Below are 1,153,433 nucleotides of genomic sequence, written 5' to 3'. Positions count from 1 at the left end.
CTAGAACACATGCAGCTAGATGAATAGCCTATAAATATAGTCCATCAATATGCAGATCATAGATGGGGATTGCCAAGGAACAGTGAACTGAGTTCTGAATTGAGAAGGGAAGGTATAATTGTATTACATTTGAATAAGAGTACATGACTTTCAATGATTTCCAATTGTTTATTGTGACAAAAGACCATCTTTGTAACACTCACATGTCCCTGGTGCTCCTATTGCTTATTAATCACACATTATCATGACCTTGGATTAAAATTATAAACCAAAGGTCAAATGAAATATGGGAGCAAGATGTTTGCAGTATTTAACTAGTGATGTCTTGAATAAAAGACATGATTAGGGCACACATTGCTGGAAAAAGAATTGAGCTGCTCAAGAAGCAAGAATCAGAGAAAAGATGGACAACCTTAAGTGTGATACTGGTACTTGGAAGATCCTAAAAATAGAGGAAGGACCGTACTGCACTGGGTAGGTCCTCTAGGATGCATTTGGAAAATATGAACAAGAACCACATGAAATAAAGTGATGAAAAGATGGCACTATTTTATCACTTGCCCCTTTTAAGTTTATTCACTCTAAAGCTAAAAACTGGAAAAATGTTCTATTTTTTCATAGTTCATTTAAGCCATAAAAATATGATAGAATTTAAAGTTAGAATTATGTTCTACTTCCTAGGGTGAGATGTGCTTCTGAGCCTTGTAACCTAGAGAAATGGAGGAGGTAAAATAAAGAAAATTTCAATGAATGATACGGGTTTCTTCATATACACAAATACATAAAAAAGAAAATGGATTTGATTGTAAAATTACATAGTCTTTTCACTTTTTTGAAGCAACCACTTGAATAAATTCTGTGCCATAATCCACCCTTGTAAGTGAGTAACCATAAAAGAAATAGATTAATGTCTATTATGGCATAGGAATTGGACAGTTAAGATTTTAAAATCTTCTTTTAAGTTGGAGTTGACTTAAATGCTGGGTATATTCAGAGTGGAAACCTCTCCATCCAGTCTCTTGCCAACCTTTCTTCTTCTGACTGCATACTTAGTGACCTCCTCTCTCTAATTTCCATGTAGATATTTTACATTTTTATATACTCTCTTCTTTTCTCACCCCCACCACTATAATGAATCAATAAATGATCTGCTTTGCATTATATTTTGTGTAAATGCTATCTTTTTATTTTCCTATCCAAAATTACAAGCTTCATGAGGGCTGTAAAAATGGCAGCCTGATCTTTGTATCTCCTCCATTTTCTAGCTTAGTACATTGCCTGGTAGAATTAATTCATAAATGCTTGTTAAATGTTGAATGTTGCTAAGCCTGTCCTCAATGCAAGGGATGCTAACAGTGGTTGAGGTAGTGTCTGTTTGCTACAACTGCTATTAATTGCACCAACTCAGTTCAATTTCAAATGGATTTATAAAGCAGAGTACCAGGCTAGGCACTAGGGAGGACAAAAAGCCAGGGAAAAGTGTGTACAATCTACCAGGATGATAAGGCATTTCAGATCCTCACAAATCAACATGCATAAAATAAACTCATTTTCTTTCCTCTGATCACATCCCTCTTCCACACTTCTTCATTTTTCTTGAAGGTACTGCCATGCTTACAGTATACCAGGCCTATACCCTCAGAGTCAATTTTGGCTCTTCTCTCTCCTTTAACCCTCATTCATCCCATATATAATCAGATTCCAAGTTTTGTTGGCACAGTAATTAAAAAACCCCCATTAATAGTATAAGGTACTACAAGATGAAGTGAGGGTAGATTGGCAAGAATGAGGGTGGAAAGTTTTCTACTTCCTCCTCCCCCAAATCTGCCTATTTACATGACTGCCATGGAGACAGCTGGTGGTAAAATGGACAGAGTGCATAATAGACCTGGAGTCAGAAAGACCTGACTTCAAATCTATTCTCAGTACCCTTACTAGCTGTGTGACCCACACAGACTAGATGGTACCACTGACAGAAATGATGATGTCAGGAAGAGAAACCGATTTGGAGGGGTGACATAACTGCAGTTTTGAATATGTTTAATTTTAGATGCTGGCTGACAATTAGTCAATCAATTGACAAGCATTTATTAAGTGCTTACTGTATGTCAAACACTGTACTAAGAGCTGAGGATACAATGAAAGGCAAAAAATAGTTCCCGTCCTCGAGGTGTTCTCTCATTCCTATGGGGAATGTGATGTGTAAATAAGAATGCTTATTTAAGACATATGGATTAGTGACTCTGAAGGAAGGTACCAGCTGGAGGAGAGGGGCTGTCCAGATAAGACAGGACAGTAAGAAGCCTCTTACAGAAGGTGGGATTTGAGCTGAGTCTAGAAGAAATCATCACTTTGACAAACTCATGACTCTTCTTTGTTCTTACTCTTACCTTAAACACTACTGCTCTCTTCACCCTTGGATAGTGGTCCACACTTGTGTTTTCAATCACTTTCTTCCAAAGCAGTTTATAACCTGCTCTGCCACTTATGATCTTAACAAGTTACCTGATGCACAGAGAGGCTGCGTGACTTCTCCAGTGTACCACAGGGAGTGTATCTTGGAGGTGGGACTTCAACTTACATCTCTCTGACTGACTTTATCTAACATATGCTTCTGTATGTATGTGTGTATGTATGTATTTAGGGACATATACACACACACATAGACACACATATATAGTGTGCATGTATATATGTATACACACACATGTATGTATAAATATGTGTGTATATGCACACATGCATATATATGTGTATACATACATGCATAAACATATATATATAATATCACAGCCATTTCTTTCCAATTCAACCTCTTTTTAGGAGATAAATAGACAATACAAACCATTTTCTAAAAACCCATTATGATTGGTTACTTTCCCAGTGTAAGTAGACTAGTGGTCTCATCCCGAAAGGTAGCGTTATAGAGTACAGCTCTTAAGGTGACAGGTGCACAGGGAGATTAATGTCTTTCAACTTGCCTCTGAGTACAGACGATTGCTGTGAAATTATACAGGTGACTCAGTAATAAGGGGCAAGTTGACATTGATATGCAAGGATAGCTAACGATATATAATGACAGAAGTCATATCCAGGAATGATCTGGGGGACATGATGAAAACAAACTGGAAATGAGTCAGAAATAGGATACTGTTTGTAATAGCATAGGATATGGAGAAGAAATGGGATGAAAGTCCTCAGTATTAGTCAGACCATTTTCCAAGAACTGAGTCTATTTTCATCCTGGGATAAAGGGAAGATTTGAGAAGGCCCAAAGAAGAACAATAATAATGACAGAAGGGCAGGAAAAATTGCATTTGGAACGTCAAGATTTAGCCTCATTTATACCAGCAGTCAGCCAATAAATGTTTATTAACCCCCTAAGATAGGCTAGGCAGTGTTCTAAACACTAGAGATACAAAGAAAGGCAAAAGACAGTTCCTGTTCTCAAGCAGCTCACAGTCTATTTCAGGACACAACTTGTAAACAACAATGTACAAATAAGATATATACAAGATAATTAGAGGATAGTTGACAGAAGGAAGGCACTAACATCGTGGGGGATCAGGAAAGGCTTTTTGTAGGAAGCTAGGTGGTACATGGTAGTGTTGAACCTGGATTTTGAAAGACATGAGTTCAAATTCAGCCTCAGATACTCCCTAAGCTGTGTGATCCTGAGCAAGTTACTTGACCTCTCTGCCTCAGTTTCCTCATCTGAAAGACGAGGATGAAACTCATACCTGCCTTCCAGGATTGTTGTGAAATTAAAATGAGACAACATTTGCTTTGTTTGCACTTTGCAAACATTAAACTTTGCAAACAATGTAAATGCTAACTATAAATGATAGTTATCATGAGATTTTAGCTGTGATTTGAAGGAAGCCAGGGCAGCCAGGAGGTAGAAATGAAAAGGGAGAGTATTAGAAATTTATTCTCAAGTATATATTTAGAGTAGAGGAAAGGTAATGATCTGATCACCTATAATGAGCTATCTCCAAATTTTTACATAGATAAAACTGTTTGAAGAAATTCAAGGGTAATCACGGATTTTCATAAGACATTGAAAAAGAAGGGCAAGCTGCTATCCTCTGTAGGTATAAAGTACTTAACGGAAACATGTGATTTACAACATTGATGCTTTCAGTATTTGATAAGAGCAGATTTCCTGTCATCTGTTTTCAAAAATAAGCCATTACCCATAACTGATTGGAAAGTTAACAAGCACTTGAGAAGACAAATGAACATTTTTATCATTAATGTGGTGAGGTTTTTTTTTTCCTCTCCAGGATACAAAACTTCCAGATAACTTTTCACATTGTTCACATTGAAAATCATTTGGAATATTACTCCACAAAGGATTTCACACATGGTTAAAAAAAAGTACCATGGAAAAGGGAGTGTTGACAACAGCCTGGCTGGGAACATTTTTGTAACATTCTTTTTTCTCATAAACAAGAGGTTTCACAAATAACTAAAGAGCTCTAATGTTGGGTTTTTTCTCTTAACAGACTAAAGAAGATGGCCTTTAATATGAGGAAGCTGTATTGCTAAAAAAAAAAAAACTACTCTAGAAACCATTGAAATATATTATTTATCACTACAGACTATCAAATGGCATAGAGGGAGGGAATAAGTATTTACTTAGCAGTCACTATATGCAAAGCATTGCTCTAAGCTCTTTTGTAAGTATTATTTCATTTGAAACAACAACCCTACAATTAAGTGCTCTTATTATGCGCATTTTACAGTTGAGGAAAATGAGGCAAACATATTAAGTAACTTATCCAAGGTAACACTAGTTAAGTTTCTGAGGTTGGATTTGAACTCAAGTCTTTCTCACTCCAGACCTAGCATTCTATGCAATGGGTCACCAGTTGCCTTAGAACATTGAGAAACTTGTGTAGAAAGGGGCCATAATATAATCTTGGCTCTGCAGAGGTGAACAGATGGTTCAGGATGTTAGCCTTCAATATGTGCAGCCATGTGTATACTCATCGTAACTGAGCAAAAGACTATAAGCCTTATGTCCATAGCGGCAATATTATGGGTATAGGTTTATTTAGAGGTTCAGGCTCCCTAAAATGGTAAAGTTATGACTGTAAACATAATTTCAGAATTTCTTGACTTTGGTGTTAGTAGCAGCAAATGATTCTTGGTCAGTTTGCACTTAGTTCTGTTTTGTGGAATTAATGGCGCTGCTCTTGAACAGCAAGCAATTGGTGGTTTAAAGCCATCTGGCATTTGGGGGCCAATTTAATTCAATTCATTAAACATTTTTAGTAAGCTCTGCCAGTGTGCCAGGTACTATACTAGGAGTTGAGAATAAAAAGACAGAAATGAAACAATTCCTACCCTCAAGAAGCTTATTTTCTATGCATGAGTATCATCCTTCACAGGAGATCTAACACTGTATGCATACCAGTGGAGGCTGCAGGCAAATACATCTGGGTAATATCAACTTCTGCAAAGACCTCCAACAACATCAAGTTGTTGGTAGACTTTTGCTACTGGATATGGATACTGCTTAAGAGTTATAACATGCACAGTGGTCATAGCCTGGTAACGAAGTTTTGGCAAATGGGCTAAACCAGACTGAGAGTAACCATCAGGCCTCAAACCCATTGGTGAGGTAGAGGCGTGTCTATCCCAAGCATGTCAAGATGGAATGCGTGGATGAGAGCTATTTGTTCTAACGGCCCTGAAAGTGGCTGAAAAAGACTTTGTGGAGAGCTTACAACTTGGTCAGACATCAAAGAAACCAAGGTCAACCACTGCATCCTGGGCCATCATCAGTCATCTTGACTTTTGTCCTCCATTGAACTTTGATGACTCTGGAAGAGATTGAGACTGATGACTTTGTGTAACTCTGCCTAACTTAGATCCAGTTCCCACAAATCAAGACATCACCCTGTGATGTCACTGGTCCTCTTCGAAAACTAAGAACAAACAACTATTTGAGGGTATTTCCACATAATGGATACACTTTTGGTCTCTGCAAAAATCTTATTTTAGTACTTACACAATTGATATGGCCTACTAAATTTGTATAACTTAGTCTGAGAACACCTTAAATGATTGAATGCGTCCCTTAGGGTGTAATGTGCAAGTCTAGCTTTCAAGTGAGTTGATGCAATGGCTAGATTCATAGGAAATGATACTGAATCTCTTTTATAAGTTTCCACTTCATGGGAGAAGTTTTCTTAATTATTTCCTGTAGTTGGACTGTCTTTTTTGATGGATTTTAAATAGCATAATCTCATGAGAGGCAGTGGACACTGATCTTGAATACAGGCGAGACCTAGTTTTTCAATTCAGTTGAACAAGAAATTATTGAGTACCTATTGTGTATACTGTGCGAGGTGCCTTGGGTTTATGACAATGAAAGTAAAACAGTCCTTGCTTTCAAGGACATTACATTATGTGGAATCTTACCTCTATCGTTTACTTGTTGGATGATCAGGTAACCACTCTTGCTTTAGTTTCTGTCAACTAAGGATAATGATCACTGTAGTACTTGTCTCACACAGTTGTTAAGAAAATCGGCTGAGATAATTTCAGTAAATCTTTAGCAAACACTAAAGTGGGAGTTATTTTTAAGCTGGCTTTCTTACCAAATCTTCAGTCCACATTCTCAAATATTCTGCTAGAGCACTGATATAATTCTCTTCCACATAAACAGGGATTGATACATCTGAACTTGTTGAAGATATTGAAGAGCAGGCATTTCTAGTAGTCTCCTGAATGGCATTAAAATTATAAATACTCGTCTAATCTTCCTGTTTTATAGTTATGTAGTAGAACTGGTTATAACTTTGTCTTGGCCATCTTAAGTGTCAAATTTGGCTTATTTGAGCAACATGAAAAGGCTTTGTTGTGAACTTCACATTTTAAGAGGCCCTATAACATGTTGGGTAAGAAGCTTCATAAATTGTAGTGCTGAGATGGATACATGACTCTGTAATGTGCACCACAATGCATTGACATGGCCCTTGATACTATCTGCAAGATTTAAATCTCTGAATAATACTTAATGGGGTCACTGGGATGTTTTCAAAATCTGTAAATTTATCAATAGTCTTATCCTTTGAAAGAATAGGAATGGAGAGGAATCTTATGACATATCATGAAAGGTCATCAGAAATATAATAATAGCTAGTGACTGTACCTGGCCCAGTTCTAAATATTTTATAATTATCATCTCATTTGAGCCTCACAATTATTAACCAATTTTTTATAGTTGAAAAAAATGGGGCAAACAGATGTTATTGACTTGCCCAGGGCCACACAGCTAGTAAGTATCTGAAGTTGAATTTGATCTCAGACCCAGCACTTTATCCATTATATTACCTAATTCAATAATATGTAACATGCATCTAGTATGAACTCTGTTTTGTTTGCTTCAGGACAGAAATGAAATTGACTAATTGACATAAAACTCTTCAATCTATCTGGAAGCAGTCATTTGAAGGAATTTCTTTGCATCATATTTAATTGGTTAGTAGGAGTACCTGAGAATGGAGCTAAGTTGTCAGAAAATGCCTTTATCTTTAACAAGATCTCCCTTTCATCATCAGGAAATGTGTTGTATTGGATATCAGTAAACTGCAAGGGATGAACAGCTTGTAATATGACTGACTGACTGCTGTGAAATGACTGTAGAAATCAGTTTAGCATGTAACTAGGGGAGCATATAAAATACAAACTTTAAAGAATTCAAAGGGAATAAAATTACTATATTGACCCAGGGGCCTCCTTAGCCTATGTACAAAACATATACATAAAGTTATATGTGTGGTATATTTGTAGGGATTATTCAAGAGACATATATAAAACTTGAAATATTTTCAAAAGGCAAATATTTTTAAGTGCATGAATGGATTCAAGTGTTATCCAAAGGAATTATATGTAAATTTCAAAACAGAAAAACAATAATTAGACAACTCTCTTGAAATGGCTAGATACTAAAACCAGTGCTGTTTATAATGGGAAACTTTTGGCACTGAATCTCTAGCCAAATGGTGAAATTCACAACTCTTTTAATACCAGTGAATTCTAATTTCATTTCCATAGAAATGAATGTTGGTTTGGCTTTGTACTGCATGGAACAGACAGTGAAATATTGGTTTTCTAGCTATTACTTTGGGATTAAATGCTAAAAAAAATTTTTATTTATATGATTAAAATGGGCTATGGTAGTAGATCCTTACTCTATAAGTAGGAGAAATATCTTATAAATGTACTCTGTTCAATATTATTTTTGTGTTAGGCTGGGATTCAAGTGGACTGCTCCCCTGGAAAGGAGGAAGTGAATTATGAGTAGTATATTGAGAATAGTAAAACAATTGGAGTCAAAAATGGCATAGCCAACACAGATATCCATTGTCCATAGAGGAAGAAGTCTAGCATATTATTTAAACTAATGAGGAGGAAGCTAAGAACAGACCTTAAAAAGTTCACTATCAGAGCAAGATTGAAGATCAGTTTGGGTGATCCCCTCTAGCTAAAGACAACATGGAAATGACCAGTCTTAGAAGAGGCATGAGGTCGAGGGTCCTAGTTCATCATCCAAGTCCTTAGCACTCAGGGCTAGTCTGAGGCATTCAGTAGAGGGGGGCTCTTTTATAGTAGTCATGATCATCTAATTTATCTCATTCTGAGCTAGTTTTATGCACTGAAGGTATTATCTCCCTCATTAAACAGTAAGTTCTTCAAAATTGGGGATTGTATCCTAGAATTTTTTTGCAAACTTGAAAGCCCAATATTGTACCCAGTGCCATCTTTTGTCTTAGATCTGTAGCACCTCTACCACCCAACAACAAATCCTTGGGGAATAAGCCAATTAATCATCAATTGGCAGAATTGATTGTTACAATCTAAACAATATGTCTTTAATTCATTTTCTGCTTTTGATAAGTCCACCAGGAATAGAAAAAAAAAGCTAGAGAATGAAAGAGAAGACTTCTAAGAGTTAGGGAACACTGAAGTCACTTAAAGAGCAAAAGTAGTGTTAGGCTTAAAGCCCATGGAGAAAATATCTTGAAAGACCATAGAGAGAAGTCTTTCTTCATGAGACCCCATGGGGACAGTCTCCTAAAGTCTGTGGCCTCAACTAAAGTGAGGCATTGCATAGGGAGGCCAACCTGGGATGACTGTAGGAGTAAGGTTCCTGTCCCTGGCTCCCACACTTAGAGCTTAGAAAGTGGTATATATCCTTCTAGAAATGGTTTGCAGTGGTCTTGATAGACCAAATCCATTAGATCGAGAGCTAGAACCAAGATCTGATAGAACACTTCCTAGAAAGAAAGAAAATAAACCAAGGAACAGGATAAGACCAATATTTACATTTGGCATGTAAAGCCAGATTTTTCTTGTAAGGGTACTCCTACTTCCCCTTTGATGAGTTACAAGGTCAACTTAGACTTATCTAACAGTTTAACACAAGCAAAAAAAGTGTTAGATATTGTGACAGAGAAGATAGTTCTCAGTTTATAATCTGACCATCCAGGAGATGTGCTCTAAGTGAGAGAAGGGAGAGGCAGAAAGGAGTGGTTAATGCTGCTGCTTTCTTGTTCTTATCATTAGTTTTAGCTGCTCTGTTACCATCTAAGACATAGCTAGCAATTAGGCTTGACCTTAAATTCCAGTTTTCAACACTGGTACTTACTGACCCAGTTGCAGAGAGAAAAAAATGCAGGTTGGAATCAAGAATAAAATTAGGTCCTGGTTTTTTGTGATACTGACACAGATATTTTACCTTTTGTAGTTCTGGCAACTTTTGCACGGACACACTTTTGGATCAACAGCTTGCATATCAGGAATTGGCTTTGGTTCCAACACAATTGCTAATGACATTTTTCTTGTATATTTAAGCAGAATAATTATACATTCCAAAATTAATGTTCCCATAGCAATGCTCACTCAACTACACTGTACACATGTAGCTTTCCATTGACTATTGTTTATTTTCTTAATTTAATCCTCAACCTAGACTACTTAAATGTAACTGAAGTTAATACCATTAAGTTGGTCTTCAGATCCACCTATCTTTTGAAATGGCATTTTTTGCCTTGAAGGTTAGATCTGAGACCTTAGATCTAATAATTTTCAAAAACATAGTCAAAAATAGAAATGAGAAACAGCAATTGCAAACTGTTTCAAAGGTGCAGTTGTAGGCATTCCTGTATTTAAACTGAAGAGTTTGGACATGCTGAGTCATCAGATTATGATACATGAGAAGTTGTGAACTTCATAGACAGCAATGGTAACTGAAAGAGTGACTAGGTTTGCAACCAAAGTGGAGGCAGAACTTTTGACTTGTAAAAAATATAGCAGGAAATATTCCTGAATCACTGAGTTGAATACCACAGTCCTGTGAGTAATTGAATACAGCAGAGGTGTGTGTGCGTGTGTCCTGATGAATCTTGGTTCATAAATTTTGGTTCAAAAACGTGGCCTCTGCAATACTAGTCTCTGGTATGTGCATCAATAGCTGTACATGGAGTATGTGATAGCTTATAGTCAACAATGTCATTTTTAACTCTTGTGTCCACTAATACAGAAAGAAATCTATGCAATTACATGACAAAATCAATCAATACAAAATCCTTGTCAAGCCATATATGTCAGTTTGGGTTTAGGAGGATGTAGTAGCCATAAGTCTATCTGATTTATCTCATTCTGAGTTAGTTTTATGAACTGAAGATATAGTCTCCATCTCTAAACAGTAAATTTTTCAGCTTTGGAGATTGTGCCATAGAATTTGTTTGCAGACTTGAAACCAATATTTTACCCAAAGCCCCCTTTGTCCTAGAATCATATCCATAGCACCACCACCCAAAAACACATCCTTGGGGAATAAACCTGTCAGTTATCAAACACTTACTAAATACTTACTGTGTGCCAGATACTATTGCATAGAACCCAAAGGAAGTATGGAGTTCTTTTTCCACTTCTGATTAAGATACTTCAGACTGAGTTTAAATATCCCCACTGTCCTGAAACTGTTCATTACACATTTCTATATTTCTGCTCTACACAGCAGACTCATTAAATGTACTAAGAAATTAGAGATGAAATACATGTAAACCATCTGTGCTGTTTCATGGAAACTACTTTGTTGGGTGGACTGAAGACTGACTTGAGTGGGCTGGAAAGACTTCCTTGAAGTCAACTGCTGAAATTTAACAATGAAGAATCTGAAGCCAGGAGACATCAAGTGATTTGAACAGGGTCACACAGGCAGTCAGTGGCAGAATCTGGATTCGAATCCAGATCTTCTCTAACCCCAGACCCCAAACTCTTTCCACTCTATTATGCTTTCTCGTGTAAGAGTACTTTCTTCTTCCTTCCAAATATTTGCTGCTGCTTTCAGTTGGTGACATCTTCCCTGGGCATCTTCCATCTTGACCTCACCCCTCTTTGCTTTTGTGCAACTAGTGCACATTTCTGTTTCCCCAACTCAGTTTCAGTTTGGGCATCTGTTACACAGCTGTGTAAAAATCTCTTTGGGCTGTCAGGAGGAGTAACTTGGGTAATGTTTAGAAAGTGTTCTGAAGATGAAAGGTACTTCTATGAGTGTTTAAATGCTTGAGTTATAGAGATGAATTTGTGATTTCAAAGGGATCTCCCCAGTGTACTACGTCAAGCTGTGCAAGGTACACTTGTCTTAGGAAATCTCCAAGAACCACTTTGGGGAGATGTCAGGTGATGCAGCCAGGAAGGGAAAGTCCATTGGTTTCTTGTTAGTTTAGCTCATTGGTGACATCATAAGATCCCTGTCACCTAGGAAATGGGACCTGTTGCCATGGGAACCTCAAGGCTGCATTATTATACAGCTTCAAAATGTTGACATTTGAAAAAGGCCCCTTTCTGATATGGCAAACCAAAAGGTGTTCAGAGTGGGTTTTTTGTTGCATTTTGTTAAAAAATATTATTAGTTAGCATTAATATATCCAGGGGGAGGAGGAAAGATAATATTTCATATGTGAACTATTTAGAATATTATATCTTTTAGAAAATGCTCATCACCCAGTTGTTTCAGGGAAGATTATTTTCTTTGGGGATTCTTGTGAAGTTGAGGTTATTATGAGGAAATAGTGAAAAAATTGAAATGAAAAGTAAGAGTGGAATACAGAGTTAAAGTACTTAACTGTTTGCTGGAGAGTTTCTAGGGAGAAATTCAGGATAGGAAGGACCCTTGAATCCATGGCGTGGGAGTATAGGTGGAAGGAATTGGGCATGTTTAACTCTAAGAAGAGAACATTCAGGGACAACAGGAGAACTGCCTGTAAGGGCTTTAAAGACTTGTCATGAGGAAGAGAAACTAGATTTTTTTTCTGGCTCCAGAGGGCAGAACCAGCACCAGAGGGGTAGGAGTTGTAAGGAGGTAAGGTTTCTGTAAGGAAGTGTTACCTCATAGGTAGAGCTGCTCAGGGAGGTGACTAGGTGGCACTATAGTGTATAGAGACCTGGACTTGGAGTCAGGAAGATTCATCTCTGAGTTTAAATCTGGCCTCAGACCCTTACTAGCTGCGTGACCCTGGGCAAGTTACTTAATCCTCTTTGGCTCAGTTTCCTCATTTGTAAAATGAGCCAGGAAAGGAAATGGCAAACCATTCCAATATCTTTGCCAAGAAAATTCCCAGTGGGATCACAGAATGTTAGATATAACTGAAACAACTGAACAAGAGCTGCTCAAAAGTGGAATGAGTTAGCTTAGGAGGGAATAGATTTCTCCATTATTGGAGATCTTTAAGAAGCTGGAAAGATGCTTTTTACATGCCTTGGATTAGATGGCTATGCATGTTCATTTCAGCTCTAAAATGTTTTGCTTCTGTGATGATGTCAGCTAAGTGCTTTACCTTGAATCTGGGTTCCTGATTCTGCCACTAGTCAGTTGAGTGTTGGTCTATTCTGTATCTAGAGTCTGGTTGTTCTGCTTTTGGGTTTGTGTTTTCACCCACCGAAAAACTGACTGGCTAGTCACAGTGTAAGTGAGCTATCTGGAAAGCCAGACTTCCTATATGAAGTGCATCTCCTGTCATGTGCGTATTCTGTATTGTTTTTCAAACTTTCTTACTCATTCGGGTGACCTACAAAGTTCCCAAAAGAATTGTGTCCCAGCTCCTGGACTACTGGAAAATTCTTTTGTCTCTGTCTGTGTCTCTGTCTCTCTGTCTCTGTCTCTCTCTGTCTCTGTCTCTCTGTCTCTGTCTCTGTGTCTGTCTGTCTCTCTCTCTCTCTCTTTATCTATCTATCTATCTATCTATCTATCTATCTATCTATCTATCTATCTATCTATCTATCTCCTGCCACCTCTGGGTTTGTCCCTTAGAAATCCTGACTGCTAACCCAAGCCAGAAAAGTTCCCACCCTCACTGAACTCCTAATTCATTTACCACATCTTGTGCATCTTTAGATTCCTTTATAACACTTCCTATCATGCTTTGCACTGACTGCATGGCTTGTCGTTTGGATGAATTAAATGGGGGAAGAGACTGGCTTTTCGATTATAAAAAGGCACTTAGTGATAACAATAAATTGTTCACCCTTCTCTTCTGGATCATTAGAGTACAACCTACATGGTACAGTGGACAAGCAGTTTGAGAAACAAAACTTATAATCCCAACCAATCAATATAGTAATTACTACAGGTCTTTCTTCTTTCCTTTCTACTTGGTTAGAGATTTGACATTTTAGACTTAGGGGTGAAGTTAGGGAGCTTTGGGGAAGTTATTCTTTAGAGAACTTTCAAGAGCAATTAAAAGAAATAAGGATTTTTAACCTGGAGGGGAAAAAAGACATAGTGGGGGTGGAACATAACTTTTTCATGTATTTGGAGGATTGTGATAAGGGTAAATGGATTTCGTTTGTTCCAGTTGTGTTCAGATAGAATTAGGAGTAATGGGTATGAGTTGCAGAAAAATGTATTTATTTAGGCTTGATGTAAGGCCCATCTTCCTAATAACTATAGCTATTCAAAAGCAGGAAAAGCTGCCTTGAGAAGTGTTGGGTTCCATATCACCAAAAGTTCCATTCTACCAAAGGTTGGACACGACCGCTTGTTGGGATGTTCTGATTAAGGTCAGGATTGAGCCAGGGGGCAGCTGAGGTCCCTGTCAATTTGTGATGAGAAACAGCAGTGGTTTAGGAATCAGGAAAACTCATTTTTAATCCTGTCTCTACCACTAGTTAGATGAGACTTTGGGCAAATCATTTAATTTTAGGAAATTAATTTTAGGAAATTAACCTTAGTTTCTGAACTATTAATTATTAATTAATTAATAATAAAAAATAATAAGAAAATTCTTCATATAATAGGAGAAAGACAGCTCAGATCTTCTTTAAGGGTCTTCCCAATTCTGATTGTCATAGGATTTTAAGAAATTACCAACCAGAGTTCTCTACCAAATAACTCATTTGCTCTTTTCAGGTTATCCTCTGAAATATAAATGGATTAGATTTAAGGAATGCAACTTATTTACCTTCCACTAAGGTATAAGTGAGCCTCTCCTCCTCCTCCTAAAAAAAAAGATATTAGGGAATTATTAAATGGTGTATAGACTGTTGTGCCTAAAGTCAGGAAGACTCATCTCTGTGAGTTCAACTCAGGTCTCAGACTATTACTAGCTGTGTGACCCTGGGCCAGTCACTTAACCCTGTTTGCCTCAGTTTTCCCATCTTCAAAATGAGCTACAGAAGGAAATGACAAACTACTCCAGTACCTTTTAGAAGAAAACCCCAAAATGGGGTCACAAAGACTTGGACACAAGTGAATTACAGTGGCAACAAGATCCGTGACATAAAGGAGACCACAGAGGACATCTAGTACAACCTCTCATTTTATAGAGGAGGAAGCTGAGGTCTGGGGGAATTAAGTGACTTGGCCTATACAGGCAATAAACATCAAAGGCTAGGATTTAATGCAGGGCTTTTGACACCGCCCCCCCTCCCCCAGCTAGCACTCTTTCCATTGTACCAAGCTTATGAGTGGGAATGGTATCGGAATTCTTGAAAACTATATCATGCCAATAGGCTTGTCTTTGTATGTATTTATATGCTCTCTGTCTTTAAAGATCCTGTTGTAGCAATCAGTAGCATGTACTGGACATCTTATAGGAATAAAAGTTGGGAAATTAAATACCTTAATTAAGTAGCTTAGTTTCACTAGAGGAAATGCTTCTTTCCTAAACCAATTTAAACTACCCCCTCCTCAACAGTCTGCACTAACTACCCTTAGCTTTAACACTTCTAACTTGTCAAAAGGAAGCCTAAAATATGGGGTTTTTTGCCTTTAGAGTGTCTCTTAAGTTGTTACAGTCTATATAAATTTGTTGTCTTGTGACTCTCTTAAAAGATTCACTGTGCTTAGCAAATTTGTCAGCAATTTATTTAGATGCAATGTGACTGTCTGATGAGCAATCAAAACATTCCCATCTGTTCTTGGGTGGGTGGGGGTAGAGAGAAGGGTTTGAGGTTTGGATGTACGTAGGGAGCATTAGTCAATTGACTCTCAGAGCCTAGTCAAGAACTTTGTGAAGTTTCTGACCAGGCTATTCACCTTGTTCCTCAGTAGTAGTCCATTGCTTTAAGATTTTGTGAGTTTATTAACCATGCTCATCCTTGGTATCACTCATGTAGTACCCTTCTCTCCCTCTGGGAGTTATTCTAAAACTTTTGTGATATATCTTCCTAGTAAAACTATTTGAGCTTATGAATGATCATTCATGAGTGGGCAGTAACAGCACTAAAAAAAAAAATTAAAACCACAGGGTGGATTAGGCAAAGTGATATTTTCCTTCAATGAAATAACTCAATCAAAACTTATTTATTGAATACTGCTGTGTCCAACACTGGATCAGAGAAATAGGAAAGATTTGTAAGATATACACATAGATGTAATCACAGCATTGGAAGAGACCTTAGCAGCACAGTCTCCAGGTTTTATAAATAATGAAACTCACCCTTCCCCCATTCCCCTATGTCCTTTCCTGAAGAAACTACAAACTTTTGCACACAGCGGGTATCTTAAATTAAATCCATTTCAAAAATAAGCTTTGGTGATGATTAGCCTAATTGAAATCTGGCAGTAGATCCAAACAAATATACACTTACTTTTTCGTTGACATATTAGGCAAATTGAGTTTTCTGAGCATCTCTAGAGTTTGAAGATTGGACAATTGCATACTGTCTTATGCTCGTGAAAGGTTATAGACCCATGTGACTTCCCATAAGTCTTGGTAATAACTGATAGGATCAGTTATTGGTAACTGGCAAGATCAATCAGTCATTCAACAAGGTTCTATTACATGTCTACTATATGTCAGGTGCTATTGTTACATAACAAAGATGACATGAAACAGTTCATGGAATATGACTCTGGTACCAAACAAATCACAGTACCAACAGATGACAAGAAAAATTTTCTCCAAAACTGTATAATGATTTCCAAGACAATGGACACTTTTGGTCAGTACTGTGATCATCTATTGTCCCTGGAAAGATTAAATTTTGGATTGGCCATGATGAAATTTGCCAAGTACCTCTTAATTCAGAGGAAAACAGATTAGTATATGGAGAGCAAATGAGCTAATTTTATTTAAAGAATAAACAGGAGGGGTGAGGTCAGCAATTCCAGGGTGCAATCTTATCTTCACTGTTCTAGTGAATAACATAATGCCTGGAATATAGTACACACTTAGCAAATGATTGTTGGCTTGGTGCATGGGTAACACACTTAATCTCTTTATGGTTTAAATAAATGATCTGTATAAGAAAGCTGTCACCAGCCTTCTTGACGGTGGTGAAGCTTATTGAAAAAAGTAAAAACAATAAAGTACCCCAAAGTATTTTCAAAACTCCCAGAAATATGAGGACATAAGATCCTGAATGTGAAGATACCCCTAAAACATTTGTTTGGGTGTATGATTGCTACATTTTAAAAAATGAAATTTCATGTGTTATTGGATACAAGACTCAACTTCCCATCAGAAGAGGTTCATTGTTTCTAATGATGTTTTGCAGTTTTCTTTAATTTGGGGGACCATCACACTCAGAAGTTTTGTTTTTAATAGGTGTAATAGACCTAATAATTACAAGATATTTTATATTGATATGTGGTCTCATTCCCATACTTTGTCAATAATGGGATTTGCCAAAATTCCAAGTTTTATTCTGAAAATTTAGTGAAATTAAGCATTCCCCAGTCCTGAGAATCCACTGTCATTTAAACTAATGAGATATTTCCTATAAATATAACAATCCAACCACCCTTTCAGTCTAATGAGAAGAGTGGTAGCTTAATGAGGAGGGGAGGAATAAATGAAGGAAAAGGCATTGGCCAAGGGAGGACAGAAATGTAATTGGAAATCCTGGCACCTGAGACAAGCTTCATAAAATGTGCTTGATATAAGTAATATGAGATATAACCTCAAATAAACTTTTATAGATGGTCTCAATTCTATGGGCAGAAAATCTCCTGGAAAACACAAAACCATTAGTAAGAAGGTTATGGTGGGTCAAGGCATACATAGCTCACCTGGGTATGGACACTGGAATCATTTAATGGCTCATAGAATCCAGAACTAGAAGGGACTATAAAGATCATCCAGCTTACCTGGTAGCTTCATATTTTAACTAGTTATCTTTGCTAAGTAGGTGCTCAGCTCAGATGTTGTCAGGCTGCAGTTGTGTTGTAGGCTCCCTCTGAATTTCATTGCTCTGTGGTAAAGCCCCAACTAACCTCCCCTATTGACAGCTCTGAAATGAACTGAGAAAGGTCAGATCTGGACATAAATCTGGGAAAATGATTTATCTGCTTCAAAACTGTCTCTTGCTCTATAAGGACCTTGTGGATAGTTATATTTAAAATAAATTGAAGCATTACAGCTCCAGAAAGAAGTTATCATATTAACACAGATACTTTTCAGTAAAACTCACTTTCACCCATTTCAGCTCTCCAAGAGCAAGGAAATATGGACTAAGACAAATAAATTTGTTGAGTTAAGGGTAGGGAGGGAAAGTTAGTGAGTATCAGTGCACTGTCCCATCATCAATGGAACTCTGCAACGGGGGGAGTCCCCTTGGTATTCAAAAATTAGCAAAAGGATTCCTCTGGGGTGAAAGTGAGCTATTATAAATAGGATATTGGGGTTCTTAAAGAAAGAGTAAAGGTATTTTTGTTTACTTCACAACTCTGCCTTTCTGCTCTTGGTTACAAATAGGACCACAATGTAGAGGAAGCAAAGAGATGCAAAAATTGAAGTAGAAATAGGGAAAGAGAAGACATTCTCTGAGAAAGGGTACTCAGGAATAAGAATTGAAGAATGAATGAGAAAGAAGTTGACTCAGGTCATAGTATTTAGAACTGGATAAAACTTTAAACACCGTCTGTAGTAACGAAGGAAATGCAGGCTCAGAGATGAAATCACTAGTCCAACAGGTGAGAAAGAACACAGATGGCATTTGCAACTTAGCATTCTTTCTTTACTATCTTGAACAAAATAAATAGAATGGGAAGAGGGAAAACCAAGAAATTAGATGCATTAGAGAAAGAGGAATTAAAGTTACACAGGAAAGTTCAGTGTATAAAATGAGATGATATTGATCAGAAAGAAAATCATAGAATGTAAGTGGAATATTTTTTCTGATGTTATAGGGTTTTTTAAAGCTTTTTAATTTTCTCTTTGTACTAAAAGTGATTATGATGACCAAGGAAAAACAAGTGATAAAAATTTTGTGTGTCATTGTGTCTTTCACCTAGGACTTAGCTATCACTGCTTTACTACTGAAATATATCTCATTTTTTATGCTAAAAAGAAATGAAATTCATTTCGTAAAATGACATATTTATACATGAAAATTATTTGCTGCTTTTATAACCAGGGGAGCTTTTTTTTAACACTAAGTAGAGTATGCCTGGCTTAAGTTCAAATACCCTACTGACATCCTTTTTGGAAGTACACATGTGTGATGATTGATTACACAAAGTCTTTCCATTTCCAGAGCAAAAAGTTATTATTAATATTTGCCACTTGACTATCATTTTTATTTGCAAAGTACTTTATTGCTGGTTTTGTGTTCTTAACAGTTACTTGGTAAAGAAGGGTTTGCTACACAAATTGAAAGTTTGCACAAGATTGCTTATAGCATTTCATCTCCATAAAAGAACAGTTTTGTTAAAAAGGATTTGGGATGCTTTTCATAGTTTGCATGCAAGTTAGGCTGTCAGTCTCATTGAAATGTTGTCTATCCTTAAAGCAAGGCTTTTTCTTTGAAACAAGGAATTTATTTTGTTTACTTAGAAGTAATACAACTTTGCTGCCATACCAAATCATCATTTTCATATTCTTCCATCCTGTGGCACAGTTAACAACTCATTTTCACATCTTGTGCTGTGCCCCTTGATCATATACACAAATAAATTCTACACAGAGTTTTCCCTCAATCTGCTAGTGACCTTCCCCTTCATCTCTTGTCATTCATTACACAGATGCCTCTGAAGCACATGGGCTGCAAACATTGTATTATGAACATTTATAATTAAAAATTTTCACCAATTTAAATCATCTTTATCCTCAGTAAATATGAATGAGTGAAGTTTTATTGTGAACATATTATTGGCTTAATAAAGCACAAACAAGATTTTATTGGTTTAGTGTATGCATAGCACAGGGTTGTTGTTCAGTCATTTTTTAATCATGTCTCTCCACAACTCTCCATGATACCATTTGGGGTTTTCTTGCCAAAAGTACTCAAGTGGTTTGCTGGTTTCTTCTCCAGCTCATTTTACAGATAAGGAAACTGAGGTAGAGTTAAGTGACTCGCCCAGGGTCACATAACTTGTAAGTGTCTGAGTCCAGATTTAAACTCAGGAAGAGGAGTCTTCCAGATTTCAAGCCCCGTGCTCTATCCATTGTACTACTTAGCTGCCAAGGATGGGGTTAGTTGATGGGAAACGAAAGCAGAACATAGCCACAGCAAAACTAAACCAGATATGTTTACTTTCCCTGTCCATAATAATTGTTATTTTAAGACTGTAAAGATCTTAAGGATGGAAGTTATTGTCTTCTTTATATCTAGGTATGGTTTTTTAGATGATCAGAAATTTTTGATTGATTCATGTATATTTTTGACTCTTTAAATATTCATTGAATTAAAGTTGAATCTAGGTTTGAAAGAGTATAGTAATATGGAGCATATATTATCCTTCATTGTGAGGACCCCAATAGAAAATTCATGGGAGGACATGGACAAGAGGCAAACATGTTGAGAAAATATGAATTGTTTGCATTTGTGGAGAGAACACCCCAAAATGTGAAAGTGTGTATACATAAAAATATAAAAAATAACAAACTTTTTATACTCCTGACAGTGTGTTGATTAGTATTTATACCAATAAAATGTGCAATATATCTATGTCTAGAAAAACATGTAAAAGAACTTTAGGTATAGATTTCCTATCCGTGATATAAAACTGTTTTGAAACTATAAAACTGGCCATTATTAAAATGTTCTAATGATTTGGGGAAATTTCAGTTAAATTGTAGTGTTCAGCTATTTTGAGTTTAGAGGCTAAGGGAACAAAAAAGGAAAAAATGTCATTAGCATGACCTTGAGGCCTTTCCTACACCAACTTTCCATGACTATACTCCTACCACATGTACCATTAGGAGTTTCAACAGAGTACTTATGCTTCACTGGGTAAAAACCGGAAAGTGAAATTGACTAGAAATTGAGCAGTCTAGGTTATAGTGAAATGAAAAGTGTAAGAAGAAATCCTGATAAGTACTTTCACATTTCTTGGTCTTTGTTAGATAATCCAGAGTGAGTCTCTGTGATTCCTCATGCTTGTGGGCATAGTTGAACAATTTAAATTTGCCATAATTAAGTTGAATTTTATTTTTTAAAGTTAATATTCCTGTAGTGGTCAAGTCCTAAGAGATACAGTGGTAAACTGGCAGACCTTGGGATCCATAATGATGCAGCACAAGGTTTAGACCTTCTAGGATTTCACTTATTGTCCAACAGTTATGGTGGATATAACTATTACCCATAGATCATCAACACATGGTCCATCAACTTACCACCTAGCATGGTATATTGCACATGGCAAATATTTAATTGAGCTATTTAGTTTTTGTATTTTTTTGTTGAAGAGAACTGAACTAAAATGGCATTCGAGATTCGTAATGAGCATTCCAGAATCTTTAAAGAAACAGAACTCCTAAGGAGTGAGGTGGGGAGCCCAACTGGCATAGATAGAAAGAGGTGCATGGTCTGCTGTCAGAGTTAAGATATAAAATGATTGTAAAAGACTAGAAATTATTGGGAAGCAATGCAAACTCTGGAAAGATCAACCTGATTTTCCCTAAACTTTGGGTTACAGAAGGAAAAAAATGTTTCTTTCTGGGCTTCCCTTTGTAGATACAGCAAATTCTTTCCTAAAGAACTAAGCTGAGAAAAATATTTACGTAGAGACAATTGATGTCTAGACAATGTAGTGGATGGAGAGCTCACTTAAATTTAGAAAGACCTGGGATCAAAAAAGCCTTTGACGTATATGAGTTTTGGGTTCTAGGACAAATCATTTTCCATCTCTCAATGCTTTAGATAACTCTTTAAGACTATCAGATGCAGAAAAGGTGCAAACCTGAACTGATAGAGAGAGTTCTTCACTGGAAGTTCCTATACCAATGAAAATCACTAGTCCCAATCCCCATCCCATGAAGAAGAAGGAAAATAGAATTGATAACATTGCTAGGTAAGGATGAATGGCATATTCCAACTTGGCTATTGATGCTTTGGGGTATCTTTGGTGTGATAAATTACCTGAGTTTCTCGATGTGCAAGATGAGACATTCCCCCAAATCAGCCTTTGATTTCTGTCAGTTGTTAACAATGTGACTGCTCTGGTAATTAGCTTATCTCTTTTGTAAAATGAGAGGTTAGGACTAGATCAGAGTTTCTTATCTTGTTTTGTGTCACGAACTCCTTTGGAAGTTAGGAAAATGTGTGGATTCCTTTTCAAAGAACTTTTTTGAACACATAAAATAAAACCAATTTAGAGTTTTGCCCCCAAAGTTACTACATTGTGCATATTCTTTGATCCTGTGATGTTGTTATTAGACCTATATATATCTCAAAGACATTAAAGACATCAGGCCATATTTATAAAAGTATTTTTAGCAGCTCTTTTTTTTACATTAGCAAAGAACCAGAAATTAAGGAGGTGTCTATCAATTAGAGAGTAACTAAACACATGATAGTATATGAATGCAATACAATATTATTATGGCCATATGAAATGATGAAAGGGATGATTTCAGTGTATATATTTCAGTGTAAGAAGATATATGAACTGATGCATAGTGAAGTAAGTAGAACAAGGAGAACAGTTTATACAATGACAACAACTCTGAAAAATCAAATAATTTTGAAAGACTTAAGAATACTGATGAGCCTAATAGCCATTCTAGCTGATGTAAATGGTTTGGTATGCTGGCCCACTAACTTTTGTAGAATAATTTGCCAAAAGAACCAATAAGAAATTAGAGTATGAGGAAATTACAGAGAAGATAGAGGTTAACAACAACAAAAAGCAAAAACATTGCTGAGCAACCTCACTTCATGAGCATAATAAGCTGCTATTTTTACACCAGGAATGTCAAAGTGTTTTCATCAGTCTTCCTATCATACCCGAGTTGCCATTCTTAGGGGAGAGTAGGCAGTATGGTATAATGGTAGGAACAATTGGATCTAGTGTGAGAGAACATGGGTGACACTCCAGGCTTTGAACTTACCTGTCACCTATGTGACTCTGTGAAAGTCATTTAATCTCTCTGGGACTCAGTTTCTCCATCCAAAAACATTTAGAATGGGTGGGATTAAAAAAAACCTCTAAAGTTTCTTCCATAATCCAAACCATAAACAAAAAGAAAAGTAAATCCAACAACCTTTTAAAGTTCTAAAGATAGGTAAAGTAATTGCAAAGCTTTGCAGTTGATTCCTTCTCAACACTGAGATGTTCCAAGTAGAGTTGAGCTTTAGACTACCATGCAATATAGCAGAACACCATATGATACAGAGCTAATATTGGCTATAGAGTAGAGATTTGAAACATGGTGACCAGCAGTGAAATTCCTGTATTGTTTGTTGATGTTGCCTGATTTATTCACTTATCATAGAACCACTTGACATCATTAGCAAACTTGAGTTCTGGCAGCTACTTGCCAAAAAAAAAAACCCATGTGAGAATATGATTGCAAAATTTGTGAGTACTTTTATCTGATTTAAAAACATCACAAAGAGCTATCATAGAATCATAACATTATGGAAAGGTCCTTAGAGACTTGCAGACAGTCTGGGTACAAGTTTCTTCCTTAATCATGTCTCTAACTATTCACCATCATGAGATCTATCCAGCAATCATATTGGACAAGATGACACAGTGGATAGAGTGCTGGGTCTGGAGTTAAGAATACCTGAGTTCAAATCTGACCTTGGACAGTTAGTAGCTGTGTGACCCTAGGCAAGTCATTTAACCTCTGCTTCAGTTTCATCAACTATAACTTGGGAATCATCATAATGCTACCAACCATCCAGGATCAAATGAGGTAGTATTTGTAAAGCACTTAATTGAGTGCCAGTCACTCTTTAATTAATAATTAGTTAAATAATTAATTTAATAACAATATATTAGTTAGTATTAGTTATTAATAATCATTAATTGCCAATAATTAATAAATCATAATCAATAATTCATTATATAATAATCATTGTATATGCAATGATTATATATAATGTATGCATATAGTATTATAATTAATAATTTATTGTATATAATATATAATAATTAATAATAAATAAGTAAAAAATAAATAAATATTTGTTTCCTTCCTTCCCTCTAGAAACCTGTCCCACATTTTGCTCATATTATATCATATACCTAAAATGACCTTTTCCCAACATCTCCATCTGTTGAAAAATGTATCCATCCTTCATGGCCCAGTTTGAATGCTTCCTCCTCCATTTTGCTTTTTTTTTATACCTTCAGAACAGTGACGATGACCCCTTCCTCCTTTTAATTCTCACAGCACTTCAATACTGATGTTCTCATTCTGTTTATGTTGAAGGTCTTTGAATTTTCCTCTTCCTAAAGAGAGACTGACCCCTCCCCTATTTTACACTATTGCTCAATTTTTCAGTCTCTCCTCTTTGATGCTGGTTTCCTTGCGGGGTGGGTCACAAAATGTCTCAGTCTCCCCACCTCTCTGGGCAATTCATAAATCACCAGCCTGGGTCTTTGCCTCTAGTGACTTTTGAGCAGACAGAACTGACTCCAACTAGACACTGTACCCTTTCCCTTTGACCTAGTGGAGTACTTCCCCTCCACACATGCTAACCTGTCCCATTCCTTGTACTTATAGGTTCTTTGGACCATCACAGGCACTTTGGAGCTTTGCAGTGCCGGAGCATTAGGGCTGTTGCAGCCCTCAGAATGCTTTTGCACCTGAAACACAATCTGGCTATAACAGAGCAAGCTTCCACATCCTAGCACTGGAAAGAGGGAGGGGAGACTGGACCATGTGGTTCAGTTTTGTTATAAGCCCAGGTACTGAGTCGGTGGATCGGCTAGTGTAACCTTGCTGCTGGTAGCATGGGAAGGAGGGGAGGGATGGTGAGTGATCTCAGGGTAGGCTTCAGTTCATGTTTTTTAAAACTTATTTGGACTCTGCATGATCATGAAGACAATCATAGTCTGGAAGTTGAAAAAAACTTAGAGGTCATCCATCCTGTTCTCATATCCTGTAAAATAATCACTGCTAAAAAAAAAAATCTCGGATTGAGATCCTGTTTCTTCTGGAATACTTCCAGAAGTGGGGATTTCAGTACTTTGTAAAGCAGCCTATTCTGCTTTTAAAATAACGGATTCAATTCATTTCAATTTAGCAAACATTTATTAAGTACTTTTTTTTGTAAAAACAAATCTCAGTCACTGGTGATATAAAAACAGATATAGCACAAGCTCTGCTCTCAAGACTATCACAGACTATTATGAGAGAAGACGTATGCCCATATAACTGTGGTGCAAGGGAGAGTGAGGTAAAAGCTAGAGAGATGCAGGCAAGAAGCTATAAAAAATTTGTGGAGAGGTAAAAGATCACTTTCACTGGGAGAAGTCAGACAGGTTTCATGGAGCAAGAGAGACCTGAATTGGGCCTTAACAGAAATATAAGCTAAGATTGAAAAGTCTTTTCTCTTTCTCTATTCTCGATGGGTACAATCTACTGATCTACCCCTTGGTCCTACTTCTGCAACCAGAAAAATACCCAACAACTATACGACCATTTCTACATGACGGTTCTTCAAGTAGCTGAAAATAACCATCATGTCTTTCCTACCTCTCCTAGTCTTTGTTGTTTCCCAGGGCAAATATCTTTCATATTTTCAATGATTAGTCAGCAAATTTTCCCCATCCTGCATTTACTCCTGTGGAATCTCTCTAGTTTATTCCTCTTAAAATGTAGCATGCCAACTAATCTCAGCTTTTCATCTCTGGTTTGACCAGCACAGACTATAATGGGACTCAAACTCTTATAATATGAACATCATAACTCTACTAATGCTGTAGATTTTCCATACAATCATGCTCCATCTTCCCATGAAGATGTATGGATTAGGCTTGTGTTGAGTGGATGACAGTAGGACATTTAAGCAATGTGGAGAACTGAGCTACAAAGAGATGAAAAGAGATGAACAATTTCTCAAAGAAGGCACTGAAATATAATGTCCAACAATGTGTCTTGACGGGGAATTGCTGATGTTGACTGTAGATGGATCATGCTAATAGAAAGCAGTAGGGAGAGTTAACTGACTGTCTTTGAATAAAGACAGGGCAGATGGGGGTACCAGGTCCTGGAAAGGAATTTACAGCCACAAAGCAAAAGTCAACTGATAATTATGGGCACTATGGAAAAGCTTGTTCATTCCTCCTTAATCTTTTCACCCACACCCTTCAAACAGGCTGATCTGATTGCTGTTTGGCATTAAGGAGGAGAGCAGCTTAATATGTTATCTCCAGGAGTAGCCTGACCTCACTGTTTTGCCATGGTCATTTTTTGTACCATAAAACTTGACTGAATAAATGAAAAGATGGTGACCTGGGCATGCCAAATTATTGATGTCTCCTGTTGCACTATTCACGATTGTCCACCAAGCAAGTTGACAAAATCCATCACGTAGCCAAGACATCCTGCTTGCCACTTCTCTACCATTAACTCTGTGCCACCATCTAGATATTAATCATTTCTGATATCTAATGGGAAATGTCCATCATTGAGACCATATGTTACCCTCTACTAATGCTGTTTTTACTCTTAATAATCCCCTTCCCCACACACGTTTTAGGATAGGGATTTGGAGGGAGGATTATTTTATGACTTTGCTTCAACACAGGTAAATCCTGGCAATGTTGGAGTTATGAGTGTAACTTACTCAGCTAGGGATTCTAAGTACCAAAATTTTCTTTACAAAGGATTGATGGTGATTATCTGGGTCCACCAGAAAAGACATCGGTAGTCATGTGAAAAATTAGCATTACATTTTGTTGTCTAGAACTGAGAAACTTTCACCATAAACTGAGAAAGTAGAGGCATCCTGGTCTATTAGCTACAACAGGTATTAAGTGCAGAGTAGGTGCCAAACAACTAAGTTGGGAAGATGTGGGTTTGAGGTGCTGTTTACTAACAATGTGAGTGGGCAAGTCAACTAACCCATATGTGCCTCTGATAACTCCTTCGACTTCTCCAATAAGTCATAAGAGAGGTTACCATCTACCTTGGTGGAGAGCATTCCTATAAACAAAATTCCTCATGTGGAGGAAATTATACATGCTTAAAAATATCATACATCATAAATAAGAGAGGGAAAAAATTCTTACTAAATAGCAACAAATTACACATGCGTACTGACGACTCATCACACCTGTTCTCTTGCTTTAATTTTGTCTTATGAAAATACAAAAAAAGAAAAAAATAATGCTTCAGATATAACAGTTCCAGGACTTCAAATTGCCTCAGTAAAGCTGATAGAACAGAGATTGACCTTGGTGCATGCTGCAAAACTATACATCACTTTATTTGCAAATGCCATGTCAGGCATAGGACAATTTTTTATCCTCTGCTGCCCTATAAAAAAAGCAGCAGAGTGAATGAGAGATTTCTATATGTCAATAGGCAAGCAGTAACTTAATTAGTTATCATACGCTAAAGAGGTTAGCTGGAATTTTTAATCATTACTCATATGTATTTCTGAAGTCAAGATGCTATTGAAAAGGGTACCCCACCTGGAGGGAACTTAATGTAGGAAAGGAAGATGTTATATTTTCTCCTCAAAATTATAAAGGCAAACCATGGCCAAGAGGAGAGCATGTGAGTAAATTTGATGGCTGTATCCTAGAGTAATTACCACATTTTGGTCTCTTTGGCAGTGTCCATACACATAGATCATCTTGGTTATTATCCCTCTCTTAATCTAACCCTTCAAATAATTAATTTTTTCACAGGTACCTGTGTTTATGATATAAGGACCTAACATCAAGGTACTATGATTCCTTTTCTTTCCCTTTCCTTTTAAAATTTCTTATACTTTTTGCTTACAGTGCCCTGGTATCAATCTTTTGGCTTCAAATTGTTCTAATTCTTCCAGCAGCCAAAGAGAAGTTCTCCCTGGGAATGCCAGGGACCCACTGATAAATGTGGGAGCCCAGGAGTGGATGACCCCTACTTGACTCAAGGGAAAAACATGCCTCCCTGTAAGGAATGTCAGGGTAGCTAGGTGTTACTGTGGATAAAGTGCTAGGTGTGGAGTCAGGAAGACCCAAGTTCAAATTTGTGTGACTGGATGTGTGACCCTGGGCAAGTCACTTAGCCCTGTCCTCTTCTATAAAATGGGCTGGAGAAGAAAATAGCAACTCCAGCATCTTGGTCAAGAAAACCCCAAATGGGGTCATGAAGAGTCAGACACAACTGAGAATACGACTGCCTCATGTAAAGAGGTTTCAAGTTAGAACATCTGGAGGACCAGGGATTTAGCGTTCCAGGTTAAAACCAGCAACTCTAGACTGAAGGGATGTGTTCTCTGGGTTGTTTATTGAAAATAAAATGATTTCTGACAGATAGCCTTGGTCTCCCTATTTCCTTGAGTTCTCCTGGGACGTGCTGCCATCTAGTGGGAGAAAAAGAGATCTTCATTTCTTCACTGATGTAGCAAAAACAATCTTTTTATGAAGTCTGATACTCCCTACTGGCTGCTTAGAGGATCATTGCTACTTCTATTTCTGGGAAATTCAATAGCAAAGATTTTCAGGGCTAAGATCATATGTCTAGAATGGTCATCTAGTCTAATCTCTTTCGTTTTACCAATGAGGAAACTAAGGCTAGAGGGGTTATATATTTTTTTTAATCATCAAAAGTCCTTAAAACTTAGAAAATTTTTTTAAAAGCCTCTTCCTTCTACCTTTCTTCTCCCAGACCATAGGCAGCTACCCTACTAATGCTGGAAAAAGATAGAACCAGTCCTGTAGAATTTAGATATCTTACTGATTGCCACATAGTTTTGAGTGGGAAACACTGATCTAGACTGATGGTTCTCAAACTTCCTAGAGGAAGGAAACCTGATACATTAAATAAATCTGTGGTAGAACTGTTGAGGAAAACCTTTTAAAATGACTTTTTAAAATGTCTGCTACAATTTATTTACTTAATGGTTCAAAAATAAATGTTTAATTACCTACCTTAATTCAAAAAATATTTATTAATTACCTACTATATGCTTGGGCACTGTGCTTAGTGTGGGGAGCTCTTTTGAGGAGTATTTTTTCCTTACATTCTGCATTTTCTTTTCCATTTGATAAATGGAAATGCTCTGTCTCTCTGTCTCTGTCTGGCTCTCTAAGTGTTCATCAAATCTGAACAATTCTTAATTACTCATATACGTGTGAGCTATTGTTCCAGAGCCAGAGTTGTTGGTGCTTTTAAAGAGACCTAAGACACCCAAATAATCCACTAAACTTGTTCCTAAATTAAAGCAATTCAAAGGTAAGCAATATAATTGTTAATAAAATATTGAATGCTAATTATACCTACCATATTAGTTTTAGGTCAAAGAGATGGTATGAAAGTTGTATTGCTTATGTTTTTTATGTACTTTATGGTACATGAAACCTACTTGAACCATCCTCAATGTGCATGATAAATTTATATGAATTTTAGAGGGCTCTGCATAATTTTATCATTTCAAATTACTCTGACTTGTAATTACTGTATCTTTGCTTTTATGAGGGGTTATTGAACATGACCATGGTTTATTTGATGCTGATGACCTGGTCAGAAATAAAGCTCCCAATTGCTCCTGTGGGGAAGGTTTTTATGAGGTGGTTTTTTTAAAGGGATGATTGTGGGTGAAAAGTGAGGACTGTCTGTGTGACCACAAGAAGATAGTTGATAGGTAAGACTGTTGTGTTTGAAATGTAAGACTTTTGAGAAAATACTTATGGAAAGAATACACCTTTTACTTACCAAGTAATCAAAGTTACTCCTTACTGGAACAATTAATCTTGTGAATACAACTGATGGTTCACCATTTTTTAATTGTTCTCAATTATCTTATTGTAAATCATTAGGATTCTTTAGAAATTGAAGCTTTTTTAAATATCAAAATGTATCTGGTGTAAGTACAAAGTGCTGTTATTGCAAATGTTATCCTTTGTTTAGATCGGGATTCTAACTTCCATACACGGAGAAATGTACCAAAAATTTTAACTTAGTCATTTTTCAGTCACATCCAAATCTTTGTGACCCCATTTGGGGTTTTCTTTTCTTGGCAAAGCTACTGGAATGGTTGTCGTTTCCTTCTCCAGCTCATTTTAGAAATGAGGAAACTGAGGCAAACAGGGTGAAATGACTTGCCCAGGGTCATATAGCTAGTCAGTGTCTGAGGCTGGATTTGAACTCAGATCTTCCTGACTCCAGGCCTGGCACTCTGCCCACTGTGCCATGTATATAATCATATATTTAAAGCTGGAAGGAACATCATAAGTTGTCAGATCATCCAAACATCTCATTTCATAGATAAATAAAGAGAGGGATAGAGATAGAGAGGGATAAATTGTAGAAAGAAGAAAGAAGGAAGTGAGAAAGGAAGGAAGGAAGGAAGGAAGGAAAGAAGGAAGGAAGGAAGGAAGGAAGGAAGGAAGGAAGGAAGGAAGGAAGGAAGGAAGGAAGGAAGGAAGGAAGAAAAGGTATTTATTTAGTGCTTGTGGTGCGCCAGGCACTGTGCTAAACTCTGATATTAAAAACACAAGAAAAAACAAAGTCTCAGCCCTCAGGGAATTTCCACTTTAACAGAGGAAGACTGTTCAAAGAGTTTATATTCTAACGGGGAAAAGTGAAGTCCAGAGAATTTAAATGAGTAATCCAAAGTCACACAGGTTAGTAAGTAACTGAGCCAGACTTGTCTGACTCTAAATCTAGTTTTTTCCCTCCCAGTTGTCTGAGATCAGCAGGCAAGAACAGCCCAACGTATTTCTTTATAAGAAGGACTCACCCTGGATTTTTACTCCCATTTCTAAAAGTCTTGTTCAGATATTATCAGTCACTGGATGAGTCTCAGTCCTGGGTCTGACATACCAAACACATAAATAATAGCCAAGACCAATAGTAAGGGCAGTTACATGTTGTTTCTACATAAGAATATTGGATATTTGGTCAGATTATTTGTATTTTATCTGAAATTCAGGTCTGGAAAGAGGTTCCAAAAATGATAGAAGAAAAATGATTGGAATAGATACAAAGAGTCTATCTCCTCCCTACCTTCAGATATAAACATTTCAGTCTTGTTCTTAAGAACCTTCAGAACAGTTTCCACCGATGCTTTCAGTAACCCAGTTTGGTTTTTAATAACTCCGTCCAGCAGACTCTATACAGACAGATGGCTTCATCACTCCACTTGTCTCCTAGCTTGAATGAGGTTCAAAGCTGGACATGTTGGTTTGTGATGGGGCTAGCATTTCAATCCAGTTCAATAGCCCGTCAAGAAACAATTAGTAAGCGTATACTATGTTTCAGGCGCTGGGAATACAAAACAAAAAGGAAACAGTCTCAGTCCTTAAGGAATTTAAAGTGAAATGGAGAAGAAAACACACACACACACACACAGACATACACACACATACATACACACACGGAAGCTAAAAAGGAGGTGGGAAAGCAGGGATAGAAGGAACTTGTTTTTGGCTCCAAGAGGTGGGAAATAATCACCATCTTTTAAATTCCAATGTGCCGCTCTATGCTCTGGAGATACAAAGTCAATTTTTTTAAAAGTCACTTTTTTTTCACTTTCCATATTTAAAATCTTTCTTCCCATGCCCTGTTATTCCTGAAACACTTGGCACGAATAGCCCTAGGCAAATCATTTTGCAATCCTAGGCTTTGTCTACACAACCCCTTCAGGATTGGCAGTTTTTTCCAGCACTGATCATTCAGTTTGAATAACTAGTTGATTCATTCAAACAATTGTTTTTTTCATTTTGTTTTGTTTTTATCACATTTGTTTTGTTTTTAATGACATTTTGCTATTATTTGGATTTAACCAATGTATGTTTTCTCAAAATGTAAAATCTGAATTAATACAATACTGGATTCCATTTTATTGAGCAGGATTATTAAGTTTAATGGGCTTTTCTTTCTTATATTTTTAGAGATCCCTACAAGTAGAGTATTAAACATCATTATATGGTTAAATCTTCCATGTTTTAATAGGACCATGAAAATTGATCTTCCTAAATATGACTTGGGGGCATCCTGTATGATCCTGGGGCTCTCCAGCTTGGTAAGGTAAAGGGAGGAAAAGAGAGGCAATAGAATGGAAAGAGGTTGCATCATTTATCAGTCATAAGTGTTAGTCAAATTCCTTTCTCACTACCTTCTTTGTAAGAGAAGAGGGGAGGCAAAGGAAATAGAGAAGAGGTCAGGATAGAGGTAAATATATAATTAAATGTTATAATTGTTTATATAAACAAGATGAACTCACTCAGGAAATGGAAGGGGACAGCAGAATGGATTAGAAACAAACATCTAACAATATGATGAAATATGCTTGAAACATAAAGTTCAAATGAGCGGCTGCTGGAGCAGACTCTATCATGCACAAGTGAACTAAAATAATAGAGGTAACAATTCATTTAACGTAGGTTTGGTGAGGAGTGCTTACATGCTGCCCTGGGGTAGCATTGATCTGATTTTGGAGAAATGAAACAAAACTCACAAAATGGCAATCAAAAGAAAGAGCTAACACTTAGGCAGCACTTTAGGATTTCACAAAACTATCTGAATTATCTCATTTGCCTCACAAACACCCTGAGATGTATATAGTACAAGCATTATTATTTATTTTTTAAAATGGGGAAACTGAGGCTGGGGGGAATTAAATGACTTGTCCAAGGTCTCACAATTGTTCAGTGAGGGGTGGAGCCTCAAATCCAGATCTTTTGATCTTTTTCTACTATAGACAACATAGACTTGATTATTTTCATTTCGTTCTGTTTTATCTTTAAAATGAGGGAGTAAGATTAGATCAAACATTAAATAGTTTATTCACTTCTCAGAACTCAAAATAATTTCTAACACTTTGAGACTTTTCTCTTACTAGTTTGATAGAGAGAAAAAGAGATAGAGATATATAATAAACATAGCCTAGGATTCATGCACTTTTTAAAAGATATTTTGATAAGTGTATCTCAATATCTGATTTTTTCATTTCCTTTTCTATTTTTTTGGCAATCCTATGCATTTCATTTGATGTTTTTAAAACATTCCAAGAGTCCTTAGGTTTTATCAAAGTACCAAAAGAATCAGAGATACAAAAAAGGCTAAGAGCATTTGGATTAGATAGTTTCTAAGGTTTCTTAAAAATTACTTTAGTGGATAGAGTGCTGGCCCTAAAGTCAAGAAGAACTGAGTTCAAATTTGGCCTCAGACACTTACTAGCTGTGTGATCCTGGGCTAGTCACTTAATCCTGTTTGCCTTAGTTTCCTCATCTTTAAAATGGGCTGGAGAAGGACATGGCAAATCACTCCAGTATCTTTGCCCAGAAAACCCAAATGGGGTCACAAAGAGATGAACATGACTGAAATGAATGAATAACAAACAACAAAAGATTTCCTTCAGTTTCAATATTCTTCTGTAGGAATAGGGATTGGACCTGTGATTTTATGTCTTTTAGGGACCTCCCAAGTGAGAAAACTTTCTGTTGATCTGAGTCAGTCACTTCTCTGAAACTGAGTTTTTAAAAGTTCCCCAGTGCACTGAAAAAGCAAGTATCTTGCCCAAGGTAACAACCTGAGCTCAAGTCTCCCTAGCTTTGAAGCCAACTCTCTCTCCACTATGTCTTACAATCTTAATGTCATACAAATTTTATGCACATGCATGCACACAAATACACATGCACATACACATAAAACTTGTGTATGCATGTGTGCATATACATGCACACAGATAATTCACTATAAATTAATATGAGACTTACATTCGTTTCACACTCATGAAGGGAATCCTTTTCTTATACTTTTGAAGACATAGTGGAGTCAGGAAAATCATTAAAGAGGCAATTTCCTATTTCCTTTTATAGCTAGGCTATAAGCCCCTTGACAGCATAACTAGAATCTTGTCCCCTTTTTGCTTGCCTGTGCTATCCTTCCTCCAGTGTTTAGCATATGGCCAAAGTGCCTAGGAATTCAATAAATATTTATTTATTTGAATACATTATATTTTTTTTGTTGGTACCTAGGTTTTGTCTGTGTTGGCTCTTGTGATGTCTTACGTTTCTTTAAGGTAGGAGCAATACATTATTTCATGCACAACAGAAACGATGGAAAGAATACTAGATTTGTGGTTAAATGATCCACAACTGAATTCTGGCTCTGACACTTTCTACATGTAACTTTGGGAAAATCATGCAATTTTTCTGGCTCTCAATTTTCTCAAGTCAAGTCACATCACTAAGCATTTATGAAGTCTGTACTATGTGCCAGACATAGTGCTAAGAGTCGGGGAAACAAAGAAAGTTGTTGTAGTTTTGTTAGATCAGAGTACTATGGAGTTCCCTTCTAGGGCTAAAACTTTTTAAAGCTGTATCTACACATCTATGTATATATACACATACATATGTATACATATACATACGTACACACGTATAGCAATGTATATATAAATGCCAGGTATAATATACTGTATATATAGATATATGTATCTATAGAGATGTGTGGCATATATAGATATCTATAGTATCTTAATCTATATGTGTATCCGTATAGATTTGTATATATGCAGAAATAGGTATACATAGATAGTATCTTTTCATATTCTGCATTGTGTGTGTATGTATATACATATGTATACACACACAATATCTATGTAAAATAGAAAGCCCACATGTATATATTTGGGCCATATTTGTAATTTTATCAGTTTAGGAACTTCTAGAAGTAGAAACTCCCTCCAGCAATGTCAGAACTTTTGTGTAATATTGTTTTAAAGAGTTCTCTGAAATCCTGAAAATTGTCACACCATCAGTATAATGTCAGAGGTAAGACCTGACCCAAGTCTTCCTGGCTCCAATTCAGACCCCACACCTATAGCAATAGAGCATGCTGCCTCTTCATATCTCTCTCCCCTCTCTCATTCTCTCTCTCTGTCTCTCTGTCTCTGTCTCTGTCTCTCTCTGTCTCTGTCTCTCTCTCTCTCTCTCTCTCTCTCTCTTTCTCTCTGTCTCTGTCTCTGTCTCTGTCTCTGTCTCTCTCTCTCTCTCTCTCTCTCTGTGTGTGTGTGTGTCTCTCTTTCTCTCTGTCTCTCTCTCTCTCTCTCTCTTTCTCTCTCTCTGTCTTATGGGTAGACTCACGGGTCTGTGAGATAAGCTGATGAGTTTTCTACATATTTTCCTTCAAGAATGACAATATATAATTAAAAGAATTTATACAGACCTGGGTCAAGGACATTCCCTCTCTTTGCTTTGGTTTCCATATTATCATAATTATGTATCATGACATTTTCACTTGCTCCTGTTTCACAAGGTTATTGAGATGGTTAAAAAAAATGGAAAAGGATTTGAAATATGTCTGGCCCCTTTATGCATTTTTAAAAATGTTCACAGTAGCTGAATTTGAGGTTTTGGTTTTTCATTAGTACACACTTCCCTCTAGTGGAATGTAGCTGCAAAATCATGAAGATTATAGGCCCTGCTACATAAATACAGTTTGTTGTAAAATTCTCTAATTATGCCCACACAGTAACTACAGTCTAGATGAACCTTGTAATTATATGTGCCCTGTGCTGTCACGCATCTTTCCTCTGAGTGTGTTCATACCCTTCCCCTGTATTATTTCCTGCCTATCTTCCCAATTATTCTATAAGCCCCCTGGGTAGAGAATGTTGTTAGTACTGCGTTCTGGACAAAGCCTGGCATGTTGTCAGCGCTTAATAAGTATGACCTATTATTATTAATGATAGCGAAAGAAAGTAAGCAGTCATCAGTCAAGAAGTGCTTGGAAATTATGTCTTTCTAAGTGTCTGAAGTATGATTTTTAGACCAAATTCTTTTCTTTCCTTTGCTATGAATAACTTGCAAAATACCCACAACTGATTGATTTTAAAAATTGAAGCAAAGGCATGTAATCCAAATTTCTTGAAGTTGTGCATGTGAATTTGTACCATTCATGGGTAGTAATGCGGGGGTTTTAACCTTTGTATGTGTGTCATGGACCCTCTTAGCAGTTTGGATACCTTCTCAGTATACATGAGGTAGCTTTGTGACACAATAGATAAAGTGTTGGACCTGAAGTCAGGAAGACTTTAGTTCAGATCTAGCCTTAGGTACTTACTAAGTTGTGTGACACTTGACAAGAACCTAAACCTCGTTCTGCTTCAGTCTTCTTATTCACAAAAATGGGTATTATACTAGCATCTATCTCACAGGGTTGATGTGAAGAAAAAAATGACATGAAACTTGTAAAGCACTTTTCAGACCTTAAAGTACTTTATAAATCCTAGGTATTATTATTATAAAAATTCATTGAGTTAGAAAGGAAACCAAAGATTAGTGAAAATAAAGATATAATTCTTTCCCATACAAGTTCACATACCTGCTGAAATTGATCCTTAGCATGTCTGCTAAGTTAAGAACATCTGTTTCAGAAGCAAACACAAAGTATAAAAATAAAACAGTATTGAACTTGAATCTGGAGACCTACCGTTAGTAGACTGTGCCAGCTTAGACAATAATTCCTCTTCATTGGGCCTTAGTTCCTTCATTTGAAAAGTGATCATGTTGGTCTAAATGGCCTCCAAATCTCCTTCCAGCCCCTAAAGGAAATCCAGTACTCTGTAAGGACTGATCTATGATACCTGTTATCATATCACTGAATTCTTTATGGAAAATACATGAATGAAATATTGTCCAAGTATTCTACTACCATCTCTTTCAACTGACCCTTTTCTTACCTCTCCCCTTTTTCATGCTCCAGGAAAACAGATGTCACAGATGCACCATGAATTCTAGTACAGATTTCCTGGAAAACTTGCATTTCTTTAAATGGCAATTGGTTATTTTTCGTATAGTTCCCTTATGAAAATGATATCAGAGCATATTTCTGCTATCGAAGCACGTGTTGTGGTACATTCTTTCTCCATATCATACCCTGTTCTCCCTCCCTCTATTCATTTCTCTTCCCCTTGCTTTCCTATCCCTTTCTGTCTTTTATTCCTTTGCTAGGTTGATGACTATTCTGTGTGTGAAAGCAAGGATCCCCAGAAAGTTAGGGGTCAGTTCTTATGTGAAAGAAAAAAGAAAAAGAAAGAAAGAAAAAAAAAAGAAAGCTTCTTCTGGAAGAGTAATAGGGAAGAAACAAATGATGTATTGAACCAATGACCCATTGAGCAGAGTTGGGGAGCTGATTCTCTCTTTTAATTTAATGCTTCAAAATTTTGCTTCATTATTACTCTAGTTTACCATGACTTGTATGATACAGCGGCTATGGGGTGAGGCCTTATGTTGTTAGTTTCTTATTAAATGTCTCCCTTTTCACTTGTTGTTTACACCAAACATCTGCACAAATCTTTGGCAGTAGTTCTGATGATATTTTCCTCCAATGACCTGTAGATGAAGGGTGTCCCGTAGGTTGACCCCGGTGAAATTGTTCAGGGGTGGGGAACCTGAAGCCTCAAGGCTGCATGTGGCCCTCTAGGTCCTCAAATGTGACCCTTTGACAATCCAGACTTCACAGAACAAATTTGTTGTTAAATGCAAATAAAGCATTTTGTAATCTTTAAAGTCCTATGTCAGCTGTCATCTTTTACATAGCTTTTGAATTTCCAAGATGCTTTCCGTGCAGTCCTTCATCTGAGCTTTACAGTGCTCACATTGTACAATGTGCAGTTGCCACAAGCATATTATCTATCCTCATTTTTATGAATTTGGGCAATTTGCGGTTCAGAAAGACTATGTCCTATTAACACAGATGGCAATGGAAGAGGCTGAATTCAAAGCAAAGTCTTATTGAATTTAAGTCCATCACAATGCCATTCTATTTCCCCTCCACTGCCAGTATATTAAATTAGCTGCCAGAGATAGAGCTGTGACCATCAGGAGACAATGTCTGTAATTTTAGATGACATTTGAAAAACAGTAAATGTAAACTTTGTTCTGTGTACCCGCTTTCCAAGTTCTTTTCCAAACAGATCTTTAAGTAAGCATTGCTGATAATGGATTCCAAGATTACATTAAACCAGAATAAAAGCCTTCGTGGTATCCTCGGGGTGTGATCTTAGAATCTCAGAGCCAGAAGGGATCTCAGAAAACATCCAGTCCAACCCACAGATGAAGAGGAGTTGGTCCACCACAGTTTCCAAGAAGCGATTATCAACCTTTGCTTAAATACTTTCAGTTAAGGGTAGCTCACTGCCTCCTAAAATAATCCATTACATTTCAATATAGATCAGTTAGAAAATTTTTATTTCCACCAAGTCTAAATCTGTTTGTCTGTAACTTCTATGCATTGCTCCTAGTTTTTGTCTTGAACAGTATTCAAGGTTGTAAGAATTTGGATGAGTTTAGTGTTTGTTTCTTAAATTAAAATATTTTTTGTCCATACCTGTGATTTTCTTGTAGAGATCTCTTTGCTGAGGCAACTCTCACTACCAGTACAGATTGACTACTTCTGGGTAACTTGTAACCAGAGACTCAACTGGGATGACTGAGAGGTTAAGTGACTCACCTAGAGTCACACAGCCAATATTTTTCTTAAGGCAGAACTTGAACCTTGGTCCAGCTACTCAGAGGTTAACTCTACCTATACCCCAATGCTGCATTGCTCTCTCTCTCTCTCTCTCTCTCTCTCTCTCTCTCTCTCTCTCTCTCTCTCTCTCTCTCTCTCTCTGTCTCTCTGTCTCTTTCTCTCTCTCTCTCTCTCTTTCTCTCTCTCTGTGTCTCTCTCTCTGTCTCTCTGTCTCTTTCTCTCTCTCTCTCTCTCTCTCTCTGTCTCTCTGTCTCTCTCTCTCTCTTTCTCTCTCAATATTTTATTACTACTTTTCTTTTCTGGACTTATACTATAAGTTCCTTGAGGGGAGAGATTGTTTCATTTTGCTAACTGCATGCCCAGCATTCAACGCATGCCCTAACATCATTGCCATCAAACTGAAAGAGAAGCATCTCTAAAAGTGATACATGAGTTTTGTGGGGTCTCTGAGGTGCAATTTTAACACCTCTGCCTTACATTAAGTGAGTGCTCCTTAACTTTTTGATGAAATTAAATTAAATGGAATGAAATGGGATTCCTCTACACTAGGAAGGGGCTTGGTTGTGTTCATGCTCAAATCTATTTGTTAGCTGTAACACAACTAACACAATCACAAAATTGGAAGAGATTTCAAAAGTTGTCTAGTATAATCTATATCTAAAGAAGAGTAATTAATCTCTTCTATATAATGCCTAACAAGCATCTATTTAAGAATTAAATTAGCACTAAATTTAGTAACTTACAACTCCCACTCATCACTCCTAACTCTGTCCTCTGGGGCCAAGCAGAATAAAATTAATCCCCTTTCTATTTGACAGCTTTTCAAATACTCAGACAGTGACTAATGTACCCCTCTACCCCAAATCTTCTCTCCTCCATCTGAAGCATCTCTGGTACCTTTGAATGAACTTCACATAGCATGAATTCCAGGGCATTCACCATTGTGCTCCTTCTCTGTGTATTTACAAGGTTGTCAATGTCCTTCCTCAAATGTAGAAGTCTCAAAAGAACAGAATACTGCAGGATTGGTCTGATCTATTTTAAATGATATTTTTTTATGATTGGTGTAGGAAGAAGACCCAGTCATGCATTTCAGGCTACTTACTTTTTGCTTATGAGGAAGCACTTTTTAAACTTTAAAGTGCCACAGAAATAGGAAATATTGTTATCATAAACACAAGTTATTATCACTATTAATATTATGCATCAATTACCATGTATCACCAATATCAAGGCTACTTGTCTTGGTAGAGGTAAACCCATTGGTATTGGTAGAGGAGTTTCCTCACTTGGGAGCTCCCTGTAACAACAAAATCACAGGTACAGTCCTTGTCTTTGTTCTAGTCAATAAGAAATCTTTATCTTGGGGGAGAAGAATATAAGAGAGGGAAAAGAGGGTGTTTATTTCCAAACTATTTGGATTAATCTTTACATTGTTTTCCTTGTATCTATTTCATCAAATACTTTCTCACCAGTCTAGGTAAGGTGGACCTAAACAATCTCATCTGATAATCATTCTTCATGCAACAACGATAATGAGCACTTAATATCACATTTTCAGGTTTGCACATCACTTTCCAAATATTATCTCATTAGATGCTCACAGCTTTGGGTTGTAGTTGCTATTATTACACCCATTCTACAGATGAGAAAACTGAGGTAGAGATTAAGTGACTTGCCCAGAATCACATTCTTTATAAGTGTCTAAGGCTGGATTTGAACTCAGGTCTTTCTAACTCCAGGTCTAGTATTTTATCCATTGTCCCATCTAATTTCCTGTAGGAAATGCTTCATGAAAGATGAGTTGTTACTATCTCATGAATTTTAAACTGCCCAAATGCAAGAGGTTTAGAAGCCTATTTATTTAGGCAAGTGTGGCTTTGAAAGGATTATTTAGTATTCCATTGAAAATTTCCATCCCTGTTAGCCAGAACATTTCTCAATAACCTTTGTAAGGGAAAGATGGTAGATTGAATTTGAACAAAACTAGAACCAATTTGAATTTCCAAGAGAACCTGATATGCAAATGAACTTAAGAATTTTAAAACTCATGTTTTGTGAACTTCTTTTCTTTTAATTAAAAATTGTGGCTTTCTTAGTTTGAAAACCAAACAAAACAAATAAAAGGCTTATGAAAGTACATAGAAGGCTTGTTGGACATCAAAAGAGTATTACAAAACGACGCAATGATGAGTTAAGTGTGAATAAATGAGAAACATACGGATTAAATTTCCCTTAAAATGCACATGGGTTTAAGAATTAAGAGGAAAAAGGGCTTGGCTTACTATACTTTAGGTTTTCCTGGGCCCAAAAAGTTTGATACATAGCTTTTAGTATTTTGCTGAACCTGGCCAGATGCCAGGCATGTCTCTCCACACACGCACACACACACACACACACACACACACACACACACACACAAAACAACAAACAACAACAAAAAACCCCAGCATTTATTTCCAATTTCTCATTGTGATTTTGTAATTAGAAATTAATAACGTGAAAGAAAAATGCCATCAACATATAACAACATCCTTTGACGAAGGATTAAGGATCTGAATGGGCATGCAGATGTTCATATTAGACCCCACTGGTCTTAGAGGCTTATATAAGCATTTTTAAAAAATTAGATAAAAAAATGCAAATAGTTAGAAAAAGATGTTTCTGGGACATTCCCAGACTTCAAAATTTTCCCCTGCCTCCATACCTTTGCACAGGTCTTTCACATCTGGAATCTTTCTTCATCTCCATGGTGAGAAATTGTTGTTGTTTTTTCCCCATCATTAAAGTAAATGATGCCCAAATCTAGCAATTAAGTTTGGTTTATGAAAATATGTTGATAACTGGCAGTCTAATAGGTCAAAATGAACTGTGTGTTTTAATAATGAAGCTATCGGTGGACCATATAGCTTGCTGGTTATGTATTCTCATTAGGTGACCAAGCTGTCTTCTTCCCATATACATTTATTTGATTTTACAATTTATTCCAGATCTCCTTTGTAATTCCTTGCTTGTAAAATCTCGTAACCTAGTCATACCAAACTATGCTTCTCCGTTTTTCTCTGAGTCGTACTCATTTACAGTTGTCTGGAAACTATACTATTACAAGGCTATACAACTATATTGGTTGAATACTGGTAATAAAATCTTGGTCTTTTGCTTCAAGGAGAATCTTGAAGTCATTAAAAGAACTTCCAGATTTCCCTACAATCATAGAGCCAGGAAGGGGTGGTACTAGATCCAGAAGCTACTCTCAGAGGATTGTTCAATTTTCAATGTGAGCATAATATTAAGGAAACTGGCAAACAATAGAAATCAGGGCTTGATTTTTGGTTTTGTGGATTGTCTAGACTTAAAGTGATGGAGAAAATTTTAAAAATACAGGTTAAAGTTAAAAGTGTGTCTTATCTACTTTTTTCTTGCTTGGGGAGTTATTGTTAAACATTTACCAGGACACTCTTACAACCAACGCTCTTCCTTTTTTCGATCCTATGTACGTCTAATTCATTAGCTATGTAAACTGACTTTTCAAGATATATGTACATGTATGTAAGTTCTCACTATAACTGAATATCGTAATCTGAACAGTAGGCATTTGTCTACTTACAACTATTTTTATAATGGTAAAAACTTCTTTCCCAACTGAGATTTCATTGCCATAGGGAATTCCTGGTGAGGAAACTCCTTCTATCAAATCAACAACTGTTCTACAACTCAGAAAGTTTAGAGAGTTGCTTAGGGCCTGAGACTTAAATGAGATGCAGAGAATCACAAAGTTGATAGTACCAGAAAGTAGACTTAAAGACATAACTCAATCACTACTGACACCTTAGTGAAATGTAATATCTTCTTTATGCTCTGGGACCCGCTCTCTATTCATTTTATCATGACCATTTATACATTTCAGCCATATTTTAGTCATGTGCAACTCTTTGTGACCCCATTTGGGCTTTCTTGGGAAAGGTACTAGAGTGATTTGCCATTTTTCTCCAGCCCATTTTAGAGATAAGGAAACTGAGGCAAAAAAAAATTAACTGACTTGCCCAGGGTCACACAGTTATCTGGGGTCAGATTTGAACTCAGACAGATGAGTCTTCCTGAACCCAGGCTTAGTATTCTATGTACCTAGCCACCATTTAGTAGACACTAAATAAATACTTGTTAGATTGAATTGGAGCAAGATGATGACTTCATAATCCAGCTGGACCTTTCTAGGTAATGATCACGTACTGCTATAGGGGAAGCTAAGTGGCTACTGGATGTAGAGCACTGGTCCTGGCCTCAGGAAGATCTGAGATCAAATCTGGCCTCAGGTACTTGCTAGCTCTAGAATCCTGGGCAAGTTATTTAACCTCTGTTTACCTCAGTTTCCTACACTGTAAAATGAGGATAGTAACACCACCTACCTTGAAGAGTTGTGAAGATCAACTGAGATAATATCTGTATATTGCCGAGCACTGTGCCTGGCACATGGTAGGGTCTATGTAAATGTTTATTTTCTTCTTTTTTTGTCCTCCGAGTCTGAAGAGTGTTCTAGACATAACAGTGAACAGAGAGAAAAGTGGTCAATTTCCTTTTTTTGTCTCCATAAAAAATTTAAAGTTAGAGACATAAAAGCCTGGAGGTGAGGGAAGCAATAGTAAAATTCTAATGAGAGGAAGAAATCCAAAGAATTTTAAAAATGAAAAATAAAAGTTTCTCTGCCTGTAAAATGGAAATTAGAGTACAGGATTATTACAAGCTTTAAAATGGCATATATATGTTGCATCATCATCATCATTATTATTAAATACTCAAGGAAAGGGATAGGGCCTGACCCTGTTATTTCACTGGTTTTTAGAACTTCTAGGTTAGAAAAAAAAATCTCTTTTAACAATGTTGGAAGGCATCTTCTTTTACAGAATCATCTCAGGCACTGAGAAATCTTGCTCATGGTCACAAAGTCAGTATGTGTCAGAGACTGTGCTCAAATGCTCAAAATGATAATTAATATGATCACATATGTGGGCTTTAGATTCCTCCTCTGTGAAATGATCTCTTATGGTGGCATCCAGTTCTGTTAGCTTTTTCAATTTCCAAGGTTTCCCCTGCCTGCTTATCACATGTTCGATTCTTTGACATTAAATGATACGTAGCAATAACCTGTGTTTTAAAGTGAATTTCTGGCATCACTTTGTTTCTCTGTACTGTGCTTTGTTCTCTTTGGAAGACAAAAAAGAAGTTCCAGTTAACTGGGAACTCTGGTTAATGGAGGAATTCCTTCAGAGAATAGACACAGAAATGTAAAATATGAAAAGAAAATAGTCATGTGTTTGAATCTGGAAGTGGACCATTATCTGGCTATGCAGGAACTTAGACAAACTTTGAAGCTATGTAGAGAAAAAAATAAATTTCTGGGCAGATGTTAAGCAGCTGCTTCTTTTTGGGAGATACATAAATTTTGTGTCTGATTTGCTTTCCTAATGACAGATATGTGGGTTGTGCTATAGACAGTGGAGAAAGGCTATCTAAGAGATGGTTTATGAAGGAACTTTATTCTTTTGAACAGTTTAATAAATGTATTATTCATAATTCAGAAAATTCAATTCTTAGCCAAACCACCTCAATGCTGCCATGGGTCATTTCTTACAATGTGTATGAGTAAAGGTAGTATATGTTTCTCTTAATTTTTGCAATTAGAATAAAGCACATTTTTGGAACTCCCACTGAAGAATTTGACAGTGAGTGAGAGGAATATTTTGGAGACACTTGAATATGACAATCTACCTGTTGTGACCCCTGAGGTTTTTTCATGAAACAGTGACAAGATACTCATTCAGGGGTTGGGGAGGCAGGAAGGAGGGGAATGTGTGTAAAGTGTAAGAATATTAAAGAGAAGGGGAAGTACATGAGCACAATAGTGGCCTGAACACAAAGAGGACTTTGTTGGAGTATTTGAAAATCAAATGGTTGTAAAACATAGTCACAAAAGATGGAAGAAACACATGAATTTGGAAAGACAATAAAAGACAATAGTGGTATTGCTTAGTTTGAAGAATTCATATGAACCAGTTTGATGTTCCATTTTGAAAATAGAGTTTTCTTAATGGTTAAATCATGATTTACAAGATCTTATTGAAGAATCACAGAGTTAAAGCTACAAGAGACCGTACAGACCATCTGGTCCAATCCCCTGTTTTTGTAGATAAGGAACTAAGGTTCAGAGGGACATAGCAACTTTGCCAAAGATCTCATATGAAATAATTGGCAGAGCTGGGCTTTGAACCCACGCACTCTGACTCTCAAAATGGCACACTTCTCACTGTGTCACATCCTTTCCAACCTTTTGTATGTCAAACATGTCATGCCAAAGATTACCCACTACTAATATCATGCATGTCAAAGAGTACCCACTACATTTTGCAATTCTAAATGAAAAGCATGACAATGTTGTCATTTAGAACATAAAGGATCAGCATTAGAGGCATTCATTGCTCCTGGTCATGTATTAGTTATATGTTTTCTGTAGTAATTTATGCTCTAGCTTCGTTTTTCTAACCTTTGGTATATCCTCTTGCCTTCTTCTCTATCTTTGCTGGCCACCAAAGCAAAGTTGACAAGACACAACATTTCTGAAGGTTGAACAGACATATTATAGCTACATAGTTAAGACATAAAACCACTCTTATTAAGATGCTATTAATGACAGTCATTCTGCTCCAAGATGCAAAACGATTTGGCAAGATCTCTTAAAGGGAAGTGCAAAGTAGTTGGTTTTTAACTGGTGAGGAGCTCAAATAAGAAAGGCCATCATAGTTGTGAGATATACAGAGAAAATTTAATCACATCAAATATTTGGGAAATATTTTCTTTTTTAAATAACATTTTATTCCCCTCCAATTACATGTAAAATAATTTTTACATTTTTAAAAAAATTTTGAACTCTAAATTTTATTCCTCATTGCCTCTCTCTTACAAGATGGTAAGCAATGTGATAGAGATTATACGTGTGCAATCATGTAAAACATTTCCACATTAGTCCTTTTGTTCAAGAAAACTCAAAGAAAGCAAGAAAAAGAAAGGAAGGAAAGAAAGAAGGAAAAGAAAGAGAAAATGAAAAATAGGATGCTTCAATCTGTATTCAGACGGCATCAGTTCTTCTCTGGAGGTAGAAAGCACTTTTCTTCATGAGTCCTTTGGGATTGTCTTGGATTATTGTATTGCTGAGAATAGCTAAGTCATTCACAATTCTTCATTGTACAGTATTGTTGCTGTGTTCAATGTTCTCCTGGTTCTGCTTGCTTTACTTTGCATCAGTTCATATAAGTCTTTCCACGTTTTTCTGAAATCATCCTGCTTGTCATTTCTTACAGCATAATAATATTCAATTGTAATCATGTACCATAACTTGTTCAGCCATTCCCCAATTGATAGGAATCCCTTTAATTTCCAATTTTCTGCTAACACAAAGAATGCTGCTTTAAATATTTTTGTACAAATAGTTTCTCTTCCACCCACTTTTTAAATCTCTTTGGGATACAAATCAAGTTGTGGTACTGATGGATGAAAGGGTATGCACAGTTTTATAGCCCTTTGGGCATATAGGAAATAATTTAATTCATTGGTTTTGCATCTATCAATTTCTAATTTCTGTAGTTTTCACATCATAGATGAAAAAATGTAAGAACTTAAAGTCATTAGTAGTTTCTCTTTCCCTTTTAAAAAAATTTTCTTCTTAATTACCCAAGGGACAGAATTATTACCATTATTATAGGCTAATACTAAAGTCAATCATTTTAGGTCTCTTTCAAGAAAAAAAGATAGAAATGTTTCTCCCAGACTTTAAACTTGAACTTAAATGGCACATAAGACAGGCTTTTAATTTTTAAATATTAAGACCAATTCAATAAGAGATCTTGAATAGCATTTGAGATTTTTCTTCCTTATCAAGATGAATGGGATTTTTAAAATGCAAAAACTGCATTAGTTTTTTTGTTTATTTCTAATCTCTTCTCCAATATGCCAAAGTCATTTTAAATTGTGATTTTGTTTTCCTTAGGATTTGGTCCTAATAGTTGCTCCCTCTTACTTTTTCACCAACTCTGAAAATGTGGCTTTATCAAACCAATCATTTTTACATGAGCTAAATACCTGTTTGTTGAATTGAATTGTTTAATCCCATTCCCTTCTCCCTGGGAGGATAAAGTATTTGAGAGCAAGGACTGCATTAATTAATCCAGTTTCGAAGTCCCCCTAGTACCTAGCAGATACTCTTCTCTCAATGACAAGGTATAATTTACTACCATTAGCACATGGAAAACAGGTTGTTTTTGTGTATTTCCACTCATTATTTACATAGCTTCAAATAGGTTCCTTATATTTAATAGCCTCTTGTACTTTGCTTATTGGCAAAATGTGTTATGAAGTATAGCGCATACAGGCTCTAGGGGGTCTTTGTGCCAACTCCTCCTCTTGAAGGTAAGTGAGATTCTCAGAGCAAGACTATATCTTCCCTACCTGTCCATTTGGAAGGCTGGGGATAGCTTTCTAATACTCTCAGCTCAAGTCCTCATTGTTCTCTCTGATATCAATCACCAGTTAGGATCTCTCCTATGTCATAAATTGTCCTAGTGATTATTGGCCTAGTGTCATTTAACCCATTAAATAGTGGTGAAATTTTTACAAAAGGGATATTTCCTGAACAGCAGTTAGGTGGAGCAGTGGATAGAGCACGTTGCCCAGAGTCAGGAAGACCTGAATTCAAGTTCTACCTCAGACACTTAATAGATGTGTGAACCTGGGCAAGTCATTTACCCCTGTTTGCATCAGTTTCCTCCTATGTAAAATGGGCTGGAGAACGAAGTGGCAAACCACTCCAGTATCTTTCCCAAGAAAACCCCAAATGGGGTCATGAAGAGTTGGACAAGACTGACACAACAACAAAGCAAAAACACAAGCAATTTTCATTTATGGTTTCTTGAAATGTTATCTATACATTTTTTAAGTTGTGTTTTTCAGATAGTTATTTTTAGATTATCTCTGACATTTTTCCTGCCATAGGATTCTAGTGCTTCCCTTCCCGTAGACTTTGAGTGAGTCCTTGTGTGCTGCTGGGGTCCTACCACAGACTAGTCGGGTTGACTTTTGCCTGGGGCCTTTCTCCTGAAGCTTGGCTCAGGTAAACTTGTGCTACGCTGGACCTGACCTTGAACACCCAAAATCTGCCCTGTCAGACTGGGATCAATAGCTACACATTTTGTGACTGGGTTTAGGCACTGCTGCTCCCAGGCACTGCTGGACTCAGGCTCAGTGTGTTGGAATGGATCCCACCAAAAGCTTTGCCAGGCTCTACCTTCCACTTACTTTAACTTGTCTATCCCAGGATCACTTTAGGTCTCCAGAGATTCCTTTCTAGATTCCTAGGGGAAGTGGGGAAGTTTATAGGTCATTCTTATTTATTTTTCCCCAGAGTGGTACATTTCCAAACTTCACAATGGTGTTTGCACAGGGCTCTGGGTTACAATGAGTCCTAGTATGTTGTCATCTTCTCCCAGTTGTTCATGACTTCATTTTAACCTGGTATGGGATAGTAGGCTTCTGACACTATCCACATCAGAAGGCTTACAATAGTTATTGCTTCCTCACTTAAATGCAGCTTAGCTGGGAAAAAGACTTCAGTTGCCCTGGAGAGCAGGGTCCTCCATTATGGATCTTCCAGTTTTTTAATTATTCAGTGATGGAGTTTATGCTTGGTGACTTGAACTCATCAAAGGTATCTAGGTCATGTTTTACTATCTTCCTAGTATTCAGCTTTTTAATAACCATTTTTATTGCAGCCTTTACAGGCAGATCATTCTCCTTGGTGGGGAAAATAAGTACTGAGAAGTATAATCTCCTCTCAATTATCTATGAGCACTGTCCGTTATACCCTGAGCAAAGGTCCTGCTCCTTCTATGATCTTTCTCCTTTTCCCAGTGTTGCCAAACAAACAAAAACTGTACATGCATATGCTAAACCCTTTGTGTTATCCTCAGATATCCAATTATTGATCCTTCTTAGCTTTAACATTCTTAAAATTATTCTGCCTAGGACCATGCTTTCCTTTTACATTCATTCTCTATTACCTATTCTTCCTTCCATCTTCTGTACATGCATTTAAACAATCTAAATTGGTTGGTTACTTTCCAGGGCATGGACATTCATCTTTTAGACAAGTTTCTTTTCTTCCTAATCAGAATTGTTTGTCTTGATTTTCTCAGAATTTCACTTTGGGAGCTTTCCATCTCTGTTGGACTGACTTCCCTCCAGTTCATGGGATTGGAACCTGTATTTTCTCTGAACCCTTTGAAATATGTTCTCTATAAATCTAAGGCATATTTCAGACTATTCTTAGCTTTCCTATTTTCTTTCATACAAATTCTAAGATAGTGTGATCACATTCTTTTGAAGTATCTATTCTTCCTTCTTTAGCAACAAAATATTAATTATTGGCAAGAAGTGTGTTCTAGACTAGCTGTTGTTAGTTTTCCCCTACCTTTTGATAAGGTAAAACACCACCTTAATGACTCTCTGCTAACATGAGTCCTTCAGACACACAGGAAGTTATGTAATACTCCTTAATAAGCAATCAACAACTACAAACAAGAAGGAGAAGGAAGAGGAATGTAGCAATTATATAGTGTTTTAAGGTTTGCAAAATGCTTTACAAATGTTATCTCATGTTATCCTCACAATAATCTTGAGATGTTATTGTTCTATTATCATCCCCATTTTACAGATGAGAAAACTAAGGCAGACAGAGGTAAATGACTTGCCTAGTGTCCGAGGCTGGATTGGAGCTCAATTTTTTCTGACTCCAAGTCTACTACTTTATTTACTTTGCCACTTAGTAGAAATAATGAAACACTTACGCAAGAGGGGATTGCATTCTAATGACAGCAATAAGTACTAATATCTACACATATACATATATGCCTGTATTTGCATACATATGTATGTGTGTATATATAAACTTTTTGTATCCCCAACACTTATCTGGAATAAAGTGGGCACTTAAAGATGTTTACTGACTGACTAACTGATAACTTTCTGATACTAGATGGCATAAAAAAGAGTACTTACTGAAGGTCTTCACAACTCTTATGCAGGAGATCTAGAAGAATCCAAACTGAGGAGGGATTCTTATATGTGGTAATGTCCTCTACATGCTTGTGATTATACATGATATTATTTTCATTACGCTAATTCTAGGATAATAGCAGAGACTCCTGGGCAAAATCTATAATTATTCCAAAGAGTTTGACATCTCCATCTATACAGGAAATAGTAAGTGGATGAAGAATATGAATTGTCCAGATTACACCATGAAGTTATAAGGACAGCCTATAGAGTTTATTCTTCCATCAGTAGCTATCTCTGTATCTGTATCTAGGATCTAGGACAATCTATATACATATATACATATATACTATTACTATCAGATGTGCAATACATCTGTATGTATATCCACATATATACATATTCACATACATATATGTAGACATATATATGCACATAGTGGATAGTTACTACAAATTTAATTTATTTCAAGAATTAAACAGAAGGAAGAAATTGAAATAGCTTGCCTTGGTTCAATCATTTTTGTTTGTATCTGACTCTTTGTGATCCCACTTGGGAGTTTTCTTGCAAAGATACTGGAGTGCTTGAGGTAAACAGGGTAAAGTGATTTGCCCAAGATCACAAAGTCATTGTCTGAGGCCAGACTTGAACTCATGAAGATGTGTTTTCCTGACTACAAGTCTGGCACTCTATCCATTGCATTACCTCTCTGCCCTAGCTTGCCTTTGGGAAATTAGACATTTCATTCATATTTAAATTTCATGACCTAAAAATTCTCCCTAAAACAAAGACGTATCTTGGTTTTTTTTTGAAAAGTCCATAAAACTTTCATTCCACTTACATCAACTTGTACACATGTTCTTAACAATTATGCTCTCTCTCTTTCTTTCTTTCTCTCTCTGTCTCTCTCTCTCTCTCTCTCTCTTTCTCTGTTGCTCTTTCCCTTCTAGCTTGACTTACATATATATATGTATATATATATATATATATATATATATATATATATATATATAGTTCTTTTGAAAAATCAGGCCATTCTCTGATTACTTCTTAAAGAGGCCTATTCGATGAATGGGCATCATCACACTCTAAGTGAGTATCTGAATAGGCCTTAGGTGGAAAAGGTCAAGGTCTTCCATTGCATCTTGGGCCATCTCCAGTCATCCTGATGAATATCTGGTCACTGGATCTAGATGGCTCAGGAGGAGAAAGTGAGGCTGGTGACCTGCACAGCCCTCCCTCACTCAAAACAAAGTCAAGTGCAAGTCATGTCATCATTTCTCTGATGGCATGGTTTTCTTTGAAAACGAAGGAAGAACACAAAAGTTTATAGCCAGAATTTCTCTCCATAACTAGGAGTCATGCTCCCTAAAGCTTGAACTATTCTTTCTGACTGTATTTTTCACATTACTCTACAGTGACACTTCCATTGTCATCAACGATTACTGTTTTGGTGGCTACTGCTACTATTCAACTACCTGTGGGATGTCTGATGATATCTCTGGATCTCCTGAACTCACACAACTTTGCCCCCACACTCAGAATATTCATTTGCCCAAGATTAGGAAAGAACAAACATAAAAAAGCTAGGTTAAACAGATGCAGCACCTGCCATACCCTATTCTTGGAACCAATTCCAAGTTCTGCCTCCCCCACCTTCAGAAGAGAGCAACAAAGGTGGTCTGCCCTTAAGAATTAGTTCTGACTTAGAACTCTCTGAGTCATTAATTCTTCTGCCTCCAAAGCCAGCTAGATGACTTTCTATCATCATACAGTACAAGCTTGCCATGTTCTGGGCTTATATTGTATGATGATAGAAAGCTCATCCCAAGCTTCTACATGAACACTTGAACTGGATCCAGGCAGGGAGCACATACATACATACATACATACATACATACATACATACATATGTATATATACATATATGTGTATTCTTATACATTATTACCCTCCATACTCTTTACACATATACATACATATGTATATATACATATATGTGTATTCTTATACATTATTACCCTCCATACTCTTTACACATATACATACATATGTATATATACATATATGTGTATTCTTATACATTATTACCCTCCATACTCTTTACACATATACATACATATGTATATATACATATATGTGTATTCTTATACATTATTACCCTCCATACTCTTTACACATATACATACATATGTATATATACATATATGTGTATTCTTATACATTATTACCCTCCATACTCTTTACACATATACATACATATGTATATATACATATATGTGTATTCTTATACATTATTACCCTCCATACTCTTTACACATATACATACATATGTATATATACATATATGTGTATTCTTATACATTATTACCCTCCATACTCTTTACACATACTAACTTACTGCTCCATCTACATGAAATCCTATGTCCTGTCTTCATTCCCTTGCTCTGGCTGTCTGCTCCCTCCTCACTTGCAAATCTGAAAATTCTTGGTTTCCTTCAAGGCTCAGTTCAGGTACCACCTACTACATGAAGCTTTTCATGATCCTCCCATGTTCTAGTGTGCTCTCTCCTTAAACTGCCTTGCATTCATTTTGAATATATTATGTGTCTACTTGTTTGCCAAAAAGACTATTTTATGGAGAACTCACACAGGGCAAGCATTTACATGGTGGTCAGAAGAAGTGATACAAGGACACTCTCAAGATATCACTTAAGAACTCTGGAACTGATTGTGTGACATGGGACACATTGGCACAGAACCGCTCAGCATGGTGTGCCCATATCAGAGAAGACATTGTGCTCTATGAGCAGAGCAGAATTGAAACAGCTCAGAGGAAACACAGAATGTACAAATTCAGAGAATCCTCCCCAAATGTTCACACAGACTTATTTGTGCCTGACCTGTGGTAGAGCATTCTCAGCTCTGCTCAGCCATAGTCAGACACACTGAAACTTGACTCTAGCATAGTGATGTCATTTTGACCCTCTTCTAGAACAAAGAACAACAATGAGCCAATAGTATCCACCATTAGAACATCATCAACTCCTTGAGGGTTGGGACTATTTTCACTTTTGCCTGTGTCCCTAGTGCTTAGCACAGTACTTAATAAATGTTTATTGATTGAATTATTGATAATACTTATAAATTTCCTGTATAATAACAAATCATATCCATCAGATCACCATCTTGGGACTTGTTCACCATAGTGGCATTTGCCATGACACATTTCACAATGGCATATCAATCTAATTTAGTCTTTTAGCCATTTTCACCTTTTTCTATAGCAGTGCAATGTAGTCACTAAAATCACGATAATCAAGTGAACCATAATGTATTTAAATTGGATAATGTTAGTCTATGATTTTAAGGATGGAAAAAATAATACCTTTGCCCTTGGACAGCACATTTGTAATAATCTTTCAAAATCACATACCCATAGGCATCTACCAGGCCAATTATTCTGGGAGAAAATGGAGATTAAATGAAAAATGCTATGCTAGTTAATAACCCTAGTTTTAATTTAATAAAATGTATTATTATGAAAACAGCATTTAGTCAATAAAATAATAACTGATTCAATACCAAGCACAATTCTCTTTATGTTTATGATAGCTGTTAATTTTAGTGACATAATTTTTTCCCTACTTTAGTGAAGACCTACTGCAAATTATTATTTTTTCTCAACTGGGTGTAGGTTGGAGGGAGAGGGAGAGTAGAAGGGAACAAGCATTTATTGTGCACCTATTATGTACCAAGCACAGCCCCCTTTACAAATATCATCTTGTATGATCCTCATGCCAACCTTGGGAGACAGGTAATATTATTATTCCCATCGCAGAGTTGAGGAAATTGAGGAAAAGATAGTTTAAATGACTTGCCCAGGATCACATAGCTAATAAGTATTTGAGACTGGCTAGGTCCACTGCACCACCTAACTCAATTTTTAATTAAAAACTAAAATTCTAATAAAAATAATTAAATATTCATATAATAATGATAACAATAACAACTAAAATTTAGATAGCACACCAGGCACTTGCCATACCCCCTTTAGATTTGCAGATCATTTCCAATTTTTTTAATTTTAGAAATAATTTCATGGAAGATGATGTCTAGGCTCTTCTTTTGATCATGGTTTTCAGGTAGTCCCAGAATTTTTACATTGTCTCTCCTGATTCTATTTTCCAGGTCAGTTGTTTTTCCAATAAGATATTTCACATTATCTTCCATTTTTCGAATCTGCGCGGTATGTTCTGAGATATCTGTCTTTCTCATAAAGTCCTCAGCGTCCATCTGTACCATTCCAGTTTTGAAAGATCTGTTTTCTTCAGTGAGCTTTTGAATCTCCTTTTCCATTTGGTTAATTCTGCTTTTGAAAGCATTCTTCTCCTCATTGGCCCCTTGCACCTCCCTTGCCAACTGAGTTAGGCTAGTTCTCAAGGTGCCAATTTCTTCAAGATTTTTTTGGTTCTCCTTTAGCAGGGAGCTGATCTGCTTTTCATGCTTCTTCCTCATCCCTCTCATTTCCCTTCCCAGTCTTTCCTCCACCTCTCTAACTTGATTTTCAAAATTCCTCTTGAGCTCTTCCATGGCCCGAGCCCATTGGGTGGGCTGGGACACAGAATCCTCGATTTCTGTGTCTTTGCCTGATGGCAAGCATTGTTCCTCCCCATCAGAAAGGAAGGGAGGAAGTGTCTTTTCTCCAGTAAAGTACCCTTCAATAGTTTTATTTCTTTTCCCTTTTCTTGGCATTCTCCCCAACCAGTGACCTGACCTCTGATTGTTCTCCTCACACCCACCTCGCCTCCTGGTCCTCCCAGCCAGCATTTGGGGACTGAGATTCAAATGCTGCTTCCCGCCTTAAGGTTTTTGGCGGGGGCAGGGCTGCTATTCAGTGTGAGAATTAAGTTCAGGTGGTCAGGGGCAGGGCCGCCTCTCTGGCTCAGTTCCCTCAGGGGGTTTATGCACAGACCTTCCACAATGGATCCAGGCTCCCGCCCGTTTGGGGAGCCCCTGTCTGTAGCCACCTCTCAGCTTCTATCTCCTGGGGGGACCGAGCCATGGGGGCACCCCACTCCCCTCTCAACCCGCCAAAGAGACTCTCTCACCTACCCCTGTCAGTCACCTGTTGGTGGGGGGGCTTGTGCCGCCGCTGGAGATCCCGTCTCTGGAGCCCTCTCAGATCTGTGCCTCTTGGAGCCGCGGCCGCTGCAGGTCTGGGCTGGGCTCCGCGTCTGCAGCGCGACGGACCTTTTGCGAGAGGTTTGCAGGTCCTTCTGTGGGTGGGGGGACCCACGTGGCCGCTGGAGATCCCGTCCCGGTAGCCCTCTCGGATCTTTTCCTCACGGTGTCGTGGCCGCGGCAGGGCTGCCCTCTGCTCCCCGTCCCGGCGCCCCCGCGAGAGGTTTGCAGGTCTCTCCGGAACAGAAATCTCCCTCGCTCCAATATTCCGTGGCCTCTGGGTGCAGAATTCACCCTGGGTTGGTCCCCTCTAGCCGTTCTGTGGTTTGTGTGTTAATTTTAGAAATAAACTTTGTAGAGCATATCATTGTGGTCTTATTCCCGCAGATGACAAGGAAGTCTGGAGAGTTGTTTGTGGTCCTAAATAGTTGTAGTGAGGCTATGACTTTAAAGTTATTTTCCAGAGCTGTTATCTAGGATAGGAATGGTTTCTGGTGTATATTTTCAAAGTGACATGAGATTGAAATTCATGTTCAAGTTAAAAATAGTAGAACAGAACCTATCTCATTCACAAGGTGGGGGAGGTAATGGTTTGCAATAAGGCAACTAAGTCAACCTCTGAAATAACTTTCCTTTGGCTTCTGAAACCTAATCTGCCCATCTAACCAAACTTACTCTTTGAATGTGTTACCTCTTCATCCGAACGGCTCTCCCCCAACTTTTGATCCTGTGATACATTTCCCTCCCAAAAATAACTTGAAGAGATGATAAGTAAGATCATGAGATAATGGCTAAAGGAACCAAGATCAATGCATCCTCAAGAAAGAATATGATGTATGTAAGTACGTATGAGTTACTTACACAATGTAGTTGGAACTTAGCTCCCCCTTACCTCTACTGAAGACAATACAAGAGGAAAATGGCTTTAGCAAAGATGGATTCAGGTTAACTGCTACCCATCAATGAATCAAATAATCAATAAACAATTATTAAGAGCCTTCTGTTTGCTGTCACTGGACTAAGTGCTGGGGATAAAAGATTAAAAGTAAAAAAAGTCTCTGCCCTTGAGGTGCATGGACTTTATGTGTATGAGTATATATGAAACAAATGCAAAGTGATTTAGTCTGAGGCACTGGCTTTTGGGTGGTCATGTATCTTTTTTTTCATCACCTCATGACTTTATGCCTACTTTTTTTTTTTGTTCTTTCTATTACCTTTTTTCCAGACATGATTTTAAATGAAAGATACTTTCCTTGCTTCTGATTCCCCTCTTCCCTTCTCAGTAACTGGATTATCAATACAATCTGATGAGTTCTGTTTAGGAATAATGACCCTCTTGACTTGACTCTTGTCCAAGTCTGAGCCCTGAGGGCTGAGGAAATGAAAATAGTTATAATCTGCTTTTATTTTTTGTATTTGGACTATGTTACCAAAAGACTTTTGACATCTCTGTGTGAATTAAGTGTGTCATGTTGGATTTCTGAATATGCCACTGAGAATTTAATGGAATTTTTGAGTGGATTTGAAATGTGTTGAAAATAATTTTCCCCTCTACTTCCTAATTTTAATTATAAGTGCTTTGGACTGGGTAGACATTGGCAAAAGTTAATGAGAGAACATTAAACAATATGTGCTTTAAAAAAAATTTTGCCTGAAACTTTAAAATTGCTTTACAGATTTCAGATTATGATTCCTGATACTTTGGTAGGTCAAAAGTCATGATGTTATTATCATATTATAGAAGGAAGACACTGAGGTAGGAAGAGTCATATCTTGGCTATCATCTTTCAGGTCTGAGAAAAGAACTACAGGAGTCCAATGGGTATGGAATAGACCTTCCTTCTGAGCAATGCGTACTGTTCAAAATGAACACTGTTCCATGGACAATGGAATACCCCTCCCAAATATGCCAGTTTTTCAGAGGCAAATTGATAGTTACTTATAAATATTTTAGTAACTACCATTCATTTTCTCCTAGATATTGACCAATTCTGGGATTGTTTTAAAGCATAATAGATTGCATTTAACTATGGTTCTTCAATGACCTGTGAGGTATATAGTAGAAGTATCATCTCCCCCATTTTAAGGCTGAGGAAGCTGAGCCTTGGTGAGTTTCAGTGAGTTTCACTTAGCAGGTCACATTGCTAATAAAAGCCAGAACTAGCACTCAAGCTCATGCTTTCTGATTTGACATCCAATGTCCTTGCATACCAGATTGCCTCTCTTCTTACCTTACTCTGTGGTGGACTTTGCATGAATGTCATATGGTGGTTCATATTCTCACATGAACTTAGTTTTCTTGGCCTCAGAATTGTACTCTATGGGTAGCACCAAAATACTGTGGAAAAAAGAGATTAGAAGCTCTGTGACCACTTTTATGTCTCATTCGCTAAAGAAATATTGAAATCTTAAGAGGGTTTTTAAAATCCCAACACTAATGGAAGAAACTAATTTTTTTATTGAAATGGACACTAGGGCATTTCCTGATCCCATTAGTTCATACAGATTTTTAACCTGGGATCCATGAATCCTCTGCTCTGCCCCTAAGAGAGCCAGGGATAGATTTCAAAGGGTCTGTGAACTTACATAGGAAAATTTGACATCTTTATTTTCATTATCTTCTAAGTGAAATTTAGCATTCCTTTCATTTATTACATTATTATATTTTTATTTTATTTATCATATTATTCAATTTATTTTAAAACATTATTCCAAGAAGGGGTTCCCAGGCTTCACTAGAATACCAAATTGTGCATGCACAAAAGATTATGAAGCTCTGCCCTAGAAGGTGATAGTCCCCCTTCTCAAATTACCTTGTATTTACTTATTTGTATACATGTTGTATCTCTCCTGTACAATGTAAGCTCCTTGAGAGAAAAAAACGTACTTTCTTGTTTGTCTTTGTATCCTGAGTCTAGTATACAATACTGTGCACATAATAGACAATTAATAAATGCTCATTGAATTGAAAAAATATATATTTTGTGATTCATATCGGAAAGGCCTGACTTTTGTTTCACAAAACTCAAATTTTGGGCTGCTCAAAGATATCAGCAGACTTTTGCTGCCCTTTGGGGGAAAGTAGAAGTAAGGAAACCCATGCCTTCCATCCAGTGAGCTCATGATACAAAATGAGAAATTATCACAATTTTGCAGATGTAGAAATGCAAACATGGTGAGGTTAAGTGACTTCCCTGCAGAGCAAGTTAATGAAAGGGCCAGGAACAAAATACAAGTCTCTTCACTCCTTGTCAAGTTTTTGCTCTGCTTCCCAGAATTGCCTCAGAATGACTTTTGTTTCTGGATGTATAGGTTATTCACCATCCAAGTGGCTCAGAACACTGGTGGATGAGGTAAAGGGTTTTAAGCAGAAGGAATTACTTTGACAACCTTTTCTGAATACCTATTTCAAATGGAAGTTTTATTCTTCACTACAGGATATACAAATAAGTAGGACATTGTGAATGCATCCTAGAGGAGGATATTGTCCGCTCTTATGAATGTGTTCACATTCCAAATGAACAGGCCTGGAGCCAGAGAGTAAACCTTGCCAAAATACCAGTTGAAAAATCTCTGTTTTTCAATACGCTAAGAAGTTGAACTCAGTTTGCTTTACTCTACTGGGTGTTACATTCAGAAATGTTTCCTTCTTTCATGAATGAAACACAATTCTGCCTGAGAGACTTAAATGAAATGCTTTCAATCTCACAATTAAATTTCAAGGATGTCCAGTTGTAATATATTCAAAAGTAGTTACTGACGTGAAACTGACATGCGTTAACTATTGGCCAGCACTTTCCAAATAATGCTTTTAATATTTTTCTCTCTACTAGTTTTCTCAGAATTTTGGATATAACTTCTTATATAGCACAGGAGGATCAGACGTGCTATATCAGGGAATTTAAATTATTTTCCTCACTTTTCTAATGAAATCTTACTAACAGAAAGAGAAAGTTTCAGTAACACAGACTCTCTACATTCTTTGAATTGTAGAGATTTAGTATAGAGTGCTGGGCCCAGAGTCAGGAAAACCTGAGTTCAAATGTGATCTCAGGACTTACTAGTTGTGTGACCCTGGGAAAATTACTTAGTCTCTGTGTGCTATGGATTCCTCAAGTGTGAAATGGGGATAGTAATAGAACTTACCTCACAAGGTTGTTGTAAGTAACAAATGAGATAATATTTGTAAAGTATTTAGTACAATATCTATCCCCAGATGATAGTGGATAGGTGCCTCCCCTCAATTACTTTGTATTCATATTTTATTTTATTTTATTTTTTGGAGGGGAGAGGCAAGAAAATCGGGATTAAGTGACTTGCCCAAGGTCACACAGCTAGTAAGTGTCAAACGTCTGAGGTCATTTTTGAAAGCAGGTCTTCTCGACTCCAGGTTCAATGTTCTATTCACTGTACCACCTGGCTGTCCCATATATTCATATTTTACATATTTTATATTTACCTATCAGTTTACATGTGAAAAATATAAAGAATGGAAAGTCTTCCATGTAAAAGTCTTTAAGGACAAAGATTGGTTCTTTTTTTCCATTTGCATCCCCAGGAGATTTCCTGACACGTAGTATTAGACACAATAAATGCCTCTTGAATGAATGGATGAGTTAACAGAGGTTAATTACTGAATGAATGAATAATAACTGAATGAATGGAGTTCCTGTATAAAACTATTAGCCCATAAAATGCAATAGAGATCAATTTCACTAAAATGCTCAAACTGGGGGTGAGGGAAGCTTCTATGTGTGCTTTTCTTTATCTGGGCCAAAGGGGCTTGATTCAGATTTCTTCCAGGCCAGAGATTCAGTCCCTGTCTTCTGTTCATCTTTGACCAATAACTAATTGATGTATGGAGAAGTATCCTAATAATTAGAGATGTGGTAGAAGGGAATAGCTGCGTTATGAGGTAGTGAGTTCTCCATGGCTGGAATTGTCCAAACAGAAGCTGGATTTGTATTTGCCTGGGATAAAGTAGAGAGAATTCTTGATCTTGGGCAGTTTGGACTCCAAGGTCTCTGAACTCCCTTCCAAACTGGAGATTCCAAGATTCCAACTAATTCTTGAATTGTCTCTTCTATGGTATAAAGTCCAATCTAGAGTGTTCACAATCAGATTCCTACCTACTTTTCCAAACTCATCTCACACAATTCCCCTTGAATTTCTTTATACTTCTGACAAATCAGATGCTCACTAGCTCCTGAACTGGTCCTGACTTTCCTTGCCTCTGTCCTCATATAACCTACGTCTGGACTATAATTCCTGACTTCCTGCCTGTGTTGGTTGAAATCTCACCTATTCTTCCAAGGCCATCTTAATTAGCACCTTTTCCCTGAGCTTCTCCAGCATTTATTCTTCTTCCTCCCACCCCCAATCAGTGAAGTAATTGTTCCCTCTTTAGGGTAACTTTTTTTTTTTCCTTTTTATACTTTGTTGTTTCAGTTGTGTCTGACTCTTTGTCATTCCATTTGGGGTTTTCTTGGCAAAGATATCAGAACTGTTTGCCATTTCCTTTTTCAGCTCATCTTTACAGATGAGAAAACTGAGGCAAACAGGGTTAAGTGACTTGCTCAGGTTCACACAGCTAATAAGTGTCTGAGGTTGGATTTGAACTCAGGATGATGAGTCTTCCAGACTCTGAGCATTGTACTCTATCCACCTAGCTGCCTAGTCATAGCTCTCCTGGAAATATGCATTCTCTTTTGTATTCCTATTGTATACATATCATCTCTTCTAATAGATATGAAACTCTTTGAAGACATGACCATCATGACTCATTTTTCTTTGTATTTCCTACTCCAGGGGTGGAGAACCTGAGGCCTTAAGACCACACATGGTCTTCTTGGTCCTGGGGTACAGCTTTTTGACTGAATACAAGCTTTACAGAAAAAATTCTTTTATTAAGGGGATTTGTTCTGTGAAGTTTGGATTCAGTCAAAGGGTCACACTTGAGGACCTAGAGGGCCATATGTGACGGTGGGACTGCAGGTTTCCCACCCCTGTGTCCCTAGCACATCATTTTACACATGGTAGGTAGCTCTTAAAAATTTATTCAATTGTATATTATCCCATTCCATCTTTCTAGATGTGCCCCTAATCTTGCACTCAAATCTTATATCTCCAGTCAGTTAACAAATATTTCTACTTTGGCATCCATTAAACTCATTAGATTTTTAGCTAAACTCATAAGCTTCTCAAAATCAATTGTCACTTCTAAATGGTATAAGCACTCTTCCAGTCATGTAGATTTGAAACCTTGACATAATCTTTGATTCTTTTTGGTTTGTTGCCAACTCCCTGTTCAGTCAATCCTTCCTTCAGAACACCTTGCTAATCTTGTCACATTGACTTCTAAATAATATTTCTTGCATCTGTCCTCTCATCTCCACTCACATGGCCACCAGCCTAGTTTACACCCTCGTCACCTATCAGATGGTCTGTTTGTAGTCTAGCTGTTCTCCTTGCCTGAATCCATCATGCACATGGCTTCCAAAGTGATTTTCCTAAAACTCAGGTCTGAGATTCACATCACTCAATTCTTCCAATAAATTCTGGTGGCTCTCTGTTCATTCTATGTTCAAATATTATTTCATGTTTATCCTTTTGAAATACCCATTTTAATATAAATTTTGCAGCATACATAATTGTAAGTGCAGAAGAATATTGTGTTGTTTATAAATAAATAAATGAGCACCTAACTGGTAGTGGTGGAAGGAAAACCAAATTGATAGACTTGAATTTTGGTATCTTAGTATTGTTAATTATAATAAACTCTTAATATCTGGCAATGGGGACATATTTCATTGTGAAACTAAATGTATGGATTTTAGTTGATGAGATGGCAACAGCCTCTATGATTAAAGAAAGTGTGAATTTCTTGTCCCTCATTTGTATTACATTTTGAGGCCGAGGGGAAATTTAGTGGGTTCTTAAAACTATATAAGATGTTAAATTGGAACACAACTGGAATTTACCTATTTTCTAAGAAAAATGAAGCCATTCACCTAATTAAAGAAACCGGTGACTCTGAATCAGGCGTTAAATCATATTGCAGGTATGCAATATGACTGGAAAGAGCTGTGATAATTTTTTGGTCACTTATAAAAAGCTCTACTTTATAATGTCATGGCCTTCCTGAAAAGAAGAAAATTATTCAAATGGAAATTAAATGTTTTCTTCATTTAAATAGTAGCTGTTATTTTGACTAAGCAAAGGGGCCTTGTTTTCCATCAACCACATAAATTTATGGTCCTCGAATGGTCTACAATTCAATGTCCAAAAGTATTCCCTGTTAATTGTGAAATATACCACCCATTGATTGAGGGATTTCCTTCCTTCTTTCCTTCCTTCCTTCCTTCCTTCCTTCCTTCCTTCCTTCCTTCCTTCCTTCCTTCCTTCCTTCCTTCCTTCCTTTCTTCTTTTCTTTTTTTTACTATCAAAATATATTTTATTCTGGACCTTTTTCAGGTCTGATTCAAATTACAGTTGTCAGAACAATACAACACAAGTGGAAAGTACAACAGGGATGTGTGCCTCCTAGGGATGGGGCCATTGGGGTAAGCCATTGTGATGTAGAACTAAAATACATCCTAAGTATATGAATCTCTTCTCACACATCACAGGACCTACTTGGGAGGTCACTACGCCAACATTTCCAAACAAGTAGAAGCTAGTGTATCTTCATTTGTCACAAGTCCAGTAGATGTTGAAAAGAGTGGCTCTATTAAATAATCAAATAATATAACTAGACACAATCTAATGACTACAATAATAACTGCCATTTATTTAGTTGTTCAAAGCTTACAATGTTTTACATTCATGGTATCAAGTAAACCTCTCTGCAGCCCCAGAAGGTAGGTACTCCAGGGATTATGATCCTCTTTTTACAAATGAGGAAAGGAAGTAATTTGTCCATGATCACACAACTAGCAGCTGTCAGAGTTAAGTTTTTAGGTCTTTCTGACTACAGGTTTGATACTTTATCCACTGCCATGAAAATTATAAGTAGAAAGAATATCATAATATCTGATCCAACTTGTTTGCAGATGAAAATGTCACAACGCAACTCCAGTAACTTCAGAGCAACATCATCTGAATTACAGATTATAATATTTACTAATGTTGAAAAAGGCATTGAGCAAGATGTTTAAAACTGAGAATATTAGCATTTCTTTCCCCACACCCATTCCTTCTTTTTTAAAAAAATATTCTATTTTTCTCAATTCCATGTAAAAAAGAATTTTAACATTCATTTAAAAAATTTTGAGTTGCAAATTCTGTCCCTTCTTTCTTCCTCTCCTTCCTCATTGAGAATGCAGGCAATTTGATATAGGTTATACATGTGGTGTCATGCAAAACATATTTCACTATTAGTCATGTTGTGAAAGAAAAAGGATTAAACAAGAATAAGAAAAATAAAGTTAAAAATTGCTTCGATCTGCATTCAGACTCCATCTATTCATTCCTTTTTCTAAGAAAGTTATGACAACATTTGAGAATATGAATATGGGTGAAAAATGCGATGAGTTTAATCACTGACATGGTTGGCTGTGTCAATCCAACCCATTCCAATGATTTTACATATTTCAGTTGTTCTCCATGCTCTAAGTCCCATTCTGACTCCTGTTCCATTGAGACTTATCCTAAGTGAGTGGAACTCTCAAAGAGGTCACCATAAGGAATTGCTCTGATTTGGCTTTGTTGATCTGGCAAACACTGTCTTCAAGTATACAAAACCTTCTGTTTGAATTAGGATCCACAAGCTGGAGCACTACTGAAATAGGCTCTGGATTTCTTTGGCAATTCTCTGGCCTTGGCAACTTTCTTGGTGACTGTTCTTTCTCTTGTGTCACTCTCCTAAACAGTCCAAGAAGGGGTACTGTCCTCAGCTTGAGGCTACATGAACAATGGGGACTAGTTCTCGTTCACTGATTTCCCTTACCCTTACATCAGAATTCACTCAAGGAAGAAAAGAAAACCATAATTTAATATTACAAATATTGCAAGACCTTTCAAGAGACATCTGCTTTCTCCTCAACCCCAAATCAGAGGCAAAGTGCTTTAGAAGAATGGAAACTTGATGAGAAACATTGGTCAAGCTGATTGATGACTGAAAGACATTATTTATTCAATTATAAAGTCAGGATCCACTAGGGACCTATTTCCCTGCAGGAGTTTATACACCAAGCCACCATTGAAAAAGAAGGGCACAGGATAGTATGAACATGGGATAATATCAGAGACATGATTATCAAAAGAAGTCCATGTTTCATAAACCTTTTGATTCTTGGGATGGCAGAAAAGGTGCCATGCTTGGAGGAGTCAGACCTTGAGATAATGTGGTGGCACAATGGATGGAGTGATAAACTTGGAGTCAGAAAGCCCTGAGATCAAATCCTACATCCAACATTTATTGACTGACCTGAATCAACTCACTTAATATCTCTACCCTCTCATTTCCTCATTTGTAAAATAGGAAAGAGGGGGCATCTAACATCCTCTCTTCCTAGGTCCTCGTTAAAACCCTGCCAGTAATTTGTTGTGTGATGACCAGATCATAGTTTCTCTAAGATTCAGTCTCCTCATCTGTAAATTGGCAAGGTTTAGCTAGGTGGTTTCAAATCTAGCTAATTTATAGGCTCTATTGGAATAAATGTGCCTTGTGATCTTGGGATTTTCATACATACCTTGTCTCCTCAACATGATCATGTGCTGTCTGGGTAAAGGATCACATAATTTTCTGTTCACAACTAGGTCTTAATTAGTGTGAATAATTAAATAAATTAGAAAGTGAATTCTAATCCTGTGAAGTGGTCACATCTATTCAAATTCACTCTGTTCAAAGTTGTAATTATGTAAAAGATAATAATTGTTTCTATCCCAATGGAATATGCACTAAGAATTCAAATAGTGCTAAAAACTAACAGGATTCTTTATCTATATTAATCGGAACCTGATTTTATTACTATAATATACAATATAATAAATATTCATTAAATACTTGTCTAATTGCATTGCAACATGAAATAACTGAAAATTTTCATAGTGTGGGAAAAAGGTTCACATTTGATGAGCAGAATATTATAGTAAATAGGGCAACTGGACTTGTAGTCAGGAAAACCTGGGCTCAAATTCTGCATCAAATATTTACTAGGTATGTGACCTTAACCTCCTGGGGCTTTAGTTTCCTCATCTTATACTGAATTCAACTCAATGAGTTTGAAAATCCCTTTCAGTTCTAAATCTATAACCCTATGATCAAACTGATAGAAAGAATAGATGGAGGCTGTCATGAAGCATTTAATAATGACTGAAGTGAGAGACACTCTAGTGTAGTGAATTGAATGTTGGACTTGGGATTAGGAAGACCTAGGTTTGAGCTACCTGGTACTATAGTCTTAGAGATGTTACTGAACCTTTGTGCTTCTGTTTTCTCATCTGTAAAATAGGAATAACTGTATTTGTAGTATCTGTAAGGCTCAAAGGGAACAATTGGTGTAAAACATTTTGTAAAAGAGACATATAAACTGCAATTATGAATGTTGTATCATATTAGAGAGAAATGATGATTTACTAATATTCCCAACCCAGCAGTGGCCTTGGGGTTTCCATTTACATGACTTTGCTAGATTGCCAGGCACAACTCTCTAGTTTAGCTTGCTTACTTTAAAGAGGTTTGATGTACTTATAAGCACTTCCTGCAACTCAAAAGCTCATCCATTATCCTCAATGGATTCAATGTTTTTGTGATTTTGCCCAATCTTATGACCTTTGTTGCCATCTGTATGCCTGACATGTTAAACTCTTTTTTTTACTTTGACCCTGAGATATCCAAAGTTCCAGGTTCTGAGAGGTCTAGGTAATTGTTTCTTTCTAATTTTTTATTACTTAGTGGGAAAAGAAAAAAAAATTGAGTTTTGAAATGCAAGATGGATACCGGAGGCAGATCAAGGATAAAAGACAAATTGATACACAGATGAAGGATGGGTCACAGAGAAGAGTGCTTTACCAGTTCCTATTTGGGAAGGTGAAATGAAATACAATTTTAGGCAGAAATGATAGAAAAAATGGCAAACCTCTACTTTGAGCAGTCATGTCATTTTGTCTTGTATAACATTTCCCTAGCCAATATCTTTGCACAATAGCATTATTGATACATAATAACTGGATAGTCCACATTATGAAACTCCAATATAAAATGCGTGTGCTTGACTTTGAGTCAAGCTTTTACATCTCGAGCTCCAGCAAATACTAGCTCTCCTGGGTTGACTTTCCGTCATTCTATTGTTTATTGGATGTGCATAAACGTCATTCCTATGTAACCCATGGGTCCCCTGTGACTTATGTCTAATGAATGTTTATGGAAACCAACTAATGATGCTAGGCAGGGAGTTCTTATGTAGTTATTGATTGCTAGGATACGACGGCTCTGCAAGCATGGTGTATTATCAAAGGGATTACATAGCCTAAGGGAAGGAGAAGCAGCACAGCTACCAACAAACAGGGCACAGAATAACAGATTACCAGAAAACTGCGCATCAATTTAGTGAGCAAAGCAGAGGGGATATAGATATTAATATGGCTATAAGTATAGATATAGATATATAGATATGGTCACACTAAATCTGACTACAAAACCAGATTTGAGAGTCACTGTACTTTCAAAAACTTAAAATTGTACTAAGACTTTTGGGACACGATATATATACATATATGAAACATAATCATATTCTCCATATGTTACTACTAAATAGCTAGTATTTACACAATACATTAAAGTTTGCAAAGAACTTTACATCTCTTATTTTATCCTCATGACATCCCTATGAGGAAAGTGTTATTTTTGTTCCCATTTTACAGCTCAGGAAATTAAGACTGAGAGAGTTAAAGTCACTTGCCCAGAGTTATAGAGCTGGTTAATTGTCTTATCTTTCTGTCTTCAAGTATAATGCTGTATCCACTCTATCTCCTAGATGCCTCCTCATGGATGGATGCACCCATCTGGGAATAGACAACTGTGTCCTGGTCATGTCTGAAGAACCAATTGGGAGTTATTCAAGGTCATTAAAGTTGTTAACCTTAACTTAAGCCAGATAAACAAAACTCTGGTAAAATGAGATTATAGTTCAACTACTTTTCCTTGCTTTACTAACATCAAAGCAAAGTTTTCAAAATAGTATTTTACAAGGGGGCTCATTCTGCTTTCTTTTTAACCTCAAGGGAGAAGTAAGGTGACAATTACTTTGTGTCCTCTTTTAAAATGTCTCTCCACAGTTAAACTGACCTAAATAATTCTCTGTATTGGGATAGGGTCAGTTAATAGGTATTCCTCTTTTTACAGATATGTATGTATGCGTAACAGTCTAGCTACATATGCCTATGGGCCTCTAAAAATTTTAAGAATATATGCTCTTGCCCACACTCTTTCTTTCTGTCTCTATTTCTGTCTCTTTCTGTGTATATGTATGCATACATATATACACATACATACGTATATAAGGACACATGTATATGTACAAATATGTATATATTTATATATATATCAGCTAGGTGGCACCGTGAATAGGGTGCTGGCCCTAGAATCAGGAGGACCTGCATTCAAACCTGACTTCAGACGCAAGCTGCATGAGTGTGGGCAAGTCATTTACACCCGTTTGCCTCAGTTTCCTCATCTGTAAAATGAGCTACAGAAAGAATTGGCACCCACTCCAGTATCTCTGCCAAGAAAATCCCAAATAGGGTCACAAAGAGTTAGACATGATTGAAAATTAGTAAAATATATATTGATACAGATACACACACAGAGTATACTTGTATAGCAGAATTGCCCCCACCAACTTTTTGTTGGATTTGGAGACAATTTTTCAACTTGCTGAAAATGGAAAAAAGGAATCAGTGAGTAGAGGATAATCAAGGTAGAAAATCAGGCTTTTTCCGAGGAGGATCAAACATCTTGGGCTAGAATGTTGTAGCATCTGGTTTCTTGAGAAGTTAGTTTAGTTAACTCTGTTAGCTAGAAGTGACCACATATTCATCATGTCTAATTTTTTACATATAGATTCCACGAAAAGGGGTTTTTAATGCTTAAAACAAAATACATCTTTAAAAAATAATTAGTACTTCACTCTATTACTGCCTTTTAAGGAGATGCTTCTAAAGGTATAATCAATTCTCTAGTGGGGGCCATATTATCTTCTATTGGTAAACAAATGTATTTCATCTCTGAAGAATTGATTTATTTATGGGAAACAGTATACAACCAATTTTTATGAATTTTAACATGGCTTAGTAATGGTCAATTTCTGGGAGCTGCTAGCTTTCAAATTCTTAGTCTGAATCACTTCTATTATCCACCAGAGGGCACAAATTCTCCATTGGTTGGCACGTTGGCACTGGATAGCACTTAAATGAGCCTGCATAAGCAATACGCAACTACCTGTAGGAGCAAATGTATACATAAGCTTTTGAGAGCATCGTTTTACTTAGATAAAAGAGTAGATAACTAAACTTTATGAATTTTAATGCAGTTTTACTCTATATTAGGGACCATGACAAACTTCTTCAGAATTGTAAGATGATAATTTCTGTTCAAGGAATCCCCAAGGACTTAGGTCTCAAGTGTTTTAACTATTGTTTGATTCAATTTCAGAAAATAAGCTTCTATCTTGCAATATTTGGATTTTGAGTTATCATTACTGATGCAAACAGTAGTATTTTCTTGTTTCATTCTGTTTGCCTATTTTGTGTTGCCTTTATAAAATTTCAACCCAATCTCAGTGCATGTCTTCATTCTTAATTCTCCTCCACTCAGTGATTCCTTTTGCATCTTCAGTGAGCTGGAGAGCCGAGGAGCTAACAGTCTATTATGAAATAAACACCTTTTTCTTTTTCTCATACATAAGTTACTCATTTTTAAGAGAGAACAGCTACTTGCAGTATATATAGACTTCCCAATTCATAGTTGTAATTTGGGCCTTTGTATGTGATTCTGTTTTCCAAATGTTTTCTGTCTTGCTTGACTCATTTTGTTTTCAATTAAGCACTTAACTAGAAAAGGGATGAAAAACAACAATTCTTGCAAACTTATCAGAAAGTTTACTATCTACTCACATTGCGGTGGAAGGGGGAGAGAATTTTGTTCAACTTCTCTGCAGAGTGATGATGATAGCCAGTTTTCAATGGAATGAGAGAAATAAATCCAGTATTGGTAACTAGTGTCTAGATAATCTAGTAAAATAGACATCTCTTGCATAGGCAAGAATTTTAAGATATCCCAACGAAAAGGAAATTGAATACAACTTCCCTCAGATGGAATTTAATGTAAAAAGTAAGTCAAAAGCAAGAAAGAATATAAATAGTTACTAAAAAGCTGAAGTGGCCTTATGTCTATGGGATCTCGTACTCCCTCCACCAAGTGAACCCTCAGCTCACAACTTCTGAGACTGTGTCTTTCTATATGGATTTTTGAGTTTTATTCTTATTTGAGAAAATACTGCCTCCTCTAAGGATGAAACAGTAGAATACAGTTCTTTTCATTGTGGTGGTAGTGATTATTGTTTAATTTTTGACAATTTTTGTCAATTAAAAATTTATTTACCAATTCGCTTCTCATATTACGGGGAAAAGGAAGGAAATGAATACTCTTATAACAGATATGCATAGTCAAGCAAAACTTATTCTTGAATTGGTCATATCCACAGATATATGTCTTATTTTGCGCCTGAGTTTATCACTTCTCCGTCAGGAGGCAGTACTATTGTTCACCAATGGTTCTCCGGAATAGTGGTCCATCATTATATTGATCAGATCTTTTAAATCTTTAAAAGTAGCCAACAATGTTGTTATTGTGTATATAATGAGGGCTGATCTCCCACATGTAATATGTGGGTGTCACTTTTTGGATTAAAGGGAATCAACCACTCAGGAAATTGGCCTAGAAACTTTTCCACTCTACTCTCCTTAGAGAGGGAGGGTACTGGGCTAGAATTTTTTCTACCCTCTCCCTTAAATATTATTACTCTAAAGGATGTGGTTTTCAAGTTCAGGCTAAACTTCTGATAACTGTTCATTAGTTGGGGTAAAGGAGATGCTGGTTTTGCAACCAAGGCGTAGATGTCAGAATTAGAAATAACCTTACAAATCTCATAATTCAATCTCCTCATTTTATGTTGTTCAGTTGTTTCAGTCATGCCTAAATCTTTGTGACCTCATTTGGAGTTTTCCTGGCAAAGATACTGAAATGATTTGTCATTTCTTTCTCCAGGTCATTTACAGGTAAGAAAACTGAGTCAAACAGAGTTAAGTGATTTGGCCAGGGTGAGACAGCTAGGAAATGTCTGAGGCCAGACTTGAACCTGAGTCTTCCTGACTCCAAGTGGGGCATTCCACCCCTTGAGCCACTTAGTTGGGGCTCTCGTGTTGTAGATGAGGATAAAACCAGGCCCACAGAGGTTGTGATAAGAAAAGGAACTAGGTCTCAAATCTCCCAGGGTAATGTTCAGACATTTAATATGTGGATAAGCCAAAGACTTAACACTCGAGTCATAGAGAAATTTGTGTTTCCCTGTGTTATAGCCTCAATCACAAATCCCAGCGTGAAGATAGTAAGGTTAATAATAATAGTAAATCATGACAATAATACACATCCAGAAATCACTTGTAGCATTTCTCATATATAAGGTATGATTAATAATAATTAATAATCATAATTAACTAATAATTTTTATTAATTAATAATAGTAGCTAGCATTTCTATATCTTTACGGTTTACATTTTACAAATAGTAACTCATTTGATGCTCTTAAGAACCCTAGGAGGTAAAAGTTATTATTATCCTCATTTTACAGGTGAAGAAACTGAGGTAGACAGAGGCTAAGTGACTTTCTCAGGGTTGCCTGGCAAGCATGCTTGAGCTCAGGTTCTCCTGACTCCAACTCCAGTGGAAATCGACCTTCACCACCTAGTTAGCATTTATATAATTCTTTAAGATTTGTAAAGCACTTTACAAATAGAATCTAATTTTATTCCGGATTTGATCTCACATCTTTCTGACTCACAATGTCTTGAGCCACCCTGATGAGTAAGTCAGAACTCCCCTAAACCATTCTATCTAGCAGGCTCCAGACTATGTTTTATATCCCATTCAACTATTTACCCTGGACATCACGTAATATGCCTTTCTCTGTGTGAGTAGTAATCCTTTTCTCCCCTCCGCTTTCTAAACCCTCCCTGCCTCACATCTAATTCAATGCAAGTCATGTCATCACCTTCCTGATGTCATGGTCCTCTTTGAGGACGAAAGACAGACCACACAACCACAACTGCAAACAACCTCTATGCCTTGCAAAGAGTCATAATAACAGTATTGGCATTGCTTCTAAAAAAAGGGTGACACTGGCCGTGTGTGTGGCTCCCCTCATTATCTCTATGACTCATCTCCCTTCCCTGGCCACTGTTCCCCTGTTATGCATTGTTTCCTCCTTTTAGAATCTCAGCTTTTTGAAGGCAGATGCTGCCTTGCTTCTATACCATTGTTCCCAGCACCTAGCGCCATGACTGATACATAGTTGGTGCTTAATGAAAGATTTTTTTCATTAATTTATTGACCATATGGCATATGCACATTTTAACATACCTCATAAATAGTTGAGGCCTATAAAATTCCCATATGTGTCTTGAAACCAGAGAAAGAATATTAGCCTTCCAGTTGGATGTTTGTAAGGTCTACAATCAGAAGAATGAAATTGTTTTCTTCACCTAACACTTTAGATGTTCAGACGTGTTACAAGTAGGTCTCAATTAGGGCAAGTAAACAATTCGCTGAAGTAGTCACATTATTCAAATTTAAATTGCATATTTACATTGGACTGGAACAAATTATTAGTATTTTATATAATTATAACTTTGAATAGTCAGTTCAAATACACATGGTCACTTCAGCAGATTTTTTAAAATTTACACTAATTGGGTTCGTATTATGAATGTCAGGGAGTAAAATTATAGTTACATTGAAAGGAACAAATATATTAATATTTAAAAAAAATCAATAGCTATAAGAAAAAGGAAGCTATTTCAGAACTAGCAGGGAATAGGGGTCAATGACCTTTTAAAAGTTTTCACACATGCTCATATAAGAAAAAAAAAAGATGCCCAAAATAGAAGGAAATGTCTATTGACATTAGGACAGCATTTGTTATTATCTGGGTTCAGTGCTAGATACAGTTCATTTGGATTAGGCTTGAGGCAAGTTCAAACCTTCAACACAAGTAGTAACTCACAAACAGAGAGAGAGAGAGACAGAGACAGAGAGAGACAGAGACAGAGAGAGACATAGACAGACAGAGACAGAGACAGAATGAAAGACAGACAGAGACAGAATGAAAGACAGAGAGAGAGAAGAGCAAAGTAGATATCACATAGCAATTTGATGAAAGCCTCAGAGCCAACCTCAGAATGGTGACGTAGACTCAAGGATCCAGGATGCAAAGAAAAAGAAATCTTCTGAAAATTAATGTGACATGACTCTCTGGAAGTTGTTGTGAAGAAAAGTATGTCATACAATGATTTGCGTGACCTATTAAAATTTAAGTTAAGATGACCATTTTATTTTTTTTAACCAATAATGGCTCATGTTTAATTGGAAGTCCAGAAAACTGGGGTTCAAATCCAGTCTCTAAAACTACCTATGTGACCATGGACAAATCAGTTAACATCACCGAGCTCTTACTTTCTCATTTGTTAAGTGGTGGTAATAATAGTTATAGTTCCTGTGTTACAATATTCTTCTGAGATTCAAATGGAAGAATGTATGTAAAATTTAAAGGGTCATAAAACTATAATTATTGCTGAAAGTAATAATACAGTTATTGATCAATAAGATAAAACATTTAGATTCAGATTGCATAACAAATATTACAATTTAGGTTCCTCTTAATGCTTCAGATTTAATTCAACTCTCATCTTCCCCCTAGCAACCATAAAAACCAGCTGTTGTGTTTCCTTTTCCTAGAAACACTGGCTTCTGACCAATAACACCTTAGGAAATAGTAGAGTGTTCTACGTCAGCTCTGTGGCAGCTTGTTTGCTTCAGACCACAAGATACACTTATTTTCAGGAATGATCTTAATTATTTATGCATTTCTATTTAACCTTTCATTTGTATTTTACCGTATTGCCTTTCAATTATAACACAATATCCTTTTCCTAAGATTTTAATATGTTACACTATTAACTAGATTCATAGGAACTTAGAGTCAGAAGAAATCACAAAAGGAATCTAATTCTACTTATACAAGATGAGGAAAAAACCAAAGAATTAATGAATGAGACAGTGAATGAAAAAGCAGTTACTATATACCAAGCACCATACTAAGTGTTGAGTATACAAAAAGAAAAAAGAAGACAATCCCTTCTCCCAAGAAGCTCTTACTTTAATTGGGAAAGAAAGAGTAGGGGGAAAAGGGTATTCACATGACAAGTCTTCAGGGCAACAATATCTCCATTCTACATGTAAAGATCTGTAGTGATATCAAAGTCACTACTTCCCAAGAAAATTGAATCTACCTTTGTCCAGTTCAAAAATATTTTTAAACTAGATATATGGAAATTATATAAATATACACATACATGCATATTTATATTATGCACATATCTATGTGCACATATGGGTTATATATGTGTATACACACATACACATACATGTGTATATTATATAAACACATATACATGTATACTACATATATATGTGTATACACACTTATGAAGTAGAAGCAGAGAGGGAGTGGAAAAAAACCTCTTGAAAATGGTGGTATTTGAGCTGAATCTTGAAGGAAACCTAAGATGTTGAAGCGATGGGAGACAGAATTCCAGGCATATGGAAAAGGAACTCTGTAGGGAGAGAGGAAGTATCATGTGCAAGGAACAGTTAAGAAGCTCACTGTTATTGGGTCATAAGAATATGAGGTGAATAATTTAGAAGATTGGAAAGGTAGGAAGGAATTCAGTTGTAAAGGGCTTTAAATGTCAAACATAGCATTTTTATGTTTGATCTTACAGATGATAGGAAGTCATTGAAGTTTATCAAGTAGAAGGGTGATATGGTCAGACATACTAAATTTAGGAAGATCATTTTGGCAGCTGAGTAGGAGATGGATAGGAGGGAAGAAACATTTGAGGCAAGGAGACAAATCAGAAGGCTGTTTCAGTTGTCTAAGCATGAAGTAATGAAGGCCTGAATCAGAGGGGTAGCTGCATGAGTAGTGAGAAGACCTGTAAATAGATGTTGGAAAGACAGAAATGACAAGATTTGGCAGCAGATTGTATATATGGAATGAATGTAAACGCATATTCTAGTATGACACTGAGATTGTAAGCCTGGTGACTGAGAGAATGGTGGCATCCTCAACAGTAATAAAAGAACTAGAAAGATGGGAGAGTTTGGTAGAAAAAAAGTAAATTTTGTTTTGAAAATGTTGGGTTTGAAATGTCTACAGAATATCCAGTTCTAGATATCCAAGAGACAGTTGGTGATATGAGAGTGGAGCTCAAGGGAAAAACTAGGACTGGATATATAGATCTGGAAATTATGTAGATGATAACTAAACATATGGAAACTTATCAGATCACCAAGAGAGATAATACAGAAGGGGGAGGGAAGATAAGAGGGCCAGGACAGAATCTTCAGAGACAACTACAGTTAAGGGACATGATGCAGATGAACATTAAGAAAGGCAAACTGAGGAGACATCTTTTGATAGGAGAAAAAGAACCAAGAGGAAACAGTGTCAGGAAAACCTAAAGGGGAGAACTGAGCAGTAGAAGTAGAGGCACTGAACATAGATGGTTTCCTAAAAGAAAGGAAGGGGAGATATAAGATGACAGCTAGTGCATTTTGTCAGACAAAATCAGGGATTTTTAAAGAATGGAGGAGATGTGGGAGTGTTTGTATGTAGAAGCAGTCAGTAGATAAGAAAAGGTTACATATTACTAAGAGAGTGGGGATGGTAGAGGGGGAAGTCTACCAGAAAAAACAGGATGGAAGGGGATCATTTATACAGGTAGGTGGGGTTTGACCTGGCAAGAAAAAGAACCATGTGAAACAGGGATGAAGAAAATAATGCATATGAGATGTGGAGGAGAGAAGAGAGAGCTCTCAGCTAAAGGCTTAAAATTCTTTTAGTAAAGTATGAGGGAAAATGCTTAGCTGAAAGGATTGGGAGAGAGGGAGCTATGCGAGGGATAAAAAGGTTTGCGACAGCCATAGTGGGATAACGAATTTAAATGTCGAAAGATTGCCTTGCTGCAGGGAAGGCCTGGTTGTTATCAGGTGACATAAATTTATAGTGGACCCAGTTAGCATAGTTTCAGGATTTTCTCTAGCTACAGTCAGTCAGTAAGCATTTGTTAATCACCTACTATTTGACAGGACCTGGCCATGAACTGAGGAGACATAGAAAGGCAAAAGACAGTCCCTGCCTTCACAAACTCACCATCTAATAGGGGAAAACAAGGCATAAAAAGAAGCTGAGAAGGGGCAGGAGGAGGGTACTTGGTATTGGGCATGATGAAGACAAGATTAATGTAGCTGGGTGAGAAATAGTGCAATAGCTGCCTTGGGTACCCTCAGAGGATCAAGGAGGAGCTTTCCACTGTGCACTGTCCACTCTCTCCAATCAGAGGGAAGGAGAGACTGCAGGGGAAAGGGGCGCTGAAGAGTTTTAGAGTTGATTTGATCTTGAAGGATGATGAGATTCCAACGATGTCTAGAAGCGACGCCAGAAGCATACAAATAGCAGCATGAGAAAGACAATGTCTTTGCTAAATTATAGTGTCTGGAGAACATTGGAGTCTTCCATTTAATTGCTTCCAATGTGGGATTGAGGTTCTTTCCTTTCCATTGCAATATTCTCTCTCATGAAGTGGCTTGATGTTATGGTGACAGATATTACATAGCTGGCCTAAAGAAATAGAAATTTTTCATTTTTAAAAATGAGATTAGTACATTCTTTGGGTATATATAGCGTCTTTCAACTTTAAAAGCTATTCAGATCAATTTAAGGGAAAATTATTATTCCATTCTCATAAAAATGAAATTTTAATGATAGCATATTATAACATTTCTTGCTATAAAAGGTCTTTCCTAGTGCTTTCTGAATTTTATGCAGAAAGTTTCTTTTTAAACGAATGTTCCTGTTATCCTTTGTTTAATATCGTATTAATTTCCCAATTAGTCCCTCTTTGCCACCAAGAGAGTCATGCCAGTGCCTGGCACATAGTAGGCACTTAATAAGTATTTATTGATTAGTTGATTGGTAACAAAAAATAACAAAGAAAGTGTAGGTGGAATTAGTTCTTCAGAAGTAACCAAATAATCAGCCAGATTCAGGAATTTGTGTGCAGTGTTCCACAAGCCTAATCCCTACCAACGCAAATAAGGAAGAAGGTGTATTCCAATATCTCTGCCTCAGGACCAATTTTCTTTTTTGTTTTTCTTTCCCTTTAGTTATTATGAATATTGTTTTCTTGCTTCTTATATGTGCAGAATATTTCGCTTACCATTCACATACTATCTTTGCTGGGACATGTTTCGTGTCAACTTTGTACAGTCAGAGGAAACACTTTATAGCATGTAAAGAGCAAAAAATGAAATTAGTATACATGTTTGGATCTGCAAGGGTGATATTTATTTGAGGCAGGAAGAAAATAATTGTTCATTTTGCAATAACCAGCTAAAGTTCAAGAGGACTCCACTCAGCCAATGGGCCATGCAGTATTATCAAACAAGCTGACCACATACGGCTTAGAGGCTACAGATACACCTGAAAACACAGGAGTGCCCGAGGCGATATTCTCAACTTGTATGCAACTGGAGAATTATTCTGAGGGACAAAGGCTCCTACTGAATCTTGCAAGAATGTGCTTTAGTTAAAAAACAACAAAAAGTCCTAAAATGACAACTACAAAATTTTAAAAGATGCTTTAATAATAATAAAAAAAGAATGGGCTGCAGTATCTCAGATTAAGATGACAGGGTTTTTTTTGTTTGTTTGTTTGTTTTTTTGATTCTTGAGAATCTAATTCCCAAGGAGTGAAAGAAAAGAGCCCAGAAAGAATGGAATGCATAGCCCTGTTTCATTCTCACAGGGTTTCTGGTATTCATTTCTCAACTGTTTTTTTTCTTTCATTTGGTTTCCAAATCAGTTGATTCAATGACACATATTTCCCCTTCCCACAAACTGCTTCAAAAGGAATTGGGTCTTTTTTGCATGTGACTCTTTAGGAAAAGATCTCCCTAGCTCCTTCATTTTTAAGTCTAAATTTGTTATAGTAAAACTCTTAGGACTTGTCAGGTACACTTTAAATGAGAATTGTCAGTAAAGGGTTTAAGAGGAAAAAAGCTTCATGTTTTTAATGAGGAAAGCAGATCACTGGAACCAATATGCATCCTGTTTTCTGAATGCAGATTTAGCACCTGTCATGATATCAGCTGATGGGTTGGGCAACAGTGACAGACATTTGGAAAAAGGGAAATTTGTCTCTCAGGAGATTTTGTTGTTGTCCCTTGGCTTTCATTAAAATCCTATTCATGTTCCATCATAATGCAGAAGCGATGCTGGGTCCTTGAAGGCTGAGAATAGCAGAAATCTGCCCCTGGCAGGGCCAACTAAACAATGAGGGCTTTAAGTTGGACCCAATGATGGGCTATTTGTGTCTGTCACCTGAAAAGCAACCTGGTAAATTTTAGAAAGGTTCATTACAAAGTTGACTGTAGGATAATACATTTTTCATACATATTTGCTATCAAAGTGTTATTGGGGAGGGAGAGGGTATCATGCTGGCAGAATCAAAGCCTTGAAATAAGCACTTTTTAAAATGCCATCATGTAGTGCCCATGTCAGGGTTAACTTCTTAATATCTCCTGTGGAGGAGGATGAAATTATACTCCCCAACATGCTGCCCAAAGCAGATGATTATCAACCACAGACATGCACAATTTGAAGAATGGTTTAGAACCCCTCTTTCCACGGAGCATGGCTTTCTCCCATGAATTCTTGCTTCTGAAGGGGAATAGTAACATACTTTAAAAAGGCTAATTCTCCTGGAGAGAGGTTGAAGGCACACTTAGCCTACGAGGTACAAAGAGTCTATTTTCTGCTGAATTCCATGAGACCAGCCAGAACATGACAAAGATTAATCACAAGCCGTCTTGCAATCTGGAAATTGCTACGAGAAGCTGAAATCCTCCAAAATTATTCCTCTAATTCAGAATCTGCCACCTATTTCCCCTCTCAGCCTCTAGAACTGCAGCTTCTTTTAGACAACACCATTGTGGAATTTCAATTTGTTTGGTCAAGATATACATATTTAATAAGTAAATGAAAGTTTTCGAAAAACAGAATATGAGATGCTCTCATATCCAGTCGTTGGTTAAATTTACAGTCTTCTTATTAAGCAAACCAAAGAGAATGTAATAAATCATTTACATATTTAACAGATGCTGGCAGATTTATTCACCATAGGAAGTAATATATCAAGTGGTACAATTTAATGCTTGTTTCGTGTGCTCAGTGGATTCCAGATAGGTTTAATATTTTCCCTATGAGGTTTAACAGCACATAAATAATATCTAGCAAACAACCTTTAACTTTCAAAGAGAAACACAGCCCTTGTTGAACTGAACACGGCTGCTTGAGATGTATTTATTAAACTCTGACAGGGTTGATTAGTTCAAGCAATATTTCCCCCAAATAAATGGAATAAATGGCTACCTTACCCAAATATTGGTGAAACGATTTAAAGATGTGTCATTTCCAATAAGGCTTTCTGTTCTTAAACAGAGCCTTGCTGCCATTGGTGTAGGATAGAATTTTGTCTGTGCCTGGTCTCTGAACCCAGATTGGTTTCTCTTTATCTTGTTCCATGTTTTTCTCTCTTTCTCTTCTTCCTCTTTTCCTCCTTTTTTCAGTCTCTTTTCCTCCTTGTCCCATCTTTAAACCCCTCTCTCCTTGTCTCTCTCCCTCTCTCTTTTCTCTCTCCCTCCCCTTTTCTTTCCCTCCTTCTCCCTTTCTCCCTCCCTCCCTAATTCCATCCCCTCTTTTCTCCTTTCCATTATTTTCATCTCCAGACATTTTCTCAAATTATTAGAACAAAGGGAAAATATCTGTCAACAGATTTTGGGATCTAATATTTTTTAACAGAATAGCTTAGTGATTCAAAGTTGTCAGAGCCCTTTACTATTAATTCTAATATGTTTTAAAGAAATAAAAAAAAAACAAATTCTGATCATTTAAGAAGCATTCTGTAGGAACTGCTTTAATTGGTGTCCCTATGACAGAGAATTTGATTTTAAAATATTATAACTGGGCACAGACCAAATGGTCTCTTTAATTTTTTACACACGTGGCTCCCTTTCCTTTTGCAAATCCACAAGAGCGTTGTAGGTAAGATTGGATATTCTAATGTCTAAATCATCTATCATTACTAACCACAGGGAAAATTCTTTTACAGGTTCATACACTGTGTGTATTGAATCTAGGTGATACAGTAGATAGAACCCTAGGCCTGGAGTCAGGAAGAGCTCAGTTTAAATTCCATTTCAGACATTTACTAGCTGTGTGACCTTAGATGAGTCACTTCAAGTCTATTTATCTCAGTTTCCTCAACCATAAAATGACCATAATAATAATACTTGTCTCCCAGGGCTGTTGTGGGAATCAAGTGAAATAATATTTGTAAATTATTATACATAGTGGTTGCCTGGCACATAGCAGTTGTTATGTAAATACTAGCTATTAGCCCCACATGTAGCATGGGGGTATCATTGTGTGACATGTACACTAGACCTCTAGCCTCTTCTCCCTTCCCTTCCAGCTCTTCTCAAAGGGAAACTTTAATTCCTGCCAGAAGGGGAAGCAGGAAGCTCTGGTTGAAGGCCATTCTGCTCTCATCAGAGGATGTACTGGGCTACAATTATATCCATCTGCTGCCTTAGTATTGGTAGTTTAGGAGATATTAACAGGTTCAAGCTAACTTCTAATCACTACTTCATTGTCGGGGGGAGCAGGACCCCAAACTTTGTATCCAAGGCTTGACCACTTCAAATAACAGTTTCACAATGAACACACATAGCAATTATCAAAGAAAACCCCTTTATCCAAATTGTTAGCAAAACAAATCAGAGAAAGTACACATAGGCGTATAAGTACCAGGTGTACAGCCTGAGGAAGCTTTTCCATGGGGAGCAAGTAACTGAGCTGGGGCAAGAGAGAGTCCTAGATCTCACCCAAGGAGAAGTTACCTGAAGCCTCTAGTTTAGCAAGCTGAGGATAGGGACATGATAGAAACCACCTGCTTCTCTCATATCTTCCCAGAGTCTTTTTCTTCAGCAACTTGAAGTGCGATTAACATCATCCATCTTCTCTCTTAAAGCTGGAAACCAGAGGTGCCTGAAACAATCTGAAAAAAAACCCCAAGATTTAAGATCTCTCCTAATCTTGATAAGTCTTCCCCTATCCCTCACACAGATGTGGAAACTAATCCCTACCAATGCAGAGAGAGTCCCATACCAACGGGTTTTGGAACTGGGATTACATTATTTTGATGGTGGTGGTAGTAATAGTAGTAATAGTAGTAGTAGTAACAGTAGTAATAGCAGTAGTAGTAACAATAGTAGTAGTAGTAGTAGTAGTAGTAGTAGTAGTAGTAGTAGTAGTAGTAGTAGTATACATAGTGACTCTCAAATAGCTATTATGGAAAAAGTAACTAATTTTTCTCTAAACGTCCCTAAAGTACTTATATTCTGAAACTTATTTCCTATGACTCTCTCAAGAAGTTCCTACTTAAAATAAGAAAACATGAGATATATCGTGGGGCTGCTAAGTACGCGTGTCACCTTCACTCTATCTCCTCACTTACTAAGCAGCTCCCTCAAAGTCCACGTCTTCTGGCAAGCCAATGAATGTATGGAATTGACTTCCTGAGAATTGTGTTCATCTTCTCTGATAAGGGTGTAGTTACCTTAGCTACCTAAAATTCCCACAGATTTAGGTACCATGTGTTCCTTCTCAAAGACTGAAAAACAGTGGTACAGAAAGTTAAGTGACTGATTTTTAAATCTCCTCAATTACTCTCTGTTGAATTTTGTTAATTGAGTTGGGCAGTTTGTGAGCCATGGAATGTAATTTTTCTGCGGTCATAATAATCCTGTTCATAAGAATGACTTGAATTTAATCATTGGTCTGGAATTTAAACCTTTCTCCTCTGAAGGTCTGATTTTGGGGATTCCTTCACTCTTGTGCTCTTACTTTCTTCTTGACCCCAAGCTCTCAAATACCCATAATTATTTCAAGGTATAGCATAAAGGTACTTGCCCTCCATGATGCCTTCCTTGATCTCTTCTTTATAGAAGATAGTTCTACCACCTCTGTTCTCCCATAGGATTTTGTGCCACTCCTATAGGGCTTACCTTTTTGTACATTATATTAGTTATTTGTGTATATGTCTTAACTTCTCTAATGAAGTTAAGCCAATATTTATATCTTATGAGAGAAGTAGTGTGGCAGAGGGGAAAGAGTGTTAGTTCTGGAGTCAGAAGACCTGGATTTAAATCCAAACGGTTGCTTACTGTGTAATATTGGATAAGCCTCTCAGACTCTTTAGGCTTTTGGTCTCTATCTGAAAAATGAGGATCTGGGACTGACTTCCAAGGTCCCTTGTAGCTCTAGATCTATGAATTTATCATCCCAGTGAGTGAATATATGTAACTTGTCAGACAACCAAAATTCAGAGACTCATCGCTAAAATGAGCACCATATGACAGATATTTTAGACATAGCCATCCTTTTTTTAGTTAAAAAAATGATATCTATTGTTATTGCATCACCCACATTTCCCAATGCATCTCACTTTGCCATCCCTTATGGCAAAGAATTTTCAAAAGTGGTGAAAAGTTCAGCAAAATGAGGCAACATATTGAAAATCATTTATTGAATCATAAAGTGGCTGGTGGAGGGAGTACCATTTTGATGCCATCTTGGATCACTGAAGTTTTGGCACAAATACTTAAAAGGACTTTACCCCCTATAAGGTGCTTTCTTCCCAATAACCTTAGAAGTTAGACAGTGCAAGTATTATTTCTATTTTACAGATGAGGCAACGGAGACACTCAGAAGTTGTGTAGCTTTGACCACATTCCTACTATTAGTAAAAGTTGGAATCAAGATTTAAATCCTTCTTCTTACTCTAATGTAGTCCAATGTTTCTTCCACTAGACCACTCCATGTCTGGCAGATTGTATGTTCCACAAAGTATACAAACTCTATAATGTCTAGGACTAAACTCTAGCCTCAAATATTTATTGTGCGACCTCTGGCAAATTACCTAACTTTCTCACTCTCAGTTTCTTCACTTGTAAAATTGGGATAATAGCAGTACTACCTCCCAAGGTTCTAATGAGGATAAAATGAGATAATGTTTATAAAATGCTTGGTAAACCTTAAACTGCTTTATAAAAGCTGGTATAATCTTTAGAGTCCCCTCCCCCCTTCCAACACAAATGCCCTTAACAGAGTGCCTGGCAAGTGAAGGGCATTCACTAAATTAATATCAAATGGAATCAGATTCTTCTCTCTATTTTATCTCAGTTTAAACTTGTTATCTCTCCCTTTCTAACATCTCTAGTATCCTGGATTAGTGTAATAGCCTACTAACTGATTAGTTACAACATCCAGGAGGTGAAGGGGAAGAAGCCTGGTACTTTAGAAAAACATGCCAGATCTAGGTTCAGAGTCCAGATCTGCCACCTACTGCCTGAGGTCATAGCAGGCACTTAAATACTTACTGACTGACGGATTGATTGGACAAGCCTCTTTATCTCTGTCTGGGCCTTAGATGTTTCATCTGTAAAATGGATTTGGAACTAAAACGTCGACAGCTCTGCATTTTTAATCCTACTATTCCATGATTCCTGTTTTTAGTCTTTTATCAATCTAGTTTACATTCTGTTACCGGACAAATCTTTGTTATATACTGCCTCAATCGTCTCTTGCTCAAAAACGTGTAATCACTCTCCATTACCTGCAGGTTAAAATCTGAATTCCTCCATCTGGAATTAAAATCTTCCTACATTCTGAACCCTTTTAAATCATATCTCACACTTGTTCTTCTACTTGTCAGGTGTTTACTCACCATCCCCTGAATACGTTATATTATCTCTATCTTTTCTTAGGCTAATAGCGCCTTATAAAATGTTCCTGCTGTTCCTTTCTACTGTAATGAATCCCATTCCTCAAAGTTTCCCCTCCCTGTGAAGCCTTCTCTGACCAGTTCATTCCACAGTGATCCTCTCTTAGTCACCATTCAAAGAATCACAGACTTGCATAGAGGGTGGGACAAATGTTCTGGCACATCCTGGAAAACTTTTCCATTGGTCTTTCTCCTTCACCTTATGCCAAGGACCAAAGGGAATTCTTTTCCGAGATGTACAAGCACATCTGGACCATGGATACCTAGGGAGAACATCACAGATATCTAATTGATACAGTGGGTCAAAAAGCGAAACAGTGCAAGGAGAATCTGAGCTCAAATCCTGCCTCAGACACTTATGGTTATATTATCCTGAGCAAGGGTCTCTTTTAAAATTATTTTTTCTCAATTACATGTAAAAATAATTTTTCACATTCAATGTTTTAAAATTTTGAGCTCCAAATTTTCTCTTTTCCTCCTTCATCTCCCCCTTCCCTAAGAGGGTAAGCAATTTGATATAAGTTTTATACATCTATATCTTTATATGTATGTATGCACAATCATGTAAAACGTTTTCATATTGCTTTTCTTTGGCCTGTGTTCTCAAAGAGGACCATGACATCAGACAGGTGATGCCATGCCATGCAAGTAAGTTGGATTCAAGTGAGGAAGTCATTTCCATATTAGTCATGTTGTAAAAGAAGAAACAGCCAAAAGAAAAAAATGAGAAGTAGTATGCTTTGATCTACATTTAGACAACATTAGTTCTTTCTCTGGAGGTGGATAGCATTTTTTAGCATGAGTCTTTTGGAATTGTCTCAGATTGTGTTGCTGAGAATAGCTAAGTCATTTACAGTTGATTATAGTACAGTACTACTGTTACTGTCTACAATGTTCTCCTGGTTCCACTCACTTCACCTCGTATCAGTTCATGTAAATCTTTCCAGGTTTTTCTAAAGTCATTCTGTTTGTCATTTCTTATGCCACAACAGTAGTCCTTTACTATAGTGTATGCTGTAACTTCTTTAGCAGTTTCCCAATTGATGGTCATCCTGTCAATTTCCGATTCTTTGCTACCGCAAAAAGAGCCACTATAAATGTTTTTATACATATACCTCTCTCTCTTGTTCTCTCTCCTTCTCCTCTTCCTCTACCTCTCCCTCTCTCCTTCCCTCCCCCTGCCCTCCCCCCACTTTGGGATACAGACCTAGCAATGATGTTGCTAGATCAAAGGATATACACAACTTGATTGAAGGGCAAGGGTCTTAACCTCTCTGCCAGCTGAAGTTTCCCTATCTGTAAAATAATAATAAACTACCTCAGAGAGTTGCTGCCAAGATCAAATGAATTAACATATGTAAAATATTCTATAAATATTAACTATTGAGACCAAATTCCTCATTTTGTGGATGAAGAAATTGAGATTCAGAAAAATTAAGAACATATCAGAGCTGAAATTTGAATTCAGGTCCTCTGACTCCATATCAAACACTTTTTTCTTCTATGCCATACTGAGATATAAAGCTGGGGAAGGGCCTCTGGTAGTCTTGTGCTATGACATGGTGAATACTAGATTTTTCCAGTGGATGGGGTAGTCTTTTTCATTCCAAGCAGCTACTATGGAAAACCTTAAGGAAACTTTATCAAATCATACCCTTAGAGTTTAAGAAGATGTGTAAACCGCCTAGTCCAACCCACTCTTCGTATAATGAAGAAATCGATGCTTAGGGTTTGTGTGTAATTCACTCAAGCTCACACGTGGTGGTGGTTGTCCTTCGTTCTCCAAGAGGACCAAAATGATATCAGTATGCTAGAGTCAAGTTTCAGTGTATCCGACTGTGACTGATCAGACCAACATGAGCTTGGAATGCTCTAACACAGATTAGGCACGGATAGTCCTTGTGAATATTTGGGGTGGATTCTCTAAATTTGCGCATCCTGTGTTTCTTTTGAGCTGTTTCAATTCTGCTTTGCTCATAGAGCACAGTACCTTCTCTGATGTGGGCACGCTATGCTGAGCAGTCCTGTGCCAGTGTCTGCCACATCACACAATCAATTCCAGAGTTCTTAAGAGAGACCTTGAGAGTGTCCCTGCATGACTTCTTCTCTGAACTCTTGCCCTGTGTGAGTTTTCCATAAAATAGTCTTTTTGGCAAGCCTATAGAGTGTAGTGGCAGGTAGTGACAGAGGTGGGCTATGAGCCCAGTTCCTTTGATTCCAACTTCAGTTCTCTTTCCAGTGTATGGTACACCATGGCTTTTGAGTATATATTGTTAGTGGCTCAGGATGATATTCGATATTTGTTTTTGCCCAAATCACTTATATCATCCATTCTTCATTCACCTCCTGAACATCCAGGAGAGAACTTACCTCTGTTACCTTCTTCTCTGACTTCAGAAAAGCCAATTCCTTTATGCTTTGTTCATCAGGCAATCATATTTTAGGAGCAGGCAGACAAAGATGGTTTCTAGCATTTTTTCAGTATTGAGAATATTACAATGTATTACTGCTCCTTAGGATCATAACCACATGGGGACATTTGGAAGTGCTGTCCATTTGGGGATCTGACTCAACATGGAAGCCTCTCCTACCTCATTGAAATAATCTGCCCATTTATATGTCCCATAATATTTTTGGGGTCCCAAGTTAATAATATCATGTAGAAAGATTTAGATTTTTACAAAGCAGTTTTCTAACAATAACCCTGTGATGTAGGTAAGATGTCTATTATTGTTTCATTTTCAGTCATGTCCAACTCTTCATGACTCCAGTTGAGGTTTTCTTGGCAAATATATCATATTTTACAAATGAAGCAAACAAGGTTGAGTGACTTGTTCAGGGTCGCATAGCTAGTAAGCATCTGAGACTGGATTCGAATTCATGAATATGAGTCTTCCTGATTCCAAGCCCAGTGCTCTGTGTACTGTAACACCTAGCTAACTCAATTTAAAGATGAAATACACTTGGCATTTTTATCTAACTGTATAGTCTCCTGTTTGTATTTACATTTTATCTTCAGTTCCGTGAGGTATGGTCCCAAGTTGTATGCTTTTCATACAACTCTTCCAGAATACTTTGTGCTCACAATTAGCTCTTTAAATAAGTATTCCAAAAATTCACCAACCTGTCAAGAATGAACTTTTCTTCCCTCCATACAAGGAGTAATCCAGGATCTTAATAAGTTAAATGTACATTCCTTACTTGTTACTCAGCATAACTTCTGGTATTCATCTCGTGTGTTAAGATAGATTATTATTTCCAGTATTCTCTAATGTTCGGGAAGAGGAGTTGGGTTTAAAAAACTTAACTGCTGGTTCTTTAGAGCCATCAAACTTCGTGATAATTACTGAGCTACTGAGGATCTCTAATGGGTACATTCATAGTACTAAGTGGGCTCACTTCATAGAACTCATGCAGTTATATCACCATGCTGAGATGAAAAATATAGGGAAACACTGTCATCTTGGGAACTGAATTATCTGACTTTTGTCAGGCTGATTGATTGTGACAGTCTTAACATTTTAAATGTATGGGGTTAGCTTCCAAGCTTTTAATATGACAAAAGACAAGCTTGTTAAAATTCTGTTAGGTTAAAGTTATCAGCCACATATAACTCAAGGAAAAAAAGGAAGCCTTTGTTATCACATATAGTCACTTTTCACATATATGATTTCTCCCTCCAAATCTTGCATTTGGCTTTTATTTTCTCTATTTTTTTTCCAGATGAGGTGCTATTGGGATATATATATATAAAAATGAGGTTGTCATGTTGCAACATTTTTATTAGCTCATTAATTAATTAACTTTTGTCTGAGTATGTGATTTCATTTCTGTAGGGAATTCCTATTGAGTGAGCTAGGCCAAACAACAACTGTTTTGCAATTTTTGGTATTATAGGGACACTAGGGGTTTAGGTGAGTGGTCCAAAGTCACACAGTCAATTTGTGGCAGATATAGGACTCGAACCCAGGGCTTCCTGGCTCTGAGACCAGTCCTCTAAGCGCTCTACTATGCTGCTTCTCTTTTCTTTATGAATATATTATAAAGCAAAAATTGAAAAATAGTTGAAGATCATAACGCTATAATTGGCTTATATTTATAGTAAAATAAATTGATTTTTATGTTTCATAGGAATTTTAAATTTATGTATATGATTTATATATTTATATATGTATTTTTATGTTTTGTAGACCTTTTTATTTATATATTTATATCTATCATATAGAGCCTTTTAATTTTCATTCATACAATATGTATATATAATAGTGTATCCAGTCTGATTCTTCTAAACACATAAAATTATGCATTCTAAAGTACCAAGACACAGAATAGGATTTAGAATTGTACTGGACTTTCGCTTTCGTCTAGTCTATTTCTTTTTTATTTACAGATGAAGAAGCTGAGACATGCACTTGTTACACAATTTAGATTGCACAAATTACCAAGTCACAATTTGTCTTCATCCTCTGGCTTTGGACATGAGGCTCTTTCTATCCCTTCATGGTCTATTGCTCTCATGACCACTACATAACACTGACTTCTTTGGTGATCTTTCCCTACGAGGGAGTCCAACGTAAACTTTCTATAACTCTTCTCCAAGTAAGTTAGGATGAAAGTATTGTAGAGAAGAATTTGAATCATGGTTCCCTTATATTTCCAAGAGGAATTGGTAAGGGATTGGGGGAAAGGGTATCAAAATTATAACTCTGTTCCTTCTTTGACTCTTAGACCCAACAGGCTTGGGAGGTCCCAGCGTCTGCCTGTTTTGGAGGTTAGCTTTAAAGAAAATAATCTGACCAACTCTCCTTCCGAAGAAACTTTGAAGCAAACATGATAATTTTCACTGTACTTTTTTTAATTTTTGCACAGCTGGAGTAATTACAATATTTTCAGCTCCGAGGCTGAAAGGTACTATTTAAAGCACAAAGCACTTTATGAACATTAACTCATTAATTCTAACAACACCCTTGTGAGGAAGGTAGGTGGAAGAATGACTCATTCAAGGTTACATTACAAAGTCAGTGGCAGGGCCAGGTACATAGAAAGAGAGTTTCTCAACTCTTCGCTATGTTCCCTTCACAGAATAAGTTATGGCACCTGGCCTCATTTCCTTTTCTGACAGGGTTATACAACAGAAGAGTGTTTTTTTGATGTTAGCAAGATACTTGAAGATTTTTTTCCCTGATATCTATCCATAAGTATAAGATAGAGAAATGGGGAATGTATGAAACTGCACTCGGGTGGATTATAGATACTTTGGCTATTTGAATTATTTTCAAAGATCTCATGCAGAAGGTGATAGTGGGGCTATATCCACAGAGTATCAGCCTGGGTGGAAATCTGTAATTCTGTGCCCACAAAGTTCTATCCTGTTCAATAGACTGAGTAATCACTTAGATTCAGACATAAAAGACATCCATTTAAGATCTATAAATGACAAAAAACTGAGAGAAGAGGTGGTGAGACAGTTAATATGGCAGATAAAATCTGGACTTATAAAGAGCCCCAGACTAGAATTGTGGAAGGAAATAAGGTAAAAGAACTTAGAGAGAGGCTAATGATTAAAAGCCAAGATCAGTCACAGTGGGTCAAGATGGAGAAGACCAGGATCCACATATGGGTTTTAGTTGACTTCAGATTCAATGTCAGTTGGCAATATGACAAAGTTTCTATAATAAGTAATCAAGATTAGGCTAAATTAATAGATTTTTAGTGTCAGGTCAGGGGAGATGAAAAGTCTAATACTCTGTCCTGTTCAAACCACAGCAAGAGTATTGCACTCAGTTCATCTTAAAAGTAACATTAATAACTTGGTTGTCATCAAGAAAGAGAAATCAGAAGGAAGCAAAAAAGGTCAGTGGAGCATCATGCCATATGTTCAATATTTAAGGAAGGGGAGTTGTTTAGTATAGAGGAAAGAAGACTTAAGTTATACGTAATCATTATATTAAAATATTTGAAGGATTACGCTAGGGAAGAGGCATTAGAGATATTCTGCACATCTCCAGAGATACTAAAGAGTAGGATTCAGAATTTGATTTAACATAAAAAAGAACCATTGAACAATTAGAGCTTCAAAATAAAATGGGCAACTTAATAAGCTCTCACTAGCAGAAATGCCCAAGTTGAGATTGCGTGACCATTTGTCTGGTATGTTAGAGACGTTTTCTTCATTGGATGTAAGATTGGACTAGACTAGATCATTAACATCCCTTCTGATTCTAAAATGCTATGATGTCAAAATAGGAATGACAATCCCCAACACATTTTGTGATGTTCTGATGATATTTGGGAGAGAAGTTTATCCCAAACATAAACTGATCAAAGGCACAATAGTGAGAGTCTAAGATGAGTCTAAGTAGAGTAAGGAGGGGAAAGGGTCAGACAGCAACAATGTAATTTACATGATAACTAAAGCATGTGGAGGAGAGTACTGAAAAGTACATGGAAATATGTGAAAGGCAAATGATGGAGGTCCTGGAATGACAAAATTAGCAGTTAACGTGATTTGCTACACAGTGGCACTGGGTTTTGAGCAATAAGAAAGAATGACTTCTAAAAAATTATTTGATGGAAGGGTTACATGGGTAATTGTTGGAAAGTAGGATTGGAAAGAAGAGACTAAGCAGAAGAAAGTCCAGTTAGGAGACTGTTATGCTAAACTAAGAAGAGGTGATATGATGATACGATGGGATAAACTAGGGCAAGAGTGGGGAACTTATGGCCTGGAGGGCACAGGTGGTCTTCTAGGTCCTCAGGTGTGATTTTTCACTGAGTCCAAGTTTTATAGAACAAATCCTTTTATTAAGGGGATTTGTTCTGTGAAGTTTAGACCCAGTCAAAAGGCCACACCTGAGGACCTAGAGGGTCGCATGTGGCCATGAGGCAGCAGGTTCCCCACCCTTGAATTAGGGTGTTCTTTGTTTCTTAGCTTGTTCTGGTAGCTTCCAGGTCCTTTAAAAAGATCATAGGCATTATATGAAATCAATTTAGAATGGGACTGAAACAATCACCAACATTTATTAAGCACCTCCTCTGTGCTAGATATCATACTTCACTGATTGTCATCTTTTGTTCTTGAAGAGGATCAAAAGGGACATTGCTATGTTGAGGTCAGGGTACAGTCCAACTGTGACTGATCAGATGAATGTGAGCTCAGAAGGCTCTACCACAGGTGGGCAGAAATAATCCATATCAGGTATCATACAAAACACTGAGGATACAAAGCCAAAAACCAAATAGTCCCTTCCCTCAAGGAGAGATATATATATACCTAAAATAGGTATATAGATAGGTATATGCAAAGGTATACACAAAACACATACCAAGCAGATATAAGGAAACCTGGGGCAGAAGGCACTATCTGCTAGTGTCTTTTATTAAGGGGATTTGTTCAGTGAAGCTTGGATTCAGTCAAAGGGCCACACTTGAGCACCTAGAAGTTCATATGTGGCCTTGAGGCTGCAAGTTCCCCAATCCCTGCATGACTAGCCGCTTGAGGGCCCAGGAAGTTATTCTTGCAGAAGGTAACACTTGACCTAAATCCTGAAGGAATCAGGATGAGGTAAGGAGAGAACGCATTCATGGTGGGGCAGAGACAGAAGATGGAATGAGCTGTGAAATTGATAGTTGGTGATGATCAAAATCAAGACTAAGTCTAAATAAAAGTTTTATGTGTCATCTGCAACTATAGGAGCTAATTATGTCACCAAGTAAGAGAAGAAAATGTCCAAGACAGAGAATTGGGTACACCCACAGTAAGGAGAGGGGAGGAGTAGAGGGGAAAATACAAAAATGATTTAAGAAATATTGATGGATGGATTAGATGTGGTCTACAAGAGAGCAAAAGAGGACAAAGATGACTCAGAAATTCTGACCCTCAGTGGCTAGGAAAATGGTGATGCTATCAACAGAAATAGGAAAGATAGCAAGAAAGGGAGGCTTTTGGAAGGAGAGGAAATGTGTTCAGAATTGAAAAGCAAGTCTGGAAGAAATCCAGAAACTTACTTTTCCCAGGTTCTTTCTAATATCCCCCATAAACTCCAGTTCATTTCCCAATATTGGAGTTGCAGTCAGAGGACCTGGGTTAAAGGGGAAGTCTGACACCAGCTCCAGGCAAATCATTTAACTTCTCAAATTGCTATTGGATTATCTGTAAATTATAAACTGACTCTAATCTAATACTGGTCTTTGTTTGCTCATCTATAAAATTAGGGGGTTGAACTAAAAAGTGTTCACTGTCCTTTCTAGCTCAAAATCCTATAATCTGAAAGCCTGTTTCTGTCATTACTAGAAAGCCTTGAGGTCTATTTGAATAGATTTATTGTCCCTTCTGGATATGCATTATCTTTTATCCCCACCACCCAGTGATTTTCTAGGCTCTGTATTTGGGTGGCATGGACACTTTGGGGATGGACATAGAGGAAATATATAGGCATATAAATACCTATATGTATCAATATGTATCTCTAACCTATACCTATTTATAGGTATATAGACATATACCTATTTATAGGTACATAAATATCTATATATATCAATATGTATCTTTAACCTAAAATTAATATTTATCATAATATAAATGATGATATAAACCTACTATGTAAGTAAAACTTTTAAGAATTCAGCAGAAACAACAGAGAAAGCAAAAACTTAGAAATATAAGAAAGTATACTACTGCTCCTTAGCTTGACTGTGATCACTGGTTTTTACCTTCTTTCCTCAGCTAATCTTAAGCAGGCAAATCAATCTCAAGTTAATATTACTATTATCCTGACTAATTTACTAAGATGCACAATGTCCTGAATTTCCCTCATCTGGCTTTTCCTTGTTCTTAGGACAGCCAGTCCTTTCTTTCTTTGGCAGCTTCCCTTCTGGAACAACTGCTTCCTGAAGCAGCCCTTTTTTGTTTCTGAGTTCTCCTCAAGAATCTTCTATCATTTCTCCCCTTTCCCATATACATTTTAAAATACTAGAAGTATTGTCAGATCACAATTGTTTTCACTTTATTTTGGAATCACCCTATGCCCACGTGCCATATTTCACTAGCCTTTTCTTTTCCTTAATGGCCATACTATTTTGAATGTAACTAATCAAGACTATTCATCGAAGTAGTTAAAACTTAGTCACCTTTACAGATTATTTTTCTATGTAATATACATCAACCTTCAAAAGACAAATAGTGGTTTCATTTTTTTTAGATCTACCAATTTGGGAAATCTTAAGAGGAAAAAAATCATATGAGATAGCAACATCAGTCTAAGGTCAACAATAGTTTCATTTGTTGACAATCTAACAGTGTCAAGGTAACTACAAAGTACTTTGGGGAGTCTGGGTTCATTGTCAAGTCTTGTAGCATACATGTATACACACATAGGTAGAGTCATACTGTATTAGAGTTAGACAAGAGATTATCTTGTTCAATATCTTCAGTCTGTAGTTGAGACCTAGGGAAGAAAGGGGAAGGCTGTCCAAGGCTGCACAGTGAATTTATGGCCAACCCAGAATTCTAATACATAATCCCATACTTTCCACATGGAACATCTTCTACGATACCATACTACCTTTGTTGTCTTCAACCAGCTATTTTTTTCTGACTTCTCTTCTTACCTTCTTTTATCTAAGCTACTTTGAGTCCTTTCCTTTGAAATTCTGCGCCCAAATCCTTTAATCTTGCTAAAGACCAGGTCTTCTTTTAAACATGTTCCAATAATCAGACAATAAACATTTATTAAATGCCTACTGTATGCCAGGTACTGTACTAAACTCTAGGATAAGAGCCCCATGCACTTTGGTTAATAGTTTATCTGGAAAGATTGTGCCCAGTGACATACAGAGGCCCTTTGAAAACAGTCATGTAAACTTATTCAACATAAAGAATCAAAATGAACATTAATCAATTAGAGGATGTTATAGGTCAAAGTCACAAATCAAATCACTGACTATTAAAATGGGAATTAGCTCAATCAGATATTTTTTTTTTTTTGTATAAGGAACTTAGGTTTACCAGCTTCTAACAACAACCTATTTTTATCAGAGTCAGGAAAAATAGATACACACAAAGACAAGACATGAGCAGGGTGGAAGTTAATTAAAAAAGAAAATACACACAGATAGAAAATTTGGAAACAAAGTTTGGGGCAGCAACTTGCAAGGAAAGAACATTCAGAAAGGTAGAGCAGAGCAGTGAAGTTATCTTTCCCAGGGTCCTGTTGAACTAAGACCATTCTTGTTTAGATGTGTTCAAAGTTCTAGTTAAGCAGTGCAAGACTGTCCAAATTTCCTGTCCTCAGAAAGAGAACAAATGCCTCCTCAGTCTAAGTCATTCAGCAAGAGTAAGAAGACCCTTTGAGTTTACATGCAAACTTGTTTAGAGAAAGCCAGAAGACTCAAATGCCCTCAGATTTCCTCTTCAAAACAGACAAAAAGTACAACCTTGCCTCTGCTCTTTCATCAGTTTTGTTTTGTTTTTTTCTTTCAAAATGAAAATACACATGTCATTGCCACCCCTTAATTTTCCTTGGAGAAAATGTTTTAAAAGGGTTCTTCGTTCTGTCATAACTGTTTCTGGTCCAACTAATCCTTTCCAATATTTAACTCTTTTCAAGCATTATAAAAACGTTAGAGCTAGAAGGGACCTTAGCTTCTTTTGATTGAGCTCCTCCTACTCCCACTCCCACAGATGAGGAAACTGAGTCCATAAAGGTGAAATGACTCCTAAATAAACAATTCATCTAACTACAGAAAGTGAAAACAATAATAACCATCCAAAGGGAGTTATAATAACAGCACGCAAACCATTACATTATTGATATTCCAAAGGAATGTACCAGGGATATAAAAAATGACTTATTATCAAGCCACCCAAAAGCATCATAACATTTGCACAGCCTTCATCTATTATAAAAAAGTGTCTGGCTCCATTTATCACTTTCATTCATATATTGTAGCATAGTATAGATGAAATGGTACTCACTGGAGATAGAGGACATGGTATCAAGTCCCTGCTCTGATACATATTACTTGTGTAACCTAGAACAAATCACTTAATCTCTCTGGACCCCAATATTCTCATCTATAAAAAGAAGAGGTTGAATTAAATGACCCTGAGGTCCTATCCACCCCTAGGGCTATGGACCTACTTGCCAATATAGAGAATAGACCCATGAGCAATGAGGAACTGTGAATCTTGAGTTGATGACGTAGCCCAGAGAAGATGCAGCACTTGGGTACCAGAATCATGTCCTGCACATCCCCAACCTAATATTATTAGTACCTTGCACATAGAGCCATTCTGTAGATGTTTGCTGAATTAAATTGAATTATATTGGGTACAAATGGTAAGGGTCTTGAAAGCTAGAGTGTTGTATTTTATACTTGGCATTTCCCGAGTTAATTTTGCCTCAGACCAAAGACATCCTATTAATGAGTACTTTTCAGTGAAAATAGGAAATGATGAATGGGCTGCTGTAGTTTTAAGTGAAAATATATTCCTCCAAAAGACTTAAGTGGCATTATAAATTATGAAAGGGGAACTGAAATGTTTTATGGTGTTACTTGAATCCTACAATTAAACTAACTCCAGATCATTTTCACCAAGCCATTTGTTATTCTTTAGAATATGTGAGTAGAAAGAATCCTATAAAAGTTTAAGCACTTAAATCTGTTTTAGTTGTTTCCCCCCTAAATTCCTACCTCTATGCATACATGGAAAGAGATGTCACGTATACCAGAAGCTACCTTTGTACAAAAATAAAGTCCAGGATGGATAGCACCTAGCGTTGAAGAAAATCGATGCATATCATTTGTATTGTCTAAAACATCCTTGGGGGGAGTCTGCCAATACAGCTTTGGTTAAGTTTTCCAAACTCTGATAATTGCCTAAAGCAACAGAGCTGTCCTGAGAAAGAAATGAGGAACAACATAGTTTATGAAGCAGAAAGAGGGCGAAGATCTGAAAACAGATGAAATAAGGAAATTCAGTGCCAAGGAGGGAGGGAAACAAGAAAAATCAGGAAAGGATATGCTTCCTTGCAGTCTGAACAATGTAATCCAAACAAACTGTGAAACAACCAAGGCCTGTAATTTAAAAAAAAAAAAGATTTAAAAATCATTCCAAAATGTGCATTGGTTGGACAATTTATTAAACATTTACTCTGTATATTTCCTTAGAATACCGAATTCCTTTTGTTTTGTTCTTCTAATATAGAGTTTCCATTAATATTCTGCCCAGAAAGATTTCAAATGCACTCAAGAGGAAAGGGGATGGATATTGAAGGGTAGAGAACTTTCATGATTAGCCATTGAAAAATGAAATGAAAATGAGATTATGAGAAGATCTTGAAAATAATAGTGAAATCAAGAATGATTTTAAATATAAGAAAGGTTAAAGATATAAAATGATGGGAAATTTGAATAGATGGTAACAAGTAGGGAAGATATCATAGGCCGAGGAAATGATATTTTTGGAGGACAGAGGGCAGACCAATCTTATTGGAGCAGTAGGTTCCTATTGAGGGATAGTGGGACATAAGGTTTAGGAAGGGAGACTTGAGTAAGATTGTGGGTGATATTGAATTTATAGCTGAGGAATAATAATATTCATATAAGTAATAGCTAAAATGTATTTATCATTCTATAAAGTTTAGAAAGTGCTAAAAAGTTTTTAAAATGCTTTCCATATATCGCCACATTTAAGATTCATAACAGTCCTATGAGCTAGGTGCTAATTATTACCATTTTTCACATGAGGAGTTTGAGAGTCAGAGTGGTTATACAGGAGACAGCATCAGCTTGATGAAAGCATGAGGTGGCTGTTAGGAAGCAGCTGGAGGAAGTTTGGACCTGCTGGCAGGGGGCCTATGAATGGTTAACCAGGGAACCAAGTCTGCCACTTCTGGACACCCAGCTACAGAGCTGATATATAGAGTGATTTAACCTTTGCAAAACACTTTATATCTATCCTAGGCTAGCCTCACAAAAAAACCTGGTCAAAGTGACACCATATTACAGATGAGGAAATGGAGTCCCTGAAAGGCTAATTCATTTAACCATAGTGACATAACTAAAAAGTGTCAGAGATAAGATCTGAATGGGAGCCTACCTGATTGGAAGGTCAGTTTGAAGTTGTGGAACCAAGGAGGCTTATTATTAGTTGGTGCTGCTGAAAAATTCTCCTTCCTTAAAAAGTAATATTGAACTTGACCTTATTGGTCCAGTTCTTTCAACGTGTTTCCCCTCTCATTCCTGCTAGGACTGCTTTTGAAAGTTTAATCCCCCTCATTCTCTATACCTGTGTTTTTGAGCAAACAGTTCAATTCTCAGGAGGTTCTCTGATTCTCAGCTGAGATGATGATGTGTCTCGGTTGCTACAACTCTGCTTATCCCTTTGACACTATCTCTGATACTGGTGCAGAGTCCTAGGCAGTGGTAACATACTATTTGTGATCATTTACTTAAAGTGCTGTTTAGAAGAGACTATTGGCCTCTATCGTCAATGCTTCCAAGGAGTTTTGTCAGCACCAAAGGGAAGAGCCCAAGAAGGGAAGAGGGACCCTCACTGCAGCAAGGACCCATGGACTCTGGAGTCCCAGGTAATACTTTGGGTCCTGAGTCACATAAAACAAAAGGTGCATTTAGTGATGGACAGTTTGGGATGGAGGAGAGGAGGATGGTGGCAGAGAGGACAGAGAACCTCACAACCTATCTAGGTCTGCCAAAGACATCTCCTAATAAAGTGATTTCCTTAGCAGTATGGGGAAAGGAACTGGGGTAAGAAGTCAAAGGATGGGAGCAGGGGGTAGCAAAGCCTCAGCTTTTACAGTCAAAGGCATTTATTTTAATTGGTAAAACATTGCAAATTATAGGCCTCTGGGAATCATAGCCTGGAACTAGTGATCAGGCTCTATTTAATGGAGGAAGACAGGGGAACCTTTCAGCAGAAAAGCACTTCAGATTTTTTACTGGTCTTAAAGAGAATACTGATTGATGGAGAAAGTAAAAATACAAGGCAGGTGGTGGAATAGAACAGGGTATTGGCCAAAGATGGATTTCAAGGGGAGTAGAAAAGTGCTTATTACTTCTGCATCAGGTAAAATCTTGCTCTAGATTAACATTGCTTCCTCAGTTTCCTTTCAGAATATTCTGAGCCTGGCCTATAATACTTTAGCAGGAAGTTGAACTTAACTCATTACCAAGAAGGTCTATTTAGCACATCAGGAACTAAATAATGAAAAATAACTGTGTATTGCTGTTTGGGGGGCAGGGGGTGGTTGGCAGGCAGGCAGGGGAGTCCCTTTGGGTGAGAGAAACATATGGAAGGCTGGGCAACGAGTTTCCTTGTTATCAGGAAATACTGAGCCCAGAATAGAGGAGCTAATTCTTCTTTTATGTTATTTCCAAAGGTAACCTAGGAAGATTGGTTTAACATCCAGAGACCAGTGGGGGTGGTGAAGGAAACTCCAAAGAGAGGGGTTAGCTCATTTTGTTCATGCCAATTTGTTACTGGGTTGTTTTGTGGATTGAAAATCATATTATAGCTTCTGGGAGGAAAGGAAAAGGAAAAAAGTGAGAAAAGAATAGATGATGAAGGAAAATAGGGCAGGCTGGGGAGACTTTTTTTTTCTATTTTATTGCCTTTTTTTCTCTCAGGCTGGGAATATTCTGTGGCAATAATGGCTCATGACTGAACTCTACAATTTGAACACAGATAGAAGGCATTGAGCAAGGGGTCAGCAGGCTTTCAGAATGGGGTGCAGAGTTGCACCCTCATTTTTCTGACTTGATGTGGGAATTGAAGAGGAGATGGTGGCCCAGAGTACTTGAGGCTTCCTCTACATAATTATAAACTTCTCCTCCCGCTGCCGCATCCCTATACACAAGCCTACCCACATGTACTTCTACCAGTTAGAAATTAATTTGAGTTAATGAGACCCACATTAAAAATGTACTTATTCATTTCTTATTATAGTATATAACACATTGTAGGTTCTTAATAAATGTTTACTGATGAAGAGAGTTAAATTTATCTTTAATTAAAATTAATTTTAAAATATTGCTTTTGGGGGGGGGAGCTATATGCTATAGTGGACCTAGAGTCAAGAAGACCTGAGTTAAAATCTAGCCTCAGATATTTACTGGCAGTGTGACTCTGGGAAAGTCATTGAACCTCTGCCTGCCACAGTTTCCTCATCTGTCAAATGAGGATGATCATAATAATAGCGTCTACCTTCCACAATTATTGTGAAGATCAAATGAAATCCTATGTAAAACATATGATCCCTTTTAAAATTCTAGTCATCATTACTGTTAACACCTGGTAGAGATCCCCCACTCTGGGGAATAAGGGTTTTTGACTGGAGAAAGGAAAGAAAGAAGGTGATGTTTTAGCAGGGGATGTTGGAAGGTGTGAAAAGAGGTGAAGGACAGGCTTGGGGGAGGTTCTCCCTGGCTTAGTGACTGGAAGGAAGTGAGTAGAAGGAAAAAGAAGAAAATAGTAATATATAAAAGGAAATTTTGTTGTTCAGTCATTTTCAGTCATGGGGTTTGTGACCCCATTTGGGTTTAGAAAGGGAAATGTTATAGTTCTAAACATACTTTGCTTTGTAAATTTGCCTTGGGTCTTAGAGGCAGATACGACAATTGTAGCTCAGCCATTAAAAATCATCACCATCAGTGCTTGGAGGATGCGGGTTCAGATTCTTTCTCTGCTATTACTTCTTTTGTTACCTCGTTCAGATTAACTCCTCTGAGTTCACATTTCCAAATTAATAAAAATGAGAGCAAAGCATGGATTTGGTGATCTTTAAGATCCCTTTCAGATCTGAATTTATCACCCTGTGACTCTATGTTACGTATGTAGATTGCTAGTTTCTGGAATGAATGTTTTCAGTTTTATCTGTAAAAGCTTTTTAAAATTAAATATTTGTGTAAATCTCTTTTTATGTAAATGTTAAGACAATGTACTCATTTAAACTTTTCTCATGACCTTTTCTCTCCCTTTAAACTTTCTCATAACCTTATGAAATGGATTATTCAAATGTCATTATCCTACATTTACAGATGAGAAAACTGAGGCATGGTAAGGTGTTATTTTTTTTTTTATTTTGTTTTTTTTTAGGCTCAGGAGCACATAGCGAGGAAATCAGGATTTGAACTTAAGTTCCTCTAATTTTTAAGATCAAAGAGTGCTTTTCCCACTACAACCCAATACCTCTTTAAAAGCCATGTTTTTGTTGTTCAGTCATGTCTAACTCTTCATGACCCCATCTGAGGTTTTCCTGGCAAAGACGCTAGCATGGTTTGCCATTTCCTTGTCCAGTTTGTTTTACAGATGAGGAAACTGAGGCAAACAGACTTACTTATGGTCATACAGCTACTAAGTGTCTGGGGTCAGATTTGGACTCTTATCTTTCTGACTTTAGACCTAGAGCTTGATCTTCTAGTACCATCTAACTAGCTGCCTTGCTTAAAATATGAGGAAATGTAGTGTTCTTTAATAAAGGGAATATCCCCTTCAGATCTTTATATTTTCCTTTTTCTACTTGCACAAGGTATTTTTATTGTTTCCTTTAATGAACAAATAAAAAATTATTAGAGATATTCAGAGAGAGGACTGTATATATAATATGGCCATTAGACTGACCAAAAAACTCATTAAATTTTTTTAATCCCTTTGCTCAACTTTTAACATGCACAATGACATGCTGTGCCTTGAAGAATTTAGAAAGGTGAAATGTGCGTGTGAATTCACTTCCCATTCAATCATGTTTCACAGCAGAGGGGCTGACCTCTTCTTTTAAGGATACCAATCTGGTAAAAGAGTTGTGCTAAGCTATTTACAGTATCCCATCTGTTTACCAATTAGGCCAAATGCTGATGGAGAATTTCAATGAGAACAGAAGTCACTCTAACATTTACCATTTTATTCTTGTTCTAAGAATCTCAGATTTGTAAAGGACCTCAGAGGCTCTATAACCTAACCTATACAAGAATTCCTTCCCCAGCACCCCTGCATAGTGGTTATCCAAGCTTTAGCCCTAGGAAGCACAAGGGATAGAACACTGGACTTGGAGTTAGGAAGACCTGAGTTCAAATCTTACTTCAATTACTTACTAGCTTTGCCACCCTGGGCAAATCCCTTAACCTCTGATCTCAGACTCAGTTTCCCCACATGTAAAATGGGGATAATGTTATTACCTACCTCATAGAATTGTTGTGAGGACCAAATGAGATAAGTGCTTTGTAGACCTTAAAGGGTTATCTATATAAATGCTAGCATGAAGAGTTCCAGTGAAGGGATCCCACCATCTCCCAAAGTAGCTCAATCCAATTTTGGAGAGCTCTGGTTATTAGGAATATGCTCTTAACATTCAAAAAATCATTTTTTAAAAAAAATTTCACTTCTACTAGTATGTTTAATTCAGAGAATGAAACTTTCACAAAGCCGGGGAAACAATGAAAGCCTGGTGCGTTATAAATGTACTCTCCTGTTTCTTCTTATTAGTAACTTGTTACAGCACTTGGCTCTTGTGAGGACTATTAATTTGACCAATCAGCAGGTATTAGCCGGATACCTTTTTCTTCTTCTAAAGAATAAATAAATCAAGAGACAAGCCGAGTTCAGACCAGTGATTAGAACCCTTCTTTTATTCTTAGCGATTTTGGGGAAGTGATGTGTGTCCCAATTTCTCCCATGTTGAAAAGAGATTACGAAGAAACTGATTGCTATGTAATGATAATGACCAAGAAGCTTGGCAAGGGAGAAGAACTGAAAAAAATGGACCTCCCTTCTCACTTAGCAGAGGTGGGGGTTTATGGGCTTGAAATCATTCATAGACTTGTCAGGCTGGATTGAAGCGTTAGCTGTTTTGCTGAACTGTTTTTATTTCTGTTTCTTTTTAAGAAGTGTTACAAAGGTTGGCTCATTGTGTAGAGGAGTCCAAGAGTGAGGCATATTTGGAAATGAAGGATATGTAAAAGTACAAGATATAAATACAAATTTTAATGTGCAATTATTTTTATATATAAACATATTTTATATGTTATATAAAACATAATACTAAGAAAGAAAAGGGATTTTAAATATCTAAGTTTCCTTTTCAGTTCTCAAATGTAAAATATTTGAGGATAGGAAGCAAATTTTTCCTCAAAATAGTACTACTATGCTACCTTTGTAATAAATAATCTGTACTCAGTTTGGCAAAACTTGGTAATGGTCCTATTTGGAGAAATACATAGTGAGAGCTATAGGATATTTTTCAAAATATACCAAGTGTTCAGGGTTGAAGTATGTGATTACAATTATGCAAGATGATAGCATTCATTCGTTGTTCCTAGTTATTTTCATTTTGGAGTCCTCAGTTCTTAAAACCCAATAGCACAGCCATCAAAGGGACCCTATAGTGTTTGAGGCCGTGGCAACCAAGGGGCTTGTCAGCAAACAGCATACGGGTGTTTCTGGGAGCTGGTAGCAGGTAATGCGTAAGGAGCAGTGAGGCATGGTAGGAGAATATGTTTTGTATTCCATTGCATACTTTATATGCCATTTACCTTGAATTTACTTAAATGTGCATATGTTATTTTTGCTAATAGAATGTAAACTTTTTGATGTTGGGTATTATTTTATTTGATGATTCAGAATTTAAGCATTTCTACCTTGAAGAAATCTGATTATGTCTTTAAGTTCTTGTACACCATTAGCCTATAGATTGTGAGAAGTATCAATCAACAAACATGTCAGTCAACAATATACTTATTAAACACAGTCACTGTGTTTAGCACCCAGAATGTGAAGAACGTGAAAAACTCCCTGACCTCTTCTGAAGTATATATTCTAATGTGGGGAATTTACAAGATATGTGCAGAGTGGATGAAGGTAGTCTGAAAGGGAAGGTGTCAGAAGCTTGGGAAATTAGGATAGGTAGGCTCTCTCAGTTCAAAAGGAATTTGAAGTGAATCATGAAGGAAGCCAGAGAAACTAAGAGAAAAAGGTAAGTGGGACAGAGCCCTCTAGGTATGGGGGAATATTAGTGCAAAGTCATGGAGATAGGAGATGTGGAACTCATGGAGTTGTAAACTGGCTAATGTAGCTGGATCATAGAGTTCATGGAAGGGAGTAGGGTTTAAGTAGATGGAAATATAGAAAGAAACTAGGCAATGAAGAGCTTTACATACCAGACAGAAGAGTTTATATTTGATCCTGAAAGTAGGAGGTCCTTGGTGGGTGGGGGATGGGTGGAGTAATGACCTGGTCAGTCTTGCACTTTAGGAATATCCCTTTGACAACTTTTGAGAAAAGACTTGAGGGAAGATCAACCAGAAGGCTATTTCAGTAGTTCAGGTATGAGATGATGAGGGCCTTCCCCAAAATGCTGGTAGTTTCCAAGAGGAAACACTGTTAAGTAGGGAAATCAATTAGGAAACTCCTAAATTAGTTCATTCCGAAGGTAAGAGGGCCTGAACTAAGGTGGTAATTATGTGGGCAGGAGGTCTCAATCTCTGAGCCTGTGAATCCAAGGACTACACAGCCCTGAAGATAAATTTATTTCTTTTAGGATTTTTTGAAGGTAATGTAGAGTCAAAAGGAACTGTTCATAAACTCTCCCCTCCATACTAATTCTAATTTTCTTTAGGGAGAGTGACCAAAGCTGCTAGATTTCTAATTTGGATTGAATGAACCTGTGTCTTTTTGCCAAAAAATTCATCCAGGACCTAAAAAAACCTTCTTCTCTTACTAAATCTCTATTAAAATAGGCCTGTTGTTGTTCAGTCATTTCAGTTGTCTCTGACACTTCTTGATCCCATTTGGGGTTTTCTTGGCAAAAATACTGGAGTGGTTTGCCATTTCCTTCTCCAGCTCATTTTACATATGGGGAAACTGAGGCAAATAGGCAGCTCTTCTCCTCATAAACCTTCTCCCCCCAACTTCTTTGCTTCCACACAGTTCAGGTTTCTTATCCTCCTTTCTCTAACCTTAGCTTTCTCTTCTGCTCTCCACACCCTCTGTGGCAAAACTCCCAGATCTTTAATTGTGTTTTGTGATATGTCTGATGTTATTTGAGTTAATGTTTAATCATTTTTCATAGTCTCAATCCCCCCCTTATCTGGCTTTCAGGAACTCATCCCTATGCCATGGGTTATGGAGTTTATACTAAATAAGATCATGGGATTTAGATCTGGAAGAGGCCACAGTGGTTCATCCAGTTCAGTGCCTTCCATTTACAGATGAAGAAACTGAGGCTCTTTACATTTCCACATGCCTTGTAGTATTTAATTAGCAGAACCAGGATTCTCTGACACAAGATCCAGGACCCTTAGAAGTGTGACCTTTTTCCTTAATTGACCCTCAGTTGTTTGCCTCATAGCCCTGCTCTTCTCACAATAGTGAAAAAGCTTTGGAGTAACATCATGAGAATCTGTTGTAAATGCCATCTTGGTCTATTGTTGGTGACTCCACTTAGGGGATATTTCCTTCTCACTAATGTTAATACTTCCCAGTGTCGGCCATATTATCTACTTCAGGGGGATAGATATTTTTTATTGAACGTACTGCTAGAGAGCAGTTATATATGTTTCCAGTATTGGTGTTGTATGCTGCACAATATCGACAATATGCCTTTTGAATATTCACTTTAACGTGCACTTCTCTTCTTCTTGCAGTAAATAATTATAGCAAAATATATATCTCCACTATCAAGCCTAGTACCCAGTGAGGGAGGCTGAGGGATGGCCACAACACACTGCTGCTGGGGTGAGGAGAGCATTTAAGCTGTCCCCCAGGTCTATTTAGAGAGTGGCAATGTGTTCTCTTGATGCAGATGGTAGGAGATCCTGCTCATGTTTGTGAGCCTGGAGAGGTTATTGAGTGAGTTACATAGAAGGTGGTGCCAGAGAGAGAAGTGAAGTGAATTCAATGAATGTGGCAGAAAGGAGGAGTGCAACGCTACTGGGGAAGGGTTCTCCATTCAATTTATTGATTCTCAGAGCCTATTCTGTACTGAGTGAACGTGGAGAAGGTTCTAGGAGTCCTTCCGAGGCAGACAATGTCACCGTTTGGGGTCTTGGATTCTCAGCTGATCCCATGAAGCAAAGTAGGGTAATCAAGCTCTAGGAGATGAAAATATCTGATTATTCTGATTCCCAGGTGGTCTTCATCTAGGAAAAGAGAGTATTTAGAAGGAAGAGGAAGGTTCTAGAGTCCAAATGTGAATTAATTAATGGTAGGAGGTGAAATGCTTGAAAGTTTGGGAATCTACATATCCTTTTCATAGAAATGGGCTCTGAATTGAATTCCATCAATTCAGTGAGCATTTAGTGAGCGTTGATTAAGTGCTTACCACTGTGCTAAGTGATAGAAAAACAAAAATAAAAATGGAAAGAATCCCTGGCTTGGAGTAATTGACATTCTATTTGGGGAGGAGGGGTAAGGAAAAGAGATGGACAACATGTAAACAGATAAGTGAATACATACTACAAGCAAAATAAACACAAAGTTGTTTCAGGGATTGAGAAGAGCTCTCACAACTCAGGGTGTGGGGGAAACTGGGAAGGGCTTCGTGTTCCAGGCACACTTAAATAGAATTTTAAGGGGAGTTAGTGATTCCAAGAGGCTAAGGTGAAGAATATCCCTTAGAATCTGAATTCTTTGAGGGTAAGGACTATGTTTTTCCTTTCTTTATACCCCCATCACTTAGCATAGTGCCTGTCTCATAGTTGGCTTATTAAAAGCTAATTTTAATTTATTAGATTTTTGTTATTATTTACCGAGAGCAGGTTTAGGATACATCTTGTATAAAGACATAGGGGCAGAATGTCTTATACATGGATACATAAGTAGATCAATTCGACTGGAACTTAGAGCCTATGTGTGTTGGGGGGAGAAGGCATGGAGGAAGGGGGATAATATGAAATCAACCTAGTCTTAGAAAAGAATTTGGAACCAGAATGTGGAGAGTCATAAATGCCAAAGAGGAAGGTTTATATTTTATCACACAGACAATAGGGAGCCCTTGAGGTCTCTTGAGCAGAGGAGTGATATGGCCAGGCTTGTGCTTTGTGGATATCAATTTGATACCTATCAGAGGACAGATTATCAGGAAGACAGAATAGAGGTAGGTAGACCAATTAGAAAGCTACTTTAATTGGTCAGTCAAGAGATAATGAGGTCTAAATTCGAATGGTGGTTGTGTGAATAGAGAGAAGAATTTTATGGTAGATGTATTCAAAGGTAGGAGCCGTAATACTTGGCAACTGATTGGATATATGAAAGTGAGTGAATGGCACTGAGAAATCTAGGGGGCTGGGCAGATAGAGCACTGGGCCTAGAGTCAGGAAGACCTGAGCTCAAATTCAGCCTCAAATACTTCCGAGTTGTATGACTCTAGGCAAGTCACTTCATCTGTCTGCCTCGGTTTCTTTAATTGTAAAGTGAGGATAACAAAAGCAACTGTCTCTCCCCCCCCCCCCCCCCGCCCAGTTGTGGTGAAAATCCCATGAGATAATATTTGTAAAGAATTTAGTGCAAGGCCTGGTGCATAGTAGGCGCTAAATAAATGCTAGCTATTATCTTCTCCTTCCCCTCCCCCTCCTCCTTTCCCTTCTCTTCCTCCTCCTCCTCCTCATTCCTCCTCCTCCTTCACCTTTGTCTTCTTCTTCTTCTCCTTCTTATTCTTCTCCCTCTCCTTCTCCCCCTTCTTCTTCTTATTGAATTGTACATCTACTCTCTTTTTTGTTCCAGTACAAGCATGGTCAGCTTCACAGCCTTCATGGTGCATGATGCTAAAAATCTGCTTTCAAGCCTTGTTATTGGAAAGCATTAATAATAATAATAAGTAGCATTTGTATAGTGCTTTAAGGTTTGCAAATAATTTTATAAATATTACCTCATTTTATCCTCCACCAAGGTAGGTGCTAGTATTATCCTCATTTTATAGATTAGGAAACTGGGGCAGACAGAGGTTAAGTGGCTTGTCCAGAGGTTTCACAGCTGTTAAGTGTCTGAGGCTGGATTTGAATTCAGATTTTCTTGATTTAGGATCTAGCTCTCTCCCCATGGCACCATCTAACTGTCTCATAAATCACAAATGACCTCAAAGTCATGAGCTGGTACTGTTTAAGTCTGTTGGCATGTCATACGCAGGTTCATAGAATGACATAGTATTCAAGTAAGTGCTGAAAATCCACCAGCTTCTCAGCTATTTGTAGTGATCTACTCAAAGGAATTGCATGAGTTGTTAAATAAGTACAATCATATTTCCTTAATTTTCTTCTAAGACAAGCGACTATCTACAAATTGGTTTTATTATCTTCACTTAAAATGTTTCAGTGGGGTTAATGGTATGAATTAAAGGAGTTTTTCAATTAGAATTATATGGGAGAAATTATTTTAGGGGGGAAACCAAAATGAGAATTTGTCCTGTCACTGGAATATTTTAGGCTGCCAATTGGATGCCTGTCTTAGCAAACCAATTCATATGGTTCAGACCTTTGCATTCAGATTGAAATTGTGCACTTCATTATGTAAATTCATTAATTTCTCATGTTAGAAATTATGGAGATTGTCTCTGGGGATACTTTGCCAGATATGAATGCAATTTGACAGACAAACCAAGATTAAGTATTAGCCTTTTAATCCCTTCTTTCTCCCCCTCCCTACTCCCAACTAATAAAAGGGAGGGGAGAGTGGCATGCTGGTGCTAACCAAAAAAATGTACCAGAGCTCCATCACCTGAGTCTAGAAAGCAGCTACACAAAACGGAAAAAATAAAAAATAAAAATTTAAACAACTCCAACCCAACAACAACAAAAAACGCATATATTACATACGGTACTATGGTACTCAGAACAAGAGAACTGAGCCAAGGTAAGGCCCTTGAGAATCTCTTCCAGGGATCTGATGTATTTTTTTTCCACAGAGCCTCGAAATCCAAGAGCCAGAGTGGTACATTTAGCATTTCTACTTCTAGTTAGAGGAGGAGGAGGAGAGCCAGTCCCTTCTTTCTTCTCAGTAGCACTGACCACGTTGGCTACTGCTCTGACGCAAGCCCTCCTTCCTTGTTCCACCTCTTATCCCTCCTCTTCTGTCTCCTCTTCTGTCCCCTCTCCATCTCTCCTCCCCCCTCATTTGATTCTATGATGCTTGAGTGATTCACAAGCTTCTTTTTAGTTTGCTGCTGTGCTGATCTGAGTGACTCAGCCAATGGACTCGATGTAGGTTTCATTAGGTGACATTGACATCAGAACGAGCCTTGGACCACGCTGCTCCCCTATCCCCAGTTCCATAGATCATATTCCGTTAGCCAGAAAACGTCAGTTACGATACACAGGGGTGCTCTCAACCTTTGCCCTATCTATTACTCTGTGAATGATCCCCAAGTTTGCCGAGGTGTGTCCCTGAAACTTTGTGCACCTCTGATAAAATGACAGATGATGGCAGCATAGAGACAACTTACCATCTTTTCTAAGCAAAGCCTTGCTTTGGCTTCAATCCTGGGGTATGTGAAAGTCAGCTCAGTATATGCATAAAGTCCCTTTGCAAAGGGACATCCTAAGATGAAACCACTTTTTAACGAAAGAAAGACTTTCCTATGGGGAAAGCAGTGGGAGTAGGAGATAGAATTATGGACAAATTTCTGATCTAGACAGAGAGACAATGATAATGACTAATGTATTAAGGTTCTTTAAGGTTTGCAAAGCATTTTGCAAATATTATCTCCTTTGATCCTCACGGCACCCCCTGAGAGGCAGATGCTATTATTATCCCCATTTTTACAGATGAGGAGACTGAGACTGAGAGAAGTTAAATAATTTACCCAGGATCCCACACTCAATAAGTTTCTCAGTAGGATTTGAACTCAGCTCTTCTTGACTCTAAGTCAACATCCTTTCACTAAGCATTTGCAATTTCCTTACTAAAGAGTTTGAAAGAGATGTTTTTCAAGATTATTTTTCTCTTATAACTACATCATTGGTTTATATAATGAGTATAAAATTCTATGATTGTGTTATCCTGGTTTTGTAATCTTAAAAGTAAAGTATTATAGAGAAGAATGGGGATAAAAGAGGTGAGAAGAAAGTAGGGAGAAGAAAAGAATGAAATTAGTTGAATTCTTTGAAATTAAAGGAAGAGGAAGAATGGGTTAAAATGACTCATTTGATTCAAGGTCTGAAGTTTAATTTATATTTTGGAATTTTTTTGAAAGGCATTCCCTTCTGATGGTGGCTGGTGGCTCACTAGGAATGAATCAGGTCAATTCCATTCAATCTTAAAACTCCTTTGAGGGCAGATACCCCCATAGTAGATAACCACATTACAGAAGTCATCAATCATGATGGCTCTAATTGGCCTCCTTGAAAGCGGTCTCAGCAGAAAGGCCAGCAATTGAATTGACCCAGTGGTTGTCCTGTGGTCTCAGTAATTTCATAGTGGGCTCCAGGCCAAAATTTGGGGGAAGTACGTTTTCTGTGGCTACCCAGATGACTTAAGGAATGGACTTAAGGAAAGAACTCTTCTTTAACTATGATTCAAGGGGTGGAGCAGTGGAGGAGTCAGGATCATTTCCTCCTCTTGAAGTCAACAGCAAACAGGCCATTGAGGCTTCCTCTGCATGACTGTCAGCTGCTCTTAATTTAGAGTTTAGGGGCCAAATGACTTAGGCTTGATGAATGCACGATGGGTAAGTTATTGATATTATCAAATCATGTAGCCCTTTCTTCTGAATCTCCACATAGATGTCCCACTATCATCTCAAGTGGAATGTATCCCATGCCTATGTTATCTTTTTCTCTTAAGCTTTTCTTTTTGGCTTTACTATTTTTCCTATGGCATTGTTATTTGTATTTATAACATAGTGGATATCGTTGACTCTCATCTCTTTCACCTCACATATCTGACTCTTCTGCCATGGCTAATACTATTCCTGTGCTTTCAGTAACCTCCCTGTCCTTCACCTGTTGAATTCCTATACATCCTTAAAAGTTCATTTGAAATGCTACCTCCTCATTAAAGTTTTCTCTGATTGTTCCTACCCATTCAGTAATAATATTCCTTTTGTTTTGTACCTCTCTCATACGTTAATTAATATAGTAACCAAGTTATTTTATGCATTGTAGTTATCTGTATTATGTTTAATATCCTTGCTAGACTCTGAGCCCCATAAACGTGTAGACTATGTTTTATTTTTTATTTTGTATCTCCCCTAGAACCAAAGTACTCTACACATTGCAGTCAATTAATAAATATTTGTTGAATGAATGGATACAAATTTCATTTAATTTTTAGATATGAAAGACTTCCATCTAATCTGCCTTCATCAAAATCTCAAAATCATACATGACTAAATAATGATAAAGAAATCCAATGCAAAGCTATAGTAGGTGACTTCTACCATAAAACTATACTAAAATTCAATTATAAGGCCCCAGTAAATAAGAAAGATAGTTGCTAGCAAAACTAGAATCTGCAGAGGCAAAGAAGACTAGCCTTTCAATGTAAAAGGAGCAGAGATGGGTCAAAGACATATGTAATCATCTAAAGCTCTGTCTGGAGACAACAGGAGGGTAGGGCTTCCTGACAAAGCCCAAGGATGTTTGAAAACCCACCAAGGGAACCTTGGAAGCAACCAGGAGATGTGACAACACTAAGACTGGGGCACCTCAGGCTGCTGGTCTCACAAGTCTCTACTTCTGAGATGCTATGGAGGTCCCTGAAGATCTAGAATTCTGAACTTCAAAGATCCAAAAGAAGCAACCTCAGGGTGTAGAGAATGACCCCAGAACCCAGGAAACATGGATTGAAATGAAGCAGGACTAACCACCACATCCAAAAATGCATTAAGAGTTAGAACTCTGTCACAAAGATAGTACAGGAACTAAGGCTGGGAAGATCAATGTACTGAAGAATATACCAATCACTATAAAGGATTGTTGTAGGTCCAGAGCTCCATAAAATCTAACCCAGAAGGATAGAGCACCACTGCAGCAATTGAAAGTAGAGATCCCATCAAAAATATGTTTTCTGAAAGTCTGTTTAAAGACCTAGAAGAAATAAAGCAATGGATTTTTTAAAATGAAATAAAAGCTTTCAAGGAAAAGAAGAAGAATAAATAGCTTAGTAGAAAAAGCAGTAGACCTTATCCAAGAAAAGAGCTGCTTGACCATTAATATAGATGAAACAATAATCAATTACTCTATGAGAGCAAGAAATATCAAAATAAAATCAAATATTGGTGAAATAGAAGAAAATAAGAAAACTGATTATTTTTAAAAAACTAACCTGGAAAGAGATCAAGGAGAGATTATTTAAGAATCACTGAAATACCTAAAAACCATAATAAATAAAAGTCTCAGTAGTATATTTCAAGAAATCATAAATGGCAACTATCTACATCTATTAGAATCAGATTATTATTATTAGAACCAATCATAATCTGAAAGAACCACCTCCCCCCAAAACAAAGTCCAAGGAATGTATTTGTCAAAATCTGTGTCTGCATCAAAGAAAAAAAAACATAAAAGACATCTGGATAGAAGGAGTTTTAGCATCAGAAACTAGTCAAAATCACACAAGTCTTGACAGTCACCTCATAAATGAGAGGAGAGCTTGGAATCCAATATCCCAAAAGGCACAAAGCATGAGCAAGAATAATTTACTCTATAAAGTTGAGTATAATCTTTTGGGAAGAAAAAAATGAAACTTTAGTGGGGTAGAATACTTTCAAGTTGTCCTGATGAAAATACTAGAACTGAGTAGGAACTTGTAAATGAAAAACAAGAATCGGGGAAAACCTATAAAGCAAAATTTATTTGATCAGTCAGAGAAGATTGTTTCATGATGTATGCCAACATTCAAACAGGAGAAGAAGAAACAATTTTCCCTTAAGAAATTTAACCTTCAAAATACATTGAGAGAATTCAATAAGGAAAACAATAAGGAATATCTTGAGGGTAGATTGGTTGTGTTCTGTGGGTTTGAAGAGGGGAAAAACAAAGAGGGCTGTAGAAAGGAGATGGATATTATGAGGGCTACACCTCAAATTCGGTGCCTTTTAAGAAAGAAGCTATTACAGGCTAAGGTCTAAGAAACAGTGTTTTCAGAAGCTCCTTTCAGTAGATCTAAGGGGCTATCAGTGAAGAATTGGGATAAAATGAATGAGCTTTTGGTTGATCAATAAAAAGCAAGATGTAATTAAATAAAATGACTTGTGAAGAAAATCCAATTTGTTTGTTTGTTTGTTTTAACCTCTTCACTATCTTCTCAACAGCTGCCTAGCCATGAGCTTATACTCTCACATCCTACCATCCTACCCACATTCCTATACTGGAACTAAATTAAGCAGTGCTGGAAAGGGTGTGTTAATCTATTCCATTATGACTCCACTCACTATTACTACAACTTTCCAAATCAAGATTTATTCTTGACCACCTCTAGTTTATGTGCTATCTTCCTCTATAAGAATGTGAAGTCCATGTCTTTTCTTTTATCTTTGTATCCACAGAACTTAGCACAAAGTGCTAAGAAAGTGCATGTCATATTTTCTTTTTCTCTCTCTCTTTTTCTCTCCCTTTTCCTTCCTTCCTTTTTTCTTTTTCTCTCCCTTCCTCTCTTTTTTATTTCTTTCTTCCTTTCTTTTTTCTTCCTTCCTTCCTTTCTTTCCTGCTTTCTTCCTTTCTTTTTCTTTCTTTCTATTCTGCCACTCTGGTCCAGCTCCTCAGGCAACAGACACAAATCCTCACATTTAGTTGTTCCAACTATAAATATTGTTTTTAATAAATCAAGATTGTGGATAAAAGGATAATTAAGATGCATGTGTCCTGTCAGTCTCATGGTTTCATAGATTTAGAGACTTCAGACAATATGTAGTCTAAACTCCTAATATCACAGAATACAAGACTGAGGCCCAAACAGGTTAAATGAAAATGCCCAAGGTCATTTAGGCAGAAAGAAGGAAGACTGGTATTCAAACCTCGGTTTGTTAACTTGTAATTTAACTTTTACATTTCACTATATCGTGCTACCAACTGCCATCTCCTACTACATCAGTCCCCAGTTTCTGGTTCTGGGGTTATAAGGGAGGAAAACATATTGATAGGAGTGATGACAATACACATACACACACACACACATACACAAAAGAAACAAGTTCTGTGAACAACGGCAGGCTAGATTCAAGCGAAATTACAGGTATTGGTTTGCCCAGAGGACAAAGCACCCAAAACATTTTAAAAATTTACTAATCTGAAGTAAGCAAACTCTGGGTACCTTTGAATACACTAGTCATCTGTAGGCCAGATCAAGATAAACACAGGGGTTGGTGGAATTCCTTTAGTGTCAGAGGCTGTACTTATGTATTAATCAGTCATTCCAGCTGTTTCTGTCAACATGTCCCCTTACCTCCCTCTGGCATTAAGAGGCCCAGTCTAACCATTGTGCATTAACAAGGTTCTACACACAACTGATATTCCTGTGATATACTTGCGACAAAAATTAAAATCTATTAAATCTGTATCGTCAAGATCATAATCCTGAAATATGAACTCTCAGTTTTTGTGACTGAACTTTTAATGGTTGTATGGCTATTTAATTGCTAAATCTAATGATCTGCTCTTACTTCTCCTTGCCCTGTCTGCAGCACTTGACACCCTTGATCACTCCCTCCTCCTGGATACTCTTTCCTCTTTGGGATATCATGGCACTACTCTCTTCTGGATCTCTTCCTATCTGACAGTGCTCCTTCTCAGGCTGGTTTTTTGTTTTTTTGTTTTTTTTGGCTAGTGCTTCATCCATGTCAGGCCTTCTAGCAATGGAAGTATCCTAAGTCTCTGTATTAGATCCTCTTTTCCATTTTGCTTTTGTATGTACCTAATTATTTACATGTTTTCCCCCTTAGAACATACGTGTCTTGAGGGCAGTATTTATATTTGCTTTCTTTTATCCCTAGCACTTATTTGTGCCTGGCAGAGTTAATATGCCAGCATACTACTGGCACGTAGTAAATACTTATCAAGTGATGTGTGGTTTGATAGATAGATAGATGGAAATTATATGGTCTTCTTTGGCAAAGAAGGACGAACACAACAATGATGTGTGTGTGCGTTATGTATGTATATATATGTGTGTATATCTCAGGTTGGATTTCAAACTCAGGTGTTTCTGACTCCACCTCAATGCCTAGACAACTCAATAGAGCAATCAATCAACCAATCAATCAACAAGCCAGGTGTGAACCATGTAGTTAATCAAGTTGGGAAGGAATGAAGTACTTCAAACCACTGGATGAAATCAGATGGCAAAAAGTTTTAAAATTGCCTGAAAGAATGGGATGCATCCCGGGCCTGTGCCTAATCAGAGATGGTGATTTCTTTAACAGCTAAGCTCTGCAGAGCGCTTTAAGTAGTCCAGCCCTTGAAGTCCTAACCAGAAGGCAGCAAGGTGGGAGAGGCCAACAAATTTGCCCTGCTCCAGCTTTCCCACCATTGACTTTGTCTTCAGAGAGATGGGACCAATAACCAACAGGATCTGAGAGAAGACAAAGTAGATATTCCAAGGAAAGGCAGTTTTAGAAAACCAGGCATATTCAGGGTGAAAAAAAAGTTCAGTTTCAGGATTTGACAAGGACCAGGAACCTCAGGGCCCAGCAGAAAGCTATACATACACATATCTCAGGAGAACTGTAGGGCTCCAAGAAGGGAGAAAAGGATTTTCTGTCAGGCAGAAACCATAAGTTGTCTTTTGCCGCATGTATTCTCTAAATTTGAACCCACTTTCCCCTGAATTCTGTATGTGATTGTGGGAGAGCATTTCTCAGGTTTGATTTTGTTGTGGATTTTGGTGAGGGGGAGCTGTTTATATCAATTGTTTTTATTATACCACTTAAGTAAATATCCCTATTTAAAAGCTAATTGATCCTGACTAGTTAATTGACATCAGCTGGATAATCGCTGGGGCTTAAATTGATGGGAATTTGTGATCAACAGTAGGAAAAGCATATCCTTTTACCTCCTGAGGTTAACTTCTTGATTCCCAAAGGGAAAGATAGTTACTCTCAGGAGACCCAATTTGTCAGGGTGAGGGCTTGTTAAAGAACACTTAGAATTACCCAAAAGATGGGGGAAAAATGAAACATTCCCTGCCTTTAAAGAATTTATGTTCTTTGGGGGGAAATACAACAGGTGTACAGATAAGTGAATATGAAGGAAAAGAAAATGGATTTATGGTATCATTTTTGTGTGGAATTAACTCCCAGAGAGGAACTTCCTCTACAAGTGAAAATCAGCACCTTCTCTGCATTTCACCTTCTTAGAAAGCTGTCTTAGAAAGTGATTTGCCCTTCTCAGACTGCCTACCATTTTCAGAAGAGGAGAGAGGAGGGAGGGAGAAAAATTTGTAACTCAAAATCTTGTGAAAAAGGAATCCTAAAAATTTTTTTTGACATGTAACTAACTGGGGAAAAAATAACACACTATAAAAAAGAGGAGAAAAAGAAAATAACTTTCCAGGGCAGGTAGGTGGCACAGTAGACAGTGCATTAGCCCTAGAGTTAGGAGGACCTAAGTTCAAATCTGGCCTCAGACACTTACTAGCTGTGTGACCCTGAGCAAGTCACTTAAGCTTGATTGCCTTCCTCCCCCCCCAAAAAAAAACCCAAAAGGAAAAAGAAAGTGATTCCTCAGGATCAAATAATAAAGGAATTTTGGGGTTTAGGGAGTAGATCAGAAAAGACCAGGCCTTGTCGTGGAGGTGAAATCTAACTTGTTTCTAGAGAATAGCAAGATATTTCAAAAGGTAGAAGGGAGGAGAATGGTTACCTTCTTGAATAGAAAGAATCTTTTTCATTTTTTAATCCCCAGAGCCCGTTGTTTTTTTTTTGTCCCAACTTTTAGTCCCAATTGGCATAAAAGTTCCCTATGAAGGAAGTCCTTTTTGGACTGCATATTGCCAATTGTTCTGCAAGCTATTGCTATAAAAATTATTTGCTCAGGGTCATAGAGCTAGGATATGAACAGAGATAGTCTGGATTCTTAGGCCTGTTCTTTGTCTGTAACCCTAGATTCTCTTCCTCACTCATAGTAGTGCTTTCTTTAATGTTTGTTGAATTAAATTTATAATACATGTAACACCCACATGAATATGGCAAGAAGGGTTTCTTGTTGCCTACTTAAGTATATTCTTGCCATACTTAGAATGTCAAACCCAAAACATCATCAGGTTTGCCCAGAACACAGTCCTAGCTTGTCTCCTGTCATCACCTTTCTGGGTGATGAATGGCACAATTCTACTGTTCTTCATAATAAGAACAAATTTCTAATCAGAAGGCAAAGGAAAAGACCACCAATTCATCGTAATCAGGGGAGCCTTATAACCTAGCAGAAAGATATATTTGAATTTTTGGAAATGGTGTATTTAAGTTTTATCCTCAGCCTTTCAATCATGATTTATTTTGTGTTAATAAGCAGATTTTCTCAGTGACAGAATGCTCAGTAGTTTCTCATCAAGAAGAGTTCACTATCTTTTACTTTCATTGTAATTTTCATTGCCATTTCATGGCAGCTACCATGAGCTCATAAATTCTAACATGAGAAAAAGTTATGAATTACCCCTGGAAGTTGACAGAGTTAATACCGTATGATAGTATGTAGTGCAAAACTCAGAAATTATTTGTGTTAAAGGGATGAAAGGAGCACACCAGTAAAAAATACAAAAATATTTACAGAACTCTTTTTGTAGTGGCAAGAAGTAGAAACTAAGGGGATGTCTATCCTCTGGGGAATGGCTGAACCATTTTAACAATTTATGACAATATAATCATAATGAATTACTGTTGGTTTGTCAGAAATGACAAAAGGAAAAAAATGGAAAAACTTGGATAATGAAAGTAAATACAGCCTGGAGAACCATTTGTGCAATCACAAGAGCATCACAGAAATAAGCAACTTCAAAAGACTAATGCCAACAACCAAACATGATTCTAAAATGAAGAATGCTGTTCACTTAATATCCAGAATGAGACAGACATTTTTGTACATGGCCACATGGGAATTTAATTACACGTATTTATTGCAAGGGTTTTTCTTTTTCCTTCTTTTAAATGAGGTGGGGGGGGCGTGAGGAGAAAATATTTTCATGATAATTAAAAATTAAATTAAAAAGCATATATAGCTATGAGGTTAGGAGTGTGTTGTGTAAAGTGTATAGAAATGTTTAGGGTAAATTCAGCTTTATTTTACCTAAATTAATCTGACCTTGTTGTTGTTTCATCGTTTTCACTCATGTTCAAGTCTTTGTGAGCCCATTTGGGGATGTTCTTGGCAAAAATACTGAAGTGCTTTTCCATTTCCTTGTCCAGTTCATTTTATAGATGAGGAAACAGAGACAAATAGTGTTAAGTGACTTGCCCAGGGTCACACAGCCAGTAAGTGTCTGAGGCCACATTTGAACTCAGGTCTTCCTGACTCCATACCCAACAGTCTATCCACTGTACCACTTCACTATCTAGAAGTCCCTAATCAGTAGAGTGGAATACCAGGTCAGGAGATGGCAGGCCAGGAAAGATGTGTTGCAATGTAGAAAGCCATATGTTACTGGGTTTTACTAGTGGATTTTGAAATCTTACCTGGTATATCTCCAAGCTACTTGTCATCACCATAACTCATTCCTCTCCATATGCCAGGATTTCTAGTGGGGAGGGTAGCATAAACAGCCCAGATGTCCTATCTTTCTCTCAGGGACTTCACTCAGAGCTGCCCTTTGTGACTTAAAGACTTTGGAGAAAAAAAAAGGCTCTGTCACTTCTCATCTGGCTTAGTCTATTTACTAAAAACATCATAATTCTTTTTCAATCACCAGTCATTTATCCAATCTTCACTAGAAGCAAAACTCTATGCTGAAATTGCATTTATAGAGAAGGATCATGGGATCACAGAATTTAGAGCTTGAAGGAACCTTAGAAACCATCTAGTCTAAACTTATAATTTCTTTGAAAGTTTTCCGGATTTTTTTTGTTTTTGCATTATAATCATTTTTGAATATTACTCCTTCCTATCCCAACGGAGCCTTCTCTTGTAAGAAAAAAGAAAACAGTTAAGCAAAATGAACTCGAGTGCTTCCCTATCATCTCCAGAAACAAATATAAAATCCTCTGTTTCACTCAAAAGCAGGGACTCTCTTTGCCTTTCTCTGTATCATCAGTGCTAACATAGTGCCTGGCACATAGTAGATACTCAATAAATTCTAACTGACCCACTGAGCAGACAATGGTCATGTCTGATAGCACAGACAACATATCCTATTCATAGTCCCTTACCTCTCTAGTAAAAGGACAGAAATTCATTTTTTTAATCCCTTCTCAGAGGCCATACTTGGGTGTTATAATTATACAAGGTTCAGTTTTTTCTTACGATTCTTTCAATTTATATTATGGTCATTGCATATTTTGTTCTGTTTATTTATACTGTGCATCAATTCATACAACTCATCTAGTATTTTGCTGAATTCCTCGTATTATATTTCATAATTGCTGGACCAATGTACTGCTCTACCAATATTATATTAGTGTGCCTGTCTTTCTCAGTCTTTCCAACACTGACAATTTCTGGGACTGTAGTCCCAGTCAATTTGTTTTACTATGAGATAAGACTTCATAGTTTTATTTTGCAATTTGCTTATTACTTGTGATTTTGAGCAATCTTTGCAATTCTTCTGAGAGCTGTTTATATCATTGATTGCTTTTCTATTGAGGAATGGTTCTTTATCTTATATATTTGTATAATTCTCTCTCTGTGTATATATAATATATACATATATATATCTTAGATATCAAACTTTTTTCAGGAATATTTGATATAAAATATTTTCCCCAAATAGCAGTTTTGCCACCTATTTGCATTGATTTTGTTCATGCATGTGCTTCTCCACTTTATGTAACTGAAATTATCTATTTTACCCCTCTTTTGGTTAAGAATTCTGCTTCTATTTGTAGTCGTGAAAGGTACCCTTTTTTAACTTTTCTCCATTTTTAAAAAATAATATGAACTTTTATATTTAGGCAAGATATCCATTGGGAACTTATAGAAAAGGGTATAAAATACTGTTACAAAACAACTTTTTGTGAAAGTGCAAACATTCTTGCCAAACAGAGAGATCTTCCCCATGTAGTTTATATTCTTGAGTCTGTCAAAGACTAGGCTACTGGGGTTGATTTTTTCTGTCTTCTGCTAATCTGGCCTATTTTAAGTCTACTCTTCTATTTTTTTAACCCAAAGTAATTGATTTTTATGATTACTTTTTAATAATATAATGTGAGTTCTGGATGTACCATTTCATCTCTTTTTTTTTCATGATCTTCCTTGAGATGCTAGAGATGTTATTCATCAAAATAAATGACTTATTTTTATGTCTTTAAAGTAACATTTTGCTAGTCTGATTAGTATTGCACCAGGTCTGTTAATTAATATAAATAGTAGCATCATTTTTCTTGTACTGAGCTCAGCTGTTAATAATAAGTATCCTTATTATTTATTTATAGTTTCTTTTATTTCAGCAAAAATGATTTTATGATTTTATTTATGTAGATCTTGAGTAACACTTGGTAGGCTGACTGCCAGGTATTACATGCACTTTATAGTTACTTTTGGAAGGAATTTCTCTTCTCATTTCCTCCTGATTTTTGTTATTGCAACATAGAAATCCTGGTGATTTTGTGTATTTATTTTATATAACGCTAAATGAATGAAGCTGTCAATTTCTTCATTCAACTTCCTTACTAATTTTCTGGAATATCTGATCGATTTATTTTGATGTCTATAAAAAGGCATAATTTAATTTCCTTTTTGCCAATGGATATATTTTTAATTTTTCTTGTCCTATTGCAATCACTGTGATTTCTCCAACTAAAACAAATAGTGTAGAGAAGGAGCATCCTCAGTTTACCTTTATATTTATTAGGAAAGCTATTAGTATTTCCCCATTGCAAATAATGTAAGCATTGGTTTGAGAGATACTTTTTATTATAGTAAAGCTGCCTATGTCTACATGTTTTAGCATACAAAAGTGCTGCATTTTGTCAAAGGCTTTTTTAAAATCTGTTGACATATTCATGTGATTCGTGTTATCTCTGTTTTTAATATGGCTAATTATATTGCTTTACTAACATTGGAATATTTTTGTATTTCTGGTATTCCAATTTAGTCATTATTTATCATTCTTTGGATATATTGCTCTGATCTTTTTGCTAGGATTGTTTTAAAAATTATTTTATCAACATTCATTACTGGTATTGGTCTATAGTTCTGCTTATTGTCTTTATCCCTCCGTTGTTTAGATTTAGGACCATTATCTTATAAGAAAAATTTGGCAGAATGCCTACTTCTCAACCTTTGTGAATAAATTGTAAAGTACAGTCATTAAATGCTCTTTAAATATTTGAAAAAAATTCATCTGTAAATCCTTAAGAACCAAAGTTCTCCCCTGCCTCATTTACTAGTTATTTTATGGTTTATTTCATTTCTCTTTCTAATATTGGGTCATTTAAAATCTCCATTATTTGCTAATCTGAGTATTTTCTCGGACAATCATTCTTTTCCTTTAAATTCTCTATTTTTCTGGCATATAAATGTTTATAATAGGTATTGATAATTATGTTAATTTCCTCTCTGCTGGAAATTCACCTTGTTAGTTTTTTTTAACTTTAATAATTTGAATCTCCATTCTCCTTTTTATACTGTTACTTAAAGGTTATTGTGTAATGCTTTCAAAATGTCAGCTTATAGCTTGATTATTATTATTGTTTTCATTTTCCATTTTATCTACATTGCCTCCAAAACTCAGGATTCATTCTTTTGTACTTATTCTAAATTTGTTAATTTTCTGGTTTTCATAAACAGCTTGCTTAATTTATTGAGAAGTTCTTATGTTCTCTTTTATTAATGTTCATATTCAAAGAAATGATTTTTTATCTGAGGACCAATTTATCTGTGCCTCTTAAAATTTGGTATATTATGTTATTACTAGTATTCTCTTTTATACAGTTAGTTGTTAATCATTTCTTGGATTTGTTCTTTGACCTATTTATTTAGGATTATTCATTTTAATTGTATAGCCATATTGATTACTCTTCCTATTTGTGATACATAAATGATATGTTTAATATTTTTTTTTACATTTATCTATCAAATATCTGTACCTTAGCATAGATCCTATTTTTTCAAAGGTGTCATATGACATTGAAAAATATGTATGCTCTTTAATGGTTCCCTTTAGAATCTTTGATGTCCGTCAAATCTAATTTCTTCAACAGTTGAGTTCTATATTTTCCTTTTTTTTAATCTCTGTATTATATTTATCCAATACTAATAGAGGAACATTTGAGTCATCTGCAATTTTATTACTATCTATGACTTTTTGCAATTCACTTAATTTCTTCCTGAGTATAGATGCTTTGGAATTTTGCTAATACAGCTTTAGTAATGATATTGTTTCTTACAACTTAGCGTAATATAATTTCTCTGTTTTCTTTGTTAACATGAATTATTTATTTTTGCTATGTCTAATAACATGATTTCAAGTAGTGCCTTTAAAAAAATTGTTCCTGCCTAGTAAATTTTGTTCCAAGCTTTCGTTTTCCTTCTGTATGGGTTTTTATTTTCAGATGCATTTGTGTGTGTGTATGTGTGTGTGTGTGTGTGTGTGTGTGTGTGTGTGTGTGTAGCAAATTATTGAGAGTTGCTTTCTTATCCATTCTTCCACTTTCTTTTCTTATGTTTTCTTGCTTAATTCATTTATACCCAGTCTTACAATTGTTAGGTTTGTGTTTTCCCTAATTTCTTTTATGTTGATTTTCATTCCCTTCCTATGGGTAGTTAGGTACTGTGAAGCTAGGTACAGAGCAGTGGACTTGGAGTCAGGAAGACCTGAATTTAAATCTGGCCTCAGAGCCTTGCTAGCTATGTGACCCTGGGCAACTCACTTACCCTCTGTTTGCCTCACTTTTCTCAATTGTAAAATGGGGATAATAACAGTTATCTCACAGGATGGATGTGAGGATCAAATGAGTTTAATATTTGTAAAAAGCACTGAGTATGGTACCTGGCACATAGAAGGTGCTATGTAAATGTGTATTCCTTTCTCCTCCCTCTTGACTCAGCACTGTGTTTAGTTTTGCTTAATATAATTCGATGCTTATCTATTCCCAAATGCTCTTGTGACTTTCCCTGTTTTCCTCCATATGCCAAGTTCCTTGAGTTTTCTTAAACTGTTTATTTATCTTTCTGTTCATGTGTTCATTTTCTCCCCTTTTTGGCTCATTCCTTCTCTACCCAGAGAAGGAAGTAGCTCAAACTCATCCTTACCCTTTCTGACATCCTACCTCATAGTCACATCATTTTATGATGTGACTTTTCCAAAAGTTTTCATTTGCACACTCTTCCTTTATTCTCATAATGTGTACCTTGAGAAATAGAGCTTTGAAGTACTGGAAAATTTGGGTTTGCCCTTCTAACCCAGTAGATCTCTTTTCATTTCTCCCTTCTTATTTATTTATCTACTCATTCACTTATTTTATTTGTTTTGGGGACTTTTTCTTCAGTGAAACTCCAATAAATAGATATTCATGAAGAAAGCAATAAAATGTTATGGGAGTCAGTTTTGGAGTCTGTTTCAGGAGACTTAGATGGACCTATCAACTGCCTTTGTCATGATCATTTACCTCTTATGAGGTCATATTCTCCTCTCAGAAGATATAGCCAATCTCTGGATCTATGTCTCCAATACTGTTCTTGGAGGAAGGAAACTTAGGGACCCAAATGTCTCCTCTCCTGGACTGAAAGGCTTCCTGAACCCATCTGGTCCAAGTCCTTGCTAAGAGAAGGTGTTCCCTTATTGTGCTCATTAACTTCAGACAAAACTCATTATAAGGCTACTAATTTTCATCATAACTACATGTAACCGTACACCTACCCTTCACCAAATGTTTTGACCAACAGCTTCCCACAACTCTTCCGTTTCCCCCTTCTAAAGAGAAATCTGCTTTCCATTCTCCCCATCCCACTTCCTCTATCCCAGTTCTACCAGTTCTTAGTCTACTCTCCTATAACAACACCCCCACTTCCTCACACTGATAGAGATATTCCAGATGGCATGGGAATGCATCTCCAGCTTCCTTTTCTTTGTTTTTTAATTTTTTTTTATTTAACTTTTAACATTTATTTTCACAAAATTTTGGGTTACAAATTTTCTCCCCTTTTATCACCTCCCCCCACCAAACCCAAGCATTCTAATTGCCCCTGTGACCAATCTGCTCTCTCTTCTATCCTCCCTCTCTGCCCTTGTCTCCATCTTCTCTTTTGTCCTGTAGGGCCAGATAGCTTTCTTTACCCCTTAACCTGTATTTCTTATTTCCTAGTGGTAAGAACATTACAGTTGATCCTAACACTTTGAGTTCCAACTTCTTTAGCTCCCTCCCTCTCCACCCCTTCCCTTTGGAAGACAAGCAATTCAATATAGGCCAAATCTGTGTAGTTTTGCAAATGATTTCCATACTAGTTGTGTTGTATAGGACTAACTATATTTCCCTCCATCCTATCCTGTCCCCCATTACTTCTATTTTCTTATGGTCCTTTCCCTCCTCATGAGTGTCGACCTCGGATTGCATTCTCCTCCCCATGCCCTCCCCTCTATCCTCCCCCCCACCCTGCTTGTGCCCTTGTCCCCCACTCTCCTGTATTGTGAGATAGGTTTTCCTATCAAAATGAGTGTGCATTTTATTCTTTCCTTTAGTGGAATGTGATGAGAGTAGACCTCATGTTTTTCTCTCGCCTCCCCTCTTTATCCCTCCACTAATAAGTCTTTTGCTTGCCTCTTTTATGAGAGATAATTTGCCCCATTCCATTTCTCCCTTTCTCCTCCCAATATTTCTCTCTCACTGCTTGATTTTATTTTATTTTTTAAGATATGATCCCATCCTCTTCAATTCACTCTGTGCACTCTGTCTCTATGTATGTGTGCGTGTGTGCATGTGTGTGTGTGTACTCCCACCCAGTACCCAGATACTGAAATGTTTCAAGAGTTACAAAATATTGTCTTTTCCTGTAGGAATGTAAACAGTTCAACTTTAGTAAGTCCCTTATGACTTCTCATTGTTGTTCACCTTTTCATGGTTCTCTTCATTCTTGTGTTTGAAAGTCAAATTTTCTTTTCAGCTCTGGTCTTTTCATCAAGAAAATTTGAAAATCCTCTATTTCATTGAAAGACCATTTTTTCTCCTGAAGTATTATACTCAGTTTTGCTGGGTAGATGATTCTTGGTTTTAGTCCTAGTTCCTTTGACTTCTGGAATATCCTATTCCATTCCCTTCGATCCCTTAATGTAGAGGGTGCTAGATCTTGTGTTATCCTGATTGTATTTCCACAATACTTCAATTGTTTCTTTCTAGCTGCTTGCAATATTTTCTCTTTCACCTGGGAATTCTGGAATTTGGCCACAATGTTCCTAGGAGTTTCTCTTTTTGAATCTCTTTCATGTGGTGTTCTGTGGATTCCTTGAATATTTATTTTGCCCTCTGATTCTAGAATCTCAGGGCAGTTTTCCTTGATAATTTCATGGAAGATGATGTCTAGGCTCTTCTTTTGATCATGGTTTTCAGGTAGTCCCAGAATTTTTACATTGTCTCTCCTGAATCTATTTTCCAGGTCAGTTGTTTTTCCAATAAGATATTTCACATTATCTTCCATTTTTCCAATCTTCTCGCTATGTTCTGTGATATCTGTCTTTCTCACAAAGTCCTTAGCGTCCATCTGTGCCATTCTAGTTTTGAAAGAACTATTTTCTTCAGTGAGCTTTTGAATCTCCTTTTCCATTTGGCTAATTCTGCTTTTGAAAGCATTCTTCTCCTCATTGGCTTTTTGAACCTCTTTTGCCAATTGAGTTAGGCTAGTTTTCAAGGTGTTAATTTCTTCGACATTTTTTTGGTTCTCCTTTAGAAGGGAGCTGATCTGCTTTTCATGCTTCTCTTTCATCCCTCTCATTTCTCTTCCCAGTTTTTCCTCCACCTCTCTAACTTGATTTTCAAAATTCTTTTTGAGCTCTTCCATGGCCTGAGCCCATTGGGTGGGCTGGGACACAGAATCCTTGATTTCTGTGTCTTTGCCTGATGGTAAGCATTGTTCTTCCTCATCAGAAAGGAAGGGAGGAAATGTCTGTTCTCCAAGAAAGTAGCCTTCAATAGTTTTATTTCTTTTCCCTTTTCTGGGCATTCTCCCCAGCCAGTGACTTGACCTCTGAATATTCTCCTCACACCCACCTCGCCTCCTGGTCCTCCCAGCCAGCGTTTGGGGACTGAGATTCAAATGCTGCTTCCCGCCTTAGGGCTTTTGGCGGGGGCAGGGCTGCTATTCAGTGTGAGAATTAAGTTCAGGTGGTCAGGTCAGGGCAGGGCCGCCTCTCAGGCTCAGTTCCCTCAGGGGGTTTATGTACAGACCTTCCACAATGGATCCAGGCTCCCGCCCGCTTGGGGAGCCCCTGTCTGCAGCCGCCTCTCAGCTTCTATCTCCTGGGGGGGCCCGAGCCATGGGGGTACCCCACTCCCCTCTCGACCCGCCAAAGAGACTCTCTCACCGACCCCCGTCACCTGTGGGTGGAGGGGCTTGTGCCGCTGCTAGAGATCCCGTCTCTGAAGCGTGCTCAGATCTGTACCTCTCGGAGCCGCGGCCGCCGCAGGTCTGGGCTGGGCTCCGCGTCTGCAGCTCAACGGACCTTTTGCGAGAGGTTTGCAGGTCCCTCTGTGGGTGGAAGGACCCGCGTGGTCGCTGGAGATCCCGTCCCCGTAGCCCGCTCGGATCTTTTCCTCATGGTGTCGCGGCCGCTGCAGGGCTGCCCTCTGCTCCCAGTCCGGGCGCCCAGTCCGCAGTGCGAAGGACCCCCCGCGAGAGGTTTGCATGTCTCTCCAGAACAGAAATCTCCCTCGCTCCAATATTCCATGGCCTCTGGGTGCAGAATTCACCGTGAGTTGGTCCCCTCTAGCCGTTCTGTGGGTTGTGGGTTCAGAGCTATGCGTATGTGCATCTTTCTACTCCGCCATCTTGGCTCCGCCCCCTGTTTTTTAATTTTTTAAACTAATTTTTTCTAAGATTCTTTTATTATTATTTAAAATTAATTAATTTATTTGTTTTCAGTTTTCTACAATCACTTCTATAAATCTTAGATTTTCTCTCTCTTCCTCCCCTTCCTTCTCCCCTCCTTCCACCCCTCCCAGACATAGCGTGCAATCCTATATGGGTTCTACACATACATTCTTACTAAATACATTTTCACCTTAATCATGTTGCATGGAAGAATTAAAATGAATGGGAGGACCTTAAGAAAAAAACAAAACAAAACGCAAGAGAAAATAGTCTGCTTCATTTTGCGATCTAATTCCATAGTTCTTTCTCTGGATGTGGAAGGCATTTTGCCTCGAGTCCATTGGGAATTTTTTAAGTCCTTGCATTGCTGTGAAGGGTTAAGACTACCAGAAAAATTCCTTGCATACTGTGGTTGCTGCTGTGTACAAAGTTCTCCAGGTTCTGCTCCTTTCACTCAGCATCAGTTCATATAAGTTTTTCCAGGCCTCTCTGAAGTTTTCCTCTTAGTGTGCTATCCTCATCCAGAGTAAGAACTATGGAGTCTGAATACAGATAGAAGCACACTATTTTCTTTTCTTTTTCTTTCTCATGGTGTTTCCTTTTTGTTCTGATTCTTCTTTCACAACATGACTAATGCAAAAATATGTTTAATATGATTGTATATGTATAGTCAGGGGCAGTTAGGTGGTGCAGTAGATAGAACACCAGTGCAGGAGTCAGGAGGACCCGAGTTCAAATCTCACCTCAGACACTTGACACTTGACACTCACTAGCTATGTGACCTTGGGCAAGTCACTTAACCCCAATTGCCTCATCCTGGCTCATCTCCAGTCATCCTGATGAATATCTGGTCACTGGATTCAGATGGCTCTGGAGGAAAAGTGAGGCTGGTGACCTGCATGGTCTTCATTGGCAGCAAAGGACGAACACACATAGCACAATAGTATTCTATTCCATTCACATACCACAACTTGTTCAACCATTCCCCAATTGATGAACATCACCTTGATTTCCAGTTTTTGGCCACTACCAAGAGAGCTGCTATAAATATTTTTGCACATGTGGGACCCTTTCCCATTTTTATGATCTCTTTGGGATACCGTTCCAGAAGCAATGTTGCTGGGTCAAAGGGTATGCACATTTTTGTAACCTTTTGGATATAGTTCCAAATTGCTCTCCAGAATGGTTGGATCAGCTCACAGCTCCACCAGCAATGAATTAGTGTTCCAATTCTCCCACATCTCCAGTATCCTTTTCTTTCCTCTCTTCTCTTAGGTTGAGTTACCTTTCTTAATATTATCCACCACCCACTACCACTCACAATGTATTATTTTACTTAAAAGGGACATAGGATTTAGTCCATGAAATATTAATTCAGCAATTCCTCCTTCTCTTCTCCTGCCCTTTACAATTCAGCACTTTATTTTTACTGATGAAGAAACCGAGGCCCAGAGAATTTAAATGATTTTCACAATGGCATAGAACCAAGATTCACAATATCATGGAATTTTAGATCTATAATGGACCTTAAAGATGATCTAACTCATTATAATTTTATTCATGAGTAAACTGAGGCCAGAATTTCACACTCATCATAAAGGTAATAAATCACAGAGCCAAGATTCAAACTAAGGTCCTCTGACTCCCCATTTGGTGTTCCTTTCAATATACGGTACTGGCTTAGACTACCAACCAAGTTTGTTGGAAAGCTTGAAATTACGATTTGTTGTATTTTTTTAGAATAGAAGTGAATACTGCAGAAAGATTTCCACTATCAATCCTTGTAGTTTCTTTAATGCAAAATATAGGGAAGTTGTCCTGATTAACAGCTTCAGACAATTACATCAGTGAAGACATCTTCTTTCCCAAAAATTAGCATTTGAGATGATCATGCTGGGAAAAATGATGACCACATATCCCAGCTGGTTTAGAAATTCTCCACCTGCCTGGTGGAATCTAAACAGTATGGTGTCTCTAAGTCCTTTCTTGCCATATGATTCAACTAATCACATACAATGATGCTAACAGTAGAGCACTTGAATTTGGGGAAGAGGACTAATTCAAATTCAGTAATAATCAGTAAATTAGAAGAGCTATTTTCCCTCTTGATGATCTTATTTCAGATCATGATGACTACGAATTGCACAATCATGAAATAAGAAAATTTTGTTACCCTTTTGGGATCGTGATCCTTATCATCAACGTAAAGAATTTAATAAAAATAGAATGGCTAACTAATCTCCCAATTGGTAAAAGTTTTGCTGTCAGCTTGAGATTTTTTTCTATTGTGATGACAAATTTCAATCTAGTTCACAAACATGATTTTTAAAAACACGCTATTACATTAACATAGGGATATTTCAGGATAAAAAGTAGGCAGTAGATTACCCCCAAAACATAGTGATCTTTTACTTCTTACTGTGTATCGAACTTCGTAGTGTTTTCTAATTACTCTTCAAGAGTGCAACTTCCAAGGAGGATATTTACTAGTTGATCAATTTTCTTTAGAAAACATTTTAAAATGCTTTCTTTCAGATATAGACATTCTCATGTACTCTATATGAGTTTACTATTTTCTGCCTTACAAATAACTCCTTACTCTTTTAATTACATTACAGAGTTGTATTTGTGGTTTTTAAGATGTAAAATGATTGTATTCATTGCTATTGAATATGACACTAACTGCAGATTAGTAATGTAAGAAATAGGCTTCTTTAGCCAATTTTACTTAATGTTATAATGGCAGCTTAATATTCAGACACAGAAAAATCTCAGATTATATGATCCCATATCAATTTGCTTGTTCAGTCATGCTGATCACATTAATCATCTTTAAAAGTCTAGAATCCATTAACTGAGCTACTAATTTCATATTCATAGGTAGGTCAACCATATGTCTTGAATTTTGCAAGAGAGTACCAATTTCAAGAAAGCTGAGACTTTGCAAATGAAATATCCTTTGTCAGATCTTATGTCCTGATTTTTGATTCATAGATACTCTGATTAATATTAAAAGGCTAAAACAAAACAAAATCCAATAAAACATCCTAATCATTCCCAAAACAAACACAGTGCAAAACATTACAAACCACCCTTTCTTGAGAAGCTAAAATAAATTTAGAATTTGCCTCTTGGCTGAGTTCCTCATGGAACCTTTTGTCCCAAGATCTGAGGTCTCTCTTCATGGTCTCTCCCCTTCTCCTAATGGTTTGTCTGACCCCAGGCACTAAAATTATTGGATTACAGCTCTGCTTATATCCATATCAAAAAAACTATGTTTTCTAGGGAGAAATAGCCATTAAAATGTATTTGATTTTCACTGATATGCTTGAATTTCGCTTATCTTTCTTTTCAAATGGACCTAGTTCCAGGCAACATATTCACATATACCTCTAATATTGGCATAGTATCTTACAGGGAGGAATTGATTTACCTTTCCAAAGTGCAAATAAATTGATACTTCATAAATTTTCTAATTGTTCTTTCCTTCTACTGACAGCTTTTATGTGTCCTTTTTTTGTGACCTTTTTAACTATACCCTATTTCTATGGTTGAACTGGCCTTCTCTCATCACCGACGTAGTGGGAATGAAAGATGGGTTTAACTTGTCTATTTACAGTTTGATGTAATGCAGTTCTGTATCTATATCTGTTATTACTAATAATCACATTTGAGAGAAATGTGCAAAACATATTTGTTTGTATTATGATGGAGCAAATGAAAGCATGTGAAAATTAAAATTAGAACGAATATTGTGAGGGAAGGCAGGAAGTGGGGGGGGGGGATTGTATTAAAGAGTCATGCCTTCCCATTCAGTCTTTTTATATGACTTCCTCTTGAGATAATACCAGTACTTCAGAGAGAAGAGCTGTCATGTGGAAAATAGACTGAATAAGGTTTGAATAAAAAAGTTACAAGTTGAGGAAATCCTAGGATCATAGATTTAAAGTTAGAAGAGTCCATCCAACTCCTTCATTTTACAAGGAAGATAACTGGGTTCCATGGAGGTTATGACTTACAGTTGGTAAGTGTCTAAGGCAAGATTTGAACTTGGGTATCCTGACTCCAGGCCTTACAGTCAACAGTCAATGCTACCCCATGCTATTTTGACTTACTCTGGCACTTGAGTCTCCTATACACAATCCTAGGTGGAATTTTTATTTTTATCTTTCACCTTCACTATCCAATTAAACACGAGAGATGCTTTACAATCTAACATTTATCACATTGCCTATTTCTCCTCTAATGTTCATCCCTGTCTTCAAGCTTCTTCCTAATCTGTCCCCACTTTATCTATGCCTTGCCATCTCCTTCTGTTTCCCCATCATATCCTCTGTACTCTAATTTTTCTCTAGCCCTAAAATTAAGTCATTTTTAAATAATTCAATTAAGTTATTCTCATAACTACTACCTCAGTGCCTTCAAAGGATGGTGGTTTCAGAACTAGAAGAGACCTTAGGAGCAGCCATCCAGTCCAGCTGCCCCCTTTTTCTTTTACAGGTGATCCCCTTTCCTTCCTTCCTCTCCCCACATATATAAGTCTAATCCATCTTCCAAAGCTAGTCCTTCCTCACTAAAGTCTTTCATATTGACTTTTTTGGAGGCATGTATCAATATCCCCACCTTTTAACAGAGTGTCTAATAAATAATAGGCATTTAATACATGCGTGTTGACTCATCTTCCCTATTAGGATTGAACTTTTAAAGGTTCATACTCATTATATTGTCCATGCCTCATTCTATCCTCTTTCTGATTAGGACTGAATATATTGTCTATATAGCTAGGTCCTGTTTAGGGTGGATAATGAATCCACTAAAGTTCTGGTATTATTCTAATTCAAATTGTATACTTCCATTATGCTGAAACCAATCACCATAATTTATATGATTATAACTTCAAATGGTACAAATTCAGATACATGCATCCACTTCAGGGGATTCATTATTCATACTAATAGGGAACTAGTTGTACCTAGATCTCAGCATTTGTTTGTGTTCATTTTGACATTTGATTATATGTAGTTTTAATTGATGTTTCACCATTTCATGCGTATACCTGTCATTTCCTTATAGTACTATGATCAGGAGGGCAGTAATCAGTTTCTACTTTTTTATTCCCACAGTGTTTTCATGGAGTTGGGCACTTTTGGTAGTTCCTGGATAAATAAATACTTGTCTAAATGAATTGCTGATGCACTCTCAAGATGGCATTTAATGGGACAAGATGATTTAGAGTTAAAAGTCTTATATAACCTAGAGACATCAAAGTTCTTTATTGCTTGTAAAATAAAATATGGCATTCTTAGACCGGCACTTAAATGCCTCCACTTGCACCTTTCCAGCCTGATTCCACATTACTCCCCATCATGCACTCTGTGTTCTAGCCAAACTGGTCAGGAAGACCTGGGCTCATGTCCCGCCTCTGACATAAAATTGGCTTATGTGACCATGGTTGGATAAGTCATTTAACCTTTCTTTGTCCAAGGCAACTCTCTAAGATGATAAGTTTCAAAAGAGCTCTTGATCCACATGGGTGAATAAATTTCCTACCTGGGGAGTTCCACAAGTAAATGAAGTCACAGGGAAATCACATATATACATGAAATTCAAGTATATATATTCTAATCTTATTCTAACTGGGGCAATCTGATCTTTTAACTATGGTCACACCCCAGTACATCTGTAAGACACTAGAGGAGCTATTAGAAGAGATACAGAGATAAAGGAGAAATAATTCTTGCCCTCGTGGGATAAATAAAGGAATATTTGAATCACATATTGAAAGATGATAGAATTTCAATAGATAGAAAAAGAACAGGGCTGGGAGCCCAGGAAGATTTCAGGAATAGCTAGAACTTGGATACAGAAACTGGAATTTGCAGGTCTTCAAGGAACCACTAATAAGTTGTCCAGTTTGGTCATATCATAAAATATATAGGACTGGGCTTGTGATGTTGGGGAAAAGGGAGGGAAATGGAATCTGGACTGGTGTGTAGACAGAGGGAGAGACAAGGAGAAGTCCTGGAACTATTTCATAATTAATTCCCTAATTTTTGATCCTCTGGAGCTATTTAGATTAATTGCTTCAATAGATGTTTATTGAATTTCTCTCATATGTAAAGTATAGCACTAGAATTATATATGGAACATGGAGCCTTCGCACTCTATGTTTCTGTAATTAATCAGTTGACAAGCCAGACCAGCCCTAAATTTCAGTATATTCTTTGTATGAGCAGGTAATCAAGGAGCAGAGATCTGCATTCCCCTTCTCAGTCTCTTTTAGAGTCCCTCATGCATAAAAATCCCCTTTTAACATGTGATTCTTATGTTCTTTCAGTGCCAAGGATCATCTACATACAGAAACAGACTTGTGTGCTTAATGGTTTGATTAATTCGTTATCACATGGTGTCAGATGTACTGGAGTGAGACCATAGTTAAAAGAATTGATTGCTGTAGTTAGAATTAGATTAGAGTATATATTTATGGCTTTAGGGATGTGGATGAATAAAGCATCATTCTTTAGTTTCCATTTGTCATGTCTTTGGGTAGATAATAGTTTGTCCAATTACAATTGCTTTCCAGATGGATTCAGCACTAATTTCTTTTTTTATTATTCTGGAAAATAATAATGTTGACCTTAGGTTTCTAGAAGTGTTCATCTTAGACACTGATTTCAAACATAAATGTAGCTCTACCTTGAGCTGAAGTCAGGAATAAGGCAGACTTATTTTTATAATATGCAGAATATTAATATGTAGGGAGAATAACTCTTCCAGATAAAAACAGGCCACATTAAACTTTAGTAATCATGGATGGGACTCCTTGTCTTTTGTCAGTTGAAGTCACATATTTCCCCATTCCATCTACTCCAGTCAGTAATCCTCTTCCCCTTAGACTTGTCATAACACTTTGAGTCATACCTCTCTCACATGCTTATCATCTTATATGGAGCACCATGGTTGCAGCTTTGATGTCTCAGGGATTCAGGCACTTACCCTCTGGACTATCTATCTATAGTCACATGGCTAATAAGTATCGAAGATAGTTTTTGAACTTTGGGCTCCTGGCTCCAAGTTCAGTGTTTTAGCCACCACCCCACCATATTTTCTCAAAAACATTATCTACCACCCCCTTTTTTTGAGGGGGGGGGACTTTTGGAGTGATTTGCCTTTGAATTTTGAATCAGATTGGTCAAAATGATCTCTAGTGATCTTAAAAGTTTATCTCTGGGAGGGGGGTAAGATAAGGGAGGGGGAAGAAAGAGAGAAGAGAGAGAACTGAAACCTAAAGACAAATAAAATTAAATAAAAAAAAATATCCCTGGAAGAACATCAGAGAAGGCTTCCCAGATTATAGTGCAGTGGTTTAGCTGGAAATTGACATCAGAGTCAGGGTAAATGTGTTTCTGCGCTGTTGTTTTAGTTCTTTTTCCTTATTATCTTCCTTGTACAAGGGCATACGGTTGTGTAAAAGAAAAGTGTTGTAAACAAGAACGAAGCAGTGTACAATGCTGAGTATGTAGCTGGTGTGCAATAAATACTTCCTTAAGTGTTTCTCAGTCTGACCTCCACCTTTGCCTCATACAGTCCCTCAGAGGTGAATTCAGGTTATATTATTACCTCATCAACATGGGCCTTTGATTCTAGTACCTATAGTTCTTTCAGAGGCAGTTAAACGTAATGGACTCAATACTGGACTTGGAGTCAGAAAAATTTGGGTTCAAATCCTGCCGCTGACATTTTCTAGCTCCCTTGACCTGGGGAAATATCACTCAGTAGCAAAGTGCTTTAGGGAAATCCCTAAAACTTATCTGCAAAGTCATAGATCAGTTGAGGTCAGTACTGCTAAATGGAATTAGCATATCAGGAATTCCTCCACCTGAAGAAATAAGATTTTACTCCCTGCTTGGCAATCAGCAAGTCCCTTAGCCTCTCTGAGGTTCGCATTCCCCAGCTATCAAATGAGGGAGTTGAACTACGTTCTTCTTCAGTTCTAAATCTATGAACCTATGATCTTTCTCATATTTGTATAATAATTCCCTCGAGTTTGTAAACTGTGCCCTAGTAAATGAAAGACTGGGCCTGGCGATTATGGTTCTCTATATCATCAAAGAGTTCACTAAATCACAGGTCTACAGGAAAGAGCTCCAAACAAAGAGCGATCGTCCCACTCTGATGCTAACTTGCTAAAAAAAAAAAAAAGGAGAGAATGTGTCTGATGGGCCGTTCTGGCTCTAAAACCCTGTGATCACACGTCTTCATCTTTTTAGTACAGTCAGTTCTATGTGCACAGCACATTCACAGTCTGTGATTTTGTGGGTTTGGGGATTCCCTCCACCAATGTAGAATGCAATAAAGGAGCATTTAGTTAGCATTCCTAGGTGCCAGACAGTGTGCTACGATCTGGGGATACAAAGGCAAAAATAGTCTCAGTCCTCAAGAAGTTCACTTTCTTTTTTTTTTTTTAATAATTATTTTGTTTTCTGTGTTCTACAATCATTTCCATATACCTTTGATTTTCCCCTTCCTCCCCTTCCTTTCCCCTTCCCTTCCCACTTCCTTTCCAAGACAGCATACAATCTTATATAGGTTCTACACATACATTTCTATTAAATACAATTTCACCTTAGCCATGTTGAATTGAAGAATTACAATGAATGGGAGAAACCGTAAAAGAAAACAAAACATAACACAAAAGAAAATGGTCTGAAGAAGCTCACTTTCTAAAGGAAGAGAAAACATGTAAATAACTGGATACATAATAACACAATGAAGGTGATCTCAGAGGGGTCTGGAAAGACTTGCTGAAGAAGGTAGGATTTGAACTAAGACTTGGAAGAAGCTAGAGGAATTCTATTACTTAATAAACAAGTCCTGGGAAGTTCCCTGAAGCCCAGATTTGATGGTGGTGGAAAGCAAGTAGTCATGTTAGCCAGATCTCATGGTGAGATGCAGGAACCATAACCTTAAGATTAGAAGTGATGAGAGGTATAGGAATCCTAGACTGACTGATGGGGTGCAAGGTAGGACCCTAATTCTTATCCAGCTGAGGCATTTGACAGGGTAGCCCAGCATACTAGAGAACCAGGAAGACTGGAGTTCATCCCATCTCTGATACATAATACTGGCTGTATGACCCTCAGCAAGCTCCTTAACCTCTCAGTTAAGACTCTAAGTTGCAGAGAAGCTACCAATATGAACTAGAAGGAGTTTCCTCACATGAGAATTCCTATCCCATGACTTCATAGGTCTGATTCTTTTTCCTGTCCTATTTGACAGAGACCCAAAGGTGGGTCTGATGTACAAGGGGAAAAGATAGGGATTCTTGAAATGAAGTACAAGATTGGGGTTTGGTCACAAAGAGCAAATTACCAGCCCAATTATTGGCAAAAGAGCACCAGGTGAAAGCAGAATACACAGCAACAATGATGATGCCAAGTTTAGGTATCCAGGGTAACATGTTTCCCTCTTAGGTTTTGAACTGGGGCTCAAAACCTCTGGGGAAGTTGAAAATGTAAATGGGGATTAAGTAGACTCATGGAGACTAGAGGGACTTGTGGGTAGAGCCCATCTGGTCATTGCATATTAAAGTACTACCTCTTAAGAAATCTGAAGGGGCAGCTAGGTGGTGCAGAGAATGGAGTACCAGCTCTGGAGTCAGGAGGACCTGAATTCAAATCCAGTCTCAGACACTTGACACTTACTGTGTGACCTTGGGCAAGTCATTTCATCCAGACTACCTTTCCTCCCCCCTCCAAAAAAAATGAAATGAAATCAAAAGAATTCTGTTGGGTGAATTATAGCTCAAATATCAAAATCAGATAGATTAGTGGATTTCCCATCACTTCTTCCAAAAAAAAAAATCCTCAAAATACGAAATGCTTATCTGTATCTTTCCTATTTATTTAAATATATCAAGAGACAAGTATTTTCTGAAGTTTTCACAATATTGACAAAAGTGAGGACAAGCTACTGCCTGATTGTTCGTGAATACATAACATTCTAATTGAAGACCTAACTCATAAATGTATGGAAATGAAAAAGGCAAGAGCAATTCATTAGGAATCCTGAATAAGCTTATGCCGGGCCTCTAGATGCTGCTCCTATGGGGGTTGTTTGGGAAAAAAATACTGGAAAAGATCTAGGAAGACAAGAAAGTTGTTTTTCAATATTTGGAGGGTTGTCATAGGGAAGCAGGATTACACTTGCTCTGCCTGACCCTAGAAAGCAGGGCAAGGAGCGACGAGAGGGAGGTCTCAAGAGTTAGATTTGTCTCAATGTTAGGAAAATCTTTTAGTAAGTAGAACTGTCCCACAGTGGGACAGATTGCTTGGGGAGGTAGCAGGTTCCTTGTTGTTAGAACTCATCAAGCAAAGGCTTGCATGATCACTTGTTGGGGGATTTATATAGGGGATTCTTGGTCAGGTATAGGTTAGGCTAAATGACCTCTGACAGCCTCTCCAACTCCCAAAATTTAAAAGAAGAAAAAAACTCAGCTCAGATAACTTTAACTTTAAAATGATATAGATTGACAAAGTTAGATATGTACGTTATGATTCTTCAAGTAGTTGTAATTTTTATAATTTCTGGACAGTTATTTCATATTGAAGATATTACTATTTATCATGTATCAGTTTTCGAATTATATTCTAGCTGTTCTAAGATGAGGATGCAGTTTTGTTGGGATCTTTAAATTATGTTCTTTGATCTTTAACCTAGTTTTGTAGGAGGCAGCCATTTTACTTAGAAATTCCACATTTTCCAAGTGGGAAATTGAAATCTCTCTCTGTGGTTCAATAATATGTCCTCTTTTTCTAAAGAATATAGTATCTGAATACTCCAAAAGGGTCTATGGCATCAGTGAACTAGGTCAGGGGTGGGAAACCTGGTGTCTTGAGGCCACATATGGCCCTCTTAGTCCTCAAGGGCAGTCTTTTGACCTAGTCCAAACTTCAGAAAACAAATTTGCCTAACCCTTAAGGGGATTTGTTCTGTGAAGTTTGGATTTGGTCAAAAGGCTTCCCTTGAGGACCGAGAGGGCCACATCTGGCCTTGAAGTGGCAGGTTCCCCACCCCAATCTAGGTATTCTCATCAGTGATACAGATGACCATTCAACCATATCTGCACAAGTATGGTTGACATTTATTAAAGTCTTTCCCTTAGTATGCTACAACTGGTCAAGCCAACAGCACTTCGTTTTTCCATTGAATAAATGAGTCTGGAAAGTCATGGGATGGTTATTTATTGAGCACTGAACCTGTTTTAGAAGGTAGAAAATAAGTAGATAACATAATTCTTACCCTCATAGAACTTATATTGCAACTGGTGTAATAAGCTACAGAAACAGGAAAATGTGTGATACATTGAGTGCCAAAGAAGATGTAAGGATTTTCAGAGTTCAGAGACGCAACAGACCCCTGCAAGCTAGAATGGTTGGTGACAGCTTAATGGAGGGATTAGAACTTAAAATGAGACATAAAGACTAGGTAGGATTTGTATAGATGGAAACTGAGGCATAATATGGAAGTATGGAGGTAGGAATGAGTAAATTATTTGAGGGAAGCCTATATACTGCCAGAATAGCTGTATCAGAGAGTTTGTCCTACATAATGGTCTGAAATTAGTTTAGAAAGTGAAGTTTGGAGAGATATTGTGAAGGAGTTTTAGTTCCAGTGAGATTCCATGAAAGACTTTTGAATTAGGAACTTACTTGATCACTTTTTGTAAAGAAAGATTCATCTGGGTGTGATACATAGATGGAGAGTATTGGGGGTGGCAAAAGGGTGCATAGGGAGAATGGAGTCAGGGACACCAATTAAACCACAATTACTCTAATTCTAGTGTGAGGTAATTGGGCCTGGACTAGGGTGGAGGCCCTGGGAATGGGATGTCAGAGATGGTTGTAAGAAATATCAGAAAGGAAGAATTGCTAAAAATTTAGTGATTAAATGGATATGCAGACAGAGAGAAAAGGGATAGTCAAATGATTTTGAGCTTTTAAAACTCAATGACTGGGAACATTATGTAAAATGTTAGAATTAAGTAACACAAGAAGAAGAGCAAGGTTTGATGTTTGAAGGTAAGGAGGGGACATGAATAAGAAGATGATGAATTTAAATTTTTTATTAAAAAAAAAAGTCGATTTTGAAGTTGCCCTGGAACATCCAGTTGATAATGGCAGGAATGAAGCTTGGGGGAAAAATGTATATTTGGAAATTATCCTCAGAGATGATAGTTGTGAAATTCTGATGATGACACTGTCTAGCCCCCAAACTTCCAATGCTTATTGTTAAATGCCATGTCTCTGAATTCTGATTGTCAAAACCTTTTCCATCCTTCAAACCCTCACTCAAATATAACCTTTTCCATCAAGCCTTCCCTGAACTCTCCAATCAAAATTAATCTTCCCCTTATTTGTGTATTTTGTATCCCTTAATGTAGAGTTAACCCCACCTTGGCTTGTATTTTATTATGGTATTGCAACATTATTGTATAGTATAATATTACACTATGGCATAGTTCCCGTAAGTATACTGTAGCACAGTACCTGGCACATAATAAGCTCTTGATAAGAGCTCTTTTGATTGTTTGACTGACTATAGTTTTCTGTATACCTAATTACTCCTTCCCCAACCTTGATAGAGAGCAAGCAGAAGGCATTTCTTTATTCCCTTCCTTTTGTTTCCCTCACAGTGCTTTGCACATAGTAGGTGCCAAATAAATATTTAGTTGAGTTGTATGAACCTGCACTCTTATCCTGTTTGTCAAAGTTTCATGTGTTTAAGTAGATATTTTGTAGAGGAAAACAAAGCCAATTTATCTCCTCAGAGCCACCTGCCAAATTTTAGACAATTAACTTCTGTTGCTGTTGAGCTCCTCATCCTTAGGGCCAATGCTCCCCTAATCCAGGAGGGGAGGAGTAGGTGTCCTTATGAGAAGACTTTTGAGGTCCCATAGGAAGGATTGCCTGCCAAATATTTCAAATGTTCCGCCAACATGTTCTATCACTTTGTAAAAAGTGAATTTCTTTATCTTCTGAGAAGAAGAAAAACTCAAAGAAAGTCTGTGGAGAATTGGATTTTCTGGAGGAATGTAGTAGAGTTTTTGGTATCAGTTAAAGTTAAAGAATTCACTACTCAGGTTGAATCACTAGCTGCTGATATATTGGGGAGGCTGGGGAATATGATGAGAACACTCTCCATTGCCTCCATGTGATCCAAATGACCCTTTATAAACTTTGAGTTCTTTTTCTTTGGGGACCTTTTAAAGGGTAATTTCTGTAGGAAGTGAGGTTTCCAGTGTTGAGGTAAACCTTTCCAGTCCTGCAAATGCTAAATCAAATACTTCGGGCTGTATATTTGGGGCTGCACGTGTAAAAAGTGGGATAGATTTACAATACTTATTTAAACACTCTACGTAATAGAGAAAATCTGCTTTCTTTCCTTATAATCTTGATGTTATAGTTAAACCATTCAACTTTACTGTATCTGCTACCCTAGATTTACCCTGATCTGAACCCTAACTGGATTACTTTTATCGTTTACCTTTTCCACTCCTACTCCCATGCTACTGAAATGCTACCAGCATGACTCCTATAACCTTGATGACAGAGTCAAATAAAAATGTATACAATCTAACCTCAAGTGCACCCTCATTGTTACATGGCTTCCCATTTATTTTTCTTGATTGATTCCCTATTACAGTCCTGCAGCATCTGTTCAAAAATCTTCTATACTATCTTCAAGCCACTTAAAATAAATACCGCACCTTCCACTGACTTCTCAACCCCTAATTACCTCTTAATTGTTAAACTCAATGACCTTTACTCAATCATCTTCCCTCTTTGTCTCTCTCCTGTGTTTGATTATATTGATTACCATATCGTCCTGGAAAATTTCCCTGTGTTTTCCTGAAACTGCTCTCTCATTGTTCTTTTCCTATTTGCACTCTTTTTCAGTACCTCAGGGCACTGTTCTGGACCCTCTTCTCTCCTCTTTCAGTACTTTTTCTCCTCATGATTCCATCAATTTCATTGGGCTTAATTATCATAACTGTGAATATGACACCAAATCTATATATCCAACCTATCTCTTACTTCTGAATGCCAGTCCTATTTCCTTCATCAATTGTTGCATGTCTCCCCTTGGATGTCCTGATGGCAGATCAAATTCAGCATGTACAAAATTGAACTCACTATCTTTTCCTTTAAAAAGACCCCTTTAAGAATGCCCATCAATTGGGGAATGGATGAACAAATTGTGGCATATGATTGTAATGGGATATTATGTGCAATAAGAAATGATGAGCAGAGATCTTTCAGAAAAACCTGAAAAGACTTATGTGAACTGATGCAGAGTGAAATGAACAGAACCAGAGCATTGCCCACAGGAACAGCAGTATTGTACAACGATCAGCTGCGAATGAGTTAGCTATTCTCAGGAATACAATCATTGGAGACGATTCCAAAGGACTCATGATGAAAAAATGCTATCTATCTTTACTGAAAGAACTGATAGAGTCTGAATGCAGATTTTTCACTTGGTGTGTGTGTGTGTGTGTGTGTGTGTGTGTGTGTGTGTGTGTGTGTGTGTGTGTGTTTTGGTCTGTTTTCTTTCACTACATGACTAATATGAAAATAGATTTTGCATAATTGCTCATATATAACCTAAATCAGATTGTTTGCCATCTCAGGAAGAGGGGAGTGGAGGAAAGGGAAGGTGAAGAGGAGGGAGGGAGAGAGAGAGAGTTTAGAACTCAAAATTTTAAAACATGAATGTTAAAAATTGTTCCAACATGTAATTGGGGAAAGAAATATTATTTAAAAAACACTCCTCTAACTAACATCATATTTCTGACAAGTGTATTATCATTATTCTAGTCATTCAGCTTTTCTGCCTTTAAATTATCCTCAGTTCTCTAATCTTCCTTATTTCTTCTTTCCCATATATAAGCAGTTGCTAAATCTTACTGATTCCATACTCACATCATTATTTGTATCCATTTTATTCTCTTCATTCACATGGCTACCATTTTGGCTCAGGCCTCTTGGTTGCAATAGACTTTCAACTGGTCTCTCTGCCTTGTCTCTCTCCCTTCTCACCAAGTCAATTCTCTGCTCAAGAAACTTTTGTAGCTTCCTATTGCTTCTCAACTTAATTTCTAAAGTTTGATATTTAAAGCTCTTCACAATTCATCGCAAATCCATCTCTCTAGATTAATTTTATATTACAGTCCTTCGTATATTAAAATTCTAGTCAGACTAGCCTACTCACCATTCCCCATACATGACATTCTGTCTCCCAATTTCATGTGCAGTTTGCTCCCCATACCTGGAATTTTCTCCCTTGTCATTTCTTCTTGGAATTTAAACCTACCTTCAAGGCTCAAGTCAAATGTAATTTCTTTCGTTAGCCTTTTCTGATGGTAATGCTGCTTCTCTTTTCCCAAAATCACTTTGTATTTACTTTGCATAAATTATATGCATATATTTGTGTGTATGTTTTCTCCTAATACAATGTAAACCCTTGAGAGTATTTCTTTCATATGAATGTATGTATGTATGTAAGTATTTCCATTGGCTGGCACAGTGTTTGGCAGGTATTTGAATTTAATTGAGAGGTAGGTAGAAGAAGTTTGCTCTCTCTTTTCACTGTCCAGTCTTATGATCATATATGCTAATGTTTAAGAATGATAGTCTTTTGATATCTGAAATACATGCATCTCTACCTCGGTATATGAAAGCCAACAATTTGCAATGAAAATGGATTCAATTATACATATATATTGCCAGTATTCTATGGTGCATGGTGATTTATTGGCAGACATCATATTTGGCTCTGTAATTTTTCCTTAAGTTGGCAGGTTGGCTTGATACAGAACCTAAAGGTGTATGGTAATATTAGGAGAAAGAGGATAATGGTTTCATTATTTTCGGTATCTACATAGTCAAAAATGTGCCTGGTAGATTTAGTGAACTGCAATCTCTTGTCCTCCAGATTCATGCTATAATAGGATTATGAGTGGTACATGAAGGGAAAATTGCAACTTGCCAATGTTACACACAGTCTTAATTTAATTATTTGAGACTGAAGAATGTGATTTCAAATAAAAACTAAGAACACTTACCATTTGACCTCATGGAAATGCTATACTCTAAATCACTTGGCATACGTAATGAATATGCATATGTCAGATGCACAAGGCAACTTAATATAACACCTCTGTTCTGCCTGGAAAATTGATCGATAGTATAATTCCCTCCTCTGTGGTCTTTGCTTATAATGACACTCTTAAGAGAGAGAAGGAATCCTCTATGGTTAGTGCCTTTCCTCACACCCACACAAAAATATTTTGTATCTATTTGTATAAAATTTACATTTACTTATCTGTGTCTGTTTTATCCCTTCCACTCATATGGCCTAAACTGAGAGCATTTGGAGGGCAAGGATCTAATCTCATATTTGTCATATTCCCAGTGCCTTGCACGTAGTAGATTCTTCATTAAACTTTACTTAGTAAATGAATTCAAGGAGTATAGTGGGAAGACATCTGGAGGAGTGGGAGTCAGGAGTCCTGAGAGTGAATTATACATATGACGGTAGGTGTGTGACCATGGAAGGTAGATTCTGAACCTTACTTTCTTCATCTGTAAAATGGAGATAATTAATGTTCACATAGGGATATTGTGAGAACAGTGCTTAACCAAAGTCAAAGCATTATATGAATGAGTTATTATTGTTTTGTTTGGAATGCAACCTTCTCTCTAATTTCCACCTACGAGAATCATGCCAATTCTGCAAAATCTAAATGCTAACTCCTCCATAAAACAGTTTCTGATGTACTCTTGTTTTAGGGATGTGCTGGTAAATATTCCAACTAGCCCTCTGAAGAGAAAAATGTCTGCATAACACAAGTTTAATTTGCATTATTAACATTTTCTCCATCACTTTCTTAAGTTTTGATAATCATTAAACCAAGCTCAAAGTGCTCACACTGAAAAATTTGACAGTCTTCTCTCTAGAGCTATAAGAACTGGCTCCAGTATACCCTCTCCCCCTCTCCCACCCCCAGTTCACTCTCCCTCTTCACAAGTTTTGGAGACTTTCAAAGAATCTCAGATATGGAGGAGAACTCGAAGTGAATAGTCATCCATTTTCTACTTGGAGACTTCTTTAGAAAGGAATTTCACTCACCAGCAAAATGTCCATTTCACTTTCCAACAGCTCTAGTTGTTGAAAGTTGTTTTTTGGTTTTTTTTTAATATTGAGCCTCTGTAACTTCTACCTTCTAGCTCCTAGATCATGTGTGACAAGTCTAATCATTCTTTCACGTGACAGTCTTTGATATAGTTCACTGATTCATATTTTCACAAATTTAGAGCAGGGAGGAACCTAAGAGATCCAATGCCCTCCTTTACAGATGAGAAAGCTAAGGTTGAGAGAAGTTAAAAGACATGCCCAAGTTCACACAGCTGGTAAACAGCAGGTGGTAAATAGTGAAACTGGGATTCAAACTCTGGTCCTTTAACTCCACACCCAGTGTTTCCTTCCACTATAAAGAAGACAACTATCATGTCCCTCTCTTGCAGGCTAAATATTCCTATTTTCTATAGCCAATCCCTATATAAACTCACTATCAAGTATTTATTAGGCGCTTATTAAGTTCCAGGCACTGTGCCAACAGTTGGGAGATACAAAGAAGGACAAAAAATAGTTACTTCCCTCATAGAGCTCACATTGCAATAAAAAACACGTCATGTACATAACCAGATACATACCAGAGGGGTATATAGATGAGACGGAAGGTAATCTCAAAGAGGAAGGTATTAGCATCTGGGGTAACCTAGAAACTCCCTCTACCAATGCAGAGAAACAACTGGTTTGCCGTTTATATCTTTAAAGTTTTGCCTGAGGCACTGCAAGATTAAATGATTTACCTGGGGTAATACATCCTGTAATACCAGAGCCCAGACTAAAATTCAAGGCCAACTCTCTGTTATACCACATGACTTTTTCTAAAATTCCATGTCCAACTATTTAGTCATATGGAACCTGTAACTTCCTGAGAATCTCAGGTTTCTTCAATTCAAATAATCAGTCCTAGATTTTGTAAATTTTATCATTGCAAATCCACCTAGAACAATGTCTGCTACACAGTACAAACTTTAAAAATGTACCAATTTTGTGCTAGGCACTGGAATACAAAGACAAAAACTAAAATAATCCTTACCTGTAAGAATGTTACATTCTATGTACTTTTTAACATGGAATATTATCTAGCTATGTATCCTCTCTTGTATCCATGCACCTGCTGATTTTTTGTTTACATTTTTTTTACCAAAATGGGACATTAAAATGATCTTTATTAGTTCTGTACCTCTCCTATGCAAGTATCATATTTCATTATCATTATTTTGGTACTTATCTTAATTACTCTACCATAATAAAGCTACTGAAGGTCATGGAATGTGTGTCCATGCTATTCACCTTTGTATTACCCTACAACCAGCATCATTCTTTGGATACCTAATTAATGTTTGCTAAATCAAATTGAATTGTTGATTGTTTCTGTAAATATGACATTTGTTGTCCAATCACGTCTGACTCTACATGATCCTATTTGGGGTTTTCTCCACAAAAATACTAGAATGGTTTGCCATTTCTTTCTCCAGCTCATTTTACAGATGAGAAAACTGAGGCAAACAAGGATAAGTGACTTGCCCACAGTCATAGAGCTAATAAGTGCCTGAGGTCAGATCAGAACTCAGGTTTTCCTGACTCCAAGTCAGAGCACCACCTGGCTGCCCAAATATGACATACTACATGAATAATCATATGGGTAATTCATTATCTTCTTTCTAGGGTGATCCAAGAAGAGATAAAATACCTTTAGGATCATAGAATCGAAATGAACTATCTTATCCAGCTCTTTTTATTTCACAGATAAGGCATGAGGTAGTACAGAAGGGTCCCAATTACTGGAAATAATAAATCCCTGCAGAGTGGTTGTATTATTTGAATTTTCAATGCATATTTACATCTGGATGGAACCAATGACCATATTTTTCATAATTATAACTTCAAATAGTGCCAATCTGAATAAATGCAACCACTTCATAGAATTCACTGTTTGCCCTGATTGGGACCTTGCTATAAATGATTAACCCAATCGATATCACCCAAAGACTTATTGACAGAGCTGGGCCTGAAACCTAGGTCTCTTGTTTCCTCAACTATTCCAGTTACTTCTAGCACATGAGTCTTTGTTTTCATCTGGTGCTTATGTTACCCCATGACCTGCTGAACTCAGAGACTAAGGAGCCATTTCATTAAATATACGCAACTTCTGGGGAGAGTACAAGAACAATTGGCAGCCGATAATACCATAATCCATCTTATTAAAGTTAAATGCTCACAGACACTGTCCACTGCTCAGTAGCAATGTACAACAGATTGTACAGGGTGAGCCCAGACAAATGCTTTCTGACTGATTTCCCAGGGAGAGTGAGATCGAGAGGGAACTAGGGATGATTCAGCAAGTCAACAACAAAGCAAAAGAGAAAGGGGAGAGGGGTTTAAAAAACAGGTGGTGGACAATAAGAAAGGCAGAAGAAACTTGGCTGGATGTATCAGATTCTTTATGAATTTATCAAAAGTTTTCAGAAACGATTTTTGGAATACGAATCCTATCTCATCATAACATTGTCTCCTTAACCCCCACCTCTCATACCAGGAGAAACTTCTTCCAAACAAGATTTAGTGACCAGAAAATGGGAATGTGGCTATGCTGACACACATGGAAGTGACATTAGAAGTGCCTAACTCCAGAAAACATTAAACTGCACTGACAAATTTATTATCCTTGACTTCCTCAGTATGAGGGTGTTGACCTTCGTGTTCGGTGAACCATAGCTGCCAACAGCGTGATCTGCTTGTGTCGTATCTTCAGCTTGGTTTTGAATTCCTAAGTGGACTATGGGGAATTAAAGTATGTTCCTTTCCAATATTTCTAATGCCCTAAGTAAGAAAGGGTTTGACGTTGAATTTGCCCTTTTCCCTTTTCCAGTTAATGATCAACATTTCCATGAACTATACACATTCTCCTAAGTAATGCCATCTTCACAGAATTAGAAAATTTCAGAGATGGAAAAGACCTTAGAGATTGTCTAATCTAACTTCATCACTTTAGAGATGAGGAAGCTGAAGATAATAAGGATGATGGGACTTGTCCAAGGTCACTCAGCTGTAAACCCAGGTTTTCTACCACTGTATCACATACTCTTCCCTGCATGATTTTGCATCTTACTTTTTGTGACTCTAATTTCATAATACCATATATGCAGTCTTATGTTGTCTCTTTTTCCATAATTCCTGGTTGTTCTTGGCAATAAAACAAGTTATTGTTTGGGCTGTTAGTCTAGAGCACCAGCTCACAAAAGTTGATGTCAGGAAGGACCTCTTGAGTGTTCCATGTTCATTGAAGTAATTATCAATCAATCAGTATTTATTAAGCACCTATCATGTGCTAAGCTCTGTACTGAGTGCTAGGGATACACAAAGAGGAAAAAAATAGTTTCTTCCTATAAAGATTTAGCAGTTTGATTGGAGAGACAACATGCAAACAAATACATACAAAGTATATATAGGATAAATAGGGAGTAATTAACAGAGGGCAGGCACTAAAATTAAGAAGAGATGAGGAAGGCTTCCAGTAAAAGAAAGAATTTTAGTTGAGACTTAAGGAAGCTAGGGAGGTCAGTAAGTATAGAGGAGGAGGGAGAGAATTTCAGGCATGGGGCATGAAGGATGGCCAGAGAAAATAGCTGGAGCTGAGAAATGGGAGTCTTTTGTTTATGGAATGACCAGGAACGTTTCCAACCTCATATAAATGAGTGAGACAGGGAGGCAGAGTAGTGGCTATACAGCATTCATAATAATTATGGTCTGAGTGGATAAAGCAAATCCCCAAATGTCATAAAAAAAAGATGACGTGGGATAAAGGCAAAGAATGATAGATGGGCACATGCACACTGTCTTCATTAACTCAGTCCCTCTTGCCTATTCTTTAAAACCTTATCTCAGATATTACCTCTTCCATGAAGGCTTTCCTGATCTTCTTAGCTGGTAATGAAAGATCTTTCCTCCTCAGACCACACGTGATATTTGTGCACTCATATTATTTTTAAAGTAGATTTATTTTTAGCACATGAGGAGAAGCATGACAAAAATGGATTTGAAATAAGAAGTACTTGGGTTCAAATTCCATCTCCAACCTTTACTAGAGCTCGACAGCCATGAGCAAAATATTTCCTTATTCTCAGCCTCTTAGGCAATTCACTTAGGCAATTCAGGTACAGAGACAGTGTGAAATGTGAAGGAGGGTGGGGATCTACTGAAAAATTTACAGGTCTTTGTTATATTGTATGTAGGGGTTATATCTCTCTAATAGAATGTAAGTTCCGTGAGAGCTATCACATGTTCACTCTGTGTATTTCTCTGAAGCACCCAGCACAGTGGTTGGCACAAAATAGGAATTAAGCAAGTGAATAAATGGCTAAATTTATGTATACATTCACATATGTCATATAATTTATTTAACTATTTCTGTACTGATCTTGATCTGTGATTTCACTGATTTATGGAACTCCTGGTGGGGAAACAAATTCCATTGAAGCAGCCCAGCAACTTATCTGTAACTTAGAGCTAGAGGAAGCACTTGGAAATTAAGTTACATGTACATGTTCACACCTATATCATCGGAAGGACCTGAGACTTCCTGACTCAAAAGCCAGTCATCCATCCACTGATGGTTATTATACATGTTATATAACTACAAGATAAAGTCTTTATCATTGACTCCTTTCTGTCTTACACATGTAAAATAGAGAGTCTGTGTATTCATCATTGTCCATTACTAACATTAACAATTAGTCAATTTGCAGATGATACCACAACACCACTCTGATGGAAGAAAGTGAAGAATTAAAAGCCTCTTGATGAGAGTGAGAAAGGGAAGTGTAAAAACTGACTTACAGCTAAACATGAAAGAAAAAAACAATAAGATCTTGGCAACTGGTCCCATCACTTTCTGGCAAATAGAGGGAGAAGAAATGAAAGTAGTATAAGATTTTATATTCATGGGCTCAACGATCACTGCAGCCATGAAATTAAAGGATGCTTGCTCTTTGGAAGGAAAGCTATAGTATATTTAGATGGCATATTAAAAAGCAGACATTATCACCTAGCTGATAAAGGTCCATGTAGTCAAAGTTATGTTTTTCCCAGCAGTAGTGTATGACTTTGAAAGTTGGACTACAAGGAAAACTGAGTATTGATCTGAATCAATACTATCAAATTGTAGTGCTGGAGAAGACATTTCAGAGTCCCTTGGACAACAGAGAGATCAAATAAGTCAATACTTGAAGAAATTAATTCAGACTATTCATTGGAAGGACAACTACTGAAATTGAAGCTTAAATACTTTGGCCATATAATGGGAAGACAAGATTCATTCATCCATTTCCCAATGTTGGGAAAGATTGAAGGCAAAAAGAAGAAGGCAACAGAAGAGGATAAGATGGATAGAGAGAATCATGGAAGCAATGAATGTAAGCTTAGACAGATTTTGGGAGGTAATGAAGATTACTCAGACCTGGCATGCTATGATCCATGGAGTCATGAAGAGTCAGATATGACTGAACGACTAAACAACAACAAATTTTCTATGTCTCTACTGACAACACAGGTACTTCTGTTTTCATTCCAATATCTCATTTAGCTGAAAGCAACTAACTTGAGTATAGAATTTTCATATGAAAGGGGTGTTTTAAAGTAAGGGGACAAAAAAGTAAAACTTGACAGATCATTTTAGCAGATTCAGCAAAGAACACTCAAATGTTCCAACAGCATTGATTAAAGACTATAACCAGGAGTTAGGACACACACTTGTGTTGACAACAGAAGTGGTCACATGAACACATTTTAGCAGCAGAGGCTAAATGACAGACTGATGGGCATCACTTGCAGTATCACTTGTTACCATGAGATCAAATGAGATAGCAAAATATGACAGATATGTTGAAAGACTGATGTCCAAAGACATACCATAACTAGTGTGTTGTTAAGGCCTGTCAATTTTAACCTTGTAACATCTTCCTTCTCTCCTCTGATACTGTACCAGGTCCTTTATCACCTCATATCTGGTTTACTGCCATAGCAACCTGCTGGGTTGCCTGCCTCAAGTCTCCATTCAGTTGTCAAAATCATCTTCCCAGTGTACAGGTCTGATCATGTCAACCACTTATCCCATTTCAATCAACTCCAGTTGCTCCCAATCAATCACCTCCAGGATCAAATATAAAATCCTGTTAGGCTTTTAAAGTCCTTCATAGCCTAGATTCCCTCCCTTTACCTTCCCAGTCTTTTCATATCTTGTACCGCCCCCCCATGTATGTACTTTGAGATCTAATGATACCAGTGGTCTTATCCCTCACAAGAAAAAGCTTCATATTCCTACTCCAATCATTTTCACTGTCTATCCCTCATGCATGGAATGTTCTCCCTCCTCATCTCTGCCTCCTGACTTCTTTGGCTTCCTTCAAGTGCCAGCTGAAATTCTACTTTGTTCAGGAAGCCTTTTCCAATCTCCTTTCTCCTTTAATTTTAATGCCTTCTCTCTGTTAATTATTCCCAACTTATATTGTAGATACTTGTTGATTTTTTTAACAAAGCTATGCATTTTGTCTTCCCCATTAGACTATGAGATCTTTGAAGGGAGGAACTATCTTTTGCCTTTCTTCATATCTCCAGTACTTAGAGCAGCATCTGGCACATAGTAGATGCTTAGTAAATGTTTGTTGACTGACTAACATTTTGGGGGAGAAATCTAAACTGTATTTCTAAAATAAAGCTTAGCATGCTGTTAGCTATAACTCTGGAAAAGAATCAAGGAGTCATTTTCTATAGACTGTACTCTTAGGAAATTGACCTAATGTTTGGTTCCAGCTAAAATGACAAGAAAAACACCTGCCATCATTAGGAAGCCTTTTGGAAACAAAACAAAAGCATTATCTTAACATTATATAAAACTTGGGAAACTGTAAAGTTCTACATCAAGAAAGATATAGCCAATAGAAATGATCTAGAAAGCACAACTGAAATGATCAGGAAGATATATGTGTTTCCATATGTGTGGATAATCAAAACAATTTGAACTCACAAGACGAGAAAGCCCAAGGCTAAGCAGGGCTACGTTCAGAGCTGAGACTGTCATGAAAGGTCTAGCTTAGTTGGTTATAGTTTTCTATCAAATGCTAGCTTCTAAAACTTGGTCTAGGTGTGTGTGCGCACGCGTGAGTGTGTGTATGTGTTCGTCCTTTCTTGCCGAGGAAGACCATGCCATCAGAGACATGATGACATGACTTGCACTTGACTTTGTTTTGAGTGAGGGAGGGCTGTGCAGGTCACCAGCCTCACTTCTCCTCCAGAGCCATCTGAATCCAGTGACCAGATATTCATCACGATGATTGGAGATGACCCAGGATGAGGCAATGAGGGTTAAGTGACTTGCCCAAGATCACACAGCTAGTGAGTGTCAAGTGTCTGAGGTGAGATTGGAACTCAGGTCCTCCTGACTCCTGCATTGGTGCTCTATCCACTGCATCACCTAGCTGCCCCAACTTGGTCTAGGTGCTTTATACTTGAAAGCATACATTATACTCACAAATAATGAGGTTGTTTTTATCAGAGTACAAGCTAAAAAATTAAAATTGGTTAAAGAAGTTTTTAGATAAATTTATGGACGATCAATCTATACCATGGGAGGCAGCTAGGGTGCTGTGGAAAATAACCTGGCTCTTGGTCTCAATCTTTCACTGAAGACTGCTGCCAGTATGACCTTAGGCAAGCTATTTAATCTGCTTGAATTTTAATGAATTAGATAGCCTCTGAAGTCCTTTCTTCCTTTAGATCTATGATCCTATTCTATTGGGCCAGACCTGTCATATTCCCAGTGCAGGGAATTCCCAGTTGAAGAAACTCCCCCCACTAATGCAAATCAACAGCTATTCTGCAATTTATAATCTTGGAAAGTTGCCTAGGGAACTGAGAAATGAAGTCATTTGTACAGGGTCACAAGCTAGTATGTCTCAAAGGGAGGACTTGAACTCAGGTCTTCCTGACTCCAGACTTGGTGCTCTATCTACTGTGCAACGTAGCAGCTCTTCCTTAACTACCTTGTTTTTAAGTCCTTTGAATGTATCTGTGCCTATTCCCTTCATATTTGTTCTGTGTTTGCGTTTATTTTATACATACTTGTCTCCCCCATTAGAAATAAGCTTTGTGTGTATGGAGGTTTTGGCATTCTCTGTGTTTGTATCCTAAGCACTTAGCACAATGCCTGATGCATAATGGCCACTTAATGCATGTCTGTTGAGTGGTTAATTGATTTAAAGTGATGCATTCTGCCCCTTCAAGAAGTTTGAGAACGGCAAGAAGAATTTGGGGAATTAGAGGTTGTAGAAGGAATTTTGTTGATTTGAATGATGTAGCTAGGGAAGGAAAATACTGTTCTGAGTAAGGCTTTTGGAGTCTCATTGGTATACTCAGTTTCAAGTTTGTGCATATTTGGGAGCTCTTTCTCCTGCTTGTCCAAAAGGTTTCTTCTTCCTCAATACACATGGTGGAACCTTTGCTATTAAAAGCACGCCCCTACATTAAGAGAAAGTACTGTCTTTCTCTGCACATCACCCACTGCACACCAGCTCGTGACTCTTCTGTCAGCCATCTCCTGCATTCACTCTCACTTGCCCACCCACTCCTCTCAAGATGTCAATCATTCACCCACCCACTCCTCTCACACTCACCACTCTCACTCCCCCCATACTGTCAGCTCTCAGCCCCAAAGCCTCTGCCACCTGCCTTATCCTCTCCCTCAACTCTCCCTCAGCTCCTTCCCACTTTTAGCCATTTGTTTTTTTCTATATTTTTTTTCTCCTTTGACCTCACAGGTCTTCCACTCTGCCCAGCAGCTCTTTGCCCTCTCTTGGTCCTGTCTTCTTTTAAGGGTATTTGTCTGAAAGGTCTCTGTGCAGATGCTCATCAAACAGCTTAGTGACTCAGCTAAACTATCTCTTTAATTAGCTATTCCCAGGTGAATCTCACCTTCCTTGGGTGTTTCATGTAAAAGAATTGTGTATGCAATGGGGCTCAAATGTAGGGCCATTTTATTGCACTTGGCTTTAATGGGACTTATTCTCTTTGTTCAGATTCTATTACTTTCTAAATTCAAACATAAAACTTATTTTTTTCCTTTTCCTAAAGACTGCAAAAGGATTTTTTGTTTTGTTTTATTAACAAGTATTAAGATAACCATCTATAGGCAAGAAAGTTTCCTTTACTAGAATTCCATTTAGCTTAACAAGAGTCTTTGTATTATTTTATAATTATTTTGAAACTTTTACCATGTTTCAGTTCACTTTTTGTCCTAATATATCCATCCTCTTCTGCCACCAATAGAGCCAATGGCCTTTATAACAAAGAATAAAAAGAAATAGAAAAAAAAGATAGTTTAGCCAACTAACCAATGCATCAACCTAATCTGACATGGCATGCAGTATCTACATCCATAGACTCGCCCCACCCAGCACTGAAAAGAAGGGAGGGACTCCTATCCTCTTTTTTAGGGCCAAACATGGTAATTATAACCACATAGCATTCAGCTTTTTTTTTCCATTCTTTGCATCGTTATTATTATTGTCCATATTATTTTCCTTTATTTTTCCGGGGTCTGCTTTTTTCACTATCAATCAGTTCATATTAAAAACTTAAAATTAACAAAAGAACTTAAAGAGTGTTTTAAAATGGGAGAATGATAATAACAGGATGGAATTTGTAGCATAATCTTGTAACAGCTGTCAACATTTTAACATGGATTTGGAAAAGAATACAACAATTTGAGGACCTGTTAGTATAGAATGAATCATTGTTTTCATAAAATATTTTTCATTGAATCTTTCTTATCAGTCTGTCCTAATCATCCTACCCATCCCAACATACCTCTTTCATAGACTTCAGATGCTTTGGTTTCTTGTAAAGACTTTTTTTTTTCTACTTATAAGGTTGAGATGGATTCAAAGGGCAATCATTTAAAACTGCCATTCTTAGATCACATTGGGGTGTTTTAATTTATTATTTCCTCTCATTTTGTCTTTCTGTATGCCTTGCCCTCAGAAGCCTCCAAATCTTATCTGAGCCCAACATTCTCAGGTTTTTCAGCTAATCTTCATATGGCATAGTTTGGAGTTTCCTTAGCCTCCAGAGAGGCAGGAAGACATAATGTGTAGAGAACTGACAGTGAGGACCTGGGTTTAAGTTCTGCCCACGATATGTACAGTTAGATGGTGAGTGGATAACATGCCAGGCCTGGAGGTGAAAAAACTTACGTTCTTGAGTTCAAATCTGGCCTCAAGACATTTACTTGCTGTATGACCCTGGGCAAGTGACTAACCCTATTTGCCTCAGTTTCCTCATCTGTAAGATGAACTAGAGAAGAAAATGGCCAACCGCCTTAGTAGAATCTACATCAAGAGAATCCCAAATGAAATCACAAAGAGTTGGACATGGCTAAAAAAATAGCTGAACAAAAACAACTACTTGACATGTACTGACCGTGTGACCTTGGGCAAGTCACTTAACTTCTCAGTGTTCTACAGAACAGTCTAAGACAATAAGATGCAGAGAAGTAGAGGAAGTTTTCTCACCTGGGAGTTCTTTTTACCAAAGAAATCACAGATCTATCTCTATCCCCTATCCAAGACATCCTGGTCACCCCTTTGTGCTCCATCTTGAAAAATGGTCTTTCAAAAATATAGTTCCCATAACTGGATACAGTACTCTAGATGGAGTTTGAGTAGGGTAGAGTACCTTGAGGTTCTGACCTTCCTCATTCTAGAAAATACACATTTTTAAAATGTAGCTTTGGGAACTATTTATTGGAAAAATTAATTCATATTGAACAGAATCCACTAGAAGTTTTTCATACAAGTTATTATCTAGACATAATGACTGTAGTTTATGCTTATGAAGATGATTTTGGGGCCCTAGCCTTTATATCTGTGTCTATGAAATCTCATTATATTTGGTATGCCTTTATAATCTGTCAATATCTTTTAGATCACATTTCCATTATGTTAGACATCCTTGTTAGCTTTGGTTATCTGCATCCTTGATTTTCCTAAAGTCCAGGTCTAATCATGTCACTCCTCTACTCAATAAACTTCATTGGCTTCCTATCATGTCCAGGAGCAATACAAAATGCTCTGTGTGACATTCAAAGTCCTTCATAACCTTGCACTTCCTACCTTTCCTTTCTTCTTATACTTTATTCCCCAACATATAAACTTTGATCCAGTGACATAGGACTTCTTGCTATTGCATGAACAAAACTCTCCATGTCTTGACTCTGGGCTTTCTCTTTGACTGTCTCCTCATGCCTGGAAGATTCTCCCTTCTCTGCTCTGACCACTGATCTCCCTGCCTTCCTTCCAGTTAAAAACCCACATTCTGCAGAATGCTTTCTCTAACCCCTCTTAATTCCAGTGCCTTCTCTTTGTTAATGATTTTCTGTTTATCTTGTATATAGCTTGTTTTATCTGTATTTGTTATCATTTGATCTCCTCCATTAGATTATGAAGCCTTTGAGAGCAGGGAATGGTTTCTTTGCCACTTTTTGTATCCTCTGTGCTTAACACAGTGCCTGGCACATTGTAGGTGCTTAATAAATGTTTATTGATTGACTCATCTCTGTTTTCATCCAAGTGACTTAAAAAAGTATAGAACAGAACAGGGGCCATGCCCAGATCTTTGGGCTGTTTCACAAGAGAAGTATCATTAATTCTTTAATAAACCACTTTGGGTTATTTAAGGACTTTTGAGTCCACTTAAAAGTTGTACCATTTGGTGTGAGGATGTTATGAGAGACTTTAGATTGCAGCAAGGCATTTTAGAGGATATTGTGCCCATGGGTTTGATCCATCAGAAATCCTTTTAAAAATGAAATTAGTATGGCATTACCTATTCTTGATGAATCTGAGCTGATTGTAATTGTTTGCTGCTTCCCAAACGCAAAGTGCTTATTTAGATATTTTATTTTTTATATTTTTATTATTATTGTACATTTTATTATATATTCCATATATTCTGTTATATATTATATATATTATTATATTTTTTATTATCTTTCATACCATTTATTTTAAATGTTTTTCACCCTTACTTCTCCTTCAAATCCATTCGTCTTACATCTTTGCCAAGATTTAGTAGTAAATGTTATACTGGGGATCTATACTTTTGATAGAAGATAGATTAACTTTGAAGATTCCTTCCAACGCTAAATTCTCAGAATCCATAAAATTATCAGGATGGATTAAGGGAAAGTATTTGACCAAGAAGAGTTGATACAGGCATTTTTTAAAAATACTTTTCCTGGGTAATTCATTATAAGAAAATCAGCCATTGTTTTTCATCTCTCAAAATTCTATTTAACAAATAACTGGTCCAGGACATTAACAGTAAAAACAAAGGCATATAAACTATTATGGCAAGTGTATTGAGTAGGAAGGATACTGACCTAACTTGAGAGGAGATTCTATCCTATGGAGTAATGGGAACTAAAGTTAGATAGAGAGAGGCAAAGATGTGGCAAAAAGTTGTAGCACTCCACTGAGAGGATGAAGAGGACCATTGATCATACACACTCCAGGGTGTGCTATCATCCTTGTGAATGAGACCAAAGTATTAAAACCTTGGGAGCCGGTAGAAAAATCAGGGATCATAAAAGCAGAGAATGTTCAAAAAAGAAGGAAGGGATCTTTCAGGTCATTGAATCCAGCCCTTTTATTTTACAAATAAGGAAACCAAGGCCTTAAGAAGTAATGTGACTGCTTTAAGGACACACAGCTGCTAAATGGCAGAGCCAAAATTCAAACTCAGACCTTTTGAGCCTTTTAATTCCCAATCCTAAGCTCTTACTGTAAGGAATAAGGAGGCATAGGTTTTTTAGTGCCAGAACAAAAATTGTGTGTTTAATAAGGACACAGAATGCAGATGGTCAACAGAGCCAATAAGTTTTATTAAGCATTTACTATGTGCTAGGTACCTCATTAAGCATTAAGGACATCAAGAAAGGCAAAAACACAATTTCTGCCCTCCAGCAACTCACAACATGCAAACTTCTCTGTACATTCAAGATAAATAGAGTAAATGGAAGGTAATCTGAAAGGGCTAGATTAGAAAGGGAAGGGATGGAAAGCAGGGATACCACCAAGAGACTGCTGCTTTAATCATAGTGGCAGTAGAAATGGAATGGGAGGGAGGAATAATGGATATATATTTTAAGGGAAAAACCACTCTGATTAATTTTTAATGGAGAAGGGGAAATGAAATGATTTTAGGTTAGAATAAACCAAAGAAAAGTCTCCAACACCTTTAATTGTGTACCAAATAGACTGGAAAACTATGGCTTTGGATGAAGCTTTGGGATTACAACAATTACCACAGACTGATTGGAGTGATTCCTTTTGCTGAGTTGAGAAGAATGTGTGGAATGATGGAGATATGCTAATGGAAAAGATCTAGAGGTCTTGGTGGATGATAAGCTTCCAATGAACCAAATGTATTATATTTGCAAAAGCTGTAGTGATCATGGGCTTCACTAATAGAAATATAGGATTAGGGGCCTGAGAATTCCTGCATACTCTATTCTAGTCAGACCACATCATGATTATTGGAAAAACTTGGTAACATCATGTTTCAAAACAAACATCGGCAAGTTTAAGTGTATCAAGATCAGAGAAGTGAGAAAGTCACAGTAACTTGAGCCCATGCCTATGAGGGGTCATTTGAAGGATCTGTGGAAGAGAACCTTTGGAAGGACATGACAACTGTCTCCAAATACTTAAAGGATTGCTGTGAATTAGAGAGATTACATTTTTTGATGCCAGAGGCCAGAGTCCTTCCATCAAAACGTGAAACTGAAGAAAGACAATTTTCACATGTAAATGGCAAATATCCTAATATTGAGAATAATATAAAACTGGAGTGTGTTAGGGTAATGAGTTTTCAATCGTTAGAGGGCTTTAAGTAGAAGCTTGATGACTAATCAGGGATATTACAGATACCATTCATGACATAGGTAAAGACTGGATTGCATCATCTTTGAAATACTTTCAAAAACCATTTGGCATAACTAATGTATCCTTTAAACTTGCAAACTTTAATACTTAAATGGACCTGCGATCTAGAATGTGGGTGCTCTCTTCACCTGTATCAAACTCAATCCGTCAATGCCTTCCAGTGCTGCATGACTCTTAATCTATGTTCTGTAAGACCTCTGTAGGAGATGCACACAACATGCTACAGGCCATTGTCTTTTTCTTTTAATATCATCGGTGCAAGTTTGCTCAAGCATTTTCTAACACTCAGCTGTCCATCTTTATAACACATGAAGGACCTGTCTCCTTTGTGGATCATACATGTCTTAGATAATATCTTTTGTAACACTTCTCAGGCAAATTTCATTTCTGGTAATAAGCTTCAGTTAATTGACATCCATCAAGTTTTATCCATCTTCCTTTGGGTCATCTAAGGTGCTTCTGAGATCATGTTGTTCCATGAGTTGTTATTATGTAGCATCACCAGGAAAATATTGGTGCTAATGAGATGTACTTTTTGTAGCAGTGATGGCAGCAATCAGTTTAGGATCATTAAAAAAACTGCATAATTTCCTAAATGGGCTCCAGATCCCAGCTTCTCCTTCTATTCATTTTGGATCCATCTCATTGTAATGCCTTTCTGTGATATAAATAAATATCTGTTTTTGGATAGATGTGCATATGTACACACACATATACATATGTAGAGATGTACTACCTCAGTGGGCTATCTGACAATTATATGTCATAATCTGAGCAATATGTTTTTCATTCACTTTGTTTTTTGAATAAAATTGGATAAGTTAATCTTTTCAATAATTTTGAATTTCGCTGAATCAGTTTTTGTTATTCCAGGATTGTGTGATATTAATACAATATCATCTGGAAATAGTATCATTTAGAGAATCTCACCATCAATAAAGATTCTTTGTACTGTTTAGACTTTCCATAGGGCATCCTCCAAAACACTGGTGAACATCTTAGGTGAATATATCCATCTATGTATCCCTCTTTTATGTCTTTCTTTCTGTTAAGATTATGTAGGTGGTTTAATAGAAGTTGCAAGTGGGGAATGTTACCTCTAGAGAAGAAAATTCATCTACTTTAACCTGATCAGTTCTCTATCAGAGAGATCACCTATTGCACATGTATAACATATATCAGATTGCTTACTATCTCAGCAAGAAGGGAAGGGAGAGAGGGATAGAATTTGTAACTCAAAACTTCAAAAACAAAGCTACAATGTTAAAGATTACTTTTACATGTAATTGGGGGAAATATTATTTTAAAAAACCCAAAGAGATCACCTAAACAAAAATACTGCATACTAGAGTAAGAAGACCCCAAACTGGGAGTTAGAAGACCTAGAATTACCGAGACAAACTAGGTTTATGACTTTAGAAAGTAACTTCCCTTCCCTGGGCCTTGGTATCCTTATTAATGGGGTAATTGGACCAGGTGATCTGAGGTTCCTTCCAATTGTAAAATCCTATAATTCCATGATACTCTGAAGTGACTCCAAATTTCTAGTCCAGAACTAGAACATTGGAAACAGATCCCCATGGCACACTGTAAGGTTAGTAGAGTATAAGATCATCCCCATCCATTAATAGGCCTATGTGACCACATGTATCTCCTTTTCCTTTGGAACAAGAGTCATATTCCCAGTACTAAAGGTAAACAGGTATTTTAATCATGGAAGTCTTAATACTTTGAAATTCAGCTCAGTTCACAGCTGTGATACATTCATATAGAGCCCTGGCAGTTACTGAGCCAATTAGGTACTAAGCATGGGGGCTTTCAAGCTTTTCAGTCAATCAGAGGCCAAGTCTTTGTTATATATTCTGGGAGGTTGGCATTTTGCTTTGAAATTCACTCATGGGAAGAATGGTCTTGGTGGAAACTGAGGTTAAGTAATTTACCCAGGATTATGAAGATAGCAAGTATCTTGCAGGATTCAAATTCCCAAGTCCAGTGCTCTATCCATTAGGTTGTAGTTTTTGTAGCTGCATCCCAGGACCTCTTTAAGTATCTGTCACATAGAAAGCACTTAATAAATAGTTGTTGACTGATTGATTGATAGTGCTTATGGAATAGCTCATGAATGAAGTTTCATTTATGTTCCCCAACATCTCTTTCTAAGAGAGGAGTCTAACCAGACATCTGGTTCAATGTTTGTAGGGGGCCTCTCAGGAAGCACTGAAGCCACACTGGTGTCTGAAATGTATCTAAGCAGCCCAGATGGCAGTAGGAAATAAATGTCTGAAAAAATTATTGAATGGAAAAATGTAATGCCAGCCTTCCTTGTAAATGGAGGGACAGGAACAGAAAAACTCAAACTTCTCAGTGCAACATCTATGGGAGAGTCAACGGGGTATGTGCCAGAGGCTTTGATGGCCCTTCTGCCACAGTAACAAGTTTCTTCTATCTCTGCAGCTTCTGTACCCAGGCCAGTGCTCAGCCCTTCCTTCCCGGTTCCTGCAGCTGTGTATGCAGCTGGTCTTCAGTTATCCCTAATGGTCCCCAGCTCTCTAGCCTTCTGTCACCATTCAGTTCTTAATTTTCCTTCTGCACAGAAAGTGGGAACCATTTCCCACTCAGAGTGGCCAACCACCAATTGATCTCAGTACTGTAGTATCTCCCATTGTAAGAAGACAGATTCCAGGTTATTCATTCTCCAGACTTGACACATACCAGAAGAAGAAAAACAGAGCCTTTTTTTAAAATCCCTGCTCAAGTTCAAGGCTTAACAGAATGATGTTTCATTGCTTAAGGAATCATGTGAATTTATGTGTAGGTTCTTCTTCCTGATTTTATGAAACCGTTGACTGCCAAGTCCTCACATCCCTGACTACAAAGGAGACCAGGTGGCCACGCTGTGAACTAGGGGAATGAGCAAAGGGTGTCGACCAGGGGAATGAACAAAGGGTACTCCTAGCAAAGGTCAGGCTTCCGATGGCTCCAGGATCTGATGCCCAGGTGCTGCTGTCTGCAAGGATTCAAACAGCAGTGGCCCCAACAGATGTCACAGCTGCTCTGCAGCTGAAACTGCTCAGCCTAGCTGACATGATTAACAATTTAAAGAGTGATAAAAAATGAGACTGTAATGAAAAAGAAATGTTGCCCATGGTATCTATCCTTAAAAATTATAAACCTTCCCTGCTTTAATGTTGTTTCCTTACAGGGACAAGAACAGAATCATGGGGTAAAGGAAGTTTTCACACCAGAATGCCAATTTTCCAGGGAAATATTTCATCTAATATAAACATATAAATATGAAGAGTAAATTATTTTAGCAGAAGCCTTAATAATAAAAGAATGGCCAGTGTTATATCATGCTTTATAATTTTCAAAGTACTTTCACATAGATTATCTCACATACTCCAGGTTTCTGTCTTAGACCCTCCTCTCACTTGGTGACCTCGTCCATCCTTATCAGTTCTGTTATCTTTCTTGCGTCACATATTATAAAATCTATATGTCCAAGCCTATTCTCTCTCCTGAACTGTAGTCTTAAATGGTGAACTGCCCATTAGACATTTTGAACTGGATGTATATATGCACCTCAAACTCAACATATCCAAAACAGACTATATTAGCTTTACCACCCCGCCCCCCAAAATTCACCCCTTTTTCAAACTTCCCTGTTACTATTGATGGCACCCTCATTGTTCCAGTTACCTAGGTTTGAAACCTATTACTGGAGCAAGAGCAGTTCCCCCTCATTACACAGTCATCATTACTTTCACCCCACATATCCAGAAAATCTCCACATCTTGTCATTTCAGTCTTCATTTCTTTCACATATCCCACATAACCACCATCCAAGACCTGACTCTGTTCAGATGTTGTCTAGATTATCGCAACATATTCCTATTTAGTTTACCTGCCTCAAGTTTCTTTCCTCTCTAATCTGTCTTCAGTATACCCATGAAGGTGATTTTCCTAAGTCATAGACCTAGCCATGTCACCTCCCTCCTCAGTAAACTCCAATGGTCCACTATTACTTCTTTGTTTGATATTCAATGTGTTTTATAGTCTGAGTCATTACTTTTCTGGTGTATTCATCTATTACTTCCATCTATACTTTCTACAGTCCAGCCATTTGGCTTACTCATATGCAATTTCCTGTCTCTGTGCCTTTGAACCAACTGTGCCCCTGTCTCAAGTGCTCTCACTCCTCCCCTCTACCTCTTACAATCTCTGGTTTCCTTCAGGATTCAATTCAAGTGCCACCTACTATGTGATACTTCCTGCCTCACCCCTACTCCATGATGTGGGGCAGACTATGTGCTAGTACTTTCCCCTCTAAAGTTGCATTGATTTTGTTGTGAGATCAAGAGAGACAAGATTTGTAAAAACAAAACAAAAAGAATGTTTAGCATGCTTCTGTATAGCACTTATGTTTTTAGCACATGGTACTCCCTAAGAGTCTTGAGGCACCTTGAATATGTTGACTCCTCCATGAGGATAGAATAGAATAGAACAGAATAGAATGGAATGGAATAGAATGGAATGGAATGAGGGAAGGAAGGGAATAATGGAAGGGGGAAGGAATGGAAGGAGGCAGGGAGAGAAGGAAGGAAAGATGTAGTAAAAGGGAGGGAAGGAAGGAAGAAAGAAGTAAGCATTTATTGAGTGCTTACTTTGTGCCAGGCCTGGGACATGGTAAACATGTGCTAAGCTCTTTACAAAAATTATCACTTGATCTTCATAATAACCCTGGGAGATCGGTCTTATTGTTATAATTGGGGAAACTGAGGCAGACAGAAGTTAAGTGATTTGTTCAGGGTCATGCAGATTTTAAGTGTCTGAGATCAGATTTGAACTCATATCTTCCTTACTCCAGATCTGGTGGTCTATCCACTGGGCAGCTATATTTATATATACACCAAGAGAGGCAATATAGCATAGTGGATAGAGGGCTAGATTTGGAGTCAGGAAAACTGGATTCAAATTCTACCTTGGTACTTGCCTGCCATGTGATCATGGGCAAGTCACAGGTAAGTGAAACAACTCTCTATGACTATAGTAACAGAGAAGTTGTGATCTTTATCACTCAAAGGAGTGCCACAGCAACCAAATCACAGATACTTGCCCTATTCTAATGAAAAACTAGTGTCCTTAAAATCTTAATATACAAAGACTTTTGAAATACCTCAAATTTATCTATATAAGCATAGATGCAAATTATATATATATATATATCTGTATGTACACATGTATGATGCACTGAAATGATAATGTGACTATTAGAGGAGTAATTAAATCCACTTGGGTGGATGCTCCCTTCAGCAATGCAAAAAACAACCTATGCATACCAATCTCTTCTGTACCACTTTTGTAAGTATCTAGCCAGAAGTTTGCTGCAGGGTCCACCCAATATGCTTGGAGGTCAACTTTGCCTTCTCCCATGATTGAAAGGATGCTAGAGGCTGTCCAATAATTATCCCTATGACTATCCCATGGTTTTCAATCCTACATTTCGTTGATGATATTCTGTAATCCAATTCATTGTAGCTCCTTGTTATGTGTATCCAGCACACATCCATCATGTACCTACGTCTTCATTACTCAGAGTGAGATTCATTTTTGATTCTTCAGACTGTAGTGTTCCACGACTCACAACCAGATATCATCAGTAATATATTGCTATTTAAAAAGATGGGTCTTTGTTTCTGAAACAACCTTGGAGTCATTAAAGGAGCATCGCAATTCCCCAAATCATCCTAGCCTATTCTCCTCTTCACATGTATTTCTGGATCAAACTCATTGTCCATTTGCCCTGACTGGGCTTTTGTAGGTTTGACTTAAAATTTTATGTGATAATTTGGACAAGACATTCTTTATCCACTTTTTTTCCTATGTGGCTAGTTAGGCCAACCCTTTAGAGGGATGGAAAAATCTCTTCCAGAAGGCTGTGCACTGTTTTGGAGCTTGATGCAACCAGCATGATGGTGTCTTCAAATAGAAGCTTGTAGAGGACCTCACCATCCTGAGGAAATACCTTTGCAACTTGAACCCAGTCCTGGATATCCTTCTTAGTGATGGCAGATGTCTTAGGCAATCAAGTGTCTCCTCATGTTGCGTTCTGCCTGATGTTAGTTGTCAGAGGGTGATTGTATAAGATTTTTTCTGTGGTTTTATCTTTCAAGGGATCTGGAATAATTTTGATATATAGGCGAGGGAGGGGCCTTGTTGGAGAGAGCCTTCAAGGCAGCATTTTGTTTGATTGAATCAAATGCTTTTTTTAAAAATAAACAATATGCACAGTGGAACTGTGAATTATCTACATCTCTTGATCAGTTGAGTGACCAGTCAGCAAGCATCCATTAAGTGCTTTTTTTTTCCATCAGGCAGGTACTGGGTTCTGCATTAGGGATAAAAAGACAAGAAGTTCTTGCATTCTACTGCAGAGATATAGCCCATAGACAGAAAGATTAGACTTGTTATGCTTGCCCTTAGAGGGCACACCTAGGTTAAAAGCTGACAAGAGGCAAATATAAGCCGTTTAGAAGGAAGGAAGGAAATAAACATTTACTTGTTGAAGTTTATTTGTTTCGGTCATGTCTGACTCTTCATGAGTCTATTTGGGCTTTTCTTGGTGAGTGCCTATTATGTGCCTGGCACGTACTAAGTGTTACATATTGTTGTCACTGTTTGTTCTTCATTCTCAAAGTGTACCATAACATCATGGAGGTGATGCCATGACATGCAAGTGAATTGGATTTAAGTGAGGGAAAGCTGTGGTAAGTCACCAGTCTCAGGTTCTCCTCTGGAGCCACCATCTGATCCTCATAAAACCAAGGGAGGCAGATGTTATTCTAATTCTCTTTGCATTTACAGTTAAGAAAAGTGAGGCAGACAGAGGTCAAGTAACTTGCCTGTGGTTACATAGCTAGCAAATGTCTGAGACTAGATTTAAACTCAGATATTCCTAACTCCAGGACCAGCATCCTATTCACTGGGTCTCCTAGCTTCCTCTAGATATGAAGGGAAACTTTTTAATGAAGAGTTGTGGCCTTGGAAGGTAGCCTCACCAAAGATTTCAAAAGCATTTCTGTTCAGGTCTAGGTTGCTATACATATGGAAGAGGCAACAATATGGTAGCTACCAGGTGGGAATTTTAGGTTCCTGGATAAAAGATACTATTATAATCTTATATGTGTGTGATCTAACAGAATAAAAATTTGTTTTTTAGAAGTTGCAACTGTTAGAAATTTGCATTTTGAGAAACTTTCTACTGAATTTTGTTGAGGAAACCTTTAAAAATGATTAACAAAGGTTTAATTACCTATAAAAGTGATGTAAAATTTCAACAAGAAGGGTAGTCTATGAAGCTAGAGTTTAAAGTTTCCAGAAAACAAAAAAGATATTGATGAATTTAAGATGCAGAAAAGGAGAGCCCAATAAATACTACCAAATGTCACTCTAGTAAAATTGTAACATGTAAACAGGACTTGCAACAATATGTCAGACTTGGTGATTGCTAGGAAAAAAGTAATAGTTGACACACTAACCTACAGTGCCACAATTCCAAAAGGGGTGACTTTAATTTTGTTGAGTAGCGGTTTTTGAAACCCCAAAACTCTCCCTAATGCAAACTCTACAAATAGAACTCTATAAATACACTTCCTTGTTGTGTAACCCTGGGCAAGTAACTTAACTTCTATTTAACTCAGTTTCCTTCTCTGTAAAATGGGGATCATAATAGCACTCAAAGTTATTGTGGTAATCACATAAGATAATAATTGTAAAGTGTTTAGAAAAGTATGTGGAATGCAGTAAATACTACATAAATGTTGGATTATTGTTATTATTACAGGCTGGCATCACCAATCAAGGGACAGACTACACATGTGCAGTCAGCAGCTCTCTAAGACTAAAAGAGCAGAGCACTTGTTTTTCTGCATGGGTGGAAGGAGTTTACTTGCCTGGAAATGTACACTGACAAAATCAGTCCCTTTCAATCAATCAACAGATTGATGTATTAAGTACTTACGGGGGTCCAAGCACTGAGCTAAACCCTGGGGATACCAAAACAGTTCCTGACTTTAAGGAGGTTATATTCTCCTGGGGATATACAGCATCAGCACGGACGGAGTAAGGAGAGGTAAAGTGTCAGAGGTACTCTGAGCAGAGAGAATAAGAGAAAAACAAGGGAGAAAAAAATGAAAGACAAAAGTACAGGCAATTTATTCCACCAAAGATAGTTTCTTGTTTTAGTTTATAAAGAACCACCTTCAGAAAAGACACTTCAGGTACTTGGGAGTGACAGGAACAAGCTAGAGAGGGGGTGGGGGATTTAAGGCTGACTTGTATCTTAAAAAATTTTTTTTGACACTGATAGTTCTGTTTTGACATATCACTAAAAGAAGCCTGTGCCACATTACTTTTTTCCTTTATAATACTGTGGCTATATACTTTTAATTACCCCTAGAGTGTGTTACTTTTTCACCAAACAGTAGCTATATTCATGTTTATTCATGAAAGATTTGGTTTCCTTCACTACAGTTGGATCCTGGTCTACTTGCCACCTTTCTCCTAGATTTCTGGTAAAATCTATAGGTATAATAATATTCTCTTTCAAGTTAGATCTGATCTTTAAAGTGGATCTCTCAGTAGAGATTGTATGCAGAAGGTCAACAAACTGCCTTCAAGAGAATGTAATTTTTCAAATTGTAGACTTCCTTTGTTCTGTAGAGTAAAATAATTTCCAGTCAGTACAGAGATAGCAGGAGCCATGATGGAACTAAATGCAAACAACTCTGTGGATTTATGCTTGGGGATATTTTCATATTCAAAATAAAACATGATACTTTTTGCCTAATGGAGACCTAGCTGAATATATTTAAATGCAAGATAATAGTTCTTGTATGCATCTGCCAAAATGCATTCAATATAGTGACTGTATTCAGAGCATAAGTGGAAAAATAACTTGGTGGACCATGTATATATAGTTGCAGTATGAATGGGGTGTACCTTAACACTTAAATGGATACACAGGAATATGTGAAAATTTTAGTTCTAGCCTAGACACTAACTAGTTGCATGCGCCAGAGCACATCATTTAACTTGTGAGGTCTTGGAGAATCGTGGAGGGATGGGTTTAGGATGGGATCCTACCTTTTTGAGGTAGGATGCCCCAAGACCTGGAAAATAATTAGGTTTGGGGGATGAGAGAGTGAAGATGTAATGATTCTGAGTTTGCAAATGTAGATGAGTGGAAGGAAGGAATGAGGGAAAGAAAGAAAAGAAAGAAAGAGAGGAAGGAAAGAAGAGATCGAAAGAAAAGGAAGAAAAATGAAAGGAAGGAACTAATGAATGAAAATGCATTTATTAAGTACTTGCTATGTACCAAACAGTGCTCTGAGTGATGGCTATACAAACAGAAAAACAACAAGATAGCCCCTGTTCTTTGAAGCACATATTCTGATTGGAGGAAATAATGTATAAAAATGTTGAGGTGTAAGGCACATGAAAAGACTTAGAATTCCCAAAGATTCAATAGAAGGAAAGATGAGAAGGCCCAGGGGTCCCTGGATTATATCAGTAGGTTAGATGCTGCTACTAGGGGTCTGCTTGTTGTAAAGGCATGGCAAAGGGTAAGGCTTGGAGCACCTTAGGAAGCAGTGATAGGACAGATGATAAGATCAGGTGGTCCTAGATCTTACTGGAAGAAATTATGTCCCTCCCAACTCTTCCAAGATAAGTGAACAGGTTCTGAGAGGCCTGGTGTGGAAAGGGGACAAGAGAGGAAGACAAAGGAGGTAGGGTACCCTACTGGTGACAGAATTAAGAAAGTATGAAAGAAGGGTAGATTTGGGTGGGAATTAATAAGTTCTCTCTGAGACATATTAAGTTTACTACATCTACAAGATATGCAGTTGAGAATTTCCATTGAGCAATTAATGATGAAGGACTGGAGTTCAAGGCTAGTTATATAGATTTTGGAGTCATCTGCTTAGAGATGATAATTGATTCCATGGAAGCTAATGGTTTCATCAGGAGAGAAGAGGGACCAGCACAGAGAGCCTTGAAGGTACACTTAGAGTTAGGAGTTTTCATATGAATGAAAATGATTCAGCAAAGGACCCTAAGGAGTGACCACATAGGGAAGCAAAAAACTAAGAGAGAAGTGTCACATACACACATGCATACACACACGCACACACACAGGAGAAGTACTATCCCGGAGAAAAGAGTAGTCAGTAGTACCAAATGCTACAGAATGGTCAAGAATTTGCCATTTTAGATCATTGGAAATAGTGGTTCAGGTTGAGTGATGAGGTTGGAAATGAGTTTCCAAGGAGCTCAGAAACAAATGAGAGGAGAGAAGGTGGAGCCAACAAGTATAGATATATTTTTCTAGGAGTTTGCTTGTGAAAGGAAGGAGAGATAAATGAGTAAGTAGTATGATCAGAGGTCCATGATTCTGTGGTTTATTATTTTTAAGCAATTGTTAGGAAAAGAGTAGAATAATTAGGGAACTGTTGTTGTCTTTCAACCTTTAAACACCATATACCTCAGCCTCTGGGGACCATCTGTCTCTTTGGGGTTAGAGATGAGGGTGTATGCTGAAATAGGAATGCTGACATTCTGAATCTCTTTTAAAAACCGTCCTTGGCATCGGAACTAATGACTTCTAATCCTGACCCTTCAACCCAGAATAAACCTATCTTATGAGATTAGCTATACCAACATGGGGCACCAAATCTGTCCCCTACAAAAAGGGAGATGGGGTGAAATAAGGTTTCTTTCCTAACCAGAGCAGTACATAGAGCCAACCTAGAAAGCCTGAGATTCTGAAGATAAATTACCTTAGGCTGACTTCAGAAGTCTATGAGAACACTTCCTCTCAAATGGAGCTATCCAGGGGACTTGGACTGCTTTTGCTGAGCCCTCTTTGATCCAGTTCTCTTCATCTGTCCTCATGATGCCCACCACTCCTGATGCCAGCGGCTTATTCTACACTATGAGAGGAGAAGAATCTATTTTTAGCCTGGCTTTAGAAACAGCCTGTATTTTACTAACCGTGCCCCAAAATGGGAGCCTCGATCCAAAGCAAAGCTCCCCCTAAAAGTCATACAAAACATTTCTAATGATCCTACTGAAATTGTTAGATGACAAGCAAAGTTATTGATAATTAAGCACTCATTTTTATTATAAAGAATGTCCCATCTGAATACAGATCAAAGCATCTTTTTTGCTTTGGAGTTTTTTGCGTGTATTTTTTCTCTTTTGGTCTAGTTCTTTTACAAAATGACTCATATGGAAATGTTTTACAAGACTGCAGTATGTAACCTATATCAAATTGCTTACCGTCTTAAAGAAAGGGTAGGTGAGAGGGAAGGAGAAAATTTGGAACTCAAAAATTTTTTAAAAGAATGTCAAAAATTGTTTTATATATAATTAAGAAAAAAACATTATTTTGAAATTTGGAGTGTCCCAGAAGCCTTAGTGCAGTTATAAGCTATTAAAGAAAATTTAAAACTGCACTAAGACTTTTGGGACACCTTGTACTTAGCAATATCACATTATATATTTTCCATCAAATTTGTGATTCAGGGATGTTGTGTTTTTATATCCTACACGGATATTCACTTAATGGGGCCTCCCATCCCCAACCAGTATGCATTTACAGTTTGTCTTCTCTGCCAGGAATGCATTCTCTTTTCTCCTCTGACCTTTTTCAAGGCTCTGCTTAGTTGATACCTCCTTCAGGAAGCCTTCCTTGATTTTGCCTCTTGTTTCTGCTCTATTGTTACCTTGTATTATTTTCCATGTACATATTGGTGGTGGTGTTATTATTATTATCAATACTCTACATATTAGAAAGTGCTTTACAAGCATTAACTCATTCTATCCTCACAACAGGTCCATGAGATAGGCAGTGCAAATATTATTATGTGAACTTACAGATGAGTCCACTGAGTCACCAAGAGTTTCAGTGACTCCCCCAAATCAAGTAGTAAATTGTAAAGTTGAGATGCAAATTCATGCTTTTGAAGTGCAAGTCCAGGACTCTTTCCACTGCACTACTGTTGGTGTAGTAACTGGATGCTTGCCTTTTCCCTCTTCACCCTTTACCATCTCCCAAAGATGGATCCTTGACTGGTGTCACTATCCACCAGCCCAGAAGTTTACTGCCCCTACATTCCAGATTTCCTACTCTAAGCTTCTTCCTGTTCCAGATTTCCTACTCTAAGCTTCTTCCTGTCTGCTTGGGACCATCATAAGTTACCTTCAGTTGTGAACTCTGATATTCAGAAGGATCAATGATTACCTGCAATCGGGAACAATGATATTCCATTTGAGTCTCTTCAGATTGACTGTCCTGCTCATGATTGGATAGCTCTCCTGGATCTTGGACTTCCACTGGATCTTAGCTAGCAGTAAATATTTCCTGCCTATTCTTTTCTGAAGCTGGACTGTTTTCTTAGTCACAGATCAAATTTCTAGACTCTCATCTAAAAAATGTTCAGGAGCCAGCTTTAACCAGCTAATGAGAGCTGATTGTTAAATTCTCATAATGAGCATATATACCTCAACAGTTGGCAAATTTTACAAGTCAGGGTTTGATTTATTGTTCTGTTGAGTATTTAGAAATCAGAAAATGATGGAAAAACTTTTAATAATGCAGATTAAACTTCAAAGTGTCATGCATACCTTTTTCCCTAGAGAGCTGTGGTTTAGAACTAATATCTCAGAAGTGGAGATTTGATTCTAGACAGGGCTAAAGTACCAGGTTCAAAGACCAAGGATAACAGGTAGAGTCCCCATTTCCCATGAGGAGGAGATGAGAAAAAGACTGGAGTAGAAGAAGCATGATTTAGGCACCTAAATTAGTGGAACCAAGCAAGCCCCTTTTAGACTTTAAGTTGGTACAAGCAACTGAAAATGTATTGAAGAAAAGAAGAAATAGTCATTTCTCAGTAAAAAGAATATTCCCAAAGCCTTAGAGCAGTTTTAAGCTATAATAACTTCAGAAATATAGATGCTACACTTAAAAGCACAACATTTGAAAGGATAATTATTTAGATTTTCAAAATATTAGCAGTTTTCTTATTAAAATTCAACATAAGTATCTTGTGCTATACATCACTCTAGTCAAATTGAAAATTTTGTAAAAAAAGAAAAAAACTTTAATTAGATGCCATTTAGTAACTAAATAGATTGATTTCTAATCCTATCCGTAAGATCATCTAAAGAACCAGATTTTGATTCACACATGACTGTTTTGGTATGAAACCACAAAAAAGTCTAATAAAAATAGATTAGGTGACCAAGTTAGCCAATCAAGAAGACCTCCTCTGCCAGTCCACTGATCTGAGAAAGCATCATCCAAACAGTGACACGAGCAATTCATAGTGACAAAGTGCCCTGTTATTAAAATTAAGATTAAAAATTGATTATTTAAAATTCATAAAACTAAATGCAAAAGAAATAAAAATAATTAAACCTTTAAATGATATTTGTTAAGTTTGTAACTTGCATTTCTGAAGGTTTTAAAATTTTAAACAGCACTGAGACTTTTGGGACATGTGTATGACAAAAGAAAAAAGAGATGAGAGAAGTAATGGAGTGTAATTGTGAGAGAATAGATGGACAGCAGCTCCCCTGGCACAATGGTGCCCTCACAATACTCCAGGAACAAGAGGAAGACCCCCAGTATATAGGTAGTGAGGAAATATGGATGATAATCCCACAGTGTGAAAAAGCATGAAATGGTTTCTATCTAAGCTGGTGAATGAGACCCCCTTACTATGTTTGTAAAATCATGGAGCCTTTAAAATATTCAAATGTCTAAATGGAATTATTGGATGCATTATATAAGTTGTATGAATTGCTGAAGTGTGTTGTTGACATTCTCTCACCTCTCCTTTCCCTTCTTTCTGCATATTCCCATTCTTTACTCCTTCTCTACGTCCCCCTAGCACCCAGCACACAGACACCCCATGTTTGCTTCTCCAGTCATTCCCATAACATTTCATGAGATATAATGATAATGATTATCATCATTACAGCAATAGAAAGTATTTATATAGCACCTAATATGTGCTAAGCACTGTGCTATGTACTTGTCAAATATTATCTCATCTTTACTACAACACTGTGAAGTGGGTGCTATTTGTTGTTATAAAGTCATTTTTCAACTGTGTCTGACCCTTTGCAGTCCCTTTTAGAGTTTTCTTGGCAAAGATAGAGGAGTGATTTGTCATTTCCATCTCCAGCTCATTTTATAGATGAGGAAACTGAGGCAAACATGATTAAATGACCTACTCAGGGTCATGCAGCTAATGTGTCTGAGGCCAGATTTGAACTCAGGCAGATGAGTCACCTTGACTTCAGTTCTAGTGCTCTATCCACTGCACCACCTTGCTGCTACAATTGTCCCCATTTTACAGTTGGGGAAACTGAGGTAAACAGAGGTTAAGTGATTTGCCCAAATTGACACAGCTAGTACATCAGTGGCTTGATTTGAACTCAGGTCTTCTTGACTCCAGACCCAGCTCTCTATCCTCACCTCACTCTGTGATAGTTGTCACAAAACAAAGAAATGTCATAAGCTAGCTCACACTAAAAAAGGAGGCAGCATGGTATAGTGAGAAGAGTACTAGGGGCAGGGGGAGGTGAGCATAACCTCCAGGAATAGGGAAATGATAATCCCACTCTACTCTGCCTTCTTCAGACCTCATCTGAAGTATTTTGTTCAGATCTGTGCTCCGTGGTTCAAAGACATTGTTAAGCTGGAGACTGTTCAGAGGAGGAGAGCAAAATCAGGATGGTAAAATGTCTCAAGTCATGAAACATGAGGATCATCTGAAGGAACCCAGCCTAGAAAAGAGAAGTTTCAGGAGGGAACGTGATAGTGGTATTTAAGTGTTTAGGTTGCTATTGTATGGGCAAGGGATTAGATCTCCTATATGGCCACAGAAGACAGGATCAAGACCAATGCATAGAAGTTACCAAAGGGCAGATTGTGGATTGATTCCAGGAAACACTTCCTAACAATTTTAACTGACCCAAAGTGCACTGGGTCATGTAGAGAAGTGATGGATCCCCACCTCTTAGAGGTCTTCCAGCAGTTTGTCAGGTGTAGTGTAATGGGGATCAGACTTGATCACCACTAAGGTCCTTTTCACCTTTTAGATTCTGTTGTGAAGGGTGAGTTTGGGGTTATAGCACCTGGGTTCAAATCCGGACTCTGCCACTATTACCTATGGGTGATCTTGGACAAGTTAATTTACTTCTGTTGGTCTCAGTTTCTTCATCTGTAAAATGAGAGGGTTTAACTTGAAGTCCTTTAAATTCCTTTCCAAGCTTTAAATCTATGATCCTACACATTAATAACTGAGAGAAACTTAATGTATTATCCCTCCAAGGGGCACCTTCCTACATTTTGAAATTGCCTTGCCTCTAGGTCAGTTCTTTAAATCAAAGAAATAAATAGCTAATTGAGCAATTTCAGGCACTGGAATATTGATATTTTGGAATGGAGAACTTTCTCATACCTCTCTAGTCAAGCATGAAGTTGGCCTTATAGATTCATAGGTTCCAGAAAGGACATTGAAGATCAGCTTATCCAACTCTGTCATTTGTTGGTGAGAAAATGGTTGTCCAGAAAAGCTAAAAGACTAGCCCAGAATTTCAACCAATTATTATTTTTAATAATAATTTGATATTATCATTATTTATTAAGCACCTACTATGTGCCAAGCCCTGTGGATATAAAAGGAGGCAAAGGACATCGGTGTCAGGAAAAACTCCCTAATAAGAGATGTCCAAAAATAGAATGAGTGGCCTTAGTATGACACAATTGCCACTTCCTTGTAGACTCAGTTCTATCTAGGACCCTAGACAGAGGGCTGAAAGAGCTTAATAGGGGAGACAAAATGCAAACAAATATATACAAAGCAAGTGATTTATAGGATAAATAGAAAATGATTTAATGAGAGATTATGGCAGATGTAGACAAACTCAGTATGCAAGCAAACATTGAGAGGATGTTTTAGGGTAATTGAAGAGAAGGCGCCGGACATTTAAGCAGAGGGGGGTCAGAGTGATAAGCTTTATTTTCTAGTTTGTTAGAGAAGTTTGTGGAAAGAGATGGCTTGATTGTCACAACAAATGAAGATAAAAATGGTATTTTAACTGACCTAACTCATGGTAGGGTTAGAGGATTAGAATATGGATGTTTGTCACTGACGCACTGTTTCAGGGAACTGATGTTGCCTTTGCTTGGTTAAGAGCTAGGCCCGGATGAATTGTGTAATGTCAAATCAAATACTTGCTCAGAAATGAGTGGTGCACTCCTAAACCCCTGTGGGGAAAATGTTGTTGCATCAAAGCACCAGTCAGTGTCACCAGAGGCACTGGTCTCAGGGAGTTTCTAAAAGGAAGTGGGGATGATGGAAAGCACAGGGTATCATGCCAAAGAAAATACACACCAGAAATGTTAAAGGAGGTCATGCATATGAGCTTTATACCAGACATGCTGGGACACAGTGTATTAAAGCAACCCATATTTCCAGCTGAGAATGACATTGAGCTAAACAGCTAGGATGTGATGAATAGAGCAACAGAAAGAAGCACCCAGCCGAGCAGAATGGAATGCCAGATGCTATTGCAGCCATTTTGACCTATCTTGAATTTGGAAATGAATTTGGAAAATTTGTTCTATATAGAGGGCTCCCCCTCGACCCCAAATCCTTTTACTTTTATACTGACCTAAGGTGCCCATTGACCTTGATATTGCAAATACTGTTATATGTGAATGAATGTTCATGGGAAATGATTCAGTCTCAGATCCACAGAATACCAGAGCTGTAAAAGATTGTAGAGACTGTCTGATCCAAACAAGAGTCCCTCATAACATACCCAAGTGGTCATCTAGCCTTTACTTGAGAGAGACAGCATTATTCAGTGGAAATAAAGAATAATGGATTTGGAGTCAAAAGAGCTTGTTTCAAATCCTGCCTGTGGGACTCTGGTCAGATCAATTAATGTCTCCAGGCTTCAGCTTCCTCATCTGGAAAATCAAAAGGTTGGACTTGATGATTTTTCAGATCTCTTTTGGCCTGACATCCAGGATTCTATGAACTGAGTCTCCAATGGTAACTACTTCATGCTAAGACCACCCATTCTGTGTTTGGACAGCTCTAGTTAGGGACTCTTTCCTGATGCTAAGCCTTAGATACTTCCCTTCAACTTGAACTTATTAATCTTACTTGCACATTCTGGGACCAAGCAAAACTAGTCTAACTCTTTCACCTATCTTTGTGACGTCAAATTAATGGTTGAAAGCACCTGTTGTATCTTCTATTTCCAACGGATCCTCACAGAGTCTGATTGAGGTCCATAATCCTCATGTTTACCCTCTTCCAGACACTCTCCAACATATCATTGGCTTTTCTTCCTAACGTGTGGCATCTCAAAACTGAACCCAGTACTTCATCAGTGGTCTAACCAGGGAGAGCATTGCTAAGACAGGGTACCACATTCCTTTAGTGTACTACCTACCACTGCTATGCCATTCTTTTTTTTTTAATAATTCATTTATTTATTCTTAGTTTTCAACATTCATTTCCACAAAATTTTGAGTTCCAAATTGTCTCCTCAGCTCTCCCCTCCACCCACCCCAAGACAGCTTGCATTCTGATTACTCTTTCCCCCCAATCTGCCCTCCCTTCTATCACACCCCTCCCTTTTCTTATCCCTATTCCCTCTATTTTCTTAAAGGGCAAGATAGATTTCTATACCCTATTACCTGTATGTCTTATTTCCCAGTTGCATGTAAAAACAATTTTTAACATTCATTTTTAAAACTTTGGGTTCCAGCTACTCTCCTTTCCTTCCTCCCCACCCATTCCCACTGAGAAGGTAAGCAATTTGATATATGTTACATTTGTGTAGTTACGCAAAAGACTTCCATAAAAGTCATGTTGTGAAAGACAACTATATTTCCTTCCATCCTATGCTGCCCCCATTTATTTTATTCTCTTTTTTGAGCCTATCTCTCCTCAAAAGTATCTACTTCTAATTACACCCTCTTCTCATTTGCTCTCCCTTCTATCATCCCCTGCTTATCCCCTTCTCCCCTACTTTCCTGTAGTGTAAGATAGAGTTTCATAGCAAATTGAGTATGCATGTTATTCCCTCCACAAGCCAAATGTGATGAAAGTAAGGTTCACTTTTTCTCTCATCTCCCCTCTCTTCCTTTCCATTGAAAAAGCTTTTTCTTGCCTCTGTTATGTGAGAGATAATTTGTACCATTCTATTTTTCCCTTTCTCCTCCCAATATATTCCTCTCTTTTCCCTTAATTTTATTTTTTAAATATCATTCCTTCCTGTTAAACTCACCCTGTGCCCTCTGTCTATATGTATATAATCCCTCCAACTACTCTAGTACTGAGAAAAATCTCAAGAGTTATAAATGTTATCTTTCCATGTAGGAATGTAAACAGTTCAACTTTAGCAAGTTCTTTATGATTTCTCTTTCCTGTTTACCTTGTCATGTTTCTCTTGATTCTTGTGTTTGAAAGTCAGATTTTCTATTCAGCTCTGGTCTTTTCATCAAGAATGCTTGAAGGTCCTCTATTTCATTGAATTACCAATTTTTTTCCCTGAAATACTATACCCAGTTTTGCTGGGTAGGTGATTCTTGGTTTTAATCCTAGTTCCTTTGACTTCTGGAATATCATATTCCAAGACCTTCAATCCCTTAATGTAGAAGCTGCTAGATCTTGTGTTATCCTCATTGTATTCCCACAATACTCAAATTGTTTCTTTCTGGCTGCTAGCAATATTTTGCCATCCTGGGAGCTCTGGAATTTGGCTGCAATATTCCTAGGAGTTTTCCTTTTGGGATCTCTTTCAGGAGATGATCAGTAGATTCTTTCAATATTTGTTTTACACTCTGATTCTAGAATATCAGGGCAGTTTTCCTTGATAATTTCTTGAAAGATGATGTCTAGGCTCTTTTTTTGATCATGACTTTCAGGTAGTCCCATAATTTTTAAATTATCTCTCCTGGATCTATTTTCCAAGTCAGCTGTTTTTCCAATGAGATATTTCATGTTGTCTACCATTTTTTCATTGCTTTGGTTTTGTTTTATAATTTCTTGATTTTTCATAGTCATTAGCTTCCATCTGTTCCATTCTAATCTTTAAGGAATTATTTTCTTCAGTGAACTTGGGGACCTCCTTTTCCATCTGGCCAATTCGGCTTTTTAGGGCATTCTTCTCCTCATTGGTTTTTTGGATCTCTTTTGTCATTTGGATTAGTCTATTTTTTTACAGTGTTATTTTCTTCAATATTTTTGGGGTCTTCTTTAGCAAGGAGTTAACTCAGTTTTCATGATTTTCTTGCATCTCTCTTATTTCTCTTCCCAATTTTTCCTCTACCTTCTCTTACTTGATTTTCAAAATCCTTTTTGAACTCTTCCATGGCCCGAGACCAATTCATATTTGTCCTGGAGGCTTTGGATGTAGGAGCTTTGACTTTGTTGTCTTCTTCTGTTTGTATATTTTGGTCTTCCTTGTCACCAAAGTAAGATTCTACAGTCTGATTCTTTTTCTGATTTTTGCTCATTTCTCCAGTCATCTACTTGACTTTTGAGCTCTTTGTCAAGATAGTTCTCTGCTTCCAGTGGGAATAAGGGGATGTACTGTCAGCTGCTGTATCCCTACATAATCTGTGAGCCTAGAGCTCCAGAAACAGTGCCTGCAGTTGCCCCTGCTGATGCTGTGACTGCCCATGGGTTCCTCTGCCTCCCCCCTTAGCCCCTCTGGGGCTGGGGCTGGACCACTCCATTCTCCTGCACTGGTCCCACAGACTTTCCCCACTGACCTTCCAATTTATCCTTCACATTTTGGGGTCATGAAGTCTGGAAGCCACCACAGGTGTGAGACATTGAGTCTCCTCAATGCTTGCTCAGGTCCTGTCTGTGCTGGCATGATCCACAATGGACTGTGCTCTGCTCCCAGCGTGGCAAGATAGACACTTCCTGGTGACCTTCCTGGCTGTCTTCAGCTGGAGATTTGCTTTACCCTGTCATTCTGTGGGTTCTGCAGCTCCAGAATTTGTTTAGAGCCATTTTTTTTACAAGTATTTGGCTAGGCTTGGGGGCAGCACTCTAGAAAGTGTGTGCTGTTACTCTGCAATCTTGGCTCCACCCCCTGCTACACCATTCTTAATGTAGTTTATAATTATGATTGCTCTCTTGGCTGCCATGCCATACTTTTGGTCAAAAAAGGAAAAAATTTACATGATAATTTTGTTGAAATGAATAGTAAGTTGAAAATAGTAGATTTGCAGTTTGATGTGCAATCATCTTTTTATTGTACTATTATAGAGATGCTTGTTTAATTCCATAAATTAAAAATAACTTTTGAAAGATGATATTGGAATCCATTGAGAGTGTTTTCAGTGTGCTAGAAGTACAAGAATTAATGTCACTTACCTTAAGTCATAAACCATAAACATGTTTCTCTGAAATCCTATTGTATTTTGCTTAGAACTGATTAATTCTGTTATTGTTTCATGAATATTAGTTTGTTTTTCAAATATATTATAGTGTTATGAGGGCAAAGAACCTTCCTTTTCCCCATATAACTTCTGTTATGGTTCCTCATGAAGTGATATTTACAAAATAGTTAGCCAGTAAGTACTTGTTGACTAATGGTGGAAAAGTTTTCTTCTTATAAAGGGAGAGGTTTAGACCATATTTCATCCAGCTCTAAAAATGGCAGTGTGGTATTTGATGGCAGAAGCAGATTTGTGGATTAGAAAGAGTGTGGGATTATAAATTAGGAGATCAAAGATTAGGACTTCACTTACTATATAGTCCTGGGTATGTCTATTTCTCTCTTTGTGTCTGTAAAGAAAAGAGATGGTACTAGATAGTATCTGCTCATGAGGCCCTTAAACCTCCTTTTTACCCTCTTCTTGATGCTCTCCAAATGATGATTGCTTTTTCTTCCTAACACGTAGCACCCAAAACTGAACCCAGTACTTCATCAATGGTCTGACCAGGGAGAGCACAGCAAAGACAGTGTACCACCTTCCTTTGGTAGGTATGGTACTAGATAATAAAGGCCCTTCACCACTTTAGCATTCTACTATTAAGAATAAAAAATTCCAACTGTCTTCCCTGTCATCATTCTTCTGACCATGGAGTCCAAACTGCTGCCATGTCAATGTTGTGGTAGAATTTCTTGTTTGTTTTGGGAAACTTGAAACTGTTGGAATTTTTGTTTAAAACTCTGGTAAATCTTGGGAGTTGGGTACTTGTATGGGTAAGTGGAGGGGTGTTTTTTTTTTCTTCCTCATTTCAGTCCCTAGAGAGATGTCTGTGTTCATCCTTTGTTTTCAAAGAAGACCATGACATCAGAGAAATGATGACACGACTTGCGCTTGACTTTGTTTTGAGTGAGGGAGGAATGTGCAAGGTCACCAACCTCACTTTCTCCTCCTGAGCCAATTGGGTCCAGTGACCAGATATTCCTCAGGGTGACTGGAGATGGCCCAGGATGCGGTGGGGGACCTTGGCCCTTTTAGGCTAGCCTTTTCAGGTACTCACTTAGAGGGAGGTAATGCCCATTGAGTGAATAGGCCTCTTTAAGAAGTAGTCAGGGAATGGCCCTTTTAATGAACAAAAGAAAAAATAACTAAATCAACAGAAACTGTTACTAATGATAATCACTCTAACATAGCCAATAAGTGGAGCTTGGGCAGGGACCTATTGATGTCCAGTCGGTATGCTTCAGGGTGCATTAGGTTTAAGGTTTTGGGAATGAGAAGGAAAGAAGGAAGGAAGGAAGGAAGGAAGGAAGGAAGGAAGGAAGGAAGGAAGGAAGGAAGGAAGGAAGGAAGGAAGGAAGGAAGGAAGGAAAGAGGACATCTAGCTAGTAAACCCCAAAGCCCCAAAGGAAAGGGAGAGGAAGGCAGAAGGGAGAGGATGAGCAGGATTACCCAGTTAGCAGGGTCTCCACTCAGGCAGCTCAGTCTACTCACAATCTGTGTTCATCCTTTGTTTTCAAAGAAGACCATGACATCAGAGAAATGATGACATGACTTGCACTTGACTTTGTTTTGAGTGAGGGAGGGCTGTGCAAGGTCACCAACCTCACTTTCTCCTCTTGAGTCTTCTGGGTCCAGTGACCAGATATTCATCAGGATCAGAGAGAAGAAAGGTAAGGTATAGAGACACGAGGAAGTCAATGATATAGAAATGAGAGAAATTTATGAGCAAGAGGACTTAAGTTTTAAGAGCCTATTGCTACTAAATAGCATTTTCTTAGAGGATTTAGTAAAATGTCATCAAAATAAGAATTATGCAGATTAAAATCATTGGATCTCCCTTCCTATAACTTGTTTAATCATTGTTCACTTTGATAGGATCATAGACCTGAAAAGTACCTTAGAAGCAATCTAGTCCAATTTCTTCTTCTCGGAGATTAGGAAACTGAGTCCTAGAGAAATTAAATGGTTTCCCCAAGGTCACATAGGCATTCTCCAGAGGATTTTAGGAAATGTGTTCATCCTAGGCTTATCAAGAGTACAATTTAACATGCTAATGCTCTTTCGAGAGCATACAAGAGTGTGCATTTGCATGCAGAGAAACCCATCCCAAAAGTGGGGTACTTATTACCTGTGCGGCCAAAAACAAGCAAGTTGACCTCTCTGAGCCTCAGTTCTCTTATTTATAGAATGGGTATAATATTACTTGTGGTTCATACCTCCTAATGCAGCTAGGTGGCATAGTGAATAGAGCAATGGGCTTAAAGTTAGGAAGGTTCATCTCCATGAGTTCAAATCTGGCCTCAGACCCTTACTAGCTATATGACCCTAGGTGAGTCACTTAACCCTATTTGCCTTAGTTTCCTCATCTGTAAAATGAGCTGGAGAAGGAAATGGCCAACCACTCCAGTTTCTTTGTCAAGAAAACCCCACAATGGAATCACAAGAGTCAGGCACAACTGAAATGACCCAACAACAATGATATATCACGCAGGAGTGTTCTGAGGAATCATTGAGCCAATGCAAAATAATTTGTAAATATTAAAATGTAAATATCAAAAATTGTTATCTTATTCCCTATTGTCATACTAAAAACATTATATGTGTGTTGTTTTTGTTCAGTCATTCAGTTGTACCTGACTCTGCATGACCCCGTGGACATTTTCCATGGAGTTTTCTTGGTGAAGATACTGAAGTACTTTGTTGTTTTCTTCCCCAGCTCATTTTACAGATGAGAAACTGAGGCAATCAGAATTAAGTGACTTGCTCAGGGTCGCACAGCTAGTAAGGTGTGTCTGAGGCTGAATTTTAACTCAGTTCTTCCTGACTCCAGGCCTGATGCTCTATCCATTGTTTCACCCATGTGTATGCGTTTTTAAATCCATAGAATCATGAAATACTAAAAGTGACCTAAGGGAGCCATCTAGTTTAACTCCCAGCATGGTCTGATGATGATTGTAAAGGCTTGCAAGGAAGAGATGGAGAATGTGGTTAGGGAGTCAGTTGGTAAACATTTAATAAGTTCTTAGTATGTGCTAGGCACAGTGCTAAGTTCTGGAGATACAAAGAAAGACAAAAAAGACAGTCCCTGATTTCAAGGAGCTTAAAATTTAATGGTAAAGACAACATGTAAACAACTGTGTAAAAATGAGTTTAACAGGATAAATTGGCAATAATCAACAGAGGGAAATCACTAGCATTAAGTGGGATCAAGAAAGTCTTCTATAGAAAGTGGAATTTTAATTGGCACTTGAAGAAAACCAGGGAAGCCCATAGGTGGAGAGGAGGAGGGAGAACATTCCAGGCATAAGATAAAGCCAGTGAAAATGCTCAGGAGATAGAGTGCATTGCTCAAGGAATTGGAATGACACTAATGTCACTGAATCATAGAGTGCATGTAGGGAGATGAAATTGATTATAAATGTAATGGATTTCTTACTTATTTTTAAATGAATTGATAAATACATTTTAAAGACTCATTTTTGATTTCTAATATGATAAATATTGGTAGACATAAAACCAACATAAACAAAAGCTCTTTGGCATTCTTAATAATTTTTAAAAGCACAATGGGACACCAAAAAGTTTGAGAACTACTACTCTAAAATATTCTCTGGTATATGTCTAGCAATTGTATACAAAATGTAGTTGATCAGTCTGTAGTATCTGCACAGAGATGGTCTATATTCCCATTTAAGCTTTCAAATATTTAAAATTCACTTTTTAACTTTTATTTCTATTTTTATGGAAACATTGTTTCTAGTGTTTTCTGAAAATATACTCTTAAAAACTTCGACAGAAAATGTTTGAAAGGATGAAAGCTCTTTTAAAAGTACAACGGGAGGCAGTACAACATAGTCAGTAAAAGGGAAGACCCACCTTGGAGTTAGGAGTCCCTCTTTTGTTACTTGTCATATGATCAATGGACAAGTTAGTTAACCTTTCAGTATCCCAAGCAACTGAACTCTCTAAATGATAGGTAATTTGACCATATGGACCAGTAGAGGAAATTTCTGCCCTCCATGCGGATGAAATCACAGTTCCAGAGGGGAAAATATGGTTACAAAGATACTTCTTCAATCCTGAAATCTGCTTACATTTAAGATAGTAAGATGTTAGCATTTAGATTTGGAAGGATACTTGGAAATCATTTATTTTATCTCTCTTAAGTTATAAATGAGGAAGCCAATCCCCGAAGAGAGAGGAAGAGGCTTGCCCAAGGTCAATGACAGGCAAATAAATAAATAAATACAAAAAATTAAAGAATAAAATGTTCAGGAAATACTTCCTTCTTTCATATATATGATTTAATTATCTATTTCCTTAGAATGCATCAGCAGCATTTATGCAATGTAAGACTTAGGAAAGTATGTTTTTAAAATTGAGGATGGAGAAAGTAATGGGAAATGAGATTAGTTTGAGAAAAGCTGGCTGGAATGTACCCTGAAAGCATATGGAAATAAATAGCGTTCTTAGGAAAGGGATGTATTGCTGAAATGAAGTGATTTCTTGACAGTTGGCCCAAGATTTGGTATTGTTAACTAACACTTTGAACTTGCTGCATATTGTGGTGTTCTGTTAGAAATGCTTTTAAAGCAAATATTTTTCTTCCTATTTTGCAGATGGGGAAAACGAAACTTGGAAGGAGCCTAGGGCTTATCTCTAGTATTTCAGAATGAACTGGCAGTGGTGGGGAAGAAAGGCCCAGACCTTGAGGTCCTTTACTCTTTTCTTTGGCTTTTCTATACTTTTCTTTACTTTCCTTATATTAGAATACTTTACAGAATGTGGGGAAATGCAGATATGTAAGGGAATTAGTTATGCACAAAAGCAAATATTCAGTTTTTTAGAGATGAGAGACAGCATGGGACAGTAGAAAGAATACTGACTCTGGAGATTAGAAATCTAGGTTTACATCTCACTTGTGGTACTTACTGCTATGTGTGATCTTGGCCAAGTCACAGCCTCCCTGAGTGTTATTAGTTTTTTCAACTGCTAAACGAAGGGGTTAGATTAGATAGCTTCTAAGGTCCTTGTCAGTGCTAAATCTAAATTTTATTCTGCATTTATGTAAAATACCCAGGAGGGTTCCCTTTCAGTCATAAGAAAAGATGATTGAACAAAAAAAGTGTACTAGGAATTGGACTTACAAATATAAAAAATAACAGTATAGTTTAGGAAAATATGTTAGGATGGTATACCACTATACCAGTAGAGAATACTGCAACAGTAGATTGTGATCAGGACAAAGGAAAGCTAGAGGGGAAAAAGCTATAAGAAACTTGGAATAGCGATAGAGAGATTTAACTTGATCAAATGTTACAAAATACCATGAACAATGGAAAGTATGAAAAGCAAAAGTCCCATAGCAGGAGAGTTTATGTTTGAGACCATAGCTGAATCATTAGTGATATTCAATCTGTAGCTCTTAGTGCTGGTAAACATTATAATTTAATTTAATTTATTTAAAAATTTCTGCAAATATTGGCATTCCAAACCCTCTATTTTCTATCATTGGTGGTCTCTTGGTATTATCTGGGTTTAGTTCAATGTCTCTTTTAATTTTATGGTTGTACTGTCCTTTGTGCCAATAGACTGATTCTATTTCACCAATTAATCATTTCACTTTTGTCTTTGTATCTCCCAAGCCTAGCAAAGTTTCTGGCTCTTAATAAATGCGTATAGATTGAATATTAACAATTAGAACTATCAAGATAGATGTGTGGTTCGGATAGGAGTTGGACTCCATGGCCTCACAGGGTCATAGATTGGGAGCTGGAAGACCTTTTAGAGGCCAAGGAGTCCAAATCTCTCCATTTGCAAATGAGTTGAGGCACAGAAAGGTTAAAAACATGCTCAGAGCTCATACATGTCTGAACCTACCTCAGTGTCAAAGCCAGTTTCCTACCCATTCTGTTGCTGCTGAGGTCCTTCTGTCTCTACCCCTCACTATCACTGTGTCCCTGTTCTACAACCAAAAGTTATTATAGCTAATTAGTACACTAATTGAGGGTTGCATCCCTGACAAAGGGTCAGAGAGAAAAATTCGTCACTCCCCTTTCCTTTCTACTTCAGAGAAATCTGGTATCAGTTCCATAGAAAGTCAGTAAGGTCAAGGAATAGAAAAGAAGGTGCCATCTGGTTCGATTCATTAACTTCATTAATATAGAAAAGGTCCATTTGTTGTATTCATTTCATGGAGGCAGCCTGAAGGTACCCTGCCAGTTTTTCTACAGATATTCCACGTGGTTAAGATGTCTTTGCTATGTGAGTGAGGGGGAAAATATTTTAAGTATCTTTCTCTCACATCTTAATTTAAGTTATTCTAATACTCACTGAAACATTCGCTAATGGAAAAAAATCAAGCATTTTGAAAAATCACATTGCTGTGCAGAGAGAAAAAGATTGAAACTGGATCCTATAATTTTTTCATACACAATGTAATAGATTTTAAAGAAAATGATTAAAATATGTTAGACTGCATTTTGCCTTGCCTGAGATTAACTCTGCCATGGAATTTAGCCCTTAATAATTTTTTTATCCATACCTGTTATTTTTATTAGTGTGTGGAACTCCATGAAGTAAAAATATCCTCCATTGGTACAGAGGAACAACTTAAAATATTACAGATATACAAAAGCTCAGTGGCTTCTTCATGGACATAGAACTAGTGGGTATTAGAGATAGGAGATGAACACAAGTTCTTGATTTTTAAGGTGGCCTTCCATCCATTAGCTCACTCTATCTCTTTATAGTAAATCATTTGGGAGGAGATGGGGTCTACCTATTATCTTATTGGTTTCTGGTTCAAGTATGGAGGAAATTCCCTTTTCTAGTGCAGATTGGTGACAGTTCTACAATTTATGCTCTTAAAAGAGTTTCCTGGACATGAGGACATTGAACCCTTTGCCCAGGATCACAAAGTCAAAGTGCACCAGAGGTGAAATTTGACTCTGACTCTGATTCTATCTTCAATCCATTACTCTACACTGCCATACACTTAATCATGTTTTCTATTACACAGTTTTCTTTTTTCTATATATTTTGTCTCCCCAATGAAATATAAATCAACTCCTTGTAAACAAAAACCATGATCTGTGGGGTCTCAATCATTTTAGTTCAACAAACATGAAACTACTATTATATCAGGCACTATACTCATTGATTGGGGGGGATATGAAAGAATGACTTGAAAAAGAATCCCACCCCAGCCCACCTAAAAGAGCTAACCTTCTGAAATGAATCTTGCTTTGCACCTATCATGTCTTTCAAGGGTCACAAGGATAACTCAGGAGAGAGTTCGAGTTTATGAAGATCTTGCCATATGGACTGATGAATATGGGATAGTGTAGAACTCTCATCACTTGGTAGGTTACCACAAAACTGAGTGAGCACAAATGCCTCCCTGATTTTTTTGCTCTGCTCCTACTTCTTTCCCATAAGTCACAATATACCTGCAAAATCTCATTTGTGGTATAAGCATTTTACTGAAAGTACCATCAAATGTAGTTTTTCATTTAAACAGATTTTAATTTCAGAATTATTTCATGATGGGTATAATGTTAAAGGTAGACTTAGAGGGAAAGGGGATAAATTGCCAGGTTTGATGGGAAATATAGTAGAAATGATGAGTAACTGAATCCAGTTATTATCTCCTTGGGCGAAAAAGATAAGTAGGGTTAGTTAGATTAGATACAGTGATCTCCATATCCAGATATATAACTTAAATATGTCCAGTGTAGCATCAATCAAATTCTGTTTTTCACGAAACTAGAGATGCAATTTGGGGTATCACTGGCTGGAGTGCTGGGCTTGGAATCAGAAGGACTCATCTCTCTGCATTCAAAGCTGACCTTAGACACTGACTACCTGTGTGAGACTGGACAAGTCAGTTAACCCTGTATAATTCAGTTTCCTTATCTGTAAAACCAACTGGAGAAGAAAATGGCAAACCACTCCAGTATCTTTGCCAAGCAAATCCCAAATGGGGTCATGATGAATTAGACACAATTGAAACTATTGAACAACAAAAGTGACCATGCTTGTCTGGCTGAGGTCACCTGACAGAAATTAGGTATTTCTCCACTAAGATAGTCACAACGATCTTCTACAAGCTGAAAGAGGGTGGGGTGTCTGCATCAATGGATTCTTGTTCTCTGAAATCATTTCAGACTTTGTGAAGTGATTTGTCTTAGGCATTAAATCAAATTCATGAAGAGGATGACAGTTAGATCCCAGAGGACTATTAACTTGTCAGTGATTCACATGACTTAGTCCTTGCACTGGCAACTTTGGTGGTGAAATTTTGAGTTATTAAGAAACTGCTGCTTTTAAGAATTCAAGATAAAAGTTCTTATATTTGGAAATTGCACATTAAAGTTTGCTCCAGCAAACTTTTTTTCTGGAGGTACCAACCTGTGATTTCATAGGTATGAAGAAATTGTAAGTAAATTACAGTTTTTGAGAATTGTCTAGGGTCTTGAAAGGTTAAGTGATTTTCCCATGTTCACTCAGACAGTATACATCAGAAACAGGATTCGAACTCAGGTTTTCCTAACTCTGCAACTGACTTTCTAACCACTTCTCCATATTGTTTCTTCAAATAATAGCTAACTACCTTAAATGTGAAATCCCTAGATCGCTTGGCCTCCTCTGAAATACCATATGCTAACCTTGCCACTTACATGGATGCCCTATGTCATCTACTCCTCCCTCTCTCAGGAAACAATAATGAACTCATTGCTTCTAGAAATAGCCTGAAAATCTACATTTACTCCTCTCTGTCTCCATTCCTAATTCCCCTGCTACCACTCCTCAATACATGTAGCATCTTTCCACTAGTAAGCTCCCTGAGGGCAGAAACTGCTTCACTTTTGTCTTTGAATCACCAGTGTCTGTCACAGTGAGTGGCATATAGTAGGTACTTCAAAAATAATCTTTGATGGCCTATCATACCATTTTTTGTTCTGCAGTCATTTGCCATCTTCCTTTTCTAGATCAGGGGAACATAAATGATAGCCCTCTGACCAGAACAATCCCACCCTTGTTTTTGTATCTCTTGTGAGCTAAAAATAGTTTTGCATTTTGTTTGTTTTATTTGTCATTCTCAGCTCCAGGTAGACTGGATTTGACACCCCAGACCAGTGTCTGCCAATTCTTATCACTAGATTATAAATTCCCAAAGAACACAAACTACATTTTCTATGTTCTTGTATGTTCTATAGGAACTAGATGAGGACTTTTGCTCAAAGTAATAGCTTCATAAATATTTGTTTGAAAGAATGACTGTACTGTATGATCCTGTCACTCACATAGGTTCATGGTTAAAAAAAAAGCTACCTTCCTAGTTAATGCAATTTATGGTCAGTCCATCAATACACTTTTTAAAAGCATTTGCTATGTGCCTGGCACTGTGCTACAGAAAGTAAAAACATGGTCCATACAGTGAAGAAGCTCACATTCTAATGGAGACGACCTGGACATGACTACACACATTGGATACAGACTATGTAAATGGAAGATATTCTTGGAGGGAAGGCACTAACAGTGAGGCGAGAGAAAGAAATAGCCCTTTTACAGGAGGAGGGCTTTGAGCTGTCTAGAAGGAAGCCAAGGAATCCAGGAAGCAGAGACAGAAGTAAATACTAGAGACACCCAGAGCAAATGCATAGAGACATGAGATAGCCAGCCTTTGGAAAGGGAACTGCTATTCCTTAGGCCACTGTAGCTATACCAAAAACACAGGAAGAGGAGTTTTGAAGGTTTTTAAATGCCAAATAGAGGACTCTATCTTCAATTCTAGAGGTATGACACTGTGTGTCATTTATTGAACCGAAAGAGCCATGGTCAGACCTACCACTTAGAAAGTCACTCTGGCAGCTAGTTTAGAGCAGGAAGAGACTTGAGGCACAGAGACCAACTGGGATGCTTCAGTAGTCCAGGTAAGAGGTGATGAGGACCTTTATTGGGGAGTTGGCTGTGAAAACAGAGAGAAGGAAATGTACTTGAGAGACATTATTAAACTATAAATGAGAAGATTTGACAACAGATTGGATATGCAGGGTGAATGTGAGTTTTGACACTGAAATTATGAGCCTGGGAATTTGATGCTGTCTTCTAGAGTAAGAGGAAAGTTGAGAAGAGGGGAGAGTTTCAGGGGAAAGATAACATGTTCTGTTTCGGAAGTGTTAAATTTGAAATGCCTGTTGTTCAGTTGTTTCAGTCAGGTCCGACTCTCCCTGACCCCATCTGGAATTTTCTTGGCAGTGATGCTGGAGTGGTTTGCCATTTCCTTCTCCAGCTCATTTTACAGATGAGAAAACTGAGGCAAACAGGGTTAAAGGACTTACCCAGGATCATACAGCTAGTAAATGTCTGAAACTACATTTGGACTTAGGTCTTCCTGATTTTAGGCCCGGTGCTCTACTCACTGAACAACTTAGTTTCCAAAATGTCCACAGCACAACTAATTTAAGGTTCCTAAAAAGCAGTCGGTATGAGCCACTGGGACTCAGGAGAGCTACTGAAGCTGGATAGATAGGTGTGGACATCTTTCACATAGAGATGATAATTGAACCCATGGGATCTAAGAAGATACCCACAGGAGACCATAATATAGAAGGAAAAGTCAAAAGAGTTCAGGATGGAGCCTTGGGAGATGCTCATAGTAGATGAGAATCACCTGGCTTAAAGTCTAGAAAAAGAGACTGGGAACAACATCTTAGTTAATAATTACACTTGAAAAATAAAAACATTTAGGAGAAAGAGCTCTGGGTTTGTAGTCAGAGGATCTGGGATCAGATCGAAGCTCTGCCACTTTCTGGTTCCATGAATCTGAAAAGGTACGGGGAGCTTGTTTTGGTTTCAGGTCTTCGGTACTTAATTTTCTCATCTGTCAAACTGGGATAAATATGCCTGCGCTATCTACGTATTGAGATTGTCCTGAGGAAAGTGCTCAGTAAACCTTGAAGCTCAATGTAAATCTAAAGTTATTGTTACGATTTTGTTAAAGTGTATGTATTTTGTGAAGTACACGATCCATTGATTTATTTTCTCTCAAACTCCCATTTTGTTTATAGGAAGCAAATTCAAAGTTATCATTTTTACCACTACACTATATTGCATTCATTTCTGGACTTGTGGTTACTTGTGGTTTCTTGGGTTTGGGGAACTTCCAGGGTGGAGAATTCTATACCAATACAGATTAGCAACTCATCCGCATCTTAATCTTCTCTTGGCCCCAGCTCCTTATGATGCCACCTCTACCTCAGCCCTTATCTCTTCCCATGAGGAATGTGGACTCTACCCAGGAATTTCCCTGGATTCTCATGGGGGAGCTTTCCTTCTATCTTTCCAGACTCGTAGTCTGAGCCAGGCTACCTTTATCAGTCCCTTTCATGCATTATACTTCTCATATTCCTCTAATGCCCCTGGAGGACAGGAACCCTCTTACTTGTATTTGTATGCTCAGCACTTTATGTAGTGCATGGCACATGGTAAGCATTTAATAAATGTTCTCCCTACCTATCTATATTTATCTTTCTATCTGTCTCCTATGGTTATAGAGTCAGCATGTGTCAATGGTATCTGGTCTTTATGACTTTTATAGCCATAAAGTCTGGCTATCTGTCCACTATACCATGCTGCCTCTCGTGGCATAAGTATTTTTATTAATTTTGTATATTATTTTTATTTGGATGGTGCCTTCCATGGTGAGCAACAATTTTATCGGTGCCTTAGATGACAACATAGTTGGCATGTTTATCTAATTTAAAGGTGGTCTGACACTGGGAGAGATAGCTAACATGTATGACAGAGTTGGGATATCCTGAAGGATCTCAGTAGGTTGGAATAGTGGGCCAAGTCATAAGATGAAATTTAATAGGAGCAAATAGACAGTCCCTCTCTGGGTTCCAAGGAATTGATTGAATAAGTACAAAATGGGAAAGGCATGGCTGAATAACAGTTTGAAAATGATGTGGGGATTTTAGTGGCCTTCAAGTTTACTGTAGATCAACAGCATGACTCATCAGCCAATAAAAGCTATTAGGATCCTTGACTGCCTTAAAAGAAACTAATATTAATAATGGAAGAAAAAGGTGCTAATCCTGATAAACTCTGACCTGTTCAACTATATCTGGAGTGATGATGATGATGATGATGATGATGATGATGATGATGATTTATATAGAACTTTAAGGTCTTCAAAACACTTTATACATATTATCTCATTTTATTCTCATGATAATCCTGGGAGATTGGTGCTATTATTATCCACATTCTATAGTTGAGAAGATTGAGGTAGACAAGTTTAAGCGAGTTACCCAGAGTCACACTGCTAGTTTCTCAGCTAAATTTGAACTTGGTTCCTTCTGAATCCAGGTTCAGTACTCTGTGTCTATGACACCAGATGTCACATTTTAAGAAAAACATTGACAAGTGGAGAACATGCAGAGTAGAGTGAACAGGAAGTTTAACCTAGAGAGGAGAAAGATTAGAGCAGAGAAGTGAGGACATGCTACATATCTACAAGTATCATGTTATAGAATAAAGGTTAAAATTTTTTTTCTGATTGACTTCAGAGGGCAGAAAGAGGAATAAGGTAATATTAGTGTAAATAGTGCAATAGTCACCTTCTGAAGATATCAGAAGTCTTTCACATCTACCTTCCTCCCTAAAGTCATCAGCTTTGTATTTCCTTTTTGCTGTTGCTGTAATCCTAGCTCGCCTGGGTTCTAATGGGGGAGCTTTCTAGTAGAGACTGACTGGTGGATCTTTTGTGCACAGGAGTTCTGAGTTGCAGTGTGCTAAGTCACTGGGCCTCCACACTAACTCCAACATTAATATGGCAAGCCTTACAATCCATACTTCCTCCATATTTGATTTTTTTTTTTTGGTAGTTTGCAGTATTTTTTCTTGACCTGAGAGCTCTTGATTTTGGCTGTATGATTCCTTGGTGTTTTCATTTTGGGATTTCTTTCAGGGATGATTGGTGAATTATTTCTATTTTCACTTTTCCCTCTGGTTCTACTGGATCTGTGCAGTTTTCACTTAACGATTCCCTTTCTTTCAAATTAGTTATACCTTTGCTGGAACTTCAGCTCCTTGAGGATAGAGGATAGAGACTGCTTAGCTTTTGTCTTTGTATTCACAGCCTCAACTTTCACAGCAGAATGCCAAGTCTGCTTCCAAAATGGCTTATATTTCATACATGTGGGTTGATGTTTAATTAGGGGCTCAGAATAAAAGCCAAAACTTAGAAAATTAAAATGTGAATTACCTATGATCTATCCCTTTCCTAAAAGCTCATTCAAGATAGCTAGTTTTTGAAAGAGTTACCTAATGTGCATCTTCACTGTTGATTCAACTCTATCTCAAGATTTGGTTATTCAAGGTTTGGTTATTCATCATTTGCAGATCACTCTACTTCAGTTTTCTGCAAAATAAAAATGCCTTAATTGGTTTAAGATTTGTTGATTCTACTCGAACTCCACGTATGGAATTTCAACCCATCCCTCCCAGGCCCATTTCAATTGCCACATCTATAAGGGAAATCAAATCAGGATCTTATGTTATTTTTGTTTTAGTATAATCAAGAAGTATAATGCCTCCATTTGAATGTGATTAAAGAAGATCTTTCCCGCTCATTGATAGGCCTGCCCTTTTGGGAAGCTTGATTAGGGGAGTTATGTTGTAGGAGAGTCCCAAGTACCTTTTGTTTTTTCTGCTGAGGCACTGGGTCAGAGGATTATGCCCTCTGGCTCTAAAAAGTGTATAAATACTCTGAGGGTGAGGTTTTACTTTGGGAGCTTAGTTTTTGTAAGAAGATTTGAGTGCCAGATAAGGATTCTGGGAAGTTGCTTTAAGGAGCTTTGAAAACCCAGATGTCAGTGCTTCCCTTTCTGGTAACTATGATTAGACAGCTGTACCTGTCTCTTGAATTCTGGTCAGGCAGAGGAAGAAATACCTGTTGATTCCTTTGGGGCTTACTAACTGGAGGTGTTTGTTTGGCCAGGTGAGGACTCTGGGAAGCTGCTAAAGGAGATTCCTAGCTTTGAAAACACAGATATTGGTACTTCCCTCTCTGGTAACTATGGTCAGACAGTTGAGGTACAACTGTCTGTTGAATTCAGGCAAAGGAAGCCATGTCTGTTGGTCTTTAATTTCTCTGTATTTTCTTTGAAGTTCAGGGTGCTGACTCTCCTAAATTAGGTGAATGAGATATGTGCTTGGTTAAAGAAAGAATACATGTGCTTGATTAAAGTGATTGTTAATCCCTCAAAAGTTGCCTTTCCTTTTATGAATGAAGAACTAAGAACCTATGATAGCAGGCCCCCCTGTATGTGTTGGGATGATTACTGATACAACATCTTTGATAAAACCTTCCCTAATTTCTCTCAGTGGGAACCATCCTTCCTTCCTTAGTCCTTGAAGAGTACTTTATTAAGTATCTCTCCTATTCATATATTACATTTTATTTCGTTACTTGTATATACTACTTTGTCTGCCTTCCTTATTGTAAACTTCCTAAAAGGGGCAGATAATGCTACAGAATGTATTCTTGGAGTAGACAGAAAGTTGTGCCCCATGACTTTGAAAGTTCTTTCCAATTTGAAGGCTTTATGATTCATTTTAGACATCTGGGAGTTGCTTCATTAGTATTACATTTCAACACTGACTTACTTTTCTAGTGATTTCTGTGTAACTCTCAATGTATCACTATTCTTTAGAAAACAAAAGTGAGCCAAATAAGAGAAACATAAGAAATATAAATAATTACAATTATAAAGAAAAGACTTAGCAATTAAATAATTTCATGTTAATAGGCAGTTTTATTTGTTTAATTGGATTGAGGATTAGAAGAAAAAGGAAAGAGGGATCATAAGGGACAAACAAAAATCTAAGGGGCTAAAGATTTAGGAGGATCTTTAGAATTAGGATGAGGGAAAGAGGAAGAATTGGATCAACATTCTTTACACTAAATCCCATAGGTCTCTATAAATGGATCAATATGTCAAGAGTGGGATAGGAGATATAATAGTGTAAAACGTAGCATTACTATAATGAAGCAACGGAAATCAAAAGATCAAAAAAACAAACTAAAAGAACTGAAGATGATTCCCACTCTACCTCTAGTCTGAAAGTCTTTAGAGAAGAAATAATGCTTTCTTTAGACTCTTAAAAACAGTGGAGGATTTGGAATAGTATATAAAATATAATCAATGGGGGGGAAAGGGTCTGGGATGAAGAGATTAGAAGACATCTCCTATAAATGGAAAGAAGTTATTAAAGAGATTTCTTATAGTAGAAAACGTGTATATGTGCTGAGAGACAGGCATTTTTTAATATACATATAATCTATATCACTTTGGGGAAATGGGCCAATAAGAGATCAATTTCCCAAGTTCTTGGCCTCCAAGAGCTGTAATCTACCCCAGAAAAGTGAAGCTAGTACCAAGGGCAGTAGGAAAATAGATAAGAAGATAGGATAACTACACCTTAGGACCTGTGAATAATAATAGTAAGAGCATGAGGTAAGAGCTGAACTCAAGGCTTGGAATATTGACTTATATATAGAATGTGTGTGCGTGCATGTGTGCGTGTGTGCGTGCATGTGTGTGTGTGTGTGTGTGTGTGTGTGTGTGTGTGTGTGTGTGTGTGTGTGTGTGTGTAGACTTAACTCCCATTGGATGACAGTGTTTCCTTTATTAGAAAAAAAAAAGAATGCATAGTAGAATTAGGGTCCTCCCCCAAAATACAACCAAAAAACTCCCACATAAATTAATTTCCAAAGGGTAAGATGAAAGCTATAAATGTATAAATGAAGTAGATGAAGGAGCTCAACTTTTATACTCCAAAAGGTCTAAATCTCTTGAGTGATATTTGTTTCTCACAAAAGGAATAAAGAAGAAGGAAAAAGTAGTGATATAACCCAACTGGGTAAATGGAATTCAGAATAGACTAGAAGGGAATAGATGAGTATTAACAAAGAAAGTAATTGAGACAATTAATAGCTTCTGTAAAGTAGCAGGATATAAAATAAAACCTAAGTAATCTCCAGCATTTCTGCATAGCTTTAACAAAAAGTAGGAGAAAATGATAAAAAGAAAAATACTTTTTAAAATAGTTACAGAATGCATAAAATATTTGGAATCCAATCTATCAAGGTACACATATACATTAGTTTTATGAGTATAATTATAAAACTCTTTATAGAAATATTGGACGACTTAAAAAATTATAGGACTAATCAGTGATCATGTTTGTACCACATCAATATAATAAAAATTTTCAGTAATGCATTTATAAATCACAAAAACTGAAACTCTTAAGTTTTCAAATAATTCAAATTCTCTTAACGACTTTTCCTATCAGTGGTGTCATAAAGTACTTAGTATCATGTTCAGAAAAATATAGTTCATATGGAATATATCTTTATGTATTAATAAAACATTCATATAGGTAATTAAACTGTAAACTCCCTGAGGTAAGGGACCATTTCTTAATTCATTCACCCTACCTCCATGCCATTGTTTTTGTTATTTCACTTAGTTGGAATTCACTGCAATTGCAATCCACACCCTCCTCACCTTCTGTGCCTCCCTTCTTCAAAATCCACCTCAACCATGTTTTCTTTTTTTTAATTCAGTTTTATTTGCATTCCCAAATTCTCTCCTTGCAGTTCCCCTGCTCCCTCCCATTGAGATCACAAGTAAAACAAGTTATTACAAATATGTATAGTCATGCAAAATTAATTCTCACATTATTCAATTTAAAAAATGAAAGGAAAAGAAAGAAAAATCAAAAGAAAATATGGTTGAATCTGTATTCCTAGACCATCAGCTCTCTATCTGGAGGTGAATAGCATGCTTTATCATTAATTCTTTGTAATTATGGTTGGCCATTGTGTTGATCAGAGTTACTAAGTCTTTCAGAGATAATTACAATATTTTTACAATTTATCATATTATCATTATTGTATAAATTATCCTCCTGATTCTGCTCTCTTTATTTTGTATCATTTCATGCAAGTCTGCCCAGATTTCTCTGAAACTATCCCTTTCACTATTTCTTGAAGCACAGTAGTGCTCTGCCACATTTATATTCCATAACTTGTTGAGCAAATTCTCAATTGATCAGTATCCAGTCAGTTTTCAATTCCTTGCCACCATGAAAAAGAACAACTACAAATATTGTTGTATATATGGAACTTTTCCTCTTTCTTTGATCTCTCTGAGGTATGGACCTGGTACTGGTATTACTGAATCCAATAGTATGCACAGTTTAATAGTTTCAGGGCATAGTTTAAAACTCCTTTTCAGAATGGTTGGACTAATTCACCTGTGGCTCCACCAACAATACTTTTTGTGTGTCTGTTTTCTCACATCCCCTGCAGCATATGCCATTTTCCTTTCTTGTAATGTTAACCAAGAGTAGATACCTCAGTGTTCTTTTAATTTGAATTTCTCTAATCAATAGTGATTTAGAGTATTTTTTCATATGACTTGATAGCTTAAATATCTTCTGAAAGCTGCTAATTCATATTCTTTGACCATTTATCAATTAGGGAGAGTGGTTATCGTTTCCATAAATCTCCCTTAGGTTAACTTAACCTAAGGTTAAGACCCTTAGCTGAAAAATTTCTCTTTCTTCATATTTCTCATAGCATTTTGCTTGGACCTTTCCTTTGCAATTATCTTCTGTCATTATAGTTATACAGCACATATTAAAAATCTCAGTGCAGTTGCTATTAAAGATTAAATTTATGTAAAACTTTAAGCATTTAAGTGCACTTTAAGTGTTTAAGTTTTAATGATTTACAACTGCACCAAGACTTTTGGGACTCTGTATGTGTGTGTGTGTGTGTGTGTGTGTGTGTGTGTGTGTGTGTGTATTATCTATGTAGATTTGTATGCATATATGCTTTACTTCCAATATTAAACTCCAGGCTTTTTGAGAGTCAGAGCATGGTTATTTTGGTTTTTGTCCCCAGTGCCTAGCTCACTGCCACGCATGAGGTTGTTGCTTAATACATGTTTGAATTAAATTTTTGTATTTTTTCACAGTGTAAGACACTACAGTATCTTGAATAGAGGCAATCAGTAAAAACTTCAAATGAATTAATATAGAATAATAGATTTGGAGATACAAGGACATTTTAGAGGCCAAGCCAACTCCTTTATTTTATAGTTGAGAAAACTGAGTCACAGAACTTTTCAGTGATTTACCCAGAGTCATAAAACTAATAACTATCTGAGGCAGGATATGAACCCAAAAGTAGGGACTCACTTGAGTTCTTCCCCAAATTCCTTCAGATACCTCAAAAAAGTGAATCTGAGCAAATTTTAGAGTGGCAGAATCCACTGGGAGACAGAGGGTGGCAGATTTTCAGCCCAGGACAGCCCAAAGATCAACTGGAAGGATCTTTTATACTGGGTTAGGAGAGAAGAGAGTTCTGGTTATACCAGCACAGACTCAGCTATAGTGAGTGGGAATGGCCCCAGACAGTCTGAGTCACCAGCTACAATTCCCAAACTTCCCAGGACAGGACTGGAGTCAGGCAGAGCTGGGTGAGAGAGAAGCACTGGGCCTCAACAGTAACCAGAGGCTGCTCCTGGGGCTATCAACCCACAGACTGAATGTTTGAACTTCCAGGAACCAAAATGATTGAGTAAATTATAAGTGCTCTCATCCTTCATTGTTGACCTTGAAAAACCCCAGATAATATTGCTACAGGGATAATCTGGGAATAATGGAGTCAGCAGAAGGGGTATCACAGGCTTTTAGCTCAGGAGGTTAGTGAGATAGAAGGGGAGGGTACCACTTGTTGTGGCTGAAGGGGACCAGTGCAGGACTGGAGGCAAGCCCCACCTAAGTGGACCAGCAGGAGATCCTGAGCCTCAGGGGGGTGGAACTGGTAAGCGCCCACACCCAGACCCCAGAAATATCTTAACACAGCGATGGGAATTGGGTAGGCAGCAGCACAGACAGGGGTCCACCACCTACTGAGCCTGCCTGTACTCTAGCATAGCCCTAAGGGAGGAAGACATCTCCAGCAGTTAGAGCACTAATCCCCAATACCTCATGCTATGAGCTTCAGTGTAACCCCAGGGAAACTCAGATTTCACCTGGCCTCACCCTTGGCAAACATCAGTCAGCTTATCACCAGGTAAGCTGCAGCATTATAAAGCTCTAGCTGAAATAACCAGAAGCCACAGCACACAAAGCCAGTAACTGGGCACCTAATTCTGATTACAAGCAATGTGGAATAGAGCCCTCTGTGCCCCAGAAGCAGAGATACACTTTAAAAGCCAGGAAAAAGGCAGTCACCATGAGCAAGAAGCAAATTAAAAATGCAAAGACCATAAAATCTTATGGGGACAGGGAAGATCAAAATATAAATTCAGAAGATGACAGAATTGACTCTATACCCACATATAAAAGCTCAAAAGGGGATATGAACTGGTCTAAAGCACAAAAAGCATTCTTGGGAGAGCTAAAGAAGGATTTTAGAAGCCAAATTAAAGAGGTGGAAGAAAAATTGACCCATGATTTTAAAAATACAAAATGAAAAAAGAATTCACTGAAAAGAACAGCTTCTTAAAAAGTAAAATTGGCCACATGAGTAAAGAGATACAAAACCTAATTGGAGAAAATAATTCCTTAAAAGGAACAATGGAACAAATGGAAAATGAGATATAAAAGTTAACTGAAGAAAACAATTCATTAAAAATTAGAATTGGGCAAGTAGAAGCTAATGACTTTATGAGACATCAAGAATCAGTCAAACAAAATCTAAAGAAAGAAAAAATAGAAGAAAATGTAAAATATTTCACTGGAGAAACAACTGACCTGGAAATAGATTGAGGAGAGAAAATCTAAAAATTGTTGGTCTACTGGAAAGCTATGATTTAAAAAAAAAGAGCCTGGAAAGTATCTTCCAAGAAATCAGTAAGGAATGTGTGGTCTTAGATCCAAAAGGTAAAATAGTCATTGAAAGAATACACCAATCACCTTCTGAAAGAGATCCCAAATTGAAAATGCCAAGGAATAGTGCTGTCAGATTCCAGAATTGTCAGGTCAAGGAGAAAATACTGCAAGTAGTCAGAAAGATAGAATTAAAAATATCGAGGAAACTACAGTCAAGATCACACAGGATGTTGCAGCTTCTATATTAAAAGACCAGGGGGGTTGCAACATGATATTCCATAAGGGAAAGGAGTTTGGATGCAAAACAAGGATCAGTTATCCAGCAAATTTGAGCATAATCTTTCAGGCAAGGAGATGGACATTCAATAAATAAGGGATTTCCAGAACTTCCTGATGAAAAGGCTAGAGCTCAATAGAAAATTTGATCTTCAAATACAAGACTCAAGAGAGGCATAAAAAAGTAAACAGGGAAAAAGAGGGAAAAAAATGTTATTTAATATGGACAAACTGTATATATCCCTATACAGGAGGATGACATTTGTTAATCTTGAGAATTTTATAGTTATCATGACATTTAAAAGGGATATACATAGACAAAGGGTGTAGGTATAAATTAACTGATGTGATGATAAAAAACCTAATTAAAGGATGTGAAAGGAGAAGAGGAAAGGAGGAGGCAAAAGAGGGTAAATTACATCACATGAAGAAGCACAAAAACATATTATAGCAGAAGGAAAGAAGGGAGGGAGATGAACATTGTTTGTGCTTTACTCTCATCAGATATGGTTCAAGGAGGGAATAACATACTCAGTTAAGTATAGAAATCTAACTTGCCTTACAGGCAGTAGGAAGGGAAAGGAGAAAGAAAGAGAGAGGGATTTGTAAGGAAAGAGGGAAGATTGAGATCAAAAGTAAAATTATTTTGAGGAGTGGAATGGAAAAGGGAGAAACAAAAGCACAAACAGGGTTGGGAAGACAGGATAGAGAGAAGAAATACAGTAATCATAATTGTGAATGGGATGAACTCTCCCATAAAATGGAAGAGGATAGCTGAATGAATTAAAAACCGTAATCCATCAATATATTGTTTACAAGAAACGCATTTGAAATGTGGATACACACAGGATAAAAGTTAAAGGCTGGAGCAGAACATATTATGCTTCAGTTAAAGTAAAAAAAAAAAAAAAAGCAGGGATAGCAATCCTAATCCCAGACAAAGCAAAAGCAAAAATAGATCTAATCAAAAGAGATAAGGAAGGAAACTACATCCTACTAAAAGGCACCATAGACAATGAAGCAATATCATTACTAAACACATATGCACCAAGTGGAATACCATCCAAATTCTTAGAGGAGAACTTAAGGAAGTTACAGGAGGAAATGGACAGCCAAACTATATTAGTGGAGGACCTCAATCTCCTCCTCTCTGAACTTGATAAATCTAAAATCAGAATAAACAAGAAAGAAGTTAAGGAGGTGAATATAAATTTGGAAAAGTTAGATATGATAGAAATTTCGAGAAAACTGAATGGGGATAGAAAGGAATACATCTTTTTCTCGGCAGCACATGACACATACACAAAAATTGACCATGTAACAGGGCATTAAAACCTCATGATCCAGTGAAGAAAGGCAGAAATATTAAATTCATCCATTTCAGATCATGATGCAAGGAAAATTATATGTAGTAAAGGGCCATGGAAAGATAGACCAAAAATTAATTGGAAACTAAAGAATGAGTGGGTCAAACAACAAATGATAGAAACAATCAGTTTCATTCAAGAGAATGACAATAATGAGATAACCTACCAAAACTTATGGGATTCAGCAGAAGCAGTTCTTAGGGGAAGTTTTATATCTCTGAATGCTTACATGAATAAAATAGAGAAAGAGGAGGTCAATGAATTTTGCATGCAACTGAAAAAGCTAGAAAAAGAACAAGTTGAAATTCCCAATTTAAAAACCAAATTAGAAATACTGAAAACCAGAAGAGAAATTAATAAAATTGAAATCAAGAAAACTATTGAACTAATAAATAAAACTAAGAGCTGCTCTTATGAGAAAACCAATAAAATTTATAAACCTTTGGTCAATTTGATTTAAAAAAAGAAAGAAGAAAAGCAAATAACCAGTATCAAAAATAAAAAGGGTGAATTCACCTCCAATGAAGAAGAAATTAAAACAATAATTAGAAATTATTTTACCCAACTGTATGCCCATAAATTTGACAATCTTAGTGAAATGGATGAATATTTACAAAAATATAAATTGCCCAGATTAACAGAAAAGAAAGTAAAACACTTAAATAACCCCATCTCAGAAAAAGAAATTGAACAAGCCATCAATGACAGAGGGTTTTCTATATATTATATGTATTACTAACAAAGCTGAACAGCAAGAGATAGAAAGAGAAATCTCATTTAAAGTTACTGTAGACACTATGAAATGTTTGGGAGTTTACCTGCCAAAACAAATCCAAGAACTATATGAACACAATTACGAAACTTTTCGCACAAATAGAGTCCGATCTACATAAGTGGGAAAACATCAGTTGCTTGTGGTTAGGCTGAGCAAATATAATAAAAATGGCAATTCAACCTAAATTAATTTACTTATTCAGTGCCATACCAGTCAAACTGCCAAAAATTATTTTATAGAGCTAGAAAAATAATATCAAAATTCATCTGGAAGAACAGAAGTTTCTGAATATCAAGGGAAATAATGAAAAAAAAAACTGCTGGGAAAAATGGCCTAGTCATACCAGATCTTAAATTGTATTATAAAGCAGAAATCATTAAAACCACTTGGTACTGCCTAAGAAATAGAGAGGTAGACCAGTGGAATAGGTTAAGCACACAAGACACAGTACTCAATGGCTATAGTAGTCTACTGTTTGAGAAACCCAAGGACCCAAGCTTCTGGGATAAGAACTCACTTTTTGACCAAAATTGCTTGGAAAATTGGAAAATAGTGTGACAGAAACTATGCATAGACCAATGCTTATCACCATACACCAGAATAAAGTCCAAATGGGTATATAATATAGGTATAAGGCTGAGACTATAAACAAATGAGGGGAGCAAAGAATAGTTTATTTGTCAGATTTATGGAGAATGGAAGAAGTTATGATTAAACAAGTGATAGAGAACATTATGAAATGTAAAATGGATAACTTTACATTAAATTGAAAAGTTTTTACACAGAACCAATGCAACCAAGATTAGGAAGGAAAGCGAAAAACTGGGAAAGAATTTTTACAACTAGTGTCTGTGATCAAGGCCCCACTTCTAAAATATATAGAGAACTGAATCAAATTTATAAGAATACAAGTCATTCCCCAGTTGATAAATGGCCAAAGGATATGAACAGGCAGTTTTCAGAATAAGAAATTAAAGTTATCTATAGTTATTTGAAAAACTATTCTAAATCACTATTGATTAGAGAAACCCAAATCAGAACAACTCTGAGGTACCTTATCACACCTTTCAGACAAGCTAACATGACAGAACAGGAAAATGATAAATGTTGGAGAAGATGTGGGAGAGCTGGAACACTAATTCATTGCTGCTGGAGCTGTGAGCTGATCCAGCCATTCTGGAGAACAATTTGTAACTATGCCCAAAGAGCTATAAAAATGTGCATACCTTTTGACCCAGCAATACCTCTTTTAGGGCTGTATTCCAAAGAGATCATTAAAAGAGGAAAAGGACCCACATGTATAAAAATATTTATAGCAGCTCTTTTTGTAGTGGCCAAGAACTGGAAATCAAGGGAATGTCCATTAGTTGGGGAATGGCTGAACAAGTTGTGGTATATGAATGCAATGGAATATTATTGTGCTGTAAGAAATGATGACTAGATGGACTTAAGAAAAACCTGGAAAGACATATGAACTGGTGCTGAGTGAAGTGAGCAGAAGTAGGAAAACATTATACACAATAACAACCACAGTGTGCGAGGACTGCTTTTGACAGACTTAGCCTTTCCCAGCAGTGCAAAGATCTAAAACATTTCCAAAACTCATGAAGCAAAATGTCATCCACATCTAGATAAAGAACTGTGGAGCTGGAATGCAGAATGAAGCAGACTATTTTCTCCTTTGTTATATTTTGTTTTTCTCATGGTTTCTCCAATTTGTTTTAATTCTTCTATACAACATGATTAATGAGAAAATGTGTTTAATAGGAATGCATGTATAGAACCCATATAAGATTGCTTCATGGGGAGGGAAGGGAGAGGGGAAGAAAATTTGGAACTTCTGAAAGTTTTTGTTGAAAACTGAAACAAATAAATTAATAAATTTGGGGGGAAGAGGAGAAAAACTATAAGACCACTTACCCTACCCTGTATTCCTCTCTTTTATTAAAAGTGATTAGTAAAGTTTATTAGAGGAGATTTTATCAGTCTGTATTATAGACCTAATTATATTACTTTCACTCACTTCTCAAATCTGTTTTCAATTATGCTACCCTGTGCACTTTCTTTTCCCAGATAGAGTATTCTCAAGTCTCCTGTACTTTTTCTTCATTATTCCTATTATTTCTGTTTTGTAATGATGTCACCAAAATCCAGACCAAACAGTTCCTTAGTTACCCATGAGTACTTAGAATTGACTATAATCTATTTCAGCCTCAGTTTATCAACTATTCTGTATCAACTTAATCATGCTGTGCCCAAAACTTGTCCACATTCTACCCTCTGCAAACTGCATAGGCTCCCTCCTGCTAAACAATGACCACTATTACCACTGTAATATCTTTATAGTTCCTACAATAAACAATTAAGGGTAGCTGTGATTCACTACTGCCTTTTATGCACAGTTATGTGCCTTTTAAGTAAAACATTTTTGAAAACCAGAATGAGTCAATATATACATACATACATGTATGTATGTAAATATATATGTACTTATGATACAAATTTTGATGTCTCTGCATTTTGAAGGACAGATAAATAAGAAAGTAAATAAAATATTTTGATAGATTTTTTTCTATATTTAATCCCATTTCATTTATATTTTCTTATAGATATTACATATATAATTAGTATGATTATAAAAGCGGTGTAATTATTCACATTATTTGACCATTTATCAATTGGGGATAAAGGTCTTTTCCATACCTTCTCTGATAGTTTCTTTATGCTTAGCTAAAAGATATTTCTCCCTCTTTCTATTCCTCTCCTTCATATATTTAGTAGAATTAACCACTTGTACAATAGATTTAATTCCTATTTTAAAGAAATATTTTTTCTTAGTGTTTGAATAATATATTTTGAAAAGCTTATTACAATCCAAAATTGCCTAATTATTTTTTCTTATTTCTGCTCAAAGTTACCAATCAATTATAATTATTTGGATGGTGAAGGAATATGGTAGCTAATGAAATCTACTAGTCACAAACAGGTTCCAAAGGGATAGTGATGATGATAACGATGATAATGATGAAAAAGAAGAATAGTGTTTCTTTGGTGCACAAAGATTTACAAAGTGCATTCTAAATATTGTCTAATTTTATCCTCACAATGACCATGGGAGGTAGGTGCTATTATTATTATCCTCATTTTTAAGGATGAGGAAACTGAGGCAGACAAAAGTTAAATGGCTTACTCAGAGATACACTGTAAATAAGTGTCTGAGGCTAAATTTGAACTCTTCCTGATTCCAGGCCCAGGGCTCTATCTACTGCACCACATAAATTAACTAACAAAAGTAACACAATCATTGACTTTTATGTAAAGCTAGGTATAACTAGATGAATACCTAAACTGGAAGCCAGTATCACATTTGAAAATACAAGTTAGCTTAACATAATGCCAATTATTTGTTGCCAAATAGCCCTGAGGCTAGATGTTAAAAAACAACAATTATGTCTTCAAAATATAGTAAACCACGATGGCTTTTTCAACATATTTTCATTTTGTTGCATCTTTCTAGGTGACTTTCCCCCTTTTTTCTCAGAAATTAAGTGTTACGGTATCAAAAAACAACTATATACTGTGAATTATTTTTATAAATTATTTTTATTTATTTTGTTAAATATTTCTCAATTACATGGAAAACATAACAATCATTTTTTGAAATTCTGAGTTCCAAATTTTCTCCCTCTTTCCCTCACTTCACTCCTCCTTGAGTAGGCAAGCAGTTTGAAGTTGATTGCCTGAGTGAAGTCATGCAAAACATATTTCTGTATTATCCATGTTGCAAAAGAAAACACAAATAAAATAAAATAAAAATAAAGTGGGGGAAAAGTATGTTCTAATATGCATTCAGAGTTCATCAGTTCTCTCTTTGGAGGTGGATAGCATTTCTTTTATCATAGGGCCTTTGGAAATGCTTGGGATCATTATCTTGATCAGATTCGCTAAGTCTTTCACGGTTGATTCTCCTATAATATTGTCCTTGTGTCCTGAGTTCTCCCGATTCTGCCCACTTCACCTTGCATGAGTTCATATAAATCTTCCCATGTTTTTTCTAAAAATTATGCTACTCATCCTTTCTTATAGTAAAATAATATTCTATCTCAATCACATGCCACAAATTGTTCAGCCATTCCCCAACTGATGGGTATCCCCTCAATTTCTCTAATTCTTTGCCACCAGAAAAAGAGCTGCTATAAGTAACTTTTGTACAGTTAGGGCCTTTTCTCTTTCCTTTGACCTCTTTGGAATACAGATGTAGTAGTGGTTTTGCTGTGTTAAAGGAATATGCACAGTTTTATAGCCCTTTGGGAGCAGTTCTGAATTGTTCTCCAGAATGGTTGGACAGTGGTTCACAACTCCAAAGCAGTATATGTGTTCCAATTTTTCCACATACTTTCCAGAATTTACCATCTTCCTTTCCTGTCATGTTAGCCAATCTGATAGTGAGGTGGCATGTCAGAATTGTTTTAATTTGCATTTTTCTAATCAGTAGTGATTTAGAGCATTTTTTCATGTGACTATTGACAGCTTTGATTTCTTCTTCTGATAACTGCCTATTCATATCCTTTGAACTGGGAAATAACTTTTATTTTTATAAATTTGACTCAGTTCTCTATATATTTGAGAAATGAGGCCTTTATCAGAGAAATTTGGTATAAAATTTTTCAGTTTCCTGTTTTCCTTCTAATTTTGGCTACATTAGTTGTTTTGTGTGAAAGTTTTCTAATTTCATATAATCAAAATTATCTGTTTTACTTCCCATAATCCCATTGATCTACATGTCTATCATATACATACATATATACATATACACACACACACATATATACATACATATATATATTCTCTCCAACTATCCTATTACTGAGAAATGTCTCATGAATTACAGATATCACCTTCCCTGTAGGAATGTAAACAGTTCAACTTGAATAACTAGTCCCTCTTTCTTATTTACCTTTTCATGCTTCTCTTGATTCTTGCATTTAAAAGTCAGATTTTCTATTCAGATCTGGACTTTTCAAGAAGAATGCATGGAAATCCTGTATTTCATTGAAATCCTATTTTTTCCCCTGAAGTATTATACTCAGTTTTGCTGGGTAGGTGATTCTTGGTTTCAATACTATATCCTTTGACCTCTGGAAATCATATTCCAAGCCCTCTGATCCCTTAGTGTAGAAACTGCTAAACCTTGTGTTATTATAATTGTGTTTCCACAATACTTGAATATTTTCTTTCTGACTGCTTGCATTATTTTCTCCTGGACCTGGGAACTCTGGAATTTGGCTACAGTATTCCTAGGAGTTTTCCTTTTGGGTGGTCACTGATTTCCTGGTGCATATGCTGGTCCTTACCCATAGAAGGCCCATGTTGCCATAAAAATGCAATCAATACTACACCTCAGTGACACTGCCCTCCTTGGGAACTGGAAATAATGCTGTTCCTCATGGTCCCTGGGCCTTTGAAGCCAGAAGTGATACTGCCTCTCAGTGTTTCCACTCACTCTTGACTGAAAGTACACTTTTCTGCCCTTGAACTATGATCCAAAAGTGGGTGTAGGCAATGGAGTTGTCACATAGTTGCTCTTTCAGGTTCTTATTCCCTCTTGACTGGAAGTGTTCTTCTCTGCCCTTAAATTATGATCCAGAAGTGAGTATAGGCAACAGAGTTGCCAAATAGCGTAAGATTCCACACCCAGTGCTAGAGCCAGGGCTGCTTATAATCTCTCACCAATTGCCAAAGCCCCTTTTAACATCTCTGGTTTGAGAGCTCCCAAAGCTGCTGCTGTTTTGGTCACAATAACTTAGTGTTACAACTACTGTTTCATCCATGTGAGTTGTGGACCAGCCTCCTCCCCTTTGTCACAGATCTTGCTTTCCAACCTCCTATGTTGTATTGGGCTGGAAGAATGTCTCATTCTGACCTTTTGTTGGCTCTGCCTCTCCAGAATGTGATTTGAGGAATTATTTTAAAGTTATAGGGAAAAGTCATTAGAACTCACTATTCTGACATCATGGCTCTGCCCCCAAGAAAATTATTTTTAATATAAAAAATTCAGATCCATGAAAAATTGAAAGTGGACTTTTTTCCCAAAATAAATCAAGATTTATGTTAAACAGTGCAATAGGTGCATTATGGCAGAAGAAGGAAGAGATTCCCCTCCCCCATAATCTCATTTTCTTCTGATGACCTTTCTAAAGCCATAAACAGCAAATATGCAGCTTGTTGCCAAAATAGTGGATTATATCAGCCTCTGCTCTGTGAAAGTGGTTGCTAAGGAAGTGTTACACTGGTTACTCTTGTGACTTAATAATGCTTGCTTTAAAAAAAAAAAAGAGAGGAGAAGAAATTAATTACCCTGCAGAGGGTAATTAATTTTACCTACCATCCCCTCAACAATGGTGATTATGATTGTGGTCTTCTTGTTGGGTCAACAAGTCAAACCTCTGACATGTTTTTGAATAGTTTAATCTTGTTTTCTACATTGACATTTTTCTTGACAAAATTATTATGGTAAATTGTAAGGGTAGGGGGAAAAGGAATCCTCTGGATGACTGGAAATACTCAGTTGCTATAACTTAGCATTATCTTCAGTGGTCACTGGCTTTTCCACCAATGGTTCCCAGCATAAGAGCTGTTATGCTACACAAGGAGTTTTTGAATTTAGAGGTGCAGCAAAAAACTATCATTTTTTACCTTTGTTTAGCTCCAGCAAAACATGCAGAGTGAATAGTGGAGTGTGATAAAATGGAAAGAGGGATGGATTTAGAGTCAGAGGACTTTGGTTCAAATCCCACCTCTGCCACTTATTGCTTGTGTGACCTTGGACAGCTCAATCTCTTTTGACTTCAATATCCTCATCTAAAAAATGAAAGGGTTGTATTTTCATGACCCCAATGTCACTTCCAATTATAATCTATCATCTTATGATCCTATTTTATGATTAATATGTACCAATTGACATAAAATATTGCTGAATTTATAGTAGCTTTTTGTCATGTGTTTTTCACTCAACGAACACTAGTAAGATAACTATTGTCATGTGAGGGTCGCTTTTGGCATTAAAGGTGATGGGTTATGGGTGAGCAACATTGTATAGACTATAGGGTTTAGTTGATGCACAGGTTAATTTGGCTGAAATGATTTTTGTTATTGTTTCTTTATGAGGGGTTTGTTTGGGGAGAAGAAATGAAGGAGAGATATTTTGAGATGAAGGTACTGGAAAAACAAGGTAACTAATTTTTTTTAAAGAAAGAAATTTCTTGTCATTAAGAGATGGATACTCATTTTCTAAAAGGTTGAGAACTGCCAGTCTTTGCCATTAAGGCTGATTGGATTTCCCAGTACATCACTTGTAGAATTTTCATGTCTTTGGAGAGTTATTCTTCTGGTAAAAAGACATCCATCTCTGGGTGCCAAATGCAAACAGAGTACACAAGATGCCAATACCAGACACATAGTGTTCTTGCCTGCAAACCTTTTGTTCTCCTATTTGCCTTGACAATCTTTCCAGAAGGACAAGGCACCAGTAGAGCATACAGAGAAATGCCAACATGAACATTCTGTAGGATCCCCACACAAATTGTAGTTCACCTTTCTCTTTGCACTCAAGATTTACTTGGGTCACTTCTCTCTGCTGACAAATTACTTCTCTTAAAAGGTACCAGAACCACCACTTGTCATATCCACCAACAATAATAACCACCCTCACTTTTCCTTGAATACTCCAGGTAAATGCACGTTGGCATAATGGAATTCACTAGTTAGTCTGTTCTCTCTGGCTCCAGTGAGTTTCTTTAGCTATCATGCTAACATTTGCTTGCCTTGTTAAACAGAATATTCTGAACATAATTTAACCTGCTCTTTAGTGACTCAGTCATTATTATAAATAATACACAACTATTATGATATATCCTGCCATAGTAATACCTTCAGGGACTGTTAGGATCTTTGCACTTACAACAAATGACTCAATATAATCTGCTATAATCTCTGAGTTTTTATGTCTGTTTTTCATAGTTTACCAATCTCCTCATTTGCAGACTCTCGACCATTAGTTCTAGATTTCAGAACATCTTATTTTAGTACTTCTAATCTACTTTGAAATGAGAAACCAGTTAATAAAATTTCTTTGAAATGTATCTAAAATTAGAGTGATAGAGACATAGAAATGGGTCTCAAGGACTCTCCTTTAAGTAAAGGGTATGAAAAAAAGCATGGACTTTGAGGCATCTGTTTTGGCTTCTCAGAAGGACTTTCATCTTCCTTCCTGGTCTTTAGGTGAGTTCTAGACAGAGGTTACCAGATAACTGGAGAGGAGAGTAAGGAAATAATCATTTATTGAGTACCTACTATGTGCCAGGCACTGTGTGTTATGTTTACAAATATTATTTCATTCAATCCTCACAACAACTCTGAGAGTTAGATGTTGTTATCCCTATTTTACATAGCAAAAGACTATTAAATTTGAATTGGTAAATTTCAAGATGTGACATTTACAAAGGAAATGAAATCAGTGCTGATTATAATAATTTTATTTATAAATTAAAACTAATTGCTGCAAAAAGGAGGCCATAAAAGACCTCAAAGCACCTTATTCAGCAAACATTTAACTTACTTGCCACATAGAAAGAGGTGACTGCAAAAGACAATGTCAAGTGAGAATATACACTCTATAAAAGCTTGTGAACATGGAGTAAGGATGGCTATGAGCAGTGTCACCTCATAAAGCAGAGAAAGATAATAAAAGGGAAAATCAGTTCAAAGAAAGCTTGGCTAATGTCCAACTGAGTGGTCAGCCCCAGGGCATTCAAGGATGGAGATGGGAAGAAAAGTGGAGAAAATTCTAGAAATTATTATGACTGTTTTCTCCATCAAGAATAGTAGAACCACCACATTTAGACCTTAATGTCATAGTCCTGAGGTGTTTATATAGGAAGTAGAAATAATGTGGAAGAGAACAAAGACAGGAAAAGCATTCAGCCTTGGGAAGGGAAAAGAGAACAAATATGTAGTAAGCGCCTAGGATGGGCCAGATATTGTTAAGCATGTTACAAATATTATCTCATTTGATCCTCACAGCAAGCCTGAGTTGTCCCATTTTACATTTGAAGAAACTGAGGCAGATGGAGGTGCCCATAGGTCAGCTCATAAACATTTGAAGCAGTATTCAATTTCAGATTTTCCTGACTCCAGATCCAGTGCTACATTGACTGCACTACATGGTTCATTATAATTGAGATCAAATATACAGGAAGGAATTCTACGCTAGAGAGGACAAAATGGTGAGGGCACTGAGCGATTGATATAGAAGGCTACTGTCACTGTTGTTGTGTTTGCCCTTCATTCTCGAAGAGGATCATGACATCATGATGACATGACTTGCAGTTGACTTTGATTTGAGTGAGGTAGAGCTGTGCAAGGTCATCAGCCTCACTTTCTTCTCCAGAGCCATCTGGGTCCTGTAGGGAAAGATACCAACAGCAAGGAGGAAAAATCTGAAGTTATTAATAACAGGAAACAGTAACAAAGGGAACATCAGTATCTGTTGACCTACGCATTTCATCTATACAAACTCTTCATAATAGTCATCTAAACATGAATTGCAGTGTTCTCCATAAGAGCATTAGTTAGGAATAAACAAGTTTTGCAGGAAATATTCAGCAATGTACTACATCTTTATCACCTTACAATTAACTGAAAGATATTGAGAATATCAAGTTCCCATTGTGTTTATTGTTTGTTGAGTTGTTTTTTTTAATGTATTTGGCTGGGTGGAACAAAATACCAACTTAAGATTCTTTTACAGCTTTTGTCCTGTACATGTGTGTGTTTGTGTATACATTAAGATTACTAAGAATTCTTTGGAAAATATAGAAACAGAAATAATCCCATTCAATAACCCATTGAAAACAAACCTCAGGCAAAGACAGCATAAAACAGGGAGATTTACTTTTTTTGCAAAAGTTTCCGTGATATGGGTGAGGATGGAATCTCTATGGAAAGCAAGAGCTTACATTATGCTGATTTTCATCAAACTCTAAATCTTGAAGAAAGCTTCCTCAAAGAGGTCTGAAATCCCTTTGGACAATTTATGAGTGAATATGGATATTTTTATATATACATTATTATTATGTGTTGTCTCCTCCGTTAGAATGAAAGTTTGTTAAGGGTGAGGAATTGAGTTTTTGCCTTTCTTTGTCTTTACCCTATCACTTAGGACAGTGCCTGGCACATATTAAGTCCTTAGTAAAGGCTTGTTGATTTACTGAGAGGATATGCTATCTGAATCATTGGAGAGAGTATGCACATTGATGAGATCACATATCCAGTGAAGTAATAAAGTATAAAAATATAAAAAGGAAAATTCACATTTGTAAGACATCTAAAAACTTGAGCTGTCTGGGCAGATCACCAAAACAGCAAGTTGATGCAATATGGGGAAGAAAAAAATTGTTTAAATAAAATTCGTTTATCAGCAGTGTCAAAATGGTGAATGAACACCATAGATGCATGTTTTAGAATGCCTGAGAAATTCTATTGGTTGAAAGAAATATTGATTCTTTGGAAATTAGGAGTCATTTTTATCCTTTTATATAAATTTTATTTCAGATAATTATTTTTAAAATTGCAATATGGTATAGTCTTTATTTTGGAATGTTCTATATGTAGCACTAGATATTACAATGGGGTTTTTTATATAGTCCACAACAGTTTTGTATTGTTAGAAAGTAATGGTGGAGGGGGAAGAGAGGAAAGCTAATATCTGGGGGAATCAGAAGTGGTGCTTGCGTTTTACTGGTTATAAATTGGAAATTGCAAGTAGAGATGTAAGCAAAGTTTTGTTTTGCATATCTTTGGAGAAGGATTTTCCTAAGGAACTTAATAGCGTAAGCAATGCTGCAAAGAGAGTATTTTAGAAGAAAGCAGACTTTTCAAACATCTTAGAACAATGCATTTGCAAATAAACAAATCCTTATCATAAAAGCAAGACCAGCAGCCTCTCTACTTTATAATACATTCGTCTCTTTTACTTGAATTTATGATATGATTCTAATGTAATCAAATTGAATTTTAAAAATGTGTACTTGAAAAGAATAAAAATATACTTCTTCAGAAATAGTCTAATATCTTTCTGTTAAAGGAATCTTATGACTTGTTCAGTTAAAAAAAAAGCTTTTTTTTTAAGAATCCGCTATGCTTTTTACCCATGTTCAGATAATAAATAAGCAGAAGACAAAATTCTCACTCATAAGGAGCTTTCAATCTACTTAGAGGGGACAAGACTAATTAATGAAATAATTAGAAATTCAGCAATCAGTAAGTATTTATTAAGTGCTCGTCATGTGTCATACAATGTTAGGGGATGGGGTTATAAATACTGTGAAAAAACAATCATAAACGTACACACATATTCACAAATATCTATTTCTCTGATGTCATGGTCTTCTTTGAAAACAAAGGACGAATACAGATTAGATAGATACAATCTACCTACCTATCTGTCTGTCTGTCTATCTATCTATCTATAAAACACTGTCCACCCTGACCCCCACTGCCTGAAGACCAGGTGTATTAGATTTTACTCTTCCTCCAGGGTTCCCAAGTACCCTTAAAGGAATGGGGGTGAGATGTCTATATTGTCATATGTCATATGTCTATATGCAAATGAGTCTAACCCCCACAGATATTATTCTTTCAATTATAAGGGTGATCCCCTATGCTCCATTCCATTAAACATTAATCACATTAGCTTTGACTAAGAAACTTTACTTCAAAAAATATAATACAAATATACAAAATCGCTGCCCTCAAATATAATAGGTATAATCTTTATCCCCCTCTGTACCATTTTAGTCACTGGGGAGGAGAAGGCAATTTCGTTCATAGCTTAGTCCAGATCCCATAGACACAGTTTCCATTCCATGTCTAGAATTCCTTTTTGGACTTGAGTTCCAGGCCCTCTGGCTGGCTATAACATCCCACCTGCAGTCCTGGCTCCAGTGTCGCCATGGCTAGAACTCCCAGGTCTCATGAGAAATCACTTCCACCACCTGAAACTAAAGAGGATCAGCAATACAGAAGAGAAACAGGTGCTTTTCAGGATGAAGCAGATAAAAGGGGCCAAAAAAGAGAGTAGCAAGAAGACAGTGATCAGCTCAGGCTCCCCAATTTTAAAAAACACAGGGAGTCAATCATAGGAGGTTACCTGCACTCATCTGATAGGAGCTGCAAAGGCCTCCATGTTGGCAATCTGGACCTGCTAGAAGGGCACCTCCAGGTTAAGTGAATTGGGCATAATTCCAATCTACATAGGTTTTTTTTAAAATAGGTATATGGATCATAATATCCATATTCCACACCACAACTTTCCCCATTGTGGTTTCAATGTATCATGAGTTGTTATAAAAAATTAAATGGGCATTTAGGCAGGGTTTTGTGGAAGCTGCAGATGACATACAAAGGCCAGCAAATGACACAGGGTTTAGAAATTCTGAAATGGATTAAATATATGGATAGTATTGCATACTGTCAAGATATGTTATCTTTTGCTACCATAATAACTCAGATTTCTCTAGTACTAAGGGAAGGCCAAAGAATTTTACGTGGATTTTCCAGATTGGGGTGGAGGATTAATCCTCACAATGTATGGGGGATAACTGTATGTTGATATATGTTGCCAGAAATAAAGATACACATATAGCTAGTTGGTCAACAAGGATTTACTAAGTTCTATGGGCCAGGTTTTATGCTAAGTGGTGGAGATAAAAAAGAAAAGAAAATACAGGGAGCTTGCATTCTCATTGGACAATGATAAAGGAAAAAATAGAGATTGTTCTAGGAGACTAATAAGTTCCAGTCTAGCTTTAAAATTGCACTCCTATTGTTTTTAAGAGGCTCAAATCATGTTCATCTGTCTCTTCATGGATGGAAGGAAGGAATATGCATTTGTTTAGTGCCCATTGTGCACCAGGCACTGGGCTAATATTACAAATATTATCTCCTTTGATCCTCCCAACTACCCTAGGGAGAAGGTAAATTGATTCTCATTTCACAGTTGAAGAAACTGAGGTAGAGGTTAAGTGACTTGACCAGGGTCACAGAGCTAGTATGTTTTTGAGGCTGGATTTGAACTTGGATCTTCCTAACTCCAGGCCCAGTAGTTTATCCACAGGAAGGACTACATAATTTTTAAACCTTCCACAGGGCATAAAAAATGTTTCTTCTAGCTATATCACTGAACATATACATACTACAAGTTTAACGTTACAGTGTTTCCTTCCACTTCTGAGTTTGGTTTTTGTGAATACTGCTCTTTTCTGAGTTTCTTTAAGGTATACATGCCTGTACCCTTCCATACTTCTTTCTCCCCCTATATGTGTGTGTATTTGTTGTTAGAATTAAGTTTATCATGTTTTTATATTCTATTCTTTCATTTTAGTTTAACTTTGTGGAAATAGGAGTTTTTAATTTCCAAGTATTTATAAAATTATTTGATATTAAAGGTGGTGATAAAGCTTAGTCAGTTCTAAATTAGGGGTGATTGTAGCCCCCTAAAATTTCTGTCACTTCTGGCTTTGGAGGCCCTGGCTTCTTTTTCTATTACCAAATCATACAAAAGTCATCAATCCAATGCAAGAACATTTAATGCCAGAGCATTAAAGTAGGACAAAAATACAATGCACATAAAAAGAAGGAATCAAGTAGGGGAATCATTTTCTGCTTCTGAACCCCTCCTTCATTTACAAATGGGTAGAACTTCTTTACAAATTCCAGGGGGAGTGTAACTCAATCTTCCCTAATCTTTCTAGAACAATGGTAGAGGTGAGGGAGGAGGGAATGTCTTAGACACAGAGCATAGCTTTTAAGATCATCTGTCTCATGGAGTTTGGCAGCAATCTCTTTTGGAGGATGGAGATTTGTGAATATTCTTCCTTCAACTCAGGGAGACTCCTGGATTTGGAAAAAAACGTAGCAATACCCTTCTTGTACTCTTCTTACATTACAAATCACAAGTTAAACCGTATGTAGACCAAAAGGAATCTGCTTATACAGCAGAAAAATTCACAATCATAATTGATCCAGGATATTGTCATATTGATGATCTGGATTGTGCTGTTTTCTTTGTTTGGGAACAGATAACAGTATTGACTGCTTTCTGTTGTCCAGTTGCTATTGAGGGAGAAAGATTTTGTTTTGGGGTTAAGGGCTTTGTGTATGAGTGTGGGGTATATGTATGAGTGTGTATGTGTGTGTATGTGTGTGTGTGTTTTGTGAAGGACTGACAGAAACATGCATCAGACTTTTCTTTGAATTGTAATTTTAGCGATCATTAGCCTGCATAAGGAAAACTTTATCTTTAATGAAAGTTGATGATGTTGGTGAAGGGAAACAAGTATACTTTCAAAGTTTAATTTTGATTTGCTTTTGCTGTTTGTAAGTGTGTGTGTGTGTGTGTGTGTGTATGTGGTGTGTGTGTGTGGTATATGTGTGTGTGTGTGTGTGGTGTGTGTGTGTGTGGTGTGTGTGTGTGTGTGTTGAAAACAGGGCTGAGAACATCCAGTCCTCCCTTAAATTCATCATACCATAGCCAAACCTGCTTGCTCATTTAAAAAATAAATGTGAAAACGTTGGCCTGCTGACAAAGTGGCAGTGTTATAGATACTAGCTGATTTTAGAAATACAAAAAGGACATCAAGGCTAATGAAGGCAATGCGACAAAAAATTTGGAGAACTGTGAAAGGTTGCACATGTGGTGAAGAGGTCAGGATTGTATGTTATGGGTTGAGCTCTTAGCAGGGCTTTGATAACAGTGCTCCTAAAGCCCCACAGTACTAAATTAAACAAATGAAAACAAAACCAGTCAGCACTCAGTCTGTAAGGGCCTCTGAATCCTCAGACCTCAGGAGTACTTTGAGTAAAGAGCAGATTGCTCCCCAGCAGGATCCCTCTAGTCACAGGCGCCTAAGGACCCTCTTTCTCTGTTTTACTCTTGACGTATCTCCAGTGACAGTATTGATGCAGAACTGCTTAATTCAAAGGACATTCTCCTTCCCAGGCTTCCATTCTATCATATTGTAATAGCATGTGTACGTAATGCTTGATGCTATAAAGCACTCTGCCATGCGCCATCTTACTAGATTCTCACTAGGACCCAGTGGGGTAAGTATTCCATGGATTATTTCATTCCCTTTTTCCAGATAACAGAACCAAGACACAAAATGACTTGCCCAAGGGTGACACTACACTGCTAGTTAAAGCAGAGATAAGACTGAGTGACCTTTTCACAATCCAGTGTGCCTTTCATATAATTTTTATGTACTTAGAACTAAGGTCAGAATCAAATAACTTATTTCAAGTTCCAAAAGTAACCTTTCAGTGTTATCAGAACCCTTAAGAGGGGCAGTAGGATTTATTACACAGCACCAAAATTTAGGAGTACTGACAACACTTACAGCATAGAAACAACTGAGTATAGCACCTAGTTATAAGAATAATCAGTTAAAATAAACTTATAAAGTTTTATTTAATTAGAAATTTATCATAAAATAAACTTAGTAATAAACTCAGTTAAATTTCTAATCAAATAAAACTTACAAGAATTGGAAATTCCCCCTATTGCTCTGCCTGCTGGTTCTGCCCTCTGGGGCCAAAAAAAAGAATGTTTAATCAGTCCTCCACATGGCAACCCTTCAGATAGCTGAAGACAACTACTATGTCCACCATTAATCTTCTCTTCTCCAGCTAAACATACCTAATTCTTTCAGTGGATCCTCATATGACATTTACTCAAAACCTTTCACCATCCTGGTTACCTTCCTTTGAGTTCTTCAGCTAATCAATGTCTTTCAACTGTGATACCCAGTATTGAACGTAGTATTCTAGACAAGGTCTGAAGAGTATAGTGTGACTATCATCTTCTGGTGATATGCCCTCTTAACATAACCTAACATGCTATTAGCATTTTTTTTGTCCACAGTATCACATACGCTGGCTCATAAGTGAGTTTACAGTTCACTAAAACCCTCAGATCTTTTTCAGAATAATTTCTTCATGTTTACTGATGCTTCCTCCGTCTTAGACTTGTGCAGTTGTTTGTTTTTGTGAGGCTATTTGTATTTTTCTCTGCTGAATTTCATTTCATTAGATTTGGTCCAATGCTCTAACTTGTTAAGACACTATTAGATCCTGACTGTCATCCATTATGTTAGCCATCCAGCACAGCTTTGTGTCATCTGCAAACATGATGAGCCCATCTTCTATGCCTTTATCCAAATCACTGCTAAAAATGAAATACCACTTCGATCATCCCACTTACTTCCATTTAGCTTTCATTTTAAATCTCTCCAGGCTTCCTGGCTGCCTAACAGTCTTTCGGGAAGACTTTTAAGACTTTAGTCTTTAAACTCTCCTTTTTATTATAATCTTCTGAGCTATCAATAGTGTGGACCCAGCGTACCCTTTTATCCTTTTGTCTCACTGTTCCCTCTCATATGAACCCTCTAAACCTGACAAACTTCATTTTCCTCTGAACATGTTGTTCATTTTCTTCCTGTACTTGGCCTATATACTTTTCTCAGTCTAGGCTGGACTTCCTACTCCTTCTTCAGCTATGTCAGGAATATTTACAATGCAAAATACATCCCACTCTATGAAACCTTCCAGACCATTCAAATCAGAAGTGATTGCTACTGCCTCTGAATTCTCATCACTCTTAATATGTGTGCAAATCACACGTAAATTACTTAGAAACTACCACTTGACATTTACCTCTGATATTAAACCATTGTTTAAATCTTATGGTTTGACTTTTCTCCCCAGTAAGATTGAAGATTCCTTGAAGGAAGAGACTGTGTCTCAATTGTTTTTGCTTTCCCTGTTTCCCTATTCCCTATTCCTCAATAGATATTTGTGATTTGATTTGATTACAATTTTTATTCCTTTGGTGGTGACAGCAAAGAATGATCAAATACTATCAGGAGTCTGCTACACTGAGTCACTCAAAGATATCCCTTATAATATTTTTTGTTACTCTAACAATTTGCTTAACTAAGCTTTATCATAGAATATGAAAATAAACTTTAGCGTGACCTTTGTCAAAGAATCTCAAATTCCAAACTTGTAAACTCCAATTTAACAAGGGTTTATCTTAGTTTTATTAGTACTAGGGACATGGTGGATACTCATGAAATATTAGCTGATGCTGAGAGTTAATAAACTAAAATGAAGGGCAGTTTGTTTGCTGAGGAAAGGTCCCTAAGGCTCTTTTTCCACCCTATCTCCCTCATTATTTCTTGTTTCATTTTTGTTTATGTCTGAGATCTAAACAATTTAGTGTTAAATTAAGTGATACTTTTTCATTTAGTGTGAAATTAAGGAATTTTCTTATTACATACCGACACTTCCCTGATGGTGTATTCCTTCAAAGGTAGAGATGTATGTGTACAGATATGTATATGTACATATATACACATGTATATACGAACATATTGTATATATTATGTATATGTACACATATATGTACACACATTAACAATTTAATTGCTTAATTAATTTATTAAATCTCAATGGAGAGCATATTATAAAGGATAAAATGCCTTAGAATCAGGAATATATGGACTCAGATCCTGCCTCTTATATATATTAGCTAGATGACCATGGGCAAATTACTTAACCTTGCAATTCTCTAAGACTTCAAGTAACAGAAAAGTGGTTTCTTTCTTTAGTGGGGTGAGTTTTCATACCAGGAATCCCATGGGGTAAAATTGCAGGTCCAAAATAAACACCATGTATCAGATACATGTTTATTGTAGTTATAATAACGATAAGCACAAGCTATTACTATGCTGAAGTGTAAAGCACAAAAATGTGAAGAAAGGAAGCTTATGTGTTTTTATCTGTATATTTTCAATTTACTTGAAAGAATGGGGCACATTGTTAATGTATTAATCTCTATATAATCATAAGCACTTTAAGAAACTCAATTTTCCATTGTTATTAGTTATTTTGTATTGAGCCAAGGATGAGAGTAATAGAAATAGTTGTAAGCACACTGTTTCCTGAGCTGTGATGCACTATTTCACCGAATCTTGCATCTAATAACCATTTTTGGTCTTGATTGTGAAATACCCTTGATTGACTTTTGGGGAAAAAAGATTTAAGGAATAACCCTCCTCTCTCTTTAACTGTGTGACTTGGGTGTTCCTAAGCTTTGGTTCTGATCTCCTAATACTGTTTTTTATTATTATAAATAATTTCTTGAGCCTTAGAAATATTCTTCTGTTCCAGTAAAATGTTACAATTATAAGAATTCTTCCCCAAATTGTGTAGTAACTGACAATGTTTCTAGCCCCAGCTTTTCATCCTCTTATAAACATAAGACATTTCAAAAAAGCAAACATATTAATATTCATCTCTTTCCTTATCACAATTTGCAATAACCTAATCATTAAATAGCCTTTTGGTGTTTGTTTTGCCACTTTCCACAGTCCCACAAGGAAATGTGAGACAGGAGATTTCTGCCATTTGCTGAGGCCTATAAGCAAAGGTCAGAATAGAAAGTTCTGGAAGGGCTCAAAGAGATAATTTAATCCAACTTCCCTCATTTTATACATGAAGAAACTGAGGCCAAGAGAAGGTCACTTCTCTGTATATAAGCTAAAGGTTTTACAAGTAGTTAGTGGCAAAGGCAGGGCTGCATTTCATTTTTAGTGCTTTGGAATTGTGAAATGCTAGATACCAAATCTAGATATCTAGATATCGACATACATTGGGAAGGGAGGTTGAGGGGAGGGATAGGACAATGGGTAAAGATGTAGAGAAATTATGAAGAATCAATTTTTGTCATGGCTAAAAATGTCAGGAGTACAAGGTTTGTTTTCCAGTTTGAAAAATAAAAGAGATTATAAAAACAATGGAAAGTTTGAAAGACTAAACTAGTTAGCATCATTTTGAATCTAAATGACATGTTATATAATCTTCAATGACTATAAAAAAAGAATAGCTTAGAACCAGATAGGATTTTCCCACGACTCTAAAGTTTTAGATAAATGGAATGATTTTGAGTGCACTGACAAACTATTAAGCACATTTTATTTCAATTTATTTGTCACTGTCTTTACATTTTTGTCTCTCTGAAGTGCCTGCTTCTTGCAGGAAAGGGAGACTGAATCATTGGAATCAGCCCACAGGTCTGATGATTTCATTTCCTGGGTTATATAAAATCCAAACTTCTGAACTAACTGTCTACAGGAAGTGCTTTCTACGTAGTTAATACACACTTAAAGATGGGGGGGAGGGTTAGGGTGGGGGTGAAGAAAACACAAAAAAACCCTAACTAGGAATTATTTGTAAGTTTCATAGAACTTTGACATTCATTTACAAAACTTCATCCACATATTGAAATGTTCAGCAGATCTTAAAGCCCTATTTCTGATGCCAAATTAAGGGTGGAGACAAGAAAGATGAACTTGAACTTTAATAAGGAAATTCTTTCTGAGACATCTTAGACAATGGGTGTTAGATAAGATAGTTGCGTAAAAGAGTGAACTTTATCTTTAGACGGAAGAAAGTGAATTGTGTATCCCACTGACTCAAGTCTAAGCTTCCTCATTCAAATAAACTTTAGTGAATGGCATTTTATTTCTCTCAGGAGGAACAGTCAAAAGTCGTCTTCCCCTAGCCTTGACGTACTCATTCTGAGAGTGATAGAGTATTTTCACCTCTTTCCTCATGTAGTACTATAGTGTAGTCACTGCGAAAGAGACAGACAGAGAGAAGATAGATGAGGGAGATGATATTAATAGTTATGAAATATAATGGGAAGACTGGCTAATGAGGGTCCAATCCTTGGAGCACGCTCAGATTTGCCCTTCATGTAGGTTAATACAAGCATGCATAGATGTTCCCTGTCTTCATCCATAGTATGATGGACTTTGGAAGCCTGTTTCCACCGACGGGTGACTAAGAAGCAGGTACTGTGCAATGATGAAATATCTTCTAATTGGCTTTGGAGCCAAAAGAATCAATGCCTCAAATTGGCTGTTTACTACTCTAGGGTTCTAGAAGTAACCCTGAGGGGATGGTTTCTAGTATTATAAATCCTGAACCTCCTACCAGAGTGCTCCTCATTAACAAACTACCAGGTTAGAACCAAGAGAACACTGGCTACAGTAACGGCAATATTATTCCAAGAATAACTTTGAACGTTATATGAAGGAAGATGTTATCTATCTTCAGAGAAAGAAGTGATCAATACAAGTATGTACAGTACAATTTAACATATTTATTTATCTGTATCGAATGGCGGTCTTCTGCAGCATGAAGTGGGGAGAGAGAGAAACACCTTGGAGCTTAAAATGTAACAAAAAATAAATTTAAATTTTAAAAAATTGTCAGTTTAACTCCACTTGCTTTTACAAAAGGGATTTACTAATAAGGAATACCAAGGATAATTGGTACAAAAAATTCTTTGTTTCTCAATCTGGGGGCCCTTTTACATATAAGGTACCTGGGGAAAGTGAGCTCAGACTTAAAGTAAAGGTTGTGAGACATTCATATAGAATAGGTTGTGAGACACTGATATATGATCTATGTGACCAAGAAATACCTCCTAAATCCTAAACCCAAAAGTTTTTTTTTTCTCCCGTCATAAAGTCCTCCCAAAATTCTGCTTAGATGTAGCTCATTGGCAAGTGCCAAGAATGAGTGCCTTTATATAGCCCATATTTGGTCTCCCTCTCTCTTACAAGGGATCATCATCCCTAAATCCCTTGCCACCTTTGGGTAATTGCTGTTGCACCTGCAGGTACTTCTGTCACTGATCAATTTCACTCTGGTGGCTCTGGCTACTGCTTCCCATAGACTCTGGCTACCAACTTTGTTTGTCAGTGGGACCTTTGATATTTCTGATGCATCTTACATAATTGATAAACACTTATTAAATGTAACAAATTGCCAGCGGAATAACACAGATGATAAACTTTCCTAAGAAGTCAGCAGAGGGAAAGATCACTTTAATCTGGTTTTATAAGGGAAATAAAATTTTAGCGGAATCCAAAAGGATGGGCAGGATATGGATTTGTAGAGAGGAGGAGTCAGGAAGACATTTTAAGAGGGTGTGGTAAACAAGAAGCTAAATTATTAAATCAGAAGAAAATTCATATCCCTAACTGATCTATCAAATGATGCCACTGTTATGCAGTTTGCAAACAAAAACAATAAGAAGGTTGTTCCATCTGTTTCTTTCAATCAAAATGAAAAAAAAAATACCAGCTACCAAAAAGCATCTAATATACCTTATAATCTGTAATATTGTTATATAGATATTAATTTGTGATTTCAGTCTTTTTCAAACTGGAATATATACTTAACTGGAGCCCAGTTGTGCAATTTAGTATAGTTGTAACTGTGGTTTGGAAATTTATTCCCAAATGCATATGTCTATTGACTTTGGATAATTATAATAATGACTCATTTATCTGATATTTTAAAGTTTACAAAAGTGCTTTCCTGATCTTCCTACTTCTTGTTTTCCTCACTCATTCAACTACCAAATTGATATTTTGCTAAAGCAGATTATAACTTGTCTCTCCAGTATTCAATAGCCATCTTTAACTGCTAGTTGATTTTTGGATACAATATAGTATTTTCAGACTACCACTCAAAGCTTCCCATAATTTGATCCTACCTTTCCTGCAGTTGTTTTTGTTTTTGTATTAGTCCCCTATATATATTCTCTCTCTTCAAACTGTTCTATTAGCTGTTCCTTGTATGGGGCATTTAACCTTCTGCCTCCATGCCTTGTCTTTTCTCCCACCCCCATGTCTGGAATACATATTCTCCTCCCCTCAGGCCTGTTAGCCTTCCTAGAATCTTTCCTAGCTCCTTTAGGAGGTACCATTTCCTACAAGCTTTTCCTGTTCCCCCAAATTGCTAATGGTTCTCCCTCCAGAATGATCTTGAACTTAATTATTTGCATATAAATCATATCTTTCTAACGGAAAGTAATCTTTTTGAGGCAGAGACTATTTCATTTTTGTTCCTAGTGCCAGGCACATAGTAATCATTTAATAAATATTTGCTGAATTCAAACAAATGAAATTGAGACAAGAACTGAAAATATTATATCCATTTTACAAAGGAGGAAAACGATGTTTGAAAAACTGAAGTGATTTCATTTCAATGTTAAATACTGTTTGTACATAATTGTTTGCATCTTGTCTCCCCCTTTAGATTGTGAACTCCTTGAGGTCAGGGACTGTCTTTTACCTCCTTTTTTATCCCCAGAAGTTAGCACAGGGCCTGGGACACTGTACACACTTAATAAATGTTTATCAACTGATTAACCAAAATATTAGAGCTAAAACTCTACCTCACTAATGTCTATGCTACAAGTAAAGTACCTGTACAGAATAACTCAGATGTCTTCTGAATTGTTTTCTCCTGATGCTGTTAGCAAAATGAATAGATTGTTAGAAGTCATATTCTCATTTGGCAGTAACAGAGGTCATGTCCAGTTTGTTGGTAGGGAATTAATATGTGAAAAGATGTACTTTGAACATAGTAGAGGAATAAGGGAGATTATTGGTCCTCACTGTTCCCACCTTTTCTCTTTGTGGAGGTTTCTAATGTTACTTTGCTTTGGGGGGATGATTTGGGTGACAGAAGTCAAAAGATACTTTTTATTTTTGTTCAGGCTTATGGTTTTGTGGGTAAGGGGTAGTCCCCACCAAACTGATCAGAAATATGTCTAGCACTTACAGTCTTAGGAAGTTGTACAGGGTGTACTGAGAGATGCCCTATGGCCACCCAACTCATTTGCATAGACCAAGTCAGGGACAAAGCCACTTTCTGCTTTAGGTGCTCCTCCCAATAAGCAGAGTTGCCCTGGAGCATGACTAGCTTGGGACTGAGGCCAGTGGGGAGATGAGGATGATATATTAGTTAAATCCATTGCAAATTTTATGATATTTGACCCTTACAACAAGTCTCTAAGATAACAAGTGTCATTTTCTTTTCTATTCTGTAGATAAGGAAAAATGATTCTCAGAGAGGTGAAAAGACTTCCTTAAAGTCCAGTAGCTGTTTGGTGGCAAAGCAAAATCTAGACTTCAGGTCTTCTGACTTGCAGGCGTATGTTATTTCCACTAAACCAATCCACACATTTGCATTTTCTGATGTGCAAGGTGGAAGGAAAGGGAAGAGAAATCCTGAAAGTATATGCTTCAGTGGTATTATTTATGCTGCTTCTCGTTATTGTGGTTCATTTATTTCAGTTGTATCCAACTCTTCAAAACCTCATTTGGGGTTTTCTTGGCAAAGAAACAGTAGTGGTTTGCCATTTCCTTCTCTATTGCATTTTATAGATGAGGAAACTGAGGCAAACAAGATTAAATGGCTCACCCAGGGTCACTCACCTAAGTGTCTGTTCTGGGATTTGAACTTAGGTCTTCTTGCCTCCAGACCTAGTATTCTATCCACCATATCACCTAACTACCCAGTGGATGCTTCTAGCCCACTACCTAATCCAGAGTGAAATGATCCCATTAGGTTAGATGCTTCTTGAGAATAGGACCCATCTTTGTGTCTTTCTTTGTGTCTATAACCCAGCACTTAGCACAGTGCCTGGCTCATAATTAGCATTTAATAGATGTTTATTAATTTATTGATCTCTGTACTGTACTCTTCTGTTAGATCAACAATGGGACCTTTTGCTGGTAGTCTCTTTACATTTTTGATCATAAAACCAGATTTGCTTCTGTGATGTTCCTGGAATAATATCTGGAATTAATCCTCATGAGTCATCTTCAGATATGATACGTTAGAAAACCAAAGGTACTTCCAGAGCTATCCATTGTTCTCTCACCATGTATACATAACATAATGAAAAAGGGCTTCATCATAGAGATTTTTTTTCTTGAGTGGTAGTGAAATTGAAGTTTACATTCCCTGAAATTCCTCCAATTTTCTAGAAATAAGTGTTATTTAAAGGAAATGCCTGAAAGTAGAAAAGCAGACCTGACATCATCAGACAGTTTCCTAAGAGCTTGCATCACAGTCCCTGAAAGGAGGAAAAAATAAAAACAATTAAAAACATGATGCCAGGTACATTGACGACATGGATCTAGGAATTTATTTCCTTCTCACTTTCAAGCTAATTCTTACCCAAACATGACCTGGCTTCCTGGCAACCCTCAACATTAGAAAACAAATGAAACAGATAATTGTACTTTATTTTTTCTGGATGATCATTGGCCATAACCCTTCAGATTCTGATCTAGTCATACTATGCCTCTAATAATCCTCCAAGTTCTAAATCTCAGCACAGTGCCTGGCACATAGTAGGTACTTAGTAAACATTTATTGAAACGGATTATTGAATTTAATTGAATTAAATTTGTGATCTTAGGTATTATGAGCCCTGTAGCAAATCATAACATCTCTGAGCCTAAATGTCCACATCTGTAAAATGGAGATAATAATGCCTGCCTCAATGGATTATTGTGATAAGTGTGTTTTGTAAATTACAAGGTACAACATAAATATGAGCTGTTATTATTTTCTAAAAATGAACAAAAATTAAGACAAATCAACAAACAAAAAGCACAAGCTAAAAAGAATAAAATATCTCATTAATTAAAAATAGACCCCCTTGCAATAATTTATTTTGTTATAAAGATACTCAATAGCCACTGTAATAAAAACTGACACATATATGAATTTAAGTATGTCATCACATCTGAAAATCATAACATGGAGAGGTTGCTACTGCAAGTATTAGAATCTCGGTTTTGGGAGGGGATGGAGCCAAGATGGCAGAGTAGAAAGACATACTCTAACTTTTCCCCTATAGCCCATAAAATAACTGTAAAGAATGACTCTCAACAAATTCTAGAGCAGCAGAAGCCACAGAATGATGGAGTAGAGGAGATTTCCAGCCCAGGATGACCTGGAAGGCTGATGGGAAAGGTCTGTCGCACCAGAGGCCAAGCAAAGCACAGCCCAGCCTAGGCTGAATGGCATGGGGAAGAGCAGGATCAGAGCAGGCCTTGGGGGTAGAACCCCAGCAACAGTGGAGGTTCTCAGATCCCTCAACCCATAGGCGACAAAGGCAGCTTCAAAGGTCAGTGAGAGGGCTTTTTCACCTCCATGACAAGGGAGCAGGGTCCTTCCCAGCCCTGGCCCCAGGAGGTGGCTGCAGCAGTGACAGCAGCAGCAGGAGCAGCAGCAGCAGGAAGCAGCTGAGGCAGGCAGCAGCCAGCCTCCATTGTTGGAGCACTCAGCTTAAAGCCCCTGGGGAATTGAACAGCTGATCTGAATCACAGCCACAAGCCTGGCCAGGAAGTAAACTCCTCTCCCTTGATTATGTCACCTTGGAGGAACTGAGAAATTACAGGTCCCCAGAGTATACCCTACTCTTGACAAAGGACCCAAAAGTCAAGTAACTGGTGGGGAAAATGCCCAAAAGAGGAAAAAAAATAAGACTATAGAAGGTTACTTTCTTGGCAAACAGTTACTTTTTCCCATCTTTTCTGATGAGGAAGAACAATGCCTACCATCAGGGGAAGACATAAAAGTCAAGGCTTCTGCTTCCCAAACATCCAAAATAAATATACAATGGATTCAGGCCATGGAAGAGCTCAAAAGGATTTTGAAAATCAAGTAAGAGAGGTGATGGAAAAATTGGGAAGAGAAATGAGAGTGATGCAAGAAAATCATGAAAAGCAAATCAACAGCTTGCTCAAGGAGACCCAAAAAATACTGAAGAAAATAACACCTTTATAAATAGACTAACTCAATTGGCACAAGAAGTCCAAAAAGACAATGAGGAGAAGAATGCTTTAAAAAGCAGAATTAGCCAAATGGAAAAGGAGGTTCAAAAGATCACTGAAGAAAATAGTTCTTTAAAAATTAGAATGGAAAAGATGGAAGCTAATGGCTTTATGAGAAACCAAGAAATTATAAAAACAAAACCAAAAGAATGAAAAATAGAAGATAATGTAGAATATCTCTTTGGAAAAACAACTGACCTGGAAAACAGATCCAGGAGAGACAATTTAAAAATTATGGGGCTACCTGAAAGCCATGATCAAAAAAGAGCCTAGACATTATCTTTCATGAAATTATTAAGGAAAACTGTTCTGATATTCTAGAACCAGATAGTAAAATAAATATTGAAAGAATCCACAGATCACCTCCTGAAAGAGATCCAAAAAGCAAAACTCCTAGGAATATTGTACCCAAATTCCAGAGTTCCCAGGTCAAGGAGAAAATATTGCAAGGAGCTAGAAAGAAACAATTCAAGTATTGTGGAAATACAATCAGGATAACACAAGATCTAGCAGCTTCTAAATTAAGGGATTGAAGGGCATGGAATATGATATCCTATAAGTCAAAGGAACTAGGATTAAAACCAAGAATCACCTATCCTGCAAAACTGAGTATAATACTTCAGGGGAAAAAAGTGATCATTCAGTGAAATAGAGGACTTTCAAGCATTCTTGATGAAAAGACCAGAGCTGGAAAAAAAATTGACTTTCAAACACAAGAATCAAGAGAAGCATGAAAAGGTAAACAGGAAAGAGAAATCATAAGGGACTTACTAAAGTGGAACGGTGTATATTCCTATATGGAAAGATAATATTTGTAACTCTTGAAACTTTTCTCAGTAACTGGGTAGTTGGTGGGATTATACACACACACACACACACACACACACACACACACACACAGCACACAGGGTGAGTTGAACAAGAAGGGATCATATCTAAAAACATAAAATTAAGGGGCGAGAGGAACATATTGGAAGGAGAAAGGGAGAAATGGAATGGGGCAAATTATTTCTCATTAAAGAGGCAAGAAAAAGATTTTTCAGTGTAGGGGAAAGAGGGGAGATGAGAAGGAAAAAGTGAAGCTTACTCTCATCACATTTGGCTCAAGGAAGGAATAACATGCACACTCAATTTGGCATGAAAACCTATCTTACACTGCAGGAAAGTAGGCGAGAAGAGGAAAAGCAGGGTGGGGGGATGGTGGAAGGGAGGGCAAATGAGAGGAGGGAGCAATTAGAAGTAAACACTCTTGGGGAGGGACAAGGTCAAAAGAGAGAATAAAATAAATGGGAGGGCAGGGTAGGATGGAGGGAAATATAGTTTGTCTTACACAACATGACTATTATGGAAGTCATTTGCAAAACTACACATACATAGCCTATATTTAATTGCTTGCCTTTTCAGTGGGAATGGGTAGGGAGGGAGGAAGGAAGAGAAGTTGGAACTCAAAGTTTTAGGAACAAATATTGAGAATTGTTTTTTGTGTACAACTGGGAAATAAGAAATACAGGTAATGGGGTATAGAAATTTATCTTGCTCTACAGGACAAGAGAAAAGATGGGGATAAGGGAAGGGAGGGGTGTTGGAAGGGAGGGCAGACTGGTGGAAGGGGTAATCAGAATGCAAGGCTTTTTAGGGTAGGGAGAGGAGAGAGATGGGGAGAAAATCTGGAACTCAAATTTTGTGGAAATGAATGTTAAAAACTTTAAATAAAAAATAAGAATCCCTATTTTATGAATGAAAAAACTGAGGCTCAAAGAAATGAAGTAATTTATCTATAGTCACAAAGTTAATGAGTGTTCTTCTTTCTCTTTCTCATGGTAATGTGACTCTGTTTAGGGGGATGATTTTTCAAAGAAAATTATGGTATGTGTGGAATTAGAATCCTGGTATTTTTTAAACACAGAATTTATACAGTTATGATAATAATTACTCTTTGTCTCAGTTTCGTCACCTGTAAAATGAACTGGAGAAGAAATTGGCTAACCACAACCAATATCTTGGTTGGGGTCATAGATCTACAGCTGAAATGTTCCTCAAAATCCATCTAGTTCAACCCCCTTATTTTGCAAGTGAACCAACTGACACCTTGGGAAATTAAGTGACTTACCCAAGGTCACTTGATCCAAACACTGGTACCTTTAAGAGCAGTGTTACCTCGACAAAAGATAAATCTATTGTTGAAGCAATTACAACGAGAGTAATTTTCCTGAAACATTATGTTTTTAAGTTGCTATTTTTGTAATGTTGTGATTTAATTCAAAGGAATACCAATTTCATTTTCAATATACTGATTTCTAGGAATACTAAATGGGAAAGAAGTGGGTTATTGTGTGGTGTTATTAAGGCCAATGGCAGAGGTTGATAAAAGATTTTCGGGTAAAAGCTAGTCATCCTGCATGTCCAAGTGAATTTTCCTCCAATATATCTTCTTACATTCTTTCATTATAGAGATATTTATATGCTCTCTAGAATTGGAAAGTCATTCCTTTCAGATCTAGCAGTAACATTAAAGGTCATCAAGTACATCCTCCCTCATAGTCCTTCTTCCCTCATTTTTTAGAGGAAGAAACTGAGGCAAAGAGAATTAAAATGAATTGCTTAAGGTCACAGAGCTAGTTAAAGACAGAGTGATGACCAGAATTCAGTCCTTCTGAGTACCTGTTTAGGACTACATTGCCTTTCAAAAGAAATTTTAAAGCTTTTGATTTCCCAATTCAAAATGTGAGCAGAATATAGAATCAATTTAAAGGAACTAGAAGCAAAGAAACAATAAGATCTTATCAAGCAGCATGAATTAATCCTTTAGGTACCCCTGTAACTGTTCTACACCTGTAACTGTATGTATGTATGAAAGTTATGCCTATATATTAGAGTACATTTTATGTACTATGGAACTACAGAGAAAAAAATGAAACAAGGGCTTATTAGTATCAAACATAAATCATTCTGTCATATTCTTACATATCTTCCTCTAACAATAACCCTAGGAGAGAAAACAAACTACAAACAAAAAAGAGTTCTACTTTTCCTTACTCCAAAATGTGATCTACATTCCAGATGCCATCCCTTCCTTCATTAGCTAGATGGGAATGCAAGTCCTTGACAGAGTTGGCAATGCCTCACTTCTCTCTGAGAATATGATGCTTATTCCATTCTGTGGATGAATGGACCATTTTGGGCTCTTTTCTGCTGACTTTTCAAAGTTATGATGACACAATAATTGTATCATCCTATAGCCTCATTCTCATTGTCATCAGCATCATCATCAAAAGTCATATTCGATAGTCAATTATCACCAAAGACAAGGGACTAAAGTTTATGTGCCTCCCCAAATTAAATAGTACAAATAGATTTAGAGTTTTTCCTTTTTATTTCTTAAAAAATATGCTTTCTATCCATGCATTGGTTTACAACTTAGAGAATCTCATAGAAATCCTAATTGTGCTGTTAGAGGATTTCCACTGGACTCATGCATGAGTTTACATTTGTACACACTTCCATATTACTTATATTTAATAAACTTCCTTGGAAAGGTTCCCTGGGCTTGTTACAGTAAGAACCACTTAAAATTTAACTGTTTTTCACTATGATGTAAAGACGACAAGATCTACAGGTACACATCTTTGGAATTATATTACGAGAATTTAATGAGTGGGGATGTTTTTCAGCTTTGAGACATGCACATTGGCTTTCAGTTTGCCTAACGGATAAAATCACCCATGAATTCAGTACCATCCAGTTCCATTGTATAGAAATATAGTATTAGAATGGCTATTTCTCCTTATTCTTTATTTTCACTATTTTATTTCTTTCTAACTACATGTACAAACAATTTTAAACATTCATTTAAAACATTTTTGAATTCCAAATGATCTCTTTCCTTTCCCTTCCCCTTCCCTGAGATGGGAAGCTGCCAAGCCTAGAGGCCTGTATTAGGCTACCCGAGTCTTTCTTACCTGTCCCAGGTCTTTGGTTGGCCAAACCGGATAAACGTATGAGAGAAAGGACGTTCCAGAGTCGAACAGGGGTTGAGCTTTATTTCAGGGTTTCGGTTACAAGTGCAGGGGGGTCTTCCTTAGGAGGAAGAGGGGGAGATTTCCTAAGGAGGCTAAGCTTAAGGGATTGGAAGTAGAAGTACAAGTGGAGAGAGAGGGGGAGGGGAGAGAGGAAAGAAGAGGAGCGGAGCCTACTGTCCTCTTGGCTCCACACGTGCTAAGAGAGAGCTTTCTGGCTTCCTCAATCCTACTTAATCTTCAGCCACACAGTTTGCATCTCAATACCGTGCTGTTAGGTAACTAGGTGTGCTCCAATCCGGGATGACCTCGAGGGCAGGGAGACTCCACCCATCACGTATCTCCCGGGGAGAGGCAGAAATACCCGAGCTAGCCAAGCTAGCTCAGTCTGACCTTCTCGAACCCCCGCTGTTCATGGAGGGCCTCGTAAGACTCTAAGATTTAGAAGTCCCACTTTTACCCGCCCGAGACCGTCCACACGGAATTGAGCTTCCAGTCCCAACATATCCCCTTCTTTGTTATGCGCGGAGCGCACCTGGCTCTAGAGCAAACAGTGGCTGGAGGCTGAGTGGATTAGGAAGGCCTTTAGCATATGAGTACCCTACAACAAGACTTCATTCACACAGAAATCTGCAGCTAGCACAACTGACAAAGGGAGGCATCAAATAAAACAAAGATGAAACTAAATGGCTGAGTTACAACAGGGGAAGTGCAATCAACTAATCCCAAAGCATATTTTAAGAGAAGCAGGTGGTGTAGGCGCCTTACATCACCACTCCCTTAATCTTGCAAATGGATCTATACAGGTGGAAAATTGGTCACCTCCTCCCCACCCAAGTGTCCTGGGTTTGTGATATCAAAGTCCTCATTCAGCTGACGAAAAAAGGATGCCTAGATTGAAGCTGTCAGCAGCAGTGTCTGCGGTTGTGATGAGGGCTGCTTCCTCTCTGGGCAGCAAGGTTAAAGCTGTCAGCAGCAGGCTCAGGTGGTGTATGATCCTTCTCCGGGGTCTCTGGGCTCTCCGGGGTCTCCGCCGTCTCCGACATCGGTTCCCACTTACGGATCCTTCTAATGGGAATCCACGCATTCCCTTTTCCTGTGGAGACACAAACATACCCTCGACCCCCTATTAGTATCTTAAAATGTCTCATAGCTGGAGTAGTATGTGCGCTTTTTGAGACAGCTGTATCAAGCTCTGATTGTATTAGGCCTCTTGATCTTAGCTCTGATTGTATTAGGCCTCTTAATCTTAGCTCTGATTGTATTAGGCGACCTTTTCCCCTTCTTTGTTTAGCGAGGATCGCCTTTAAGGTAAAATTGATAAGAATGCATAGCAGCTCTTTACTTTGGTATAGCTGCTGCCAGGTGCTTACAAATGCTTCATTAACATCTGTAAGGAACCTGAATTTCCCGGATTTTTTCTTTATAACAAACACAGAAGCATTCCAGGGTGACTTTGATGGCTCTATATTTCCTTTTTCTAATTGCTCCTTAACCAATAGTTGTAGTGCCTGGAGTTTTTCTGGAGTCAGGGGCCATTGCTCCACCCAAATCGGGGTGTCTGACTTCCAATTCAAGGGTGGGGACTCCAGAGCAACAGCAATGGCCCTTACTAAAAATTTGATAACCTCATCCCGAGGCGGCTCATAGCCATTCCGGCAATCAAAACATAATCGGAGGCTGAGTACTGTAATTGATTTCCTGTAGCCTCAAACTGCCCTGTTCCTGTAAATTGCTGATAAGCCTGGGGGGCCTGAGCCCCTAGCCCACCGGTAGTGCTCTTTACCCTCTGAGAAAATTCTGATACCCAAATCACATTCTGCCCAGGGGTGAGGCAGGCTCTAGCTAAGCTCTTCCAGTCATTAGGAGTCAGAACGAACTGACCACTGAGAGTTTCAAGCATGGCTATGACAAAGGGTGAATTAGGGCCATGCTTGGTACAAGCCTCTTTAAGAGTCGCCACTCTCTTCCACTCTATAGGTATGTGGCTCACAGGAAATGTCCCTACATCTTCTCCATTCTCTATAGCCTTTGTTATTCCTTTTTCCAAACTGGACTGTGGCCCTGAACTGTCTGACCAATGGAGCAGGTTATAAGGAGGCGCGGAGGGAAGGCACGGCGTATTCTCCCCTGCCTCGCCTTTTCCATCCGCTAGATGGAGCTCCGAGTCTATTTTTTCTTTACGCTCCTTAACTTTCCGCTTAACTTTCTGCTTGCCTGGACTCTCCATCCCTCCTGTGTTCTCCCCTCCCCTCTCTCCGCTTCCACTCTCATTCCAATCCCGCCCTGGCCTCTCCGGCCCTTCCAGCAGGCTTTTAATTACACCGAATATCAGGAAATCTAAATCCTCCAGCTCCCCAGGGTATTGTTGCTCGTAAGCAGTCATTTGCTCTCCGACCGCTCCCCATTTTTCTCTTGATATTCCTGCCTGCTTGAGCCAAGGAGAAACTTTCCAAATCCTTTTACAAAATTCTCGGAGGTCATCTAACTCTATTGTGACCCCCGCCTTCCTGCATTCCCTGTGAAGTTTCTCAGCCCAGACCTCCTGTTCCTCTGGCTTTATTACTGGCAATAGATTCCCCATCTCCGCCTTTTTCCCAGGGGTTTGGGAAGCTTCTCTCCCCTTTCTCTCCTTCCGAATCTAGGATTCGGGACTCGCTTCTTTCACAGCCCCTTCCGGGTGTACCCCAAAAGCACCCAGGATTATCTACGCTCCCAATCCCTGTTGGGGCGCCAACTGCCAGACCTAGAGGCCTGTATTGGGCTACCCGAGTCTTTCTTACCTGTCCCAGGTCTTCGGTTGGCCAAACCGGATAAACGTATGAGAGAAAGGACGTTCCAGAGTCGAACAGGGGTTGAGCTTTATTTCAGGGTTTCGGTTACAAGTGCAGGGGGGTCTTCCTTAGGAGGAAGAGGGGGAGATTTCCTAAGGAGGCTAAGCTTAAGGGATTGGAAGTAGAAGTACAAGTGGAGAGAGAGGGGGAGGGGAGAGAGGAAAGAAGAGGAGCGGAGCCTACTGTCCTCTTGGCTCCACACGTGCTAAGAGAGAGCTTTCTGGCTTCCTCAATCCTACTTAATCTTCAGCCACACAGTTTGCATCTCAATACCGTGCTGTTAGGTAACTAGGTGTGCTCCAATCCGGGATGACCTCGAGGGCAGGGAGACTCCACCCATCACGTATCTCCCGGGGAGAGGCGGAAATACCCGAGCTAGCCGAGCTAGCTCAGTCTGACCTTCTCGAACCCCCGCTGTTCATGGAGGGCCTCGTAAGACTCTAAGATTTAGAAGTCCCACTTTTACCCGCCCGAGACCGTCCACACGGAATTGAGCTTCCAGTCCCAACAGGAAGCAATTTTACATGCATTGTACATGGGTAGTCATGCAAAACATATTTCCATATTTGAATTTTTTTGATATTTTATTTTTTCTTATTCTTTCTTTCAAAAAAATATTGTTCTATTTCTCTGTTTACCTCATGAATACATAGTACTTAGAACCAGAAGGATCATAATATTGAGTTAGAAAGGACTTCGACAGTTATCTAGTCAAATTCTCTCATTTTGTAGGTGAGGAAATTTAAAGCAAAGAGAGATGAGTGATTTGTCTAAAGTGACAGTCTGTTCAAATAAAAAACCTTTATTAAGGGTCCATCATGTTCCAGACACTGCTGTACTCTGAGAATACAAAGCTCATAGTCTAATGGAGGAGACAATCTGCAAACAACTATACGTAAGCAAGATACGTACAAGACAAAATAGAGAGAATCAATTGAGGGAAGGCATTATCTTTAAGGGGAATTGGAAAAGGCTTTCTTGAAGAAGGTGGGGTTTTAGATCAGACTTGAATAAAGCCAGAAAGATCCAGACAAGGAGATGAGGGAGCAGAAAATACCAGCATGGCAGTGAGGGTAGCCCATGAGAATACATGGAGTCAAGAGATGGAGAAGATCAGCCAGGAGGCCAGTGTTTCTGGATTACAAAGTATATAGAGGGGAGTGAGGTGTAAGATGACTGAAAATGTAGAAGACCAGGATGAGGGGAGAATAAACTCATTTAATTTCTTGGGTACAGTAGAAAAATAAAGTCATATTTTTTGTTTGGTTGTTCAGTTGTGTCCAAGCCCATTTGGACTTTTTTTCCACAAAGTATTAGAATGGTTTTCCAGCTCATTTTACAAATGAAGAAACTGAGGCAAACAGGGTTAAGCTACTTGCTTAGGGTGACACAAGTAGTAAGTGTCTGAGACCAGATCTGAACTCACAAAGATGAGTCTATCCACTGTATCACCTAGCCACAATGTTCTTTGTAGGATTTATTAAATTCTGTTTGATAATAAGAAGGCAGGTAGTGAATAGAGCTGGCCTCCAAGTCAGGGAGTCTTGGATACCAACCTTGCCTCTACTGTATGACCCTTAGCAAATCATCTAACTTCTTAGTGCCTCAGGAAGCTCATAGGTTGAAAAGCAGAGGCCAGTCTGCATTGATAGAGGGATTTTCTCACTATGAGTTCCCTATATCAATGAAATCACAGATCTAGTCAAATAATATCAATAATAAAAATAAGAAAGAAAAGTAAGAAGAAGAATGAGTGCTCAACAATAAAAGAATCAATTAGGATGTTTTCATTTATTTCATAGACCTTGTTTGTGTTTTAGGACAAATGAGCTAACATACTGAATGTTGTGTTTACTCAGAAATATTCGAAGTTGATCAAATATAGAATAAGCGAACATCTCACATTCATAGAATCATAGATCCAAACTCCAAAGGGACCTCAAAGGCCATCTAACGGTCATTTTACAGATGAGGAAACTGAGACCCAGAGAGAATAAGAGATTTTTCCAGGTCACACGTATGATCAGAGGTGTAATTTAAGGTCCTTTGACTGTGCTGTCTTCTCTTTCCCCACTGACTTTTCAAAGTTAATTTGTGGAGTCAGATAGCCTCATTCTCACTGTCATCAACACCAAAATCAAAAACCTATTAGATGATCTTAATTATCTCCAAAGGCAAGGCTCTGGAGTTTGTGTACCTCTTCAAATGCCTTGCTATCAGAGTAACATATTGTTACTAACGTAACGTAAAGAGAGCAACACTTGCCTGCATACTGATCTAAAACCAAACCTTGAAAGCTGATCCTGGCTTTGCTAGTAAAATTTTCTAACCAACATGTTCCTTGTGTCTATCCAGTATAGACTCTTCCATTCTGATTCTTTCTGGGGAAATCCCTTATCCCCTCTGCTTTCCCTCTCCTTGTCATCACTCTTCTGACCCTCCACTTCTAAACATAAATCACTGCTTGTCAACCAGTCTTTTAATTGATTTCTGGGAAAGATGTGTTGAGAAGTTTAGTTGATGAGTGAAAACAGGGACCCTTGCATTCTACAGTACTCTTTAACAGATAGGAATGGTTCCATTTGAGTTTCTAAGTAACTGGAGAATTGAAATTCTATAAGGAAGACTATAGACAGGGAAACAACATGTTTGAGTTATTTAAAGGGATACAGATAATAATAGCTAGCATTTATATAGTACAATGCACTTTACAAATATCTTCTCATTTTATCCTCACTACAACCCTGGGAAGTAGGTGTTATTATTATCCCCATTTTGCAAATGAGGAAATTGAGGCAAGTAGAGGTGCAATAATTTGTTGAGGGTCAATAACTGAGGCTAGATTGGAATTCAAAGCTTCCTGACTCCAGGCTTAGTGTCCTAGCCACTATACTACCTAGCTGACTCTACTTTTGATGCTTACTATGCAAATATTTAACATATTCTCCTTGGATATTGATTTAAAAGCATTTGCTAGGTGGGGGAGGGAGGGTAGGAGGGGAGAATTGGCTTGATTTGCCAGGGACAAATTTCTGTTTTTTCCTTGTATCTTGTAAATAACTATAGTTAAATCATTTCATTCACAGTTCTTTAAAGAGTGGTAAGTTGTAATAATTCTTTTAAAGTGTGGTGAGATCCTATTGGAATGAAATAACATTTTCCCACCAACCAATCTCACTGAATTTATTGATACGTTTGTAGCTGCCAACCTTCATTCAGCCAAACACTGGGGCAGGAAAGGGTTTTGATTTTTCTTCCCAATTACAACAGGTATCCAAGCCCACAGAATGACAAAACGTTTTGCTTTTCTTTGTATGGAGGATATAAGTATATTGAAAAAGAAACCTCCCTGGAAAATGAAAATATTTCCTTGCCTGGCCCTATTGAGAATGTACTTTTCTTTTCTGTTTCTGGTCCTTTCCCAAACTGGTCTGGATTTTTTTGTTTATTTGTTTCAGTGAGGCATGCAAGGCATTTCCTACAGATGGCAAAAAGATGGACATTTCATACGTAGCATCTTTTTTTGTATAACTCTTATAAAGAGATTCTGTTTCATAAAGACAATGTCCTTCATGTTTACTTAAAGGTTTATTAACATTAACAGCATACATTTAAGTACCAATCTGTAATTTACAAAGTACTCATCTCAGTGCAAATACTATTATTTCTATTTTAGAAACGAGGAAACCTAGGCTCAGAAAGTCCAAGTATTTTGTTCATGTCATATAGCTGATTAATAACAGAGCCAATACTTGAACATGAACTTTCATTGATCAAAAATCTTAACATGTAATTCCAAGGACACAGTCCTGAGATTCTGTACTCAGTACCTCTCACCAGGCTGACACTGACTGATTCATCACCACCTTCTGATCCAGTCATTTATCCAATTCTAATTGCACTGAAATATTCTGTCATCTAACTCATATCTAAATGTTGTGTCCATACAAAAGACTTTGTTAAATACTATCTAGTTAGGGATTAAATAATGACTGGACACATGATTTTATTGGTATAGGGAATTCCCAGGTGAGGGAATTTCCTCTCCTAATACAGGTGAGCACTTTTTCCTCAACTTCTACTCTTAAAGAGTGGCCTAGATCTCTGAAATGTTAGGTGACTTGCCCAGGGTGTTGGGGTGTTATTGGAGCACAGTTAAAATTTCAGTGTGAGTATTTATACCTTGGAAATTGGCAAATGCTATTAATTGGGGCCTAATTTTTTGCTGTTGTTGATTGACTGTAGACTTAAGAAAGTGATGGAGGAAAATGTTAATAATTCAGATTTAATTTAAAGAAGTGTCCTATATACATTTTTTCCTGAAGAGCTGACAGTTAAATATTTACCAGCATATCCCAGTCACACAGCTAACATGTATAAGAAGAAGGACTTGAACCAAGGTCTTCAAGCCCTAAAACACTTTACTTTATAAATGTGAGCTGTTTGTTCCTGTTCTCATTAAGTTTATTATTATTTATGGTTGCTGGTTAATAATGCTGATTCAAAATGATGCCCTGAAATTCAGATAGAGCATGGTTTGGTTTCACTAAAAGCCACAAGTTATTCAGAAATGTATAGAGTTCTGTCTTGCCACTTGATGTTCTAGATTGCTTCTAAATCCAAATTCTGATTAATTAGAAACATGGCATATGAGGACTGGTTGGAGGAACTGGCCCATGGAAGGAAGGAGTGAAAGAATATTAGAGGATGCCTGGCTATCTTCAAAAATACTTAAAGGGTGATCAAGTGGAAAAGGGATTATACTTCTATTGCTTGGCCCTGGAGGGCAGAGGTAGGGGAAATAAGTAGAAACTGGCAGAAAAGATAGGTTTCAGCTCAGGCTAAGGACAAGCTTCCTAACCAATAGAGATCTCCAGAAGTGAAAGGGGCTACCTCGGGAACCTGTGTGTTCATCATTTCTATAAGTATTTAAATTAAAGCTGGATGAAGAACTCTTGAGGTTATTTTGGAGGGGAGCCCCTGAACAGATAAGGATTGCATTAGATGATCTACCTTCTAAATTTGAAATCACACAAATCTATGAAATGCCTTTTGCAATATAGTTTTGTGCAATTCAAGATAAAGATCCACCCAATAGTTTCATTTATGTTTCATTTTGAGTATGTTGCTATCCCAGATGCTACAATGCCATATGGATTTAATATTATATAATCTACGTATTCTAGATGGAGTCTAAGGATGGTAATATATTTATTTCAATCCCATTTTGAGAGATTCTTAAGGCCTTGAAATTGATGCAGAAAAAAAGTTTTCAGGATGTATGTAAGTTTCTCAAGTGGACCTGAAACAACTCTATTACTGCCTGTACCCAGATAGGTTTGTCTGTCTTATATGAAAAATCATTCTTATAAAACCAACTCTTCTCCTAGTAGACTATGAGCTTCCTGAGGTCAGGGATTGTTTTTTTTCTTTGCATCCCCAGGATCTAACACATTAACTGACTCATGATTGGGGTATGCTTTTAAAAATGATTTTAATGAATTAATAAAATAACATTTGAAGGAACTCTTTAGAAATATAAAGTTTGCCGATATGAACATTTTGAAGATTTGATACCACTGTTAGCAGTCTCATCTGCTAAAAACAGAACACGATGATGTATCATCATGGACAGAAGACTATGATATATGTTGGTGTGTATGTGTATATGTATATGCTTCAGCTTCAGGCTTTCTTAAAGATATTTTCTTTTAGTTTTCTAGGAGAAGACTGTAGTCCATCTGTGAAACACATTTGGAGTTTTTGATAAATAAACCCTCTAGGGACAGATGATCATTAGAGAGGAATGATTTTCTTACCACCTCCTACCAATAACCAGTTAACCAGTTAACAATACATTAAGATGACAATATCACTCATTTCTTAGTTCTTATATACATTTGATGGTGTTTATTCTATAAGCACCAACCTCATCTTTCTTATGATTGACATATAGGTTTCCATAAATATTTCCCCACAGAAAAGTGTGCCAATAGTTTATTTTTAAAGAATATATCACTTGTGAAATTTTAAAAATATTTTATCCTACATTACTTTGGGACCAAGGAAATCAGAAGAATTAGCTGGCTTTATTGTTCACATAGTTAATTATGTGACACTAGATAAAATGGAAAACCAAACAAAACTTATAAACAAGATTTACAACATACATCACAATACTAAATTTGGATTGATGATTTGGGGCTGGAAAGAATGTAGAGAAGTTTTGTATGAAGGTCAAGAAGGGGTTTTTTGGGAGACATATGTTCTTTCTCACTTCTTTGTCTTTGACAATTTTATGAGTAAGTCTCAATTATTTTTCTTGTATGTGCTAACTTTCCATAGTTTTCAGAAATCAGGAGATGTTCAGGGAATATGTAAGCCTTATATAACATAGCAAAAACAATGACAGCAATTGAGAAAAAAGCTATAAATTATTATTTTCCTTGCTGATATGCTATACCTTAGTTTTTAAGGTTATGTGAAAACTGAGCAAGAAAAAGTTTAGAGAAGAATCAGTGTCTATTGTTCAGTAAATTATTTCAAATCAAATGTTATTAGCATTCATTTTTCCCCACATTAGAATCAGCTATCTACAAATAAACATCAGAAGTTCGAAGAGGGGAAAACGTCTTATGGATCAGGCATATATTCCTTCATGATTATGAATATAAATAAGACCTATAATAGTGGAAGTTGCCCACACTCTTTATGAAATGTTGAGAAATACTTTCTTGACATATAATTTAAATGCACCAAGTACTTTTTGTTAGAAAAAATAGATCATGAAATGAAGATGATTGGGAAATAAATCTATAGAGGTATTTATGCTTTTTTAAAAAAAATATGGTAGATATTTTAAATGGATGAAAATATGCTGGACACTTCCTATAATTCTGCCCTTGAGGTTCATATTAGGAGACCTTCTAGAGAGCATCTGCCATTTAGTAAGGACTAAATTAGTCATTAAAATTACATTAGTAATTAAACTCTACATATAGTGTGCCAAACTGATCTACTTCATACTGAATTAAGCATAGAACAGTGACAAGGAAGCAAGTTTTAATAATAATACTAACAACATTAATAGCTAACATTTATATAGCACCTACTATGTTCCAGGCATTGTGCTGGCTAGTTGGTTGGTTGTTGTACTTCATTCTTAGAGATCCAAAATGATAACACTATGTTAGAATCAAGGCACAAGGTGTCCAGCTATGACCAATGAGATCAATACAAGCTTGGGATGCTCTACCACAGATTGGACACAAATAGTCCCTGTGAACATTTTGGGTGGACTCTCCAAATTTGTGCATCTCACATATCTTTCGAGCTACTTGAATTCTGCTTTGCTCATAGAACACAGCACCTTCTCTGATGTGGGCACACCATGCTGGGGGGCAGGGAGGAGGTCCCTGTACCAGTGTCTTTCATGTCACACAATCAATTCTAGAGTTCTTCAGAGACACCTTGAGAGTGTCCTTGTATAGCTTCTTCTGACCACCATGCGAACACGTGCTCTGTGTGAGTTGTGCTAAGCATTTTACAAATACGTCATTTGATTCTCACAACCCTGGGAGATGGATGCTATTATTATCCCCATTTTACAATTGAGAAGGTTGAATCAAAGAGAGTTTAAATGACTTTCCCAGGGTCACACAGCTAGTACCTGAGGTAACATTGGAACTCATATCGTCCTGACTCCAAGGCTCCACGTTCTATCCTCTGTGCCAACCTAGCTAAAGTCAAAGAAGTTGGTCTCAAATCCCCACTTTCTTGTTTAACATCTGCTTTAGTTGTATCATCTGTACAACAAAGGAATTAGGCAGAATGATCTCTAAGTTTATTAATCTATGATGCTAAACCACATAATTCTATAATGAAGAATGTCACTGTAACAGCTGGATCTACAATAACTGTCCTTTGTCATTCTACCTGCAGTCCTCCAAAGCATTCAGCATGTGGCGTTACAAGCCACTTTCCCAAAGGAAAATTTTGCCCTTCTGTCCAGATCCTGAATAAAGAGTGGGGATGGGGAGGGAGGGTACAATGGGTAAATTTTACTAGTTCTTATCAGTTCAGTGTTACAGCTGAAATACCAAAATTGGCCAGGATGCCTTTACAGTTAGCTCTTCTAATTGGCAGGGGTTAGTGGTACAGTGCCCCTGTGATCTGGAAAATCTGCATAAAATTTTTTGGCCCTCCTTTGTTTCAGAGAAGAAGGCTGAATTATTATGGCATTAAAAGATAAAATATGTTGATATTATACATATACTTTACGCATTTCTGAGTTTTTAAATTCCCCAAATTCCCGTTTAATTTCTTATACTGACCTGCCATATATTGAAACTGTTATGGGAAAAGTTGTTATGTAGAAGAGATGACTGTACTCTGAAACCTCTTTGCTGAGTTCTATTTCTTGATACCAAAAAAACCAGTCTAAGGTAAACAACGTAAAGCACTTTTTTGCAAACCTTAAAATGGGAATGCTAGCTATTGTTTTTGTTTGTTGTAGTTAGTTTGAAATCTGCTTTGGTTGTAGAATAGACAGAACTAATCCACAGTCTGTTATCTCCTTTCCTCTACTATCACCCAAGAGGTATATTTCCTACCAATATCAGCATTTCTAAGATCACAAAAGATCTAGTTTTTTCCTTCCTCCTCCTAAATTTGTTCCTCCAGGCAGGCCCTGGAATCTGTACAAGTATGTATATGGAGAGAAAGGGGTCATGGGGATTCAAATTGTATAAGGCTGCTTGCCCCTACCTGTTGGATAGTATGGAAAAATCAAGCAAGCATTCTCTTTACAGAGAGAGAATAAATAGAAGTCCCCCTACAATGCTGCATGTTGAAATTCTAGTGTGTAACACCACAGATCCCCCAAATTTGTAGGAAGTGGGCAAAATTATTTAATTTGCAAGCAAATTCATTAAAGGGCATGCCTTTCTAGGTACGCAATATCCTCATTCAGTTCACCAGCTAGCAACGCGCCCCAATGAACACTGCATCTTTCTTTGTCCTCTCAAACACATTCAAAATTTACTTTTCCTGTATCCCATTCTATCAGAGCCCTGCTAGGAGACTGGTTAGTTAAGCAGAGGAATTTATTTTAATTAAGCTATTAATGAGGGATACTACAATCATGTTGTACTGCCCCCAGGTAGTATTTCTTTGTCTTTGCCAGGGATCTTTTAGACTTTAACTCAAAGGAATACCGTTGGCTGATACCTTTGAGGCTGTCATTAGGTTCATTCACCAACATAACATTTTATCTTATTAAGGGGCTTTTCTCCTCCACCCACAAATAAGGTTAGCTCATTCATCCTCTCAGCTTCTTTAGCCTTAGAAATTCCTGGAAACATCATTAATGGCACTTTTCCTTCCTTCTTGTATCCCGAGCTGACCCAAGACTCTGGTAGAAAACATTCTGGATTAGATGATGATTGAGGTGGCTGAGTTCACCTCACTTGCCCTCCCCTATGCTGGAAAGAGAACAAGGGCCTCTCTCTTCCAGTCCTTTCCACTTTCTGCTATGGCAGCTATCTTGACTGGTCCAGGGCCCCAGATGTCTCTTTTTTCCTAGCAGAGACCAGATCAAAGATGTTGTCTACTTACCTGCCAAAGTGACTTTCCTAAAGCCCAGGGTCTGACTGTTGTCACCCTCTTCCTCAATAAACAATATTGCCCCCCATCCCAAAGTTTGACTTTTAAGGCCCTTAACAACTTGATCCTTTCCTACATTTTAAGTCTCTATGTTACTCCCCTTCATGCACTCTATCATCCAGATACACTAACCTGTTTATTATTCCTCATGTAGTACATAATGTTTCCTAATTCCATGCTCCTAGTCCTCTCCTTCTTTACCTCCAACACCTTCCTTTTTCCTAGCCAGCTTCCTTCAAGACTCAGCTGAAATCCCACCTTCTTCAGGACTTCCTTTTCCCTCACCATACAGTCCCGTTAGTTTCTTTCCTCTAGATTACCTAGCCTTCCCCAACCCTTTTAAATTTTTTCTTCCTTTCCCTTTGTTAATTATTTCCTATTTGGCCTATACATAACTTGAGTTGTGAATGTTTGTTTATAACCTTCACCTCTTTTTGTATTTTTAGCACTCAGTAGTATTTGGCACATAATAGCTACTTAATAAATGTTTATTGAATGATTTAAAATACATTGTGTTTTATGTACATTTTTATTTAGCATATTATCTTTCGCATTAGAAGCTCCTTGAAATCAGGGATTTTTCCCTTCTTTCTCAGTGCTTAGCACAGTACCTGGCACATAGTAGGTACTCAATAAATGTTTATTGAATGATTTAAAATGCATTGTGTTTTATGTACATTTTTATTTAGCATGTTATCTTTCCTATTAGAAGCTCCTTGAAATCAGGGATTTTTCCCTTCTTTCTCAGTGCTTAGCACAGTACCTAGCACATAGTAGGTACTCAATAAATGTTTATTGAATGATTTAAAATGCATTGTGTTTTATGTACATTTTTATTTAGCATGTTATCTTTCCTATTAGAAGCTCCTTGAAATCAGGGATTTTTCCCTTCTTTCTGTCTCAGTGCTTAGCGCAGTGCCTGGCACATAGTAGGTACTCAATAAATGTTTATTGAATGATTTAATGTATACCATGTGTATCTTTTATGTACATATTTATTTAACCATTAGAAGCTACTTGAGAGCAGGGATTTTTTTTTTCCCTTTTCTATCTTCAGTGTTTAGCAGGGTACTTGGCATATAGTAAACTCTTAAATGTGGTCTGAGATGTCATTGCTTATACGGATATAAACCATTAAAACAAGAGTACCTTGTGGACAGGAAAGATGCTACTAGGTCAGTGGGAAAATATGCATTGGTGTGAGAATGAACACTATTTTCTGGGAAGGTACATGTATGAGAGCCTATGCACACATATGTACCCATATGTGCTTTCTGTGTATGACTGTTTCACTGTATGTATAAATAAGATGGAAAGAAATCAAAAATTCAGGAATTAAAATAGATTTGAAAGGTTTTCTTCAACAAGGGGACAGATCAAAGTAATGGCAACCAAAGAATTATAAGGTTAAAAAAAATGGCTGTATCAAACAGTGAGGAGAGCAAAGGAACCACACAACATGGCAGGAAGCCCTAAAATGAAAAAAAAAATCTGTACTTGACATACTTTTTATACCAAGATGCTTACTTATTAGTATTTTTGAAGAAAACAATATTTTGTGCTACTAATACTTTTTAAAGCAACTATGTATACAGGCATGAAATACATAACAGGGGTGTTACAGTCTTATAGTGTTTGTGAAACCGATTTCTCACAGTTTAAGAAACTTGAGGGTATTTTTTTAAACTTTTGCCAGAAGCACTTTATGTGTAAATATGTGTATTTAAAAATTGAACGGGAATTAGATGGATACAACTAAAAATGTCTGTGACTTAACTAATTTATATTTGCTTTAAAAATTATATTTTATATTTTTAATATTTTCAGTTCTGTATCATTTCTACTTTGTTTATCAAAGTAAATGCACCAAATATTATTTTTGAATGTTTAATATTTATATTTTAACATGTTCAGTTTGTTTAAAAAGAAGAACTAAGAGCCTTTCATATGAAAATTATCTAATTTGAAGACTATTAGAACTTGGTTTCTAGACAAAAGCATGCCTAATTCAATTTGCTAGACGTTTATTCTGTACCTACAATATGTAAAACACTGGGGGAGGTAGAAAAGTATAAATGGTATGTGATCTCTGCCCTTATGGAACTCCCAATTTAGTGGAGATACAGAACAGAAAAGCAACCGTAATATAAAATAATACACAGACAACATATTAAAGATTACGAGCAGAATGCTGTATGAAATTCAAGGAAGAAAAGTGGGGAGGTAAGGGATCATAGCGGGGCATTTGAATTAGGTGTTAAATATGGGCTGCTGGCTCTTTGGAAAGAACACAGGGTCAGAGGAACTGGGTTTAAATCCCAGTTTTGCCATTATCACCTGTGTAACCTTGGGCTTCACCAGATTGCCAAAAGTTGACACAGAAGGTTCAGAACTCCCGGTCTAGAAAAAGTAATAGGGACCTTAATGTAACCTACCCCCTTTCTATTGACCCTATAAATAGGAGAAACAGAAGTCAACTTTAGAAGAGAGGGTTTCAAGAGATCCTCAGGAGAAATCTAGGTTTCAGTTAAAGTGAAGAAATAGAATAGAAAATGAAAGAATTTTTTTGGGGGGGGAGGGGAGGTGGTATGTTTGTCATATGGAGGAGGAACATTACAACATGGTGACCATCTCTTTGTTGATGAGACCTAGGTTCAAATCCTACCTTGAATTTAAAAAGAAAAAAAAAACTTCCTACTTGTGTGATCATAAGCCACTTAATTTTCTTATGCCTTAGTTCCCTTGTCTGCAAAGTATATGAAATAAAAATGCCTACCTCACATAATTTTTGTAGGGTTCAGATAAGGACTTCAGAATCCTAAAGCACTGTATTAATGTTCTGGAGTTGGAGTTGAAGAAGACTTGGGTTAAAATCCTCCCTCTGATACTTACCAGCTGTGATTATTATTGTCGTTATTTCTGTTCTACTGATACAGTCTTTAAGAACTCAGCACTACTTCTGTACCATAATGATCACTTTGGTGGTTATTCTTTCCAGGCATAATTCAGGTGGCTGCCTTTTTAATGCAAGGCCATCTAAGAGTCTATCCCTGTCAATGGCATCACTGTTACCTCCCCCTACGCTTCTGTCAGCTCCCTTCACTCTAGTCAAACAAATGCCTGCTCAGTCTCCTGACTTCCCTCATCCCACTCCCACTTCCCCACCTTCTCCTGCGTTATTCCCTATACATGGAAAACCTCCCACTGCACATCTGTCAAGTCTCCTCCTTCTTCTTGTTCCCAGCTCACCTCAGGGTTCACTTCCAAGAAGTCTAACCTATGTCAGTAAAGGTCAGCAAGTTCAGTATTAATATGCCTGCCTCAGAAATACTTGACTAAAACATACCTTTACAGGCTTACTGTCTGTTCCTTTGTCATGAAGACTTTGAGACAGCAAGGTTGTTCCATGCACCACCTGACACCCACCATATACAGAAGGTGAAACATGCTAAGATAAAGTCTGGAGCTTAAGAATGTAAAGCCTCAGTGAAGAATTGATTGAAGTGCTCAGCTGCAAATAAGTGATGTTCCTCTTTGTTCAACTATGTGATGACTTTAAAAGCACAAATTTAAAACTTAGCAGGAAAAAAAAGCATTTTTCAAGTAATACAAAAATCAGACCATTTATTTCATGCCAACAAAAGGTCAGGAAAATTACTGTGATTGGATACTTATTTAAGAAATTAAGTATTTGGGGCCCGTAAGTGTCTGTAGATAAAACAATTGACATCCAGATGATAACATAATTAAACTATGTGTAGTATTCCAAGAACAAAACTATTCTGCTTCTAGCAATAGAGGATGGAATGTTCATGGTTATGAGAGGCACTTTTTAAAGGCAACTCCTTTCTTTGCTACTATTGTCTCAGGATATTGCTAGTTACTTCCTATAAGACTAGATAATATTCCCATACAAGTCATACAGATTAATATCTTGACTTTTAATACCTTCCATAAGCCAACTTCTTCCTACTTTTCCAGCTCTAGTTCATACTACTCCCTTTCCTAAGCTATAAATTCTAGTAAAATTGGACTATTGGGGGTTCCCTGAATTCAATGCGCCATCTCCCATCTCCACACATTTGCTTTAGCTGTTCCTCTATATGCCCAGAAGGTAATAATTTTGAATCCCTATTTCTAAGAATCTTTGTCTTCTTTCAAGGCTCCACCATGGTGCCACTGTCTCAGAGAAGACTTTCTCTATCCCCCAGTTGTTAGAGCTCACTTCTGTAGTGCAAATGTGATATTCACAGCACCTGCAGTGGCCATGAACATCCAGGCACAATTTGGAATCATGAAATACCACAGACTCTCCACATGGAAGACAGACCCAAAATATTTATTCAGACACCAGAAAGCCAAATCCATCATAGTAACAAAGAAATCTGTACACAATAACAGTACAGAGGACAATGCCATCCCCAAGCCTTCCCCCTGTTAGGCTTCCCACAAACCAGCTCCCTTACACAAATAACAAACAGGCTTCCCTTAAACAAAATGCCCTTCTCTCACTCACAGCCAGCTGCCTGTTTGCCTGCCTCCTTCAGTTCTCACTGCTCTCTGACCAATTTCCTCCCAGCTCTGCTCTAGTTCCACCACTTCCTGTTCCACCCATTCAGCAAACTCCTCCCACCACAGACTCCACGTAATCCAGGCAGGTCACATGGGTCTATTAATGAATGGGAAAGATCTTCCCATTTAAATTAACATTACAACTTCTTTCTCAATTTGGCTTGTACCATACCTATTTCTATATATATTGCATTCTCCCAGGAGAATGTAGGCTCCTTTGGGTGCAGGGACAGCTTTGTTTTGGTCTTTGTTGAATTGGTTGTTTGAAAAGCTTCCCAGGCAAAATGAGCCCTGCTGATTCTGGTGTTGTGATATAGTGGTAGAGAGAAACAGGGACTACCTTGGATGGTCTCACTATGAGCCAGCCCCATTCTCTTGCAAATAGAACATTGTCTAATTATGACCATCAGTACCTTCCCGATACACCTACCCACTGTCCTTTGTGACAACCAGCAAGTGGATCCACTTATGTGACTAAATGGATGGTGGCCATCATGCCTCTGGGGGAGACCTCCTCTGAGGATATTTCTGAAGGGCATGACATAACTTACCCTTGTGGAAAACCACCTCTCATTTTGTCATGGTTGATAGCTGTGTTCTTACTATAGTCCATTTATTTCCAAGTAAAGGCTTATATTTTAAACTGCTGCTGTAGCTGAAGATAAATATCTCTCTCATGCCCTTGGTATGAAAATAACCATTGTAACAATGGACTTTACTGGAGCCAGCATGATAAGTGTTTGGGGGCAGTTGAAAAGGGGATAAAAAAGTCAGTCGCCAGTCTTGTGCAGCCATTTACATCAGTCTTAGGACAAAGACAGTAAAACCAGACTGTTAATCAAAACCCAAGAGTTTGATAAAATGACATGTGGAACAGGAAGGAAAAGGAAAGGTCAGGGACAGTTCAAAGACTCCTTCCCCCCAAAAAACTTTTTCACAGGCCAATCTCTCCCGTCTGTGATTTCTTGCTGCAGTTGTACTTAATGCCAGCTAATTTAGCCCTTAGATGGTTTCACACACACACACACACACACACACACACACACACACACACACACACACACACACACTCCATCTAGTAGTAGAGGATTAGACATATAATTATTCAAGGTGATTTTCCAAGGCCATTCTGTCCCCTTTGCTGTGCTATTGTCTCAGATAAAATTAAGTCATCTTTTATCCTTGTATGTTTGTTTTGTTTTCACCGCTAATCAACAATCATTAAATATGAATTAAACACCTACTATGTGCCAAGAATTGTGTTAGGTGTTGGAGCTACAAATATAAAATTGAGACAGTCTTTGATGCAGAAGGAGACATGACATACTTATCAGACTGTTTGGGGCCTAGATTATAAACTCCTTGAAGACAGGGACCTGTACTCATACTTTGCATCCCTCATAGCATCATACATATGGTGGGCATACAATGAATGCTTGTTCATTGATTATGTGTCAACACTATCCACTAAAGTAAGTGTGAACTTGATGAGGAAGAGACCTAGGTTAGTTCTTTTTATTTGGAAGGGATTTAAGGGATTGAGGCACCATGCCTTTTTTAGCCTTGTATCAGACTACTTCTAGTCACCAACTCTGTATGGTTTCCACTAAAGATAATGAGGCATACTTTTCTCAGGGCTCATAGAATTATAGAATTTAGACCTGAAAATGTCCTTTAAAATCATTTCTCTTATTTACAGATAAGAAAACTGAGGCCCAGAAAGGGTGTTCCTACTATAAGACTACCTTCCTAGAGCCAAAATCTAACGAGGAAAAAAATTATTTTTAAGTGTCTTGCAGGTCTTATTTACTTCTCAAATGATTAGTATAGAAACATAGTTTTCTTGATCAAAAACCATCTGAAATTCTCTGAATATGTTTGTTAGTTTATGAATATATATTCTTAGTTTCTAAATGTATTTGTTAAGTCATTTTTCAGTTGTGTCTGACCCCATTTGAGGTTTTCTTTGCAAAGATACAGAAGTGGTTTGCTATTTCTTTCTCCAGTTCATTTTACAGATAAGGAAACTGAAGGAAACAGGATTAATTGACTTATCCAAGGTCAGAAACAGGATTAATTGACTTGTCCAAGGTCACACAGCTGGTAAATGTCTGAGGCCAGATTTGAATTCAGGAAGATGAGTCTTCCTGACTGCAGGTGTGGCACTCCATCCACTGCATTATCTAGCTGCCCCCCCCCCTCACAAATGTATATATGTGTGCATATATGTATATACAAATGGGTATGTTTGTGTATATATATACATCAATATATGTTGCTCTATAATTATTTTTTTTCCTGACTGTACCAAAATTAGGTTGGAAAGCCACCCTAAAAGGTAGGATCTCCATCCTCTGATCTTTTTCCTTTGTAGTTGCTTAAAGTGACTCCTAATGTAGGTGCTGGGCACTCAAGAAACACTTTTTATTGATTGTGTTTTCTTCAAAATTACATATATACATATATATTACATATATATTGTAATATACACACATAAAATTATAACCAATCAAATGAACCACACCTGAGAAAAGCTTTTCCTGAGTACCTAAATCTGTACCTCCTCACAGAATCATAGAACTTGAGTTGAAATTCTTAGCAATCATCTTTTTAATTCTATATTGAAAATCCCCACTATTCCATATCCCAAAGCCTCTGCTGGACAGCCTCTACTCTCAGGGAACTTAGTATTTCCAGAGCTAAACTATCCTACTTTTGTTGTTATTTGGGTGTTTCTATCATGTCTGATTCTTCATGACCCTATTTGGGGTTTTCTTGGCAAAGATGCCAGAGTAGTTTGCCATTTCCTTCTCCAGTTCATTTACAGATGAGGAAACTGAGGCAACAGGGTTACGTGACTTGCCCAAGGTCATATAGCTGGTAACTATGGGAGACCATATATGAACTCAGGAAGAGGAGTCTCCTGACTTTAAGCCCAATGCTCTATCCTCTGTGCCACCTAGACTATCCATTCTAGTCATAAGCAGCTCTAATTGTCAGTTGCTGTTTTTGTCCTTATTGCAAGTTACTTGGGGGCCAGGACCATGTCACACTTTTTTTATCCCATACAACATCTCAATTCTATTACTGGAGCTAACAGCAAAGAAGGTATAGACAAAGACATAGACTTTTATAATAGTCAGGGACCTTAAAGTTAACAAATATTATGTCATAATATTCCTTTAAGTTAGTAATATAAAATGGCATAATAAAATGCTCAGTTTTGCAGTATTGGCCATTAGAAAATAAAGAAAAAATATATACATACATACATACATGCATACATATATACATACATACATACATACATACATACATACATACATTGTGGTGTTCTTTATACAGAATATAAGCACAAAGAGATCTGGAGCAATGTGAGATGGGTCTGAGCTCTCTGTCACCGGGACAGTTTCATTAAGCTGTTTTTGAGTTCTGATATTATCAAGTTACTATTTACATTTGTATGAATCTTGTACTTTGGATGAACCAAGTTACGATATGCTGGAGGCACATGCTAGGTCATTTGTACAACTATTTCACAGGGAGAATCTATTTTTAAACAGATAAAATTATGAAAATATTACTTCAATTAATCATATGATGAATTACTAATGTATTTTGATTTAAAACTAACATTTTAGTTCCAAGTAAACTTGATATACATTTAGAAGTGTATATTAAATCCATCACTTTCATTCATCAATAAAATATTTTTCCTGTTTAAGAAGTTTTTTCTTGCTACAGCTTTGCACTGTCATTTAACCACATCAATCTATTTGTATTCTTACAAAGTAGGCCATCTGTCCACAAATATGTTTTAAAAACATACATTTATTTATTTAAATACATATTTATAATACGTTTAACTATATATGTAATATACTTGTCATATATAATATTTATATGATATAAAGTTTATTATATATTGTTAATTACATTAATGATATATGTTATAAATATGTAGTACATATTTATAATATATATTTAAACATATTTATAACATAAAACCATCTATTTATTTTAAAAACATTTTAAAATTCTACCAATATGTTTTTAAAAGAATTTAACATTAATTTGATACCTAGAAACTTTTTATTTTATTTTAATTTAATTTTAATTTTGTAATGCTTCCAGGAGCTATGATTTCATAAAAGCACACACTTCTCGGCTGAAACAGACTGCAATCTCCCAAATATGGCTAACATTTATATAGAATTTAAGGTATGCAAAGTGCCTTTCATATAATAATAATAATGATAGTTAGCATTTATATGACTTAAAGTTTTGCAAGGGATTGAGACATTATTTCATTGATCCTGACAACAACTCTGTGAGACAGGCACTATTTTCATCCCCTTTTTATAGATGAGGAAACCTAAAATCAGTGAGATTAAGTGATATATCCAATATCACTAAATAAGTATCAGAGGCAGGATTTGAACTCTGACCTTCCCAACTCCAAGTTCCAAAATCTATTCTATTGACTGTTCCAACTTGTTTGTTGCCTTAGGAGACAGTATTTCTGAGAGGTAAAATTCTATAATAGAGAATGGGGGAAGCATTCCATTGATAAGCTTTTCCATACTTATATTGGTTTTCAGGCAACTGACGTGCTATTTTGGGGGCACTTTTTCAAGACCTCTCAAGCTTGGTAGGACTCAGCAGAGTTTGTGTCCAACTGACACAATGGCTCTTCCAGTCACAATGAGGTGAAGGAGTAAGAGCTATATGGAATACTTAAGACAATAATAACAAAGAAACCTCTCTAGTCACTGAGCTTCTGTCATGAAAACAAGGCAAATATATTTCATTATAAACATGTTTTAAAGATGTTAAAGTAAGACTGTCACTTTGGACTCTCATCTCTTTTTCCACTTAGAAATCCAAATGATGATAATTATATTTTTATTATTAAATAGAATATAAGCTCCTTGAGGACAGGAACTATTTGATAGATAATAGATCTATCGATCAATAGATATTTTTTAGTTTCTAGCTCTAGGACAGTACCTAGTACCTACCCCATAGGCATGCAATACATTTGTTGTTTAATTAAATAATTATAATGCTACTTCTTTAAATATCAAAGTTTATTTACATCTTGAAAGATAGTCCTACATATTTCAGAAAAACTGGAAAGACTTATATGAACTAATGCAAAATGAAGTGGGTAGAACCAGGAGAATATTGTACAAAGTAACAGAAACATTGTGTGATGATCAATTATGACTCACCTCTTCCCAGAAATACAGTGATCTAAGATAATTCTAAAAGACACATGGTGGGAATTCTATCCACATCCAGAGAAAGAACTGATAGCTTCTAAAGACAGATTGAAACAGATATTTTTTATTTTTTGTGTGTTTTTCCTTTTGTTCTATTTTTTCTTTCATAACATGATTAATATGGAAATACATTCATATGTACATAGATAACCTATGTCAAAATGCTTACCATTTTAGGAAGGGGAGAAAGAAGAAGGGGAAAAGGGGGAGGAAAAAATTTGAAAGTGAGTTTTTTTAAATGAATGTTAAAATTGACTTTACATGTAACTGGAAAAAATATTATTTAAAAAGAAAGAAAGAAAGCCCTAGAGACAGTGCATGCTCTTTAACTTTACATATGAGTTTGTGGTGGCTGAGAATGCTTAGAATACATCTTTTCTGTGTGCCCAAGTTTCAGCATGCAAAGACTAGCAGCCTTGGAATTTCAATATTAATTTTGATTTCTTTTGGTGGTTACCTGAACTGGGATTTGGCAAACACTCAAGCACAGGGAGAGTTGTTTTCCTATGAATTCAGCTTTTAGATGGTGCTAACAGTCAATTCTGTGAGAGATCCTCTAGATGACATGGTAACAGTAATTGCATTTACAAAGTACTTCATCTGAAGCTATTAGCTGTGTAAATATGCCTGAGGATGCTATAGGTGTATGTGCCAAAATGTTGTCATAGATGATGTAAGCCTATAACAAGGACTTTGGAGGATATACCTTACCTCTCCATTTTCAGTCTTCATCATGAATTCCCATATCTTCCTTTTAACTGAAAATAACATGCAATGAACAGGATGACAAGGAAGGAAGGAAGGAAGGAAGGAAGGAAGGAAGGAAGGAAGGAAGGAAGGAAGGAAGGAAGGAAGGAAGGAAAGAAGGAAGGAAGGAAATCTAACCAATAAATGCAAAAGGAAGGGGAGGGGAAGACAGAAGGAAGAGTATGAGTTGGGTTATACAGCTAGCTGGGTCCCCACTCAGGCAGCTTGATCTACTCACAGATTGTGTTCATCCTTCATTTTTGAAGAAGACCATGACATCAGAGAAATAATGACATGACTTGCAGTTGACTTTGATTTGAGTAAGGGAAGGCTGTGCAATGTTACTAGCCTCACTTTCTCCTCTAAAACCATCTGGGTCTAGTGGCCAGATATTGATCAGGATGATTGGAGATGATCCAGAATGATGTGGAGACATATAGAAATGATAATGATTTATATGGGTTTTTTTATATCTTGCAACTTTGCTAAAGTTCTTAATTATTTTAACTAGTTTTTAATTTGATTCTCTAGAATTCTCTAAGCATACCATTATATGATCTGCATAGTTTTGTTTCCTCATTGCCTGTTCTAATTTTTTCAATTTCTTTTTTTCTCTTAGTGCTATAGCTAGCATTTCTTTTTCAATATTGAATAATAGTAGTGATAATGGACATCCTTCCTTCATCTCTTATTGGGAAGGCTATTAGCTTATCCCTATCACAGTCAATGCTTGGTGATGATTTTAGATAGATGTTACTTATCTTCTTCAGGAAAGTTCCATTTATTCTTATGCCCTTTGGTGTTTTTTAATAGCAATGGTGTATCAGTAAGCACCCCAACATACACAGAGGGTCCTGCTGTCACAGGTTCTTAGATCTGCATTCATAAAAGGAAAGGCAGCTTTTGAGGGGTTAACACTCACTTTAATCAAGCACAGGTATCAGAGAAAATAAAAATCAAAATTTCATAGGAATCAAAAATTAACATAGATGCATCTTTACCAAAGAAGGAACATCTGGGTTTCTCAAAGTTAGGGAGTTCCTTAGTGACTTTCCAGAGTCCTATTCTGGCCAAACAAACACTTTTAGTCAATAAGCCCCAAGGTAAAACCTCACCCTCAGAGTATTTATACACTTTTCAGAGCCAGAGTATTATACACTTTTCCCCTAAGTACTTCTTTGGTCATGTCCCATAAATTTTAGTACTTGTCTCATTTTTTCATCCTATTTAATGAAATTATTGATTGTCTCTTTGATTTGTTCTTTGATTCACTTATTCTTTAAGATTAGATGATTTGATTTTCAATAAATTTTTAATCTATCTTCCCATTAGTTTTGATTACATTATGGTCAGAAAAGTGTGCTTTTAATATTTCTCTTTTCTGCATTTGGTTGTGAGGTTTTTCTGCCCTAATAAAAGATCAATTTGTGTACACGCCATATGCCACTGAGAAAAAGGCATATCCTATGGCCATTCAGTTTTCTCCAGAGATTTATCATATCTAACTTTTCCAAAATTCTCTTCACCTCCTTAACTTCTCTCTTGTTTATTTTGTGGTTAGATTTATCTAGTTCTGAGAGGGAAAAGTTGAGGTCCCCACTAATAGTTTTACTATTTCTTCCTATAACTCATTTAACTTCTCTAAAAATTTAAATGCTAGAGGAGAGTAGCCAGAGATTGTTGCATTGTTCCCTGAGTCCAGCTTCCCCAAGAGCAGAGGATAGCCCTCCTCACACCTCCACCATGGCCAAGATTGACCAAGTCCAAACAGGTCATCTTAACAGTTCAGAGAAGAGAAGATGTGAAGACGTTCAATAAATGTGCTAATGGCCAAAGCAAACAATATTCTATCACAAAGAACACAAGACCAAGAGACTGAGGAACTTTACCATGACACAGTCACTCTAGAAATGGGCAAAGTGATCCAATGGACCAGCAGAGCAAGGGACTGACACAGAAGGATCTGCCTAGAAAAATCAATGAAAAACCCCAAGTTATTGCTCCCATCTATCAGTCCTCGTTCTCTTACTCCTGCCCCTAGAGGAAAAAATAGATTTCTGTATCCAAATAATTGTGTATGTTATTCCCTTTTTGAGACTTCTGATGAGAGTAAGGTTCAAATGTTGCCTACCTCTCCATCTTCCCCTTCACTGTAATACCTCTTTCATGCCTCTTTTCTGTAAGATAATTTCCCTCATTCTATCTTTCCCCTATTCTCTCACTGAAATCTTCTTTGTTACCCCTTAATTTTATTTTTTGGGTTATTATCTCATCATCTTTATCTCACTCTGTCTATGTATACCTAATATTGTATTGTATTGACCTAATAGCAATAATGTTCTGAAGAGTTACAAGTATCATCTTGCCATGTAGGAATAACTTTATTGAATCTCTTATATTTTCTCTTTCTTACTTATTTTTTTAAATTTTTTTCTTGAATCATACATCAATTTTTTTCATCCCTAATATTTTCATCAGAAACACTTGAAAGTCCTCTATTTCATTAAAAATACTTTTTTTTTCCCTGAAGGGTTACACTCAATTTTGGTGGGTAGGTGATTCTTGATTGTAATCTTAGCTCCTTTGCCTTTCAGAATATTCCAAGCCCTTTGGTCCTTTAATGTAGAAGCTGCTAAAACCCATGTAATCTTGAATGTGGTTCCATGATATTTGAATTGTTTCTTCAATTCAAGTGCTAGATCAGCACTTTTTCTAAATTCTCTATCATTAATGGCAATAAAGGAAAATAAAATGACTGTCCCATAACAAGGCTTCTAGTCTGTTATTCTAAGCACAAGACTTTTTCTTCCAAAAATAAATATGTTCTGTAACATCCAGATCACTTGAAATTGATTTACAATAAATTTTATTTTCCTCTTGAAGTGCATAATTCTCATATCAGATACCCTGAAAACTTTAACATATATATTTATCTTTTTTTATCAATTCAGCAACAATTTATTAAAAACCAACTATTTTCCAGGCACTATGTTAAACTCTGAGGATGTAGAGACAAAAACAAAGCAGTGTCTTCCCTCAAGAAACTTACAAACCACACAGTCAATTATTTAGCATCTACTTTATGTCAGGCACTGTTCTAGACTCCAAGGAATAAAAAGATAAAAGTGAAATAGTACTTGCCCTCAAGGAGCTTATATTCTATTGAAAGAAATACCATTTTATCTGAAAGCACATACAATAATTTACAGAGTAAATGCAAGATATTTGTGGGAGGAGGAGACACTGGTAAATGGGTGGAATGGAGCATTGACAGAAATTGAGGATTCTAAGGGGTGACTGGGAGGAAAAAATACATTCTGTACTTTTGTAGTTGACAGGACAGACCACAAAAGTTGGAAGGTGGAATATTATACATAGGGACATTAAGAAATTTAAAGGGAAGTAATTTATAAAATAAACCTGGAAAAGAATTTGCAGTTAAGTTTGTAAAGGGCTTTAAATTTCAAATAAGGGGGTTGGTAGTTGATTCTGAAAATAATGAGGAGCTGTGAGAGTTTATTGAGGAGGAAGGTTCATATTAACTGGATTACAGTTAAGATTGCTTTAGGAATGTTACTTTGGCAACTACGTGGAAGATTAGAGAGGAGAGTGACTTAAAGCAGGCGGAACAATTATGTGGATATTGAAATCATCTACATGAGAGAAAATGGGGGCCTAAACTAGAGTGGTGGCCATACGAATGAAGAGAAGAGGTTGGATAGGAGAAATATCATTGGAGACAGAAACAGTAATATTTGGCAATTATTTGGATATGAGAGATGTAGGAGAAGAGAAGTAAGTTCTGACTACAAAACTATAAACCCAAATGACTAGAAAGTAATGCCCTATTTAAAATAGGGAAACTCAGAAGAAGAATGGGTTTGTGTGAAAAGACAATTAATTCTGAGGGGAGATAATTAGTATGAGATGCTGAAAAGACATTTATTCTAAATGGATTCAAAACTGGAATTTAGGAGAAACTAGGGCTGGATATGTAGATCTAGGAGTCACCTATGTAGAGATGATAATTGACTCAATGGAACAGATGAGACAATCAAGAACGAGTATTGAGAGGACAAAAGAGATTCTGGGACAACCTTGGAGTAATCCACACTTGGATTGTACTTCATCCAAGTACAAGATTCATCTTCCTGAGTTCAAATCCATTCTCAGACACTTACTAGCTGTGTGACCCTAGGCAAGTCACTTAACTCTGCTTCAGTTTTCTCATCTGCAAAGTGAGCAGAAGAAGGAAACAGCAAATCACTCTAGTGTCTTTGCCAAGAAAACCCCAAATGGGGTCACAAAGAGTCAGACATGACTGAAAAAACAACTGCACAACAACATACATACACATACACACATGTATATATGTGGGTGTGTATACATACATATACACATATATACATATATGTATTTGTAATTATAGATTTTTATATCGGTCAAATCGATAGTTATTCAGCTGCCACACAAGATCATCTCACTGCATACTTTATAAGATGTTTCATTGCACATGGACCTCTCCTGACTTCAACACAAGTTCTCTACCTGGAAGAGATCTGTGGGGGTGCAGAAGGGGAATCAAAATTTCACATTATGTCTTTTGAAACAGGAGAACAATTTTAATTTTCCCTTGTCAAACAACTGGGGCATTTTAATAATCCCAGCTTTTTAAAGTCTCAGACTTTTAAGTTTCCTTAAATCTTTGACACGATTTCTCTTTGCAATTCCACCCACTCTTTATGAGAAGAATAATACAGTAATATTCTATTCTTCCACTGTGCCTTTTATTCAGAGAACTCTAAGCACTTTGCAGACATTGTCCTTTATCCTTACACCACCCTAGGAGGGGAGATAGCTTATGAGTGAAAAGGACTGTTGCCCCTGTTGTATGTCACTTGAGATGGAGTCCAAGGTCATCACAGCATCATAATGAAAAAGCTGAAAATGGATTTCAAGATTCTTGATTTTCTGATTGTACCTGTAACAATGAGGCCATTCCTATCCACAGCAAAGAAGAGTGGGGCTTTTCCCCTCCTTCTGTTCATGCTGTTCTAGGTTTGTGATACCAAAAGAGTAAAATCCTTTACTGGCTATTCTTCAGCTAAAGGATGTTAAAACAATAGCTATCTCTTCCTGCTTCCCTCTGCCAAGAGTATCCAGTGTGTGCATTCTGAAAATGTGTACCAATTGGAACTACTCACTTTCACCCTCACACTTTCCTATTTATTCATGTTAAGAAAAACGTGTGGTTTCTAATCAAGGTCAGCATGGGGATTGGGAATGGTGCTCCTATTACTGGTAGTGTGGTGGCTATAAGTTGAAAGTAAATAATAATCTATTTCATAGCTGTGGGTGGGGTTCCTAGGGATCAAAGGTATGTTAAGGAAGGCATCATTTCTGTCTCCTGCCTCTATTCCTTTGCATAGCCTGTCATTCATGCCTGGAATGTTGACTGCTCACCACTATCTCTTAAAATCCAAAGACCTACTCAAGGTTCAGCTCAAGTGCTTCCTCCTTTATAGACTTCTCTTGATTTCCCCCTGCACTCAAGTTCTAGCCATCCCTTCTTTCTCACCAAATTACTTTGTACTTACTTTGAATATTCTTTGTATTTGCTTCTATATGTGGTTTCCTCGCTCCTCCTCCTAGTAGCACGGAAGAGCCTTAAGGAAAAGCATTATTTTCGGTTTTATTTTTTTGTCCCCACTGCCTAGGACTGTGCCTAGCATATTTTGGTACTTGAAGTCAGAGTAGTATGTAGGAAAGATCAGTAGATTGGGAATCCAAAATTCTAGTTTAAGATCCTAGCTCTTCTACTGACTACCTTGATTACCTCAGTTAAAATCACCCAGTACTTCTGGCCCTCAATTTCTCATTTATAGAACAGCAGTGTTGAAAGAGATGCCATAAAAAGTCCCATCCTCTAAATCTATGATAAGTTGTATAATGGATATTCTATTGGTTGCCATCTCAATGAGTCGGGGAGGGGTAGAAAGAGGGAGAGAATTTAGGACTCACAAAAAATTTATAATTGCTTTTTCACTGAGCTCTTCATGAACAGGTAACATAACATCTATGCCCAGGTGATATCAGTTCATGATGGTGCGAAAAGGACTCATCTGTTCAACCAGCACAACCATCAACTCTGTTATTGGTTGTTTAGCCTTCACACCTCTGTATCATCATCATGTAAAAGATGAATTCTTTTGTCTGCCAATTCATAGTATGGACAGTATTTATTTCACCAAGAACATTCTAGATAAAATTTCTTTTGTTCAAAAAGCCCTACCACTTACAACATGGTGATCATGAGTCAGAATGCTTAATGCTACCATCTTTGTTTTAAAAGTAGATGGAAACTCAGTTTCATGGATTACTTGTCTTTGTATATAAACAAGCAAAAAAATTAATCCTAGTCCTTGAAAAGTCACTCAAAAATTGAATAGCTGTGAACCTTAGAAAAAGGTGGATTCTTCATCAGTCCACTAGAGACAGTTACTCTATGCTATCAAAAAATTCCCTTTATATAGCAGTCTCGTAGAGCAGAGCCCAAAGTCAGAGAGGATTTCTGATATACTGTTCTACAGTAGGTAGCTATGATTTCTGTACTGATTGATTTGTGTGATAACATTGTATTTCTTCTCTAAGAATACTGATTTTTTCCTCTTTGGATACTGTCATTAACTACAGCTATCTTTGAAATGATTTGTTTGTTTTGGGGATTTTCCTGGCTGTTAAAGGAGAAGCTTGGGGCAACAAGGTGGTGCAGGGAAATAGAGTGCTAGGTCTGGAGTCAGGAAGACTCATCTTTGTGAGCTCAACTCTGGCCTCAGACACTTATTAGCTTTGTGACTCCAAGCAAGTCGCTTAATCCTGTTTGCCTCAGTTTCCTCATCTGTAAAATGAGCTGAAGAAAAATAGCAAACCAATTCAGCATCTTTACTAAGAAAACCCCAAATGGGGCCATGAAAAGTCAGACATGACTGAAAACCAACTGAACTACAAAAAATTATGAGTTCATTATTTCTGTGATTACTTCTTCTTTGTTAAGACATTTAGCCTCTCTGGGCCTCAGCTTCCTCATGCATACAATGAGAAAATTGTACCAAATGGTTTCGGAGATCCGCTCCAACTTATACGCTTTGTATTACCCTGTGTTGTTATAGGTAATGTTCTTCAGATATCAGCAAGTCTAGTAGATTCTTTTGGTTTGGGACTGTGGTCTTTACATTCATCCATCACAGAAGGTTAGTCTAGGTCATGTTTATGTCATAATGTATGTCTGTGGGCATATAGAGGGGTACTGGTTGGTGCGTCAATCCCTGATTGCTCAAGATGATAATGACAAAAAATAAAAGTGATAATCGCTGACAATTTATGTAACACTTTAAGGTTTACAAAGTGCTTTACAAATATCCCATTTTCTCCTCACAAAAATGCTGGAAAGGATGTGCTTTAATTACCTCCATTTTAGGAATGAGAAAACTGAGGCAGGCAGGGGTTAAGTGGTTTATCCAGGGCCCCACAGCTAAGTATTTAAAGTCAAATTTGAACATTGTTCTTCCTGATTCCAAATCTAGTGCCCTATCCCCTGGCCCAGAGAGCTTCTATTTAATTTAGAAATAGTGCCATTCCAGTTTTCAAAATGGTTGTGGAAGGATCTATGAAAAAGCAGCTGGAAAACCAATTCTGAAAACCCCCAAGCTAAGACATTCTTTAGGTATACTCCCTTCTGTTTGTGTGTGTGTGTGTGTGTGTGTGTGTGTGTGTGTGTGTATGTGTTTAAGAATGTATGTGCAAGCACAGGTGCCTTGAGGAAAGGGAAAAGGAGAAAAAGGTTTGAGTTGCCAGCTAAAAAGAAGCAGAAATACTACCGAACACCATGAAGTCACTTCAAATGTAGGACCTGATGATTCTTTTTTCTGGTAGACTGCTGTCCTCATAGGCCAGAGATAGAACAGCTCAATCATTTCATCTGTGATAGGACCTGTGCTTTTCACCAGTGGAAGGATGCAGAGTGACTCTAGCAATTAGCCACTTTAAAACCATCATGTCTAAATAGAGAGTCACTTCTGTCACCCTTGAGAAAGGTGAGTATAAATATATACTATAAATATAGTGTGTGTATATACATATATGTATATATTCTGATCACTAATAATCCACAGGAGATCTTGCTATTTTATTTAATCTAGGTAACAGAAGGTTAGTTACCTGTTTCATCCTTAACTAATCAGCTAATGAACTGGGTTGCTAATTACTATTGATTTCTACATTAAGCTGAGCATTTAGCTGAAAATTAGCTCTTCCAGAGGTATGTTAAATCTTCCACTATATGGAATGGTAGAGATTTCAAATATATATAATTTGCTGATTCCATGACAAATAAATAAATAACCCCTTCTTTTCCCCATAGGGGAAACCACATGATATGTGAGTATTGTGTTGCTGCCCTCTAGTGACAGGAGTAGTAAAGGTCTAATTAATCTTCCCAAGCCTTGTAGCATCCTAGTGACTTTCATTTCATGGTTATTTGGGGTTACTTAAATTATCACAGCTATTCTCTGGGGTCATTTTAGCTCAATAATGCACAAGAAGATAAATGGCTGGAATTTTGATATTTCTCATTTGGATAAAAGCAAAGGGATAGAAACAGGGGTCAGGGGTAGAGAATGGAGAAAATCCAGTAGATTCCTTTCCTTTTCAGAGGATCATAGTTTGAGTTGTAAAGGACCTAAGAGACCAGTCTCTTCATTTTATAGATGAGTAAACTTAGGAACAAGATAAGTGGCTTGCCCAGAATCATAGGGCTAACAAATATCTTAGACAGGATTTGAATCCAACTGCCTAACTCCAAGTCCACTGCCCTATCTGTGACACCATGCTGCATCCTGCCTTTACATGTCATAAAAGGCTGTATTTCAATGCAAAGTTTCTCAAATGGGAAAAATCTCTTAAATTACTATTCAAAGACTCCCTTTACTTGAACAGATCGATAGGTATAAAATCTACTATTATATAAGAACACTTCCTTTTATTCATCATATCCATATGTGTGTGTGTGTGTGTGTACTTGAATAGTGTACTTTGCTCTGAAATTTTATTATTATAGAGCCCTTCTGTTTTAGTAATTTCATTGCCTTTAAAATTATTTAATTAGGTTTGCAATTATAGGGTTTTTTATATCTAAGGGATTTGGGATGTTGAGATTATAAAAGATGAGAACAAAGAACACATTTGATTACACAAGATGTCTGAAATTTTCAGGCTGCTTGAATGAAAGAATACTAATTGATGACTAATTGGGGTCAGTCCCATTAGCTCCAGGATAAGTGCCTAGGTAGAGTCATGAGCCACCTCCATGACAGGATTATAAACTAGTTTTACTCCCTTAGGTAATCCTGCCATCACTTTTGAAGGGAAAAATATGTGCATTTCCCTTTCTCTAAAGATACTTTGATTCATAGCTGACAAAGTTCTAAAGGCTTCCTCAGAACACTTAAAGAAATGTAACAGCATGCCTGTTGTAAATAAAAGGAAGAGTTATTAAATAACATTATAGTGGCTAACCATTCTGGCCAAATTTGCAGAGACTCTGCTCGGTAAAGTATGCTGCTGGCTACGAGGTAGTGGAGATAAACAGAGAAAATGTATAAGCATACTTCTCCCTTGTACCCCACATTCCATTTTACCATTAAAACACCTCCTTCAAATGGCTGGGAGGGGAGGTAGGCATGGATTGGGGGAGTTACATGATATTCTCAGTACCATTAGACTCTTAAGAGTTTTCCTCCAAGGGCCAAGTAAAAAGGATTACTAGATTTTTCGACCCTTCAATAATATCTTATAACACCTGTATTCCCATTTGCTTTTGCTCCCCTTGTAATTCTCCCTTACAATTTAGCTTCATAGTTTTATTTTTTAATATTTTCAAGCACAGAACCTCTAAATTAAATGAAATAAAATATTTTCATTTTTCAAAATTAAAACAAATAAGAAACCCATGAACAATTGAAGTTCTGATTTTTTTAAAAGGAATTTTTTGCTTAGATAGGAACTGGATCTATAATTTCCTCGCTATAGACAACTCCCCAATAAAGAAATTCCCTAGACTAGCACAGTTCAGAACCTTGTCTATAGCTTATACTCTTTTAGTTTTGTAGAGCACTGGGAGGGTTGTGACTTGTCCAAGGTCACACAATCAGTATGTGTCAGAGGGAGAACTTAACACCCAGTTCTTCTGGGTTTAGGGGACTTTCTATCTACTATACCTTGCTGTTTCCTTTTTTTTTTTCTTAGAATGAATCAAATTACTGAATAGGAAGTAACAGTTGAAATTATACAACCCTTTAAGGTTTAAAAAGAAGGCATCCAAAGCACAATCCCTTTGGAAGCTTAAAAAAAATTATCTCAGGTCAGTACTACAGGTATTGTTTCCATTTTACAGATGAGGAAACTGAGACTCATAGTCTAACTGTCCTGTTCATGGCCATATAGAATTATCAATGGTAATATTCAAACCCACATCTTGATGACTCCCAGATCTATACTGTTTGCTACCTCTACAAATGAATTAACTGGAAGGCAAATTCATAATTATAACCTATGATTCTCTAATAAATCTCTTTCTTTCCTAAATTTCCACAAAAAAAGTTAAAGTATCTCCAACCATTCTGGAGGACTGTTTGGAACTATGTCCAAAGGTCTATAAAAATGTACATACCCTTTGACAAAAGTAATACCACTTCTAGGGCTGTATCCCAAAGAGATCATAAAAATGGGAAAAGAACCCACATAAGCAAAAATATTTATAGCCACTCTTTTTGTGGTGGCCAAGAACTGGAAATAGAGGGGATGCCCTTCTATTGGGGAATGGCTGAAGAAGTTGTGCTATATGAATGTAATGGAATACTATTGTGCCATGATAAATGACCAACAGGCTGACCAGAAAAACCTGGAAAGACTTAGATGAACTGATGCTGAGTAAAGTGAGCAGAACCAGGAGAAGATTATACACAGTAACAGCCACAGTGTGCAAGGATTGATTTTGATAGAGTTAGTCCTTCTCAGTAATTCAAGGACCCAAAACATTTCCAAAAGACTCATGATGCAAAACGCCATCCACATCCAGAGAAAAAAACTATGGAGGCGGAATGCAGAATGAAGTAGATTACTTTCTCTTTTGTTACATTTTGTGTTATTTTTCTCATGGTTTCTCCTATTCACTATAATTCTCCTATGCAACATGACCAATGTGAAAATGTATTTAATAGGAATGTATGTGTAGAGCCCATATCAGATTGCATGTAACTTGGGGATGGAGGGGGAGAAAATTTAAAATTTGTGGAAGTGAATGTTGAAAACTAAAAACAAATTGATAAATTTTGGGAGAAAAAAGTTAATGTACCATAGTTTAATAGAATACATTCCATGGAAATACACACAGTAGTGAATCAATCATCTCTCCAAAAGTGTTTATTGGAAACATGGTATTTGTGGATTTCCATTTTACAGTGATAGGAGTTAGTTGGAGAAAAAGGGTTTCTAAATCTCTTTAGCAACTTTAGAAGTCTGCTGCTAATAGCTTTTAAAAAAATCTCTGAGATTTTTTAAAAGACTTCTTGCCCTTAGCACACATAGTATACAAATAATTTTGTGGCTTGCTACTTGATTCTTCTCACTCACTGTGACTCCCCATCGTGGACTTCGAGTACAAATTGAGTTGCATCGATAAGTGTAATCCAACAGAACTTTGTCTTAAATTTATCTACAGTAAACGTAGACATTTCTTGTGGAAGAAAGGGGAAAAGGATTCCTGAAACTTGTTTCATGCTTATTTTTAGGGAAATGAATTTTCTGTCCTTTTGAACTGTTTAGTGGAGGGTACATTCATCACAAATTAAATAGAATTCTCTTCATGATAGGAGCCCAAAACAAATAGTATGGACACTGGTACAAAGGAGCAGGATTGATTGAAAGACAGAAAATGGCTCTAGCCTGATTTCTCTCTATATATCCCCACATTACTTCACTTCTTCAGCATATTTATTGGCATCTCTGATGGTCGTGCTTTTTTTTTTTTTTTTTTAATTCTGGCAATCATTGCCTCAGCTGTCCTTTGAATGGTTTTCTGTTTTTTTGGTTTAGAGTGCATCTGGGCTTCTCTCTAATCCTTCGTTTTGGTAATGAATGAAGTAGAATATGTTTCTCTTTTGAAAAGGGAAAAGCAGTGCCTGTGCTCAAATGGTAGACAGCTGCTCTTTTATAATATTTTAATATGTGTTGAACTTGGATAGCCAGGACTACAAATTGTGTTATTAACAGGAATTATTCCTACTTCTCACATGGAAAGAGAAAGGTGCCTGCTACAGAAGAAGTCACTAGAAGAGACCAGAATGACACCTGGGATACTGGATTGCTTGATCCTGAGATCTAACTATAGAGCACCCCAGAGGACTTGGGTTTATGGGATCATTTTCCAGAGCTCTGGTGCTGGAAGGGAACTTAGAGGTCATTTAGTTCAAACCCCTCATTTTTAGAGGAGAAAACTGAGGCCCAGGGAGGATATATAGCTTCCCCATATCAAACAGGTACTAATTGTCACACAGAACAGGGTAGGAGCAGGGCACGATTCTTGTGGAAATGTGATGAGTTTTGTCTTTTCATCATCATTGAATTCTTTCTGATGCCACTCTGTCAAGATATGTAACTCCCAACAGTCCCCACCATTTTATAGTATGTACTTTGTTTATAGGTAAGAAAATTGCAATGTTTCCAAAGATTTGCTATTTCATCAGTATGAAAACTCTCCGAATTACAGCATCATAAAACTAGGACCAGGAGATTAAGAGATCATTCAGTCCTATTTCCTCATTTTATAGATGAAGAAACTGACAACCAAGCAGGTTATTTGCCCAAAGTCACAAAGCTACTAAGTATTTGGGAGGGGGTTGGGAAATTCTAGTTTTCTAAACTCCACATTCAGTGCTCTAAACCATTTACTAAGTTATGAACAAGTTGGGATTTGTGCTAGTGGAGAGAGTACTTGATTATCAGTGCTTCATGACAAAGTGTCATGAGTTTCTGTAACCAAAACAATGATCTCTTGGTGGCTAATCCTCTTAGTGGTTGATTTCATAGTTATGAATCTCTCTGAACTCAAATGAGACCCATGTTTTGTTTCCAGTCCCGTATTTTAAGCCTTCCCAGTTTTTTAGGACCTGTCAGAGCTTGGGCTCTGTTGGCATAGCCTTCAAAGACTCCAGTGTCCTTCCACACTACAAGGAGTCATCAGAATAGACCTTTAATGGAGGTGATATGATAATACATCCATGTAATTGTGTTCAGTCATTTTTCGGTCATGTCCAACTCTTTGTGACCTCATTTGAGGTTTTCTTGGCAGAGTTGCCGGCATGGCTTGCTATTTCCTTCTCCAGCTCATTTTACAGATGAGGAAACTGAAGCAAAGAGGGTTCAGTGACTTGCCCAGGGTTACACAGCAAGTACATGTCTGAACTCAACAAGATGAGTCTTCCTGACTCCAGGCATTGTGTACCTTGTCACTTAGCTGTCAATAGCATGTAGATTTTTATATTAGTGCAGGTATGGTTTAAGACTTGTGCATATATCTAGAGTTGTGTTCTCTACTTTACATTATGAATACTTAAATGAGAGAAGTAGAATTCACTACTTACTTTTGGAGAAGAACACCAGGAAAACAGAATCATGGAGTGTCAGAACTAATAGAAACCTTGAGGAGAATTCTGGGTGTGCAGTCAGAGTATCTGAAGTCCAAGCCCTGATTGTCCTGCTTTCTATCTGATGATTTTTAAGGATCCCTCCAGTTTTAAATCCAAGATCCTCTGAACTTTCAGTCCAACCTCATTCTGCAAGAGAAGAAACAGCTAACAAAAAAAAAAAAAACAAGTTTGATGATGAAGAACATAAGTTGGCAACTCTGAGATGTAAAGTAGGATGATAATTGAACTGGACCTGTGATTTCATTGGTACGGAGAACTCCCAGATTGGTATACAGAACTCTGAGAAATCTATTAGTGAGGACTGGTATCTTCTCTGAAACTTCATCTTTAAAAGACAAAACTTACCCATTATAATGCAGCTAATATGTGTCAGAGGCAAGAAATGCATCCAGATCATTCTGGGTCCAAGTTTTGCTTGTTATCCATTACACTAAGTACTCTCAACAGAAAAGTATGAAAATTTGAGCACCAATAAAACACTAATTTCATTGGTAGTTAAGAATGGGAAAGAACGGAATAATAAAACAGGAGCAGAGTGTGTGTTCGTCTTTCGTTGCCGAAGAAGACCATGCCATCAGAGAAGTAATGACATGACTTGCACTTGACTTTGTTTTGAGTGAAGAGAGCTGTGCAGGTCACCAGCCTCACTTCTCCTCCAGAGCCATCTGAATCCAGTGACCAGATATTCATCAGGATGACTGGAGATGACCCAGGATGAGGCAATTGGGGTTGAGTGACTTGCCCAAGGTCACACAACTAGTGAATGTCAAGTGTCTGAGGTGAGATTTGAACTCAGGTCCTCCTGACTCCTGCACTGGTGCTCTATCCACTGTACCACCTAGCTGCTTGCAGAAAACAGGAGTAATAATGTGTAATGAAAACAATGGATAAAGAGGCAAAGGATCTGGATTTAAATTCCACCAATGTAATCAATTATATATGTAACCTTGACCAAATTATTTAACTTCCCTGAGTCTTAGTTCTTCATCTCTAAAAAGGTGGGATTGGACTAGAGGATCTCTTGGGTGCCTTGTGGTTCTAACTCTACCATCCTGCATATTTTCAAAAGCAAATAATTCTCTGAGAAAGTGGTCAAAAATATAAAATGGCCATTTGTAAAAAAGGTGATGGGAAACATTAAGAATAATTAGCAAATAGCCACAATTCTTGCTTAGAAGTTATTAATTCTGAAGCAATAAAGTTACCTACAGAAGTGACTCCATTTATGTGAGTAAAAAATCTTAAGGGAGGAAAGACTTGAATTAATTGGCAATTAATCAAGTATAAGCAAGAGATCAATATTGTCATTATACTTATTATATTAGAGGCAGCTAGGTGGCTTAGTGGATAGAGCATCGGACCTGGAGTTAAGTAGAACTGACTTTGGATAAGTCACTTAGGCTCTGTTTGCCTTAATCCACTGGAGAAGGAAATGTCAAACCACTTCAGTATTTTTGCCAGGAAAACTCTAGGGACAGTGTTGATTTGCCGTGGTCCATGGGGTCACAAAGGTCAGACATGACTGAATGACTGAACAACAATAACACTTATTGTCATTTGTGTAAATAGTTGTTTAACCTTCCCCCATTGGATTATAGACTCCTGTACAGCAGAGAGTTTGTCCTACCTATCTTTGCATCCCCAGAACCCTGAATAGTAAGTACCCTCTTCCTGGCAAACACTAGGGACACAAATGTTAGCTGAATTGCCTTGAATGAAGAACATAGGTACCAAAGGCAGTTATATGCTGTAGAGAAATTGCATTGGTCTAAGTAAGATTAACTAAGTCAATTGCTTAAGTCAGTCATTTTGACATTAGCAAAAGTCTAAAAGTACTGTGTTTCTTTTAGTCTGAATTTCATTTTATCTAATTATTGGTCCTATAAATAAACTTCATTTAATTATAGTTACTTGCCAGTAAATGTAAGGATTTAGGTAAATTTTATATCTGAAAACGATGAGAACCTAGTTGTCTTGAAAAAAGATTCTTTAAATTGATGGTCCATTTAGTACAAGTAGGTGAATTCAGGGTGGCAATCAAAAATGGTGCTACTAATTTCAGCTCAGTCAAGAGAAGGACTAAACACTACTTTTTTTTGAAAGTCCCTTTTTTCTAGTTGTCTAGATTTCTTTCCAACTCTTAGAGCAAGTAATGCTAATGAGTTTACCATTTTGCGTCTATAGAACCTTCAAAGTTCTCCCAGCACTCTTTTCAGCTCTGTCATCTCCCTTTATTCCCACAGTGAAACTGTCAGCTAAGGAGGGTAGGTTCTACTACCCCATTTGACTGATGAGGAAATTGAGCCAGATGAGCACTAAGGGCCCATCTCACCCTAAGAATTCTATGATTCCATTAAGATTTAGTTACTTGCCAAGTTTGTACACCCAGTGAGTAGCCAAACTTCCTGACCCTGGACCTTGTGATTCCTGGTTTGGTGCTCTTTCCACTCCACCAGACACATGCCCATAGTACCCTCACAAATACATACTTTTACATGACTGATTGTATATGATCATTTCTCAAACCGAAACTCCACCTTGTGATGCTAATTTTGATGAACTATTTGCAGCTGCAACACCAACATTTAATGTTAAGCCTGCAGCAATGTGAACTTGAAAATTCCTGTTTCTGGAATTGCTTACATAACTTTTGACATGCCAGCAACACACTGTGCTACACAATGAAACAGAACTCTCCCTCCTCCCCCACCCCTACCCCCCAGGATTGCATCATTTGAATGGACTTCACAGGCTGGGCTTCTAGAGAAAATGAAGTAATCATCAGTATAACTCATTCCTTGAAATGCAAACCTACGTTCTCACTTTTTTTCAAAGATGTGCTCCCTTTTAATAGTTTTAAACTGTTTTTTAAGGTTAAGGAGTTTGGAATGCTCCTCAGAAATAGCATCTGTCCATACGTATGTGACCTTTAAACAAGTATGCTTCCAAAAAAGGTATTAGAAATTCATGCCCTACTTTACCTCTCTGTGAAGAGCTAGGTTAGAGGTTATTGATTTCCCTGTTGACTCCCTGGATGACTAGCAACTACTGTGATTCATTCCAATTTATTTTTGAAATACAGAACTCCATAGACTCCTATACTCAAGTCCTGGCAAGTGAAATGGATATATTTAATTATCCAGGTAAATTGATCAGTACATAACCAAATTCAATAGTTAACATCAAAGTTTCTCCAAATTATCTCAATTAGTTGTCTACATTGATCAAATGAACAGACATTTTCAAATTGCTTTTTGTAGACCTATTTTAAGTGATATGGAAGTTTTCTATTATTATCTGTTTTTCAAGAGATAGTCTGGTATAGTGGAAAGAGGAAGCCTTGGATTCCAGTTTTGCTATATTCATTCATTCGTTTGTTTGTTTATTTATTTACTTGTGACCATGGGCAAATTGCTGAAGCTCCCTGTGTCCCAAGCATTTCTTTCTCTAAGACTCTAAGTTACAGAGGAGCTGCCAATTTGTTTCAGTAAGAATTTCCATACCGGGAGTTCCTCATACTCATGATGAAATCACAGATTAAAATCCACCAGAATGCAAACGGCAAATTTTCTGTTTGACCTGCTATATCAAGATAGCTGCTGCAGCCATGACTGTCATGGTTCCCTAGCCCTTCTTAGCAGTTAGCTTGCATAGGTATAGCTTCCACACTGTCCTTCTTCCAGTTCTGAACAATAATGACACTTCCACTGCCACTGAATATAGCTTGTCACTATACCTCATTATGGTTCTGTTCACCATCCCTGCAACCTTCTAAACCAAAATATCCCTTCCAAGCCACCATTCCCTTGTAGTATGTAAGTTCCTTGAATGTAGGGATGATCTTTGTTTTTGTATCCCCAATTCTTGGAACATTGTTAGTACTTAACAATTCATTTGATCACTGTAATCAGGTAACTGATCAATATAATGAAAAATCTATATTTGTATTGTATAGATCAAAATAAGACTGTGATTTGGCTGATTTCTAGTTTACAACTGGCTATGCCAGTATTGTCTAGATATAGCCCATAGTCTTGAAAAGTGTTTCTGAAATGAATGTATTTTCACAATTTTCCAAAGTGGAAAAAGTTGTCATTTGGAAAATGCTAATATTTTCTAATAAATAGTGATTTAGTGAATTTGGTAGCTAGATAACTATAAAAATTAATCATGTGCTCAGTACACTAATAAAAACCACATAAAGGCATGTTATATGCATATTGTGGAGAAATTGGACATTGCAACTTTTCTATTTTAAAGCCAGGAAAGTAGTTTGTTTTTTCAACTTGAAACATGAAAAAAGAAAAAAAATGACCCAACAAAACCTTGCACTGTCCTTTCAGGCTAAGTGATAAATAGAACCTATCTTTTAAAAATATATTTTTTATGTTAGTTGTAAGCTAAAAAAATTGTTTGGAGTGCATAAAGACCTTTTATTTTTTTTAAAACTTGGCTTACTAATGTAGATCAGAAATTATTCTGCAACGTATAGTATCACAGATCCAGACCTCAGAGACCATTGAGTTCAACCTCTTCATTTAACTGAAGAGGAAACCAAGGCCCAGTGAGATGAAATGGTTTGCCCAAGGCCTTAAGGAATTTCCTACTGCACTGAGTCTAAATGGCTTGAAAGTATCATATATACAGTGTGTGTGTCAGAGGTGGGAGTCAGGTCTTCCTGACTCCAGAAAAGCTGACTCATTATGCCCAAATGCATAAAGAATGTTGTGTTGAGATTTTTTTTTAAAGAAGAGGACGCTTTGGAATAAGCTTTTTTTCAAAACAAGTATGTAGATCAGTATGTAAAATTGCCTGTGAAACACTGGCATAAGACTATGTTGTATTCACGTAGCACTTGTCACGTGAACATGCAATATATCTTCATAAGCATGTGGTGACAAGCACTGCCCTTATTTTACAAAGAAAAAAAGGCACAAAGAAAGAGAGGACTTAACTAGGAAGAAACATTAAATGTGTGGAGAATATCAGGAGCAAATTCCTTGCTTCTAATTCATATCAGGCTACAATTTTATTCCTTTTGGCCAAAAGCCATCTCAAGACTTACATAACAAAAACTAGGTACAGAATGATCTTTAAAATAAGTTATAAAGATCAAAGTGAAGCAAAGTTTGCATTGAGTTCCAAAATGTAAAAATGTCACATTTCTGAGTTAATTACATCAAAGGAGTCATGAGACCAATTCATCACTGGGCCATTTTCACTGAGTACGTAAAATAACTTTAGAGTTGAAGCAATGAATAAAAACAGTAAAATTCCAAAAGATACATACACATCAATTCCAGAGAGGGGCTTACTTATTCCAGTATCTTTATACAAATTTCTCATATGGTGACATAGGGCACCATAAAACGTAGAGTGAAAGGTTCTTTACTCCATAAGTTACTGTTTACTATGTTAGGTGAGTTCAACAGCATAATGGATGGAGCTGGCCATTATTTGTAAATGGATTTTCCTAAAGACTTTTCTAGAGTTTGAGAAATGTAAGATGAATTAAATAGGCATCTGTAAATGTGTGAGTGTGTGTGTGTGTGTGTGTGTGTGTGTGTGTATGAGAGAGAGAGAGAGAAAGAGAGAGAGAGAGAGAGAGAGAGAGAGAGAGAGAGAGAGAGAGAGAGAGAGAGAGTCCATTAAAGGATGTTAGTCAAAGATTCAGGCATACAACTTAAAGCCTTTTTGAGAATTAGTCCATCAGAACAGAGAAGAATTGTAACAATATCCAATATTTATAAACTTAGCCCTAATAATTTTGTAGTGAGACTTTTTTGGGGGACCTAGAATTCATCAGTAACCTTCTCTGCCACTTAGACTCTTAGCCTGGGGCTCTGACAGGTCATGCGACTTGTAAAAGTTCACACAGCCAAAACATGGTAGAGACAGGTCTACTTGACTCCAAAATCAGTTCTCTATCCATGCACCATAGTATATCCTGTTAGGGTTAGGGTTAGTGTGTACAATTATACATAGCAGTTTTTACAGATGATTCTCAGAGGAAACATTGAATAATTGATTAGGGACATACAAACTGAATTCATATCACACTGTTTTTTCAAACTCAGCTTCCCTCTATACCTTAAACATGACAATTAATGGAGGCAAGTTTTAATAATTGGACTAATAAGTGAATTATAATTTAATTTTAATATATAATAAGTTCAATTAATTAAAAGATGAACCAAAAGATATGTCCAGCAAACCCCTGAATTCTAAGATACCTGAGTTACCTGACAATCCAATCTAATATGATAAGCACTTAATTATTTCTTTTGTACAAGGCACTCTCCTAGATCATAGGGACATAAAGATGAGGGAAAAATCGTAGTCTCTGCCCTCAAGGAGTTCACATTATACTGTGGCCTTAGCAACTATTTTTCCCTGTATGAAAAATATGTCATATGTTAAGTGACTATGACACTTTCTGGACTCTGTTATTCTCCTTGTAATTTACTTGGGTAAAATTATTATATTTAGTATTAATGTTATTTTTATGTCCTTTGTTGGTTTATAAAATTTTCAGTTATGTGTTTGAATGCTTTGGAGTTAAATTATTTCAACTGTATACCATATATTTTTCTCATTATGATTCTTTTTTATATAATTTCTAATTGTACCTCTGGCAAGTTGATGGTCTGTATGCAGACAAATGACTCGAAGATAATTTCCAGATCAATAACAAGTCTTTTCCTGCCTGATAAAAACAAATCTATTTTGTTCTTTATTTGATATTATTTGGTGCTCACCATGTCTACTGCTTATAATTCTTCTCTCAAAGAAAGTATTCATGTTATAGTAGAATAAGGTTTTTTTTCTATCTCACAGTCCTCCTTTCTAAAGTATGTTTTCCCATTCATTTCTCCCCATCCATGACTTTTCTTGTCTTTGCATTAAAGTCAACAAATATCAGAGCATATGTTGATTTAATTTGGATCCTCTTCTTATCTGCTTCATTGAATTTTTCATCATTCTTATCATTCTAAGCAATTAGTGTTAGAGTATATGCTGCAGTTACTAGCATGGTGGTCTTTGTGTAAATACTCCTTTAGAACTACAATATTTTGAAGACAAAATATCTCATGAAATAATATTTCTCATAGCCTTTCGACATATATAATAAAGCCCATTCCACCCATTTCTTTCTTTGCCTCTCCAGGGAGTACTTATAAACCATCCCTCTATTTAGCAACAACTTCCTTCTTCTGGTTTTATTTATGGCAAAAATGTCAAAGAGATGACACAGTTTCTTCAGTAACATATCCACTCATTGGTCATCGGATCTGGAAAATGTGAAGCATTTCATGAATGTTCATGAGCAATGAATCAACATTCAATAATTATTTAATAAGTGCCTACTATGGGCAAAGACCTATTGCACTTTGCTCATGTTTAAATGAATATGTTAGAAACAAACTAATATCCCTTGGGTCCCGTTCATTTTTTGTAAGAAAAGAGTTTTTAACTCAAGCAGGCATCTGGATTTGATTACTTTTTAATGCATCATGGATTGCTGATGAGATCTGGAACCATTTATGATGTCATATCCTGCAAGTGGTACTTATACTAAGAAAGGGAAATAAAGAGAATGCCAAAATAAAAGTTGATTCCTGAGAATCTGAAAAAGTTCACTTTTTTTTTTTTTAAGGATCTTCCTTAGAAGGAAGTTCTCTTGGATTTTTACTCATATACTAAGAGAATTCTTGCTAAACTTACAAAGACAAAGAACTAGCAGGAAGCACTTTTCCTTTAAATTAAGGCTAGATTAAATGGGTTGGATAAAATAATAGCATACTCAATCCTTGCCAAAAACTCAAATCATGTCTTGTTTGAGATACAAAAAGTGTTGATATCTAACTTCATTGTCTATAACTAAAACCAACGTGAGAAATTACGACATTCATATAACCAGTGAATCTGAGTTGCAGGGGATTCTAGAAGTTAACTCATCCAACTTTTCATTCGGCCCAATGCAAAAATCCCATCACAGCATCCCTAATAGTTGTTCCCTTAACCTCTGCTTAAATATTTAGGGTGTAAATATTTATAGTGGCAGATTAATCACAAAAAATTACAAGGCAATCAGTTCCTTTTCTGAATAACTGTCACTTTTAGAAGGCTCTGACTATGTTGAGCAAATAAAAGCCTTCTTATTACTTCTACCTCTTTTTCTTTGTGTATGCTTTCAAGCTTTATAGATTGTTTGACCTCCCTTTCACATGACAAGACTTGAATATTTTAAAACAGCTGTAAAATTCCCCTACAGTCTACAAACCCTGTTTTTCTTTACCTTTTCCTCATAAAACATGATTTTTCAGATTCCTTTTAAAAATCCAGATTGTTATCCTTTAGGTACATTTCATCTTGTCAATGTTTATCTGGAAGTGTGGTACCCAGAATAATCAAGATAACCAAGATGACAGTGGAACAAAAAATGTTCTAAGCATACAAATCAGATAGTGGAAGAAAATTTAGAGGGAGCATGACTTTGTTTTCAAATATTTGAAGGTCTAATCTAGAAGAGAGATAAAAGATACCAGACTTATGTTGCTTAACTCCAAAAGGAAAATCTGGGAGCAATGAGTAGAAGTTTTATTTGGAATCAGAAAAACTTTATCCAAGAGCAACATTGTAAAAATAGACAACTTTTAAAGACTTAAATCCTTTGATCAATGCATAGAGACAAGCCATGATTCCAGAAGACCAATTATGAAAGATTCTTTCTATCCCCTGACAGAGAGGTGATGGACTAAGTACGCAGAAGGAGACACACAGTGTTCATCATGGCTGATGTAAGAATTTGTCATGGTTGACTATGCATATTTATTTCAAGTTTGGTGGCTTTTTTCCTTATGTAGGAGATGAGAGTGGAAGAAAATAAGTGCTTGTTAAACTGAAAAAAATAATTTTCAAAATAAAGAAAAACTTTACAATTAGAGCTTTTTGAAAATGGAAAACATTTTACTGTTACTATCAATCAGTCTGTTAACAAGCATTTATTAAGCACTTACCATGTGTGCTAGGTATTGGCTTAAGTGTTGGCCATACAAACACAAGCAGAAAAGAAGACAACCTTTGTCCTCTGGGAGCCTGTATTCCAACGGGGCAAGATATTACAAGAAGTAGTGGGAATGTCTCATCAATGGAAATCTTCAAGCAGGCATTTTGTAGAGGGAGTTCTTGTTCATGTACATGCTGGAGCTTTCTTCTAGTTCTGAAATTCTCTGACTCTTTGTACTATCCTGAGTATAGCACTCTAGATGCTGTAGGACCATAACAGAGCACAGTGGGATAGTAGATGTGCTAATGCAGCCTATAGTGACATTAAATTCTTTTGCAGCTGTGCTATCCTGGTGACTTCTTGGACTTGAAATCTAATAAAATGTCCCTGTGTCCTGGAATGTTTCCAATCCTACATTTGCACAACTGATTGACAAAGTATAGAGTGCCAAAGTACAGCATTCTGCAGTTATCCCTGTTGGTTTTTATCTATTCTTCCATCCTGAATGTAGCCTCAATTTTCTTTCAGAATCTCAAACTTCCTGGGAGAGTAGAGCCAAGATGGTAGAGTACAGGCAACAATCCAGCTAAACCTTCCCAACATTTTCCTCCAAACAACTTTAAAGTAACTCCTCAAATCTAATTTTGAAGCCACAGAGCCAACAAGAGTGAGACATTTTTTCAGCCTAAGACAACTTAGGAAGTTGGCAGGGGAGGTCTACGATACTCGAGTCAAGGCTGGCCTGTAGCTCACCTTGTAGTAGCAACAGTGGGCAGCTCTGACAGCGGCAGCAGCAGCTGCAACTTCAGGAGCAATAAGGATATCAGACAACTAGTCAAAAAGAGATTACTTTGCTGAGAACCTTTGCTGGCACTGGGTACAACTGGCGCTGACTGACAACTGTGTTGCAGTTTCAGGGTGGAAAGGAACACTAGCACTTGTGACTACAGGGAATCAGGAAAGCCCCTCCTAGATAAAGACCACAGAGTGAATCTGGAGAGCAGTGAACACACCTCTCCCTGGATCACACCACCTCTGAAGCATCAAAAACTTGTAGACCCCCAGAATTAGCTCTGAAAACAGCGCTACAAAAAAGCCTGAAGCTTGAGATAGTACAATCCCACCTCAGGGCAAGCAAAGCCCAATTTTAACATAAAGTTCAAGTCAAAAAATAGGCTGGGAAAATAAGCAAACAACCAAAAAAGAACTTGACCATAAAAAACTATTGCCGTGGCAGAGAAGACCAAGATATAGACTCAGAAACAGAATCCTAAAGCTTCCTTCAAGGCTTAGGTCAGATGTCAGTTCCTCCATGAATTCCCTAATTATTAATACTTTCTCCATATTCATTTTTCATTGTGCCATATTTATTCACATACATGTTATAATCTTTCCTCATCTCCTAGGAGATGAATAGAAAGTAAGCTCCTTGAGGACAGGGGCAGTTTTAGTTTAGACTTTTAATTCATATAGCATGTGCTTAACAAATGTCTGAACTGAATTCCCACCCTAACCAGAAATTGGAAAGCACTATACAGGATATTTTATGCTATGAAATTTGAATTTATGATAATTTCTAGCTAATTACTGAAATGAAGACTCAGTGATTTTGCCATGTTTTGTGTGGGTGTACTGAAGACCATAAGCGTCATGGGGACAAAGACCATATGTTACCTAAACTTTGTAATTTTCCAGTATTATCCCAGCTGCTGGTGCTTTCCTCTCCAAGGCTACCTTGGAATTTGAATTTTGTGTGTGCGTGTATACATACATAAATATATGTACTATGTACACATATGTATGTAGATATTGCATATACATATGTATGTAGATATTTTCTCCTCATTAGAATGCTCTTTCAGATCAGAGAAGGTTTCACGCTTGTTTTTGTATTTTAACACTAACACCAGACTTGGTACATAGTAGGTTCTTAATAAATGCTTATTGATTGGTTGGTTGGTTGCCTAGTGCAGTCCTTTTATTTTATAGGCATTTATGAACAAGTGAATAGAGCTACTTCACTTTTGGAGCATGATACAAATATTTTTCTTTCACTTTTTTCCCTCTATGTTGATCCCCCTGTTAGAAGAGGGAATATTTCTATAAAATGATATTATTATAGCAAAATTTATTTATAATAGTTACGTTTATTTTATAAATTGAGAAACTAAGGCCTTAGAGAAATAAAAGTTGATTGCCCATAACCCCAAAGCTTAAATGGCAGAGAGAAGAGTCAAACCTAGGGTTTTGGGGAGCCCAGTCTGACTGTCTTTCCACTATTCCACACTGCCTGTCACTTCACAAGGTCCATTTTGACATTTCATCATGGCACTTTGTTCTTAATGTCTATTTATTCCAGCAGAGTACAAATGCTAGTAGATTTTGCCATGCTGGAAAGACTTTGATCAACCAATCATCAATTATATCAACCAATTATAACTGCCTTCTGAGGTTTAATCTAGCTAAGTACAGAAAGGCTCATGACCAGTAGCTTGGTCACTGGTTAAGGAATTCTTTCACTGTGGCAACCCATGGATCAAAGAAAAATACAAAACATAGTCCTGTGAGGCTTTTTTCCACTTCTGCAGTATTTAGGGGACAGGGGTGGGTAAAGGTAAAGAACATGCTAAAAATAACAGGTTTTGTTGTTGTTCAACCATTCAGTCATGCCCTATTTTTCCTGACCCCATGCACTATAGCACGCCAGGTCCTTCTGTCCTCCACTATCTTCAGAAGTCTGTCCAAGCTTGTGTTCATTGTTTCCATGACGCTATCTCTCCATATCATCCTCTACGATCCACTTCTCTTTTTTGCCTTCAGTCTTTCTCAACATCAGCGTCTTTTTCAGTGAGTCCTGTCATTTCATGCTGTGGCCAAAGTATTTAAGCTCCAGTTTCAGTAACTGTCCTTCCAAAACACAGTTTTTAGATTTTCTATAAACATTACCTTAGTTATTGGTACTTTAAATGTGAAATCTTTGCCAAGTGGTCAACAAGTAGACATATCACTAGAATCAAAATCATATCAATCTTGATATTCTCAGTGTAAATAAAACTAAAAGGCCAAAGGGAGTTGCTGCTAAATGGAATGAAGGTTCATAAGTTCTCCTTGGAGAGGTAAATAAAGAGGTTGGCAGGGTAAGTTTTGTTGTTTGCCCAAAGGCAATAAGAGTCATCATTTCCTGGAACGCTTGGTTTTCTTTTATGGAAGTGTTCCACTAAATGTTCTGCAAAAAGAGCATCATGGAGCCAAGCAAAGCTTATGCACCAGCATCGGTTGAAGAGGATAAGGAAATTTTTAAATCTTTTCTGAAGAACTCAAAGAGACATACCAAATTAAATCAATGTACACTTAGAGACTTGAATGCGTGTGTAAGCATAGAAGATTACAATGAAATGTATGTTGAAAAACATGGTAGAGATGTTAAAAATAGGGAAAATAGAAAGACTGAAGGCAAAAAAGAGAAGTGGATGGCAGACGATGAGATGGAGAGAGAGTGTCATGGAAACAATGAATACAGAATCTTTATGTCTATTTGTCATATATACTTTCTACGAGGAGAATTGGGAGCTATTGAGTGTGTTCAGTATAGAATACATAAATAAATAAAAGATATGTGATTCTGGCAATGTTGAGAACTCTAGTTATGGGAATTTCCTCTCCTGATATATCATAACTGTTCTATAAATAAATGCTAAGGAATAAGCATAAATGCTAAAGAATTTCTTGAGGTCCATAGAGGTTAAGTGACTTGCCCAAGATCTTATAGCTAGTGTCAAAAATGGGATTTGAACCTAATTCTTTCTAACTTCAAATCCAACACTGGGTCTATTATGCCACACTGCCTATTCAGTGAGCACAAAATAACATCAAGAAAGAAAGATAGGAAGGAAGAAGTATGGGAGCAAGGGAGGAAGGGAGGAAGAAAGGAAGGGAGGAAGGGAGGAAGGAAGAAAGGGAGAAAGGAAAGGAAAGAGGAAGGAAGGAAAAATTTACTATATTGTCTTTAATAGATTTTATTGTACCTTTTGTTTTTGTGTAACCTATATTTCCCCTGAAATTCCTTCTGCTTCCCCCACCTCAGGCCATAATGTATAATTTTTTAAAAGAAAAAAAACAAGAAAGCCAAAAAAACCTTCAGCAAATTCAATCGATACACTGAAAAAACTAGGTATAATATGCAATGTTCTATGTCTGTGGATACTGCCTCCCACAACTCTGCAAAGAAATGAAGAGGTAATGATTTCTCATATCTGTTCTTTGGAATCAAGTTTGTTCTTTCTAATTTGAAAATATTCACTTTCAATTGATTTGTGACAGTTGTTTTCATTTATAATGTTGTAGTCATTTTTATATCATTTCCCTGGTTCTGCTTACTTTGCCTTGCATCAGGTCATGTAAGTCTTTCCATTTTTCTCTATGCTCATCACAGCCATCATTTCTTAGAGCAGAGTAATGTTCCTTTACATTCAGGTGCCATCGTTTAATCAGCCCATGGTTGATATGCATCTTCTTGATCCCCAGGCTTTTGCTTCCATAGATATTTTACTGTGTTTGTAGTCTTTCTTTTCATCAGTGGGATTTAGAGTCAGGAATTTGTAATTCCAATACATTCTTAGATACTTATTATCTATGTGTCCCTGAGAAAATTGCATATTTTAGCCTGTTTCATGACCTGTAATGTAAGGGTGATAGTAATAGTACCCACCTCACAGGGTTGTGAGAATCAAATGACATAGCATGGGATGAGTGTAAACTGTTAAGCACTATGAAAATACGAGTTATAATTAATATGAGTTTTAAATGATAATTATTGCAGTCTACATCTAGCAATGGAATCTTTAAATCAAAGTATGTGAACATCTTAACTGGTTGATCTGAAGAATTACAAATTGTTTTCCAATGGGATTATAATATAATTATGCTAACATGTTCCCAGTGGTGCATTATGGTCTTTCCACATTGTTGTCTTCCAATACTAACTATTTCCTCCATCTTTTGTGGTTTTTGCCAATATGCTGTATATGAGGTGAAACCTCAGTTGTTTTCATTTGCATTTATCTTATTAATAGTGATTTTGAGTATCTTTCATACAGTTTTTAATACTTTGCAATTCTTCTTTTGAGAAGTGATTGTTCATATCGTTTGACTATGTCACTATTAAGGAATGCCTTTTGGCCTTCTAAGTATATATTTCTGTTAATCGCCTTGAATATTAAACCCTTATCAGAGATATTTCATATGAAGTTATTTTTTCCCAATCAGCCACTTTCCTTCTTATCACAGACACATTGAATTTTGCTTGTATAAAATCATTTCAATTTCATTTAACAAAAATTATCTATTGTATCTTTTGTATTTACTTGTCCTTTGTTGAATTAAGAATACATCTCCTACACATACCTGTGAGTAGCTTCTCTTCTAACTTTTTATGATCTTTAATATTCAGGTCATGTATCCACTTGGAATTTATTATGTTATATGAACTAAAGTATTTGTCTAAATCTTATTTCTTCCAGATTACTTTCTCATTTTCCCAGCAGTTCTTGTTAAATATTCCTAAAACAATTTATGTTTGGGAGTTTATCAAACACTGGATTATTGAGTGCCATTAGCTCTGATTTCCTCTTGTCCGTTGTATTGTTCTATTTTTCTATTTTTGAATCAGTACCAAATAGTTTGATAATTACTATTTTATAATGTAGTTTGAAGTCTAGAAGTGGCATTATAACTTCATTCTTAATTTTTTTTCATTATTTCCCTTAATGATCTAAATCTCAAGTCAAATGAATTAATTTTATTTTCTCTAGCTCCATAAAGAACACCTTTGATAGTTTGATTGGTATAGTGTTAAATCAATAAATTAACTTTGGTAGTATTATCATTTTTATTATCATGGCATAGACTGCCCATGAGCTCTGAATATTCTTCTAATTATTAAAATTGATTTAAAAATTAAGCATTCATTCAGGAATATTTTGTAATTGAATCTGTGCAAGCATTGAGTGAATTTTGTTAGATTGACTCCCAAATATTTTTATGCATTTTATAGTTATTATGAATGGCATCTCCCTTTAAATTATTGCCACTTGAATTTTATTGTTATTCTATAGCAATGCTATTGATTTGCTGAAGCTATTATAATTATATATTAATTTCTTTCTCTTGTTTGATTACCACTGGTAGTATTTTTATAACTGCATCAAATAATAGCAAAGAGAATAGGCATCATTTTACTACTATATTTAATGAGAAAGCCTCTAATGTGTTAATGATGCTTACTTTTGATTTTAGATATTTTTTATAATATTAAAAAAGATACCTCTATACCATGATTTCTTGGGATTTGTAGCACAGATGAGTGTTCTACTTTTTCCAAGACTTTTTCTACATCTGTTGAGATAATCATGTGGTTGAGAATACTTTTGTTTTTAACATTATTAATCATACTGATTATCGTCAAATCCTGGTGTAAATTCTTTCATCCCTGACCAAATGCCTAAAGAGTCACAGCAGTTCTGCAGCTGCTCTTAACTCTAGAAAAAACAAACCCAAAAAATAGAGAGCTCACATAGATTATCAAAACCACAGTTAATTCTAAAAATAAGATAAAACAAAACCAAAGAGCTAACAGTGGTTATAAGGAAAAAGCTTTCTTTATTCCATTGGAGGAGGGAAACTACACACTTATGTGCTGAGGGCCCCCCCCATAAAAAAGGAGATCCACTTTAATGTGGACAAATCTCAATACTTATACCAGTGGTTATGCCGTACGCTATAGCCTGACAACGAGAGGTAACAGCAACAGTGAGACAAGTTTGAGTCATTGCAGGACTTCATGACCAGAGCATGGATAGGGCAGGTGCTTGTCTGAGCTCAGAGAACACCTGGTGCTGGTGAGAAACAATTCTGGGATTTTGGGGTGGCTGAGATCAGCCAGAGGGTGAACTGCAAAAGGGTGCTATTATGCCAAGCTCAGGGCACACAGCTTGCTTGCTGGGCCTTAGCTCTAGAAAACAGATTGTCTCCTAATAGTACAAAGAGAGAAGTAAAAAAAGGGGAGGGGGGGGGAACCTTGGCATGGGGATTCTGATAATCCAATTTGATTGTAAGGAACAATTTTTTGGATAAGTTTCTGTAGTGTGTTTGCTAGGATTTTATTTAATTTTTTCGTTGAAATTCATTAATGATATTTGTTTACAGTTACTCTTTGCTTTATCCTTCCCTTGTTTAGATATCAGGACTATATTGGTCTCACAAAATTAATCTGATAGGGTGCTTTTTTCTCAATTTTTGAAAAAAATTTATGTAGTATATTATTAATTATTTTTTAAACATTTGATAAAATTCTCCTTTAAATACATCAGGACCAGGAGTTTTGTCTTCTGTAACTCCTTTACAGTTAGTTATATTTCTTTTTCTGAGATTGGATTATTTAAAGTGTGTGTGTTTGGTGTTCTGTTAGTTTGGGTATGTTACATTTTTGAAGATAATCCTCTATGCGTAGAGGATTCATTCATTTCAGTCATGTCTGACTCTTCATGACTCCTTTGGGGGTTTACTTGGTAAAGATATTAGAGTGATTTGTCTCTTTCTTCTCTAGTTCATTTTACAGATGAGGAAACTGAGGCAAGCAGGGTTAAGTGATTTGCCAGAGGTTACACAGCTAATAAGTGTCTCAGGCCGAATTTGAACTCAGGTCTTTCTGATTTCAAGCCCAATATTCTATCCACTGCACCACCTAGCTGCCCTTTATGCATAGTAAGTTCTTATATTATTTTATTTTGTTCTATTTTTGATATAATTTTACCTTATTTATTTTTATTTTGTTGATTTTATTACGTATAATACTTTTTTCCCAAAGAAGCAACTTTTAATTTTATCATTTTAAAGGGTTTTTCAAATTTACTATTCATTTATTTATCTCCTAATTTTAAATTTTTCTTCTTTCATGCTTATTTTAGGTTTACTTATGTGCTGGGTTTCTAATTTTTAAATGGATATTCAGTTCATCATTCTCTCCCTTTCTACTTTGTGATTGCTTGTTTTTAAAGATGTAATTTTTCTTCTGTTGACTGTTTTTAGCATTCCAGAAATTGACTATATTCTTTTTTTTTTTTTGCACCAAAGATGCATTTATTTTTTTTTTGAAATTGACTATATTCTAACAGAAATGAAATGTTTATATTATATAGAAAATTGAAATTACTAGTTACTGATACAAGAGTTATTTCTAAATCATCTGTCCATATATTGGGTCAAACAAACTATTGACTTGTAAGAACAATGATCAATATCAAAATACATACCAAATTTGAAAAAGAATAAAAAATGAAAAGTTAACATGACATGCAATTGGGACCACTCCTATATGACACTTTTAAGTGATCAGATGTTACTGGAAAATGAGAAATTTACAAAAGATATTGATAGATTATTACCATTTCCTAAGGAAGTTTGATCTAGGTAAATCAATCACCATACAAGACTATTATAAAAATTGCCTTCACTAGCAAACACAATCTTCTGGCCAAGTAGAAATACATAGAAGCCAAGAGTAACACTGGTTTAGAATACAGATTTGTTTGTAAATTATCACAGAGGAGGATGAAGGTAAGTTATGAAGATTATTATCTATATAACAACAAGATAAAGTAGAGGGGAAAAACAAACTTTCAGAAAGTTCAACCAGGTACACAATTAAGAGAGATCAGCTTATGACCACTTAATAAAAATGTAAGGAAGACAAGGAAATGAAAAATGCAAAATATTTGTTAAGATTTCTTTCCTCTCCTCTTTCTCCTTCCCTCTTTCCCTCCTCCTCCTTCTTCTCCTTCTCTCCCTCTCCCTCTCCTCATCTCCCTCTTCCTCTCTCTCTCCCTCTCCTCCTTCTTTGTCTCCCTCTTTTTCTCCCTTTCCATCACTCTCTCTGTCTCTCTGTCTCTGTCTCTGTCTGTCTCTCTGTCTCTCTCTCTGTCTCTCTGTTTCTCTGTCTCTCTCTCTCCCCCACCTCCTCACCTCCCCCTCTCTCAAGACACCCAAGAGTGGAGCCATTACATCTGAGTTCTAACCCCAGGGTACTACATAAGGAAGTAGAAATGTCACAGAAGAAAACCAATAGAAAAGGTGGGACTGGACTCAACCAGTTACACACAGACTAAGGTTATGCTGGCCAAGATAGACATTTGAGGTGGTTAAAGGAAAAGATTCAAGCCCAGCTGTCTATATCACACTGGTAGCTTTGTACATGAGTCTCTGGTGGAATCCCCAACTTTCTACCTCTACATACAAAAAAATTTCCCCAGTGGCTTTATCACAGAGTCATAGACTAAAGGAACTTTAAAGATACAACCCCATCATTTTCAAAATAAGGAAACTGAGTTCTTGGGCACTTGTGACTTGCCAAAGGTATCACACAGATAATATGTAGTAGAACTGGAATTCAAATCCATATCCTCTGACTTTAAGTCCAGCATTCTTTTCACATCACCATTTTGGAAAGGTAGAAATCTACAATTACAATTCAGAACAGAACTTGCTTTCCAAGAGGGGAAAAGATGGAAAAAGAATCCCCTCTAGGGGCATTCCCCTTTTAACTCACTTCTGCCTACTATACAGAACATCCAAAGAAATGTTCCCCCTTTTTCAAATCTATGGGGATGTTAGAACAGGAAGTACTCATTTATGGACTATGAATAGTACAGCATAGAATAAAATATATAAAAATATAAACCTATATTTTGGAGGGGGGAAATGTTAAAAACTCCCTTTTTCTATTTTAGTAAATGAAAATCAGTGATTTCCATTATACAATGAGTTAATAGCTTAACCTAAATTTCAACCCCAGACCTGTGATCCAAATGCCATGCTCTTACCACTTCACCAGGGAGCTGGGGAAATAGTAAGAGATGATATCCATATTGAAGAGATAACTTTTTGCTCTGCTTTTGTATCAATGCAGAAAGATCAGGTCAACCTACAAAGAAAAGTAAGGGGGTTGAGGAGGATGAAAACTTACTCTGAACAAATTGTGGCTCCCACAGCACCAACATGGTGCTGTGAGGAAGGTTCCTAAATAAGGAGCTCCCTTCCCCATTTATTTCCTATCATCCCCAGAGAATTCAGAAGAGATATGCTAAGCAAATTGAAATCCATACACGAACAGAACACTCACATTATATTAAGTTATATTTTTAAGAACAATAGAAAGGAATGGTTCAGGCAGATATTTACCCTGAGGCCTTCAGAATAGTTTGTACTTTGGAGGGAAAGAAATCTGTGGTTCTCCACTCTGTCTTTTGCTTTGCAAAGTTTACATAAATAGTGTTATGTCTTGGTGTCCAAGTCTTCTAGGTCTTCAATGTATGAATGACAGGAACCACCCTACTGTTTTGGAGACTTCTTCTAGACCATGGAGGGGTTTTAGTGTGTTTTGGGTTTTGTTTTTCCCAACTAGCAAAGGCACACTACAGGTGATGCACCAAGGTTAGGATGAGAAGGAAGATGTGGCATGGCAAAGACTTCTATTATCAAGAGGCTTATATTTGATGTTCAATTAAACTCGTATTTCTGGTATGTAGAAGAAAGGGAAACTCAACCATCATAATAGAACAAAACAAGCCTTTGGGAGTAAATAATTTGTTTTAAGTAATCTGCGTGATTTCATCAGGGAGGATACTGACATGGAACTGATCCCCATCCTCTTCAAGATGCGGAGCCTGCTGAGAAAACAGCTGTCCTAAGGAGGAATGACCCCTCCTCCCCTTGTTCCACATGATAATTTAGAATACTTTCTTCTTGTGCTCTTTATTGGGGAAGTTCAAAGTTTATTTCTTTTCCCTGTGCCTTTTCTTCTCTCTTCCCTACATGCCTCCAGTCCGCCTTGTTTCTGGTAAAGAAATATGTCATCCTCTCTTCTCATTTCTTTTCCCTGTCTTCTTTTAATTTTCATCAGTCCATGATTGGTTGGGGGATTTGGGGGCATATTCCTTTCTGGCACGTTTCTTTGTTCTCCAGAGCAATTTTGCATTTCAAATAGCCAAAAACAAAGCATTTCTGGAATCTGCTGTATGGAAAAAAACGTCTTACTACAGCATTGGTCATATGTTCATTTGATGCACATGCAACTCAGGGGGCTGACTTTTTCTGTGCATGAAAAGTACATGATTCCGGGGTTAATATTTTTGTTAGCCCCTGTCAAAAGAAGGAAATACAAAGTCTTGATTTTTCTGATCCTTTTAAAGATATTTACTCTGGAAAATTGAATGTCTAGGTTTCAGTCTTTCTTTTCTTGAGCAGTCTTGAGTAGTGGACCATTTTGGTTTCATTGTTATAAATTCAGATCTTTGTATGTTTGCTCTCACACATACATACATGCTGCACATCCATTCTTTTGGGGTTGACAATGTTCCCATGCCATTGCAAAGTGGAGGACTAGAAAGCATTGTCAGAAAACTCTACTAGGATCTATGTTTATGGGGATTCTACCTTTTTCCCCTCTCATTTGCTTTTGCCAAACTTTCATCCACCATTTTCCCCCTCTCCCAATAGCTCGTTTATATCTTTTTCTGCCATATTACTCTGGTACCTGAGCTGGTCTCCAGAGTGCTGGATACCTAGACCTTGAACCCCAAATTATGCTGACAAACAGGTCTCCCACTGTGAAGCTCGTCAATCAATCATCATTTGCAGCAGCAGCAAATCTTCATTGAAGCACATTTATAATAGAGACTGTGTAGTAACTGAGCTAGCTAGATTCCATTTTTTGCATATTTGAGGTTTAAGTACCATTTCACTATCAAGGCTGTCCTGTATTTTCCCTTTTTCTCTCTCCAATAGCATTTATGCAGCCTTAGGACAGTTATCCCTTTTTTATATGGAGACAAGTACACTTTTAATGCTCAGTCAATAACTGTGTAAATTTTCAAAGCTGTCTTTAGAAATGCTGCACCAACAGTTTAAACACAATCCCTGGGCCTCTTGGGGAGTACAAAACATTCCTTGTGTAAATATAATTGACTTCTGCTAGAGAACAGACGACCCTGGGCCTGGAATCAGGAAGATCTGAGTTCAAATCCTGCCTCAGATACTTTCCAACTGAGTGACCCCAGGCCAATCATTTAACCTCTCTCTGCCTTAGTTTCTTTATATGAAATGTGGAAAATAATAGCACCTACCTCTCAGGGTTGTTGTAAGGATCAAATAAGATAATATTTGTAAAGCATCTAGCACATAGTAGGCACCTAAAAACTTGTTCCCCTCAGATACCCCTCAGATATGACTTGAATGTTACACTTCCCTGGGCTATACCTCAAGTGTCCTGTATAGAATACCAATTTGAGGTCAGGAAGATCTGACTTTCAGATATTTACTATCTGTTTGACCCTGACAAGTAAGTTAATCTCTCTCACCTCATCTAATAGTAGTATTTACCTCATAGAGTTGTTGTGAAGATCAAATGAAGTAGTGTATGTAAAGCACCTTGTAAACCCTAAAGCCCTACATTGACGCTAGCTAGTATTAGCTATTACAATTCTGGTTCAGCTCTACAAGAGCCAAGGTTGCTGGGGAGAGAACCAGTACTGTTGGGCAGTTGTCCTAAGAACCCTGCCCTAGAGCCATAGTGATGCTAGAAAACTTCCATTCAGGAACATTAGATGCAGATTCTATGTTCTTCCCTCTCCCTCCATGCTTATCCCATGGAGTTTTGATCCCCCTGAGAGGTATAGGCTGAACTGGAATCCCCCACTAGAAAAACCTCCTAAGTGATTTGGAACTCCCCAAAGGCCTTCTGCCAGACTCATTCTTTAGACCAGAAAACAAATAAATATATGCCTTAGTACCTATGCAAATTCCTGAAGTTTATTCGAGGCCAAGATAGGCTCAGATACAGCCTAAGATTTGAAAGTATAAATGTATATATATTTTTTAATTTCATAAGGTTCAACCTACGTCACAAGTTTATAATGAGGAAAGGATTTTATAAGGTATAAAGGGGTATACATCTAAGATGCTGCTGAGGATTGATGATTTCAAGGACAAAAATCTGAGAGCACCTTATCATATAGGACAGTATGAATCTAATAGAATTTACCCTTGGATGGAAGATTATATCAAAAGGCCAGTTTTGGCTTCTTTAGGATATCAATTAAGTAGAGTACCTTCTATGCCTATTAGCCATTTCTGGCTCATGAAGTGAATGGAAAATGCCTAGGAAGAGCTCTGCCCAATTTAAGTATCATTTGTGGTTTTATTTTTTCATCATGTTACCTTTTAAAAAACAAATGCTGGGCTACTCATTGTAGGCAACTGTCTGTCTCCCTTTCTTGACTAAAAGTGGGAAGCACAGAAAGGCCTGACTGATGGAAAGAAGCAGAACAACTTCATGGAATTAGATCAGTATTTCTTTGACAAAAGGAACTCAGAAATCTTGCAGTGTCACTGATGAAAGAAGAATCCTGTCCACTTATCACTTTAAGACTGATTCCCCCCACCCCATCTCTTCTTCTCTTCTTATTTTAAAAATATTTTTATGAACATCTTCTATTTTTAGATTACCTACACTTCCCAAGTTATGCTCACTCACAGAGAGTAATCTTTCATAGTAAAGAGAAATGAAAAGGATAAAAACACTTGAGTAAATCAACTAACACTATAAAAAAAAGCCTGATAGAAGACTTTTCACACCCATAATCCCCCATGTCTGCAAAGAAGCATAGAAGGAGGGTATTCTTTCCTTTTTCTAAATAAACTTTTACACAAGACATGGCAAAAGGAATTTCTCATGGTGGTACCGAGAACCCGACATATAGCTCTTTCCTAACATCTCAGTGTCCAAAAATATTTCTTTTGCCTTCAAACAAGAAGAAAGGCAGAGTTCTAGGAAGAAAGGATTAGCATTTAGTTTTGCATGAAGGTTTTTATTGTGTTAATTGCCCCCTCCTCTTAGAGAGTTTACTCTAAACTAATTTAGATTTAGTCAAAGGGCCATACTTGAGGACCTAGAGGGACATGTGTGGCCTCCAGGCCTAAGGTTCTTCATCAACCAACTCTTAAGGTTTTCTGTTTAAGTTTGAGGGGTTTTGTTGGGGTTTTTTTGCTTTGCTTTGTTTTGTTTTAAAGCCAAGTCAGGGGCATAGGAACCTTTGTTAACACTCCCCAACAGGAGTGTCAGATTAATGGCTCCAAATAAGATTAAGAGAAAGCAGGGACCCCTTTATACCAAGGAGCCCTGGAACTTTCAATGGTAGGGTAAATTACATTGTTTTCGCCTGAGGTTTAAACTGCAGCTAAGGTAGGTAATTAGTGCTAAATCTCTTTTATATTTTGCAATTTTATTAAAGAAGAGAATTTTATTTTATTTTATTTTTAGCCACAGTTTGCTTGTGAGAAGGCATTCAATTATGCCTTTCTGTCACTGGAAGAACATGACCATTTTCTCAATTGTGCTATATTATATTTTAAAGTTTAACTCACAGTAGGGAAGCACTGGTTACTAACTGTTTGTCAATCAGCAAGGTTACCTACTATGTGCCAAGCTCTGTGCCTCTGTGCTAGGTGATGTCTGTCTTTTCATGTGTGCAGATTACAGTAATTTCTGTTCTCTCTTTCTCTCTCTCTCTCTCTGTCTCTCTGTCTCAGTGTGTATGTGTGTCTCTGTATGTGTGTGTCTCTGTCTCTCTTTTTTTCTCTTTTTGTCTCTCTTTTTCTGTGTCTCTCTGTCTTTCTCTGTCTCTGTCAGTCTGTCTTTCTCTCTCTGCTCTCCCCACCCCTTAATTTTGGCCAGTCCTGTGATTTCATTGATCTAGGGAACTTCCATTGAGGCAAATCTAGCAGCGCAGATCAGTAATTAATCTGTCATTGCCTGGAGCATTTGAAAGTTTGAAAGACTTGCTCAGGGTTTGCCAGTATGTGTCAGAGACTGTCTGCAACTCAAAGAATGATTCTAATCATGATGCCACTCTGCTTTGATAACATCATGATGATGAAAATTCACATTTATGTAATTGTGTAAGTTCTCCAAAGCACTTTGCTATTAGTAATCCCATTTTACAGATGAGGAAACTGAGTTTCAGTGGTGTTAAGCAGCTTGCTCAGGGTAACACAACTAGTAAGTTACTAAAGTGGAATTCAAACACAGTTCTCCCATATCCCAAATCCAGTGCTCCATTTACTACACTATGTAGCCCCAATTCATATAGTACTTTTCATAGCACTTTTCTCACTTTCCTTACAAAGTACTTTTTCCTCACTTTTCTCAGGTAGCTTAAGTAATAAGTGTCTTACTTTTGGTCTAAAACATCAAAGCCAGAACTCAGCCCAGATTGTCCAATTCCAAATCTGATGAACCTTCCACCAAACCACAGCCCTTTGATAAGATATGATTTTCCTTCTCTTTTTTTGACCCAGCTTTCCTGGCCATCGATCCCTGGGGGTAGCCCCCTTCCTAGTCATTGTCATTAGCCAACTTGGGTTCTCTGAACCTGGCTCTTTCCAGATTCATCCCTTTTGGCAAGGCTTTACCTCCTCTAAACACTTTTTTTTCAGTAGCATGTGGGTATGAGTTACCTTGGGCACCTCTGTACTGACTTGGCCAGCTCTTCAGAGACTAGCAAATGTTTCAGTGTGAGCCAGGGTTGGGACTGTAGGCTCTGATACATGGTTCAAAGCACTTAGTAATAGTCTAGGCACATATTTTCTAGGTAAAATTCTCACCTCTTCCCTTCGGTTGTATCCACAGGAGAGAAGGCTTCCTGTCTTCAGAAACAGGGAAACTTTGGAAAATTGAGATATAATGAAACTGGAGAAATAACTTCAGAAGGATAAAACTGTAAGAAAAATAAATTCGTATGTCTATAATATGGAACAATCAACATAAGGGAACTATAATCCTAAAGCAAACAAAAAAAGTTTTTGCTTAAAGTGATTGGCATTAGGAAAAGGAAAGATGTCTGTGAGAGATGGGAACAAGTAAACTGATAGAAGATTTGCCAATTTGAGAAAAGAAAAGGGAAAGATGTAAAAGACAGAGTAGGCAACTGAGAAACCAAAAAATTAATGTTGAGTAACCAGAATCTGATGTAGAAAGAGTTAAGACTGAGTCAAAAATGTTGTAGAGAAAACCCACAACTTTTTAAAAGTGCTAATTCCCAAAAGTTCATTGGTGCAACAGTTGTTTACCAATGAGGGTTAGATTTCTAGACCAGCTCACAAAATCTTGTTTATCCCAAGTTATCTTGTCATGCTTCATTGGGGTATGAAAATGACTCTGGGTTCTCAAAGAGTCATCCTTAGAGGTCACTCTTGTAGGACTTACCCAGCCAGAAAGTAAAGTGTGAGCCTGGTGACCAAGGAGGGGCATAACCAAGTTTGGAAAGGCTCATCATCAGAAATCAGTTCATCAGTTAACAAATATTTTGGACAGTAACTTATAAAAATCAGAGAACTTGTGATCTATTAACAGTTAAAGGGAGCACCCACATTGCTGAAGTCACTGATTTTGAATGTTAAGAAAGAGTCAGTATGGAGCCATACAGAAAACTCTGAGCATGGAGTCAGGAGAGATCCCACCCCTGATAGTTATGTCTGTGCAACTGTTGCAAAGTCTCTATCTCTTAGATCTTCAATTTCTTCTTTGAATCATGAAAAAATAATATCAATAGCTACAGTACACACAGAATTGTTATTCAGATCAGATGAAATAATGCACATAAAAATTACTCTGAAAATCTTAAAGCAATGTGAAATATAAGCTATTAACTGAGCATAAAGGTAGAATAAGTCTTGGTCAATCCTGAACGGGACATGGGAGACAAGAGAGGAACTGAGGTTTCCTGGTAGTATTTGTACATATGTTACACCTCCAGTGGCAACCAGAGTGCTCCAGACAGTCCTTCAGTAAACATTATTTAAGCACCTGCTATGTATCAGGCACTGCTAAACGCTAGGGTCACAAAGAAAGTCAAAAGACAGTCACTGCTCTCAAAGTGTTCACAGTATAATGTGTGATCCAACATACAAACAACTATATAGATCAGATCATCAACTATATAGAATTCAGGGATGGGGAACCCGGGGTCTTCGGGTCATATGTGTCCCTCTAGGTTCTTAAGTATGCTCACTTGAGTACCTAGAGGGTCACATGTTGCCCTCAGGCCACAGGTTCCCCATCCCTGGTTAGATTATCTCCAATTTAACTTTATATAGCTCGTTTGAACATAATTGTCATGTTGCCTCTCCCATTAGATTGTGAAATTCCTGAGAACAAGGACGATTTTTACTTTCCTTTTTTTATCCTCAGCATTTAGCACAAAGCCTGGCACATTGTGGGCACTTAATAAATTCTTATTAACTTGTCTTGATTTCATTAAGGTAGATGACCTGTATATGAAAGCTAAGGATTTCTTTGACCTCAAAGATGACTGTGAGTGCTGAACCCTGGACCTTGTTTCATTGCTTTTAGAGCACTCTAAACTCAACTACCAAACTTGCTGGAAATATAAATAACCTACGTATTTTCTATATACTAAAGTTGCTTCTAGATATTTGGGGCCCAGAAGTCTTAGGAATCAAGATGATTTGAATCTATACCACGAGTTCCCTTCACCCTGTCTTTCAAGAACTTGAGGAATGGGCTATAAAATTCATATTCATAACTAGTAGATCATTAATAAAGAAGGATACCAGTATGGAGGGAACCTATAGGAACAGAATTACAGGAGAAAGAGTGATGAAAAAGAGGTTCTAGAGAAGTATAAAAAAGACAGAATATCACATGGAAGAGTTGACGGAAAACAAAAATAACTAATAGTGAGTGACATACTAAGACAATAATTGATGAGACTATACAGTGAAGGACTGATGATTGAATTAAGCAAGAAGGAATACGAAGGGTGAGAAAAGGAACAAAATAATAGAGAAGAGGAACAGAATAACAGAGAAAAGAAGGAAACTAGTGATGTGGATAGATAGATAGATAGATAGATAGATAGATAGATAGATAGATAAAATAATTGTTTAATTAGGACAAAGGCTTTTATTAAATCATGATTGAGTTATTTGGATCATTTTGGAACATTAGCAATAATATGCCCATTTTTCTTTAAGGATGGCATGCAATTATCTAGTAAATAATAGGAACATTTTTATTAGTTTCATTTTGTTTTGTTTTTGAAATCTGTCAGTCTTCAAATATAGACTGAAGAACAGTGGTATTTCTTGTTTAGTGAAAGCTGCTCATGGAACCCAGTAAATAGCCCTTCCTTAGGCAAACTATCCTTGGCTTTTCCCCGGGCATTTTTATGAGCAACTGGTATACTGGTATATGATGTACTTCAGGAAGCTAATGTGAGGAGAATAAATAAAATAATATATGTGAAAGCATTGTGAGCCTTTCTCAGAAAAACACCACATAAAGATCTTCCAAGATAAAGCTACTGCTTTTGCTGCTGTTGTGACTGTGAGTGATGCCCCTTGTAAGGATCTTTGCATTATGGTAACCCTTTTTTATGATAACAGGCACTAACCTTCTTTGGCTTCCAATGGAAGATGATTATCTTCTACTTTCTGACTTTCTTTTTTTTCTCCTCTGCCACTATCCTGTACAACCTTTCTTTGGAAGAAGCCCAAGTGGATCCTTCCAAGACTGATGCCATTGTACAATTCTGTTAATCTGGCTGTGGGTATTGTTCAAGGAAGGGAGCCAGCAACCACCCACAGTTTCTGCTGGCCCAGAGCCGGAGCAGTTGAGCTGGTTCTCAGGCTCCTGCAGAATCTCTGTTAGGAGCACAGCATATTGCCGTGCACGGCACTGCTACAGCTGAGTTTACTCTGTGACTCCAAATGTGTGTGAGCCTGTTTGCATATGTGTACAGCAGCCTTCTCAAAGTGCTAGTGGGGAAAAATGCCTGAAGCCACGTGTTCTTGGAGTTGAGTCCACTTGGGCTGATTAATCCTAGCCAACTATATTTTGCCATTTGATTTTTTCAGTTTAAGAATTCAATTTCTTACCGCTGAGCCTTTAAAGCCTTTTTATTATTTTTTTAAAGAAGAGACGCTGTACAGAGAAAGCCAAGATAGTAGTAATATATTTGTCATTACTATTCCTATTAAAGGCTGTCAGGTGGCAGAGTCTTTAGAGTGTTGGACATGGAATCAGGAAGACCTGAGTTCAAATCCAGTTTCAAACAATTCCGAGCTGTGACACCCTTGGCAAATCACTTTAATCTCTAAATTTTGTCAATTGTAAAATGAAGTTCATAATAGCACTTTGTGGATAAAATGAGATAATATCTACAAAAAACACTTTTCAGAGTACCTGACATATATGATGTCATCCATCTTCCCCACCTGATTCTTTGCTAGGTCATCACCTGTACACTGACTACAATCTCCTCATTTTCTAAACTCAACCTGTTGTTGAACTAGTCCAGCTCTACTCTCTCCTCTGCTTTTGAATTCCTTCACCTCTCCCCACCTGCCTCCTTCCTTGTCCTATTGCTGGTCATAATTTACCTAACCCCAACCCTGGATCATTCCTGTTGTCAACTCAGTCTTTTACTTCTATTTACATGCCACTAAAAAGAACTGGAGGAAATCATGAAACTTTTCTGATTTAATTCACTACAAATGTATATTATCTAATCTCAACTGGGCCCTCAGTGAAGCAAAGCAATCCTTTTATTCCTCCTTAACCAATTCCCTATCCCACTCACCACAACAGTGGCTATTCTAGACCTTCTTTTTTCTCATGCTTACCATGACACTTCTGCCCCTATCCTTTCACATGAATACCTTGCCTTTGATGAGGATGTCATTAAAAAAACTCAAACTTTATCAAAATTTCCTTCTTTTCCCTTACCTCACACTCGTACTATCTCCTTCTTTACTCCAGTCTTTGAAGAGGTGGCCCTTCTCCTTGTCCGAGTAAGCTACTCTAAACTCATTGTTGGTAAAAAACCAGCTCTCTATCCACTGTACCACCTAGGTACCTACTTCAGTCATCATGTTTATTGTGGACATTTTAAGTGTATATTTAAGAGGCCAGCAGGACATTTAGGTGGAAGAGTTCAACAGGCAGCTGGAGAACTAGGATTAAAATTCTGGAAGATTTTTATTTATATATTATATATGCGTGTAAAATATGCATATATATCCATTTATCCATATAATATATCTACATAGATATATTACAATGATATATCTATACTTTTATAATCTCTATATTATATAAGTACAATATATAGATATCAATATCTATCCTATAACATAAAGATATAATAGATATTAATCTTTCCCATAATATGGTATCGATGTAGATACTATATTAAATACTATATGTCAGATGGATTATTTCTGCCCAACCTGTGGTAGAGCCTTTCAAGCACATATTATTCTGCTCATCCATAGTCAGATATACTGTATTTTGACTCCAACAGTGATGTCATTTTGGTCCTCTTCGAGAATTAAGAACAACAACCAATTCAGGCTTTTCCAAAAGATTTACCCCACTGTTATCTCTAATTTTCAATTTCTCCCTATCTACTGCCTGCCTATAAGCATGTCCATTTCCCTTCCATCCTTAAAAACAATCCTCACTTGAACTGCTATCTACTATGCTGTATCTCCTCTCAGCTTCATGGCTAAATTCCTTGAGAAAGGAGCAACCAATACCTTGACTTTCTCTTTTATCAGTCTCTTACAAACTCTATCATCTGGCTTTTAGCATTATCATTTCATTGAAACTACCTTCTCCAAAGTTATCATTGATCTCTTTTCATAACCTGATCTAATGGACTTTTCTCAATTCTTACACATCTTGACTTCTCTGAAAAATTTGACACTTCTACATTTAGATATTTTCTTATTTCACAGGACACTTTTCAGTGTTTTCGAGACATTCTTCTCTCTTTGTTCTCCTACTAATTAGAATCTCCTCCTCAATTGCCTTTGCTGCATCTTAATCCAAGTCAAACCAATTAATTGTGGGTCTTCCTCCTGCCTCACCCCCCCACCCCAGGCTTTGCCCTAGTCCCTCTTCTCTTTCTTCCTTTCACTACTTTGATGAGTGACCTCATCAGATACTATAGGCTTAATCATTTCTATCCAAATGATTCACAGATCCATGTCTCTAGTCACTCTCTTGATCTCTTGTCTGACATCCAACTGCCTATTGGATATCGAAAATGGAACATCCCGTAGGCATCTGAAGAACAATGTTTAAAACAGAACTCATTATTCTTTTTTTCCCTAAATTCTCCCCTTTTTTGGAACTTTTCTATTCCTGTCAAGGGCACTTCTCAGTCACTCAGGTTTGCTACCTTGATGTCATCCTTGTCTACTTAACCACACATATCCAATCTGTTGATGAATCTTGTCGTTTGTGCCTTCACAACATCTATCATGTATGTTCCCTTCCTACCATTCCCTCAGCCCCTGTTAAGAAGCAACAAAATATGCATCAATTCTCTAATGCCTGTGCTAATTTTGGCCTAATAATTAACACCAAGAAAACACAGGTGCTCCATCAGCCACCACCACACCATTCATATGTGAACTCATTGGTTGTAACAAATGGAAAAGTTTTGAATGCTGTGGACAAGTTCACTTACCATGGTACTTTCCAAGGATGTACACATTGACAATGAAGTTGATGTACGCATTGCCAGAGTTAGCTCAGTGTTTGGGAGGCTCCAAAGAAAAGTTTGGGAGAGAAGAGGTATTAAATTGACTACCAAGTTGAAGGTCTACAGTGCCATTGTACTGACTTCATTGTTGTATGCCTATGAAACATGGACAGCCAACCAGTGCCATACCAGGAAACGGAATTGCTTCCATTTGAACTGTCTTAGGAAGATTCTGAGGATCACTTGGCAGGATAAGGTACCAGACACCGAAGTCCTTGCTCAAGCTGAACTGCCAAGCATTCAAACTATGCCTCAGAGACCACAACTCCAATGGGCTGGCCATGTTCAAATGCAAAATGTATGCTTGCCGAGAAGACTATGTTATGGAGAACTCACATGGGGCAAGTGATCACATGGTGGTCTGAAGAAGTGATACAAGGACACTCTCAAGGTCTCTCTCAAGAACTTTGGATTTGACTGTGTGACATGTGAGACACTGGCACAGGATCACTCAGCATGGCGTGCCCACATCAAAAAGGCACAGTTGCTCTATTAGCAAGGCAGAATTGAGACAACACAAAGTAAGATGAGCAAATTTGGAGTACCCACCCCGACCACCCCAAATATTCACAAGGACTATCTGTGGCCAATCTATGGTAGAGCATTTTGAACTTATGTTGGTCTGATCACCCACAATCGGACACATTGAAACTTCACTTTATCATGGTGATGTCATTTTGGTTCTCTTCAAGAACAAAGGACAACAACCAACCAACCAACGTTAGTTCAGGCCCTCTTCATCTCTTGCCCCTATGACCTCCCTGCCTCAAGTCTCTACCCACTATAATCCAGCCTTCACACCATTGCCAGTAACTATGTCAACCCCACTCAAAAAACTAAAATAAAAAAGCCAGTGGCTCCCTATTACTTTCAGCACCAAATGTTAAGTTCCTTGTTTGGTGTTAAGTTCTTCATAATCTGGTCTCTACTTACCTTTCCAGTCTTTTCCATCTTTACTCCCCTTCGCATTCTGGTCCACTTGATTCCATGAGCATAGATCGTCTTTGGTCTATGTGACTTTGCACCAGCTGCTCCCCATACATGGAATATTCTCCCTCTTCAGCTCACCTTTCAGAATTTCTGGCTTCTTTCAAGACTCAGTTCAAATGCCATAATGCCACCTTTTGCAGGAGGACTTTCCCAGTCTTTCCCACCTCCAAGGTGCTAATCTTCCCCTCTTACCTGTTTTGTAATATATCCTGTGTCTCCATTTATTTACATGTTTTCTTCCTCCTGAGATCATAATGTTCTCACATCAGAGGCTGCTTTTCTATTTCTTTGTATTCTCAAGGTTCAGCATACAGTGCCTGGCATGTAGTAGTAAAGTGCTTAATAAATGTTTGTTGATGGATTGAAATGATTTTGGTTTTGTATAACCTTTCTTGTGACATCAGGACCTGACCTTCTTTGAAATGAAATGGTTGAATTAAATGTAAAGTTCAGTAAAAAAAGAAAAAAAGAACCAGGTAAAAGGTTGACTGCCATTCTTGTGGCTAAATATCAACAAAATTCTCATTAGTGAATAAGGACAATATTAAATAATGATCTCTGAGAGGCCCTTGTTAGGTAACTTAAGACCTTTCCCCAAAGCTGTCCTGACCCTAAACCCTAGAATGATCCAATTCTTTCTTCATGTGGCTAAAAATGAATAAAACTGTTAGTGTCTGGACTCCAAAACCCTGGGGCAATAAACACTCCTTTGGTAACCCTGCATCAATGAAGAGATCTAGTGGAGTAAAAATGATGATTATAGCTAACATTTATATAGCACTTTGTGCCAGGCACTGTGCTGAGCACTTTACAAATGTTTTCTTATTGGATTCCCATGACAACTCTCACAACAATTTTTACAACAGCTATTATTATCCCCATTTTACAGATGAGGAAACTGAGGCAAAGAGTGGTTAGGTGACTTGCCCAGAGTCACATAGCTGGTAAGTACCTGAGGTTAGATTTGAACTCAGGAGGAGGCAAGACAGGTGTTTAGGAGTGACAGAAAGGAATATATTCAAAGACAGTGTAACAGGAAGACTAAACTAGGAGTCATTCAGGAGAGGAGAGATATGGTAAGATTTTTTTATTCTTAGCGAAAGGCCATTGCAAAATAAAGAGGCAAGAGAAAGTACAGTAACCAGAGGGAGTTACAGAGTTCTTGAATATGAAAATGTGTTATATTTCCAATGTAGCTTCAAAAAAGGAAGCATCAAATCAGTATATTACTGTCTAAGATCAACTAGTGGTCTAACTTCTGTCCTTACTTTTGAAGTAAACTAAAAAGAGGGAGGAGATCTAATATATGACTATTCCTAATAGGAACTTAACCTAATGGTAGGTAACTTACCTTTTTCATATCACTTGGAGTAACAGATGGAGGAGCATTGAAAAGGATTGAAGTGGTAGGCTTCTTAGTGATATAACCTGATGTCTATCTATGCCTTGACCCATGAAATATGGATATTTCACTAAGTTCTGATGAGATAATGTTGTCCAGCCCCCAATGGGAAACTTGAGGAAAGGAAGCACAACACATTATTATTATCCTATTGGTGCAACCAGTGTTTCCAAGTTTATTTATTTTATTAAAAAGGGATGGACAGTCAGGGAGGCAGAGGAGGAGAAAAGTGAAGAAAGGGAAGGAGAAAAAGAAAGTTCACCATTGTAGACCACACACCATGATTTACTACTACATTATTGCAGTTTGACGGTTACGGTATTTATGTTGGTAAGCTGGGTTTTTGTTCATTTGTTTTGCTTTGTTTATTTAAAAAATACTAGTTTGCAAGGTTGCAAAAGAGCCAAGTAATTAGCTTTTACAGCATTGCATAAGCTTTAATGCTCTCCTAAGGTCAGATGTTTTGTTTGCTAAATATATAGGCATGAACCTTTATCTTAAAAATCATCTTGAAATTTGTATTGAAAATTATTTAGATTGAATGATTGTTTTGAATAGCGCCAAGCTTCCCAATGTATTTTGGTTCCCAGGATTTTGGAATACCAGCAAAGGTGCTATCAATAATTAGCATCAATGCCTGACTTTTTAAATCAATGTTAGTCTTGGGGTGAGGAGTCAAACTCTGCCTGTTAAAGAAATCAGAGCCTTTGTATACATTTGGTTCTAAAGCAGATGAGATAAGGGGGAAATAATGTTGTAGTAGGGAGTAGGATAAACTTCAATGTTTATTTTTAAATAGACTGTGGGTAGGTAGTAAAGCTTGAGGCCAAAATAATTCATCTACTCAACAAGAATGCATTGTGCCCACCATGGGAATAGCTCTTTCAATGGGTGTCATTCTTCAGACCTGTATCTTTTTTACTTCCTTTATTTCTTAATTATTTTAATTAAAGGAATTTAAGTATTTATAAAGATAACCTCATGCTCCTAGTTTATTGCAATGAAAAGTGCATTAGATTAGAAATCATGAAGCCAATTTTAGTCCAGGCTTTGACCCTAATTAGCAGAATGACCTTGAGCAATTAATTTATCCATCTGGGTTTGAAATTCTTCATATACGTAAGGAAAGATGAGGAGATCTGGAGTAGGTGAGAGTCAGATCCTTTCCATCTCTGTGATTCAATTCTCAATTACTTTTGAGTTTATTTGAGGGGTCTATTTCTTGTCATTAAAATGGACAATTTTCTGAATAGTGTTGTGGGATTTAAAACTTCCTTTTTTTGGTTTTCTTTTTATCTTATCCATACAGGTATATGCATGTGTGTCAAGTAAGATTTTTTAAAAAATACATTGCTGCATTTGTATACGTAGCTGCCAGTTATTCAGGTTATAAAGAGATGCTGTGCGTCCACATGTCTGAGATTAGAATCAAGCCCTCAGGGCCTTTGTACAGTCCTTACTCAGGCAAAAAGCCCATTGACGTCAGTGACTATGGAACAGTCTGGTTTCATTGTAGGTTAAAAGTGGTCACTGTCAGAAGGAAATGGAGAAAAGACTGTGTTTTGAGAAGCTTAAGTAAAATAAAAAATCTGTTCTCTCTGTCTTTATGTGGTTTTCCTTTTTAGTAGATTTCACAAGGCGGGTGTGCCTCTTACTTATAATTTGTCAGCCTGGTTTGGGGCACTCAGGTTTGGAATTTGAGAGTGCATCGGGCCTTAAACTCATCATGCTGAGCAGGGGACCCTGCTGTAACAGCTGCATGGTTCAGGCAGAACGCAGACAAGACTGCTTGAGGCAGAGGACTATCCAAAGCCCTAGGACTGTCTAGCTAATGTTCCTCTCTTCCATACCCCAGCCCCCCTCATTTGGAGCACACTGCCGCCCTTTTTAGGAAAGAGAATGGAGCAGCAGAGGCCCTGGCAAACTACATAAATGACTTATGCACACCAGAACTCATTTGCTCATTATGAGGGCCTTGCAAGACGACTGAGGGAACCATAGGGAAACAAAGTCTAGACCCTGGACCAGAATCCCTAGCCCTGTATCATGTTTCAACTTGCAGACCCCAAGAAAGTTTTCAAGAGCTGGTGTCTGCCAGTTTTCAGAACTGTAGCTTTCCTAGACCCCAGATTTCTCACAGCCTTCCTTTGGTGTTCTCAGACTATAGAGGAATGAAATCTTTCGGTGGCTGATCAGCTTGTCTGTTTAATAACTAGTGTACACAAAATGAAAGTGCTTTATAATCCTTAATTTAGGAATATAGATTGAGAACTAGATGGACTTAGGAGGCCAGCCAGACTCCCTTATTTTACATATTAGGAAACTGAGGCATAGAGAGATAAGTAACTAATTCGAAGTCATATTGTTGAATTAGAACATAGAAAGCTATCTTGATACACAAAGCAGGTGAAATAGAGGATATAGGACTATAACTCTCCCTGCCTTGTCAAGTTACATTTTTACCTTAGAGGGTTTTTCATTGAAAAGAATGTGGACCTACAGTATAAATGAATACGTGAAATGATGAGATTCTTTATAAATGAATTTTTCAAGTGCATACAATATATAATGCATTATATATAATTAATGAAAATAAAAATAACTAGCATTTAAATAATCCTTGGAAGTTTATGAGAGCATCTGGGTGGCACAGTGGATAGAGTGCTGAGCTTGGAGTCAGGAAAACCTGAGTTCAAATCTGGCTTCAGACACTTTCCAATCACTTAACCCTTAACTCGGTTTCCTTGTGTGTAAGATAAGCTAGAGAAGAAAATGGCAAACCACTGTAGTATTTTTGTTAAGGAAACCCCAAATGGGGTCAAATGACTGAACAAACGTACGAGGTGGGTGCTATTATCATCTTCCTTGTGCTTCAAACTGAGCCTGAGAGGGGTTAGTTGACTTGCATAGGACCACTAGGTAGAATTTGAACTTGGGTTTTCCTGATTCCAAGTCCATCAGTGGTTCTAATCAATACACCACCAAATCATGTGCTATTTGTAAAAGGAACCTGGTCTCCTGAATTGCATATATGTTATTATTGTGTATATGTGTATATTAATTACATTAACTGAATGAATACAAGCATCAAAGCCAAATACTAAATGATTTTTGCAGCTATTGTAATCACTGTATATGAATAGACCCTTAAATATTTAAATTCTTACTCTGTCAATTCAGTAGAAACGTCTATATGTGAAATATTGAGTTTACTTATAATGAGGGATCCCAGCATTTTATCCTCAAAGAGAAGACATTTGTTCACAAACTAGCCTTTTGTTTTGCATCATTTTAAATTTATAGTCATCTACATTAGGTATTGCCTGACAGTACTGTATCATGAGAGTTTCCGCACTATGAATTGTCAGATGTATGATACTTCTTTCTGATTGCTACTCTGGAACCCAGATTACATTTTAGAGCAACCAAATTAACACATTGGTTTCTTGTAATTGTTTATTAAACTAGAAAGAATGTTAGAGAAAAACATGGGCATTTAGAGGAGCAACAAGCATAGTTACTGAAATATGAAAATAGGTTAAGTGAAGTCCTGTGAATTGGTGAGATGTTCTGTACCGCCTTGTCTGAAGTGAATTGGACCTGGAATGAGTTAGCTCCAGGGTGCAGTTGCTGCTCATCAGAAGAATTGGGGGAATATAATGCAGCCTGTTTAGCCTGGCTCTCATACAAATCTCATCCCCAAAACACATTACTAGGTTACTTTCATAATAGTTACAGACTCTAAAATTAAAGGGCAGAGAGAAAATATAATAATGCAGACTATATTACATTTACCTACTGTTTTATTGAAGGGATAGGAATAGGGACTGGACCTGTGATTGCTTTAATAAGGGAATGCCTTCTACCAACAGAGGACTGCACCCTCTTTGCATTTTATAGTCTTAGAGTTTCCTAGTATTAAAGTATTTTATTAAAATCATGAATCCCTAAAATATCCCTCTGAAACTTTATGAATGGCCAATGTATTGACCCATTTTTAAAATTGAAAAAAGTCCAAGTCTGTAGTATATATTTTTTAAAAATAGCAGCCAAATCATATCCTATATTACTTCTTTTTTTAAGCATCAAAAACATTTCATTTATTTATTTACCTATTTTTCATTTGTTTTATTCTGAATTTAAGAAAAAGCAAACATTTCTGTAACATAGTACATGAGAAAAAAAGATGATTGCACATGAAACTGTAACTCTGTTATGTACAACTTGCTATTCCTTTGACATATAATAAATATAAATATGATATAATAATACAAGGTACTATTACATATTGATTACATAATTATATGATAGTATAATATGATATATAATATAAATAAATATATATAATAAATATATACAAAATATACAAAAATATATAAAAATGTAACAAATATATAAAATAAAGTTAAATATGATACATTACATAAATGCAACTTTGTGTTTTTTCTTCCTCCTCTCTCCCCACTCTAGAGATGGTTACAATTACACATAAATATGTATGTATACGTAAAATCATTTTGCACATCTAGTTATCAGGTCTTTCTCTGGATGCAGATAGCATCTTCCTTCATAGATCCTTTGTAGTTAATTTGAGCGTTTATAATGGTCACAATGACTTAGTTGCTCAAAGTTGTCCTTAAAACAATATTACTGTTATGTATACAATGTTCTCTTAGTTCAGTTCATTTCATTCTTCATTATTTTGTCCAAGTCTATCCATGTTTTTCTAAAATCGTTGAGCTCATCATTCCTCAGAGCACAGTAGTATTCCCCCACGATCATATACCACAACTTGTTCCACCATTCCCTATTTGATGGGCTTCCCTCTCAATTTCCAGTTCTTTGTCACCAGAAAGAGAGCTGCTATAAATATTTTAGAGGACATAGGTTCTTCTCCTCTTTCCCTGATCATCTTTCTATAGCTTCTATGAAATTATTACAGAGTCACAATTAGTATGAGGCCACCAGGTTTTTGTTCCAAGGCTTTGAGATGGTCTGGGAGCTTCTTAAGACTTTCCTTCCCCACAGGGTGACAGGGCCTGCACTTTGCCTTCTGGTCCCACACGAAACCTGTGCCATGGTGCAGCCAGAGCATTGTTTGGCTTCTGCCCTCAGAATCGCCATGATGTTCTTTCCTGGATCTTGCCTTTCTCCCTCTCCCTTCATTCTTCTTAGTCGAACACTCTCTGGAGAACTAAGTTACATACAATGTTGTACTCTGATTGGCTTCTAATGTGGAAATAATACCCATTACTTATGCCTTGAGTTAAACAATTATCATCCTGCTGTACTCAATCATTCAACAGGAATTTATTAAGCACCCTGTGCCAGGCTCTGAGGATACAAAACATATTCTAGAAGGGGAAAGGGACAAAGAAGTTCATCTACAAAGATCCTTTAGTGATTTTCAGATAAGAATTTCTCTTCAGGAAACTTGTCATCTATGGTTGGCATAGTTTCTTTCTCACAAATGATGTTACAGCCAGGAAAATCCTTCTTGGCTAAGGAGATGGAAAGACACACTTCTTCTCCAGATGGTTAATGTAGCTCCTGAAGGTCATAGATCTAAGGCAGGCCGAGAATTCAGAGGAAAGAGGAAGTCTTTGAAATTCTTGACTGATGGAAATGAAGCATGTCAAATAGGAATAGGCAGGAATCCTCTGGACTGATGACCCATAAGACCTGGGCCTCTGAGGGGCTGAGCCTGCCAAAGAGAGTAGACTTTTCTTTAATGATTGAATTATCAGGATACTAGAGCTCACCAGATCGCCTCTCACAGTGTAATCCCCTCTCTCATTAACAGATGCCTCAATGATACAGGAATGCCTTTATTTCAATGTAGTGCACAATCGTTTCCTCAGAAGACTAATGCTTGAGTGCTGCCCTAGAATGCAAAGCCCTTCTTAACTTGTCCCATGACCTCCTCCAGCCTTTCCAGTCGTCTTATACCTTCCACATCCCTAAGTACCCTGAGATCCTGTAACACTGGCCTCCTTGCTGCTTCTTGAACAAGACTCTCCATTTCCTGACCCTAGGCATTTTCACTGGCTATCCCTCATGACTAGAACTCTTTCCTTTCCTCATCTCTGCCTCTTGGCTTGCCTGACTTCATTCAAGTTCCAACTAAAATCCTACCTGCTACTGGAAGCATTTCTTGATTGCCCTAAATTCTAGTCTTCCCTCTGTTCTCTCCAGCTTATTCTGTCCATAGCTTGTTTGTACATAGTTATTTACATGTTATATCCCCTCCTTGAGAGCAGAAACTGTCTTTTGCCTTTCTTTGCATCCTCAGCACTTAGCATAATGCCTGGCACATGCAAACACTTAATAAATGTTTATTTACTGACTGACCATTGATCCTCTCTGCCTTTTTGATATATTCAGGAGGTAATATGGTCAAGAGGAAAACAAACAAACAAAGAAAAACAATGGTCCAAGAGTTAGAAATCCTAGGCTGTATTTTTAAGATTCCATAAATTACGTTATTTTGAGCAAGTCTCTTAGTCGTTCTGCCTTAGTTTATTCATCTAGAAGATGAAAGTAATAACAATAATTCATTCTCTGATAGGATTATTGTGAGATTCAAATGAAGTTGTGCAAAGGAGGAAACTTGGGAAGCAATAAAATAGTGAGTGATGAATAGCAAATGCAACAAATTGAAGGGAACTCTGGCAGAAAAAAAGAGGCAAGTTAGATTTCAAGGGAATGGCTTTTAAGGTCTCTAGAGAAAGGAGGGCAGGTGGGAAGGAGACAACATCTAAAGGAATTTGTGAGAAGGAAAAGACAAAGAGGAAGACAATAACCAATCTAGAATAAAAGGTTTCCAAGAGTATTTATAAGACTTGAACTATAGGAGCAGAATAGATTCAGCAGTCAGAAATATTACATACAATGTGTAGAACCTATATAAGGTTGCAGGCTGTCTCGTGGAGAGAGGGGGGAGGAAGGGAGAGTGAGGAGAAAAAGTCTAAGATGTATGGAGTGACTGTAGAACACTGAAAACAAATAAAATAATTTAAAACAAATGAAGTCTGATCTAAATGAAAAAAAGAAATATTACATACAAGAATCTAATTTAAAGAAAGAATTGAAGTAAACATGAGAAAATTAGAATTCAAGTCCATTATTTTTAATAGTATTAGAATATGATTGAAGGATTTCAAAAATCTTTTGGCTTGCTTGATGAGTTGGGAAAGGACTACAAATATGTAGATGCATGGCATGAAAAAATTATAATAATTAGGAAGCCACATAAGGATATAATGAAATAGTGTATCCAAAATGCTTTAAAAAAATAGAGACAAAAGGTGTATTACAAAGATGTGATCACCCATATGGAAATGTAATAAATTGTTTGCACACAATTAGTACTTGAAACTTTACATTATATCATAATTTTATTTTCAGTAAAGTACTTAAGAAAAATTTCCTTGGGAGCTTTATTAGATTCAAGGAGACAATTGTTAAGTGGTATGGTTTCCTTCTTTGTTTCTAGTTTAGTTTGTTCGTATTTTTTAGTGTAAATTATTTTAATGTAAATTAAAAGTAGAGGATTTCTACCCCACACTCATATCTCCACTTGTTATCCCCAATATTAACTTCAAGCACCTTCCATCTTTGGAGGGAAACATTAAAAACACCCATACAAGCATGCATATGACCTCACACAAACAATGTATGTGTGTGCACATACACTGAAACATAACTCTTGAAATAATGAAGAGAGACCAAAAGAGTAGAGGAAGAAGAGGAGGAAAGGAGAGGAAAGGAGAATGGGTATAAGAAAAATGAGAAGAGTAGAAAAGCATTCTAGAGCTGAGATCCTATGAAATCCACATAAATATACCCCTCCTAAAATTCGGGAGGAGGAAATTACATTCTGTTCAATGGGATCCATGTTTGTATTTCCTTCCTTTTGACTTATTTAAGGCAATGTATGCTGAAGCAGTTCAGCTCTGCAGTTTTGTTTTGTTTTTTTAAATATGCGAACTCATGATAGTATAAGAGGATTAGATGAAGAAAGGGCCAGCAGAAGCAAATTGTGTCTAGTTGAAGGAACATTTCAGAAGAAGCAAAATTTGTCAACCAGAGTAATTGCTCAGTGAAATTGTTTTGTGTTTTCAGTCTTTCCAGTAAGGAAAGCTTCTATTTGTCCTTCCTTATACAAAGTTATACACTCATTTACTACCATTTGCAGCTTGGTGGCGCTATGGATAGAGTATTTGGGCCTGAAGTCAGAAAGTCTTGAGTTCAAATCTCACCTTATATACTTACTAGCTGTGTGAACTTGGACAAGCCACTTTATCTCTGTCTGCCTCAGTTTCTTCCACTGTAAAATGAAGATCATAACAGCACCTAACCTCACAGAGTTATTGTAAGGATCAAATGAGATATTTGTAAAGCATCTAGAATAGTTCTAGGAATATGGTATATATTTAATAACTGTTCATACTCTTTCCTTCTCCGTTCCCATACTGTTATAATCTAGGGAAATTAAGATATATACAATAATTGAGTCACTGGAATGGGGTCATCTTAGTTTCTGAGATGATTTCAGAATTTACAAATTGCTAATGGAAATCTTAACATATTTGAAGTGGATAGATCCTTTCATTTTACTGATCTGTAACAGCCAAGTCAAAGATGGTTCTATTGTATAACTGTGGAGTTCTTATGACACAGTGAACTTTGAGTCAATTATGTACCTGAACTTGAAGCCACAGATAGACTCTGATCCCTTTGATAACTTTACTTTCATAATTAAGAATGTTTCTTAGGTAATATGGCCATTAAACTTTCAACCAAAAAGTATGCCTCCCCTGCGTGGGTAGTAACTTGCCTTTGGGCATTGTTCTGTGTGCTCAAAAGCTGTAGTGATAGGTGCTTTAGAAATACGAGAAGATGGATCCTTCATGCCACAGTATATGTAATGACGTGGGTGGATATATGTGGGTGGATAGAAAGGAAGGCAAGAGAGATATAGAACAGCCACACTCAGAATTGTTTTTAGTGCACTAAAACTTATCATAGTTTAAAATGTCTTTATTCAACTGTTGCTTAGAACAGACTGAACAGAAATCAGATTCAGGGGGGAAAAGTCATTTGAATGAACTCCTATTTTAAACAGGGTTATTCACTTTAGCCTCTTTAGATTCTGACCATTTTTTACTTTTCAAAAAGTTTGCTAGGCGATAAGGATTAGTTCTAAATGCAAACAACATTTAAAAGAATAAGTAATGCTTCTGTGTATTAAGGTTGTGATTTCATCTATGTGGGTGTTTTTCTTTTTTATTCTGGCTAACTATCATTCTGATATATTCTGTGGATGGTATAGTCTAGTGGAGGGAACACTATTCCAGCAGTCAGTATTTGCTGTAGCAATTCCTAAACATAATAGACCCCAGCAGAAAAAATAGAAAGAGAAATTCCACTTAAAATAACTGGAAAAAAATACTTAGGAGTCTATCTGTCAAGACAAAACCAAGGATTATATGAACGCAATTACAAAACACTTCTCACACAAATAAAGTCAGATTTAAATAATTGGAGAAGTAGTTATTGCCCATGGGTAGGCTGAGCCAATATAAAAAAAAATGACAATTCTACCTAAATTAATTTACTTATTGAATGCCATACCAATCAAACTATCAAATAATTATTTTATAGAACTAGAAAAAAATAGTAACAAAATTGTTTTGGAAGAACAAAAAGTCAAGAATATTCATGGGAAAAAATATTAATGAAGGCAGCTTAGTAGTTCTAGATTTCAAACTATATTAGAAAGTATAATCGTGAAAACACTCTGGTACTGGTTAAGAAATAGAAGTGGGTCAGTGGAATAAATAAAGTACAAAATACATAGTAGCAGAATTTTTGCACAAAAAAAACTAATGGAGCCAAAATTAGAAGTCAACGGGGGGGGGGGGGGGAGGGAGAGGATTTGCAGCAAGTTTGTCTGATAAAGGTCTCATTTCTCAAATATCTAGGGAACTGAGCCAAATTTATAAAAATAAGAGCCATTCCCCAGTTGATAGTCAAAGGATATGAACAGACAGTTCTCAGAAAAAATCAGAGCTATCAATTGTCACATGAAAAAATGCTTTAAATTACTACTGATTAGAGAAATGCAAATTAAAACAACTCTTAGAAACTATCTCACAACTTAATAGGTTGGCTAACATGACAGTAAAGGAAAATGACAAATGCTGGAAGAGATGTAAAAAAATTGACCCAGCCATTCAGAAGAACAATTTGGAACTACTCCCAAAATTCTATAACAACTATACGTAACCTTTTGACCAGCAATACCATTACTAGGTCCATATCCCAAAAAATCAAAGAAAAGGAAAAATGACTTGTTTGCATAAAAATATTTATAACAGCTCTTTTTGTGGTGGCAAAAAATTAGAAATCAAGAGGATGCCCATCAATTAGGAATGGTTGAACAATTTGTGGTATATGATTGTGATGAGATACTATTGTGCTTTAAAAAATGACAAGCAAGGTGGTTTCAGAATACCCTGCAAAGACTTATATGAAATCATACAAAGTAAAATGACTAGAATCAGCAGAATATTGTACACAGAAACAGCAATATTGCAAAGGATGATCAGATGTGAGAGATCTAGCTGCCCTGATCAAGATAACAATCCAAGACATTTCCAAAGGACCCGTGATGAAAAATGCTATCCACCTCCAGAAAGAACGGATAAACTAAATGCAGATTGAAGCATAATTTTTAAGCTTCTTTATTTTTATTCATTTCTTTGTGTTTTCTTTTGCAGCATGGCTAATAGAAGGATATGTTCTGCATGACCTTATATGTATAATTGAAATCAAAGTGCTTGACTTCTCAAGAAGTAGAGAAAAGAGGTGGAGAGAATTTGGAACTCTAAAGTTTAAAAAATTATTATTAAAAACTTTTTACATATAATTGGGAAATATTTAATAAAATAAATAAAATAATTTTAAAAATAAGACAGTAGGGCTTCGTCTTCAAATGTTACTGCCACAAAGTCATTGTCTTCTGGTCAACTTGGTGAGGAGTTCTCACACTTAGCAAAGCTAGTTAAAAATAAGCAACCATATTTGTCACTGAGTCCATATATGAAGCTCATTCAGATTGATTAGATCCTCCAGGATTTGCACTCTGCTGCAGCAATCTTCATGATCCTATCTATGCTTCCTACCATGAGGAAGTTTCAAAGTGCATCTCTTGAAGGAGATAAATAGACATACATATATGTGTTTCAGCTAATTCCCCCACACTAGTTACCAACAATCTTCAAATTATTTGATTATGTTTTTGTTTGTACTTACATTTTTATTCTAATTAATAGAGCCTGTTGGCTGCAGTTAAAAAAAAAAGATGAAAACTTTATTATATTATACTAGAGTATACCCAGAAACTTTAAGAGATCCAAATAACCTTGGAAGCGAAACAATAAATATGTGTAGTTGGTTACTTAATTTGGCTCAAAACAGTATACATTTACCTTCAAAACCTCATAAGATCTATAGCTTAATTCATATAGGTTCTCTTTCTACCGTTGCAGATCTCAAAATTTCAAAATTTCCATGTATAGTGGACAATGTTCCAGAATTTCAGTGACCAAAATAATTCAACTCATGATGGCAATTCTTCTAACGATGATCCTCTCTGAAATTAGCCAGGCTGATATTTGAATAAAAATATATCACATGACCCAGACTTAAAACCTTTCTGTCTCATTATGACCAGTCAAAGCAAGTGCTATGCCAAATTTTATTTTTGGCTGTGGATACCACCATCCTCCTGCTCACCCAGGCTTATAACCCCTTCTCTATGATATCCATCTTATTCAGTCATTTGTCAAGTCTTGTCATTTTTAACCTCCAAAATATATCATTTATCTTCCACAAAGCCACCATGCTAGTTCAGGTTTTTGTCATCCTTGCCATCTGGGACTATTGCTTTCTCACTGAACTTTTCCACTCTGTTTTCTCTCCAAATTAGCCTCCACTTCGCTAGCAAAATAATCTTGTCATAGCCTAAATCTGACTACATCATTCCGTTGCTCATGAAATTTGAATGTCTTCTTATGGCCTCTAGGATAAAATATAAACTCAGATTGGCATTTAAAGCCTTTCATAAATTTGCTTTGGACAACCTTTCCAGGGTTATTGCATATGATTTCCTTTTGCTCAATCACTGTTTATAAAATCACTGAATTTTAGAGCTAGAATAAAATATCTAGTCCAACCCATACCTCCAAAGCACTCACTACTACAGTATACCAATAGATGGTCATCCAACTTCTGCTAGAAGACCACCAATAAAGGAAACCTCCTACCTCCCAAGGCAGACAGTTATACTTATGGAGAATTCTAATCCTCACTGGGAAATTTTTTTTAGCCAATCTATTTTCTGTTCCTGGAACCACAGAATTCCATCTATCATCCCTTAGCCTTGCACTCATAAATAGAAGATGCTCCATCCTTTCCTTTGCCCTTTAGAATTCATATCTTCCTTGGTTAAATTCAGGTGCCCTCTCTAAAATCAATCTTTCTTGAGCCTCTGAGTTGCTACACTGGCTCTTTTCTCCTAACATTTTCATAAACATACTTACCTTTTAACTTTTGTACCCTTTCAGTCTCCCCCAATTAAATATAAGCTCCTTAAGAGCAGGATCTATTGTTATTTTAATATTTATCTTCCCAGCACATAGTAGAGTGTTTAATAAATGCTGTTGGAATTGATTAGAAGGCAAATATTAAGAAGAATTTTGTGGTCTTGTGTTTGTCTATTGAATGAATGAATGAAAAAGCTGTTATTAAGTACTCATGTAACTGTGCTAAAGACTAGGGATCCACAGATATCAAAGTGAGACAATCTCTATCCTCAAAGAACTTATATTCTAACAGGGGAAAAATAGTATACATAGGTGAATAATGATCAGAGAAGGGAATTCTGGTCTGAGGAGTCACAGAAATGATGAGTTGATCCATAGGGCAGTCAATCGACTTTTCCAATGACAAAAAAATTAATAAATCTTCAAGGCAGCCTTCTCCCAAACAGCCTAGTACACTGACTAGAAGTGATAAGGGATGCTTTCTTCATACCCCAAAATAAAGAGAAAGTATTAACTGACAGGAAAGGAGCAGTGGCTTATTGTGCTAATATGGCAAAAGTTTTCCATAATGCTTTAAATGGTTCTGACAAGTCAAAGGACATCGATAATAACAGTGAAGATGACTTCCTAGAAACTGAGAAATAGAAAATGGTCTATGATAAGAAAGCTCATTTTGCTGAAATTCAGTCCTGCTTCCTCCCAGAGAAAGGTGCAAACAACCACCACAAAAGTAAGTTCACATAAGGAATCTTTTTGGGAAAGCAAGTAAAAAAGTTTTGAGGTATCTTGTGGGGTGAGTACCTGTGTAACCTTTTTCCCTACAGCTGTGGTCATTTACATCACAGTTCTATGACATTAATGAGAAAAACTCTGAGTTATTAAGTTAAAATTTCAATATTGATCTGCATCTAGCTTGTATGAACCTGAGTATGGCCTATAATTAGTGGTATTTTTTCATGGTGTTTTTTTTTCCTTTTCAAATAGATCTTATTTTAGGCGAGTAGTCAAATTTGGGGTTGGCCTATATTCAGACCAATATGGCATGCTCACTAGGCTTTATTTAAGAAGGCCCACTACTAGGTAATGTATTTCAGAAAGATTTCTGTTAAAACAAACAACAATTTAAAATTCTAGCACTTAGTTAAATTAATTTTCTGAGAAACTTGCATATTCAGAACAGCCCATCCACCCTTTTCTCCCCATTTAGGTTGACACTGAGTGACTGAAGTGTAACTGTATTAAGACTGATGGGAAACTTGCATGTGAGTTTTCCCCTGTCCTTTCAGTTTAACTTTGCAAATGTTTAAATGCCTTCTACCTAAGTGCAAGGCACAGCTAACTCTGGTCAGCTCTGTTTTTGTTTTGTTTCCCAATCAGTAACCACTTTTGTGTATATAAAATTATTGCCCCCAAATAAGCTATCCAAATTGTAAAGGCTACATATCCAGTGAAACTGTCTGCTGCCACTGTTTCTCAGAAGGATCTTTAAAGTTGTAACAAATTAGCATAAAATTATTTCTACTCATCCTATAAATGATCAGTACCCTTCTACCTGCCCTTTGATCCCTGGTTTGGTCTCTCATTCTTATTTTTTTCTCCTATGCATGAATATTTCAGTCCCCTGGACTGTCAATATTTCCAATGATGATGAACAGCCCCTCCACTAGGACTTAGACATTCACAGATAACAGAGCTTAAAAGGACTTTAGAGGTCATTTCTAAGAAAAAAAATTGAATTGTGAATGAGTCGTTTCTGGTGTGTCTGACTCTTTGAGAATACATTTGGGGTTTTCTTGGCAAATATACTGGAGTGGTTTGCCATTTCCTTCTCCAACTTATTTTTACAGATAAGGAAACTGAGGCAAACAGGGTTAAGTGATTTGCCCAGGGTCACACAACTATGTGGTGGCTAAGAATTGGAAATTGAATGACTAAACCAGCTGCAGTATATATCTGTAATGGAATATGATTGTGCTACAAGAAATGATAAAAATGATTTCAGAAGTACATATTAGTGTTTCCTATGTTGTCACAGTCATCTCTAAAGACACCACTGGTCCTCTACAAATTGTATTCTCCCATTTAATAAAAATAAATAATCAAACACACTCATTATAGTGACTTCATTTATACTGTATGCAACATAGCACTTTACTACCCTCCATCATTCAGAGAGAATTTTGCTTTACTACTCATTCTCTGGTCTTTCAGCTTTTCAGAGTTTGGTTTCCATCTAGTATTCTGATTTAAATTGTAATTATTATAATTATTGTATTAAATTGAAATTAAATTATTGTGGTATTATTTTAAATGAATTATTTATAATTTGCAATTAAATTGTAATTATTACTTATGCTTATTTTATATTGCACCAATTCATATAAATCTTCTCGTGTTTCTCTTGATGTCTCATATTTATCAGTTCTTACTGTGTAATAATGTTGTATTACATCATGTACCATGGTTATTTTCAGTCATTACATAATTCAGCTCAGTTTACCCATTTTAGTACTTTCCTACCTGCTAAGGGTGTTGCTGTGAACGTTTTTGTAGATATTGAAACTATTTCTGTCTTTGACTTTTGTAGTGCATGAGCCTAATAGTGGGATCACTGTCTCACTTTTTTTTTTGCATAATTCTGAATTGATACCAAAAATAGCTGGACCAATTCATAGCTCCACCTGCGTTGGCAAAATACCCCACAGTCATTCCAATATTGATTGTTCCTATTTGCTGTTTACCAATTTGCAGGGTGTGAGGTAAAACCTAAGTTGTATTAATTTGAGTTCTCTTACTGTTAGTGACTTGTATGTTTTCATATGATCGCTTCTAATTTGTTGGAAACATTTTATTTATATTTTTTGAAAACTTATCTATTGGAGAATAGCCGTTGGTGTTATAGATTTGTATCATTTCCTAGTATATCTATACAACTTTTGTCAATGGCGTATGATGCAAATATTTTCCCACTTTCTCTTCTTATTCTATTTCAACCGATTTTATTCAGCCCAACGTACTTTAGTTTTATATAATTAAAATTATCCATCTTATCTTTTATGTTCGATCTATTCTTTGAATAAGAATCCTGCCACTGCCGATAGTTTTGAAAGGTATCTCTTCCTTTTCTTTTCCTGATAACTTTTTTGTGTTTTTTGACATGAATCCATTTGAAACTTATTGTAATATGACATATTATGCTGATCTAAACCTAATTGCTGCATTCTAGTTTTCCTTGAAGCTTAACCAAAAAATAGTGTTTCCTCAGAAATTTAGGTTCTCAAATTTATCAAGCATTGGACTATTTTTAGTTGCTTAAGATTGTTGGTTCTATACGTTTACTTGTTTGTTGCTTTTCAAAAAAAAGTCAATACTAGATAGCTTTGATAACTACTGTCAGATATAATAGTTGAGGTTTGATAATACTATGCCCCTTTCTTTTCTACTTCTAATGATTATGCAAGGTCCTAGATCTTTTGCTTTGTCCTGCGAATTTTTGTAGTGTTTTGTACAGTCTGTAAAATATTGCTTAAATCTAAAAAATGATAATTTTATCATATTGGCACAACCGATCCATATGTCATAGATATCCCTCCAATTGTTTGTCTCCCTTTATTTCTGTGAAATGTTTTATAATTATATGTATGTTAGACATATATTTCAACCATTTACCAGTTGATAGTCACTCCTCTTTATTTCTAATTCTTTGATACAACAAAAGGACTACCACAAATGCTTCGAACATGTGGGTCTTCGATCTTTCATCTCTTTGGGGTAGAAGTGGCCAAGTAGTATTGCTAGATTAAAGGTTTTACACAATTTAGTGATTTGGGGCACACAGTTCAAATTGTTTTTGAGAATAACTGTCTCTATGCATAGCTTTAGTGAGCTCATTTATTTTTTACAGCCTCTTTTAATTAATTCCTTTTTGGGTCATCTTTGCCTATTGTGTGGTATGAGGTAGAATATCCAAGTTGATTTATTGTTTGTATTGTTATTGATTTGGAGATTTTTCTTCATATGGCTATTGATAAATTGGATTTCTTCCTTTGAAAATTACTCATTTATATTTTTGGACCATGACAGAAAGACCACAACAAAACATAATTGTTTGCATATATTTAAAAATCAATTTTTCATATGTCTTGCATACTAGAGAAACTTGCCACAGGGAAAAAAAAAATTCCCTCCCAGTAAACGGTTTCCTTTCAAACTTTAACTGCATTAAATGTTTTTGTAAAACTTTTCAGTTTCAGGTAATCCAGATTGTTAATTTTCTTTTCTTTATCTTTCCTATCCCTTGTTTATTCATAAACTCTAACTATAGTTATAATGGGTATTTCCTTCCTTGCTCTTCTAGTTTGCTTAAGATGTGAACTATTAAATCCAAGTCATGTCACATATCCAAGAATTTATCAGGGAATGTGGTATGAATTGTTAGTCTAAATCTCATTTTTATCAGTTTTCCAGTTTTTTCAGTCATTTTTGTCAAATAAGTCTTTTTTTCTAACAGTTGGTGCCTTCCAGTTTACTGTCCGCTAAGCTACTAATCTCTTCTACTGATCAACTTCCTTACTCTTTAACCAGTGCCAAATTATTCTGATGATTATTGCTCTGTAGTATAATTTGAGATCTGGTACTGCTAGGCTCACTTCCTTTGAATTCTTTTTCCATTATTTCCATTGAGATTGCTGATTGTTTTGTTTTCCAGGCAAATATTGTTTTTATTTTTTACAGACCTAAAATATAATCTTTTGGTAGTTTTATCATTTTTTGTTGCTGTTCTTGCTCTTCTTCAGTTATGTCTTGTAGCATGGCCAATACTGTCCATTGGATTTTCTTGGCAAAGATGCTAGAATGGTTTGCCATTTCCTTCTCCAGTGGATTAACGCAAACAGAGATTAAATAACTTGCCCAGGGTCACACAGCTAGTAAGAATCCGAAACTGGATTTGAACTCAGGCCTTCCTGATTCCTGGCCCAGTGCTCCATCCACTGAGCCAACTAACTTCCTTTGATTGTTATGGTACTGAAGATGTAAATTAATTTAGATAATATTTTTATTCTTCATGTATTTGTGCATCCCAACCATGAACAACTAATGTACCTACAATTACTCAGGTATGACTTTATTTCTAAAAAGTACTCTGCAGTTGTATTAGCATAGGTCCTACCATAGGCCTTATTAAATAACCTCCCAAATATTATATTTATTCTCTATTTATTTTTAATAGAATTTCTATCCCATGTCTTCTATCCTACTGGGGTTTGTTTGTAGTATGCAAAAAGCTGATGGCTTGTGTGGTTTTCTTTTATATCCTGCTACTTTGCCAAAGTTATTGTTTTGATTAATTTAAGTTTACATAAGGTTCTCTAAGTAGATAATTATGTAGTCTGCAATAAAGGATAGTCTTTTCATTTATGCTTCTCTCAATTTATTTTTCTTTTCATTGCTATAACTAATATTTCTAGCATTGTTATAACTAGAATTATTGCAAAAATACTACATATAATAACTGTCATTGTTTTACCTTTGATCAGGCTTCTAGTTTGTCCCCATTATATAGAATGCTGACTTTTGGTTTTTGGTAGATGATATTTGTCATATTAAAAAAAGATCTATTTATTCCTATGCTTTTTAGTAGTTTTATTTTTACTAGAAATGGGTGTTAAATATTGTCAAAAGTTTTTTTTCCTATCTACTAATATTATTATGTAGTTTTTATTGCTTATGTTAGTAATATGATCTACACTAGTGGTTATAGTGTGCTATCTGATCATAGTATATAATATTTTGATATGTTGCTATGACTTCTTTGCTAATATTTTAGTCAAGTTTTTTGCACCAGTATTTATCAAGGAATTGGTGAATATCTTTTTTTCTCTCTTCAACCTCTCCCTAGTTTAAGTATGAAAATCATATTTGTACCATAAAAGAAAATGAGTAGGATACTTCTTTCTATTTATACAAAAAGTTTATGTAATATTGACATTACTTAAATGTTGATAGAATTAACTTATAAATCCATTGGGTGGTATTTCTTTTTTCCTTTGTGTGTTAACTTAGCTTGTTCAGTTTCATTTTTGGAGACTAGGTCATTTAAATTTTTTATATTAATCTCTGCATTTATATTTTATAAATATTTATCAATATAGCTTAAGTTTTCAATTGTTAGTACATAATTAGCAAAAATAGATGAATAATTTCCTTCATTTTTTAATTTGTTTTGATGTCCTCTTCATCTTTGATATTGAAAAATTTTGTTTTTCTCTCTTTTCTTCAGTTTAATTGCTTATTTTATTGCTTTAAAAATTGCTCCAGTTTTGTTCATCAGTTGGTTTTTATGCTTTCAATTTTCTTCATCTTTTTCATTTTCAGATTTTTTCCTTTTAAAATAAATTTCTTTTTTTAGTATTTTAGTTACATATCTAATTCATTGATGTATTGTTTCTTTTGTTGATGAAAGTGTTTAGTTAGTCAGTCAATAAGCATTTATTAAATGACTACTGTGTGTAAGGCACTGTGCTAGGCACTGGGGATACAAAGAAAGGCGAAAGATAGTGCGCACACACAAATGCTGAAGAAAATAACACCTTAAAAAACAGAATTGGGGTGGAGTCAAGAAGGCAGAGGAGAAGCAGGGACTTCCAGAAATCTTCCCCGAAGCCTAGTCAAATATCTGTAAAAAATTACAATAAACAAATTCTGGAGCTGCAGAACCTAAAGAATGACAGAGTGAACCCAAGTTCCGGCCCAAGACAGCCTGGAAGGTCGAGGAGAAGTGTCTATCACACTGGCCTGGGAGCAGAGCACAGTCAAGCATGAGCTGGACTGGCACAGATGGGACCTGAGCAGGCCTTAAGGGCACTGAATCTCTGCTACCTGTGGCAGTTTCCAGACTTCACAACCCCAAAATGCCAAGGACAAATTGGAAGCTCAGTGGAAAAATCCTGTCATCCTGTGTGAGTGAGTAGAGTGGTCCAGCCCCAGCTCCAGGGTGGCAGAGGGGGCAAAGGAGCCTGCAGCAGCTGTGTCTGGAACTCTAGGCCCACAGATTGTGGGGGAATCCAGCAACTGACAGTACAGTCCCCAACCCCAATGGAAGCAGAGAACTACCCTGACAAAGAACTCAAAAGTCAAGTAAATGACTGGGGAAATGAGAAAGAAAAGGAAAAAGAAGTAGACTATAAAAAACAGAAATGGCCAAATGGAATAAGATATGCAAAATAAAGACTACCTTTAAAAGTAAAATTGACTGAATGGAAAAAGAGGTACAAAAAGCCCACTGAAGAAAAAAATTCCTTAAAAATTAGAATTAGACAAATGGAAGCTAATGACTGCATGAAATATCAAGAAACAATAAAAAAAACCCAAAAGAATGAAAAAAATAGAAGAAAATGTGAAATATTTCATTGGAAAAGCAACTGACCTGGAAAACAGATCAAGTAGAGATATTTTAAGGATAAGACTACCTCAAAGCTATGGTTAAAATAAAAGCCTAGACATCATCTTTCAAGAAATTATTAAGGAAAACTGCCCTGATAGCTATCCTAGAAACAGAGAGCAAAATGGAAATTGAAAGAATACACAGATCTCCTCCTGAAAGTGATCCCAAAATGAAAACTCCTAGGAATATTGTAGCCTGATTGGAACTCAGGAAGATGAGTCTTCACCACTTTGCCACCTACCTCCTTACAGAAATACCACTGTGAGGCCTGTATCCCAAAGAGATAAAAAAATCAAAAAGTAAAAGTATCAATTTGTACAAAAATATTTATAGTAGCTCTTTTTGTGGTGGCAAAAAATATATAAATTTAGGAGTTGCCCATCACTTGGGGGATGACTGAATAAGTTGTGGCATATTATTGTGATAGAATGTTATTATACTATAAGAAATGATGAGCAGAATGATTTCAGAAAAACCTGGAAAGACTTACATGAACTGATGCATGGTAACAACAATATTATGTGATGATCAACTGAGAATGACTTAGTTATTCTCAGCAATACAATGATCCAAGACAATTCCAAAGCACTTATGATGAAAACTGCTATCCATCTCCAGAGAATGACTTGATGGAGTCTGAATACAGATCAAAAAATACTTTTAAACATTCTTTATTTTTCCTGTTTTTTGTTTATGTTTTTTCACAACACAATTAACATAGCAATATGATTTGCATGACTGCACATGTATAACCTATATCAAATTGCTTGCCTACTCAATGGAGTTGGACATGAAGGAGGGAGGGAGAGAATTTGGAACTTAAAAATTTTTTAAAATGAATGTTAAAATTTGCTTTTACATGTAATTGGGAAAAAATAAAATATTAAAAAGGGAAAAAAATGAAAATCATTTTGGTGACTGCATAGAGGATGAACTAAAGTAGGAGAGACTTGTGGCAGGCTGACCAACCAATAGGCTATTGAAATGATCCGGACATGAGGTGATGAGATCCTGCCCCAGAGTGGTAGCAGTATCAAAGGAGGAAATAGGGCATATTTGAGCGATGCTGAGAAAGTGAAATTGACAGGTCTTGATAACAGATTCAATTTAGTAGAGGGTGGGGGGAGGAAGGGAAGGGACACGACACAGAGCCATGAGAGATAATGAGAAATCAAGGATGATACCTGGCTTTGGAACCTGGAAAGGGGAGAAGCTTTAGGGAAAAGATAATGAGTTCAGTTTTAGATCGTGTTGAGTTTAATATGTCTGCTGAACATCCATTTCAAGATGTCTGAAAGGCAGTTAGAGATGCAAGACTGGAGGTCATCACTAAGGAAGTTAGAGCAGGGGAGATGGATTTGATAATGGTCATTGTAGAGATACAATTGATTCTTTGGATGCTGATGAGATTACCAAGTAGCAAAGAGGGAGGAGAGTAGAGGACCCAGGACAGAGCCCTGTAAGACACCTTTGGTTAGTGAGCATGATCTGAATAAGACCCAATAAAGGAGATTGAGAAGTGCTTTAATAGATAGGAGGATAACCAGGAGAGAGCTATGTCCCAAAAACCTAGAGAAAACAGAGCATTAGTATCCTATCATGAAGGATGAAGATTAAGAAAAGGCAATCAGGAAGTCATTGGTAACTTTAGAAAGAAGAGTTTTAGTTGGATGATGAGGTCAGAAGCTGGTTTGTGGGGAGTAAAAAAGAGAGTGAGAGGAGAGTTACTGAGAGTATTTAATGTGGTAAAGTCACAAAAATAAGAGGAAATATGGGATGATAGTAGAGATGGCCTTCTTCCCCCTCCCCTTTAATCCTTTCCTGACTCCTCTCCTTTCCTCCTGTCCCCACCCTTCTCTTCTTTTCTCCACCCCCCTCTTCCTGTCCTGTTTCCATAGTTCTTATCCCTAGAAAAGGAGCCTTTAATTTCTACTCGGAAAAAATGGTTCCTTCCAGCAAACTTGAATAAGTATAATTTTCTCCTGTGTTTTTTCCAGGCAGTTTGCTAAAGCTGAACATTGATCCACAGGATATTTGGAACCAAGCCATTTTCTTTTTAATATACAGTATTTAGGCTTCCGGGTTTTTCTAATTTAGAGACCTTGTCATTTCCCATAATTACCTATTCCTTATATAACTCCCTAAAATCTTGAAGATCAAACCTTTAACCCAAGCCTTCTCTTTCATTTGGTTATACATTACTTAGCAGCAAAAATGAGGTATATTATCTTAACATCCTATAGTCTCCATTATGTTAGTTGTACCATAAAGGCAGACAGCAGAGTATAGAACAGTGGTTTCCATCCAAATTGTTTTTTAAGCTATGATCACAAATTGAACACCAATGTGGCATCATGATCCCAAGACCTAAAAGGAAGCAAAAAAAAAAAAAATCAGAACTTTTGATTGTCATAGTAGATAGAGAGCTGACTTTGAAATGAGGAAGAAAGGAAATAAACATATATTAAACACCGGCTATGTGCCAGGCACAGTGCTAACTAAGCCTTTTACAAACATCTCATTTAAGAGCAAGACCTAGATCCAGTTCTTGCCTGTGATATGTACTGCTTGAGAGACATTCAATAAGACTCTTAAGAACCTCACACTGCTCCCAGAAACTTGCTAAGACTGATTTCCAAAGCAGTTACTTTGGCTGACCATGTTTAAACTCCAATGTTAGCTCCCTATATCAATAAAATAGTAAGTCCGGTCAAAACAACATCTTAAAAGAATGAGATTGGCATTCAATGAACACATGTTTCACAGTACAGAAGCTGCTCTCTAATCTATGGGCTGCTCATTTTTCCTCCTCTAACTCACCTTTCCTAGGAGTTCAGGAAGAAAGTGAAGGAAGCAAGGCCCCCAGAGATATTACTGGGGGAGCGGTATTTTAGGGATCATAGATCTAAGTAGATCTGAAAGACCGCCTAATTCAACACCTTCATTTTATAGCTAACTTCCCTGGAACTCCATTTGTTTAGGAGACTTGCAGAGTCATAGACAGTATCACTACTGCTCTAGCTGGCCTTCTCTACTTTACCAAAAATTCTATCCATTTCTGAGTATTACCAAAATTAAAACACAAACAAACAAAAAGGCATGACACATTGGAAGCGGCTACTGGTTTTCGATTCTACTATTTCTTATACTGTTTAGGTGAGTTCTGAAGCTCCTACTCTATATCCCTCAAAACCCAGGGTTTTTCTAACAGAAGTTTTTGACTCAGGATCTGTGAAATTGTGTCTTTTTAATAACTCTGTTTTAATATAATTAGTTTCCTTGTAATCCTAGGTATTCTGTTTTATGCCTTTAAAAATATTATTCTAAGAAAGGGTTCATAGGAATCATCAAACTGCCATGCCACTAAAAAAGTTAAGAATTCCTTATTTAAATTAAAGGACATTGGCTGAGGCCCAACTGTGCCATAGCTGGAAAGGTCATTTCACCTCGTCTCTGCTTCTGTAAAATAGAGATAATGCCATATTATACTTACCTTCTGGGGAATTAAATATGGTCTTAAGCATGTATACTTCCTATACTCACCATTCCAGACAATATTCTCTGAGCAGATCAGTATTACATTGTTAATAATGAGGTTAATGTACATTATGTAATCTTGGCAATGGGATTAATGACACTTTTTAGAGAAGCAATGGATTTCTATAATCTTCCATATTTTTTTTCATACAGGCTCCCCACTTTCCTCTATTTCTTGGTATGTTTTCTAATGGACATTATAAGAACATATTGTTTTGAAAACAGAAGTATCTGTAAAAATATCTAACATTGCTTTAAGTCTCTCTTTAGAAGCACACACATGATCCAGCCATCCTTATTGGATGACAGTTGATCTAGGGACTGTTGCTAGGATAATTTTCCCTCTACAACTAGAAAAAAATGTGCATGCTAATTTATCAGTCAAAAGGATTTTTTTTTTTTTGGTGAGAGCTAATATGCAAATCCTTTTAGTACAAAGAGAGGGAGAGGGAGAGGCTAAGAGTGGGTGGATAAGGGCTATGATCTAGCATTGTGAGGTGCTCTGAGGCCCATAGTGCTAATGAAACTGCTTGGGCAAAGATTATGCAGGATAATGTGCAGCACCAAGCAAAAATGTATGTATTTTGGGAAAGGGGGTAGAAAATAAGGGAAAATCAAACGATTTAAATAAGTTAAAACTTCCAATCACACATACACATAGACACGCATACACATATGCGCACATGGACACACACACACACACACACACACACACACATACACACACACACACACACACCCTAAGAAACCATACTATACAGAATTTTCCAAGATCTTTATTAGAAAGCAAAAAGAAAAAGAACCCAACTTCTCTAATGTTAATATGACAGAAAATGCAAGGAAGAAATTTGATAATCTGAAAATGAGTTTGGAATTTCTTTATCTGAAGGTCTTTGATTTTGATTTTGCCTGAAATAATTTAGCACTATTTGCCTACTTCAAGTCAGAGAGTTGGCCTAGATTTAAGTTAATTAAATTCTACAAATATTTACGAAGTGCTTACTATGTGCTAGTGTCTGTGCTAGACAAAGACAAAAACAATTCTATTCCTGTCCTCAAGGCTCTTCCAGCCTCCTAGAGGGTATCACATGTATAGAAGGTGATTTGAGAAGTTAGAGAGGAACAACTCAGGGATGGGGGCATCTGACCTGTTCCTGAAAGTTGGACAAAAGGAGAGTGTGTGTTCTAGGCAAGAGCAGCAAGTATGGAGATGCCTGCAGGGATGTGGACAAGTACGAAATTCAGGGAACAGCTATTAATCCAGCTTGCCTGAAATACAGAGCCAGTACAGGAAAGCAATATGAAATAAGGCTGGAATGGTAGGTTGGAACCAAGTTATTTTCATTTGGAACCTTAAATGCCAAACCAAGTTTTATTTCATCTTAGAGGCAACAGGAGAAACAAGATTTTTTAGCACACAGTCATACCTGTGCCTTAGGAAGATCATTTTAACAGTAGTATATATCTGAGAAGGGAGAGCCTGAAGTAAGGCAGGTGAGTTGGGAGGCCATTACAATAGTTTAGGAAATTCTTGATGAAGGCCAGAACTGGTGAGGTAAAAAACAGGAAAGAGATTCAAGAGATGTGGAAGTGGAATGTATAGGACTTGGCTGAAAGTGATGACCCACTCCTCTGATCCTCAGAAAGCTGAGTCTGGTGGATCCCATGAGCTCAGATGTTTTGAGCTACAGTGGGCTAAGTCAATTGGATGTCCACACAAAGTTTGATTTCAATATGGTGACCACTGAGAGTAGAGTGAATGTGTGTGTGTGTGTGTGTGTGTGTGTGTGTGTGTGTGTGTGTGTGTTGGGGGCAGGGGTTGGTTGGGTTGGAGTTTACTAGGCTCCATAAGGAGGGGCAAACTGGCCCTATTTGGAAGCAGAACAGATCAAGGCCCTTTTGCCAATTAGTTTTGGTATTTGGCCCATAAATGACTATTCTACATCCTGCTTAGGAAAGATTGGGGCCTTAAGCAGATGCTCTCCCAGAATTCACCAGTTTGTTGACATCTTTTGGAATTTAGGAGATTTCTGCAATCAGTCAATCAATAATAAATATTTATTAAGCACCCACTATGTGTCAGGCACTGTTCTAAGCACACAGAGAAGAAACCAGAAGGAAATGTTTGGCTGCCACCGGTAGCATCAAGCCCACTCTGATTTCTAGACACTGCTTCCCTGTTTCTCTTTCCATCGTTCTGATGAGAATCAATAGACCTTGAAATGATGGAACCCTTCTATTGGCTCTTTTCTATTCCTGTCACTGTTTAAGGTGGAAGAGACAGAGCTTAACCTCTTCCCCTCCGCCATCTTCACTCCCTTCTATACCCACAGTGGCCAGTATTCTGGATACTATCTACTTTCCAGTCCAGTCCCTCTGAATTTGCCCATCTCCACTTACATAGTCACGTACTTCCTGTGTCTGATTCTCAACAAATAAAATGTGGCCAGCAACTCATTGTCTGGTATGATTAATGGTGGCAGCAGGTCAAGATTCAAGAAGTTTTGATCTCTTTAGAGAGATAGTTGACACATGCTAGCATATATTAGGCTGAAGAAACTGAAGAGGTAGGAAGTGGGAAGGAGTGGACACTGATCCCATATGGAAATCCTACGAGCAAAGGAAGACTAATTATATCACACTCCTGGGCACATATAAGATTTCAGAAAGAGAGAGATAAAGAGAGAGAAAGAGAGAGAGAGAGAGAGAGAGAGAGAGAGAGAGAGAGAGAGAGAGAGAAGGAGAGAGGAGAGAGAAAAGAGAAAGAAAAGAGAGAGGGAGAAAAAAGACAGGGAGAGAAGAGAGAGAGCCTATTAGGGAACGGGAAGGAAACAAGCATTTCCTAGGTATCTCCTACTTGCCTGGCAATGAGCTAAACATTTTATAAATACTATCTCATTTTATCCTTACTACAAACATTTGGGAGGTATGTGCTATTACTATCTCCATTTTAGAGTTGAAGAAACTAAGGCAGACAGAGGTTAAGTGACTTGCCCAGGGTCACACAACTAGTTTGTATCAGAGGCTAGATTTGAACTTCAGCCTTCCTGACTCTAGGTCCAGCATTCTATCCACTGTACCACCTAGTTGCCTAGGCGTTGAGACCCTAAATGTACCATAACCATATGCAAAGCATAGGGTGTATCCTTTACAAAAAAAAAAAAAATATGAGGGAAGTTGCCATTTCATAGAATGCAAGTACCCCATAGGAAAGTTGTATATCCAGGCTAGTATAAGACATCTAGCAGAGAGCTACAATTTTTATACATATACCATCAGAAGCCCGGTGCCTGGGAACGAATGAGAGTTGCAACCTAACCAGGAAAAGTAAGTGTTCACATTCCATGAAATGGGGGCTTCCCTCATATCTTTCATAACATGGTAAACCCTGTACTTTTGTCATATAGATAGATGGTCATGGTGCACTCAGAGTTCTCAAGACTTGCTTAAAATATTATATTTACAAAGTTTTCATCTTTGCACATATTTTTCCATTCAGTTCTGGCATTAATTTATGCAAATCTCCTAAGTTTCTCTAAATTCTTCATATTCATCTTTGCTTACAGAGCAATAACATTTCACTTCCTCATTGGAGAATGTGTTTTCCATACTGAGAGTTCTCTGACAAAATCACATGTCCAGGAATTGCTCATATCCTATCCCCTCTACCTAAATGCACAAAGTTTCATCTGTAATTTTAAAATTCCTAAAAGGAAAACCTATTCAAGTGAAGTAAAAATAAATCCATATGTATATATTTACATATGTTATGTATGTGTGTATATGGAGAGAGAAAGAAAGGCAGAAATAATAATATTATTAAAGTTTACCAGCGTAAACATCTCAATTTTAGTTTTAGATCCCTCACAGAAGTGTTTCCTTTCACACTTAGCATAACACAGAGCCCATCTTCCCAAGATTTTCTACGTGTGTAATTTGAACTTTTATGTGTATTCCTTCAAAAAAATGTAAAAATTCATGTTTTTAAAAATAAGGCATCATGTTGTATATAAAAATTTTCTTGTTTGCAGAACAGTGAGACCAAATTAGATTATCTTTCCTTCAGACAGTTTTGTTTCTGATTTTAGAGCAGCTGCAGGAGCAGACATAACCACTAACTTCCCTACATGGAAAGATCTTAATGGCTTCCCCTGACTCCTTCAAATTTTCTAAAACCTTCTTTCTTTTCTTTGTAAAATGAATTTTTTTTATTGATCTTTTGCTTTCATATGACCTTCATTTCTACATATATTCTCTCCTCTCCTACCCATCTAGCCACTCCTTGAAACTAAGAGTAGAAAAGCAAGAAGAAAGGAAGGAGAAATTCAGTGAAATCAACCAACCAACCAACACATCAACAATACAAATGCAACATTCCATACTCCATACCCCCATACCTGAAAAGAAGGCAGAGAAGTACATTAATCCTTCTCTGGGATCAGGCTCTGCCAAAAGAATGATATGCCATTCAATTTCAATGTAGAGTTTTGGCACTCTCCATTGAATATCATTGTGGTTGTGTACATTCCTTTCTTGTTTTTTTTGTCTTAATTTACTCTGCATCTGTTCATGTAAGTCTCCCAAGGCACCTCTGAATTCTACATACTTGTCATTTCCTTAGTACACTAATGTGTTCCATTACATCTATGCTTCACAATTTGTTTAGTCATCTCTCAACTGATGGGCATCTATACTGCTTCCTATTCTTTGATGTCACAAAAGTGTTATAAATATTTTGGTGTATTTCTCCCTGCCTTTAGTTTTATTAGGTAAGATGTCTATTAGTGGGCTGTCTTGGATCAAGAACATGGGCATTTAAAAAATCTTTTCCTAAAAAAAAGCCAATTTTTGATAGTGTACCTGTGAAAAAAAGATAAATGGGTTTTGGCGTACTTGTTGCCAAGGGTTTTTTGAGTGCTAGTGTTGGGAGTCATGTAGAACAGTCAAAGGACCACAGTGTTAGAACTAGAAAGGATGTTCAAGGTCATCTAGTCTATTAATTTCCCTTTTTACCCAAAAGGAAACTGAGGCCCCCTCAAAGGCAAAATGGTCTGTCCAAAATCACATAGATGGCAAGTGCATAATCTAGGATTTGAACCCAAGTTCTCTGCTTCCAAATCTTGCATTCTTTCCATTTTACCAGTCTGTTAATAGATGGTGGACAAAGTAGTTACCTTGAAAGTAAAATAAAAGAATTCTCATTGTCTTAATTTTCAAAAGACAAATATTTTAGAAAAAAAAATCTTAAGAAGTTAAATAATTGCTTATTTGTTTGTTTATTTAGAAGTGATAGAGTACAAAATCTACCATCACATTGTTTATCCTGAAGGAAGATGTTTTAGGCCAGAGGGAATCTCCTTCTACCATGAATCCACAAGCTTCTCTTGGGTCATGTAACTAGTCTTAAACCGACTCAGCTCCTGATTAAACATTAACTTTTGCAGGCCCATCAACAATCCTTATTGGTAGGATAAATCAAAAGCATTTAAACAATCTTGAATCTTTCTGCCAAAAAACTAATCAGAGATGATTGATTATTCCTCTTCAGTGTTTAATTCTTTGAGGGATGGTCTTAAAGCCAAAAGGATACAGATGGATTTCATTTCCATATGGTTCCTTAAAATTCCCAGGGGGTGAAAATTGAATTAAATTGAATTTGTATAAGTCAAAGCACATTTAAGTGCACCATGGAAGCTTTCTATAAGAAGTCTACAGGGAATCTTTTTATAATCTCCTAAGGGAAATTATATATATATTTATGTATAAAAAGCCTACTGGGCTTTTCTATCTGACTTGCAGCTGAAACTTCCACATGTTGTCTCCTTCATTAGAAAGTGAATCCCTTGAGAACAGGGACTATTTATATTTTTATTGTTATATTTTTTATATATTATTACATATTTTAAATTATATAATATAATATATTATAAATTATAATAAATATTATAATAAATGAAATTATAATGTAAATAAATAAATTATAATTTATGTAAAGCATATAATATATTTTATTATTATATTTATATATATTTTATATACTATATAAATATATAAAATATATGATAGATGCATTATAATAAATAGAATTATAAGATAAACAAATAAAAATTATAATATAAATAATTATATTATAATCATAATATAAATAAATTATATTATAGTCACAATATAGATAAATTATCTTTTAATTATAATATGAATAAAAATTATAATAAATAATAAATGAATTATAAATAAATTATATATGATAAAATATGTAATATATTATATTTTTATGTAATATATTTTTCTTTTTATATTTTCAGTGCTTAGCACAATGCTTCACATCCAGCGAATGCTTTAAAATGCTTTATTCATTCATTCATTTATAATACAAATAACTTCCCCCATTTACTTTATTTTTAGAGGGGAAAAAACACCAAAACAAGACAGTATACTAAGTGGAACAAAGAACTGACCTTAGAATCAGATGTATGTTTGGGTGTTAGCCATGTGACTTTGGGCAGTTCATTTAATGTCTTTCAACCTCATTTTCCTCAACTGGGTAATGGGGATAATAAAAGTTGTATCTCCTGCCTTATGGAATTGTGAGGAAACTATTTTGTGTAACTTAAAGTAATATACAAATGAGTGAGTTTGAACTTTCACAAGCTGAGACTTATTCAAAATGAAGGTATAAGCACACTAAGGTTCAGATTTGCTTTTTTGTCTCATTCTACCTTCGAAATGACAACCCCAAGAGATATGAAGTGATAAGCTTTGAATTTAGTAATTTTCCAGAATTTAGGGGTAATGTTGGATATAACATTACTACGCTTTGATTTATTCGGGGCTCTTTCTGTCTGGGAGAAGAACTATTCGTCAAGAAAGAGCGGGGAGTCAAGTGGTAGAGACACGATAGATTTAAGCAGGCCAAAGTGTGCTACATGGGCCCATTCAAAATAAATTTAGCTATATCATTTAAATTAAATAAATACATTTTAAATACAATAAAGAAATACATTTAAAATAAGTTTTGTTTATCCCAAGATTTTAAGCTTATACTATTCACTATTAACCAATGAATATTTTTAAGTGCCTACTATGTACAGGCAGTGTGCTAAGCTCTGGGAATATAAAAAAAAGTCAAAAGACAGTTCCTGCCTTCAAAAAGTTCCCAATCTGATGAAGACAATAACATGCGAATAAATATATGCAAATAAGTTATACAGAACAAGTAGGAAACAGTTAACAGAGAGAATTAAGAGGGGCTGGAAAAGGGTTTTTGTAAAAGATGGGATTTTAATTGGTTCTTGAAGGAAACCAGTAAAGTGAGTAGGTATAGTTGAGGCAGAAGAACATTGCAGGGATGGGAGACAGCAAGAGAAAATTCCAAGAGCTAAAGATGCTGCAAATCAGAAAAAAGAGTAAAGTTGTACCTTACTTCATGCAATAGATATGTTCCAAAAAAAATTTTGGAAACTCAGTTCCAGTGAATTAAATCATTCTTTAAACGTATCAGAAGATTTCAACTATTTCTTCAGTTCAATGCAAAAAAAAAAAAAATCTAACCAACATTTGCTAGGTTTCACGTTAGGTACTAGGGATAAAAAGATTAAAAATAACATAGTTACAGCCTTCTGGGAGTTTACAGTCAACAAGGAGGAAAATGAGGTACACACTGATAAGCACAAAAAAGAGCATGGTAGGGCAAAAGGAGAAACTCAAACAGAGTGCTTAGGGGAACAAAATGATAAGGGAGAGAACATTTTTCAAAACCATTAAAAGAAGGATTTCAATAGGTTTAAGATGTGGAAAGAGCCTGGTACAGATACAGAAATACATCAAGAGGACTGATGTAGAATAAGACTAGAAAGGTAGTACGGGACCAGGTTGTATTGGGACAAGGAGTTAGTATGTTATCTTATAGACCATGAAGAATCAAAGAGAATTTTTGGATCTGCAAGTGACAAGATCAGAACTGAAATTAGAAAAATCTTTTTATGAGCTATGTGAAGGACATATTGGAGAGCAAATAGACAGGCGGCAAAGAGGCTAGTTAGGAGGCTATTCCAGTAGTCCAGGAAAGAAAGGCATTTAGATTAGGATAAAAACATTATTAGTGGAAAGAAGGGCATAGGAGAAATTGTGGAGGTAAAATTGGCAGAATTTGGCAACTGATTGGATTTGGGAAGTGAGAGCGAGTAGGAACAGTTGCTCACATTCCTATAACGCTTTAAGGCAAGGCTTTCCTCAGGAAGTCCCTCAGAGGTAGCTAAATGCAATTATTATTTCCATTTGAGTCAAAGATAATTCTGTGGGAAAGTTGAAGTTGGGAGGAAAGGAAAATGACGAGCTCAGTACTGGCCCTGTTAAATTAGAGATGTGAGACTGGAGCTCAGGAGATACTCCCCTAGGGCTACATAGAGAATACCTGCATAGAAAAGCAGGAGTCAGGAAAACTTGAATTTAAATCTTGCCTCAACACCTACACTAAGCAAGTCCCTGTCTCATTTCCTCAACTGTAAAATGGGGATAATAATAGCACCTAATTCCCAGGATGTTATAAAGATTGAATGAGATAATATTTGTAAAAAAAAAGCACTTATCACAGTTCCTGGCACATAGTAGGTGCAATATAAATGCTTATTCTCTTCCCTCCAAAGCTGCTGCATTTGTAAATGAGAAGGGAATTTCTAAGTTCCCTTTTAATACCAAATATAATTTGTTTAAGAAACTCTTTTTTTTCCTTTCTCTAAATTATGTTGTTGAAAGAAGAAATTCTTATGAAAGGATATAAATAGTGGTACCTGGGTAATCTAACTGTCCCTAAAAGGGGAGAGATATAGCCTCTATGCCTTAGAAAGGCAGCTAGGTAGAATACTGGATAGAATCCCAGGCCTAGAGTTAAGAAGACTCATCTTCCTGAATTCAAATCAGGTCTCAGACCCTTACTAGCTGTGTGACCCTGGGCAAGTCATTCAACCCGGCTTGCCTCCATTTCCTTATTTGTAAAATGAGCTGGAGAAGGAAATGGCAAACCACTGCAGTATCTTTGCCAAGAAAACTCTGGATGGGGTCATAAAGAGCTGGAAGCAACTGAAAAATGACTGAAAAACAACAACATGCCTTGGAAAGTTTAGCTATTCATTTTCATGATAGAGGAAGAGAAGTTGGAATGGCTACTTTTTTGAAGTCCTTTGGCTCTGTGATTTGGTGATAAATTTATATGAGAAATTCAGGGGCCTTAATAGCCCCTGTGAAGGGTTAGTTTCCAGATAGTCTTATTTTCCAAATTTAACATGAAACAAAGTATAGAACAAGTAAAAACAAATGGGGAGGGGGATAGGGAGTTGCTGATAAGGAATGCCTCCCTACTTCTAACACTAGGTCTTGCATCTGCAATTTCCAGCTAAAGTTCAGAGCATTAGCAGTTTGCGTTGTCCTTGACAACTTGTCCTTTGTCTATTTACCACTTTGGCACCCAATAGTCCTAAAAGGTATATCAGTATAGGTCACCTTAAAAGCTGAATAGGTGAGAAGGTGAGAAAAACAGTTATTTAGTAGGTCCAAAGGAATTAGAGCCAGAAAGGACCTTTGAGGTATGTCTAATTCGGGAGAGGATTAAAACCTGAGGCCCAGGGTGTATAAGTGGCTCACCCAACCTCATACAAGTAGTAAGCAGCAGAGCCAGGAGTTAGAAAACAGAGAGAAAAGAAAGAGAATTAGAGAAAAAGGAAATATTTGAAAATTATTGAACTTTAAATGTCCATTTGAGAAAATTACTAGATAAAAAAGCATACCTTGAAATGTATTTTTCTTTAAATATTCTCTTCATCTTATGAAGTTTGGAACTGGAGAAGAGTTGAAAAAATCCACGTCTTACACAAGTTGGGGTGCACTCTTGTGGACTTTTCTATCATGCCACTGAATCTCTTTATCCGGAAGATTATATCAGCCCTGAAACTCACACCTAGTTAACACCCTCTGTTTTTGGAGGCCCTCCCACCCAGAGACTTCTCTTCCTAAAGTCTCCATTTAAGAATTGAGCCCAGGTCAACTATCTCTTCATTTCTCCCTTGACTATAGTCTTCTGGACTGCCACTGGGCACCATCTCCTCTCCTAACCCCCCCCAACCCCTTTCAGCTTCCTTTTATATATTGTCATCCCATATTTGATTCTAAGCTCTGAGGACAGGGGTTGTCTTTTGTCTTTCTTCGTGTCCCTAGTATTTAGCACAGGACCTACCTAGCACATAGGAGGCATGTAATAAATGTTTTATTTACTGACTGACTATGGCTATAAAATATTTTGTAAGTGTTGTCAGACACCACTGCTATGTAGGTTGGTTTTACTAAACTGTTTTCTTCTTAACCTGGAGGGGGAGAGATAAATAGGTAGATAGATACATACATACATACATTCATACATACATGCATGCAGGTATGCCTACATACCTTACATATTCATAGAAATGAAAGATATAAAAAGCAAAAGTTATTAATAAAATAAGATGCAAGGAAAGATACTTTTAGGAGAATCCATCTTTTTTCATCAAATAGAAGTATTAAGGTTGAAAAAGAATAAAGTTGGAATAGTCTACATTTTTTAAATGAACTGAGCATTTTATTATTTTTGTGCATATTAGATTCAGTTTTATGATTCCCCCATTAAGTATCTCAACCTGCCTACCTTGGATATGCAACCTTCATGTTACAAAAAAAAGGGGCATTAGTGGATGGGGGAACATGTTGCGATAAGTTTGTTCATTTTCCTATACATTATCCTCAGCCTTATTGTGTCTGGCATATATTATAACTGTAATACCTTTCAAAATGCATATCCAACAAACCAAATCCTCCCAAATCCTGCAATTTCCGCTGAGGTCTCTGAGCCCATCCTCACTCTCTGGGAAGGAAAATCTTCAAGTATCTGAGGCTGGACGTGAACTCAGGCTTTCCTGACTCCAGGTCCAGAACTCTTTCTATCCTCTTGCAACACCAGCTGCCTCTAAAAGACTTTGGAAACAGCAAGATTCTCTGTCCAGGTATACCAAGTGCTAAGCTCTAATCCAAGTAAAAAGAGCCAGTACTGAGCTTTTGATTTTCCCCTTCTCCCATCTTTAGCTTCTCTACACTTTCACACAGTGAATACAAAAATGAGACCTACCACAAAGAAAGGAAGGGGAGAGGAGGGTGGGATTAATGGGAAACAATATGGATATAAAAGACTAGAAGCATCAGAGAAACACATTTCTAAAAATCAGAATTGCACAAAGCCCTCCTGTCTGATTCCCCCAGAAGCTTCCTTGCCCAGCTGAGTACAGCAGTATTGTTATTTCTGGACTCCTGCCATGTGGGACACTTGTCTGAGTCAATCAGATAGCAAAGATATTTCATTCTAGTTCAGCGTGATTACCAAATAAATGTGGTTTGAGGCCAGTTAGGGCTTTTTTAAAAATCACAGAGGAGGCACGTAAGCATTCCCACCTTGCCTCAGATGGTGGTATCCTGTGACAGTATATTTCTTAGTCTGAGGCTATCCAAGCACAGCAAGTGAACTAGGCCGCGCAGTATGTGCAAAGTGTCATTGCTATTTATTGTGAATGTTTAAAATCAAGTCTCTATGACAGTAAACCAGGCTTTTAACTTATTTTTAACCTTGCAGTTAGCAGGAAGAATGAATAGAGGTCTATTTTTTCAGTGACTAATAGGGGAAATGGGCACATTATAATCAAATACAGGAATTCCTAGCCTTTTCCTGATGAGTTTATAATTTTGATCATTGATGGGATGAGAAAGAAGGGGTAATAATGGGAATGTATAAGCAGTGATTCCCTGCTGGGAATGCCCAGTAACAGAAAAGAGTAAGGTATGGTATCAGCAAGTTGCCTTCAAGATTAGTCATGTTGGATGATAATATAGCCTTAGTTGGGAAGCCTTGATGCAATGTGTCATGGAGCAGAAAGTGAGGGGGGGAGAAAAAAACAAACTCATTTATTAAGTGCCTACTGTGTGTCAAGCACTATGCTAAGCATTTTAAAAATAGCTATTTGATCCTCACAACAATCCTGTGAGATAGGTGCTATAATTATCTCCACTTTACAGGTAAGAAACTGAGGCAATCTAATCACGTTACTTTCCCAGAGTTACACAGCTAGTAAATAGCTAGGTTGGATTTGAGCTCAGGTCTTCCTGCGTCAAGGGCCAGTGCTCTAACAATTGTACCCCCTAGGCACTTACCTATTTAAGAGATGCCTAAAAATAAGAGGTCAACTTCTCTGCTTCATGATTCCTGTGGACCTGCCACTAACCTCGTTAGTGTAATTAATGGATAGGATACTGGGATTGAAGTCAGGAAGAAATGGGTTTAAATCCTACTTAGACACTTTTAACTGTGTGATCTTGGGTGCCTTTGCTTCCTCATAATGTAAAATAAGAGAACTGGACTTAGTGTCTGAGGCTTCCTCCACCTTTAAAACTATTATTCTATCATAGGAGAGGGGAGAAGTGGTAGAGTTAGCTTCAGTTCCACAGTCTTGAAAATAATAACAGTATATAATCCCTTGTTTAAGCATGAAAATGGTAAGGTGTCAATCAGAAGTTGGTTGTAAATATCCCATGAGTCTAGCTCACATACAATCTTTTTCATGAATCCTCCCTGGGTTCTTTCCTCCTTTCCCTCCACAAAAGTGATCTTTGTCTTAATGTTTTACTATTTCATTTGTACTGTTCTCATGTATTTATTATATTCTGTTTCTGATATAGGTGTTTTCATGTCTTATTTTACTACTTTATATGCCTTTTGAGGATAAGAGCTATACACACACGCATACATGTCTAAATAACCTCTGGAAAATATATACACACGTGTGTGTGTATCTGGAATGATGCCTTACATAATTAATACTTAATGGCAAGTACTTTTCAATTCATATTTTTAGAGATTTATTTAGGGACCCAAGAGATTAAGTGATTTTCCCCAGGGTTAGGGAACCAATGTGTATCAGAGGCAGCACATGAATGCAGGCTGTCTGGACTCCTGCAGCAGTTCTCGCTTCATTATGACATGCCGCCTTTCATAATATGAAGTGATGATACTGTTTATACCACTATTGCCTACCGCCTTCCACCCCAAAAGCAACACTGCTGAATTCAAGATGGGCTTGGCCATTTTGTGATTTTTAATATCAACCACATGGGTGAGTTGTGCAAGGGACCACATTCTAATTACTGTATTGTTTTCCCTGTATCTTTCAATTCAAAGTTTTGCAAATTCATTGCATGAAGTATCACCAAGACACAATCCTATCTGAGGGAGCAATCAGGTCTGTGGTCCAGTGCCTAAGAAAATTATTCTGTATCTTATGGATTAGTAATATTTCACCCTAAAAAATGTCATCTGTGTAGAATTCCATTCATCAGCTTGGGGGAAAATGCTCAGTCCTGTTGCTTCAGTGCATATTTTTTTTTCCTTCAGTGGAATCTGAGATCAGGGCAAAAATCAACATTAGTCTCATAGAAAAGGACTATGCCAGGTTTAATTACTACATGCACACACGCGCGCACACACACACACACACACACACACACACACATATTTCTTTCTCAAATGTAGGGAATTTGAGCTGGAAATTTAGACCACAAACTTCAATCTAAGGGACAATTTTTCCAGTTCCAATGGTTTTTCTTTTGTTTTATTTTCTTTTTAGTTCTTCCCATCTCAAGGGTAGGGGGATGTGGTGAGGAGTTGGATTAGAAAGGGGTGGGAGTCATTAACAGGAACGACAATGATCTGAGGAACCTAGTGTAAAACTATGAAAAATCCCTTTTTAATAATGCAGACCAGCAACCTAGGCAGCAATGTACAGTCTTGGAAAAGTTGACTAGAACACTGACAGAATAAGTGCATTAGATGCAATACTTCAGCTAGCTTTTTCTGAAACTAGGGCTAGTTCTTAAATCACTAGACCTCTACTACAAAGCACATTTAGTATAATGTGTATTGCCACCTATTGTGTGTAATTTTCTTACATATATAAAATTCAGTGTTTTTCTTGGGAGTTGTGGAAAAGTAATGTGAGGATACACTTAATCCTTTATCATACTTTAATCTATGTGAAATCAAAAGCACTAAAATATGCATTTTCTTTGCTTGGCAAAAATGGAATGCGCAGAGCAGGGGTGGGGAACCTGTGGCTCTGAGGCCACACTTGACTTTTTGGGTCCTTTCTAAGGTACGGCCTTTTTACTGAGTCTAAGTTTTATAGAACAAATCCTTTTATTAAGAGGATTTGTTCTGTGAAGTTTGGATTCAGTCAAAGGGCCACATTTGAGGACCTACAGGGCCTTGAGGCCACAGGTTCCCCACCTCTGGCATAGAAAAAGATCAACTTATTTTGTCTTGTCCTAGTAATGTTTGTAGCATTTTTAGTACTGTGTGAACAAAATAAATCAAATTAGTGAACTGCTTAAAAGGTCTTATATTATCATTACATTATATGATCTTACATCATCATACATTATATGGAGAAAATATAAATGGCTCTGTTAGACGGGTGGAGGAAATCCCTTTCTGTTGACAATATTGATAATGTAGCACACCAGCTCAAAATGATAAAACTACACTTTCTAAAACACACAAAATAAAAGCCCATCTAAAGCGTTATATTCTCCACCTTCCGCAGATGGGACTATAACCATAGAAGGACCAGGATATAATCCCAAGGTGATTATATTTACACCACCACACTGTGGTGTTAAGTTTAATTGTAACAGTGGTCTGCTCTTATCTCTTTCTGAAATGAGAATACTTCTCTGATTGAGAATAGAATAATGTTATTGGCTGAGTCAACAAATTAGTCCCTCCTCTGAGGACTTTAAATAACTCAGTCTTGTTGAGAGTAGGAATGGGCTATTTTGCAAACTGGGACCTATCTATCGATGAGATCCCTAGGAAACACAATTTCTCATTCTACTCTCCTCCACCCTACCCCTGTATTGGCTATCTTGCTTTGAAAGGGAACCAGTGAACCTGTAGGATATAGTGCATACAGTAGAGAACTTAGATACAGACTCCAGATAGATATGGATCATGTTTGTCCTTAGTTGCTGAAGAAGACCATGCCATCAGAGAAACGATGACATGACTTGCACTTGACTTTGTTTTGAGTGAGGGAGAGTTACACAGGTCACCAACCTCACTTCTCCTCCAGAGCCATCTGAATCCAGTGACCTGATATTCCTCAGGATGACTGGAGATGGCCCAGGATGCACTGGGAGACCTTGGGCCCTTTAGGCCTGTTTAAGAAGTAGTCAGGGCATGGCTCCTTTAATGAAGTCAAGAAAAGCAAGACATCAGGCTGGGTGGGAAACAGTAACAGTTACTCCTGATAATCACTGTAAAGGTAGGGGGGTCCAGGAGCCCTTGGCAAGGGCCCCTTGAAGTCCCAGTTTTTCAGAGTGTAGTAGATTTAAGGTTTTGGGAGAGGACAGATGACAAGAGAGAGGAGAGGAGGGGAAGAAGAGGAGAGGGGAAAGGGACAGGAAAGAGGAAAAGAAAGAGGAAAGGAAAGGAAAAGAAAGGAGGCAGTAAAACCCAGGTCAACTGGGCAACTTTTGGCCATCCAAATTTTCCTTCCTTTGGAGAGGAGAAGGAAGGGGAGGGAAAAGTAGACAGGAGAGAAGGAGGTGAGATACCCAGTTAGCATTCAGCCAGCTGCATCTACTCACAGGATAGTGTTCTAAATAGGCCTATTCAATGAATGGGCATTGCCTCACCCTAAGTGAGTACCGGCAAAGACCTTGGCCTAAAGGGCCCAAAGTCTCCCAGTGCATCCTGGGCCATCTCCAGTCATCCTGAGGAAGATCAAGTCACTGGATTCAGATGGCTCTGGAGGAGAAGTGAGACTGGTGACCTGCACAGCCCTCCCTCACTCAAAACAAAGTCAAGTGCAAGTCATGCCATCGTTTCTCTGATGGCATGGTCTTCTTTGGCAACGGAAGATAGATACGGATATAGAGAGACAAACACCCAAGAGTGGAAGCAGCTTCCAGGATTTTGAACTCTGGTAGCAAAGAGTCAGACTATGGATAGGAGTACACCCTGAGAATTTAGCTGAGCAACCTACTTAACAGAGATAGTTGTGTAATAGAGTCAGATAGATGGCACAGTGGATTGAGTATAAAATGCCATATCCTGCAACTGACAAAAAGATCATTGCCTCATGGCAAAATAATTCCACACTTCATACCTTCCTGTCCCTCATCCTCTGCCCCCTTTGCCCAGCTAGGTGGTATAGTAAGAGTACTGAGACTGGATTCAGAAAGACATGAGTTCAAATCCTATCTCAGTTACTAGCTGTGTGACCCTAGGCAATTCATTTAACTTCTGTTTGCCTCAGTTTCCTCAGCTGTAAAATGGGGATAATAATAGCACCCACTTTTAAGAGTTGTTGTGAAGATGGAATGGAATAATATTTTTAAAGTGCTTAGCACAGTGACTGGCATATAGCAGATACTAAATAAATGCTTAATCCTTTCCCTTCCCTTGTACTTAAGGAGAACTCCTTAAGAAAGAAAAGATTTTCAGGCTCTATAGTACCAGGAGCTGAGAGTTACCTTTGCCACATGGATATATTACACATATGCCTAACTACTATTGTATTCTATGTTTATGCCCACTCTTCCCAAGGAAACTCTGTGTATTTATGGAAAAGTGCACCTTAGGTTTTTGGGGAGGGGAATGTTTTCATAGCTTTGTTTTTGTACTTTGCCATTTGAATAAATTCCTTTGCTAAAAGCTAAGTAAATCTACTAGCTGATTTTTAATGGAGACTGTGCTCATGTCAGGAGTATAGACCCAAAGGGTAAGTCTAGAACCTGAGATAGTAGCTACCCTGTGGGGAGCAAACCTGCAAGTGAAGGCACTAAGTTGACTGCATATCCTAGAAGGGATAGTTACAAATGCATAGGTGTATACCTGTGTGGCCCTATTCCTTATTCGATGAGTCTCTTCCAGGACTGGATTAAGAAGGATTTTTGTAGATTTTATGTTATTCACTCTCAGATCATTTAGGTAACAAATGTTTCTGGGAACATCTGCTTGTTTTTTGGCTACTACTAGCTATTTTTTTAATATTGCTTTAATGTATTCTATATTCCTTTTCTCCTTCGATAGATTGTTTTCACTGAAGCAAAAGGTAGTTTTTGTCAACACACAGGGTTAACTACATTGTTTGGAGTCTTTTCTATCAGAAAATCCAAATTCGTATATATATATTATATATATATGTATATATGTATGTATGTATGTATGTATATGACATCAGCACTTGTGTCCATTTCAGTGTAATCACGTACGTCAGTAGCTGAGACAGCCTGATCATTGCAATGAGCTCAATTCTTTTCTTCCTTTTGGCTCCTTAATGAGAAAAGCTCAGGAAGAGAGGGAAAAAAAAACCATAAAACAAAAACATACACACAACAACCCAATTGTTTTCTCTTCTTTAAAACCTGTCATCTTAATAGGACTAAGTCTAACAGTGAGGGAGAATACATCTACGCAAATACACACAGCCTTGAGCTTAGCACTCCAGAATAAGTCAGCCAGTCAACAAGCATTTATTAGGTGATTACTACGTGTCAGGCACGGAGCTAAGTAGTGGGGGAATACAAGGAAAGACAAAAATAAGTCTCTGCACTCAAGGAGGTGCAGTCTAATAAGAGAGCCTGATGCCATGAAGTATTGCCCAACAGGTCCTGATCTAAATTGGAATAAGATCCAAGGGCCTGATTCTACTCGGGACAGTGCCTGAGGCCAACTTGAAGGGTCAGGTCCTCTTGAGTTGACCAAGCCCTGGAACCTTCCTAGCATAATCTGAAACTTTTGTTTCACACAACTAAATGAGTCCCCCAAGAGTTTTCTAGAATTGGATAATCTGGGAATAGATCAAGACTTTCAGGGACTTCTCTAAAGTAAAGCTGAGTCCTAGACCAAGACCCAGATTGAAGTCTGAGCTCAGGTGGGACCAGTCTCCAAGCTGGGTAAGAAGGTACGGAAGTATGCACTGACTTATTTGTCCAATTGAATCACCCTGGGTTTGGGATTTGTTTTGAAAAGCAGGATGTATTCTCATCGCCACAACACTCATCATTGCAGAGATTTGCAAAGTACTTCATTTCTGTAAGTTTTATTCATTTTCTTAGGAACAGTTTGAATCTTTGCATTTCCATTCACACAGCACCACATGGCAATGGAAAGTGTACTGGGTTTGGAATCAGAAGAGGTAGGTTCAAACCCTGAATCTGCTAATAATGGTAGCTGTGTAACTGGGCAGTTTTTTGAGCCTCATTTCCTCATCTGTTCAATGAAGATGATAATACTTAAACTATGTCACATTGTTATTACAAAAATGCTTTGTAACCTTATAGCATCATACAAATGTGAGGGCTAATATATTATTATTGTTGTCATTACTAAGATAACTAAGAAACAGCTAGGTGGGGTTATAGAGTCCTGGGCCAGGAGGCAGGAAGGGCTGAGTTCAAATCCAATCTTATACACATACTGTATGACCCTAGGCAAGTCACTTAACTTTTGTTTGTTTCATTTTCCTCAACTGTAAAAAGAGGATAATAATAGCACCTGCCTCCCAGGATTGTTATGAGGATGAAATAGATAATATGTATCAAGTACTTAGAACAGTGACCAGCACATAGTAGGTACTTAAGAAATGCTTGTTTCCTTCCTTCCTTCCTAACTTTCCTTCCTTCCTTCCTTGCTTACTTGCTTCCTTCCTTCCAAAGGCAAAGAAGCATGGGCTGGGGATGAGCAACACCATTATATTAGATATTCCCAAGTGCTTTGCAAATTGTAAAGTTTGATATCAATTAGATTTCTTTTCAGGTCCAACATTTCATCAGTAAACCATTACTAGCACAGTTCTCATCTAAATGAAGCACAAGAGGGAAAACTGATACGGAGGAATCAAGTGAGGGTGGAGACTGGTAGTGCTAGAACTCTACTCTCATCAAATCTGGGTTGAAGAGGGAACAACATATACATCTAGAAGGGTATAAGAGTCTCCTAATTTATAAAGAAATAAAGAGGGTATAAGGGTGGGGTATAGAGGGATGTGTAGATTAAGATTTAGGATGGTGGGAGCAAAAGAAAAGAGAGACTCTTAGAAGAGTAGATAGTACAAGATAAAGGAAGGTAAGGGGAGAGGGTAAGGGAGAGATTCTTTAAAAGGGTGTGAAATAGGGAGGTAGTGGTTAAAAGTAAACTAGAGAAATGATAGGGTAAAAAGAGAGGTTGAAACGGACAAGAGTAAGGAAAAATACACACATAGTAATTATAACTTTGAATGTAAATGGGATAAATTCACCCTTAAAACAGAAACAGAGAGCAGAATGGATTAAAAACCAGAGACAATATGCTGCTTACAAGTAACAGATTTAGAAATGAGAGATACACACAGTTAAAAATAAAGGGCTGGAGCAGAATGTATTCTACCTCAAACAATGCAAAAAAAAAAAAAAACCCAAATAAAAAAACAACAGCAGTAGCAATCATGATATCAAACAAAGCCAAAGCTAAAATAGATGTTATTTAAAGAGATATACAGAGAAATTACAGTATAAAAAAAAATACCACAGATAATGAAGCAATAACAGTACTAAACTTATATGCACCAAATACCATAGCATCAAAATTTTTAAAAGAAAAGTTAAATGAATTATAGGTAGAAATAGATAGCAGTACTATAATAGTGGGGGACTTCAATTTTTCCCCTCTTAGAATGAGTCAAATCTGACCAAAAATAGATAAGAAAGAAGGAAGGGAATAGAATTTTAAATAAGCTAGATATGATAGATTTCTGGAGAGAATGGAATGGAAATAGAAAGGAATGCACCTTTTTCTCAGTGGTATATGGTACCTTTACAAAGATTGACCATATATTGGGGCACAAAAATTTTATAGCTAAAAGCAGAAATATTAAATGCTCCATTTACAGACAATAGTACAGTAAAAAATTAATGAGGGCCCATGGAATCACAGGAAAAAGCTAATTGGAGATTAATCAATGTAATCTTAAAGAATTCATGGGTTAAAGAATGAATCATAGAAATAATCATTAATTTCATTAAAGAAAATGACAATAATGAAATGACATATCAAAACCTGTGGGATTCAGCAAAAGCAGTAATTAGAGGAAATTTTATATCTCTAAGTGCTTATATTAATAAAAAAGAGAGAACAGACCACTGGGTTTGCAGTATTAAAAAAAAAACTAAAAAAAAAAAACAAATTCAAAATCCCCAATTAAACACTAAAATTGGAAATCCTAAAAATTAAAAGTGAAATAAATAAAATTGAGTGTAAGAAAACCACTGAATTAATAAATAAAATGAGAAATTGGTATTATTAAAACTAAATAAAATAAACCATTGTTTAATATGATTTTTTTAAAAAAGGGAAGATAACCAAATTACTAGTATAAAAAATTAAAGGGTGAATATACCACCAAAGAAGATGAAATCAAAGCAATTATAAGGAGTTATTTTGCCCAATTATGTGCCAATAAATTTAGCAACTTGAGTGAAATGGAAGAATATTTACAAAAATAAAAACTACCCAGATTAGCAGAAGAGGAAATGGAATACAGAGAAAGTTATTGACCGGTTTCATTAATGAATATGGATGCAAAAATTCTAAATAAAATATTAACTAAAAGATTACAACAATATGATCCAAAGATTATACATTATGACCAAGCAGGAGTCATACCAGGAAGGCAAGAATGGTTTAACATAAGGAAAACTAGTAGTATAATTGATTATATTAATAATAAAAGTAACAAAAGTCATATGACAATATCAATAGATGCAGAAAAAGCATTTGACAAATTGTAACATTCATTTCTTTTTTTAAAAAATTCTAATTTATTTATTTATTTTTAGTTTTCAACATTCATTTCCACAAGATTTTGAGATCCAAATGTTCTCCCCATTTCTCCCCTCCATCCACCCCAAGACAGCATGCATTCTGATTACCCCTTCCCCCAATCTGCTCTCCCTTCTATCATACCCCTCCTTTCTCTTATCCCCATCCCCTCTATTTTCTTGGAGGACAAGATAGATTTCTACAACCCAGTGCTTGTATATCTTATTTCCCAGTTGCATGTAAAAACAATTTTTAACATTTATTTTTAAAACTTTGAGTTCCAAATTCTCTCCCTTCCTCCCTCCCCATACACACTGAGAAGGCAAGCAATTCGATATATATTATACATGTGTAGTTATGTAAAAGACTTCCATAAAAGTCATGTTGTGGACTACTAACTATATTTTCCTCCATCCTATCCTGCCCCCCCCATTTATTCTGTTCTGTCTTTTGACCTTATCCGTCCTCAAAAGTATTAACTTCTAATTATACCCTCCTTTCATTTAACCTCCCTTCTATCATCCCCCCAACCCCCGCTTATCACCTTTCCTCTTCTCCCCTACTTTCCTGTAGAGTAAGATAGCATTACATAGTAAATTGAGTATGCATGTTATTCCCTCCTTAAGCCAAATGTGCTGAGGGTAAGGTTTACTTTTTCCCTCTCCCCTCCCCTCTCTTCCCTTCCATTGAAAAAGCTTTTTCTTGCCTCTTTTATGTGAGAGATAATTTGCCCCATTCTATTTTTCCCTTTTTCCTCCCAATATATTCCTCTCTTATCCCTTAATTTTATTTTTTAGATTTCATCTCTTCCTATTCAATTCACCCTGTGCCCTCTGTCTATAAGTATATAATCCCTCCAACTTCCCTAGTACTGAGAAAAGTCTCGAGTTATAAATATTATCTTTCCATATAAGAATGTAAACAGTTCAACTTTAGTAAATCCCTTACGATTTCTCTTTCCTGTTTACCTTTTCATGCTTCTCTTGATTCTTGAATTTGAAAATCAAATTTTCTATTCAGCTCTGGTCTTTTCATCAAGAATGCTTGAAAGTCCTCTATTTCATTGAATGACTATTTTTTCCCCTGAAGTATTATACTCAATTTTGCTGGGTAAGTGATTCTTGGTTTTAATCCTAGTTCTTTTGACTTCTGGAATATCATATTCCAAGCCCTGTGATTCCTTAATGTAGAAGTTGCTAAATCTTGTGTTATCCTGATTGTATTTCCACAATACTTGAATTGTTTCTTTCTGGCTGCCTGGAATATTCTCTCTTTGACCTGGGAGCTCTGGAATTTGGCTACAATATTCCTAGGAGTTTTCCTTTTGGGATCGCTTTCAGGAGGCAATCAGTGGATTCTGTCAATATTATTTTACCCTCTAGTTCTAGAATATCAGGGCAATTTTCCTGGATAATTTCTTGAAAGATGATGTCTAGGCTCTTTTTTTTGATCATGGATTTCAGGTAGTCCCATAATTTTTAAATTGTCTCTTCTGGATCAATAGATCCAGGTCAGTTGTTTTTTCCAATGAGATATTTCACATTGTCTGCTATTTTTTCATTCCTTTGGTTTTGTTTTGTAATTTCTTGATTTTTCATAAATTCATTAGGTTCCATCTGCTCCATTCTAATCTTTAAAGAATTACTTTCTTCAGTGAGCTTTTGGCTCTCCTTTTACATCTGGCCAATTCTGCTTTTTAGTAAATTCTCCTCTTCTTTGGATTTTTGGATCTCTTTTGTCATTTTGGTTAGTCTATTTTTTTACAGTGTTACTTTAATCAGCATTTTTGGGGTCTCCTTTAGCAAGCAGTTGAGTCATTTTTCATAATTTTCTTGCATCATTCTCATTTCTCTACCTCCCTTACTTGATTTTCAAAATTCTTTTTGAGCTCTTCCATGGCCTGAGACCAATTTATATTTTTCTTGGAGGCTTTGGATGGAGGAGCTTTGACTTTCTTGTCTTCTGTTTGTATGTTTTGGTCTTCCTTGTCACCAAAATAGGATTCTATAGTCTGATTCTTTTTTTCAGTTTTTGCTCATTTCCCCAGCATTTACTTGACTTTTGAGTTCTTTGTAAAGGTAGATCTCTGCTTCCAGTGGGGATGGGGAGTGTATTGTCAGCGGCTCAACTCTCCCACAATCTGTGAGTTTAGAGCTCCAGATACAGTGGCTGTCTCTGCCCCTGTTGTAGCTGTGGCTGCTGTGGGTTCCTCCACCCCTTTGCCCCTCTGCTGCCCTGGGGCTGGGGCTGGAACACTTCACTCTCCCACACTGGTCCTACAGGCTTTTTCCACTGATCTTCCACTTTGTCCTGGGCATTTTGGAGTTCTGCAGTCTAGAAATTGTCACAGGTGTGAGAGATTCAGACTCCTCAAGGTCTGCTCAGGTCCTATCTGTGCTGGTGTGTCCCGTGATGGACTGCACCCTGCCCCCGAGGGGTGTGATAGACACTTCCAGGTGACCTTTCAGGCCATCTTGGGGTGGAGATTTGCTTCACTCTGTCATGCTGTGGGTTCCACAGCTGCAGAATTTTTCTAGAGACATTTTTACACATATTTTACTGGGCTTGGGAGCAGTGCTCTAGAAAGTGTGTGCTGTTACTCTGCCATCTTGGCTCCACCCCCCTGCAACATTCATTTCTATATAAAAAAACTACTTGAAAGTACAGTCATAAGTGAACTTCTCCTTCAATTGATAAGAAGCATTCATCTAAAACCACTAGCAAGAATTGTTTGTAATGGGTATAATCTAGAAGCCTTCCCAGTGAGATCAGATGTGATGCCCACTTTCACCAAAATTATGTAATATTACATTGGAAATCCCAGCAATAACAATAAGAAAAAAGAAATAGAAGAAATCAGAATAGGGAATGAAGTAATGAAACTATCTCTATTTATAGATGATGTGATAATATACTTAAAAAATCCTAAAGACTCAACTAAAAAGTAAATTGAAATAATTACTAATTTTGGCAAAGTAGCAGATATAAAGTAAACCCACATAAATAATCAGCATTACTATATATTGCTAACAGGATCCTGTAGGATGAGATAGCTAGAGATTCCCCATTTAGAAGAATTCTAGATAGTACAAAATACCTGTGATTATACCTACCAAAACAAACCCAGGATCTATATGAACACAACCATTAAAAATTTTGTATACAAATAAAATCTGATTTAAATAAATGGAGAAATATTAATTATTCATGGTTAGGTAGGGCCAACATAATAAAAATAACAATTTTACATATATATGTATATTTACATACATATATATTCAACATCCTCCCAATTAAATTACCAAAAAATTATTTTGTAGAACTGGAAAAAAACAATAACAAAATTCATTTGGAAGAACAAAAGTTCAAGAATATCAGAGGAACTGATGGAAAAAAATGTAAAAGAAGGAAGTTTCTTAATTTAACAGATCTTAAACTATATTATAAGGCAGTAATTATCAAAACTATCTGGTACTGGCTAAGAAATAGAAAGGTAGATCAGTGGAACAGAGTAGACATTATCTATAGCAGCAAATGAATATAGTTACCCAGTGTTTGCCAAGTATAAAGACTTAAGTTTTAGGGATAAGAATGCATTATTTGGTAAAAGTTGTTGGGAAAGCTGGAAAGCAGTCTGACAGAAATTGGGCATAGACCAAAATCTTACACCACTTACCTAGATAAGGTCAAAATGGATGCATAACCTAGATATAAAGGGAGATACTACAAGAAAATTTGAAGAACATGTATATTACCTATCAGATTTATGGATAGGTGAATAATTTATGAATGAACATGAGATAGTATTATGAGTTGTAAAATGGATAATTTTGATTACATTAAATTAAAAAGATTTTGTACAAATAAAACAAATATAGCCAAGATCAGAAAGAAAGTAGAAAACTGGGAGGGTGGGGGTGGGAATTTTATAGACTGTTCATTAGATGAAGGTCTCATATCTCAAATATGTAAAGAACTTTGTCAAATCTATAAGAATGTGAGTCATTTCTCAATTGATAAATGGTCAAAGGATATGAACAGACAGTTCTCCAATGAAGAAATCAAAACAAGTTGCAGTCATATGAAAAAATGCTCCAAACCATTATTGATTAGAGAAATTCAAATTGAAACAACCTTGAGATAGTATATTAAATCAATCAGATTGGCTAAAATGATAGAAGGGGAAAGTGAGAAATCTTGGAGGGGACCTGGAAAAATTGGGACCTTAACTCATTGTTAATGGATCAGTGAGCTGATCCAATCATTTTGGAGAGAATTTGGAATTATGCTCAAAGAGTTATTAAATTGCCTATACCTTTTGACCTAGCCATACTACTATTAGTTCCATTTCCTAAAAGGATTAACAAAAATGGAAAAGAACTTGCTATAATTATAGCACTCTCTTTGTGGTGGCAAAGAACTGCAAATGGTAGGGAAGTCCATCAACTGGGGAATGGGCTAACCAAACTGTGGCATATGTTCAAGATGAAATATTACTCTGGTATAAGAAGGGATGAGCTCGGTGATTTTAGAAAAGCACAGAGACACCTCCACACAAAATGAAGAGTGAAATGAATATAACCAAGAGAACACTGTGTACAGTAACAGCAATATTGTTTTAAGAACAGCTTTGAGCAACCAAGTCATTCTGACTATTATAAATACCCAAGTTAACTTCAAAGGTCCTATGAAGGAAGATGCAGTTTCAGTCCAGAAAGGAATATTGCTCTGGTGTAGGAAATGATGAGCTGGTTGATTTAGAAAACACATGGAAAAACTTGGACTTATAAGGAAGATGCTATCTACCTTTAGAGAAACAGATGATAGGAGAAAATAAGCATAGTACAGTCTTACATATATGTGTTTACTTGTATATGTTTATATATGTCTATGTTTATAAATATGTGTGTGTGTTTGTCATTCGTTGTCGAAGAAGACCATGCCATCAGAGAAATAATGACATGACTTGCACTTGACTTTGTTTTGAGTGAGGCAGGGTTGTGCAGGTCACCAGCCTCACTTCTCCTCCAGAGAAGAGCCATCTGAATCCAGTGACCAGATATTCGTCAGGATGACTGGAGATGACCCAGAATGAGGCAACTGGGGTTAAGTGACTTGCCCAAGGTCACACAGCTAGTGAGTGTCAAGTGTCTGAGGTGAGATTTGAACTCATGTCCTCCTGACTCTTGCACTGGTGCTCTATCCACTGCACCACCTAGCTGCCCCAAAATACCTATATGTATTAATTGTAGCCTTCTTTATGGTGGTGGGGGAGGGAGGGGAAAATTAAAGTAAAGAGTACACAGCAGAGAACAAAAGAAAATCAACAAGGAAGCAAAGGGAAGCTGGGCAGCTTTGTAAACAATGTGTACTAGTTATTATATAGGTTTTCTTGAAATGGAAATTTATTGCTTTATATTGAAACTCTCTTATGGTCTGCTATGTACATGGCAATGTTTTTTTTTTCTTTTCTCATTTTGTATTTAAGTGTAAAATTTAAAAATTTACAAAAAAATAAACAATATAGATGGGTCTTTAGATCAGATAATAATTAGAACTTTCATGCTAAACTGATATTTAGAAGGGAGTCTAAATTTGGGATCAGTGATCATGTCTATATTTTTATTTTAGAGAATAATCAAAGGGATGTTCTAGTAGCACTTGATGACAGTCGTCCTCTAGTGCTTGTTGATGTTATGATGATCAAAGAATTACTGCTTTGGTTTCTTGAAATTGGTGCTATTGTGGATATGGTAGCAGTCTAGAGTGCTCCTTATTAAAAATAGAACTGTATGCAGAATTGTCCCGTTAGGTTTTGAAGCAGGAGAGAAAGGACTTATAAAAACGCAGGAATGATATGACACACATCCCATTACAATAAGAGGCATTGCAACAAAGATGAAGTATATTAACATTTTAAAAGATCATAAGTCATAGCCAAAACCCCATTTATTTTAAAAACCTGATCAAAACAAAGGAATGAAAAAAGAAAGGAAAAAGAAGGAAGGATAGAAAGAAAGAAAAAGAAAGAAAAGAAGGAAGGAAGGAAGTCAAATCAAAATCAAATGCAATTCGTAGAAAAAGAGTTTGGACTGACAGGCCCATAAAGTTTGTCAAAAAGTGATCTGATCTATCCTATTGAACCTGCTAGCATGCTACATGTTATTTGTTGAGTTTAGCATTTAGTATTACCTTTTCATTGGGAATTAGAACATGCCAGGTTTTTTTTTTTTAATAAGTAACTTCAATATCCATTAATCAATTATTTTATCATAGATATCAAATTGTACCTTAACCTTGACCATTCTTCATATTTTCTTTGCATTTTAATCTAAACCCTTTACATTGGACACTGGGTCTCTTGCTAATTCACCTTTAAAGAAACTGCATATAAAAGTTGTAGCACATACCATGATATCCAAATATTCTGTAATTGAGGGCCTCTAACTTACTTTGTCAGAATTGACTTGATCATATCTGGGACATAAAAGTTTAACAAAAGCATTGATTATTTAAAGAAAATTCACAGTTTTCTTTTAATATATCTGTTGCTAAAGCAGGAAAGCTGCTTTGGGTATAAGTTTTCCTGAAGCAAATGATTTTTTTTTAAAAACATAACTATTTTTGAAACTTAGTACTTTGTCATAACATGAGAAACTTATATAAGAGTATTAATAATAGCATAGTTATACTAAGAATTTAGTATCAGTTATAAAACTTCCATGGCACTTTTTTCCACTAGTACAATTAAAGACACTCCACAATAGACTTCCGATTCCTCAAGGAAGGGAATCATGGTTTCTCAAAGGCCATTCCTGCTGAGCAAACATTTTACTGGGTCCTTGTGATTGTTGTTTAATCATGTCCAATTCTTTATCACCCCGTATGAGGTTTTCTTGGCAAAGATACTGAATTGGTTTTCCCTTTTCTTCTCCAGCTCATTTTATAGATGAGGAAACTAAGGCAAACAGAGTTAAGTGACTTGTCTAGGGTCACATAGCCAATAAATATCTGAGACCAGACTTGAACACATGAAGGTGTCTTTCTCATTCTAAGTACAGTCCTCTATCCACTGTGCAACCTAGCCACTTGTTGGGTCCAGCCAAGCATTAAATGGAGGCCTGGTGATGGACTCAAGAACCAGAATATCCAACTGTGGAAAGATTCAATCTCTAGGAGATCCACAAAGTAATAATTTTTTCTTTGAATATTAGAAACTTAAGAAATTATACACTAAGATATATGAAGAGGAAATGTGAAATCTCAGATCCTATGCAATTTTGTAATTTAGGAGTAAAGTTTTTGTTACCTTCCTGTTAGGGGAGAAAAACGTTCACTTAGGCCTCCACTTTGTCAGTCAAGCTGCACTTTTTTCCTTCAAAAATATTCAAAACCCTTCAACAAACGTTTATTAGTTGCCTGTGATATACAATGTGAAGGCTGCTAGATAGTGCTAGACTCTGGTCTAGAGTCAGGAAGATTCATTCTCCTGAGTTCAAATCTGGCCTCAGACACTAGCTGTGTGATCTTGGGCAAGTCACTTAACCCTGTTTGCCTTGGTTTCCTCATCTGTAAAGTGAGCTGGTAAGAGAAATGGCAAACTACTCCGGTATCTCTGCCAAGAAAACCCCAAATGGAGTCACAAAGAGGTGGACATGACTGAATTACATACAAGTATTCTTTTAGTGGCTGGAACAAGATACGTTAAAAATTTCCTTGTGAACACTATTATTTTATTTCCTATAAAAGATGGAACACAGTCATGCAGTAGCTTCAGGTAACATGAGAAACTGACAATTTTTTAAAGTTTTCTACAATTATCAAAATACAGCTTAATTGAAAAAATCAAAACCAATTTGATGTTTGTAGCATGGGACAAAGTACAAGAAAGTCATTGAAGTTATTTGTCAATGTTTAGTCACAAAACTGAGCAAGTTTTAGTTTTTTGGTTTTGTTTTGATTTCTTTTTCCTCCCTTCAAAATTTTTCCATAATGCTTCTTTTCTATTTAATAACATAGTAAGGCAAATACTGTCTTAATTTGTGATATAGTTAAAGAACTCATAGATTATTGAGATCTTTAACATGGAAGATTATTTCAAATGGACTATATTTGGAATTAATAAAAAAAATTAAATTTATATAACAATTTATATAACAAAAAAGATCTGGGAATATTGGGATAGTGGATATATAAAATATTCAGTGATATTTTCAATAGTGCTTTTCCCTAGTAATAATGGCTTTGTAGTATGACGCTCCTCTCTTCCCCTCTCCCCAATGTTTCTTGTTGTGTTTGAACAAGACAATACTATATTCATTTGATTTTCATTTTTAATCCAAAACCTTTCTGAAATTAAAACTGAATCCTTTCTGTTGCAGCTTTTCTCTTTCCCTGGCATTGCCCCTTCCCTTTCTTCCTTTCCTTTGGATTGTCCCTTTACCTTCTTCTCTTCAGAATTGGAGTCTGTGTTGCTTATGATTATTCCTGGGGATACAAAAAGGGGGCAAAAGACAATCCCTGCTCTCAAGAGCTTACAATTTAATGAGGGAAACACCATGCAAACAAATACATACAATCAAGATAATACAGGATAATAGGAAATGATTAACTGAGGGCAGGCACTAGAAATAAGGGGTTGGGAAAAACTTTCTATAAAACACGAGATTTTAGTTGGAATTTAAAGGAGGCCAGGGAGGTCAGTAGCTGGAGTTGAGGAGGAAGAGTAGTCCAGGTACAGGAAAAAAATTCAGAGAAAGAAAAATCTCCTTTTAATCCTATCATCCCTCTCAAACACCTCTCTACCCCTCCCTCTTCTCTCTCCCCTCTTATTTCCTTTTGAGTTTACCAAAATATGTCTGTGTATGTGTAATTGTGTTCAATTTTTCTTGATACAGTTCATATGAAAGTGAGCCTCATGAGATGTTCTCCCCACCCCTTCTTTCTTTATGACTATATAGTCTTTTATCTTCTGTACTTTTGTTATGTAATAGTTATTTCTTTCTGCTTCTTCCACCTTCCATTTTTGTCTTTTCCTAAGAAAGACAAAGTCACCCCCATCCTCTGTCATTTTCACCCTTTTTTATGACCCTTAAAAATATTAGGGTTCTGAGAATTTGATTCTTATCCTCTATTAACATAAAAAATTCATCCCCACATATTTAAGGGAATGATCAGTTAATTAAAAAAATATGAGAATGGCTCGTTAGGGGAGGGAGTCATACATGAGAGAGGACTTTTGGGTGATGTAAAAACAGAACATAGCAATAAAATTTTATTATAAAAATAGCATTGCAAATTTATAAGCATCTAAAATATAGATGCTGCCCAAGATTTTCTATTCTGTATGACTAGTCAGCTAATTAACAAGAATGTATCACTTGCAAATCACTATACAAACTGGGGTGGTGGTGTGTGGCTACAGAAGATATGGAAGCTGACCTTGAAGAACTTAGGTTGGTAGCACAGAACATCCACATATGAAAAAATGTGAAGACAGTTACAAAGAAACATGTAAACATATACAAATAGTATAGTAAGATGAAATTGATAATTTCTAAGAAGATGCTGAGCAAAGAAGTGATTGAAATGGCAAGGGACTTTTGGAAGAAAGGGCTGCTCATGGTGAGTTTGGCTTGTGGATAGGTATAGACAGATTAAATGGTTTTAGAAGAGGGCACTGGAGGATAAAAATTGGCACAAATCAATGATGTTCTGGTAGAAAACAATATTTTGCGCTTGAATGAGCTGTGGTTTCTTCACTTTGGGGAACTCCTAGTGTGGGCACCTAGGGTCACAGAGCCAGTAAGATCAGAATCAGAATTTGAACTCAGGCTTTCCTGACTCCAAGCTGAGAACTCTAACCACAATTCCACAAAGTGAGGGAGCAGTGTAGAAGATGATAATTATAAAGTAATTATTTTATCTCTGGTATAGTGGGTAGCACATTGGATTTGGAGTTATAAAGGACTTGGTCCAGAATGTTGCCTCTCACGTTTACCAACTGTCCAATGCTGGACAAATCATCTAACTCTGTTAGTTTCAGTTTCCTCACCTGTAAAATAGAGTTAGTAGCCACACTTCTCTCACAGAGTTGTGTGAAGATCAAATGAGATAGTGTATATAAAGTGCTTTGTAAATATTAGAGCACTAGATAAAGAACAGCTCTTATTATAAAGCCAACTGCCTCAGGCACCAAGTTGGCAGATGATAGTTCATTTGTTTATTAAGTAGTAGAATTTGACATTTGAAGATCCTCTTTTTTACTAAATATCAAATATCCCTAGACCTACTGGGCCTATGCTTTTGCATATATATATATATGTATATATATATATATATATATATATACATATATATATATATGCATATATGCGTGTGTATCTAATCTATTATATACATATGCATATATAAAGTCTATTATATATGCAAATAAGCTATTACATATGCATATAATAGAATTTTATATATGCATATGTATATAATAGACTACACTTTCTTTTGAAAAAGGTACAGAAAGCCTTTTTCTTTTGTCATAGACTATTCATCATTGTTAACCTTCTATACATCTTTTTTACTATATGGGGCCAGGGTGGGATTACTATTACAAAGAGGAACATAGTCATTAAAAATAAGTATGAAGGATGAAATGTACATCTACTGTACCCTTGAAAATGTGTAAAAGATACCATCATTCTGTAGATATGTATATTTATGAAATAGCTAATAAAATAAATATTGGTAAGTTAACAAGGAATGTGGCTGGTGAATCTCTTTTAGGGGCAAGCTGTGATGGGGACTATGCGGTTGTGAAACATGGAGGATCTTTTGCCTAACATTAAAAATGTTTTTTGAAATCAAGTTAAAAAATGTAAACGTCCTCACTCTAGTTGGACCTTAAGGATTTGGAGCACAGGAACTTTACAAGCAGTCAGTAAATGGTTTCTTCCATTTATAAACTTATGCATAACATAATAACATTTAAGTAGACGCTAAAATTTTATTAGTATTTGATATAAAAACCTAGCCAAGTACAAAACAGTGCTTAGTATTAAAAATGTTAGAAACCTGTGTTTAAATTGGTCTTAAACAATTAAATTAAGTGTTTTTTCTACTAGAGACATTTCTTGGCTTTTGTTATTGTGAAAAAATGACTTTCTTCGTGTGTGTGTGTGTGTATGTGTGTGTGTGTGTGTGTATAAAATATCAAACATCTAGGGGAGGAGTTGGAGGGGAAAGATGAGAAAATAATTTGGGTTATTTTTACTGGCATTCACAAACCTCTTAGAATTCTTTCGGTTTTTAAATTTATGATGTAGGCCAAGGTATTTTCTCAAATGACTATCATAGAGAATAAACCATTTATTTTAAGTGACCACTGAAACTCAGTGGACAATTTCTCTTTAAAATTTCCCCTTGTCTTTGAGGTTAAGATGCAGATCTAATCTGTAAATATTCATTCTTATACCCTGCCTAGCTCACAGGATTGTTGTGAAGAACGAAGTTGTCTCCCATAGTCTAGACAGAAGTGCTTTGAAATCTTCAAGGTACAAGTGTAAGTTCAATAGGTTATCAGTGACTGCTCAACCCAAACTTAAGTGTGAGCTGATGATATTATTTTGACGGGTCGGTTTCTATGAAAGCCTTCTTGTAAGAAGTTTTGTACTAACTTCCACTTAATTATTTACTAATGACTAGACTAATTAATGTAACTCAGGTTTGGAACCATCAGTGTGTTAGTGACAAAACTTTCTCTCCTTTCTTGATGTTATGTATCACTTTAGAAAAATCAAAAGAAAAGCAGTGGGCCCACGAGAAAACATTCGGAGGGTGTTGCAACAGCGGGACACATCGGGGTGAGTGAAAAAAGTACGCCTTTATGTTTGTGTGCATGTAAATTGGATCTTAAATATATCCTGATTTCATCCTCCACCCCTCATCTTATTTACACAAAGAAATTTGGTTTCTAACAAGAGACAAAACACTCAACAAAATCTTCCTGAGGGTTATTAAAACCGTCCCCAGAATTGTTTGTCTTGTCATGCTCTACAGTCACTTTTGATTCGGCTGGAAAACCCGGTCCATCTGGAGAAAAGAGAGATAATTTATCGCCAGTCAGTTGATTCAAAGAAAGGGTTAATTAGGATACTAAACGTTGCTGGTTAATTTACCAAGCTCTTCTGTGTAAGGGAGAACAAATATGTAATCTGCTGCCCCACCCCAGATTAAAAAGAAATCTGGTTTATATTCAGTTTGGTTCTGTATCTTCTTTCAGCTGGAAACCTCCTTTTTGACCCCAGGTGCCTTGAAAGATATTTCAAACCCATAGAGAAACTTTTAATGTAAAGAAGAAAGGCAGAGACCACCTGGGAGAAATACATATTTAAAAAATATTGTGACTCTCACCTTTTCCAGACACCGCCGGATACACCTCCTGCTCACCCCCAAGCTCCAGAGAAGCTTCAGGGTAGGATTCTTAATGATCAGAATAATTAAAAAGAATAAGTGGAAGGATTTGTTTAGAGTAGGATGCCAAAGCGCTGGAGGAAAAGCCAGGAGAAAGTAGGGAAGGGACCGTTTCCTGACAGGTACTAGTTTTTCCTTCTCGGAAACAAATGTAAATGTCACTGTAAAAAGAAATATAACGTAAAAAGGTCACTGGCACTGTTTTCTTTCCAGGAAGGTTTAGGAATTTGGACCTCACGATTGATGGGATTGACATCCGTTAAAGGATAAATTCTAAGGATCACTGAGAAGAAAAGAAAACCACGCCACTGGATCTTTCGTGGAAAGAAAACTAGCAAAAGACCTAGGATATCAAACTCGAGCCATTTAGAACAGATGCAGAAATTTAAAAAAAAAAATTCTACTCTAGAGAGTGGGTGGGAGTGGGAAAAGGACACACAGATTAGGACTCTGCATCATTTTTCAAATGAAAACATCGGAGACCTGGAGAAAAGCAAGTTTAGATCAGGACCAGGGGCAGCGGTTCGTCCGCCGGGGTAACAGTTTCAAGAGCATGGCTTACTTTTGGTGACTGGTTTGTATAGGTGCGAATACTGTAACGGGACCAAAAGGGGAGCTAAACCTCAGCCTGGCAGAGCGGACTGCCCCAGCTGAAAGGGGCAAGTCCGTCCAACCCTGTGTCTCAACTCTTTTCTAGTCTCGTCCTTCCCTGGCAGTTCACCGGACACTGATACCTGTCTACCTCGCAGTTCTCTCTAATAAACTCTCCCGGATCTTGCTGCGTTCTAAGCCCGCTCTGCGTTCACCTTCCGTCCCGTCTCGTTCCTTTGGCGGTTAGTCTGGCTTCGTTGCCAAGTTAGAAGAGGCGGGAGAAAGCTGGCTTTAACTCTGCTTGCCTTGTATTTTATGCCCCCAAACCCCTTGACTTTGTTTTGATGTTATCTGTCCAATGAGTACTCCATTTCGATTTCTCAAACCCGCAGGTAAGATGCGAAAGACCATTAGGGTTAAGCAAATAATTTTCTTTTTTAAGATGGGATTTGGAAGAAAAAAAAAGTGAAATGCAAATGCTTTTTTTTAAAGTTAGCAGTTGAAAAAATCATGTGATTTGAACTTGTGCGTATGTTTTAATCCCACAATATCCTACAAAGTTTTGGATTCCACCCGAGTCACAGTTATTTCGTGTTATCGGTTCTCATTGCTAGGCTTGCGGTGAAGGGGGCTGCTTTGAAACTGTAGGTTTGGGAGAGAGGATGCTCACAGCTGGAGTGGCTGCACATCTGTCTGGTTCAGAATGCAGAACAGACTCTGCATCTGTGTGTTGTTCCCGGTCTCTCCCCCCTCCCCTGGTCCACTGCCCCCCCAAGGATACACGTCACTTCTACGACTGAGCTCCACAGGTAATGGCTTGGCCTGCTTCTGAGAACCTTTTTTTCCCTCTTTTTTCCTTTGTATGTGTTTCTACTCTCTCTCTGCGTTCTCTGTGTGTGCTTGGGTACGTATAAAGAGAAGGGAGGAGGTAGCTGGAGAAGCAGTGGCTCCGCCAGTGGGCGTTCTCTGGCTGCTGCCGGAGCGTCCAGGGGAGGCACTGCAGTGATTTTATCCGCTGCTTCTGAGCATCCATCGAGCAACCTATACATCAGAGCGCACAGCAAACACACAGAGCCCATAGGTGTACCCGCCCCCATCCCCCCACCTCCCCAGCCGGAGGGGAAGACGAGTCCTAGCTCCACTCGGGAGCCACCGCTGGACCAGCCCCGACAGACATCAGCACGTCCCCTTCCCCCTAGAGAGGGGATGAAAATGTGAAGATTTTACAGGGCGGGGAACCGAGAACGGGAGAGGGGGGACAGGCCTCCCTCCCACCAGCCTTTCGCCGTGGTTAGCCTGGAAAGCTCCTAGCGGGAGGGGAGCCTAGACGGAGAGAGGCGCCTGGCCGCGTCTCCGGCTCTTCGCCGCCCCCCGCCCCCCACCTCGCGGCGCCTCTAGCCAACGTCCTGCCTCGAACTACCGCGAAAAAGGGAGGAGGGTCATGTCCAACCCCGAGGAGCCGCTTTTATCCCGCCCCCAGGCCCCTCCGTCTGCAGACGGGAAAAGGCTCAGATCCGGCCACTACCGACTGCACTCGGATCTCGGCGGCGGCGGCCAGGGCGGGGACGCTCCCCGCGCTCCCAAGGCTGGGCACGCCCGCAGCTTCCCTTTGCTGCTAGCCCGCGCAGCCCCGGGCACAGACGGTCCGGGCCCCGGCGCCGCTCGCTTCTCTCCGTGCGGAGCTCGCGGCGGCGGCGGCAGCGGCAGCGGGGTCGTCCTCCGAGCTCCTTTCTCCGTTCCCTCTTCCTCCTCCCCTTCTCCATCTTCCTTTTACTTCTTGCCGCCCCCGCCTCCCCCTCCTCCTCTTCTCCCCTCCTCGCCTTGCTTTCACCTCCCAGCGGGTCTCCAAGGAAGGGAAGCGGCGGCAGCAGCGGGAGGAGGAGGAGGACGTGGAGGAGGAGGAGGAGGAGGAGGAGATGTTGGAGGAGGAGGAGGAAGAGGAGAAGAAACAGCTCCCTTGATCGCCCGCCGGAGCAGTAGTAGTAGCAGCAGCAGCGGCGGCGGCAGCGGCGGCAGCAGCGGGATCTGCAGCGGCAGCCCCGGCAGCGGCAGCGGCAGCGGCGGGAGGCGGCGGCTCTTCTTCTCTCCTCCTTCGCTCCAGGGTTTGCTGCTCCCAGCCTCCGTCGGCCCCCGGCTGCAGCCGCCGCCGCCTCGGCTCCTCCTCTCCCGGGCCGCCTGCAGCCTGTGGTCCTCCCCTTTCTTCGGCGCTGCAGGCGCAGCCCGAGCCGGCCGTGGGGGCCCGGCTTACAGCGGCAGCAGCGGCGGCAAAATTCAGCAGCCCCAGCAGCAGCAGCAGCAGCCGCCTAGAGGCTCCTTCTCCTTCGCCGCCGCCTCCCCCTGGTCACTAGGGTCCGACATGGAAGATGGACCTTCTAGTAACACTAGCTGCTTTAGGAGGTTCACCGAGTGCTTCTTGAACACGAGTAAGTGGCCGTCTGCTTTCTTCTCCGCCTTGCCCTCGCCCACCCCCGAATTCTTGGGAGGGCTGGAGGAACGCAGGGGAGAGAGGAGAGCTCGTGCCAGTGTGCGTTTTAGAGGGGCATTCAGTTTGGCAAAGGGGCAGGGAGCTTTGGCTTGGCTTTTTAATCCAGTATGCTTTAGGGAGAGGAGATGAGAGCGGAAACATTATATAGAGTGTGAATGAAGCGGGCGCCGGGAACGTGTCGAAAAGGGTGTTTTTTAAATTTTATTTTATTTTACGTCTGTGTGTGTACGGTATGTGCATGCGTCTGAGAGGCGGCAGAACTGGAGGTAATTTGTCTAGGCAGAAAACCACCGTCCAGTCCCCGCGTCGAGGTCCAGACGAAGTCACCTGGCACGTACCCTTCTAGGTGTTCCAGCCAGAAAGCCCATTCTTCCTTCTCCGGGCGGGGGCTGACCCGTCCGGAGTCAAGGGCACTTTGGGGGGCCCCGGCCCTGGGCAGGCTGCAGCGACCCCGAGACGAACCTGCTGCCCCTGCGGCCGGCGGCCGGGGCTGGGACTTGGTTACAAACTCTGTTAGACCAGGAGGAAACAAGTGTCTGCACCTGGCTCGTGTTCCGGCCGTGAGGGAGTCGAAGTTTCAGGGTCATGGTCTGCCCTCTGGTCTCTGTGCCCTTTTCTGTTCAATTTAGGGAATTTAATGGGTGTCCGGGTTCTCGGTAGGGGGTAATCAGCCAAAGCACAAGAATCCCGGTGCCTCGGGGGTGCACGAAGACAATCGGCCGTCCTAGACCGCTGGACTTGCATCTCCTGACAGCTGGCATCTGCCTTCATCATCAGGTGCAAGCCGGCCTGGGCTGCGAAGAGGGCAGCCTCAGGAAGCTGGCAAAGGGAACTCGGCCGGGGCATCTCCTCGAAAGGCAAGGGGAAAAAAGTGGAGACTCTTCGAGAAGAGAGGAGGTGATGGGAGGGGAATGGAGGAGAGGCCTCCAAAGCGGGAGAAAAGAGGGGCTTTTGCTAACTGTCAGAAGAGTACATTGGAAGAAGGAAGGAATTATGGGAGGGCTTGGATTAGTGGGAGATGAAGTGGACTCGAGGAAAAGGGATAGTGCCCTACGTGGCCCAGACTTGCAGAGACCGCACGTTAGACTACCACTGCAGGGAAAGCTTGGGATGGGGAGAACGTGTCTCTTTGCAGAAGCTTTTCCAAGGAGTACCCCCCCTCCCCAATTCCATAGTTCTTTTGGGGCCTATAGATTTTGCAGTTTGGTCTCTTGGGGAATCACATCTCATGTTTACCAGTTTGGGAAACTTCCCTACTGGGTTTCCTGGCTTATTTGACCTCCTCTGAGAAGCTCCTTCAGGAGCCTAAGCAGTGTTCTGGAGTTCACTTTTCCAGTCCAGAAGTTTTCATTTTTCAGCATGCACTTTATGGTCCTGTTTAGCATTTGGTCTGCAGTTCCCAAGGGAATCAAAAGGAACTTTTAGGAAATTTTGTTCCTGGTGACTGAAAGCTAAACTAGGGATGTGGGGAAAAGTCACCTGCTTTCTGCCAAAATAAATTGCTTGCTAAAAGGCCAGCAGTTTCTCGCTAAAGGGCTTTCCTTTGCTGGGTTCCAAGTCTTCCAGGCACCCTCTTGGGTATTTTGGATTTGTATTGTCTGATAGCTGTCCATTGGCCATCGAGTTACAGCCCTGAAATAGTGCTTAATTCCTCTAACCCTTACCCCTAGTCTTGTTCCAGAATAGCCCCACACGTGGATCCTTCCTGTTACAGGTGTCGCTCTATTCCTATAGATCTCAAAAGGTGAGAGAGGAGGAAAGTGAGAGAGTGAGAAACATGGTTTCAATTCACTGTTCGTTCATTTCACTGAAGCTACAAAGTGGCAAAGATGCCCTACAGTGAGAAGTCGGAACTTATTTGGTCACTGCTTTTCTTGTGCTCCTTAAACTTGGCAGCCCACCCTCAGCATATAGGTCACAGGATTATAGGATCCCAGATTTAAAGCTGGAAGAGACCTTAGAGGTCATGGTCTAGCCCCTTCATTTTACACATAAAGGAAACTGAGGTCCAGACCAGAGTCACAAACTAGTTAGTACCTTCAGCAGGATTTGAATTCTGTTCTTACTGAATTCAACCTCAGTAAGTGTGATATTCCTTTTGCTTCACTGCTTCTCCTGAGGTGCTTGCTCTGAGTGCAAAGTGGAAAGTGCCCTTATTTCTTTGTCTGCAAATAGAAAGCATGGCTCAGTGTGTAGATTTAAATAATTCTTTTCTTTTGAGTTTACTTGTGAATTTTCTTGTTCCTTCTGCTTTTCTAGAAGGGGCTGAGAAATTCACTGAAAAAAGTTAGTTGGGGGAAATAATGTGTTATAATAAATAACAAGTACTGGTCGTTGAAGATACCTTTAACTATAAAAACAAGAAGAGAATGGAGAAAAATTGTGGGAAGGGGAGATGAGGACAAATCATTTAAAGTCAGGTGTCTTGAATTTCTAGAGGCAAACCTTAAGAAGAATTCCATTTCGAGAGGAAAAGGGAAGACTGTAGACAGTACCTGTGCTACCAGTTGCTCTTACAGGGGAAAAAGCTAGAGTTTAAGGTGGAGGAGGAGAGGCTCATCACTTTATATTTCCTAGGTCTTTGCCACCAATCATAATACCCTTAGATAGGGAAATTTTGGGTTCTGTGAAATGAAGGGGCTGAAAATTTTCCTTGGATTGCTATAAGAGCAGAAAGATTTTATTCTCATTCTTTTTTCATCATCTATGGAGGTCACAAGAGCTATAGCATCAAGTACTTTAGATTGATTTATCAATGCTAAAAGCATATAAACACAACTGATTTTTACCCTGGCTGTGTTTACCATGATGAAGGTCTTATTAGATTCATACATTGTCATGGCTTGATTTTTTCAAACACTAATTTTCTTATAATGAATTGCACAAGTTACAAAACAAAATAGTGAAAGCAGGAAATTTCCTGAATGAAAAAAAAAACCCAATTATATGAGAGTTCCATGAAAACCATAGTCCTAAGAAAGAATAGTACAATGGCATCATATGGATTTATCCACCACTTGTGATCAAGACAACAATTTATTGGAGTTTTAGATTATTGAGAATTACAATGAATAAAAAAATTGGTTCTATCAAGGGGAACTGAAGTTTACAAAAGGCACCATAGCTGGTTTTAGATGAGGCAGATTTCAAAGAAAACAAAGTATTGTTAAAGATACTTGTTCAGTCCTCTCTGAAAGGTTGCAGAATTAATCATCATTAAGGAATGGCCTATCACTTCAGAAAAAAGATCATAGATTTTGAACTGGAACGACCCTAAGAGGTCACCTGGTCCAAGTTTCTTATTGTATTTATAGGAAACCTGTCTTGATTATCACTCCACAAAATCATTACGAATGCACTTGGTACTTACTCATTTATGTTCATGTTGTTTTCCCAACACAGGTGAAAAACTCCTCCAAGGCCAGGGCAGTGTTGTCTTTGTATCTCTGCTTCCAGAGACATAATGCCAGTCCTTTAATAATACTTGTGAAATGAATTTTACCGATAAATTGAATCCCAGAAAGGTTAAGTGGTTTGTCCCGGAACACACTGGTATGTTGGAGAGCCAGCATTTGAACAATTAGGTGGTGCAGTGTATAGAGCCCTGGTCCTGGAGTTAGACACTTAATAGCTGCATAACCCTAGGCAAATCACTTAATTTCATCCTGCCTCAGTTTCCTCATCTGTAAATGGAGATAATAAAAGCATTCCACAAAACTACCTCCATACTCTAAGGATAAAATGAGATAATATTTTAAAAAGTACTTTGCAAAACTGAAAGTTATACACACACACATACACACACACATATACATATTAGCTATTATTTTTATTTAACAAAGGACTTCTGACTCCAGACTCAGCTGTACCATATTTCCCCCATTTTATAAATATTCATATAATTAGAAAACAGATGATTTATATATATACATATGTAAATATATGCTTATATTTACACATACTATAATCCATCCATTCTTTTATGTATATCTGAACACATGTTTTATATATGTAAATATATGTATATATACATACACACACATATATATGTATATATACATATATATGTATATATACATATATATATGTATGTGTATATAAGCAGATTTTGGATTATACTTGGTGTATCCTTGTCAAAACTCAAAGGAGTAAAGGGACTTTGTAGCTATTCATGGAAGTATTCTTCTGGGTTAAATGCAAAGTGCTGAATTTAGAATCTCTAAAGATCTGGATTGAATCTCATTTCTGACACTTAGTCTTAGTACCTGTGTGATCCTTTGTGGCCTCTCTGATGTTGTTCAATCAATTTTTCAGTTGTGTCCGATTCTTTTTGACCCCATTTTGTGCGTGTGCGCATGCATGTGTGGGTGCGTGCGTGCGTGCGTGTGTGTGTGTGTGTGTGTGTTTTGGCAAAGATCCTGGAGTGATTTGCCCTTTGCTTCCCCAGCTCATTTTATAGATGAGGAAACTGAGGCAAATAGGATTAGGTGACTTGCCTAGGGTCACACAGCTAGTATGTGTCTGAGATCTGATTTGAACATAGGCAGAAAAGTCTTCTTGACTCTAGGTCCAGCACTCTATCCACTTCACCACCTAACTGCCCTGACCACCAGTCTACTTAACTATAAAATGGAGATATTAAAGCTATAGGAGCTACCTAGAAGGATCATCTTCAGGCTTGAATGAGATAATATATGTAAAGTACTTTGTAAACCTTGAAGTTCTACATAAATGTCAGTGATTATGAATACATTAGAGATGTGCTCTTTTAAGTCCTCAGAAAGATTATTTTAAATTCTGTACCTTATCAAACAATTTACTTTTCTCTTCCTTTCATCATATCAAAATCCTAAACTATTCAACTCCACACTTGCTGGTTCACCTCTTTGGCTGTGATGCCCTAGAATGAACTCTACTAGTGATAACACATCTACAACAGAAAATTCTGAGAACATCCAGTAAACCAGTGAAGAGTTCACCAAGAATAATTTTCAGTATTTTCCTTCATAAATTGTTTCATGTCTTGAGATTTAAGGTGACAGTAAGTGCGTCAGTATTGAGTAATTGAAATTTTTGTTCTTCATTAGTATCATTGTCTCGTCACTTTTCATTAGTCTTCATTAGTCTCGTTCTCTCCTCCAGGAATGGGTAATTATCCTAATGACTTGAGGTTCTTTGTTTATTTTCTTCTGTTCACCAGGGTTTGTTGGATTACCAAAATGTGTTGGGAGCTTTTGTTAGGCTGGTTGGCATTTAATAGTGTCATGAAATATAGATAAGAATCATATCTTTTTGTGGGACTAATAAGAGGAAAATTATTTTAACTTTGTTTTTAAAAACATTTTCCATTGGACTTTTTTTCAACTCATTTTAAGCCAATGTCTTAATGCATTATTATTTTGATAATTTGAGTGATGTTTCAGTGACTTGGAATTATTTTTCTAATAGACTTTAAAAACATTTAGCTTTGAAAAAATTTGCAAACATGTTTATATTGATGTCAATATATTTGATTTGAGGAAAGCTAACTTCAATATTCCAGATGCTTAAATAAAATTTAGAAATATCAGAATAAAAAGGCAGCATTTGGTTTCATTTTTCTATGTGGAACTAAGCTCCTTGGTGGGATGAACTTTTTTTTTTTTAAATTGTGTTTTTAACACAGTGCCTGGCACATAGAAGGTGCTTAATAAATTCTTGCTGACTGGCTAAATCCTAATCCTTAAGTGTGCTTCTGACAATTGTTCTTTTCAGCTCCTTCATTTTAAGAAGCAGATAACTTTATCAGTTTCTTTCTCAGCTGCACTGTTAGGCACAGTTTTATCTAATACATTTATATTGTAGGTGTGTGTGTGCGTGTGTGCGTGTGTGTGTGTGTGTGTGTCTATTTTCTACTATATTCTGTCTAGATAATTAAGAGGATTAAAATGATACCTTTCTGGCTCAGGTGTGGCAAATCTTTTCTTCTCTGTCATTTAAAAAAGAAAGAGGAGAAGAAAGAGGGTGGTAGGAAGGAAGGACCTTTACTGAATGAATTCTGGATTCCAAAAGATCTTTTAAACTTATCACTGTAGATGGTCTGTTTGTTGAATCTTTTGTCAGTGTTAATTTTTCTCTCTGTTCCATCTCATTTCCTGCTTCACACTTGTCTAATTCTAGTAAGTTGTGATAAGAAGGCTACAGTGTCCAAATTATTGAATTTATTAATGGGAAGTAGTTAGATTTTTGTTTAGTTTTTAATTCTTTTGAAAATGTTCATTTTGTTTTCCATATTTTCAGCTGATTGTTATGGCTTTAAAGATTCATATGTCCTATAGAGACCAAACATTTTATCCTATAGGGACCAAGCATTTTATCTCTATGTTGAATCCTTTGGTCTACACATTCAAGGACCTGCCTCTCAAAAGGGTGGTTTGAAATTCACTGCTTATACTGAAGCAAGTGGTCTATGTTGATCATGCTGGTGGTATACTTTAGATTATTATGCCATCTCTGATTTTACCTAATTCCAGTGACTCACACTCAAACTTGTCCTCAGACTCTCATCTTCAGAACTCCCTTGCTGAGAAGGGCATCAGATGGAAAATGACGAAATTAGCGTTCCTTCATGCTTCTTGGAGCTCTTGGAGCAGAGCAGATCCTCTCAGAACTAATCTACACAGTTCAAGTCTTTGCTTGGCCTGTTCACGAACAACAATGGAAAGACAAAGAGCCCTTTTGTGTGCTTTACACCCCATCTCCTGGCAAAAACAACATGAGTTTGCCTATCTCCGGTTGTCACTGCTGCTGACATTCAAGCAGTGTTATGCCAAAGGGCAAATAAAAAAAAAAAATGAGTTATGTATTGGAGAAAGAACCTTTGGCTATTCTTGACTTTTCATTCTGAAAATCCCAAAGATAGACCACAGAAGATAGAGTATCTCTTCCTGTCCTAGATCCTTCCTTCTCCTGTGGATCAGTGATTTCAACAGAATTACAGAATCTCAGAAGTAGAAGCAAGCTCATTGGCCATTCTAGTTCAGTCTGAATCTGATCCCCTCCTATAATGTGCCTTGACAATGTGCCTCTACAGATCTCCAGAGGGGAAAAGCACTACTACCTGAGGCTGCCCATTCTCCTTTTGAAAAGCTTTAAATTTTTAGAAGCTTTCCCTTTATGCTAACTGCATTTTCTTCTTCCTTGTAAAAAAATTGATATTCTACCCATTGCTGCTGTTTCTGCCTGCTGGGACCTAAAGCACACAAATCTACATGATAGCCTTTCAGATACTCGAAGACAAATACCATGTCACTACTGTCTCTTCTCCAGTCTATGTGTATCTCTAGTTTTTTAGTTTTTTTTTAACCAATATTGATCAAGCATGTCCTTCTTAAAATATGGTACCTATAACTGAATATAGTAGTCTAGCTGTGGTTTTTTACCTCCTCTTTCAGAGTTTAAGCTATCAACTGTGAAAAAAAAAATGTTGTAAAGTTTGACAAGTAATGAACTGATTGAATACAGTAGAACCAGAGGAAAAAGTGGAGAGCAGAATCATAAATCCCTGTGAACAAGGACTGCAGGTATATTTGGAACACAGTCTATTACCAAGTCTTTAACATTTATAATTCAATATTTCTTGGTTTCATGAAAGATAAAGTTTTAATACCCTTTTATGTTTAAATTAAACATAATTACTTAGCAGTCATAACATATACATGTGTACACACATACACACACATACAAATGTGTGTGTGTGTGTGTATATATATATATATATATATATATATATATATATATATATATATATATATATATATACATATTTTAAGAATAACGTATAGTATTACTCGATATGTCTGTGATGTGAACTGTCCACCGCATACCTTGGATGAAATGAAAGTGTTAAGATAGAAATGTCAAGCCTTGTAATGCATACAAATTAAAACATCTTACACTTGATTAACTCATTTCTTATTTTTACAGGGATGATGAAACTGAGATAGCAGAGAGATACAGGACCAATAATAGTATTTCACATTTACATAGTCCTTTGTACTTAGAAAATGTTTTCATATAATCTAAAATGAACCTCCCACCACCCCATGAGGTGTTATTATTCTCTTTTACAGAAGAGAAAATTGAGGCCCAAAGAGGTTTTTCTGAAGACCACACAGCTTGTACCTGATTCCACAGATCAGAATCCTTCTAGTCTGACTCAAAGCTCATTGTCCACTTTTCAGCGTCCTACAATGCCAGTAGCAGTTTTGTCCTGATGGCGCTATTTAGATCTAATAGTTGCCCTTGGGAGTTAAAACGTTTCAATTAGCAGATTTTACTGAATGACCGTCTTGTAGGTGATGACTCTTGATTCTTTTCTAGATGACTCAATGAGATGTAAAGATATTTAACACTTGATCCCTTCTTTTAGGGAACTTTTGCTTTAAAAGAGAATTCGACTCTAGACCCATGAAAAGATAACTATTGAAGCAAAGTAGTAAATAAAATATAGTGTGGTACAGTAGAAAAATCAATGCTTTTAGAATCTCAGGACTTATATTTAAATCCTGTTTCAGATGGTAATTGTCTCTGTGACTTTGGACAAATCAATTAGACTCCATGGACCTCAGTTTCCTTAAGTGTAAAATGAAGAGGTTGAACTAGATGCCTTTGAGTTCCCTTCCCATTCTTGATCTGTGAGCCTATCATAAGTGCCAAATGGGTGAACTTTTAAGAGGAGAGGTGTGAAGCTTCTGACTAGTGGTGGCCAAGAAAGGCTTAGAAAGAAGAAGGGAAAGAAATTTCTCATCTCAGAAAAAAAACTTCTTTTCATTTCTAGAGCCATCATGATAACTTCCCAAAGTGTTTTGAACTTTTAATTTTTCCTCAAATTTATTAATTCTTTTGTTTTCAGTTTTCAACAATCACTTCTAAGTTCCAAATTTTCTCCCCCTCCTCCCTTCCCCAAGATGCCGTGGAATCTTATGTGGGTTCTACACATGCATTCCTGTTAAACACATTTTTACATTAGTCATGTAGCATAGAAGAAGTAAAACAAATGGGAGAAACCATGAGAAAAATAAAACATAACAAAGGGAAAATAATCTGCTTCATTCTGAATTCGGACTCCATAGCTGTTCTCTGGAATGGGACAGCATTTTGCATCATGAGTCCTTTGGAAATGTTTTAGGTCCTTGCATTGCTGTGAAGGACTAAGTCTATCAAAATCAATCCTTAAACCCTGTCACCGATACTGTGTATGATGTTCTCCTGGCTCTGCTCACTTCGCTCAGTAGCAGTTCATATAAGTCTTTCTAGGTTTTTCTGAAGTCTGCCTGTTCATCATTTCTTATAAGCACAGTATTTTTTCCATTACATTCATATACCACAACTTGTTCAGCCATTCCCCAATTGATGGGCATCCTTTTAATTTTTTTAAAAAATAAACAGGTAACTTACATAACTTACAACTTAGGTTTTTCGTGGTTATCATTGAAACACTCTCTTTAGGTTCCCTGCCATGAACTTCCTCATAGGTGTATATGAAGAAGTATATGAAAATGTAGGTATATAATATGTACTCATGCATATACATGTACACACACATATATATGTATATAACTCATTTACATATAAAAGGAAAACCTCATAGTTGTTTAAAATAGAGGTTCACCAGCTTTCTTGGTTCCCAGCCCTTTTATTGTATTCTACACTGACTTAAATCCAGTCCTTGCTTTTTATCACAACTATCATAAAAAATCCAGCTTCACAAAAATAGGATATCGCAAACAAGACAGTTCAAAAAGATATCGGCATAGCCAAAATAAGAATAAACACAAATACACCTCCAGCACTTGAGAATGTCATCGAAAGGAAAGTAGCGCAGGGTGATGTTAAAGCTGTGACCCACCTCATGCTGCTGACAAATGTCGAGGACATCTGTGTTTCCCTCGAAAAATTTAAAATACTGTGTGGCACACTCCAGGTGCCACAGGAAACAGTGTGGAACACGTTCAGAGTAATTCTCCAAATACTTAGGTTACAATTTAATTCTTCTCAAAAAAAAAAAAATACTTGGAACTATGGATTTTGTGAGAGGAAGAAGGTGGTTTTATTCCCTTTATACCTTTCAGTGGTGATTAGTGTCTTTTTGCTGTATTCTCTGACATGTTGAAGGAATGAAATATGAAGAACTTGTTTAAATGATAAGCATCATCACACTTCTTTATATGTCAGTATGTTAGTAACTTAGATCAGAGTCTGTGTAATGTTCCTACATATACTAATTTCATCAGAGAAGAAAACATAGTATAAAGTGAATCCCATTTATACTCCACTTAAGGAATTTAATTATAGATTCAGCCAAATCAGGAACCACCCTTGGGAAAATTGCGAAGCAGATGAAATAGGTCTTTTGCCTATTTTTTCCTCAAGATTTCTGTGTGACATCTGGGCTTCAACTGGATGAACTTCAGATTTCTTCTGGAGAGAAGCAATGTAAACCAAATGTAGTTCCTGAGACAAAGGGATATCATTAAATATAGAAATTTGTGCATCAAAAACAGATCAACAGTTTTCGTGCTGTTCCTCAAATCACCTTGTACAGCCATAAAGCCAGACTTGGCCAAAAGAATTTTTTTTTTTTACTTACCTTTGAAGAAGTTCATGGCAGGAATCTCAAGGAGAGAATTTATCACTGTAATAATCACTGTAGTAAAAATAGTATAATTATTTACGTTTTTAATCTATGAAGAAACTATTTAAGATTTCATTGAATTCTGTGTATTTTTTGATGCCCAGAATATTCTCTTGCAGGTATATATGCTGTTTTTTGTTTTTTATAAATGAAGTTAATTAAATATTTGTGGTGGGCTAGAATATTCAGTATGGGGTGCTGTAGAAAAGGGTGATTTCTGCCCTCAAGGACCATGTTTATTTAGAAAAGTAAAACCTATTAATATGAAAAAATAAAAAATAGCACAAGGCAGAAAATATCAACCATACGGTCCACTACAAAATGGAAGGTGATGAAGTGAAGTGAAAAGAGCCCTGAATGTACAGTTAGAGGGTTTGGGTTAGAAGTTTCACTTCTCTGTTCACAACCTCTTTGGGTCTTTCTTTAACTGTAAAATGAACGAGTTGAAGTAGGCAGTTAGAGGCACTGTGGTGAGACCCTATAACTTGGAGTCAGACCTCAGATATTTATTAACTGTGTGAACCTGGGTAAATCACTTGACTTCTATCTGCCTCAGGTTCCTCATCCTTAAAATGGGAGTGATGATAGCACCAACCAGGATACTTGTGAAGATCAAATGAGATGATATTTATAAAGTGCTTATCACACTTAGCACTATGACTGGCACATCGTAGGTATTTAATAAATGCTTTTTTTTTTCTTTGAAGACTAAATGTTTTCTCATGTCCTTTCCTTTTCTCAGTCCTTGGATCAGAAAAAGAAGAGGTCACTTTCACCTGATATGGTCAGGGAAAGATACAGTGGATAGAGAGCCAGACCTGGAGTCAGAAAACCTGAGTTCAAATCCAGGCTTAGATACTCACTAGCTGTATGACCTTAGGCAAGTCATTTAATCCTATTTGCCTCGGTCTTCTTATCTGTAAAATGAACTGAAAATGACAAAGCACTCCAGTGTCTTTGCCAAGAGAACCTTAAATAGGGTCACAAAGAGTTGGACATGATGGAACAACAACAAAACAAGAGGGAGAAGGACAGTGTAGATAGGAGAAGCATGAGCAAAAGTCAAGAATTTGGGCAGCACAAGGTCTGTTGTATGGTTTGGAGAGGATTGAGTGGATAATAGGGGACTGAGTAGGTAACAGGACTGGAATGACTTGGAGAAGGCTTTGGGGATCCTTGAATAATAGACTATGGAGTTCTGACTTTATTCTGTGAGCAGCAGGGAGCAATCGAAGGGATTGATGAGAGGACTGCCAAGGATCCAAGTGTATGTTTGATAATAGTTAGCATTCCATAGTGCTTTCAGTTTTACAAATTGCTTTACATCTATTAAACTCATTTGGTCTTAAACTAAATAAACCATCCTCTTCCTCAGAATTCTCCCAGTCCTTTTTTTAGCTTGAAGGTACAGTAGAGACAGGTACAGTGGAGGCAGGAAGTTATTGTCATTGCTGTTTGGTCATTTTGGTTGTGTCCTACTCTTCAGGAAGGCCTGAGTTCAAATCCTTCCTCAGACTCTCACTGGCTCTGTGACTCTGGACAAGGCACTTGCTTCCTTCAGCCAATTTCCCCATCCAGAAAGTGGGGATGACAGTATCACTCATCTCACCAGGCTGTTGTGTGAATCACATGAAATAACCTATGTGAAGCTCTTTGCAGAAGTTTAAGTACCATACGAGTGATGATCATTCTGTGACTGTCATGCCTGTCTTTGCTTGCCCCGTTTTCTAACCCTGGGATGTGCTCTCTTCACCACCTTAGGTTCTTGATTTCCTACCCATTCTTTAAAGTTCGTTTCAAATGCTTCCACAAAGCCTCCCACCATTAATGACCATTTTATCCGTGGAATTCATACAACACATTCTTTTTTAACTACAGTGCATTTCTTATGTTGTATAATAGTGCTTTCATCACAAAAATTACGTGATAGAGGTTGTCTCCATGTTACAGATGAAGGTAAATCTCTTGTGTACAGTAACTAGGAATTATCAAAATCAATATTCAAAACCAGGTCTTTCTGACTCCCAAGTCCAGTCCCCTTTGTACTGTAACACCTTACCTGATAAGTTTATATTCTACCCTCCTAATAGACTATAAACTCCATGAGGGAAGGGGATCCTATGCAATCCAAACTTTATATCTCCGCAAGGGTCTAGCACTGAGCTCTCCACATAGTAAACATTTAATAAATACTTGTCTATGAACTGGTTTTACAAAGAGACAGGAAGGGGTTAAGTAGTAGATGTGAAAATAGCAGGGAAGACTGTGGATTAGGATTTAGGAGTTCAAACTTCTAGTTTTATTCAGAGATTATGAGGTCATGTGGCATAGTTCCCAAACCAGTTATAGAAAGGTTGCTGCATTATTTGTATGGAAGTATAGTCAGTCGCATTTTGCAAATTCATTGGCCTGTCAGTTTGTGTCACATAACCTGAGGGCAGCATGTGGCCCATCGGTGTGCTGAGTGGGTGAGTTAACATTTTGACAGTGTAATCATAAACCCAAGATGCTTGAGTTGTAAAATCAGTATAATAAAATTCACCACTAACCTCCTACTAGAGGCTTATGTGAAGGTTAAAGATAAGTGTGTAAATCGTTTTGAATTTTGCTGAGGTTTTGTTTTATTTTTGCCCTTGATTTAAAAATAAAAAAGTTGTTGACTCTCATGAGGATGGTTCCTTCACCAGCAAAGAGAATAAATATACTATTAGTGAGGTATTGGATGAATGCCATCACGATTCCCACGTGTTGGATTACCTACAAAAATGAAAGCCTTTCAGGGGGATGTTTGTACATGTGAGAAGTACGATGCAGGCACCATAGTGTCACTGAAATTTTACAAATAGCACAATCCAGGGTGCCCGTACAGAAAGCCATACTTGTTTCCAGAACTGCAGGTGGGAAAGCAGCAAAATGGGCGTTGGCATAATGCCATTTAAATTGTGCATGTTTACCTTTAGGATAATTTCTGTAGCATTTCGTGTCTTGCTGTTTCCAGAGTCAGGATAAAAATTTAACCCCCAGAGACCTTACTGTGTGCATTTTATACCAAAGACGCACACAAAGCAACTTTTTCTGATGATAATTAATAGTAACTACAAATTAAAATTTACATAAGGGTACAAAGTTTCAAAAACATATTACATGCATCTCAGCGGATCTTCACAACATTCCTATGAGGTAGGTGGTATTATCATCTCCTTTTCACAAACAGGAAAAATGGGTCTTACTGAGATTAAGTGACTTGTTCAGGGTCACACAGTTACAGGTCAACAATCACTCAATCAAAAAACATTTAAAAGGGGCAGCCAGGCACTATACTAAGCACTCTGGATACACAGAAAAGCAAAAATACAGTTCTTGCTCTCAAAGAGTTCCCAGTCTAATGAAGGAGACAACTATGGCCAAGAAGTTACATATAGGGCAAATTGGAGGTAATCCCAGAGGGGAACTATTATTAGAAGTGGGAGAGACAAAGAAAAACCTCTTGTAGAAAGTGAGATTTGGGTTGAATTTTTCAGGGAAGCCAGGAGAAGGAGGGAAAGCATTTACTTACACAGGTGTGGGAGCCAGTGAAAAGGCATGAAAGGGAGATGGGGGAAACACGGAAAGCAGACCAGTGATTTGAGATCAAGTATGTGAATAAACTATAAGTACAGTCATCCCTTCCACATTACAACTTTCCCCATTTTGGTTTCCATAAATCATGAGTGGGCATAAGAAATTAAATGGGAATTTTTGAGGAATTTACGGAAGCTGCAGACAAGTGAAGACTGAGTGAGCAGATGACAAAAAAAAAAAAAAAGTTTAGAAGCTCAGGAATGCCTAAAATATTTGTACAGTATTTTATAACATCAACTCAAATTTTGCAATAAAGTACTGTAAACACTCCATAAAAGAAAAAGAAAAAAAAAACAAATTTCTTCTCCAGTATGAAGTGAGGGCTAAAAATTTTACTTGAATTTTCCAGGTCTTGCGGACATCACGCCACGCCACGCCACTCCACGCCACTCCCTCCCACCCCCTGCCCCACCAATGTGGCAGGTAGACCGGAAAGGTAGGAAGAGGTCAGGTTGTGAAAGGGCAAATACAAGCCAAATAGAAGATTTTGTATCTAATCTTGGAGGTGATAGGGAACCAATGGAGTTTATGGATTTTGAGGGGAGGGAGGTGGTCATATACTTTGACAGCTGAGTGAAGAATAAATGGGAGTGGGGGAAAGAGTTGCAGGAGGACTGGTCAGAAAGCTCTTGCAACATTACAGGTGCTGGGTGATGAGAGCCTCTACCTGGAGTGGCTATATGAATGAACAGAATGGAATGTATGTGAGAGATGTTGTAAAGGTGAAGGTAAACACAATAGGATTTGGTGACATTAGGTATAAGGAATGAGTGCAAGTGATGAATTGAGTATTACTTTAAGGTTAGGAACTTGGATAACTGGGAAGATGAACGTGCCCTAGATTGGAAGAAGGGAAGGTTTTGGAGGAAAGATTACATTTTTGACATGCTGAGTTTGAGATATTTATGGGATACTACGATATTTGTCCCAAAAGCAATTGTTGATGCAAGACTGGAGTTCAGGAGAGAGTTTAGGAATTGATCTGAGATTTGAACTCAGGGTTTGAATTTATGTCTTCCTAATTCCAACTATCCTAATTCCAAACTATCCATTGTACCACATATGTCATTATCTAGCAAACGTATTTCAAGACCACGCTTTTTCCTGAATACTTATTTATACCCGATTGGGCTTTGTGCTCTTGTTTCCCATTAGATATGTATATTTTTTTCATTTTTCTCTGATGAATTAAAATCATAGGCGGTGATAAAGAAAATAATGTTTGGTCCCCAGTTTTAATATGTTTTCTTATCCTAGTCCTTTCGTATTTTGGTTGTTTTCTTTTTTTACAATTGATGTAAATCAATAAACGGTACTTAGTATTTGAGGTGCTGTTCAGACCAGAGTTCAAATGCATAGCCAGATGGGATGAATGAGACCTAAATGCTTACTTGGTTGGTACAATTTGCATGAAATTTTCTTAGCGATTAGTAAACAGGATGGGTGATATTTCTGGATCCTTTCTATATGGTAGGATGATTCAGATAGAAAGTAAGAAGAATTGGGAGTTTTAGTGTCCACTTGGGCCAGATTCAAATCAATAGTCTCACTACTTGTCTCTTAATCACAAAATTCAGAATGGGAATATTTTCAGCCAATGTGGGCATCAGGCTTGTTAACAAGAAACAGGGACCTTTTTGGGTGAAGAGAGGAACTGAGAGGTGGGGTTATTGCAACAACCTGTTTGGTAATGTTATGTCTTATCTTTTCTTGTTTCAGTGATGGGCTTTCAAAAGTAGAGGGAACTCCCGGGTGAGAGAAGTCTCTCCATCACCACAATCTATAATCTTAGAGTTGTCTGGGGCACAGAGAGATTGGGATTTGCTCAGTCGGGGGTTATGCATATCAGATATGGAACTTGAGCCCACATCCTTCTGGCTTTAAGAACTTTCTGTCCACTATGCCGTGTTGGGTCTGCAACTAGTAATCTTGGATCCTTAAGAAACCTGAATCTTATTTAGAATCTCCCAGTCATCATGATAAATAAGTTACCTGCTGGGTTGGAGTGCAGTATTTTAGAAGAGCCATAATTTAATCAGCGCAGGTGCTATAGTGCAACATACCTTAATAGGTAATTTTCTTTAGCTTCTGTGCCTCCCCAAAATTCATCTCCTTTGAGATGCCAGCTTTAGGGTGAGGTTTTATAGAAATTTAGCTACTCATGTTTTTGAATGACAGACTTTAGGTTTTAATCCCACCTTTGATGCTGACTACTTGTGTTGCCTTGGTCAAGTCCTTATCCAATCTGGGCCAACCTGCTTCAACTCTAAGATGAAGCTCTGGTTCTGTGAATCTATGACAGACTCTTCCAGCTGGGTAAGACCTGCCCAGAACATTCATTTATTCTGTTGTTATAGCCTTTGAGATTATTCTTACTAGTAGTAATTGTAGTAGTAATATAATGCTTGAAGGTGTATGAAAAATGCCATCTTCACCTATTCCCACATTCTTGGACGTAGTAGTACAGATATTAACTCTTTGACATTTGAAGTAATTGAGGCTTATACAAACTGACTTGTCTGTAGATACATAGCCAGTAAATGACTGGGCTGGTACTTGATCTAAATGTTCTGGCTCTATGAACCCAGGTCTGTGTCATTGCACTTAGATCTGTGCTCTGGATTACTTCCACATCAGGGTAAACTTTCACTAACAATTTTTAAAATTTTACCTTTTTTATTCCCTTCTAACCATTGTATGTATATTGAGTCTAGGTACAGAATGAATTTGGGTTTTTAAAAAATTTTTTTTGAAGAATTTGTATGCCCAGTCTGCCACAATCCCTTTTTATAAGTATACAGTTAATTTATATTCATATGATCATAGAAAGGACTTCAGAGATCATTTAGTCCAACATCTTCATTTTACATATGAGGAAACTGAGGCCTGATAAAATAAAACTACTTGCCCAAAGTCACTAAGGATCTGACCTCAGGTACTTTGACTCCATATCCTATTCTCTTTCCTCTGTACCGTTGGCTTTCCTGGTTGGTGACTCAAGCTGGCAACATCCTTTTGTTAATTTTGGGATTTATATTGTCCAGCTTTTCACAGCAGGATTTGGCTTTTCATCCTTTTATATTTTTGTATATTATAGATATTAAAACACATATTTAAGAGGAAATTCAATACAACTTGCATTATCTTTGCTGTTAGCTCCTTCTGGTGGGGTTCAAGCTAGGCCTTCTTAGTATGATAAGCAGTTTTTTAAAACTATGGCATATATCAACAAAGAATTCTATTTTCACTTTGTGACTGACTCACGTGGAGGTTACAGAGAAAGTGAACTCTTGTTTAAATGACTTGGATGTCTGCCCAGACTTCTTCAGCCAATGGGAACTGCCAGACTTTAGCACAAAAAAGAGCAGTCTTCCCTATGGAAATATGACTTTTGCTATTGGACATATTTTCAATGAACCAAGAGTTAGGACTTGTGTGCTCCATGCCTTTGGCATAGCTCCTTTTAGCTGAGTACTGGATCCTGCAGAGCAAAGTTTTGTGCGCTGACCATGTGAAAAAACAAAACTCACAGAGACGCACAAACACACACACACACACACACACACACACACACACACATCCCCCAAACCCCCAAGTTTTTGAAGCTCTTCAAGTCAGTGGTCATGACATTACATCAGCACTTCATTATTGAATTACAAGGTGATGATCTGGAATTGGAAAGACTTTTGAAGATTGTAGACCAATTTAAATGATGCAGTGAACTTGTGGCAGTCAGAATCAGCTTGGATCTCCTAAATCCCAGAGAACAGCACTTTAGAGCAGCTGTTGTTTACATAGGTACTTTAACGATTATAAAGCACTTTGTATGTATTATGTACACATATACCTATACGTGTATGTGTAAGTATACATGCATAGACATATATATGTGATATACATACATACACAGGCACATATGTACATATAATCTCAGCTGATCCTTACAACAACCCTGTGTGGAAGGCGCTATTATAGTCTCCATTTTACAGATGGGGAAATTGGGGCTCGGGGAAGTTAGGGGCCTTGCTGAAGAGCACATAACTAGTAAATGTCTGAGGCAGGATTTGAACCTCTGTCTTTGTATTCCATCCACTCTGTTGCCTGTGTCACAGCTTTGGTGCTTGGCGAGTTGGACTGCATATCCATTAGCTAGAGTACATCAGTTGGCTAGAAAGCCCTTCTGCTTTTACTTGTAGTCATGTTACACCATTATTGGTGTGCTTTAATTTATTAGTTCCTAGAAAAACCAACATTAATTCTCTGTAATTTCTTTGGATTGGGACATAATATTCCCTGTTCCTGTTGTCGTATTTCCCAAAGCTTTTAATTTCCCTCAGTGCTTATGCAGATTCTCACTTCTTTGCACTCTATTTGGATTTCCTTTGTTGTTCTGTTTACGACGTTGACTTTTTCCCCTTATGTCTCATTTCTTAATATTATTTCCTTCTTGTCCACCCATTAGTTTATTTTAGCTGCTATTTCCTTCCTGATTACTGGATTCAGGGAATACTCTTGCCCAACCTTAACTGTGTCTAATTATTCTTTTACCCTTACACATTTGCAGTCCGTGCTTATATTTCTTCAACCAGTTCATTCACACTTAGCTAAGTTGAATCAAATTAACTTTCATTATATTAAATTTTCCATGAAAAAACTTCTCAGTCCCCACAAACTTAATTCCTGTCTTTGCCCACAATGTATTTTTCATAATATATTTTGGGAGCAGATTCAGGGAAGACTAAAATCCCGCATTTATAGTAAACTTAAAGCTATCATTTAAGGAAGATACAAACCCCTGGGAATCCCTCAGATTTTTCACTATGGCTCTTTGTATTAAAGGCTATTTTTACTAATAATAACACCCTTATGGTTTTTTTCTTTCTGCTTGATTGCTACTGACACCTTTATCGTTTGGGTCTCTTCTTGAAATATATTGCCACTTTAATTTTTTGTTTAACAGAAGTCTTTAAAAGTCTGTATTTCTTCCTAAATGGTGTAGTGTATTTTTTTTAATCATTTCATTTTGCCTTAGATTGTCACTTTGAAAAATGAATCCTGGTCAAGTTTTTTGAGATTTTAAGTGATTATGTCTCTATCCCTCTCGGTGTAGTAGGTACCATGGTACCGGCATGCCTGAATCCCTTTTGGAGCATGACTATTAAGAATGTTTCTTCCTTGTAGTTGATAGCCATGAAATTAAATTAATTAAATTAGTCTTATCAGTTCAGGGATCTGACTGTGGGTTAGGTTATAAGATGTTAGTTGACCTCTAATCTCTGCCCAACTTCCAGTTTTCCTGTCAGTCTTGTCACAGTGGCAGTGCTAGCCAAGGCTTTGGGAGTTTTTCAGACACTGAGCTACTACTTCTGATTCCTTCTGGTCTTTGCTTTCTAGTCTGGTTCTCAATTTTTTAGTTGGTGCCAAATGATGGTCTGGACGAATGTTGCTTTATATTATACTTTGAGATCTGCTAATGCTCTGCCACTTTCATTTGGACTTTATTATTTTTTCATTATTTTACTAGTCAACCTTTGCTTTTCTGACTTTATTCTACAAAATATTTCCCTTCATAATTTGATAGTTGTTCTTGTTCAGTGGTGTCTGGCTCTTGGTGACCCAATTTTTGAGGGTTTTCTTGGCAAAGATGCTGGAGTACTTTGTCCTTTCCTTCCCTAGCTCTTTTTTACAGATCAGGAACAGAGGTAAACAGGACTAAGTGACTTGCCCAAGGTCACATGGTAGTAAATGTTTGAGGTCAGATTTGAACTCAGGAAGATGAATTTTTATCTATTATACCACCTAAGTTGCCAAGTATGCTTTCTCTAAAATGCTCCTACATGTCACTTAGGGGTTTTCTTTTTAAACCATTGCTCAGTGTATTTCATGATGTAATTGTTAAGCTTAAAACTGTATTAAGATTTTTGGGACACCCTAGTCAATGGAAAAACTTGAATTTTTTTTTCCTTATGCTTTTACCTTCTCCATTAATTGCTGTTTAATGGCTTCCCAGTTTGTAAGCTGTTGGCCCACTTTCCCATTGGCTGTACATGGAACTAATGAATTTAAAAGTGATATACTCAGTGTCAGTCTTAGCAGGTGACAACAGGGAAACACCTTGAGGTTTGGTTGTGAAGACATCCGTCAGAAAGTAAACAAAGCCACGTGTACTTGGCAAAAGTCACGCTCACCACAAAATAACAAGGAGCCAGGTTCCAAGTCTGGGAGAGCTCAAGGACATAGGTGCTCTGCAGGAGGGCAGGGAGAGAAGGAGCAAGGCTGTGGAGTGTGTTCTCTCTAGCTGCTAGTCTCTTTGGAGATAGTTAATCTCTCTTATAAGAACCAGGATCTGAGATGCCACTCAAATTGGTGACATATTCTGGCCACCTTCCTCAGTTCTGCTGAGGGATTTTAGCAAAACAGGATTTCTTTTTTGGTGATTTGATAGGTAGGGTGTTCATATACCTGTATAAGACTGTGTGCATTAAGAACTCGAGAACCTGGGATCCTTTCCTTACCTGACCTGTTGTGTGAGTTTCTTATGTTTCTCCTAATGCCCTGTATAGTCTGGCAAAGTGACTCATTTAAAGATGTGACGTTACAATTTCCTCTGCAGATGTTGTGGCCCCTGCCTCTCCAGCAACCACAACTAATGAAGATGCAGGAAATAAAGTTCTCAATGCCAAAATCCTTGCTTCTGGCAAATGGTTAAGCATCAGAAGCTGATACTGTTTTATTAATGCAATGACATTAAAGAAGATAGATTACTGTTTGCTTTGTGACTGCACCCTGGAGACCATAGAGCCTTTCCATCTGACTTGCAGCTAAAACCTCCTCTGTGTACTGTCTTTCCCAATAAAATGTGACTGAGAGAGAAGAGACTGCTTACTTCTTGTAGTTTGTGAGAGTTTGGGGTGGAGGGGGGAAGGGGAACAGTGCAGTCCCTTTTCAGTCCATTGATCATGAATCAGCAAAGAATTCTGTTCCAGCCAGCAAAACCACATCTTCAGCATGTGTTATTCCTTGGCAGAGAGGTGCCACAATGTGTTATCTTACACAAAGAACAGAAAAAGTAGGTTACATATGAAACTTTGAACTTCTATTACATGCAGTTTTTTTAGCATGTTAAATGTAACATCATAGTAGCAGGACTGGATAATCTGAACATCCTTTTGAACTTCCTTTCACTTTCTTCTTTTTAATCTCTTTAAATATTTTGGAGACACTAGATGTCGGAGTGGATGGAGCGTAGGGCTTGGAGTCAGGAAGACCTGAGACTCGAGTTCAAATTTGATCTCAGATGTTTACTAGCTCCGTGACTCTGGGCATGTCATTTAACCTCTGTTTTCTCAGTTTCCTCATGTGTAAAACAGGTATAAAAATAGCACCTACCTCCCAGGGTTGTGAGGATCAAATGAGAAAATAAAGTGTAAAGTGCTTAGTATTGTACCTGGCATATAGTAAGTATTATATAAATGTTGGCTGTATTATTAGTTATTATTAAATAAAACTTAATTTTTTTAAAAAATAATTTTATTCTCATATTAAGCACCAAATAAATTAAGCATTTTCCATTTACAAAATAGACTAGGTAAGAAGGTTGTGCATGAAATCATAAATGTCTATTATGTTTCTCTTTTCCTTTTAGGTATACAATAGTTGTTGACTAGATTCTTCAAACTTATCTCAGAGCTTTTAGGCCTTCCTTCTTTCTCTCTCTCTCTCTCTCTCTCTCTCTCTCTCTCTCTCTCTCTCTCTCTTCTCTCTCTCTCCCTTTCTTTTTTCAGTTGGGTTGTGCTACTTTTTAATTCCCCCCTTTGAACATGGTACTCAGACATAGGCTAGTTGCCTTTGCCTCTTGAATATATATTTTTTCCCATTGTCTGTCTCTCTGAAGATGGAGGCCAGGGTTCGAAGGTCCTGTCTCCTGGGATGCTATCCTTTTCATTATGTGCAAGGTCCCTCACCAGACTCTTCAAAGGAGGAAGGATGCTTGCCTTCCTGCCTTGGGACCTCCTCATCTTGGCACCTTGCAACCCTTTCCCTAAGAGATCCTCCAACTGGACTTCTGCTATGGTGTCACTGATGTACTCCTGCGTGCCTCTTGTGCTCGCACCACATGCTATAGTCACGTACAAACTGGCCCAATTGATCATTCAGACTGTGTGGCTGCCCTAACATCCTGGTGGGTCTCCTGTGTAGTTGGTTCACTTATAATAGCAGGGGTCTCTGTCATGCGTAGTATAAGGTCTCACCTCTACCCCCTTCAGCTCTTGCTCTACCTGCCTACTTTGCCCTCTTCAATCCATTCTTCAGATGGCTGCCAGATTAATTGTCCTCATTCCAGGGTCTTTGTGTTTCCCTGTCCAGCCCTCCCCCGTTCAAAAACCTTAAGGGATTCTCCATTGCCTTAAAAAGGAAATTATGCAGACTTCTTAACCTGGCATTCAGAGCTCTCCACACTTTGTCTCTAACTTAGCTTTTACAGATTGGTTTTGCTGTATTCTCCCCTTCCTTTTCCTCCTTTAATATACTCCTAATGGATTACTAGTTTTTTTTATCTTGTTCTTCTTCTCTTGCCTCTATTGCTAAGCTATCCCTTATTCCTAGAGTGGACTGCCTTCACTTTTCCACCCAGTGAAATCCTTCTTTTCCTTAAAGGCCCACATCAGGTGCTACCTGATGCTAGTTAGAAAAGAATTGAATTCCTTCCTTGAATCTCTCATTCCCTCTCTTTTGAATCTCTTCTATTCCCTTAACCCTTTCCATTATGTTTATTTGTTTACATGTCACAATCCCCTACTAGAGTGTAATGGACTTTTTGGAGTGTGGGGTGTGGGTGTGGATGTGGGAGGTGGTTTTGTTAAAATGTTTATTGCTTAGCCCAATGCCCTGTATGTATGAGACACTTAGAAAATGTTGGTGTTTGGAATTTCAATGAAAAGACAGAGTAATATTTTAAAATCTTAGTAATATTTTAAAAATGATGTCTCTAGTTAGAGCAATTTTTAAATTGTTTCTCTATGTTACTTTCTCCGAAGCCTCACCTTTAGTGACCTCACAGCTTTATCCTGGGCTCTTAAAAAGTGATCAGTCTAATCAATCCACAAGGACTTATATTAAGGACTTACAGTATACCTGGGCACTAGGTTAGGCTCTGGGGGAGGAAAGAAAGGAAACAGTCCTTGCCTTACAGTCTAGCTGGAAGGGGACAGCAAGTGCTTATTTTGTCACAGAGTGATAATGGCTTGTATTTATATAGCCCTTTAAGGTTTGCAAAACATTTGACATTTTATCTGGTTTGATCTTCACCATAGTTGTGTGACAAAGGTGCTCATGTTATCCCTATTTTACAGATGAGGAAATTAAGGCCAATAGAGACTAAATAAGTTGCTCATGACCTTGGACATCACCAGCAGAATTTGAGCCAGTATACCCTGACTCCAGAGTCATTGTTCTTTTCCTTTCTCAAATACTCGGAGAAGTTAGGATTACTTTCCCCTTAAGCAAGGAAAACAGTTGAGAAAGAGGCAAATTATTTTCTGTAAAGACAGATCATCCTTGATTAAAGTGTTGATCATTTTTGAAGGTAGATATTGATTGATTCCAGTGTGAATTTGAACTCACTAGTCACATGACTTTGAAAGCAGGTTCAAACTTGGTCTTCTTGTTTGTAAGTTTAGTGTTCTTTATCAGCTATACCACTCACCTGGCTGCTTCTCAGATATTTACAATTTGGGTTTATGCCCATGGAACACAAGATTTGGCAGTTCCTATCAAGCCAGGGGAAAAAAAATCCAAAACTTTACAAGGAGGTGAGAGCTATTGTCCCAGTATCAGCCTATCCCAGGCAGCTGTGGGGTGATGAACTTTATAGCCAAAGGACCTCTCAGACTCTCCATATTTTTTAACAGCAGGGAGAAGTGTCAGTGGGTACAGTGCCAACACTAATGAAATCACTGCTCCTTGAAGCATTGAAATACTATGTTGTTCCTAGAATGTCAAATCTCATAGAGCAAATTATAATAAATAAAATGTGATTTATCCTAGCATGAGAAGTAGAAAGTTAACTAAATACAGCTTTGCCATCCCATCTTGCCCCTGCTGCTGATTCTGTTTCTGAGGTGCATAGAAGGTTGTCCAGATTGATCAGATACATCACCATGCATCAACTGCAGGTTCTGATTTGAGGAATGGATTTGTTGTTATGCCCGCTGAACTTTAATAGGGTCCTGTCTCATTGAGATGCTAGGTTCATATATCTGTCATAATCTGAGAATCTCAAATAGGAAAATCTTTGTCATCGTGGTAAAGAGCTGAATTTTTTTCTCCCCACCTTTGCTGTCACTTTTCCCTATGCCTGGCATTTTGGGAGAGGATTTTATTAAAGATATTCAGTGGCTTCATTACCTAAAAATGTAGTTTTTTTGTGTGTGTAATAAAGTTTATGACCCCAGATTCTCCTCCTCTTCTAGGGTGCTTGTAAGAAATATAGCAAATATAGCAAACCTTCAGTTGACTAGTACATGAAAAAACTATGTGACAACAACATTAAGGTTTTTCCTAGTGACTCTTCACAAGCAGCCTTATCTCATCTACCTTCTAGACTCCCTTTATCTTTCAAGAATTTGTTATTAGGAAATCCACTCATGATTATTTTAAAAAAAAGATTTAATTATGTTCACTTGAAGGTATGTACTATTGCAGGAAAGGGAACAAACATTAATTTCAACAAAAGAGGTTGAAGTAAGTAGAATTTTCTAATTAATCCCCAATTAATCAGGAAATTAAGTTCTAGTTAATCAGGGTTTCATATTATATTCCTAATCTGCAGCCTTTAAATTTTCTTACTCTGGATAATTCTTTTTAGAAATGAAAAAAAAAATGGAATTTTATCTTTCAGTTTGGCCCAGATGGAATTTTATGGTTTAGTAGAACTGTTTAATAATGCATTATCCTGAATCAGAGAATTAGCTAATGTAATTGATTAAATTATAAATTTGATAACTGTGTAAAACTGGAATAGTTTGATATATAGAGCAAACATCTAAGGATAGGTGCTAAAGGAATAAATGTTTTCAAAGCATGCTTCCATTTGAAATGATTAATTTTTAAAAAATTTAAGCCAAATGCTCCCTTTTAGGCCTTTCCTGACAAGTCTCTTTCTCTTAACGGAAACCAAGCTCTTTGGATAGAAATAATTTCTGTTAGATCTTAATAGAAAGTATGAGAAGTTGGACATATATACCAGAAAAGTTTGATGTATTAGCTTTTTGCTCCATTGTGAAACAAGGACACACCAACCCCTTTAATTCAGTTCCTCTAGAAAGTTCCAAGAACTAATTTAGGATTGGGAACCTAGCTAGTAGTTGAAATGCTTATCTTTAGATGTTCAGTGACCCATGTTACACTGAAAAAAGTGAGCCATGGATAGCTAACATGAGTAAAGATATACCCATCCCTAGAAGAGCTCATGGGGTCATGGTGCTTTTTCAACTGTTAAGTAACGTATTGTTTTTGTAGGACTTCATGGTATTTTGCTATTTTGGTGACCCCTGTGGGGTGAGTGGTATTACGTTCATTTTATAGATTATTGAATTGAAACACTGAAAAATAAAGTCACTGGCCTTTTGTGGGTACACCAACTTAGAAAACTTTTAAAGAAGCCCTGCAGGGTCTCACCAAATCTCCATAATTTGTTTGGATTATAGTTACTGCTCTTCTAAGGAACTTGATGACTCAATTCATGGAATGATTTTTTATTACAGTAATATTTTCCATGTGCATAATAATACAGCAGCATGGTAATATTTGATATGTAAATGTTCAGATCTTCTTATCTGCGTGGATAGTTTGTGTTCATCCTTCATTGCCAAAGAACACCGTGCCATCAGAGAAATGATGACGTGACTTGCACTTGACTTTGTTTTGAGTGAGGGAGGGCTGTGATAGTTTAGTACTTGAGTAAATTACATCAAAGGGAGGAAATCTAGCAGAGATTTAGTAGTATTACTTGGTGAGCTTGGTGCTCAGAGATGAAAAAGAAAGAACAGTTTCCACTTTGCTTTTTCTTGTGCTAGTGAAGGCTTTGGAGGCTAGTATCGTTCAGAATTGTTCCTTAAAATGGACAGGTGGGAGTTGTTACATTCCCAAACTGTTCAACAAATAAAAGGGAGATAAAGCCTGAAGGGTGAGCAAAGCCTCCTTAGAATTTTGAAGAAACTGAGGTGTAAAGTTGCATACCTCTCTAACAAAATGCAGAAACTTGCATTTTAAATGATCGTTCTGCTGGACACCTAGGTCATGGCCACTGTCAACACCACCTTCTCTCCCCATCCCTTGACCCCAACCACTTTTTCATTATGAAGGGTGGGAGGCAGAGAATTTAACAACTATTATTCAGCGAGTATCTGTCATCTTGGACTATCTACAGTTAGAGAGGACCTCAGAGGCCATCTTGTCCAGCACCTTAATTTTTCAGATGAGAAAACAGAGGCCCAGGGACATTTCATGATTTTCTCATTACCTGTCTGACCTTGGACATCACCAGCAGGATTTGAGCCCAGATGCTCTTGACTCCAGATTCAGTCATTGTTTTTTCTCCCACTTGAGATCTAGGGTAGGTTAGGATTATTTCCCACCTAAGCAAGCCTAACAGTTGAAGAAAAAGCAATTGATTTTCTATTTAAAAAACCATGCTTGATTGTTTGATATTTTTTGAAGAAGTAAATGTACTCATGAACAAAGGACAGCTGATGAATTTAATCTGCATTTTTTAAAAAAAACCTTTGACAGATTTGAGCACCAAAGATTCTTTTAAAGATGTGTAATATTAATAACCTAATATTTTTGAATGTATTTCTAATTTCAATGGTATATGGAGCTTCTGATGAGGAAACCCCTGCTCCTACACAGATGGAAAATGCTCCCTAGTTTATAGTGTTAGTGATTTGCTTGAACACTGAGAGATTAAGTGGTTTATCTGAAATCACATAGCTAATAAGGGTCAAATATGGAGCTTAAGGCCAGACTTCTTCTCTCAGAAGTAGGTTCTTTTATCTACTATACTACATTGAGTCTCTAAATTAAAATGATGTTAACAACAATAATAATGTTTATATAGGGCTTCAAGGTTTGAAAGTGCCCTCCATGTTATTTGAGTCTTCCAAAAAAGTTAAGAGAAGTAAGGACTTGAGGCATCAACATCCCCATTTTACAGATGAGGAAACTGAAGTTATATGATTTGCTCCTTTGAGTCCTCGTCTTTAAGTCCTCTTGAAGAGGGCACTTTGTTTAGGAATAATAGGCAATGATTAGGGATAAATTGATACTTCCATAGTGCAATGATTGAAATTGTAGACTCTTAGCATTTCATTCTGAGACTTATATTATTTAACATTTTTATAAAACCTTTGAAAAAGGGGGTGCACAATGAAATCTTTAATTTCATGTGTGATACAGATGCTTCTGGTTGATGAGATACCAAGTCTTTGAGAATGAACTTACATGAATGTCTCATGTAGTTACATAGCTATGCAAAAAAGTAAGAAATAAGCTTTAATGTGTTCAAGAAAAAGAAGGTAGGTCTTGAGAAATAGATAACCCAAAAAACTCTCACAGGAAGATGATGGACCTTGAACTAATAAATATAACTCAGGAAGGGGACTTGAGAGTCATTTCAGGACCATTCCCTAAAGACATAAGCCCTATGTAAATACTAGAGCAAAAGAACTCAACAAAAGGAGATACTGAAAACAAAATAGAAAGCATTATTTATTTATATAAAAAAAATCATGAGCTAAAATATCATAATGTCAGTTTTTGTTGTTGTTGAGTCATTTTAGTCCCGACTCTTTGTGACCCCATTTGGGATTTTCTTGGCAAAGATACTGGAAAGGTTTGCTATTTCCATCTCCAGCTCATTTTACAGATAAGGAAACTGAGGCAAACAGATAAGTGACTTGTTCAGGGTTACACAGCTTGTCAATGTATGAGGCCAGATTTGAACTTAGGAAGATGAATCTTCCTGACCCCAGGTCTGGCACTCTATGTGCTGTGCACTTAGCTGCCCCCCCTCTGTATGTCAGTCTCAGCTTCAGAGGCTGCATTGTTACTTCTCACCTTACTTCTGATGAAATGCCACTGTAGAGGTACAATTGAAATAATTGCTATTATGATCAGAAGTAGGGTAGAACTGCCCTCTGAAAACAGACAAAAAAAGATTAGGATTCCAGGAAGACATACACTATTATGTCTTAAGATATAATCAAATGGGATATAAGAAATAGAGTGAATGTAGACTCAACCCAAATTCTATAATACTGAAGTAGGACCTAGACTTGAAATCTGATTGGATGTAACATTACAAAGCAGATACTGAATTTATGTGATTATTTTCCCACATGAGGAAAGAGGTAGAAAACATAGGTACACTCTTAACCAATTAGCACTCTCTCTCTCTCTCTCTCTCTCTCTCTCTCTCTCTCTCTCTCTCTCTCTCTCTCTCCTTTCTTTCTTTCCCTCTCCCTGTTTCTCCCCCTGTCTTGGCTCTTCCCCCATCTCTCCCTTTCCCTGTCTGTCTCTCTCTGCTCCCCTTACCTCTCCTCTCTTCTATCTCTCCCTTCCGTCCTCTTTGCTCCTCTCCTTTCTCTCTCCTCTCCTTTCCCTATTGTCTTTCTCTCTTTCTTTTTACATACAAAGCTGTCATTTACAAAAATAGTATTTTGGAGTAAGAAGGATGCTGCCAACTTTTGAGTATAATTATGCCCTTGCATAATTTCTGGGCATTTTTTTCTTCATCTTTTAAGTAAAGTCATTGAAGTAGATACTCTCTAAGTTCCTTTTCATTTCTAAATCTTATGATCCTAAGACTTTTGCTCAATCCCAGTCTAACAATTCTTTTGTCATTAACGTTCTCCATCTGTCTTTTGTTTTTTGTGTTTTTGTGTGTGAAGTATTAATGAATCAATAATCTCTATTAAGTAACCATAACCAAGTATGCATTGAATCCTTCTGTCTAAATTGCAGTTCTTCTTTCTCTTCCCTTGCTGTCAGTGTGTTGTCTATCGTATCTTTTTCCTTAATATGCTTGCTTAAAACAGCCTCTTGATCCTTCGGATTTATTGTTTCTGATCTGTAGTCTGGGAAGCCAGGCAGCAAGGGTGTTAGAACTTTTAAAGTAAGAGAAAGTAAGCTCTGAGTGAGAGCCTTAGGAGCTGCTCACAGAATAAAGAGCTTATTAAACATTAGTGTGGATACTTTTCAACTTTTATTTTGGTTAAAGGACTCGTTTTTTCCCTCCCTTACTCTGGTTCTCAGCTATATCTTTGGTAGTTAAGATTATTAAAAAGTAACCTCTGGATAGATGGGATATTTTGTGCTCCCTGAATTTTTCCCAGTGTCAGGAACATAGTAGCACTCAAATGCTCATTGTCCTAATTATACTGTACTTAATCAGTTGCATAGATATTTATTGTTTATGCTATTTATAATATTCTGTTAACCAGAATTCATAATCCAGAGGCTCAACATGGCTACCATTTATCAAAATTTTATTTGACATATTGATAGGCTTTTTTAAAGGATATGTTGTAGTTTTAGATTCTTGTCTTGGAAAAATTAGGAAGTAAAAAGAGAAGGAAGTAGAGTAGCAATTTCATTAGTGAATGTTGTCACTCAGGTGGCAAAAGCAATATTATTTTCCTTCCCTGCTCCATTTTCATTTATCTGTAGTGCTCATACATTGTTTTTTGGAGTTGAAATTGATATTTTGAATTGTATGAACTTGTTTTAATTTGGTAAAGGAGAAGTTGATAGCAAGTAAATTAAAATTTTTATGTTCAACTATTCCGATCCATGGTGACTGGTCTATTAAGGGCAGTAAATAAAAATGTTGTTAGTTTAAAGGTCAGCATACGGAAGTACAGTGTTTATTTATAAGACTTGTTTTGCGACTTAAATCTTAATGGTGAATTAAATATGTAACAGTAGTTGTTGTGACTCTTTTTTTAAAGCAAAAGGGTAAAGGTGAACATTTAAAAAAAATCTTTTGTGCTTTTATTGGGAAAATGACACAACCTTATTAAATTTGACATATCTAATGTGAGATTGTTAGGTGATTTTTAAAGAGTCTTACTTGACTGTTTTGCTTCAACAAACATTATTCGTAAACAGTAGAGTGTGGTGCTTGACCCTGGGGAAGATACTGAGAGAAATCAAAATTAGTCCAATCTCGAATGACACTACAGTGTAGTATTTATTTGATTATTTGCATTAAAATATTTTGATACTTTTGATCTTAGCTACAAGACTAGTTCCCAAGAAATTAGGAAAGAAGAAAAACTTTGGAGATAAAGTACAAATGTTTTCATGTGAAAAAGAAATAAGAAGAAGGACATACCAATCTGTAGAGAGCCATCCAGTCACTGACAAGACGGTTGGTCTTTTGCCTAAAATCAGGTATATCCAGAAATGATTGAATAAGTAAGATAAGTGGGATAACTCAATGAAGGCATGAACTCAGGAATAAATAACTATTTACATTTTGTCAATCCCATTTAACATAAGTTTTAAAGGCAGCTATTCTCAGAAACAGAGTAGTAATGGTTCACTGAGTAATTGTATTGGGACCCAGAAATGTGGCTGGATTAGGGCAATTGTTTTACTTTAACAATTTGGTCTTTCTGGCTTTAATTTTGGCTGTCATGTCTTTTATTTAAATTTTTTCTTACCAATCCCATTACTTTTCCTTTCCTACCAGATTAAGGGACAACAATCTAAGTAGTCCATTTATTATTCTAGTTATATAATTTCGATTGAGAAGATGTTGGGGAAAAACATCATTCTAAACCAATAATGACTAGCCAAAAAGGTCAAAAGTTTCATTTTACGAAAAATTGATTAAAACTTTTTGAACTCATTCTGCTGATCACCTTTAAGGATCTTCTTTTAAATGAAAATATATTTTGGTCAGATAATTTTACAGCCTACATTCACAGTACTTGCTGGATGTATGGTACATATCAAGTTATTCTGACATAGGCTACTCTTGATATAAACTTATCTCCAAAAAATAAAACACTAAAAAGTAAAACAATTTCTAAATGTACGTACATATAGAATAAATATGTTTTAAATTGTAAATGATTGAATAACATAATCATTTTTGCTCTTTATGGATTTGTAGTCATAGGACCTATATTTGAATCCTGGCTGTGCTGTTTACACGTGTGACCCTGATGAACAAGTCACTTAGCCTTTCAGAGTTTCACTTTCCTCATCTGTAAAAAGAGAAGCCTTTAGAGAATAGGTCAGTGGTTCTCAAACTTTTTGGTCTGAGGACCGAATTACTCTCTTAGAAATTGATGACCCCAGAAGGTATTGTTTATATGACTTCAACAGCTATCTATATTTACTGTATTAGATATTAAAATGGTTTAGTGCTATTAGGAAAATAGTTTTGACAAGGATCTCTGGATGCTTGACAACCACTAGACTAGATAAACTTCTGAAGTCCAATCCAGCTTTCATTCTTTGATACAGAGAAGTCTCCCAATTAGAGCACAGAAGAGGCGAACAATATAAGAAATAATTTAAGATAATAATAGTAACATTCTTTGTTGTAATTATATCAAATTTGAGGACAAGTAATTTATTAGGCACTGTACAACCTGTATTTCCCCTTAAATATAATGGTTAATTTGCCCTCATTATTCCCATGTACTATTTTAGATTGCTAGGTAGGTCTCTAAATGCATATCTTATTATGCAGCGTGGGTGACATGTGGGTGCAGTAACCTTGGAATGAGAAACTTCACTTTCATTCTTTTTGACTGGTGAATGTCTAAATTAGCAAGTTTAAGATTTCATTAGTATGTATAATGTTTTGCAATTTCAACTGTGCATTTGTGTGTTGCTCACATAATGTACAATATGGGACATTCTATCTTTAAGTGCAAGCTGGGGGATTTCAGTACTTAATTGAAACATGCTTTTGTAGTTCAGTAAAACATTAATAATGACTTTTAAGATAAAAATGGTGACTGGAGTAATTTTCCTTAAGAATTTAGATTTTATTAAAAGAGCTCTTCTTTGTATGAACCTTTGCCAGTCCCTTATAATTTGCCTTCCCTCTGAGGTTATCTCTAATTTATCATATTGCATGTGACATATGCATATATGTCTTGTTTATACACAGTTGTTTGTATGTTGTTTCCCCTCTGCTCTTGTTAAAATGATAATTCTGACAATCAAAATGAGAGAATATTTATAAAGCTCTTAGCAGAGTACCTGTTACATAATTGGCCCTATATAAAAAATGCACCTTCCCTTCCCTTTCCTTCCATTCCCATGCCATGACTTAGACTGTGCTCTCTTTGAGGACAGGGACAATTTTTGCCTTTCTTTGTATCCCCAGCAATTGACACAGTGTTTAGCATATAGGTTGCATTTCCCAAGTGCTTGTTTGCATTTTCCCCACATACACGCTTAACCATCTAAAGAACTAGATTGCACATTTAGGTTTTAATCATGATGAAATAACCCTCAGTAAATTGGCTTCAGTGCAGCAATGACCTCACTTGTACCTCAAGTGATTGGATTTATAAAATAGGGAAAGGGCTTCCATTGCATGCGTAGAGGGACCATTTAGGACACTGGACAAAAATATTTAAGAAGCAGTGATGAGGAAGGAAAAAAAAAGAAGTTTGTCCATATTACTTCTGGTGCAGGTTATACAAAAGATATAATAGAATCAACAAACATAGGCAAAGATGGGAGAATAAGGGAATGGTGAATGGGATAGAAATATATGGGGGGCAAGAGTAAAACAAATACAAATGATGGACTTTTCTCCTTTTGAAACAAGGGTTAAGGAATGGGTTTTGGTTTGAGAGGTATTCTGTCCAGGCTTTGCTTTTTGCTTTGGTGTTTTCATCCTGATTCTCAGTATCCTATCCCACAGTATTGTCCTCTCCTCCCCATCCTCCACTGCCCGGCCCCAATATGCTTCCAGATTGCAAGCAGGAAACATTTTTCTGATAACTTCTTTTGGTAAGAGATCGAAAGCAGCATGAAACCTTGTAATAAGATCATTTCCTTGACAGGTATGGACTGCTCATGTGTTGCAAGTATTTCTAGGTCTCCAGCTAAAATGCTTGAAAGAGAGGATTGCACTCTGTAAGCTAGCATGTTATGATTTATGACTTTCATGGGGTCTTGTGTGTTGGGGGGAGGTGGAGCATAGTGAAGCGGGGAGAGAGGGAGGCAGCTGGGTTGTTCAGTGGACAGAGCACTGGATTTAGGGTCAAGACTGGAGGCCAAATCTAGCCTTGTGTGACCTCTGTCTGCCTCGGTTTACCTATCTGTAAATAGTCATATTTACAGATATGTGGTTGTTGTGAGAGACTAGAAAAGCCTTTTCAAACCTTAAAGCACTCTGTAAATGATGGCTACTACTGCTTTCCTGGCCCTCTTTACCTACAACATTATATCATTACGGGCCTCTCGTAACTGGAGTGAACCTGAGTTCTAGGAATCTGATTTTTTTCCAGTATTAGGACTTTCTCTCTGGCCAGCATAGCTAGAACACTGTTCTGTAGGTAGAAGGACACCTTTCTTTCTTTTTTTGCTTTCACCAGTTATTTGTATAGATGGACAAAGGAGCTTCTTCCTCTTGAAATTCCAAGATGAACTGTATTTAAGAGGCATCATGATAGGATAGAATGCCCCTGGGATTTGGAATCACATAAACATTTAATAAGCTCCTACTCTGTGCCAGGCACCGTACTAAGCACGAGGGATACAAAAAGAAGCAAAAGAGAGTCCTTTCCCTCAAGGAGCTTCTGTTGTTGTGTGACCTTGGGCAAGTCATCTAACTTCTCTAGGTCATGATTCTTCATCGTCCTAAGAAGCAGGTGGACTTGGACTAGTTCCCATCTAGTTCTAAATTCTTAAATAAAGTGTAACATGAATAAGAGGTGCTTCTGTCTTCCTTCCAAATTTATCTGTTAAAATTACCCATGTGAACGGGTAATCCCTCTATCCAGTTTTCCCGCAGAATAATTACATGTGGAGTGAATTTAACCTTCTGGATCGTGATTATTGCATTTACTGTGGGAAACTGAAAGGAAACGGACAGCTGTTCTTTCTGTGGATTCACTTAAGGCCTTTGGGATGGAATGCCTGGAATGTGAGGTTTCCTGTATGGGCTCATTTTGCCTACATACTTCCCTGTGAAGACTACGAAAAGTTGTAGATCATAGCAACATCCAAGTGGGCTTTTTAGAATAATTGGTATTTAGTCCTCAAAACTGGATTTTAAGTATAATAGGAAAAAATGTGCTTCATTATAGGTCTTTGTAAACCAGTGTTCATTTTACCTTAGTGCTTATTGGGCTGATTTCACAGCTGGACTTTGGGGTGCATGGAGCTAAATTGGGAATGAAAACGTCCACTTGCAGTTTTGCTTTTAGGATAGCCAGTTGAAGTGGCACAGTTGGCTTTTTTGATCCACTTTATGAATTTGCATAATATTGGTGGAGATAAATATGCAGATAATAATAGCTATCGTTTACATAGCACTTGAAGGATTACACAGTGCTTTACAAATACCATTTCATTTTACACTCCCAGCAACCCTGGGAGGCAGGTGCTATTACCATCTCTATTTACAGATAAGGAAACTGAGGCAGGCAGAGGTTAAGGGACTCGCTCAGGGTCACACATCTAGTTAAGTGTCTGAGGCTACATTTGAATTCAGGTCTTCTTGAATTAAGTCTGTTACTATCTATCTGGCCACTTATTTGCAGACATATTTTGTATATAAGGATATATGAATATATTGGGCATTTAGGTGGCACAGTGGATAGAGTGCTGGGCCTAAAGTCAGCAAGTCTTGAATTCGAATCCAGTGTCATACACTAACTGTGTAACCACAGACAAGTCACTTTGTCCTATTTTCCTTAGTTTGCTCATCTGTAAAATGAGCCAGAGAAGGAAATGGCAAACCACTCCAGTATCTTTGCCAAGAAAACCACAAATGGCACCACAAAGAGTTGGACGTGACTGAAGTGATTGAACAATATATATAGGTATATGAATGTATACGTATATGAATATATATGTATTCCTCCAGGTACACAGTGCATTTGTGTTTTTCTCCCTACCCTCCACCCCACCTTCAAAACCTTCCTTCATGGAAAACTCTGTTGTAAATAAGTGATTTAATTTTCAGTATGACTACCTCCCATTTGTCATTTCATAAGTGATTGTGTTCTTTGGGTACCAAAAATATTTGCATTTCTTCTTTTTTTTTCATTAAAAAATTCACAGAAGTAATTTTTTGTTATTTTTTCATTTATTTGCTTTGGTCTGGATTTCAGTGATACAGGGTAGAGGCATCAACTTTGAATAGAGAAGAGGATGACTAAATTGTATATAAAGATCTCTTCTGGCCAAATATTGATTCAGATAGCCATGTACTAACATTGCTTATGTTTAATTTTATCTTCATTTTTGTTAAATTTTCCCAATTACATTTTAATATGGTTTGGGCTGCATTTTAGAAGCCTGTGGACTGAATGCAGCAAGCAGCCAAGTGTTTGTTGTTTCCGGTGTAGGGAATTCCCAAGGAGGATCAATAATTGTTCAGCTGCAACTTGCAGTCTTAGAGAGAGAGGCCTACAGCAGGCACTAAGAAGTCAATGACATGTTTGGATTCACAAGGTCAGTATGGTACAGAGGTGAGACTCAGAAGGCTGGCTTCAAGGTCAGGAAGACACGTCTCTCTCCTGTATACTGTGCCCTGCTATCTCTTATATTATTAATTTTATCAGTACGTCCTCTTCAAACATTATACTTTGACAGCTCTTTGTAGCATGGCATGGAGATGACCCTGAGCTGCTGAAGACCATGTCACTGGAACAGAAGTTCTGGCCAGGTCTATGAAGCTGGAAACACTTCAAGTACAATTCCAGAGACAGACTTCTCTACAAAGACTAGCCTAGATGCTTCCCTTGGAGTCTGGTCTCGTTGTGATGAGTTTTTTAACTGTGGCAATTCAGAAAAAAAGATAAAAATTCAAAATGACCCTTTAGCGTGAAGCCGTTTTACGTTTGCAGTGATTGTGGCGTGACGTTAGAAGAAGAGTAGAGAATATATCAGATTGCTAACTGACTCAGGGAAGGGGGAAGAGGGAGGGAGGGATAGAGGGAGAGAATTTGGAACTCAAAACTTTTGAAAAATGTTTAAAAAATTGTTTTAACATGTAGTTGAGGGAAGGATAAAATATTATTTTAGAAGAAAAAATAATAACTTTTAAAAATAAGAATGTGCTAACAGCAATTATACTGTACTCCTTGATTCAGTATTTCACATGCACACATGTACACATGCATACATACATATACTTATCTATGCATATGCAGTATGTATGCTTATTAGCAAAGGAAGGCACAGACATTAAGAGACTTGCCAGAGGTTATAGGGAATGGCAAACATTCTGACTTAGTACTTATGCAATGATATGTTGAGCTTGTGATGTTTGGATTTTTTAATGGTTACAAGTACCATCGTACAAGGCCAACATGAGACAATTTCATTTTAAAGTCTGGAACTCAGAAACTGGCGGCTTGAATTGGCCTTTGGTTGTAAGGAGACATTTCTGGCCTGCTATCTCTTCCCTTGCTCTGCATTCCTGTGCCCTGGCATTGGTCATCTTCCATTTCCAATTCACTCCTTCCCTAGAATCTGTAACTTTAAAGCACACAACTTAGGTGCTGCCTCCTACTGGAGGTCTTGCTCCCCGCCCACCAGAGTTATTAGCACCCTTTCCCTTAAAAATAAGTTATATTACTTCATATTTATTTGTAAACATATGGACTCTCCCTGTAGGTAGGGACTGTTTTTGTCTTTAGGGCTTAAGGCAATTTCTTGTATATAGCAACTGAATTGGGTTCTCTCCCTCTTACATTATTTTTTATACAGTATTTTATACAGTATTTTCACAGATGATGAGTGAGTATATTTTCCTCTATTAAAATGTCATACCCAGTTGTGTACAATGCATCATCAAAAATGCATTTTTGTTCATCTTTTTACTTAGCATTACAGCTAGTACTCAGTTTAACTGTCTTTAGTCATCTCAAGGGCAGTGTTTTGTGACAGGGCAGCTAACACACCTCTCTTGAATAGCCCCCCTTCAGTTACATCCATGTAATGAAACTAAGCTCTCTCCAGAGTGATCCTGAGTCTGATTTTACAGAGCAATCAGAATGGAAATAGAAGCTTTGGATGGTGAATCTGTAGTGTGTACAGCTGATAATGGTGACGTTAAATGAACACTTCCCATTGTTCATGAGATGTTATTCCGTGTCTGAAATGCTCATTCACTATGTCATATTTTTAGTAAAACTATTTTCCCACAAAGATGTTAAGAAGCCTATAACTTTTCCCCCACCGGCTTACTTACTTGTTAGCAGATTTCGTGGATTGTTCTCAATGATGTAATAAAGGACAGCATACTTATAGCATATTAATTATCAGGGCTCTCCCCTCTTTGGTGAAAACAGAAGTATGTTTCATCTCTTTTATGACTGTATCCTCTGGAAATCCTACTAACCCGAACCTTATCGTTCCAGAATTTTCAAACGTCTGTGTCTGCGCCTGTATTTTGGACTGCATTCTAGGAACAACAAAAAGCCTCAGTAATTTCTTTCTTTATAGAATTATTCTCAGATACACTGAAATGTTTCTTTATGCCTAATAAATAAAGCTGAATTTCTGGCATTGCTACAAAAATAATAGGTATACCTGAAGCTTTCAAGAAGATTCCTAGGTAAAAACATGCAGAATTATGAAACAAATCAGAGGATTATTATTCACTGCACAAAATGATTTTATGGAAGCATTTTCCATATGCTTTTCATAAATAGCAGACCTCAGTACATTTAAATTACTATTCTGTTTATAGAAATTAAGTGCATGCAATTTTTCAGGAATACAGATATTATATAAATTCAGGGGCATCGTTATTTTTTAAAATTTATTTATTTGTTTATTTATTTACTGTTTTCAACATTCATTTCCACGAAATTTTGAGTTTCAAATTTCTTCCCCATCTTTTCCCTCCCCCTCCAACCCTGAGATGGCATGCATTCTGGTTACCCCTTCCCCCAGTCTGTTCTCCCTTTTATCAGGCCCCCCCCCCATCCCCTTTCCCTTTACTTTCTTGAAGGGCAAGATAGATTATTATACTCCATTGCCTGTGTATCTCATTTCCCAGTTGCATGTGAAAACAAATTTTTAGCATTTGTTTTTAAAACTTTTGAGTTCCAAGTTCTCTCCCTTCTTCCCTCCCCATTTATCCCCATTGAGAATGCAAGCAATTCAACACAGGCTATACATGTGTAGTTATGCAGAACACCTCCATAATAGTCATGTTGTGAAAGACTAATTATATTTACCTCTGTCCCATCTCTCCCCCTCCAATAGTTCTATTTTCTCAGGGGCATCTTTTTAAAAAATGTTCAGCCCTGTTGACATCTCTATTTGATATAAAAAAATATTAAGGAGTATTATAGAGGAACATTGACCTCAGAGTCAGAATTCAGAATTATTTCATATCCTACCTCTGATCTTTATTAGTTGTGTGATCTTGAATGAGTCACTTGATTTGTCCAACCAAGACTCAGGTTCCTCGTCTGTGATATGTTACCAATTTTGTGGTACTAAATGAGATAGTGCATGTAAAATACTTCATAACTTTTAAGGATGTGATTACTGTTGTGATTTCTAAGAAAGAACACTCGTTTCCAGTAGTAAATCAGGTGTGATTCGATCAAGTATAAATTTTTGTGTGTGTGTGTGTTCTCCAGGGAAGTTTTACAGTTGTCTAAAGCAACTTGGCAATTTTTTATTAGTGGCTAGTGGGTTAATGATGCTAATTTAGGGGCAAAGAAGGGGAGGGGATTTCAGTGTGTGTGTGTGTGTGTGTGTGTGTGTGTGTGTGTGTGTGTCTATCCTACAAAACTTAAAAGTTCCTTAAATACTTTGTGTTGGATTGTAATTTTAATGGACACTTCTAACTGCTGTTGTATGCTGTCCAAGTGAGGGATGTGACAATTTCATTGCTCCCACTGCATGATGAAAGTGTTTGGCCTGCATAAGAATGTGACTCTTGCTTTCCTACTGCTTAATTATTTCTGTAGCCGCATTGTCATGTTGTCACCACCAGGGTAAGGGCTCAGTGACATGAAAATATTTGCTAATTTTTTTTCTCCTTAATTTTAATCTTTCCATTTCATTCTTGTGGATTTAAGTTTTAAAAGGACAAAGCAGTAGTGAATGGAGGCTTTGCTTCCACACTGGCAGGTGGGTTTTGCAAAGTAATTTGTTTTGACTTTGTAATAGAGAAGTCAATCAAGGTAAAAAGTGGTACATTTATCCTCAGTAAATGTTTTCAAGAATGAATGCAGTTTGGTCTAGTTAAAGGTTGCAAACTATTCTTGTCCAGAATTTGTTGCTAATGTCCAGAAAAGCATTTTTATTCATCACCATTCCCCATACATACTCTGTGATGAATCAATGTGATGATAGTACTTCAGATGGGAGGGATTCTAGGCATATTTATAGCAAGAGCTATGACTACCATGGCAAAATTGAAGTCTTCAGGAAACATTATGAAAGTACAAAAACTATATCTTATAGAAACACCTTCAGACTAATATGGAGATTACCTGCTGTAGGTCCGAAAATGTGTATCTTTTTTGAAAATGTAATGCATAAAGCATATATTTTAATGTACGCTTTAGAGTTGTCCAACACTTGGTCATCTAATATTTAAGATAACTGATTTGTTACTTAAGCGCTTTCTACCTCCTGGTACTCTAATGAAGTAGACAACAGTCTACTTATAATTCTATTTATCTCTCTCTCTCTCTCTCTCTCTCTCTCTCTCTCTCTCTCTCCATCCATCCATCCATCCATCCATCCATCCATCCATCCATCTATCTCCCCACTCCTTTAATCCTTTATTCATTGGAGCTTATGCTTCTTTATTTTGCCCAGGCTAGAAGTGCAGAGGCTACCCAGGGGCCCAATTCCAATGCTGTTAATCTTCATGAGAGATGTAACTCACTCCATTTTTCTGATCTGATCGGATTCCCCCTTCCGTAGGCATTCTGGTGGCCTTCTGTTCCTGGTTGGTGACCAACTTAATGGGATAATCGGTAGTTCAGAATTATTGAACTTAGACCAGCCCAGCAACCTCAGCCACCCCAGCAGCAGGGACGAGAAGTATGTGTCACTCCTATCAGATAACTGAAATGTGATTTATATGTTTAGAGTCACGTATACTATTAGTCTTTTTCTTGTTTACTTTCATTCTTTTATTCCTGTTTAATTGCAAGCTTATTTTAAGGAAAAGTGATTTAAAACATTGCTTCATTCACTTCAGTTTTCATTATTATTTTTTCATTTTCTTTCATTATAGTTGTTTTTTATTGAGATTCTGCAGGGCAAAGAATTTGCTGAAATCAAATTACACACACACACACACACACACACACACACTCACACACACACACATACATATTGAGGGAGCTTGATGGTGCAGTGAATAGAACCTTGGCTTTGGAGTCAGGAGGACCTGAGTTCAAATTAGGCTTCAGCCACATGCCAGCTGTGTGACCTAGGCAAGACACTTAACCTCCATTGTCCCCCAAACAAAAATAAAAAACCTCATATACTATATGTAGGTCATTCATAATAATTTGCATGTACACCCTTTAGTCTTATATTTCCAATCATTTCCTTAATTTCAAATGACAATTTCACTGCCTTAATTGGTGGCCACTATAGAGAACTGTGCCTTCCTACTTACTCTAAGTGTTTATCATTCACATCATCGTTTGGAATCTCATCATCCTTATTTCTCTTCTTTTTTATTTCTCGGACTTCCTTCTGCTTTATCATGATCATCACTTTGCTCACTAAGTTCTTTAAGTTGGTGGATATATCTAGTTCCTAGTTGTTAAGTGGAAATTCTTTCTAATAATATGAGTTTTCTGTATAGTAGTATGGTAACATCTCATAAAGAAGCTCATAATTCCTCTTTCAATTTAACCCAATTGAACAAAATTAATTACATACATAACTTATGCAAAGCACTTTATAATGACAGTTAAGAATTGTATAGAATTTTAATGGGGTGGGTACTTTCCTCTCTACATAATTTAAAATTTTTCTTAATTATTTATTTTAAACACTTTTTAAATTTTGAGTTCCAAATTTTCTCCTTCCCTCCCACCACCTCCTCCACTCACTGAGAAGGCAAGCAATATCATACATAATCTTAATATTTTATGGTTGTTCTTACTTTGTAATTATCTGCTTAGTAGTTTGTAAATTGCGAGTTTAATCAACACAATTATTTAAAATTATGAGGCATGATTGCAATTGATATATTAATGAGAGTAATAAAGACAGCGAGGAATTAGTCTTATCATGGAGTAGATCGGTTAAACATCTTTTTCTAGCCAGGAAATGACTGAATGAAAATTCACCTTTACAAATGGGGTATGCCTTACTTTTTCTTATGTCCAAAGCAATGGAATTTTATTTCGCACAGATGTTACAGCAATATGTCTTTTATTTTAATATGGTACTCTGAGCTGTATTTTCTCAAAGAGATATTTATCTCTGTGGCATCTTTCAGGTTTAATTCTCCTCCACTTTTCTTCAGCCTTCGACTCTATGGATCACCCTTTTCTCCTTGATCCTCCCATTTTAGGGAGGCCACTCTCTCCTGGCTCCCCTCCTCTCTGACTACTTCTCAGTTTCCTTTGCTGGATCCCCATCCAGATCATTCCCTCTAACACGTGTTCTCACAAGGTTCTGAACTGGGCCCTCTTTTCTCTTTCCTCTATATTCCTTGGTGATCTCATCAGCTCCCATGGATGTAATTACCATCTTTATGTCAGTGATTCTCACATCTACCGATCCTGCCCCAACCTCTCTGCTGACATCCATTCTGCCTTTCAGACATCTCATACTGAATGTTCAGTAGACATCTTAAATTCAGCATAACTAAAACTTAACTCATTATCTTTTCCCCTAAACCCTCCTCCTTTCCTAATTTCCATGTTTCCAAATGCTACTAGATCTGTATGTCTTATTGGCATTTCAAATTCAACATTCTCAAAGCTGAATTAATCATCTACCATCCTCTCAAGCATTCTCTTCCTTCCAGATATACTGTTTCTGTTGTTTCTACCAATTAAATGATTCTTTCTTATCCCTAACTTCTATCAAATCAATTGCCAGATCTTAGGAATTCCATTTCTGCAGTATCTCTATCCCATTCCTCCCCTCTACTCACGTTCCTATCACCCTGGAAACCCTTATTCTTTCTCACCTGTATTATTATGACAGCATTTGCATTCTTTTACTACTTTTACTTAGTGAAAAGACATCCTGTGTCCTCATATTATCTTGTCTTCACCCTCCTCTTTACATTTGTGTAGACTACCTTCCAGGCCTCAAAAGTATTCCCTCCAAATTGTATTATTGAAATACTTTGTGTCCTTCAAGGCCCAGCTAAGGTGCCACCCCTTCCATCACATCTGGCTTCTCTCTGCCTAGAAATAATCACCCTACCCTGAAATTCTTAGTCCTTATCACATTCTAACTTGCATTATGCCCTTCTGTACATGTCTTAAACCCCTCCTGCTAGACTATAATCTCCTTGAGGGTAGGGATTGTGTCCTTCATCTTAAAGTAACTTCACCTTAGTAACTTTGTTAACATGAATTTAATGAAGCTAATTTGGGAGGAGCATTATGCATCTGTTCTTCTATCATCACCCTTGCAGTACCAGGCATGTGTTATGTAATATTGTGAGCATGGAGGAGGGATGAGAGGCCTTTTTGTTCTCTCTTACCCACTGTGATAGGGAAATGTGGTCAGGGCCTTTTTCTTTCCAAGGTCCTCTGCTTCCAAATAATTCTTATAATATTCACCTGCTGAGCTACTATCATCCCATTATCCTGGGTTTGTAACCTCTGGTTCACCTTTTCCTCTCTCTAATGCATAGAGTCTAATGAATTGGTAAAGTATTAATTTTGTCTCCTCAACACCTCTTATGTCAAACCCCTTTCCATCACTCACAAAACCAGAACCCTAATTTGAGTCCTCATAATTCCTCACCTAGCCCATTGTAACGGTCTTTCTCCGATCTGTCCTCTACTCATCTGCCAAGTAATTTTGCTAAATCTTACTAAAATGTGAGGCAGAGTATTGCAGTGGTAAGAAAACTGAACTTGGCATCATTGGACTCAAGTTTGAATTCTGACCCTGCCACTTACTATCTGTGTGACCTCACCTCTCTGGGCCTCAGTTTGCTCATCTGAAAAATGGGTGGATTGTACTAGATCTAGGATCTTACAATCAATGATTCTAAGATAGCTCTAACCATGTTATTGCCTTGCTCAAAAAATGTCATTAACTCCTTATTGCCTATGGGATAAAATGAAAACTCCTTTGCCTGACATTTTAAACTCCCCAGAGTCTGGCTGCCACACATATTTTTAGACTTATTTTATATTACTTCCCTTTTGTGAATTCTACATTGTAGCCAAATGGACTATTAATTGTTCCTGAAGTTGAACATTTTATTTTCTTCTTCATGTACATTTATACAAACCATCTCTGATATGTGGAATGCCCTGTCTCTTTATCACCACCTGTAGGTCACATTTCGCTCAGGTGTCATGAAGTTTTCCCTTATTGCCTCAGTTGTCATTGCTTTCTAGTTCCCCCAATTCTCCTCACTCTACACTTAGTTGGACACATGTGCCTCTTCCCCCAAGTAGACTATAAGCTCTTTGAGGGGAGGGACTGTTTAAGTTTTCTGTGTTCCCAGACCATTCAGTAAGTGATTTTTTGATCCCCATTAAACAAAAGCTATTGGGACAGCTGGAAAGAAGTTTGCCAGAGATGAGTTGGAGACCAACATCTTAACCACATACCACAATTAGCTGAAAGTGGATATGTGACTTAAATATGAGAGGTCTTGAAAAAATTGAAGAGTAGAAGATGAGATACCTTTCTGAGTTATGATTCAAGGGAGAGCCTTAATCCACAAAAGAGAGGTAATCTCAAAAGAAAATAATTTCATTAAATTAATTTTAAAAACTTTAGCACTAACTAAATGAATACAACAAGGATAAGAAGGGAAACTATTGATTAGGAAAAAGTATTTGTGGCAGCTAAGGACCTGACACCCTAGATACATAAGGGAACTGACACAATATGCCCTGCTCAAATGTATAAGTAATCAAAAGAAATAAACAGTTATCAAAAGTACATCCATATGAAACAATGCCTTAAAATACTAGGCAGAAGAGAATTGCAAGTCAAAACTCCGAAGTTTACCTTATGCCTAGAAAATCAGAGATGGTGACAAAAGATAGAAATGTTGGAGAAACTCTAGAAGAACAAAAACTATTGGTAGATTTGGAATTGACTCATTCTGGAGAGTTAGGTAAAATAAAGGACCAAAATGTCTATATTCTTTTGCCTAGCGATCCTACTGCTGACCATATATTCCACAAAATTCAAAGATAGAAAGGAACATCCCATGAAGACCAAAATATTGACTGAAACAATTTTTGTATTAACAAAGACTTAGAAACAAAATAGATGTCTATTCATTGAGAAATGGCCAATCAAGTTGTGGAAAAAGAATCCAATGGAATTATACTGTGATATGAGAAAATGAATGTGAAGATATTAGAAAAGCATGAAAATACTGATGTGAACTGATGCAGACCAAAGGGAAACTGAGTGTCCGAGAAGTTATGACTTGCCCACAATCCTAGAACTTTAAGCCCAGGACTTCTGATCTCAGATCCATTGCCCTTTCTGCCGGGTCATGCTCTATTTCTATGAGGTTCATGTTGCTAACTTTATAGACTATTAAAGTATCTAGTGTCCTTACAGCACTGACCAAGATGGTTGATTGGACATTTGAAAAAACGCTAGATCTCATTGCACTGAAAGATGAGTACCAGGACCATGTTTTATTTTACAGTCTTTGATCCACTTTTTAAAGGCTGGCAACTTTGCCTTTTTTCTACCATCCTCTCTTCTCTTGTACTCAAAAGGAATGTGACTATCTCAAGATTGTAGTTAGAATTAGTTTGTTTCCAAAATCTGCTCTGTCACTCTTTCTCCAAAGTACCTGGTGTACAGGTCAGACTATAAGTATATAATTTAATATGAGAAAAGAACAAAGGTGGAAGAATGAAAATCTTTGAAAACAAATGATTTAAAATTTTAGAAATACTTGGATGTGTAGCCAGGAACCCCAGCCAGTAAAGAAAATGACTAATATCTTAATGTTAATCAGGAAAAGCTTCCAGATTCCCCTAACAGCTCTCTTGTTCTTGCCTGCTCAGGCACAACCCTGCCTCCCATGCAGTGTGGCCGGTGGGAGACCTGGGCTAATGTAGACTGAGACAGATAAAGGGCTTTAGAGCTTTGGATCTACCTGGGGGAGTTTCAGTTTCATTCCTATCTACCTCCCTTGATAATTTATTGAACAGAGAAAGCAGATCACTCCCTCCCCCAACTTTAAACAGCACAAAATTCCTTTATGTCAGTTTTTCAGGTAAATACAACCGTAATTACATTTTGCATCAGTATTGAAATAGCTGTGTTTCTTTTTGGATTAGCATGGCACTGTAGGCTTGAATGATTCTTTCAGATTTATGCATGAACATGGACACTTAGACCCTGGGTACTGGATCTGTGCTTTTCATAGGCTTTTGTTGTTGTTTATTGAGGGATAGATTTCTGTAGTGATGTTGGTGTTCAATTTAAACTAAAATGAAATTGGCACAATAAAAACTATTTTGGCAGGCATCAATTTATTCAAAATAGCATTCAATTCCAAAGAAATGCTCTATGTTTGTTTGTTTTTAAATCATATAATTCTAATTTGGTTGAATGTTAAAAGTATGTTTTTTGTTTATTTGTTTTTTGTCAGGAGTGGGGGTTAGTTAAGTGTTTCCTTGGGATTCACTTGAACAATTAGTAAGTTATTCCATCTACATCCACTTGACAAGTTGTTAGACTTGAAAACATGGTTGAGATCCTACTGTGACTTTTGAGATTTTAACATTGTAGTTGGTTGATACTTAAGGCATCCACACAATAAATTGGTGACGATAATCACTTATACTTAGATTACAAAAATAAAATTTACTTAGAAATATTTACAGTGTACTTTCTCCACAACTCTATGGCCATTGTTGTTTTTTTCAAATCATTATTTTGTAGGTAATCAGCAAATGTTTACTAACTTACTAATATGTTCCAAGCATTGTGGGTGTCAGAGCAGTGAAATTATTTGCTCAAGGTCACATGGATAGTAAATATTAGATATGGGCCATGAACCCAGGCCATTATTTGCTTTAGGAACTTTGGCTAAGTTAGTGTTGCCATTTTCTTTAAATATGGCTATCATATTACTTTTTACTCTATTTTCCAGAAATCTTCTTTTCCCATTCCAGTCACTGTATGTAAGAAGAGAAAAAAAGATGTAATTCAGAGAGACCTCTTAGATTAGGCTGTTACTCCAAATCAAATGAGGTGCTCATTTTTGCTTCTTCTCCTTCATTTTGTCATCTTTATTGCCTTCCTGTGCAGGGGAAGGCTTAACCTTCTGTAGCTTTCAAGAACCCTTAACAGAGTTTAACTCTTAATCATCACATCCACCTACTGTCCACCTACTCACACATCAGAAATCCTGAAATAATGTCAAGTCATGTATTACTTCTCTCAAGAAACCGAATACATCAGGATGAAACAAAAAAATGTAACAAGATGAAATAATAGTGCATCAGAGATTCTGCCAAGAGTGGCAAAAGCCTATTTGTTTCCTGAGTTTAAATCTACTGCTTGTCAGTTAATCACAAGGTCTTTATCATGGATTCTTCTCTTTTGTTGCAGTACTTGATTCATCCAAAGCCCAAGAACATATGCTTTACATTAGGTGTAAACGAGTACAAACCCACTTTGCAATACTTGGGAAATAAGTTGTTCAGGATAGTTGTTTTCCAGATAATAGATGGGTTATCCTTTAAGGTCCTATCTATCTATCATCTATCTATCTATCTATCTATCTATCTATCTATCTATCTATCTATCTATCTATCTATCTATCTATTTTAATTTTAACTATTATGGGTGAAGATAGTCCTAAAATATATCCCAGGTTTCCCTTTAAAAAAAAGAAAGGGGGTAATTGAACCATTTCTAGATGTCCTAGGGTCATCATTTTCTTATCAACGATTATACTGTGATGCATTGATCCCTTCATGACCTACACTAGGGTTGGTTTTCTTTTTTTTAACGTGTACTTAGCCCTTATTACTATTCAGCCTTGCTTTTGTGGGTCTCAGTTTAGTTGTCTATAAAATGAAGAGCTTGGCTTTGATGACTTGTTCCTTTCAGCTCTAAATCAAGGTACTCTTTCCTATTTTCCAGAGTTATTCAGTATCACTCTTACCGTTGGCTGTGGTTTCTTGTTGTTCTCAGAATGCCAACATGTAGAACTCTCTCTTTTCTAATCTGCTGCTTTGAAACTATTGTGGTCTTAAAGGCTAAATAATTGTTAACGGTATGTAAAATGAGAAAATATATGTTTTAAATGAGAGTTTTGAAACTATCAGATGGAAAAAGTATGTGAATTTTTGAGCAGTCATTCATTCAAGAGACATTAAGTGCCTAATGTGTACAATCATAGTGGAAGCTAGATATAAAATATAGGCCCAGCTGTCAATGAATATAGAATCTCGTTGTCAATGATTAGACATACACATGGGTAAATAGAATAAATATTGGAATATGGCAAACACATGGGAGTACCATAAAGTGCCAGGGGATTCGGTGAGGAAAAGAACCTTAGGGAACTTGTGATATCTTTTTTTGCCTATCACAAGACCCTTTTCTCATTGTTTACTTCATTGTTCTAGGCTGAGCTCCGGACAGATGAGATGGTCACCATGTGTTAGCTTGGTAATGGGCCAGATGATGAGTGCTCTGGTTTGAATCACAAGGTGCAGGAGAATGACTATATAAAATCACTCTTCTGTTTCTTTGGTCCAGTACTCAAATACTTCAAAACTTACAGACCTGTGTTACGGGGCATTTTTAGGGAAAGAAGAGAGTTTTATTGTAGCAATAGGTAGGAATATTGGTCAACCAGGAGCCCTCTCACGGGCAAGAACAGCATTACTGCTAGCCCTGAAACAGTAGTCTGGATAGCCCTTTAATTTCCTTGGTCCTAGAATTCCTGATTACTGGGAGTGTAGTAAGGCCTGCCAGTAAACAGCTGAGAGTGAACAGTGGTAGCAATAGAAAGGATTCAGATGATAAGTGACTTGAACCTCCTTCTCCAGGGAGAGAAATATTTGTACCCCTCAAAAGCTAGGTGGAAAAATACAGATATTGCTGTTTGTTTATTTTTTTTCCCCCTAATGAGGCAAGTTCCCACAGTGAGCTGAGCCTGTGACTCCCAGTTTGGGGTTTGACCAGTGTTCAAAGAGGAAATCAAGATGAACCTTTGTAAGGGGAAGCAGTTGCTGGACGGAGCTGTGCATACCAGCTTTCTCTCTGGTGGGAAAGCCAGAGGCTGAGTGATGAGAATTCCTGGGAAATGAAGCTTAAGTAGAAAAGTAAAACTACAGGCACGGACATAAGTTATATGTGTGTGGTTAGTATAGTACTTAGGCCAGGGAGAGAAATGACCTCCACTACACTCTGCTTAAAAATTATGATTTTGATTTGGTCCATCTTATTTAAATTTACTTGTTAAAGACCTCTTACCAAAAACTAGTATTGATAATATTGATTATAACCTGTGTAAAATGGAAATTCCATTTTAAAGGACTATAAAGATACTTCTGTTTTATTTTTGGGGGCTGCAGATTGACTTTGGCTTTTGTTTGTTTTTATCTGAATCGTTATGGTGCACTTCTAAGAATTCTCGATCAGAGTTTTGAGTCATAGGATATTAGGGCTGGAAGGAACCTTACATGTCATGTTGTCCAACCCCTTCATGTTAAGTTAGATGGCTTTCCCAAGAGCCAGGATGAGATCCTACTCCCAGGCTTTTTCTATGGCCTGCCACATTGTTGCCCTGGATGGACCAAGGCCACAGCAACTTTCTCTTAGCTCTAGGATGCAATATAATGGTCTTTGTGAGGCATTTAAAGCCTTTTACAGCCTGTACTCTTTTTCTCCCTTTTCGGTTTTCTTATTCTTTACTCCCTTTCATATCCTTTATAATCTAGCTAGCTGGCCCATATACTGTCCCTTCCACGTGACGTGCCAGTTCCTTATTTGGTGCCATTGTACTCTCTGTTCCTGGTGTTAGGAATGCTCTCTTACCTTATTCCTGGCTCTTAGTTTTACTGACTTCCTTCAAGATTCAACTCATCCTACCTTCCACCAGCTAGTTAGTGCCTTCCTCAGAGATTAACTTCTTTCTATTTTGTTTGTTTTGTTAGAAGTTCTTTATTTATATGTTGCTTCCCCCATTAGGAGGTGAAATTTTTGCCTTTATCTCTCCAGTGTCTTTTAATTGCTTAGCATATAGGGATGTCTCTGAGGATCTTCTCTGTTTTGTTTTTTTTTGGAGGGACAGTAAGTGAGGATTTATTGCCACCCATAGATTTAACTGTCTTCTCTATGCAGATGATTTCCAAATCAATATAAGCAGCTATTCTTTCTTTCTTGATCTCTAACCCTACATCACTTACTTCCTGTTAGTCTCATTTTCATTTTAAATCAGTATGCTGAAAACAGAACTTCTTGTCTTTATGCCCCCTCTGCCCCAAGTTACCCTTCCTGGTAACGTTCTTATTTCTTTAGGGGTACCACCATTGTTCCATTTGCTCAGGTTGGTAACCTCAGAGTTGTCTTTAACTTTTCAGTCTCTCACTCCTGACATCCAATCAATGGCCAAGTTTTGTTTCCGCTATCTTGGCATTCTTCACTTATACCACAACCACCCTAGTTGAAGCCTTCATTGTCTCTTACTTGGATTATGTCAGTAGCCACCTAATTGGCTTTCCTGAATTCAGCCATTGCTTGCTATATAGCTGCCAAAGTTACATTCCTAAAGCACATATCTGGTGATGCCATCCTCATGTGTAAGGAACTCTAGTGGCCCGTTTTTCCCTCTATATTGGCATTTGAAACCATTTATCAATTAGTTATTCTCCCTCACATACTTCTATACTCCCACCAAACCAGCCTAATTTTAGATCCCAGTACTCATGAAATTCTATTTTCCTTCTCTTTGCTGAGGCTATCCACCATATCTGAAATTCTTGTTCTGTTCACTTTCATTCCTTGTTATCTTTAGTTCCATTAGGTATCCCTGCCTGCATAAGGCCTTTAATGAGCTCCCCATTGTTAATACTGCCCATTATTTTGTATTTACTTATATGTATCCTATTTTTACTTATATCTTAACACATTGTATTTCACCCACCCCCAATAGAAAGTAAGCTTATTGCAGGCAAACACTATCTAGCTTTTGTGCTTGTGCTTGCCCACAGATTGGCACAAAATTTTGTGGTTGTTATTAATTAGTCCATAAAAAGGAAGATTAGCTCAAAAACTGTATTTGTTTTGAAGTGAAGGAATAGTCTGTATATTTTCTACAATGGAGCTGTCTATGTTGAAACTCTAGAGATTGGCTCTTCTTGAAGAGAGAAGTTTAATTCTTCGATCCAGAAATGAAACATCTGGGAGTAGCAGCAACTTAAAGACTAATTCAAAGTTCATTTTAGGCTTTGTTGGATTTGTCCCAATTCTGATTCCCTGATCCAGTCACTTGTTATTACAGCGGCCCAGGGAGAGCCCTGTGGATTCCTATTTGGGCTAACTGCATTACATGAGTGATAGCTCCACTTACGTAAGGTACTGGGAGTACTTGTAGTGTCCAGGGCCAGTGATGGATAATTCTTGCTGCTAGTAATTCTTTTGCATTTCTGACTCTACATTCTTTTGGCACTAATTCACTTATTAGTTGTTTGTAATCTCTTGTCTTTGGCTGTAAGAGAATTTGGGAGAATGATAGTTTTATTTCTCCACTTATAAATTATAATAACTTTATAGGCTATGATAAAAAAAAGCTATTCTTTTCAAGTAAAGACTTATGTTGTGAAGAATGAAGGGAAGATTCTAGAAAGTAATATAGGACCTAGGGACTGTATGAACACAATTACAAAGCACTTTTCACACCCAAAAAAGTCAGATCTAAATAATTGGGAAAACATCAGTTGCTTGTGGGTAGTCTGAGCTAATATAATAAAAATGACAATTCTACCTAAGTTAATTTACTTATTCAGTGCCGTACAGTCAAACTATCAAAAATTATTTTATAGGGCTAGAAAAAAATATCAAATTATTCATCTAGAAGAACAAAAGGTCCAGAATTTCAAGGGAATTAATTAAAAGACATGCTAGGGAAGCCATACTATATCTTAAATTGTATTATGAAGCAGCAATCATCAAAACCACTTGGTACTGGCTAAGAAACAGAGGGGTAGATCAGTGGAATAGGTTAGATACACAAGACACAGTAGTCAATGACTATAGCAGTCTACTGTTTGATAATCCCAAGGACCCCAGCTTCTGGAAAGAACTCACTGTTTGACAAAAACTGCTGGGAAAACTGGAAAATAGTGTGGCAGAAACTGGGCACAGACCAGTGCCTGATATGGTATGCCAAAATTAAGTCCAAATGGGCACACGATCTAGGTATAAAGGCTGATAGTATAAACAAATTAGAGGGAGCAAAAAAATAGTTTATTTGTCAGATTTATGGAGAATGGAGAAATTTATGACCAAATAAGTGATAGAAAACATTATGAAATGTAACATGGATAATTTTGATTACATTAAATTGAAAAGTTTTTGTACAAACAAACCCAATGCAACCAAGGTTAGGAGGGAAACACAAAACTGGAAAAGAATTTTTACAACTAGTGTCTGATAAAGGCCTCATTTTTAAAATAGAGAAGTGAGTCAAATTTATAAGAATGCAAGTCATTCCCCAGTTAATAAATATCATATCAAAGTAGATGTTTATATCAAAGGATATGAACAGGCAGTTTTCAGAGGAAGAAATTGAAGCTTTTTATAGTGATAAGAAAAAAAAAATGCTTGAAATCCCTATCAGTTACAGAGGTGCAAATCAAAATAACTCTGAGGTACCACATCACACCTATCAGATTGACTAACATGACAAAACAGAAAAATGATAAATGTTGGAGAAACTGTGGGAGAATTGGAACACTAATTCATTGTTGGTGGAACTGTGAGCTAGTCCAACCATTCTGAAGTGCAGTTTGGAACTATGTCCAAAGGTCTATAAATATGTGCATACTCCTTGACCCAGCAATATGACTTCTAGGGCTGTATCCCAAAGAGATCATACAAATGAGGGAGGACTCACATGTACAAAATATTTATAGCAGCTCTTTTTGTGGTGGCCAAGAACTGGAAATTGATGAGATGCCCATCATTTGGGGAATGGTTGAACAAGTTGTGGTATATGAATGTAATGGAATACTATTGTGCCATAAGAAATGATGAACAGACAGACTTCAGAAAAATCTAGAAAGACTTATTTGAACTGATGCTGAGTGAAGTGAGCAGAACCAGGAGAACATTATACACAGTAACAGCCACAGTGTATGAGAACTGATTTTGATAGACTTAGCCCTTCTCAGCAATACAAGGACTTAAAATAAGTCCAAAGGACTCATGATGCAAAATGCCATCCACTTCCAGGGAAAGAACTACAGTCTGAACACAGAATGAAGCAGACTATTTTCTCTTTTGTTATGTTTTGCTTTTCTCATAGTTTCTCCCATTCATTATAATTCTTCTATGCAACAACTAATGTGAAAATGTGTTTGATAGGAATGTATGTGTAGAGTCCATATCAGTTTGCATACCATCTTGGGAAGGAAGTGGGGAGAGAAGGGAGAAAATTTAAAACTTATGGAAGTAAATGTTGAAAAAAATAATGGTAAAAATTAAAAGGAAGTAACATAGGAATGATATGTAATATCATATAGGAAAAATAAAAGCTTTAGGAATATTTCCATCCCTCAGTCAATCATAAGTGTCTACTGTGTGCCAGGTACTGCTCTGAGTGCTGCACGTTGGATCAGGAAGTATGTAGTAGTGAAAAGAGTCCTGGATTTGGAATGACCTTGGGCAAGTGAGTTAACCATTTGGGGACTTAGTTGTCTTAGCTGTAAAAATAAAAGGTTTGGATTAGATGGTCTTTAAAGATCTTTCAGGTCTAGATCTTATAAATAGTTTAATGAGATGATTTTCAGTGAGGGAACTTTAATTGCCCCAATCTCTCAATTATTCAAAGTCTCAGTTCTTGAAGTAAGGTTACATGATGTCAGAATTTGAAGTTTGAAGAGTACTGCTGAGAATGGAAGAGATGTTTTGAGATAAAGTAAAATGGAGGAGAGCCAAAGCTAAATGAGCAAATAAAGAAAAAGAGGGTTATGGTTCTCAAGAGCAGGGTAAAACAAGACAATTTTTGTTGTTTGGGTTTGTAGTTTATTGCTGCCTCTTGTATAACAAATGCATCCTGTCCAATTAAGCCAGAGCATCTGTCCAACAAGAAGACCATTTTGTGTCACAGTATAACTTCATTTGTTCAGGAGAGAAAGAGACACTGATTCATTGCAGAAAGTCAACTGAGGCAGGAATTTCAGGATAAAAAAGATACATACACATTAGGCCCTAACTGTCCACCTTCCTCCTTTTCTTTGTTCCCTTATACAGCCTCTTATTTGACTGAGCATTTGGAAGTCATTAATTCATGATCTATTGGATAGAGCCTCAGAGTTAGAAAGGACTTCAGAGGCCATCTAATTCAATCTGTGCCCGAATCGGCATCCCTTCTACCACATACCCAACACCTTAGGTCCCTCTTCAAGCCTTCCACTGCATTACTGAACACTTCCCAGAGAACAATGGAAGTAAAAATAGAATCATTGCCCTCATCTTCTCATCATCTGGGTAAAAAAGCCAAATTTGGTGATTATAAAATGAGAATGAGTCATTCAAGCCTGCATCTGAGAAATGCAGAATGAGTGAGAGGCGTTCGGAGGTCGGGCTGGTAGAGTGGTTGAGGCTTAAAGAGCCATACAATAGGGATTCCAGGATAGCTCCTGATGTGAGGAAGTTACTGAGCCTCTTTGTGCCTCAATTTCCTCATCCATTAAATGGAGAGGTTAAACTAGAGGACCTCTGTGTTCTTATAGGCAAGGGAGAGTCTGACATTTTTGAGTAAAGGAGTAGTATAGTGAACTCAGTGTCTGAGGACCATTTGTTTATTGGCTGTGAGTGGGGCAATGGAATGGAAGCAATCAGAAGGGGCATTAAGGTGTATTAGTAGAAGATCAGGTGAATAGGGGTGTCCTTTACAGAAATAAAGAAGTGAAAAGGTAGAAGGTATTTTGTTTTTTCAATGAGAAAAGATGATGAGGACATGCTAAGATTTTTGGTAACATTAGGAAGGCCAGGTAAAATGTTCATCAGGCAGTTAGAGATAGGACATGTTAACTCAACAGAGAGGATGGAGGTAAGGATGGGATGAAGGCATACATTATGGATGTATCGATGAAAAGGTAATAGTGGGAGGGAATAAGATCTCCAAAAGAATGCAAAAAACCATAAGGCTGAGTGAGCTAGAGGGGAAGGTGCAGAAGAAAGAAGAAAAATGAAAAAAGGAGATAGTGGAGAAGGTCAGTGATATGGGATAAAAATTCCATGTCGAAGGAGAATAAGATTTTAAAATAGTTGCTTATGTCAGATGACTTAGAGAGATCAAGGAGGATGAGGACAGAAAAAAAGCCACTGAGTTTAGTGATTAGGAGGTCCCTGGTGACCCTGGAGGAAGCAAAAATGAAATCTAACTGTGAGAGGATCTAGAAGACTTCATCCGCTAAGGTTTTACTTCTCTATGCTATGATTCCTTTATTAGATGAACTGAAAGTAGACTAATTTTTTTTTACTTAAAAAAAGTTTTTAAACTTATGTGATTAACATTCTCTTGTTGCAAATAGAGCTTAGTTTCTGGTCCATGCCTTTTATGGTTTATTTAGGTTTTGATGCTTCCGTAGGCATTTCCTTTTCTGTAGCTTAAAATGGCAGAAGGGCATTGTAGAGACTCTGGGCAGCTATGTTGATTGCTTAATTTTTTAAGAGAATTTATTTCTGTATTTCTCTTCCTCAGGTGCAAAATTAAAGCAAAACAGATTTGTAATAATTCTAGTCTTCCTTTCCACTTTCCCTCATTTCTTCCCACTGCTGCTGTGGGAACATATGAGACTGTCTATGTGTCCTTAGAGAACATAAACCATGAGTGACCAACTTACTGTGGCTTGTGTTGAGGATCTTCCAGAGAGCTGTTTCTGTGGGATGTCAGGAGGGTTGTGTTAAGGGAGGGAAAAGAGAGGAGGTAGAGAATTTGAACTTGGCATTTTAGTTATTCATTTTCTTAGCTGTTAAAATCCTCCGAAATAGCTATTTAAAAATGAATTCTATGAACCAAAGGTACTGAAGAAGAAACAAAAAATTGGGGGAAAGTTTTTTAAACATTGCATCCAAAAACGAAGTAAAAGATGTCTTTGGAGTGGTTACCTTTCTGATTATATCTTTCCTTTAGTCATTATTAGGCGGTGCAGGGAAGTATTTAGTGGGATAACTGGGATCCTGGCCTCTAAGGAAAGAACTGCAGCCCATCTGAGTAATGAGGAAGCAGCCATGGCAGGTGGAGCTTTGGCCCCTCCTGCAAGCCTTCTTTTCCTGTGTCCTTTCTGCTTCTCTGTCTTTCTGATCATAGAAATGTGTTTTCTCAGAGAATGGATTCAGAATCCTTTAAGGCAGTGAGACTGCTAGTGACCAGTGGGGAAGACAGACTTTTACCTGGCAATTTGGAGTGGTCATCTGAACTGTGTTAGAGCTATGCCTTTTCTCTTTGGTCCATTTTCTCTGGCAATATCTAGGCTGTAGGAGCCCTGCTAAAACTATTTGAACCCATCTCCAAGATGAGTCTCTAGCCCTGAGACCCTTATCCAAAGTAGCTGTGCCACTTAAGGTCCACATCATGAATTCAGCAAGAAAAATATAAAGAGAAGACTTTAGGATGAAAATTTCAAAAAAGGTCAGAGAAGGGATACTCTGGGTATGTGAATTTCTTGGGGGAAGTTATCTTTGACCTCTTATTTTTCCATATGTGTGTAAACATTTTGAGTCACTGAACATGAAAAACTTTATAAGAAAAAAAATAGAATGTTTCTGGAGTTTGGGAAAGTTAAATTTTAAAATAAGAGATGAATTTGAAAAAAATGGATAGAATAATACTAGTGGAGTTTCATGTATTTCAAAGACTGTTAAGACTTGCATTTAGGGGGGGCGGAGCCAAGATGGCGAAGTAGAAAGACGCACATACACATAGCTCCGAACACACAAACCACAGAACGGCTAGAGGGGACCAAGCCAGGGCGAATTTTGCACCCAGAGACCACGGAGTATTGGAGCGAGGGAGATTCCTGCTCCAGAGAGACCTGCGGACCTCTCGCGGGGGGTCCTTCGCGCCGCGGACTGGGAGCTGGGACGGGGAGCGGAGTGCGGCCCTGCCGTAGCCACGACACTGAGGGGAGGAGATTCGAGAGGGCTACGGGGACGGGATCTCCAGCGGGATCTCCAGTGGCCACGCGGGTCCCCCCACCCACAGAGGGACCTGCAAACCTCTCGCAAAAGGTCCGTTGCGCTGCAGACGCGGAGCCCATCCCGGACTTGCGGCGGCGGTGGCGGCCACAGCTCCGAGAGGCACAGACCTGAGAGGGCTCCGGAGGCGGGATCTTCAGCGGTGGCATGGCCCCCCCACCAACAGGTGACTGACGGGGGTGGGTGAGAGAGTCTCTTTGGCGGGTTGAGAGGGGAGTGGGGTGCCCCCAAGGCTCGGGCCCCCCCCAGGAGGTGGGGGCTGAGAGGTGGCTGCGGACGGGGGCTCCCCAAACGGGCAGGAGCCTGGATCCATTGTGGAAGGTCTGTGCATAAACCCCCAGAGGGAACTATGTCTGAGAGGCGGCCCTGCCCCTGACCACCTGAACTTAATTCTCACACTGAATAGCAGCCCTGCCCCCGCCAAAAATCCTAAGGCGGGAAGCAGCATTTGAATCTCAGTCCCCAAACGCTGGCTGGGAGGACCAGGAGGCGAGGTGGGTGTGAGGAGAACATTCAGAGGTCAGGCCACTGGTTGGAGAAAATGCCAAGAAAAGGGAAAAGAAATAAAACTATTGAAGGGTACTTTACCGGAGAAAAGACACTTCCTCCCTTCCTTTCTGATGGGGAGGAACAATGCTTGCCATCAGGCAAAGACACAGAAATCGAGGATTCTGTGTCCCAGCCCACCCAATGGGCTCGGGCCATGGAAGAGCTCAAGAGGAATTTTGAAAATCAAGTTAGAGAGGTGGAGGAAAGACTGGGAAGAGAAATGAGAGGGATGAAAGAGAAGCATGAAAAGCAGATCAGCTCCCTGCTAAAGGAGAACCAAAAAAATCTTGAAGAAATTGGCACCTTGAGAACTAGCCTAACTCAGCTGGCAAGGGAGGTGCAAGGGGCCAATGAGGAGAAGAATGCTTTCAAAAGCAGAATTAACCAAATGGAAAAGGAGATTCAAAAGCTCACTGAAGAAAATAGATCTTTCAAAACTGGAATGATACGGATGGACGCTAAGGACTTTTCGAGAAAGACAGATATCTCAGAACATACCGCGCAGATTCGAAAAATGGAAGATAATGTGAAATATCTTATTGGAAAAACAACTGACCTGGAAAATAGAATCAGGAGAGACAATGTAAAAATTCTGGGACTACCTGAAAACCATGATCAAAAGAAGAGCCTAGACATCATCTTCCATGAAATTATCAAGGAAAACTGCCCTGAGATTCTAGAACCAGAAGGCAAAATAAATATTCAAGGAATCCGCAGAACACCGCATGAAAGAGATCCAAAAAGAGAAACTCCTAGGAGCATTGTGGTCAAATTCCAGAATTCCCAGGTGAAAGAGAGAATATTGCAAGCAGCTAGAAAGAAACAATTTAAGTATTGTGGAAATACAATCAGGATAGCACAAGATCTGGCACCCTCTACATTGAGGGATAGAAGGGAATGGAATAGGATATTCCAGAAGTCAAAGGAACTAGGACTGAAGCCAAGAATCACCTACCCAGCAAAACTGAGTATAATACTTCAGGAGAAAAAATGGTCTTTCAATGAAATAGAAGACTTTCAAATTTTCCTGATGAAAAGACCAGAGCTGGAAAGAAAATTTGACTTTCTAACACAAGAATGAAGAGAACCATGAAAAGGCGAACAGCAAAGAGAAATCATAAGGGACTTACTAAAGTTGAACTGTTTACATTCCTACATGGAAAGACAATATTTATAACTCTTGAAACATTTCAGTATCTGGGCACTGGGTGGGAGTACACACACACACACACATGCACGCACGCACACATACATAGAGACAGAGTGCACAGAGTGAATTGAAGAGGATGGGATCATATATTAAAAAAAAAGATAAAATCAAGCAGTGAGAGAGAAATATTGGGAGGAGAAAGGGAGAAGTTATATGGGGCAAATTATCTCTCATAAAAGAGGCAAGCAAAAGACTTATTAGTGGTGGGATAAAGAGGGGAGGCAAGAGAAAAACATGAGGTCTACTCTCATCACATTCCACTAAAGGAAAGAATATAATGCACACTCATTTTGATAGGAAAACCTATCTCATAATACAGGAGAGTGGGGAACAGGGGCACAAGCAGGGTGGGGGGGGAGGATGGAGGGGAGGGCATGGGGAGGAGAATGCAATACGAGGTCGAAACTCATGGGGAAGGAAAGGACCATAAGAAAATAGAAGTAAAGGGGGACAGGATAGGATGGAGGGAAATACAATTAGTCCTATACAACACAACTAGTATGGAAATCATTTGCAAAACTAAACAGATATGGCCTATATTGAATTGCCTGTCTTTCAAGGGGAGGGATGGAGAGGGAGGGAGCTAAGGCGGTTAGAACTCAAAATGTTAGGACCAAATGTAATGTTCTTACCACTGGGTAACAAGAAATACAGGTTACGGGGTCAAGAAAGCTATCTGGTCCTACAGGACAAAAGAGAAGACGGAGACAAGGGCAGGGAGGGAGGATAGAGGAGAGAGCAGATAGGTCACAGGGGCAATTAGAAAGCTTGGGTCTGGGGGGGGAGGGGATAAAAGGGGAGAAAATTTGTAACCCAAAATTGTGTGAAAATAAATGTTAAAAATTAATAAAAAAAAATTAAAAAAAAAATAAAAAAAAAGACTTGCATTTATACTGCAGTTATTTCAAATGCAGGAGCATGAATATAAAAGTTGTTTAAACATTTTTGTTTAGCTTTTGTAAACCTTAAAGAAAATCAGAATTGACCCTGGCCCTGATGATACCTTACAATCAATTGATTTTAAAGATGAGATCCCATCTAGAAGGGAATTTGCATCTCAAACTTAAGAAAGCACTTGTGACGTGAACTCTCAGTGATGTCATTTTAGTTAGTGTAATAAAAGTGTATCTTTAAATGTTCACCACAGTACACAGCTGGGATGAACTTGAGACAGATGATTCAAAGAGACTTGAAGACAGTCTTCTAATTCTCAATATTTCCACAGTTAATAATAATAATAAAGGCAAAACAAAACTGAAAACAGTTCTTTTAATGTTGTATTTCTCTCTCCTCACAAAATAGGTTGTGTGATTTAGTTGAGGAGCTAAAAATTTAATTGGCTGCCTTGCTTAATGAATAACCAGTGCACACAATTTGGCACATATGTATTGTTGTCTTACATATGTTGTGTACCATGTGTGCTAGCTGATACCCTAAACATGGAATCAACCCAGGTAAATGAGAGCCAGAGTGATTTGGGCCCACTTGGTCATCGTTTGTACCCTGGTTGGCTCCAAGTGAATGTAAATAGAAATCCTGAGAGTCTTCGCCTCCTACATTGATTTTTTTTTGACGAGGTAAAAAAGACCATTCTCTATCTCAATTTTTACCTAGTCTTAATCACTGAATGGGCATTACTTCAGTCAAAATGAGACCTGTGAAAAGATAGTAGCCTAAAAAGGCCAAGGTCTGCTACTGCATCTAGGGTCATGGACCCAGATGGCTTGGGAGGAGAAAGTGAGGCTGCTGACTTGGCACAGCCCTGTCTCACTTAAGTCCAATTCACTTGCATGTCCTGGTGTCACCTCCCTGATCATGGTCCTCTTCAAGAACCAAGGACGAGCAGCGGCCCTGGTAATGCTCTTCTCTTTGGCTTGTCTGATAAAAAGGTTGAAAGAGAGAGCATTGCTGCCCTCTGAATTTTGTGTTTCTATACACTTCTACTGTTCTGTCTTTCCATTGAGATACTAATATGCCAAATGTTGGCCCAGTATTAGTGCCCACATCAAACATGTGAGCTGGGTAGGAGATCAAATAGTGTGTTTTCCAGGAGTCTCTGAAATGTGTGGTGCTCTACATAAACCTTATTTTACTCAACATAAGATAGATGTGGTTTGAACCTCTAACATTTTCAGTCCAGTTTTTTCCACTAGGATTTTTATTTTTACCAGGAAGGTTATGCCTTTGATTTTCTGATTTAATGAGCAATTAACACATTGAATGATGTGGTAGGAAAGCTGAATTGCTAAGTTATTATTTTTTGCAGTTAATATTTGCTTTGTGAGATTTTATTGTGTAGCAGTACCAATATTTTGTTTCCTCAGTTCACCAAATTATCATTTTTGCACAGAGTCTTAAAATGTTTATCATTTGCTCATCAGTTAAATACTCCCACAGAAGGAGAGGTAGTGTGGAGCAGTAGCAAGAGGGTGAGACATAGAATTAGGAAGATTTGCATTCAGATGTTACTGCAGGTAACTGGATAAGTCACTTAAACTTTCTAAGCCTCAGTTTCCTTCTTTGTAAGATGGGGATAATACCTGTAGTGTCCATCTCCTAGGGTTGTTGAGAGCCTCATATGAAGATTATTAAGTATTTAAGATGTTTGTTATTGTATAGTCCTGTCTGACTTTTTGTGACCCCACTTGGGGTTTTCTTGGCAAAGGTAATGGAATGGTTTGCCATTTCCTTCTCCAGCTCATTTTACAGAGGAGGAAACTGAGGCAAACAGGGTGGAGTGACTTGCCCAGACTCACACAGCTAGTAAGTATCTAAGGCCACATTTGTCCTCAGGTCTTCCTGACTCCAGCCTCTGCACTCTATCCACTGTGCCACCTAGCTTCAAACTGAACTGAATTTTGGGAGACCCTATGTGTAAAATTATTCTGTGATACTTAAAAGTGCTGTGAAAATAGTTATGCCAAGGGAGAGCCAGTTTTTCTGCCAGGTTAAGCTTTGATAGCTGGCTGCTGTAGCATTGTAAGGTAGTTCACTTTGAACACTTACCTGCCAGGAAGATCATTGTCTATTCTACAATCTACTGTCATATAACATATATCTGGACCTTTGCCCCTGGGCAAGGTCTAGCATAAGTGATTTCTTTCTCTAGACACACTCAGTATATACTGGAAAAGAAGGAAACACATGTAGGGTAATAAATGTAAGGGAATGAAGTAAGCCTTCTTGGTCTGTATGACCTTGACATAGTCTAGGCTTCAGTTTGGTGATATAAATTGAGAACATGAATGACATGCTTGATGATCATGGAAAAAAATCACATTGACTCTTTGGTCTCATACCAATCACTATACTAGAGGCAACTAGGTGATGCAGTAGATAGGCTGAACCTGGAGTCAGGAAATTGTTCAGTCATATCCAATTCTTTATGACCTTGTGGACCAATACTGTCCATGGGGTTTTCTTGGCAAAGTTACCATTTCCTTCTCTAGTGGATTGAGGTGAACTTAATAGGTTAAATAACTTGCCCTGGGTCACAAGCTAAGTGTCTGAGGGCGAATTTGAAGTTAGGTCTTCCTGGCTCCAGGCCCAGCATTCTATCACTGAACCACTTAGCTGCCTCTAGAGTCAGGAAGACTAGAATTCAAATGCTTCCTTTGACACTAACTGTGTGACTCTGGGCAAGTCACCTAAACTCAGTCTGCCTCAGTCTTCTCGTTTATAAAATGGGACTAATAGTGTATCTCTCTCCCAGGGTTGTTGTGAAGATCAAATGAGATTTATAATATTATCATATTATTTCATAGCATAAAATAATACAACATTGTTTATAATAGTACATAAATGCTAGCTATTCTTGCCAAACTCCCAAATACCATGCCCCACCTCTGTCAGTACAGTGGCATTTTCTCACAAGTGACTCTCCTTTATCTTCTACAGTTTTCCTCCCCTACCCCATTTGTTTTCTTTTTTATCCAATTTTCAACCTCATCGGTTTTAAGAGGTCTGTCTGCAGTGGAGATCAGCACCTACTCTGTCATTTAGTTTTAGGGAATTGCAGGGTTCAGTCTCAAATCTTCCTGATACCACAGCCAGCTTCCTCTGCCCTCTGAAAATCCACAGATCCTCTCTTTTCACTCACATTTGAGGAATTTTTTTTCTTCCTTTTGCCCTCCCAGGCCAGAAACCAGGAGAGGGGTGGCTGGACAGTATTTCTTCCTGGTCCTATGGCCAAAGTAACCTTTTCTTTTATTGTGAGGCTCCTCTTTCATGTGGTTTCCGGGATGGTTGGTGACAGTTTGTGGTTGGAGGACATGGGTGGGTCTGTGCTTTCATCTCATGGGTGGTTGTGTCTAATCTATTGAAACAACGACCCTGTTGGGTTGGAGTAGAACGTTTTTATAGGTGGATTGATCCATGGCTGTCTGTCTGAAAATTTCCCAAGTCTGTTTGCTTAACTTTGTGGAAGGGTGAGGATCTTGGGGGTTTAGGCAGACACTCAGTCTTGGTCTTTATGTCAGAAAGTTGCTCCTTTTCTGGTCTTTCTTAATATTCATGCCTTCCCTCTGAGATTATCCTGTATCTATCTTGTATGTACACAGCTGTTTGCATGTTATTTTCCCCATTATAATGTAAGCTCCTTAGACTTACATGAACTGATGCAAAGTGAAATGAGCAGAACCAGAACGTTGTACATAGCAACACTGTACAGAGATTGACTGTGAATGACAGCCATTCTCAGCAATATGATGATCCAAGACAATTCCAAAGGACTTGTGGTGAAAAATTCTATTCACATACAGAAAAGAACTGATGAAGTTTGAATGCAGATCGAAGCATACTTTTTTAAACTTTCTTTTTCTTTTGGTATTGATTTTCTTTTGCAACATGGCTAATATTCAAATTTTTTTTGCATGATGGCCAAATTGCTTTCCTCCTCAAGGAGAGAGGTAGGGAGGAGGGAGAGAACTTGAAAGTTAAAATTTTAATAAATGAATTCAAAAAATTTGTTTATATGTAATTAAGGAAAAAATAAAACTTAAAAAAATCAGCTCCTTGAGAGCAAGGCCTTTTTTTGTTTGTTTGTTTGTTTGTTGTGGGGTTTTTTTTTTGCCTTTGTGTCCTTAGCATCTATCACAAACTCTGGCACATAGTAAAGAAGTTAATATGTGCTTGTTGACTATTATTACACACACTGCAAAAATTACTTCTTTACTCACTGGTAGACATTATAGTTTTGATCTCCATCTGTCTTGGAGGTTTGAAAGGAAGTTAGGTTTACCCAACGAAAAGAACCTCAGGTAGGTTTTTATAGCTAAAAGTTCTTCTGAAGCTTTTAATGAAAATGCTGACAGTCCATGCCACTTGTATGTCCTTTGTTTTGTTTAACAACTTACTTATTTTTCTTTGGTCTTGAACAAGGATTTGTGGAATTGATGAAGAGTTACAGAGTTTAATGCAGTAGACTGTATCTGTGATTAGTAACCTTAGACTAAAAATGTGCCATTATTTAAAGGACTTATCCATTCAAATTCAAAAAGTACGTAATATGCAAAATGCAATATTGGCTGGGAGTCAGGGAAAACCCTGGATTTAATTCTTGTCTTTAAGCCTTATTTGTATAACCAAGGGGAAGTCATGGAACCTTGACTTCTTTATCCCTACCCTGTGGTGGGGCTAACAGTGCCTGCTTCAGAGGGTTGCTAAGGATTGAAAGAGATAATCCATATAAGTAGGTTGTTGTGGTTGTGTTCATCCTTTGTTTTCCAAGAGGACCATGACACCAGAGAAATGATAACAAGACTTGCACTTGACTTTTGTTTTGAGTGAGGGGGACTGTGCAAGGTCACCAGCCTCACTTTTTCCTCCTCAGCCATCTGGATCCAATGACCAGATATTCATCAGGATGACTGGAGACAGCCCAGGATGCAGTAAGAGAACTTGGCCTTTTAGGCCAAGGCCTTTTCAGGTACTCACTTAAAGTTAAGTAATACCCATTCAGTGAATAGGCCTCTTTAAAAAGTAGTCAAGGGATTGTCCCTTTAAATAGAAAAGAAAAAATAAATCAAGCTGGGAGGGACCTCAGGACCCTCAGGAATGTTGTTTCAAAGAGAAACAATTATTATTGACATTCAGTGTAAGACAGGAGGGTTCAAAAAACAGCCATTGAGGGGAGCTTGGGCAGGGACCCATTGTTGTTCAATCTATGAGCTTCAGAGTGCGCTGGGTATAAGGTTTTAGGAAAGATAAGAAAGAAAGAAAGAAAGAAAGAAAGAAAGAGGGAAAGAGAGAAGGAAAGAAAGAAAGAAAAAAGGAAGAAAAAGAAAGAAAGAAAAAGAAAGAGAAAGCCAAGAAAGAAATCTAGCCATTCAGGCAGTTCGGTCTACTCACAGGTTGTGTTTATCCTTCATTTTTGAAGAGGACCATGACATCAGAGAAATGATGACATAACTTACACTTGACTTTGTTTTGAGTGAGGGAGGGCTGTGCAAGATAATTCATATAAGTAAAGCACTAGTTGAATGACTAAAAAAAATACAGCTGACATGATTTTTTTCTTTTTTAAAAAAAATTAAGCTTTTTATTTAGTATTTTATTTTTCCCCAGTTACATGTAAAGACAGTTTTTAACATTTGTTTTGAAAACTTACAAAAAGTTCCAAATTCTTTCCCTTCCTCCCTCCCTGCCCCTCTTCATTGAGAAAGCAAGCAGTTCCATATGGGATATATGTGTATAGTCCTACAAAATATATCCGCAATAGTCATGTTGTAAAAGAAAACAGGAAAAAAAACTCCAAGAAAAAAAGGAAAAAAAAAAGTTTTTCAATCTCTATTCAGACATCATCAGTTCTTTCTCTGGGGATGGATACCATTTTTCATCCTAAGTCACTCAGAATTGTCATGGATCACTGCATTGCTGAGAATAGCTAAGTCATTTATAGCTATCATTTTATCATATTGCCTTTACTTTGTACACAGTATAGTTCACTTGCAAGTCTTTCCAGGTTCTCCTGAGAGCATTCTGTTCATTATTTCTTATACAACAATAGCATTCCATCATAATAACATACCACAACTTGTTCAGCCATTCCCCAATTGATAGGCATCCCCTCAATTTCTAATTCTTCTCTCCTAGAAGAGAGCTGCTATGAATGTTTTTTTATGCATGTAGGTCCTTTTCCATTTTACTTTTTAACTCTTTTGGGGTACAGACCTAGTAGTGGTATTGTTAGGTGAAAGGGTATGTATGCACAGTTTTATAGCCCTTTGGGTATAGTTCCAAATTGCTCTACAGAAAGGTTGAATCAGTTTACAGCTTTACCAACGCGCTTTAAAGTCTCAGTTTCCTCACATGAACTGTTCTTTTCAGTTCTAATATTTTGTTTATGCATCCCCTTAGATTGTCTTGTGTAGTCTTTTTTTTTTACATTAAAACTTTTTTTATTTTTAAAAATTGTTTGTTGTCACTTTTCTACAATCACTTCCATATATCTTAGATTTTTTCCCCCTCCTTTCCCTCCCTTCTCCTCTCCTTTTCCCCTGCCCTGAGACATCTTGCAATCTTATATAAGTTCTACACATACATTTGTATTAAATGCATTTTCACCTTAGTCATGTTGCATAGAAGAATTAAAATGAATGGAAGATACCATGAAAACCAAACCAAACCAAACAAAACATAACACAGGAGAAAATGGTCTGCTTCATTCTGCGATCCAGTTCTGTAGTTCTTTCTCTGCATGTGGAAGGCATTTTGCCTCAAGAGTCCATTGGGAATTTTTTAGGTCCTTGCATTGCTGTGAAAGACTAGGTCTACCAGAAAATTACTCACACACTACAGTTGTTGCTGTGTACAAGGTTCTCCTGGTTCTGTTCCTTTCACTCAGCATCAGTTCACATAAGTCTTTATAGGCCACTCTGAAGGCTTCCTGTTCATCATTTCTTATAGCACAGTAGCATTCCATTATGTTCATATACCACAACTTATTCAACCATTCCCCAAATAATGGGCATCCATGCTCCCGATTTCCAGTTCTTGGCCACCACAAAGAGAGCTGCTATAAATACTTTTGTACATGTGGGGCCCTATCCCATTTTTATGATCTCTTTGGAATACAGTCTGAGAAGGGATATTGCTGGGTCAAAGTGTATGCACATTTTTGTAGCCCTTTGGGCATAGTTCCAAATTGATCTCCAGAATGGTTGGATGAGCTCACAGCTCCACCAACAATGAATTAGTGTTTCAACTCTCCCGCATCTTCTCCAACATTTATCATCTTCCTGTTTTGTCATGTTAGTCAATCTGACAGGTGTGATGTGGTAACCTCAAGAGTTGTTTTGATTTGCATCTTTGTAATCAATAGTGATTTAGAGCATTTCTTCATGACTATAGAGAGCTTTAATTTCTTCCTCTGAAAACTGCCTGTTCATATCCTTTGATCGTTTATCAATTGGGGAATGACTTGTATTGTTGTACATTTGACTCAGTTCTCTATATATTTTAGAAATGAAGCCTTTATCACAGACACTAGTTGCAAAAATTCGTTTTGCACTTCATAATGTTTTCTATCTCTTGTTTAGTCAAAAATTTCTCCATTCTCCATAAATCTGACAAATACACTATTTCTTGCTCCTCTAATTTGTTTATAGTATTAGTCTTTATACCTAGATCATATATCTATTTGGACTTTATTCTTGTGTATGGGCACTGATCTATGCCCAGATTCTATGACAGTGTTATCCAGTTTTCCCAGCAATTTTTGTCAAACAGTGAGTTCTTATCCCAGAAGCTGGGGTCCATGGGTTTATCCAACAGTAGGCTGCTATATTCATTGACTACTGTGTCTTGAGTACCTAACCTATTCCACTGGACTACCTTCTATTTCCTTTCTCTATTTTTAGTTTTCAACATTCATTTCCACAAGATTTTGAGTTCCAAATTTTTTTCCCCATCTCTCCCCTCCCCCAGTCTGAAACACCATGCATTCTGATTATCCCTTCCCCCAATCTGCCACCCCTCCTTTCCCTTATCCCTATTTTCTCTCTTTTCTTGTAGGGCAAGATAGATTTCTATACCCCATTACCTGTGTTCCTTATTTCCCAGTTGCATGCAAAAACAATTATCAACATTTAATCTTTAAACTTTGAGTTCCAACTTCTTTCACTTCCTCCCTCCCCACCCATCCCTATCCAGAAAGCTAAGCAACTGAACATAGGCTATACATGTGTAGTTCTGCCAAAGACCTCCATAGTAGTCATGTTGTGAAAGGAAACTACATTTTCCTCCATCCTAACCTGCCCCCCATTCATTCTGTTCTCTCCTTAGACCCTGTCCCTCCCCCAGAGTGATTACTTATTACTCCTTCCTCCCATTTGCCCTCCCTTCTATCATCCCCCACCCCACCCATCCTCTTCTCCCCCACTTTCCTGAAGTATAAGATAGATTTTCATACCAAAATGAGTGTGCATGTTATTCCCTCCTCAAGCCAGATGTGATGAGAGCAAGCTTCACTTTTTCTTTCTCACCCCCCCTTCTTCCCTCTATTGAAAAAGCTTTTTCTTGCATCTTTTATGAAAAGTAATTTGCCCCATTCTATTTCTCCCTTTCTCCTCCCAATATATTACTCTCATCCCTTAATTTTATTTTTTTAGATATCCCTTCCTTTTCAACTCACCCTGTGTGCTCTCTCTCTCTCTCTCTCTCTCTCTGTGTATGTATAATCCCTCCAACTACCCAAATACTGAGAAAAGTTTCAAGAGTTACAGATATTATCTTTCCATGTAGGAATGTAAACAGTTCAACTTTAGTAAGTCCCTTATGATTTCTCTTTCCTGTTTCCCTTTTCATGCTTCTCTTGATTCTTGCGTTTCACAATCAGATTTTCTATTCAGCTCTGGTCTTTTCACCAAGAATGCTTGAAAGTCCTCTATTTCATTGAATGACCATTTTTTCCCCTAAAGTATTATACTCAGTTTTGCTGGGTAGGTGATTTCTTCATTTTAATCCTAGTTCCTTTGACTTCTAGAATATCACATTACAAGCCCTTTGATCCCTTAATGTAGAAGCTGTTAGATCTTGTGTTAACTTGATTGTATTTTCACAGTACTTGAATTGTTTCTTTCTAACTGCTTGCAATATTTTCTCCTTGACTTGTGAACTCTTGAATAGGATTACAATATTCTTAGGAATTTCTCTTTTTGGGTCACTTTAAGGAGGTGATTGGTGGATTCTTTTAATATTTGTTTTGCCGTCTGGTTCTAGAATATCAGGGCAGTTTTCCTTGATAATTTCATGAAAGATGATGTCTAGGCTCTTTTTTTGATCATGTTTTTCATATAGTCCCATAATTTTTAAATTGTCTCTCCTGGATCTCTTTTCCAGGTCAGTTGTTTTTTCAATGAGATATTTCACATTATCTTCTATTTTTCATTCTTTTGGTTTTGTTTTGCAATTTCTTGGTTTCTCATAAAGTCATTAGCTTACATCTTCTGCATTCTAATTTTGAAAGAACTATTTTCTTCAGTGAGCTTTTGAACCTACTTTTCCATTTGACTAATTCTGCTTTTTAAAGCATTTTTCTCCTCATTGGTTTCTTGGACCTCTTTTTCCAATTGACTTAGCCTATTTTTAGAGTTGTTATTTTCTCCAGCATTTTTTTGGGTCTCCTTTAGCAAGCTGTTGACTCACTTTTCATGAATTTCTTGCATTGCTCACATTTCTTTTCCCAATTTTTCCTCCACCTCTCTTACTTGATTTTCAAAATCCTTTTAGAGCTCCTCCATGGCCTGTGACCATTGCATATTTTTTTGGATGTTTTGGATGCAGAAGCCTTGACTTTTGTCTTCCTCTGATGGTATGCATTGTTCTTCCTCATCCAAAAGCATGGAAGAAAATACTTGTTCATCAATAAAGTAGCCTTCTATAGTCTTATTTTTTACCTTTTTTGGGTATTTTCCCAGCCAGTTACTTGACTTTTGAATCCTTTGTGAAGTGAAGAGTATACTCTAGAGACCAGTAATTTCCCAGTTCCTCCAAAGTGGCACAGTTAAGGGAGAGGAGTTTACTCCTCTCTTGCCCTGCCCTAAGCTACCAAAGCTTATTCTGCCCAGGATCTGCAAGTAGAATTCCCTTTCCAGAGCCTTCATCAGCTCCGCCACACCAACGTTCTTCCTCATCCCAGGGCTTCCACTCAGGGCTGAGACTCAGATCAGTGGCTCAATTCCCCCAGGGTCTTTAGGTAGAGGCCTCCACAAATGGACACTATTACTGCTGTTCCTGCTACTGCCACCTGGGTCTAGGGTTAGGGGAGGACCATGCTTGCTTCTCATCCAGATGAAAAAGCTTTTTCGCTCACCTTTGAAGCTGTCTTTGGTGTTTGTGGGCTGAGGGATCTGGGAACATCAGCTGCTGCTGGGGATTCTGCCCCCGAGGCCTGCTCTGGTCCTGTTTCTGCTGGTGTTGCACAACCAAGTCTGGACTGGGTTCCGTGGGGCTCAGCTTCATGCCCCATGTGATAGACCTTTTGTGTTGGCCTGTCAGGCTATCTTGGACTGGAAATCTCTTTCACTCTGTTGTTTTGTGGCTTCTGCTGCTCTAGAATTTGTTTGGAGCAATTTTTTACAGCTATTTTATAGGCTGTAGGGGAAGAGCTAGAGTAGGAGCACCTTTCTACTCCACCATTTGGCTCTGCCCCACTCCTCTATTTCTTAGCCAGTCACAAGTGGTTTTGGTGATTGTTGCTTTATAATACTATTTGAGATCTGGCAGGGCTAGGCCATCTTCCCTACCATTTCTTTTTAATAGTTGCATCGATATTCTTGACCTTTTGTTCTTTCAGATGAATTTTGATACTATTTTTTCTAGCTCTAGAAAATAATATTCTGGTAGTTTGATTGGTATGACACCAAATAGGTTTAGGTAGGATTGTTATTTTTAATATATTAGCTCTTCCTACCCATGAGCAACTGATTTTTTTTCTACTTACTTAGATCTGACTTCATTTGTGCAAAAAGTGTTTTGTAATTATGTTCATATAGTCCCTGGGTTTGTTTCTGCAAGTAGACTTCCAGATATTTTGTAGTGTCTACCATAGCTTTAAATGAGATTTCTCTTGCTGTCTCTTTCTGTTGGACTTTGTTAGTAATATGTAGAAATGCAGATGATTTATCTGGGTTTATTTTGTAACCTGCAACTTTTGGCAAAGTTGTTTGTTATTTCAAGTAGTTTTTTACTTGATTCTCTGGGATTCTCTAAATATATCATCATATCATCTGCAAAGAGTGATAACTTAGTTTCTTCTTTCCCTATTCTTATTCATCCAATTTCTTTTTCTTCTCTTATCACTAGTGCTAACATTTCTAATACCATATTGAATAACAGTGGTGATAATGGACATCCTTGTTTTACCCCTGATCTTATTGGAAATGCATCCACCTTATTCCCTTTACGTATAATACTTGTTGATGGTTTTAGGTGAATATTGCTTATTATTTTATGGAAGATTCCATTTATTCCTATGTGCTCCAGTGTTTTAAAGAGGTATGGGTGTTGTATTTTGTCAAAAGCTTTTTCTGCATCTATTGAGATAATCATGTGGTTTCTCTTAATTTTGGTGTTGATATGATCAATAATGCTAATAGTTTTCCTTATATTGGACCAGCCCTGCATTCTTGGTATAAATCCCACCTTATCATAATGTATTATTCTTATGATAAGTTGCTGTATTCTTTTTGCTAATATGTTATTTAAAATTTTTGCATCTATATTCATTAAAGAAATTGGTCTACAATTTTCTTTCTCTGCTTTGGCTTTTCCTGGTTTAGGTATGAGAACCACATTTGTATCATAAAAAGAATTTGGTAGGACTCCACCAATTTTCCCAAATTAGTCTCTATAGTATTGGAATTAACTGTTCTTTAAATGTTTGATAGAATTCAGTTGCAAATTCATCTAGCTCTGGAGATTTTTTCCTATGGAATTCATTGATGGCTTGTTCAATTTCTTTTTCTGAGATGCAGTTATTTAAGTATTCAGCTTTCTCTTCTGTTAATCTGGGCAATTTATGTTTTTTAAAATGTTCATCCAGCTCATTTAGATTGTCAAATTGATGGGCATACAGTTGGGCAAAGTAATTTCTAATTATTGTTTTAATTTCCTCCTCATTGGAGAGAAGTTCACCCTTTTTATTTTTGATATTGGTAATCCGGTTTTCTTCTTTCTTTTTTTTAATCAATTGACCAAAGATTTATCAATTTTATTGTTTTTTTTCATAAAATTAACTCAGTTTTATTTATTACTTCAATAGTTTTCTTAATTTCAATTTTATCAATCTCTGGTTTTCAATATTTCTAATTTGGTGTTTACTTGGGGATTTTCAGTTTGTCTTTTTGCTATCTTTTTCAGCTGCATGCCCAATTCATTGATCTCCTCTTTCTTTATTTTATTCATGTAGGCATTCAGTGATATAAAACTTCCCCTAAGGATTGCTTTTGCAGCATCCATCCCATAAGTTTTGGTAGATTGTCTCCTTATTGTCATTCTCTTGAATGAAGTTGTTGATTGTTTCTGTGATTTGTTGTTTAACCCCCTCATTCTTTAGGATTAGATTATTTAGTTTTCAATTAATTTTTGTTCCATCTTTCCATGACTTTTTGTTACATATAATTTTTATTGTGTCATGATCTGAGAAGGATTCATTGACTATCTCTGCCTTTCTGCGCTGGATTGTGAGGTTTTTATGTCCTGGTACCTGGTCAATTTTTGTATATGTGACATGTACCACTGAGAAAAAGGTATATTTCTTTCTATCCCCATTCAGTTTCCTCCAGAGATATATCCTATCTACTTTATCTAGAGTTTTATTCACCTTAACTTCTTTCTTGTTTATTTTGAGGTTATATTTATCAAGTTCAGAGAGGGAGAGTTTGAGGTCCCCCACTAGCATAGTTTTGCTCTCTATTTCTTGCTGTAACTCCCTTAATTTCTCCTCTAAGTATTTGGATGCTATGCTACTTGGTGCTTTGATGTTTAGTAATGATATTGCTTTGTTGTCTATGGTGCCTTTTATTTTTATTTTTTTTAATTTGTTTTTAATTCTCTATTTCTTTTTTTCTATATATTTTTTTAATTTAATTTTTCATTTTTAACACAGTTTATAACAGATAAAACAATTCAAACTTTTGATCAGGTGATACTTCTTTTTAAAGCATTTACAATATGGACCACAAAAGAATTTTTTGTTTTAAACATTAACCAACTGAGACACAAATAATATTTATGTTGCTAAGTTCACAAGCTTTTGACCTAATTGTCTTCACAGTATTACTAAGAATTAAAGGACCCTAACTTATTGTTGTTGGTCTAAAGTCCTATACCTAATAACTTAATTTTAGACAACCTCCGATGTTCCCCTACCAATAATCTATAATTTAATAGATCTGGTATTAAGCTTACAAACCTTTTGACTATAGGAAGTTGCCACCAAGAGTAGGGACATTGCAGGGATACAATATCTCCCCAACTTCATGTCAGTTCCAGGCAGAATTTAATTGTCCACTTGCATTCAGTCAGGCTTGAAGTCATCCAGGTGTCAGTGGGGAGACTGAGTCAAAAGAATCCTACCTCAGCCCAGGCTAAACAGCTGCTCTCCCACCCTTCCCGTGAGATCACCTTTTGCAGTTCATACCAGCATGTTACTGGTTTACTGGCATCATGGATTGGAGGCTTAGACCACCTTTCTTGCAATCCATACCTGGAGTTAGACTCAGAAGAACAGTCACTTAATAGTCCCATAGCATCTAAAAATGGGAAGTTCCAATAACCAGGTTTCAAATATGATTATAATTTCACTTTGGCTAAAGAACATCTTTTGAGGCAAGTCTTAAGTGGCTTACATGGCTTTCTATACATGTTCTAGTTCCTGATTAAATAGCAATCATAAAATCAAATTTACCATTAAAACCTTAACTTTTCCATCAATGCCAAATTTTACCCAAGGTTACCTTCCTTTAGGAAATGTAGACTAAAATTCTTTTCCCCAAACTAAAGATGTCATTGATTTATTCTCAATAATTAATTCAGTCAATTGTTTTAATACTAATTGCTTTTACCTCACTTTTTAACATGTCCAATTTTTCTCCCCATCACTCCCCTCCCTGCCACTTGCTAATACCTTGCATTCTGATTACCCCTTTCCTCAATGTACCCTCCCTTCTGTCACACCCCACCCTTCCCTTATCTCCATCTTCTCACTTTTCTTGTAGGGCAAGATAAATTTATACACCCCATTCTCTGTATTTCTTATTTCCCAATTATATGCAATAAAAACTCTCAACATTCGTTGCTAATACTTTGAATTCCAGCTTCCCTCCCGCCCTCCCTCCCCAGTCCCACTGAGAAGGCAAACAATTCAATATAGACTAAATATGTGTCCTTTTGCAAAAGACTTCCATAATAATCATGTTGTGTAATACTGATTATATTGCCCTCTATTCTACTCTGTCCCCTCTTATTTTTTCCCCCACAATTGACTTTGTCCCATCTCAAAAAGGGTTTATTTCTAGTGACTCCCTTCCCCCATTTGCCCTCCCTTCTAACATTCCCCTCACCCCACTTGTCACCTCCTCTCCTACTTTCCTGTGGTGTGATATAAATTTTCATATCAAATTTAGTGAGCATATTATTCCCTCCTTCAGCCACATGTGGAAAGAGTAGCTTCATTTTTTCCCTCTTCCCTTCTCCCTTTTCTCCTCCATTGAACAAGATTTTTCTTATCTCTTTTATGAGTTATGGCCTGCCCTGTTCCATTTCTCCCTTTCTCTTCCTGCTATTTTCCTCCCTCACCCCTTAATTTTTATTTTATTTTATTTTTTGTGTGGATATCATCTCTTCTGATTCAACACACCCTGAACTCTCTATCTATATATGTGTATGTGTGTGTGTATGTACAATCTCTCCATCTACCCAAATACTGAGAAAAGATTCGAGTTATAAATATTTTCTTTCCATGTAGTGATGTAAACAGTTTAGCTTTAGAGATTCTTTTATGATTTTTCTTTCCTATTTACCTCTTCATGCTTCTCTTGATTCTTGTCTTGGGAAGTCAAATTTTCTATACAGATCTGGTCTTTTCCTCAATATGAATGATTGAAAGTCCTCTATGTCATTGAATGACCATTTATTCCCTTGAAGTGTTATACTCAGATTTGCTGGGTAGGTGATTCTTGGTTTCAATCCCAGTTCCTTTGACCTCTGAAATATCTCATTCCAAGCCCTTGTTTTTCCAATGAGATATTTTACATTTTCTTCTATCTTTTCATTTTTAGATTCTGTTTGACTGATTCTTGATATCTCATAGTCATTAGCTTCTACTTGCCCAATTCTAATTTTTTATCAAATTGTGTTCTTCAGTTAACTTTTGCATCTCCTTTTCCAACTGTTCAGTTGTTCCTTTAAAGAGTTATTTTCTCCCATTAGTTTTTGTACTTCCTTTTCCATTTCTTCAGTTTCCCCAGTTAGGTTTTGTGCTTCCTTTTCCATTAGTCCAATTTTCCTTTTAAAATCTTCTGTGATATCTTTTTTTCATATTTTTAAAATAATTGGCCAGTTTTTCTTCTACTTCTCTAATTTGACTTTTAAAATCCTTTTTGAACTCTTCCAAGAATTCTCTGGCCAGTTCATATTCCTTTCCGAAGTTTCAGATGGGAGTATAGTCTCAATGCTGCCATCTTTGGTATTCGTGTTTTGGTCCTTGTCCCCATAGAAAGATTCTATGGTCTTATCTTTTCTGGTTTGCTTCTTGCTCATGATGATCATCCTTTTTCTGAAGTGGATTTCTGCTTCTGGGGCACAGGGGGCTCTGTCCATCCATTCTTGTGCTTAGAATTTGAGGTTTTCTCTATTGTGGCCTCTGGTTCTTTCAGCTAGAAGCTAGAATGCTGTAGCTTACCTAATGCTGAGCTGGCTGGTGTACCAAAGCAGAGGCCAGGTGAAGTCTTTCTGAGTTTCCCCAGAGTTACCCTGGAGCCAGCTGCTTTAAGTGTGGGGAAGGGGTTGTCTGGCCACAGGAGGTCTCCTCTCCTGAGGAGAGGCAGACTCAGTGTTTGGTGAACCCCATCTGTTACAGTGCCTTCCTGATTCCCCTGGCTGTGCTGAGGCACACCTGGGGTCGTGGTATTGGCGATTACAAGCTCTACTCCCCCTTGGGCTCAGGATCTCCTCCTGGTTTGCTGAGGTGGGGCTGTCTTGAACAGCTTGGCTTCTGTACTCGTCCGCTTCAGCCACAGCAAGAGGGATCCCCCTTTGTGATTTTTCCTAGCCTCATGGATTGTTTACCCTTTGGCTGATCCCACTGTTTCAGGATTTTTCCTGCAGAAATATTCTCTGGGCTTTTCAAGGTTAACAAGGGGAGGGGTAGAGCATTTACTGATCACTCTGCCATCTTGGCTCCCAGAAGTTCAATTAGGTAACTGACAGATATTTAATCTGGGGACTGATAGTCTCAGGAGTAGCTGCTGCGGTTTCTTGAGGTTCTGTACTTCTCTCTTGCCCAGTTCCACTGGGCTGTGATATGTTTGATGTTTCTGCAGTGCTGCTGCTTCAGACCTCCCCGGACTTCTTGTTCAGCTTTTCTATAGGAGGATCTGCACTGGTACAGCCTGTGCTCTGTGCAGTCCTCAAGCCCTGTGCAAAAGACCCTGCCCATTGACCTTCCAGTCTGTAATGGGTTGGAAATCTTTCACAGTCTGTCTCCTGTTGGATTCTGCTACTCTAAAATTTTTTCAGATTCTCTTTTTAGAGGTGTCTGAAGGAGTTTGTCTTAGAGCTTATGTTAGTAGTTTCTCTCTGATACGATGTTTTGATAATATGATTTGCAATTTTATTTTTGCAATGCTAAGAGCGAAAGGTTTGGAAATGAAGGACATGGGTTTGAATCCCACACTGCTAATAGTGATTCTGTGATTTTGGGCAAGTCTCTCTGACTCAGTTTCCTCAGTTGTTAAAAGAGGGGTTTATAAGACTTGATGACCTCTCAGGTCTCTTCCAGCTCTATAACTGTGATCCTATAACTGAACTTAAATTGTTGTCTTCGCCACCTACAAATCTTTTGGTTTTTTTTTAGTACAGCTTTTGAAAATAAGAATCATTAGAGAAATCAGTATCTTTTGTATTATTTAAGCCAGGCATGTGAAAGAACAATTTCCTTTATGAGGACCTTGCCCCTCCCTCATCAATCTAGATTCCTTGGCAGGTAACTTCCCAAGTTAAGCAGAAGGAATTTAATACATACATACTTTTGTTTAGGAATGAAAACTACTAGGGAGAAGTATATCTTTAAAAAAAAGTTTTATTTTATTTTACTTTTTTAAATAGTATCTCATTGCCAAGGAGCAGAGACTTCATGAAATCATATCGTGGCAACTAAAGGTTGCTCCCTGGGATGGAGCGGTTTCCTTGCCAAGTATGGTTCGAGAGGTTTTTTTCCTTTCCTTTTTACAACTAAGCTATGTATCAGAGTGGGAAACTAATTGACAGAATAATTTTCTAGACTATTTTCTGATAGGATTGTGTGGGTGTGGTGGGCTAGGGAGGGGGTACTCTGCTCACTCAGTGGGAAAGCTAGAATGGCATGACCAATAACTGCTTGAATTCAGTTGCCTTGGCTAGGCTTCCTGTGTTGTGTGGACAAGGCCAAATAGAGTACTAAAAACTGTTTGACCTGAAAATGCCTTTTGTGCCTTTGGAAAGAAAAATAGAGAGGAAATTAAGTCGGAGCAATTTTACTAGAAAGCCAGTATTTCTAAACTGCTAATCAAGCATGAATGTGAAGGAAGAAAACTCAGGTTTGTGTGTAAGGGGAGAACTTCAAAATATCTGATTCAAATCAATGAAAATGCTTTCTTCCCCCTTTCCTTTTCCTCTTCTGGGTGTGGAGTTATACATTCCCCTGCAATGTTGCAAACCCAATAAGAACATGGTGTTAGCTCATAAGTACCAGAAAATGAAAGTGACCATTAACAGGAGGGAAATGGTGTAAGTTCACAGCTGAATGCTGAGTGAAATGTTGGGAGGAAGCAACAGGAATAGGAAAACATAATTTAGGCTTAAGTGTAACTTAAATTTTATTAGTTATAAGAAATTAAATAACTCAGTGGCATTGAATAATCCTAATGAGTTGATACTTCGAAATACTTTGTAAAAAAGAATTACTAAATGAAGTTCCTTTAAAACTTATTTAGAATTATTTCATTTTCATTATTTCATTTAAAGCATTTCAGTGCTTTGTAATCACTTTTGTTAGAAATATCTAGGTGTTCTGTGTTTAAACAAAGTAATGCTTCATCAAATGAGATAATATATGTAACAGCCTTGGTACAGTTCCTGGCACATAGTAGGTGCTTATTCCCTTCCCTCCTTTCTCTTAGCCAAACAACAATTGCTGTTAGCTTCTGTTTCTTAACTGTGGAAAGCATCCCAGCCTGTACTCATCACTTTGGTGTCAGAAATAAACATTTCCACAGATGATGTTTTAGACTGTTCAAATAAAACCTGCTTTGAGAAAAATGACATTCTTAAAATGATAGGTGTCAGTAAAAGTTAAAACACTTATCGTCATTAACTCTAATCTGTTTTATCTTAAAACTGTATCTGTAATTAAGTGTTTGTTTTCTGTGAACTTGGCCAACATGAATGGAAATACTTTGTCAGATTCTTCATATGGCATTATTCAGTGTTATTAATTTCCTTACTTTAGAAACTCAACATTTTTTAGTTCTATTTAGGCAACATACTCAGCCTTCTCAATGAAAGCCTATAACTTCCTTAATATTTTACTTGTTAGAAAAATGCCTTTAGCTTTTTTATTTCTTTATATCGCTCTTATAGGGAATTCAAAGTATTTCCTCTTCAAGATCTCATATTTTTCATGTCTCGTTTAAATAACTGACAAACATTATCACCTTTACTTTGCAGATGTAACTCTTAAAAATACAGGAATTGCTCAGGGTCCCACTTCCTGATTAGGTTGTCTGCCTGTTGAATGGTAAAATTTAAAACCATGACGTAAACATTAATTGATTACAAATACTTTACAGTTCCTCTCTTATCTCTGTTGGAAACACCGGCTTCTTTTGCCATCTGTGTTAAGCAGCAAGAGAACTAAGAGAAGTTTATATCAGAATTTAAAACTTTCCTTTTAAAAAAAATTAAAAAGCAGAAACCAATTACATATAATAGTTTTAACTTCTGAACAAAACGAAAAACCTATTTTGAAGTATTTTAGATGCATTTTTTTTATTCCTTTTCATTTTAAATCTCTATCTTTTATTTAAGTGTTAAATTGCTAGTTTTTTCCTTGCTCTTACTGGTTATTAATAAAACATTAGTAGTTTCTTATATAGTTAATTCTCTTGCTTTATGTCCTTTTTTATTTTTAATTATAAAATCAGACATCTGTGATGGACATATGTGTTATTATATTATAGATTTTTATATCTGGTTTCTTTGCTTATTAAAATTATTTTAAAGAGAAATTTGGATGTTATAGTCCATTCTTTTCGAAGTTAAGTACTTCCGTGGCTTAGTACAAGATAATTTACTATATATTAGTACTTTCATACTAAGTCATTTGCATTTGGTTAAAATATTTTAAATTTTCTTAGTTTTTTTCTAATTTAAAGTGGATACTGAAAACAGGAATTGAATTTGGTCTTTTAGATTTATAGCAGATCATATAGTGTGCACATTTTTATTGTTGACTCATCGTAAATGTATTTATATGTGTTATATATATAATGTATATTATACCTTTATTATTAGTTATTGCCAACTAAACACTGCTTCTTGAAATTTTAAGTTAATGTTACCAGAATGATTGAGTAGCAAGTGTCTTAGAACAGAAACTACTACAGGAAAATACCTTTAACTTGTATGTTGCTTCATCAAAGCATGTCTTTATTTGGATATGACTAATACAGTAACTTGTTTCGTTTGACTCTACATATTTGTAAAGGGTTTTGTCTTTCTTGATTTCTCAGTGAGTAGGAAAAGGGCAGATGGAAGGAAAAGAATTTAGGACTGAAAATAAAATCGAACTAAATTAAAAAATAAAATCAGTGGAGGCAAAAAATTTGTATTGTGCTCTAATGTGGAATTTTTATTTAATGCAGGATTTTATTGCTCACCTCAATGGTCATCTTATTATACTTTTCACAGCGATATGATGAGCCATTATGTATCAAATTAATATTTCCCATTAATATATCACAGTAATACATTATGCATGACATTTATATTAGTCAGAGTCCCTTCTCTCTTCCCTCTCAATGGTATTAATTTAATTTTTCTGTGGAATTTGGCAAGGTAATCACAGGTCAAATGCTAAAGCTGTCTTTGCAGAATGAAGATTTTTAAAAGATGAATAATATATGATGCTGAGTATGCTTTATAGATGCATAAAACAAGGGTGACTTGTTTAATCCATTTATTTCAACTGCATTGGCTTGTGGCAGTATTAGAATTGTTTTATGTTTGTGTGTGTGTGTGTATACATATATATATATATATAATTTTATTCATGTAGCTCAATAGCCACTATAATATCTAATGTATATATATATATATATATATATATTCTAAAAGAACAGCATAGTATAATATTAGATGGAGATTATTATTTTATATATACTGTATAAACACATACATATATCTGTATCTGTATGCATACATACATATATATGTGTGTATACATGTACGCACACTTACAGAATGGCAGACTAGGTTACTTGTTTTTTAGATAAAACTAGTTTTAGATTGGTGAGATCCTACTACTGGCTTGTATGAAAGAGTGAAATGCAATTTTAGAAGACAGAGTCATGGGATATATCTGAAAGCTTCACCTGACATTCTTTTGTCTCAGTTATTGTTTAAAAAGAATGATTCAGTTTATTTCATAGCCATGGTGCCAAAGGATTGAATCTTCATAAAAATGAACCAGAATTATGTTTCCCTGTTAGGAGAAGATGGCAAGGAGAAAGGGAAGGACACAGGACAACTGCCCATGAGCATACTTTTGTTAGGAATAAAGGGAAAATACCTCGCTATGCAAATGTTACTCTGTGCTGTTCTTTCAGTACCTCAGCTACAGCCACAATTAACATCCCATTACTGATAGGTGTTTTTCCAAGACGGGTGTGGAAAGGAGGTTGTTAGTTTTCAGGACCAGAAGACAGGCTCAGTTGATTAATACCTCTATGTATGAGTGGATTGAAATCGGCTAGTAATAGCACTGTGGCACCTTTTTCTTCTTCTGTCCTAACAATTAAAATATGTGCTATCACTGTCAGCCATTAATGAACCAGTGAGTTTACTAGCAACATTCTTACAGCAGTTCATCAGGACTTGTGAAAACTAAAGGAAAATCCTAATTTTGTTTGTGTGCTTGTAACTATGTCAGGATGGTTTCTAGGCAAACTTTTGAAGCAAGTAAAGTTTGGTTTTACACCTATTCCAGGCAGCTCATTACCCTTAGGCCTGAATCGCTATTCATTACCACTCATTGATGGTTATTTTCATGTGTTTCCTCCCTATCTCACTCACTGCAATGGTCCAATACATCATCCATATGAAGCCAAAGGTATTAACACAAATGCAGTGGTTCACAAATGATTTTTACAGTAGCAGAACTCACACAAAAGTCCTTTAGAATCTTTGCAATTAAATATTTTTGTATGTAATTAAAAATACTACTGTGTATGGGACCAGATAATGTAAGGCTATGATTTAAAAGTATCTCATATTTTTAGATACATTCTGTTTCAAATCTAAAAACTATTATATGCAATCTGCTTGTGTTTTGTTTGTAAGTGGCCTTGTAATTTTGCTAGAATCATTTAAAAAAAAAATGAATCCACTCTATTCATTGAGCAGCTTGGTGATTCAGTGGATTGAGTGCCAGGCCTGGAGTCAGGAAGACTCATCTTCCTGAGTTCAAATCTGGCCTCAGATACTTACTAGTTTACAAGTGTGACCCTGGGCAAGTCACTTAACTATGTTTGCCTCAGTTTTCCCATCTATAAAATGAGCTGGGGAAGGAAATGATAAACTGCTCTAGTGTCTCTGCGAAGAAAACCCCTAAAAGGGATCATGAAGAGTCAGATGCAACTGGAAAACAATTAAACAACAATTTTGCATTAGACTCCTTAGAAAAATTCAAACTGGAAGAAACTTACTGTATTTATGTGTCTTCAGTATTTGGGACTTGTTATTTGAATTTTTTCATGAATTCTTAGGCTAATAAAATTATCTTATCAAATAAAAAACTTATTTTAAAAAGTTCTAGACAAGTGTCTTAGCTAAAAGCCAATCATACACATGAAATGTAATTTTCAGGGGGCAATTACATGTAATAAGTAGACACTGAAATAATTATAACTGAACACATAGCATATGAACATATGAACAATCTAAATGAAGAATGATGAACTTGTCCCTCTAGACAATTAAGACAAAATGAATGAATTCTCTTAACCTAATTTTATTTTTAGCGTTTTTTTGTTTATTTAAACATCTGGATTTTACTCACTTATCCATGAAAGACCTTGGACCACGAAAGTATCTGTAGTAAAACAAAATAAAAATTAATTTTATTACATATCAGTGGGAATCAAAAAAATAATAAATTAAAGAAAGGTATTTAGACTGTAGGTATCAAAATACAAAGTAAGCTAGATTAGAAAAATAAAAGTATTATGTCATAAACAAGCCTTTAAAGGTACCATTAATACAAATTAGCTATTTTAAATTGTGATTGATTTAGTTTTATGTTTAATCTTAAATTCATCTTTTTTGTCTTTATCTTCAGAACAAGTCCATCATTCTTTAGTTAGATTGTTCATGTGCTGTGTGTTATTATAATTATTTCAGGGCCTACTTATTGTTATGAGTAAATGCCTCTTAAAATTGTATTTCATGTTCGTGATTGGCTTTTAGCTAAGATGATTCTCTAGACAGCCTCTCTTTAAACTGCAACTCTTTTGGGATCACTAAATATTTGGCAATAGTATAAGGTTTCTGAATATACAACTACCAAAAATGAATTAAAAATCAAACGTGTAATAAATCTGAGGTGTTTCTGGCAGCACTTGCCTGTGTTCCATGGGGCAACTGCAGCTGTGGTTCTGAACACAAAACATGTGCACTTTGCATTGCACTTGCCTTCAGGCCATGTAATGCCAGTGTCACAAGTGAAAAAGTTTAAGAATCCCTGCTCTAAAAATTTTAAAAACAAGTTTTCATAAGATGACTTTATTTTTGTAAGATGACTTTATTAGCCTAGTAATCAAGAAACCTGGCTTCTTATCAGTCACTAGTTGTACGATACAGTGGGAGATGCTTACTCTTACTCTTTCTCAGGCTCAGTTTCTCACCTGTAAAATGAGAGGTTTGGATTATGACTTCTGAAATGGCTTCCAGTTGTAAAATACATGACTCCTCCATTCAGAGAATGGTGAGCATTTTAGTTTGGGTGGAGTTTAGAGTATACTTTAAAGAGGGGAAGGAGAAGAATCTAAAAAGTTATCTGGAATCAAATAGATTTTGGAAAGGATCTTGAATGCCAGGATAAATAGTTTACAAAGCAGGTACAACAGACAAAGAATTTAGTGGTGAAATATCCAGAAATTCACAAAATAAAATAAAGGGGAAGAAATTTAGGGACAATATTAGTCTCGAGTGTCTCTATATGAATGCCCAGAGGATAAGCAATAGAGTGAACTTAAAATGTTAACACAGTGCCATGAGTCTAATTGTATTATCACTAGGTTTTGATGAAGGACTGCTACTCTGCATTTTTGGTTCTGACACAGAATGAACTGACTCTTTGAAATGCAAGTTATGTGAACCTTAGTCAGACACGAGCATAGCAAAATAGAATTGGTTATAGTGGAGAAAGAGAAGACTAGGCATAGGTTACGGAGATTTCAGAAAATTAAGAGAAATGATAAGCATGGCTCCATGGATGAAGATTCTTTAAGAAGACTTGAGGGATTGGGATGCTTTCAAAAGCAAAATCCTGTCAATCTCAGGCAATCCCAGTGAGGGGAAAAGCTGTTTCTAAGGAAACATGTGTATGAGGAGGTTTTTTTTGCTTTTTTTTTTTTGTCTTCAGATTTTAAAATGGCATTTCTAAAAGATTGGAGGAGGGGCACATAACCAAGAAATAATATAAAAGAGTGGCATAGAAGTGTAAGAATTATCGTACGAAGGATAACTTGTTTGTTTTTGCCCTTGGCATCTTTTTTTTTTTTTACACAATTTTAATGTATGTTTGGAGCAAGAAGATTAACAGGGAAAGGACATACCACTTGGGACAGATATTGTAATGATAATAGATAAGAAAGAAAACAGAACTACTCAAATTCAGTATTGCTTCAGTTTTTCGAAGAGAATAAGATTCAAATTGATAGCATGTGATTGAGGACATTGGACTGCTTGATAGTCAGGAAATAATAAGAAATCCACTTTAAATGAGTTCTGCTCTCTTAGCCTATACTAATTAAATTTAAGAATTCGGATAGCATTTAGAGAAAATCATAGACCTGCTATTTAAAAAATAATGGAGAGTAGAGGAGCTACCAAAGGACAGAGGAGAGAAAAATGGTATCTCAGTTTTCAGAAATAGAAGAAAAGAATGGAACAAAAAATCTAAAGGCTTTGACCTCAATTTCTGGAAAATTCCTGGAAAATGATTAAGCATATAATTTGCAAGCACATAGAAAAAGAAGTGGTGATCTTCAGGAGCTATTATGGGTTTACAAACAACAAGTCATGCCAAATTCCCATTCATTCACCTATCAATGTTTATGCAGATAACGATGAGATCTGTATATCCAGCCTCTTGATTTTCCAGTTCCCCATCACTAATTGTTTTATTAGACATCTCCAACTGGATATCTCAGAAGTAATTCAAAAGCAGCGTGTCTAAAACTGAACTCATTGCCTTTTTCCCCAAACCTTACCCTTGTCTTCACTTATATCATAACTGTCATTTTGCCTTCATAACCTCTCTTACACAATGTTCCCTTCTCTCCTCTGCTGCCATTCTGATTCAGGTTTTCATCTCATCAGACTGGGGCTATTAAGATAACCAGCTGATTGGTCTCCCTGCCTCTTTTTGTCCCTCCCCTCTTCTCTCTGCTCTCTCCTCTCCATTGGTGCCAGATGTTTTCTCCTGCAAGTGCCACCCAAATGGAGATCCTTGGTAAGACTGAGAGAAATGATTATTAAATAGCCAGTTGTTACTTTGGGTAGACACAGGATTTATCCCTTTCTGAAACCATATTTTCTTCTAGGCCAAGCCAGAATCTGGAAGACATTGCTAATAATGAGAGTAGATTAACTTTCTCCTCAGTCTTGTTCTGATCCCACCCAGGTGGGATCATCCCACAATTTGTGTTTTATTCAGGTCTGGGAAAATGTGGATTCTTCCTTTTGTCAGACATGAAGTGAATGTATCTGTGACCAAGACTGAGTGATCAGAGTGATGTATCCCAGACCCTCATTAGAATAGGTCCATCTCTTATTGTAATATTAATTCTCTTATTAATTGTTAACCAATCAGAGTTGATTTCCACCCTGAGGAACACCCACTCTTCCAAGGACATCTAAGTGTTGAGTGGATTCCATAAGACGTCTTTGGTCTAAGAGAGAACATCCTTTTATTAACAGTATGCTAACTTTATTAATAAAAGGATTAATTACCCAGAAACTGTGTCTCAAACTTTTTATATGTCACAGTAGGACTATGATGTACTTCTTGGGGGATGGGATCGTGAGGTATAGATAGATTCCAGGACCAGACTGTGATGTCAGAGAGATCAGAGTGGCGAGGCTTCTGCTGAGCGTGTGGCAGTTGGAATCTGTTAGAGGGTGGTTAGTGATTTCCTTTATCCACAGTCAGTGGGGATGGTTCAATACCCCAGCTGTCTATCGGTTTTGACTCTGGGTTATTTGAAAGTTACCTGGGACCTGTGGATCTTCCTTCTTGTCATAACTCCACAGTGTGTGAACTCAGGACAGTCTGTGAAACTTTCCTGGGCCTCTAGGAACAAGACTGCCAGAGACGAATTCCAGGACTTGGGTGCTTGGTTCCTGTGGCTAACGGGATACTATCAAGTCTGTCCTCAACTCCCAGTCACAACAAATAATAGTGTCATGGAAAGATTATATGGTGAGAAGGGAACTCTTTTCCATTTAAGATTGTCTAAAGGTTTTGTGTTTTAAAAATAAATACATTTGTTTGGTTGGTATCTTGTATCTAGGGTGCACCAGTTTTGACACTCTCTCCCATCATAACTTAGGGTATGGAAACTCCACCAAGTTTGATTGTCACCTGTTGGGGGAGACCTTATTTAGGAAGAGAGGCTAGGAAAAGATGGAATAGAGGGGAACATAGCACAAAAGACTGGAATGACTAACTACTCCCTGGGGGAAATTGTGAGATGTGTCTCCATTTAAAGAGATTAGGTCAAAATGAAAAGTTATATCTTGTATATTTGTGCAATCAAGGGCAACTAAAGATGGGTTTGGTGACCCTGACTGTTCTTATGTGCAGGAGAAGTGATCCTCAGAAAAACCATGGGCAAGTCAAAGCAGTAGACAGGATTGCCTAAAAGTCATCCTTGGTCTTGTCTAGAGATTTCATATGATATTTGGATAGTTGGAAACCCCTCTTAATTCCAAAGAGTGGGAATATATTGCTAGCCATTTTTCTTGTGCATTTCTTAGAACTGTAAGGTGCCCTACCAAGAATTTTACAATTATATTGCTTTATAGATTGCTCTTTTCCTCACAGAGCTGACGTGAGGCCAAGGGTTCTAGAGACAGTGAATGATAAACAAAGTTGTTTTGAAGAGATCAGTTGGCAAGGGCACTCCCTAGGGAGAAAGTGTTTGATGCAAAGAAACATCTGATTATCTGAAAGGCCTTGCAAAGGATGCCTTACTGCTGGGGCAACCAAGCTACAGAATTCTCAACTGTGGGTTCTTTTGGTGGTCAGAGGGCTGCTACCTCAAGTTGAAGCAATAAACTTTTATTTTAGCCTGCGTTTAACTTTCTGGGACTTTAAGGAAATGTGTTTTCAACCATCCCATAAGTACTTTTAAGCATTTATTGTTATATGATGCCTAATATAATTTGTGTGCTTTAAAGTGAAGGGAAAATCCAGTAGTATTTGTGTACTATGTTATTGATTCAATGCTATTTTGTTTTAGGTCTTATACAGAAGTAAGTTAGATTCAATAACTTAGTACATGAAGGCTTAATGGAATGGGTGGTGCAACTGGTGATCACAAGGATTCATTCAGGATCTTAAAAAATTTATCAAGTTCATTTATACACATGATTTTGTGAAATGGTTTCTTTCCTTTGAAAATATACTTACATAATGTTTGAAGAAATATAAACCTGTGGTAATGGGAGCTGACATTCTATAGTTCTTTAAAATTTATAAAAACGTATTATCTCATTACCTGGAAAGAGAGTTATTTCAGATATGATTGTCCTCATTTCACAGATAGATGAAATTGTGGCCCAGAAAGAGGTTAACTATGAAGTATCAAAAGCAGGATCTGAATTCTGGTCTTCTTGGCTCCAAGGCTAGCAAGCTATATATAATTCCATATTGCTTTTTATTACAATATGGCAAATAATAATAACAACAAATATAGAAATTTAAGATTTTCAAAATGCTTTACAAATGTTATTTTACTTTATCCTTATAACAACTCTGGGAAGCAGCTGCTATTATTATTACCTTCTGTTTTTAGATGAAGAAACTGAAGTGCTCGCTCTCTCTGTCTCCTCTCTCTCTCTCTGTCTCTCTCTCTGTCTCTCTGTCTCTCTGTCTCTCTGTGTCTCTCTGTCTCTGTCTGTCTCTCTCTCTCTGTCTCTCTGTCTCTCTCTCTCTCTCTTTCCCTTTCTCCCTCCCCCCAACTATTAACATTTATGTGTCTGTGTATACAAGCACACACACACACAGATACACACACAGACACAGACACACACACACACACACACACACACACACAGACACACACACACACACACGCACACACCCTTCTACCACAGCATAGATGTCAAAGAAACCCTGTGCCTAATTAGTCTCTTCATGTACTTTGAATATTCACTATGTGATAAGTATTATATTCAGTGTTTTGAATGTAAAAAAGGAAGTGGAAACCAGGATCTTTTATATTTATCCTGATGATTGATAGAACGGACCGGCATTTGCAAACTTGTACACATATATAAAATTATTATGTAAATTGTGGCTTACGTCTGGACAAAGGTAGATTTTGCAAAGTACTGAAAGAGAGACGGCTTTTTCATTTTGAATTTATGATCTTTGTGGAGTGAAAATTTTACAAACTCTTCTTAATTTTCTTTAGATTTAGCCTTAGTTTAAAGCTCTATCCTTCTGGAGTCAGGAAGACTTGAGTTCAAACTATCAAAGTAAGACCCCAGCTATGGAACTCTGGGCAAATCACTTAATCTTCTTATGCCTCAGTTTCCTTACTTGGAAAATGGGAATCATAATAGTACTTACCTCAGAGGGTTAGTTGAGGATCAAATGAAATACTAATTAAACAGCTCTTAGCATGGTACCTGGTACATAGTAGGCATTTAAGAAATGCTTCCTTCCTTCCTTCCTTCCTTCCTTCCTTCCTTCCTTCCTTCCTTCCTTCCTTCCTTCCTTCCTTCCTTCCTTCCTTCTTTCCTTCCTTCCTTCCTTCCTTCCCCCTTGCTCCCATCCTTCCTTCCCTACTTCCTTCCTTCTTTCCTTCATGCCTTCCTCTTCCCCTCTTCCTCCCTCCCTCCCTACCTTCCACTTCCTCTCTCTGTTGTTAAAATTAGTCAGCTAATGTTGACATTCTTCAGACATCCCACAATTGGTGTGAGTGATCCCTTCACTGATGAGAACTATGCTGACTTTATGGCTGATACTAAATGAGTTTTTGTGACTATACTAAAGTTGTCACTTGATGATGAGTCTCTATTAACTTAGGTTGTATTTTGGATTATGGAAACAGTCCATTGCTGGACCTGTCTGTACTTGAAGCATACCTACCTTGGGTAGGACCTACCAGAATTTGCTATCCACATAGGATAGACTTTGACAGCCTAGAGTCATGTATGTTTGTCCCACAGTCAAGCCTTAAGAGTACACTTGAAGTCGAATTTTGACACTTGTCAACTATCTATCAAAAAAAAAAAAAGGAAATTCATTGAAGGTATGAATTTTTTTCAGCTTTTTCTTTGAATTAATGATTGTTAAAACTTCAGCCATTACACATATGTAGAAGTATAAACATGTAGCAAATACAGAGAAATACTTAAATTTTGATAAATACTTCATATCTAAAATAAATGACTAAAACATTAAAGCATTTATATAATAGACTCTTCCTCTGAAGCCCCACTCATATGTCTTTGCCTGGAAATTGAGTCTTTGGCTTGCTAGTTGAATGTGCTTCTATACCACTGCTCTGTCTCTTAAGGAGTTACCAAAATAGTTGGAAAAATAAGAGATCAATGTTTACTAATGTGATTGAAATCAGGGAGGGATTCTATAGGGGGAAATCTTTTATGGAAGAGGTGAGTTTTGGACAATTTTCCAGGTTTGGATTGATATCTCTCATATATATATATATATACATACATATATATATATATACATATGTATGTGTATATATATATATATATATATATATATACACATATATGTATATAATCTAAAACTCTCAGTAGGAATAATAAGAGCACCTACCCCACTGGATTGTTGTGAGATAGTACATGTAAAGCACTTTCCCGAAGTGCTATTTGAATTTCACTGATAATGCTAGAAATATTATTTTATAATAGAGATTCTCTTCTTGTTATTATTAACATATTTGTTTACAAGAGTGAAGAGGATATTTCAGAAATAGTTACTATCATTTTTAAAAGCGATGGAAAAGGGAATGAAATGCCATTAAAAAGATCATACAAAGTTAGACTTGGAAGGTACCTCAGGAATTACCTAGTTTAAGTTTTTCATTTTACAACCTTTACATTTTATAGATTTTCAATTTACAGAAATTGAGGCCTATAGACTTGCCTAGGGTCCTATAGCTAGTGAGTGGTACAGTCAGATTTATAATGTAAGCCTCTTGGGTCTCAGTCTAATGGTTAATTAGAAATACATCATGTTAGAAAGACACAAAAATAGTCTATATAAAAATATTTTTGACTAATTTAATTAGAACATTATAAATCAACTTCACCATGTTACAGCCATACCTAGCTGAAATGGGGCCTAAATTCCAGTGACTCAGATTCCTGAAATCCTCTGTTTTATTTGAAGAGTAGTGATGTATTTAGTATTATTGAAAATTTGGGTCAATCAGAAAATGACTCTTGTTTTATCTTGGGTGACGAGGGGTGACCTTTGTCAATCACAAACTTTTGTTCTATTTACGTATATGTCCTTTTTGTCTCCTGACTCCTGCCACCATTGTGGGGTCTTCCCCTGTTGCATTTGCGAGAAAAATTGGGAAAGCAGTGGGGAGACAGTGCTCTTAAAGTGGCTTCTCTCCTTGAGTTGATGGTGAGCTGCCAAAGAAAGGTGCAAAGTGGTGAAGGGAATTAGTGAGAACCCTCAAACCTAGAATTCTCCCATCCCCTTAACTAGCTACAGACCTGCAGGACCAACTCTCCCTCTTATCCCTGGATCTCTGAGCTAAGAAAAGTTGGAGGGTGGGGAGAGGAGAGGGGCTGAGATCAGCATTAATTTCTCTAACTCATGTCTGTATAGAGCTTTATAATTTACAGAGCACTTTCAGTTCTCTGTAAAGACCTCATTTGAAGCTTTTATAGTATGAATTTTGGCAACTTAGGAAGGTATCTGACATTTATAGTATTGTTTCTATGGAACTAAATGCCCCTGAAATGTTGTTTCACCTAATGTTGTGCTTTCCTGGAACCAATTAACATTAGGTGTGGTATGTCTGTAAGAAGGGAGCAAAAAACCAGAAGAGGAAGGGATTGAGGGCATTTCTTTGTTGCTTGAGTATAAGTGCAGTGGAAAATTTCCATTTTAATAAGGCATTGACTGCCTCTTTGCACCAAGTTTTAAAGTACTTTAGGATCACTTGGGAAAGAATAGCCTGATATCTCCAGAAATGATCCTTTAAAAAAACAGCTAATTATGTGGCACTATTCATTTTATATTTTAACATAGAAATGTATTTAAGGACAGAATGAAAACTTCTCTATGCTATTGATTTTGAGACATTGGTAAATAATCAATTCAATAAAACCTATGAGTTTATTAAGTCTGTTAAGAATTCACCCATCAGTGATTGACTTCAGATGAAATTGATTCTTGCTAAAAATGAGTTTTTAAAAAAATCTTATCTTTATATATTCATATTCTTGTTAAAAATTTTTGAAGTTTTTTTTTTCAAATCTAGGGTTTAGGGCTATTTTTCTCAAGGTGAGGAAATTAAAATGGCAAAATATGGAAGGGTTTGAGTGTGAAAATCATTTTCATTTGAAATGCAAACCATTAAATTTGTTTGCCCCCTTGTGTTTTTGAGAGAGAGACGCAGAAAGAGAGAGACACAGAGAGGGAGATAGAGATACACTTCTTTATTATTCTTAGGCAACAATTAAGTGATTATCAGGATGTATTTGGGAATCATAGTCAAATAGAAAATATATATGCATATGGGGAGGAGTCCTCAAATACAACTAATAATGAAGGGATAGAAAGTCTTACTGAATTAGATGTACGTATACATTGTTACATAGCCATCCATGTCTTGTTAAACTTATAGTCTTGAGAATGATGTTGGAGGATGCAGTTTGAGGTATAATGACATACTGATGTAATTTAAAGTGTGCATTGTCATAGTGTAAGGGAATGAGTGGAAGACTTGGAATCACTCAAGGGACCACAGGGATGTTGATAACCTTAAGAAGAATAGAAAAGTTAAAAAGATTGGAGGGCTTGAAGAAAAGATAATAGTTTCAGTTTAGACATGCTGAGTAAAAGATACCCATGGGACATCTAATATGAATCTTCTAATGGGCAAGTTGTAATGTGGGATAGGAGCTCTGAAGAGAGATTACAGCTAGATATAGATTTGAGTCATAATAAACATAGGGGATGATGGCTGAACCCCTGGGAATTGATGGTGTCAAGAGAGATGGCTCACAGTAGGGTGTTTGGGTAATTTCATGCATGGGGGCTTGGATAAGGATGATGTTCCAACATACAAATTTGAGAAGGTCCCCTGAAACAGACCGGAGAATCAGTGAGTCCATCAGCAAATATTAAGTATCTGTTGTGTTATTGGGCACTAAGCTAGGCCCTGGGCTTTCAGTGGCAAAGAAGGTTGTAAAAGGGTCCCTACTTGCAGTGAGTTTGCAGTCTAATAGGGGAGAGAATAAGTACATAAAAATGAATGAACAAACATACACATACACAGATACATGTATATATAGATAATAACAAAAAGTAGTTACATACAGGGTAGTTTGAGAGGAAGAGTCCTAGCAATCAGAGAGATAATCAGTGACTTCCTAGAAGATGGTGCCTAAATTGCGTCTTACTGGAAGAGAGGAACTTTGAGCCAAGAGCTAGGACAGAGTGCACTAGGTGTGGGGAGTGGCCAGGACAAAGGCACAGAGATGGAGGGTGGAGTCCTGAGTAAGGATCAGTGAGAAAAAAAGTCGTGTTGGCCAGAGCAGACCACAGAGGGCAGAAGGCAAAATACAACGAAGCCTATCTTTCTGATAGGTTGGGGCCGGGGTGGGGATCCTGGGGCCACCTGTGGCCTTCTAGGTCATTGGGTGCAGTCCTCCGACTGAATCCAAGTTTTACAGAACAAATCTTTTTATTAAGGGGATTTGTTCTGTGAAGTTTGTATTTGATCAAAGGGCCACACTTGAGAACCTAGGGGGTCACATGTGGCCCCTAGGTCCCAGGTTCTCCACCTTTGGTGGGGGTGAGTTTGTGTTGAGCCATTGTGGAGGCAAAAGAAAATCACTGGAGTTGGTTGAGTAGGGTGGTCACACAGATTTGTGCTTAAGAGAAATGACTTTGACCACAGCATGTAGGGTAGAGATGAGGAAAGAAAACTCTTTTGAGGCTGTTGAAATATTCAAATCAGAAGGTAAAGAGCTGAACTCAGGTGGTAGCAGTGTGAGTAGAGAAGGGATGGGATGTGAAAGATGGGAAGGAGAGAGCAGTGTCAAAAAAAATTGGAGGCGTAAGAGACAGGATTCAGAAAGAGGAGGTGGTCAATCAAAGGCTGCAAAAAATATAAAAAAGAATGAGAACTGAGAAGAGACCATTCTATATGAAAATAATAACCTTAGAAAAAGCAAGGAGTTAGATTGCAGGTGAGATAGACATGAAGGAAGAGGAAGTGGAGTCAAGGAGTGTAAATAACTTTTTTTCTGAAAGGAAGGAGAGATCTTAGTTTGAGGGGGTATTGGAGTGAAGATTTAAAGGTAAGTTGTTTCAAAAATGTGTCCAGTTAGACCAGGCCTGCACAACCTATAACCCACAGACTATTTGCTGCACACCAAAGGATTTCAGGGTGCCCTCAATAAAACAGGAAAAAAGGATTTTGGCTCTCAATTCTATGGGGTGCCCTCAGGCCGCAAGTTGTGCAGGCCTGAGGTTACACTGTGGCCCATACATGTAGAGCCCTAACTTATCCATTTATTCCTTGGATTTTGTAAGAGGATCTTGTTTTGTTTTCCTTCTCTTACACAATTAGTTTAACTTTTCTGTCTTATTTCTGAGTTATTTAGAATTCATTAGATGTTCAATATTAAATGAGATTATGTCATTGGGGAATTGGAATTGATAAATAGAGGTTCGATGAAGGAAAGATTTTTTGGGAAGGGGTAAGGACAGGGATTTTGGCCTTTCATTTAATAGCTACATGAACTCAGCCAAGTCACATTATTTTTCAATCTCAGTTTCTTTACTTGATAAATGAGAGCATTGAGGTACATGGTCTCTAAGGTCTTTTCCACCTCTATGGTTCTCTCAAAATTCAGAAAGAAAAAAATATTATTATCCTTAATAATATCTGAAATTGGAATAAGATGAAGTTGGAAAATGTTGATAATAATTTTGAAGGGCTTTTTTGTTTTATTTTTGTTGCTCATCAACATTTTACATAGGGATTGAGCTGTGTTGGGGCTGTGATTACCATTTTGTAAAAGTGGTGCCTGGTTATGTTCCAGTATCACACATTCTTTTGTTTGAATCAAACAGCTGATATCTGTTTAGTTTCCTTTTTCATGCAGTTGTCTTTTGATTGTTTTTCCTAGGCTCAGTTTATCAGTTATATAACCTGTATTAATTTTAGCACTATCAATACATCTATTTTTTGTATATTTATATTTTGTATATGGGATTGTGTCTTACAAAAATAATATGTGAAGACATAGCAAATCCTATAGAATTTAAAGATACTATATGATTTAATTTCATGACATTGTATATGTACTTTCTGACCTAAAAAAGTTTGGGAATTGAGAAAGATCGTAAGGATGAAGAGTGATAAAAAGGAGGAAGTAGGTGAGAACCCTTATGAGGATCAGGGGAGAGAGGGAGTAAAACTTGTATGTTCTAATGAACTCAAAAATATAAATAATTTTAAAATAATCAAATAAAGAAATAGAAGGAAAAAGAAAAGCATCTTATATAAATTGATTAAAATAAAATTCATACATAAAGTGGTAAACACTTCAAATCGGTAGGACCTAGGTACTTTTCTTCATATATGAATATTTTTATTGATAATTTAGTTCATTTGGTAAGAACTATTGGGGAGAGATTGAGATAAAACTATTTGGAGGGTGAGAGTGGAGAGGGCAGTAGCGAAAAAGCTGTGATAAAGCTAAAATTGAAGGAAGGGTCAAAATAATTGGCATGACTTTCATGATTGGTTACCTGAAGAGAATAACCTCTGCTTCATTACCTTGTATCTAGTTAAATAGAGACGAATACTGAACCTGGTATTACAAAGACTTCAATTTGACTCCTGCTTTTCATGCTTATTAACTTTGTGACTGGGGCAAATTATTGAGGCTCTCTTGTCCTCAGTTACTTCATCTGTAGAATAAAGGGATTTGATAGTTGGTCTCTAAGGTCTCCTCTAGCACTAAATCTTTTTATTTTGTAAAAGATTATCCTCTGTCATCATACCTATCATGTCTATCTCATAATAGATAGCATTGTACAGATCAGCTGAGATGTTACAAACGGTGCTTTGCAAAAATTAAGTACACAAATATCAACTATTTTAAAGTCATTCCCGTGTAGAGGTTCAGAATGAAAACAGATAAGTCTTAAGCAAACATTTATAATGGGTTGCATTTTTGTTTACTTAAAGGATGTTTTACTTTTAACTAATTTTAATGAAAACCAAATCATCTTAGTTTTCAAAGAAAAAGCATTGATGAATGAATGAACCAGCTTTTAAGATGTAGACTTTTTTCTTTAGCCTGTTAACATCATTCATGAAATCCATAAAAGGTCATCCCTGGTCTGTTCTATGGTCACCCTGGGTCAGAACAATATGTTGTGTTTCAGCATTTGCTTTAGAAGGCATTTATTGTAATCATTTGAAAAGTTGTTTAAACTCTCAGTTTTGTATGTCCCATGTGTCCGGCAAACTTGACTCTGCCTTTTGGCCCAAATCTCAAAGTAGGGCAGGACCAGATGAGTAATGCTTGTGGTGGTTCAACTCTTTGGCGAACCATTCTGTGCAGCTGTGGTTCCGAGTGATTGGAAAACCTGGGCTTTGATTGAGAGGCAACAGCTGGGATCTGGCAGGTTTGTTACAGTAAAATATAACAACATCCACTCCCACCCCCCAAGAAAACACCCCTAGACCAAAAATCCATTTAGTACTGAGCCAAGCCCCAGTTGTAGCAGCTTCATTCCTCCTGCAAAATTCAATCCACACTCCTATCTCTTCCTTTAAAGGAACAATGAACAAAGAGAGACTGGAAAAACTTGGCAGGAAAACTGCTTGCAATGCGTTGAGCCTTCTTTGTGGACTGCAAAAGAAAAACCACCTTTGTGTTTGTGTTGGTCAGTAGAGCAAGGTAGAAGTACAACTGAACTCATCCGACAGCGATGTGACAGTCAGTTACATGTTTTTTCTCATTTATTTCCATTTCTTGCCCCATCCCTTCCTCATAAATACTACTCCTCCCAATAAAAATACCTTTTCTTTTGCTTTGTTGCATTTATAAGCCAGATGACTAATACAATTCGAACACAATGAAAATGGATCTGTTAAAGAGCAAAACAAAACCCTGTCTCTTTTTCTAATTTACGTTTTGATTTGAACTTGTCTAATTAAGGAAAAAGAACACGAATATACTACTTCACCCTGGCTCTCATATTTGAGTTAAATGTCTAGAATGAGGGAGTTTTTTTGTCTTTTTTTTTTTAATGATTTTATTATTTCAATGTCAACTCAATGGTCGCATTAAATTTTTTATAAGTAAATAGTTGACATGGGACAGTGGGATGTAATCTGACAAAATGTAAAGTGTATGTTAATCTTTATATTTAAATAGAAAACTCATGGGCACATATTTATTGAGTACCTCCTACGTGTTAACCACTGTAGGTCTGTTAATGTCTTAGTTTTTGTTTAGGGATTCTTACATGTTATCAGTGAAAAAGTAGAAAAATCTGTAACAGAATTCCCTTAAAAATAAATGTCTGTATCATTTTATATTTTAAATTTCATATAAGTGACATCTGTGTTGGTCAAATATATTAAAATTTTTAAAAGTCCACATATCTTATTTCTTTAAAAAAAAAAAAAGCCCGTACTCTCATACTCTTTATCAGGTGTATTTTCATCTTCCTCAAATTTATACAACAGATATCTCAGTTTACAAATTGCTAATCTTGTTAATACATGCAAGTTTTATTATACGTTTTTAAAACATGCATTTTGTGTCAAAATAATGTTTTAATTTTATAAGGATGAATAATATATATTCAGTTAAAGTAATTTTTGATCATTTGAATTTTTTGTTTTTAAATCTTTCTTATTTTGAAAACACATTCTGAATTGGATTTTCCACCATGTGTTTGCAGATTTCTGTGGTCATTAAGTGTTGCACATTCTTGAGTATCTGAATATTGAATATTCCTGAAATCTTTTATAGTTTAAGGACAAAATAGCTTACTCTATGTTTCACATGCCCTCTTACTGTTTCATATACGGAGAACTAACTAGTATTTTGTGTCAGCCAAGTAGAATATTTTTTCTATAAATCCACGTAAAAGTTTTCTATGAAATTTGTGCCTAATCTACATATTAATCAGTAGAGTATTACATCTATTCTTTTGTTGTTGTTGAAAAATGTCATTCACTTGAAGCGTTAAGGCTTATTATGGTTTCATTTTTTCTTACATTGGTCTTTGTAGTTCAGTTTCTTTTGGGTTATGAATTTATTAGATAGGTTTGTCAAAATGGTGAAATGCTGTCAGGAGGACATGCTTCTCTTGCTTTATTAGGTTTGTTTTATTATGCAGTATAATGCGTGCTTGTGGGAAGTGTCTAAAAGTTTGAATAAACCTCATACTTTTAATATGCTTTTCACATACATTTATATACATACCGATCCTACATAGAGACTAGAAATACTTCCAACATAAATTGCTAATATACAAATTTGGTTATTTTTTCTGCTTAAATTCTTCACACCACTTTTAATACTTTGATTTTATCTGACAACATATTTTAAAGGGTCAGTGGAAGTGATTATATAGATAATCCAAGCGAAGAAACAAGTCTCAGTATTTATATTGAAAGGAGTTTGCACAAATAGCTCAAATTATATGGATATTTGTTTCAGTTATCTACTTCAGTGTACACAAGTAAATTCCTAGGATCAGGAGGTTCCTCCCGTTTATTAATATATGGCGGGTTGGGGAAGAAGAGGCTTGTCTATGCTGGGGTAGCAGCTGGTGGTTGTATTGATTATCATGTCAGTACTCTTTAACATCTTCCTCATCCATATTGCCAGCATTTGTTTAGTCTCTTCTATGTGCCAGGCATTGTGCTATACAGATACCATTTCAATTGATTTTGCAACCATCATGGCAGGTGAGTGCTATTACCAGATTGATTTTTGTTTTTGTTGAGTCATTTCAGTTGTGTCTGACTCTCCATGACCCTGTTTGGGGTTTTCTCAGCAAACACGCTGGAGTGGTTTGCCCTTTCCTTCTCTAGCTCATTTTACAGATGAGGAAACTGAGGCAAACAGGATTGAAACTTGCTTAAAGGTCACAGAACTAGTTAGAGTCTGAGGCCAGATTTGTACTTCCTGAGTTCATTCAGGTTGTGCAATGGATAGAGGCAAATTTTGTCTATACCAGGCCCCTCATTTACCTGCCTAGATCCTGTCAAAAAAGGAAGTAAGGTTGGCCAGACATTTGGGATGATTGCTTTCTAAATATTCAACTATCTTTCTAGTAATAGTTTCTAGAATATGTCTAGGAATTGAAGTCAAATTGATTGTATAGTTGAGTGGCCTGTAGTATACAAATTTCATTCTCTTTCATTTTTTGAAAGTTGGGTTAATATTTGAATATTTGTCCTTCTCTAGTCCTGTCTTATCTATGCAGTTCTCCAAGACCTTTGAAAGATCACTGATAATGGCTCAGTAACCATGTCAGAGCATTTTTTCATTACTCTAGGATGTTGTTCGTCTTGGCCATGTTATTTGAACCTATAAAGTGCCTTTACGTTAGCCATTTTTTATTCTTATCTTTCTAGTCCAAAGATTATTTTCTGTGGCAGAGGAAAAAGAAACAAAAACAAGAAGCAAACCTGTAACTGAGTAGTTCTGCTTTTAGTGCAATATCTCTTGTCATTGTCCCATCCACCCAGGCAGTAGCTATAGCTTGCTGCCTTTTTTTTTTGTCTGTCTAATATGTATATTTACTGTATTCAAGTCAGTATTCAAGACACCTTAAAAAAAAAGAATCTGATCTGTGCTTTAATCCATGTGAAGAACCTCCAAGGAGAAGTTTACCCGTCCAAAATAGAGCCTTCCAATGTGTATAACTTAGAGCTTTACCTGAGGGCTCTAATCATAGTTCTAGCATTTATATAGGCTTTGAAGTTTGACAAGCAAAATGTTACCACAGTTGATTCTTGGAATAACATTATGAAGTTGGTGCTTTTGTTATCTCCATTTTATAGGTGAAGAAACTGAACCTTAGAGAACATAAGTAATTTGCCCAAAGTCACACAGATAATGAATATCTGAGGCAGAATATGAAGTCAGGTCTTTCTGACTCCAAGTCCAGCATTGTCTCTGTTATACTATCTGTCACCCTCTGCTTCCAAGAACTTAAATGACATACGTGGAGTCACAAGAGTCAGGGTATATCAGAGGAGGCGTTGAACAGAGGTCTTTCCTGACTCACATCAGTCCTCTATAATGTTAATTATGTTAATGAGAGTTAAAGGTCTTCCCCACCCATTGATGGGCCTGCCCATCAAGGGAAGCTTGATTAGGGGAGATTTGTTTTGTAGGAAGGCCCACACCTTTTGTTAATTTCCAATGAGGCACTGGTTCTCAAGAATTGTGATGCCCTCTGGCTCTGAAAAGTGTATATATACTTGAGGTGAGGTTCTGTTTTGGGGCTTATTCACTGGAAGTGTTTGTTTGGCCAGATGAGACTCTGGGTAGCTGCTCAGGAGCCCCCTGGCTTTGAAAACCCAGATGTTGGTGCTTCTCTCTCTGGTAACTATGTATGTATGTAATGGTCAGACAGTTGGAAGCATGTCTGTTGGTCGTTCTGCTTGTAATTTCTGCTTGTATTTTCCCTGAAGTTCATGGTGCTGACTTTTTTTCCCTGAACTAAGTGAATGATATATGTGCTTGATTAAAGTAGATTATTGACCCCTGAAAAGTTGCTTTCTTTTTCTCCTGTGTTTGTCAGGATCCTTGTTACATCCTCTCAACTAGATGATATACTAAAATTTTCAGTATTGCTTCTATAGGTAGCTACATCTTTTACTACCTATTGGGAAAGGAAATATTTTAGAATACTTAACCTTGTTTTGATCTATTTATGTTTTTAGATGTTCTATCTAAGGTCTAATTATGCTTTGGATAGAAAGCCTTTATAATTTTAAAGCATTTCATCACCTTACATACTTTTTAAATATATTTTTTGATGCTTTTATCTTTATAGCAATAACAAAGCTTTATTAGGTCCCTACTGTGTGCAGATCGCTATGTGCAAGACAACAAGGAAGTTGCAAAGTTTAGAAAGCACACGCAGGTAGTTCCACCATATATCACTTATGCATCCTTGAAATCCTTTGGACCTTGGTTCCATCATCTGTAAAATGAAGGGTTTGGACTCAGCTTTTAAGGTAGAGAATGTCCTCTTTTAAAAAAATATATTAGGAGTGTATCAGTGTAGTACTTGGTGATATCTTTCAGGCTACTTTGTTAGATATTTTTGTAGTGAAACACACATAGGTTATATTGTGACAAATGCAACCCCCACAGTTCCTGGTACCTCAGGGCCTAAAATCACTTTCTCTTCTAATACTGGCTTCATGAAGCTTCTCTCCAGGTACAGCCTGTCTCTTGGGTGGATTGCTTAGCTGGGTTTCCAAATTCTCCTCCTTTTGATAGTCTGACTTTGGATTGCCAGTGGTCATGTTGTTTCCTCCCTCAGGTGATTTCCCGATATCTAGTTTTCTCTGGATTTTATGTCTCAGTTCTGTGATGGATACAGAGTTTGCTGTTGGTACAGTAGGAATCTCTTCGAATCAACTTGACTAATATTGAGGAGGAAGGAAAGGGAGAAATTGCCTTCATTTCCCTTGCAGTTCTGTCCTTAGGCATCTTCTAACTCTGAACATATTGAATTCTTGAACTACACCCTAAAGATGTTGATTAGCAGGTTTGATTGAGTGGGTATAGCTAGGTCCCGCATCTAATCCAAGGAATTGGTAGGGAGCAGCAAGGTATCAGTTTTGCATTTACATCCCAACACCTCTCATGCATTGTCATGAAACTTGTAACCCAGGCTCCCCTGTTCTCTTCTCCTGAGAAGCCACATAAAGGAAAATTTTCTTTTGGGGTCTTGGCCCTCTGTAGACCATTGTTTCAGAGAAGTCAGGGAGTGGGAAGGATGTTTATAGAGAATACCAGGGTTCTGATCCTTCGTCTTCTATGAGGTTGGAAAGAGAACATTCCCTGTTCTTAGTGTTTTAATCAGGATTTTTTATAAAGTACACTACAATATGCTGTCTTCAAATTTGAAGACCCATGTAGGGCCATTCAAAACCATTAGTACTATTAACTCTTAGGACATAAGCAGAATAAACACACCTCCCAAATGGCAACTAGTGCTTCTGGGTTTCTGGGCTTTTCAGAGTCATCACAGCAAGAATGTCTCACAAGTACTTTCTAATAGTTTTATTGATTCTTCTTTCTCTTTCTAATTTGTCTGAGATAAATTGACATGTAAGTCACTAATAAGCCACTTCCACAGTCTGTTGATATTTCAGTTGATTTTAAATGACCCTAAATTGTTCTCTACATCTGGGCAGACCTAATTTGATTATTTGAGAATTTGCAAATAGATGTCTGCAAATCAACATAGTTAGGTCTCCTGGACCTAACTGAATATATTACTGTTGCAATGGGATAAGATAGTTTTGTCTGGTTCTGTCCTATGGGGGAAGCAAATGGATATTTGATTCATTTATCTTTTCTGATGCATCCTTTTGTACCTTTAAGCTTTAGCTATACATTTGAAGTAGAGAACTTTACATTATAGTTTGTGTCTATACACTGAATTAACAGTGTAAATGTTTCAGTTTCACAGTTCAGACTATGAATTGGTATTTCACTTTTTTGGTTAAAATTTATTTTTACAACCATTTATTATCTCTCTGTCCTACTGCTCCACATATTTAACACACAAAAGAGAAAGAAAAAAATCCTCATAATTAATATGCATAGTGAGGCAAAGCAAATTGTCCCATTGGCCATGTTATATGTGTGCATATATATGTATATATATATACATATATATACATATATATGTATATATTGGCCATGTTATATGTGTGCATATATATAAATGTGACGAGGTTGAGGGGTGCTGGGGACCCCAAAATACCTACAGTCTGGGTCCTGCTCGAATGAATTCAACTCAAGCATTCTTAAAGCGAAAGCAAAACAAAATTTATTAAAGATTCTCCATCTTAGGTTGGCTCTTCAGGAACCTAAGCATTTGTAACACTTGTATTCACAAGTGGGCCAGATAGAATCTCAGCTAGACAGAGTCTGAGCTGAATTGAATCTGAGTGCCTTCATGGAGGCAAGATGGAACTTAAATACAGACAAGACTATAAGAGGGATCTGGGGGTGGTCTGGTAGGCCAGGGTGATGGGAGGAGGGTTTTAGGGAGGGTCTTGAGGAGAAGTCCAAGGAGGAGTTGACTGGTTTAGGGCTGGAAAGAGCTGGAGGCAATCAGGAGATATCAGACAATGGAGGTTTGGGTGGCAAGCAGGGATCAGGGAGGTTGGACCAGGGGCAATCAAGAGGCAACAGATAATGGCCACAGATTTGAGTATGAAAAGCCAGGTTAAGTGGGGAGATTCTAAGAGAATTCAAGGAAGTTCCCAGAGTCTGAACCCCATCATATGCACATATGTACACACACATGTCCTATATACATATATACATACATATATATCTATATCTATCTGTCTATCTCATCCTGAATTTTTAAGTCCATCACTTCTCTGTCAGGAGCTGGGTGGTATGTTTCATCTTCAACGCTCTGGACTTGTGCTTTTTCATTGCGTTAATCAGTTACACAGTCTTTCAAAATTGTTTTTCTCCATAATGTTGTCCTTGTATGACTTGTTTTCCTAGTTAGCTCTGCTCTGCCCACCATACTCCGAATCCATTCATGAAGAACTTCCTAGTTTCTTCTGAAGGCATCAATTTTGTCATTTCCTGGGGAACGATAACAATAATCCATGACTTTTATATACCATGATTTGTTTAACCATTCCCCACTCTTTTAGTATCCAGTTTGGAGTACCTATGAAAAGCATTACTATCAGTGTTTTTATAAAGAAGCTTATTTTTTTATTCTTTGCTCTTCTTGAGAGCATAGGTGTTAGTAGAGGTATAGCTGTATAGGGTCATAGAGTATACACAGTTTAGTAACTTTGGGGGCATAGGTCCACATTGCTTTCCATACTAGCCTGACCAATTCACAGCTCTAGTAATAGTGCACAAGTGTCATTTAGTTTGTGGTAGGACCAGTGTTTTCCTGACCCAGCCTTCCTGACTTCCCTCACTCAGCTTCCTGCTCTGTCTATGCCATAAAATGTACCAACCTTATGGAGTTGGAGTCTCTCGGATTTGGTGAGTGGCTGAGACCAATTGAGTTGCCAAGACTTAATGACTTAAACAATTTTCAGATGGAGGTGGGGAAGATAGGTCCAGGAAACTAAGTACTGTTCTATCCTTGTATATTGTACTTTGGTAGAACATAGTAAGCCTTTTCCTTTGTTAAATGTTAAGTGACTTGCTAGTGACCTATTTCATCCCAACATCAAACCTGAACTGATGGTGCTAGCTTTAGAGAATCACCTACAACATAATCAGTATTCATTTAAGTGTTGACTGTATGCTAGGCATTATGATAAGCACTGGGGATACAAAGAAAGAAAAAAAAATATTTTCTGATGTCAAGGAGCTCCCAGTTTGATGCAGACAACTGTGTATATGTGCAGGACAAATTGGAGGCAATCAACAAAAAGAAGGCACTAGCATTAAGGTGGTTCAGGAAAGGCTTTTTAGTTGAAAGTGAGATCTTAACTGATTTGGAGGAAGCCAAGAGGTAGAGAAGATATGGGAGAGCATTCCAGGCATGGAAAGAGCCAGTGAAAATGCTTAGAGTTGAGTGGAGGGGCTTGTTTTCAGAACAGCCAGCAGGTTAGACTCACGGGATCATAGAGTTTTTAGAGTCGAATAAGATAGAAGAAGACTGGAAAGGTAAGTGTGTGTGTGTGTGTGTGTGTGTGTGTGTGTGTGTGTGTGTGTGTGTGTGTGTGTGTGTGTGGCAACAGATTGGATATAGGGAGTGAGAAAGAGAAAGTGAAGGGTGGAAGATGCTACTTGACTTAGGAGTGTGGGTGACTGAGAGGATGGTGGTGATACCCTTGGCAGTAAAAGGGAAATTGGAAAGAGAGGAGGCTTGGGGAGAAAGTGAATGAGTCCAGTTTTGGGCCTGTTAAATTGAAGATATCTATGAGACATCCAGTTCAAAGTGTTGAGTAAGATGTTGGAGATATAAAACTGGAGGCTAAAAGAAAAATTAGGGCAGGATAAGCAGATTTGAGAATCATCCAGCACAGAGATTATTAAATCCATTGGAGCTTTTGTCATAGTCCTCTCTTTTTCATCTTTACTCATTTAGTAGATATGAAGGGGAACTTCATAGCTGTTTCAATTTATATTTCTCTATTGATCTAGAGGATTTTTTTTTTAAGTATTTAGAATTGGTATTTTATTTTAAATTTGAGCATGGTGTCATTTTTCCCCCTAAGAATGTGGCAAAAACTAAATATGAATAGATAGATTTGGTATTTCTTTTCAAGTTCTTTATTTCTTAGAACCCATACCTTTGAATACTTTTTGACCTGGTTCATCAAAAAGTGAGTTGTGTGTCTCCCTTTCTTTTTTTTTTTTTTTTTTTTTACTTTTTTTCAATTTATTTATTTAACTTTTAATGTTCATTTTCACAAAATTTTGGGTTCCAAACTTTCTCCCCATTTCTCCCCTCCTCCCTCCCCAAAACACTGAGCATTCTAATTGCCCCTATCACCAATCTGCCCTCTCTTCTATCATCCCTCCCTTCCATTGTCCCCATCTTCTCTTTTGTCCAGTAGGCCCAGATAATTTTCTATACCCCTTTACCTGTATTTCTTATTTCGTAGTAGCAAGAACAGAACTCGACAGTTGTTCCTAAAACTTTGAGTTCCAACTTCTCTTCATCCCTCCCTCCCCACCCATTCCCTGTGGAAGGCAAGCAATTCAATATAGCCCATATCTGTGTAGTTTTGCAAATGTCTTCCATAATAGTTGTGTTGTGTAAGACTAACTGTATTTCCCTCCATCCTATCCTGCCCCCCATTGCTTCTATTCTCTCTTTTGATCCTATCCTTCCCCAACAGTGTTGACTTCAAATTGCTCCCTCCTCCCATTGCCCTCCCTTCCATCATCCCCCCCATCCTGCTTATCTCCTTCTCCCCCACTTTCCTGTATTGTAAGATAGGTTTTCATACCAAAATAGGTGTTCATTTTATTCCTTCCTTTAGTGGAATGTGATGAGAGCAAACTTCATGTTTTTCTCTCACCTCCCCTCTTTTTCCCTCCACTAAAAAGTCTTTTGCTTGCCTCTTTTATGAGAGATAATTTGCCCCATTCCATCTCTCCTTTTCTCCTCCCGATATATTTCTCTCTCACCACTGAATTTCATTTTTTTAAAGATATGATCCCATCCTACTCAATTCACTCTGTGCTCTCTGTCTGTGTGTGTGCATGTGTGTAATCCCACCCACTACCCAGATACTGAAAAGTTTCAAGAGTTACAAATATTGTCTTTCCATGTAGGAATGTAAACAGTTCAACTTCAGTAAGTCTCTTATGACTCCTCTTTGCTGTTTACCTTTTCATGCTTCTCTTGATTCTTGTGTTTGAAAGTCAAATTTTCTTTTCAGCTCTGGTCTTTTCATCAAGAATGCTTGAAAGTCCTCTGTTTCATTGAAAGACCATTTTTTCCCCTGACGTATTATACTCAGTTTTGCTGGGTAGGTGATTCTTGGTTTTAGTCCTAGTTCCTTTGACTTCTGAAATATCATATTCCATGCCCTTCTATCCCTTAATGTAGAAGCTACTAGATCTTGTGTTATCCTGATTGATTGTATTTCCACAATACTTGAATTGTTTCTTTCTAGCTGCTTGCAGTATTTTCTCCTTGACCAGGGAACTCTGGAATTTGGCCGCAATGCTCCTCAGAGTTTCCCTTTTTGGATCTCTTTCAGGCGGTGATCAGTGGATTCCTTGAATACTTATTTTGCCCTCTGGTTCTAGAATCTCAGGGCAGTTTTCCTTGATAATTTCATGAAAGATGATGTCTAGGCTCTTTTTTTGATCATGGCTTTCAGGTAGTCCCATAATTTTTAAATTGTCTCTCCTGGATCTATTTTCCAGGTCAGTTGTTTTTCCCATGAGATATTTCACATTATCTTCCATTTTTTCATTCTTTTGGTTTTGTGTTGTGATTTCTTGGTTTCTCATAAAGTCATTAGCCTCCATCTGTTCCATTCTAATTTTGAAAGAACTATTTTCTTCAGTGAGCTTTTGAACCTCCTTTTCCATTTGGGTAATTCTGCTTTTGAAAGCATTCTTCTCCTCATTGGCTTTTTGAACCTCTTTTGCCAATTGAGTTAGCCTATTTTTCAAGGTGTTATTTTCTTCAGCATATTTTTGGGTCTCCTTTAGCAAGGTGTTGACATGCTTTTCTTGCATTTCTCTCATTTCTCTTCCCAGTTTTTCCTCCACCTCTCTAACTTGATTTTCAAAATCCTTTTTGAGCTCTTCTATGGACTGAGCCCATGGTATATTTATTTTGGATGTGTGGGATACAGAAGCCTTGACTTCTGTGTCTTTCCCTGATGGTAAGCATTGTTCTTCCTCATCAGAAAGGAAGGGAGGAGATATCTGTTCACCAAGAAAGTAACCTTCTATGGTCTTGTTTTTTTCCCCCTTTTCTGGGCATTTTCCCAGCCAGTGACTTGACTTCTGAGTGTCCTCTCCACACCCATCTCACCTCCAGATCAGCCCAGCCAGCGCTTGGGGTCTGAGATTCAAATGCTGCTTCCCAGCCTCAGGGCTTTGGGACAGGGGCGGGGCTGCTATTCAGGGTGAGATTAAGTTTCAGATGCTCATGTGGGGGCAGGGCTGCCACATGGGGCTCGGTTCCCTCAGGGGGTTTATGCAGAGACCTTCAACAATGGATCTGAGCTCCTGCCTGCTTTGGGAGCCCCTCTCCCCTGCTGCCTCCCGAGGGGGCCTGAGTTATGGAGACACCCCGCTCTCCTCTCTGCGAGCCAAAAAGCCCCTCTCACTGACCTTTGGTGCTGTGGGTGGAGGGACCTGTGCAGCTGATGGAGATTCTGTCCCTGAAGCCTGCTCAGATCTGCTCCTCTTGGTGCCCCGTGGCCAAGGCAGGGCTGGGCTCTGCTCAGGGTATGGTGCGCGACAGACCCCTCGAGTCAGTTCTTCAGGTCTCTCTGGAACAGAAATCTCCTCCGCTCCCTTGTTCTGTGGCTTCTGCTGCTCCAGAATTTGTTGGGAGTTCTTCTTTACAGGTATTTTATGGGCTGTGGATTGGGAGCTAGCATATGTGTATCTTTCTACTCTGCCCTCTCCCTTTCACTTAACACGTAACTTGACAGAATAGATTTTGGCCCAAACAATAAATATTCAGAATTATGCAATTATAAAAAAGATTGTTGGAACTCATAAATGAAATCATGGATTTTGAGCAAAAAAGGAGCCTTCGAGATCATGTAGTCCAACCCCCACATTTAACAGATGAAGAAAGTTTAAGAGAACTTAAGTGATTTGTCCAAGGTCACGGAGGGAGGCAGTGCAGCACTTTAGAAACAGTAACAGCAGCCAAAATGTAATAATAGGTGTCAGCCTGGGAACATTAATAGAGTACCTGAGGCCCCGTCATTCCTCATTTTCTCCAGTTGCTCTAAAAACAGCTGCTACTTCAGCTCTGAAGTATCAGTTCTTCAGTTTGCTAATCACAAGCATTTATTGTTCCCAGCATGACTGTAGGTACACTGGAGAGGAAGTGTGTCAGTAGCAAGGGGCATTAGGTGCTGTTTCATATGAGTGCATAGCTGAAACTGGTAGCAGGATCCAGTGATGAGACCTCAGTGTGTTTGAAGGCAGTCACGGAAAGGGAGGGATATGGAGGCTGGGTGATGCAGGGTCTGGTACTTGCAATCAGGACCTGGGTTTAAATACAGGCTCCTGTATTTACTAGTGGTGTGACCCCCTCAAGTTTTTCCTCTATAAAATGGGGTCATAATACCCATAATCCCTACATCATAAGATTGTCATGAGCCGATGCATACAAAAAATATATACTCTGCTGCATATTTAAGGTGCACAGAGGTTCTTTTGTTGAATTTCTCGCTTTTAAAGGAGATGGGGCAAAAAAGGTCGTGTTGTCAGTGGAAAAAAAGCTGGCCTTGGAAAAAGGAAGATTTGGGTTTGAATCTCTTAGTGGATGTGTGAATTTGGGCAAGTCACTGAATGTTTTTGTGCCTCCTTTTCATCTTTGAAATGAAAAGACTTGAAGTCGCCATACTTGAGCATTCCTTCTGGTTCTCAATCTATGATCTTGTGAGCTCAGTGTTTTCCTCAACCTGAGGATCCTGGGGGTTGGGCACTGACAGAAATTGGGAGTTTAAGGTCTTTTTTGAAGAATTGTTGTGGTTGGAGGGGTAAAGGACTTTTAGAATTTTTTAAAAAGCTTTTATGTATTTTAATGGATGAGAGTTACGTTTGAGAGCTCACATATTAATAATTCATCATATATGAATATATTATTCAGTCCAATTTTCTCCTTTTGGTTCTAGAGGACCAAAATGCACCCATGGAGCCATAGAGCAAAGAAGTTATTTCCATGGAAGTTATTCCCACTTTTGGGAAACAGTCCTTCTCACCTGATAGAATGCCTTGACTGCTGTCCCAAGTGTGGGAAGATCTGAGTCAACATTATTTATATTTCATTTATGAGTCACAATTCATCCAACAAATGAGCATATTTATTGAAATGGCATGCACCTGCTATTTAATGTAGATAATGAACTGATTTGTCAATAAATGTTATATTGTATATTGCTTTTGATGCCTCTGTAAAATCTGCCACAAAAATTTTACTGTTTGCTTTGATGGAATAGTAATTTGTCTAAAGGATTAGACTCTAAGTATTATACAGCTACCCAGTTTTTCTTTTGTTTTACACCTCTAGATTCTTATCACACCTTATATTTACAAAAAAGCTTTTCATTTTTACATGTCAAGTTTCACTATGGGTAGTTTCATTTAAAATGGAATATCCAGGTCTATTTATATATTTTTTCAGTCATTGTACATGTAAATTATTCTAATTTTTGCAAACTCCCTTGACGAGCCAGTTGTACCTTACTCTTTTCTCATGTTTGAAGCTCTTGTTCCTATGTTTTGACAGTTCTGGTCCAGTGAGCCCTGCCCTCCCTCCCTCATGCCTTACCCTCTCTGCCTCATGCCCTATCTGACCTCTGCTCCATTCAGATCTGGTGTGTAGTAGAGGCAGTAGGGATGGTTGGGGGGCAGCCATTTGCCTGATGGTTTTAAACACACTCCTCTACCCCTTTTTTGCGTTAGTGTATTTTATGCAATGATCATATTTTTATAAAAAAGATTCAGTCCTTTAAACATTTCCAGATACAATATAATCTGAAAAACATAACTGTGGATTGTAGCTTTTATATATATTTGCACAAGTAAAAGAATAAGTGGCTGTCACACTCTATTCAGTGCACACTTGAAAACCCTATTATTTTCTCTTTAGGTTGGTTTTCAGGGTGGACAATTTCATAATAATTAATTCAAAATGTTGGGCAGTTTGTTTTGTTAATAATTCACTAAAACCTGCTTAACTAGCAACTTCTACTCCTACCTCCCCTCCCAATTACACACACCTTCCTTCCTCTCTTACTTTTCAGCTCACACTGTAATAGCTGAAGTACCAGACACTATAAACTGATAAGATAAGAAGCGCATGGTCCACTGCCATAAGCCAGGGGTCCCTACTGGGCCTACTGACGCACACAGTCATCCCCTGATGTCAAACAGCTGATAAGTAGCACCTTGGCTCAGGTCCCAAATTGTGTGCCAGAGGGGAAAAAAGGTTCTTTGTCTGCAAAAGCAGCTCTGTTGAGGTATTTTTTAACATCTTATTGCTTTTCTTGAATGAAAGCCAGATTCCTGTCTGCTTAAGCTATTTTGTATTATTTCTGAATTGTTTGGCAGGAATAAATGTGCGCTAGGAAAAAAAAAGTATGTTTAATTCATTATGTATGATATTCCTTGGTATGTTTGTTGGTTAGAGATTATATGGAAGTGAAAGTTTTATATTTTGGATGAAACCCTAACATGAGCCATGTTTGATTAAGGGTAGTTGAGAGATGTCATAGAATCACAGAGTTGGGAGAAGGTTGGTCCTTTCACAGAGTTTTAGCCATTAAGCCTGAGAGTTACTTGTTTCAGGACTCACAGATTTGCCTAGAGACACTTATAATGGAGGATATTTAGGATATTTATTTTTGTATTTCATATTTAAGTAAACATTTATATATATGTGCTGTCAAGATAGAATTCCTAATGCAACCAACCAGTTTACATACCACCACCAATATAATTACCAAGCAAGAAAAAAAAGTATAGCACAAGATTGAGGAAAGGCTCATTTCACCAGTATTAACACCTGATAAGCTGCTTTTGTACACACTCAAGTTGCCAGAAAAAAAAATTGACCTTTTGGGATTGGAAAATTAGTTGTCTAGTAAATAATACTTTGAACACTTAGTATCCATGATCTAATCAATGTAGATACTGGTCAGAGTATGGGAAAAAGTCCTTTTCAAAGAAAAGCTGCATTTCTGTGGCTGCTTATCCTGTGTGATTCTTGCCTATCCAGGTTTTCCAGCAATATTTCCTCTTGATGGCATCTTTCAAATGGCGAGGAAGCCTCCCTCTGGTTCATTGGCAATATTGGCTCTATGTGGTGCAATTATTTAGGCTCATTCTTCTGTTATCCCTCCTCACTCTGATGCCATGACTACCCTACCATGTTGTTTTATGACATTTGCTCTTAATGACATCCATTTAGACATAGTTTGCATGCAAATTACAATCAATCTGAACCCACAGGCTCCTTCCCACTCCTTCCTCCCCACCATCCCCGAGTTGACTCTTGATTCTTTGAAGACTGTAGTATTCCGTGATCAACCCATAAAATACCACTTGCACCTCCCACAGAGTAGGCAGTTATTGTTTGTTGAATTGAATTGTACTGAGAAAATGGGGTTGGCAAATTTATGGACATCTGTGACAGAGAGCATCTTGGGATCAGTAAAAGTATTCCACATTTCCTACATGCATTCTACTTTGTTTTCTGTCTCTTATTAAGTTCTGGGTCAAATACACTGTCTGATTGCAGTGCTTGTCTCATGTCTATGTATGCACTTGTTCAGTGATTTTTTTCACTTGTGATGACTGTTCCCATTTGGAGTTTTCTTGGCACAGATACTGTAGTGGTTTGCCATTTCCTTCTCCAGCTCATTTTACAGATGAGAAAACTGAGGCAAACATGGTTAAGTGACTTGCCCAGGGTCACACAGCCAGTAAGTGTCTGAGGCCAGATTTGAACTCAGGAGGATGAGTCTTCCTGACTCCAGGCCTGGTGCTCTCTCCACTATGCCACCTAGCTGCCCACGTATGCATACCCATACACAATAGGATGTCTTAGTGGCCTTCTTGATGATCAGCTCAGCAACTAAGGAGAAACAAAGCAAACAAATATTCTTCAATTGCATCTCAGATTTATGACTCTGTGAGGGTTAAAAAGATGAAAAAGCAAACACTGCTGGGCCTCAAGGAGCTAATATTCTAGTGGGGTATGATAATGACATGCACGCATGTAATGCAGATGTATCACAGATGTAGACAAAGTGCCTCAGGAAAACCTGAGGAGACAGAGAGTGCCCTGAGCGTGGGACTGTGGAAAGCTTCAACAAGGAAGTTGTACCTGAGTCTTGAAGGATGTTGAAGGATTTCAGTAGGTGGAAATGAGGAGTAACTGAATTAATAATAATGATGATGATAACAAATAATTATGATAGTAACAGCTAGCAATTTTATAGAAATCTTAAGGTTTGCAAAGCATTTTACAAATGGTGTCTCACTTGATCCTCACAACAATGCTGGGCTAAATTCTAGGCATGGGAATATATGCAGGGGAGAGTATGGCAGGAAGAAATCAAGGACAATTAATAATTTAGTTTGGCTAGTATACATTGTTTGATCACACACACACACACACACACACACACACACACACACACACACACACACACACACACATATCTATAGCCGTGCTGTAGGGGGCAGTAGCTTTCAGCCTCCCTGCCTGGGCTCTGCCACCAAAAATGAAGCCAGTCTCTGGACCAGATCCCTGAAATTTAGCTCCCAGTCAAGTACCTGGGGCAGCCAGTAGCATATGCTGACTTGAGGTTAAGGACAGTAGTAGTCTGTGTCAAGGTCGTCCACGCTGGGGATTACTGAGAATGAAGAGGAGGGCACTAAGCTAGAGCAAGAGACCATCAGCAGCTCCCTTGGGTGTCTCCATTACAGGCAAGATCATCACTTGCACAATTAATTGCCTGCTTCCGTGTTAGACATTTCTTCACATTAGAGGACAAAACAAACAAACACACAACCTACAAAAACTTTTAACAGTGAGCGCAGGGATCTGCAGATGACTTTGCTAAATATGTCGTTAGGCCAGTCAGCACCATGAAGAAGGAATTAACTTTGCTTTTATAGCTACTGGGAATTATGAAAACATAAACAAACAACAACCACAAAAAAACCCAAACAGAAGAATGGCTAGTTTGAATGTCTATAACAACTTTTTCCTTATCATGGAGAGTGGAGAAAAATGTAACAAAAATTTACAAAAATCTCTAATATACTCACATAAGAATCAATTTGACCAAAGCAACCATTGTGACATGTCATTTCTCTCTCCCTCATTTTATATCAAGTTAAAGCTGTACAGAATATTGGTAGTTTTCAATCTTTAGATAAAATACACATTTATATATGTGTGTGTATATATGTATATATGTACATACATACTTCAAAATAATATATATGTTTACATATATTGTATATATCTAATAAAAATACTGTCACAGATATTTCAAATATCTGAAGCTGGATTTGAATTCAGGTTTTCCTGACTCCAGACTCAGTGCTACTTAGCTGTCCCCACAGCAATCACACTTATTACCCCCAGTGACATCTGGATCAATTTGATCTGTCCAGTTCTATTTGGATAATTGTAATTTTGGTTCTTTGAAGATCATGGTTTTTCATGTGTAGCATTACTATAAAAATACTGATCTTGAAGGGAAGGGCTTTTGTGACTGTGAATAATTTGGAATCATTTGAAGTATTTCATATTTTCTCATATGTAAATTATCTGGATTACCTCTGGATGGAAAAAGAGTTGAGAAAACAAACTTTATCAAGTACTATATACCAGGTACTGTACAAAGTGCTTTATACTTATTGTCTCATTTGATTCTCTGAACATGGAGATTTACAATTGAGGAAACTGAGGTGGGCAGAGGTTGAGTGACTTGGTCAAGGTCACATAGCTAATAAGCTTCTGAGTTTAGATTTGAACTCAGGTCTTTCTGACTTAAGGCCTAACAACCTAATCACCTGATAGAAGAAATGAGTGTTGGCTGAAGAGTCAGAAGGCCTGGATTCAAATCCTCCCTGTTATGCTTCCCATTTGATCTTGGTCTTAGGTGTGCTAGATGGCTTAGCTCATTTTCAGTCTACATCATAGACTACATCCTGTCCAACTCTGTGACACAATCTGGGCAACATGGGTGTTTAATCTTGTTTATTTTTGTAGTTATAGTTCCATACATCAATTTTTTTGTTGCTGTGGGTTTTACTGAGGAGTTGTGTTCCAGGGCTTACTGTAATCAGTACATTACCATATGGAAAACAGCTTGCCTTTCTTCCCGGAAGCAGGGACCACAAAAGAACAAGTTTGGTTTTATTAAAGCCTGGCTATGCCTAATTAATTTCCTATGAGGGGAATTGTGTAGTTTGCCTAGATTTAAGCAAAGACTTCCATAACATTTCTTACATTGTCTTTGTTTTAAAAAAAAAATGTAGAAGTTGTATGGTAGCTCTCTCTTAGAGCAGGGAGGGATACATGGGGGAATTTAGGCAATGTAATAACAAAAGATATCAGTAAGGTTTATCTTAAATACAGTAAAGTAAAGCATCTAGAGGGATGTAGGCTAGATGAGACTTGAATTGAAAACTGATTGAATATCCAGGGGCAGTGATTTGATATCAGTTTGGATAGTCCCTAGTGACGTCATTCAGGGATCTGACTTGGTCCTACACAGTAAGAAATAAAAAGCAATAACTTGAATAAACACATAGATGACATTCTGTATCACCCAGCACTGAGGATGGCTATGAATATGCTGGTGTAGTTCGGAACTGCAAAGTATAACAGACTGTATAGAAGGCAGAAGGAAAACATTTATTCAGACATCAGAAAGCCAGCTCCCAACACCAGTGAACCAAATCTCTCATAGTAGCCAAGAAGTCAATATACATTAGCACTGCTGGATATAAAGGCATTTCCTAAGCCCATCTTCTACAGGAAGCCTTTCCTCCATTGCCTCTTAATTGTTGTACTTTATCTCTACCAACATTTTCTGTGTATCCTGGATATAGCTTATTTGTACATATTTGCATGATTTCTCCCCAGTTAGATTGTGAGCTCTTTGAGGGGAGGGGCTGTCTTTTGCCTCTTTTTGTATGCCCAAGCTTAGCATAGTGCCTAGTGGACCCTCAGTAAATGTTTATTGATGAATGAATGACATTTAAAGCCCTTCACAAATCTGCCTGGGACTTAAATTTCTGGCTTTATTGTCCTTTCCTCCCCTTCCTGGCTCTTGGTGCCTTCTCTCCCAAGGTTGCTCCATATTTATTTTGTATATAATCTGGATATACTTTCTTGTGAGCATATTGCTTCATCCTTTTCCATGATGCTTTTCAAAATCACCTTGTGCTTTAACTGGGGCTCCCCTTGATTACCATGACTCTCTGCTTAGCCAGGGAATTGTTTATTGAGGACATGTTTTGCCCTTTTTCAGTCCTCTCTGTATGATGACTCTTGTGTATCAGTTAAAATTCTCTAAGAAATGGTGAAAAACAGTCAGTGTCTTCAAAATTTTGTGCCTTTTCTGTTGAGCAGTGATGATTGATTTAAGTGGGTCATTTGAACTGCTTTAATTATATGAAGTGGCTTTTTGTATTTATCTTTTTCTTATGGTTTGGTGTTTATTTTAACATTTGCTGCAAACAGTTGATTTGGCTCCACATAAGGAGATGATTCTTTAATGAGTCCTGTTTCCTGTCTTCCAAGATTAATAGTCAGTCCCTTTTTAAAAAAAATGTTGCCATGTCCATTCCCTAGTGACTCCTTGAAAATCATGCTTCTGATGTATAGATGTGAACTCTGAGCAGTGTGTAAGTGCTTATTTTTTTCATATTGTTTTTATTTTCACCTCTTTTTTGTCCTCTTTGCTCTGAAACCACTGAATATCAAGAGGTGTGTTAACTTAGTTTGGAGGATCTTATAAATTCTTCATAGAATTTTTAAAAGTAAACTGTGTATCTGGTACCCTAAGGTCCAAGGAGATTAAATGAGTTTCCTGAGGTCATGTTATGGTGTAAGCATCAGAGGCAGAATTTGAACCCATTTCCTCTGACTCCAGAGCTGATGGTCTTTACATAGTACTTTGCTATCTTTTTCCTCTTTCGACTACTCTTGGAATTCTTTTTATAGCTTGTGTGTAGATCATGTTTAATTTTCCATAAATTTGGATAATAGGGTCCCTGAAAGTAACATGCAAATTGGGTAGAAGTTGGGCTTTATTTCACACCACAGAAAATGCAAAGGATACAGAAGATCTTATAGGAGCCCATGAGCAGATACAGATGACACACAAAGTGCTCATGAATTACCCTAAGAAGGGAATCTAACAGTGGACAAGGATATTCAGCTCCCATAACCCACTGCACTCTCTAAAAGAAAGGCCTATGGGAAGAAGTTAAAAGACACTAAGAAATCATCAGTTCTCTTATAAGCCAGCAAAGAGGCCTTGGTTCCTCCAATAGGAGTCAGTTTTCCTAAGAGTGCCAGCCAATCAAGTTATCATGGAGGCAGCTTTAGTCGTGGAACTTATTCTGGAGTTTTCTTTTGCTTTTTTTAACAAGGAGCCTATGGGCATGTCCGTACTCTATAGAGGAGATACATAGAGAACAATCAAAGATTCCAAACAAAAGCTCACTTTTTGTAAACTCATCAAAAGTGTTTTGCAACTCCCCTGATTAAACCCTCTTTTGCCCACTTCCTCTTTCTACATGAATTGTTATATTAGCCAAAATTATCTTCATGGTACTGTGGTTTCATATTTTCTTTGCTGGTACTCTTGAGTTTCAGTGACCAGATGTCCCTGGAAGTAAGATTTTGATTTGTTCTTTCCCTTTGTTTCCTTCTTTCTTCTTTCTTTCTTTTTCCTTTCTTCCTTCCTTTCTTCTTTCCTTTCTTCCTTCCTTTCTTCCTTTCTCTCTCTTTCTCTCACTCTTTCTATTTCTTTTTCTTTCTTCCTTCCTTCCTTCCTTCCTTCCTTCCTTCCTTCCTTCCTTCCTCTTTCTGTCTTTCTTTCTCTCTTTCTTTCCCTCTTTCTGTCTCTCTTTCTATTTCTTTTTCTCTTTCTTTCTCTCTTTCTTCCTTTCTCTTTCTGTCTCTCTTTCTCTCTCTCTATTTTTTCTCTTTCTTTCTCTTCCTTCCTTTCTTCCTTTTCTTCCTTCCATTCTTCCTTCCTTCCTTTCTCTCTTTCTGTCTTTCTCTCTTTCTCTCCCTCTTTCTCTCTCTTTTGCTTTCTTTTTCTCTCTCTCTCTTTTTCTTTTTTCTTTCTTTCTCTTTCTTTCTCTCTTTCCTTCTCTCTCTCTCTCCCCTTTCTCTGCCTCCCCCTTCACCCCTTTTTCTCCCTTCCTTCCCTGTTCCCCAACTCTAGCAACAGCACTTTATTCACCTCTCTGAGGAAACCTGAGGCATTCTTCTATTTTGTTGCATTTGTTTTCTTTGTCATCTCATTTCATTGTTAGGAACAACATCATTATCATTTTTTTCAATGTTGCAAACTCAGTTGGAAATAAAAATGCACATAAAGAGTGCCAGTAGTTATATTAATGTTTGCATGGTCTAAGGACAATGTAATTCTGAGTACTTCTTAGATTAAAGGGTAGAATATTAATTTTTTTTAAAATTAAAAATAAAAATTGTTCACTGGAGCCTGCTACTCTCCTGCCATATTTGGAGGATTTAGAGTCATTATGTATCTTACCTGTTTCATTTGTTAGTGTGATTAAAATATCGTGTCATAGCTGGTGGTCAGCCTTCTGTGATGACCTGGATTGGTACACATTTAGTCAGTTTGAGAAATTCCCAGTCACCTTCAGACCATAGAGAAATGTTAGTGTAGGACTTTTCTGGTGATAACTGTGAGTTCTCGTATTATTTAACTTTTTCATAAAGTCTGATATTTTATTCTTAAGTCAAAGTATTACAAAATGAACTCAGGTTACACATGATTAAAAACTGTCTTCACCATAAGTTTTCTCAAACGAAAGCTTTAATTTTACAAGGAGTGTGAATGGTGGGGAAAGAACAGAACAGAAAAAAGGAAGTGAGAAGGGGGAAGGAAGAGGACAAGGAAAGAAAAACTAGAGGAAAAATGTGAGTACAAGGGGGAGAGGGAGAGAGAGAGAGAGAGAGAGAGAGACAAAGAGAGAGAGACAAAGAGAGAGAGAGAGAGAAGAATAGTACAGGCAGAGAAAGAGAAGGAGAATGAACAGAGCAGAGGAACCCAGAGGGAAGAGAAGCAAGAGGAGGAACCCAGAAAGAAGGGAGACACGAAGATGAAGATCAAAGTGTTGACTCTGCCTTTTTCCCAGTAACAAGCATTAGATTTTCAGAAAGGAGAAAGCAACCTACATTTTGGCCTGTAGCCTAAATATTTTGGCAATCTGTTACTTAAAACAAGTCATTTGTGTGCAGTTTATATTGGAAATTCCCTCTGACTTCATTTTTCCTCCCTAGAAAACAAAGCCCTTCAGCGCCTTCCATATTATTTCTTACTCTTCATGAAAGCTAAAACAGATGTATGTTGTCTGTTAGAACTAAATGACCATGGGGGAAGTAGATGGGCTTCTATTTTCACTTATTTCTTTAATGTCCATCAAGTTCAGCACTTGCAGGCCTGCTGAGAGAGAGAGAGAGAGAAAGAGAAAGAGGGAGAGAGACTTTGAGATAAGATTTAAGGAGAGGATGTGACTCACAGTTCAAAAAGAATACAAAGATCTTTTACATAATGTGGAGATGAAGTGATATAAATATAATAGTGACCACCCCTTCTATACATAATGAACAGTCTATTTAAGAATGGGATATGCCAAAAAAGCATACATTCTCATGGATTCTATAGAGAATATTTCAAATTGATTAAGGGAAAGAGGGAACATTTTAAATTTCATGAAGTTAGATAATTCCTATGAATCCAAAGGTGATAGAATGTAGATGTTTTGTTCTTAGACGTTAAGGACCATTTAGGGTGGACTTTGCTGAAGTGAGTTGAGGTGAAAAAGACCACATATCCAATGATGCCCTTACATTATAGAATTTTAGAGTTTGAAGGACCCTCTAGTCCAACCTATCCTGAGCAGGAATCCACCCTGCAGTATCTCTGCAAAATAGTCATGTAGCTTCCATTTGCAGACATGATTAGCTGACCTGGAAGCTTATAGAAACCAAACCAAACTGACGTACATGAAGTACAAATAGAGTTTGGAAGAGGAGTTTATGTCCTTGTGATTTGGTGTTGAACATTCTTTCAGATCATTACAAATCTAGTTGATATTTTTTTCATATTTCTGAAAGAACTGGAGACATAGAAATGACCCATGTTACACTTACTAGAAGGTAGTAGTGAATCTGTGAACTGTATGGCCTTCCCCTTGAAACAGTGATAGAAAGTGGATTGGTGATGTCATTGATAGAAGAAATGAAAAACTCTTTGCCAATGGGCACTGGATTTTGTTGTTGTCAGTCATTCGTTTCAGTCACATTGTACTCTTCATGACCCCATTTGGGGTTTTCTTTGCATGGATACTGGAGTGGTTTGCCATTTCCTTCTGTGGTTTATTTTGCAGATGAGGAAACTGAGGTTAACATGGTTAAGTGACTTACCCAAGATCCCACTGTTAGTAAGTGTCTGAGTCTAGATTTGAAGTCAGGAAGATGAGTCTTTTTGACTTTGGGCCTGGCACTCTATCCACTGTGCTGCCTAGCTGCCCCTGAATTAAATAAATAGCAAGATAACATTTTAATATGCCTTTTAAACACAGTTCAGCAGTCACCAACTTAAGCATCTTTTGTTTGTCAGGTATTGTGTGAGAAGCTGAATACAAACCTACAAATTAAATAGTCCCTGTCCTCAAAGATCTGATATTTTACTCAAAGAATACCACATGTGCACAGATAATCATTTTGCAGTCACCAGACACAATTCAGCACCATAGATGAGGTCTGTTGCTGACTATATGCATAATAAAGGCAGGAATCCAGGCAAGGCCTGTGAAGAATAGTGCCCTTTGAGTCCTTCCCTTTTCCTCTGTTCTGTCTCAGATTCAAACCAGAAAAGATCTTGGTCATTTCTAATCCTAGATTAGGTAATTGTCTGAGTTTAAAGCCCTGTAATCTCAGCCCTAGATACTAAAGTTAAAGAAGAGGCAACCTTAGTTTGAAAACATTCTTCTTGGCTTTTATAACATGAGAGGAGTTTCACAGCTTTGGCTATGACCCTTTACAAGGAGAGCCTTTTTTCTCCAGGAAGCCCAAAAGATGGGAGCAGTGATTAGTGTCCATAAACAATGAGAGCAGTGCAGTAACACAGTGGGGAGCAGAGAAGCCAAAGAAAATGAGAGAGTCAGGAAGCAACAGGGATTGGACACCCATTCTAGAGGAGCAGAGGCAGAGAGTACTCAGCAGAACGCAGGTCCAGAGAGACTGGCCCGAACTCTTAGCAGAAGACACTGGTGACCTTTGCTGTTTGTACTTTAAGTAGGTGAACTTGTCCTGTGTTTCTTTGTTTTCTTTGAGATTTGTAGTTTTTTGTTTTTTTTCTTAAAAGGAATGAATAATTCAAGATGTGTTTGAAAGTAAATTTAAAGCTAGAATGTCTTAGAACACTGATCATATAGTCCACTAACAGCACCAGGGCAAAAAAAATGAGTTTGTAACTCTGTCCTCCATATGGAATCCAAGACAGAAGGGCAGTAGAGTGAGAAGTCCTCTGGTTTCATTGTTCTTTTCAGATTTCTAAATTCAGTGGAAAAGTGGTTTATAATAATTATAATATTGAAGTCTTTTTAAAATAATATAAACAACACAGAACTGAAGTCAGAGGCCTGGAGAAAATAAAATTTTATGCTAAAGATGAGGAATATTAGAAGAGGTGTTATACAGAGCCATTACTAGTTGTCACTTTAGGAATCCGAAAATATCACTTACTGCTCATGATAGTTATTCTTTTGAAATTTGAAAGCCACAGTTGTAAATTTTTTTGTAATATATATATATACATATATATATACATATACACACATATGTATGTATGTATATACACATATTACCATTTTTAATTGTTACTAAAATCAAGGAGCTAAAAAAAAAAAAAAGGGACCTCAAGAAGTAATGTGATCCAAGCCACAGATTGGACTCACACTTCTAGACAGGTACTTTTTCAACTGATTTTTGAAGCTTAAATAATCCAATTTCCCTTTTATCTCATAATCTCCACACTGGCAGGAGTTTATCCAAACCTCATTTTGGCCAAGTACTGCCTCACCCCAAATCTATTTCCACCAAAAATATATGAAGGGACCCCTTCATTTAGATCCTCTCAAGTTCTGAGAGTAACAGGGGTGCTTCTGTTCTTCTCCTTGGTGCTCTGGGTGTCTAACTGATGCTCTGTTGTAAATTAGACCTATTCAAAAGTGTGTAGATCTTGTAACCACTGAAAATGGTTTACCATTCAATAAATTATTAAGAAAATCATTTAGCAACGTCCCCAAGGTTTCCATTACGCTTATCCAAGGAATAAATCACTAAATGTTGCTCTAATATCCTTTTAAAAAAAATAAAAGCTACCCTTTTTGTAGACAGTTGCCTCAATGTTGTGTTTGGATGGACATCATGAGCCCCCTGTGAAATAAAAATGTTTCACCCTGATGATTCTGCTAAATGTTATATTATCAGTCACTTCCTAAGTATTTAGGGCATTGTTGGCCCTAAGGGTAAGACATTAGTTAACATGATTAGTTTATGGAATTGATAAAGCACCAAAAATTTGTTACATTCATAGAGACCAATATACACTACTACTGAGATTCAGTAGTGCTCTTTAAGTAGATAGGGAAACCAGATCATTGAGAGAGTATGACTCGGAATTTGAAATGTTTTTGTGTAGATAGCTGCTACTATATTCTTTTGAAATTTTCCAAGCTAAGAAAGCATATTAAGATATGTGCTGGTTGACTTTCCCTGTTGGAAATATTTATAAATCACTTTTTAAAAAAATCCATCTAATAGCTGCCACTTTTAACTGTCCCTAAGATGGAGGGCAGTTATAATTCAGCAAAGTAGGTGCCTGTGGTCCTGAAATATTTACCCATGGTTTTTACATGGAGTAATTCTCTTGAACAGTCTAGTGATGTAAGTAATAGTGTATCTTAAGTCATCCATACTGATCAGGATACGACTTAGGGCTCCACATCTTGTGTGAAGCAACTAGGTCACACTCTCATTGATCTTCTGTTTTGAATGCCTAAAACCCTTGTAACATATACGACACTATTTTTATTATAAAATGCTATTAATGTGTTTGTTTTTACATTCCTTATATTTTCTGCCTTATCCAGAGAACCATATCTTATTGTTCTAAGAAAATAAAAAAGAGGAAGAAAAACAAGTCTATACCAGCATATCCCAAAAGCTCAATGTTATAGTATTCAGCATCTGTGGTCCTCAACCTCTGCAAAGAAATGAGGGAGATGTCTTCTTCTGTCTCTTCTTTGGGGTCATTTGGTCGTTATCGTTTGGCAGCATTTCGTTCTAACTGTTCTGTTGTTATATTTTATCCATGTACATTTTTGTGGTCATTGTATATATTATTTTTCTGTTTCTGACAGAGGTAGGTAGGTATTACAGTGAATAGAGCTCTAGACTTGGACTCAGGAAGACCTGATTTTAAGTCCTATCTCAGATACTAGGTATGTGAATATGGATAGGCCCAAATATTTGTCTCAGTTTCCTAATTTGTGAAATGGGGATGATCATAGCCACTTATCTTCCAGGGTTGTTGTGAGGATAAAATGAATTAATATTTGGAAAGCTCTTTGCAAATCTTAGTATTATACGAATGCTAGCTATTATTATTTAGTTGGCATCAGTTCATGTAAGTCTGTGTATCATTTGTACTCAGTTATGTTCAGTGTTTCATTCAGCATGGTAATATTATAAATGCTCATGTACTATAATTTATTCAGCCATCCCTCGGTCAGTGGGCTCCACATTATTTCCAACTCTTGACTACCACAAAAAAGTGTTACTATAACTATTTCTATACATATAGGACCTTTTTGTATTGACTTTGTGGGCTATCTGCAGAAGAGTGGGTCATTATTCATTTGGATTTTCTCCGGATGGATTGTTAGGCCAGGTAAGTGATTGTGAAACTGACAGAGGAGGTTTTCTAGTATTTTGCAAATTTGATGCAATCAGCAAATTGTCATCCGCAAACATTTGGAGGAGTGGAATCAAACTCAGTTCAATCACTGTGGACCAGATACTGAGCTGGAAAAAAACCACACAATAACATTTCATTTTTATTAGCTAAACCTTTTTCAGTTTCATGTTAAATATGGTTTGGGTAGCATTCAGGAGCAAACTGAAGTTTGACACATCTGATTTGAAGGACCTCATCATCTGGAGGGAAGCCCTATTTCGTTTGGATTTGTCACTGAAATTCCCTGTGACAGTGACAAATACTGTTGTCAAGCATCTGTGTTTTATATCTGAGGTGATGTGGTTAATTGGAAAACTGTTGAACCAAATTATTTCTCCTTATCTATCGCTGATAGATCTTAACATATGCATGGAAGAAAAGTCATTGGAAGAGAGCCTTTATGGCCACATTTTCCTTTACCTAGTCACATACTTAAAAAAAAATCAACACACTAGGATCTTGATATAATAGTGTGTGATGACTTTAATTGACTTGCAAGTACTCAGGGACTACTTGATTGATTGCTCTTGATAGCAATTCCAGTTAGTGTACGCTTTTATTTATACATTTTCTGTTAAATTTTTAAATAACTGTTTTGTGTGCTTCAGTGTTTTCTCTACTATCCACCTCATATAAGTATGTTTGTGTCCAAAATCTTCATGAAAGATTTAGAAATGAGGATCTGAGTGCCCAAAGACAGTTTGTAATAGTGGTTTAATAGGAACACTTGCATGACATTTTAGACTAGTGAATTCAGGTCATTTAAGCTATAACTCATGACTTTTACGCTCTCATGCAAAACTTAATCTCTTTGGGATGAGATCTTCCCTGGAGATTAGTATTCATGTTATATGACTGTTACTGTTATTATTTTATGAGGAAACCCATCATTTTTCCCTTTAAATGTGTGGCTTAAAATTTTTTCAATGTATTCTTATTATGATTTCATCGTGTCCTAGAAACAAAATATTTCCAAAAGAACATGGCCCTAATTTTGTGTGAAGATCATTAGGGAAATCAAATTTTATTTAAGGAATAGAGCTTTATTTTATTTATCTTAATTGACAGATTTTCACATCTTTGCCCGAAATGAGTTTTTTTGAAGAATGTTAGGCTATAATTTTTCCTTTTGAGGAGAATTATAAATTGCTTTTGTCAATTTATTGTGTCATTTTAGTTTGCCTAGACTTGCAGAATTTCCCTCATGTGGAATCTCTGCCTTCTGAGGTCAATCAATAGAAAGATAAACCTTTGATATAGTGATCTCTGTGTCTCTGTCTTCTCTCAATTTTTTCTGTCTCCTCTCCTCTCCTTTCCATATGTACACACATTTTAAAAGTTAACAAGAGAAAATCAGTGCACAGGCTTATTTATATTATTGTTCCCTCATTGCTTACAGTTATGAAAAATTTAGGTATGTTTTGATAAATTTAAATGTCTTTTCATAATGTGGAGAAAATAGATTCTTACCCAGGATTTAAGTGTCGTAATAAAATGAATCCATTTTTAGAGTATTCTCTTATTAATTACTAATTCATTTGCTAATTTCTAATTACTGTAAGCACTTAGCATAGTGCCTGACACATGGTAGGCACTTAATGAATGTTTGTTGATTAATATTATGAAAGAATATTTCATGTCAACAAAGAAAATTTTATCCAGCTTTTATAAAAGGACATCATGATGTAAATGAGGGTTAAAGTCATTTAATATTTGTCCCTTCACTAGTTATTTTACTTATGATAGCTCATAGTTTGACCTTCTTGAAGTCTAATTGTAGCCCACATTATATTTTATTATATAATGCCTCTCCTTGCTACGTAATAACCACACATATTTGTATTAGTCTAATCTGTCATCAGATTATGATCTCCTACCTGGTAAAACCAGGTTTTTCTGCTTCTTTTATATACTTCACAGCACCTAACTCACTCCTGGCACATGGCAAGTTTCAGTAAATATTGACTGACTTGCTTTTATGCTTCTGGCCTATTTTGTATGCAAGGCAGTGAAAATCATTGCAATGAATGAAAATATGTAGGTGTATTTTCCTCCTAGACTTTCCTATCTTTGCCTGGGAACATAAATAATTTGTTGTTTTGAAACTGTAATTTCAAATTTAGTCCTATCTAAAATAATTTGCCCAGCGTGGCCTTTCTGGTATACTATAGGGGAAAAGGTATGTGATTTGACCTTATAAAATCTCAATTCCATTTGAAGTTCCATTCTGTAATTTACTAGCTGTTTGACCTTGGACAAAAACAATAGCTGGTATTTATATAGTGCTTATAATGTGCCAGGCAGTTTACAGTTAATAGAGAAGATGTGATACAATCTGACTTTTTGTCAGTGCTAAGAGATAGGAGTGGATGGTATGCTTACCCAATTTACATATGGCACAAAACTGGGATAGTGAGCATGCTGGAGGACAGTCAGGATCAAAAAAATTCTTGATAGACAACATTGGGATAGATCTATAGTCTATTATTATGTAATCTAATGATATATAAACATATAATGTAAAATTCTACATTTGGATAAAGAAACAACTGTACAAGTACAAAGTGAGGAGAGTGTGTCTACATAGTAGCTTATTTTTAAAAAATCATCTTGGATATCTAGTAGGCAGCAAGCTAAGTATGAGTTATCAGTGCATGCAATATGTCCATCAAGAACATAGGAGGTTGCCTTAAGAAAAGTCTTTGTGCCTAGAACAAGGGACATGATTCCCTTCCTTGGACAGATTACATCTGGAATTTTTGTTAAATTCTGTAGGCTTTATTTCAAGACAAGCAGAGAGCAAGCAGAGTTTGGGTGGGGGGTAGGGAGATGTGGAATGGATGTTAGGATGTGGAAGGATCTTGAGATAATGCCCTGTGAAGATTGGTTGAAAGAGCTGGGTATGTTATTCTGGAGAAGTGTAGAGAAAGTGGAAGACATGCTAACTGTGTTCAGTTATTTGGAAGGCAAATGGGCAAGGAATCAGTCTTGTTCTTGGTTTCAGACAAACTAGGAGCAACGCATACAAATTGCAGATCTGTGTGAAGATCTGACTGAATATGTGGGGAAAATTCCTAAAAATTACTTATCCCAATATTGAATTTGCTCCTTGGGAAGATAGGGAATTTCCCTTCCTTGAAGGTCACCCAGTAAAGGCTAGATGACTACTTGTCAAGAATGTAGTAGACCACAAAAGTGTTAGTGTGTATATTAAAATACGGGGAATGTATAATGCAATGATACTGATTCCAGATTCCATAGTCCACATTTCAAAATGTACCTTGTTATCTCTTCTTCACACCTCCTACCTGTTTTCCATTGACGTGGCCAGTGTGGTTTATGCAGAGACAGTGTTATTTAGTGGAAAGTACTATGAATTTCCTTGCTCATATCTTTGTTGACTGGGTAACCTTCAGTTTCTTTATCCATAAAATGGGATTAAAAATATATGTACTTTGTATCTATTATAGTTGTATCTAGATGATTGTGAGAAAGTGTGTGTGTGTGTGTGTGTGTGTGTACCTGTGATTGTGTGTCAGAGAGCTTCCCCAGTGAAAACTAGCAGTTTATCTATGGCTTAAGAGAGTTATCTGACAAGAAAGTGACTTGTCCACGGTTATACAGATAATGTGTCCAATAGAGACAGGACTGTGTCTTTGTGACTCCAAAGCCACCATCCATTACACCACATTGCTTTTAATGTGAGGAAATTGCTGTGCAAATCTTAAAGTGCTGTTAGAATGTGTGGGATATTATGTCCTCTCTAAATGTGATTCCAAACAAAGACATCTGTGGTAGATTAGATTGGATTGCTTTTTTCCCCCTCTTACATCAACAATAAAACTCTTGAGTATCTGTTTGTAGGATCTTCATTCACTGATTATTTAAAGGAAGGAGAAATATATTTTGTTTTATGGATCTCAAAGCTCTAACTTGGGGAGATTAATGTAGCAATTGAATAAAACTGATTGGCATATATTTGAGAGAGAGAGAGAATGTATGATGTATCTCACTTTTCTCACACTTAACTTTTAACCACAGTTGAATCTAAAATGAAATATTTAATGCCTTTAATATTGTAATAGTACCCAACTTTATAAATAGTTACCAACTTAGTAAGTGGCTTATTTGAAAATTTGAACATCACATCTTAGAAGGACAATGTTATCAATTATGGTTAGGTTCTTAATTAACCCCCACTGTATCTTAAGTTAACTTTATCTTTCCGTGGATCTGCCTGTTGTCTACTTCTCCACTAGACTCTCTCCCTAAACCCCTTTGTCTTTTTTCTCCCCACCAAACCTTGTCCTATCGTCCTATTTCTCTGGTTTCTCTTCCTATTTTCCTTCTTTCTATTTAATCTATTACTTTTGTTCTGGTCTTCTTTGATCCTTGATGTTTCCACTTTTTTGTGTCTTAAATAGATCTACATATGAAGCTAATAATCATTTACAAAATGTGTTTATAGAAACATCGATGTAAACTCAGAAATTGGCATGAGAATGGTCTCTTTGTCAGATGGCTACAGAGAAGGGGACGCTATAGAAATCATTGCGCGATGGTTTTTGCAACAGGAGAATTACTCTCCTTTAGCTGTGGAGATACTTAAGAGGATAGTTTCCTGCCTCCTGTCTGGCATAACACTGGCTGGCCATTTGTGTCTGTAGCCAATAGGTGATTCCATAAAGCAAAGCTAGCAGAGGACTCTACCTCACCACGGAAAAAGGGGGAGGAGTTGATTCTTCCCCAATATACCTTCCTTCTCCAACTAGAAAGTGTGAGCAGAAACTTTCCATTAGTTCCCACTTCTACTTCCTTCTCAGCCCACTTCCCTTCTGAGGCTGGAATTCTGCCTGGGGCCTCTTTGTTTGAGCAGCCATGTCCTGATGTAGCAATGGAGCTCATTTTCCAACCTGGGGCAAGTGACTAGCCATGTGGATAACTTTCTTTGCTAAGTTCAGGAGTTTATATAAAATTGAACAAAACAAAACAAAATTTATTTAACAAAATGATCACAGCTCAGAGATCCCTAGTTAGGAAAATTCTTTATTGGGACAGAGATTTAGATTTCAGCCCTTTTTTAAAAAATTGGGTATTTTTTCCAAATGACTGCTGTCTTTCTACCATTTTGCCTTTCCTGGGATGGACTAAATACATGAAGCCCTTCAATGTGTATCAGTCATGACTGATCATGGATTTCTTGTAAAGGAAAAGTGCTTCTGGAGAAGCATGCTAAGTGTAAAAACAATTATAGGAGACTTAGAGGACATTAAATCTTGGGAGTAAAAGCCTGTTAATTGCAGGCAGAGATAAAACAGGGAGAAGGAAGATTTGAAGCATATCACCAGTGCCAGGACTCTCTTGGGGAAAAGCATTTAAGTCATAAGTGCAGGCTTCCTTCAAAAAGGAAAGTGGTTGCTGGGGAAAGTGCCATTTGTCAAACCAGGCTCAAAGTCCACCCTCAAGCCTTGGCACTGCCTTGCCCTAGAGCTGTCTCTAAATTCCTAGTCTGGAGGATCTCCATCCCCAGGTTCAGCCCTCAGTCGTGAGGGTCCAGTCTCTTCCTGAGCTGGGGAATGGGAGAGTGTCAGTTATTGTGGATAATAATGATGAAGGCAGCTAGGTGTTACAGCTAGACAAGTGAGAGGATAATTTGCAATGCCATTTCATTGTCCAGTAGTCAGTTAGTATAGTAATAAATCCACGGAGGTCAACTAAGAATGTTGTGAACTGGTTCTTGAGGAGATGGGAGTGGAACTGATTGGAGGCTGTGCCTGGTGGATTGAGATTTGATAATAACATGCCTATATTTATTTTACCATTTTAATCAAATATTTTTCTGAAGTTTAAAATCACCAGGTTACACAAGTGACTAGAACAAGCAGGCCACAGATACGTGATAGACACATATCCCATGTGCAGCCTGACACAGCAGATAGTTAGAACTAAGAGGGCTCAGATAGAGATCTTCTTGCTGGCTGACAGTCAGTTGTAGCATCCTCTGGGTGCTATTTGCTGTACTTTTGTAGGATGTCCAGTGAACTAGATGGCCTCTGAGGACACCTTCCACCCTAGAGATTTTCATTCTGTGAATCACTGAGAGACATTATGTTTGCTTCATGAAGATCATACATGAAGCATCTAGTTATACATTTCCTATACTTGACATTTAACTCAGTTTAAAATATCAGGTATCTTGTATTTCTGTTCTGTTTAGTTTATATGAATGACAATAAATTCCTCTATGCTCTTTTTGTATCCTATGCATTTGTACATATTAGTAACATTAAACATAATTTAGTATTTTATATATATAAATCTTAATAGAAAGTTACATGATCATAGAAACCATGTAGTCTAGTCCACTCATTTAAGGCCCAAGAAAGTTAAATAACTTTGTCAACGGCAAACAAGGGAAAGTGAAATGCACATTTTAGTGATAATGCAAAAAGTAAAGGTTGTTCAGAACTTGTCATTTTAGGATATCTTCTTTTTAATTATTAAGCTTCAGTTCAATTATATTTCATTCAGTATACATCTTACAGATGTGAAGATATCATTAAGTCTATTACAATAGAACTGAACAAAATTATCTTTCAAGGATTGCTTTCTCGGTACATTTACTTGTGAGTCTGTTCTTTGTTGAAAGGAAAAAAAGGGCTTCATCTGCCATTTTTGTATCTGCGTCTTCTGTGACAGTTTGGAATTGATACTTAACATTTAAAATTTATTCTGAAGGTAGAATTCCCCCACTCCCACAAAAATTAACTAGCTTCTTTATGCGCATCTAAAATGAGCAGATACATCTGACATATGAAGTTTGAGGACAATGTTAAGAAATTTCAGTAAGGCTAATACATAGTTTCACCATATGAACTGTTTTTTATATTTAAAGGTATAAAATCAGAAGATGACTGTTTTGTGTGAGTAAGATAGAGAAATTATGCTTTCAGTCTGTGACCTAAAATCCTTTGAGGGGAGGGGTAGATTTTTTGCGAGAAATGGAGACTATTGTCTTATTTTGTATTGATCTTTTATATATAAAAGGAGGTTGTAAGACTTTAAGCAATCTAAACTAAAAATTGGGATTCTTCATTTAATTCATCTTATGAAAAGAGGCTATTAGTTTTTCTGAGAATATAGATACGTGATTTTTACATAGAAGCTGTGACTTAGGAAAAAGATGAATTAGGAAATTCTATGTAAATTCCTTTATATGGGAAATTCCCCTAATTCATTTAAAATATTAGCTTGATAGATAATTTTTTGACCTGGACTTGAGGGGTGATCTTCAGCAGGTTAATAATGCCCCTTTTTGTGTCTGTTTCCTTATTTGATTTTGTATGAGTTGACTTAATGGGAAACCTGAAGCATATCTGTTCTTTTAGCTCTCATCATTAACTTGCAGCAAGAGTTAAAGAATAATGTGTTTACTTAGAGTGAAACAGAGGTTTAAGAAGGCTTTATGAGCCCGCATTTGGAAGTCATAGAACATTTCATGGGGTGTTTTAGCCAGCTATTCAAGTTTCAAATGGACCTCGTGCACATTTGACAAAGATTTGGTTTGGCTTCAGACAAATATGGAATTGGACTTCTTTGCCCTTCCTTGTTTCAATGCCATCAGAAGTGAGGTGCTGCTAAGACATTGATTACTGGGTAGAGACATGTGGATAACGGTAGATGGCTTTTGCAAACCTTTCTGTCTTAAACTGTCCTAAAGTAAACTTTTAATACCATAATTTGGCAGATCTTAAGTTTGATACTTTGACCAAAAGGAAACACTTCTAAAAGTACAGAAGTTCAGTTACAATATTAGAGTATTGTTTTAGAAATAAATGAACACCACCACTTGATCTGCCATTGGACAGCTAGCGAGGCCACTCTTTTGCATATGACTCTATGAGCCATGTCTTCTCATTTCTGGTAATCATCCTTTGTAGCAAACTTGAACATGGAGAAGGTAGGGCAGATTTTTTGTCTTCACACAAAGCTACTTTCTTTACTAAACATTACTCTAGAAAATGACTTTTGAGAAATGGAAATCAGGTCAGCCTAGGTATTCAAGTTCAATTTTCTTGGTATTTTAGGCAAAACATTTTTATTTCCCTTAGTGTAGAATTATTTGCCTAATTATTAGAATGCTCCAGTTTTCATTTTCTCTCTACACTTTTTAAAATGATAAACTTGGCCTTCAGACCGTTTTTGTCTGAAACCTGCAAATATTAATGACTAACTTAAAAATGAAATAAAGCTTTTATCTATGAGTTCTTGAATGGTTGACACACTGAGGAAATTTTTTTTTTCTTTAAATGATTTTGAGAATTTTTGAGAATTTTTTTTCAGATAGAGCTGGAGATATAGATTTTGGTGATCCAAGTCATATTGTCTTCTGTTTCCATCTAAAATAAACCATTATTTTAACAAAAGTTTGGATATCTACTCTGTCTAATAACAGTAATGATGATGATAATAATAGCTATTTGTACATTTGCAATGTGCAAGGAAATAACACAGACCTGCCAGAAATGTAAAGATGAATATAAAAATATTCTTACATCTGTCCCAAAGCTTATGATGTATTAAGAGAGACTAAATCTGAAAATAAATTATTGTAATCAACTTACAGTGTGATAAGCATATAGGAAATATATAAGGAAAGTTGAATGAATTGGGCAACTTTGGTGTTGTGGAAAGAGAATTAGGTTTCATTTTACAGGGCCTGGGTCTCAATTCTGGCCCCTCTACTTACTACCTATATGTAATGCTTGAATGGATCAGTGTTCAGTTCTAGGTTGAGACCAGCTCAAGAGTGACCAGAGGAAGGCAACCTGGATGTCCCAAACTCGTGTCATGTGAGGGTGGTTTGAAGGAACTGGTGATGTTTAGTTTGGAGATGAAATTATTTCAAGGGAATATGATAGTTGTCTTCAAATATTTGGAGGACTGGCAAGTGGGAGCAGGAGTATGTTTTTTCTATGTGTCCTTGCCTGGCAGAGCTAAGCAGTGGGAGCTGAAAAAAGCAAATGCATACTTGATATTAGGCTGAGCTTCCTAACAATTAGAACACTCTCAAAAGTGGAGTAGGCTGTTTTAGGATGTAGTGAATTCCTCATCAGAGGTGATCTTCATGAAGAGACTGGATGATTTTACTGGCTAGGTTGCATGTGTATGTAGAGGTGGAGTGGGAAAGGGGAGAGTTCTTGTTCAGGTAATCATTACATTATATGGCTCTCGGACCTTTTCCGAAATTCTGATTTTTGAAGTCACTTAATCCTCCATGCTCTTAGTTTCCCACATCTGTAAAATGAAGGAGTTGGACTGGATGACTTCTTAATTTCCTTTCTCCTTTAAATTCTGTGATCCATCTTATAAGTTCAGGATGGGGAAATGACTTCCAGATGAAGATATCAGGGGAAGGCTTTACAGGAGGTGGTTTTATAGGAGCTGGGGCTTGGAAAAAACGGTTAAAATTTAAACAGTTATTTAAACTTTTATAGAACCTGCCACACCCCAACTCTCTTGAGTGCTTACACTCTTGAGATCTTCCAGGGCCTGACAACTAGAGTGTCTAGAAAGCTCTACTTTACTACATAAAGACAATTTGCTTGCACAAAGAGGTATTTTATGAGAACCGTTAACTTATGAGGTGAATTCTTAGTTCACTATCAACATTGAAATTGAAAAGAACATATATAAAAGTCATAATTCTGAAAAGTAAACAATGAAAACTTAATTCTTAATAGTAATCCTAAAGATATCATTATTATTATAATTATTTCTGAAAGGAGAATAGTAGTTGAGATGTCTTTTGGCCTATTTGGGGAAGGAAGAAAGGAAAGAAACAAGTATTTATTAAGTACCATCTATGTCCTAGACATTGAGCTAAGCATTTTATAGAGGTCTCCTTGCCAGCATTGGGGTCAAGACTCTGTTGCTTTGCCTATGCTCAGACTGGGGCACAGTCCTGAGTGACATTCCCAGGAGCACTAGAACATCAGAGTTTATGGGCACAGTTCCAGGGCAGAAAAGAGTGCTTGTGGTCACTTACAGACCAGAGCAAAGACCAGGACAGTAGTAAAACCATCTCTCCTTAGAACATACCACTTCGGAAGAAATGAAAGCTTATAGATCTCTAGAAGTGTCTCTGAAAACGATTACACAAAGCCCCTGAAGTCTGAGACAGTGTGCCCTTCACCCAGGAGACAGAGCACCACTTTAGCAAAGAATTAAAAGTCAAGAAATAGGCTGAAAAATGAGCAAACAACAGAAAAAATTCTAACTATAGAAAGTTACTGTGGTGACAAGAAATATCAAAACACACACTCAAAAGACAACAAAGTTGAAACCCCTATATCGAAAGCCTTAACGAAAAATATGAATTGGTTTCATGAATAAATGGCCATGACTGAGTTCAAAAAGAATTTTAAAAATCAAGTAAGAGAAGTAGATGAAAAATTGGGAAAGAGAAATGAGAGTATTGCAAGAAAATGATAAAAAATGAGTCAATAGCTTGGTAAGGGAAGCGCATAAAAATATTGAAAATAAAACCTTAAACAGAAGAGGCAAAATAGTATAAGAGGAAGAATCTAGTGAAGAAAAGAATGCCTTGAAAAGCAGAATTGGCCAAATGGAAAAAGAGGCACAAAACTTCACTAAAGAAAAGAACTCCTTAAAAGGTAGAATTGGTCAAATGGAAAAAGTGGTACAAAAACTTGCTGAAGAAAATAATACCTCAAAAATTGAAAGTAAAGCTCAAGTGTTTACATGATAATGTGTAACTCCTAAGAATTTCTCATTATTAGGGCAGTTGGACAGACAGAGGGCACAGGTGTAAATTGAATATGATAGGATGATTTAAATTAAGGGGTGAGAAAGAGGAATGTATTGGGAGAAAGGGAAGTGGAGAGGTAGAATGGGGTAAATTATCTCATAGAAGAGGCACAAAGAGCTTTTACAAGCAGGGCATGCTTGAACCTTACTCTTGTTAGAATTGTCTCAGAGGCTTCTAGAGGTCTGTAAGTTTTCAGTTCTTCCCAAGTGGCTCAAAGAGGGATCACACACACACACACACACACACACACACACACACACACAGGTGGGTATAGAAATCTCTCTATAGAAAGAAGAAAGGGAAGGGGGTATGAAAAGGGTGGTACTTAGGGCAGATTGGGGAATGTAGTAGTTAGAAGCACAACACTTTGGAGGAGAGAGAGAGAATGAAATAAAGAGGGGACATAGCAATCGTAACTGTGAAAAAGGTACTGAAGCAAGTTTCTGTGATAAAGGCCTTATCTCTCAAATATAGAAATGAGTCAAATTTATAAAAATAAGAGGCATTTCCTAATTAATAAAAGATCAAAAAATATGAACACTTTTCAGATGAAGTAATCAAGAGCTATCTATAGCCATATGAAAAAAATGCTCTAAATCACTGTTGATTGGAGAAATGCAGATTAGAACAATTACTACCTCAACTAACTAGAAAAAAAATTACAAATGTTGGAAGGGATGTGGGAAAATTGGGACAATAATGCACTGTTGGTGGTGGTGTGAACTGATTTAACCATCATGTAGAACAATTTGGAACCATATCCAAAGGGCTACAAAACCAAGCATACCCTTTGACCTAGGAATGCCATTATTAGATCTGTATCCCAAAAGAAATAAAAAAAAAAGGAGGACCTAGATGTATAAAAATATTCATAGCAACTCTTTTCTGGTGGCAAAGAATTAGAAATTATGGGGATGTCCATCAGCTGGAGAGTGGATGAATAAATTGTGGCAAATGATTATGATGGAATACTATTGTGCTATAAGAAATGATGATCCGGAGGCTCTCAGAAAAATCTGGAAAGACTGACACAAAGTCAAATCAGAACAGGAAAGCACTGTACATAGGAGCAGCAATATTAAAAGATGATCAGCTGTGGATAACTCAGCTATTCTCAGTAATACAGTGATCCAAGATGATTCTGAAAAATTTCTGGTGAAAAATGCCATCCACCCCCAGAAAAAGAACTGAATACAGATATGAGCATACTTTTTAAACTTTATTTTTCTTGGGTTTTTATTTTGGTCTACATTTTCTTTTACACATGAATAATATGGAAATGTTTTTCATCACTACACATGTATAGCCTGTTTGCCTTCTCAATGAGTGGCGTAAGGAAGGAGAGAGACAATTTGGAACTCATTTGTTAAAATGAATGTTGAAAATTGTTTCTACATGTAATTGGGAAAAATAAAATAACAAAGAAAAAATTTTGGGAGTGCTATGACATATATGTTGTTTGAATATGCCAAGGACAAGAAAGAGCAGTTCATGGACAATCTTCATCCTGTAATTCTATGACCTCAGTAAGCAACAGTATTTCATTTGGAACTCTTCATACAACTCCGTCTAGTGCACAGCAGCAACAAATGGGAAAAAAAAGAAGAAAAAAAGAACAGCCTTCAGAAACCAAAGAGAGCCAACAAGACAGATCAAAAAGGTCAAATTCTAGGAGAATGGAACTAGGTCAATATGGTTAAGCATTTAAGCATAACTGGATCTAAAGATGATGAATAAGGAAAGAAACTTCCATCTTTTAATACAGTAAACTAAGGCGAACATATTTCAGTGCTCTTTTCTTCTGTTGAAATGGAATTTTATAGAAGTTTTTATATATTTCCCAAGTAATTAGTTCACAAATTAATGCAGAGATTTATTGGTATTGCATTATTCTCACAAATTTGCTTTTTAAAAGAAGATAAAACATGCCACCAGGAATGTTCAGTGTCCTTTCAAGAATTTGTTGAGCTTTACAAATGATCAGATATCAAGAAAGGTAAATAATGATATATGCAGTTTTAATTTTTACTGTCTTATTCTGGAGTGATTTTTTTTTAAAGGAAATATATAATCAGTTAGAATAAAGCAGCTTATCAAGCATACCCTTTAAAGTCTTCTTCTCACTGGAGTAAGTAGTAAGTAAAGTTATTTGACAGTATGATCTATATTAATAGGTGTGTCACTTTATTTAAAGTATTCATCTGTTCATTCTCTTGAATTACTGATGTTTAAATTGCTTCCAAGAAAGCTAGTGGTTTAATACCACTGTGATCATGTATTTTGTATGTACTGCATGTAGTTACTTTCCATGTTTTATTTTCTGTAGAGAATTGCTTTCTTCTCACAGATAAGTATAAATTATATTTTTCTCAATATTGATGAACTGAGAGATTTAAATGTGAGAGGTTTTCATAACATATAGGTTAAGGAAAAAAGCAAATTCTGTCAAATGCATTGAAAAGAATTTTGTATAGATGTGCTTTCGTGTATTAAAAAAAACCCCACCTTAATACATAGTAATGGAATAAAAGGTGCTATAATGTCATTTAATTTTTCAAAAAAATTTGATGACATCAATTTTAATAAATTTGCTAGATTTACTAAAACAAACAACAACTCATTTCTTACCTTTGGTGAGTTTTGAGCACCTGGGAAGGAAAATGTAGATTTCTACAAAGAAGTATTATTCACTAAGAACAGACAAAACATTTCCTTTAGCGATAGGTTTATTACACCGATAAATCTGGGGAATTCCTTAGCAATTATGTACCTGGATATTAGCTATACATGTAAATAAAATTGCTCATGATATCGATTTGAGGAGGATGTCTTTGGAATGCAAAGGTCTGTCCTTTATTTTGTTTGTTTTAATATTTTTTATTTTATCAGTGATGTGAATGAAAACATGAATGGTAAATATTCAGATGACAGAATTGTGTTGGTTAGCTAAAGTGTTGTAGATTCAGTTTGGATCCAAAAAATTCAGGACAAAATGATGAGTCAAGTATGATAACATCAATGTCATTTGACTTGAAATAATCAAAAGCTGGCATAGAAGAAAGAGATTTCAGCCTTATGACAAGGCAGCCAAAAATGCTAATGCAATCACTTTTTCATTAAAAGAAGCAAAAGTACTTAGAATGACAGAGACAGTGACCCTTCTATACTATGCACCTTGTTAAACTTCATCTTGAGTGTTATCTTTCAATCTGGGTGACACATTTTAGGCTCAGCGTTGAGAAGCTGGAGTATGTATAGAGGACATTGAGTAGGATGTTGAGAAGCTAAAACCACGACACATGGCAATTATTTGAAGCAATTTGGAATGTTAGGCTGTAAGTACTTCTCAGGTACATTTAAGATCGCAGATGAGCTGGGGAGGGGATGTTATCCCTGATAACGGGCTTCAGGGATATGAATGACTACATGGAGGGAAATTTTTTAACTCATTTTTGTCATTGTCGTTGTTTTAGTAGTGTCTGACTTCATGAACCCATTTGGAGTTTTCTTGGCAGTGTTACTGGAGTAGTTTGTCATTTCTTTCTCCAACTCATTTTACACATGAGGAAACTGAGGCAAATGGGGTTAAGTCACTAGCCCAGGGTCACACAGCTAATAAGTATCAGAGACCAGATTTGAACTCTAGTCTTCCTGACTCCAGGCCCAGCTCTCTATGAACTGAGCCATCTCCCTGCTGGAGTAGAGATATGAGCAGGGGAAAGAAGTGAGAATCTGCTAAGAGCTGATTTCAGTTTGACATTGAAAGAAACGTCCTAACATCCTAACAAATAAAACTTTGCCAAAATGGAATTGGTTACTCTCAAAAGACAAGCTATGTAGCTGTAGTTCTCACCTGTCCTTACTCTCCCCATGAAGAAGGCAGAGTGTTCTGTTGGTTATTAGTGGATTAGGCATAGCCAAGAAATATTCGGTCCTTGGGATTGTGTAGTACAGAGTGTAGACAGAGATTATTGCAATTGTCTAGGCAAGAAGTAATCAGGACTTGACCTGAGGGAGACTGTGTGAACAGAGATAAAGGAAGTTCTTGTGGAGGTAGATTGACTTAATGTAGTTGATTGGATATATAGAGTGAATGAGAGTTGACAAATTGAAGATGAGTTCACAGTTGCACAGGTAAATGACTCGAGGATGGTTTGGGGTTCTACTTGAGTTTGAAGTGCCTATTGAACTACCATTTCAAAATACCCATTTGGCAGTTCGTGACTAATCTGAATAAAGAGGATCTTTGAAGCTATTGAGAGAAATAAGAAAAGAGTGGCCCACAGCTGGGCCTCAGGCTATGCTCAGAGTCAGGCTGTATAGTTATAGATCTTGATTCAACTAAATAGACTGAGAAAAAATAGCCTGGGGAGAGAACCAAGAGGGAGGACTGTTGTAAAAACCCAGAGAGCAGCAAGCGTATCCCAGGGGAAAGGGTGGTCAGCAGTGTCAGATGCTACTACTAAGAGGCTGAGAAGGATCAGCATTATGAAGAGATTTTCTAGCTTTACATTTATTTGCAATTTCTCTATGCCCTAATACAAATAATAATTTTTGTAAAAGGTACATGGTGTTAGAAATATGTACATTCTTTAGTGGTCCCATTTTAAAGATGCCCCAGGTCTCTCAGCTCTAATTTCTCTAATAAATTTGTTCAATTCTATGTTTTCTCTTCTGCTTAAATTTCTGTCAGATATTTTGAGAGAGAAATATTAGCATATTTTACTATTATTTTTCTGTTACATGTGTCTTTTCATGTCATTTTCTCTTATGAATTTTAAAGGTATGACATCTGGAGTATATTCTTTTTGTATAAATATTAAATTTTTTTGCTTATGTTACTTTAAACATAATGGAATTTCCTCCTGTATCTCTGGTTATATTGAGAATTTTCAATTTTCATTTTTCATTCATCTAATAGCATGATTGCAACTTCTCCTTTTTTTTTTATTTCACCTGATAGATAATGAATTTTGTAACAGCCTCTCATGTTTATTCTACATGTATTTCTTTTCCTTTAAATGTTTTTTTTGGGGGGGGAGGGGGAAGGAACAACAGATGGTAGTGTTTTGGTTCCTGATCTAGTCTCTCTTTCATTTTACTGGATTGTCTATTCCATTCATATGTGATGGAATATGAGGGTTATATATGTTATATACATTTATGTTTCTAGTATTTTTTCAAGCAGGTTTTTTATTTGTTTCATTACCTTCCTCTTTTAAGTGAATGCTGTGCCCCGTGATTGATTTTGATGTCTACAATGATGTAACTTCTCACATAGCTCTCTTCTCCCTTAACCCATTTGTTTACCTTTTCTCTACGTTTAGAGTTTTACTTATTGATTTCTTTTTTCTTATTTAATTCTTCCTCTTATGTTTTCCCTTTCTTCTCTCAGTTGAGTGTTTAGTTCAAAATCCTTACCTTTCCCTTCTAACTTCTTCTAGTTGTTTTTCCTATGTTTTTAAGGGTATCTAGCTCTGACTATTCTGAACTTTTTTTTGATTCTTTGATAATATACATATATATATCTTAGTTAATCATTTTATGTTTCTTGTGAAATTAGAGTTTCTGAAGTACTGATTTTGAGTTCTACCTTCTGACTAATTCTTGTTATTCTTTTGTAGATCTCTTCCCACCATTCCCTTCATTTGTTATTCTTCACTTTATTAGATAACAAATCATGAAAAAAAACAATGAAAATAGAAGCATTACTAACCTCCTCCCCCGCCCCCCCCCCCCTTTGGTAGTAATGCTTTATTTCCAACATTATGCCTTCTATCCTCTTCCTCTCCATGGTTCTTTCTATTTCTCATCCATGTGTGTCCATCCTTCTGAGTGCCAGAAGCTCCAGTTACCCTTCTGTGTATCAGGATATTGTCTACAGAGGTGGATTGCTCTTAAGTGGAGTGGTCTTCCTGGGCACCAACAATTCCTCATATTATATCCATTTTGGAATCCTCTTCTCCCCTTGCCAATTATATACCTTTTTTCCTTTTGGTAGTGCCCTTCAGTGCTACTCCTTCCCCTTTCCCCTTTGGGTAGAGAGAGACCTTTCCTTGTCTCTGTTTCATTTAGCCTCCTACCCCACTTTTGTAACTATCCATATTTGCTATAGCCCCTCTTTTTGCTGAGAGATATCAGAGTTACCTATCCTCCCTTCATTGTTCACCTGTTGCACATTTCCCTTTTGAAATAATCCTTAGAGATGAGCTGACTTGATTTATTAGACATTCTTTCCTTGGTAATCATATTTACATTTGGGGAGCTTGAAAGTTAAAAAAATTGCACGTCTGTCTGTCTTTTTCTCTCTTTCTGTCTATTTCTGTCTCTTCTTTCCTCCTACAGTACTCCAAATGACTTTCTTTGATTAAATATTCATTTTTTTATCATTCATAATTAAGCTTGGGTTTGTAAAGTATAGCATTTTGGGTTGCATCTTAAATTCTTTTGCTTTAAGGAATGTATTTTTCTATTCCAATTTGTGGTTTCTGGTGAGTGCAGACCAGTCTTGTGTTATTAAAATGTTCTTTCTCTGATATTTGAAGGTCTTTTTCCTTGTTGTTTACAGAATTTATCATTTGTTAGCATAAAATTTAACCATGTGTTTCAGAATTTGAAGTATAATGTCTCTTTCTTCTACCCCTCCTGAGGCAATCGGTGGATTCTTTTGATTGATCCTTTGGTTTTTGAATTCAGAATTTTATCCACATTTTTCTATTCTATTATTTATTAATATTCTGCTGGCCATACCTTCTGACATTTATCTCTTATTTTGTCTTAATTTTTAATTTCTCATTTGAACAGTTCTGTAGCATAATGTTGTTGTTGCTTTTTGTTATGGAATTTCACAAGGTCTTGTGTTCATAAATTAGTTTAATTTCCTTTGTCTTGTAATGTTTAAATAGAGAAAGTTGTCACCTTTTAGATGTTTTACTACCCAGCTTTTTAGCCTTAGTATCCTTTATGTTCTTGAGATTTTTATCTGAATTGGCTTTGTCTTGAAATGTGTCACTTTCTGACTCCTCTCCATTTAAAGGTGTTTTCTTTTCCTTAACTGGCCACTAGGTTGTATCAGCCACTCTCAGTTTTCACTGCCCCAGTGATCTTCTGAGGGAACACGATTGGCCCCAGCTAGGTTTCACTTCCCTTTCCTTCAGGTCCATTTGCACACTGGACCCTTGTCCCACTTTTAGCCATTCTTGAGTTTTCTAATTAGTCTGTATCAATGTCTGACTTTTTTTTTTTTTTTTTGCAAGGTTGGCGGAGGCCAGGTATGGAGTTCCCAACAAAATCTATGCTACTCAATTTGAGTTTTCCTAACCTGGGACCTCCCCTAGACAGACAAAACTCACTTCCTCCTCTTATATTCCCTCCAGAGCTAGATGGACTCAATGTCTCCTGAGTGATTTTTTCCCTGAATAATTTCCAGTTACATATAAAATTTAATCACTTTTTAAAATTTTGAGTTCTAAATTTTCTCCTTTCCTTCCTTCCCTATTCCACCCCTTAAGTAGGCAAGAAATATGATAGTGATTATACATATTAACTCATGCAAAACACATTTCAGTTTTAGCTCTTACTACAGAAACACATGCAAAACATCCAAGAAAAATAAAGTAAAAAAAAGTATGCTTCCATCTTTGCTCAAAATTCATCAGTTCTCTTTCTGGAAGAGGTTAGCATTTTTTATCACGGGTCTTTTGGAATTGTCTTGAATAATTGTCTTAATCAGAATAGCTCAGTTTTTCTCAGTTAATCATCCTTACAATATTGTCACTATTATTTACAGTGTTCTCCTGGCTCTGCTCACTTCATTTTACATCAGTCCAATGTGAGTCTTCCCAGATTATTCCTGAAGCCATCCTGCTTATCATTTCTTATAGCACTATAGTATTCCATAACAATAATATACTACAGTTTGTTCAACTGTTTCCCAATTGACTGGCATCCCCTTCAGTTTTTAATTCTGTCAGTACAAAAGGAGCTGCTAATTTTTTTTGTACATAGTTCTTTTTCCTTGTTTTCGTATCTTTGGCATTCAGACAGAGTATGGTATTCCTGGATCAAAGGGTGTGCACATTTTAATAGCCTTTTGGGCGTAGTTCTGAATTGTTTTCCAGTGTGGTTGTACCTCTTCACAACTTCACCAACAGGACATTATTTTTCCACATTTCCAGCATATTTCATTTTCCTCTTCTGGCATGTTGGCCACTGTAGTAGATGTGAGGTGTTATCTCAGCATTGTTTTAATTTGCATTTCTCTAATCAGTAGTGGGTTAGAAGATTTTTTATGTGATTATTGATAGTTTTGATTTTTTTGACTGAAAACTGCCTGTTCATATGCTTTGACCACTTATCAACTTTTTACATGACTTTTATTTCTATAAATATGGCTTAGTTTCCTATGTATTTGAGAAATAAGACCTTTATTAGAGAAACTTGCTGCAGTTTTTTTTCCATTTTATGTTTTTCTTCTAATTTTGGCTGCAGTAGTTTTGTTTGTGCAAAAACTTTTTAATTTCATGTAATCAAAATTGCTTATTTTCCTTCCCGTAGTCAATCTTCCCTATTTCTTGTTTGGTCACAAACTCTTCCCTTGTCCATAGATCTGCCAATTATATTTTCCATGCTACCCTAATGTACTTATGATACCACCCTTTATGTCTATATCATAGTTCTTACCCCCAAAACTTGAATCTTTGGGTTCATCAAAAGCTAGATTACTTTGATCATATACTACTCTGTATTGTGTACTTAATCTATTCCATTGATCCATCAATCTATTTCTTACCCAGATTATTTTCATGATTACTGCTTTGTAATATAGTTTGAAATCTGGACCTGCTAGGTTGCATTCCCTATTTCTTTTCTTTGATTCTTTTGACCTTTTGTTGCTGTAAGTTAATTTTGTTACTTTTTTTCTAGCTATAAAAAATTAGGTTTTTTTTTTTAGGAGTTTGATTGCTATGGCATTGAATAAGTAAATTAGGTAGGATTTATTATATTTTATTATATTGACTTGGCCTGCCCTTGAGCAATTAATATTTCTCCAGTTGTTTAGATCTTTCTTTATTTGTTTGAAGTGTTTTGTAATGGTGTTGATATATAATCTCTGGGTTTGTCTTGTCAGGTAGATTGCCAAGTAGTTTCAATTGTCTGCTGTTTTTTAAATGGAATTTTTCTTTCTATATCTTCTGCTGAGTCTTGTTGGTAGTATATAGAAATGATGATGATTTCTGTGGCTTTATTTTCTATGCTATAGTTGTTAGTGTTTCACCTAGTTGTTTTTATTCATTTTCTACAGTTCTCTAAGTATACCATTATATCCTCTACAAAGAGAGATCATTTTATTTCCTCATTGCCTCTTCCTTTAATCTTTTTTCTTGTTTTATTGCTATAACTATCATTTCTAATGCAATATTAAATAATCTCTAATGCAATATTAAATAATAGTCATGATAATGGACATCTTTGCTCACCTCTGATCTTATTGGGGAAAGGCTTCAAGTTTATCCCCATTACAGTTAATACCTGCTTTTGGTTTTAGAGATACTACTTACCATTTTAAGAAAGCCTCCATTGATTCCTGTGTTTTCTAATGTTTTTAATCAGGATGGCTGTTTTAACATGTCACATGTTTTTTCTCCATGTGTTGATATCGTCACATGATTTTATTGTTTTTCTTACTGATATGGCCAATTTTGATGATAATTTTCCTAATATTGAATCAGCCATGCATTCCTGATATAAATCCCACCTGTTCGTAGTGTATATTCCTTGTGATATATTGTTGTAATCTACAGGAGGAAAATTCTTTGGAATATCCAAAGCATAAGCCTGTGAGTCTGTTTTGTGTGCCCTGTTAGATTGTAGAAGATGGGTGGTGGTGCAAAGGGTATTCAGTGAAAGGCATTAAGGATTAGTTTTCCCAAATGTTAATTCATATAGTTTTTACCTTGTTGGGCTTTTGTGGATTCCTGTGGATTCAGCTGCAAATGCTCTACTACTGGTTGTAATTGGGAGTGTTTTTTACAGTTTTAAGAGTTCATGTTGACTGGAAAAAAATGTCTAGTTCACCATCTTTTTAGTAATGTCATGTAGACAATGCCATCAAATTTAGCAATTAAAAGATGGTTGGTGACTTTGCACAGTGAAGTTTCATTTGAGTGATGGGATGCAAAGCCAGATTGCAATTGTTTGGAGAGTGTTATAAGAGGAGGTAGGGGCTTGAAGGGTAGAAGACATTTTCCAGGATTGTGAATATAAAAAGGAGATATAAAAGATGATAACTTTAGGGGGTGGTAGGGACAACTGATGCATTCTTCCCTTCCCTAGATGAGGATATCTAGGCCAGATTATAGGCACCAGGAAACGAATCAGTAGAGAAGGAGACACATAACTTACAGTTGGAGGGGGGATTATTATGGGACCAACTGTTAAATGAGAGAAGGGAATCAAGGGTACATGGTCCTGTGAAACAGAAGGGCAAAGAAAAAGAACAGGAGAAGCAATAGGGAATTTAAAAATGAAGAGAAGGGGAAGCCAAGGGAAAAAATGGGCTGTTTGCAAAGTATGGGGTAAGACCCCTTGATGAATTGTGGGGTAGGCAGTGGAATAGGATGATTGAAGAGAAACAGTTGTATAAAAATTTTTTAAAAATTAAAATAAAAGAATCAGCTGCCACAGGAAGGATATATAACATCTTTTTGCTTGACTGTGGTACAGTGGAGTGTAAGTCATAGCAATTTCAGAGACTGAACACCTGGCAGGTTGGTACATTAGATGTAATACATATATTTGTTGAAGTCTTGTATTAAAAGGACAAGTCTTGGGATGGAATGGAACACTTTGTGTCAAGAGCTGAACTCCTTGAGAAAGAGTAGAGAAGGATCTAGGAAGTAGTAGACAAATGCCACCAGTATTTGATTTGTGTGATTGTATTTGGATAAGGTGAACCTTAAAGGCAATGAAGTCATTGACTGATGGTTGTAGAGAAAGATTCTGGAAGTGGCAAAGCAGGGAACAAGGTATTTTCTGATTCTTGCTCCAGCACACACAAGGGGATGGAATGAGAAAAGTATGAACAATCCGGGAAAGGATAACCAGGGATCCAGTGTCTTGTGGTAGAGGCAGAGGTGCTGTTTTCTCCTTCCTATTGCCCCTAACTCAGAGGGTAAGCTTTCTGTGAGTGCCAGAAGGTGGAAGGACATCATAGCACCATCATTTAAATTATGGCAGTTTGTGTTGTGATTTCAAGTCTATCACACAAAGGAACTTTACTTGGTTCTAAGAAAGCACAGTCTTAAGTGAAATAACATTTCACTGAGTTTTGTATGCACGACATTATCAAGAAACAACATTGGTGAAAGCAGTGTTCTTTTGGGTATGCCTGTTTAATGCAGTGAGATCGATTTCAGAAAACATACATGAAACCATTCTCATTATTTTATCTTCGAGCTGTACTTGGGAATTTCCTTTAGCTACATAGATGGACTGAGTTAACTGCAACTGTATTCTCATAGTTAATTTTTGCTGAACACATTCCAATGTACAGAACATTTTGTATGAATTCAGGCCTGAAGTCATACTTGGTAAAGTAATGTAAGACCTTTTTTAAGAACCCTAACCAGTTAAAGAGATGTTGCCCTTAATTGACCTGAAAATGGACCAAGTTGTTTTTTTGTTTTGATTTTCTACTGAATCTGTGGTCCTCACAGTGTTACTATGCACTGGCTTCCTGCCCCGTCCTTGTAAACAGGGGAGGTATTGAAGTATATGAGGATCCTGCCGAGCTCAGGGACAGTGTGACGTATGTGCTTGCAATTGCAAACAGACTCCAAGTTTTTAGTTATTTGAGCAAAGGGCTATTGAGCAGCAGAGAAGTTCAGACTTTGGAAGGACAGTCTTGTCAGGATAAAGAAATAACTGTTGGAATAGCGTCAGTCTTGAATCAGTCCTTTTCATTCATGTGTATGTATAACATTTTAAAAAGCTTTTTTTCAAATTGTCACCTTGGGGGATGAATTAAAACTACAGGGTATCCCGTTATTTGGTTATACATGAATAACTGGCTATTTTCTCTTAGCATCCCCAGAGACCAGTCAGTCACAATTTCTAACTTCCTGTACAGTGATATCCCTTTCTTTAGAGCTACAGTAAACATCCATCAGGCAGGAGTGAGGAGTGTGTTTTCAGTTAAGGATTTAAACAGAGAAAAAAATCTTGCAGGACTCTCAGGATTTGCTTGTGGAAAAAACTTAAAAACATTTTAGTAATAAATAATTCTGTCAAAACAACTCACACTTTGTGATTTTCAGGTTCATTTCTTTTTCTTTCTAAAATCTAGACCATAATTAAAATTAAATTTTGGTGATTGTTTTTAAGAATTAAATGTCAGAAAATTCTTATGTGGAAACTCAGTGACTATAGTTATTTTTCATAAGAACTAGTTTTAGGTTACAAGACTTAACTGGGAGCAAGAAGACAAAAAATGGATTTTGCCAATCCATAAAAATTTCAGACAATTGAGATCCTTATTAGAAGCAGGCACCACAATTGAACTGAAAGATTTTAATTGGTAAAAAAAAAGGACCCATTAGATGTTTTGAAGTTGTAACATATTACTTTTTGATGAATTTGGGAGGATATCAGACCTAAATATAACAAAAATTTAACATTATAGCCAGTGCTGTTAGAAATGTGGAGAAAAATATGAAAAGTAACTTTTTTTGAAGGATGAAATGATTTGTATTTTAAAATCATTGTCAGATTCCAGTTGCCCCCTTTCAAACTTTATTAAGTCCCAAAGGTTTGGTTTGAATTAAATAATTATTTATATTAAAAAACTGATTTGCTGGGTCATATACCCTCTCACATATATGTAACCAGTGAGACAATGAGAACCAGGCATATATTTGGATAGTTCAGTTTACCAAATGCCTTAGAAGAAAATGGCCTAATGATTAAAGAGTTTTTTGGTTGCTTTTAAGCTGTTTTAATTTGTAATAGAGAGTTTCCTCATTGGTCCAGCTTATTCAACTGCAGTTGTAAAGTAATTGAGATTACAACTCAGACTTTTTAATTATTTATGGAGATTACTGAGAAATAGCTAAATATTGTGAACAGAGAGCCAGCCTGGGAGCCTGAAGGTCTAAATTCAAGTCCATCCTGAAGCATGTTGGCTGTTTGACCTTCAAGCAAGTCACTTACCTTGGCAGTGCCCCTCGGCAGGTCATGTAAGATTGTCAGTGGCAGAACAGCAGCTTGTCTATGTTGGTGACTCAATATATACTGGAGAGCTTCCCTCATCAATTACATACACATAGATTTAGTCCAGTAGAAGAGAAAAATTAATAAGCACCTACTAAGGTACAAAATAAAATTCAGTATACTTGGCAGTTATTAAAATGAACTGCATATTTTAACTCATGTAGAAGTGTAAAATTCTTAAGTTTTTCCTGAATAACACTGTCACCTTCAAAATATACTATTGGTTATGAAGGATAGCTCAGAAAAGCAAAACTGGAATAATTTTGTTTTCTTTGGTTTTGGAAACTAGCAGACAAGTCCATTAGTCATTTCATACTTGCAGTTTTACCTTTTGTTGATTTTAAGGGAATATAGATCTGAAATGTATTTTGATGTTTTTATTTTTTCTAGATAAAGAGTTTTATGTCATGAGATAACAGTTTTGGTGCTGAACCAAATTAGGTCTACATTTTACAATAGTTCTATCACTAATTGTTGAGTGTTGCTAATAAGTTTAAGAGGATTTAGTTGTCATGTGGAGAATGTTGCATGTAACTTTGGACATATTTTAAGGAAACATTTTTAATTGTTAAATTCAACATTCATTTATTAAGCCCTTGCTGTATGAGAACATTATGTTAAGCAATGAAAGTAGACACTAAGTTTAGATAAGATGTGGCACCTACCCTTGGAGAATTTGCTATTTGAGAAGTATAGCAGATATTCTTAGAAAAGAAAGACTTGAAATCAGGAGAAGCTTAGGTTTTCAGTACTAACTCTATCATCAGAAACAAATCACTTAAACACTGAGGTTTTCTCATATTTAAATGGGGATAATATTATTTACTTCACATAGCTATTGGGAAGAAAACATTTTTATCTACCTGGAAGTGCTAAAAAGTGAGTTGTTATTTGAAGATAATTAAAATACATGTTAAGACCATTGGAGAAAAGTCAGAAACAAACATTTGTTAAGTGCCTACTATTTGATATGGACAGTCTATGCAATAAACTTGAAATTACAACACAAATTGCCATCATTTAAATTATGATACTATAGTATTCTTCTATCTTCTGGCACTCACGGAAAGCTCTTTAGGCCTGGAGTCACAAAGATTCACCTTCATGAATTCACATCAGTCCTCAGATACTTACTACCTTGTGACTTTGGGCAAGTCACTTAACTCTGTTTGCCTCAGTTTCCTCATCTGTAAAATGAGCTGGAGAAAGAAATGGCAAATCACTATCAGTATCTTTGCCAAGAAAACATCAGATGGGTCACCGAGTCAGACATAAATAGAAAAGAACCAAACAACAAACACCATGGGATATACCAAGGATGACTACCATCTGAGAAGGACGTGATGTAAAATATTGACAATTATTTCTTGTTCTCTCTACATTGAGCTTTTTCTATATAAGAGTACTCAAGTATTATTTAAACTTTTTTATTTTACCGTATCATAGGAAGTTTTAGAGAGAACTCATGTTAGCTAAGGCTGCAAATATAAGATAATTGCTAGATGGTGGACTGACTAGTTTTGGTATTTTATTTAGTTGTTGATAAGGAGGAAGTAGTACAGGGATGGGGAACCTGTGGCCTTCTAGGTCCTCATTATGGTTTTTTGACTGAGTCCAAATTTTACAGAACAAATCCTTTTATTAGGAGGATTTGTTCCATGAAGTTTAGATTCAGCCAAAGGGCCACACTTGAGGAACTTTGAGGCCACAGGTTCCCCACCCCTGATCTAGTCCATCTGTCATTCAGTGACTAAAGTGATCTTTTTAGAAGAGTATGATGTCGAATCATATCATTCCTTCTGCTGAGTAGACTCCAGTTACCTCCATGTTACCTCTAGGATCAAATATAAAATCCTTTGTCTTTTGAAGTCCTTCACAGGGTGGCCCCTCATTATCTTTCAAATCTTCTTAGACTCCCCTCTATGTATTCTTTGTTCCACTGACAGAAGCCTCCTTGTTGTTCCCCATTCTACATCTCTGGACTCCTTAGTCTGAAATCCTTTCCCTCTTCACCTCTGTCTTCTGGCTTCCATGGCTTTTTTTCAAAGCATAGCTCAAATCTTAGCATCTCCAAGGAGCCTTTCCTGGTATCTCTCCCTTTTAGACTCTCTGTAACACCAGTGTGATACCCACAGCAGCCACTATGAACATGCACGTGTATTTCCAGGGTAAATTTACAAAATATAAATAACTCCCTTCCTCAAAGACAAAACTGAAATATTTATTCAGATACCAGAAAGCCAGATCCACTATAGTAACAAAGAAGTTCATAAACACCACTAATCCAGGGATCACTGCCATCTGCAAGTCTTCCCTCCTTTAGGCCTCCCACAAACCAGCTCCCCTGTGTGAAATTCCTCCCTCTCTCACTCAAGTTAGCTGCTCTCCCTCAGCTCTGCCTCACTCTCTCTCTGCTGTACTCTTCCTGCTCCACCCAGTTCCTCCCACCATCATCTTCCTGTGACTCAAAATGTGGGCTGGGCCAAAGCTCAAAGCTGGTCACATGGGTCTATTAAGGGTCAGGGAAGATCTTTAAATTCCCTTAACACTACACTACCTCCTATTAACACTCTATCATTTTATATACATAGCTATTTTAATTATCTTCCCCTTCTTTTAGGATATGAGTTCCTTCAGCGTAGGGACCATGCTTTTATCTATCTTTGTGTCCCCAGGGCTTAGCATAGAACTTGGCACATAGTGAGTGTTTAGCAAATTCTTATTGGTGAAAAGGCTTTTAAACAGAGGAATACTATGATTAGAGCTGTGTGTAAGGAAGATTTTCTTGAAATGAATATGAGAAAATTGAGAACTCAATGACTTGACAGGTCCTAACTTTCAGGCTTCATTCATATCCCAGGATGACATCAGCGGTTCTTTTCTTGGAACCCTTTGGCAGTTTGGTGAAACCTCTGGATCTCTTCTGAAAATCATGTTTTTTAAATGTATAAAACCAAATTGCATATGATTACAAAAGAAAACCGATTGCATTGTCATACTGCTACCAAAAGAGTTCATGGACCCTGGATTATTGTGAGGATCTCTCTCTGCAGCTTTGTTACTTCTGAGATGTAGATATTAAGGCTTTTCTTATATTGTATTCTCTGGTTAAAGAAAAAGAAGAAACCTGACCTTTCTTGAGTCTTAGTATTTGCTAAATTCCCTCTTTTGCTAAACTGATTAAATTTTACATCTTTTAGGAACTCAGCTGTATTCATTTCTGAAAATGCTTAACTGGATTAAGATAAAAAGTCTGACTTGAAAAGGATTCTAAAACTGATTTTGAATTTGATGTTTTGATCAAGGAAACTGATTGACTTAATGGGATATCATATAATTGAGATGAAAAAACATAAACACATGCTTTCAATGTCTTTTAAATGACTAAAAAATATTGGTTAGTGGGATAGTACAATAATAAAATGCCTTTAAGTAATCGGAACACCTTTAGATTATTTTGCCACCATTCTATCTTTCAGATCTGTCAACTCAACTTTTCCCCCCTGTTTACCTCAAATATTCAGTTAGTTACCACATTTTGCCTGTGCTTATGCATCTCTGAATCTAACTTCATCTCTTTTCTCACGTATCTGCTTCCTACTACCTTGGTTCAGGCACTTATTAGCTCTCCCCTCTGTTATTAGAAGAATTTCCTAATCAGCTCCCGAGATGCAAATTTATTTTGGTTCTTGGTATATAGTAGACATTTCCAAACCTGGTGCTTGACTTTCAGTAGCCCAGAAAAGTTGAATTTTTTGTCTCTAGATACACCTTATGTATTGTAACTAAAGTACAAGACAGTTCATTTCAGACTAACCCACTAATGTTGCCTTTCCTTGTCCAGTTAACTACCATGTGCTTGAGAACTCTGCAGGTCTCACCTCGGCCAACTGATGATATTATTAGTTATTTGATTAAAATGAACACTTTCTAATTAATATTCATTACAGATATTTTCCAACTTTCCTGAGGTCAAGTACCTTAACCATAAAATAAGGATAATATACCAACAGTAGCTACTTTATAGAGTTGTATTACAGATCAGCTGGGTAATATGTGTAAAATACTTTGTAAAAAGTAATGTGCCACGACACTACTTTCTTCTTGTTCTCCTGCCTTTCTAACCACTCATTCTTAGCCTCCTTTGCTGGTTCTTTATCCAAATCATACTCTGCGTAGGTGTTCCCCAAAGCTTTGGCTCCCTACCCTTCTTTTTCTATCCTCTCCATGACTTCATCACCTCCCATGAGTTTAATTATCTCTATGCCAATGACTTCCACATGTATGTATGTATATACTTAGCCCCAATCTCTATCTCGAGCTTCAATCGTATTATCACCTGTGGTCTAATAAACTTTTCTAACTGGATGTCCTAGAAGCATTTTAAATTCAGTATGTTCAAAATATCTCTTCCCTCAAAAAGCCCTTCTTCTCAACTTCCTTATTTCTGTTGAATGTACCACCATTCTTTCTATCTCCCAGGTTTGTCTATCTCCTATCTCCCATTATTTGTCCAGTCTTGCCTTGCTACCTCCATATAATTTATCTCATTTTACAATATTGCTCTATTGCTCTATTCTGCTAGCTGCAGTCTTAGTTTAGGCCCTGCCTCAAATCTCTCCCTAATCCTCCACACTGGCTGCCAAAGTGATTTTCCTTTAGCACCATCTTCTGTTTTTTTGATCTCTACTGCCAGTTCTTTCTTTTCTCTCAAAGTATCTTGTATTTAATTACATGCATTTATTTACATTACTTTTATTTTTAGTTTGCATCTACCTCTTCATACATCTGTTTATCTGTGTATATTTGTGTGTGTTTATATGGACTTTAGGGTCACACATTTTTGTATATATCCATTCATATGTATATGCACATTATATACATACATATATATATATATATATACACATATAAAACAAGTAAAAGTAAATTATGTATTGTTGGTACAGATGGTTTTATTCTTTGTATTTTTATCCCTAGCATCTGGCACAGTACTTTTGCATAGTGGATGATTATTAAATACTTTCTGATGGATGTTCATTCCCTTTTAAAATGTTAGTCATTCATTTTTGTTTATATCACAGCTAGCTAGGCAACCTCAAAATTTAGTTCTATTAACCCTAATTATGTGGAAGTGTATGATACATTGCCATTTTGTGGAACATTTAGAATTAGATATGAAGAAAAGGATTGTAAAAGGTCTTATTCCATTTAAAACAGTTAGAAAGTCCTTTGTTTTCCATGAAGCATTTCCTCAAAATAAATTTTTTCTTTAAAAAACAAACAAGCAACAGAATAAGAAGCTGCCTTGCATCTTGCTGAAACCAAAGTTGGGTCTGGATAATTTCTTCATTTTTCTCTTTTAAATCGAATACAGTCAGTGTGGGTGATTGAAGGAATGTGATCTAGTTTCCTTAAAGTTGGTTCTCAGTTATTCTAATTATTATTCCTTTTTTAAAAAAAACGCCTTTATTTTATCACTGCAAGTAGCATGTGTTTTTAGTCTCTTATGACATTCAGTGAAACATTCATTGATATTCTCTACATGTGTAATAAATTTTGTCTGTGTTTACTTACCAAAACTAGCTGTAATAAATAAAACATAAGAATTCAAGAGTGATGGGGAGGGACTTCTCTGAAGCTAGGTACTAAGAGGGATCCCTCAGGCTGTTAAATATGGCATAAGCAACAGAACATGTAGGTCAGAATCCTGGCAGGATATTAAATCAAGGTTCATTAAAAGACCTCTTTCTAGGTCATGGGCAAGTCCCTTTTCATAAGGAATGTATGTGGGTGGAAAGAAATAAGATTTTTTCTGATATAAAATGTGTGCAGTAGGAAGGGATGAATTTTTTAAGACCTGGGTTTGTATTTTTCTTTAATCTTTCCTTTTTTGCTCTTAAATCAAGGAAGGGTGAAAATAGTAAAATTAGATAGTTGTAGGATTTAGCAAAACAATAGGAATGATTTCTTTTGTGGGTCTTTAGTATAAATTCAGAACTACTTTGTGACAGTCATTAACATTTATTGATCAACTTGCTTCATAGAATGTTAACACACACACACCTACACACACAAAGACACTGAATGAATTTTGCTATTTTCAATAAAGAATTCAAAACTGAATAAATCTTGAAGATTAGTATGCAACTTTATTAACCAGAGCCATAACTAGACATGAAAATGGAGCTTTATCTCATTGTGCTAACTGGAATGAGAAAAGAGCAGGAAGGATGTCCTCTCTGACCCTGGATCACCTATCCTGGTCATCTGTGATCTCTTACCTTACCATGAGATACTATGAGGTTTCTCTATTCCTTCCCCTTACTTTCCTTCATGACGTTTCTGGCCCTGTTCCACCCCATTCCCATATTATTTTCAGTTCTTGGTGTTTGGCCAATATTACCCTTTCTTATTTACCCTGTCTGCCACCTCTTTCCTCAGCCCACCTCCTACCAGGGTCTGACCAGTTCCTTTCTCATGACTATACTGTATATACTTGTGTGTGGAGGTGGCATGAAGGAGGGAAAAGGGAAAGGCAAACTGTTTTGTGAGTAAATCCTTCAGTGTTTAATAGATTGCTTGAAAACTCACCAATTTTCCATTTGGGGAGATTATTTATGATCCATTTAAGTTATTTCTTTTCCCTCCTTCTGAGAATGGAATTTTTTTTTTTTGTTAATCTAAATATTTTAGATTTTTTCAGTGTTCATCTGTTTAACTTGTCAGTTTTGTTGGCCTCTAACTAAAAAAAGTTAATTTTTAATCATTGTCTTCATTCATATGTGGGAATTTCTCCCTTTTCTGGAAACTTAAAAAAAAAAAATGTTTCCTTTGCCTTAAAATCCTATTACCCAAAATCTCTTTAAAAAGATCTGGGTTTTTAAGTCAGTTTACTGTTTTTACTTTCAATTTTATTAATCTCTTTAATTTTGAGAATTTATGTTTTGGTGCTATTTTTTTATCTTAGTTTTTGTTGATATTCTAGGGTTTTATTGTTGTTGAATGTCTAGTTCATGTCTTCTCCATCTTCATTGTGGATAAAAGAATTTAGAGGGAAAAAATTCTCCTCAGGACTTACTTGGCTGCATTTCAGAAAGTTTTTTGTGTCATTGTTGTCATTTCCTTCAATGAAATATTCCCTTTTTTGACTCATATTCTTCAGGATTGTCATGACATCTCCAATTAATTTTAATCCTTCTCAATAGAGAAGTTTTATAAAGTATTTTTGTTGCATTGTCATCATTAAGGGGTGTATTTATTTTTTTCTGCTTTTTTGTGAGGTTTTTAATGTCCTAGTACATAATCATTTTTTATAAAGATGTCATTTACATCTGAACAATATTCTTACTCCTTTTTGTTCCCATTCAGTAATCACCAGGGATCATATCATCTTTTCTAAAATTCTACTCAGAAACTTCACATTATTGTAAGGAGATTATCATTGAAAGAGACATAATAATGGCTAAGAAACTGACTAAAGATTAAATAAAATTGAATGGAAAAGAGACATGGAATATTTAGTTTGGTTTTCAAATCTAATAAAATATTTGGTTGTGTTTGTAAACATTTGTTTTAGTCTACAAGGCATCCTTACTTTCATATTTCATTTTACCCAAGTAAGTAGCAGAGTCCTATTGACACAATTTCTGTGTTTCTATAAAGTATTTGTTCTTATGAAATGTGAATAGAGTGCAGTAAATTGTACTTTGGTCTTTTGTAGTTTGGGATTTAAGTCTCTATAATGTCAAATAGAATTTGAAATAGATTTAACCAAGAAAATGGTGAAGGCTACATCTGAGTCTATTAGGCATGTTTAAATCCAAATTTTGATTGAGTTCTCCAGATTATCCGTGAGTCTTCTCTAGAAAATTTTGTCTAGATGTACCACCTTAATGAGAACCTGTAAAGTTTATTCAATATTCAGAGTAAGTACCACCTCTGATAGTTATATCCTAGTTCTGATTTCCAAAGTTGTTGAATTCTTTGTACTGAGTCATTAAACTATGCAGAATAAGAAGTGGGTAATAATTCTGTTTCATGTCATTTGGGAAAGAAATCAGGGTGCATATTTTAATTGTTGGCACTTAATACTGTCTTCTTGGCCTTGTTTTCTTCCCTTTCTATTTTCTTGTCTTCCTCTTTTTTCTCTTTCTGAGAATCTTATTTTTTTTGTTATTTTTCCTCACTGTTCCAAACATTCTTTTAATTTTAATTTCATTTTTAGCTACTTTTGCTTCTCATTTCTTAGTTGTTTTTTCCCTTTCCATACCTTTTAGTTAGACATGCTGGTTTACTTTTCCCTTCTCCCTATTTTGAGTACATTTGTACTTTTGAATCTTTTCCCCACTACTGACTCCAACTAAAACTCAAGAAATGGTAGACAAAAACTGATCCATATTATAGTAAGTTGATTTTCCTTAAATGTATTATCATATGTAAGGCATTTCTGCCCAGTGAGGAAGAAATCTGAACCAGAGAGCAGATCCTAGAGGAGCAGCTTAGCACAGACAATTCTTGTGTTACATAAATTTGCGTTAGGCAGATTTGACTTTACAATAAAGAATCCTGAAAGAAATCTGCTTCACAAAAAAAAAAAAAAAAATTATAAAAGTTGCTTACACAACGCAAAAGCTGCAGAATAAGACACTGTATGATATAGGCAGTGTAAATGGTGATGGTAAGCTGAGAAGCATCTCTAAGCCATTTCCCACATGTCTGCAGACAGTGAGTGATACTGTACCTCTCCCTGTGCTCAGTGATGATCCTTATAGTTTTTTCATTGGTGGTGGCAAACATGCTCATGCGGGGAAAAGTGAACTATCTCAGTGCAAGCCAATAAACTTTGAAATGAAAATGAAAATTGTTAGAAAATATAAACAAGGACATAAATTGTTATCAATAACATGTGAACTTAATCTTGTGATGTTGAGTGTAAACAACCTAGAAAGGGATGCTGCCCTGATACAAGAGCATGGAAAGGGCAGTGCTTGCTGGAAGTCAACTTATTTATTGAAACAAAGAGAAAGGACTGTTCTAGAGATGGAGAAACTGTTAACTGTGAGGTTAGAAGACCAGACACAGTAGAATATTCTTTTAAGCTTGATGACAATACAAGCTAAGGCTCAAAACCTCTTTGAAGATGTAGAGATGAAGTACCCTGAAGGAACACAGGTATTTACAGCCAGCAGTGCTTGATTTGCATGATTTAAAAATCCTACCTGATTTCATTAATATGCAAGTGTTCAGAGAGGCTCCTAGTGTGGATATTGAAGCAGCAAAAAAGTTCCCAGACTTCCTGCAAAAAAAGCAATAAATGAATGTCTTCACTTGCTAGAGCAAGTTCCCGCTAACACCACCTCATTGTTGTAACCTATGGAATTTCAGGCTTTATTATTTACTAACTGCATTTGCTCAGGCAACTGAAGCTTTGGATACAGACTGGCAGTGAGAGATTTCTGGAAGTCTCATAATATTTACCATGAAATGTGGAATGTTGCTAAGGCATGGGGAGATGTAATAGAAACATGTATGAAGAGAGTTTGGGGAAAAACAAGTGTGGCTGCAGTTCATTCCTGATTTTAGTAGAGTTGACAAAGTTGAAATGTTCAAAGAAGTAACAAGATTGTAAAATTAGCATAAGAATTGGACCTAGAAGTGGATGAGAATGATGTGGAGGAGTTGATTGGATCTCCTGGAGAAGGACTGTAGAATGAGGGTCTGATTGGGCTGTTAACCTGCAAAGATTGCAGAAAAAGAAATGGAAGCTTCTGAACCTGAGGTCAAACCAAAATAGTTCACAATGAAACTGTTGGCAGAGGCATTGCAGCATTTGAGTGAATTTTTTCTTGTATTGAAAAAGATGGATCCAAATACCTCAAGATTTTTAAAAATTCAAAGACTATTAAGGATAATGTTGCTTGGTATTGTCAGATGTACAAAGAATAAAAGACCCACTGTCCAAATATCTCTTGATCACTTCATAAAAAACATTGTGTAGCCAACCTCTATCGTTAAAGGCTAGGCACCATGGGTGGGGAAGAGAGGACATACTACATACTTATCTGAACTTTACTGTTTGGTGCTGTGCATATTTTATCCTTAACTTTACCTTTCATTTCATAATTGTGTTTATTATCATGGTACAGTATTTAATATGTCTGCATTAGTATATTTTGTGATTTACATAAAGGTATTTTTTTGTATATACCTTTGTTATATAGTCTTAAGTGAAGTGGAAGGGTAGAGACAAATTCACATTATGAAGAATCACTTTACACAGAGATGTGTGGAAGGGTCCACTTATTAAAACAAGAACTGTCTGTGTAGTAGGTTCTTCCTCCTTCCTTTTGTAGAGAATGTCTAGTTTTATACTAAAAGGGAAATTGAGAAGAAATTTCTTAAATCATAGTCTTAGACCACAGCAGACTTCATTTGCAAGAGTAAAATTGTTGTAGTTCACAAAATAAAATATATAACATTACACATACTATGAATATATTATATACATGTGTACGTGTGTGTACACATAAGTATATATAAAATAAATTTATGTTCTATTACTCAACTTCAAAAGATGACATTTTTAGGAGATAAAATAATCCTCCTGATACACATAAAATATGTTGCTAATGGAAAAGGAAAACAGTTTGCTAAAATTATTCCAAAATTATACTTATCATATTAAGGTCCTAAAACACTTTAAAAATCATTAGTTCTCTAATAAACCATAAAAATCATTTTTTGAAAAAAAGGACCTCATGGAAGAAGGAAAAGTATAGACAGCATTATTACTGCTGGAATTCGCATCATTGGACCTAGGTTTGAATCCCATCTTTGCAACTTATAACCTTTGTAATTTGTGCTAGATTACTTAAACTCTTTGATCCTTAGGTTAAATGTAAATTAAAAAAAATGTACAATAAGGGGATTGGATTAGCTGCTGTGAGGGTTCGTCTCACTCTACATCTATGAAAACATGAAGGATCTATAGAAACAGAAGAAAGAAGAGGCTGTTTCAAAACTGAGAACAACACAAGCAAAAAAAGATATAGATGGGAGGATGAATATTATTAATATTAATGAAATACTAAGGAGGACAGTTTAATCAGAGTAGATATTCCATTCTAGGGAGTGATTGGATAGATAGGATGTGTGGAATTACTTTAAAAAAAGGCCACTTTGAAAACAAGGCAGAAGATTAAAATTTCACGTTAGTTGGTCACTGAAAGTTTTTTTTTTTTTAATAGTACAATGATACTCCAGAGGGAGTGGAATTAGAGAAAAAGTGAGATGGATGCCATGAAACCAGTTTGCAGTAGGAGTTTTTGAAGAGTAGAGTGCCTAGGATTTGATAGGGAATATGAAAGAAGTATTTAAGGGAGAAAATGATAGACAGGACTAGCTGAATATCTTCTATATAATAGGTCCCGAATATTTTTTTTGGTAGAATTCGATGGATGATAAAGGAGATGGAGAGAAATAAGTAAAAGATAATTCCAAGTTATAATTCTAGGTGACTGGGATAATGTTGAGAACAGGGAAGCCAGGAAGGAAAAAACCAACAATGACTGTATTTGGTTCTGGACATGTTAAATTTGTTGTTGGAACATCCAATAGGCTGTTGAACTATGGGATTGAAGTTTGGCAGAACAGGGATGTAGATTTGGGAGTCATCTTTATAAAGGTGATAGCTGAAGTGAAAAAAATGGATGGAATTGTTAGGGAGAATGTGGAGAGAAAAGAATAAATACACACCAGATTCTGCATGAAAAGAGGAAGACCTCGAAACAGAAGTTACCTTCAGAATGGTCTGATGGTGTAACATTATCTAAGGGAAAAGGGAATGGGGAGGACAATTTCAAGGAGGAGGAATTCAGCACATTCAAATATAGCAGATGTGAAAATCAAAGAAAAACTTTATTTTATAAGCTCTTTATCTTAAGGTTAAATTTATTATCCCTTTAACAATATCCTTTACTTGATTTTCCGGGAGAATAGACTTACTTAATGAACTGATTAATTTCTAACTACTTGTAGAATTTCTCAGATTGAATTTTATGCTATTGGGGCTTTCTTGTGTGGAATGAATATAAGCTTCTCATTTGTTTGCTCCTTTGTATAACTGTTGAGTAGATGGTTTTAAATAGACAGTTTAAGTGCTGGTTGCATTGAGAGACATAGTTTGGATTTACGATGAAATGATGAAGCCAAACAGTTGCTGCAGTTGTGACTTCGGTCCCCAACAGAACTAATTAACACTTGAATCTTTCAAGTTTTCTCATTGTGAAAACATGCACGTTATTCTCTTGAGCCATCAGGAAGCATGTCCTTTTGTTATTCCCTTGTCTTCTTCTTATAATAAATAATCTGTTGCCTTTTTCATTTAACTATCTCTTATGAGAGTAGTTACATTGAAATAATTCACTGGGATAATAATGAGTAGGAGCTATGATGAACAATGATCATAACTATGTTACGTTAGTCCTGCTGTGGTTGCAGTTTTATGAGTGTGGGGTTTTATATGCAGAATAGCATTAGCATGCATGCCTTCCTTCTACCTATGGAAACACATACAGAAGTATAAATTGTCAGTCCTTAAGAGACTTAATTGAGAAGTGATGTGGTGCCCAACAGTCAACAAATATTTTCAGTGTTTCTTGTGTGCTGGATACTGGGCTAGAGAAATAGTGAATGACAAAAGTTTAGTGGGAGAAAGTTGAAAGCAATACAAGGCGTATACTGGGTAGATACAAGGCAGTCTGAGAGAGGCAGGCATTGACATCTGGAGGTCAGGGTGGGAGACTACCTCTTGTAGTTGTAGGTGGAGGTGAGAGATGAAATGTCATATTTGAGGATCTGTTTGTTGGCCGTTGTTTTTGTAACACAATGGGTGCTGAAGAGGGTGAAGTGTTACAAGCCTCTAACAGGGAAATTTCAGGCTCTGGGGTCATGAGACCTGCTTTCATATCCTGCCTCAGGAACTAAATAACCAGAGAATGATGGGCAAGTCACTTTTCCTTCCAGAACCTTGTTTTCAACAATAATCTATTAACTCATGAAATTGTGGTAAGAAATTTTGTACACTTTCCAGTGCTTTTTCTGTTCGTTGTCAAGTGTGCCTCAGTCAAAAAACTTGATTTTAGAGCTTGTAAAATCCACGACCCTTAAGTCAAGCATCATTCTGGATGCTCAGATGGGATCTGAAATAAGCTGTAGACTGGAAGTATTAGTAGTTACTGGAAAGGAAGGAAGAAGAAGGGTGAGCTATACTAGTTCAATTAACCTCATAGGTGGGTTTCATATAAAGTTTCTTACCATTGATGAGTTTCCTCTAACTTTGCTTACTAAGTTCTAGTACTCTGATAGTGTGGTTTGAGAGCTATACATTTACCCCAAGAGGTTTAAAGTGCTTTATAAGCATAAATGATTTTTTGGTCACTAAGTTCTTTTCTTTTGTATCCCATCTTCATGCCTTCATTCTTTTCGTATGCCTGGAATGTACTTTCTATTTGCCTCCACCTCTTAAGATTCTTGGCTTCTCTTCACTTAACTGAAGCTCCATTTCCTGAGAGTCGTTTTGAGCTAGGTTGTGAAATATTGTTGAAACTGGGAAATTACCTGATAAAAACTGTGTGTGTGTGTGTGTGTGTGTGTGTGTGTGTGTGTGTGTGTTGTCAGTTGTGTTTTTGGATGCACGAGCTCCTCTTCTTTCTCAAATTTTCTATAATATGTTGTCATGGTCCTAGCAATAGTCAGAGTATCCCTTAATCTTATCCCAGTAATGGTATAGGTGTAAATCTCATTCTTTTTTTCTGCTTTCTTTCAGGTCTTACAGATGAAAAAGTGAAGGCCTATCTTTCTCTTCACCCCCAGGTACTTGATGAATTTGTTTCTGAAAGTGTAAGTGCTGAGACAGTTGAAAAATGGCTGAAGAGGAAAACCAACAAACAGGAAGGTAAGATTTGGCGTAAGATTGAATGGGAAATTATTCAAATAGAACAAGCATTGTCTTGTTTTCGTTTTGCTGACATTGCAAAAGAAGAGACCTCCACTGCATATACTTACCATAAGGCTCATACCACAAAATAAACCTACTTATGTACAAATAGTTTTGAACAGCTACTTACACATCAAATCAGGGTTATTTTTTTTTTTTGAATGAAGCTGTTAAACTTTAGAAAAAATTAGTTCAGTCATGGAAATATAGTGTGGTGTGTTGGGAAAAGCAAGCACTACATTTCAAGTTAGAAAAGTTGGGTTTGAATTCTGACACTGCTGCTTACTGCCTTTTTGACACTGGGTAAACCAGTTCACTCCTTGAGGGCTCATTTTCCTTATATGTAAAATTAGGGGATTGGAATAGGTAAACTCTAATCTATTTTTCTAGCTCTAAAGTTTATAATCCTTTTGTATCACTTGTAAACTCTTGTGGACCTTAATCTCAATTCTCACCAGTGAATTGGGTCCCTCGAGGGGGAGCTTTCTAAGGGTCTTCTCACAGAGTTGTGAGATTCTGTCACCTCAAGTTCTCCTCAATGTCAGTTATCAGGGATGAAGACTCCAGTTTCATTTAAATAGTTTACATCAGTCAGCTTTGATGAAGGGATGGATGCTGGGAAGGTATATCAAAGACAAAAGTTAGACCATGCCCTCAAACTGGAGACACCAGTTCCTATAGCCCTCAGGGCTACCCTAAGCTCTGGGGAGAATGGTCTCAAACTTAAAGCATTTGCCAGAGAGCATTCATTCCACTTCCAAACATGGCATAGTCTGTTGTCTGCAGTTTGTTCTCCAGGTCTGCGTTGGTAACAAACTCTGGTAGGGAACCCTGTTCTGGACCATTTGCAGGTCTCCTGACCTTTGGAGGCTCACAGATTCATAGGTTGTTGTATCTACAAAACTGCTTCACTTAGGCATATGCTGATGGTTTCATACTGACTTTAGTAGGGAGGATGGGCCACTAGTGCTTCCTCTTTCTTTCCACCAGGAGGCTTATAGAAGTTCTTAATTTCTCACTTGGATCCAACCAGACAGGAAAGAAAAATGAACTGCTTCTGTTGGAGTCTTTGTATGCACACACAATTCTACTTCTACAGCCAATAAAAAAGACAAACGCTAAAATGGAAACGGTTGGCAAATGTCTTCATATTCTCTGAAGTTGAGAGGTGGTACCCCCAGTTCCTTATGTCCATTACTTCGGGAAGCAAGCTCATGCAAACAGATAGAAAGCATTGTTGTACAATGAAATCTAGGGAAAAAAACAAAATCTCATGTAATCCTACCTGATGATGTGTTTGAGGTGACTATTTTGTGATATGTAATGAGTCTTAAACCTGATTTTGTTCATTGTTTTTAAGTGTTAGGCATACTATTTCTTTGTATATGTTGTTACCTGAGGCAGTGCACCCTGCAAATAACAAGCCAAAAAATACACCAAAAATCCTTTTGTGTGTTGTATACTAGGATGGCACATTGATCTGTTCCTCAACATCTCCATGTACCATCTGAGCTCATTGTCAGCCATATGGCATTACCATCTCAGAGCAATGGCCCTGTTTTCATCTGACCTGAAGTGAAAAAGGAGAAGGCAGAGACAGATATTTGATTTCTCACTTCCAAATATTTGTTTCTTCCTCTGTGGAGAAAATTAGAGGTAAAGGGTTAACATCCTATTTGAATTGAACAGCAGCAATACCTTAAACTATGTATTTGAATATCACTTGTTAAACTTCCAAGTACTTCCAGAGTATAATGTGGTGTAGTGAAAGGAGCCCCTGTTTTGGATTCAGGTGCTAATTGTGGCTCTCACTGCCCCTTATTATTTGTGGACCACCATTGTGTCATTTGTAGAATAAGGTGGGTTGGATTAGATGATCTCTAAGGCCTCTGATAGCGTGGCACCTATGTCATTTTTAATCTCATTTTATCCTCCACATTTATAATCTTCTGGCATTGCCCTGTGAGCTGGCTAAAGCAGGAATTACCTTCATTTCACAGATGAGAATAATGAGATCCAAGGATGTCATATAACTTTCTTAAGGCCATGAAGCTGATTGGATACTACATCAGAGGCAGAATTTATATTTTCTGACTCTTGTTCTTGTGCTATTTTAAGTACCTCTATAATTAGAATGTAAGTCAATGGAGGTAATAAAATATGATTCATATAAATTTTATTTCCATGCATTTTAGGGGAATATACCTTTAGTGTTAAGAAACATATGGTTTAGTTTATGCTATTTCCATTTATAAATGCTCATTTATTTCTGGAATTTATAAAAATCTGTTATAATAAAATACATATCAATCAGCTAATCAACAAGAATTTCTTAAGTGCTTACTCTATATACCAGGCACTGAACTAAGGACTATAGAGCATAAAAACATAAAAGTGAAATAGATTTTATCTTAGCTTGTTGTTATTTAGTCATTTTAGTTGTGTCTGCCTCAGAGACAATTTGTAGCTTTATAAGCAAATATATTAAATACGTACAAACTAAATACAAGGCAGCTTTGATAGAGAGGCACTGGGAGCTGGGGGAATTAGAAAAGGTCTCATGAAGGAAAAAGAGCTTGAGTTAGGATTTAAAAGAAGCTAGGCAGATTCCATGAGAGCGTATACTCCAGGCAAAGGCGTGGAATTGGGACATGGCAGGCTGGTTGCACAAGAAAAAGTAAAAGTTTTTTCAGAACTAAGGAATACATGACGGGAATTAAGGTACAGAGAGGCTGGGAAGGTAAGATTGTAGATAGGTTGTAAAGCACTTTGAAGCCAAAGTTTGTTCTTTGCTTTCAGCACAACATCTCTTTTCCCCTACTCAAATAGCCACCACCCTTTGTCTGTACTCCAAAACCCATCCCCTATACGATCCTCATTCCAGTCGACACAGTGATTTTCCTAAAACACAAGGCTGACATCTCCCTGCTCAGTATAAGTTCAGTTACTCTAGGATCAGCTCTAAATGCCATGTTTGGCATTTAATACACTTTATGACATAAGCCCTTATTTCTTTGAAGTCTTCTTAAAAATAATCATCTTCTTTCTACATACTCCAGCCAAGCTGGCTGACTTCTTATTCTTTATACATGATACCCCATCTCCTACCTCTTTGCCTTTGCACTCAGTGTCCCCAATGTCCAGAATGTACTTCTCCTTCACCTTCATATCCTAGAGGTCCCTGGCTTCCTTCAAGACTGCTCAAATTCCACATTTTGAAAAATACCTTTTCTGGTCCTCCTAGCTGCTTATACTTTACTTTTTGCAATAGGCAAATTAGTCAAGCTGGTACCCTGTTAATTAAGGCTTACTGTTGTGTAGATCATTCAACAGTTAACAAAAGGAGGTTTGTTTTCCTATAGCATAGGTGGGTTACTCTACAAGGAGAAAGCCTGGATGCAGCTTGGGTAGATGCAGCTCCCCTCATCATGAAAATTCCTCTGGTTAGAAGAGTAGATTATAGTGACTTCAACAGTATTGTTATTTAGACATGCATGGGCCTCTTTATGTCCATTGGTGAAGTCGCTCAGTATAAACATGCTCAGGGATGCTTGAGCTCTGGCTCTCTTAGCCAATCAAATCCTAAGGACAGCTTTGTTGCCTTTCTAGGATAACCTTGATTAACCCATGTGGTGAGGGAAGGGGGCACCTTAGTCATTAGAAGTGTGCTACCTAGCAAATAATTTTAGTTTGCTTAGTATCTACTCAGCTATATCTTTACATACCTATTTACATATATATGATCTCACTTATTAGAATATAAGCTCCTTGAGGGCTGGGATTGTTTCAGCTTTTTCTTGTCTCTCCCTGCTCAGAATAGTATAGGATTTAGCCCACAGGAAGTTGCTTAATAAATACTTGTGAATTGATTGATTGTTGTTTTCCTGGTTGAACTTCATTTTGATTTAGTTACACAGCCCTTCCAATGCTTCTATGTGGAGAGACAGAGATAACAAAACTGTATCATTATAGAGTATACAGGCTCTTAATGCTTTATTATTGTTGTCCTTTGCTGTCAGAGAGGATCGAGGATCAAAATAACATTATTATGCTAGAGTCAAGTTTTAATGTGTCAGACTTTGATGGATCACACCAATAGGAGCTCAGAATGCTCTACACAGGTCTGGTATAAATAGTCTATGTGAACATTTGGGGTGGCTACTCTGAATTTGCACATCCTGTGTTTCCTTTGAGCTGTTTCAGTTCTGCTTTGCTCAAAGAGCACAGCACCTTCTCTGATTTGGGTACACCATGCCAAACAGTCCTGTGCCAGTGTGTCACATCACACATCAATTCCAAAGTTCTTGAGAGAGACTTTGAGAGTGTCCTTGTATCGTTTCTTTGACCACCATGTGAACACTTACCCTGTGTGAGTTCTCCATAAAACAGGGGAAGAAGTGAGGCTGGTGACCTGTACAGCCCTCCCTCGCTCCAAACAAAGTCAGGTGCAAGTCATGTCATCATTTCTCTGATGGCATGGTCTTCTTCAGCAATGAAGGATGAACACAATCCTGGGAGTAGATGCAGCTGGCTGAATGGGGACCCAGCTAGTTGGGCTGAATGGGGACCCCAGCTAGTTGGGCATCTCAACTCAACTCCTCCTCTCCTGTCTGCCTCCCCCTCCCCTTCCTTCTCCTCTCCAAAGGAAGGTAAATTTGGATGACCAAAAGCTGCCCAGTTGACTTGAGACTCTCCTCTCCTCTTTTCTCTTCGAATGTGCCTTGCCTCACCCTAAGTGAGTACCTGCAAACACTTTGTCCTAAAGGGCCCAAGATCTCCCAGTGCATCCTGGGTCTTCTCCAGTCATCCTGAGGAATAGCAGGTCACTTCATTCAGATGGCTCTGCAGGAGAAATGAGGCTGGTGACCTGCATAGCCCTTCCTCACTCCAAACAAAGTCAAGTGCAAGTCATGCCATCATTTCTCTGATGGCGTGGTCTTCTTGGGCAATGAAGGATGAACACAATCCATAAAACCGTCTTTTTGGTAAGCATAAATTTTGTACGTGAACAGTGTGGCCAGACCATGGGAGTTGTGTTTTCTGAAGCAGAGTTTGAATGCTTGGCAATTTAGTTAAAGACCTCAGGTACCTTATCCTATCAAGTGATCTTCAGAATCTTCTTAAGAAAATTCAAATGGAAGTGATTCAGTTTCCTGGCATGGTGCTGGTATACTGTCCAGGGTTCACAGGCATACACAATGAAGTCATTGGGGTGTAGGGTGTATTCAAGTCCATTGTGATGGTTGCTGAGCCCTTTTTACCTGTTCCACCCAACACTTCCCTGTGGCTCCAAGAAGCTCTAGTAATGCTTTGTTACCTAATTCTTTAAAGTATAAAATTGGCAGTGAGAAGAGGGCTCTCTTAGAAGAGGGCTCTTTACCAGAGTGATAACAGAAGATACAGAAGAAAGGAAACTTGAATTTGATAGCCTTTGCTCAGTCAACCTTGTGTGATACCTGAATTTCTGATTAGAGTCCTTCATGAATCATCCTCATTCCCCAGAAAAATTAAGACTACTTTCTAAGGTTAGAGAATTTGAGATCTTTGAAACTATCAGTCACTTGATGAGTAACAATTGAGTCCTTGGGGTTCAGGGAAGTTGTTGTTGTTGTTGTTGTTTTGACATTGTTATTTTTTTTCATGTAATTGGATAGGAATCACATGCCTATAGATTCTTAGTGGTGGAGGGATAATTTAGGTGAAATGAAGCATGTGATTTCATTCAGATGGTCTCCTGCCCTGCAGTTTGAAAGGGAAGGGAAAGATTATTCTTCATGTTTCACTAATTTATAAGATGGGGGCACATCTTTATATTTCCCATTTTTCTCTTAGTCTAGAAGGATGCAGAAAATTCTTTAGCACATTTAAAGGAGCAATTACGCTTGTAAATCACATAACTCGACAAAAAACAGTCTGACAACTCTATGCCAACCAAGAATTGCTGTCCTAATGTTAGGAGCCAATAATTATTGGAAAAAAAAAGTGAATGCTAAATTAGGAAATCAAAAGATAATTGGAATAATGGGCATGGCCTTGGAGTACAAAATGAAGCAAGGCAGAGACAGAGACAAATAAGAGTTTGGTCAAGATAACTCACTGGTAATAGCAAACATCTTTTTCGGTAATTCAAAAGGCAACTCTATATGTGGACATCATGAGGTGGTCAACACTGAAATCAGATTGATTATATGTTTTGCAAACAAGGATGGAGAAACTTTATACAGTCAGTTAAAACAAGACCTGGAGCTTACTGTGGCTCAGATCGTGAGCTTCTTGTTACAAAATTTAGGCTTAAATTGAAGAAAGTAGGGAAAAACATGAGAGTATGTACGTATGATTTAAGTAATATCCCTTATGAATATGAATTGGAGATGATAAATGAATTTAAGGGATTTGAGTTGCTAGATAGAATACGAAGAACTATAAACAGAGGTTCACAGTATTATATAGAAAGCAGCAGCAACAAAATCACATCCCAAAGAAAAAGAAGAGCAAGGAAACAAAATGGCTGTTGGATGAGGCTTTACAAAAGCTTAGAAAAGAAGGAAAGTCAAAGGTAAATATGAAAGTTAAAGGTAGACCGAACTGAATGTAGAATTTCAGAAAATAGCATGGAGAGATGAGAAGATTTTCTTAAATGATCAATGAAAAGAAATAGAAGAAAATATTAGCAGGGAAAGAAGAGATCTCTTCAAGAAAATTAGAGATATCTAGGGAACATTTCATGCAAAAGTGGGCAGAATAAAAAATTTAAATGGTAGGGACCTACAGAAGTAGAGGTATTCAAGAAACAGGCAGAATATACAGACCTCTATAAGACAGATCTTAACATCACTGATAACCATGATGTTGTGGTTACTGACCTAGAACAAGACATCCTGGAGTTTACATTGATTGGCTTATGGAGGTGATGAGATTCCAGTTGATCCATTTAAAATGCTAAAAGATGGTGCTGTTAAACTGCTTACACTTAGTACACCAGGAAATTTGGAAAACTTAACAGTGGATACTAGATTGGAAAGGAACAGTTTATGTCATAATCCTAAAAGAAGGACAGTACCAAAGAATGTTCTAATTGCCAAACAATTGGACTCATTTCACACACCAGGAAGGTTATGCTTAAGATTCAGTAAGGAGGCCTCAGCAATATGTGAACCAAGAATTACCAAGAACAGACTGGTTTTCAAAGAGGCAGATGAACAAGAGACCAGAGTCAACATTCTCTGGATTATGGATAAAGGAAGGGAGTTCCAGAAAAAAAAAAATCTACTTTTGCTTTGACTACACTGAAGTCTGTGACTGTGCGGATCACAACAAAATGTGAAAAGTCCTCAAAGAGATAGGAGCACCAGATCATCTTACTTATCTCCTGAGGAACCTGTATATGGGTCAAGAAGCAACAGCTAGAATTGAATGTGGAACAACTGATTGGTTTAAGATTGGGAAAGGACTATGACACTTTATTTAACTTATATGCGGAGTACATCACCTGAAATGCCAGGCTGGACAAATTGAAAGTTAAAATTATGGTTGCCAGGCGAAATATCAATCATCTCAGATATGCAGATGATACCACTGTTATTGCAGAAGGTAAAGAAGAATTAAGCCTCTTGATGAGAGTTAAAGAGGAGAATGTAAAAGTGGGCTTGAAGCTTAACATTTAAAAAATAAGCTTAAGATTATGACAACTGGTCCCATAACTTCCTGGCAAATAGATGAAGAGGAACCAGTATCAGATTTTATATTCTTTGGCTAAAAGATCACTGCAAACAGTGATTGCAGCCATGAAATTAAAAAGCACTTGCTCCTTAGAAAGGAAGCTATGACAAATCTGGACAGCATACTAAAAAGCAAAGACCTTACCTTATCGACAAAGAGCCATTTAGCCAAAGCTGTAGTTTTTTCAGTAGTAATGCATGGCCATAGCAATTGGACTATTAATGAAAGCTGAGCTCTACAGAATCAATGCTGTTTCAGGAGATCAGGGACCTTTCCTGGGTCAAGACCAGAGCAGAGACTAACAGAGTCACACCTCTCTTAGGATAAAATCACCTTGGAAGCACCCCCAAAGTTGGAAACAGAACCCCAAAACCCACTCTGAAAAAGAAATCTGAAGGTTGGCATAGTGCCTCCCCATCCCCATAAAGTTCAAAGTAAAGAAATAGGATAGGGAAATGAGTAAAGAACAAATAAAGAATTTGACCATGAAAAATGACTACAGTACCAGAGGAGACCAAAACATAAAATCAGAGGAAGGGGACAATGTGCAAAAAGCCACAAGCAAAGCCTTAAAGAAAAATACTAATTGGGTCCAAGGCAGGCAAGAATCCCTAGAAGAATTAAAGAGATGCCTGGTAGAGAATTGAAAAATTAGGAAAAGCAATGAAAGTAATGCAGGAAAGTTATAATAGGAGAGTTAACAACTTGGTAAAGGAGGCACCAAAATATTATTATCTCATGTAAAAAAAATTGGCCTAATGGTGATAGAGGTACAGAAATTCACTGAAGAAAAGAACTTCTTAAAAGCAGAATAGATCAAATAGAAAAGTAAGTACAAAAATTCACTGAAAAAAAGTGATTTATTGAGTAAGTGGAAGCTAAGGCTTCTATGCAACTTCAAAAAAAAATTAAAACGAAGTCAAAAGAATTTTTAAAAATGGAGAATGTTAAGTATCTTATTGGAAAAACAAATAAGAAAATAAATTAAGGAGAGAGAATTTAAGAATTATTGGACTACCTGAAAGCCATGATAAAAAAAAGAGCCTAGACATCATATTGCAAGAAATGATCAAGGAAAGCTGCTCAGTTATCTTAGATCTAAAGGGTAAACTAGAAATGGAAAGAATCTGCCAATCACCATCTGAAAGAGATTCCAACATGAAAACTTCCAGAAATATGATAGCCAAATTCCAGAGCTCTCAGGTCAAAGATAAGCTATTGCAAGCTGTCAGGAAAAAAAAAAAGATTCAAATATTGTGGGGTCACAGGTTCACATAAGACTTGCCAGCTTCTATATTAAAGTAGTGTAGGGCTCAGAATATGATATGCCAAATGGCAAAGAAGCTAAGATTACAATCAAACATAACCTATCCAGCAAAACTCAGTATTATCCTTCAAGGAAATAAGTGGATGCTTAATGAGATAGAAGACTTACAAGCATCACTGATGAAAAGACCAAAACTGAATAGAAAATTTGACATTCAAACAGAAGCCTCAAGAGAAGTATAAAAACATAAACATGAAAGAATAATCATAAGGGAATCAAATGAATTTCAGCTTTTTACATTCTAATATGGAAGAAGAATACATGTAAACTCTTGGAACTTCATCATTATTTGGGTAGTTAGAAGGAGTTTGCACAGAGGGAACAGGTATGAGTCATTATGTTGAGATGATCTCCAAAAAAAACCAAATAGAATCGGTGAGAAAGAGGGATGTACTTGGAGAAGGAGAAAGGGAGAAATAGAATAGGACAAGTGTTCTTATATAAAGGTGGTGCACAAGGAAGAGCTTTTATTGTGGTGAGGAAAACGGGGTGGGAGAGAGGTAGGCAATGCTTGGACCACACTCTTATCAGCATGGGTTCAAGGAGAGAAGAATGAAAGAAAATATATATTTATATATATGTTTTTATACTTACATATCTAAAATATGTTATATATATATGTATGTATGCATGTATGCATGTATATACACACATAGAAATCTATCTCACCCAAAAGGGAAATAGGAGGGGAAGATATGGGGATAAATTATAAAGGGGAGGACTGATTAGAGGACAACATTGGTAAGACGCAAAAGAAACTTGAGGAGAGATAGGACAGAAAGAGAGACAGAAAATGACAGACTGGAAATGATGATAATGTGAATGTGACTAAGATGAGCTAATCCATAAAATAGAACTGGATAACAGAATGGATTTGAAATCAGAATCTAACAGTATGTTGTGTACAAGAGACACAGGACCGAAAGACACACACATAGCAGAAATGAAGGTGAAGAGAGCAGAGGTGGCAATCTTATCTCTGACAAAGCAAAAGTAGAATTAAACCTGATTGAAAGAGATAATCAGGGAAGCTACATTTTGCTAAATTGTGCCATAGACACTTTACTAGACACAACATTTTTATAGCAAGTTTCTCTGATTAAGGCCCATTTCTCAAATATATAGGGAAGTGAGTCAAATTTATAAAAATAAGAGCTATTCTCCAGTTGATAAATGGTCAAAGGATATGAAAGGGCAGTTTTTAGGAGAAGAAATCAGAGCTATCTGTAGTCATCTGAAAAAATGCTCTAAATCATTATTAGGGAAAGGCAAATTAAAATAACTCAGAGATACCCCCTCACACCTATCAGAAATGACAAATGCTAGAGAGACGGAGGGAAAATAGGTACATTAATGAATTGTTGCTGGAATAGTGAACTGGTGTAACCATTATGGAGAATAATATCAGACCATGCCCAAAGGGCTATAAAACTGTGCATACCCTTAGATCCAGAAATACTACTGCTAGGACTGTACTCTAAAGAGGTCAAAGGAAAAGGACTTACATGTGCAAAAATATTTATAGCAGTTTTTTGTGTTTTTTTTTTTTGCTGTGGTGGTAAAGAATTACGAATTGAGGTTCTGCTTATCATTTGGGGAATGGCTGAGCAAAGTTGGGGCATATGATTGTGGTAGAATACTATTTTGCTATAAGAAATGACTAGAAGTGTGATTTCAGGGTAAAAAAAATTGCCCAACATAGTAACACCTGATCCAAAGTGAAGAGAGAAGAATCAGGAGATCACTGTGCACAATAACGGCAATGTTGTAATGATCATCAGTTGTGAAGGCTTGACTTCTCTGATCAATACAGTTATCACATCACTTCTGAAGGACTCAGGATGAAAAGAAAAACTCTCAGAACTGAAGAACTGTGAGTGCAAACTGAAGTACAGTTTCTCCTTCCTTCCTTCCTTCCTTCCTTCCTTCCTTCCTTCCTTCCTTCCTTCCTTCCTTCCTTCCTTCCTTCCTTCCTTCCTCCCTCCCTCCCTCCCTCCCTCCCTCCCTCCCTCCCTCCCTCCCTCCTCCCTCCCTTCCTGCCTGCCTTCCTGCCTTCTGCTTTTTTATAATATAGAAATATATTTTAAATGATTTCACATGTGGATCTCAATTAACTTAGATGCATTATTTTTCTCCTGAGTCTTATTGGATTACTGAAAGGGAGTCATTATTCCAAAACATTATTTAAATAAAACTAGTTGAGAGAACTATAGAGACATTGTTCTATAGTGATTAAAGGACTAGCCTTAGAGTCAGGTTGAGCTGGTTATTAGGAGACATGCTGGACGATGTCAGGGTAATAATGATCTTGCAAAATGTAGAGGGTGGGGCGGAGATGGGGGTGGGGAAGCTGTGGAAGAGGGCAACAGAAAGGTCTGTTAGGGAAATTTCCCAACTTCTTGGCTTAATATATACTCCTCTACAGACTTCTATTCTGAACCAAAATGGTATTAACAGCCTCTTGAAAAGTAGGACCCATTACTTGCTGGGTGAGGCTATACCTGACTGTCCCTCACTAGGCCCAGCAGAGATAATTTTGTTTAAGGGTTCCAACAGAAATGAAATTTGATGATAACCTACAAATAGAAACCTCAAGGGTTTATGACTCCAGGTTAGGGCTATAGTATACCAAATTCCTCTGGGTATTGGCCTTGGATTTCTTTTGGAACCTTAGGTCCCTCAGTCATTAACTATTCAGTTCTTATGACCAACTGATGGATCCTAGGATGAACTGGTTTCTGCACAGCTAGGTGACCTTCCATTTCTTTGTTATGGCACCAGGATGTAGAAGTGCTTCAGGCTCTGCCTTATCCAGTCCTGGGGTTATGAAATGAACTCTGAAGCTTCCTAATAACTCTGTTGTGGACTTTGGGGGAGTTCATTCAATTTAGGTGGATTTGTATGTTTGGGAATGGGGAGGGGTAAGTCATGTGTGACTCATCACATAGAATGGGCCTGAGAGCTTGAAGATGAGCTCTACTTGAATTGTGGCCTGCCAGGACACTTCTTAATTGGATAACCTGTCCAAGGACAGTGGGGCCTGCAAGAAGTAGGAAAAAGGGAAAATACATGAAGCTGGGAGCACTGAGGAACCCCAATTGCATTAAGTCCTAAGGTTCCATGGGACCTCTTTCTGCCCACTTCTTTCTACCTCTGGAGTTGGAACTTCCTATTAGAACCCAACTTTTTCAGCCTTGGAAGAATGTTTCTAATGTTTCGAGTGGTATTAAGCCTGAGCCATCATTTCTCTCAGTCTTGAAAATCTAGTGGTTGGTGGTCAGAATAGATACAGCTCATCCATAATCTGGGTCTCAAGCAAATTACCCTCAATTCAACCTTTTGTTAATATTACTGCTGGAAAAGGGACACTGAAGCCCCTATCTGAAACACTTGTCTGACTGAATGAGTATGCTGTTCATGACTTAGACTTCTTAAGAATTCCTATGAAAGTATGCTCAGTGATCAACCCTGTCCCTAACTGGTCTACTTCACCCAGACAACTCACATCATCCTTGAATGCCTTTAGAGCTATCAGTTTGGTTTTTAGAGTGGAGAGGAGCCAGTTAAATTAGAAGTTCCTAGGGCACCTAACAGACTGGCAGTGATAAAAATAGGCCCATTGAAGGCACAGTATATCCTACTATGAGAAATTCCTACCATGTTTAATGATCTCCAAAAATTCTTAGGTTTTATAGACTATTATACTTGCTTTGTCACTTAATTTGGTACATAACAGTATCTCTGACCTTTCTACTATACACAATCAAGTGTTTTACTGGACATCAGTGACTGACATCACCTTCAGGGTACTCGAGATAATTTGAGCCTGCTCCCATCTTGCTGTTCCCTGCCTTGTACTAATTTTTTAAGACATGCTTCCAGTATGGGAATTGGAGCTTTCTTATTACTAGCCAGTGTATCCTCCAACATACCATGATGCAGGGAATATTTTTTTCAAATAGACCACTGTTTAGATGCACAAGATAGTTAATAGGACTTTGGAGTAGACCCCTTTTAATTAAGATGCCTAAGCTGATTACTTCCCTGTTCAAACCACCCCATTTTGGCTTTTCTCTCTTTTTGATGACCAAGATGTCAGTGTTCATTTATGAGGACTTTGAATTTAAGTTGGCTCTCTTGGGTAGAGTATACCTGCCACTTCAAATCAGAATTGTACCATTAGTTTGAACCTTACCAAGAGAGAAGGTCAATATTTCCAGTTATATATTGTAAACAGTTTTATCCAATTACAATTTTAATAATTTTCCTACTAAATTTTAGTTATAAGAAATTAAACAAATCTAAAATTAGAAGTTTAACAATAAAAAAGTCTAAATTACTTTGTCCAGAGAAATGTAGAATGTTTAAGTAAAACTTGGTTTTACCTACGTATAAAGATATAGAGTACAAAATAGTAAAAATATGCAAAATAAAGGTTTACATATGCTTTCACGTATGTGCCTCAGTAGTTTATTGAGGCAGGTAAAAGAGTCAAAGTGCCTAGAGCTAGGTGATTATGGTTCCATAACCCTGTTCCATATCTGAAGTATTGTCTTCTTTTCTGGACACCATATTTTAAAAATGACATAAGTTAGGTGGCATCCCGGAAAGAGCAACCAAGACTGAAAAGGGACTGAGACCATAACATATGAGGCTTGTCTGAAGGAAGTAGAGATGTTTAACTCAGAGAAGGTGGGTCATAATGTCCTCAACTATATGAAGGCCTTTTATATGAAAGAGGGATTGGAATTATTCTACTTGGTCTTGAATGGAAAAATTAGGAACAAGAATAAATGTACAAAGAGGAAGATTTAGACTTTGATATAAAGAATAAGCAAACAACTTCCTAACATTTTGAGCTGAGAGAGGTAGTACCCAGACCTGCTTGATGTTTTCAAGTTGAAAATATGTCTACAGTGGAAAGATTGCTAGCCCTGGTGTTAGAAAGATTTGAGTTCAAGTATCTAGCTGTGGATACTCACATCTGTGTGGTCCTGGGTTTAACAGTAAGCACCTTGATCTGTATTCATAAAAAGAAAGGCAACTTTTGATGGGTTAACAATCACTTTAATTAAGCATATGTCATTCCTTTAACCAAACACATATATGATTCACCTAATTCAGAGGAGTCAGCACTCTGAACTTCAAAGAAAATACAGAGAAATCGAAAGATCAACAGACCCCTCTGCCTGAATTCAACAGACAGTTGGACTCCAGCTGTCTAACCGTAGTTACTAGAGAGGGAAGAACTGACATCTGGTTTTTCAAAGCCAGGGGGCTCCTTCGTTGGCTTCCCAGAGTCCTCATCTAGGCAAACAAACACTTCCAGCCAGTAAATCTCAAAGTAATCAACAGACCTGGCTTCCTCTGCTTGACCACAGTTCAACAGTCAGGTACAACTGTATGACCACAGTTACCAGAGAGGGAAGCACTGGGTTTTCAAATCTGGGGGGCTTCTTAAAGTGGTTTCCCAGAGTCCTTGTATGGCACTCAAACCTTCTTGTAAAAACTAAGTCCCAAAGTAAAACCTTGCCCTCAGGAGTATTTATACACTTTTTAGAGCCAGAGGGCATAACCCTCTGACCCAGTGCCTCAGTAGAAAAACAAAAAGTAATTGGGACCCTCCTACAAAACAGGTCCCCTAATCAAGTTTCCCACAATGGACAGGGTCATCAATGGGTGGGAAAGATCTTCTTTAATCACATTATTCAATCAGAAGGACTTTTGGTAAAACAAAAACAGCAAAAGATCCTAATTTGATTATCATCACACTGGGCAAGTCACTTAACCTCTTTTTGCCCAGTTTCCTCAAATGTAAAATAGAGATGACATCATCTATCTCCCAGGGTTGTTGTGAGGACTAAATGAGGTAAATATTTTCAAACACTTATGTGCAGTGTCTTGTTCTTTGTAAGAACGATATAAATGTTAACTATTATTATAATTATTATATTAAGAATGCTGTGAGTGGGATTCTTGTTCAGACCTAGTTTAGACTAGAGCTTTGAGTTCTCTCTCAACTCAGAGATTCTATGAAAATTAACAGATAGCTTGTGGAGAAGAAGATTGCAGGAAGGGGAAAGGATGACATTCTTCTAGTATTTCAAGTCCTGCCCCATATAGATGGCATTAAATTTATTATGTTTGGCCCGTAATAGCAAAAATCAGAGAATGGCAAAACTAAAGAAAAAACTAATTGAAAACTAGAGTTGTCGCAAGATGTAATGATTCAAAAGATTATGTATTCTTCCTTATGGGAAGCAGAAGTAATTACCATTTCTTCTTCCTTTCCACTCAAGCTCATTGAGATTGTCACAGAAAAGATACTTATTCCAATAGTGTTGGGCTAGATGGTTTCTTTAGTCCCTTCGCTTTACTACTTACATAACTGTGGCCAAGTTACTCAAACTCTACTTCTATACAGTATTTGTAAAATTAGAGGCTGACTAGATTCAGTTCAACAAATATTTCATTGTGTGCTTACACACAGATCCTTGTGATACCAAGAGAAAAAACTAAAGCAACCTCTTCAAGCTTTAAATCTGTGATCCTATGAATCATATTTTCCTTGGGACCAGACTTAGTGAAGGAGGAAATATAGAAGCAAAGAAGTAGTTTAAAAAAAATATTTCCCCCTCCCAAAAATCCCACTCGGATATTTTCTGCTTATTCTTGAAGTAGAATGAAGAAAACGCTTGTGCATTTTAAAATGTTTCTAGTGAGCAGTTCTATTCTAAGATCTTATCAGAATTGTCTCAGGATTTGGACTATATATGTCGATGAAGTATGAGAGCTGTTAGCCTATAGAGAATTCAGCCCTTTTCAATTTATAAGCACCCAGCTGTGTTTACTCTTTTTGCCAGAAGTCAAAACCCTGGGCCTAATGCCAAAGTCATTTATTTGAATTTCATTAGTATGTACCCTGACTTTAGTGTCTGCCTTGAGCATAAATGCTCTAACAATTTTCAGTGATCAGAAGACATTGTATTGGAAAGCAGAATGCATTCCCTCTTTAACCACAAAAATAGAAATGTGGAAAGCCAGGGAGGTTAGTCACTATAATGTCAATCTAAATTTTTGTCACTATGTACATGAAGACATGGGAACTTTTTTCCTAGCAGTGATCTTACTGTGGTAGCTTAGCTTTTTAAACGTAGTCTTAACCAGTGGTTTCTACTGGTTTTCCTTAGGGTATCATTATGATAAAATAATGCTGTGTTTGTTGAACTTTTATGGCATGTGGCTTTGTTCTAGGAGCATGTATGATTGATTCAGCCTAAGTTTTCATACATGTACTATTTGGTACAATAAATAGTTTCTGCAGCTCTACAAATGGAGAGATAATAATTAAACTGAGTGTGTTGCATAAAGTAAAGAAAGGTCAGTCTCTCCTAGTAGCATTGGGAATGCAATTTTTGAAGGAGCACAACTTTAGGCCCTTAGATGCTACCTCTAGTATCATTATTACATGGGGGGGAAAAGAGGAGAGGAAGAGATCTAAATTCCTGTCACTATCAGCATCACTATCTTCTGGTCACTAATGCTGAAGGAATACTGTTTTTTTTCTGTCATTCTCAGAGGACCAAAATGATATCTCTGTGTTGGGGTCAATGTAGTGTGTCCAACTGTGGCTGATTAGACCAGTATAAGCTTAGAAAGCTCTATCACAGGTCAGCACAGATAGTCCATATCAACATTTGGAATGGAGATTTCTCCAAATTTGCACATCATTCTTCTTTTGATCTACTGCAATTCTGCTTTTCTCATAGAGCACAGTGCCATCTTGGATGTGGGCACACCATGCTGGGTAGTTCTGTGTCAGTGTCTCCCATGTCTAAGAATCTATTCCAGAGTTCTTTGGAGAGACCCTACGGGTGACCTTGTATCACTTTTTCTGACTGCCTTGTAAGAACATGCTGTGTGTGAGTTCTCCTTAGTTGTTTTTGCAAATGTGCATTTGGCATCCAAACAACGTAGCTAGCCCACTGGAGCTATACCCTCTGCAATGCAGTTTGGATGATTGGGAGTTGTTTGAGAAAGAACCTCAGTGCCTAGTACCTTATCTTGCCGGGTGATCTTCAGAATATTCCTAAGACAATAGAAATGGAAACAGTTCAGTTTCCTGGCATGGCAGTGGTATATTGTCCAGGTTTCACAGGCATACAACCATGAGGTCAGCACAACAGCTCTGTTGACCTTCTGTTTGCTTGGTGGTCTAATAACTTTTCTCTCTCATACTTTCCTTTGGAGCCTCCTAAACACCATACTAATTTGGGCAGTGTGTATGTCAACCTCATCATCTATGTGTGCATCCCTGGAAAGTACAGGACCAAAGTAAGTGAGCTTATCCACAGCATTCACAATTCAAAACTTCTCCATTTGCTGTAACCAGTGGTTCCACATATTGGATGGTGTAGTGTTGGCTGGTAGAGAACTTCTGTTTTCTTGTTAATTGTGAGGTCAAAAATAGTACAAACAGCAGAGAATCAATCCATCTTCTATTGCATTTCAGTTGTCCATCAATTTTCCCTCCACTTTAATCTTGTGTTGTAGTTTTTTCAAGTTAAATAATTTATTATTAGTATGGTTTCTACTCTTGATGCCATTTGTCCTCATTGAAAGCATCTGACAGGATCACTGAAAACATTATGCTAAAAAGCATTGGAGCAAGCACACAGCCCTGCTTTATTCCATTGGTGACTAGAAAAGCATGAAAACATCATTCATTATCCAGAACTCAAGCAAGTATGCCATCATGAAACTGGCATACAATGCTGATGAACTTTTCTGAGCAATGAAATTTTGCAGTGGATCTTCTACAAGCCCTCACTATTGACAGTAATACAGGTCTTGGTGAGAATGTTGTGCACAGACTTGTTCTGCTCCTGGAGTTGTCTGGCAACCAACACCATATTGAACATTCCTCGACTTTTTCTGAAGGCACACTGGCTCTCAGGTAGATGAACATCTTCCAGGTGAAGGATCAGCCTATCAAGGAGGACTCTGGCCAAGAATCTTGCCTGCAATGACTAAGAGAAAGACCACTCTGTGATTGTGATAGGATAACCTATTTCTTTTTCTTTATAGAGATGGACATAGGAGGCATCCTTGAACTCTTGGGGACTAACCTCTTCTTTCTATGTAATTTGAAATATTTCTGTCAGCTTTCATATGAGCAATGGATCCTCTGCATTGTAAATCTCAGTTAGAATAGTATCAGCAGCAGGAGGTTTGGCACCTGAGAGGAGGCCTAATGGCATTGAAAACCTCTTCTTCAGTTGGAAATATGACTATAGAATGATTCAGCCTGAGGGATATGGTCAGTGGCTTCCACGTTGGCTGATGACGGTTTGTTGAGAATACTATGGAAGTGTTCAGTCCATATCTCAAGAATCATGTCCTAGTCACTAATCAATGTGGCATCATCACTGAGTAACTGAGATGCACACAGATCTTTAGCCATTCAAGGCATTATAAATTGGCAAATGCCAATTTATATATATATAAATTATATATTTATATTTTTTAAATAAATATTTTAAATAAGTATTATAATATAAATATATATATATATAAAGGCATTCAAGGCATTATAAATTATTGGATTGTTATTATAAGCATCAAATTGAATTTCATCTGCTTTCTTAGTGAGCCAAGAATTCTGCATCTTTCTAAGCTTCACTTGCAGTTTACTTTTGATTGAATTAAACACTGCCTTCTTAGAGACAGACAAAACTATCCTGGTAAATCATGTGGAGTTTTTGTTTTTCACTTAGCAGATTCTGAATTTCTTCATCATTTTTGTCAAAGCAGTCTTGATGTTTGTGAGTGTTCTAGCACAGATGAGTAAATGTGGTGCTGTACACCAAATCTCTGAAGTCTGTCCTCTCCTTTTCTGCTTCACTGTTTCCAAATATGTGTTGGCTCAGTTTTCCTTCCAAGTTAACGACAAACTGCTCACACTTGGAGAAGCACTTTACACTTTTGAGAAGTCTTCTGGTAGTCTTCTTGTCTTGAGAATGCTGCTTTTGATGAATGTGAATGTTTAGTTTGGAGAGTCTTTGATTGGTCCAGCACTCTGCTCCACGTATCACCTTTGTCACTCTCAGATTCTGTTTATATCTTCTCCTTACCAAGACATAGTCTTAAAAAGTGCCAATGTTTTCTGTGAGGGTTCATCCACAAAGTTTTATTGTATTTAGGTAAAGAGAAGACAGTGTTGGTGATCAGAAGGTCATGAGATGCACAAGTCTTCAGGAGTAAGTGACCATTGCTGTTGCTATTTCTAATTCCATTGCTTTCAAGGACTCCCTGCCATCTCTCATAATCTCTGCCTACTCTGGTGTCACCCAGAGTTTCAGCACGTTAATGATGAGGGTCTGAAGATTTTCATAAAAATCTTTCACCAAGGTGGGAGCATACACACTGATGATAGTGGCATAGCACTTTCCTGCAGATGGCAATCTGTTTGGGAGGCATACCAGCTTGTTAACTAGATTAATTTTGCTTTTAAAACTTATGCCACATATCCATGTCTGACTTTGGTTAAGTTGTCCTTCATTTAGGATTTCATAAAGAAATACTATAATACTAGCTAATGATAATGATAGTAGTGGAAAGGATGGATGATGGGGAGAGGAGTGAGTAGTGGGAGTCATTTTAAATACATTTCAAGCTTTCCCTAGAGCTAGAAAGATGAGATTATGAGAACAATGTGTTGGTATAGTGGTATGACGATATCATGAACTTAATGAGTTTTTCATGAAGAAAAGCCCTTTAATATGATAGCTAAACAGATGGTCCCACAGAAGAAGGACATGATCTATTTAGTTCAATTCTGCTGTACAGGTCACACTGTCATGGTCATGTTTTGTGATACCTTTTATTATTTGTATTTTTATGAAGTCACATAAAATTTGACAGTTTCATTATCCTCCATTTGTTCTTGACAGTTCACAACTACAATGGACACAAACAACAACTTTTAATCTTAATATTGATAGTGATTCTGTTTTAGATTCAGGAATATAATTGTTTCATTTTAGAGTTTTTGATCTCTAGTGTTCTGTTTTTTTACTTGATGCTTTTTATTTCTTACTTCACAGTCTCTTCTCCTAGTAAATCTTCCTTATAACAAAGAAAAAGAACAGTTAAGCAAAGCCAATCTCTGTACTAATTTTGACATCCATAGTTCCTGGATTCATCAAGAAAATGAAGGAGGTGCATTTCTGCATCTCTTTTCTGGGTCATTATAATTCCTGAATTTAGTTTGATTATTTTGTTCTCATTTCTATTGTTATAATCATTGGATACATAATTTTTGTGGTTATCTTTTATGTCAGTTCAGAGAATTCTTCTCATGTTTCTCTGAATTCCTTATATTTATTGTTTTATATGACATAATAATATTCCTTTACATTCATAGACACTAAGAGTGGACCTGGAGATTTGACCTCACATTCCAGGCTTCTGCAGTGCTAAGCCACTTAGCTTTGGGAGAGTTAATCTTAGTTTTAAAATTCTCTCTAGGGTTAAGGTATCTGGATTAGTAAGTGAAAAACTCACTTCAATCCAATTTAACTCGCTGGATGTAATTTCATATTTTTTACCCCATCCACTTGTCCATGTTGACACCATTTTGACAGCCAGCATCATTTTCTTGCTTCTCTGTGCAAAGGGTTGATAGTCTAATGCCCAGTGACTTCACTTATTATCTCTCTTTACTACCTAGGACAAAACTCACTTCCTTAGTCACCTTTCCTCAGTGTGTACAGTATCCCTCTGTAAGAAGGCAAGTTCCTTGAGGCCAGGGACTGTCTTAATTCTCTGTATGCATCAAGCACATTGTCTGGCATGGTAGGTGCCTAATAAATTTTTGTTTGATTAATTGATTGATATATCACTTTGTTTAGATATTAGGTAATGGCTTTGTTGGCACTTTATTTTTAGTTCTTTGCTCCCACAAAAAGTGCTACTATGATTACTTTAGTATTTCTATTTTTTATTTCCTTGGGTTATCTTTAGTCTTGGGATTTGATGGTTAAAAGCTATGGACATATTAGTCACTTTTTTGTGTGTAATTCCATTAATCCAATTCACAGATCTTTCAATAGTATATTAGTATACTTATCTTTCCATGGTCCCTTTAGCATGGACTTTCTGCTTTTTGTTATTTTTGCTAATGTGGTTGGTGTGATTTGTTTGTTTTTTGAATTTCTTGATTTGTAACAGTCTTTTATATAGTTGATAAAAACTATTAAGAAAGATTTCATCATATTTTCAACAACTCACCCATTAAGAAATGTCCTTTGGTCTTATCAATTTCTTTAATTTTCAATTTTAATTTCCTATACATTATGAGTTATCAAGTCTAATTAGAAATATGTGATATAAAGATGCTTTCACAATCTACAGTTTCTTGTCTTACCTGCACTGATTTTGTTTGTACAAAACCTTTATTTTCAATACAGTGTAATTTATATTATTTCTTTTATTTTTTTGTATTTTCCTTTATGATTTGTGCACAAAGTACTTTTTATTGTTCTCTAATTTTTAAATAATATGACTTCTTATTCTTATGTCACATATCCATTTGAAACTTATTGTAATATATAATTTATAAGCATGGTTTAAATTTTTTGCCATATCATTTTCCAGTTTGCTGAGTATGAATCATTCCATAAGTTCTTAGGTTTATAGAATAGTGAACTATTGGATTCAGTTATCTGTTTCTTTCCTAGTTTGTTCTACATATTTATTTCTACATTTTTAACTAGTCGAAATATTTTTCATGATTACTGCTTTATAATGCAGTTTGAGATACCTTCCATGATTTTAGAATACAGAGTTCAACATGTGCATCAAAATAAAAGTATAAGGCACAGCCTACTTAGAGAAATGGAATTTAAAGTATTCCTCCCAAACAATTGTGTGATAGCCTAGCATTTGAATAAAATAAATTTTGTACTATTTAATAGTAACATAACATCTATGCTAGTGCATATAATGTAGAGGAATATGAAATTAACAGTGCATGGATTACTTTGTTAAAACATACAGTGTTGGCAGATGTGTAGTAAATAGGACACTAATAAATGATATGTTAACTGCTTCATATCCCAAATAAAGAAAACAAAGGAAAAATCCTTGAAATCATGAATTTGGAGTATATATTTTTAGTACTTTCTCTCTTTTGCACCCTTTAAAAAGGTGTTTTGTTGAGTATACTCTGATTTTATTAGGGAACAATTCAATGCAGAAACATTTGCATTAGATTACTTAGACTACTTTCATACATGCATAGCTTTCATATTTTTTAATGAAAACAATTTTAAGAATCTTAAAACATGTTGAACTTCTTAGTGTGACTTGTAAATAAACAGGTACCTACCAGATGGTAAGTATTCATGCAAAAAGGCTTACAAATTTTTTGAATACTAATTTCCCTATATATAATTATTGGACAGATTGTGGTTGTTCTGTTTATTATTTGCTAAAGTTTGTTAAAAGGTGTTGTCATTCCAGTCATTAGCCTTAAGTACAGGCCAAGACTTAGAGGGGGGAACTACCTAGGTATATAGGAAATGAATGAAATACAGCCAAGTCAATCTGATCATTTCAACAGCCTTAGTGATTAATTCAGACCATCATCTCATCATTCCATGTTGGGCTATAGATCATGAAATTTACAAACATATGCATATTGTTGAAGTCTAGTTTAACATTTTTGTATTATTTGCAAAGTAAAATAGCACTTTCTATAAGTACAAAATTTATATTTTGGAAAATCATGTTAATGGAAATTTTGTTGTCATTGTGAGCTTTGAAATAAAGATTTTCTTTTCCTCCAAAGGTGTTTAAGTTCATACAAACTGAGTTCATGTTAATTTCACATTTTAATGTAAGATATTAAGTACATATGAAAAGAGAGACATAGAAAGAGACATTTTACAATTGTACTAGTTTTCCTATTATTCTTCTTGGAACTTGCTGAATCTTGAATGTTCTTAATTACAGAAATGAATTTAAATAGATTTAAAATCCTACAAAAGTTATGCACAAAAATTTATCACCCATGTTTACCTATCTATACTCAATCGACTATAAATAGAGGTCTAGTAGTGATCTTGGTAATCTGATTAAACAATCAGGTACTATAGAAAACAAAGTAATATTAATAGTAAACATGTGTGCACCAATGTAGCATAGCATTCAAAATTTTTAAAGAGAAGCTAAATGAATTACAGAAGGAAAGAATAAAACCATACTAGTGGGAGATCTCAACTTTTCCCTCTTAGAACTAGATAAATCTAACAACAAAAACAAAAAACCAAAAATGAGAATGAAACTAAGAAGATGAATAGAATTTTATAAAAGATATAAAAGATCTCTGGAGAAGATTGAATGGGAATAGAAAAGTGTATCTTTTTCTCAGCAGTATATGGCACCTACACAAAAACTGACCATGTATTGGAGGCATAAAAACCTCACAACCCAATGCATAAAGGTAGAAACATTAAATGCCCCCTTTTTCAAATCACAACACAACATTTAAGAAAGGGCCATGGAAGAATAGATTAAAAATTAATTGGAAACTAAATAATCTAATCCTAAAGAATGAATGGGTCAAAGAAAAAATTACAGAAACAATTTCATTAAAGAGAATGATGAGATAGCATCCCAAAATTTTTAGGAATTCAGGTGTAAATTTCTATATCTGCATACATCAGTAGAAGAGAGAGCAGTTCAATTAAATCAATTAAATGGGCATGAAACTTAAAAACAAAACCTAGGAAAAAACTAATTAAAAATCTCCAATTTCACTCCAAAATGGAAACCCAGAAAATCAAAGGTGAGATTAATAAAATTAAAAATAAAAAGCCCTTTGGAAACTTGGAACTAATTATGTGCGGAAAAAAAAGAAAAAAAAACTGGTTAGTTTTATTGTAAAAAAAAGAAAACCAAATTACTAATATCAAAAATGAAAAAGATGAATGTACTACCAATGAAGATGAAATTAAAATAATAATTAGAAATTATTTTGCTTAATTATATTCAGGTAAAACTGATCATCTAAATAAAATCAGTGAATACTTACAAAAATATAAACTGTAAAGAGGAAATAAAATAAAATACTTAAGCCTATTTTAGAACAAGAGTTGAGGACCTTCCTAAGAAAAAATCTCCAGGACCAATGGATTTACTTGGAAATTCTACCAAACATTTAAGGAACAATTAACTTCAATACTACATAAAACTGTTAAAAAAAATCAGTAAAGAAAAAGGTGTATCAAGTTTCTTTCATGACAAAAACTATGGTTTTGATACCTAAACCAGGCAGAGTGAAAACAAACAAATGTATATATCATTTTCCTTTTCAAAATCGTAATATTTTATTTTTTCCCAAATACATATAATAACAATTTTGACATTCTTTTTTTCTCACATTTCGATTTCCAAATTATCTTCCTCCCACCCTTGTTGAGAAGGCAAGCAGTTTGACATAGCTTATACATGTGTAGTCATGCAAAACATTTCCATATAAGTCAGACAGACAAAAAAAACCCCAAGACAAATAAGGAAAGTAAAGAAAAAGTATCTTTCAGGCTCTATCAGTTCTTTCTCTTGAGAGTTGCAGCATCTTTCATCATAAGTCCTACAGAACTATCTTAGATCATTGCATTGCTGAGAGTAGCTAAGTTATTCATAGTAGATCATCACACAGTATTGCTGTTACTGTGTACAATGTTCTCCTAGTTCTGCTAATTTCACTTTGCATCAGTTCAGGTAAATCTTTCCATGTTTTTCTGAAAGCATCCTGCTCATTATTTCTTAAAGCACGATAGCATTCCATCACAATCTTATACTACAACTTTTTCAGCCATTTCCCAGTGGATGGTCATCCCCTCAATTTCCAATTCCTTGCCACTGTTAAAAGAGCTGCTATAAATATTCTTGTACACAGAGGTTCTTTTCCTCTTTTCTTTTTTCATCTCTTTGGGATTCAGACCTGGTAGTAGTATTTCTGGCTCAAAGTCTCTTTGTGGTTTTATAGCCCTTTGGGCATAGTTCTAAATTGCTCTCCAGAATGGTTGAATCAGTATGCAACTTCACCAATAATATATTAATGCTTTAATTTTCCTACACCCCCTCCAGTATTTGTCATTTTCCTTTTCTATCACATTAACCAATTAGACAGCTGTGAGGTTGAGTAGCTCAGACTTATTTTCATTTGCATTTCTCACATCCATGGGGATTCAGAGCATCTTTATATGACTATATATACCTTTGATTACTTTGAAAACTGCCTCTTCATATCCTTTGACCATTTATCAATTGAGGAATGGCTCTTATTTCTATGAACTTGACTCGGTTTTCTATATATTTGAGAGATGAAATCTTTATTGAAGAAACTCACTGTAAAAAAATTTTCACAGTAATGATCACTGTGTATTCCCACCATCTTATCCCTTCCCCTTTTCCCTCCTTTATCCTGATCTCTCTCTCTCCTTTTGCCCTATCCATTCTCAAAAGCATTTTGCTTCTTTTACCTTCCCAAACTTGCCTCTCTTCTATCAGCTCCCTGCCCCCACCCCCTTTAAGGATAAGGGTTTCCCTTTTGTTCTGATTCTCTTTTCACAACATGACTAATGTGGAAATAGTTGTAATATGATTGTACATGTATCGTGTGTATCACCTTGCTTGCTGTCTTGGGGAGGGGGAAAAGCATGGAGGGAAGGAGGAGGGGGGGAGAAAGATTTGGAACTCAAATCTTATAAAAGTGAATGTTGAAAATTAAAAAAAATAAATCAATTTAAAAATAAGAGTCCTGTGATCCTTGACATAGGGAAAAGACAAAGCAAAATAAAAGGTTCAGAGTTCCTAAGTATGTAAAATACATAGTGAAGATGTTATTAGGTAGTTCCCTTTCTTTCTGCATTTCCCTTTGAGTAGATGTCAGCTGGTGATGAAGTGTGGGGGTTAAACTGGCTTAGTCTTTATTCTTCCTTATATTTTGGATAGCATGTGGGTCAGACAGAAAGTGTCTGTTCATTAAATTTGTGTAACATAGGAAATTGGTTGTAGTTGTAAGCATTTTGGAAGATATCTAAAATTAAAGATGATAAATGAGGAAAAATAACTTGTCAAAAGTTATTATGTGTGGCTGCTTCTAAGCTGTTAATCATCTCCACAAAAGAAGACATGAGATTGCATTTGACCAGGAAACAGTTTGGTTATACATCAGAAAAACTTTTCTTACTGTACATGTGATTAACCACTGAAATTGGCTACCAAGAGGTATCATAATCTCCATTTTGATGACTTTTCACATAAGAAAGGACAGCTATAGGATTAGATGACTGAGACAAAGATTTACCTGGTATCGAAAGCTAAACGAAATAACCTCTTTAAGCTTTACATTCAGTGAGTTTATTATAGCTTCTCATGTACCCTATATTAAAGACATTTTATATCGTGGAACGCTTAGGATTAATTTTAACTTCTATTGCTATAAACAGATTTTCTAATCTTAAATAGTTGCATAATGCCATTGGGAAACAAGATTGCAAGCAGCTATAGGCCTTCTATCACAGTAGTCACTGTTCACTGTTCACTGAGGAGAACATATTTAATGAGTACACTGCAGGCTGTGAATCTGTTTCCTTAACCACAAAAATATTTAATGCCTTCAGTGTTGGCATCCTCAGATACAAAAGCCAAAGATAGACTATGGTTAAGTTTCTCCATTGATGTCACAAATATTTTAGATTGTCAGATGTTGAAATCTTTCCTGAATGATCCAGTTTGTCCTTAAATGTTTTTGGAAATTTATTTGGAGAAAGATGATGCATATGTTCAAAGTGCAGCGTGTAACTGACTACATTTGTTGTCAAACATTTTTCTATTATGGAATCAGAGAGCTTGTTAGTCTCTAGAATAAATATGTTGCCTTAGGAGGTGATCGCACTAAGAAATGTTGTATATTTGCATGCTTTTGGATAATAATATGAAGCTCTTTGGGGACTAGACTTGTCCAGGCTTAATTTACAGCTCTGTAGCAGTGAGTTGAGAATGGTGGCAGGGGATGCTGAAGTGAACTATTGATTGGAAGTAGAGAAGTTTAAGACAGTTTAGTCAGCAACCAAGGGGATCACATCAAGACTGGAGTCTCTCAGACAGAGCAGAGAGGGGAGAGGATCAGGGAGCAAGGATGAGGAAAGATGGATCATGTAAACCATCAGTGAAAGCAGCTGAGTGCCAAAAGACCAGAGAAAGCTCAGCAAGAAGGATAAGGAAGGGCTCAGTCTTTTGCTGACTGGGCTTATTTATGTTGCACTTGTCCTTGCCCTGTTAATCCTTTGCTAATGGAGAAATTGCTTTGAATGCTTTCCTGGTCTAAACTGGAGCAGAAGGATCTGAGTTTGAATCTCGTCCTTTGTGGCCTTGGGCAAATCACTTTACCTTCCTGGGCCTCAGTTTCCTCCTGTGGGAAGTGGTTACCTTAGTAAATGCTAAAGTCTCTTTCAGTGAAATGATCCTACATTCTATCCCAGATGTTGAAAATGTTCGTAGGTCTGCCTCTCCAGGAATGGCCAAATACTCAATACTGTATTAGTGGAGAACCATTTAGGTCCATTTAAAACCAACTGGAATGTTCACATATTTAGAAAGAGTGCTAGTAATAATGCAAATTTCAGATTTTTTCAAGAAAAATAAACTAACTGATAAAATAACAATGTGATTAGAATATACTTAGGAGGCAGTTAGGCATCATTCAGTGATGATGAGTGATAGAGGAATGTAGAGTATTAGAATTAGTTCATCTCATTCCTGTTTGGACCAGGGTTTATTGATTTTACATTTTGAGCTAATAGTCCTAATGATTTCTTTGATATCTGTAATGGTGATAGAATGCCCAGATCTGGAGGAGGTCACTTCATCTCTTTGGGCCTTTGTTGTTTCCTCTGTAAAATTTGGGATGGTGGTGCATGTGGGTTATTTCTCAGACCACCTCTAGTTTAAAATCTGAGAGCCAAAGAACAGTGGCAAATTTTTGCCTTCAAGTGTCCATTTCTCTCTATTGGAGTATTTCCCCCCTCAATTCCTATTATAATTTGTGACGTGGAATGTTTCTCTTCATTATTGATCTCTATTGACTATTGAAGAAAGAGGAGAGTAGATATAGCCTACTTGCTAGTGTGTGACTGGATTATACTGCATTATGTTTTACTTGAGGCCTTTTTCCCTTATGACGTCCACTCCACTCACTAAGAGTCAGAAGTTTTTTCCCAGTTTGATCTTTAAAATTCACCTCAGAGAAGCCTTTCCTCATTAATATAATTAATTGATATTCATTCCATACTCTCTCTGATGCTATTCTTTAATAGACTCACCCCTATGATTGTCAATGAACTGTGGTCACAAGAGCACTACATTTTTTGGAGCGGAAAGACCTTGGCAGAAATCCCTTGTGACTTTGAGTAGATCACCGAGTCTCAGATTATCTCTAAGGTCCCTTTTATCTCTAAATTTTTAATTCTGTCCTTTACAAAGGGTATCTAGGTGATGCAATAGATAGAGTCCTGGACCTGGAGTTAGGAAGACTCACCTTCCTAAATTCAAATCTGATCTCAGATTTACTAGCTGTGTGACCCTGGCAAGTCATTTAACCCTGTTGCCTCATTTTCCTCATCTGTAAATCAGATGGAAAAGGAAATGGCAAACCCCTCCATTATCTTTGCCATGAAAACTCCAAATGGGGTCATGAAGAATCAGACATGACTGAAATGACTCAACAATAAAAGCTCTACAAAGAAACAGGTTTTCACATAGGAGAATATAGACATTCATCTTGCCTGCCCAACTAGCTAATATGCTTTTCAAGAATAGATTGTGGGATCATTTCATTAAAAGGGAATTTAGCATTTATGTAATGTATCCACTTCCCACAGGAGGAAACTGAGGCCCAGGAAGGTAAAGTGATTTGCCCAAGGCCACAAAGGACAAGATTCAAACTCAGATCCTTCTGCTCAAATTCGGACCACTCCACCTGTCCCTTAAAATTATGTTGTTGTACTTACTATATATGTATGTACACACATACTCAGGGATGTATGTGTATGTGTATTAAGAGAGAAAATTTATTTAGGTTCGATTTTTTTTTTTTTGATTTAGGGGCCAGTGGCTTTTGTTTATTTATTTTTTTGTTTTGATCTTTGTATCTCCTGCATTTAGCACCAGTGCCTGGCACATCAAAGAGACTTAATTATATCTTTAGGTTTATAGTAATATTGGGTATGGATTAGGAGCTCAGATGCTTCATTAAATGAATGAATAAATGAAAATCATTCTGTAATACATATAATGAGATTGATTTTGATGTGTAATAATCTCATTTTCTACAGTTTTATTCCTGACATTATACCATTTATTACATTAATCATTGGCTTATTTGCCCACACATTTAGATTTACAATGGGCTCCTACCTAGGGAAAGTAAGCAAATTTTCTTTTGGAAAAAAAATATCCTTTTTTAAAATTGATGCCTTTTTTCTTTATATCACATTCATTTCTGAAATATAGCCACCTCTGTAAATCTTTTAACAAAAATTTAAAAAGAATACAGAAACAAAGAGCCCCAAGGAAACTAATCAACACCTTGAATCTGGCAGTATATGTAGAATTCCATACTAACTCTTCAGTGAAGGAAGGGAGGTACATTTTCTCATCTGTTCTTTACAACCAAGCTTAATGATTGTAATTATACAGTATTTAGTATTCCCCTTTTTATCCCTTTCTTACTTTCCCCTTTGCTTTTTTTCCTCTCTTTCCCCCCTTCATTTTTTATTGTTCAGAATGTAATTAATGTCCTACTACTAGGTATATTTTTCTTTTTCCAAAGCAATTCAAAGAATCCAGTAAATTACCTAGTGGCTAGCTCATTGGCAATGCATCTGTTTTATTGGGATAGAAAGAGAGAAAGGAATATCATTTATTTAGCACCTACTGTATGCCAGGCATTGTGCTAAGTGCTTTACAAATATTTTCTCATTTGATCCTCATACCAATACTGGGAAATAGGTGTTGTTATTATTAGCCTCATTTTACAATTAAGGAAACTGAGACAAAGAGAATTTAAGTGCCTTATACAAGATCACATAAATGTATGAGGAGGGAATGGAACTCAAGTCTTGCCAACTCCAGACTCAGCACTCTGTCAACTGGACCACCAGCTGCCTTCTTTAGCTAGGCTGAGATACTTGGACAGTAGACATTATCTTTCACCAGGACTGTACAGGCTTATCTTGAAGGTATTGTGAGATTGGTTCTGGACCACCACAGTAAAGCAAGTCACGCAAATTTTTTTTTGGTTTTCTAGTGCACGTAAAATTTATGTTTATGCTATACTGTGGTCTCTTAAGTTTACAGTAGTTTTATGACCTCCCAAAAATGTATACAACTGAATTTAAAAAATTAAAAATTAAAATTAAAAAATACTTCATTGCCAAAAAATGCTAACCATCATATGAGCCTTCAATGAGCCATACTCTTTTTGCTGGTGGAGGGTCTTATCTCGATGTGGATGGGTGTTGATTGATTAGGATGGTGGAGGCTGAAGGTTGGGGTGACTATGGCAATTTCTCAAACTAAAACACCAGTGAAGTTTGCCACATCAGTTGACTTTTCTTTTCACTTGAGCACTTAAAGGCCATTGTAGGGTGATTAACTGGCCCAATTTCAGTATTTTTGTGTCTCAGGTAATAGGGAGGCCAGAGGAGAAGCTGTTTGGTGGAGCACTCAGAACACGTAACATTTATTGATTAATTCATCATTATGTATATGGACATAGTTTGTGGTGCCCCCAAACACTATAACAGTAACACCAAAGATCACTATCATAGATCAGCATAACAGATTTAATAATAATGAAAATGTCTGAAATATTGTGAAAAAATATGACAGAGAGACTCAACGTACTACTGGAAAAATGGTTTTGATAAACTTGATCTGTTGCCACAAACATTCAATTTGTAAAAAACACAATATGAAGTGCAATAAAGAGATAGTAAATAAATTTAGCTGAGCCTATACTGGAAGCCTCTCCAGCCTTGAGGAATCTGCCAAAGACTGAACACCACTGGAATTGCATTTGGGAATTCAGTGTTGCTTCCATTCCATGTGGAGATACCAAAGAAGGACTTTTGTATGTGCTGTTGCTATGAATTGAATTCTGAACATCATAATCTTGGAAGAATCAAAATTTTAGGTAACCCAAAGGATGTATGCAAATAGACTGTGATATAATGCCAACAATGACTTGTGAACATAACAGATATCATTTATGAAATGTATGATCAGGAAAGGATGGGTGGACCTGTCATATGGAAGGAGAAAAAAGATCACCAGATACTGCACTTGTGGGCATAGAATGTTAAAATATGTCCACATGACTTCCCTGTCTAAGGGTAGCTGGTATTTTACTTCCTAATTGTCATGAGGCAGTATGGTGTCGTGGACGGAATAGTAATTTCAGATCTAGGAAGACCTGCATTTTACCTCTAACCTCACCTTACTGTATGATCCTATGTAAATCACTGAATATCTTAGTACCTTGAACAAATCTCTAAAACTAGGGTTTTTAACTTTTTAAAAAATTAACAAATTATATTTCAATATAATTGGTTTTCTCTGAAATTCTATGTATTTTATTTTATGCATTTAAAAACATAATGGGAAGGGGTCCATAGGAGTCACCAGACTCCAAAAGGATATCCTTGCCACAAAAAAAGGTTAGGAAGTCCTTCTTTTTTTAGACTTTGAGTACTAAAGAAATTACAAGTTTTGTCCTTTTTCCCTATTGTGTTACTATTGATGGGAAGGGGATTTTCATGTTTGTATCTAAAAGAAAACAGATTTTATTTACTTTACTTTCACAGGCTATTTCAAAGGCTAGGTTTTATTTGGATGAATTATATAGTGCAGGCATCTGATATGGCCTATTCTAAATCTGTCCACATCCTCATGGTAACCCAGATCTATTATCTATTAGTAGCAATTACTTTTGTTAATGGAAGAGTCAGTTATACCATATCTCAAATTCTTAATGGGTGATAAGGATGTCAAAAGTGCTTAGTGTTTTTGCATGCTCAACAGAAATGTTGCTAACAATTCAGGATATACTTTGCTGAATACGAGGCTGTTTGATGTGGATCAATATAGATGAGAAAAAAGCTTGTTTGAGAGTGTGAGAGTAGTGTGGCTCAGAAGTCAGTAATTGCTAATTGGAGTTTTTTCAATGGCTTTACATTATGGTTAACAATGAAAATGATTGCAATAGGGAAGCACTAAGTTTGCAAGTAGTTTTGGATGCAAAGCATGATTGTGATTGGAGCATTCAGACGCTGCACTTCAACTTTGGTAACTCTTGGGACTTTGTGCGATCACAAATCTTTCAGTTTTCCATTTTTAATACGCTTTTATGTTTCTTTGCTACTACAAAGACAGTCTTAAAGAAATATAGCCTTTCTATGCTTGAAAGGTCTTTAATGCTCTTGGAAGTACAGACAATTCCTGCTTTACAAATTTGCATTATGCAAATTCGATTTTAAGTAAGGATTTCTGAAAGAAATCAACATTAAAAAAACCTAAATCTGTGTTTACTTTAACCTTACTGTGCTCTCTCTCAGTTCCTCTGAACCCCTCAGGTTCCTTGGCCTCCCCTCCTCTTTGACCCCCACCAAATCCCACCCCTCAAAAAACCCCCAACCGTAAATAAAACCCCTCCAAATGAAAGCAGAAGAATGGACTCCCCCCAAAACCATGGTGGGCTCCGTTTGAGTCCTCCAGATTTGAGAGATTTGACACTTTCCCTTCAGGTGTCCAGCTCCTAGTGTCTCCATTCATCAGCTCTAAGTGCTAAATGTGTGGTCTAGAATGTCTCCTGTCCTCTCCTGTCTGTGTCTATCAGGCTGCCACGTGTCTCTCCCTCTCCCCACACCCCTTGGTTCAGATCAGGCCTGCTGGCCTTGATCCCTGGTTCTTCCTCCTGCTCTAAGTTCTCTGTGTCTGGCCCTCACATGTCCTTGAACCATATGCTGGCCCCCTCCCTCATGGGTGGGCAGCCTCCTTTCCTTCTTCCCTTTTTTCTTCTCTTCCTCCTTTCCTTCCTCACATTAATGGGCAAATTGACATTATACCAAATTTGCTTTTACTGACAGGTCTGTAGAATGGTCCACTTACATAAAGCAAAAACTGTATGCCTCCAGAACATGAAAATTGGATGATTTGGTTGATTTCCCTCTATTGTATATATTACACATATTCCTATATGCCTATACCTTGTGGCACTGATAGAATATATACTTCTTAATGGCATGGACTTTCATTTAATTTGATTTTGAATCCCCAGTGACTGACGGAGTGCCTGGCACACAGTAGGAGCTAATAAATACTTCTTGATGGTTTCTTTGGAAAACTTATATATTAATGTTCATCTCAGTTTTTTCTGTTTTTTAGAAGATTCCACTAGAGGGACTGTTTGTTTTTTTTAAGTTTCAGTGCTGTTGAATAGTTCAGTTTGGACTAAGATGATGCAGAAGCCTTCACCTTGCGGTATTTTTAATATGTGAATTACAAACCAGCTATTCTTGATAAATGGCACTAATGACTACAGGGAAATCACTTGGGTCCTCAGTAGCCAAAGTGACCAACTCTAGTCCCAAATCAGAAGTCAAGCCAGATGGGAGTAGTTGGAACATTTTGTTTATTGCATCTTCCCCACCCTCTTGTCATGCTTTCCATGTTGTTGACATTTCACAACCTACATAAGTAGGGAGATTGATTCTCAAGGTTCTCCTGAAGTTGTTGCGCAGATGCAAAATAATTTTGGAAATGCATCGTTCCTAATGAAAGCATACTTTTCCATATGAAAAGAAAATCAGTTTTAAGTTCAGCCTGTTCATTTTCTAAAGGCAAGTGTTAAAATTGATTTGAAAGTATCACTCCTTCTGCTGGGTTAATGTAACTGAGTTTGTGCCATACCTAATTAGTAAATTCAGAACCCTGGGATAGATATACTTGTGTAACAGATTATATAAGATATATCCAACTTTGTCAGTTTTCTTTTATGAAGAAATATTTAAAGAGAAGTAAAATCAAACAGAAGTTTACATTATATGTCAGAGTTATTTTCCCCATTTTGAGGTTCTGGCAGGCAGTTGATGGCTTAGTAAGCAGGAAATTAGTGATAGCAGAGGAGGTAGTAAAAGTAACTTTAAATTTAAATACTCCTATTTGCATCTACAGAGGGAAATTATCTTTCATTATTTTTAAATGATTTCATCATAAAAGTGATATTGAGGTTTGTTGAAAATGAAATGACTGAAAAAAGGAGGGGCTTCTCTTATGAAAATATATTATGAAAGGAGTTCTGTTGGTTTTAAGGACTGGCACATACAGTTCTGGGGTAAAAGAAAATAAACAAGGATTCCTTGAGGAGGTCTAGGAAAAGGACAGGCGAGCCCCTGGGATGGTGTTTCAGTCTGCAGAGTTGAAAGTTTTGGGATGTAAGATTTAGTATTGACAAGATGATTGATCACTATGATGTGCTTATGAGTTTAATATAGTGTAGATAATTATCATACATCACGATGAATAGAAGGGCTGTCCTTCTGGCTGGTAGCTCTGTGAGGCTATATTTGAGGCCTAAGGAAAAACTAGTGATTGGCAGATTGGCAGGTTTGAATTTTAAGTTCATTGCCTGAGAGACAGGAGGCATATCAGTATGGTATGAAAGTCCTTCGTAAACTAGGTCCCTCCTACCTTTCCAGTCATCTTGTACCATACTCTCCAACAAGTACTCATTAGAAAAACAACTGATACGGATAATAGATCAGGGAGAGACAATACAAGAATTGTTGGATTAACTAAAAGTTATAATAAAAAAAGTCTAGATATGATATTCAAAAAATTATTAAGGAAAATTGCCCTGAAATTCTAGAATAAGGAGGGAGGGAGGAAAAAGAAAAAAACTGGTATTCATCACCTGAAAAAGATTCTAAGATGAAAAATAATAGGATAAAAATAAACCCATGTAAATCATCAGTATTTTCGTTTATATTTATATATCAACAACAAAACCCTGCAAGAACATAAGAAATAATTTAAAATAACTCTAGACACCATAAAATAACCTGGGAGTATGTCTCTAAAACAAACCAAGGAACTACATGAACATGATTACAAAAAATTCTTTATACAAATAATTGAAGAAATATTAGTTGTTCATATGAAGGCAATATCAATGTAATAAACACAGCAATTTACCAAAAAAATATCTTACTGAGAAAAAAATAACATTTGGAAGAAGAAAAGGTCAAGAATTTTGAAGAAGCCAGTAAAAAAATGAAAAAAAAAAAAGGAAGGGAGTTTAGTAATACTATATCTTAAACTATAAGGCAATACTTGTCAAAATTATCTGGTGCTGGCTAAGATATAGAAAGGTAGATCAGTTGAACACAGTAAACATACAGTTGGTTGTTGTCCTTCATTCTTGAGGAGGACCAAAATGACATCACCATGATAAAGTCAAGTTTCAGTTTGGGACTCTGTGGCTGATCAGATCAATACGAGAGACATACAACAATACACAGTAGTAAATGATTATAGTAGCCTTGTGTTTGACAAATGTAAAGTTTGTGAAATAGAACTTCAGTGCTTAGTAAAGATTGTTTGGAAAGCTGGAAAACAGTCTGGCAGAAATCAGGCATAGATCAATATCTTAAACCATTTACCAAGACAAGGTCAAAATGGATATGATCTAGATATAAAGGGAGCCATGACAAGAAAATTAGAAGATTGTGGAACATATTACTTATCAGACTTAAGGATAGGAGAACAGTTTCTTAATAAATAAGAGATAGAGAGCAATATAAAGTATAAAATGGATAATTTTGATTACATTGAATTTAAAAGTTTTGATACTAATAAAACCAATGTAGCCATGATTAGAAGAAAAGTGAAAAATCAGGAAAAATTTTTTATAGACTCACTCAGATAAAGGCCCTATATCTCAAATATATAAAGAATTTTGTCAAATTTATAAGAATACAAATCATTCTGCAATTGATAAATGGTCAAAGGATATGAACAAGCAGTTTTTTGATGAAGAAATCAAAACTACATGTGGTCATATGAAAAAAATGCCCTAAATCATTACTGATTAGAGAAATGCAAATGAAAACAACTTTGAGATATCATCTTACACCTATCAGACTGGCTAAAATGATAGATACCCTTTAGTTGGGGCATATAATATACAAATTATATACTATGGTGATAGAATACTACTGTACTATAAGAAATGATAAGCTGGTTGATATTGTGTTCGTCCTTTGTTGCTGAAGAAGATCATGCCATCAGAGAAATGATGACATGACTTGCACTTGACTTTGTTTGGAGTGAGGGAGGGATATGCAGGTCACCAGTCTCACTTCTCCTCCACAGCCATCTGAATCCAGTGACCAGATATTCATCAGGATGACTGGAGATGACCCAGCATGCACTGGGAGACCTTGGGCCCTTTAGGCCCAAGGCAGGTACTCACTTAGGGTGAGGCAAGGCCAATTCATTGAATAGGCCTGTTTAAGAAGGAGCCAGGATGTGACCCCTTTAATCAGGTCAGGAAAAAGAAAGACATGAGGCTGGGTGGGAACCAGTAGCAGTTAGTGTTGATAATCACTCTAAAGCTAAGAGTGTCCAGAGGAGCCCTCAGGTAGGGGTCTATTGGAGTTCCAGTTTCAGAGTGCAGTAGGTTTTAGGACAGTACAGGACAGGACAAGACAGGACAGGAAGAGAAGGGAAGGGAAGGGAAAGGAAGGAAAGGAAAGGGAAGGGGGAGATAGTAAAACCTATGTCAACTGGGCATCTTTTAGCCATCCAAATTTACCTTCCTTTGGAGAGGAGAAGGAAGGGGAGGGGGAGGCAGACAAGAGAGGAGGAGTTGAGTAACCCAGCTAGCTGGGTCCCCATTCAGCCAGCTTCATCTACTCCCAGGATTGTGTTCATCCTTCATTGCCAAAGAAGACCATGCCATCAGAGAAATGATGATATGACTTGCATTTGACTTTGTTCTGAGTGAAAGAGGGCTGTGCAGGTCACCAACCTCACTTCTCCTCCCATTTTATGGAGAACTCAACACAGGGTAAGTGTTCACATGGTGGTCAAAGAAGCAATACAAGGATACTCTCAAGAACTTTGGAATTGATTGCGTGATATGACACACTGGCACAGGACTGCTCAGTATGGTTTTGCTCAAATCAGAGAAGGTGCTGTGCTCTATGAGCAAAGCAGAATTGAAACAGCTTAAAGAAAACACAGGATGTGCATATTTAGAGTATGCACCCCAAATGTTCATATGGACTATTTATACCAGAACTGATGTTATAAAGACATGAAAAGACTTGCTTAAAATGATGAGAAGTAAGCAATATTAAGAGAATGGTGTATGTAGTAACAAAATGTATTGTCCTAAGAGCAACTTTGAATGACTAATTCATCTTGATTATCATAAATACTCAAACCAACTACAAAGGACTTATGAAGGAAGATGCTATCCATCTCCAGAGAGAAGAAGGTTGCTGTTGTGTTTGTCTTTCATTCTCAAAGAGGACCATGACATCAGGGAGATGATAACATGACTTGCAGTTGACTTTGATTTGAGTGAGGGAGGGCTGTGCAAGGTCACCAGAGAAGAAACCGATAATTAAAAGTATGTGTAGGATGATTTTATACACATACACATACACATTTACACAAGGTTGTATGTGTCTATATATATATATATGTGTGTGTGTGTGTATGTATACACACACGTATATATACACATATATACTCATATTTGTGTTTAATTGTAGCCTTCTGTAGGGTGGGGTAAGAAGGGAGAGAGAAATAAGTAGAAAAATGCAATTTGGAGAACAAAAGAAACTTAGAAAGAGTCACAGAAAGGCAAGGTAGCTTTAACACAGTGTGTAGTATTTATTACACCAAAAAAAGGAAATAGTCTGAAATGGAATTTCATGGTTTTATATTGAATCTTCTCTTCATATGTTGTGTTGTGTATGTGGAAATTTTTGTTTGTTTGTTTTTGTCTTTCTGTATTTAAGTTCAAAATGAAAAAAAAAATTAAAAAAATAAAGGAAGCACCTCAGGTTCTCTGCAGACCTGTGCATCTTTGAGCCTGATCTGCTGCTTTGTAATTATCCTTCTTGCTGGAGACTCTATATTTCTTTCCTTTTTGTCTTTGAGCTAACAAGATCTCTTTCCCTTAGGTATTGTTATCACTGTCTCTGTATCCCAATCTCTGTGCCAGATCTTCACAAGTGTTATTGAGGATGGAAGAGGTTGCCCGTTTTATAAGGGGAAAATTCATTTGTTGCCAAAGAGCTCCAACTTTGTTCACCCCAGAAAGCCACCTTCCTTATCCAGTCACTTGAATCTTTGGGGCCCACATTTTCCTGTGACATAATGTTCCCCTTAAAGTTGAACCTACATATGTTCTCTCTTTTCCTATTCTAACTTGCTAGAAGGTAAAGAGGCTGCTTTGTAATTTTACTTTTTAAAAATGTTATTGAATAGCTAAACAAACAGGCACCTAACAACTGGGACTCCAGGTAGAAGGCTTGTCTGGTTGGATGAGGACAAGCGTTTGCCATTGGTGAGAAATGGACAGGTTGGTACAATGGGAAGTTTACTCACGGCCTTTGGAGGCTTTTCTTTTCTTTGATTTGAGCAAGTCACTTAACTGTAACTTCTTTGTGTCTTCATTTATAGAATGAGTGAGTTGCCTCATATAACTTGTAAAATCCCTTCTGGTTCTTGATCCTGAGAATATGATCAGGAGCTCTGAGAGGCTCCCTGTTTCTGCTATACACTGGGAAAAATCTAAGCTGCTTTTTCTGTGTTAATTCAACATTTTAAGAAAGGTAGGTATGTCAAGTACTTGTGTGAAAAGCAGTGTGATAAGGGCCATCAATAAGGTTAAGCTTTCACAAAAAGTAGTTTTCATGGTTCTCAAAGTTTTCCTGTACTTGAACTCATTTGGTTTTCATGGTGATTCTTGTGGCAGCAAGGCACAGTGCCTTCTCAGGAGAATTTTTTTAAATTAAGGGCTGACCTAATATTCTCTCTCTTTTTTTAAATTGCTTAGAGTTCTCTCCCCCTGAAGGCTTCTGGCTTCTCTGGCTTTCTTCAGATCTCAGTGAGAGTCCTATTCTTTTTTTCTCAGCCCCCTTCGATGCTAGTGTCTTCCTCCTAAAATACTCCCAATTTATTCTGCATATAACTTTGTTTGTATATGATTGTTTGTATTTTGTTTCCCCCATTAGACTATGAGCTCTTTTAGGGCAGTGACTATTTTTTCCTTTCTTTATATCCTTAGTACTTAGCACAGTGCCCAGCACTTAGTAGGCAGTTAATAAATACATGTTAATGTGTGTATAAATAATTAAATACTCAAGAGGTAAATAGTATGATGTAGTAGAAAAAGAGCCAGCCTTAGAGGCAAGGAGGCCTAACTTTAACCATATTGGCTGTGTGTCCAATAGCTACCAACCTCTCCTCCCAAAATAAATACCCATTCAATATGATAAAGATATCAGGGATGTGACTTCTTTGTGTTACAATGGATGGAAAAATGGACCAATAAAACTGGTTTCTAGTCTTGGCAGTGCCAGTAGCTAACTATGTACTTTCAGGGAAATTACTTAACCTTTTGATATCAGCTTCCATCTGTGTAAAATGAGATAATTGGAGTCGATGACTTCTGGATTTCCTCCTCGAAGTCTGTGATTCAAAGGGGAACTAAAATATACTTAAGAGGGAATCGAAGTCACAGAGAGAAAATGTGGATTCTATATAAGGACAATTGGAGCATAGTTTTGGAGATGGAAGATCACACAGGTCAAAAGCAGCAGTAAACTTTCCATTGATTATGGACAACATTAAAAAAGTGGCAAGTTAAAGGGATAGTTCAAAAGCACTTAGAAGGACACAGTGATCACAAAGGACCACTCTAACTTAAAATCCTTTTTTTCCCCATGGTTTGTTAAACTGATAGATTAGTAGAATATGATAGTCCTAGTATATCTTTAATTGATCAGGGCATATAATAGTGCTTGACAATATCATTGTGGATAATATGGAGACATGGGTGATACCATAGTACACTTATGCAGATTTGCATCTAGTTGAATAACTGTGCTTAATATTTGTTAATATTTCACTATGCTCTTAATTCTTTTGCTTTTTATTCTGTTCTTTTTGAAAATGGAAAAGGGCTGAAGTAATGTCAGTGTGGAACTAGTTATCTAGTGCTACATGGTTCTATTCTCAATACTGCTCTCAATTTTTTTGTGTCAGCCAACAAGCATTTATTAAACATTTACTATGTGCCAGGCACTCTGCTAAACCCTGGAATATAAATTGGTTGTTGTCCTTCATTCTCTAAGAAGACCATAATGACATCACTATGTTAGAGACAAGTTACAGTGTTTCCAACTGTGGCTGATCAGATCAATACCAGCTCGGAATGCTGTCCCACAGGGTGGGTTTTAAATAGTCCATGTGAACACTTGGGGGTAGATTCTCTAAATTTGTGAATCTCGAGTTTCTTTTGAGCTACTTCAATTCTGCTTTGCTCACAGAGCACAGTACTTTCTCTGATGTGGGCACACCATGTTGGGTGGTCCTGTGCTGATGTCTCCCATTGTCATTGAATCATTTCCAAAGTTCTTAAGAGAGACTTTGAGAGTGTCCTGAATTGCTTCTTCTGACTACCATGTGAATGCTTGCCCTGTGTGAGTTCTCCATAAAATAGTCTTTTTTGGCAAGCTTATGTTTTGCATTCTAACAAGGCATGGCCAGCCCATTCGAGTTGTACTCTCTGAAGTTTGAATGCTTGGCAGTTTAGTTTGAGAAAGGATTTCAGTGTTTGATATCTTATTCTGTCAGGTGATCTTCACAGTCTTCCCAAGATATTCAATTTCCTGGCATGGTACTGGTATACTGTCCAGGTTTCATAGGCATACAGCAATGAAATCAGCACAACAGTTCCATAGACCTTCAGTTTGGTAGTCAGTTTAATATCTCTTCTCTCCCACACTTTCCTTCTATGTGCCAGACACTGTGCTAAACCTTGAAATACAAATATAAGCAGAAAGAAAGATAGTTCCTGCTTGGAAGGAGCTTACATTCCAATGGGAAAAGACCAAATATAAAAAGAAGTGGAATTGGAGACAAAGATATCAGGTGCTAGGGACATGCTAAACCAAGTTCAGAATGCAGCCTTGAGAGGAATGGACATAGCTGGCTTGGACACTGTTCTTAAATCGAGGTTTAGGGAAGAGCCATCCAATCAGAAGAAGCAGAGGGTATTTCCAGTAATTGAATTCCCAGGCTGAAATGAACCTCAGGATGAAGAGGTTTCTGGGGTGTGGTAAAGGAAGTCAGTAAAATATAGCCTGGACAGGAATGGAACCAAAAGCTTCCTTGCTAAACCTTGCATGCCTTAAACTTCTTTTCTTCTTCTAAGAGCTCTCCTTGATGTAATGACACTGGTTTTTTTTTTTTTTTCATTTTTAACAGTTCATATCACATAAAACAATTCCAACTTTTGGTCAGGTGATACTTCTTTTAAAGCATTTACCATATAGACCACAAATGAATTTTTTTTTTTAACATTAACCAACTGAGACACAGCATAAGCCCTTGACCTAATTGTCTCCACACTATTACTAAGAATTAAAGGATTCTAACTTATTGTTGTTGGTCTAAAGTCCTCAGCTTAATAGCTTAATTTTAGACTTAACCTCAGATGTTCCCCTACCAACAATCTATAATTTAATAGATCTGGTATTCAGCTTACAAACCTTTTGACTATAGGAAATTGCTACTAAGAGTAGAGACATCGCAGGGAAACAATATCTCCCCAACTTCATGTGAGTTACAGGCAGGAGTAGATTGTCAACTTGCATTCAGTCAGGCTTAAAGTCTGCCAGGTGTCAGTGGGGAAATTGAGTCAGGAGAATCCTACCTCAGCTCAGGCTGAACAGCCACTCTCCCACCCTTCTCATGAGATCCCCTTTTTCAGTTCATACCAGCATCTCACTGGTTTACTGGCATCATGGATTGGAGGCTCAGACCACCTTTCTTGCTATCCATACCTGGAATTAGACTTAGAAGAACAGTCAGTTAATAGTCCCAAAGCATCTTAAAATAGCACGTTTCAATAACCAGGTTTCAAATATGACTATAAATTCACGTTGGAACATCTTTTGAGGCAAGTCTTAAGTGGCTTACATGCCTTTCTACACATGTTCTAGTTCCTGCTTAAATAACAATCATGAAATCAAATTTACCATTAAAACCTTAACTTTTCCATCAATGCCAAATTTTACCCAAAGTTACCTGCTTCTAGGAAACTTAGACTAAAATTCTGTTCTCCAAACTAAAGGTGTCTCTGATTTAGTCTCAGTAATTAATTCAGTCAATTGTTTTAATATTAATTGCTTTTACATCACTTTGTAATATGTCCAATTTTTCTCCCCATCTCTCCCCTCCCCCAACCGCCTAATACCTTGCATTCTGATTACCCCTTCCCTCAATGTACCCTCCCTTCTATCACACCCCACCCTTCCCTTATCCCCATCTTCTCTCTTTTCTTGTAGGGTAAGATAAATTTCTATACCCCGTTACCTGTGTTTCTTATTTCCCAGTTATATGCAATAATACTTCTCAACATTCATTTCTAATACTTTGAATTCCAACTTTTATCCCTTCCTACCCATCCCCACTGAGAAGGCAAGCAATTCAATACAGACTATATATGTGTCATTTTGCAAAAGACTGCCATAATACTCATGTTGTGTAATACTAACTATATTGCCCTCTATCCTACTCTATCCCCCGTTACATTTTATTCCCTCATTTGACCTGATCCCTTCCCCAAAGTTATTTCTAGTTACTCCTTTCTCCCATTTGCCTTCCCTTGTATCATTCCCTTCATCCCACTTGTCGCCTCCTCCCCTACTTTCCTGTAGTATAAGATAGATTTTCATACCAAATTTAGTAAGCACGTTATTCCCTCCTTAAACCATATGTGGAGAGAGTAGCTTCACTTTCCCCCTCTCCCCTTCTCCCTTTTCTCCTCCACTGAACAAGATTTTTCTTTATCTCTTTTATGAGTTATAGCCTGTCCCATTCCATTTCTCCCTTTCTCCTTCCAGTATTTTCCTTCCTCATCCCTTAATTTTTATTTTATTTTTTTTTTGTGAATATCATCTCTTCTGATTCAACACAGCCTGTACTCTCTGTCTATGTGTGTGTGTGTGTATGTGTGTGTGTGTATGTATGTACAACCCCTCCACCTACCCAAATACTGAGAAAAGTCTAAAGAGTTATAAATATTTTTTTTCCATGTAGGAATGTAAACAGTTCAGCTTTAGAAAGTCTTTTATGATTTCTCTTTTCTGTTTACCTATTCATGCTTCTTTTGATTCTTGTGTTTGAAAGTCAAATTTTCTCTTCAGTTCTGGTCTTTTCATCATGAATGCTTGAAAATCCTCTATGTCATTGAATGACCATTTATTCCCTTTGAAGTATTATACTCAGTTTTGCTGGGCAGGTGATTCTTAATTTTAATCCCAGTTCCTTTGACTTCTGGAATATCATATTCCAAGCCCTTCAATCCCTTAATGTTGAAGCTGCCAGATTCTGTGTCATCCTGATTGTATTTGCACAATACTCAAATTGTTTCTTTCTAGTTGCTTGCAATATTTTCTCCTTGACTTGGGAACTCTGAAATTTGGCCATGATATTCCTAGGAGTTTTTCTTTTCGGGTCTCTTTCTGGAGGTGATCAGTGGATTTTTTCAATATTTATTTTGCCCTCTGGTTCTAGAATATCAGGACAGTTTTCCTTGATAATTTCATGGAAGATGATGTCTAGGCTTTTTTTGATCATGGCTTTCAAGATGTCCCATAATTTTTAAATCGTCTCTCCTGGATCTATTTTCCAGCTCAGTTGTTTTTCTAATAAGATGTTTTACATTATCTTGTATTTTTTTTCATTCTTTTGATTTTGTTTTTTAACTGTTTGGTTTATCTCATAGTCATTCATTTCCCTGAACTCAATTCTCTCTTTCAAAGAACTATTTTGTTCAGTGAGCTATTGAACCTTGTCATCCATTTGGCTAATTCTGCTTTTTAATGCCTCCGTCTCCTCATTGGCTTTATGGATTTCTTTGTCCAATTGAGTTACCCTCTTTTTAAAGGTGTTGTTTTCCTCAGCATTTTTTTGGTTCTCCTTTAGCAAGCTGCTGACTAGCTTTTCAAGTTCTTCCATTGCTTGGGCTCAATTTAAGTTCACTTTGGAGGCCCTGGAGGCAGGGGTCTTAACTTGCTGTGACAGTAAGCCTTGTTTTCCCTCACCTGAAAGAGTGAGAGGAGATACCTGTTCACCAAGAAAGTAACGTTCTATGGTCTTATTTTTTTTCCCTTTTTTTGTGCATTTTCCCAGCCAGTTACTTGACTTCTGAATCCTTTGTCAAGAGATTGGACTCAGCTGCTCAATTTCCCTGGGCTTTGGGTGGGGGTGGGGCCATCACTCAGGGCTGAGGTTTAGATCAGCTGCTCCCTACTGCCAGAGGCTTTAAGCTGAGCTGCCTGGACAATGGACCCAGGTTGCTTCCCAGCCACAGTAGCTGCCTGGGGCTATTGCTGAAGGAACCCCTACCCCTCATAGCCCAGCTGGAAAAACCCTCCCCCACTGATCTTTCGAGCTTTCTTTGTTGCTTGTGGGTTAAGGTATCTGGGACCTTCCCTGCTGGGGATTCTGCCCTGGAGGTCTGTTCTGGTCTTGTTCCTCTCTGTGCCACAGGGCCAGGTCTGGGCTCTGCTCTGCTCAGCATCTGGTGAGATAGACATTTCCTGTAGTCCTTCCAGGTTACCTTTGGCTGGAAACCTCTTTCTCTCTGTTGTTCTATGGCTTCTGCTGCTCTAGACTTTGTTGAGAGTCGTTTTTTACAGGTATTTTGTGGTCTGTGGGGGAAGCGCTAGAGTATATGCATCTTTCTACTTCGCCATCTTGGCTCTGCCTTCCACTGCTTTTAAAATAAAGTCTAAATTTAAATTTTAAGAGGAGAAAAACCTAATTCTATTTAAAACATCATTTTCTTTGATTTTGTGCTGTTATTTTCTTTTTGAAATTACCGTGTGAAATTATCACAGCATGTCTATGGCTAAATCTTTGGTACATCTGAAATGATCTCTTTGTTTCTTACACTCATGATAAAAGGAATGATGAAGATTCTAGTATACTACTTGTTGTCAAAAAAGGTTAAGCTTTAATTATGAATTGTGGTTTACCTCCCTGTCAGCAGTTGATCCTTTGACCCAAATGTGTACTGGAAGCAGCTGGTACCAGCTCTAGCTGATTGTTAAATTTTCACTGTGAGCATTTATATTTGGAAATTGGCAAACACTGCAAATGTGGGATTGATTTATTTTATTGTCTACACTTAAGAAAGTAATGGAGAAAATACTAATAATGAAGATTAAATTTAAAAGTGTAATGAGTACAGGGTTTGTTTACTTCTTTTTTTTAGAGAGAGAGCTAGTTAAATACCTTCAAACTACTGCTAGTACTCATTAAATGTTATCATAGCAAAGTTATTAACAACAAGTTAGTTTATTTTTGTCTAAATACTCTTCAAAAATACTAGCACATATATAATATTAGACAAAATTTCACATATATAATTTTCCCCTGAATTTTACTTAAAAATATATCAAAAACAGAAGATTGTAGACTTTTACTTGAACTGAAACACATTATAAATCATTATACAGAGTAAGAGAACAAATTAATAGAAATCTCATTTTAGATCCTAAGATGCAATAGAGGCCAACCATTATTCCATAATATGCTTGCGAGGTATGTTGAAATCTTAAAAGAAATAAAAACATTTTGATATAAGGCCATTAAGTGAATAACTGACATTGTTCTCATAAACCATATCATTAGGGCAATCATCAGTAAATTAAGAAAAAAGGATTCTTTTGATATTTCAATTTTTTAAATTAATTTGTTTTCAGTTTTCAACAATCACTTCCATAACTCTTAAATGTTCTCCCCCTCCTTCTTTTCTCCCTTCCTGAGATGGCATGCAATCTTATATGAGTTCTACACATACATTCTTATTAAAGACATTTTCACATTAGTCATGTTATATAGAAGAATTAAAATGAATGGGAGAAACCATGAGAAAAACCAGACCAAAACATAACACAACAGAAAATAGTCTGTTTCATTCTGCATTCCAGTCCCTCAATTCTTTATCTGGTTGTAGATGACATTTTGCCTCAAGTGTCCTCTGAGAATGTTTTAGGTCCTTGCATTGCTATGAAGAGCTAAATCTATCAGAAACAGTCCTTGTATACCGTGACTGTTGCTGTGTATAATGTTCTCCTGATTCTGTTCATTTCACTCAGTATTGGTTCATATAAGTCTTTCCAGCTGTTCTGAAGTCCTGTTTGTCATTTCTTATAGCACAATAGTATTCCATTACATTCATATTCCACAACTTATTCAACCATTCCCCAGCTGATGAGCATCCCTTTCATTTCCAGTTCTTGGTCACCTCAAGGAGAGCTGCTATAAATATTTTTGTCCACGTGGGACCTTTTCCCATTTTTATGATCTCTTTGGGATATAGTCCTAGAAGTGATATTGCTGGGTCAAAGGATATGCACATTTTTGTAGCCCTTTGGGCATGGATACAAATTGCTCTCCAGAATGGTTGATCAGCTCAAGCTCCACTAACAATGAATTAGTGTTCCAATTCTCCCACATCTTCTCCAACATTTATCATCTTCCTGTTTTGTCATATTAACCAATCTGATAGGTGTGATGTGGTACCTCAGAATTGTTTTGATTTGCATCTCTCTAATCAATAGTGATTTAGAGCATTTTTTCATTTTTCTGAAAAACATAGAGGCACTCTCTGACTTCTAAATAGTCAAATTCCATCCTGTACATTGAAACAGTTGACTGGCACTTGTCTGGATGAGCCTCTTCTTGAACCTTAGAGCATGAGAAATGTCTCCAGAGCCTTGAGACTGTGGTTGAGGTGAACTGGAGAGGAGAATAAGGAGGAAAAAGGGAGCCACAGTGGGGTAGAGTTGGGGGTGGTGGTGGAAAATATGCCCCTTGTCACTAAGTTCTACAGTATGCATTTTCTCCTAGAAACAGTGATATAAGTTGTGATTAACCAAGACTGTGTAACCTATAATGTTAGTTCAGCCATAGTAGTAGTAAATTATGGATTATCAAAAACCTTTTGTTAAACATAACCACCATTTATTACATTGGAGTTCAATATATTTTCCCTGAGAAACAAAGAACTGACAAAAACAACTTTTTTGGTACAACCCATTTGTAAATAGGGGGGTATAAATTAGATTATATTTATAGAATAATGTGCCTTAATCTCTCAATCACTGTTTGGAAAAGGAATTCTTTGAGTCATTGTCATCTGTTTCTTGAAAACACTGGCCTGGTATGCTTTGTGGTTATAAAGATCAAAGAAAATTGTGGACATATTTAGAACATCAGCAACAAGACAGAAAACAGTTTTAGTCTGATACTTCATCATAGCATATACATAACGATGGGTTCTTAACAGTATGCCAGTAGGGTACAAGCTGTGGAAGGACAGGGAAGGCATATTTCTACTGTCCATGGTGTAGTCTAGTTAAGGCCAAAAAACTTTTGGCAACTCAGGGGAATAAGAAAAATACAAATGATCGAGTTCTACCATTGGAAGGGCCATTAGCAGCTGTCTTGTCCAAACCATACCTCCAAAGAAAGCCCTGTATGATATAGCTGGTCATCCAGCCCCTCCAGGTGTCCAGGAAGGCCTCTAATGAGAGAGAACATTTCTTGCATCATGCCTGAATTTGTCCCTTAGCAGCTTCCACCTTTTGCTCGTGCTTCTGTTCTCTGGGCCCAAACAGAGCAGGTACAAAACCTCTTGTACGTGTCATCCCTTTCAGGTAGGTCCATGAAGATAGCTCTCACAGTTCCCACCTTTTCTTTTCCAGGTTAAGCACACCTAATTCTTTCAGTTGCATGTATTTCAGTCCCTTTATCAATTTGGTTATCCTCCTATGAACACTCCAAGCTATCAATGCCCTTCCTAAATTGAGGGCCCAGAACCGAACAGATGTCACCTTGAGAGGGGTATACCATAAAGGAACTTTATTATTATTATTATTATTATTTATTAACTTCTTTATTCCTGGAAACTAGACCTTTCTCTGTGCAAGCAAAAACCACCTCTTATGGCTGTCACCTCATACTTTTGACTCCTATTTAGCTTGTTTTGAGGGTAAAAGTGTCAGATCTTGAAAAACAAATGCTACAAACAAAACAAAAGCAACAATGCTGTCTAGCCATGTTTCAAACCTTGAACCCAAGTATAAGGCTTTAACATTAAAGTCAATACATTTTACTATATTAAATTAATCAGAATGCAGTATCAGACTCTTAAATTTTTTCTGGATCCGAACTTTTATACAGGGTATTATTCCTCCCAGTTTTGTGTAGACTTCAAATTTAGAATTGGGGGAGGGATAACTACCTGCTACTTTCACCTTTTTTCAAGTCATTGATAAAAGTGTTAAACACAGAGTTTTCTAGGTTTTTCAGTATAGATTTCTAGGGCCTGGAGATCTCTCCAGTTGACTTAGAGCCATTAATGACTCCTCTTTGAGTGTGGCTACTCCATTAGATTCATTTAATTGTGTTATCCAGAATCTGGTCTGCTTTCTTGCTTTACTTTCTCACAAGAATGACATAACATATATTGTCCAATGGTTTGCTAACACCTAAGCAAATTACGGCGTTTCCATAACACCAATTTAGTTGCCCATTTGTCAAAAACAGAAAAAGTGTTAATCACATATGACAAAGGTTTTGCTGAAGACATGCTGACTTGTTATAATTCCTACGTTTAGATGTTTCTGATTTTTCACAAATAACTTCTTTCATTATCTCTTCTTGAAAGTTCCCAGTAATTAAATTCAAGTTCACTGCCCAATAGTTTGTGGACTTTATTCTCTTCCCTTTTTTGATATGAGAACGTTAGCCCTTTTTCAATCTGCAGTGCCTTCCAACCTCTAAGATCATGTATAAATCCCTGGTAGTCAAGCAGTAATCCTGTCTGCCAGTCGCTTCAGTACTGGATACTGCATTTCATTGAGATAAGGTGATCTGAAGCCAACAAGGACTGTTTGATGTTTGATGGTTTTCAGTACAGTGGTCATTGTATTGGTCAGAGAATATAAGCAGAATAAGCCCTGAGCAGCTGTCCCGCCCACTCCAAACAATGGTCCTATCTCCTCTTTCATGAGCCTCCTAATTCTAATATTGCAAAAACCAGACCAAAATAAAACAAAGAAACACCTCTCTTTCTATTGTTCTTGGCTTTCTTTGCTAGCCTCACCTTATTCTGAGAGGTGGCATTGCTGACTTTATTTTTCTTTAAACAGAACTGAACCCTGTTCTTATATTCATTCTGCCTTGCTTGCCTTTGCTTCCATGCTATATTGTATCTTTAAAAACAACCAACTTAACTAAGGCGAAAGGTAAAGTCCCTGTGCAGCCACAATGATCTCATCAAACTCCTGTTTTTTCTTCTCATCAGACCTGTTCTTTATACACTCATTATGTTATTCTTAAGAGGCTTTCAGTAATGTTGGACTCACTTGCCCTGTATTGCCTGAATTTGAGTCCTTGAGATCATTCTTTGCTTTCCTCTGTATTCTTTAAAATTTACTCTCTCAAAGTCTAGTGTTTACATAAGACTTCTGTTCATATTTTTTTCTCCTTGCACAAAAATAAAGGAGGGAGTGGTCACTTTCCCCAGGGGTTCCAGACATTTCTGCCCCATAGTCAGTGAGAATCAGACTGGATTTTCCCTTCTTGGTTCCTCCACATTTTGAAGGATAAAATTATCATTCAGGCAATTCAAGAAATTTTTAAAGTTGCTTTACTTTTGGCAACCAAGTGCTAGTCTTATCATCAGTTTCCTAAAATCCTCATGCATTTCCTCTCTCCGTCTATGACAAATACGATTCAGGATTAAGGAATGAAAGGAGCAAAAGGCTTATAGAATAATTAATGTGATTGAGATGAGAGCTGACATAATGATTGAATGTGAATATTATAACTAATTGAAATGAGAAATAGGATAGCAAAAATCTTGCTTATTTAAAAATAGCAGATTTTTAAAAATTCAAGTTGAATATTATTGTTAACATACCCAAATATCACAGCTAAGTCTGTAGTTTTAATTTATTATACATTAAAGATCAAAGGCATGATCACAGATTGACTTGTTTTCTAATTGTACAATTTAAAATATCTGTGGTGCCATTATGCTGATTCCACACAGCCTAGGATGTTGCAGAATCTTTTAATGCAGGGTATCTTACCTGTTTTCTGTCATGGACGTCTTTGGTAGTCTGGTTAGACCTTTGCTTAAAATAAATTTTTAAATGAGGTCAAAAAAGAAAAAAAAACTTCTGTTGAAATAGTTATCAGTATACACATATAAACAAACATATGCATGTATACACACATATGTGTATATTTTAAAGTTCATGGACACCAGGTTAAGGACTCCAACTAGGTGGTGCAGTGAGTGAGGACATGGAGTGAGGAACATTAATCTAAATGAATTCAGATATAACCTCAGACACTTACTAGCTGTGTGACCCTGGGCAAATCACTTAACCCTGTTTGCCTCAGTTTCCTCATCTGTAAAATTAGCTGGAGAATGCAATAGTAAACCACTCCATTATCTTTGCCAAGAAAACTCCAAATGGGGTCACTAAGAGTCAGATGAATTTCCCACAATCAATTAGATCAGGTTATAGGGTGTGGACCTCTTAGCAGGCATCTAAAAGATGCTTCCCACAGAGGTATACAAGGATACCTCAGAGATATTGTGGGTTCAGTACTAGACTACCACAAGAAAGTAAATATTGTAATAGAATGATACAATTTTTTTTGCTTTCCCAATATATGTAAAATTTATGTTTATATTATACTGTATTCTTTTAAGTTTGCAATAGTATTATCTAAAAAAACAATGTATACATGTTAATTAAAAATACTTTATTGCTAAAAAATACTAACCATCACCTGAGCCTTCAGAAAGTTTTAATCTTTTTGCTGGTGGAGAATCATGCTCAACGTTGATAGCTGCTGAAGATTGGGGTGTCTGAGTCAATTTCTTAAATTAAATTTCTTAAAATAGGACAGCAGTGAAGTTTGCCACTTTGACTCTCTCTTTCACTTGAGCATTTAGTGGCCATTGTAGGGTTATTAACTTCCTTAATTTCAATATTGTTCTGTCTCAAACTAAAGGGCAGCCCAAGGAGAGAATGAGAGAGAGCAGGGAAGAGCCAGTCAGGCGGAGCAGTCAGAAGACACACAGTTGTTTGTTAAGTTTGCGTTTATATGGGTGTGTTTTTGCCACCCAGAAACAATTAACAATAGCAGTGTCAAAGATCACTGATCACAGACATATAATAATGATAATAATAATAATGAAAAAGTTTGAAATAGTGTGAGAATTACCAGAATGTGACACAGAGACATGAAATGAGCACATGCTGTTGGTAAAAAGGCCAGATAGATTTACTGGATGCAGGGTTAACACAAACCTTCAATTTGTAAAAAAAACAAACAAACAAAAAACAAACCCCACAATATCTGTACAGCACAATAAAGGAAAGTACAATAACATGAGGTACACCAAACTGTACTCAGAAAAGGAAACAAAGGTAGAAAGAGGCAGTCAGGAATTGAGGTCGCAAAACTCTCCTCTCAGGCTTCCCTGAGCCGTAACCTCTCCTCAGAGTTGTATTTTCTGCCTTTGGGAGTAGGAGGAAGACAGGAAGCACTGTAGACATTTAAGGAAATGTAAGATGAAAAAATATCAATTGTTTTTCAAAAGAACTTGTTAAATTGACCAGAGGCTCATCAGGTCAACTCTGTTATAAGTAAATGAGATTTATAATCTCATTTTACAAATTATCATGAGGCAGGTGGATGGTATAGTGAATGGAATGCTGGATTTGGGAGTCAGAAAAAAACCAGTTCAAATAGTGCATTGTATATTTACTCCCTTTGTGATGCTAATCAAGTCACTTAACCTCCCTTAGCCTCAGTTTCCAAACTGCAAAATATGTATTATAATAATAGCACTTAATTCCCTGGGTTGTTGTGAGGAGCAAATGAAATCCTTAAAGAGTGTATAAATGCTAGCTGTTTCTATAATCTCTCTAAAAAGTGTGGCCTAAATGTCTACGTGGGAATTGTGAAAATCATTATTTAAAATTCATCATGATTGCTCAATTAAATTATGGTAAGGACTGAATAGGCCATAGAGCTGATCCATGAGTATGTACTACTTGAAAGATACAGAGAGTGAATTGGGCTCAGAAAAGGAAGAAGAGAACAGGTTGGATCCTACTTGGGGAATCATATTGGACCCCAATATAATTGTCTCCCTAAGACAAAAACCCGTTATTGTAGCCTTGGGGTGCAATTAGAGTGCAACTATCTTGCTGCACACTTCCAGGTTACTGAAAGGATAATGTAGAAATACCATGAAGTCATGAGTTAGGCTATAGCATATCATCAGTGATGAATATGAAAGCAGTATAAACAGATGCCATCGAGGAGATGCGATACCCAAAAAGAAAGTGGGCCTAGTGAGAGCCAAGCATGAGAGATGCACAAGCCGGAGTGCCACATTGGTATACTGGTAATGTCAGGACGCCTACAGCGCACTAATTTGTTTCAAGTTATTTCCTTCTTTTAAAAAAAATGCTTCTAGAAGTATTAGTGTAATGGGTTCTTCTCCGTCTACCCTTCCTCTCTTCTGAGGTATATGTTTAATAGAGTCACTGAGTGAAATGGTTCGCACAGTTTAGTGACTTTTGGGGAATGTGCATTTTCAGACAGGACCAATTTGTTGCATGGGAAATATGCATTTGTTTCCAGGGAAGGCTTCTACTTGGGGAGGACAAGGAAGAGATTAGCAGGTGAGCTTGTAATTGAGTCCAGAAGGAGCATCCATAAAACATTTCCTTAAAAATATGTAAAAGGATTTAACTCCTGAAGGGGATACCAAAAGCATTTTTTTTCATTTTTATTTTGTTACTGTATTTATTACTAGACTATTAAATATACATACCACTTAAATGAGTGGTATATAATGGGGTCCAGTGAGATAATAGTCATCAAAGTGCTTACCGGTGCATCTGGCACATCTGTAAATGCTTGTTCCCTTCCCTTCTCTGCCAGGCTGAGTCTTCTTCAGCGCAGGTGCCAGGTCTTGGAAAAGCCCCGACCAGTCTTCTAGGGGTTCTGGGCGTGTGCCAAACGTGTTAAAAGTGGGAGTTCCCCAGTTCTGAAACAACTTTCTTCCTGTTTGTATACTGAAGTATTTGGATTGCCGATGATTCAATTCCCAATTTAAAACTATAATTAAAAAGTGAGAGAGACAGACCCAGAAGAGCTAAATGGCCAGCACGGGAGCCCCCCGGACAGAACCATTCTAGATAATGTAGAATCTCTTTCATTAAAATACTGATATTTAAATTTCCTCATTGTGTATTTTTTGCTTTTTAATGATCTTTATTTTCTTTTATTTTCCTTATTTTCCTCCACTGTGCCCGGGACAGGGTGTGATGGGCACGTGTGCCTGCGGGAGAGTCGGGGGCAGGACCGGATATAGCCGCAGCCCCCGAGGCTTTCTGGGAAGTGTAGTGCGTCCGGGCCACGCCAGCATCCGGCCACTTCCCGAAGGGCCACCAGCGGCTCGGGAGCTGGGCCCGGCCCGAGGAGGCGAGGGCAGGAGCTTCTAGAACAGGTCTGCGCCCCTGCGGGTCTGCTCATTGGATTGTACCTCAGCCATGAAGGTGGCAAGGGTTAGGTGCAGGTGCACGTGTATTTAAATGAGGCTGTGGAATCACAGTTCTCCCTAAATGTTGGGAACTGAAGGAGGGAATGTGGGATTGGGGGTGGGGGGCGGGGCTGGGGAAAGACATGCGGGTGGGGGCCAGCCTGTGCGCAGATGGAGACGCGCGCCGTCACGTGCCTGTTGTATGCACTTGCCATGCGCGAGGCCACCGATGGGACGCAGAGCAGGCTGGGGCGTCGGCGTCACCGAGAGCCGTGGGAATCCCTTTAATGATGTCATTCATAAGGGAAGGGGGTCCTCACAGCACCGGATCTCATTTATGTGGATTTTTAAGGCAAGTCCTTATGTAGAGTTTGTCTGAACATGTAATTCTCAGAGCAAAATATGTGCATTTCAAATAGATATTTATAGTAAAGGTTTTTCAGCTACCTGTTTTTATTTTTTTTGAAGCACTAATTGAGATGTGGCTTTTTACAGGGAGAAAGTATTTTAATGTCATTAAAAATCACTTGAATCATTTTAGATGATATAGAATCTCTTTCATTAAAATACCGATACTTATTGTATAATTTTGCTTTTTAATGATCTTTATTTTCCTTTTTCCCTGATCTTGGGAAATAGACATAATAGTGGTTTTGCTGGGTCAGAGAGGATAGGCAGTTTAAGAACTAACCTCAGGCATAATTCCAGATTACTCTCCAAAACGGGTAAATCAGTGCCCCAGTTTTTTGACATCCCCCCTCCAACATTTGTCACTTTCTCCTTCAATCATTTTATCCAGTGTGATAGGTGTCAAATGATATCTCAAAGTTGTTTTAATTTGCATTTCTCTACTCAATAATGATTTAGCACATTTTTTTTCATATGACTAGAAACTATTTTGATTTCTTCATCAGAAAATAAAATGTGCAAGACAGGGACAAGAAAAATGAAACGTGTGTTGAGCTAGGCAGAAAAAATGTTAGATGTGTATAATTAGAGAGGAAAAGTTGAGGAAAAATCATTTCAAGAAGTGGACAAAAGGAAAACATTGGAGTGAACAAGAAGGAATTCTTATGGGTTTTAGAAAGTCACCTAACTTCCTAAAAATTTTTCAAGTAACAATTTGCTTCCTCAGCCAAGTAGTCACTACTCACTCTTTAATAAAACTATTGTAGTAAATAGTGAGTGCCTACTTCCTTAATACTTAACTCTGATACTTGGTATGGACCAAGGAATGGATTGTCATTATTTTCAATAAGTAATATGTATGTAGCACCTTAAGATTTACTAAGACACTTTGCACATTATTTGGTTTTCTCAACAGCCCTGTGAAATGTATGCTAATATTTTTTCTATTTTACACATAAGCAGTTGCAGAATGAGAAAAGCATAATGACTTGGCCAGATTCGCATAGCAACTAAATATCTGAGGCAGGATTTGTACTCAGGTTTTGCTGACTCCAAGTCTAACATCAAGTTCCCTCTATCACCTAGCTGTCCAAGAATTTATCTAGACCATTCTGCAATTCATCACACTCCATCAGAGGCAAGTTTCCAGAAAACATCTGGTAATTTTTTTTTTTTAATTTGAATTCTGTTCACCAAGTAGCCTTACATACAATGGAGGACTAGAATGGTAGAAATTAATAGTACTAGGAAAAAAGGTGAATTCAAGGAATAATAATTTACTACGTTCGACTGCAATTGTTTAAATTATTTAAATTGAACATTTCACTCTAAGTTGAAGGTCTTTTTCATAAACTTTCTTAAAAAATGCACATCCATCTATTTGTTGCTGTTCTTTTCTCTCAAAGGTTTAATAATAGCTCATAGGTCATATTTATATGGTGCTTTGTAGTCTCTGAGTACTTTCCTCACCACTGCCTTGTGAGCTGGGTAACACTGGTATTGCTGTTCACATTTTATGTATCAGGAAGAGAATATTCAGAGAGACTGCTGTGCAGAAAGTTAAAAAGCTAGTGAAGGGAAAAACCAGGACTTGAATCTCTTAACTCTAGATGTAGAACTCTACATACACTATACTGCTTCTCTGTGATTAATGGTGATGAATTGGCTTTAGATTTAAAATAAATGAATATGGAAGAAGAAACAACATATACATCTGGAAGAGTGTCCCTGGGGGACAGGGGTTGGGGGGGCTGATTTTAGAAGGGAGTGTAGATTAATAAGAGTTAAGAGGGTGAGGAGAGGGGATAAAGGAGGGACGCTTAGAGGGGTGTGTAGAATAAGGCATAGGAGAGTAAGTAGAGAAACGGTTACAAGTATAAGGTAAAAAAGAGGCTAAGAAGGACAATAGTGAGTAAAAATAAGATGGAGAAAAATTCACAAATAGTAATTAAAACTTTGAATGTGTATGGGATGAACCCACCCATAAAACAAAAACAGATAACAATGAATTAAAAATCAGAATCCAATAATATATTGTTTACAAGAAACACATTTAAGAATGAGAGATACACAGAGTTAAAATGGAGGGTGAAAGTAGAATTTATTACTCTTCAGCTGATGCAGAAAAGTCAGGGGTAGAATTATGATCTCAAAGTTTTGACTAAAATTGATTTAATTAAAAGAGATAAACAGGGTAATTACATTTTGATGAAGGTAACAGGCAATGAAACCATATCAGTACTGAACCTATATGCACCAAATACTATAGCATCTGAATTTTTAAAAGAAATGTTAAGTGGATTTCAGGTAGAGATAGATAGGAGTACTATAATAGTGGGGGACTTTAATCTTTCCCTCTCAGAACTAGATAAATCTAACAAAAAAAAAATAAGAAGTCAAGGAAATAAGAAAGGATTTTAGATAAGTTAAATATGATAGATATCTGGAGAAAATTGCATGGAAGTTGTGGTATATGATTGTGATGGAATATTACTGTGCTATAAGAAGTGATAAGCTTGATGATCTTAGAAAATATGGACAGACTTGCATGAAATTACTAATTTCATTATTAAATAAATTACTTGGCATGATAGGCAAAGAGGGAACCCTACCAAACTCCTTTTATGAAACAAATATGATACTGATTCCTAAACCAGGAAAATTAAAAAGAGAAAGAAAATATAGACCAATCTCATTAAAGAATGTGGATGAAGAAATCCTAAACAAAATGCTACCCAAAAGATTGGAACAATATATTACAAAGATTATACATTATGATCAAAGTTTTATGCTGTTAACCAAGATAAGGTTAAAATAGATACCTGACCTAGCTATAAAGAGAAATTTTGCAAGACAATTTAAGAACATGGAGCCACAGTACTTATCAGACTTACATATAGGCAAACAATTTATGAATAAACAAGAGATAGCAGAGTGAGGTGTAAAATGGATAATTTTGATTACATTAAAAGGTTTCTTTTTTTACAAAGAAAACGTAGCAAAGATCAGAAGGAAAGCAGAAAATTGGGGAAAAAATTATTTACTTAGACAAAGGTCACATATGTCAAATATATAAAGAACTTTGTAAAATCTACAAGAATACAAGTCATTCCCCAGTTGATAAATGGTCAGAGAATATGAATAGGCAGTTTTTTGATGTAGAAATCAAGATAGTTTCTAGTCATATGGAAAAAAAAATGTTCTAAATCACAATTGATTAGAGAAATGTAAATTAAAACAACTTTGATATATCATTTTACACCTATCAGATTGTATAAAATGATTGAAGGGGAAAGTGACATGTTGGAGGGGAAGTTGAAAAATTGGGACACTGATTTAACCATTTTGGAGATTTGTCCAAATCTGGAATTATGCCTGAAGAGTTAGTTATTAAACTGTCTAGACTCTTTGACTTAGCAATACCACTACTAGGTCTATTTCCCAAGATAAAAAAAACAAAAACAAACCTATATGTTCTAAAATATTTATAGCAGCTTTCTTAGTGGTGACCAAGAACTGGAAATTGTGGGGATGCTCTTCACTTGAGGAATGCCTGAACAAGTTGTGGTATATGATTGTAGTTGAATACTACTGTGCTATAAGCAATGATGAGCTTGATTGTCTTAGAAAAACATGGATAGACTTGCATGAAATAATGGAGAATGAAATGAGTAGAATCAAGAGAACCTTAAATAATAATACAACTCATGCTTATCGGTTTGGTAAAGTTGACAGAAATGAAAAATGACAAATACTAGAGAGGGGCTATGGGAAAAAACAGGTACATTACTGCACTTTTGCAATAATGAATTGTGAACTATTCTAGCTATTCTGGAAAGCACTTTGGAACTATGCCCAAAAAGTTACTAAGCTAGGCATACCCTTTGACCCAGTGATACTCCTGTACTCCAAAAAGATGAATTAAAGAGGAAAAGGACTGAAACGTCCCAAAGTATATATAGTGACTCTTCTTGTAGTGGCAAAGAATTGGAAACTGTGGAGGTATCTATAAGGTGGGAAATGTCTGAACAATTGTGGTATATGACTGTGGTGGAATATTACTGTTCTATAAGAAATGATGAGCCTGATGATCTTAGAAAAACATATATAGACTTGCATGAAATAATGAAGAGTGAAATGAGCAGAGCCAAGAGAATGTTGTGTACAATAACAGTAATATTGTTTGATGAATGATTGTGAACAGCCATGTTGTTTTGAATACTATAAAAACTCAGATGAATTATGTCTGATGTTTTCATTCTTTTCTTTGAAGAAATCTTTATTTGAATCCTTATATACTATAAGAAGCAGAGAAGAATTAAGGAGTTAAGTTATCAACTAGTACAGTCTCCTTGTTTTAAATATGAGCAAATTGATGCCCTAAAAAGTTAAGCTGCTGGCTCAAGATCACCTCGCTAGTTAGCAAAACCTGAATTAGAATTTAGACTTGCAGTTGAGAGATTATGTTAGTGGTTCAGGATGACATTCTGAACTAGGATAGTGGTAGTTTTAATGGAAAGAAAGGGACACATTTTAGAGACACTGTAGGGGGCAGAAGAGGGACTGTTAGAATATGATTCCTGAGATTTTTAAGCTTTGGTTAATGGTGTCATCAACAGAATAATGATGATGGTGTCATCAAGAGAAGAAGCACAGTTGGAATAAGGAAAAGGCTTTGGGAGAAAGAAAATAAGTTCATATTTGGATGTGGTAAATTTGTGTTGTTCATGGGACTTCAGATGGGCATGTCTAGCAGGGCCTCAGAGTATATCTCTACAGCACAGGGAGAGATCAGGGCTAGAGGTAAAGTAGTGTCTATCTTCTCTATAGACATTTGATGCCATAGAAGTTGAGTAGCTCCCCAATGGAGAAGTATAGAGAAAAAACGGGTGAGGACTAAAGAAAGAGCCTTGGGAAGACCTTGATACTTAGAATGGATAGAGGACATTGCCAAGATGAATAAGTTTGAGAAGGAAAAACGAGTTTTGCTTTTGATATGTTGGATAAAGGAAGGGATAAAAATACATTTATTAAATACTTAGTATTTATAAAGCATTGAATTGAAGATATAAGTAAGGGGGGAAAGCCAGTACCTGCTGTAAAGGAGCAAAATTAGGGAAGATGACACATGTAGAAAAGTTCAGCTTTAGGGGAGATGGAAAATTGAAGACCTGTCTGTACCATAGAAGCCGCACACCACCATTGGGAAGTGGGGAGTAGGTTTTTTGGCTTAGAAATGTCATGCACTTGGGTAGAAATGTCTACCAGGCATTAGGAAATGTTGATCTGAAACAAGGGGAAAAAATAGTCTTGAAAGTAATAAGGATGATTTTTTCGGGTCAGAGCCAAGATGGTGGAGTTCTCCCCTTCAAACCCTCAAAATACTTGTAGAAGATGACTCTAAACAAATTCTAGACCAGCAGACGCCACAAAATGATAGCCTAAAGCAATATGAAAGGCTGAAGGGAAGAGTCTTTTGCACCAGGATCAGGATGGAGTACAGCTCAGCATGGGCCACAAGGCTCGAATGGGACTGGTGCAGGCCTTGGGGCACTGGATCACTGGCAGCTGTGGGGGTTTCCAGACTTCTCAATTCATAAATGCCAAAGACAGCTTCAAAGGTCAGTGGGAAAGTTCTCTTACCTGGGCAAGAGAGGAACATGGTCCAGCCCTAGGGTGGTGGCAGCCACTGCTGCAGTAGTGGCTGCTTCTGGAGCTCTCAATCTACAGACAGTTGGGGAATCCAGTGGCTGATCTGTGTCACAGTCCTTGGTGGTGATCATGGGGCTAGAAGGAGTGTTGGCATGGCAAGATAGCAGCTGTGGAGAGGGAATCCAGCTTGCAGTTCCAGGGCAGAAAAGACTGCTTGTGGCTGCTCACAGACCAGAGAGCATGCCGGGAGAAGAGTTAACACTTCTCCTTTGATCATACCACTTTGGAAGAACTGAGAATTTATAGGTTGTTAGAGATATCTCTGAAAACAGCTGCACAAAACCCCTGAAGCTCAAAGTAGTACATCTTCCCCTTAACAAAGACCTCAAAAGTCAAGTAACGAGCTGGGAAAATTACTAAAAAGGGGGGAAAAGTAAGACTATAAAAGGTTACTTTCTTGGTGATAAGTTATTTTCTTATGGGGAAGATCAAAGCACACAACTAGAGGAAGACAGCAAGGTCAAGGCTCCTACATCCAAAGCCTCCAAGAAAAATATGAAATGGTCTCAGGCCATGGAAGAACTCAAAAAGGATTTTGTAAATCAAGTAAGAGAAGTAGAGGAAAAATTAGGAAGAGAAATGAGAGAGATTGCAAGAAAATAATGAAAAATGAGTGAACAGCTTGCTAAAGGAGACCTCCCAAAATGCTGAAGAAAAGAACACCTTTAAAAATAGACTAACCCAAATGGCAAAAGAGATCCAAAAAGCCAACGAAGAGAAGAATGCCTGAAAAAGCAAAATTGGCCAAATGGAAAAGGAAGGTCAAAAGCTAACTGAAGAAAACAATTACTTAAAAATGAAAATGGAGCAAATGAAAGCTGGTGACTTTATGAGAAATCAAGAAATCATAAAACAGAACCAAAAGAATGAAAAAATAGAAGACAATGTGAAATATCTCATTGGGATTTTCCAGTTCCGGGAGCCAAGATGGCGGAGTGATCAGTAATTGCTGTCTCCCTCCCCTTGTTGACCTTGATGAGCCCAGAGAATATCTCCCAGGGAAAAAACTCTGGAACGGTGGAAGCAGCTGAAAGGGTAAACAGATTCTTAGCACATGAGGCTAGGAAGATTGCTAAGGAGGGTCCCTCTTGCTGTGGCTGGAGGGGACCAGTGTAGGATCATAGCTATCCCAGACAGCCCCACCTCAACAAATTGGAGAAGATCCTGAGCCCCAGGGGAGAAGTCAGCAACTGCCAACACCAGGACCTCAGGCATGCCTCAGCACCCCAGGGGAATCAGGAAGACAGTAGCGTAGATGGGATCACCAACCACTGAGCTTACCTATGCTCTCACTTAGCAGAGGAGACCTCCTGTGGCCAGACCAACCTTCCCAACCTTCCCCCACACTTAATGAGCTAGCTCCAGGGTAGCTGCAGGGAAAACTCAGAAAGCCTCACCTGGCCTCTACTTTCCAACACCAGCCAGCTCAGCACCAGGTAAGCTGCAGCTTTCTAGCTGAAAGACCCAGAGGCCACAACATACAAAGCCTCAAGTTTTAGGTTCAAGAACTGGGGGACAGAGGCCCCTGGGCCCCAGACACAGAGATCTACTTTAAAAGCCAGGAAAAGGGTGATTATTATGAGTAAGAAGCAAAGCAGAAAAGAGAAGACTATAGAATGTTTCTATGGGGACAAGGACCAAAACACAGATACCAGAGAGGTCACCATTGAGACTGCATGTCCATCTGAAACTTCAGAAGCGAATATGAACAGGTCTAAAATGCAAAGAGCCTTCTTGAAAGAGCTCAGGAAGGATTTTAAAAGCCAAATTAGAGAAATAGAAGAAAAACTGATCAATGACTTTAAAAATATGAAAAAGAAATCACAGAAGAATTTAAAAGGACAATTAGACAAATGGAAAAGGAAATATAAAACCTAACTGGAGAAAATAACTTATTAAAAGGAACAATTGGACAGATGGAAAAGGAGATGCACAAGTTAACCGAAGAAAACAATTTGATAAAAATTAGAATCAGGCAAGTAGAAGCTAACGAATCTATGAGACTTCAGAAATCAGTCAAACAGAATCTAAAGAAATATCTCATTGGAAAAATCACTGGAAAATGGATCCAGGAGAGATAATTTTAAAATTATTGATCTTCCTGAAAACTCTAATCAAAAAATGAGCCTAGACATCATCTTTCAAGAAATCATCAAGGAAAACTACCCTGATATTCTAGAACCAGAGTGTAAAATAGAAATGAAATGAATTCAACAATCACCTCCTAAAAGGCATCTCAAAAGGAAAACTCCTAAGAATGTTTTAGCCAAATTTCAGAGTTACTAAATCAAGGGAAAAATACTGCAAGAAGCCAGAAAGAAACAATCTGAGTAGTGTGGAAATGCAATCAGGATAACACAGTTAACAATTTTAGAATAGAGAGATAATATCTATCTGTCTTTCTGTTTATGTGTTTATGTATGTATTTGTATGTATATTATATATGTATGTACATATATGTATGTATGTTTGTGTGTGTGTACATGTATTTATAGACAGAGAGCACAGAGTGAGCTGAATATGAAGGGAGGATACCTAAAAAATAAAATTAAGTGTTGAGAGGAATGTACTGGGAGAAAGATAAAGGAAGAGGTAGAATGTAATAAATCATCTCACAAAAATGCAGCAAAGAAAGAGCTTTTACAATGGAGGGTTAGAGGCGGGAGGTGAGAGGGAATACCCTGACCCTTATTCTCATGGGATTTGGCTTAAGAAGGGAATAACACTCAATTGGGTATAGAAATCTTTCTTATCCTGCAGGAAGGCAGGGGAAAAGCAATAGGAGAAGGAGGACAATGGAGGGGACAGCCAATTGGAGAAAAGTGTAATTAGAAGCAAACACTATTGTGGGGGAATTGGTCATGGGAGAGAATGGAATAAATGGAGGTCAGGACAGGATAGAGGGAGATGTGGTTAGTATTTTGCAATATGACTGTTATGGAAGTGTTTTGAATTGCTGCACATGTATGACCTATGTTGAATTGCTTGCTTTCTCAGTGAGGGTGGGTGGGGAGGGAGGAAGGGAGAGAAGGTGGAATTCAAAATTTTAAAAATGAATGTTAAAAATTGTTTTTGCATGTAACTAGGAAATAAGTTGCACAGGCAGTGGTGTATAGAAATCCATCTTGTCCTACAGGAAAATAGAGAGAAGGGAGAGTGATAGAAAGGAGGGCAGATTGGGGAAAGGGGTGGTTGGGGTTCACACTGCCCTGGAGTGGGGAGAGGGGAGAGATTGGGAGAAAATTTGGAATTCAAAATTTTGTGGAAGTGAATGTTGGAAACTGAAAATAAATAAATTATATTAAGAAGGAAAAGAAAGTTATCAAGATGAAGATGATAGCTAAAGCTGAGAAGTAGAAGAATGCTTTCAATTAAGGGGTGGAAATTGGGGAAAGTAGCCAGCCATGGAAATAGATCAATTAGAGAGAAACAGGGAAACGCAGAAAAATTCCAGCATCATGGAGACAGTTTCCAGAATGGGTGAAAGGGCCAAATGATGCAGAGATCTGAAAAAGGATGAGGTCTGAGACCACATTGGATTTGGTAACCTTCAAACATTTAAACAGACTGTCAAATCAGAAGCTACTTTTCCAGGGGATAAGGAGTAACTGAGTGGTGAGCAGAGGAAAATCATGTAAATTACTCTTTTAAGAAATTAGCCAGTTAAAGCAGTTTAGGCATTGGGATATCGTCTTAGGAGCAAAGGACATGGGAAAAGATTTTGTTTCACTTTTGTTTTCTTTTAGTAAGAGGTAGATTAGAAGGCACTTGTAGGTAGAAGAAAAAATCTTTGGGAAGGACGCAATTAAAGATATCATGAAGTGAAGGGATAATTGGTGTTGGAAAGCTTCCTTGGGAATTCAGAAGGAATAAGATAAGGTACACAGGGGAAAGGCTAGCCTTGGGGGAACAAAAATACTATCATATCTTTTGAGAATGAATTATTATTTGGTCATAGGATTTAGAGCTGGAAGCAGACTGTTTGTGAACTGGTAGTGACTATGAATATGTCAGTGTAATTCTCAGTCACAAAATATAAAAGACTCTCCATATAGAAGGCAGAAGAAAAAAACATTTCTTTAGACACCAGAAAGCCAAATCCCAGAACCAGAAAGCAAAACCCATGATGGTAACCAAGAAGTTAAAAAAAAAAACATGATCACAGCAGGGGGCAAAGCCATTCTCAAGCCTCTCCTGTCTCAGCCAGGGACTTTTCACAAACAAACACTGATGAGTCTGAGCCTTGCCACACCTGCCTGCCTGGGTCCTCTCTTCTCTGCCCTACCACATTCACTCACTTCCTCCCGGTTCTGCTCCACCCTTCCTGTTCCACTTGTTCAGCAAGCTCTTCTGACCACATGTGACTTAGGCTTCCAGGTGAATTCAGCAAATGAGTGAGAAAGATCTTTCCATTTAAATTACTGTTACATTCGGCCCCAAGATCTTTCATATTCTTTACATAAGTCGGTGGGGCAATTGGTATTAACAGAACTTTAAAAAGGATAGCAGAATATAAGCATGTAAAACAATATCTTAGATAACTGGTTATCAACAGAACTCCACAACAGTATAACAGGGATCACACAAAATGAGCACATAAAACAATATTTTAGGGTGGGCTTGAGCACAAGCATTATTCCCCCTCAGCAAATGGGCCCCAAAATCTTGGGGTCATGGGTGAAAGTCTTTTCTTCCATAATTACTTCCTGCTGACATTCTTTAGCGGGCATTCAGAGGTTGGTTGACTTCAGGTCCAGAGATGACACATCACCGTCATGGATAGGGGGTGACATCAGGCTTAAGCAATCAGGCATCTGCAGGTGGAGGGTACTAAGCCTATAGGAAACAAATCTAGCAAACAAGTTTAACAGATGAAAAGCCAAAAAGGAAACAAGGAAACAATAACCAGAAGTAGAGTAGATATAGGGTCAGCTGTGGTTCTGGAATCCATAAACCCACTATCACAAGCTTCATTCGCAGTAGAATATATGAGTTAAGGTTACAATTTGGTAATCATCCTCTCCTGAATAAATGACAGTTGTGGTATTATCTTTTCCATATGTTGTAATTTCCGCAGCCTTTGGAACGTCATCTGGTTCCCATTATACCCATGCGTTAGCTTCCAGTTTTATTCTATCAGTAGAACTCAAATCTTTAGTTCCTCTGCTAGTTATTTCAGGAGGATCAGTTTTCACAAATGGTCTTGTTTTACAAGGAATAATAATTACTTGAACTATTCTGTCATTTTTACAAAACTGGGTTCACCACCTAAATTTTGGAATGTCACAATAATTTCTCCTTGATAATCCAGTCATTCCAGTCAATACTTGTATTTCGCAGGTTGCAAATCATTATTTAGGCAATATTTGTCCAAAATGATTCTTAGGGATTCTCATACATATTCCAGTAGAGATTGTTCTTTTTTCTTTCCTATCCAACCAAAAGTCCTCTAAACATTGTAAATCATATCCTGTCGAACCAGGTATCCCTGGATACAGTGCTGGAACATCTGGCCTCACAGTTCATTACTCAACATTTGGGATCTTATGTGTTTGTTGTTTTCTAATTTGCAAATTTGGGGTTATCATTCTGGCTAAAGGTGTACTTCCTCACAACAGTCTATTATTCAAATTACATAAAGCAATGAGCAGATTGTCTTTCCCATGTTGATAAGAATTATTAGAACTTAACTTCTTTTACTGTTCTTAATTATCCATTCTTTCAATTGACTAAGATGCTTGTGGATAATATGGAATATGATATATCCATTCTATGTTGTTTAATACATAATATCTCTTCATTTCCTTACCTTTGAAATGTTATCCATTGTGACTTTGAAAATGCATTGGGGTTCTTTAATATAGCCTTCTGATATCTAAAGTTTTACAGGTGTTTGTCTGGGTCACATTCTTATAGGGACAAGTCACTAGTATACCTGAATAGGTGTCAATACAAGTGCATATAAATTTGCATCCTTTATCTTTACATAGGGAGCCAATATAATCTATTTGGCAAATTTTGGCAGGTACTTTTCCCCTTGCTATCCAGTTACTATAATACATTGTTTGGCTACTTGTTTTAACAATAAATGAAAGATACTAATGCCTCTGTCTTGTGCCCACTGGTTTGTGGTATGGACCCCTGAAAGGCCAGCCCTAGTACCATATCATCAGTTGGTGTCAGAATCAGGACAGTATGTTGAGTAGAAATCTTTGCTACTCGGTCAGCATGTGCGTTGTCATGTTCTGGTGTGGTGAGGACCACATGAGCATCTACATGAAAAACTGACAAATTAGTAACCAAAGACATGTCCCATATATCTTCCCATAATTCTTTGCGCCTGGCTTGTTTGCCATGAATTCCCCAATTTTGATTTTTCCACATGGGCATTCATGTAGCTAACCCATAAGTTACTGCTCATTAATCAGGGAATATATGACACTGTCCTTCTTGTTCTGTTTTGATAACTTAGTGTACTGCCTTAAGTTCAGCATTTTGCCTATTTCCACCTATCCCAATACTTTCCAAAGTCTGCCTAGTACATGGATTATAGGCTACTGCTTTCCAGTGTCTTTTTTTAATTTTTTTTTAAAATTTATTTATTTAACTTTTCAACATTCATTTCCACAAAATTTTGGGTTCCAAATTTTCTCCCCATTTCTCGCCTCCCCCACCCCAAAATGCCAAGCATCCTAATTGCCCCTATCACCAATCTGCCCTCTCTTCTAACATCCCTCCCTTTCCTTATCCCCATCTTTTCTTTTGTCCTGTAAGGCAAGATAACTTTCTATACCCCATTATCTGTATTTCTATTTCCTAGTTGCAAGAACAATACTCAATAGCTGTTCCTAAAACTTTGAGTTCCAACTTCTCCCCGTCTCTCCCTCCCCACCCATTCCCTTTGGGAAGACAGGTAATTCAGTATAGGCCATATCTGTGTAGTTTTGCAAATGACTTCCATAATAGTCGTGTTGTATATGATTAACTATAATTCCCTCCATCCTATCCTGCCCCCCCATTGCTTCTATTTTCTCTTTTGATCGTGTCCCTCCCCAAGAGTGTTGACTTCAAATTGCTCCTTCCTCCCACTGCTCTCCCTTCCACCATCCCCCCCCACCCTGCTGATCCCCTTCTCCCCCACTTTCCTGTATTGTAAGATAAGTTTTCATACCAAAATGAGTGTGCACTTTGTTCCTTCCTTTAGTCAAATGTGATGAGAGTAAGCTTCATGTTTTTTCTCTCACCCTCCCCTCTTTTTCCCTCCACTGAAGTCTTTTATTTGCGTCTTTTATGAGAGATAACCTGCCCCATTCCATTTCTCCCTTTTTCCTCCTAATATATTTCTCTCACCGCTTAATTTCATTTTTTTTTAAGATATGATCCCATCCTATTCAATTCAATTCTGTGCTCTCTGTCTCTCTGTCTCTGTCTCTCTGTGTGTGTGTGTGTGTGTGTGTGTGTGTGTGTGTGTGTGTGTAATCCCACCAACTACCCAGATACTGAAAAAAGTTTCAAGAGTTACAAATATTGTCTTTCCATGTAGGAATGTAAACAGTTCACCTTTATTAAGTCCCTTATGATTTCTCTTTGCTGTTTACCCTTTCATGATTCTCTTGATTTCTTGTGTTTGAAGGTCAAATTTTCTTTTCAGCTCTGCTCTTTTCATCAAGAATGCTTGAAAGTCCTCTATTTCATTGAAAGACAATTTTTTCCCCTGAAGTGTTAGACTCAGTTTTGCTAGGTAGGTGATTCTTGGTTTTAGTCCTAGTTCCTTTGACTTCTGGAATATCATATTCCATGCCCTTCGATCCCTTAATGTAGAAGCTGCTAGATCTTGTGTTATCCTGATTGTATTTCCACAGTACTTGAGTGTTTATTTCTAGCTGCTTGCAATATTTTCTCCTTGACCAGGGAACTCTGGAATTTGGCCACAATGTTCCTAGGAGTTTCTCTTTTTGGATCTCTTTTAGGCAGTGATCACCTGAATAAGTATTCCTTGAATACTTATTTTGCCTTCTGGTTCTAGAATCTCAGGGCAGTTTTCCTTGATAATTTCATGAAAGATGATGTCTAGGCTCTTTTTTTGATCATGGCTTTCAGGTAGTCCCACAATTTTTAAATTGTCTCTCCTGGATCTATTTTCCAGGTCAGTTGTTTTTCCAATGAGATATTTCACATTATCTTCTATTTTTTCATTCTTCTGGTTTTGTGTTGTGATTTCTTGGTTTCTCATAAAGTCATTAGCCTCCATCTGCTCCATTCTACTTTTTTTTTTTTTTTTTTTTTTATACATGTATAATCATGTTAAACATATTTCCACACTAGTCATAGTGTGAAAAAAGAAACAGAACAAAAGGGAAAAGCCACAGCAAAGCAAAATATTATGCTTCAATCTGCATTCAAATACTATAGTTCTTTCTCTGGATATGTATAGCATTTCCCATCATGAGTCTTTTGAGATTGTCTTGGATCATTGTATTGTTGAGAAAAGTCAACAAAAAAAATAGTTGATCATACACAAAGTTTCTGTTACTGTGTACAATGTTCTCTTGGTTCTGCTCACTTCGGTAAGCATCAGTTCATGGAAGTCTTTGTAGGTTTTCCTGAAATCTTCCTCCTCATAGCACAGTAGTATTCCATTGCACTCATACACTACAATTTGTTCAGCCATTCCCCAATTGATAGGCATCCCCTCACTTTCCAATATTTTATCATCATAAAAAAGCTACTATAAATATTTTTGCGCATGTGGGTCCTTCCATTCTACTTTTTAAAGAACTATTTTCTTCAGTGAGCTTTTGAACCTCCTTTTCCATTTGGGTAATTCTGCTTTTGAAAGCATTCTTCTCCTCATTGGCTTTTTGAACCTCTTTTGCCAATTGAGTTAGCCTATTTTTCAAGGTGTTATTTTCTTCAGCATTTTTTTGGGTCTCCTTTAACAAGGTGTTGATCTGCTTTTCATGCTTTTCTTTCATCTCTCTCATTTCTCTTCCCAGTTTTTCCTCCACCTCTCTAACTTGATTTTCAAAATCCTTTTTGATCTCTTCCATGGCCTGAGCCCATGGTATATTTATTTTGGATGTGTGGGATACAGAAGCCTTGATTTCTGTGTCTTTGCCTGATGGTAAGCATTGTTCTTCCTCATCAGAAAGGAAGGGAGGAGATATCTGTTCACCAAGAAAGTAGCCTTCTATGGTCTTATTTTTTTTCCCCCTTTTCTGGGCATTTTCCCAGCCAGTTACTTGACTTCTGAGTGTCCTCTCTATACCTACTATGCCTCCAGATCCACCCAGCTAGTGCTTGGGGTCTGAGATTCAAATGCTGCTTCCCAGCCTCAGGGCTTTTGGCAGGGGGCAGGGCCACCACAAGGGCCTCATTTCCCTTAGGGGATTTGCGTGGAGACCTTCAACAATGGATCTGAGCCCTGCCTGCTTTGAGAGCCCATCTCCGCTGCTGTGTCCATTGCTGCCTCCCAAGGGGGTCTGAGTTATGGGGACACCCCGCTCCCTTCTTGGCCAGCCAAAGAGACTCTCTCACTGACCTTTGGTGCCTGTGGTTGGAGGAACCTGCATGACTGCTGGAGATTCTGTCCCTGAAGCCTGCTCGGATCTGCTCCTCTCGGTGCTGCTCGGCCAAGCCAGAGCTGGGCTCTGCTCCGGGTCTGGTGTGCGATGGACCTCTTGTGTCAGTTTTTCAGGTCTCTCTGGAACAGAAATCTCCTCCACTCTGTTGTTCTGTGGCTTTTGCTGTTCCAGAATTTGTTGGGAGTCCTTCTTTACAGGTATTTTATGGTCTGTGGGTTCGGAGCTAGCATATGTGAATCTTTCTACTCCGCCATCTTGGCTTCTCTCCCACAGGGCCACTTTGCATAGGCCATAAATCCAGGGCTAAGTGAATAGCAGCCTTAGCTTCATCAAAAACTTTTCTTTGCTCAAGTCCCCAATCAAATTCATTTTTTTCCTAGTAATTTTATATAAGGGTTTCAGATTTGTCCTAGATGTGGTATGTGATGTTGCCAATATCCAAGTAATCCTATAAACTTTTGGGTCTCTTTCTTATTGGTGGGGATAGGAAAATCCAGAATCTTTTGACAGGCTTGTGAGAGAATCTCTCACAGCCCCTGATTCCATTGTGTACCCCAAAACTTTATGGTTTGAACTGGCCCTTGAATCTTTGCAGGATAAATTTTCCACCCTTTGCTTTTCATATGCTCAATTAAAAGTGTTTAACTCTTCTCTACTTCTTAATATCATCTATGTAGTGGGCAAACTGTACACCAGGTAGCTCTAATTCATCCAAATGGTCACACAATCCTATGAGAAATAATGCGGCTATGCAGATATCCTTGTGGCAAGCGTGTAAAAGTATATTATTGGACTTGCCAAGTGAAAGTAAATTGATCCCACTGTTTCAAATCTATTGGGATAATAAAGAAAGCATTGGCTAAATCAGAAACTACATACCAAGTCCCATCATATTTCTGGATCTTTTCTCTTAAGGTAGCAGTATCTGGAACAGCAGCATACAGAGGAAGAGTGAGTTTATTCAATTGTCTATAATTCACTGTCATCCTCCATGTTCCATCTGACTTTCCTATGGGCCAGACAGGATTATTTCATCAAGTGGTTATAGCGACTAACACTCCTGCCTTAACATATTCTTTTATAGTATTGCTAATCTCATCTTGTCCACCTGGCACAGGATACTGTTTTAAAGTAATCAGTTCAGAAGGTTCAGATAAAGTGATTGAGTCCATTTTTATTTTACCCATTAAAACTGTATTAATTCCTGTCTTCCTTACTGCAAACTGATATCTCACCTCAGGTAATTTTAAAGTCATACTTCTCAATAAATCTCTTCCAATGATTTATTCAGGAATGAGTGCAATCGCCACAGTATATTCATTCCTAGGTAATTGTCCAATTTTCATCATTAGATTGACTTTTCTTGCTGATGTTTCAGCCCCTCCAAATCCTGTGATGGTGGTAGGAATTCCACCTTTAAACTTAAGAGGTGCCAAGCCTAGAGGCCTGTATTGGGCTACCCGAGTCTTTCTTACCTGTCCAGGTCTTCGGCTGGCCACGCAGGATGCACGTATGAGAGAAAGGACGTTCCAGAGTCAAACAGGGGTTGAGCTTTATTACAGGGTTTCGGTTACAAGTGCAGGGGGTCTTCTTTCTTAGGACGAAGAGGGGGAGATTTCCTAAGAAGGCTAAGCTTAAGGGAATGGAAGTAGAAGTACAAGCGGGGAGAGAGGGGGAGGGGAGAGAGGAAAGAAAAGAAGCGGAGCCCTACTTTTCTCTTTGGCTCCACACGTGCTAAGAGAGCTTTTAGGCTTCCTCAATCCTACTTAATCTTCAGCCACACAGTTTGCATCTCAATACCGTGCTGTTAGGTAACTAGGTGTGCTCCAATCCGGGACGACCTCGAGGGCAGGGAGACTCCACCCATCAGGTATCTCCGGGGGAGAGGTGGAAATACCCGAGCTAGCCGAGCTAGCTCGGTCTGACCTTCTCGAACCCCCGCTGTTCATGGAGGGCCTCGTAAGACTCTAAGATTTAGAAGTCCCACTTTTACCTGCCCGAGACTGTCCACACGGAATTGAGCTTCCAGTCCCAACAAAGAGGGTTTTCATATGTAAGGGAGTCCTCCACCCCATATCTATTAATGCCCTAGTTACAATATTTGATCCATTTTTCCAATATATGGTCAAATTTACATGGAGTCTGTAATCTCATCTGTGTATTTCTTTAATCTGAGATGGAGTTGGCCAATTTCCTATTCTCTCTGAAGGTGCAACCATACAAGGGTCCAGCAGGATCTGTAGGGACACTTCTTCATTTTTTCTAGTATCGAGTCCCTTTTCTTGGTACATTCTGTATAGTTCATTAGTTGGAATATCATCTATGCTTCCAAAATCTGCCTCTGATCTCAGTAGAACACAATTCTTTCCTTTTCTATTTATTCTGATTTTGAATCTGTTGGCTATTTCCTCTTTTCTCTCTAGGAATTTTGTCTTTTCCCCAGTCCCCTAAATCACTTAACTATGAAATCTTGTCCAGCACCTCTGAAAGAGGGTGCCCTATTTCCCCAATTATTAGAGTCAAAATCAAATGCTTGTAAGTAGGAGGAGCCATATTCACTTCTTCATTTTAGATGAAAAAACTAAGGCAAAGTTAGATAACACAGTAATAGACTTGAAATCAGGAAGACCTGAGTTTGGATTCTGTGTTAGACACTTTACTTATTTGTAACAGGAGGAGCTTAGACTCCAAGAAATCTAAAGACCCTTCTAGCTTATGAAGTAAATTGCCCAAGGTTACATAAGTTAGTGAGTGGTAGAGTCAGGATTTCATTTCTAGATGTTCTTATTCCACATCAGCATATTTTCCACTTTGTCACTCTGAAGATCTGGATGAAGATAGAAAGAAACTTTCAAAGGAAGAGAAGTTTAGTTTTCATAAGATGACTTGGACCTTCTCATTCAAGTCAAAGGGAACCTTTGACCTTGAGAATAGAAGAGGTTTGAACATCTCCTGAAAGGCTCTAAGGGAATGTAGATGAGGGCATCTCCTTTCGACCCTTATCTGTCCCCTAATGCCTTATTATAGCTTCTAAGTACTCTGACATTATTTTTTACTATCAATTTCATTTTCCACTTTCATTGAGTAAATATTTATTGAGCATTAACATGTTACAAGAAGTATAAAGATGAAGGAAATTATCCCTGCTCTTAGGGAGATTATTGTATTGTACAGGGATGAAACAAGTATATAAGCAACTGAGGCAAAGTTGAGTATAATAAGTGGCAAAATGGAGGTGTGCAGTACTTTGGACATCCGAAGAGAAAACCCACATCCATTTGGGAAGATCAAATCATGAAGAAAGGGCATTTGTAAAGGCAGTGAAAATTGGAGAACAAGGCTTCAGTAGGTAGAGGTTAGAAGGAAGAGGGAATTCTAGAGATATGAAATATCTTAAATTAATTCTAACACTTTAAACATCTTAATATTGAAGAACAATTTATGTTTAAGCTAAGAATTTCTAGTTGATTTCATTTAATCTAAATATGATGGAGGAGTTTCCTAAGAAAACTTCACAGAGTCAACAAGCTAATTGGTGCTGCTTAAAATATACCTCTGGTGTTGGTAAAAGCAGTCCTTTTGATTTCCATTTTACGAATCAGAGAAAGTTAGGCATAGAAAAATGCCAAACTGAAGTACGCTGCATCATATGTATGCAATGAAATCATTAGTGCATGGAGATTGTATTTGTTTAAATATTGCTCATGCTACAATTCTCAGTGTAGACGTTGTGAGCCTTCAGGTTCTAATTCTGACATTGTAGCAGAGTTTCAAGGTTATAGTAGCATAGAAAATTTCGTGTGTGTGTGTGTGTATACTCTTAGATACACATATAAGAGCATATATATATATACACTCTTAAAACTAATTTTTTATTTGTTACATCTAAAGTTTTTAAAATTGGTAATATGATAACTTTCTTAGTACTGATTTTGATATGAAAGGAATTATCTTCTATATTGTGAGTGAGACGGTCATTTCAGTCATACTTGACTCTTTTTGACCACATTCGGGTTTTTTCTTTGGCAGAGATAATGCCAATGGGGTTTTGCCATTTCTTTCTATTGCTCACTTTACAGATGAAGAAACTGAGGTAAATATGGTTAAATGACCTTTCCCTGGGTCACACAGCTAGTGAGTATCTATGGCTGGATTTGAACTCATGAAGATGAATCTTCCTGACCCAGAGGCCCAGCACTCTAACCGCTGTGCCATCTAGCTGCCCAAATGAGTGGGCAATAAAGATAACATTTGAGAACTTTATGTAGTCCTATTTTTCTTAACATTTTCTCAAAACATTATGTTTTCTTTGCCACTTATAGAAAGGAGAATTAGTTTCACTATCTATTTGCTTTGATAGTGGAAAATTGTGATAGAGCCAGACTTGAATTAGGCATGAATGAATGAGAAAGAATTTATTAAACACTTGCAGTGGACTGTGCTAAGTGTTGGTGTCATAAATACAATCAAGGAAGACAATGTCCTTGTCCTCAAGACCAAATTGGAAAGGAGAGAGAAGCTCATGTAAGGGAGTGGTGGCCAGAGAAGAGAGATTTGGATGAAAAAGTCAGAGGGATGGTGATTGGAATCACAGGGCAATTGATTGGTACAGATTTGATTATTGTTCTCAAAAGTAGAATTAGAAAGTGTGTGTGTATACGTGTATGAGCGCATGTGCATGAAAATGGTAAGAAAGTAATATGGTGTTTCTGTGTCCAGCAACATAAGAAATCAGACACCAACTTCAGCAATCAGAAACTCAGTGTGGGAGGTTAAATTCTGGTTCACAGGTAGAGGTTGGGACACATTGAAAATCCTGGCTTTTTGAAGATGGATTCAGATTTAGCTTCTGACACATTCTGGCTGTGTGATCTCAGGCAGGTCATTTATCTTTTTAACCTTGCCAGGTAATTCTCTAAAATAGAAATATATATATTGATAAAGGGAATTTTCCTTGTTGATCTTTCCTACTCCATTGAATTCCTGTCTGGTCCAAAGCATGCTATTTAAGAACAATGCCTTTGAGAGAAAAAATTAAAAGGTTTGTAGAGAAGGTAGTGAATCTTAAATTATTCATTCAGTATGAACTTTTTTTTTTTTATATTACCACATTATCTGATGATCATCATTCTTTAAATGATACAGGAGATATGTAGAGGCTGGAAGATGTTTATATATAGTAGAGACTGGAGGGTTGTCTGGCACTAATATTTGAGAAAAAAATGTAGATGGTTCTATATTTTTTCCTGTTGTGATTTTTCTACTTGAGCATTTATCTAGAAAACACCAAGCATTTATTTAGTTACTTGTTTCCATTCTCTAGGGTAAAATAAACAAATAAATAAATACATAAAATGTGTCTCTAATACATAAGCACATATGTTGTAGTTACAGTAGAGTTCTTTCATAGGGAATAATATGATTCCCTTGACATAATTGTACTCCACACAGGATCCCATGAGATAACCTATCATCTCATCTACTAATGATCCCCTTGCCTTGGTTGATGTTCTGAGACTTCCCCAAGGGTGTTATCTTTTGTTTTTCTCTTATACTGGTCTGAAGCAAAAAGAGTACTCCTCAGTCTTCACCTGATATTGACGATTTTCTTTAAAGAGTTTAGCAAAAGTCTGTTTTCTGTATACACAAAAACTAGAATGAGTGCTGCTGTCCAAAGCCTTCTCAAATTCAATATACATTGTGTATCTTAGTAAGTACTGGGCATATGGAATGGCTCCATAGAGACATAATTAATTCCTTAGTTTTCTTAATTTCTTTCCCTCCACACAGTTTTCTGTTAAAAATTCCAAGATGTGCAAAGAAACAAATTTGATGGTAATAAGGATAAACAGCAACAAAACAAGCACATTTTCAAGGGCAAAGTAATATTTTTACATCCAGCATGAAACTTTTCAGTGTCTGCTAAATATAATTTTTTTCAATTTGTTGTATTATTTCTTTATTATTATTATAGCATTGCAAATAAAAAAATGGATGAGACAATTCAGGGAAAAAATCCTTTTTCTAAGTTCTCAAATTTATATTTTATTCAAGGCCAAAATCTACCTTTGGCAATGCTTAGTACAATCCTTTAAAAAAAAAATTAGACAAATACTAAAACTTAAATACACAGTGGAGAACAGAAAAATAAACTTAAATATTGAAACTTAAATAATTCTCAGTACAATTTTAACTGGAGTGGTAATGTCCTGTAGTTAGCTACTTTCTTGAAATCTTGCATGCCCCAGAGAGCAGTACATTTTGGAATTTTTCCATCTCCAGAGAACTTAAAAAAAATTGAGATTTGAAGGTTAGGCTTATGTTATTCATAGTAAGAGTGATATAGTTATTATTTTTCACTTGAACAAACATCATAAAAGGAAATGTTAATATTGTGAAAGCATTTGCAGTTTTACATTAGCCCATTACCTTTCAATTTACAATTAATTCTAAGACCTAGACCTTTTCATACCAGCAAATTGAAATGAAGGACCTGGACATAGTTTTTTTTTTTTTTTTATTGTTGTTCAGTTGGTTCAGTTGTATCTCATTCTTCATAACCCCATTTAGGGTTTTCTTGGCAGAGATACTGGACTGGTTTGACATTTCCTTCTCCAACTCATTTTACAGATGGGGAAACTGAGACAAACAGGTTTAAGTGACTTGTACAGGTTCACATAGCTAATTAGTGTCTGAGGTTAGGTTTGAACTCAGGTTTTCTTGACTCCAGGCCCATACTCTATCCAGTGCGCCATTTAGCCACCCTCAGGGTTTTCTTTACTGACACTGAATTCATTTCTTTTTTGGTAATAATTTGTAAGGTTTTTTTTTTTACTTACGCTATAGAGAATGATATAAAATAAAAAACAGGAAGAAAATTCAATATTCAATAAAATTTTCTCTTTTCCCTGGCCTAGAAAGATTTCTCAAAGATTTCTTTATTTATTTCTTATATAGTTCACATCTGGTTGTTTGATCTTATGAGCAGAAAAGGTGGAACTTGTAAGCTTTTGTTCACATGGAAATTCAAAACTGAAAATGTTCAGACAGTTCACCTCCAAACCAAAAAAAAATGAATAGGAGTATCTCAAAGTATATCTCAAAAAATACTATAACCCAGAGTTGTCAAATAATGGCTGAGTAACACTATAGCTCCAAAATAAAATGTAATTGGGAAATATTTAATAAAGTAAAGAAGAATACAGTAGAACATAGATGAGGTTAGTGTGTGGATTTCTAAATCAATATGTGACCTGCAGGGATTTTCTAGTCCAATTTCTTTATCTTAGTAAATGAGGACACATTGAGATGAAGTGACTTGTGCCAGTTCAGGGGAAGTGCATGGCAAGCAGTCACTGTTCTAACCATTAGGTCATGACTTTACAGCTAGTGGTTTTTTGTCAGTCAGAATCCCATTATCTTATTTATTTAAAAAGCGTCTCTGATATCTTTTAAGGGGGAAAATGCAAATAGCTTGTAGTACAAAGAGAATATATTGCATGCTTTATAAAGTATGATCTGCAAACTAAATATATACGAAGTCCTTTGCAAATAATTGGATATTCTGTGCAGATTGCACCTGTAGTCCTCAGTAAGTCTATATAAGCTACTCTTGTTCAGTTGTTGAAACAGTCTTCATCGCCAGATTGTTCACTTTTTCTCTGTGTCTACTATATTTTGTGACATGAAGTAAATGAAACAATTCAATGTAAGTGTGACTCAACAGATGACTGTAAAATCATTTTTTTTAATAAAAGAAACAAATCTTAGGAAAGGATTTGTTTTTCTGTTTCATAATATGGTTTGTAAACCTAGCATTATCTTCTTGGCTGTGTTACAAATACATCATGATTCAAGGTGCTGCTCAGAGTTCTGGAAAATCTCAGTATCCTTCTTAGTTTGTATGTGAATTTGGGCAAGCCTGTTAATCTCTCTGGGCCTTAGTGTCCTTATCTTTAAAATGAAGGGTTGTATTAGATAACCTTTGAAGTCCTTTCTGGTTCTACATCTGTGATCCTGTTTTTCTCAGTGATTTTTTATACCTAAAGTCCAGTAGATGGGCAACGAAGCCATAAGTTATTATAAACATTTGGCAAAATTGAACATCCTATAAATGTGCTACCAGTCCATGATACAAGTTCAAGAGATATTTTCATATCCTTTAAAAACAGTTTAGATTTAACTTTTATATTCATTCACTCATTTAATTAATGAGTATTTATTAAGTGTACCACTTTACCAGGCATTTTGCAAGGCTTTAGGGACATAAATATAAACAATGAAACAATTCCTACTCTTTAGAAACTATTGAATAGTTGTTAAGTGCCTATGTTTAGTACTTTGTTAGGCTCTAAGAAAAATTAGTGCAGTAGTTTCTTAATTGCTCTCCAGGCTTCATTTTTTTTCTCTACTGGGTTTGTTTTTTTTTTTTTTGAAACAAAGTCCTACCAGGGTAATCGAAGCACTTATTTCTTCAGGGTCTTTTCTCTGCTTAACAACCTCTAATGACTTATTACAACTGTCTATAGAAAAAAATTCTAATTCCTTGTCCCCCTTTTCACTCCTAATCTAATTCTGCTTTGCCCATCGAAACTACTCATATGATGAGATCACTTTACACAAGGAAAGTGTGTAGAGGGTGCCACCACCTGGATTCAGAAAGCTGAAGTAAGGTTGATAATATTAAAACTAGAAGTAGGCATTCAGTTTTCCATAGAACTTTCAGGTTACTAAGTACTTCATCCACAGCAACCATGGTGGTTAGTGTAATTTTACCGATCAGGAAACTGAGATTCGTAGAAGTTAAGTACTTTGCCCACCACCACATGACTACTAAGTGAGAGAGCTGTAGCTGAAACTGATTCATTGCTTTCCCTATTACACCATGTTGCCACTCACTGTGCTATACCACAAATGATAGCAAATCTTTTAAAGAACCGAACTGAGTATCCTATTGATACCAGAGAAATGGAATATACTGTCAAGTACAAGAAACACAGTAGAAATTAATTGTTCAGTCTGAAAGAGCAGATGAGTATGTAGTTAGTCGTCTGAGTCATAACTTACATCACCATACAAAGGATGTAGAGAGACAACTGAGTTCAGTGAGAGGAAATACAGGCATCCTAGAGAGCTGGGTCACCCTCATGGGGAAGGAAACCAGATGGGAATTATATGATTGATGGATTTTATATAAGTTGTCAAGTGACAAGCATTTCTGAGATTACTTTCAAAGTACACTTTCCATTTTATAGCCTTCAAGGATTCCCAGCTCTTCACACTCAGCTCCTGACAAGAATCTTGTTTTGGGACATTTTTCAAAGTGGTAGCATTGGGATACTTCATCATATACTCCACATGAAAGGTGGTTTCATAGGATCATCTCAGAAATCTCAAAACTGTATTGTTGAGCAGATAATACACCTCTGTAAGAGATGCAGAAACACTCTAATAAAGCTGTTAATTGCTTTCTAGAAATTTAAATCTCTGAAAAATGAATGCCAGAAAGTGCTAATAACAATTAGTCTTTCAATATAACCCACGCTGATCAGTAATAACTCAAGTCTTAGGTGAAATGAATAGAGAAGAATCACATTATAGTGTGTGTTTGGACCCCACAGCATGTCAGAAACAATATTCATTTCCGTATAGAAACCAAAGGTTTTCACAAATCTATCTCATGATTATGGTTGACTGGCACAAATTGTTCTGAACTGGCTGATAGTGGGACTAGGTTGAATAACACCTATGCCTGTAAAGGCAAAGGGGTATTTTATAGGAACTATAAGAAGATTAAGCATGATTGAATGAAGTATTTTTTAGGAAGATAGTAAGTGGAAAGCTTGACTGGTAAAAAGATAATAATATTTGTGGAAGAGGCTCTCAGTGAAGGCCTTAGAATAAAGATAGAAGACCCATCTAAAGAGTGAACCAACCCCACAGCCCAATTCTATTCTGTCTCTTCCCCACTTCGAAGGGCAGAACTGAAGAAAATTTCCCAAGCTTACCTGAGTTGTGACTTTACAAAAAGGAAGTAGCAGATTTTATTTAGTTCTCTCCAGGAGTCTTCATCTAAGTCCATAAACCCTGTGTACTTGCCTAATGTAAAGGGCAGCCACCTAGACACTCCTGTAGTGCTTTACCCAGACCAGACTAGATGACTTCTAAAGCTACTGTCCAAATTTTCCAGAAAACTTTCCTCTTTCCCCCAACTATCTCTGCCTCTGTCAGGTAAACCCTGTGCTCATCCCCTTCATTTTCATTCATCCCACTTCTTCAGCTTTACCCTGAACTCCATTAAATACAGAGTTGTAATCACCTAAAATGACAGGTATATCTGTCTAATGCCACTCTAGAACTAGAACAGGTCCTAAGCTGGAGTCTCAGTGTTCAGATTCGATACAAAATAAGCAAACATACATTTGTAAACATACACAAACATACATATAAACATTTATGCCTTAATTTATATTTAGCCTTTAAATAGTAGAACAAGCATACTTAAAAAGCAAATTCTTTGATTCATTAAGAGGAAGGTGTTATTAAATATCATTGTGTCTCAGACCTGCTTAGAGTTTCTAATTGTTATTTTTTTTCTTCACAGATGAAGGAATTTGTAATGAAATCACCCGGGTAAGTAACATGAAGATTTATTTTCTACTGCTAGCAAATAGAAATCAGAAATCTCTGATGAGTGCCTACTTATTTATGTACTTCATGTAGTAGCATTGCATTTAGAAAACTTCTTGAAGCTAGATTGTCCAGGCATGGTTATTGGGGGGGGCTGGGAAATTATGACAATCCAATATGCCAGTGTTGGCATCATTATAGTATTAGTCATTTTGACAAATACCAAGTAAACCTTTTCACTTCCAAGGGAAATAATCTTGTGAGCTTTATGTAACTCGGGGGACTAAGCTCCTGGAGGACAAGGACTGTATAACACCTAGTGTATTGTGGGTGCTCAGTGAGTGCTAAATTATTGATAAAGCCCATAAAATGAAATTATATTTAATTTTATATACTTCATTTCAGTAACTTATTTAAAATTGGATAAAATGTTGAAAATCTAATATCAGAGCATTAGAAGGAAAACAAAACCCTGTTAGGTATTATTAATCCTCTTTAACGTTACAAATGAACATTTGAGAATCATCCATAGAATTTCCTTTTACATTGCTGACCATAAATAGAAGGAAAGCCTTTGAAATGAACAAGGATATCTAGCTTCTTAATTTTTTTTTAATCACCGCCCCTTTGTGAATAACAACCCAAATATGAGGAATTTAAGAATCAAGACATCAGTTGGTCCATCACACATTTTTCAAGGTCTTTCTGTGTACAATGTGCTGGGCTAAGCGCAGGGATGAAATACAAAGATAGATAAGACAGTCCTTGCCCTCAAGGAGCTTACAATATACTCTTAAGTAAGGCACTTGCACACATACACACACACACACACACACACACACACACACACACACTCACACTAACTCAATGCGCATTAGAATGGGATGTGTATTTGAAAGGAAGACATAAGAAGAGTACAGAAGTCTATGAAATCAAATGAAGTTTGGGATATCAGGGAAGATATTCTGTGCCGAGGTGATTTTTGAGCTAAAACCTAAAGAATACATAGGATGTCAATAGACAGAGATAAAGGGAGAGTATTACAGGGCCAGGTAACCAACTGCCAGAACACACAAGTTCAGAGATAGGGGAGCACAGTGTGTGTCCAGAGTGCTTTCACTTGGAAAGGATGTGGACTGAGAGAGGAATATTGAATGTAGGAATTAGGAGGCGGCTGATAACTACTTTCTGCCTAGTGGGTGGGGATGGACACTAGATTGCAAGGGTTTGAAGGACCCTGAGACAAGTTATTTATGTCCTGAGTGAGACTTGTAGGCTGAACTTCCTATGGGTTACACAATTCATTTGGTTCTTCGACTTTTTGCTATAAAATGTTTTCCCCAGAATAACTCTTTGTATGCCATGGACAGCAAAACTTTGTGACAACATAAATATGCACATTTGCTTTTTAAAGTAGTATTAAAATTGTCTCTTCATCTCCTTTTGTGTGCCACGGGTAACAGGCTTCCTAGCCTTTTCCTAGTTTTCATGATGCAAAATGAATTAATGATAAGGGAATGAAGGCAAGCAGGTGTAGCTACTCAATAAAAGTGTTTGGCAATGAAAGAGTCCTAAGATAATACTTTGAGGAGGGACTAAAGTAGGGGAAAGGCCTAAAAATAATATTGGTGAAAACACTTGAAGGTTTTTGTAGAAGGAGGGGAGAAATAGAAGAGGAGAGAGTAAATATTTTTAAAAAAGAAATTTTCAATACAGGTAAGATAGGTCTTAAGAAAGATGGGGGAAGGGAAATCAAGGGTACTAATGGAGGGGAAGATACTGATTTTGGGGAGGAAGAGAGCCACCTTTCCTGTGAGGAAAGGAGGTAATAAGTGAAGATTCATGTTTTGAGGGGCAGCTGGAGAGGAGTAGAGAAAGACTTAAATCGTTTCGGTGATGTAGGAGTTGGCACGATCTGATGAGAGTGAAGAATCTAGGCTGTGCTCAGGAGCTTGAAGAGAGAGGAGGAAGTTTAGAGCTGACTCTATGGAGGATGTGATAGGGAGCCAAAGATGAGATATAGTATACTTGCTGAGCAGTAGGGTGCATCCAATTGACATAATGATGTTATTATTAGTGTTAATAATAATAACACCAGAATTAATGATGTTGATGATAGCTAATATTTACACATAGAACTTTCAAGTTTGCTGTTGAGGAACAGAGAAAAGGCCAAGTTGGCTGAATAGCAGAGTGTGAGAAGAGAACTTGTGAAGAGAGGTTCTGGCCAGGCTGTGAAAGACTAACCAGAGGAGTTTATATTTGATCCTAAAGGCAATAGGAAGCCAGGAGAGTTAATTCAGTTAAGAGGATTATATGGGCATATCTGCATTAAGGAAAATTACTTTGGCAATGTGTGTAGGATGGTTTGCAGTAGGGAGACTTGAGGCAGAAAGACCAGTTAGATTGTTGCAGTAATCCAGATCTGAACTAAGGTGACAGTGTGAATGGAGAGAAGAGTTTGGATTAGAGGGAGGCATGCTGTGCAGGTAGAAATAGAGATCTGGGGTGGAGAATAAGGAGTCAAGGAGAATGGTATAAACCTGGGAGATGGGGATAATTGTGGGTTTGTGGGGGAGGAGGAAAGAAAAGAAATGAACATTTGTTAATTATATACTATGTTTTAAATGCTTTATAAACTACCACAAAGATGATAAGATAAGCACTTAGCCAGGTTAGGTGCTTTACAGTTATCTCATTTGATCCTTGTAGCAATCCTGAGAGGTAGGTGCAAGAAATTGAGGCAGATAGAGATCAAGTGACTTGTCCAGCTCACACAGCTAGTAAGGATTTAAAGTTGGACTTGCACTCAGTTCTTCTTGACTCTAGGTCCAGTGCTCTATCATCTGTTCCGCTGAGATACCAAATGGTTTTGATGGTTTTTATTTATAGTATAATTAGAGCTCTGAATGTATTCTTTCCCCTTCATTTCTAATTTTAAAAATTACTTCACTTGAGATTATAGACCAAATTACACCAAATTAATTTTATTATTATTGTTTTATCTTAAGTTAGGGTTCAAACCCAGATATCCTGAATCCAAATTCAGTGGTCTTTCCAGTCTTAGCTCATCCTCTCCATACTGGCATATGTCATGTGGGTGTTGAATAAATCTTGCCTGGCACAAACACAACAAATGCTCCTCACATATTTCCATTCAAATGTCACAGATTTTGTTGCTCTTTGGCTCCCATTTATTACTGATTTCTCTCTAGCAAACATACTCTTAAGGCATACCCTATGACCTATTTCTATCAAGATTACACATTCTCTAAAACAAAAACAAAAAAAAGATTACATACTCTCCCCTTCATCTACCTAATACTCATATTCTAAGCTCTTCATACTTCTTGGCAACTAGCTGTCATTACCCTGGAAGGTGCCCATGAAACTAACAGGTAGCATATAGGAGGGAGGGAAGTCTCATTTTTTTTAGCTCAGTCTTCTTCCAGTATCTTCTTCTGAAGACCTATTCTCTACTTTACTTCTCACAGGGAAGCCAGCCCTGCCTTTCCATATGTTCCCAGGGAAATCAACTCACATTTACAAGGACCCTACCTTCACTAACAAAACTAGCATCTGTTGCTTCATTATTTTCTGCTTTACTGGTGGGTTTACATAAAATATTATTATAATGACTTTTCCCAGTGATTTTCTCCTATCTAGTTAAAAGTTCTTTGAATTTTTAACCAACTAATGATGCTTTTTTTCTCTCTGCTCATTCCTCAGAGAGCTGAGGTTCTGAATCCTGCTGTCTACTCATTTCTTATCATGGTCTGGTCTTCTCTTCATAGTTTAGCTCCAGCTTATTTTTTTTCACCTGAAAAATGCTTCTCTGTGGTACAACCCAGCTGGCTTCCTTGCCATCCCTCAGACATGACATTTCATTTATTATATATTATGTGTTTTGACATAGACTGTTCCTATGTCTGAATGTCCTCCTTCCTCACTTCCTACTCTGAAAATTCAGAGCTACCCTCAAAGCTCAAATCAGGCTACAGTCTCCTACATGAAACCTTCCCCAATACCACAGCTAATACATGTGTATACATATATGTTTGTATATATACGTATGTTTATATGTGTATGCACACAGATATGTAATTATGTATGCCCACACACGTGCATTTTAAGTCTGTGTGTATATGTATGCACACATGAAGATGTAAATATATGATTGTGTTGCCCTGCTCCCTCTTCTGGAGGCCAAATTTTGCTTCATAGCCATCTTTTTTATCTCTAACAACTACTACAAAGTAGGTACTTGATAAATGCTTGTTAATTTATTGATTGGTCCACCTGAAGTGGAAACTTGAATTTTAAACATTTTTTCCTACAAGGTTTCTATATCATTCACCTCTGTATGGATGACCACTTGGATCTTTGCTGTCTCTGTAACTTACTTAACATCTAATAACCCATCTTGCCCAGGTTTAGAATGTAAGCTGCTTGTGAGTAGGGGTTGTTTCATTCTTTAGGTGCTTACATCTCCAGCACCTAGCACACTAGCTGGCACATAGTAGGCAATTAGTAAATATTTATTGATTGATTGGTTGAACTATGAAATTAATCTCCTGCCATGGTGGTAGAATTATGAAAATGGTTTCAGGTTCAGTATTCTAAGCCTAACCCTAAGGTGTTACAGTGTCCAGATCTTTCATTGAAATGTTAGTAATGTTACCTGGATCATTAGATCAAGGGATCAGAGTATTTACCTAAACCCAAAAATACAGTTATAGATGGACCTACAGCTATATCTGAGAGGACCAAGGTCTCTAGATAATAGTAGCCAATTCCCCACTCTCTACTTAGTAACTGGAGATTTCCTTCAGTCATACAGATCTCTAGAATGTAAGTTCTTTGGTGGCAGGGAATGTTCCATTTTTTACTTAATTGATTGATTCATCCCCAGACTGCCAGCACTGCTGGTCCAGATAAATTAGGCCTTCGCATTTAATATGCAAGCCATATCACATTCCCTATTTCCAAATCTGAGAAGGCTTAATTTTCAGCTGCCTCACAGTTTCAAAGGATCAGCAAATGTGTTGCCTATCAGTAACCCCTTTAGTCTCACATTCACATCTCCTCTGGTAGAACCCTCATAATAGGTTCATTACTGCTGAGATATAATTCATTATAGTTGCTCCCTCACGATTTGGAGTCAGAGATTCAGATCCCAGTTCTCTGTGGCTCTTGGCTAATAATTTAAACACTCTGGAGCTCAGTTACATCATTTGTAAAATTTAGGGGTTGGGATTGATGACCTCTGAGGCCCCTTCTACTTCTAAATCTATGAGAATTCTTTATCTGTATTGATGTCCAGACCACCAAATCTCTTCAGGTCTCTCCCCTTCAGCCCTCATACAAACTCATGCCAACCAATCTATCCATGCTGAATAATAGACTTTTTGCTAAATCTACTCTAGTCTCTGAATCCACTAAGTGAGTTATAGTCTAAACTTCCTACAGATACTCTTCCTGACTGCCAATCAAGCATGTTATTTACTATGCCACCTCATTCTCTTTACTTTCCAACCCTACTACACTGTATTCTGCACTGTGTTCTCCTGGCTGAGGCACCAAAGGTTGGTGAGGACACTGTGCAGAGGAAGGCTGTGATGTCTGCCTCATCATAGGCATTTATAGCACTATTTTATTTGCAGTTTGCTGTTCCCATTCTGTGGATAAAGCTGAGAGTCAAAGGGATTAAGTAATTTGCCTAGTGTCAGAATTTGCAAATTGTCTGTTGCTCCCAATTTTGGAAGCAGGATTTGAATCTTCCTTGACTGAAAGGAGTTAATGTCATACCTGTCAAGAGTAATAATGCATTAACATTTATTTATATAGCACTTGAAAGCTTACAAAGTGTTGTACAGTTATGATCTCATTTGATCTTTACAACAATCTTGTGAGGTATTAACTGCAATTAACAGGTGAGGAAACTGAGGCCAGGAGAGATTAAATAACTTCTCTAGAATTACTCAACTAATGAGTGTCTGAGGCAGGATTCATATATTAGTATTTCTGACTCCAAGTCCAACGTTTTACCTGTAGACCCAACTAGGTGTCCGCTGAAAAGAGTGTGAAAGAAGTATTAGAAAAGAGTGAGACCAGTTAAAAGGTTGCTACGCTAAATCTGGTGCCCCAGAACAAAGACTTGAGGGGTAGATTCACATTTACAGAATTTCTCCCAGGGCCTGAGGTTTATCGTCTCCAATTTTGGAAGAACTAATATTTATCAAGAGCTAGTAGGAATGAGCCATGCTATGAAAGATAGCCTAGAGCTGCCATCACCATTCTAGCAGCATAGGAGGCTGAGGACCAAGGTGGTTGAATGTATCTTAGATTGCCAATTCTGTTCTGAGGCCTGGTGTCCTGCAAATCTTGCCCCTGTAGGAGAGTGCCCTCACTATGCTGCTTACTTTAATACTAATTCAACTCACCCTCTATATACTCTTCCACCTTCCCACCAGCTGCCTTGCCCTTGAGTGAGTACCCTTTTCCCCCTTTTCCTTTTCAACCCTTCTTTAGGCTTTGTCTTCTCCTGTAAAGCAATGTCTTTGAGAGAATGACCTGTCTTGTCTGACATTTGTATCCCTAACACTTAGAACAGTTTCTGATGCATAGTAAGTACTTAATAAATGCTCTATTAATCTCAGTGACTGCAAAACTGATATCTCTGGGTCCCTGAAACATAGTAACTCATGAACTCTGTAATCACAAAGACTCAAGAGATTAAACTCACTTAGGGACAGAAGGGAGAAAACTTAAATTTTATCAAGATCTGCATTAAGTAATTCAGTACAACCAAACTTTGTCTATTTGATGTGCCAAACGTTTGTATCAACTACAGAGATCTACTCTTTTATTTGTTTTTTTTGTCCTCGGAAGTATAGGCTTCAACTCCTCCCACATTTTTGAATATTAATATTTTTACAATTTGCATTTATTTGTATTATTTGTTCTAATATTATAAACAAATGTGAATTCTGTATTCCTGACTCCATTCTGGGCCAACAGATCAGCTCTAAGAGGTGCTAAAGAAGGATGGAAGGGATAGATAGAGGGTCTTTCATTTGACCAGGAGGGAGAAAGTGGAGAAGAGAGAGAATCTAATTTGTGGATGCCAGTTTGTGTAAACCAGGGGTAGGATTTTTCGGATGTATTTTTTTTTTTTATATAAAGGATTTTAAATAGATTTTAGTTTGTTAAAATATAACTACAGGACATGTTGTGTCCAGATGATAACAGTTGTACACTTATAGATAAATCTTCCTGTTGAAGTGTTGTATTTCCTTGTCCTATGGTGATAAAATGTTTTGTATTCAGACAATACTACAAAATATCATAAGTCCATGAGAAATAACAATAATGCATAATGACATTCATTTGCTACTCCTTCACAGTTTTCTGTTAAGGCAAAACACTTGTAGGACACATATTTACATTTGAGCAATAATAAATAATCACTTGGGCCACAAGGTGATACAGTGAATGGAATGTGGGCCTGGAGTCACAAAGACTTATCTTCCTAAGTGCAAATCTAGCCTCAGACACTTACTGGCAATGTGATCCTGGGCAAATGACTTAATCCTGTTTGCCTCCGTTTCTTCATCTATAAAATGAGCTGGAGAAAGAAATGCTCAACCACTCCAGTATCTTTGCCAACTGTAAACCACTCTAAAATTTTTGCTAATAAAACCCCAAATGGGGTCACAAAGAGTCAGACAGGACTGAAAAACAACTGAACTGAAATTATCACTTCGGAACAAGAGCTATGTGGACGTAACTGCACTTACGGATAAATTCAGGAAAGCTTAGTTAAATAGAGGAGTCAAAGTAAACAGACATTTATCAAATACCTGTCGTGTGCTGGGACTACAAAGAAAAGGCACAAGAGAGTTCCTTCCCTTGGAAAGCTCACAATCCATTGTGGGGGCCAACACAGAAAGTCTAATACTAGTTATATTTGATCTATGAAGGCAAGCAACTCATCAGCATGCTTTATGCATTTTTCAGAGGAGACAAGGGATACTGCTATAGTTATAAATATTTATTGCTTAAAACAAATATGTTTCCCCTTGAAAGTTACCACGTAAATTTACAGAACTGTAGTCTTTTTAACCAACTTACATCAAGCTCTGGAGTCACATTTTCTTACATACCTGTTGTTAGTTTGGCTAAGGTCTAAACACATCTCATTTACTTTATTTTTTCTCATGGTCTCCCCTCAGATTATCAGATTTACTATTCTGTTCAGCAGCTCAAGGAACTGGGAGACATTTTCCATCCATTCAACTCCAACAGTATATAACATTTCAGCTTCTAGTTGCATAGAACTAAGAACTGGAGAATCTTGGAGAATAATTTAGTATAGTCCTGCTTTGGTCTCCCTATAAGTACAATAAAAGAAAATAATATAATTGCTTATCTGTTTACATAACAGTGTCTTCCCATTTTTCTTAAGAAAAGCTGAAAGCCATAGTAATTATTGTTGGGACCACAAGTGGTAAGATAGTTATTTGCCTCTGATAAAACTGAAGTTTCTCCTGGAAAACCTTTAATGAAATGTATTTAAAGGGATGGTGTATCTTTCTTATCAGAGAGTTCAAATTAAGAAAATAATCATACGTATATGAAACAAAAAGTATATAATCAGAATTACATGAGAGAAATATCAGCAGTCTGTCAGACCACCTAGAATAGAACATTAAGTAGTTCTTTAAGGAATGGGATCATGTTATAAACTATAGAATTGGAAAGGCTCGTAGAATCATAAATTTAGAGTTGGTAGGAACTTCATAGATGGTCTAGTTTAATCTCATTATTGTCTGGATGAGCAGAGATTCCCCTTGGGAGATTAAGCAATTTCTTCTAGCTCACAAAGGTAATAAGTAGCAGAACTATGACTCCAACCAGTGCCCTTTATTTCAGATAGAGCAATCTTCTTTACATTATACAATGAAAAATCTTACCTCCTTATTTTATAAATGAGAAGACTGAGGCCCTAATTGTTTACATGACTTGACTAGTCATATCAGGATTAAAATCTAGGTCTTCTGACTCTAAAGCCAGGGTTGTTTTCATTACACCATGCTGTCTCTGTCTCTCTCTCAACATGCCTATTTGATGTGTCAATCACATATGGGACTGTGTGGCTTTGGAGATTGCTGCAAACAAGGCACATTTTTTCCCCTCAAATAATCTTCTCAGTGTAATAATAGTATGGCCTTTTATTTTTCAGATAAATAGTAATGAAGAGAGTGGATAGGACAAGAACCTTGAGTTGCACAAATGCAACCATAGGCATGCTGAATTATTTTATTTGATATCATTGATAAGTGATCTCTCCCTCCCTCCTCACTCTCTCTACCCCCCCATATATATGTATGTACATTTGTATCTACATATTTGAAATTTCTACCAATGTGACTGCTTGTGTGAATTCCATAGAAGTCTTCTGGTAAAACAAAAATAAATTGAAAATATCCTTACTTCAGCAATTTGTTGTCATAGTTATTTGGTCTTTAAGTCATGTACGATCCTACATGACTCAATGGACGTTGTCCATGAGCTTTTTTTGGCAAAGATACTGGAGTAGTTTGCCATTTTTTCTCTACTACTTCAGTGTTTAGTGACCATTATATTTGGAGTCTCATATCTATTTAGATGATCTGGAGATAACTGAGGATTCTCAAATCTACTTATCCTTCCATGTAAGAATTACAAAATCAAATTACAACACACCTAGAAAATTTCATTCTCATCTCTATTCTTCCTTCCTATAAATATAACCTTTAGAATATTCAGAGAAAAACATGTAGCATGTAGGCTCTAAGGCTACTATTCCAACTTCCACTTACATACTGGTGGGTCTGGTCCCCAGAATATGTCTGGTTATATCTCTTGTTAGGATTCTAAAGTTTGTTTTTTTTTTAATACTTGTAACTTTTCCAATAAATGAACCTACCAAATCTGGTGTATTCTTCCCAATATCATTCAATTAGTTAATATTTCCCTATTATAAATTAATGTCAATTAACTTTTACAGAGGGATATTTATTAAACAAGTACAGCAGAAGCCTAAATACTTGTAGCACACTCAGCTTTACTACCTCAGTCCCTGGGTTCAAGGTTCAACTGATTGTTAAAGACATTTCCCCCTCTGGGTGTGGCATAGCTGATGGATAAGTTACTCCCTTGCTTCCAGTATGTGGTGTCTCAGCTCCTGGGTTGATCCAGTTCTGGGCTGGAGTTGGCTTCTCACTAGACTCAGCTTACTAAAGTTTTTAGCAGATTCTGTTAGGACTTCAGTTGCTAGATCCATGATGGATCTCCTGATCTTTCAGAAATCACAAAGTTATAACTAGTCAGCTCTATCTCTGATACTAATTAACCTAATCAGGAAAAAAAGTACGTGTAACAGAAACATGCCTGCATGGTAATCAGGTGGGGAAATGGGGCCTGAGGGCCACAACAGTTTTTGACATGCTTGCCACCAAGGAAGGCTAGGTGGTGTAGTGAGTTGTGTTTGTTCGTCCTTTGTTGCAGAAGAAGACCATGCCATCAGAGACATGATGGCATGACTTGCACTTGACTTTGTTTTGAGTGAGGGAGAGCTGTGCAGGTCACCAGCCTCACTTCTTCTCCAGAGCCATCTGAATCCAGTGACCAGATATTCATCAGGATAACTGGAGATGACCCAGGATGAGGCAATTGGGGTTAAGTGACTTGCCCAAGGTCACACAGCTAGTGAATGTCAAGTGTCTGAGGTGAGATTTGAACTCAGGTCCTCCTGACTCATGCACTGGTGCTCTATCCACTGCACCACCTAGCTGCCCTGGTGTAGTGAATACATTAATCAGAAAGACCTGAGTTCAAATCCAGCCTCAGATACTTACTAGATGTTTGACTCAGGGCAAGTCACTTAACCTCTATTTGCCTTAGTTTCCTTAACTGTAAAATAGGGATAATAATAGCACTTAGCTCTGAAGGTTGGTATGAGGTCAAATGAAACAATAATTATAAAATTCTTAATACTGTGCCTGGCACACAGTAGGAGCTATATTAATTGCTAGCTTTCATTATCATCATCACCATTCTTTTTGTTATGGTTAAACTTTTGGGGTCAAGAGATTGAGGTAATAACTGTAATTGATTTTTAAGGCACAATATTGCCAGAATTTCTAGGAAGTTCTTAAGTTCTTATCTCAGAATTGTTATAAAAAACATTTATTTTGTGGTAGGCCATTTGATGATTGTACAGTAAGGTAAACCTACCTTCTCCCACTCCATATAATATTTTCCTTTTGGGGAATTAGTCCTCAATAAGTGTGTTTTGAACAAAGCTTATATTTCCAAGAACATGCATATTGCTTTGTTCAAAATAAGTAGAAGAATGTTACACATATGATTACACATATTACATTCTAGTATATTCATTTCCTTTTATTTGCATATATGGGGGTAGTGAAGTAGGATTGGATGAAATTATTCCCCAAAGTATCAGAGAACCCAATTCTGGGATTGAAAGCTGAGCTGTTCTTTAAATCCTTGGAGTTGATTGGATGGAAAATCTGTACCTCCATTCCTTGTGCAGCTGAATAGAGAGCAGTAACTTGAGAACAGACTATGCATTTTTGACCATTTCCTTGTTAGCTGAAGAAGAGTAGATTTAGCCCACTACCTTTTAGAGGTGTATAGTGGTGTCCTGACAAGTTTGTGGGCAGAATTTGAATCATGTATTCATATAGGGTGCAGAAGGAAATTGAACTCCCTGTTCTCTTTTATTTGGAGATAGTGCAACTGATGCTTTTTTTTGTTACATAGCTTCACTTAGTAGATTAATTTTAAAACTTAGCTTTTTTTTTTTTAACACTTGGGACTCAGCCTTTTATTTTTTTTATATCTTTGATCCATACAAGAGGTGTTGTTTAATCATTTCAGTTGTGTCCAACTGTTGATGACCCCATTTGCAATTTTCTTGGTAGAAATACTGAAGTGATTTGCTATTTCTTTCTCTAGCTCATTTTACAGATGAAGAACTGAAGCAAAGAGGGTCAAGTGACTTGCCCAGGGTCACACAGCTAGGAAATGTCTGAGATAAGATGTGAACTCAGGAAGATGAGTCTTCTGATTCCAGGCCCAGCACTCTGTCTCCTCTGTGCCCTGTGGCTACCCCAGAGGGGAGATAGCTACTGCATTTATGAAGCACCTTCAAGGTGCCAGACACTATGGCCAATGCTGGGAATACAAGTACAAAGAATACCAAAGCCATTCTCCTCCCTCAGTTCAACAATGGGAGAGGAAGACCTATGAATGAGTTGAAGAGGAAGGAGCTAGAAAAGCCCAGTGAGGAGCAGAGCTTTGCTGACCTGGGCATTTCCTTAAATGACAGTTTCAGGAAGGAATTCCAACTGCTGGTAGGAGCGTCTCCAGGGGGAGAAAGCTGCTTGGATCTGTAGAATGTTATGGATATTTGATTCTCCCCTTGCCCTGAATTAACATATATATACATATGTATATATGTGTGTGTGCATATATACACACATACATATACATGTGTATATATACATATATACACATATACATGTGTATGTATGTGTGCACATACTTAAACATATGTATATATAATTTCCCTATTTTTAAAGCTTCTCATGAATAAGATTTTTCTTAGAAACTTGTTTTTGTATCTGATCATTTCTGCCATTGAAGAGATTGAAATAAATAAATTCCCTCTTACTGAAAAGTTCTTTGGTTTTCCATGGAATTGGAGAATAATGGTCAGATTTCTTCACATTAAATCACTTTATCCAAAGACATTTGCTAAATGAACACTTTGCCTCTTGTAGAGAAGGGATAACCTCCATGTCTTTAATCATTTCTTCTAGGTCCTTTCCGTGCCCCTTTGAATGATTAACCATACCAGTGGTACCATACCCAAAAGCAATTATTTTTTTAAAACAGTTTCCTTCTCTTTTCCATTTCCAATATAGAAATCAACACTTGTGCTTAATAACCTTTAAGCTGACTGTAAGATGCAACACTCCACCAGTCCTAAGTTGTTCTAAGTCATAAATATGTTAAGACAGTTACCCTTTAAGTTTTCAAATCAAGGGGCATTTGTTAAATAAAAATTTTAAAAGACCCTAATTTTAAGGTGATTATATCTTATTGCTGCTAGGAGTAGGAACAGCATATACACAGAGGAGGAGAGGAAGAAGAAATACAGAAAGGAACACTAGCAACTGGGAGGAATCAGGAAAGGCCAAGTGTAAGAGGTGAAATTTGATCATAGTTTAAAGCAGACCTGTACAACTTGGCAGTATTAAAATAGGCTAAACTTCTTCAGGCTGCAGAAGGGTTTTTAGCAGTTGACTTTCCAAGTAAAAATATAGTTAATGATCAAACTGTTTTGCAAATAAACCATATAAAAAAGTGAAATATCAATTAATATCAATTATTTACCCTATTCCTTGAGATTTTTATCATGAATTCTCTTTTCTTAGACTAGAGACAGACTGATGATAGCTGGTTGCCAGAGGCCACATGACAAACAGGAAAGAGTGCGTAGTGGCAACCCACCTGTCAAGTTACGTGACAGGCACAGTATTGACTAGTTGGTTAAGCGGGTCAGGGATAAAGCACTCTTTCCTTTCCTTTACATCCTCTATGTTACTGCCACTTGCAGCTCCCAGGCTGTATGTTGTTCAGGCCTGGCTTAAAGGCTCTTGGGGATTCCTAGATGCGAGAGTGATGAGGAAGATCAAAGCAGAGGGGACAAGTTTGTGCAAAGGTACAGAGAAAGAGAATGGGGTGACACATTGGGGAGATAGTAAGTATCTAGTTTCACTTGAACACAGAATAAATAATAGGGAATAATGGGAAATCAAGAAGTAAAGCAAGATGGCAATTGCATTTTGAAAAGTTTTACATACCAAGCAGAGGAGTTTGTATTTTATTCTAAATGGTTGTGACATTCAGACCTGTGCTTTAAGTATATTAGTCTTACAGCTTTGTTGAAGATGTATTAGAGAAAGGAAAGACAAGAAGAGGTAGGAAGACCAGCTAAGTGGCTATTGCAGTATTCTAGGAGAGAGGTGATAAGTACTGATGAATACTGGAACGAGAGGTGCCAGCTTGTCATTGCACAGGAAGGGACAAATGTGAGAGCTACTGTGAAGGTATAATTGAAGTGATGGATTGTGTGGGAGAGAGACTGAAGAGTCACAGACAACTAACTGAACTTGGAGTGACTAGCAGGGATGGTGGGAGGGATGGTGGTGTTCTTGACAGAAGTTCTAAAGAAGCTTGTGTTTAGGAGGAAAGATAGATAATTAGTTCTGCTTTGGACATGAGTTTGAGAAGCCTATCAGATATTTAGGTTCAGCATTCCCCAGGCAGCTGGTGATCTGTTACTAGAACTCAGGAAGAAGGCTAGGATATTTAAATACTGTAGTCATCTGTAAAGATGGGATATTTGGAACCTGTTGTAATTGATGATTAATTGAATCTACGCGGACATAGGAAGGACCACGATAGAGCCTTCTATGTCTTCCCTAGGGAACTGAACATGAATGATCAAAGTCTTGCAAAAGACACAGAAGTAATCAGTGCAGGTAGGAGGGAGAACCATGGAAGAAGAGTCACAAAAACTAAGGAAGGTATATACTAGTGCTCAGCTTGTAGTATCCAGTGCTACTGGGAGGTCAAGAAAGATGAAGAACAGGCCATTCAGAAAGACTGAGATGATGGCGACTATGCAGTGTATGTCTTCTTTTATTGCCTTCCTCTCTAGAAGAGGGGCCCAAATCCAGGCTGCCACCTGGTCTCTTACACTCCAACCCTTCCCCCAAGCTAAAAATGCATTTTACATTTTAAAATTAAGTCCTTTAAAAATGTGAAGATGAACTTTTAGATTCTGGTAGTATAGAATTAAGGTGAAGTCATTTGCTCCTTTGGGGACTCTAATTTGCCTGCCCCTACTCTAGAACTTCGGGTAATTAAATATAATATGTAGTTTTGAAAAGAATATTTTTGGGTTTCAACTTTTTTTGTTCCCACCAATCTTGGATGTGCTGATAAAACTATTGTGACTAATGGCAAGATTCTGAAAAATCTTGTAGTTGTTACCTGTTGACAATTTATTAGTAAAAATTTTACAAAGACATATGCACATGTTGGCATGTGTTTATATGAATTTTTTTTTTATTTAACTTTTAACATTTATTTTCACACATTTTTGGGTTACAAATTTTCTCCCCTTTTCTCCCCTCCCCCCCCAGACCCAAGCTTTCTAATTGCCCCTGTGACCTATCTGCTCTCTCCTCTATCCTCCCTCCCTGCCCTTGTCTCCGTCTTCTCTTTTGTCCTGTAGGGCCAGATAGCTTTCTTGACCCCTTAATCTGTATTTCTTGTTACCCCGTGGTAAGAACATTACATTTGGTCCTAACACTTTGAGTTCCAACTTCTTTAGCTCCCTCCCTCTCCACCCCTTCCTCTTGGAAGACAGGCAATTCAATATAGGCCATATCTGTTTAGTTTTGCAAATGATTTCCATACTAGTTGTGTTGTATAGGACTAACTATATTTCCCTCCATCCTATCCTGTCTCCCATTACTTCTATTTTCTTATGGTCCTATCCCTCCCCATGAGTGTCGACCTCATATTACATTCTCCTCCCCTCCCCTCCCCTCTATCCTCCCCCCCACCCTGCTTGTGCCCCTGTCCCCCACTCTCCTGTATTATGAGATAGGTTTTCCTATCAAAATGAGTGTGCATTATATTCTTTCCTTTAGTGGAATGTGATGAGAGTAGACCTCATGTTTTTCTCTTGCCTCCCCTCTTTATCCCACCACTAATAAGTCTTTTGCTTGCCTCTTTTATGAGAGATAATTTGCCCCATATAACTTCTCCCTTTCTCCTCCCAATATTTCTCTCTCACTGCTTGATTTCATTTTTTTTTTTAAGATATGATCCCATCCTCTTCAATTCACTCTGTGCACTCTGTCTCTATGTGTGTGTGCGTGTGTGCATGTGTGTGTGTGTGTATTCCCACCCAGTACCCAGATACTGAAATGTTTCAAGAGTTACAAATATTGTCTTTCCATGTAGGAATGTAGACAGTTCAACTTTAGTAAGTCCCTTATGACTTCTCTTTGCTGTTCACCTTTTCATGGTTCTCTTCATTCTTGTGTTAGAAAGTCAAATTTTCTTTCCAGCTCTGGTCTTTTCATCAGGAAAATTTGAAAGTCCTCTATTTCATTGAAAGACCATTTTTTCTCCTGAAGTATTATACTCAGTTTTGCTGGGTAGGTGATTCTTGGCTTCAGTCCTAGTTCCTTTGACTTCTGGAATATCCTATTCCATTCCCTTCTATCCCTCAATGTAGAGGGTGCCAGATCTTGTGCTATCCTGATTGTATTTCCACAATACTTGAATTGTTTCTTTCTAGCTGCTTGCAATATTTTCTCTTTCACCTGGGAATTCTGGAATTTGGCCACAATGCTCCTAGGAGTTTCTCTTTTTGGATCTCTTTCATGCGGTGTTCTGCGGATTCTTTGAATATTTATTTTGCCTTCTGGTTCTAGAATCTCAGGGCAGTTTTCCTTGATAATTTCATGGAAGATGATGTCTAGGCTCTTCTTTTGATCATGGTTTTCAGGTAGTCCCAGAATTTTTACATTGTCTCTCCTGATTCTATTTTCCAGGTCAGTTGTTTTTCCAATAAGATATTTCACATTATCTTCCATTTTTCGAATCTGCGCAGTATGTTCTGAGATATCTGTCTTTCTCATAAAGTCCTTAGCGTCCATCCGTACCATTCCAGTTTTGAAAGATCTATTTTCTTCAGTGAGCTTTTGAATCTCCTTTTCCATTTGGTTAATTCTGCTTTTGAAAGCATTCTTCTCCTCATTGGCCCCTTGCACCTCCCTTGCCAACTGAGTTAGGCTAGTTCTCAAGGTGCCAATTTCTTCAAGATTTTTTTGGTTCTCCTTTAGCAGGGAGCTGATCTGCTTTTCATGCTTCTCCCTCATCCCTCTCATTTCCCTTCCCAGTCTTTCCTCCACCTCTCTAACTTGATTTTCAAAATTCCTCTTGAGCTCTTCCATGGCCTGAGCCCATTGGGTGGGCTGGGACACAGAATCCTCGATTTCTGTGTCTTTGCCTGATGGCAAGCATTGTTCCTCCCCATCAGAAAGGAAGGGAGGAAGTGTCTTTTCTCTGGTAAAGTACCCTTCAATAGTTTTATTTCTTTTCCCTTTTCTTGGCATTTTCTCCAACCAGTGGCCTGACCTCTGAATGTTCTCCTCACACCCACCTCGCCTCCTGGTCCTCCCAGCCAGCGTTTGGGGACTGAGATTCAAATGCTGCTTCCCGCCTTAGGGTTTTTGGCGGGGGCAGGGCTGCTAATCAGTGTGAGAATTAAGTTCAGGTGGTCAGGGCAGGGCCGCCTCTCTGGCTCAGTTCCCTCAGGGGATTTATGTACAGACCTTCCACAATGGATCCAGGCTCCCGCCCGTTTGGGGAGCCCCTGTCTGTAGCCACCTCTCAGCTTCTATCTCCTGGGGGGGCCCGAGCCATAGGGGCACCCCACTCCCCTCTCAACCCGCCAAAGAGACTCTCTCACCTACCCCCGTCAGTCACCTGTTGGTGGGGGGGCTTGTGCCGCCGCTGGAGATCCCGTCTCTGGAGCCTTCTCAGATCTGCGCCTCTTGGAGCCGCGGCCGCCGCAGGTCTGGGCTGGGCTCCGCGTCTGCAGCGTGACGGACCTTTTGCGAGAGGTTTGCAGGTCCCTCTGTGGGTGGGGGACCCGCGTGGCCGCTGGAGATCCCGTCCCTGTAGCCCTCTCGGATCTTTTCCTCACGGTGTCGCGGCCACTGCAGGGCTGCCTCTGCTCCCCATCCCGGCGCCCAGTCCACGGCGCGAAGGACCCCCCGCGAGAGGTTTGCAGGTCTCTCCGGAACAGAAATCTCCCTCGCTCCAATATTCCGTGGTCTCTGGGTGCAGAATTTGTCCTGGGTCAGTTCCCTCTAGCCGTTCTGTGGTTTGTGGGTTCGGAGCTATGTGTATGTGCGTCTTTCTACTTCGCCATCTTGGCTCCGCCCCTGTTTATATGAATATTGTAAAGTAATAAAAACATGTTCCACAAAGCCTATAAAATCAAACTCTTACTAATTAGGAAAAAATAAAATGTATCTAATGTATCCAGTCATAGGCACAGTAAATATTACATATACTAACTTTTTATAAACTAAAGAGATTTCCATTAAAATAAATATACTAATGATTGACAAAACTGGGAATAAATTTGTCACATTTTATGAGGTTTTTGTTTGTGTAGCAAGAATCAATTGGCAAAGCAGTATATTTTAATCTAGTAAAATTTTATTAAAATTCTTTTTAAAGGTAGGATGAAACTTTCAAAATTAAATTTGATTTTATGTGAGTAACTTTTTGTTGTTCTTCTGGACCTGCAGTTTTTCAGTTCAGGAAGTTCTCTGATGGTGATACTCCTTTTTACAAATGCAGTTTGTAACTTAGAGTCTTAGAAGGTGGAGTAACTTGTGCAGGGTCACTCTATTCCAGTGTCAGAAGCAGGATTTGAACCTAGGTCTTCTTGACTCCAAAGCTAGCTCTCTCCATTACATCCTCTTCATGTGATAAAAATGACATTTCCAAAAATCACGTGGTCAAACATAAATGTTTGACTTGGACTTTGGGAGACTGATTTACCAAAGGTTTCTATACCCCAGTAAGACGAAGTTTTATGGGGAAAAACACAAAGCATGTTTTCTGACACCCTGGTCAATCAGTACAAAGGATTTTTAATACACTAGATAGGTATGTCCCTTCTTTACAAAATATTCAGTAGAGAGAAATTTTAAATGGGTTTGAGTGTTCTCTAGAACAATTTTGGTTTGAATTCTGATTTTAAAGGAAGAAGAATTAATTTAATTTTCCTGGGTTCTGCTCCCTTTTCAGCTGAGCTGTAGATAATACATTTACAGGGAAGAAAAAGCTGAGCTTAATGACTTTACTTCTTATCTAATTTTATGAAACTGAGAACTAAATTTGTTTGGGCTACAAATGAGGGTGTTGTGCCAACTGCATTTTAAATAGAAGTGCTCAGTGTTGGAAGTGGAAATTAAATTCTTTTTTCATTTGGGAGACCTGAAATTCCATGGATTTTCCAGCACACCTACAAAACAAAGTTAATTGCATTTCTGCAACTACTTTCACTTTGAAGTGTTTTATTTTGTAGGGTAGGCTTTGCAGTTATATTGAGAGAATTGTTGGATGCTAAAAAAAAAAAACAAAAAAACAACACAATGTAAGGTGCAAAAAGCATTAAGGATGCAGTTTTGAAATTTTTACAGAACAGTAGACAAAAGCAAATCTCAAGCATCAAAAAAGTTATTTTCAAAATTTGAATACAGTTATCTATTCCACATTATGACCTTCCCCATTGTGGTTTCAGTATATAACAGGTTGGCATAAGAAATTAAATGAGAACTTTGGGGGAGTTTTGTGGAAACAGAATTCATATAAAGCAGCAGATTAAACAGAACAAGTTTAGAAACTCAGAAATGCATAAAATATATTCATAGAATTTTATAATAATTTTATATCAATCCAGATTTTACAATGAGGTACTGTAAACACCCCACAAAAGGAAAAGAAAAATCAAACTTCTTCTCTGATATGAAAGGAGAACCAAAACAATTTACTTGGATTTTCCAGATCGTGGGGGTACCATGCCCCTAACCCCTGCAATGTAGAAGGGATAATTGTAATTGGATATTTTAACAAATTTCTGTAACTTCCTAATTTGGGTCAAAATCCACTATTAGGCTGTGAACTTTTATAACTTAAGTTTTTCTATATGATAAATCAAAAGATAAATCACAGAATTTTAGAGTTGGACAGGACCTTAGATATCATCTTGTCTGGTTCCTTGTACCTGCTTGTATCAGTAAGCACCCAGACATACACGGGATCGGGGCCTGTTATCACAGGTTCTTAGATCCGCTTTTATAAAAGTAAAGGCAACTATTGAGGGGTCAACAATCACTTTAGTTACATTCATCATGCACGGACCAATAGACAGGCTTCCAGTACATACATAGCTACCAGAGAGGGAAGCACCAACATTTGGGTTTTCGGGGGTGGGAGGGGATATGCTGCTTAGTGGCTTCCCAGAATCTCATTTGACTCACAAACCTTCCAAAACTAAGCCCCAAAGCAAAACCTCCCCTCAGAGCCGGAGGGCAGGACCCCTACTGACCCAGTGCCTCCTTAGCAAGCAGCGAAAGGTGTGACATGGTCTTCATAGAAACAAGCCTCCCTCAATAACCCCTAACCCTATCTGAGGCCTATCAATGGATGGGAAAGATGTATGTATGTATTTGTATGTATTTCATTCTAGAGGGTTGTTATGGTCTTCCTTTTAAGAATTTCTGATATGTTTCCTTGTGACTTCTAGTCTTTGGTAGAGTTTTTAGCTTTATTTTGTGTCCATTCAAAGGTATTTAAATACATAATAGCTTTTTAAATATTTGAAGAAAACTATTCTGTTCTTCTTTTAATTTTTTTTATGATAAACACTTCATTCAAATGTATTTGAGAGCCTTTGGATCACTGTAGGGAATTCATTAAGACAACAAGCATTTATTAAACGCTTTTGATGTATCTGGCTCTGTGGATGCAAAGAAGAGGTCCTTTCCTCCCCAGGTATTTGTTATTTTTACTTTCAGTTAATGGAGCTCTAAGCAGATAGACATAGGTTGTAGCCCTATCTTCTTTCTGTCAGTAGTCAACATTTCTGGGCCTCAGTTAACTCAGCTTTAAAATAGGCACAATAATAACTAGCCTTCCTGAAGTTAGGCAGAAGTTCTCTGTCTACTACATTTCAGATTTCTGAATCAGCTGCTTCATATTAATAATTTCTATTAGTTACATGTCCATTATAAAATAAAAAGAATTTTTAAAAGTTTAATTTAGGTTGATTTCCTCATAATTTTTATTCAGTGTTTTTTCATTCTTGTGATACAAGGACTCCCAAATGACCTTTATTTTTTTCCACATCTTTCTCTTTCTTCTGTTTCTCTTGTCTTATTGCCAATGTTGAAAATTGAGGCAAAGAGGAATAAGAAAGAATAAGTGGAATAATAGGTTTGGTGATATCAAAGCAGGTATTAACTATATTAGTTAGATAAGTAACATATCATGACATACTTTATTTCTGGAATGTAAAGACTTCTCTGAAACCTTAAAGCACTTTAAGATTTATAATGAGCTTTATGTACACAATCTCATCCAAGTCTCACTGTAGCCCTTTAAGGAAAAGGTACTACAGGTGTTACCAGCAAAGACCTTGGTTCATAACCATGTGACTGTGGCTTCTTTACTTAACTCTCCAGAGACCCAGTTTCCTCATCTCTAAAATGTAAAGTGTTTGCTATAGCCTTGATTGTTTGATTGCATTTACTTTCTATATCCATTCTTTTGCCAAGGCTTGTGGTTCCTGCCTTCATAAAATCTCTCATATATGTCTTCTTTTCACCATTCACATAACCGCCATCATGGTGCAGGTTCTTGTCACCTCCTGCCTGGGCTATTGCCATAAGTTACTGGTTGGGCTCCATGCTTCAAGTTTCTTCCCACTTCACCCTATCTCCATCTAGTTGCCAAAATGATCTTCCTGTGATACAGGTCTGACTATCATTTTCTCCTCACCCTACATTCTCAGTAAAATTGAATAACTCCTCAGCTACAGGATCAAATATAAAATCATCTGATGGATTTTAAAGCTCCTCACAACCTGGCCCTTTCCTACCTTTCTAGTGTTGTTATACCTTATTCTGTTCCCCATAATCTGCAATCCACTGAACCTAGATTTTCTTGCTTTTACCTCTGACTTACACAGTATTATGCCTTGCATCTATATAGTCTGTTTGCTTTTGTCTTCCTCCTTAGAATATAACCTCCATAAGGACAGAGACCATGTTCATTATTTGTTTTTTTTTAATTTTCTTCCTTTTTCCCCAAATTTATTTATTTTTAGTTTTCAACATTCACTTCCATAAGATTTAAATTTTCTTCCCCTTCCTCCCCAAGAGGGCATGCAATCTGATATGGACTCCACACATACATTCCTTTCAAACACATTTTCACATTAGTCATGTTGCATAGAAGAATTATAATGAAGTAGAGAAGCCATGAGAGAGGAAAAGCAAAACAAAATAAAATAGAGAAGAAAATAGTCTGCTTCACTCTACATTCTAACTCCACAGCCCTTTCTCTGGATGTATATGCCATTTTCAGTCATGAGTCTTTGGAATTGTTTTAGGTCTTTACGTTGCTGAGAAGGGCTAAGTCCATCAAAATCAGTCATTGCTCACCGTGTCTCTCTGAACATTGTTCTTCTGGTTCTGCTCACTTCACTCAGCATCAGTTAATATAAGTTTTTCCAGGATTTTCTGAAGTCTACCTGTCATTTCTTATAGCACAATAGTATTCCATTACATTCATATACCACAATTTATTCAGCCATTCCCCAGTTGATGGGCATACATCCCCTCAATTTCCAGTTTTTGGCCGCTACAAAAAGAGCTGCTATAAACATTTTTATACACGTGGGTCATTTTCTCATCTTTATAACCTCTTTGGAGTGGTCAAAGGGTATGCACATTTTCATAATCCTTTGGGCATAGTTCCAAATTGTTCTCCAGAATGGTTAGATCAGCTCACAGCTCTCCTAACAATGAATTAGTCTTCCAGCTCTCCCACATCTTCTTTAACATTTATCCTTTTCCTATTTTGTCATGTTAGCCAATCTGATAGGTGTGATGTGGAACTTTAGAATTGTTTTGATTTGTATCTCTCTAATCAATAGTAATTTAGAGAATTTTTTCATATGACTATAGATAGCTTTTATTTGTTCCTCTGAAAACTGCCTGTTCATATCCTTGGACTATTTATCAACTGGGGAATGACTTGTTTTCTTGTAAATTTGACTCAGTTTTCTGTATATTTAGAAATGAGGTCTTTATCACAGACACTAGTTGTCTTTCTCCATTTTCTTTTTCCCTCCTAATCTTGGTTGCATTGACTTTGTGCAAAAAACCTTTCAATTGAATCTCTATCTGATGGTAGGTCAGAAATTCCTCCATTCTCCATAAATCTGACAGATAAACCATTCTTTGCTCCCCTAATTTGTTTGAAATATTAGCCTTTATACCTAAATTGTGTACCCATTTGGAATTTATACAGTGTCAGATGTTGGTCTATGGTTAGTTTCTGCCATGCTGTTTTCCAGTTTTCCCAGAAATTTTTGTCAAACAGTAAGTTCTTATCCCAGAAGCTGGGGTCCTTGGGTTTATCAAACAGTAGAGTGCTATAGTCATTGACTACTGTGTCTTGTGTACCTAACCTATTCAATGATCTACTTCTCTAATTTTTAGCCAATAACAAGTGGTTTTGATGATTGCTGCTTTTAAAATGCAATTTAAGATCTGGTATGGCTAGGTCACCTTCCCTAGCATTTTTTTTTCATCAATTCCCTTGATATTCTGAACTTCTTGTTATTCCAGATGAATTTTTATATTATTTTTCCTAGCTCTATAAAATAAATGTACTCCTGGTACATTCCACTCAACAGTGACTGCAACTACCATGCTCCCCTCTCACCCAGGTGAAGGAGCTTTGTCACTGACCTTTGAAACTGTCTTTGGTGATTATGGGTTGAGAAATCTGGAAAATGCAGCAGCTGCCTGTGATTCATTGACCTGAAGCCTGCTCCAGTTCCATCTGTGCTGGTGTGGCCCATGCTGGGCTGCACTCCATTCTGAGTCCAGTGCAGTAGACCCTTCCTTTTGGCTTTCCAGGTTGTCTTGGGCTGGAAATCTGTTTCACTCTGTCATTTTGTGGCTTCTGCTGTTCTAGAATTTCCTTAGAGTTATTTTCACAGGTATTTTAAGGACTTTGGGGGAGAGCTCAAGCAAAGCCATGCTTCCACTCCACCATCTTGACTTTGCCCCTCTCTAGTGTTTTTAATAGGAATGGGTATTGTATTTTGTCAGAAGCTTCTTCTGCATTTATTGAAATAATCATATGGTTTCTGTTAGGTTTGTTGTTGATATGATCAATTATGCTGATAGTTTTCCTAATATTAAACCAGCCCCCCTCCCTTTTCTTTCCCTTTTCGCCTCCTACTGCCTGTAGGGCAAGTTAGATTTGTAATGCTTAACTGTTTATGTCATTCCCTCCTTGAATCAAATTGGATGATAATAAAGTTCAAACAATGCTAGTCTCTCCCTCCCTTCTTTCCCTCTAGTGTAATATGCTTCTTCCTGTGGTGTCTTTTCTGTCTGCTCCTTTCCTCTTCTCTCATTACAATCCCTTTGTACCCCTTAGGTTTTTTTATCATCACATCAGTTATTTTATACCCACTGTCTTTGTATATCCTTTTATATGTTGTAATAAAGATACAATTCTCCCATGTAGAGAAGCAAACAGTTTGACCTTATTAAATAACACTTTTGTTTTATTTTCTCCTGTTTGCCTTTTTATGCTTCTCTTGAGTCTTGTATTTGAAGATAAAATTTTCCATTGAGCTCTGATCTTTTCATCAGGAACGTTCCTTGTTTCATTGTCCATCTCCTTGTCTGAAAAATTATGCTCAGTTGTGGTGAGTATTTGATCCTTGCTTGTAATCCAAGCTCCTTTGTTTTACAGAATATCACATTCCAATTCCTCTGATCTTTTAAGGTAGAAGCTGCAGGGTTCTTTGTGATTATGACTGTAGTTTCTCAGTATTTGAATGGTTTCTTTCTGGCTGCTTGCAGTATTTTCTCCTTGACCTGATAATTCTGGAATTTGGCAGCAATGTTCCTTGGCGTTTTGAATTTGGGGTTTCGATTAGGAGGTGATCAGTGGATTCTTTTGATGACTATTTTACCTTCTGCTTCTAGGACTTCAGGGTAGTTTTCCCTGATGATTTCTTGGAAAATACTGTCCAGGATCTTTTTTTTAATCATGGTTTTCTGGTGGACCAATAATTCTTAGATTATTTCTCCTGGATCTGTTTTCCAGATCAGTTGTTTTTCCAATGAGAAATTTTGCATTTTCTTCTTTTTTTTCATTCTTTAGCTTTTGTTTGACTGATTCTTTATGTCTCCTAGAGTCATTAGCTTCTACTTGACCAATTCTAATTTTTAATGAATTGTTTTCTTCAGTTTTTTTTTCTTCTTTTACTTCCTTTTTAATTTGGCCAGTTGTACTTTTTAAGGAGTTGTTCTCAGTGAATTTTTTTTTCCATTTGTCAATTGTATTTTGAAAAGAATTGGTCAGTTTTTTTTCTCCCTCTCTAATCTGACTTTCAAAATCCTTCTTGAGGTCTTTTAAGAATGGTTTTTGGGCTTGAGATCAGTTCATATTCCATTTTGAGGTTTCAGATGTGGGTATAAGTATCAATGCTGTCCTCTTCTGAATTTGTATTTTGATCTTCCTTGTCCTCATAGTAAAAAAATATCTCATTTTTGTTTTTGTAATTTGCTTCTTGCCCATTGTGATTACCTTTTTCCTGACTTTAAAAGTGGATCTCTGTTTCTGGGGCACAAGGGGTTCTGTCCCATGCTAAGAGGCTGGTTTCTGGCTTTGTGTACTGTGGCCTCTGGTTGTAGCAGCTGGAAGGTATATAATGCTGTAGGTTAACTGGTGCTGAGCTGGATGTGGCTGGTGTGTGCTGAGGCCCAGGTGTATTTTCCTGGCATTACACTGAAGCTCTCAGTGTGAGCTGTAGGGGAGGGGTGGTCTCACTGTTGGAGATCTTCTTCTCCCCCTGGGGCTGGCTAGAGCACAGGTAAACTCAGGTAATGGTGGACATCAGTCTTCCCTCTCTTCTGCAGATTCCCCTGACTGTGTGAAATCATGCCTGGGGTCCTGGTGTTGTTGCTTCCCCAGCTCCAGCACCCTAGGGCTCAGCATCTCCTGCTGTTTTGCTGAGGAGGGGCTTGCTGGGATGCCTCCCATCCTATACTGGTCCCTTTCAGTTAGATTAACTTTAATCCCCCTAGCATCCTGAGCTAACAGACTTCCATGTTCTTTCTGCTGGCTCCACTATTCCAGAATTTTTCTTGGGGCAATATTCTCGGGGTTTTGCAAAGTCAAGAAGGGTGGGTGAGAGGGACTTATGGTTTACTCCACCATCTTGGCTCCCAGAAGTTTAAATAGGTGACTTTCCAACATTTGGTCTGTGGACTAATAACCACAGGAGTAGCTGCTACCACAGGTCCCACACAGGACTGAGCCCCTCCCCTATTTCCAGTAATCCCCTGGTCTGCATTCTGCACTGAGAGGTCTGGGAATCACCACTGTTGCTGGTGATTCAGTCTGCTGGGTTCTGTTCTGGCTCTGCTGTGGCTGAATCTGTGCTGGTGCAGCCCATGTGCTCTGCGCTCTTCTCCCAGAACAGTGCAACAGATCCTCTCTGTTGACCCCCCATGTTTTCTTGGCCTGGAAATATGCCACACTATCTCTTTGTGGATTCTGCCACTCCAAAATTTGCTCAGATTCACCTCTTATTTAGAAGTATGTGAAGGAGTTTTTGGGAGAGCTCAGGTGGGTTCCCACTTTTACTCCATCATCTTGGCTCCACTGTTTTTGCTTTCATGTTCCTCACTGCTTAGCACAGTGTATGCACATACTTTTTGCTTAATAAATATTTGTTGATTGATTCTTTCTACTCTGAAGTATTATTGATTTCTACTCGGCTATGAAATTTTCTCCTCAATATTTCATAAGACACTGACACATCAAATTAGCTTTGAAGTCATTTGGAGCATCCAGTTTTATAATGTTTTCTTAATGACAGGACTTTAAGAGAAAAGAATTGAAGATATACGACAGATATATTAAAGTTGATCTCTGTGAGAATCGCACAACCTCTGAAAAAGGTATAGAAGAGGCCTCCTCCCCTTCATCCTGGACGGTGCTGTCTCACCGGTGAGCCAGTGGTGAGAAGGAACCACAGGCAGGCCTGGCCCAAGCTGCATCCCATCTTGTCCCTCTGCCATGGAGTACCTTATTGGCATCCATGGCCCGACTACATCTTGGTGGCCTTGGACCGCATGGCCACCAGCAACATCGTCCAGATGAAGGACGATCATGACAAGATATTCAAGATGAGTGAAAAGATCTTACTTCTGTGTGTCGGAGAGGCTGGAGACACTGTGCAGTTTGCTGAATACATTCAGAAAAACGTACAGCTCTAGAAGATGCGTAATGGATATGAATTGCCTCCCACAGAAATCTGGCTGACTACCTCTGGAGTTGGACTCCATATCATGTCAACCTCCTGTTGGCCAGCTATGATAAGCATGAAGGACCCTCACTGTATTATATGGACTACCTGGCAGCCCTGGCCAAAGCTCCATTTGCAGCCCACGGTTATGGTGCCTTCTTGACCCTCAGCATCCTAGATCGTTACTACAAACCAAGTATCACAGGTGAGGAGGCGGTAGAGCTCCTGAAGAAATGTCTGGAAGAGCTCCAGAAGTGCTTCATCCCGAATCTACCATCCTTCAGCATCTGGATCATCGACAAAGATGGCATCCATGAGCTGGACACCATCCTCCCTTCCAAGAGGAGCTCCTAACCCTTCACTGATACCCAGACTGATCCCACTGGCCACCTTACCTTTTTGTGACTGGCTCCTTTACTATTGTTTTCTGTGCTTCTGAAATTCAGAGAACTAGATACCAATAAAGCTGGATATTGACAGGAAAAAAAAAGGTATAGAAGAGAGAATAAGGAGGAGCTAACACTATAATGTCAATGTTTCATTTGCCCCTGTACTTGGCAATATATATATATATATATATATATATATATATATCATCCAATCCTTGGCTGTTCTCTGTATGTAAGACCTCTAGTAGGTTTCTGCACAGCTTAGCATATTACAGCTTCTTGGGGATCCAATCAACACATGAACACAAATGCTGAGAACACACCTGCTGTATTCAGGAACACTAGATACCTAGAACCATACTGCTCTGCTAAAAAAAAAAAAGTATTACTCCCTTCTAACAATAACAATAGTATTTATGTAGGGCTTTAAGGGGTGCAATGCCTTTATAAATATCTCATTTTTGTCCCTCACAACCACTCTGAGAGGTAGGGGGTATTATTATCACCCTCATTTTATAGGTGAGGAAACTGAGGCAGACAGGTTTCAGTGATTAATCAAATGGTAATCATAAGCTTAGGAAAATTTATAAAGATATTAAGTGTCTGAGGATGGATCTCAACTGACGTCTTCCCACCTTCATTTCCAGGGCCCTATCCTCTAAATCATCTACTATAGTAACTAATGGGCTGGCATATAGCAGTTGCTCAGATTTTCTCATTCTCTCTGTTTTAATTGCTATTTTTAGGCATTATCAGAATGAGCAGAGAATGTATGCCCTTGTTAGGCTACAGCAACAGTCTGCCTTCTTTCCTAACATATTCTATTTTCATTTCATTGCTATTATTTAAGTACATACTATGTACAAGATAACATTGGGGTTATGAGGACAAAAATGAAATATTCCTTGCCCACAGTGAGCTCATATTTTACTATGATCAAATGCCTTATTTCTCTTTGGACACTCTTCCATTTTTAGCCCATTTTTTATTTGTAACCTTATAAGATGGTACAAAAATAAATATTCTCTCAGTTTAATAATTTTAATTTCAGTGAAAATATAAAAAATAGTCATCTGATTTCTGTCATAGTCCTGAACATAAGAGTACGTACTCATTAAGTACTTGATTGAAAAAAATAATAAAAATAATCTATGGGACTTCAAAAACACTATGTTTGCACATATTTTGGAATAACTTTCATAAAAAAATAAATCGTTTTCAGTCTTGTTTAATGTTAATACCAAAAACAAACAAAAAAAACACCCCACCAAAAAAATCCCAGTTCTTCACTGCAGATTTTTAGGGCCTTCTTGGAAGGTGCTTTTGTGAGTATTTTTTCTTGTGTATACTAAATGTTTATGTTTTTTTTTAATTACTGGTGAGTTTATTTCTTTTTTCTAGGTTAGGTCATAACACTGAAGGTAAACATGAGACATGTAATATTAACTGAGGCTACTTCAGAGATTACCCCAAACACAATCTGTGTAACTTTCTTTTCATTTATCTTGGGATGGAGGGTTCTTAATGTTTCTGATTTCTCTGTCATGTATTCTAAAGGAGAAGGCCAGGCACTAAATCTGTAGGGTATGTGGATCAAGGGAGTGTTTCCTAACTTCTGTTGTCAATTGTTGGCAGGTCTTGCTCTGCTAGTCTTCTTGAGACTTACCTGTTCTTTCTAAAAGCTAATCAATGTATTGGGCTCTAACCTCTTTACCGATATTTGTTAAGACTCTTTTCTTCCTTATAGATTTCTTTGTAACTATTTTATTGATATACAAAGGCTGATCTCTAGAGAGGAGATACTTTGTTCTTTTGGTTAGTGATCAGAACTGCATAAGATCTGGAAATCATAACGTGCAAAAATCATGAGTCTGCAGTTTGTGCTCAATCTGCTGTTGTTGGAAATACAGGCATAGAGTATGATGACCAGAGCCCAGATAATGGGGTGGGGGGGAATGGGGGAAGGCAGTGTGAGTTGAAAGAAGACAGAGATCTTGTCAGGCTAGGTTATTTTTAACATCAGGCATTTTAGCCAACAATAGGAATAGTCCTTTCAAATATAGTAAGCCTATTGCCTTGTTTCCAAATATGGCAAAAGGAAAACTGAGATTGCCTTTGAGCAAGAAAACAAAATGGAAATTAGTTTTTTGCTAAGAGCAGCTTTAGAAGAGCCAAGTCTTACCTACAGTACAACACATCACAGTTTTACTATATAAATGGCATGTTCCTAAAATGAGCCTCATGTGACACTTGTATCATTACACTTTTCTATTTTCAAATATTTATTTTTTTTACAGTTACACGTAACAGTATTTTTGATATTTGTTTTTTAAAATTTTGCATTTAAATTCTCTCCCTCCCTTCCCCTTGAGATAGCAGGCAATTTGACATAGATTATATATGTGCAAAACCTATTTCCATGTTAATCATGTTATGAAAGAAAAACCCTAATCAAACCTAACAAAAAAGCCAAGAAAAGTAAAGTAAAAAAGTATGTTTAGATCTGCATTCAAACTATCAGGTTTTTCTCTGGAGTTGGATAGCATTTTTCATCATAAGTCCTTTGGAATTCTCTTGGATCATTGGATTGCTGAAAATAGCTAAATCATTCACCGTTAATTATTGTACAGTATTACTATTACTGTGTCCAATGTTCTCCATTCATCTAAGTCTTTCCATTTTTTTCTGAAATTATCCTGCTTGTCATATATTCTGACCACAAATATGGTTCTTATTCTACTGCACTCTTCTCCTTTCATAGTACAGTACTTGTATAATCCCTACAATAAGAAACACATGTGAGGCACTGTAGATGCTCTAAAATGGTGTCATCTTCATTTATACCTTCACCTAGTAGGCTACATGTTGCTCTCCTCTTTTCTCTCCATTTTCTCCATTTCTTTAGTCCCTCTTTCCTTAATTTTCTTTCCCCAAGCCCAGCTTAATCTACATTGCAGGTTCACCTTTAAACTTCGGATGGAAGATTAAACTCCTAAAAATCATGGGTACGTTAGTTGCCATTAGTTGCTTCCATTTTCTGACTTCCAGTTCAATTCTCAATCTTTTGGGATGTGACATTAAGTTTCACTGCTTAACTGAAACTTATCTATTCCAAAATTACCAATGTTATTTTAACCCTAATGGTCTTTTCTTAGCCCTTTAAAAAATTGCTTATTCTACAGTTTTTAACTCTGTTGACTATCTCCTCCCCATCAGCTGTCTCCTTCCATGGGTTCTGACATTGTTCTCTCTCTTATTTCTCCTTATACTTATCTGACCATTCTTTCTCAGTCTTCTTTGTTGAATAATCATTCTTTTATATGCTGAAAGTAGGGGCTCAGGATCTATCTTGGGTTGGCTCCTTTTTGTCCATATTGTCTCTTTATGATCTCATCATCTTGCATAGGTTAAAATATTATCTCTATGTGTAATGCCAGTGCGATACCTATAGCAGCCTCTATGAATATGCATGCATATTTCCAGGCTAAATTTGCAAAATATAATAAACTATCTTTTTCAAAGGCAAAACCAAAATATTTATTTGGGACATCACTAGAATACCAAGAGGTAAGATTTAACTAATTTCACTAATCCAAGGAGCACTGACATCTTAAACCTTCTTTCTGTCAGGCCTCCCTACAAAAACAAGTTCCCCTAGACACATTCCTCCCTCTGCCCACTCACAGCTCTTTTTCTGCTCTGCCTGCTCTCATTCTCTGTCCTCCTTGAGCAAACTCCTCCCAGTATGAGCTCCATGTGGCCTAGGCTCCATGTCACCATAGGCTGCATGTGTTAGGCCTATTAATGGCCTGATTAAAGATCTTCCTATTCTATTAACATTATACTATGCACATTTCTAGTAGTGCTCTTGACCATTATAAGGAATGATAGGGAAATAAAGAAAATGGGGAGGGTTTGGGGAGGAAGAAAATGAGTTCAGTTTTGGATGTGTCCATCTACTATGTCTCATTCTTGCTATTTGACTGACCCCACTTCCTTTTCTTGTGATATCTGTCTTCCATAATGTCATTTTACATATGTGCAATTCATCTTTGGCACCATGCTAGAGACCTTTTATAGCCACCACACATCTTTCCAATGCCCTTTGAGTTACTTTGAGTAATTTGAATTCTTCTAACAGCGTGATATTCCATGAGTCATAGCCATATGACATCACATTAAGGAGAACTTTGACAGCTGAAAGTTATTAGAAATCAGTTAAAGCTCTTTTCAGTTGCTCATTTGATTGTCCATACACAGCATCCATTTCATGTACTCAGTAGATGTTTGGGCAAGTTATGTCTGATTGTCCATCATAGAGTATTGTATGAAGTAGGGAACTTTGGCCTTTTGAAGCTAAGGTTTTTAACAGAATTGTTTGACCATTCAGTGATTAAGGCTTAGTAAGAATTGAGGCAGAAAGGCTTCTTTACCTGGTCAAAAACAAACAAGTAAATAAATAATGGATCTGGAAGGGGAAGACCTTCTGAATTTCTGCCCCCCAAAGAAACAGTTGCTATTTACATTCATTCTGACTCAATATGGGCCCAAACAATAAACCAGTAAGCCTTGGCCTGTGTCCTGTTGTTGGCCAATCAACATGAGCCAGAGTGATTTGGGTCTAAGGTTGGTCTTTTTTGGGGGGATGGAGTTTCAGAGATTAAAATTTACATTCCCTTTAGGCAAAGAACCTGCAGGTAAGGGTATATCCTGGGCAATCTCTAGTTGTCCTGATCTCTGTCTGGCCACTGGACTCAGATAGTTCTCGAGGAGAAAGTGAGGCTGGTGATTGCATAGCTCTCCCTCACTTAAATACAGTTCACTTGCATGTCATGGCATCATCTCCCTGATGTCTTGATCCTCTTCTAGAAAGAAGTACAAGGCAACAGCAGAGTGAGACATTAACAATTAGAACATTACATGTGAAAATCATCTGTTGTCTTCCTGTTTTATCCACAAATGCTCCCAGGATGATCAGACTTATTTTTATTAACTTTGTTTTTATTTTGTCATCAAAGAAACCAGGACTCTGAGAATTGTGTGGCTTGCTGTAGCTCACATAGCTAATATCTGAGATTTCATTCTGAGCTCTGTTTTTTGACACAGCATCTAGTTCTAGTTCTGTATGAGAGTTGCTTCTATAACTGTTTTAACCATTTTGACTGAAATAACTCCCATCGTTTCAGAGAAGCAAATAGACTACTCCCTTAAATTGTCAAAAAAAGTTTTTTTCTCTGATTTGACCAAACATGCCTCATGTTTCCGTGTGACACAAAAATGACCAGGAAGCAGAGTTATTAGTTAGAAACACTTTGGATAGGTTGAATTTATACTGGGAATGCAGGGTCAGTTCAATATAAGAAAGACTATAAGCATACTAAACCATATTAATAACATAAATAATAAAATAAGTAATCAAAACCACGTGATAATGTTAATAGATGCTTTTGGAAGAAAATCCCCTAACTTCTATTAAAAATATTAAAATCATAGTAACATGATAACTTTTCCTTAATAAATTAAAGAATGTCTAAAACCAAGAGCAAGCATTTTATGTAATGGAGAAAATATTACCTTTCCAGTAAGATCAGAGTAGAACAATGATGTCCATTACTGCCACTACTGTTTAACATAGACCTTGAAATGCTAGTGTTAGCAGAAAAACAAGAAAGAAGGACTGATCCGGTAAGCAAAGAGAAAGCAAAATTATAGTTTTTTGTACATAATGATTTATTTAGAGAACTGTAAAGAACCAACTAAAATTACTTGAAACAGTAAATTCAGCAAAATTTCAGAATATTAAAAAAATAAATTGATAAAAAGCATTGGCATCTCTGTATATTTTCTACCAATCCCAGCAGGAAGAGTTAGAAATAAAAATTCCATTCAGTATTACTATAGAAGAATAAAAATATTTAGGAGTTCATATACCTCATCTTACTTGGGAAATAAATCCAGCTACAAAATACAAATAGAGATGACCTCCATCATTGGAAAACATGCTACTATTAAGAAAATAACAGTGCTGCTTAAATTATCAAATGCTCTTCCAAACTGGATAGAAAGAGATAGAAAGAGTAACAATAAAATTATCTTGAGGAACAAAGGATCAAAAATCTCAAAGGAAGTAATGGGAAAAAAAGTAGGAAAGAAGTAGTACTAGATTTCAAAATATAAATACAAAGTAGTAATCATCAAAGTGATTTGATATTGGACAAAGAAAATAGAGCAGTTGATCAGTGGAACAAAGTAGATCTAAACATATCAAAACAAATGAACACAGTAGCATAATTTCAATAAGCCCAGAGTTCATAGTTACTGGGATAAAGACTCATAATTTGTCAAAATTTTATGGGAAAACTGGGAAATAATCTGGAAGAATTTTGGAATAGACTAACAATTCACTTGGTATTTCAGCTGAGATAAACTACAAAATGATACATGACTTAGAAAAAAATGACATCATAAGACAATTAGAAAAGCGAGAAAGGAATTATCTTTCTGACCTTTGGAGTGGGAAAGAATCTATGACCAAGCATGGAATAGAAAGGCTCATGGAATATGAGTAAGTTGTGTTTATATGAAATTAAAAAGTTTCTACACAAATAAAAAAATGTACTTTAAAATTAGAAAGGAAATGGGTACTGGGGGAATAGATCTGTGTAACTAATTTTCCCAGAAGAAGCCTCTTATCAAAAATATATAAGAAGTTGATTTAAATTTATAAGACTAAGAGTAATTCCCCAATAGGTGATTATTCAAACAATATAAACAGTTTTTAAAGGGAGGAATTCAGTACATAAATAGCTACATGAAAAAGTATACCAAATCATTACTAATTAGAGAAATGCAAATCAAAGAAACTTAGGCTCTATATCATTCTCATCAGATTGACAAAGATGATAAAAGAGGAATATAACAAGTGTCAAAGATGCTGTGGACAAATGGGCACATGATCTCACTCTTGGTAGAGCTGTGAACTGGGACACTCTGAAAGCATTTTGGATCAGTGCCCCTACCTGTATATATCCTTGAACTAGTTTATAGCCTACTGATACATATATCCCAGTGAGGTCAGAAAAAGACAGAAAGGATCCAGATGGAGAAAATTATTTGTATCAGTTCTTTTTATTTTTGTGATGACAAAGGACCAGAAACTAAGAGGATTCCCACCTATTGGGGAATGGCCATACAATAATAATGTATGAGTTGTGCCCTGAGAGCTGTGTAATTGACAATTTTAAAGGAAGACCTCTTTGCATTGATGCAGAATAAAGTGAGCAGAATTACAATAATTTCTAAAAATACAATAACATAGAAAAATAACTTTGAAAGACTTTATAACTGATGACTACAGTGACTGATGACTACAGTGACAAACTTCAGATATGATATGCCCATCCCTTTTTTGTTGTTTTTTAAATGAAATTTTATTGCTATATCTGCTGTTTCTCACTGATAGGATTCTTGTGCCAGTGCTTTGTTAACATAAATTCAGTATGGGGACTCAGAAGAGTTTTCTCTTTTTTACACCAGGTGGTAGGTACCCAGACCTGGAAGTTTACAGCCTTTCTGGCATAACTAGAGAAAATAAAATTCATGTGGTGGAAATGTTAGCAAAATAGCTTCACTCAGACTCTTTTGACTACCTACTTGAAAGACTTGACTCTTTCCATGGAAGAAGAAATATATCTCTGATGAAAAATTCTTATGTATGTAAATGTATGTATGTGCACCTACACATACATATTTGTATACACATAAGCATATATATTATATACACACATATATAAATACACCCACACACACCCATTTTCTGGTCTGCCAGCACAAAATTCAAGTAATATTGTATTTGTGGACCAGAAGATGGGCATATAGCAATACCATCATTTACTATTTTCATAGTACTTTAAAATTTGGAGAGAGTTTTTGCAAATATCTCATTTTATTTCACAACAATCCTAGGTGTTAGGTGCTATTATTATCCCATTTTACAGATGAAGAAACTGAGGCAAACAGGGATTAAGTGGCTTGCCTAGGACCACACAGTTAATAAGTGTGTGAGGCACAATTTGTGTAGCCATATGGAAGACTCTCCATCCTGTAACCTAGGATTTTCATTGACCTGAGCCATAGTACAATAAAACTTACTATGTCCAGTTGTGTGTATTTTATTTCTAGGCCAAGAGTCTCACTGAGGAAAGTTGGACATTCTAAATCCTCTAATTTAGTACTTGATTGCCTGAATTCCATTGCATAATTCTGTCAGGGTCAGGACATCATGGTGGTGGTAGACACTGACCAAAATTTTATTTTTTGTTACCTGTCCAAGTTCTCCTCTACTGCTAGACCCATAGGAGACATTCTGACTTAATCCCTGGCATGGCCATTTTATCAGTTATATAAGCATGGTTTATTTTTTATTTTTGGTCACAACTTTGTACTTTAAGTTTCTGTTGTGTCCTACTCCTAGCTTGACGTAGACTGAAGCAATATTTCGTGGATTATTATCTTGAAAAATAGATACCATTAAATTATGTTTCTGTGGTCCATTTCGCATCTTCAGTTAGAGCATTATTTTTTAGCCTCAAAATATAGCTTCCAGATTTTCTTCTTCATGTAATTTAAAACTCATACTACCATCCCAGTAGTCAACTATGACCCAGAAGACATGGAAGCCAGACAGGAAAATTGACAGACTATCTCAGAGTCTACCAAGGTCAGGTGTAAAACGCACTGAGATTGCCATCAGACTCTGAATCTAGGGAAATCTTTAAGGTCAGCAATTGGTTTTAGCTTAATAAACAAGAACTTTCATACAAGCCAATGAGAACCCGATCCTCCACTGCTGCTATCCATATCCAAGGTGATAACTGATGATCAAGAGGTCATGGTCAAAAGGAGTACTGGGATCAACTCCTCGTGAATTGGAAAATCATGTGAACATAAATGAAGTCCATTAGTAGCCAGCATGTTCTTGAACCAGTATTTGCTTTTAAACTCAATCATCTGCACATCTTACCCGCAGGTAAAAAGAAGAAAATTTCAGGGAGTGCACACTGAAAACTAGAGGATTAGGAAAAGCTTTCCATAATGATGGCCTCTAAATTAAGACTTGTAAATAACTAAGCATTCTAAGAAGTAGGTGTAAGGAGTAAGCACATTCCAGGCAGGAGGGACCACTTGTCAAAAGGCATGGAGAGTGGGGAGAGTAAAGGGAACACTGAATTTCTGGATTTCCATGGAATATAGACATACTGAAGGGGAGTCTCTAAAAGGAGTCTGAAGCCAGATTCCACAAGACTTTAAATTTCAAGTTAAGGAGTTCATATAAAATCTTATAGGCAGTAGGAAGGAGTTCAAGGCTTTGGGGTAGGGATGGTCAGGATTGCTCATGAAGGTAATTTTGTCTACATTGTTGAAGATACATTTAGAGAATAGGGAAACTGGAAGCAGGGAGTCCTGTTATTAATAAGCTATTGTTAAGATCCCAATGACAAATCATTAGGCCTTGGATGACTTTGTGAAGAAAGAGAAGAGAATGAATGTACATGACAGATGTTATGGAAGAAGAATGAAAAGATTTGGCAGTTAATTGAATTTGGAGGGTGAGGGGAAAAGAAGAGCCATTCATTAATTTGAGACTGCAAACTTGGATGACTTGAAAACTGATGATTGCCCTCAGTAGAAATAGAAAAGTTTGATATAGGAGAAGATTTAAAGGAAAAGATAATGGGTTGTTTTTGGTATCTTGAATTTGAGATACCAGTGGATCATCTTAGTAGAGATGTATAGGTGGCAGTTAGTTGGTGATGTGTAACTGGATTTCAAAAGACAGTTGGGGGGATATGTAGATTGGGAAACAATTCATCTGGATTTTAGGTATAGAGACAGAAGAAAAAAGGACCCAAGATAAAGCCTCTGATAATATATATCATTAGGGAATGGGAAATAGAGGATGATGCTTTTTCACTTCAGTGGTACTGGTCAGAAACTACACTGCAAGAGATTGAGAAAAAAATGGGAGCTAAAGTAGAGAGGAGGTAGCAGAGATAACAAGTATAGGATATTAGGTATGAAAGGGAGAAGCATATGATGATAATTTGAGGGATTTGCAGGGTCAAATTGAGGTATTGACTCTCTGGCAAGAATTTGAGAAGAAACAATTATACAGGAGAGGAGGAAAGGACTAACTGAAATGGCAAACTATGAACCCCTGGAAGGAACAGGTGAGAGATCCAAAACACTCTAATATGTTGGGGTATTTTCTGTGTTTGAAGGGTCACTGTGCTTTAAGCTTCCTGATGTAACAAAGTTGACTACCATATAGCTTGCAGCATTCTGAACTTATAAAATAAATTAGGGGAGGGAATAAGCCTTTGTATAGAGTCTGCTATGTGCCAGGCACTGTGCTAAGTGCATTACAAATATTATCTGATTTGATCCTCAAAACATCCTGGGAGGTAGGTGATATTATTATTCCCAGGTTAAGTGATTTGCCTGAGATCACACAGCCAGCAAGTGAAGCTGGATTTCAATTCAGGCCCTCCTACTCCAGGCCTGATGCTTTCTTCACCTAGCTGCCTCAAGAAATTAGAAACATTTCTTTTATAGAAGGATTCTTGACTTTATTAAAAACAATAACCTGACCAGGATGTAAAAAGAGCCTAAACCAGGGGTGGGGAACCTGTAGGTCCTTGGTTGCGGCCCTTTGACTCAATCCAAACTTCACAGAACAAATCTCCTTAATAAAAGAATTTGTCCTGTAAAACTTGGGCTCAATCAAAAAGCTGTACTTGAAGGCCACATGTGGCCTTGAGGCCACAGATTCTCCATACCTGGTCTAAACTATGGTGGTAGACGTGAGTGGGGGAGAAGGAGAAGTAATGAGAGATATGAGAAATGATGTGGAGGTAGAAATGGCAATGTTTGCAATTGATTGGGTATGTAGTGTCTGACAGAATGAAGAGTTGAGGATAGTGGCCATAGTGTGAAGCTGGAAGACTTAAAGGATGGTGATACCTTTTAAGAAACAGGGATGTTTGGAAAATAGAAGGACTTGGGGGCTAAGATAAGTTTAATTTTGTACTTGCTCAATTTGAGATATCTCAGAGACATCCAATTTGAAATATCCATAGGACCTAGTGAGAAGTGAGGTTACCAAGAGAGAGATTGTAGAGGGAAAAGAGGGCCTAAGTCACAACATTATGGAAAACTGACAGGGTAATGAGGTTTATGATATGCCAACGGAGACTGAGAAGGAGTTGTTAGGAGAATCAGAAGAGAGTTGTGTCAGGAAATTCCAGAGAAGAGAAAATAGAAGAGAGGGTCAAACATAGCTGTTAAAAAAAAATAAGTTTTGAGATTTGAGGTGATACAGTTGGAAGCCAGATAGAAAAGGTCTGAGGACTAAATGAGAGATGTTATTTTTGGTAGATCTTAATGTTTGAAAATGAGAGTCAGGTGTGAGTGACATGTAAAGCTAAAAATAGTGGCACCCTTTTCCATTGAAGAACTGTCGTAAAAAGAAAAATATTTCTGAAATGGTAATGTAAGGCAGCAGAACAGATTCGATTAGCAAAAATTTTTGAGCCTAATACATACATGCAAATATGGTGTTAGGTGCTGTGTGACCTTAAGGAACTTAGAATGTAAAGAGGGTGAATTAATATGCAAATAACAATTACAATAAGTTGTACAGATGTCAAAAATTAAAGAGAAATTGAATGCAAAGTTCAGAAAAAGTCATTTTGGGATGAGGTGGTGGCAAGGTAAAGTTTTTCTGTAGAAGGCAGAATTTGAGTTAGAGCTAGAAAGAAGAGTGGGGTGTGGAATGTTTTGGAAAATAATCCAGTATGGAAGGAAAAAAACGTTCAAAGAAAAATGCACAAAGCAGGTGTTTCACATAGGGCAGATGAGGAATATGATTAAGTACTGTACTTTATCCTACAGGTCAGGGCACCTCACTTAGTAGGCTAGTATCTATTCACCCTTGAAACCTTAGTGGCTACATCTGTGCCCTATGGACCCTTATGCCATGGAGCCTTCCCTACCTCAAGCCTTTTTCTGCATTTTACTATGATTCTTAGAGTACATAGGAACACAGCTGGTCCTACACCTAGGCCTCTTAAGGTCATCCTTCCCTCTCCTTGACAGTGGTGTCCATGTATCAGGGTCCTGGAAATTAATACTCCTCTGAAAAGATGGAGGGCTTCCTGCTATGGGGAGGACTATTGAGCGGGAGAATGACATTATATAAATGTTGTTTTAGAAAAAGTAATACAGGGAGGAGCCAAGATGGCTGAGTAGAAAGACACACATATGCTAGCTCCGAACCCACAGCCCATAAAATATCTGTAAAGAAGAACTCCCAGCAAATTCTGGAGCAGCAGAAGCCACAGAACAACAGAGTGGAGGAGATTTCTGTTCCAGAGACACCTGAAAACCTGACGCAAAAGGTTGGTAGCACACTGGACCCAGAGCAGAACCCAGCCCTGCCTTGGTTGCGCCACACTGAGAGGCGTAGATCCCAGCAGGCTTCAGGGACAGAATCTCTGGCGGCCGTGCAGGGCCCTCCACTCACAGGTGACAAGGGTCGGTGAGAGAGAGTCTTTTTGGGTGGCTGACAGGGGAGTGGGGTGTCCCCGTGGCTCAGGCCCCCTCGGGAGGCAGCAGCGGGGGTGGCAGCAGACAGGGGCTCCCAAAACAGGCAGGAGCTTGGATCCATTGTTGAAGATCTCCACATAAACCCCCTGAGGGAACTGAGTCCCTTGTGGTGGCCCTGCCCCCACCTGAGCACCTGAACTTAATCTCACACTGAATAGCAGCCCTGCCCCTACCCAAAGCCCTGAGGCTGGGAAGCAGCATTTGAATCTCAGACCCCAAGCGCTGGCTGGGCAGATCTGGAGGTGAGGTGGGGGTGGAAAAAAAACTCAGAAGTCAAGTCACTGGCTGGGAAAATGCCCAGAAAAGGGAAAAAAATAAGACTATAGAAGGTTACTTTCTTGGTGAACAGATATTTCCTCCCTTCCTTTCTGATGAGAAAGAACAATGCTTACCATCAGGGAAAGACACAGAAGTCAAGGCTTCTGTATCCCACACATCCAAAATAAATATACCATGGGCTCAGGCCATGGAAGAGATCAAAAAGGATTTTGAAAATCAAGTTAGAGAGGTGGAGGAAAAACTGGGAAGAGAAATGAGAGAGATGAAAGAAAAGCATGAAAAGCAGGTCAACACCTTGTTAAAGGAGACCCAAAAAAATGCTGAAGAAAATAACACCTTGAAAAATAGGCTAACTCAATTGGCAAAAGAGGTTCAAAAAGCCAATGAGGAGAAGAATGCTTTCAAAAGCAGAATTACCCAAATGGAAAAGGAGGTTCAAAAGCTCACTGAAGAAAATAGTTCTTTAAAAAGTAGAATGGAGCAGATGGAGGCTAATGACTTTATGAGAAACCAAGAAATCACAACACAAAACCAGAAGAATGAAAAAATAGAAGATAATGTGGAATATCTCATTGGAAAAACAACTGACCTGGAAAATAGATCCAGGAGAGACAATTTAAAAATTGTGGGACTACCTGAAAGCCATGATCAAAAAAAGAGCCTAGACATCATCTTTCATGAAATTATCAAGGAAAACTGCCCTGAGATTCTAGAACCAGAGGGCAAAATAAGTATTCAAGGAATCCACTGATCACCACCTCAAAGAGATCCAAAAAGAGAAACTCCTAGGAACATTGTGGCCAAATTCCAGAGTTCCCTGGTCAAGGAGAAAATATTTCAAGCAGCTAGAAAGAAACAATTCAAGTACTGTGGAAATACAATCAGGATAACACAAGATTTAGCAGCTTCTACATTGAGGGATTGAAGGGCGTGGAATATGATATTCCAGAAGTCAAAGGAACTAGGACTAAAACCAAGAATCACCTACCTAGCAAAACTGAGTAAAATACTTCAGGGGAAAAAATGGTCTTTCAATGAAATTGGGGACTTTCAAGCATTCTTGATGAAAAGACCAGAGCTGAAGAGAAAATATGACTTTCAAACACAAGAATGAAGAGAAACATGAAAAGGTCAACAGCAAAGAGAAGTCATAAGAGACTTACTGAAGTTGAACTGTTTACATTCCTACATGGAAAGACAATATTTGTAACTCTTGAAACTTTTCAGTATCTGGGTAGTGGGTGGGATTACACACACACACACACACACACACACACACACACACACACTCACACAGAGACAGAGAGCACAGAGTGAATTAGATGGGATCATATCTTTAAAAAATGAAATTAAGCGGTGAAAGAGAAATATATTGGGAGGAGAAAGGGAGAAATGGAATGGGGCAAATTATCTCTCATAAAAGAGGCAAGCAAAAGACTTTTTAGTGGAGGGAAAAAGAGGGGAGGTGAGAGAAAAACATGAAGTTTGCTCTCATCACATTCCACTAAAGGAAGGAATAAAATGCACACTCATTTTGGTATGAAAACCTATCTTACAATACAGGAAAGTGGGGGAGAAGGAGATAAGCAGGATGGGGGGGATGATGGAAGGGAGGGCAATGGGAGGAGGGAGCAATTTGAAGTCAACACTCTTGGGGAGGGACAGGATCAAAAGAGAGAATAGAAGCAATGGGGGGCAGGATAGGATGGAGGGAAATATAGTTAGTCTTACACAACACGACTATTATGGAAGACATTTGCAAAACTACACAGATATGGGCTATATTGAATTGCTTGCCTTCCACAGGGAATGGGTGGGGAGGGAGGGATGAAGAGAAGTTGGAACTCAAAGTTTTAGGAACAACTGTCGAGTTCTGTTCTTGCTACTACGAAATAAGAAATACAGGTAAAGGGTTATAGAAAATTATCTGGGCCTACTGGACAAAAGAGAAGATGGGGACAAGGGAAGGGAGGGATGATAGAAGAGAGGGCAGATTGGTGATAGGGGCAATTAGAATGCTCAGTGTTTTGGGGAGGGGGAGGGGACAAATGGGGAGAAAATTTGGAACCCAAAATTTTGTGAAAATGAATGTTAAAAGTTAAATTAATTAATTTAAAAAAAGTAATACACTTTAATTCAATTTAAGTCAATTTATTTTAAAAATTACCCTCAGATTTTCAGGAATATAGATCTATATTTGAATTCAATTTCATTCAACAAACATTTCTTAAAGTGACTTATGTCATAGGCACTGGGGATGTTACAAACAGAAAGCACAGTTTATGGAGTTTATTATTTAGTGGGGGACCATGACACATAAGTATAATACAAAATGGAACGTGATCTCATAACGGAAGTACAAAGTATTGTTCTGAACTAAGATCAGAAGGAAGATTTTCCCCAAAAGGATCATGGAAATCTTCTGAAGAGCTGCTTTAAGTGCCCTTAAAACACCATGTCACAGAGAACCTTTCATGATGCAGTATTACCCCACTTAAACCTCTTATCAAATTGGGAAGCTGACATCAGGAGATTGTAGACTACCTCTTGTTTCCTACATTGTATTACATGCTATTTTCCTATGCAGCTTTGTGTAATTTCCAGAAGAAAACATTCTCCTGCTTTGTCATGTGCCATTTCTTCTTTATTGCACTGCTTCCTGAAATGAGCACTGGGCAGGAGTCAGGCTGGTACCTTCCTGCCCTTTGAACATGAAGCCATCCTGTCTGTCTTCCTGAATGCTTTCTCCCAGAGCTTTGCTGCTGTTGCTACTGCTGCTACTGCTGTCCCTACTGTCTTCACAAGTGCTCCAGTGCTGATCAGACTATCCTTTCTCATCTTCTCTGAGACTTTCTAATGTACATTAAATAGAATAACGTATTTTAGGATTTGTAGGATTTATTATTGGGAACTTAATTAGAAAATACAACAAAGAATATTCTCCCATTTGATGGCAAATTTTCTGAGGACAGGTTTCTGCTGTATCATATATCTTTGCATCTTCTTATCATGCCCAGTCCATAATAAACAAACACTGAATATTTGATGATTGTTTGCAGTTTAGGATATTAAAGGCTTTTTAAAAAAGTTCTCTCACTTTAGCAGGAGCACTGGTTCTCTCTCTTTCTCTCATTCTCTTTGGGGAAATCCCCTAGTTTCCTATCTTTACACTCCAGTTGTCATATGTGTGTGTGTGAGTGTGTTTGTATTATTTTATATGTTTTTAAATTAGGGTTTGCATACTTAGAGTGATACTTAAATACTGATGTAGTTTTTAATTACTTTATATAACGAATAATATTCTTTGAAAATACTTTGTGTGTGTATGTGTGTGTGTGTGTGTTTAATTCTATAGCATGTGGACTTCTTTTCATTAAATCTACAGCTTTACTGAAATAAGCTAAAGCCTAACACTTATTACACATGAATTCATTTTAATCAATGATTTTTTCATATGCCTTTTTTCCAAAATATATTGTCATTGCCATTCAAAACATTTTGGAACTATGGAGATCAGTTAAATTTAGGGGTGGGAGAACTTACAATCTTCAGTCTGTAGCTCATATTGAGAGCATTTGACCCTCCAGCTACAGCTTAGTCTGTGTAAATGTAATGCAAGGGATGTTTACTAAGCAACCAGTACACTGCAGCACCTTAGGTATGGCTAGAGATGCGAAGGTTAGATGAAACTCCCTGAAGCTTCCACTCTTTCAAAGGTATGTCCAACAGAGAACTACCAGTGCACAACATTACAGTATACCTGCGTTTCAGAATTACAGAACAGAGTTTTACATAAGGTCTGAAAGGCTCATTGCCAGCCTGGGGTAGGACTGGGGGAATCAAGAAGGGCTTTGTGGACTTTAAAGAATGGTTAGATATTTTACAGCATGAAGGTAGGAAAGCATTTCAGTTATAGGGAATGTCCTGACCAAAGAGAGAGGACAGTGCTTAGCTAGGGTCACAAGGAGACATTCAATTTAGCTGGATCATAGAATATGTGGAAAACAAGTGACGTTTAGGTAGGTGATATGTTGCTAAATTTTGTTAGGGCCTTGAATCCCAGGGAGAGGAATTTGAACCTTACTCAAAAGTAATAGGAAGCCACTGAAGATTTTTGAGCAAAGGAGTGATATGATAAAGTTTATACCAAAGAAGGATTATTGTGGTAATATGAAAGATGAATTGGCATGAGGAGAAAGTGTAAGCACAAGTTTTAGGAGACTAATAATCTTCACAGTAATAAGGGTTTATAGTAGGGTGGTGACATAGAACGTGGAGTGAGGAAGAAAGAATACTCTGAAGGATTAAAAAAAAAGAATGTTTAAAGGTCTTCGAATAATAGTGAGCAAGTTGACATTGATGGAGTGTAATAAGAGAGTCTATGGCAATAGAGATGAAGCCACAGGTAGTAGTGTTGAATTTTCACCCTTAACAATTTCTTGAGATTACCCCTCACTCTCTACTTACATCTTAGCAAATACAAAATAGTCTCCAACTCTTGTTTTAGCTTGCCCCTCTGTCCTCCGCATTCTCTCTCTCTCTCTCTCTCTCTCTCTCTCTCTCTCTCTCTCTCTCTCTCTCTCTCTCTCTCTCTTCATCTCTCCCTCTCTCTCTGTCTCCTATTTCTGCCTATGTTTCTCTCAACTTTTTCCTTCTCTTTCTTTCACCCCTCTTTTCTTTTTTCTAGTGTTAATATGAAATTAAAGTTCATTTTCATTACTGGATAAAGTGTGTTTCCTATTCTTAATTTAAAAGCCAAGTGTAATTAGTTTAATTTAATTTAATATCATTTGTACAGATAAGTGATCATAACCCCAGCTGATAAAATTAAGTTGCATTTTCCTTCCATTTCTCTCCATTTGGCTTTTAATTTTTTTTGTTTTCTCTTTGAGGTCAATGACCCTGGGAAAAATTTCCCATTCCTTAAATAAAACAGATTATCTACTGGGGATCTAAACTGAGGCCAATTAGAATTCTGCCCTTAAAGTTTAATTCTTCTTGAATTGTTAGTACTGAAACATTACCTTTGCTTAGGTTTTTAAAGTAGTAAAAGAGAAATATATAAGCATGTTGAAAAGTTTGGATATGTTTATAGAGGTATGTGGACATCACTGAATTACATCTATAACATTCCTTACTCCAGAACAGATAAATCAGCTTTGTTTTTCACAAAGTTGACTGACTGTTCATTTTCTCTCCTTTATGATCTAAATTTTAAAAAAGTCATAAATCAGTAAGAAAAAGAATGATTGAAATTTTATCCCCTCTTAATTCCCAAGTTGACCATTTTGTGTAACTACTAATAAGCAATACAGTGGGTACAGAGCAGGCAGCAGAAAAAACAAAAACAAAAAAGGATAAACAAGTCCATAATCAATCTATAAAAATAAATTATTGATCTCTGTGATTAATAATCTGTTGTGAAATATATGCAGTATCATTGTGGGTATTAGGGGAGCCAAGGGGAAAAAGATCTATTCCGATATTCATAATTTAAAACTTAATGTTGAACTTCCTTCTACCAAATCAAAACTCTGCCTAAATTTAATTGGATTCATTTATTTTGTTAGTAACTTTATAAATCACCTTAAGTTCTAAAGGTAAAATAAGGTATAAATTATTGATGATAATTCTAGGAAATAAAAACCTTGAGAGCAAGGGAACTTGTATATTTGTCTTTGTGCTCCCCTCACCCCACTCCATAAAAAAATGCAGTAGTATGTAATACTTTGTATATGATAGATAATAACTTACATTTATCTAGCATTATTTATTTATTTATATAAGGTTCTGAAAGAACATGTGGCAGAATTTCACATGTTAAGTATCTGGACCATTTTCTGTGCGATTGCTGTCCACAGTGATTTATGTCTGTGTTTGTAACCATTAGTATGGTCTGAGGCATGCACAGAAGTGCACACTCATGTGACCCTTCTTCACCCTTCTCAGCATGACTGTCCTGTCAGTCTTGGTTCATAAAATCATAGATTATTAGAGCTGGAAGGGACTTTATAGTTCATAGAGTCCAACCCCCTTCCTTTTACAGATGAGGAAGCTGAGGCCCAGAAATCTAATGCTAAACCTTAAGATCAGAAAATTCTCCTTGGTCTCTAATAAATTGTGCTACAGCCCATTTTCTGTTCATTGGATATGGAAAACAGCTGATTATTAATCTCAGTAGATGTATAATAATCCTTCATGTACTTAAGACCTGTTCTCAGAGGTGTATTAGAGGCTAAGACTCAGAGAGAGGAGAGAAAATCTGTCTACACATGTGCCTATAGCCCTCTTTTTCTCTTTTCCTTCAGTAACTTGATATGTTTGGGGCCAAGGAGCCCTTTAGGGAAAAATTTGAGACTTTCTCATTATATCATCCATATTTTACTGAATCAAAAGATATTTATTTTTTTATTTAACAAGTTATGAAAGTATTAAATTACTTTGTATACATAAGCAAAAATTTGGCACAATTAATGAAAAAAACTAAAACTAAGATGAGAGACAAAAATAAAATTGAGATTAGATGAAAAAATGTCCTACCATTGCTTCAAATTTAACAAGTCTAGAAACAATCTCATTATTTAAGTCTAATATTGTTATTAAGCCATTCTTGTCATTATGTCTTGTCTCTCCAAGTAGATCATAAGCACCTTTAGGGCTAGGTCCATGTCTTATATTTCTTTGTATTCCTGATGGTGTTGTGAACAAAAATAAATGTTCATTTTGTTGATTGAAAGGTTAAAGGAAATGGGATTATCCATCCTGCAAAAGGGGAGACTGAGGGATGATTTAATAACGTCAACTTTCATATATATGAAGGGGCTCTACTACGGAGGATGGTAACCAGTGATCTCAGGATCTACGACTAAAAAAGTGAGAACAAAGTTGCTTAAACTGCAGAATGAAGGGTTTAGATAAGTTATATGGAAGTTGTTATATTAGAATGAAATGCTATACAATATTTCCTTTGGAGATGGCTAGCTTTTTATCTTCTTTGATCAATTGTAGTGTAATCCTCTCTACAGATGACCAAATAGGCTGGATAACCTTTCATGCTCCCTTCCAAACTATGATTGTATAGTTTCTTGAAGACTTAATCATTATGGATTTCTATGTAGATCCTGGCAGCTACTGGACTAGGCTAGCTGTACAAGGAGGGAATGGGGCAACTAGGTATCTGGGCATGTAGAGTATAACAGTCTGTGAACCAAGAGATCATCAAGCCATCAGACAGAGAGCTAGTGATTGATTGTCAAACCAAAGGTCTAGGACCTGAGATGTTGGCAATGTGGGGAGGAATAATCAGATCTCAGGTGAAAGCAACCAAGAGTCTGGAGCCCAGCTGATCAGGTGGTTTGAACATATAGCATTAGTGATCAGAATAAACCTAAGTGAGCCTGATCTTAGGGAAGAGAGTTTTCTCTCTTCCTTCTCTTACAATTTCTGCCTAGGTAGGAAGTTGTTTCAGAATCTAGGCCTGCAGATGTGAGGAAAGTGACTGCAGCTGGTTAAGAAAAGGATGAAGGAGCATCAGCTGCAGGTAGGATCCTGATACTAGCTAACTAAGAATTTTTAAAGCCTGTGATTGACCACAGTGTTTGGTAGATGAGTGTCACTTGTGATGACTGTTCATGTGTTAAAATCAGATTATGCGCTCCTTGAGGACAGATACTGTATTGCTTATCTTTTGCATTCCCTGAAGTGCCTGGCACAGTACTCTGCACATAGTAGGCACTCTATGAACATTTATTGAATTGTGTTAATATACACCATGAAAGTTAATTTGGTCATATCTACATAAATCATTTGGAGGGTTTGGCATAATGTGATAGCTCCACAAATTAATCCTTCAACATAAATGCCATTTCATGAACTTAGGAATCAAGGTCATGATTCCTCCTAATGACAGTTCGTGATGAAATTATTTACCAAACCACTAAAAAATAATTGTAATGTGTTTATTATTCAGGAGAAATATATAGTAATTCTATAGGCACTCTGAAAGAAGCAATCTTAGAAAGATTTTTGTTACTTTTTAGGTCTTTTGACCTATTTTTTGTTCTTTGGCAAATTGAATGATATCCAATTAAAAATGTTTATCTAGTACATGATTTTATAACATATTGATAACATATTTTGTTAACCAAAGAACATTTCTACTATGCTAAACTATTTTTTAAATTTTATTTCATTACTTTTGACTCAAAAGTACCGGGATACAAACATGCAAGGCGTTGTATATGAACTAAACAGCTATATAGAACAACGATTGGATACAGGAGGAGACAACCAGCTACTGCTCTATGAATTGAGCAGACTCATCAAAATAGGTAAGAAAATATATTTTTAATCCTTTATGTAGAACTTTGAAAAAAGGCAGTATGGCACAGTGACTAGAGGAGGCCTTGGAGTCAGCAAGACCTGGATTCAAGTCCAGCTTTTGACATATGTTAGTTTTGTGTTCCTAGTCGTTTAGCTTTTCAGTTCCCCCAATCAGCTTTTAAGACTATAAATTACAGAAAAACGGTGAGCCTGCCTTAATAGGTAGTTTTCAGAGAGTTCATCAGTTTATGAAATATTTGCAGAAAAGTTGAACTCACTGAAAACAAATGAAAGTCATTGAGTGGTCTTACTGCAGGATTAATTGTTAAAAAATAATATACCTAATATCTGAAAAGTTAAACTGAGGTAAAATTAATATGTAGGGCAACCCAAGTTAAAGGCCTTGAAATCATGTAATATGAGAATCCCCAGAAGCAACTGGGGATCTTTGACCTGGAGAAGTGACCTAGAGGAATCCATCATTCAGAGTGTGGGTGGCCATGGGTGAGTGATACAACCTTTTAGGTCTCTTTGCCTTATCTATAAAATGTGCGCTAGATGACCTTAACATTGCATGTTCTATGATAGATGTGACTTGGTATCTGAATGGCTGTTGTGTAGATCAGTGATTAGACTTGTTATCATAGGCCCTTTGGTACAGAATTACATGTAGAGCTACAAAATGTTAGATCTGTACAAAAGGGGAATGGGATGCCTGGGAAGGTGGTAAATCCACCCTCACTAGCAGTTATCAAGCAAAGGTTAGAATACCACTGTTGAGTATTTTGTAGAGACAGTTTTGGGTTCAGCTATGGTGGGAGTGGGGAACCTGCAGCCTCGAGGTCACATGTAGCCCTCTAGGTCCTCAAGTGTGTCCCTTTGACTGAATCCAAATTTCAAAGGAAAACCTAGAGGGCCACATGTCGCCTCAAAGCTGCAGGTTCCCCACTCCTGAGCTATTGGTTTGTTGAGATAGTCTGAGGTTTATTCCAATTTGGAGATTCTTGAGGCTGTGAGATATAAAGAGTATTTGACACTTTTAATGTATATTTTCCTAATAAATACACATCCTAGAAATGAAAATAGCATAATTCCTTCAAATAATCCTCCACAAAACTACTCAGATGCAGTATTATGACATAAAGTTGACCCTGGGTTTATCGAACACTATGCCAGTAGAAAACAATCTCTGGCAGGTTCTATAATGATAGAAAGGATTTGAGTATAGCCCTAGAAATAGATTAGTTCTGTTTCTTGAAGACAGTTAGCTAATTACATAGAAGCATACCACTAATTGTCTGGATAATGGATGATGAATTCTTTGGCAATCTACAAAATAAAGAAAAATACAAAATGGTGTTTGGTCCTATATAATCCTCTTCACCTTCTGCATCAATAGAGGCAGTGTTGGAAAAACTACAGTAGATATTATACTAAACAAACACACAACTTTACACTATCTGTCAAATAAACTAAGTGACCAAGTGGATGTACTACTAAAGGAATAAAATCATATCAACATTGACTGAACTTTTAGATGAAATCCAAAGACAAAAAAAAAAAGGAAGTTATAGCTAAATGGAAGAATAGCTGCCAAGTCCTGCAGAAGCAAGGAGAGTAGTTACTAGAGTTCTAGCCTTATGAGTCAGAGGGCAGCCAGAAAGATAATTTCATGGCATATTTTGTTGTTTCATATTGTAATGCTCATGACAAGTATTTGCAAGAAAACCATCATGAAGTTAATTGTATGTTATGTGCTGATATCTGTTATAGAGAGAGAAATTCTGCTAAGAACTCAGATTCTTCATGTTAAATAAATTAGTAAATATTACAGTATTGTAAATCTTTGAGGCAACTTTTACTATAGGGGAAAAAATTTACAAAACATTTTAGGCAGTACATTTCAGAAGGAAGAAAGCAAAGAGTCCAACAGTGTTGGTGCTCAACAGAAACTTCCTAGATATTGTGACTGTTTTCTTCAAGGGGAAATTTGGGAGGGGCCAGACAAATGCAACAAATTCCAAAGAACGTCACAGATAATGAAGTTAATTGTGTATTAGAAAACAAAAAATAATGATTTTGGATGTGGAAGATATTTGTGATTTGGATTCTTCTGTTTAGACCATGTATTTGTTACTGCAAAAATAAAATAGATACCAAATTTAAAGAATACAAATGAGAGAAAGATATATCATGTCATCAGAATGCTCCAGCTTGATTTGTTTAAACAAGGCTTTGACACTGAAAATTTTTATTCATTTGTACCATCACTGATATTTCTTTAAATATTTATCTAGTTATTTATACCTTTTATTTTTGTCGTCTGTGTTTCCCAGTGTATCCCTTACCACTCCCACTCTGAGCAAGTAGTGTTTTAGAGGAAAGCCTTTTTTAAAAGGAGGAAAATATCAGTGCAACAGAACTAATCAAAATATTGAAAAAGTTGGCCCTCTTGTATAGTGTTCCACACCTTTATTCCCTCATTTGTTCAAAGAAATGAGGGGAAGTACCTTCTCATATCTTTTCTTTTGCCAACCTTGATTGTTACAAATTTACATCATTCAGTCTTGATCACTTTTTTGTTTGCTGTTCTTTCCATGTCCATCCACTGTTGTATATTATTTCCTGTTTCCATTGATTTTTCTTTGTATCAGCTTCTATGAGTCTTCCCATTCTTTTCTGAAGTTTTCATTCTCCTTAATTTATGATTTCTTAAGGCAGCTTACCTAATGTAAATAATTTACCACAATGAGGAAACCAGAAGTGCCTAGCCAAGGACTACACTGGTTTAGAATAGAAACCCACTTCAAAGATTTTTCAGAGTAGAATGGTCAAAAATTAAAGAGTGGCATTGCCTCACAAAAGAGTATGAAGTAGCAGAGAGGAAAAATAAATCTGACCCTTAATGTAATGCAAAGAGTATTGGTTCTAGAACTGGAGGACGGGTTAAAATCCTGCCTCTTGACACTCTGTGACTTTGAGCAAGTTACTTGACCATGCTGGTTTCTGTTTTCTCCTCTATAAAACTAAGGAGTTGTACTAGATGGCCTCTTTTGGCACCTCCTAGGTTTAGGTCTCTATAATCTCAAATTCCATAGAACATGAGTGAAAGACTCATAGAAGCCAGTAAATTACACAGGCATTTGATGGATCCGGTACTTAGCATGGTGCCTTGGATGGTTATTGATTGCCTGGATGAAACTTAGAGGACCATCAACAGGTAGAAAATAAGAAAGACCTAGAAATATTTCTATAGTAAATTATTTTCTTTAGCGATGACTATAGAAGGATTATATCTAGACTCTTAAGTCTTGCCCTCATGTGGCATTATCTGATCAGAGCAAACCCTCAAACATTTTAGAGCCTCTTAAATGAGGGCTATATTCGCTTAAAAGAATTTGGCTTATCTACAGGAAAAACCAAGTAGATGAAGAATGTTGCTCCAGACAATAATGTACATTCAAATGAATAACTCTTAGAATTGGTCTGGATACTGTGAATGAATAGTGAATTCAGGATTAAACAGAAAGAGAGTAGAAAGAGTTGTCTTTAGGATATGCAATCCTTATAGTAACCCTAGTCCAATCAGTAATTTTTGTGTGTGACTGCTGGTAATGGCTATGTGGCTACAGATAATGGACTATCATAATCTATGCAGAAGCAAATTAGCAGGCCATCCAGTCTAGAATTTATGCATGCCTGTGATATCACTCCTAAGGCAAAGGGGAGATTTACGGTGGGTGAAGGTAAAACAAAACATATTAGCTCATCAAAATAGTGCAGAAGACGTGATAAAAAAGACATGAATACCATGTGCTTGGAAAAGCAGGAAGATCAGTCATATAAGAAGAGCAAGGGATAACTATTGGGCAGCATATGTGCTCTATTAGTATCTATGCAGTGATGTCAAGATTTTTGATCCTGAACCTTTAGCAGTTAAAAAAAGTTTGACTTTTTCCCCCACCACTTCCCGCCGGATTGGCTTTGGGACTCACCTTTCACCGCCACCCTCCCTTCTCACAGAGTGGTTCCAGTTTGTCTTCCCCCCTCCCTACCAGAGCAACCAGGGGCATCCGCCAGTGGGAAGGGAAGGAAAGCACCTCTCAGCAGGAAGATGGCCTGGTACATGAGAAGATCTGGTTTGACAAATTCAAGTACTATGACATAGAGAGAAAATTCTATGAGCAGATGAATGGTCCTTTGCCTGTCTCTTCCCGACAGGAGAATGGTGCCAGTGTGATCCTCCCTGACATTGCCAAAGCTAGGGAGAATATCCAGAAATTGCTAGCTGGAAGTGCAAACACCAGCTCTTCCAGTGATCCCAGTGGGGACCATTGTGAGCTGGTCACCAGAATTTTCAATTTAGAGGCAGAGAACCAGAGCCTTCAGAGTGTGATTCAAGACATACAACTGACCATCTCCAAGCTTGAAATCTGGCTGTGTACCCTGGAGAAATGCTCCCCTTCCCACCACTCTCTGGTTCCTGAGACTCAGCGTGTATCTCCCATGCAGAAGGTGGAGCTACCCACCACATCACCCGCTAAAAAGGCAGCCACCCCAGCAGAGGACGATGAAGATGATGATATTGACTTGTTTGGTAGCGATGATGAGGAAGAAGACAAGGAGGCAGCCTATCTTGGGGAGGAACACCTTCGGCAGTATGCAGAGAAGAAGGCCAGGAAACCAGGGCTGATTGCAAAGTCTTCTATCCTCCTAGATGTCAAGCCTTGGGATGATCAGACAGACATGGCAAAGTTGGAGTGCGTCCACTCCATACAGCTGTATGGATTGGTCTGGGGAGGCTCCAAGTTGGTGCCTGTGGGGTATGGCATTTGGAAGCTGTAGATCCAGTGTGTGGTAGAGGATAACAAGGTGGGCACAGACATCCTGGAGGAGGAGATCACCAAGTTTGAAGATTAAGTGCAGAACGTTGACATCACTGCTTTCAACAACATCTAAAAGGCCCCTGAATGTGTGTGAATCCGTAACCAAAATAAAGGCTGAGATTTGAGGTGAGAAAAAAGTTTGAGAATATGCCTGCAGTATATTCATATTTCCTTAATTATATGTGATATAGATGTAATTTCTTCCCCTCAGAAGGGCAGTGCTTGGGAGTTTGCACAATATAAAGAAGAGTATTCAGGGTTAAGGGTAGGGATACGGACAAGTAGGAATATGTAGTGTGCATAAGCTCTCAGGGACTCATCATCTCAAGGAGAGTGGGATGATGCATATCTTCACACAATCCATGGTTGTTCACAGACTTGTTGGAATCATGCCATGGCCTCCCCGAGGTAAGACAAAAGATATCTCAGATGGGTCTGGTTCCCACTGTGGAGACCTCAACTCTGTGTCATTGGAGGAAGTGACCCAAGAGTGAGGTCAAAGATTCTTCACAGTATTAAAATATTTTGACAATGGGTTAAAGAAACAATTAGACATTAGGTAAAATACTTTTCAAACTTTAAAAATCTTTAAATTTCAGTGCTTAAGTGTATTTTCTAATTAACAGAAAAGTACTTTTAAAATTTTTATCCCTTTTTGGTACTTTCATTTCCAAATATCTCCTACCTTAACTAAAAAGCTATTACTTGATTTATTGTAACAAAATCAGTTGTTTTATTAATAAATCATAAGAAAAATGGGGGAAACATCAAGCCAGTTTGACTGGAAATTTTTGATATCATAATTCCCCATTTCTTCATATGCAGCAAAATAGATTTCCACTTTAGCTATATAAAAAAAATATATCTCTCATTCTGGTTTTTAAGTTTGTCCCCTCTTTGGCAAAAGATGAGTGATATGATTCATTTTCAGTATTCTGAAATTCTGGCTTATAATTGCATCAATCAAAGTTCCTAGATCATTTTCAGATGAATTTCATGTCTTCCACATCTTGTATTTATAAATTTGATTTCCCCCCCAAATTTTCCTTTATTCCTTTTTAAAATTTGACCTTTCGAGGCAGATCCATGTTGGTGGAGTAAAGGCAGGAATTCCCCTGTTCTCTCCCCGAAACTTCTCTAAATACTTTTAAATAATGACTCCAAACAAATTCTAGAATGGAAAAACCCATCAAAAAGACGAAGTGAAACAATTTTCCAGCCCAAGATAACTTAGAATATCAGCAGGAAACATCTATTGCACTAAGATGAGAGTGAAGAACAGTTCAGTGCAGGTTGCCCCAGGGCACCAGGAGCAGTTCTTGGGACAACTGAATTGTGACAGTTTCAAGATCTCTCAGCCCACAGATGATAAGGGGAACAGACAGTGGGTCAGAAGGAGATTATAGCAATCTATCTGCTGGCACTGGGGGTAGGACTCTGTTGCTTTGCCCATACTTGGATCCGGATAGCAGCCCTGTGTGACAGTCTGAGGTCAGGGAGAAGCACTAGCAAAGCTGTGCTTGTGGCTAGTCACAAAAGTGTTGAAAAGACTGCTTGTGGTCGCTCACAAGGCAGTGCATAGAAAGTAGTAAATCCACTTCTCAATAGATCATACCACCTTGAAAGAGCTGAAAACTTACAGGTCCAAAGAATTAGCTCTGAAAACAGCTGCACAAAAAATTTGAAGCTTGGAACAGTGACCCCTCTACTTGGGAGGAGATCCCCACTTTGACACAGAGTTAAAAGTCAAGAAATATGCTGAAAAATGAGTGAACAACCAGAAAAAGAAATCTGACCATAGACAGTTACTATGGTGACAAGCAAGAGCAAAACACACTCAGAAGAACACAACAAAGTCAAAATTACTGCATCCAGATCTTCAAAGGAGAATAGTTCAGAAAAGATTTTAAAAATCAAGGAAGATGGAGAGGGAAGATTAGGAAGAAAAATGAAAGACATGGAAGAAGAAAATCATGAAAAAAATTCAGCAGCTTGGTAAAGGAGACACAAAAAATACCAAAGAAATAACACCTTAAAAAAAAAAAAAAGAAGAGGCCAAATGGTAAAAGAGGCACAAGAATCCAAAAAAGAGAAGAATGCCTTGAAAAACAGAACTAGCCAAATGAAAAAAAGATACACATAAAAGTCACTGAAAAGAAGAACTCCTTAAGGAGAATTGGCCAAATGGAAAAAGCGTTACACAAGCTTACTGAAGAAAATAATCTGTAAAAGTTAGAATTCAGCAAGTGGAAACCAGTGACTATATGAGATGGCAAGAAACAAACAAGATCAAAAGAATAAAAAAATAGAGAACATTGTGAAATATCTCATTGGGAATACAACTGACCTGGGAAATAGATCCAGGAGAGATAATTTAAGTATTATCAGACTACTTGAAAGTGATGATCAAAAAAAGAGCAAAAACATCATCTTTCAAGAAATTATCAAGGCAAACTGCTCTGATATTCTAGAACTAGAGGGTAAAATAGAAATGGAAAGAATCCACCAAAAAAAGATAAAATCAAAATTCCCAGGAATATTATGCAAATTCCAGACCTCCCAGATCAAGGAGAAAATATTACAAGCAGCCAAAAAGAAACAATGTAAGAATCATGGAGCCACAGTCAGGATAACACAAGATTTAGCAGTCTCTGCAATCAAGGATTGGAGGGCTTGGAATATGATATTCTGGAGGACAGAAAAGCTAGAATTACAAACAAGAATCACCTACCCAGCAAAACTGAATATTAATCTTTAGGGGAAAAAATGTACATTCAATGAAATAGATGACTCTCAAACATTCCTGATGAAAAGACTAGAGCTGAATAGAAAATTGGCTTTCACATACAAAGACTCAAGAGAAGCATAACAAGGTAAACAGAAAAGAAAAATCATAAGGGATTTGATAAGGTTAAACTGTTTATGTATACATAGAGAGAAAGCAGAGAGGTGAGTTGAATATGATGGTATGATTAGCTAAAAAAATAAAATGAAGGGATAAGAAAGAAGAATGCACTGGAAGGGGAAAAGGAGAGTAGAATGGGATATATTATCTGAAATAAAAAGGGCCTGGAAAATATTTTACAGAGGAGGGGAAAATGGGGGAAGTGGGAAGGAGAGCACATGAACCTTGACTCTTATTGAAACTTGCCCAAAGGGGGAATAATATCGACACTCAGTTGGGTATAGAACTCTCTCTCACCATACAGGAAAATGGGGGTTAAGGGTGGTGGGGCAGCTGAAGGGAGAGCAGTTTGGGAGAGGTAGAAGTTAGAATCAAAACACCTTGAGAATGGATAGTGTAAAAGGAGAGTGAGAATATGTTGGGAGATGTGGGGTATTAGGATGAAAGGAATACATAGCTGGTAATCATTACTATGAGTTTCTCTAATAAAGACTTCATTTCTCAGACATAGAAAACTGAGTCAAATTTATAGAAATAAGAGCCATTCCTCAATTGGATAAATGATCAAAGGATATGAAGAGGCAGTTTTCAGACAAAGTAATCAAAGCTATTTATGGTCATGTGAAAAAATAGCTCTGAATCGCTTGAGAAATACAGATTAAAACAAGTCTGAACTACTACCTCACTGCTGTCCAATTGATTAATATGACAGAGAAGGAAAATGACAAATGATAGAGAGGATGTAGGAAAATTAAAAAGACTAATGTACTGTTGGTGAAGTTACATACTGATTCAACCATTCTGGAGAGCAATTTAAAACTATGTTCAACTGGCTATAACCCTAAACCCTAACACTAAGTTGTAGCCCTAAATTAGTATTAGTATTCTAACTTTAACTCTAACCCTAAAAGCAATAGCACTACTAATTCTGTATCCCAAAGAGATTTTTTAAAAAAGGAAAAGGACCTATGTTCACAAAAATGCTTATAGCAGCTCTTTTAGTAGTGGGAAAGAATTGGGAACTGAGGGAATCTCTAGCAATTGGGGAATGGTTGAATAACTTGTTGCATATGATTGTGATGGACTACTAGTGTGCTTTAAGAGATAAGCTCTCAGAAAGACATGGAAAGACTTACATGAACTGTTGCTAAGTGAAATGCGAGAATATTGTACACAATATCTACTTTGCTCTTCTCAGCAATTCAATGATCCAAGACATTCTGTAGGTCTTATGATGACCTTCTCTCCAGAGAAAAAACTGGATGAGCCTGAATGTAGATAGATCAAAGATACTTTTTCTTTACATTCTTTATTTTTCTTGGGTTTTTTTTTTTTGATCTGTGTTTTCTTTCACAGAATGACTAACATGGAAATATGTTTTGTATCCCTACACAAGTACAGTCTGTGTCAAATTTCTTGCCTACTCAATGGGGGAGAAAGGGGAAGGATAAAAATAAATTGGAACTCAAAATTAGGGGGGGCAAGAACATTAAAATTGTTTTTACATGTAATTGGAAAAATATTAACTAAGATTTAAAACATAAAATAAAATTTGACCTCCCTAGATTTGACCTGAAGTTGTAGCCTGTGAGTATGTTTTGATGTCCTAATTATTTTACCTGATGTAGTAAGTCTCTCATTGTCAGATTGAAAAAAAAATGCCAATTATTCATTCCCTAAGCCTTTCGTGAAAATGTTAAATTCCATAATACTAAGAACAAAATCCCAAAGGCAAAATTATTGGTGATGAAGATTCTCCCTCTGTAGTTCTACTGGTCCTTTTCATCATGGTAGAACCTGCCAGAGCTTATGCTTCATTGTCATGAACTATGAGGACCCCAGATCATTTCCTAATGATGATGGGGCATCAAAGCATCAGAGACAATGCTACACGTTCTTTCCCACATGGTTCAAAAATTGTTGGGGATATATAATAATCACCATTTATGTCTACACTTGATCTATAGTCATATGAAAAAATGCTCAAAGCCCAAAGGGCTACAAAAATGTGCATACCCTTTGACCCAGCAATCCCTTCTAGGACTGTATCCCAAAGAGATCATAAAAATGGGAAAGGGTCCCACATGTACAAAAATATTTATAGCAACTCTCTTTGTGGTGACCAATAACTGGAAATCGAGGGAATGCCCATCAATTGGCAAATGGCTGAGCAAGTTGTGATATATGAATGTAATGGAATACTATTGTGCTATAAGAAATGATGAACAGGAAGACTTAAGAGAAGTCTGGAAGGGCGTATGAGAACTGACGCTGAGTGAAAGGAGCAGAACCAGGGGAACTTTGTATAAAACAACAATCACAGTGTGTGAGGAATTTTTCTGGTAGACTTAGTCCTTCACAGCAATGCAAGGACCTAAAAAAATTCCCGATTGACTTTTGAGGCAAAATACCTTCCATGTCCAGAGAAAGAACTATGGAATTGGATCGCAGAATGAAGCAGACCATTTTCTCTTTTGTTGTGTTTTGTTTTGTTTTATGGTTTCTACCATTCATTTTAATTCTTCTATGCAGCATGACTAAGGCAAAAATGTATTTAAAAGGAATGTATGTGTGAATCTGTATAAGATTGCATACCGTTTTGTGAAGGGAGTGGGGAGGGAAGGGAGAAGGAGGGAAAGGAGGGGAAAATAATCTAACATATATGGAAGTGATTGTGAAAAACTGACAACAAATAAGATAATTTAAAAACAATCAAAAAAAGAAAATTAAGTACAGCAATGACATTCCAATTTATTTTCAGTTCAATAAGCAGCCTAATTTTGTCATAATTTTGGGAGAAGATGCCACTTGGGCTTGCATTGTGCTGAAATACACATTTTATGTCACTTTTGGGTAGATTAGGTACCCCACTGACTTGGTTCAACCTTTTAAGATAAGAAAAAGTAGGTCATTATAGGGCAAGAGACTAGATAGAGTAGGAGTAAGGGAAAGTAGTTTCTCTCTTTTGGATATAGAATCTGTTACATTGGGGTGTTCTGTCCCTTCAAGAGTGAATGTAATTACTAAATGGTAACTGTTTCTCTTTTACCCAGAAACCCTGAGGGTCTTCCCTTCCCAGTTTGATTTTTTTTTTATTAATTAAAGGGGCCATCCCTTGATAAACTACTTAAAGAAGCTTATTCATTGAATGGGTGTATCTCACTCAAAGTGAGAATATAATAAAACCTTACCCTAAAAGGGCTAGAGTCTCCCATTGCATCCTGGCCCATCACCAGTTATCCTGATGAACGTCAGGCCACTGGACCCAGATGGCTCTGGAGAAGAAAGTGAGGTTGGTGACCTTGCACAGCCCTCCCTCACTCCAGTCAAAGTAAACTGCCAGTCATGTCATCATCTTGACATCATGGTCTTCTTTGAGAATAAAGAACAAACACAACAGCAACAAGTGTTATAATAAAAAAAGTAGGAATCCATTTATATCATAGACTGGCCTGGGCCACCTGCTGTGTTGATTTCATAGTCTTTCATCTCTTTTGCTGTCACTATGAGCAGAAGGGCTAAAAGTGCCTGACTAGTATGGGTACTAAGATACTAAAAATGTTATCATCTCTTCAGTGTAATTCTATTAGAGATATGATTTTGGGGGAATCAATTTAGGTTTTCTGAGCCCCAATTTCCTCTTCAGCAAAAGGGGGATAATAATCTTTAGATTATCATGCTCAGAGAGCTGTTATGAGGAAAGTACTTTGTTAATCTTAAGACGTACTTCAGATATGAGTTATTATTTATTACCTACATCATGTCTTGGGTGGGGTTGGGGAAAGAATACTTCTAAAGCCTTAACTGATGCAAGTTATTTTCTTCCTTTTTTTTGGCATCCGTGGAGCCTGATGGTTTCTCATGCAAAAGTAAAAAACATTTACAACAATATATGATTATAGTTGTAGAGTGGGTTATGAACCTTAAAGGCTATCTAGTTTAACCTCTTTGTTTTACAAATGAAAAAACTAAGGCCCAGTCAAATTAAATGACTTACCTAAGGTCATGTAGGACCTTACATGCAATATCTAAACTCAAGCGTTCTAACTTCCAAGCAGGCACTGTACCACTTTTTTGCGGCCTTCATGCCAACTATTCTCCATTAATAGATAATTTCACTTAGAAAATGTAACTGGCAACCAGGAAATGAAGGGAGAAAGGCTTCAAAAGAAAAGTAGCTATCATAAAGTCTACTCAGTAAAGCTTATTGCCTACACATGCACATACACCCATGTATACATAAACATAAATAATTTGAGAAAACTCTCAGGCTATCTGAACCCTTTTTCTCCTTAACTTTATAAACACTTCTCAGTGGCACATTGGATTTGCAACATCAAGTTGGAAAGGTTGTGGTTGACAGCAAGAGGGAGGAATGAAAAATAAGAATTAAAAAAGTACCTCACTTGGAGCCATTTAGTTTAAGGGCAGAAAAGTTGTACACTCTTTAGTAGAGCAGGAGGGGATCATTAAATAACAGCACAGTCACATGTTCAGAGTGATGACCTAGAGTCATCAGAAAAAAGACTTTTATATTCATTATCAACTATTTCATAAGCCAGGGCGATGTGTGGTATGTTTTAGAAAGTTTCTGTGCACAGTGATTAAATGATTAAATGCCTACTAAAATGGTGAAGCCCTTTGTTCCTTAGAAAACTTGACCATCTAGTAGAAATTCTCTCAAGAACATGTTGGTTAGCCAAGATTTTACTGTGCACTGTTGGAACTGACTGGAATACATTTTAATATTAGGAGTTTATCATAGACCACTAACAATGATGGTTTTAGGGAAATAAATGTTTTTTGAATCTGGACCTAACTTTGATTTACCCTTTAAGTTCTATGTTAGTTTTAAATAATTCTCTTTTCCAAATGTTCATTAAGTCCTTATGTGCAAGGCGTATGTTTAGGTGCTGGGAAGTATGCAGAAAAAAATGAAAACCATCCCTACCCTGAGAGCTTCTGTTTTTCTGGTTGATATACATGTAATAATAATAATAATAATAATAATAATAATAATAATAGCAATAATAGTTATCCTAAAGAGGTGCATACTTGACCTGGTTGACAAACAGCTTATGCAAAGACATAAAGGTGGATAATAGAATACCAAATATGGGGAACAGCAGGTTGGCTAGTTTGGCTGGACCATGGAGTATAGAAAGGAGAGTAATGTAAAATAAGTCTAGAAAGGTGGGCAGATTGTAAAAGATTTCAGATACCAAGTAGAGAAGTATCTGACCCACCAAATGTTCTTGAGCAGAGGAACATCATAGTCAAATCTATGTTTTAGGAAGATTATTTAGTCAGCAGTGTGGAGGATGCCTTGGCAAGATGTGAGAATGGAAGCAGGGAAGCAGGGAGACTAGTTAAGATGTATGATGGTTTAAGTAAGGGTGCTAGCCATATGAATGAGGAGAAGGACCAATGGGAGATGTGTTGTGGTTGTAGAATCAATGTGACTTGGCAATTGACTGAATATGGGACACGAGGGAGGAGTTAAGAGTCAGGGATTTCATTGATTTTGGAAATGTCACTAAATCCATTTAGAAATATTTAGTGAAATATATTTAAAATTTTAACTTTGAAAATTCATATATATTTTCTTTTGAGAATAATTATTGCTTTTATTGTTACTTTGGCAGCCACAAAAGCAGATGGATTTGCACTGTATTTCCTGGGAGACTGCAATAATGTAAGTATATAATGGATTTAGGTTCTGATATTTTATATTGTCAAGAAACTAGCTGTTTCTAAGATCCTATAATAACTAACATCTTGTTTCATAAGAAATAATATAATCTAAATGAAATAATATATGTAAAATGTTGTTAAGCCATAAAAAACTGCTTAAAAAGTCAGATATTTTATTTTAGTTAAGTATCTGTTAAAAATTCATTTGAATTATTTTCAATAAGTATATTTTTCCAAATTTTTTTCTAATAAATAAAATTATTTTGAAAAAAATAATTTGTAAATTACTATTTTATTTTTTAACTATACTTTTGTTTTAAAACATATGTATTTGATTTTTGAAAACTTAAGGAAATGAAAAATTAGATTGCTTTAACATTTACTTTGCTATTGCTAATAACTCCTTAAAATAAACGTGGCCCTCAGTAATTGTTCTGTGTGGGGCAGAAGTAGGGGCTTTATCTATATGTAAAAAATGTTATCTTTTGTAAGAAAAAAAGAAATTATTCTTTCCAGGTTATCTGTGGCTTCTTAAAATGGTCCTATGAGTGATAGGTTGGTAAGAGAGGGGGGTTCCAGGGGCTTACTTCTACAGAGAGATTCTTCTTGTATCTGGTTAACTTATTTTCAGGACAATCAGAATTCTCTCATTCTGTTTGTATAGTGACATTTAAAATAAGATCTCGTTATGTTTTTTGTCCAACCAGTAGCATTCAATTCCCTTCATCTTTTATAGAATCAAATTTTTAGCTTATATATCAGTATCTGTATAATATTTTTATAATATACTATAACTATTCCTAAATAACAGGATTTAGAACATAGATTATAAAGAATTTCATTGTGATCATAGAGTTAATATTGGTCAAGATTTCTTTTAGATTCAGTTTAAAATGTATAGCATAGTGCTGATCATATAAGGAGTGTTCAGTAAATACTTAATTGACCACATTAGCTACACACGGGATGTATAATGTATCCAGGAAGGACTAGTCTGTATGTTTGGTGTGAGGACTTGATGAGCCCTTTTCAGGCCTGCTCAAATACCTTTGGTGTCTACTTGTCCCCCTACTCTCACTCATGGCTTCAAGCAGCTGTAGCATTCACAGTCATCACATTCCAGTAAAATCACCTCAGGAAATGGGCTTAACCAATGGGCCAGTTGGTGAGGTGTGAAGACTTCCTCCAGGGGAATGAGATGATGAGAACAATTTGTTTCAATAGCCATAAACACAAGTGAAGCAGTCACTGTGGAGTGATTAGAGCTTGGTCAGACATGGAAGATGTCAGGGTCATCTACTACATCCCAGGCCATAGCTAGTATTCCTGACTTTTGTCCCCACTGGACCTCATTGATACTGGAAGAGAGAGTGAGGTTGATGACTTTGTGTAATTCTGCTACACTTAAATCCAATTCATTTTTTTCTTTTTACTATTATTATTATTAATAATAATAATTTATTTGTTTTCAGTTTTCTACAATCACTTCCATAAGTCTTAGATTTTCTCCCCCTCCCTTCTCCACCCTCCTTGAGACAGCATGCAATCTTATATGGGTTCTACACGTACATTCTTATTAAACACATTTTCACATTAGTCATGTTGCATAGAAGAATTAAAATGAATGAGAAAAATCATGAGAAAAACTCAAACAAAACAAAACATAACATAAGGGAAAATATTCTGCTTCATTCTGCATTCCATTTCCATAGTTCTTTCTCTGGATATGGATGGCATTTGCCTCGAGTCCTTTGGGAATGTTTTAGATCTTTGCATTGCTGTGAAGGGTTAAGTCTACTAGAAAAATTCCTCACACACTGTGGTTGTTACTGTTACAGTGATCTCTTGGTTCTGCTCCTTTCACCCAGCATCAGTTCATATAAGTCCTTCCAGGCCTCTCTGAAGTCTTTCTGTTCATCATTTCTTATAGCACAGTAGTATTCCATTACATTCATATACTATAACTTGTTCAGCCATTCCCCAATTGATGAGCATCCCCTTGATTTCCAATTCTTGTCCACCACAAAGAGAGCTGCTATAAATATTTTCTTACATGCGGGACCCTTTCCCATTAAATCCAATTCATGCACAAATCAAGACATCTCCCCATGCCATTTGTCCTCTGAAAACAGAGGATGAAAAACAGTTGACCACATTAGCTCTCACATAGGCCTTTCAGTCTGTCCATCTATCTGCTGTGTTTCTACCCTTACGTAGCACAGGCAAGTTAGCAGATTTTGACTGATTATGTTATTATCTAAAGACCATTTCGTCTGATTTTTATTTGATAGGAACTCAGTTTATGGACCTGTGTAATTCTTATTTTACTGCCCTTCTCTTTGTATTTTTAAATATAATTTTATTTTTCTTTGATTATAAGGCATTTCTTTTTTCTCCCTCCTATCTTCTTGCCCCCATTCCTCACTGAAAAACAAAAAAACTGAAATAACCCTTTTAAACAAATAAGCTTAAGTAAGCAAAACTAATCCACACATTGTTCATGTCCAAAAATAAGTATCCAGTTGATGGTCCCTTTTAGTTTCCATTTTTTAAAAATGTACACCAATCTTTCCTATTTCCTTGATCTCCTTAGTGTATAGATCTAACAGTGATGTTCTGACTCAAAGATAATCTATAGTTTTACTATTTTTTTAAACTGTAAAGTAACCTGTTTTAAAATTTTTTTTTTAATTAATAAAAAATTTTTTTCTCCCTTCTTTTTAGGTGTTTTCTGTATCATTATGTGTGAAAGATAGCTTATATGTTTCTTGTTGAATTGGTTTTTTAAAAATGATATAGACTTTCATATTCAGGTCATATATCAAGGTTTAGATTATTGTGATAAGTAGTTTAAGATGTTAGTTTGAACCTAACTTCTTCAAGTCTTCTTTCCCATTTTTTCAACAATTCTATAAAAAAGTTCTTCTCAAAGTAATTTATGCTCTCAAATGTAGCTAATAGTATTTGAGTTCATTGTTTTTGATTCTTCTTTATCTGGTCTTTTCTGCTCCTCTCATAACAAACGTTTTATGTTTATTACTCTATGGTAGATTTTAAGATCTGAACATTATTATTTCTCCATCATTCATGTTTCCAAAAATTATTTTCCTTTAGATATAGACCTCTTCTTGCTCCCAATGAGTTTTTCTTATATATTATTTTCCCCAAATACATGTTTAAATAATTTTTAACATTTTAAAAATCTTTTGAGTTGCAAATTCTACCCTTCCTGAGATGGTAAGCAATCTAATATAGGTTGTACATGTGCAATCATGTAAAACATTTCCATATTAGTAATTTTTTACAAGAAGACTCAAATAGAAAGAAAAACAAAGGAAGCAGAAAGAAAGCATGCTTCAGTTTGTATTTAGACAGCATCAGTTCTTCCTCTGGAGGCAGATAACCTGCTTCATCGTGAGTCCTTTGGGATTGTCTTGGAGCATTGTATTGCTGAGAATAGCTAAGTCATTCAAAGTTTATCATATAGTATTGCTGTTACTGTGTACAGTGTTCAGCATCCCCTCCAACATTCAGGATTTTCCTTTTTTGTTATACTATCCAATCTAATAGGTGTGGGATTAAAACAACCTCAGAGTTGTTTTAATGTGCATTTTTTGTAATTAATAGTGATTTAGACCAAGTTTTCATATAACTAGATATACTTTTGATTACTTTTTGTGAAAATTGCCTGTTCATATCCTTTGACCATTTATCAATTAGGAGAAACTTGTACTTTTTAATTTGGCTCAGTTCTCTTTGTATTTGAGAAATGAGGCATTTATCAGAGATACTTGTTGCAAAAAGTTTTCTCCCAGTTTTCTTCTTTCCTTCTAATTTTAGTTGCATTGGTTTTGTTTGTGAAAAAGTTTTTTAATTGTATATAATCAGAATTACCTATTTTACATTTTGTATTGCTCTCTGTATTTTCCTTGGTGCTAAATTCTTCCCCTATACATAAATATAAATAAACTATTCCGTGCTCTGTTAATTTGCTTATGGCATCACCCTTTATGAGTAAATCATGTATCCATTTTGACTTTATCTTGGCATATGGTGTGAGATTTTGGTCTGTACATAGTTTCTACCATAATATTTTTCAGTTTTTTCAGCATTTTTTGTCAAATAATGATATTTTGTTCCAAAAGCTTGTATCTTTGGGTTTATCATATATTAGGTTACTATGGTCATTTACGATAATGTAATATATACCTATTTTATTCCACTGATCCACCACTGTATTTTGTAGCCAGTACCAGATCAAATGAATTTTTAAAAATTATTTCATCTAACTCGATAAGGTATCTTTTTGGTAGTTTGGAATACTAACTATATAAATAAAAAGATACTTAATGTTCAGTATGAATTATATGGGGCAGGTAATGTATACCTTTACACACACACAATGCTAATAGACACAAAAGCCATTGTGCATTGACTTAAAATAGGATTTAGTAACTCAAAACAATTATTATAATATCTTGGGATGGTAATATTTATGTCTCCAGAATACAAAACAGTGTAAAGGATTGCTTATGAGGCATTGTACATTTTTACTTAGGCTGTAAATTCTCCAAACAACTTACAGAACATTTCAGGTGGTAAAATAGTGAGATTTGGGTCAGTATTTTTGTTGGTGTTTGACCTATATGAAAGCAATGGAGTAGTAGTTAGGGACTGTACCTCTGCTGTAATTCAGTCAGACCAGATGCTTCCCTAGACTTGGAATAATATCACAAGGTTACCTCCTAATCTGAATACTCATTCACCTAAAATCTGGAAAGACCAAAAGAGGAAATGAGATCTAAGGACCTAGGTGAGAAATCATCCAGTTGAACTTTCCTGTGTTAGCTGCTACACAAGGTTGTCATAATTCTGATGTGAGGAAAGCCAGGTCTTTGTACCTCATCACTTGAAATCTCAGAGTTACATGTCACATGGAGTGTAGAAGCAAGAGACCATCAGCCATAACTTTTCTTTTAAGTGGTCCAGTCTTCTGCCCTGTGTCATTATCTTGAGATGAGGGAGGACTAAGAAACCACTCAAGGTTTTTATTACATCACTTACTACATTTACATGAACTACATCGCACTTTTAAAAATAAATAAATAAAAACTAGTTTAGCTCTGCGTTATTAAATGTCCTGAAGTAGATCCCAGAGCTTCTGCATGGTGAACCAAAAGGAGGTAAGGAAATTCTGGGCACCATTCCTGGCATAGCCCTTGTTACAATAGCATAGACCAGGGTTCACTAGAGAAGCAGGCTGCAAGTGGGGTTTAAGCCACAGATTGCAAATTGTTTGAGATATAGTTATGAGGAAGAATTTCAATTCTCCAGACAAATGGTAAAGATCTTTTTTTAAAACTAGAAGTGACAAATTCTTGCTGTGATTGCAGAATAATTTTTTTCTTTCAGAAGGTAGTGGAAGAACTGTTACAATCAAAACCTGATTTTGACCAGTAAAGGATGAATTTGTTGGTAAAGTTATAAATCATGGAAATCTTGAGAGGCAATGATTATGCCCTCTTTAATTTCATAATTGATAAGTAGGAGAAATGTCTGACATGTGCTCTAATGTCCGAAAAACGGATTTTAAAATATTCAGAGAAAAGGCAATGATAGGATCCTATAACCCAAATCTCTGAAAGGACAAGTTGGGTCAAGAAATGTGGAATGAGTTTCATACGATTTATAAATTATTCCATGAAAGGAGAATAGAGGGGCAGCTACATAATACATTCTGAAACCAGGAAGACTCATTTTAGTGAGTTCGTATTTGGCCTGAGACACTTACTACGTGACCCTGGGCAAGTCACTTCATTCTGTTTGCCTCAGTTCCCCATCTATAAAATGAGCTGGAGAAGGAAAGGACAAACTTCTCTAGTATCTTTGCCAAGAAAACCCCAAATGACATGACAAAGAGTCAAACTTGCCTGAAACAACTCAACAACAAAGGAAACTGTCTAACCAAACATATTAAATACATGAAGAATTCTTTTTAAAAAGAAATAAAATTTGGAACCATGTAAGTAAGGATAAATGAAAGAATGGCTTATTCTTGTAAGAATACTCTTCAGAAGGCCTAAGGATCACAACAAAGTGAGGAGACTTGTTACTTTGTCTTTAGTGAGAGTATAGAGGATCAGGGAAGGGTTAAGACAGCATGAGTGGGGAGAATGATACTTAGACAATGACAAGAAGGTACAGTGAGGAGACTTGCAGTTTGCTTGTTTTCACTGCCAAGGAGAATGACCTTTTACCTGAGAAGGAGCAAATATGGTTTACATGGAGCTGAAATTTAAGATAACAGAAAGGATGGTCAAAGAGCACCTGGCTACACTCCTTTCTCCAAAACATCCTAAGTCCTGTGTCCTGACACACTTTGCAGACATGATTCTGAGTTGTTTTCAGTGTTCTTTAAAGAGTCAGGTAAAATAAGAGAGCTATTGTGGTGTGGACCTGAAGTAATAATATGGAGGAAGAAGTAGGGTTATCCTCATTTTACAAATGAATAAACTTGAGATTTGGAAATTTTAAATGCCTTGTCTTTAGACACAGAGCCAAGTCATACTTCTTTGGACCATCATTTATTCATTAATGTAGCAAAACTATTTAGTTCCTTTAATGTAACAGACTTGATGCACATTTCCTAACAATTGGCACTTACCAAAGTGCAATTGGGATTCTTTGGGAGCTAATGGGTCCCCCCTTATTGCAGATGTTTGCACAAAGGTTTGATGATTATGTATGGGACTTACATAATAAATTCTTATTCAGATGTGGGTTGTATCAGACTGACATTCATGTCTTTTCCATCCCTGAAATTCTATGATTATCTAATTTTATAAGTAGGATTTCAGTCTAATGCACAAATTTTTAACATTTTATTTGTCAGCGACCCCTTTTACAGTCTGGTAAATCCTGTACACACCCAGACACTCAGATACTCAGGAAACCCATTGTGTTCTTTGCCCAAAACCTCATACATTCCGTAGTTCTAGATAGGAAAGACAAGTGATTCTATTCTAACCATGCCCCAGGAAATATACACGATCCTTTTTCTTTTCCATCAAATGAGGATGAGTGTCAGTTTCCCCACTACCTCATAACCTCTACGATGGTCAACAGTGTTGCATTGGCATACAAGATTTTGGGCTACCACTACATGTGGAAGATGAAGTGGATTTTCCTGGCATCTCAAGGTTGGCTGATTGCACCCTCCTTGTCATCATACATGAGAGGGAGTACTGATTTAACAATGTCCCTCAGGTCTTGTGTACTGGTAAATATATATGTATACCCACATGATAGACTTCATCTCCTTGTTACACATGGAGTTCCCGGTCTGAAGATGTTTCTCCTAGTTGGTGAAGAAGTTATATTTTTTATCTATAGCATCTATCAGAGGTGTGGGGTCAAAAATTTCATGCTTTATCAGATCCTTTAGAATTACTAGACTGTCTGTAGAGAAGGCCATTAGCAACTTCAGATATAAAATCAGATGATACAATCTGAAAAAATAATCAAACACCATAAATAGGGTAGTTTATATCATAAACTAGTAAAATGCACCCTCATACAGTACCAGAGCTATGGGAAACTTACTGGTGATTATGGTGTTGTTTAGTCTTTTTTCCATTGAAGCATATTCTTTGCATATTCAGATGTAATATTAAACATCTTGATATCAGATTGACCATAGTAATGCCAGTGGATAAGACTTGGTCCATATCAGTCTGGGATATCTGACTAGTAAAGTATTTCAATGTGTTATAACTTCTTTTTTTAATATAGACATATAAATCCCTTTTGGTTTATTTATTTTTAGTTTTCAACATTCATTTCCACAAAATTTTGAGTTCCAAATTTTCTCCTCGTCTCTCCCCTCCCCTCACCCGAAAACACCATGCATTCTGATTACCCTTCCCTCAATATGCCCTCCCTTCTATCATATCCCTCCCTTCTCTTATCCCCTTCTCTCTTTTCTTGTAGGGCAAGATAGATTTCTATACCTCATTACCTGTATTTCTTATTTCCCAGTTGTATGCAAAAACAATTCTCAACATTCATTCCTAATACTTTGAATTCCCACTTCTCTCCCTTCCTCCCTCCCCACTCATCCCCACTGAAAAGGCAAGCAATTCAATATAGGCTATATATGTGTATTTTTGCAAAAGACTTCCATAATAGTCATGTTGTGTAAGACTAACTATATTTCCCTCTATTCTATCCTGCCCCCCATTTATTCTGTTCTCTCTTTTGACTTTATTCCTCCCCAAAAGTGTTTACTTCTGACTACTCCCTTCTCCCAACATGCCCTCCCTTCTATCATACCCCACACCCCACTTGTCCCCTTTTCCCCTACCCTTCTGTAGTGCAAGATATACTTTCATACCAAACTGAGTGAGCATGCCATTCCCTTCTTAAGCCAAATGTGAAGAGAGTAAGCTTCCCTTTTTCTCCCTCTCACCTCCTCTCTTTTCCACTGAAAAAGTTTTTTCTTGCCTCCTTTATGAGTGATAATTTGCCTCATTCCATTTCTCCCTTTATCCTCCCAATATATTCCTCTCTCACCCTTTAATTTTATTTATTTTTTTTAGGTATCATCCCTTCTTATTCAACTCACCCTGTACTGTGTGTGTGTGCGTGTGTGTGTTTGTAATCCCTCCAACTACTCAAATACTGAGAAAAATCTCAAGAGTTACAAATATTATCTTTCCATGTAGGAATGTAAACAGTTCAACTTTAAAAAGACCTTTATGATTTCTCTTTCCTGTTTACCTTTTCATGCTTTTCTTGATTCTTGTGTTTGAAAGTCAGATTTTCTATTCAGTTCTGATTTTTTCATTAAGAATGCTTGAAAGTCCTCTTATTTCATTGAATCACCATTTATTCCCCTGAAGTATTGTACTCAGTTTTGCTGGGTAAGTGATTCTTGGTTTTAATCCTAGTTCCTTTGACTTCTGGAATATCACATTCCAAGCCTGTCGATTCCTTAATGTAGAAGCTGCCAGATCCTGTGTTATCCTGATTGTATTTCCACAAATAAATAAAATAAGTAAAATTTCCACAAATAAACACCATAAATAGGGTAGTTTATATCATAAACTATTAAAATGCACCCTCATTCAGTACCAAACCTATGGGAAATTTATTGGTGATTATGGTGGTGTTTAGTCTTTTTTTCCACTGAAGTACTTGTTGCATATTCAGACATAATACTAGACATCTTAATCTTAAATTGACCGTAGTAATGTCAGTGGTTAAGTATTGGTCCTTATCAATCTAGGATATCTGACTAGTAAGGTATTCCAGTGTATTCTAACTTCTTGCCGCATCTGGCAACTCTGACATGCCATCCTTACTTATGGGGTCAGGGTTTCCTTGATGTACCATGCTTCCTAAGGCTATAGATAACCCAGACACTAAGAGTTGTTTCCCATTCCTTATTTCCACCAGTTCTGCTAGTTCTGTCCTGAGGACAAGGCTTCTGTAAATTGTGTGCTTTGGATTTTAAGAGGTGTTCTATACATTGAAAGAGCCAGGAGAGCTGCAGTTTCTATAGTAACCAGACAGACCAGGTCTCTTTAAAATGGACAAGATTTTTTGTGGTCTATGACGATGGTAATTGAGCATCATATGACTTTATGTTGGTGATGCCACCTTTTCAAGGTGAGATTGATCGCCAGTCAGCCATAGCAGAATTACTGGTTTTTACTAGCAAATGAGAAATGCAGAGTGAATAGAGAACTAGAGCAAAAGGCAACAAAAGCCAGGATTGAATTCTCTTTCACACTTTATAGCTATATGACTATGGACAAATCATCTAACTTCTCTGAGCTTCAGTGTCTTCGTTATAAGGGAGGTAATAACTCCATTAGTATCTATTAATGTATTTGGCAAGCTAAGCTTTCTGTACTGTATTCCATACACAATATATAAATCTCTTTTTATCACTAGCTTGTGGGTGTTAGCTGGAGACTACAAAGCAGTACACCTGAGAACTTGAGTGAAAACATCTTGAACTACTTATATTGACAGAGTCGTAACCAGCTGACTCCTGTTAACGTTTTGTAGTTCACTGCCTTCTGGCATCATGCTAGGTTCCATTCACAATTTATAGTTGCAAAAGATATGTGCAATCTTCTCATAAATGAGTTTCTGATCTTCAGTGCAGGATACCTGGGTATTAGGTATTTGACCACTGCGTGAATTAGTTATGTAGGGGAGGACAAGTATAGCACCTTCAATTTGAGTGACTGATTTTTATGGACCAAATTCATGTTGCCACATTCACTTTTCTGATGTTTAAATCATATTTTCACGTATTAAGGGATAAATTGTATAAGCAGTATATGTATCCAAGCTAGAACTAGAATCAGAAGTAGGTAAAGTAGGAAGCTACTTAAGGTACAGAGAAAAAAAAAAATCAGGGCAGCAAGGTACTATGTAAGGAGTGCTAAATTTGGGGACAGAAGACCTAGGTTTGAATCCTATCTCTCTCATTCACTCTGTGACCCTGGACATGTCAATTAAACACAGGTCCTCAGTGACCTTATCTGTAAATTAAAGAGATTGAACTAGATGATTTCTACGATCCTTTTTCACCTCTAAATTTTAATTCTATAGACATAGGCTGAACCATCATACCACATTTTATAAATGCACAAATGGTGTGTGTATGTTTGTGGTGAGTGGGAGAGAGCAGGAAAATTCTGTTCTGTGGCTTGTAGATATTTATTTTGGTGGTAAATCAAGTTGCATATCTTACAGTTGAATTCTTAAAGTCTCTTGTGAACAATGAATAAGGGAAGAGCCCAAAAATAAGGGAAGAGCACAGTCAAAAAATGTAGAGAACATCATATGCAAAGCTTGCTTCATGCAGGCAAAATGCATCATCTGGGCTTTTAGCTCAAGATTAGATGGTGTTGATTTTGAAATGAGTTCAATTAAAGTAAATATGATAAATTGATACAATTTATCAATATATTCTTTTTCCCCTACAAAATTTCATTTTTGTAGTTGTGACCTCTCAGGAGAGTATAATTGAGAAAAGTATTACATTGAGATGTAGAAAATTGCCAGATTGCAATTTCAATCATGTGACTTGGAACGTGCTATAGAACAGGAGTTCTTAGCCTTCTTTGTGTCATGGGCCCCTTTCATATTATGGTGAAGCCTGTGGACCCATTTCTGAGAAGAGTGGTTTGCTGCCTGCATTCATAATTGAAGGAAATGGTAAATTTTAGTTAGAGGCTAATGAAAATAAAAATAAATTTTTCTCCCACTATTGCCTAAAAGGCTTATATTGTCCCTGATAGGAGAATGCACTTGAGGTTGCTCCTTTCTCATTGTACTAGTACAGTTCAAGAATTTTGTAGGGGGCAGAGCCAAGATGGCGGAGTGAAAGCAACGACTCACCTAATCTCCTGGAAAAACTCCTCTGGATATCTCTGGGGGGAGAGTCTGACCAGACTTTGGAGGTGTAAAATCCAGTGGGTGACGGACTTTGACGGATTCGGAGCCCAGGCTGGACCGGAGGGTCCACGGGAGGGATCTGTTCCGCGGGGGAAAGACCCCGGCGCACAGCGCAGCGCGGTCAGCGCGGCAGGGCGGAGGGGACCAGAGGAGCCCGAGAGTGGCGGGCGAGACCAGCGGAGCAGGAGATAAGCCAGGCCGAGCCGGTGAGAGCCGCTGAGTGCCAGACATCAGCGCAGCAGCCCTTGAAATCTTCAGCCTGAAGACGGACTTCGGTGGGTCACTACTTGAACTTCCAGGAACTGGGATGGCAGAGTGATCAGTAAGTGCTCTCTCCTCCCCCCTGATGACCGTGAGGGAACCATAAAATTCTTCCCCAGATTAATCCTGGATCAGCGGGAACAGCAGAAGGGGGCAGGTGGTCTCATAACACCAGAGGCTGGAAAAGTGGCAAAGGGGGATTCTTCCTACTGTGGTGGAGGCGATCTGGAGGGACAGACGACCCAGGGCAGAGAAAATTCGCACTGAGACCCAGGCAAGCCTCAGAGCCAGGAGACGAGCCCCAGGAGGGGCGGGAACACGCGTTAGCTTCTAGGCATGCCCCAGCCCTCCAGGGGAAAAGGGAAGACAATAGGGAAGCTGGGATTACCATCCCCTGACCTTGCCTTTGCCTCAAGTCAGCTGAGGAGATATCCTGAGACCAGACCACACCTCCCACACACCTAACAAGCTAACCCCAGGGTTGATGGGGGAAACAAAAAACAAAAGCCTGCTTTTAGCCCAGACACACATCAGCTCAACTTAAAGATCTGTACCTTCTGACTGAAAGAACCAAAAGCTACAACACTCAGCCAACATCATGAATCGGAAAAAGCAGACGAAAAGTGAAAAAACCATAGAATCTTTCTATGGGGATAAGGACCAAAACACAAACACCAAAGAGGTTAGAGCTGAGACTGTACTTCCATTTGAAACCTCAGATGGGACTATGAATTTCTCGCAAGCACAACTAGATTACCTGGAACGTCTGAAGAAGGATATAAAAGAAAAACTGGCCAATGATTTTAAAACTATAAAAAAAGAATTCACTGATGAGAACATCACCCTGAAAAAGAAAATTGAAGAAATGGAAAAGGAAGTTCAAAAATTAACTGGAGAGAATAATTCCCTAAAAGGAAGAGCTAATCAAATGGAAAAGGAAACCCAAAACCTAATTGGGAAAATTGATCAGATGGAAAAGGAAACCCAAAACCTAACTGGGAAAATTGGTCGAATGGAAAAAGAAGTACAAAAATTAAATGGAGAAAATAGCTCCTTAAAGGGAAAAATTGGTCAGATGGAAAAGGAGATGGAAAAGCTAACTGAAGAAAACACTATGATGAAGATTAGAATTGGGCAAGTAGAAACTAATGACTCAATGAGGCAACAAGAATCAGTCAAACAAAATCTAAAGAATGAAAAGATAGAAGAAAATGTAAAATATTTAATTGGAAAAACAACTGACCTGGAAAATAGATCCAGGAGAGAAAATCTAAGAATTATTGGCCTGCCAGAAACCCATGATGAAGAAGAGTCTGAACAATATCTTCCAGGAAATCATCAAGGAAAACTGTCCAGAAGTACTAGACTCAGAGGGCAAAATAGTCATCGAAAGAATCCACCGTTCCCCTCCCGAAAGGGATCCCAAACTCAAAACCCCAAGAAATATAGTTGCCAAATTCCAGAGCTATCAAGTGAAGGAGAAAATACTACAAGCAGCCAGAAAGAAACAATTCAAATATCAAGGACACACAGTCAGGATCACACAGGACCTTGCAGCTTCTACATTAAAAGATCGAAAGAATTGGAACCCAATATTCCGTAAGGCAAAGGAGTTGGGACTTCAACCAAGGATCAACTACCCAGCAAAGTTCAGCATAACATTTCAGGCAAGGAGAAAGTCATTCAACGAAATAAGGGATTTCCAGAGCTTCCTGACCAAAACACCAGAACTCAATAGACAATTTGGTCTTCAAATGCAGGTCTCCAGAGAATCATAAAAAGGTAAACAGAGGGGAAAAAACAAAAACAAAAACTTGCTACTCAATTAGGGCAAACTGTTTACCTCCCTATAAGGGAAGATGATACCTGTTAATCTTGAGAACTGTGCAGCTATTATGATAAAAGGGATATATGTAGAGGGAACGGGCATAAAGTAAATGATGTCATGTCAAAAATATGATTTAAGTATGAGAAGGGAATGTAATAGGAGGTGTGGAAAGGGGGAAGCAGAAAATGGCAAATTATATCACAGGAAGAAGTACAAAACTATAGTAGAGGGAAGGAGGGGAGGGAGATGAGCATTGTTTGAGAGGTATTCTCATCTGATTTGTTCAAAGGAGGGAACAATAACCTTAAGCAGATAATCCTAACTAGCTCTATAGGTAGTAGGAGGGGAAGGGGGAAGAAAGGGGAGGGTGGCTAAAAGGGAGGAAAGAAGCAATAAGAGTAAAGGGGACTAAAAGGGAGGGGGGTCAAAAGAAGGAGGGGAAGGCTGCAGGAGGAGGGGGAGAAAAGTGAATACTATTGAGGAGGGGAAGGGAGACGGGAGAGCTAAAAGCACAAATGGTGGGAAAGAGGTTGGAGGGAAATACACAGATTGTAATCATAACTGTGAATGTGAATGGAATGAACTCTCCCATAAAACGGAGATGGATAGCAGAATGGATTAAAAGCCATAATCCAACAATATGCTGCTTACAAGAAACACATTTGAAACGGGGGGATACACATAGGATAAAGGTCAAAGGATGGAACAGAATATATTGTGCTTCAGCTCATGTAAGAAAGGCAGGAGTAGCAATCCTAATCTCAGACAAAGCGAAAGCAGAAATAGATCTAATCAAAAGGGATAAAGATGGAAACTATATCCTGCTAAAAGGCACCATAGACAATGAAGCAATATCATTACTAAACATGTATGCTCCAAGTGGTATAGCATCCAGATTCTTAGAGGAGAAGTTGGGGGAGTTGAAGGAAGAAATTGATAGCAAAACTATACTAGTGGGAGACCTCAACCTCCCCCTCTCTGAACTCGATAAATCCAACCTCAAAATAAACAAGAAAGAGGTTAAGGAGGTAAATAAAACTCTGGATAAGGTAGATATGATAGATCTTTGGAGAAAATTAAATGGGAATAGAAAGGAATATACTTTTTTCTCAGCGGTACATGGAACATTTACAAAAATTGACCATGTACTAGGACATAAAAATCTCACAATCCAGTGCAGAAAGGTAGAGATAATCAATGCATCCTTTTCAGATCATAATGCATTAAAAATTACATGTAATAAAAGGCCATGGAAAGAGAAACCAAAAATCAATTGGAAACTAAATAATCTAATTCTAAAGAAGGGTTGGGTTAAAGAAGAAATCATAGAAACAATTAACAATTTCATTCGAGAGAATGACAATAGTGAGACAACATACCAAAACTTATGGGATACTGCAAAAGCAGTTATTAGGGGAAGTTTTATATCTCTGAATGCTTACATAAATAAAATAGAGAAAGAGGAGATCAATGACTTAGGCTTGCAGTTGAAAAAGCTAGAAAAAGAACAAATTGAAAATCCCCAAGTAAATACCAAATTAGAAATACTGAAAACCAAAGGAGAGATTAATAAAATTGAAATTAAGAAAACTATTGAATTAATAAATAAAACCAATAGTTGGTTTTATGAAAAAACTAATAAAATTGATAAACCTTTGGTCAATCTGATTAAAAAAAAGAAAGAAGAAAACCAAATTACTAATATTAAAAATGAAAGGGGTGAACTCACCTCCAATGAGGAGGAAATTAAAACAATAATTAGAAACTACTTTGCCCAACTTTATGCCCACAAATTCGATAATCTAAACGAGATGGATGAATATTTTAAAAAATACAAATTGCCCAGATTAACAGAAGAGGAAGTTGAATACTTAAACAACCCCATCTCAGAAAAAGAAATTGAACAAGCCATCAATGAACTCCCTAGGAAAAAATCTCCAGGGCCAGATGGATTCACAAGTGAATTCTATCAAACATTTAAAGAACAGTTAATTCCAATACTACATACACTATTCTTGAAAATTGGGGAAGAAGGAGTCCTCCCAAATTCTTTCTATGATACAAATATGGTTTTGATACCCAAACCAGGAAGAGACAAAACAGAGAAAGAAAATTATAGACCAATTTCCCTAATGAATATAGATGCAAAAATTTTAAATAAGATTCTAGCAAAACGAATACAGCATCTTATCACGAGATTAATACATTATGATCAGGTAGGATTCATACCAGGACTACAGGGCTGGTTCAATATTAGGAAAACTATTAGCATTATCGATCACATCAACAACAAAGCTAACAAAAACCACATGATTATCTCAATAGATGCAGAAAAAGCTTTTGACAAAATACAACATCCATTCCTACTAAAAACATTGGAGAATGTAGGAATAAAGGGAACTTTCCATAAAATAATAAGCAGTATCTATCTAAAACCTTCAGCAAGCATTATATGCAATGGGGATAAGCTAGATGCATTCCCAATAAGATCAGGGGTGAAACAAGGTTGTCCATTATCACCACTATTATTTAATATGGTACTAGAAATGTTAGCTGTAGCAATTAGACAAGATAAAGATATCCAAGGAATTAAAATAGCCAAAGAAGAAACTAAGTTATCACTCTTTGCAGACGATATGATGATTTACCTAAAGAATCCCAGAGATTCAAGTAAAAAATTACTAGAATTAATAAACAACTTTGGCAAAGTTGCAGGGTACAAAATAAACCCACACAAATCTTCTGCATTCCTATATATTAGCAACAAAGTCCAACAGCAAGAGATAGAAAGAGAAATCCCATTTAAAGTTAGGGTAGACAGTATAAAATACTTAGGAGTCTACCTGCCAAAACAAACCCAGGGATTATATGAACACAATTACAAGACACTTTTTGCACAAATAAAGTCAGATTTAAGTAAGTGGAAAAACATTAGTTGCTCATGGGTAGGCCGTGCTAATATAATAAAAATGACAATTCTACCCAAATTAATATACTTATTTAGTGCCATACCAATTAAACTATCAGACAATTACTTTCTAGAGCTGGACAAAATAATATCAAAATTCATTTGGAAAAACAAAAGGTCCAGAATATCAAAGGGACTACTGAAAAGAAATGCTTGGGAAGGTGGCCTAGCGCTACCAGACCTCAAACTGTACTATAAAGCAGCAATTATCAAAACCACTTGGTATTGGCTAAGAAACAGAGAGGTAGACAAGTGGAATAGACTTGGCACTCAAGATGCAGTAGGCAAGGAATATAGCAACCTTCTGTTTGATAAACCCAAGGACCCCAGCTTCTGGGATAAGAACTCATTGTTTGACAAAAATTGCTGGGAAAACTGGATAACAGTGTGGCGGAAATTAGGCATAGACCCATACCTGACACCGTACACAAGAATAAAGTCCAAATGGGTACATGATTTAGGTATAAAGATTGATACCATGAATAAACTGGAGAAGCAAGGAATAGTGTATTTATCAGATCTATGGAGAAGGGAAGAATTCTTTACTAAAGGAGAGATAGAATGCATTATGAAATGCAAAATGGATAACTTTGATTACATTAAACTGAGAAGTTTTTGCACAACCAAACCCAATGCAACCAATGTACCAATGTAGTAAATTGGGAAAGAATTTTTACAGCTAAGCTCGGGGATAAAGGCCTCATTTCTAGAATATATAGAGAACTGATCCAAATGTATAATCATACAAGTCATTCCCCAATTGATAAATGGTCAAAGGATATGAACAGGCAATTTTCAGAGGAAGAAATTAAAGCTATCTATAATCATATGAAAAAATGCTCTAAATCACTATTGGTTAGAGAGATGCAAATCAAAACAACTCTGAGGTACCACATCACACCTATCAGATTGGCAAACATGACAGAACAAGAAAATGATAAATGCTAGAGAGGATGTGGGAGAGTTGGAACACTAATTCATTGTTGGTGGAGCTGCGAGCGCATCCAACCATTCTGGAGAGCAATTTGGAACTATGCCCAAAGGGCTACAAAAATGTGCATACCCTTTGACCCAGCAACATCGCTACTAGGACTATATCCCCAAGAGATCATAAAAATGGGAAAGGGTCCCACATGTACAAAAATATTTATAGCAGCACTCTATGTAGTTGCCAAAAACTGGAAGTCAAGGGGATGTCCATCAATTGGGGAATGGCTGAATAAACTATGGTATATGAATGTAATGGAGTACTATTGTGCCATAAGAAATGATGAACAAGAAGACTTCAGAGAGGCCTGGAAGGACTTATATGACCTGATGCTGAGTGAAAGGAGCAGAACCAGGAGAACTTTATGCACAGCAACGACCACAGTGTGTGAGAGTTTTTTCTGGTAGACTTAGATTTTTGTAATAACACAAGAACTTCTTACCAAAAAAAAAAAAAAATCCCAATGGAGGATCTCAAGGCAAAATGCCTGCCACACTCAGAGAGAGAAATATGGAAGTCACTCACATATTGTAGCAGATCATGTTTGTGTATGTGTATGTGTTTGTGTATCATGTTCTGATTTGTTATACGATTTCTTTCATTTATCTTAGTCTGACTACATAGCATGACTATAGTGAAAATATACTCAATAGGAAAGTATATGTAGAATCTATACAGAATTGTATGCAGTCGTGGGGAGGGAGGGGGGGAGTGGGGGGCAGGTGGGGGGGATAAAATCACAATTGTATGGCAGTGATTGTTAAACATTACAAAATAAAAAAAAATAAATAAAAGTGAAGCATCATTATATTAAAAAAAAAAAAAGTATTTTGTAGTAGCAGAGGAAGAAATCTTGTTTTCTTCTTCCTTTGTAGTGTGGCTCATTAGGTACCTCATACCTTGTTACTTTTTTAACTCTGGGGCTACCTATGTGATTTTCTTCTTTTACAAGTTCTGTTATTGCCCAATAATAATAGAAGACTTGATTTCAGGATCCTTTTATCTTTAAGGTGGCAGTGTTCTTCCTCCATAAGGATTGATCCCTGAACTCTAAACTTGAGGTTGTTACAAAGAGGTAATCATAGCCTTCCTAAGAGGCTGAAACTACTAAGGACAACTGCCTTTGTTTTCTAGAAGTTCAGGGCTGTGAACTGTAACGGGACCTTATTGCCCAGTAATCTTTCCTCTGCTAACCAAGAACATGAAGTTCAGGAGTTCCCACAACTCAGGTCTGTGGTTTCCTTCTTTGAGATTGCATCTGCATTCGGGATTTCTCAATCTGAAAGGCTGTGCTACTACCCCTCCACAACTTGGGCCAGGAACTCTCCTAGGGCCGTGATCTTCACATTCTGTTGATAGGAATTCGTTTACTTGAATTCCAAAATTAGAGGGTTGATCAGTTCGATGACCTTACAAGGGGGTGCACTTTTGCCTTTGTATCCCCAACATTTAAAAACTTCCTATCACATAGTAAGTGCTTAATCCTTTGAGATTCTTATTCATCATCAAGTTGGGAGTGAATTGACTTGATGTTATAGGACAGGGGTTCCTTCTTCCTGCTTTCCTTCAGCAGGGTTTCATTTTTCCTCAAAGGCAAAAAAGCTATCTCTGAGACCTGATTGACTTCTGCCTCCCTTGATACAGTTTTCTGGTTATCTAAGAGCACAAAAAGACCCACCCATGTGGAATTGGGACCCTGTTGACAACATCTATAGAACCTAAGTGTCCCTGTATCCATTCTTACTGTGTTAAGGCAAAGTAAACCTGTTTGTTAACTGTACCGTTTCTTGCGCATGCCTTATTTCACTACAACAGTGAACCAGAACTAACAGTCTGCTGATATTAGATATGTCTCTAACTCTTGAGCTACTGTGGCTCAACTGAGGGAAGAATTAATTGAGTTGAACTGTTATGGGTTGGAGCCATCCCTTTAGTTTGGCTTATGAAAGGGAATCAGTTGGGGAGAGTGACTTCATGGGTTTGTTTAATGCTTTTTGCCTTTTGCCCTTTTTGGAGAGGTTCAGTGAACAGTTAGACTTAAGAATGGACCTAGGTCCTGGAGTCGTGTGTGTGTGTGTGTGTGTGTGTGTGTGTGTGTGTGTGTGTGTGTGTACACAAAACGTTCACTCAGGAGCCAGTGGTGGCTTTTATACTAGTAGTAGCTTTCAACGATGTGGCCCAGGAGGTGAGTTCTTATGGCATAAGTTCCTGGCTCCAGCTATGGAAAGCCATGTCAGGAGTTTTCTGAACCTTATCCTCTTGGAGAGAGGAGGGTAGATTTCCTGTGTAATGACAATTTCTGAAGAATTTGAGGATATAACCTTCTAGAGTTACATAAAGACTATTATTAGTCTAATAGTGCATGAATTGTCACAAGTTCACACCAATCAGTAGTACCTTGTGATGGCTTATCATCCTTGCTTCATTGCCCAACCCAGTTCTATGTAAATAGCAGGTAGTCAGTAGTAAGTTTAGAATAAACTAATATTTTTGCCATCTTTTGGAGTATCATGCTTTTGCTTCAAGTACAAATTCTAGGAAGTAACTATTGTCTAACCACTATCATCAGCATTTAACTAGATGCTAAAAGTACCATTATGATATGCTCATAGACGTAAGAACAAGAACAGCAGCCATTTGTTCCAGATCTGGAACAAAATAGACTGCAGTTTTAAACAGATTGTTAAAGCTCATAGAATTATAAAATTAAAATTTTAAAGGTCTGAGTTGTAGAGGTCATCTAGTCCATCCCTCTTATTTTCATGATGAGGAAATGAGATCTAAAGAGGTTAAATGACTTACAAGTTCCCACAGATAGTAAATTGTGAGTCTAGATTACGAAGCCAGATTCTCTGACTCCAAATTCAGTATTTTAGTAAGGCTTTTCATGCTTTTTCATTTCCATTTTTTTACACTAGGTAAAAAGTAAAGAATAACTATGACGTCTAGTGAAACTGTGGGCAAAGTATAAATAGAACATAGAATTTTAGCACTGAGAGAGACCTTCACAGTCATTTCAAACATCCCGTTTATTTTTCGTAGAATGGAAGTGACTTGCCAAGGTCAGATACTAAAGAACAAAGAACCTAACTCTCCTGACTTGTTGTGCAGCATGCTTTTTACTGCATAAATTGCCCTTATACAGACACACACACACACACACACACAAACACACAGGAATGTATACACAAGACTTTATGTAGTTATACCTGAATAAGTATATACTACAAAAAATAATGTGAAGACATTATGATTACTGATATTGTTTGCTTTATATAATTTCTGAAAGGTGTATTGTCAGGTAGTTAACTCTTAAACAAGAGTTAAATATTGGGAAACCTTTGTCCTCCAAGGGCAATGTTTACTTTTTGGTATTTGAGAATCATTTGTCTTTCCTGAAAGGGAATTACCATGTCAGATCCACCAGCATCTTATTTTTAAAACATTTCTTGATTTTTATTAACCACAAATACCCAGATTATATTTCAAATAATCTTGTTTTTTATATAGTTCAATGAGTGATAAAAAATGTTGAACTACAGACTTCTCCAGATAACTATTTGATGTGCAACAGAGATAGTTAAAATGGATTTATATGATCAGTCTTAAACAGTTTATTATTTATACTACAAATTCTGTTAATCACTCATTTTCCAAATGTTGTGAATATTCTGAGAATCCATATTCTACTTTTAAAATGCAAATCATTTTTGTTCTTATAAATGTGACCAAATATCTTCCTTTTTTTAATAGGCTTTAGATAAGTGTTAAAGTTGTTGCAGTAATAGTTAGGAAGTTCTCTTAATGAAGGGCTGTTTTAGCTAAACTTTGTATCTTCTGTAGGTTCTAATACTGTTCTGCATGAAGCAAGTACTTAATTTATGTTTTTGAAATTGTCTAAATTTAAGTTCTTGATTAATACTGCCATCTAGTGCCATTTTGGGCAAAATGCTTGATATTAAATACATTGTCAGTCCACCTTCAAAAAGCTAAAAATCTAGATATTTGTGAGCGTACCAATTAGATATCCTATTTGGATTTTGTTGGGAAACTTGTGTGTTTGATGAATCATTTTTGATAATGATTTATGACTGACTTTCTTATAGTGTTGCTATTTTAGTTGTTAAGCCAGAAATGCAGAGTAGGTAATAATAAATGAGGGCAATTAGGTGGCTCAGTGGATAGAATGTCAGACTTTGAGTCAGGATGAGTTCAAATATGACCAAATATGACACCAGTTCTGTGACCTTAGGCAAGTCACTTAACCCTATTTGTCTTAGTTTCCTCATCTGTAAAAGAGTTGGAGAAGGAAATGGTTATCTTCCACAGTATCTGTCAAAAAAACTCTTGAGTGGGATCATGAAGAGTCAGACTAGACTGAAAAAATGACAATTAAAAAATGTAATTTTTAATTTCAAATTTCTTTAAGAATTATTTGTTTCCTTTCCTACAGTTGATATAATGATGATTCTTTTCTTTTTAATTAAATTTAAGTTTTTCAGTGAACAAATGTGAATTTCCCCTGCTTTCATCCATTGTGGGAAAAAAAGATAAATAAAACCCTTGTAACAAGTATGCATAGTTAAGCAAAAAAGTTTCCTACTTTGTCCCTGTCCAAGCACACACACACATACACACATATTCTGTATTCTGAATGTATCACTTCTCTGATAGGAGATAGGTAGCATACTTCATTGATAGTCTGGAATTGTGGTTGGCTATTGTGTTTGGTCAGAGTTTTTAAATTTTTAGTTATTTGTGTTTACTGTATTTATTTATACAAGTCTTCCCAAGTTTCACTGAAACTATCCCTTTCATTATTTCTTATGGCATGAGTATAATTTATGTTCAGATGTTTCTCTCCTATAGTTCTTGTTCACATCGAACCTACTTTACTTAGCGCTTCCTTGTAATTTTTGTCAGAAACAAAAAAAAATACATCTCAAACCAAACAAACCAAAACTAACCCACCCAACAAAATCCTTATCTTTTTTCTTTCTTCCTTCATTTTTTTTCCACTGAGTCCTTAAATGCTTAATAGAAAAGTGTATATGTGTATGAGGTACATATTATTTATTTGTCTTTTTACCCCCTTCTTTTTACTAGAGTCTATGTATGTTCACACCACCTGGAGTAAAGGAAGGAAAACCACGACTCATCCCAGCTGGGCCAATTACCCATGGTACAACAATATCTGCTTATGTAGCCAAATCAAGGAAAACAATGCTAGTAGAAGATATTCTTGGGGTAAATTATTTTTAACTTGTAATGGCAAATTTTGTGTTTGATCTTTTAAAATACATTATGATTTACTGCTTTGATGTGAGCTCTCCTCTAGGTATTTTTTCTTGCTCCACCCTCGATTATCCATCTTGCATTAAGACCAGGTTCTACTCATCAAACTCCCTGTTTGTTTGACCTTGGGAGCAGGCACAACATAATTTTTTAATAAGTGCTAGGATATTGATTTATAATTTTATATGTTTTCTACATGTCTCTAATTGGAATTTTATTATTTTTTCAGAATTTTTGAAAAGACACATTTGACACAAGTATCCAAATATAGATGTCATCTGCTATCATTTACCTGATGTCCCCAAGGAAGGGGACATTCCACAATAAGAAAAAGTTTCTATTAATTAAATTTTTTTGTACATCAACAATTCAAAAATATCAACTATTTTGATTGAAATCATTCTAAAATATATTTTTTCTCAACCTTCAAAATGGAAAGCTTATTTAACATTTTTGAATGACTTAATGTCGTCATTATGTACATAGAATTATAAAATTTTAAAGTTGCAAGAAGATTTTATATTCTTTCCTCCACTTTACAGACAAAGAAACCAAGGCCCAGAGATAGTATGCATATTTCCCAAAGTTATACAACTACTTAGTGATAGAATTTCGACTAGAACCCATCCTTCTGGATTCCCAGTCAAGTGATCATTGCTCGCTCTCACTTGTAGGTACAATAGATGATACTCTCTGAGGGTACCAAAGATAATCCCTAAGCTAAATGGCCCCAGACTACCTTGTTTGTTGTTGTTGAGATTTTGTGTCTGCTTTTTATTATTTGGTTTTCAAAAAGATCCTTTCTTTTGTCACTGTTAACGGTTCTCAGCCTGTTGTCTCCTAGAAACACACCCCACATCTAGTTTGCTACCTGTAACTTGCTAAGGGTTTAGAATCTAGGTAACTAACCTTATTATTGTCTAAAGTAATAATGAATTAGGGCCTCAAAGTGCATATTTTCAAATAATGACATTGGCAGCTGTTTTGGCTGCCCTTGAGCCATTTTTGTTTCTTATCTCATCTTTGGCTGTAGGTTGTTAATCTTTGAGGCTACCTGATGTGAACTGCCTTTGGATATGTAAGGTTTCACTGGATTATATAAAAGTACTGAATAATTGCCTATAATCTATGTACAGTTTTGACTTTACAAAATGACTTAGTGGGTAAAGCAAGAAATACCTTAGGGATTTAGTACTGGCTCTGCCCTTAACTAGTTCTATAACTTTGTATAAGTACTTAACCTGCCTTCATCTCTGTTTCTTCTCCTGTAAAACAAGGAGAATGGAGCATATTAGGTACTTTTCAATACTAAGCTTTAATCATTCTATAATTACTTTTTAAATTTAGTTATAATTTTCATATAACAGTACTAACTACTTTAATAACATTAATGACACCTTACATTTGTATTATACCTTACATCACTAATTTCCAAACTTTTTTGGTAAGAGTGTCCTTAATATCAACTTTTCCAGCCCTCCATGACATTAGTAGCTGTGTTCTTGGTGCCTATTTTTTTAGTGCTAAATAAAGATCAAAATGAAAATTCTTGATGTATGTATGGATTCAAATACTCCTTACAGTAAGCTTAGAAGTTGGGAACCATTAATTACAATTTGTAGACTATTCATATTTTTTTATTGAATCATTTGGAGTGTTTCGGTAACTGGCATTTTTGACTTTTAAAACATTATCATCTGCAAGTACTGGTTTTGATGTTTGTGGTTTGGGTAATATTCAGATTTATTCATAATGACACTTTGCAGGTAGGATAAACTGCTGAAAATGAATTACAACTTAACCATGGTCAACGGTCCAAAGTCCTAAAGAGAATAATTACCTCAGATAAAAATTGCCATTTTCATCTCTTGTGACAATTATTGACTAATTTGAATACTGAACATAATTAATGAATTCCCTAACCTCTTTTTGATATTATTTGATTTTAAATGTGTTCTGTTATCCTAAAGAAAGTATAGTAATTTCTCCATAAGACTGATATAAACATTTCATTTGGGATATTTTTGAAATGTGACCATGTAAAATAAGTGTATCACAACATTTTGAGCTAAAAAGAAACTTGGAAATCATATTGTCCAACCTCCTAATTTTTCATATGAAGAAAGCAATCCTATAGTGGTTCTGTGACTTTTCTAAGTCTATAGAATTAGTGACAGAAAAGAGAATAGAAGCCTGGGCCTCTTGACTTTAAATCTAGTGCTCTTTTTACTATCTCACTTAGTCAACCTAAATTTTATTTGAGTATTACATTATGATTAAATTCTTAACATTAAAAATCAAGAAATATTGAGTTGACAATGATTTGATAAACCTTATAATACCGTTTTTCTAAAGCATAATTACACAATGTGTTAATTTAACTGCTTAGACACTTATCTTTTTCCTACAACTGATAAAGTTGTGAAATACTAGAAGAGTTGAACCACATAAATATTGATATTTTTTCACATAAGTGAAATGAAAGATATAAAAAAGTAGGCACTAAGTAGAAGGGGAGGTCCAAGTTCTCCTTATAGAGACAGCTGAAGAAGTTGGTTTCAGTCTATCTCTGCTTAGAATACACATTCCTTGAAGGAAGAGACTATACTTGCTTTTAATTTATATATTTCTCTACTGGGCACACAGCATCTAATAAATTTAATTTTTCTTTCATTCTCCTTATATATCCAAAGGCATTAAAAAATTTCATGAATCTCTTGGTCCTCTTTCCTCACAGTGCTTATGAGTATAAATGAACAGACCACTATGAAATCATTATAGTTTGTGTATACGTATCCCTTGCAGAAAATAAATATCTGGATAAATTATATGAAGAACTTGACAAGATCCTCCAGTTTAAGACAATATATGCCATGATGTTTGATGATTTCATTATACAACTGAGTGTAGGGGAATTTGGTAAAAATTTGGAAACATTTTTGGAAAAAAAGACATGACTAGATGATTATAGACTACCCAAAAATATATTATACCTGTACAGCATGAATAATTTATTCAGAAAGAGAGTCAGAAGATACTAGCTGATTATAGAGATAGCATTAATTTTGGAATTTATTAGAACAAAAGTAAGAATAGCTACCAAATTAATAGAAAGTATTAAGATGGGAAAAATGTTCCTTTGTGGGACCACAACAACTGTGATGTGACCTGTTTAAAGTAATTATTATTCACTCCAAAAATGAGAAATGGCTAAAAGTAATGATACTGATTCTGAGCTATAACTTTTTTAGCCAGTGCAAAAGTTACTACAGGGAGAAAGCCAAATAAGCCAAAAGTTATATAAGCTTAGAAAAAGCTTTATTTTCCTTCTAGGCTGTGAGAGAAGGCAATCAATGACAATATTTTGGAGCCAAGATCATTTACAGAACTTTTTGGGGAAAAGTGATGGAAGATTCATTCATTCAACAAATATTTAGCATTATTTTCCAAAGCACTGTTCCAGAGGTTGTGCATATAAAGCAAAAAATAAACATTCCTTACGCTCAAGCAACTGACATCCTAATGGAAGGGTACTGCATGTATATGGATAATTAATTTCAGGAGGGAGACAGCAGCCACAACTTGGAACTTCAGGAAAAGCTTCCCACAGGAGATGGTTAAGAATTTTAAGAGGTGGAGTTCAAAAAGCATTTCAGGGATGGCAACAGGCTGTGAAAATGCACAGAGATCCCATGTGGGATCTCAGATTCTGGGATCAGCTGGCATATCACTTTGACTGGGATATGGTATATGAGAAGGGGTAATGTGAAAGTAGGGCTGAAAAACTTAGTTGGAGTCTTATTATGGATTGCCTTAATCACTATGCTGAGGAGTTTGTGTTCTAACATAGAAAAAATAGGAAGGTACTAAAAATTGTGAGGCAAGAAAGTGGGATAGTCATATCTATTCCTCAGGAAGACTATTTTGATAGTTATATGAATTATGGTTTGGAGATGAACAAGACTGGAAGCAGGAATGCTAATTAGGAGACCATTACTATAGTCAAGGTGAAAAAGAAGATGCAAATATTAACTGTAACTGTGGTCTCGTAAATGGAGGAAAAAGATCTTTTAAAGACAGAGTCAAAGTTATTGGATATGGGGGAGAAGAAAGAGGGAAGAGTCTAGGATGACTTTTTAAATTCATTAACCAGTATGACTGGAGCTCTTTGGAGAGTTTAGAGATATGATATATATTTGTTAATTGTCTGAGTAGAGGTGATACTTAAACAGAGGAGAGTAAATAATGTAGAAACTACAGAGAGAGATGGAGGTAGAGGACAAAATCTTGGGGGATACCAACTTTTAGGAGATGAGATATGTAAGATAATAGAGCATATTCAAGTATATGTGAAGGAAAGTTAGTGATTCTCAAACTGAAATTACAGATTCATAAAACAGAAAAGGACAGTTGAGAAAATAGGACTCCAGAGAGCTTCATTTGAGGTCCAGCTTAATATAGGTCATCCTCAGAGCATTTGCAGATGAAAGTGAAAGGGAGATAAAAGAGAGATGTATAAGACACCAGATTTTCCCACATGTGTTTGGTGATAAAGTCTTTTGGCTACCCCTTTTGGATCTCTTCCCTCAGTATCCAAAGTAATATGTGAGGAAGTGGCACATGAAATTAAGTCTAAATACCAAAACAGTGCATGTTAGTCCCATCATTTTAAGGTACTCTGGGTTTAATTTTCAATATATGTCAAAGAGGAAAAGATTCCTGAAGAATGGAAAAGTTCAGAGATTACTTATAAAAAAAGTCAAAGGCTGAGAAAACATCATCAATTAAACATTGGTTTGCCTACTTTTTAACATGTATAATGTACTCATACATGCGTAAATATTAACAAGCATTGATTTCAATGATCTATTCAGTGATTCCTTACGCCTGAATAATAGAACATCATCTCTTCCTAAGAATCAAAATTGCAAAGGAAAAGAAAAAAGCAAAGCAAAGTGATCACATGATACCTTCCATATAAGAAGTGGCATGAGAGATTACACTTAAAACCAAAAACTGCTCAGTAGACTTTTTATGGAGAACTTCAACAAAGGCCTGAACTCAAGAACACAGAGAATATAAAGACATGGGTGTGTGAGGGGATGATTGGGCTTTGGGGAGCAGTTGTACCTTACACTTTTGGAAAGGTAACAGAATCAAGGAATCAGATCAGCATTGGAAGCAGCCTTGGCAGCTATATCATCTAAGCCATAACCAAAAAAAAAAAAATGTCCCTGACAAATGTTTATCCGACGTTTACGTAAAAAAGTATTAAAGGAAGGGGCACCCATTGCCTCCTGAGACCATCCATTTCATTTGGGTGTGGTCCTGTTAGGTAAAGGAAGTTTTTCTTACATAGATTGGATAAACTAAACCAGATGGTCTCTTCCAATACTGAGGTTCTATGATTTTGAGACTTGCCAGGTGGTCACTTAGTTAGTAAGTGCTTACTAGTGAATAGTACTGATTATTAGTATTTTCCTCTGGATAGCATACATCATAGTTTATTTATTTGCTAAAATTGATTGGGGAGATTGTTTTCTCTTTTTTCCTTCCCTCTCCCTTTTTTTCTTATTAGGATGAACGATTTCCCAAAGGTATTGGACTGGAATTAGGGACACGTGTCCAGTCTGTTCTTTGTTTACCAATTGTCACTGCAATTGGTGACCTCATTGGTATCCTTGAACTGTATCGAAACTGGGGCAAAGAAGCTTTCCATATCTGTCACCAAGAGGTGAGAATTCAACAGCAGTTTGCTTTTGAGTTGGAAGTTGGTCATGTTTCAATCAGGTTTAAAATACTTTGTTGGATTGTGTATGTCCCTATAGTTATACTGAAGCTTTTAAAAACAAACGATTTTATTAGCTGTTGAAATGGGAGGAAGGTTTTTTTTAATATTGGGATTGTGATTATCTTAGTAATATTTTTATGATAAAAATATTTGTATCTTCTGTCAAGAAGTGGTATGATAGCATTTCTTAAGACTATATATTTCACCTACAAAAAAGGAGAATTGTGTTGTATGTGCTTTTGTTTTAATAGTGAAATATGACAGACCTGATCACATGATAAGGAAGACTTGGATTCAGGTCTAGCCTCAGACATGTTGGCAGCACTGGGAACTGAGCACTCTAAGTACTCCAAGTAGCTTTTGAAGTTTATAGGTTGCAGAAGGTTATGGAACTAAATTGAAAAAAAGAAAAAACATATAAATATAGAGATATATTTTACAAAGAGTTCTCTGCACTAATAAAACCTCATGTCTCAACCAAAAAAGAAGCAGTCATACAATTCTTAGGGTTATTGTTATAGCTACTTGATATGTCTTTAAGTACCTATTATGTCTTATTTATGTAAAGTAGATTCCCAGTACGTATTTGTCAAATGGAGAAACATATTATTTGGTTAAGAAGTTATCTAGAACCAAATATTCTCCAAAATCACATGACTAAATTAGAATAATTCATTGTAAAGTACAGGTATGCTTTTTTCTAAAAGAAAATTGCAATAAACTTCAAAGGGGATATCTATAATTTTTGACTGTGCTGTAATTTTTTTGTCTTTGAATAATACCTGAAATAAATAGGCCATTTATTCATTTTTGTAAATCATTATTGTAGTCATCATAATAAAAAATCAGCTGTAACATTAGGACAAATAGTCTCAGCTTTTAAGGCAAAAATAAAGGCTACTTCATTCCTTGTTCTTATGCTCCCCACTCCACAATTATACACATTCATATATACATACTTTTTCTACTAATGATGGGAATATTTTCAATCTTATTTATCTCCAGATAGTCAAATAAAAATGATAGCAAACTAAGATACTATTAATATGTACCATAGATGTTTAATCTTTGGATTTATTTCTTAAAAATAAGGAATGATTTTCATTGAAAAATAATTTAATAGGAACTGTTGCTGAACTAGAAAAAGATTGTAAACCCTTTGAGATTCCTGTGGCTCTTGTCAATAAATCTACTCTGGGCCTTAATGTGAAATTACAGGGAACGTGACAGTACTGAGGTTCCACAGTGTAAAAGAGTAAGAAATGTAGAAAAGAAACTCTATGTATTTTTTTTTAAATCAGAATGGTGTTGTGTCTGTAAAAGCATCTGCAAGTTCAGTGACCTCAAAAATGTATTTCATTGCTTTTTTATTAGAGTACTCTGATAGAAAACCTATTTGCCAGTGAATTGTCCTTTAGCCATTGCAGAGAAAATCCTGCAAAAAGATCTGTGGACATAATTTTGAAATTTAAACTGAAGTTGATATTAAATAGTTTTAGATATTTTCCTATTTTCTTTTTCAGGTTGCAACAGCTAATCTTGCCTGGGCCTCAGTAGCAATACATCAAGTACAAGTGAGTCTTAGTAATATTTTCATAAGACAATGGCAAGTGCCTTGTGTGCACACTTGAGAATGAATCATAAGCAAAAACTTACAAAGTATAGTAGTATATGCTGTATGCTTTAGAAGAAGAAAGAGCACCACACTTAGCATTTCTACCTTAAGAAACTTCTGAAACTTCTAAGTCAACCATGTCATTGAACTAGAGTAATTCATGGAGCTATTTACTCTATGACTCCTAGAGTTCCCTGGTCCTGTTAATAATTTTTGTGTTCTCTGAAACATGGTATTTTTATAGTCAGTGGCCCAGTGTTCCAAACCATCTCTTCTACTTGCTACCTGTGTGACATTGGGCAAGTCAAAGGCACTCCTTGGGCCTTTGTTCCTATTTTGTAAAATTAGGAGATTGAGCTAGGGGTTATCTAAGCTCCAAATTTCCAGCTCCATATTTGTGCTCTTATTCAGAAGGGGACAGGACGAATTAATTAAACCCTAGGAAATAGTCTCTGAAAAGGAAACTGCTGGCAGTTTGTTAGGTGCTTAGGTTAGTGCATTAAACTTTTCAAAAGATCATTTGCTAAACTCTTGAGCCACATCCTTAAAGCTCTTTATCCAAACTTTGCCCCTGAGGCATGCTGCTATTGTTACTCTGTGCAGGATACCCAAGATCTCAGTTCTCTAGGTAGTCCTCTGCAAGTTGCAAAGAAGGGACCAAACTGCATTAGTAAAGAAGTTTCCTCATCTAGAAGTTTCTTATACCAGTAAAGTCACAGATTCAGTCCCTATTTTTATCTCTTAAATTGTCTCCTATACTTAAGAGGCCAATTTACTTGAATGTATGATATGATTGAAAAGGTCACAACAGTGTATGAGTCTTTAACCACAGGGTGAATTCTGGCTATTTTTATGACAATGACCAAATTTAAAGATGACAGAAGAGATGTCTATTACAGAGTTAGTCCTTACACCATCTCCCCCACTGAAATATCACTTCTTTGATTAGGATAGTGAAGGGACCTATAGATAATCTGTTGTGAGTCAGTATTCAAGGGAAAGGGAACCTTCTAGAAAGCATAATTTTTTCACTCTCTTCTTAGGAGTCAGTGTTTAAGAAAGTGTTGATTGGAAAAGAAAATAGGGCTATATAATAAATATAATGCAAAGTTTGCCAAACTAAGGTTTTTTTTAAACAACTACCATAGGTATTCCTCTTATAGCTTTTCCCAAACAACATCGTTTTGCACTGTAGCATTATTTTATTACAGTCATATCCTGCTGTGTAACATTTGATTGAAAACATTGTTCATCTTATACTAAGTGGCCCCTGTGGTGTCCATTTTCATGGAACCAATTGACATGTTAGATGGAGGTATGCCTATTTATTAAAAGATGCATGCCAGCTTTGTGATGTAAACAACATGATATCACAGTCACAAATCAAGTTGTTATTTTATGACTATTAAAATTAGTGAGACAAATGACATCCCTACCATTTTATTTTTTAATGAAAAGAAGTCTCTTCTGCTGCAATTAATAGTCTCCATGCTTTAATTTATGTCAGGTATGCAGAGGCCTTGCCAAACAGACTGAATTGAATGACTTCCTACTTGATGTATCAAAGTAAGTGTCTAGGAATATGATAACTTTTTTTTGGGCAAAGATTTTGTAATGAGTGAATATTTAACAAAGTCATAAATAGTTGTAATTATTACAATGTATTTTAACCACTGATTGGAGCTGTCTGTATCTAGGTATAGTATGATAAGAGCTATTGATAGCCTATTGTTCTTTAGTCATATAGATAGCAATCACTTCAGATACATAAAGGGTAGTGATATGGATGTGTGTATGATGAAAATTAATTTGTAGTTAGATATGCAAGATATATAGCATTTTAGTTTTCAAATACGTCCATGAATGTTAACTACAAACTTTCCAAGTATTTTAATCTTTGAGAAAAATCAAAGAATGAATTGAAGATGTGGGGTCGAGGACTGCTATTGTTCAGTGATTTATTTTCCAACAGTGTCAGTACATTTGTTTTCTTTTTATTTATATTAATATTTCATTTGTTGAGATGCCTTTTTCCTTAGAAGGGGATACATGTCCCTAGACTAGAGCATGGGCTCTCTGAGTCATGGACTTCATTGGCAATATGAAGAAGTCTGTGGGCTACTTCTCAGAGTAATGTTTTCAGATAATTAAAAGAAATGATAAATTACAGTTAGAATTTAATGAAAATAAAGATGCATTTTTCCTACCCAAATTCATAGACCCTAGATTAAGAACCCCTGTCCTGTCCTAGAAACTCTTGTCAGCTACCAAGGCAAGTAGAAGTTAAGAGTGTACCAAAAGGTTGGTCTGAATGAAAGAGTGAATGAATGAATGAATGAATGAAACACACTTAATTGCTTCCTATGTGCAAAATACTAGGGATACAAAGAAAAGTAAACCATTCCTTCCTCTCAAGGAACTTGCATTCTATTTCATTTTTTATAGCATTTTATTTTTTCCTAATTACGTGTAAAGAGAATTTTTAAAATTTAGTTTTTAAAAAAGTTTGAGTTCCAAATTTTCTCTTTTCCTCTTTCCCTCACTTCTTTCCTCCCTAAGACAGTAAGCAATTTTGATATAGGTTATATACATGCAATCATATGAAACATATTTTCGTATTAGTCATGTTGTAAAAGAAGAAGCAGGCCAAAAAAAAAAAAAACAAAGTGAAAAACAGTATATTTTGAACTGCAATGAGACTCCATCAATTCTTTCTCTAGGGGTGGATAGCATTTTCCGTCATGAGTCCTTTGTAATCATCTTAGATCATTGTGTTTCTGAGAATAACTAAGTCATTCGTAGTTAATCATCATACAATATTGCTATTACTGAATAAATTGTTCTTCTGATTCTGCTCACTTCACTTTGCTTCAGTTCATGTAAATCTTCCAGGTTTTTCTGAAATCTACCTGCTTCTCATTTTTTATAAACAATAATATTCTTTACATTCTTATACTTATATTTATTTAGAGATCATGCAGTGAGTCATGTTAAGATATTAATGATATTAATATTAAGATATTATTAGATATTAAGATATTAGATATAAGATATTAAGATAAATGATAAATTCTATGTATCTTTTTTCAAAGAAATGCTAAGCCATACTTTGCCATTATATTAGAAAAGTTTATTTTCCGAAACCCAGTATAAGCTTTATTGCTATCAACTTTCAATTTATTTGACTTAGTCCAGCAGTCCAACATGTTGAGGTCTTTTGGGATATTGACTTTGTCATCCAATACATTAGCTGTTCCTCCAGACTTTGTCATCTGCAGGTTTGATAAGTATACCATCTATACCTTCATCTAAGACACTGATAAAGCTGTTTAACAATTCAAAGCCAAGAATAAATCCCTGAGGCATTATACTGAAGACTTTATGTTTATCTTATCCTAGTAATAATGATCAATCTGTATCCTTCCATAGGTCTATAAGGATAACATGAGATTCTTGTCACTCACCTTCTTTGTAAGAATTTTGGTTATCAATAGCACTGTCCTGCTAATTAACTTTATCCAAAACTGAAATGAGATCAGTTTGGCATGACATTCTTGATAAAACTGTACTGGTTTTTGTGATGTATTCTTTCTTTTATTAGATGTTAACTAACTTTTCCTTTAGGAGTATTTTCTCAAGAATTAATGTCAAGCTCAGTGTTATGTTATTCATATATTTTACTTTCTTCCCTTTTGCAAAATCAGGATAATCTACCATTATCAGGCCCTTCATGTTTTCAGTTATATTTCAGAATTTATTAAGAATGACTTGACAGTAATAATACGTTCCAGTTCTTTCAGTGTGCTGGGAAATAATTCATCTGATCTTGGTGATTTGTGCTCATCAAAGGTAGCTAGGTGAACTGTCTTCAGTTTTAAGATCTTCAGTTTTAACTCCCTCTCAGCCATTATTTAAACATCCTTTGGAAGAAAAATATTGTCATTGACTGAGAAAACAGAAACAAGATGACCAGGGCACTGAGCACCAGCCTTATCTCTCCTTGGAGAGATTTTCCATTTTTTTCTATCTCAGTCACGCACATGACCATAACCTATTTTGCTTCTATCTCTCTTTGTACTTCATTATCTCCTACACATATATAGCTAGTTTACCATTACCTCTAGTCCCTCTGCCCTTCCTGGCCTCCCAGGCCATCATCACCACTCTGGCCTGATTTTTTTCACCTTATATGTCTTGACCCTATAGATAATTAGTTCATGGATGATCTCTCTAAGTATTTAATCACTTGTCTCATTATTGCTTGCTCATTGCCGTATTCCCATGGTGTGCTTTCCACACCATCCAGCTTCTCTGCTCTCAGTCGTATACTACTCAGTAATATTGGAGAAAGTTATAAAAGTGGGTCCTCACTGCTAATTGACACTATTGGACTCTACATAGCAGCTGGTTGAAGCTTCTCATTCTCTTTTCAACTTCCTATGTTATTCGTAATATAGGACTTGTTTTAGTCTTCTGTGAAAAAATATATATCAAACCATAACATCATTCTCTGCTGTCTTCCATTACTCCAGTCTCTGATGACAGTGATCCCATTTTCTCTAATAGTTCAGTCTCTCAATTTTTGTCAGTCCTTCTTTGTTTATAAACTACTTTCCTGCTAACTACAGACGTACTCAAGTCTCCCCCTAATTTTTTTAAAATTTATTTATTTTTAGTTTTCGACATTCATTTCCACAAGATTTTGAGTTGCAAATTTTCTCTCCATCTCTTCCCTTCTCCCACCCCAAAACATCGTGAATTGTGATTACCCCTTCCCTCAATCTGCCCTCTCTTCTATCACACCCCCTCCTTTCCCTTATCCCCATCTTCTCTCTTTTCTTGTAGGGCAAAATAGATTTCTGTACCTCATTACCTGTATTTCTTATTTCCCATTTGCATGCAAAAACAATTCTCATCATTTGTTCCTAAAACTTTGAGTTCCAATTTCTCTCCCTTCCTCCCCACCCATACATCCCCACTGTTAAAGCAAGCAATTCACTATAGGCTAGATCTGTGTAGTTATGCAAAAATCTTCCATAATAGTCATGATGTGAAAGACCTATATTTCCCCCCATCCTATCCTGCCCCCCATTCATTCTATCCTCTCTTTTGAGCTTGTCCCTCTGCAAAAATGTTTACTTGTAATTACTCCCTCCTCCCATTTTTCTCTTCCTTCTATCATCTCCCCTACACCTCACTTATCCCCTTCTCCCCTACTTTCCTGTAGTGTAAGATAGATTTTCATACCAAATTGAGTGTGTATGTTATTCCCTCCTTAAGCCAAAAGTGATGAGAGTAAGCTTCACTTTTTCCCTCTCACCTCCTGCCCTTTTCCCCTCCATTGGAAAAGGTTTTTCTTGCCTCTTTTATGAGATATAATTTACCCCATTCCATTTCTCAATTTTTGCTTCCAATATATTCCTCTCTTACCCCTTAATTTTATTTTTTTAGGTATCATCCCTTCCTATTCAACTCACCTTGTGCCCTCTGTCTCTCTGTCTCTCTGTCTCTCTCTCTTTCTCTCTTTCTCTCTCTGTCTCTCTCTCTCATTATATATATAATCCCTCCAACTATCCAAATACTGAGAAAAGTTTCAAGAGTTACAAATATGATCTTTCCCTGTAGGAATATAAATGGTTCAACTTTAATACGTCCCTTATGATTTCTCTTTCCTGTTTCCCTTTTCATGCTTCTCTTGATTCTTATGTTTGAAAGTCAAATTTTCTTTAATTTATTTATGTTTTCAACATTTATATCCAGAAAATTTTGAGTTCCAAATTTTCTCCCAATTTCTCTCCTCCCCCATCCCAAAACTCTGAGCATTCTAATTACCCATATCATCAATCTGCCCTCCCTTCTAACATCCCTCTCTTCCCTTATCCCTATCTTCTCTTTTGTCCTGTAGGGCAAGATAAATTTCTGTATCCCATTACCTGTATTTCTTATTTCCTAGTTGTATGCAAGAACAATCCTCAACAGTTGTTCCTAAAACTTTGAGTTCCAACTTCTCTCCCTCCCTCCCTCCCCACCCATCCCCATTGGGAAGGCAAGCAATTCAGTATAGGCCGTATCTGTGCAGTTTGCAAATGACTTCCATAATAGTTGTGTTGTATAAGTCTAACTATATTTCCCTCCATCCTATCCTGCCCCCCATTTCTTCTGTTCTCTCTTTTGACTCTGTTCCTCCCCAAGAGTGTTGATTTCTAATTGCTCCCTCCTCCCATTGCCCTCCCTTCCACCATCCTCCCCACCCTGCTTATCCCCTTCTTCCCCACTTTCCTATATTGTAAGAAAATGAGTGTGCATTTTATTCCTTTCTTTAGTTGAATGTGATGAGAGTAAGCTTCATGTTTTTTCTCTCACCTCCCCCCTTTTCCCCTCCACTGAAAAGTCTTTTACTTGCCTCTTTTATGAGAGATAATTTGCCCCATTCCATTTCTCCCTTTCTCCTCCCAATATATTTCTCTCTCACCCCCTAATTTGATTTTTTTTGAGATATGATTCCATCCTATTCAGCTCACCCTGTGCTCTCTGTCTCTGTGCTGTGTGTGTGTGTGTGTGTGTGTGTGTGTGTGTGTGTGTGTAATGCCACCAACTACCCAGATACTGAAAAGTTTCAAGAGTTACAAATATTGTCTTTCCATGTAGGAATGTAAACAGTTCAACTTTAGTAAGTCCCTTATGATTTCTCTTTCCTGTTTACCCTTTCATGATTCTCTTGATTCCTGTGTTTGAAGGTCAAATTTTCTTTTCAGCTCTGCTCTTTTCATCAAGAATGCTTGAAAGTTCTCTATTTCATTGAAAGACCATTTTGTCCCCTGGTTTCTCATAAAGTCATTAGCTTCAATCTGTTCCGTTCTAATTTTTAAAGAACTGTTCTCTTTAGTGAGCTTTTGAACCTCTTTTTCCATTTGCCTAATTCTACTTTCTAAAGCACTCTTCTCCTAATTGGCTTTTGGGACCTTTTTTGGCACTTGGGTTAGCTTATTTTTAAAGGTGTTATTTTCTTCAGCATTTTTGGGATCTCCTTTAGCAAGCTGTTGATCACAAAATTGTCATGATTTTCTTCCATTGTTCTCATTTCTCTTCCCAATTTTTCCTCCACTTCTCTTATTTGATTTTCAAAATCATTTTTGAGCTCTTCCATGGCCATTGCATATTTATTTTGGAGGTTTTGGATGCAGAAACCTTGACATTAGTGTCTTCCTCTGATGGTATCCTTTGTTCTTCATCTGAAAGGATGGAGGAAAATACCTGTTCACCAAGAAAGTAACCTTCTGTAATCTTATTTTTTTCCTCTTTTGGGGCATTGTCTCTGCTTGTTACTTGACTTTTGAGTCCTTTGTCAAGTGGAGGGTATACTCTAGGGACCTGTAAGTTCTCAGTTCCTCCAATGTGACACAATCAAGGGAGAAGAGTTTACTCCTCTTCTGGCCTTTGCTCTTCTCTGGGAACAACCACAAGCTTTTCTGCCTAGGATCTGCAAGTAGATTTTCCTGACCACAACTGTCTCCGTGTCCACCAGCCAGTGTTCCTCCTCACCTCAAGACCACCACTCAGGGCTGAGATCCAGATCAGCTGCTTGATTCCTTCAGGGGCTTTAGGCTGAGGGCTCTTAAAATGGATGCTGCTACCTCAGCCACCGCCTCCACTGCCCTGAGTCTGGGGCCAGACCATGTTCTCTTCTCATGCAGGTGAAAGAGCTTTCTCACTGACCTTTGAAGTTGTCTTTGGCATTTGTGGGTTGAGAAATCTGGGAACTGCAGCTACTGCCCCGGATTCCGTGCCCTGAAGCCTGCTCTAGTTCTGTCCCTGCCATGCCTCATGGCCATGGCTAGGCTGTGCTTCACTCTGAGCCCAGTGCAATAGACCTTCCTGCCAACCTTCTAGGCTCTGTCTTGGGCTGAAAATCTCTTTCACTCTGTTGTTTTGTGGGTGGCTTCTGCTTCTCTGGAATTTGTCATTTTGTCATTTCTAGTCATTTTTTACAGATATTTTATGGGCTTTGGGGGGAGAGTTAGAGTAGGTCCATCTTTCTACTGTGCCATCTTGGCTCTGCCCCCCCTCTTCCCTTAATTTAAAAAAAAACTTTTCTTGATACTCCTGTACCCTTAAACTATATTACCCTATATTTATCCTCATTTTCACCATCATACTCCTAGATAAATCTGTCAAAGCTGTTTGTATTCATTCGTATTTTCTCCTCTTTTCCACTTCTCAGCCCTTTCCAATCTAGTGTTTGGCCTTACCAATTCAACAGAAATTTTTTCCTCCAGAGTTTCTAGTGACCTCTCAATTGCTAAATCTGGTAGCCTTTTCTCAGTTTTTATCCTTTTTGCTCTCTTTCCTGGGTACTTCTTTTCTCCGTGTGTTTTTTGTAACACTGCCCTCTCTACATTATCACTTACATTTTGCCCCTAATTGAGGTTTATCTTGTAAGGCCCTCTCATGGGTGATCTCACAAGCTTTAATTATTATAACTGCAGAGATGATAACCAGATCTACATATCTAGCCCTGTGGACTTTCTTGAGTGCTGATCTGATATTACCAGCTGCTCATTGAACTTCCCCACCTGGAGATACTCCAGGCATCTTAAACCCAACATAGCCAAAATAGAATTCATTATCTTATCTCTTGAGCCCATCTGTCCTCCAAATTTGTGTAATTCTGTTAGGAGTGCCATCATCCTTACAGTTGGTTTATCTCAGTATCATGCTTTGTTTTTAAATCTGTACATTTTACTCACATTCAACTCTTGGTGCACACCTGTTTTGTAATATTGACACCTGTTTTTTTTTGGTGATTTATTGTCATTTTCCCTCTCATAAATCCTTCCCAAGGGCTCTGTGAAACATACTAAGAGGCTTCCTTTAGGTTTCTTAATATTCGTTGATATTATCATTTATTGTTCATTCTTGCTGTAAAACCACTTTACCCTTTTTCCAGTCACAGTATTTATTTGACTTGATTATTTTCAATGATACCCTATTTATGCCCATCATGTGTCACTCCATTGCTTTTTGTGAGCCCCACAATTTTAATTCTGGAGAGCTTGTGGTATTATGTGATATAGAGATGGAAGATAAAATAGAGAAATTTGGCTTTACCCAGGATAAGTCCTGTTTTCCTTGAGGTGGGTGGGTGTAGATAAATAGAAGCTATCAGAGCAGGCAGTTTTGTCATGTAGAGCTATTTTTGTCTATGACTATGTGTTGCTCTTTATTCCATAATCTCTTACATTTTGACAAGCCAATCTACTCAGTTTATATCCATGAATTTATCTGACTAGTAAAGATCATTTTGAGTGAAACTAGTCATACAAATTGATGGGGTTATCAAATTCATACAAATTGTCTATTCTGTCAGCTAAATCATTGATGAAAATACTCAAAAGAACAACCAGAATTGACTCCTGTGTAATTACACTCAAATTCTTTGAAAAACTGACACTGAAAAACTATTCTAGTAATACTTTGATTAATGATTTCTCTAGTATTGAAATTCCTTTAAAACAGAGTATGTTTAAAACAAATAAATGCCAAACAGTCATGGAATGAAGAGTCACATGTGTGCACAGGAAAAACTTCTCTTCCTTATAAAAATACATCTGATGACAAGTTCTATTGTCCCTACCCAATGGAAAATAAACAAGGCTAACCTGAGATAGGTTGAAAACTTTGCCATTTTTTAAATATTGTATTTTCAACTTTCTTCTTTTACCTTTTCTTCTCAGTCATATATAGACTCACTTGGATGTACCTCAAACCTCTCATTCTCCTTTTTTCCTCTTCAATTTCTATTAACCTTAATTCAGTTCCTCTGTATCCTTCCTTCCATTGCATAACTCCAAGATGTAGATGTTGTGTTTTCTGACATGTTGGACATTTTATCACTTTATGATCGTAGCCTGTTTTCTCTGGTGTCCTAGAAGGCATATATTAATTGTGCCTCAGACAGTAAAATTACTGACAACGAAGGTTACAGTTCTTTTTTTTTGTAGAATTGCCATGTATCAACATTATTGAGATGATTTTTATATTGATGTGTTTTTCTAAAACTTAAAATGGATTTATTGTTGTAATGACTGAATATGTACGTAACAGAAGTTGAACAAACCTACGTGATGTTGCTTATATATGTATGACATAATTCTCGTTCCTCATGGATGTCAATTTATATTTGTGGTAGAATTTTCTGGTAAATCACTTATTTTTTCTCCATAACCTCACCCAACCAGAGATTGACTGGGAACTTCTAATTCATCTTGGGTCTGAATATTGTTATAATTATTATTATTATAAAATCAGAGTTTTAAATGTTTGTTCCCTTGTTGTCAGACCTGATTTTTGGTGTATGACACCTCATAGGAAATAATCTTAAGTAATGACTAGTACACAGAAGTATGGGATTGCCATGTGTAGTACCTTTTGCTTAGAGTAATCTCTCTTTTTGTAATCTCATCAGTTCTATTGTTTTATCTGTTATCTCTATGTGGGTGATTCCCAGATCTAGCTATAGTCTGTCTTTTGAGTTCCAGTTCCTTGTCACCAGCTGACTTTTAGTTATTTCTAACTGTATTTCTCCTAGGAATCTCAAACTCAATAGAAAAATAGAATTTTTTACCCTTCCCCCTAAACCCTCACCCTCTTTCAAATTTACCTATTTCTGTTCATGATAGCAGCATCCTCCTATTTACTGAGGACTTTAAATTTGGAGTCATATGAACTCTTTCCTCTACTTCACCCCTTATATTTAATCAGTTCCTAAATCCTATTGATTCTGCAAAGGGAGAGGGAGGAGGGAAAAAACCATGTCTCTCAGCAATCCCCTTTGTTCTGCTCACATAACGGCCAGTGTACTTCAGGTCCTCATTATCTCTTATTTAAACTGTTGCATTGGTCTCCTAAGTGTTTTCCTTGCCTTCAGTTTCTACCCACTCTAATCTATCCTCCACACAGCTATAAAATTGATATTTCTTTCTAAACTATTTTATTTATTTCATTTTTAATTTATGGAGTAAAATAAGCATTTCCATAATGTAGTATAATAAAAAAAAATATTGCATATGAAACTGCAGATCCATTTTGTACAACTTGCTATTTCTTTTAAATATATAATAAAATTATCATGTAAATTGTTTTCCCTTTTTTCTCCCCTCCAGATAGCTACCATTAGACATAAATATGTGTATATATGTATGTGCATGTGTGTATATTATATGTGTAAGATCATTTTTACATACTTCTATTTTTCAGTTCTTGCTCTGAATGCAGATAACATCTTCCTTCATATGTCCTTTGTAGTTAAATTGGGTATTTATAATAGTCAAAATGACTTGTTTGCTCAAAGTTGTTCTTAAAAATAATATTGCTGTTGCTGTATGCAACATTCCTTGGTTCTGCTCATTTTGTTCTACATTATTTTGTGCAAGTCTATCCATGTTTTTATCTTAGATCATTGAGCTCATCATTTCTTATAGCACAGTAATATTCCATCATGATCATATTCTACAACTTGTTCAACCATTCCTCAATTGATGGGCATCCCCACAATTTCCAGTTCTTTACCAGCACAATGAGAGCTACTGTAAATCCTTTAGAACATGTAGGGCTTTCTTTCTGTTTTCCCTAATCATCTTCGGAAATAAACCTAAGGTCAAAATGGGTACATGATATAAATTATCAAGAGAGAATAACAAGAAAATTTAAAGAACATGGTTTACATTACTTAACCAAATTGATATTTCTGAAGTACACATCTGAAATGCTTTTCTTTGGCATTTCAAGCCTGTGTACACTCTGACCCTCTCTTTTTGGGCTTATTGTGTGTTACCGTCCTTCAGATGTTCTTATGTTCTCATCAGACAGGCCTACTTGCTCTTCTCTTGAACATGATTCCATCTCCTAGCTTTGTGTCTTTTCACAGCTTTCCCCATCTCTGGAATTCATTGTCACCTCATTTTGTAGAATTTTTAGCTTCCTTTAATACCCAATTCAAATGTCACCTCCTATGGGACAACTTTCCATATCTTTCCCACTTGTTAGTGCCCCCTCTCCCTTCAAAAAGTAGTTGGTATTTATATTATATGTATTTTATATTTACATATGACTGGCATATCTTTCTAATCTTTTCCCAGGAGAAGATAAGATCCTTAAGGGCAGGCACTTTTCTTCCTCCTTCTTTTTTGTAGCCAAGTGCCCAACATTGTACAAAATATAAAGTAGCCTCTTAACAAATACTTGTTGAGTAAATCAGTCAGTATTTTATGGTTTGCATAAAATTAGCAAGAAAAATAACTTAGTTCAGCATATTTAAAAAATTCATCTATTAAAAATAGCTACGATAAGTATCTAAAGAGTCAGCATATGAAATTGTGGTATATCTTTTCAAGTTTATATAGTGTAACTGTTGTTGTTTTTCCTAAACATAATCAAAATCAGAAAACGTACTGAAGTCTTAGTGTTTACTATATAAGACTACTTACAAACTGTGTTCCTTTTTTTTCTGCAGAACCTATTTTGATAACATAGTTGCAATAGATTCTCTACTTGAACACATAATGGTAGGTTGGTTCTTATTTTTTTAAATGATGTTATTAAGTCTTAAGGATCTCAGCTTCTCATTCTGTACTTATATAAACTGATATTAATATTATGATGAATGGTGATATTTAATAAAAAGCAATTTGGTTGTCACTATCAAATTACTGATAATTTCTAGTAAGGGCTTACTCTTCTGAGTAGAATGTTTTTTGAATATATCAAACAAAGCTCACCTTTGCTTAAATAAAGACTACCTTTGAAAGTCAGATAGACTTTGAACACTTTTCTTTCTTTTTAATGCTAAATAATTTGATATTTCCAGCCTTACTGTTAAATAACTCACTACCTCTTTCTCAAAGACCAAACCTTAAACCCGTTTCACTCTGGAGCTTGTAGATTAGACTCATAGGTGCCTGCCAAAGCACCACTTAATAGCTATATTTTGGGCCCTCTAGGCTCAGAGTGAATGTCAATGGTAACGTTTCTCTTTTGACCAGCAACCTTCCCTTTTCAGTTTGGTTTTTTTTTTTTTAATTAAAGGGGATGTCCTTTGACTCACTTTTGTAAGAGACCTGTTCACCAAATGGGCATTACCTCCTCAAAGTGAAAATCTAAAAAGGCTTTAACCTAAATGGGCCAGGTCTCCCACTGCATCCTAGGCCATCTCTAGTCGTCCTGATGAATATCTGGCCACTGGACCCAGATGGTTCTGGAGGAGAAAGTGAGGCTAGTGACCTTGCACAGCCCTCACTCATTCAAATCAAAATCAAAATCAAAATCAACTGCAAGTCATGTGATTATTTTCCTGATGCCATGATCCTCTTCAGAAACAAAGGTCAGACACACAATTGGAAGCATGTCAATTGATGCAAAAAAATTAGGTTCAGTTCTTCCATCTGTTCTTAAATCTGGTCCTTCTAGTGCTGATCCCTTTACTACTTTACCACACTGCAGATCCTGATAATGGAGGTTGTTGTATAGTCTAATCTAAATCTATTTGATTATGGACTAATATCAAGCTACATTTTTCCTTCCTAAAAGCTAACTAGCATTTCAAGGGTAGAGCCATGGATAGTGTTCCAAGCTGGCATGTAGCATTTTCCACAACTTGTCACTTAAAATACCTTAGCTTTCCACTATGCTCCCCTCCTCAAAGCTTTCCCCTTGTACAGACTGTCAGCATCCTTCACTCCAAGACTATCAACAGTCATTCTTGCCCTTTCCTCAGAGAGAGTCTCAGGATTTCTGGTGAGATGGCACAGTATCGTTTATTACAAAAATATTCAGGACTGCCATGCGGCATCTTTACCATAGAGTCTTTTTCATGTGAGCTATGTGGACTTCAGAGTCATGGCATGTTAGGCCAAATGCATAAGGTATTTTAGAATGTTGAAATTTTAAAAGCCTTCTTAGTGTGCTAAAGATAAGAGCTTTAGATCTTTGTTCTTAATTAGCATCACACCGTGTTTTAAAGTACATGATTTAAGAACTTTAAGTGTCATAGTAAAGAACCACTATTCCCTTAAAAAGAAAACTTTCTTGGCAAAGTTTTTAAAGCTATGGTTAATATTTTTCTTTGTTCTTTAATATCCTTCTGCTTTATTGACAGTAACATATCCACATGACTCCATTTTATTTCCAGTGAGTGAAACATAATTCTCTTAGCATAAGTGACAAGCACACAGACCCACCAGAAGCTCTCTCTTTTATCTGTTTTTGGTATTCCATGTAGAGACTATATTAAAAATAGGATACTTATTGCCAAGCTTTTCCAGAAGGTCATCTTATTTTTACTCCATTATAGAGGTATAAATTTTAGACTAAAGAAATGAATTACTAGTTTCTCTGAAGATAATGACCTTTTTTTGGTTACAGGGTTAACATCGTTTTGTAACATACCATGATTTTTATGTAAATGTCCTCAAGTTCTACTGAGATGTATAGGCATATTTGCTTCATCTAAAAAAAAAAAAATCCAACAAAAAAACCCACCTTACTTTTGTTGATTGAGTCTGTTTCTGTTTTCCCTCCTTTCTAACTGAAATGCCTTTCTATTTCAGCAAGAAAAAACATCCCCACCTTACAGTTTGCCATCTTTCAAACTTATTAAATCAGTCAGCTTTGTTTCATAAAATATTGGGAGTCCTCTATCCTATGGACGGTTGCAGGATGTTCTTCTATAATGTAATTAATGAGTTTTTTGATAGCCATTTTCCTCATAGCCATCCCTCCTGCCCCTCTTTGGTTTTACAGTTGTATTCTGAGTGATGGAAGCCACACAAATGACTTCTGGAAAAAGGAGATGTTTCTGTATCTAAAAACACAATGAATAATAGAATCTCCATGGGCTGCAGGAGCCATATAGTCTAATATATACCTGAGCACAGATGGCATAGTGTAGTAGAAATTTATTCTTAAATTAGTTATTATTAAATTTATTCCATCATTATAATTTATGAGAATCTTTTTTTAGATCCTAATTCTTACATCCAATATGTGAGTTTTCCTCCCTGACTTATATAAATATATTGCTACAGTTTCATCTAAGTCATTCACAAAATTATGGAGAGTAGCAGAATAAAATGAAATTAACAGTTTCAAAAAATATAGGGAACAGGTGTTTCCAAGCAATTCTCTCCCTTGATTCTAGGTGTTTCCCCTCTTCTTTGTGGTTCATGGATTCGGTATGAATTCCTGTGTTTTCTTTGTCTTGAATCCTTTCTGCTTCTCATTGAGTTAGTTCTCATAGTTAATTCTGATGCTTTATCAATGTGGATTTTTCTAAGAGTTTGGTGGCCACAGATGTTCAAGATTTCCTATTCATTTTATTAAACAAAATATCACTAACATAATCTACTTGAAGGAAATAAAGAATGGGAAGGAATGGAGAAGGGAATAAAGGAAGAGATTTAGGGGTGAAATGAAATTCATTTTTAACACTAATAATAATAATAATAGTGATAAGTGGCTAACGTTTATTATTAACACATTAATGTGTTATTATTAACACATAACTGTGTGCCAGACTTTTTACTAAATGCTTTACAAATACTGTCTCATTTGATCTTCACAATAATGCTAGGAGGTATATTTTATTTTTATCCTGATTTTACAGATAAATGAAATGAGGCAATTAGATGTTAAGTGATTTGCTGGGGATTATACAATTAATAAGTATCTGAGAGTGCATTTGAACTCAGGTCTTAACTACAGGCTTGGCACTCTATCCACTGTACCACCTAGCTGCACAATAAAAGTTAAGTGTTAAAGTCATAATATTTAATCATAATAGTTAAGCATTAATCATCCTTTAAGTGCTTTATCATCAAACTACATTACTTCTCCTTTTTCTGATTTTCACAAGGTGATCTTTATTTAAACAGGGAGAGCAATTTCTCCAACTATATGATTAAAACTGTTACAAATTAAAATTCCTTCTTCTAGTCCTGGTATTTTTAAGGTATTTCTCAAGTTGTGATCTTTCTAAAAAATAATCATAAAATGCCAGCGAATATCTGGACTTAAAGCAAAATTTCATTTTATTTTATTCCTGTCCATTACAGAAGTCCTAAAATTCATTGCTGCTACTGCTCCTCTGAATGTTAGGTCTCTTACCTCTAAGTTGGGAAAATATTGTCATTCATATGTAAGATATCTTACATATATTCATATGTAAGATAACTTTAAAATTGATTTCATAAAATGGGAGACACTGACAAAGGACTGCCCATCATGGCATGCCCGCATCAAAGAAGGCACTGTGTTCTGTGAATGAAGCAGAATTGCAGTAGCTCAAAAGAAACATGAGGTGCACAAATTTAGAGACATTGCCACTCCAAATGTTCATATGGACTATTTGTGCCTAACCTGTGGTAGAGCATTCCAAGCTTGTATCGATCTGATCAGCTGCAGGTAGACACGCTGTTCCTTAACTCCAGCATAGTGATATAATTTTGGTCATTTTTCTAGAATAAAGGACAATCAGCCAACCAAGGATTCTGTAATAGCCAGGAATGAATATATTATCAGCCATACCAGAAGAGCACTTTGGGGTAAATTGAGAGAGCAGTTGACTAAATCTAGTAGACTGACAGAAAATTTTATGTATATTATATTTATGGATCTTAGGCTCTCCTTGTTAATATTTTACCAGGGAAAACACTAAAATATATATATATCAGATTGGGATGATAAGGTGCATGCTTGACACACTAGGGATTAAATTGCTATAATTTATAGAGCACGAGGACAGTTGCATTATTTTTCAAGGTCACTTAAGAGATTTATTCAGTTCAGTGGAAATAATTGAATTGGCTATTTGGTTGATAGTTTTAGGTATTAGTTGTGTTTCCAAACATTAATGGATGTTACCTAGGATTAAATGTTATCTCAGCTAGACTAGCAGAAGACTAAGGAATTCAAAGGTGAAAGAACTGTTATTGAAATGACTGACAGAGTAGAGAGGGAAGTGAGGGTAGAACAGGAGAATAGGGAAGAATTCAAGGATTTGAAGATCACAGTAAGGGTGAAAAAGGACTGCTGTTGAAAAATAGAGATGTTGAGAAATTGAAGGAATGGTGACAACCAATTGTTAGAAGAATCAACAGCATGGGTACTGAAATCTTGGTATGATTCGAGAGCCTATAAATCAGGTGATGATAATTAAGGACATTGTTCTGAAGATTTGTATCAGTAGATGACAGAACTGAGAGAAGACAAAAATCAGATTGATTGCATAACATGGGAGACTAAGGGTTAAGAAGTAGCTGTGAGAAGTAAGAAATATGGGTTAAGGAGGAGTAGGAAATGGATGAAAAAGAATTGCATATTGGAAACAGTAGTAATCCTGAGGAAGGACTGGATTCTAATTTAATTACTCCTCCTTCCCCCACTATTTTTTCACCTGCTATTTACTTCAAACAAATGAATAGAAATATGAAAGATCTGAGATTACTGCTCAGTTTAAAAAAATAATTATTTCTGTTTACACTAAATATTTAACATGAATGACTTTTGACATGTTGTGAAAGCCACTTAGAAATGGTAGGATCATGGACTAAGGCTTAGAAGGGGGCCTTAGAGAGGCTAATCAATCTCTTTATTTTACAGATGAAGAGGCAAAGTATTGAGAATTTAAACCTCTTACCTTGCCTGTGGTCAGGTGGGTTGTAAATGGCAGAGTTCAGATTTGAACTAAAGTTTTATAACTTCAAATTGAAACGTTTTTTGATTGTCCCATGTTTCCCCGTGTTCCAGAGCAAAAGGCTGGCCAGCACTTATTTAAATAATGCATCGGTTATGCAGTTCATCTCAGGCTCCCTATATGAGGGGTTTCTTGATGTCTAATCTGTGTTTTGTTGTTTTTCTTTAGATATATGCAAAAAACTTGGTGAATGCAGATCGTTGTGCACTTTTCCAGGTAGATCATAAGAACAAAGAATTATATTCAGACCTTTTTGATATTGGGGAGGAAAATGAAGGGAAGCCTGTCTTTAAGAAGACCAAAGAAATAAGGTATGCAATGAAGTAAAAAAGCAAATAGGCTCTGATTACAGATGTGCTGGTATTATGTTACCCGCTTTCTGTGCCTATTCACAGGTATGCTGACAATGCTTGTCATACTGTGATATCATTCCCACCAGGACCCGCCTCCAGAAGGTAGTACTTCTGGGAATGACATTGCAGTGCCACCGAAACAGCCTCTCTGAAGCAATAACGTCACTCCTGGAAATGCCCTCTTCCGGAGGCGGTCCTTTTGGAAATCATGGTGGAAAAACTTACTAGTGTGCCAAGGTAGGTCCAGGTGCACCCTGTCTGCTCTTGTGCATTTTCCATGTAGAAGAGCATGGAGATGTTCGATAAGGGTGCACCAGCATTGAGCATCTCCTCAGCTGTATCTCTAACACTGAAGAGCCAAACACAATGTGGCTTATGTGATTAATTTGGGCATTAAGTTAACTGGTTCATATCACTGAACAGTCATTGCAGCCAGTCATGTCACACACACACATGCATATTTACACTTGAAATTGGAATTTCAGTAACCTATCAGTAACATCGATAACCTATAAATGGCCATCATAGGTAGGATTCTGCTTACAGAAATCATCTGGTACAACATTGCAGATCAATGGAATGCTTATTTCACTGATGCAGACATGGACTTTTTTTTCCATTCAAGTTAGATTACATGTGGAACCCTCAAGCATAACCCAAAAATTATAAAGGATTTAATATAGACAACTCTTAATCTATTTTAATCTTTTCTTTTTCTCACATTAACACAAAATGCTGTGGTAATTACCACATCCCAGTGTACTTTTTCTCCCCCTAGTAAACTAGATTCCTCTGACTACCTATGTTCTGGAGCACCATGAAAATTAGCTAGTTAACTTCCATACACTATAGGATTAGGAAACCAGAAGTATGTCCTTTTCTCTTTTGGCTTGCCAAAACAAGCCTATGTTCACTTGATCATGATCTTACAGTTTAATCATTTAGCAACTTCTAAAGAGCAGTGCAGGTATAGTTTAGGGCAGCTAGGTAGTGCACTGGGCTAGAGTCAGAAGACCTGAGTTCAAATCCAGTCTCAGACACTCACTAGCTATGTGACCCTGGGCAAGTCACTTAACCCCATCTGCCACAGTTTCCTCATCTGTAAAATTAGCTGGAGAAAGAAATGGCAAACCACTTCAGTGTCACTGCCAAGAAGACTCCAGTGGGGTCATGAAGAGTCAGACACAAATGAAACAACTGAACAACAGCATAGTTGTTAACTGAGTCATTTGTTTAAAGTCCAAGTGTTGACATCTTCATAGAATATAAATCTTATTTTGAAGAACATTTAACATGTTTCTTTTAACAGTACATCACACTTTTTTATGTCTGCATGCATTGTGTGCATTGTTGAGAGAACAATCTGGGGAATGCTTCTGATTAAATTTCAGTTGTAACAGAAGACTTTATAATCACCAATACAAAATTACTTTGTAAAAAATAGCAAAATGAACATTACCTTCATGATTTTTGTGACATGAAACTACAGTGTTTTGTTTACCTACTGATGTTTTGGAAACGTTCTGTTATTTTATTTAGGACTTCTTTTATGTGACATAATAGTGTTATCTCTATAATTATAAAGGCAGAAAATGTGATATAATTTACTCCTACCTTTATTTTATTGCAAATGTCAAATTGTAAAAATTCATTCTCAGCTAATTCAATTAAAGTTTGTAATTGGATGGAAGTTATCAATTTAATTAATATTTGTCATCACTTACTATGTGCAAGGTTAATAATGCAATTCTTGTACCTCACTTCTGAAACCAGTACTATTCAGTATTTGTCACATTAACTACAAAAAATAGTCTTAACACTATAATGATTGAAATGTGTTTTGTGCTAGATACTTATGAGTTTTTATGTCCAAATGTATTTGAGATATAAAAAGTGAGTTATTCTTTATATAATGATTCTGTTCAAAGTCCTTAAGGACTTTTCTCATTAGTCTTTGCAGAATACTATATTAATATCATAGTCCTGGTTGTTGCCTTCCAGTACAGATGAGAGTTAGTCACATATTTTGAAGAATTTGTAATGAGTGATAGAAAGGAAATGGGAGTGATGGTCATCTAGCTGATTTTCTCATGTACTCAGACTAGTACTTACTTGGAGAAATTCTTGCAACTTGGTGCTAATCTCTACATAATTTATTGCCTGCCAAGAATGAGGACACGATACATTGGCCTTTTATTGTCTATTTTTGATTCCAGTTTTGGAAAGGATGAGGAAGTCATGTGAGGACTGTGGGTGCAGCAATTCACCATGCTTCTCAGTGTCCCCCAGATAAGATTTTCATGGCAGCAGCATGGTCTCTGAATTCATTGTAACTTGATGTGTGATTTGCTGTGCTACGCATAGTGAAATTTTCCTCTTCTACTCCCAAAAATCATAAATGAGCACTGTTGATGTCTTTTAGATAATGTAATACCCTGCCACTCCTTGATAGGAATAAGAAGATCAACCTCTGATTACTTTGTGCTCATAAATCAAGCAGACAGGGGGACAGGCAGGCAGGCAGGCAGGCAGCAGTTACCTATTAAGCACTTCCTGTGTGTTATTTGTGGAGATACAAAGGAAGGCAAAAACAATCCTTGCCTTAAGGAACTGACATTCTATATAAATAAGACAATATAATATAAATAAATAGGTAGATATAATACTCAGTGTCATTGTGAATATTTATTGAGCATTCACTGGATTTATGACTGCACTAAATTTACATTTTTATGACATTTTCTTCTGGGAGACTGTCCTTTTAAAACATAGTTCTTGTTTTTCAAAAGGAAGAGGTGTAAACAGCAAATTGTAATGGGAATCATTAGGAAAGTGATATAAAAATGCAGTGTAATTTTGGCAAAAGTTAAAATTTTGTGGTCATTGATCCTCTATTACAATCTAGGATACCTAAAACATTTTAAACATTGCCTTTTCTCTAACAAGATTGTGAAGTAATTGCTATGTACTTTCGGAGTATTTAAAAATAATTGGAATACAGGACTGAGAGCCTTTTGTCTCAAGTTTACTGGCCTTTTATGTTAAGTTTACTAGCATTTAATCCTGGTAACTTGTTTTGAGGATTTATGTGCATTTACTGATTAGCATGCCTCTTTTTTATCTGTGCAGATTTTCAATTGATAAAGGAATAGCTGGTCAGGTGGCTAGAACAGGGGAGGTCCTTAACATCCCAGATGCCTATGCAGACCCACGCTTTAACAGGTAAGAAATTCTTGGCAGAAAGACACAGATACTTCTTAAATGATGCCAAAAATGGTCATAGGTTGTCATAACCTAACTGATACAAATCCATACCATTTATGTATCATTTATGCTAGCTGTAGTTATGCAAAGCATATTAACAGTGCTTTACTAGCTAACATTCATGTAACACTTTAAGATTCACAAAGTTCTTTACTCATGTATCTTATTTGATCCTTACAACAACATTGTGAAATAGGTTATGAAATAGGTGTATTATACTTTTATAATATTACAGATGAGGAGATTGAGGCTGAGCAAAATTAGATGACTTACACAGGGTCATGTGGCTAACAAGTGTCTCAGGCAGGATTCCATTCAATCTTCTGGCTGCTAGTGACTTCAGTTCTTTGTCCACTTAGCGCCTTTTATCATTCTGTGTTGTTTTGCCACAGTTATGAAGGAACTAGAGGCAACATTAATCCATTTAGTTTCAAAAAGGCATTAATCTGTGCTATTAAATGGTCATGATAAACGGGATGACAAGGCGCATAAAATGCATAACTGCTTTTTAAAAAAGTATTTATTTGAAAATTCAGTTTGGACATAATTTCTCTAAATACCATTTTTATTTACTACTTCTAATAAAATATATAGTTTCTGTCAAAAGATCATTCTCCAAAGAGAAAGGAGTGCAAGAATATCCTTTTAACCAGTTAGAGAGAATTACTATCTCAACTTTCAAATCAATTTATTTTTTTTTTCAAAAATATTTTTGGGAGATGAGGTATGCTGTGCCTGTGATTTCATGGTTATGGAGAACTACTAATTAGGAGATTGTCTCTATCAAAGCAAATTGGCGATTTTCTACAACTTAAGAATTTTAGAACTTTCTCTAGGTAACTGTGGAGTGTTTTACCCAGGGTCACATAGCCAGTGTTCTGTTGTACAAAGGCATCAAACAAGTGACCTGCAAGCCTATTTGAATTTGTTATCAGCACTTTAGAGGGTAGGATTTGAATCACATTATCCTGGCTGAAGCCTCCCCTTCAGCTACCATGTTGCCTCTCCGAAAATGTGTGTCTTCTAAAATGTATAGAATCCAACCAAATATTCATTTTGGAGCTAGACAAATTTTATAGACATTTTTATGAGATCGTTTCAGCTTAGTTTTGTGATGATTGCATAAACCTCTATAAGAATCAGAAGACTTTTATTACTGTGAACTCTGTTTTAAATGAAGGATTGAATGAATGAATGAAAAATGATTATTATCACTTAAAGTATTCCAGATGCTGTACTGTAGTGCTTTGGATACAGATCCAAAAAAGCGAGATAGTCCCTGCCCTGAAGCAGCTTTCTTTTTAATTGGGGGACAACACATGTAGTGGAATGGTGGCCAGGGGGCATTTTGGCTAGTGGAATCAGAGATATGGAGTCAGACAAGTTCGCATGCCCTTTCCAGAAGTAATAGATGGTACTATTGATTGAATTCCTGTGGTCCTAGCAAGAGGTAAAATGGGGGAGGCAAACTGGGAATAGAGTGGAACAGTATATAATATGATGGCCTAAGTGAATGGCTGGACACCTGGATGACTGGATAGAGCTCATTTAGATTCAGAGGACTAAGTATGTTCCCACCCAGTCATTCCCTAGTTAAGAACATTCATCCTCAGGGCAGAAAATCCAAAATAGACATTAGCTTCCCAGGAGACTGAGAAATAAATTGTAGAGGATTGGAGCATAGAGGCTAGTCCACCTCAGGAGCCGCAGTATGAACACAGCAAGGTAGATGGCTAGATGTGATTGTAAAGAAAGTGGTGTTGTTGTAATTTCTGAGGCATATATAAAAAAAAAGATGAACAGGAAAAACAGAGCCCAAATAAACATCTAGTAATCAGAAAATAAGACTTTCATGTTCCAATGTACTAACCTTTCCATCTTTCAGGTGGTGTATTTGGCCACGTATACATTCCTTTTCAACTTGTTATACTGTTATCTTTGTCCTCCAGTAAATCCTTCACAGAGGTCCAACTGATATGCCAAGGGTGTTCATTTAATCCTTTTGACACTGTATGAATACCAGTTGAGCCAACAGGTTTATCTTTCTATCTCATTATCTTTTCTTTCACTTATCTTTCATTCTCTACGTGACCTGTAGGTACCTAGGTCTTCTGTTTGCAGCTAACATTGAGCTAATTGCAGTAAGCTATACAACATTGCAGAGCCTTGTAATTGGCATCCATAATCAGTCCAGAATGTATATCTGTTAGAGATGTAGACTGAACTTTTATCCAGTTATGTATTTTAAAAATTAGAGTAAATGTAGAACTTTGTCTCTTAATGATATTGTATTAAAAATAATTAATTTTTTAAACTGCTGTTGGACAGGATCTCTAAAGTTTTTTTTTTTAAAAGATAACACTAAAAAACACTAAAAAAGTCTCTTTGCCACATGTATTGATTTTTAACCCAGTTTCCAAAACAGCAAAAAGTAGATTCAAACAAGTTCAATTATTTTAACAATATAATTAGAAATATATCCACTGAAGTGCTCTTCTGATATCTGATACCTTATCATGTCATCCAGGTGAGTTTGGGTTTTCTCAAACGAGGCTGTTCCCTTGAGCATGAGTAGCAAGCTTTCACTTCAGGAATCAGTTTGATGCCTGACTGGTATCTCAAGAGTTTCATCAGTAGAAGATTGGCTACTGAATTGTTTTGGCTGTAGCAGTTTGAGAAAAAAATAGGTGCTAGAAGTGAACTCACATCAGGGAAATCATAGGTCCTTAGAGCACTAAATCATTTAACCAAAGAAAAATACCACTATTTTTTTTTTTATTATTTAAAACAAAACAGAACAAAAAACCCCAACCCTACCATCCTAACCGGTTTTGGGGCTAAGTTATGATCCTGTGTAAGGACTTTACCACCTTCTGGGCCTGTGTCCTCAGTTGTACAATGAGGGCTTTGGGCTAGATGATCTCTGAGATCACTCCTAGCTCTTATTTGTTCTCTTGTTCTTCTAGCATCTGCAGCAACTGTGTCGCATCTTTAGTCAGGGATTCTTGTACCTGTTTGACCAATAAGATATCTGAGGCTCACAATAGTTGAGTAAAACTTAAGTCCTGGCTTTTGTTCCAGGTATGCCTGGAGCACATCCCACTTTTATAAAAAGGAGGCCCTCATTTTGAAGAGCTTTTGTCTATACTCATTGCCTCTACTTTCTCTTCTCACTTATTTCTTGGCACTTTTCAGTCTGGCTTTTAACATTACCCAAATGAAATTGATCTCTCCAAAATGACCAAAGCTCTCTTAATTATCATATTTGATGGCCATTTCTTAATCTACACCCTTATTGAGCTCTGCAGTATTTGACACTATTGATCACACTCTCCTCCCATCTTTGGATTTTGGGGCACCTCTCTGTGTTGCTATGTCTTTCTGTCTCTCCTCTCTTTCCCTCTCCTCTCCTTCCCTTTCTTTTTCCATCTCTTTTCTACTATTTGAGCATTCCTTTTTCAGCCTTTTCAATAGAGTCATCATCCTTTTAGTGCCCCCCCATCTCTGGATTTCTGTTCTAGGACATCTTATCTTTTCTTTCTCTCTTTATTGGTGTCTCTTTCCTGAATTCTAGTTTACCAGCACTAATATCCAATTAAATGTTTCAAATAACTAGGCACCTCAAAATTAAAATTTCCCAAACAACTCAATATCTTTCCCTCAAAACCTTCCGAAGGGCATCTCCATCATTCCAGTCACCCAAATTTGCATCCTCAGTGGCATTCTTTACTCCTTATTCTTATCCCACATATCCAATCAGGTGCTAGATTGTTCTGTGTTCACAACAGCTCTCACCTCTATCCCTACCAGAAATTTAGGTTAATCCCTCATCATCTCTCACTTGAACTATATAGCAGTAGCCCACTAATTGTTTTCTCTGCCTTAAATCTCTCCTCACTTGGATCCATCTTCTACTTAGAGACAATATTTCTCCTGAAATACAAATTTAACCTTGAATTCCCCTATTCAGTTAACTTCAGTGACACCCTTTTGCCTCTTGGGTAAAATAGAAACTCCTCTGAAATTTAAGGCCCTTAGCAACCTCATCCCAAGCTAATTTTTCTACCTTATTGTCCCATTATTCCACTTGATACAGTCTCTGATGTTGCCAAACTAGCCTTCCTGTTTCTCATGCACTGTGCTCCATCTCTTCCCTCCATGTCTTTGTACTGTTTGTCCCTGGGCCTTTGAAGATAGACAGCCCACCCCAAGCGTTCTCCAAGGCTTAGTTTAAGTGTGACATCATGTTTCCTAATCCCCTAAACTATTGATTCTTTCCCCCAGCAGAACTGCTTTTGCTTTTGTCTTTCTTTTATATGTATTGATTCCCTTGATCAAATGGAAATTCCTATTCTACTTCTGTCAGCAGCCACCATGTATATGGTATATAATAGTTATTTCCCAAGTGCTGTCATCTCTAAAAAGAAATAATAGCTTTAATGAAATATTTAAGATTGTAAAGTTTGTTTTTACATTGAATCTAGTACTCTGAATAGTTTTTTTCTGTCATCAGTTTAAATGATTGTGCCCACTCAATGCTAATATCTTCTTAACTCTTGAATAATAGCAGTCTTATTAAATAAAATAATTAAGATTTATCATATAGGTGGTATGTTAATAATTTTCTTTTCTGTTTTTTTTTTTTTTTTACAACTCCTCAGGGAAGTTGACCTATACACAGGTTATACCACACGGAATATTTTGTGTATGCCTATTGTGAGTCGAGGGAGCGTAATCGGCGTTGTGCAGATGGTGAATAAAATAAGTGGAAGTGCCTTCTCCAAAACAGATGAAAACAACTTTAAAATGTTTGCAGTCTTCTGTGCTTTAGCCTTACACTGTGCTAATGTAAGTAATATTTCGTAAAATGTTTCTTGAATCTAATGTTGATTGAAAAAGCCTTATATAGAAGTAAAGTTTTCGAGTACTTGCTAATTGTATTTTCTCTGTTGATTAGAGTGATTCATTATTTGATAGATTTCATAATCACAAGACTATTAGAAGATTTACTTGAATCAAAACAGCATAATACCCATATCTTTATTCAGGTATCCTGGAAAGTGTGACAACCCAAGAAAAAAGGAAGTTTGTGGGAAGCCAGAAATGATTAGTTTCATATATAGCTCAAGAAGAAAAAAATCCAAAGTAGGAAAATATTGCCTAGGTCCTATTTTAAGTTGTATGAATAATATTTGAGAAGACACGACCCAGAATTCAGGAACTCACGTCATAATGTTTACATTAGAAAGTAATAGCATGAGTTCTACTTGATGTTGGTATGGTGCCCTCTTGTGGAGAATGTAGAGAAGAAAAGGCAGAGGCTAGAGACCAATAGGAAACCACAGACTTACTAAGACTTTAAAAGCATGTGTATCCTCACTTATCAGAAAGATCACTGGACATGAAGTTAGCATACCTGGTTTGAACTCTCGGCTTTGCCGTTTACCACCTGGAGAGCCGTGAGAAATTTCTTGAGTCTTTTTTGATTCTTGTTTCCTGTAATGCAGCTTTGATTTCATGACATCTAGATATTCCTCCTGCTGGTACATCTAGTACTTCTTTTTCATCCTTCCTGATTCTTAGTCAGGTGCCTGCTGATTATTAGTAGCTAATGTCTTTTACTTAGAATTATCAACTTGATTACCAAAGTGTTTTCTCTTTTTTTTTTCTTAGAATTTTCACTTGAGTAAATTTAATTTAAAGAAATTAAATTTTTAGATTTTGTATACATAACACTAATAGAGGAGGTTTAAATTTAAAAAACTGAAAAACTGCTCATCTGTAATATATTAGATATTTGCCTTAACTGATTTAGGTAAGGAATTGACTCAGTTTTTACTGGAGCAAGTGGAGGTTGTGATTTTGTTTAGATTCAGCTTAAATGACAGATTGTTTTCATATGATGGACATATAGCTTTACTTGTATTTCTTGGTGCATCTCAAATTATGTAGTCAGATAATTATCCATTGATTCAATTCCTTGTCTTCAAAAACATACCCATATAGAACACTTTCAAAGCAAGATTATACCTCTCCTTCACTACTTTCTTACAAAATTTTAATTGTATAAACTTACCTTTGCACAAACATCTGATCTTTGTCCCTTCGTTAGAATCCTGATTCTAGCTTGAGTGGGGCCCAACTCTTCATCCCTCTTTCAGTAGATTTTACATACAATATTTTAGTAAGATAACAGAGGAATACTATTATGTACCTTATTATTTAGATGTTAAAATGTTATTCAGTATGTTATTCCTTTTTTTTAGCAATTCATCACTTAATCATAAGATTCATATTTTCTTTGTTTCATCATGTACACAAAGACTTCTTAAGAGATAGTACCAGAGATATTTTTAGAGGAGTGATTTTTTAAGGAACCATAACTTGTTACACCAGCATAATTCATTTTCTCCTGGTTTGTTTAGTTAACAGATGCCCAGAGACACATTTTTAATTGCTATATAAAGCTGAGATTTCACTGGAAGAATTTTGGTTCATTTGCCTTTCTTTATTTTGAATTGGAATATAACACAGAAGAGGTAAAAAGGGAAGTCTTGACCTTACTCAGGTGGTAAAACTTGTAAATTTGCTTGGGAAGTGGAGCAAGTGTTTCACTCCCATAGAACCCCTAAGTTGGTTCTCACAAATCCAAAAGGTGAGGAACTTTTAGTCATTCAGTATGCCTCCAAGGGAATATAACAGGCAGATTACTCTTTAACTAATTTTGCTGTTTTTATATACCGTGTATGTGTCATAAGCCTTACAATCCTCTCTTTCTGAAATTACTTTTTCCTCTATAAGGCTACTGATAACTATACTCTCCATTTCTTTATTCCTTGGCAGTTTTTATTTGTTAATTTCATTCCATTTGTTTTAAAATAAGTCAAAAATTTAGCAGAATCCTGGCTTATTGGACTATTGATCTCCCATCATGATTAAGTATTCTTTCTGTTTCCTAAGACTTGTCTGATGCTATAAATAGGTTTTTCTATAATTTCAGTATTGTCTGACTCTTCGTCATCCCATGTGGATTTCATTAGCAAAGATATTGAAGTGGTTTCCCTTTTCCTTCTCCACATCATTTTATAGAGGGTTAAATGACTTGCCCAGGGTCACACAGAGACAACATATGAATAACTAAGGACTTAAAAGATATACATATAGAGTAAGATAATAGTCTAAGATGGGAAAGCAGTAGCAGCTGGGAAGATCAGGCAAGGCCCCTTGTAAACAGTGGGATTTGAGCTAAGTCTTAAAAAAAAAAAAAAAAAAGAGATGGGGGGTAAAAAAGAACATTCCAGGCAGAGAAACAGTAAGTACCAAAACATGGAAATGCAACCTAGAGAAGTAACAGTGTAACAGGATCATGCATTATTAGGTAGGGGAGTCAAGTAGAAGATTGAAAAATAAGAAGGTTTAAGGTCTTGAAGAGCTTCAAATGCCAAACAAAAGAGCTTATTCTCTGAGACTGGCATGTCATTGGGTGATATATCCTTTCTCTTTTCTTTCCTATCCTTGCTCCTTTAATAATCTGCTCTTTAACCTCAAGGCATAAAATTAATCTTTATAGTTAAAAATTGTGTTCATGTTATTAACTACTTGCTAACAACTGCTTTATGATATTTGATAGAAATGTGACTTATGCTGGTTTGCTTTGTAAATTTAGGTGTTCTATAGCTTTACGTTGCTTACCAACTATGTAGTTTAAATAGCTTGTTGTCTTTTAAGAAAAACCAGTGCCAGGAGAAAGGTGCTCCCCGTACCTTTTAGGAGAGTGCTAAACCTTGTCCACCATTATTCATGCTCAACTACTTTTAATATCCTAGTAAAGTACATTATAGTTTCCTTTAATGTCAATTTAGCTTGCCACAGGCAATTGTTATATGCAACTCCTTAATTTTGCTCACAGCAAGTCTATGTATACAGTTGTTCCTCTCTTCTAACCTAGTAATTGCTTAAATGCATTAGTCTGGCAAGAGAAAATTTATTCCACAAGACTCAGTAATAAACAAACACTAAGACTGTGTTCTGGGCATTCGGGCTCTGGGACACCTGAATAGAACAGGTGTGATGTTCAATGAACTACAGAAGCAGTTGGTGGTAGATGCCGACCTTCCGGAGCTGGTAGCTTTTTGTCTTTTGTTTTTTTCCTTCTTACTACTTCTGAAAACACTTGATTTCTATTCATTTCTCATTCTACTTCTTTTCTAGAGAGCTCTTTCAAAAGATAAGCATAATTCTTAGTTCAGGAATAAATACGATTTTGAATTGAGACTGAATTTAAGATTTCCATATTTAGAAGCACTTAAACTCAGTGCTCCTTCGAGGCTTTTGTTCTTCAGAGACTCTTTACTAAGTCCTGAAGGTAGGAGGCCTGGTGCTTGACTTTGATCTTTTAAAAAATGTTTGCTCAAGTGCTGTCTCTCCAAAGAATGTAGGACGCAACGATGGCAAAGCAGCTACTGTGTCTTAAGTGGAACATACAGTATAGTCCTGAATTATCTTCCCTGAATAAAGTCTTAGATAGTTTCATAGATGGTACTTAAAGTTTCACACACATTAAGATCCCCTGCTGTGTTGATATGTAAAGTATATTGATGGAAGTAGGAATGGAAAATAAATTAGCCATGTACATGTCACATTCATCAATATGATTTTGCCTAATCAGATGAATGGCTTGTTGTGGTTGTTATTGTTTCCTGTCTAACCCCACATCTTTTACTTATTTCTTTTGCCTTTTAAAAGTACAACTTGTGTTTCTCCTAGTGTTATAACTTTTGGCAGCATGATCTATGACACAGAACAACCCTGTTCCTTTCCATAAAACTCAGTATTTTGGAACATTGCAAAACAAAATATAGCAAAGTTTTAAACAGAACTGCAGGGTAATCTCCAGAGTTTCTGTAAAATGAATGTGTGTTTTTGTAGAATAGAGTGGGAACAGTGTCTTGATCTGGATGAAAAGTTATGAGTCTTTTACATGAAAAATTTTGAACTTTACAGAATGTGTTTGTAGGACTGTATTAATTTCTTACTGGAATTTTTCTTCCAGATGTATCAAAGAATTCGCCATTCAGAGTGCATTTACCGAGTAACCATGGAAAAGCTTTCCTATCACAGCATATGTACTACAGAAGAATGGCAAAACCTCATGCAGTTCACAGTCCCAACAAGTCTCCAAAAAGAAATTGAATTGTGAGCTTCTTTGTACTTATAAAAGCCCTTCTTTCAGATATGAGGTTTGAACTACCACCTAGCACAGTTCCTTCATGTAGCAGATAACTGTGAATTGAATTTATATGAATATAATTTAACAATTGTAAACTGAGTTTACAATAGAATGGGTTATAGGATTAGAATAAACAATTTGTACATTTGGTGGCAATGTACTGCACCCACTGATTATGAAAATTCTAAAACTAACTTTGAAAAGAAAGCAATTTTCATTTTAACAAAAAAATTATTTAAGAAAATTTTTAAGGGACAAAGTTACATGACTGGAAAATGTTTTAAAATAAATTTTGACATTCTGCTGGTTTCATTTGAGTGTTAATGTAATAGCACAACAAATTAAGAAACAGTCAAATGATTTTTCTGTTGCTTATTACCTCTAAATTAAAACTTATGTTTGAATATGAAAAATGCGGCAATATTTAAACTTTTTAAATGAACTTGTTACGAAGTTGTAGTATCTGGGCATTGAAAGCAGAAATGGATTCTCATGATACTTCTGACAGGAGTATTTCATTGTATTTTTCTTCATTGCTGTAGTGCTATCTAGAAGTTACAGATGATAATATTGCATCTTAATAATCAAGTTGTGTCTTAAACATTGGACCAAGTGTTTAAGGGAACCTATGGAATTTGTTTTTCAAGAGGTTCTTAAAAAGAAGTGAGGTTTGTCAGGGAAAGTAGAAAAGATTAGATGACTTCAAGGTTGCTTCTAGCTATTCTGTTCTATAATTTGAATCATTTAATGTATAACTAGGCAGTTTATCTTCTTTGTCAGTTGTGTTTATTTTAAGTTACATGCACTCTAAATGAATTTATCTCTTCTAATTTCAGATACCATTTTGATATTAGTCCTTTTGAGGAAATGTGGCCTGCCATTTTTGTCTACATGATACATCAATCCTGTGGGACAGCCTGGTATGAATTTCCTACATACATTTTCAGAAATTTGAGTGTTATTGTTCGTTATATAATTTCCTTTTGTGCCATGTACCTCTCCCTCTTGGATTTGTTATTCTTTATAAATCTCTAGTATATATCAAACTCTAATAAATGTAAAACTGTGGGGTTTTTTTCTCACTAAAAAGTGTTCTAGGTTCTAGGACAAGTCAGAAAGAGGCTTTTCAGTTCTTCTAAGACACTATGCATAAAGGTTGGGCAGCTGCCTCCAGGCTCTGTTTGAAGAAGGCTCTACAGATAAATAATAGTAAAACTTATAGTATTTTGGACATGACTTAGATGACAATTAAGATGCTCACTTTTTTAATTTTCAAAACTGCTTATTTAAAGAGCAGCCTGTGAATTAATATCTACTTTCTACTTATCTGAGGACATCACAACTTCATGAAACTTATGTGGAAGACTAGGTTTGTTACAAGAGAAATGAACATGCATGTAGAACCAAAAGCCAGAGCAAAGAGTTCATAGTCCATACAGAAGTTTGCATTTTTATAACAGCAGGACAAAGAAAGGAGGAGATATGGTTCAGCAAAGGTGGGAAAAGGACAAAACCCTTTCCAAAGGGGAAGAGCAAGGTGCATTCTTTTCCAGTGGGGACTGCTGGACTATGCAGGGTCCACTAATCTACACAGGGTTCCAGCTTCACAGGCCTGGTGTAGACTAATGCAAACTGTCTGGTGCCTGTCTTGAATCAAAAAGACACAGAGTCCAGCTTGTGATGCAAATAGCACATGTCAACTCAGTTTGGGAGCTTCTAGAATGTGTCTTAGACATTCAGGGCTTTCTGCATGCTCTGAATAGGTCCAGTTTTTCTGGAAAATATGGCAACTCAAAAACCTAAGTTCAGGGGACCCCTTAACAGTCCTTACATTCTTAAAAACCATAAAATATTTCAGTTAAGACAAACCTTAAAAAAGGCAAATATTTTTCACCCTATCACTAGTTTAACTATGACAGCTCAATTTCTTAAAAAATTGCTTCATTTTCCTCTCATCTTTAAGTCCTTTACATGCCATCTCTTCCACTGACACTTATATGCTAAGAATTTAGGTAGTCTTTAAATATTTGTATTTTGAGAACCAGGGTCTGTCAGTTTCTTAGTTTATTTACCATGATCTAATTTGCCAAGTGTTTGTACTTATATTCTTCCCAGTATATAGGTCTGAATGACCTAGTTTAAAGTTACCCTGCTTAGCCACCTTTGCCCACAGTTGTTCAGGAAACATTTGGGGCAGCTAGGTGGCACAGTGGATAGAATGCTGGAACTGAAGTCAGGAATACTTATATTCCTGACTTCAAATTCAGCCTCATACCTTTACTAGCTGTGTGACCCTAGGAAAGTCACTTAACTCTGCTTATCTTAGTTTCCTCATCTGACAAATAAGCTGGAGAAGAAAATGGCAAACCACTCCAGTATCTTTGCCAAGAAAACCCCAAATGGGGTCCCAAAGAATCAGACTTTACTGAAAACAACCAAACAAAATTTAAAATACTGGGTGTCCCAAAAGCTTTAGTGAAGCTTTAAGATATAAAAGCTTAATCAACATTTTTTTCCTGCTTAGCTTCTTCAAGCATGTATTCCTTCTGAACATTCTGAAAAATCCAAATAAAATAAAACATGGTTAGAACAAATCTGATATGTACATACATTCACACATATAGTATACAGAGAGACAAATACACATAGATCGATAGATCAATACGTATATTCTTTTTGTACACTTTTTTGTGTCATTTGTAGGTTTTAATTTTATATAGTTGGATTTGGCCATTGTATAGCAATTTAGATTTCAAGCTTTAAAATGGAGTTGTACTTGTATATAAAACACTTGTGATTTGATTCCCCACTTTGTAGTTTATTATTTTAAATATTCTCCATGACACCTTTTTTGAAGCAGTATACAATACTTTGTTTTCACTGAATGTAAGTAAAATGCAGAAATGCTTGCAAATATGAGATTTTCAAGGGCTTGGATGCTTTGTGGCTATATATTTTGAGATAGTGTTGATTAAATACATTCCCTGGTTGTCTAGTTTAGATTTTAGGACTAGTCTGGAAGATTGCAAACCTTCGATTGCCCCAGTTTTTCTCAGTTTATCCAGGCCAATCTCTTGAGTTTAGCCAAGTTTCCCTCACTAGAAAGAGAAGGGAGAAAGTTAGATGTATTTCCATTTAAAATGAAGGAGGATTAGACATGTACTTATGCCTGCTTTTCTCTACCTTCTTAAAAATTATAAGGTATATGTCAAATATAAGTAAAAACATGCATTTAGATAGGTGATCTTATTGACTACGATCCATTTTCAGTGGAAACACATATACACGTATAACTCCTTATTTTTAAGAGAGCTGATTTAAGGATCCCTGTAAGGAATTCTTCCAGTACTTTCCTTAGAGTTTCTATCCTTCCAACTCCTATTTGTGTGTGTATGTGTGTGAGAGAGAGAGAGAGAAAGGGAGAGAGAGACAGAGACAGAGACATATCATCTGTTACCACCATGGAAGTGACTTTGAGTACCCAAAGGTTTTGCAGGTCCTACCAAGCTATAAAGGTCTTTAACTATGGATCTGTTGACAGACTCTGCATGTATCATTCATGGACCAGAGTAAGTGAGCATGTAGAACTCATAATAAAAGATATGGCCATAGCAACTAATTAATACTTCTTGATAAGGAATGGGAGGGAGATGTTGCAATGTGTGTGTGTGTGTGTGTGTGTGTGTGTGTAACAGCAAGGACCCTGGCATACACAGGAGGGCCTGCTGTACAGGTTCTTAGATCTGCTTTTCTAAAAGGAAAGCAACTTTTAAGGGGTCAACAATCTCTTTCAGTCAACCACATATATCATTCACTTAGGTCAGGGGAAAAAGTCAGCACCCTGAACTTCAGAGGAAATACAGAGAAATAAAGACCAACAGATAGGGCTTCCTACTGTCTGACCATAAACAATACATACATCACAGATCAACAGACAAATCCAACTGCCTAATCATTACATACATACATAGTTATCAGAGAAAGGAGCACCAACATCTGGGTTTTCAGAGCTGTGTGACTCCTTAGCAGCTACCCAGAGTCTCCTCTAGCCAAACAAACACTTCCAGTGAGTAAGCCCCAAAATAAAACCTCCCTCAGAGTGTATATATGTATATGTGGGCCTTACAACCCTTCAGAACCAGTCCCTCATTGGAAATTAAGAAAAGGTGTGGGCCTTCCTACAAAACAAATCTCCCCTAATCAAGCTTCCCTTAATGGGCAGGCCCATTAATGGGTGGAGAAGATCTTTAATTCTCATTAACATAATTAACATTGCAGAGAGTGTGTGTGTGTGTGTGTGTGTGTGTGTGTGTGTGTGTGTGTGGTGTACATATTTAAATCCTGGGCCTCAGTTCTCTACATTTGTAAAATGAAAGAGTTACTCTAGTTGACCTCTAAGATCCCTGTTCTTCCTATAATTCTTTTTACTGCTAGCATAGTTTACTGCTCTGTTTACGTAGAAGGATGGATGGATGGATGGATGGATGGATGGATGGATGGATGGATGGATGGAGGGAAAGAAGAGAGGGAGGGAGGGCATTGTTACTTAGTGGGTCAAGTCCTGGGCTTTACATCAGAGGACTTGGTTTAGATCCTGCATTTTATATTTTTTGCCTGTGTGACTGTGTGAAGTCATTTGACATCTCTGGACCTCAGGCATCTTCCTAAGCCTATACTTTATAGATAGTTTTTACTTTAAGTTGGTAGGAGTTACTACACTGGAAAATTCCAATAGATAATTGTCACAAGTACTTATATTAACTTATGTACATATGTATGTATTTGTAGATGTATGCATATGTCAATTAGTCAACAAATGCTTATTGAGCATTGGTATGTGCCTGACAGTCTGATAAGGGATGGATATCCAAAGAAAGGCAAAAACACAAAAACAGACCCTCCCTTTCACATACTAATTAGCTATAGACAATATGATACATGTGTATAAAACCATATTTTGCCATTTTTCTTTTAGAGTATATAGTTTTTAATTGACTTAAACTGATTTACTTCTTTTACTATTATAACAATTCTTTTCCATACAGCTTTGACTCTGAAAAGTTATGTCGTTTTATTATGTCCGTTAAGAAAAATTATCGACGCGTTCCTTATCACAACTGGAAACATGCAGTTACTGTGGCACACTGCATGTATGCCATACTTCAGAATAATCAAGGGCTTTTTACAGATCTGGAGGTAGGTATAAAGAAATATGTATATATGAAAAACTACTTCTTATTTCAGTTAAGCTTAGAGAAAATGGTATGCTATGAAGCCAAATAACTTAAGTACCTTGAAACTCTAATGGACTTTCCTTAAAGCTCAATAGCTAAGCCTTTATCAATATCATAGTTATTGAGGGCACATATCAGCGCTTTTACCAATTGGATCTTTACCAAAGAGATCATCTGGGTTTTTTTTGGTTTAGTCTGAGATTTTAGCTTATGTCATTTAACATTTTCTTTTTTGTATGCAAAGTATAGGTATGAAGATTATACTTATAATTATTTGCAAAATATATTTCCAAACTTAGCACCAAGTTCTGTATAATCTATCTCGGTAACATCTCTCACATCTCTCCCCTCCTTTCTGTTCCTAATGTCCCTAGTCTAGTCCAGGCCCTCATTGCCACAAATCTTGACTAACAAGATGACTTTGTAATCTTCCTGGCCTGTACTCTCTCCCCTTAACAGTGCATCCTTCATATCCACAACATAATTGTGTCTCAGAGCCATAGAACTGATCATATCAATCCCTATGCTTGAAGTCCTCAGTGACTACATATTACCTACTAAAAATGTTCTGTTTTCCCTGACATTCAAGGGCCTTCAGCCCTTGGCACAATTTTTTCTTCTTAGCTTTTTTTTTTTTTCATTATTCCCCTCTGTGTACCCTTTGCTTATTATTAATTGAACCCTTTTCTGACCTATAGTCTCAGTTCTTATTCAGAGTAGAGAAGAATGACACAGACACGCACAGATAATTTTTCTTTTTAAATCCAAATAATGTGACTTGCTCCAAGTCACTTTGCTTACTAATACTTTGTCACTGTTCTGTCACCTTTTTCCTTCACTTTCCTCCCCTGGCTATAAATGAATAGAGAAACTGGATACCCTTGGGGATGTATCAGCTGAGAGAAATGAAGAAAGGGAAAAGGCATCGGCTGGGACTGGGGTCTTGTCAAACAATCAGTAAACACGTATTAAGTACCTACTATGTACCTGTCCTAACTGCTGGGAGGATCTACACATCTCTCAGTGGGGACAAGAGAGAGTTGATGGCATTACTGAAAATGGTTAATTTGGCATTGAAGGCAAATATGAGTCTCATCACATCCCATTTCCTTCCTTTGAATGTCTGTTCTACATTTCCTTAGCGAAAAGGACTTCTGATCGCATGCCTGTGTCATGACCTAGACCACAGGGGATTCAGTAATAGCTACCTTCAGAAGTTTGATCACCCTTTGGCAGCTCTGTACTCCACCTCAACCATGGAGCAGCACCACTTTTCGCAGACAGTATCTCTACTGCAGGTAAGGGGACTGAATGTGCTACCTCCACGCAACACTTCTTATGTGCACGCCAGACACATGTGTTCATCATTTCCCTCCATTGTTTTTGAAAGCATGATAGGTTTTGTAAGTGATGGTGGTAGTTTGTAAGGGAGAGATAAATAGTGATCTGTGGCAAAGATCACCAGCTAAGGCCTACTACCATGCAATTCTTTGTATAATTAGCTATCTTTACACTTAAAAACTTATACTTAAATTCGTATTATATTTAGGTATCTTTGGGATAAAAAAATTCTTGCAGCAAACTCAGAAACATATATTTCTCTTTGCACATTTGATTTGACCATAGGGGCCACTGCAAAATCCAAGGTAATATTGATGGTTTTGATGTTTTAATTTAAACACACAATTTTACATGCCTTTGGACTACAGTGTAGGAACATAGCTTTTGTATCCTAAAGACAACCTCAGGAACGTGTGCAAACCTCAGGAAGGTTAAAGGGTTTAGAGCTTTTTTTCCTACATGTGTTTTTTATTTTAAAATGAATTAGCAAGGTTCAGTTACCTGGACAGGTATGGTCTTAACTTTCACTGTGTTCTCATGTGGTATGCTTCCTTTATGTGTACTTTAAATTAGCTCATTTTATCTATATTAGCAAAATTATGTGTTAGTGATAAGGAACATGAATTCTTCCAAAGTTTGGGTATGGTTTCTTTTCTATTTAAGCAAAATGACTATAGGTTTCTGACTAATGATATGAATGTGATAATCTTTTGTGTATAGAGAGTAGGATTAAAGCTAGAAAAGACCATAGACCTTATCTAGGCCAATCCCCTCATGTACAGGTAAGGAAATTAAGGCCCAAAGAGATTAAGTGACCCAGTGTCACAGAGATAGTAAATGGAAGAACCAAGATTCGGACCCTGATTTTCCTCTTCCAAACTTGATGCTTTTTCTACTAGTCTGCACTGCCTGTCATGTAATAATGCCAGGCATATACTTAGGGGCAGCTAGGTCGTACGGTGGATAGAGCACTTGGCCTAAGTTAGGAAGACTAATTTTCCTGAGTTCAAATGCATCCTCAGACCCTTACTGTCTGTGGAACCAAGTCATTTAACCCTGTCTACCTCAGTTTCATCATCTGTAAAATGAGCTGGAGAAGGAAATGACAATTTACTCCAGTATCTTTGCAAAGAAAACACCAAATTAAGAGTCAGGCAAAACTGAACAACAAAAAGATATATACACTGCCTCCTCTTATAACTCTCAAGGTAGAGTAAAGACCTTTTAGCTATTCTTTTCCAATAGTCTCTGACTACTGGAGTAAATATTGGCTATGTTGCAATATAATTTATTTTAAAATTGACTTTAAACTTTGGCAGTAACTCAACCCATATACAAAAATTGTAAGGAGAAATATCCTTGTACTCCACTCTGTCTCTTGTTGTACTTCTCCAGTCTTTGAGTATACCTCAAAATGTGTAGACTTGGACAAGGGACTGACCTTGCTCGGTGGTACTTTCCCTTTTAGCTCTTTCTTCACCCCTTCTCTCCATGAAAAGAGCAGTGCATCTCCTTTTTCACCAGACCTTCTCTGGACTGGCTAGCTAAGTAGGATAAACTAATTTAAGCTCAGGTTTTCATGAATAATAATGACTCAGTATTTCACCTTTCTTGTATAACATAATTATACTTTTAAAAGAGGATATCTAATAACTTAATCCAAGGGGATTCTTGTTAATTGTTACACATTTCAAGCTCTGTTGAGTACTCACAGGGAGGTATTTTTAGATTGAGAGGACTTCGATTTCCTCTAAAATACTATCATTAAATACCACCTGTTCTTCTTATACTTAGATCTAGTCTCACCTGTAGCAGTGAAGCTGCTTTTTCTGATTCCACTGTGGGTGTTTTATTTATTTCATAGAATTGAGAACTGTTAGGAATACAGACTAATGGCAGTGGGAACCCTCACTACATTCTGTCATGCCAAAAGAACTGATACATTTTAATACAGGATAGCAGCTATCTTACGTGGTAGTCGTGAGGATCAAATGAGATAACATTTTTTTTAAAAAGTGCTTAACATGGTTCCTGGCATATAAGTGTTATATAAACGTTTATTCTCTCTGAGCAATGTGTACTGTATAATGTATATAATAATTATAATATTTAATGCATTGGTATAGTCATAATAAAATAATAGAAAACCATAATTGCAAATTAACATATTGCAAAGTAAAGAATATAGATCCAACATTGAAAGACCAAATTATATCATAGTAAAACCATTGGTTGATATTATTTGAAAACTTAATTGACATCCTGCACTGTGGTCTGGGAGAGATAAAGACCTGGTCTCAAGTTGCTTAGGGCTCAGCTAAGAATATAAGATGGATATTTGATCAGTTAAATGTAAGAAGTGTTAAATGATGATAGGGGTAGTTCCACAAGACAGTAAGTGCATAACCTCATAAAAATTCAAAGGGTTCAAGATGTCAGGCAGTAGGACTTGAGCAGGGCCTTGAAGCTTTTGAAACGATGGAAAACGGAAGGGCATTTTCTATTGAAAAGAAAAATACCAAGAACCAAAAGACTTAAGTGAGAATGCATGTCTTATTTTCAAGGTTAGTTAGTGAATCAGTCTACCCTCAATCAAGGATTCCTCTTATCTTAATCTTTATTTTTTTTCCTTATTTCCATATACAAGGCAAACATTATGTCCTTTTGTATTGTATAGGGGCTGTTGGAAGATATAGTGAAATTTAGCCATGACACTGACCTAGCCGTAATCCAGATAACATCTTTCATATAGGGGAATAGTGAAAGAGAGTCTTAGAAAAATAGTTTTGGTTCATATTGTGGCAAATAATGCCTGAATGTTTGCCCAGCAAATCTGAAATATACTATCATTTCAACCTCCTTCCCTAACTGAAGTAGGAATACTGATCTCTACAGACATCTTTATTAAAAGTTGAGATCTTAGGTGTAAATAGGATGTTTCTGTCAGTTTTGTCAAGGTTTAAAGAACAATTTTCTTTTAAACGAGGGCCTAGTTGACTAGTTTTTGTTATTTTATTACCGTGTATAGTATCTTCATCCTTTCTTTCCTTTTTCCAACATTGTGAATCTCAATATTTTTTGAAATACAAAACTGATTATTTAGGAACTGATTATTTGCATTCTTTTGTTTCGCTTTAGCATTTTTTTATTTTCCCCACTGCAGTTCACAAATTTTTCTTTGATCCATATTCATGTTTTTTAGTATCTGAAGACTTGTAATGAGTTACAACCATTGCATATTTTATATTAACTTTTATTGTTCTAACTCAAATAAAGAGTCTGGTGCATTAATCAGGATTTGCACTGTGAGTATGGAAAAAAACAACTGGATTACTGTCTTTCCTTTACATTTGGTGGTAGCTAGACTGACAGGCTAGTACATAGAAAACCATAGAAAATAGGCCTGGGACATTTATTCACACATCTTGGGCTTACCAGAGTGGACAATGTCATTGGAGCAGTGGTTCCAGATCTTTTTCTCTTTGACATTTCTGTTGTATTTCCCCATGTGAGCTCTGACTGATAAAGTTTATGTGGAAGATTACAATTCGGTCACTCCAGCAATGATTCTTCAGTTTTCTTGTGCCCATACTCTTATCTTTTTATTCATGACAAATAATTGGTGGATCCTAAATCAATAGCTATGTACATTCTGGTTGTCCAGCTGAGCATTCAGGAATATCTAGAAATTCTGGTTGGGGTGTGTGATCTGTGTGCTACCAAAATAAATAAGTCAGGTCCTATAGAACTGTTTGCATTGAGTATGCATTAGTAATGGGTTGCACTGAATGACAAAGATAATTCAACTTTCCAAGAAATACCTTATTTGATATTATAGAACAAAAACTTCTTTGAATTATTCATCTCTTTGTCAGTTACAAGAAAAGTGACACAGTGAAATAAATTAGCTTTCCTCTTCTCAAGAATGAGGAGAAGTTAGTTTTTCTGTGCCAGGGAAGTGTGACTGAAATTTCTACAGACTCATGACATATTAGATCATTGTAGTTCTCTATGAGGCATACTATGCCTCATGGAATCCCCTAGTCCAAGTGAAGTCTGGGCAATCTTCAAGCATTACTTCTAGTTACACATTATAGCAAGCCAAAGTTTGTTAACTCTTTGAACTGCTTTGGAAGCTTGATTGTATATTGATGGTTTGGGACTTTTCCAGATACACTTAACGTGCATTTCCAAGTAGAAGAATTGAATGTTGATCTTGTAAATTTTAAGTCTTGTAAATATGTTTAGATGTTAATATGATGCAAGTTGGGCTAAAAAGCCATATTATACCTGATTTTCAGTATGTGTAGGTTACAGAGATTACAAGAGTAATATGGAAATATTTAACTGTTTTAGATACTTCCATTGGTGACTGATGCCTATCATATCAATCCAGTGCTCTTTGCACCCCAGCACTGTTGAAGTGAAAATGTATTCACTCACTGAAGAATAGGAGTAAGCAGTGGATGCCACTGGCTCTCCTTGATTCTTTTTCAAGCACAGTTTTAGTAGAAGATTAGGATGAAAAGTAAGGAAAGACTTTTTATCTTCCACAATTCCAATTTTTTTTGTTCCAAAATCAGGATAATTAAAGAGAGCAATTTTATTTTAGAACCTGTATTTCCCTAGCAAATAAGTATAATGAAGCATTGATTTATTAAAGCTTGGGGGTTAGGGTTATTTTGGAAAATTGCATTTTCTATTTGGATATTAGCAAGGAAACACATTTTTTTTCAACATAGGTGGTTGAAGGAAATCTTTCAAAAATATTTTTGTCCAGTTTTTTGTCAGTATATAGAAGATAATGTATTCTGTCTTTGATGGTTGAGGATATCTTAATGCATCAGCCCCATCATTATGCTATTCAGTAAATATACTATAAATTTGGAAGGTAGTGACTACAGGAAATTGAATTAAATCTGTGTTGTTCCTAAAACATTTCTTGAAAGTAGTGTTTTTTTTTTCTTAAACACAAAATCCTTGGTGAGCTTGTTTTGCTGTCATTTGTATTTGCTGTTTCCTACTCAAAGGTGAGTATGGGGTAGGAGAGGTAGCAAATTAGATTTCAGTGACAAAGGCTGTACTATTCACTTTACAAGGTGCTTATTTTTAGCTCAAGGTTTTGAAAGATAAAGGACAAATATGTTGTCTTTAATAATAGCACACATTTATATAACACCTTACAGTTTCTAGATAGTCTGTGATACAGCTCTGTGAAATAGGTATTCAGAAGAGAAAACCAAAGGCTCAAAGAAAGTATACAATGGTCATGTATATGTTCAGTGCTGGAGTCAGCTTTCAAACATTGGTCTCTTCTGATTCCATGTCCTGTTCTCACTGTAGTATATTATGTTGACTTGGTTTCTAATCACATAGTCTACAAATCTGTATTTTTTTTCCCAAGACAGGTAAAAGAGAAGCATAGAACAGTGGTTTGTAGATTTCTGCTTAAACACAATATACCCTGGAATCACCTTAAATGCTCACTGTCTAATTCGTGATCTAGCTTCAAGTTCATGGCACATGTTGAAGAAGAGAGAATAGTTAGCTTAGAGTTTAGCTTTTCTCAAGCACTTAAAGGGAGGTCACAGAGAGGAAGAAATAGTGTGTTCATCCTTCATTGCCAAAGAAGACGATGTCATCAGAGAAATGATGACATGACTTGCACTTGACTTTGTTTTGAGTGAGGGAGGGCTGTGCAGGTCACCAATCTCACTTCTCCTCCAGAGCCATCTGAATCCAGTGACCAGATATTCATCAGGATGACTGGAGATGACCCAGGTTGAGGCAGTTGAGGTTAAGTGACTTGCCCAAAGTCACACAGCTAGTGAGTGTCAAGTGTCTGAGGTAAGATTTGAACTCTGGTCCTCCTGACTCGTGCACTGATGCTCTATGCACTGCACCACCTAGCCGCCCCGAGAAGAGGAAATAGCCAGAAGTACAAAGAGTGGGGTACAACTTAAGCAGACAGAGTCTCAAAGTCAGGAAAAGCTTCCTGACAAAGCCACTCAAAATCATAACATGCTCCAGGAAGATGGTGGGATCCTTGCCCCTACTCCAAATTTTTAGGCAAAAATTACTTGACTGATTTGGGAAATACTGTGAAAAGAATTTTGTTGTATAAAAAGTAAAAGTTGAATTACCTCTGAGGTTCTTTCCAAATATGACATTCTTTGATTCTTATACATGATATTCATTAAATTGAACTATACATTGGACAGCAACACTGTAACTCCTTAAATCTCATTATTTCTCAAAATGAAACCTAAACTTTGCAATATAATCACCAAGAGCCCCCACGTAGCTTTCCAATTTTCCCATTCTTTTTATTCACCATAAGTTCATTCTTCATTGTAGGATTATAGTTTCATAAATACAGAAGTAGAAGGGACTTCAAAGGCCCTTAATACAACCTTTCATTTTACAGGTGAGGAAACTGAGGCTTAGGGAGATTCAGTGATTTGTTCACGATTACACAGAGAGTAGGCTTTGAGGTAGGATTTGAACCCAGATTATGTGACTCCAGAGCCAGGACTCTGTCCTCTGTACTGTACCACCTTGCTGGTTCTTTGATCCATCTTTCTTCTTTCTCTTCATTTGGCCCCAACTGCCTTCAAGTAGCTCCATACATAAAAATTGCCTCAGGGTCTGTACCTTCCATGTTTCACTAGGTACCCTCCTTGGAAACCTTGATTCTTCACTCCCACTATCCTATGTAGTCTTGAGCAACTCACTCTTCCTGAATGACCCCCACTACGGGATTTCTCTGTTTCTGTATCTGAGCTCCTAAAGAAGCATTAAATTGCCAAAAAGAGCTGAACTGTGGTATTGTTGAAAGTACTCTTTTGAAAGATCTCTGAGGACCTTTTTTTTAAAAAAAATAGCACTTTTTTTTTTAGGTTCTCATCTTTTTGACTTGTTTTCAGCATTTAATAGTGATAACAATTTCTTCATAATGCACTTTCTTTTCCCTTGGATTTAGAGAAACCACTGTCTTCAAGTTCTCCTACTTTTTTTGAGGGTTCATTCTCTGGCTCCTTCACTGACTTCTTGTCATCTTTTCACCCCTTTATGCTGACTGTTCCCTAAGGTTCTGTCCTTGGCCCTGTTCACAGAGTATAAATCTCTCCCTTGGCATTATCAGTCACACTATCACAGAATCTTAAGCTCACTCGGAACCTTGAGGTGCCTAAGTCAAATATGTACCTGAACAAGAATGATCATTTAGCTTCCATTTGAAGGCTTCAAATGACTACTCTGAACATAACCCATTTAACTTTTGGAATATGTCAAAACTAAATTTGCTTTTATGCAACTTCAATTCATTTTGAGTTGAAAGCTTCTGGTTCTACTTTCTTGTTCCAAATAGAAATTAAATCAAATCCTCTTCTGCATGAAAAACCTTCAATATTTGAAACCTTTTCTCCTTGCTGTGTAAACATTCCAGTCTCCTTTGTTTTAACTATCTTTATAGCATTATCACCAATCCTACAGCAGCTCTGAAGAGATCTGCATATAGTTGTGGTGGTTTTCTCCAATTATAATCAATCGACAAGTATTTATTAAGTGCCTTATTATGCAAATAGCATTGTGGGGAGGATATAAAAGAAATAAATGACTTAGTCCTTAAAGGCCCTTACAATTTAGTAGGAGACACAAAAACTAATAAATATGAAAGAATTAAAATATATATAATTATAATTATGTCAGGTTACAGCTGGAAAGGGACCCCCCCCAAGGTCATTTAGGTCAAATCCCTTATATTACTGAGGAAGAAAGAGGTGCAGGGAAGCAAAGCAATCACACAAGAGCCACCAAAGTGGACAAGGCGCGTTTTCACTGCCTCTAACCTTCTTTGCCTCAACTCTTTCCTTTCCCCCACCCTGGGAGCTACTTTTTCTTCCCTATACAAAGTTATGCAGATTTTATGTTGCCAACAGCTTAGTGTAAATTAATTTAACCTCATATCCCATCTTCTCTTATTCTTCTCTGTTTGCATTTTTTAAGAGGACCATTTTAAGACAACCAATTTGGGGGAGGTTTTGGAGACATTGGATGCTTTCTCAAATCTCTCAAATCACATACTATATGCATTGAGGCTTAAGTTTACCTTAAACTGACCATGAACAAACAAAAAGAATAATAGGTGTTCTGATAGTACACATAAACACTTGTAGAGTACGAGAATATGTGAATGCATTTTAGATTAAATTTAGCATTTTCCACAGCAGACTTTTTTTTTGGAGAATAACATGTAGACCAATGCCTGAACCCTAATAAATGGTTGTTATTTAATTGAATAATGGCCAGTTTTAGTTTTATCATAAAAAAATAAAATAGAGAACTTGGAAAACTCATAATGTTATGAGTACAAAGAAAAGTAAAGAATTGATCAACATTTAAATCAAAGGTTCTTAACCTAGGAATCCAAGGATAGATTGCATAGTGTTCTTGAATTGGGATGGGAAAAGGCTTTGTTTTCAATAGCTTTGGTTTCCTTTGTAATCTTGTTTATTTTCTCTTCTTATTATTCTGAGAAGGGATCCATAGGCTTTACAAGACATCACAAGGGGATCCATAACACACAAAATATGTTAAGAACCTTTTATTTAAATAAACTGAGTTTGATTAGGAGAAGATAGACATAGCATACTGATAAATGGTTTTCAAATATGATCAAACCTCAATACTAATTATGTTTAGCAAATCATAAAATAGGAATATTCGATATTAAAATTATATTTTTTTCACTGACATACTTTAGTTTTTGAATTGTATTTCATAGGATCAATGATTTTAATCTGGAAGGGACCTCAGAGGTCATTGACCTTAATCTGACATAAAAATCACACTCAGATGCTCACTGCAGTTTGCTCCCCCTTTGAAAGACCTTAGTGATCTAAGTCCGTGTTCTCAATCTCAAGTACAAACTGGGACCACTAAACCTTTCAACAAGGATCCCTGTGGACAGATATTGACTTAGAAAATCATATCTTATCGTTATCTAGATTCTGTTTCTATTTATTTTGTTAAATATTTCCTAATTACATTTTATTCTGGGACAAGCTACCAGTATTTGTGAGCCAACTCTTGTGTTTCTGACACCTCTGATCTATGTATGGAAAACACAAGGGTAAACAAAAATTGCAGTCATTTTATGTTTTGAAGGGAAGCACCAGCTTTTCCGGAGTCTTTTTTCCCTAGACTTAGAGAGCAACTATGATGGTCGTGTCCCAAAGGGGGTGAGATAACTGTATTGAAATCTGAGGCCTCTGATGCGTTCTAGTTCACTACTATCATTTAGTGAATGTCACAGTGAAATTGTACTAAAGGATTGTGCTTAAGCAAGGATTGCATATAATTCCAAATCATGTTAGGCAGGCCCATCTTAGTGTAATGTATCAACTATGTAATAACATTTGAGGAAATGGAGTTTATTGAGTCTAAATGCAGAGTACTATGTTCTGAGAAACTGATATTAAATGAAGTAGAATAAATTAATGAAAAAATTACAAGTCATAGTATATTTATACTGTATTAGACAGTATAAATATACATAAAAACCTTTCCTGTATGAGAATTATTTGTTGACCAGAGAATTTGATAGTCTATTGAGAGAAAAGCTTAATTTCATAAACTTGTAGTTATAGGTAAAATTCATAGAAATCTTTAAGGTTTATAAAGATATAAATGCACATATTATACATACACATACATACATACATAATATATTATATATATATTACATGAGATATTTTACATACACATATATCTAGGTAGCTAAATACATAGATGTGTGTGAAATATCTCATATGATCCTTACAATAGCTCTGTGAAGTAGGGCTTAAAGACATGTTTTTCATTTTATATATGAGAGAGGTACAAGGGAAAGGCATCTCAGTTTTCTCCCAAAAGAATTACATATACGTAATTCCAGTGATCATAAATTCTGAATTGTTAGAATCTCAATTAATTGCTTTTTACTGTGTATGAAAGTACACAACTATTTCCCATCTCCACTTAAGATATAATAAGAGAATTAGTCTTAAGTGAATTTTATCACCAGTATGTAGGTTAGAAAGTCTTTCCTGACAATGAGGTTGTCAATCAGTGAAATGAGTTACTGGTGAAGATTGTGGAATATAATATTCTGGGTTTCTTAAGACAGTAAAAAAAACGAGATCTTTTTTCATGTGTGTGTCAGTTCACACATATCATGTCAGCAGACTAGGGAAAGGGCTAGATGACCAGGTTCTTTATGCATCTGTAATTCTTTGTATAAAATAGAAATTAATGGGATGTGGTATTTGTGAGATTTGAAAACCAGAGCCTAAATAGTATTTCACATTTGCTTGTGCTAGACTTTAAGAAATGACAAACAAACAAAAAAAAGCAAAGCTTGTTTAAGTTATGTGTTGTGATGATTAGTGTTTACCATATGTGAAACTTGCACATCATTTTTCCATGGTAGCAGCATTATCACTATTACTCTTGAAGAAAAAGATCATCTCATACTTTCACTTTATTTTTCAAAGAATTTTCATTAGCATGTAAAGTGGCTTTAGCTATCTTGTTCCAAATAACTGAAACTATCACAAGACTAGAACTTGTGCTTTTTATTGGTCTCTTCTTTGTTTTTTTTTTTTTATTTCTTCATAGCTGGAAGGGCACAATATCTTCTCCTCTCTGAACTCCAGTGAATATGAACAGGTGCTGGAGATCATCCGCAAAGCCATCATCGCCACAGACCTTGCTCTGTACTTTGGGAACAGAAAGCAGTTGGAGGAGATGTACCAGACAGGATCGCTAAACCTTAATAATCAAGCACATAGGTAAAAAACAAATTCAGATCAGAGTTTCTGGAATGACTATGGGACTTTCATTTTTAATTAGTATAGAAAAAACAAAAAGTTCTATGCCCATAAGTTGATATTAGTGGATAACATTTGTAAATGTGTTTATTCAAATTTCTTAAGGCAAAGTCATGGAAGAATTTAAATTTAAACCCATTAAGTTTATACTTACTGTATACATTGCTTGATAGTATTGTAAATATTAGAAAAAGGTTATTTCAGAATAGATGTTGAACATTATGCTTTTACTGTAGAAATACATTTAGATAAATCATTATAATTGTATAGCTTCCTCAGGAATTTAAAATACTACTTTGAGTTAATGATTTTCTTGCTGTAGAATTAGTAGTCATTTATGATTTTCATTTTCTTCATACTTGTACCTTTTTTAGGTCCCTGTGTTGTAGAAATCTGAAGGTTTAGTAGTCATTTTCTACCCTCTTTACTGTGAATGTCTTGGTATTTGCTGATAGATCGCTCACTATCTTAAAAAAAATTAGTGCTTATAAGTGTCTGGTGAGCTTATACATATGTGTGTGTGTGTGTGTGTGTTTATACATATATATAATGTACACACACATATAATTTCTTTTACTCCAATACATTAATGTATCTGTAATCTCATCAGTACATATTTTGCCTACATTGATGGAGATTACAGTCTAACTATGCTTGCCCATCTTGTGTAAGTCTTTTCCATGTCTACCCATATGTTAGTTATGGGGAACCCATCTGGTGTGCTAAGGAGCATCTAGGGAGTATGCATTCTCTTGACATTGTGAAGAATCAAAAGATTTGTTAGTATTTATAAAATTAATGAAAATGACATACACTTAGGTTAGGTAAACCCATATGTCTACCTTTTATAATGTCTCTTGAGTTTTTGTATGTTGTCTAATCACCATGATCTAAAAGCATATACCGAGTATTCAGGGTGTGGTGTTGAATAAAAGGTTTTGTCTTTTTGTTTCCCCCTAAAGTACAGAGACTTGAGACAGGTTGGATTTAGATGTCCTGGATTTTGTTGTTTTGAAATCATGAAGATAAATTTGTTTTGCTCTGGTGCTATTACATAGTCAGCAGAATATTTTATATGCATTATGTATATATTTAGAAAAGCACAAAGATGCTTCTGAATACTTTACTCTGTATACCTGCTTGAAAATTTGGATTGATCTTTTTCACTTGTTTTAGTTTTAAAGTTTGAATGACCGCACTGACTAGCCCAGGGGAGGGGAACCTGCAGGATCAAGGCTTCATGTGGCCTTCTAGGTCCTCAATTGCCCCTATGTCTGAATCCAAATTTCGCATAATAAATCCCCTCAGTAAAAGGATTTGTTCTGTAAAACCTGGACTCAGTCAAAAGGCCACACCCGAAGCCACAGGTTCCCCAACCCTGGAACTAACCTGTGTTAACAAAATTCATATAGAATTCTGAGGTTCACAGTAATTTAACTATGTAATATTATGGAAGTGTCCTGTCACAATATTTGAGTTTGTAGAAGATAGCTAAAATTATAGATATTTCACCCAAATTATCATAGTAAAGATCATCAAAGTAGCTACCTTTATTTATACTCAGTGTTTTTACCTCAATTACATTTAAACAAAAAATTTTAACTTTTTTTTTTAAATTTAAGTTCTAAATTTTCTCCCTCCTCTCCTCACTCTTCCTGTGTATCCTAAACTAAGTAAAGGAGAGGTAGTTTGGCATGCTGGACTTAGAGTCAGTTAAATGCTGATCCTTCAATAATGACTATGCTAATAGTAATAATATTAATATTAAAAATAATAATAGTAGTAATAGCTAACATGTATGTAGCACTTACCTGTGTGCCAGGAACTGTGCTAAGTGCTTTACAATTTTTATCTTATTTGGTCTTCACAACAACCTCATGAGGGAAGCGCTGTTACTCCCATTTTACAGATGAGAAAACTGAGGCAAAAAAAAAATAAATTGTGACTTGCCCAGGGCTGTAAAGCTAGTAAGTGTCTGAGGCCAGATCCTTGTACTCTATCCACTATGACATCTTCTCTAGAGGTCTGTCATAAGTAACATTCTTAAAATTCAATTCAGATCTTTAAATTCTTTACAATTTTAGTTAGATTTATCCAGATCCAAAAGGGCTCAAAGGTGGCTTCTAAATCTTGTGTGTTCTTTACTGTGTCTCCTCAGAGTTTACAGGCAGTTCTTTAGCTCCTTTTATGGTCCAGACTGTGTGCTATACACTTTACATATATTAACTCATTTTATCAAAGGAAGCAATTATCAACATCTGCAAAATTTTGTATGACCTATTTTAAATGTAAAGGTCATTCCCTTAGATTCTTTGTATTTCCACCTGTTTAAAACCACTAATCGATCAACAAGTATTTATTAAGCACTTAAAACTGTGTTAAGCATCAACAAAGAAAATGAAAAAAAAATCCCTTTTCTCAAAAAAACATACATTCTAATGAGATAATCAGCCTACATAAATCAGAACATATGACATAAATATAAAGCATGTGAGGGAAGGCAAGCTCAGGGGTAAAAGCTTTTCCTTGGCTTTCTTCAAAAGCTAGTCTTCTACAGGAAGCCTTTCCCAACCCCTCTTAATTCTCTTACCTTTCTTTGTCAGTTAATTGTTTCCTTTTTATCCTAAAATAGCTTATATGTATATATTCACTTGCATATTGTCTCCCTCTTCAGAAGATGAGTTCCTTGAGGCAGGGACTGTCTTTTTGTATTTCTAGTACTTAGCACAGTGCTGGGCACTTAGTAGGCATTTAAAAATGTTTATGGATTTTTTTGTTTAGTTTCATCTTTTCTCCCAGAATTGGGTTTTTGAAGCATAGGCATTCAGAAGATTGCTATATCTTTGGTAACCTTTTAGAAAATCACCTTATTGCTTAAGGGGTCTATGATATTAGCTCTCTTGCCATTGACTGTAGAAATTCATGTCTACCTCACCCCTGCAACCTCAGAGCTGCTTATATAAATAATGGAGCTCCCTCCCTGCCTGCCTCCCTCCCTTCTTCCCTCCTTCCCTCCTTCCTTCCTTTCTTTTAATAATTAGTTGTTTTCTAGAAGTTCATGTGAAACTCTATTTTTGAAAAACACTTAACCCTTTCGAAGACACAGGGGTATATAAGACTCTTCTAAAGGCAAGGTCACTATTTTTTGTAATGATACCTGCATCTTCTGCCCTTCCTTTCACAAACTTACTTCTATTAGGAGTTGCCTCTGGCCACTGGTCTGTCTCTGTCTCTATACTAGTCCATTTGGCTCTTTTAAGTAATGGATAAATAGTTTCAGATTTTTCTCCCAAGATTTTTTGTTTTACTTGCACAGACAATTTGCATTGTACAGAACCATGTCTAAGTGACCGTCTTGCTGTCTTTTTCATTGTTAGTGATCAGCATGCTTCAAAGTACAAGGCCAGTGTCAGGACTTCAGTGCCCTTGACATCTGCCTCCATTGCCAACCCCTAGTCATCCTTGGTCTTGGAGATTAGAGGAGTCACCAAGAAGTGTTTTTCTAGATGTAGCTTTTCCATACTGGTTTGGGTGCAAACACTGTGGGAAGTGTTGACAGACCTTAGAGCAATCAGTTACTCTTCCCATTTCACTGTGTGTGATTTTCATATCAGTATGGTGGGCATCACCAGAGAAATGTTCAGAATACCTTTCTAGTAATGATTTGCTTGCTTCAAATATATAAGGTACCTACCACTGCAGAAGATACAGAGATGTCATATCATGTACAGTCTTGAAGGATTCTCCACCTCCTCAGTTCAAATGACTTCCCATATATTACATTCCCTTTTATTATATTCTTTGCTACCTGCATACTTTCTATTTTGATGCTTGTTTCAGAATTGAACCCAGATATCCTGGATTTGAGATTTTTTAACTTCTGCCTACTAGCACTTACTCCTCAGTGGAAATGTATTTTTTAAGAATGGGCTTTCTTCAAGACACCTAGTGAATAGTGAGTTTTGTTCTGTTGTTTGGCCCATAGTAAACCAACATGAAGAAAAACATTATGGCCTTTCTCTTGTTTGGTCTTGGCTAGAGTACTCTGGTCATGAAAAGTTTTAGATTGTTATTACGTTTCTTCACTATATAGACATTCCTGCTTAAAGATGAGAAAAATGCTCACCAGCTCTATGACTATATAGTTCTATGCTGACTTTCTTTCTATTATATTGAAGTTAAAAGCCACTTACCTGGCATGATTGGAACTAATGTGGAATAATTGCTGTAAATTTGTTATGTATTGTTTTATGTATTACAAAATGCTTTATGACCCCACTCATTATCCTTGTAACTTTTTGAATTCTGTGATCAAACCACTAATTATAAAAGCATTTAAGAGTAGTAATGTCCTTCCTGTATAGACAGATGGAAAAACAAAACAGTAATAGAAATTTTAAGTAACAATAATCTGTGGTATTTATGAGCCTAAAACTCTAATTTATAAGTTATTAATAATAACTTCTCTGCATGCTGTATGTAAAATTGTCTAATTGGTCTTCATTAATATTAATACTAATAGAGAAGACTTAAGCTAATTCTGTTTAATAATAATAATCATGATAGACGTTTATTTCATTTGATCCTTACAATAACCCCTTGTGAGGTGTGGGTACTATTATCTTCATTTTATATATGGTAGTAGGAAATCCAGCTAAGGTAAGTACTTGACATCCTTTAGAAGAGGATACGTTTATACACATTCACTGCACAGTTTAGTCATAAAATTATAATCTCAGAGTTGGAAGGGATTTCAGTATCCACTTTTTTCAACCTGTACCAGAGAAACAAATGCTTTTGCAATATTTCCTAAAAGAATTTAGCCATCATTTCCTTGATTTGGAGAAAGCTAGGTGTTGCAATGGACAGAACACTGAGTCAGGAGTCAGACACTTGCTAGCTGTGTGACCCTGGGCAAGTCACGTAACCTTTTCTTGCCTCAATCTCCTCATCTGTGAAATGACAGTAGTAGCACCTACCTCCCAGACTGGTTGTGAGGGTCAAATGAATAATATTTGTGAAGCATTTAGCACAGTGTCTGACACATAGGCACTTCATAAATATGTGTTTTCTTCCTTTCTCCTTTGTTGGAAGACTTTTGGTCCAGTAGAAACCTTTATCTGCAGAGGCTATTTATTCTACTTTTAATTAGCTCTGAAGAATGAAGAAGTTTTTCCGAATAGTAATCTAAATTGGTCTCTTTTAAACTTCCAACTACTGCTCTTAGTTCTGCCCTTTGGGACCTTGTAGAACAAGTCTAATGCATATTTAATTAAAAAGCCATTTATTACTCCTTATGCCATAAGGAGTATGCCATTCATACGTCAGAATTTGTTTACTCATTCTCCAATTGATGGGAATCCCCTTAGTTTCAAATTCTTTGCTTCTATGGAAAGAACTGCTGTAAATATTTTTGTACAATGTGTCATTTTCTTCTTTGATGTCTTTGGGATAGAGGACTAGTAAGTTGTATTATGAGATCACAGAAGTGCTGACTTTTGTGAATTTTGGGGCATAATTAGAAATTTCTTTCCAGAAGGATTGGACCCAATTAATTCACAATTCTGCTGATAATACATTAGGGTGTCTGTTTTCTCAGAGGCCCTCCAACATTATCATTTTGATTTTTGTCATCTCTGCCAATCAGATAGACAATAAGATAGAACTTTGAAGTTGCTTTAATGTCCATTTATCTAGCTATTAGTAATCTGCGGTATTTTTTTGGCTTATTGTTAGCTTGGATTTCTTCTTAGAATTGGCTAGTCATATCTTTTGACCACTTTGAATGAATGGCTGTGTGTGTGTGTGTGTGTGTGTGTGAAAATCATTTTTTATATATTTTGAATATCAGACTTTTTCAGAAGAAACTAGTTATAAAGATCTTTCTCATTTCATTGCTTCCCTTCCAAGTTCAACTACATTACTTTTATTTATGGAAAAATTGTTGAAAATTGTCAGTTTAGTCTTCTTTTATTTTCTCTATCCTTTGTCTGATTTTGAACTCTTCCTCATACATAGTTATGAAAGACAATTTCTTCCTGGCTCTTCTAATTCTTATTTGACTTTTTACATCTAAGTCAGGTATCCGTATGAGAATTTATCTAGGTATATGGTATGAAGTATTGTTCTAAAATTTGTTTCTTCTAGATGCATTTCTAGATTTTTGTGCAGTTTTTGTTCAATAGTGAATATATAGCCTAGTAGTTGCAGTCTTTGGATTTATCAAACAATATGTTACTATGCCCTTTTGTTTCTGTATGTTGTTATACCTAAACTGTTTCACTGATTAACTTTTCTTATATTTTAGATTATTTTCTTATTTCTTGGTTTCAATATTGTTTTGTGGTATAATTTGAGATTTGGTCATGTAGACCCCCTTCCAATCAGTTTTTTAAAAACTTTCCTTAGAAAATTTTGACCTCCCAATGAAATTTCATATCTATAAAGTGGTGTAGTTTATTTTACTATTATAGCAATATATTTGTACACACTATTTATTATAATATAGCAATATATTTATATAGTAAAACCCATTTATTATGTTATTTATAAATGTATTGGTAAAGTGTCACTAATAAATTAATATTTTTTGGTAAGCATTACATAAAATTAATTTAGATATTAGTTATATATTATTGATATGATCCAACCGTGAATAGTTAATTTCTCTCCACTTATGTAGGTCTGCTACTATCTTTATTAAGAAGGTTTTATAGTTGTATTCACATTGTTTTTATATCTTGGTAGGTGGATTTGTAGATATTTTGTATATTGTGTAATTATATTGAATGGCATTTCTTTTTTTGTCTTTTCCTTCTGGAATTTTAATACTTCTTATGTGGATTTATTTTATGTTCTACATTACAAAGGACATAAGTCCTTTGCTGAACTTAATAATTGCTTTTCTTAATTTTAAAAATTTTCCTCTTTAGGATTCTTATATAAACACTATCATATCATTTGCAGAAAGCAATAATTTGGTTTTCTCTTTGTGCTTATTATTTTCTCATTTCTATCGCTAGAATTTCTAGACCTAAATTAACTAATAGTAGTGATACTAAAGAGACTAACTGTATAAGACTGATTTTATTAGAATGACTTCTACTTTATCTCCTTTATATATAATACTGGCTCTTAGGTGTAGATAGAAAGATGCTATTTACAATATTTAGTAAAGGAATCCAATTATACTTTAAATTTTCTGTGTTGTGATATGTTTGGGGAAGAATTAGGTGGCTTAATCTAACTGATTCAGTACCTCCTTTCACTTTTGACTGAGAATGGATCACATCACTACTCAGTCTTAAGCAAAACACTTGAGTAGGAATTGTGGAGGTCCTCTCCTACCACACTGCTCCAAAAATAATATTCCCTAAATTAAAGATGAAATGTTTTGATTTCAAAGTTTTTCTGTGTTGGAATACATGTTAAGAAAGAACAACTTAATACATTTAGTAATACAGCTATTAATTATCATTATCATTAAGCTCTATAGAATATATTATTTAATTTCAATAATAGTGGGGCAGCTAGGTGTCACAGTGGATGGATTGCCAGGTCTGGAGTCAAGAAGATCTTAATTCAGATCTGGCTTCAGACACTTACTAGCTTTGTTACTCTAGAGAGCTGTTTGTTTTTATGAGGCAGTCAGGGTTAAGTGACTTGCCCAAGGTCACACAGCTACTAAGTTTCAAGTTTCTGAGGCCATATTTGAACTCAAGTCCTTCTGACTGCAGAGCCAGGGGTCTATCCCCTGTGCTGCCTAGTTGCTTGCTGTTTAGTATTTCTTAATGTGAATTCATTTTTAATACTATAAACACAGCTATACTTTGTTTCTTAATAAGATGTTAAGATATACCTTAGAAATGCCTTAATTAATTGTACAGCCCCATATTTTTTGTACTACAGGTATTTGAAGATTTCTTTCAATAAAATTGTAATTATAATTATAAAATTACATATACATTATTATATAATGTTATATAAATTATAAATTTATAATATACTTAATATAATATTAGTATTATAATTGTTATAATTATAAAATTATATATACTATTTAAATTATATAATAAATTATATATAAATTGATATTTATAATTATAATACACTTTTGCATTATAGATGCACTTAATCAACCATATATTTTCATGCCTGTTAACACATGTTTTCATTGTATTTAAAAAAATGGAACCTAAGACCATCTCAGGGTCCCAGCAAGAAATTGATGACTACTGTAAATATAGGTTATAAGTAAGTGTACCATGGCATTGATAGGTTCAAGCAAATGGAGATGTGAAGAGAGGAATGACAATAATATTTCCCAGTTACGTGAGATTCTTCACTGAACTGTCCCTTGCAAAGTTAAAATGGAATCCACTCTGAAAAGTAGTCATGGATCCAAGCAAACATAGTTGGATAGAACTGAAAATTTTAATTTGCCTTTGATTTTAGAAAATCAGTTTGCCTTTGATTATGAGCTCCTTTAATACTAAGATTTCCACAGAAGCATTAAAATCAGTTTTTAATTAGGTATAATTGTCCAATGATAACTAATTGAAACATCTTCATTTTCTGGAGATAAACATGGAATCCTTTTTCTAGTGTCAGCTGAAAGGAAGAAGAAAAACATACCAAAATTAAAGCTGATCGTCATATTCTTATTTAAAAAATAAAGCTAGCCTATAATTTAATCCACCATTAAACATTTATTAAGCTCCTATTATGTGCCAGGTAGTGTGCTGTACACTGGATAAGAGACATTTGTTCCCTTTAAATCAACTCTTTCTTAAAGTTTAAAAAAGAATTGACCCTTAATCCAGTTGCCAAGTTCTCTTCAGCCTACCTCATTGCTCCATCATATTTTTTTTTAATGCTCTGCTTCATGCCTTCATCAGTCCACCTTTTTTGGACTATTCCAATAGGCTTTTTATTAGTCTCTTTGTCTCCAGCGGCTCCTTGCATCCTTTGCACAGTTGTCACATTGATATTGCTAAAAATAGAGATATGGCCATGTTATCCCCCTACTAAAAAAAAAATCTTAGATGGATCCCCATTTCTTCTGGGACGTAATATAGCTCTTCACCTGCCATTTGTAGCTTTGTATAGTTTTGGACCTATTTTGCTTTCCATTCATTTTTCATGTTCCTCTTTTTCTTGCTAAAGAAAATATATTCTTCATATTCTTGCTAAACTGACTAACAAGTCATTTCTTGTATACAATATCCCATCTCTCACCTTCATTTTTTTAACAAGTGATTCCTCTCCTTATCTGAAATGTTCTCCACTTCTACCTTAAAAAAATTTATAGCTTCTTTAAAACCACAGTTCTGCTGTCACCTACATGTGGCCATTTCTGATCACCCTAGTTGTTAGCACACTCCTAGTAATTATTTTACATGACTTTAAATTTACATTTATTTTGTGTACATATTATATCCTCTCAGTAGAATCTAGGCCTTTTTGAAGGCAGCAATTATTTAATTTTTATCTGTGTACTGCCAGCATGTAGATTAGGACTTCACACTTAGAAATGTGGCTTCATAGGCTAGCATTATTATAAATAAAAATGTGCCTCTAAGTTTTAATTCGCCATAATTTTTTTCCTGCTGAATTGAATTAAATTGAACTTGATGAGAAAAATAGCATTTTCCAAATCAGAGGCCTATTGGGCTACTGATATTCCCTGTTAATTTTCTCTGTTCCAGAAGCAATGTAGGAGGAGAGATATAGTGATAGGTAGATACCACTGTGCACAAAAGAATACTAAACAGTGCTGCCCTGTTGGGTTATGCTCAGGTAGTCATGCTGATGCTGGTTGACATCTCTGTAACATTTTTCACCCCCACTAGTGCATTCCTGTGTTGCAACGAAAGAATTCAAACTTTATTTTTAAAAGTGTTTAAAATGTTATCTTTACTAGTTCAGCCCTTTTTTAGGTGAGGAAAGTGAAGCCAGAGAAATTATGTGATGGGCCACAAGGGCACAGTTCATTGGCAGCAGGGTTGGGAGTGTAAGTCTTACATTTAGCCAGAGTTGTTTCTACTCTCCCCAGAAATCCCCTCAAAAGTGCTCACTGTCACTAATATTCCTTGCAGAGAGTTAAAACTAAAAGGGAGGACCTTATGAAAGTTCCCAAACATTTATAGAAAACAAACCAACTCACCCATCTGTGTTGTTAAATTTAGAACTGGGAGAAGCCTGGTCCCTGGAGGTTTCACCAGAGTAGAGAGTTCCTGGTGTCAAAACTCCCCCTACCAATAGCCAATTTATAAATAACTTGTATCTTTGCACACTGAGAGGTTAAGTGATTTGCCCATGATCTCCCACGTGGTATGCATCAGAGATGAGGTTTGATGCTTATTCCAACACTGGTCCTCCATGTATTATGCCATGTCATCTCATGAAACCTAGATGGCTACACCATGGTTGCCTCCCAAAAGGGAACAGAGCCTCTTGAAAGTTATTTGGGATTTGGTGTAGTCAAAGAAGAGAACATGATTGAAGAAGAAAATGCAGGAAATATTGAAAAAGGAGGGAATAGCATCATGAAAGTTGAAGGGTATCAGGCCAAGGACTAATGGTCTAAAAAACCTTTATATTCCTTCACCTCGTACCTGTAAATTACATTTTAGTATAACATTTGGCAATCTATTGGCACTTTTCTTTTTCTACTTAAATCTTAACATTCCATACATTAAAATGCAATACTTTTAGCTCTTGACCTTATAAAAACAATAAAAATAAGCCAAGGGGAGTTGTTGGTTCTCACAAAACTTTAGAATTACTAGAAAGAGATGAAGGAACTATATTAAACAAATACATAGAAAAATAAGGTGGTGGTTGTTTTTAACAACCATTTCCTTCCCCCTTCTATGCTAGAGAAGTGATTCTAAAGAGGGATCATGATCTTCCTTGAATTAAAAAAAAAACAGTTAGAAAAATGAAACTTTTATAAGATTTTTTATTTTCATTTAATCCTCATGTCATGCTTAAGCTTATGTTGTGGAATTATTTCATGTGGAGACAATAAAAATCCTAAAATCTGACATACTCTTGGGAAAGAACTTATTCAAATAACATTATTTTCAGATAATCTGTGTCACCCCTGTACTATTTTAATGTGAAACAACCCAAATGCCGGAATATGCTTTTTTAAAAAACCCACAATCACATGCTTGAAAATATTCTCCAAGAGACATTAAGAGCCAGAATAACAGTAGCATAAAAGGATGCTGGAAGCAGGAAGTAGACTGGCCTCATGAAGAAGAAAGAACAGAGCCATCTGCAGTGCCATTCTCTCAGCAGGAGATTAAAAAGCAAGCATAATACTACAGGAGCCATCACATATCCTAGATTGACTTCATGAATCAACCTTTGGACAGCTTTTTACCTGTTATATAACCTGTGAATCAATATGGTATCACAAGTCAATCAGCTTTATCTTAATGTAGAAGTTTATTTTACTGTAATTACCATGGGATACTTTAACATAATAAGTATAATTTAAAATGACTCTCAACATAAATGATGTTCATTGAGATAATTGTATATGTATATGCTGCTGTTAATCAGACTATATAGAAATTCATTTGGTGTGAGTTTTACTAGGAGTAATTGATTTTTTTTAGCCATCATCACCAATATAGAAAATGATATCCATTTGTAAACAACTGACAGAGATTATTGTAGTATGAATTTAGGGATAATTTTGTATTTTGTTGAATGTATTAGTGCTGTATACTAATCAGCTTAGTTATCACATACATGAAAATGCCAGGGTACACCCCTTCCCAAAAGCATTTTGTAATGAAACCCAAAGGAAGACAGTTATCTGACAAGATATGGAAAAGATCTGTAAATATTTTTATAATATTTATATTTTGTAATAATATATGTAGATTCTGCATAGTATATATTATATAATAATCTGTTTTATAATATTTTTCTCCAGTAATGTCAGCGAGACCACCATGTTGGACTATAATATCATAATACCTAATGTTTTGCACCAGGAAGTAGAAAATGGCCTAATAAGAAATAAAAATGTGAAGAATGGCTAGTGTGACTTAGTTATATAGAGAGATCAACTAAATAGCATAGTGGATTGAGCTGGAAGCAAGAACACCTGAATTCACATCCAGTCTCAGGCATTGATCCTTTGACTCAATTTTCACTTCTTTAAGATGGTAATAATAGCACCTATCTCCCAGGGTGGTTGTAAGGATCATGAGAAAATACCGTGCAGATTTTAAAGTGCTATATAAATGCTAGCTATTGTTGATGTTGTTGACATCCTTTTATTATTTTAATACTACTACTACTGATTATTGTTAGCATTACTAGAAGCGACACAATTTTGAGGTTGTTATTAGGACTAGTTCTCAAGATCTTTGAAATAGGAGAGAACACTAGAGTCTTAGGGGGAAAATTACATGCATTATTATTTTTAAAAGTGATCAACTAAATATTAATAGCTACCAATCCATGTACCTATTTTTTCATCTCCACAGTAGTTTTATGAGAATATATATTACTAATGATATAAGAAGGAAACAGGCAGATTTTTCACAACTGATTAACTACAGCTGAACACATCTTTATAGTCAAACATCTGCTTAAAAATTTAAAAAATTACGAGATTGTACTGTATGTACTTAGTTGACTGTACAGACTTTTGATTTCATTGAAATAAAATACCATCCTAAATATTCTCTTCCAGTCAACCCACAAGTGTTTGTTAAGTATCTACTGTACGTCATTGTGTATCAGAATCATACTAGAGTTCTTGAAAGCTATAACAAAAATGATAACTTGGTTCAACTTTATTCTGATTAATAATGACAAGCAAGGCATTAAACAGGGAGATGTGTACTTTCCAAAGGTGTTTGCCACTGTCGTGGAAGTTGTTTAGTAGAGAGTTAAAATTAAAGAGATCCCCTCTACATAATAAGGCCTTCTGATTACTCATTTTCAAGCATGACTTTAATACCTAAAGCATTTCAGATATACTTCTAATGACAGTCCTAATACTTAGAAGTGTTTACTATCAACATAGGAAAAAAACAGATAGTTGAATGTCTGTTAGCTAGACTTTGCTATGCAATTGAATAGATGACCCATATTGAACTGGTTCATCATCTTATATATCTCAGCCACATTCTGTGTGTGGATGGTTAACTGGATTAAGAATGTAATAGGATGAAAAAAAACACGCTAGATTTACTTTAAGTAATTGTGTGTTGCTTTTAATGACCCCAAACTTCTCTTGGAAATAAAAGCCTATTTTTTAATAATAGTCTAATAATGTTGTGTATTATGCAATTAAAGTTGAAGTGCAATAGATGGCATGAGTAGAGTGCAAAGGTGAAATGACAAAGAATATCATTAAAAAGGTTTTTGACCAACACAGAAGGTGAACCAGTAAGGGATTACCAGTGACAACTTTTCTACTGTTGAGATACGGTATCAAGAAATCTAGAGGAAAACCTATTGGATGGACCTCCATTGGAGAATCTGTGGAAGGACATGTGCAAGAGTCACACAAGTTCAGAGCATTTGAATGGGTTGTGATTGGCATCATTGGAATGAAATGCTTCTACATCATTTTAGCAAACCCTGCTATAGATATTACGGAATTACAGGTTCAGTAAAATTCACTTCATTCCTTCCCCCCAACATTTACTTTCTCTTATCTCAGTTTCAATTTGTAAAGCCTTCTTAGGGTTGCTAAAAAGAACTCTATCTAGTTTTTAGCTTTGTGATGGGCATAAAATCAGTGAAAGTATCTGCTTTTTGTAATTATTTCTGCCCACTTCTGTCAATTTAGAGCAGTAGGATTTGTAGAGGTTCTAGAATGTATTATGGTTTGTTATAAGAACCACCAGGTGGTTATAGGGTCAGAGCAAATTTATATGCTCATTTGATGAAGGGGTGAGAATATCAGAAAAGACCTCATAAAGGAGCTGAGATTTGAAGGAAAACAGTAGCCCTAATTCCAGCCTGCACAGTAGCATGAACACAGGAAATGGAGAGTTAGACATGAGGCCAGTCAGAGGAAGAAGGCTCACATGAAGGGAAGAAGTGTGCGTGATTGGAAAAGTAGGTTAGAGCCACATTGTGAAGGCCAAAGGTTGTTAAATGCCAAAGAGAAGAGTTCATGCTTGATCCTAGAGGGTAATAAGAAAGTGCTAGATTTTACTAAATAGGAGTTGGGTGTGGGGAAGGTGGTTTAGGTCAGAGATGTCAAACATGTACAGGCTGCATTGTGACCCTCAACACTCTCAAGCTGAACCCTATCAAGATATAATTGAAAAATATTTAACAAAATAAATCAAAATAGAACACGGATAATGTTATTATGTGATTTTCTAAGTTCAGTACACAGCCCCCAGACATCCTTATGTATGATTTCATGGGCCCAGTCTCTGGTTTGAATCATCAGATCTGGAAGGATATATAGAAAATGGATTGAAGCGGTGATGGGAAAGGCAAGGATACCGATTAAGAAGCCATTACGACAGAGGTTGTAGAAAGAGATACTGAACATCTGATGAAGGGTAATGTTTAAACAATATTTGGCAACTGTTTGGATATGTGGGCTGAGGGAGAATTTGTCATATTGCTATTTAAGAGGATACTACATTGTGAAGGACCTCAAATGACAAGCAAAAGTATAAAAGTATAAAAGTATAAAAAAAACTCCATGGTTGACTTAACAATCACCAGTTAGGCAACTTGTCAGCAAAAGGGCCCTTTGATATTTGATAAGAGAATTCTTGTTCACATTATTAAAGTTTTTGGTCCGACTTTGACCTTTTTTCTAATTGGACAGGATAGTTCTAATTGATTAGGATCTATACTGAATCTAAAATCGGTCACCTTAATTCCAGGGCATGTAATTTAAATATATCCAGATTCAGTGAATGACTTGACTATATCCCTTTCATTATCAAAGTCAGTTCTGAAATGTATACCCTTCTCATAAAACTATTTTTAAATTTATTAAGAAAGGAAACCAGTTATATCTTCTTCATCATATCAGTCAGTTCTGAAATGAATGCTCATTTCAGAAACTTATTTTTAAATTAATTAAGAAAGGAAACCAGTTATTTTGAAATACAGTTTACACATGCACACACACTTTAATTTTTAAGGGACAGTCAGGGTTAAATGACTTGCCCAAGAGCACATGCAGAAGACCATCTTTGAACTCATGTCCTCCTGACTCCAGAACCAGTGCTCTATTCACAGACGTATGCATATATGTATAATCACATAACATACATACATGCATACAATTTTATATATAAAAATATGCATCTATGGCTATCTACAGATATAAAGATAACAAACTCAAGAATTGCAGGTTGGGAACCCCTGAGTTATCTCTATGGCATTGTATACTAAATTACTTCACTTCTTATATTTCTAGTAGACCTATAATTTACTAACATATAGTAGTTGAAGTGATATATGTCATATCACTTTCCATTACAAAAAAAAAGCTGCTAGGAATCTTTAGAATGCCCTTGCTTTTTTAATATACCATATTTTTGTAGTTTCTTACACAAATGTATGTATTATACGATTTATTAGGATATCTGTATGAAGGAAATGTAGGTAGCTTCTTTACCATTAAGATGTAATCTTCTTAGGTTCTTAAAAGAATTACATATAAAGACAATATGTTCTCCCATTTTTGTACAGTTTCAGAAAATGTTTGTTAAAATAATAATGGGAGCAAACTTGAAAGGAAAGATATATTCTCTTTTGAATATGTTGAGTTTGAAATATCTGTGGTACATCCAGTGAAAGATGTTGATTTGAGCATGTGCTTGGGGCTGTGTATCCTGGATGCCAGATATTTTGTTTTTAGGTGAGTATCTGTGACTCAGAGGAGTGACTTGATTTGCTCATACTTTTTCTCTTCTCCTCACTGATCCCCCAAATAGCACTTATTTTTAAGACCTAAACCAAATACTAGTGTTACCAATCTCACTGAGTCACGTGGTAGGTTTTGGCCAGCACAGGAGCGAAATATGAAATTTGGGGTTATTTAGTAACCAAAAGATTCACTACTCTAGGATCTCTAAACATGGGTCTTCTTCATGAATATTTCTCAGAGTTTATCCCTGGACTCTTTAATGGTGAGGTCCAGCTAAAAATTAGGTATAAGGTTAAAGTTCACATACCCACTGGTTGAACTCAGTGTGGGGAAGTTCCAGGACAGTACTGCATAGTAGAGAACTGGACTCAAAGCCAGGAAGACCTGGTTTTGGGAACCACCACTAACATACAGTGGCTAAGTGACTCTGGAGCAAATCACCTAACCTCTCAGTGCTCCAGGCAATTTAGTTTCAAAGAAAAATACAAGTTGGTAAGAGGGTGTTTGTTCTTTTTGGAGTTCCCAATGAAATCCTAAGTCCAGTCCTTGTTCCTGTGTCTGTCCCTTGCCCAATAGCCTGCAGTTTATTGTGGGATTTAAATGCTGCTATTTTTTTTTAATAATTCAGATTAGAAAATATTTAATAGTAAAATGATTTATTTTGTTTTTAATTGGGAATGATATGCATTGCTTTATATAAGCTGATGTTTTAAGTATCTCAGAACTACTGAAAATTAGTAGATAGTGATTCTGTACATTGTAAATGTTATTCAAGACAAACACATAGCTCTGTAACTACCACATAACAATTTTTATTTGAGACCTATTGGAAATTATACTTGAAAAATTTTATCAGTTAGCATTCTGTGTCAAGGTGGTCGATTGAACCAAAAGTTTATTTTAAAATGCATATTATTTAATATGTATCAAATTTAGATAAAATCTGTTATTTTAAAATTATGAAGCTGACAAATGTGAAATAGCAACCATTTGAGACAGAGACCCATATTCATTCAGTTATAGAGTTCTCAGAGTAGCCAATGAGTGTTCTAGTAACTTCTCTAAATGTGAAACACTGTAAAATAATATGAAGTTTGAGGACATGGCTTTGAATATGTGAGTTCCATGGCATGCATAGAGAACTGACCAATACCAGCTCTAAGATTCTATGCATGATTCAGATTTATTTTGATTTATTTTATTTTTTATTTATTTCATTTTGCTTAGTCTTAAAGGTTCCTGCAAGGGCTATCCTGAAAAACTGAAGTAAAAAAAAAAAAACCCAACCATCAGATTTTGCTATACAAAATGAAAATGTGAGAGGTGAAGGAGTGAACCAGTTTATTTTATGTTAAGGGACAGAAAGACATAGAATTTACCAGAAGCCTAAAGCAACTCAAGAAGTTTAGTACAGCTTGAGCCTGGAAGGTGAATAAACCCCCTCTATGATATTCTGCCAGATTGTCATCGTCTTGAATTTCTCAGTTGAGGTGGGGAGGGAGGCCTGCTTTCATCTTCTTGAGATAGTAGTCATAACCAAAATTATCAATCAGCAAGCATTTATTGAGTGCCTACTATGTGCAAGGCATTGTTCTAAGTATTAGGAATACAATGACCAAAGTACAAAAAGTCCCTGTCCTCCTATAATTAGGTTTGTAATTTAGTCAAGGAAATATGTACATATATAATCTTAGTACTTAAATACACAAATGATTTATGAACTCATTAATCCGAAATGCTCTCCAAAAATAAAGATTTCATTCCATACAACTATCTTAATGATTCTTGTCTCTGTCTTTCCCCTATAGCTAAGTGGTACAGTGGTACAACGTTAAGCTCTGTGACTCTTAGGTTAAGGGCAAGTCCCTTAACTTTTGTTTGTTTCAGTTTCCTCAACTGTAAAATGGGTATAAGAAGAGTACCTCCTTTACCACTTGTTGTAAGGATCAAATGAAGTTTGTTTTTTTTTTTCAATATGCAGTCTATTGCACATACTAGGAATACTGCGTATTCCATTCCTCTTGCACCCATATTATTTGGTGCACACCATGTTGAGTGCCTACCAGTAATTTGTCCCACCTTTCCTCCTCTCATTCCCTTCTTCCTGTCTTCTCTTCTGTCCCTCCTTTCTTTTCTTCTTTTTTAAAAGAAATTTCATTTCCTGATAAAGGCATGAATTCTCAGTCTATAACAATACTTCCCTCTATCATCTCCTTTTCCTGTCTATACATTGAAGTCACCAAGTGTAAATTGATTTTATTTGGAAAATCTTATAAAGTTATTCATACAATTGCTCTACCACATTGCCCTGAGCAAGAATTATTGAAACAAAAGCTACGTACTACTTTAGCAAATGCAGTTTTCCACTAATAATGCAATACTTGAGAACCAAATTTCCCATGAAATAATTTTTCCTGTAGCTTTTGGGTGTACCATAAAACCCAGCTCATTAATTCATTTCATTATTTCTTGTGGGAGAATCAGAAAGCTATTCTTCCATTTAGCTGCATCACTTTTTCTTCTCATTTCATTTGTTATCAAAGAATGCCAAGGTTAATATGATTTAAGCTCCTTCAGTTGTATCCACATATTGATCATTACACAAAGATCTCACATTTATAGTACCAATTAAAGGTTATTGACAGTCTTAAAGTGGTTATTTATCACCAAGTGGCCCACGTACTGGTGATATGCCTCTCTCTGATTAGCTGTTCTGGCCCTTGGAAAACAGAATTTACCCATCCTGGAGACTATACTCAAGGTCTTTCTAGCATGGTAGACTCTAATAGAGCTTGTACTACCTAACATAGCCTTTGAGATACTCATCTTGTTTCTGTCCCACAAAGAGGTATACAAATGTATGTGTGAATGTGTACACATTTACTTACCAAAAAAATCTGTGAGGGACAAGACCTTCACAGATCAGAAAGAGCATCATGTGGAAGATGGCATTGGAGCTACTTTAAAGGAAACTAGTAATTCCAAAGGACAATGTGATGAAGCAGTGCATTCCATGTATGAGGCACAGTTGTAGAGAACAGAGAAGAATGAGCCCCAATAAGAAAGTCAGTTAATCTTAATTATAATATACCTCTATGAAATAAGATTAGAAATTAGATTGCAGCCAGATTGCTATTCAATGTATATTCCAAACAGGAGTCTGGTGCTGAGTTTGGGGATTGGTGACATATTCAGACCTGTCACTTGGGGCAGCTTTGTGGAAGATAGATTGGAGCAGAGGTACTTTAGACAAGGAGATCCATTAGGGGGCTATAGTAATACTTCAGACAAGAGGTGGTAAAAGTTCCTACTGTGGTGATGGCTCTGTGAGTAGAAACAGATGCAAGAGATGTTGTATGGTTAGAAATGACCAGATTTGGTAACTGATTAGATGTGGAGGGTAATGAATGAGAAATAATAGATGATATTGAAGTTGTGAACCTTGGTAATTATCCAGATACTGAAGAAATGATTGCATAATATATTCTATTTTCAAATTAAAAGTAATAGTTGTAAGTATTCAGGGCAGTAGTGAAATGCATCATTGGCTCCATTTTATTTCTTGCATTAAATTATAATATTATGTCTTTATTTTAATGTAATTACCATATTATTTGCTATTCAATTTAAAAAAAAACTCACTGAAACTTATTAGGTTTATAAATTAGTATCTAATCAACTTTTTTATCATTGTATTCTAGAGACCGGGTAATTGGTCTGATGATGACTGCTTGTGACCTTTGTTCTGTAACAAAGTTGTGGCCAGTTACAAGATTGACAGCTAATGACATATATGCAGAGTTCTGGGCTGAGGTATGTGTGTGTTTCTCTTGCTTACACAGATAATGTCAAAATATGAGAGAAATCAAGAAGTATGAAAAAACTTGAGAAAAGAATTAAATAAATGGATTACAGTTCTTTTGTATATTATTGTCCATAACAGCTATTCTTTAGTAAGATGAAAGAAACAGTAAAGATACTACTTTTTCTATAAAATTCATTGCCTCAAATGAAAGAATTTCTGTAACTCATTCAAGGAATGAAAATTATTTCTTTTCTGTAGCTAATATTTAGATGTTTTTTCCCCCACAGTGTATGATAGATCCATATTGTGAAAACACCTATTCCTCTGAAATTGTTGATATTTTGTTGCATTGCCATGTAAAAATGGCAAAGATAAACAGAACTCAGGGATTATGAGTAGTAGGAATGGAGAATTAATTAAAAATACTCAATACTCAAAGTGAAATTTTTATTTAATTGCCTCTTCTTTGCTTATATCATCTTTCATATCAGAAATGTTATTGTTTTTAAACTCATCTGTTTACAATGTAAATTGCCTACCCAGTCAGTTCCCTGGGAACCTATTGAGTTATATGAGTCCCTTTTCAAAAATATCATTACTGGGTAAGAGAAACTGAAAGATATTTTTGCAAAAGTTTTATTAATTCCTATTCATCTTCTTTTAGGAAAGTTACATTTTGTAGTTTCATATTTGATATTTAATAGTTTAAGTTGTAACTCACCCAGGAAGAAGTAAAAATAGCAAATATTTCATCTGCAGTTTTAAATTGAAAAGTTTTATGTTAATTATATTTGTTTTTAACATTCAAGCAAAAGAATTCTTGTATGAGAACCATGATTGTTCAGATGATTGCATGTCATGGAACTGTTTTTCTGGAATGTTGAATGCCCTGTTTAATTGGGTGTTGTACACACATGTGGATGTTTGTGTGTGTGTTTTGTCATAGAGCCTAGTTATTGTCAGACTCATTTAGTAAAGTTATTATAGATATGCATGTCTTAAATCTCTCAGCTGAAAGAATTTGTACAATGTTATCCTGATTAGATGTTTACAAAAATGTAAAAATGAATTGAATTTTTTTTTTTTGAGACTAGTATATCTGGACTACATTCTATGTGTATCTCTTAGAACATTTTTGGATGCCATGGAAAGTAATTGTTGTCCAAGACATATATTTCATTAATTGTGGTTCTGTAGCTAAACTGGTCACCTAAACTAGAAAATCTAGAATGTCGTAGATGTGTAAAATACAGTTTTTTCCTATGTAATTCACATTACTTATTTTGGCACTAGGATTTCCTTTGAATGGAGTTATCTAAAGAGGCACACTAACAAAAATCTTGGTACAAATGACTTTAGAAGTCAATTAGTACAATAATCAATTCCGCATCAAGTTCTTCATTATTTTGTATTGTTATAAATTGATGCAATTTGGAGAATTGGGCCAATTTTATTTAACCCTCACATTCACCAGGAGGCATAGCATATAAGAGGTGGTCAATCAGTAATTGAATTGAATGAAAGAGAAGAGAAGGGAAGGGAGAGGAAAAAAAGGGAACCAAACAGAGCAAAAAGGGGAAGGGAAAGGAAGAGATTAAGAAAAAAAGGGTAAGTTGTGTTTGTTTGTTTTTTATTTATTTAAGAGTGGCCAAGAAACGTTAAAGTAATTATGAAGATTCTAAATTTTAACTAGTAGTATTACATTGCATTTGCATTGTGATTTCTACTTTTTGAAATTTATGATTATAAATCCTAATGTAAGTCCACTCACCCAACTTTGCACTTACACTTACAGGTGGGGTTCTGCTACTGTTTACTTTCATGGTTTTAGGGGTAACACTAAGGGGCTGGGTTTCTAATAGTACTGCTTACAAGCCTTCAAGGGTATTTTCATTGATAACCAGATTTAATTGTCTTTTTAGCAGAGCAAGATGACTCAGTAGAACTAGTTCTAAAGACATTCCTTTCAAAATTCTGGGACTCATACTCTCAGAAATACACATGGCCTATAAGGGAAAGTGGGCATAAACTTTTGAGTGCAGTGTTAGGAAGGCACATATTATAGAATATGTGTGGTAACTCATAATTTCTAGTTTCTAGACATTTTTCCCTCTTTTTGCAGAGTTCTCATAAAGTTACCATTATTAGATATAGCTGGCACTTTTCACTACCAGAAAGAATCATTTCCTTTGAAATTGCCTTTCCTTGAGTGACTCTGTTGTCTCCAAATATTCCAGCCTCTCTAAATTCTATCTGCTATTCTGCTATTGGTCCAGTCTTTCCAGTAACATGGCCAGTAAATAGGGGAGGGAATGGAAGAAGAGAGGACAGGAGAGGAGAGGGACTCTTCCACTTGAACAAATTGTATTTTTACATGCAACTCAAGTATTTTACATGCAACTCTTGATTTTCTCAGCCAATCACACAATGTTTTCTAGATGTCTTCAGTTTTTTCATCCAAGTCCAGAACCCTATAGTACTCTCAAGTTTAATAAAGACTTAGTCATATCTGTTTACACTTTTGATGGATTAATTGATTTAATTGACATGTATGAACTTCTGTGATTAAATTAATGGGAAACAGAACCTCACTTACATTTTTAAATACCTATACATATACATACACACACAGCTAAATATTTTAAGTTGCCAGCAAATAAATCGGGGGCATTTTAAGTCCATAGTCACCAATTTAAGATAACTATCTAGTGATTTGGAGAGGCTTAAGTGTTGTCCTCTTCTGGTACACTGTCCAATGCCTTCTACTAAAAAGCCTCAGAAAAGTCCATGTGTCACATTTCATAAACAGGCCCTATGTCAAGATGCTTCCATACTTTAAAATACATGATGAAGAACATTCTGGGAAGATGGTGGAGTAGGTCAGAAAATTCCAAGTCTGTCAAGATTTTCACCTACAAGAGATAAAATAATACCTTAGGGCAAACAAGTGCTGGTAAAAAATAAATAAGAAAAGGGGCACAACGGGGGTCTTCCTGGAACAATTTGAGAAGATCAGAAGAAAAATTCCTGTACTAGGCTTGGTCCCTCTGAAGAGTAAACACCTCCAGGCTAGGGTGGGCTTTAATAACAAGCAGCAAACCCTGGGTTAGTTGGTTTGAGAGGATACCTCAGTCCCATTCACTGAAACTTTTACAAAACCCTGGGATAGTGAGGGGAGTTGGGCATTGGAGCACTGGAAGATCAAGGTAACCCCTGCCAACAAGGAACACCAAACCCAGTTGTGTTGCCAAGAGCAGCAGGGCAAGAAGGAACCGGGACGCATCTGATGAGTGCAGGAGCAGTGGGGTAGGAAGCCCCTGGCTGTGGGCAATTAAAGCAGGTTGGAGGTTTGCCTCTGGTTCCAAGCTGGAGGGGAGAACTGAAGATGTGGGGCAAGAAACTCCATTTCCTATACCCCACGACTAGAGATGATTACAAAAATGGAATTATTACCACTAAAAATGCACAGAGGAAGGAGAAGGAATCCAACTGTAGAAAGTTATTTTGGGAATAGAGAAGCCTGGCATTCATCTTCAGAGGAGAATATTGAAATAAAGAAACCCCTAAGCTGTAATGTCAAATGGTCACCTGCCCAAAAAGAATTCATAGAAGATCTTAAAAAGACTTTAAAAGTTAAATGGCAGAGATTGGAAGAAAAGCCAAAAAAATAAGAATAACCCAAGAAAAACAAGATTATGAAAGGAAAGTCAGCCAATTAGAAAAGAAGATCAAGAATCTTAAGGAGGAAAATGACACCTTGAAAATTAGAATTGGGCAAGGTGAAGCCAATGAAATTATAGGAAACCAAGAAATAAATAAAATATGAATAATAAAACAGTAGAAGAGATCGTGAACCTTCTTAGAAGAAAACAGATTTGGAGAGTAGATCAAGAAGAGAAAACAAAAATAGTTGGACAGACTCAAAATTATGATCAAAAATAGAATTTGGATGTAATAGTACAAGACATAATTAAAGAAAATTGTCCTGAAACACTAGAACAAGAATAGAAAGTAGAAATAGAAAAAATCCATTGATCGCCAATTAAAAGAGATTCTATAAGGAAAACTCATAGTAAAATCAAATTCCCAAAACCCCAACTCAAGGATAAAATATTAAAATCAAATATTAAAATCAAGAATAAAACAATTTATATATGAGGATACCACAGTTAGAATTATACAAGGCCTAGCAGCGGACATTTTAAAAGACCACAACTCTTGGAACACTATGTATTGAAGAGCAAAAGAACTGGGGTTCTGACCAAAAGTATCATACTCAGCAAAATTAAACATAATCCTGAATTTTAAAAAATGAACATTCGATCAGCTATCAGACTTTCAAAACTTCTTTTTAAAAAATAAAAGAACCTGAACTTAATAGATTTGACATGCAAGAGCCAAGAGACATAGAAGTTACATACCAAATTTGGACTATAAGGAATTCAAAAGGACCGTTTATTTTTTATTTATGTAAAATATAAAACATATGTCTAAGATTCTTATTAATAATTGAGTAGCTCGTAAGAAAGATTGAGGTCAACCTGAGCATGATATGAATTTAAAAAGTAAAACCTACAAATGAGATGCAAAAGGAGGAATTGATAACAGAGGAATTAGATGGGGAGGAGGGTTGGTAGTTCTGGTAACCTACTTTGATTGGGAATAGGTTCAAGAGGGAACAACAAAATACATACATACCTACATATGTGTACACATATATATATGTATATATATACATATATATATATATATTTAGAAGAGCATAAAAGTCTTCTAAATTTAGAAGAAATAAAATGGTACGGGGATAGGAATGGGGGAGAGGACAAGGGAGGGATATTTAGAAGGGAGAGTGAGGGAATAGGTATAAAGGGGATATAGAAGGGTGTTTAGATTTGTGGGAATAGGAGGATGGAGAGGGATCCTTGGAAGGGGGTAGGCAAGTAATAGGAGGGCAAAGTATCTGGTAAAAGTAAAGTAGGGGAGGCAGGAGGGGTAGGAAACAAGGGATATGTGCAAACATAAAAACAGATCAGGAGTAGAATTTGTTTGGGAAAGTATATGTCTTTATATGTATGAATATGTGTATGTATCTATCTATAAAGAAACATGTCCAAACTTTATTGTAGCCTTTTGGGGGGTTGGGGGAAGGGGAAAAAAGAACAAAGTGAAAAAGTGCACAACAGAGAACAAAAGAAAACTTACAAGGAAGCAAAGAAAAGATAAATGCATGCATACAAACATGCCAGGTTTGATAATAGAAATTTCTTCTTGGTCCTTCTTGTAACACAAGGCTACTGAAAATTTCACTAGGATACACCAAAAATGCATAGACAGTCCAACAGAAAGTTCTGACTAAATATCTCTAGATGTATCATCATATACAGGGCACAAGAAATGTCTATAGGGATCTTTTCACATATGAAGTGATTCCACTAGAAGAGAAGACAAAAACTTCTTCAGGGTCCTTTTACCTGAGAGTGTCCGTAATTTTTCTAGCTATACATAAAACATATAGAGAATTCCACTGGAGATCCAAATAAGGTTAAAATTTATAATTTATTTTCTTAGCACCCTTTCCCCACTGAGCATATAAGTTCTTTTAGAAAAAATTACATGAAAATCATTATAGCTTGTAGAATAGTGACAATATCCTTGATATAATGGAGAGGATTGAATTTTCAAATTGCACGGTTGCTAGATCCCTAAAATATGAGACATTATGTCTAGTGTTCTTCCATAATAATAGTAAAATTAAAAATCATCCTTAGTTAAAGTACTATTGTACCAATATTGATAAAATTGGTACCAAGGCAAGTGTGATACTAAGTATATCAATATCTATTTTATTAATACTCATGTAATTTTCTTTTATACTGGTGTAAAATTATTAGTTACAAATGTTTAGCTGCACATCAGCCTGCAAACACAAGTGTGTGCCAGAGGATTGCCTTTCTAATCCTGTGATTCTTTATGGAGCCCTAATTTTAGTTTTTTAGATTATTTGAATATGCAAATATACATACATACATTTATAGGCATGAGACAGTGGATATATTTAGTTAAAATAATAGTAATACATAAGTCCTAATAGATGGACTTTTTTATTTTACTAGTTACATGTAACATAGGAATTTATGGAAAATGTAATAGTCCATAGATATAGATTATATTGCATACTTATTAGCTTGAACAAAAAACTTCTAAGCAGCTAGGTGCACAGTGGATAAAGCACTAGGCTTGTAGTCAGGATGATGTGAGTTCAAATTCAACTTCAGACTGTAACTTTGTGATCCTGAACTCCTCACTTTTAACCTGTTTTTTCATCCACAAAATGGAGGATGCTAATAGCATAGAGGAGTTGTGAGGACTGAGTGATGTGACATATTTAAAGCACTTTGCAAATTGCAAGGCCCTACACCAACATTACATAACTGTGATTATGATTATTATTTATAAAATTTATAGTTGTGCATCACAGCATTATGTAGGCTCCATCTGAATTGGTTAAGAGCATTCTTCCACCCGTACGCTAGGAACATGAAAGAGAATTTTAAAAATCATGAAGAAAGAAAAGACATTGCTGACATTTCAAGTATTCCTTCTACTTTTTCTTTTGGGTCCTCCCTGTGGACTAAATGAACTGTGATGGCTTCCAATTGAGGGATTCTATGAGGCCTTTTATTTCTTTCATTCTCTTTATTAATCACTGGAGGAAGGAAACAGAAAGTATCCTAGCAATTCTAACTTACCTTAAAGAAAACATTAAGATAAAATTGAAGGAAACTGTCAGATAACTAAATAGAGTATATGGTACTATGAACGAATAATGTTATTTAACTTTTTCTGAAATATATCATTCGGTAATGTGTTTTACTTCTGGATTATCAAGCAAATATAATACATTTTTAAACAAAAAAGACTTGTATACACCCCAAAATTATTTTTCCTTAATTTCACAACTTATTTGTAAAGAGAGAAACCATTACTCTTCCTCTTTTACTCCAGGGTGATGAAATGAAGAAATTTGGAATACAGCCCATCCCTATGATGGACAGAGACAAAAAGGATGAAGTCCCTCAAGGCCAAGTATGAATTATCTCACTAAACAAATGTTTTATTTCAGTCATAAATGGTGCATAAGGAAACTCCTAATTGAGTAAAATGTGAAATCTTTTCACACAAGATTGTATTATTCCAGGTCTCATAGCCACCCTTAGTCACCTTAGTCACGTTGAACCTTGAGTCTTCCACAAGTTTAAAGTATTTTAGTGACTTAAATGTAGAAAATTCTGTACTAATAACCCAAAATAGCATTTCTGGGGAGATTACTATGAGAGCAATTAATCACCCCTACTTAAACAGAGTTTTATCTGAGGGCTGCCATGGTTTGGCGGTGAATGCTTTAGATTCTGAATCCCACAACTGGATTTCAAAGCTTCATAGGTCTGTCTTGTAAATCCAGAGAATGACTGAGTTAACTGTGAGACCCTCTGATTTCTTGCCCTCGAGCCCCAATCAGAGCAAATGCTAATTTTAATGGTGGTTGTAAATAACTGATGGTAATAACATAAAGCATTTTAGCATTTTGTACTACATATCTTCGTCAGACATTACTAGGTTATCTACCCATGGACTCTATTTTGCCCTGCTCACTAATGTCCTTTTTAAAGCAGCTGGCATGAATTAATTAAATAACACTTCTTAAACACTTTTGTGCCAAACATAGTTAAGTGCCAGAGATACAAATACAACAGCAAATACAGTCCCTACCCCAGGAAGCATATGTGCTAATTAATAAGCAGTGATGGTTTTCACAAGAGAGTAGAGAATCAGGAGGAACACTTTGGACTGTGAACTCACAGGGATGGTGGGGTCAAAGGGGAGCATGTTGACAGACTTCCAAAAGCAATCAAGTAGTTGATTTAATAATTATTTAAGTGCTAGAAGATGTATGCCAATGAGGCACCTGGCAAGGCCAGTAAGAATGGTAAGAATAAAGCTATAGAATGAAGTGAAGAATGGCTAGGACCTGTCTAGTGAATTAATCACCAGGACAGTAGGGCCTAAAGGTGGAAATTCAAAGATGAAAGGATTAAAACATCTAAGGAGAGGTTTCTGCTGCTTGGCAACTGAGAGGCAAGCTATATACATAGTTTATTTAGTTTTCTGTTACTGATATTTCAGGTATGAGTACTTCATGTGAAATAATCAATAAAAGTGAAAAGACTATTGATTTGATGAATACAATGAAAAGTAACCTATTGCAGAGTTTTGGAAACAATTTTTTTTACTCCTAGCATGAATTCTAATCTAATATAACTTTTAAAACTTAGATGAATAGTTGATTTACACTATTTAGGGTTTTCCAAAATCACAAGGGCATCTTGGTATATTTTAAGTATAAGTCATTTATAATGAAAAAGTATTTTTTAGAGGGCTTAATCAAATGGTTTCAATTCTGTTGCCAGCATTGCTTTCATTAAGAGGTTAACCATATGTATTCTTGTTTATTGAAAAATATAACGTTTGCTGCTTTATCCTGTAAAAAATATCTAAATGTATAGTCTTGAGTTGTACTCTACAACAAAAGTTTTGCCAGTGTTTGTATTCAAATGTAAAATCAATTCAATTTTAGAGACTTCTTGGCTTTAAAAATATAGATTCCCTTTCCATGTGTAAAACATGTGTTCCTGAAAAGATGTCTGTAAGGCAGATTACTGTCTATTGTTTTATTTTCTCATTAGTTTTCATTTTGAAATACACATACATACATTGTGCAGTTTACCTCATGTCAGAATTAAAAATCACCCTTATTAAGACTGCTTTTTAACCTGAGATTCAATTCCCAAGCCAGACTTCTGACATAAGCCCCCAAACTAGTCAAGACTTCTTTTTCATTTACATGCTGTAGGTTCCGTGTAAGTTATTTTCTTCATTCTTCTTCTTTTACTCTCTATCATTACATATGTAACTTTCTGTTCTTTACTGAATTCTTCTTAATCATGATTTCTTATTGACCATATTCTATCCATATTCACAAGCCACAGCTTAGCTATTCTCTAGTATATGGGTACTTACATTGTTTCAAGTTCTTTGCTCTCACAACAAATTCTGCAATGAATAGTTTGGTGTATATGGTACATTTATTTACACCTTGGATCTCCTTTCAGTATCTACAAGATTATGTACATCTTAGTCACTTTTTTTTCTGCATAATTCCAAGTTGCTTACTGAAGTGGTTGGACCAGTTCGTAGTTTCACTGACATTATGTTAGTATTCTTGGCTTCCCACATTCCCTTGTTGGAATTAATTTCCATTAGCTTCAGTTTCTTAGGAAACTGTGATTATTGATGTACCTTTTTCACTTTTCCCTTTGGGGTCATCAGTAGCTTGTTAAAATGTGTCAGTTTGATGGGTCTTAGTTATATGACATGTCTTCACTTTTATTCCTTAACAATGGTGAGATAGTATAAGCGATTAAAGTTATTAAAGTTATTCAGCCATTCCTATTTGGCATTCACTCTACTATTACTTCATTGCCCAGATGAGTTACTCATTATAGATGTTCCTCTTCCATTCTTGTAAATAGTATTGAAGAATCTGTAAATCTGTTTTTTAAAACTCTGCACCCCCCAACCAGAGATAGTACTTTTTGAAAAAACCCTTCAGTGTTAGGACTATTGATATTTACCCTCTGAGAATGTTCCTTTTCAGTTGCTTCCTACTGTGCTTTTTATAAGTAATGCTATTTTTTAAGACAAAATAAATTCACAAAACAAAGAAAGGCATTCGTACTTAACTTTTATACAGAGGAAAAGATTTCAGGCTTCCATGAGAGAGCTCAAGGAGAAAAGAGTTTGTGACTTTGGAGTCACATAGTCTCAGAGTTTCCGCAGTACATCATGTTTCTGAACACTCCTCATGCCTACTTAAGGAACCTGACTCCTTGAGTTTCAACCTTTTTCTTTGAAGTTGTTGCCACTGCCTATTCCTCTCTCCTGCTACATGTGGAGTCTTACAGCTTTCCTCATACCATTAAGGGTTGAGCTTTTCTGTAACGGGACGAGTTAGAGCCGACCCCTATCCATTTTCAGGACGCCACACTGAGAGCCTGCCTAGATAACCTAGGGGCTTGTCAGTAGGGGTGGAACTAGATGGATTCAGGAGGAAGGGTCTCGTCCTTGTTTGCAACGTGGCAGCTCTTTGTCCTGGCTCCGGATGTCCAGTGGAGAAGACACCCATATAAGGAAAGGTGATAGGTGATAGGTTCAATGTAAAAGGTGATAGGTGATAGGTTCTACGTAGGGCTTAGGAATGTACTTAGGAATGTACGTAGGTAAAACTATAAATGCATGTGATTTAGATGAATAAAACGGAGTCTTCACCATCTTTGTCTCCCGCCCCATTCATTACTCACGAGATCAAGGCCTCTTGCTGGACAAGAGCCTTGGGTCGGGGTTAGGGGTTCCTGTAAGTGGTCTAGGGGACCCCAACATTCTGGCGCCCATTTCGCGGGGCGGAAAAAGAAGAAGAAAAGAAAAAATCCACGGAACACAGCACAGGGCCAAAAGCGTAGTCCTTTAGCGGGGAAAAGACGTACCTGTGTGCCCTGAGGTGCCTCAGACTGACCAATCTGAGAAGAATTCGGTGCACTCAGCCTCAGGAAGAAAAAGGAGAAAGACGACATCAGTCTCGTGAGTAACCTGCTTCGGGAGCAGGGAAGTAAGACTAATCTTACTATGGGGCTAGTTGAATCAGTAGAGACGGCCGATAGAGAAACTTTTGTTAAGATAATTTACAGATCAGCTAAGGCACAGGGGGTCGTCATTCAAAAAAAAGTGATCGGGGAGTTCTTAAACGAAGTAGAAAGAATTTGTCCCTGGACAAAGCAGAGACCTCCGGTCTCTATAAGCTCGTGGAAAGTTGTAGGGGAACAGTTAACTAGCTATGACTCCGAAAATCCTGGGGATCTGGAGCTAACAAGTTTCTTTATGTACAATATAGTAAAAGCAGCCCTTCAGGCTGTGGATGGCTGTTGTGATCGGCAACCCAGGCAATTCCCAGCCTCCACACAAACAACGCCTTCCATTTCACCAGAATCCTCCCCTGAACCATCCCGTCCGAGTTCTCCCAGTCCACCTTCAATTTATCCTAATTTAGGACAGCTGCAGGAGCAGAGTCAGAGGCAGGAGGAGAGAGAAAGAATGCAACAGGAGATAGATGAGCTAAAGAGTAGATTACGGGACTTAGAAGTTGAAAAGGAAAAATCAGTTAAGTTCAAAGAGGAAGTCAAAGTTCCCGCCAAACGGGAGGACCCTGAAACAAAGAAAAGAGCAAAAGTGAGTGGGAAACAAAGGGAATTGGGACAGTCTCCAGGGAGAGAGAGCGCAAGGGAAACACCTAGTGGAGCCAGCAAGTTTAAAATCACTCTTGAAGGAGATTACTTACTGTGGAAATTTGAATCTCAGAAAGTATGTTTGGAACTAAGTAAAAGAAATCAAGCCATAGGTCTAATTTGTGCAGAGGATTTCCGACAATCTTTTCTCAGTTTTTGAATTCTTTTTTTTATTGTCTGTGTATGTGTTCAGTCTTTACATGTTCTGTGTGCGTGTGTATGTGAGTTATTACGGTCAGCTCCATTGTAGTTGGAATTTGGAATGTTATCTCTTCTCCCTCCCCCTCATCCCTTCTCTCTGATGGCTGCAGCATCAGAGAGGAGAATGGGAGAGACAAAGTGAGAAACTAATCTTATATTATTTATATGATTGCTAAATGCAGTTTTACACAAGAAATACAAGGAAATAATGCATGTGTAGTTTTAAAGGGGCTTTAATCAAAGCCCACTAGGAGTACAACATGGGTATGAAGTTTAAGGAAAGCATAAAAGCTTTGGAATTTATTGGAAAGTTGTTGGTAAAATTCTCTCTCTCTTTCTACATTCTAACTCTGGCCAAGTTATGAAGGTGGAGAGAAAGACAAGATGAAATTGGGGAAAAATTTTTTTCCCTCATATCAGAAAGACAGATTGAATAGCATTTTAATTATCTCATGCCTCACATAAAAGAGAAAAGTTTTTGTGTGTGGGATACAACTAAAAGGTAGTTATTCTGGTCATATTTCAAGTGAAACATGTCACTCCTAATTGGATGTTCAAGACAGGTCAGAATTTATTGTATTATTTGGCACTAAGGCAAATTGAGAATGCATAAATCTGAAAATGAAAAAAGACACCTCAGAGATCAAGCCTTGAACCCCCAAGTGGAAAGGAGGGGACTGGCGCCACTGGACTTTGTTCCAGAGTCTCCCTCACTTCCACTTGCAGTTTTACAACTTTTTCTCTTTCAAAAACATTTTTGAGGAGTAGACATAGATGTGAAATTTTCTTGAGTAAAAAATTAGAATCATTGTGATTTTTATTTTACTCCGTTATCCAGAAATGGTGTTAGAGAAAGCAATTTGTAATCTGAATCTTGTTGAAACTAAAAGATGTTGGAAAAATTGTGTGTAGCCATTTATGTTATTTAAAACTTTTATCAGTCCTACTAACCTTATCTTATAATGTTTTGTAATTGCCATTTAGAAAACCAGGTATTTTCACCGTTGCCTGTTTAAGAAGTTACAGCTAAAATAATTTATCAGGTCTAAAAGTTGTAAGATTGTTAACTAAGTTTTTGAAGTTGCTGTTTTTATGCTAAACCTAAAATTGTTAATTGATTACTATGTGTGGAAAGAAGATTGTTTGGCTTATATAATTCATAAACAATGAAAGTGACTTGCACAAAAGTTGTAATAGATAAGAAAATATTTTTAATAATTGACTTTTATAAAAGGACAAGTTTTAAATTTGAGAAGGAAGGATCTTAAATGGAATCTCTTATGTATGTGAGTCCTATTAATCTTCATTGCTTATTGCAACTCCATGGGAATATAAATAACTGTATTTGGCTTTAAGTTGGGAGTAGTAAAATTTGCTGTTTAAGGTAAAAGCATTTCAGACCATAAATATTTTTGTTTAAGTTTGAATTTGGGTATAGTTGTCTGCATTAAATCAGTATCTGAAAGGATATGCCACAAGTTACTCAGAGGGACTGTGATCCTGCATCATGTACTGTTATCAGGTGAAATTTGTATCTGGAGAGGAAACACTGAGGGGACAATTCTAGACTCAATCTAGGATGGGATCCTCCTGGTCAGTTTCCCCATTGTGTCCTTTTATAAAGGAATATTTTCTACCTGACTATTCCTGAGTCTGGCTATAATACAGATACTGCATGATTGGAAAATTTTACTCCTATCTGAATTCAAAGAGAGTCAAAGATGTTTTATCCTATCATATTTGCTATATCACATGTCCGTATTTTTTCCTTTTATAGCAAACTTCTATGATCAATTACAAGTAGTCAGTATAACATGTGAGCCCTTTTGTGTAATCTTACTGGAAAACAATATTATTTTTATCTGAAACTGGAACATGTTCAGAAATTTATGTAAATGACTTAAGACTCACCTTAAGATGTCCCTATTGTTTTAAAGCAGTAAATTTTTTTTGTAAGCGGTCTCTTACTGTTACCAATGTGAGATTCTTTTATGCACTTTTATTAAAACATTTTGTGATATCTAGGAATTCTGGAATATCTAAGAATTTGCTTTGTTATAATACTTTGGGAATTCATATTCCTTAGGACATTTTTATACCAACTAAGTTTTAATAAATTTTAATTTTAAAAGGTTTATTTTTGCTTCAAAGTGAAAAGCCAACTATCATTTTAAAAGGTTTCACCTACTTATTAACAGCTTAATTTCTAAAGTTTTTTCTTCCAGAGTGAATATAATCAGAAAAAGATAAACAAGCTGATGAAACAGCGATGAACATCTATTCAGTTATGAGATTCAACTTAGAAATCTCTTTTGTTTAAGACAATACAGCTATGCTAGTGAACAGTAATAACTTATGCACTATCTTGTCTATGGTAGAAATATAAAGGAATATGAAGTAGTCTGAATGATCAGTTCTAGAGATTTGGAAAGCTAAATAAAAGCGTGATCAAAATATATAGAAAGCAGATAAGGATGTTGGGGACAAATGGGAATCATCCAAGCCCCTCCTATCCTAGATAGTTACTAAGTATGTCAAGAGAGTGTGAGGAAGTCTGACAGTATTCTCACACCTACCTCACTTCTAGTTATTTTATTCTTACTCCTTTTTGGTTCTTGTTTGTTTAATCTTTGTGCCAGATTTGTGTCTTCTAGGTGTCTTTGTCCAAGACCATCATCTATCACCCTCTGAATCGTCAAGTTCCTCATATTGGTTAAAGACACAACCCCTCCAATGTTGGGACCCTGTGAGGCAGGGTCAGCTCTACGTCCAATCTCAGCAGGAAGCAGTTTCAGAAGCCGAGACCTTCATCCCTTATCCCAAAATGTGTTGGGTCCCATCAGTTTAAAGGGGGACAGGGTGAGGTGCTTGAGTGCATGTACTTGGGCCCTAGTTCTAATATCACATTTCTCTTTATAAATCTTTCATATTTCAGGAATACCTTATAACCCCACAGGCCAAGTCATTGTTGAAAGGCCAAATCATTCCCTCAAGGTTTACTTGCAAAAACAAAAAGGGGGAATTACACAAGGCCCTCAGGCATATGAAGGAAAACAGGCCATGTGGCGTGATGCAGAAGGAATATGGCATGGTCCAGGAAAAATAATCATGTGGGGAAAGGGTTATGCTTGTGTTTCCACAGGAAAAGAGAAAGAACAGTGGGTACCAGTACGCAGGCTTCGGCTGATAGAAGAGAGAGACAACGGGAAGAAAATCACAGGGCAAGAGACTGAGAGCAGCAAAGCGGAGAAAGAAGCTGGAAGAACAAATAAGAAGTCTTTGTCTACAAAATGAGGAAGTTGATTCTGTTTCTATTAGTGACTCTTGGGGTCAGAGAAAGTCCAACTCCGATCCAGGAGACAAGTGGGGATGCACATCACTGGGCGTTCATCCCGAATCCTCTGTGGGTGAGGGCCATAAGATGGGGTGAAAAGATACCAACACTAGTATTACATGGCAGTTTATCACGCATGTTTGGGGGTACAGGTTTTGAATCTATAGGTAAATCAAATAGTTCACAGCCAAGGATGAACTTTACTGGATTGATCGCAGGATTACCGCTCTGTCTTCAAAAGAAGGTTGTTGGACGATGGACTGGTACTACATGGGTTTTTAATGATATAGCAGCCGATGTGACATGGTGTGCAAATAGAACTCTGGGACATGAGACTTTAGCTTATTGAGGGAACTCTAGACTTTTTCGCCTACGGACTTGGGTCATTGAGGGACAAGATATAGATAAAAAACGAGAAATAGGTTTGAGACATAGACCATATTGTACAAAAATGAATGGGGCACAAGACATGGGACAAAAATGAGAAGTGATTTCTAGATCTGGACCACAATGTAGCAAGAGAAATGATCCTTATGTCTCCATTTATCGTAATTATTCAGGTTTTGTATCATTTGAAGATTGTCAGTCACATCAATGTCAACAGACTGTGTTATTCTTAGAGCATTATAATGAGAGTCTTACCTCTTGTCACAACCTATCGCATTTTAGGCCAGATCGCTATGTCTCAGGATATCCTAGTCCTAGATATGTTACTAACAAGGGTTCTGATACAGCAGGGATTGAACGGGTGATTGCCGCTATTGGGGGGCAGACAGTACAAAGTTTTGTAGGACCATTTATTATTGTAAGACCAAACGGTAAAATAATTACAAACCATATTAGTCTTACGGCGCGAGTGTGTTTAGGATCATCTCATGCCTTTATGTGGGATCATGCAAGTCAGTCTACACTCGTGCCACATATGAATATGACAGGGATATTCAATTTAACTTGTCCGAATTGTTCGGTACATGAATGCATGGGGCCACAATTTGATAAAGGAAGGCTTTACATCATTACTAGGCCAAAGTATTCACTCACAGTAGTGAAAACACAAGGATGGTATTGCACTCCGGCTGACAATATTATGTCAGTATTAGATCAAAAGATAACAAGTATGATGCGATTCAAAAGATGTATCTCATGTGTAGTGTTAGGTATAACCTTATTAGTTGAACTAATTGTTAGTTCTACTGCTCTCTCAATGTCTGTTTCTAACACACAGAATAGTGTCCAGGAAGCAAATGCTCTTCATGATCTCATGCGCAATGTCTCAGAAGGATTTCAACGTCAGGCTCAAATGGATAAGGAATTTTACAATGCTATTCGTGCTTTACAGAAAGCAGTACTGTTCTTGGGACATGAAGTTGCATATCTAGAATTACAATCAAAGTTGCAATGTGATTATAGGTACAATACTTTTTGTCTTACTCCAAAACAATATGATGCAACTGAAATGGCATGGGAAAAGATTCGGGCTCAATTACAAGGTGTAATCAGTGATAATATGACCTTAGAGCTCCAACAATTGATTCAATTGGCAGAAAATATCAATCAGGCTTCCCATGAAGACCTACTTCCACATAAAACTGCTCAAAATATCTTAGATTTTTTCCAACATGCTGATCCCTGGCACTCACTAAAAACTTGGCTAATTTCATTAGGATCAGGAGTACTAACATTGCTTATATTAGTTGCTATTATACCAATATTATTAAAATGGATATTGTTAACAATCCGTAATTCCCTCTTCTCCACTAAACATACCGTGTTGGCTATGAAAGAACAACTGTACCAAAACAAAAAGGGGGAGTTGTAACGGGACGAGTTAGAGCCGACCCCTATCCATTTTCAGGACGCCACACTGAGAGCCTGCCTAGATAACCTAGGGGCTTGTCAGTAGGGGTGGAACTAGATGGATTCAGGAGGAAGGGTCTCGTCCTTGTTTGCAACGTGGCAGCTCTTTGTCCTGGCTCCGGATGTCCAGTGGAGAAGACACCCATATAAGGAAAGGTGATAGGTGATAGGTTCAATGTAAAAGGTGATAGGTGATAGGTTCTACGTAGGGCTTAGGAATGTACTTAGGAATGTACGTAGGTAAAACTATAAATGCATGTGATTTAGATGAATAAAACGGAGTCTTCACCATCTTTGTCTCCCGCCCCATTCATTACTCACGAGATCAAGGCCTCTTGCTGGACAAGAGCCTTGGGTCGGGGTTAGGGGTTCCTGTAAGTGGTCTAGGGGACCCCAACACTTTTCCTCTAATAGTACACTGACTTTTAAAGATCACATTGAGTCATGACCCATCGTTCTTTGCCCTATGTTGGTTCCTTTTTTATTTATTCAAGGAACTAATACTTTATAAAGGGATCATTTGGCATGGTGGCAACTTGGGCCATTTAACACCTCTTTGCCATCCCTTTCTCTAAGATTATATCTTGCACTTTAAAGGAATACTCATAGTTCTTTTTTTATTTGAATTTATTACCATTTACTGTAACAAGTGAATGGTCTAAATGCAGGTAGAGTATTAAAAATGACCATCTCATAGATAACTGGTCATCTCCTGTCTGCTATAGTTCAGACCATTTCATAATTTGTGAAGTTATTTGTACCTCACCCTGGATAGTGCCTTATAACCTCATTTTTAAAGAAAATATTTATGATGTAAATGAATTTCTCTAGAGTCTGTAATCCTCTACTCATTTTCATTTCTTCATTTTCCAGTATATTTTTTTGCCCTCCTCCCTTGTGCCCACTTCTGTTCTGAAGTTATTAAGTATTATAGCATAAGGTGATTTAATTTGAAGATTTTTAAGGAGTTCTTCATATAATTTTCTACTTTGTCATTCTCTGCCACACATCAGCTACAACTATTTGGTGGTCCTTTTACAAATGCTTTATCATAAGCATTGCAATGATATTTTATTGTCCTCTGAAATGATGCTTCCCATTATCACTTGGTTGTATGATTAAATCAACTCTGCCAGCTCTTTTATATTTCTCTCCAAGGGAAACCATCCTTCTATTTAGTTGTAGCATTATATCTTCTGGTATCATTTACAAGTAGAATATCGGTATTGATATCATTCTATTTGTTCCAGTAGTATATCAGTTTACTGAGTTGAACAAGGCTCCCTCATAGAGAGTACTAAGTGAAATTAGTATCTGTATATTGTCCAAAATATTGTGTGATTCTTAGCACCTCTTCCAGTTTTTCCAACTCTTCAGTGGTCATTACCTCTAGTGGTCATTTCCTAGTCATTACCTTAGGTGATTTTATGTTCTCTTTTTTTTCTTGATTGCCACCCCCAAATAATCTATTGATGAGGAGTTTCTCTGTACTTACTTAGGCTAGATTTTTAAAAGCAAAGTTTGATGCTAGGATTCTGTCTAAAACCTTTCCAATGTGATGGAACTCATCAGAACTGTAACCCATTAACATATCTTTTAAGAACCCAAGGTCACAACTGTACACATATGAAGCATAACAGTAGGGCTTCTGTTGAAGGTACCATAAACTAAATTTAATTCATTAGTTAGCTAGCCATCTGGCTAGATAAATAGGAAGGAAGGAAGGAAGGAAGACATAGACATGTGTGTATATATGCATATATTTATACATATATGTACACGTGTGTGGATGGAGATATAGACACACAAATGTGTATATATGCATGTATTTATCTAAACATATTTGTACACATTGTGTGGATAGATAGAAAGGCAGACAGATGTAGTCACACAAATGTGTATATATGCATATATCTATACATATATATATACACGTGTGTAGATAGATGTAAAGACACAAATGTGTATGTGTGCATATATTTATATATTTATCTATACATATATTTATCTATACATTTATCTATCTATAGAGACACAAATGTGTATATGTGCATATATTTATACATACGTGTACACATGTGTGCAGATTGATAGATAGTGACCCTTTTTCAGTTCTCCTCTTTCTTGCCCTCTCTATAGCCTTTGACATTCTTGATCACCTCTTCTTTTTGATAATTCTCTCTTGAGGTTTTCAGGACTCTGCTCTCCTCTGTTTCTTATATCTGTCCGACCTTTCCTTCTTAGTCTTCTTTGCTAGATCTTAATCCATATCATGCCTACTACATAGGTGTCCCACAGTGTTGTCCTGGCTCTTCACTCTTCTTCCTCTATACTGTTTCACTTGGCAGTCTCATCAGTTCCCATGGATTCTATTATCTCTAAGCTGATGATTCTCAAATCTACTTTTCCAACCCTAACCTCTTTTTCCTAACCTCTAGTCCTCCTCAACTACCTATTAGCTATCTTGAATGTGATGTCCTGTGGACTTCATAAACTCAGCATGTCCCAAACAGAACTTATGATTCTTTCCCCAAAATGCTCCCACCTTCCAAACTTTCATATATCTATTCAGAGTCCCACTGTTCTCCTGGTCACTCAGACTCCCAAACCTAGGTATTATCCTCAACTCCGAACTCTCAACCCATATATCTAATCTTTTGCCAAGGACAGTCAGTTTTACTTTCATTACATATATTCCCTTCTCTCTTCTGACACACTATCCAGCTACAAGCTGTCATCGACTCATTCTTAGACTTGTGCAATTGATTTTTGGTTTGTCATTGTGTGGGATGGCTCAGGTCCCTACTTAAATCAATTACTCAGAGGCCTCTCAAAGTGATGACAGAAAGTTTATTTATTCGATTCTCGATTCTCGAGAAGCGGGACAATCTTATACCAGTTCACCTGGAGTAGGAAAGACAAAGACAAAGAAAAGGCAGTGATTTATATAGACCCTAACACAAGTCCCTCCCCCCACACTGACCATTATTCTCATTAGCTGAGAATATGATCTTACATTCTAGACATGAAATCTAACCAATCCCTTTTGAAATGAAGACATTGAAGAATTAGGTAAGCTTTATCCAATCATTGAGACCCTAATGTACTACACAGTTTTATATCCTTATATGGAATTATTCTGTTCTAAAAATATAGTAACCTTGAGCCTCTCAGTCTTACCTCACCCCTGGAAGAAGAACTACAATCTGAGAAGTCTTCACTAAACCTATTCCACTCATCATCCTGCTACAAGTCTCTCTTCACTGCAGTGCATCCTCTACTCAGCCGTTAAAGTGATCTTCCTAAAGCTGATCTGACCATATCATCTGTCCACTCAAACTCACAGGGCTCCCTAATACCTGCAGGATCAAATGTAAAATGCCTCTTTCATGTTTAAAGCCAGACCCGACTATTCTAGTTTTCTTACATCTTACACTTCATCACATCCTCTGCAATCTAGTGACATTGATTTTCTTGCAGTTCCTCATGCAAAACACTCCATCTTCTTAATCTGTTCATTTTTAGGAGTTTGCCCCCATACCTAGAATGCTCTTCTTCCTCATCTCTGTCCCCTCACTTCTCTGGCTTATTGAAAATTCCACTTTCTACAGGAAGCCCTTCCTAGTCTCTCCTAATTCTAGTGCTTTCCCTTTGTCCTATATATCGTTTGTTTGTACATAGTTGTTTGCATGTTGTCTCCTTCATTGGACTGAGCTCCTTGAAGGCAGGACCTGTTTCTGACTTTATATTCCCAGTAGTACAATGACTGGCACATAGAAGGTACTTAATATTAATCAGCTGTCAGGGACTGGGTCCCAGTGCTTGACGTTTAATAACTTTATTCAGTTTATTTCAAAATACATTATAAATATATTGGAAGGAATTGCAGTTCCTTTCAGTAGAAGGTTGATCTGCATTGATGAAATCACACTTCTTTGAAAATTCTACAGTATTTTTAAATTGTATTTATTCTTTACTTATAGAGCAGCATGTATTATTTTTACAGTTGAACTTGAAAAGTGCAAAGAGCACCTGAAAAGCGTAATTGCTGCTATGATTGGTAGTATATGACAAAGTAACTTACAAACTGATGTTTCCTATCAACACTTTTTCCATGTTTGTCACAGCTCGGTTTCTACAATGCTGTAGCAATTCCCTGCTATACTACCCTTATGCAGATCTTCCCCCCTACTGGACCCCTACTCCGGGCATGCAGGTAAGAATCACTGCTCTCTTCTGTAGTGTTGGTCACAATTACACCAAGTGTCTTTAAGTGGCTAGAGTAGGGTTTCTGTAAAAATGCAACAATGAGTAAATTATAATAATGGTAAATATTTACATAATACTTTCAGGTTTGTGAAGTAGTTTACCAACATTTGATCAAATATAATACCTCATCATATATACATGCTATCTTTATATGTACATCTATGTTATACATCCATATATATGTTTATATAGTATCTTAAAACAAGATGAAATTGAATATCACATTTAATTGATATTAAAATAAAAATACAAACCATAAATTACCACTCTCTAAGAGAGTAAGTCTCTTTTAGGTTCCAACTTTTGTCAACGATTGGCCAAGTATATTTGATACTGTGAATTTTTTGCCCCCATTAACATTGCTCCAGGTCCTCTGTACAATATAAGGAAAGAAGAAAGTTTAAAAACAAAGTATGACTGTGATTAAGTGGGTAAGATTTTGTCTTTCTTTAGGACTCGTTGCTTCATCTTTTTTTTAATGAAAACTGAAGGATGTGAGTTCTTTTGAATGTTCATATTTGTGCAAATCCAATTAAATGTCACCAAGTTCAATAATATCTCTTGAAATATGTGATCAAACTAAAATATAATCTAATCTTCATAGCTTCCATTTTCATTCCTAACTTAGTATTGTCAATTTTGTAATCTTTAGTCCATTGAATGTTTAAATGTCCATAAGCTTTCAACAAAGCAGATTTTCCAGACTGTATAGAATTAAGAAGAGAATGAGAGAAAAGCATGTGGAGGCACCAGTTGTAGACACCCTTCTCAAGGAGCCTAGCCATGAAAGGAAGGAATATAGTGACTTCATTTTCTTAGTTCATTTTGAAGAATCACAGCCTTGAATTGAGCAAATGACACATTTCTCAAAATATGAACTTGATTCTGCAAACTAATAGTTGATTATAAAGTATCAGAAAACAAGTGACCAGCCAAATGTCAGAATTATGTTTAAGCAGATGAATGAAATCCTACTGTGTCTTGGCTTGTGGAGAGAGGGTCAGAAAGACTTAAGTTCAAATGCTGCCTCTGACTCCTGTTGGTTGTGTGAGGACTGGCACGACACTGAACATCTCAGTGCTTCCACACAGCTAACATCTAAAATCATAGATTACAGTTAGAAGTTTGATCTTCATCCAGAAGGAGAATTTATACACATGGAGTTCCCTACACAGATAAAACGTAGGTTCAGATGCCACTCCCATCTCCACCTCCAGCCCCACACAAAAATAAAGTATGCCATCTATATAGAAAGAGATATAAATTGATTCTTCCTCTACCTGTAATCTTTAGAATGATAAGAGTTAGATAAGTATGCAGGTTGGACTGGGACCTGGGATTTGCAGAACGAACTGTTTGGTTTCAGTGGTTCCAAGGTTTTATCAAGCCCTAGACTAGAGGCTGAAATTAGCTCTTTAAGGTTCTGTGGCTTGACTAGGATTGTTTTGAGGGAAGAAGTGCAGATTTTGAATTTGTTGGCCTATGCATCTATTTTTATCCTCAAATTTTGGGAATAATTCTGAGACAGGTACTTAGGCAGCTTCTTGGACACATGAAAAGGACATAAGCTATGTCTGTGGTGATGTTTCTGTGCTGCCAAGTTTTCCTCTCAGAATTCACTTGGGGGCTTGGGGCTCTGTAGTAACAACCTCTAACTCCACAGTATCCTTATCAAACATGTGGTAATCCCAATGGCCCTGTTAATTGAGCCAACTGTACCACAGTGACTTAGGTGCCATTGAAGTAAAGGATTGAATTATATTGATGCCAGTATGCTTTTATTTTCACACAAGTACAGGCTTGAATAGTATTATGAAAAGTATCAAAATCTACTGTTCCGAATGTTGTATTAAAAAAGTTATTTGGACATTCCCATTCAAATGGTTGTTGATTTTGGGACTTTGTGTCTATTTAAGTCTACTCTAGTTCCAATATAGTCTGCTGTCCTTGATTGTCATCCTGATACCAAGGGTCAAGGTAGTAAACTTTCTACGTGATTTTACTCTGCCAAAGAGGCCATCAGGAAACCAGTTCAATCATTTAACTTATAGTTTTTAGCCACAGTTGTAGAGAACTGTGTGTATTTGCAGGATTGGGAAAAAGGCACTGAAAACATCTGCCGATAGGAGTCTATTACATTTCAGTCAGTCAACAAGTCTTTTAAACATTTGCTTTGTGCTCAGGGAAAAAGTGGAGCTTGAACCAGCGGCAGTATTAGATCAGTGGAGAAAGAATCAGGAATGGTATGAAGATCAACCAATAAAATAGTGAGACAGCTAGATGGCTCCATGGATAGAGTGCCTAGCCTGGGTCAGGAAGACCTAAATTCAAATCTAGCCTCAGGTGCTTGCTATCTGTGTGACCCAGAGCAAATCACTTAACCTGTGTTTGCCTTAATCCCCTGGAAGACAGTATAGTCTTTAGGGTCATTGAAGAGTCAGATACAGCTAAACAAAAACAAGCCAGTGTGGCAGTAAGTCTGTGTAAACAGATGGACTATACAGAGAGTATATGAATCCTGTGAAAACACAGTAAAGAGAGAAACAGACTTCGTATGATTGTAGCTAAGACAGAAACACAAATATGGCACTGTTTCTGCAAGTCTCTAGAACAGTCTTGCCCTCCATGCCTATTGACATTGAGATCCTGTCATTCGTGATTCTTTCCAGACACTGTAGCTGCAGATTCCAGTAGGAAACCTCCCTTTTCCCTAATCTAGCCTTAGAGAGTGTCCATTGGCACTCAGGAACTCCAGGGATCCTGGCCAAAGTCCTAATTGCCCCTTTCAAAGCAAGCTCGATTACTCCTCTCCCTTATTTCATTTTACTCTCCTTCATTTACACTGGAGTCCAGCCAAAGGAGCCTTCTCACTGTTGCTGTGGTACTGTCACTCCAGGTCCCGTCTCTCTCTGCCGTTTGAAGGAGCTGTTCTCTAGATCTGTAACGCTCCCTTCTCATGGACATTTTCAAGAATCCCTAGTTCCCTTCAAGGCTCAACCTAAGTGTCTTTATCTACAAAACTTTTCCTGATCTCCTCTGCCCCAACGAGGTGGCACAGAGAATAGGTGTCGGGAAGACCCCAGTGAACATCCTGCTCTTGGCACTGATTGACTGTTACTCCCAGAACATCACTCAACCTTTCAGCCTTGGTTCATTCATCTGTAAAATGAGGATGATAACAATACCTCCTTCGCAGTGTTCTGAGGATCAAATGAGATCATGTTATAGTACTTCAAAAATCTTAAAACACTATATAAATACTAGCTCTTAGTGCTATTAGTACTCTCTCCCCACTAAAATTTATCATATATCTATTTTGAATTTAGTTGTGTGTGTATTTATATTTATTTCCCTTAATAGAATACTGAGCTCCCAGAGAACAAGTATTGCTTGACTTTTGTCTTTGTACCTCTATCAGCTAACATAGTGTTTTTTGGCTGTAATAGGTACTTAATTAAAGCTTATTGTTTAATTGATTTTGCTGCTTCTCTATGCTATTCATTGTTATTATTGCCAAAAATATTAAGCATCCACCCAAATAATAATACCTTAAGCCAATTAGAGTAGAAATTAAAGGGAATTTAAAAAGAACAAATAGGTAATAGAATAATGAAAACCAAAAAAAGAACTTAAAAGAAATTTAATGTAATATTACTCTCTTCTGTGTTTCCTCTCTCTTCCCCCTCCTCTGTGTTCATGGCATGTTTGTTTTCTGTAAGGATTTGCTTATTCTTATGTACACTGCTACTCTTATGATACTGTAAACTCTAGAAGGAGTTGGGTGAAATAAAAGACCCTCTATGAAATTTTCTAAACCAGAGCAAAATTTCAAGGAACTAAAAAAAAAGAAAGGATTTGTGGAGTTGTATCAAAAAGTTTGACTCTTTTTCACTCCATGGGTCAGATTTTCTGCCTTCTATGGATGGATTTAAAGTCAGTCACTTTAGTATATGCTCAGCTCTGAACTACTTTGATCATGGAAAATGTGTGCTAGGATCAACTTAGACAAAGTCAAGTTATTAAAGTCAATTTAGCCTATCTTATGAGAAATTAGAATAGCAGACTAAATCCAAACATGTTCTAAAATTCCTTGGCATTATTCACATTTTTTTTCCTTATCCAAAAAAAATCTTTTGTGCTCTGTGTTGTATACCCAGAAGCTAATGTAGTGAGTGTTATTATTTGTTAAATGCTGGAATAGATTACCAAAGAGGTTATGTGATCCCCTTCCTTAGAGAGCATTGTATGATAAATACCTCTATATGAACTGGTAGTGTTCTTACCTCTATGTACTTGGCTGAATTAGATGATTCCTTAAAGCCTCTTTCCTTTCTAAAATTATGTAGTTTAAGGCCAATGACCATTTATTGTGCTTCATCTGTATACTGGTAAACAAAGATTTGCCTATATTCATCAAGCCTGCAATCTCATTATATGAATAGGGTTGACATCTTCTTGCAGAAGACTGGATAAGCTGGCTGAGAAGTGATTGGGGGGGTGGGGCGGCAGCTAGGGTGAGAGCTGTATGACTGTAGGGAAGGGATGGTTACAAGACATGTTATAGACATAGAAATGACTGCACTTGGCAACTAACTGGCTACAAGGAGTGGGGACATGAGTCAAGTATGATTTTATGATTAAAGATCTGGATGATGGGAAAGGTGATGGTTGAATAGAAGGGAAGTTAGGAATGTTTTTGTTTGTTTGTTTCCCCTAAGGGAGGGGTGGATAATGAATTCTTTTTTAAATGTGTTATATTTGAACTGCCTATGGGACATGTAGGTGGAGATGTCCAGCAAGTTTTTGTTAATTAATACAGAGCTGTTGTTCAGACTGAGAGTTGGATATGTAAATGTGGGACTGTGAAAAGATGATAATTGAACTACTGGTAACTGGTTTGATCCCCAAATGAGAGAGTATATATCCCAAGGGGGGCTCTGGGGGACCTTTTGGGTCATCATACCTAGATCTTAGAATATGGATGATGTTTTAGTCCAGGACACTAAGAGGGAATCATACAGGTAAGAGGAGAATCTAGAGAGTTCAGTCTTATAAAAATTCTTAAAGGAGAGATCATTCAGAAGGTTACTAACTTTGGAGTCTCTCTATGAAACCCCAGACCTCTCTCTTGCTGGTAGAATAAGGGTACTTTGTTGCTTTGAAGGAACTGAGGCCTTTTCCTGAGGATTTTTGTGATACCCTGAAAGGTAAGATAGATAATTGATAGAAGACTATTCTTTTCTCTTCTAGTAGACATCTATGTTTAAAAGTGCTACAAGAACCCATTGAAATCGTAGGATCATAAATTTAGAGCTGGAGGAGCCCTTGAGATTATGAAGTCCAACCTCTTGTCAGCTGGACTGAACCAGCCTCTAACCTGTGGAGGGACACAGCTGAACAAAGCAGGCTAGACACAGGAGAGTCAGGAATCAAAATTTAATTTCAAAGTGAGGAAAACGGCTTTCAAGAGAGGATACACGTGCTGGAGCCCCACCCCTACAGGGGGCAGGGTCCACTTTAGTGTAGGGAGATCTCAGTACTTACACCTATGGCTTTATTCCTGGCAATGAGGGGTAACAGCAACAGTGACAAGTTTGATTCATAGCAGGGCTTCATGCTGTGGCTGAGATTATCCAGAGGGTGAGCACAAAGGACTGTTGTGCCAAGCACAGGCAGTAGTCTGCTTGCTGGGCCTTAGCTCTGGAGAACAGGGTATCTCCTAATATATTGACATTTATCCCTTTTAACCAAAGGGACGGGATCTGAAAGATCTGAAAAGATCTGAAAGAATCCCTTCTGGCCAGTAAAGGAGAGGCAGGTATAAACCAAGATGCCAGCTGGGCCAGGATGTTGCTCAGGGTGTTAGTTTCTTAAAAGGACCTATTGAGGCCTTGTATCATTGCTAGCCACTGTTTGCTTGCAGGCAGAAGTCGTGGGGAAGAATGTAGGGGGAGAAAATGCCAACACATACTTGAATCAAGGCATTGGTGGTTGGGAAGAGAAAAAAAAAACAACCTAAAACAGTATTCTCAGCTTTAATCCAGAATCTTGGGATAGCTGTCTCACATGCATGTTGACTGCTTCTGGATCCATACCAGTTGAAGCCTGAGATCCCTGGAAGGTTCTACCATTCACTCAGGAGCAAGGACTTTCTTCAGATGATCTAGGAGTTCACCCCCACAAGTTGGCAACTGTGGGAGTGATCTGAAGAACCTGCTAGGGGCCCTTAGAAACAATAATTTTTTATTGTTTTCAATAAAAGTTTTCTGATAAGATATACTGGTTCCTTGAGATGTACAATTGTGAGAAAACTCCTTGCATCAGTCTTTGGATCTGAATTTCTGGTTAGCATAACAGAGGTCCTTAGTTAAGAGTCTCTAAACAACACATAGAGATGATCCAATTTCCCAGCCACACAGGGCTAAACTCAAACAAATCAATAAAGTTTTCCATAAATTCATTATAATTACAATAAGTCAGATAGAGATCAGTCTACCTAGGGGGTTCACAATGGACTAGTTCCAAGAATGGAGGTTTAATGTCTTCAAGGAAACCAAGAGAACAAACAACATCTTGAAACAGAAGACCAAAGTAATACAGTAATCACCAATATTAACTGATACCAAGTCTCTGTATTCTAGCGATCCATTCTCAATATCCACTTAATCAGAACATTTTGCGTCCCAGAGGTCTCATGTAGTTATCTGATCCCTAGATATCTTTTCTTGGACAATATGCCTATTCTCAGGAGAGCTCTAAAAGGGACTCTGGTTCTCTGGTTCCAACACAGAGGTTCTTAGATAATTCTGACTTAATGTAATTTAGTACAATCATTTAAATTTGGTTCTCTAATTTTGAAACCAGAGAATGTCAGTTTATACACCATGTGCTATTTCTGTCCTTATCTAAATCCTGTACCTGATACAAGAATGTTTAAATCTTTAAAAAGGATTTATGAGGGCCCATCTGTGAAATGAACTCTTTTGCCTTTTAGAATTATCAGAAAGATACTTTAATAACAAAAATAATTTCACTTTCTTTACCATTATCAACATAATTTAAGTGTAACTTCCTTAATCCAATTTTGAGAACTTATTACCAAATATGCTCAAAGCATATGGCAGATAAATCTTGGAAAACAATCATATACATTTGTATATAATTCTTAAAGAAAACAGTCTACTCCTGTGGCCTTCTCAACATTTACTATTTTTTTTATTTAGAAAATTTTCATATTACATCTTTGTCTTAATACTTTGTTTAATAATTTCCCCATTAGGAGGATATCATTATTATATTTGGATGACATATTATAATTTGACCACAAATACAGGTTAAAATTTTAAAAGATGTTCATACTTGTATCCTATTATAGTAACTCAGAGAAATTCCAGATCAATCTTTTATTTAATAGATTTAGTATTGTACTTGCAAAGCTTCTTGGTTATAGAAATTTGCTATAGAAGGGAAAAAAGGGACATAGTTATAAAAATACCATATAATAGCAGAGGTGAAAAAACTGCCTTAACTCTGTTTGATTCTAGGCATGAGTCAAATCTGACAGCCAGTCCCATAGTCTCAGGGTGTTAAAAAAAAACAAAACAAAAAAAAAAAAACAAGGCTCGGGATTAACCAGGTGGGGAAATTTCCTTTTCAGCAAGGAAATAGCACATTGGGGATATAGAGTTAGGAGGATCCTGGTCATTCCCAAAACTTTCCCAGATACAGACATCCACCTTTAGCAGTTCCCAGACTGTAGCACATGACATTTTCTACTGTTGGCTTCTTGACAACTATCCCTTTAATCAAAGCTCAAAACAATAGTAAAGTACAGTCCCAGGAATTTTTACCTTAAATAGCAAAATTTCACTAACCACAACTTAGGGCTTGAATGCCTTTCCTGATGTTTCTTTTTACATTTCATTTATCTTTTACTTATAAATTAAGACTACTCATATTCTGGGGCTTCAAATATACAGCAAATACTTGATATTTGAAATACTCATCGTTGATATGTTGCAGCTACATCTTTAAACCACCCTATATATACTTTCATAATAGCCAAAAATTTCAAATGGAAACTTACTAAATATCATTATTATCTACTTTATAACAAAATATACCTGATTAAATATTTAACAGTTTTTCAGATATATTTCTTTTATCGTATCCTTTTAAAAGCCAAATTCATATGTATCAGCATCCAGGTTAAAATGTTTGTTTAGCAGTATTTCTTTTATAAGAGAACTTAGAAAAACAATAACACAATAAATTTCAGATGACACCGTTACTTACATTTCCAAATTATTACATATAAAAATCATTGATCTGATTAACTTTGACATTTTAAAATCACTTTAGAATTATCAGGTATGTAACAATTATATTCACTTAAAGAAATAATGTAGTGCTTAGCATATGCCAGTCTCTGTGTTAAGTACTTTACAGTCAATATATCATTTTGATCTTCACAACAACCCTGGGAGGTGGATATCATTTTTATTTTTCTCTTTACATATCAGAAATTGGGGCAAACAGAGATAAGACAATTTACCTAAGATTATACAGATAATAAATTTATGCATCCAGAACAGAAAAGGGTAGGCTCATCAAGGGCAGAGGCTGGTTCCCCCCTTTCCCTCCACCTCATAGTACTTTCCACATTAAGTACTGCCAGAAGCATCAGGGCCTGCCAAAGTCTGCACTAGAGACACTAACTTGGCTTTAGTGAGGTATAACAGAGGGCACTGGTTGCAGAATGGAAATCCCAGGGGCTGGGCTGGTGGTGCCAGGACCTTCCCATAGGCGGTACATTGGATAGAGCACCTGTGCAGGAGTCAGGAGGACCTGAGTTCAAATCTCACCTCAGACACTTGACATCCACTAGTTGTGTGACCTTGGGCAAGTCACTTAACCCCAGTTGCCTCATCCTGGGTCATCTCCAGTCATCCTGATGAACATCTGGTCACTGGATTCAGATGGCTGTGGAGGAGAAGTGAGGCTGGTGACCTGCACAGCCCTCCCTCACTCAAAACAAAGTCAAATGCAAGTCATGTCATTATTTCTCTGATGGCATGGTCTTCTTCAGCAACGAAGGATGAACACACACAGTTCCTGATGGCAAATGTTGACCATGGGACCTGATCCTCCCCCACTAACAACTGTAGCTTTGGGTCCAGATGCTACTGGACTGGGGCCACTTGCAGCTTCTGGAGCAGAACGGACAGGACGTCCTACATCTGGGTGATGCCCCTAGGTTTGCTTAGAGGGGACAGACTACAGGATGCCTAGGGGCACAGGGTCATTGGGGCCACCCTCCCTTCCGCTAGGTGGGCCCTCAGTAATGAACTGCTTGGCTGGAGGGGCTGAACATAATTAAGTTTCCCTACATTTTTCAGCATTTTTTTTTCAACACCTATATTTGAGAATCTGATCTGGGGTGAGAGGGGTTGTTAGGAAAGAGTTTCTGACCTGAGGGAGTCACAGAGAATCTCTGGTTTAAACAGTCTTTAATCTTTTTATGGTCAGAAGGTTAACAAGAGGCTGTTATAAGGTACAAACTGTTTACCTATTTTTTTTCCTTTCTTTCTCTCTGGAAGTACTTCCAAACTAGCTGCTTTACTTGCCTTAAAACAGTGAAGTTATTAATCTTGCCATTTACTTTCACAACTTTCAGAAAATTTAATCTTTATTTTTTCCTTCAAAGAGTGGTACCCTAATATTTACTAAGATATTTCAAAAGGGGGGGAATCCCTAGAATTACCCAAAGTCTTAGAAATTTTCCCCTGCAGTCTTAAAATGATAAATCTTCAAACTCCTTAATCTGCTAAAATGTTTTTAGTAGTTCCACAGACTTTGATTATCTGACTTTATTTCTGTAATTCTAACATAGCCAAAGCTGGCATGACAGAAAAAAAGGATCTGACATTCCTTCCAGCGTACTGTACCACCTACAATAGCAGAGTCAACAGCTAAATTCATAATTGACCTACATGTTATTTGCAAAATAGGTAGCTCTCCAATCCAAATTGTAATATCTACTACTTATTTGTAATATCTAATTATGAAAACCTTTTTTCACATTCATATGCCATTTTTACTTTCTTTGCATTCTAGGGATAATCTTGGCCAATGGGAGAAAATAATTAGAGGAGAGCAAAGTCTTTTATGGCTTCCAAACCAGACAGGAACTCCAGAGACCTCTAGCTCACTGTCTTAGAAGATTGATCAACAATGATTATTAATTTTCGCCTGAAGGCTTCATCCTCATCCCTCTCTTTTTTATATTATTTTATTTTCTGGAGGGAGCATGAAACAGAAAAAAACCAACAAAAAAATGGCACACTTGCTAACTGGGACACAAACCTTTTCAAGGAAGGTAACATCAAGGAGATATCTCAACTGGATGACTACCTGCCAGTCTCATCTGTGATGTACTATAAACAGTGAGAAACTAGGACTACTCATGTTTTGGGATCAGCTGTCCAAGCGAACTCTATATGACTTGCAAAGTGGCCTTTTCTCATAGGCTTTTGCTGAAGCCTTAATTTAAAACTGAAGAAAATCTATACCATGGGGGTACTTTTTAAGTTGTAGCTTTCTAGAGAAGGTTTAAAATGGTACTTTTACTGTATTGTTCTTTGGCAGGCTTTCACAACAATGTTGCTTGGAAGTTCTTGGTTATAAATAGGAATTTTTACACATTACTATGGTGAATGTTTATGTGTGATCTACTTATAAGCAGATTGACCTCTAGCAGAAAACCTCAGCACTACAACTGTCATTGAGGCGTTGTCACTGGAGTTTCTTTCTGCAATCAGGAGTGGGATAAAACCAGTATCCAGCTTCAGAATTCCAAAACCCATTTCAATCGGTGATTCCAACTGACTATTGCATGCTAGGATTTGCAAGTTAGGAGAGTTTGCTTTAGACATCATCTATTTTCTTTTTTCTAAATAAGTCTCATTCACTTCATAGCAAATCTAGAAACAATTTCTTTTTCCTCTTTTTAAAATTGTACTAGGATATCAGTTCATCTGGCCTTTTTACCTGAAGATTCAGATTTAGTGGATGCAGCTGTATTAAGAAGAGTGAAAAGAAGGAAAGGGTATAATTTCCTACCAACCATCCCTATTGATCATATTGATTCTCAAAAGAGAATCAATGCATTCTCTTTTGTAGTGAATCTTTTTTTTATAACCAATTTCACAGATGTTTATTTTTCAGACACATTTCCCAAATGAAAAAATACTCATCCAATGGTCTCCAAATGCCATTTTTTTAAATTCACCTACTGATCTACTGATCACTAGAACTTTTGATCCACAGCTTTGTTTGCCCATTAGGCAATTTTTCTGTGAGACAGTAGTAATGCCCATGTATTTTTATCAATATTTACTCATTCACTGGGAGCAACACAGAAGATCCTTAGATATCTGTTTCTTTATTACTACATACCAGTTTTGTAACTAAACTTCAAATGGAAAGACCCATAGGTTTTGGTGGCACATTGTTGCATAGCTTTTGTTGAACAGGAAATCACTATTCATGTTGTTGATTGAGAAAAAAACAAAACAAAACTCCATAACACTTTGGTCCAGATTTTGCAAGATTTTTGAGTGCTTTATTGAATGAATGTTAGCCAGACACTGAGAGTGAGTGCTGAGGGACACTGAGTCTAACGATGCTGAGAAAGCATTTACCACAATGCTGTGTGCTGACCCAAAAGGGTCAGCCTGCTTCTAGACCTGACAGGATTGCTTAAAGTAACACTTACCTGAAAAGGTAAATTGATTTTAACTGAATAAATTTTAAAATATCCTCTTTATAATTTGAATCATACCCACATTTTTATATGTAGAGGAGGAGCTTTGCATATTAAAAATGGAAAAATATGACCACAACTTTGTAGAAAGACTTAGATGGTTATTGTGCAAATGATGAGATGGAGTCCACAAGTTGCCCATGAAAATCAGTCTCATTGCCATATTACCAACCCTTCTCCCTATTTGTTGGTTTCTGAACCTCACTTTCAAAGTCTCCAGTCTCCACGTCTCTTTAGAATTCCCATTCCTAGTTTACCTATGGGATCTGTTTCCCATAAACCAAAGGAAACACGAGAGTACCACTGTGATTAAAGAAACAAAACTGGTGTGTTGAGAAGATGCTAAAATCCAGTTTCTTCTTTGAGAAGAGATGTTTCAAAAATTGTGAGAAACTTATAAAGTCTGACAAGGGATTGTATCAAAATTGAGAAAAGCCTTAAGTACAAAAAGTATCATGTACATATTAAAACTTTGTAATAGTCTCCTCCAAGAGACCCTTCCCTCCTCCAGGAGTAATGTAGTGACTTTTGTCATCAAGGACCAACATTAACAAAGAATAATTCGTCAAAGTATTGTATTTGAATTAAAAGCTACTGAAGGAAGTGATTAATATCTCTCAATATTAGAAAAACTTGGCTGTTTGTCTTTCTGATAGTCAATCCTGAAAACAGTCTTAATCTTGTTACTCTAGGTAGCATGGATACACCTCACATCATCAGTAGCTATATGAAATCTAGATGTGGCTATTTGTTAGCTGATTCTTTACAAATTCTGCCCCAAGAGGCAGAATTTGATAAAAGACCAAATGATAAACTTTAAAAGTTTGAATATTACTTTTAGGACATTCCAGACTACTAAGGTCTCATAGGCTTGTCAAAAAAAATTTTAACTGAAATACTATAATTATTTGGTTAATATGTTGTTTTGGAAAAATGCAGTCCATGGGTATTTTTATGCTTTGCCAGATGTTGTCCCAGTACTTAACAGGCTGGCTTGCTGAGCTCTGTTTCCCATCTTTCTCTCCACTCTTAAAAGGCATTGCAATGCCTGTAGCCAGCCAGATGCCTTTTATTACCAGAAGTTTTGATGTTCTTCTCTGTAGGGGAATATGTTCTATTTGCCCAATTTCCCCCTGTGAAATATGATTTGAGGACAAAGATATGAATATATGGAGTGTTTTGAAGCTTGCAGAAAATTATATTGATTATGAGGAGGTAAAAATCAAGCAGTTTTCTTGTCACATTAAAACATGTCTGACACTATCTTTCCAGGTGTGATAAACATTTCTTTTAAATCATCATATTTATTGGACAAATTAATACATATCCATGAAAGCTTCAAATTAATAGTTAAGTCAAACAGAAGGAAACCCTAACTGAAATATAGAAATATTAGCAATTAGCCTTTGGGAGAGAAACCAGGTTGAATTAAATAAATGTTTGCTCAAAAGAAAATGGAGCATATTCTGAGTAACAATTCCTAACCTGCCTTACTCATTAAAAAAAAAAAAATGATTATGATCCCTGGGCCCAGCACAATTTGACTTAACCATTGAAAATCCAAACCTACTTGTCTACTTGTGTCACCCCACCACTAGTCTTCCAAGTGAAAAGAAAAAAAATTTCTGTGAATTATTTCTACAACCAGTGCCGAAGCAGCAAAATATCACACTTAACTTGAAGTTAGATTTTTGTTGAAATACATACTATGTGCTTTTTGGATATTTTTAATTTGAAATAACCAGGTCCTAATGTAGTTTATTTTTTACTGTGTTCAAGCACAGTCACTTATGTTGGTGCATAATATTGATGTTGGTCAGCATCAAGGCATGCTTAAGCAAAGCTTTTTTTTTAGCACTTTGGTTTTATATAGATTTGATTTGCATCTTTCTAAAGTGGTTTTGGAATTGAGTCTTCATAGGGCCAGACTATTCATTTATACTGTTCTGAACCTCTTTCATGCTCTCTCTTCCCCCCCCCCCCCCCCACCAAAAAAGCATAACTCAAAACTCTTCATTCTACAACTTTACATATTCATTTTGAATGAATGAATGAAAAAGTATTGAGTGCTTAGCATATGTCAAGCACTTTGCTTAGCTAGCTGGAGAATACAAATAGAAAAAAATAGAAGTTTTAAGCTCCTCTCTAGGAGCTTATACTTTAATCGGAGAAAACAGCACAGAAAAAAATAGCGAATCTGTAAGGAGATAGAATAAGGCAAGCAGTCCAATGGATACAGCAGTGGGGCGATATCCCATTCCAGCGTTCCTTAGACCACATAATTACCAGGGTTTGTAGGGCATAGATTGTAAGAGATGCAGGAATTTAGGAAGCAGTAGCATATTAATAGATGGTACAAGGCCTGCTGGTCTTCCATCTAACCAAGAAGAGGAAGAGAGTATTGAACACATCTCACCCAAATCACATAAGCTGCCACAGCCCAGTCAAAGAGGGAAGTAAGGGGAAGAGAGGGCTCCCTCACTTTAGTAATTGTATTCATCCCTAATCAAAGACTTTTTAAAGGGATAAAAAAAGTTATTTCATGAATAGTAACAGTCTTTTATTTAACTTCATACTTTCCTATGTATCACCTTGATTGTAAACAGTGGACTATTCAGACTGAGTAAATTATGCCGGAACTTCCAAGAACTGTGATTTTAATTAAGATGTGATCTTATTGGGTTTCAGGTACGCACAAAAGATTTAAATTCAGAAAATCTTGTATTTCAAATGTAGACAGTTTTGCTTCATTCTGTTTTCTGACTACTTTAATGCTTTTCCTTTTTTCACAGGCTAGATATGTAACATTGCAAGATGCAAATTAGCTGGCATGTGCTGTCACTTGTGATGTCAAGAAGCTTGGCTATATAGCAAGTGGTTGTGTTATGTTTACATTATCACAAGTATTGCTCTTATTTACAAAGTACTTTCCCATTGACATCTTTTAACATTTATTAGTTTGAGAGTAGTATTGTTGCCAACCAACACAAGACAGCCTTCACATTTGTACTTGATATCCAAGGTCACGTGACTCACTAAACGGACTCTTAAGGTGATGAAAGTTGCTGCACTATCATAAAAAAATATGAGTTTTTAAATGAATTTTTTTGAAAATGAATTTTTGTGATTCTGAATTACGTATATCAAGGAAGTAAACGTTAGGGTGGAACAATAAGACACTAGCTTTCCCATGAAACTTGTTTGAAAAATCTGTTGTTTTAAATTTCCACATGGCATTATGTTCATTCATGTTGTAATGATCTTTTCTCCTCTAAATTCACAATGACCAAGGAAACATTGTAATGTGTATTTAATTTGAGAGTTCTTTTTTCCCCACCAGTGGTAGAAAACTGGCATCCAAGAGCACATACATTCGGTTCAGCTGGTACATTGTAAAGTCTTTGCTGAAACTAACGGCTGAAAGGGAAACTCGGAAGCTGAATTTGAAGAGGTTTTGAAGGAATTTGAAGAGATGATATTACATGTCAGTTTTTAGCTGATATAATTAAATTGTATATTTACAGAAGCCTAATTGAAGGGTTTTTGTTCCTGTTGTAAGCTAAAATGTTAAAATATGTGTTATTTGCATACTCTAGTAAGCCTGTTCTAAAACATCATGTTAATTATATCATGGCATATGGCACTGTAACATTTATTTCTTCCTGAGGCACCATGATACAAAGTACTGTGAAATGTCTAAATATCCTATTCACGTAGCCCACCAGATATTGGAAGCTTATTTTTCCCTATGTATATAGACTGTTCTATATATGAGCTCCTTTACTTAGTTATTCAGCCAGAGTAAGGGAAAATATTCTAGAATTTGTTCTCTAGAAGCCATTTCTACATAAGGCCCTCACTTGCTCCTCAGACCCATCCACTGGAAATAATGCCTTTGCCTAAAACACTGTGATATAGTTACCATGATGTGCAGTAATACAGTACATTTGTTCTGTCTGGAGACAGAAAATTTCCATCCCTGTCCAAATGAATAGTCATAGCCAGAATTTAGAGTCTCTATCCCAACCTAGCAAAAGTAGATCACAACCTGCTGGTGGTGGTCTGCATGCTGACCAAAAACTGTGCATGGATGTCAAATTGGGTGTACGAGGTGTCGGAAAAGAGAAATGAATAAAAAAACCGTTTGGTGTAGTAGATCAATCTGTTTCTGAAGGTCTGATGGGCAAGTCTGTCAAGGAGAAAGGCAACAATGTCCAGTTTTACTATAGTTAATAACTTAATGAGCTAAAAATGATTTTCTGTGTGACACAAAGAAATCTTTGTACAAAAATATGCACAGTGCAATAATTTAAAAAGGTCTTAACTTTGCATTTATAAATTATAAATATTGTACATGGTGTGTAATTTTTCATGTATTCATTTGCAGTCTTTGTATTTAAAAGAATTCTTTACTGTTATGTTTGTATAATAGAAAAATAATCATTTATTATGATCTAGGCAAGCTGTAAATAAATTCATAAAGCAAACTGCCAGTATATATGCCTATATGAGAGTCCTATTGGGAACCTCTGTTTGTTTTGTCTACTGGCCTACAGCAGCAAGAAATCTTTGTGGATATGTAATTATACATATAAAGTATATATATATATGTATGATACATAAAATATATTTAGAAATGTTCATAATTTTAATGGATATATTCTTTGGTGTGAATATTACTGAATGAATACAGAGTTTTTTAAATATCATTTTTCATGTCCATCTTTTGCTCTCAATGATGGGGGGAGATTATAGAGACTTTGTATAAATTTGTATCGATTAGGGGAAAAATTTCCCTCAGAGAAAATTGTAAGTGTGTTTCTTGATGACAAGTTAACATTTAGTCTACATGTTGTATTCCACCTAATCATTTCTTGATTTTTTTTAGGAGAAACCTTAAACATCTTTATTGTTGTAACATATGTATTACTTTCAAAAGTATTTTCACCCCCATTATCTCATGTAATACCCTTAACTGTCCTCTGAGATCCAAGTAGCATTGCCCTTATTTCACCAAGGATAAAATTGAACAGCACAGGCAAAAGAATGGCCCAGTTTGGACTTATGACCCCTGGGCCAATTCTCTTTGCCCTTTCTGGTGTTGGTCTTCTGAAGTGCCAGATCCTAGAAAGTGAATGAGCTGCTCCACAGGTGACTTGGAAAGTGTACAACCTGGTTTAGCCAAGTAGGATTATTATTCCCTGCATTATTAGTCCAGCATGACAATTAATGCAGCTTTCTAAGTGCCTGATTCCATTTAGGAAGTCAGTAGTTGACTCATTTGGCAAACTCTAGCCTATTCAATAATCCATTGAAAATAGATCATTTTGCAACTGGTAGACATTAAGTTAATTTCATTGTGTAAGGAAACAAGCAGTTGTAGAAGGAATGAAAGTGTAGTATTTCTTCAGTTATATTAAAGGGAGGTTTTAGACCCAAAACTTTTTGTGGTCAAAGGAGCAGAGTATCCATATGGTCTTTCCTTAAAGACTGATGAGCAGCCTACTGCACCAAGTAGCAATATTCACAAGTCTGTTTTCTAACCTAAAAAAGGAGGAAGAGCAGTTTAACTATATCTTGTGACTACTCTTTGCAGCAAGTATTAGAAAACAGAATTACTTGTTGTCATGAAGACATATTCCAAGCATGAGTTACCAGGGTTGTAAAATACAGAACTATAATAATAAATAGCACACAAGTTTTGGAGACTATCAGGAGTCTATCAATCAAATATTCAGGAGAAAAAAAGGCCACATTTATTATTAAGTATAAATTGATACAACTTCATTAATTAGGAAGAAGTGTAGGCCATTTATGACTACCTTTTCAGCCAGTTAGTATTGAGTGTACTCAGTACATAGCATAGCACCAGGCACTTAAAAATATCTTATCTCTCCCCCTTATGAACATATAATACATTGAAGTTTTCTTGTCAAGTGCACATGTCTTTTATAATACTAAATAAAATTTTCCTGTTTGTGTGTATTTAGAGAGAAAACTCAATTTGTAAATGACTTTGCAATCAGAGGACTTGGGTTAAAGTTCATTGTCCTTGTGACTTTGTTAAATTAGTTAAGTTCTCTGGGCCTCAATTTTCCTCCCCTTTAAGATGAGTGAGTTAAACTAGTTTGCTTTTTAAGCTTTCTCCCAGCTCTGATTCCTGTGATTTAAGATTATCACAATAACAAAGTCAAAGATTGACACACGATATAAAGACAAGTCTGAATTTTAATCTGCATCTCAATCACTCTTGCTTCTCTGTCTTCATGCTAATCCTGCACAGGATTGAGGAGGCAGAGTAAGACTTTGCTTCAATACCTGCCAATGAGTCAGGTAGAGTAGCAGTTGCTGAGAAGGGAGCTTCCCTGTGGAAAATAGGAAATAACAATAACTCTAGGCTTGAACTTAGAACTGCCAAGTCAAAAATTAGATCCCTTTTTTCCTTTGTTTTGCTTTTGAAATTTCTGCTGCTTAATTCATCTAGAATAACTGAAAGATGAGAAAGAATTATGCAAAAACTTTGCAGATCTAAGAAACGCAAAGCATGATATCCAAATGAAGAAAAGGGAAATAGAACATTGGAGCCATAGTAAAAGTAAACGTAAATGTGGATAAACTAGACTCAAAATAATAGAAAAACCCCTCTGAACTAGACTTTTCTTTTTCCTTTTCCTGAAACCCGTTTTCAGGAGAAATAGAAATTTTTTTTAATGGATTTTAGGGATGCATTTTTAAAACCAAATCAGGCTGGAAGGTTTGGATGTCATGAAGTCAGTGTACATTCAGTGCTTCCATCTCTACATTTCTACTTCATTAATGTTCAGAGTGATGACCATGAGACCATTCAGCATTTTTAGTCCTCAAATGACCATTTAGCTTTGTTCAGGCAGAAATGTAGACTACTACATTTTGATTTTCCATAAGAACTGAATTTTATTTTTTTTTAACAATGCTTTCTGATTAGCCTTAAATTATATAATACAATAAAACAGTTCCCCCAGTTACTATGATATAGCATTATGAAAAAAACTTGAAAGGACCCAGAGGTCTTCTGGTCCCATCTTCTGAAATATTGTCTCAAATGAGATAATACTTATATTGACAGTATTTGTAAAGCACTTAGTACGATAGCTGGTACATAATACGCACTCTGTAACTGAATGCTTATTCCCTCCCCCTTCCTACCCTTTGCCAGAATCCCTTCTACTACTCTCCTGATGGACCATCCATCTTTCACCCTAATACTGAGCCAAAACCCACCATTATCACAGCCATCCGCCCTAGTTCTGCTTTCTAATGTACATACACACACACACACACTACAATAAAGCTGCTCTTCTCCACCAAAGTCCCATTATTTTTAGGTTGTTTTGTGTGCTCCATTTCACATTCTTTTCCTGGCTAAAGATCTCCCTTTTCTAGTTTCTTCAGTGTTTCTTTTCCTGGAGTACTGTCCACACTTCTTGCTTTCCTGATTAACATCCTTCTAGATGTACTCTACATCCTGTGCATCTTAAATGCAGCAGAATTTTGCACCATTCTTCAAATATACTCAGCAGAGTAATAGTAGGAAGCAATATAGGAACTTCTGTTTTCAGTGTACTAGGTAACGTCCACAGATGGGAGTTTTCATTCTGTCAGTGAAAAGGTGTGGGTGGTTTTTATATTATAGAATGTTGAAGATACTTACCTAATCTAGGCATGAAAAAAAGATAAACTGAAACCTTTACAATGAACATTCTGAAAAAGGAGACATTTCTATCTATTCAGGACAACTTGCTTATGCTATCAGGTTAGCGTGGTGAACTGGCCAAATTCCAAATGAATCATTTTCAAGTTTTCTCCTTGTAAAAATGAAGTGAAATTGACTGATTCAATTCTATTTTTCTGTTAGTGCCCTAGAGAAAAGAATGGTGTCTTGGTTGGTTTGTTTTTAGATTTGATCTCACTATAAAATCAACTGATCATGTGGTAACTCTCATTCAGGAATAAACCCTGAAAAGAGTCATCTTCTCACTATGACACAGGGAGCAGAAACCACATAATTCCACTGAACACAAGTCAACATATTTGTAATGACTGGATTGTTAAGAATTAATAACAGGAAAATTAAGCAATTGTGAACAAATACATTTGACACCTACTCTTAAACTGGTTTTAGAGAATAAGACATATCTCAAAGATGAACTGTATTGCAAGGGGCTCTTAGTAGTTGTATTTGTGTTTCAAGGTGCTGAGATTGTGCCAGAGACATATTTAAATACAGTAACAAAGCTGTATCTTTCATTTGAAAATTGCTGGGATGTTATGGAAGAACTTTGTTGTCTTTTTTTTAAGGTCCCCTGAGTTCCACTCACATGGAATTAAAAAAAGAACCCAATGTTTTCTAACACTATCTTTGTTGTGTACTTAAAAATAAATATAACTTTTGTGGAAAAGGTAATCTTGTGTGTTATTTTGAGTACCAACTAAATAAATATGAACAATTGAATATACCTACTTAGCTGGTATACAGATTAACAGAAGAATGTCATTGCGAATAGCACTACATTTCAGCCCTGGCATCACTTTAGTAGTGTTTGTGGTAGTAATGGTAGTGGTGATAGTGGTGGTGGTGGTGGTAGCTAGTGCTTATATAGCATTTTTATGTTTATAAAAGCTCTCATGTTACCTTATTTTATCCTGGTAATGATAATAATAACTGACATTTTATATAATACTTAGAGGTTGGGAAAACACTTGACATATGTTACCTCATTATATACTGACAACATTCCTGTCAACCAGATAGTATTATTATCCCCATTTTACAGATGAATGAATAAATAGGCTTAAGAAAGGTTAAGCAACATGTCAAGAGTTACACAGTGAATGTTTGGGGTAGGATTTGCACTCAGATCTTCTTGATTGCACATCCAGCACACAATCAGTGACCACCCAGCTGCCAACCCTGGGAGGTATGTGGTATTATTTCTCCCATTTTATTCATGAGGAAACTGAAGCTTAGAGGTTAAAAGGATTTATACTCAAATCTTGATCCCAAATCCAGAACTCTGCTATTTACTATTTTTAAAATAAATTGAATGAGGTCTTAACATTTGACTTGAATTCTTCCTGTTTTTCCCTAAAGAAGAGCATTTTTTCTAAAGGAAAAAATGCTTCTCTGTGTCCTGTTGCCAGGAAAATACCTCCTAGTAAGAAAAAAAATCCTTTCTATTCTTGGCATTTGTGCGTCTTTCTCTAATGAAAATTGGTTTGTTTTGCTTTGTTTCTCCATTTTCTTTTCTACCGAGAGAAGCCAGAGATTTGTGAGAGTTACTTGATTGTGGCCAAACCTGCTTTCACAATACAAAAGGCCTTTCACTAAATAAATAAGCCTCCAGCTTTATTTGTAGCAAATATAAAACTGGGAAAGAACAGAAAACTTGCAATAAGTTTCCAGGTTCTCTATTTTTCCATTTCTGGCTCACTGATATAAAAAAGGTTTCTGTAGATTCAAAAAGATTCCATGAGGACTCAAAAAAAACCCCCAAAAAACTCCAAACAAAACTAGGAATGCAAAGGCCAGGTTACAACTGCAAAATATTTGGTTTTAGTCATCAGAAGACAGCAGTAAGAACTCATTTCTCTTGCACTCTAAAAGTTTGTATAGCACTTTTCCTTCAGCACCAGGAAAGGCAAGGGGGCTATTGGAAAAAAAAACAAAACTGTATTTGGGTCCTGGCTCTGACACTTCACAACCTTCTAAATCCCTAAGTATTAAGTGCCAACTCTGTGCCATGCCCTTTGCTAAGTGCTGAAGATGCAATAACTGAAGTCCTTGCTTTCAAGAAACATTCTACAGAGGTGGACAATGGGTTACAGATAAAAGCATATCCAGAGACTATACAAAGCAAATCCAGGCTAGTTTGGGGAAGAAGGGTGCTGCCCTCTGGAATGATCAGGAAAGCTTCATGTCAAAGGTGGCATTTGTGATTTTTTCTTCTTCTAGGTAACACAGCTGAGACTTGAACACAAGTTTTCTGTCTCTCCAAATCTTCTGTCCGTTGCTCCTTACCCTGTGTTCCATTCTCCAAAGTGAATGCCTTTTATACATTAGTTTGAGATTTACCATGAAACCCATACTTGTTTGAGAGGAAAAAAGATAAGTGCTGCTCATCCAGCATCCTCGGAGTCTCTTCTCCATGGGTTTCTAGTACAAAGACATGAGGGCAATGTAAAGATTAAAGATTATTGATTTCAAATGAGCCTTTCTGGAAAGTGTGATAGAAAGCACTTGCCTGTACACATTTTGGTATGAAAAACATAGTATTACTATTATTTTTTTTCCCAAGAGCAATCATAAAATAGATTTTTAGTAAATTTTTAGATTTAAGGCTGCAAGGGACCTTAAAAATAATCAGTTCTAACCCCTCATTTTACATCTGAGAAAACAAAGGCCTATAGGTCACTCAGCTAGTATATCACAGGGCCAAGGATTCAGATCCTCTCTGACTCCCAAACCACTGATAAACTCTATCCTTCCATATCTCAAAAATAGGAGCTGATAGTCCTGAGTGACACACAGATTTGGAAGGAACATCAGAGTTGCAACCTATTACAATCTAACTTAAAAAAGAAATCCACTCTTTAACATTCAACATTCAAGACTCTCAGTGAAAGGAAACCCCCTCTGTCTTGAGGAAGTCCATTTCACTCTACACAGTGAGTTAAAATTTGTGTGTCAGTTATCATACAACCCCAATCTCTAGTTCTGCCTTCTGGGCACAAGCAGGTTCAGTTTGAAATCTTATTCAAATGAAGGTGGAGTCAGTTTCTTATTTCTTTGCTAGTGTCAGTAACATCAGGGTAGTGCATCCTACCATTGAACTGGCCATTTACCTTGCTCCAATCAAGAAAAATCACATCACTATCTGTAAGTCAGACAAAATAGTAACTTTGACAGGGATGTAGATGCCTAAGCACATCTGTCTCTGCTATCAGAGTCTTTAGTGAAGGAGTACGCAAAATGTCTTCATTTTTGTTTTCGTTTTTGTTTGTTTTATACCACCTAGTATTCTCATAAGGTCTGAGAAGTATGTATATTCCCTCCAATTACCCTAATACTGAGAAAGGTCTCAAGAGTTACAAATATCGTTTTTCCATGTAGGAATGTAAACAGCTCAATTTTAATAAGTCCTTTGTGATTTTTTTTTCCTGCTTACCTTTTCATGCTTCTCTTGAGTCTTGTAATTGAATGTCAGCTCTGGTCTGTCAGCTTTCTATTCATCTCTGGTCTTTTCATCAAGAATGCTTGCAAGTCCTCCATTTCATTGAATTTCAATTTTTTTTCATCTAAAGGATTATACTCATTTTTCCTGGGTAGGTGATCCTTGATTTTAATCCTAGTTTCTTTGACCTCTGGAATATCATATTCCAAGCCCTCTGATCCCTTACTGTCAAAGCTGCTAAATCTTCTGTTATCCTGATTGTGTTTTCACAATATTCTATTTTTTTTTTTCTGGCTACTTGCAATATTTTCTCCTTGACCTGGGAACTCTGGAATTTAGTTATAATATTCCTAAGAGTTTTCCTTTGGGGATCTCTTTTGGAAGATAATCAGTGGACTCCCTCAATTTCTATTTTACTCTCTGGTTCCAGAACATTAGAACACTTTTCCATGATAATTTCTTGGAAGATGATGTCCAAGCTGTTTTTTTTTTTTTTGATCATGACTGTCAGGTAATTTTAAAATTATTTTTCTATATTTTTTTAATTTTAAGATTAATAATTATAATAATTTATTAGCTAATCAATTAGCAAAATCCTTATAACATGGAGAAAATAGTGATTTGCTGACCTGGTATTTCTTGAAACTGTCCTTTTTAAGCATGACCCCTTTTTTCTTTTTTAAAAATTTATTTATTTTTAATTTTCCACATTCACTTCCACAAGATTTTGAGTTCCAAATTTTTTTCTCATCTCTCCCTCCTCCCACCCCAAGGTGGCATGCATTCTGATTATTATTTGCTAATTATATTGATAATAGTAATTATTATTAAATTAATAACTTTTAAATTATCTCTCCTGGATCTATTTTCCTGGTCAGTTGTTTTTCCAACTCTGTTAACGTAGGGCTGTGCTTCCAGTGCGGAGGGTGCTCTGTCCCAAGCTTCAGGGATTTTGTGCAGCTGTTTTCAGAGATATTTCTAGGGACCTGTAAATTGTCAATTCTTCCAAGGTCAAAGCAGAGGTATTAACTCCTCCTATATTCTGATCTGTGAGTAACCACAAGCTCTGTTCTGTCTTGGAACTGTGAGAAGGATTCCTTCTCTACAACCACCACAAACTCTGCCAAGCCAGCACTCCTCTTCACCCCAGGCCCACAACCTAGGTCACAACCCAGATCTAAGCACTCGCAAAGCTAGATAATCTGGCTGCAGAGGCAGCAACGAGATCCCTGAAATCCCTCTGTTCAGCCACCAGTCCCCTCACTGTCTGTGGGCCAAGATCTCTGGAAACAACTATGGCCACCACCAGGGGTCTGGGACCTGACCACTCCTTTGTCACCCAGGTACCACAGACTTTTCCTACTGATCTTCTAAGTTGTCTTTGGTGTCTGTGATTTGAGAAGTCTGGAAACCACCACAGCTGCTAGGGATTCAGTCGCAAGTCCTGCTCTGAGTTCACTGGGGCCTGGTCTATGCTGGCACATTTTGTGCTGGACTGTGCTCCTCTCTCAGCCTGGTGCAACAGACCTTTCCTTTCAACTTCCAGGTTGCCTTGGATGGGAAATTTTTTTCACTCCATCTTTTTGTGAGTTCTGCTGCTCTAGAATTTGTTTAGAGTCATTTTTTACAGATATCTGGAGGGGTTGGGGGAGAATTCAAGCAAGTCCCTGCTTTTACTTTGCCATTGTGGCTCCACTTCCCATGACCCTTCTTCTATATCTTGGAGACTTGATTACTCATCTTTAGACAAGGAACAAAACTTCTGACCCCTTAGATCAATGCTAAGATCCATTGCTAGCTCTTTGAGAAAAGTCTATAAGATAGTAAATCATATTTGCTGCTTTCAATTTTCAGCTGAACTTTTAAAAATGTATTAAAGCACCATCTAGAGTTGAAAAGTAAAAATAGCATGTAGTATAAAAATAAACCCTACTTGGTAAGTCATTCTTTTTTTTTATTCCAGATTTAGAAAATACCTAATAAAATAGCCATTTGCATATACATACTAGAAGAAAAAAAGAAGGTGGTATAAGCAACTGCAAATCTTATTGCATATAACTTGTTTTTCTTTTAAAATATATAATAAATTCAACACTTAACTTTGAAAGCTGATTTTCTTATCTATAACTCCTAGTCTTGCTTCTCTTTTTTTTTTATGCTTTCAAAATGATTCAGTGGTTCTCTTTCCTTTCTTTTCTCTTTTTCTCCTTTTTTCCTTTTCTTTTGAGGGGAGGAGGTTTTCCTGTATCTAATGCTCCTCTCCTCCCTATAATTAAAAAATGAAAAAAAATCCCTTTATAATAAATATGTATAGTCAAGAAAAATTAACGTCTGCATATTCTACACAGTAAAAATGTGTTACTTTGCATCTTAGATCCACCACCTCTCTGTCAGGAGCTGAATAGCATTGTTAATCAGTCCTCTGGAGTCATGATTGGTTATTGTATTGATCAGAGTTCTTAAGTCTTCAAAGTTGTTTTTTTTTTTCTGTAAAATATGATACAAAGTTCTCACCTGAGGAAGCAGGAGGTGGGTGTGGGTGGGAACAGGAGATCTATAGGAAGTTTGAGGAGGGATAAAAAGATTTGGAAAAGCCTCTGTAGAGAATGGGATAGTAAGCTGACAAGAGAGATATAAGTAGGATGGTCCAACAGCAGCAGTAAGGGCCCAGTCAAGATTATGTTATGTAAATTTTTAGTGAACCCAATCAGAACAGTTTGGTGATTTTTTTTTCCACCTTCACTGAGCATTATACGTGTAGGAGCAAAGGCCAATGAATGATGGGAATGATCCAAGGTTGAGGCTTGGCTAAGTGTTATCAGCGTCATGGAATTCAAGAAAGGATGACAGTGTATAGTTGAGTTAGTTCACCAAGAAGTCAAAATAGAGAGAAGAGAAGAGAGCACCTCATGCAAGAGAGGTGATGTGGGAAAGAATTAATGGGTGAAGTGATTGGAGGTCATGGTATAGATGAAGAAAAGGGTTATGTAAGCGAAGGCAGAAAGAGAAGTGAAAAGTCAATAGAGTGTGGATAGATAGGGGTATTTCAGAATTCTTGAACATGGAAGTGGTAAATTTGTGGGTGATGGCAAGATCAAGGGTATCTTTGTGTGTGACTGAGGCAGGGTGGAGAAGTAGCTCATGAGAGGTAAATAGGTTGAGGAACTGATATTTGAGGGAGAATTAATGTATATGATGAAGCTGCCTAATAGGAAGGCAAGAATTGGGAAGGAGAGAAAAATTATAAACCAGGCATCAAAATCATTGAGGAAGAAAGAAGAGTGATCTGGGGAGTCTATAGGCAACAGCTACCAAGATTTTGATTGGGTGGGAGATATGAATAGCACAAACCTCCAAGGAATAGAGATTGATGAATGATAAAGGAAAGGGAAGAACCTGGAAGTGGTGATGGGGAGCAAGGAATATTCCAACTTCCCTTCCTTGATGAGTGAGTTGAGGAGAATAAAAGTACAGCTAGTCCTGGGAAGGGTGACCAGGGAGGCTGTATTATCAGGAGAGAGAAAGTTTTCAGAAAGAGCTAGTGGATAGAAGGAGAAGGAAAGGAATAGATTTAAGATAAAGGGAAGTTGCCTATGGAACAGGCATTCCAGAAGGCACAGTGGAAGGCCTGGGTAGAGTTAGGATGAAACTTTGAGGGAGGATGATGGAGGGGCATGAGGAGGAAGAATCAAGTAGTGGGTGGTGAGGAGTGGGGCTTGAATGATGGTCTACAGGAGTTCAGAGCCACTGGGATGTGAAGGATATGACCAGATGTGAGAATGTTCATTATTGAGTTGAGGGTAGCACTCCTGTGCTAAGGGCAGGCAAACAGGAATTGGGAGGTCTGAAGTCAAAGAGAGGGCCACTCTTTGCACTGTAGGTTTCCACATGCCAGTTAGGAGACTGGACTGGCAAAAGGAGGTAGAAGATGCTGGTGCAAGTAGAAATGGTTGTGTGGGGCAGATTGAAGATACTCAACTTGGACCCAAGGGAACACACTACACGAAACAGGTGATAGGAAGGTTCAGGGTGTTAGTGTATGTACCTACAGTCTTCTCACCTGAGGAGGCTGGCTGTGAGGTAGCAGTAGCAGAAAGCAATAGACTCCACTAAAATACTCACCACAGTGCCTGGTACATGGAAAGTACTGTATAAAGGTTATTTGTTGTTATTATTACTTGTGCTGAGTGTAAATCTACTGTTAACACCATAGGTATGTGGTTTCCCAAGTGCTGTGCTGGTTCTTTCTCCTCCTGTGGCTCCCATTGTCTCTTGGATGTGAGCCACCTTAGACAGGGTTTCCTGAGCACTGGTTGAATCTGGTCTCCTGCTATGGGTCTGCACTTCCTCTACATTTTTCCTTTTGCCTACTCTGGTTTGTCTCTAGTCAGAGCTTCTATAGACTTCTGGCCCTCCTTTTGTAAGTCCTCAATCGGATAGAAGAGTTTATACCTTTTTATCTTTGATTTTATCATTCTTATTTTAGGTGCATTTTTAGAGATTTACCTTTGTGTTTGGAAGATGTCTGAACTCTCTTTGTTCTTAACATCTATGTACCACTATCTTTCTACAATTCCTTGGTAAGTCATTCTCAAAGTCTGAGAATGCTACTAGAAGAACCTGAGAGAATATCCAGCTAAAACTTTCAGTTTTTCCCCATACACAAGAAAACTAAGGCCATTAAAGTTAACTAACTTGTCAGAGGTCAGTTTGTGAAAATCAGAATTAACCTCCAGATCTGTTGTGAGTGATTACAAATTTCTTCCCACTATAACAGTTGATAGAGAATCATAGGTCCCTAGAATGTTTGAGCTGTAAGATATTTTATAAATAATAAAACTGAGCTTCAGAGAGGTAAAAATGATTGTTCAAGTTAATATTTCTCATTTGAACTGTTCAAAAATAGTGGGCTGTATTGAAAAATTACTAGGTTCCTTTTGGTTTTCAAATGATGGCTAGATGACCAGTTGCTGGTGATATATTCTCTTTCAGGTATAAGTGGGATTAGATGGTCTCTGTGGTTCCTTCGATCCTTGGGATGCTGTGAGTGACATGTTGGTCCTTTATCAAAATTGTATATTATTACCATAGCCAACTTGGCTATGTTATTTGATCTGTACCTGCAATTTCTCTGGGGGAAGCTGAAAACTCTCTCTACCAGTGCAGATGGACAACTATTGTAATGTGGCCTTAGAAAGTTGCTGGGAACACTATAAAGTGGGAATGGTCATATAGCTTGTATGCTTAGAGTCTTCTAACTTCAAGACTATGCCTTAGTCTGTTTCACCATATTGTCTCTCCATTGCTTGTTAATCTTTACAAATTATCCAGATGAGTTTTGGCTCATGGCAGATCTTGGCATTTCCTGTGCCAATATAAATTCACTACATTGGCAAAATTATAACTGAAACTAATTTTGCTCTCATAAATGTTTATGTAGTAGAATAGTGAGAAATGAAAGACCTGCAAAAAGGGAATTTAGGAACCAAAAATGGATTAGAATGTGAGCTTCATTATATTTTAAGTTTGGGGTTATTTTTTTAAGCATTGTTTGATTTATTTGGAAATGTAATGTCATGCAAGCAATGCCATCTGTAAACCTGTAGACCTGGGCACAGATGGATCATTTCATTTTCATTCCCAGCTGAGTTGTTAGGGCCAAGGCAAGGCCCTTTTGTGGGCAAATCAGCCAAAGGCATTTTATGCCAATGAGCAGGTATGAAGGAAGCCATATGCTGAAACTTTGAGCTAAGAACTGGCATCAGACACGTTAAGTTCTAATTGTTGGCACTAGTATCATACTGTCCCGTGCCTAATTTTCTCCATCTTTGAAATGAGAATGGAAAACTACTACATGCCATCTGTCTACATGAATAACATTATTCATTTAGAAGTGGAAGAGATCTTAACGACCACCTGGTTCAGTTTCCTCATTTTGGAAAGAAACCTGCTGTGGAATCATGCCTCCAAAAATTACTAGTTGTTTGATCAGGGGAAGTCACTTAGCCTCTCTAAATCTGTTTCCTTATCTATAAAATGAGAATAATATTTCAAGTCAACAAGCACCGACTTTGTATGAAACACTATCCTAGGTATTGGACATACAGAAAAAAGGAAAAAAAAGTATTACAAGTCCTTGTGGCAAGAACCTTACTGAATAAATAGAAAAATAGTAACAAAGCATGGAAAGTAATTTCCTGGGACAGGGCAGGACCAAAAACCAAGGGGATTAGGAAGGAGTTCAGGGTAAGGGTGATGGAGCTAGAGCTTCCAAGAGGCAAAGATGTGGGGTGAGATCATTTCTTCTAGGTAGCAGAGAAAGCTTGTGCAGAGGCAAAGAGATGGGCTAGAAAACTCGTAAGACCCAGATGAGATCACGTTAAAAAAAAGCACTTTGAAAATATTGAATCATTATGTAAATGAAAAGTATTGTTATTTTGTAGGTGAAGAAACTAAGACCCAGAGGAAGGAAGTAATTTGTCCCAAGTTATCCAAAGAACAGAATCAGGTGATAAATTTAATCGCTTGCAGGTTTAAAGCCAGCACTCTTTCTACTATACTGTGATGTCCTCTACTGAGGATTCTGAAAGCTATAAAGCATGTTATAATTGATATGCCTCATTAAATCCTTAAGTAAATGGAAATATCACTTTCCTTTTTGAATTCTGACCCTGAAGGCTCAATGCTCAAGGTCAAATATAGGATCGTAGATTTAAGCCTTGGAGGTCTAGACTGATCCTCTTATTTCAGACAGAGGTTAAGCATTATCCACGGTCACATCAGTGATAGTCAAGAACAGACTTTGATGACACATCCAGAATGATTTTCTCAAGTGAGAATTTTGACTTAACCTCTTTGATCCTGATTCACCATTAGTAAATGGTGTGATACCCAAGGACAATTCTTCTTGGGTGTCAGTAGAACTGAAAATGATGCCCCTAATTTTATGTGGAACTTTTTTCACATTTAAGCCTTTTTTTTTTTTGCATTGCTCTAGGCCTAGAGGATCTCAGGGAAAGAAGAAATGATGAGTTTCTGATGGAATCATTTTCTAGATAAAATGTTCAGAAATCTCCAAGAAAGAGGTTGCATTGATAGGCCTGTTTATATGCTAGCATTTCATTGGCTCAAAAACATGCACATTTAGAATGCCTCATACCTGGTTGGTGGAGATTAGAATATAAACAAAGCTTGTGGCTTACTGGTAATCATCCCACCTCTATCTAACTATTGCTAACTATTGATAGTAAGGAAATCATAACGGGCTTGAGTTTCATCTGCAAGATGGTGGAGTGACTTGGATGACCTCAGGTGCCTTCTAGCTCTCAACATCAAGAAAAATGAAATTTGTTAATAGGAAATTTTCTTCTTCTCCACCTACTGTTGCATATCCCCCTCTCTGCTCCCACCTCATGTCATTTCCACCATTTAACATTCTTGCCAGTCTTTCAAAGTTCAGCTCAAATGTTACCTCCTATGGTAGAAGACTATGAAATCTTTCCTTATCCCTACTGTTGTCTACTTCTGTGTCCCTTCACAATGCTTCATACTCTCTTTACTAATTTGTATTAATCTAATTTGTATCATATTTTTATATGTGCCTCGTCCTTGCCTACTTATTTGTAGGAAGTGAGAAGAACATAGGCTCTGGGATCCAGAGGACCTGGGTTAAAATCCCATGCCTTATACAACTTGTGTGAGCTTGGGCAAGTCATTTACTTTTCCTGGGCCTCAATTTCCTCATTTGAATTGTGGAATTAATTAAATATAGAATTAAGGGTGTTCATCTAAATTGCCTCTGATCTATGATCTGATACCTTAGCTCCTCAAGAGTCATGGTCATGCTTCATCTTTGTATTTCACTCACCATTCCACAGAGTTGTTTAATACAAGTTTATCAAATGAATGTTAAGGAACTCTCTACTACTTCATGCTATAAGGAGGATCCCTACTTCAGCAAGAGATAGAATCCAGAATACTTTTGAGACCCCTCTTTTAGCTCTCAATTTACTTTTTTTCTGACTCCTGCCTGACCAAGACTCCAGTAGGCAAAGCTAATTGCTTAGCAATACTCACCAAATGGGACTGCAGAGCAGGCATGGCTTTCTAGGCCTTAAATGGGCTCCCTCAGTCCCTGAATGAGATGGGGTAAGATTACAGCGATCAGGAGCCTAGAGTTCTCTTGGGTGTGTGTAGGCAGTTCTATCCTCGTTGCTAAGCAGCAGAAGTAAAAGCCGGGGGTGGGACTTAGAATGTTTGTCAGTTTCCCCAGTAACCCAGCACCTTCTGCCCATGGTGGTGGTTGCAGGAGGGAGACAAGTAGATGGCCCAGATTTGGAACCTGCATGTAAGTAGACATGGAGTATGTCATGTTTAGGCTTTTGCCTTTTGTTTTTAACACCTTCAGATCTAACAAACTGATTAAAAACAAAAAGCCTTCTTTGCAAAAGGAAACCAGTTTCCTTTTTCCACTTTCTGGAGGCTGGATATGGGATCATAAGATGTGCACATTGGTCTGGGAGATACGTTGTAGCTGGAGAAAATCGGTAACCACTTTTCAGGTACTACTTTTGACAAACTGAGGCCAGAAACTTCCAATGAAGTCAGTGGAAGGGGACAGTAGTGAAAAGTGGGACGGTGGATGCATGAATATATTTTTGTCTGATTACATATTTTCATCTAGAAGGCTAAGAGATGATACAGGTTGAAAGGCAAGGAGTTTAAAGCCAAGTTCAGGTTATACCCCTTAAAAAAAATGATAGGTCTCAAAATTCTCTGGCGATAAGTGCTATCTCACCTATTCCTCTCATAAATTGAATTCATACAGCCTAGTCCCAATATTTCACTGATTGGAATTAGTTAAAAATTTGAGTTACGTAATTGTTTTAGAGAAAAGCAGTTTTATCATCTTTAAAAATATATAAAAGGAATAGTGCAGCATAGTAGAAAAAAGACTACTCAAAGTTACGAGTCCTCACTTGGAGTACTACTACGTGCTAATCTCAATCCCAAACACTACAGCTTTCATCCTCAACACCCACATGAGAATGCCCTGACTCACCCTTCTAGGAAATCACTAATAGACTGCAACAGCCTTTCCTCTGATCTCTTCACTGACCCCCTAATCTCACAGGTCCCACACACATAATAAAATAGCTGCCTCTACTCTGCTGTGCTAAGGATAATGTCTTTAAACATTCCCTATGACAAATAAGAAGCTATGTCCTGATGCTCCTAAAAACAACCTACTGGAATTTTACCTTCCCTTTGGAACCTCCTTATAAGGGCAGGAGACAAGTAAGAAATCTTATGACTTGGCACCTATTTGTGTCTTCTCTGCCTTCCCTTCCCTTCCTTCTTATGGCCCATGGTATCTTAGTGGTGGGACTCAGTGGAAAGCACAAAGGATTTGGAATCTCAGGATTTATTTTGGAGTCCAGACTTTGTCCTTTACTACCCAAGTAACCTTGGGTAAGTCACTTTTTCTGAGCTTTGGTTTCCTTCTCTGTAAAATGAAGGGACTGTACTCAAATGATTTCTAAGGTCTTTCTAGCCCTAGATCTACGATCCCACATTCCTGATGAAGTATAAAGGTTAACTTGAAATGAACTTCTGTCCAAATGATGAAAATGCTTAATTAGTTGATTCTCAGCCAGTTGAGGAACTGGATGTTAAAAGTTTGGAAACAATTAGCCTTCTGGATCATAAAATTAAAAGCTGGAATGAACATCATAGATCACCTACATAAATGCCCCCATTTTATAGATTAGGAAAGTGAGTCCTAGAGACATAAATAATTTGCCATAGGTAGCAAGGTCAGGAATCAGACTCAATTTCTCTGTCTTCAAATCCACTGCTCTTTCCCCTGTCTGGGGATGAGGAGCCTGCAGCCTCAAGGCCACATGTGACCCTCTAGGTCCTCATGTGTGGCCCTTTGACTGAATCCAAACTTCACAGAACAAATCCCCTTAACAGAAGAATCTGTTCTATAAAACTTGGACCCCACTATCCTGAAGAAATATTTAATCAACAAAAGACTGTAGAAAGAGAATCTATTCTAAATCTCCCAGCCCACCCACAAATACACCCAAAAAACTAAAATTACTTGCCCCTGGCTGTATCACAGAACCATGATTGAAATCTGGTATTCTCACTCCCTGTCCCACGCTTTTACTACTGCGCCTGGCTACCACACTAAATTTGTCAAGTCTCAAACTTCCTATAATTCAAATATTTTCTTTACACATGGTAAATAATGATTCCTAGTTGTATTTTGCTAATCATCCAAAAACTTTTGCACAAAATTGTGCTCATTATAATAGGGGGGAGGTTAAACAGCAACTTAGAAGTCATTTACTTTACCCCCACCCCCAGTAGTAACACTTCCTTTTAAGGAATATAATTCCCTTAACTTAAATCACCAAGTAAGCCATTTGTCCTCATCCAAAAAGAGTGACGTTTTGGATTTCTGTACTTTTTGACATGTATATCTGTAGAATATAAATCAATGGAGGAGAAGCTCATTGTCAGCTATGTTTCCAGCCAACCATCTAGGCCCAAAGAGACATCATATCAGAGTCCATGCCTCATGAAACCATCACCTGTATCTCAGGCATCTAGTTTCATAGCAATGGAGTCCTGAAAACCGACCCCAGTTAGGAATGTCTTCATGTGCAAAGTTCTCACTGAAGATGTGGTTAGGCCTTACTCTGTTATATTTAGTTGATTGATTAATTCAATAAGATTCACTTGTTTCAGGGGCAGGTCTTACACTAACTTTTATGTATGTCTTTCTCCTCTGTGGCTGTACACTGGACCTTTTGACAATGCTAGTGCTGTAATTCTACCATACCCCCCAAAATAATATACTTTTTTCTGAGCACAAATGGATTAGTATAAAATTGTTTAATGTGCTCTCTCTCCTAGGAAATTTTGTTTTTAATGAGGAACCAGCAGGACAAGGAACTCAAAGGATTGACTAGCAGTAAAATTTAAGACCTTCTGAAACCTCTCTGGTAGCAGCAGGACCTGGTATCTCTGAAATAAAATAAATTGTGTTGACCGCCTAAAGTCAATTTAGACTCTACTGCAATGATTTGTTTCCATTTGTCTGCTCATCAAATAAGAATGAGATTTAAATTTGACTCTTAGGATTCTGGTCAGCTATTTTCAAACTTTGAGCATTCAATGCTTACATAAAACCAAATTTGTTGAAAATCAACTGATTAAGCCTTTTTATCATTCTTCCCAAGGAAAATCCAAAATCCTATTTCTCCCTCTCCATATCTTTCCTCATTATTCTTTCCATACTTTCCAACAGCACTCCCCCTATCCTCTAGCAGAATGAGAGGCTGAAGAAAATATTTTCCCCTTACCTTTCATACTAACTGGGCAAGCATGCATCTCTGCATCTCCTTGGTCTCTTGCTTCCTTCCTGTTCAGGTGACTTTCCATACCCTCACAAAAAAATATGGATTCATTTGCAAGGCAATATTGATTTGAATAACTGGAACATTTATTGAATTTTTCCTCCTTTCCTCCTTCTAAATCCAGTAAACCTCTTAGAGTTTTGTTTCCTTCAAGACTGTTGCCCCTACATGTTCTTTCTTTGACTCTCAAACAATGTGAAAGTTTTTGTTTTTGTTTTTAACAATACCCTTGTCAGGTCTTATAAACATTAATACATTAATATCACTACTTAGTCATTTCTCCTATTTAGCTGTTATTTACTGTTCTTATCTTTCTTGTTTTGAACGGTTTATCTATTGAATATATTGATCTCTGTTTTTCTTTTGGACTAATACCTTAAATGCCTCTATATGTTGAAAGTCCATTTTTTTTTAAAAAAGTGATTATTAGGAGGATTGCATTTTGCAAGGTATATTATTTTGCAAGTACAATCAAGTCTCTTAAACTTTTCAAAATGTCACATTCAAGTATTTCCTTTGAATCTTCATAGATAAAGTACATCCCTAGGCTATGAAGATGGATTTTCTTTGATGACTGAAAGCCTTTCTCTTGGCTACTTATAATATTTGTTGTTGCATCTTGACTATGGAATTTCTCAGCAGTTTAAATTAAATTCCCTTTCTAGGTGATCAATGGATCCTAATGATCTGTATTTTGATTTCTAAGAAGGAGGTAGGGAGCTTTGTGGAGAAGTGATTATCATAGTACCTGGTACAGGAAGAGGGACGCCATCAGTACAGTTTACTTAAAAGCTGAAATCTTATAGTTCAAGGAAAGAAGACATTCATGCTGTGGAAAGGTGGCAAGACCATGAGTGCTTTGAACAGAGATTTGGGTACTGTGTGGACAAAACTTGTCAATAGCATGACCATACTGGAGACCATGCATGACCTTTTCCTATATCCTAGGCTGTTGTTCTTTTTGAAAGTCTGTCCTTAATTTTCCCATCTGAATGCCATGTGGATGACTAGAGCAATCTCGAAACCCTAGGGTTCCAGCACTGAAAGCTATGTCTGCTTTGTTGCAGGAAGGGGGAAGGCACCTCCTCATTTTAGAGGTGTCGATCTTAAAAATATTCCTTTCCCAGACTACTCTGATTAGAATAAGGGATAAATTTGCATTTAGTTAGCAGTGGTTTTGAGTACATATCTATATTCTTTTGCTGATTTGTGTTCGATTTTAATTGTTTTACTTTAAAAGTGCATGTCTCAAATTTCCAGCCAGAAGACAGAGTAAGAATCTACTTCTCAGCAAAACTTGTGCTCCTGCTACCTCAGAACAAGGAATATAACCAAAAAAGGTAACAAGAATAGAAGCTAGAAAATGCATCCACCAAAACATAAATTATTGCACTATAACAACAGAAAGCTATACAAAGGACCTGCTCTCAAATATCACATCAGTCATACACTGAACATGATAAATGCTGGAAGACAGCTGGCTTTTGAGTTTTTGTTCTGCCTTCTATCTTGTTTCTGCAATCAGACTCCCATCTTTGTACCTTCAATGGAAAGAGAGTATTGAACTCATCTATTCCAGCAATGGAGAGAACAGGCAACTGGCAGACAAAGATTGGGAGACATGCAACAGTGCAAAGTTGGAAAGAGTAGAATTAAAGGAAATTGCTAGCAGGAAAAGGAAGTTTTATAAATCCATCTGTGTTCTTCTCCTCATAAAGTTTCCATATATCAGAAATATAGTTATCCCCTCACAAGATCATTAAAGCCACCAAATCCTTTTGGTATGGATGGGGGGAAGGGAGAGGACAGTGATGTTGGAAGGACTATACAGTGAGGGAGCCTGGTACAGTACTACTCAGAACAGAAAAAAAAAAGGGCAGAAGGGAAGAAATCTAAAAAAAGAAAGGTTGGGGTTAGCCTCAGCCCCTAAAGAGATAAACCAACAATGAACTTAACAAAGTGGAGGAAAAACAGTCATTTAGTTTTGAAAAAGGATGGAAAATAATAGTTTTGCCATGAGTCATGGAGACCCCAAAACTCCCTATAAAAAAAGAAAGCTTGGACATTTTATAAAATTCCCAGAGAAAATGGAAAAGTAAGAAAACCCAGAATGATTAGGAAGGGAAATAAAAAAAATATATTTTTAAATGATTAAAAGAACATTGAGAATAAGGCAGAATTTAAACAGAGCTCTCAAAGATGAAATTAGTAAGACAAATAAATGATTAAATGATTTAGAAAATTAGATGGAGAATTTCTCCAAAACAATGGATCCTGTGAAAAATAAAATCAGTTTAGAAATGCAAAGGTGAAAGAAATATTTTATAAGATAATAAAAAGAGGACAGCATTGGAAGAACTCATACATTCTGTTCAAGCCCAAGCAAATGACTTTAAAGAGAGGATCAAAAAAGACATTGAGGTTCAGATTTAATGAAAAAGTCTGAATGGCGTGCCTCATGAAAACATTAAATTGTCCATAAATACTGAAAAGATAAGGAAAAACAGACATAATTAGGATCCATTGATCATCTGTGATGTGAATTTAAATCACCAGGAACTTCTGTGGTTAAAACTAAGAATTTCAGTATCAAAGCACAAATGTTATAAGTAGCCTAGAGAAAGATTTTTGGTCATTAAGGAAAATCTACCTGAATAGCTTAGATATTCTTCATCTCTGATGATTCAAAATTATATAGAATATAATAGTCTAAAAAATAAAGAAGATTAGATTGTATCCTAAAATAACATCTTACAAAGTGGATCCTAATAACCTTTTTAAAACTAGACTTTCAACAAAAAGGAGACATTCATGTTATTAGTCCAAAAGGAAAAACCGAGGAGATCAATATATTCAATACAGAAACCCTTCAGAACAAGAAACACAAGAAAAGTAAATAACTGTTAAGTAGCAGAAAAGATTAAGCAATAAAATCATTGTACTAATGTTTATAAGACCAGACAAGGCTATTATTATTTTTAATGCAAACTTTTATACTGCTTAACAGTCAAAGAAAAAACATAGGGGTGAAAGTCAAGGAGATAAAAATCTAAGTTTATTTGATTCAAAAGGAAGAATTTGTTTCAGTGACTAAAACCCATATTGCCTTGTAAATGAATACATGTGTACATATATGTGTGTATATTTGTGATGGTATGAATAACACAGAGGAAAGTCACCAGGACAGAGAGAAGGCAAGAGACAAAAGAGATGCAGAGAAGCATACTTCTGTGTTAGAGTTTGAGAGGTAAAGTAGAAGGGTCTTCTTCAGTCTCATATTTTGCCAGAGAAGAGGGGGAATGCTATTGAAAAGTATGGAACAAAAAATAAGTAGGAAAGATATGGGAAGGGAAGAACAGGATCTGGGACATTCCCTAAGAAAGGAAATGATGGGGGAGATATTAATATGCATTCACATGGGGATGAATGGAAAAAAAGTAACCTTACAATGGACTTTAACCAGGGGGAGAGAGCACTTTATCCCCTCCTTAGCATAAGGATCATGCTTCCCACAATGGTATTCCACCCTTAGGAAAGGAGATTACTGGTCCCCTAAGCTCCCCTACTATGGAAGATGAATTTATTTTAGGAAGATAAAACACTAGTCTTAAGATTAGCTAGCCTTAGGATGGGCAAATGGTAAAAGTAAAGTCACAGAGAAAGTCTTTCCCCTCTGTCAAGGGATATGTATATTGACACCCAGCTCATCACATTGCCTCCAAGAATAAGACTACACAGAATAAGGTACTTTAAAAGATTTTTTTTTTATTAGGGGAGAGAGGAGTGACTACTATCTGCAGACAAACAAAAACAAATTAGCAGAGATAAAAAATTCCTATCTTTCAGAAACCTATTTTGTATGAGGAACAAAAAAAGGGGGGAAAAATCATGTAAGTATAAGACCTATAAATGAAATAATGTATTTCAGAATAGTGTAGAAGAGAAAGGAATTAAGAGGGAGATAAAATAAATGAATACTTCCCTGAAAAGGATGCTACAAATGAAATTTACTAAAGTTGATAGTAGGTGAGGAGGGGTGGTGGTGGCACAAACAGGATGCTCAACTCTTAGGGAAAGAGTTGGTCTTAGGGAAAGAAAGGTCAGGGAAAGAAAAACTTAAAGGAAAAATATTAGAGTAACAGTTGAAATAAAGTCAAGGTTAAGAAGAACAGAGAGGTTATGAGAAGAAAGTAGAAGGAAATTGGATCAAATTGGTGTAAGCAAAATTAACCACAGAGACAAAATGCTGGCTTAAAAGAAAGAAAAAAGGAGTGATTATACAAAAAAAAAAAAAGTAGAGAGGAAAAATAAAACCTAACACCATAATCTTAAATGTTAACTTTCCAATAAAAGGAAATATAAAAGAAACCTCAACTATTAACTACTTACAAGAAGATTAAGACTTAAAAAAAAGTAGGGACGCATACAATGTGTCATAATGTCAGGTAAGGCAGCAATAAAAATTGACAATATTTTAAGAGATAAATTATACTATACTTAAAGGAATTATAGTCAATGAAATAAAATCATTATTGAGTATATATGGACCAAATGACAAAGCCCAGTGGCTTAAAGGAAAAATTACAAAAGACATTGAGAGTATCACAATAATTGTGATAGTCCTGAATATTCATCTTTCAGAGCTGGATAAATTCAACAGATAAAAAGAAAAACAGAGGTGAGTTGATTTTTGTTATTTTCTGAATGAGAATATAAAAGAATATAGACATTTTCAGCACTAAAAAGTATCTTTACAGAAATATATCATGAATTAGGGCACAAGGAAATTGTAAATATAAATAGGAAGAAATCTTAAGCATAACTTTCAGGCCAAAGTACTATATAATATAGCAGTCAATTCAAGGAAAATAATCTAAAGATATAGACCCAACTGAAAACTAAGTAAAATGCATAAATAATGAGTTGGTCAATGAAGAAATCACAAATACATATATTTAATGGAATAATAACAGTGGGATAACATTAACATTTTGGGGATGAAGCTAAGGCAATCCTCAGTGGGCATATTTCCTGAAATATATTAACAAAATAGAAAAGTGAGGACTAATGAGCTCAACCAGAAAATGAGAACATTAAAAAAAAAACCCAGAACAAACACAAAAGAAGAAATCTTAAAAGTTCTAGTTGAATGAGCAGAAAGACAATAAATGAAAAGCAAAAACTTGATATGATTAATAAAACAGTTTAACAACACTACAAAATAAACTGCTAGCTAATTTGATTAATAAGAAAAGAAATAAAAAATCCTATTAGTCAGTAGTAAATTAACTAATAAAGCCAAATCTTTATTAAGTGCCTCCTGTTTTTTAGCCCAGGCATCTAGGGGGTACATTGGATAGAGTTCCACCCTGAAGTTAGGAAGATTCATCTTCCTTAGTTCAAATCTATCCTCAGACACTTACCTAGCTGTGTGACCCTAAGCAAGTCATCTGTAAAGTGAACTGGAGAAGGAAATGTCAAATCACTCCAGTATCTTTGTCAAGAAACCCCAAAAAGGGAGACAAAGAGTCAGACATGACTGAAGGAAATGAACAACAAATTTTCAGCACTGTGCTAAATGCTAGGTATTTAGAAAGGCTAAGTCCCTATTTTCCAGAAGTCTGTAACCTAATGCTTGTCATGCAAACCACTATGTACAAATATGATAGAAATAGGATAAATTGTGGGTAATTAGGGGGGAAGTGCTAAGATTAAGGCTTCTTGCAAAAGATGGGACTTTAACTGAGATTTGAAGGAAGCCAGGAAAGCTAGGAAGCAGTGTGTTCCAGGTAAGGAAGACAGCTAGTGAAAGTTCTTTGAGCTGGGAAATGAAGTATTGTGTGGAATAGCGAAGAAGTCAGTATTGGGAGAATGCAAACTATGTAATGGGGAATAAGGTATAAGAAGAATAAAAAAGTAGGAATGGGTCAGATTACAAAGGGCTTTTACAATCAGAAGGTTTTATATTTGACTCTGGAGGTGATAATGAGCCACTGGAGTTGACTGAATAGGGTGGGTGGGGGGGTGACATGGTCCATCTTTTTTTAGGAAGATCAGGTTGATAGATGTCTATAGTGTGTAGAATGAGTAGAATACAGAATACATAGTGAGGAGAGACTTGATGCAGATAGACCAACCAGCAGACGATTACAGTCGTTCAAGGGTGAGATGATAAGATGGCAGGGGTAAGAGGAAAGAAGGATGCATACACAGGAGATGTTACTAAGGTGTCATTGATAGAACTTGACAACTGCTTGGATATAAAGGGCAGGGGAGGGTAAGAGAGTGAGCAGGGTAAGAGAGTGACATCTAGGTTGCCAGCCTAGATAGCTGTGAAGGTACTGGAACCCTAACTAGAAATAGGGGATGTTAGAATGAGGGAAGGGTTAGTGCAGAAAGAAAAAAACCAGCTAATTTGGAATATGTTAAATTTCAGATTTCTTCAGAATACCTAGTTTGAGATGTTCAATGGAAGTTGGAGATGAATAACTAGAGGTTAGGAGGGAGGTTAGGGTTGGACAAGTACATCTGAGTCATCTGCATAGAGATGATAATTGAAATCATGGAAGCTGATGAGATCACCAAATAAATTAGTAAAGAGGAAGAAAAGCTCCTGGACCCAGGACAGAACCTTGGGGAAGGCCCATTGTTAGCATGACCAGGATGCAAATACAGCAAAGGAAACAGAAAAGGAATGGTCGGATAGGTAGGAGGAAAACCAGGAGAAAATTGTTATGAAAACCTATAAAGAGAGAGCAATGAGGAGGGAATGATCCACAGTTGTCTATGGCTGTAGAGGTCAAGAAGGATTATTAGTGACTTTAGAGCAGATTCAGTTGGATAATGATGTCAGAAGTTGGATTTTTAAAAATGAAGAAAATAAGATGAAAGGATGATAATGAGAATGAAATTATTTAATTGGGTGTTTTTTTTTAAAGAATAGGAAGAACATGGACACTTTTGTAGGCAGTAAGAAACAACTGGTAAACAGGAAGTGATGGATGATTAGTACAAGAGTAGGATGATGAAGGGGCAGGAGTAATCTGTTAGAGGAGATAGGATGTGATGGTGTCTTAACAGGGAGAAGGACTGTCTCTTCATGTGAAACAGAGGTTAAGGATTAGGTAGTGGGAAGAAGGCATCTGGATGATGTAAGATGAGGAACAGGGGAGAAGAGGGAAGTCTCTGTGAATGCCTTCATTTATTTTGAGTGAACCACCAGGAAATGTTCTCTGTCAAGAGAGCAGGAGGAAGAGAATCTATGGGAAGTTTGAAGAGGGATGAAATGATTTGGAAAAGCTTCTGTGGTGAATGGGACATGTTGGGAGGCATAAAGGATTGCCTTGCTGCAGTGAGGGCCCTGTTGAGACTATGTAACAAACTTGTAGTAGATCCTGTCAGCAGTATTTAGGATTTTTCTCCAGCTTTGTTCAGTAGGATATAAGTAAGAGCAATAGCGATGGATGTAAACCAATGCTGGTATCTTGCATCATAAGATCATTGAAAAGATAAGGGACAAGGGACTTGGGAGAAAAAGATACTGTAGAGTTGATTGGGTTCACCAAGGATCAGGAGAATATAACCAGTGCAATGGTGATGGCCTGGTAAAGAAAGGAGAGGTAAAGGGACTAAAGGTCCTGGTGAAGGCAAAACACAGGATTTGGAGTTGCAAGAGGGAGATGTAAAATAACAACAAATGGTAGTCACATAAAGGGCTTTCAGAGTTCATGAGCATGGAGGTGAAACACTTGTTGGTGATGGCAGGATCAAAAGGTATAACCATCTCTGTGAGTAGCTGAGGTGGGTGGAGGAGTAGGTTATGAAAATGAGCAATTTGAGGAACTGAGAAGTTTAGGGTTTTAAGCAAATATCAATATTTATGTTGAAGTCCCCTAGTATAAAGGCAGGAATTGTGGAGGAGAGAAGGACTTTGAGCAAGATGAACTCATTGAGGAGAGAAAGAAAATCCTGAATGTCCATGTAAGTTCAGTAGTTTCAGTAGTGTCCAACTCTTCACGACCCCATTTGGGGTTTTCTTGGCAGAGATATTGAAGTGGTTTGCCTTTCCTTTTCCAGCTCATTTTATAGATGAGGAAACTGAGGCAAATAGGATTAAGTGACTTGTCTAGGGTCATACAGCTAATAAGTGTCAGGCCAGATTTGAACTCAGGAAGATGAATCTTTCTGATTCCAAGCCCACCATTCTGTTCACTGCCCCACCTAACTGCCCCACATATCTATAGATGATTGCTAATAAAGACTATCTATATATAATTGCTGTGTGAGTTCATCCTTCACTACTGAAGAAGACCATGCCATAAGAGAAATAATGATATGACTTGCACTTGACTTTGTTTTGAGTGAGGGAGGGCTGTGCAGGTCACCAGCTTCACTTCTCCTCTAGAGCCACCTGAATCCAGTGACCAGATATTCATCAGGATGACTGGAGATGACCCAGGATGAGGCATTTGGGGTTAGGTGACTTGCCCAAGGTCACACAGCTAGTGAGTGTCAAGTATCTGAGGTGAGATGTAAACTCAAGTCCTCCTGACTCCTGCACTGGTGCTCTATCCACTGCACCACCTAGCTGTTCCCATATAATTACTACTACAATCTTGAATGAGTAATAAATGGATGCATGAACTTCAGAAAAGATGAGTAGTTACTGGAAACTACTATATAGAATTATGTTCTAGCCAAACTTAGAAGTTAAAGAATATGGATTCTTATCTACAAAAATATAAAGGAGTATATTAAGAAAATAAGAAATAGAGATTTTAGATAATCCTGAGAAATCAAGGAAGTCATAAATAAATTAACAACAAAAGAGAGGAAACTGCTAAAGTAGATTTGCAAGTAAACTATATTAAATATTTAATTTAAAAATGTGAATGTTTCAAAAATTACCCTCAAAAATTTAGAACAAGAAACCTTACCAAGCTCCTTTGTGAGAAAAAATACAGTTCTGATTATACTCAAACCAGAGAGGGACAGATCAGAGAAGGAGAGATACATACACATATATATGCATACATATATACATGCTTACATATACACATACATGCATGCATTTGTAAATGTGTATAGAGAGAGAGACAGACAAATAGAAACTGCTATCTTCCCATCCTGAGAGTGAGAGGAATTGGTATCTGAGCTGGGGAAGGTTTTTTTGCTTCATGAAGAGTTTTGGAGTAGAGTCTGCAACAGAGCAAGAGAGAAAGGGGAAGAGTTGCTGGCAAATAATGGAGTGTCCCATGATATTGGCTCCTCTGAATGCAAAATTAAAAATAAGTTGCTGATACAATTAGAGCTTCTCTTACTCTCTTCTTTGCCTCTTAAAAGAACTTTGATGAGGCTGATTGGAATAGACTGAGACTGTTATCTGTGATCATCACTACAGGGCCTATGGAAAAGCTGTGAAAAGTTTAACTCCCCCCATAACTGTTGCTGGCATACACTTTGTCTATGATTTTAAAATTTAATTAAACTTTTCATATTATAATTTTACTTCTGAAAATGAGTAATTACAACTTTTTTGTGCTGTATGTATTTAATCATCTTTACTTGGAAGGTCTGATCTGAAAGAGATAATCTTATGGTTTTGATTACTAATAATATTTCCCTAAAGGTAGTATTAAATAGGATCAAATTTTAAAAAAATAATCCTAATTTACAAATGTCAGAGGTCCTTTTTTTTTCTATTTCGGGTAGGGCAGGTGCTATTAGGTCACATAGCCTCATTCATTCCTTCCTCTTTCCTCCCTGTTCTCTGCAGGGATGGAATCAAGGGTACAGAAGCTGCCCAATATTAGCTTAGATAGGTATAGTCAGTCTTGGCTAGTTAACTCCCAAATTCTGAAGGTTGGAGGGAAAGAGCCATCACATAACAAAATCTTGTCTCACAGTGCCACCTAGTGCAACAAAAGACTTTAGACTCTGAAACAAGCTACCTAATCACTAAGTTAAAAAATCAAGCCCACGAACATTTATTAAGTGCTTATTATATGACTAAATATATACAGATTAGTTAGAGGTAAACCTAGAGGAAAAAAACATTAAGAGGAATAGGGGGAATTTTTCTATGGAACGGATTTTAACTGGTGCTTGAAGGAAGCAGAGAAGAGGAAAGAGAGCACTGCAGTCAGGGGGACAGTCAGCGAGAATGCACAGAATCAGAAACTAGAATGTTGTGCTCAAGGAACAGGGTATAGGAGAGGAGGTTATAATATAGTTATGGACACAAGACCAGCTAATACATGAAATAATTGTATTTGACAGTTTAAAAACTTCATTTGGATTAAATAAAATCAAGTATGTAAGATTCTAATAAAGGAATGTTATATATATATATATATATATATATGTATTATGTGTGTGTGATCTATTATTATCATTTTCAGATAATTTTTCTCCTGAGAGGATTGAAAGGTGAAATACTAAGTCTCGGGATTGGAGACACAGAAAGAGAAGAGGGACTGAAAGGAGGGGAGAGTATGCCAGAGGATTGGGAGAGGTGACAAACTTTGCTTCCTTCACGCTTTTTACCTAGGGCTGCCCCTGAGCAGATGACTGGTCTCACCTCCGAAAGGAATTGACTGTGCTGCTAGATCTTGTGAGGAAACCCTTTTCCTGGCAGACAGTGTTGACGCACCAGAAGAAAGAACAGTAAAAGCAGATACTGGAGGTGGAGTATGGCTAGCCTATGATGCTCATTAAGAGAGATGGATATTTCAGTAGGAGGGAGGGCATAATTAAAGGACTACCAGGTTACTATGGAGGAAAGGGCTAACAGTCAGCATTATGATTCAGATTTCAAAGGAATCAAAGAAAGATTCATTCATTCATTCAACAAGCACCTATTAGTTGTTTACTGTTTGTAAAGCACTAGGCACTGGGAAATCAAAGTAAAAAATAAAACAGTTCCTACCCTCAAAAGATTATTTTCCATTGGGGTAGTTCACAAGTATATCTACATAGAAAATCAAATACAATATATATTGTACATAACAATGTCTCCTGTTGCTCACTTTTCCCTACCACCAAACCAGTGGTCACATGGATTCTAATTCCATGAGAGGAAGAGGGGAAAACTGACCCAAAGGAATCCTTATCTTTCTCTTTGGCTCATTGTTCTGGCCCCAGAACTTAGCTGTGACTCAGGTATAGATTTTTCCCAAATTTGGGGAAATAGATGCCCAACTCTCACAAAAATATTCAACATATAATAATAGTTTCTAAGTAGCTTTCATTTAAAGGACTCACCTGAGCCCCTGAATGAGCAAATTCAGAATCAAAAAGCCCATCCTCAGTGTATCCCCTTCTGCTGCTACTCCGCTTAGGTAAAGACTTTAGGGCTACTAAATAAACATTTTCTTTATTCTACATTCACCTCCACCTCCACAATCTAAACAACTTGTAGCAATATCAAAGAGACTGAGCAGATCAGTAGAGATCTTTTACTCTCCCGTGACACGGCTTTCTTCCTTCAGTAGCAACAGCAGCAGAAGCAGCCCAGTCATCTCCCTAAATTGCAGATCGTGGATGAAATCTCTGTGGGAGGCGAGTGCCTCAGTCTCTTTGGAACTATTAAATTCAGAATTACTCATGAGGTAACCCCCTAGGCTGGAAGGGTTCATTCTCAGGATCACATCTTTTCAACTTCTGCTCAGAAAAGGAAAAAAGGCAGATAGGAAAGTTGGGAGTCTAGGAAACAACCTGATGCAGAGAAGGGAGGGGGGGTGCAGGTGAAAAGGAGAAATTCTTCCCTCCTCCCCCACCTAACTGCAGAGTTCTGGAAGCACAAGGGAGATAAGCTCATACTGTTTCAGGAATATTCTAATCATATATAATAATAGAGGTATGACTCTTCTAATGAAAGTAAGTCTCCCTGACTCTCAGTTAGCATTTACCTAGGAGGAAGTCCAAGTCACTAGAGAGGAATTCCCAGTGTCCTTTAAGTAAGGAGAGGGTTAGGGTAATTACTGTACTGGGAGGTCTCCTTCTGACAAAGGCCCATATCCCATAATCCCATTCTGGCCATTTTGTTATCTGCCTGGTTTCTGTGGAGTTGGATCAGCTTCTTTCAGTGCTAGAACTATATTATCCTGCAACAGATCTAAGGAAATGTATCTATTTAAGTTTGGAGCTCCTGCCCTGAGCCTGAGTTGTCTTAAATTGAGGTCTGAATGTGTACTTACTTAGCCCAATGTAATTCTACTAGATCTCCCACCACACTTCACAGATCATCTTCTCATCTGCCTAGCTACTAAAGGGGTACCACTGCACACCCTTTTTTAAAAAATCACCTATTGCCTCATAAAAGAACTGATCCCCAGGACCTTATACCCCCAAGACTACTACTCTGCCACAGTAGTTATCTCTTCTTATTAGAATATAAACATCCGCAGAGCAAAAATTGTCCTACTTTTAGTATCTAGCTAGTAGTAAGCCCTTAGATGAATGGTTTTTCATTCATTCATTCATTTATACATGCATTCATTCATACATGCATGCATTCATTCATTCATTCATACATTGTCAAATTAATGAGATCCTAGGAGAGTTTTTGGAAGTGGAAAAGAGGGAAAGAACTCCCTCCCTAAAGCTATTCTTAAACCTTAAGAATGCAAATTGTAACTCTCTAACTCAATTATCTCTACTTTGTAGCCCTATAGGCAGTCCAGGAGGTAGGAGAGAGAGGAAGCTTTAGCTTCCACTTTTGCTTTTAGCAGTTTAAATTTTGCCTTTCCCTTTCTGAGTAGGTGTAAACTCTCCTGGAAAACCTCTCATTTTCACTTCCACAAACAATAATAAAATGCCTGCTTTATTCAAGGCATTTTCCTCTACCATCTTCCTCCTCTAACATATGGAGTTGAAAGGATAGTAAGATGTTCTCTGGAGTGCCTTGAGTTCCTTAGACATAATATGAGAATTTCCACAAACCCTGGAATCAGACCACCTGAGTTCAAATTCCATTTTGATGGATTAGACCTAAGTGACTGCAGCAAGTTATTTAACACCTTTAGCCCTCAAAATAATAGGAGTTTGCATAATTCAAAATTATGCAAATAAATTGTGCCTCTAGATACTTTCCTGTTCTAGAGCAATAATTCTATGATCTTAGAGAGTCTAAACTTTGCAAGGCACTGTGAGAGGTACTGGAGGTACAAAATTGAAACAGGAGATTTTCTGCACTCAGGAAGTGTATATTTTTACTGGAGGATGTGGTTTATTTATTTCCAAAAGTTAGATGCCAATTTTATTCACAAATCTGTTCTTTAATATAGAAAAGCAGAATTTAGAGTTGGACAGGATCATGTTTTCTAACCTGATTTTTCAAATGAAAAAACTGAAATGTCAGAGAATTCCAGGGCTTTGCTCATGGTCACACTTGCATAGTGTTGAGAGTTAGAGTGCTGGGACCCCAAAATAGTAAACATATGGGTCTTGCCTGAATGAATTTGACCCAAACCTTCTTTCAGCCAAAAAAACCCAAAGTTTATTAAAAATCTACCATATTGGCTGGACTCTTACAGAATCTTAGCATTGGCTAGACTCGAGAAAACTGAACATAATGCTAATGTATGTGGGCCAGATTGAATCTGAGTACTTTTATGGAAGCCAAGATGGATCTTATATACAGAAAGACTGTTGGAGGGATCTAGGGTTGACCAAGTAGTTTAGGGTGGTTGGAAGAAGGGGTTTGGAGAGGATCTTGATGGGAGTGGCCAGTAATGTGGGGTAACTAGAGGTGGGATGCCAGGAACCAAGAGAGGATTAAGGGTGGGAAATAGCTGAAGGAGGTCTGGAGATAACAGAGAATGTAGGGTTAGGCTAAATTAAGGGCAAAAGAGATGTGTGCCTAGTGATAAAGAAAGGCTTATAGCCTCAGGTGATTTCCAGATCAAGTGGGGAAATTCAAAGAGAGTTCAAGGTGGGGTTTTCCAGGGCAAGTAGACAATAGGACCCAAATTCTTTTGGGGCTAGGGGCAAAGGTCTCTGCTTGTGCCTCTACCACCATCATTAGCAGAATATAGGTTTCTGACATCAATCGGAATCAATTTTCCACTGGACCAGTGGTTACTAATTAGTGATTCTCAAACCTCTTGGGGTTTGCAGTAATAATCCAAGTAGTAGTTTGTGCTTTAAAAAAAATCATTAATCATTAAATCAAAAATCATTAATGGTGATATGGATACAAACAGTGCCCTAATAAAAATAATATTAAGGATTGACTTTGTGAAGTCCCTAGTTTATTTTCTAACCTGAAGGTCCCCTAAAGTCTCCCCTTACCCCAAAATTTCCCCTTATCCTGGACCATAAAATTTCTTATTTCCACCCCTCATCCTGAAGAATGGGATTTCCTTATCTCCTTTATCTTGTATCACACTTAGTCCTGATCCTGTGTCTTTATTTTGCAAGATTTACCCCAGATCTCCAACCCCTCTAAGGAAACCCTAGTTATCCTATATAAGTTTGACCCTTTTCCTATATCACTGCCTTTATTTAGCTCTTTGCTAAATCTCAGGCTCTCTGCTTTTGCATCAATAAAGCTCCTAATGGCTACAGAGAAGGCCTAAGTCGATTCATTCACATTTTGAACCAGCTTTCCCATCTCTCTCTTCAACAATGGTAGCTTAGGTAGTAAATAATTTTTAAAGAATATTATAAGTATTATATTAAATGACTCTGAGGAATCACAAAACATTTTGGTTTTGATGTTATTACTGTTAGTATTATGTTGTTGAAAGAGGTTAGTGGAACAAAAATTGTTGTGAATCATTTTTATTGTCCGGCTGTTCCAGGCATGTCTGACTCTTTATGACCCCATTTTTGTTTTTTCTTGGCAAAGATACCAGAGTGATTTGCTGTTTCCTTCTCCAGCTTATTTCACAGATGAGGAAACTGAGGTGAACAGTATGAAGTGACTTGACCAAATTCACATAGCTAGTCTGTGAAGTGTCTGTGGTCAGATTTGAACTAAGGAGAATCAGTCTTCCTGACTTTGCTCTGGCCTTCTATCTACTGCACCACCTAACTGCCCTGTGAACAGTTACACTAGCTACATTTAGTCTCGTGCCTCCCCTTTCTAAATTAGCCATGTCTCCTCATCGCATTCTTGTGAAGAGGTGGCTAGATGGCGCAGTAAATAGAGCACTTGGCTTGGGGTCAGGAAGGTCTGAGTTTAAATCAAGACTTGAACATGTACTAGCTCTGTTACCCTGGGCAAGTCCCTTAACCTCTTTCTTCCTCAGTTTCCTCAATTAACCATAGGTCTAATAAGATAAATGAGTATAATAATAATACTATAATAGCTCTACCTCCCAGGTTTGATGAAAGGATCAAATGAGAGAACATCTCCAAAGGCTTTAGGCACAGAGCCTGACATATAGTAGGTGCTTAGTAAATTCTTTGTTTCCCCCTGCCCTCTCCGCCCCCCCACCCCCGCCCTCCCTGCTTTGAATCCAAATTCAAAACCCGAGGTAAGATGTTACTTTAAAAAAAAAAACATATTGTTATTGATTGGATATCTACAGTGGCTCCCAGAAAGGGGAAAATGGGAATGGATGAAAGGATGATTCATTAAGTGCAGTTTTCAGGATAGAAATCAACTATAAGTTCTATAAGGTCTCAGAGATAAAATTCAAAGACCAATTCAACACATAGTTATTAAACAACTTTTATGTACAAGGTACTATACTGGGGGTGGGTGGAGATGGGATATGAAGATGAAGAAAGAAATGATACAATCCCAGGCATCAAGCAGCTTACATTCTCTTTGCAGAAAGGGCAAAAAGGAAAAGCCCAAGGCCAGTAGTTTTCAGTTTGGGCACTGAGGATTCATGATGAAAACATCTAAAACTGGAGGGAGGGTGGGGGAAGTAAAGCAGTGCAGTGCTTCTGATATTGCAAACGTTTTTAGATATGCATCTCAAAAATAGCTCAAAAGATGTCCCCTTGCTGTCTTCAATGAGGGCAGGTTGAAAGTCAGTTTTGCTTTCCTCTAACCCAGTGTTATGACCCTGGTAATCCATGGCAAACACTTAGGGTCAAACAAAACTTATATTATCAAAAATCCCCACAACCTTGTAAAAGTAACCACTCCTTTTCTTTGCTTCTTGTTCCTCCCTTCTCCAGCTCCATGCTCCCAGTCTCCTGAATTGTTAGTATAACAGGTGCTGAGACCCTGGAAAGCAGACAGGTAGGAGGCAGAAAATGGTATTTTATTTGCTTTTCCATGTAAGTATTTGGATTGGGAATCACCATCTTAAACAATTGCATTTTCAAATAGATTTACATATGAATATATTTTTAAACTAGGAATTAAAGAAAACAATCGTTTCTGTTTGTCCAGTGGTAACAAAGAAGTGCCATTGTTTTCAATGAGTAAATAATAAGCTCTAAGTATAAAATTATTTGTTAACTCATTTCCACAGGTGGGTTGGTTATAACTTGAACTTCTTGTATTGTCTTTGTGGAGAAGATGGAGAAATGTAGGCAGGACGATAGTGCAGATAGGTGAATTCAGGGAACTGTGCTTGATGCTGGAGACCAAACCAAACCATCCCTACTCTCAGGGCAGGGAGTAGAGGACAAGAAAGTCAAACCAAACTGACAACAAAAGTAGATTACAAAGTACCTTCTATAGGAAAGATACCAGCCACTGTGGTTGGACTTGCTTTAGGAGGTGACAAGTGAGCCATTTTTTGGGGGGAGGAGTGCTAGGTGTCTGGGTCTCTATCGCATCCAACTTGCCAGCCACTCATGGCCTTGATCTCACTGCTGATTTTCACAGTTTTGACGGGTATGCTTTGTTTTTTAGATCTGCAGTGAATCCCTTCTTAGGTCTCATGCTTCCAAATACTCAATAAAAGTGTAGATACTAGATGGACTTGCTGTTCAGAACCCCCAAACTCAAACAATACAACAGCGTCAACCTCCTCTGTAGCAGGGATTACAGACATGAACCTCCTGGCCCAAGTCAAACTGAAGGAAGCTAGGTATCTCAGAAGGCCAGGAGGAGGAGGGGGGTTCCAAGCCTTTGTAAAAGAGATGAGAGGTGGGATATTATGTATGGGGAAACAATGTCTAGGTCAATTTACCTGGGACATAGATTGCTTGAAGGACAGTAATATTCCATTAACCTGGAGGTATAGGTTAAAGCTCAGTTTTTTGAAGGGCTCTAAATATCTGACAGAACAGTTTGTATTTTATCCTAGAGCAGTGTTTCATAGGCTAGAGTACATGGACCCACAAGGGATTTGTAGATGAATTTCAAGGAGTCTGTGAACTTGGATGGGGAAAAAAAAATGTCTCTTTATTTTCACTAACGTCTAACAGAAACTTAGCATTTCCTTCAATAGTGAGTGTAGGTAACAAAGATTATACTGAGAAGAGGTCAATTAGGTTTCACCAGATTGCTAAAGGGGATTCATGACACATGGACATTTAAAGAACCCTTTTCCTCAGGAGAAAAGGGAACCCTGCAACTTCATAAACACATAACAATGTGCAGATCTGTGCTTCATAAATATTATTTTGGCATCCCTGTAGAGGATGGATTACCAAGAGAAGCAACTGTATGCAGGGAAATGAGTTTGGAGGCTATTAAAATAGTCCAGGAAAGAAGTCATGAGGTCAGGTTGTGCCTGCGTGAGTGGACAGATGTAAGATATATTGTTATTTTAATGGGAGAGAGAGCACTAATGGAGGGCTGATCATGGCAAGGGGGTGGGTCACCTCTTCATTAGAGACTGGAATAAATTAGGAGTGATTGAAAAGGAATTTTCAGATGAAGAACAGAGGGAAGAACATGGTCCTTTATTTTCTCAATTAGGTAACAGGTGAGATTTTCTTTTGAGAGGGAGAAGGGAGGTGGAGTAGAAGACTTGGGTCTAATACACTATAGTGTAAAGTCACACTGTGGAGGGTCTGAGAAATAGAGTCCATTAGGAAAGAAATGCCTTGCAGGGTGAAGGTCCAGCTGAAATTAGAGAATGTACACTTGCAGTGAATGTAATCGACATGGTTGTATGACTTCTATCGGCACTTACCAGGATGTTGAGGAAGGGGGGAGGTGGTTTTCAAATCTTGCCTCTTACGTTTAGTAGTAGTGTGACCCTAGGCAATTCATTAAAACTCTCTTGGAACCTCAGTAAAACAAAGGACTAGAACTAGATGCTCTCTAAAATCACTTCTAGCTATGCAAATAGTATTGGGCTTGTATTCATGAAACCTAAGTCCAACTCTTGGCTCCTATCATAATCTTCAATTTTGTCACACATAAAATGAGTGCCCTCAGGGTCGTAGGCAAAGTACTTTGTAGACTTTAAACCTAACGTTTTTATTATTAATATTAAATGTGTCTTACTATGTAACTTTAGATGGTAGCTTTTCATATTTCTTTGTTCTCTTTTGAACAGTCTGCCTAAGGATGAAAAATTCTACAAGACTGACCCCCAGTCAGGGGTGGAAGCTCTCAGGGCTTCTAAATGAACTACAACGAGTCCATCGAGATGATGTTAAACTTTATACCTCAGGACACCTGAATCCCAATAAACTCTTTAATCCCAATAAGCCCACATGTTTCTGGTCTGGTTCCCTTGGGCCAATTAGCAAAAGGACTGTATCAAAAGATCAATATGATGAGAAATCAGCAAAGATGGAAGATGCTTTGTCTGAATTCACCATTAATACAGCTCTGGTCTCAGAAGCTTCTGATCGTCCTGGTTTCTTGAAGACTCTGGAAGCTCAACAAACTGGCTTGCTTCCTAACCTTCTGATCTCTGATATAGCACTTGAACAAAAACTGAAAGAAGACAGAAAGAAACTACACGATGAAATGTTTAAAAAAGATCTGAAATTGCCAGAGCTCCGACTACTGAAGTATAAGTCAGGCAAAAATAGCCGCCAGTGTCTTTCTTCTTCTACAGACGAATACCAATTTATTAGCTCCTATTTGTCTGGTGTGACTAAAAGGGATAAGTTTCTTAAGTTTCTGCAATTTGAAAAGGATGTGGTTGCCAAGCAAGATCTTGTGGAAAATGATTTCACTGGGGCTAAGGTAGCAATAAGCCATGAAAAGAAGTTGGAACAGGTAAGGAACATTATCATGTGCCACTTTGGCATCACTCTAAAGCTTTAGAATAACTTATACCTATCTGATTCTGGAAATTAGACTAAGTCTGACATTTGCTAGCTATGTGATGATGGGCAAGTCACTTAACCTCTCTTTGTGTCAGGTTTTTCATCTGGAAGTAATGGAAATAATAATATTTATAGTCCCTATTTTGCAGAGTGGTTAGGTTCAGGTGGTGGATATAAAAAGACTTCTGAAATTTAAAGGTGTTATATAAATTCCACCTCTTCTTATTATCCTCTCCCCCTTCTTGTTTTTCCTGGTTTTTGTTGTTATTCTTTTTGATTCCTCTTCCTTTTTTCTTCCCCCCCCCCCATTTCTTCCTTCTCTACTTCCTTCTCCTCCACCACTGCCACCAAATAAAATGAGTATGGAATGCATACCTGTATTGATGGCTGCTGAATAAGCTTTCAGACCTTTCTCACGTGATGTTCATTAGCAATATCTTCAATTATCAAGAACTCAGAAGACATAGGGTAGCATTTGGATTATTTTCAAAAATACCTTATGCTCCAATTTCTTTCATTTATGAAATGAATCCTTGTGGTTGATCAAGAAGCATTTATTAAGTACCTACCATATACCAGGCACTGTACTAGGCTCTGGAGATACAATGACAAATAATAAATGATACTTGCTCTTAAGTACCTTATATTCTAACACCAAGCAATGTCAATTCCTTTTACTTCAAATCATTTAATGATTTTAGTCCACCCTATCTCACCCTGCCAAAAAGTTCTGGACTTGAATTTCTGTAGCAGTGACTCAGTCATGACCCATATATTTAGGACTTGGTGCTCAGAAGATTGAATTGATCCATTATCATTGATTTATTTATCCTATTTATGATCAATTGATTTTGTCCTAATTTTTCTGTCTCTGTACTTGGTTCAGAATTCAGCTGATATGTTTCAGGTTAGGTTTAAAAATCCAGCTTTCTTGCTAATCACTGATCTATTCTTGCCTCGAGGAATTTAGTTGACCTTGAGGAATGCATGTGAATTGGAAATTGGGTCTTATATCTTTACACCACCAAGCTATCCTTCAGTGATGTCTGGCTTGCTGTCCAAAAGTCTGACTCACTATCTTGACCCTGGACTCTGAAGAGAGAAGGAAGGGGTCATTGCTAGCCCCCATTGCCAAACTTCCAACGGATTGTTAGAACATTGAAGAACATTAGCTCTATAACCAGTTATGTTGTCTTGAATCTCATGATATCATCTACCCTGTTTTTGTTCTGTACTTCCCAAAACCTACTAAAGTGGAACTTTCCTTTTGCTCAGGGTCTTTGGCATAAATTGAGGCAAGTCATTGACCCATTTATTGACAGAGAGAGTGCCCCTGTTAATAAATATTATTCTGCTCAAATATATATGTGTATATATATATATATATATGCAATAGTGTACATATTGTTAAGTTTGGAGTCATTACAGACTTGATTTAGTAGCTTCTGCAGTGTTCAGGAACTTAATGCAATAAGCATAGTTTTATCCACAAAATGGTGTCTCTGGAGCATCTCATTATTTTACAGGGAATCTCTCTTCCTTTTGGACTTTGTCCTGGACATCCAAAATAGTAATGGCAAATACCTTTCTCTGTTTTATGCCTCCCTTGGTATTAATAATCAAAAGATCACTGAACATTGTCATCTCTTACCCCATATTTAATGAATCTGGTATGATTTTGACCTATAAATAGGAGAAACCTTCTTGGAAGAGAAACTTAAAGGTAGTATTTTGCTCTAACAAATCACATTCTTTTTAATAGTCAATAAACAATAAGCATGGTGGCCTCTTGTATTATCTACAACTTTCTATTCATGAGATTCAAATTCTACTTCTAATATGTACTAGTCCTGTAACCAGGAGGAGGTTTATTACTCTCTCTGAAAGTCAGTTTTCCAGTCTAGCAAATGGAGATAAAGACAAATGTAGAAACAACTTCAAAGGGCTATTGTGAGAATCATATGAGATAATCTTTGTAAAATACTTTAAAACTTGAAATAATATATAGACATCTTCCATTATTGTTGTCATCACAATTATTAGTACCGATTGTGTGTCTATATAGACATAGTCTGCTGTAGATTTTCATTTTTAAAAGTCTAGATGTTGGTGACAGAAAGAAAAAAATACTGACAAGTCCTCAAGGGCTTTCATTCTTCCAAAAGATACAACATAGACATATGATGTTTGAGGAACAAGAGAGCACTTTTACAAAATGGGATTGTGGGGGCAGGGAAGACCTCATGGCAGGCACTGGCACTTCAGTTGTGCTTTGAAGGAAGATAAGGATTTTCAGAGTCAGAGATCAGCAGGAGTTTATTCCAGGCACAGATGATGACCTCCATCTAGTTTGAATAGAACATGGCATATATGTAAGTTAGGTACTATGAAAAAGGACCAGAAAGGTGAGTTGGAATGAAATGGTAGACTTTAAATTCTTTGCTGAAGGATTTGTATTTTGCTTCAGAGACAGCAGTCAATCTGCAATGTGGTAGAAAAAAAGAGGATTAAGAAATATTGAGATGTAAGACTTCACTTGAGGAGCATTAGATACTAATAGTTGAATTCAGAGCTGATTAACTTTCCAGAGCTACAGTCATTCATATTTTTATGTCAGCTTGGTAGATGGTGTTTAGTAGAGTACCCCAAGGACTCTGTTGTTCAACACTTTAGTTAATTGGATAAAGCATTGATGTTATACTTTGCAAATTTAAATATGACATATAGTTAACAAAACTAGCTAACATTTTAGATAAGAGAATCCAAACGACATCAAAAAGTTGAAATGATTAGCTGATTCCAGTTAGTAGGTATAAATGTACATTCTTATATATATGTTCAATAGATCCATTTTGTAATACAAAATATGGAATGTTATTGTTGGATAGCAACTAATTAAAAAAAAAAATTTGGTCATTCTAATGTAAAGCAAGCTCAATGTAATTCAGCAGTGTGAAGTGGACCCAAGAGAGTTAATAGTATCCCCACTCCAGTCGAATAAACATTTATTAAATGCTGGTGACATGCCAGATACTGTGCTAAGCTTTTGGGATACAATTTAGAAAGAATAGTCCCTGCCCTCAAAGAGCTTGCAATATAAAGGGCAAATCAACACACAAAAAGATGCAGGAAAGAGGGGAGGGGGGAAGACACTGGTGCTGGAGCATCTTTTTCCATGGAATTGAAACTTGGCAGGGGAGTAGATGCAAAGTACAGTGAGCTGAGAGTCCAGTTTCTATAAAAGAAGGCATTGTGAAGAATTTGATATTCTGCCATCTAACCCTCCAGAGGGGAGAGGAGGCTAAGAGACGGGGTGTCAGGCTGAGTTAGCAGAATGCTAGTGAGTTTAGAAGTGATGAGCTTATCCTTGGAGGGGTAACTTGTTCCTTGGAGTTGAAATCAGACAGGGCAGCAGATGGGAAATACAGAGGTTGCTTTAAGAGAGAAATAATACCAAAAACTAGAGGGGTGATATGCTATATTTTCTGCAGACCTTGTACTGTGTTCCTTTCTTGGTGCCACCTTTTAAGAGGGCCATTGTTTTTCGTTGGAAATCATCCAAAGGAAGGTGATCAAATTTGTAAATTACTTCAAGATTATACTATATGGGGATCAGGGCATCTAGGTGGTGTAGTCAATAGAATGTTGGATTTGAAGTCAAGAAAACCTGAATTCAAATCTTACCTCACTTCTGGGCAAGTCACTTAACTTTTCTCAGCCTCAGTTTTGTCCTCTATAAAAGGAGGATAATACACCTACCTCAAAGGGTTGTGGTAAGTAACACATGTAAAGCATTTTGCAAACCTTAAAGCTCTATACAAACATTAGCTACTATCATGTGATGGAACTGGAAAAGTTTGAATAGAAGTATTTGAAGGGCTGCTGTCAAATGAAAGAAATCTTAATCTTCTTGGCTTTAGAAAGCTTGCCCTCAGAAGCCATAGGTAAAAGTTGCAAAGAGCAAAATTTCAGCTTTTTCTATGGAATAAACATCCTAACACTTAGTGTTAGCCACAAGTGGATTGGGCTTCCTTGGAAAGCAGATGGTGTCCCCTCACTATAGGTCTTTAATCAAGGGTGTCCTGGAGCCAGCTTATACTGATTCATGAGCTGACTGATAGATTTTTAGTGTGAGAATCAGAATTGGAAATCAGCAAATACTACAAATCAGGGTTTAATTTATTGTTTTATTGATTGTCTAGATAAAGTAATAGAGAAAATGTCAATAATTCAGATTAAATTTAAAAAAAATGCAGTACATACAGAATAGGTGGTTAAATATTTACCAGCACACTACAGCCTTTAAGCAAAACCACAGCATCAAGAATTTTATGAAAGGGTTTCTTTGTGAGGTGTGGGTTAGACTTCTTATTATGTCCTATTCAGTTCTGAAAAATTCTGTAAACAAAAAGGAGTCACTGAGAGTTTTTGAGGGAGGGAGTACAATGGGCAAAAATGTGCCTTAAAAATTAATTTAACAGCTATGTGGAGGAAGATCTGGTAAAGAGTGATACTGGAAGCAGAGAAAACAATTAAGAAGCCATGGCAATTACTTATGCAAGAAAAGATGACAAGGGCCTGAATTGGGGTAGGTAAATTCTAAGGGAAGTTGAGGATTTGAACTCTCAAACTGCGGTGAAGTACCCAGGGAACCAGGTGGCTTTGATTAAGATTGTTCAGGTGGTTGGCAAAGGACTTTGCCCTTTCCCCCCTAGTTAAAGGCATAAATCTGGAGGTTGGAGGCCAGGAAAGAGGAATTGTCTATACATGAAATAAATAAACTTGGATATGACATTTAACTGTGGAAATGGAGGTGGCAGGAAAATGACCTTGGAAAAAGATGGTGGAGGGATAAGTGGAAATATCTGGTGAATCATGAAGTAAGGGGAGAATATTTCTTCTGCTGGGAAACTAGGAGATCACAGGCAGTGCATATTACAGTGATTGGAAGGATAAATAGTGGAAAAAAAGTTTGTAGGGAAAAAAAGCATTCTAAATGAATTGCTAATTCTGATTTTCTTCAAGGAACTCCAGAAAATGCATGATAGTGCTACCCCGCAATTAAACAGACTGCATGTGTTTGGGAACATCTTTGAGGACATTTGTAACAGCTCTCTTATGTTTGGTGACCTCCTGAAGGAAGTGAAGGTAACATCATCTCAGATGTTTACATTTTAAAAAATTCCTTAATTTCCTGAATAGTACCCTTCCCCCAAAACCCCAATCAGAAGGGCCCATGTATTTTCACATGGCATAATCTAAATTGTAAGGCTCATGGTGATAAAGTAAATACTGACTTATGTCTGATTTCAAAGGACTAGCTTTCTAAATTTGAAGAGGTTTTAGCTGTTTGTTTTTCCTCCCTTCACCCATAGCAACTTTCAGAGATCATCAGTGAATTATACCTGGGTTGCAGTCTTCATTTGCACAAGTACTCACACCAATAAAATCACGTACTTCATATGGTATTGAAATATGAGCTAAAGAAATTGTAATTGGTTGTCATAGTTAAATATTTTTCCTTATGTTCAACAGAGAACCCTTAGATATGGTAATTTATTAATATTTCCTTGTTGCTGGAGATGAGTTAAGAATAAAAAAGTCCCTTTTTAACCCAAAGTGACTGCAGGATGCTCACTGCAGAAAATTCTAGGTTTTGTCATATGTCCACTGGCTTTGGTCTTGAGGCAAAGTAATTATATGAGGCATGTCTCAAGTTCTGTGGGCTCAACAGGACGAAGTATTAGGTCAGGAAAAACTGAAAATTTACGTTGGAGAAATGTCTTTTCAGGGACAAAGCATTTTTAAAAAAATTTACCCAAATAATTAAATGAAATGTTTAACAATAGGTCATAGACTGAAACATAATTTATTAAGAGTAGAAATCTTTGTCAGGAGATTTTTACAATGTTAGAACATTTTTTGAAAGGACTATCTTAACCTCTGTTTAGTTGCTTTTTGTCTCCTCGTCTCACAACATTTTTCAATGCCTTTTATTGATTTAGAATGAATATGAACTCTATATGGCAGTTCTTCTGGATTCTCAGTCTTCCATCCAGTACAAGGTAATAGCTGCCCATGAAAGTCTTAGAATAGGATGTTTAAGTATTTAGGGGAAACATGTGGTTCATGAATCATTTCTCCCTCATTTTCAAGAAAGCCTCTTGTGAACTTTACTGTTTGGGGGTCTTCAATGCTTAGATCAAATTTGAGCTTTGTGTTATGGGGAAAAGTTTGCTAAACAAGTTAATGTGATAAACAGAAAGGACAGTCATCCTCCTTAAGGGAAGAGCTTGCTTTTAAACCCTTTAGCAGTCATCTGCATGCAAGCCTCTCATATGTTAGCTACAAACAGGTTTTACAAATTCATTGCAGCAGGACAAGGTCCTGTGCCATGTCACACAATCAATTCCAGAATTCTTAAGAGAGACCTTGAGAGTGTCCCTGTATTGCTTCTTCTGACCACCATGTGAGCACTTGCCTTGTGTGAGTTCTTCATAAAATATGGTGTGCATCTCAACTACTCAGTGCTAGGTACTGTGCTAAGCAATGGGAATACAGATAAAAGCAAAAAGAGAATCCTGGCTCTCAAGGATCTTACATTATAATGGGGAAAGAAAACTTACAAAAAGAAGCTGAAAAGGTGGGGAGAAGGTACCCTTTGTGGAAAGTTGAAAGAAGAAACAGGAGAATTAAAGCTGGCTGGCCTGGACCCCTCCCCAAAATGGAAGCCCAGGGAGGAGCTTATCAATAGGAGAAGGGGGCCAGCTTGGTGAAGGGTGAGAAGGCCACAGGAGAGAAGATGGATGTTTTAGGGTAAGGGGGACAAAGATACCAAGGGAAGTTCTGGGTGAAATGACATTTCAGGTCTCTGGGAGGAAAAATCTTCTTAGAGTGAATAATAAAGATAAACAAGGAGGTGCTAATGGATTGCCAAGTTTTATAGCAAGTGGAAAGAGCCTTTTCAACTCTTTTGAGAAACATTCAGTCTGCTGTCAGCTCCCCTCTTTTTCTGGGAAATGTTTTGTCATTAGACAGAAAAAAAGAAAAGTAGTATAAACAAAACAAAAATCTTTTGCAGGGCTAAGAGTTTTAAAACTGCGTTGGATTATTGGCCAAATAAGGACTTAAAAATTTGTCCCAATCTGTTCTGTAAGTCCTGGGACATAAAGAGTTTGAAAAAAAAATCAGACCAAAACGAGTAAGACAATTGAACTTTAATATGAGTGCTTTGGAACTCACATATAGGAAATCATATGGCTAGACAGAAAGGGAAGCAAGATTCAGAATGAAAGACACTGCAGGAGCTCTCCTGCCAGAGAGGGGGTCACCAGGCTTTACCAGTGATGCTCTTTAGGCCCCAGAGGAAGAGGAAGGTGCCCTGAGGTTATGGAAGCCCAACTCTCATCACTCCCCTGCTTATGCCTAAGTCTGATTGCTTCTATATCAGGGGAGGACATGACTTTTACAGAGCTGGGAAGCAAGTCCTTCCTAGAAGGAGGAAGTGCGGTATAGAAGAAAGAGCCCTTACTCTGTAGTTAGAGGGTGAGAGTTCTCCATATCCAGGTGCCTCCAGATACCTACCATGATGGATTCTGTCCATCCTTATGCTGAGTTTGTTCCATCCCCCCTCCCCAACTGGTAACCCAATTCTTGACTTGGGGTAGAGTATTTCTATAAGTGGAGGTTCACCATATCCAGGCACCCCCAATTCTGGCTCTCTTCATACATTACTACCCTTCTTCTCCCCTTATCCGTTTTCTACATCTAGCTTTGAAAACTGTAACCATATTAACACTATCATTCCCAGAAAGAGAATGTTGTTTAAATGCCTTGCAACCTCCTTGACCAAAACATTCCTTCCTGGTGACTACTATCCAATGTGTGGGATTTCCTCTTTTAGAAAATAATCTCCTTGAGGGACTGTGTTACTTTCTGTATCTCCACCCTTCGGCATAATTCCTTGCATTAAGTTCATTCATCCATTCAAATCCCCTTTCTAGTACTTACTATTGGTATAACCAACCTTGAGCAAGTCACCCAAATTCTCTGGTCTTCAGGTTACTCATTAGTAAAAGGAAGGAATTAGATTAGATGACCTCTGCAGCTCCCTCCTACTCTAGTTCTATATTCCTAGGGTCTTAAGGGAGGGATCAATTAATCAGAGGCTAATAAATAATTGCAGTTATCCCTTCATATCATGGGGGCTAGGGACATGGTGACCCCCATGAACCAGAAAATTCACATAAATTTTTTTGTACCACAGAAATATGAATTATTATGGTATTAAAAAAATAAAATATGTTGATATTATGCAATACTATACACATATTTTATGCATTTCTCAGTTTCTAAATTTTTTCTGTTTCATCTCCTGGCCTTCATGTGTCATCTGCAGCTTCAGTAAAAGTTCCCCAAAATTCCCATTTAATTAACTTATGCCAACTTGCATAAGTCAAAATTGTGATGTTGAAGGGATAACTGTATTTCCTCCCTCACATTTTTAAGGGACAGTTTTTAATATGCTGATACAAATAACCAATAGGGATGTGTATATGAGTTTGGCTCACAAGGGACATTTGTACATCAGATAATTTGGATGTGCCTCACAACCACCAAACAATGTCATTTTTCATAATGAAATAAATGTCCTTTATGGGAAGAGATCAGTTTACTTTGTTAATCGAGAGATATAAAAAAATCATGTCTCACTTTTCTCACAGAATAATCATATGTGGTACATTTAATATAAAAGTATAGGTAATTCAGATGATAATTATGAATTTGTGAATTGAATTTACTTTCAGATTTTGTTGACTTTTGTTTTAAGTAGGCCAGCAAGCTACTGAAGTTAGAAAATGTCTCTTTCTCTTGTTATGGTAGGTCAGAGTTGGCATTCTCTTTCAGAACCTCTGAGAACCCAGGCTCTCTTTCATAAAAGTTCTCCTCATTATGGAAGGAAGGTGAAGATGGGTTCTGAAGGCTATGCAGAACACAGACTTTGGGAGGTCTTTCCAAGCTTGAAAGGATGAGGCCACAGCCTTTATCTCTTTGGTGAGAATTTGTCTAGCTCAGTTCAAGGATTCCCACCAGCGCTCTGTAAGACACCAGGTGATGGCTTACTCTTTTGTTGCAGCAAATGCATAAAGCTAGTTCATAAATTAAGGAGATGCAGCTGCCGGAATGGGGGTAACTCAGCTCCTCCTGTCCTATCTTCCTCCCCCTCCCCTTCCTTCTCCTCTCCAAAGGAAGGTAAATTTGGATGGCCAAAATATGCCGAGGTGACTTGGGTTTTACTGGCTAGTTTCCCTCCCCTCCTTTCCCTTTCACCTTGGACCTGCTGCACTCTGAAGCTCAGAGAGCACTGGGCCCCTGCCTAGGGGCTCTCCTCTGAACCCTCCTGGCTTGGGAGTGATTATCAATAGTAACTATTGCTGTTTCCTTCTCAACCTGATGTCTTTCTTTTTCTTTGCCTCATTAAAGGGACCTTGTCCTGGCTACTTCTTAAACAGGCCTGTTCAATGAATGGGTGTTACCTTACCCTAAGCAAGTACCTAAGTAGACCCCAATGCATCCTGATGAATATCTGGTCACTGGATTCAGATGGCTCTGGAGGAGAAGTGAAGCTGGTGACCTGCACAGCCCTCCCTCACTCAAAACAAAGTCAAGTGCAAGTCACGTCATCATTTCTCTGATGGCATGGTCTTCTTCAGCAATGAAGGATGAACACAACCCTGCTGTATCCATGAAAAGAGCTAACCTCCCCTGCTCCCCCATGGATCTTTGAAGTGTTAAACACCTCTTATCTAGGACAATTTATGAGAAGGAAAACCAAAAACTAAAAATTTAGTAGAGAACAATGAATATTATAGTCAAATCAAACCATTATTTTTAGGGAAACTTCTGGGAGGAAAAAAATGATGAGAAGAAATCTTTACTGATTACATGGAATTCTCTTTAATCATTTTTACTTTTGAAATTCACAACATCTCCCCCTCCTCCCCCCTTGAACGTTTCATTTTCATGATCTTCATGGGTTTCTGAAAACTGAAGCATTGTTGGGATTGAGAAAAAATTTCTCTACCTTCACATACCAACCAGTTCATTTCTCGATTTCATCTAATTCAAATATAACTCATGGGCTTTGTGATTCTGGTTTCCCATGAGCTACTGGTTTCAGGGTGGAATATTTTGAGAGATAATTTGAGAGAATAAAAAATAATTTGAATTGACTTTGCATTTTGCTAACAGGCCAGATCAAAAGCATGGCTTTTATAAGTAAAATATTTAGTTGGAATTATCTAATTAGCAAGAGAATAGAAAAGAAAAACGTGTCAGTAAATACTTTCAACGGGAATTACAATCCAAGGTTCTCCAATCCTCTCCAATATTTTTTAGAAAGGGAAAGGGAAAAAATATCTATCTTATTCCTATTGTATTCCAGGCACTATGCTAAGTAATTTGTAAATATTGTCTCATTTGATCCTCACAATAACCTTGCTTGTGGCAGGTGCTATTTTATCCCCAATTTGTGGGTGAGAAAACTGAGTGAGACAAATGTTAAGTGGTTTGCTCAGGTCACCCTGCTAGGAAATATCTGAAGCTAGATTTGAAGTCAAGGTTTCCTAATTCCAGGCCCACAGCTCTGTCTGTGATGCTACCTAGCTGAAAGAGAGGAAAATCTATTGACTCCTCTAAAATTTACTATTTATTTACCAAAGTGAGACATGACCAGACTTTAGTGAAGGCGAGCCTGGATGCCCAATGGTTATGCTAGGGGAGAGCAACCTCTAGCTAACCCTGATAAGGTAGATAGAGACACTAGTTAGATTTTTAAAAATTCAACAGTTTGGAGAGACAACAGGAGAGATTTGGATCCAAGTCTGCTTCTGAAAAATGTGTGTGATCCTGAGGAAGTCACTTCACTCCTCAATATCCCAAAGGACCTTCCAAGAGTATAAGTTACCAAGCTGGTGGAAACTTACATTGGTAGTTTGAATTTCCTCACTACCACATTCTATTGAAATCACAGGACCTTTCAAAAAGTGAAGACCATTTTAAAGGAAATTCAAAGAAGTGCATAATTATCTCAATGAATCATGCTTTTAAACTTAATGTACCATACATGATCATTCTATGACTAATTTGAGTTGTAAAATCTAATGGTTAAAGAGTAAAGATCTGGCATTTGAAGCTATTTCTTAAGAAATAAAAAAGAGATACTATATATTTATTAGCTCTAAATGAATTCCCCACTTATTTTATACCTGAGGTAATAAAGAAACTAAGATTGGTTTTCCATCTCTATAATGTGTAGTCTTCATCTGCATGGTAGCTTGGGAGTCAGAAGAACTAGGTTCAGATCCTGACTCAGACACCCTTCTTGTCTAACCTTGAGCAAATCATTTTATTTCTCTGGGTCTCTGTTTCATCATTTGTAGAAATGAGGAGATTGGATTAGAATACCTCTGTGTTCCTTTTCAATTCTAAATCTATGATCCTAGGATCCCTCACCATCACCTTGGAGAAATGATGAGAACTTGATGCAATCTGTTCGTGCATGTTGCACATATCCGATTTATATATCCAATATCTATTGATTTCCACATTAGCTTTCACAGAAAGAAGCCCTTTTTCTCTATCAGCTTATTTTTGGCAATAATCAAGCATATTATCCCCCTGCCATCCTTTTTCATGCCATAGGCATTGGTTTAATTGCATCTTTCACATGACTCCCTCCTCTTATTCTTCTGCAACTCAGAAATCCCTGCTAATAAGTCAAGGTCTACCCATCCAGATGTTCTGCACTGAACTTTCTTTCTTATGGGAAATTAAGCTCTCGGAAACATGTATCAATGAGTAATTGTTCTCTGGGAGCAGGCATCATGGAAAGTGAAGATGGAGAGGAACTGCTGTCTTTTTCTCTCTCAAGCTTTTGCTGAAACACTATATGGTCTATAAAATGGAAGAATGTGAAATGGGGGAGCAGCTACGCCTGGAAGGCAAAGTCTTATTGTCATGTTCTAGAGGAATATCTCTGGTTGAATTTCAGAATGCCTTCCTGGATCAAACATCTGATGGAACTCTTCATTCTACAACATTTGAAATTTGCTCTTTAACATGAAATATCTTGCTTGTTTTGTAATGTAGTCTGAGGAAGTAGCAAGTTCAGCTTACATTAGTGCTTTTGAATTTTGGATCTATGAGATTTGTAGTCTCTTACAGATATGAATTATTCTTCCCAGTTTGTTATTTTTCTTTTTACAAGTAAGGTCTTTCTTTTTCTTTTTTTGAGGCAATAGGGGTTAAGTGACTTTCCCAGGGTCACACAGTCAGTAAGTGTCTGAGATCATATTTGAACTCAGGTCTTTCTGATACCAGGAACAGTACTCTATCGACTGTACCAACGAGCTGTCCCCCTAAAGTTTTCTTTTTAAATGTGAAGATAAAATTAGATTTTCAAAAATAGTTTATTTTTATCTAGGCTATTTGGAAAGGAAGTCTGACATTTGCACTGCCTGATTTAGCCACAATGATTATTAAAGAAATTGGCTTTGAAATCTCCAGTGAGTTCTGGAGTGCAACCCAGAAAATATTGTCAACAAATACAGTGTTCCCATAAACAGACCCAGAAGTGTGAACTTCTGAGAAGTGTAAGGTGCTCAACTATTTCTGTTTCTAAAGAGTTTATGTTTTTTTTTTTTTACCTCAACTCAGTTGTTGCTGTTTTATTATTTAAAAATTTTCTATTTGTTTCCTCTTGGAGAAGGCAACTGTCAAAGGAGGAACATCACATAAGATGATAATAATGAATGATGGTGAAAAGAGCTACTTAACACTTTGTTCCTGACTTCTCAGACAAAGACAACAAACACCACTGATAGGTCTTTGAAACCCTAGCTAGGTGAATAAGGAAATAACCTAAAAATACTTTGGTGAGTTCAAAGTACTAGATCAAGATGGACCACATACCAGAATACTGGAGGAATTGTGGAACATGTTTGCCGAGTCAGTCGCTGTCAGTGAACTTTGAAAGATAGTAGAGGAAAAGAGAGATATCAAGAAGAAAGGAACATTCTGTCCTATCTTTGAAAAAGGAGAAGAGGATGAAATCTTTGAACAACAGTCCTCTGAACTTTACTTCAGATGTAGACTTTGTTATTGAAGGGATGGTTTCTTAAAATCTGGAAAGGGAAGCTGTGATTAGAAAGAGGTAGCATGGCTTCATCAATAGGTCATTATAGAGTTAATATTTGATTTTTTATGTTACCATGATCAGAAAAATGCTTTAGTTATAGCTCATCAAGGTTTTAGAAAAGATTTTAAACAAAGATTGTAATGCTATTACTGTGGATAAGATGGATGTCGGCTAATGAGTTTTATTGGGCCATACAGTGTTAAAGGTGAATAATGTTATTGAAGCCTATTGAAGAGTTTTAGTTGCCAAAGAGGTATTTGTATTAAATCCTAGAGGTAATATGATGGGAAGCCCCTACAGTTTATTGAGTGATATTGTCACATGTACTTTAGGAAAATTGCTTTGGCAGTTGGGTGGAAGATGGATGGATTGGAGTAGGGAAAGACTTTGAGGCAGACCATTAAGGCAGCTATTATAATAACATGGAAGAGAAATAATGGGGCACAAGGAAGGTGTTGCCCTGTGAGTAGAGAGAGGGCAATGGATAAGAGAAACATTGTAGAGCTTAAATTGATGAGACTTGTTAACTAGTTGGATATATTAGGTGAGTGTATGATTAGTGTCAAGGAAGGCTGAGTTTGCAAACCTATATTACTGGGAGTAGGAGCCATGCCCAGTAGGGAAGTTGAGGAATGGGGTAAGTTTTAAGGAAATATAATGAATTCTATTTTGAGCATATGTTGAATGTAAAATGCCTGTAGGACATTCTGTTTGAAATGTTCAGTGAGCAGTTGGTGCTTTGTATTGTAATTCAGGAGAGAGACTTTAGATATAGATAGATGTAGGGATTGGGAGTCATCTGCTTAGAGGGGAGGAAATAACTTGAAAAGTGTGTGGAGGTAGAAGAGAAGTTTTCCCTGAGTAGGACATTAAGGCATACCCACAATTAGGGGCCAGGACTATGATGCTCCAGCAAAGGAAACTGAAAAGAAGTGGTAGGAGTAATGCCAAAAGGTAGCAGTGTCACAAACATCCAGAGCAGAGAGGGAATCTAGAATGAGAAGGGTGGTTATTAGCGTCAGATGTTGCAGAGAAGTCAAGAGGTCCACATAGCCATAGAGAGAAGTCTTTCTCAGGGGTTGATTAAACAATATGAACTTTGAAGCCCTTTCCAACTCTGAGATTTTATGATTCCTGGTCCCTTTGACATGTTTTACAACTCATTTTGTTCTTCTTTAGACTATCACTGAGTGTCCAAATTTATGATGCCATTAAAAAGCCGTTTTAGACCATGGCTTGCACACAGACCTAATAGGCCTTTATCATTTGTAATTTGCTAGGCTGCTACTGTGTCACTTGCTTTGTAAACCCTCAGAATGAATATTTTAAAGTTCTCCGCCTTAAATTTCCAACTGGTATAATTTTTAGTGCGTCTATTCTCCTCTGTTCTAGTACTTCTATGAAACAAGCAAAAAACCCCAACAAAAACTTGTTAAGATTGGGTCTGGAGTCAGAGAATCTGAGTTACTCCCATTCTGCCACTTACTAATAATGTAACTGTGGGAAGACACTTCACTATTCTGTCCTCAGTTTCCTTCTCTGTAAAATGAAAATACTGGATTAGATGAGCTCTAGTATTCCTGAGCTCAAAATATTATTTAGCATTTATAGAGCCATTTAAGGTTCTCAAATTACTTTATAAATGTTGTCTCATTTTATCCTTACAACAACTTTTAGAGGTAGGTGAGGTGATATTATCCCCTTTCTACAGATGAAACAACTGAGGGAAGAAGGTAGAAGTTAAGTGATTTGACCAGGGTGACACAGCTAGTGAGTATCTGAGGCCATGCTCCAACCAGTGTGCCACTTAGCTATACCAAAATCTATAAACCTATGATTCTGTGGACTGTTCAAGATATCACTAAGATTATGACTACCTCAGTGATGTCACAGTTAGGCAATGTGGTCTAGTAGATGGAAAACTGGCTTTGAAATCAGGAAAACTTGGGTTCGGATCCTGTCTCTGTGATACAGAGTCACTGTGGAACTCTAAGCAAGTTATTTCAATCTCCCAGTGCTCTAAGTGGCTCTCAAAGATCACAAAATGCAAACAAGGTACCTACCTGCATTGCTAGAGGAATTTCCTTACCTAGGGGTTTTCTCACACCAGTGAAATCCCAGGTCTATTCTCTGGTCCCTGTTAAGTCGTTTCTCTCTAGTCCCACTCTTTGTGATTTCATGTAGAGTTTTCTTGGCAAAGATATTGGAGTGGTTTGCCATTCCTTCTCCAAATCGTTTTACAGATGAAGAAACTGAGCTAAACAAAGTGACTATCCCAGGTTCACACAGCTAGTAATTGTCTGAGGTTGGAGTCTTCCTGACTCCAGGCATATGGCTTTATCCACTGCACTACCTAGCTTTCTGGCCCCTATCCCTATTCTCATATAATCATCTTTTTTATTTTTAGTAATGCATTGCTTTATTGCTGCATTTAGTTTTAATACACAGAAAATATGATTTAAAGGGAGTGATCTCTTTAAATACCATTTGTTATACATGAAGTAAAGCATATGCCTTTGTACAATATGCCATTTTTGAGTGCAAACTAGTTTCTTTTGCTTTGTTGTATATCAAATATTATTCTTTTTTTTTTTTTACATTCTTATTGTTGAATAGTCTTGCATGATTCAAACTGATGCCTTTTTAATATGCTTCCTCTTGGCTTCTAAAAACGTTCCTTGATATTGAAACTGTAACTTGTCAGATACACTTCCTTGACTAGCCTCTGGAAAGCTTTAGGATCAACAAGCGAAGAAGTATAGAGATACTGAGAGAACCTACTCTCTTCTGGCATAGCTGACTCCATATTTAAAATGGCCTCCAGTTCAGTAGAAAAGGAACAAGCATTTCCTTTCCCCCACTCTTCCTTGGTTTGTTTTTGCTCATCACCCATTCCCATGGTGTAAGTCTAGGTGTCTTCCATCTGCTGATTATCTCCAGTTATCCTGTAGGTAACTTGTTTATATTTAGTTGTTTGCATGTTGTCTCTTATGTTAGACCATGGGCTCCTTGAGAGTGTGGTTTATCTTTTCTAATATCTCCATTTCTTAGCAGATGCCTGGAACTTGGTTGACCCTTAAATGTTCATTGACTGACTAACTGCCCAAGTTGCCTTTCTCTTTTTCCTCTAAGGCCAGATCTATAGTTATTCAAATGGCACTTGACTGATGAAGGAGAGCCATCAATCAATTTATCTATCACTCCCTGCCATGGCTTATAATAACAATAAAGATTGCCATGGTCATTTTTTACTATTAAAAGAGGCAGGGAATGGTTCTTTTCTTTTCAGGACTCCCTAGGGTCAGAAACATGTCATATGAAAGTGATGCAATCCTGTCCATTGTTTTGTAAACAACAACAGCAACAAAAAAAACAAATCAAAGCGTCTGTCACTTTTAGAAATTATCTAGGGATGTCCAACTCTGGGTTGTCAATGAACACCTTTTAATTATTTCGTTCATAAATATAAATAAAACCTAATGCAAAATATTCAAATTTTTCCAATACTTTTTAGGAAAAAAAATCACAACCTTCAAAGTCTCTGGGAGAAAAGCATTCATAGGATCCTAGATTTAGAGATGGAAAGGATTCAGAGTTCATCTAATTCAACCCCATTATTTTATAGAAAAGGAAACTGACTCGTACTTAACTGAAATTAAATGACTTGCTCAAGGTCACTTAGGTGCCATGCTTCATTGTTGTCATTTTAATTTGAGTCCCCTGACTACAAATCCTTCCCATTACATTTAATATTTTAATAAAAAGCTTCTTACCCTTAAATGTTCCGGAAAGCATATGGCACTAGAATTCTAGAAAGGCCATGACACATCTTGAATAAGGAATGAACCTTAATTATCATGCAATTTCTCATGTACTCTTGTGTCTTATTTTACTCCTGTGTATGACTATACTTCAAGGCTTTACTGGCTCAAGTGAAGGGAGTAGAAAAGAGAACTGTGATGTCTGCAGACATAGAAGAAACCAAAGATGAAGTAAAGAGGCTCGTGAAGGTGGCCAAAGGAGCTTTAGAGAGAAATGAAGAGTGAGTGTCATAAAATTTAACCTTTTATTCTTTATGTAACTTATTATTTTAAAAAATATATTTGGCATGATTAAGTCCAAATTTACAGATCTTTAATGTTATGCCTGCTTTTATAAACTTTGTTACTAACCTCCTGTGGCCTCTTCACCAAGCCATTACACATATAACTTGGACTTCCTCTTCATATTGGGAGCTCAGTCTGGGCAATCACTGGTTCCAGATTCAGGGGAAGGCTTGGTTGATATCTTGGTTACATTCTGCCTGGGGACATAGGTGATGGTACTGGTGAGGACTGGGGGTGGGGATGAAACCCCCGCAAAGACCAGAGTACCAGGGGCAGGTCGCCTGGAATGAATTCCTGGACTCAAGCATTCTTGCGGTCAAGTCAAAGATTTATTATGCTTTTCAGCAGGCAAAAATTCTTAGGGAAACTGTGATTTGAATGGAGTACTGGTAAAGTTTATATAGAATATTCTGTAGTACAACATGTGCCAAATATGCTAGCTAGGTGATTCAGGGTGGGATTAGAGAGTGGTTAAGGAGTAGTTAGTTCTTAAAGGAACATGCACTTTTGATATCTATTGCACGGGTATTTTACCCAGAATTCATCAAGAATAGCCCAAGGTGGGGCTACATGGAAGTTTTAGACCTGAAACATCACTAAGTTGAATAGTGGTCAGGGCTAACTAAGGAATACCAGGCTGCTCTCATCAATGTCTTGTTAGACAAGATAAATGTAAGGGAGTATGTGTATATCTAAGTCTAGGATACATATGATTGGTCAGTGAGTAAGCAGTAAATGTCATGTTCAGACTAATATGTTCTATAGGTGCAGCTGGCTACTGTAGCAGGAAGGGAGATAACAGTTGTTGCTGGGGCAGCCTGTGCCCTTGGGCTGGGGAGAAACTGCTTGGGATAGTGTTTTAAGGCTAGAGAGAAAAGTGATTTTTAAAGAAATATGATTTTAGAATTGGTGTCCAAAGCCATGCATCCAAGCACTCCATCATACTCACTGTGCCACCTAGCTGTACTAATCACAGCTACAGAAATTAGGATAAAATATAGAAAATCCAGAAAGCACACAAGGTGTTTTGAGGCTAGGGAGAAATGTGATTTTTAGAGAAAAATGTGATTTCAGAGTTGGCATCCTAGCACTTGCATCTAAGCACCCCATCAGTACATTTTGGCCCTCTGGTGAAAGGTTACTATTTGTAAGCTGCTATCAAAGGATTTCATGATCCTATCTCATCTTGTATCCAATACAAATGGAGATGCCTCCATTATAATAAACAAACAAAAATCTCTTTTACAAAATCATGTAAATTCAGCCCATTTTCTCTGGCAAAGGAGAGGGCTAGAGTATTACTGATTTTATAAAAAGATAAAGAAAAGATAAGGGGTTGAATTTTCTGCCGTAGCAAACAAGACTCAATAGCATTTGTTAAAATTCAGTCAGTCTTGCAGTTTAAAAATTAGTATGTACCAGTTGTCTGTCTCTGATTATGAGACAGACTTTTAATTTTTTAAAAAATTATTTATTTATTTTTTAGTTTTCAACATTCATTTCCACAAGATTTTGAATTCCAAATTTTCTCCCCATCTCTCCCCTCCCCCACCCCAGGACACAATGTATTCTGATTACCCCTTCCCCCAATCTGCCCTCCCATCACATCCCTCCTTTCCTTTATCCCCATTTTCTCTATTTTCTCATAGGGCAAGATAGATTTCTATACCCCATTAGCTGTATTTCTTATTTCCCAGTTGCATGTAAAAACAATTTTTAACATTCATTTTTAAAACTTTGAGTTCCAATTTCTCTCCCTTTCTCCCTCCCCAACCATCCCCACTGAGAAAGGAAGCAATTCAATATAGGTTATACATGTATAGTTAAGAAAAACACTTCCATAAAAGTCAAGTTGTGAAAGACTACCTATATTTTCCTCCACCCTATCCTGCCCCCCATTTACTCTGTTCTCTCTTTTCACCTTGTTCCTCCCCAAAAGTGTTTATTTACCCCATCCTTCTATTTGCCCTCCCTTCTATCATCCCCACCTCACTTATCCCCCTCTCCCCTACTTTCTGGTAGTGTAAGATAGATTTTCATACCAACTTGAATGTACATATTATTCATTCCTTAAGCCAAATATGATGAGAGTTCACTTTTTCCCTCTTACCTCCCCTCTTTTCCCTTTCATTGAAAAAGCTTTTTCTTACCTCTTTTATGAAAGATAATTTGCCCCATTCCATTTTTCCCTTTCTCCTCCCAATATATTCCTCTCTCACCCCTTAATTTCATTTTTTAGATAGCATCCTTCCTATTCACCTCACCCTGTGCCCTCTGTTTATATGTATATAATCCCTCCAGCTATCCCAATACTGAGAAAAGTCTCAAGAAAAGTCTCTTTCCATGTAGGAATGTAAACAGTTCAACTTTAGTAAGTCCCTTACTATTTATCTTTCCTGTTTACCTTTTCATGCTTCTCTTCATTCTTGTGTTTAAAAGTCAAATTTTCTATTCAGCTCTGGCCTTTTAAACAAGAATGCTTGAAATCCTCTATTTCATTGAATGATCATTTTTCCCCCCTGAAGTATTATACTCAGTTTTGCCGGGTAGGTGATTCTTGGTTTTAATCCTAGATCCTTTGACTTCTGGAATATCATATTCCAAGCCCTTCAATTCCTTAATGTAGAAGCTGCTAGATCTTGTGTTTTCCTGATTGTATTTCTACAATTCTCCAAATTGTTTCTTTCTGGCTGCTTGCAATATTTTCTCCTTGACTAGGGAACTCTGGAATTTGGCCACAATGTTCCTAGGAGTTTCTCGTTTTGGATCTCTTTCAGGTGGTGATCAGTGGATTCCTTGAATACTTATTTTGCCCTCTGGTTCTAGAATCTCAGGGCAGTTTTCCTTGATAATTTCATGAAAGATGATGTCTAGGCTCTTTTTTTGATCATGGCTTTCAGGTAGTCCCATAATTTTTAAATTGTCTCTCCTGGATCTATTTTCCAGGTCAGTTGTTTTTCCAGTGAGATATATCACATTACTATTTTTTCATTCCTTTGGTTTTGTTTTATAATTTCTTGTTTTTTTATAAAGTCATTAGCTTCCATTTGCTCTATTCTAATCTTTAAGGAATTATTTTCTTCAGTGAACTTTTGGATCTTCTTTTCCATCTGGCCAATTCTGCTTTTTAAGGCATTCTTCTTCTCATTGGCTTTTTGGATCTCTTTTGCCATTGGGATTAGTCTATTTTTTAAAATGTTATTTTCTTCAACAATTTTTTTGGGTCTCCTTTAGCAAGCAGTTGACTCATTTTTCATGATTTTCTTCCACCACTCTCATTTTTCTTCTCAATTTTTGCTCTACTTCTCTTACTTGATTTTCAAAATCCTTTTTGAGCTCTTCCATGGTCTGAGACCAATTTATATTTTTCTTGGAGGCTTTGGATAGAGGAGCTTTGACTTTGTTTTCTTCTGTTTGTATGTGTTTGTCTTCCTTGTCACCAAAGTAAGATTCTATATCTGATTCTTTTTCTGATTTTTGTTCATTTCCCCAGCCATTTACTTGCTTTTTGAGCTCTTTGTCAAGGTAGTTCTCTGCTTCCAGTGGAGATGGGGGGGTGAACTGCCAGTCGCTCCATCCCCCTACAATCTGTGAGCATAGAGCTCCAGAAACAGTGGCTGCAGGTGCTCCTGCTGCTGCTGTGCCTGCTGCAGATTCCTCTGTCCCCTTCTCCCTCTGCCACCCTGGAGCTGGGGCCAGACCCCTGCACTCTCCTGCTCTGGTCCCATAAGCCTTTTCCACTGACCTCCCAATTTTTCCTCAGCATTTTGGGATCATGCAGTCTGGAAGCTACTACAGATTTGAGAGATTCAGTCTCCCCAAGGCCTGCTCAGGTCCCCTCTGTGCACTCGTGGCCCACGTTGGACTGCACTCTGATCCCAGGATGGCATGATAGACACTTCCTGGTGACCTTCCTGGCTGTCTTGGGCTGGAGACTTGCTTCACTTCATCATTCTCTGTTGGGATTGGAAGTTCAAATCCGTGTGGACGGTCTCGGGCGGGTAAAAGTGGGACTTCTAAATCTTAGAGCTCTCACGAGACCCTCCCAGGAAACGGCAGGGGATCGAGGTGAACCGAGCTATCTCGAGTAATTCTGCCTTTCCCGTGAGAAACGTGATGGGGGAGAGATCTCCCCGCCCTCGAGATGGTCCCGGATCTGGGCACACCTAGTTATCTAACAGCACGGTATTCAGATGCAAACTGTGCGGCTGAAGGTTAAGTAGGATTGAGGAAGCCTGAAAGCTCTCTTAGCACGTGAGGAGCCAAGAGGACAGTAGGCTCCGCTTTTCTTCTTTCCTCTCTCCCCTCCCCCTCTCTCCCCGCTTGTACTTCTACTTCCAATCCCTTAAGATCTTAGCCTCCTTAGGAAATCTCCCCCTCTTCCTCCTAAGGAAGACCCCCTGCACTTGTAACCGAGACCCTGAAATAAAGCTCAACCCTTGTTCGACTCTGGAACGTCCTTTCTCTCATATGAGCATCCGGTTTTGGCCAACCGAAGACCTCGGAGGTGAGGTAAGAAGACTCGGGTAGCCCACACAGGCCTCTAGGCCTGGCAATTCTCTGGGTTCTGTAGCTCCAGAATCTGTTTAGAGTCATTTTCTACAAGTATATGGCTGGCCTTGGTGATAGCGCTCTAGGAAATTAAAGACTGTTACTCTGCCATCTTGGCTCCAACCCCCTAAGACAGACTTTTTAAAGGAGTTTTCTTGTAAATTCTGTCTCCATATCTTCCACATCTGCCTCTTCCTCTTCTTCCATATGGCTATGATTCTAGTTTAAATATGTATCACCTCTCATCTGGAATATTTTGGTAGCCCATCAGCTTATTGCTTCTAGGATCTTCCCTTTCCAACTCATCCTCTCACAGATGTCAAAATAATCTTCCTAAAACACAGGTAGAGATCACTCCCCTTTAGAAGTCCCTTTTGCCTATAGGATAAAATACAAACTTCTCACATAAGGCTGTTTTTCAGGTTTGTTTAATATTCTTGTTCTTTATACACTCTACATTTTAGTTATTCTAATTTAATAGCTGTTCTCAAAATTGCTGTTACATGTCCTGCTTCCAAAGTCTTTCCATAGATTGTCCTTATTCAAGCAATCAATAAGCATTTATTAAGTGCTTACTGTATACCAGGCCCTGTCCTAAGCACTGAAGAATCAAAAAAAAAATAGTGCCTGGAATATACTTCCTCAACAACCTTCCTCTTAGAACCTAGGGCTTCCTTCAAACCTCGGCTCATAAGCATAGACCCCGTTTTGATCCCTCAAACTATTAGTACTCTCTTTCTTCTCAAACAATGTTTTCTTTACTTACTGATGTGCCTGTTGTATTCCCAGGAGAGTATAAGCTTCTTGAAAGCAAGCAATATTTTATTTTTGGTATTACTGGTTCTACATTATCCATAGTAAGTACTGAATACACATTTGCTGTTTTGAACTGAATTCTTCCTTCCGAAAAAGCTACATGTTCAAGGCAATGTGATAGGTGTTGAGCATAAAAAATGTAAATGATTAGGGAGAAAGAGTTCCTGTTCTCAATTAACTTACATTCTTCTGGCCTATTTCTAAATTCAAACCTTAAGGTACTGTCAGCCAAAACTATATTACTCCCCTGCTCAAGAATCTTTAAAATCTTCCTTTACCTATAAAATGAAGTCTCCTAGGCTGCCATTTGAGTGTCTCATTTGAGCAGGTTCAACCTGATTGTTTATCCTTCTTCCCACAATTCCAATTATGTAACCTATATTTCAGACAAACTGGATGACTCACTGTTCTCTACACATGTTCTAGATTTTTTCCACATCTGATCCTTTGCTCATTCTGTTTCTTCTGGTTGAGATACTCTCTCTTGTAGATTTCCTGAGTAGAGGCCAGCCCAATCTTCATGATGTTTGCCATGATCCCTAGTTGTGACTTCACCATCTTTTGCATTCTCCTGACAAGTTTTCTATATATTTGTTAAGGCATTTGTTGTAGTCTACCTTGTTCAACCTTTATCTTTTTAATGGATCTATTCAATATAGCAAACATTTATTAGACACCTACCATGTGCAAATCATGGTGCTAGTTTCTGAGACTACAACTTACCCCTCGCCACCAGCATCTTCCAAGGTGTAAACTCTTTGAAGGTAGGGATGATTTCTTACTCATCTTTCCTTCTCACATAGCAACTAACTCAGTGCTTTGTGCAAAGGAGGATCTCAATAAATATTTCACAGAATATTATACTTGTAAAGGACATGAGAGGCTAATATACTCAACCCATTTCTTTTTAGAAAAAAATTAATTTATTTTTAGTTTTCAACATTCACTTCCATAAGACTTTGAGTTTTAAATTTTCTCCCCCTTCATCTCTTCCTCACACCTCAAGGTGGCATGTAATCTGATATAGGTTCTACTTATGCATTCATATTAAACATATTTTCACATTAGTCATGATGTAAAGAAGAATTAAAACTAATAGGAGGAACCACAAGAAAGAAGAAACAAAATAAAACAATAAAAGGAAAGAAGAACATCTGAATTTAGACTGCAAAATTCTTTCTCTGGCTGTGGGGAGCATTTTCCATCATGAGTCTTTTGGCGTTGTCTTAGATCTTTGCATTTCTTAGAAGAGCTAAATCTATCAAAGTTAGTCATCACAAAATGTGGCTGCTGCTGTGTACAATGTTCTAGTTCTGCTTATTTCATTCTGCATCATTTCATGAGTCTTTCCAGGTTTTCTGAAATCTTCCTGCTTGTCATTTCTTACAGAACAATAGGATTCCATTACATTTATATACTATAACTTATTCAACCATTCTCCAGTTGATGGGCATCCCCTCAATTTCCACAAAAAGAGCTCTATAAATATTTTTGTATATATGAGGCCTTTTCCTGTATTTTACAATCTCTTTGGGATTCATACCTAGTGGATCAAATGGTATGTACATTTCTATAGCTGTTTGGGCATAGTTCCAAATTATTCTCCAGAATGATTAGATCAGTTCACAACTCCACCAATAATGCATTAGTGTTCCAGTTTTCCCATATCTTCTCTGATATTTATTATTTTCTGTTTTGTCATGTTAGCCAATCTGATAAGAGTGATGTGGTACCTGAGAGTTGTTTTGATTTGTATTTTTCTGATCAATAGTGATTTAAAGCATGTTTTCTTATGAATATGGATAGTTCAAATTTCTTCCTCTGAAAACTGCCTTTTTATATCTTTTTACCATTTATCAATTGGGTAATGCCTTGTATTCTTGTAAATTTGATTCAGTTCTCTATATATTTTAGAAATGAGGCTTCCTTTCTAATCTTGGTTGCATTGGCTTTGTGCAAAAACTTTTCAATTTAATGTAATCAAAATTATCTATTTTGAACTTCATAATGTTCTATATCTCTTGTTTGGTAATAAATTCTTCCCTTCTCCATAGATTTGACAGGTAAACTATTCCTCGCTCTCCTAGTTTGCTTATAGTATCAGCCTTTATATCTAAATCATGTACACATTATGACTTTATCTTGGTACAGGGTGTAAGATGCTGGTCTGTGCCTCATTTCTCTCATACTATTTTCCAGTTTCCCCAGCAGTTTTTGTTAAACAGTGAGTTCTTATCCCAGAAGCTGGAGTTTTTGGATTTTTCAAATAGTAGATTACTGTAGTCATTGACTATTGTGTCTTACATACTTATCCCAATGATCCATCACTCTGTTTCTTAGCCAGTACCAAGTAGTTTTGATGATTGCTACTTTATAATACAATTTAAAATCTGGTACAGGTAGGCTACCTTCCCTTGCCTTTCTTTTCATTAATTCCCTTGATATTGTGGAACTTTTGTTGTTCTAGATGAATTTTGTTATTGTTGTTTCTAGCTCTATAAAATAAATTTTTGGCAGTTGGGTTGGTGTGGCACTGAATAAGTAATTTAATTTAGGTAGAATGTCATTTTTATTATATTATCTCAGCCTACCCATGAGCAACTTTTTTTCTCAATTATTTAGATCTGACTTTACTTCTGTGAAAGCATTTTGTAATTATGTTCATATAGTCCCTGGGTTTCTTTTGGCAGGTAGACTCCCAAATATTTTATAATGGCTACAGTAACTTTAAATGGAATTTCTCTATCTCTTGCTTTTAGACTTTGTTAGTAACATATAGAAATGATGATGATTTATGTGGGTTTAATTTATATTTGTGTATTTCTTTATTATTTCAAGGCATTTTTTACTTGATTCACTAGGATTCTCTAGGTATACCATCATACATCTGTAAACAGCAATGGCTTGGTTTCTTCTTTGCCTATTCTAATTACTTCAATTTCTTTTTCTTCTCTCATTGCTAAAGCTAACATTTCTAGTACACTATTGAAAAAATAGTGGTGATAATAGACATCTTTGCTTTACCCCTGGTTTTATTGGAAATGCTTTTACCTTACCCACATTACAGATAATGCTTGTTGATGGTTTTAAATAGATGCTACCTATCATTTTAATGAAGACTCCATTTATTCCTATTCTCTCCTTTCCTTGCTCTTGCTTTCATTTCCTAATTACAAAATAAAAACTGAATGATGAGTTCCCTATGTACCCTCCACTTCAGCTACTAATGTGATCTTAAAGCGCCTTCCTGACCATGTCCCTCACTATTTAATAATCGGGATTTGTGACTCCACAATGGTACAACAGCTCCTTATTCTTCCAAAATCAAATGTTAACTCATCTCTTAGCTCATTTTAACTTGGTTCCTTCCTTCTTTTCCTTCTTACACTTTACCCCTCTTCAGATAGTCTACAGTGTCACCAGCCTTGCTGCTTTTACTCAAGCAGAACCCTCCCATCTCCTGCCTCTCTACCTTTTCATTTGATGTCCCCATGTCTGAAATTTGTTCTCTCTTCTCTGTCTCTTGGCTTCCCTCTTCAAGTCCCAGCTAAAATTTCATCATCTGTAAGAAGATTTTCAAGGCCTACTTCAATGTCTTTGTTTTTCTTGGCCTCATTAAAGGGGCCATGCCCTGGCTACTTCTTAAACAGGCCTATTCAATGAATGGGCATTACCTCACCCTAAGTGAGTACCTACAAAGACCTTGGCCTAAAGGGCCCAAGGTCTCCCTGTGAATCCTGAGTCATCTCCAGTCTTCCTGATGAATACCTGGTCACTTTCCTTCTCTGTTTCCTAGATTTTGTCACGAGTAGAACACCTTAATATACAATTACACTGTATTTCCCCTTGTAGTTTTTCTATTGTTTTGTAAAAAATTAGCTATGCCCAATTAGAGTTATGTTTCAATCATTAATCTTATCTAACAAAGTCTTTGTGATAAGGCCAAATTAAAATCCTTGTATCATGATCTATAGCTCACCTTCATTGTTACCCATATATTGTGCACTTTTTATCAACATCTGAGACCATGGAGCTCTGAGCTCCATTATTTTTTAAAAATAATATCTTATTTTTTCCAATTACATATAAAAACAATTTTTGATATTTATTTAAAACATTTTTTAGTTTCAAATTATCTCTCTCCCTCCTTCTCTTTGTCCCTCTTTAGGGTGGTAAGCTATTTGGTATAGGTTATACATGTGCAATCATGCAAAACGTACTTCCATAGTAGTCATATTGTGAAAGAAAACAGTCAAAAACATGAAAAAAATAAGGTGAAAAATAATATACTTCTATCTGTATTCAGACTCTATCAGTTCTTTCTCTGAAGGTGGATAGCATTTTTCATCATGAGTCCTTTGGAATTGTCTTGGATCATTGTATTGCTGAGAATAGCTATGTCATTCACACTTGATCATTATACAATAGTGCTGTTACTGTGTACAATGTTCTTCTAGTTCTGCACACTTCACTTTGTATCAGTTCATGCCTTTCCAGGTTTTTCTGAAATCATCCTGCTTGTCATTTCTTATATCATAAGACTATTGCATCACAATCATGCATCACAAATTGTTTAGACATTCCCCAATTGATGGGCATCCCCTCAATTTCCAATTCTATTGACGAACTGTAACTGAAAGGAAATTATTCTTAGTTTAAAAGACTATCTCTTTTAACTAGTGGAATATATACTTGACTATATTTTCCAGTGTTTTATTCTCTTTAATTTTGTGTCAAATTATTATTATTTTGTCATAGGAGCCAAAGTGCCTGGTTAATTTTGAAAAGTTAAAAGCAGTAGCTATAAAAAAAAAAAAAAAAAACTACTTAATTGTTACTAGGACATAAAGTATAGAGTGGAAAACACATAGTAGTGATCCAAATTATTATTCATTCTTTTCTCTGTTTATAGACTCCGAAATGAATTGGAATTAGAAGAGTTGCATAGCAAGACTCCTAGTACTGAACCAGGCAAGTAATTTTATGATTGATCTACTGACAGTTTTCTGTGACCAAAAGTATGTCTACAAAATAGCTTTAGACACACTATTAGACCTTATTAAAACTCTGTGAAAGTTTTTAATCCATTTGAATGGGAAAGAAGGAAAGATGCTTTAATTAATCACTTCCTGTGTGCAAGGAACTATTCTAAATGCTTTCCAAGTATTATTTTACTTTATCCTCACAACAATCCTGAAAAGTAGATGCTATTATTATCCCCATTTTACAATTGAGTAAACCAAGGCAGGGAGAGCTTAACTGACTTTCCCAGTGGTTGCCTTAGGCAGTATTTGAATTCAAGTTTTTTTGACTCCAGGCCCAGTACTCTATGCAGTGTACCATCTATCCACCTCAGCATGGGTGACCGATGTAAGTTGCAGAAGTTCCAGCTGCCTACAGACAATTTCATGTCTCCTATATTCTTAAAACACTACCCCTTTCTCCCATCATTGCATCTACCATCTTATATCTCTTTTCCCTTTTGTGGTTAATCCCTATGAGACAGCTGTCTACACTCCACACTTCCATTTCATCTTTTTCTCACACTTCTAATTACTCTACATTCTTGCTATCAGCCTTATCATTTATCTGAAACTATCCTCTGTATAGTTACCACTGATCTCTTAATCACCAAATCCAATAGGCTTTTTTTTTTTCTGATCTCATCCTTCTTGACCTCTCTGCAGTTTTTGACACACTTGCCTACCTTTACCTTCTGGTTATCCTACCCCAGGAGTGGGGAGTCTATAGCCTTGAGGTCGCAAGTTACTCACACCTGTGCTATCCCCCTGTAGTATTTCATTACACAAATCCCTCTCAACTCTCCTCTTATCTATCCAACTACTTCTTCTCAGTTTTCTTTGCATGTTCCCCATCTATGTCATGCCCATTAACCATGGTTGTCACCCAAAGTTTTATGCTGCTCTCCCTCCTTTTTTTACTTCTATACTATCTCATGGGGTGTTCTCATCAACTGAATTGTGTTTGTTTATCAACTCTATGCAGATGAATCCCAGATCTCTCTCTCTCTCTCTCTCTCTCTCTCTCTCTCTCTCTCTCTCTCTCTCTCTGTCTCTGTCTCTCTGTCTCTGTTTCTGTCTCTCTGTCTCCTCCCTCTCTCTTCCCCCTTCTCTCTCTGTCTATCTCTCTCTGTCTCTCTCTCTCTGTCTCTGTCTGTCTCTGTTTTTCTGTCTCTCTATGTCTCTCTGTCTCTGTCTCTCTGTCTCTGTCTCTCTCTTTTTGTCTCTGTCTCTCTGTCTCTGTCTCTGTCTCTCTCTGTCTCTGTCTCTCTCTCTGTCCCTCTGTGTCTCTCTCTGCCTCTCTCCTCCTTGGTATACAAATTGGCCAGCTGGGGGTGGGAGGGACACCCAAAATCAGAGTATAAAAAAGCCACTCTCAGAAGGGTATTTTGGAATACACCGTCCCCTACAACAGAAGCATATCTTTTTGCTGAGCTCCCCTTTCCAACTGAATAGCCATATTTCTTTCTGTTTCCCAATGCAGCATTGCCTTTATGAGAGTTATATTGTGTCAGTATGTATGTCTGAGTTGTATGTCCTATTCCTTTTTCCTCTCTCCTTTTGCCTCTTCCTGATTGCTTGCAATAAAGTTATATGTCTTCCAATGAGGGACTCCCTTATGCTGGAGGACTATCCCAAAATAGTCATAGACCCCTTTGCCAATGCAGTGAAGTCTCTTGATTCCTCATAATGTTTTTAAATGCATAAAATAAAAGAATAAAATTACAAAGAAAATCAATTATATTGAATTAGTTAGCAATTTTTAAAAAAATAAGATTCATGCACTTCAGATTAAGAAAAGAGTAATATAGTTTGGATGAAGAGTAGAGTGAGATCAGATGGGACAGATTAGTTGAATGGTGTCATGTTGTGGAGGGCCTCGAATACTAAGTCTGCAGATATAGATCCCATCTTGTAACTCCCTCCGTGTCTTAGAGTTGGTTCTATGGTTGTTTTCTGTTCTGAGCTTCACTGAATGGCTGAAGTAATTTCCCAGAAGATTTCAGCTTCCTTCTCTTCACATTCTTCTTTTTCCTTTGAAATAATTTGACAAAAGAGCAAAGATGAAAGCCACAGTGTCTGCATGTCAGTTATTTCAATCTCCACTGATTGCTTCTCATCTGAAGGGAGTAATTTTTCCTTTCACAAAGGACCATACTTCCCCCATTCCAATTAGGTGTCTGGCACTTTAGTGTTTAGGGAACATTTTGAATTGAATAATTCCTTTGCAATTATCACTCTCAGAATCAAATACAATGGCACATCTTACCACACACCTTTCAAGGAATTCAAGGAAAACACACACACACACACACACACACACACACACACACACAAATGCACACACATACACAGAAATAACATGGTCAGGCATTTGACTCAATGAGCACATTCCCTGAAATTAGAATGAGAAATGAAACTGCTGTTCCCTCAGTCTGTCTTACTTTCCTGAGTATCTTCCTGTGCTTTGTGACTCTAGAATCTCCCCTTCATCCTATCCACAGACAGTTCATTCCTTATGATTAAGTAATTTTCCAGAGAAAATATTAACTGAGACATGAGACTTTAGCTAGCGTCTTAGCACCCAGAAAAGGTAGATGATCCCTATGATGTTTCCTTTGATTTTCTGATATTTGGGTAGAAGTCCTGGTTCTTGACTCTTTCTGGGCCACTGTATAGAATAAAATTTATGTACGTTTTCCCCACTATAGTAACCATCTCAGATCTATTTGTTTTTTTCAATTGCCTTCCTTTGAAAGTGACCCAAATCCCCTTTCAGACACAACTGTTTAAAGATAGCTTACCGTACATTATAACCAATTTGCTGGATTTTAAAGGATGATTTTTGATCATATGCAATTGTTGCTTTGCTTGCTGATTTTACAACCTAACCTCTTCTAAATATACAACTCTGCTTTTTGTTTGTTTTCTAGTTTAGATTATTTGCTATAAAAAAGCTTGGAGTCATACCTGGACATTATTTAAAAGCATACTCAAACTAAGAAAAATAAAATTTTAAGACAGAACTACAAAGTAATTTCTTTACAATCATATGTTTTGCTTTCATATTTTCAGAGCCATCTGAAAGTGAAGTAACTGAAGCAAAGCCACTTAGTTTGACTGAAAAGATTGAAAAAAAGAGATGTGAAATTCTTAGTAAATGGGATACAATCTATGCTCTTGAAAAAACCATCAAGACCAACTTGACTCATGCTGGAATTATAAGCATTGCTGAGAGTAGCATTAAAAGCATAGAGGTATGCAATTTCCTTATTTAATTGTTTAAAAAATATTATTATTATTATTATTTTTAGCAATGGCAAGTATATGAACCTTGTTTCAATAGTATCTTGCTGCATTTAGCAGTTGTTTTTAACCAATGAAGTTAGTAATTTGGTAAAGGCACTTTCTCTTTCATTTATTTTTTATTTGATTGATTTAATTTGTATTTGAACAAAATCAGCTTATCATTTCATGCACAGTGAGGCTTAAAAATAATATTTGATGATGATATAACAAAGTTTCCATTTATGTAACACTTTTCGTGTGACTGTCCCTTGAGGCGACTAGGTGACAAAGTGGACAGAGTGCCGAGTCTGGAGTTAGGAAGAACTATGTACAAATTTAGTTCGGAGAATTACTTGTAGGATCCTAAGCACATTTCTTAGTTTCAGTCTGCTTTAATTTCCTTCATTATAAAATAAAGATAATAATAGCACCTACCTCAAACAATTGTTTATAGAGACCAAATGAGGCAATATCTGTAAAGCACCTGGCACACAGAAATTGCATAATAAATGCTTATTTTCTCCCTCTCCGCCCCTCCCTTTCCTTCCTTCCTCCTTCTTCCCTGCTTTCCTCCCTCCCTTCTTCCTCCTTTTCTTCCTCTTTCCCTTTCTCCCTCCCTCCTTCCTGCCTTCTTCCTTCCACCCTTCCTTTCTCCTTCCTCCCTCCCTTTCTCCTTTCCTTCCTTCCTTCTTTCCTTCTTCCCTCATTCACTCCCTCCTTCCCTCTCTCCCTCCCTTTTTTCCTTCCTTACCTCTCTACCCCCCTCTCTCCCTATCTATTGAATTTGTAAAATAAGAACATTGGACCTGTAGGATCATTGATATAGAGCTTGAAAGGTCCTAAAAGAACATCTTATCCAATACAAGGGCTCAAATGGAGTAAGTGGCAGAGTTAAGACTCAAACCTAAGTCCTTTGACTTTAGATTCATAATCCTTGGTGTCAGATTTTTGTTGTTGTTGAGTCATTTCAGTTGTGTTTGACTCTTCATGACCCCATTTGAGGTTTTTTTGGCAGAGATAATGGAGTGGTTTGCCATTTCCATTTTGTAAGTTTAATGGGATATAAGATCTTCCCCACCCTGCAACAGAGCCAATTAGGCTCTGGGCCACAAGAATTCCCACATCTTCTCAATTAATTGCTGATTTCGAAGTTTAGCACTAAGCCAATCAGGTACTTTGAATTTAAAGTCTTTGATTGGAAACAGTATATATTGTATTGCTTGGAGGGAAAGGTGTAGGCAGGTAGAGAGAGAAACAGACTGAGAGAGAAACAGGATAAGAGAAGAACTTACCTAGCAGAACTTGCTGGCAGGGAGGCTTGACAGAGAGAAATGTCTGCCCTCCTTGGACTGGTGATGAGTACCTTACTTAATCTTGCTTTCTGGCATCTTAATAGCAATGTTCCAAATATATATTTTGATTTTGTCTTGGAAGAGGAGAGTTTATTATATTTTGTGAACAAACTCTGGGAATATGTATGCATATTCATAGTAGCTGTTATGGGTATCACGGTGTTACACTTCTCCAGCTCATTTTACAGATTAGGAAACTGAGGCAAACAGGGGTAAGTGACTTGCCCAGCAAATTGAGTTCAACTGTACCTTGGTCTTTTCACTATGACTCCATAATTGTGGAGTCATAGGAGTTGTCTTTGTTCTGGGATGACTGCTAAATTCATGCTGGTATTTTTCTTTGTTTAATAACACACATAGATTTAATTCTGCTTTGCATATCCCAAGTTATTCACATAGTGTTACCCACATTAGAATGTGAACTTCTTGAGGAAAGGGATTTTTTTTTTTTAATGTTCCTTTATATCCCCAACATTTACCTTAGTGCTTGAAATACTGAATTTTAAAAGATACTTTTTGACTGATTATTGGTTCTTGAACCAATGAATGTCTGGAAAATCAATCTAATTCTCAACTGGCCATTGAATTGAGGGTCAAAGACCATAACTTCACAATTTTCTAGCACCAAGCTAAAAACATACTATCAGCAAATATTTATTACGTGTGTTCTATGTGTCAGTCATTGTGAGTCAAAACTTTTACGCCAAAATGAAACTTTTGCTATGCTTCTGGATAGAAAAGAGATGGTTCACTGTCAAGTGTGCAGTGGGCATACTCTCCCTGTGATAGAAAAACATAGTTCTGCCATTATTTTAGCTCTTCATGGACAATTTTGGATGTCATGTAGAAATCACCCAAACTGACTTTTTTTTTTATATTTTCAGCTTTCAATGTTCACTTCCACAAAATTTTGAATTTCAATTTTTCTTCCCATCTTTGCCTACCCCTACCCCAAGACAGCATGTATTTTGTTTGATTACCCTTTCCTCCAATCTGCCTTCCCTTCTATAGCCCCTCCCCACATGCCTTATCCCCTTCTCTTCTATTTCCCTGCAGGGTAAGATGAATTTCTATATGCCATTGCCTATATATCTTATTTCCTAGTTGCATGTAAAAATAATTTTTAACATTCACTTTTAAAGCTTTGAGTTCCACATTCTCTCCCCTCCCCCCTCCCCACCCACCCTCATTGAAAAGGCATGCAGTTCAATATAGGTTATACAAGTGTAGTCGTACAAATAACTTCCATAACAGTCATGTTGTGAAAGACTATTTCCCTCTATCCTGTCTCACCCTCCATTTATTCTATTCTCTACTTTGACCTGTCCCTCTATCAAAGTGTTTGCTTCCAATTACCCCTTCCCCTAATATGCCATCCCTTCTATTATCTCCCCCTCCTTCCCTTCCCCCCCTGCTTTCCTGTAGGGTAAGATAAACTTCCATACCCAATTGAATGTGTATGTTATTCCCTCCTGAAGCCAAATCTGATGAAAGGAAGGCTCACGTTTTCTCTCTCACCTTCCCCTTCTTCCCCTCCATTGTAAAAGCTCTTTCCTGCCTCTTTTATGTGAGATGATTTATTACATTCTACCTCTCCCTTTCTCTTTTTCCTAGTACATTCCTCTCAACACTTAATTTTCTTTTTTTTTTTTTTTTGCTATCATTCCTTTGTATTCAGCACTCCCTGTGTACTCTGTCTCTCTCTTTCTCTCTCTCTATATCTACATATACGTACACTTACACACACACACACACACACATTTGTATGTATGTATGTATATATTCCCTCCAACTAACCTATTCAGAGAAAGGTCTCATGAGTTACAAATATCACTTTTCCACATAGGAATGTAAAGAGTTAAGCTTTAATAAGTCCCTTATGATTTCTCTTTCCTATTTAACTTTTCATGCTTCTCTTGCTTCTTGTATTTGAAAGTCAGTTTTTCTATTTAGCTTTGGTCTTTTCAACAAGAATGCTTGCAAGTCCTCTATTTCATTTAAGTTCCATTTTTCCCTGGAAGTATTATACTCAGGTTTGCTTGGTAGGTGATTCTTGGTTTTAAACCGATATCCTTTGACCTCTGAAATATCATATTCCAAGCCTTCTGATCCCTTAGTATAGAAGCTGCTAAATCTTGTGTTATCCTAATTGTGTTTCCACAATACTTGAATTATTTCCTTCTGGCTGTTTGTAATATTTTTCTCCTTAACCTGAGAACTCTGGAATTTGGCTACAATATTCCTAGGAGTTTTCCTTTTGGGATCTCTTTCAGGAGGTGATTGATGGATTCTTTCCATTTCTATTTTACCTTCTGGTTTTAGAATATCAGGGAAGTTTTCCTTGATAATTTCTTGAAAGATGATGTCTAGGCTCTTTTTTTTCAGGTAGTCCAATAATTTTTAAATTATGTCTCTTGGATCCATTTTCCAGGTAAGTTGTTTTTTTCAATGAGATAGTACACATTGTCTTCTATTTTTTCATTCTTTTGGCTTTGTTTTATAACTTCTTGATTTCTCATAAAGTCATTAGCTTCCATTTGCTCCATTCTAATTTTGAAGGATTTATTTTCTTCAGTGATCTTTTGGACCTCTTTTTCCATTTGGCTCATTTTGCTTTTTAAGGCATTCTTCTCCTCATTGACTTTTTGGACCTCTTTTGCAATTTAGGTTAACCTAATTTTAAAGGTGTTATTTTCTTCAGCACTTTTTGGGATCCCTTTAGCAAGCTGTTGACTCATTTTTCATGATTTTCTTGCATCACTCTCATTTATCTTCCCAATTTTTCCCTACTTCTCTTACTTGATTTTCAAAGTCTTTTTTGAGCTCTTCCATGACCTGAGACCAATTCATATTTTTCTTGGAGGCTTTGGATGCAGGAGTTTTGGCATTGTTATCTTCTTCTGGTTGTATGTTTTGATCTTCCTCATCACCAATGACATAAGAAAATACTTCTTCCCTGAGAAAGTAGGAATCTATAGTCTGTTTCTTTTTCCCCATTTGGTCATTTTCCCATCAGATCACCTGACTTGAGTTCCTTGTTAAGGGTTCCAGAAACACCCTCAGCTTTAGCAGTGGCTGCAGCAGGCCTAGGACTGTGGCCAGACCATACTTCCCTCTTGGCCAGGTGAGAGACCCTTCCCACTGACCTTTGAAGCTATCTTTGGTGTTTGTGGGTTGAGAAGTCTGAAAACCACAGCAGCCACAAGTATTCAGTACCCTAAGGTCTCCTCTAGCTCCCTCCATGCTGGTACAGCTCATGCTGAACTGTGCTCCTTTCCCAATCCAGTGTGATAGATCCTTCCTGCAGACCTTCCAGATTGTCTTGGGCTGGGAATTTGCTTCAGTCTGTCATTTTGTGGCTTTTGCTGCTGTAGAATTTGTTTACAGTAATATTTTGCAGATTTTTTTTTAGGAGTTTTGGGGGGAGAACTCTAGCAGGTCCCTGCTTGTACTCCATCATCTTGGCTCAACCCCTTAAACTGACATTTCTAAGTGATGAGGTCCTAGTCTTAGAACCTGCCACTAGTTATACATTTAACTTTATGTATCACTTGGTATCTTTGAACCTCTGTTTCCATATCTGTAAATGAGAATAATTAGAATTGCCCAATCTACTACATAGATCTGTTATGAAGATGAATTAAGATTCTGAGAGAGTATTTTAAAAGTGTACGTTTCCATACCAAGATGTGAGGTATTATTTTTGTACAAGAATTTACCTACTCTCAAGCCCTCCTCCAAAGTCATGAAGGAATGGAAGTGAATTTAATGCTATATTTTTTAATATAAGCTCTGGTAGGTCACTCTGATGGACAGGATCCACATTTTTCTGAAGATTACCATTTCATTGGGTAGCTAAGTGGTAGAGTGGATAGAGATCTGAACCTGGAGTCAGGAAGACTCATCTTTGTTTAAATCTGGCCTCAACCCATTTTACAGATGAGGAAACTGAGGCAAACAAGTTTAAGTGACTTGCCTAGGTTCGCACAACTAGTAAGTGTCTCTGAGGCCATATTTATACTCACAAAACTGAGTCCTCCTGACTTTAGGTCCAGAACTCTATCCATTGCACCACCAACCTGCCTCATAATGTTGTTCAGTTGTTTTAACCATATCTGATTCTTCATGACTCCATTTGATATTGTTGGGGTTTTTTTGGACCAAGATACTGGAATGATTTGCCATTTCTTCCTCCAGTTCATTTTACAGATAAGGAAAGCAAGGCAAACAGGGTTAAGTCTCTTGCCCAGGGTCATACAGTATGTGTCTGAGACCAGATTTGAACTCAGAAAGATGAGTTTTCCTGACTTCAAGGCCAGCACTGTATCCACTGAACCACCTAGTTGCCCAGCATTTTTGTTATTCAGTCGTTTATGCCAACAAAGCCCCAAATGTGGTTATGAAGAGTTGTACATGACTGGACAACAACAAAAACAAAGAAAGAGAAAGAAAAATGAGTTGATATGTTTGATGAGACATTCGCATTAGTTATGAGAATTTCTTTTCTTTCTTTTGACATAGGGGGTTATTATTCATGAGTCTGAACTCCCGAAGTAGACAGTGGAGTTTTCTTTCTTCAGAATCCCTTAAAAATAAAAAAGACCTGTATCCCTGTGATAAATGTGTTTTTGGCTCAAATGATGGTATAAGGCATCCTTACTCACCTCTTCTAAACTTCTAGAACTCATCAGTCATATGTAGCTTTCAAGTCGTGTGGTGGGATACTTGCCCTACACAAGCTGAAATTCATTTATTCAGCTATAATTAAATAGTAATATCATGCCACTTTTGCCTGTATTTAGGACATTAAGACGTGGAATTTTTCTTATGTTTTTCTGAACTAACAATCTTTGTTAAATAGATATCTAATCTTTTCCCCCATTTTTTCATTCAGACTGAAGCTCTTAAGTTGGAGACCATTAATGGGATTTTAAAGAAAAAAATCATGGTGAGTTCTTTTTTCATTTGGTGTTATACTGAGATGAGTTTACCCTAGAGTCTGCTTTTTCTACATCATCAATAAGTTGTCACTGAACTCTGTCTAAAATCCATAGCCTTTAACTATTCCAAATTTAATCTAGAGAAACATAAGATAATTCCACTTAGGGGGAAAATGATTCAAAACTATACTTACAGGATGAAGGGCTCTGGGTTTCCAGGAAAAAGGATTTTTTTAGTCATTATAAACACCTCCTTGGAGACTTGGTCTCTGAGTGTGGGCTGTGACCTCAACAAGGAGCTTTGGGTGAAAATCTGGGATCTAGTTTAATTCAAGAACATTATTGGGACCATTGGAGAGGCAAGGCATTATTGCCAATAAAGAAATCTAAGAAATCAAAACCAGGAATTTGGTCTGGGAGTCCAAAGCAGAGAACGTCAGAAATTCTAGTAAAATGTGCAGCAGTTATGAGAAGGGTAATGATGACTCATTTTCCAAATGCTTAGCATGCTTTTCAATTCCTAACCTCTCTGTCTCTGTCGCTCTGTCTGTCTCTGTGTCTGTCTGTCTGTATTGGTGTTTTATTGATGCTTTGGACCTTCCCTTGTAACAAAGAAGAACTATTAAGCAAAGACATCCAATACAGTTACTCTGTGTTACAAAGTATACAGCATTCTGCCATGGTAGTCTCCTACCTCTTTGGTATAAGGAAGCAGTTATGTTTTAGTGTTCATTATCAAATACCATTTTCACCCAGTTATTTAGAATTTGGCTTCTTTCAGTGATCTTTTTGTTTATGTTGTTGTGGTATTGTGTATGTTGTTCTTTTGTTTGTATATGTTCCATTCTGAATAAATAACTACAAATCTTCCCTTGTTTTCCTGGAATTATTTGCTTTATCATTTTTTTTTACTTTGGTCCCTTACTTCTTAAGGTTTCTCCGTAGTCTTAGTTAACAGCTGAGCTCACACAGAATAAGGTAGGTCATAGTCAGGTTTCAGAGGAACTTCAACTCCAAGATATGAAATTTAAATTTTATTTTTGATACAATAGAAAATGTTCTTGATGAAGGAATGATGTGGTTTAAGAAGAATGAACTGGAGAGAGGGAAGGTTGTACAAGGAGAACAGTTAGGAACCTATAGAAATAGTCCATAAGGTATTATAGGAGGTTATTGAAAGAGACTAAATTATATCCCTAATCTTTTCAAATTGATGTCATGGAAAGTGACCAAATGCTCTAACAGCATCCATTGGTGTCTTTGCCAGAGACAATGAGATCATATTTAATGGATCACTGACTTTGTTAGGTCAGTGTGTGGACAATATAGGAGGAGGGAAGCCAAGGTTACACACTGAAGGAACAAAGCCAAGATGGGCAAACCAAATAAGCAAGCTGAGTCAGGATACACATAAATAATGAAAATTAGGACAAACAGCAGGTCAGAAACCAGGTAAGACAAGAACATGGAGGACATAAAAACTAGAAGGTAAAACAAAGTAGGTGGCAAGTGAGCAGGAACCAGGAGAGAGAGGGAATGACTGACCAGCAGAAGACCTTGACAACTTGAGGCAACCCTGAGCCATAATTGGAATTTCATGCATTTCCTTTTAAGATAGGAAAAGAATTCCTGAGAATGGCTAACCTGTACTACTCAGGTAAATGGAACCTGACTGGATTGTGTACATGGTAAGGGGACCTGGAGAAATGTAGCTCCTAACTAATGTGACCCAGTATGGCATTGCTCTTAGTACTGAATATGCCATTTAGATGGGTCAGTACCTTCAACAGTTTTAGATTTTTTCTATTAGTATATAACTGACAATATGTAATGTTGTAACCACATTTTGCCCAGTTTCTATAACTATCCCAATCACTGAAATCAATGGTAAGAAGGGAGTTAAGGGACTGGGAAAAAAAAGAAAAGAAATTGTATCATCTGAACCAACCTTCACTACTTCAGTCCTAAATAATTGTAGCCTGGCCTCAAGTTCATGCATGTGTTCTTTTTTTAAAGTTGGATTTAAAAATTTTCAGTGACAAGCATTTATTTTTCTTTCCCTTCCATTATCTTTATTAAAAAAGAAACAAACAAAAAAGAAAGCTAAAACTTTTGTAACATATTTGCATAGTTAAGCAAAACAGATTCCCATGTCCAGCATGTCCATTTCCAAAAATATGTGAATCATTCTTTATTTTGAAACCCTCCCCTTTCTGTCAGGGAGTGGATTATCATAGTTCATCCTCAGTTCTCACATAGTCGGTTATTGTATTGATCAGAGTTCTTAAGTCCTTCAAAATAATTTGTCTTTACATTGTTGTAGAGATACTGCTTATTCTCCCTTTATTCTGCATCAGTTCATAAATCTTCTCAAGTTTCTCTGAAACCATCCTTTTCATCATTTCTTATGGTTCAATTATATTCCATTACATTCATATGCAAATTTTCTTCAGCTGTACTCCAATTTATATGCTAGCCCCTTTAATTTTCAGTTATTTGAGGGCAGGTGCATTCTTAACTTTGTCTCTAATTATCTTGATATGTGTACTTTCCTTCATAGTATGCTTATGCTTGTTCATGTATTAATGTGTAATAGCAGGAGTTGGCATAAGTACTCTAAAAGGAAAGATAGAATTGAATTATTGATCTTATATGAGATAGATTAGTTCATTTATTTATTTTTGGTTCTTTTTGGTAGGACTCTGAATTTAAAATCAAAGAAAACCTTGACAGGTATAAAATAAGCCGAGAAGAGCAGCAGTGAGTATGAGTAATTTAAGGAAAGTAATGGTAACAATATATTTTTATTATTATTAGCTCAATTCATATCAAATTAGACCATACTAAAAGTAATACACTTGGAGTCAACAAAGGTTCAAAACCTGCCTATGATTCTTGATTTCTATGCATCTAGGTAGAAAACCTTTCTGAGTCTCAGTTTCTTGTCTGTGAAATGGAAGTGATAATATGTACACCTCCCTCATAAAGTTGTTAAGAAAACATCAAATAAGATGGATCATCCATCATAAGCTTTAAAAAGAAAAGCAGATTAATCAAACCAGACCTCAATCTATTATGGGCAGCTAGGTGGTACAGTAGATAGAACAGACCTGGAGTCAGAAAGACTCATCTTCCTGAGTTCAAAATTGGTCTCAGACATGTATTAGCTGTGTTACCCTCGACAAGTCACTTAACTCTGTTTGACTCAATTTCCTCATCTGTAAAATGATCTGGAGAAGAAAATGGCAATACCAGTCTAGTATCTTTGCCGAGAAAATCCCAAATAAGATCATAAAATGTTAGACATGACTGAAATGACTGAACACCAACAAAATCTATTATTGGTATGAATCCACAGTCAAGTGCCATTCTCTAGTAACTTATATCGCAGGATTATTTACTTTTAAATAGCTTCTTTTTGAGTATTTGCCTCACTGTTGATTAGTATGTTATAGAGTAGGCATTGGAAACATTGAGTTCATTAATGTAGTTAGTCAAAAAGCATTTATTAAATACTTTGTGAAAGGCATCTTGTGAAGTTCTAGAGATATCAAAAAAAAAAGGAGGAGGAGAAATAGGATGAGGAAGGAAGGAAGGAAGAAACAAAAAAATAGTACCTGACCTCAGAGACTCACATTCTGATGAGGAAGAAAATATTTAAATAATCAAGTATATACAAGATTCATACAGAGTAGATGGAGAGTAATCTGAGGGTGGAAGGCTTCCTTAGTAGCAGGGGAGAATTAGAATGTGTTCCTGAATAAGGTGAAATTTGAACTGATAGTTAATAAAAGGGAAGCTAAGAGGTTGAGGGGAGGTGTATTAACAAGCACCCTGGCACCCAGGAAAGTCTGCTGCACAGGTTCTCAGATCTGCTTTTCTAAAAGGAAAGCAATTTTAAGAGGGGTAAACAATCTTACTCTACTTACATATATCAAAGGAGAAAACAGAAGTAGGACCAACAGACAGGGCTTCCAACTGTCTGACCACAGACAATACATACATCATTACCAGAGAGAGAATCACCAACATCTGGATTTTCAAAGCCAGGGGACTTTTTAGCAGCTACCCAGAGTCCCATCTGGCACACAAACCTTCTTCCAAAGTCTAAGTCCCTAAATAAAACCTCACCTCAGAGTATATATACTCTTTTCAGAGCCAGAGGGCACAGTCCCTCCCCCTGGTGACCCAGTGCCTCATCATCAATCAGCAAAAGGTGTGGGTCTCCCTACAAAACAAGCCTTCCTCAATCAAACCTTCCATTATAATCCCACCTGAGGCATATCAATGGGTGGGGAATATTTTTAACTCCTGTTACAGGAGGGAAGGAGGAAGAGCTTACCATACATGAGGGATAACCAGTATAAAACACAGAGATGGTTGATGGGGTATTGCATGAGTAAGGATTTGTAGGTAAGCCAGTGTAGCTGTAGAGTGATGGAGAAATAGAGTACATTGTCATTCATTTCGTGTCCAAGTCTGTGACAACAGTCTCTGTAACCCCAAGGAATTTTCTTGGCAAAGATATTGGAGTAGTTTGACATTTTCTTCTCCAGTGTGACCCCATTTTACAGATAAGGAACTGAGGCAAACAGGGTTAAGGGACTTGCTCAGGGTCACATAGCTAGTATGAGGCTGGATTTGAGCTCAGGTCTTCCTGACTCCAAGGTTGGTGCTCTAGCCACTGAACCACCTAGCTGCACCTAGCTGTGGTAGAGTACATAAAACAATGTAAAATGTAAGAAGACTATATGGGAAGGAAGAGGCCAGGTTATGAAGAGCTTTAAATGCCAAATAGAGGGCTTTATATAAGGTAATAAGGTGCCACAAGAGTTTATTGAGTTGAGGGGTGACATGGTGAGACCGGCACTTTAGGAAAATCACTTGGACTTCTGAGTGAAGGATGGATTAGAGTGGGAGTGGAGACTGAAGTCAAGGAGGATGATTAAAAGGCTATTGTGATAGTCAGGCAAGAAGTGATGAACAAGGGTCATGGTGGTTATTGGAGAGAAAAGGATACCCAAATGTATGAGAGATGGGAAGGTAGAAAAGATAAGATTTGGCAACCGATCAGATGTGGGGCCAATGACAGTGAGGAGTCAGGGATGATGTCATGATTAAGAGTCTGAGTAATAGAGAGAATGGTAGTGCCGTTGGCCATAAAATGGAAGTTCAGAAAAGCGGAAGGTTTGAGAGAAAAGGTCACAAGTTCCATTTGGGTTCATCCAGTGTTAATAGAAATCTTTTCTCAGACTTTGCCCTGATTAATCAGGCAGTTCCATGAAGAACTAGTTAAAATGATTTTATTCAACATGCCAAGGCAGTAAACATTGGATAGGCCAGCAGAGGGTCAAACTGTGCTGCTTTTTATAGAAAGGAATAAGCAATAAGTGGGAAGACTGGGCATTAGGAAGAACACTGATAGAGGAACACACATAGTGAAGACATGTGACTAGTAGCACTCATGCCTCTGAGACTTTCAGTCTCCAATGATCTTTCCTTTTACAGCATCTTCATGCTGCTCTCCCAGGGAGATGTGACTCTGTTGGACAAGACCCTCATCTGGACTCCTTGGTCCTGCTCTGCTTATTGACTCAATTGCCAATAGCCTTTGCTATCATGTCATGATGCTCCTCCAGGCTCATACCTTCATTAACTAAGCCTGCTTTCTGCTGAGTGCTGCAAGGTATCCTGGCCAGCAGGAGAGAAATTTCCCCTCCCGAGAATAGTCCTTTTTTGAGATCTGAACAGTTCTTCTACAACTGGCTTTCTACCCAACTATTGAAGCTTACAGTCCTCATAACTATTTCCTATTTAGGGCATGTTTCTTTTTACAGGGTAATTAGGATGTGGCTGAACCTTTGACCAGCATCCTTGATTCTGAAGAACTTCTTCATGTACCCTAAAGGGGGTAAAAACATGTAAATATTTTTTATACTCCTTTTTAGATCATAACACCTTGGTGTCTGTTACTTGCTCATTAGATCCTATGAATTCCATCAATTTGTTGGGGGGAAATCATTTAATTAGAAGTCTTTTGATCAGAGAAGATCAGTACTACATTAGCTGGCACTTTTCCCTTGTCATCTTCTAACCCACATAAAATTATCTCTCTCCAAGTTGTTTACAAGGAAAGGGAGAGACTATTAAATGGATTGTTAAAATCCATCAAAGCAGAAGATCAAATGACTGCTGACTCAGACACACAGAATTTAACTAATTTTAATTGAACTAATTTAGGCCTGTGACTCTTGTTCAAAGTATTTCTTTGCCTATTCTACAAACTTCTTTTAGCATTAACACATGTGATTTTTATCATAGAAATAACTCAAAGCTTTAGTCACACAGTTCTTCAAAGTAGTAACTCCAAATGTTCCTTGTACTATTAAAAGTATTTTTTCATTTTATTCAGTAAAAAGCAAAATATGTGGTATCACAGGTTGAATTGGCAAGAAATTTCTAGGAACTTGCTCCCTGGGATGACCCTAATAGAAAATTCAACCTTTGCTCCTGCTTCTGGGACTAGTGTATCTCACTGCTCCTTGTCTGATAAGTGACCTTTTGTTCTTCACCTATGCACTTGATTTGGACTGACTTCTGTCCTGGGAGAAACTGATCCCTAATGAGAGGGAGTAGGCTCTCTTTCCGCCCACTTTACAGCTAACTAAACTTTCACGCCAATCCCTTAGGAAACATTTATGTATAGAATAGCATTCAGGTCATGTCTCCCCAGAAAGAGAGAGTTAAAAAGAAAAAAGTATTTATTATACAATATAAGCCAGAGATGCATAGACATTCATTTCCTACACACTAAAGTAATGCTAAACACTGAAGACTCACAAAATCTTATTTATCAAAAGCAAACTTAAAACAGAATCTGGCAACTTAAAAATACTGTTGCAATCTGCTAGGAGACATACTTAAATTGCTTCAGTATATAAAGTTGTTCATGGGATTGATTATTATTTTACATTTAACTTCAGTACTGCACTGGTACATGTTAAATGCTCAGACTTGGGCCAGTCTTCATGTTGGTGGTTATCTTTGCCAAGGAAGAAACATCTTTCTCCACTTATTGGTCCTAGGACCCCTGAAACTCTTGAACTCATGAGGTAACCTCCAATCTTGGAAACGCAAAGTAGGAAATGCCTTCAGAGGCCAAGCTCACCTAGTTGACTCCATGTAGTAGGAAAGTGGGGGGAAGAGTACAGTCCATCCCTCCACTCTGTTCATGGTGGCCCACTATTTGCCACATGAGGGAGTCAAGGCAAGAATGACTAAGTTAGAAGCTGCATTTCATTTTAGAAGTCCTCAAAAATCATCTGCTCTGTCTGAGAAACCAATGAGAATTTAGCTTCATCATTTTAGAAGGTCCTTGTTCTTCTGTTCTGAGCCACAATATTGATATAAGAAACTAGAAAGTTCATAATCTCTAACACACCCACATACTGAATTACCAACTGTACCCAAAAGTTTCCAGTAGAGTTCTGGAGATGTTACCCTGAATGGCATCTATGGGCTTATTCAACTTCTACTGTAATTGTCATCTACCTTAGACTTCTGGGGCCTCAGGCTTCTATGGATATGAACTGAGGGAACATGAGATATCTTGTCCTTCTAGGAGTTATCAAAAAGCTGACTGTACAGGTCTTTGTTTCAGGCCACTAATACTATGGCAGTTTGTCATCCATAAGCGTTATGATCTTCCACTCATCCATATAACCAGATAACAGAGTTTTACCTGAATGATCACATGCCTCCAAGTAAACTCTGTTCCCTGCTGCAGAGAGTGCCATACTCTTGAGGAGTACTGCTCCTTGCCTACCCCACCCCCCCAACAAGACTATATTCATTGTCAGATTTTCTTCTATGGCTCCTTTCCACTCCCACTTCCACTGAACTGAATTTGTCCTAGGTGTAAGAATTGCAGTTACAGCTCTTGTCTTGCCACTTGACCTGCTAATCTATTTTTTTCCTATAATTTCTTGAAGATATCTTTGACTACTCATCTTCAGAGTCCTCATCGATTATATGATGCAGCTGGTATTCCTACCATATATCTTTTCTTTGCTCTCCATTTGATGGTTGTATTTAGTATTTTGGAGGTAATAATGCTCCAGATCTTGCTGCCACAATGCAGCATCACTATAATGCATTGAAACGAAGGGCTTTTGATGTTATGGAAAGCTTGGCATTTGTAAAAATGCTTTACAATTTCCAGAAAGTGAGCCAATCTGTTTTTCTCCTTTTCAACTCTGGGCCCAGCTCACTGTCCTTTCTGTATTGTCTGTCCTAGACATACATATTGTTGGAAGAACTCTGTAAGTGTCCTTTCAGATGCCTGTTGAAATCTAGGCAGTAGATATTCTTCATCCATTTTATCTTTCCTACGTGGATGGACAGTCCAAACTTATTAGAGTGAACCTTCTAGGAAGCTTTGTAGTATGTCAGAATTTGATGAAATCAATACAATGGCATCCATAAACACAAGCAAGAAAATCTCCAAGTGGGATTCTGCACTAAATTGCCTCCATAATAGTGGTAAATGCTGTTGGTGGGGCAGCTAGGGGGTGCAATGGAAAGAGCACCAGTGCAGGAGTCAGGAGGACCTGAGTTCAAATCTCACCTCAGACACTTGACACTCACTAGCTGTTGACCTTGGGCAAGTCACTTAACCCCAATTGCCTCATCCTGGGTCATCTCCAGTCATCCTGATGAATATCTGGTCACTGGATTCAGATGGCTCTGGGAGAGAAGTGAGGCTGGTGACCTGCACAACCCTCTCTCACTCAAAACAAAGTCAAGTGCAAGTCATGTCATTATTTCTCTGATGGCGTGGTCTTCTTTGGCAATGAAGGACAAACACACACATGTTTGCAGAGCATTACTGAACAGGATTATTTCTGCTGTTGAAGGAATCTTGAATGATCTTGAGATAAGGAGGGGGAGATATTTTGTTGTAAAAGATCCTGTTGTAAAAGATCCTGTAAGGCAGGATTTTGTTTTACCAAGTCAAATGCTTTTTCATATTCAATAAACCAGAAACACAATAGAATCTTATTTCAGCTACATCTTTCAGTCAGTTGTGAGGTACCGACGATATCACCCACAGAAGCTCCAGCAAGAACGTACTCAATTCAGGTACAGACAGTCCTCAAGATGATTTTGCACAGGTAGTAGTTTAGGCAGTTAGTTTTTAGGTCAGTAGTTACTGATGTTTTCTTGCCTTTTTGGATATGAACAAAGTCTGATATTTTTTCCACATCTTTAATATTGTACCTTTGAGATAAGTTCCGTTTTGGTCCTTTCTCACCCTCAAAATTTTTACTGATTCTAACATGGAGCCCCTTTCTAAATAATAATAATAATAATGATAATAACTAGCATTTATAACAGGTGCAGTTGATAGAATTCTGAACCTGAAGACCTGAGTTCAAATCTGTCCCCAGACACTTAATAAATGTGTGACCCTTAGCAAGTCACTTAAACCTTTTGCCTCAGTTTCCTTATCTGTAAATTGAGCTGAAGAAGAAAATAGCAAACCACTCCAGTATCTTGCCAAGAAAACAGCAAATAAGGTCATGAAAAGTCAGACATGACTGAAATGATTAAACAGCAAAAATAATAATAAAGCTTTTATCTCTTGCCTACTATGTACCAGATATGTTATGCAAATATTTTCTCATTTATCCTCATAACAATTCTAGGAGGCAGGTATATCTGCATTTTACAGATGAAGAAACTGAAACAAATGGTGGGTAAGTTACTTACCCAAGGCAGGATTTGAACTCAGATTTATTCTAAAAACAGCCCTTCCCCTCTATCCACTGCATCACCTGACTCCTTCTTTATACTTGATCCAATATGGCTGCTTTCCCTGTTTTCTCTTAAGTGCCACTTCCACCTCTTTTATAAGAGCTCAAGGTCTGTGAAATTAGGGTCCAAGTGTAATGGTTCCACTATCCTTAATTGGAAATAAGAAACAAAATTATTAATGTATATGTATATATATACATATATGTATGTATGTATGTGTGTGTGTATATATATATATGATTCGGTAATTCCACCCCCCCCATTTTTTTTTCTCTTTAAGCCCAATATTCGGTCTTTTCATTTTCATTCTTGAGCATTCTTGGGATGACCTTCCTTAGTTAGATATCTGGCTAGATTTTTCTTGAACATTCCTCATAGTCATTCTTCATTCTTCTTCCCAAGATTTTGCAAATGAGTTTGCTCTAAATTGTTGCCTTTTTATCCAACTCTCCATATGTCAAGTAAGTCAAATATTAGCTAACTAACATTGCCCTTTCTGGGCTCTTTTGGTCCCCTGTAGCAATCATTTTACATTGATTTAACTTTTGGTTATAAGTGGCACTATAGTTATGGTTATTATTTCTTTCTCAGCTTTATATATATATATATATATATATATATGTATATATATGAACTTATTTAGATGAATTTAAAGATTAAATCTTTTAAATTTTATATATATATATATATATATATATATATTTCTTTTTCTCATTACTATTCTTGTATAATAGAAATTCTGATTTTAACTTTGATGAATTGATGATCTGTTCCCAGACAGCTGACTTGGGGATAATTTCTATATCAACAATAAATCTTTTCCTATGTGTTAAAATGTAGTTTCACCTTGATGTTACTGGTGCTCAGGAATTTAACAATTCCTTTTTTGCAGAAAGTGTTCATAATATAGAGGCAGGAGACTTCCATATTATCTTTAGCCTATCTCATTGCTTCTGGTCCAAACTTTTCAAAACTATAATAAAAGAGAGCCATGGCAGAGGAGAGGCACATTATTCTCTTCTCTTTCATTCATATTCATTTACAGTGGTTGGAATATAATGTGCTGGTTTCTAATAATAATAGTCGTAGATCTGGAAGGAGCCCTTTCTGAGATTATATAGTTTAGCCCCTTTCTTTTATAGACAGAGAGACTGAGATCAGAGAGGTAAAGTGAAGTGATATCTAGATTCACCCAAGTTACTAGTGGCAGAGTAAAGTTCTTTTGGTCCTTTGATGTAAAGCACACAGTGATTTCAATAGTAATAATGGTGAAAACTGACATTTACATTGCACTTCATAAAGTTTGGAAAATTATTTTTCATATATAAGTTTCTTTCATTCCTCACAACGTTAGGTGATAACAAAAGGTATTATCAAACCATTTTACGGAATAAGTAACTGAGAAAGGTTAGGGGAATAACTAGTCATACAAAGAGTAGGAATCAAAGGTGAGATTCAAACCCAGGTTTCTACTGATTTCAAGTGTAACTTTACCATGATATATCTGGTTGCCAGGAGCAAATAATAGCTAATAGTAATATCTTGCATTTATATAAGTCTTTAAGATTTTGAAAATGCTTTACAATGATTATCTCACTTAGTCCTCACAATAACCCTGGGTTGTAGGTGCCATTATTACCCCCATTTTACAGATGAGGAAACTGAAGCAGACAGAGATTAAGTGACTTACCCAGGATCACACAGCTAGTATCTGAGGTGAGATGTGAACTCAGGCATTCCCTGAAACTAGGTTCAGCTCTCCACCTATTATGACACACTTCATCTTCTAGGATGAGGAAAAGGTGGGGAGGCAACAGAAGTCCCCTTAGGCTATCCTTTGACTGGTGATGCCTCCTGGGTAATTTATTGTAGTGATAAACACTTGATTACACACATTGCCTCTGAGGCAGCAGCTGTGGTAGGGGCTAGATGGTGGGCACAGGACATAAGAATATGACATGAGATCTTACTTCTCTGTAAGCTTGTAGGGTTTACTTTCCATTAAGGGATTAGAATTTTGCAAGTTCTAAAGTTTTATAAGTTATAAATCATTTTTATAGCTTCCAAGGGCTTTAGAGAATGTCATCTCCAACTTTGTGATTGAACAAATGGATTAACTGAGGTCCAGAGAAAGGAAAGGACTTTGTGGTGATCATACAGTTGTAATGGACAGAGTCAGGTTCTGAACTCAAATCAGCCCTGGTTCCACTATCTACATAAGCTGCACATGGCTATAAATCTAGAAAGTAATGAAGCCAAGACTTGACTCAAGCTTCCTGACTTTAATCCTAGTAGCTTCTTACTATATCACACCACCTTCCTTACTGTAATGTAATGGAAAGAAGGTTTTTGTCTAGGGGTTGTTTATATAATGTGGGTAAAAATCTTTGCTTCCTAGGTTATTGTAGAAATGATGCCCATTGAAATTAAAGTTTAGGGCTTATTGTCAGAATACCCAATTCAAAGTAAATTATATTCAAAAATAAATATTAAGGTTGAAATATGTTTTTATTTTCAAGACATTTCTTCATATCTAATGAATTTTTTAAATTGTCTATTTAAAGGAAATTTTGGAATTTCCTTGATGCCCTTGTAAGATCTGAAGGAGAAGAAGAATACTACTGAGTATTTGGGAAAATGACGTGTGAACATCAAGAATGGTGTCATGAACAAACCCTTGACATTTTGAAACATACACATTAAATCAATTTGGTTACCTTTTGTGGTTATCTTAGAATCAAGTTAGTATTATTTTCCAACTAAAAACATAAGAATATGTATATATATAAATATATAATATATATATACTGCATTTGTATATTTTTGTAATTTTTTTCTGCTTAACTGTCTGTATATATTTGTAATGTATCTATAGAATATTTGGAGAGATAATTATTTCACTTAATAACTTTCCCTTGGGGAAATACTTTGCATAGTTTTCATAAGTAGTAAAATTAGCATAAATGTAATATAGGTCCAATTTGTTTTGGAATATTTGCTTAGTGCAAGTTCAGATTTTTTGCATTTAATAAAACCTGACAATGATCTAATTTATACAAGTGATATCTTGATCCTCATGTGGCTCACAAGTTGCAGTATCTGAATGAACAGCTTCTGCTAGGAGGATGTATCATTTCCCATGGTCCTCTCCTGGACTACTCAGTCAACACAAGGGATAACTCATAAAAACCTACTTCCAAATGTCATGAGTTGCATTTTTATCTTGGGGTCTTGAAGTGCAAGATCTGGGGAGTCTCTTCTTTGGTAAACTTTCACAGAGAGTAATGATATCAGCAATAAGAGTAAAATTAGGAATTTCTAGGTTAAAAGATTCAACCTGAAAGCCTTCAGGAAGTAGGGAACTTTAGAAGCAGGGCCTGAGTCACAACATCCTAGAATCTCAGAAGGGCCCACTAGAGGTTTTTAGGTTCTAAAGTGTACCTGAGTAAGAAACTTCTCTATGACATTCCCAACATTGCTTGAATGTCCACAGCCTCCTGAAGTGAATGTGACCCATTCATTCCACTTTGGGGTAGCTTTAATTGTAAGGACATTTTTCTTTACACTAAACTTAAGTATTCTCCTCTGTAACATCGACCACTTGCTCCTAATTCTGTCCTTCAAGGTCAGACAAAACAAGTCTAAACCCTTTTCCCTTCAAATACTTTAAGAGTGCAATTATACCCTCCATTCCCAACTCTCCTCTTATTCAAGTTAAACATTCCCATTTCCTTAAACCACTCTTCAAATGGCAAGAACTTGAAGCTTTTTACCAACCTGGTCACCCACTTCTTGATATTTCACAATTTTTCACTATGCTTCCTCAAATTTGGTTGTTATTGTGTTCATCCTTCGTTTTCAAAGAGGACCGTGACATCAGAGAAATGATGACATGACTTGAACTCAACTTTGCTTTGTGAAAAAGGATTGTGTAAGTTCACCAGCCTCACTTTCTCCTCCTGAGCCATCTGGATCCAGGGTCCAGATATTCATCAAGATGACTGGAGACAGCCCAGGATGCAATGTGAGACCTTGACCTTTTAGGCCAAGGCCTTTTCAGGTACTCACTTAAAGTGAGGTAATGACCATTCCTTGAATAGCCCTCTTTAAGAAGTCATCAGGGGATGGGCCCTTTCAGTGGAAAAGAAAAACAAATAAATCAAGCTGGAAAGGGCCTCAGGACACTCATGGTTGTTGTTTCAAAGAGAAATGGTTACTGTTGAAATTGACTCTAAGACAGGAGGGTCCAAAAAACAGCCACTGAGTGAACCTTGGGCAGGGACCCATTGTTGTTCAATCTATGGGCTTCAGAGTGCACTGGGCATAAGGTTTTAGGAAAGAGAAAGAAAGAAAGAAGGAGAGAAAGAAAGGAAAGAAAGAAAAATAAAGAAGGAAAGAAAGAGAAAAAGGAAGAAAAAGAAAGAAGGAAAAAGAAAGAAAGAAAAAGAAAGAAAGAAAGGGACAGTACTATACCTTGGACTCCTCCTGGAACTCTACCTCTCCCCTTACAGGATTAGGAAGTTATGGCATATTTTAGGAGAGAAAAAATTTTATTCATTTTTACTCTTGAATTTTGCTTACTAACTAATGTGGGCCAATGACAAATCCTGTCTAGAACTTGGTCCCTTGGGACTCTTTATTAGACCAAGGTTGGTATTTGTGACTTGCTGCTATGATGTTTTCCTAACTAGAGTTTGGGATCCACTGCACTAATCCAGTTTCAATGAATGAGAAATGATTCAACCCAAGAACTGGAGGTCTTTGAGTATGCTGGTTTCCAGGTGATTATTTTTTCTTCCTCCTTTCTTCTTCCCCTTGCTCAGAAATTTTGGACCCTCAGGAAAAATATATATATTTTTTGCATACACACACATACACATACATATACACATACATACATATGTGTATGTTATGAAAATGTTTCTGTTATATATGTGTCTACATACATACATACATGTGTAAATATATACACACACATATATATACATATAACATATGTTTCTATTAATTACAAAACAAACAATTCCTATCACCCTGTAATATTAGAGCTAAATGAAGGACTCCTATAATAAGAGTGTAAATAGGAGCTGTCTCCCTTATTCTTACCTTGATTTACTCTGACTCCAGATTCTGTTACCCAATAGCCTATCTAGAACCAAAGAAAAATAAACTAGCTGTCATATTATATTTTTGGATATTGCACTTTCATATTGATCTTCAGATAAGCAAAGGGTAAGCTTGAAGGAGAGCTTTAGGAAGTCCAACATTGTTATGATATATAATTTCTGATCACCAAGAGAATTTATGGCTGCTTTATATCACCAGATGGAGGTGATCCCCCAGGGCCTTAAACACTCTGATAAGAGTTTATAGAAGCAAGAACAAATTTTTTTAAGTGCCAATTGCCTTCTATGTTTCAGGTACTATGCGGGAAGTTGGGAATACAAAGACAGAAGTGAAGCTAGTCCCTGCTCGTGAGGAGATCAACATACATATTTGGCCATACACGAAATACAGGATGTCCCAAAAGTCTTAGTGCAAGTATAAGCTTGCACTATAACACACACTATAACAAGTATAAGCTTGTATATAACACAAATCTTCACTAACACTTTTGGGACATCATGTATTTAAATAATAATTTTGGAAGGAGGGTACTAGCAGTTAGGGATATTAAGAAAGTTATACAGATGGTGGAGTATTTTTAGATACTTCAGAGTTCACAAAGGAAGCCCTTGGGGAGGATTTGACTGTATATTTTAATAATTATGCATTCATTTAGTATGCAAAGTTAATATGGATTGATCATTTCATTGGGAGAACTTGGCAAAGGAAGGAGGTGATACCTTATACTTGGACAAAGAATGTTTAGAATGTATGCACAAAGAACTTATTAAAAAGTCAAAATTTTTTTTAAATGGGCAGAAAATGGAAGCAAGCACAGTCAATTGATAGGGAGCATAGCAAAGTCACTTGTTCCTTCAAGCAGATAGGGCTGCTGACATTTAGAATGAGTTTTAGAGTAGAATCGATAGAATCACAGATCACAGAATTGAAAAGGACCTCAGAGGCCATCTAGTACTCCAAGCAAAAACCTCAAGAATCCCAAATGATTTGGGCATTCAATCTGGCTTGAAGACCTCAATTGAAGGGGAAGTTACTACTATGTGAAGCAGCCAATTTCAATTTAGGTAACTTTAATTATTAGAAATTTTTTCCTTACATCAAACCTAAGACTTCCTCTCTGCAGTTCTTAATTTCATCCTCTGGAGACAAATAAAACAAATCTAATCCTTTTCCACATGGTACTTGAAAGGTAAATTTCATATCCATGTAATATCTCCTACCTGCACATACACACCTATGTCTTTAAGCTAATGATCTGCATCCTGGTCCCATGCCTTCCTGATTAGTGGAAGCCAGTTTATCTATTTGCTCCATGCCTCTAACTGGGCTTCATCCCCACCATCTTACTACCAAATTACTGCACCACCTTACCAGTCCATTGACTATGTGACTTGTAAAAATGCCAAAAAATGTGTCTAAGAGGTTCCTATTTTCTCAGTACATGTAACCTAAGAAGGTCAGAGTGAGATAGGCACAAAATCATTCATAGAAGCACTTTTTGTTGTAGTAAAGATTAAAAGCAAAGTATATGTGCCCATCTACTCAGGAACGGCTAAACAAATTGTGGCCCATAAGTGCAATGCAGTATTACTGTGTGCTAAGAAATGATGACTGAAGAAACCAGAGAAATGAGAAGATTTACATGCAGATTGAAGTAAGTAGGACGGCAAAAACAATATGCACAAGCACGCTGTTGTTGCTTTCAGTTGCGTCTGACTCTGTGACTCTATGGACTTTACTTTGTGGGGTTTTCTTGGCAAAAATGGTTTGCCAATTCCTTCTCTAGTGTGTCCCTACTTTACAGATGAGGAACTGAGGCAAATAGGGGTTAAGGGACTTGCTCAGAGGGTCACACAGCTAGTAAGTGTCTGAGGTCAGATTTGAACTCAGGACTTCCTGACTCCAGGTCCAGTACTCTATCTACAGCACCAGCTAGCTACCCTTGTCTGCACAAGTTGTACAACAATGTAAATGGAAAGAATAATTTTAAAATGAAACTGAGAACTATATAATTATAATGACTGGAGAAGAGTTGAGAAAAGGCACCTATCTCCCTTCCGTCTTTACAGAAGTGGGTGGCTCTGTGTGTGGAATATTGAATATATTGTCAAATACATTTCATGTGTTAGTTGACTTTGCTACAACCCTTTTTTCTCCCATTTCTGTTTCTCATAAAGTATGGCTCCCTTGGTAGAGGAGTAGAGAAGAATATATTTGAGAAAGAAGGTGATACAAAATTAAAATATATTAATAAATGGAGTTAAAATAAAGGAAAAAGAATCTTATGAAATTTGGCCCAATATTCTAGCTCATCAAGATCTTTTTGAATCATGCTCTATGTTATCAAATTTGATAAGCCTGCCACCTATCCTATCAAGTAATTGTTGAAAAGAGCTTGGCACAAGGTCAAGTGGACATCTCTGGGGCACATTTTTGGAAAGTTTAAAATCTGACATTGAACACTGAATGATTACTCGTTGCTCAGCCACTCAACAACATCCAAATTCACCTAATTACACCGCAAATGTCTGGGCCTTCTACAGTGACAGAGAGGACTGTCAAACGCAGACAAAGGCTTGTCAAATGTTTGGCTAAAACCTGAATAAATACCCTTTTTATCTACTAGTCTAGTAAACCTGTTTTTAAAAAAGGGGGAAATCAAGTTCTTAATGGAAACATGCCTACTACCTTTTGTAATCCTGGCTTATTAACATAATTACATTCGGTCTCTCTATTAATGAGATTGATACTAGAATATTTAAAAATAATTTGATCATTTTTTAAAGTCCTGAAGCAAAATTTTCTGTGAGTAATTCTCATCTGTTAGTTTTCAGATGGACAGTTTCCTGTATACAGGCGTAAAAGAAAATCTCACAAAGTAGAACTTCATTTGAATACTTTTGGTAATCATTTGTTATTTGCCTGACATTGGGGGTGCAGATACATGAATTTCAATTTTTTTTTAGCCTGTCTCTTCTGTTTTAACACTCAAATGGACACTCTCCTTTGGATTTTTGACATTGGAAACTTTTATTTTTTTAAAAAATCTCTGAACATGACTTTTTTCACAAAAGGGGGACAAATTCTTGGAAATTTTTGGAAAATTCTTGGAAAATTTCACAAGGAAATTGTAATTCTTATTTAAGTTTCCAGGTGATGTTAACAGTGGGTGCAACAGATCTATTCTCTTTTCTTTTCCTTGACAAAGGAGCATTTCTCTAGAGGGACAGCCCTTCCACTAGCATTCTCCATGATTCTAAAGTTTCAAGATTTGTCACAAGCTAGATACAACAAAGAGCAAAATATCTCTGTGGCTCCTGGGAAAAGGAGGAGGTGATTAACTGCTGGATCGAGCCACCTTCCCAATCTAGTTCTTATATTGCTATTACTTAATTTACAACACCTGCCTAAACACCTTCTGTTACTAGGCAACAAGCTCCTTTGTTGATCATACATCCCAGCCTGGTTTATAAGGGACGCAAGGCACATTAATAAGGTCTCAGTAAGATGCCAGTTTTGCTCAGCACAACCTATAAAGTTGTTGGATGCCTTTGAAGAGTAAGTAGGTCATTCCCGGGTGCGCTGATGAATTGCTGAAGCCTTGGTGAATTGTCTTGATGGAGTTTTTATAGCTGTGGTTCCATTTGTGAATTTCTTTTCTTTTCTTTTTTTTTTTTTGTGGTAGCATTTCAGTCATCCAGGTCTTCACTTGAGTTCCAAGGGACTCATAACACTATTGTAAAATGGTCAGTAAGGCTCCTAAGCAAAACTGGGATGTGACTTTGGTGTCTTCACCCTCCTAATTCAGGGTAATGGTTGTTCCTCTAGGATTTTTTTTTTTTGTTCAGTGACTAAGAAAGTAGCCCAGAAACATTATAAGATTTGAATGATTAAAAACACCCTAACGGTTTACTATTAACAAGGGCCAAAGCCTTAAGGCAAAGAAGTACATAAGTAAATAAATGATTAAAGCTTCCATTCTGGACAGGGTAGTGGTGGTATTCTTTGGCTATAAGCCATAGGGGTGGGAGGACAAGCCAATCTTTCTGGTTCCCTTTAGATTACATGGTTTCAATGATCATCTCTATGCCCATGACTCTCATGTATACTTTTCCAGCCCTAACTTCTCTCTTGATCTCCATTCTCACATCTCCAAGTGATTATTGTCCATCTCGAAATGGATTTCCCACAGGCATCTTTAACTCAGTATGTCCACAACTGAACTCAGCATCATTCTCTCTAAGCTTTCCCCTCTTTCTAATTTCCCTGTTACTATCAGGGACTTCACTATTCTCCCAGTTTCCCAGACTGACAATCCTTAGGTATTTCTTTTCCATCTCCCCCTATTCCTATATCCAATCTGTTGCCAAGGCCTATTGATTTCACTTTTGCAACATCTCCTGAATACTCTCTCTTCTTTCTCTGCCACTGCCACTACTATGGGGCAGCTAGTTGGTGCACTGGATAGAGCACTAGTGCAGGAGTCAGGAGGACCTGAGCTCAAATCTCACCTCAGACACTTGATACTCACTAGCTGTGTGACCTTGGGCAAGTCACTTAACCCCAATTGCCTCATCCTGGGTCATCTCCAGTCATTCTGATGAATATCTGATCACTGGATTCAGATGGCCCTGGAGGAGAAGTGAGGCTGGTGACCTGCATAGCCCTCCCTCACTCAAAGCAAAGTCAAGTGCAAGTCATGTCATTATTTCTCTGATGGCGTGGTCTTCTTTGGCAACAAAGGATGAACACACACTGCCACTCCTGTAATGCACTTCTCATCATTTCATGCTTAGACTATTTGAAAAGCCTTCTGGTTGTGATCTTTGACACAAGTCTCTCTCCACTCTAATCTACCACCTATTCAGGTGTCAAATTGACCATAAAATCCAGATCTGACCATGTTATCCCCCATTCAAATAAACTCCAATGGCTGCCTATTGCATGTAAATATAAAATATAAATATAATACATATTTATATATTATAAATATAAATAAAATATAAATATATAAAATTTTATATAAAAAATAGAAAATATTTCGTATAAAATATAAAATCTTCTGTTTGGCATTCTTCCTCTCTGCATTCTCTGGTTTCTATGCTGTTTCTTATACACTGCTTTTTCACTGGCTGTACTCCATATCTGGAAATTCCTCCCTCTGTTTCCTGGTATCCCAGGTTTCCTTCAAGTTCAAATTAAAATTCTACCTTCTTTAAGGAAACTTTTCTGATTCACCTTAGAAGGCTAGTGTCTTCCTGTTGTTGATTATCTCCAGTTTAAACCTCCATATCTTGTTTGTACATAGTTGTTTGTATGTTGTGTGCCTTATTAGAGTGTGAGTTTCTTGTTTACAGGGACTATACACACACACATGTTTACATATGTATGTATATATACACATATGCATATATGTGTACACATGCGTGTATGTGTGTACATATGTATGTATACATACATACATGCACACACATGTACATACATATACTTTTTTCTTTTCCTTGACAAAGGAGTGTTTCTCTAGAGTGAATAAAAAGAGGATGGGGCAGTAGTGGGGGGGAGGCTTATGGAGTTCTCCATTGACTTGGTTTTAGACCTGTACTATATTCTTTATTGTGTAAATAAAATCTGCTCATCCTGGGCCACCTCCTGTCATCCTGATGAATATTTGGCCACTGGACCCTGATGGCTCAGGAGAAGAATGTGAGGTTGGTGACCTTCCACAGCCTTCCCTCACTCAAATCAAAGTCAACTGCAAGTCATGTCATCATCTTGATGTCATGGTTCTCTTCAACAATGAAGAACAAACACAGCAACAGTCCTGAATTCTTATAGAGGAGATATCGTTTCCCTAAAGCTAGGGGTGTGCTGGAGCCAGCTCATACTGGCTAAAGAGTTGGTGCGAATTCAATGTGAATATATTTTTGAAATGAGAAAACACTACAAAACAGGAGTTGTTCTATTTTATTGATTGTCTAGTCTTGAGATAAAGTGATGGACAAATGTTTATAAAACAGATTAAGATTAAAAGTATGTCATGGGTACATTTTTTTTCCTTTGGAGAGTCAGTTAAGCATTTGTTCGTTCAAGACTGTCTAAAGCCATTGTACTTTGGGAGAATGCTACAGTGTGAGGTTAACAGGTGAAAACTGGGAGGGGGAAATTAAATCAGCTCCTCAAATTCTCTGTGTATACCTGAACAGAGGCAGACACATTAAAGAGAAGTAAGAAGTTCTCAAGACAGCTGGGACCTTTGTCCTTCATTTTTGAAGAGGACCATGACATCAGAAATGTCAGGCCATGACTTGAAAGTGAATTGTTTAAGTGAGGGAGGGCTATGCAACATCACCAGCCTCACTTTCTCCTACAGAGCCATTTGGATCCAGCAACAAAATATAGATCAGGACCATTGGACGTTACCCTGGATGACTGGGACCCTTAAAGTCAAGAGGAAACCTCTGACACAAGGATTACATATTAACAAGCCTTCTACCTAAGATAAATCTCAGACTATATTTGAAATCCCAAAACTATATAAACAACTGCATATTTAAATCTATTTCAAAGCAGTTACTTGCTTCACTGTACTTCTATTGCAAAGCCTTTTATTCCATAGGAAATAATTCATTTTTCCTTGTGCATCATCCAAATTTTTTTGTTGTATATTTTCCTGTAGAATCAACTTAAATTGAACTTAGGATTATTGGCTTGAATGCTCTTTAGACTGTGTAGTGGCACTAACTTCTATTATTTTTCAACCTTTATGAAATTTTGCACATATGAGAAAGTCTTCTAAGTGCTTTAATTTTTTTTTTTTTTGAGGCAATTGGGGTTAAGTGACTTGCCCAGGTTTCATCCCCAGGGTTTCCATCATTTCCACTCTAGCAACTAATTTTTCCTTTTTGAGAATCAGATTCAGAATTAATTTTCTCATTGTTATTTCATGTACATTTGGAAAGATCAAGTTATCACTTAAAGCAAGTGAAAAAGTTATAAGTTCTGTATTTCACTAAGAGGAGTTCTAAAATATGTCTGGAAAATTGAAGTCCCCCATCACTGCTATGTCATGCCTCTATACCAGGTTTATAATCTGTTTTCCAAACACCTTATCTCTCACCTTTTCTTGTCTACATGGCAGATAGAGCATTCCACTGACAATATCACTTCTATGTATCTCTCAATTGACTTTCATTCACTCTGTCATGTATCTCCCCTTCATGAATTTCCTCACAAATTTACTACTTAATATATAATGCCAACCTAGCCTTTGCTGCCCTTTACCAGACTCATTTATTTTGAATGGTTACAGTCATCTAGATCCATAGTGCAATCATGAATTTCATCCAGCAGTGTGCAGAAGCCAGTTTGAATTGCCTTGCAAGAGCTGATTAATTTATTTTCATTGTGATCATTTTCATCTTGGAAATCTAAAAATACTACAAATAAGATCTTAATTTATTGTTTTATTGATTGTTTAGATGTAAGGAAGTGATAGAAAAGTGTAAATATAGATTATATTTAAAATTGTGTAGTGCAGACATATGCATACACATATAGTTTATACATATATACATATGTTAGAGATGTGTGTATATATAATATATGTATGTATGCATGTAGCTAGGTGACAGAGCTGGCATTAAGAAGATTCATCTTCCTCAGTTCAAATCTGGCTTCAGACACATACTAGCTATGTGACTCTGGGCAAGTCACTTAACCCTCTTTGTCTCAGTTTCCTCATCTGTCAAATGAGATAGAGAAGGAAATGGCAAACCCTTCCAGTATCTTTGCCAAGAAAACTCCAAAGGGGCCCACAAAGAATCAGGCACAGATGACTCTGAAATGACTGAACAACAAGATTTTAGACACTCAGTTGTTCAACATTTGCAAGGATACCACATTTCACACTACTAAGAATCAGTGATACCTATCAGCTTAAATGTGTCTCCTTCCATTAGAATCTTTAGTTGCTCTTATTTGTTGCCTCAGACTTTTAGATCTGAGAGAAATCTATGAACTGGGAAAGTATTCAGGAAAATAATGTGCATATTCTTCTATCAAAGACTGGATAACTACTTGCTGAGATAATGTAGATGAGATTCATGCTTTGGGTAGCAGTTGGACTATATTACTTCTGGAAGTACTATCAACTCTGCAATTCTATGATATTGCAAGTACCTATAAGTCGTTAAGGCTGCGACATACACTGATTGTGATTATATAGATTGTAGGGTACAGAAAAAACCTGGAAAAGGCATTTGGTTTGTTTGGAACATAGGCAAGGTTGGAAACTTTTATCCCCTGCATTGAATTATCTACCAGAGGCGCTGAAGCATCACTGTAATACATGTCACTTGATACAGCAAAATACATACTCACTTTCTACAGAATATAGGAATTTTTGTTATTAAAGTATGTACATGTATGAAAAATAATCACCCCCCTCCCTCCTTGTTTGGACCTAAACAGCTGCCTGCTTTGTATAACCTTAGTCCTGGTTCCAGGTATACCTTACAAAATAGGGAAATTTCTTTCTGGAAAATAGTCGAGGGATACTTAACTGAAAAAGGAACTCTAAAGTGAACACAATTGTAACAGAACTAACTATTCCCTGAAGTATTTGTGTGATAAATAAGTTCCTTTGTTGAATGAATGAATATTTGTTATACGTTAGCTTTCTTTAATGAAGAGAACAGCTGGAAGAGAACTTATTAGTTGTACACATAGACTTGGGCACAGGGTATATAGCCCGGCATACCCTCATGTGTTTAAAAAAAGTGGTGCTGAGTTAGTGAGGGTACATACTGTGAGTGAATGTAGTCTTTCTTTACATTTCTGCATCTGTATTATGTAATTTGGTGCTCATTGCCAATGTATTATGCAAACTTGTAAGTTTCCAATGACTATATTCAGCAAATTCTAAATTAACAGACTGTTATATAGATTACAAAGTAGTCACTCTTTCAAATTTTGTAGAGGTTTACAAATTTATAATGTTCCATCTGTTAAAATCTTTCTACCAGGCAGTCTGAATAAAAAGAAAATCAATTTGGAAGACATTGAAACTCAATCTATAATGGACATTCCTGAGTAGGGAGTATATAATGTGATGATATAATTTTTTAAAAATCTGCTATGATATTAACAAGTATAATATGTTTAAAAAAGGAGACTATTATAATATGTGAGTAGAGTGATTTTTATTAGAAATCAGAGACTGAAAGAGTTGGGAGTGAAATTAAGAATATGTCTCATTCAACCCCTTCATTTTAGAGAAGTAGAAATTGAGGTGATTTTCCCAAGGTCAAAGAGTCAATCAGTAGGTTAAATGACATATTGAGTAATAAAGACATAAAAACACAGAGAAAGGCAACATTCATTCTTGGTGTGCTTGCTCCCTGCTATGGGGCCATATTACCAGTTGGTCTTTCCCTTCTTGAGGACCAAATTTCAAATTCATACTCAGTGTAGTTCCAATTCCAGTTCTGTAGCCCTGGGTGCTAATGGCTAAACAAGGAACATAGGGGGAGGACTGAAGGAACAGGAGAGAGAGAGAGAAAGAGAGAGAGAGAGAGAGAGAGAGAGAGAGAGAGAGAGAGAGAGAGAGAGAGAGAGAGAAGAGAAATTCTCATGACTTTTCCCAAAGATTTCATTGCCTTTGCTGAAAAAGAATCTTTCCTTGTATTTCATTTAAATTTTCTATAATTTAAGTTAATTTCATTTTGTATTCCAAGTGAGAGGCTATGTGATGTAGTAGACTGAAGGCAGGCCTAGGAGTCAGGAAAACCTAAGTTAAAATCCCACATCTGTAACATGTGGTTGTGTGATCCTGGACAGCTTAACCTCTCAGGACCTCAGGTGACTCTAAGTAGCAGAGAAAGTACCAATTTGTATTAGAAGGGGAAGTCCCTTACTGTAAGCTTCCTCTTTGTTGTTTCTGTTGTTGGCATTTTTCAATTGTATCTGACTCTTTGTGACCTCATTTTTTTTTTTTTTTGGCAAAGATACTGAAGTGGTTTGCTGTTTCCTTTTCCAGCTCATTTTACAGATGAGGAAACTGTGGAAAACAGGGTTAAGTGACTTGTTCAAGGTCACACAGCTAGTAAGCATCTGAGGTCAGATTTGAACTCAGGAAAATGAATCTTCCTGAATTCAGGCTTGGTACTCTCCAATGGGTCACCTAGGAATTTAATAAAATATTTTATAAAAATAAATATATATATAAATATGTAAATAAATATGCGTTTAAAATATATAAACATATGTGTTATATATGTGTATGCATATATAGAGAATCTAATAATTTTATTTGTTATTTATTATGTACTATAGAACACATAACATTTATAATGTGTATATACACACACACACACACACACACAAACACATATACACATACACACATATTCCTCTGGAAACATGCACAGTAGCTATTTGCCAGTTATTCAAAAACCATTATCATGCCTCATCTTTGGATAGTTTTACTTTTGTCCAATCCATTAAATGCAGGGAGGCCCAAATTTGGTACAGAATTACACACAGAAGGCAATTGTTGTAATAGAACAAACTCTGGGATAATCCAAAAAGCTGGCTTCTAGGCTTGGTTCTGTCATTAAATTGCTATGTGATTTTGGGAAAAAAAAAGCACTTCTTTCTGGGCTTCATCTGTGAAATGAGGATAATGACATTAAAAAATCTACCAAATTCCCTTCTAGCTCTTCAATTCTATGATTTCTAATAAAAGCCAAACCATTGATGTAATATAGTACCCAAACTTCCTGGATTCTGCACCTTATGCATCTTAGTACTATGGCAGACTTTTAAAAAAAAGAAAATTGATAGCATCATGTTACATAGTCAGGAATAGCCGTCACAGACGGAGAAGGTGAAATGCCTTCTATAGCACTTTCCTTTTGTTTCAATCTGCTAATGGAAAGATTTTAATGTATGGCATACGTGTAGCCTCTTTAGAGTTGGAAAGAATGACTGCTTTTGCCATCTAATTAAATTTTTTGAAACTTGAGCCTGAACTTGTGAATAGCAGCAAGAGAGAGTTTGCCATAAAAGGAACCAAGGAGTAGTCTGTAGCACAGGTAAAACTTAAAAAACAAACAAATGAACAAATGATTAAATCAAGCAAGTACTCTTTTTTTACTTTTATAACCAACTTTCTAACACATCTTTTATCCTGGATGGGTAGAGCTTCATAATGAAAGAACTGGAGCACTTCAAAAGTTTATTAAGAAATAATGAAAATATATCCCTGCTTTGAAAATAGTACAAGTAGGATTATCAGATAGTTTCTGGATACTGTTCTAAGATAGAGCCTCTTTTAGGTAATACTGAAAACAAATGAGATACAAATGGTCATTTAAAAGTGACTGACCTTAAGTAGTAAGCAAGGATGATGGGAATATAGTTGTATGCTCTACCTGTTCTTCACATGGACTTTTCAAATGAATCTTAACCTATTTTAGGTTTGAAATGTTTTGTCCCATTTTTCATTTCATTTATGCCTCTGGTTCTTTGGGTTCATGTAGAGGCCAGAAACATAAACAGTAGAGTGCCTGAAAAAAGGCTTTTCATGTATTATGACCACTGTCCCACTGATATGTGACTCTCCACCTTTTCTTCTAAACATTTTTTGTCTTCCCCTCCATAAAATCCTTCAAATTGTTTTATGTAAAGGGATTCTTCTCTAGGACATAACCTGCCTGATTCTCAGCTACTCCATGCATCTTCATGATTTTCCTTTCAAACTGATGAAAGCTTAGTAAAGACAGTGGAAGGGGCCCTTGAGGATGCTTGTCACTTTATAAGTTTGAGGTGTGGGAAGAGAAGTCTGGTTATTTCCTTAATGGTTTTGTGTCTTGTCTCAGGTCACTGCAAACAGCTAAGGAGTCATGGCTTATAATGGTAGTATAGGCCAAGTGGTTAGATTACTCTCAGAATAAATAACTAAGACTCAGAGGTATTCTAAATGATTTGTGGGCATTTAGAAATTAAATGTGAAAAATTTATTAATTCAGTTCAATAAGTATTTATGTACAACTACCACATTCAAGTCATGGAAACAGAATGAAAACATAAATTCTATCTTTTTAACACTGAATGATATTGTATGGTTATAAATGAAGCTTGGAACTACAACACAGTGTCTGAAGAGTCACAATTACAGGTAGCTCAAAGGGTAATGCTGAATGTAAGAAGTCCATAACACCATGTCCAGTGATAACCTGTGTAAAGTCTTAAGACAATATCTGATCAGAAAAGGAAGTGGCTGACCCAATAGGGAGAATGAGCTGTAATAACCGGACAGCCTGAGTCCTAAACCCACAAAACATAGAAAAGAACAAGAGAAAGGTCTCTAGAACTTTGGGTGGAATCATTCTAGGGGATCTTCGGGAGAGCGTGGACAAGATTCGCTCAGGATGAAAAGGCATGGAAATAGCCACATCAGTGAAATCAAAGAGGTAGGCATGTGAATACACTATTAACTGATCTGTGAAATGGTTGGACTGTTTTGGAAAATAATGTGGAACTTTGTGAAAAAATGATTAAAATGCTCATTTTGTAGCAGCTCTTCCAACATTAAGTATTTTTATTTTTTAAAATCATCTTTACCCATCTCTTGAGAGTGAAGTGAGGCCTCAGAATAGTGATGATATTTCCTTCTCTTACTATTAGTGATTTGGAAAAATCTGTAATATAATTTGAAATTTTCTTTTGTTCCTATCCTTTGACCATTTATCCATTGACAAATGGATATACTTGTTTGTATACGTACATGTATATATATGTGTGTGTGTGTGTATGTGTGTGTGTCTATATGTATACACCCATCTGCCTGTCTATATGGAAGAAAAGGAGAAGGGAAGGAGCACAGAGAAAGGGGGGAAAGAGAGAGAGAGAGAAGAGAGAGAGAGATACTGAGTTGGGATTTTGCCAATTTATATATTTTTAAAGAAATAAAATCCTTCCTTACATCTAGCTTAAATGTCATTTTCAACAATTTAAAGTAATTTCCTTTTGTATTCCATATGAAAAGCAGTATGATGGAACAGTTGAGATTCCTGCTTACCAGGTCAACTATTCTAGCCTCTTGTTTTCATACTGTGTTTTTCTTTTTAGATGTGTTTCTTATAGACAGCAAATTAGTTAGGTTTTTTCTTCTTCCTTCTCCTACTCTCATTTTAGACAGTTTAATTCATTCAAGTTTATCATGATGATGAATATTAGGCTTGTGTTTTACTCCATTTATTTCTATTGTTGGCTCTTATTCCCTTCCTCCTTTAAGTCACCACTGTGTCCAAGAATTTAGTTTTGTTCTTACTTTTTCAATAGTGCTCTTTTCCCGCAGGCTTTCTTTCAACTGCCTTATTCCAAGTTCCTTGAATTTATTTAAATTGTTCATGTATCTTTCATTTATCTGTATCTTCTCTCTTCTGATCCATCTCTGTTCTGTTAAATACATGCTTCAAAATCTTCTTTCTCTTTGCCCCCACTTTTAAAAATAACTTTTTTTTGTGATTCCCTTTTCTATACAGCTTCACCTTGCTTGGAATCATCATTCTTTTCTCTTTTTTTTATCTGTTCTGAATCCTATTCTCCAGCTCATAGGCTACATAATCTTACTTGTCAAATCTCTATTTGTCCTGTGATCTTCAGGAGGGTAGAGTTTATGGATACCAAACTTGAAGTCCCTTGTCTAGCCCATTTCTGTTATAAATTTGAAACTTTTACTCTATCCTATTTTTTCTTTTTTCTTTACTCTTAGCAATATCAACTTATGAAGAACACAGCTGAAAAATGAAACATGGTGTCACTAGGTACATTCCACTTACTCCATTTTGCTGCTTGTGTTTTTAAATTTCATGCCGAGAGCTATGATTTTTAATTTAGTTTAATTCTTACCATGTATGTGTAAAAGATTTATTTCTCTTTTGCATAACTCTGGACTTCCCTGCCGCTGTTGTATAATTTCTGATAAGTTGGTATGATTCATTTTTTCATTGGAAAGTTTTTGTTTGTTATCTCTGATGTTATTTCATGAGATTTGTACCTTGTGTGGAATAGGTGCCTTCATATCTTGTGGATTCAGGAAAAATAAACAAATCACTCTGCCATCTTACTCATAATGACCAATACATATCTACTTGCATTACTTTGTATTTATTGAATTGTGTTCATTTTGTATCTTCACAATAAAAGCAAAGATTATTTTGTTTTTGTTTTGGATCCCTAGCATACCATAGATCTGGGCATACAGCAGGTATTTAATAAATGTTTGTTGAATTAAATTGAATCAAATTGAGATAATGCCAAAATCTCATGCTTAATGATCAGAATGCCATCATTTTCTGGGGACATAAATGCTCCTAATTTGTTTCTGAATACTAGAATCCTCTCTCCAAGGTACACCTTCTTGATAATTCTATCTCCTCTAGATTAAATGACCTATGTATGAGTCAAATCAATAGCAATGAATCTGACTTGGTATATCAGTAAGCACCCCAACGTACACATGCTATCTCAGGTTCTTAGATTTGCATTCATAAAAGGAAAGGCAACTTTTGAGGGGTTAATAATCACTTTAATCAAGCACATATATCAATCCTTTAGTCAAGCACATATATCATTCACCCAGTTCAGGGGAGTCAACACCCTGAACCCCAAAGTAATCAACAGACATGGCTTCCTCTGTCTGACAACAATTCAACAGACAGGTACAGATGTCTGACCAGTTACCAGAGAGGGGAGTACTACATCCGGGTTCTCAAAGCTGGGTGGGGGGGTGGAGAAGTAGGGGGTGGAGGTGGCCCTTTAGTGGCTTCCCAGAGTCTTTACTTGGCACTCAAATCTTCTTACCAAAATTAAGTCCCAAAATAAAACTGCACTTCAGAATCTTTATACACTTTTTAGAGCCAAGAGCATCACATCCCTTGACAACCAGAGCCTCATTAACACAAGGCATGGACCTTCTTACAAATCTTCCCAGACAATGGGTGGGAAAGACCCTCCTCAGTCACATTCAAATAGAGGCATTATATTTGATTATACTAAAACAAAAGCAGGAAAAGATCCTACTTTACTTGCCATTGCACTTGGTCTCTTAAAATTCTAGATATTTGGACAATATGCAGTTACTTTAGCAATTTTAGATGAGAAACAAATAGAATATTTCCACAGGGAGGGGCAGGAAGCTAAAAGTCCCATGAACTTGTCAGTGTCCATTTACACCTTTGTATTCACCAGTGCTATGTTTCTCTTATGTTAAGTGGATTTCTTAAGGGATCATGCAACACATCCTTTGACAGTATCTACTTTCCAATTGAGAATCTTTCTTTGCCCTTCAAGTTCTCAGTACTGACCCAGGAGCAAAAAGACATTTAAAAACAGCTTTGATTCTTCTTTAGACTCATCCTTCATTTTGATGAGGGTTTTTAACATGGAAAATGAGAGGCAGAGAAGTTAATGTTCTAAAGCCTGGGGAGGGTTATTATTGATGCTGAAAATGGAACCCAAAATGCACAGAAAAGACTAATTTAAGTTGCAGTAATGCTTCCAAATGGAATCTATTTTGCATTTAAGACAATGGAGTTTGTTAATACAAAAGTTTTATTTTGGTACTCCCCCAAATCAGGTTTTCTATTTATTTCTTATCAATCATGTCTTCAAGGAATATGGTGAATAAAGAAAAAGATATATTGAGGTCAGTAAAATAGAAAGATATTGTTAGAGGCTGAAGATAAAGTTTTTGGAAAGAAACAATTTAGATATATACAATAGGTCTGAAGGGATGCAAGGAAGTGGTAATCATCCTACTTTTATGGATGCATAATACATAGTTCATCTCAATGGATATTTCACAAAATTCTTATTATTTATGAAGTGTTTTTTTAAATAGTAGACTGACAAAAAAGTGTAAAATACTAGAAAAAGCAGATAATAATCAAAATTTAGAGATGTAAGTAAATCACGTCTGCTTTCTTTGGCCAGTCAAAACACATTTATTAAATGCTTGTTCTGGGCAGAAATTTGTCCCTGGGTCCTGGGATTAGGAGTGTGTGTGTGTGTGTGTGTGTGTGTGTGTGTGTGTGTGTGTGTGTGTTGGATTTGAATATTATAGATGATTTCTGTGTTTTTTATGATAGTTAAGCATATGTGGAAAATAATAGCAGTCAAAATGAGGAAGGAAAGCAGCTTATCCCCAATGGCTTACCAAGCACATTTTAAACTCTTTACCCTGGTATGCATGGTGATCTCTATTTCTCCGAGTCTCCTTTTCCCATCTTTATTATATATACCTTCTTCTATCTCTACCTGTTTCAATTTTTAACTGATTCTTAAAAATCCAACTCATGTAGGGGGTAGACCAACCAAGATGGCAAAGCAGTAGGAAGGAATACAACTGGACTTCTTTTTCACAACTAATACACAAGGATCTAAAAAATTAACCAGATGAAGTTCTGACTTGAAAATCCAAGAAGAAAAAATAACAATGAATCATTTTTTTTTTACAACCTAGAGCAGCATAGGATAACAGAAGAAAGAGATCTTCTCTCACTGGAGATGGTGTGGCCAGGAATAGCTACATAGAGCCTTCCTGGACCAGCCCCTGCTATTCATCAGGGCAAGAAGAGATGCCATACCCACAAAGAAACTCCTTATCTTGTGTAGGGAGTAGAAATAAGTTCCCTCTGTAGCTTACTAATCAGAGCTGAGTCACAGATATAGGACTGACTGTCGAGAGTATTAAAATCTATGGATGATAGTTGAGGACTCTTTTGCCTGAATAAGGAACACGCACAAAATCAAGCTAAAGCTGTGTAGCTTGGGTATCAGTAGAGTGGAATGGACATCTCAGCCTCTATTCTAGTCTAAAGTTGGCAACAAAATCATCAAATCTCAGAACAAAGAAGAGCATAGAATTCTGTCACTTTGAACTGTTCCAGCTAATAGTGGCTGATTCCAGTGTCGATCTATTAAACCCAAAGTTGTGCTGCTCAGATCCAAAAGCATTTCAGGGGTTTGCAAATGTCAACCTGGGAGAACAGGCACTGGGGTTTTGCCCTTGTATATCTCTTTGGTAGTTCTGAAAGTTTGCAGGTGCCTAGTTTGAGCTGTTCCTAAAATCCTGGAAAACACAACACTCCATACCTTGAGAAAGCAGCTGCAGGACCCAAGAGGACACAAGCAGAGCTCAGACATTCTATCCAGAAGTACTTGGAGCCTGGCTTTAACATAAAATCTGAAATCAGGAAGTACGCTGGAAGAATGAGCAAACAAACAAACAAACGAATTCCAACAAAAAGAGCTCTAATGATGACAGGGACACTAAAGGCACAAACCCAGAAAAAAAGATTGAACCTAAAATACCTATTAACAAAGCCACACACACACACACACACACACACACACACACACACACAACCATAGCTTGGGTACAACTTCAACTAGAATCCTGTAACAATAGTTACAAAAAAGAGTTAATAAGATTGCATGAATGAAATAAGATTTCTAGAGGGAAAAAATAGAAAAGAAGTGAGAGCAATGGAGAAAAGAGCATTGGAAATAGAATTAACAGCTTGGCATAAGAGGTAAAAAACCTCATTCTAGCAACAGAATTCCTATTAATTGGAATGAACCAAATGGAAATGAATAACTCCATAAAACAAGAATATTAAAACAAAGTCAATAGATTGAAAATAGAAGAAAATGTAAAGTGTCTCATATAAAAAGCAAATGATGTGGAAAATGAATTGAGAAGAGAAAACTTAAGAATCATTGAACTACTGGAATGTCACAACCAAAAATAAATCATTAGAAAGAACCAAATCATATTTCAAGAAGTCATAAAATTTTCCAGATCTCTTAGAACCATTAGACAAAGTGAGAATAGAAAGACTCTGTAAGTCACCTCCTTAAAGAAATCCCCAAACAAAACCTCCCAACAAATAGCTAAAATTCAGAACTTTAAGGCCAAAGAAAAAAAAATAATGCAAAAAACCAGAAAGAAATTCAAGTCTGCGGAGCTACAGTGAGTATCACACATGATTTATCAGCTACCACTGTGTGCTTGGATATGATGGTCCAATATGATATTTACAATCAAGCATAACTTACCCTGAAAAACTGAGTATAATCTTAAAGGAGAAAATCACTTTCAATGGAATAGGGGATTTTTAAGCATTCCTGACAAAAAGGCTAGAGTTGCAGAGAAATTTTGAAATACAAACATAGGGATAAAGAAAAACATGAAAAGGTAAATATAGGTGTCTAAATATATAGGTCTCAAAATATAAGGGACTACATAGGATAAGTTGTTTACAATTTAATATGTAGAAATAATATGTGTCTCCTCAGAAGGCTATTGTGATCGGGGATTATTGTTCAGTTACTTCAGTCATGCCTGACTCTTTGTGACCCATTTGGGATTTTCTTGGCAAAGATACTGGAGTGGTTTGTCATTTCCTTCTCCAGCTCATTTTACAGAGGAAACTGAGTCAAACAAGTTACAGAGACACTTTAATAAGATAGAAGGCCTGAGACTGTTTTGAATATTTTTAATCATCTTAAAAGGAGAATACTAAAAGAAAGGAAAAGGGATACATCAGGGGAAGTCAGGGGAGAGAAAAGATGGGAAAATTACCTCACGTAATCAACATGTGGAAGTAGAAAACTATATAAACAAGCAGGAAAGTCAGTATTTGAACTTTTCATCTGAATTGTCCAAAGGAGGAAAGAATATATGCACCCACACAGATAGATGCAGAAATATATTTCACTCAAAAGGGAAACAGGAGGGAAAGGGGAGAAAGGAGACAGGAAAGAAACAAGGTAAGGTAGGGTAGGAGAGAAAGGAGGGTAGATTAAGGAAAGAATTGCTACTAAGTAAAATCAACTCTAAAGTAGGTATAGCATGAAGAGGAATTGAAAATAAAGAGATAAAGGGTAAGAATATTGATTGGACCCTGAATAAGGAAAGAGAAGAGGACATAGGAGTGGAAGCAGAACATATCAAACCTAAAGCACTGATGCTGACTGAGCACACTCCTCTCTTGGCATCTTTTTCTTATCAATAAAGAGGAGGTAGAAGACAAAGAGAAGGGCAAACATAAGATGCTATGATGGAGGGAAGTACACAATTAACGATTATAACTATGAATGGGATGAGTTCATTGATAAAATGGAAGATGATAGCAGAACAGATTAGAAAAAAAGAATCCAGCAAAATGTTTATGAGACGTATATTTGAAACATCACTGATGTAGCTAACAACCCATCTGTCTTTGCCCAGTCCATGAAACTTCTGTTCATATCCTCTCATTGGTTCATTACTGGGTAGGGGTATGTCCAACCCAAGTTCTGGAGGTTTTCCTCTGCCATCACAAGGCTATCAGTAAAGTCCTCATATTGTCCACCTATCTATTATTCCTCATGTATAGCTCTGACTGTAGGCCAGGTCTACTTTCTGGAAATTGAATTAGTAAAGACTCATCATCAGTAGGTTGCCCACTCAATATTGAATTTTTAGACCATAGCAACCCATAAAGCAAAGAAAAATACAAGCTAGTCCTCAGTCTTCTGTAGTCCCTCCCACTTCTGCAGTGATTCTGGCAGAGTATCTGCAAAGGGGGCAAGGGGTCTATGAATCACATTGTTTTTACACTGTCCATAAATGTGAAATTGACTGTTGGTGACTGTGTAAAGAATGAAAGAGTAAGTGATAAAAAAATTCAAGACTATACTTACAAGGCAGGATGAAAAAGAGCAGAAGTGAAAGAGACATATTAATAGTATAATAATTAGATTTTAATTATTAATTAATTTTTCTTATAAATACTCATTTAGAGTAGTATAATAATTAATTTATAGCATAATAGTATTAAGAATATAACAGAATCCATTTAATGAGTACAAGATGAAAATCAGGATGATCACTTTTAAAACTAGTATAAAGGATAACTGAAGTTGAAGAAATAAATGTAATGAATCAGCTGGTAGGATCATTGAGCAATGTGTGGTTTCATCCATTCATCCATGCTTTCTTGAAGTGGATGACTACAGGAGGACAAAGCCAAGAGCAAATCTTTGGAACTGATGTGTATAGATCTTATCTTAGAAAGTGAAACTGATGAAAATAAGAAACAGTAGTGATATGTGCAGGTATATCTCTGATTCTACAGTAACCAAAGTGTTATGTAAAAAAAAAAAATACCTTGTATTCTTTCCCAGCCTTGTTTTCCCCACTCTGATCCATGCTAGTATTTTGAGATCAAGTTGCTAAGAGAAGTATTTGATTTGGCAGAATTTATGTCTAAATTTATGCCTTATCACACCCAAGGGGACCCCAGCCAGAACCTTTCCAATGTACAGTGTTAAACTAGCTGTCATCAATCTGTGTAAGAGAAAAACCAGTACTTGCTTTTATGACTATATACCTATAAAATCACAGGAAACCATACATTCCATACTTTCTGATATTTGAAAGCTTCTATTGCCCACTGGTCTGTTCATTATAGTGTTAAGAAGACAGAAGTCTACGGTCTTAAAACCCAAGATGTAGAGAAAAGCTATTACCTATTAACTATGATTTCAGCATAGAAGAAGCCAGAGTTACAAAAATATTTACAACAATTTAAAATTGGGAAAAAATGAGTTCCCATCAAGTGTGAAGTGGCTAAAACAAATTATGGTACATTAGTGAAATATATATTTATTGTGCCCTAAGAATGAATTCAGAGAAAATTTGGAAGACATATGAACTGACACAGAGTCTCATGAGTAGACATGGAAAACCATTTATATAATGATCAAAATAATGTAGAGAAGAACAGCTTTAAACGTACGTACAAGATTATCACTCAATGGAGTAACTCATTTGGACTTCAGAAAATTCTAGGATCACAGATTTAGAGCTAAAAGGGACTTGAGAGGACATCTAGTTCAAACCTCTCATCTCACAGATGAGGAAACTGAAGCTTGTATCTATAAGCCACACAACTAGAAAGTATCAAGAGGAAAAACATGAACTCAAACCTTGACTCTAGTCTACACTGCCTCTGTCATCCTGCAAATGAGTATTTGGTTTTATTATGCTGGGGAGAACCATGGTGAGATCTTCCCCAGGTTTCCTTGAGATATTGGGGTGCTGAACTGGTGGATGGAGGAAAGTCTGGCAGAGGAGTAACCAGAAAGGATAAAAAAGAAAGAAATAAGAAAATCTTTTAAAATTTCTTGAGCCCTTCTTACTAAGAGTCTTATTTATTTATTTTTTTTGACTTGATTTATAATTTCATTCATGGTCACCTAATAAGCCCCTCTTCTTGGATGGAAAAACAGAGATCATAATATTACCCAGGGAAATACCAGTGATTCCTGATATGAGAAGGACATAAATTCTTCCATGCTATCCCTCTCTATATATTTCCATTATCATAATGAGTATGTACAATTATAGTCATTCACTCTGGCTTCTTGTTATGGTCCTTTTGAATCAAGGACTTCAACCTTGACCTGTCCTCTGTTTCTTCCTGATCAAAAGTGAGTCCTTGGAGGCATCAATCTTCATGACTCCCTGGCAAATAATCAGTCCTTGCCAATAGTAAGGCAAAGATCTTGGAGACATTGTGATTTCAATATCCCTCATCTTGTTTATTTCGCTCTTTTTTGATTTTTATGTTTCAGACAGGCTGTGAAACCAACTATCTGGGATTATTGACCAGATGTTTTCTGTGATCTCTTTCACCTCCAACACAGTGATTCTGGGTCATCATATGCCTTTGTATTTCTCTTTTTAAAAACTGGGAGATTTCTTCCACAGTAGCCACAAGATGGCAGGGCATCCTGGCTAAAACAGTCTTACAATGCACAGTACAATGCTAAAGTGCTGTTCCGATTGTTAACGATGATTGTTGACATTTTGCCTGATCAAAACCCCCTGTCTAGCGGCAGTCTGAATGAGAGGGCAATCCACTCCCACCAATGCCCTGAGGCCTTGTCTTGTTTGTTCTTAAGTCTGTGCGGAAAAGCATTATTGTCAGATTGACTTTTGCATTCACATCAAATGCCAAACCATTTTAGTGAAGGGCATTCAGAGTGGCTCAAACTTGTAAGCAGCAGAATATCATTTAGCATACTGTTCTACTTACTGATAACAACAGAAAAGGCTGATTTCCCAATTTTTATTTATTTATTTTTGGGTGGGTGTGAGTTTGAACCTGTGATGTCATCACTATAAAGGACTCTGTGTGGAAACTCCCTCCATCAATGCAAATAGGCAAATTGTCTGTAAGTTATAATCCTAGGGAATATTTTGGGGGCCTGGTCACAGAGCCAATATGTGCCATAGTTAAAAGTCTTTTTAAATTGAAGACTGGCCTACTATGCCACTCTGTTTCTCTTTTTGTCCTCTTAAAAGTGGAAGATGGTCATTTCATCATCATAACCTGATGGTCAAACTATAATTAAATTTATGTATATAAGATTACAAAGCACCACAGATACATTATCTCATTTGAACCTCACAACCAATCTGCATTGTATTATTATCCCCATTTTACAGATGAGTTAAATGGGACTCAGAGAGATGAAGGGGCTTGCACATAGTCACACAGTAAAGAGTCAGAGGTGGGATTTGAAGATGTTTTCCTAAATATTCACTAGGCCATGCTATCTCAATTCTATGGTTTGTGCCAAGGAGATGACATAGAGTAAGGGATTCCCAGTTTCTTGGTCTACCCCAAGGGCTTTGGCCCTCTATCTTACAAAGCCCAGCATCACTCACCTGGTGTCCTTTAACAGTGGCCCTATCTTTCACTTAGGCAATGGTGAGCAGCAAGACTGATTGTGCAGCCCCAGGCTTCTCTTCATCCATCTGATTTCTTCTGCCACTGAACCAAGAAAGGATTTCACTGACTTAGTGGTAAGCTCCTCTCTCATTTTGTGATGCAGTCAGGGTAGGAATTCATCAATATGACTTATTCAAAAGGTCCTGGGAATGCCTCCTTGTCCCTAAATGTCTCTTTCTACAAGGTGTGTAATAGTTCACATTCATAATGTACTTTAGGGTTTACAAATAATAGTCCTGCAAGGCAAGTAATGTGAATATTGCAAGTATCATCACCTGTATTTCGAAGGGGAGGAAACTGAAGCCTAGGCAAATGAATTGACTTGCCTAAGGTCACCAAGCTAAAAATAGCAGTGTCAGGATTTAATCCAGGTTTTCTCACTCCCAGGATATGCTTAGCATTCTTTCCATTTTTACACTAGAGATCATCTACAACTGAAGATTTTTGTTAAAGCATTGTACCTGTAGGAGTCTTGTTAAATATTGTCATTATCAATTATTAGAACTGGATTTTAGTCTCTATTCCATCACTAACTTTGTGACAGGTGATGTTATTTTATGTCTTTGGATTGGTTTCTTCACATATAGTCTGGATTTAAGGGCTTTTGAAATTTTAAGTTATTTCATTCTCTTAGCAATTTCTTTTCTTGTTTTGAATCAGTTTGTCATAAATTAGTTTACGAATTATTTTCCAAAGAGCTACCTGAGTGGTTTGAGGGAATGGGACAAAGTATGGTTAAGTTTTGATATAGAAGTATAAATATGTAGCATGGAGTACTCACTGTCCAGGGACAGTAAACCTAGAAGGGGAAGGATAGTAAGAGGAAGCATGAAGACCCTGTGAACTTGGAAGATGATTTTTGAAAGAGAGCTAGGGGGGCATCTGTGTCAAACTTCACCTCCTTTCCACTTTCCCCCATTGTTGGCAGCTGCCAGGGTTAGAGGTGCTGTGGGATTAGGAATAGGGCATGAGCTAAATGAGATTATAAGAAGAATCTAGTTTTATAAAGTTTTGCGCCCCATAAATGGTCACAGTGTAATCTGTCCCTCCTGTCTGACAATCCCTTTAAGATACTAAATCTTAGTCACATCCTAAAAAAATTTGTTTTTCACATGTTAGACTAATAATCATTGTCCCTGGAAACTCTGCCATTAAGCTTTTAAACTTTCTTGTGGAATTTAGGAGAAAAACTTTTTCTAAGTCAAAAACAATGAGTAATTTGAAGCACCAAATAAGTGATTTATTTATTATTTTTGCTGATCTTCAAAAAATGTTAAGCCATTTGAAAGGACTTTTGTGTTTATTCCATCTAAATGTTAGTCACGCCATTTAATTATTTAAGCTGATGGCTAGAAAAAATATGTTAATTATGTATTTCCTAGATTCAAAAAAGAAAGGGAACTGATTAAAATAGGCTATCACACAATTTTGTATGCATGAGACTTAGCATTTGATAATACCACCAAGAGCATTTATTTTAAACGTTTCCATGTTCCATTTATGTCTGATTAATATTTAATTGTTAATGGATTCATTATGCATTTTTCTCCTTTCAGTTTTGGATTTGAAGTTACTTACATCACTGGGACTATTACCAATGCTGGCAGTTTCCAGCAAAAACAGACCAGCAGATGATGTCCACTCTCTAACTGCAAGCCTTTAGCTACAATGACAGCAAAACTATGTTGACTGAGTGATTGAGTTCACACCATGTCTCTGTCCTTTATTAGCTGAGTGACCCTGCTTAAGTCACTTCACTTCTCTAAATCTCTGTTTTTTGATTTGGAAAATGATGGTAACAAAACTTACACTATCTTCCTTGGGGTTATGAGGAAGGTGCTTTGTAAACTTTAAAGTGCTACAGAAATATAACAGGACAAGAGGGCATGGTGTACAGGGGAGAATGGTGAATTTGGAGTCAGAGGATAGGGGTTCAGATCCTGGCTATGTCCATTTGAGTGATCTGTGTGATCTTGGGCAAGTCATTTCTGATCTCTAGACTTCAGTTCTCTTATCTATATAATGCGAATTTGAAGAGTTGTTACTAGGAATTCTGACATCTGAAATAAATTCTGGGTTAGGACAAGGTAAGAGTTGAAATGTGACCACTCGTGTTCAGGATTGAGGCAGAGGTCATGGGAGTTGGGGAATTGGGAAGCCAGAGTGTTTGAAAGATCAAGGGGTGGAATGGAGAAGACTATGGGTCAGATACTGAACATAATGGAGAGAAGGGACCTGAAGGTCCGTAGGTGGTGGCCACAAGGATGTGAATAGGATGGAACTAACTTTAAAGGAGGACAGGTGAGTATTGAGTGATAGTAGTAGACAGAAGGGCTAAACGTGGCATTGAGAAACTAGAAGTATGTTCCTTGAACTGTTCCTTTGAGTCGGGGAGTGTGAGAAAATAATGCAACCATATTTGGAGAGGGTGCTGAATGACATAGTTATCTTCAGAAAAAGGATAGGTTTCAGTGAGCTCCGGAAAAGGGCAGGAATATGAAAGGGAGAGATCTCTGAGAATAGGATCATAGATTTAGAAACTACAAGGTACCGTAGAGGTTACATAGTCTAAGTCCTTCATTTTTCAGAAGAAGGAACTAAGGCCAAGAGAGGTAAAGTTACTTGCCAGAGGGCAAACAAATAGTAGATAGCAGGGTCAGATTCCAAATCAGATCCTCTGACTAAATCTTGGGATCCACCAATCACAATAGAACTAAGGTGAGAACTGTGTCCTCAAGGGAGAGCAACAGTGACCCCCTCTCTTTTTCCCATTCTCCTGTGCCATCAGGGACAGAGTCCCCCAGATACCTCAGTTCCAGTTAGACTAGATGACCTCTAAGGTCTCTTGCCTCTCTAAATATCTGATTCTATGAATATGAGATTATGATTGCTTCATGTTCATATGAATGCATGGCATATCAAGATGAAAGAAAACACATCTGAGAAGTGATATTTGAATGAGAGAGTGAAGTCAGAAAGCCACTTTCAGAAATGAAATATTATTGGTATAGCAATTCTGTTTTACTGGTATAAGCAAGTATTTAACCAGTAATGCAGCTATCATAAAAGGTTTTGCAATTCATATCACTGTTTATACACAGTGAATTTGGATTTGTATAGTTATATTTACTGGAGCATATTTATGACAATCTTAATGAAATAAGTGGCTTTTTCTCATTTCCTCTCTCCTTTCTTCTCCTTCCCTTCTCTCTGTCTCTGTCTCTCTTTCTGTGGCTATGTCTGTTTCCTCTCTCTGTGCCTCTGTCTTTCTGGATCTCTCTCTGTCTCTTTCTCTCTCCCCTTTTCACACACATTTCTATTCTTTACTTGTTTATTCTTTCATCATTAATGCAGAATGTGTACACAATTTAAATGCTAGAAAAGTGATAATGTCAGGTAAAATTTCAATATTAATGGGAAAATTATTGTTTTAGTTTTGTGTATGAAAAAGTTAGATATCATTCCAGGGTTAAGTTGATAGATATAATTACTTGCCGAAGTTTTACAAAGATTTATTGGAATAGGAGGTACATTTTGAGATAAGGATAAATGTTCTTTTCTCATTATAGTTTATGTAAATTTGGTAGTCATTTATACAAAAGAATTTTGTAAGGGAGAGAAGAGGCAATTTATACACAAATTATTTCTTCTGTAGATTTGAATATAAAACTATAATAATTTATTTTGGTTCATTTTATTTCAAAAATTTTTCTTAGTATTGATTTATCATTAATAATGTGCTATATGTTCATAAGTAAATAATAATGGTCAGAAGATTATTTATGCAAAATAAATGATTGAACCCTGGCAGCAAAGCCAATAAAATGAACTCTTAGAAAACCCTCATTCCTCCACCACCATGTCAGAGGCACTTTCTCTTGGGGGTGGGGAGATGGAGTTAGGACGGGTACTTAATGACCTAGACTTTACCAGTGGGTGATTGGGGCATGCTGACCTACACCCTAGATGGACGTTGGCCTCTGAAAGTAATTCAGGTTATGCCTGGTCTCTCTGAACAACCCTGACTTGAACAATGCCCCTAAATGTGAGGCTTCATTTTATTGACTCATTCCGTAATAAAACCAAACTAGGTGTTTATTTCAAAGTCACAAAATTTTGATAGTAACTGAAGTTACAATTCTCACACTTTTACTTTTTAAAAGTAAAAAAAAATCTGAAAAGTTTAGGAATCATGACAAGGATTATGAAATGAATATGAAACTGATTGAGGGTGTGTGAGGATTATAAAAGATTTAACAGGAGTTTCATTTGAAAATACAACAGTGGTTCTTACTTCATTTTTGGTCTTTCCAATCCTTCCTTCCTGCCTACCTCAAATACATATATACATCTTAATTTTAACACCAGGATGCTTTTATTTTGAGTGGTATTAGTAGTTTTGTCTATCCTAACCTCTAAGGCTATTCCTTATGCCAAAGGCTTTATCTTGACTATAGTAAATCTCATGGGGGGGGGGGGGTGTTTTGATTTCTGATAATCCCTAAACTATACAAACTGTACATTCTCTCCCTTCCTTTGGTGCGCCCAACCTCATGGCTATATATTACCTACTTCAGAGTTGTTTTCTCTTTTCCTCAGTTCCTAAAGTTTGCTAGCTCTCAAATAGTGAGTATGGAGGACAGGCCCCAGTAATCAGAATGGTTATCAGTGGATATTGCCTTTCATTTTTAAAGTAAAGAAGCAAATATTAAAGTAAGGAACTCAATAAGCATTTTTTAAGTGCCTACTACATGCCAGGAACTCTCCTAAATTCTAGGGATAAAAAGAAAGACAAACACTGTCCTTATTCTGGAGCATCTCACATTTTAACAGGGGAGACAACATGCAAACAACTGTATAAATAAGACATAGAATAATTTGGAGACAATCAAAAGATAGTGAACTTATTTAGTATTTTATGTTCCTAACACGTTAGAGATAACCATGGCATGAAATACCCAAGTTATTTTTTGAGAGTACTTCTAGTTTTTTTGTCTAGAGCTATCATTGAAAAAACTGGGTTTCACTTTGTATTGGGTAGCCTCATAGACCAATACCAATTCCGCTTTGACTTTGGATTGGCCTCAATGAATGGAAAGAAAATTTTATTAGAAGAGAAGGAAAACAAACAGCTGCATTAAATAGAGGCTTCTGTGTTCCTTCATCCTTAAATTTTTATAGATGAACTCCAAGATCCTATCTTCTAACTATCCAGATGTGGTATAGATTCATCTTTCAGATCTCAGCTCAGTTCAAATGTTAATTCATATTTAAATAGCATTTTCTAGTTTATCACATGTAGGGATATCCTTTTACCTGAAATGTGTTCCCTTGGCTTATACCTCAACTGCCTCTGCATAGATAGAGACTCATGCAAGAGAAACGTCTTAGTGTCACTTCCTTTCCAGGGAACTCAGGGGGTGTGTTGGAGCCAGCTCATATGGGAGCCACATATGCCCCTTGGAAATCTGCAAATGCTACAAAATGGAGCTTACATGTATTGTTTTGTTGGTTGGTTAGACTTAAGAAAGTGAGGAAGAAAATATTAATAATATGCATTAAACTTAAAAGTACATTATGCTTTTTTTTTCTTTTTTGGAAAGATAATTGTTCAACATTTACCAGCATAGCCTTGAAGTCATCACCTGATTTATGGATCTCTCACTTCTTTAAAGATACCACTCAAGCCCACCTGAATCTTTTCTGATTCCCATAACTACTAGTTGCCCTTGCTCCCTCAACTATCCCGTGTTTAATACTTTATATTTATTCCACATCCATTTGATCTATCTGCCTATCTATCTATCTATCTATCTATCTATCTATCTATCTATCTATCTATCTATCTATCTACCTATCTATCTATCTATCCATCCATCCATCCATCTATCTATATTGTCTTCCTCCCATAGAATGTAAACTCTTTGACAACAGAGATTATTACTTTTTTATTTTAAGGCAAAATGCCTTACCCAGACAGAGGATGCTTAATAAATGCTTGTAGATTGATTGATTAATTGTCCACTTTCCTTTCCCTAGCTAGGTAATCAGCTGCAAGAGTCACATGAATGAGAACACAGATGACTGCAGTCTCATCTCAACCTTGATGTAACCTCTTATTTGGTTTAGACATCCACAAAGCATCTCAGCTGTTCCTCAGTTTACAGTCTTCTGGATCTTGACTGGAATCAGTCAGATCACCTGGGTTGGGGAAGAATTTCTCAATAGCTTTTGCAGGCCTTCTTCTAGGTCAGACTGCAATTTCCCTAATCCATTTTAGGCAAAGGGAAAAGTTTGTATACCAATCCCAAAGCTGGTTCCCTGCAGTAGAGACTTAGGGTGTTGGTCTGAAGTCTGAGGTACCTGCAAGGTCTCTTTTTCCTATGACTGGAGAGAGATTTGGACCCTTGGATTCCATCCAAGAGTCTTTTCTGTTGGGCATCTGTAGAGCAGAGGTGAGTTTAGAGACTGTCTGCTCTTGAGTTGCCTTTGCTATTCATAAAAGGCAGTGTTTACACAACAAGAGCAGCCTATTATATACACAACATGTGCTCAGACCAGGAGTTAAGGCCCCGTTGGCCACCTGATTTATTCTGGTTTGAACAAGTGCCTTAAATTCCCTTTCCCTTTCTGAATTTGACTTGGAAAATGAAACAACTATAATGTAATTATATTGAAAATGCTTTATTCGAGGATGAAATGTTGCCCCTTCACAGATAAGAAAAATCATGTAAAACCTTTTCCATTTGCTCCTTCTTGTTCAAATGTTCTTGTAGTATTTTACACTTAGGGTTATTAAGACCCCAGCACTTTAGCCTCAGAAGCCAAGACTTTGGTGACCTTTTTTCCTGGTTGGTGGCATTTAAAAGAAACTCAAGCAGCAGTCAATAGACATTTGCATTTTTCTATATCTAAATATATGCTTATAGATTTACGTATGTTTACATATATTTAAATGCAGAAAACCAATGTTATTGAAAATATTTTGATGACTATTTCAACTGGTTTCCTTTTAATTACTATGCATTTAAAAGCAATATTCTGAAAAGGGGTCCATAGGCTTCACCAGATTGCCAAAGGGGTCTATGGCAGTAAAAAGATTAAGAATCCATATTCTAGTCTAGAGGAAGGGCCACAGAATATTGGGGGACCTCCTGTGTTCACAAAAATATGTTCCTGGCACATGTAACTGTTTAATATGTGTTGACTGACTTCAGAAAAGAGCAAAAAGGCATAGCCGTGTTAAAAGTATAGATGATGTCATAGTTCGTTAGACATTTTGATGAAGAATGTTTTTAGCATGTCATGGCATCTTTTTAGCATGTCATGATATCTTTTTAATGAAAAAAAACATCATTTGGATCCTAAAGTCAGAGAACCACAATTTGAATACTTGTCTCTTGAGCAAGTAATTTAACATTTATAGGTCTCAATTTGTTCCTCAATAAAAAAAAAAAAAAATCACCCTCCCCCTCATCCTGCAGACAGAGAAAAGAGTAGAAAATATGAACATAGTATATAAAATAATTATTTTATTAGCTGGGTGGCACAGTGAATAGACTGGTCTTGGAGTCAGCAGGACCTGAGTTCAAATCCAGACACTTGACACTTACTAGCTGTGTGAGCCTATAATAGATACTACGTAAAGTAATAATACATCTGGACCAACTTATCACCAAATGATGGTTGATACAGCTATAAAATTCTACAAAATCATGATCAGATGCATATATGTGTTATTTTATACTTTCCATGTAAATTAAAAACACTAAGGCTCTTGAAATGCTGTAAATCATAATTTCTTTGACATTAAGAATGTGGATAATTGCTTTTCATACTGAAAAGTTGGATATCCTTGCATAGAGGATATGAAGGACATAGAGTGATATGACAGTACAATGATAGTACTTCATACTAATATGAAGGTCCATGTAGAAATAAAGTCCAGGCAATAAAAGCTAACTGAACAAGATGGTCATGGGATGTATTTGATGTAGGATCCCCATCTGAGCTCACTCTGCCAGTTCATTCTGGACTTGCAGGTTTGGTCCTCAGAGGGGCTACTTCTTCTGCTTCCCTAGGGGTACTAAGGGTAACCCCAAGGGGATGAGGTTTCTGTCTGCTCTCCAAAGAATAGGCTGATCTTGCATGAGCTTCCATTTGGCAGGCATCCTCCCACTTCAATATCAATTAGCTAGTTAAAATGGAAATGATAGAAATCACAAAATGTTCTCCAAAAAGGGACAAACTCTGCCTTGGAAGGGACAAGAGTCCTGAGGAGAATGGTTTCAAGATTAAAGTAATTAGTACAAAGGTGGTGTGTTTCACACAGGGACAGGTGGTTCCAAGAGTCCTTTTTTTTAACCTTCGTGTATTCCCAACCAAGTCCACATCAGGGTGAGGCATTGGTGATGGATGGATCATCCCCATTGCAGAGTGTGGCAGTTTAGCTGATGGATCAGTTCAATGTTGGCTAGGTCAAATAGCCTACTTCACTCTGGTGCTTCCTACTCTCATGGCCTCTCCTACCAATTCCAGGCTCTTGAGTGGACCTTGGATAGTTCTTCTGACCTTTTGAAACCTGTAAGTCTATAACCTGGTCACTTCTGTCTCATTCACCTAAGATCAGGAATGAATAAACAGAAGAGATGAAACAAACAATTGTACCATGTTTTCAGACTCTTGTGGACCAGGAAGAAAAATATGGCATTTGCTGCACCTTACTCTACCAAGCTGTTCACAGAGATGTTCCTCCCCTGAAAGTTACCAGGAAAGAGAGGCCTGAAGTGTAAAAAATGCCTCTTTAGTACTCCCATCAAGGTGCTGCTCAGGAACCAATGAATAGACTTTTTTGTTACCACACAAAGTGGATCCTTAAGTCATTATGGTCAATAGGGAGGAAAGTGTATCTGTGTTATATTCTGAAATTGAGGAGGGGGACGGCCCCTCTATCACACACCCTAGGCATAAACTTCATGTGCCCATTGTATAACTTTGAATCAAACCCTAAATAAGACAGAAAAGCAAGTGTTATATTTATATCAGGCTCGAAAATCTGAAGGGCATAGAAAAATAGATAAAATTTTCTTCTACTATGCTAAGCACATCTCGTGATTAGAATAGAGACTCTGTGTGTGTGTGTGTATGTGTAATTTTATACTCTTGCCTTCCTTGCAAAATTAGCTAGTTCCAATTCTCTCTGTCACTGTTTCTATTCATGTGTGTGTTCAATGTTTGTATATCATTTTCAACCACACTCTCACACAAGGATAAAAGGAGCAGAGTCTGTGAACAGAAAAGACAACAATTTATGTCCCATATGCCCTCATCAGCCTTGGGTTGTAAATTCATCAAGGACAGGAATCAACCACAACTGCTAAATTTGGTCTTGGAAACAGCACCAAGGTAGGCACCTAAAAAAACCCTCAACATATAACAATATTAATTAATAAAATAACAACAATAACACCACCAACAAAACACTCTGCAGACCAGGGGTTACACTTGCCTTTCTTTGCAATAGGGTTTTCAGGGAAAGGTGAGGTCAAATTTAAAGTACAGAAGAGGGTAAGGAACATGTGAATGAATGTAGCTCACTCTCCCAACTCCCACTCTCTGGTAGGTTGGATCCCAAGAGAGCTGCTGACTTCTCCCTTCAGTGTTTAAAGGGGTAACTCTGAGGGGGTGTCTAGTACTCCTCTACACAAGCCCCTGTAAGGCATATTCCCCAATATTGATTAATCAGTTGAAGTTGATCACTTAGCTTTTATCAGAGCATTTACTGAGAAGATATAGCAGCTAGTAAGTATCTGAGATCAGATTTTGTACTCAGGTCTTCCTGACTCCTGGCCCAACTTTCTATGCACTGAGCTACCTAGCTGCCTTCATAGCAGCAAGATTGTTGTTCTTGACTCGTTTCACTTGTGTCCAACTCTCCATGACCCTATTTGGGATTTTCTTGGCAAAGGTACTGAAGTTTGCCATTTCCTTCTCCAGCTCATTTTACAGGCAAGAACTGAGGCAGATAGGATTAAGTGACTTGCCCAAGGTCACACAGCTAGTAGGTGTCTGAGGCCAAATTTGAACTCAGATCCTCCTCATTTCAGGGCCAGTTCTCTATTCAGTTTGCCATCCATTAAAACAATAACACCACCGATAAAACCCCATGCAGACCAGGGGGCACAGTTGCCTGTCTTTGCAACATGATCTTCAGGGAAGAGTGAACTCAAATTTAAAGTACAGAAGCAGGTAAGCAACGTGGGAAGAACATGTGAAACTGAGGGGTACCATGTGTTTCCTTGCATTGAGAGTCCTTTTATTCCATTCATGAAATTCCTGCCAAGTTCAGGTCAGGTTCACGTACTGATGATGGCTGCTCCTTTGAGCAGCCTAGCTAGCTACTTGTAGGGGTGACATTTTTGTTAATGGGTCAGTCCAGTGCTGGACGGAGTCAAGCAGATGGTTCTGGTTCCAGATTCTACCTTAGTTCTTATAAACCAGAAGGTCTGGAATCCTCCTACCAGGGTCCCAAGTTAAGAACCTACAGTGGTACTTCTCAAGTTTCTGTGGCAGTCAGATTGCTACAATCTTTCCCCTTGCCTTGTCTTGGTTGCGGCGTGTATTTGGTTTCTTCCTGCTGAGCTCTGCCTTCTTATTATTTTGAATTACCTGCCAGGTTATTCTTCTCTGCAGGGGCTGCCCCAGGCCTCTGAACAGTAACTCCATTCAGAGTCTACCAATCCCTGTGGGTTGCCCCTGGGTTGAGACTGACAGCATTGTCCTGAGATTTCCTGGCCTCCTTGAAATAAAGAGCCAGAATATAAGAGCTTTTACCTGCAGGCCAGGCTTGTTCTTTGTCGCAGTGAGGATGCTGTGGGGGGAGGTAATGCTTAACAAGCCTGGTTATTGGATTTATGGTACTAGGATTCAGAGAAGTTTAAAGGTGAGTGTAATATACTTGGGAAGGTGAGATAGAGAGGAAAGCTAAAAACAGTCCTGTATTATGTCCCCTTGAAAACTCAAAGCTGATCAGTATCGTACTCTAAAGGCAGTAATTGCCCAAATGGCAGTTTTTACTCCTGCTCTCATACTTCTTGGAGATATTTGTGATATGTGTAGGAAAGCTGTGAGTTTGTCCCACACAGTAAATGTATAGCTAAGAACTGTATTCCTTATACATCCTTCTATTTGGATGGAGAGAAAGTAGCAATAGATGTTTGAAACCAGAGCTTACATTTCTTAGACTGTCAAAAAATATGAAAGAAGTATGGGTGTATATACACATGCATACATACACACTTGTGTTAATATGTATATATACCTTATGTATGTGTGTACATATACATCTATGTGCACACACACATACATACACGTACATATTCATTAAATGACTACATTGAAAAATTTAAATATACAAATATATGCATTATATATTTACTGTTTTCTTTGTAGTCATTTCACTCATATATATATATACATATCTGCATTTTTTAGATTTTAATGTACTTTTATGTATTGTGATGTATAAAAAGTTTGAGAGAGTTTCTGGATAATTAGTTATTTTATTAATAATACTAGCATACTATTAATAAAAGGATGGTCATTTGGCCACCTCTCTTCGATCAAAAGACAAATCATGGAACTCACTCAACACTTTTATGTCCTTTGAAGAGTAGGTGTTCTTAGGAGTGCAAATAAACTCTGACTGGTTAACAGTTATTGAGACAATTGATATTATAATGAGAGGTGGACCCATTCTAATGAGCTTCTGGGGCACGACACTCTGGTTACTCCTTTTGGTCAGAGATATATCTGTATCCAGTCACCAGACTTACAAAAAGGAGAATCCACATAGTTCGAGATCTGTCTGAGTAAAACATGAGGGGCCAGAGTTCATCAATTCACCTAACTTTATCTTTTGAACAAAACTGAGTTCTCCCTCTCAGTATCAGCCTGACCCTTTAAAGGTTGCCTGAGTAACATACAGGGGCTTATTTCTGAATGAGGAAGTAGAAAAGGGAAAAAGCCTTGGTCCTAATTTAAAGATTAGTTATTAAATACAAGAGAGAAATAATCAGTTCTCTTAATATACATAATACATGTATATGTATATATACATGTATGTACGTGTTTTTTTATTCAGTCATTCCAGTCATGTCCAATATTTGGTGATTTGGGTTTTTCTTGGCAAAGTCCTAGAGGGGTTTGCATTTCCTTCTCTAGCTCATTTTTTATAGATGAGAAACTGAGGCAATCAGGACTAAGTGACTTACCTAGGATCACACAACTAGGAAGTATCTAAGGCTGGATTTGAACTCATGTCTTCCAAATTCCAGGCAGTTCTACCTACTGTGCTGCCTAACTGCCCATAATTTGTATGTAAGCATAAGTGTGTATCTATGTTGATATGCACATGTAAATGTGTATTTAATGTGTATATTCAATGCAGTCATTTTATGGGGAACAGAAAGTAGGCTATACATACAATATACATTGACATGTGTATATAAATGTATACATATATATGTATATGTACATACATATGAGTGGACTGGGAGATGTAACTGTGTGTGTGTGTGTATATATATATACACAAATACATGCATGCACACATATGTAAACTTGGACAGCCTAGGGCAGCTAAAAGAATGCTAGATTTAGAGTCAGAGGACCTTGGTTTGATCCTCATATTATCATTAATTACTAAGTAGCTTTGGAGAAGTCACTCCCCTTCTCTTCACCTTGGTTTTATCTGTTGTTTTTTTTTTAATGTGGAACTACTCTAGTAGACCTCTAACCTTCTTCCCACCTCCATGTCTATGACCATAGGGGAATGGATAACTAGCAACTTAAAAAAAAATACTGGATGTTCTCATCATTTACTGATTCATGAAGCTTTCTCCCACATTATGATATGGAGGAGTCATTGTGTGACTTAAAAGGAGGAGAGATAGACATCTCTGGTCTCCTCTTCCTCTACCTCTCTTCCCCCTCACCCCAGTCCTCCACCCTCCAGGGAGACTTTATTTCTTACTAGGAGGGAAAATAGGAAGTGGAAAGAAGAGGCTGACCACTCTGCTTTCCTTTGAGAAAATGGATACCGATATGCTCCCTTAAATATTATTAATCTAAAGGATATGGTTTTCAAGTTCAAGCTAAAGTTCTGATCACCATTCATTAATTGGGGGGAGGGTAGAACCAAGTTTTACATCCAAGACTCACTTCCCACCAAATATCAGTTCCACAATGAACATACTATGTAGAAAGTAGCAAAGAAACCCATTTATCCAAGATGATAGAAAAACAGAAATCAGAGAAGTTACACATATGGGAATATATAACAGATAATACAGAGAGAAGGAGCTCTCCCATTGAGATACCAAGAGTTCCAGATCTCACCCAAGGGAAAAATTCCCTAAAGGACATAATAAATAAATAAGGATGTGATAGAGACTACTAGCTGAGGGATGCAATTGATCTACACCAGTGAGGAGAGAATCCCATACCAAGAGGCTTTGGGACTTGGGTTACAAATGGTGCCCGTTATTTAGAGTGCAAAAATTTCCTGAAGTAGACTTGGACCTGTCCTCCCAGGTTCTACCCTCAAGCTGTGCCCACCACGGACCCTATCCTGATCTCTCTTTGTCCCATGGATAACTTCAGGTAAGACCAGAGGAGGACTCTCATCTCAAAGCTGGCTTAGGTGGGAGCCCTCCAGACAACAGTGTTATTGCCTACCCCACAATCCCCACTGATTTCTTGGAAAGCGAAGGCAACAAAATGGGTTAACGGGGAGGGGAGGGAAATCAGGTAAAGTGAGTCTTTCTTCAGGTTGTCCTTATAGGTACTCTAAGACTATACCAATCCTAATTATCTCTGCTTTAGCAAGGATTCTGAATGTGGGGGTCTGTAAACTCTTAAAAAAATTGATAATTGTATTTTGGCAAAGTGGTTCCTTTTGTAATCCTACATATTTATTTTATGCATTTAAAAACGTGATTCTGTGACAGGGTCCATAGGTTCCACCAGACAGCCAAAGGAGTCTAGATAGATTAAAAAAAAAAAAAGATTAAGAATTTTTGCTTCAGAGTTTGCATTTTGGGACCTTCACATTCTAGCTTCTGTGACTATTGAAAGAAACAAAAATTAACCTAGATTTGACTTATATTGTTTCCTAGCTCTCTCCTCCCCAGTTTCTCTCTTGGGTTAGTCATTTGCACTTTGGGGAATAGATTTGTCTTTCTCTGAAGGATCACATATGGCCCTAAATATTGCTGCAGGCAGGACATGGGACTGGAGGGACCTATATTCTGATTTGGTGTTAAATAAAAACTTACTTCTGCTTTCCTATCATCTGAAAAGAATATATACTACAAGCAGAACGGGAACTTTCTGTCTTGGTAGGTATTTAATCATGTTTGGCTAGTTTTTCTAAAGCTTTGATCTCCTCAGTTCCAACTTGAATTTTACATCTTTTTCTACTGCACTTTGTTTTCCTTACAAAGGACTGTAGTTCAGCCTTTGATAAATTCTCATATGCAGAATGATAGAGAATAAAAAAAGACATTTGAGGCCTCACAAGAAAGCCTCTCTGTTTCTCTCTCTCTCTCTCTCTCTCTCTCTCTCTCTCTCTCTCGCCTTTCTTTCTCCCTCTTCCTCTCTTTCTTCTTTCTCCCTCTCCTACCCCCACCCCCAAGTGGAAGATTGTTTTAAAGTTTGAAAGGGAGAGATGCAGTCACCTATACCCTACTGCAGATGCAAAATGAAATGCATTCGGATGTAATCAAGGCACCCAGCAAAGGGATGGAACTCAAAGCCGTGATGTCTTTGACAAGCCTTTTCTTTCCTCTCTTCAGCTAATTGTGTCATTTGACATGCTGGCATCAGGGTACAGTGAGATTCTGACAGGCTAATTTGAGCTTGCGGTTCCAATGAAATGTACATACGGCTCTTGTTATATTTCGTGACAATCAGTGTCATTTTCTGTTTAAAAGCAAGCAGCTCAATACGTCTGTGCCATTGCCTCTGCCTAAAAATGCAATAGTCCTTTGAGGGGTAGTTAAGGGACTCAGTTCCAGAGGACTGTGTTTGTAGTGGGGACAATGTTCAGGGTCTAGATGAGAGGCCATTGGTGAAAGGAGTGCATATTAAGCTGCTTTGAATGTAAGACAAGACAGGCAATCAGTGCATAAGGACCTGAGCAGACAGTAGGATAATTGCCATAATCTCCCATTTGACATCATGAAAAAGGGACTACAGAACCTTCTGCAGTAATTTGGCTCCAAATGCTAAATTCTTCTGAATTTCAAAAAAGCAGTGACTTGAACAGAGATTTTCTTTAATGCCAAGGTCTCCTTCTGATAGTTTGAAGGAGAAGGATAAAAGCAAGAATATGAGGAATCTATACATCTCAGCAAATGAGAAGGGGAGAGGAGGGATGGGGAGAGGAGGAATGGAGTGGAGAGGAGAGGAGTGGAGAGGGGAAAGAGAGAGAGAGAGAGAGAGAGAGAGAGAGAGAGAGAGAGAGAGAGAGAGAGAGAGAGAGAGAGAGAGAGAGAGAGAGAGAGAGAGAATATATGAAAATGATCAAAGTAAAAGATACAGAGGAACTCGCTTGCCAGCTGGTGGCACTATCTTACCATTAAACAGCCCTCATCCTGGCTATGTTGGAATTGCATGGATCAGAGCAGTATAAAATTTCTGGCTGGCGGAGAAGGTGAAATCAAGGGTTGTAATAAAGACCACTTTGAGTCTTTGAAAATGTCAAGTCAGCAGCAACTGAAGTTGACCCTTACAAAGAAAACAGATTAGGTAAAAGGGGACTAGAGAAGGGATACTGAAGCTGGGCTCCAGGTGAATGCTGGCTGATGCTATGGGTAAACAGCGCCCATCTGTTTATTCAGGTCATAAAATGAACATGTTGTTAAGGTGATTGACAAAGTCCTTTAATCATAAAAGAAAAGGGGAAAAATGCCTTTACTAAACTCACTTCTGGGACAAATAAAATATAAGCAAAGGCACACCAGATAATATATCTCCTTAAAAAAAAAACAAAAAAACCTCCTCTCCCAAAACAAACACATTTTTATCTATTTTCCCACTCAGAAGAATCCTTTGCTTGGAATAGAAGGGATGGTTGGAGGTCAAGGTAGTGTGTAAGAATAGGAGCAGATGGGAAAATATTTCTGCCAGCCCCAATTCTAATTTAGTCCTTTCCTTTCTCTAATGCAAAATTGGCTCAGGTTAATAGATCCATACTACTAACATGACCACCATACATGTGCAGCATTCTGATTTCTATCTGCAGAATCTCTTTTCAAAGAGTCAAGAGTTGGTTGCATGAGGGATGGAATTGCGTTAAAAGCCAGCAAGTGCCAAAAGACATAAGAACTTAAATAATATAATAGATGGAAAATACTACCCTGATTCTTCATTGCTTTAAACTGAGCAGGTTGGCTTCATAAGCAATGGACTATCTCAGGAGGAAAAACTGATGTTTTGGGCCGGTGAGTTTTTCTTAATGTAAAGACAAGACCCTTCCAGTAAGACACTTTGTCAAAACAAATAAATCAACAGTAATTTGTCCCTTGTTCTCCAGTAGAAGTTTCAGGAAATCGCTATTTTAAATTACATTCTCAGTTCACTTGAAGTCAAAGGAATAGAAGAATAATGGAATTTTTTGCTATTTTTCTAAAACAATGATTTGGAAAGTAAGACCTTCAGTGGTGTGTTCCTGAAGAAAAGTTTAGTTGGGTTGATAAACATCGAGGGTGGATGGATGAGACAGAACTTGAAGAAGCAGGGAAGTTTTTGGAGCTAATATAGGAGCAGAAAAGAAAAAGGTGAGGGAAAATAAATAAGAGAGTGGGAGAAGAGGAAGTAGATGGAAAAGAGAGAAAGAGCCAAGGAGAAGGGAGGAGAGAATAGGATATGGGAGAAAAAAGGCAAACGGGGTAAAGGAGATCATAGGATTATAGTCTTAGGGCAGAAAAGGATCTTAAAAGCAATTGAACCCAAGATCTTCATTTTGAATATGAGGTTAAATGACTTGCCCAGAGTCTCAATAGCTATTATATGTTTGTGGGAGGATTTAAACTCAGGTCTTTCTGACTCTAAATATATCACTCTCTCTACTAAGCCATCTAGGAGAGAGAGGTTGGAAAGAAGAACATGGGAAATGTTGACAAAGAATTTTAGCACTTGGATATCAAATTTTAAGAGCCCTGTATTATCTCCAGTGTTCTCAACTGCCAACTTCTACTCCCAATTAGAAGCTGGAAGCTATTATCAAAGAATAGTCTTCACTCTGGAGGGTGTCTTTTCAGAGGTCATCACCAGCACACTAAATTTCCAATGGGAACATGCAGTATAATGTAATGCTGCATCCAAACCCAAGTCAATGTCAGAATAATCATGACAGTAGATGTGCTTTATCAAGATTCTACCAGGCACTGAAATCCCACAAGTGGGGGAAAGGATTGGGATGTGTTCATATGGAATTCAAGGAAGAATGCTGGGGAGAAGAAGCCAGGGTGAGAGTTGGAGTTATGGTCCATCTTGAATTTCTGTCAAGGCTCTGATAGCTCTTACTTTGGAGCTGCTTTACAGCTGTTTCAGGAGCAGCAGGTGGGGCTGTGGCTATGCTGACAGCCCACTGAGTGATGACTGCTGAAACTCTCTCTTCATCCTCCTCCTTTCTTGCCTCTGAATTGGGAGAGATATTACTCTAGTAACAGAAATCTCTCTGAGATTTCCCCCAGGAGGGGGAAAGATACTGAACAGGTGAAGTTGCTCCTGCTTATGCAGTCAGATGTATTTTGCATTGGCTTCTACCCTCTTTTTACCTTCCCGTTTCCCTCCCCCTTCTCCCTCCTCTTTCCCCTCCACTCTCTTTCACCCCTTCCCCTTCCCCTTTCCCTTCTCCTTCCCCTGTCAGAGCCCACTATTGACTGACCTGACCTGGGCTGCTTTGCTTCTCCTTAGGTAGACTAGTGCTTTCCCTACCCCTCTTCCCACCCCTGTCCAGCTCCTGGTGTTCACTACATTTACTCTGGACTTGGTGTGGACATTTGATTGGCTTAGTCCAGTGAAACTGAGAACTCCATAATCCATGCCATCCACCAACCTGAGCCTCCCTAGAATCCAGTATTACAGGTGTGTACCACCATGTATCATATTGCTGTTATTTCCAATTAACTGTACTAGTGAACCCTTTCATGTTCCTCTTCCTCCTGGCATTTTCTATCCATTCCCTTAATACTACTCATTCATTGTTATGCAAAAGAAATTAGCAGCTTGGAACCTTTGTTTTATATTGGATGTTATTTATTATGATAGAGTGAGTCTGGAGAAAAGCAGTAGAGAAATCCAGTTCCCCAAATGGAAGCAGCCTAGAGAAGGATGAGTAATAATTTCATTCCCTGGACATCAGAAGCCTCAGATAATTTTCCTTAGCCATCCTGAGGTGATAAGTAGAAAAAATATGCAGGTAAAATAATATTCCTGGAAGCCAGAGATATTAATGAGTCAAAGTTTAGATTGAAGAGGGAATGAAGAGGGCTTGTTCTGTAAATACCGTAGATATCAATTGGAATTATTTCAGATGTACTCTTGGGTGGTAACCCTTCTACATCCAATTTTCCTTTCTAGCAGCTTACTAGTGGATGAGGAGATTTACAGAATGAGGGACTACTCTCACCCAATAACCTCAATCATTCGTATTTACCCTGAAAGTGCTTGCTCTAAAAATTCCCTTAATAACTAAGTTCTGTATCAGTTACAAGCCCTTCCAGCCTAACTTCCAATCTATTGGTTTATTTATTCCAGTCATCCACAAGTACTTGGTTCAGGTGTTAATTCCTATTCTTATGGTACTGTCCCATTTAACCCTCCTCCTTTCCCTTCATTCACCCATATCAGGGTTGTCTGAACTATAAACACTGTAGAATCCAAGGTCCATTGTGTGCAAATTGTTCCTCATCTTCCATGACTTCAACCAGTGCTGGTTTGACCATGTTACTTTGAAATTTGACTCCTTTGCAATTCTCTCTTGAGTTGAGGCCATTCTCCTTTTCCCCTCAGTTCTCAGGACAAAAGTCAGAATACTGGATATTTCACTGCTGCTGTGCAAACACTGCCATGCCACTAACACTAAAAAAATCAGAGTGATATATCAGCAGCAGCAGCATTTTATTTATATATTACCTACCATGAGCCAGGCACTGGGCTAAGTATTTGATAAGTTTTATCTCATTTGATGATCACAGCAATCTCGAGAAGTAGGCACTATTATTATCTTCATTTTACAGTTGAAGAAACTAATACAGAAGTCAAAAGATTTGCCCATGCCCTGCACTGTTTTCAGGGACAGCTAGGTCATGCAGTGGATAGAGTAGTGGGCTTAGAACCAGGAAGATCAGAGTTTGAATCCTACCTTTGACACGAACAGTTTGACCTGGTTCAAGTTGCTTATGCTCTCTGGGCTTCATTTCCTCATTCATAAAATGAGAGTGTAGAACTCAATGAGCTCCACAATTTCTTCTAGCTCTAAATCTATGATTCTACCCACTTTTCATCTTTAGAAATCAACTGGTCTCATTATGCTAACCAATTTACTCTATTTTCACTGTCATTTTGTAAAATACTCCCTAACCATCCTTAACCATAAGTGAACTGACTCATACTCCAGTTGCCTTCAAATAATCTGCCTCAGTCATCTACCATTATCCTTGGTTATTGTTGTTCAGTTTTTTTCAGTCCTATTTGACTCTTCCTGAACCTTCCTTGGCAAAGATACTAGAGTGGTTTGCCATTTCCTTCTCCTTGGAAATTATGTCATTCATATTGAGGATCCTGATATATTTGGATCTCAAAGTTCCTCAACTTGCTCTCATTAGCCACCAATTTAGGCATGCCTGGAATCTCATCACCCTTAGGATCTCAAATAAGATCAGAGATTCTGAAGTTTTATCCTTTGACAATAGTTATCTATATCCATCTCCTTGTGGTTTCCATTCATTCCTGTAGTTTCCACCTCTACACAGATGCTTTCTTGACCTTCATTTGTCTTTCTCTGCCTCTATCTCTTCTAAAATCCTATGACTTTTCATTCTGTGGTTTCTCATGCCCTACACCATATTCTAGCTTTTTGTGTATGTGTCTGATTTCTTTTGTTATACTGTAAGCTCCTTAGCTTAAGCATCTTTGTTTCTGCTTTAGATCTTAGCACTACAATACATATTCAATAAAAGCTTGTAGAACAAACATATGGATAGATGGATTGGGGGATGAATAGGGCAAACTGATTAACGTGCTATGAACCAGAAAAAAATGCCTATTCAGAGAATTTCCCTGCCAGAACTGGCTGAGTTAACAGTTCAGATAATGTTGAGGAAAACAGTTTGATCCTGTGAACCACATAAAATAAAAGCTGGACTTCTCTGAAGACTCTGAGAACTGGGAGAGAAAGGATGATAGCAATGATTCTGAATTCTAGAGCTAGAGAACAAGCTTGTTAACTAAAACTTGACTTTCAAAGGTCATCAATTTTTTTTAAGTCTGACATTTTTTTTATTCCTCATCCTTTAAAAAATTTTTATTTTATTTTTTATTTATGAAATAAAACAAATATTTCCATAACATAGTAGAATAAAAAAATGGATGATTGCTCATGAAACTGCAAATTTATTATGTATAATTTTGTATTCATTTTAAATATATAATAATTTCATCGTACAAGTGTCTTTTGTCCCTTTTTTTTTCCTTCCTTCTCCCCCTCATCGTTCTTCAGCTTCAACAAGAATATTTTAAGTAGTTGGATGCAGAGTAGAATGTTAGGTCTGCCATATTTGAAATGATTGACCACAGTTAACTTAAAAAATCTCTTCTCTAATCTGCTTCTTCCTATTTCTGACCATTACTTTTTGGTAACTTTCATCTTGACCTTCAAACTCTGAAAGTGACCAGAAATTTAGTCTTATGGCTCCTAGTTCAGTTCAATGGCTCACCTGTGGCTCCAAGAAGCTGTTGCAGCCACATCCCAGTAAAACCATCTCTGCAGACAGGCAAAGCCAGGTCGTGGGTAACCAATGGACCTCAGACCCCTGGTGAGGTAGGGGGATATCTATCCCAAGTATGTGAAAACTTCTCCCAATGGAATGCGCAGATGAGAACAATTTGTTCCAAATGGCCATGAAGGCAGATGAAGCAGACACTGTGGAGTACTTGTTTATCCTTTGTTTTCAAAGAGGACAAATGCCATGAAGAGGGTAATATCTTGACTTGCAAGTGAATTAGATTTAAGTGAGGTAGGTCTGTGCAAAGTCATCAATCCCACTCTCTCCTACAGAGGCATCTGAGTCCAATGGCAAGATAAAAGTCAAGATGACTGTCAGTGGCCCAGGATGCAGGAGACATCTTGACTTTTTAAAGTTAAGGTCTTTCCCAGGTCTCAGTTTGTCTGAGGCAATACCCATTCAGTGATTAAAGGATAGATCAAAATTGAGACAAAAGATGGTCTAGTTTGCCTTCCCAAAAGAATCAGTCTGGGAGAATACCCTCAAGAGTTTCTAGCCAGTGCAGAAAATAATTGCTATGACACTCTGAGTCATCAAAACCCAAACAATGAGCAAGTGAGGCTTGGCTGGGACCAATTATTTTTGGCCAGTCAGTGAAAGCTAACATGATTTTTGGGTTTTAAAGCATAGTCAAGTAGCTCCATTTGAATCCCAGTGGGTTTTTTTTTTTCAAAGCCTGTTCTTTCAGAGCTATATTTCAGAAAATCATAAATGAAACTACCTGAGATAAAGGAGTTAATTGGTCCAACTTTTGGAAAAAATAGTGATAGAATAAATAGAATAAACTCTAACCCCCAATCCGAAGATACCTTTGTGAAGTATAAGTAATTGTGATGGCAATCAAAATAGGATCTTTTGATGTTTTTGTTTTAGTATAATCAAGTGCCTGATTGAATCTTGCCTTTATCCATCAAGAGTCTTTACTAGTAGTAAAGTACAGAAACAAGAGTTTCTTTAACTAGAAACAGTGTGTGTGTGTGTGTGTGTGTGTGTGTGTGTATATTTTTTTGTATTGTTAATGTGATTAAAGATCTTCCCCACCCATTAATGGGCCTGCCCATTAAGGGGAGTGTGATTAGGGAAGATTTATAGGAACACCCACAGCTTTTGTTAATAAGGCACTGGTTCTTAAGGATGCCCTCTGGCTCTAAAAAAGGTATAAATACTCTAAGAGTGAAGTTTACTTTGGGGCTTAGCTTTTGGTAAGAAGGTTTGAGTACCAGATGAGGACTCTAGGAAACTGCTAAGGAGTTCTGAGAACCCAGATGTCTCTGGTAACTGGTCAGACAGGGTACCTGTCTGTTGAATTATGGTCAGGCAGAGGAAGCCATGTCTCATTTTGATTTCTCTGTATTTTTTTTGAAATTCAGGGTGCTGACTCTCTGAACTAACTGAATGATATATGTACTTGGTTAAAGGAATAATACATGTGCTTGATTAAAGTGGTTGTTAACCCCTTGGAAGTTGTTTCCCTTTTACAAATGCAGATCTAAGAACCTGTGATAGCAGGCCCTTCTTTGTATGCTGAGGTACTTACTCATGCAGTAACCAAAAGTTATATTCCTTTGGACAATGTAATACCCCACAAAGTAAGGGTATAACTCCTTCTGGGGACAGAGGGACAAGAGGAGGAGGAGGAAGCGAAGAAAGAAGAGGCAGGGGCAGGAGAAGGAGAAGAAATAACAACAATAACAATATTGTCCAATTTGAACCAGCCAGTTGGGTTCCCTGGGGTAGCTACTACTTCTGCTCATAAGACTGCTTTCATCCTTTGTTTTTGAAGAGGAACAATGACATTAGGAAGGTTATATCTTGACTTGCCAGTCAAATGGATTAATGTTAGGCAGAGCTGTGCAAAGTCATCAGCCTGACTTTCTCCTCCAGAGTCATCAGAGTCCAGTGACAAGCCATGTCAAGACAACTGGCAACTGTGGAGCATTTAGAACTTGGTCAGAAATCAAAGCTGCCTGGGCCATCACCAGTTGTCCTGGCTTTTGTCCTATCACTACACTTTAATGACTTTACTGGACTTTGCGAAACTCTGCCTCTCTTCAATCCAATTCACTCACAAGTTGTCACCCATAATGTCATTGTTCTTCTTTGAGAATGAAAGATGAACAACAACACATTCTCCTAGCAAGCATTTACTCCTTATGGGTAAGATTCCATTTGGCATTTCTACTTGAACATCCCTTCAAGCTCAATAAGTCTAAAACTGACCTCATATTCTCCCTAGATGAATTGTTTTGTTTTTTATTTTCCTTTCCACTCTATATAAGTGGTATTCACTGCCCTGTCACATGAATTCAGTACCTTGGAGTTATCACTGATTCTACTGCTTCCTCTTCAAACAATAATTCTTGCCTATTCTTCTTAAGTCTCTTGTATTCATCATTTTATTTATATTCCAAATGCCATCTTATGACTTTGGGTCATTTATAGCTCACACCTAGAGTACTGCAGTAACTGCTTGTTGTTCCTCATCTAGCTTTTCCTCCAGCCAATCCATTATACACATCATTGCAAGATTAACCTAGTCAAGATAGTTTAATTAATTTTAATGTGGATATGTGCTATCTCTAGAAATTGCAATATAACTTCATGAGGGCAAAGCCTATAAAAAATTCACATCTTATGGAACTCAGCATAGTACTCTGTGCACTTGCTGCACTCTCTCAGTCTGGAGACTCTCAATAGTCCTGACTATTACATTTCCCTTTCAGGGTTCTCATGTTCCCATAAGGAGTTGGGGGGTATTTTTCCAACCTGTTATTGAATCTAGCTCCACTGACTGTTTCTCCATTTCAGGGGGCAGTGACTAGCACACTCCATTTTTTTTTTTAATCACTTGACATCAATTGGCTTTTACAAAAGAATATTCACTTCACACATATAGCAAGAAAGATATACAGATATTTCTCCCACCCCCTGGATGTATTTCTCTCCCCCTCCCATTCACCTGCGGGGGAGTAGGTGCCAAACTTAGCTCAGTTCCTATGTAACATTGTTCCCACGAAGTTCAGGTTCAAAAATAATGTCATTGTTGGATGAATCCTTCAGCTGGTCCCCAAAGACACTCCTGAAAATTTCTTCTTTCTTTGTTCCCAGGGTGATCAATCCTGTGCTAGTTTCAAAACAATTTACCTGAATTCTGATGCTTGGATTGTTGGGACTCACTCTCTTGGTTTTTAAAACTCTTAAGTATTGAGTTTCTACTTCCTGCAGATAAAATAGAAAAGAATGCATGAAAAGACCAAAGAGGCTAATTTCTTGGAAGTCTCGAAGGGATGGATTTTATACATACTCATTATTTCCAGGGTGTCCTTTGTTAGCTCAGCAACTGGCCTCCTCTGTAGAGGGTTAGAGAGGTGCTCAGCCAGTGAGGAGGGAAAGGCAGTCAGGGTTGTCTGCTGCCATTAAGTGATTGGGCTCTTGCTATTCTTAGCTTCTGTCTAACCAACACCTCCAGTAAGGAAGCCATGTTGCAGGCAAACTAGATGGAAAGCTCTCCCATTAAAGCCCAGGATCTTACAGAGTCCAGGTTCTAACTAGAGAGGGATGAGAAGGAAGACTGGTATACAGATGGCATGAAAAGAGTTCATCTCTGGATTTAGCTGTTGGCCTTTCCCCAGTAGATATTTCTCATCAAAGCTCTTTCCATCTTCTATATTCACTAATGGTTATTAAACTTAATTTCTTCTCCATTAGAGCTTTGGTTTGAACTGTTTCTACCCACGTCCTTATCTGGGACCAAGTGCAATTGGGGGATGAGGCTTTTTTTTTATTGAATTAGCAGAGTTTGACCCCATTGTCTGTGCGAGATAATCAGTTTGGTACTTGAAATCTTCATCATATTTTTCATCCTAAAGTTCTATAAAGAGTTCTGAAATATCAGATTCAGGATGTTTCTTATGCCTGGGAGGTCATTTCTAGGGCTTTATCTCCTTTCTGCCCTTTTGCTGGTGCTTTTTCCTAAAGTGTTCCATAGGGATGAGCTTATTGAAAGGTTTCAAAGTGTCAGCTAACATTTCCCTAGACTGCTAAAAAGAGTCACCAAGCCCCAGAAATGTCCTTAGGTCATGACTGATCATTGTTTGGACGTAGCCAGGAAACAAGAATGTATATCATGTCAGTCTCAGGGTCAGTATTCACTACTTGCTGCATTGCTTGAACAAAACTGCTGCTATTTATTGTTGTTGATGTGTCCAACTCTTTGTGACCCTGTGAAGTTTTCTTTGCCAAGATATTAGAGTGGTTTGTCATTTTCTTCTTCATCTCATTTTACAGATGAGGAAACTGGAGTAAAAAGGGGTAAGTGACTTGGCCAGGGTCACACAGCTTGTAAGTATGTGAGGCTGGATTTGAACTCAGGTCCTCCCAACTCCAGACCTGGCACTCTTATCTACTGTGCATTCTCGCTGCCCCAAATGCAAAACTAACATTTGTTAATCAACAATTTTAAGCTATCAATCTCAGCCATCAATCTTCAGTTCTCCCAACGTGTTCTCTGACACAGTGAAATCCTTTCTATTAGATCAACATCTCCAGTTTGTTTCACTTCACTTAACACATAGGAGTTAGACAAGGCATTCTCCAGGACCATACCTGGTTTTTCAGTCATTCAGAATTTGGCTTCCTTTGAGTAATCTTTTCATTCATGTTATCGCAGTTATGGTATATACAGTGTTTGGTTGGATTAGCTTATTTCACTCTGCATCAATTCATACTGATCTCTCAATATTTTCTTGCATTCTTTATATCTGCTACACACATACACATACACATGCACACACACACATACTGCTATATTCATTATCAAAATTTTTTCCAGCCATTCCCTAAATGATACATTGCACAGAATAGCCACTTAATAAAAAAAATAAATTGAATTAAATTGATTAAAATTTTCACATTGTTTGATGTATACTTGCTTTATTTCTAGCCCTTTGCTACCATAGCAAGTGTTGCTATGTATATGTTGGTACAGATTGGGTTTCCCCTTGCCCCCTTTGATGTTCTTGGAGTATATGCCCAGTAGGGTGTTTAGTTGAAGTGACTTAGTGAGCCTGTATCCCTTCCCACTCTGGACAGAGAATTTTTCATTTATAACCTGGGGAGCTCTAACATGAGATTTTAAGATGCGGAACAATATCTCCATGCCAAATATACTAGGATCACTGAAGAAAAGATCAGTGACCACTGAGGATTCATGGGTCAGAGTTAAGTACGGACAGGTTTCACTACTTAAAACACCAGTACTAGAAAGAAAAAGGTGAAATATAGACATTAAATGCCCCATTTCCATATTTCCCACAATGTGCACTCTGCACAGAAGGGTACAGTTTACTAGGGATCCAGAGTAATACATATATACCGGAAAGATTATTGCACTCGGAGTCAGGAGACACCTTGGTTCAATTTGTACCTCTGACACTTACTAGCTGTTTAGCATTACTTTAGCAAATAACCTGACCTCTTAGGTTCTTCATCTATATAATGGGGCAATAATGCCTTTAAGTGCCCTCTTCATGGAACTGTGAGGATCAAATGCAATAATGTATATAGAACCCATTGCAAACTTTGAAATGCTGTATAAATGCTAGCTATTGATATAGCAGGCACTTAGATGTTTATGGAATGGAATGAGATGTTTGTTAAGTCTTAAAATAAACATCAAAATGATAAAAAGCAAGATAAAAATAAAACGATAGAACACTATATCTGTTTTCTTGAAAAAACTTTAATTAAAAACATATTTAAGTATGTTCTCTTAGTTTTGTTTTAGAAAACTACAAACTGTGAGGAAACACCGCTAAATATCAAGGTCTTGTAGCAAACTCAGAGCGCCATAATCTACCTCTGCACCCATGTCACAAATGTGTTCAGTTACTCATATGGAGGGTAATGGACAATCATGTTGATGGCTTCATGAAAACTGATTGTGACACGGCTCTCACACTACATTCAGGCCAAACGCCTTTAAATATTGGGCAGTTCTCTTGAGGCTTTCAGAAGGGTCCAGTGGTGGTTGTAGCCACCAAGGTGCTTTAGTCTTAATTATCCTCTGTGCTGAATGGCAGACCTTTCTCCTTATCTTGTTTTGTGTTTGATTCTGACCTACTTTTCCGATTGCCCTTAATGGATTTATGTCTTGGTTTGATGCTCCTCAGACCATGACGTTTATTGCCTTATGGCTTGCTTGACTTTCACAGCTCCTGAGAAATGGTTTGGTCCAATAATTCCACATGATTGCTGCCTTTTATGGGGGTTGGGGCTCTCCTCTTGCCCTCTGCAGAACATAACACAAGAGGAGCATCTTTTCTAACTGTTTTAACCTGCCTAAGACAGTATCCTCAGGTCTTCATTAACTATTCATATCTTAAGTGTTCACTGGGGGAAAGAACCTCAAAATCCATCTTGTACAAATGGTGGTTCTACATGTCTTCGAATAACAAGGGCAGACGCTTTGTGGAGGTGCTTCTATCTTTGTAGTGTTGCCTATTTTATGACTCACCTAGCCAGTCCCATCTAGCTAACTCCAAGCTGTGCTCCAGATAGGTGACATAGTGGCCGGAAAGCTATATTTGAAGCCAGGAAGACATGAGTTCAAATCTTACTTCAGATATTTAATAACTGTGTGACTCTGGGGGAAGTCCATTACCCTTCCTCTTTCCCTCTGTTTCCTCAATGGCAAGATGAAGGTGTTAGAGTTAATGACTACTGAGGTTCTTTCCAGCTCTAAATCTTTATTCATACGGATTTCTCTATTCTAACCATCTTGCTCGTTGCCAGAAGGATCTTCAGATACTTTAGGCCAGGCATAAGTATGAGGAGCCAGGTATCCCTAAAAGTAGGCATTCTTATCTTTGTAGGTTTTGGTAGGCTAATGAAGCCTATGGACCCTGTCTCAGAATAATTTTTTTTAATTCATAAAATTAAAAAGGATTACAAAGGAAACTTATGCAGAACATAATAAAGTATTAAACCAAAGCAAGTTCATGGCCCTCAAGTTAAGAACCCCTACTTTAAGGGGTTGAGCTCATATAAATGGTCAGGATTTAAGGAGGGAACCTGTGGATTAAAAACAATCCTTCAAACTTCTAGCAAATTAATTGATTAATTCGAGAGTTAGAAAGATAAGAGAATTTGATGGCATTCTGAGAACATCATAAATAGTTTCCCAGGATTCTAGAATCTTAGAATCAAAAGGTTTACCTTGTCCAACTTTCTGCTTTTTGAAGCATGAACAAATGCATACTGAAATTCCCTCACATAGTAATAAAAATTAATTGTGCATTTAAACATGTAGTAAGCTTTCTGTACTGCCATGGGCATGGTGAGGATTGCTGGAAAGTAGGAGAAAATCACAAGTGTCAGAAGTCCAGCATCTAGAGGCGATATCATCCCATTTTTAATGCCTTGGGTAGATGCAATAGATAGTTACTGAGATCAAGCCAGTGGAGGTAAGAAACCAGATGCAGAGATTTTTGATGCTATGTTACTCTTAAGGTTTCACCAAAAGAAAATTTGTGTGAGATAACATTTATGTCCATCTCAGTATTTAAGGCTATTCAACCAGATGAGCTTTTCATTTGTGGATGAAATAAGAAAAGAGAAGTACTGCTCTGCAGTAATGCAATTGCTTTCACAAGAAGATTTAATCATATAAGTTTCTGGGTGGTTAGAGAGAACCTCTGTGCACAGATATTAAAAAATCATAGTGGAAGTTTTGAGTCACTCTACTAAAACTTTTAAGTGGATTGACTGGATCAAAGATGGCAACTTTGTATTGAAAGGAGATGGTAGATGTGTGGTAGCTGATGAGAAATCATCTTGCCCTGGAAAGTCACAACGATCCTGGGCTTTTCATACTGGAAGTTTACTCCCCACTTTGTTCCTCTCATGGACTGGTTCCTTTCAGAACACCATGCCAGCCATGTTTTCATTGCTCTCCAGGCTCTACTCCTGACTCTCTGGACTTTCTCTATCTTACCCCTATATTGGTATTTTTTCCTCCTCCAACATTTGACTCCCTTTTATACTTATCTTCTTCAATTAGAATGTAAGCTCTTTGAAGACAGCAAAGGATTGTCTTTGTATATTTTTATTATTGTATTCGCAGTGCTCAGAACAGTACCTAGCACATAGCGAGTACTTAATAAATGCTCGTCAACTTGACTTTTGGATGCTGCCCTGAACTTAGCTTGTTTCACCCTATTTTTAAATGAACATCCTCTGCTAAAACAGAAATAATTCCAGGAGGGGGAAAACATTGTTGTTCATACTCAGAATAAACTCTTGTTTTAAAAAATCATATTGCTTTTCTTGTGACAGCTAGCTGAGGTCAGATCAATGAGAGAATGGCAGTTTTAATAGCTAAAGATAGATAAAGCATTTATTAAGTGCCCACTATATGACAGACCCTGTGCTAAGTGCTGAGGATACAAATACAAGAAAACAAGATGGCACCTACTCTCAAAGAACATATTCTAATAGGGAGAGAGAGAAAACATAAAGGGAAACTGGAAAGTGGGAGTGTAGATTGGGGGGATGGAGAAGGCAGCTATTCTGGAGGTGGAACAGTGTACCAGAAATTGATCTGGGCTCACAGAAGTGAACAGTATGACTGAAACCCCTCTTGAAAAAGGAATATCAGCCAGAGACTTGCAAATCAGGAAAAGAGGCACTGCTTGGGCAGAAAAGGTTTAGGTAGGTGCCGCAACTGGCAGAATGAAACCACTGGGAACATTTCAAGGGAGATTTGTGCCTAGTAGTAGAAAGGATTTCAGAATATGGAGAAGGATACTGAAAGGTAGGGGGTAGAAATGCAGAAAGAGAAGTAGGGAGAGTACCGTCCAAAAATTCTTTGCCCTCAGACATCCTTGTGGATGTCTATTGGTGTCTGAATTTCCTCATAACAACTATTTCTACTTTCTTTACTTTTGAGGAAAAAAAAAGAGAAGAAATATTTTAATTGGAAAGGATTATGCTTGGTTTGATGGCTCTCCCCAACTCTGTTTTCAAGTAGCACTGTGGTTGTTTATTGCTTTGGTAAACCCTACTGCTTCCAATAAAGAGAAATACTTGCATTAGAAGGGAGCTGTCCACAGCTAGTTATGAGGCAGATGAAGGGCAGGGCTGGGGAAGGAATATTAATCCTTAATTTTAGGGTTCAAAAAGGCACAGGAATTGTCTCTGTGTGGTGTGAGTTAAATTGGGAAATAGGCTGTTTGAGCTTAAGCCTTTTGGATTTCTGATTCCTTGCACTCTTTCTTGACCTTGGCTGTTATTCTTCTGGATCCTACATTACCAAACAGTCTCTCTAGATCTTTACATGCCCCCTGCTCACTTGTTGCCAGGTGATCATCAATCTTTTTGCCTAGTCTGGCCCTTTGCTTGCTTCGGACCTATCATCACTAAAACCTTAAGTAATAGAAATAGTTCTGGCTATACCAGGCGATCTGACTATTATTAAAAGCCCAATCCATAAAAGACTCTTGGCTCCATCCCCAGTTTGGCCAAGGGGGAATAGCACAGTCGACTCATTCTGTCTCAGATTAGACTCAGTGAGGCAAGCTTGATTACAGACTTCTACCTTGTTAGTCACTCTGGTAACACCAGATAGACCCCAAAGGACCAGCAAACTCCAGCAGTACATCACGTTTTGCACCACTGGGAACCTACAATAGGATCCCTATGTCTCAGGAACTTGAATTATAGAATAAGCCTATCCCCAACCAGTGACTCCAACACTTCACTTTTGCAAAGGGCAAATTAGAATCAAGTATGCTGATGCAAAGCAAAGTAAAAAAGGCCAAGAAGACAATATATACAACGACTACATCAGAGTAAGTGGAAAGATCAATCATAACACAGGCAAAAGAGAATGTTATAAAACTACAAAGAACAAACTTGTCCCCAAAGAGTATTTTTTTAAATTCTGAAAATTTTATTTGTTTTTTATTTTTTCCAATTACATGTAAAGGCATTTTTCAACATTCATTTTTGAAAGATTTTGCGTTCCAAATTTTCTCCTTCCCTAAGATGGCAAGCAATTTGATATAGGTTCTATATGTGTAATCATGTAAAGCACATTTCCATGTTAGTTACATTGTGAAAGAAGAATCAGAACAAAAGGGGAAAATCTACAAAAAAACCAAGATAAAAGTAAAAATAGTATGCTTCAATCTGCACTCAGACTCTATCAGTTCTTTTTCTGGATGTGGAATTGTCTTGGATCTTTGTACTGCTGAGAAGAACTAGGTCAATCATAGTTGACCATTGAACAGTGTTACTATTACTGTGTACAGTATTCTCCTGGTTCTACTCACTTCACTCAGCATCAGTTCATGTAAGTCTTTCCAGGCTTCTCTCTGAAATCTACCAAATTATCATTTCTTACTACACAGTAGTATTCCATTACATTCATAGACCACAACTTGTTTAACCACTCCCCAAATGATGGTCATCCCCTCAATTTCCAATTCTTTGCCACCACTAAAAAGGCTGCTATAAATATTTTTGTACGTATAGGTTCTTTTACCCAAAAGAATATTTTTGAAAAAATCAAATGTAAAAGGAAGCCATGGAACCTTAAGGAATTTATGATGTGAGCATCGCAAATCTAGAACTTGAAGTGGTTTGGAGGATATCTAGTCCAACTCCTTCATTTTATAGATTAAAAAAAGAAAATCTATTGTGGTTCATGAAAATAGAGTGACAAGTCCAAGGTCACATAGCTAGTATATGAGACGAAATTTGAACTTAAGTCATTTGACGCTAAGACAGAGTTATTTTCATTAATAGGTATAGGGAGAAACTCTAACCATCAATTGTTAGAACTCATCTGCAGGTTTTCTGAATCAATACTGAGATGAATGTAGAAGCACTCTTCCCCTAGTCCGCAGGGACTTAGAGAGTTACCCTGTTGGTAGCTAGGATACTGTGGTTCTTCTTGATATCTATTGCAACTACGTGATTGGTAACTAGTAGCAGGCAGACCCAGCTGATGGAAGGGGTCATCTAGGGGGTGTACAGACCCTGTGGCCTAGATCATATCAGGCCCAGAAGGGCTAAAGTAGAGCCCTTTTTCTACCAAGAAACATTTTAACACTTAATTTTAAAAGAAAAAAAATCCCATTTTGCATATAATTTGATAAATATTTTACAATCCATTGCTTTGTTCATTATGGACATTTTAATGAAAAAGAATCATAATGAAGTTTAATGCTCCAAGTGTTATTTGCCTTAACTGGCATGTTTCATTTCACTCTGATTCCTCATTTCAGGGGGTGAGATGGGGGATTTTTCTCTCTTTCTGAAGAGGATTAACTGAACTGACTTTACCATCACCCTACTGTAGTTAAGAGTTCTTTGCCCTGTATGGACCATTAACAAAATCTGTGATGCTCCCAGGACACTCCAATAAGCTCTACATTCATCCCAGCCTCAGAGAAAACATTTGACTCTTTATCTTCTCCCCAAATCTCATTAAAATGATTTGGGGGTTGCCTACTCTTCTGTGATTCCCATACATCTATTTCTAGGATTTTTTTTTAATAACTGTAGTATCTAGTCTCTCTGAATGAGTATGTATCCAGAAGAGGGTAGGAAATTCACCTTTAAGTGTGAGCCATTGAAAGAAGTTAATCATGTCATCTTTGTTTGAGTGCACATAGGAAATATCAGAAGAATGACTGTCAAATTAACCTTGTTCCAAATAGAGATGAAAATTTTTCTCTTGCTCTTATTGAATTAGAATTCATCTTTTAAAATTATTCTAGTTGCTCTGAATCAAGATCCGGTTTCTCCTTCCTCACATTTTCCTGGGGTGCTTTTTTCTGGATTTTTTTCTTTGCTCTCATAGCTACCTACCTCATATTATACAGGATATTTCTAAAGATCTAATATCTTTAAATTGAACTAAGACTATGGGATACTCTGTACCTCTACCCCCCTTTTAAAACACACTTGTGATTTTACTGGTATCAGAAACCTTCTATGTGACAACTTCCTTTATCAATGTGGATTGTCACCTGCCTTTTAACTGAAAATCTTAGAAAGTTATTTAGGGTCTTGGTGTCACACTCAAACAGAAAATAAAAATCCATGTGGACAACATATTGACTTAGACAACCACATATTAACATTATATTTTATTGTATGATTATTTCTATTTGTTAAATATTTCCCAATTTCATTATAATTTGGTTCAGGGATGCATTTGGGAATGCTGTGGGTAGCCCTTTTGACAACTCTGGTTTGGAGCACCTTAAATTTAGGTGCCTTTTCCAGGATGTATCTGAGCCTCCTGACTCAGAGTGTAGCTCTACTACCTCTCACATCTGGCAATTTACTCTCACATTGCCATAACTGGAATTAAGAAGACCTAAGTTCAAATGCTTTCTCACATGCTTACTAACTGTGTGACCCTAGGCAAGTCACTTGACCTCCATCTTGCCCCAGGTTTGTTTTTTTTTTTTTTTTCAGTCAAAAGGCAGTAATTAGAGTACCTTCCTCCCAGAGTGGTCGTAAAGAGCAAGTGAGATAATGTACGTATATTGCTTTGCAAATCTTAAAGAAGCTGTAGAAATGTTACCTATTATGAACTATTAGAATGAAGAGTCTAGACCTGTTATTTTTTAATCTGTAACTTAGATGTAATAGAGTCTTAATAAGTGTTTGATAAATGGAATTGAGTTTTTAAATTTCCCTAACCAGACAGATATTCAGATGGCTGTGGTCTCTTATCATGTGCTCACTTTTTTTGTTTTTCAACAGTTTATTGATTGTGTTTTCTGGTCTAGTTCCTATGGATATGATATAACATGGCCAAGACGGAGCAGGTAGCACTTTAGAGGCTAATGAACTAAATTTCGTTACATTCTATCCACAGACCACTCTGTGGACCTTGCCTGAAAGTTGTCATTTAAACACATTCGAGCTATAATATTGCACATCATTTAAACTAATAAATATGGTAATAAGTATAGCAGTGTTATCTGCATTCATATCAGAGAAGCAGCTGTGCTAATATACCTCCCTCCCCTCCCAAACACTGTCAACATGTGAGATGTTAAAAGGTCACAGTTGCTTACAGCTGTGATTCCCTGAGATCTTTCATTAGGATAACCAGCGTCTGTGTGCTGCCATCTGTCTTGGTTTCTCTCTGCATAGAGTCTAGGTTAGAAAAAATGAAATGCCTACATGAGTTAAGTTTTAGGATAGTTCCGAGTCAAGTCAAAATCTTCCTCAATTAGTTTGTTTCCAAGAGCTACACACCATCTCACAGACTAATATCTGTGGAAGGAGCATTCGGCTTGAAGCTAAGAGGCCCAGACTCACATCTAGGTTTCCATGCTAGCTTGGTCGCTTGGATTTCTCATCTGTAACATGGGAGAAAAATGCTTAGGCTGCCTACTTTGTAGCTGTGGGAGGAAAGCATGTTAGAAATGTAAGCCATTTATTTAACACAAAGCTCTGCCACACACCCCACAAACATAATAATAGTAAGGGGGAAGGAAAAAAAATTAGTTTCCTTGGCAATAAGAAAATAGAAACTACTTGTGAGGACATAATTAATAATGCTTTATATTTTCTTGTGGTGCTTAATTTTAAAAATAGATGTAATAATGGTTAAAAAAATCAAATAAATATACTAAATGGGGACTAGAATATTGCTGCAAATCCTTAGCACATAACAAGGTGGAACTAAATGAATTAAAGCACACACACACACACACACACACACACACACACACACACACACACACACACACACACACACACACACACACACACCACTAAGCACAAACAAAAGTTTTCTTTTTGTATCCTTTTCTAGTTCTGTTTCAACTTTTAATACCATTGACTCTTTCTTTCCTTCCCCCCACCTTTCTTCCTCCTTCCTGATTCTCCTTTTCCCTTTCCTTCCATCTCTTCCTCCCTTTTCCTCTTCTTTCCTCATTTCCTCCCTCCCTTCCTTCTTCCATTCCTTTCCTTTGTTCACTTTCTCCCTCCATTTTTCTCTCCTTTCCTCCTTTTCTTGGTGGAAAAACAAAAGAAAAGAAAGCTCACTCCTCTGGCCAACACCCTTGGAAGGTGACTGTGCCCTGCTGGGTTCAGCCGATCTTTTTGTCTTCTCACCCTCCAGTCACCACTCTGGGCTCTCCCATTCTCTGCCCATGCTTGAGAAGAAGCCAGTGACCTGACAATCCATGCTCCTTTCAGATATAAATAGCTACTTTAGCCTAAAGGCAGAGAAAATCCTTGATGCACTTTTAGCCTGCTTTTTGCTGTTTATACATAATATTAAAAGATCAACATCAGCCATCTCTCATTTGCTTAGAGCCACCAGGTTGGCTAGAATCTGAGCAGTTTATTTCTATTTATCCTCTTTCTCTCCTTTCACCATGCTACGGCCTGAATTTAAAGCCTTGGCACCTCTTCTCAACACAATTACCATAGCCTTCTAATTATTTTCCATCCCTTCTCTACGCAGCTACCAAACTGATATTCCTTCAACATATATTTGATTGTGCAACTCCCAGATTCTAAAATCTTTTGTGGCTTTCAGTTCCTTGTAGGAGTAACATATCTTCAGTCTCCCATTTAAATCATGGGAGATTTATCTGGGGGTGGGGGGAATCAGTCCATGAATGGATATGGGGGTCCATGAACTTGAATGAGAAGTTAATTGTATCTTTATTTTAATTGATCTCCTATGGGAATTTAGCATTTCCTTAAATTATTTTAAGACATTATTCTGAGAAGGCTCCAAAAGTTTCACCAGATTGCCAAAGGGTCCATGACATAAAATATATATAGAATCCCTATTTTAAATCCTCTACAGTCTGGGGCCCATGTGCCTTTGTAGTATCATTTTATATTGTTTTCCTGTACATTCTCTGTATAGCAGCCAAACTGTTCTCCCCACATAACATTCGTCTTCCATCTCCCGCATTTGCACAGGTTTTCTCCAATTCAGGAATCCTAATTTAAATATAGGGTTTGCCTCTCTCTCTCTCTCTCTCTCTCTCTCTCTCTCTCTCTCTCTCTCTCTCTCTCTGTTTCTCTGTCTCTATCTCTGTCTCTGTCTCTCTCTTCCTCTCTCCCTCTCCCTTCCTCCCTTTCCCCCTCCAATATCAGTCACTGTTTAATTTTTGGACCACACTATTCCAAACTAATGAAATACGGAAACAAGGAATTATGATAAATCATAATTTTATATTTAAAGTAAGCTGACTATAAAGCACTAGTTAAAACAGTAAGTAATCAGCTTTAAAGAACAGAAAAACTTTGCAGCTGGCTTTTAGAATGATTTTTTTTCCTTCGGAAGAATTGTATCTCAAAAGCCCAGTATATTTTCTCTGTTTCCTTTTCCTTCCTTCCTTCCTTCCTTCCTTCCTTCCTTCCTTCCTTCCTTCCTTCCTTCCTTCCTTCCTTCCTTCCTTCCTTCCTTCCTTCCTTCCTTCCTTCCTTTCTTTTTTCCCTTTCTTCCTCTGTTTTCCTCTTCCTCCCCCTTCTCTCTTTCCCTTTCCCTTTCCCTTCCTTCCCTTTCTTTTCTCTCTCTCTCTCCCTTCCTCTTCCCCTTTGCCTTCCCTTCCCTTCCTCTCTCCCTTTCAAATGTGCATAATTTTGACTTATATAATTTTACTTTGAACAAATTCGTAGAAGTCTTTCAGTATTTCCTTGTATACAAAATGTTCAATTGATGTCTTCATAACATTCCATTATTTTCTGGTACCTTTTGTAAGAAACAGACTTAAAGTGGTGCCTTGACTGATTGTTCAAAAATTGTTGCATGTAGCTATGAGTCAACCACATTTGAAGAGCAAAACACAACCCAGCTGGTCTATGTCAGCAGTACAGCACAGCTGGTGTTTCTCTCCTCCCTCACCCCCTAAGGTGAAGGAGCTAAGAAGGATTTCTAAAATTGAAACTGCATGAGGCTTCTTTAGGCCCACAGAATGTAATTGCTTGAACTGGAAACTGACCTGGTTACCAGGACTAATGCTCCATGTCTTGGAAACATGTTTTTGGGTTTTTTTTTAAAGAATATGCTCTCACATGTGTTTACCCAAGCAGCCTGAAAGTTCACCAAATACAAAGCTCTTGTCAGCCTGGATCGTTTCTATTACAAATGATATTCTTGAATCAATTGCTTTGAATCCATTGTTAGTGGCAGCTGCCTCCTGGTTTAAAAGTTGCTTGTGACTACTGCTGATGTGGACTTGAATGCATTCCATTAGGAACTAATTTTATAGTTTCGTGAACCAAAGATTTGATAGTGAGTGAGTTGGCCTCCTGCCTTAGTTTATTATGACCTTGGCTTTCTTATTCCTCTAGTCTTATCCTCTTCCACCCCAATGAACTTATGACGAGGTATAACAAGTATGGTTGGAGAGATTCAGTAAGTGGCCAAATACATCCACCTCTTCTTGTCTCAATTAGAGTTAATCCTTTGAATGAGTCCATCGTTCAAGTAAGCATTTATTAAACACCTGATATATAATTCTGGGCTAGATGCTCAGAATACAAAGAGAAAAATGAAACAAAAAGCTTATACTCTGTGTGGAGAAGTATAAGATGTATGTACATATTTACCTATATATGTATATCTGCATGAATATGTATGCCCACAAACTAGATACAAGATAATTTGTTTTGGGGAGAAATACTAGCTTCTGAGGGGATCAAAGGAGCCTTCATGTAAAAAGTAGCCATTGAGTTAAACTTGGAAGAAAACTATGGATTCTAAGAGATGGAGGTAGGGAAGGAGGAACACATTCATACCGTGGGAAAATAGTCTTTGCAAAGGTATAGATATGGGAGATGGAGTGAGAGAAACAGCAAGCAAGCGACTTTGACTCAATTGAAGGTAAAAAATAAAAAGCAAAGGATGGAAAGGTAGGTTAGAACTAGGTTACAAAAGGCTTGCATTTGATTCCAGAGATACTGGGGAGGTGATAGAATTTATTGAGCTGAGAATGACTGATATCTCTGTTGTAAGATCAAAATAATATCAAAGTTAAATTTTATATATATATATGTGTATACATATATATATATATATATATATATATATATAATATGCCTAATAATATTAAAGCCATCAGCTGAAGGTGATTGTCAAATGCTTTTATCTAACCTTAAAGGGAAAGAAGGAAAGAAGGGTATGCATCTCCTTTAATAATCCACCAGCATGGATTAATCTGTTGATTAGTTTTCTTTAAACTTAGGAATTGGGCTTTTGAGGCAATAGAACCCAGGATTTCTTCCTTTTCTTTTTTGAGAAAGTAAGTGATGGTCCATGCAGGGGAGAAAGCCCAAAGGAAGACAGAATGAGATGGGTCCTATAGTAGAAGATCATAGATATCTAGTCACTGGGAGCCTGGAATAGGTATATACTAGAAAATACTTTTCTTCCTGATTTTGCCTACCTGAATTCCGGATGACAGCAGCTAATTCTGTGAGAAAAATGATTCACTGATAGGAAATTGAAGTCAATCTATAGAGCCTCTTATTGTCATATACCTTTTCAGATGTCTAGGTAGATGTCTAGTAAGAATTTAATAAGAGAAATTCATCATTACATTAAAGAAAAATATATGGTGATTCCTCCCCCATTCTTTGACTGATAATATGTGATAATATATTTTTTCCTGATTAAATCCTTTATCCAGTTTCTGCCTGATTTTCTACTATTTTGGTAATTTTCAGTTACATTCTTTCTCTCTGAATGTGAACTTCTGCAACAAGTCAACACTTATTGATTTATTTTATTTTAATCAATTAATTTAGTTTTAGTTTTAAGCATTTACTTTTATAAGATTTTGAGTTCCAAATTTTCTCTTCCTCCTATCCCCCCTCTTCCAAGACAGTATGCAATCTGATATGGGCAGTGCATATACAATCATATTATGCGTATTTCCACATTAGTCATTTTGTGAAAGGAGAATCAGAACATAAGAAAAAAGCCAGTAAAGAAAAAAACAATAAAAAAGAAAATAGTATCTTTTGATCTGTATTCAGATTGCACAATTCTTTCTCTGGATGTGGATAGCATTTTCCATCATGAGTCCTTTGGAATTGTCTTGGATCATTGTATTACTAGAAGAGGTAAGTCTGTCAAAGTTGCTTATTGTGCAGTGTTGCTGTTAGTGGGTACAATGTTCTCCTGGTTCTGCTTACTTCACTCGGCATCAGTTCATTTAAGTCTTTCCAGGTTTCTTTGAAATCCACATGCTTATCTTTTTTAATAAAACAATGGTATTCCGTTGCATTCACATATCACGACTTGTTTAGCCATTCCCCAGTTGATGGGCATCTCCTCAATTTCTAATTCTTTGCCACCACAAAAAGAGCTGGTTTAAATATCTTTGTTCATCTTTTTTATTGTCTCTTTGGGATACATACCTAGTAGTGGTATCGCTGGATCAAAGGGTATACACAATTTTATAGCCCTTTGGGTATAGTTCCAAATTGCTCTCCAGAATGGTTGGAGCAGTTCATAACTCCATCAACAATGTATTAGTGTTCCAGTTTTCCCACATCTTTTCCCACATTTATATTTTTCTTTTTTGTCATATTAGCCACTCTGATAGATATGATACGGTACCCCAGAATTGTTTTGATTTGCATCTCTCTAATCAATAGTGATTTAGAGCATTTTTTTTCATATGACTATAGATAGCTTTAATTTCTTCCTCTGAAAACTGCCTGTTCATATCCTTGGACCATTATCAACTGGGGAATGACTTGTATTATTGTACATTTGACTCAGTTCTCTATTCTAAAGTGCCAATTTATAAAGTCCCAGATATAATCTATCACAAATACCTATTTTTAAATAAAATGGGCAACAGATTGGAAGACAAGTTTTTGGGCCAATGAAAGTTCTGTTTTAGGGGCTTTGTACCAGCCAGGGTTGGGTATATGTGTTTTGGTGTATTCTGGTAGCTTACCATAGAGACACTTTTTCCTTGAAAATTAAGTACATGCAACCAAGATTAGGAGGAAAGCAGAAAACTGGGAAAGATTTTATGCAACTAGTACCTATGATAAAGGCCCCATTTCTAAAATATATGGAGAACTGAGTTAAATGTACAAGAATACAAGTCATTCCCCAATTGATAAATGGTCAAAGGACATGAACAGGTAGTTTTCAGAGGAAGAAATTAAAGCTATCAATAGTCATATGAAAAAATGTTCCAGATCACTATTGATTAGAGAGATGCAAATCAAAACAACTCTGAGGTACCACATCACACCTATAAGATTGACTAACATGACAAAAGAGGAAGATGATAAATGTGGGGGAAGGTGTGGGAAAGTTGGAACACTAATTCATTGTTGGTGGAGCTGTGAGCTGATCCAATCATTCTGGACATCAATTTGGAACTATGCCCAAAGGGCTACAAAAATGCACATACCCTTTGACCCAGCAATACTGCTTCTAGGACTGTATCCCCAAGAGATCATAAAAATGGCAAAAATGTACAAAAATATTTATAACAGATCTCTTTGTGGTGGCCAAAAACTGGAAATCAAGGAGATGCCCATCAATTGGGGAATGATTGAACACGTTGTGGTATATGAATGTAATGGAATACTATTGTGTCATAAGAAACAATGAACAGGGAGACTTCAGAGAGGCCTGGAAAGACTTATATGAATTGATGCTGAGTGAAAGGAGCAGAATCAGGAGAACTTTGTACACAACCACAGTGAGTGAGGAATTTTTCTGATAGACTTAGCACTTCATTGCAATGCAAGGATGTATTAAAAATTCTCAGTGGTCTCTTAAGGCAAAATACCTTCCACATCCAGGGAAAGAACTATGGAATTTGATTGCAGAATGAAGCAGATCATTTTCTTTTGAATTGTACTTTGATTTGTTTTATCATTTCTCCCATTCATTTTAATTCTTCTATGCAACATGACTCAGGTGAAAATGTATTTAATAGGAATGTATGGGTAGAACCTAAATAAAACTGTATACCGTCTCAGGGAGGGAGCAGGGAAGTACTGGGTAAGGAGGGGGGAGGGAGGGGAAAAATCTAAGATACTTGGAAGTGATTGTAGAACACTGAAAACAAATAAAATAAAAGAAAAAAAAGAAATGAGGTCTTTATTAGAGACACATTGTAAAAATTCTTTCCCAGTTTTCTGCTTCCCTCCTAATCTTGGTTGCATTAGCTTTGTTTGGGTAAAAATCTTTTCAATTTAATGTAATCAAAATTATCCATTTTTCATTTCATAATGTTCTTTATCCCTTGTGTGGTCATAAATTCTTCCCTTCTGTGTAGATCTGACAAGTGAACCATTCCTTGCTCTCCTAATTTGCTTATGGCATGACCCTTTATGTGTAAATCATGTACCCATTTTGACTTTATCTTGGTGTATGGTATAAGATATTGTTCTATGCCTAGTTTCTACCATAGTTTCTCTAGCAGTTTCTTCTAGTTTCTCTAGCAGTTTCTGTCAGACAGTAAGTTCTCTATCCCAGAAACTAGAGTCTTTGGGTTTATCAAAGTGTGGATTACTATAATCATTGATTACTGAATTTTGAACACTATCTTCACATGTAATTGGAAAAATAAAATACTATTTACAAAAACAGATTAAAAAAAACCTGTCAGACACTTGAGATCTGGCATCCTCCTTTTCCAAAAAAAGAAGTTATACCCAAAGGGGAAAAGTTGATTCATTAACAGAAGCTTGATCAGGTGGAGATATTCATGTATTAGCATGAATCTACTTTGTAGATTAAGTTCTTATGATATTGGACAAAAATGTGATCTTCCTTTTGGCAATAATTGTTCCAGTTTATTATCTCTTCTAGCCTACCTGGTGTAGTCTGGATCAGGGGGGAAGCACCTTTTAAGGTCATTCCATTCATAAGGCTTTCTAAGATATTCAGGAACACATTTCTGTCTCCCTTTTCCTCTCTGTCTTCTTCTTTCTCTTCCTGTGCCTTTGTCTTTTTCTCTCGCTGTCACTCAAATCAGCCATGGCTTTACCAACACTATTTTAAGAGGCTTAGATTTTTCACTTGACCATGTTCCTAATTGGATTATATTTTTGAACTCATTGGAGTCTGATAGATGACTGAATTTTTTGCATTGGTCATATCTTTTCTAGTAGTAATTAATTTGGAGGATCCTGAAAAAACAGCACTACAAGACTGGACTATTTCCCTCAGCTGCAGTGGTGACAAGCACTCCTCCGTTTTTATGTCTGGTTCACAGATTTGATTCACTGTGAACATGACCCCCACTTCGTTTGATTCAGATCATTCATTACTCATCTATGCTGGATGTTTCATAAGAACACAGAAGTAATCCACATGGAGAAGCCTGAAGCCTCTCAGTGTAGCTCTTACATTGTGTCCTGTCAATTGACTGTGCTGAGACAGGAATAAGTGAATCTTTTAGACAAAGTATCTTGTCTCCATGGTCTGTGGATTTGTGTAAATGTGATTTTTGATGCGATGCCTTGGAGCAGTGCCACGGATGCTTTCTTAGTGTGCTGTGCCAATTTAGAAAGAAAAAAAGCACCATTAATGGTATTAATAATGCCAGAGTTGAGGGAAATTTGGTTCAGGGATGAGTAGGGATAGATTCTTTTGAACATGGCAATGTGGTGGTGGTGAGAGAGAGGTACTGAAATACCAGGAAATATAATTAAATATATTTTATGTTTGTTTATCACAAATTCAATAGAGGGCAAATTGTAATTGCTTGCTACCTTTCTAGACTTCTTAAACCTTACACCACCCTCTCACCTTCCACTCCATAATCCAGTGACATTGTTCTGTTTTCTGTTCTTCATACAAGAAACTCCATATCACAACTTGGGGTATTTTCCCTGGCTAGTTCCCATTACTAAATGGCTTTCCCACCTCATCTCTACTGCCTAGCTTCTCTGGATTTCCTTCAAGTCCCAGGCAAAATCTTGCCATTCATAATGCCTTTCCCAATTCCCCTTCATTCTAGTGCCTTGCTTTTGTTGATAATTTCAAATTTATCTGGTATGTGGCTTGTTGGGATACAGTTGTTTGCATGTTGTTTTTCCTATTCAACTGTGTGCTCCCTGAGAACAGGAGCTGCCTTTTGTCTTTCTTTGTATCCCTAGCACTTAGCATAGTACCTGGCACACAGTAAGCACTTAATAAATATCTATTGAATGACTGACTAAAATACTGATAGAGTTATAGAATTTTTAGAGCTGGATAGGCTATGAGTGGCCATCTGCTCCAGGGATCACTTTGGCAGTTCTGCAATCATCCCAGTTGTCTCGACTGCTTTCATTCCATCTATGCAATTAATCAGTCAACAAAGAGACGTTTTAAAAGTGCTTACTGAGTCTTCTGCATTATGTTGCATCCTGGCAATACAAATGCAAAAATGAATCCCTGCCATCAATGAGCTAATATTCTATTAATTATTGCCCACTAATATACATCTACTATATTAGTATATCTTTTGTTTAGATGAATATGTAACTGGATTAACAAAACTTATCGAAGATAGGCATATATAGACTATAGAAGTGGGGATAGACAGTGCTAAAAGCAAACACAGTCTTTTTTTTTAATTAGTTTACTTATTTTTAGTTTTCAACATTTACTTCGTAAGTTTAAATTTTCTCCCCCTCCCTCTCTCCTCTCTCCCCAAAACAGCATGCAATCTGATATAAGCTCCACACACACATTCCTGTTAAACACTTTTTCATGTTAGTCATGTTGCATAGAAGAATTATAGTGAATGAGAGAAACCATGAGAAAGAAAAAACACACAAAACTAAACAAAAAAAAAGTTGACTTTACTCTGCTTTCAGACTCTGTAGTTCTTTCTCTTAATGTGGATGACATTTTCCATCATGAGTCCTTTGGAAATGTTTCAGGTCCTTGCATTGCTGAGAAGGGCTAAGTCTATCAAAATAAGTCATCCCACTCTGTGGCTGTTTCTGTGTACAGTGTTCTCCTGGTTCTGCTCACTTCACTCACTACAGTTCAGATAAGTCTTTCCAGATTTTTCTGAAAACTACTGTCATTTCTTATAGCAAAATAGTATTCCATTACTTTATATACCACAACTTGTTCATACATTCCCCAACTGATGGCATCTTCTTGATTCCAGTTCTTGCCCACCACAAAAAAAGCTGCTATAAATGTTTTTGTACATATGGAAATGAACACAACTTTTCAGCCCACTGATATCTCAGTATTTTGATTTTTAATCAGGAAAATGAAGCCCAGAGAACGTAAATGACCTATCCAAAAACTACGGAGATCACACAGGATTTTAGAGCTGGAAGAAAACTTAAAGGTCACCTAGTCCTGCGCCTTCATTTTGTATATGAAGATATTAAACCCTCACTCCCACCCCCAAAGGAGAAGTGATTTACACAAAACCAAAGAATCAGAATTACTGAATTGTCTAATTCCTGTGTGGGAACCCCCATCATAACATCCTTTACAACTTGCCAGCCAATATGACCAAAGATCTTGAATGAAGGGTAATCCATTACCTCTTGAGACCACTTATTCCACTTAAGGACATTTTATATGATATCAAACTTTCATTTGCCTCTTTGCTGTTTTGACTGATATTCTCTGCTCTTTCCCATGGAGTTAAACTGAGTACCTCAACTTTCTGTTCCACAATAGCCCTTCATATACTTGAATGTAGATGTCTTCTTCTACCTCCCACCCTGAGATTTCTTATTGGAATAAATGTCCCCAGTTCCTTCAACTGGCCTTCATTTGACAAGGACTAAGATCTTTTACCATCTAGTTTTAATGAAGACTTACTGGCCCTTTGCATCTCTTTTTAATGCATTCTAGAATTTTCCCAGAAATTAAAGTTCTCTGGATTATAGTTTATTAAATCTCTTTTTTCTCTCTTTCCTTAAAACAGAAACATTTTCTATTCTTTAGTCCTCTAGTTTCTCTAAATGATCTTTCAAATATCACTATTAGTGGCTCAGAAGTCATATCCTCCAGGACTTCTAATGGTCAAGGATGAAATTCATCTGGGATAACAACATGAGTTCATCCAGAACAGCTAATTGCTCACTTACATGGTCTTACTTATCTTGGCTATCAATTGCCTATTAATCATTTTTTGTTTTGACACTGACAGAAAACAAAAGCATTCTTCTTGACAGAGAAAACAGAAACAAAATGGGAACAGAGAAGCTCTGTTATTTTCTTTTTTGATCCAAGGCTATTTGCCCCTGATTCAATCTTTCAAAAACAGTTAGCACAATTCCTGGCACATAGTAAGTACTCAAAAATGATTGTTCCCTAGTTTTCCTCCAACTCTGTTCCCTGCATGTCAACAGCAGTCCGTTCAGACAACTACCTGTTTTCCTCAGCATCAAAATTGCTATTTGTGCTTGCAGAGTTATATTCTTGAGAATTTCTCATAACTCTTGGGCTAATTGACTATGATCTTCCTGTCTCCTAAACCCTTTGGAATTTTCTCTCCCCAAATCTTCAGTTCATGTCACACTCTGCCTGACTTTCCTCTTCTCAATCACAGTTTAAAGAGTAAGTGATTGGAATCTCACAAAGTTCCTGTAATTTCTACCCTCAAATAAATAGTTTCTTCTTTTGGGGAAGAATTACATTTGTTAGTTCTTCTACCTTTTAAAGGATTAATTTATTATTAAGTTAAGAAGTTATTCTTTTTAAAATTCCATTTTAGTATACAGGAATTATCTAATAGATGTCTGGGTAACTGAAGTCTCATTACTACTGTATCATTCCTCTCTGTCAAGTTGTGATCTGTTTTTTCTTCCTGTTTGGTTAGTCTGGTTAACTTTGATACCATTGTTTCTGTTTCTTCTAAATCTTTACTCACATGTTCTCCATGTACTCCATGTGTCCCCTCTATGTGTTCTTGCATTTCCTTAAATGGATATACCTTTTTAGTATGCAGTGTTATCTTATCCCAATCACTTTTAACTCTTCTGTTTTTCATTTTCATTAAATCTCTCTCTCTCTCTCTCTCTCTCTCTCTCTCTCTCTCTCTCTCTCTCTCTCTCTCTTTCTGTTTCTCAGTTTTGGAACCTGAGACCAATTCACCTTTTTCTTTCAGGCTTTGGTTGTAGCAGTTTTGACATTTTTGTTCTGAGTTTGTGTTTTGATCTTTCCTTATTATAGTAAGTTATTATTGTAGCTTTCTCTTATCAGTTTTTTTTGCTCATTTCTCAGACTATTTCATGATTTTAAAAGTTGAGCTCTCTGCTGGGGTGGAGAAGTTTTTTCTTGATTTTCACTATCTATTTGAGAAATGAGATCTTTATTAGAGAAAGTGATTTTTTCTAGTGTCCTATTTTCCTTTAAATTATGACTGCATTTTTTTCTGGGCACATAATCTTTTTTAATAGAATATAATCAACATTATTCACTTTGCTGCCCCACCTCATCACCCTCTATATATCTTGTTTAGTCATAAACTTTTCCAGCATCTATAGATGTGACAGGTTATTTTTTTTCCATTTTCCCCTAATTTGCTTATCTCTTTATGTTGAAATCAAATAAACATTTTGAGTTTATTTTGATACAAAATACAAGATGTTGATCTATGCCTAGTTTCTTCCAGACTGCTTTCTAGCTTCCCCAGCAATTTTTGTAAAATGATGAATTCTTACTTTAAAAGCTTAAATCTTTGATCAAGCATTAGCTTACTGTGACAATTTATTTAAATGTATTGTGTTTCTAATCTTTTCCACTGACCTACCGCCACTCTATTTCTCATATAATAAGATTCTTTTGATGATTACCACTTTGTAGTATTATTTGAGATCTGCTATTACTCTGCTGCCTTCCTTCACTACCCCCTTTGATTCTCTTGCTATTTTTGACCTTTTGTTCTTCTAGATGAACATTACTATTTTTCTAGCTCTATCAAATAATTCTTTTATAGTTTGATTGATATGACACTGAATAGGTGTCATGGCAAGCAAAGTAGGATCTTTTGCTATTTTTGTTTTAGTACAATCAAGTGCCTCTAATTGAATAATGTGATTAAAGAAGATCTTCTCCACCCATTAATGGGCCTGGGGACATTTGTAGAAAAGCCCACTTTTTTTGTTAATGAAGCACTGGTTCTAAAGGGTTGTGATGACCCCTGGCTCTAAAAGATGTATAAGACTCTGAAGTGTGGTTTTACTTTGGGGCTTAGTTTTTGGAAGAAGCTTTTATGTGCCTGGTGAGACTCTGGGAAGTCACTAAGCAGCCCCCGGCTTTGAAATCTCACATATTAGTGCTTCCCTCTATGGTAAGTATGTATGTACATAATGCTCAGACAGTTGGATCTGTCTGTTGATCTGTGATGTATGTTTTGCTTATGTCAGACAGTTGGAAGCATGTCTGTTGATTTTGATTTCTCTGTATTTTCTCTGAAGTTCATGGTGCTGACTTTTTTCCCCTGAACTAAGTGAATGTTACATATACTTGATTAAAGTGATTGTTGACCCCTTGAAAGTGGCCTTTCCTTTTAGAAAAGCAGACCAAAGAACCTGTGATGGCAAGTATGTGGGGGGCTTGCTTTTATAATAAGTAAATTAATTTAGGTGGTATTGTCATTTTTATTAAAATGGCTCAGCCTACACAATACCAATTATTATTTTTCTACTTGTATAGATCTGTCTTTATTTCTGTGAAAAGCATTTTGTAATTGTATTCATATAGTGCTTTTGTGTGACTTGGCAGGAAGACTCCCAAATATTTTATGCTGACTGCATTTATTTTAAATAGAATTTTACTTTCTGTCTCTTTCTGTTGGTTTTTGTAGATAATATATAGAAATGCTAATAATTTGTGGGGATTTATTTTATAGGCTGCCACTGTGCTAGATTTGTTCATTGTTTCAACTAATTTTTAGTTGACTCCCTAGGGTTATTTAAGTGTACCATCATATCTAGGCCAAGAGAGCAGTAACTACATCTTTCCTTAGATCATACCACCTTGGAAGAACTGAAAACTTATAGACTCCCAGAACTTGCTCTGACAAAAGCAGCATGAAAAACCTGAAATTTGGGACAGTGACCACTCCACCCCAGGAGCAAAACCCAACGTTAACATAAAGTTAAAAGTGCTAAAAAAAAGAACAAACAAACAAACAAGCAACAGCAACAACAACAAAACATGACCACAGAAAGTTATTATGGTGACAAAGAATATCAAAACACAAATCCAGAAGAAGACCCTTGTACTTTAGCAACAGAGTTCACCTTTTAAAATCATGGAATTGTCTGGGAAATGAGCAAAAATCATCCCCCCAAAACCAAACTACAACAAAACCCTGATCATAGAAAGCTAGCATGATAACAGGGAAGAGCAAAACACAAACTCAGAGGAGGACCACAATGTCAAAAAAGCTACATACAAAGCCACAAAGAAAAAATGTGATTTGTTCTTAGGCCCCAAAAGGTTTCCTAGAAGAACTCAAAAAGGATTTTAAAAATCACTTGAGAAGCAGAGTAAAAAGTGGGAAAAGAAATGAAATTGGTGCAAGAAAAACATGGAAAAAGAGTCAACAACTTGGTAAAGGAAGCACAACAAAATACTGAAGAAAATAATACCTTAAAAAACTGAATAGGACAAATGGCAAATGAAGCACAAAAATCCTCAGAAGAGAACTTTTTAATAATGGAACTGGCAAAATGGAAAAGGAAGTACAAAAGCTTACTGAAGAAAATAACTTCTTAAAAATTAGAATTGGGCAAGTGGAAGCTAATCAGTCCCTGAGACATCAAGAAAAATAAAATAAAATAAATAAGAAAAGAAAAGAAAATGTGAAATATCTCATTGGATAAACAATGACCTGGAAAATAGATCCAAGAGAAATAATTTAAAAATTATTGTACTACCTGAAAGCCATAACAAAAAAAAAAAAACCAACAACAACTTAGACATTATCTTTCAAGAAATTACAAAGGAATACACCCCTGATATTCTAGAACCAGAGGGTAAAATAGAAATTGAAAGAAACCACCAATTACCACCTGCAAGAGATCCCCAAAATGAAAACTCCCAGGAATATTACAGCTAAGTTCCAGAGCTGCATGGTCAAGAAGAAAATATTGCAAATAGCCAAAGAGAAACAATCCAAATACCTTGGAGTCATAGTCAGGATAACATAATATTTAATAGTTTCTACATTAAAGGACCAGAGGGCTTAGAGTATGATATCACTGAGGGCAAAGGAAATAGGATTACAACTAAGAAACACCTATCTAGCAAAACTCAGTATAATTCACCCACAGTAAAATGGATATTTAATGAAATAAAGGACTTTCAAGAATCTCTGATGAAAAAAAATGGAGTTAAATAGAAAATATGACTTTCAACTACAAGACCCAAGAGAAGCACAAAAAGGTAAATAGGAAAGGGATTCAATAAGGTTACACTGTTTACATTCCTATATGGGAAAATAGTACTTGTAATTCCTAACAACTTTTTTATTATTAGGGCAGTTAGCAGCAGGATACTTAGTCATAGGGAATGGGTGTGAGTTTACTTGTGGGATGATATCTAAAAAAAATAAAAATAAGTGGTGAGAAAGAGGGATCCACTAGGAGAAGAAGGAAGGGAGAGGTAGATTGGGATAAGTTATCACATAAAGAAGTATGAAAGAGCTTTTACAGTGGAGGGGGAGATAGGATTAGTTGCAACAGACAGCACTTGAACCTTGCTCTCATTGGAATTGCTTCAAAGAGGGAGTAACACACACACTCAGTTGGACTTAGAAATCTATCTTACCCTGCAATGAAGTAAAAGAGAAAAAACATAAGAGAAGGAGGTGGGACTGATAGGAGGGAGGTTGGATTTGGGTAGGTGATAGTAAGAAATAAAACTTTTTTGAGGAGGGTCAGGGTGAGAGAGAGAGAGAGAGAGAGAGAGAGAGAGAGAGAGAGAGAGGAAGAGAGAGAGAGGAGAAAATAGGAAGCAGGGAAATATACAATAATCTTAACTATGAAATTTTTTTTACAGCAAGTATCTCTGATGAAGATCTCATTTCTCAAATACGTAGAGAACTGGGTCAAATTTATAAGAATACAATTCATTCCCCAATTGATAAAGTCAAAGTATATGAATAATAGATTTCAAATGGAGAAATCAAAGCTATCTACAGTCATATGAAAAAATGCTCTAAATCATTATTGATTAGAGCAATGCTCATTAAAACAACTTTGAGGTACCACCTCATACTTATCAGATTGGTTAATATAACAGAAAGGAAAAATGGCAGATGGTGGAGGGAATGTGGAAAAATTGGGACACTGAACTGATTCAGCCATTCTGGAGAGCAATTTGGAACTGTGCCTAAAGGGCTATAAAACTCTGCATGTCTTTTGATGCAGTAATACACTACTAGGTCTGTATCATAAAGATAAATTAAAAAAAAGAAAAGGTCCTATATGTATAAAAATATTTATTAATAACTCTTTTTGTGGTGGCAAAGAATTGGAAATTGAGGGGCTTTCCATCAATTAGGGAATGGCTGAATAAGTTGTGGTATATAATTGTGATGGAATACCATTGTGGCATAAGAAATGACAAGCAGGCTGCTTTCAGAAAAACCTGGGAAGACTTACATGAACTGATGATGCAAAGTGAAGTAATTAGAACCAAGAGAAAAGGGAACACAGTAACAGCTGTATAGTATGATGATCAGTTGTGAATGACTTAGCTATTCTCATCAATTCAAGATCCAAGAACATTCCTAATGACTTATAATAAAAAACGCTATCAACCTCCAGAGAAAGAACTTATTGAGTCTGAATGCAAATTGAAACAAACTTAAAAAAAAATATTTTTCTTGTGTTTTTGGTTTTTTTTTTTTTTCCTTTTACAGCATGGCTAACATAGAAACATATTTTACATAACTTCACATGTATAACCTATATTAAATTGCCTGCCTTCTCAACAAAGGGGAAAAAAGAGAGGGGTTTAGAAAATTTGGACGTTAAAATTTTAGGAAATGAATGTTACAAATTATTTGTACATGTAATTGGAAAAAATAAAATATAAAAAATGTATACCATCAAATCATCTTCAAAGAGTGATGGTTTTGTTTCCTCACTGGCTATTCTTATTCTTTCAGTTTTTTTTGTGTGTGTCTTATTGATATCATTTCTAGTAGTACAAGATTGAATAATGGTGATAATGGACATCCTTGCTTCACCCCTGATTGTATTCAGAAGTCTTCTAGTTAATTCCTAATACTGATAATGTTTTCTCTTAGTTTTAGATTAGATACTACTTTTCATTTTAAGAGAGGTTCTATTTATTCCTATGTTTTCTAGTGTTTCTAACAAGTGTTGAATCTTGTCCAAAGATTTTTCTGCATCTAATGATGTAATGATTTTTCTTGTTTTTGTTATGTTATTGATATGATCAATTATATTAATAGCTTTCTTAATATTGAACTAGCCCTGAATTCCTGGTATAAGTCCCATCTGGTCTGCATGATCTTTGTAATATTTTGCTGTAATCTTGCTAATATTTAAAAAAAATTATTAATATACATTAGAAAAATTGGTCCATAGATTTCTTTCTTTCTTTTTTCTCTTTCTGGTTTAGGTATCGAATCATATTTGTGTCACACATGGGATTTAATAGGGCTGTTTCTTAACCTACTTTTTGAAATAGTTTATGTAGTATGTGAACTAAATGTTCTTTAAATGTTTAGTAGAAATTACTTGTAAATCCATCTAGAACTGGATTTTTTTTCCTTAGGAAACTTATTTATGGATTGTTCAATTTTTTAAAAAGATATAGTTATTTAAATTTTCTGTGTCTTCTTTTGTTAACCTTGGTTATTTACATTTTTTGTGAATATTCATCCATTTCATTCAGATTATCAATTTTATTAGTGTATAATTGGGGAAAATACCTCCTAATTGCTTTAATTTCATCTTTTTTTGGTGGTGCTTTCACTCTTCATTTTTGATATTGGTAATTTGTTATTTTCCTTTCTTTTTAAAATCAAATTAACTAGTGGTTTATTTTTTCCCCATAAACTCAACTCTTAGTTTCATTTGTTTGTTGAATATATATACTTATGTAAACCTATATATCTCTCTATATTTAATTTTTACTTTATTAATCTTTCCTTTAATTTCTGAATTTCTATTTTGTCATATAATTGGAGATTTTTTTAAAGTTCTTTATATTGTAATCGCTATTCTTCCTTCTTTACTTCTGTGTCTTGGTCATTTGACATACGTAGTCAATTTTCTCCATTTCCTTTTTTATTTTAGTTGTGACATACCATTCAAATGAATTATAATCTGTAGGTCAAAGTATATTTTGTATGACTTTCTTCATGTAGTTTGAGTAATCAGTGCTCTAAGTTTTTGTGAGAAATGGAGTTGGCAAGGGCTTAAGGAAAAAGAGATTTCTTGACTTTTGAATTTCAGCTTCAAGGAAGAAGATATTTGATTCCAGATCCCTGAATCCTTTTGGAAGGAAGTCAACATGATTGTCAGAAGTGAGTCTGTTTAACAAGCCCCCACCAGTGAAAAACATGCTCACCTTAAATAAAGAATAATACCTGTTGTGAAATCAGGAAGGCCTTTATCAGTTTTTACGTCTATCCCCCCTGAATAGAGAAGTAGCCTCCCCGTTAAGGTTACAGGAAGATTACAGGAAGACTACAACATGTACAGGAAGATGGGGGCTTCTTATACTGTTTTCTGGACTTTGGATCCCCAGGGACACTGTCCCCTGGCTATATAACTCCATGTTCTCCTTTCTGATAGGCCCTTCCTCACACAACTCCTTGGGCCTGCACATTAGGCTCTGACCTCTAATCTGTCCCTGCTAAGTCACAACCCCTATCACCTAGGAATGTGGACAACAGAACTTTACTTCCCACAATGATCTAGGTGCTGTTTTCTGTACATGTCAGCTTCTTCCCAGGGTCTTTCTCTCCCTTTGGGAACCTGAAGAAAGTATGGAACCACTTCTCTTTTGAAGCCGAAAGTCAGATGTCAGGATCTTTCTTTTCTCTAAAAGAGGGTTCTTGACAATTCTGTGCTCGTGTAGGCTTAGGTCATTGATCATTCTACAAGTGAAGGGAAGTTTTATACAAATGGGCTTTGAATTCTGGGCTACACAATCTTTTTAGTCTTTGTTAGTGGAAGTCCATTCATGGCTAAGATTCTGTCTTCTTATTATATTTAGCTATATTCTAGAAATTCAAATCACATTCAGTGACACTGTTCGTCTTATCCAGTTCATTAGTTCACAAATTAATATTTCTGTTCTGAATCCGCTGTCTTTTATTATTCCCACAACATGCACTAATCTTCTCAACTATGTATTTAGACAAATAATGTGAACAACTTTAAATGCTGCTGGTAACATGAGATTTTACTTGGTGGTTCATTTATTCATTCATACAACAAACACTTATTGAAGGCCCATTATATGCAAAGTATTATTCAAGTATCTCTGGGGATAAAAAAAAGAGTAAGGTACAATCGTTTCTTCAAGAGGAAAGGAACCATATAATGTTTCTTTTTTTCAGTGTAGTCTGAAACCATAGTCTCTTAAAATCTTCAAATATTCAGGTAAGAGTCAGATAGTGACAGAAAAGACATTATTTGCCCCCCATGGCACCATGGACATAATTTTTTATAGGAATGAGTTCATTTTAAAATTTGTTCTAAATACAATTCTAGTGTTTGTTTTTTTAAATATAGGACTATTTGGTCTTTATCTAGGGATAAGTATTTGCTTAGTGTCTTGAAAATTCAGTGAAATGGGTTTTAAGTCAACTAGAAAGGGGAAGGGAAAAATTTGCCTGTTCTCAAGTTAAATACCCTAAAGAGTATAGGAAGAAAAAGACCTATTGAGACACCTGAAGTGCACAGGCTGTGACAAAGTCTGACAAAGGACCCAGTAGTAAGACCCATAGCTTTAGATGCCAAAATATAAAAACTGATAATGGGCCATAGGTTACATATTTTTTAAATCCATTACTGTCAATATAATAGTGGTAGTTATTTCCTAATTGACCACTAGTAATGTGGATTATGTTGGAGAGGGAAATGGTAAATCACTCCAGCATCTTTGCCGAGAAAAATCCTAAAGAGGATCACAAGGAATTGGACACTCCTGAAAATGACTGAACAACAATGATATGGATTATGATGCAAACTATTAAAATCAAATTTTACTATTTTGAGAGCCAAAGAATTTTAAATGCCAAATAAGTTATCCTATTTCCTTAGGTTTCCTCAAGATTTCACCTTTCCTTTCCTTCTAATCTTATTCCTTTTTTCCCAGCACCATACCATTATGAAATAGCATAGGCCTAATAGAGTTCCAGATCTCTCAGATCCTCACAAATCTCTTTCCTTTCATTAGAATTATTATTTTTTATTAAAACAGCATCTATACAGGATTACTGCAAATTGCTTCTACATTAGCAGAGAAGGGAAGAAGAAAGCTCTTTCTCTCCTTCAATAATGCATTTGCAAGATTAATTTGCCATATTTATCTTGCTATCAATTTGAGAAGTCAGCACCTTGAAAAAACAGAACCTTGAATGTGTAGATGGGGGAGTGGAAGAGCAGTACAAGTGTAAAAGAAAGCGAGAGCAAAACCTATCTACATGAATTGGGCAACTACAGTAGGTACCCTAAAGAGAAGCTATAATATTAGAATACTAGTAGCTAAGAAGCCTAGAAGTATACAGGAGAGAATTAAAGAAAGGAGCTGGTAGAAAAACACAAGGCCCCAAATGCTTTTCTATATGACCAAAGTATAGACAACATATATGATGGACCAGATATGCTAATACAAAGAGGCATATTTGACTTTGGAATAATCATTAAGATTTCATGGAATAAGACTTATGATCACAATAATGCTCTATATGCTTGTAATTTATTGCAAAGAAATAGCCAAAAAAGGGATAGGGTGCAATACATCATTAGACTACATAATAATATAATACAATATAATCCAGCAATCTGAGAAAGGAAATATGGTTAAAACGCATTTTGGGTAAAGATCAGTGGAGACAGAAACAGAGGTGATTTGGTCATTTTAATAGCTAAAGACTACTTGGGTAGAAAGAAGAAATAAATGAGTTCTTCAAACAAGACAACCCTGGAAATGAATCATGATATAGTTATAATAGCCTACTTCAATTATTTAGATATCTGTTGAAGTTTGCTCTCTGACAAAAGCAGAGCAGCAATTTTATTCCTTAGTTTGCCTTAATGATCATTTTACCTTTTAAAAGATGGAAGAACCAACAAGACATGGAAGAAGGTGCATTCTAAATCTGATTTCAGGACATGTTGTTTGTTGCTATTATTTTGGGGAGAGATCTTTGATTTATCTGATATAGGAAACTCTCTATCAAAACATATCAACATCTCCTTTCCAGACAGTGGTCCATGGTCACATGGCACATGTCAAAGGAAGGACATGACATCAAGTCTTCCTGTTTCTAAGGCCAACTCCCTTTCCAGCATGCCACATTGTACCCCTACCATATCATGATACTATTTAAGATATCCTTAATGAATATCTGAAAAAGGAAGCAATGATCACAAAGAGCCAGTGTGGTATCATCAAGAACTTGCCATGCTAGACTAAATTTATTTATGGTTTTTTTATTGGCTTACTAAATTGGCAAATTGGGGAGATGCTGTTGATAATAGCTTACATAGTTTCTAGCAACGAATTTGAAACAATATTGCAGGTTGTTCTTATGAATATAATACATGATAATGCAATTTAATGGCATGAGAACTGGTTTGTGTGGATAACCAGATCCAAAGAGTAGTCATTAGTGGTTCAATATCAACTTGGAAGCAAGTCCCCAGTAAAGTGTTCTAGGAGTCTATACTTGCTTTGTGTTGTTTATTAATTTATTTATAGCAATAACTAAGAGAAAAGCATAGATGTCATCATTATTAAAATTATAGATGACACAATCCTAGGAGGAAGGGGAGAGAATAGTCACTAAGTGTTTATATATTGCCTATTATATGCCAGGCATTGTGCTAAGCACCTGATCAAGTATTATTTCATTTGGTCCGAACAACAACCCTGTGAGGAGGTGCTATTATTACCCTCATTGTACAGTTTAGGAAGCAGACAAATAGAAAGTCAGGAACTTGCAAAGTCATACAGCTAGAGTGTCTGAGGCCACATTTGAACTCAGATCTCCCTGACTCCAAGTTTAGCACTCCGTCCATTGCACCAGTAGCCACCTCGATTAAAACACTGTAAAGCAGAGTCATAGTCCAAAAAGATATTAACAGACTAAAACACTGGACTAGATTGAATAAAAATAAAATAATAAAAATATGTAATATGAATAAATCATAAATTGCTATGTTCATCCTTTGTTGCCGAAGAAGACCATGCCATCAGAGAAATGATGACATGACTAGCACTTGACTTTGTTTTGAGTGAGGGAGGGCTGTGCAGGTCACCAGCCTCACTTCTCCTCCAGAGCCATCTGAATCCAGTGACCTGATACTCCTCAGGATGACTGGAGGTGACCCAGGATGAGGCAATTGAGGTTAAGTGGGGTTAAACCCAGGTCACACAGTTAGTGAGTGTCAAGTGTCTGAGGTGAGATTTGAACTCAGGTCCTCCTGACTCTTGCACTGGTGCTCCATCCACTGTACCACCTAGCTGCCCCAAATCATAAACATAAATATATAAATACAATATATTATGTAAATATATTATAATGTATAAATATAATTTAATGTGATATATAATAATATAATGAAATAAATACATTAATAAAATAATAAAAAATAAAATAAATAAAAATAAAAAAAGCAAAAGGAAAGAAAGCCAGGAAGGAAACAAAGAAAAAAAGAAAGAAAGAAAGGAAGGAAGAAAGGAGGGAAAAAAGAAAAAAAAAAGACAGGGAATGACAGAAAATTAATGATAGGAAGGAAAGATGGAAGGAATTGAAACAAAGCTACAATTTGAATGTTACCTATGTAAGTTGGTTGTGTTATTCTATATACCTAAGTAGAATACTCACGTTGATATGGAATGTGCTGTTTATTAATGTCTTCCTCTTCAAAGTTCAACATCACTAAACAAATTAGCCCAAGTTCATATTATGAGTATTTTTTCCTTAAATGTCTTTTCAACAGCACAGAAAGACTAGACTGTGCTTTGCATCTGATTGCTAGCTCTGCCCTGAACAGGAGTCTATTCTGTATAGGGCTATGCAGAGATATCATGAACATAATACAATTGTATCTGATGGGCTAGAGGGCTATTATAGGAAAATGAGATTAGTGATTGTATAAGATTATGTTTAGTCTTCAGGCTTTAAGAAGCTTACACAGCAGCATAGATCTGTGTAAATATTATTAACTTTAGCTAATTAGGATGTCTCTAAACCTGAAAATCTGAGATGAGAGGGTACTCACTAGTTGACGGAGTTATAAAGCAGCTTAAACCTGCCTGTAGCTAACTCTTGCTTAAATACTCATTTGAAAGGGTGAGCAAAGGCATTCTTGGTGGTAGTAGCAGCTGTGACTGGAACATTTTCTGTCCTCTTTAACACATACCAAAAAAAAAAATGAAGGACATTTGGAAACTACATAATGGAACTATGACTGAGAGAAATGGGAGGGCATGAAAAGATTTGCAACATTTTGTGTATATGTTGAATTTTAGATGTAACACATGTGTGTGTATGTTCATACATACACACATACACATACATATTCTGTCTTCCCAGTGTCTGTCTAAATTATAGATCCTTTACAAACAGTAGCTATATTTCATATCTCCTTCGGCTCCTGACACTGTCTTGTATAAGGGGGACGGGGGTGATATGCGTAGGGATTGCCAGGTGATTTTGTCTGTACTGAAATTTCCCTGGTAAGAAAACTCCCTTGAGTACAGCTTCTTCTCTGTAATGTATCTTCTCAGAGAGTTGCCTAGAGCAAAATGTGCTTCAGTGACTTGCTCAGAGTCAACCACCAGGTATGTATGAGAGGCAGGATTTGAATCCAGGTCTTCCTGGCATTGAGGTTTTTTAGTGATACACTATATCATTTAATACATAGGAAACAGGCAATAAATTGTTGTGGTCTCCTTTGTATCACATATTAAAGGAAAACATTCTGCCTTCTGTTGTTTGTACTCACCTTTTTTTTTTTTTGACTCACCTAGTTTGATAATAAACAAGGTTATATGAGAAAGGATGCTAGGAGATCAACCTGCCTCATCTGGTCATTCCAGGATCTAGAAAATTGACCTCAATTTAGGATGAAGAGCTTACCTGAAAGTCACACGGAAGCGGAGTAAATTATCTTTTTTAAACTTAGGCCCTTTACAAAGAAGTTTTTTTTTTCCCTAACCACCATAATTAAGACCATTTCAAGGACTGCTGTTGTTGTTTGACCTTCATTTTCAAAAAATACCAATGACATTACAATGGGTGATATCTTAACTTATACATGAATTGGAGTTCAGTGAGGCATAGTAGTGCAAAGTTGTGAGCCTTGGTTTCTCTTCCAGAGTCACTGAGTTCCAATGGCAAGACAAAGTCAAGGTGACTGGTGATGTCCTGAGATGTAGTGGATAATCTTGGGGTCTTCAATGTCTGACTAAACTTTAAGGGCTCCATAGCATCTGCTTCAGTCACTTTCATGGCTTTTGGAACAAATTGTTCTCATTTGCCATTTTGCCAGAAGTCTTCACATTCCTGGAGTAGGCAGGTCCTTAATTCATGATAGGTTTAAGGCTTGTCAGTTACCCTCATCCTGGTTTAATCTTTTTCCAAGATGATTTTACTGGAGTGTCTTCTCCAGCTTCTTGGAGACACATGTGACAGCCGGATGACAGTTAGATGCTAAAGATGATGAAAAGTCCTGAAAAGGACTTGCTAAGCCCTCTCACCAGAACTTCTAGTCTTCCCTGAAAATCCCCCACATCCCAGCACTTTGTGATGGGAGAATGCCAGGAAGCTCTTAGTTCATCTAAATGGCTGTTGTCAGACCTTTGGAAGAAGAATTTGATGAGATGCCTCATTTTTTAAAGTGGGCTCTTTTCTTTCTTTCATATGCATTGCATTACTCTGTGAAGGTCTTTAGAAAATTGGTGAATACATGCAGGATCATAGTGGATATTCCCATGTTTCCAGGACTCAGCAATCCTTATCTCTCCTTATTCCCAAGGTTAAACTTAATTTGGCTTCTCTTTACAATTTATGCTTATATGACCATCTGGGAATTCTTGGCCAAAACACATTTCTGAAAACACTAGTGGATTTTCTTCTTGATTCCCTCACTATTAAATTCCATATTTGTGTTTCTACCAATGAAATATTTCCCTCTCTCTCTTTGCTTAGTATTAACTAGAGCAAGATAACCAGAATTTTACCTTAGGGCACTGGAATTTAGAGCATGCTGACCATTCTTGTACTGCCTCAGCAGGTAGGACTGAACTTAACATGTAGTAGCAAGAATAGTTAGTTTCAAAAGGAACAATTCAAATGAGAATCTACCAGGTGGTTTGCTTCTTGGTAACCCTGAACGGCACTAACAGCCCCATACCAGCAGTGATCTTACCAGACTTAACCTAAAATTGACTTCTGTAGCAGCAGCTTTAGTGTATCTTGGTTGTCTCCTCACATAGTAAGTGATGGATAGAGTGTCTTGGTCTTCCATCCCATTTAACCTGGTATCATAAGGTTTAAGGTTACTCAATCATTTCTTCCTTGTTCCTGCACATTTGAATAAGATTATTGCTGTTTGATGTGGTAGAATGACAAGTTACTGTTTTCATTACATATATATATATATATCCTGTTATTTTTTTTTAAATTTATTTGACATTCATTTTAACAAAATTTTGGGTTCCAAATTTTCTCCCCTTTTGTCCCCTCCCCCCCCAAACACCAAGCATTCTAATTGCCCCTATCACCAATCTGCTCTCTCTTCTATCATCCCTCTCTGCCCTTGTCTCCGTCTTCTCTTTTGTCCTGTAGGGCCAGATAACTTTCTATACCCCTTTACCTGTATTTCTTATTTCCTAGTGGCAAGAACATTACTCGACAGTTGTTCCTAACACTTTGAGTTCCAACTTCTTTACCTCCCTGCCTCCCCACCCCTTCCCTTTGGAAGGCAAGCAATTCAATACAGGCCAAATCTGTGTAGTTTTGCAAATGACTTCCATAATACTTGTGTTGTATAAGACTGACTATATTTCCCTCCATCCTATCCTGTCCCCCATTACTTCTATTCTCTTTTGATCCTGTCCCTCCCCATAAGTGTCGACCTCAAATTGTTCCCTCCTCCCCATGCCCTCGCTTCCATCATCCCCCCCACCCTGCTTATCCCCTTATCCCCCACTTTCCTGTATTGTAAGATAGGTTTTCATACCAAAATGAGCGTGCATTTTATTCCTTCTGTTAGTGGGATGTGATGAGAGTAAACTTCATGTTTTTCTCTCACCTCCCCTCTTTATCCCTCCACTAATAAGTCTTTTGCTTGCCTCTTTTATGAGAGATAATTTGCCCCATTCCATTTCTCCCTTTCTCCTCCCAATATATTTCTCTCTCACTGCTTGATTTCATTTTTTTAAGATATGATCCCATCCTCTTCAATTCACTCTGTGCACTCTGTCTCTATGTGTGTGTGTGTGTGTGTGTGTGCATGTGTGCATGTGTAATCCCACCCAGTACCCAGATACTGAAAAGTTTCAAGAGTTACAAATATTGTCTTTCCATGTAGGAATGTAAACAGTTCAACTTTAGTAAGTCCTTTATGACTTCTCTTTGCTGTTCACCTTTTCATGGTTCTCTTCATTCTTGTGTTTGAAAGTCAAATTTTCTTTTCAGCTCTGGTCTTTTCATCAAGAATGCTTGAAAGTCCTCAATTTCATTGAAAGACCATTTTTTCCCCTGAAGTACTATACTCAGTTTTGCTGGGTAGGTGATTCTTGGTTTTAGTCCTAGTTCCTTTGACTTCTGGAATATCCTATTCCATGCCCTTTGATCCCTTAAAGTAGAAGCTGCTAGATCTTGTGTTATCCTGATTGTATTTCCACAATACTTGAATTGTTTCTTTCTAGCTGCTTGCAATATTTTCTCCTTGACCTGGGAACTCTGGAATTTGGCCACAATGTTCCTAGGAGTTTCTCTTTTTGGATCTCTTTCAGGAGGTGTTCTGTGGATTCCTTGAATATTTATTTTGCCCTCTGGTTCTAGAATCTCAGGGCAGTTTTCCTTGATGATTTCATGAAAGATGATGTCTAGGCTCTTTTTTTGATCATGGCTTTCAGGTAGGCCCACAACTTTCAAATTGTCTCTCCTGGATCTATTTTCCAGGTCAGTTGTTTTTCCAATGAGATATTTCACATTGTCTTCCATTTTTTCATTCTTTTGGTTTTGTTTTGTGATTTCTTGGTTTCTCATAAAGTCATTAGCCTCCATCTGTTCCATTGTAATTTTGAAAGAACTATTTTCTTCAGTGAGCTTTTGAATCTCCTTTTCCATTTGGCTAATTCTGCTTCTGAAAGCATTTTTCTCCTCATTGGCTTATTGAACCTCTTTTGCCAATTGAGTCAGCCTGTTTTTCAAGGTGTTATTTTCTTCAGCATTTTTTTGGGTCTCCTTTAGCAGGGTGCTGACCTGCTGTTCATGCTTTGACTGCATATCTCTCATTTCTCTTCCCAGCTTTTCCTCCACCTCTCTAAGTTGATTTTCAAAATCCTTTTTGAGCTCTTCCATGGCCTGAGCCCACAGAATATTTAGTCTGGATGTTTGGGATACAGAGGCCTTGACTTTTATGTCTTTGCCTGATGGTAAGCATTGTTCTTCCTCATCAGAAGGGAAGGGAGGAGATGCCTGTTCACCAAGAAAGTAACCTTCTATAGTCTTATTTCTTTTCCCTTTTCTGGGCATTTTCCCAGCCAGTGACTTGACCTCTGAATATTCTCCTCACACCCACCTTGCCTCCTGATCCTCCCAGCCAGAGCTTGGGGTCTGAGATTCAAATGCTGCTTCCCAGCCTCACGGCTTCCACAAGGGTGGGGCTGCTATTCAGTGTGAGCTTAAGTTCAGGTACTCAGGTCAGGGCAGGGCTGCCTCTCAGGCTCAGTTCCCTCAGGGGGTTTATGCAGAGACCTTCAACAATGGATCCAGGCTCCTGCCTGCTTGGGGAGCCCTGGTCTGCCGCTGCCCCTCAGCTTCTGTCTCCCGAGGGGGCCCGAGCCATGGGGGCACCCCACTCCCCCCTCGACCTGCCAAGAAGACCCTCTCACTGACCCCCATCGCCTGTGGGTGGAGGGACCCGCGTGGCCGCTGGAGATCTCGTCCCTGAAGCCCGCTCAGATCTGCTCCTCTCCATGCCGCAGCCGCGGTGGGGATGGGCTGGGCTCTGCGTCCACAGCGTGACTGATCTTTTGCGAGAGGTTTGCAGGTCCCTCTGGAACAGAAATCTCCTTTGCTCCACTGTGCTGTGGCCTCTACTACTCCAGAATTCGCTGTGAGTTCCTTTTTACCGATGTTCTATGGGTTGTGGGTTCGGAGCTATGTGTACTACTCCGCCATCTTGGCTCAGCCCTATCCTGTTATTTTTTAAAGAAAATTTTAACCAATGCCTACATGAAGCCACCCTACTCCCTTCTTTTTATGCTGATTAGTGGTCTTTCCTTTTCAAATATATTTTTTTTGATTTTAAGATAAAAATTTATCAATGCCTTGCTTTTATATCACCTACCTTTCCCACTGTATTCTGTGGTTAAGACTAGATCTTCTACTCATGTATGGGAAAGGCATATGATGATCAATTTCTCTTCTAATTATTTATGGCATAATCTTTCATATTCAGGTCCAATATCCATTATGAATATATCATGCAATATCTTGTAAGGGTTAATCTAAGCCTTACTTCTGCCAAACTGCTTTATGTTTTCTCAGAAATTCTTTTCAAACATTAAGTTCTTCCTTAAGTAATTTATATTTTCAGATTTATTGAATGTTGAGTTATTGATATCTATTATTTCTGATTCTCCCTTGTCTAATCTATCCCACTGATCCATTTTTCTATTTTTTAACCAACATCCAATGTTTGTGGTGACTGATACTTTATAATACAGAGTGTCCCAAAAAAATCTTAGTATGGTTGGAAGCTTTAATAATTTCAGAAGTGTTAAATGTTACAAACTTAAAATTTTGGGGGAAGGTTAGCATTTTAATTTTTAAAATACTGAGATTTCTTGTTAGAATTCGATATAACCATTGTTGTGTTATTCATTGGTCTAGTTGAATTTTGAACTTTGTAAAAACCTTAATCAACTTCACAGTGACTGAAAGGTTTGCATTTTTATCCTACTGCTAAAAATCATCCAAAGAATGAGGCTTGATGTGTATACAAAACTTTTTATGTTGCTCCAAAAAGGAAAGCTCTGATATTGTGGACTTGAGTTCAGTTTATCAGAGAACATAGTTGAATTTTCAACATTTGCATCTTCACTCAAAGGGATTGAAGCTAAATATTAAATAACAAATTTGTTATTCAGCATTAAATATATAAGTAATAATATTAAATGTAAAAAAAACCATTTCAAGTAATTTTAAAAAAAAACTGTTGCATTTATGCTTCTGAAATTATTAAAGCTCAAAACTGCACTAAAACTTTTGGGGCATCCTATAGAGTTTGGGATCTGGGTGTCTTATTCTTCCTTTACTACTATACCTCTTCCCCTTGTTTCCTTTGATATTCTAGAGCTTTTGTTTGTCCAAACAAATTTTATTATTCATTTGTCTGTTATGTATCCCTTTGATTCGGCATAGCTTTAAAATTGCAAATTAACTTTAGTAGTTTTGTCATTTTTATTATATTGTCATAGTCCAGTAGAGAACACTGAACATCTCTCTAACCATTTGGGATATTTTTCTTTCTTTAGGGAGCACTTTGTGACTGACTCTACTCAGATATTCTATGCTTTGTATAGTTATGCTGAATGTCTTTTCACTTTCTATTGAAGCCTCTTGGCAGTCAGCAAGACATCTGCGCATGCACACACACACGCACACAAACATATTTGTATAAATACACCTGAGTTTTTTATGGTTTTGTTTTCCATCTCACTACTTCGTGGAAGCTAGCGATTGTCTCAATTAGTTTCTTTGATGCTTCTCTAGGATTTTATTTATGTCATCAGCAAATAGTGATAGTTTGGTATATACTCTTTGCCTAACTCTATACCTTTAATTTCTTTTCCTTCTCTTACTACAACTGCTATCATTTGGAGAACTATGTTGAATAACAACTGGGGAGAGAAGGAATCCTTATTTTATTCCTATATTTATTGGGAAAGTTTCTAGTATATCCCCATTATGTATGCTGTTTCTTTTGGCTTTAGTTTTTTTAATATTAAAAAAGAATCCTTCTACAGCTATACTCTGAAGGATTTTAAAAGCATAAATAAATGTGCTCTGTGAAAAGCATTTAATTCATCCATTGAGATAATAATGTGATTTTGCTTGGCTATATTTTTAATGTGACAGTTTATTTTTTCCTAATGTTGAACCATTCCTGCGTTCCTGGTATAAATCTAACCTGGTTATAATGAATAATATCTTTAATGAACTGCCATAGTCTGACAGGATTTTATTTAAAATTTTTGAATTCAATATTCATTGATATTATTATTTTATAATTTTTGCCTTGTCTTACCCTGGTTTAGGTTTTTTTTTAATCTCATAAAAAGAATTTGCTACAGTTATTTCTTTCAGTTTTTGAGAACAATTTGGGAAGGATTTATGAGTTTTTCAGTTTGATAGAATTTTTCTATGAATTCATCAGAACAAAGAGTTTCTCTCCCACTAACCCCTCTTTAATAATTTATTTTTTTAAAAATAAATTTATTTTTAACGTGAATTTTAAAAAATTGAGTTCCAAATTCTCTCCCTGCTTCCCTACCCTTTCCTGTCCATTAAGAAGGCAAGCAATATGATAGAAATTATGCATGTGAAGTCCTACAAAACATTTTCATATTAGTTATGTTGAAAAATAAATATAAAAAGCAAGAAACATAAAGAATGAAAAAAGCTTTGATGTGCTCTCAGAGTCTATCAATTCTCTCTCTAAAGATCGAGAGCATTTTTTATCAGGGGATCTTTGGAATTAAAGTCTTTTGCAGCTGATCAACACTACAATATTGTTATTACTATGTACAATGTTTTCCTGCTTCTGCTCATTTCATTTTGTTTTACTTCATATAAGTCTTTCCCAGTTTTGTGAAAATATCCTGCTTGTCATTTCTTATAAAACAACTTGCTTAGCTACTCTCCAAGCTAGGGACTTCCTTTAAATTTCTCATTCTTTGCCACCATGGAATGAACTGCTATAAATATTTTTTGCACAAACAGGTCCTTTTCCCTTTTCTCTGATCTCGTTAGGATACAGACCCAGTGGTAGTATTTCTGGGTCAAAGGATGTCTACAGTTTCATAGTTCCCTGGGCCTAGGTCCATATTGTTCTCTAGAATGGTTGGACTAATTCACAACTTTACCACCAGTACATTAGTGTCTCATTTGGTTTTTCCATATCTTATATAGGATTTGTCATTTTCCTTTTCTGTCTTGTTAATCTAATAAGTCTGAGGTGGTATCTCAGAGTTATTTTAATTAACATTTCTCTTATAAGTGGTGACAGAGCATTTTTTCGTGTGACTGTTGATAGCTTTGATTTCATCTGAAAACTGCATATTCATATCCTTTGACTATTTATTGGGGAATGGGTCATATTTTTTTTTTTTTATAAATTTGACTCAGTTCCCTATATATTTGAAAAATAAGAATTTTCTTAGAGAAACTTATTGTAATTCTGTCCCTTCCCCCTAGTTTCCTATTTTCCTTCTAATTTTGGGTACATTAATTTTGTAAAACTTATTTAATGCGATATTATCAAAATTATTCACTTTATCACTCTGATCCCTATAATCCTCTCTATATCTTATTTGATCATAAACAATAGATCAATAGATCTGACAGGTACATTTTTCATGCTCCTTCAATTTACTTAGGATATCACCCTTTTTGTCTAGTTTATTCATCCATTTTGACTTTATCTTGATTTATGGTATGAGATGTTAGGCTATGCCTAATTTCCTCCAAAATATTTTCCAGTTTTCATGGAAATTTTTGTTAAATGATGAGTTCTTACCCCAAAAGTTACATCTTGGGTTTATCAAAATAGGTTACTGTGGTTACTTGCTACTGTGTATTGTGTACCAAATCTATTTCACTGATCCACCACTCTATTTCTTAGTGATACCAAATTGTTTTTATGATTATATCTTTATAATATAGTTTGAAATCTGGTACTCCTAGACCTCTTTTCTTAACACTTTTTTTTTCATTTATTCCCTTATCCTTCTTGATCTTCTGTTCTTCTAAATTTTGTCATAATTATTTTCTAGCTCTATAAACTAATTCTTTGGTATGGCATAGAAAAAGCAAATTGTTGTTGTGGTTCAGTCATTTTCATTGCTTCTTACTCTTTCTGAGCCCATTTGAGGGTTTTTGGCAAAGATACTAGACTGCTTTGCCATTCATTTCCTTCTGAAGCTCATTTTATAGATGAAAAGACTGAGGCAAACATGTTATATGAGTTTTTCAGGGTCACAGAGCTGGTGAGTGTCTGAGGCTAGATTTGAAATCGGAAAGATGAGTTTTCTTGACTCTAGGCCCAGAACTGTATCCACTCTGTCATCTAGTTGTCCATAAGTACACTAACTTGCGTAGTATTACAATTTTTATTACTTTGGTTTCGTCTACCCATGAGCAATTAACCCAGTTGTTTAGATCTGTCTTTATCTTCATGAAGTGTATTTTATGATTATGTTGATAAAGTCCCTGGGTTTATCTTAGCAGGTGGACTTTTATATCATCTATATTTATTTTAAATGAAATTTCTCTTTTTATCTCCACCTGCTGAGTTCTGTTAGTAGCATATAGAAATGCTGATGATTTCTGTAAGTGTATTTTATATCCTGCAACTTTGCTAAAGTTGTCAATTGTTTCAATTAGTTTTTTACTTGATTCTCTAGGGTTCTTTAATTATACCATCATGTCATCTGCAAAGAGTGATAGCTTCATTTACTCATTGCCTATTTTTACTTCTCAAATTTCTTTTTTCTTGTTGTATAACTGTAGTTAGCATTTTTAATATAATGTTGAACAACAGTGGTGATAATGGATGTCCTTGCTTCACCCTTTATCTTACTGGGAAAGCTTCAAGTTTAATCCCATTACAAATAATGCTTTTTTTGTACCTTTGTTCTTTTTTTTTAAAAATATTTTATTTCCCCCAATTATATGTAAATACAATTTTAACATTCATTTCTTAATACTTTCAGCTCCAAATTCTCTTCCTCATATTTTCCTTTCCTCTCTCATTGAGAAAAGCAAGCAAAGGAACTACTATAATCTCCTTCTGACCACTTCTTCCATCTGTGGGCTGAGAGCTATGAAAGCTTCCGCTGTTGATTCAATCTTCCCCTCCAACGCTTGTTGCTCATTTGCTGGGACTCACACTGTGCTCGTGTAGCTTACACTGTATAACAGATCTTTCTTGCTGACCTTCTAAGTGGTCTTGGGCTGGAAAATTGTTTTACCTCAACCTTTTGTTGGTTCTGCCACTCCATAATTCATGTTGAGGTGTTATTTAAAGTTGCTTGGAGGGGAACTTGGAAGAGCTCAAGTGAATCCCTGCCTTTTCTCCCTGCCTGTCTTGGCTCTGCCCCTCTTGTTTTTGATTTTATATAGTTGCTACTTATCATTTGGAGAAAGGCTACATTGATTCCTACTCTTTCTTATGTTTTTAATAGGAATGAATATTTTATTTTTTGATAGATTTTTCTGCATCTATTGAGATAATCATATGATTATTCTTGCTTCTGTTATTGATATAGTCAATTACGATAATTTTTTCCTAATACTGAACCAGCCCTAAGTTGGGTAAATAAATTTCTACCCAGTTGTGTGTGTACACATACATATACACACATATCTATCTATATCTATGTGTGTACACGCACACACATTTATTTATTCTCCATTCCTTGAATCAATTCAGTTGAGAGTGAGAGTCAAATGTTCCTAGACCCCACTCCCATTCCCATTGTTCCCTCCATTGTAGAAGGTTTTCCTTGCTTGGCTCTTTTATGTGAGATAATTTTCTCCATTATTCTTCTCCCTCCACTCTCTCTCATTGCGTCCCCCTTTCTCACTCATCCATTTTTTTGGAGAACATCCCAATGTAATCAACTTGCTCCTAAGACCTCTGTCTATGTAGACTCCTAATTGCTCTAATGATGATAAACTTCTTACTAGTTACATGTATCATCTTCCTATATAGGAATGTAAATAGTTTATCTTTATTGAGTCTCTTTTGATTCCTCTTTTCTGTTTATTTCTTTATACTTCTCTTGAGTCTTCTGTTTGAATGTCAGATTTTCTATTCAGCTCTAGTCTTTTCATCAGGAGTGCTTGGAAGTCCTCTATTTCATTAAATATCAATTTCTTCCCCTGAAGGATTATATGCAATTTTACTTTAGACTGTTCTTGGTTGTAATTCTAGTTCCTTTGTTTTCTAGAATATTATATTCCAATCATTGTGATGTATAGGGTGTTCAAGGAGGACTAGCACCCCTGGAATGAGGGCTTGCTGAGCCCCTTGTCAGGGCTACTCATTCACCTTTGGTATCTACCTGGCACTCAACTCAAACCTGTGTCTCCAAGAAACTGTGGCATGTACAGTAGCCACAGCCCAATATGTGGTCTCAGCATACGGGCTAAACCAGTCTGAGGGTAACTGGTAGGCTTCATAACTTTGGTGAGTTATGGGAGTGCCTTCGCTAAGCATGTGAAGATTTCTCCTGATGGAATAGGTAGAAGAGAACAATTTGTTCCAACGTCCATGAAGGTTGTTGGAGAAGATGCTGTGAAGTGCTCAGAGCTTGGTCAAACATAGAAGATGCCAAGGTCATTCAATCATCTTGTCTTTTTTCTTTCCTCTAGACTTAAATGACTCTAGAAGAAAGCATGAGACTGACAATTTTGTGCAACTCTGTCTCACTTAAAATCAATTCATACAGGAATCTATAACAACAGTCCCAAGCCTTCTAGTCCTTTAACCTAGTAGCTGCTAACTCTTTTGTGATTCTGACTGTGGCTATGCAGTTTTTGAATGATTTCTTTCTAGCTAGTTGAAATAATCTCTTTTTGACTAGTTGCCAGATCCTTCTATCATCTCTGGCTTACGAGCTCCCAAAAGTGCTGCTGCTAATGTCCTCTTGCCATCTCTAAGGCCCATAGCCACTCCAAATTTGATTTGAGGAGCTATTTTAAAGTTTGTAGGAAAATCTTATCTCTCTACACATTTGTTCAAGACCTCTCCAATAGTTTCTTCATAGTTCATTCTATTTCTTTTTCTGAGATTGTGCTATTTAAGATTTTTATTTGGTCTCCTCTTCATTTGGGTGTTTTGTATTTTTGTAGGTATTCCTTTATTTCTTTTGCATTTTCAGTTGTTAACATGTAGTGAATAATAGATTGATGATTATTTATATTTCCTTCTGTTTTTTATTATTCATTTGCTATTTTGTTTTTATTTTTTATCCTCTTCTTTTTAATTAGGTTAGCTAAATAAAGCTTTATCAGTTTTCCATTGTTTTCAAAGCACCAGCTTTCAGTTACATTATTTATGTAATCTCTGATTCCCACTTTATCTATTTAATGCTCTCATTTTCAATATCTCTTCTTTTGTGCTTTTTTTTTGGCTTGTTTGCTTCTAATTTTTTCAAAATGCATATCCAGTTAATTAATTCTTTCCTTTCTGTTTTGTTAATATATGCCTTTGGAATATATTTTTTCCCCGAAGTCTTTTGTAGTTGCATCCCAGAAATTTTGATATTTTTCTTCATTATCATTTTCTTTCACACAATTGCTAATTGCTTCTTTGCTTATTCTTTGACATACTCATTATTTAGGATTTCATAGTTAACTCTTGATTTGGATCTATCTTTTGTTTGTGCTCCCTGAACTGATGCCTAGTTTTACTGCATTATGACCTGGAAAGGATGTTTGCACTATTTCTGGCTTTTTATATTTATCCACAAAATTTTTGTGCCTGAATACACGGTTCATATCTTAAAAAGGTCCATTTGATTCTGACAAATACATGCCATTCAGCATCCCATTTAGATGATGCCATAAGCATTTTACCTCCTAACTTCCCCAGTATTTTGTTTATTTCTATATTTATATTTTTTTCATTTATTTTTCTGTTATAGTCATCAAATCTGAGAGAGGAACCAATTCCTTCTTACTAACTTTAGCATTTTCTATTGGGAAGCCAACAATGACGTAATGAAGAATTAAATTAAAAATAAAAGCGAAACACAAAAATTGGAAATTAGATCGTTGAGACAGATTAGACAAGTTAGAATCAGAAAAAAAAATGGAAATCAAGTAGTTTTCAATGAGTTCCAAAACAGAAATTACTTATGAAAGAACTCCATATTTGATTTAAATTTTTTTTGGGGAAAACTAGAAATCAGTCTTTCAGAAATTAAGTAGGTTTAGACAATGTCCTACCCATTCTTTGAAATAAATTCAAAACAGATGCAACTTTAATATTAAAGATCATACCATTAAAAAGAATTAGAAAAAAAGCAAATAGTGTATCGCTTACAGCTATGAGTATGAAATACATTCTTAATCAAACAAGTGGATAGAGGAAATTATAAAAGATAAAATAGATAATTTTTATTATGTAAAATTGGAAAACTTTTGCACAAGAGATTGTAGCCAAGCTCAAGGAAAGCAAAAAATTGAGGGGAAAATTAATTAACACACAGTTTCCCAGATAAAGGTCTCATATCTGAAATACATAAAGAACTTTGTAAAATCTGTAAGAATACCAATCATTCCCCAATTGATAAATGGTCAAAGGATATGAATAGACAGTTTTCCAATGAAGAAATCAAAACAGTTTGTAGTGAGTTGAAAAAATGCTCTAAATCATTATTGATTATAGAAATGCATATTAAAACAACCTTCAGATGTAATTTTATACCTATCAGATTGACCAAAAGGATTGAAGAGTCAAATGTTGGAGGGAATGTGGAAAGTTAGGACACTAATACACTGTTGGTGGAACTGTGAACCCATTCAAACATTTTGTGGAACAATCTGGAATTATACACAAAGAGTTACTAAACCGCCAATATCTTTTGATCCAGCAATACCATTACTTGGTCTGTTTCCAAAGATAATTAGGGAAAAAGAAAAACAAGCTATATGTTCTAAAATATTTATAGCAGCTCTCTTTTTGGTGACAGAGAGCTGGAAGTTGCTAGAATGCCTGTCAATCGGGGAATGGCTGGACGTATTGTGACATATGATCATGATGAACTACTACTGTGTTATAAGAAATAAGGAGCTCATTGATTTTAGAAATAAATAGCGTGGATAGACTTGCATGAAGTAATGAGCAAATGAGCAGAACTAAGAGAATGTTGGATACTGTAACAAAGTTGTTTAAAAACAACATTGAGCAATTAAGTTATTTTGATTATTATAAATACCCGAATTAACTATGAAGGACATGTGAAGGAAGATGCTATCTGCATCTAGAGAAAGAACTGATAAATGGAAGTATATATGGAATAATTTTACATATATACACATATACATTTGTATCTAATGGTAGTTATCTCTAGGGGGTGAAGGGAAGGAAAAAAGGGAAAAAAATAAATTTACATGATAACTTTATTGTATATTTAATAACACAAAAATAGATTTGCAGTTTCATGTGCAATCATCTTTTTATTTTTTATTTGTTTTTATTTTTACTTATTAATTTATTTTAAGTTTTCAACATTCCATCTCTCTCCTGACCCCACCCCAAAATGCCTTGCACTCTGATTGCCCCTTCCACCAAAGTGCCCTCCCTTCTAACACCCCTCCTTTCCCTTATCCCCATCTTCTCTCTTGTCCTGTAAGGCAAGATAAATTTCTATAGCCCATTACCTGTATTTCTTATTTCCCAGTTGTATGCAAAAATAATTCTCAACATTTGTTCCTAAACTACTCTTCCTTCCTTGTTCCCTACCATCCCCACTGAGAAGGCAAGCAATTCAATATAGGCTATATATGTGTGTAGTTTTGCAAATGACTTCTGTAATAGTCATGTTGTATAAGACTAACTATATTTCCCTCCATCCTGTCCTGCCCCCCATTTCTTCTTTTCTGTCTTTTGACCTTGTCCCTGCCCAAGAGTGTTTACCTCTAATTTCTCCCTCCTCCCATTTGCCCTCCCTTCCATCATCCCCCCCCACTGCTTATCCTCTTCTCCCCTACTTTCCTGTAGTGTAAGATAGATTTTCATGCCAAATTGAGTGTGCAAGTTATTCCTTCCTTGAGACAAATGTGATGAGAGTAAGCTTCACTTTTTCCCTCTCATCTCCCCCCCTTTCCCCTCTCACCTCCCCCCTTTTCCCCTCCATTGGAAAAGCTTTTTCTTGCCTCTTCTATGAGAGATCCTCCCAATATATTCTTCTTTCACCCCTTGATTTTATTTTTCTAGATATGATCCCTTCCTATTCAACTCACTCTGTGCTCTCTCTCTCTCTCTCTCTCTCTCTCTCTCTCTCTCTCTCTCTCTCTCTCTCTCTCTCTCTCTCTGTGTGTGTGTGTGTGTGTGTGTGTGTGACAAAGGCAATGTGTGGTGCCGAGTGCTGGACTGATTATAGACTTATCCTTTCCAAGCTAAATATTCACATTCATCAAAAGTGCTGCCTCTAAGGCAAAATGACTACCAGAAGAATTAATGTCAACAAATTAGAGCTCTTCTCTGAGTGTGAACAGTTTGCTGCTGACTTGGAGGGAAAGTTGAGCCAACACAGAGCTGGCAATGGTGGAGCAGAAAAGGAGTGGGCAGCTCTCAGAGATTTGGTGTATAGCACTGCACTTGCTCATCTAGGTCAGAACGCTCACAAACACCAAGACTGATTTGATGAAAATGATGAGGAAATTCAGAAGCTGCTAAATGAAAAATGAGAACTCCACAGGATTTACCAGCAGGATAGTTCATCCACCTCTAAGAAGGCAGCATTTAATTCCATCAAAAGCAAAGTACAAGCTAAGCTTAGAGAGATACAGGATTCCTGGCTCAGTAAGAAGGCAGATGAAATTCAGTTTTATGCTAATAGTAACACTCCAAAGCAATTTGATGATTCCCTGAAAGTTATTTATGGACTAAAAACTATGGTGCATCACAATTACTCAGTGCTCATGGAGCCACATTGATTAGTGATAAGGACATGATCCTAGAGAGATGGGCTGAACATTTCCATAGTGTTCCCAACAGACCATCATCGATCAATGCTGAGGCCACTGAATGTTTACCTCAGGTTGAAGTCAATCCCTTCTTAACTGAGCTTCCAACTGAAGAAGAGGTTTTGAGGGTCATTAGGCTCCTTTCATGTGGCAAAACACCTGGTGCTGATTCTATTTCAGCTGAGATTTACAAGGTAGGGGGACCATTGCTCATACAAAAGCTGACTGAAATTTTCCAGGTTGTATGGCAAGAGGAGTTCAAGAATGCCTCCATTGTCCATCTCTATAAGGGTAAAGGGAATAGATTGTCCTGCAACAATCACAGGGGGATCTCTCTTTTAGTCATTGCTGGCAAAATTCTTACTAGAGTCCTCCTTAACAGGCTGATCCTTCACCTGGAAGATGGGTATATACCTAAGACCCAGTGTGGCTTCAGAAAGGGCCAAGGAACAATTGATATGGTGTTTACTGCCTGACAACTCCAGGAGAAATGCCAGGAGCAGAACAGAGGTCTGTACACAATGTTTGTAGATTTGACCGAGGCCTTAGACACTGTTAGTCATGAGGGCTTATGGAAAATTATGTCAAAATTTGGTTGTCCGGAGAAGTTCATCAATATTGTATGTCAATTTCCTGATGGCATGTTTGCCTGGGTTCTGGATAATGGACAAAGCTCTCATGTCTTCCCAGTCACCAGTGGAATGAAACAGGGCTGTGTGCTTGCTTCCATGCTTTTTAGCATGATGTTTTCAGTCATGTTGACAGATGCTTTCAATGAGGATGAACATTGCATCAAGGTCAACTACCATACTGATGGTAAGTTCTTCAATTTGAAAAGGTTACAAGCCAAGACCAAAGTAGAGGGAGTGTTGGTGCGTGATTTTCTGTCTGCATATGATTGTGCACTCTGCATCCTCTGAAGCTGAGATACAACAAAGTATGGATCAATTCTCTGCTGCCTGTGCTAATTTTGGCCAATAATTAACACCAAAAAAACACAAGTGCTCCATCAGCCACCCCCACACCATCCATACATGGAATCATCGTTTACAACAAATGAAGAAGTTTTGAATGCTGTGGATAAGTTCACTTACCTGGGTAGTGTACTTTCCAGGGATGTGCACATTGACAGTGAAATTGATGCATGTATTGCCAGAGCTAACAATGTTTGGGAGGTTCTGAAGAAAAGTTGGGGAAAGAAGAGGTATTAGACTGACTACCAAATTGAAGGTCTACAGAGGCGTTATGCTGACCTCATTTTTATATGCTTGTGAAGCATGGACAGTCTACCAGCACCATTCCAGGAAACTGAATCGCTTCCATTTGAACTATTCTAGGAAGATTCTGAAGATAACTTGGCAAGTTAAGGTACCAGACACTGAAGTCCTTACTCGAGCTGAACTGCCAACTATTCAAACTATGCTCCAGAGAGCGCAACTCTGATGGGGTGGCCATGTTGTTCAAATGCAAAATGTACACTTGCCAAAAAGAATATTTTATGGAGAACTTGCATGGGGCAGGTGATCACACGGTGGCCAGAAGAAACGATACAAGGACACTCTCAAAGACTCTCTCAACAATTTTGGATTTGATTGTGCAACATGAGAGACACTGGCACAGGACTGCTCAGCATGGCGTGCCCACATAAGAAAAGGTGCTGTGCTCTTTGAGCAAAGCAGAATTGAGATAGCACAAAGCAAATGAAGGATGTGCAAATTTGGGATATCCACCCCAAATGTTCACACGGACTATCTGTGCCCAGTCTGTGGTATAGCATTCCAGCTTCATATTGGTCTGATCAGCCATAGTCAGACACACTGAAATTTCACTTTATCATGGTGATGTCATTTTGTTCCTCTTAGAAGATGGACAACAACCAACCCACCCACCAATTCTGCTTTTCAAAGCATTCTTCTTATTGACTTTTTGGACCTCTTTTGCCAATTGAGTTAGCCTATTATTAAAGGTGTTATTTTCTTCATCATTTTTTTGGGTCTTCTTTAGCAAGCTGTTGACTCACTTTTCATGATTTTCTTGCATTGTTCTCATTTGTCTTCCCAATTTTTCCTCCACTTCTCCTACTTGATTTTCAAAATCCTTTTTGAGCTTTTCCATGGCCTGGGACTATTGCATATTTATTTTGGAGGTTTTGGATGCAGAAGCCTTGACTTCTATGTCTTCCCCTGATGGTAAACATTGTTCTTCCTAATCCGAAAGAATGGGAGAAAATACCTGTTCACCAAGAAAGTGACCTTCTATAGTATTATTTTTTTCCCCTTTTCTGGGCATTTTGCCAACCAATTACTTGGCTTTTGGGTCCTTTGTCAAAAGTAGGGTATAGTCTGGGGACCTGTAAGTTCTCAGTTCCTCCAAAGTGGCACAATCAAGGGAGAGTAGTTTACTCCATGACCTGGGTTGTGACTGAGATACAGATCAGCTGCTCAATTCCCCAAGGGGCTTTAGGCAGGGGCAGGGCTGCCACTCAGGGCTGAGGCTCAGATCAGCTGCTCAGTTCCCCTAAGCACTTTAAGCTGAGGCTCCAACAATGGATACTGGCTGCTGCCTGCCCTGGTGTGGCCACTGCCAACTTGCTGCTGCGGCCACTGCCTGGGGCTGGAGCTAGGGGAGGACTCTGCTCCCTTGTCAGGGAGGTGAGGAAGTCCTCTCACTGATCTTTGAAGCTGTTTTTGGCACCTGTGGGTTGAAGGATATTTGAACCCCTGCTGCTTCTGAGGATTCTGCCCCCAAGGCCTGCTCCTCCTGGCACCATGCAGCCAAGGCCAGGCTGTGCTCAGATCCACATCTGTTGAGACAGACCTTTCCCACTGGCCTTCCAGTGGGCTGATAATCTCCTCCACTTCATAGTTCTGTGACTTTTGCTGCTCTAGAATTTGTTGAGTCATTCTTAACAGGTATTTTAGGGGATGTGGGGGAAGAGCTAGAGTATGTGCATCTTTCTATTCCACCCTCTTGACTCCACCTCCGCAATCATCTTTTTAAAAAAACATTGCACTGTGTTGTAGATTTGCTTATTTTATTTTATAAAATTTTATATAAATTAAAAATGAAATAAAGTAAAATTATGAATGCATCTAAGATAATGGTGGAAGTATTGAATGGGAAAAATTCTTTGTATCAAATTTCTCAGGTAAGGGTTTGGAATCTAGTATAGGTAGACAAATAATAGAAATATATACATACATACATGTGTATACATACATAAGTGTGCATATATATATGCACATACACACAAATGCACATATACAATCAAAAGCCATTCTCCAATAGATAATTACTGAAGGAATATGAATAAGTAGTTTTCAAAAGAACAACTGCAAAAGAATTGAATTTAAAAAGTCCCTTACATATTCTAAAATTTTCATGGCATCAAAAGACCTGGAAATAGAATAGATGGCCATTGATATAGGAGTGGCTAAATAAATTTAATACATGAATGTAATATTATAGTGCTTCAAGAAATAAGGAGTAAGTTGAATAGAAAGGAACACAGAAAAAACTTAGATGAAATGATGCAGACTGAGGTAAGCAGAGCCAAGAATACAATATCCACAATAACTGTAATAATTTAAATGGAAAAAACAAAAACCACAAAATACTCAAAAATGAATCTTGTAGAGTAACAAGGAATAAGCATGGCCCCAAGAAGAGATATAAGAAAAGCACCCCCCTCCCCAACACATTCTTTTGCCTAGGTGGAAGTCCACCGATATTGACCCTTGTATATCATTTATATTTTTTTGATGTGTTGGTTGTGTTTTGCTGATTTTTTTCTTTGTTATTCTTTATTTTTTCTTAACTTTTTTTGTTATCTGGTATGGCTCTCTGGAAGGGGGAAGAAATACTAGGAGAAATAGGTGATAAAAAAAGTATCAATACAATTTATTTTGTGCAACACAGGATTTGATGTGTTCATTTTTAAATGAATGCATTTTATTTGATTTAAGAGAGTGAAAAAAAAGGTATGCTTTATTTATTTAGCTTTTTGGCATATTTTTATTTAGACATTTAAACTTTCAGAGTAGTATAAATCCTATCGGAAAACAGCATTTAGGGCCAGAAATTCCTTCTTGGAACTCAACTCTATAGGCAGCAGAGTAGTTAACTGCCTTCTTATTGGAGGAGCCTTTCTGAGTAATGGGGTATGAAAATGATTTCTTCTGAGAACCTTACGCATATTCTATATCTACATATACAGAAACACCCTTTGTATACACACATTTAAGTCTATATACACATAAACCTTTTCTGATACAGTAAGCCACCACACAGGGCTACATTGGACACAGCATACATAAAACCTGAAGATATTTTCTTTTCCATGTGTCCCTAAAAACCACAGTGTAATGCAAAAATCTCGCAATAAAAATCAGATTTTATGGGAAAATGGGGTTAGGGCACCAGTCAAAAATGTTGCCAGCGACACATTTTAAAAAGATAGGAACCTAACAAAAATGGTATCAGTTTTATACATATTAAATGGTCAAGAAATACATAAATAGTACAACAAATAGCTGTGGCACCTGCAGAGTCAGCTGATACTCTTCCAGAGTCCAGTTGCTTCTAGGGGGATGGTGATTTCTGTGGATGGCAAATCCTGGGCTGACGGTGGGTCTTGGCACTGACCAAGGTGAGGAAGGTGGGGGAAGAGGTAGAGACAGACCAGCCCCTGGCAGCTCATAGGTCCCATTGCACCATAGGAAGAAGGACACTTCATCTTGAAAAAGACCAGGAGTTTGCTTGTAGAACTGGGTGTTGGAAAGGTGGACACTTGTGAGTTAGCATGAACAGGTGCAGTTTTCTGTCAGATGAAATGGTGCATAGGCAAACACAAAATCTGAGTCATGTTCAAATTGTTCCCAAATGTATCAATCACAATGGAACAGATTCACATTTTTCAAATCAAGTATCACAGCACAAGTGACTGTATGTTCTTTTTGGAGTAGAGAAGACTCATAGAAACCATTTCTCCTGAACACAAGAGGAGCCAGAGGAGTGATTTATGTGGTTAAAAATAGATAGAGATGTTATCACTCCTTCCTCCCCATTCTTGGAATCAGAGGACCTGGTACTTTGAGGGCAGGAAGTCACAAAGACACCAAAGGGAGAGAAATGTATGCAAACACACCAAGATGGATACAAGGAAAAGCAAGAAGAAATCTTAAGGTAAACAAAGACAGAAACTGAAATCAATAAAAGGCAATTCTTTTGTAGGGTCTGGCTAAAGGCTGCATGGGAAGGTTTTCTCCTGCCTCAGGATTCTCTGTTGTTCCTCTTGGAGTCCAAATGGGCACTACCTTGGAGTGGGCAGTGACCTCAGTACTTTGTGGTGTTTGATGCAGGTGGCTGGGTTTTTATCAAGGGTGAAGATATTGTTTCATTTTGGCGGCACGGGCAGAGATGAGGCCCGTGTACTCCTCCTTGGACCTTAACCCAAGGCCAAGTGCAGAGGAGGGTATGCTGAATGATGTAGAGGACTGAGGTTCTTAAGTGGGCTGACAGCTGTAGTGGAAGAAAAGAAGACAGAGCAAGGCCCCCCACTCCAGTACTCCTGGAACATGATTGGTACCCGAGTGGGGGCAGAGCCCTCATTAAAGCTCTCCAAGTTCTCCTTTCATGGCCCAGACCATGATGTAGAGCTCAACCAGACCCACTACAGAGGCCATGATCACTGCAGCCATCACCCTCTGGGAGAGAGAATCAGAGGGATGAAGGAGACTGTAGTTGGCTTTTGGGCCCTACAAAATCCTTGCACTTTCCTTCCTCTAGCCCTTCAGAGAAAAGGTCAGGTTCTGGTGCCCTCCCATATCTGGACAGGACAGACAGGGATGGCCCAAGAAGGCAGAGTTTCTCTGGGGATGATGGCTCACCCTTGTTTTCTACATGCAAATTTACATATTGTTCCCCTGAAGGCTTGACTGCCATCTTTCTGCCACTGTCCAGAAGCATGCCCCATATCTTTAGTCTGGCAGACTGATCCTCCAGCCCAATGTCCCCTTACCATGGCCGTTTCTGAGAAGATGTACTGACTTCTGAGGTAGGGGTAGGTAAAAGCTGCTGCCACAGTGATGATAAAGTTAAAGATAGAGATGACCACTACCTTCACTGACCTCACTTGGTGTCCAAAGTCAACTAGAGTCACATGGCGCCTTGGGACCTGGCAAGAAACATTTCTGGTGATCTGATTGTACTCCTCATTGGCCAGCTGCACTTTGATCTGCTCCAGGTGGACAACCAACTCTGGGTTCCTTGGGGGTCTCACCACCTCGTGAAAATAGATCTCATTGTCTTCCAGGAGCTCATGGAGGAAAAGAGGGGAGCCCTGCTCTCAGAGGTATTTGTGTAGCTCTTGGGAAAAGTGTACTTTAAATAACACTAAATTTCACGGACAGCATTCAATAAATATTATTAAGAAAAATAATCTTTAGCACTAGAAAAAAGAAAAATAGTATAATTTCTGACAAACAACAAATTGGAAAAGTGTCTAAAACAAGAAAAATATAATTTTGTATCCCTTTTTGCCCCTTCAAAGTGTTTGAGGAATAGTAAATCTAAGCATGCCCCAAGGGAATGCTGCTGAGGGGAATCTTGATAATGTTTAGCTTGAGAAAAATAATCCCTGAGGGTTCCAATTCTGAAGTGGAGAGTGAGGTACACTAGCAAAATGGAAACTGATGTTTGGTGATGGGTCTTTTCTCTATGTCTTCTATTGACATAGTGAAAAGATTGGGAATTTGGAACCAGGAAGAAAAATTGTTAGAAATAAACTGTTCCTTAGAGACCAGGCACAGTCTGTCAAGTAGTTGTCCACTCATCATAGGATTGTGGTTCTAGAGTTGGAAGGGATCTTAGAAGTCCTTTAGTCTAACCTTCCCATTTTTATAGTTGAGGTTTATAGTGAGGTTAAGTGAGTTAAGGTCACAAAGGTAAGTGGATCAATTAGTAGAGTCCTGGATGAGACAAAGTACTGGACAAGAGAGAGTTTGAGGAAGTTTGAGTTCATATCTCACTTTAGACACTTATTAGATACCTCACTCTTGGATTAGACACAGCCTCTGCTTGCCTCAGTTTCCTTATCTGCAAAAATGTGGATAATAATAGCACCTAATTCTCAGTGTTGTTATGAGGATAAAATGAGAATATATTTAAAACACTTTGCGAACCTTTATGAGTTATATAAATAATAACTACTATCATTATTTATGTTGTTGTTCAAGAGGACCAATGACATCACTGGTGATGTCTTGATTTGTGTGTGAATTGGATTTAAGTGAGGCAAAGCTGGGAAAAGTCATCAGTTTCATTGAAGTCTACTGGCAAGACAAAAATCAAGATGATGAGTGATGGCCCAAAATGCAGAGGATGACCTTGGCATCTTCAATGTCTGAGCAAGTTCTAAGCCTTCCATAGTAACTGCTTTAGTCATTTTCATGGCCGTTGAAACAAGTTGTTCTCATGTTGTCATCATCATCATCACTATTAGTATTATTAGTTATCATTAGTTGTTATAACAGAAGTGTATTGTGAACTTAGGTCCACTGACTTCATCCAGAGACAGTGCTTTTGCTGGCATAGTCAGTCAATCAATAAGCATTTATTAAATGCCTACTATGTGCCAGGAACTGTACTGTATCATACATCCTTTCTCCCTTAAAAAGCATCAATATTATAGATAAAGAGAGTTACCTATTACCTTTTTAACTTCATTTAGTCAAGAGACTATAAGTCTGCAAAATTCAATTTCCTAAAGTTGAAATCCCTGCATACTCAGGTTTCCATTCCTCCCAACCCCCCATTTTGAATTGGATATTTTATTTCATCTATGTAAGGAATTCACAGTGAAGAAACTCCCTCAATAAATTCAGATGAGCACTTGCATTGCAATTTATAGTCTTTGAGAGCTGCTTGGGGCATTGGGAGTTTAATGCTCAGGGTCACAGAGCCATCACATCCTGGAGGAAGGATTTCAACCCTGATTCAGAGGTTGGTTTTCTTCCCAGGATGTTATAATTTCTCTCCAAACTCAAAGTCATTTCTTTTGGGTAAGGTGATTGTGCATTATTGGATTCCCTGAGCATGTAACATTGAGTGCCCAGGCTGGGCACAGAGCATTTTACCTTTGGATCATTAGATCACAGGTTTAGACCTGGAAGTGACTTCTGAACTCATTTCATCCAACTCCTTCATTTTATAATTAAAAACAACAACTCTACTGAGGTTCAGAGTATTGAACTGTTTTGCCCAAAGAGGACAATTAATTTTAATGTATCATTTGATTATTAATATTAATTTGTAATATTTACTTCTCTATTTAAAATCCCCACTTTTTAGTTTTAGCCCACAAAGGAAAACAATTTCTGAAAACTGGCTGAGGAATATGGTGGCATACCAGCCCCTCCAAGGGCCTAGTCTGGTAGTCTCTGTTTATCCCATAAACAAAATCTAAACTGAGCTGGTTCTTGCTTCCAAGAGCAATTCCTGTGACCTTAGTGCCCCTTCATTAAAGTCTGGGGTAGCCTGGCTCATGAAGGAGAAAAAAAAAAAACAGAGAGAACCTGCATGAGGGGGCCAGATTGCTGGAGGGGACTCAAAGCTTATGATCAAGCCTCATTTCTCAGTTAACCTTCCCTTCCCCCACATGATGAGTACTCAGAAGCTGAGAGCTCTTAGCCTACCTCCTAATTTAATATTCCACCACTCAGGGATTGTTTTTCTCTTCTTAGAGGAGCTCCCAGTAACTGCTGTCAGGGAGACAGACCTGGATTTATAGTGGTGTGGGACTCTCCCTTAGTTTCTTTGGTTACAAAAAGAGACCACTGACCATCAATTTATTGATTATAGGCCAACCTAACTAACAAATTGAATTTTAATACTCAGAACTGTCTCTTTGTATTTCCTGTGCCACACTAAGATAGCACAGGTACTAAATGGTAAGGCCAGAATTTGAACTTGAGTCCCATGAATCCAAGTTCAATACTCTCCACTCTGTGCTCTTTGCATTGCATCATGACTTGTCTTTCTATGAACTATTTTCAGTACTGCTTTGGTGGCTATTTATGTGATGGTATCAGCAAATGTACTATATTTTGTCTTTCTATTATTATTTTCTCTGTCAAACATTTTTTTATATTTTCCTCATTTAGAAAGGTTACCAAGGGGATTATTCACAGCTGGAATTAGTAGCTCTTCATTCTCACATTCTCTTGCATTCTCTATCTCTTTATAGAAATATTATTTTTGGAATTTATTTATTCCAAGCTGGGGAGGTGGGAAGTGGAGGGAACATCCATTTATGAAGTTCCTACTATGTTCCAGGTACTGTGTTAAAGTGAACACTTCACAGACATCTCATTTGATCCTCCAAACAACCCTAGGAGGTAGTTGTTGTCATTAATAGCATTTTATCATTGAGGAAACTGAGACAAACAAGCTTAAATGATTTGCCCAGGGTCACACAGCTAGTAAGTGTCTGAGGCCAGATTTGAACTCATGTCTTTCTGACTCCAGGCCCAGTGTTATATTTACTGTTCCACCTAGCTGCCACCCAAGCAAAATATTAACTGTTTAATACTGATCCTTAACTTTTGTATTTTTATCTGGCTATTTTCCTTACCCTCAGCTAAAGTCCTCTTCTAATGCCTCATTGCAGTGTGGAGATGACCCTAGGTTCTTGAAGGCCATGTAAGTGATGAATAATTTCTGTCATATCCCAATCCAAAAAGATTTTGACTATGAGTCATGCAGTGGACTGTTATAACTGCTGTCCTAGAATCTGTAGGACCTGAGTTTGGAGAGCTAAACCAAAGAAGGCTGGCCACCAGGTGGAGGACATTATTTTTACTCCAGCAATTGACCAAACTATCCATTAAGGGATTCAGGGGTTCTAATCTTCATTGGTAGGTAGTGTAAGAAAAGGGATAGTTAAAGTATTGACCTAACAATATTTTGAAAAAGATATTTATTGAATCTAATCCTCTTTTGGTTCTTTAATATATTTATGACATGTCTACTGAGCATTACTTAGTATGTAAAAGTTACAAAAGAAACAAAAAACTGGAAGTGGATGATCTCTTTCTGATGAAAAGCTTACTTTACTACGCACTTTGGCCCAGTGTGATTTAGATGATGGTACCTTCAAGAGTGGACAGAATTATTTCAGTTACCATAAAAGTATATTCTCCATACTGAAATTCTACTTTATCATAGAGCTTCTTGTGAGCTGGTCAAGCATGAATAACTTTCCCCCAAAACTAATGATCCTTGACTAAAAAAATTCTATTTTCTGAACTTACAAAATTGAAAAACCAGACTGAACACATGGTAGCTCCACTGGAAACAAACTTCAGGCCTCTTCCAGTTTTGAACATGATGTTAAGTACTTTTCTTAATGTACTTAAGTACTTTTCTTAAGTGTTTTCTTTAACGTTTCCATGAGAGACCCAATCCCAATAGAATTTCAGTACTCAGATTACCTGTGAATCTTCCTGAGCTGGGAATGAAAGGGTACTTTCAGAGCAGAAGTCACAAACAAAATTCAGCAAACATCTATCAAGAGCCTATGCTGCAAACTACATTGAGCTAGGGGCATCAGGGGATCACATGATAAATAAAAGATGAACTGTTCCTTTAAGGAGCCTGATTGGTAATGAACTAGGGAATCTAAGACAATAGGGGATCTAAGATTTTCTCCTATAACAATAATACAAAATAATATATGATATATGCATAAGAGAGACAAAGGTGAGTAGAGTGTTGGCCTCAGAGCTAGAAGACGGGTTCAAATATTGCCTCCAACATATACTGGTATTGTGATCCTCGGTCAGTTAGTTAACCTCTCAGTGCTCTAGGTAACCAGTTCCTCTCCCCTCCTCTCCTCCCCTCCCCTCTCCTCTCCCAAAACCTTAAACCTACTGCACTCTGAAGCTGGGGTGCCAAAGGGCCCCGCCTAAGGGCTCTTCTGGACTGTCCTAGCTTTAGAGTGATTATCAATAGTAAGTATTGCTGTTTCCCTCCCAGCCTGAAGTCTTTCTTTTCTTTGCTTCATTAAAGGGGCCATGCCCTGACTACTTCTTAAACAGTCCTATTCAATGAATGGGCATTGCCTCACCCCAAGTGAGTGGCCTAAAGGACCCAAGGTCTCCCAGTGCATCCTGGGCCATCTCCAGTCATCCTGATGAATATCTGGTCACTGGATTCAGATGGCTCTGGAAGAGAAGTGAGGCTGGTGACCTGCACAACCCGCCCTCACTCAAAACAAAGTCAAGTGTAAGTCATGTTATCATTTCTCTGATGGCATGGTCTTCTTTGGCTATGAAGGACGAACACAATCAAACAAATTATAGGCAGCAGAGAGGGTGCTAACCTGTATTGATAGAGGGAATTTCCTTACTTAGAAGTTTTCTGTACCAATGAAATAAATGGTCTAGTACCTATCACTATTCTGTTTTCTATGTGAACAAGAGAAGTTTAGGAAAAATGATATGACACTGAGGAGAGTAAAAAACTAGGCTAACTCAAATGAAATATACTAGGAATTGAATCCTAAAGAGAGTCATTGTTATATCATGGAGGGAAATAAATAATCAGGGTTCACATTCTGTCTCTGATCCATACTGCATGAACCTAAGTAAGACACTTAACCTTTTTAGAAACTGGGGAGATTTGGGAGAAGGTAGCATTTAACCCATATATTGAGCATTGGATAGAATCAGAGCACATTTAGGGTTAGGGCTAGAATCCTAACCTGAACCCTAATCCTGAGAATCAGAGTCAGAAAAGGAAATATTCCAAACATAAAGTGATACATGAGCAATACTCTTAGTGAAAAATTAATTTTGTGGAGCTCCTGGAAAAGAATCTCCAATATATTAGTGAGTCATGGCAACTAAATGGTGTAGATCACTATACTTAGAGTCAGATAGACCTAGTTCCAATTCTGCCTCACACACTTACTATCTGTGTAATTTCTATTTGTCCTAAATTCATCTGTAAAATGGGCATTAATAATAGTAAGGTTGTTGTAATAGTAGGAGATAACATTTATAAAGCCTTTTGGAAACCTTAAAGTGCTCTATAAATACTAGGTATTAGTAGCTCTAAGTTCTTAAAGACTGAGACAGGGAGCTGAGCTCTAGAGTGTCTTACCAGGCTGGAAGACTTTGAGCATTTGGCCTTTTGTTCAAGGACCATCCTGGGTGAATTAGGTAACATTTCTTCCAAGAAGTCTAGCCACCAGATGATGATTCTTTTGAAAATCAGAATAAGTTGTGACTATTTCCTCCTATGCAAGAGGGGTTATTGAAATCTCTGTCAATGAAGAAAGTACCCAAACTTATGCAATCATGACTCTTTTAAGAAGTGTGTGCAAGATAGTACTAGATAATCTTCTGTGTCCTCTAATACTCACCAGATTTGATGGCAACTTAGTTTCTTCTCCATCTGAAGAAAATCTACTCTGACTTAAGTTATGCTGATCTTGAACTAATGTCAAAGTCTTGTTGATTTCACTTCCATATTTTAACAGTCAAAGCAGATTCTCAAAATGGAAATTAGGTTGTTTGTGGGTGATGGCATTTGAGGTCTGAGGAAAGATTTAGTCAGCACAAAAGCGACGATAACAACTTTTTTCTTCCCTTTTAAAAATTAGCAAGCTCAGTCAGTGATTGCTCTAAATTATAGATTCCTAATCTTACCACCTAGCAGTGGCATAATTACCAAGTCCTTATCTACCGCCCACTGATTGTTCATTTGTAACATGTCCATCTTGAATGGAAAGAACTGTGCAGGGTGGTCTAAAATGGGAAGTTGTACATTTAATTACAATGGGGAAAACTTGGAAAAACGCTGTGGCAAAAGAAACACAAAGCAGCTCCCATTCTAGCTCCCATTCTCTTCCCCATCTATCCTGTGGTTCTTGTGCTTTCGATGTGTCTAAGGAAGAATGGGAATATTTTCAGAAACATGAATATGTGAGTGATTCATAGAAAAGTAGCAGTTAGACAGCAACATCCATTTTAATATTCCAGGACCTGCCAAGGTTAGTATTCAACAATGGGATTTTAAGTGGGAATATGGTGACTCTCCTCTCAACCTATTGGCTACTATAGTTAAAATAAGCACATGTTGCTCAATTATGTATACATTTCCTCCGTTTTATTTGGAGAATTCTTGGGTCAAATAGTTTGACTTGGTGTTATTATGGAACTGTCAGCCCTGCTGGCTTTTTTTTCCCTACAAGCATTCAGTGAGGTAAACAGGAGTATTGGATAATGGTCCCTGCTGACATTTTAAATATAATTAGCTTGACAGATGCTTTAAAATACCAGGCCTTCAAAAACATACTATATATGAAACAGTCAGAAGCACCATAGCATAATGAACAGAAGGCTGGCCTTAAAATCAGGACGACCTAGGTTCACTTCCCACATCTGACACAATCTATTTCCCTCTCTTTAGTCTTTTATTCTCCGATCCATTCATTACACAACAAACAAAATTATACTCTTAAAGTATGTCTGACCACATCAGTAGCTCAAGTTCCAATCTTGACACTTTCTCCTAGCCAAAGTGGCCTGTATACTATTTTCTACACACAACATCCTACTTCCAGTGTCAGTGCCTTTGCATGGCTTGTACTTACACTGCAATATACTCTCCTCTTCTCTAAATCTACTGCAGTCTCCACTTCCCTCCACCTACCTTCTTCCCAAGACCTATGCTGTTGGTTATAGATGCTAATGTTCTCCCTGCCAGCTTCTTGGGAAATTAATTTCTTTGTGCCTTTTATGTGTTTTTATGTGTGTTTTTGTCTTGCTGATGCCTGGCATATGATAGGTGCTTAGTAAATACACGTTGAATGAATGAAGAGGGATTAACATGGACAAATCACTTAACATCTTCTTGTCCTAATAACTGTATCAATAGTAACTGTATCAATAAGCACCCCAACATACCTGCTATCACAGGTTCTTAGATCTGCATTCATAAAAGGAAAGGCGACTTTGGAGGGGTTAACAATCACTTTAGTCAAGCATATGTATCATTCAGTTAGTACAGGAGAAAAAGTCAGCACCCTGAACTTCAGAGAAAATACGGAGAAATCAAAGATCAACAGACATGATTTCCTCTGTCTAATCATAATTAATACATACATCACAATTCAACAGACAGTCCAACTGTCCAACCATGGTTATCAGAGAGAAAAGCATGGACATCTGGGTTTTCAAAGCTGACGGGTTCCTTAGCAGCTTCCCAGATTTCTCCTCTGGCCAAACAAACACTTCCAGTCAGTAAACCCCAAAGTAAAACTTCACCTTCAAAGAATTTATATACTTTTCAGAGCCAGAGACCTTCTGACCCAGTGCCTCAATAGAAAAAACCAAAGGTACTCAGAACCCTCCAACAAAACAATCAAGCTCTAATCAAGCTTCCCTCAATGGGCAAAACCATCCAAAGGTGGGGAAGATCTTCTTTAATCACATTATCCAATCAGAGGCACTTTTAGTAAAAGAAAAACAGCAAAATGCTCTACTTGACTTGGCCTTAGAGCAGCTCTCTAAGACTATAAGTGATGAATAATTTGCTAATATGAATCAATGGAGGGAACTAATTCCACACTGCAAGTTCTCTACAATGGTGAAATCATAACTCTCAGGTCATGATGTCAGTATTAGGGAAAAAGAACGACTGATGTGTTGAAGATGTATGGAAAAAAGTAATTTTATTGTTTTAGGAAAGGATATAGTGCTACAATATCAGTGAAATGATTTAGCATTGATACAGTGCTTTAAGATTTGCAAAGTGCTTTGTGTATGTTATCATATTCTTCAAACAACCTTGTGAGGTACGTACTATTCTTGTCTGTTGTAATTCCTCATTTTATACATGGGGAACTTGAGGCACATAGAGATGAAATAAATTATTTGCCCAGGACTACATAGCTAGTAAGTAGTTGAGGCAGGATTGGAACTCAGGACTTCCTGACTCCAAGATCAGTATTATATCCACTATACCATCGAGCTACCTGGAAAGGAGCTAAGAAACAACTTGATAGTTACAATAGTACTTTGTTAAATCATAAAACCAATTTTTAGCGATTATAGCAAATATTAAGTCCCTTTCATCTTCTCCAAACGATCCACTGTGGAGGATGTGTATTACACAATCTACCAGTCACAACCTCCCCTAATAGCAGAGATACGATGTGCCTACCAGACTACAGTGATATTTTTAAAGCCTAGTCTGACTATAACACATGCTCAAGAAGCTCCAAGGACTCTCTCCTGACCCTAAGATAAAAGCCAAACTCTTTCGACATTTAAATCCCTTCAAAATCTTACTCAAGCCTAATTTGTCAGATTTATTGTAAATTGTTTTCCTTCATACAAGCTACTTTCCAGGAAAGTACCGATCTACTTACTGTTCTCCATACATAACATTGGCCCCTGTGGGTGAAAGGTATTCTCTCTTTTCAGTCTATTGGAATCTGTATCTCTGCAATACTCATCTCTTGTCTCAAGAGCCACTTCTGCAATTTTTTTTTAATTAGTTGAAAGTACATGCTGATGGGAGAAAGTGTACAGAAATGTTTAAAGTACAGGGCACTATCTAGTGAGGACAACCCTGATTGAAGCACCCTAAGGAGAGGCCTGAGCCTGTAAGAAGGAACCTGAGGGCTTCTGAGGACAGCACTGTGTTGTCTTTCCCCATTAGAATGTAAATTCTTTTACTTTGTATCTATAGTCCTATTTATAGTCATATAAATACATATATACACATATCATTTACATATATAGTTCATATATATGTAAGTATAGATTATAGGTAATATATATATAATTCATCTAGAATTTAATAATCACTGTATAAATAAAGCCTATGTATATACACATATATGCATATATACATATTTATACACATAAATGTATATGTGTGTATATATACATATACATATATGCACACACATTTGTGTGTATTGTATATGCATGTGTGTATGTATGTAGCACCTCTCTTTCTAGTAGGTGCTTAATAAATGCTTGGTGAATTGACTTTACTGCCTGGTGGTAGGGTGGCATGAAGAGCCTGATGTTTCAGGCTAGCAAAAACAAACTGCTTTTTTCACAGATCTACCACTACAAACTTGTCCCTGGCCTTTCCATTTAATAGTAAATCTAAGTTCCAGCCATTATTTTTGCATTCTGGTTATTTTGTTATTGTCTATTATACAAATCACAACAGTTAAACAAGATCTGGTAAACTCACTTGGGAATCAGATGTTATATGGATATTTATACAAATGGGAAAGGGTATAATCAAGATTTACTTGCCCAAAATTTCCTTCTGGGCATTTCATATCCCAAATGCCACTTTCATTGTGGTGCTTTCCTGCTTTAAAACTTTTTATGGCTTTCCATTGCTTAGAGAACAAAGCATAAACATTATCCTGCTATTCAAGGATCTCTGTAATCTACCCCCAATTTTTCTTTCTAATTTTGCTTATCGTTAAATTGAAACATGGATTCCTCTCTTGGTGACGCTGAATCCTTGACTTCCTCTCTAACATGGGCTACAGCCTACATGATCTTTCACATTCTGGTCGCACTGGTCCTGGAGGGAGTGTCAGAACATGCCATATTTCCTGTTGTCAATACCAGCCCTTTTGCCTCTGAGTTGAACCAAAAGCCATAGAGATGGAGTTTCTGGATAGTCAAGAATCAATTTATTAATTAGACCAGTAAATAATCAATAAATTGAGTTCAGTAGTCTTTCTCATGATTAAAGACCTTACATGGAGGTCATCAAATATTTAAATACCTTTGGAAAAGAGGGTATCCCTTTTGGAAATGGAGGTGTCCCTAATGGGTGAAATTCAGCTCTGATTGTTTAACAATTAAAGAGAAAATGAACACTGTAATCAACTATGGACTTTTTCTAACGAGGGCCCAGGAGACATGACTTTGATTATGTCAGCTCTCTTAGATCATTATGCCTCCAGTAATCTATAAAAGAATCTATCCTTTACTCAGTCCTATTTGAGTTAAACCATGGTGTGGATGAAGTAAGAAGTAAGTAGATAAGATGGTTTGAGTGGGGTGGACTTTTGGGCAAGGTCAGAAAGGTCCTTGAGAGACTGGGTTTCGAATGAGCAAGCAGAAAGGGGTTTTGAATCCTGTATGTAAAATGGGTTATTAATATAAGAAAATAATAATTTTCTCTCCTTTTTCACCCCATAGCTTTTCCTCTTTTGAAGTACACACTATTAGAAATTTCCACCCAACTAAAGTTACGGTCATTTGTAGTATACTGATCCACTGGTCTTTCTCCATCATTTCTCAGTGAGTTTAGCACCCAGCTTACCATCTTCTTTTCCTTCCTAAGTACTGACATTGTACTAACAGACATTAATGTTCTAATGGATGATACCTCAAAATACTTACCCTCCCATTTCTTCAACCTTCTTAAGTTCCATGATCTACTTATTCACACACCTTGGTCACACATAGGTCAAGCACTAGATCTTGCAATTGCCTACCTTTGTAATTTGTAATGATAAAAATTCTGACCATAACTTTCTATCATTCCACTCTCTCTATGGTTCACCCATTCTATCCCCATTCTTTGCCCTCTTTTATGTCTGTGTTCTCTCCATCCCTTAGTACCTTCTCAAGTTAGAGCTTTGCTCTAACATTTCTCTGCTTCCAACTGCAACCAAATAGCCTTTTCAAGCCCTGTGCTATCCTGTCTTTTGCATTTCAGTCTCTAACAGCTCTTTCAACTCTGTACCGTCCTCGATACTTGATTCTCTTGATCTGTCATCTTTCCATTTACATTGTTGTAGCCACTGGGTAAATTGTGGTTTTTGTTTGTTTGAACTTTGTTTACTTAACTTCAGTTTATAGAGTTCTTTCCATTATTTTCAGTCTTTATCAGATTCATTTTTTCTTAAAGCAGACTGATATTGTATTATATATATGTGTCACAAATTGTTTAGTCATTCCCCAATTGATGGACATCTACTTTGTTTTAAATTCTTTGCTATCATAAAGAGTGCTGCTATAAATATTTTGGTATATATGGGATTTTCTTATTTATGATTTTCTGGGTATATAAGCACAGAAATGGAGTCTTTGGATCAAAGGGACTGAACATTCCTTTTTCTTTTTTTGTTCAAATTAAGAATTTTATTTTAGTTAATTAATTTTTCTTTTTAAAAATATTATTTATTTTTAATGTTCACTTAAAGAAATGAGTTCCAAATTCTCTTACTTTCACCCCTGCCTTTCCTATTGTGAAGGCAAGAAATGTGATATCAGTTACACATTTGAAATCATGCAAAATGTTTCCATATTAGCCATGTTGCAAAAACCCCCTGAAAAAAATTATGCATCAATCTGCATCTATACTCCATTAATTCTCTCCAGAGGTAGCATTTTCATCATGAAAATCCATCAGAATGGTTTTGGATCATTGAACTGATAAGAATAGCTAAGTCATTCCCAGTTGATATTTGTACAATATTGCTGTTATTATGTAAAATGTTCTCCTAGATCTGCTCCCTTTACTTTGCATCACTTCAAGAAAGTCTTCCCAGGTTTTTTCTGAAACCATCCAGTTCATCATTTCTTATAACCCAATACTATTGTACCACAATCACCAGCCACAACTTGTTCAGTCATTTTCCAATTGTTGGGTATCCCCTCAATTTCCCTTTCTTTGCTACCACAAAAAGAGCTGTTATAAATATTATTGTACATATACAGACTTTCCCCTTTACCTTAATCTCTTTGGGGTATAAACCTAGTAATGATATTCCTGGGTTAAAGGGTTTATATCACTTCATAACTCTTTGGAAATCCAAATTGTTCTCGAGAATAGTTGGCTCACTTAACAACTTCACCAACAATGCATTAGTAACCCAATTCTTTTCACATCTCCCGAGCATTTGTCATTTTCCTTTTCTATCATATTAACCAATCTAATGGGTGTGAGGTGGTACTTCATAATTGTTTTAGTTTGCATTTCTCTAATCAATAATGATTTAGAGCATTTTTTCATATGACTATAGATAGTTTTAATTTCTTTTTTGAAAACTGTGCTTTCATATCTTTTCACCATTTATTAGTTGTAGAGTGGCTAATATTATTAGAAGTTTGACTAAATTCTCTCTATATTGAGACCTTTATCTCTGTGTATCTTTATTTCTCCCTACAATGAGACCTTTATCAGAGAAACTTGCTGTAAAATCCCCCAACTCCCAATTCCTGCTTTTCTTCTGTTGTTAACTGCATTGATTTTGTTTGTGCAAAACTTTTTAATCTAATGCAATCACAGCTATCAATTTTATATCCTGTGATCCTCTCTATGTCTTATTTAGTCATGAATTTACCATTATCCATAGATCTGACAGGTAAAATTTACCATGTTCCCGTAATTTGCTTATGATGTCAAGCTTTATGTCTAAATCACTTACCCATTTTGACCTTATCTTGTTATACAGTGTGAGATGTTGGTCAATACCTAGTTTCCTCCTGACTCTTTTCCAATTTCCTGAGTAATTTTTGTCATATAGTAAGTTCTTGTCACAAGATCCAAAAACTTGGATCTCCAGGTTCATCAAACATTCAGTTACTACTATGGTCATTTACTATTGTGCATTGTATACTGAATCTATCCCACTGATCAACCATTCTATTTCTTAGTCAGTACTAGATTGTTTTGATGATTGCTGGTTTATAATACATTTTGAAATCTGGCACTGCTTAGGTCATCTTCCTTCACATTAAAAAAAAAAAAAGAGAATTCCTTTGATATTATTTAGCTTTTGTCCTGCCACATGAATTTGGTTATTATCTTTTCTAGTTCTATAAAATAAGTTTTGGTAGTTTGGTATGGTATGGAATAAATAGAATTGTCATTTTTATTATATTGGCTCAGTTTACCCACAAGCAATTAATATTTCTCTAATTGTTTAGATCTGTCCTTATTTTTGTGAAAAATGTTTTGGAATTTTGTTTATATAGTTTCTGGTTTTGTCTTGGCAGATAGACTCCCAAGTATATTGTCTGTCATTATTTTAAGTGGAATGTCTCTTTCTGTCTTTTCCTGCTGGATTTCACTGGTAATATATAAAAATGCTGAGGATTTATGTGAGTCTGTTTTATATCCTTCAACTCTGCTGAAGTTAATTTTTTCAATTAGTTTTTTAGTTCATTGTGTGGGATTATCTAAGTATACCATCATATCATCTGCAAAGAACAGTAGTTTTGTTTCTTCATTCCTTATTCTAATTCCTTAAATTTCTTTTTCTTGTCTTATGGCTACAGGTATTATTTCTAGTATGATACTGAAGAATAGTGGTGATAATCGGCATCTTTGCTTCACCCCTGATCTTATTGGGAAAGCTTCTAGCTTATCTCTATTACAGATAATGCTTATTAATGTTTTAGATAGATACTGCTTATCATTTTAAGAAAAGGTTAATTTATTCCTATACTTTCTATGGGTTTTTTTAATAAAGAGGAATGAATTACGTATTTTGTCAAAAACTTTTTTCTGTATCTATTGAGAAAATCATATGATTTCTGTTAGTTTTCTTATTGATAGGGTCAGTTATGCTGATAGCTTTCCTACTACCGAACCAGCCTCACATCCTTGCTATAAATTTCATCTCGTCATAATGTATGATCTTTGTGATTGTAATGTTAATTAGATCTTCTGTTCAGCCCATTCATAGATCTCAAGTACCTTTTGTTAATTTTCTAATGAAGCACTAATTCTCAAGGGTTATGATGTACTCTGGCTCTGAAAAGTGCATAAATACTCTGAGGTGAGGTTTTACTTTGGGGCTTACTCATTGTGGAAGTGTTTGGCCATAAAAGACTCTGGGTTGCCACTAAGGAAGCCCCACTCTAGCTCACCCCACCCCCAGCTTTGAAAACCCAGATGTTGGAACATTTCTCTCTGGTAACAATGTATGTAATTGGCAGATGGATCTGTGTCTTGATCTGTGATGTATGTATTGCTTATGGTCAGACAGCTGGAAGCACTGTCTGTTGATCTTTTTTTCCCTGTATTTTCTCTGAAGTTCAAAGTGCTGACTTTTCCTCCTGAACTAAGTTCATGATATATGTGTTTGATTAAAGCAATTGTTGACCACTCAAAAGTTGCTTTCCATTTAGAAAAGCAGATCTAAGAATCTATATAGCAGGCCCTCCTGTGTTTGTTGGGGAGCTTGCCTTTACAGTGACATATTGCTGTAAACTCCTTCCTGGGGTTTTATTTGTATTTTTGTACCAATACTCATTAGGGAAATTGGCCTATAGTTTTCTTTCTCTGTGTTTTTCCTGGTTTAGATATCAGCACCTTATTTGTGTTATAAAAGGAATTTAGTAGCATTCCTTTTCATGTCTTTACAAATCATTTATATAGTATTGAAATTAATTGTTCTGTAAATGTTTGACAGAATTCATTTGTCAATCCAACCATTCTGGAGAGCAATTTGAAAGTATGCCCAAAGGGCTATAAAATTGTGGATACCCTTTGATCCAGCAGTACTGAATCAAAGTACTGGATAGCTCTCTGTCCCAAAGAGATCATAAAAAAGGGAAAAGGACCCACATGTACAAAAAATATTTATAGCAGCTCTTTTTGTGGTGGCCAAGAATTGGAAATTGAAAGGATGCCCATCAATTGGGAAATGGCTGAACAAGTTGTGGTATATGAATGTAATGGAATACTATTGTGCTATAAGAAATGTTGAGCAAGCAGGTTTCAGAAAAACATGGAAAGACTTATATGAACAGTGATTGAATGAGGACAGAACCAGGAGAATATTGTACATAGTAACAACATCTTGCAATGATCATCTTTGATAGACTTAACTCTTCTCAGGAATACAATGATCTAACACAGTTCCAAAAGACTCATGATGGAAAATGCTATCTACATCCACAAAAAGAACCATGGAATCTGAATGCAGATCAAAGCATACTATTCTCTCCTTTTTTTGTTCTTTCTCATGTTTTTTCCCCTTTTTCTGATTCTTCTTTCACAACATGACTAATGTGGAAATATGTTTAATATGATGGTGATGTGTAGCCTATATCAGATTGCTTGACATCTTGGAGAAAAGGGAGGGGAAGGAAGGAGAAAAAAAACATTTGGAACTCAAAATCTTATAATAATGAATATTGAAAACTATCTTTGCATGTAATTAGAGAAATGAAATGCTATTCAGTGGTAAACAATAGAAAAAAAGAATCCACTTGTGAATCCATTTAATGTAGTGGATTTTTATTTCAGGAGCTTATTTATGGCTTGTTCAATTTCTTTTATTAAGATAGGATTATTTAAGCATTCTATTTCCTTCTCTGCTAATCTGGCAATAACTTTTTTTTTCAAATTTTCATACATTTCACTTAGATTGTCAGATTTACTGGCACATAATTGGACAAAATAGCTCCTAGGAGTTCCTTTAATTTCTTCCTCATAGTGGTGCATTTGACACTATAATTTAGTTTTTTTCTTTCTTTTAAAAATCAAATTAAGCAATGCTTTATCTATTTTATTGTGCTTTTTTAAAAAATAAAACCAGTTCACAGTTTTACTTATTAGTTCAATTGTCTTTTTACTTTCAGGTTTATTAATCTCTCCTTTGATTTTCAGGATTTCCAATTTAGTGTTTAATTGGGGATTTTTAAGTTGTTCTTTTCTAGTTTCTTTAGTTGTGTGCCAAGTTCATTGATCTGTTCTTTCTCTATTTTATTGACATAAGCATTTAGAGATATAAATTTTCCCCTAAGTACTACTTTGGTTGCATTCCATAAGTTTTGGTATGTTATCTCATTGCTGTCATTCTCTTTAATAAAATTATTGATTCTTTCTCTGATTTGTCCTTTGACCCATTAATTCTTTAGTATTAGATTATTTAGTTTCAATTAATTTTTAATCTTTGTTTCCATGGCTATTTGTTGAGTGTTATTTTTATTGTATTATTATTTGAAAAAATACATTTACTATTTTTGCTTTTCTGCATTTTTTGAGGTTTTATGTCCTAATCCATGATCAGTTTTGGGAAGGTGACAGGTATAGCAGAGGAAAAGGAATATTGAGTACAAAAGTACAAGCCTAGCTGTTACTGTTTTTTGTTTTTCTTTTTCTCCTCCTCCTCCTCCTCTTCCTTTTCTTCCAGGGTCACATGGGATCCTTCTCTCTACTTGGGGTATCGTATCCTTACATATGTATTCCTCATGGAAGCTAACCTTAATTCTGCTTATATCAGTAATTTTATTCCATCCCATCTCCTCCTCCTTGTAACCACTGTCATCCCTACTCTTTCACTTATTTTCAGTCTCTCCTTGTCTGCTGGCTCATTCCCTAATGCCTACAAACATACTTAGGTCTCCTCCGTCCTGAAAACCAACAACCCCTCCCACAACCTCACTTGATATTTCCATACTTTCATCTCCACTAATTATCATCCTATTCTTCTGCCTATTATAGCTAAACTCCTTGAAAAGGCATCTACAATAGGCATCTCTACTTCGTCTCTTCTCACTCTCTTGAATCCTTATAATCTGGTTTTTGACCTTATCATTTCACTGCAATTGCTTTCTTTAAAGTCACTGTATGTTCATCCTTCATTGCCGAAAAAGACCATGCCATCAGAGAAATAACGACATGACTTGCACTTGACTTTGTTTTGAGTGAGGGAGGGCTATGCAGGTCACCAGCCTCACTTCTCCTCCAGAGCCATCTGAATCCAGTGACTAGATATTCATCAGGATGACTGGAGATGACCCAGGATGAGGCAATTGGGGTTAAGTGACTTGCTCAAGGTCACATAGCTAGTGAGTGTCAAGTGTCTGAGGTGAGATTTGAACTCAGGTCTTCCTGACTCTTGCACTGGTACTCTATCCACTGTACCACCTAGCTGCCCTTAAAAAGTCAGTATTATCTCTTAGTTGCCAATTCCGTTGGTCTTTTCTCAATCTTCATTCTCCTTAACCTCACGTTTGACATTGTTGATCACTCTCTTCTGTGATCCTCTCTTCTCTCTAAGTTATCAGGATACTATTTATTGGTACTTGTCCTATTTGACAGTGTCTTCTCTGTCTCTTTTGCTAGATCCTTTTACAGTGTGTTCCCTCTGACCTTAGGTATCCCTCAGGTTTCAATAATTGCCCTTCTAATCTCATTGGCTCCTATGGATTTAATTAATATCTTTAGGATAATGATTCTCAAATCTACTCGTCCTGCCCCAAACTCTCTCCTGACCACTAATATTGTGTACCTCAAATGAATGTGTTTTAGACATCTTAAACTCAGAATATCCAAACCAGAAATAATTTTCTTTCCTTCCTCTCAGCTTTTCTTTTACTGTAGAGTACAATACCATCCACCCAGTCCCTTAGACTCTCACCCTATGAGTCTTCCTAGATTCCTCACTCTCTCTTATCCTATCCAGCCCTTATATTCAATCTGTTACCAGGGCCTGTTGATTTCACCTTTGCACCATCTCTTGAACTCACCCTCTTCTTTCTTTTAACATGATTACCACCCTGGTACAGGCCCTCATCACCTCATGCCTGGCCTGTTATAGTAGCCTGCTGGTGAGTCTGCCTGCCTCAAGTCTTTCCCCATTCCAATCTATCTTCCATGCAGTAGAAAACAAAATGAATTCGAAAATGAAAGTCTGATCGGGTCATCCCCCTCTCAATAAACTCCAGTGGCTCCCTATTATCTCCATTATCATATACAAAATACTCTGGCATTCAAAGCCTTTCATAACTTAGTCCTTTCATTTTGCACTGTACTCTACAACACATACCCTGATCTAGTGACACTAGCCTCCTATCTGTTGCATAAACAATGCAGTCTGTCTTTCACCTCCTGACGCTCTTTCAGCTGTTCCTTCTCCTTCCTCCAGGGAATCTACTGATCTTCCTTGCTTTCTTGAAATCCCAACTAAAATCTCATCTTTTAGAGGAAGCCTTCCTTCTATCCTTCTTAATTCTAATGCTTTCTCTGTGTATCTGGCATATACTCTGCTTTGCATTTACTTGTTGGCATATTGTCTTACCCATTAGATTGTGAGCTAGTTGAGGTCAGAGACTGTCTTTTTTTCCTCTTTTTGTATCTCCAGTGTTTTGCACATAAGCACTTAATAAAAATGTTTATTGATTGACTGATGTGTTGACTCTGCTGATTCAATAGAAAAATTCTCTTAGCACTTATACTCTTTTCTACTATCTTTTGAAGTGTTTTATTGTTAAATGTTTTAAAAGTCCCCTCATTTCTGAATATATTTTACTCTTCGACACAGTAATTTATCACTTGTGACAAAAAATAAAAATGAGAAAGAAACAAGTAATTCAGTAGAAAAAAACACATCCACTGACATATTTTCATTTTATTAAAGAGTTTTCCGCAGTAATAATATTTGTAACTAAAGGAAGCCCCTGCACGTTATTTAATTTCTCAATGTCCTAATAATCTTTCTGACACCATAAGCTAACGACATATAGCTAACCTACCTCAGTGGAGGGAGTTTCTATACTGGAAATTCCTTGCCCTGAAGAAATCACAGGTTGGTGCCATCCTTCCCAACTCCCCAGTGATAGTAATATCTCATATTTACATGACACTTTGCAAAGCACATTCTTCATTACCCTACTCCTTTTTCCAACTGCAACTGTGTGTGAGGCCTGATTTTCTTCATATGCTTTAGCCAAAACAACATATTGCAACAGATTGAATGCAGAAGCAGATATGAGAATCCAGCTGTCTTCTATTAAGCTAGAAATTAAAAAGATTTGCAAAAAAATACATACAATAATTTCATTCCTCACCATTTTTTTTGTTTTGAAAAATATAATTATATTTTTATAAAAATGTGTTATAACATATAAGGGCTTTGTCATTATCAGCTTTAATATTGAATATGATAAATATTGGTAGATATAACCCACATAAACAAAAGCACTTTGGGGTTCCTCAATAATTTTTAAGAGTGTAATGCTGACCCAAATTTTGATAAACATTGTCCAATATAAACTACAGATAGTTTAGGAAACATAAGTTTGCAAGCTGGTAGAAGAGCAAAACTTCAGTTAGGATTTGTTCCATAGCACTTATCATATGAGAAATGGATCCAATTCTATTTATATACCTCCCTTCTCATCCTCTCCCCACCCTGCACAAAAACAAACCACCTCACCTCAAGGAAATGTATTGCCATTGATAAGAAGTTAAGAGAATGAAGGAAAGAGAGTCATGAGGTGTTGGGAAAAGTTAATTTTGAATAGTGGATAGAGAGTTGATCTCTGAGTCAAAATAACCTGGTTTCAAGCCTCATCTCTGACCCATATTGGTTGTCTGATACTAGGAAAGTAAGAGAAACTCTCAGTGTCCCAGACATCTTTAAAAGATAAAAACAGGTCTGGCCTGCATGGGCAACTTCTCACCCAGGAATTCCTATATCAATGAAATCACGAATCTGGCCTAAGAGAAATGTTGGAGGGAATTTCACTTTTGGGCACATCAGTCAACAAGCATTAATTAAATGCCTTCTATGTGCCAGACACTACTAAGCAGGGGGAAGGATAGAAAATGACTTATCTTATATATGCCCTTGAGGAATCTAATGGGAGAGACAGCACAAAAATGAACACATTCAAAGAAACTATGTACAGGATAAATAGGAAATAATCAAGAGAGAAAAGGCACTGGAACTAAGAGAGTTTGTGAAAGCCTTCTTCTAGAAGGTAGGATTTTAGCTGATATTTGATGGAAATCAAATTGTTGCTGTAATTGTACCCAAATATTTGTGACACCATTTTAGAGTTTTCTTGGCAAAGATACTGGAGCAGTTTGATATTTCCCTCTCCAGCTTATTTTCCAGATGAAGAAACTGAGGCAAGCAGAGTTAAGTGACTTGCCCAGGGTCACAAGCTATTAAGTGTCTGAGCCTGGTTTTCCACTCAAGTCTTCCTGATTCCAGGCCTTGAGCTCTATCCAGTATGCCACCTAGCTTCCCAAAATGGACTGAAAATGACTGAACAACAACAACAGGGGAAGTCAGGATATAGAGATGATGAGAGATAATATTTCCAAGCCTAGGGGACACCCGGAGAAAATGCCCAGATATGTACAAATGTGAGATTTGGAGGGGTAAGTCTTTAAGGGTAGGCTATGAACAGGCAGGGATGGGAAAGAGGGAATTTAAATATAGGGAGTAACCTGAATAAAGAAGATGGGAAAGTCTGAAAGAATTTTAGGAGGTGATAGATAGCTTAATTTGTCTGCAGGGTAGAGTTGAGCAGGGATCCCCTGGTAAATGTATAACAATTGGTTAAATAAATGCATACTTTTATCTTTAGTGTGCATTATTAAGTCTCAAGTCTATACAATCAACAAAACAATAACTCAAGCTGTCATTTATAGCATTTGCTGATTTTCAAAGTATATGTGATTACACTCAAAATCTAACAATACACTTTTGTGACTTGGTTCAAGTCAGTCCTGGCACACTTTCTGCCTAAGAGAGACTATAAAGATGGCAAGACAGATTGAAACTAGATTGTGAAGGAGGGCCTAGAATGCCTGGCTAAGTGTTCTGGAATTTATTTGTTAGATGATTCCCTCATTTTTTTTTTTTTGATATGTATTGTTGTTCATTTACAGTTATTATTCATGATGGTCTAATGATGTGAATCTTATTTGGGGGAGGAGGGAGGGCAGGAAAGGGTAAGACCTAAGGATTTTATCCACTTATGGGGCTCCTACTGGTGAACTTCATTATCAATCTGCATTGACATCTTTTTTGTAACTTATAATCTTAGAGAATTGTCAGTATTACTGATATGTTAAGTGACTTGTCCTGTCTCACATGGGTAAGTATCAGAGGATTTGAACCCAGGTTGTCTGACTATAGTCAATACTCTTTGCACTGTATGGGGAAGATAAATGGAGAATGTATCATCACGTCTTGTCCTTACTATTTCTCTGTCTGGATCTTCTCTTTCTTGCTTTGATTACAGCGCGTTCAAATTGTGCAGTACATGTTATTTTTCTTGGTCAGAAGAAAGGCTGAATACTTCTTTATGTAAGAATGTTGTCTTTTCACAAGGCGGGAGGAGATAGAGGTGGAATCCTCTCTGAAATAGAAACAATAAAAACATTTCATATGTCTAGCCTGGCAAGAGATAATCTCTACCCACTATTGTCAGAGGAATATTGGCAGTAGGACCACAACCGATGATAAACAAGCCTGAGCTGCTGTGAGACACAACAAACCTGTTGGCAGGATTTAGCATCGACATCTTCCTTGGATGATCCAACAAGCTATCATGACTTCTCTTCCTTTTAAGCATAGCATTAGATGCTAGTTGATGAGAACCTAATAACAACTCTTCATATTTTTTGAAATGATGAATGGGTATTTGTGGTGGGCTTAAGGGGGAGAAAGTGGTGGGAAGAAATATACCAACCTTAAGAATCCTTTAACTTCAAGCTTACCTTCCAGGGGCCTCCCATAGCCACTAAAGGTTGGGCTTTGTTTTGATGATGATTAAAAATCAATATGGTACCATTCAGTCTTCTCTTCTGTAAAACAAAGAAGTTAGAGAGGACGGATGACTTGGTTAACTGGGCTACATTAGGAGTTCGTGAATTTTCTTTGATTAGAGTTCTTTCACAAAAATAGATGGCATTTTCTGGGTTTTTTTTTTTCATCTATGTGTCAGACTTTGTGCGCTCTGAGAATCATTCCAGTTCAGAGAATCCACAAATCTGAAGTTATCTAGCTCTGCATTAGTACCTGACATTTGTATAGTTCTTGAGCATTTATAAAGCCTTTTCTATACGTTGTCTGATTTGAGCCTCACACTAACCCTGGAAGGTAAGCGCTATTGGTTTGTCCATCTGTTGTTTTTGCCCGGAACTTAGAATTTCATCAATGTAGCAAACTTCTACTTTTACCCATATAGATCGGCAGCAGTCTTAGAATAGCGTTTTGTCTGGGGGTCATGAGAGGTTGTGAGGTGCCCATGATAAAACAAACAGTTTATGTCAGAGGCAGAGCAGGAACTCAGGTCTTCCTGACTCCAAGACCAGAACTTTATACTGTTCCAGACTCCAGTTTCTTCTATCTGTCATCATCATCATCAGTACCACCACCATCATTGTCGTTGTCATTGTTATCATCATCATCTCCATCAACTCATTATTGTTGCTATTGTGACAGCTGTTGTGTCATTGTTATCATCATCATCATCATTTTACAGAAGAATATCTGATGCTCAGAGAGGTTAAGTGATGTGCCCGTGGCCAAACCCAGATCAAAGACGTGATTCCAAATGATCTTCAGGATGCTATCTTCTTCATTGTGTCCACTAACCCATGCTGCTTCTCCTTTCTTTGATCTTCCCTTCATGTTCCACTAGATATTATTGGAGTGACTAATAATATTTCTTTTTTTTAATTCCCCCAATTATATGTTATAACAATTTTAAAATATTTTTTTAAGCTTTTGAGTTCCAAATTCTATATGTCTCTTTTCTCCCTCCTCCCTGAGACGGTAAGTAATTGGGAATGAGTTAGCTATTCTCTGATAATATTTCTAAATATTGGTTAGAAACTTAGTTTTAAAGCAAATGAATCTAATATGGAAATGAAATGATTTATTCATAAGCATTTTGCCAACTTTAAGGTGATTTATAAATGCCAGATATTATTATTATGATCATTAATGTCTCTTACATCATTAGCTTAACAACATCATGATCAATAACATCTCTAAGGAAGTGAAAGTTACTTTTTTTAATGCCACCTGTTCATCATACCCTTAGATTCACTCTTGGCACATTGCAGATGCTTTCCTTGATCATTTCAACTTGTTCTACTCCTTCCTTTGGGTGTATATTTGGAACAACAAGGCATAATTTAGCTTCCTGTCTGTGGTTTCCAGAGTGTTTAAGTTTGAGCACCTATGATACACATTCCTCTTCTTCCTTTCTGTCTCAGGTGTAGAAAAGCAGTCTATTTTCCTATTGAATCAGGGGCTCTTAGTATGAATAAACATGTTTTTGATTACAGTAGATAGAACACTGAACTTGGAGTCAAGAAATCTTGGGTTTGAATCCTGCCCCACCTATTAGCTGTGTGGACAATTCCTCATTCATAAAACAGAGCTAATTATACTTGTAGTTCCTAGAAGCTGTTAGATGGCAGAATATATGGAGGACTGGAGTCAGAAAGAGTTGAGGTCAATTCACGCCTTAGACATTTCATATCCATTTGGTCCTGGGCAAATCTCTTAAATTCTGTCTCTTTATCTGTAAAAAGGGAGTACAAAAGCATCTATTTTCCAGAATTGTTATAAGAATTAAATGAGAAAATATTTACAAAGGTCTTTGCAAACATTAAACCTTTATGTAAATGTTCTTTTATATACACACACAGGTATAGATGCACATAGATATACACATACATAAACATATGCACACACATATATACACATGCATGCAGACATACATGTGTGTGTATATGTGTATGATGCATACACATATACATATATACATACATGCATATACATGTATACACACATACTTATATGCACATATGTATATGGTGCTGGTTAGAGTGCTGGACCTGGAATCAAGAAGACTCACATTCCTGAGTTCAAATCTGACCTCAGCACTTCTGAGCTGTGTGGCCTTGGGCAAGTCACTTAATCCTGTTTGCTTTGGTTTCCTCATCTGTAAAGTGGGCTGGAGAAGGAAATGGCATACCACTTGCCAAAAAACACCAAATAAGGTCATGAAGAGTTGGACACAACTGAAAAACAATTGAACACTAGCAAATAACTGTATGTGTTCATATATATACACATACACACACATATATATGTACATTAGTTTACTGTAAATAACTGCACATATATACAAAGTAGTAAAATATAAGATAGTGAGGACCCTAGCATTTGGGAGAATCAGAAGAGGCTTCATGTGGAAGATCATTTCTTGGTGCATTTTAGAGGTATTTTTTAAAAGGAAGACAGGGGCTCTGAGGCAAAGGTAAGACAGGAGTGTCATCTAGTCCTGAGGAACAGTTCATGTAAAAGCACAGGTGATGGAGTGCCATTTGTAAAGAACAGACCAAAAGGGTTTTTTTCTGGATTGCTAATTATAGGAAGATTCTAAAGTTCAATGAACCTGGAATGATGTATGAGGGTCAAGGTATGAAGAGCTGTAAAAGCTAAGTAGAGGAGTGTGTGCTTTATTCTAGAGGCAATAGGAAGCCACTGAACCTGATTGATTAGCAGTGTCACATGATCAGATATAGGCTTAAGCGAAGAGACTTTGATAGAGAATGTCAAATGGACTGGAGTGATGAGAGACTTCAGACAGAGTGGCCAATGAGGTTGGGCAGTAGTAGCCTACATGAGAAGTAATAAAGGCCTGAACTAAGGAGAAGTGTGATCAGGAAGATGGGATTAGATGTGAGTGACAGAGAGACTGGACAGGCTGATTAAGTTTTGTTAGCAAGATGTGATAACTGATTGGACCTGTAGGCTTCTGCTAATTTAGGCCTATGTTACTTTTCCCATGGATCATTTCAACAGTATTACATTTATATCCCCTCCATTCCAGCTTCCCCTCTTACCAGCATTTGCACCCAGGCTCACTACCAACCTCCTGCTTCCCACTTATCTGCTGTGTCCAGCTACATTTTTGTTCTAGGGACTAGCAGGTTGGACTTTGCCATTGTGATTGCTACAATTATCTGTTACCTGTAGGGCAAGATGAAAACTCATTTGGTTGGAATATGAAATCCTTCACACTCAGGTTCCAAGCGTATAGCTCTCCAGCCTAATTTCACTAGCTATTTGCTGCTCCAAAAGAACATTCCATTCTCTGACTCCATGATTCTGTACAGACTTGCCCTCCAGCCTTGAATGCTGTTCTCATTGTTGCTGTTTCTGAGTTGTGTCTGATTCTTCTTGACCCTATGGGTAGTATTGTTCTTAGGGGTTTCTTGGTAAAGATCCTGGAGTGGTTTGCCATTAAGACAAATAGGGTTAAGTGACTTTCCCAGGGTCAGACAGCTAATAAATGTCTGAGGTCCTCTTAACAGCCTCTATCTAGTGCATCACCTAGCTGTCTCCTAATCGTGTGCTTAGCTTCCATCAAAGAATAACCAAGATATCAATTCTTACCAAGGTCTTTCCTGATCTCCCTATTTTTAATGTTCTTCTCTATCCCTTTCAAAATTACTTTGTATTTACTTAGCAGTATTTTATATTTACTTACTTAGTACACTTACTTACTTAGGTACACATGGCAGTGTGGTGCAGTAGATAGAAAGCGAGATTTGAAGGCAGAGGGACCTGGGTTCAGGTCTCATCTCTGACTCATATTGACTCTATGACCTTGGAACTTCAGTGATCTAGGAAACTCTAAGAATATAAATTATAGGGAAGATGCTGACTTGACTTATATTGGTAGAGGAAACTGCTTCTCTAGTTCCCTATTTCAGTGAAATCTCAGGCCTAGGACTTATCTCTATTCAGTCCCCACTTACTTGCATACATGCTATTCCATCTTTCCCTCCTCAAGCTTCTTGAGACCATGGAATACTTAATTTTCATCTTTATAGATCTAATGCCTGAGACAAAAGTATAAAACATGTGTGTGGCACACAACACTCTCAAGTACTGCCACAATCAGATAAAAATGTAACAGAGATATTTAACAAACTTTTGAAAATACAATGAAGATAATGTTAGTCTGTGGTCTTCGAAATTAACATATTACCCTTGCAAGGATCCTTGTAAACTTTTTAGTTGCCTTGTTTCTCTTTGAGTTTGACAACATTGGCCTATGATACTGTCTGGCAAATGGTAGGCATTTGTTTGTTATACTGAATTTCATTAAACTGAATTAGAATGAGTTTATTAGTAAGCCATTCTGAGTACAACTCCGGTATTCTTTTTTTTTAAAATTCTGAACTTAAACATAAAAAAATCCCTTTTTCATGCATATAGAAGAACACACAAAGAGAATTCTTAATGAAGTTGTGAAACTGGGATGCTGTGCTGGGCTGATGCTGACACTGAAGACTTCTGGTCAACCTCTTGTTAGGTTCTGGAGCAGAAGTCACACAACTGTAGTTGGATTTTTTGAGCTTTTTTTCGTTTTTGTTTTTTCATTCTGGTATGAACATCAAGGTTTTGCTGGAATAGATCTGTGGGAGCTGAGTGGTTGCCTCCTGCTTAGGCAACCATCTTGGCAGGAAGCTCCATCTCATGGCTGGTGAGTAGAGATAGAAAGGGTCTAATTTCATTTCCCTATATCTTTTGAAGACACATTTGTTTGTATCAGGGAATGAAAAAACAATCCTTCTATCATTTACACAACTTTGAGAAAGACCAGTGTTCTAAGGGTAACTTTATCCCATAAAAAGATGGGAAGTCCAATAAAAGAAGGCACTAGGATTTCAGGGATTTCACAGTTTTAGAATGGAAAATAAACATGCAGAAAAGATTATCTTATACTTTTGACAGAACTCATTCTGATATTTTTCTGAAGTCTTCTCAAAGATTCATCTCTTTTTTAAGGGGCAAAGATATCTCCACACGGTAATGGTTAGCTAGCAAATTTTATCAAAAGTAAGGTAGTATACTTACTTAGAGAAATTGAATAAATAACTGTAGATTTAGTTGGAGAAGTAAAGGAACATATGTCATGGACAGAATAATTTTATATTTGGAAAAGTTGCTTTTATCAAGTTTTACATTTTACTAAAGGTAAAGGACAATATATTATCCTCTATCATAGTAACAGTATGAAACTATGAATTTTAAATGATCGATAATCCTAACAATAGCTTATATTTTTATAATGATTTTGTATTTATAAATCATTCTGTGTATATAGTACATCTTCTATGACTACATTCCCCTTTAAGTAGCTACTATAGTCCTTCAGGGCTCCATATTCATGAGGTGGATAGGTGGTTTTCCTTGATTATTAGTTGATGTTAATGAGTTCGAGAGGGAGTTTCTAGTAAGGAATATTTTTAAGCTGGTATAATAAGGTGGAATAAAACATCAGCCTCACCCCAAAGACTGTGATGCACCATTCCACAAGTACAGGAGTCCAGGCAAAAGTGTGTTCAAAGTTAGAGAGCATATGTGGCAAAAGGGATAACTCACATCTCCTGAATTCTGGAAGTCCTCTTCTCATCTTTCTTGGGTGCTCAGTAAGTTTCTCCTAGGCACATCGTAAGGTTCTTCTAGTCTCTTTGTAAAGACTTGAAGGTACTTTTTCTCAATATATCTAGGTTCCTTTTTTTCCTTTTTATCTCGTTTTCCTCAATTCTCAATGCAGATAGACACTATCTCTAATCAATGGTGTTTCAGGGATGTTGCTAGGGTCCTAATTAAAAAGCTCAAATCCAATGACTCTCTGAAGTTCACAAGGTCCAATTCTAGTCAAGGAGAGAGGTGAGGAGAGTTAGGCCCTCTCCTTCCTCCCTCTAAACTGATTCTTTCTCAGGAGCTGGGCTGGACCTACTTGTATCATTAAGATGCTAGTTTCTCAATATGTGTGATTTCAAATTATCTGTCTGATTTTATCCAAAACCCCTAGGGACATGACCAAGGCTCTTCAAACAATCCAAATATACTTCCTCTGTAGCTAATTCACTGTTGAGTTAAAGCAAAGACCTGGGTTTTGGAATTTCCAGAAAATTGCTACTTAGGAAGCTGATAAAATCAAGTTTTGTTAATTTGAGGCACACCAAGCAGGCAAAGAAAAACAATAAATAAACACTGTATATGGTGGAAGAAGCAGACACAAGTTTGTGCCCACATATTGCACCCTGTGTGAGGGTGAGGGAGTTATATCAAGAAGAAAACATGTTTGAATTTGGGGTTAGGTGGCAAAATCATATACCCTACAAATGGGCTCGATTGGAATAATCAGTGCCAGATATAGGAGGGGGCATTCCTTACTAGACCCAGATGTGGTGGAAAAGTTCTCAGGGTCATTTATAGATACCAGGCTTTGGTGAAGCTTGGATAGAAGGAGTTTCTTTATCAGGGCCACAACCTGGTAGTGGTGGTGGTGGTGGTGGTGGTGGTGGTAAGGAGGTTTGGGGGGTGGGGTAGGGGTGGGGAGGACCATCTAATGGAAACAGCAGAAGAGAGAACTAGCTCAGACTGTTGCAGCCCCTCACTGCACCCTGTCAAGAATTTCCTCCAATCAAAAGCTTGTGAGCTTTATCTGCTGGAAACAGAGTTAATAGTAGAAAAATATGAAACAATAAGATGACTGTCTCCCTTGTTCTAGGTACCTGGTCTCTATTCATGAAGGCTCTGATTTACATTATTTTTTTTAATGTCCTGTCACATACTGTTGATTCATATTAAACTTAGAATCCGCCAAGGCATTGGGTTGTCTTTTCAACAAATGTTGTCCAGGTTAGGATGCCCCATTTCAATCTTGTCTTACTGATTTTTTTTTTAAATGTCTTTGCAATAATCCTCATTTAATTTCATCTTATTAGCTGGACCCTTCATGAAAGTCCTATTCTGATTTCTCATAGTAGTCTGAAAGTAACTTTGACTTCTCAAAAGCTATGAACACAAAAATATGTGTTTTTTTAAGTTGAAAAGATTTGAGTATATTTTTGTGTCAGATGGTATGCTGTCTGGGGATCAACCTAGATAAATATACACAGATTGATTCCCAATATACCAGTCACTAAGTGATGAAAGTTTTGATTATGGAAACTTCTATAACACATAACAATATAAAATGATCACTGACATTAACAAAAAGGAGGATAGGGGTGGGATTAAGGATATTAAAAATAATCATGCTGTTTAGACCATCTCCAAACATAAATTGAACTATTGAGATTCTAAATGTGTAGTTCTTGTCCATGACCAATGGGCTGATAGAACTTAAACACATTGACATGGGAATTCATATTATAAATGTAATTAGACATTAAATAGCATGTTATTTAGAAATGTTATTTAAAGAGTGGTATTATTATTTCTCAGCTCTGTCACATACTAACCTATATGACCTTGAGAAAGTTATACAACTTCTGCAGCCTTAGTTCCCCAGCTATAAAATGAGGAGGCTCAGTTTCATGACCTCTAAGTTCCCTTCCAATGCTTAATCTATGATCTGATTCTATGGCTGTAAATGGAAGATCTTCTCCCAGTACTCTCTAAATAAGACAGTTCTTGGTTTGGTTATACTCTAAATGAATAAGAAATATCATTTCACGGGATTTCAGGAGGGTAGTGTAGTTCTATTCAAATGTTTGAAGGGCTATTATGGTCAATAAATCAATCAATAAACATTTTGTAAAGCATTTACTATGTGCCAGACAGTATGCTAAGCATTGAGGTTGTGTATGTTCATCCTTCGTTGCTGAAGAAGACCATGCCATCAGAGAAATAATGATATGGCTTGCATTTGACTTTGTTTTGAGTGAGGGAGGGCTGTGCAGGTCACCAGCCTCACTTCTCCTCCACAGCCATCTGTATCCAGTGACCAGATATTCATCAAGATGACTGGAGATGACCCAGGATGAGACAGTTAGAGTTAAGTGACTTGCCCAAGGTCACACAGCTAACGAGTGTCAAGTGTCTGAGGTGAAGTTTGAACTCCGGTCCTCCTGAATCCTGCACTGGTTCTCTATCCACTGTGCCACCTAGCTGCCTCTAGGCACTGAGGTTACAAAAAAAGTTAAAGGACAATCCATGCCCCCAGAGAAGTTAATGTGGAGACCTTAATGTAATGGTGGAGACAACAAGCAAGAAAAAATATACAAAGCAAGCTATACACAGGATAAATAAATAATCAATCTAGAAAAGCTTCCTGTAGAAGATGAGATCTTAGTGGGGGAGGTGGGGTCTGGGATGTTAGCTGAGGAAGTTGTACATGGTCTAAAGGACATAACTAGCAATAACTGAACAGCAGAGTTGTTTGAACTTATGATGCAAATTGCTATAAAATTTAGAAATTAGTGCTGTTTAGGTTGGAGGAAAAGAAAATTGAACTATGTGTTCATGGAAGAGAGAGGCCATGGTCATTGTTTTCTAGTACGAGTTGCTTTTGCATTGAAATGAAAATTAACTTGTTCTTGGCTCAGAGGGCAGAACTAAGAACAATAAGTAGAACTGGAGAGAAGCAGTTCTGAGATCGTTATATGCAACAACTTCTAATAATTAGAGCCCTCCATAAGGTGGAATATATTGCCTCAGGAAGTAAGATTATAACCCTATTATCCTTTGTCCTGGTTAGATTACATTTGGAACCTTGGGTCCAGTTCTGGGCACCAGAACCGAGAAACTAGAAACTCAAACGGGATCAAAAATCAGAGTTTATGACTTGGAAGGGACCTCAGAGGTCATTTGGTCCCAGCTGTGCCTGTCCAAGAGTCCCCCCATATTATATCCCCAACAAGTAGCTATCTAGCTAGAAATTCTTATTTAGCTCTACAGAGGGGGAAACAATTAAGAATCCAGAATCCACAATATTGACCAGATTTTAAGAATCTGAGTAATTTAATGGAGACAAGATGGACCTTTTATACAGAAAGACTATGGGAAGATCTGAATGTGATCTAGGAGTGATCAAGTAGTCTGTGGTGATTGAGAAGGAATATAGATGGAATTAAGGGTGGGAAGTTTGGAGGAGGTGACAATGAAGGGCTGGGCTCCGTTACAGGTAACAGAGAATTGGAGATTAGGTCAGGGTCAAAGCCACAATACAAGGTCAGTTGAAAGGGTTATTGATCTTGAAGGGCTGAGGTCTCCCAGGGAAACACCAGTGACCCTGGCCACAGGAAAGTCTGGGAGGAGCAGGGAGAAGGTTTCCAGGGCCTTATACCCTGTCAGTTATACTTCTATAAATATCATCCAAACTTGCAATAGCTCCTCTGCCATTCGCAGCACTTTACTGGCATTGAGCTTGCCTTGTCCCAGAGGATTCTTTCTCCCTCCAAACCTTTTTCATCATATGCATGCCTTTTTCTAACAACTCTTCTATTTCCTGGATTTGTGGAGTTGATTTACTTAACCAATTTCAAGATAATAAATATTACTGTAAAGCAATTGTCTGTATTTTTAAATGAAGGATTTAAAAGCTCTACTTGATGGCCCACTTATCTATAGTAATATTAGATAATAGGAACACAAATGGCTTAAAGACAGAAAACCTGATGGGTTAGGTCTTCAAGCAAGGGGTGTGTGTGTGTGTGTGTATGTGTGTGTGTGTGTGTGTGTGTGTGTGTGTGCTAATTTTGGTACCGGGTGGGTCTGTGTTTTCATCATAGTAACAGCAGATAGAAATGAATGAATGAATTTGGTGATGATAGCAATAGTGATATATCTATATGTTTATAGAAATATTTATATGAAAGAAAGAGAGATGAGATAAATTATTATTAATAACCAATATTTTGGGGGCATATCTTGGGAATATTCAGAGCTCTCCCCTGCTAAATTCCTCATTTTAAAAAGTTCCTTTTCTTGAAGGACATACCAATATGAGAGTGAATTAACTCTCCTGATTTTGGTCAGATCCCATCCAACCTTATAAGGAATTTAATCTAAGGTGGGAAAGTCCATCGTGTTCTTCTTGGGTGAAGACAGATTCTTTATCCAGAAAGCCCAGCTCTGGGAGTGATTTGGTATAGAGATATTTTCTCTGTCCAAGGGTGGCATGATGATGGGTGATTTCAGTTCCTTATTGAAAAGGGTATGTATACTATGAGCCCCACTGCCATGATTGTTTTTGCTCTAAGAGAGCCAGCCAAATCATCATCCTTTTATTAATAATCTGCTGGCTTTATTAATAAAATGATTAAATTACCCAGAAACTGTCTCTGAAACCTTTACAATTGTGTGTGTGTGTGTGTGTGTGTATGTGTGTGTATGAGACAGAGAAAAGGGAGGACATCTAATGTTTGTAAAGTTCTTTATACATATTTTCCTTTTAATCAATACAATTTAAAATTCAACAAAAGAATATTTCTGGACAGTCAATAAAAATCGTTGTAAGAGTTTCATCTTCAGTTGTTGAATAAGTGGATATTCAAATTTAAAGGAGTGATGATGCAAAAGATGAATTATATGCAGACCTTTTCTAAGTTTCTTAGAGACTATTCACTAATTTCATAACTTGCTAAGTAGGGCTCTGGGTTTCTAAGAATTATTGCAATTTCCATAGGTGTTCTAGCTCACCATCAGGCAGGAGGGAGGACCTGGTCAGGATTATTTGTTACAAGATTCTACTGCCCAGTCCCAGTGTTGGTTTGCGTCCTGCTGTGTTTAGTTCATTTAAATTTTAATTTTCTTTCTTAGCTTTCATTGTCACGGACTGTGAAAGGAAGATCTTGGCTGCTCCTGTTGACAGCTGGCTTTAGTACACAAAGCTTCCACTGAGTTGAAAACAGTGTTTTTCTGTTTGTTTTTAAGAAAATTTTATGAGCTTTTTGAATAGCTGGAAGAACACTGATCTTTTAAGAGACATACAAAGAAAAAGAGAGTTTATTTGGCTGTTTCCTTTTGCAGAACAATCACCCAATCACCCATCAGTAAAGAAAGAATGAAGGCCCCATGGAATGGAGACTCTGTTAAGGTCATTTCATTCCTCTGTTGAAGGAGGAAGCAAAGATAGCCTGTATAGCAGCTGCTAGAAGGAGCAAAAAGAATGAGAGTAAAAACCTTGCCTCATCTCTGTTTTCACACACATACCCCATACCTCCAGAGGGCAGTTTAAACCTATTTATCTGTTCTCTGAAGGTGGCTCACAAGCTCTCACCTATTGGCTCTGGCCTGACCAATACTTGGGGTTGGCCAGTTACTTTATAAGGAACCCTCCCGTGCATAACTCAAAGAAAATCAGTTGGAAAATAAGCTATTACAAGTCTAACTGGCTCGTATTCTTTCCTGGACAGAAAAAAAAGTTCACAAGAAGAAAGAGAAGGTGCTTCAGTTGTCTTTGCCTTGCTCACAACCAACAGCCTTGACTGAAACGAGAGATTTCCAATGCTCACCTATTTTTTTCCTTTTTTCTTTCAGGACAAAAGGGAGAATGCGCTTCTTATGCCTCTTAATCTGAAGAATATTTATCTCAAATATTTCTAACTGGCTTCCTCCCCTTTAATCTCTCCCCTTTCCAGTTCATCTTCCATATAGCTTCCCAGGTGACCATGTCACTCCCCTACTGATAAGCCCCAATGATTCTTTATTGCCTGTAGGGTCAATCATAGGCTTCTCTTAGCATTCAAAGCTAACAACTCAGCTCCAATCTTCCTTTCCAGACTTATTACATATCTCTATGCTCCCAACTGACCTTCCTGATCTTCTGTTTTCTTATCTCCCCCTTTTAGGGTCCCTGATTTTCTTCAAAGCTCAACTCAGATGTCATTTCCTACAAGAATTCTTTCTTTTCTTCCTCTCTTCTCTCCCCTTGTGGCTCCACTTGAAAATTCTCGTGTTATTTATATGTTGAATATATTTTACATGTAATTCTATATCTAATTTTTTCTCTAAGAGACTATAAATTCCTTGATGGCAGAGACTGTTTCATTTTTGTCATTATAATATCTCCAATGCTTAGCATATTGTCTGACACATAGTGGGACTTAGTAAATGTTTGTAGATTGAGTCAAAGAGGAGAAATCTGAGCTTAAGAGTCCAAATGATTCTAAGTTATTATGCTTTAGAATAGAGAGTTTTAATCTCATAGTTACCTGAGGCAGACAGAGTTTAAGTGACTTGCCCAGGATCACAAACCTAATAAGTGTGTAAGACTGAATTTAAACTGAGATATTCCTGACTCAAAGTCCAGTGCTCTAGCCACTATCCCATCTAGCTTCTATGAATTAAAAAAAAAAAATTAAAGCTATATTTATTTTGTTATCTTGTATATTTTATCTTATGGATTTAAAAATAGGATTCTGAAAAGGGGTCTATTCATAGACCTAAGCAGAGTTCCAAAAGGATCCATTCCCCTAAAAAAAGGTTGAATTCCTACCTTAAGGGATTCCAAGAGGCAGTAAGTTTCTATTCACTGAAAAACTTCAAGCAGAAAATGTTCAAAAATTTGGAGATATTGAGAAAATTCTAGGTTAGAGAAGTTAAGGTCTATATGACCTCAGATATCTCTCAGTCTTTGAAATTCTCTGTGTATTTATGGAAAGACCTCCTGATAAGGAGGTTATCTCATCCTTAGTCTCATATATATATATATATATATATATATATATATATATATATATATATATACACATAATATTGTAACAGCAAGGACCCAGGTATACACAGGAGGGCCCATTGTACAGGTTCTTAGATCTGCTTTTCTAAAAGGAAAGGCAGCTTTTGAGGGGTCAACAATCTACTTTAATGAAGCACATCTGTCATTCACTTAGTTCAGAGGAAAAAGTTAGCACCCTGGACTTCAGAGAAAGACCAACAGACAGGGCTGTCAACTGTCTGACCACAAGCAATACATACATCACAGATCAACAGACAGATCCAATTATCTGACCATACATACATAGTTACCAGAGAGAGAAGCACCAACATCTGGGTTTTCAAAGCTGGGGTGCTCCTTAGTGGCTGCCCAGAGTCTTATCTAGCCAAAAAAACACTTGAAATGAGTAAGCCCCAAAATAAAACTTCACCTCAGAGTATTTATACACTTTTCAGAGCTAGAGAGAATCATAACCGTTAAGAACCAAGTGCCTCATTAAAAACTGACAAAAGGTGTAGGCCTTCCTACAAAACAAATTTCCCCTAATCAAACTTTCCTTAATGGACATGCCCATTAATGGGTAGGGAAGATCTTTAACTCTCATTAACATAATTAACATTAAAAATACACATGTATATGTATATATATATATGTATATTGTATACACACATATGGATATACATATCTATATGGGTGTATACACCCCCCCACACATACATACATACATATATACACACACATACATATAGCACCAGGAATACGTGCCAACAACAGTGTAAAATAGGATTATTGTCTCTATTTTGCAAATTAGGAAACTGAGGCACTTAGAGATTACAAGTATTAGAACTCAAAGTAGGACAGGAACCCAGGTCCTATAACTCCTAGTCCTAGATTCTTTATAGTAACTGTACTCCTTCTTAATGGTACGGCACTAAGGGCAATTGGAAGTGGGGTCCACATGTAGGAGGATAGAATTCACACCCTGGGGAGGGGGAAAACAAAATGCTGGAGGTGGCACAAATCTACAAAGAAAGACTGTATAGAGGCAGACACTAGATTCCAGGAAAGTAAACTGAACTGGGTCATGGATAAGAAGGTTTAATAGTATCGCAAGGGTTGGTATGACAATATGATTAGTTAACCGTCAGGGGCATCAGTTTGTCCCAGGATTAGATTATTCCTCTTCTCTTTTTGCTGCTTAACACACCACAAGTTAATTGTGAACAGACTCCGACACCAGTATTTGACAAAGGTCTGAAACATAAGGGTAACAGGAAGAGCAGATCCTATGGGGAAAAAAAATAAGTCAAGAAATGAAGAATTAAAGCACAGTATAAACCTGGGAGCTTGGAAGGAGACTGAAATTGATTGTCACCTAGTGTGACAAAGGTGTCTGATATGCTCTAAGACAGGACTTCAAAGTGATCTTAATACAGAGAGGAGAAGAGGAAAGCAGGACCAGACTAAAGGCATTTCACCAAAGGCTCTTTTGAGTGCTTCATTTTAGCTGAAATCTCATATGGTTTTCTGTTGTTTCTATTTGGTAAAATTTAATGATAGCATTTTAAAAGTGTGCCTTTATTTAGTCCTGAAAAACCTGACATAAAGTAATTTCTACTTCATTCTTTTGTGGTTCAGTTGTTTTATCAGTCATATTTGACTCTTCATGACCCCCTTTGGGGTTCTTGGCAAAGATACTAAAATAGTTTGCCATTTCCTTTTCCAACTCATTTTACCCATTTCCAACTCATTTATGAAGAAACTGAGGCATATAAGGTTAAATGACTTGCCTAGGATCACACAGCTAGTAAGTGTCTGAGGTCAGATTTGAACTCAGAAAGATGAGTCTTCCTCACTCCAGGTTGGGTACTCTATTTACTGCACCACCTAGCTGCCCTATTTTATTCTTAATCAGGTGTAAATAAGGAATTTACACAGTTTCAAACTGAAAAAAAAATTAGAAATCATTTAGTCCAGTCCCCTCACTTTACAGATAAGGAAACTGAATCCCTCCAGGAGTTAAATGACTTGTCCAAGGTCACATAGGTAGCAAAAGGCAATGATAGTGTTTGGACAGCTTCTGTTTTCTTAGCCCCACTACTCTTTACACAGTCTTTCCTTTAGTAGGCATTTCATAGATGCTTGGTAGTGCAGCTGTTTGGGAAAAGGAATTTTATTTATTTGTGGATTTAAAAAAAAATGTCTCTCTGGAATAAAACACTGAGAGCTCCACTGTAGGGTATTAGAGTTGCTTATTCAGCAGTCAGTCCTCTGGTTGTCCTTAGTTGTTTGGCTTCCTTGTCTATTGAGTATGTTTTTGTGTGTATCACTAGTCAGTTCTTCAATAAATCAGGAAAGATTTTTCCCCTTGTGACTAGAAGATCTGGTATTCACCCTTTGCAGTGAGCTTGTCAACAACTTTGAATTCATTAAGCTTCTTAAGCCCCCATTAAAAGTTAGGATAAGTAGCCCTTAGAGCTTTGGCCATTCTTTAATCTTATTAGCTATCCCCCCAAATAAAAATAAAAAGGTTCAGTATCTCTTCGTGCGAGGAAATCCTTATAAGTTAAAACCAGCTAAAATAGGCATTGTCTCAGCTACTGGGTGATCATTAATCTATATTCTTGAATATAGAATATTTTTCTTTAATTTTTGGGAAAAGTTTTAGCTAAATTTCAGTTCAATCCAATCCAATTCAACAAAGGCCCCTTAAATATGCTCTCTCTGTGCTAAGAGCTGGGGAATATATAAGGGCAAATAAAATATGGGAAAAGCAATATGATGTAAGAAAGCACACTGGACTTGAGTGGAGTGAGAAGAAACCTGGGTTCAAAATCTGCCTCTGGTACTATTTTTGTGACCATGGACAAGTCATGGAAACTCCCTAAAATTCTGTTTTTTTCCATCCATCCATCCATCCATCCATCCATCCATCCATCCATCCATCCATCCATCCATCCATCCATCCATCCATCCATCCATCCATCTATCTATCTATCTATCTATCTATCTATCTATCTATCTATCTATCTATCTATCTATCTATCTATCTATCTATCCATCTATCTATCTAATCTGTTTATGTTTTATCTATAAAATGGGTACAATGTGATATCTATTTCACAGGATTGCTGTGAGCATCAGATGAGATGATGTATATAAAATGCTTTCAGTGCTTAAAGCACTACAGAAATACCAGCTTCTGGTTTCAGGCCATGTTTTCTGTCTCCATCAACTTTTAGGAGTGTTATAGGGGAGTCAATACACTCTTCATTTTTATATCAGTGTGTCTTGGGAGCTGGCATGTATATATGCTACTATAATAATAGGGATTCAGATGGTTCCGGCCCCTACAATTTAGGAGCTTACAATATAAAAGATGATACTGAGGCAGACAAATAAGAAAGTTAATAGTAAAATGAGGTATAGTACCTGATCTCATCTGCTGGATGCTCTTAGGTTCCAAGCCTAAGTAAGCCAGGGTAGATTTTAAAATTAGATACTGGGGCTCTGCTTCTTTTCTTTTTCACACTTTAACTTTTTTTAAAGTTTTATTTACATGTTTTATTTTTTGCATTATAAATATTTACAGATTATTCCCACTCCATGAGAGATCTTTTTCAAAACAGAATAAGACAATTTGGCAAAAGTAACAATACACTGACCTTGGTCAAAAGTACACTTAATTCAATTAAGCATTATGCATCTGGGACATCCTCTTCAACCTAGCTATTTTTTAAAATCAGACAGTCAAACATTTATTAAGTAACTACTATGTCCCAGACACTGTGCTAAATGCTGGAATACTAAAAAAAGGCAAGAGGCAGTCCCTGCCCTCAAGTACCTCACAGTCTAAATTTTTATTTTTAATGGACAAAAATCTGTTTTCTTCTCCTCCTACCCTATTGGAATAAAAAGAAAAAAAAACCCCACAAACTCCCTGTAAGGAACATAGTCATGCAAAATAAATTGCCTCAGTGGCTGCATTAGCTGTATATGTTACTGATTTAATTTTCTGTTCTGTCCTTTTTTGATCAGGTTGGCCAAAGGTTGATCATTTTGTTAGTTTTTCCATAAAAGTAGCTTTCAGGTTGTTTAAAAAATAATTTTCCTAATCTTTTTGTTTTCTATTTTGTCTATTCATCTTCTAATTGAAAATATCTCTGTTTTGGACTTATTTTAAGGTTTTCTTTTGACTTCCCATTTTTAAATACATATTCATTATTAATCTTCCCCCCTCTTTTGTTAATACATAGTTTTTTGTGGGTAAAATTTTACCTCAAAGAATTGTGTTGGCTATATCTCAGAAATTTTGGTATGCTACTTCTTTATCATCTTTTTAATGTAACTATTAATTGTTTCTATGGTTTCTTCTTTTACCTGTTCATTATTTAAGACTTCATCATTAAATCTTCATTTGGGTTGGGTTTCTTTTGTTTTTGCTTTATGAACTGATGAATATTTTTATTTATTATGGTTCATATAGAATGTATTTACTATTTCTGCCTTTTTAAATTTATTTGACATACTTCTGTGATCTAACTTATGGTCTCTTTTTTATAAAAGTTCCATATGATACTGAGAAATAACAGATACCTTTAACAGTGCAGAACACTTTTAGCTCTAGCTTCTACCATGACTTTGATTTTACATGTTTCCTTGTGTTTATCTTATTTTTAGATTGTCTAAAACTAAGAAAGGGACATTAAAGCTTCCTACTATTGTTGTATTGCTGTCTATGTTTCTTTTTTAAATCAGTCAATTGCTTATTTATGAATTTAGACACTAAGACATTTGAAGCATAAAAATTGATATTGATTTTAGTTAATTGTTTATGGCTCCTTTAGTATAACATACATTCCTTATTTCTTTTTATGGTATGAAGTTTTTGGTTATTTTTTTATGCCATTATTGTAATCCCTGATTTTCTTTTTTGGTTCACTTGATATAGAGCAATTTTTTCTAATTCCTCCTTTTTATTTTGTGTCACTCTTTGCTTATTAGATGTTTCTTGTAAGTAATAGTCTGGAGTTTCGTCCTTGCTCTTATAGAGTTTACTTGGTAATAGGGGCAAACAATATATGCAGAGGAGCAATAACCCAGGAAGGGAGTTTTAGTCTTCAGAGGTACAGGATGGAGAGTTTATATATGGAGTGATTTGTTGCTTTGCCCTGTCCAAAAACAATAATACTACTGATTTTCTTACTTTGTCCAGAGCAAGTAGGTAGGATTAGGGTTTTGTGTGTGGCAGTACACGTATTTTGCCTTTATGCCATTTCTTGCTTGTATACGATTGTTGCTAACTGTAATATCCTTCATTTTCCTTAATTGGATTTCTTCCCATTTGATTAAAATGGACTCCAAATTTGTCACTGAAGTGCTAGGGATCTTGGTCATTATAGTCTTGCAATAAACAAAATGAACTAATGAAGTAATTCATTATTGTTGCTGTTATCATTGTGATCTTGTTCTTATGCTTTTTGATGAGGTTCAGATAAAAATAGTTTGAGGAAAGCTAGTTTTGTTATTATGATTCATATTTAATACTCTAAGGACTATTACATAGGTAAAAAATGACTGTTTTTTATAAGTGAATAAGAGTATCAGAATGTAAGTCATTTTCTGTAATAGATTTATTGAATACATTTTTGAGACAACTCCAATTGTAAGTAGAATGACAGAGTACATATACCTTTTCATGCAACTACATTTAAAATTTTCGTATCAGTTAGAGCTATATTTTGAAAACTTTTCATTCCACTATTCAAATTTTGAAAGCTAGAGATTATGAGTATATGGTATCACCTATTAAAAGTTTGTAAATTTGCAGTAATTAGTGTTGTTTTAGGGTGGTTGTGGGCAACAGTTCTGTTTGTAAGGATGCTTCAGTTCAATAATGGTTCAATTCCACAGTATAGTTTGGGGTTTCTTTTTTGTAGTGATGTGAATAATCATTTGTTTATAAGAGATATCAAGCTTTTGACATAGAGTTAGAATCATCTAAATCGTACCTTTCTAAGTATTTGGTAGATGTTGACTTATTACAAACTGCAGTGATATATTGTGTAGTTTCTGCCACATTATTGTGTAATATGTGTCAATAAGATAACCTTTCTATAACTTCTGGTGAAAGTGATCTGATCATGAATCAATATCATAACCCTCTCATCTCTATAAATGAAATACATGATTCAACATTTTTTGGACACCTTTTTTCAGTCACAGAACATAGTAGGTACTTAATCAATGATTTTTCTTTCAAGTTCCTTTAGGTCATTCCAAGACTATATTTATAATGTTGTCTTCAATCTGCAGATCAAATTGAACCAATAGACAAAGGTGATACTTAGAAATATCTTGGCAAAAATGCAAGATACAGTAAACATAAAGTTACCAAGGAGAAGAAAACTGTGATTGTGTTTGCCAAGAGGTTTACTGACATCTGGAATTCAGTATTCAAGGACGAAGACTACATTTAGAGTAATTGACACCTATGCAACTCTTAATACTTGTAGAAATAGTAAAATGCATGACAACAGATTTAGTAAGCATCCAAACAATATTAAAGAAACACAAAACACATAAACCTAAAGAATTTACAGAAAAAAATAGTATCTCATCAAAAAGAAAGAAGATTAACATATATAACATAATTAAATTATAATATAATAAATATATACATACATGAACACACACACATACATACATACATGCATGCATGCATACATATATATGTATATATACTCACATTTATATGGGCCTTTAAGGTTTACAAAATAGTTTACATAGGATAGCTTCATAATATTAGTAATTTTGCTATTGTCAGTTATTTCCAGTAGTGTTTCACCCCTCTTTTTGAGTTTTCTTGGAAAAGATACTGAAATGGTTTGCCATTTCCTTCTCCAGCTTATTTTACAAATGAGGAAACAGACAAAGTTAAGTGACTTGCCCTGGATCACATAGACAGTGTGTGTGTGTGTGTGTGTGTGTGTGTGTGTGTGTGTGTGTGTATGTATGTAAATATATATATATATATATATATATATATATATATATATATATATATTTCCATCAATACAGTTTTCTTTTTTTTTTTGTTCACTTATTAATTTTAAAGTGTGTATTTGTAAGATAGAAATTCTTGGAATATATGATAGTTTGAAAATTTATAGAAGTGTTTTCCGAATGAACAGACATCATTTCACAGAGCAGAAGTAAAGACTGACATGCAAATAGATAGATTTGTTGATTGTAGGCAATGGTGGATTACCTCTGTAGGGCTTCTGTGCAACAACTAAGATCCAAGAGTGGAATTAATGCATAGATAACATCTATGTGAAATCAAAGATAAGCTGAAAAAAATCATAGAACAAATGACTGTCATGAGAATATATTTACAGAAATAGAGGGTGTATGATATATAAAAACAGCATTTTGCCACCAAAAGTACAGAAATATCAGTGCTGATTATGCAACAACATGGTGGAAACTGATGAATATATCATTACAGTTTGAAAAAATTCAGAACTAATATATAAACCATAATTATTATACATTGTAAGCTTCCTTCTGAAGTCATGGTGATAAATTCTAGAATTATAAGTACAGACCCCAAAATTACATTAGTAAGTCAACAACTATTTTTAAAATTAATTTATTTATTTTTAGTTTTCAACATTCATTTCCACAAGATTTTGAGTTTCAAATTTTCTCCCCATCTCTTTCCTCCCTCCACCCCAAAACACTGTGCATTCTGATTACCCCTTTCCTCAATCTGCCCTCCTTTCTATCACACCCCTACCTTCCCTTATCCCCATCTTCTTTCTTTTCTTGTAGGGCAAGATAGATTTCTATACCCCATTACCTGTATTTCTTATTTCCCAGTTGCATGTAAAAGCAATTCTCAACATTAGTTCCTAAAACTTTGAGTTCTAACTTCTCTCCTTTCCTCCCTCCCCACCCATCCCCACTGAGAAGTGAAGCAATTTAATACAGGCTGTAGTTCTGCAAAAGACTTCTGTAATAGTCATGTTGTGAAAGACTAACTATACTTCCATCCTATCCTGCCCCCTATTTATTCTATTCTCCCTTTAGATCTTGTCCCTCCTAAAAGTATTTACTTCTAATTACTCCTTCCTCCCATTTGTCCTCCCTTCTATCATCTCTCCACACCCCACTTTTCCCATTGTCCCCTACTTTCCTGTAGTGTAAGATGGATTTTCATACCAATTTGAGTGTGAATGTTATTCCCTCCTTAAGCCAAATATGATGTGAGTAAGCTGCATTTTTTTCTCTCACCTCCCCCCTTTTCCCCTCCATTGAAAAAGTTTTTTCTTGCCTCTTTTATGAGAGATAATTTGTCCCATTCCATTTCTTCCTCCTCCCAATATATTCTTCTCTTACCCTTTAATTTTATTTTTTTAGATATCATCCCTTCCTATTCAACTCACCCTGTGTTTCCTGTCTATATATATGTGTATGATCCCTCCAACTACCCAAATACTGAGAAAACTTTCAACAGTTACAAATATTATCCTTCCAAATAGGAATATAAACAGTTCACCTTTGGTAAATCCCTTATGATTTCTCTTTCCTATTTATCTTTTCATGCTGCTCTTGATTTTTGTGCTTGAAAATCAAATTTTCTATTCAGCTCTGGTCTTTTCATCAAGAATGCTTGAAAGTCCTCTATTTCATTGAAAGACCAATTTTTCCCCTGAAGTATTATATTCAATTTTGTTGGGTAGGTGATTTTTTGTTTTAATCCTAGTTCCTTTGACTTCTGCAATATTGTATTCCAAGCCCTTCGATCCCTTAATGTAGAAGCTGCTAGATCTTGTGTTATCCTGATTGTATTTCCACAATACAGGAATTGTTTCTTTCTGGCTACTTGCAATACTTTCTCCTTGATCTGGGAACTCTGGAATTTGGCTACAATATTCCTAGGAGTTTTTCTTTTGGGATCTCTTTCAGGAGATGATCAGTGGATTCTGTCAATATTTATTTTACCCTCTGGTTCTAGAATATCAGGGAAGTTTTCCTTGATAATTTCATGAAAGGTGATATCTAGGCTCTTTTTTTTGATCATGGCTTTCAGGTAGTCCCATAATTTTTAAATTGTCTCTCCTAGATCTATTTTCCAGGTCACTTGCTTTTCCAATGAGATATTTCACATTGTTCTCTATTTTTTTCATTCTTTTGGTTTTGTTTTGTAATTGGTTTCTCATAAAGTCATTAACTTTCATCTACTCCATTCTAATTTTTGAAGAACTGTTTTCTTCAGTGAGCTTTTGAACCTCTTTTTCCATTTGGCTAATTGTGCTTTTTAAAGCATTCTTCTCCTCTTTGGTATTTTGGACCTCTTTTGCAGTTTGGATTAGTCTATTTTTAAAGGTGTTATTTTCTTCAGCATTTTTTTGGGTCACCTTTAGCAGGCTGTTGACTTGATTTTCATGATTTTCTTGCATTGCTCTCATTTCTTTTCCCAATTTTTCCTCCATCTCCCTTACGTGATTTTCAAAATTCTTTTTGAACTCTTCCATGGCCTGAGACTATTTGTATATTTATTTTGGAGGTTTTGGATACAGAAGACTTAACTTTTATGTCTTCCTCTGATGGTATGCATTGTTCTCTCTCATCCAAAGGATGGAAGAAAATACCTATTCACCAAGAAAGTAACCTTCTATAGTCTTTTTTTCCCTTCCTTTCTGGGCATTTTCCCAGCCACTTACTTGACTTCTGAGACCTTTGTCAAGAGGAGGGTGTACTCTAGGGATATGTAAGTTCTCAGTTCCTCCAACGTGGCACAATCAACAGAGATGAATTTATTCCTTTTCCTCGCCTGAGCTCTGGTCTGGGAGCAACCACAAACATTTCTGCCCAGGATCTGTGAGTAGAATTTACTTTCCAGAGACTCTACCAACTCTACCAGTCAGTGCTCTTCCTCACCCCGGGATCACCACTCAAGGCTGAGATTCAGATCAGTCATTCAATTCTCCCAGGGTCTTTAGGCTGAGGGCTCCTAAGATGGAAACTGCTGACCTTTGGGGCCACCTGGGGCTGGAGCTTGGGCAGGATCCTGCCCCCTTCTCACCCAGGTGAAAGAGCTTCCTCACTGATCTTTGAAGCTGTCTTTGACATTTGTGGAGTGAGAGATCTGGGAACCACAACTGCTACCCAAGAGTCCATGCTCTGAAGCCTGCTCTGGTCCTGTCTCTGCCACATTGTGTGGTCACAACTGGGCTGTGCTCTGCTCTGAGCTGAGCCTGGTGCCATAGACCTTTTCCTGTTGGCCTTCCAGGATGTCTTGGGCTGAAAATCTCTTTCACTCTTGTTTTGTGGCTTCTGCTGCTCTAGAATCTGTTTAGAGTCATTTTTTACAAGTATTTTATGGGCTGAGGGAGGAGAGCTTCTACAGGTCTGTCCTTCTACTCTGCTGTCTTGACTCTACCTCCAACAACAACAACTTTGTGGAATTTTATCACAAGAAACACTGCTTTCCACAGTTGTCCAGATATAACTGTGACCCGTACAAATTTAAGACCAGTATTTTTAATACATGTTGCCTGATATTCATAATGTCTAAACTAGATGGAATGAAAGACTTTCAAGATATGTAGACTTAGCAGAAGGGGAAATAAAGTGAGAAGAGGATGGGGCAGATATCCCTTTCCTCCTACCTGAGTGTTGTTCCAAAGCTTCTTTCAGTGAAACTTCAGAAGATGAGTACAAATCTTAATAGCTTTATTCAGTTACAAAAAGCAATTATTTTGTCTGTCTGTGAAATAGTCCATAGAAAATTAAAAGATAACGAGTAATACTAGGATAATAACTTGTCCCAGGGTTCTTTTTATATTTGAATTCCATGGTACAAGATGAAAAGAATGAGCAAGTAATTGCATAATAACAGCAGTAACAAAAATGACCCACATTTATATGAGGCCTTAATGTTTACAAAGGAGTTTACTTATGACAGCTTCATAATTGGTAATTTTGTTGTTGTTCAGTCATTTTCAATAGTGTCCAACTCTTCATGATCCCTTTTTTTTTGGTTTTCTTGAAAGCAATACTGAAGTACTTTGCCATTTCCTTCGCCAACTTATTTTACAGATGAGGAAACTAAGGCAAACAGAGTTAAGTGACTTGCCCTGGGTCACACATAATGTCTTAGGCCAGATTTGATCTCAGGAAGAGGAAGTCTTCCTCACTCCAGGCCCAATGTTCTATCCTGCAACCTAACTGCCCTCAATATAGGTAATACGTGTATGTTTATTCTAATTTTTAACATAGGAAATAGAAGCTCAGAGAATTATATCACCTGCCTTACAGATAGGAGGTTTAGACTTACCATAGTGTAAAAGTAGGCTAAAAATACTAAGTGAGAAGAAGGTGTGCCTGACAAAGGCAGATGAGAAATAAAAGTAATAAGTGTTTAATATGTGAAAGAATCCAGTTAAAAGGAGATCTGCACCCTCATCCTTACCTGATCTTCATGTTTCCTAATTTCTAAAATGAAGAATTTAAACTAGTACATCTTTCAAGTCCTTTCTGGCTCACAAATCCTCAGTTCTATTTTAGCAAAATAAATAATAATATTTGATGTAGGAGGTAAAATGTTATAACTTCTATCAAATAGATGAATAGATTAAGGCTCAAAGATATTAGAATCATAAATTTTGAGTTGGAAGATACATTTACTTCTACACACACCACTAACTAGGACAGGCTGCTCCTTCAAACCTGGAATCCATTGTCCTCTCCTTTCCATGTTTTAGATTCCTTGGAGTCTTTTAAAATATAACTCAGGCACATCTTTTATCTTTTTTATTGATTGATTTATTTTCATGAACTTAGAACTGCAAGAACTCCGACTGTTAAGTGACCCACAACCACAAAATTTGTTTAGCAATATTGGTTAACCATAATTTTGATTCTTGCTGAGAAACAATATGGTACAGTGGGAACTGACTTCTGAGTCTAGGAGATCTAGGTTCAAGTTGCCTTTTAACTACTGTGTCTCAGGTATTACTAACTGTAAGTTAGTGTCACATTGGCATTGGTGGAAGAATAATACTCACTAGGAACTACTTAAACAAAATCACAGTTAAAAAAAAAAAAGTAAAAAGAGGCCCATTTTAGAAATCAGTACTTTGAAATGGAAAGGTACTGGATTAGGAGTCAGAGACCATGAGTGTATGACCTGGCTCTCGGAGTTGCAGCTGATTCTATTGACAAATCATTTAAAATCTACTCCCTTTTGGACCTTGGACAAATCATTAAAACTCTCAGGGCTTCTGTTTCCTCCTTTGTAAAATCAGGAAGTTAAGCTAGGTGGTCCCTTCCAATTCCTAATCTATTATTATAACATTTTTGAGCCTCAGTTTGATACAAGTTACAACATTTTACCTCCTATCTCAGACAGCCGTGAGGAAGCTATGAAGTTATAAAAGTTATGTAAGTTATAAAGTGGAACAATGTGAACAAGTATTATTACTACTTTTACCTTGTTGATGAAAGCTTCTCTCTGTAGGGGGAATTAACCAGCTGATCTCATATTTTACCTTTACCACACTAGTTTCTTTGCCAAGAAAACCTCAAATTGTATCACAAAGAGTCAGACATAATTCATCATCTAAGATTAGTTTTAGCACTAGAGGGTGGTAGAAATTTGGTCAAGGATGACCTTAATGCAAATAAGAATTAAAAGTCATATGGGCTAGACAGTACCTTGCCATGTCAGGCTCTGAAGCATTAGACAATTACTTTGTATTCTCAAGAAGAAAAGATTCTTTTCCTCTAATATCTACTGGCTAATTGTAAGACATCTTTGTGATGACTTCTTGTTCTTTTCCCTCCTCTTCCTCTAATTCTTGTTTTACAACATTTAAGATTTACTTTGGAGTTTGGTTCTCCTCCTCTGCTGTGTTTGGATTCCTTTCTTCCTAGATAAGTTTGCTGGGATCTACATTGGTGGATCTTCTTGTGCAGACGAGATCACAGCAATTTGTTACAGCCTAGAAAAGACAACCTTTACTGTCCTGTTTCTCTCTGTTGGGAAATGTAAATTACTTCCTTTTATACAGATATTTGCCCCCTTCAACTCTCAGCTTCCTCTCTGTCCCTCTTTCACTTCTTCAAACAGCATAAAAAGTAGGATCAGCTAAGTAGATTTATCATGTTAAAAAAAAAAATTGCTTCATAAAAAAATCTTTCCTTATGTAACACTCCCTCTGCAGGGAGGAGGGGTAACTATGAGGAACTCACAAGACATCGATGAGGGGTAGTGATGGTTATGAAATATTAGAGAATGTTCACTGTGTTAGTAATGGTGAGTGTACTCTCAGTCAGGAGGGCAGAATGGCAGTGATACTCCAAATTTATATTTTGACTTAAAGACTGTGGAGGAGGCCCATTCTGAAATTGTTGATTGAAGCCCCACAATTTAAGCTAATGTATGCATAACCTTACATTTTAATCATTTTTGTACCTTTTAACTAAATGTACTTATCAATAATACCAGCTTGGAAGGGGGTTGGAAAATCTGTTATCATGAGAAACGTACCTCTAATTACCTTTTCCTTGCCTTTCATTATCTTTTGGCTGTGTGTGATAATTGAATGCAAATGTTCTAAAACAACAACAATTACAAAAAATACTCTTGCTCTTTTCTTGCCTAAGATATAGAGGAACCATATGGATATAGCTGTGGATTTCTGATATTTGATTGAAGGAATTACGTTTATTTCCATCACCAGAAGATTAGAAAGACAGGGAAGTGAGGTTCTATTGGAGGAAAAACTCATATGTAAAACATAGATATCTGAATTAGCTGAATAAATTCAGCAGGGGGTGAGGTAAATTGTTTTTAATTGCAGCACTCCGTTCCTTTTTCAACTTTGCCCAACATGAAAGAGAATATGAAAATGTCAACAACGTTAAAGATTTATTATAAGGGGAAAAAAGTAAACTCACTTTAAATGAACAGAGCAAAGCCTTGTTTCTGTCATCTATAGAAACAGCTCAGAAACTGTTATAAAGAAAATGCTACAGGCATTTTCTCTTCTCTCTCTACGATCTCTTTCTTGGTAACTTTATCAGTTGTCATGGGTTCAATTTTTCCCTTTGTGCAGATCACTCCATTCCATGTCCTAGTTGGATCAGCTAAACCAACCATAGTGATATTTCCCCAATCTAATACAACATTCCATCTTTCATGTCTGTGACTGGCTACCCCTTTCCCCCTTCCCTCGAGACTGCAATATACTTCTTCCTCACTTTTACTTTTAGAATCCCTAGCTTCTGCCTAGACGTAGATCAAGTCCCACCTCCTAAATGAAACCTTACCCATTCCATTCTAGCTGTAGTGCCTCTCTTCCCAAGCTACCTTTTTTTAACTTCATATATATTTTATACAAATTTATATGTGCACACATTGTTTGGCAGAGAGAATGTAAGCTCTCTGAAAGGAAGGATTATTTCATTTTTTACTTTGCATCTCTGCTGCCTACCACTATCTCTGACACATAGTAAGTTCTTTTTAAATTCTTGATGATTGATTGATTTTTTTTTCTTACCTATTTTTCTTCCTCCCTGGGTAAAATTTTCAACCAAATCCTAGAGAGTATTCACATATAATTGAATCTATACATTCCAGACTGGAATACTGTAGCTTCTGTTTTCTATTCCTCCTCCAACATCAGTAGAAGAATCAGGGCTAGTAATAAAAGTGGGCTGGTATCAATGGTGTGTGGGAACAATTTAATCACTAAATGGTGAATGGCTTCTGTATTACAGAAGATAGAAATTATCAAATGGAATTCAATCTCTGTTTAATAACAAGAGATGATGATTCTTCTGTTGAACTTTGGAAAAAAATATTGCCAAACTGCATTTGATTCACTTGTCACTCAATGTTTAGAGGAAGCTTAGCTTCAGCATACTGTTATTCAGAGGAGAGGGTGAGGTGAATAGCTTCCATTTTGGTTTTTTTTGCAAGAACTATTTATATTCCTTTGATTCAGAAAAGATGATAGTCTGAGAAAAGTATGGAAATAGTAACAGAGTTCTTTTGACTGTTTTCTAAAGATACAAAAAAAAAAACAAAGTTTCATTATAATGTATTCATCTGTAAGAGATGTTCAAAAATTCCATTTTCTAGTTTCTGGGTTAGGGCATCTTTATCAAGTAAATATTGTGATAATTTTATTTTAGTACACTAGCAGCTTTGAAGCAGATTTATGAATATCAAAGGTTAAAATGGGATATACTGTGTATTTGCTTATGGTGCATCTCCTTTCATATCACTAATTTTCTTTTTTTATTTGGTAGCTATGCAAATTTTCTCATTTAAGAAAAATTTCATCTTGACAACCCTGGCATATTCTGTATCGTGATAAAAAATAGTGATTTATTACCTGCATTCTTTCAGAGGAGAAGTCATAAAAAGGTCTCTGTAGACTAAAGTAAATAGTACAGAGGAGTGTAACTGGGAAATAATGCAAATTTCTGAGACCTATAAAGAGTGGGGTGGGGAGAGAAAGAACAATTGTGCATTTGAAAGTGGCACAGTTGACTGAGTACCTGATCTGGAATCAGAAAGACATTTTCTTAAGTTCAAATCTGACCTCAGATATGTAATAGCTGTTTGATCCTGGATAAGTCAATTAACCCTGTTTGCCTCAGTTTCCTCATTTGTAAAATTATCTGGAGAAGGAAGTGGCAAAGCACTCCAGTATCTCTACTAAGAAAACACAAATGGGGTCACCAAGAGTTAGACATGGTTGAAAAATGACTGAACAAAAATAAAACAAAGGCACCCTAGAAGTATGATATTTCTTTTGTTTGGGAGGCAGTGTGGTACAGTGGAAAAGATTGTTTGATCTGGATTAGAAGGTGCTCAGTTCAAATCTTGGATATTTCAGTTACTACCCATGTTACCTGGTGTAGTGCCAACGCAATATTCATAGCACATACGGCAGCCATGAATATATCAGCACAATTCTGAATCATGAAATACAACAGACTCTCCACATGGGAGATCGAACCAAAACATTTATTCAGACACCAGAAAGCTGAATCCATCATAGTAATAAAGAGATCTATACATAGTAACAATGCAGAGGGCAACACTATCCCCAAACCTTTCCTCTGTCGGCTTCCCACAAACCAGCTCCTTTAAACAAATAACAAACAAACTCTCTCACACTGGTCAGCTGCCTGTTTTCTCCCTTTCCCTTAGTTCTGACTGCTCTGACCACATTTTCTCTCATCTCTGCTCTAGTTCCTCTTCCTTCTCTTCCCTCTGGCTCTACCCCTTCCTGTTCCATGTGACTTAGACTCATGTGATGCAGGCTTCCATGTGACTTAAGCAGGTTCACGTAGACCTATTAAAGGATGGGAAAGATCTTCCCATTAAGAAGCAAAATTCCATTAATAATAATCAAAAATGCATTATCATTACACCTAGGCCAATTAAAAACTTCTCTGGTCTCCAGTTTGTTTACTTGTTAAATAAGGGGATTAGATTAGATAACCTTGAAAGTTCCTTTCAACTTTAAATTTATGATCCTCCATAAAGAAAATAAGATAGATTACCATAATAAAGACTGATCAGGAGTGGGGAACCTATAGCCTGAGGTGGCATGTGGCCTTCTAAGTCCTCAAATGTAGTCCTTTGAGTCCAATATTATCCCCAGTAAAAGGGTTTGTTCTGTGAAGTTTGAGGACCTAGAGGGTCACATATGGCCTTGAGGCCATAGGTTTCCCACCCCTGAACTAAACCAAACCAAAACACATTAAGCTATTACTGTCATATGACAAAATAATAATGCTAATTTAGCATTTCAACTAGCTTTTTGGCCCTCAAGATGTTAGCCTGAAAAATTTCAGCTATATCATTCATTGATATCACAATTAGACTCCAGCAAAGATTTCCAAACTTTTAGTAGTTGTGACAGAGACTAAGCATTTTGTTTGTATTCTACCCATTCCTAAAAATGTGATGTACATTTCAGAGGAAATTTATATTAATTTGTGTTACTGTGTAATAAATTGTCATCAATTACATTAGATATATAAAGTAATAGCTAAAATAAGATAGACTGAGATACAAAATTCTAAGCATGATCAATTTATTAGTAAAGCATGAATTTACTAATAAATAGGATCTAGTCTCTTCAGCAAAGCTAAGACTCCAAATTAGGGAGGCAGCTCTCTTTTACAGTTTGAGGGGAGTACAGAATAAAGAACAGGACTTTGTACATGAGGAACAAATTATGATTGGTTAAAAGAGCTCAGTATCACGAATGTCAAAATCGTTAGATTGGTTAACAGAGGTGAAGCATGGAAGACAATAATATTGGTTGGAAATTGGAAAAGAAGGGCTAGAGACAATGCCCTCCTTCCCTCCTGTGATTAAGAAATGTTGATTATTTAATTCCACTTACCAGATTAGAGATAGTGGATCAGAATTCTTTGGATTTCAAACTAGACATCCTTGAAGGATAGCTTGGTAGGGTAATGATACTAGACTAGATTTGGTGTTCATCTGCATTCCTCAAGGATAACAGATATCCTTGACATAAGAACAGAACAAGAGAACTGGATTTCCAAAGTTAACTCATTACAGGCCAGTGGAATTTCTGAACTAAGTGAAGAGACAAAGAATCATGGCTTGAAGAGTAAAAGGACAAGATCAATTGTGTATAGGAACAATTAAAAAAAGGACACAAAATGATTCTAATAACTAATTAAAACAAGTATGTTTTAAATTATATGAATTATTTGAGGTTTAGTGTAGTGAGTCTTGTTATACCATACCAGGCTTCTTGGGCTGGGAACCAGAGGATCATGGAAAGGTCATCATTGAGATTTGAATAGGATCATAGAGAGGTTCAGGGCATAAAGGACATTCTATCTTTCTGGCTCTGGGTATGGTCATCATTCAGTGTTATGTAGTGTTTAGTAGTGACTCAAACTTCTGGACCCTCAAATCAGTCTCTTCCTATTCATGTGACCTTGGGCAAATATTTCACTTAACCACTTTGGGCTCCAGTTTCTTGTTCCATTAAATTAAAGGGCTTGATTAGATGATTTCTAAGAATTAATCCAGCTCTAAAAACTATGAAGCTTTGCATTTCTAGGGGACTAGCTACTTCAGTGTTTTAAGAAATCAAAATTTGGACCATTTGTAAAATGGTTTTCAAATAAATTACAATTATTAGCTGTTTTTATAACTTTAAGAATAAATTATAAGTCCCAAGTGAATAGTGTTTTAAAATTTCTCACAACAACCCTAGGAGAGAGGTAGTACAAATATCCCTAGTTAAAAAAATGAGATGGCAGTCTCAAAGATTAGTAATCACAAAGCTAATAAACTGCCAGGGATAGGATTGAATCCAGTTCTAAAATAATAACCATCTTCTTGTTGTTGTTGCTAATCTCTTGTTTTCAAAGAAGACTAATGATCCAGGCAGTGTCTTGACTTATGTGTGAATTGGATTTGTGAGGCAGAGATACACAAAGTTATCAGCCTCACTCTCTTTTCCTGAGTCATCAAAATTCAAGGGCAAGACAAAAGTTAAGATTACTAATGTTAGCCTGAGTTACAATGGATGACCTTGGCATCTTTGATGCCTAACCAGGCTGTAAATGCTCCACAACTCCAGCTTTTTCTGCCTTCATGATTGTTCTTATCCATCCATTCCACCAGAAAATTTTCTTGGAGTAGACATTCTCCTAACTCACCACCAGGTTTGATGCCTGTTGGTTACTCTCAACACTCAACCTGGTTTGTCCCTTCTACTAAAACAGTTTACCAGGGTGTGTCCACTGTGCATGCTACAGCTTTTTGAAGCAACAGTTGAGATTTGGATGAAGGTGAACATAGCAGTCTTGAAAAGGGCTTGGCAAGGTCTCATAACAGAGGTTGCCTTCTTACCTGAATACTCCATAGGAAACTTGAATCCTACCTTTCTGACTCCCAAACTAATCCTCGTGCCATTGTATGCTCAAAGGAGAAGCAATTATAAATCCTTGCTTTTGGTAAAGCAATGGATTGATTTATATTTTATCATCATGATTTTTGTATGCCCTTTCCAAGGCTACAATAATGGGCAAAGTTCCCATCTAAATAACAGTCAATATATTCCTTTGAAAGAATGAGCAAAATGTAGATCCTGATTTGTTTTCACTTTCTTTCAAGAAGATACAACACATCTTTAGCTCTTATATATCTCAAAGGCAAAGCAACTAAAAGAACATATTAATGATCGTATTAGACGAGAAAAAAATGTTGCCTACACTAAGCCAATTAAGACAGAATTTCCCCACTGGTTTGAGTGCTGAACGATCCCAACGCTTTGCTTAGAAAATACTTGAGCCTCCAACTTGAAGTGTTGCCCACCTTGTGTTTGCCTTCTGCTTTGTTGTTTCTGTGTCATCTTATCTGTGTCCCAGGAAATTGTCCTCTCATGTTTTATTACAACACAGAGAAATATTTCTAGAATACGTACAGCTGTGCTCTTGAACTTGTGACATTTAAAGGGCAATAGAATACTAATGTGACTAATAAAATAGAAAAATGGCTTTATAACAGCCTGTTTGAGAATCGCCATTTCTTCTCAAACTATCTTTTCAACCAACTAATTTTGACAGCATAGTTTGTAAAGCTGGGAGAAGAGAAGCAGTGGGAATTAAAACTGAAGAATGAAAAGGAGACATTTCTTACTCTTCATAAAAAGAGGCTATCCAATTTGTCATTTCCTTCTCTTTTTTAGTAAGCAGAAATCTGTCAGGAAAGAAGTAAAGAAATGGGATACTGTGTGCAGGGTGGACCATTATTTTTGAATAACTCAGGAAGGCAAGGGATTGAAATGCAAAAAAAAAAAACAAAAAAACCCCAAAAAACAGTATCTCAAACATAAAAAACTTTTTGGATAATCAGTTTTTGAACTTGCATTTGACCACATCAAATTTGTTTTAGGTCCAGTATATTGCACTATCCTGGTGGTCAAGAATATTGACAACAATAATATATGAATTCTGGACCCTTTCAATTGCTTTTCCTTGTTATAGTGCTGTGCTAGGCAAAATAAAGACATGGCAGCACAGTTAATCTTGGGGAAAGGGGACTAGAGTTTAGGGGTGGAGAACCTGCAACCTCGAGGACTTCTGTGATCTTTTAGTTCCTTGGATGCAGCCTTTTGACTGAGTCCAAGTTTTATAGACTACATCCTTTTATTTATTATTTATTATCTCGTTAAACTTAACTCTTCAGGAATATGTATAGTAAATAAACTGAGTCCTGGCCCTTTTGCCATGTTTTCTTCACTAACTAATTTTGCCAGTGTTGCCGACTCTCAGGTCACTTTAGATGGGGATTGAAGGCTAATGTGTTGTGATTAGAGGAGAAAAAAAAAGCTGCAATAAGTTTAACTTGAGATTGTCAGAGTGAGGAGAGATGAAGTGGTATGACTGACTATATTAATAGAAGGAAGAGACGTCAGACTCAGGAGGAGAGAAAGAGGAAGTCTGAGATTCACATAGCTCATGACAAATTATTCAGAGTTCTTTGCAAAGTCCAGTCAGGGACATTATTTTGTGTAGCGTTAGGTAATATCTGATTGATACAGGGGTAATTTTCCAATGAGAAAGGTTACACAATTGATAACAAATAAATCTTTAACAAGGATAGAAATAATACTAACAACTGAATCACACAGAAGATCTTCTATGAAGACTTCTGGCTCTAGCTGCAGTGCCTGTAATTCCTGTGACTAAGGGAAGTTGAGGCTGCTGAAGTGCTCGAGCTTGAGAATTCTAAACTGCAGTACTGCTAAAGTCAATAGAGTATTTTCATCAAATCTAACCTCTTACTGAGACCCAGGAGCAGAGAGCCATCAAGTTGTCTAAGGTGGGGGTAGAAAGAACCAGTCCAGATCAGAAAAAAAGGAGACAGTTCAAGTTTCAGGGTTGATCATCAGTGGGATTAGACCTATGAGTGGCCACTGTCCTTTCAGCCTACATGAGGTAGGGAGAAACTTCTTGGGGTGGAAGGAGAAGGTTCTTGTGCTATCCATCCCAAATACTGCTTTGCAAAAAATTGTAGGTATTGACTGATAATTTTTTTTCCCAGCCAGCAATTCTTTCAACCTTTTTTAGTATTTCCCCAATATTTTAATAAAATACTTCCTCACTAAGTTTTTAATAGGAGATATTTATCAAGGGCTCATAAATATATTATTTAAGATATTTCTAGTTCAATACAATGTTGTTATTCAGTTGTGTCTGTCTCTTTGTGACCCTGTGGACCATATTTTCCATGGGATTTTCTTGGCAAGGATACTGGAGTGATTTGCTGTTTTCTTCTCCAGTGGATTAAAAGAAATAGAGATTAAGTGACTTGCCCAGGGTCACACAGCTTGTAAGTGTCTGAGGCTGTATTTGAACTCAGGTCTTTCTGATTCCAGGTCCAGCATTTTATCCGCTGGGTCACCTAGCAATTCAATATAATACAATCTCAGAAATATTAATTGTCTTCTTTGACAAATGGCCATCCAGCTTCTTTGTGAAGGCATCAAAGAAAGGGAAACCCAGCCTTTAAGACAGCTCAATCTGCTTTTGGATAATTCTAATTACTAGGATTTTTTTATCTAACATGCATACTAAATTTTCCTCTCCATGATTTCTTCTTATTACTTCTGTCTTCTGGGACCAACAAAATAAGTTCAATCCCCTCCACATGACAGCCTTTTAAATATTTGAAGATAGCTATCACTGCCTTATCTCTTCATCCTCCCACCAAGTCTTCTTCATGCCAAACATTCTTAGTTCCTTCAGTTCTCATATGACATGGACTTAGGCCGTTATCCATGCTTCTCTCCCCTGGATATTCTCAAATTTATCAAGGAATGGTGCCTGAATCAATTGTTGTCAGTCATTTTTCAGTTGTGTTTGATTCTTCGTGACCCAATTTGGGGTTTTGTTGGCAAAAGTACTGGTGTGGTTTGCTATTTCCTTCTCTAGTTCTTTTCTTTCTTTGTTTCTTTCTTTTTCATTCCTTTTCTTTCCTTCCTTCCTTCCTTCCTTCCTTCCTTCCTTCCTTCCTTCCTTCCTTCCTTCCTTCCTTCCTTCCTTCCTTCCTTCCTTCTTTTCTTTCTTTCTCATGAGGAACTGAAGCAAACACAATTAAGTGACTTGCCCAGGGTCACACAGCTAGTAAATGTCTGAGGCCAATTTTGAATTCAGCAATTCCTGTTTCCCAGATCTGGTGTTCTATCAATTCTACCACCTAGCTGCCCAAATGAGGTCTAAGGAAAACAGAGTACAGTAGAACTATCCCATCTCTTTACGTGGAAGGTATATCTTTTTAAATTCTGCCTAAAATTGGTTTGTTATGTGTTGCTACCTGCTCATAGGAAACAGCCATATCTCCATTGCCCTCTAAATAATTTCTAATTTTCCAGAGTTATAAAATGTTCTCCTACTCACAGCCACATTATATCAGTAGGATATATTTTACTAGTATCTTTTGTTTTTAGTATATGTTAAAAGTTTTTATTTTTTTGTAACTGAATTTCTATAACTGAATTTCTCCCAGTATCACTCTCCCTCCTTCTATCAGAGAGCCACCCCATATAGCAAATACTATTTTTAAAAAATAATAAAAAGTAGAAGAGATCAGCAGAATTGACCAATACATTGAAATATTTGAAAATGTATATACATTGCACTAAACCAATGGCTTTTGGTTCACATTTCTGAAAAGGAGTGGGTAGGGTAAGAGCTATGCTTATTCATTACAATTTTAAAACATTTACTTTAGATTATTTTGTGATAGTTATCTCCATTTATATTGTTGAAGTCATTGTGCATATTATTTTCTTGGCATTGCTTACTTAGTTCCTATCCTTTGATCAATTACATATTGAGGAATGGCTTTAGGTTCTCTCTTTCTCTGTCTCTGTCTCCCCCCACCCCCATCCCTCTGTTTATATATTTTGGATGCCAAAATCTTATAAAAAAGATCTGACAGAAAGGTATTTGCCCTCTTCCCCTCCTCCCCCCCACGCTTTCCTTCTTATCCTAGGTACATTAATTTAGGTCATGCAGAAGTTTTTCATTTTCATGTAATCAGTTATCTGTTTTATATTGTTTAATTGCTTTTATCTCTCTCTTAGTTAAGAAGACCTCTCCTACCAAGTACTGTGAAAGATGTATTATCAGCTTCTCTTTGGATTTTTGATGGTACAATCTTTGATATTAAGTCCATATATTCATTTTGAATTTATTATCCAATATCATCTAAATGTTGGTTTAACCTTAATTTCTTTCCCACTACTTTCCAATTTTCCCCTTATTTTTAACTAAATAGGGATTATTTTCTTAAATAATTTATTTTCTAGTGTATCAAACATTGAATTATTGAGTTCCCTTGTTTCCTGTTTTCCCTTGTATGTTCTACTTATCTGTTTTATTTTTTTAACTAATTCCAGATGATTTTGATGACTGTCACCTTATAATGCAATATTTGGTCTGGGAGGACTATTATCCCTTTATACTACCTCTTTTTATTATTTCTCTTGATATTTTAGATCTTTTATTTCTATGAAAGAATTTTGTTTTTATTTTTATTGAGTTCTTTAAAGTATCTTTTTAAATGATCTGAGGGGGTAGAGCCAAGATGGCAGAGTAGAAAGATGCATATACTATAGTTCTTCCCCCATAGCCCATGAAATACCTGTAAAAAATGACTCTCAACAAATTCTAGAGCAGCAGAAGCCATAGAACGACAGAGTGAAAGAGATTTCCAGCCAAAGGTAATGTGGAGGGCCAATAGGAAAAGTCTATCCCATGGGACGCTGAGTGGAGTGGAGCCCAGCCCTGGCCATGCAGTACTGGGAGGAACAGAACCAGAACTGGTCCCTGGGGCAGAATCTCCAGCAGTGAGAGTCTCATATCTCTCAAACCAAAAGCACTAAAGAAGCTTCAAACATCAATAAGAGGGCTTTTGCAACTGGGTGAGAGGAGAGCAGGGTCCCCCCAGGTGGTGGTGGTGGTAGTGGCAGTGCCAGCGGCAGCAGTGGTGGCAGCACTCCTCCTAAAGCCTGTGGGGGAATTGAGCAGATGATCTGAACCTCAGCCCTGAGCACAGCCCTGGGGTGAGGAGGAGCACTAGGACCCTACTCTTGACAAAGGATTCAGAAGTCAAGTAACTGGCTGGGAAAATGCCCAAAAAAGGGAAAAAAAAAATAAGACCCTAGGAGGTTACTTTCTTGGTGAACAGGGATTTCCTTCCATCCTTTTGGATGAGGAAGAACAATGCATACTATCAGAGAAAGTCAAGGTTTCTGCATCTAGTACCTCCAAAATGAATATTCAATGGGCTCAGGCCATGGAAGAACTTGAAAAGTGAGTCAAGAGCTTGCTAAAGGAGACCCCCCCCCCCCAAAAAAATGCTGAAGAAAATAACACCTTCAAAAATAGGCTAACTCAATTGGAAAAAGAAGTCCAAAAAACCAATGAAGAGAAAGTAGTTTTAAAAAGTAGAATCAGCCAAATGGAAAAGGAGGTTCAAAAGCTCACTGAAGAAAATAGTTCTTTCAAAATGAGAGTGGAGCTGAGGGAGGCTAAAGACTATATGATAAACCAAGAAATTACAAAAGAAACCAAAAGGATGAAAAAATAGAAGAGCATGCAAAACATGTCATTGGAAAAACAACTGAGCTGGAAAATAGATCCAGCAGAGACAATTTAAAAATTATGGGACTACCTGAAAGCCATGATCAAAAAAAGAGAGTAGACATTATCTTTCATGAAATTATCAAGGAGAACTACCATGATATTCTAGAACCAGAGGGCAAAATAAATATTGAAAGAATCCACCAATCACCTCCTGAAAGAAATCTGAAAAGAGAAACTCTTAGGAATATTGTGGCCAAATTTCAGAGCTCCCAGATCAAGAAGAAAATATTACAAGCAGCTAGAAAGAAACAATTTAAGTATTGTGGAAATACAATCAGGATAACACAGGATCTGGCAGCTGCAACATTAAGGGATGGAAGGGCTTGGAATATGATATTCTAAAAGTCAAAGGAATTAGGATTAAAACCAAGAATCACCTACTCAGCAAAACAGAGTATAATACTTCAAGGGAAAAAATTGTCATTCATTGGTATAGAGGACTTTCAAGCATTCTTGATGAGAAGACCAGAAGTGAATAGAAAATTTGACTTCCAAACACAAGAATCAAGAGAAGTCTGAAAAGGTAAACAGAAAAGAGAAATCATAAAGGACTTTCTAAAGCTGAACTGTTTACATTCCTACATGGAAAGATAATATTTGTAACTCTTGAGACTTTTCTCAGTATTTGGATAGGTGGAGGGAATTATACATACATACACACACACACACACACACACACACACACACACACACATAGACAGAAAACACAGGTTGAGTTGAATCAGAAGGGATGACATCTATTAAAAAATAAAATTAAGGGGTGAGAGAAGAATATATTGGGAGGAGAAAGGGAGAAATGGAATGGGGCAAATTATTGCTCATAAAAGAGTTAAGAAAAATTTTTTCAATGGAGGAGAAAAGAGAGGAGGTAAGAGGGGAAAAGTCAAGCTTGCTGTGTTCACATATGGCTTAAGAAGCGAATAACACGCTCACTAAATTTGGTATGAAAATCTGTCTTACACTATAAGAAAGTAGGGGAGAAGGGGATCTGGGATGAGGGGGATTATAGAAGGGAGGGCAAATGGGGGAAGAGAGTAACTAGAAGTAAACACTTTTGAGAAGGGACAAGGTCAAATAAGAGAACAGAATAAAAGGGGGACATGGTAGGATGGAGGGAAATATAGTTAGTCTTACACAATATGACTATTATGGAAGTCTTTTGCAAAACAATACATATATAGCCTGTATTGAATTGCTTGCCTTCTTAGTGGGGATGAGTGGAAAGGGAGGAAAGGAGAGAAGTTGGGATTCAAAGTATTAGAAATGAATATTGAAAATTGTTATTGCATATAACTGGGAAATAAGCAATACAGGTAATGGGGTGTAGAAATCTATTTTGCCCTACAAGAAAAGAAAGAAGAAGGGGATGAGAGAAGGGAGGGATATGATAGAAGGGAGGGCATATTGAGGGAAGGGGTAATCAGAATGCAAGATGTTATGGGGTGGGGAGAGGGGAGAGATGGGCAGAAAAATTGGAACTCAAAATTTTCTGGAAATGAATGTCGTAATGTAAAAATAAATAAATAAAAAATAATCTGATTAGTACAGCATAAAAATTGTAAATTAACTTTGGTATTGTGGCCTTTTATTATATTAACACAACACAGTCATGAGTGATGAATATTATTCTGTTTAAGTTGTTCATTATTTGTTTAAAAAGCACTTTGTAATTGAATTCCTATGAATATTTGCACACTTTGATGATCCAGAGATATTTAGTGAGTTTTACAGTTATTTTGAATGGACTTTCCATTTCTATTATTACCTTTTAGATTTTGTTATGATAATGTAGAAATGCTGTTGATTTTTGTCGATTTATTTTGTAAATAGCATCTTTGCTGCAACTATTAATTATCTGAATTAGTATTTTTTTGATTTCTGAGGATTCCCTCAGTAAACATTCATTTCATCAGCTCTAAGACTAATTTAATCTACTCTTTAAATTTCTTTTTCTTGTCTTATGGTTAATAATAGTATTGTTAGAATTCTATAAAATAATATGAACAGTGGGCATCCTTTCCTTACTCCTGCGTTTCTTGGGAAAGCTTCTAGCGAATCTCTACCAGTTGAATAAGGGTATTAAAAAGTTGGACTTTGGAGAAATTTGAGGTCATTTAAGGAGCTTTCCAATTTTGTGAAGTAAAGCTTGATGTCTTTTTTTTGTTTATTTAGTTCTGGGCCCACCTGATCAACCATTTGTAATACTTATCTGATGTATATGTGCGTATGTATATATGTATGTTTACATTCACAGCACACATGCACAACCACACTCACACAAATCATAAATGTGTACATACTCATGCGCATGTATACATCATGCATGTATATATGTGTGTGCACATGTACACACATGTATTTATGCATACACGACTATGTCTTTGCACAAACAAATTTAATACACCATTGGTAAGAAGATAAGTGGTCAAATGGGAGCAATCTTTGTATCAAATATCTCAGGTAAAGTTTTTTTATCCAAAATATATATAGACAACACAGGCAGACATATACACATGTGTGTTTTATGTGTGCATAGGTATATACGCATGTATATATATATATATATGTATATATAATATATATATATATATATATACATATATATATATAAATATGACCAAAAGTAATATCCTCTCAATATATACTCCCTAATAAACTCAATAGATTTTCCATTACACATGTCATAATATGGTCAGTAGGTATTCTTCATCCTCTTATTTTTTTCTTGCGTACCTATTTAAGCCAAACTCTTTTGCTTGGCTAAAGATTTTATTTAGAAGTCTCTGCTGTTGTCAGATCATATAACCAAGCTTTTGTTTAAGTGCTTACTACTTGTACTATGCTAAATAAGTCCCTACACTATAGAATTAAAGTAAAAGATAATCTCTGCCTTCAAGGAGTTTACATTCTAATGAAGAAAGAGAACATATCAAGAGTAGTGGAGGTGAGAGGAGAAGGTAGCCGCAGAAGTCAAAGTGGCTAAGTCCAGAGAGTCAGGAGCTGAGCAAGGAGAGGACTTGTGGGGAGTCTAAATACACCCACAAAGAGAAACTCATCAATGGGGGAAGTGGGCCACTTAAATGGAGAAGCAAGTTGAGATTTAGTGGTGAAGTCTGGAGACTTGAAGAAATTGACGTAATGTTTTCTACAAAATGGTGTATACCAAAAATTTTACTCAGTAAAGAGAATCCCTTTTCTACTTGACTCTGGGTTGGTTATGATAGTAGCAAATAAACCTTATTTTATTTTGCTTGATATTAATGACAAAAGGATAATTCAATAAGGTTATCTTTGTTGTACTATCTTTCTAGAACTCTAATTTGAATGCAAGCACAAGACACTCCATGTCCCATCTCTGGGCTTAGATGGAACTGACTGTCTCCCAGGTCTGGGATTCTCTTCCCTCACTTCTACTTCTTAGTTTCTTGAATTTCCTTTAAGATTCAGCCCAAACCCAAGCTATGGCAGATAGTCTTTCTCAGTCCTGTCAGCTGCTAATGCATTTTCCATCTCTTCTGTATCTTATATGTACCTAGTAATTTTCTTTTTGTCTCCCTTATTGGAAAGTAAAGTCCTTCAAGTTAGGGAGTATTTTTGTTTTTCATTGTATGCCCAGTGCTGAACACAGTATATTTAGCACAAGAGTATATAGCTAGTAATGTTATTGTTGGTTTGAAGAGTACATGCAATATAGTGGCTTTTGGGTTATATTTTCAAATTTTCCTAGAGAGTTAGACCTCACCTCAATTCTATCAATAGTGTATTAGTGTCCCTATCCTCTGAAATTCCCTCCAGGAATGATTTTTTCCCTCCTTTGGTATCTTTGCTAATCAGATGGTTATGGGCAAATTTATTTTCTTTTTATTAATGGTTTGGAATATATATTTTAATATAGGTGTTGATATTTTGTATTCCTTTTTAAAAAAACTCTCTGTTACTATTTTTTGACCATTTTTCTGTTGGGGAATGGCTCTTGTTCTCTATTTCTTGTGTGTCTTGGATATGAAACCTTTTGCAGAATCTACTGTGAAGATTTTTCCAAGTTGATTTATTAAAAAAATATCAGTTTACTAAAGGAGCATAACTGTTAACTTACTTGTTGATTATTTAACTGATATAAGTGTGTGCTTGTGTATCTTGAGGGCATTAAACATTTCTTTTGTGTAGAGGATATAGCTGCCTTATACCTGATTTTCCCTGTATACTGAGTGCCTTTCTATACCTTTGGGATGCTGGGGATGGAAGCTCAATTCCAGGTGGACAGTCTCGGGACGGTAAAGGTGGGAACTTCTAAATCTTAGAGTTCTCACGAGGCCCCCCCAGGAAACGACTGGGAATCGAGGTGAACCAAGCTATCTCGTGTATTTCCGCCTCTTCCCGTGAGAAACGTGATGGGAGAGAGCTCTCCCGCCCTCGAGATTGTCCTGGATCTGGGCACACTATTGTTATCTAATAGCACAGTATTCAGATGCAAACTATGCTGCTGGAGAGTTTAAGTAGGATCAGGAAAGCCTGAAAGTTCTCTTGGGCGGAGGGGCCACGTGTGAGGACAACAAGGCTCTGCTTTTCCTCTCTCCTCTCTCCCCGCCCTCTCTCTCCCCGCTTATACTTCTACTTCCAATCTCTTATTGTAAGATCTTTGCCTCCTTGGGAGATTCTTCACTCCCTCCTAAGGAAGAATTCCCCTGCACTTGTAACTAGACCCTGAAATAAAGCTCAACCCTTGTTCGACTCTGGAACATCCTTTCTCTCATACGAGCATCCGGTTTGGCCAACTGAAGACCTCCGATAGAGGTAAGGGAAGACTCGGGTAGCCCTCAGGCCTCTAGGCCTGGCAGTTGGCACCCCGAACAGAGGACTGGGAGCGCAGATATCCTGGGTGCTTTGGGAACACCTGGAAGGGGCTGTGAAAGACACGAGTCCCGAATCCTAGATTCGGAAGGAGAGAAAGAGTGAGAGTAGCTTCCCACACCCATGGGAAAAGGGCAGGGATGGGGAATCAATTGCCAGTAATAAAGCCAGAGGAACAGGAGGTCTGGGCTGAGATACTTTACAGGGAATGCAGGGAGGCTGGGGTCACTATAGAGTTAAATGACCTCCGAGAATTTTGTAAAAGGATTTGGAAAGTTTCTCCTTGGCTCGAGCAGACAGGAATATCAAGAGAAAGATGGGGAACGGTCGGAGAACAAATGACTGCTTATGAGCAACTATGCCCCGGGGAGCTGGAGGATTTAGATTTCCTGATATACGGTGTAATTAAGAGCCTTTTGGAAGGGCCGGAGAGGCCAGGGCGGGATTGGAATGAGAGTGGAAGCGGAGAGAGGGGAGGGGAGAACCCTGGTAAGCAGAAAGTTAAGGAGTGTAGAGAAAAAATAGATTCGGAGCACCATCTAGCTGATGGGAAAGGCGAAGCAGGGGAGCATACGCCGTGTCTTCCCTCTGCGCCTCCTTATAGCATGCTCCATTGGTCAGACAGTCTAGGGCCACAGTCCAGTTTGGAAAAGGGAATACGAAAGGCTATAGAGAATGGAGAAGACGTAGGGACATTTCCTGTGCTAGAAATAGCGGACCCCAGTGTCCCCGGTGGGGTTCGGAGGAGCCACATACCTATAGAGTGGAAGAGAGTAGCGACTCTCAAAGAGGCTTGTACCAAGCACGGCCCCAATTCACCCTTTGTCATAGCCATGCTTGAGACTCTCAGTGGTCAGTTCGTTCTGACTCCTAATGACTGGAAGAGCTTAGCTAGAGCTTGCCTTACCCCTGGGCAGAATGTGATTTGGGTATCAGAATTTTCTCAGAGGGTAAAGAGCACTACCAGTGGGCTAGGGGCTCAGGCCCTCCAGGCTTATCAGCAATTTACAGGAACAGGGCAGTTTGAGGCTACAGGAAATCAATTACAGTACTCGGCCGCCGATTATGTCTTGATTGCCGGAATGGCTATTGCTGCCTGGAAGGTTATAGCCTCTAAGAAAGAGAGAGAGTTTCCCATGACTAGGATTACGCAGGGAAACACTGAGCCATTTACTAATTTTGTGGCCAGGCTGCAGGAGGCAGTAGGCTGAGACATGGGAGAGGAGAATCAAGGGACAGAGATAGTGTTGAGGACATTGCTGCGGCAGAATTGTAATCATGACTGCAAAAAGGCAATGCTGGGACTGCCAAAGAATGCATCTGTTGAAGAAATGATACAAAGATGTGACAGGGTAGGAAGTCAGGTCTACTTGGCACAGGTGCAAGGGAAGTACCTGGCTGCAGCCTTAAGTAATATCTCTTTGGAGAAAAAATGTTTTAATTGCGGAAAACCGGGACACCTTAAGAAAGAGTGTAGGAAAGAAATAAGTACAGGGAGGGGCCAGGACCCTTGTTTTTCATGTGGAAAGCCAGGTCACCTAGCTAGACAATGTAGGAAGTCGGGAAACGGGGTGAGGGGCCCCTCGAGGGCCCCGAAAGTGTACCCTTTGGCAGAGAATCGGGACGGCCCCTTGGAGGGAGAATACAGGAGATTATGGGGCCAGAGGAAGGAATGCAACACCTTTACAGCTTAGAGAAGTGCCAGCTTGCAGCTCATCAGTTTACTATGATTCCCCTGAGAGACCCCATACAGGAGGAATCCCTGATATTACAGAACCCCTCTCATGCACCCGTAGTTATATATACAGGAGTTTATCCCACTGGCACCACAGCACTTCCATGCTCCAATGTGGTAGCCGAGGCAGCTCATATAGACAATCAGCTTCCCATAGCTATTGCCCTTCCCTTAAAGCACTCAGTTCAAATCCAGTTACTAAAGGAAATAGGACAGAATAGACCTGAGTGTACAATCTGGCTCAATGGAATTCCCATGACTGGCCTCCTTGATACTGGAGCGGATAGGACCTGCCTTAGCGGTCGCTCAGTACCCCGGCACTGGAAGCTTAAAGAAAGCCAGAGACCAGTGTGGGGAATAGGAGGGTGCCAAAATACCTTAGAGACAATGCACCCAGTAAAGTGGGAGGCAGAGGATCGCCAAGGGACCGTATGGCCGTTGGTGATTCCAGGACTTAGTTTTAACATCTGGGGCAGAGACATCATGAGCCGCCTGGGGATGAAGCTATCAAATTTTTAGTAAGGGCCATTGCTGTTGCACTGGAGTCCCCACCCTTGAATTGGAAGTCAGACACCCCGATTTGGGTGGAGCAATGGCCCCTGACTCCAGAAAAACTCCAGGCACTACAACTATTGGTTAAGGAGCAATTAGAAAAAGGAAATATAGAGCCATCACAGTCACCCTGGAATGCTCCTGTGTTTGTTATAAAGAAAAAATCCGGGAAATTCAGGTTCCTTACAGATCTAAGGAAGGTAAATCAGTCTCTCATGCCTATGGGAGCCCTGCAATCAGGTCTCCCTTCTCCTAATGCCATCCCGGATGGTTGGTCACTTATAATCATTGACATTCAGGATTGTTTTTTTTCCATTCCTTTAAACAAAGTAGATTGTCCTCGGTTTGCTTTTACAATACCTCACTCCAATAACGAAGGACCTGCAAAGAGGTATCAGTGGAAGGTATTGCCCCAAGGTATGAGTTGCAGCCCCACCATCTGCCAGTGGTATGTTAATCAAGCCTTAGAAAGCCCCAGACAGCAATACCAGTGCAAAATCATCCATTATATAGATGACATCCTTATAGCTGCACCTCAGCTCAAGGAACTGGAGAAGTGTTTCCAAGCAGTAGAAAGGAACCTTTTAGGACTGGGATTAGTTATTGCTCCTGAAAAGATACAGAGAGGACCCAGTTACAAATATTTGGGATATCAGATACAGGGCACCATCATTCGGCCGGAACCCCCAAAATGGGATATAAAGATCTAAACACTCAATGATGCTCAGAAACTAGTAGGAGCTATCCAATGGATAAGATCAAAGGTGCCTATACCTCTACCTCTCATGCAACCTTTATATTCACTATTGACAGGAGACTCTGCTTTAAATTCCCCACGAACATTGACTCCTGAAGCAGCCAAGGCCATAGAGGCAATAAAAAAACAATTTTTAGAGTCCACCACATTCCAGTGGGATCCAGGAAGAGATGCGGAGGTATCTATTATCTCCACCACACCTCCCTATGCCGTCATACACCAAAAAGAGAAGCCCCTAGAGTGGATATATTTAAGTAAAACAGGAAGCAATTTACTAAACAAGTGGGAATTTCTAGGACGGTTAGCACTAGAGGCAGTAAAAAGAGCTACCCACATGTACCAAAAACAGCCAATTCTTTATGCTACACTCACCACTAAGGATGTAGAAGAGTTAGCTCAGAATCACGTTTCTTGGGCCACTATACTCCAGTGGGCCCAGGTGAAACCAAATTCGACTTTCCTGTTCAAAGAGTTATTACAGTGGGCCCCAGCACCAGTGAAAAGGTACTCACCAAACCCAGTAGAAGGGCTTAACATTTTTACAGATGCCACAAAACATCACAAAGCATCTATTTATAATTTGGCCTCCCAAGAGATATATATAGTTAACACACCCTACACCTCTACTCAACAGAACGAGTTGGAAGCTATAATCCAAGCTCTCCAAATATATAATGACATACCCATTAACATTATTACTGATAGTAAGTATGCATCTTTATTAATTTCACGGATTGAGGACTCTATTGTAGAATATCGGTCCAATATTTTTTCACAGTGTGAGCGGCTATTGACCACCATTAATAACAGAACACACCCTTTTTATGTTTTACATGTGCGCTCACATACTAATGGCACAGGACCAATTTTTGAAGGAAATCAAATAGCAGACAATTCACTATACCTTGTAGGGCACACTGTGGAACCACAGGAAGGGCCCAAAAGGCTCATGATAGGTTCCACCTAGCCACAGAAGCCCTCTGCAAATTATATGGGATAACTCAAGAACAGGCCAGAAAAATTGTTAAGAGCTGTCTCCAATGTATCCCATTCCACCCATCTCTAGACCAGGGTGTCAATCCTCGTGGCTTGGTACCCAATGAAATTTGGCAAATGGATGTCACCCATCTTAAGGGCCAGTGCATACATGTGACAGTTGACACGTGGTCCGGATTCCTTATGGTGACTTTACAGCCAGGTGAATCAAGTGCTAAAGTAATTCAACATCTTTGGCACTGCTTTTCTGTTTCAGGTTTACCCTTAGAAATAAAGACAGATAATGGTCCTGCCTATACTTCTCAAACCCTTACACACTTCCTCCACGATCTAGGGATTCGACATGTTACAGGAATCCCCTACAATCCACAAGGCCAGGCCATAGTGGAAAGGGCCAATCTCACCTTAAAGGCAATTCTCGCTAAACAAAAAAGGGGGAGATTAAGAGGCCACCTAACACAATCAGAGCTTGATACAGCTGTGTATACACACAATTTTTTGCGTATCTCAAAAAACTCACATACTACTCCAGCTATGAGACATTTTGTGACTATTCCAAGACAACCCCGCAAGGAAAGTAATACCCAGGCTGGAAATAAGGACACATGGGCCATGGTAAAGGATATGGCCTCAGGGAAATGGAAAGGTCCGTATAAGATACTAATATGGGGTCCAGGGTATGTTTGTGTCTCCACAGGAAAAGGGAATGCGTGGATTCCCATTAGAAGGATCCATCGGTGTAAACCGATGTCGGAGACGGCGGAGACGCAGGAGGCGGAGACCCTGGAGAGCCCGGAGACCCCGGAGAAGGATCATGCACCACCTGAGTCTGCTGATGACAGCTTTAACCCTGCTGCCCAGAGAGGAAGCAGCACTCATCCCAACATTGCTGACCACTCCATCTAGGCATCTCTTTCCAGCGGCTGAAGGAGGACTTTGATATCTCAAACCCAGGACATTGGGGGGGGAAGGGGTGACCAACTTTTCGGGAGATGACCAACTTTTCGCCTGAATACCACAGGCTTGGCCATTCAGGCTTGGCCGTTGAGATCCATTTGCATGACTGAGGGGGTGGTGATGTGTAAGGCGCCAGCACTAGCTGCTTCTCTTAGAATATGCTTTGGAATTAGTGATTGCCCTTTCTCTTGCTGTAACTCAGCCATTTAGCTTCATCTTTGTTTTATTTGATGCCTCTCTTTGTCAGTTGTGCTAGCTGCAGATTTCTGTGTGAATGAAGTCTTGTTGTGGGGTACTCATATGCTAAAGGCCTTCCTAATCCACTCAGCCTCCAGCCACTGTTTGCTCTAGAGCCATGTGCGCGCAGCGCAAAACAAGAAGGGGGAGATGTTGGGGATGGAAGCTCAATTCCAGGTGGACAGTCTCGGGACGGTAAAGGTGGGAACTTCTAAATCTTAGAGTTCTCACGAGGCCCCCCCAGGAAACAACTGGGAATCGAGGTGAACCGAGCTATCTCGTGTATTTCCGCCTCTTCCCGTGAGAAACGTGATGGGAGAGAGCTCTCCCCACCCTCGAGATTGTCCCGGATCTGGGCACACTATTGTTATCTAACAGCACGGTATTCAGATGCAAACTATGCTGCTGGAGAGTTTAAGTAGGATCAGGAAAGCCTGAAAGTTCTCTTGGGCGGAGGGGCCACTTGTGAGGACAACAAGGCTCTGCTTTTCCTCTCTCCTCTCTCCCCGCCCTCTCTCTCCCCGCTTATACTTCTACTTCCAATCTCTTATTGTAAGATCTTTGCCTCCTTGGGAGATTCTTCGCTCCCTCCTAAGGAAGAATTCCCCTGCACTTGTAACTAGACCCTGAAATAAAGCTCAACCCTTGTTCGACTCTGGAACATCCTTTCTCTCATACGAGCATCCGGTTTGGCCAACCGAAGACCTCCGATAGAGGTAAGGGAAGACTCGGGTAGCCCTCAGGCCTCTAGGCCTGGCACTATACCTTTGGGATACTTTAGATATTAGTTAAACCTCACCTTTAAGTGACTTTTTCATGAAGCTCTAGGATGGGGGTGGGGTGTGAGTAGGGAAAGGAAGAGTCAAAGAGTATTAGAATAGCTCCTTTTGGGGATGAGGCAAGCTTCCCCAAGACTGAAACTAGTCATTGAGTATGTAGGACTTTAGGGCAAAGAGGCCTCTTTGGTGGAGAAATAGAGGCAACAGTGGTCTGGTTCCCTGGTCTCAGCATTCATTCTAATTGTTAAATACATATGATCAATCTGAAGTCTAGAGGGGTTAAATGATGACCATGGTCTCATAGAGCCCAGAACCAGTTACTCCCAAGCCACTGGTGTTTCTAACATGCTACACAGGACATTATAATCTTTGCAATTGAGCAGGCAATATCAGAAGTAGACTGTGCCAGATATTAACGTATCCTGATTATACATATTTCATACATGTATGGTTCTTCTCATACTGCTGATATATGGTAACTTAGAAAAATGTGTACCCTCTGTGGAATGGTTAGAATCTATTTCATTTATTACTTTGCTAAACCTCTTATTCAGATATCTATTATGTGGAACTCATGTTTTATCTGGTTAGTTGGGTAAAAACATGCTGATGAGATTTTTTGATCTATAGTTTGGAATTGATACTGAATCAAACCCACAACATGTCTTGAGTTTGAAGAGTGTATTAAAATTTCAACCAAACCTAACTGAAATTTTTATGAAAATTGACATAATTCTGAAGCAGCAAGCTTTACAATGCCCTAGCTCTGAATTCATCTTTCAATTCTTTTTTTTAAATCATGAAAAAAAAGGGAGAAAAGTGGTTTGGAAAATTAGGAAATAATGAAGACTTAGCAAAAATAGCTACAGTTGAAATTCAGGTATGAGAACACTTGGATAATTTGAACAAAATAAAATTAGTGGATCCAGATGGTATTGAATACGGTGTAAAGTCTAAATTAACTAAAGAAACTATTGAACTACTGCAGATTATTTTTGAAGAGTCCTAAAATAGAGACCTGAAAAGGAGGCATGAGAGATCAGGAGTGGGGGACAATATTCCAGAAAAAGGTAGAGCACCCATGGCAATTATACTAAGTGTATAATTTCTTTTAATTTCAAATAAAATACAAAGAAAAAAATAGGTCAAGAGCCTAGAGTTTCATGGGAGGAGGAGAAATAAGAATCACAGCTTTAGAAAAAAAAAATGTTGAGTCTAATTCTTAGTTAAGGCAAGATGGCCTTCTTCTTTTCCAAAATGGGTCTGTCTATGTTTCCTACCCATTCTTTTCTTGGACTTTTGCCTATTTCTCCCTTTATTAATGACACCCTTTCCACAAGCTTCTTCTTTGTCTATCAACATGAAAGTGTGTTCACAATCTTAAAAAAAAAAATTGCTTGACCCGGTAGCCCCCACAAATTACTATGTTATCTCTTCCCTTCTTTTAACTGTTAAAATGCAAATGCCTTGCACATGCTACCTATATTTACTGAATACCTTCTTTCTTTTGCAATCTAGCTTTTGGATTCATCACTCCTTTTAGGATGCATCTTGCAAAGAAATATTTGGATTGCTAAGTCTTAGCTGGGCCAGGGTAGCCTTAAGAGGTTTTGGGAGGGTTATTTAATGTTATAGCTCACAAACCCCCACAGGTGTGCTTCCCTTCATGATTATCAGTTGATAGCAAAATTGTAGCCAGACTTAATTAGTTCTTGGAAAGTATATTTACTAAGGTAGTATAGTAAGGAGAGTTGATATAAAACATTTCCCTCCTAAGTCTTGGTTCTACCTTTCCAAAAGCATATATAGATTCCTGGCAAACTAAGTTCAGTCTTAAAGAGCATATTTATCAAAGGAGTTCCTCATCACTTTTGGAAGTTATTTTATTAGAGTCCTCAAATTATGCTCCTTAGTTGTAGGATAACTTTCCGGGTGTGAATTTGTAGAGCCTTTAAGCAGAGATTATCTATCCTTGGCTCTCAGCTATTGCAGAGATACGGCTAGGATGTTGATGGGAAGATGGGATTTCCAAAATGCTCCTGAATCTGAAACTTATCTGGTTCTCTTCTTACTGAAGGAGGTTGATAGGAGGCCCAGGCTGAGGCCAAGGTGCTTTCTTCTCTCGGCTTCCAAATGATTCCTTCTCAGGGATGGCTTTCTTTTCCCCTTTGGATCCAGACTATCAAATCTCAGTCATTTTTTTGTTTTGATTTGTTTGTTTGATCTGAATATCTTTGTCCTTGGTAGAGAAAACAGAAGCAAAAAAAGAATTCATTTTTGGTGACATGAATTGATTGACAGAAGCTAAGCGCATATTTTCTTTACTCTCTCCACAGTTATCTTGACTTCTAATTCCCTCTAAACTCCTTTTACTAACCCGCTAGATGACACATTAGTTCCTAGCAAAAGGTATGTAAATAAAAAGCATAGCAAAATAAGAGACAAGAAGGATTCTTCCTATTCTATAGAGGATACACATTTTTCAGGGAAAAATCATATTTGTATGAAATATAGGGAACATAAATGGTTGGCACAGATCATAATATCTCTGCTTCAAGGAGTTGTTCATTCTTACTTGATTAGTTTAATCAAGAAATGGTCTCCTCTAACAAAGGTAACTACTTTTAAATGGCCTGGATTAAGTAATGTACTCCCTCTCACAAATAAATGAAAAGAGCTCAAGAAGCCCTTCCACATTATACAATATAATTAAATTGTTCCTGCCTCCTTTAGTAAACCAGTCAACAACATATATTTTTTAAGTGATTACTATATTCTAGGCATTGTGCTGAGGATATGAGGAAAGGCAAAAACATAGTCCTTGTCCTCAAGGATCTCATTCAATTAACTATGGGCATAAAAGATTAATACAATAGGAATGGAAAGTACTAGCAGTGCGTTGAAAGGGCTTTGGAAGGTTGGAGTTGAGCTAGGTAGGTGTCCTTTTGAGAATCCCCTCAGTTAACTTAGTTTTCAATTCCTTAGAAGCCATTTTTTTCCTTTTTTTGCTCATTGCTTTCTGGACTGAAAAATTATTCTCCTTGGTAGAGAAAACAGAAGCAAAATGTTCATTTCTGGTGACATGAATTCATTGAGGGAAGCTAAGTAGGTTTCATTTTGACCATCTCTTCATTTTTGTTGGCTTTCAGTTTCCTCTTTTTTTTCACTTTATTCCTTTCTAGTCTGGGTAGATTAAAAAAAGCAGTAATGTAGAAGTTCAGCCTTTTATATATCATGTTATTATTTTCTCATTTACACTCATGCATTTTCTTTATTTTCTTTCTCTTCCTTAATGTAGCTCTTGGCTTCAGCATAGTTAAGAAAATCACTTACATAATCATTAACACTTATCACATGGTTTAAGTAATACTGGGCTTTAGTTTTCCTCATACTATTTTTATAGAACCATGCCATTCTCTTGTATTTATCCCCAGTTGCTTGTCCTTTCTTCCATCTCTTAGAGATGCCTTTTTAGAAATCTGAATTAATCAATAACCAACCTATGTAACCATACTAATCTTTTTGGATACCATTTTGTTTTCCTCATTTTAGGTTCAATTGTAATGACAACTCGAGATTTCTCCAGACTTTTGTTTTTGACAATCCTTTATCTTTTTTGAGTCAATTTCCCTTTGGTGAGCCATGGAATCTTATCTATCCACTTTCTGAATTCTTGGAGATAAACCCTTCTAAAGCTCAGGGATGATTCAGATTATGACAGTTTTTCCCTCTTTATCATGAACTCTAATATATCATTGTACATATTTCCTAATGTCCTTATCAACTTGTATTGACTGTTTCTTTTTTTTTATTAAAAATCAGGCAGAACCATGTCCAGAATAGTCATGGTCCTTATCATTTTCTCCTCTTTCTGAAAGGTAACTGTATTGAATATTGCAACAAGTAGTTACAACCAGAAAAAAGCTGACATGAAATTAGTAAAATAAAATGAATTGGAGTATCTACTTCAGGGCTTCTTCACTCACTCCAACTGTCTTCTGCAACTTCTATTCTCATTATCAGATCACATTCTCTCAGGTTAGGTAACTTCTAAGGATTTTAAGGGTACCTTTAAGGGGCTGGAGTTTCTAGTACTCATAATCATGAACTCCCACCAGTGAACTTCCCATTGATTATCAGCCAGTAGACTCAAATAGGCTTTTTACATGGGTATTTGTTAATATGCTATATTACGAATAGTTGGTACAAAAAAATTCCCCCCTCACACACACTTTCCCCCAATCTTGAGGATATACTCTCCTACAAATACGTGTTGTATCTAAGTGAAAAGTAAGCTTCAACTTAGAGTAAGAAGATAGTGAGGCACAAGTGTAGAGAACATGTAGGATTAATGAGTAAACTCACAACTCCTAGTTTCTAGCAGTCATGTGTGCATGTGTTTGTGTGTGTGTATGTGTGTGAATGTGTGTGTGTGTTTATAGGCATGTTTCTTTTATTGATCCAAGAAACTATCTTTCTGCATCAATTTGTGTCTGTGTTTGTCCATGATGATCTATATTTGTTGCCAATGTGTCCTTTGCATTCATTATCTACTCCTGGTCTATTCCCTCTAATGACATGACCAATAGTGGGATTATAATGCTCCTTCTGGATTCACTTTCTCCACCTCCTGATTGATTCTATTTAATATAGGGTCTGCCTTCTCAAGGAATTTCTGAACCTGGAAGCCTGGATCCCAATTATTTCACTGTTGTACTGATTCAATGCTAAATCTATTTGTAATTTAAAGTCCTCAGATTTATAGTCACCTTTCAAAAAATTTACCTAATCACACGAGTATCTTCCTAACGTAATCAGAGAATGACACCTCTTAAGGAAGGGAAAATGCAGCCCAATGAAACCATCAGTCTTTTAAAATGTTGAAGTAGAAATTTTGGGGGGTTCATCTAGGTTTTTGTTATAAAGAGAAACTTCTGTACTCTCTCATATTTGGTCCCTGGCTTAGTCTTAGAATTCAGCTTGGTGGACCTTCAGTTTACTTGATAAGGCAGTTCTGATACCTTCTTCTGTCCTCTTCCAGAAGTAGACAACTATTCTACCATTCACCTTTAACAGTAAATAAAGTAAGGGAAATTCCCTAAGCACAGTTTCCTGGTGAGAATAGTTACCATAACTTGTCCCTTGGCCTCAAACTGGCTATTATCAGTATTGTGATAAATATCCCTCCCCTTCCCATAGGAGTTAGAGCTTTGATTTCCCCATGTGGAGGTCTTTTATAATATAGTGGAAAGAAAGATAGAAACCGAACACAGCCTAGATTCAGATCCTGGCTTTGCTGTTTATTATCTGTGTGAAATTGGACAAATCATTTAACTTCTGTGGGACCCAGTTTTCTTATATGTAAAATTAGGGAAAATACTAGATAACTTCTAGGATTTCTTCTAGTTTAAGATTTATGAGCCTATGATATTGTGACCCATTCCTTCCTTCTAGTGAAGACAAACATGATCATTTTCTAGCTATCTTTGTCCCAAATATCCAGTATGTTGATTTACAAAGGATTTTCTACCCATCAAGGTGTTATAACTTACTTGTGAATCCTGCCAAAAAAGAGAAACAGAGCACTGAGATATGGGCTTGAACTGTTTTTTTCTTTTTCTTTTTTGGCAAAAATGTACCATTTTGTGAATAATGCTCATAGAACTTAAAAAGAAGTAATTAATAGCTCAATGTCCTAGACAATTCTCAAGGAGATGAGTCCTTACTCTTTTTGTAGGTTAAATTCTGAAGACATTCCCAGGAGGATAAATTCATTTCTTTTACTATCTAGATAAAGAATTGAGTATTTCGTGCTTTGTTTTAAGCACCCAATTTTACATTAATATGATCATAAGTTTATGCCATGCTAGAACACCAGAGCTGATGCTTCATTTATTACTTCATACCTGATGCATTAGATGTTCAGCTTTTGTTAATGAATGGAGAATCCTAACGCCCAGGAATGATTGCTCAATTTTGAAGCTTTTTTTACTGCGGGACTATTCAATCTTTTCCTGAACTATTTTAGGCTTATTAGTAACTTACTAATAGCCTTCTGCAGATGATGTAAATCTTAGAAAAGAGTAATGGTAGTCCATTTAAAAGTTTTTGTGTTATGTCTTCCTATATCCATCAAAAGTGGACATCCTTATGACAGATGTAATGAGAATACCCATTGTATAAATGCTCCATCTTCTCAGTTTGGCTTTCTGATGAGTTCAGGCTGGGTTTGCCAGAAATATTGCCAATCATAAGGCTTACTCTATACTATATATTTAACTTCTCATTTGAGGCTGACAACAACCTTATGAGTTGAGACAGACATTATCCTCATTTCCAGCTGAGGAAATTGAGAGACAGAATTTTAAAGGTGTTACTCATGATCATGCAGCTAATTAACATTGTCAGATGTAGGATTTGAAACCCTTGCTCCATGCCCCTTCTTAGTCCAAAGGAGCCATTTTCTGCTCTTTCTCTCTTTTATATATGATATGGGATGAAGTAGAGCAAGAAAACAAATCATTTCCAGTAGACACTCATCTTAATAGTTCCAAATAGTTCCTTTATCTATGTCTGGAACATACTGATCTTCCCTCTTCCCACTGCATTACCCAAGACATCTGTAAAAACATTTTTCTGAAATAGTCTTGATAACTCTTTCTGAAATACACTGCTTTTTGGGAGAACCTTCTGTGGAGAGAAGGAAGCAGTGTACTGTGGTAGAGAGGGTGAAGATTGGATATGGCAGTCAGGCTACTTGAGTTCTAGACCTAACCCTGATGGTTACTGAATTTTATGACCTTGAACGATTTGCCTAATTCCTTTTGGCCTTAGTTGTATTTCTGAGGTCCCTTCTAGCTCTAAAATTTTCTGAGTTTGTGATTTTCCTTGTAGGTAGAGAATACTCCCTTCATATTGTACTGTAGTGACAGACATTGATTGCCTCCACCACCAACAATTGTAGTAATTTTTTGTTTATTGTTGTTATTTAGTTGTTCTTACTCATGTCTGATTCTTCATGACTCCATTTGGGGTTTTCTTGGTAAAGAAAGTGGTTTGCCATTTCCTTCTTCAGTTCATTTTACAGATGAGGAAGGGGAAGTAAATAAGATGCAGTAACTTACTCAGGGTCACACAGCTAGTAAGTATATGAGATCAGATTTGATCTCAGGAAGATGTCTTCCTGAATCTAGACCTGGAACTCTATCCATTGTGCCACCTAGCTGCCTCTGGTTGGCATTGTAGCAGTATTTAATATGGCACTTTAGAGTTCATAGATGCTCTCTCATTTCACAGCCTACCTACAATGTTTATTTGATAGAGCAGGCCTTGGGAGGAGCGGTGGTGGGATTGGGCAGGTATAGTTCTTCATTTTACAATTAACAATGATGATGCTACAGATTTTTCAAACATACAACTTCATATTAAGAATACATCATTGAGTTATGAAAAAAATTAGCTCCATTTTCTACCTCAACAGTGTTGATAGTGTAACATCTTTGGAAGACTGTTTATCAAGCATATATTAAAGAAACAAATTTGAGATATGTGGTTAGAGGTTAGAGGGACAATATTATATTATCATAACTGTAGAGCATTTTAGAGGCTTGTATCCTTTCCTTTTTTCTGACCGAGATTCATTTGCATGTTAAACAGTTGACTATCTTGAGAATTTTTTTTCTTTTTTTACCATTAGTCAAATGGTTATCTGGAACAAAGAACTATGATTCAGCCCATGACAGAGGGCATTAAAATATAGACTTAATCTTAGCTTGGAAACTCTCTACTTGGCTATTGCCCTTAGTTGAGTATGAGAGCTTATTAACGTTTATTATGACTGAGCCCCCAACTTATTTATAGAGTGAGGCTTTATAATCCCAGGGCTCCACATCCTAGAAGCTATGCTTACTATTAGGCATCCTGAGGAGATCAAGCCCAGGTGATGGTAACAGAGAAGCTTGGATAATGCTAGCTCAGTGGATGCCTATGTCTGCCAGATTTTGAGAACAACATTGAGCAGTATCCATATAAGAATAGTAAGAAACAATGATTGGCAGAGACTATACATCAAAACCATACATCATAGACACAGAAGAAGGTCCAAAGGCAGTGTGATGACATAATCAAAATATATTGGTCATCCTATGGCATCAGAAGCATGAATTGCTCTTCACCTATACCCTGACCATACGTGCTTCCTACATGAGTACTCTTCCACATTTTTTCCCTTCATATGTCCATTTTTCCCTCCTTTGTACTTGGATCTCTTCTCTTTTCTTCTTACAATATTTTACTTGATTATCTCATCAGCTTTCAAGGATGTAACTCTCGTCTCTGTGCTGACAATTTTTAGGTTTGTCCAGGTCTTACCTCTTTCGTGACCAGTTTTGCATTGTTGACTGATTTTCTAATGTCTTAAACTAAATGTCCTGGAGACATCTTAATTTGACATGTTCAGAACTGAACTCATTTTTTCTCCTCCTCTGAACCCTTCTCTTTTCCCAGTTTCCTTACTATTGTTGAAGGTACCACTATCCTTCCAGTCAACTGGGAACACAACCTTGGTGCCATTCCTCTCCTCACCTCCCTATTGTTTCCAGTCCATTGCCAAGAATGATTCTACCTTTGTAACATCTTTCTCATCATATATGCCTTTTCCTCTTCTCTAACACTGCTTCCACCCTAATACAGGCCTTCATTACTTCACACTGGACTATTGACTGCTGGTTGGTTTCCTTACTTCAGGCTTTTATCCAGTTTAGTCCATTTCCCCCTCAGCCACTAAAGTGGTTTTCCTAAATCACAGGTCTCATCATGTTAGGTCCCTACTTACTAAACTCTGGTGATTGTGTTTGGGGTTCAGTCTTTTTTAACATGTTCCTTAGCTTTTTCAGTTTTCTTACATCTTATACCTGCCATTTTCTATGATCTCCTAACACTAGCCTCTTTTCTATTCCTGGCACAAGATAGTCTATTTTCCTTCTCTGGGCATTTTCACTGTCTGTTCCCCATTCCTAGAACTATCTTCCTCCTTATCTCTGCTTCCTGGCTTCTCTGGATGCCTTCAATTCTCAGTTAAAGTTCTATCTTCTCCAAATAACCTTTCCTCATCCTTTCTAATGTTAGTGCCTTCCTTCAATTACTTCCTGACTATTCTGAACTTATCGTGTTTCCATATAGTCATTTGAATGAAGTTTCTTGAGGGCAGGGACTGGACCGTTGTTTTTGCCTTTCTGTGCATTCCCAGTACCTAGGATTGTGCCAGGCACGTAGTAGGCACTTAATAAATGTGCATTGACTTTCTGATTTTTAGGACCAAATGTATCTTATGTCCTGGTTCTGTACACATTGGTAATCCATGTAGAGTATATATGGTAACTCCCAGTCAGTTCATTTAATTAACCAGAAAACTCCATTCACCAACTGTTCATGATAAAAGGAGTTTGCTGTAGTTCCTTTTCATTCTAGAATAAACTCCAATTACCAAAATGCCCCATTGTCTCAAGAAGTTCTGTTCTTAGATATACAGCATCTGGTTTTAACCAATTACAGAAAGATATATGTGATGTTAGTTGGCAGAGGAAAATATTTGCAATAACTGCCAATTATTGTGCCTTTCCTCATTCCAAAGTAGGACATTGATTGCCAATTCTCAAGACTGTATTGGTGTTTCAATATCTCTTCCTATGTTTCTTTTCCTGAAGATCCAAGTATAAAGTACTGTACAGCATGGGAGAGAGATAGTGTGGCATACTTGATAAAAGTAGAGAAGAGCCTGAGTATGAGGCCTGTTTCTGATTCATGTTGATTGGAAACTGTTCTTGGCATGACAAGGACAGTGTGGTGTAGCAGAGGAAACACTAGACTTGGAGTTCAAAGACTTGAGTTTGAGTCAGACACTGATTAGCTGAGTCAACCTACATAAGTAAACAACTTTCTGGGATTTAGTTTCCTCATCTGCAAAATGAGGAGGCTGTATTCTACATCCTGCGAGGTTTTCATCCAGTTCTAAATCTATGATCCTATAACTTATTCATTTAGTACCTCAGGTAATGAAGAAGTTGAGGGGTGATAGGGGACCCCAAAATACCGATGGTCTGGGTCATGCTCGAATGAATTTGACTCAAGCCTTCTTAAAGCCAAAGAAAACGAAGTTTATTAAGGATTCGCCTAATTGGGTTGCCTGTTAAGGAGCCTAAGCTTTTGTAATGCTTGTATTCACAAGCGGGCCAGACGCAATCCCAGCTAGACAGAGTCTGAGCTGGATTGCATCTGAACACCTTCATGGAGGCGAGGTGGAACTTAAATACAGAAAAGAGTAGAGGAGGGATCTGGGGGGTGGTCTGGTAGTCCAAGGTGATGGGAGGAGGGGTTTAGGAAGGGTCTTGAGGAGAAGTCCAAGGAGGGAATCCCAGGAGGGTCAAAGGCTGGAAACAGCTGGAGGCTATCAGGAGATGTCAGACGATGGAGGGTTTGGGTGGGAAGCAGGTGGGGCAATCGAGAGATAACAGACTATGGTCACAGATTTGAGTATGAAAAGCCAGATTCTGTGAGGAGATACAGGGAGAGCTCTATCTGAGTAAGAAAAACCAGGTTAAGTGAAGAGATTCCAGGGGAGCTCAAGGAAGTTCCCAGAGTCTGAACCTCATCAGTAACTTCCCAAGATTTAACAGTCAATAAACATTTATTAAGTACTTATTATGTATCAGACCCTATATTCATCTATATTAGTAGAGAAAGTTCCCCACAATTATGAAGTTATAGATCTGGTCTAAAAGATAAGCAAACATCAAGGTAAGGCTTTTTCTTTTTAAATTCTATCTAAGGTGGCATATTCTGCAGTCATTGAAGACTGGTTAATGAATGTCTGCTGTATATACATTACAGAATAGTGCCTATAATTGTTCTGGAGGGTACAATTTTTATTAATCAAGGAGCATTTGTTAAGCACTATTTATTATTCATTCACCTCTAGTGCCTGGCTCTGTGCTGAGCAGTGGGGATGGATACAAAGTCAAAATGGAAACAATCCTTGATCTCAAAAAACTTGCGATTTACTCACCTTCAAGAAAAAAATAAAGAAGTGATTTTTCATCTGATTTACCCAGAGAATTGTTTACAAAATGCCATTTGATGGGTTGACTGGTTATTTTACTCTTTCTTCAGGGAGTTCTAAGAGAAACTAAAGAGAAGACCTGGTGGTAATAGGATTCATTCCTAGCCAAGTAAGAAGCTTTCTGCCCCCTCCCCCAAGAATCAAATCTAGCCTCAGATACTTGCTAGCTATATGACCCTGGACAAGTCACTTAGCCCCATTTGCCTCAGTTTCCTCATCTGTCAAATGATGTGGAGAAGGAAATGACAATGCAAAGCACATCTTTTTTAAAAAAAAGCACACATAGAAATCTAAATGGGATCATTTAGAGTCAGGACTGAAATGAATGCACAAGATCAACCAGAATCAAGGGCATAATAGTACATTGCATTTCGCTAGTAAATTGTTCAGAATTAGAAAATAACATTAATAACAATAATAGCAATAGACATTTAAATAATCTTTTAACATGTATAAGGTGCTTTATGTATATCATCTTATCTGGACTTCATAAACTCTGTCAGGTAGGTGCATAGTCATTATAAGACATTTTATACATAAGTAAGCAAACTCAGGTAGCTTAAAAAATTTGTAGACTGCTAGAAACTGTCAAAGGTGAGCTTTGAACTCTGGTTTTCCTAACCCTAAGTAATCTTTATTTTATGCCAAATTATAGGTAACTGGAATATTGCTTAATTTTTTCTGCATTTTTCTCGATGGTTTCTGTAAACATCTTTCCTATCTGTGTCATGAAGATCTCCCCCCCAAAATTGCATTTCTCCCTGTGAATAGCTACCTAGGTACTGAATCTCAGCAAACTGGGCTGTCTTTAAAGCTCTTCTAAAATGCATCGGTCAAGCCAGGTCTGCAAAGGTTGTCAGAGACTGCATTTCAATACAGAGGCAGAATAACAGAATGGAGTACTAAGCTTGGAATAAATATGACTTAGGTTCAAACCTCACCTCTGAGACTTGCTAGTTGGGTAAGTCCCTTAATATTTCTCTGATTCAGGTATCTCCCTGTGATTTCTCTATTAAATCATAAGAAAATTGTCATCTACAGTGGTATAGGACACACATATGTATATTATATACACACACATACACACACACATATATATTTTGCAATAGTACTTCTCCATACTCATAAAATCATAGATTCTTTACATATTTAAATGTGTTTCAATAACCAAAGACTTACAACTGGTACAAAACGTATTTGAATATACTTATAATTTCTAGGGGACTGGCATTTTGGAAGGACAATTTCAGTTGAAGGTTTCATTGTGACCTGCAATCAAACTGATCATCCATTTTATTAGACAATGAAAATCCAGATTTCAGAGAGACATTATAAGAAGAGAAGTTGGAACAAAAGCTACAACTTTGAAACATATGCAACCTTAGAAAAATTCCGTTTAGAACAGAAACATTTTCTAAAAGGCATATTTTAGCTTCTGACTTTTAAAAGTGAGATGCTCTGTATGTGAGTTTAATGCAAAACATCTGTTCTTTTTTTCCCAGAGCAAAGAATTCTATCTTTGTCCCTGCTATAGACAATTCTGCCATTTCCCTCGCTCTCAGAGCATGGATAATGAATTGAAGTGCACATGGGAATTACGTTTGAAGCCCTGTGCCCTTCCTACTATCTATGATGAAGCACAATATAACATGCTTCACAAAATTCTAATAATTCTCTACATCAAACTCCTTCTCCATGAATGAGTGTTTGTGCACATAGTCTTTGTTGGTTAGCAACTGGGCCATATGCTTCTGGGCTCTGAATGCATAGTTGGCAGCAAAGTGCTATGGAAATCCCATTCACTAGGTGAAGTCATCTAAAATAATTATGCCTTGAGTAGAAGTTGCAGCTGCCAAAACTTGTGCCCATGAAGCAAAGATGCTATGAATTTTCCATTTGTTTCTTCAGTCAGCCTACTACCATCTGCAAAGAGCTGGGCATGGTATCTCACCCTAACTTGTATTTTCAAATCCTGGAAAGCTTTAATTAGACAAAAATGAGTTTGATCAATGAATCATTAACTTCCATTAAACTTTAAGTAGATTGCCTGACCTGGCTACTTCAGCCTGAATTTAATCTGGGATAGGCCTGATAATTAGAGTTAAAGGGATGAAAGCTGGAGGCGATCCATCTCAGTCTTTCACAGCAAATGGAACTGAGTCAACTAATAAGGTAATTTTATAGCCTACTTCAAAGGACTGAAGTGTCCATCAAGTGCAATTTTCCTTTGAAAAAGAATCTCAGTGTAGTTTGCCATTTGGGGTGGCTATATTAATTGCCTGATGAGTATTTCCAAGAAGCAGCCTGATTTAGTAGAGTTTTAGGTTTAGAGTCAGAGGATCAGGATTAGAATCTTGACTTTGCCATTTATTATGTGTGATTTTGAGCAACTCAACCTTTTTAGCTCTTTATTTTCTCCTCTTCAAAAAGAAGTGATTGGGCTCTATGACCTCTGAGGCCCTCTCCTACTCTAAAATCAGTGACAATTTTATGGTGACAAGATGTTCCCCTGACCTGGACCATCCTTAAAGCTCTGTTAGAAACTTTCTTAATTTAGGATCTACAACTTTGGAGTTCACTTTCCAGATTCAATAAATAACTGTGCAATCATGTAGACTGAGTTAAGGGAGAACCTAAGCAGAGTATATTTTGTCTCCTCCTTTTGCTTTTCCCTCTCCCTTCTTACTGTGTGTCTTAAAAGGATGCAAGTTAGCTTAGGCTAGGCTAATGACACTTGAGATTTTTCTGGGGAAGATACTCATCCACCAGGGAAAGGAAAGTTCCAGAAAATCTACCTGGACCAGGCAATGTTAAGAAACATGCAAACTAAAAAGGTGACTTGGCTTATGTTATTTTCACATCTGCTGTATTTTATATCATTCAGTGATATTGATATCAAAGCTCATGGGATGCATATGCATCATCAAAGACCCATCTGTCTCAGAGAAAACTATCCTGGTGCCAGTTTCTTCTATAAGATAGCTCCAAACTTCTTCCATATTTCAGGGCTAATCGTACCCATTCTCTGAGGTGTTTTCAGTGAAATTATTGATTTTTCACCTCTTAGGTTTAATCTGGGTGTTTGGAGAACTAAACATAGTCAGGACAATTCAATTCTGTGTGGAATTGACAAGTGTGTTCCCCTTTCCTCTATCATTTGTGATAGATAAGACTCTTGTACCATTAATGTACACATGTTTTAAAAAGAGAAAATAATGAATAACCAGAAGTCTTTTCTCTCGGAATCAGAAAGGTTGACAGGTGAATGTTAGGAAGGGAGGGTAGTTATGGGATTGAATTTTACCTTACATGACCTAACAGATAACAAAAAACTTTAATCCTTACTTGTGTTGATTATTATCTGATTTTAAGTGTTTCAACTGAGTGCTAATAATGCAAAACCAAATTTCTACTTGGGAAAATTTCCGGAACACACTTTCTTAGGCTGGATCTCTGGACTTTAACATTCTTGACGTTGCTTGCTTATACAAGGCATTTACCCCAGTGCTATGCATAAATATTTGTTGACTTTACCAACTACTGTGTATAACCTGGGAATCATTATATTGAGAGATATTTTTACAAATATATTATTGGATTTTAGCTTCATTGTTTTATTTTTTCCAAAAAATTTCTGTATTTTAAAATTTTTCAAAATATTATTTCATTTTTTAGTATTTCAAGTATATTATTCCTATTTTATTTACCTTTAGAAATGAGTCTACTTTGGTAAAAAAAAATATGATTTTATATATTGGAAGGAAAATTATGAATCTGATAGATATACATCCTGGCTTTAGCTCATAGGGGTTATACTAATCTTAAAGAATTACTGAAATAGTCTTCATACTGACTGCTGGGATATCATAGTGGGATTTTGTTCTTCTGGTAGGGATTGGACTCAAAGAACTCAGAGTTCTGCCTCATTAAATGTGTGACCTTGGCCTCTCTTTCTTCATCTAAAAAATAATGTGGTTGAATTATACTTTCTTGTAGCTATATATCTTTGAACCTGTGATCTTCCCTACCATACAATTCTCTGATGCCAGGGAAATATGGAAATATAATCATTTCATCATTTAGACAACACTCTACCTATTTATTTTAAAGTTTTATTGATTTTTTTAGCTTTTTTCTACTATAATCATTTCTTAGTATATGACAACCCCATCTAATCCCCTTCCCTACTGCCTAGAACCCTTCATGGTAACTGAAAAATAGGTAAAACTGTGTGTGTTCATCCTTCGTTGCCAAAGAAGACCAGGCCATCAGAGAAATAATGATATGACTTGCACTTGACTTTGTTTTGAGTGAGGGAGGGCTGTGCAGGTTACCAGCCTCACTTCTCCTCCAGAGCCACCTGAATCCAGTGACCAGATATTCATCAGGGTGGCTGGAGATGACCCAGGATGAGGCATTTGGGGTTAGGTGACTTGCCCAAGGTCATACAGCTAGTGAGTGTCAAGTATCTGAGGTGAGATGTAAACTCAAGTCCTCCTGACTCCTGCACTGGTGCTCTATCCACTGCCCTACCTAGCTGCCCCAGGTAAAACTGAGTGACACAATGAACACATATAATGGCATATAGAAGATTTTTGTGCCCATAGTCCCATACTTCTGTACCTAGTTAAGAGAAGTGTTGCATTTTTTTGATTTCCAGGGCTGAGATTAATCATTACACCAATTTAACGTGAGCTATATTTTAAGATTATTTTGTTCTTTTTATGTACTATTTTCTTTTTTTACCTATAGAAGAAAAAGAGAGAAACTAAAACACAACAACTTTGTGAGTTACTAGGACAAAAGAATTCCTAAGAAATGATTGGGAAAATTAGTTAGAATTGTTAGAATTGAAAATTATATTGATGTGTTAAATTATGTGGATTTGAAGGAATATTTTTAATAGAACAAACTAGGAAGAGGGGACAACTAATCTGAAATTATATCTACATATATGATTCTTAGTGACTATTGAAGTGAAGGATATTCAGTTGTCAAAAAGTTTATTGATAATGTAGTTAAAATTACATAGAAAAAAAGCCATCTGGAAAAAGAAAAACTCCAGAAAAGAACGGGCAATGGAGAAAAAGTAAAGTGCACCATCAGCATGAGCTATCAATTAATCATTAAATATTAATTTAATTCCTACCTTGTTCTAGGCACTGTGCTAAGAAATAAGATACAAAAAGAGGTAAAAGACAGTCCCTGCCCTCAAGGAGCTTACAATCTAATGAAAAAAGCCATACTTTGATATTAGAAAATAAGGTTTTATCAGATAGATACATAAAGGATCAATTATTCATAATGAAAGTGATTATTTCCTTAATTAAATGATTTTTTGACAGGATTCCTCCGGTGTCAGAGACCATTATCTAGTGTGATTTTGCTAAAGATCTCAAGTCTAGGAGTCAGGGGGCCTGAATTTAGGCCTTCTGAATTGTTTGCCTCTTTCTGTGCCACTTCAATCCCAACATGAATGAAAAATGCCAGTCATTCATGTTTTACTTCTCATATGGAACTGTAGTGATGTTAACCTGAGATTATAAGTGGGAAACTGATTTGAAGGTTAAGTTGCTAATCAAATGTAAAAAGAGTAAGAACGTTATCACTTTACTCTGTGATGGTATCAGTGTATGTTTATAACAGCATATAAAGTGTTAGAAGTCTCTGCCAATTGTAGATCAGGAAGATACAAAGGTTTCTTTTTTTCTGAAATCAACAAAAAATAGGATTTAAGTTAAAAAAATTAGACAAAAGTTTGCTGTGAGGTATCCATTATTTGGAGTAAATCGGATAAGATGGTATGTTTTCTATCTTGCTAACGAAACTAGATGATATACTAGGGCAGCTAGGTGGTGCAATGGATAGAGCACCAGCGCAGGAGTCTGGAGGACCTGAATTCAAATCTCACCTCAGACACTTGACACTCACTAGCTGTGTGACCTTGGGCAAGTCACTTAACCCCAATTGCCTCATCCTGAGTCATCTCCAGTCATCCTGATGAATATCTGGTCACTGGATTCAAATGGCTGTGGAGAAGTGAGTCTAGTGACCTGCCCAGCCCTCCCTCACTCAAAAACAAAGTCTAGTGCAAGTCATGCCATCATGTCTCTGATGGCATGGTCTTCTTCAGGAACAAAGGACAAACACACGCAGATGGTATAGTGGAGAAAGCCTAACTTGAAATTAGGGAAACCTGAGTCTAGATTCTGTCACAGATACTTATCCGCTGTTTGGTGTTGGGTAAGTCATTTAACCTCATCTGTAAAATGTGGATAATAATTATTCCTACCTCATAGAGTTGTTATGTGGGTCACATTTGATATTATATTATATGGAAAAATAATATAATTTAAAATAATTAAAATGTAATAATTTGAAGCAATAATTTAAATAATAATTATATAAAACAATATAATTGACAATATAATTTGATGGGATATTTTAAACACTATAATTACACATATAATGTAACCTGATAATATAATTTTATAAAATAATATAACTTAACAAAATATATTATATTGTTTTTCTATTATTTGAACCATCATGAGTATTTTCACCAATGTCAAGTGTCCATGTCAGTTAATCTTCTTGAAACAAGACTGAAATCTCTTCTTACCCCTGCCTTTACCATCTGTGCTTGTCTTCAATGTTTTATCATCTTTGCCAATCCCTACAAATGGATATTTATATATTTAGCCTAGGAGAATTTGCCTTGACCTTTTATCTCTTTGAATGATTATTTTCCCCTGGGCTCAAGGAAATGATTCACAGAGAAAGTCTGGCAGAGCAATTTTGGAATTCTGGCATGGACAAAAAATGTCTTACCCTTCTCAGGTGTAACAATAATAATTTATCATTATTATTATTTTTTGCACTGGAGAATTAGCTAGCACAACTGGTTAAAAAGGATAGTAGCTGTATTGAGTGTCTTTTTCCCGTATTGGGGAAATGTGGGCAGCACTGGAATTGGAAAAGAAACACCGATAGTATGAGAAGTAAACCAACCAGGATTTAGGAGCACTTGGGGCTGACCCAGGCAGTGAGGATTAGAGCCACAGTGTTATCACTCCAAGTCACCTGAAGTCCAGGTGTGAACCTGATGCCTGTTTGCCTGCAGTCTGGGGAAGTGAGTTATACACCACCTTCCATATGTTTCTTTTAATCCTTGAGTTGGAGATGGGTGCAATGAATACACTTCTTATTTCCTTTCATTAGCCAAAATTATATGCATTGTTAAGCTTTCTCAACCATACCGCATTTGAGAGGATAGTATATATGGCAGGAGGGTTCATATATTTCTTTGGCACTTTTCCATGTTATTAAAAAATGTATGATTACATCATACTAAGTTTTTGAATCTTGGAGCGCCTTGGGAAGTGACCCAAGAGAGTGAAGTTCCTCCTGAGGGGTTGGGGGGCATTCTGAGGCAGATATAAATCATATGTTTCATATTTTCATATTTGAGAAGTATTTCAATTAATTTCCAAGAATAAATTGCAACCTGACTCAGGCCAAACCTCAGCCTCTGGAGGTGCTGCCTTTCCTGAGCTCCCCTCGAGTTGTCTTTGAAGGACAACTGCTTTCTTCCTTTACTCTTGTTGCTCTGTATTCATGTTATGACGATGTTTTCTTGGTTTGTGGAGGAAATTTGGAGAGCCTGGAAATTTCTGACCTACTCTGCCATTTCCCCAGAATATATTTCCAACCTGGTCAGGAAGGACTTTATGAAATACACACAATTTTTTTTAAGTGCAAAAATGGGGCATCTTTAACAAAAATTCTTTTTATTGATGGGCATCATTGTAATCATTCAGCAATGAGTTTAGACTTAACATAGTGTTGATCCTGAGGTACACAATGGGTCCATTAGGCAATGTTCCTGAAAAAAATGTGTTTAACTTGGAGTTGACCATCCAAGTTTTCCAAATAAAGAACTTATGTAAAAATGATTACAAAATGCTTAAAAAATCCCAATACATTACTTAGATTTAAGTCACCCCAAACCTTCAGAATATATAGTCATCAATTAAATTTTTTCTAATTTTAGATAGCTCACACAATGTTTAAATGGGAATTTAACATGGAAATGGGGAAAAAATATCCAAGAAATGCCAATACATGGGATTGTAAGCCAAGAAAAAGTGCAGGCTTGAGATAGGACAATTTAACTGAAGGAGCTCTAATATCCATAAATTACAGAATAAAGATACAAAACCCAATAAAAAACACAGAAACCACTTGAATATTTTTTTTATATATTGTTTTTTATTTATGACTTTAAAAGTCAAAATGAGGTGAATTTCAAAACATCAAGTTTTGAAGTCTTATTTTAATGTTTCAGCCAGAAGTTGCCATTTTAATTTCTAAGTAATATTCCCTTCCCTGCAAAGTAAAATCTTGCCTATCAGCCTTTTCACTGTCTTTTCTTTTCAACAAATTTGACTTGGCCTTAACAAACTGAAAGCTTGACCAAGTTAATAAGATGAAGAAATTGTTAATAGTTGAGATAATTAATGGAGGACACCTCCTTAAAGTCGTTAAATTCACACACAATGGCAATATCACACTTTATACTTTAAAAAAAAATTTTTTTACTTTTCTTTTTTTGTAGTTGGGGAAATCAACAGTATAGTGAGACACTGAATATTCCCTCAAATGTTAGGGAATTTTAAACACCACCTAGTGGTTAAATTAGATATTGTCCTTTGAGGTAATTTGATTTGATCATTAACTTATTGACATTTTTCTCCCTGTACTCCATTTCCCTCTGTTTCTTTTGTTTTTTCTCTCAGCAAGGAGGCCAGAGGGAGCCAAAATATTTCATATAAAGTAAGACAATAATGAGGTCTATAGATTAAATAAATACACTTCAGCTGATTTCCTTAACAATGACTCTAACTCAACTTGTTCAGGTTTATTAACAACTTTCTAGGTTCAGAAAAATTATTTTGCGACATCATTGAAATTATTAAAAGTTATTCAGAGACTTGCCTAGAAGTTTTACACAATTGTCAAGTCAACTGAGTTCTTCAGACAAATATAAGTGAAATACATTTTCCATTAACATCAATAGCAGATGAATGACAAAAATGGCAGTGCACCCATATTACCAAATCTTATATCTTGCATTTTGTTTTTCTTTTCCTGCAATTCTGTTCTTTTCCAAAAAATAGTTTTGTATATAACACTACTAAATTTGATTTAATATTTGAAATTTTCTAAAACATTTTAATAAAAATACATCGTCAGTTCTTTCCTACCTGGTTTCCTATCTGATTCTAAAGTACCTTTTCATTGTGCCTTATAGATGGAAAAATGTTTCTGTTTTTAATAAACTGCAATTCATTTTAGACCTCTACCTCTTGAACTTTGTCTATATCCTTGCAGTCACAGAAAACTGGCATTTCCCAGAAATCAGTATAGCTCTTGCCATGTCTCTAGTACTGGATATTCCTTCCTTTGGGCACTGACTCTCTGGACTAAGAAGGGAAGTAGGTGTAATTCACACTTTTCACTGTCACTTCCAGAACCTCTGCTATTACCTTTGCTTAATAATAAATCCTTCTTTGAATATCACTTTAGCCAGATATCTTAAGATATAGAGTAAGAGCATAGACCTAGAACTACAAAGAACTTCAGACAAAGCCTGATTCTCTTATTTTTCATGAGACAAAAAAAAAAAAAAAAAAAAAAAAAAGACCAGGGAAGTTAAATTGCTTGTGCAAAGTCACACAAGTAGTAAGTGTCAGAGGGAACATTTAAATCTACATTGACTGACTCTACAATCCATGCTTATTCCCTTGTCCTGACCTTTATGGCTATTATCTGTCCATACCCACATCACTCTTCCTCCTTCCTTTAGTGCATTTTGGTATTCAGATTTGTTGACTTGGTCTGTACTGGGAGGACTAGTATCCTTAAGCCTAGGCATTGTCTTCAGGATCAATGTCTTTTACTTGTACAGAGCTTGTATATGTAATGTTAATTGCTTTTGCTTTTTTTCTTCCAGATGGTCCTTCACTTCAATATTGTATTCCCAATTGTCATTCTCACCTTCACTTCTTTGGAGAGACTCACCACCATGGATTCAAGTTTTTCAAATCTGCTGATTATTTCTGCTGTGAAACTCACAAATGCTGCCATTTGTTTTCACCAAAACTATTCTCTCAAGATTTTGCGATCTCCTTTGAACCATTCTGGAACATCCAGCTGTGGTTCAAGCTATCTAGAAAACCCACAGGGTTCTGTATTTCAAAAAGTGCTGTTTTAATTTCCTTTGTTTTGTAATATTTATTTAGATGCTTGTAATCTTTTAGACATCTTGTTACTCACCTTTCCTTGTGATTTATATACCTTCCCTGTCCATTTATCTGCTTGTAGTCTAAGTTTTAAAACAAATTTCCTTCCACTTTTGCATTCTGGTAGTTTTAGTCTTTTTTTTTCTCTTACATTAGTCAGTTGTTCATTTTATGATTCCTACCTACCCTGACCTGGGACTGGACCTTGAAACTGCCATAGCCTCTGTCCACATTAGGTGATTCCCTTTTTTTTCAGCCTTTGTCCCTGTTACAAGTAATTACTGAGGTGACAAGACTGGATCCAGATGAATGGCAGCCTCATTTATTTCCACCCCCATGCAATCTCAAATCTTCTGCCCCAGTCTCCTCCATTTTTTGAAATGAACTGATTCTCTGGATGGGCTCATGCAATTCTCTCCCCCCACTCCCGTTTTACAGGCTTGAGGAGGAAGAGTTGTTTTTGACAGTTTCTGCTATCTTGGGGTTTGCTAACTTAGGGACTGCCCTAAGCAGAACCCAATTTCATTTCCTATGCCTCCTAGGCAAATGACTGGTTAGGGTTGAGGTCCTCTGCTTGTTGCAGGACACAGAATACAAGTAGGATGTGCTGGCAGACACTACAGCAGAAGAGTGGAGAACCTCAATAGAATCTCAAAGCGCAAGACTCTAGGTCAGCTTGTGTAAAATGTGGGCAGCATGTTTTCTCATATTTTTGGGAAAAGCTATGATTTCTCCATATCTAGTACATAATTCCTCTTTTTTTTGGAGGGAAGAGTTCATAGGGACAGGTGAAAATATATAGTTTTCCATCCTGTGAGTCATGCGACCTGCAAGTCTCTCCTTTCTTTCTCAAGGAGTTCAACATCTGGCTTACAATCTTCCTCTTCACCTCATCCTGAGTCTTACAAAATAGGGGCTTCAGTTTATCAGTTCAAGTCCCTTCAAGTCTCCTTTACTTTTCAGTTTGCTTATGTTCTCAATTCCCATAATCCTCATTTTCATTCCATCTCAAGCACATACAAGGATGGATATTTAAATCCTTGATCTTATCAATAACTTTAAAATTACTCTACCTGACTATAGCCTTCACTCATTCAGACTCAACATATTTCTGTCCTACCCCACTGTTGGTCCTCACTGAAACTTCCAGTCAGTCTGCACCTCCCAATTTTCTCTAGCTATCACCCCTGCTCTCATCTCACTTTCTTACTTTCAAAAATCTCAGACCAATAAATAATCAGTTCAACTTTACAAAGTACTTGAATTTTGGATATCTTGCTCCATTGTGATGTCACTGTTCATCCTTTTCCTGACCCAACCTTGCATTAGTCTTCCATCTACTTTCTTTCCTCCAACTTACATACTGCTTAGAAGTCATACAGTTCTGGTGGTTGGGTACAACACAAAGTTTTGCTGTTCATTTTCACTTCTACATGTTCTCTTTGTATTCTCTGTTAGACACTCTCTGTACCAGGTCGTTTTACTCCTCTTCTCAAGCCACACCATGTCTTTCTTTCCTCTTAGAATAGGACCTTGCCTTGACTTTACTGATTAAATCAATGACAATGAATGAGCTCCTTCTCCTCCAGTTTGCCAACTTCAAATCACACTACTATAACTTTCTTCTCCTTTTCTCCAATCTGGGAGGCGATAGGATTGTAAATTACTTAGGGTCAGAAAATATTTCTTTCTTTTCTCCTAGACTGACTCAGTGCAACTAACATTATTTTCTTGTATGTAGTAAGTAGACAGTAAGTGCTTGGTGACTAATTACTAGAAACAATTCCTATATGTTTCTTTGGATTGGTATTTTAAATTATATTTGGAAAAAAGAAAGGGAGACATCTTGTTGACAATACTGTAGTTGAGAACAATTTGCATCCTTAAAAAATAAGAGGAACAAAGTAGAGAGGTAATAGTGGCCTGAGTCAGTAAATACAGATTGAGCTTCTGGCTCATTCTCCAATATATTTTTAACTTTAGGCACATCTGATAACTTCCTTCAGCTTTAATTTCCTTACTTGTAGAATGAAGGATTTATACTAGATGGTATCTACAGTCTTTTTTCAAATCTAGACTCATATGATAAGGAATAGGATTTTGAAAATTATTCACTATGAAAGAGACAATGAAGAAAGATAAACCAAAGACAAAGGAAGGAGCTAAGTATTTCCTTGACAAAACTATTGAAAAGAATCTATATAAATTAGAATTTAAGTATTTATATATATGTGTATGTGGGGATGATTAGGGAGGACAGATTTGTACATTTGAACAGCAAGTGGGAAAACGAACCCTCATGGGACATGAATTCAGCACTATTATATATTAAAGAAGAATTAGTTATCTAGTTTAATAGGCAAGGTCAGTTGCTTTGAATTTAACACTCTTTTGAACCCAGTAATATAATTTAAGGTTTTTCCAAATAATTTGTAGAATTTGACATTTCTGGAGAAATATTATTTAATCTGTTTTCAAGATATTTGTTTCTTCTTCTCATCAATGCCAACTCTTAACCCTACAGAATTGTCCTCTTATCCCATCACTTCTACTTCTCTTGCCATATGATGGCTTCTGAATGTATCATACAATTAAGTATGAGCCTATATCACTCCGTGTTAGCACAGTGAAGTATACAGTGAAGGAACATTATTGGTGTCATACATCAGAAGTGAACCCTAAAAGCCCTCCTGCCATACCACATGCTAGGTAGAACCAAAAGTAGAAATATAGGATCAGTTCTAAAGAACAGTACTGCTTTAATCTTTAAACTGGCTGACTTTCGGTGGCCTCGATAGGACAACATGTGACAGTTCAGGAACAAAGATGAGGGTTAGCATTAAGATCTTGGCAGTCCATAGGTTTTGAATGTTTACCCCTTTTATCCTTAATACGTGTGCCTGGCTGCCGATTGGTTGGGAAAGCCTCCAGAAGTGCAGGGTGAATATGTAAATCTTCACCAGGATCTTTGTAGGCTCTTAATTAGGTCTTGTCCTGCTTTAGAATCTGCAGAGTGTATATAAAGGCAGTGCTAAAAGATGATGATGCACTTCCCAGATTTGGCTTAGGGGATTCACAACTGAAATTTACCTGTTGCCAGAGACAGGTGTCTGGTGACAGATAAGAGATGTTAAACTCTGTTTATAAAGCTTTTCATCAGACTATCCTAGTCTGAATCACTTCTCTTAACTCATATTAAACCCAAGCCAAATTGGTTGTCAGGCAAATTATCTCACATTCCACTTCCTGATTCACCCTTTACTCAGCATTCTCTTTATGTACATACATACCTCTCTATGCATATGTTATTGTACTATTTACATGCTAGTTCAGCATTTCATCAGTAGTTGTGTTCTTTGTGCCTTCATTTCCTAAATATTTCTCAAATTTGACTTCTAGAATAGGGATACATTGTTTAACTTGATCTATAAACCTGGACCAAAGGAGTAGGTCATAGAATTTAAGGAAGCTGAGGAATTGGGAAGGTAGGAAGTTTGATGGACTGTTATATAAATATTGAAGTCCTCTATTAAAAGGGCAGTAGAGGGGTAGGAATGGAAGATGTTGAGACAATCTCCCTCATCATCAAAAGCATGTACAAATACATGTTACATACCAGGTATCCCATAAGTCTTAGTGCAGTTTTAAGTTATTAAAATTTAGACTTTTGGGATATGTTATATAATAATAATGATAATGAAGAAAAAGAAAAATGTAGCTTACTCCAAAATAAAAACAAAAAGAAATATGATATTTGAGGGTGAGGGAAAAAAACTACATCCTAGAAATATTTGTGGAAAAAAAAGAAATATAAGTACTCAGAAATAACCAATTTCATCCTCCTCCCATTTATTACTTTTATAGCTCCTCTTGTTTCTCTATTTCTATTTTAATTAAATACCTTCCATATAGAGGTAAATTATTACTAACTCCCATCTCCTTTTTTTTCTCCATCATTCCCAACTCTACATCATTCTTCTGTAACCCTGCTTATTCCTTCTGCTGTGCCATATAGAATTATCATTCCACATCAATCACAGTCTTTTTGTCCTGAACCCATTTCCCTCTCACTTCTTCTATATATTAGATTCCACTGACAGCTCTGTTGTCAGATATCCTTTCTAGCGCTGTTTATACCTTCTCTCACAACACATACTTATCCTGGAGGAAGAGTCAGAATTCTCTTTGTTCTCCATTGTCTCTCACTTTACCTTTTTCCTTCAGCAAACTTTCCTCCTTTTGAAATGCTCCTAATCCTGTTGTAGAATGCCAACATCCAAGAGTTCAGCACTTGACTAAGCGTCTTCCATTCTACCTCCACTCCTGCCCTTATAATAAACAACTTTAACATTCTTATAACACTTCATCAAGCTCCCTGCTTTCCCAACTCCTCAGCCTTCCATGATTTACTCCTTCATTCTAACTTGGCTACCTGAAGGGAAGGTCATACACACATGATCTCGCTGTTATCCAGAAATGTCCCACTTTCCTCATTAAAAATGAATATTCTTCTGTTTGACCTATCATTCTCCCTTTCCCTATATCTCATACCAGTTAAACCTATTCTTTGACCTCATAAATATATCCGGTCTCTCCGCCCTTCAATACTTCCTGAGGCCATTATTCTTGCTTTAACTTCACTTTCTTTCCACTCCAAACTGATTTCATGACTCAGCCATTTCAGTTCTACGCTATTCTCTCTGAAATCCTTTATCCTCATGTCCCATCACAGGTCATCTCTTACCACAACACTGTGGATTATTCTCATCATCTACCTCTTCCATTACTACTCACAAGATACTGGAGGACAGCTAGGTGGTGCAGTAGATAGAGCACCAATGCAGGAGTCAGGAGGACCTGAGTTCAAATCTCACCTCAGACACTTGACACTCACTAGCTGTGTGACCTTTGGCAAGTCACTTAATCCCAATTGCCCCATCCTGGGTCATCTCCAGTCATCCTGATGAACATCTGATCCCTGGATTCAGATGGCTTTGGAGAAGACCTGCACAGCCCTCCCTCACTCAACACAAAGTCAAGTGCAAGTCATGTCATCATTTCTCTGATGGCATGGTCTTCTTTGGCAACGAAGGATGAACACATACACAACAAGATGCTAGACAGAGCTGTTAAAAAACTCAGAATTGTGCTGGCTAGATATATCAAAAATTCACACTATCCAATATCCGCTGGGCCTTCACTATAGCAAGGCCTTCCTCTTAACTTTCCTTAATTCTTTTCCTGTCCTACTCCCCACAGAAGCTATTCCAACCCTTTTTTCCTATCCACTGAAGACTTTAATCACTCCCTCATCCATTAATGAATACTTTTAGAACATTTGATGTAAGTTTCTGTTCTTCATTCTCTTCATATCAAAACTCCTTGAGTTCTCCCCTTGCTTTTTTTCTCTTTCCCTTAGTCTCTGATAATGAGGTTGTCTGTCTCTTTGAGAGAGTCAACCCCTTCTCATGTATGATTAAGTCCATTCTCTCCCATCTTCTCTAGCAGATTTCATTCTCAATTATCCCCTTTCTTTCATTTTCAATCTTTCCCTATCTACCGCTTTCAAGCATGACCAGGTCTCTTTCATCCTTGAAAGTGAAAAAAAAAAGATGCTTGAGATCTGACCATTCCCTCAAAGTATTATCCTAAATCCCCACACCATCCTCCCTCCCATTTATCAGCCAAATTCTATACTCGTTGACTCAACTTCCTCTCTTCTCACTTATACGTTAATAATTTGCAGTCTGGTCTCTGATCTCATTACTCAACTGAAACTGCTTTCTCAAAAGTTATTAATGATTTCTTAGTTGACAAATCTTTTCTCAGGCTTCTGCCTTTTTGACTTATTTGCTGCATTTGAAACCACAACTTCTCTTCCTCCCTCTGCTCCTGTCTCTACCTCCTCCTGGATACTCTGTCTTCCATATGTTTTGCGACTCTCCTCCTAGTTCTGCTCCTACCTGTCTGACCACTTCCTCATCGTCTCCTTTTAGCTGACTGGAAAATCATTTATGTCATACACCCTAACTGTGGGAATTGTCTAAGGTTGGGTCATAGACTTACTCTCTCTCTCTGTCTCTGTGTTTCTCTCTCTGTGAACTTATCAGATACCATGGTTTTGATTAGCAGCTCTAAGCAGATGATGACTTCATTTCACTTTCATTCTTGCCTTTGAGTTTCAGTCCTGCACTGCCAATTGTCTATTGGACATTTCAAACATGATGATCTGGAAACATCACAGAGTCAATGTTTGTATATATGAATTCTTTGTCTTTCTCTCAAACTCATCCCTCTTTCAGACTTCTCCATTTCTATCACTCTCTCAGTCTCCCAGGTCCATTACCTGGGAACTATATTCAACTCTGTCTTCTGCCTGACCTCACAAATCCCATCAGGTGCCACATCTTGCCCTTTCTACTTCCAGAATATTCTTTGCATCTGATTCCTTCTCTCCACTCATATAGCTAGATCATCAAGCTCTCATCACCTCTTGCCTTGGTTACTGCAACAGCCTCTTCATTAGCTTCCCTGACTCAAATTTTTTAAACAGCCCACTTTACACACTGTAAATTTTCTTAAACTTTTCAATGTAAATTTTCTTAAGCTCAAATCTGACAGTGTGACTCCTCTGTAATAGACTCCAGTGGTTTCCTGTTTTTCTCTAAGATAAAACCTAAATTCCTCTGTTTAGCTTGTAAGCCTCTTACAAACTGGCCCTAACCTACCTTTCCATTATCTTTGTATAATACTCTACTTCTTATACACTCTGATACAATTAACTGGCCTTTTCTCTGTTCCTCACATCTAGCACTCTATTTCTTAGCTCCATGCTTTTTTTCTGGGTATCCTACCTCCCTGGAGTCCACTCCTTCCTTACCTCTACCTCTTAAGAGAACCTCTCTTCCTTAAAGATGCAGCTCAAACACCATCTTCTGCATGAAGCCTATCTTGTCCTTCCCATAATAGCTCTTCCTCCCAGACTATATTGTATTGTTATTTTATATTTTTAATTTTTAATTTATTCTCCATACTTGTTTTTACCCCTCATTAGATTATAAGTTTCTTGGATGGAGGGATTGGGTCATTCTTTATCTTTGTGTTCCTACATCTAGAGCTATGCCTGGCATGCTGTAGGTGCTTAATAAATGCATCTTGGTTGATTAATTGAAGGCCTTGGCGTGTCAGAGATATGACATCTTTACTGTGTTTCAAAAAGTTTTCCATAGTCTATGTAAATAAATGAATATAAGAGATGAAATAGATATAGATGAAGAATATATTGGGCATGCCAAACATGGAATACAGCAACATAAAGCACTATCAAATATACTATAAATGAAGTTAAATTATAAAAATATTTTTTGAAGTATAAAGATGCAATCAGTACCATTAAGTAGTAGAATGTAAGTTCCTTGGGTGCAAGGGACTGTTTTTCATTTCGGTCTCTATAACCCCAGAGAGCAATAATATCTAACACATAGTAGATGTTGAATAGATGCTTGCTAACTTGACTTGAAACCAAAATGCAGGAACATGTTAACTAAGCCAAGTGCTAAGTACACAGAACACTCAAGAAGTCCGCATTTGCTATTAGATTACTAAAAGCAAATGGAAGAAAAATTGGAAGCTGAGAAAGTGAAGAGGGTCAGCTAATAAGATACATATTCATGATTCTGTGTTGGTAGATTTTGAAACCTAATGTGAAAATGCATAGAGTGTGATTATAAATGGGAGTGGTTAGTAGACTGGAAATGCAAAAGGAAAAGAATGGATTTTGGTAAATAACGTAATTTAGCATTTTTATAAAAGAACCTTACATTTCTACAACCCCCTAGAAAAGTCTTTTCAATAAAAGAATTTTGGAAAATTAATGAGGCACTGTCTGCAAGTCCTTTTGACCTTGTTGGAAAAAAAGATGCAACAGAAAGGCTGCAATATTTTTTTTCTACCAACATTTTAAGAAATATCAAAGGAAAGAAAGGCTTGTTTTTTTTTTCTTTTGTGCTGATTTTTTCTGTTACTTCTCTGCTATTCTTTATTTAGGTTATCATGTTGGAGGTGCCAATTAGAGCGAAAGTCAAGGTTGGTTTGCTAATGTAATATAAGTGTTGCATTCAGTGTGTAATGTGATAGTGTCACCCAGAGTAACACAGCCATTGTGGAATTGGGAAAAGAGCAAATGTTTAAGGAAGAAAATATTTATGAAATGATTAGGTGAGACTCTTGCTGATTCCCCTGAAAGGAAATGTGGATTTGTATCTGAGAAAGCAACCATCTGAGCTGAAAGCTATCAATTAAATCTAAAGAGAAATTGTGACTTTAGTTTATACCTGGGGGAGATGGGAAGGTTGCTTTGAGAGGAAGCCCATAGCATTACTGAAGAAATATGGAAAAAGGGAAAGTGATAATTTTAGACAACAAATGAGGTCCTAATAGAATTGGAGAGAACCTATTAAGGCATCCAGAGAGATGGTGTCTTAAGCTCTTGTCCTCATGGGTGAAAAACTGGAGAGGATATGGTCACAGCGCTATGGCTTTCCTTACCTCTGTGGCCATGGATACATCCTCTGATTTGAGTCCTTGATCTCTGTCCAATCTCAGCAAAGGGAATGGAAGAAACTTTTCTTAGGGAAGTTAGGCTAGTGGAATCATTTGACTTTATTTTCACATCTGGGCACAGATACTCAGGGTGGGTATGCATAAAAATAATGAAAAGGACTGATTCTTTGCAGATTCATAATAGTTTGATTTAGGGATATGGACTGGATCCATGTTTTCATCAGTATGGCAAGCTCCTTGTATGATGAAACTATACTAATGCAGATTGGTACAGAACATTGAGAGGTTAAGTGACTTGTCTAGAGTCACACACCAACAAGTGTCAGAGATAAGAATAGAACTCTGATCTTCCTGGTTCCAAAGCCAGTTCTCTATCCATTAACGATTCAAGCTCTCAATGATTTGCTTTATAGAAGGATATACCTGTCAGGTATGTTGTACTTTGAATTTGTTTCCTTTTTGATTTGGACTAGAAGATTACTAAGGCCCCTTCTAATTCCCAGTTCAGTGATTCTAAGTACAAAATACTTTTTGCATTGACTGATTCTACTTCCATTTTCCCCTCAAATCCTTGTATTTGGCTTCTGACCTCATCACTCTATTGAAACTCATCTCTTCAACATTAGCAATGATTTGATCCCTTGATTGCTAAATTCAATAGTTTTCTTTCGATTCTCACTATATTTTTCAAACCTTTCTGTTGGATTTGATTCTGTTGACTTATCTTTACTGGATACTCTTTCCACTCTAGGTATTGTGACAAGGTTCTCTCAATTTTTTGACCTTGACCTTGTATTGCTGCTCATCAATCTCCTTTACCAGATCATTAATCATATCCCACTCCCTAAAAGTGGAAATAGCTAAAGACTCTGCTCTCCTATTTCTATGTATTCTCTCTGGGTCACATCATCAGCCCCAAAGAGTTCAATAATCATCTCCATGTAGATGATTCCCAGACCCATAAATATCTAGGTCTACACTCTCTTCTGAGCTACGATTCCCATAGCAATACATCATGAAGCTTTCTCAACTTGATGTTAGTAAGTATCTTAAACTTAAGATATTAAAAGCAGACTGATTGCTTAAAAAACTCATTCATCTTCCTATTTAGGATCAGAGTAGTAGAGCTGGAAAGTTCCTGAGAGATCATCTAGTCTAGTCCCTTTATTTTACGGATGAATGAAGTGGGGCCCAGAGAGGTTGACCAACTTTTTCAACACTACAGAGGCAGTAAGTGGAAGAGCTGTGATTAAAATTAGGTCCTTTGACTTCAAATCCAGCACTTCTTCCTTTGTATAATGTTTTGTTGTGCACATTACCATCTTTCTATGGATCTAGGTTGGTAATTTCAGGCCTCTGCCCTTCATTTTATTATCAACTTCTATGCCCAAGTAGTTGGCAAATCTTAGCTATTTTAAATCTACAGCATCTCTTACATCTATCCATTTGTCTCCACATACATGGACGTACTTCTTGGTCTAGATTTCATCTCTTGCTAAAACTATTTTGCTAGTCTCCTAATAAGTCTCCCTACTTTCAGTCTCTTCCTTCTCTAATATCCTCCATTAGCTCCTAAATACTCCTAAAGCATAGGTCTGACCATGTAATTCCTCTACTTGGAAATAATGTAAAGATAGAGGAATGTTAAAAATTAAAGGAGGCCAAATTTGCCATAGATACTCCCCCAGTATAAATCTGAAATATACTAAAAGAAATGATGACAAAGAAAATCAAAGAAATACAGATATAAACCCCTCCACCATTCATGATTGGGGGAAAAAAAGATTTCCAAAATCCAGAGGCTCAGCCCCACAGATTTAATTAGACCAGCACCTAGCTTGGGGGTGCCAGGTACCTTAGCTACTATAGGAGACAGGACTAGAAGCAGGGCCAGATAAGTACCCAGAACAGCTGGCATGAAGGTCCCATTGAGGCATGGCAGGAAATTGAACCATGCTAACAGCTAAATAACAGCAGGCCATGACTGTACTCCAAGAGCTCAGGAACTTGTGGCTGAACCAGATAAGTACACAAGTCTAGTCCTATACCCAGCATGTCTAATCTTATGCTGTAAGAGGAGAATAGACCAATACAGCATCAAGAACCAAAACACCAGTGGTTGTGCAGAAGGCCTGCTAAAAGAATAATCCCCAGCATCTGGTTGGGGCTTATTAGGTCACCAGATAGGATAGGACCAACTCTGGGTTCAGAACTAAATAAGTAAAAGACATATTGAGATAGAACCAAAGAAATCTCTCAGAATGTGGAGCCAATCTTAACTACGTCTATTAAGAGTTAAGCAGGGCCTGCCTACACAAGGGTCTGGGAAAGACAGTCTAATCAAAGCACAAAGCCCCAATCTAGAAATTCATGCTAGAGAAGGAGTAAACTGAAGAAAATGTCAAAAAAATGGAAAACTAAATTTAGGGAAGCCAAAGTGGTAAATCCTGAAGACAGAAATGACCTGGGCACCTCACAAAATGATAGTCTGGGCTAGAGAGTCACCTATCAGAGAACAGCACAGGGTAAAGGCAGCTCCAAGATGAGAAAGCTGCTGGTTAGAAGATGGAGAAGTCTGAAGAGTGGAGTCAGGAATGAAATTAAGTCTTACATTAATATTCTCTTGCCCTTTAATCCTTCTCACACTCCATTTCCAAAGTAACCTTTGTAATGGACAAATAAAACATGTCCTAGATAGAGACACTTATTGACAAATGTAGTATTGCATCCCAGCCTTCTCAATTCATTGAGTTCATTGTCAAGACAAATGAAATTCTAGGAGCTTCTGGTATAAAGTTAGAAGATCCTTAGGAATGAATGTATGACTGAAATTATTGTGATTTGAGATGGGCATAAAATTGGGCAATAGTACAAGAGTCATCTCAGTCAGGAAAAAATATATTGAAAAATAAATATCTAAATGAAGACCTTAAAACTACCCTGAAGTAAAGTGCTATTGATATACTAACCATACTGGAAGAAATGTCTAATTATCAACCTAAAAGGGTGGCGGAACTTGCAGGTAGGAGGTGGGAGAATAAAATTTCAATTTGATATAAAGAAAACTTAACAATTAGAACTATCTATAAGTAGAGTGGGCTGTCTTCAGAAGTAGAGCAAGCCTTATTGGAAGTCTTCAAGCAAAGACTGGATTGCTACTCTGTTAAGTGGGTATATTGTAATGGAGATTCCTTTTACTTACTGGCTAGAACACATGGCTGCTGAGGTGCCTTTCAGGTCTAAAACTCTCTGAAATTCTGAGTTTAACCTGTCAGGATCCCCATGCCAAGACTACCCCTCTCTTTTCACTCTAGTCTTTTTACTATTAGGAGACATCTTGTTTTCCAGAACTAAGTCTCAGTAAATAAGTTGTGTCCTGAGCTTCATGTAACAATATTCCTTTACACTCACCCTCTGAATGAACTCTGTTATGCAAAATTAAGCAATTGTTTTATACCGGCCCCAGGTGGTTCCTGAACTTGGACAAACACCTTGTACAAGAACAGTGTTCTGGTCATGAAACTTTGCTATGAATGAAACTCACCTCGTTGCCCTTACCCTCATTGCCACAGCTACAGCTCACTGTATGTCTCTTTGTCTAGTCACTGCTATGTGTATCAAGGCTTGGTCTCACTGCAATGGGTCTCCTCAGGATCAGAGCAGACCCCAGCACATGTGTCTAGTTTCCCTCCTCCAGTAGAATAAAGAAGACTTTTTGCCTATAACCTCTGTGAGCCCTTTGTCATTTATTTTCAGATTAACAAACCCTAGCATTCTTCACTGACTGATCAAATTTCATTTTATGAAGAACAGTTTTGGACTTCACCATATTTTTACTGAATCATTGAAAAGGCCTCATAATGGCTTCCTATAGTATGAACCAATAGGAAAACATTTAGTAAAATTCCAAATTGGCCTGAAGCCACAATGTTGGAATTGTTTTCATTCCATTTACCCACTGCACCAAAGGGAAGGAGAACACGTTGATTCTATATTAATTGTATCCAAAATAGTCCATATAGCAGTGCATCGGAAGATTCACCTTTAACTTTTTCCTTGAGAAAATGGTATTAACCCAAGCATATCCAGGCCCCATAAAATGACCAGAATTGGTACATCATGCTCCTGGCTTTATTCCCATACTTTTTGTATGCAAACATACAAACACACAACATCTCCACACAATTTTCTCTTCCCAGCTCTCCCTGTTTCTTCTCTCTTGGTTTTGATACAAGATTTATGTTTGGAGAATCAACTAACTTTTAGTCTGTTTTTGCCCGTATTCCATATTCTACTGGCTTTTAATAAAGGCCAACTGATTGTAATGAGTTACAGTAGTTGCTCTGTTAGCCATGCTCCTTAGAGAGACTATGAACCAATCAGTAACAGGAAGCTCAGGATGGCCTCATTGACTTGATGGTCTCGTAAGTCTTTTCCACTTATAACTACCAGGCATCTGAGCAGTAGCTCATCCTTGTCCCAGAACACATCTCCCCTGACAGAAATTTTCTTCAATTAAACACTTTGGCATTGAAATTGCCCTTTATTACTTTTATTACTCCCTCTTCCTGCCATTTTATTGCTGCTTCTTTCCCTGATCCAAAGTCAAGGGTTTCCTGAATTTTATGAATCTTCAGCATGGATTTTCCCTCATAATTAATTTCTGGCATTACTCCAGTTCCAAAGTGGAACAGTGATGCCCCTAAAGAATGAAAAAGCCATTCTACTTATAGATGGACTATTTAAACAGGGGAAGAAAAGAATAAGTTAAAGTGATGTCCATGTATTGTAATATCAATGATACATTATGTCTGAAAGAAACATAATGAAGTGTCATTAACAAGGATGTGGATGTTTTTCTACGCTGTCTTTTACATTGGTTCCTCCTTATCATCCCATTTATTTACAGATTCTGGCTACTATCAATTGAGATAATATATGTGAAAGACTTTGTAAACCTTAAAACATTTTATAATTGCTAGCTTTTATTGTCAACATCTTCATCAGCAATCATCAACATCATTGCTACTATTGCTACTACTACTACTGCTGCTACTACTACTACTATTACTTACCACTACTACCACCACTACTATTACTACTCCCACTACTCTCACTCCTCCTTTTTCTCCTCCTTCTCCTTCTCCTCCTCCTACTTGCTCCAAGTTTTAGGTAGTTTTATTCTTTTGCCTCTTTCTCTTTCATGCACAGACTTTTCTCCTACCTACAGCAGGTATGAGAGTGCAAAGTGGTTTCTTTTTTCCCTTTTGAACCACTAGGAAAACTATCTCCTCCTTTTTTGTCTCTTTTCCACTTCCTTTGTTTTGCTGGTTACCAGACCCCTTTGATACTAAGGCCTTCTCCATGAGATTATCTCTAATTTATCTTGGATCTTTTCTTTTCCTTCTTTTTGTTACATTCCTATTGAATACATTTTAGCCTTAGTCATGTTGCTTAGAAGAATTAAAATGAATGGGAGAAATAATAAAGCAAACCAAAACATAATACAAAAGAAAATGATCTACTACATTCTGTAATTGAATTCCATAGTTCTTTCTCTGGATGTGGAAGGCATTTTGCCTTAAAAGACCATTGGGAATTTTTTTTAAGTCCTTGCACTGCAATGAAGTTCCATGTCTACCAGAAAAATTTCTTGTACACTGTGGTCATTTCTGTGCATGAAGTTCTCCTGGTTCTGCTCCTTTCACTCAGCATCAATTCATATAAGTCCTTCCAGGCCTCTCCGAAGTCTTCCTGTTCATCATTTCTTACAGCACAATAGTATTCCATTACATTCATATACCACAATTTATTCAGCCATTCCCCAATTGATGGGCATCCCCTTGATTTTCAAGTTTTGGCTAGATCTTTTCTTTGTAAGTAGGTATTTACATGTTGTATCCCCCAATAGATTGTGAGCTTTTTGAGAGGAGGAGCTATATTTTTGCCTATCTTTGAATCCCTGGTATATGGCACAGTGCCCGGCACACAATAATCATTTAATGAAAGCTTGTTGACTTGGTGAGATGATGTTGGTCATAAAATTATAACTGTGAGTTCAATCAGGGTATTTGCATAAACCTTTCCTTATTGATTGAGAGAATGGTTATTTAATGTGTCAAGCTTAAATCAGGGGAAGAATTGGAAATAGCTAGGCAAAAGAGAAGTCTTGGTTCTGGCTTTGAGAAAGGATACATACTATTTCAGAGTCTCTTTGGGGAGAACTTCCTGGGGATAGAGAAAGACTCCCAGAAGAAATAAAAATGTAGTAGATCCTTGAGCATGCCCCTATGCTCTGCTTGTCTCCTTAAATACTTTTGGGAATTTTCCCTTGGGTGAGATCAGGGACTCTCCCTATGTTGAGCTGAGATGTCTTGATCATAGTGGGAGTTCTCATTCATTTCACTGTCTAATATAGTTTCATCTGTATGACTTCTCTGCTTTCTGTTTGTTATCAGCTAGGATAAATGGGTTTATTTGGTATTTACTATGTGCAATTAGTCTTTCTGTAATTAGCATTTGATAAGGAAGGAGTCAAGCCTTTGACTATAGGTAGGAACACTCCTTACCCATTAAGAGATAGCAATTAGGAAAATATCTTTGAACTTAAAATTTTATTTTCCTTTAGACTAAGAATGTTTAGGGGGCAGACAAACATAATTCTAGCCTGGTATCTCCTCTCTGATGAATTCTGAGTGGCACCATGGTAACCCCAGTATTCTGATCATTACCTGTTATGAATCAAAATCTCCATTACAGAAAGATAGGTGGAATTCTAGAGTATCTGTTCTTGCTTCCCTGTGAGCTACTTGTAGAAAGAATCATGTAGACACATTCATAATCTATGCAGGCAACATACACACCTTACATAATAATATCAACAATAATAACAACTTTTGTAAATAGCTGTAAGATATACAATATTTTTTTTTTTACAACCATGTTCTGAGGTAGGTACTGGAAAGATTAGTAACCCTGTTTTACACATTAGAAAACTAAATTTCTGTTATTCAAAGTGACACAGAGGTGGACTTTGAACCCCTGTCTCCAATTCACTTCAACACACTTTCCACCATATTATATTGCTTCTCTAGCACTCTCACTATTTTGAAGAATTTGAATATGGGCCTGATGTTAATCTGGAGCCAAAAGATGAGTCTTGAAGGAACAGTTGTGTAAATTATGTGGAAGAATCATGTCATTTTGAGTGGAAGACTATGCTTGCACAAAGACAAGGATATGATCAACTCAGACACACCAGTTATCTTGTATCCCACAGGCCTAATATTTGAATGATTGACTGAAATAAAGAAATGTTTTGAAATTATTTAGGCAGTGCTGGATTTCAAATCAGAAGATCTGGTTTCAATTACTTATAATTTCTGTGATTATAGGCACATTACCTTGGTAGGATTCTGTTTCCTTATCTATAAAATGAGGAATTTAGACCCATTTGACTTCTCAGGGTACTTACAGATATAATCCTATGACTCTAATTGGCCAAGTCTAAGTGTTAGATGACAAGGATAATGTAGAATCATTCCTTTTTAACAAGGATATTAGATCATTTCATTGTAACCACCCCATAGTTGATATAGTCACAGAAAGTAAAAGTCAATAACAGAAGCAATGAAGTGTTAATGTATTAAAAAATCCATGATCCCTTTGTGAAGTATGAGTGCCTTTTGCTGACAAAATTAAAGTGAACAGTCTTATTGGGTTAGCAAAAACTAGATGCAACTTTTCAGGGCTCTCATTAGCTAAACTTTTAATTTGGTGGTCAGGAGCTACAGGTGAAGGAAGCACCTGTGGGGTTAGGGGAAGAGAAGATTTTACCTTCCCTCCCTTGGCCATGGCATCTAACAGTGGCCCTACTGGTCCAAATGGAGGGGGTCTATCTAGTGATTAGATAGTCATTTTGAAAAAGTAAGGAGACTCGTGAGCATACTGGTAAATGATTAATAACTGGATCTCTAAAAATAAAAATGTATGTATGACATACTTTAAGTTTAATGTGTATGATTAACATTTTATCTGTCACTTTCTATCACTTTATCTCTCTATCACATTTTTAGCTATCATTTATATACACATGCACATATATATATACACACATATTCACTTCAGTATTAATATATATATGTACACACACATACAGTGCATTGTGTATATTTTATAACAATTTGTACTTCTCCAGGCTTTTGTTCTTTTTTCCAGGCCTAGAAATAAAGAGTATCAGAGAAGAGAATATCATAATTTTAGCTAATGTTCGTACAGCTCTTTAAATCTCCAAAGGATATTATGTGTATCTTTTAATATGAAACTAAACAAATTTATTACATGCTGTCCTTATAACAACGTTTTAAGTTAGTTCTTAGTACATAGATAGCTAGTTGGCAAGATGGCACCATAGAGAGACTACTGGAGTTGTAGTTAGGAAGATCTGAAATCAAATCCTGCCTCAGACACTAACTGTGTGACCCTGGACAAGTCCTATAACCTTTCCCAGCCTATTTCATCATCTGTAAAAACAGGGATAATAATAGTATCTCCCTAACTGTGTTGTTTTGAGGATCAAATGAAATAATGGATGTAAAGTACTTTTCAAAGTTCTGTATCTAATAGTCATTATTTATCATTATATCATTAGTGTCATTGATATTATTTCCATTTTACAGATGAAAAAAATTGAAGCTGAGAGGTTAAATAATTGGACCAGAAAGCAAATGATAGAGGTACAATTTAGACTCAAATATTTGTTGTTCTAGGCCTTAATTCTGCCCTCCCCGCCTCAAGCCCTGTCCCTGACAGGCATGATGTTATTCTGTCCATAAAATGCCAGGCTCGCATCTATCTGTCCTTAAGACTTTTATTTTTCATTGCCAACTCCAGTTCTTGATACTGAAGAGAGCAAGTAAGGTCTCATCAGCTCGTGGCTCTCATATCTCAAACCTACTTCTCACTGAAGTCCCTTCCCCCCTCCCCCCCAGTGTATAAACTCACAAAGGAGTTTGGTTAATGACCATTTCACAAAGAAAATCCCCAGACCTCCCCAAAGCCACTTTAACAAGTATAGCAATGATCTCTGGAGTGTAAGATTAATTTACAATTTGACCTCCGGTTAGAAAACTCTAAAAATATAGGTAATGTTTTCCTCTGTTTTAAGAATTCTGACATCATTGTTCTTTCATGGGGGGAAAAGGGCAAATAATCTTGATTTCCCAGAGTGTTGGAAAAAAAGACAGTTATTACAGAAGATAAAGTTCTCAGAAAAGGGCATGGAAATTCAGTCCTCGGGCATTTATTACACTCCTCAAATGACCTTCATGATTAGCCTGGTTTCAGAAAAGCAAAGTTATATAGACGGAAAGAAACTACTTCCTTGGTGATGAGGGATAGGAGTGAGGAGCAGAATGGCTGTCTTGGAAGAAAATTTTGTCTTCAAAGTAAGCGGCAGGAATTTCTGATGATTATGGCAATGAGAGTTCATTATATTGAATTTTATAAGTGCTGGAGGCAGCCTATCACAATATGGAGAGTCTTGGACTTGCATTCATTAGAAAACGGGGTTTGAATTGGGGCAGCAAGGTGGTACAGTGGATAGAGTACCCACCCTGGAGTGAAGAGGGTTTAAGTTTGAATGTGGCCTCAGACACTTAGTAGCTGTGTGACCCTGAATAAGTCACTTAACCCCAATAGCCACCCCTAAAAAGAACAACAAAAGAATTGGATTTGAATCTCAATTCTACCATTTGATAGCTTCGTTAATCACTAGACTCTCTCAGGGTCTCTTTTCTCATCTGTCAATATGGCTAAGATTTTGACCTGCTTACTTCCCAGGATTAATTATGAGGGTCAAATTGAGATAATGTATGTGTAAAAGACATGTGGATATAAACTATTACTACTGTCTTGTTTTAATTGAAAATTCAAATGTACTAAGCCAGGGGTGGGGAACCTGTGACCCTGAGGCCACAGGTGACCCTTTATGTCCTCCAGTACAACCCTTTGACTGAATGCAAACTTCACAGCACATTAATAGAAGGATTTGTTCTGTAAAACTTGGTCACAGTCAAAAGGCTGCACCCAAGGACCTAGAAGACCTCAAGGCTGCAGGTTCCCCATCCCTTGATTAGGCACTGTGCCTAATACTGGGGGTAGAAAGACACAATGGAAACAATCTCTACTTTTAAACAGTTGATGTGTTATCAAAGAATATTTGATGTAGAGATGAAAGGACATTCCCTCTTGGTCTACTTTTCCCAGCTCCTTTTAAAAATGTCAGGTTGAACCTCCAGAAGGTAGTTGCCAAGTGGAGAGTCAAGATTGTAAGGGTAACTCCTAAGGGCAGGTACTTCTTAATATGGTTGCTCACAAGTCTCCACACAATAGGATCATCCCTGATTATCAAATATCCAGATAAAATTAATTAGAAAATAGGAATATATACTGATGTTGTATAACAAGATTTTTGAAAGGAACATTTGTAATGTAATTTGACCTAAATTTAATTCAATTATTTGGTCTAAAATCAATCCCTAAAGAATCTGGGATACATTCTCCCAAAAGCATAAATGGAGTCCCAGGAATAGTTGTCTCAAATTTAGAGAAGATGTGTAGCAAAAAGGATAAGCCAATTCTCATGATTTAAATGATAATCCTTTCCCACTTTCTCAGAGTCCTGATGAAGTTTCAGTTAGATGTCTATAGCTCTATGCTTGGTTCCAAAAACTGGTCCCTTTATAGAGTCCTGAGACTATTTTTACATAGTATGCTTAGTTTGTCCTGGGCCTCTGATGTATACACTGACATTAGCTACTGTGGATTTGGAGATGATACTACCTCCAATTTTCTGACTTTTTGAAGATCACAAAGTCTTTCAAGAGATAAGGGTTCACAAGGTCTTTGTATGTTCAAGGGATAAAGTGATGGATGATACAGAGGCTTCCCCACAGGCCCAAGCAATTACCTTTTGGCCTGGCAAAAGCTACTCCATCACAATGCTGGCTTGCTATTGGAATGCTGGCTTGCTATTTTATCCAAGCTACACAGAGAATGATTCTCTTCAACCATCATTATGTTTCCTTTGTGATGTCATCTGCTTTCATTCAACTCATGTTTAATTTTTATTTTTGATAGCTTGATTGACTCAGAGGTATATAGGAATTGTTCACACTAGTTTTGCCTTTGATTGATCAGGCAATTTAATTAAAAAGATATTCTTAACTGATTGAGGTATCAAAGAATGAGCCATTTCTTTCTTTCATGGATTAGTATTGAAGGGTGTGGGGTATCGTTCACAGACACTCCACAGATTAGCCTTTGTTGTTCTCAGAAAGCCAACTAAAGTGCTTTTTGCCAATGCTTAGATAGTTCTCTAGATGACCCAGATTAAGCATTATCCTTTTTGAATGCCTTCTTGTGTCAAGAATCTTTAGAGAAGTCTGTATGACACCATTCATAAACAGATTCACAACTTAACATACTTTCATATTGTTAAATACATACTGATATGTCTTAACAGGCAGGTAAGACAATGAAAGCAGCTAAATGATACAGTAGATGTAACATTGGGCTTAGAGTTGAGAAGACCTGACTTCAAATCCCAACTTGGATATTTGCTGATTGTGTGACTTTGGGCAAGTCCCTCAACTTCTGTTTGCCTCAATTACTTCATCTATAAAATGGGAATAATAATAGCAACTATCTCTCAGAGTTGTGACACTCCAATGAGAAAATAATTGTATTTATCTCAGTGCCTAGCATGTGGTATTTGTTGTTCTTTAGTCATGTCATTTGTGTGTCACTCTTTGTGACCCTATTTAATGTTTTCTTGGCAAAGATACGGGAGTGCTTTGTACATAGTAAGTACATAGTAAGTGCTTTATTTCTTTTTTTAAAGTTTTCTAATGGTGAATTCAGTATAAAATTTTAATTTCAGAGCTTAACAGTTATAAATGTGTGTGTACATAAACCAAAAACTCAAACCTCAGTCTAAGCCACTGTATATACACATTGAAACAAAAAGTAGAAGTCATGAAAAAAAAATGCTTGGGGTATAGTTACCATAAGGAAATAATTAACTAACTATTTTGAACGCTGCACCATAAACTGCAAAGTCAGCATTTTTACTTAATGATTTTATTAATTCTTAAAAAACATAACTATAGTTGAATATTACAACAAAAATAATAGTAGTGTGTTAAAAATGATTGTAGAAGGTGATAGAGTGAGGGCAACCACCCACCTAAGCTCTAAGACAAACTCCTTCAGATACCTCTAAAAAAGAGAACCCAAGTAGATTTTGGAGGGGTAGAATCCAATAGGAGATAGACTGTCACAGATTTACAACCAAGGGCAGGCTAGAAGGTTGACAGGAAGGATCTGTTGCATGGGGCTGGAGGAGCTCACAATGCACAGGCTGTACCAGGCAGTCCCTGCTGTGGCAGGGCCAAGCAGAAAAGCCCAGAAGGTCTTGGGCATATAAGCCAAGAACAGAAGTGCAGTGTAAGTGGGTGAGAGAGAGCACTGGAGCTCCAAGTAACTGTAGCAGCTGTTCCTGAGACTATCAGCCCCCAAATTAAATGTCTGTAAGTCACCTACTTGAGCTTCTGGGACCCAATATGGTGGAGTGATCTGTAAAATGCTCTACCCCTCTCCTTATCGACCTGGAAAAACTCATAAAATATTTCCCCCCAAAAAATCCTTGAACAGTGGGATCAACCAAAGGGGCAAACAGTCTCTTAGACCATGAGGCTAGGAAAATCGCAAAGGGAGGGGGGAGCCCCTTCTTGCTGTGGCTGAAAGGGACCAGTGCAGGACTGGAGCTGTCCTAGATAGACCGACCTCAGCCAACTGAGAGGAGATCCTGGGTCCCGGGGGGAAGGAGCCTGCTATTGTCAACACCAGAATTCCAGGTGTGCCTCAGCACAGACAGGAGAATAAGGAAGACACCAGTGCAAATTGGTTTCACCAGCCACTGAGTCTGCCTGTGCTCAGGAGAGGAGAACTCTGTGGTCAGACCACCCCTCATCCACACTTAATGCAGCTAGCTCCAGCGTAACTCCAGGGAAACTCAGAAAGACTTCACCTGGCCTCTGCTTTGGCACATCAGTCAGCTCAGCACCAGGTAAGCTATAGCATTCTAGCTTCCAGCAGAAAGAACCAGAGGCCACAATACACAAAGCCTCAAGTTCTGAACACAAGAATGGTGGGACAGAGGCCCCTATGCCCCAGAAGCAGAGATCCACTTTAAAAGTCAGGAAAAGGGTGATCATCATGAGCAAGAAGCAAACCAGAAAAGGTAAGACCATAGAATCTTTCTGTGGGGACAAGGACCAAAACACGAATACCAAAGAGGGCAACCTTGAGACTGTATTCCCACATGAAACTTCAGAAGGGAATATGAACTGGTCTCAAGTCCAAAAAACATTCTTGAAAGAGCTCAAGAAAGATTTTAAAAGTCAAATTGAGGAAGGAGAAGAAAAACTGGCCAATGATTTTAAAAATATGAAAAAAAAAGAAATCACGGAAGAATTTAAAAAGAAAATTGGACCAATGGAAAAGAAAGCACAAAACCCACTGGGAAAATTAGACAAATGAAAAAGGAAGTACAAAAACTGACTGAAGAAAATAACTCTTTAAAAGGAAAAATTGGACAGATGGAAAAGGAGATGCAAAAGTTAACCGAAGAAAGCAATTTGACAAAAATTAGAATTGGGTAAGTAGAAGCTGATGACTCTATGAGACACCAAGAATCAATCAAACAGAATCTAAAGAATGAATAGATAAAAGAATATGTAAAATATCTAATTGGAAAAAAACTGAACTGGAAAATAGATCCAAGAGAGAAAATCTAAGAATTATTGATCTACCAGAAAGCCGTGATGAAAAAATGAGCCTGGACAATATCTTCCAAGAAGTCCTCAAGGAAAACTGCCCAGAAGTCCTAGATCCAGAGGGCAAAATAGTCTTTGAAAGAATCCACCAATCACCTCCTGAAAGGGATCCCAAAGTAAAAACACCAAGGAATATTGTTGCCAAATTCCAGAATTATCAAGTGAAGGAGAAAATACTGCAGGCAACCAGAAAGAAACAATTCAAATATCGAAGAAATACAGTCAGGATCACATAGGACTTTGAAACTTCTACATTAAAAAATCAAAGGGTTTGGAATATGATATTCCATAAGACAAAGGAGCTGGGACTACAACCATGGAACAATTACCCAGCAAAACTGAACATATTATTTCAGGCAAGGAGATGGGCATTCAATGAAATAAGGGATTTCTAGACCATCCTGATGAAAAAGCTGGTGCTCAATAGAAAATTTGATCTTCAATATGTCTCAAGAGATGCATAAAATGGGAAACGGGATAAAAAAACCTTGTTAAACTATTTACATCTCTATAAGGGAAGATGATACTTGTTAATCTAGATAGTTGCATATTTATTATGATGTATAAAAGGGATACACATAGATAGAGGCAGTGGACATAAAGTAAATGATGTGATGATAAAAATGTGATTGATTTAAGGGTGAAAAGGGATTGTAATGGGAGATGTGAAAAGGAGGAGGCAGAAAGAGATAAATTACATCACAGGGAGAGGCACAAAAATATATTACAGTAGAAGGAAAGTGGGGAGGAAGATGAGCATTGTTTGATGTTTACTCTCATCTGGTTTGGAGATGGATAGCAGAATCAATTAAAAACCATAATCCAACAATATGCTGTTTACAAGAAACACATTTGAAGTGGACAGGGATACACACAGGGTAAAGGTGAAAGGTTGGAGCAGAGTATATTGTGCTTGAGCTGATGTAAAAAAAAAAGAAGGGGTAGCAATCCTAATCTCAGACTAAGGAAAAGCTGAAACAGATCTAATCAAATGAGATAAGGAAGGAACTTATATCTTGCTAAAAGGCACCATACACAACAAAGCAATGTCATTACTAAACATACTATGCTCCAAGTGGCACAGCATCCAAATTCTTAGAGGAGAAGTTAAGGGAGTTACAGGAAGAAACAGACAGCAAGACTATACTAGTGGGTGACCTCAACCTCCTCTTCTCTGAACTGTATAGACTTTGGGAAAATTGGGGAAGAACGAGTTCTACCAAATTTTTTTTTATGATACAAATATGGTTTCTGATACCTAAACCAGGAAGAATCAAAGCAGAGAAAGAAAATTATAGACCAATTTCTCTAATGAATATAGATGCAAAACTTTGAAATAAGATTTTAGCAAAAAGAATACAACAACCTATCATGAGAATAATTCATTATGATCAGGTAGTATTTATACCAAGAATGCAGGGCTGTTTCAATACTAGGAAAATTATTAGCATTGTTGATCATATCAACCACAAAATTAACAGAAACCATATGATTATCTCAACAGATGCAAAAAAGCTTTTGACAAAATACAACACCCATTCCTATTGAAAACACTGGAGAGCATAAGAATAAATAGAAGTTTCCACAAAGTAGTAAATGAATATTACAATCTACTGTTTGAAAAAACCCAAGGACCCCAGCTTCAGTGATAAGAACTCACTGTTTGGCAAAAAGTGCTTGGAAAACTCGATAACAGTGTGGCAAAAACTGGGCATAGACCAATGCCTGACACTGTATACAAGAATAAAGTCCAAATGGATAGATGGTCTAGGTATAAAGATGGATACTTTAAACAAATTAGGAGAGCAAAGAATAGTGTATTTGTCAGATTTATGGAGAATGGAGAAATTTTTGACTTAACAAGAGATAGAGAACATTATGAAGTACAAAATGGATAATTTTGATTACATTAAATTGAAACATTTTGCACAAACAAACCCAATGCAACCAAGATTAGGAGGGAAGCAGAAAACTGGGAAAGAATTTTTACAATTAGAATCTGTGATAAAGGCCTCATTTCTAAAATATATAGAGAACTGAGTCAAATTTACAAGAATACAAGTCATTCCCCAATTGATAAATGGTCAAAGGATATGAACACTCTTTTTCAGAGGAAGAAATTAAAGCTACCTCTGGTCATATGAAAAAATTCTCTAAATTACTATTGATCAGAGAGATGCAAATCAAAACAACTTTGAGGTACCACATCACACCTATCAGATTGGCTAACATGACAAAACAGGAAGATGATAAATGTTGGAGAAGATGTGGGAGAGTTAGAACACTAATTCATTGTTGGTGGAGCTGTGAGCTGATTCAATCATTCTGGAGAGCAATTTGGAACTATGTCCAAAGGGCTGCAAAAATGTGTTTACCCTTTGACTCAGTGAAGTCACTTCTAGAACAGTATTCCAAAGACATCATAGAAATGGGAAAGGGTCTAACGTGTTCAACAATATTTATAGCAGCTCTCTTTGTGGTGGCCAAAAACTGGAAATCAAGGGGATGCCCATCAGTTGGGGAAAGTTTGACCAAGTTGTGGTATATGAATGTAATGGAATACTATTTTGCTATAAGAAAAGGAAGACTTCAGAAAGGCCTGAAAAGACTGATATGAACTGACGCTGAGTGAAAGGAATGGAACAAAGAGAAATATGTACACAGCAACAACCACACTTTGCAAGGAATTTTTCTTGTAGACTTAGTCCTTCATAGCAATGCAAGGACCTAAAAAAATTTCCAATGGACTCTTGAGGCAAAATGCCTTCCACATCCACAGAAAGAGCTATGGAACTGGATGGCAGAATGAAGCCCATCTTTTTTGTATTATGCTTTGTTTTATTGTTTCTCCTGCTCATTTTAATTCTTCTATCTATCATGACTAAAGTGAAAATGTATTTCATGGAAATGTATGCGTTGAACCTATATAAAACTGCACATTATCTCTGGGAGGGAGTGGGGAAGAAGAAGAGAATGAGGGGGAGGAAGCAGAAAAATCTAAGATATATGGAAGTGATTATAGAACAGTGAAAACAAATAAAATAATAAAAAAAGATTGTATTTCTTCACTCATTCACTATTACATACAAAAGCCAGTATTACAATGAAGGGTATTCATTGCCCCCTCACCCCATTAAGAGGTTCACAATGAATCCCAACTCTGAGATGATGCTCATCATCCTCGTAAGCTTCTCCATTGTAATGGCTTCTTCTTTCTTGAGATGGATCAAGGTTCGCCAGTTCTACCTGATCCATATCTTCAGTCTCCTCTACTGCCTTTCTTTCAGGCAACAATTTTTCCAACAAAGATACCTTGTCTAATGAAAGAAAATCATTCTCTAGGAAATTTACCTTAAATTCAATTATTAGAATCCTTTCTCATAAGGTTGGCAATAAATTCATTCAGCACATATTTGATATCTCCATGTTTAACAATCTGACCAGGATAAGAAGTGATGACTATAGTTCTGTTATGAAGAGTGGTTATTGGTTTCTGAAAACCACACAATGTTTCAATCAAAAGGATATCCATACAGGTGAAAATGTCTTTACCAAGTTGTGTAAATATGGCATTTCCCTTCTGATCCAACACAATGATATTATCTCCTGGCTCAAGTCCTGGCTCCAGGTCTCCTTCACCATGGAATGTTATCTTCTGATCATCTTTCATGCCCTTGTCAATATGAACCTCCAAAATCTCTTTCTCTTAAACAATTTTCCTTCCATCACAGTTTTTATATATGTGTTTAGGACTGATTTGTGCCGCATGTTCATGCAAATTGATTGAATTGGCTAAACCATTCCAGGTACTGTCTGATGAATTCTTATTTGCATTCTGCAAATTTTCCTCTGCAATTGAGATAGCCTTCTACATCTCCTTTCTTACCACCCATCCTGTACATTTAGCACAAATTGCATTCTTTTGCAAAACGAGTTTTCTCCTTGCACCATTATATAAATCTTCTAAGGTTACTGACAACTGGTGAACAACATTTTTACCTTTCACTTCCCTTTGCATTGTTCCACCTCCTCCAAGCAATATATCACAGATACCCACTGAAACCAAAGCCACTCCCAGAACCACTCTTTTTGATGACTTGCTCTCCACCTTTGTCACATAAATCTTTTTCTTTGCATCAGAAGGTATTTCCTCACCATTTTTTGTAGCCAGGGAATAATGTTTGTAGTGTGGATGTACCCACATCCCAGTTGAGTGAGAAAGGACTGCTGAGGAGTTAGTTGGAATGTTGGGGGATCTAGTGGAAAAAAGAGAAAATTGGGGGAGGGGTGCACCAGATCTTCTGCAGAGAGCTTGGGAGGAAGCAGCAGTTGCAGTCTTCTGCTTCTCACTGAATTTTCTGGAAAGTTCCCATAAGTGCTTTATAAATGGCAGAGTGCCAGGGCTGCAGCCAGGAAGTCTTATGTTCCTGGGTTCAAATGTGGCCTCAGACACTTATTAAGTGTATGACCCTGGAAAGTCAGTTATTCCTGTTTGCCTCAGTTCCTCATCTGTTAAATGTACTGGAGAAGGAAATGGCAAATGCTACAGTATCTTTGCCAAGAAAACCCCACGTGGGATTGCAAAGAGTCAAACATGAATAAAAACTACTGAGTTTTATAAAAATTATAAATTTGTATGAAATTCTCATAGTTTATTGCCTCATAAGACTTGCAAAATGATTTCCCAAAGACAATAAAGAAAAGAATAAGGAAAAAAAGACAAACTTTCCATCCTCATAAGGAAAGTCCCATCCCTACAGAGTTCCCTGAATACATCCGAATTTGCTTGCCAGGTTCTTTAAGTGACTGGAAGTCACCTTCTTGCCCTTAGGTGAAGCACCAAGCTGTCTTGGGTAAGGATGCTCTTGTGTTTCCTTTAGCTCTTAAGGCTAATAACTGGGAGAGGGGAGTTTGGGGGAAAATTTGAGATGTCTTTTCCTATACAAAACATACCAACCTTTCTCCAGGGCTCTTTTTAACCTAGGCAATCCTTCAAGAAGGTCCATAAAAATTTCTCTAGGTCCTTCTGTGGTAGGGCATCTGAAATTTCTCCCAAGGGATCTCTACCAATGCCCAGAGCAATCTAAATGGAATTTGGAATGTGCTGCTCACTAGGACAGTTTAAATTAAATGAAAACAAACTCAGGATAACCCAGAGATGTAGGGGGCTTCTAAAATGGGATTAAACACTTGGGCTTGATTATACAGGTTTTCAAGGTCAGAGGACAAAGTTATTCTATAGACTCATAGTACAAAAATATCTCAGTTACACTGCCTGGACTCATCACAAATGAGGCAAACAATCTAGGACTGGTTAAAAAAAAGAAAAAAAGAAAAAATTCATTTTATGAATGAATATGTAAGGAATTGATAATCCCAATATTTCAGAGATCTGAAATACATACTTCACATATTAGTCTAAATAGCTGTAATCCACCAGATATTGGTACTTTAGTATTTAAATAAATAAAAAAATATCTCTAAAGGAAGTGTTCTGACTTTTAAAAAGATTTTACCAGGAATTAGATTCTGCAATTACAGTCTAAACAAAAGAGAGAAAAAAATGCTCTTTTTCATCCTCAAATTAAGGGCATCCATTCATGAGAAAATCTTTCAATTTGGGTGCCTATTAATTGGGAGGACACAATTTTATCCTAAAGGAGGTCCCCTAAAATTTAAAATCCCCTACAGAGCTAATTTCCCTCCCCCATTATATACTATTATATGTACAATGGGGAATCATAACAGAATAAGTGCAAAATAAATATAAGGTAGTTAAATCCATGGTAGGGAGGAAGCGAGAACAATAAAAGCTAGATATCAAATGATCTTCAGAATTAGTCTGACTTCAGAAAAGAAAGATCATGTAAATGAACACTTACTCTGTTGGGGGAGATAGAGTGAAGAAATATCTGGGACCAAAGTTATGTCTTCCAAACAAACATTTATTAAATGTCTATAAAGGTGATAATAGCTACCATTCAAGTATCACTAAGTTTTGCAAAATGTTTTGCTCATATTCTCTGAGATAGGTGCTCTTATGGTCATTTTGCAGATGAGGAAACTGATTCAGCATGGTAAAATAGCTTTCCCATACAGACAGAGGGCCATTCAGATAATGTCTGTGGCAGGTTTTGAACTTTTGCTTTGTCTTTGGTTCCAAGTCTAACACTCTCTCCACGGTACCATCTGTTCTGTAGCAAATACCATGCTAGGCACTGAAAGTGTAGAGAGAAAAACAAAATAATTTCTGCTCTTCAGGGTAGTGTATTGTAGTAGGGAAATTATCTTATTTACAACTAAATCAAGACAAATCACAAATAATGTGTGATTTTGTTTAATGTCCCAATTTGGCTGATTTTGAAAACAAAGAACAAAGCAGGACAAAGGAAATACTTGAATTCTGAGGTTCTGACCAGTTCTTAGAACTTTTGCTTCTGAAATAAACATAACTTGGTTAATACTAATGCAACCAGTTCAAGGGGGCATTATGGAACTAACCTCAATTCAATTCAGTGAACATTGCTAAAGTTATCTAGTATGCCACCAGAATGTAAAGATAGGACGTAATCTTGTAATCTAACATGGAAAGACAGAAGTGCAGTACCCTAGTAACTATGCTACAAAAATATAATGTGAAGAGTATGAACGGAAATTCTAAGACAGAAAGATTCCATTCAATTGTAGGGCAAGGGTAAAGAAGGGAGTCCTTCTGAGAGGGTAGTTTCTCTGTTTTGCTTGGATTCCTGAAGGGAAGGATGTCAATGGACAAGCCTAGTGGGCTTTGGGTATTACTCTTTTCCAGAAATGGGATATGACAAGAGGCATTAAGGCAGGAGAGAACAGGATGTGAACAAAGAAAATGCAGAACATAGGGAGGAAAGTGTAGTACATGTGAGAGCTATAAATGGGAAATTAGAGTCATTCTGTGAATGTGAGTACTGAGAACTTAAATTTTATTCAATAGAAAATGAGGAGTCTATGAAGGTTTTTGAGCAAAGAAAAATTGTGAATAGATTAGTGCTTGTGGCTCAGATTACAATGTGAAAGATGAGTTGACCTTCCTATTTTCCAGATTAGTTGTGATTGTGAAATTTGCAAGTGTGTTTGAAGGGCATTTGGTCAATCAAAATCAATTATTAAGTGCCTACTATGTGTCAGGGACTGTACTACGTGGTGGAATACAAAGACAGGCAAAATACAATCCCTGCCGTGGAAGACCTCACAATATAAAGGGAGAGATAAAATGAAAATTCTTGTGTACCTTCTCCAAAGGACTTCCCTCCTTATTCCTGCCCTATGACTGAATGAGATCCCTCACTCTTAGAATCTCTTAGAATACACAGTCTTAACATTCTAATTTTGTAGCATAGTTTTTGGGGTACTGCCCTTCAGTCCCCCAACTTCTGATTACATGATTATGTCCTCTCTATCTTTATATCTTAGCAGCATACTGGCTACTTAAGAAATGTTTACTGAATTGAATTGTTGAGGTTAATTACATAATTCTACATTGAATTGGTTACATTAACACTACCCAAGTCATGGCAGGATATATGTGTGTGTATGTGTGCATACATACACATACATGCACAGATATATACAGGAAGATATATATGGATGTACATACATACAAAGATAAATATAGGATAAATAGGAAATAATATAATCAATAGAGGGAAGGCATTAGAATTAAAAGGAATTGAGAAAAGTTTTCTGTAGAATGTGGGATTTTAAGCTGAGAAAGACAAAGAACACAGGTGGTGGAAATGACAAAGGAGAACATTTCAGGGATCATGGACAGCCATGGAAAATGCCCAGAGCCGAGAAATGGGCTCTCTTGTTTGTGGAATAGTAGAGACTAGTGTTACCAGCTCAAATAATATATGTGTGGAGGGGGAGGATAGAGGAGGAGGAAAGATATAAGATGACTGGAAAGGTAAGGTAGGAATAAATTATAAAGGGCTTGAATTACCAAAAAGAATTTTGTATTTGATCCTAGAGCAGATAGGGAGCACAACAGTCAACCCATTCTCATTGAGCAAGATGTTGGAAATGATCTGTTAAGGGAAACAAGGGGTATTGTAAGGCTATGGTGTCAAACATAACCTGTGTGGCCCATAACATTTTTCAATGTGGCCTGAACTAGATAAAAATGTAGTTAAGAGATATCTAACAGAATAAATAAAATACAATAAAACACAGATAATATTACCCGGTTTTCTAAGTTCATATGTGGTTGCAGGAATCCTTATATATATCTTAGTGGCCCCCACTTCTATTTGCATTTGATCCCACCATTGTAAAGGGCAATAATGCAGAGCTGTATGGTAGGTGAAATTTGACCTGATCATCAAGCCTCCAATTTCTGCCTCTCTCCCCCTCTTCCTCACCTTGTACCCTAACTACCTCCTAATACATTTATGATCTTCCTTCTCTACTGCTATGAAAAACTATTCTTTGATCTTTCCTTCCCATTGAAAAGAATACAACTGACAACTGAAAGTGTGGCACATACCTCTGAGGGGTATCTGCATTTTAACAATGATCAAAATTGTAAAGGAATGAAATGCCAGTAGCAAAATTTTGGTTATCAGTCAACAGATGGAGTACACTTTAGGTTTTCCTTATGTTCCTGGGAATAATTATACATAGACAATGGCTTACTCCCTGACTGAGAGAAAATCTGTGTCCCCATTTCTTCCTAAAAGATGTAGCACCTACTATGTTGAGTAATGGAAATGCTTTACATAACAACACTTTCTTCATAACAGCTCCATGATGTTGCTTCATGAGGAATGAATATTATCAGCACTATTTCACAGATGTCAGGAAGTTTAAGTGACATGTCCATGGTCGTACAACTAAATGTTTAAAACTGAGATGAACAATTAAGTTTACCTTGAATCCTCTCTTACTTTCTGCTGTGCACATGTAAATGCTTTTTTTCTTCTTATTTTACATTTAGGTTCTAGCACTGAAGTTTATAATATGTTTCTTTTTTCTTATTGTCTATTTACATTCTACTATTGTTTAAAATAAATTTATAAAAAAAGAGTAATTACATCTCATTATTCCAATCCCATTCAGAGTTCTTTGAATTATATTAAGTAAGACCAGTCTCAACTCTGACCCATACTATATCTATGATCCTAGGAAAATCACTTAACCTTTCTGAGTCTCAGTTTCCCTATCTATAAACCAAGGACTTTAGGCTTGATGCTTTCTCAGGTCTCTTCTACCTCTTAATCAATGATGATCCTGTTACCTAGAAAAGGTGAGAGGGTGGTCGATGAGATGTCCAGTGTTGACTGTGATATTGCCATAGCATGGTCAGAAGCTTTGAGAAAGAACTTTTGTCTGTCTACCTCTAGGTAAGGACAGATATATTCTCTCTCTCCATGAGGAAGCAGATGAGCTGTAAAGTTATTCACCTTCATCTGAGTAGGAGAATCATTTCTCCCCTCCATACTCATGGACATCTTTCTTAAGTCCTGGGAATGGAGAGGAAATTAAATTAAAGCTTAAATACATTTTGACTCTTTATATGTAAATATTTATTTCCAGTCTTTAAGTTTGTGTTTTTATTTCCTAGGGTCTTTTTTCTCATACAGAATTTTTCCATTTGGATGTTTTCCCAGGGTTTGTTAGTACAGTTTAATTAAAATAAAAGATGTCATAAGTGACAAAAGTTGATCTGTGAGAAAACAGAATAAGTGTTGAGGTTATGAGTGGTGTCATGTAAATAGATTTATGAACTAGCAAATTAATATTGTGATTGCATTTGCGTCTTAGCTATATGATGGATAAATGCCATATTTCAATTTCAATAGGTTTTAATTCTCAGGCCAGCTAGGAGTCAGAAATTATGTGGTATGGTTCACAGAGCAATTTATGCTTTGCAAATGATTAATATCCATTTCATACAAGGTGTCCTGAAAGAAAACAGATTACCCCACATCTTTAAATATGGACAGATCCATGTTTTTTGGGAGACTCAAAATATGTATTTTTGGCAGATTAATGCTCTTGTGTTGATATATACAAATGTTTAAAGATGATTTTTTTTTGAAAAGATACATGAGAGATTGTTTGGTGCCAGCACCAGAAATAAATACAGATGATTGGAAAATAATTACCCATAATAATATGTTGGCTACACTTTCTGAATATACTTTCATTTGAATTTTCTTTCTCCATTTTAAATTGCATTTAACTCTTTATATGAGGGCAGGCATTAATTTTGCGTCTTGATCTATTAATTTGCTTTTGTGAGATTATAGATAATCTGAGCAGTCATAACAAATAGGGTAATGAGAGAGAGAGAGAGAGAGAGAGAGAGAGAGAGAGAGAGAGAGAGAGAGAGAGAGAGAGAGAGAGAGAGAAGAGAGAGAGAGGGAGGGAGAGAGAGAGGGAAGGAGGAAGGGGGAGAGAGAGAGAGGGAGGGGGAGGAATGGAGGGAGAAGAGAAGAGAAGAGAAAGGAGAAAGAGGAGGAAAAGAGGAGACAGGGGAGTGGAGAGATGAGAAAAGAGGAGTAGAGGAGACTGAATCCTAAAGAAGTTAAGAGGTAAGTGACAAGAGCTGAGGTTTGAACCTGGGTCACCTGACTTTAAATCAGCATTCTTTCCACTGCATCACATTGTCTCTGATACTTATTGTTTGGAAAACCTGGAAAAGTTATTGTCCCATTCTGAGTCTCAGTTTGATCATCTATAAGATGAGAGCTGAACATAATGTGATCTATAAGGTCCCATCCAATTCTAAACCTATACTCCTATGAAAGGTAACCTGTGTTATTATTTGCACTTGAATGTGGGAAAAAAAAACAAAACCCAACAACAACCTAAAAACAATGCTGGTTTTGCTATTCATTATAACATATCTTCACAATACTTCTTTGAATTGTTTCCTTTTTATATATAGCAAAACTGAAGCTGGGAGTTTAGGTGACATCCAGAATCCCATAGTGGTGAAATCAGGATGACAAATCATCTTCTTGCTCCCAATCCCTGGCCAACATATTGTCTTAAATTTTCTTCTCTTTACTCAATATTCAAGTTTTATTGGAATGGTAACCTTTCATTGTCCCTAGTGTTCTGTCTGTGCTGAAATAAACCAACTCCCAGGCTGTCTGGAAGCCTTTTACCTTTCTCCAATTATGAATTGATGTTCTTTAATCCGTAGTTGTCAATCAATCTTTTTTTTTATAAAGCCTCTAATCATCTCACTGCTTTCCTCTCTCTCAAAATTCCTTATTGCTTTTCTTCATATGCTTAATAATAATCATGGTGATAACAATAATAAAAATTAAAAATAACATTGATGATAATAACCCTCTTTGGTTCAATTTTTCCTGTTGCCAATCAAGTACAAATTCTTACCAAAGATTTTTGCCTATGGGGGCAATAACATTTATAGAAATACCATGAAGTATTTTTCTTTCCACTTTTCCCCCCTTTAATTTCAGGGTTGAGTTGTGATATTTGTTTGTCTATTCAATTCTCTCATGCTTGGATTATTCATGGTTTAAGATTTAATAAGAATTTTAGCAGCAAATTGCCTTCTTAGCATACCAGGTTTCATTGTGAAATAAATTTATGAACATTTATTTTAATTACTCCAATAGAAACATAAGACTCAAGGCTGATAGTTGTTGTTCAGTTGTGTCTGACTTTTTGTTGTTTTCTTGGCAAAGATATTAGAGCAGTTTGCCATTTCCTTTTCCAGGCCATTTCACATATGAGGAACCTGAGGTCAACAGAGTTAAGTGACTTGATCAGGGTCACACAAGCTAGTGAGTGTTTGAGGCCAAATTTGAACTCAGATCTTCTGTACTTCAGGCTTGGTGCTCTGTTCACTTCACCATCTATCTGCCTTCAATGATGATAATAGTGGAGGAGCCAAGATGGTGGAATAGAAAGACACACATATGCTACCTCCGAAACCCACAGCCCATAAAATACCTGTAAAGAAGAACTCCCAACAAATTCAGGAGCAGCAAAAACCACAGAACAATGGAGTGGAGAAGATTTCTGTTCCAGAGAGCCCTGAAAAACCAACGTGAAAGGTCTGTCGCACACAAGATCCAGAGCAGAGCCCAGCCCTGCCTTAGCCGTGAGGCACTGAAGGGAGCAGATCCGAGCAGGCTCCAGGGACAGCATCTCCAGCAGCTGCGCAGGTATCTCCATACACAGGTGCCGAAGGTTGGTAAAAGGGTCTCTTTGGCTGGTTGAGAGGGGACTGGGGTGTCCCCATAACTCAGGTCCCCTCCGGAGGCAGCAGGAGAGGCAGCAGGGGACAAGGGCTCCCAAAGCAGGCAGGAGCTTGGATCCATTGTTGAAGGTCTCCACATAAACCCCCTGAGGGAACTGAGCCCTGCCCCCACCTGAGCACCTGAACTTTATCTCACACTGAATAGCAGCCATGCCCCTGCCCAAAGCCCTGAGGCTGGGAAGCAACATTTGAATCTCAGACCCCAAGCGCTGGCTGGGCAGATCTGGAGGATAGGTGGGGGTGGAGAGGACACTCAGAAGTCAAGTCACTGGCTGGGAAAACGCCCAGGAAAGGGAAAAAATATGAGACCACAGAAGGTTACTTTCTTGGTGAACAGGTCTCCTGCCTTCCTTTTGGATGAGGAAGAACAATGCTTACCATCAGGGAAAGACACAGAAGTCAAGGTTTCTGTATCCCAAACATCCAGAATAAATATTCCATGGGCTCAGGTCATGGAAGAGCTCAAAAAGGATTTTGAAAATCAAGTTAGAGAGGTGGAGGAAAAACTGGGAAGAGAAATGAGAGACATGCAAGAAAAGTGTAAAAAGCAGGTCAACACCTTGCTAAAGGAGACCCAAAATAATGCTGAAGAAAACAACACCTTGAAAAATAGGCTAACTCAATTAGCAAAAGAGGTTCAAAAAGCCAATGAGGAGAAGAATGCTTTCAAAAGCAGAATTAGTCAAATGGAAAAGGAGGTTCAAAAGCTCACTGAAGAAAATAGTTCTTTCAAAATTAGAATGGACCAGATGGAGGCTAATGACTTTATGAGAAACCAAGAAATCACAAAACAAAACCAAAAGAATGAAAAAAATGGAAGATAATGTGAAATATCTCATTGGAAAAACAACTGACCTGGAAAATAGATCCAGGAGAGACAATTTAAAAATTACGAGACTACCTGAAAGTCATGATCAAAAAAAGAGCCTAGACATCATCTTTCATGAAATTATCAAGGAAAACTGTCCTGAGATCCTAGAACCAGAGGGCAAAATAAGTATTCAAGGAATCCACCAATCATTGCCTGAAAGAGATCCAAAAAGAGAAACTCCTAGGAACATCGTGGCCAAATTCCAGAGTTCCCTGGTCAAGGAGAAAATATTGCAAGCAGCTAGAAAGAAACAATTCAAGTATTGTGGAAATACAATCAAGATAATACAAGGTCTAGCAGCTTCTACATTAAGAGATCAAAGGGTGTGGAAAAGTCAAAGGCACTAGGACTAAAACCAAGAATCACCTACCCAGAAACACTGAGTATAATACTTCAGGGGAAAAAATGGTCTTTCAATGAAATCAAGGACTTTCAAGCATTCTTGATGAAAACACCAGAGCTGAAAAGAAAATTTGTTTTTCAAACACAAGAATGAAGAGAAGCATGAAAAGGTAAATAGCAAAGAGTAGTCATAAGGGACTTTACTAAAGTCGAGCTGTTTACATTCCTACATGGAAAGACAGTATTTGTAACTCTTGAAACTTTTCAGTATCTGGGTAGTTGGTGGGATTACATACACACACACACACACACACACACACACACAGAGACAGAGAGCACAGAGTGAATGGAATAGGATGGGATCATATCTTAAAAAAATGAAATTAAGGGGTGAGAGAGAAATATATTGGGAGGAGAAAGGGAGAAATGGAATGGGGCAAATTATCTCTCATAAAAGAGGCAAGCAAAAGACTTTTTAGTGGAGGGAAAAAGAGGGGAGGTGAGAGAAAAACGTGAAGTTTACTCTCATCACATTCCACTAAAGGAAGGAATAAAACGCACATTCATTTTGGTATGAAAATCTATCTTACAATACAGGAAAATGGGGGAGAAGGGGATAAGCAGGGTGGGGGGAATGATAGAAGGAAGGGCAATGGGAGGAGGGAGTAATCTGAAGTCAACACTCTTGGGGAGGGACAGGATTAAAAGAGAGAATAGAAGCAATTGGGGGCAGGATAGGAAGGAGGGAAATATACTTAGTCTTACACAACATGACTATTATGAAAGTCATTTGCAAAACTACACAGATATGGCTTATATTGAATTGCTTGCCTTCCCAAAGAGAATGGGTGGGGAGGAAGGGATGAAGAGAAGTTGGAACTCAAAGTTATAGGAACAACTGTTGAGTATTGTTCTTGCTACTAGGAAATAAGGAATACAGGTAATTGGGTATAGAAAGTTATCTGGCCCTACACGACTAAAGAGAAGATGGGGACAAGGGAAGGGAGGGATGATAGAAGAGAGGGCAGATTGGTGATAGGGGCAATAAGAATGCTCGGTGTTTTGCGGTGGGGGGAGGGGAGAAATGGGGAGAAAATTTGGAACCCAAAATTTTGTGAAAATGAATGTTAAAAGTTAAATAAATAAATTTAAAAAATAAAAAACAAGAAAATGATGATAATAGTGATAAGAAAGTACATATTTGCATTTCTAACTATTTTCTGGATAATTCGCTTGATTCCTTGTAGGCACCTGAACTTCAAACGGTTTAAATTCTTTTTTAAAAAAATAATTGCTGCACTATCTGATATGTCTATGCATGTATATATATGCATGTGTACATACATACATATACATATATACATACATACACACCTACTTGTCTTCATTATGTGCAGAGCATGCATAAGGAAATTGATCATTCCTATAATTTAAGCCATAGTCTAGAAATCCAGATTATATATAGATATAGCTGTCATGCACCCATATATCTTCCCTTAAATAATATATATCTATATCTATATCTATCTATATCTATCTATCTATCTATCTATCTATCTATCTATCTATCTATCTATATATATATATATATATATATATATATATATATATAAATGTGTGTGTATTAGTTCCTCAAGGAAAACTCATTGAATAACATTAAAAACTTTTATTATTTGTAATGATTAGGGAGTATTATGTTTTTCTTTCTCCTCTCTCCTCTGCTTTTGGGGATTCTAAGTTAAATTAGGCTATTATAATTAAATGTCCTTCTTTTTACAAAATAGAGTAGGTCCATGTCAGTTACAATTATAGTATATTGAATACAGTATTTTGAACATGCTAGGAGAAAAAGTTACCAGAAATCTCACAAATTCAGGAATGTTCATTATTTTGAGACTTGTCTCTTATCTCAGTGTCTTGTTCTATCTCTTACTCTATCAGTTAATAGGATTGCAGATTAAGAACTAGAAGGGACCCCAGGGATCATCTAATCTAAAACTGTCAAACTCTCAATCCTCATGTGGTCTACAAAATTCCCCAATGCAACAAAGTGCATAAAAATGCAATACAACATAGATAATCTTAACATGTGGTTTTCCAAGTCAATATGACTTAGAAATTCAAGGATTGATTTTTATTTGAGTTTGATATCACAGAGATTCTAGTCCAACCTACTCTTTTTACAGATTATGGCCTAACACCCAGAGAGATGAAATGTCTTGCCAATCATCACACATGAAGCAAATGGCAGAGCTGGGATCTGAACCCAGGTCCTATGTGTCCATATTCTTCTGGATACTCATTCATTGTACCATAAGTCCTACAACATGCAAATTGTTCTTAATAGTTCTTGTCTTGGAATGGAGGAATCAGAGTGGCATACACAGTGGAATCTAAGATGTTTTTATTGTCATTTTTGACAAGTTATATATTCAGTTTAATTGTATGGTAGGATGTTGCCTCTGATCAACTGGTCACCTCTCCTGTCTGGGTAGTATTCTCAGATGATGTCTGGAAATCTGAATCGTTTGAGTGGATGGAAACATCTGCTGACATGGTATGATTTCTTAGTGCACCAGAAAGTCTCCTTCCCACTAGCCAGTTTCCTTACCTGGCTAGTGAAATTCTTCAATAAGAACATCATGCCTTTTGATAACCTAGGCAAGTTCTTTATCATTTCTTGAAATGCAAATGCCTGTGAAAAGGGTAGCATTGCAAGCCCTATAAGTCATTTATACCATAGTATGAATAAATATCTGAGCTTTTCCCAAGAATGGATTTTTCTTGGGAATGGAAAGAGAGAACTGAGAAGTTGGTTGCTCATTTTCTGGATGAAGAAATTGGGACCCAAGGAGATTAAATTAATTAATGAAGGTCATACCGATAATGTGTCAGAAGTAGGGATTTGATCCTAGGTCCTCTGACTTAAGAGAGTGTTTGTCTTAAGGACTTAAGTCCTCTGACTGAAGAGAAGCAATCTATTGGGGAGAAAATGTCTGAGAAATTGAAGGTTTGTGGAGTCTTCAAAATTTTTCCTAGGGCTAGTCTTGAATAGCCTATGCATTGTATATATGTATGTATATGAATGTGAGTATATATATATATATATATATGTGTGTGTGTGTGTGTGTGTGTGTGTATGTATATATATACATATGTGTGTTTGCTTATAATCCATTACAATTTAAATGTCTTACTTTCAAAGAATTTGCATGTATTTAAGAATAAGCATGGTAATACAGAAAAGACATAGATTCCATTACTCTGAAATACCTTTAAATATATTATTATATATAAACATAATATTTATATTTGTATCATAAATATTTATAATATAATATTGATTAAATAAACAAGACTCAATTACAAGTAACATGCTTAAGTCAAAAGATAATAATATGGAGGTATGATGAAGGGTTGGAGTAGAATGGATATATATACCAGCGAAATAATTGAAACAGAAGTGGTAATAATTGTCTCGGACAAAATAAGTTAAAAATAGATATATTAAAGAAAGCAAGGACAACTAGGTGACACAGTGGACAGAGCATATTAAATATATAAATATATTAATTGCACCCCTAAAAAATCCTTTTATTCTTTCTTAGCCATCAAAAATCTGTTCTTGCTAGTAATGTCTTAATTGGTTCTATGCCAAAAGCCCAACTTTAGATTTCACAGTGGAAACATAACTCATGAGCCCCAAAATCAATATTTCCATACTCAGAGTTAAGGAAAAACCAGATTTCATATCACTAAGCCAATCAAATTAGTGCTTAGGTTGGAAGTTCTGCAGTTACAAGCATTGCCAGTTTAATCAATGCTGGCATCCAAAGTTAATGGTTCTTAGGTTCTCAAATAAATTTTCATTCATTACTTGAGGAATTCTAGGAGTCACAGAAATGACTAGCAGAAGGGCTTGAATTTGTTTTCATTCATTCAGACAATTATTAAGTCGTTATAGTGTGGAGTACATGATGCCAGGTAGGTTCTACCTGGTGAGATGTCAGGATCACATTTGTCTAATGGTCAAGTCAATAAACATTTACTGAGTCTCTTGCTCACATAAAATTCTTATTGCTGTTATTATTTAATATTTGTAAAGGACTTAGCATAGTGCTTGTAGTATTTTGTTTCCCTTCCCCAGGGTCTGTGTTAAGTACTGAGAATACAAACTAAAACAAAAGCAGTCCCTGCTCTCAAAAAATCCATAGTTTAATGATGGAGAAAATATCCAAACAATTATGTACAAATAATACACATTTACAGGATAAATTATGGACAATCAATTGAGGGAAGGCATTAACAATAAATGGGATGTTCATGTAGAATGTCAGATTTTACCTGGGACTTAAAGGAAGATAGGGAACTAAGATGAGAAAGGAGAGAACTCTAGGCTTGGGGGACATCCAGTGAAAATGCAGAGTTGGGAGATGGAGTGTCTTGTTCAAGGAACAAGGAGGCCACTATCACTGAATTTTAGAGTGTCGTGTGTGATGTTTAATTGATACACTATTGTTTGTTTTCTCTATGGGTAGGAGACTTTTGAAACCAAAATTTAAAAAAATGTTAAACATAAAAGAAATTTTATATACATACGCATATGTGCATGTATATGTGTGTGTATATATATACACATACACTTACATATATGTTTATATGAGTATGTGTGTATAGGGCAGGTGCAACAAGTAAGAAATCTAGAATGGTAGGAGGAGAGGCTGTGTTGTGAAGGGCTTTGAGCATAGAAGATTTTGTATCTGATTCTGGAGGTGTTAGGAACTGGAGTTTATTAAATTGAGGATGGGGGTGATAGTTACAGAGTTGAGCCTGCTTTTTTAGGAAAATCACTTAGATGACTGAGTAGAGGATGAACCAGTGTAAAAAGATACCTAGGTCAGGAACACCAATCATCAGGTTATTGAAATAGTCTAGGAGGGAGGAAATGAGGGACTGTACCAAGAGTGGGTAGTATTAGAGGAGAGAAAGAATCTTATTCAACAGATGAGGCAAAGTTGAAATCAGTCTTGTTGTATATGTATAAAATGCACATATTTAATATTGTATTTTTTGCCATTCATGGTGCTTTTAAATATAATGTAGTTTCCCTGATTTTCTTTCTTTTGTTGTTATTGTTATTGTTAGGTTGTTTCAGTCATGTCAAACTCTTCATGTCCCCATTTGGGGTCTTCTGGGCAAAGATTCTGGAGCAGTTTACCATTGCTATCTCCAGCTCGTTTTACAGATGAGAAAACTGAGGCAAATGGGAACAAGTGACTTGCCCAGGGTCACACAGATAGTAAGTGTCTGAGACTGTATTCAAATTCATGAAGATGAGTCTTCCTGATTCCAAGGCCAGTGGTTTGTCCACTATGTCACCTAGCTGCCTTCTCTTTCTTTAATATATCTAATTTTTACTGTTATTGTGTCTGAGACAGTTATCGCCACTCCTGTTTCCATTATTTTGGTGGTACATAAATTCATTCTACTCCAATCCCTCATCATACATCTATATTATTCTCTTTTGATTTAAGTATGTTACTTGCAATTGAGTTTTGTTTATTTAATCAATTCTGCCATCCTCAGCACTTTTATGGGTGAGGTTGTCCCGTTCACATTTATAATTGTAATTGTTGAAGCTCTTCCATCAAATTTTGATAAAAACAAAACAAAACAAAACAAATCACCCACAAAAATATTTTCTTTCTTTCTTAAAGCAAGAAGAAAAGAGAATGTGAGCAACAATAGATATCTGTAGTCTATTGCTTAGAACAACTTGATCCTCATCTTCATTTTTCTCCCTCTTCTGGTCTAGACCTAAATCGCTAGGCTTTGTCCCATTTCTTTCATACTCATCCTTCAATGGCTACAGATTTTTTGTTTTATTTTTTGTGGTGATGATGGAGAGATTAAGGAATTCATGAAGACTCCCTGCCCTTGTCTCAGAACAGTTCTTTTTTTATATCACTGTATTTCGATCCCTATTTTCCTTTAATTCATTTATTTGTCTTACATTATACTATCCTGTATCATGTAGTTGTATGATACATGTATAAATATCAATTTAAAAATACCTTACCTATTTGAGAAAATACTACTAGCTACTAGTTGTAGCTGATAACCTGTGAATTTGAAGCATTAAGTACAGGGTATGGGGCAGACCTGAGATAGAGTTACTCTGTACCACAAACACCTAAACCACAAATCTGAAACTTTAGGAGAAACAGAATAGCTCTAAATATAATTGTTTCATCTATATTTGTCTTATCTGTATTACACTTGCTTATAGAGCATTGTTTCCTCACTTAAAATCAGATTTCATCCAAAGTAATGCCTTCCTAGAGATATTGTAAGTAACTTTTGTTTTAAAGTCGGGATGGTTTCCCATATTTTTGTTTGGTTTTGTTTCACCTATAATGCCATTGCTAACAAAAAAAGTACATGGTCAATATTACAATTATAGAATTACTACACTCAAAGGAACCTTAAGGATTGTCTTTTCAAATCCCATTGTTGAGGAGGAAACTGAGGTTCAGAGTATTAAAAGCTTTACTTATTATTAGACAAGATACATACTGAGAGAATAGCGGAACCCAAGTCTTCAAATTTCAAGTCCAGTATGTTATTCTATCCCTCACATTTTGTTAAATTGCTGAAGCTAAAAATTTTTTAAAGACTTAGATTATGATTAATTTTGTATTTATTATTACTTTTTGCTATTTTTTATTACTTTAAAAGACAGGACTGGAATCTCAAAGGCTAAGGATGACTTCCAAGAGTGATAGTGGGCCACAATTTTAAGTGCTGGAATAATCATTTGCATTTTTGGAAACTTTTTAGGGCGAGGAAAGGGAGAAGGCAGGGCACTTGGGGTTGAGTGATTTGCCCAAGTCAGTGTCAAGCATCTGAGGCCCTATTGAACTCAGGTCCATTCACTCTAGGGCAGGTAACCTATTCACTAGGCTACCTAGCTGCCCCATTGGAAACTTTAAAAAAAAACCTTTTCTTAATTCTGTTTTAAGATAACAAAAATAGGAAAAAGTTGGAAATTAAGCTTAAACTGTGCTTACCTTAAAACAATATGAAAGACAAGTCATAAAATTTCATTTAATATTAGAGGGATTACATATTTTAAGCAAGAAATCTCTTAAACTCTAGGTAAAATTATTATTTATGTGTTGTTTTGAATATTCAATAAAACTATGAGTTTAGTAGTGATACTCTTTGGGGGATATTTTAAAAATCTTAAATAAATTGCTTCAAAGGAATACCAGGTTGAATTTTACAGAATCCAACATATGAATTGCAAAGTATCTATTTCATTAAAAATTCAACACCAAACATTTCAAATTTAAACAAAGTGAGTTTTACCATGGATAGCATTTTTCCCAAGCTGAGAAATGAAATCGGAAAATCATCCCTTTCAGTGTCTTGCTAAAGATTTTTGAAATTATGAACCTCCAATAAATGTGAACAAACGTTTGTCAATGTCAGAATTTTATTAGGGAAAAAATAAAACATCTTTAGAATGCTTAAGAAATCTTCAAGTGTCCCAGATTTTTCCACCTGAAACTTCTGAGAAATGATAGGTAGCTTCTGAAATGACTCAATGCCAGCTAAGGAATACTTGCTCTTTTTTTGCCATGCACAGTAAAATATTATGTCATAAAAGAAGACGCTGAAATTTTCATTTTAACCTCTTAATTGCATGCTTTTGACATAACTGACCTTATATGCTAGATTCCTCATGTTTTCACTACATTAACAGGGTCATAAAATAAAGTCTTGTTTTTCTCATATTACAAAATTCTAATTATTATTCAGTTGAGAAAGAGAAATATTTCTCATTATTTAATGTTCTTTGAGAAAAATAATTTTATTATTTCATTCTTATTTTAATATGGTTTATTTTTCTAAAATAATTTATAATAAAATAAAGGAAATGTTCATTATAGAAAATTTGACAATATAGTTTCAAACAGGAAAATATAATAATAAGTTGCTCTGTTTGTAATAATAGCAACATATTAATGTACAGCTTCAATGGTTATAAGACTTAGAGCTTCAAGGGATGTCTGTTTGAGAATTTTCCTTTTATAGAAGAGGAAACAGGACTAGAGAAATTACATGACTTGCTCAACATTACAGGCAAGATTTAAACTCAGATTATCTGACTGTAAGAGCCAGGGCTTTTTCTCATGACTTCCCTGAAGTGATAGGGACAGGACACTGGAAGGAAAGACAAAACTTTCCTCACCCAGAGTAGTGGGTGACTATTATTAGCCTCCATTTGACAAGTGATAAAACAGACTCATCAAGCCTTTGTTACTTATCTAGAGTCAACAAACTAGTGTTGGATCTAGGATTTGAACCTTGGTCCTCTCATTGCAAGTCTAGCAGGTACCTCTTAAATTATTAGCTATATACTTGTATATTTGAAGGAAAGTGAATTAATGAATGACTTAAATTTGGAGGGCGTTACAAATATAAGATATGAAGAAAAGCTTTCTTGGCATGTTATATGAAGATTACTAACTTAAATTGGAAAAAACCCATTTCTCACAGCCAAATACATTCTAAAAGACAAGAGCTTCCTGGCTGATGACTGATTCATGAGTCCCACTCTACTCTAGGCCTCCTTGGCTTTACTTCCCTTTATTGCCTAGTTATCTGCTTGTAGGTACCCTCCTATAAACTGTCCCCTTCTGTCTTCTTTTTCTAGAACAATAATCAAAGCAATAGTGTCACTACTACTGGAAAGGATAAGCTCATTGGCTCTACTCATTATTTATTTAGTTTTCTATACCACTCTATCTCTCTGTCTGCCTTCCTAATTATGGACTGGATCTCCCTATTCGAATGTAAGCTTCTTAAGGTCAGGGATTATTTTTATTTTTGCATTTTTGCATTTGTCTTCATTTTACTTATCATAGTACTTGGCACATAGTGAACACTTGACACATTTATTCCCATTATTCGTTCATTCAATTGGAATTTTTCTGCTTTTTTTTTCTGAAAATATTTAACAATCTCCAAAACAAGGAGGGAGTTTTTACATCCTTCACTTAAATGAACTTTGGGATGAAATATCTTGTGAGAGACAGAGTCTTTGAAGTAGATAAAGCATCTTTCTTATTGTAAGTTAGAAATTAGGAGAGAGAGATTGTATTGTTATCACTGCCAGTTGTCTATCACATGTATATGCCAAAGGTCCCACAACAAAACCAGTAGACAAAGTAAAATAGACAAACAGATTTAAGGAGGTTTCTAAATTTTGGCACCTTCACCTTTGGGTTGGCAGCCTAACGACAATGAGTAATTTGCTCTTAATCTTACATTAGAGCATAAATTGATCATAGATTTAGAGCCTGAAGGCACCTTAAAACCCATCTAATCCAGCTTTCTCTTTTTTGCAGATGGAGAATCTGAGACTAAGAGAAATGTCTCTGAGGAAGTGGGAGAGTCAGAATTTCGTCTGAATCCAGGTAAAGGACTCTTTCCATTATAGCAACATTATGTTCATTTTTTGTGAGTAAGTGACATACATTCTGTTACTGTGACTGTTAGAATTGGCAAGTTCATTGATTAGAAATCCTGAAACATGAATGATCAATAAAATGTCCTGGCATTTGAACTCAATTAGATTCAAAATTTACCAGACTAAGATAAATGTCTGATTGCCTAATATTAGAGTTTTACGAGCTAAATAATTTTGAATTTTACATACTGATGTCTCCAGATTGATAACTTTCCGGGAAATTTTTTTTAAAGTACGTGGTTTCCTGAATATCAGTATATACATTATACACACACTCACACACACACACACACTCATAGGTATGTGTTTGTCCATCTATGTCTAAATCAATAAAAACAATACTTAGCTACTCATTGAATCATTTGGTCATTTGACAAGCCTTTATTAATTATTCCCTTTCTATGTACTAGACACTGTGATGATCACTGAGCATCCAAAGAAAGGAAAACAGCCCCTGCATCCAAGGAGTTGCCATCTTAATAAACAAGACCATAGGTACATGTTTAGGTAAAATCAAGATGCAATGTAAATAGATCACCTTAGAGGGCAAAGGAATGGTGGCTTGAGGGAGGAGTCAGGGTTATTGGGAAAGAACTTTTGTAAAAGGTGACATTTAAGCTGAGTTTTCAAGTAAACTAGGGATTGTAGGAAGAAGAGGTGAACATGGGAAGCATTCCAGGGATGGGAGACAATGAACACAAAGGCACAGAGATTGGAGATAAAGTGATATATGTAGGGAACAGTGAGGAAGCTAATGAGGCTGGAGGCGAATGTTGTATGGAAGAAAATAATGTGTGAAAACTGAAAGAGAACAGTTTATGGGGTGCTTTAAATGCCAAGCAGTGTTGATGTTTGATTTTAGAAGTAATGAAGAGCCACTAGAGTTAATTGAGTTATAGTGGTAGCCATATGGTCAGACTTGCTTCAATAAAATCATTTTTGGAAATTTTAGGTAATATCACAAAAATGTATAGTAACCATCACAGTGTACAGCTCTGGTGAAGAGGAGTAAGTTATGGGAATTGAGAACCTAGGAAATCAATGCACTTAAGGGAACATCAACATGTTTAAATCCAATGATGACAAGACTTATAATTGAAAGGGAGATGATGAACCAGGCAACGAACTCTTTTAGAAAGAGGAAGGATGTCCTTGGGTTGAGTAGATAAAAAAAATCATGATCTAGATTGGGTAATAAATTTGCATAGAGTGAACCTTAAAGGAGAGATTGTTGAGTGATAGCCGTAGAGGGTGAGTCTGAAAATAGCAATGAGAACCAAGGATCCGTCATGGAGTAGGAACGAAGGTGCTGTTATTGAGGAAATGATCAGGGCTGCAGTGTCCTGGGGAAGGGCATAAATCTTGTCTCAATGAGGGTAAGGGGAAGGAAATAAAAAGAATAGGAAGCATTGGTGAAAACAAATGTTTGTTGTTTATGGAGCAGAAGTTGCAGGGTGCACAGTGAAAAGGGCAGAGATATTTTTATAGAGACATTGTGAAGGTAGAGTGGAGGTGGAAGGAATAAAAGAAGACGTAGGCTGCTGGGGTTTGACTTTTGGCAGTCAGAATAAAGAAAATGGGAGTTTACTAATCACTGGGGAATGATCCTAGAGGTGGTATCTTTGGAAAGAAGAGCTGATGAAGGAAAAGTATTAGAGAATTCAAGGTGTCCCTGTAGCCCTAGTCTTAACATTGCCCTCTACTATGTGGTAGCATGGCAGTGTTTCAGGTTTTCTGAATGCCTGCCTTACTAGCAGGTTATATCCCAGGGATCTCCTGAGGCCTGACCTAGTGGCAGATGATTGTGTTATGTTTCTATGTTACTGGGGTATCCAGATGTCTGGCCATACAGAAACACGAGCAGGGCCTGGTATAATAGAGTTGTTTATTATTACTACTGCCTCTTATGTTTTACATAGCCAATGATAATTAGGATATGTTGATGTGTGTGTATATGTATGTATACATGCATATGTATGTATATGCATATATGCATGTACACACATATGTGTACATATATACAAACAGATTGACAATGCACATACACTACACATACATATATATGTCTACACATGCAAACATGCACACATATGCACACACATATCCACACACAAAGCCAGTTGTAATGTGAATGAGCATTAAAGATCTTCCCCACCCATTAATGGACCTACTTATTAAGGGAAGCTTGACTAGGGGAGATTTTTGTTGTTAGAAGATTCATACCTTTTGTTAATTTCTAATGAGGAACTTGTTCTCAAGGGTTGTGATGCCCTCTGTCTCTGAAAAGTGTATAAATACTCTGGGGGAAGGTTTTTTGGGGGGCTTACTCATTGGAAGTGTTTGCCTAGATGAGACTCTGGGGAGCCCTTAAAGGAGCTCCCTGGATTTGAAAACCCAGATGTTGGTGCTTCTCCCTCAGGTAATTATGTATGGTCAGACAGTTGCATCTGTCTCTTGATTTGTGATGTATGTATCACTTATGGTCAGACAGTTGGAAGCCTTGTCTGTTGATTTAGATTTCTCTGTATTTTCTCTAAAGTTCAGGGTGCTTTTTCCCCTGAGCTAAATGAATGATATATGTACTTAATTAAAGTGATTGTTGGCCTCTCAAAAGTTGCTTTCCTTTTTAGAAAAGCAGATCTAAGAACCTGTACAGCAGGCCCTGCTGTGTATGTTGGGGTCCTTGCTGATACACCAGTTCTGGCAGGAGTCTTCAGAACCACAGCTAAACCAACTATTCTTTATGACAACTCCAATTTTTGAAATGTGGATGGAACCATGCTTCTCAAACTATTCTCTTATGGGTCCCTAGATGTGATTTCCCCTTAGTAGATATCTCTAATCCATTCCTCACTCAGTGCAGCCTGATTCAAAGGAGGACCAGGGGGAAAGACTTGTTAACTTGCCTTACCTCCTCCCAGATAGCAGGGGTGACTGACTTTAGTCTAAGTTGAGGAGAGAAAAAAAATCCAGCTTCACATTATTTTGGGTAGTTTTTCAAATATTTACATATCAAAATTTCTTTATGAGTTAGCTCAAGCCTTCAGCCAGAAGAAGGCATGACATTCAGGACATACAATTCAAAATAATTCAATAATTTTGCATCTAGCATGAGCCATCTTTAAAGTACTAAGAACATTGGAAATTTTATCTACATATAAAAAAGAGAAACACATACACATAAAGAAGAGAATAAAACTTTAGAATAAATATCGGCTATGTTGGACAGAGTGAGAGAAAAGAGGCTATATATCTATAACTATAGCTATATATATGCAAATATATACATACATGTATATATGTGTACATGCACACATATACATGTATATGTATGTGTATTTATATATACATATATATGTGTATATGAGAGAGCAAAAGGGGGGGGAAGATCTTATAACCTAACAATTAAAATTCTACTGAGCCCAAGTGGAGCACTGTGTCATCTTTTTCTCCTCCTAAAGAATCCATTTGCACTAGACATATCCACGGTGAGTGCTTCATGATGACCACATACAATCGTAGAGAAGTCTGACCTCTAACTGGAGGAGAAGTTCTTTTTTTCATACTATTTTACTTGCTACATCTCCACACCAGTAGTCGGGGGGGAAACATAGCCTAGGGTTTTGGCTCAGATTTAAGGTTTCCTGAAAGGGATGACTGGAGAGATGTTCAATGTATAATTTAAATAAGGTATGGTAAAAGATACTTATGTCCTGAACATAAAAGTTATTACCAACCCCCCAAAACCCTCATCAGTTCACATTGACAGAAAGACTAAGAACAGAATCCAGTAAGTTGTAATGACTGTTATACTCAGAATGCATTGACAGAAACTAGTATAAGCTAAGCAAATGACAGTGATGACGGTTTGGCTCTCTCAGACAGCTGAGGCTTAAGATCACTTAAGCCAAAGTGTTTTCCAGGGCTGCAGAGGAGGCATTTTCCATTTTTCCTTGCGTCTCTGGTACTGCTCCTCTCTTGGTAGAGCCAGTCCATGGGCTTGTTCTCTGGTTGGTAGTAATCTTCACCAAGAGGACTGGAGTAGATACCCAGAACTTCTTTCAAATTGTAGTTGACAATAACGGAGGACTCAGGGTTTCCAGACCTCTAGAACTCAGGAGGTAGCCTCTAATCTAGGATACTTCTAACTCAAGAACTATATTTGATCACCCAGGACAAGGTAAAGAAACAAAGCAGAAGTAGCCAGAAACCTATACTTTCACATGGATAGTGCTTTACAATTTTCAAGTTTCTTATTTGTTCCTCATAATATAGAGGGGGATGGTATGATCTCTATTTCCAACTATAGGTATAGCTCGTCTTATTGCATTTTGCAGATATTGTGTTTTTTTTTTTTTGTTTTTTTTTTTTAACAAATTGAAGGTTGGCGGCAACCTGCATTAAGCAGGTCTGTTGAAACCATTTTCTAACAGTATGTAGTCATTTGTTTCTCTTTGTCACATTCTTACAACATTTGGAATCTTTTTCAGTGTTATTATATGTGTTATAGTAATCTGTGATCAGCGATTTTTGATGTCACTATTGTCATTCTTTCAGGGTGTCAAGAACCATGCTCATGTAAGACATCAAACTTAACAAATGTGGCAGGTGCTCTGACTGCTCTACTGACCCAGCCATTCCCCATCTCTCCCTCTCCTAGGGCCATCCCATTTCATGAGAGATAGCATTATTGACATTAAGTCAATTGATAACCCTCTAATGACATCTAAGTATTCAAGTGAAAAGAAGAGTCAACTGATGTGGCAAACTTCATTGTTATCTTATTTTAAGAAATTGTCCCAGTCCAACCGTCAGCAACTCTCATCCTGATCATTCAGTGGCCATAAAAATTGAGGTAAGACCCTCTACCAAGAAAACAATTATGACCCACTGAAGTCTCAGATGATGGTCAGCACATTTTTTTTAGCCATAAAATATTTTTAATTAAGCTATGCACATTTTTAAAAGAAATAATACTATTGCATTGTATATCATAATTTTTATATGCACTCGGAAACTAAAATATTCATGTAACTTTATGGAGATATTCACTTTATTGTGATGGTCTGGAACCAAACCTACAATGTCTCCAAGGTAAGCCTGTAAATAAAAAACCTTCATATACAGAAGAGACTAGACTATGTTTTTCTGCACAGAGGCAGCTAGGTAGCACAGTGAATAAAGTGGAGTCAGGAGGACTTTAGTTCAAATCTGGTTTCAGACATTTATTAAGTGTGTGACCCTGGGTGAGTCATTTAACCATGTTTCTTCAGTTCCTTGTCTGTAAAATGAGCTGGAAAAGGCAATAGCAAACCATTCCGGAATCTTTGCCAAGATAACCCAAAATTGGGTCAGAGAGAGTTGGACATGACTGAAATGACTCAATAACAGTTTTTTCTTACAGGGCAAAGGTAAGGGTGAAAGTTACAAAGAAGAAGGTTTCAGCCTGGCATAGAGAGACATGCTTCAATAATTAGAGTTTTTTAAAAGTAGAACAGCTGTCTACATAAGCAGTAGGTTCTTACTGAGTGTTGTCATGCAAAAATGAGGGGACCACTTGCTACATATTGTAGGGATTTTCTCTTCAAGTATGGCTTGAACAAAATGGCCTGGGAGGTCCTTTCCAAATCTGAGATACTGTGTCTGAAAAGCTGCTTTGAGGGGAACAACTACACAGACAGTCAGAAACAAATAGTAGTAAAGCAGATGTCACCAATATCCTGCCAATAAGCAAAGTAGAGAATCTGAATGACATTTTTCTGGATTAAAGGCAATTAAAAAAAGTACCTATAGAAAGGAATCCAGAAAACAAAAATATAGATCAGAATTTCTAAGCACTCTAAATAAATAATTGAAAGGCAAAAGGTTAAAATGATACAGAGTCAAAAAATGCATAAGATAAAAATAATTTAAATTCAATTAAAAAAACTAATTATTCAGGTTTGAGAAGCAAAGAAATCAAAAGAGAGCAAGAATACTTGAAGATAAAACTGAAAAAAATTCTGTTCATGCTTATAATAAAAGCTAACATTTATATACAGCTTTAGAGCTAGCAAAGTGCTTTCTGTATATCATCCCACTGAATCCTCACAATAGCTCTGTGGGATTTTTGTTGGTCTGTCATTTCAGACTCTTCATGACCTCACTTGGGGTTTTCTTTTTACATTGTGCAGATTAATTGTGTAAACAGTACTGAAGGGGGATGTTTAAAGTAATTAAAAGAATAAATTATTTTCAAGAACTTTGATAGCATAAATTTACATGCAAACAATGGATTTCATAATCATAAAATTGATCTTATCTGTTTATTAAGACTGGTCTCTTAAGGACCTTTTCAATCCCATTTTGGACAAATGAACTTTGAAATAAAGTAATTAAATAGTGCTCCTTTTAAATGCTCACTATTTTATCCAAAATTTTGAAGTAATTGACAATGTAAGGATAAGAGCCTTTCTTTAATAGATAAGTGAACAAAGGATATAGAAAGTCAGTTTTCCAAAACCAAATATTATCAACAACCATATGGAAAAGAGTTTCAAGTATCTGTTAATCAGAGAAACTTAAAGAAAAACAACTCTGAAATTCTACTTGACATTTGCATCCAACAGAAAAAAAGAGTAATGTGGTCAAATTCAATGCTGATTTACCTGTGGTAAAGCAGGCATGCTATTACTCTGTGAAGTTATGAATTGGTCCAGGTTTTCCAGTGAACAAGGATATTATCAATCATTCAATATACAAACATATATTAGTTGCCCACCTTGTGCCAGGTATTTTGCTTGGTGCTGGGGATACAAAAAGCAAGAATAAAACAGCACCTACTATCATGGATTACATGTGTTATAAATTAATGAATATTCTTGGCCAGTGGTTCTACCCTTCCTACCCCACCCAATGCCAAGGGAATATTAAATATATTCCTACCAACATTAGTTAAAAAAAAAACAAAAACAAAAACAAAAACTGGAAACAAAACAAGTACACGCCAATTGGCTAATAGCTGAAAATGAATATAATAGTGCTTGATAAATGCTTGCTGATTCACCAGAATATTATTACACAATCAGAAGTGATTTGAAGAATTCAAATAAATATGAGCATAAAAATGGGAGAGAATCAGAGTGAAGAAAACTGAACCAAAAGAACAATATATACATTGACTGCAACTCTCTCATTAAACACAGTAGGAACAAACTGTTACATACAAAATGAAGGTCAGAATTGGTCATGGAAACAAGAATGATGTGGCTACTACTTGTACTGAAAAAATATTCCAACATACAGATCACAGCTCATACATTCCTCACAGGTAGTCCATTTGATTATGAGGAATGAACAGGTAACAACAGGCTTCCTTACTTCCTCTTCACATCATAAAAATATCATTGAATTACACAGTCCATTCGAGAGGCATTTCTTATTCTTGTCCTGTGACCAATCCATCTTCTTTTGTAAACAAAACAAAACAAAAGCAAACACATTTCTTGATGGCATCCTTGAATTATTCTTGATAGTTCCTAATTTGTTATGCATCATGGTATTCTTCCATACAACTTGCATCTCTCCTTTGGCCTGTAACTGATATTGTGCTCTGCGTTTTCCTTTAGAGACTATCTTAATCCATGACTTGAACCAAAATGGTATACTACTATGATAAAATCAATACAAAAACCTTTCTCTGTATTATAATGTTAAATCACAACACTTGTAAGTGGCTATGATGATTTACAATCTCTTAAATTTGTTATTTCTATTTGTATGCTCATTTTAATTATATTTCTTTCCATGTATTTTTATTTATTTGAATCTCAATATTTGTGAATGCAAGTTAAGATAAAAATTTATATTTGGAAAATATGAAAAATACTTTCTATTTCAACCTTATTGCTAACTTAGATAAACCTTTTCCCATTCTAGTGTTTCATATTAGAGAAATATTTATTGTGTCATCAAAGCCATAGCTGTGTGAATGTCTAAGGCAAGTTATCAAAATATTTGACTGAAGTTTTCAGGTTTCATGTGAAATTTTGGTACCAAATACACAGAGTTTTAGTTTCTGCATAGAGAACCACCATATCTATTCACCAAATCATGTTGATTTTTCCTTGGATGTTGCTCGCATCCATCCTTGTATTTTAGTTTTCCCACTGTAATTTTCTAATTGGTCTTGCCTTCAGATTATCTTCCAGAGCATACTGTAGAAAACTGCCAGACTGATCTTCTTATAAGCCAAACAAACAAACAAACAAACACAAAACAACTGTCATTTACTTGCTGAAAAAGAAATAAGATGAGAAAAACATCCGGTGACTCTCCATTGTCTAAGGAAGTCTAGACTCTGAAGCATTTAAAGTCTTCCATAACCTGGCAAAAAGTTAGTTTCTAGATTTCTCTCCAACACAAATCCCATACTTTAACCAAACTACATGGCTCTTTATTTCTCTGAGCATGTATCATGCTTTTTTGTTTCCATGATATTACTCCTACAGTTTTCTGTTCATGGAATGCCCCACTTTTTAATCTTAACTTAGCGACATTCTAGCTATCCTTTAAGGACCAGTTTAAATATAACAACACCATCATCACCAACAATAATAATAAACAACTAGCATTTGTATAGTTGTAAAGGTTTACAAATATTATCCAATCTAATCCTAACAATAGCCCTAGGAGCTTAGTATTAGTATTATCCTTATTTTACACATATGTTTACAGGTAAACAGAGGTTAAATGACTTGTCCAGAATCCTCCAGCTAGTAAAGATCTGAGGGCAGATTTGAAACCAAGTCTTCCTGACTCTAAGTCCAGTGCTATATCCATTATGTCACCTAGTTGTCTCTCTTACATACCTTTCCTGACCATCTCCAGCTTTTGAAGTGGTAGAGTCTTCAGTGTGCAGCTATTCACGTGACAGTTATTACATACTGCCTGATATTGTACCTATCTGTGTATGTGACTTAGCTCCCCTATTCTGCCTTCCTGCCCCTCTGCCATGTACTCTTTATTCCACTGACACTGGCCATCTCAATATTCTTCCCAGTGGACATTCTGAATTCAGACTTCTGATATTTTCACTGGTTGTCCTCCATTCCTGAAACTCTCTTAATTTTACCTCCTAACATCAATGGCTTCCTTCAAGTTTCAGTTAAAATTATGCATTCTGTAGGAAGCCTTCCCTTATCTCCCTTAATGCTGATGCCTTCTCTTTGTTGGTTAGCTCCAATTTATCTTGTGTGTATGTATGTATACATACATATATACACATATACATATGTTTGTGAATCCATCCATCATCTCTATCATCTATCTATCCATCTATACATCTATCTATCTATCTATCTATCTATCTATCTATCTATCTATCTATCTATCTATCTATCTATCTATCTAATCTATCTATCTATCTATTTGCCTGCCTGCCTATCTATCCATCCATCCATCCACCCACCCACCCACCCACCCATCCATCCATCCATCCATCCATCCATCCATCCATCCATCCATCCATCCATCTATCTATCTATCTGTCATTTGTACGTGGAAGTTCTCATGTTGTCTCCTCCCCCATTAGACATTAAGCCCCTTGAGAACAGAGTCTATCTTCTTTTCCTTTCTTTGTATTTCCATTGCTTAGCAGAGTGCCTGGCATATAATGAGTGTTTGATAAGTGTATGTTGACTGATCATTTGATTCTAGGCTACTTGAAGGCAAAAGCTGCTTCTTTTTTATATCTGTAGAGTTTTATGTCTGCAGTCCCCTAAATTAGCACCTAGCAGAGTGCTTTGTATGTGGTAATCTCATTTAAGTTTTACTGGAATAAATGGATGATTATATATTATTAACAAAGTTGTGTGGAACTAAATTCATTGTTATGATCAGCTCAGAAACCTAATTGTTCAAATAAGACATTTACGTTACCATGTGCCACATATCTTTTTTCTATTTAAGTTGTCTATACTGCACAACTCAAGTATGACGGGTAATAAACTTTGGAAGTTTCAGATGAAATCTTCCTCTGTCTCTTAATCAATCCCACCCACTCCAATCCTACAAGCTTTTATTAAGCACCAACTATGTGCAGGGAAGTGTTACCCACAAGACACACAAAGCTAAAGTCAAAAGAAACAGTTCTTGCCCTCATGGTGCTTGTGGTTTGTCCTAAAGTTGGTTTTGTTTTCTAAAGGCACACATAGACTAACACATAAATGCAGATTAGTACCTGAAGACTTAAATGCCACTTCTTCATCAAAAATTATTCACAATGCTTAACTTTAAATTGGAGGGGAATTGCAGAAGGGATCTTGGAATCCATGGACAAGAAGTTCAGATTCTTTGCTTTTAAGTAATAATAATGGCCAACATTTTACATGGTGCTATAAGATTTCCAAAGTACTAGATGTTATGTCATTCTTCATAGTCTGTGGGGCATATGCTATTATTACTCACATTTCACAGATGAGGAAATTGAAGTTGAGGGAGGTTTTGTTGAGTGTAACAGACCTACTAAGTGTTTGAGGAGATGCTGAAATTCAAGTATTCTTTTTATTTTTTTTTGGAGTCGGTCATTTTTATTTAGACTTCATCACTAACACCATTTGATAACATGATGACATGGTAGGCACAAATATGTACCAAGAAGCACACACAATCTTTAAATGCATAATTTTTCATATGTAGTTTGCCAAAGATAATATCGTTATTTGTTACTAGGTTTAAAGATGACACATATTCTTCAGATTTTAAGTGTTTTGCAACATCATAATTTTTGCCTAGTCATGCGATGGTAAGAAATTCAAAAGTGGTCTCCTTTTCTTCTGATAATTCTTTTGCAGTGAGATCCATCTTCTCATGGGAGAAATCATTGATAGGGAGGCCTTCCACAAATTTCCAGGATTTATTCTTGATGATAACAGGGAAGGAGTAGAGCAAATCATCAGGGATTCCATAGGAATTGCCATCAGAGATGACTCCCATGGAAACAAATTCTCCCTCTGGAGTTCCAAACCAGGTATCTCTGACATGGTCGCAGATTGCTTTGGCAGCTGACATGGCACTAGACAGTTTTTGAGCCTTAATGACAGCTGCACCACGCTGCTGAACAGTCATGATAAATTCGCCCTTGAGCCAGCTGTCATCCTTTACAGCTTCATAGACACCAACTTCTTTCCCTCGGATGTTATCCTTGGCATGGTTAACATCTGGATACGGAGTTAAGGAGTGGTTTCCCCAGATAATGACGTTCTTGACATCATTGACGGTCAAGCCCAGTTTAAGAGCAATCTGAGACTTAGCTTGGTTGTGATCCAGACGGGTCATACAGCTGAAATTCTCCTTGGGTATCCATGGGGTCATCTTGGAAGCCGTCAGGCAATTGGTATTGTCTGGATTTCCAACAACCACAACCTTAACAGAATTTTTGGCATATTTTTCCAAAGCCCGTCCCTGGGATTTGAAAATTTTCACATTTGCCTCGAGTAAGTCCTTCCTCTCCATGCCTTCCTTCCTTGGCATGGAGCTAACCAGAACTGCTACATCAAGGTCTTTGAAGACAACCTTTTTTTTATCTGTTGCAATGACCTCTTTAAGGAGGGGAAGAGCACAGTCTTGCAGTTCCATTACTACCCCTTCCAGCATACCCATCATGGGGGTGATATCCAACAGGACGAGAATAAGAGCCTGGTCCTTCCCAAAGACATCGCCCTTAGCAATACTGTAAAGATGTGAGTAGGCAATCTGACCTGCTGCTCCAGTTACGAGGACTCTGACGGGTTCATCCACGGCTGCAGCTGGACAACTTCGGCGACAGACGACTAGACTCACCTACAGTCAACCAGGGGGGTCACCTCTAACTGAAATTCAAGTATTCTTGACTTCATTTTTATTGTTCTATCCAACGCACCACACACAGCTAAATGCTCACTTTTTTGAGGATGTTGAAATCCACAGTGATAACTGCAAATTCTTTTTGTGGTGAGAGGATATGTTTTCCTCCCACAAGAAAGCATACCTAGAATTCTACCACAAGAAAGAATACTTAAGCAGTCTATTATATCAAGGTATTCACAATTATTCTTTCTACTACAGTGTCCTTTAATGAACAACATTGCATTTGGCAGGTAATTGTATGGCAAAATAAGCTCAAACACATCTTCTCTCACCCTGCACTCTTGTCTACTCCTTCAGGCTCACTTTTATTTTTATCCAATTTTTCTTTTCAAGGCAACTCATGGTCAAAATTGTTAGATAATCATTCATACCTAGTAAATACTTACAAATTTGAACTGCTCTAAATATTATATACTCCGTAAAAGTTTTAATGCATTGCTATCACTTGAGGCTAACTCACGTTGTGCGCCATTCCCAACCTTGCTCTGATATGAGGTTATGTCCAGTTCTTGCTAAAGGGCGTTTATTCAGTTGTCTCAATATCAGAGATACAATAAAATTTGCATGGGGGGTAAATACTGTACCATGGTTAGGTCATAGTTCTGAAAGGTTGCCACACACAGGAATTCTGATTTTTCTTTATAATTACATTTTCATTAACATCTGATACACATTTTCTAGAAGTCAGTGTGGACTCTCAGTGAGAGGCAGAGTAAAATCATTCTGCCCTGTTCCCATCTGTGTTTCTTATCCACTTTAGTTTTTCAAAATTCCCCATCCAGTCTCATAATAATGATGCTTCAGAAGATGCCAGCATGCAAATAAGGAATCAGCAGTACTTTTTTGTCTCTGATCATAAGGAGAATATCCATGGAGTGGGCTAAAAGTTTTCAGAAAAGGGAAAAAAAAATGTTCTCAGCTTATAGGGTTATTTTACCAGCTGAATCTCTTACTAGTGCAATAAAAACTATAATTAAACATAAAATAGAAGGAACAATTCAAGTGACATTATATGTAATCTTGCACAAAAAACATACCCTAATTATGTTACTATTCCAAGGCCCCTTTTTGCAAGTAACGTTTACGCCCCCCCACACTTTTGTTCCATATTACAATATTTTATGCCTTTGCTGTTTCTCTAATGCCAAAAGCACACAGAACATCAGAAGTCAGAGCTGCCTTGGAAGGTTTAATATTAATTGCACAGAAAATTGTTACTCAGAGCACAGAGCAGCATGACTGACAAATCTGGTTTAGAAACGATTTAGGCAGTTTTCTCATTGCAGTGGTGATTATGGCATGGAACATTATGTCGCTCATTTAGAAAGCTTATATTTAGGAGAGTCATATTATTGTTTAGAACTTTCCCCCCTTTTAGTCCTTTAGCAGCATTTCCCCCTCATTTTTTTGCTTTCAATTAGATTGGTTTGCATTAATGGCTTTCAAGTACTTTGCTCTCGATCAATTCTACTTTTCTATGCTGATGTTCTATGAAGATCTTTTAATGATCTTTTCCTTTCTTCTTGCTCTATATGCCAGAATGAACAGTTGAGTGGTCAATTGGACAAGAAATATATTATTTGGAGGAGAAGATATATATAGTAACCAAAGCTAAAGAATGACTCATTATTCTGCATTTAGTTTTTAGGGCAATAATGCTTTCTTTGTATTGGACTTTTTATTTTATCTTATCCTTTCTTGTTGTTTTTGCACTTAAAAGACAATTATAGAAATGTCCAGAAGGCAATTACAAAGAATCAAAAAAAATTTATCTGGATGGCATAGATGAAAATCAATAGTGTGGCGATATAGTATATTAATATCACCAGTAGGCTTTTGGATTCAGATACCAAGAAGACATTGAATGGGACTGTTCTCCAATAGGCTTTGACCCAAACTAAGGGCAGATGACATTAAACAAGGAAATCTGGTCTTATGGCTGTTGTATTTGAAACTTCAAATGTTTCCTTATTCCAATGAAACAGTATCTTTTAGGATAACTGGTCCACTTTTATAGGCAACTCATAGAATAGGGAAGTCCCAGAATTCAAAGGAACCTTAGTGATCATGTATTCCAAACCTGAACTGTAATATTCTCAAAAATCCAGTGCCTCCAAAAAGTGGATGTGTAGCTTCTTGAAGATTTATAATGATGGAAATCTGTTACTTATTAAGGCAGACCATTCCACTTTTGTCTGATTGTTAGAATTTCTTTTTTTCTTGAATGTAGCCAGCAATGTACTTCTTACCAATCATACTCCACTCCTAATTATGTCATTTGGAGCCAAACCAAACAAGGTAAATCCTTCTTTCATAGGATTTGCTTGTTACACTTAAAACACCTCTTATCTTCCTGCTTTTGGGAGCTTTTTTTAGTGGGGGCTTTGAAATCTATCCATGGCATCCCATTTTATATGACTCTTGTGGCATCTCATAAATTCCATGGTAGAGGGGAGTATGTTGAGGCAAGTAAAGTAGGAGAGTGAGGAGGAGGAAGTGCACAGTGTAGGGGCATAGTTTTGACATTTGAAAAGTCATGAACAGGGATGGGAAGAAAGTGAAGGCAGACTAGACTGGACCTTCCACAAAATGGAGTCTCCAGGAGGAGCTTGCTAGTTTGGAGATAGGCCTTGTGGAGACATATTCCAGGGTGATCAGGCTTTAGAGTTAGTAGCCTATCTCAGAGCAAAAAGGACCCAGGATCTCAGAGAGATTCTAGGATAAGCCTGAAGTAGAAAGGATATGGTTTACTTCTGGTCATATAATGCTAACGATATCCTTAAATTTACTTTTTTTCCCACAGAATTCTTAATTGATATGTTACAGACTTCTTATGGCTACCTCCAGTGTTTCTGCTGCCTTGTGGATGGTTTGTGACTTAAATTTTTAAAAAAATATAATATCCTGGGAGCCAAGATGGCAGAGTAGAAAGATGCATATACTCTAGTGCTTCCCCCACAGCCCACAAAATACCAGCAAAAAATGACTCTCAACAAATTCTAGAGCAGCAGAAGCCAAAGAACAACAGAGTGAAAGAGGTTTCCAGCCAAAGGTATCCTGGAAGACCAAAAAAAAGATCTATCTCACAGGGTGCTGAGCAGAGAGGAGCCCAGCCATGGCCACATGGCACTGGGAGGAACAGGACCTGAACAGACCTCTGGGGCAGAGTTTCCAGCAGAGAGGGTCCCAGATACCTCAACCCACAAGTGACAAAGAAAACTTCAAAGGTCAGTGTGGGAGGGCTTCCCCAACTGGGAGAGAGGGGAATGGGATTCCTGACAGCAGCAACAGCAGCAGTAGACTGCAGGCAGCTACAGTGGCCAAGAAGCAACCTGGGTCCATTGTCCAGGCAGTTGAGCTTAAAGCCTCTGGTAGTAGGGAGCAGTTGATTTAAACTTCAGCCCTAAGTGACGGCCCTGCCTCCACCCAAAGCCCCAGGAGAATCAAGCAGCTGAGTCCAATCTCAGCATAGAACATGGTAATGAGGAGAAAAGGGACAATAAGACCATCCTCTTCACAAAGGATTCAGAAGTCAAGTAACTGGCTGGGAAAATGCCCCCAAAAGGGAAAAAAAAATAAGACCATAGAAGGTTACTTTCTTGGTGAACAGGTGTCTCCTCTCATCTTTCAGATGAGGAAGAATAAGGCTTACCGTCACAGGAAGTTAAGACCCCTGCCTCCAGGGCCTCTTCAAAGTGAACTTAAATTGGGCTCAGGCAATAGAAGAGCTTGAAAAGCAAGTTAGCGGCTTGCTAAAGGAGAACCAAAAAAATGCTGAGGAAAATAATACCTTTAAAAAAAGGCTAACTGAATTGGAAAAAGAGGTCCAAAAAGCCAATGAGGAGAAGGAAGCTTTAAAAAGCAGAATTAGCTAAATGGAGGAGAAGGTTCAAAAGCTCACTGAACAAAATAGTTCTTTAAAAGAGAGAATTGAGTTCAGGGAATCTAATGATTATGACATAAGTGAAAGAGTTAAAAAACAAAACTAAAAGTCTGAAAAAATAGAAGACAATGTGAAACATCTCATTGGAAAAACAACTGACCTGGAAAACAGATCCAGGAGATAAATTAAAAATTATGGGACTACCTGAAAGCCATGATCAAAAAAAGAGCCTAGACATTATCTTCCATGAAATTATCAAGGAAAACTGTCCTGATATTCTAGAAGCAGAGGGCAAAATAAATATTGAAAGTTACCTCCTGAAAGAGACCTGAAGAGAGAAACTCCTAGGAATATTGTGGCCAAGTTCCAGGGTTCCCAGGTCAAGGAGAAAATACTGCAAGCAGCTAGAAAGAAACAATTCAAGTATTTTAGAAATACAATCAGGATAAACACAGGATCTGGCAGCTTCAACATTAAGAGGTCGAAGGACTTGGAATAGAATATTGCAGAAGTCAAAGGAACTGGGATTAAAACCAAGAATCACCTACCCTGTAAAACTGAGTATAATACTTCAAGGGAATAAATGGTCATTCAATGATATAGAGACTTTAAAGCATTCATGATGAAAAGTCCAGAACTGAAGAAAAAAAATTGACTTTTAAACACAAGAATCAGGAGAAGCATGAAAAAGTAAACAGGAAAGAAAAATCATAAAAGACTTTCTAAAGTTGAACTGTTTACATTCCCACATGGAAAGAAAATATTTATAACTCTTGAGACTTTTGTCAACATTTGGGTAGGTGAAGGGATTTTACATACACACACACATACACACACACACACACACATAGACAGAGAGAACAGGTTGTATTGAATCAGAAAAGATGATATCTACAAAAAAAATAAATAAAATAAAAATTAAGGGCTTAGGGAGGAAAATACTGAGAGGAGAAAGGGAGAAATGGAATGGAGCAGGCCATAACTCATAAAAGAGATAAGAAAAATCTTGTTCATTGGAGGAGAAAAGGGAGAAGGGGAGAGAGGAAAAGTGAAGCTACTCTCTCCACATATTGTTTAAGGAAGGAATAACATGCTCACTAAATTTGGTATGAAAATCTATCTTATACTACGGGAAAGTAGGGGAGGAGGTGACAAGTGGGGAGAGGGGAATGATAGATGGGAGGGCAAATGGGAGAAGGGAGTAACTAGAAGTAAACACTTTTGGGAAGGGACAAGTTCAAATGAGGGAATAAAAAACAAAGGGCGATAAAGGACAATATAGTTAGTATTACACAACATGATTATTATGGAAGTCTTTTGCAAAATGACACATATTTAATCTGTATTGAATTGCTTGCCTTCTCAGTGGGGATGAGTAGGGAGGAAGAGAGGGAGAGAAGTTGGAATTCAAAGTATTAGAAAGTAATGTTGAGAATTATTATTGCATATAACTGAGAAATAAGAAACACAGGTAATGGGGTATAGAAATTTATCTTGCCCTACAAGAAAAGAGAGAAGATGGGGATAAGGGAAGGGTGGGGTGTGATAGAAGGGAGGGTACATGGAGGGAAGAGGTAATCAGAATGCAAGGTATTAGGGGATGGGGAGAGGGGAGAGATGGGGAGAAAAATTGGACATGTTACAAAGCGATATAAAATCAATTAGTATTAAAACAATTCATTGAATTAATTACTGAGACTAAATCAGAGACATCTTTAGTTTGGGGAAAAGAATCTTAGTCTAAGTTTCCTAGAGGCAGGTAACCTTGGGTAAAATTTGGCATTGATGAAAAAGTTAAGGTATTAATGGTAAATTTGATTTTATGATTGCTATTTAATCAGGAACTAGAACACATTTAAAAAGGCATGTAAGCCATTTAAGACTTGCTTCAAAAGATGTTCCTTAGCTAGTGTGAAGTTATAGTCATATCTGAAACCTGGTTATTGGAACTTGCATTTTAAGATTCTATGGGGCTATTTTCTGACTGTTCTTCTGAGTCTAACTCCAGGTATGGATAGCAAGAAAGGCAGTCTGAGCTTCCAATCCATGATGCTAGTAAGCCTGTAAGATGCTGGTATGAACTGAAAAAGGTGATCTCATGGGAATGGTGGGCGAATTCAGGCTAGGCTGAGGTAAGATTCTCCTGACTCAATTTTCCCACTGACACCTGGCAGACTATAAGCCTGATTGAATGCAAGTTGACAATCTACTCCTGCCTGGAATTGACATGAAGTTGGGGAGATATTGTTTCCCTGCAATGTCCCTACACTTAGTAACAATTTCCTATAGTCAAAAGGTTTGTAAGCTTAATACCAGATTCATTAAATTATAGATTGTTGGTAGGGAAACATCTGAGGTTAAGTCTAAAATTAATCTATTAGGCTTAGGACCTTAGACCAAAAACAATAAGTTAAGGTCTTTTAATTCTTAGTAATAGTGTGGAGATAGTTAGATCAATGACTTGTGAAGTTATGATACATAATTATTATTTGTGTCTTGGTTAATGTTAAAAAAATTTGTTTGTGGTCTATTATTATAAATGCTTTAAAAGAAGTATCACCTGACCAAAAGTTGGAATTGTTATATGTGATATGAACTGTGTTAAAAATGAAAATAACAAAGAAGAATATAATAGTCTATTACTTGTAACAATAGAATATCACCAGAAGAATATTGATGTTAGAAAGTAGATTTCTGTTTCCAAAAGGATCACAGGTACTGCCCAGTTCCCACTACAATGCAACTCAATCTTTTCCTTCTTTTTCAATTCTGAGCCCCATTTGTCATCCATTTACAATATCTGTCTAGGATGTGTATTCTAATGGACTACCTCTCTGAGTTCTCTGTCCAACTGAATATCAATCTAGATAATAGGAAATATTTTATACATGTAGAGTCAGATGTAATTTTCAAGTGATTTTCAATCTTTCTTAGAAAGTTCTGCAATGTTCTGGACCCAGTCTACAGTGTCATCAATAAACAGGAGTCTCTAGAGCCCTTAACCTATAGAGAGAACATGTCTTCCATTTTTACTCTGGGCATTTCCTTTGACAATGGGAACTACCTGTGGCAATCATGCCTCTCTGTTTTATGCTTTACTTGCTATTATCAATGAGAGAAGCACCAAAGTTATCTCTGTTTTTATATCTTTCAAACAATAATTTATGATTTTGACATATGAAAGGGAGATTCCATGTTGGAAGAGAGGCTCTTTCTCTGCCTTTAAGGCAGGGTTTGGCTCTCTTAAGTCTCTTTTTTTAAAAGCTCTTGTCATCACAGCTTGCTAAGAGCAAGGTTTACAAAGACCTTGAATGCTGATCTGCTAATACTGTACATTTATGAGGATCACAGAGAATTTTGGGGGACTTTGATAGAAGAGAATGACTCCTTGGATGGAGTTAACTGTCATTCTAAGGGAAATTTGTCTGTTAAATTCTAAGAGAAAAAAATCTACATGATTTTTCTTCCAAGCTGCATAGCAATTGAAGAGTTCTTTCAGTTGATCCAGGCTGTCTTCAGGTAATCATCAAAAAAATGAATATCTTCCAATCATTATACTCCAAGGATTGCAGCAACAAATATTCCTTTCCACACAACTCCTATCAGTTTCTGTCTTCTTTTAGTAACTTTTGTCATAGTCTTTTATGTTATATGTCCCTAGATTTTTATGGTTTCTGAACTTAGATTATTCTCCAGCTTCTTTTTCTATCACTTCTAATAGTTTTGTCTCCTACTAACTTCTTACGTTTTCCACGTTCTCTTAATCATAAACTCTTGGTGGTCTGAGACATCATTACCTTATGAGGTAAAACTAAAAAAAATCTTTCTATGAACATATGAATCCAAATGTACTTTTTTCCCATATTTCCCAAATTTTATTTGGTTTAAAATTTCTTAGTTATTAGTTCTGAAGCTCTAAATAACCCATTCATACACAAATCAGATGATGAACCACATTGTGTCCCAGTCATCATTACACCAATCTTTGCTTTCACTTCATATGAATTCTCTCAGTGCATTTTTTGAAGGACAGTTCTCTATTTAGTTCTCCAAACGACATATTTTTGCTTAACATTTTAACTGAGAGACTTTCTTCACAAGTTGATTTTTACCAGTTATCCTTATATAAATACTGTTTTTTTCCTGCTCCCTTCAGCAACCAAACTGTCCATGTAGGTAAGGGACAATATCTTATACTATATACTACTATATTAGGTATATATCTCAAAAATCAAGGAGAGAGGTAAAGAGTCCTTTTGAATAAGAATTTATAGTAGCACTTTTTATAGTAGCAAAGAACTGGAAATAAAATACGTGTACAACAAGCTGGACAAATTGTGGCATATGGATGTAGTGAAATATTGTCGTGCCATAGGGAATGACAAACATGATAGATTCAGAGGAACATTGGAATGCTTGTATAAACTGATTCAAAATGAAATGAGAGGCAAGAGAATAATTTAGATAATTACAACAACAGTAATATAAAGGAAAACAACTCTGAAGGATATCAGAACTCTGATCAAAGTAGGGAACAATTATAACTTCAAAAGAATGATGAGGAAATATAACTTTCACTTCTTAACAGTGAAGTAATGGGCTAGAATTTCAGAATGAGGTACACATTCTCAGATTCTAACCATGTGGTCATTTGGTTTATGCATACACACAGTCACACTCATTGTGCTAATACTATGTGTGCTGGGGAGGAGGGGAGATGAGAGGAGGAGAGGGAGAGGAATGGGAGAGGACAAGGGGGAGAGAAAGAAGAAGGAGAGGGAGGAGAAGGACAGTTTTTACTTTGGTAGGGTGGAGGTGGCATATTAGTGGGTAGTGACAGATTAAAAAAAACAATTAGTGAAACATCTTTAATGCATGGTAGAAAAAACAGCACAGAAGAAAACACAAAAGAGCAATTTGCTTTGTTAAATGAAATACACACATATACACTTACATTTCTTAAAAGCTAGATGTATATAACTGGTAATTAAAGCGTTTTCTTAATTTTTGTATATTGAAATAGTTACATGTTAAAAAATGACCATTAAATTCAGAATAAAAAAGAAAAACAGTTAAAAATAGTCTAGAGGAGTGGTGTTAAATTAAAATAGAAAGAAACCTACTGATCCTTACATAAGGATCCCTGTGAGCTGCATATTAACTTAGTTTTAAAATAATAGTTTTATCTATGTTTTATTATATTTTTATTTGTTCTGTTAACTATTTTTCAACTACGTTTTAATTTGGTTTGGGCTACATTCAGGAGGGTTGTGGGCTGTATTTAGCCTGTGAACTATGTGCTTCACAACCTTGTTCCAGAATATACCTATTAGACTTCTTTGGAATATAGTAAAATAAATAATTAGTGAGAAAAGCATGCAATAACAGATGGGGGATTTGGTTTTTTTCATCTTTAAGCATGTCTGAGAGGTATTCCTTACCTCTTGCTTCACACACAATAGATTTCTATGGAATTAATAAATAATAAACAGTCTTGTATTCCCTTTCAGTCAGTCAGGTGACTGTAAAGATGTAGTCAATCCATAAGTACCTTTATTAAATACCTATTGTGTATCACTATGCATATTGTGTGTATTATAGAAGTAGATTTGTCTAATATGTCCCTTTAAAATATGAAATCCCCAACCATTGGTATATTTGGTCACTAGTCACATTCCTCATCTATCAATGTCACCTATTAATTATTTAAGTAGCATTTTAAAAACACCTATCATGTGCTGAACATTGTTATACTGGGGTTTTGGAGAAATAAAGACAAAAACAAAAATTTTCTTTCCTGAAAGAGTTTATATTCTAATGGGAGTAACTATATATATACACACACACACACACACACACACATATATATATATATATATATATATATATATATATACATATATATATATATATATATATATATACACACATATATATGTATATATACATATATATGTATATAAATATATGCATATGATATACAAAAATAATTCAAAGTAGTCTGGAAAAAGAGCAAATTATCAGCTGGGAAGAACACAATAGGTTTCATGTTGAAACTACTATTTAAATAGATCCATGAAGGAAAGGAAAGATTCCAGAGGTGCTGATGGAATGTAGTTCAAACATAAGGATCAGCCAGGGGAAGAGTACAGAAGCAGAGTGCCACGGGTGCAGAAGAGTTCCTGCACCAGTATGGCTAGACCATAGAGTTCATGGAGGACAGGAATATATAAGAAAATACTGAGGTTGTGAAGATCTGGAAATGCCAAATAGGGAAATCCATGCTTGTTCCTAGAAGCAATGGGGAACTCTTGGAGCATATTGATTAGGAAGCATATTGACATAGTTTGTTAGTAAAATCAGTTTGGCAGCTGTGTGAAAGATAAGATGGTGAAGGGAAAGGCTTAAGATAAAGAGACCAAGTAGTATGAAATTATAATACTCTTGTGAAAAGTGATGAGAACCAGAGCGAGGATGAGGAATAACTTGGTGAGTATAGAGAGGGGGACAGAGGTGAGAGATTTTGAGCAAGTAGAAATGAATGTCAAAATTTATCTCCTTGAGTTATGGTCTCTAGATAACTTTATTATCCACATTTTGCACATTTGTATGGATATCTGATGTTTTGCTCATATGTACACACACACACATACTGCATACAACATATATATTATATAACATATGTATATTATTACTATCATTCATCTAGTATCTTTTGGGACCTTTATACTAATATTCTTCATTTAAGAGTATACCTGCCAATCCTTGTAATAGCTAGATCAGTAGAAGTATGTGGTAATGTTCTGTCTCCATTTTCCATTTTCATTTAAAGATCTTTGATCAGTTCTGCAAGACTCCAGGCAATTTTAAATTTCTAGGCTTTGTGAAAGGACTACATCCTTAGTCAAGAACTCAATTTTAAATCTTTCATCATTGTCAATGAATCCAAATCTTTTCTCAGACATCAACTTCTTAACCAACTGTTCACTTCCCAAATCCCTATTTCTCTTCAGAACCCCTTCTTTTAATCAGCCTCAATGATTTAAACACCATCTGTATTCTGAAGATCTTTCTCACTGTTCTCACCTAAAACTACACAATTCTTGGCAATGCTTTTTAGATTCCTTCTGGCAATATCATTTGTCTCTGCCTGGATCATCAAAAATGGATAATGATTTTCTAGTTTGACATATCTGGAAAGACTTCATGTCACATCCTTCATGGAAGAAAGTATGTTTCCTGATTGTTCCTGTTAGGTGGATTTATGGCTACCTTGTATTCCTCAGTAGGAAGCCAAGTATCCAGAATGGAATGTCTTGTTCCCTGATCATCATTTGATATCTTTTCTCCAGTTGGCAACTGTGGATCCTCATTAAACAGGAGAATTTCCTTTCTAACAAGGTCCAATTCTACCACTTATGGAAGAACTTCAAATCTATCAATCACATATCTCAAAAGAAAAAAAACCATTTGCTTTTCTCTTTCGTCTCTGTGTAACATATTTCAGTTATCCAACTCTTTGAAATAGGTTCAAAAAGTTCTTAGCTTTTTATTTCCCATGAAAATGCTTGTTTTCTTAAAACAACTTTTTATTTCCACTGATAAGTCAAAGTCTAGAGAAGCTTTCCTCTAATCTTTTCACCTTTGCTTCTAGTATTGGAGACCAGTCTGCATTTTATATACATGTAGCTGTTAATTAGCCTAGCCACTGAGATGTTCTTTTTACCCTTTGCACTTGCTGAACAGACCTTCTGAACCCTGCTGTTCTTACCGCTAAAATTCATTTGTAAAAACTGTTCATGAGATGGGGGTCCTGTCACTGGAAAATCTTGAACAAATTTTTATTTTTTTTATTTGCAGAAAGCCTTTTTGCCTTTAAAAAAATCTGACTTTGGATACATAATTACCAAATTTCTGCCAAGGAGTTAAATGATTCAATTTTATTCAACAACCATTTATTATTAAACAACTATGAACAGCTTGGAGAAATAGATAAAGAAGTTGTCATGGGATCAGTAAAACCTAAATCTTATCATTCCAAGACTAAGTTAAAGAACAGATGCCAAATATGTATGGGTAGAAGGAGTTTGGTCACTGGAAAGTTTCCTACACCAATGAAATCACAAGTCCAGGCAAAAGAGCAAAACTTTCTGCTTGGGATACAAGGGACACTAGAAGGTCTAAAGAAAAATTAAGCAGCCCCTGCTTCCAATGTGTTTAAATACTACCATGGGAAAAAATCGTGGTCAAAGGTAAGGACTGGGAGGGATGACTCAGTAAAAACTGAGAGGATCAGGAAAGGCCTCTTTTAGGAAGCAGTATTTGATCAGAGCTTTGAAGGGAGCTAGGGGTATCAAGAAGTACAGATGAGGAGGGAGAACATTTCAGACATGGCAGACAGTTGGTGCACAATAGATGGGAAATAGAATGTTGAGTATAGGGAAGAGCAAATAAGTTAAACAGATGTGTGAGGGGAAGTAATGGGAAAACAACATGCAAAAGAAGGTTGTAGCTAGATTGCAAAGGGCTTTAAATAACAGAGAAATTTGTAATTTATCCTAAAGGTCATAGGGAGCCATTGAAGTAAAGCAGTCATGGAGTCAGACTCAAGATTTAGGAGGATTAATTTAGTGGATATGTGGAAGATGGATTACAGAAGGGATGGACTGCTATTAGGAAGAAATATGCACAACATATTTTTGAGGTGAATATTCATTATCAACATATTCTCTATCAGTTTCTTAAAAGTAGACAATAGACAAAATAATAAATCAAGTCCTTTGCAGAATTTGCTGATTATTGAGGAGTAAATATTCATACTGAAAGTTTAACAAATTTCTCTCAAGTCATTTTGATCTGATTTTAGTTTATATATACATCTACCACATCTCAAATATCTCTAGTATAGGAGGACAATTCTGAGAGATTCAGAATGGAAGCTGCTTTCCAGATCAATCTTAAAATGTAGGGTAGATCTTGGCTTACATTTACCAGTTTATCTCCTTCCCAAGCACTGAATATTCAGAAAATCATCAAGAGGCATGTTAAAGACCAAACTTTTATCAAAGAAAATAACAAATGCAAATTCATAAATTATGCCTAATAGAATATGCCAAAGAAAATACAAAAAGAAACCCCAACCAAACAATCTCATTATCTGGGAATGAACTAAGATTTCTGCTATAATCAGCAGACTGAGAGTAGCTTCATCTTGGAATTATTCTTTCAGCAGAAGGTAGCTAGGTAGCTCAGTGGATAAAGCAGTGAGTCCAGGGTCAAAAAGACCTGAGTTCAATTTGACCTCAGACATTCACTAGCTGTGTGACCCTGGACAAGTCACTAAAACTCTGTTTGTCTTCTCTGTTGGAGAAGGAAACACCAAAAAACTCCAGTATCTTTGCCAAGAAAACCCCATATAGGGTCATGAAAAGTTGGACGTGACTGATCAACTGAACAACAAACAAGAATTAAAGGGGTATGGTGGGGGGGCCAGGGTAGCCATTTAGAAGTTTGGACTTGCCTGTCTTGTCTCAGATCTCTTATGGTCCTCTCAAAATCTATGTCCAACAAACTCTGTTCTATTTCTGTGATGTTATGGCTGTTCATTCTCTCAGCCAATCAGGAGTTACTACTTTTACATGCATGGATTCCAAATTCCAGGGCTGTTTTGAGGAAAACTTTCCAGACTTGGTATGAAGGGGGTTTCAGATATATTTATCTAGGTACATGTTCTGTTTCACCACTCACTCTATTTTAGCTCCTTGATCATAAAAGCTGTTTTGCTTTTGTCCTTGCATTCATAGTATCTTGCACATAGTAGGTACTTAATAATCTATGTTGTATTAAATGAGCTATCCATTCCTCAACTTCTTCCCATGAAGCCTTGATCTAAATTTTACCAAAAAAATCTGGATATTCTTTTAGCATACAACTCTCATATGGGTTATGAACAGGTTACTAAGTTGATTGTCCTAAATTACAGCTTCATTCTCTGTAGACACAGCCTTACTCATTTATAAATGACCTTGAAC

The 1,153,433-nt window shown here is 37.0% G+C and overlaps 2 protein-coding genes, 2 long non-coding RNA genes and 4 pseudogenes across 11 annotated transcripts; 4 read left to right on the top strand and 4 right to left on the bottom strand.

Annotated features, from left to right (window-relative positions):
• Nucleotides 1–353,849: 353,849 nt before the first annotated feature.
• On the bottom strand, nucleotides 353,850–356,487 carry LOC140527151 (uncharacterized). The gene is made up of 3 exons (XR_011974701.1): nucleotides 356,401–356,487; nucleotides 355,779–355,999; nucleotides 353,850–355,457 (listed from the first exon to the last, which is right to left on the bottom strand). It is a non-coding gene; the product is annotated as an uncharacterized lncRNA (long non-coding RNA).
• A 355-nt stretch (nucleotides 356,488–356,842) lies between these two features.
• Nucleotides 356,843–792,387, top strand: PDE10A (phosphodiesterase 10A). 5 transcript variants are annotated; one of them, XM_072643847.1, is made up of 23 exons: nucleotides 356,853–358,852; nucleotides 373,560–373,646; nucleotides 519,646–519,774; nucleotides 600,204–600,232; nucleotides 649,077–649,197; nucleotides 662,626–662,675; nucleotides 685,301–685,441; nucleotides 691,068–691,223; nucleotides 692,804–692,854; nucleotides 694,403–694,461; nucleotides 705,407–705,458; nucleotides 710,810–710,952; nucleotides 714,124–714,216; nucleotides 718,920–719,106; nucleotides 723,311–723,453; nucleotides 724,324–724,407; nucleotides 728,533–728,683; nucleotides 729,864–730,019; nucleotides 740,722–740,894; nucleotides 760,521–760,632; nucleotides 767,630–767,710; nucleotides 781,540–781,628; nucleotides 791,798–792,387. In XM_072643847.1, exons 1-23 carry the CDS (start codon nucleotides 357,871–357,873, stop codon nucleotides 791,898–791,900), a joined length of 3,372 nt encoding a protein of 1,123 aa, XP_072499948.1. In that variant the 5' UTR covers nucleotides 356,853–357,870; the 3' UTR covers nucleotides 791,901–792,387. The 5 variants fall into 5 exon arrangements, 4 of the variants coding, with proteins under 4 accessions (XP_072499951.1, XP_072499949.1, XP_072499948.1 ...); XR_011974697.1 differs by lacking the exon at nucleotides 740,722–740,894 and having other exon boundaries at nucleotides 356,843–358,852; XM_072643848.1 differs by lacking the exon at nucleotides 373,560–373,646 and having other exon boundaries at nucleotides 356,847–358,852.
• Nucleotides 627,290–628,099, top strand: LOC140527149 (proteasome subunit beta type-2 pseudogene; annotated as a pseudogene).
• Nucleotides 649,209–659,645, top strand: LOC140527148 (elongation factor 1-delta pseudogene; annotated as a pseudogene).
• A 5,434-nt stretch (nucleotides 792,388–797,821) lies between the features above and the next one.
• LOC140527150 (uncharacterized) lies at nucleotides 797,822–812,920 on the bottom strand. Its single transcript, XR_011974700.1, has 2 exons — nucleotides 812,792–812,920; nucleotides 797,822–803,697 (listed from the first exon to the last, which is right to left on the bottom strand). It is a non-coding gene; the product is annotated as an uncharacterized lncRNA (long non-coding RNA).
• A 34-nt stretch (nucleotides 812,921–812,954) lies between these two features.
• C2H6orf118 (chromosome 2 C6orf118 homolog) lies at nucleotides 812,955–885,107 on the top strand. 4 transcript variants are annotated; one of them, XR_011974698.1, is made up of 14 exons: nucleotides 812,955–813,062; nucleotides 817,405–817,484; nucleotides 826,694–826,828; nucleotides 832,282–832,345; nucleotides 834,567–835,240; nucleotides 840,316–840,438; nucleotides 841,296–841,355; nucleotides 852,406–852,530; nucleotides 862,874–862,932; nucleotides 866,058–866,239; nucleotides 872,517–872,570; nucleotides 875,261–875,322; nucleotides 878,400–878,483; nucleotides 884,943–885,107. XR_011974698.1 is itself a non-coding variant. In XM_072643851.1 (13 exons), the coding sequence occupies exons 5-13, from the start codon at nucleotides 834,578–834,580 to the stop codon at nucleotides 885,001–885,003; spliced, it is 1,389 nt and encodes a 462-aa protein (XP_072499952.1). In that variant the 5' UTR covers nucleotides 812,955–813,062; nucleotides 817,405–817,484; nucleotides 826,694–826,828; nucleotides 832,282–832,345; nucleotides 834,567–834,577; the 3' UTR covers nucleotides 885,004–885,107. The 4 variants fall into 4 exon arrangements, 3 of the variants coding, with proteins under 3 accessions (XP_072499952.1, XP_072499953.1, XP_072499954.1); XM_072643851.1 differs by lacking the exon at nucleotides 878,400–878,483; XM_072643852.1 differs by lacking the exon at nucleotides 878,400–878,483 and having other exon boundaries at nucleotides 832,282–832,383.
• Nucleotides 885,108–1,107,722: 222,615 nt separating this feature from the next.
• LOC140522960 (dnaJ homolog subfamily A member 1 pseudogene) lies at nucleotides 1,107,723–1,113,145 on the bottom strand (annotated as a pseudogene).
• A 25,016-nt stretch (nucleotides 1,113,146–1,138,161) lies between these two features.
• On the bottom strand, nucleotides 1,138,162–1,139,474 carry LOC140523872 (malate dehydrogenase, cytoplasmic pseudogene; annotated as a pseudogene).
• Nucleotides 1,139,475–1,153,433: the final 13,959 nt, after the last annotated feature.

Source organism: Notamacropus eugenii, chromosome 2, assembly GCF_028372415.1.
Source record: "Notamacropus eugenii isolate mMacEug1 chromosome 2, mMacEug1.pri_v2, whole genome shotgun sequence".
Lineage (NCBI taxonomy): Eukaryota > Metazoa > Chordata > Mammalia > Diprotodontia > Macropodidae > Notamacropus > Notamacropus eugenii.
Note: the sequence above shows the minus strand (reverse complement) of the source record. Positions and strands in the feature narration are given on the sequence as shown.

What these genes read in the sequence shown, in the direction of transcription:
- PDE10A (XM_072643847.1), top strand. Translation starts at nt 357,871, where the DNA reads ATGTCCAACCCCGAGGAGCCGCTTTTATCCCGCCCCCAGGCCCCTCCG. An exon ending in TCCTGGGAGACTGCAATAAT is followed by an intron (nt 662,676 to 685,300) that starts GTAAGTATATAA and finishes TCTTTTTACTAG; the next exon opens with AGTCTATGTATGTTCACACC. An exon ending in CAATCCTGTGGGACAGCCTG is followed by an intron (nt 724,408 to 728,532) that starts GTATGAATTTCC and finishes TTTTCCATACAG; the next exon opens with CTTTGACTCTGAAAAGTTAT.
- C2H6orf118 (XM_072643851.1), top strand. Translation starts at nt 834,578, where the DNA reads ATGAAAAATTCTACAAGACTGACCCCCAGTCAGGGGTGGAAGCTCTCA. An exon ending in GTAGCATTAAAAGCATAGAG is followed by an intron (nt 866,240 to 872,516) that starts GTATGCAATTTC and finishes TTTTTCATTCAG; the next exon opens with ACTGAAGCTCTTAAGTTGGA. An exon ending in ATAAGCCGAGAAGAGCAGCA is followed by an intron (nt 875,323 to 884,942) that starts GTGAGTATGAGT and finishes GTCTATTTAAAG; the next exon opens with GAAATTTTGGAATTTCCTTG.